This window comes from Nycticebus coucang, chromosome 3 (assembly GCF_027406575.1).
Source record: "Nycticebus coucang isolate mNycCou1 chromosome 3, mNycCou1.pri, whole genome shotgun sequence".
Taxonomy (NCBI): Eukaryota; Metazoa; Chordata; class Mammalia; order Primates; family Lorisidae; genus Nycticebus; species Nycticebus coucang.
The window spans coordinates 13,913,851-15,067,283 of record NC_069782.1 but is presented as its reverse complement, the minus strand read 5'-3'; the positions used below and the strand labels follow the sequence as shown (position 1 = coordinate 15,067,283).

The window sequence follows — 1,153,433 nt, the reverse complement described above, 5'->3', positions numbered from 1 at the left end:
GCCTCTGTACAGTAGGCAGCTTTCCCTAGGACCTTGCTTCTCCTGCCTGCTAATTGACGGTAAGAATGGGCTGGGGAAGGCCTCATAGACACAGCCTGTGTCCCATGGGCTGGTGGGACTCTCAGGAGTCTGGCTTCCTCTGGTGTCCAGAACCAGGGGAAAGAAGGCAGGCATGCCATGTGTGGCCTTGCACGAGTCATTTCTCCTTGACCTCTGCCTGTATCCTCTGTAAAAGGCGAATCATGAGACTAACACCCACCTTGAAGGACTCCAAAGGTGCCAATGTGGATATATTTTGTACACTCAAAGTGACTACTGTCTGATTTGGAGAAAGTCGATTGTGGTAAATGATACAGCCTTCCCCACTCCACCAAGCCATGTGCCCCCGCCTCTGTGTGAGGGACTTCCTGGGGAAAGATGTCTCTGATCTTTGCTACATGCAATACCAGATAGGTCAACAGACATTGCCAGGAAAACAAAGAAAAAGAGGGAGGAAATCTTAGTGCTTCTCAAAGTTTTTCAGTAAAAAAAAAAAAAAAAAAAGGTTTTTTCCTATGTTTTTTCACAGATGGGGTGTGTGAGTCAATGCCCATAAAAGCAGGTAATTTGTTCCTTCCCAAGAGGGCCTCTGTCACTCTAGACAAATGGGGCTGGTAGGTGGTGTGCACTGTCTTAAAAACAGTGAAGGGGGTGATAGTCTTCTTTTTCTCATTCCGTTGAGAAAAGTGTTCTTGGACTTGGCCTCAGGCCTGGTGTGAGATCAGTCTACCAGAAATAAGAGCAGTTCATATGCCAAAGGTCAGTGCTTGTCTCAAAGGTACTGACATGTTTCTTGGGTGGGGCCTTGTGAAATTCTTTATAAATCAACTTTCCAATGAATTTGGCTCCTTGCCTTGTAATGGGAAGAGATGATTCTACCAGGGTGTTCCCAAGGGTCCCTGGCAGAAAGAAGAAAAGAACTGCCAACCTCCGTGAAAATCCCACGTCTGCTCCGTACCTGTGACCTTGGGCAGGATGACTCTGGGAACCTTGGAACAGGGATCAAAGAAGCCTTTGGGGGTACCTCTGAGGATTAGAGGAGAAGTTGAAGGCACTCATCCTGGTGCCCAGGTGCTTGGGAATTGTTAAGATCTTCCTTCTCTTCTTTTTTCATCCATTTAATTTGCCTTGAGTTATCCCAGAGAAGTTAAGACATTTGTTCAAGGTCACAGTGCTGACAAGTGGCAGAGCCAGGCTCAGAACCCACAGAGGTCTAAGCCCATATCCTCTCTTTTGCTTAATTCCCCAGCTCACATTTACATGCAACTTCGTGCTTTTTAATGTACTTCCCAGCTGTTCCAAGTGAAGATGAGGTGAAGAAAAATCTCTTACATAGATGAGATGGGGGAAATTGCATTTATGTGTTTAAATGACTGGCCAGGTGGCTACTGCTGGCCCCAGGAATTTAAGTGAGGCTGGCTAGCTGTCTGGCCCAGTCTTCCCAGACCTAGGCTAAGGCTCTTTCCAGGGAAGAAAGGACAGTACGAGGACACACAGGTGGCAGAGGAAATGCCACATGTAGAGAGCTTAGCCTTAATCCTCATACAGAAAATGAGTTCATGAACCAGATGACCCTGCCTGGTCATCAGGAAAGATAGAGCCATAATTGGACTATTTCTGTTTGCCCTGGTTGTGCTTAGAATCATGGCATTTTAGGATTCAAAGACAAAATGAAAACAATAAGGACTTTTTACAGGATATGTGCGTGTGTAGTATATATATACACATACATATGACCACCTTCCTACACTGACCATCTCCTAAGTTGACCTAATTTTCCCTAGAATGGACATGCACCACATGTACTCTAGGGAAGACTGACCTTTGTAAGTTGACCACCTCTATACGTTTTATCTTGACCACTTGGACTATGACACACAATATTAATTTACCCCCTATAATGTGACCAGTTGAGTCTGCTCTATACCAAGGGGTAGAGAGTATGGATTTTGCCCCTTCATTGTATTATTTTTTCTCCAATATAAGTTCTTTTTCCATGTTTTATTGCACGGTGTTTATTACCACATGTTGGATTAGTTCTAATATCTTATTGCTTATCATGTGTTGTGGAAGATTTTTTTCCAATATGAAAGGCTGGTTAGAATTGTAGGTACATCCTGCAATTACTGAAAAGTTTACAATTAATGGAGACACAATGACCCAAAGGAAAGAACTCAAAAAGTTGACATTGAAGGAAAAGGTTGATCTATATTTTCTGGAAGGCTGGAACCAAAGAAAGATAGTAGAACACTTTGGTGTTAGCAAGTGGAGACCTACAGCGGAGGGAGGAGGACTGCCTTTGATGAAATCAATGAAGCCACATTAAGCTGGTTCAAACCAATAAAAGCAATTAATGCTCAAATTTCAGGCCATAATCCAAGAAGTTGCTAAAAAATTTGAATAGAAATTCTGGATGACAGATTTCCCAAGCACCAAGTGGTGGGCTCAAGAAACTTAAACTGTGATATGAACTCTCCCAGAAAGTCTTATGTGGTGAATCCAGTGACGTTCCAGGTTCTGGAACTGGAAAAGTTCCTCAAAAAGTTCCTGGACTTTGCCAGAGGCTTCAAAGATGATGACATCTTTAACACTAGCAAGTGTGGACTCTTTGAAGATGCCTTGTCATGGAGGATGAGAAATGTAAGAGCAGAAAACTTCCAGGTTTCTGCTTTGTGCTCAATCACCCAGAGAGAAGCTAAAGCCCAAGGTGACTAGTAAATCGGGAAAGCCACCTCCGTCACTTGGAGGAATAAGAAGCAAAGAATGACTCTTTTTTTCATAAAGAATGATTAAACCATGAGGCAACAGCAAATGTATTGATTTTGTATGACATTGTATGTATGATTTTATTGTGTTTTAATTCTTATGCATCATATTTTGCATGATATTTTCTAATAAAAGCTATACAAGAAAGTAAAGTACATGTACGTCTCAGTAGGCCCAGTTCCTTGTGCTGATCACTTTGTTACAGTGTCTTGGGCAGTCACTTGTTAAGATGTTCTACTGTATACAAATACATACACAGCTGATTCCCATTACTCATGGCAGGTAGGGTCTATCAAGTTGCAGTGAACACTGAAAAAATGAATACTGAACAATTGATCCTACAGGAAATACAGGGTTAGGTTCTTCTAAGCCTTTGGTCACAACATTTTCATTCACTGATTAATGCAGGGTGGCCTTAAAGTTCATGTGCAATTTGAAAACTATTTAAATTGCACATGAACTTTATGGCTACCCTACATATAACCATCCTGTATTATGTCTATTTCTGTTTAAAGACATCTTATTTAACATATATTGTTGATTCATTAACATTAAACTCAACACCAATAGTAGTACAATTATTCATGAGCGAAACTTCTATATATGTACTTTTGTCTATGAGGAACATCTCTTGGAAAGACCAGACAGCACTTTAGCATTATACTTGGGGGGGGGGGGCATTTTTAATGGTGAAATCACCAATCAAATGCATAAAAATTTGCAAATGTAGTGCGGAACAGAACGTGAGAAGATACTTGTTTACAGCATGGAAGCTGAAACATAAAGGCAGAATCTGCACTAAATGAGTGAAAAAAAAAATACATAAAAGAGCAGACAATTAAGTTTGTGAACTCATTCTAGAACAAGTGCTATACACCTCATTGCTGAATACCCTGTGGTCACCTTCAAAGTTCTCCCCTTGGGAAGCTGTGCGTCAACACCAGCACCTAACCCACCCTTCAAAGTACTTTTTCTAGAATGAGTCTGTGAACTTAATCGTCAGGCCTTGTACAATGACAGCTCTGATGGTCATTCCAGAAAAAGACTTCCTAAGGTGCTTCGAAGGTTGGACAAGGCACTGGCATCCGTGCACAACTTTCTAAGGGGGGTACTTCAAAGGTGACCATAGTGATATTCAGCAATGAGGTATGGTGCACTTTTTCTAGGATGAGTTCTGGGACTTAATTGTCAGTTCTCATTTATATATAGCACTTAGAACAGTGACTTTACAGGGTAAGCTCAATAGAATATTAGCTTTTATTATTATCAGTACTGCTATTATTATTACTATTCTTATCTCTAAAGTATGGAATGGGGCTGAATAATCTCAAAGGTTTTTTTTTTCCTTCCTGTACTGTTCTTGGGATGCTAGCTTGCTGTGTGGCCTTGGACAAGGCCTTTCTTTCTGGACCTTGGGTTCTTATCTTCAGAGTGAGGTGCTGGGAGTCAAGTCCTGACAGTCAGAATCTGTGAAGGTGACTCCTCCGGTGGGTGGGTGGGTGTGTTATCTCAGCTTCTCCTGGGGTGCTGGATTTCTTTATTTGAAGAATTCACCTAGAATTTAATTCAATTCTTCTCCCCTTTTTGTCTATTTTGAGCAAATCTTTTCTTATTTTAGTTAAGCAGTTAAGAAATCAGAATAACAATTTTCATTTGTAGTGGGTTTTTTTAATCTCCTGTTTACTGAACCAGATACTTCCTAAGCCCGGATTGTTTTATTCTATTGATCATTTCAACACCAGGAAGGAGATTATTGTTTCTACATTAGAGATGAGAAAATTGAGGCACAGAGAAATTTAGCAACTTGTTCAAGAACACACAGCGTAATAAATAGTAAATCCAGATTCAAATCACAAACCTTGAGTCCAAATTCTGCAAGCTTTACCCCCACATCATACTAGCAATTTGCCTTGAACTTGACTTCTAATCTTGTGATGGTTTTTGAATTATATACAAATGGAATCATCAAAATAGGCATTCTTTTTAAACTGAGTTATTTCACTAAATGGTGTTTGTGAGATTCATTCATATTGTTACATGTAGTTGTAGTTCATACGTTTTTATTGTTGAAAATATTCCAATTGAATGAATATATTGCAATTTATTTATCTATTGTTAACAGACACATGGGTTTTGGAAATTATGAACAAAGCTACTATAAACCTGCGTTGGTGCACACATGCAGGTCTTTAGGTTAGACCTCAAAGAACACTAGTGTGACTTCAGCTTTGTAGATAATGCCAAACTATATTCCAAAGTGGTCATTCCATTTATGCTCTGACAAAACATTTATGCTTTCTCTGAGTGTGTTCCAGTTGTTCTGTGTTTTCTCCAGGACTTAGCATGATTAATCTTTTTAATTTGAGCTATTCTGGTGATTACATAGTGGCATCTCATCGTGGTTTCAATTTATAGTTCCCTGATGAGTAAGAAAGTTGAGCCCATTTTCATCTATTTGTTTGGCATTTGTTGATTAGACCTTTTGGCAGTTCAATACTCATCTGACTCACACTGAACTTGTGGCCAAATGAAATAAAGCCTCTGACATATGATGCTATTTAGTCACATCTCCCCTATTGACTGCGGTTGGCTTTTGAGTTTCCAGAGCAGGTCTGAACATTCTTAATAACAATGGTAACTATTATTACCAGAGTGCTCACTCGTTCCAGGCACTAGGCTAGGAGCTAGACATGTATAAAAGTCTCTTGATCCTCGCAACCAGCCTATGAGGTTCATACTATTATCTTCTTCATTCTACACAGGAAACTAAGGTGGGGAAGGCTATGTAACTTACCTAAGGCCTCACAAGTAACAAGTAGTGTAACCAAATTCAAATCAACATTTTAGCTGCTGGAACATGATGCTTCCAAATATGGAAACATTTGACTGCTTTTAAACAATCTTTAAAAATTGCTAAAAACTGAACAATAAGATGAATATATAATTCCTAAAAGGAGAAAATAGTGGAAAAAATGACAGAGGATTAATATTCTTTGAAGAGTTTTTACAAATTAATAAAAGAACAACCATTGCTATAAAAAATGGTCAAATACTTCTGGGATCAGATAAATCTGGGAATTTCTGCTTACTTTTCTATGTACTTGTACTCCCATAACATATATGACCAAATTTATGACCCTGAGAAGTTCTGCACTAAAAACTTACTTTAACATAAAAATTTCCAAACCTATGTGACCTAACTAGACTTTAGCATCCTGAATAACGATAACACACTTTGAAACATATTAAGCTGGGATCCCCACTGCTTCTTCTGGTTTCCAGTCTAATAAAACTGTCAACAAAGGAAATGAAGTGAGTTTTGTTCAGGGTTTCTAAACTCCAGTAGCCCTCTCCCCCATCTGTGGTTTCAGTTATCTGAAATCAATCTTAGTTTGAAAATGTTAAGTGGAAAATCCCTGAAATAAACAATTCGAAGTTTTAAATTGTGTACGCTTCCAAGTAGTGTGATGAAATCTTGCACCATCCCTTTCCATCCCACCTAGTACATGAATCAATCACCCCTTTGTCCAGGGTCTCTACACTGTGAAGCCCACCACCTCAGTTACCAGACCGACATTTGAGGTTATCTCATTGCTTGTGTTTGAGTAACCTTTATTTTACTTTGCAATGGCCCCAAAGCACAAGAGTACTGTGCCTGATTTAGAAATTCTACTTTATCACAGGTATGTATGTGCAGGACAAATCATAGTACAAACAGGGTTTGGTACCATTCGAGTTTTTAGGCATCCACTTTTGGTCTTGCAATGCATCCCCCACAGATAAGGGAGGACTATGGTATTGATCCATTGGTGGTATAATTCTTTGTTGTGGGGAGCTGTCTTTTTTTTTTTGTGTGTGTGTGTGTGGTTTTTGGCCGGGGCTGGGTTTGAACCCACCACCTCCGGCATATGGGACCGGGGCCCTACTCCTTGAGCCACAGGCACCACCGGGAGCTGTCTTATGTGTTATGAGATGTTTAGCAGCATCTTGGGCCTTTACCTGGTAGCTGCCAGTAGCACCTGACCCCCCTCCCCTCAAGTTATAACAACTAGAACCTCCCCCTGCCTCACTTGTCTAACCTGACTGCCTTCTAAAGATCTCAGGCTGTTCCCTCACTCCCACAACTGCTGACAGCTTTACTATATTTTGCTGTCTGTGCTTTGGGACATTAACTGTTCTTTGTTTTAATACAAGGGGGTATTTAGTATTGGCCCATCCTTTGTCTTCTGGAACTCTGTGTTTGTAAGGGTTCCTTAAATCTCCAGACACACCAGCCCCAGGTGGGACCCTATACCACGGGTCTCTTCTCACTAGCTGACCTTGCTCCTTGCCCCAACAGCTCTTAATTACCGGAGCTGCAGGCTCCCTGCTCAACTCCCCAAACCAAGCCTTCATCTCTGAGGGTGCTTTCCCGTTTTCTCGACCCTACGTGGAATTAAGTTCTTTCTTCTGAGCCTCACCCTCTCCGCATAGCCTTCTACCAGCCCCCAACAACACACTATCCTTATTTATTTAGGTGACTATCTCCCCACATCCTTGAGGGCAGGGCCTAGGGCCTATTGCTCCTCTGATTTTCAGCTGAGTGTAGGCACCTGCCAACGTGCGGGACAGAGGAGTGAAGTGTAATTCAGGGAGGTCAGTGACTGCCTCCCCAGGCCTCTGGGTGGATTTCACATCCTGCTGGCCTCACTGGAAGCCTCCTTACAAGTTTTCTTCTAGGAATGTTCTCCCTGCTTATGTCCAATCAGACTATACTCCTTCTCGAGAGGAGAAGGATGAACCACGGGAGGTACCAGTTTTCTTTTTCTCCCTCTCAGCCATAAACATGACATCATTTGCTCAGTCAACATGTCCAGACCATTCCTGCCAGTTTTTCTCATCCAGACAGAAGGAGAGAAAAGTCTTTTTCCCTTGATCTCAGCATTTTTGCAAACCTCAGTTTATTCCGCTGGTGTCAGTTTTTATCCTTGGAGATGTGCCTTTTTTTCCGCACTTTGGGAGGCCCTCTTGGGCCTGAGTTTCTTGGAGACACCCCCTCCCCCAAGCCTTGGGTCGATCTCTATAAGTATTGTCTTCATTTTATGTCCTGTTGGGGATTATTTTAAACGTGAGAGGGAGACTTTGATTTTGGGGAACCCTCTGGCTTTACTTGAGCTGCCCAAGAAGGTGGCCATGAGCAGAGAGAGAACGGGACAGGCTAGAGAGACAGTAATAAGGAGCAAGTGACAAGACTTGAGGAACATTTGGAGCGGTTCCTGCTGCAGAGGTGGGAATCCCAGGAAGAAGAGGAGGAGGAAGAGGGTGGGTCAAGTCTGAGCTTTCCATGGGAGACAGGTGGAGGTTCAGAGGACAGAACTGGATATAAAGGCCTGTTGGCTCTAAGAAGAAATGTGACTTGGGCGTTATTGGCCAGTGGATGGTGGCTGCAGCGAGGGAGTCCAGGAGAGCGCCCAGATGGCATGTGCAGATGGGATAGCCATGGACAGGGATGGCACAGGAAGGTAAGTCCTTGAAGGAGACCATGAGGAGTGGCTGGGAGGGGAGAGTTGGGGACAGAAGGGATGGCTTACAGCTGTGAAGGATAGAGATTTGGTAAGGACACAAAAGTGGCTGCTGAATTAGCAACAGAGGATCATTGTGGACAACGGATCTGCTTCAGCAGAGCGGAGGGGGCTGGAGATGTCTGCAGGGTGGAGGGGCAATGGGGACAGACAGACATAGAGTGGGAGCAGAAGGGGGTTTATTGCAGCATCCATGCAGCCAAGAAATGGGGGGCTCCTGTGTTCCAGACAGAGCTCCCTGTCCTCATGATGGATACTTTCTAGGGAGATGGAGTCTGGAGGGAGGATTCATTTTAAAGACAGTTACTAGAATTATTACCATCTGAGGTTAGTTGGTAACTTCACACATGCCAGAGCTCTGGGTCATGCCCTGACCTGCCTGGCCCTTCCCGTTCTCTGCCAACCGAAGTGGGTAGAGCTTAGGTGGCAGGAGATGACACAGATAAGGGAGGGGAAGAATATAGGAGGAGGTGCAAATTTGTCAGGCCTGGGTGGGGCTATTCCCAGCAAGGTTTCTGCTCAGGCCCCACACTGTTCAGCCCCTGTTGAGCTTTACCTGGGACCCACGGTACCAGGTGTTGTGTTGGGCTAAGGTCCCTCCAATGGGGATGGCATGGGGTGGGCTGCGTCAGCCTCTCCCCGGTCCCTCCCAAACTCCCATTGTCCTGCCTTCTTATCTAGGAGTGGAATCTCCCTTTCCTAGGGGCCTTGAGGTATGGTTTGACTGAGGCTGAATCATCTCCCCATTCCTTTGTGGGGGCTGGTTCCATGGGGTTAGATATATAGATGCTAGAAAGAAAGAGGGTCTTTCTAACTCGGGCATGGTAAGCTTGGAACCAGAGTGTGCAGCTTACAGCCATTTCACTCTCTAGAGAAAGTGCCAGGTAGCGATGAACAAAGCCCAGAGACGTGGAGAGACGGAGCTCCACTGATTTCATCTGAGCCCCTGGACCCGGCTCTGCCCAAATCTACCAAGAATTACTTGAGATGTTATGATCTCTTGAACAATGAGTTAACTTTTCCTCTCTAATTTGACTTGGGTGTGGACACTAACAACGGAAAGAGTCTAACCAATAGAGTGGGTCAGGATGTCATTGGTGACTGTGTAAAATACATCATTTACTTTTGCAGGAGCTAACCTACTGCAGAGGCTTCCTTCCATAGAACCACATGTGTGTGCTACTTTCTAGGTGCCAGCTCTGCCAGTGACAAAGAGGTGAGCAGGACATGAGCTTACACCAGGGCTAGGAGATGACGGCAGTGAGGCCTCACCAAAGACCCCAGTCTGCAAAGTGCTTTACCTACATTTCTCTTAAGCCACAATCACAGAGAATGATTAGCAATTCCAGCTAGGGTTTGACAAGCATGCACGGAGCTGGGAGGATGTTCTCCACACCAGGAGCTCTGAGGAAGGTGGCTAGGAAGGGGAGAGCGGCGTATTGTGGGTTCTTTTAAGCACTCTGTTCTAGGTGTGGTGGGGGCAGGTAGCCTGGGAGATCGGTCGGCAGAGCCCCTGTGAGGGGGGCTGTGTCTCATACCTTTCCCATTCCGGCGTGCGCGTGTCCCAGCTTGATCACCACAGGGAAGTGTGGGGCTGTGACCTGAAAGAGACAAGAGAAGTCACTCAGCATCTCGGAGCACTGCCACCTGGGCTCTGGGCCCTGACTGTTCTGTAGAAAGATCCATTCATCTGCTGTTGTCAGGAATACCCCTATCAATGCTTTGGAAGATGCCATGGCTCCAACACCCAAACAGTCAGCGCTTTTGGCTCCCCCCTAGCCCCCCCAAAACAACAAGCTCCGAGCTCTTAAGACCAGCTAGCTCAGCGGCATCCACCAATGTGCAGTGAGATAGTAGAGTGGTGCAAATCAACTGGTTTCAAAATGCTGGCTTTACCTCTGTATAATCAGACAAGTTAGTGCCTTGATCTGTGCCTCAGTTTCTTCATCTTTCAAATGGGGATGACAAGAGTATGCACCCCGTGGGGTTGCTGCAAAGGTTGAGTTATCACATGAGCAGTACTCAGTGGATGGTACCTTTGTTATTTCCCCCAACAACACTTCCAGATCTGGAAACTCTCATTACCTTTGTTAAGCCTCTGTAGGCCACCATATGCAATTTCTTAATAATAGTAGTCATGCCTGCTACCAGCACAAACGTTTACCACTCCAGGCTCCACGCTGAGCGACTGCCCCGGGTTGTCACTCTGTAAAGGAGGGCAGCAGCCTCACTCGCTTGGTTTGCTGTGGCTTCTCCAGCTCCTGGAACACTGCCTGATGCAGGGAGACTGGACCGCATTGGGTCTGTGCTTCTGTCTGTCCTCTTGGCAAGACTCTTGAGGAGTGTACGCTTCTCTTTCCCTGGGACAAGTGGGGACAGCTGGACTGGAAAGATTGTGTGCTTGTCCACATCCACCGTCACCTCCCTGGGTATACCATTTGACATGTACTTGCTTGGTTTCTTCTAGAAATGTATTTTGAGTCCTTCCAATTTAAGTAGCAATAATATCACTAGCTTCCAGGTGGACTGCCCGCAGCCAGGGGTCCCGTGACCCACTGCCCCCTGTAGTATCCTGACAGTGCCCTGTGTTCTTATATACAAAGGGGACCCTGAAGAACCCAGCCCTGTCCTGCTGGTGACTGGAGCTTAGCCTCTTGTGAGGTGGCTGCTGTGCCACTGCAGAAGGGCTGGATGTGGGTTGTAAAGCTATTCTGTGGCCTTTGTCCCTCACCTCCCTCTCAATGGGGCAAATAGGGAAGGTCTTTCTATTACCATTTCACAGATAATAAAATTGATACTCAAGTCAGTTGCTGTTAAAAGGTACAGCTACAGCTGGGACTTGAACTTGAGTCTATCAGACTCCAAGCTTGATGTGAACAACTCCCTTTAAGGCCTAGCATGAGGGTGGCCTGCAGTAGCCTTTGAATGCATCCCCACCTCCCATTTCAGGCTAAAACATATCATACCTTGGTGCTAGGCTGAATAAATACCTATTTAATAAAAGCAATATTTGATTTTCATCCCCAAAGCAGTATGTACTCACTATAAAAAATTGGAAAATATAATAAAGTGTTAAGTATAAAGAAGACAAAATCATCTTCAGACTTCTAACAGTTTTGGTGTATCATCTGCTGGACTTTTAAAAGATCTATATTTGTTTTTCTCTTGGTTTGTTCTGTTTTTACAAACTTGGGAGTATAGTGCTTATTCAATTTTGTTCCCTGCTTTTTCCACTTAAAATTTTGCGATGAGAATGCTTCTGGTGGTTATTATTTGTTACTTTAATAGTTATCATAAAACATGTCACATCCGGAAAAGGCTTTATAAAGCAATTACTGTGAACATCACCTTCCCTAAGGTGAAATAAAACATGCCCTGAACAGCCGAAACCCTCATACACAGAAGGCAAGACTTCTGTGTAAACACGTTTTAAGAAAGGAAAAAATTGTATTGCGTGTGTGATACTCAAGTCACATTTGACTTCTCAGATTAGAAGAGGGGCTCTATGTGACTTGTATTTGTCTTTTGTCATCTTGAATATTACGATTTTAATATACTATTTTCCTTTCTTAAAATGTGTACACATATTTTTGGTACCTTCTGCATTTCTTCCTGATCACCATTCCTTCTCCTCATCTCAGAGGTCGCCGTCATATAAATTTTGCATTTATTATCCTCTAGCACACTTATTCATAAGTTTACTGTTACGTGGATAATGCCCAGGCAATACATATTACACATTTTTAAATTTATGTGAGTAGCATCAAAGAATGTGTTTATGATCTATGTATACAAGACTTAATAAAAAAATAAAAAAAAAAATTATATGAGAAAGGAAAGAATAAAACACATGGGAATAGTCCAGAAAATATAAAGTGACATACTAGATACTTAATAAAAATATCTTGTGAGAAGCCACAGAAATTAGAACATGCAGTGTGCTGAAATCAAAAGCAGGATGCTGCAAATAGATTATAAATTTTATAATTAAGCTAAACCACAATTTGAACAAAGTTGAAATAGTTAAAAAAAACAAAAACAGAATTTTTTTTTTTTTCAGTTTCTGGCCGGGGCTGGGTTTGAACCCACCACCTCTTGTGTATGGGGCCCGGTGCCCTCTTCCTTTGAGCCACAGGTGCTGCCCAGAATCTATTCTTTTTTTGTTTTGTTTTGTTTTGTTTTATTATTTATTTATTTATTTTTGGGGGTTTATTTTATTTAATTTATTTTTATTGTTAAATCACTATTCTTATCCAACCCTTGTTGTGAACTTCCCATGTGTTGACATTTGTAGCTCTGATTCATCTTTACTTCTGCGTAGTATCCCGTTCCACCTACACATCACTATGTATTTATTTCCTGCTGGTGCACATTGAGGTGGTTACTATTTTTCTGCTACAGACATCCTTGGCCATTACTCCTTTTAAAAATGTTGTGGAGTTCTCTAGGGCACCTGCACAGGGGCAGAATTGTCAGGTTTGGGGAATGCTTCACTATCTTGCTAGGTATTTCCAAAGTGCTCTCCAAAGTGATTGTACCCACTTATGCTCTCAGGGGCAGGGAAAGAGCTCTCAATAGTTGGGGGTCAAAAGACTGACAGTTTACCATCTGGCCTGAAGTGGAATCAATGGGTACATTTTTACCACGGGGCTTTCGTTACCTGGCAGAATCATTGCACCCAGCCATCTTTGCAGAAATAGCAGGGCTCGAAGCTGTATCTTGATTTATAGGACACAGAAAGCCAATCTAGAAAAACCTGAGAATTTTTAAAGATATTGCCAAGAAAAGATTCATAAATTCATGGAAAGCAGTGAATTTTCATGATACTAGGGGACAGTTTCCTTTGCCCTTTTTTACTTTGATTTGCTGGAAATGGTATTCTTGGAAGCCGGTATGGGCTCCCAGTACTCTGGGCTGGGGCTGAGGAGAAAGAAGAGCCAATTTGGGGCCGGATTTTTGAGGGAGGGCCTTCAAAGCTAAACAGCGGAGTTTAGGTTGCTGGATGGACTGTGGGGCAGTAGGATGGTTCTGGGGCAAGAGGGTGACCTGGTGGCCAGGGATGAATTTGTACCAGGGGAGCTTGAAGGGCCAGAGGCCAATTTGAAATTGATTATAATAGACACTAAGAGCCCCCAGTTGGTGTTTGACTGAAAAAGGAGAAGTGAGGGAACTTCCAGGAGCTTTTCTTTTTTTTTTAAGTGACACTTTTTATTGAAATAATAGTATTTCATGACCATAGACGTTTGAGATAAGACCTGTCTACAATCTAATTATCTAATGAAATCAGTGTCTGTCTTGGTCCATAATACTGTATAATCTTCATTTTTATGTCCAATAAAACACCCCAGGATATTCTATGATAACTGAGAGATAAAATTTTGTGTCTATCTTGTCACTTACTGTGACAGCAGAAGTGTTTTCCATTATCCCTGCAGGCTTTCCTTTCCTTGTTTACTTCTCCACTCCTCTTCCCAACCCAGGTAACTAACATCGCCTGCCCACTGTCTCTGGCTATGTTTCTTCCAATCCCTGACCTCCCGTAGTCTTTGCAAAAATATTTGCACAGATATGGTTGAAGTTGACGTTTGCTTTTTCCAAAATTGCTCTTATCGTTTCATATCACAACATACACACTCCTTTTCCCATGTCAATAAATATAGTCCTACCCTAGTGGTTTTTTTTTAATTAAATCATAGCTGTGTACATTAATGGAATCATGGGGTACAATGTGCTGCTTTTATATACAATTTGAAATGTTTTCATCAAATTGGCTAACATAGCCTTCACGGCATTTTCTTAGTTATTGTGTTAAGACATTTATACTCTACACCTAGCAAATTTCACCTGTACCCTTGTAAGATGCACCGTAGGTGTGGTCCCACCCATTACTCTCCCTCCACCCATCCTCCCCCCTCCCCTCCCTTCCCTCTCCCCTTTCCCCTTCTTCTTGGGCTATAACTGGGTTATAGCTTTCATAAGAAAATTATAAATTGGTTTCATAGAAGACTGAGTACATTGGATACTTTTTCTTCCATTCTTGAGATACTTTGCTAAGAATATGTTCCAGCTCCATCCATGTAAACATGAAAGAGGTAAAGTCTTCATCTTCTTTTAAGGCTGCATAATATTCCATGGTGTACATATACCACAATTTATTAATCCATTCGTGGGTCGATGGGCACTTGGGCTTCTTCCATGACTTAGCAATTATGAATTGGGTTACAATAAACATGCTGGTACATATGTCTTTGTTGTAATGTGATTTTTGGTCTTCTGGCTATATACCTGGTAGAGGAATTGTAGGATCAAATGGCAGGTCTATTTTTAGATCTCTCCAGTAAGATTAGCCCACATCACGAAACCCCCAAACCAGAGATGTTGGCGTGGATGTGGAGAAAAGGGAACACTTCTACACTGCTGGTGGAAATGCAAACTAATACGTTCCTTTTGGAAAGAGTTTTGGAGAACACTTGGAGACCCTAATGTTTTTTTAATAGCTGCATGATCTATGCATGTCCGTGTGAGCTGCGATTCTTCATGTTTTTTCCTATTCCTGGACACTGTGCAGTGCGCCCTCTTTCTTCTCTATCTCCTCCTCTCCCTCCCCCCCTTCTAAACATCTCTGTACAATGTCCTTAGGGGCTAGCGTTTTCATTCCAAGAGGCCGAGGCTAGAGCTTTTCAAGGGGAGGACCAGCAGAATTTGGAGACATTCTCTAGAGTTCTAAAGTCAGTTTTTAGATCTCGATGCTGGGTGACTCCACCCATCAAGTGACCTCCAGGCCAACAACAAGGCTATTTATTAGCACCAGTCTAGGAATGGGATCGAGCACTTTCTATATGTTAGCACCCTTTCCCTTCCCCACGTTATATGTAAGAAAACGGGGCAAGCTCTCTGCCCACTGTTAGCGAGATCTTCTCCCTGTCACCCTCCCCCCTTCTAAAGCGTTCAAATCCCTTTCAAAGACCATTCCATTTCCACTGCTCTGCAACATGCCAGCCCCTCCCCAAACACAGACAGGTCACAGAGGACAAAAAACATCTTGTGGGGCTATTTTCTCTCTTCCCTTCCCAACAATAGCTTCATTTAGTTCCTGTGGGGAGAGCGAGGTCTGCAGCAGCCTCTCACAGGCTCCTCATCCCCACTCACATGCCCCCGGGCACTCCAGAGTTCAGCATTGCCCAATGGCGCGAGAGGCCTGACATCCTGTTCGAAGGGGCAGATCAATTTTTGAAAACAGAGATCTCCACCCTGATAAGGGCTTTATTCAAAAGTACTCAAAGAAACCAAAATAAGTGGAGGCCAGCCCAGTGCTCCAGCTGGGTTCCCTTGGGAGGGGTAGAGCCTGAACAGTGTAAGCCCAGGTCAGTGTTGCACCGCCCTCATCCTCATGCTGCAGAATTGCAGGGCCAGGACTCGGCGTTAGGGTGGTCTGGAGCAGCTGCTCACCAAAGGCGATGATTCCCCTTACATTTGGATGTTGTTTTTTTCTTTCAGGCAGAGTCTCACTCTGTTGTCCCAGTCTAGAGGGACATGATATCAGCCTAGCTCACAGCAACCTCAAACTCCTGGGCTCAAACCATCCTCCTGCCTCGGCCTCCCAAGTAGCTGGGACAACAGGCACCCACAGTGACTGGCTGATTTTTTTCTATTTTTAGAGATGGGGTCTTGCTCTTGCTCATGCTGGTCTTGAACTCCTGAGTTCTAAGGTTCCTCTGAGTGCTAGGATTACAAGTGGGAGCCACTGCGCCCAGCCTCCTCCGGCATTCTTGACCCGGGAGATTTAAATACATACAGTGTCTGGTTCTGGATAAGTGATGGAAAAAGCAGGATCCAGAGGAACCTGGCAGAGGAAATCAGAGTGAAGAAGTCTAGGGAGCTTTAGGTAGGCACTGGCCTCCACTCCAGGCCACGTCTTCTGTTTTGTTTTGTGTTTCTCCATCCTCCCCATCCTAGCCTCTGCCTTCCAGTTATGTTCTAACTCACTGGCCTTTCAGCCACAGGGCCTTTGCACATGCTGTTCCCTTCTTCTGAAAGGCTTTTCCTCATGTTCTTTTCCTGGCCAGTCCCTTCTTATACTTCATGCCTCAGTTGAAATGCTCTGTCCCCAGAGAGCCCTTCCTGGCTGTTGGGTTAAAGTAGATGCTTCCTGTATCCTCTGTATCTGACCCATCTTCATAGCACCAGCCACCACCGCAATTATATGTTCATTTCTTCAATGTCTGTTTCTCCACTCCCCACCAGTGCTCTGAGAGCAGGAGCCTTTCCTTCTTTTGGGTTCCACATGAGGTCCCATACCTGGCAGACACTCTGTTTGAGACTGATGAAGCTCCATGACTGGTGGAAGATGTTCTGTGCAAATGGGCCGAGTCAGAAAGAATGGGGACAAGGATTTGCCAAGATTCATTCAAAAGGAAGGTTTTTTGGGGAGGCAGTGGAGATTGGGGAGGATGAAAGGGGAGTAACAAACTTGTGGAGACCCCGGCATCAGAGGTAGGAGTTTGGATATAGGGAGCAGAGAGTTTGGATATTGTGATGTGTACAAAGTGGGTGTTAGGAAGATTCCTCTGGAGGCTGTGGTAATCACAGGTCTCATTTTTTAGGGCACACCAGGCCTGGGGTTAAGCACTTTACATATATCACCTTGTTTATGCCTCTTGACACTTCTCTGAAGTAGCTCTGATTTCTATTCTATTTTATATGCAAGGAAATAAAGGCACAGAGAGGTGAAGTTTCTTGCTGAAGTTCACTAAACAAGAAAGCAGAGGAGCTAGGGTTCCGCCACGGCCGCTGCTGCCCTTGCTACTGCGTGTACAGACTCCACATGATCATGCTAACGGCCATCGGGTGCCCAAAACTGTGTTCACTCACTGGATTTGATTAGAGAGAGAGAGTGGAGGCCAGCAGACCTGTTTAGGACAAGACTGGCTGCTGTTGTAACTGAGTAGGGCAGGGCAAGGGGGCATCAGGGTAGACTTCAGCAGCAGAAAGACCCAAGTTCACTTCTGGTACCCACACTTTCAACTGTAAGCTCTTGGACTAGTCACTGGCCACTCTGTGACTCAGTTTCCACATCTCCCACATAGCAAGATGTCTTGAATTCCACAAGATTGATGGGAGAAACCAATGTTATGATAGGTGTGGGTCACAGAGGAGTTGGTCACTATAGGGTCACGTTAGCAAATGCTCAGGGTCGGGCATGGAGTAGGATGGCAATGCACCCTTGCTCACATCCCCTTCACACCTGTGATCTCAGGGGCACGTCACAGACGTATCTGTCACTCTTTGGAAGCAGGAAGGGGAGGGGGCGGGGGGAAGGAAGCCGGAGATCCAGGCTGTGAGCAGAGTGTGCGATGACGTCTTTGACAGAAATGGGGCAGCCCGGAAATGGGGTTTGTTATAGGCATTTTAAAAAGATTCATTCAGCACAGAGAACAGAAACATCCCAACAGTTGCTTAATAAAGCTTAACCTTGCTATGTGGTATCTGACAGGCTCTCCTTGGAATTTTAAGCACTACCCATAAAGATGCTCTTGTCAGGAGGGAGCAGAATAGACAAGCTGACCTTCGACAGTCCTTTCTAGTCCTTTAATGTTGTGACAAATCCACAAAATACCACCTAGAGAAGTAAAGCATAGACAGACAAAATAATGTCAAGACAAACTTCCAATCAAGCTTCCAGGTCTCTGCGTGGTCCGGCCCCAGCCATCTCCACTGGCCCCATCTTCCCCATGCTCTCCTGTCAGCCTCTCTGCTTCTGTCCAACCATGAGAGCAGCTCTACTCTGGCCACAGGGCCTCTGGCCACAGGGCCTTTGCATATGCTGTTCTCATTGCTTCATTCAGTCAGCTCTTATCCATACTCCAGATAGCACCCACTGTCACTTCCCCAAGGGGCTGGCTTTCTCCTCCTTGCCTGGGCCACAGCCTGCTCACCTTTCCCTTCCTTTTAGCTCTTCTGCCACTTTTGAGTCACCCGTGTGATTGCTCAAGAAATATCTGATGCCCTCACTGGACTTTAAGCTCCATGAGGCGCTGTGGGTCTATGTCCCAGGACACTCAGGCCTCTCCCGGACCACAGACCTGCCTCCTGGATCTGGTGCATTTCCAAACACCTGTATAAACTTCCCATCCAAAATGCAATTCCTGTATCCCACCCTTAATCAATGAATGGTCCTACTGCCCACCCAGGTGATCTTGATAGAAGTCTTGTCTGCCTTCTTCCTTCTCGCACCTGCCCCAGAGCCAGGTCAGGCACACAGCAGGGCCCGGGAAGTGTTGGTGAATGAGGTCTGTGGCCTCACTGCCCAGCCTGAGGCCCTCTGCCCTCAAAATCCCATCTCTGAACTCTCAGCATCGCTGCCTCCTACTTTTAGTGTGTCTTGGAAAAATACTGGTAGCATATTTAGAAAAATGGAACTAAACCTGCCCTACCAAAAAACAAACATTCCTTTCTTTTACATTTCCTGTTTCCCTGAGAAACGGAATAGTCAAAAATAAACAAACTGATAGGATGGCAGTATTTGTCTGCAAATACACTTTTCTTGCTCTCGCCCATATGATGTTTATGGTATAAAACAGGCTCAGACTCCCAGGAGAATCCTCCTGGGTGGTGTTCGCAATGCAGATAACCTCCCCAGCCAACTTGTGACTCCAAATGAACCCAAATGACCATCAGGGCCCCAGGGAGGGGCACAGCCACAGGATCTCAAGCCTTCCGGGCTTTTGCCGTCATCACTTTTATCCGCCCTTGACAGTCTTGTTCCAGCCCCAGCTCTAGGTAGTGAATAACCCCATTTCCAAATCAGATGAGCCTAGAGATGGAAGATTACTGTTCCTTTTGTAAGTCATTTCAGAGAACAGCTAAATAACATTAGACTATTAATACATCAGTTTCCACAATTCTTTGCCTCAGTGTATATTCACGTATATGTTTTAAGATTAAAGATAGCCCAGGTATGATGGCTCATGCCTGTAACACCAGCCTTTTGGGAGGCCGAGGAGGGAGGATTGCTTGAGGCCAGGAGTGGGCAATACAGCGACACCCTGTCTCTACAAAAAGTAAGAAAATTTAGCTGGGAGTGGTGGTGCGTGCATGTAGTCCCAGCTGAGGCAGGAGGATTGCTTGAGTCTGGGAGTTCAAATCTACAGTGACCTGTGATCACACCACGGCACTCCAGCAGGGGTGACAGAGTGAGACCTTGTCCCTAACAAAAAAAAAAAGGGTTTTGTTTAAAGGCACTGTTGTTGGTGTTAAATAGGACAAATGCCATTTGCTTGAGCAAAGGGAGATTGATTCCTGGGGTCCAGGGAAACTGTATTCACGTAGTGCCATGGGATGAGAAGGATGGAGGTCTGAAGCCAGATAGACTTGGGGTTAAATATTGTTAGTGTCACTTCCTATAGGAATTAGTTTCTTAGCCTCTGAGTCTTAGTTGTTTTATCTGTATATGGGAAAAAACACACCAGAAAGGAAGGTTATTGTAAATATTTGAGTTTGCACTGTAAAATACATGTTACATGTATCTGGATCTTAGCCAGAAAGTCTTTAGGGGTGACATAAACCAACAATAACTTAAAATCAATACCAAGAAACCTCTCAAATTACCACCAGATATAGCTCTGACCATTTCTTTCTCTAAAAGTTTTCCTTTTTGTACTATTTATTGTAAATACCTGCTTTGTAATTATTTTAAAAGATCATTAAATTGCTATGATAGATTTTTCTGATATTCCCCATAGAGAGAATGATTCTACGTACTTATTTTTCTGTGCAGAAATATACCCAAACTCTGATGATGGCACCCTGTCTGGTTTTTAACCTACACATCTTATATCACCTTCTATTTAACCTAGTGAAATCTGACCCACCATGGCTGCAGAGATGACGCCTGAATTTTTAAGCTGTTTAAAGCTGCTATTTTGTAGCTTTATTGAGATAAAAACCACATGCCATAAAATTCACCCTTCTTAAAGTGTACAATGCAGTGTGTGTGGTATATTCAGGTCATGCAACCATCACTACCATCTAATTCCAGAAATTTCCCATCACTCAAAAAGAAACCTATCACCAATGCTTCCTCCGGAGCACTCTCCAGCCCCTGACAGCCAATGGTCTACTCTCTGTGTCTACAGACTTGCCAGTTCCGGGCATTTCACACATGTGGAATCAGATACAGGGTGGCCATAAAGTTAATGTGCAATTTAAAATCGGACACTATTTAAAAATGCACATGAACTTTATGGCCACCCTGTACAATGTGGCTTCTTTGACTTTGCTGTGTTTTCAAGATTCATCCAAATATTCTTCTTAGTAAAGTATCTCAGGAATGGAAAAAAAAAATCCAATGTACTCAGTACTACTGTGAAACCAATTTAGAATCACTCACACTTGCATATGAAAAATGAAACACAACTATAGCCTAGGATGTAGCAGGGAAGGGGAAAGAGAGGGGAAGGGAGGGGGGTGGGTTGATAGAGGGAGGGTTAGCAGGGGGACCACACCTATGGAGCATGTTGCAAGCACAAGTTGGATCTATCAGGTGTAGAACACAAATGTCTTAACGATGTAATTGGGTAAATGAGTTGAAGACTATGTTGATTAGTAGGATGTAAGCACTACAATTTGTACAAATAATCAACACATTGAATCCCATCATGGCATAAATGTATTCATGATCTATGTAAAAATGACTTAATAAAAACAAAAGATTCATCCATGTTGCAGCATGTATCAGAACGCCATTCCTTTTTTTTTATAGTCTAAAACCAAAGTTTAATTTTTATGATATATTCATATTATTAGTACTTACTAGTGGCTTGAAAAGTTTATTTGCTCTTTTAATTTTCACAGTTGTTAATTGCTCTCCTCCTAAAACTTCCATCTTATCTTGGGCTTATAGTCAAAACTTCACCATATTTGTTCCGATAGTCATGTAACTATCTCTATTCCAAAAACAAAATGCAAATGGAAAATTTTTGATTTAAATACACAAAAAATATATATATATTTTTTCAGCATCCCTGATTGGATAGGGCCTAATACCCCACCTCTCTGACCTTAAGTGACTGGAATGCCACTGGACAAGAGGCTGAAAGAAGCCAAAACCTAACAGTTTCTTCACTACAGCTCCCCCACCCCCTTTTTTAAATTAAGGGCAGGGGCCATGACTTTACTCATTTTGATATTCCAGGGCCACTGAGCTTGCCATACAGTAACTATTTAACCAATTTCAACTAAAGGAATGAAGCTCTATTCGCCATTCCTTTTTATCACCACATAATATTCTATTGTATGGATGGTGTCCGACTTTTAAATATATTTTGGAATGACCTGGATGTGTGTTTGCAGTGCCTGTAAATCATGAAAGCAAACGAATGTCCTGCCAAGTTTTAAGAGCTTGGGTAATGCCTTGGTAAGGCCTTGGGTCAGAAATAATTACAATACCTGGCTGAGCATCTCCTGAGTTTTCCACACTTCGGAGGAAGGAGGGGTTTTCCTAGTGAGCTAATGTTGACTTGCAGATACTGGCAAATCTCGTCCACCTCACTCCCCACTGTGAATTTGGCCCTTTGTGAGAAGATTCTTAGCACTGCTGGGGTGAACAAGATCTCTGCTTCTTGATCTTCTTACTGACTTTGTCATCCCATGAACAAGTTAATAAAGAGAAGGGCTGAGGAGAACGAATGTTTAAGGGCCTGTGGCACAATAGGAAATATGTATTTGATCTCTGCCCCCAGTTCCTGACAGAGTTCCTAAAACCCTTGTAATTTCCTGAATGATACAGATGCTGGGAGCATCTTTTATTCTATGGAGGCAACTCTTGGTGGGCTTGTGGATAGTTTCAAGATGGGGGCTGGTCACCAGATGGACCAAGCCATGATGAGAAGGTGCTCTGGGGAGAAAAGAGGGGCTGGAGATTGAGTTAACACTGGACCATGCATTTGTAACATTTCCTAAACTACAAGGTTGGAGAGCTTCTGGTTTGGTGAACACATCCATTTGCCAGGAGGGCGGCACACCCCAGCTCCTTGGGGACAGAAACTCCTGTGCTTGGGACCCTTCTGGACCTCGTCCTGTGAACCTCTTCATCTGCCTGTTCTTTGTATCCTTTATAATATCGTTTATAATAAACCAATAAATGGAAATAAAAAGTCTCCCTATGTAAGCCATTATAGCAAATTATCAAACACAAAGAGAGGGTTGTGGGAACCCTGGATTTGTAGCCAAGTCAGATAAAACTGTAGGTACCCTGGGTGCCCAATACTTGCAGCTAGCTAAGGCGGAGGCAGTCTTGTGGGACTGAGCCCTTCACGTGTGGGCTCTGTGCTAACTCAGGTAGTTAGTGTCAGAGTTGAAGTGAACTGCAAGACACCCAGTGGGCAGCCACAGAGAACTGGACATGTGCTTGCTAAGGAAAACTCACACATTTAGTGTCAGAAGTGTTGGGAGTAAAGAAAACAACTTAGAAAGTATCAAGAAATATTGGTAGTGGGGAACCCAGGACCAGGATGAAAGAGGGAAAATTATCTCTGGTCCTCCCTCTGCCTTGTAAGGGCCTTGTCCCCTCCCTTCTGAAAATGACCTTAGTTTTCCAAATGCTCTATGCCATGGCTAACTCAGAAGCCACTCTGAGAGGCAGCTTTGAGGCATGGACTCAATCCTACTAACACAGCTGAAATTAGATTTGCCCTTATGGATTTAGCTGCATGTTTATTTCCACGATTGAGTTGGATGAGGACAAGGAGAGCATTCATGTTGTTATTTCTTGCTTAGCATGGGGCAGGTGCTAGTAAGTATTTAGTTGACCCCATTGAGTGAATGTGGAAATGGATAGGGTGCTGGGAGCCATACAAACGTTAGGCGCTATTATTACCACCGTCATCATTATTAGGTATTGACTGAGCTATTTTAGGGGTGTTCTCTCCCCTGCATTGCACCCTCTGCCATTCTACTCTCCTGGTGACTTTGCTATTCAGATCCCCACACTGTCTCTTTTTCTACTATTGTTTCAGGTTAATTTGAGGAAGGAATTAGGTTACAATGTTTGCATTTGTTAGGTAGCGTCCCTCTTATAATTGTGTCCCGGCTCCCAAGAGGTGTGCCATACACCACGACACTGTGCCCATGTAGTGGGAGCACACACCTCCCACCTCCCCTCTCCTTCACCTCCCCAGATTCATTTGAGTTTTTCTCTTATGTGGGCGTGTATTAGATCATCTATTGGCTTCATAGTAGAATGGAGAACATCAGATTCTTGCTTTTCCATTCTTGTGACACTTTATTAAGAAGAATGTGTTTCAACTCCATCCAGGTTAATACAAAAGATGTAAAGTCTCTATCTTTTTTTAATGGCTGAATACAATTCCATGGTGTACGTACACCACAGTTTGTTAATTCACTCCCATACTTTCTTTAGTCTCTCCTTTGCCCTTCTTTCCATCTACGGGAGAGGCCTCAGAGCGTAGCGAGTGCTTAAAAGTACAGGCTTGAATCTCAGCTCTACCCCTGCCGAGCTGTGTGTCCCTGGGCAAGCTGCTTCACTTCTCTGGGCCTCAAGTTCTGCATTTACAAATAGGGCTAAAAGTCGTATGCTCCTGCCAGGTGGTCTCAGGGTTGAATGAGTTAATCTACACAAAGCCCTTCACTGGGCGCACAGGGAACGTGAGGTTCCTGCTGGCTCTTGGCCTCCCCCTTGGTAATTCAACACTATTCCCGTAGCTGCTGCTCTGGCTCACTCCTTCATTGCTCTCAGCTTCCCCAGGTGACACCTGCCAGGGGGACTCTGATGTGAGAGGCTAGTTGGGGGTTGCTGGGTTACCTGTGTGCCAGGTATCCACAGCAGGTGGGTGTGTATTGGCAATAGGGAAAGACATCCTGAGATGTCGATCTGAGCCTGGAGGGAAAGGCAGACAAGGGCCACTCCAGCTCCTTCCTGGCCTGGGGTCAGGCCACTCTGCCTGGACACAGCAGAGGGATTGGATGACCCCTTGAGGATTACTCCAGCTACCAAGTCCTCTGGTTCTTTTCATTACACGGTGCCAGGGCCTCCCCCGCCAGGCAGAGAGATTAGCCCTGTCCTACCTGTAAGTCAAGCAGGGACTTACAGACCAACCCATGCAACAGAGGTCCCTCGTGGTGCAGAGGGGGAAACTGAGGCCCAGGAGGCAGAGACCGTGGGCAGGTACCATTTCCAGTCAATATCCTTCAATCTCCACTTACTTTTCCTTCCTAGATTTTATTAATGAGATGCAGAAGAAGGCAAAGGGCATTGTCTCCACTTGACACATAGGGAAACTGAGGTATAAGGTTATCAAAGGAAGCTGTGAAACCAAGCCTTAAACTCAGGGGCAGGGCTCCCTTCCAAACCCAGAAGCATCTCTGTTCCATACTCTGCATTCTCCGCTTGGAACTCTGTGCTTGCCCCAGAGCACACTCCAAAGGGCTTTTTATTCTGCAAATTCCAGGCAAATGTTGAAAAGAACACTGCCAATGGGGAAGACTGGGCAGACACTTAACAGATGCCACCGCAGTTTACTGGGAGCTGACTGTGAGAGAGGCCCTGCTAAGTATTTATCTCTTTTGATCGTCGAAACCAGCCCTTTGCGAACTATCAGGACGGGGAAGCAGGGGCTGGGGAGGGGCAGCAGAGGCAGTAACAGCAGGGCCTCTACTCCATCCCGGCACTCCTTATCCCGGAGGAGGTGACGACAGTCCCAGGTGGACACCTGCTCTCACTCTGGCGTGTGGACGGGGAGAGGAATGCACACCTTAATAAAGGAATGATAATTGTTCTGAAGGGACGGGCCTGCAGCAGCTTTAAAAACACCCCAGTTTTGAAAACACCACTCCAGTGTTGAGAGATGATAGAAAACAGGCTTCTTCCCCCCCACTTGACTGCAGGGTGTGGAGATCTGGGGAGAGGAGGGCCAGTCTGGGGCTGAATCTGAGGCACTGGGAGGAAGAGAGCCCAGGTAGCACAGGGATGGCATTTTGGTGACAGGGTGTAGGGAGTGCAGGAGGGCTAGAGCTCTATGACTTCTCCAGGTGAAGGTGTAGGAAGGCTGGCCTGGGTCATGTCTGGCCTGGCAGGTGGAACCTTCCTGGGCACCTGAGGTTTCCAGGGAACTCGGGATGACAGGAGTTCAGTGTGAGCTGGAGCTGGCGGGACAGAAGGGCGCTCCCTTGAACACAGCCGGGGGCAGGAGGGGATGAGACAGGACTGAGTTTCTGTGGCGGGGACGCTGAGGGAAGGAAGCGGGGCTCCCAGGCCCTCTCTCCTGTGCAAGGGGCAGGAGATAAGAGGAGCGGGAGGGGACCACAAGCTGACCCAAAGTCCTCCACTGCAGGATGGGCACGGAAACTTCCATCACCTCTCACAGAGGGGCAGCTAGCAAACAAGCCTGTGTGGGGCCTTGTGCCAAAGGGTGAGATGTGTCTTGGGCAGAAGGGCCCTTTTAAGGAAGGAGAGGGGGATAACCCCTGACCTTAGAGGCCTGTGTGGGGCGCTCACAGCACCTGCACAGATGAATCTCATTTACCCCGCATGACAGCCCTGTCCAGAGCTAAGGATTAGCCTAATTCATACACAAGAACTGTAAGACTGAATTAAATAATTGATCCCAGTGAGGCTGAACCCTGAGTCCATGCTTGGAGACCAGCCTGCCTCTAACACTGGCTCCAGGACACACAAAGAGGACCAGACCTTCCCTCAAAGGGCTTAGAGCAGTGGTTCTCAACCTGTGGGTTGCGACCTGCAGGAACTGTATTAAAGGGCCATGGCATTAGGAAGGTTGAGAAACACTGGCTTAGAGGCTGGTGCAGGCTGCAGATCATAAACAAATGATTCTACTCAGAAATGTAAACATGCAAGAGAATGATGAAGAAAATGCTGTCAGAGCAAAGAAGAGTGAGGGGTTACCCGTGGGGTAGAGGAGGTTGTTGGAAAAGGCAGTAGAGAAACTGGACAAGTGACATTTGCTTTGGGCTTTGCTGTTCAAGTAGGAGTTTGCCAAGGAGAGGAAGGGGGATTCCAGTCAGAAGCATCTGCAGGGAAAGAAGGCACAAAGGTTCCTGGAAGATTCAGAAAACTTTAGGGCCAACGGTAAGGATGGGAGGTCAGTGGGGGCTGCCCTGGAAGGGCAGGGCTGGCCAGGCCTTCACATTTTACAAGAATCTCAAATATTGATTCTTGAACGCTCTCACCAAATGAGGGTAGACACACAGTCTTCGTACTGTGTGTGCACGCGCTAAAAACAGTGGTTGGTTAAATGTACACATTCAAACTGCACCACAAATTTGGCTATCCTGTTTTGGTATTTTTTTTTCCTCAACAGATTTGGAGCCTCAAAAAAAAAAAGGACCCTCCTCATGTCCCAGAAATACCTACTGAAGTATTTTCAGATGGAAGGACTTAGTGTCTTGTCTTGGATTTGCTTGAAAATAATCCAGGGTGGGGTGGCAGTGGGGACCAGAGGGGCACGGAGGGCGTGACCTTTAGCCGGATAACCAGTTCGTGGGGGCTCTGTACCACATTCTCTACTATTTGAGTATCTTTGAATGTTTCCAAAATAAAACTTTTTTTATTATTTTATTTTAAGAGATGGATGCCCTTACTCTGACTGTCCCGGGGAGCCCCAGGAAGTTTGCTACGGTGAGAGAGAAGAATGAATGGAGAGGGCCGGGGCGGGACCCGCAGCTAAAAAGTCGATGGAAGCCAAATTGTAAAAAAGCCTTGTAAACTCTTCTGAGTGGTTTGGACTTAATCCTGCAAAAGTGGGAAGCCCAGGAAAGAATTTTTAGTAGGGGAATGACACCGTTAGATTCCCATTTGGGAATGAACCCTCTGCTGGTGCGGGGGAGACGGAAGGTGGGTGGTGCAGGAGGGGTCAGGGAGAGGACGAGGCCTGTGGAGAGCGTGACCGGTCAGTCTGCCTTCTTCTGCACGCTGTCCCCAGGTTGTGCCATGCGGAGAACCCAGGCTAGGGGAGTGGCTGCAGGACGGGAAAGAGGAGAGATGGGTCTAAGCATTGGGTCTGAGAAATGGGTCTTTCTCTGTCTCTCCAGCATCACACTCGACTGGGGCCACTTCTCATTGTAAGCAAACACTTATCGCAATATATCAGTAAGAATCACTTCCTGACCGTCTCCCTAGCTACACAAGGTGTGGCCAGGCCACGCCCATCTCAGCCCTTCCTCATCCCCAGAGCCTGGCATTTGTGTGCCTGGCAATAGCCCCCTGTTGAGTGAGCAGATGAATGTAGCGGGAGGGGCTCTTTCTAATCAGTAAGTCACTAGATCTTTGTTGAATGAATGAATAAGCCCAGCCTAGGGCCTGATGCAGAGTAGTAAAGCAGCCCCCCAATAAATGTCTGGGAGCTGAATTGAGCTTATGTGAAACTGCCCAATACTGGTGCCCAACTGGGGCCAGGAGGCCTCAGGCCTCCCCCTAGGAAAAAGCTATTTCCTCTCAGCACAAGAGCTTCCTAAAAGGCCGCGGTTGCTAAACTGAAAGGGGCTGGAAGCAAACAAATTGGGCGCAGGGTTGGTCCATGAACGCGTGAGCCCTGGAAACCTACGTCCCCGCTTCTTTCGTGGCTCCTTGGTGAGGTGCTTCCTCCATTTCAGATGGATGGTGCTTCCCCCACTTCTAAAAAAAGCTTCTGGATGCTTTTAAATTAGGCAAATGAGTAAGGGCAATGTTCATTTTGAAAATGTGTGGCGTGCCAAAAGGCCTTTTGGACGGAATGTTCAGAGGCTGCATAATAGAACAGAGAGGCTGCCAAGCTCCTAAATCACTTACCAGACCATCTCGGGTCCTGAGACTTAGAGACCCCTGGGCCAACATCATGAACAGAGTCCCCAGCACATGAAAAGATGGCCCACAGCCCGAGGTCTCAGCAGGAAAGGAAGCCCCTGCCTTGAAGAGCTGGAGGTTCAAAGTGGGCCACATCTCCTTGATATCACCTCTGTGAGTGCTGCCTAGTGATGGAGGAAATTGGGTCCACATCTATAAAATACCGGGGAGTAGATCCAACACCAAGACTTCCTTTCTAAACTTCAGTTTACCCACTGGTTCAATGGGTACAAGTGGAAAGACTGCAGAATAGTAGCCAGGATGCCAAAGGCAGATGCTTCTAGCTGTGATTGCCTCGCTGCTGATCTATTCTCTGTAGAACCTGTGAGGTCTACAGCCTTGATATTCAAAGTCTGGCTGTAAGACCACTAGCATCAGCATCACTGGGGCTCTCGTTAGAAGTGCAGAGTCTCAGGCCCGCCCCGGATGTGCTGCTAGGATTCTGCGTGTTAAAGAGATACAAGGAGAGCACTGGTCTATCTGACACATAATCATGGCAAAGCCACCTTACCTGAGGATCTCAATTTATTCATTTGTAAAATGCAAGGGATCAATTTCAATGGCTTTTAGAGCTGAAATCCTACCAAGTCCAAGGCCTGTAATAAATACCAGACTTCGATCCCGAAATATACATAGGATTTCTATCCCTGTTCTGAAATACCAGGTTTTGAATTGGTCATATACTCAACAGACATGTGTTCAGTGGAGGTTGCTGAGCCAGGCCGTGTTGGAGTGATGTGGAGGTACAAGCATGACCCTCATTCTGGAGTTTCCAAGATAGCCCCAGTTGAATATCTTGTGTCATACTATCAGCCCTTAAATCCTAACTTTTGCTTTGGAAAACATAGGCTCTAACAGTGTTAGACACAGTCCCAAATCATGACTGATTCACATTTTATGGTCCCTATTAGTGGCTTCCCTGTGTCCATGACCTTTACAATAAGACTTTGCGATTCCTTCCAACAAGAGATGCCGTCCATCTCTTTCTCCATTCTCTCTGGAATCTGGACTGGCCTTGTGACTGTCTTTGGTTAAGGCAGTGCAGCAGAAGTGATGCTGACCTGGTTCTGAATGTAGGTAGGTCTTGAAAGATGTTGCATGCTTTAGCTCTCTCTCAGACCCCTGTCACCACTATGTGAAGTAACCTGGGCTTGTCTACTGTAGGACAAGAGAACTTATGGAAGAGAGCCTAGTCATCCCAGATGAAGACATCCAGGGGTGGCCCACAGCCTGCCAACTCCTAAACAAGGTTAGAACCCAGCCAAGATCAGCCCAGCTACCTATACAACCATAGCTGATCACTGATGCATAAATCCAGTTGAGATTAGAAGGGCCCCCTCTTTTGGCTGACTCATAGATTTGTAAGCAATAATGAATTCTTATTATTTTAAACTATTGAGTTTTGGGGCAGTTTGTTACACACCAATAGCTAACTGATACACAAATCTTAAAGCTCTCAAATACAACTGGAAAAAATGGCAAACTTCTGAGATTGCCTCTAGCTCTAAAACTGTATATTTCTTTATGAAAAAAAAAAAAAGGATTGTACTACCACATAAAAGAAAGGGTTGGGTTCTGGTGTTGAAAATGAATGCCCGTAAGAGCTTTGGGTGAAGAGAGCCCAGTACACCCTAAAACTTCTTTTTTCATGTAAATCATGAAAGGACTATTTTTCACTTCCACAAAGAAATCCTGCAGCTCCATTTTCATTGACTCCTCTCAGATCACCCTGTGTTCCTCCCCTTTTGGTAGAGGCATGGTAAATAAGACATAATTTCTTTCCTCCCAGTGCTGAAGCCAAGCCACATGCAGCCTCAGTGTGAGGGAACAATAGGGCCTGGTGGGGACTGGGGCAAAATGAGGAGCCTATGACTTATTTCAGTGGGTCAGTTGTGGTCTTAAAAGAGGGAGGGGCCAAAGTTGTCAGATCCTCTCAATTGTCAAGAGAACCTGAAAGTCTGAATTTTGACATGATCTTACGTACTGTTTGAACTTTGGCACAAATTGTTTAAAAAGTTTTCATACCCAAACAAATCACCTTTAATGACTGAAGTTGGTCAGCAGACAGAGACTCCTGGTGTGAACTGCTAATGCAGAGGGACTTTAGAGGAACAGCACATGGCTCAGAAAGATATTTACACCAAATTCATCTATATTCTCTTGGGCACAGCACAGAGAAGCTGGAGTCAGGGAAGCCTCCCTCTTCTGTGCCACCTGTTTCAAACGAGTGCTGCTGCTTCAGGATTCTGAGGGCCAGGTAAGGTGGGGCCCTGGTTTCTTCTGTCTTTTTCTGCTTCTTTCCTAGGGCCTGTCTCACGTGTGACTTCATGATCTCTTCATCCCAGTTAACTTCAAGAATGAAGACAAAACTCATTCATACTAAAGTGAAAATGACTTTCTACAATTTTAACTCTCATTAAGCATTTTAGGGAGATGATGACTTAGCTAAAAGACTAGAGGAGCACAGTAAGGAAAAACATCCCAACCCAAGGCTAGGCAGGATGGCCTGGGTTTTGTGGTTGCTGCTTGCACCTGGCTGGGTGGGGGTAGTCTGCACAAGAGCACATGGCTGTGGGGGTAAGAAGAGGAATCCTGCCATGCCATGCACCCAGCAGGGGCACTGCTTCTCAGCCTGAAGTGAGTGCCGCCTTTTCCAAATTTCCCTTTTGCTTTTTTTTTTTTTTTTTGCAGTTTTTGGCAGGTACTGGGTTTGAACCCACCACCTCCAGCATATGGGGCCAGCGCCCCAAATTTCCCTTTTAGGGGTGCCTTTTCCCTACCTTGTCCAACATCTCCCTATGTGCTAATCTCTACTCCAGAGAGAAGGAGAAAGAGGTCCTGGGGTGGCCAAGAGGATCCCTAGAATTAGGTATTCACTCTGTGTGCACCACTGCCTGCAGTTTTGATTTTGATTTTCTCATTTATTCCACCTGGTAACTCTACAAGTTAGGTAACATTATGGCCATTTTCCAGATAGGAAAACTGAGGCACAGAGCAATTAAGTAACTTAGTCCCACATTTTCCCAGCTAAGAAGTGGCAGGGGAGGCATCCTGACTCAGATCTGTGCACTCTTCCTGATCCCAGGTGAGACTTGCTGGGTTCCCACAGATGGGGCCAAGGGTAGTGACAGACTGGTATCGCCTTTGGACTCAGATTCAGCTTCTCCTGGCTGACCTTGGCACCTCATTTTCTTTGCTATAGAAAGAGTAGAGTGAGCTCTGTAAGGACAGGCTGGGGGTGGGGATCTGAACCCCACAAAAGGCCCTGTTTGCTTACAGTCTGCACAGCTGGGCTGGATTAGTCCAGCTTCATAAATAGCTTTCGAAAACCAGCAGGCTGGAAAAGTCCACTTTGTCCTGGAGAATGCGCAGAGGCCCCACCCACAGTCATCAGTGTCCCCTGGCCTGTTTCCCCATCCCTGACCTTTCTACTTTGTAACCCATCTCCATCTCCTCCTCTGGGCCTCAATAATAATAATAATAAAACAATCTTAGCATTCTTTTTTCCCCCCAATCCCTGTCCCCACACTACCAAACTCTTGAAAGACCAAACCAGAAAGAGAGGCAGAGAAGAGGGGACTCCTTTTAGGCTGAGCCTTCCGGATTTGCTTTTGCTTCCTGCCTTGTTTCCCTGGGGTTTGTCTTTATCCATCTCATGCCTGGGTCTTGGGGGAACCTAGGAGCTGTACTGGGGGCTGTAAGTGAGGCCCAGGGCTGCTTCATTCCTGAGGAGCAGCTAAAAGGGGACCCCAGTGGTGGCCTCAGAGGAGGGCAGCTGGAATGTGTTTTGTCACAGCCACACTTTGGTTAACATTCCAGAAAGTCAGAGCTGGGAGGGCCTGAAAGAGCAGCAAGCCCAAAGGCCCTGACCCTAGGCTTTCCTGCTGGGCTGCAGGGGGGTGTGGCCCTCCAGAAATTCAACGCCAAAATGTTCCTCTGGATGAGGAGTTGCATGTCTGCAGGGGGAGGCTCCCCGGCTTCTTCTTCTTAAAAGGGGATGAAACACTCTTCCTAAAAGTTAAGGACATTGGATATTTCTAGTGTGTCTTATGTTTTATGCAGAAGGGGAAACTGAGGCCCAGGGAGAGGATGTGACATGCTAAGGGTCATAGATGTGACTGAGCTGAGGTTAGAGTACAGCAGAAGTGTAGTTTGGGGGTGGGTGGTGGTGAGCTGACTTGTTTTTCTGAAATTTTCCCAATGTGGAGCCTTTTCAATGGCACTTACCATGACAGGTTGACCAGACAGCTGTGAAGAGTGAGCTTAAAGATTAGCAAAAAAGCAGGAAGGTGGGATTGTAGAGCATGGTGAGAAGGAAGTAAAAGGCTGTCAAAATATAGATTCTTTTAAATACATGGTGTAGCTTGGTGTAGCTCTCCCCCAGTGGCGGCCCTCCCAGAACCCGCATAGGCCTCCAGGTCCCCGGAATCCCACACGTGCCACTTCCTCCTTACCATTCATTCAGCCAATACGTATTGATTTCTCAACTCATTAGACGCCAGGGATACAGAAGTGAGCAGGCCCCTGTTTTCCTCAAATCGAGAAAACTGGTGACATCTTTATAATGATAAGAGGGGAGAAGGGTCCAGGGCGGGGGGCACCATTCTTTCATAAAGGGGCTTCTCCTTGAGTGTTGAGCTGTCCCCTCCCTCCCCAAGAGAGGGTTCTGACGGGAAGAGATGACCTTAATGTTCATTTGTCTCAGTTTTAACACCATCTCTACAGGATCTCCGAGGCTTTCCTGCCTCCAAGGACATTGCTGCCTCCCAGCCCATAACAAATGATGTTCACGACCATGCCAGCCCTTTCCTTCTATGAGGCAATCCTCTGAGGTCCTTGCCAAGATCAACTGTTTGGCCTTCTGCCTTGAAAGCTGATCCTCTTCCGAGTCTGATTATTGCTTTTCTGAAACGTGGGGACAATGACATCATTGCTCCCTCCCTGGCTTGGGGATTTGGTGGTCAGCATGAAGTCAGGGTTTGGAGTACTGCCTGCTCTCTGCTGATGCCCAAGGAGGCCTGGGGTGGGGGCTCTGGAGTGAAGCAGACTTTTGGGGAGGCCCCCAGAGGCTGGGAGGAGGTCCATGTACTAATCTTTTGCCAGCATCTGGGTCTGCCTTGCAGTCCCCGGGAAGGGCAGCATTCTGAGAAGGGGTGAGCTGACAGTCAGTGCGTGCACACCTGTCTGGTTACGCTGCTTGTTGGAATAGTGAAATCTTCCACTCTCATTGGTAATCATTTACCAGGGTGCCTTCCTGCCACTCCAGCTCCCCTGGCCTCTCCTGTGGGCCACTTCTTCACAATTACTACCATCTGGCACCTCTGGGGACCTGTCTGACTATTCCCTAATTGCTGGCATCTGTGTTATAACTATGGATAAAGAGTTTGGCTCTTGCTCCAGGATCAAGATGAAGCTTTAAGGACTTCATCCTTAAAGTCCTGGCCCTTTGGGGGCCCTTAAGCTGGCCCTTTGGTAGCTGGGCACCTGCTGGAAGGAACCACCCTGTGAGATAGGGACAAGGCCCACTTCCCAGGCTTCCAGGTCTGGGCCTTGCAGATAGGAATTCCCTCTTGCCACCGTGGGACCAAGTCCTTGCACAAACAAGGGTTATACCTCCTGTGCCAGTGGCTGGAAGCACCTCCGAGGTTTTCTAGTCCACTTTAGTCATTGTACAAAGGAAACCTTTCTACAGCTCAGAAAGAGGAAACCACTTGTTCAAATCATATAGCAAGTTGGTGACTAATCCGGCCGTCTTCTGAGTCATGATACCCAAGGTTTGCAAAGAACTTGGCTTCAGACCATGGAGACACTCCAAACATTCTCCTATAGAATACCTGATGTTTTTTCAAGTTTGATGAAATTTAGAGTTGGTCTCAGTGGGGGGTCAGTTACAATCACCTCACTCAGTAATCTGTCATGCACCTAGGCAGGGGTCTCACTCTGCAGCCCACAGGCCAAATGTGGCCCGCAGGGCTATTTCATTAAGACCACCCAGTGTTTCTGAGTTTTGTTTTTAGTTGATTAGGTCGCCACCATTTATGAAGTGGAAGATAAAATATAAAAACTTGCCATGGGGTGTCCCTTTAGCAATGGTTAGATGTGGCCACCTGTGTGGCACGTTTCTGCAGGCAGGGCTAGCTCCTTACAGAGGGGACATATGATCCCGTTGGTCACCATTCACTCCTTCTCCCTCCTGGCTTTGGCCATTCCCTGACCCAGAGGCACTCACATCTGCCATCTCTGACCTAGAGATTTCTCAGGACATGGCACGGCCTTGCTTTTTGTTTCTTGGATAAGTTGTGATCTAGGAAAGAAACGCCATTTTAGAATCTTTTTGCTTTCTTCATTTTAGCATCTTTTTGCTTTCTTCACACAAGGATCAGGCCCTCTTGAGTACGGGAGATGTTCTGGACCTCAGGCTTATCAGTCATTAGATGACCATCTGGCTGTGATGTCTGAGGTTCCTCCCTTCCGCTCCTCCCTTCCACCTCCTCCCCCGACAGTGCCACAATCTCTCCAGCCAGGCCACCCAGTCCCTGACCTGCATGGCTGAGTGCTGCTTCCAGACCCTGAACTGTGCAGACGTTTTCCTGGGTGGATACTGCATGGGGATTCAGACTGCACAGGAAAGACACACTTCCCAATGTTGAAGGATCTAAATCTTCTTGTGGAGAATAGATGAAGATGCAGAAAACTGAAAGTCAATGCCAAATATTCTTCATTATATGAGAGGTTTCCAAAAAGACAGAGCCCAGATTGACTGGTGCATGATGGGAACAATCAGGGGAGGCCTGATGAAGGGAGAGGTGCTTGACATGGGCCAGGCAGGATGACCATGAGGTCCAAACATGGAACTGGTTGGGGTAGGGGGAGGAAAGGGTGCTCCAGGCAGGCAGAGGGAAAGGCTTGAGAGCAGGCTGGGGTGGAAGGAGGCTGTGTGCTGAGGGTGCCTCCTGTGGCTGAGCTTGGCCTGCACGTAGATGCAGGTTGGAGTGACGTGGGACCAGCTTGCAAAGATCAGTGGGAGCCATGTCTGAGAGAGCTCTGACTGTCCTGGGAGGAGCTGGGATAAGATGGAGGATGGCAAGTACAGACCAGGGGAGAAGAGTTCGTCAGGAATTTACACCTTTGAGTGGACAAGGACTGAGGGGAAGATTTGCAGAGGGACAGCAGCAGGCAGGGCAGCGGTGAGCTCGGGGGCAGAGGAGGGAGAGGGGGACACTGCTATCGTGCTCCACCACAGTGGTAGAGAAGGGAGCAGCATGGAGTCATGAACTTGCCACATGAGAATCAGAGCCTTTATGATCCAGAAGGGGCTTTGGTGATGTTCACTTTAGTTTCTCACGTGCTAGAGGAGGGCTTGGGGGCGCCCCTGAGTGGGAAGGTGGGATAGCAACCCTGGCGGAGCAGTCGCACCTTCCCCCATGTCTAGTACATGGTACCCCGTCTCCCCGAAAATAAGACAGTGCCTTATTTTCAGGTGTGCTCCCAAAGACGCACTATGTCTTATTTTCAGGGGACGTCTTATCTTTCCTGTGAGTAGGTCTTATTTTCAGGGAAACAGGGTAGATATTTAGTGACTATGTGTTGAAATAATGAAAATGTTGGTGTTTGCCTGGAATTGACCTAGTTAAATGGAAAGTGAGGTCCCTGGACACCCGGTTTGTTGGTAGGAGTTTTCATGTTTGGGGTGTTGTCACCCCCTACCCTTGCCTTTGGAGAAAGACCTGAAAGACATACGGATGCCTTCACTCAGGATCTCAGTTCCCCTGGAGGCCCCCGCTGGCCAGGCTGGGGGAGCAGGGAGCCTGGGAGGGGCTCCTCCTCCCTGCCCACTGGCTGCCCAGGCTCCTTTTTTTTTTATATATATATTTGTAATTTTTTTATTAATATTAAATCATAGCTGTGTACATCAATGCGATCATGGGCCACCATACACTGGTTTTATAAACAATTTCATCACACTGGTTAACATAGCCTTCCTGGCCTTTTCTTAGTTATTGTGTTAAGACAATTACATTCTACATTTACTAAGTTTCACATGTACCCTCTTGTAAGATGCACCACAGTTATTGTGTTAAGACAATTACATTCTACATTTACTAAGTTTCACATGTACCCTCTTGTAAGATGCACCGCAGGTGTAATCCCACCAATCACCCTCCCTCTGCCCAACCTCCTCCCTCCCTCCCCTCCTTCTCCCCCTTCCCCATATTCTTAGGTTATAACTGGGTTATAGCTTTCATGTGAAAGCCATAAATTAGTTTCATAGTAGGGCTGAGGACATTGGATACTTTTTCTTCCATTCTTGATATACTTTACTAAGAAGAGTATGTTCTAGCTCCATCCATGTAAACATGAAAGAGGTAAAGTCTCCTTATGGAAGAGGGAGGGGCGCGGGGCGGGCTGCTGGCTTCCTGCAGCAGCAGCAGGGCTGGGCATCCGAGCTGGCACCATCAAGTGCACCGCAGCATACTGAACATTTGGGAACACAGGAAGGGCTGCATTTTAAGCTCCCTTTGTTTTCAAGGAGGGTCCAGAGCCCAGGGGGAGGAGAAAACAAAACCAGGAAAACAGATGACTTGCTTTACAAAGATAGTGTGTACATTTGCTGCGGCTTCTGTGAGCCCCCATGCACCACTGCCCCTGTGTTCTCTTACACACCCGGACACACACGCGGGACACACTCACACATCTTTATGGGCACCTTCCTCAGGCACCCAGGGATGCAGACATACATATGTCACATCTAGGCGGGGACACACCCAGAAGCTGAGCCTTCTGTCCACAAAGATACCACTCAGACCTAACAAGGGAGGGACGGCAAATGCAAAGACACATACCTCTAGAAACAAGGGCTCCCCAAGAAGAGACAGCCAGACATGCGGATACACAGAGACGTGCCTGGAAACTCCAAGACCATTATTCTCATGAAAAGACTGGCAGAGTGAACCCCCCACCAACACACACCCACCCCTTCCTCTTGAGGAAACTACCTGTGCACACAGAGGGGTATTTGTTCCAAGGGACTGGGGACACTGAGTCTGCTGCCCACAAGGCCTTGGGCCCTTGGTGCTCTGGAGGGAGTGGGCAGGCAAGATGCAAGTTCCCCAAAGACTTTGTAGTAGAGGGAACAAGTCCCCTGGCTTTTCCCCTTCCTCCTGTGCTGTTCTTGTTTCTAGAAGGTTCCACTTAGTTCCTCATGTACAGACAGGTTGAATTCTACTTTCACAAAGTGAATTGATGACCATTAAGGAGAAGGGCGGGGAGACAGAGAGGAAGAAGCCTCAGGAGGAGGCATCTGGGGCTGGTGGGAGCAGCAGGGTTGAGCTGGGGGCCGGGGGTTCACTACATTCCTGAATTGGTGCTGATAATGTGTCCCCCCAAAGGGGCTGGACCAGACAGGTTGGAAGAAAAGATCCTGGGGGATCCCATACTTTCTGTGATAACAAAATGAGAAAAGAAGATTTCATTCAGGCCTTTAGTAACAAGCTGGGGGATGCCTGTTTCTCCCTCCTATAACCAGGCCAGGTTGCGGGGCATGCTTCTTTTAGTTTATTTTCAATTTCCCTAATTGTAATTGAAAAGCAGAGCCCTTTTCTCTGGAGAAAGAGGTTCCTAACTCCCAGACAGCTGCTGGGCTTATTCCAGGGAAGAACTTGGACCCTGCAGGGCTCCAGCACCTGGGCAAGTGGAATTGCTCTGCCTCTTAGAAAGAGAAGCTGGTGCCATCTGGGAGGCTTGAGGAGCGTGGAGTCTGAGAGGACAGTGAATTCCCTACCCCACCTCACCCCACCCCAGCCTCTGCTGTGACCCTGTCTACTGTGCTCCCCAAATCTTTATAACATAAAACAAAAACCTTCATCAGAATGTTTGCACCTGGGAGTTGAACGTGACCATGGCAGAAGCTTACAGGAGTAGGCAGCTGGTCAGCCCGGCACAGCCAGCTCAGGCTTTTTTGGGCAGGTGGCGTGTGAGAGCAAGGTGGGTGGGTGGGAGTGTGCTTCCTGGGCCAAAATACTTCCCCTTTCCCTTTTTCGCCACCTGCAGGTTTATTTAACTACTTGAAAAACACTTTGTTTTTGGCCAGAGTCCTTCCCTAGGGGCCCTCTTTGCAATCTACCTTTTAGTCCTGTTCCCAGTCTAAAGTCTAAAGCATCTTTTTTGCACATTCTCCTTCAAAGCTCCCCGAATCTCAATGGTGACACTGCCCAAGAGCTGTGGGGAGGTCAAGGGGATGCACCCTGGATAGGACCAGACCTGAAGACCCAGGGTCAGGGCTAGGGTAAGGAGGGCAAGACCCCTGCCTGGAAAGTTAAATCAAAATGAAAGGGAAAAGATAAGAAAATTAGATCAAATTTTAAGAAAATGCTGCTGAATTCATGAATTTAGAGGAAGATTGTGATGTGAAATGTAAAGAAATCAGAATCAATGCAAATAAATCCACAATGAACAGAATAACAACATTGTGAATAAAGACAGGTGCAACCTCCCTCATTCGTCTCTCCTAATCCATGAGCTGGGATGTGCTTTTCTTCTTAAAAAACCTGGTGTATAGATTACATATGGTAAAATGAATATTCCTAAAGAATACAGATTGATAAATGTTGACACACACACTCAGTTGTGTGGCCACCACTCGATCAAGAACTCTTAGAACTCCCTTTGCTTAAAACCCTTTAACAGGATTTCAGTGCTGTCAAGATCAAGATCAAACTGCTTTGTCCTGGTACCGTCACACCCTGCAGGTGTGCTCCCTACTCTTCCATGGGGAGCCAAGTACAGATGTGCTTGACTTGAAAACTCTGGTAGGTTGAGCTTGGCCCTGAGTTTAACAGTAACACGGATTCCAACCCTCATGCTAACCCCAGCCAAGGGGCATCTTACAGTGCCTTCAGAGGCCGGATGATGTTCAAGTTGTCATTTTTTGTGCCTATCTTGAAACCCTTGTATCTTCTGCACAGCTGTGTTTATGGGTTAAGTCTGGAGAACCTTTAAGTTCCTTCAAAGGCAAGGAGAAGAGCATCTCACCTGGAGGCCTCTACATCCGCAGGTTCTTAAGGCAGGAAGGACTTTAGGAAACAGCGGGATGCAGCTCTGGACTTCTGAAAAGGGGCAACCTTTGAGGTGCTGCGACTTGCCTAGGCTTGCGGAAGTAACTGTACTTTTTATTGAACAGCTACGATGTGCCAGGCATCAGAGTCCTTTACATGGAGCATCCCATTTAATCCTTGGTGGGTACTTCTTCATATGTCTGTTTTATAGATGAAGATACTGAGGCCCAGAGAGGGGAAGTGACTTGCCCAAAGTCACACAGCAACACGCGGTGATGTGCTATTTCAACCCAGGGTAGTCAGATTCCAAGTACCTCCACTCTAAAGCCTGCTTTGTCCAAGTCAGAGCCCTTTTTAAGTCACCGAAGCCAGGGAATGAATAGTCTATGATGTGATTAATTTGGTTTTGGCTCTTAGATTTACTTCCTACAAAAACAAGTCAGATAGTGAAGGGCCAGGATCCCGTCACCCTTCTATTTACCAGGCGCCAGAGAGACGCTGCAGACTGGCAGATAGGGGCTGCCCTGGACAGATAAAGGGGTGACAGGAATTCTTGGACTGGTGGCCTGGTTGCACAATGCAGGGGTATCAGGGACTGTGTCACCAAGCTGCTTCCATGTCACCAAGCACAGTGTGGAGCCCTGTTCCAGCACTGGCTGCCAGGGACACGGTGGCAGGAGGGGGTGACACATCTCCCAGGGCATTGCAGGTGGCACCTTGGTGTTAGGAAAAGAAACCTGAGTTGGCAGCCTGGACGTGGGGCTCTGCTCCCCAGTGGACAGTGTGCTGTGATGCTTAGAGCTCTTGCCAGGCCATTTGGGATCCCAGCTCTGACGTTTTCTAGTATATGACTTTGGGCAAATTACTTCTTCCAGAGCCTCAGGGTCTCATCCATAAAGGAAACCATGTTTGCTCACGGTGCAGTGTTTGATAAGCCCTAAATTAATGGAAAGTAGCAGCGTGACCTTGGCCAAGACACCTTCCCTTCAGGGCCTTCGGGGCCTTTGCTTTTTCATCTGTGAACTAATGGGAGATGGGCCAGATGATCTCCAAAGTTCCTTCCTGCACCAGGATTTTATGACAGCGAACCCACAGCTCAGCGCTCAAGGGTCTGGGGCAGGAAGCTGGGGCTGGAGCAGAGGCTCCGGAGGCCTTCAACAGCTGTTTGGCAAACACCCTCCTTAACCTTTCCCTTCCTATTTATTTCTCAGCCTGGCTCAAGTGTTGATTATATTACTGGTGGAGAAATAAACCAAAAATCCAGGGAAATTGCTGCTTCCATGCGTGTGTATGTGTTTTTTTTTGAAAACTCTCATTTGCTATTTATGTCATGCACACAGGATTTGCAAGACCTGGGGACTGATACAGATGTCTCCGGCTCCTACTCTCATGAGTTTACTGGGAAGTTATGGGTAATAAAAAAAAAAAAGGCCACCAGTTGACCAGAACTTGACTGTTGATATAGTGGTCAAAGGTGTTTGTTTTGAACCCACAACCCACGGGTCCTAACACAGCCCATCCACACAGAGGTGTATGACTTCAGGCAAATTACTTTTCCACTCTGTATCTCAATTTCTGCATCTATCAAATGGGAGAAGTGAGAGTACTCTGCCCTGGAGGGTGGTTAATTGATTTGACATCATGTAATACACGTAGTGCCCGGTCCGTAGTAATAACTAAAGTATCAGCTGGTGTTTTTATCAAATGCTTTATATACATTTTCTTTTTTGACATGCCCATTAACTCCATGCACTGGTGTGATTTTGTTACCCTAAGTTTTAGCTGAGGCCCTGAGCAGCAGTGGCTTGTTCCAGGTCACACAGTGAGTGGCAGAGTCCCTGGTTTATGAAACCAAGGGTAGGCCCCTTTCTACTTAGCTCCCCCTGCCCAGGGACCCAGCTCACCTGTGCCATAATAAGGCCACACTGGATGAAGTGCCCCAAAGTGATATAAGAAAAGCGGGGGCCTTGGTGGCTGTGGAAGAAGGCCTCTGGGCCTTGGCCGGGTCCCCAAGGATAGTAGATTTTGATCTCTGTGGCCGAGGGAAGGGCGAGGATAGGGCATTTCAGCAGGACCTGCAGAGGTACAGGTGTACAGTATGACAACCATAGTACTAGAAATTACAAAAAAACCAACAGCACAAGGAGTGCTTTCTGAGCACTGTTCTGCTCCACCCAGAGAGTCCCAGCCTGGAGGAGGAGACAGCAGCTCTAAATTTTACCAGAGGCAAAAAGAAACATCAGGGTTACATGACCTCTGGAGCCAGATTGCTTGCTCTGCACCCTGATGCTCCTGCTTGCTGGCTGTGTGACCCTGGGCAAGTTTTCCAACCTCTCTGGGCCTCAGCTTTCTTAGCTCCGAAATGTATGTAATGGGTTTACAGGGTGCCAGGCTCCCCATCTGTGCAGTAGACACGTCACATATTAGCAAACCCCACCTCTTCCTTGGGATTTCTTTTGCTTCTTTAATGGCTGTGGATTAAGTTTTTTTCTTGGATGAGTGCTGTGGTTTACTGCAGGGCTGGAGGATGCCTTGTGTGGCTCTCGGGTGGTATAAAGTCCCCTTCCTCTCTGATCTTGCCTTCAGTCGCAGGTTCCCTCTGTTCCTCCTTTCTGCAATGCGTGTGTTCTAGAACCACAGAGCCCACTTGCTCCCCACAAACATGCAGGCTCCCTCTTGCCAATTTCCCTTTGTCCCTACCACTCGTCACCTGAAATGCTTTCTCCCTCCTCCCTCTGGGATGTGCAGGACCACACTGTCTTCAAGTTTTCATTGAGACCTCGCCTCCTTCAGGAAGCCCTCCGTGGTTGCCCCAGCCCATGCCCACTGCCTCCTCTGCCCAGACTCCCGGGAACGAGCCTCTACTATAGCATTTATCATGAGCCGCCTGCTAGATTCTGAGTTCCTTGGGGGCAGGGACTATGCCTTTTTTTTTGTGCATCCAGAAACCAATGTGCTGGTAGAAGGCAGCTGTCTAGAAATAGTTGGTGAATGAATGAAACAGTGTTAATCTCGTTTAGAATAAAATCTCCTTGTGGGTAGACTTAGAGCTTCTAGGGCAGTGGTTTTTAAACTATGTTCCTCAGAGAACCAGGGGTTCCACTAAGGGCCACAAGGGGCACTCCTCGGGGGAGGGGCTGAGCAGATAGGACTCCAGCCCCTAACACTTCTTCAGTCTTCATAAATATATCCACACTTGTCAGAGCACTGGGATTCATCTTGGATTTAGAAAACAGAGGGGATTATAAGTAAGTGCTGGGCTTCGAGTCAGGGGGCTCTGGGTTGCCCCACAGCTCACGCTGAGTGTGCCTGGGCACTGGCTTGTGGCCCTGTGTCTTTGCAGCCAGGGGTAGAGAATCACCGGCCTCACTCACTGATTATGAGGACTAAATACAGTTCTACAGCATCATCATATAGGGGAAAAACCTAAATAGATTTTGCACCAATGTCAACAGTGGTGACAACATTGCAGGCATCAGGCAGGGCTGGCCTCCTTCTGCCTGGTGATCTGGACCACAGAGCTCATGTGTTTAGAAGTGGCCCTGAAACTCCTGAGCTCTCTGGGGAGCTAATTGTTAGCATGAGAGTTCTGGATCCTTCCTAGAGAGTCTGCAGATTAGGGAATCTATATTTTAAACAAGTGCCCTTTACCCAGAGATTCTACCTCTAGGTATCTGATACCTATGAGAAATGAAAACATAGTGTCCACACAAAAACTTGTACACTCGTGTGTATGCTCACGGCAGTGCTATTCATATTAGCCAAAAGGTAGCAAAACCCAAACATCGGTCAGCTGGTGAATAAACAAAATGTGGTTACAGCCATCCAGGGGATATCATTCAGCCATGAAAAAGAATGACTTTCTGATACATGCTACACCATGGATGAACTTGAAAACATTATGCTAAATGAAAGAAACCCACATATTGTTTGATTCTACTTCCATGAAATGTCTAGAATAGGCAAATCGGTAGACACAGAGCAGGTTAATTATTGCTTAGGACTTTTAGCCAGGAGGAGGAGGGGAGGAGGACATGGGAAGTGACTGCTTAAGGGGTGTGAGGTTTCTTTTGGAGGTGAGAAAAGTGTTCCAAAATTGGAGGTAGTAATGGTTGCGCATACCTGTGAGTCTACTAAAAACCATTGCATTGTGCACTTTCAACGAGTGAATTGTATGGTAGGTGATTTAAGCCTCAGTAAAGCTATTATTTAAAAAATCCTGACAAGCACCCTCTGAGGAAGTGGGAGAAACCATTTCCAGAGCTGCTGGCTGCCCCTCTCCAGTCTCCAAAGATGGGAACCTCCACTTCCAGAGAATTTCCTCTGACATCCTCAGATTTCTGGGCTTCTGGTTAAGGATCCTCTCTCCATTTTCTGGAGGGGGAACCCAAGCCACACTGGACTGTGAAGGGACAAGAACCCAATCGATGTCCTATCCCCAACTGTTTTGATCGTGAGCGCTATCAAAAAGTAAAAATGTGCGGACACATCTCAATACTGGAGTTATTTGTTTTCTTAATCTACCTAAAAGTTATACACTCATGTTAATATGCTGATCTATTGGACATTACAAAATCCACACACAATTTTCACTTAAAAACCTGAGCTTTAAAAAAGAAACAGGGAAACCCTTCTTTGAAGGGGTGAGAGCTGAGCAGGGCTGGGAAGGAGGTTTATTCTTGAACTTTTTTGCCCTGCAGGGATCTACTTATGTCTGCTGCTGAAGACCCAGACAGTCCTTGAATCACTGAGTGGGGAGGTCTCCAGGAGCAATGAGAGGGGAAGTCGGTGTGGGTAGGCAGAGCAGGCCTATGAGGGACAGATAAATGCAGAATAGAGGGGGGATCAAGGAGAGAGAGAGAGGGAGAGAGAAAATAAAAGAGAGGAGAGACAGAGAGAGCACTAAACTGGAAAGACACCAGAAGGACCCAGGCTCGAATCCCAATATGTCACAGCTCCAATATTTTACTATCAATGTGAACTTGACCTTGAGTTTAGCCTTGTCATTTGTAAAATGAAAATAACAGTACTTCCCTTACAGGATTGTTCAGAACATTACCTGAGAGGATGTGCTTAAAGAAAGAGATAAGATAGTTGGTGGTGAGGAAGCATGATTCAAGGAGGGAGAAAGGAGTCAGCGTCCAGTTTCACGAATATATATTGAGTACCTACTGTGTGCCAGAAACTGTGCTAGGTGGGAGACACAAAACGGAATTCGACTGACTCACTACCCTTTAGGGAGCCCACAGTTTACTGGGGAGGGAAGACACATGAATGGGAGTCTCAGGGCAAGGTCAGGTTCAGGGCTGGAGAGGAGGAGGAGGAGGGAGAAGGAGGGAGTGGAGGGAGGTGCCCTCTGCCAGTCCCTGAAACCACACTGAAAATAAAGGTCCTTCTTCCAGGTGTCAGGAGGCAGCTGTCCTGCCAGATGAGTGTCAGGGGTCTTGAGGTTCCTTTTCCGCAGGCCCTGGTTCCAGATAACCCTCGCCGCAAACCCCTTCCAGCCCAAACAAGCAGGGAGCTTGCTGGCCCAGTGGATGGACAGACACTCACGCACACAGACACACGCACAGGAAACGGAGTGAACAGCGGAGCAGATTATTTTTGTTTGCTTTTACCACCACCACCACCCAAGCAATCAGTGGCATTCCTTTCCCTCCTCAACAAACACATTGTGTACTGGAGCCTGCCAGGAAGTGCAGAAATCCCCGCTGGAATAGCAGAGGCGGCCACTTACCTCCTTCCATTCCTGGGGAGGCTGCCTGGGGGCCCCCAGTATCACAGCCTTGAGGACTCTCTCCTTTTTTTGTGGCTGTTCCAGGAAAGGGGAGGGAGTCGGTGAGAGACCTGGTTCTGGCCTCTTTCTGGAATCACTGCACTTCTGACCCCCATCCCCAGCTCAGTCCTGTCTTGGGGAACGATAGTAGGGCGGGGTGGGGGTGGGGGGGGTTAACATAGGGAGAGAGGAGAGGTGCCCAGGCCTGAGAGAGACCCCAGGGGTGGGGGGAGGCAGGAGCCGAAGGCAGAGAGGGCTCAGAAGTAAAGACAGGTCTTTTGGTGGTGACACTCCTTTCTCCAAAACATTTTTCCTAGAAAAATTAAGAAGTGCATATAAGGGTCCCTGTAGCCACCCTGAAGCCAAACAACATTTCTAAGAGAGTTGAGGGCCTAGGAATGGAAGAAAATGCCTCCTTGTATCTTGAACTTGAACAATTTCCTCTCAAAGTGAAATGGGCTTTTGTGTGTGTTTAAATCTTGTGAGGCCAGATGATATTTCTGAAATATTAATTGGTAATTTTTTCCACCCTGGTGTATCCTTTCTCTCTTGAGACCCTTCCCCGTTTAAGCTACTTGACTGTTGTGTGGCCACTGCTTGAGGAAAGGGCTGTAACTATGCTTGGTTTACTGCCTTTTGTTTCCAAAGCCCAAGCCCTTAGGGAAGCCCAGTGACTACTGGATTAGCAGAATGCAGACTTGGAAGAAATGTGGCGAGAGCAAGAACTCTCACCTCTGGGTGAAAAAAGTGTCCTCCCTAACTCATCTGGGGGAAAGGAGGTAAATCCATAAAAGGAGAGATTTGGGGGGGCGGGTAGGGAGCTGCACCTTGCTTCTGGTGCTGAACCCTGGAGTAAGGAGCAAATTCCAAGGGGGTTTGGGGGCATTCAGGTGAGCAGGGAGGGACCTGCCCACTATTCATGGGTAAGAACTCTTTCACTGGAGAGGCAGCAAGACCCTGGAGAGGAAATGGCTCCAGGAAACATCTAAGTACACCAAGATTCTGTTAGAATTTCCAGTGCCTAGTAAGGTTTTAGACTAGAGGCCAATTTCTGTGCATCCAGCAGGGGGGCTTGAAAGGGACCCCAGGGATGGAACCGATCACCGCCTTAACAGCAACCTGTGTGGATCATCAGCTGAGCTCCCAGGGCAATGGACATCTCCACCCTGGCCACTTGGACCAATGGCATTGACTGTTCCCTCCCCACGCCTTTGGACTAACTCAAGCTCCAAAATTTTGGCACAACTCTGAGAGAAGAGCAGGGAACCCCACATCCAGTTTCATGCATGCTGGTGCTTGAAATAGAAAATAAATTGAGCCTTAGATAAATTTATTTGCATTCTTGCATCTGAGTCCTCCTGGGATGGTAGACTGAGGTTCTTACTCGGTGTTGGCAGTTTCAATAAAGATTTATATTTGAGGCTTGGCACCTGTTGCACATTGGTTACGGCGCCAGCCACATACACCCAGGCTGGCGGGTTTGAACCCGGCCTGGGCCAGCTAAACAACAACGACAACTGCAACAAAAAATAGTCAGGCATTGTGGTGGGTGCCTATAGTCCCAGCTACTTGGGAGGTTGAGGCAAGAGAATCACTTAAGCCCAAGAGTTGGGGTTGCTGTGAGCTGTGACGCCACAGCACTCTACCGAGGGTCTCCACCTCTCCCCCCCAAATAAAAAGATTTACATTTGAATTTTCAAGTTTTCGCAAACATTTCTGATTTTGGGGGGCATAATGGAAGAATAAAGATGGAGCAGATGTGTTTCAGTATATGCTTTAAGAAGGTTACAAATACAGGGCGGTGCCTGTGGCTCAAGGAGTAGGGTGCCAGCCCCATATACTGGAGGTGGTGGGTTCAAACCCGGCCCTGGCCAAAAACTGCAAAAAAAAAGAGGTTGCAAATATAGCATCATGGGAGCAGCGAGATGTGGGGAAGGGCTCCCCAGGCCCTGCAAGCTCTGGATAAATGTTTTCTCAGGGTGAAGAATTGAGACATTCTGATCTGGCCTGAGACAGATATTGCGGGGATACAAAAACAGCAGGTCACAATGTTCCTTTCCCCTTTGCAGTTCTATTTTGGAGGAGATATTTCAGGTGGAGTAGCTGGACTGAGTGGAGACCTGCTCTGCTTGTGGGAGAGGTTGTGGGGAGCAGGGCTGCACGGGTGGTAAGGAGTCCTCAGAGAACAAAGGGCTGGCTCCCCTGATGCCCCCTGCCTTAGGTGTTTGCTGGGAACCAAGTAAAACTTTCTTGGACTTGAATTAGCTCAGGTCTGTAAATCCCTTTAACTGCCAAAGCCTTGGGGGATGGTCTGGTCCCCTTTTTGTGTGTCTGGGTTTTATTTCTTCTAATTATTCTGTTTTTCGTAAGAAAACTGCCTTTTGCCCTTGGAAGATGCCATCCAGAAGGCCCCTCCACAGGTCTATGGGGACCAAGTTCAAGGGGGTCAGTTGGAAGGGGATTGAAGGCTCCCCAAAAGGTGGTCTTTTCTCAGAAGCTATGGGGGGCTCTTCCTCCAAGGCTACAGGCATCTGAGGCAGAGCTGAAGCTCCTGGTTCCCCCGGAGATGATTTTTATGATGCTTGGACACACCATCAATAGCCTGAGAAAGTTATTTTCCTTTCAATTAATTCTCTGGCCTTGGGATTCTGTCAGGAGAACACTTGGGTGGTGCTAGTGCACATTTTAACACTTCTCTGATGCTTGCAAACATCTTTCCCTTGGAGTTTGGAGCTTATAGCAGGTGAAAGTGTCCAGCATGAATTATAATAATAAGGCTATGTATTGTTTTGGGTTTTTTTTGCTTCTTAATGATTACTTTCTTTTGTTTACAGCAGGAGATACGGGTTTACCATTTATGGTTATCATCATACAGAGTTTTTTTTTTTTTAAATACACTTATTTAAGTGAAAATGGAGAATATTTAAAGAATAGTCCAAAATCATCTATAGTACAGATGGTACATAAATACAGTAAAAATTGCAAAGGTTGAAGTTTGGGGAACTTGGAATTGAAGTTTTAGTCTTAATGAAAATCTTGCCCTCAGTAGTTTCATGGAAAGAACATAATATTGGCTGCAAAGCGTCTGCATTTGAAACTTGGCTTTGTAAAAGCCCTTTGGGGAACAGATTAGCTATAGGATCTTGGGAAGTTTGGTCAGCCTCTTCAAGCCTCAGTTGCCTTAGTGGTAAAGTGGGCATGTACTTACCTCTTGGTGTTACTGAAAGAACAAAATGACATTGTACATGCAGAGTGTAGGCTGAGCTCAGGGTCCGGTGCACAGTGTATACTAAGGTGGACAATTATGATTTTTGCTGTCAGCAAAGTGCCCTTTAACTTTGAGGAGCTGTACAGCAGTAACTATTATTTAGACTGAAGAGTGTGAGCTTTATTTATAGGCTTCCTTCACAGGGAGTTTGGATGGGCAAAAGGTGGGACCAAGAGGCCCCTGAAAGTGGAGGAGAGTTAGAAATAAGGAAACAAGTATTTCCGGACTATCTATTTTAGCAGACTGCACCCTTGTTCCTAATTTTCCACCCTTCCCGGGGTCAATACCTCTTGGCAGGTTCCTTCCACTAGGTGAGGAATTCCACTTCCCCCATTCTGATTATGGACTTGGCTATGTCACTTGCTTTGGCCAACGGGATACAAGCAGATATAATTCAAACACTGGCATACAATGTGCTCCTGCATTAGGTGTGGCCCTCTTGTTCTTCCTGATGGCCATGCCGAGGGCATGGCCTGCCCAGATTGCCAGTCTGCTCAGACCCAGGCCTCCATCTGCCAATTCCCACCTGACCCGAGACAGCAAGAATGATTATTTTTTAAGCCACTGAGTTTGGGGAAGGTGTGCGTCATATATCTTAATTGTGACAGTAGATAGTAATTATGTGCCAGGCACAGGCATTTTCATATGATCTGTTTAATTTCATCTTCAAACATCTCCACTTATGAATAAGGAAAGTGAGACTTTGAGAAAGCCCTCTTGGTTCACATCACATGGGAGGGAAACAGCTGAACTTGGAAGCAGCCCTGTCCCGCCTGGTTCCCAGAACACACTCTTCTCACCACACCACAGAGGAATAGGGTGGTGGGAGGTGGGACACAATGGAACCAGCTTTGCAGCTGGGCCAGGGCTGAGCCCATTCTACAGTCATCTCTGAGACCACAGCAGCCAACATCATAAATCTAGGGTTGTGACATCACAGGATGACTCAGGCAGGAGGTGGCAAGACAGGGAAGCCCTGGTGAAGGGCTGGTCCATCGTAAAACCTCAGTCTAAGTAGGGACAGGGAGGTAACATTAGCAGACAGGGCTGGGCCACAGCCTTGGGTGGCTTAGGTCAAATAACAGCTTGCAATTTATTTTGGAAAATATTTTCCCAAGAGTCTCACTGAGCCTTGTGGGAATAAGAAACTTGTGAGGGAAAAGCTGAGAGAGGAGGCTGACAAGGTTGAGAAAGTACTGATGACGAGTATTTTATGAATTTTCATAAAATTCAGGGTGTCAGATGTTCCTGAGGGCAAACTCTTATGCTGTAGAACATTTCCCCAGATCCCCTGGTTCTGCACGTTGTCCTGTCTGAAGGCAGACATCATCCCAAATGCCCCCATTCACTCTCCAGTGGTTACTGGACCTCCCATGGCGTCCCCCCGTTCATTCTCCAGTGGTTACTGGATCTCCCATGGCTTCCCCCCCGTTCACTCTCCAGTGGTTACTGGATCTCCCATGGCTTCCCCCCCGTTCACTCTCCAGTGGTTACTGGATCTCTCATGGCTTCCCCCCGTTCACTCTCCAGTGGTTACTGGATCTCCCATGGCTTCCCCCCGTTCACTCTCCAGTGGTTACTGGATCTCCCATGGCTTCCCCCCCGTTCACTCTCCAGTGGTTACTGGATCTCCCATGGCTTCCCCCCCGTTCACTCTCCCGTGGTTACTGGATCTCCCATGGCTTCCCCCCGTTCACTCTCCAGTGGTTACTGGATCTCTCATGGCTTCCCCCCGTTCACTCTCCAGTGGTTACTGGATCTCCCATGGCTTCCCCCCGTTCACTCTCCAGTGGTTACTGGATCTCCCATGGCTTCCCCCCCGTTCACTCTCCAGTGGTTACTGGATCTCCCATGGCTTCCCCCCCGTTCACTCTCCCGTGGTTACTGGATCTCCCATGGCTTCCCCCCCCCGTTCACTCTCCAGTGGTTACTGGATCTCCCATGGCTTCCCCCCGTTCACTCTCCCGTGGTTACTGGATCTCCCATGGCTTCCCCCCGTTCACTCTCCAGTGGTTACTGGATCTCCCATGGCTTCCCCCCCGTTCACTCTCCAGTGGTTACTGGATCTCCCATGGCTTCCCCCCCGTTCACTCTCCCGTGGTTACTGGATCTCCCATGGCATCCCCCCGTTCACTCTCCAGTGGTTACTGGATCTCCCATGGCATCCCCCCGTTCACTCTCCAGTGGTTACTGGATCTCCCATGGCATCCCCCCGTTCACTCTCCAGTGGTTACTGGATCTCCCATGGCTTCCCCCCCGTTCACTCTCCAGTGGTTACTGGATCTCCCATGGCTTCCCCCCCGTTCACTCTCCAGTGGTTACTGGATCTCCCATGGCATCCCCCCGTTCACTCTCCAGTGGTTACTGGATCTCCCATGGCATCCCCCTATTCACTCTCCAGTGGTTACTGGACCTCCCATGGCAATCTCCCCATTCAATCTCCATGATTACCACGAGCATCGGTGTTCTCTGAGCACGTACTAAGTGCAAGGCACTGTTCCGAGCACTTCACAACCTCTGTTAACTCCCAACCCTCACAGCAATCCTAGGTTCTTATTCCTGTTACACCAATGAAGGAGAAAATGGAGGCACAAACGAGCAAAATGAAAACCCCAAATTCACACAGCTGGTGGGAGACAAACCTGCGACTAGGATTCTAGGGAGCCTTCTCTGATGCATGACATTGTGTGTTCATCACTCAGCCCTGCGATGTTCTGGGTGTTCGTTAAATTTGATAATGCCTGTCAAACACTTAGCTCATTGCCTAGCATTCCAGAGAGGCTGGACGCATTGTTATTATAACACAATATTATTCTACTGATAGGAATTTTACTCCCTTATAACAGCTGCTTCCATTAGTCCTCCTTAGGGAGGGGCAAATTTTCCCTCTGTGGGGAAAATACCTACTGATTGGAACAGAAGGGGAATCTCCTGAGAGCCTGAAGTTAGCTGCAGCCTAGGTCTCATGTGTGGGGGACAGGTCCACACAGCACAGGGAGGAGAAACTGGAGATCTTGGCCAACTAAGGATGGCCTGAGAGTAGGGACGGAAGAGCAGGGAAGGTCAAGAAGATGGAGGATGATTCTGCATTGTGAGATGAGACCCCTTCCTGGGTCCTCCCTCAGGAGGTCAGTGAGTCTACGTCTCATGTTGCCCTTGGAGGGAGAGATTTTTGCTTATGATGGGAGCAGGAGAAGCAGTTGAACTTGATGCCAGGGTTGATGTCTTGGGAGAGTGGTGATCATGGGAGAGCCAGTGATCCAAAGCCTGTGGGTTCAGGAGAAGATGAGCCCACCAGGGATTAGCAAGAAATATGAGAGAGGCTAAGGAATTTTCCTCAGATGGGGAAGTTTCCAGCTGGCAGCCGGGTGGGGTTCTTATCACCAGTGTCATGATTAACATTCCTGCCTCTCTCTATAGAAGCCACACTCCTGGAAGGCAGGGCATGGGCTGGATTTGTCATCTGGCCTTGCAAGGGCTGGCTCAGTGCTTGGAACTCAGTGAGGCCTCAACACATGCTTCTTGAATGAATAAATGAATGCATGAATGAATGAATGAATAAAAAAAGGCTTCGAACTGAGGCTGGCCACTGCCTGCTCAGATGGATGACAGCTCAGCTGTTCATAATGTTGCATCATGAGAAGGTGCTTTGGACATCACATCGCTAACCTGCTCCAAGCTGCCTATGTTACTGAAGCTGTACCTGACTTCACTCTGAGTTGATTCCTCAGACTTGTATTAGGGGATGGTGACATATGGACATTCTGGCTGCCAATTTCTCTTCCTAACGAGGGCTGACATTACAGCAGTAGTTCTCAGCCTGGGTCACTATCAGCAGACATTCTTGATTATCACAACTAGGGGAATGTCTACTGGTGTCTACTGGCTAGAGGCCAGGGATGCTTCTAAACATCCTGTAATGCACTTACAGTCTCCACTGCAGAATGGTAACAGTGCTGAGGTTGAGAGACCCTGCAGTAATCATTATGGTTCAGAGCATACTCAACTGGAAATTTAAGAGAACTGCTTGGAGTCCAGACTCTGTTACTTCCTTTGAGACAGAGATGATAATTGTATCTATCTGGAGGGGCATCAAGAGGATTAAATTGGGTCAAGCCAACACCTGGCTCAGGCCATCGCTTCCCTCTCATCCTTACAGAAATGCAGAGCGGACAGCAAGAGTTCTCCATGGCCCAGGGACAGAACTTGTAAGGGTGCAGATGCTCCAGGTCCCTGTGCTACCATTTCTGAGGCCAAGCTCATTCTTTGTCCCATGAGCCATGACACGCTTCGGCCCTTCCACGCTAAAAACATCCTTCTCACCCCCAAGTCTGGGATGTGAGCACCTTTGCTGCAAGTGACTAATTGTTTTGCTTTAATTATCATAACTGGGGAGTTAAATTTGGGGCATAATGTAATTGTGAACGCAAATGATTATATGCAACGGGGCAAATGAGATTTACATAAAAACCTAATTTTACTAAAAGAAACACTGTCTGGGTGTGGGGACAACCAGCAGACTAATTCTAGGAAGCAGGAGCTCAGTCCCACGGAATCTGTGCTGCAAAAATTTCTTGCCTAGCCGCAGAATGTCAGAGCAGGAAGTGATGTCAGAGGCCATGTGGTCAAACGCCCTCATTTTACGTTTGAGACATGGAGGCTCAAAAGGGAAGAGAAACTCCCTTAGGGTCACACCCTAGCTGTTGGCAGAAAGGAAATAAGAGCCAAGGGCTCCTGACATTCTATCCAGGCTGGTGGCACCTCACAAAGTTGTGTATCACAAGGGGGAGTCCCTGTTGGCTTTGATGTTGAGTAAAAGTGACTGACGTCTCCCTAACGTTTCAGTTCAAGCTTCAACACTGAACAAGAACTTGATGTTCAGAATTGCCTGTTGCAATGGGGCTTTAATTGCACGTCTTTTTTCTTCTCTTGGCTTGGAGGCAATATTGAAGCAATTCCCTCTGTGGGTGCCTCACTCCATATGTAAACACATGTCTACCATATATACACAGGCACACACATTTGTCATTCCTTCCCAGAATGACTTAATGATTTCCATGTAACCAATATGTTGCAGCTGTTGGCTTTTTTCAGGCCAAAGCACTCAGAAAATCAGCAGTTATCAAATTGCCTTCCTACCACTATTTTTCCCAGCCTGGATACATTTCCTTTTCTCTTTCCTTTAAAAACAAAACAAAACAATCCCCCCCCCCCAACAAAAAACAAATAAAACAAAAATCCAACAAGCAAGGTAACGGAAGCTGCCACTATGCCCTTGTGTTTTAGGATTGTCTGTCTATGGCAAAATGTCAGCTAAAATAACCCTATCAAGTTACTTTCTAAAGTTGATGTCTGCCTTACCTTTAAAAATAAAGGCCTATGCTGCCCATCAAAAATAATCAAACAAATAAAAAAAGGTAAGAGAAATTATGAACAATGGTAAGAAAATAAGGTAAGAAGAAAACATGCTAGGATTATACTTTCAAAAAAACCAACAGTTAGGGTCCCTGGGGGCAGGCTCTGCAGGAACCAAACTGGTGCTGTACTTTTGGGGAGGCTTTCAGTGGAGAGGTTAGTCTAGTTGCTCACACAGGACAGCAGGAGGTGGGAGGGAGGTGGGCTCTGGAGAAGACAATGTGTTGTATTGATGAGATCAGGAAGATGGGTCCAAACTCTAACAGTCATTCAATAGCTTTGTGACCTTGAGAAACAGGATTTCAAACTGTGGAGACAGACAGAGGCCCTTCCAGGGTGACTCAGCTGGGGCAAAGGCTCAGATACCAGTAAGCAAAGAGCAGGTTGTCCTGTTTGGGTAGAGCGCAGGGGACACAATTCTGAACCTCAATTTACAAATTGGCAAATGCAGTTGAACCTCTGTAAGTTGACCACCCAAGGCACTGTAACAAATTGGTCAACCTATGGAGATGGTCGACACAGAGAGGTGGTCGACTATGGAGGTTCTACTGTAGAATCTTTCCTCACTGGGTTACTGAGGATTACAGTGGGTTCTCCATAAAGCTGTCTCTTCTCTTCTGCTCTGCTTCCTCTCTAACTCCTTGAATTCCAAGTGTATTCCGTGAGCATCTGTGTGACATTGCATCATTAGTAGTTGCTTGACCTTGACCTCAGCTTCTTCCAGAGACTGCCTACCTGGACCAGGTGCAGAAAAACTTCCTGCTCTGGCTATAAAGTCAGATAACGGGTCCCACGCTGGGGGCCTGTAGTGTCCAGGGTGTCTCCTGCCTGGCCTGTGCCTGAGAGGTAAGATGGGACATAGCAACCAGGTAAGTCAGTCAGGAGCATCCTGGAGCCACCAGGTTGCCTAAAGCCCCTTTAGTCTGTCTCAGATCCTCCCTCCACTCTCTCTGTTGCTTGGTACTGACTAATTTTGTCCGGGCTGTGCTTCCTCTGCCACAGTCATCTTCTCAAAACCTGGCTTCAGCCATACTTGATTTAAAAAAATAAGTGTCAGTGGTGACCTCCTCAAGTGATCCCTAAATTGGGTTACTTGGCCCCGCATTCACAGCCTCCCGAGATCTGGCTCCGGACTCACTGTGTGCTGATCTTCTTTGGGTTCCCTGCGCTCCACCCAAACAGGACAACTTGCTCCCTGCTTACTGGTATCTGAACCTTTGCCCCAGCTGAGTTGTCCTGGAAGGGCCTCTGTCTCTCTCTACACTTTGAAATGCTATTCGTGGTCCATACCCAGCCCAGAGCATGCTTCCAGGATGCCCGCCCAGCTCTATCCCTCTTGTTCAACAACCATTTACTGCCTCTACTCTGTGGGGCCAGACTCCACCCTGGGAGCTTCCCCGTGTCTATTCCTTACTCTCCCTTGATATCTGCCACATTCTAACTCCTTTTGTGATAACTTGAGTGTGTGTCGCATTTCTTCTGCCATGTTCTTAGCTTCTTCTAAAGCAGGAAAGGAAACTACTCTGAGATATCACCTAACTCCAGTAAGAGTAGCCCACATAACAAAATCCCAAAACCAGAGATGTTGGCGTGGATGTGGAGGAAAGGGCACACTTCTACACTGCTGGTGGGAATGCACACTAATACGTTCCTTCTGGAAGGATGTTTGGAGAATACTTAGAGACCTAAAAATAGACCTGCCATTCGATCCTATCATTCCTTTACTAGGTTTATACCCAGAAGACCAAAAGTCACAATATAACAAAGACATCTGTACGAGAATGTTTATTGCAACCCAATTCATAATTGCTAAGTCATGGAAGAAGCCCAAGTGCCCATCGACCCACGAATGGACTAGCAAATTGTGGTACATGTATAGCATGGAATATAATGCAGCCTTAAAGAAAGATGGAGACTATACCTCTTTCATGTTTACATGCATGGAGCTGGAACATATTCTTCTTAGCAAAGTATCTCAGGAATGGAAGAAAAAGTATCCAATGTACTCAGCCCTACTATGAAGCTAAATTATAGCTTTCACATGAAGGCTATAACCCAACTATAGCACAAGACTATGGGGAAAGGGCCAAGGAAGGGGAAGGGAGTGGGGAGGTTTTGGTGGAGGGAGGGTAATGGGTGGGGCCACATCTATGGTGCATCTTAGAATGGGTACAGGCGATTGCACTGATGTACACAGCTATGATTTAACAATAAAAAAAAAATAAAGCAGGAAAGGAGGCCTCATTCATCTTCCCATAACCCATAGGGCGAGCATAGAATCTTGGAAAAAAAAATTAGGCCTTGACATCACATGGACCTGTGTTCAAACCTCTATGGTATGAATGAACATGTCCTTCCAAAATTTATATGAAACTTTTTTAACTTAAACCTTGAGGGGACAGTATTAAGAGGTGCGGCCTTTGGAAGATGATAAATGTACTTATAAAAGAGGCTTCAGAGAGCTGCCTGGCCCTTCCATCCCTTCTGTCATGTGAAGATACAATGTTTGTCCCATTTAGCACCCCCCACTGTGTGAAGACACAGCAAGAGGTACCATCTTTGGAGCAGACAGTCCTCACCAGACACTGAATCTGCCACTGCCTTGACCTTGTACTTCCCAGCCTCTAGAATCGGGAGAAGTACGTTTCTAATTCTTTATAAATCCCCTAGTCTAATGCAGCAGCTGGACTCAGGCAAAACCACCTTGTGACCATTTGGGTAACTAACCTCCCTAAGTCCAGTTGCCTGCCTCCTTGTGAAACTGGGGTGCAGGGCTGTGTCCTGTCAACATGAGAGCACGTGGCTCCAAGTGGCTTTGGTTTCCCTGCGCTCCACCCAAACAGGACAACTTGCTCCCTGCTTACTGGTATCTGAACCTTTGCCCCAGCTGAGTTGGCCTCATTTATGAAGAAAGGCAAGAAGTCCTGGATGCGAAAGAACAGCAGATTTCCCGCCTTCAGTGAGAGGTGTGAACAGCCCCAGCACTGCTGTGTGCTGTTCACAAGGGTGTCTGTCATCCTGCAAAGTCCTAGAGGACTGCATGGCCCCCGCAGGCCTTCTGCCTCCTTCTGGCATGGTGGTTATGAGTCACACTCACTGTGCTCTGACTCTGGCTCTCACCTTCTTGCTGCTTGACTCTGGGCTAAGGAAGCCTCAGTTTGTTCACCTATAAAATCGGGGGAAATCATAGAGTACTGGAAGGATTACGTGACATGAGGTATCTTAAGCCCTTCACCCATGGTAAGTGCTCCATTAAGGTCAGCTGCTGTCACCAGGGCCATTTTTTGAAACATGATATGGATTGTCTTCTCCTTTGCATCTCCTTGGGTGGAACCTTCTGCTATTCACTTGGCTCCTGCTTGTCTTGGGGAGGATGGTAGGAGATGGATAGTTCACCTTTAACATAGAGAGCAGGAGTTACTGAGTTTGTAAAAGGACCATTATCTTAAGCAAAATCAGAATTTCTGAATTATTTTGCCACTAATGACTTATGGGGAGTAAGACAAAGAGTTTCTTTTTATTGGCTAGAACAGGTATCTCTTCTGCTATTCAGGCCAAAGCAGGAGGCTGACTGCCTTGGGGGAGAAGACCTAATGTGGGGAAGTCCATGGCAGAGAGGATGAAGAAGAAAGTCAGGCTTTTCCACTGCAGGAGAAGAGACAGGGACAGAGGGCCAGTGAGAAGCCAGTGGGTCGTCATGGCCTCTGAGCTGAAGTGTCAGCCAAGGGGAACTTGTTGGGGAGAGGAGAAAGCTGGTGATCTGGGTGGGGACCTTCTAATCGTATTCTGGCTTGGACTTCTGGAGAAGAGAACCCTTCACGTGCCCTCACCCTTCTCTGTATCTGCCTCAGCTGGATAGAGTCTGCATCAGCACTCTTGAGCCACCCTCACATCTCGGGTGACCCAGAGGAGAACCAGAGGCTTCCACCAGCCACTGGGGTAGGGGAAGACAAGGAAATCATCTGTGACTCAGGCTGGGTGCGTGTCCAGGAAGGGTGCCAAATGACCCTTGGGCCGGGGGCCGCTCACATTCAGGCTGCCCAGGCAGACCACAGTGGTGCGGGCAGCACCTACTAGAGAAAGGGGGCCTTGGCCAGGGAGGACGGCAGTCCCTGTTCCTGGGGGCCTTGCCTGTGCTCAGGGGTCAGAGTGCCCAGGAGCTGTGCCCCACTGTCAATCAACTGTCAATGCTCAGGACAAGACCAGGCTGGTCCCTTCTTAATGGGTGCCAGCCAGACACAGCCAACTTTCAGAACTGCAGCTCCTACAGAGACTGGCCATGAAGGAAGCCTCCACTGTCTCTCCTCTGGCAACTTTCCATTCCCTAAAGACACAGTAACCTGTTTTTGCCCCAGATAGCATCTGGGGGAGGAGAAGGAGGAGAAGGGTAGATATTTGAAAGACCAAGCATTTATGTAAAGAGACTAAGTTTTCTCAAAGAGACGACTTCCCCCATCAGTGCTGGGCTGATGGACCTGGAGTGGGCCGAGTCTCTAAGGGAAAGGCAACTATTAAACCAGAAGATGCTGAGATGTCACTTACTGACAGGTCCAGGTTTCTTTACTGTCTGTGCTGCCAAGGACAAACAACATTTCCTTGCACATCTGAGTGAAGGCATAATTCTGGCACCATGATACACAGCTATTACCAGGGATGCATAATAATTCCTTGTGAGTAAGTGGATGCAAGCACGAATCCATGAAAAAATGCAGGATTCGTATGAAGACTTTCTTGGTTCTGGCTGAATACTTGTATTCAGAGCCTCAGGAGCAAACAAATAAAACACACTAACCAGAATACAAATTATTCTTATTAGAGGAAAAATATATTATGGAATTAGCTAATGTATGATGCTAAACAGTAGACTAAAGAATGTTTGATGTGAATTAAGCTACATATAATAGGTAAGTACTACATTTGGGGACAATTTCTGACAGCTTCCTCATATGATGTCTAATTTAATTTCTAAATTTCGGAGTCCACTGACAGTCCTCTGTGATCCTAAGCAACAAAGCTCGATGAGGAAGTAAAAAAATGGGCAAGGTCTTCTTGGAATCTAGACTGAGGTCCGCGCCAGGCCACAGGGGGAGTGTCTGGAAAGGAGGAGTGTGTACAAAGATAAGGGTGTCATTGGCTTCCCCTGCAGGAGCTATAAAAGGCTACAAAGGAGTCACTGAACTGGACCTGGAAGAAGGCGCTGTTGTTAATTCTGAAGGCGAAGACAGGGAAGGGAATTCCAGGAAGAAGGAACAGCATGTGCAAAGGGATGGATGAATGGAGAAATGTATTCAGTGAGAGTAACACTTGGTGGCATCAAGGGGACAAACTCAACTAGTAGTGATGGTCACCATGCAGTGAGTGCTCACATGTGTTAACCCATTCAATTCTGAGGACAACCCTGTGAGTAGAGACCTCATACTATACACTGGGACACTGAGGCACAGACAGATAATCTGCTCAAGGGGATGAGGAAGGGGCGGGATCAGGAGTGAAACCTAAGCAGTCTGTCTCATTGGGTGCTCATCTCTCCCCCCTGCTTTAATTCTATCGATGGTGCCCTGAGACATAGGTACAGAGGCAAAGGGGTTAGGTAATGTTCCCAAGATCACATAGCTAGGTCATGGAGGGCTGGGACTGGACTGTAGGTAAAACCCACATCTCACTCTTGACACTGCCCCCGCAGCCTCCTGGGCACTGCCTGTGTTAGACTGAAATTGCCCGTTAGTATCTGATTCCCTCCTTAGGTTCTGAGCTCCGTAGGGTAGGAACTGTGTATAATCATTTGCCATCTCCAGCATCTAGCAGCAAACAGGGCACAGTGTGTGGCCCCCTCCCAAACACACATAGTCCTTGCATTTAAAACATTAAGAGGCAATACAGTCAAGTCCCCCACAGCCCAGACTCGAGAGCCAGTCTCTCTGGGCTGAAATCCCAGCTTGGCCCTTCCATGTAATCTTGGGCAAATGCCTTCACTTCTGTGTGCCTCTGTTTCTTTGCAAGTAAAATGGTGATATCCATAGTAGCATCTTCATCAGGTTATAGTGAGAGTAGCTGGCATGGTGCTCAGGAAGCATCTAGAAGAGACTCTCACATAGAATGTGTCTCCTGTGAGTAGAACACAGGAGAAATTCAGCAGTCTTGGGTAAGTGTGATAATGGCTGGCTTGAGATTACCTTCAGAATGCTTGTGTGCAGACTGCTAGAACAAAATACCATAAACTGGGAAGCTCACAAACAATAGAAGTTTAATCTCATGGTTCTGGAAACTGGGGTGTTGACGGTCAAAATGCTGGAAGATTCAGTGCCTGGTGAGGGTCTGCTTCCTGGTTGACAGGCACCTGCATACACACCGGACAAAAGTCACAAGCAAACTCTATGGGACCCCTTTTATAAGGGCACTAATTCCATTTCTGGGAGCTCCACCCTTATGCCCTCATCACCTCCCAGAGGCCCCACTTCCTACTACCATCACGTTGGAGGTTAGGTTTCAACATATGAACCTGGGGGCAACAAAAACAGATTGCATCTTATTGCTGGATTCTGGATCACATTTATCTCTGTGTTATATGCATCTCCCCTAAAGTGCTGCAAGAGGGAATGTATGGTTTAGGGAAAAGATGCCATTTTTAAATTTTGTCTCTGCTATTTGGATAGTGGTATGATTCCAGGCAAGTTTCCCATCTCAGCAATGTCCTCAGTGAAGTAAAGATTATATAATGGAACCTACCCTAATGGGGGGCCTCAGGGAATAACCAAAGTCTCTGGCATTGTGCTGGCACAGAGCAAACCTTCTTCCTCAAATGCTTGCCACCTCCCTCCGCCCCTTTCTCTAGGGCAGTGTTTGCATCTTATTCATTCTGAATCTCCTGCTTGCCTTGCAGAGAGTAAGTGCTTCACACAATGCATGATGAGTGGGTGAAGGAAGGGTCCTTAAAGCTTTTGAGATGGATTTGAGGACATTAAGCAAGGGGAGAGAGAGGAAAAAGGGAGGGGACCTTTTCATTTCTACTGTAAACAGTCCAAGTGAGGTATAAGGAGAATAAAGACAGAGCCTGGGGGGAGGACAGGGGACATGGGCAGAGCCTGGGAGAAACCAGAGGAAGATGGTGGGTTGAAAAGCAGTTGGGGACTCCCTGGGAAGTCTGTGCTGGCCCTGTGTTCACAGCCAATGGGTGACTTCCCGGAATCCAGCCAGGTGGGCTGCAGAGTGAACTAGTGTGTGTGAGAGGGAGGGATGCCTTGGGCCTTGGATCAGCAAGAGATCCCGTCTTGGCAGGTCAGAAATTGGGCAGTGACATCCCTTCTATGATTGCAAAACTACACATCTCTCATGCTTGTCAAGGGCTTTGTAATTTACACACCCTGGAGGAGGACTACTGGGTGGGTGAAGGAAGACTCGCGAAGGCCCTTGAGATGGATTTGAGGGCATTAAGCAAGGGGAGAGGAAGGAAAAGGGGAGGGGACCTCCTTATTTTTACTGCAAATAGTCCAAGTGAGGTATAAGGAGAATAAAGACAGAACCTCGGAGAGGACAGAGTCGCTTGTGCAATCCACAGGCATCTTATTAGGCAGGTATCACCAGCAGCAGATCCTTCACCCCCATTCAATGAAGGAGGATGTTCAGGATGGACCTCGGTGGGGGTATGTGCAAAGATGAGGGTTCGTTAATTTCCTTTGCTGCTTTTTGGACCTTGAAGAATGAGCTATTGTCTATCTGAGGGAGAAGGTGGAGAAGGGTATCTCAACCACAGGGAACAGCACGTGCAAAGGGATGGGAGCATGAGGAAGCATAGCTCATGTAGCCATAGCAATAGGAATTATTCCTAACATACATTGTGAGCAGACCATGGGCGAGGCACTGGACAGAGGGCTTCACATGGTGAACTCAAACAATTGTCACATCAACCCACTCTGGTAGAAGCTATCATGAGCTCCATTTTATAGAGGAAGCAACAGGGTCACAGAGAATGAAGTGATTTCCTAAGGTCACAGTGATAACAATGGTGGAGTGGGATTGGAACCCACTGGAAGGACGAGCACAGTGCGATCAAGGTGGTAAGAGTGAGGCAGGAAGGAGCGAAGTGTATTGCTAGAACAGTGGAGTGGGCACTGACGGGAAGGTGTTTGGATTCTTCTCTGGAAGCAATGGGGAGCCACTGATGGCCGAAGTGGGAGAGTGTTGGGAAAGTCAGTGGAAAGAGGATGAATTGAGAGAGGGAATAAAGCTACTTGGAGTGTGCTGGGGAGGTAGCCAGATCCATATTTCTACATGTAGGACATTGCTCTTTCTATCTGGATAACCATCATTCATCCTGAAGCTCAAGTTCACACATCATCAGGATACAGGTTCTACTATTTCATAAACTTTGCCCAGGAGACAAGAGGTCCACCTGGCCCTGTGACATGACTGGTGCCTCCCACATTCCATTAGACAGTGGCTAATCCACTGACCGTCCATACACTGAGCACCTATTACCTATCTGATCTGCCAGAAGCTCTGACAGACATGGAAGAGAGTAAGATATGGTGCCTGCTCTAAATGAGCTTTTCATCCTAACCCACCTCCTTAAGGGGAAACTTCATCCAGCTGAATGTGGACAGAAGGCTTATGGAAAGTCCTCGTCACCTATCACTACAATGAAATAGGTAGCTACTCCAGACCACGTTCCTTTGCACTTTGCTGGTAAGTGCCCTGGAGAGACAGAGCTGTCACAGGGACTTGGCACAGCATGCCCAGCAGGTGGCGGCATTCTAGCACATCCCAGACTCTGTTGGCACGGCGCAGAGAAACCACTTCGCCTCCTACAGGGGGTCTCAGCTCTGTGTCCAATCAAGGTATTGACTTTCTGGAAAGTTCCAAGGCTGGTGCCAGGAAAGGGGAGAGGAATCAGGTGTGGGCAAAGGAAAATGGTGCAAAGTGGCACCTCTTCAATCCAACAAACTTTTCTGGGTGACCCCCCTGAGCCTTCTCATCCCCCGGTCTAAATTTGATGCTCTATTTCTGGCCCTCCCATCAGAACACCTGTCATATTGAATTTGCTTCATTGATTTGCCTTCCATTCTCCTTTGTATAGCTAGGATCAGGCCCCGTTCCTTCTGGAATCCTCAATGTCTACATCAGAATCTGGTCCAGAATAAGGAGTGAAGCTTTTTGTTGAGTGAATACAGCTTATTCCAAGCAAGAATTTAAAAGAGACTCTCATTTCAGTATCGCCACCTGGATGAGGGCATCCTGGGCCATATTAATACCCTTGTCCTTAAGGATGGAAATTTCAATATGGAAAACCAGGAGATACGGTGCAAAGTTCCCTAATGTGAGTCATTGTAGGAATGACCGGGATCAACTTTACATCTATCTCTGCCCCACAGATGTCAACCTTGTTCGCATAGGCTAGAATGTCAAGGTAGAGGGAATGGAAAATCCCTACCTGGATGAGTCTTTTGCCCACTGGAGAAAGCTAAAGCCTTTAATCTGTGTTTTTATGTCATTTCCATGAGTTGAGTTGGGGCAAGCAGGGTCAACCTGCTTCTCTGCTGCCTTCTATGCAGACCCCTCCACACTGACACCTGGCACCTCCAGTCTCCCCCCGAGAGCGCCAGCGAAGTGGGAAGCAGTCAGAGCCCACCCCTTACATTCCAGGCCCGGTCAAGCCAGCCCAGGAATAAGCAGAGAGCCCCTCTTGGAGGAACTGATTCAGAAACCACGATGGCCTGGTGGCGCGCTGTGACTCACAGCACATCAATGGGGGAATTGTCTGTGGAGGCTGAGGATACCAAAGCTCTTTTCTTTCCTTCCTTTCTTTCCTTTTTATTTTCTTTCTTTTTTCCCTCTCTTTGGCAGCATTGTGCAACACCAAGACTGTCCGGGGCATGTGTTTCTCATTATTGCTCCGACAGCCTTGCGGGACTGGAGAACAAACAAGACAGAGAGGGAACGGGACACTTGGGGAACTGCTGCAGTCAAGGTGGGCCCTTCTCTTCCACTGTACCTTTCTTATCAACAAGAGCATCTGGAATGGTAGAGAATAGCATTTTGGATATAAGAGAAAACTTAAGAGGTGTCTTTTCCAATACTTTTGTCTACAGATGAGGAAATTGAGGCCTCAAGAGGGGATGTAAGTGATTTGCCAAATGTCCCACAGCCAAGTTGCATCTTGTATCTCTCTGCAGTAGCTCCATTGTCTTAGCCCCCAAACCCAGAATTATAGTTTGACAAAGGATGCAGTGGCTCCATTGTCTTAGTGCACAAATCACAATTGTAGTTTGAGACAGAGTCTTACTCTGTTGCCCAGGCTAGAGTGCCATGGCCTCAGCCTAGCTCACAGCAACCTCAAACTCCTGGACCCAAGTAATCCTCCTGCCTTAGCCTCTGCATAGCTGGGACTGCAGGTGCCTGCCACAATGCCTGGTTCCTTTTTTTTCTTTTTTCTATTTCTAGTAGAGACGAGGTCTCACTTTTGCTCAGGCTGGTCTTGAACTCCTGAACTCAAGCAATCCTCCCGCTTTGGCCTCCCAGAGTGCTGGGATTACAGGCCTGAGACACAGCACCTAGTCCAAGGATGATTTTTTTTGTTTAATAAAATGTGACAGAGGAAAAGTTACACCAAGTTAGACATCTATTAGTTGTCTCTTTCCCCATCTACCAGTCTAGGGAGGTGGTTCTGTATAAAGTCATCTGGGGGGTCATTTGCAAAATCTAAAGGCCTTTGTGCAGTCCCACATGGTTGGCTATCTCTGTAGCACGTGAAATTGGTGCCCTCAGGCTTCCAGGCATTATCCCTGAGTTTCCCCTCCTGTCTCTATTCTCCTTTTCAGCATCCTTTGCTCCTCTCCTGGCTCTCAAGTGTGCGCGTTCCACAGGGCTCTGTCCTGGGCTATCTTCTCTTCTTACTTACATCCAAGTTCATGGTTTCAATGACCACCAATCAGCTGAGGACCCCCAAATCTTGTGTACGGCCTGTTCATCTCTCCTGAGCTACAGACGTGTACACACAGCTGCCTTCGCCACACCCCCTTTGGATACGCCTAACTGAACTCACCATTTTCCTGCAAAGCTCTTTGACTACTTCAATTTTCTTGCCAAATAACTGCAGGACCAGTATAGTCAGTGTTCCGAAGCACCTGCTTTGGAATGTTACAGATCTGGGCTCCAGTCCCAGATATGCCACTCAACTAGCTATGGGGCCTTGGCCAAGTTACTTAACTTTCCAGCTGCCTCATCTGTTAAATGGGACAATAAAAATACCGACCTTTTAAGGCCGTCATTAAGAGGAAATGAGCTAATACAGTAGCATTAGTATAATGCCCAGCACATAGTAAATGCTCATTACCAAGGAGCTGTTATTTTTAGTATGCATCTCAGCACCCTCCCTACTTGGGCTCTCTGGATTCTCACCATTTCGAATATTCACTGAACACATGTGTGTCCTAGGCACTGTGCTTGGTACTGAACTGCATGAGTAGATGAACGAATTTTCTGTTTCAATGTCTCTTCTCTCTCCAGATTGTGTGCTCCTTGGGAGGACACACTAAAGATGCTGAGTGAATGAATTGCATGAGAAGAGTTAGGGACCGACATGGAAAGGACCCACTCATGGCCATGGGTGAGGTATTGCAGAATGACTTATTCTTATAGTAATATTTATTCCATAACCATTTAATGAGCACACACTCTGTATCATGAGCTGTCCTAGGAAATGGTGCTGTGACTGAGCAAAAGACACTTCATGGTCCAGGGGGAAGAAAGACAAAGGAAATCATATTCATGGGCAGTGTGATATTACCATGATTATGCTTGTAGAGGGAGATTGGCAGCAAGGCCAGCTTCCTGGCAGGGCAACCTGTGCAATTGCCCAGGGCCACCACTCTCCGAAGGCTGTGTGCTGGGTTTAAGGCTCTACCATCTTGAAATTCTTGATATTTTCACCTTTGCGCTTGTGTTTTGTGATAATGACTGATGGGGCGATGGAGCAAAGGGACATGTGCAGTATTCATGTTTGTGGCTGTACTTGCTGCCTCATCTGTGAGCAGTCCCCTTGGTGCTCTGTGAGCACAGTCCCAGTAGACGTGTGGTGAGAAGTGCGTTAACCCCAAATCAAGTACAAGGGTCAGAAAACAGAGAGCGCTGACAGCCTGCGAGGCTGTGCTTCCTGTCTGAATCAGAACTTGCTTCAAAAGCAGAAAGAATGGAAAGGGGTTCTAAGAAAAACAAATAGCCAAGAGACCCTCTCGTATTTCTTCTTACTAGCCAACAGTTTATCCTGAAATGGGTGACACAGAAAGAGAAAGACAAGGCAACCCATGGCTCCTATTTCTTCCAGGTCTTCCTTAGTCAACAGTAAGGCTCAAGGAAAGAAGAAAGCCAAGTGTATCACGAAGCAAAGGAAAGCAGCTGAGTTCGTTTTATGCAGCATCCCCACTCTTCCAGGAAGAAGGAAAGACATACGCGCAGGTGAGCTATGAAATGGGAGTCGTGGAATTTTGTTGATTCTGCTTCTGAGTTTGGTGTTCTCACATTTGCATTTAAAATCTGATATTAAGTTTTATGTTTTATGTTTACCTGGATGGAGCTGGAACATATTCTTCTTATCAAAGTATCTCAAGAACGGAAGAAAAAGTATCCAATGTACTCAGTACTATTATGAAACCAATATATAATCACCCACACTTCCATAGGAAAGATAAAACACAACTACAGCCCAGGATGAAGGAAGAAAGAAGAGGGGGAGGGAGTGGTGAGGTTGGATGGAGGGAGGATAATCAGTGGGACCACACCGATGGTGCATTTTGCAAGGGTACGTGTCAAATCTATTAAGCGTAGAGTATAAATGTCTTAACACAATAATTAAGTAAGTGAGGTGAAGGCTCCAGTTTGATGTAAGCATTCCAAGTTGTATATAAAATCAACACATTGTACCCCATAAATGCGTTAATGCATATAGCTATGATTTAATTAAAAAAAATAAAATTTGGCATTGCCCAATATAAAAGTAAATGGTAAAGTTCCTGCTAATAGTATGAATTTTTGGAATATTTATTTATTTATTTATGTTACTTAGAATGACATTAAATAGCCAATTAAAAAAGTACCTTGACAAGTCGAGAGAGAGAGAGAGAGAGAGAGAGAGAGAGAGAGATGGTGGAAGAAAGGAAGATTTTAGTACCTTTAATAGCATTTTACTTTGCATTTTGAAAGATTATGTAGCCAACCCCGACTGAGAGAGATGGATGTGTCTTTGAGGTTTAGACTGGAGTTGAGAAAGGTATCTCAGGGGTCCCTTGGTTAACGTTCCTCTGTGTGCAACCCGCCACATTGTGGAAGAAGAGGCAAGGACCAGAAGGGCGTCTTAAGGTCACTCAAGGAGCACACAGATAAACAGAGACTGGTGCCCGGGCTACCTCCTCCATTCCTTCCTCATTTGGTACCCTTCAGTTTCTCCTGTCAGGAATCCCATTCATATCCCAAATCATAGCTATATGCATTAACGCATTTATGGGGTACAATGTGTTGATTTTATATACAACTTGGAATGCTTACATCAAACTGGATGTAGAAATTGGAAATGGGAGTCTTCCTTTCCAAGGGAAACCTTGCCATCAGTACTTGGCAGATGACATGCAAAGTGGTATGCCTCCCATCTGTGCCAAGGGAGACTTGACCAGCTCTTGGTTAAAAGTAATAAATTATGTTCAGGGGACAAATTGAATGGTCAGGGCTTTAATCCTCATCCTCCCCAATGCAGCGGTATTTAACCATGTGCTCTTCTTCAAACACTCACTTCCCGTGGCCTCCAGGACCCAAAGTCCTAGCCCGCTGGCTGCTCCTCCTTGGTTTCCATTGTATGTTCCTCCCCACCTGACTTTGTAACGGTGACGTGATGCAGGGGTCAGTTCTTGGACCTTTTTATCTTGTCGTCCATGCTGATTTCTTTAGTGATCTAGCTGAATGACTCTTAAAACTATCTATATGCTGATGATGCACACATTTATATTTCTAGTCCAGACATTTCCCTGAATTTATTCTAACCTATCTGACTGCTTACTCGACCTCTCCACTCTGATGTCCAACAGGAATCACTTGTAATATCTAAAACTGAGTCCTTGAATATCTCTTGCACCTCCAAGCTGCTGCCCAGGTCAGTCAATGGCAGCTCAATCCCTCCAGGCACTCAGGTGAAAACCTTAGTGCTGTCCTGATGTCTCCTTGTCTTTTACACCTCACATCCTGCCCGTGGGCAGATCCTAAAGGCTCTGCCTTCTAAACACACTGAGAACTTGGCCATTTTTCATGCCTGTCCCCCACCCCTGCTCTATCTTGGTCTAAGTCACTGCCATTGTACAGCTGGGTTATCCTAGTAATCTCTGAGCTGGCCCTCATCTCTCTTTCTCTCTTTATTTTTTTTTAGAGACAGAGTCTTACTCTGCCACCCTCGGTAGAGTGCTGTGGCATCATAGCTCACAGCACCCTCCAGCTCTTGGGCTTAGGTGATTCTCTTGCCTCAGCCTCCCAAGTAGCTGGGACTACAGGCACTCGCCCCAACTCCCGGCTATTTTTTGTTGCAGTTTTGCCAGGGCCGGGTTTGAACCCACTACCCTCAGTATATGGGGCTAGCACCCTACTCACTGAGCCACAGGCGCCATCCCCTGGTCTCTTTTTTACCCAGAATTATCTCCTTGGACCATATATCAGACTGGGTCACCCCTTTGTTCAAAACCTCCCAGTGGTTTCCTATCTTCTGGGCATCCTGTGGCCTCAAGACCATGTGTGGCCCTCCAGATCCAAACTGCACAGAATAAATCTCTTTATTGAAAGGATTTGTTTTATAAAATTTGGATTCAGTTGCACTCAAGGATTCAGAAGGTCACTTGGGCCCCAGGTCCCACCCCAGTCTCTGAGCCTTACAGCACCCAGCCTGGGGCCGTAAACTTCAGCTCTCACGTTTCCTTCTTGTCCCCTCGGCCCCTCTGCCTTGGTCCTGTGAATGTCTTCACTGGGGACTCTCCTGATGCAAGCCCTCTGTCTTTGCTATCCCCTCCCTGGAAACTCTTTCCCCAGAAATCTACAGGGCTCCCTTCCTCCCTTATGAACTTGCGACCTCCCACCTTCTGCATGCGTGTCCTCCTGCCCCTGAGTTTTATCCCACAGCTCTTATCATCATCTGTCATGCCGTCTAGTTGATATTCTGTTTATTGCCTATTTCCCTCATTGGAATGCAATCGCTTGTTTGTCTGTGTCTGCGTATTTTGCTCCAGTGTCTAAGCCTGCCATGCTGCCATGCTGGGGCTGAGGTCTAGACCACCTATGGCCAAGGATTTGCCAAGGAATAATGAGCCACCTTCCCACTTGACTGTGACCATGAGTCTCTTTGACTTCAGGTTCCAGCCTTTTCCTGGAACATCCTTTGTCTGTTTACCTGGTTGAAAATCATGCCACTTCAAGATCTGGTTTAAAGATCCGGTTGAGGAAGCCTTCCCCAACCCTCATCTTTCTCTCCCTCCCTCCCTTCTTCCCTCCTTCCTCCTTTTTTATTGTTGTTGTTGTATGCAGGTATTTCAAGAGGGCAGCAAGTTCCTCGCAGAACTGATGTAAAGGGAGAGACCGAATCTGGGATCAGGGCTGCCCACACGTGATGGACTATACACAAACATGCTCAGGTAAGTCTATTTGGGGACCAGGGCGGGGAAAAGGGAAGGAGGGGAATTTGGCTTCTAGAATCACACATCACACTTTCCCCCTGTCTGCTCTCCAGGATCTGCCATCTGCCTGAGGAAAGGGGATAGGTCCAGATGCCACTGTCAACCCCCTGTTGGGTCCAGAGCATGCCCATGCTCATGGTGCCCTGTGATTCTAGGAGCCACATGACTTCAGAAACTTGCCCTTGTATTTGTTACCCTCTTAGCACAGCCCTGGAACATAGTAGATGCTTAATTATAGTAGCTTGCATTTATTAAGCTCTTAATATTGTATGCTGTCCCCATTATCTTTTATAATCTCTCAAAAATCCTATGAGGCAGGTATGAAAATCTGTATTTTGCAGATAAGGCAACCGAATCATCGACAGGTTAAGTAATTTCCCCAGGCTTGTAGATCTGGGATGTGAAACTGGGTTCTTAGACTCTAGGGCTAGTCCTTTGAAACACTACGCTTTACTGCCTTCAAATGCTGTGTTGAATGAATCAATGAATGATGAACGGCTTGGATTTGCCCTTATAAAGGTCCTATCAGGAGATATTTCTCAGCTCAATCCCTCCAGGTGCTCACGTCAAAACCTTAGTGCTGTCCTGATGTCTCCTTGTCTTTTACACCTCATGTCCCGCCCATGGGCAGATCCTAAAAGCTCTGCCTTCTCCAAGACAAGCTGGGAGTAGTGTGTGTATATATGGGGGATGCTTTCTGGTTTGTCATTCCTTATGAATCAGCAGGTTGATGGAAGTTGGGGCTAAAAATCTTTGGGGGGAGAGAAAAACTGAACCACATGCTGTGTTCCAGAATTCTCTAACAGATCCACTTGGCCCCAACCTTCAAGTGAGGTTCATTTTACTCTTCTCAGCTCTACATACCACTTCAATAGTTCAGAGTCACACTAGTTGCGTATGCAAAGAAGGCAGCAGGGAAGAAGGGCTATGAGAGAATCACTCTTCCCACCTGTAACAGGTGAGGTAACTACTAAAAAGATGGCAGACTATTAAAAGTAAAAATAATAACGATAATAGTGGGCACTCCAATTTCCTCTTCTTCCATGGTTAGAGAACCCTAATTTGTGGTTGTATACATGGTTGCCTAGAGTCAAGACTATGTTTTCCAGATTTCTTTCATATTAGATGTAGCCATATGACTATATTCTGGTAAGTGAGATTTAAATAGAAGTCAAGTTCTGGGAAGCTTCCTTAAGGAGGAGCTGACACACATATTTTCCCCTTTCTTTTGTACTTTCTTCCTTTCTGCTGGCTGAAATGCAGATGTGATGGCAGGGACTGGAGCAGCCATATTGGATCATGAGGCAAGTATATCAACATCTGTACTAGCAGACAAGGAAACTGAGAACAGAATGAAAGCAGTAGGCTAGAAGGAACTTGACTTCCTGATGCCTTCAGGGAGAAAAGTCATCATACTAGCTCTGGACTTTACTGTAGACACATACGCACACAAAATATCATATCTTATCATATTTAAGGAATATTATTTTGAGTCTCTGTTGCTCATACCAAATAATATACATCATCATGGTTTCTTGGAAAGATCTTAGAATTGGTAATAAGACATTTAAAATTTCTACCTTTGTCTCTCAGTCCTCTTGTTACCAATAAAGAAATTAGAATTTAACAGATCTCCCTCACATGTGTTGATCTTTATAGTAAAATGCATTTCATAAAATGGAGAATAGAGGTTTGAAAAGCAGATGCCATAAAGTTTGAGGGGATATGGTGACATGTTGTATTTTGGCTTTGGTTATAAGGGGAAGAAATTGTACTTCATGAATTTAAGCACAGAGGAGAGTGTACTGACTCACAGAATCCAAAGAATTAGACGTTGAAGCTACAGCAAGTCCAGAGATGAAGCGGGAAGCAGGGACCTTCTACATCTGTCTACCCTACTTCTCTGTATTTTAGATTCAGTCTTTGTTGCTATAGACTGGCTTCTTCCACCAGGCACATTTCACATCTTAAAGCTCTAGCTATTGGAAAGGCTGACTCTGCTTCTCCATCCTGTGGTCAGTACTCTCAGGGAAGAGCTCTGATTGGCCCCTCTTGGTTCAGGTACTCTCCCTGGAAGCATGCTATGCAATAGAGCTGCTCCAGCAGAATGTGGGTGTGTGGGTTTTATACAGTGAGCACTTGTTTCTATAATGAGTGGTGAGATGAATGTCTGGAGTAATGAGGTAAGTGTGGGGACAAGGAGGGCACTGGGGAGGGACACATGTCCTACAAAGCACACCCTTAGGTGACTACTACAGATGCCAAGGAATGGTGAGAGCAATTCTACTGGCAACAGAGCCAAGTGCAGTGGTCAAGAGCCTGGGTTTCAAGCCTCGACCCCTTAAAGTTCCTTGGCACATTTCTTCCTTCCACGTGTCACAGCTTCCACATCTGTCAAGTGATGAGGTTAAATCAGCTCGATTAGCTCAGTTGTGCTCAAAGCTTTTTAGTTTACAGAGAATCTTGGGGCACTGGTTAGGGTACTGGGACTTTCTCTGATCTCCTTTCTTTTCCCTACAAAAGCACTCCCACTCTCACACTCACGCACTCAAACACACATGCATGTGCACTCCTTCTCGCATCCACAGACACACACACTGTACCTTCACACATGCATCCCCACACACATCTTTTCGCACACACACATCTACACACACACTCGCACACCCACCCATAAACACACATGTATACCCTCACACACTTGCACTCACCCATAAACACACACTCATACCCTCACACACACTTGCACACCCACCCATAGACACACACTCATACCCTCACACACACTTGCACACCCACCCGTAGACACACACTCATACCCTCACACACACTTGCACACCCACCCGTAGACACACATTCATACCCTCACACACACTTGCACACCCACCCGTAGACACACACTCATACCCTCACACACACTTGCACACCCACCCGTAGACACACACACTTGCACACCCGCCCATAAACACACTCATATCCTCACACACTTGCACACACACACACAAACACACACTCAAGCCCTCACATACACTTGCACACCTGCCCATAGATACACACTCATACCCTCACACACACTTGCACACTCACCCATAAACACACACTCATGCCCTCACACACATTCTCCCACTGAGACACTCAACACACACACGGTTGGTCTTGCACATGTACATACCCACACACACATGCTGTGGACTCTGAGCCACGTTTGCCTTTCTTTTTGTTTTTTCAATTCAGAATATTACAGGGGGACACAAGCTTTGGTTCCATAGTTTGCTTTATACTTTTCAGGTCAAAGTTCTACCTGTGCCCTTCACCCAGAAGATGAGCATTCACGTTTGTCTTCCAGCACTTGCCGGGGTGGACGATCTCAAGTGTCCCTCAAGTTCTAAATGCCCGTGGGTCTGTGCACATGGGGAACTGTCCAGGGCTTTGAGCCCTAAATTCAGGCAAACAGTAGTCAATGCAGAGAAAAGTAATAATGATGAAGGTCCAGACAGATGTCTAAGATTGTTTGCTGTCACTTGCTCCCCTCACCCATCTGCCATGGCCAGCAGCAGGGTGTGACCTTTCTCTAATGGTGGAAGCAAGGCCAACCTGCAGACCCCTGGAGAAAAGGGCACCACAGTCTCTTGCTATCCTGATATCTACAGGATAGATCCACCTGTATCTATCTTTAAATATACGTAGGTCAGAAATAAAATTAAGATGAATAATATCTTTTGATTTGTAGCTATTTTCTCAATTAGCAGTTACCACACTAGAGAAGCTCTGATGAGTGGGGGTGGAGAGAAATTATCTGATTGTCTTGGAGGAGAGTCTGGAACAGCTTTTCCCACAGCTGAGTTCCGGGTCAGGCGTTTTCTCCCCAGGGCAGGTGTGTGCTTCCAGCCTGTCTGCTGCTCAGGGCAGGGATGGTCTGGCCCGGCCACCCTTCGTGGGTCCCTGGGATCCCTCCACAGAGTACTACACCCCTCTGCCCGATGAGAAGACAGATCCTCCCCAGCACAAAGCCGCGCTGTCTGGAGCTGGCACCTTCCCGCATGGGAATGCTGAGCCGCTGTCAACAGCCCTTCTCCCTCCCTGCGGCCTGTGAGCTAGGGAGGCGGCCAGCCGGGTGGTTCCCACATTGGGACACTGGGTGGGGCCCGGGGAGCCCTTTGGCCTTGGTCAAGAAGCCAGACCTCAGCCCCTCCCTAGGGACTCTATATAATGCAGAAGTGGTGAGAGAAAGAGAGCTTTGTGGAGAGTTCCCTCCCATCCAACACGGGCTCGTTGGCCACTGACATTATGTGGGCAGAGAGAAGTGGCTGTTGTCTCACCAGGGCTGGCACCTGGTTAGGATGGGGCGCAGTCCTCTTCCAAAGGCCCCAGACGGTGTGTGAGTGGGGAAAAAAACAATCTCCCTGGTGGGCTCTGACATGGATTCCCTGATGTGAAAAAACCCAAACCAAACCCCCTCCTTCCTCCTCCAAGAATCTAGTTGGCTTAGCCAGACAAGTGCGATTTCTTGGGATTGGAGCAGTGATTATGTTCTTGCCAAAGGAGAGGGTCATGCTTTGAAAAGAGGGGTGCTGGTGAGCGAGAAAGAGGAGGGAGGTCCCCACTCATAGGGTGTGGTGTCAGAAATGAAGAGGGGGCAGCTTCTTCTGCTGAGAAGGGCCCAGCAGCCTGCATCAGATGTCACCCTCCCAGCATGGTGGAGCAAAACCTACCCCACTGGTGGTTTTGATGCAAAGCATGGGCCTTTTTGTCACTGTACATAAATGAAATGACTCAGTCTGTCTTCCATGTTCCAGGCCCAATAAAAAAGAGATTTCCAGAAGCTAGCTGTATAGCAGGGACAGCAGATGAGTGAATACAGCTCAGTGGTGTGATTGAAGAAAGCTGGGAGCCATGGGGACTCGAGGCTCCAGGGGAAGCTCTCTAGAGGAAGCAACATTTAAGCTGAGAGTTCGGGACCAGTTGGGATTAGTGAGGAGAAGATGGGGATGGGGGCAGGTGTTACAGACAGAAGGAAGTGCACGTGCAAAGATGGTGAGTTCCAGTTCGGTATGGCTACAGTTTACCACGGGTAAGTGGAGGAGAAAGTAGACAATGCTACAGACATGAACTTGGGTCTGATGGTGCAGGACTGTGCTGAGGAGTTTGTGCTTTCTCTTGGGGGCAAAAGGGAGCCTCAAGGAATACTGAACACAATCAGGTGTGAGTTTTAGCACACTTACCATAGCAACTCCAGGGGCTAAGACCACCAACAGGCAGGAGATGACAACGGTATGGTGTGGGCAGTGTCAGTGGGTGCTATGCAGGAGCTAGACGTGGGAAGAGAGGCAGGCTGGATGTGGGGAGTGAGGAAGAGAGAGAAGGAGAGGTTCAAAGGTGATGCCAGCTTATGGCTGAGACTGAGATTTTCCAAGCTGTAAATTGTGGCCTTACAACTCTGGGAAAGCCAGCTCTGTAGCCTGTCTGTCCCTGAGAGATGGTTCTGGAGTCAGGCTCGGGGCGAGGGGGAGGTGACAGGGAAAGGGATGTCATGGGTTGCATATTTATCACCTGCCTGCCCGACTAGAATGTTCATGCCACCGAGGGAGGGACTTGGCTTTTGTTGATCTCTATTGTTGCTGGAGATAAAGCCTCTCAGTTCTACCAGGTCCTGGAATAACGCCTGATGCCCAGGAGATGTGCAGTAAATATCTGTTGAATGGAAAAATGACGGTGGCTACAGATACAGGTATGGGGGATTGACCATTCCAATCAGGGAAGTGGGGTCAGTGGATCCCTTGGGTATGTCACAGAAATGTCATAAAATGGCTCTGGCTTCATCCCTGCCTTTGATCAGAGTGACCAGGTAATGCATATGGCTGCGCTGAGAGGTGAGTGAAGTACATGTCCTAGATGGCTAACAAGGACATGCACACACAGCGACGGCTTCGTAACAATTGTTTTTTGTCGTCACCAGCAGCATTATCACCACTAGCTTGGACAGAGACATTATTATGCACCAGGTACCAGACACATCTTCTCCCCTAATGTCACAGAGCCTCCTATGATGATGGTTAGACTTGTGCAGAAACTGAGACTCACAGAGGTAAGGGAGGGGCCCCCGGTCACCCAGCTCACATGTGCTGAGCCTTTCTGACGCTAACGCCATCTTCCCTCTATTCTGATCTCCTGTTTTATGGAAGAAACAAACAAATAGGTGATCAAAACAGAGACTATGGGCAGAGAGATAATCCTGTGATGTTCCAGGAGGCCTCCAGGTGTGTCAGAGTCCAAATGGGCTGGAGAGCTCTGCTCCAGCCCCCAACCCGGATGGACAGTCACCAGGAGGTATTGTCTGGCTGGTTTGTTAATTTCTTTCTCATGCACCACAATCCTCGTCTTATTGTTTCATGACCTGACAAAACACTAAGAGAATCTCACCTAACACACCACTGTCTCCGGCTTAGTCTCTTTCCGAAAGCATCCTGACTGTGAGATGGGAGAGCCAGGAGCAGGTGCCTGCCACACTCCCTCTCGGAATCACAGTGTGGGGACCTCGGGGTGTTGTCCATCTGCCGAGGACAGGGCCCGTGGGAGGAGGGCTGGTGTCTGGTGTGAAGATGTTAGAAGCAGAGTGTTGCATGCACTCCTGTGCCCTGCCTTGGCCTCAGAGTGATACATTCCTTTTCTCGCACCCGAGAGCACCCTCTACAGAGATAAGTCACTGCCTTGGGGAAAGGAGGTTACTGTGGAACCTGAAATCAAAGGTGCCACATTTCTGAGTGTGCAGCCAAAAGCCTGCTAAGCTCAGGGAAGGCTGACAGGCTCCTTGGCCTGCTTATGTTCTTACGTCCTCACTGCAAACTTGATGAAAACATCTCTGAACCAGAGTGGTGAAGGGGGAGGTGGGATCACAGACAGGCACTCAGCGACAGGCACAGAGTGCCACCTTCCCTGGGAGCCCCGTGACTGGCCAGAAACTGAATCAGTGCCCAGGTGTCCTGCTGGCTGCTGCCACATGAGGATCATTAGAAGGAAATATTTATCCTCGAGACATTCACTGTTCAGCTCTAAGCCAAACTGTCATTGGGTGATCAATTTTCTATGCAGTGGTCCGGGGCACTCTTGAGGCCCCAGAATGGACTCAGAGGATGGAGACCAATACCTGACAAGTGCCCCAGATAACACCAGCCCAAGGTCTCCCCTGAGAGCCCCGGTCCTGTGCTTGCTGTGTCTGTATCAGAAGAAATGCTGGTCGCCCTTCATCAAGCTTCCCACCTACACAGCACGGTGTGTGTGTGAGACTTGGAGAGAGGCTCTAGATGTCCACAATGCTTGCCCACTAAGGCGTGTCCCAGGGGCTGGAAGGCAATCATCTATCTCATCACGGAAGGGCTAGGGTGTTTGGACAGAGCTTGGTAGAGGCAAGAGTCCCCAGACAGCTTGGCACCAGCAAGATTTATTTGGGCATTTGTCAGGGAAATGCCAGCAGATCCCAGGGAGTTGCCCTATCTGCAGAAGCCCGGAGGTGCATGGACAGGCCCCGTGCCAACCCAAAGCCTCAATCTAGCCTTCTGCAGACACACAACAATCATAACAGCTTCCATTTTCAAACAACACGCACCTTCCAGGTGCTGTGTTGCTCATCGTACACGATCTCACTGCATCCTTCAACCATACGCAGATCAACCGTACACAACTGGGGATTATTTTTCCCCTTTACAGGTAGAAAACAAAGCCCAGAGGCTGGCGAATAACAGAACCATGATGCTTTGAACTTTGGTTTGGTTTCCAAGCCCAAACTCTTTGCAATTTAATTAAACAAATACGTATTGAATACACATATCCGTGGCGGGCACTGTGCTAGGCTCAGGGGACTCAGAGATGAACAGTCCTCAGGAGCTCACCAGAAATGTTGACACTCCCCTAAAACTGCCATAGCAGAGAAGCAAGAACATGAGTTTGGGGCTCGCAGAGGAGGGAAGGACACAGTCTTCCTGGGTAATCAATGATGACTTTTTTTCTTTCAAAAGCAGTGATCCTTCAACCAAATTTTGAACATTGGAGTGGGAGCATGCCAGGGGAAGAGGAACCTTCCGGATACACTTGTGTGCAATGTATCTGTAGGGGGATGCCGTTCATGGAACATGCAGGGAGGGTGCCCACGTCATACATGCCCATTGGTAGGGGAACGGCAGAACCAGATGTGGCCACATCATATCAAGTGTGATCACACTGATCACACAATGACAGTTTGGCTTATAGCTGAACAGTGAGTGTCTTGAGGACAAATATTTCCTCCTGATGGTCCTCATGCGGCAGCAGCCAGCAGGACACCTGGGCACTGATTCTCTTTCTCGAGAGAGAAAGAGAGAGAGAGAGAGTGTCACTCTGTTGTCCTGGGTACAGTGCTGTGGCATCACAGCTCACAGTGACCTCAAACTCTGGGATCCAAACCATCCTCTTGCCACATCCTCCCGAGTAGCTGGGACTACAGGTGCCCACCACAACACCTGGCTAGTTTTTTTTTTTTTTTCTATTTTTATTAAAGACAGGGGTCTCACTCTTGCTCAGGCTGGTCTTGAACTCCTGAGCTTATGCAATACACTGGCCTCAGGCTCCCAGAATGCTAGGATTACCAGTGTGAGCCACCATACCTGGCTTTAAGGGTTATTATATTTTTTTTTACTATTTGCATATTTTATTTTATTTTTATTAAATCATAGCTGTGTACATTGATATGATCATGGGGCATCATTCACTAGCTTTACAGACCGTTTACCAAGTTCCAAGGGTTATTTTGAAGGCATTGAAAGGAAGGGATCAGAGTCCTACCGAATGACAGCAGCTGCAGGAAGGTACCTTGTGTGTGTGTGTTATGCACACCTAGAGAGCCACAGGTGTTGATAAGAGTTCAGAGCAAAGCATTTCCTGCAGAAGTCAGAGCATGGTCAAAGGAAAGGAGACGTAAATCATGTCCGAGGTACTACAAAGAGCTCAGCTCTGTCACAGTGTCACCAGGAAGCTGAGACTTCTAAGGGAGACAGAGGTTCCAGGAGCTGAAAAGCAGGTGTGGTCGGGAGAGGGTTTGATTTGGCAATTGGATAGGCATCTTGAGGGACTAGCCCGAGCTGGGGAGACTGAGATTTGGTGTTGTAACAGTCACAGTGCCAGAGAGGGGTCAGAATTGAATTTGTGTCTAGAATGGAAATGGAGCCTGTGAAGCTGGAAGAAGGTTGGTTAGGGGACTCCAGGCACCTGTGGCCCAGTCCAGTCTGGCAGCAGCTCCCTGTGGGCTCTCAGAAGTCCCTTTTCTCTGGATCTTTCCCCCCTATTCCCAGTTCTCTCCAAGAGTAGGCCATCGAATCATACAGGACACCCCAACCACATCCAGGCAAAAATCCTTCAACCATCAGCCCAGGTGAGCCAATGCACTATAATCACATCTTTCCCCCGCACACTGCTCCACTAAAACTGTTCTTGCTAAGATCACCCAGGTCACTGAAAGACCCTCTCTTTATTCTTCTTCATTCAGAGGCACCCGACTCTGGAGCTACACCCTCCTTTGCAAAACCTGTTCCCTCTAAACCTGTGCGACTCTTCTGGGTTTTCTTGTGTTCCTTGAACTTTGCTGGCTCCTCTTCCTTTATCTGAAATCTACCAGGTACTCTATTCTTTGACTACTTCAGATGCCTCACCCGAGGGAATGGTACAGTATCTGTCCTTCCATAATTGACTTATTTCACTTAGCATAATGTCTTCCAGATCCATCCATGTTAGAACAAGTGGCTAACACTCCCTTGTATGTATATACCTTATATTCTTTATCCGTCTGTCCATCAGTAGACATCTGGGACATTTCTCTAGCTTGGCTATTATGAATAATGCTGCAATCAAGATGGCCCTTTGAGATCCTGATTTCAATTCATTTGAATATATACCCAGAAGTGGGATTGCTAGGCCAGAATTAAAAACCGCACTTCCACGTGGTTTTCCATAGTGGTTGTACCATTTTACACTCCTACCAATAGTGTATAGAAATTTCAAATTCTTCATAATTTTGCTTGTTATTTTATTTCATTGGTGATATCCATCCTAACAGGTGTAAGGAGACATCTCATTGTGGTTTTAACTTGCATTTCTCTCCTGATGAGCCATGTTGAGCATCTTTTCCTGCACCTGCTGACTAATCATGTGTCTTCTTTGAGCTATGTCTGTACAAAGTTTTTGCCCATTTTAAAATTAGGTTGTTTTCTTGGCCTTTCTTTTTTGCTATTGAGTTTTAGGAATTCCTTATACACTTCGGAAATTTACCCTTACAGAACTCCACAGTCGTTTTCTTGATACTTACTGTGCTCTGAAGTTACCTTGTTTACTTGTCCATGTCTTTCTTTTCTGTCTCTCCTACTGGAATATAAACTCCACGAGGGCAGAGCCTCATCTGTTCTATTTACTGCTATATCCTCAGCATCTCAATGCTGGGCACATAATAGATGTTCAGAAAACATTTTGTAATCAAAAGAATGAATAAATGATTCTTGATTTCTATTTCTAAAGGGTCCTTATTTCCCCCAGGGAGGTTGTTAGGATTATTGACTTCTTAACTGCAGCTCGCCACGGTTCTGGGGATACATCTCTCATCCAACTCCAAATCCGCAGATATTCAGCTTGCTTTTCTGTGGCTCCAGCTAAAACCCACCCTTCTTCTTCATGTGGTTCTTCATGGCAGAATTATTTGCTCCCTTCTCTCTGTTCCCATAACCCTCTGCCTGAATTCTCACAATTGTTTAATTCGACCTGAGAGTACACTTTGTTTCTTCCTTGTCTTTACCACCAGATTGTAGACTCCTTGAGGACAGAGGCCATGCTGTAATTTTGTCTGTGTCCCACATATTCTAGAGCTCCTAGAACAGTGTGTCTTTCAGTTCCGTAGACATTGTCGAATGGGATGAGATCTGATCAGTGGTGCTTTTATTTTTTTCAATTTTTATTTTTAGAGTATTCAGAGTTTTTTGAAAGACACGAAAAAGCTCTACAGAGTTTAGACAAGGCTCAACAGTAGAGGAGTAGCAAAAATGGACCCCAGTGGTGCTTTTGAACCATTGCTTGTTACAGACTGGCCAACTGGTTTACCTGCTTTGCACAACAAAGCCTCCTTAGACGCAGGCTAACTCTTTGCTCCAGAAGGCAATCCTGGCTACTCACCTTCCTAATGAGTTTCATCCTTTGGATTCAACTTTTCCTATTTGCTCAAAGTTTTAAATCTCAGTGCCAAGCTACAAGTTCAGCTCCATTCATTGTCCTCTCTACGTTGGCCTATTTCAAAGTCAACATCTAAAGTCAAGAATCAAAGGATTTCTAAACTCAGTTTTTCCTCTCCCTTGAGGTTCCTTCCATATACCTAGGCTATTGATAACATCAAATATCCAAGTTCCGGAAACATAGGCTGAACAGAATATCTCCTTCTATTCTCTAGAAGAAAGGTGTGGAGCTCAGAAAAATGTGATGCCTCCTCTTCTCCCCAGGTCTTCACTTGTTAAATTCTACTCATCTCATAGGGCTCAGCACAATGTAATCTTTTTTTGTGTTTCACTTATCACTTGTTATAACGATCCCAATAATCGGTAAATGACTGAGTATTGACTAAGTGCTGGGAGCATTTGTTCTACTTTTGCCCACATGACCTTTGACTTTCTCAATCTCCACAACACATATGGATTACACCACTTACCATATGAGAAAAACCAAGATTCTGAGAGATTGGGGTGCCAAGATAGTATGTGACCATGGCAAGCCTGGACCCCAGCATGCCCAACTGGGAAGATCATTCTATCTCTCTCATATTCAGCCGCTGCAGTTGCTGACTTGACTCACCATTCTCAAGGGCACATCACTTAACTCAGAAAATGTCTATCGGGCACCTGTTATGCACCAGGGCATGTTAGCAAACTAAAGGCCCCACCTTCACAGACATTATATTGTAGTAGGGGGAGATATATTAATGATGATAAATAGAATAAACAAGTTTGAAGTACCAGAAAATCATATGAGGTATAGAAAAAATAGCAATGTCAGAGGGATAGAGAGTCCTGAGGGCAAGGGATGGTGGACAAAATTTCAAATGTAGTGGTAAGGAAGTTGTATTGAGATGGCCAGGTTTGAGCAAAAAAGGCCCAGCAAAGGTAAGAAAGTTACATAGAATTAAGGAAAGTATGGGGACCACAGTCTGTGGAAAGAGCATCTCAGGCAGACAGTGGCTCTGGGGTGAGTTATTGCCTGGAAGGTTTAAGGACCAGCAAAAAGGCTGATGCTGCCTGGTGAGGTTGGGGAGGAAAAGATACGGGAGATGAAACCCAGAGGTAACAGGGATGTGTAAGGGGCAGAGAAGTGGTTCTTAGCCAGGGCCCACTTTGACCCCAGGGGCTGTTTGGCTATAACTGGACACAGTTTTGGTTGTCACAACTCGGCGGAGTAGGGTGCTACTGGCATCTTGTGGGCAAAGGCCAGGGATACTGCAAAATGTCTGCAATGCACAGGACACTCCTTGCCCCTAAAAGAATTGTCAGCTCCAAATATTGATTGTGTAGAGATTTTGGCTTTTGCGTAAGATGGGGCACTTTTTGAGCATTTTGAACAGAGGAGTGAAGCGATTGGACTGACATTGTGCAAGGGGCGTCTGGCTGCTGTGTTGAGAATATATAGGGAAGCAGGGAAAAAGGGGGGAGCGCGGTGCCTGCAGGAAGCCAGGCATTAGGTGGGCGGTAACTCAACTTCCAGGTTGGGAGGTCTGGAGAGACAGCTGGGGTGGGGAATGGGAATAACGTTACTGAGCACCTAGAGGGTGTGGGGCTTTCATAAACATTAGCTCTTCAGACTGTAACTGATCTTTATTAGCCCAGCACTGAGACTGCAGTTAAGTCACTTAAGTAGGCTGGCATTGCTAGATGCAAATAAGGCTTGAATTGAAAGGAGAGAGTGTTTCTCTTTCATCCCTTTTGAACATCAGTGTTTATTCTGGATGATGCTATTTCTGCACCAAGAGGGCTGCAGGGAGGGACATGCCCTTTCCAAGGCACGTGAAGAAGCCTCTGAGAGAAGCCCAGGTGGAGGTCTCCTGTGGTTCTTGTGTGTTATCATTTAGCAAATATGCCCTTGGGAGGTGCCTTGGCAAGGCTAGCTGTGACACATTCCATTAAGAATAAACATTTGCACTGGGCACCTGAAGCCAGGCAGTTAGTTGTTGCTATTTCTCCTGGAAGTGCCAAGCCCTTGAAAATATCTATATTAGGGTCTTTCCTCCAAAGGCTGGAAAGTCATCCATGCAAGAGCAGACAAGTAGATAAGGGGGGTTGCAAGGTATGGGAAGGTCAGCCAGTAAAATGCCAGGATGGTGATTCACAGCACCATTGAAGAAGTAAGCTCGTCTCTGTCACGCCCCTGCAGTCATTCCCGGCCACGTGCATCCTGTGGTCCTGCTCTGCCTCTGCTGGAGAGAGGCCTGCTCTGGGCCATTCTCATGAGACTCCTTTTCTCCTTCCTGATTGCCTTCCACATTCCTGGGGAAGGTGATCAGGCTGACCAAGCCCCTTCTTCTTGGCACTCTCTCCCCTCTAGGCTTCCATGGGCAAAACCTTGCGTCCCTTTAGCCTTTCTTTGTGCCATTTCCTCTGCCTTTCGTGCTTGTATTAGTTTCTCAGGGTTGCCGTGGCAATGCCCTGCAGATCAGACAGCTTAAAACAGCAGAAATGTATTGTTTCACAGTTCTGGAGGCTGGAATTCTGAAATCAAGGTGTTGGCAGGGCTACTACACTCTAAAACCTGTAGGGCCACCCTCTTTCTAGCTTTGGAGAGGGTTGCTGGCTATCTGTGGCATTCCTTGGTTTGCAGCTGCGTCACTCCAGTCTCTGCCTCCATCATCAGGTCATGTTCTCTCTGTGTCCCTGTTTTCACATAGTTCTTATAAGAACACCAATCACATCGAATTAGAGGCCTAACCTACTCCAATATGACCTCATCCTAACTAATCGCATTGACCCCATTGATCAGTGACCCTATTTCCAAGGGGTCTGAAGTACTGAGCATTTGGACCTCCACATCTTTTTTGGAGGGAGAAGACACAATTCAACCCCGAGCAATCCCCTTCTCCACTTTCCCCTCACAGTCTGGAAGACCATGAACAAGCAAGATAGAATTGCAGTCTGGGTGATTCTTGGGTTCTTCTGTTATTGGGGACCTCACTGAATAGATGAATGTGGATCACTATAAATGGTTTTTCTGCTTTAGTGATCTTTTGGTCAACTATTGTTCATTTCCAAGGGGCACAACCCCTTCCCCACCCATATGATCCTAACGAAGATAGAATGTGATGCAGCCAGAGGGCTCACGCCCTTGGGCACCATGACTCATCCAGTGGTGGGCACATCACCCAGGAAGGGATAACTAGACTTCTTCTATGAGATATTGAAGTATGCCATCGGGAGGGTGAGTTTCCCTTTCTTTTGAACACCAATGGGCCTAGTAGAAGCCTTATTGTCTGCCACATAAAGTGAGTTAATCTAAAGAATGAAGTGGCTTGGCACCTGTAGCTTAAGCGGCTAGGGCACCAGCCACATACTCCGGAGCTGGCAGGTTCTAATCCAGCCCAGGCTCGCCAAGGGCTTCATTATGACAAGGGGTTCATTATGCAATAATGAGAGCTCTAAAAAAGAAGTTAGCAAATGTGGGTTCAAGTTCCAGCTCTTTCAATTACTAGCTATGTGACAGTGTAAAGTTATTTAGTTTCTCTGAGCCTCAGTTTCTCTGTGTAACAGGCACACTCATTCCTGCCCTGACAACTACAACCAAAAAATAGCCAGGCATTGTGGTGGGTGCCTGTAGTCCAGCCACTTGGGAGGCTGAGACAAGAGAATCGCTTAAGCCCAAGAGTTGTAGGTTGTTGTGAGCTGTGATGCCACGGCACTCTACTCAGGGCAACAGCTTGACACTGTCTCAAAAAAAAAGAAAAAAGAAAAAAAAGAAAGAAAGAAGGAAGGAAGCAAGGACAAGCAGAGCAGAGAGAGGCAAGAATGACAACATCCTGATGGTGTCATTTTAGGCCCTAGATCCAGCTGTGCCTGAAGCCTTTACCCCTGGACCTCTGAGATACAGGAACAAATGTGTTTCCTTCTTCTCTTAAGTATGTGGAGCTGAGTTTTCTGTTACTTTCAATTGAAAGAGTTTATTTAGGAGGCGCCTGTGGCTCAGTGAGTAGGGCGCCGGCCCCATATGCTGAGGGTGGCGGGTTCGGACCCAGCCCCGGCCAAACTGCAACAGAAAAATAGCCGGGCGTTGTGGCGGGCACCTGTAGTCCCAGCTGCTCAGGAGGCTGAGGCAAGAGAATCGTGTAAGCCCAAGAGTTAGAGGTTGCTGTGAGCCGTGTGACCCCACGGCACTCTACCCGAGGGCAGTACAGTGAGACTCTGTCTCTACAAAAAAAAAAAAAAAAAGAAAGAGTTTATTTATTCAGCTGTCTTCCATCACCACCAAGCTCTTGTCTGAAAGAGCAACTGTATCCTTGAACATGGCCCTTAAGGATAACTCTTCACAGCGCAAGGCACTTTACCAAGCACTTTTCTATATTTAAAGGCACTGAATGATGATTCCCCTTGCTGAACTCTGAGCCCTCAAGTAGACTAAGCATTTGGCCAAATGCCTTGGACATTTTTTGCATTCATCGCTACTTAACTGTCATTGCTGCACATTTCACGACAAGGGGTTCATTATGCAATAATGAGAGCTCTAAAATAGAAGTCAGCAAATGTGGGTTCAAGTTCCAGCTCTTTCAATTACTAGCTATGTGACAGTGTAAAAGTTATTTGGTTTCTCTGAGCCTCAGTTTCTCTGAGTAACAGGCACACTTATTCCTGTCCTACCTACTTCTCTAGATTATTAGGAGGAAGGAACGAGATGAAGTAGGATCAGCAAACTATGGCTAATGGGCCAAATAGGACCCACTGATTTTTTTATTTTATAAATAAAGTTTTACTGGAACACAGCCATCCCCTGATGTTTAGATACTGTCTGCTTTTACACTACAACAGAGGAACTGAGTGGTTGTAACAGAGACTTTATGGCCAGCAAGCAGCAAACTATGTCAAGGGCATTTTCTTGTTCTAATTACTATCTGGCCTTTATAGAAAGAACTTTGTCAACCTCTGTTCTCAAGTATTGTACAAACATGAGGCATGATTTCTGCTGACAGCAGGTTTTTTTTTTTTTTTTACGTGATTCCTATGACCCCACCAGAAGCTCCTTGAAGGAGTTCTTCTAAAGTCATAACATCTAGTGTTGGCAAGATGAATGATGAAAACAGAACAAATTTGATACTATTCAAGTGCCTTAAAATTATAGTAATGAACTTTAAAATGATGTTTTAGTCAACAATGAACTGCTTATCTGATGATGGTCCCATATGTGTATGAACGAGCTGCCCCATACAAGTGAACTATTTTTATCTTTTCTACTATATATGTATCTTAGATGTACCCTTTCGATGTTTAGATAAGTTTAGATACACAAATCCTTACCATGGTGTTAGAGTTGCCTGCAGTGTTCGGCACAGCACACACTGTAAAGGTTTATAGCCCAGGACCGATGGGCTACACCATCCAGGTGACCCATAGGCTGTGCCACCTGGGTTTGTATAAGTGTACGCTGCTATGCCAATGAGATCTCCTAACAATGCATTTCTCAGAACATGTCCTTGTGGTTAAGCAACCAGGGTGGCCAAACATTCCCTTGACCTCATCATCCCCCCTCTAAGTTGTCTTAATAAATGGTCACAGTTGGGCGGTACCTGTGGCTCAAAGGAGTAGGGCGCTGGCCCCATATACCAGAAGTGGTGGGTTCAAACCCAGCCCCAGCCAAAAACTGTAAAAAAAAAAAAGAAGAAAGAAAGAAAGAAAGAAGGAATCATAGTTGAGGTGCTTCTTCAGATTAAAGAAATGATAATGGAATAATTACATAAATTATTCAGGAAATGACACAGTCATGTCAAATCATGTTTGCAAAGAATCTTTAGAGGATGGGAAAGTGCCCCTGTTATAATATTAGTGAAAACAGCATCATTAAAAACCACGTTTAGAGGGCGGCGCCTGTGGCTCAGTGAGTAGGGCGCCGGCCCCATATGCTGAGGGTGGCGGGTTCAAACCCAGCCCCGGCCAAACTGCAACAAAAAAAAAAACAAAAAAAAACAAAAAAAACCACGTTTAGTGGAAACAGCCTAAATGCCCACCAACCCAGGAATGGATTAACAAGCTGTGGTATATGTATACCATGGAATACTATTCAGCCATTAAAAAAAATGGAGACTTTACGTCCTTCGTATTAACCTGGATGGATGTGGAAGACATTATTCTTAGTAAAGCATGACAAGAATGGAGAAGCATGAATCCTATGTACTCAATTTTGATATGAGGACAATTAATGACAATTATGGTTATGGGGGGGAAACAGAAAGAGGGAAGGAGGGAGGTGGGTGGGGCCTTGGTGTGTGTCACACTTTATGGGGGCAAGACATGATTGCAAGAGGGACTTTACCTAACAATTGCAATCAGTGTAACCTGGCTTATTGTACCCTCAATGAATCCCCAACAATAAAAAAAAAAACAAAAAACCACGTTTAATATGAACCTCATTTTATCAAGTAAAACTGGCAGAAAGCATACCCCAATTTAATGGTGATTTTTTTTTCCCCTGGGTAATGGAATCACTAATTTTTCTTTTATAATGTTAATTTCGCTTTTTTTCTTTAAGAATTTTTTAATTAGAAAAGGAATAATTTAGTTAGTATTGGTTGGATAAGGTTGAGAGAAAGGCGATGATTTGAGTTACCCTCTTATTACCTAGATAAAGGGTGTGACTCTCAGTGAGCTAGGTAGGGCAGGTGTGTGGGTGGAAGGTGGTGAGGGGCCCTGGGGTGAGAGGGGGAGTCTGTGCTTTGCAGGGTGCAGCTGCTACTCAACTCAAGACGGTTGGCATGTAGGGATCTGATGTAAATCGAGTGTCTTCTAGATCTTCTCCAGAAAAGCCAGAAATTTGGATTGTTATGGTAATTTGCTAATGACTAAACTCTATGTGGGTCAAATAAAACATATGGCCTGAACTGAGCCCCCAGCTCTGTCATTTGAAACACCTCCTCTAGAGAGCCATGAAAGTTAGCGCTAACAGGATAGTGGCACCTTGTCTGGTCCAATTGTTGCATTTGATTTTGATGTTCTGAAATGCCTTATTCAGGGCCACACAACTAAATATCTAGAGTCAGAACTAGAAAGAGGGTTCGTGATGCTCTGACCATGGCCGCCCTTACTGACGGGGCCTTCCTCCCTGTCCTCCCCCAACACTCCCATCCAGCTTTCCCCACCTCCCGGAATCAGCTCCCACACCCACCTCCAAGCGCCCAAGCCAGAAGCCTGGCTGTTATCCTGGGCACCCACCACACATGAAGACCCAAGAAGTCTGCTTTTAAAATATATCTCACCTCTTTCCCGTTTCTCTCTCTTTTCTTTGCTGCTCACTAAATCTAACGAGTCCCTGTTAGCTCCCACCATACCCACTGCAGTAACTTCCTAACTACCCACTGATCCTCCCACTCCTGCTTAAAACCTTTATTGGTTTCCCAAATATAGATCAGACCCTTCCCAGTCTCTGCTTCCCCCTTTGACCTCACCTTGCCCCTCTCTCCTCCTCACTTGCAATTCCTTTAAGCTCCTTTTTCCTCCTCTCTGAAGGACATTGCCTGAGCCTTTCCACCTGTCTGATTTCTCTCTCCACGTTTCTTCCTAGTGTTAATCCCAACGAATCCTTGAGGTCTCGGAACAGTGCCGGCATAAGTGCTACATGAGTGTCAACTCTTGGGATTTTTACTGTTATCGTCGCTGCACAAAAGCCACCTTCTTGAGGAATCATTCCCAGGTCAGGTTGCCCTGTGACTCTTCCTCATAGCAGTCGGCACAGTCATGGGTCAGTAATGAGCTGCTTTTATCTATGTCCTATCCATTGCCTCCCTGAGACTCCAGGGCAGCCCCAGGTCAGAGTCTGAGTTGGTTTCATTCAACTCTTTCCATCCCCATGACCATCCCCAACAAATCCTTGGGGAAGGATGCTGAGCAAATACACTCAGCTGCACAACTGCACACCTGTATCCACTACCTGGTCCAGTGGACAGGGCACTACCATGTCAGCCCTGTCACAGGTGAGAGGGATCAGTAGTGACTCCTGTGGCACAAGAGAATGTACCCCCCAACCCCCAGTCCTTGTGCAGTGCCCCGTTCTGTGCTTCTGGCTCTACTGGCTGGGTGGATATTTACTTCAGCTGCTTCCGGGTTCAAAATGGTAAACACGCTTATTTTTCAGAGGCAGGAAGTCTTGTCCCAGGGGAATGTCACTTGGTTAATATCTGAGGAAAGAGAAATATTTTTCCCTTTGTTGGCTGGCTTTGGGCAGCCTGAAACCTCTTGATCCTCACTGTCTGCTGCTTGGGACATAATGACCTGCTTTCAATCCCTTTCAATTATGAGATTTCTGATAGGAATTTGGAAAACAACTCCTAAATCCCAAGGCTTGGAGGGTAGCCCATGTTTCATTTCCATGTCTCATACCCAGTATTTTTAGAGAGGTTTTTTTCACCTGCCCCTCAGGCAGAGCCCCACTCCCACCCCCCGTTCCTCCTAAATTCCCCACCTGGGGGCTGTCTAGCCAGGCTTCTTTCCTGGTTTCCTTGCTGGACAGGTGCCTTCTCTTGCCTCCCATGCTGGGCTGTGTTTACCAGTCCTCAGTGGGTAAAATCACTGGGCTGGTGTCCAGGGAAAGGCCACCACGGCCAGGGCCAGCGAGTGAACAGAGCCAGGTTCGAGGGCGTGTTCTCGTGTTAGTGCCAGGGCCCTTGGCAACTGACCTAAGCTCCCAAGCCTCAGTTTCCTTACCTGTAAAATGGGAATAAATGATATCTATCTTTTGGGGTTTGTGGTGGACACAAACCAGCACATACTAGGCAACAAAAAAACATCATTTTCTTTCCTCCTCTACATTTTGGTGGGAGTAGGGGTAGCAGTGTGGTGGGTGGGTTGAAGAGCACAGGTGGGTTAGGGAAGGGAGGGTCTCTCCTGAGACGGGGCAGCTGTAAAGTCCAGTCTAGGGTAGTGGCTAAGGTGGTGTGAACCCTTGCTGGGCATCAGTGTGAATGGAAAGTGAGGGGTGAGGAGTGATGGCCTCTAGATATTAGAGACAGATAAACCTGATTCAGAGCCCACCTGCTAGCTGGGTGACTCTGGGTGAGTCAACTGCTCTGAGCCTTAGCTGCTGCATCTGTTAAACAGGAGCAATGACTCCCATCTCACAGGGTATCATGAGGATTGAAATGAATAGATAAGAAGCCATTTACTCTGTCCCTGGCCCTCTGCTCCGGGACCTGCCCCTGCTCTAAAGGAGTGGGGGCTACTCTGGTCCTGTGCTTTCTCCTGGTGTATTTCCTTGGAGGAGGCCCTGGCCTCCTTAGCTGCTTTCTTTGCTTCATAAATAACAAAGATTATAGCAGCCACTTTTTTTTTTTTTAAGACAGATTCTCACTCCATTACCGTGGGTACAGTGCCCTGGCATTATAGCTCACAGCAACCTCAAACCTTGGACTCAAGTGGTCCTCTTGCCTCAGCCTCCCAAGTAGCTGTGACTACAGGTGCCCACCACAGCACCTGAATAGTTTTTCTATTTTTAGTGGAGAGGGGGTCTCACTCTTGCTCTTGCTTAGGCTGGTCTCAAACTACTGAGCTCAGGCAATCCACCTGCCTTGGACTCCCAGAATGCTAGGACTATAGAGCCACCATGCCCAGCCACAGCAGCCACTCTTTATGAAGCACCAAATGTTCTTGGTCTTTTTTTACTGGTGAAGAAACTAAAGCTCAGAGACCGTCACTTGTCCAAGGTCATCAAGTGGGTGAATGAGAGGGCTGGACTGTATGGTCTTCATTGTGGACTGAATGTTTGTAATCATATGTTGACATTCCAAGTCCTAATGTGATGGCACTAGGAGGTGGGGGGGTCTTCAGGGTGTGATTAGATCAGGAGGGTGGGACCCTCAGGAATGGGATTAGTGCCCTTGTAAAAGAGGCCCCAGAGAGTTCTCTTGCCCCTTCCATCATGTGAGGATGCAGCAGGAAGGTGCTGTCTATAAACCAGTCAGGGGGCCTTTACCAGGACTGAGTCTGCTGACACCTTGATCTTGGACTGCCTGGCCTCCAGAGCTGTGAGACATAAATGTCATTCAAGCCTCCAAGCCTAGGATGTTTTTGTTATAGCTGCCCACACACTAAGGCAGTCGCAAAGCCCATGCCCTTTCCCCATGCCAACCTCTTCTTCCCTTCTCCCTTCTCCCTTCTCACTGCTCCAGCTTCCTGAGGCTCAGCTGGACCTTAGCTGCAGTCAGTCATTCACGTGGGAGCTGCAGTTTCACCCCCTTCTCTAGCACTCATGAGCTCCTTCCAGCACCCTATGTCCTCGGTTTGCTGTCTGTACTATATCTGGAGTATCAGACAGCCAATGATGAGAGTACTCATGTATTTGGCCCCTGAAAAAGGAGAGAAAGACCCACAGACAACACCCCAGAGGCGGAAGGCTTGACACGCGAGAGAGACGAGATGGGATTGAATTTGAGCCTCACAGGTAGGGACAGATGTGGGCTTAGGCTACAGGAAGAAGCCAATGTGGCAAAAAAGAGTGAGGTTGGGGTGATGCATTTGAGGAACAGGCCCCTCATTTAAAACTTGGCTTCTCAGCCCAGGGTGGCCTCCTTTCAGCTCCCTCCTATGCAGTATCACCTTGCTTAGGGCTTCAGTCCCTTCACCCACACTCTGACCTCTGTGGCACATCAACACAGCTTGATTTAAAATCTGGAAGAAAGCAATTGGGAGGATAACGCTATGCTTGCCATACTGGCCAGGTAGACACCACTCATGAGGCTGAGCTAGAGACAGCTGGTCACCCTCCTGAGCTACAGGATAGCTGTTAGGACAAACCTCGCTTTGGACAAACCTTGTGAATCTGGGAAGGAGCAGCCAGGGACACTAGCAGTCTTTTCTGAGAGACTTAGAAAAGATTCTTGTGTGTCTGGCAAGGTTTAGGGCAGGTCCTGCTTCACAGAAGAGATACAGAGTTTGGATTCTGGGGAAGCAGGAATCGTCTACCTCCACCCTCGTGTAATCTCAGGGCATCTCAGTGAAACTGGTGAGGGTGGAGCACGTGAGACCAAGGAAAACGAGGGGGGAAAGTAGTTACGGAGGAGCAATGCTTGGCTGGTCTGTTCCTGGAGCCCTGCGGACCAGCCTTAGGTCTGAGAGGAGAAAGGGAGAGCCCGGCACAAGTGGGCAGAGAGAAAGGGGCAAACAGGAAGCAAAGCAGCCACCTGCCAGGATGCCACCACAAGGGCGAGTCTAGAAGACTCCGTTAGCCACGCACCGCGTTCTCTGAAAACTGCCCCTCACCCGCTCCCCAGACTGGGCTCCTGGGGTGCAGGTCCCATCCCCCGGCCTGCAGAGCCCGGGCTATAGCCAATCAGAGAAGACCCTGGACTCGGGCTGGCCAATCAGATCATCTCTCTCGTGAATTTTGGAAGAAAAGCAGGAGAATGGGATATTTGGTAACTCCGCAGCAGGGAAGTAGCGTTACTCTAGAGCTGGTGTGGCCATTTTCTGTCATTGATATAGGAAAGGAAAACAACAACAACAACAAAATGATAAAAAAAAAAACAAAAAAAAAACGATGGTGTGCACCTTGACTAAACACAGGAGTTAGTAGGTCCTTCAGTTCAGAAAGTGCTGCCAACCCCTGTTGCCTGCCCTGACGGCGGAGGTGCTGGCAGCCTGGGGGTGGGGAGACCCGAGATCCCACCTCTGCACCCCCACCAGCCTGCTGCCCAGTCTTTGGTCCTCTCCTCACTAACGTCCTTTCTTCTTTTTATGTCATTTCAGACGGCAGCGCAGCTTGCCAATTAGCGTGAGTTCAGGCCCTGCCACAGGCAGACCCAAGCCTCTGGTGCACCCACCCGGCAGCACACCACGGGCTCCACCCACCCCGAGGAGTCATGGCTTGTGAGAGGTGCGCGTACCTTCCTGCCTCCGCTCGGCCTGCTGGATCTATGCCTCAGAAACTGGCAGGTGTTCTTTAAAGTTCAGCTCACATATCACCCACTTTTCTGAAGGCTTGTCTGACTTCCTCAGGCATAATTAGTTCTCCGTCCTGTCACCTCCCAAAGCCCTTTGTATGTTCTGCCACGGTGGCCTTTTTCATATTGTGTTATATACCCTTGATATTTAAATTGCATTTCAAAATACAGATGTAATGCATGCTTACTGTCTAAACTCCCTCTCGACTTCTGATCTTTCCAGCACCATTCTTCAAAGCTAATCATGGTTAGCAATGTCTTTGGAGGGCTTACAGAAAATTCTACGCATAAATAAGCATATAAAAAGATGTATGTATGTACAATAGTCCCCCCCTTATTTGAGAGGGATATGCTTCAAGACCCCCCATGGGTGACTGACACTGCAGATAGTATTGAACCCGATACCATTTTCTATCCTATCCATACATACCTATGATAATGTTTAATTCATAAATCAGATGCAGCAAGAGATTAATAATAATAGAACTAATAATAACTAATAATAAAATAGAACAATTGCAACACTGTTTGAGCATCACTACTCTTGCACTTTGGTGCCATTCTGTAGTAAAATAAGGGTGTTCTGAATATAAGCATTGTGATTACAGCCACAGTTGATCTGATAACTGAGATAGCCACTAAGTGATTAAGTGCAGGTGGCATATATAGCATGGAAATTCTGGGCGAAGGGATGGTTCATGTCCCCTGTGGGATGGAGCAGAATGGAACGAGATTTCATCATGCTACTCAGAACAGCATGCAATTTAAAACTTATGAACTGTTTATTTCTGGAATTTTCCATGCAATATTCTTTGACCCAACTGGGATAATACATGAAGTTATTTTCCTGCAACGTGTAATTTTCACTTATTGGACATCTTTATTTTTGTAGAAAAGTACATTCTGTTTACATTTATGCTCTGTTGGGTATGTTTGATCTAAATCTCTCATCTTAAATTATTCTCTTTTAAAAAAAATAAATTTCGTTTTCTACTTTTTTTGGCTATATTTTTGCTGTTTTTTTCTTTTCTTTTTTCCCCTTTTGCTTTGTTTGTGAAGCTTCGTTTATCCTTCCTCTCTCCTTCTGATGGTTTAGAAGGTTTATAGTCTGGCTTCCTCTTCACATTGATTATTACCCTTATACTTTAAATAGTATACTCAAACATCTATTTCTTGATTTATCAATTTTACTCTATATCCACGGACTTTCCACTGAGAAAGATGTAGAAATTAGGGCACATGTACCTCTCCCCACATCCCTTTCCCCACCACTGCTGTTGGTTAAGCTATTTCTTTTTCTACTGTTGTGGTTTAGAACATTTACATTCTGTTCCATAACCATAATCCCCACAGCTGTTTAGCCTTAGTTCTGTATTTAAATATAATGTTTACCAGCAACTCTTGCAGTTCTTAACTTTTCCATTTCTAAACTGATGAGTTTGGCATATCTTTTGGGGAGCTAGATTTTATTGTCAAGGCTGCCTGCCTCTCCTCCCTCACCAGGTCTATATGCTAGGCACTATTTTCTATGGCTATGTTGGTGAATGTCTATCTGCTACTTTTTGTTTGTTTGTTTTGCTTTGTTTTAGAGACAGCATCTCACTGTGTCACCTATGCTGTTGTGCAGTGGTGCAATGTAGCTCACTGTAGCCTCAAACTCCTAGGTTCAACAAATTCATCCTTCTTAGCCTTCATAGTAGCTGGGACTACAGGTATATGCCATCATGTCCAGCCAGTTCCCTTCCCTTCCTTTCCCTCCCTTTCCTCTACTTTTATACATGAAAGACAACCTGACTTACAATGAAATTTGAGGGTGTATGTATTATCTTCAGAATTTTGTACCTGTTACTATCATGTCCTTTGGCACTAAAGGATAAAGAGAAGTTGGAGGTCAGCCTGATCTTTCCTTTAGAAAGTTTCCTGATTTTACACTCTGAATATTCTACATCAGGATTCTATGATATATTAAGGCTGTTCAGAAATTAAAAAAAAATAGATTTGGGAGTACAAATGGTTTTTGTTACATGAATAAGTTGCATAGTGAAGAAGTCTAGGCTTTTAATTATACGTGTTGTAGATCTAACGCCTTTTTTTATTCTGTGGATTCAGGTATTTCTTTAGTTCAGAAAAGTTTTCTTCCATTATCTTTGAATATGTTTCTTTCCCAATGTTCTATTCTTTTCTTCAGCATGCATATTCGAATCTCTTTTGAATTTTGTAAGTTTTGCATCTCATTGTTTTATTTCATTGTTATTATTTCACTTTTTCTTTCATTAAAAAAATCTCCATATTACTGACTCTAAAATGAATAAATTCCACATCTTGCTGTTGCTAATTTTTTCCTCTACAATGGCTTTCATTATTGTTTTCAATTTTTTTTCATACCATGTTGGAAACCATAAGCTCATTGATAGTTTTACACACACACTGCATGTTTTACTTTTTTTTTTCAGAGCTATAATGGGGTGGGATGGGAGATTGAGCTGGTTCCCCTTGAATTTTTCCATAAAGTTTTATCAGTTTTTCTTTTCCTTGGAGCACACCTCTCCTGGGTTTTCAAACATTCTCTTGGGTATGAGGTCAGCGTGGGCCACAAGAAAGGCATATAGTTCAAAGGTCCTCTGATGGGTCAGTTAATGTTTATGTGTCTATTTTAATGTAATCTGCAAGCCTTGCTGCTGCTTCCACTTTCTTCCACCTCACTGCTAAGACATTCAAGTAACAAGGAACAAGGCTGGAAATAATAATAGTAACTATTCCTCATAGTGCTTCCTACCCATGGCCCTGTCTCCCTTGCTCTTCTATCTTACAGAGCACAGTCACTCTCTGATGGCCCACTCATATCCCTACTCCTTTTCTCATCAATAAATAATTATTCATTCAGCCTTTAGCAACCCTTTTTCTTACTTTGAAGGAAATCTGGCAGTTTATATGACTTCTCTTTTTATCTTCCTTTGATGAAGTCTGAGCTTCACTAAATGTGGCAGATATGGATTTTAGCCTGTTTTATTCAGAGTAACATTAGCTTCTGTAACAACAAGCCCCAACTCCAGATTTCAATAGTTTAAGATGATATAAATCCATTTCTCACTTGTGTCGGAGTCCAGAGCAGATGCTCTTGGTCATGGGCAGATTGCCATATGGTGAGTCACAGGCCTGGGTGCCTTCTATTTTGTAGGGGGTCTTGGAGTCCCCTCAATCCTACCAGAGGAAAGGGGAAAGAGAGAGAGTAGAGAAGGTGCAACTGCTTCTTAACCACCTTGGCCTAGAAGTGACCCTGATCCTATCTGTTCACACTCCAGCTCTGACAGCTAGTCACACGGCTCAACTACATGCAAAGGAGAGGCTGAGAAACGTGGGTCCTGCCTGCTCTTTTCTCTTATGGAAAGACAGGAATGAACTCTGTTGAGCAGGTAATTATTTGAGCCCACAGCCATTTTCTAGTTTTGTTAAAGATGACATTTTCTTTACTATTTTCATTCTTTTCATTGTTTTCAGTGGGTTTCAGGCAAGGGAATATAGTAAACATCTTTTTAACTTCTCTATAGGTATATCTCTCCTGCTTGTCTGTGATCTTCTCTTAATGAGGATCTGCCTTCATTGTTTTATATTTTCCAGCACCAAGCCTGACATACAGTAGATGTTCAGTTGCTGTTTCTTGGACAAGAGAATGAGTGCATTCCTGCCCTGAGTGGGGGGAAATTGCCCTTTCCACCTTCCTTGGTCTCAACTTATTCTTCCTGCCCCCTTTCTCTTCTCTCTTTAGAAGAAAATTAAGAGGAGGGACTGTGGGGTCTGCTCCATTCCTTTTTCTCAACTTCCCCTTCCCATCAGGGTTTGGCTTCAGGCTATATCTCCTGACTCCCAGCTCTGATTTACCCTCCACCCCATGAATGAAATTTGGTTCCAGCCTGGGCTGTGGCTCAGCAGGCTTCCTGCTGCCAAACCACTTAACAATATGCCTCTTTGCAGCTTGGCTGTCAGATTTGATTCTGGGGAAAGAAAAATCTCTCTCTGTCCGGGGAAACATAACTCATTGGTGAGGATGCCAGGTGCTCTATTGCTTCAGCTGGTGTTAAAAGTCTTGGGCATTGAGTGGAGCTGGGGTGTGGCTCAAACACGTGTGAAGGAGCTTGATCAAAGAGAACCCTTCTCCTACTTTAAATGCCTCTACCTAAGTGGGCCACTGACTGTAGCAAGTTACTTTTCTAAAGTGACAGTCCCCAGGAAGGAGCATTAATAACAAAAGAGTAGAAAGAAGTAACTAAAAGCATGATCACTGCAATCCAACAGACTTGCATTTAAATCCTGCCCTGCCATTTACTAGCTGCATGACTTTGGACATGTTATTTAAGCAATTTGGGGTTCAATTTTGTCATCTATGACATTGAGATAATAATACCTATCCTGTTGGGCCTTCATAAGGATGAAATGAGTTTAATCTAAGGTATGAGAGAGGCATTCAATATTTGCTGAATGAATAAATGATGAATATGCATAAATTTTTTTTTTTTTTTTTTGGTTTTTGGCTGGGGCTGGGTTTGAACCTGCCACCTCCAGCATATGGGACTGGCGCCCTACTCCTTGAGCCACAAATTAGCCATCAATCTAAGACAGATACATCAGTAATGACGGATGAGGTTGGTTAGGTTTAATGAGGTATCAAATTCCCTAAGTCTCACTTTTTAAAACAGAAAAGGTTTATCTCTCCATCATGCTGTGGTTCACTGAGGTTCAGCTGGGGACTCTGCACCACATTATCTTCAGGCTGATAGAACAGCCACCTCCTGGAATGCTGTCCATCACTCACTGCCCACTCATAGGCGGTGCATATTTTTCCACTCTCTGATTCTGAGTCTGGTCATCTGACTTACTCCTGGCCAGTGGGTTGTAAACACAGACTTGAAGGAAGTAGAGGCTTGAACAAGCATTTACATGTTTCTTCTCGAGCTCTTGTAACTCTGCCATCGGCATGAGAGCATGCCTGAGCTAGCCTGCTGGAGGAAAAGAGATGCTTGGAGCACAGCTGAGAAACCTGGTCACCCAGTCAAGGGCATCCTAAATCAGCTGACATCTAGCTGACTCCAACCATGTGAGCAAGACCAGTAAAGACCAAAGGGACCAACTCTAGCTGACCCCAGATTCAAGAGTGATAAACACTTATCGTTTGTTTTATGTAGAGGTCTGGGCTTGTTTGCGATTCCTCATTACTGTGGGAATAGATGACTGATATACCCTGTTTTGGCCTCCAGCTCTCTAGTTCACTGGACCCTGTACTTCTTCATATTCCTCAGGAAAGAAAGCACATGGTAGATTTTACTGAAGACTTAAAGGGGAGGACTTAAAGAATCTCACATCACACAACTTCATGAACCTCTCTATTTATTGTGATCTTTCTTTCCTGTTTCTTTGGCTGAGCAGTTAACCAGGGCTTCTTCACTCTCACCTTGTACAGGACTCACTTCTTATGCATACTCTGTGCCCCACCTGTTCATCCCCTCCCTAAACTCTCTCACCCTTTTTCCAATAGAACAATCCAGTTCCAGTATTTCGAACCAAATACTCAGCAGTCCATTCCTTCCTGGGACTTAATCTCCTTAGAAGACAGTGGTTTATAAATAGTAACAATACTTGTTTGTTTTTCTTCATAATTAGAAAGCCCTTAAGGGCAATGATGGTGCATTGTTAGTTTGGCTTACTCTTAGTATGTAGAAAAACTCCAGATCATTTTAAGCAATTAGTAAATGTGTTTGGAAATATTCCTTGTTATTGAATTTTAGAGTACCCATACCCTTAATATCACTCTCTGGCGTGTAACTGAGAGCTAACTATTGAAAGTAAATATTAATTATTCTCTCTGTCCTTGAGGAATATATGGGACATTAGACTTCTGCAAGTACCCAGTCAAATGAGGTGGGGTTAAGTGGATGTGTTCCAGAATGGCAGGGTGACACATTGACTTCATTTTATCTGTGTGAGGTTGTGAGACACCAACAAATCATCCAGGCCCAAGGTCAGAAAGCCAGTAAGTGGTTGACTGGAGACAAACATCTGGACTTCTTACTCCCCACTGAACCAGACATTTAGCTTTGGCGCTGGACACTCTGAAACTTGGCCTGGCTTCACACACAACTTGGCCCAGGGTCTCCAATGGCTCCATTGAGCTTGGCGGGGTGCATGGACAGAGCTGGCCCAGAGAGGCTGCAGGAAAACACCCGAACTCAGCTATGTCCCACCATGAAGAGCTTGCTTTGGGGGTTTACCTGATGGAGGGTGGGGTGTGGACAGCCCCTGGCATGTGGATTGATGTTGGTTCTGACAACTGAGAGCTCCACATGGGCTGCTAGACAACACTGAGCCAAGGCCTGCTGGGCTCAGCTCAGGAGAATTGCTCTTGCCAATGGGCAGGGAGGGTTAGCATTCCACCCCTGCTCTTTTAATCCCCTCTGTGCAGGAATGTTCCACTGCAGAGACAGCAGAGCTTGCAGAGACAGGAGATGTTGCCAAAAGGGAGAGAGTGGTAGAGAAACAGCTTTGCTGAGGTTTAGGGTGGTGTGTGTGTAGGGGGCTGGGTTAGGCTGTACCATGTGTGACCTTGGGCAAGTCACATCCCTTCTTGGGACCCTATTTGTTGACCTGCAAAAGATAAGGGTAGAATAAAAAGTATATGTATGATTCATTTCAAGTTAAGGTTATAAACTTCTAAAAGCTGTTTTAGTTGTGAAGTATAAGATGATATTTTTGTTTTTAATCTACAAGGCCTCTTGAAAGATTTCTATACAAACACATCTATAGGAAATAGAGTATCTGTCTTAATGGGACAGTCCACCCCTCAATTCAAAAATACTTTTCTTTCTTTCTTTTTTTTTTTCGAGACAGTATCTTGCTCTGTCCCATAGTCAGGAGTGCAGTGACCTCATCATAGCTCACTGCAACTTCAAACTCCAGGGCTCAAGTCATCCTCCTGCCTCAGCCTCACAAGTAGTTGAGACTAGAGGCATGTGCCACTATGCTGGCTAATTCTCTATTTTTTATAGAGATGAGGTCTTACTCTTGCTCAGTGTGGTCTAGAACTCCTGGCCTCAAGCAATCCTCCTGCCTCCCAGAGTGTTAGGATTATAGGCCTGAGCACTCCTGCCTCCCTTCAATTCAATTCTAGCATTTAAAGCACCTTGAGACAAGGCCCATGACTCATACTGCTCAGCATATAGAATTCCTCTGAATGTAATAAATGGAAGAGCACTTTGATTGGTTGGATTGGTTGTCTAATCCAATATTTTCAGTTATGGATGAGATAATGGGACCAGGAAAGGGAAGTTGTTTCCTCAATATTATAGAATGGATCTCAGGCCCAGAAATCAGGTTCTTTGATCTCAGAACAAAGCTCTGCCTGAAAATTGATTTTTTTCTGTCTGTACTTTCATATAAAGTCTCTGAATTCTAAGGCTTTCAGATGCTTCATCTTTTAATACAGGCTTGACTCTTCCCTCCTTTGGGCAACTTTCAGGGTTAACTCAAGGATTGACCATGGAGACTGGGTCAAGTCAGTGAAATTCCACAGAATTAAATATCCTTTGGGAGTCCTGGAGATTTTGCCCAAGTAGCCCAAGCCTTGGATAGCAGCCCCCTGGAAGGGATATGGTGTCCTACATAGCTGGTCCCAACTCCAGCTCCAGAATAGGAATTTCAGAGTTGAAATGACACAGCCCTATTGTCAAAGAGAGAGTCATGGCCTCTACTGATGACTAACATGCTAATTTGAAAATTCTGCCTGAAACCAGAAAAAATAAACAAGAACAATGAAACTTAAGGCAACTTAAGACAACCAGGAGGCCATGGGAAGCTTGGAAACATGAAAGAAGGAGTCTTTAACAGCCATTGTCCCTTTTACAAACACTAAATGCCTATCATGTGCCAGTTATGGTGCCAGGTACTTTGGAAGACACAAAGAAGAAAATCCGTCAAACCTGTCCTCTGAGACCTCACAATTTAAGGGGATTAGACAAACATTCATATGGCTAATGCTCCTAGGCCATAAAAGCAAAGCATCTTATCTATCCCCTGTAGCTATAAACACTGTATAATATTAATCAGCTGCAGCCCAGATCTCTCTATCAGAGCTCCAGACTAGCAGCCTACACAATAACAACTGCTTGGATGTGTCTCAGTCAACGTAACATCTTCAGAACATAACTCATGGTCTTTCACCACAAATTTCCATTGTTCCATTAGAGTGAATGACACCATCATTTACTCAGTTGCTCATTCCAGAAATACAAATCATCCTTTATAACTACCTCTCTCTCATCAACTGCTCATGTTTGATCAATCCCTAAGTTATGTAAATTTCAAACATATTTTAAATATGCCTCAATTTGTTCCATCTTAACTGCTGGTTCCCTAAGTGCAAGTCAACATAATTGCTTGTGTTTACAGTCTCAGGATTGGTCTTCTAGAATTCACTGTTGTTTCCAATATATTTTCCACAGAGTAATAAAACTGATATTTTTTTCAAGAACATATTCAATTCAGCCACACTCTTGCTTAAAAAGTCTCAGTGATGACTTGTGATTCTATACATGAGCGATTAACTGTTACAGAAATTTCCTTCCCTCAGTTAATAAATATAAAACTGAGGAAAACATGAAAGAATGGGTTTTATACACTAGATAATAGGCAGCACAAAACTGTGATCCCTGAGATAAAGGAAATAAACAAAGTGTGCCCTATTATTGCCTTAGCATATTGCTTGGAGCCAATTTCCAGATTGTAACTCAGGGAAGAAGAAGGAAAGAGAAGTTGGAAGTCTCACTGAGTTATGGAGACAGAGATTGAAGTTTGGGGATACTGGGACAGCTAGAATTTGTGGGCAGAATACTGCAGAGGAGGGACCTTCAGAGAAAGGAGAAATAGGGAGAGAGAGAGAACTCCCAAGAACTTCAGAGAGGTCCTCTTGCCCCTCAGGTCTTTGACTGAACACTGATCTGAGCATACATGAAAGGAAAATACATAACTCCATGACTTTTTGGGGAGGCAGAGTATCTTGGAAAGCAATAGGACATACAATTTCCAGGGCTCACACAAGGATGGGAGCTTTGCAGCCAGAGCAGAGAAACCTTGTAATTCAGAGGCATTGAATAAAGTCTTCAGAAGATTAACTCTTAGTAATAATGCTACATTGATCTCCAAATAAAATCTACTTTGGATATGTCATAACAAAGCTTAACAGAAACCCTCTAAAGGATTAAACTGATCCCAAATTACATAACAGCCCACTAAAACAAAATCTAATGTCCTGAAATACATGTAACAAAATCCAGCACTTAATGACATAAAATTCACAGTATGCAGCCTCCAATAAAAAATTACCAGGCATGCAAACAAGAAAAAAAGTATAACTTATAACCAGGAGAAAAATCAATCAATAGAATTTGATTTAGAAATTATACAGATGGTATGATTAGTAGATAAGACCGTTGAAAAGCTATTGTAAGTCTTATAAATATGTCCAGAGATACAAAGGAAAATGAAGAAGGAAGCTGAAGATGTAAAAGGATACACATGGGACTTCTAGAGATGAAAAATATGATATCTGAAGTAAAAATACATTAAATGAGATGAAAAGATTACATTAATATATACATAGAAAGCTTTAAGTTGTAGCAATAGAATGTGTCCAATGTAAAGAAAAAAAGAAAAGAAAAAACAAGGTACCTCAGTGAACTATGGGACAAATATCAAGCAGTCTAACATATGTATAATTGGAGTCCAAGAAGAAAAGAGGGAAGTACAGGAAAATTAACAAGATATTTTCACAAATTTGATGGAAGTTTTAAATCCAAAAAACTCAATGAACCTCAAATTAAAAAAAAAAATCACACTGAGGAATTTATCATTGAATTACAGAAAACCAATGAAAAAGAAAAATGTGAAAGCAGTAGGGTGGTGCAGAGGAACAAAGACAAGAATGACAGCAGAGTTAACATCAGACACTATGCAGGCCAGAAGATAATGGGACAGTATATTTAAAGCGCTGAAGCAGACAATGGTCAAATTAGAATTCTGTACCCAACAAAAATATCTTTTAAAAAGTTAAGAAAAAATAAAGACTTTCACACATCCACAAAAGCTGAGATAATTTATTGCCAGCAGATCTGCACTAAAAGAAATGTGAATGGAGATCTTTAGGCAAAAGTAGGAGACCCAGAGGTAGAAGATGGGAAACTGGGGAAAGGAGGGGACAACTGGGAAGCAGATTGAGGACTTGAGAAGGGAGACTTAGAAAAAATTAGTTTGCAGCACATCGACTTTCATCAAGTTGATTTAGGGCCCTTTGGTGCTGAGGTTTCCTTTGGTCCCCTATCATTCTTTCTCACAAGCACCCAACTGTTCTCTTTTGCCTCTTTTCCATTTGAGCTAAGCATCTTGTCCAAGTCTTGCTTCTTCTTCACCTCTCTGTTCTCCCATTCTTCTTCTCAATCCTACAGGCCCTTCACCTTTCTCCCTACCCCCTTGCCTTCCCTCCAGGGTTGGGCATTCCTTTCTGCCTCCTTCCACAAGAGACTGTCTTCCTCCTGCTGCCTCCTGTCATCCCCACCCACATTTAACACCCACACCCATTAAAATGATCTCCTTCTGTGACTTTTACTCTTTGCTGCTCTTTCCTTAAATATCTTTTGAAGTTGTCACATGAGCATATATAACTTCAATCTCATTAATGATCATAATAATGGTGATGATGATATTGACAAAAACCCATCATGGGTAATGAATGGAAGAAGGAATGCATACAGGTTCTCAGTTCCAGATTATCTCAAATGGTGCAAGTTTAGAGGATCTGTGAGAGGATGTGGACGTGTTTCTTAGCCACTCCAGGAGCTGTGGGCAAGCAACTGATCAGGGACTCATGACAGGAAAACCCCAGGCCACATAAAGGAAAATTTAGTCATCGCTTTCACCCCTAGACCTCAGCTTGGAACCACTAGTGATTATGAGAAGCATGGGCTTCAGCCATCCTTTTCCCCAACACCCTTTGCTCAAGAATCTCCACCCCCTCCCTGGTCAGCCATGCTATCAAGCTTCCCTTTGCTCAGCACAGCTGTGATAATACGCCAGGGATAACAGGCACACAGGGTCAGGCTCAAATCGGTCCACTGTTCAGCTTTGGTTCTGCTTCTTATTTGTCTTTATCCCTCCAAGTAATTAAACTTTATCTTCCTGAGACTTGGTATCCTTTACTGTTTAACTGGGAATAATAGTATCTGACTCTTGAGGCTTCAGTGAGGCCCAAATGAGATAACAATTAGGAATCCCTGGCATGAAATAGGAACATTTCTCCCTTCTCTCTGTGCCAACTACCTCCAAGTGGCAATGGTTTGGCCATTGTCTCCTGATGTTCATGAAGACAATGACTTCAACCCTGGGTGCCACATCAGGCCATGGGGAAGGCCACCATGTCTCATTTCCATAAACGCTTCTGGGTGGATCACTTCACACAGGCATAACTGTGCCTACCTCATGGAATAGTGTGAGAATCCAGAGAGAATGTTTGCAAAAACACTTTGTAACTTGCCAATGTTTTGCAGCACAGATGAGAAATTAGAATTTAGAGCCATTAGATGATTTGCTCCATGACATCCAGCTTAGTGTTCACATATGAAAACTGGATTATCAGATACAAATCAGAGCCAATTATATATAATTGTTAATACCATCTCATAATAAAGAAGGCCTATCTGTTTTACTAATGGAGTGTGTGATCTGCGGCAGGCAGCAGAGTGGCCAGGTGGGCAGTCGTTGGAGGGGTCCATGTGGATGTCAGAGAGTATTTATTACTGGTGTAGTTTATAAATGGTGCTGTGGGAGGATAACAACAAGCATCTCAGACCTTAGGTAACTTTATATGATTTTTAAATCATCTGCAGACAGTGCAGCCCCATCTTGCCTGCACCTTCACACTGTGCTGTAGTGGGCATTTCAGAAGGGCATTTCCTCTAACGGGGTGGTCTACACATGAGGGAGGATCACTTCTCCAGTGCCCGTTTATAAAAAAGGAAACTGAGGTCCAGTTGAAGACATTTCCCAGGAAAGATGTGGTTCTAATACTATCCTCCTCAGATAGTGTCTAGGAGGGCCTCAAGGAGCTGGGCTCTTTGGGGACCCAGCCTGGTGGCCTGGGGAAGGACAGCTGCCCCAGCCACCCCACAGAAGCAGCTCATCTGAGGCTGGTCTTTATCACACTTGTCTCCCCCACCCCCACCTTCCCCTTCACATCACCTTCCAGGAGAAAGGTGCCAAGGGGCACAAAGGTGCCACACAGCCAGGAGGCATACCTAAATCATTTTTCAAAGGGATTAAGATGACTGTGTTAGTGATGAACTTTGTCACCACCCATATGGCCTTCAAGCCAGACATTTTCTGGACTGGGCAGCTTGGCCATAGGCTGCACAACCCAGATCAGGCTGTGTGAAGGACTGTGCATGGGCCTTTTTGGCATGGAAGAGAAAAAAGCCCAGGCCCTGCTGAGCAATTACAGAAGTAGGGCCAGCTCCTATCTTGTGGCAGCAGCAGAGGTCAAGAGTGCAGAGGGGCCCGAGGTCCCAGGGCAGTGTGGCTCTGGTCACACTGCGGTCAGGGCCAATGAATCTTCTGGAGACCTCCCAGCTGTGTTTTTGTTCTGTGCCCTGGGGAAAGTGACCTCTTGTAGGCCCTTCCAGGCTGAGAGAGATGGAAGTTTTCTGGTTAATTCAGACTCTAAATCTCTCCCTCTGCCTTCATTCCAGTTAGTCAGGATTATTGTGAGAATTCTGAACTTGAACCACAGCAAACCATGAACCAAGAACAGGAACCAGCCTCTCAGCTGGCTGAATCCAGCATCAGATGCCAATATTCATTTGCTATAAATGCAATTCAAATGGAATCAAAGTTGTTTTGTTTTTAAATGCAACCAAACCCAAGTGGATCAGCTGGAACCTGAATCAAGCCTAGAATTAATGAACCAGAGCAAAAATTGGAAAATAAAAATATTTTCTGAGTGAAAACACTATTTCATCAGGTTTGTTGGACCAGGATTTTTTTTTTTAAGATGGAAAAAATACCAAATGTGAAAAGTAATAATCACTCAGTACAAAACATTCAGCAAAACCCAAACAGTTTAAAGATGAATATTCCCTCCAATCTCATCAATGGGATATTTCCATAATTTTCTTCAATGCATCCTTTTTTTTTTTTAGCCTTTTATTTTTTACATGACTGTGGTCATTCTGTACGGGCTATTTTATCACTTGCTTTTTCATTAAGACTATTTCATGGAAAAGTTCCATTAAGACTATTTCATGGAAACATTCCATACCAACATCTAGTAAGCTATATTATTACTACTAATCACTGGAGGGGTATTCCATTGGTTGTATACTGGTTTATTTCACTAATCCTCTACTAGTGGTTATTTACTTTACTTCCATTAGTTTATTTTGACAAATAATACTTCAATGAGTGGCTTTGCATGTGACTCTTTGCACCCTGGTCTGATTATTTTGGATAAATTATCAAAGAGTTTCTAAGTCAAAGAATGTACTTTTTTTTGGTTTTACTTTTCATACATATTTCCAGATATCCCCACCATAAAAGTCATCAATTTTCATTCCCACCATCAGTGGATGAAAACCCTGATTTCTCTATACTCTGGCTAACTGTGACATGCCAAAGATGCCCTTCATGCCGTTTGTCCTTTCAGATCCCTAAAGGGAACAGTCCCACCCACAGCAATAAGGTGACTAACTGTTCCAGGTTGCCCAAGACTAAGGGGGTCCTTGGACGTGAGAGTTTTGGTTTTAAAACAAGGAAACTCCTTGGAAAACTGGGACGAGCTGGTTACCCCACATGGCTGGCAATAGCTAGGTGGACAGGACTTCTATGAGCCCCACATTCTCTAGTGCTGAATTTTGCTGCAGTTGATTGGACCAAGAGAGGACACCTGGCCCAACGATGGCTGATGATTTGGAATAAGGAGATGATGGGAACCAATCAGATTGGAATTTGTTTTGGGAACAAGTAAAGAATTTATGGGTTGGTAGTGGGATGCAGGTCTGAAAGCTCATTCACTAAAGAGTGGCCAAAAAGTTTTAGTTAGTCAAATACTAGTTGACAGGGGAGAAGAGATGAGTGAGTAAGAGGATGTGGTTGTGAGGCAGAGAGAGGAGCAGACACAAGAAGTGCTTGTGTTGTGTTAATGGAGATGCAAGATTTGTCAATGTTCCTGCTTGTCCCAAGGACTTTCTTGTTCTCCTTCTCTGGATTCCTGTGCAACTGTCTTCTAATAACTGCTTATGCCCCTTGCTTCTCCTCGACTTGCTACCCCTTGAAAGAATCTCAGTTCCCTTGCAAGCCAACAGGCCTATTCAAGACACCTGGGCATCACCATCATTCATCCTTGCCAATCAACCTGATTGGCCAAAATGCATTTCTCATCTAATTTTGTTGGAACTTGCATATCTTGAATTATGCCATTTGAAATATCCTTGGAAATGCTTAATTACAGGAGTCAGTTTGTAGGCCAGGGAAAGAACAAGGTATAGGGCAAGACTTGCTGGATGCTTTGATGGGGTATCCGGTACCCTGTTTCCTTGACCTTAGCTTGGCAATCTGCTTCAACTTTCCTGCACCGACTCTGGCTAGTGGCCTGATGGTGGTCACATGGGCTCCAACCCAACTTCTTGGTCCTACTGGCTTTGTAATCCCCAGGCTAACAACTTCCCCAAGATTAAACCTATTAAAGATTAAGCTGCTGTTGATCCCCTCAGTCAAGGCTGCCTTTGCCCTTGGTCTGAAGAGTGCCGGGAACACGCTTTAGTTTACCCTTGGCTGGAGGCATCTTGTCATTCAAGCTTCAGCTCAAATATCAGCTCCTTTGGAAAGCCTACGCCAATGTCTCAATTATTCCTCCTCTTCCTTATCCACCTTTGCTGATAAGTATAAGCCTCTTGGGACTTGTATAGCTAGGATGTCTTACTCACTGTATTTACAGTGTGTTGGACAATGCTTTGCTGGGGAGCAGGTACTGAATGAGAGACTGAGTTAATTAATTAATGCCAGAGAAAGAAAATTCACTGCAGCATACGTGGTTTGGCCCCATTTTATGGTCAGCCTGAGAGAGGATAGCTTATAAGACCATGTGATTTGGAGTCCTGATGTGCTGTGGAGACCCTCCCATGGCTTCTAACCACACACCAGGGTCTGCAGGGCTTGACCTCTGCTGGGCAACCTGGCACCGTCTCCTTCCCTTCGCCCCTTTCTCACTTGGCTTCAGCCCCCCTGGCCATCCTTGAATTCCTCGAGTCAAGAAGCTCTACCCTGTCTCTGGGCCTCTACACACACTGCTCCCACTGACCACTGTGTGCTTCTCATTGTTTTTTCTGTAGCTCAGAGAAACTTCCTGTGACTCTCATGTCAGAGTTTCTTCCCCTGGGCTGGGTCTCCATCACTCCACCTGTTCACTCTCTTCACATCATGTGGTCATTGCTATGGTTCCTTACTGATTTGCTCATTTGCTGTTGTATTATATGACTCTTCCCATTCCCCTCCGCATGCATTTTAAGGTTTGGGAGCACAAACACAACCATCTTGTTTTTTTTTGTTCTTGGACCTATCACTATAACCCCAAACCCCAGGACAGATGCTTGATGATTTATTAAATGAATAAATGAATGAATGGTTAATCTAAAATCAAACACAGCCCCTGCAATAGACCACCCCCAACATCTAACTAATTTATAGTCAATAATCCTGTACATCAAATGAACTCATTCGGTCACCAGATCATTTCTGCATTCAAATCATCTTTAAGGGTACACCACAAAGCTATACGCTCAAGAATAAACACTGAGGGCTTCATAGGTAATATTGTGTGGGTTTTAAGCTTCACCTGCACTTTAAAGTTTCTGCTCCCAGTGCCTCGATTGCACAGAACATGTTCACAGGGCTTTGGGTTGCTTCTCATACAAGCCTTCAGTGGGCCCTGGCTTATCTTTGAAGGTCATGTGGGTCCTATCTTTGGGTTATCTTGACTCTCCTTTCCCAGGTGGGCTAGACCTCCATTTAGACTTGACAACATGTCCCAGCAGAGACATGTTCCAGGAACTACCAAAATCTGCATCAACATCAAAGGAAATCATACTACAGAAAATCAAATGCTGCTGGACAAATCCTTTTAGGGTGACCTTCCTAGCAGCCCAATTATTTGAGATTGGGAAGGAGGATTCTTCCAAGGTGAGCAGAAGGAGCACAGAACTATGTGGTTGATTTCTGTATGCAGCTCAGGACAATGGTATTATTGCAGGGAAGAGCATCTTTTCCTGAATGCCCTTAGCCAATAAGGTTAGTTTTCCGGGGGTGGGAGGGGGAGTAGCTAAGCCTCAGTTACCCAAAACGGGTTTTGATTTCAGCTAAAATTATATCTATTTAGGCAGAGAGGACTGAAGGCCCTTCATGGTACGTGGAAATGTCATTATACAGGAAGCAAGAGACCCAGAAATTAGTCTTGTTTTGCAGCTGATGTTTTGTGACTCTGGCCTGGTCACTTCTCCTCTGTGAACCTCAGTCTCTCCATCTATAAAATGAGAATTTTCGGGCTTGTTTCTAAGGACCCTTCCACAACAAGTTCAATGCTTCTCCATCCTGGCTGTAGGTTAGAATTGCTTTGTAGAGTGGGTAGAGCTCAGCCACTGGCACTTGTAAACATTTCCCAGGAGATTCAAAAGTCTGTCATGTTCTAGAATGTCAGCCCATACCAGATGACAAGTAGGAAGAAGATTGAGGACCGTGGCTCAGCTGAGACTCTTAGTAACTTTTCTGCTGTTTTCTTGAAGTGTATCTGACAACTCCAGATGATTAGATTCTAAGTATAGCTCATGACCTGCCTGTAAGCTGTTTAACAAACTCTTCTAAAACGATTACCTAAATCTTGTTGCAAACATCTCCCCACTAGACATTATAATCTCTGATTAAGATGGGTTTTGTGCTCCTACTTCCTAGCTGTGTGAAGTTGGGAAAATTCTTTGATCTTTGGTTTCATTGCTTATAAAATGTGGGCGTATTTGTGCTTCTTCCAGTGTTTTGTGAGAATTACATGAAGTAATATTAGCACATAGAGCCCTCAACATTATGCCTGGTGCCTGGTAGACACTCAATGACTGTGAGTTCCTCCTACTCATCTCCCACGGCACTTAGTTAAGGTATCTTTGCATGGAAAGTTATATTGTATGGAATGCTACTTCCTCCAAGATGCTTTCCTAGATGATAAAGGAATTTGATGGTCAAATCCATTAGGAAATTCTGCACGCCGTAGACTCTTCTTGAAGTGGTAGTCAGTAATACGCTGGTAAACCAGTTCTCTGAAAAAAAAACCAAAGCCCTAGATTCATAGCATTTGCTGATTTTTGTGGTATAAACATTATTTTCACCATGGCCATGTTCAAGTTACCAAAGTTGCATTACTGAACAGTAAGGGCTGAGTCCAGCCCTCCACTAAAATAATTGTTAGCATTGCACAGTCTCTGATGTGTCCTATAATAAATAAAGGTGTTTAGCTTTGCTGAGTTCAGTATTTCCCAAAAGTATTAGACTATGGACTCCCTTGTCTCCTACTAATCAACCTCTTGAACATCCTCTGGAATTGTTTCCTGGATATGCTTATTCTTTGGGAGTTGATGTTGTGACATATGTACAGGGTGGCCATGAAGTGTGCCGTTTACATGATTGCAAGAGGGACTTTACCTAACAAATGCAATCAGTGTAACCTGGCTTATTGTACCCTCAATGAATCCCCAACAATAAAAAAAAATAGCACACTATTTTAAATTGCACCCCAACTTTATGGCCACCCTGTATATTTGTTTATTTCTAAAAATTCATCAACATGCCATCATTTTAAAAGGTAAAAGCGTGGTCTGCACAATTATGGGCAGTGTGCAAGGAGAGGAGTGCAGAGAAGATGAGCCAGGACCCCCACTTTTAAGAAGGAGACATGATTCACACACACACAAAGTGCTTGGGGAACAATTGCTGAGCTGGGTCTAATGATTGTGCTGAGGCTTTGATTCTTAGTGCAGACAATGGGTCCACCAAGAGCTGGAGAATCCAGGAAAGCTGTTTTCAGGAGGTGGCCGCTAGTCGGGGCTAGGAGCATGGGAGGACTCGGGAGGTTTTGAAGAGGATGAGAGTAGAGAAATGGGTAGAGCCTGGACAAGCCGGACAGTGCATTGAAGCTGTGCTTGGTGACCCTGCCCACATTGCCCAGTTTCCTACAGGGTCTTATCGGAGCAGCTGGAGCATCCATTTCCAAAGACCCCTTCTTGTCTGCCTTCTCAGGCACATGTCCATGAGTGCCCATCTCTCTGAAACTGGGCACTATCTTGTGTAGGTGCCTATACCACTCTGCGACTCAGAGGGCTCCTGGGCAGCCAGGTTCATGGCAGAACCTCCTGGGGACTTTAGAGTTTCATTCTCTTGGGTAGGAGAAGCTGCAGCAGCCCAACATGGAACCAAAATTTCATGTGGGCGGAGAAGGCCACTTTTCCTCTCCCTAGAGTCCCCCAAAGAGCTGAAGGTAGCCCTGTCAGGTAACAGTTGTAGTTACTTTTCTTTTTAATTATGGTAACACATGTATAACTTACAATTTCCCATTTTAACCATTTTTAAGTGTAAGGTTCTGTGGCATCACCTACATTCACATTGTTGTGCAACCATCATCACCATCCTTCTCCCCAAACTGAAACTCTGTGCCCGGGAAGCAGTAACTCCCCATCACCCCCTCCCACTATTACTTTTTGCCCACTCCTTGGGCTTTGTTCTAAAAATTTACATATATAGGGCGGTGCCTGTGGTTCAGTGAGTAGGGTGCCGGCCCCATATACCAAGGGTGGCAGGTTCAAACCCAGTCCCAGCCAAACTGCAACAAAAAAAAGCCGGGTGTTGTGGTGGGCACCTGTAGTCCCAGGTACTTGGGAGGCAGAGGCAGGAGAATTGCCTAAGCCCAAGAGCTGGAGGTTGCTGTGAGCTGTGATGCCATGGCACTCTACCAAGGGCAACAAAATGAGACTCTGTCTCTAAAAAAAAAAAAAATTACATACATACACTCATTTACTAATCCTGATATAGCCCTGCCAGGTAACTATCTCCACTTTATACACAGAGCTACTGAGGCTAAGCAGTTCGCTTGAGGCCACGTATCAGACCACAGTGGGAACCCCTGAGTCCACAAGTCTGTGCTCCTGTTACTTCAGTGCCAAGGCTGAACTCACTCCAGACTCAACAATAAGAACGGTCCCCCATGCAGCCCCTGGCCATTGGGGTCCCAGGATACGATATTCTCACCCATATCAAAAGGACAAGGCCTCAGCAGGGAGACTTGGGCAGTCACACCACCCCAAGCAGTGAGAGCTGGGGGGTCTAGCTGGGCAGGGTGCTGTCTCTCTGGGAGCTGTCCATCAGAGCTACCCAGGAAAAAGAGGGACCGGGCTTACCTCGGCCCCTGAGCTGAGGTGGCTCTTTATTCTGGGGGTGGCAGTGGTGGCTTACAAGTGATGTAAGACTTGGGCAAGCTGAAGGCTGGGGCCAGGAAGTGACTGGCAGGACATAGTCTTGGCAGAGGAGCCCTTGAAAGCAGCCATCTAGGAGCCTCTTCCTGCTCCCAAGAATAGTCATACTGAACAGTGGGGATGGAGGTGAAGGATTCTTGGCTATGGAAACAGACTGTTGGAGTCTGACTGACAATTCCTGTCAAACACTCTCCACTGGGACCAGACTCCAAATGGAGCTTTGGTTTCAGTTTCTGCACGGAGGAGGCCTGTATGGCCTCATCCCTTGGTGGCCTCACCTTAAACCTTCCTGTTGGTACCTGCAGGCTTGCATGCATCCATCTGGGTTCAAAACATCTAATAACAAGGCTCTGTAGCTATTTCAGATCCAATCACGTCAAGCCCAGACAGTGATCTGAGGCGACTAGCTTGTGTTGTTTCCTGTCAAATTCCTTGGCCTTCTTGGAATTAGACTCATAAGGTTCGTTTACACAGCCAGGATGTCTTTCCCAGATGCAGTAGGGTGGGGTGGAGAGTGATTGGTGCTATGCTACTCCCAGTCTGGTGAGTGGGCAGTTACTACGCAGGAGCTCAGGCTGGGGAGCTCATGCCCTGGTCTCCCACATCCTCCTCCCACATTCCCTTCTGGAGCCCTTCTTGCTGTTCTGACCTCCCCATCAGAATCGCTGCAGATTCTGCCTCACCAATAAGTGCATAATGGCCTCTGCTATATCCACTGTGCCCTCCAAAAGAACACTGCTCTGACTTCAATGCTCTACCAAGGAAAAAACTCTGGACTGTTTCTTTGAGCAAGGGGTGGTCACTATTGAAACCTGAGGTGGCATGTAGTCCAAAGGCAGCCAAGCATACTATGAGATAAGACTAAAGGCCTGGAAAAAAAAAAAAAAGAAAAGAAAGGAAAAATGGCCAATATAAACAGATGTCACAGGTGATTCATGTATTGGTATTATCAGCCATTCATGTATTTGTATTATCAGTCCTGGATACATGGCCTGAGTGATACTGATTTATATGTTCAAGAAAATAAAAGAAAAAGATGGAAAATTTATGAAGAAGTGAAACTGAGAAAGAATCAACTGGAAATTTCTAGAACTGAAAGATGAAATAACTCGTTTTAAGTACCCAAGAGATAGGTTTAGCATCAGTTTAGACACAGCCAAAGGCAGGATCTATGAACAGGAAAACAGGTAGGTGAATTACACAGGTGATTGGCCACACCCCTAGAAATCTCTCCTGACTTCACATTACTTCCTCGATGGTGCCCAGGGTTCCTGGTGTACTCTCCTTTCCCGTCTCTGCTACATCTATCTTATCTTTCACCTGGATAGGAATGATACTCTGTACACCCAAACATTTTTGCTTTTATGTCTTATCCCAATTCCAGGAAGTCGTCACTTCCATTTCTTTCTGGTGAAATCTTCTTTATCTTTCAAGGACCAGTTCAGACATTACTTTCTCCGTGAAGCCTTCCTCAGGCTTCTCTTGGTTCTTTGAGATATCAGGCAGAGGGTGAGGGAATTCCTCTAAAACAGTTCTTAGCATTGTGGATTAAAATTACTCAGTGTCTCTATTTCTCCTTCTAGAATGGGACTTCCCTGAAGGTAAAGCAAATATGTTATATATCTTTTTATTCACAGTTCCTGACATAATATCTGGCCATCGTGGGTGTTCATTATAATGAATAATGCAAGAACCAAATTCCTTCAGAGCCCACAGGTAAGAATCTTACTGACCTTTGATAAGCTAATCAAACTCTGACTTGATGTTTAATATTTTATTTATCTATCTGTTCATTTTCTTCCCTACAGCCTCACTAGAATATAATCTCCAGGAAGACAAGGAATTTTTTTTTGGCGGTTCTTTTTACTGTTGTAAACCAAATGCCCTGCATATAGTAAGCATTCAAGAAATTTTTGCTGAATGAAGGAAATACTCTTTCTAATACCCAGGAGGGAAGGGGGCCTGGGAGAAGGTGGCCATCCATCTTGGGCACTTTGAGTCTGCTGAAAATTGGGAGCAGGTAGACACCCAGAGGAAAGGAAAGAAGGCTACCAATGTGCTTTGAAGAACCACTTAGTGTCTTAGCACATTTTCCAGAGTCCAGCCTTCTTGGTCTCAGTCCTGACATTAGCTATTTAAGGGTAACAATAGTACCCGCCCCAGGTACTTGTCATGAGGACAGACTAAGATCACAGCACAGAACATGAACACTGCACTCACTCTGCCCTTGTTTGGCTTTGGGTTTGGTCACAGCCTGTTCCTTTCAAGGCTTTTGAGCAAACCAGCTTCCATTCTTATCCTCAAGCACATACTAAGAGTTAGTAGTTTATGCGCCTTTTCTCACTTGATCCTCACTACATGCCATGAAGTTGCTATTGTTGGTGCTGAGTACAAATAATGAAACAGGTGCCTGGAGATACCAAGTGACTTGCTCAATCATTCCCCATGAAGTGAGAAGAAGAATCAGAGTGTGAACTTAGGTCCTCTTTGGTATCCAAGGCTCATTGCCCCAGCCTGCTATGCCCAAGATCACACACCTGGCTGAACCAAGGCTAGAACCCAGGTCTTTGGAACCTTCATCTAGTGTGCGTTTCACTGTGTCATGGACAGTGATGTTGGGATCATCTGTGATCACCCCTCATGCTCACTGGCCATCTGAGGAAACTCAGAGTCAGAGTCCACAAAACAGGTCTCGTGGCCTCAAACCCAGTGGCCTTCCCACTGTACTACCCCACCACTGGCATTTTGGCAGCCCCCGAGGACAAGGAAGCTGTTGCTCTTATTATTCTGGGTTGCCCGACTTAGCTTCCAGGCCCAAAAGGAATTCAGCATGATTGAAAGACCCACAGCTCAGGGCCCCCTTCTTCAAGGCCTCTCTCAGTCACCTATGGGGCTTTGCGCTTGCCCCATGCGTGACTTTCCCCTGCTACTGAGGGAGCTCTGTGGCCCTGGAGAGTGAAGAGGAAGGGCCCCTCAGTGCAGACGTTCACATCCAGATTCTTGGGGGTTTTCCTTTGCCTCCTGAGCTCTCAGAGCTGTGGCTGGAGCCAGAGAATCTGTTTCTCATTAGCTGTACTTTTGCTGTGAAATGAAGTGCTCTTTGAACCTGTGGGAGCAGGAAAGCCATTTACACCCCTGAGAAGACAGGGACACCAGCCTTGCCAGCACATTCCTTCAGCAACTTTTATCTCCTGGGTGGAGCTCCTGGCCAGTGGGCAGGCTGCTGCTGCCGCCACCTGGGGTGCAGACCTGGGGAAAGTTGGTGTGTGGGGTGGGTGGAGAGGAAGGAGAGGACCGTGCCTCTTACTCACTTGGCGTAGGAGAAGCACAGTCATCAGTAAATGATGATGGTGGCCACCACCCTGTCCCACCTGCCCCTGGATGGTGACAGAGAGGTGGACAGAAGAGGGCAGAGTTGGGAGACACTTTGGAGCTGGAGTCAAATAGTGCACGTAGTTTGCACGTGGCTTGGAAGTGGCCTGTAAAGGGGAAGGGAATGGAAGGTTTTAGCCTGAGCAACCTGAGTAGATGGTCATGTCCCTTACTGAGATGGGGAAGGCTGGGAAAGAGTAGGTTTCAAGAAGGAAACCAACAGTTCTGTTTGGGTGGATTAAATTGGAGATGCCTCTTAGATACTCATGTGGTGCCAAGAAGGAAGATGAATGGAAGTCTGGCTTCCCGCGGGGCTCCACCCATGCACAGATGCCTACACTCAAACTCATGGGGATGGGGGGAAGTGGCGGCTAGCACAGGGCCGCCCACTCTGGGAAGCTGGCTCAGGGCTGATGAGAAGGCATTGCTCCCCACTCCCACTCCACCTCACCTACAGGCTGGGGAGGTGGCTTTGGAACTGTCAGGGCTCCCCTGGACCTTCCTCCTGGAGGAAGGAGCAGTGGAAGCGGACCCAGCTGATGGCTCCATAGTCAGGGGTGGGAGGAATAATAAAAGCCCTGCGTTAGTCCTGAGCTCAAATTCCCCACAAAGTCAAGGAGTACCATGGGCCCAGTTAGCTCCATTTCATTGATGAAGAAGAAACTGAGGTTCCAAGAAATTGAGGGGCTTCTCCAAGGTCACTCAGACCATGAATCCTAGATTCAGAGCTGAGTCCTCTGACACCAAGTCTCTCTGTTGAGAGAGCTGGCAGGGTGGGTTCTGGAGCCAGACTGCCAGGGCTCAGCTCCTGACCGGAGCACTCGCAGGTGATGTGACCATGGGCAAATAGGTCAACCTCCCCTGCTGTGTTTCATATCTGCAAAATGGGGACAGGGACAGTGCCACCTCAGAAGGTTGTTCGGAGTACAAAGCAGATGGACATTTGTAAAGTGCTTAGGATAGCATGGGGAGCACTATGCAGGGCCTGGCCACTGCTATTATTTCACTTTTATATACACGGGATGAACAGAGGCCTGGGAAGTGCCCAGAACCCAGAGGGGAGGATCCAGCCCCCTCATGTGACAGGTGGAGAAACTGAGGCCCAGAAGCACGGCAGCCTCGGAGGCAAGTTGAACTGGTGGAGGAACGCTTCCCACTCTGTGAAAGTCACCCCTAGCTAGACTATTTTTCCTCCAGGAGACGGATATCCAAGCTGTCTATACCCTTAATTCATGTGGAATTTCTGCTCTGGGCTCGGCTCCTGGGAGGAGCCCCTCCACCCCGTTAGGAAAATAGAGTGGATGCACTCGGCAAAACCTCAGGCTAATGCTTTTAAGGAACTGGCAGGTTGAAACAGGAAACTGTTCTAAGTAGAAACCACAGAAACAGCTCATGCTTGTGGCTGCCGGCTGCCGGCTGCTGCCTGGACACTTGCCGGAGGCCCAGGGGATGGGGGAGCCTTAGCTGCGCCACGTGAAGGGGCCTCAGGAACCTGGCCCTAGTGCTGCTGCCCATATGTGGCCATGTGACAGCAAACGCCACGTCTTGTAGGCATATTTGAGGGTCAAAGCAAGGTGGGGTGACAACCAACAGGCTAGCAGCCATACAAACACAGAAGGCGAGGGTCAGAGCAAACCTGCTTCCTTCTGTGCAAGCCCTCACGTTGTATCTGTAGCCCAGAGAGGGGAAGCAACTTGGCCGCATCAACCAGCAAGGACAGGCAAAGTAGGAGAAAACTCCCCTGTATTTATTTTCTAGCTCCTGATCCAAGGCTCTTTGATCGCCCTCCCTGTTTGTCAGCCCATCCAGGCCACCCATCTCTTTCCTCCTTCCAGGGTAGGGAATTGTATAAGGGCATAAACTCCAGGTCAGAAGCCCAGAGTTCAGGGCAGGCTCTGCCTCCCCAGCTGGGGGGTCTCAGGTAAGTCACCCAAACTTTCTCTTTCCCTCCCTTTTTCCTTTTAATAAAATGGGAGTTAGTAATACTACTTACGTAGGAGAACTTCTGGAAGGACTACGTGGTCACCTACATGAACATGTTAGTACAGTGTCTGACAAATAGTAAGTGCTCAATAGAGTTTTTATTTTGTTACTATAGTAAATTTCTAGTAGGTGACAGCCATATTGCTCCTAAGAGATCAGTCAAGTGGGAAAAAAAGAAGTAAATTTTGACGCAGTCAGAAGTCCCCGGATGCTGAGAGGACTGGCAGAGCCAAACAGTTGTCAAACACCTGTATGCGTAGAAACTAGAACCCAGGCCAGGATGTTCTCTCCACCACAGCAGGCTTTTTTGCTACTTTGAGATAATGCCGGTAGCACATGGCTTGGTTTCCTAGGGGTGGGACCACTTTGCCCAGGATCATCTCTACTCGAGAACTAGGGTGTCATCTCAGGCCATCAAACAGAACCTGACTATTTCTTCTGACTCTCAGCACAAAATTTAGCTCCCAATGTTTATATCTAAAAACCTACTTCCTATAATGTGGCAGACAGACCCTCCCCACAATCCTAAGATGTCCACATCCTAATTCCCAGAACCTGTAATACGTAGCCTTACATGCCAAAAGGGACTGTGCTGATGTGATAAAGTTAAAGGTCTTGAGATGGGGAGACGATCTTGCATTGTACTGGTGGAACCAATGCAGACACAAAGAAGGCAGGAGGGGTGTGGTGGCGCTCACATGTAATCCTAACACTTTAGGAAGTTAAGGCAGGAGAATTTCCTGGAGGCCAGGAATTTGAGACCGGCTTGGGCAACATAGCAAGACCCCACCTCAAAAAAATATTATTAAATAATAAAAGACTTTAGCCAGTGTTGTGGTGGTACCCTGTTTCCCCGAAAATAAGACATCCTCTGAAAATAAGACCTACTTACAGGAAAGATAAGACGTCCCCTGAAAATAAGACCTAGCGCACCTTTGGGAGCACACCTTAAAATAAGACACTGTCTTATTTTTTGGGAATCAGGGTATGTACCTGTAGTCCCAATTACTTGGGAGGCTGAGGCAGGAGGATTGCTGGAGTTCAGGAGTTCAAGGTTGCAGTGAGCTGTGATCATCCCAGTGCATTGCAGCCTGGGAAACATAGACACTGTTCTAAAACATAAATAAATAAATCATTTGAAAAGAAAAGGAGGCAGGAGGGACAGAGTCAGAGAAGGGATGTGACAACTGAACAGAGGTCAGAGTGACATGAAGAAAGGGGCCATGAGCTGAGGAATGCAGGTGGCCTCCAGAAGTCAGAACCGATGAGGAAATAGATCCTGCCCTAGGGCCCTGAGAGGGAACCAGCCCTGCTGGCCCATTCTAGACTGCTGACCTCCAAAAAGGGAAAATAAGAACTGTGTATTGTTTGAGCCCCTGAATGTATGGTGGTCTGTTACGGCAGCCTCAGGAGCCAAATGCACTTAGTCAGCATCTAGTCTGACTCTGCGTTAGTCTGGCCTTGGCCACCCTAGTCCTGTCCTTTGCTATGAGTCTTATTTTTAGCAGAATCCCCCAAATATGGAAAAATTGTCCTGAGCATGATTGAAAGGCCCTGCTTGCTCTGGGTCCCTCCTGGAACGTCCCGCTTTCCCCTCCCTCTCCTGGGGCAGGGCTTGGAGGAAACTGGAACAAGTAAGTCGTGCCCTGTGAGCTTCTAAGAAATATCTGAATAAAGTCTAGATAATAACAACTAAGAACTCAGGGTAGATTCTTTTGCAGTACTCAGAGGGAACCTGAATCCTGCGTCCATGCTGATCTTAGAGTGTCATGTCTGAGGGTTTGGTGTTCTGGTCTGGCAGTGGTGGTCCAGCTCTCGCCTCCTTCCCCTGCCCCGTGCACCTATACCAGGCTTCCTTTTCTTGTATAGCCACTTATGTTTTGTGAGAGGAGGGTGCAGGGTAGGGCCTGGGTTGGAGAACAGCAGAGTGGAAGGGACAGAATGGCACATGGACTTGCCTGGTCTCAGTTTGCATTACATCCTCAAAGGGGAGGAGGGCGTTAGAGGAGAGACCTGATGGAGCTATTTAAGGGTGACAGTGAGACTCTTGTTTCAGCTGGCTCCCCAGCTGCCACTCTTACCATCCCACAAGACATTCTCAACAAAGCACCCAGAAGGCCTCCTGAAACTGTGAATCACATGCAGCCCTTCTCCTTAGCTTAAAACCCTCCAATGGTTGCACTGAACTCCGAAGGGAATTGAATTGCCTGTCTCTCCCAAGGCATCTACCACCGTGCTTCTCTGAGCTCCTGTGGTCCAGCTATGCCCCTTCTCTCTCCATCCACGTCCTTCCTGTCTCAGGTGTGGTCTCCTGCCCCTCCCCTCCACTGGGAAGCCCTCCCCTCCAGATCTTTGCATCGTGGTTACTTCATATAATTTGGGTCAAGCATCAGGAACTCAGCGAGGTGCCTTCCACCAAACCTCTCACTTTGGGCTCCCTCCAACTAGGCACCAAAGGAGACCGGGATAGGTGGCTCATGTGTGAGGCCATCCCGGGAAGCACAAGCTCCTGAAGTCATGGAAACGTGACAGAGATGGGCATGTTAACAGAGTGTGTTTCTGAGATGCTTACCACCGAGGGAAACCGAGACTCTGTCATCCTGAGGACCTTCCTTGGAACTGTCCCCCCAGGAATAGAGGGATTAGAGGATTTATCCACTGGCTTTTGCCCTCCTTTGGTTGAAGGCTGCCCTCGGGGATGGTCTTTCCCTGTGTGTGGCTGGAACACATCATGGGGCCCCAGAGAAAGTCATCAGAAGGAGAAGAGGAGAGAAGCAGATGGGACAATGTCTGTCCCTGGAAGGTGCCAGGGAAGTCAAAGGTGGGCCTGAGAGACATGGGGTGGGGCGACTCCATCCTTTCTGGTGCTTTCCACCTGGACAGTCTTCTTTATTCTCTTTAGATTTCTTAACTCTATCTGAAGTTTTCTTCCTCATTTATTCAGCTGCTCAGTTTTTAATTGTCTGTTCCCCACACCCCATCAACTACAACCTCAGCTACACATGAGCAGGGATCCATGTCTTGTTCACCATCCTCTGCCTGGGCCTGGCATGAAGTGGATCCTCAGCAAATATTAGTCAAGTGGATGAATGAATGAGTGGTGAATAAATGTGCTGCTTCATGACCTGGGGGCAAAAGCATGGCCCCAGTCTGGTGCAGAGTTGACTCCAAGCAACCAGGTTGGTGATGGACACAGATAAGGGGAAGGCAGAGCCAGTGGGAGCAGAGGAGGGGCTGACACCCAAATGTAATTACAGCTGACCGCCAGCACTGTGGGAAGATGCAAGGTGCCTGCGGTAGAACCCCCCAAATAATTGGGAACTACACTGTTAGGGACTGAAGTGTAAAGTTTGGGAACTTTCAAGCCAGCAGTCACTGTATTAGTAAGCGTGCTGTTGTTTGTACAAATACTTCTTATCTTAATAAATTAGAGTGGGTTCAAGGTTACCCCCATAATGACATCATCCTCACTGACTCACAATCCAATCTACTTTCTTATGAGAGAGAGAGAGAGGGAGAAGGTTGAAGTTCTAGCATGCACCCGCTGAGCGGTCAGGAGAGGTGTGACCCCTTTAACTGTGCTGCAGAAGGGCAGAGATTGGATGCAGCTGGAATCCCTTCCCTTCTGTTCACTTGCTCGGTGACCTTGGGCAAGGCGTGCTATCTCTTTGAGCCTCAGTTTCTTCTAACTTCATCTACAAAATGAGAGTGATGAGAGTGATCTACAGGATCGTGTAAGGGCTCTACAGGGCGTGTGTCCTAAGCATAGGCAGCTGTTCATGGATGGGACTGCTTCCATAATGCCCCCACCAGTGCTCCTGTTGTGGGTGGCTCAGGCTCCAGACTACACCCCTGGCTAAGTCATAATTGCCCTTGTAATCAAGCACATCAGCACTGTAGAAGTCACTCAGCCTAATGCCCTTAGACAATGGCATGGTCTAAGACAAAGAATAATTGTGGTAGTAATGGTGGCTACCATTTACCCAGTGTATACCTTGAATATTTTCCATCTCATTGGCCCAGTGGAACCTACTGGAAGGTGGCTGCATCAAGCCTTCTGAGTCTGGTAGCATTAAACATTCGCCTCAACTGATTGCCATCCTTCAACACTTTGCTTGCCAAGTGTATGAGTATGTTGCGGCTTCCGTGTATTTCTGCCTCTAGAGAGAGAATGGGCTGGACTTGGGGATTCCAGGATTTTCCCATCTCAATGGATTTTCTCATCATGAATCTACTGATTGGAGTTCTGATCTCCATCCGATTTGCTGCGTATCTTGATGGGAGAGCATGATCTGGCAACATCTTCAAGAGTAATTTGGCCTAAGTGTTACTTAAGGGCTTCTCACCCCCAACCCCACAGAAATGGTATATTTGCTCAGGGTTTGCTGTTTAATTCAGGTTCTGGAGTGTCCTGACCCACAGCATCCAAGATGTAATGAGTGAGCATTGTCTTAGGATGCTAAATTTGTGGTGATTTGTTAAAAGCATAGAGAGCTCATACAGACCACGAGGCCCCCTCATCTTGCCCTACCTACCCTGCCAAGCACCTCGCTTGCCACTGTTCTCTGTTGCTGCCTTTCAGTTCCCTGAATGCCCTCTCTGGTTACACGTAAGGCACCCCTGCCTGGAGCACACCTGCCCACCTTACCTGGAAAACGCCCTTCACTTCTATGTGTCACTACAAACACCCTTTCCAGGACAACCTCTCTGACCCCCTGGATGTGGTGACACGGTGTTTTCTCTCCATTGCACTCATCCCAGTGGTGATTTCCTTTTACCTGGATGTCCTCCATCCTAGTCTGCAAGCTCTATGATGGCCAGACATGTCCGCCTTGTCCACTGTGGCCTCCCCAGTGCCCAGCACAGTCCTTGGCCCACAGTAAATGATCAAAACAGAATTCTTTCAGGACAGGGATGGCTGCAGTGCTGTGCAGCGGGAAGAGTCTTGGACTAAAAGGAACACAGACTTCCTTCCCGGCCTCTGCTACCCTTCGCTGTGTGACTTCAGTTCTCGAGCCATTAGGCTTTCGATCACCATCTCTGGACTGGAATTCAGAGAATACCATGTGCCAGCAGCCAGGCTGGACACTGGGGATGCCACAGTGAACAAGCAGACATGTCCTGCCAGCTCAGAGCTTGTAGGTTAGGAGGGAGGACATCCAGGTGACAAGAAATTACTGCTGGGATGAGTGCTAGGGGCATCTTTGCACCCAACTTTCCTGGGTGACCTTGAAAAAGTCACTTCTTTGTGGCACATCCAGTCCCACATTCTAAATCTGAGATGAAGCTACTGGCCACCATTTCTGGGGAAGCCGATGGAGGACAAGCTAGGTCATCCCAGGAAGTTCTCAGAAAGATACTGTTTCATAAAAGCCTTTGGGCAGTCTTTTAGATTCAGGACAGAACCTAGACTCTTGGCTTGGCCAGCGGTGATTCAAGGCCAGTGGTGAGGTAACTGCCATGCTGGGGGGTTTGGTCACAGGGGGTGCCATGGGGCTCTGCACCCCAGCCTGCAGCCGGGCATCTGTCTTGAGGTCTAAAGTAGGTGCAGGATCAAGACCAGGGATGGAGAATTGTGGGCTAAATCCTCCACGGTTAACGATGCAGCCCTTTATAAGACTTCCAGATGTTTCTAAATATATATTACTGAAAACATAAACAACCAAAGGCAGGACCCAGATGTGGTGGAGGCCATCTGTAGTGATATTTAGGACTAGAGGCTCTGAAGGCAGACCACCTAGGTTGGAAAACCAGCTTCACTGCTCGACTTGCTGTTAATCAATAACCTCTCTGCTTTCTCATGTTTAAAACAGGGTCAGTTATGATGCCCATGTTTAATGTTTTCAGGGAGTTACAGAGAAAATTCATGCAAATGACACAGTGACAGGCACAGAGAAAACGCTGAATGTATATTCATTATCATTGTGATCATTCTTATGTGGTTTTGTTTTATTAAGTCCCTATAGAGCTGCAAGCATTTTCACTTGCTTAATACTAATGATGAACCTCTGTTGAGGAAGGACTTCTAAGGAGAATTCATTCTGTCCCTAGACAGTAAGGGAGGGACCACTTGAGTCCAGATCATGGGCCTACTCCAGGCTCCAACCCAGCACCTGAGAGAGTGCCAGCTGAACAGTAGATTTAACTGGCTCTGAACAAGAACTGTGGAGGAAGGGGTTATTGTTGGGACCTGACCATAGTCACCATCATTGTGAAGTCAGACTCCAACTTGACTAAATCCAAATCCAACTTTTCCCACTACCTTCCCACTACTCTCCAAGCCCACCCAACTCGGCAAGAGGGTGCAGGCAGCTGAGTGAAGTGGTAAGGTCATGGGCTCTGGAGACAGAAGGACAGTTTCTAATCCCAGCTCCTCTTCTTCCCAGCTCTGTGACCATGGATGAGTCATTTAATCTCTTTATACCTCCTAATCTCATCTGTAAAAAGGGGATTAGCAGTGCTACATATGCCACAGGACAGGGCTTACCGCCCAGTGGACAGGAGAGGTGGTTTCACACCTCCCCTAGGGTATACTCACTACAGGTCACCACATCCCCAGAGGTGGGAACCATCTCGGTTTACTTCGTACCTAGAGATGGGAACTATAATCTATAAATCTAGAATGGCAGGCAGAGTGCTGGGGCATTACATTTGTTTCATTTAATCCTGACATTGACTTTACAACCTAAGTCTCATGCTACACATTGGGGAAAATTAATACAAAACAAAAACCTCAGGTTCAGAGAGGTTAAGGCAATGGTCCAGGTCTTCACAGTGGTAAGTGTTTCAAACTCAGGGCAGTTGAACATTCAAAGGCACATCCTTCTCCCCACAATGCCCTGCCATTGCTCTCCTGACAGCCTACACTCAGGGCACTCAGGGCATTCATTGGCTGATCCTTTTATACAGGGGCTGAGGGTAGGGAGTGAGGGCAATGGGAAGGTCCCTAGATGTCCAGCTCCTGGGAAGTCTCAATTTGAGGCCACTGAAGGAAGCTTGATTGATGGTGGCCATGGCCGCGGCAGCAGCAGCAGCAACAGAACTTTGTCTTCTCTGACCAGGATATGTCCAGGGGTGGGGCGGAAAGAGGGCAGCCATATTACACAATTATGATGACGCACAGACCTTTCTTGGGCCTGAAATGCTTCCCAAGTCCCGAGGGGAATAGCATGAATACCTCATTGTACCCACGGAGGAGTAACTAACAAAGACTTCTTATCTTCCAACTTCCTATGCCAGGGTCAAAATTATCTTTGACATTCTGGGCTGCTGTGAGTTCTCTTTCGGCTGTCTGGGCCCAGGAGAGTGGCTCCTTGTGGCTGGGTCGTGGTTGCTACCCAGTGTCTGTCAGGCCCCCACCCGCTGGGGCTCCACCTTTGCCGTATCTGAGGCCTCCTTAAGGCGAGCAGCTTATGTTGCTCCTGTGTCCCTGCATTTGGCACAGGACTTGGTAAGGAGAGCCCAAACTCACAGAATGCTCAGCCAAAGCTCAAGAGTCTGGCCAAGTACAAATGGTCAAAAACTCATGTGATGATCTTGAAATGCTCAAAGCAGATGTCACAGATGTGATGCTGATCAGGAGGAGCTGGAGGCTGGGTCTTGAGGCCATGGGCAGTGACCTTCCTGAGGAAACTCTGGATGAGGAGGCCATTATAGGATCACAGGGCCATGCTGAATCCAAGTCTGATTGGGGGGACAGAGATTTACGCTGTGGAAACCAAGGACTGACAACTAGCCGAAAGGGCCAGAAGCCAGGATTGAACCAAGCACTGAGCCAAGACTCTAAAGGAAGTGTGAATGTGATCTGAGTGAGGAAAGATCCAGAAATAAATAAAGACTGTCTGGGGCCATTGCTGCTACAGTCTGTGGGTGTTTCTATATAGAGAGGCTGTGCCTGCTGCATTGAAGGCCCTGGGGATGGGTGAGCAGGTTCAATCCCTTATTCAGTGTCTGAGTGTCCACAGCTCAAAAGCATTTTTGCTTGTGGGAATGATCTTCAAACTTCCTGAGCCCTGATTGGGCCAGTTAATGGTATGGGTAGATATACAGGCAGTCCCTGAGTTACAAACATCCAACTGATGTATGACTCACACTGAGAAATAGAGGCCATTATAGGTAAGAGGTAAATGTACCTGTTCCAATTTACATACAATTTCAACTTAAGAACAAACCTGCTGAACCCATCTCATTCGTAAACTGGGGACTGCCCCTATGTATGTAAAATACATCTGGGGAAATATCCCTAGCCTATGGGTCAAGAACCCCCTTCCCGGCATCAGGATAACCTCCTACCTCATTTCCAGGGGCAGGGGAAGGTGAGGAAGAGGATGAGCACATCCTCGGCTGCCCCAGCCTTCCTGGACATGACCAGAGGGATGGGGACTCAAGCTCGGCCCAGTCTCAAGCTCAGCCAAGTCTCTTCCCTGGGAACTTGGAATTGGACGAGAGAAAGAGAAAGAAGTGGGCAGACAGACAGACAGTAACTCCGCGGGGCTGGCCCTGTGATGCTGCCACGCTCCCTGCCGCAGCAGCCCGGGGAGCAGAGGAGCCCCGGTCTGCAGGGAGGGAGAAGGCAAAGCGGATGAACAGAGGAGGCTGGGTCAGTGTGAAGAGAGGTCCTGGCAGTGTTTCCTGATTCTGGGCTATTCCTGGAGTTATTGCTGCCCCTGGATTCCACAAAACAGTCCATTATGTCTGGTGGTAAACCCCCATGAAGCCCGGTGACAGTGGTCTCTGCTGACAGTGGTCTCCGCTGACAGTGGTCTCTGCTACTTGTTATCCAGGGGTCCTTCCTAACGTCCACTCCCCCATGGCCTTTGCTTCTCAGGGTACACAGTCTTCAGCTTCCATCCCACTCTCCTTCCCATGTGCCCATGTGTTCAGGAGGGATCAGGGAAAATCTGGCACCACGTTTCTAAACTACCTTGGAGCTAGGGATCTAGGTATGATTTAGGTTTCTCCAATCAGAGGCAATTATGTGTGAAGGTCACACTGTATCTGCTTCCACTGTGACCGCTGGGTTTTACAAGGTGTCCCCTGTTATTTGCTCTGCGTGTGCCGGGGAATAGGACATGAGGCACCTGTGGTTTGCAGGCTTTGGCATCAGACTGAGTTCAAGTTCCGGCTCTGCCATTTCTAGCTGCGAGACCTTGAGCAAATGACTTAACTTCTTTGTGCCGTAACTTCCTCGTCAGCAAAATGGGGATACTGGTGGCCCCTATGTGACAGGGTTGCTGAGGTAATGAGTGTAAACTGCATCAGGAAGTACCTGGCGCACAGGAAATTCTCGGTGAATGCTGGCTAGTGTTATCACTGTCATTACTATCACCATGCAACCATAATGCTGCAGGGGGATTGAAAGAAGGAGTCATTCCTCTCCCCTTTACAGCTTCCCTCCACGTCCAGCCCTGGAATTTGACAGCTCTAGAAGTTCTGACTTCTTAGAAGGGGTCTGTCTTATTCCTGACATTCTAGGTTATGGTCTCAGAAACAAGGCCAGCATCAGCTGACTGCCTAAGGCCTCCCACACTGACCTGTGAATCATGGCAGTAGCCCAGCAGCCAGAGGGGTCGCCGGTTCCCCCAGCCCAGAGTGGGGCCGGTGACATTTCCACCCTTTTATGAGCTAATATCTGGATCTCCCACTCACGTCTGGGACTTCCTATGGCTCCAACCACACCCTTAAGTTGGTTGACAAAGCAAAGAGCTTGAGCTGGCAGGCCTGAGATCCAGGGGGAGGGATGAGGACCGCGCAGATGAGGCAGAGGATGGGAGAGGCCCCGAGGCAGGGGTGCAAGGCTCCTGGCTAGGAAGCTCTGCTAGTTGGGCAAAGCAGGAACCACACCCGGCAGGGTTTCCTAGAATCGGAGTGGGAACTCATCTAGTCTAACCCACTCGTTCTTTTGTTTTTGCTTTTTGTTTGTTTGTTCATTTTTAAATCTGCTTTACTGAGGTATAATTTACATGCCATAAAAGCATCAATTTTAAGTGTTCAGATTCCATGAGTGTTGACCGACAGAAACGCCCCTGGGACCATTACCATGATCAAGATATCGAACATTTCTATCACCCCCCAGATTTTCCCACACCCCTTTCAGTCACCCCAGGCCCCAGGAAACCACTTATCTGCTTTCTGCCACTGCAGATCAGCTTTGTTTTTTCTAGAGTTTCTCATAAACAGGATTGCATGCATCTGGCTTCTTTTGGGCCACATAAAGTTTTTGAAATTCATCTATAATATTTTGTTGCTTGTATGAATAGCTTGTTCTCTTTTGTTGGTATCCTATAGTGTGAGTACTCACCCCCTCATTCTAATAATATTACCCAACGTTATGGGATTCATGTCAGACAAACGCAGTGTGGATGATTCGTACAAATCTTCTCCCTAAATGCCCACAACAATCTTAGAAGGTAGTATTACTATTCCCTTTTCATGGGTGGGAAAGATGAGGCTCAGGAAAGATAATGTACTTGTCCCAGAACAAGTTTGTCCACTGTGGACAAAAACTGGAACCTCCATTTTTGAACCACAGCAGTCCGACTCCGGAATCTAAACCCTGAAGAATCGGGGTCTACTGTTGCCCATTTTACAGATGGAGAGACACATGCACGGGTGCAATTTGACCAGCATTATACTACATCATAGAAAAATAATTTGAGAACCCAAGGATCCAGAGTCCCAGCATGTCACGTGGCCCCCTTTGAAGAAGGGCTGAAGGACTCACTGGCGCCTTTTTACTTGCAGAAAGCTGTGTATTCCGCAAATGCTCTCTCGTTTCTTCACCAAACATTTGTGGAGTACCAGCTCGACTCTTGGATCCCAGTAAGCAAGCAGATACGGCTCTCTGAAAGTAAAGCAAAGGGTCCAAAACCCCAGCCAGAGAAGAGCAAAGAGGTGAAATTGTGAACAACAGGTCAGGACTTCTGTGTATGCTCAGTGCAAAACGTTCAATGATGATATAGACCCCAAACTCCAGCAGAGCTGAGCTCCAGACCCTGTTTTTATAGAACAGTCCTGATAGGACAGCCTGGTTTAATCTACTGTTGTATTTATCACCCTGACCTCAACACAACACCACGAGGTTAGGCACCCTTATTGTCCCTATTTTACTAAAAAAAGCAAACTGAGGGTTGGCGAAGCTATGTCACGGAGACCATCTTATAAATCCTTTCTATGTACAGCCTTGTTCCCAAATCCTTTTTCAAAAGAGGTGAAGGGGACAATCTATGCCTGTCCAAATCTCCAAGCTACTAAATCTCTCAGAGCTCTTCTCTCCTCCCGTCCTCCCTAGAGGTCAGGCTCGGCCCTGTGCCTGTGACGAGGCCTGACCTGCAGACAGTGAGTGAAAGGGTCGAGGTGTCCCCTCTGCACAGAGGTATCAGGAGGGATGTGTCTCTTCCATCTTTCTCTTTTTTCCTGCTGTGAAAGCCATGGAGGCCGTGTGCTCCAGAGGGCGACTCAGTAGCTGGAGGAGGACTGCCTGGCCCCAGATGTCACAGGGGCAGGAGGGGAACCTTTATCGTGGTAAGCCACTGAGATTTCAAGAGCTCATCTATTACAGCAACAAAGCATTAGTTATCCTGACTGTAACTCAGTAATAATCACCACGTATTGACGTTCCAGGCACTGTACTAAGCGCACTACATCTGTCAAGCCCTTGAATTTCAGTAGCTGACCTCCAGACTTACGAGCTACGTGGTCTCATGTGGGCAGGGGATTTGTTAATAACAAGGGAGGGAACGATTCTCCCAGAGAGGCCAGATTTCCAGGCCTGAGGGACTGCATTACCAAGATAATACACACAGGGGCAGGATCATGAAAAATGCCTGCTCCCAGGAGGGTGGACATGATGTCGCTACATCGAACCCAGACTGACTTCATCAAGGAGTGAGAAACACAGGGCTTGCAGGAAACAGAAAGTGAAAGGCTTTTGAACAAACCAGACAGGAATGCAAAGCACCTGGTAGGTGAGATCCGGCTTTCCCTTCCCCGCTGGCACATACAAAGGGCCAAAACGGAGCTGTTGCTGGGGGACTCCGAATGTGGAGAAAGTTCTTCCCCATCTGTGGTTACCTGTAAAAATAAATCCTATCAAGTTATTCCCTGCCGGTTTCCTATTGTCCCAGGATTAAGCATGACATGCAGGGCCCCGATATAAGCTCCGGATCCCAGGCAGGGTTAGGCTTTGAAGGTGGGCACGGGTGTGCCACGTGTTAGTAAATGAGTGGGAGTTTGTCAGCTGGAGCGGGGAAGACAGAACATTTCAGGACAAAAGAATAGCAGACAAAGACATGGAGTTATCAGTAGAGTTGTCCTGTTTAAAAATTATCAAGAAACACCAAGTATGTGACAGAGGTGAGGCTGGAGACATAGGTGGTGACCCCATGGTGAGGGGACCATCCAGGTGAGTGGGCCTCATCCTGGGTTCATTAGGAGCCCACTCACTTGCAGATAGAAGCCGAATATTCCAACCTGACTTTTCTAAGGTGGTAAAGGTGATTATTTTCTGCTTATCTTTTTCCTTATCTCTTAATTACTTCTGGGTTTGGGCATGAAAGAGGCCTTTATTATGTCTCTCCAAAGGCCCCACAGTCAATACTACTTTCAACTCCATTTTATACAGGAAGAAACTGAGGCTCAGAGCACTTCAGTTTCTTGAACTTGGTCATTTTCAGAATTGACATCCACCTGTTCCACACGGGTATGGCTGCACCAGCTGTTAAACCATTCAGATATTGTGGTGCTAGTTTCTCATTAGCTGTGGCCCCGTTCTTCCACCTCTACTCTTACCCTGTGGTCTGAAAACCCAAGAGATAATCTCCTCCAAAGCCATAGTTGACCGGTCAATTCCTGGACCAGGTCAGTTGGTGAATATTTGGGGCATTTCCCCTGGTTATGCAGCTGATGGATGCCAGAAGTAGTTTGCACGTCCACCTGGTCCTGCCAGAGCTTTTTTTATGCTAAGAGCTGCTTTATGCTCTGAGCAGGCAGGGAGCAATCCCACTACCTGCTGCCCATGCCAGACCACCCCAGCTCAACCCCTAGGGTTCAGCTTTGGAAGACATATATGTTAAATACCTGGAATTGGCCAGAGCACAGTGGCAGAGAAAAAGAGGGACCTGAAACCCCATCATAGAAGGAAAGGCTGACAGAATTCGGAATGCCAGCCTGGAGAGGACAAGATCCAGGAGACCCAAGGACTGTCTCCAAACATTTGAAGGGCTGTTGTGTGGAGAGGGTTAGATCCAGGGGTGGAACTTTCCCCTGCAGAGGAAGGACCAGCCAACTTGGTCCTTGTGTTCATTCACTCCTGGACACCTGTCCTGTGCAGGTGCCTCACTGGGCCCAGGACATACAATGTTGAGAACAAACAAGGAACTACCACTAGGAGAGGAGTTGGACACATAAACAGATGAGTCCAGTGCACAGTGAGACGTGCTGGAGAAGCTTGGAGAACACAGCCCTGAAACGCTTTGAGGGAACTGGGCCTGGAGGAGAAGAGTTTTGATTAAAGTCAAAGTATCTCAAGAATGGAAGACAAAGTAGTCAATGTACTCAGTCTTACTATGAAACCAATTTATAGCTTTCTTATGAACGCTATAACCCAATTATAGCCCAAAAGAAGAAAGGGGAGAAGGAGGGGAGGGGGGAGGATGGGTGGAGGGAGGATAATTGGTGGGACCACACCTACGGTGCATCTTACAAGGGTACATGTGAAATTTACTAGGTGTAGAGTACAAATGTCTTAACACAAATAACTAAGAAAATGCCATGAAGGCTATGTTAACTAGTTTAATGAAAACATTTCAAATTGTATATAAAACCAGCACATTGTACCCCATGATTGCATGAATGTACACAGCTATGATTTAATAAAAATAAAAATAAAAATAAAGAAAAGGAAAAAAGAAGTCTTTGGGAATAGGTAGGAGATTACCCAGTAGTGACCGGAAGAGAGGTAGAACAGCATATGCAAAACAGCAGAGTTGTAAAATGACACGCCACACTTAGCCTGTGAGATGCAGAGTACGGTTGGAACATCAGGCTTGTGGGGCAGAAATACAGCTGGGAATGGCAGGAGGGGTCTGGGGTGTGAGGGGCCTGTAGGAGTTCAGACACAACCCCGGGGTGATGAGGAAAGACCAGAGCTTAACTAACAAGAAATGATCTGATTGGAGTTGCTTTTGCAGTGACTCAGATTTGAGCTCAGTTTGGGGAGAACTGTCCTTGACTTATAGCCATTTGGAGGTCAGGTGGGGTGCTCAACATGTGGCAAGCTCTCTATCACTGGAGGCTTTTGAAAAAGAGGTATGTCAGTCAACAGATCCCAGTATCCAAAAGAGGGATCAGACCATTCCAACCTTGGACTTCTCTGAGAGCTAAAAATCACAGTTCTCTGGGGGCCATACGCAAGGGGGACAGAAGGAGATTTGAGGCACAGTGGTGTGGGTACTGTAGACAAATGTCACCATTTAAGGTTTGCCTAATTTTATTTCCAGGTGGCCAAGAACAAGGGAGATACTGAATCTTTATCCTGGGTGTCAAGAACAGATTCTAAATGTCTTATCCCTAATCACTGGGGAGTGTGGGGTGACACAGAGGTGACAATTATAGGTTGGTACTTATCGACACAGGAACTGTTGTCAGTGTTTTACATTGGATAACTCATTCAGTTCCCACCCAACTGGTATCATTATCCCTATTTTACAGATGAGGAAACTGAGACACAGTTAGCAACTTTCTCAAGGAGCCAGAGCTGGGATTCAAACCCAAGAATTCTGACTCTAAAGCCCAGTTCTTAACCATTAGACCATACTAGCATGTTCTAAGCTTGCAGGATAAGTTCTAAGCATTTGTAGAAACCTTTATTTGTCCACAGACAAATTAGTGGGAGATTGATTTTTCACAGCGTCTTCCCCAGGGTCTGTTATTGATCGGATTATAGCCAAATGTCCTGAGCCAAAGGGTTCCAGATTGCCACCCCTAACTAAGATAAAGCTAATGGGAAATTAGTTGTTTTTTTTCTTTTTTGTAGAGACAGTCTCACTTTATGGACCTCGGTAGAGTGCCGTGGCCTCACACAGCTCACAGCAACCTCCAAGTCCTGGGCTTAAGTGATTCTCCTGCCTCAGCCTCCCGAGTAGCTGGGACTACAGGCGCCCGCCACAACGCCCAGCTATTTTTTGGTTGCAGTTCGGCGGGGGCCGGGTTTGAACCCGCCACCCTCGGTATATGGGGCGGCGCCTTACTGACTGAGCCACAGGCGCCGCTGGGAAATTAGTTTTTAACCCAAGTATTTACCTTGCTCATTTAACACTTTCCATTTTACCAAACAGGAGGTTAAAGCATCTGGCCCTTGGTCATGTAGCCTGGAATGACTCCTAGACTTCAGCCTGGCCTCTCAGAGGGTATTGTAGAAACCACTGGAAAAGCAGACCTAATATCAGTTGTGCAAGGATGGAAGACCTGTCTCAAATAGGAGCTTCGATGCATGCTAGCTTGGCTGTGAAGGCAAGGAGAGGTCAGGGGAGGGTGGCCAGTGCTGTGAGGACCGTCACCAAGAAAACTGCTGTCTGAGTGCCTGTCCTCTGCCAAGCACGGACACATTCCCGCTCACACTAGAGATGAGGGAACAGGGTCGAGATAAAAAGTGATGTACCCAAGGCTGCCCAGTGAGGGAGCAAGCGAGTTGGGATCAGGTCCTTCCGTCCCATCATGTGCCCTTCCCACCTCACCACTTAAGCTCATTTTCTCGTCTGTAAAGTAAGAAGTCCACATCATTAACTCTCCCCACAGCTCTGAAGTCCACATCATTAACTCTCCCCACAGCTCTGAAGTCCACATCACTAACTCTCCCCATAGCTCTAAAACCATCATGCCATTGACAGCAACTTAACATCAAAAATAGCTGATAATGAATAGCTACCAGCATCTTGGAACTGTCCTCAGCGTTTTATAAGTATTAGCTCATCGCATCCTCACCAGGACCCGGTGAAGTATGACACCCTCCATTTTTAGGGCAGGAATCTGAGAAACTAAGTAACTTACCCAGAGTAACACAGCTGATTTTCTGTTAAGTAAGAATGAATAATAATAAATTCATTACATCCTTTTGGGTTAATCAACGATCTCTCCGATCATTTGATCAATATGAGATAATCAGCACTCTTAACACTAACTATTCCAGTAACCCTGAGTGAGCACAAATGTAGGATTCATATGAGGCTTTGGGAAATACAGGAAATCGGCAGTGGATTTTTAGGGGCTGATAGGGAAGGGGTGGCCTGTGTTGGAAGTCACGGAAGCCTAATGCCTAATCTTCCAGCTCTGATCTGAACCATCCGTGTCCCTCTAGCAGAACGGGACTGAAGGAATGAGCCTTGGCTGGCCTTTGCAGACACTTCTGAGCCATTCTGGGGCCCTGAGCCAGCTAGTAGTTGGCATCTTTTCTAACCAGGAGCAATGAACACCAGGGAGGCGAGGTAGGAGACAGAGGGATAGAGTGTTAGGGGAGAAGGGAGGCAAAGGAGGGGCTGAAGTCTGGGCCAGCCATTTCTGCTGGTACTGACCTACTTCCATGAACTTCACCAAAGTGGTCACATATTTGAAAATGTAGGCAACAGAGATCAGGTGGACAGAGTCTGTGGTCTGTATGCCTGGGGCTCAGGTGATAGTTGTCTTTAGCTCTTCCTCTCCCTGGGCTCTAATTATCAGCACAGATGAGCTCGAAGGGCCACCTGGACTGTCAACCTCTTCCCTCCGCTCTTCTTTCTCTTTTGAAGCCTGGGCAGCCCAAGCCACCACCAGGAGTCAGTACTTGGTCTTCCCAGAGTCCAAGCCTCCTCTTTGGGCCCTTTTTCTTCTCAGTGGCACCTGCTCCCTGCCAGAGGCAGCAGGTGTCATAGAAAACCCAGCTCTGGACTCCAACAGATGTAGGTTTCAGGGCTGACTCAGCACCACTACCTGTGTGATCTTGAGCAAGTGAGCCTGCTGGAGATGATAGCACGTATGACACCAGCTTGGCGAAGGGGTTATTAACGAGACAATCCACTTTGCGCCCTCCCGGACCCCTCCTTGCCCGTACGGCCTCTTCCCTGTGCAAACCTGGGCTGGAGAGGGGCTTGCAAGGCCCAGGAAGGCCCAGGTGTCAGACACTCTCTCCTCTGTGTCTTGGTAGAGAGTAGGCGACTCTATGAATATGTTTATCAGAAGCATAAGCAAATCTCTTTCCCTCCTGGGGGCCTCATTTTTGCCTTCTAAATGTGGGAATGGGTGGCAGATGATTCCAGAAGTTGTTCTGAGTCTGAGCGGCTGGGCAGCCCCGGAGCCTAGTCCAAGTTAAATTGTGATGGGCGAGTCACCACAGGGAGTTCCATTTTCTTCCACTTCTACTTACTGAACGCCTGCGTTACACCCAGGAGGGCCCCAGGCACTGAGGAGCTAAGATGCTGTGTAATCACAGCTGAAAGTCAGACCCGTGATTCCTGAGGGCCTTGTGTGCTAAGTGATTCATTATGTTTAATCTTCAGAACCCAATCCTGCTCTCACTGTGCCCAGGGTGTAGGTTAATAAGTAGAGACAGTCAGATCCATACCTGGGTCTACCTAACCCGAAATTCTATGCTTTCACCCAATACGCTACGGTGACTGCCTCTGTTTTAGTGGAAGATGCTGCCAGCAAGTATAGCGGCTCACCACGTCAGTGAGGACACCAGATGTCCTACAGAAACTCTGAGCACAAATAACAGCAATGGGGAGGGCGGCATGGTAATGATGTGGGCTGTGGCCCACATAGCAGGACAGCCTGGTGGGGGACTGACCAGGGGCAGGGAAGACCCACAGAGAGCTGTGAGGAGCAAGGAGTGGGAGAGCCGGGGGCATGGTGCTTGTCCAGGAAGACTTTCTGGAAGGTGGAGGAGGAGACTGTGAACAAGGCACCTGGGAGAAGCAATCTCATTTAACAAAAGGATAGCACTGCCCTGGGAGAATTATTGCCCTCGGCAGGGGGTCATGAATTATGGGCCAGGAAAGGAAATCAGTGGTCCATGGGCTCACCACTGTAAGCTGGGTGGAGCCGGGATGTGAACTCGGGTAGGATGGAGCAGTGACATGGTGGACTTCCATTCCTCTCCCTCTAATCCCCGAGCTCCCAGCACCCAGCACCCAGCACCCAGCACCCAGCTCTGCATGGCAGGAGGAGGGAGAGCCTGGACTTCCGCTTCTCCCCGACGGGGACTCCTGTTTCCCCACACATAACCACTGCTCCCCTAGCTTAGGCGGGTTGTGAAGTCACTGCCCATCTCTCCTGCCAGCTGTCCCCAGCCTCAGCCCACACATCTGGAGGGTGGGACTCCACCCTCCATTAAACAGATGTTCAAGGGTGAAGGGGCTGGGGGAAGGACCGTCGCTGACCAGGGCCTCCTGTTTGTCTCTTCGGCAATCCCCTTTCCTTTCTTGTCTAGGGATTGTGTGGCTTTGGGTTGGGATCTCATCAGATCTCCTTGCCGGTATCCCCCTTTCACTGCCCCAGGGAGGTCTGAAGGGGCCACCACTGCACAGCCCTGGGCTAGTCAGAGCAAAGGTATCTGGTGCCTCCAAGTACCTATGAAGGCCTCCTGGAGGGGAAGGGGAGAGAGGCAGAGACTATCACACAGTCAAACTCAAACACACAGAACAGAGAAAAACAGACGGGGGGGGGGGGAGACACAGACAGAAAGGGGGATGGAGAAGTAAGAGTTAGACTGTGGGAGAAACAGACAGGAAAGGAGGCAGAGAGTGGAGAGAGGGCACACTGGCCGGACCGAAGGCAGAGGAGAAGACACCGTCCAGCCAGTGTGCAGCAGACCAGCAATTCCTGCTGATTAGAAAGCAATTTTATAAAAGAGCAAGAAAGAAGGGGAAAGGGGCGGCAGGTGGGGAGAGATATTGACACACACCTCAGCAATAAAATTGACGGCCCAGTGTGACGTCAGATCATGATGTTGACTCAGGGCCCCTAACTTCTGAAACCAACTTCTCTGTTTCACAATCACATCTTAAGCATTTTTGTCCAGATAGTTTCTTTATCTGCAGAACAGGTGAAATGGCAGAGGTGCGGGGGCGCAGTGGGGGACTGAGTCGGATGCGGGAGGCTGTGTGAACTGTGAAGCCCTGTGCGGGGATCAGGCTCACTGCTGCAGCCTCTGGGGCAGGAGAACAGGGAGCTGAGAAACCCCGTGCCTCCATCCCCAGCTCCATAGATTTCTGTTTAAGACCAGTTTGTGTCTTTTCATGGGGAGCTGGTCTGACTGGACGTTGGATGCCCAAGAAGAAGCGTTGATCTTCACATCAAAGCTGCCTAATATTTACAGCAGAGCTAGGCGGGTAACCATGAGAAAGCCACTTTGGCTTTCTAGACTTCTTTGAAATGACAGATGGGCTAAAATAATATTTTAAAGCTTCCCCTAGCTTGTGGGCAAACCTGTGGCCACACAGATGAAGGGGCATTAGTGTGGCAAAAGCTTTCACATCTGGACGTGGCTGGGAGTGGCTCAGGCTCCTCGCAGATGCCGCCTCCCCCAGGAAGCCTTCTTGGGTTTTTCGAGTCCAGGGGCAGTGACTTCCTCCAGTCATTCTGTATGGTGTCGTGGTTGTCTGTGATGTGACTGTCTCCCTCCTACACTGTGGGCTCCTGAGGGCAGAGATGACCTTGCTCATGCTCGGGTCCTCAGGGTTCAGGGCCTGGCACAAAGTAAATGCTCACTGGATGCCTGTGAACTGGATGGGACTGAAGTGCCAGCCCACATTCTTTCCCACTAGGCCAGACGTCTTCAAGGAGGAAGGGCTGGGGCCAGGCTTAGCCGCCGGAGGCTTTGGAAGCAACTTTTGGACGATTTGTGCTGCTCTCTGAATGCTTTCTGGGAGCCAGCTGAGATTCCAGGGCAGCAGAGAGCCAGAAGGGGTGGGAGATAGACTCACTGTCTGGGAAGGGTCTGGGTAGGGCGGGGAACAAGAAAGGGAAACCATCTTAACACAATAGCTAAAGTTGCTCTAGAATTTTATGCTTTCCATAATATTTCCACATGTACTGTTTCCGTCAAGCCTGGTGAGGGCTGAGCAGAGTAGCTTCAGACATCACTTCTTTTCTTTTTCAGATACGTAGGACAAGACTGAGAGAGATGAAGGAACTTGCCAGAAGTCACACAGATAGGTTTGAAGTTGGATCCTTGGATTCCAGTTGGATCCTGTTCTTCCAAGACCACAAAACCTGTGGGAAATGGTGCCCATGAGGTCTAAATTATTTTTCCCCATTCATTGTTACCTTAATGGATTGTTGAGTTCTTCTTAACCCTTTTGATCAAAAAATTATTGGGGCTGCTTTGATTCGACACTGGTAAGGGCTTTGTTCCAAGCACGTCATCAACATTATCTCATTTCATCTGACTTATGGCTCTATATGACAGGTTCTATTATTAACCCCATTTTATAGAAGAGGAAAGTGAGGCTCAGAAGGAACGAGGAACCGACCAAAGATCACAAAGGCAGTGGGTAGCCTAGATTGATTCTATGAACTCAGACTCTGGAGTCTGGGCTCTCAGCTCCCCACCTTCCCACCAAGCTTTACTTCTCTACATCAAGGCAGGCGTCATTCAGTGAGCACCCTCCAGCGCCCAGAGCCGAGCTCATGCACCCTTATCAGTGGAGAGGCATGTCACTGGCTCCGTTTCCCCAGACTCAGAGACTGCCCTGTCCTGGGCCTGCCCTGGCCACGCATTCCTGCCATTCCTCCCTCGGCTTGGCCGGAGTACAGGTGTGCTGGCTCCTGTTTGCAAACCTGGAACAGCACAAAGCTATTGGGCCCAACGGAGAAGCAAACAGGTGCCTTGCTATCAGCAACCTGTGCCCATCACCAGGACCCAGGCTGGATACTGCTCGTGTCCTGGCATATGGAGCAGTAGAAAGAGCTTGATGTCAGGATCAAACAAAGCCAGGTTCCAATCCAGCTCTGAAACTTAAGACACTAGATGACCTTGGGAAAAGTGAATCATCTCACCAAACCTTGGTTTCCCCCCTTGTGACAAGAGGATAATGTGAGTCTCATGATATGGGGATTAAATGAGGTGTCTTAACGTGGTGGCCAGCACTTAGCAGAGGCTCACAATTCTTCCTTCAAGAGAGGGTGGCACAGGAGAAAGAGAAAGCATGAGATTTGGGGTCAGATGGATCTGCTGGCTATGAATTGCCCAATTCATATTCAAATGCTGGTTCTGCTGGCTATGAATCGTATACCTATGCAGACAGCAATCTCTCGGAGCTTCAGTAAAACAAGCCTGACAACATGGACCTTCAAGAAAATTGTTGTGGGGCGGCGCCTGTGGCTCAGTCAGTAGGGCTCCGGCCCCATGTGCCGAGGGTGGTGGGTTCAAACCCGGCCCCGGCTGAACTGCAATCAAAAAATAGCCGGGCGTTGTGGCGGGCGCCTGTAGTCCCAGCTGCTCGGGAGGCTGAGGCAAGAGAATCGCTTAAGCCCAGGAGTTGGAGGTTGCTGTGAGCTGTGTGAGGCCACGGCACTCTACCGAGGGCTATTAAGTGAGACTCTGTCTCTACAAAAAAAAAAAAAAAAAAAGAAAATTGTTGTGAAAATAAGAACAGATGGGAGTGTGATCAGAGTTCAGTGAAGAGCATCTTAGATCCACAGTAATAAAGTTGATTTCCCCTCCTCCTTTCTTTGGCGTAGAGAGTGGGAAGATTCATTCATTTCTTCATTCATCACCATGATGAAGGATGTTGTCTATATTATGGGTGCAGGGATTATCCCCACAGGTGCCAAGATGAGTCCCTGGGGCTCATTGTCTTTCGGGAAAGGAGATGGCTGCCTGTCATGTAAGAGAACCATGATATGCAGCACAGCTTGGAAGGGGCTTGGACAGAGCTGTTTGCAAAGTGCCCTTGCCAGTCCAGGGTCAGAGCAGTTGTGGGCAGGTGGACGCAGGCCTTCTCCTCCACCAGTGTGGAGGTAGCCTCTAGAAGGCCTGGGGTCAACTCAGGCAGAACATTAGCAGCCCCCTGGTGTCTGCCCCAGGTTTCCCAAGAAACATCATGGCTCTGCCCCCTTTGGCCTTCCTGAGCCATCCCATCATGTGGTTCTGGCTTAGTGAATGATGAAAGTGCCATTTTGGTTACACTCTTGGGCTACCTTTTCCTGGCATATGGTTTACTGAAATTGCTGGGACATTCTGCTCCTCTCCAAATAGCTGTCCCTGCTCAGAAGTAGGGGGTCTGTTTGGCTGCTATGACAAATTACCAGAGACTGCATGGCTTATAAACAGCAGGGATTGAGTTCTCACAGTTGGGAGGCTGGGAGAACCCAGATCAAGGGGCTCGTAGGGGCCTGGTCTGTAGAGCCTGCCTTCTCACTGTGTCCCTTCTCCTGCTTCATCTTTCTCTGCAGCTCCTGCCCCAGCTGCAGTGATAGATCTGTCGCATGTCCATAACTGACTATCCTGTGTGTCTCTTGTCTGTCCCCTGCCTTATCCACTACTGTGGATCCACTACAGCACCTACAACAGGGCCTGTTTTATCCCACATGTTTATGGAAGGAATTCCTAAAAGATACACGCATTGGCCCTGTCTCTGCCCTCCTCCAACCCTGGCCTTGAAGTGTCCTTGTAGGCATCAACTCCCTCTCCACTCAGGGAAGGCTTCAGACATTCGTTCAAACAGACCTCTATTTGGCCAGCTGACCAAATGCTCCCCCACCCCCCCAGAGAAACTTGTCCTCCTAAGTTTTTCTTGGGACTGCTCCCCTCACTCCTCCCTACAACCACCATTCAGGCCCTCCCAAACTCTTGCCGTAGACTGTATGTTTCTGCTCACCCCCACCCCTGGACATTTATATGTTGAAACTTAACCCTTGAGGTGATGGTATGAGAAGGTGGGGACTTTGGGAGCTGATCAGGTCATGAAAGTCGGGCCCCCCTGGATGGGAGGAATACATTTGGGGAAGAGACCTCAGAGAGACCCCATGTTGCTTCTGCCTGGCTGCAGTTCTTTAGGTTTCTTGTTTGCCTACATTCTGCTTTCTTGAGTATCCCTCTCCCTGCCCCATTAAATCACAGAAACTACCATTGCTGCTGTGACTACTGCTAGACATGACTGCCTTTGTACCGGGCCCACCATATGACAGGCCTCAACTGTCCCTTTCCAGGCCCCATTGCAGTGAACCCTTCCCGCCACCCTTAAAGCGTGGCCTCTACTTCCCAGGCGAGCAGCCCATGTTCTCGCCATGCTGTTTACCCTCCTTCTTGGGGTTCTGGCTTGTCTACTGAGCTCTTCTGTATCCAGGAGAGGTTCTGGAGTAGGGGCCAGGCTGAATTGCAGAGGGCTGGATGCCCTGATTCGCTGTGGGGAGCACCCGTGGGGAGCACCATGAGGAGTGGGCTTCTCCAGCAGAGGGGGTATGGGAGGCAGAGAAGTGAAGAAGGGTGAGTGGGAGCCCCAGGAGGCAGCAAGGGAGAACTCAGCTGCCCTCACAGCCACTTAACCAATATAGCAAGGGCCAGGGTTGGCCTAAACTGCATGGACTTCCTCCTGGTGGTGAGCCCAGTCAGAGAGTGTCCAGCAGAGGCTGAGAGGCACCTCAGAGCCCCCGAGTAAGATGTCATGTGGCCGGGGTCAGCAGCAGCACCACCCCTCTCCACATAAGCCAGGGCCCTCCTGTCCTCCCAGCAAACTAGGCACTTGAGCCTAGTGGAGCCAAAGCATCCGGGTACACAGAAGGCCAAAGGTCACACAGCTGCAGGCCTGTGCTGCCAACCCCGTGATTCCAGGGCAGGCTGGTGGGAGCTCCATCCTAGTGCAGCAAGGTTCAGCACTGGCCACCTCCAGACATTCTCCATTCCTGACTCAGGCTGTCTCCAGAGGGGCTGCAGCTGCCTCCAGAAGACCCTGACAGCCTCATGACAGTGAGACATGGAGCTTCCTAGGGAAGGGTCACGGGAATGTGGTTGTCTTCACCACAAACGGGCTTGGGTCCAAAAGGCTTCCCTGTAAGAAAGGCTCACATCCGGTGACCACAGGGTTTCCTCCTTGGGCCTCCCAGCTCACAGAAAAAAATCCCAATTTCTGGCATCCAAGCCTCCCGCCTTCTTTTCATTCTCATCTATAGCGTCTTCTATGAGCCCCATGCTTCAAATGCATCTTTATTCTTGAGCATCTGTTTGTGCAGTCGCTTGGTGCACATGGTACCCTCATCGAGTCGCTTGTTTAGCAGACGCAGGCCAAAAGATCACCCCAGGCCAGGTGCTGTCCAGGCCTTGGCCTTATAGGAGTGAACAGGAAGACAGGGGCCTGCTCTTCTGGAGCTCGGTTTCTGGTGCAGAATTATCATTCCCACTTTATAGATGAGAAACCGAGGGTCAATGGGCTGTTGACAGTAGAGCAGGTGTGTCCAACTCCAAAGCGCTTCTTCATCCCTTCCTTTCTTGCAGCCACTGGAGCCCCTGGCCTTGGGTGGTGCCCTACACATCTGGGGTCTTGTCCGACTCTTCCCTTGGCATTCGGTGCCCTCTTTTCTCTTCTCCAACTAGCTGATTCCCTTTCTATTTTTTAATTTCTCCTCCGCAACACTTTACTGAGGCCTAATTGACAAGTAAGTTGTACATAGTTAAGCTGCACAGTGCGATGTTTTGCTGGACGTACACGCGGTGAGATGATTACCACCATCACGCTGATTAGCAGACCCATCACCTCGCACGCTTATTTTGCTGCGGTCAGAACATTTTACATCTTCTCCCCTAGCAAAGTTCAAGTGCACAGTGTGGTATCACTCACTGCTATCACCTCGCCGTGTCCCATCTCCAGAAATGATTCCTCCAGTCTAGCTCTCCCTTTCTTTCCTGAAGACTCATCTGGTGTTCATGCCTTCTGGGCTGGCTTTCCTGCTCCGCCCTCCTCCCTGGGCTGGGAGAGGTACCCACCACGTCCCCCATACACTCAGGTTCACAGCCACGGATGCAGTCACTCACGCCACCTTTGACCATGTCTCTGCCAGAACGTGGGTCCCTGTGGCAGGCCTGTGTCTCCTCAGGTCTGAATCACTGATGCCTAGCAGGCGTGCTCCTCCAGGGGCCCAGGATAGGTCAGCTCGGCCTCCCTCTTGTCCCAAGACTGAGGGTAAGCTGGGCAGAATGGGCAAAGCGCTCCCTTCAAGGGAAGTTCTGATTCTTATGGAAGTAAAATGGCCTCTGGAGGACCTGTCCTGGGTCCCTTGCTCCTCAAAAGAAACCAGGCGCCTGGAGCTGGCTTCAGGGAAGAGGGAGAGTGCCTACCTGATGGCTTCACTGCCCAGGGTGCCACCGGGGTGTGGGTCCTGTGTCTCCAGCCCTTCCCTATGCTGTGGTCATATTCCTAGTCCTGGACGACTTATCTACACTCGTTCTGATCTGCACCATGAATTCCAGCAAGTTCTCAAATGTTCTCTCGACATACCAGTCAGCACCTTGATGCCTTGGCACCGTCAGCACTCACTGAGAGGGAAAGTGACAGTCTCCATTTACTGTTGGCCAAGCCCCTGTCCAGAGGCTCCAGGCAGAGAGATTACTTTCCTCTGCTTTTCCTAGTGGGTGGGGCCAGAGAAGCCTCCAGAAATTGTCCCTGTCTTAGTCACTTTCTCCCCAGGGGCCCTGCAGCTGGCCCAGACAGGGAGGGGGAAACTGCCCTGTGTAGGAAAGGACTCCCAACCTCTGTTCCCTGTGTGAGGACCATGCAATGCTCAGCATGACTCCAGCTCCTTCCCACCACAGCCCCTCTCTGGGATTGAAGGAGGAAGGAGGGGAAAACAGAGGAGAGGGGTGGAGTTGGGAACTGGTCTGGGGAAGGCAGGGGAGGTGGGAGAGGTTGCTGGGAAGGAAACTGCTGACTAACATTTACTGCAAACTATTGAATTCTAGTAATTTTTGCAAAGGTCATCTTGTTAAACCTCATATCCCCAACAAGGTAGGACTATTAGGATTCCTATTTTACCTAGGCTAAAACTAAGGCTCAGAGAAATAGAATTACCTGTCCAAGATGGTGTCCCAGGTTCAAACCAGAGGAGGCTCTGATTGCTTCTCTGCTCACCTCCAGACCCACCACACTGATTGCTCCAGGAGCCTAAGGAATCTTGGGAGCCCTTGCAGACCAATTCTAGAACCATAGAATGACTGTTAGACCACCTAGTTCTGGTCCAAGGGGCTCCCTTTACAGTGGAGAAGTAAACACCAAGGACATTTTGCCTGGTTTCAGCATCAGGAATGGCAGAACTGAGATTCGAACTTAGGCCTTTGGACTCTAAGCTCAGTGCTCTTTCCACTCATTTACGTACTTTAAAGACAAGTAGTAGCGTTCTTGTCCAGGAACTGATGTCCCAAGTCCTCTAAGTATAGCTTTTACACTTCTGTCCTCAGCAGAATGACGAGGAAGAGCATATGGCCAATGCCCCTTTCTACAATAAATACCTCGTGATACCCCTTGTTATGTTGAAATGAAGTTCATATTGAAGCCATGCACAAGGGCTCACACCTATAATCCCAGCACTCTGGGAGGAGCAGGCAGGAGGATTACTTGAGGCCAGGAGAGGTCAAGACCATTTCTACCAAAAATAGAAAAATTAGCTGGATGTGGTGATGACTGCCTGTAGTCCCAGCTACTTGGGAGGCTGAGGCAGGAGGATTGCTTCAGCCCAGGGGTTTGAGATGGCAGTGATATGATGATGTCATGGAACTCCAGCCCTGACAACAGAGAAAGACTCTATCAAAAGCAAGAAAGAAAGAGAGAGAGAGAGAGCGAACGAGACAGAGAAAGAGGAAGGAAAGAAGGAAAGGAAAAAAAATCATATTGATCATATTGAACCTAAGTATACAATTAAAAAAATAGTAGAGTGCTCTAACTATAATATAAAGGAGAAATAAAATACAAATAATTTATCATAAAAACAAATAGTTGGACAATTGTATCTATGCACAGAATTGCCATGAATTTTACAGCTACAAATATGGACTGATGGAGGCATTTTAGTAACAACTCAAATGCCAGAAGTGGAATTGCCATTGGTGACATGACCTTTTGAAATGGTTGGCAACTCTCAGTAAGGTTTTGAATTGAACGAGGCGCAATCTTCCCTTAATTGACATGGTGTTTGCATTTGGGGGTGGGGAGAGGTCAATATTGAAATGCTTCCTGCCTAAATGCTTTGTGTTTGGATTTAACATGGAGTTAGGTTCTAGACTTCCATAATTATAAATGCATTTCCACCTATATGGAGTCTATTGGGACCAGGTTCTCACAGTCCTGTGGGTAGCAGGACCGCTGTTGGCAGGTGCAGACTTTCTTGTGTGCACGCCCTGTCCCTTCTGCTACGTGTCAACAGAGTGCCCATTGCTTGTGATGACAACCAACAGACCTGGGGAGTTTCTAAACTACACCCCCAGGGAGGGCACTGCCCCCAGGGAGGGCCACTGATCTCTTTCTTTAAAGCTTCTTTGTAAGATTATAACCTCTGGGTGCCTTTCTAAGTGATTGAGTCTTGTGTTGAGTTTTGGTGTCCAGAGGGAAGAGGTGGCAAGAAACAGGAGGTGAAGGAGCTCTAGAATGAGAGCAGGAGCCCAGGTGACCTTGCTTCCTCCTGGGTCGCCAGGCCTAGCTGGCACAGACGAGGTGTTCAACCAGTATTTGTGAAATGAAATTATTGGCCATGTGGGCTTGGGGAAACTATTTAACCTCCCCACACGCTCAATTCCCTCGTGGTGAATGGGGTGGTCGTGCTACGGGGCTCTTGAGAGGAGTAAAGGAAACCAAATATGAAAACGTCCAGAACCTGCAGGAGCCGGACAACCGGGATAAAATTGTGATCCTGCCACGATTTGGCTGGGATGCAATTCTGTGCCATGTAGTAGTTCACAGGACAGTGTTTCTAAATTAGCCTCTGACTACTTGATGGTTTGGAAAGGAGGTTCCTTCTGAGCCTGACATCCAGCAACTCCAGACAGAGCTGACGGTGAAGAGCGATATCCCACCCACCCCTCCCTTCCCTGCCTCGTACCAGCCAGCACTCCAGCCGGCCTGAGGCCCTTCCCTGCCCGCCATTCAGGGGAGGAGAAGAGATGTGACCAGTCACGTGGCACCTCCTGAAGGAGAAGCTGAGAACTTCTCCCCAACTGATGACAGTGGGATGAGATCAGGAGAAATAGCCCCCATGCGAGGAAACAGGGCTCAGAGATGGTGACTTGCACCGAGTGTCAGAGTGGCCATGAGGTGGAACCTTCCAGAACAGTCTGGAAGTGGATGCTGGGAGTGGATTGGAACTGAGGCAACAGGTGAATTTTGAGCAGAACCAAAGAAAACCTGAGTGAACTGCTTTAGGAAGGCCATAACGGACAGCACAGGCCACCATTAGGTAGCCCGTCCAGGGCCGAGGAAAACTGGTGTAATAGGTATCGTGACAGTCCCCCTGCCAGTCTCCCGTTCCCCAGCATGCTCACAGGGTGTCCCAGCCAGCTCTCCCACCCAGCCTCTGCAGGTTGGGAGGGGGGAAGTTGGGGTCCACTGATTCATCTGCAGGTCAGAGGCTGCAGAGGGGCAGCATGTCCTCAGCACTCAGTCTTAACTCACCAAAAAGATACCATGTGACCGAAGGGCAGTCTCTGCTGCCCTCCTGGCCTCATTTTCCATGTTGGCAGGATGAGGGGATTAGACTGGACTAGTTGGTTACCAAGCACTGTCTGTTCTTTTGCTTTTATGAAGGGGAAGAGCTCAGGGAGGAAATGGGCATGAGAGAGAGGCTAGGGGTAGCCAGTGGCAGCCATGCGCATGAATCAGAAGAAAGGGTGGGAGACCCCCAGAGGAATCTGGGCAAGTTCATGGGATGTCAGGCCCAAGGGCTGGTCACTGCTGGCCCTTTTCCTGCCCTGGCAGAGCAGTGAGGAAGACAGCAGCAAGGTTAGGCTTCCCAGGGGCCCAGGCGTGCAGCCACCTTGCTCCTGAGGGCTGGCAGCCTCAGTTCTGAGCACACTTTAGAGGGGTGGGGGGCCCTTTGAACCCCTATAATGAAGGACAATCCTGGAGAGAACAGGTCCTGCAGATTCCTTTGCTGATGACAGCACCTTTGATTTTTAGAGGGGGCAACAGCATTTGAGTGAGATTTCCTTCCTTTATTTATTTACTTTTCACCCAGTGATTCAGCAAAACAACCTCAAAACCAGTCTCCAATGGGAGGCAGGAAGAACCAAACCCTCAAACTTCAGTGTCCCTGTGAGGTTTTGCCTTGTGGAACTTTTCTTAAAATAACTGTATCAGGAAATTGTTTGGGGCGGGGGGTGGGGAGGGGAAGACCTGAAAACAGAGTCCTGTGGGGCTTCTGCGGACCCAGAATGCTCGGGGAGGGGGGGACTCAAGGCTCCCCCTGAGTGCTGCTTCTCAGCGAGGGCTCAGGTGGTACCAGCATCAGTTTTCCCACGTCATAGGCTCCGAAGGCTGCCACCCCCCTGGAGGGAGAGTGAGTCAAGGGTTTGAGCTCTAAGTACAAGACAAGTGACCTGAGGCCCCCTGGTTTGAGCAGTGGCCTAGGGATTTGGGGCTTCTTGCTCCCAACCCCTCATGCGATGGCTTCAGCTCCTTTAATTCAGCAAACAACATACAAACAAAAAATGGTCTTTTTGGGGGGGTTATAATGCATCTAAGTTGGAAACAGACCAAAAAGATAAAAGGTTGTGGTGGCAATGATGCCAGACTGGAAATTAATTCAGAAGACCTGGGCTCTATTTCCACTCTGGCGTATTAAGCCTTGGGAGCTTGGGGAGGTCACATCCCTAAGGGCATAGAGATCTCTAGGGTCAGGGAAATCCCATGTCTGTAATGAGGAAGTCAGTGTGTTCTGAGAACACGGGGAGCTGATGGGCAGAGCAAGGCAGGGCAGTCACTAGGGTTGCACAAACTTGGAGGCTGCCCTGGCCCTCCACTGATTGTCTGGACGGTCCTGAGTCAACTCTATCTCTCTAAGCCTCAGTTTCCCCATCTATAAGGTGAGGACAAAGTATAATAACCCCACATCAAAGGGTTATTGAGAGAATGCGTAGGAAAAGTGCTTGGTGAGTTGAAAAACATGAGTCAAATGTGAGACGCTATCATTATTTTAAACACTTAAAAGCAAGGAATAATAATTCCATAGTCCTCTGGGGGAGCAAGGCTAAACAATAATAGCTACAATGTTTATTGAGTGCTTACTACTTGCCAGACACTGGTTTAAGTGCTTTAAATTTCAACCTATGAACTCATCTCATCTTATTTCTAAAGAAGAATGACATTTTACAGTAAGTTAGGAAAGTGCTCTAATCTTAAGGGTGCTGCTTAGCAAAGCTTTACGCACGTCCATCGCACATGAACTCACTGAGTCTTCATGATGGCTCCTCACAATGCTTATTCCCTTCGATAGATGTGGAAACCGAGGCAGAGCTACTCTATCTGTGTGGAGTTAATCAGGCACAACTGTCCAGCAATCCAGGCCATCAAGAGTACCTGGGAGTCCAAGAGGCCCTCGGGAAGCCTCTGGAAGATTCTGCCTTAGCAGGAAACTTTTATTTACTTCCCCAGGTGAACATATCCCTCTCAAAGTGAGGGCAAGAATGAAAAGGGAAATGAAATCAGGATATGAAAAAGTAGGGAAGAATTCTGAGGGCAATAGTTGCTGCTGATGGCTGGAGGAGGGAGGTGGTGTTAGTGACGGATGCCTCCGAAATCTGGGTAGAAGAACCAGCTCGTAATCAGTTTCTGGTGAACTGACAGAGAGAAAGATTAAGCAAAGAAGCCAGTTTTCCCGGTATCCTGTAACCACTCACCACTCCCTAGCGAGGCCCAGGGCAGGTGGCCTGCCTACGTCCCATGGATGTCACTCTCCCCAACTTCGTTCTTTGGGAAGAGGCAGAGGCTATGCGGAGACAGCAAGTATGGGAACTGGGTGCCCACCAGCCCCACTGCTGCAGCTGCTGGAGGAACCAGTCCCCACTCTCAGATCACAAGACAAGGGTCAGAAACGCAGCAGAAGGCAGCTTGGTGGCCTCAGAGAACCTGGCTGGATGACAGGCTCTAGTTTGGCCCTGGCTGTGGATTTATATAATTTCCCTCTAAGACTCCAAACTTGGGAAAGTCACATGTCTCCAAGCCTTAGTTCCCCTACTATGGAATTAGAAGTGGGAAGAGGAGGTCTGCTCTTCCATTTTAAAATACAGTGTAAATTCGTCCTCATGGTTGGAGACCCCAAGGTGGGAATCTGCCTGCAGATCCTCCAGCAGGGCCAGGTTGATGTCTGTGACTACAGCAATGCAGGCCTCCACCCTCTGTCCTCATTCTGACTTCTGCCCATCCTCCCTCCCTCCCTCTCTCTCTCTTCAAAGCTCTAAGAAGGTTGTGAAATCATGACTGATGTAATAGACATCAAGTCTTTATTTGGGAGCCAGGAAGTCATTCCCCCTACCCACCCACCACAGGCCTTCCAAGTCCCCACCTGCACCCCTACCCCACCACTTTATTCAGTTCCTGCTTCCAGGGGGTCTTGGAGCAGATGGGAGACCTGGCCATTTGCTGGCTTGGATTAGAATTAGTCGTCATGTGTTTGAAAGTGAAAGTGTGTGTGTGTGTGAGAGAGGGAGAGAGAGACTGAGGGCGCGTGGGCTGTGTGAGCCAGAGGCCGAAATATACACAGGGAGCCAAGGGGAGAGGCAAGGCTGAGGGTCACCCAGAGCAAGCCAGTCCCAAGAAGCTAAAATTAGCTCTGGGAACTGGAATGTTGGGGTCCCCAAGGAGCAGCAGCTGTGAAAAGAAAGCGCCAGGCGAAGACAGAAAACACGCCCCACCCCACGCCCACCACAAACCTTCCGCCCACTTCGTCTGCCCCAGGGGCTCCGTGGCGGCTTCTAACCCACCCTCCCCAGATGGCTCTGGCCACGTGCATGAGAATGGCCAGTGGGAATTTCCTCCCGCACACTGTCATTTTCCTCTCTGGTAACCACAGAACAATGTGGCCTAGGATTCCTGATAGGATGAGGTTTAATTGGAAACAGAAAAGTGGAGGACAAGTTTGGGTCTGGGGTGGTGACGATAATGAGAAAATGACAGGCCTGTCCAGGCGAGAGGGTGACAGTGGAGGAGCGTCACATGTTGTTGGGGGAGAGCTGGACACGTGAGAGACAGCTTGGGCACGGGAGGGCGATGCCTGGGAGCGCGGGTAGGGGAGGAGAAAGGCGGGAGCCTGGGCACCTCTCACAGAGACAAGGATTGGGGGTGCAAGAATAAGATCACACCCCCCTGAGCATGTGGTCCTGTGTTTCTGGGTGGCTGGAGCTCGTGCTCGTCTGTGGACTCAGGATATGGCAGAATGTCAAGAGGGCCCAGGTACCAACTCAGGCAGGGAAACCCCCAGGAAGGGATCCCTGGCAAACCGGGCTTGAGATTCTGTAAACCTTTAAGGGGGGACCTCCGAGCACAAAGCTTTCTCTTCCAGCTCCTTGACCAGATGGACAGCTTGGTTTCTGAGATGTTGTGCTAAATAGTGAGCCAGGCTGAACCTTTGTGTTTGGAGACTACAGGGAGGTATTCTGAGCCACATGGTTCTGCCAGCCATGGGGAGAAGGGCTGCGATGCGGGTGGGGTAGGGAACCTTTGGAAAAGGCGCTGAGGGAAAGCGTCAGGTGGTAACAAGTATCTGCTGAGCACCTTGTGTGGGGAAGCTCCAGGAGCAAAAAACACGGGAAGTTTTCTTTACCAAGAAATCTCCAACCCTTGGCACCATGTCTGGCACATAGGATAGGAGGCCTCCAGGCCATGTGTTGGGTCAGTGCGATGCTCACGGCAGCTCTGCAAGCTCACTATTACCAGCGTCCTCTTCTACAGGTGAGGAACTCAGTCCTCAGAGATGTGGAACCATGTTCTCAAGGTCCCACAGCAAACAAGAGCCAAGATCTGAATCTCTGTGGCTCAGAAGGCCATCTTATCACTTCACACAGCTGGTACCACCCTTCTGTAGAGCTGACTTTTACCTGATTTTGTCCTGGGTTCCTGTCCCTCCCTCTAAGGGGCGTTCCCACTTTGTCATGCCCTAGAGACCCAAACATCTACATGCTTTCCCAGGTGCCCAGTCTGAGGTTTCCAGACATGCTTTAATCACTCATCTTTTCTCTTACTTGTCCTTCGTATCCTACTGTGAGACGCTGCCTCTCGTTATGAGTGTGTGCCAGTGGATCAGAATAAACATCCCAGCTGAATGGCGTGCTGATTCTGTGCTGAGGTCTGTACTCCTCACCCACAGAGTTAAGTACACAGGTACTAAAAAATGCACTTCATACATACAGTTCTGACAGACAGCTACGAGATATTTGATACCATTTGTTGTTGCTGTTTTTTTTTTTTTTTTGCATCTTTCTCCCCTCTTTTTCCTTCTCTCCTCTGACCATTCCTGAATCTCACCCTCTTTCAAATCCAAACCAGTCAGAGGCCTGTGCCTTCAAGAATAAAAGAATCCAATTCCCAAAACATTGGCATCAACTTAATCCCCACTGTGCGTCACGCTAAGTGTCAGGGATGTTACGCATGTGACTGCTTGCTGCACCTTGAACCCTGACTACTCACAGCTCCTTTTTCTCCACCTATGAAAATGCTTGGGTTTTGTTTTTGTAAATAAAGTAATTTTTTTGATCCCTGAGTGACCTCTTCTTACTGTTTCTTCACATTTCTTGAAGGAGTATTCTCTAGTTGATGATCTCACATTCCCTGCAAGCTAGTTTCTGCCCCCACTGGGATTGCTCCCTCGAAGGACTGCTGGTGGTTTACACACACACACACACACACACACACACACACACACACACACACACACACACGCACACACTTTGTATGCTTTGTCTTCCCTCATCCTGAGATCTTTGTTTTGACTGAATTTTCATTTGACTGAAGTACCTCCGTAAGTAACATTTTCAGAAGGGTAAATGGATGGTATTCTTTGAGTCCTGGTACATGTGAGCCCCTCTGATATAAATGGGATTGTGAATGGGTGAGGAAATTCCGGATCACATACATTATTCTTATTAGTCGACGAACATCGTTCCACTGTCTTTGAACTTCCAGTGTTGCAGATGTGTAATCTGGGGCCAATCTCATTCTTTTTTTATTTTTTCTAAGCAGACTACTATCTTTTTCTCTGAAAACTTTTAGGAGAGTCTCTTTATTCTAGAGCTCAGAAATGGCCGCCAGATTTTGTCTTTGTATTTATTTTATCATTCATTTTTCTAGGACTTGGCAAATGCTTTGACCAAACAGTTCAGCTTTTCCTTTAGGTCAGGGATGTTTTCTTTTATGTATTTAAAAGTATCACTTCCCTCCCACTTACTACTTTCTCTCCTTGCAAAGCTCCTATGACAGGTACATAGCTTTCTTGGGCCTGTTCCTTCCTGCCCCTTATCTTTGGGCTCACAATTTCCTTTCTTTGCATTTCTAGTACGTGCTCTGAGATAACCCAGCTGTGGCTTCCTTCAGGGAAAATTCGGTGGTCTTTCTCCTTCTCCTTGGCCTCCTAAATGATTTTATACTCCTTTTCTTCAAACTTTCTCATTTCTAGGCTTCAGGATAAACAGGCTTTAGCTACATTTTCAGCTCCTTTCTCTGACTTCTTTGATGGCTCCTCTCCTTCTTTTATTCCCCCAAATTAGGATGTTTCGCAGGTTTATACCCAACCCTGTTCTTTTTATACTTCTCCCCTTACAGACCTCACCTCCCTTCTCAGGTTCAATCCCTATCTCTTTGCTGATGATGCTATTCCAGCCCTTCTCTTGAGCTCCAAGCTATAGATGTATAATCAACTTCCTTCTGGCTATCCAATGTGAGTATTCCATAGGCACTTCAAACACATGTTAAAAACTGATCTTGCCTTTCTACCACAAACGTCACTCTATTCCATCTTATTTTCGCCCTTCAGCTGCAAAGATGATCAAACTATACTGCATCTGAGCATGGCTGGAGCAAACTGTAACCGTTCACTGCAGGACTCATGACTGCTCTGCCATCCTACTTTCCTACCCCATTCACTCTCCCGCTCTTCCACACAACTATTTAACCCTGTATCTTTTCTTTCTTTCTTTATTTATTTTTATTAAATCATAGCTGTGTACATTAGTATGATCATGGGGCACCATACACTTGGTTCATAGACCGTTTGACACATTTTCATCACACTAGTTAACATAGTTTTCATAGCATTTTCTTAGTTATTTTGCTAAGACCTTTACATTGCACATTTACTAGGATTCACATATACCCTTGTAAGATGCACCGCAGGTGTAATCCCCAAATCCCCCTCCCTCCCCTCCCTTTCCCCCTTCTCCCTATTCTTAGGTTGTAACTGGGTTATAGCTTTCATGTGAAGGTCCTACATTAGTTTCATAATAAGGGTGAGTACATTGCGCACTTTTAGGTACTTTTTCTTCTTCATCTTCTTCTTACCCTTCCTATACATCCTCCTTTTCTAGATTGTCAGTGATGTTGACTTTGCTTCATATTTCATTGAAAACACTACAACACTCAGCAAGAACGTCTGTAACTCCCATCACCAAATCTACCCACCTTCCAGCATCTATCCCCACACGCTCTGCCTTCCCTCTTGTTCCTCTGGATGGACTCTGTGCTCCTACCCATGAAAAACCTTCACATGTGCTCTTGATATCATCATCTTTCATCAGTTCAAGGACATTGCTCCCCTTTCTCCAGCGTCCACTTTTCATTTTCTACTGAATCATTCCCATCGTCATTTGAACATGCTAATGCAATATCTCCCTTTCAAATAAAAACCTTTTCTTGACCCTATATTGCCTATCAATTACCATCTATTTTTTTCCTAGTCAATGGCACAAAGTCTGTACTTCTGGTGTCTGTTTCCTCTCTCCATCTCTCTCGAACTCGTTCTCATCCATATTTCTTAATATAATGGCCAAATCTCAGCTTTTGTTTGTACTAAACAGCTGCTTTTGACGTAGTTGATCAGGCCACCTCCTCAAAACACTTTCCTCTGTTGACTTCTGGGACACCATGCTTGCTCTTTTTTAATTATCACCTCAGTGACCTTTGCTGGTGGCTCCTCACATTCTCAACCTCTAAGAACAGGAGTACTCCAGGCCCTGCTCTTCACTGTCCATACCCCTCCTCTGTTGATCTCCTTTGGTCTCATGACTTTAAATATCATCTACAGGCTGATGACTCCAAATCTAGATGGATTCAACTGCCTCTTCTATGTCTCCCCTGCACGCCCAGGAGGCATTGCTAGTGTAATGTCAGCGGCCAAACCCTGATTTGCAGCCCCTCCTGCGGCTTGACCTACAGTTTTCCCACCTCGGTTAATGGCAGTTCCTTTTATTTGCTCAGCCCCAAAGCCTTGGAGTCACCCTTCAATTTTCTTTTTCTCTTGTACTTCACATCCAATCCATTGGCAAATTCTGTTGGTCACAACTTCAAAATGAAATCAGAATTGACCACATTTGAACATGCCTATCACTAACCCCTGCTCCAAGGCATCATCCTTTGTCTTCTAAATCTTGGCAATTGCCTCCATTTGCTCTCTCTCTTTCTACCCTTGCTCCCCTACCAGCTTTTCCTCATAGCAGAGTGATGATGCTTTCAAATATGAGTACATTGCTACTCTTCTGCTCGATGCCCTGCAATGACCTCCCATCTCATTCAAAATAAAAGCCAAACTCCTTACCATGGGCTATAGGGACCTATGTGATCTCCCCTCCCACCCCACAACATTGCTGCTCTCATCTCTTGCCCCTCCTTCTCACCTCCTTGCTCCATTTGCCACTCCTGGAACACCTCAAGGTTGCTACTAACCCAGTGCCTTGCACTTAATATTCCCAGGTACCCACATGGCTCTCTCTCTCTCTGCCTTCATTCATGTCCCCACTTTGCTAGAAAGATCTTTACTCATGAACCTATAGTCATTACCTTGTTCCTGGCTCACCACACTCCACAAGTAAGATGTGTGGCCCAGAATCAAGGTCCTTAACTATTCTTTGTCTCCATTTTCTCCTCTGTAAGGTAGCTATAATAAGAACACCTGCCTTATAAAGATGTCACGAGAATTAAATGGGTTAATATATGTATATAAGTAACACATGAAATAGTGCCTGGCACATAATAAGTGTTCAATTAGATGTTAGTTATTATTATTATTTTTAATGTAACCAGCCTGGCCCCTGAAGTTGTCCACCATGCAGATATTAAAATTGTTAAAATTGAGTACCAGGCAGAAAAACTTCACCTACAGAGTTAGTAATGGAGAAGGCACCAGAGCAACTCCTAATGCCCCCACCAGGCTCTTTATGCCCCCTGATACCACCTATGCTGGGCTGGTGGAAACAACACTATTAGTGGGGGATAGGCTCCAGAACCAGGACTGTACTTACCAGGTCTCAGGTGATCTGGCCTTTCTGAGCCTTAGTTTCCTTTATTTAAAACGGGCATAACACCCACCTGCCTCCTTCACTGGAGAGACATGACAACTGAGGCCTAAGAACCTTGATGGCCATATTCAGTGTACATTGTTGGCCATTTCGAATATGCCACAAAAAGATGAACAGTGCCCTTTGTCCACTTTCAAGCTTGGGGACTATATAAGAAGATAACACAGCTGACATGGAGATCACCTGTGAATCTTGAGTCTGTGTGACTTTTCATTCATTCCCATAGCAAATGGTCATTCATCACCACATTTGTTCCAACATTTTCCCAGCCAAAGAAGACCCTTAGATCTCTATTTCCATGATCAAACTTAGAAAGAAGAGGGGAAGGGCATTTTTTAGCTGGCTGTTGCTCAGGGCAAGTTTGTGCTAGGCTTGTGGAGTAGAGCTGTTTAACTTGGGATGGGTGGTGGTTTGCATGAGATTGGAAGAGGAAAACAGAATGGATGGGGCAAAACCCTCCTAGGACTTTTGAAAAAGACATCAAGCCTGAAAAACAAGGTGAAGAAAGGATCCTACCCTGGAAAACAGACCACTTCTGCTAGAAACCCTTCTCATTCTTTTTGTCCCTGAGGACAGTGCTGGGCCACAGGGGAGAAAAAAACAAAACCAGAAGGTTAAGAAATGCTGCAGATGTTGGTGTTTTTTTGTTCTTTTTTGTTGTTGTTCTTTTTCTTTTTTTCAGGAGGAGGGAGGCAGGGATGAAGTGACAAAGTGTTCTAGGAAGTGCTTAACAGAATGGAGAATTCTGGTGTGAGCCAGAGGCAGAGGTAGAGTGAGCCCCAGGGCTTCCAGAAGGGCACAGTCAGAGGGTGGGTGCTGTCCAGCCTGGGGGGTAGCTTTCCTGACCTACTAGAACAGGGGTCAGGAAATCGTTTCTACAAAGGGCCATAAGATAGGCTGAAAAATGGCCTCTCAAATAGAGCCACATCCTAATCTTTGAAACCTGTAAATGTTACCTTATTAGGAAAAGGGGCCTTCTTTGCAGATATGATTAAATTAAGGGCTTTGCGATGAGTAGATTATTTTGAATCATCTGGTGATTCCAAATGCAATCCATATACCCTTATAAAAGGGAGCCACAGGAAGATTTCAGACAGAAGGACAAGGCAAGGTGGCCATGTGGCTGGAGATTGGAGTGACATGGCACAGTCCAGGAATGCTCCCAGCCACTGGAAACTGAACGAGAGGAGAATGGCATTCTCCCCCAGGCACTGAAAAGGGTGTGGCCTTGCCAGAACCTTGACTTCAGCCCCGTGGAGCTGATTTTGGACTTCTGGCCTCTGTACCTATGAAGGAACAAATTAAAGTTGTTGAAATCACTAATTCTATGGTAGTTTGTTACAGCAGCCGCAGGAAAGTAATATAAGCCAGATAGTAAATATGTGGGGCCATGCCACCTCTGTTGCAACTGCTCAACTCAGCAAGTTGAGTTGAGCAAAAGCAACCACAGAGCATCAGTGAATAGTCCTGGTGTGTTCCAGGAAAGTTGGGGAGCACACACCCTGTCTACAGAGCACAGAATTTATTAGTTATCTCCAGCAAATTGTCCCTGGATGGAGATAAACACCTAAGACAACCAACTCCTCCAGTTTCTCAAAAGAAGCTGGAAGTCCAGATTTTTATAAGTAATTTCTGGATTTGATTGTTGGTAGCTACATTAAATTCTGGCTAATACTACACAGACAGAAAAAAAAAATAAACACCTCACCTCTTTGGCCACATTCAGCCCTTGAGGCTCTCATTTGCAACCTCTGGTCTCACATGTGCTGGATCTAGGCTGGGCATTGAGGACACAGCATCTTGTGGTCAGGTGAGGGAGACAGTTTTGCTGATGCTGAGAAGTATTAAGCAGTAGAATTAGGCAGAGGGGAGTGTGGGGAAGGAGTGGTTGCTCCCATGTCAAGAGGAAGAAGAAGAGGGTTGCAGAAGAGGGTTGCTGCTCAGAGTGAGTCTTGCAAAATGAGTGGGGATTCAGAAGTGGACAAGCTTGGAATGGCACTGCTGGTAGGAAGACCAGTGGGACAAAGGCAGGGAGACCTGAGGAAGTAGGATGTGTCCAAGGAATAGGAAGTTCTAGTGCTCTGGGCCCACAAAGGAGAAAGAAGAGGGTGAGATGGGAGAGGAGGGGCGTTTATTGGTGGGATGGCTCTGGAATGGATCTTGGATTTATCATGAGGATATATAAAAAAAGCCATGAGGCTTTTTTTAATGGCTTGAATTATGTCCTTCCAAAAAGACATGTTCAAGTCCTTGTCATAAGTGCCTCTGAATGTGACCTTATCTGGAAATAGGGTCTTTGAAGAAATCAAGTTAAAATGAGGTCATAGTGGACTAGGGTGAACCTTAATCCAATGACTGGCAAACTCATGAGAAGAGGAAATTTGGCCCCAGATGCACCCAGAGCATGCCATGTGATGACCTAGGTAGAGACTAGAATCAAGGAGCACTAAGGAATGCCAGCAGCCACCAGAAGCTGGAAGAGGTGAGGAAGAATCTTCTTCCTTCAGAGCCTTCAGAGAGACATGGACCTGCCAGAACCATAAGAGAATACATTTCCGTCACTATAAACAACCATGTTTGTGGCATTTTGTTACGGCAGCTGTAGGAAACTAATACAGGGTCTGAAGTTGGGGTTGGTGTGATCTGATCTGCATTTAGAAAGCTCCCCCTGGCTGCCTTGGTGAGCAGGCTGGAGACGGGGTGGTCTTGGAGGCCAGAAGGCCAGGCGGGTGCCCAGTGGAACAGCACAGACAAGAATTTTCGAGGCCTCCACTAGGGCCCTCCCTCTCCTCTGCTCTAAGCTTTGCTCTTTTAAATGGGTAGAATGTTTAGAAACCAGACAGAGGTTTGAGTCCAGTTGCTCATTCAACTTGTCAACAAATGCTCTGGGGGCTCCATGGAGTCAGAGGTAACTAAGATAAGCATTCATCCTGAAGGGGCTTACCAGCTTCCTTCTCTGTCTCTGCTCAGATTTCTGTGGCAAAATATCACAAATGTGTAGGTAGATAAAAACAACAGAGAGTATTTCCTCACGTTTCCAGAAGCCAGAAACCCCAAATAAGTATTCCTTAGGCTGAAATAAATGTGGCCAGGGTTGAGCTCCCTCCCTTCTTGGCCTCTTTGGGCTTCTGATGGCTTCCAGGGTTCCTTGGCTTGTGACCACATCCCTCCAACCTCTGGGTCCATCTTCATGGCTTTGTCTTCCATGGGTGTGCCAAATCTCCCTCTGCATATCTTTTACAAGGAAGAGGGCACACAATGGCATTTAGGGCTACCTGGATAAGCCAGCATCCTCTCAAGATCCTTTACCTCATCACATCTGTAAAGATTTCTCCCATCCTGCTTTCTTTTTCTTGGCCACAGAGGGGAACATTCACAGTTTCAAGGACTAGCATATGAAAATCTTCTGTCTTTCAGCCTACTATAGAAACTGAATGTGTAGCAGGTACTCAGTGTGTAACAATGAAGCAGTAGTTCTTATTGTTAATCACTCTGTTCTACAAGGCAGGGACCGAGTCTCTGAGAGGTTGGTGGGGGGGGGGGTCACTCTAAGGGCCCACAGCCAGGAGAAGGCGAAATGATTCCAAGGACTCTTCACTGTGCTGCCATGATACCTTGAGGTAGGTAGGTTTTTGGATGTTGCCAAATCAGTACCACCACTTTCCCCCTTCCTTGGGGCCACCCTCTGGTTTGCACAGGCTACAGGATCCATGAAGCTGAGGACATGTGTCCTTCCTGCTCCTAACTTGAAGGAGGAAAGGCACTTTTGCATCTGCCTCCAGCAGCCTCTCCTCCCATCCTCCTCCCTGTAGCTCTTGGCAGAGGAATGTGGTGACAGGGAGAACCAGGTCACTACTCTCTTGACACCTCACAGGTGTTTGTGGCTCAGATCGTGATATGGATTGAATTGTGTCCCCACAAAATCTGTATGTTAAAGTCCTAAACCTCAGTGTGTCTATATTTAGAGATAGTGGCTGTAAGGGGTATTTAGGTTGCATGAGGTCATAGGGGTGGGGCCCTGATCTGATAGGATTAGTGTCCTTATAAGGAGAGACAGTAGGCTCAGCACAGTAGCTCATGTCTGTACTCCCAGTAATTCAGAAGGTCAAAGCATGAGGATGAGTCTTGAGCCCAGGAGTCCAAGACTGCAATGAGCTATGACCTCCCAGTAATTTGGGAGGTCAAAGCATGAGTCTTGAGCCCAGGAGTCCAAGACTGCAATGAGCTATGACCTCCCAGTAATTTGGGAGGTCAAAGCATGAGTCTTGAGCCCAGGAGTTCAAGACTGCAGTGAGCTATGATTGCACCACTGCACTCCGGCTTAGGTGATAGAGTGAGACCTTATCTCCCTAAAAAAATAAAATAAAATGAAAAGAGACACCAAAGAGCTCTCTCCCCACATCATCCCACTCCATCCCCATTCCTACACACTGAGGGAAGGCCACATGAGGACACAGTGAAAGGTGGCTGTCTACAAGCCAGGAAGCGAGCCCTCACTAGCCAGAACCTTGATCTTGGACTTCCAGCCTCTAGAACTGAGAGAAAATAAAATCTACTGTTATGGCAGCCTGAGGAAAGGAAGCACCTATTATCTCAATAAATCCTGAAAACAACCTATGAGGTAAGCAAATATTATCACTTACCATATGCCAGACAGTGTTCATTCAATATTCTCAACATCCCTGTGAGCCAGATGCTATTAACATCCCATTTTAGAGATTAGGGAACTGCAGCCCAGAGAGGTGGTATGTGTTGCCTAAGGTCACACAGCTGGCACCTGGTAGAGCTGGGCTTTGAATGCAGGGGTCTGGCTTCAGGCCCCTGCCCTGGACCACCATGAGGCAAACTATCTGCACCAAGAAGGACACTCTTTCCACTGAGCCACACAGCCTTGAGCAATTGGTTACCACCCTCCCTCTGTACTACTGGTGGGGCCCCCTCTGAGATCCCATGAGGATCAGATGGGGCAGAGAACATGAAAAGCATTCAGTACACTGTAAAGTGGGGTCCCAGCAGGAGGTATGAGAATTCAGAGTGGAAGCAGACTTGTTTGTCTGGCTGGGCATACACAGCAAGGCCACCTTGACCATCACTCTGGGACAAGTGGAGCCAGAGAATGAAGCCACCCGGAGCATACACAGGGAATCTCCTAAACCTAGAAGTGCCATGAGTGGCCTCACAGATGTCACCACCCAGAACCACAAGGCTGACCTCACAGCATGATCACTGGACATCACAGAGTCCAGTCTTCAAAGCCTGAATCCAGCCCCCTCCAGCTCAGGGGCCCCTGCTCCCAGATGCCTTCCTTGTAGGTTTCAAATTCAGAGCCAACTGCCCCCAGATTCCTAGAGTCTCTTTAGCTGTAATGATTCCTTCATCCCACAGGGAAGGGGACACATGGAGACATGTAGTGACCTGTCCACAACCACACAGCTGGTGTATTCCATGCAAATCATCCTTTGTGCCCCAGCCGTGGTACTCTTAGCTCCCCATTCATCTTAGCAGTTGAACATCATTCTGTCTGGTGGGGAGAATCTTGAAGGGGAAGGCTGGCGTTTGGACACACTAGATTTGGTTTCGGGGCCTGGAGTCAGCCTAACCCTTTTTTCCCAATGATTACCCCACAGAAACCTGTTTAGGAAGAAAAGTCCTCACTTGGTACAATATTGTCCCCAGTGTGTTGGGAGGGACCAGCCTCGGGGGGTTTCCTGTAGCCCAATATGCTGAGACTGATTCACCCTTCTGTCATCCACTGATCACTTTTGCATCCACACTCCCACATTCACTGTACTCACCGAGCCCCTATGTGCAAGTATCAGGCTAGATCAAGATCAAGATGTGAGGAATGAAAGGCAGTCTCTACTCCAAAGGAACTCACAGATAGACGGGAAGAGAGACAAGAAAATAAATAATTGCAGCATTTCCAAAACTCACATATTAGCTTTTCATTTTTATGACTTTTGTCCTTAGAGTAGTGTGTTATTTATACTGATTTAGTATTTTTTTTGAATTGACTCATTTTTTCCCCTTACTTAAATGCTTCCTTTGGGTTTATACTAAGTGGTGGTATGGGTATTCATGAATTCATGGGTTTAATTGGCTATTTTGTTTTGTCCTACTATAATGTTGTACTAAAAAGTTAACTATTAATTAAAACGTTCATCCAGATGCCGTGTAAACCCAGAGGTATGTGAGGCACGGAAGTCACAGAGGTCCATATGAGAGAGTTCTGGCAGCTGTCATGCCGAGGAGAAAATGCCTTTATCCTATCACATGCTGGCTGGTCAAAGGCATGTTAGGGTTAACAGTTTGATAAGCAGCGTCTCAAGGCAGGATGTTTTATGGCAGGAAACAGATAAGTCTATGCCTTTCACCCAAGGATATCAGAAGCATTAACTTCCCCATGTTCACGCCATCTGAAGGGGAAACAAGGCCAGTCTCATTTCCAATTTTCTAGACCAGAGGCTATAGGCAGAGGTGATCTGTAATGTCACATTTTTTTCATCTCTTGTTTCCATCAAGACCTAATGACAGATGACATCCCTGTGGGTTTGCACCGAGCAGAGTGTAATCCCCAGAGCTTGCATATAACCATAGCCCCACTCAAGAAAGCATAAAGGTAACCTTGAAGATACTTTATTTCTTAAAAATAAAATAATACACAAACTCTAAGACTTTAGATATTCATAACAAAACTTACTTGTAAGACCCCCCTCCAAATAAATGGAGTATACTGGTGTATTGGGGCACTACTGTTTTTTTTTTTTTTTTTAATTAATTTATTCCGGGGCACTGCCTGTGGCTTAAAGGAGTAGGGCGCTGGCCCATATACCGGAGGTGGCAGGTTCAAACCCAGCCCTGGCCAAAAACTGCAAAAAAAAAAAAAAAAAAAATATATATATATATATATTTATTCCATAAGGATTTATTAAACAGCTATTGGGTGCCAGGCTTGGGTTAGGCACTGAGGTTGCATGCTGGACCAAGACAGACACAGTCCCCACCTTTATATAGCCAGAGAGAGAGGCTGATGTTAATCAAATACTCATCTAGATAAATGTGAAATGTGGTGTGCATCTACAGAGGATTGTCACACGGTGCTGACATACCACAGCAGATTCTGGTCTAGACCCTGAGGACAGGGACAGCTGCCCTGGGAGAATGGCATCGGTGGAAAACTGTGGTTTTCAAGCCCGGGACAACCATTATAGCAGCATCACTGACCACACCCCATCAAGTTTATTCCATAAGCCAGGCTCTAACTCATTTAATCTTCACTGTGACTCTCTGAAGTCGACATTATGATTCCCATTTCACAGGAGAGGAAAGCCCAGCTCAGAGAAGTGTGATGTCTTACCCAAGGGCACACAGCTGGCCAGGGCAGAGCTGGGAATCAAACCCAGGTCTGTGTGACTCTCAAGCTGTGCTTCTCCCCCAAGACACACTGTGTCATCCCTCCCCACCAAGAGGAGAGGCATTAACAGGACATTAACAGGAGAGGCATTAACAGGACAAATACATGCTTTACAGCTTACAACCCCGGTATCAGCAATAGCAACTCCAGTCCTCAGTACCACTGACGATACAGGCTGCAAGTGCTCACACCTGTCCCCTGCAACAGGCAAGGGGCACCGAAGCCAACGTGGCAGGGAGCAGGACAAGGAGCTCCCTCTTACGGCGAGGCTTTGCCAAGTCCCACGTGGGAAGGGCCTGTCTTGCCTGAGCCTCTTGATCTCTGCCTTTTGCCTTGATCTCTGTTTTTTCTTTGCCTACCTGACTGGTTACAAGCTGCTAACTCACTGATGCGGGCACCACACCTGGCTTGTGTTTTGCTGAACTGTCCTGGAATGTCACGGCTGCATCTGGCCTGGGGAACCAGGAGGTACATGAGACGGGTGTCTCAGGGAGGCACGTGTCCCCAGATTAAACTGACAGGTGGTCAGATGACCACTGCATGAGACAGGACAGCAACTGAGTGGATAAGAGAGCCCAAGGGGCTCTGCGCAGCCTGGTCAGCCACTGTCGCTTCCATCTCACAGCTCCGCAGGCCTAGGTATTTTCTACTAGGTGTTATTAGAGAATCGTGGTGGCGATCCCCGGAAATTTCTGTTCCCGTCTCCACCCTTGGAAACGTCAACACAAAAAGCTTTGTAATCCAGTACCATACCCTGCAAATGGGAGGGATTACACCTTGACCTCAAATATTCACTGTTTTCATTATTGGCTAAGAGCCCAGGCACTAAAATTATGCTGCCTGGTCGGATTCCTGGCCACCCAACTTACTAGCTGTGTGACCTTGGACAAACTGCTGAACTTCCTGTGCCTTAGTTTCTTTATCCTTGACATGGAGGTGATGGTACTAGCCATATCACAGTGTTGTTATTATGAGGATTAAATGATGAAGTGTAGGTGAAGCACTTAGCTGTGGCTGCATAACAAGTCTCCCTCCTTCTCTCCCTCCCTCCCTCCCTCCCTTCCTCTCTGTCTCCCTCCTTCCCTCTCTTGCTCCCTCCCTCCTTTCTCCCTTCCTCCCACCATCCACTAAAAAAATTTTATTTATTTATTTTGTTTGAGACAGAGTCTCTGTTCTCCAGGCTGGAGTGTAGTCAGCTTAGCTCAGTGCAACCTCAAACTCCTGCATTCCAGTGATCCTCCTGCTTCATCCTCCCAAGTAGCTGGGACAACAGGTGCCCGCCACAACACCAGGCTAATTTTTCTATTTTTAGGAGAATGGGGTCTCGTTCTTGCTCAGGCTGGTATTGAATTCCTGAGCTCAGGGGATCCTCCTGATTGGTCTCCCAGAGTTCTGGGATTACAGACATGAGCCACCACATCTGACCATAAAAACAATATTTTTTAAATTGTATAAATCGCTGGAACTACTAAGACCTGCAAGGCTCAGTAGCTCATAATCTTATCCCAGGCCCCACAGCCAGAAAATGGGTAAGCTGGGAAGACCGAATGTTTAGAAATTCACTAGTCCCTGACTACGCACCCCCAGCACCCTCCCTCCCACCCCATGGGACCTAACACAATGCCTCACACAAGTATATGCTCAATAAATTCCTTGAGAATCAGTGGTGGTTGAGGACACGGATCTTAGAGCGACACTACACAGGTTTGAATCAGGATTCTGCCACTTATGGGCTGTGTGGCTTTGGGCAATTTTCTTCACCTCTCTGGGGCTTGGTTTCCCCACTCACAAATTGGAATTATGATAATGTGCTTGGGCTATGGCTTAAAGGAATTACTTATGAAATACTTACAGCCATGCCTGGCACATAGTAAGTGCTACATAAGCTTTAGCTGTATTTGTTTCTGATGCTGATTGGCTGAGCTAGGGCCAAGTACCACGGCTGTTTAAGGGTCTCCCACTCATTTTCTGATGCTTTTTTCCTTTCCCAGGAGCTGCCTTGGGATTGTTGGGCAAAGAAAACTGAAGTGCTGAGTGAATCAACAGCAGAATAAGCTTGTCCTCCTCCATTCTCTCCTCAAGGTCTGACATAAAAGCTTTCTTTTTTAAGCAAAAAAAAAAAAAAAAGCAAGCAATGGCAAAAGACTCCTTGCTTCCATGAGTCTTCCCCTTCCTGTCTCCTCAGCACGTTGGGTTTTTTCCACCTTTAAGACTTTTTTTCTGAAGGAAAATTCCACAGTAAAAACGGACACAAACAGGTTTCAGGCCTTATCACTCTAACAGAAGGACCTGGCTTCCTTCCGTCTACGGGTCCAGGCCCTGAGAAGGATCAGGAGTCAGTTCATCACCTCCTAGGATCTCATTGGATCCACCCCAAGACCAGTGGGATCAGAAACTGTCATTCCCGTTATGGGGGTAACGACTCGGGGGGCTAGGTGCCTGGTCTTTGTTCACCTTCGGGGACTAAGCTTCCTATACAGATGGTGCCGAAAAATATGTACATATTTCAAGAAAGGAAAAAAGAACTGGATGAAAATTATAATACTCACATATATGGATAACAAAAGATGGGTACAAGTTATGTTTGAGCACCGCTTGTAATTGCAGGAAGTCAAACGTGACTTGAGTATTACAAGTTTAATACAGTTTTTTTTCCTTTTTAAAAAAAGTGTAGACATTTTTTGGGCACCCCTCTGTATATACAGATTTGTACCCCTGCTGTGACTCAGAGGATCTCCCTAGAACATATCTTGACAGATTGCCCATAAGGGTGGCAAGCAGATTTTTTTCTGGCTCTCTATTCACAAGGGACAGTCACCTGCCCGAGACTGTTTTTGTGGCTCTGTGTTCCTCAGTGGTGTATCTTTCAATTCTTTGTGTGATCACCCAAGAACCCACTGTTTCTTCAATACTTTCAACGGTGCAGTATGGGGCCTTGAGACAGATGAGTACAAGAAATCATAGACCTATGGCCTTAGCTGGAGTGATAACAAGGACTAGTGTGGACTGGCAATCTGGTGAACACCTGCTTATTTTAACCTTGGTTCAGAGTCCAGAGTGCCAACCATTACACCATGGGGTCACAGCCTCATCTACTCTAACCTGGGTTCAGAGTCCAGAGTGCCGAACATTATCCCCTGGAATCACAGCTTTGTCTACTCTAACTTGGGTTCAGAGTACAGAGTGCTGACCATTACACCGTGGAATCACAGCCTTGTCTACTCTAACCTGGGTTCAGGCCAGAGTGCCAACCATTACGCCGTGGAGTCAAGGCCTTGCCTGTTCTAACCTGGAGAGCTGCTTCTAGGTACCTATTACTGAATCCCTAGTGATGTAGGTCCAGAGCTCCTGATTTTTCAGGAGAAGCTGAACATCTGAATTATTAGGAATCTGAATTTTTCATGAGTTACATTTAGGAAATGCTTCACAAATCAAACCGAAGAGTGTCTCTGGGCCAAATCTTGGCTTGAGGTTGCTAGTTTAAAAATTGTTTTTGTACTTTGATGTAAAGAGAGAGTTTAAAATATGTCCTGGGCAAGATTCATTACCATGTCAGAATCCCCTCTACACTGTCCCTGAGATATAGCCTTTCAACTCCAGTCAACCTCCTCCTGCTCCCCCTCCATAATAATGAGCTTGAACTTCACCAAAACTCACAGCATTACTTTCTCCTGGAACCCAAGACCTTTTACCCTTTTGTCCCAGGACCAAGTGTTTTTTGGGGGACTGAATCAATCAATCTCTCTTCAACATGAATGCTAGAGCCTGAGTGTCTGGGATCAACTTCCAACAATGCTATTCAACAGCTGTAAGGCATGTCACTTGTACTATCTGTGCCTCAGTTTTCTTACCTGTAAAATGGGGATGGTAATAGTATCTACTTCATAGAGGGTGAGGGCTATGTTAGTGAGTATATAAAAGGTCCTCAGTGAAGGCAATCTGTTTGTTACTGTCTTTTCTTCTTTCCCAGGTTATTCTTCAAGTGCTTTCCACTGTCCCCATCCTCCATCTTTTCCAGAGCTTTCTACATTCTGTCTGTGCTGTTCGGAAGCTGGGCCAGTGTGACCCTGTGGTCCCTGGCTGCTGGTCCTCCTGCCCTGGCATGATTCCCTTCTCTTGAGCGTTGGCAGGACTGTGACCTGCTTTCAACTAATAGAACATGGCACAGGTGACAGGGAGTATGTGATTATGTGAACGTGATCGTGTGAGATGAGACTGCAGTGTCCGTCTTGAGAGGAGCTGCTCTTTCCTGCTATCTTCCAAGAAGCAAATTTGCCACATAGTGGGCTGCCTGTGGAGATAATCGCATGGCCAGGGTGAACTCCAGCCCACAGCCGGCCAGAAACCAAGGAACTGCATGTTGCCCATAATCACATGAGTAAGGAATGAGATCCTTCCTCAGCCGAGTTCCAGAATAAGACTGCGGCCCTGGCCAATACCTTTATTTCAGGCATGTAAAGGACCCAGCTAAGCCAAGCCCAGACTCCTGAACCACAGAATTCATGAGATAATAAATGTGTGCTATTAGGAGCTGACATGTGTGGAGTAATATTATTACAGGCAATAGATATGAGCCACAATGATAACTCTCCCTCACCTGCCCTCCTTTGGAAACTAATATACGTCAATGGCCTGTTTAAAATAGGAACCCTGGAATAAAACAACTATATCACAGCAGGCACAAAATTATGTCACTGATTTTCTAATTGGCAGAAGAGAACAAATGCATACAAATTTTCCTTTTTATACCAGGGCAGGGGTTGGGTCCAACTGTGTATAGAGCACTGGACTGGATCCTGGGAGTTGGAGAGGCCGTGTCTTGCCTTTTTCCAGGCAGGCATGTTTCCTGGCTCCTGGGGTGATCCCCGGATGCAGGTGATGCCTGTGGATGATGCCTGCACCTCATCTGCAGTCCTCATAATTCTCTCCACATTCTGTTACTTTTCTCCATCAAAGAAGAGGCAGAGGAAGAGAAAGCTCCGCCGGCAGGTGAACTCACACGGTCCAATTATAGCTGGAGGAGATGAGAAGGGCCGCACAGTGTCACTCTGTGTTTCGATGGTTGGACTGAGACTCCATGGCTTGTGAGCAGCAGGGCCAAGGTTAGAATCATGTCTTCTGATGCCTGTTCCAGCGCTCGCTCTTCTAATTAGATCCTGCCCATTTCTTCCTTGTGAGTACTAGGAAGTGGACATCATGGTTCTGGATGGGATCTTGGTGCTGTGTGTGTCCTCAGAGAGCCCCTCTTACTTTCCTTTTGTTCTTGGGCAAATGGACTCTGTCCTCTGAACCCTGGTCTCCTTTATAAAATGGGCCAACAGTGCCCACCCTCAGGGAGTCCTGGCAGGCCGATGGCTAATATATATATAAAGTGTGTGGCTCCCAGCAAGTGGGAGACAGGCGCTTGGCTTCCTCCCGTTAGTGTGTCCCTCCAGGATGGTTTAAACTCCATGCACATCTCACTGTGCACGCAAGGATTAGGAAAACATTTCTTGTGCCTGGCATTTTCCCAGAGGGTGATTTCCCAGATTAAAAGGACCTCATCAGACTTTGCCCTCCACTGTCTAGAAGCAGTCTCTGATCATTGTACGAGAAGCTCCCCTGCATGCCTCACCTCCCACAAGTTGCTCTGGGTTTTTTTTTATTACATCATACCTCTGTACATTACTGCATTTATGAGGTACAGTGTGCTGATTTTATATACGATTTGAAATGTTTACATCAAACTGGTTAACATAGCCTTCACTTCACTTATTTAATTGCTATGTTTAGACATCGATTACCCTCCCTCCAACTGTCCACCTCCCTCCCCTCCCCTCGCCCTCCTCTTCTCTCCTTCTTTCTGGGCTATAATTGTGTTTTATCTTTCGTATGAAAGCGTGGCAATCCTATTAAAGAACCCCTGTCATACTTTGAAGATCTGGAAAAAAATAGTACTTTGTTTTATATGGAATCAGAAAAAAACCTTGAATAGCCAAGACATTACTTAGAAATAAAAACAAATCAGGAGGAACCACACTACCAGACTTCAGACCATACTATAAATCTACAGTGATCAAAACAGCATGGCACTGGGACCAAAATAGAGAGGTGGATATATGGAACAGCATATAGAACCAAGAGATGAACCCAGACAGTTATGATCATTTGATCTTAGATAAAATCATAAACATATCAAACTTACCAAAAACATAAATTGGGGGAAAGATTCCCTATTTAACAATTGGTGCTGGGTGAACTGGCTGGTGAACTGAAACTGGACCCACACCTTTCACCAGTAACAAAAATTGACTCTCACTGGTTAAAACATTTAAACTTAACACGTGAAACTATAAAGTTGCTCTGCTTTGTCATCGTCATTGCACTCATGACCCACCAAAATGGCTTAGCTATCTATTTTGATGTCTACTGTCTGTCTCCACCTGGCAAACACAAGTCCCCTCCATCCTCAGAGCAGGGAACATGTGGCTGTCCTGATCACTGCTGCCTCTCAGCACCCAGAACGGGGTCAGACCCGGTGTAGGTGCTCAATAAAGATAAACAAGTGTTGACGAAATGGCAGAATCTGTCTTGCTTTTACCTATAAGATGAAGAGGAAGAAGGAGAAACCCAAGGAATTTAAACTACTTCAAAGCAGGGGAAAAAAAAAAAATATATATATATATAGCATTCTAGCAAAATGCACTCCTATTTACTTACTGTGTACTTCCAAGCCCTTAACGTGGGGTATCTCATTTAATTCTCCCATCAGCGTTTCTTAGAGGCAGGCACTCCTGGTGCCCCTAATTTGGAGCTGAGGAAGCTGAGGCCCAGGGAAGTGAAATCTTCTGCCTCAGGGAACACACAAAGAAGCAGGGCTTGGAATGCAGGCCTGTCTTCCCCCAGGGCTGAACTGTCCCACACCACAAAAGTTGATGGTACCCTTATTTTTAGGAAATGCACATTAAAATACTTCAGAGTAAAGGGGAATCACGTCTGCAATTTCCTCTTAAGCGGGGAAAGAAAGAGAGAGGGAGGAAGAGTGAAGGAGGGAAATCGTGGTAACATGTTATTACCATTTTGGAAATCTCAGCAAAAGGTATCTGGTAATTCTTGGAACTATTCTTGTAACTTTTCTGTAGGTCTGGGTTATGTCCAGATAAACATATGTTTAAAAGCTTGGGGTGGGAAGAAGAGGCAACTCATGCCACAGGAGGAAGGACAGAGATCCTGCTCGGCTAGGAGAAAGGGGGAGTCCTGGTCTGCACTCGGGGGTCTGGAAGGCAGGCTGAGTAGTCAGGCTCTATTGGGGAGGCAATGTGATACCTGGGGACTGGTGATGACTCGCTGCATCTAGCCAAGTCCGCCCATCCTTGGGCCTCCCGAAGGTGCACCTCCTAAACCCAGCCTGCTTATTGCTATGTTACCCACAGGGGGCACAACCCTCGGTCAAGTAGAGCATCTCTCACCCCCACTGTGTGGCTTCCACTCCAGTGGCTCATGCAGCACCCCACTCTCTCCACCCCAGGACAGGAGAGGGCCTTGGGGTGCTATGGTTCCTGTACTTCGCTGGAACCATCCACTGGGGAAGTGGAAGCAAACACCCTCTATGCATTCAAAAAAGTGCCCAGGGAGGGTGAATGATGCATCCAAGTTCACATAGGAGGCAGAATTGGGCTAGAACACCAGTGTCATGGGTTCCCAAGTGCTATTTCTTTCTACCACCATCCCTCTGCTATTTAAGGGCTCATAGTTAGCCTCGAGTCTGCCTTCCCTTGAAATACAGAATCCTTCTTTCTACTGATTTCTAGAGTAGATGTCTGTGGGGGAAGATTATACATATGAATCCTGAAACATGGGCTTTGGAGTCAGATGACCTGCGGTGACATCACTTCCTATAAGGGTGATCTTGAATAAGTGACGTAAACTCCCCCCAGCTCCAGTTTTCTCATCTTGAGAACGAGGATGATGATGTGTGCCTTGTTGGATGGTGGAGAAGATTCATTATTTCAAAAAACATTTCTTGGCCACTGATCTCGGTACTGAGGATATAAAGAGGAGGACGGGCGTCTTGCACCGCCTTTCTAATTGGAAAAGACAGTTCATAAACTTAGAAACAAACAAAGAAGACTCTTCCCCACCTCCCCCCCCCCACAGATAGCATTAAGACCTGAAAAGAAAATAAATGTGAAAAATGGGACAGTGGGAGGCGCCAGTGACTGGGGACGGTTGAGCTGCTCAGCTAGGCAGACTTCTCTGAGAAGGTTCTATCTGTGCTGGAAGCTGAGGAATGACAAGGACCCAGCCCTGGCAAGAGCGTGGGAGGCAGAGGGAGGGTTCAGAGCAGTCCTTGACAGGGGACTGAGCTTGGTTGGTAAAAGGATGAAAAGAAGGCCAGTGTGGTGGGGACATAAGGGAGGGCGTGGGGACAGGGTTGGGCGTAGCAAGACAACATGCCTTGGTGGGCCAGACACTAAGAATTCATTGTAAGTGCATTAGGGACCCACCACAGAGTTTTGAGCAGGAGAGTAATATGTTCTGATTTTTTCCCTGAAATCTGATAACACCATCGGCCCTCCATAGTCGCCGATTTTGTATCCACAGATTCAACCAAGCACAGACTGCAAAGATTTAGAAAAAACAAATAATTTTAAAAAAACAGCGAGTGCTGAGCGTGGTGGTGGCTCAGGCCTGTAATCCTAGCATTCAGGGAGGCCAAGGCAGGTGACTCTCTTGAGCTCAGAAGTTCAAGACCAGCCTGAGCAAGACTGAGACTCCATCTCTACTAAAAATAGAAAAACTAACCAGGTATGGTGGTGCATGCCTGTAGTCCCAGCTACTCGGGAAGCTGAGGCTTGCTTACACTCAAGAGTTTGAGGTTGCTATGAGCTATGATGCCACAGCACTCTACCCAGGGCGACAGAGTGAGACTGTCTCAAAAAAGAAAACCAAAAACAACACACACACACAGACCACAATGAAAAATAATACAAATAAGAAAATACAGTATAACAACTGTTTACCTAGCATTTACATTGTACTGGGTATTCTAAGTAATCTAGAGAGGATTTAAAGAATATGAGAGGATATGTGTAGGTTATATGCAAATACGACACCATTTTATTTCTGGGGCTTGAGCCTCTGTGAATTTCAGTATCCACAGGGGTCCGGGAACCAATGCCCCCACAGATACTGTGGACCCTGATGGATGACTACACTCACATACGCAGTGTTACTAATACAGGACCCGGTAAACATTTAATAAAGTATAACTTTATCATTGTTTATCATTCCCAGGTAGTGGTGCTAATCAGTAAAGACTTCCAGGAGGTGGGTGGCCCATGCATACCTTCATCCTAGAGGCAGCCCTCAGAAGCACCCTCGGAAGCACCTGGCCAGAAAGGGGGAGGGGAGTTGGAACAGCTCCTACCCTTCAACTTCCTCCCTTCCCCTCACTGCCCCCTCCCTCAAGCCAGATGACAGCCACTTCTGCCAGGCCAAGGGGCAGCCAGGGAAGAATCATAAGGCCCCCCTCCAGTTGGCTCCAACTCCAGGCCTCTGAACTGCCTTCACTTTGCCTTAAAAATGCAAAGCATTCCAGCCATTTTAATTACTGGGCGTTGTATAAGCCAGCAACCAGTTCATACAAAGGAACAACAGACAAAAAATGATTTTTCAACATGCCTTCAGCCTCTCCCCTCCTTTCCCTGAAATCAGCCCCCAGTCACAGGCTCCCCGGCCTTGCAAAACACTCCAGGTATGTGCAATCTTTTTTCTAGTTTGTTGAAGTGACATCAAGGTCTTTTTTTTTTCTCTCTCTCTCTAAATACTTGAGGCAAAAGCAGTTCCAGCTACCTTCAAGTGGTTTGGAAAGTTCCTGGTCATATTCTTACTTGAGACATTAAGACCATCAGAGGCCTCCATATTATATACACTGAAAACTTGGTTACAAAACAGTTTGGTGTGCAGTGGGCCTCTCTGGGCACCAAGGCAGGGCGTTTTAAGTTCCTAAAATTCTACCATAACTTCACTATAAGGGACTCCTCAAGAGGGAAGTTCAAATGCAATATCCCAAGACTGTTCAGTGTGGAGAATTATCAGTTTGTTATGTGACTAGGAAAGCCTGTTTCCTAATTCTGAATTTTCAGTAGTCTCTATGCATTTTCTTAACTAAATTTCATTAACAGGAGGAAAACTCAGTGAGCCCTGATGATGAGCTCACTTTCTAAAGAGGGAAAGTGACACCTAAACTGACAATCCCAGTACAGTGTGATACATTTCAAGTCAGATCATCTCTGCTGGGAGGCCCCCAGCTGAGCTGGGAGGGAAGGCTACTTGTACAGGATTGTCTTAATAATGAATATTGACAGTAGCCATTCATTGATTTTTGACACTGTGCCAGGCATGCTGCTAAATCCTTTCCATTTATTATCTCACGTATTCCTTACAACTCTGTAAGGTGGGTACTAATGCTGGCCTTGTAATCACAGATAGGGAATCGAGGCCCAGGAAGGTTAGGTTACTTGCCCAAGGTCACATGGTTAAGAAATGGCAGTGGTGTGCTGGTAAACATTTAACAACCAGCTCTCCAGGACAAAAAGCCCTGATTCATTGCATTTACGTTTCTGTGTGTAGATACTCCCATCAGGGTCACCTTTAAGTTGAATGTAGGGTTGGGAAGAATGTGCAGCAGCTGACTGTCATATGTAATAACATTTCCATCACACAGATGGGAAGAACATCAAGAGCACAGGTAAAAGTATAGTATAAAAATAATTAACAAGTGATGAGTTTTGAGCATTGGTGACCCTTGTTCTTATATTAATTGTAACTTCACATAATTAGATTTTTAATAATGGCTGTATTTAACTACCAACTTGCAGAATTCCTAAAAATGTAATAATCGGCTCTTGGAAGCCAGAGTGACTTGGTTCCAGCTAAGCACGGGGGCTGCAGGACCTTGCTCTTCACCCAGACAAGTAGCCAGGTGAGCCAGGAGAAAAGGTAGTCAGGGTCAAGAGCAAAGATCTGAGACATGAATACTGCAGAAAAGAAACATAGCGACATTCAGTGTTTAACTAATACAGAGAGACAGTGAGGGGTGCAGGGATTGGATGCTACTCTGTGAATTCTGGCTCCATCATTACTAACTGGGTGACCTCAGCCAGGTTACTAAACTTAACTGTGCCTCAGTATTCTTTTCTATAAAATGTGCACGATAATAATAGCCCCCACATCAGAGAGTTGTGCGAATTAAATACTTTTATACTTGTACAGTCCACGGAATAGGACTGGGAACATGATAATGTTCGGTAAATCTTAGGGCTTTATTATTTGATCTTTGCATCTACTTCTGTGACTTTGATGTTTGTTCTCATTTTATAGAGAATAAATGTATACTCCGTGAGCCACAGAAGGAGGAGACAGGACTTGAACAAATGCTCTGATTCTAACGTCTGTGCCTTATCCCAAGGGACCCCCCCTGAGCAATGTTCTCCAGAGGGCCTGCTGACAAACTCAAGGCCCTACAAAGTATCTCTTCTGATAGGGGCCATGTCCGATTCAAATTTTCCTGCACCTTGCTTAGTGGGTACCGGCAACAGGGAAGGAAGACCCATCTGGTGGCAGAAATGGGTCATCTCCCTGTTGCATGTCTTGACATTTTCTGTGTGTTCACTCTCTGCATGAAGAAGAAGGGTGGCCAAGAGTGTGGGCTCTGGCTTTGAACCCCAGCACTGCAGTATCCCAGCCACGTAATCTTGAGCAAGGGACATAAATTTCTCTGCACCTTAGTTCCCATAGTCTACAAAAGGGGATAATGACGATAAGCTCATCTGCCTCACCGTTTCTTCAATAAGAGTTAGTGTGAGTTACTATATACAAACCACTTAGAAGAAGGCCTGGTACCCAGGGAGTGCCCTGTAAGAGTCAGCGATTATTATTAAGGTTTTGTTTTTCTCTTTCTCCTCTCTCTGCCCCTTCTTTGGGTATTACTTACATAGCCAAAGGGGACATAGGAACAGGCTTGTCCTTTATAACACAGATCACTAGACTACAGGGTCCTTGAGGACAGGGGCAGTCTCGTTCATGTTTATACCCCCAGGACCACACCCTGGAATCCACAGGCTCTCAGTGAGAATGGCACCATGTGCCAGGGCCCTTATGCCATGTGTCTTATTCACCATATGGTGTTTGAAGAATCTCTCCTCTCTTTTACCACATGCCATCTGAGGCTTAGAGAGGTTATGGAGCTTGTTCAAGGTCACAGTGAAAAAACGAAGCAAGTTGAAGAAGGCAGACTGATATTGCAGGTCAAGCTGCCTTCTAAAGAATTCCACTGGGAAGTCTTGAAAGATCATTCAATCCAACCCCTGTTTTTGTATTTGTAGAAAGAAGGTTCACTGATTTACTCAAGGTCACGTAACTATTGTGGGTGGAAGGACTAGGACAAAAACCTGGTATGCTGCCTTGATGTCCTGTTTGAAGTTTCGGGAGGAAATGAAGCCATGCTCAGTAGCTGATCAGTCTGCCATCAGCTTGCCTCTGTGTTCTGGGCCCCATCTTTGTAATACAAATGTAATTTTCCTGTAGCATCTATTCAAACTCTGAATAAGGAAGGGCATACCCACATCCCTAGAAATTGCCTGACAAGTCATTTCTCAAAGTAAGAGATGCATCTCACCAGCCTTCTGACAAAACTCCCTCGTTGGCCTGCAGGGGTAGGCACTACATTTCTCTTTCTGGTTGGTTGCAGCAGGTAATGGCTGCTATCTCTGAGCACTCAGTGAGAACCCAAAAGACAAAGAAGAAATTGGCGGCATCCCAGATGCTGCTGTGAACGTGTGAGCACATTGACTGTGCAGTCTCTGGAGAGAGTGAAGGTTTGGGAAGAGACCTTCGGATCTGAATTACAGCTTTGCTACTTCCTTGCTTGTAACAAATTGGACATGCAATTTAACTTCTTTGAGCCTTAGTGTTCTTGACCATAAAATGGGCATAACATACTATTTCCGATTTAAGGTTGTGAGGATTCAAGGGAATACTGCATGGAAAGTGCCCTGTGCTTACCAGGTTTGACTTCCCTTCTCTTTGTTTTGCCTTTGAAATCCTTTTCAACTTACCATCCCAAAGGTGATGAAAGCTACGTAGCAGAGAAATAATTAACTTATTAAATATCCCTTGTGGGCTCAGCACTGAATTAGAGAAGGGGCCTGACTCCTTGTTTGCTTCGGCCAGTAATCCCTTGTCCACCACTCTGGGCCTGTTCTGTTGGACTTGGTGACTCAGCTGTCTCCTAGCTCTGACCTTCTGTCTTACAATGATATGGGTTTCTGAACACCTCCCTGCCTAATGGTTGGATACCCAGCTCTGTGACCTCATGGTGCACTTGACTGTCCCATTTAGTTCTTACCACTAATTAGTGTTTTGTCTTTCTCTCCCACTAGATTGGAAGCTCCTTGGGAGCAAGTCCATGCCTTATTCACTGTTTTTTTTTTAATTAATTTATACTTTTGAGACAGAGTCTTACTCTGTCATCCCAGGTATAGTGTCATTGTATCATAGCTCACAGCAACCTCAAACTCTTGAGCTCAAGCTATCCTTTTGCCTTAGCTGCCCAAGTAGCTGAGGCCACAGGTGCCCTCCACAATGCCTGGCTGTTTTTTTTTATTTTTAGTACAGATGGGGTCTCACTCTTGCTCAGGCTGATCTCCAACTCCCAAGCTTAAACAATCTACCCACCTCAGACTCTCAGACTGCTGGGATTACAGGCGTGAGCCACCTCGCCCAGCTGCCTTGCTCACTCCTCTCTCCAGGTCTGGTGTAGGGTAGTAAATACTCCACTAGTGTTTGGTGAATGTCTGAAAGAAGGAGGGGAAGGAGGGAAGCCTGTTCCTTTTCTCCAAGGACTTGATTATCACATCATGGCACACAAGCTGCAAATCACATAGTGGGGCAGTCATGAGTAAGGGTGTGCCCATCTCTTGGGATAAGACCACCCGCCTTATTGAAGCCATAAATTCATACCCTGTGCATGCACTTAGCTATCTGCTGTAGAAAATCAAGACATGGTAAAGGTAGAATGGAAAATCTGGGAATGCCAGAACCCAAACTAGTTGATCTGGAGGTAATCTTTGGATGGTGACTGTAACCTATAATGTAAAAACCAAAGAATTGCCATGTTCTCTGGTGCAGAAAAAGTCTAGGGGCTGGTGGGTGGAGCGGGGACTGGCTGGTCTGGTGCTAAGAACCATGAAGACCCAAGAGCCCAAAGTTGGCTTTGTGTGTCCAGCATTGTCACTGTGCAGCAAGAGGGGCTTTTGCCAGTGGGTCTGAGCATCACCACTCTATTGGCAAAGCCTTTGGTTCCAGCAAAAGGAAAATGCCAAAGTGTCTCACCTGGGAGACCCTTCTTTGATAACCTCAATCCCTGTGTCCTGATTCTGCAGACATTAAAACAGTCTTCTGATGAGAAACTAGCTTCCCATGAAGGTCTCCATGACCATCGGAAGAACACGGGGCTTGCCTTGACATGAGTTCTCCAGCCTATTGGACAATGAAATAACACATGGGAAACAAGAAAAATGGAATCATAGCTGGTTTGCTGATCTCTTATGAATCAAGGGTGTCCCTGAGACTCAGAAACTCTAAGAGTCTCATCTAGTTGAGTTTGTGTACCCAAGGAGCTGGATTCCAGAACAATTGTTTTAGTGAATTTGTGGAGATGATACTGTGACCCTCTTTTTATTCCTAACACTCATTGGTTGGTTTGTTCTTTTAGTATTTGTTAAGTGCCTACTATGTGCAGGTGCTATGCTAGGCGATTAGAGAAGTGCCTGGATTTGCTTGCAGAATTAGGCAGTGGGAGAGGTGTCTGGTTGGAAGCCTGGGGGATCCAGTGAGGATGGGAGAGGGGGCGAAGGAGGAGGGACATTGGGGGCAGTTAATTCTTCTGGGGGCAGAGAGAGGATCAGGCTGAACCCTGAAAGGTGAATATATGATTCTCAGCAGAGGAGGGTGGGGGAATATATTGGTAGAGGGCGGATTCCAGGCTAAGAGCTCAGAGGCAGAAACTGAGAGCTGGAATATAAGGGTGGAAGGTGGGGATGAGGTTTAGAGAGAGAAGTGAGAACAGGGCCTGCTGTCATGCAGCTGCAGGGTAGCAGTCACATTGCATTATATGTGAATGGCATCTTTTCCAGCTGTGGAGTGTGAGGCCCTGGGAAGAGCTGCATCCCAGGGGGCTTTGTGTATGTCTATGGAGTTTCAGACTTTGTTCAGATAGCCAAGAGAATGACACACGTGTAATCATTTCAAGCGGACTATAGCAGGAGTCCAGATTTATATTTTTAAACATCAGAGCAGCAGAGCAAAAGTTGAATCTGATAGAGAAAGATTCTGGGCAGGCTAATTATGTGACTATTAAAATTGTGGGCAAAGACTCTATGGAGGCCTGATCTGAGGCAGCAATGGTAAGAATGGGGAGAAAGGGATGGCGAGAAGAGATATGGGCAAAGAGAATCTAAAGGGCCTGGTCAACAGGGTGCCACCATTGGGAACAGAGAACCCTGGAGGGGACAAAGAGAGGAGACAACAGTAAGTTGTGGACAGGAGTCTGAGGAGGCCATGGGACATCCAGGTGAACTGTCTGGGAGGAAGATGGATATAGAGCATGGGCGGGCAGAGGGAGGCTGCTCTCAACGTCTGGTGTAGCCGCAAGGCAGGATGGTTGGCAGAGACCCCAGGAGAGCGTGGAGGCTAAAAGGGAAGAGAAGGGTGCCAAGGACAGAGAATTGGGAAACGCCTACATTTTAACGTCAGGAAGAGCCTAGAGTCTGCCAAGAAGACTGCGAAGGTACAGGTGGGGAAGTGGAAAGCAAAACCCCAGACAGAGCAGACTCTCAGCTGCCAAGTTCAGAGGAGGATGAGACCAACAGCACTGACTGCTCTTTGGATGGTCCTCACAGCACAGGACAAGCTGGTTTCAGTTCCAGCAGGTTCCACTGAAGACACCTCAAATGCTTGCAGAAATAAGATCTCCAGCCCAGCCTGACAGGAGGCTGATCACATGTCCACCTCATCCCCTCCCAAGCCATGAGAGCACCCGGCCACGACACTCGTGTGTATTATCTGCGTGAAGCGGAGTGTGCAACCTTCAAACAAACCACAAAGGAGCTACTCATTTTTAAAGGAAAAACACATGAGCTCCATGGGCATAAGGAAGACATTAAAACAGGGTGGAGGATGTTTTCCCTCCCCTTCATATTACCCTTCACAGAAATATCGACTACCTGAGAATACGGTCATTGAAACACACACACACACACACACACGCACACGAACGGGCATTTAACTCTGGAATATTTAACTCTGCTTTCTATGTCTCGCCACCCCAGAAAACACAGGACCCAAAATGTCTTTGCTGCACACACATGTATTTGCTGACTTAAAATTCCTGGGAGTCACTTCCTGTGGGAAGAAATAGGAAAACTCCAGGATTCATGTAAATGTAGACAGATACTCTGACTGAGGGGTCTTGGCTATCCAGGCAGGGCTGCGGAGGTGGGAGAGGGGCAATTTTACTACCACGAAATTGGCTCCAGATGGAAGGCAGGAAAGGTGTTTACTCTCTGCTGGTCCAGAGGCACAGAGAGCCTGGAGTCCCATCTAAGGTTCATAACTGCCCGGGGCTGGGCAGCATCCCCACTGAGGGTCTGGCCAGCTCTGGTGGTGATGGGTGGACCAGGCTGTCTGCTACTCGGAAAAGGCTATTTTGAATATAATGACTTTCACATGGACTGTGGGGTTTGTGGGGGAAGGCTTTGCGGCTGGGGTCTGGAGGTGTGGTGGGAGGGAAGCCCACAGGTGCTCTTGGCAACTGAGATGACACATGTCCTGTCAGCACGTTCTCCAGGTTGAGTCTCCAGAGGCCAGCTCTGCCCTGGACGAGTGGGCCCGTGGCATCCTCTGGGTGCTCTCAGATCTCCCGGAGACCCCCGCCCCCAACCCGTGATTCACAGCTGTGTAGCTTCCCCAGAGCACGTCTCCCCCGTGGGTTGACGTGCGGCCAGCTCAGGGGTGGAGGAGCAGGCAGCCGCGGACCAGACGGGATGTTGACTGAGCCATCTGTGGCCTTGGCAGATGGGAGGGGTTAGCTTCACCCACTCAAAGGCACTCACCCCACCGACTAGCGCGGAATCGCGCCTGTGCCGCCTTCACAGGGAGACGGGCCGAGGCTGCAGCCCGAGTGAATGTTCTCTGGCTTATAGCGCCCCCTAGCACCGGCCTGCGGGATAGAGCTCGGTGAGCGACCACCTGCCTGCCTTGAAACCCTAACAGCGTCCCCGGGGCTGGTCATTGGACCCATTTAACTAATGTTTACTACACTCGTTTTTACACACTTGATCCCTGTCCTCAAAGGGAAACAGGTGAAAAAAATCACATTAGAATCAGCCTAGTGTCATAAACGAAGGAAATACCAGTGTCGTGGGGATACTTGGGAGGTGGGAATCAGAGAAGGCTTCCTGGAGGAGGTGACATCTAAGCTGAGAGCGAAGGATGTGGAAGAGTTCAATGAATTTTAGAGATCCCCCCCAAATGGAAATAAAACAGACATGCTTCTTTACCTTTTAAGTAACTACAGAGGCTCTCCCAGACACAAGATCATTCCTCAGACTCCCCTACGCCTTTGCCATCAGCATCACGATATTCTCTAAAATTCTTTGTTTTCAGCTCTGAGTCTTGGGAGATAGAGAAGTATAGGCATTGATTGAACGCCTTGTGGGTGGTCTTCAGGGCACATTCCGTATGGGCAAACTTGTTTGAATGGCAAGAGCTATCTTCTCTTCAGAAACATTCACTTGTCCTTGAGAAATGTCTCATGGAATCTTAGACTTGTGAAGCACCAAGGGATGAGGGATCGTAAAGACCAGGCAGTTCTTTCATAAATGAGAAAATTGAGGCCTGGACAGGTGAAGTGACTTGCCCAAGGCAGGCACACAAATATAGCAAGGTTGGGAACAAACTTCAGGCTTAAAAAAAAAAAGTTTTATCCTAGCCATTTTTTTGTCCCCCAGAAAGTTTTCACGCATCTCTTTGTAGTGATATGTTAGGAATGTTTTCAAAAGGTATTAGATAGTAATTTAGAAAGGGAAAAAACAAACACACAAGAGATAAACCTCTCATGAGTACAAAGCTATGTTTGTTCTGATTGGATCAGATAGTGATTATTATCATAGTAGAGAATGATTTAATCGGTGTAAGTAGATGTCTTCTATGGGTTGACCACTGTACAAAGAGACTCGAACAGATCCATCTACAGATTTGAAAAGCAGATCCAGGATTTGTGAATGGCTGGGATTTCTGAAGCCAGAGGGCAAGCACTGGGCCACACCCTGCCACTGAGGGGCCTAGGATCAACAGATAGGCAAGTTCTTTCACCTGTCTGGACCTTATTTTCCCGTCTATAAAGTGAAGATGAGTAGCCTCTGAAGTCATTTTTTGACTTCCAAATTCTATGAACACTTCCTACAGATTCTAGCCTCTTATAACATTTTACAAAACAGGTGGGCATGAAGTCATCTTTCCTAGTAACATTCCAAGAAAGGGGATACTGAGGCAGCCTGGTAGTTTGGGGACAGGTCAGACACATGCTGAAACTTCTTCAGTACTTCACATTTATAAATCTCTCATTGTTCTTAGCTGTCAGGAGAAAGAGGGTGCTCTTTCTCGAATCTTTAGGGTGAAGACAGAGCTGATTTTAGATGTGTGGGCAGAGGGGAGCTGCTTTAGCCTAGGCACAAAGGGAGAAGTTCCCAACTCAGTCTCTTGAAGTTCACAGAATTCTAGTGATGGGAAGGGAAGATGTGTGGATCAGCTTAGAATAGGAGGCAAGTGGAAATGAACTACAATGCAGTTTTGTTACCTTTCAACTGGAAAAACAATGAGAATGTGCTTGCATTTGCATAATTAAGTAGTTGCTGGAATCTAATGTTTCAGATGCTTTATTGGAGGAACTTGCTGCTTAAAGTGGAGCAGAAGTTGTCTACCTGAAACTCACATTCTGAGCAAGGCTTTTCCTTGGAGAACATGTTGGCACTTTGGACAAAACTGTAACAAGAAAAGAAAAATAGAGACGAGAGGCCCTCTATCATATAAGATGCTTATCCAAAGTGGATTTGGTCTGGAAAGGCTTATAAAACCTTCCACATGACTAGCACTGTGAGGATAAGTGAATCTCTTAAATCCCATCAAGTATGCCCTCATTTAGCTTGGCCTTTTGGAGTGGCCTCTGGGGTGCTTTCGCTCAGAACTCAATGGGCTATTGGTCATACCTATGCTCAAGTCTCCTGGAACCCTGTTTTCTTCTTAGAGGGCCAAAACTCAGTATAGCCAGATATCCTAGGCCTCCTAGGTATTCCTAGCACAGTTAAGGAAGTAATACAACCACATCCTGTGAATCAATGAACATAGTGTTGGAAAAACTTTGAGATAGGGAGACAGCTCTCTGGGTTAGACTGTAGTTAGAGTGAGGTTGGGGGATGATCTTCAAAGTTGAGTTGGGGATAAGACAGGAAGATGTGGAAACTGCTTTCCCTTCCCTGGCTAATATGTGTAAGGGGGAAAAGGAGTTTAAAAACTGTTCTTGAAAATACCGTCTCCTACAAAGTTTTCAGCTTCTGCCATCCTGATGTCACTTCTCAGAGGTGTAAACAAAGTTTACAAAGTTTCTGAGAACGAGGCCAAACTTGTATTTCTGCCAGTTCTGTAGCATTTCTAAAGCCTGAACATACAATTCTCTTTCTAAAAGCATGAGGTGGGAGAGAAAGGGAGAGAGATAAAAGTACAGAAAGACAGAAGGTCCCAGCTGCAGAAGGGCTTTGCACGGTTAGATCTAACTGCTGCTACAGTTCAGGGAATTACATGTTTGTCTTAAGACAAGAAGGGTCAGTGGAAATGGGTGACTTGCATTCCTGGCTGGTCACCAATCATCCCATCTTTCTGTGCTGTTTCCTCTTCTGGAAAGTACAAATGATACTTGTGCTGGCTTTTCCTATCTAGAAGCATTATTGTGAGATATAATGAGGTGAGGTTTGGAACCCTGCCTTAAAAAATATAAAGCGGAACCAAGATGGTAATAATAAGGATAGTGATTGCATTAATTACAATTACTGGCAATCATCTGTCATAGCCAGTCACCTAGTATCCTAGAGAGTTCTCCAGGATCTGGTTTTACTCCAGTTTTGGATCTGTTCACCCCAACATCCCTTACTGAAAGATGGAGGCCTGTCTGCCTCAAGTAGGTCACCACTTCCTCCTGGTCTTTCTACTCTCTGCTCTTCAAGTAAGCACAGAACCTCTGCGGGAGCTGTTCTCCCTGCCTGCCGCCCTTTTCTGCAGATTGTCCCACTGCGGGTGCTGGCTCACTTCTTAGCTGGGATGGCTCCTCAGGTGCACTTTCCTTGCTGTTTCACAGAAAGCAGGGCCTTCTTCCCTGCTTTCGTCAAGTCTAATCCATGGCTCTGTTTGGTTTTCTTCTTAGCATTCACACCATAGAAAAGTACCCCGTGTGTTCATGAATTTCCATGGGGCCAAGGGTTTTGTCTTGCTTACCCAAGCACCTGAACAGCGTTTGCTGAGTGAATACACAACCCTGCTTGCTTCAGAGGAGCCAAGAAGCACAACCGTCTAATATAGTAAGCTCCAAATGGCAGATGGCTGCTCAAAGAGAGAAGAGGAGAGGTGAGGAGAGGAGAGGAGGGGAGGGGAGGGGAGGGGTAACATCTGTCCGGGTCCTTTCCCCTTGTCCCGCTCTCTCCAGAGAAGGGAGAGGGATAGTATTTGGCAGTTCGCCCTAGACGGTCCACCAGGCTCAGTCAAGTTCTCCAGGGCAGGGTACTGAGGTTGGGGTTGCGCTGGAGTGGGTGAGTAGTAAGCAGTTGGTGGGGGTTTGGGACAGAGGCGGTCAGAGGCCCGGGGTGGGCGTGGGGTGAGGGTGCAGGCCAGAAGGGGCAGGGGAAGCCGCTGGGGGCCAGGCGTCAAGCGCGGTCCGGGGCGCGCCCTAGCCCACCCACTCGCGTGCCCACAGCCGTATTATTCCCTATAAGGATCTGAACGGTCCTGGACGGCCCCGCCCCGTCGGCCCGCGCCCCCGGCCCCACCCCCTTTTCGGAGGGCCGATGAGGTAATGCGGCTCTGCGATTGGTCGGAGGGGGCGGGGTCCGGAGCGCCCGAAGGGGGGCCGGGAGGCCCCCCCGCACTATATCTCTTGTCGGCCCAAGCAGCGGCGCAGAGCAGACAGCGGGCAGGCGGTGGGTGCTCGGACGACTTCTCCTCTTCGTCCTCCTGTCCTCGTCCTTCTCCGGCTCCTCCGGCTCCAGCTCCCGCTGCTCCCCCGGAGAGACCGCCGGCTCCCGGAGTCCTGCGCCAGCGCCCCGGCAGCCTCGCCGCGCCCCATCCCATCCTGCTGGGCACTCGGAGGGCAGCGCGCCGAGGCCAAAGTTGCCCCGCACGGTAGGGCGGGCGAGCTCGGGCTGCAGCGGCCCCGCCGGCGGCGCGCACCGCAACTTTGGAGAGGCGAGCAGCGGCTCCGGCAGCGGCGGCGGCAGCAGCAATGACTCCCTGGCTCGGGCTCGTTGTGCTCCTGGGCATCTGGAGCCTGGGGGACTGGGGCGCCGAGGCGTGCACATGCTCGCCCAGCCACCCCCAGGACGCCTTCTGCAACTCCGACATCGGTAAGCGCTCCTGGTGCCCCGCCCGAGCCCCGCGCTGAAGCCGGGACTGCAGCGCTGGTGGGGGTGTTAGGAGGAGCCCTGCTCCTTTTCTGTGCCACCAGAGGGGCAAAGGTACTGGGGCGGAGTGGGGAGACTCAGAGTCCTCGGGCAGGGGCTCTGGCATGTTCAAGGCGGGATGATGCCCCGCAGAGGAAACCCACTGTGGCCAAGTGAACCCCTGGCAGCCTGTGCTCTCCTGCTAGGGTGTGAGGTTCCTCCTGGTCCTTCTGACATCTGGAAAACTTCCCCATTCACTGCCGAAGGAGGAAGGGCTGGGGGTGGGGGTGTGTGTGTGTGGATGTGTGACATTGTTCCTGAAACTTGGAATGCTAATGAAAGTGCTGGGATATAGACTAGTTAAAAAAAAAAAAAAAGTTATGAGCCATGTGCAAGGAAAGTTGCAGGAGAAACTTAAGAGTGTTCAAAGTTTGCATCATCTCCTGCACCTTTGAAGTTCACTTTTTTCACTGAGACCCTCCCTGGATCCGACTTCCCAGGGCAAGTTCTAAGGGAGCTCCTTAGAGCACCAAGTTTGGGCGCATTGAAGGGGGAAAAAGGAGAAGAAAGCTGTGGGCTTGCCCCTGGTCCTGGAGGAACTCTATTGCCAGTGTTGATAGGAAGCAGGAGGTGGCGTGTGTGAGGGATCACTTATCACAGAGCTGTGAAAATTTGCAGTAAGTCTATATTTTTTCCTTGAATGTGCATGGAAAGGGGAAGAAATGGGCAGGAAAATCTGTCGCCAAAAGGACCAAGATGCCAAGGGTCACGTCATGGTCACAATTCCAAACTGGACTTAGTGTCTTGATCAGAGAAACCCAGTAAGAAATAGAACCAGTTTGTATGGAGGGCCGGGAGAGTGTCCCAGGGTGTCCTGGGAGACTTTTTTGGGAGTTTTCGGACACTTGTGTTTGGATGGCCAGAGGTAGAGTGGCAGCCGAAAACATCCCTCCCCTCCTTTCCCACTCGTAAGTTGTGCAAGTCCCGCGGCCCCTCTTTCTCTCTGTGCGAGTGTGTGTGTGCGTGAGCACGCGTGTGTGGCCAGGCATACTTGTATGCAGGGTGGCAGGGTAGGACTGCCTCTCTGCCTGTGTCACCGCCCTCTGCCTATGTAGATTCAGAGGTAAAGAATAGAGTGTGTGTGTTTTAAGTGCAGTCATAAAGGGGAAGGAAATTTTCCACTGGGTCTTGGGTAAGGGACTCCACAAGTGTGTTGTGGTGAGGAGGAGGGAGCGGGGGAGGCGGCTGAGGTTGGGAGGGGCAGTGCTGGTGGGCCAGGCTGAGCCTAGCAGAAGTCAGAGAGGTGGCTGTGGTGACCAGAAGGTCAGTCCATTGGCAGCTAAGGGTGTTTGTGTGACCTAGGGTCACCCTTGTTAAGAGGTTTCCTGGGGCCTGGCATGGCGGGCTGTCCCTTCTCCCCAGGGAATCTGGCTGGCCCTGAGTTTGGGGATTGCTTTGAAGAATCCCTTGGGGCTGCCTGAAGCCTGGGAAGGTTTTTCTCCCTCCGCCCCTGCAAGCCTCCACCCAGATTCCACTTGGCCTACCACTTCTCTCCCCAGTTGGTGACATTCCCACCTGATTAGTGTGGGGAGCTGTTGTTTCTGCAGCCGAGTTCTGATGCTGCCCAGGGCAAAGCACACAGGTAGATGGGAGGCTGGCAGGTGCAGTTGGGGTGTGCAGACTCACAGCCCAAGCCTCTTCTGCTTGAAAATGGGTTGGCTGCATTCACTTGGGTTTGTGGTATACGAGGGGAAGGGCCCTCATCCCTCCCTTTTGCCCTTTGCTTTGAGATCTGTTCTCTGGAACTTCACCAGGAAAAAGTGGGAGCAGCAGATCCTGCTTTCACTAGGAACCCTCCTTGACTCTGTTCCCAGCCTGGGTTTCAGACTGTGGGTCTGTGCTGATGTAGAAGGTTTCTTATAATGTCTTTGCGTTGATTCAAGAAATAGCTGCCCCCCACCCTCAACCCAATAAACTACCTAAAGAAAAGCCGAGTTACCAGGAAGTACCCAAAGACCAGAACATTGTGGTAGCAAAAATAAAAAAGAAATGAATAATCTTTGATGCTCTGGCACGGATCCAAAATTGCTTTGCCTCGCTTTGGTGCACTGCACTAGTAGCAGTGATGAGCTAATGCTTTTAAAATGGGAGGTGTGGGTGTGGGCCGCTGGCGTGCTGACCTCCCGCCGCCTTTCAGAGCGCCCTTCGGCTGTCTAGTAGGTGGCTCAGAGCCTTTGTGGTTTCCAGGCTGGGTTGAAGTTCTGCCCATTCTCTCACTGAAGAAAACGTGTAGGATCTCCCCAGTCTGCTTGAGCACTACAACCTCACTGGTCAACACTGTAAAGCCCACAAAAGATGCTGAGCCAGCCTGCCTACTTCCTCTTCCAGAACCTTCCTGGTAGTTATCTCTCTGTGGCTAGATGCCATGTTGCCCGGCTAAGGGCCTACAGTACCTGGCTTGGCCCTCTCCCAGGGCTCCCCATGGCCTGGGCTTCCCTCTCCTCTCTCCTCATCTACAGGTGTCCTTTTTTGCTTTTCTTCCCCAGGGCCTCGCACAGCTTTCTGGGTGAGGAGGAGTTAAAAGGTGTTTCTATGGCAACTCTGGGCCCTGCACCCTATGGAAGTGTTTAGGAGAAGAATAAACTACATGCCAGCTTGGCTTATGAGACATACTGTGGGGGAAAGGAAGGGACTTGGCAGCAGGCAGGCTGTCTGCGGCCCCCTCCCCACCAGTCACTGCCCCTGAAACTCCTGACAAAACCTTGACTCTGCAGGAGGAAGGGGGGGGCAGTGCTGGGATGAAGAAAGCGGCCTTGGCCGGGCACATCCTGCTCCAGCAGCTCCGTCCTGCTCAGGAAGGGCTGGGCACTGCCAAGCGCTTTCTGAAAATTGGTGTGTGTGTGTGTGTGTGTGTGTGTGTGTGTTTTCTGCAAAGGTGGCAGGGGAAGGGGGCAGGCAGCAGAGAGAGAGAATTTTGCTTCAGAATGCCGAGCCCTCTTCTCTCCAGCCCTTTGCATGAAGGAGCCGGGCTGCAGGATGGAGTGTTCGGGGCCTGCCCCCAGCCTGTTGGGAATTCGAGACTGAGGCTCAGCTTGGGGGCTGGCTGCCAGCCCTGGAGGGTGGCCCCTGCATATCTCTAAATTGTTTTGACAGGGGCCATTGCCAGCAGATTCTTTTAGTATCAGATCTGAGGTTGTCCTTTTAGCAAAGAATCCATTTGCAAAGAAACAAGATCTATTCCCTCTCTCTTGTATACATGCAATTGCATTTCAACACTGGGTTTTGAAGTTTAAGGACAATAAAAAGAATCAGACTTTGGAGAGGAGCCAGCCACTTAATGGGGCAAGTCCAGGGGATGTAGGTTGTAGGCATCTTGGGAACCAGGGAAAGAAAAGAGATGCTATTGGGCTGGAGGTGGGAGGACAGCTCTCAGAGGCCATCTCTTTTAACCTCCTCCCATCCGCACCCAGCAGCCTTAAAAGTAGGTATTGCATCCATTTTCCAGGAAAAACACTGAGGCTGAGAGAGGTTTGTGCCTGGCCACCTGGCTACACCGTGGTAAGGCTAAGACGTATCCTTAGCTGTGCCAGTCTTCAAAAACTTTCCAACATTCACTGGGCTATGATATTCTAAGGCTGGTAATGTGCAGCTGGAGCAGACAGTTAACATTTGAAGAATGCTTCACGTCTAAATTTGGGAAGTTTTCCTTGAAGATACAAACATGGCCTAAATGGCCAGAAGTTTTGAGAACTTATTCCTAATATTCCTTGGCTGTTAAAACTGCAAAAGACCCTCAAAACTATCAAGCTGCAGTGAGAAAATGACTGTGTGGTCCCACCGAGGCCCAGGGAGAAGCAAAGCTGATAGAGACATCTCAGGGCCTCGGGACTCTGCCCCTTCTAGGTGGGGGTGAGCTGGAGCCCCCCTGGGGGAGGTGCCCAGTCTGTGAGGATGTGTGCAGAGGAAGGAAAGCCAGAAAGGGAGTCAGGAGACCAGGTCCCTGCTGGAGAAGGTGCCCCTCTGACAGTTCTGTGTCCCTTTCACAGTCCCCGGATAGATAAGGCTGGAAAAGTGGCTGTGGAAGTGGCTCCGGGTGGAGGGATTTTTGTTTGTTTTGCAGGAGCAGCAGGAACCATTCAGCCCCACTGCTGAACGGCACATTCCAACAGGTTCATTAATTAAAAACAAAAACAACAACACAATTTTCCATTGCACTTGGCTTTTACCATTGCAGCTAGTATAAACAAGGAGGCCCCTTCTTCTAGCCTTTGTCATAGTCGACTTCTGGGTGGCCTTGAAAGGCAGTGTGGGGTGGTGGAGAGGCCGTGGGGAGGGCACATCTGGGCTCAACTCCTTCCTTGAGGGCTGAATAATGTGCTCAGCCACATATTGGATGTCTCTAAGCCTTAGTTTCCCTATTTAGAAAAGGGGACTAAATGTGCACCTAGGCCCTTTTTACACTTTTAAACTTAGAAGTATTATATGCATACATTGTATGTATCTCTGTGGGTATCTAATTCATCCATCCACTACTCAGCTGTCTGTCCATCCATCCATCCATCCATCCATCCATATCTGTGTCTCTCCATTTAAAATCAGAGGAAAGGTTTTTTGATCACTGCTTTGAATTCTAGTCCCTTCTCTAAATCCTTTCCTCTCTGCATTTATAGACACAGGCACCCCTAGCAAAGTAATAGTAGACTTTTCTGTTAGAAACACGAATAGTAGAACACACTTAGTATTCTGCTTTTTAAAATTTAACAATGTGTTTTAGGTACCTTTCTCATTTGATACACACACACACACATACACATACACACACACACGGGTCTACTTTATTCCTTTTATGTATAGTGTTCCATAGGATTATAATTTTAAAAGGTAATAATTATAGAGAGGTTACTATAAGCACAGGAACCTTCTGAGTCATTAACATGCATTAACTCATTTAATTATCTGCACAGCTCTCTGAGGCAGGTGTGTTTTTGTCATTTCTACTTTATAGCCAAGAAAACGGAGGCTTAGAAAAATTAGGTAATGTGGTCAAGGTTATATAGCTGGCGAGTAACAGAACCTGTATTTAAATCCCTATGGTCTGGCTTTACAATATATTCAACTATATACAGGTGTCTGTAAAGATCATGTGCAAATTGAAATGGCACACTATTTTAAATTGCACACAAACTTTATGGACACTTGTGTGTGTGTATAATATATTGTACTATATAATATTACATGTGCTATATTATATCATAATCATATTATATATTGCTATCTACTATTACATTACTATAATAATAATATATCCCTATAGGGATATGATCATTTATTTAGCCAGTCTCCTACTGATGTATATCTGAGCGTCTGCCAGCTTTTCATCCTTACGATGAGTGCTGTAACAAATAGTTGTTGTATGGTGGCAGATATACAACTGGAATTATTGGACACAGGTATGTGCATTATCTATGTTAATAGTTCCTACCACCATTTATTGAGTAATTGTGTAAGTCACTTTATAAAAAATATTTCTAATGCTTGCAATGACTGTGCAAAATAAATGCTATTGCCCCCATTTTACAGAGACATAGTTGAGGGGGAAAGGTCTAAGTGAGTTCTATCTAGTCACCTCAAACTTGTGCCTCAAAGGGGCACAACTTGCAAATGGCAGAACCAGGGTTTTCTGCCAAAGTCCGGTTACTTTTCCTTTCTCTGCCCTCCACCAAGATTCCCCTGGGATTTTTTTTGCACGCATGTGTGCACACAAACACGCACAAACTCCTCTGCAGCTTCCTGTCTCTTCCCTTGCACTCCAGAGTGGCTGTGTCAAACACACTTTTTTCAGATGGGTAACACGAGAGGACAGAGGAACCGTCACAGCCCTGTGCTTGAGATCCTTCCATGCTTCTCTCAAATGGGAGAACAGTTTGTAACTTGTATTGACTTTCTGAGCTTTTCTTTTCTTTTTGCTTCCCTCTTTGTCTCTTTGAAAGGGACCACTGAGACCAAGTTCATGGGAACATTTTCACAGGGGGAGAGGGGCTAAAGGGCCGGGAAAGCTGGGACCCTTGGTTTGTTGCAGTTTTGGAGTCTTTCAGTTGAAGACAGCTTTGTCTTTTTGCTTTCATAGTAAGCAATGGACATTTTGTTTGACTTGGGGGACTCACACGAACTCAGGTTCAAAAGCATATGTGGCCATGGTACACACACAAGGGTTTTCCTTTCTCACCCAAAGCTCTGTCCCCGGCCCATGTTCATGGTGGCAGGGAGGGGACTTATCCTTTAGTCCCCCTGGTATTTGGTTGGTGCTTGGATGGGAGTGGTGGGCTGGCCAGGAGGAGGGGTATTGACTGCCCAGAGGAGACAGGGTGGACCCAAACAAGAAGGACACTGAGTGGCCAGGTGAGGTGGCTCCTGCCTCTAATCCCAGCATTCTGGGAGGCTGAGGCAGGCAGATTCCTTGAGCTCAGGAGTTTGAGACCAGTCTGAGCAAGAGCAAGACCCTGTATCTACTAAAAATAGAAAAATTAGCTGGGCATCATGGTGGGTGCCTGTAGTCCCAGCTACTTGGGAAGCTGAGGCAGCAGGATCCCTTGAGCCCAGCAGTTTGGAGTTGCTGTGAGCTAGGCTGACGCCGCAGCACTCTAGCCTGGGCAACAGAGTGAGACTCTGTCTAGGATAAAGTATTATAAAATGACTTTTACAAAGGCCAGCGTGGACCCCTCCGACCTCCTCTTCCTCATCTCCTGGCAGGCCCTTCCTGCTCTAGCTGCTGGTCCGCGCTCTCTCGGGGGCTCCTGTCCTGCTCTAGCTGCTGGTCTGCCCTCTCTCGGGGGCTCCTGTCCTGCTCTAGCTGCTGGTCCATGCTCTCTCGGGGGCTCCTGGCCCACGACGCCCCCTCAGTTTTGAACACCCCTCATTAACTTCTCATTCGGTCCCATTTCCCTGCCCACTCCCTGGCATTGGTGCAGAAGAATAGTCACATACCTTGCCCAGATTTTCAACATGCTTAAAAGAGCACCAGCTCTGGTAATAGCCAAGTTCTTCAAAGCCACATGGGAAATCCCCAGAGGAGGACGTTTCTGGGCTGTGGGGTGAGAGCTCAGAGCTGTGTGCCACCCAGAGGGGTGCATGCAGCCCCTCTGAAAGGCAAGGCACGTGCCACACTGTCTGCCTTACGTGGTAAGTCTAGTCCCATCTTTGGCTGAACATCATTCTCCAGCACCCTCCCAGAGAACAGAAGTGGAGATTTCTAACTGATACCCCACCAGGAGTTCACCAGAAATAACAATACTGCGCTTACCGGTTATCATGGTGCACTCACTGTGTGCCAGGCACCGTACCAAACTCTTTAACCTGTATGTCAGCCATGCTGTGAGGTGGGGTCACCCGCCCCACTGCCTGGTGAGCTGTTTGAGGCTACAGAGGTCAAATTGCTTGCCAAGATCATGCCGCTCGGAACATTTACTCACTTAGCCTGTGTCCCAACCCTGTGGTATCCATCAATGTCTGGTGTAGACCAAAGGCTGGGACTTTTATCTCTTCAGTCTATCACTTACAGCTTCCCTAGGTGGGTCTCAGACACCTCACTGGGGGGGCTTTCCACTACCCTAATGCGTGATTTCCTTCCTAGCCAACCCCTCTAGCCCCTGCCTTCCCACTGTCACTGAAGAGACTACTGTAGGGTCTGTTCTCAGATCCTCACCAAACCGAGCCTCACAACCTCTTTCTGAAGCCCAACCTGGTGCTCTTACCACAGGATCAGTGGTTCTTAGTCTTTTCAACACCAAAGAATATTTTTAACTTCATCTTCCTCCCAATAAATCCCAGAAAAATGATCCATCATAATTTCACATGTTGAGTGTTGATTATTTTTCCATTAAAAACAAACCAAAATATAACTAGAACGGCTGCTACTAACTGATCATTATTCTGATGTCATCAGCTAATACACGAGTGAGTAAACTGCAGCCCACAGCAAGGAAGCCTGGTGTTCCTGTAAGTCTGGGGCGCTTTCTCAGGGGCCACTGGATGACTGCATTGTTTGATTCAGGGTGGCTTACTGAAATGCTGCAAATAGCCCATGGCACCTTACTCTGTCCCTGTCCTTCACCCCTTTTGAGAATGGCCCTCCAGTCTCATGCCAGTTGAGCATCTCTCCTCCCTGTGGGCAGGCCCACATCTCCACCATCGCTGCTTCTCCAAGCGCTGCTGACGGGCCCAGCACAGGCTGCAGGCTGCAGAGAGCTGATGTATCTTGAGGCACGTGCCCTTTCAGAGGTGGTGATTCTGTTTGTCTTCCCGTGTTCGTTTCTGGCAGACAGGAGCACAAAATGTATTGATTCTAGCTAAAGGGACTTGCTCACTAAATACTGTTGGACAGGGGGCCACCAGGTGTTTTTCCCACCTGCAGTGAAACTAAGAGGACTTTTTGCTCAGTTGCTAAAATGTAAGTATCTGGAGCAGCAGAAGCAGGGAGGTGGGGAGCTGGAGAACCTTTCCTGACCCGTTTAGAAGCCATCTGTGTGTCCCAGAAGGGACTATCCAGCTGCCCAGCACCCAAGTCTGATTTATGTCTATGTAAACCTGATCACCTGATGGTGGCTTTCACGACTTGGAGACTAGAAACTTTAAGTATTCCCAGGCCTGTGGCCACCTGGCTTTTTGTGGAGATGTGGGGGATGTGGGGCCGGGAAGGGAAGGAAAGCTGTACGATCTTGCCTCACGGAGCCCAAGGTAAAGTTCAGCCGGTGGAAAAACAGAGCCCTGGGGTGATGGGAAAGTGGGGGTGGAGAGGGGGAAATCCTGAGCAGATCCAGCCTCCGAGAGCCATTCCAGAACCAGAGACTTTAAATATCATGTGGCAATTATCCCCTCCCCCTCTGCCCAACTTTGATCCCTCCCGGAGTGAGGGCCCCAGGCGTAAGATAGCCCAGCTGCCTGCAGGGAAGGGGTGTTCCGTTCAGAGATCTCAGGGCTCCTGCAATCCCCAGATTAGGATGTGGGGTCCGACTTCATGAGCACTGGTTTTGTGACTTGAGATGCTTGGCTGGAGTGCTTGCGTTTCATCTGTCTGGAAGGGCTCCCTTTGCCCTAGACTTTGTTGTCATGAATCCACTCATAGCCTTTTTGATTTGGAAATACGGTAGTTCTTGTGAGCTCTGTTGCCCACAGCTTGGGCAAATTCTTTGGGCTCAGTTTCCTCATCTATAAAATGGGGGGAGGGATGATACTAAGGACCACATGGGGTTGAGTGATTAAGTGAAATAATTCTCAGAAATGTTCAACACAGGATCTGCAACACAGTAAAAGCTCAGTAAGTGTTGGCTTTGAGTAGCAGGGGTGTCGGATTTTATGGCAGAGCCAATATTATCACTTTATTTTTTGGTGAGAAACTGGGGCTCTAAGAAGTGATAGGACATTCTTCCAGGGTCACATAGAGAGAGCTGAGTTTCAAAATCATGGTTGTTTGACTGCCCCCTCGCCCCCTGCCCCAATCCAATGCTTGCCACTTTGTCACACGGAGAAAGAAACAACAAAGTCCTTTAACTCTATTTTCACAACATTTTAAAGTCTCAAGTACACTGGATCTCATTTGATGACCCTGATATTCCAATGAGAACAGGATAGTGGGGGTGGTCATTGCTCCCATTTAATGGATGTCAGTGTTGAGAATAGTTGTGGCCCAGTAGCTTAGCCATTCAGCTGATATGCGTAGTTGGGATTGGAACCCTCGTCTTCTGAGGCCAAGCCCAACACTTGCCAAGGGGCTGGCCCACCTTTCCCTGTTTAGACTGCTCCTACATGTTTGCCTCTAATTGGCAGAGGTAGAAGATGCTGGGATAGCCAAGTGAGGTCCCTGGAATAGGTCGGTGACACCAAACTCAGCTAACAAGTCAGTACCCCCTGCCCCTCCTGTCTCCTACCAGGGTTAGGGGGGTGCAGTGTGTAGGGGAGAAACACTGGCCAGAGTCAGGAGACCCAGAGTCCAGTCCTGGTTCATCACCTGACTTTGTGATGTCACCCTCTCTGGATTTTGTGCCTCTTCTCTGGAAAACAGCAGGGTTGGCTCTACGCCATCCAATGTTTTCACATATATTTCACTGCATGCCTACTATGTGTCAAGGGTTTCTGGAGGGCTGTATTGTCTTGCTGAATAATTGAGCACCTAAACCCATCAACAACATCCTTTAGGAGGTAACTTCATTAGAAATACGGTCTATTAAGATCAGAGCCAGGATCTCTGTGGTCATAAATGTGGACGAAGGCCGTGAGTGAACAAAACCTCTAATGAGCTGAGATGCTTTATCAGATGACATAGTTGACCACCAAACTTCCTGTTAGAGCTGAGCTGATATGCCAGATGGATAGAAGCCACCTTGCAGACTCAGTCTAAGAATCAAGGTCACTTCAGGGTCTGTCATCGATTGCTGGAGGGCTTGGTAAAAACTGAACCCCATTAGCACCGCAGTAGAAGCTGACGGACAGGAGATGGCATGGAGACTCAATACACATCAGAACAAGGCCGGCCTCTCTGTTCATGGTTCTACCTGAGCAACCCTGGAAATTTGGTTAATGGCTCAGTTCAAACATTTTTGGTAGCTGAGAAGATTCCTCTTATGGGGATAGGCTTGGATAAAGACATGTGTGATCTGATGGACCCCTTGTTTACATGAACAGCCATGGGGGGAAGAACTGAGAGATTTGAGGGAATCCCAACATCCACATTGTTCTCTGGAGCACAGTTCTCAGTCATTGGGTACAGTGGGAATAGCTTACATCTGAGGTGGGCAGGTAGATGTGGGTTCCAGTTCCTTCTACAACTAATTCTCTTTCTCTCATCGGCCATCTAGGTCACATTGCGCACCCAGCACCTACCAAGATCAGTCGCAGGGTATTTGAATATTAGACATAGTAGAATATTATTTCTATAAAATATATAGCATATGTATATATGTATATGTGGTCTCTTGTTACTAAAAATTACATCTTTATTATAAGAGAAACATCAAAACTGTGGGAGAATGTGATGATAGTTAGCATCTCATCCTTGGCTTTGAAATCAGCAAGGCAATAGAGAGTGGTGGCGACTATGGTAAATGGGAGAGTCCATGTTCCTTCTGAAGGTGGCAGCTGCTATCTAGTTCAGTCTATCAGAATGTGGGTCCAATATCGCAAAATTTCCAGTCTCTTAGGATATGCTAGAAACCCAAAATTTTACTGTGAAGTATTCTAAAGAGAGACACACACAGATGTATAGACCAAACAAAACATGTCCCTGGCCAGATTCAGCCCAGTGGGTTGCCAATTTTGTGACCTTGAGTCCAGATCATCTCTTGAATTTTCTTTAAGTCCTTGGATCTCTGAGTGAATAAGACCAACAGCATTTTCAAGCTAAATGTGTCCCAAGAGACATCTCTCATGTAGTTGTTACTGTACTTTCCACACTCCTTCCAGAGCGCTTTGGATGGAGTACAGATTCTGGAGTTAGAAGGCCTAATTCAAACATGGGCTTCATTCATTGCTAGGCATGTGGTCCTGGGCAAGCAAATCCTCCTCATTTTTCCTGGCTGTAAAATGGAATATGCAATGGTACTTTTCACCTCAGAGAGCTGTGGGAGAATTCACTAAGATAATGGATATAAAAGGCTTGGCCTGTTGCCTGGCATGCAGTAAGGGTTTGATCAGCGTCAGCCATCAGGCTATTACTCCTTATTGCCTGCCCTGGATGGAAACCAAGTCTTACTCACCAGCTCACTGCCTGATGTTAGGAGACATGCATGAAAGTGTCATGAATGAATGAGTATGGTTTGAGAAAGAGCCTTCCAGCCTTTCCAGGCAATAGTGTACTTAGGTAGGGGTGTGTGTGTGTGTGTGTGTGTGTGTGTTTGTGTTTATAAGAGAGAGAGAGGGAAAAACATCAGTTTTGACATATTGGGCACTGATCAACTTAATGAGAAAAAGCCTTTCCACACTGCTAAGCTAGTGTATTAAACAGTGGTAATTACCTTGGAAAATAAAATAAAAGCCACTGCCCACCCTTTTCTAATAGAAGAGGTAAGAGATGCCTGGAAAACCAGAGTGGAGATTGAGAACCTCAGGTGCTGATAATCCTGCTAACATCCTGGGGTGCTTTGATGGCTTGACCAGTTTTGTTTACTCAGGGCTCCTTTGAGCCAGAGGCAATTCCTGGAGGCTTCTAAAATTTAATGCCCCACCTGGATAGCTAACATCTGTGTTTGATTTTATTTCAAAAGTTAACCCCAAATAGTTAGAATTCCTTCTGGTATCCCTCAGAGAAGAGTTTCTTACAGGGGAGCTCACAAGCAGAGGGGACAGAAAGAAAAAAAGGAACTAGATTAGCACACGCAGGGGAAATAATACCCCGAGCCCTGGGTGTGAGCCATGTATGCAGTTTTTAAATGATCTCATTACATTACAAAAAGGGGGGAAGTGAAATTGATTTTAATACTGTACATAACCAAACATGTCTAAAGTATGATCATTGCAACGTGTCATCAATTTAAAAATTATTAGTGAGGTGTTAGATTTTTAAAATGAAGTTTTTGACATCTGATGAGTATTTTATACTCACAGCATACCTCAGTTTACCCTAGGCTGTGGCCACCATATTGATAGGACCCTGCAAATTGAGATAAGACAGTAGAACCTCTGCAAGTTGGCCACCCAAGGGACTGTAACAAACTGGTCAACATAAGGAACAAGGTCTACTGGACTGATATGTATATGTGATGCATGTCTGGTCTATGGAGATTAGGTCAACTTCAGGAGGTGGTCAATGTGGGGAGGGGGTCAACTATGGAGGTTCTACTGTGTCTGAGACGGCAAGGCATCTCTTTGTACCTTCTACTTGTCTGATGAGCTCTGCATAGGGATATGGGCAGCTGGAGGTGCATTTGGGCCAACCAAAGCTGGACTCTACTGACTTAGCTGTGATATAAGTCACTAATGGGCCACATGGGTTCCTGGGCGGGGAACCCATTTGCTGTGACCCTGGAGAAGCCATTCAACCCAGTTCTCTCACTTGACAATTGGGGAAACTGAGGTCCAGAGAAGCAGAGCTGTTTGGCTTAAGAGGTAGAGATGAAACTAGAAGATAGTAATTTGATTATAATTAACATTTATTGAATTGTTTTTATATGTAGAAACTTTTTAATGTACTATTGGCCTGAACTCTCATCACCACCCATTGAGGTTTGCCAATAAAAAAATTGAGATGGAATTAAATTAAAACAGCTCCTCTCTACTGACAGCTGTTCTAAGAACTTCACACACACACATGCATATAAATTCTGTTATGCAGGTGAGGGATTTTTATTTCCTTATTTAATGCATGTACAAACTAAGACTTAGTGATGTTAAGACAATTCATTCAAACAAATATAAATTAAGTAACTTCTGTTTATGCTACACTTTGAATATACAAAAAGGTATAAGACAGAGTTTCTGCTCTTGTGAGATTTACAGTCTCCAGGGGGGTATTTGCTTGGCCTGGCCAACCTGAGGATACCTTAGTGGGGCTACAGTGTGGTTCAAGGATGAGTAGTCCACCACAGAGATCCTTCTCGTGATCTTTTACGGAATTATCGGGAGAGCGTTAATTTGATCAGCGTTAATTTGATCAGCGTTTCCCAAGGTGCCAGCCTCCCAGATCTCTTCGCCTTTGGAGCTTAGAACAAGAACCCTGGAGCTACAAGAGGCCAACTTTGCCAACATGTGGGAAAATTCTTCTAAAGATGATGGAGAAGTTGAGCTGAGAGACATAGAGCTACAGATCCTGTATGTTTTGAGTACCTGAGTATGAATCTGTGCTCAAAACCATTATGCATGTCTAGCAGCAATTAGGGGAACCTTCGAGCCCTCCTCTTCTTTAAACACTTAAGCCATCTAAAGTGGACTTTTTGACTCGTGCAAGTAAAATAAGGCTTCTGAACAATAAATTTGATTTAGAATGTTAGGGATTATTACTGTTGTTATGATCATCCTCATCACCCCACTTTATTGATGAAAATACTGAGGATGAGGAAGACAAACCAACTTCCCTACTATGTAGCTAGTACATGGGGAAACCCGGATTTGAGCTGGGGCTCCTGCCGTCCGAGTCTGAGCTCTTCACCATAAACTCCACTTACAGTCACCCTGCTGCATGGGAGGGAGAGTTGGTATTTGAGTTGCTGTGTTTGTTCCGGGGTCCCCAGCCTTCACTGCCCCACTTTCTGCCTGGGTCACACTGTTCTTGATTCCCAGCACTTCTGCCTCACTTGCTGCCAGAAAGGGACAGATTTGGGAGGCCCTGGACTCCAGGACTTATTGAAGAGTCCAGGAAAAGTGGGCACATCTCGTTTGGCTTGGCTGATTCCCAGGCTACCTCAGTCCATGAAGGCCAAATTCCTGGCCAACTAAAGCAGGGTGGGAAGAACATTTGTCCATTCTGCCTTCCCAGTTGGGCGAGGCCAGTGTACCAGGCTGGAAACTGGTTATGTGTCTAACTGCAGGAGCGGGAAGGGCTGAGAGGATTAGCACTCTTTAAATAGACATCAGAAAACTAAGAATAGCCTTGCTGCCTGGAAATTGATGGGTATTCCTGACCATGGGCAGCCATGCTTAGTAGGTGCTCAATAAATAAGAATGGAATGCAGAAATAAACAATAGTGAAAATGGGTTATTAGGGGAGCGGTTGGCTAGTAAAACCCTGCATTCTGCATAAAAAGAACTGAGGTTAATTTGAGTCTCCCTGCAGGCCGAAGGCCTCTCTTACCTTTATTTGTCTACTTCTGTTGTCTCGTGGCCGTTTTCTTACTTTCGGCCCGGAGAACAGCAGGCAGAGAGGCAAGTTCAGTTTGTTTTTCCCTTATTTTTGGCTTGTTGGCTATCCTGCCAGGTTAAAAAGATGGAGATCACTTTCTTTTTGCCTTCTCACCAAGACTTTAATGTCCCTCAAGTGCTGTGCCGATTCTAGTTCCTTGCAGCCTCCAGATGGGAGCCTCCGCATTTGCCATCAGATCAGGACCATCCTCTGATATCAAGCTCCTGGGCCTCACTGAAGGCTGCCTCATTGTCTCGTTCAGAAGAGCTGAAGTTGCCTTCCTGGCAGACATGAAGCAGCGCTCTTGGAAGTCACCGGGCATGCTGTGACTAGTGGGCAGGCCTACATAGCGTTTCCCAAGGTGCCAGCCTCCCAACCTCAATCTTAGGAAATACTCTTTGGGAAAGTGGTCTACTATATTCCCGTCTTGGAGTTGTACTTGACCGTTAGCATGGTGACCTGTTTAGCTCTGTTCAATCCAGCATTTCCTGAACATATCCAACCAAGGAACAAAATTCTCCCAAGAAGCACCTATAAAGAAACCTAGTTGGTGAGACACTGTCCTAACCAGGATTCTGACAACCTCTTTGTCCACTTTTCTGCCTTGTGGTTGCTGAGTGGGGAAGGAGAAAGTAAGAAATATGGTCTGCATTAACCAGGAAAATTCCTCTTCTGGGGTTGACAAACACAAATGGTAGTGGTGTGAGTGGGTACTTGGCAGGGACCGGAAGAAAAAGGGAGAAGGGAGGATTGACCTTCAAGGTCAAACATTTGCCGGCGTGAAAGATCCTTCCTGTGCTCGTGACTTGTTTTATAATCTTACTTGGCTCGGTTCTGGGCACACATCAGATTTTTAAATCCTGGCATCTTATTTATACTATTAGGGTCCTGATGGAAGGAAAATGTGATGTGAAGGCAAGATATTTCTGATGGAAGGTCCAGGGGAGAAGCACTGTGGGGGTAGGTGACGAGCAGCAGGGGACAGACCCTGGTCCCTAGTTGTCTGAGCCGGGGCTGTCCTCTCTCTGAGCTGTACTTGTTGCCATCCTAATCATTTTACCAACGGGAGTTTATCAAACGGGAATCTTATTAAAGCTATCCGGACAAATGCCAAGAGTTCAGAGAGTCTCCTATAGCTCATCTCCAGGCATTGGATGACTTGTCTTAGACCATCGCTGAGCTGGGGATTGTGTTAAAACTAGACAACTCTAACCAAAGCCAAGACGAGTTCACCTAACTTAATCCCAAATAGTATGAAAGCTAATGGCACTGGCAGTTCAGTGGTTCCTTGGAATGTTTTGGTGAAGAAAAGAAATTGTTTGATGGATATTTTGGATATTTTGCCCCAGGCCACCCAGGATTTGACAGGGATTCCATCTTCCTGGGCTCTTTGTCTCTGGGTGAGGTAAGGATGGACAGCCTACTGGGTAACTTGAGCACACTTATATTTGTCCTGGGTGGGTCTTCCTAGCCAGGGTGCCGAGGCCAGTATGGTGGTGTAGAAAAAGGGGCCAATGCTCCCAAAGGGTGGGACCCCAGGCTGGCTCTTCTCCCTTTTGCCTATGAATCTCAGTGAGTTGCCTTCCCTCTGAGGCCTGTCTGTGCACTTAGGAAGTCATGGATTCCTAGGCACTCACCATTCAGGCTTGCAAGGTATTTACCAGAGAAGGAGAAGGGTGGGGCTGGCAGAGGTGGAAGGCTGCCCCCACCCCAAACCCTCCCACAGCTGGGGCTGGGTGTCTCCCCTCCTCCCCATCAGCTCCTGCACCGTTAACTTTAGTCAGAAAAGCGGACATCCCCATGGCCAGACTGAGGGAAAGACTCAGGATGAAACTGATTCCACCTGGGCCTGGGAAGGGGGGCAGGTAAGAGGGCACCAGGTGGGGCTCTCAGGCCACCTTGGGGCAGAATCCCGTCATAGGGCTGTGATGCGCACACGGGCCAGGCACTCAGCCCCTGCAGCGCCTCCTCACCCTCTCCTGCATAATTTCCTATTTCCTGCCTCCTCCTCTGACACGGTTATAAATAACCTCCAAGGCTGGCCCCGGGTGTAAGTATAGGTGAGCCAGAGGCAAGTGGAGGGCTTGGAGGTGGGGCTGGATCTTGCCACTTGGTTGGGGGCGGAGGTCACGGGGTGTCTTGTTGCCCAGGGGAATTTTGTTTTCTTATGTTTTCCACTAAGGAGTGAGGTAGCAAAAGAGGAAGTCATCCGTGTTGGCAGGAGGAGGCTTGGGTCACACCTGCAGGTGACTGCCTCTCTCTCTGCCGCAGATCCCGGGACCAAAGGGCTGGAAAGATGCTTAGAGAGAAGGCATCTCAGGACACACAGAGACAGGTGACCACGTGCGCCAGGTCCTAAGCCCCAGCCTGGCCCGGGTGGGAGGCCAAGCAGCTGTTTATATCTCATTTTCTACTTTTTACCTCCACTGCCAGCCACGGTGTTTCTGGAGACCCCCAGGTGAAGGCTCTGACAGCCCTCATCTCCCCATCTGGTTGCCTCCCACCCTGCTGGTCAGTGGTTTCCAAGGACTGTGTCCAATGACTCCTTAAAGATGCCATTAACACTAATGCTATGGACCAATCCACCCAGTCCCTAAACCAAGATATAATGAGCCACGTCCTATGGTCCAGGCACTGGGTAAGGTGCTGAGGTCACAAACCACAAGTGCCCATCGATCCACGAATGGATTAATAAATTGTGGTATATGTACACCATGGAATATTATGCAGCCTTAAAGAAAGATGGAGACTTTACCTCTTTCATGTTTACATGGATGGAGCTGGAACATATTCTTCTTAGTAAAGTATCCCAAGAATGGAAGAAAAAGTATCCAATGTACTCAGCCCTACTATGAAACTAATTATGGCTTTCACATGAAAGCTATAACCCAGTTATAACCTAAGAATATGGGGAAGGGGGAGAGGGAAGGGAGGGAGGGGGAGGGGGCAGAGGGAGGGGGATTGGTGGGATTACACCTGCGGTGCATATACAAGGGTATATGTGAAACTTAGTAAATGTGGAATGTAAATGTCTTAGCACAATAACTAAGAAAATGCCAGGAAGGCTATGTTAACCAGTGTGATGAAAATGTGTCAAACGGTCTATAAAACCAGTGTATGGTGCCCCATGATCGCATTAATGTACACAGCTATGATTTAATAAAAAAAAAGAAAGATAAGCTAGACATGCCCCACCCTCAAGGCTGTGGCTCTGTCCTCCCTCCTCCATGGATCCAGCTTAGACAACTGAGGACCTTCAGGGAACACTCTCAAGGGCCCCTGTTTCCTGCTCTATTTTTGGTTTTCAAAAGTTTAGACAACCAGAAAGGGGGATTCTGAAGCAGCCGATGTATTAACTTCCTTGCTTCCTTGCCTGACTTCCTCTTCCATGCCTGGGCTGAGGGAAGTTCTCTCATATCTATCCCACTACTTGGCTTCCTAGCGAACCCACCAGCTTGTTCCTTTATTTTTTTCTTCTTGGAGCCCAGGAGAATCAGGGATTTTTTGGTGCGGTGAATGGTGCAGGCTGCCAGCACCTAGGGGAGGGGATGGAGGGGGGCTGGATCTTGCCACTTGGTTGGGGGAGGGTGGTCACAGGCTGTCCTGTTGCTCAGGGGAATTTTATTTTCTCATTTTTCACTAGGGAGTGAAGTAGTGAAAGGAGATAATCTGTATCGGCAGGAGAAGGCTTGGGTCACACCTGCATGTGGCTGCCCGATTCACACAAAGGTCTAGTATAGGTATCACGTCTTTTACCTGCTCAGGCTATGTCTGAGGCTGGCTTTTGTGCTCAAGGCCATCTTTGTACCATCTGGATCTGGCAAACTTGAGCCTGGAATAAGGGACCAACAAATACTCCATTGGTTGGCTTTTTTTTTTAAACCCATTTGCTTACTTAGGATGTGGGCAGTCTTTGGAATTCGGCTGAGATTTTTTTCTGACCCCTGGTTGAAACATATTGCTTCTGTGGTATAATTGTTTAGGGATGGGCAAAGGCCCAGAGAACGCAAGTCTTGGCATCACTAGGACCTGATTGTCTCCAGGTGTCAGGGACATCCGGGACCAGGGGCAGGTTTGGAGTTTGAGATATGCTCTGGGGTGAAGGATCATAGACGTTCACTCATGCCTGGTTGAAAGCCAAGTCTTTAGATGTGGGTTCTTGGCAAGAGGAAAAGAGATTAACTGCTTACGTTTTAGATTAGAAGTACTATATGAACGATAAAGAGGATGAGCAGATTTTGCCAGATATTGCTAATTAATCCCCGCACTGCTTATCCCACAGATATTACAAGTTAGGGAGAGTCACGCTAATTAGCTCCAAAGTCTCTGAGCCGAGCAGGACCAATATGAGAAATCCAGTGGTCTTCATGTTCTTTCCATGCCCATCCCAGCACTAGGGAGATCCATCCTTCTAAGCCTTTCTATAGGGCAGGTTCGGAAAGACCTTGAAGGATACAGAGGTGAATTTGGAATCCAACAGATTCGAGATTGAATCCCAATCCTGCCTTTTCTCAAGGGAGTAGGTTGAGTAAAATGTTGTAAATTCTGAGCCTCAGTTTCCCAAATGCAAAATGGGAAAGATCTCGTTTCCAGTGCTGGGCTGATGGGAAGGTGGGTGAGAGACATCAGCAGCTCCCAGTAACTGTCAGACTGAACCTGCATTTGAAAAGCATATTCTTTACTCTCCAGTGAGGATGTGTTGTCTCACCTATTGACCACTGGGGTGGTCCTACTGTAGTAAGAAAAAAAAAATGGTCATGGCCCTCCATGGAGGTAGAGTTTATAGCAATGGATTTATAATTGACAGACCAAAGGAAGGTGAATGGCTGGTGAGTGGAGATGGATGGAGTGGAGACTCGTCTGCTCTGGTATTAAGGCTGGCTCTGAGACCACAGAATTAAGATCTCAACTGAAGGGCAAGACAGACCAGATGGGAAGACAGAGGTGAAGAGAAGTGAAGCCCTTTCCCAGGGTCATACAGCTGCTTGGGGTTGAGGGGGAGGTGGGGGCCAGCGCAGTGATTTTCACCCAGTGTGCCATGGCACCCTTGTGTGCCGTGATAGGATCTTAGGTGTGCCATGAATATTTTTAAAGATCATCAATTAAATTATTTTTGAAAGAAGTTCAAATCACAGTAAATATATTCTTTTTTTAAACTCTTTTCTTTTGATCAGCCTAATTTACGTGTGCTGTGGAAGTTTAACTCTAGGTTCAAGTGTGCTGTGAGACAAAAAGGGTTGGAGACACTGGTCTAGTGGCTGGATTCCTGTGTCAGGTATTTGTCACTGCTCCACATAGCCACTCTTTTCACCATAGGCCCCATTTGGTGGCAGGACACTTCTGGGGAGATAGAGCTTGTGGGACACCCGGCACTCCCTGCCTTTGTCACCTGCTTCTTATTACTCCGTGAGAAGCTAGAGCCCCTTCTGTCTGTCTCTAACTCCCAGCAACTGTCTCGTTTCATGGGCTGACACCTTTGGGGATTTCCAGATGATGTCCCTGGAGTTGGCAGAGCTGTGCGGGGAATCCTAGTGCTTGAGTTTCCTACCCTCACAGGGTTTGGTCTCTCACCTTGACAGGCTGCTGAGAGGAAGGGGGGGCGGGTGTGACTTCATGGCAGTGCAGCTCCCAGCATCAAAAGCCTCAAAAGTGTGCAGACATGTTACCAATCTTACTTCCAGACGTGTAGTTACCAATCTTACTTCCAGACGTGTAGTCCAAAGACGTAACTAGGCAATGGGGTCCAGGGCTGCACTGTTTACAATGACCAAAACAATTAACTGTCTGTTGCAAATAAATTGCTTAAATTATGCTTGCTTAAATTCAGGGGGCTGCTTGAGATGGTTACATATCAATGTGGGAAGAGTCCCGTGAAGCACTTTTGAGGAACAGAAGATGGTATTGAGAGAGAGAGAGACACACACACAGGAATGTGCACATAGATCAGAAAAGTCTGGATGTCTCTGTACCAAAATATCAACGCTCATTACTGTCGGGGTGGTGGATTCTGGGTGATTTTAATTTTGACCAATATTTTCTAGAAAATAAAATTTCCCAACGGTGACGCATTGATAAATTAGATAAAAGAACAATGGTGGGAAAGCAGGGATCAGCGATCCCCTGCACGGGGTCTGGAGCACCACGTGGGAAGCTGGGACAGCCCGTTCCCTTTGGCTCCCGGGGGGACTCTTCGTCCTGTGGCCAGTGCTCTGGGAGCCCTGATTGTTTGTGCAGACCTAAAGCTGCAGTTCCTTGTCTCTGGGGGACCTGCAGTGGGGGGGGCCTGTCCCGGGAATGCGGTGGGGGTGAGGGATGCTCCTGTCGGGAGCTGTGGGCAGGGTGGCTGTCCTCTGCTTCTTTAAGTAGACGAGCCAGTTTACACCTGGAGGATGGCCAAAGAGAGTCCCCTCTGAGAAACCAGGATGCAGTGGCCTTCCCTGTCCCGGCCCAGAAATAGCCAGGGTCCTGGGGGTTGGAGCGGAGTGCTGTGCATCGGGCCAGCAGCCTCCAGCAGGGAAAACAACAGGAGAGAAGAGGAAGCGTCAGGGAGGCAAACAGGAGGTGTGCTGACTGGCCGAGGCAGGAAGAAGCTGGGCGGGTTCCCACGGGGCCAAGAAGAGGCTGCACAGGGGCCGGGAGGGGGGTCTGCAGGGAGGGAAAAGACCTGGGCTGTGGCCACAATGGAGTCCCAGCCCTCCACTCTCCCTCAGAGCCCTGTCTCCACACCTGTTCACATAAAACGGGCCATCCCTACAGCGCCTCACCACCAAGGTGACTGTAGGTGACGGTTTATGACACCTGTGGATGTAAGGGTGATGGAGTGACATCTGACACAAAGTCAGCACATAGAGAAAGTCAGAAAGGCCTCACGGGGCTCTAAAATACAGCCCCATCTCTGCATGGTTCCACCCGCGCCTCTGCTTCCTCTAGCACTGTGAGCTCCTCCTTTCTTTGCTGAATCCCCCCAGACTGAGCAGCTGAGGTGCTCTGCGGGCGTCAGGGAGACAGGGTATAGTGTAACACAATCTTGGGCTCTATCTTTAAAGCCCACTGGCACTGCCTAGGACAGCAGCAGACCCTGTCTGGAGCTCACTCAGCAATTGGGGGGGAGGAATGCCCTTTTAAAATCGAGTGTATAGTTCTCGGCACCTGTAGTTCAGTGGTTACGGCGCCAGCCACATACATGGGGGCTGGCGTGTTCGAACCCAACCTGGGGCCTGCTTAACAACAAGGACAACTACAACAACAACAAAAATAGCCGAGCATTGTGGCAGGAGCCTGCAGTCCCAGCTACTTGGGAGGCGAGGCAAGAGAATCAATTAAGCCCAAGAGTTTGAGGTTGCTGTGAGCTGGAATGCAATGGCACTCTACCCAGGGCAATATACTAAGACTCAGTCTCAAAATAAATAAATAAATAAAATAAAGTGTGTATATAAACACACATATACAGTAGAACCTCCATAGTTGACCACCTCTGTACATTGATCACCTCCTAAACTTGGCCTAATTTTCACAGACCTGACATGCGCCACAGTCCAGTGAGCCTAGTTCCTTATATTGACCACCTTCGTATGTTGACCAGTTTGCTACAGTCCTTTGGGTGGTCAACTTACAGAGGTTCTACTGTGTATATACATATATGTTTGCATAATAAAAATACATTTTTATGCCAAGCAGAATCACTGAATTCAGATTGGGTAGAGGCATGAATGTACTTGTATGCTGCAAATTGTCTGTACAAACATAGAGGAAGTTACTTTTATTGGTCGAATGGGATATTGGTGTGGCTGCCTTCATGGGAAACAGTCGGGTCCATTTCCTCTGCTTTGGATAACCATTCTTTTGCTTCAGGACCAGTGTTTGAGGCAGATGCCTTTGATACTTAGCAAAGAGAAGCCATGGCAGTTTGCATTCACTCCTTGACCAAGAGGGATGCTTCCTACTTGCGCTGCATACTAACACTGCCCATGACAAGCCAAGGGCTTTTATAAGAAAAAGAGCACAGAGAAGGCAGAAAGGGACCTTGTTTGGAGAGGTAGCCTCAACCAGTGACTTCATGACATAAACAACTAGGCTCCTCCTGTCCTGGGATGTTTACTCAGATCTTGGAACTTGGGCATCGCAGGCCGGGTCCAGCGAGGCTGAAAAGGGATGAGACTCAGGCAGACAGGATTTCTTTCAGGCTTGGTCACCAGCTGGTCTCTGTGGGATAGGAACGGGGCAGTGGATGGGAGGACATGGGGGAAGTGGGGTTGAGCTTGTGGGACCTGGAAAACTGTGCCTTAAAACTTCCTTAGGTACTCTGAGTGCCAAATTTAGACGTCTACAAGAGGGGCCAGTAATGGCTGGTCAAAGGTCTGCAGACTTGAACTTAGTTACTTCTTAAATGACAGGTTTAAAAAGAGGACTTCACTTCTAATTCCAGGGGGAAAAAAGCAGGTAATTATGCTAAGATGTGTGCATGGAAGTGTGGGTGTATAAATGCTTGTGTGTATATATGTATACACAATAAACATTTATCCGTACACGTGTAGGTATACATATGTAGATATACCTACACGTGTCGATGTTTATAAAAGCATCCCACCAATTGTTCTCCCTCTCAGCAAGTGAAAACAATACAGCTGTCTGAAGAGATGAGGCATGAACTGGGCTGAAAAAACCAAATCACCAAAAAGTATCTTCTGTATGATTCTCTTACAGGAGGAAAACACATTCATGGGTTTATATCGGTTTCTATGATATGATTGCAGGAAAAAGTCTTGAAGGTAACATTTAAATATGAAGCATAGTTATAACTGGGAGTGGGAGTTTAGGTTATTTAAACAATTAGAGTTTTCTTTTTATTTACTTCTTTTTCTCAGCCTTTTTTTTTTTTCAGTGAAGTTGTATTTCTTAAAGGTACTAAAGAAAAGAATAATCAAGGAAATAAAATCAAAATACATGGAGAAAACCTTGGAAAACTTGCAGGGATTTTGGGCACTGCAGTACAGAAAGAGAGATCTGCATCTCATTTTGTTGAATTTGGAGAAATGTCAGATGATGTTGTACAAATGACAGGCGACTGAAGTCCTAAAAAGTTAATGCTTTTCTCTGTCTTTTTAAACTGGATATTCACTATGTTCCATCCTGTTGACGGTCCTCTGAACTTCCTGGCATTTTAGATAACATTACATTTTAACTGGGGTAGAATGCACTGCGTGTCTTCGGATTCTGTGAACAGTTACTGAGGCCTTGGGGGACCCACTGTGAGTCCAAATTCTCAGACGTGTCCGTGCTGAGTGAGTGACTAGGGCAGGTCTGCATGGGTTTTTCCATCTGGGGTTCCACTCTATGACAGCCTTAAGGGAACCTTCCACTTGGGGGGAATCTAGACGCAGAGATAGGATTTGAACTCAGGCCTCCAGCCTCCAAGCCCCAGCAGAAGAGGGCTGGGACCCAAGCTACTCTTGATCTCTGCTGCTCTGAGCACTGATGTGTGTCCTCTTGGGGAGCTGGGGTTTTGCTGATCATTATCCTCACAAGGGACCATTCTGAAATTAAAAGTCCCCAAGGGAACAAGTCACTAGCTCTTCTGCTGTTTCCTTCCCCGTCCTGAAAGTGAGGCCAGGAGAGATGAGCTTTTGCCAGGAACTCAGCGAGGGACTGTGTGGCATGTCAGCTTCTCCACATTGCTGGGTGTTAGCTTACCCCTGTCCGGCACCAGCAGCAAAAACAGAGCCAGGCGTGGCCTACAGCAAAGCTCCCAGTTTAAATATGTGAATTCATCTGGGCCTGGACAGCTGCATAGCCCAGGCAGGGCAGAATCTGCCACCCTACCCTGTTTCCTTGAAATCTATACAGGAACACAGTTCCAAATAGCCTGGAAGTGCCAGCCCCTGCAAGCTCCTACTTGTAAAAATGGATTTTAAAACATGTGACAATAGCTGCCTCCTCCCATGTCTTTAGGCTTTTCTAGGTGTCAGCCTGAATCTCCTGTGAGCTTTGCAGAGACCCTGGCAAGTGGGCACAGAAGTAGAGTTAAGACCATTATTCATTCCTTTGCTTTCTCTCCAGCATCCCCTACAATCCATTCTCCAAAAAACAACCAGAGTGAACTTTTTAAAATGTCAGTCACGTCTTGGCAATGCCCTGCACGAAGCCCTCTGGTGGCTTCTCAACTCCTTAATGAGCTCTAGAAAGTTCTGTGGAACCTACGTTCTGTGTCCCCTGGCCTGGTCCTGGCTACCCATTGCCAGCTGTTTCTTGGATGCTTCAGGCTCCAAGTTGGTTCTTGTTTCATGGCCTTTGAACTTGCTATCCTCCCCTCCACCTTGCTGGAACTTGTTCCCCAGGTATTTACTGGCTGGCTGCTTCTCATCACAGATGTCCCCATTCAAATGTCCCCTTCCCAGGGACCTTCCCTGCCTCCTACCCACCCGTTCTCTGCCCCACTTCCCTCCTGACACCTAACATCACCTTGGCCATTGTTGGATCTATTCCCTCTACTATTACTTAAGCACCAGGAGAGCAGAGACCTGGTTCGTCTTGTTCGGTGCCCAGAGGACATTTAAAACTCTTAATATTTGTTAAGTGCATGAAAGAATGCCCTTTTGGTAGGGGAGGAAATTGGGGCTCTTGCCCCAGTTACCCAGCTAGTGAGTGGCGGTGCTGAATTCAAACTTAGCTCCTGTGCTCCAGCCTTTGAGTGGGTTACACTCTAGAAGGAAAGTCTGCACAGGGCCACTTAGGAGCAGACGGCCTCTCAGGACAACATTCTTTAAAGCTGATGTGAAGCAGCAAACCTTTCAGAGATATGGGCTTCTGGGAGATTCTGCCATCTGTCGGCTGCTGCATTAGAGCGAGCGTCAGGAGGACGTCAGCCATCCCGCCCCTGGCCCAGAGGTGTGCGCCCAGGAAGGATTTAAAGAAAACTTTTCCATTCCCTCCAGATGTGTTTTCTAGACTTCAGGCAGGGCATGTTGAATTGTAGACCTTAAGGATTTCTGTTCGGTCTCTGCTTCCCAGTTGGGGAAGGAGGCCCAGGGTTGAGAAGTGGCTTATCCAAAGCTGCACTATGAATTAGTAATCCAAGCAGTTAGAAGCAAAGCTTCCTGACCCAGCCAGGAGTTCTGGTCTACCCACTGTGGCCTTGCCAGGTGGGTCTTGGGAAACAGACGGAGTGGGCCACCCTCGAGGCATGTGCTGCCCTGGCTCTGCTCACCAGCACCCTGATTCTATGCTGGGGCTGGCGGAAGGGAGGGGTGTAGGGCTGAAGAGTCCACTGGCCACAGTTGGGGGGAGAGGTCACATAAGGAAATTCGCACCTTTCATAGATCACTAAGGGTCACCACATGAGGAGGGGACAAAGTCAAAGATGTCTGGGGAGAATTGGTCCTTACTTCCCAGTGTTCCAGGGGTACCCCTGAGGGTTACAGGAGACCCCTGGCTTACTCCCCATGGCAACTGGCACCATTTCTACCCTCAGAGCGCACCGCTGAGGAAGCCCGACAGGGCTGAATAAGAGATTGCCGTGTCAGCCAGGCACTGTGGAGCAGTCCTGCCCTCCCCTGCTGACTTCAGTCCCCAGCCACAGAGGCGTGGCTGCCTCGAACATTAAACCAGCACCCTCTTTGATCTGAGTGTGCCTTTCATGATCATGCCTTGGGGTTCAAAGAAACACCCCACACTGTTCCTGTTGGTGCCGAAAGAATGCCCATAATTGTTATTAAACAGAGGATGGAGCGTGGATACATGCCCCTGTGCCCAGCTGGCTCCCAGCTGGCACTTCATTCAGCAGGGACAGGGGCGGGGGCCTCGGGCCTTCGGGGCTTTGTTGCACCCACGCGTCGCCTCGCCTCTTGGCCTGAGAACCCATTGGAGCCAGGTGCCCTGTGTGGCCCCCACTCCCACCATGGCAGGACCGCTGCCTGCCTCCTACTTAGTGAAAAATGGCCCTGGTCTCCATCACACCCTCATTAGACCGAGTCTGGCCTTTGCTTTACTGCGGCCTCCCCACAGAATGCTGACCACTGGCTGTCCCCTCCTCTGGCCAGGACAATGCCGGGCCCTGACCGCTGACCCTTGCCCGAGCAGGCCGACCAACTGAATGGCTCTCAGTTCTCGCTTTTTGCACAGCAGGGCTGGTGTCCCACACCGTGGCTTCTCCAGGAGGAAGGTCTGGGGGGCCCAACCACACACACAGGCAAAATACTTCTGGGCCCACCCTTGGGTGGAATGGGACCAAGATGTGACCCTGAAGGACTTAACGTTGGAAATACCTGTCTCTGGCAATGCCCCCACCGCCTCTGGCTCACGCTCTCTGCACGGCTCTGGGTGGGTGTTTGGTGCATTGAAACCAGTCACTGTTCCTCCCTCCGACCTGACCTGAAATTGAAATGGCCTGGACAAGGGCATGTGCAGCAGCCGACATTTCAGGCCAGGGAATTGGCAGCCTGGCCGTGAGCTCCCAAAGCCCATAAGGGTCCAGCTACTTAGTACTTCATGTTTTCTTTTCTCTCTTGTTGGAATCACTTATTTTCTTTTTTTCCCCTGCTGCCCCTAGCATCTTCGCTGCCTTGGGGAAGGGGGCTTCTTGTGAAATAATAATCCCCAAGCTGTTTGCTGAGTGGTTACTGTGCACCAGGCACTGTGCTAAGTCCCTTATTTGTGGTGTCTCATGTGATCTTCACAACATCCTAAAGAAACACGCACGATCGCACCTCCAGTTTCCAGGTGAAGAGAGGCTGATGCTTCGCCTGAGACTCTGCAGCTAGTAGAAGCTGGAGCTGGGATCTACCCGCCGGTCCTAGGATGCCCAGGTCCTCACATACTTGGCATTGGACGGTGTGCCCCTCTTCACAGAAAGCATAGCTTCTGCCAAACCCGGGAACAGAAAACTCCTGGGAAGCTGCCCTTGACCCTCAGCCCAGATCATGCCCAGGCAGTTGGGAATAGATATGCAAGTCAAAGGAATTCTCTTTGGAAAACACCAGAGAGATGGCAGCTCTCTCACATACACCCAGCTGTGTGTTTGCCCTCTGGGGGCCTCGAATCCCACTGCCATTTCCTGTACCCAGCCTGGAGCACCAGCCTGTCACACGCACCGCCAGCGTGTCCACCTCGCACTCCTCTGCGGCCTCTGGCTTCTCCGGGTGGATTCTGCAAGGTGTTTCCTGCAGATCCTGCTGACAGTCTTTGCTGGCACATAGCAAAATCCGCTTAGAACATCACGATCTGCTGCCTCAGCCTGCACAGGGTTTTGTTTTTTGTTTGGCTTAAAAAAAAATTTTTTTTTTCTCAGCTAAGGGGCATAGGAGTGGGAGGAAAAGGAGGGAAATGAAGGTAAAAATATTAACAGAGTGAAAAATATTGAATCTTCTCTCTGTTTCAAAAATAGAAGCCTCTGTGGCTGGATGTAAGCTGGTGGCAAGGCTCAGGTTGGAGAGAGGTTGACGTTGAGGTCACGGCAGCATCTTGGCCTTTGTGCCTCCAAGAATGCCCTTCAGAAGGGTGTAGCAGCACCAGGCTGGGCAGAAGAGAGCTCCCTCCTGATTTAGGGACAGCTTTTTCTGAGGTGCTGGAGGAACATTTAAAATAAGCCATCCAAGGTGCTTTCTCTAGAGGTAGAGGTTGGGGGTGGATGGTGTCCCTGAGAAATGGAAAGACCCGGAGGAGGGAAGAGTTGTTGAAAGTTACCTAGACCACTGGAGTGGGCACATATCCTGTGAAGAGTCTACTTGTCTATTAGAATGGTGGTTCCCCAAGCCCTGGGCATCAGATGGGCAACTGATCCATGGCCTGTTAGGCCTGTTAGGAACAGGGCCGCATAGCAGGAGGGGAGTGGCAGTGGGGGAGGGAACATGAGAAGCTTCAGCTGTAGCTGCCACTGCCCCCCATCGCTCGCATCCCCACCTGAGCCCTGCCTCCTGTCCCATCCTCGCCTGCCTTCCCAATCCCTGCACGCCTTGCCTTTCATCCATGGCAAAACTGTCTTCCTCGAAATGGTCCCTGGTGCCAAAAAAGTTGGAGATCACTGCCCTACCTTAGCTTCTTTGAAACCAGATTTTCAAGGCAAAGGAGCTGGGTTTTATTTTCAGAGCTATACATAAGCCTACTTGGTGTGTGTGGGGGGAGTACAGCCTAGTCCCCATTGAGATCATCCTGGAAGCATTTTTATTTTCTAGCATTATCATATCATATCATTATCATATCATTGGTAGAAGCCCTCCCCTTCTCAGCATACTGTAGAATTCTTCTTTAGGTAGATTTGGGATCGTGTAGACCAGGAGAGCTCACCTGGCATTGATGTTAGGATCCAACTGATCCTCCCTGGCATTAGTGCTCAGTGCTCTAACCAGTGGAATTATCCCAGGCTTGCCTTCATTTTTATTAATAAACTCTTGGCTGGACCGTCATTTGGAAAATAGGACGTTACTGCCCCATCCCCCAAGATGATGCCTAATATAGAAACAGATTGGTGAGGGCCACGAAAATTGAAGCGAGGAGCTAAAGAGTGAGCCCTGCTCACAGCAGGGACAGCCGGCTATGCCAGCACTGCCATGCAATAGCAACGTCCCAATAGTTACCAAATGGCCCTTCTCGTTTTGAATGGCGCAATCAATGGACCAGGCAGGTTGATTAGGAGCCCACTCTGTACTTGCTTCTGTCCCTAGTTTTGGCAACTGCAAAACATCCAGGGAGTTTTCAGGCTCTTACCGGCTGGGAAAGACCCTTAAGACAAAGCTGGAAGAGGCCCCTGACGCATGCTAATTACTTGCTCACATTTGATCAACTTTTCAGGAATGTGCTTCTAGACCCAGCAAACCAGGAGAACATTGCAACTCGGACCATTACTGATGAAAAGGAAGCAGAACCCAGGGGAAAGGCATGCACTAGAAATATAAAGGGGTGGCACCCTTGGCTCCTACGGTGAATAGGAATATTAGAATGCAACTCATCCAACACCTTCATTTTGTAGAATGAAAAACCAGGGCTCCAAGAAGGAAGTGATTTGTCCAACTCACATAGCAAAGGAACAGAAGATCCAGAAAGAGAATCTAGCTCCCAGTTCCTGGCCCAGGGCTCTTTTTGCTACTCAAAACTTTCTGTGTAGGGCGGCACCTGTGGCTCAAAGGAGTAGGGCACTGGCCCCGTATACTGGAGGTGGTGGGTTCAAACCGGGCCCTGTCCAAAAACTGTTAAAAAAAAAAAATTCTGTGTAATAATACCTCTTTCTTTTTCTTTTAATTCCTGTCTTTCTATACCCAAATGAGCACCAGTATTAACTAGAGCAGGCAGTTATTTATTAAGTCACATCCAAGTTGGTAGACAGAATTTGTGTTGGAAACACTAGAGGTTTTTTTTAATTTTATTGTGATAACACTTAATATGAGATCTACCCTCTTCACAGATTTTTAACATTGGAAGTTTTTAATGGATGACCGTGAAGTCTTAAGCTGCTTTACCACCAATCAGAAAATCTCAAGCGGGGAAGCTGAGATCTCAACTTTGTGTACTCATCCGTGACCCCTGGGAAATCTGCATTCATCCCCTGCCAAAGCTCTTAGAGACTGGGATGGTGGGGGGACGTGGAACCATGTCGTAGGTTGGGAGGGACCATCTACATCTGTGAAAATATTTATTCCAGAGATGATTTAGAACATGATGATGTGCTTCAAATATCTTGTTTTGTGTAAGCCCAAGATGTCAATTCACTGGGAGAAGGCCACAAGCTGGGAGGGAGTAGAAAGGAGAATTTCCCTACAGTTAAATGTTGGCCTGACGTGGAACAGTCTGACTTAGGTTAGAAATGGTTGCACCTGGGCTGGATTAACGCTGGGGTGGGAAGTGGGAGTTCAGTGGAGGTTACACTGAAGGTCCCACCCCTCCCCCCCAGGAGGTCTGTGGTCTATGAAGTGTGCCCAGGTTCCGTGTGAGATCAGGAAACCCACTGCGCTATAGTTAAACATGTGCTTCTGGAAGACAGGTGTGACCCAGTCAGGCTGCCGGGGGCTGTGCTGGGTCCATCACTTCCTTGTTAGATTATCTTTGGAGAGTCACTCTCTCTAAGCCTCAGTTTCTGCAAGTTGGGGCTAAGGACAGCACTTACTTTACAGGGTCTTACCAAGACTCGGAGGGGATAATCTGTGCAAAGTGTTTAGCACTGGCTGTGCATGGCAAGTGTGCAATAGATGAGGCCCCTGTTATTGACAACAGTATTATAATTAGCATTGTGACTGACAGTAACAGGTTTCTTTTTTATTTTTCTCGTGGCAGAGACTCACTCTGTCACCATGAGTAGCGTGCCATGGCATCCTAGCTCACAGCAACCTCAAACTCTTGGGCTTGAGCAACCCTCTTGCCTCAGCCTCCCGAGTAGCTGAGACTACAGGAGCCCACCATGATGCCTGGCTGGTGGCAACAGGATTCCTGACCATCCCCCTGCACTTTGTGTCAGCGTTAGGACGCATGGTTCGTTTCCTGAGAGCATGGCGTATCATGGAAAACACATCCCAGCTTGCCCTGTTTATTCTAGCTGGGAGCATCTAGCAGCGGGGTGGGGGTGGGGTGGGGTGTGTGCTCCAGGGACTAACTGAGCCCCCTTCTCACAGGAGCCTCCCATGGGCAGGCAGAAACACATGCGGTCACTGGTCACTTATGCAAAACACTGCTGGCCTGCAGATGTGCAGTGGAGGTGGCAGGGAGGTAGCTCGTGCTGTGTACACTTTGTGGATGTCCTGTGGTGCGGCAGTGCCCAGCAGCAGGGCTGTGGCCAGGTGTGTGCAGTGTGCCATGACAGCCCTCCTTCAAAGAGTGCAGCCAGACTCTGGGGAGAGGTGCACTCTGGGTGGTCCATAAGAACAGAAAACATGGCTCCAGTCTGGTATAGGTGCCATCCCAGAAGCTGGAGAGGGAGCTGCATGAAATCCAGGAACCACTAGATCCACAAACAAATGCACTTTGTGGGAGAGTCCTGAGAAGTCCTCCCTTCAGGCTTCTGTCACCCAGGGAATTGGACATTTGCTTGCGTCCTTCTCTCCAGCCTGGGTCTTCACACATGTGACTTCCGCCATGCTGGGCTCAGAAGCAAGGGCTCAGGCTGGCTGCTGTGCCCTTGATCAGGCTATTTCCACTGTCTGGACCATCTTTCTCTTTTCTTTCTGTGATCAAACCCAGCATATAGCAAAATGGAATTGGTCTTGGAAATTTGCAACTAGATATAGTGAGCAAAAGAACTTCACAGCATTGGAAGGTAGAGTGATACACTCCTCTCAGGAAGTACTTGATAGGTGCCAAGATGGAAAAGATACCTTATTTCCCCCTCCCGGCAACTATTTATTGAGCATCTAGTATGTCCTAGGCACTGTGTGAGATGTTGGATGTAAGGTGAGCACAAGATGTAACCCTGTAACCCTGACATAACTTAGTGAGTGCGGATGGAGCGTAGGGAGGGAAAGAGGATGAGTCGTTATTCAAATTAACCCACAAACCTATACAAGTGCATGAAAATGTATGTGTGTGTGTATAAAAATGGGTCCTGTTTTTGGGTGATGTGGGATGGTGGTTAGGGAAGGCTTCACCTGAGGAAGTGTCCTTTGAGTTGAATATCAAGGACCAATGGCAGTTGGTAGGTAAAGGGGAGCAGAAGAGGGTCCCTTGCAAGAGAATGGCATGTGCAAAGGCCCTGAGGCCTTGCAGCTGAGCAGGGTCAGACCAGGGCTGCAGATCAGATGCCCAGACAAGTAGACTTGTTTGCCCCCCTGCCAGTCTTTTTAGTCCGAAGGCCTGTACCCCTTGTCCCCAAATCATGGGGTTTCAGGTAAATTACCCAGCTTCTGTCTTCCTGCTCTTTGCCCTCAACCTGGCCTTGAGAGACCCTGATCCCAGCCAGCACGTAAATAGATTTACAAATCCAGACTTCACCACATGTTGTAAGAGTTGTCAGGAGTTAACTGTAACCTTCTCATCATCTATGCCTTATCTAAATCCTCTGATAATTCGGCCTAGGGCATTTCCCCTTTCTCTGTCTTTCCAATGCATTTGACTTGTCAGCTGAGTTTTTCAGATTTGCTAAATGTTGAGTAGCAGAAAGACGATAAGCTTCGCTACCAGGCATATTTGGATTTAATTCCTAGCTGGGTGACCTCTGACAAGTTTCTTAACTACCCTGAGTCTGGTTTTATTTTTATACCCAGTGAAAATAATGCTACATATTTTGCAAGTTAATCAGAAGGATTAGATATACTGTTTGTAGAGTGTGTCTGTCTGCCTTGTACGCTGTTATCTGCCGCCTGACACACTGCCTGGCAGAGCAGGCACTCAGAAGTATTTGCTGAACAATAAGAGGTCCAGGGACTATGGGTTGCATAAAGAAGGTGTTTAGGGGGCAGGTGGTCTTTTTTTTTTTTCATCAAGGACACCATCTCTGGATCACGCTGCTAGGCCTTGGCAAGGTTGTTCAGAAATAACTGGGGTTGGCTTTATAATTCTGCCACTTCCCACTTTGACCAAAGAGGGCAGCAGTTAGCATTCTTTACCTATTTCTTTTATATAAAATAGAGGTTTTCTTAAAAGGATATGGTCTCTAATCGTTCCTCCACACCTTCGGAGTTAGCTATACTTCATACCTGTGTTCGGCTTTGAAGACCTATAGTTTGGGCTTGTTTTTCTTATACCTGTGTCTTCCTGGAGTGTCTGCTAGCTGGGTACTGTGGCTGTGAGCTGGCAGGAGTGAGGGGTTCTGAGTAAACGTGGGCAGGAAACACTTGCTTTTAATGGGATCCTCTGAGCTACGTCCACTGGGTGTTTACAACCTTCCTGGATGAAGCTCATGAAAGTTAAAGGTGAGAGAAGCCTAGACTATCTTAAAAGCCACCCAAAGGGTAAGTTCTAGGCGTCCCCGGGTATCCTTGGCATCTGTGCTGTATATAAACTCCAGAGACAGAGCAGACATTGCTGCTTGTTCAAACCACAGCAAAGTCTCCTGCCCTGTCTTAGTGCATTTTGGAAGCAAATTTGCTGTCGGTCTGCAAAGGCCGCCTCTGCAGGTCTGGTGTGCAAAGGCGGCTTAACAATGGCCCTGCCCCTAGACCTATCCCAGGGTCCCTTGGCCCGCCCAGCACACAAAATCCCAATTAGGAGAAAAATAAAATGCTATAGACAGCTCCTGAGATGGTGCCAGCTGTTCTTATTTCACAAATGACCCGACCTGAAAGCTGGAAGCTCTGAGAACTATTCGAGGGCACAGCATTTTTCTGGGCAGTGCTTCAAAGGGGCTGTAGCTGAAGACCACGCTGCTATTCTGGTGGCCACTGGTGCGGGATAAAATTTCCCATGGGCCCCTGGGGAGGGGCTGGAGCACACACAGCGGGTGGGGAGGGTAGTCTGAGCCCCCCTGGCCAAGTCCATCTGACCCTTCGAGTGAGCTTTGGAGAGGTGAGTGTGCGGCCTGGACTCTGTGTCTCACCAGAACATGGCACAGGCGACCAGCCACAACACCAAGGCATAGCAGCTCCAAGAGGGGGAAGGGTTTGAGAGGAGGGAGGGTACAGAAGGAGACGGAGGTCCATCTGAGCTTAACTATGAAGATTAGAAATGGGATGAGAGGCTCGATGCCTGGAACTCAAACGGCTAAGGTGCCAGCCACATACAACCAGAGCTGGTGGGTTCGAATCCAGCCCAGGCCTGCCAAACAGCAATGACAACTACAACCAAGAAATGACTGGGTGTTGTGGCGGGTGCCTGTGGTCCCAGCTACTTGGGAGGCTGAGGCAAGAGAATTCCTTGGGCCCAGGAGTTGGAGTTGTGAGCTGTGATGCCATGGCATTCTACTACCCAGGGCGACAGCTTGAGGCTCTGTCTCAAAAAGAAAAGAAAAAAGAAATGGTCTGAGAATTAGCATGAGACCATTTGTGGATCTGAGACCAAGTGGGGCAGGCAAGACCTACGCTTGTTACTAAGGGTTTCTTGAGGGCTCGGGGACCTCCTATCAGCTGACTGTCCCTACATCCACTGGGGAACGAGCCATCCTAAGGGCTGAGAGCAGGAACAAGGTGGTAAGTCATCGTCACTGGCCTTGAGAAGAAGCCCACCTGAGAAATGGCACTGCCCCATGTCCAAGCAAGACCCAGCACACACTGCTGGGCGTCCTCACCCTCTTCCTCTGCCAGTTGCTGCAGCCCTGTGCTCTGTCACTCCTGCCTCCAGGCCTCTGCCCTGTGCTCCTTCCTCTACCAGAAGTCCTGTCCTTTCTCTTGGCCGAGCAGAGAGACTTGTCCTCCCCCCAGCACCACCAGCCTGGTGAGGTGTGCCTTCTGCACACTTCTGGCTCCCCCTGGACCATGACCACCGGCCTTCCTGTCTCACATGGTTGAATAAGGTTCTTAAAGGTAGGAAGAACTGTGTCTACCTGCTTACTGCTGAATCCCCAAGACATGGCCCAGGATCTGGGACACACAGCTCCTCAAATACTTCTGAATAAATAGTGAATGAGTGAATGAATTAATTTTAAGTACCTTTCATAGAAGAACAACAAAAACAACAGCAGCAGCAAAATAAAACCGAAACAAATCAAACAAGCAAACAACAAATACTCTGGCAGAGAGGGGTACAGGACGGGGAGATGAGGTCTGAAGAAACGGTGTGCCCTGCTTGTCATATTTCTCAAGGGCCACTGCAGGGGGCCAGAGGCTTGCAGTGGGCAGCAAGGGCAGGAATTGAGAGCCCGGGGGGGACTCTCTGGGGCTAATTTTGTTGTTGCCACCAACTCCCTTTCAGATGTTGAGGGTTGGGTTGGTTGAGTCTGGATGATCTCAGAACAGGGACATCAACTTAACTGGGGTCTCCCATAGTAGGATCCCATGATCTCTTTGGGCATGTATCTTCCATAGTGGGGAACAGAGTCCCTCTCTGGCCTTTCAGCTCCCACATTTACTTGCCTCCTCTTTTTCTGGGTAACCTTTAGGAACCAGGACTCCTGACCCACCACTACAAGAGGCTAAACAGGAAACTGTCCTTGTCTTCCTTTCTCATATTACCTTTGATTCCCTCCCACAGCCTCATTCATTCACTCATTCAGCAAACAATTTTGGGAACCCCACATTCTGGGCACTCTGCCAGGTGCCGGAGTCCCAGATGTAGTCCCTGCCATCTGGTAATTAGTAATGCTAGTGAGCACCCAAGGAACTGATCATTCAAGAAGGACATGTGCTGGAAGAAAGACAGGGAAACTGAGCAGAGAAGAGAGGCAGGTTAGCTTGGCCTGGTGGGCGGAAGGCTTCCTGGAGGAGGGGACATTTCAGCTGGGTGGGTCTTGCAGGAAGACCTATGTGTGATCAGGTGCATGGGGAGGAAGTGATTCTCACTGAGGTGGGAGGCATCTCACAACAAGTCAGTATAGTGTGGGGTTACTGGCTGGGAGTTGGGAGCTTTGGAGTGGCAGGACTTAAGGTGGAGTCCCAACCCTGGAGGGCCACATATGTACTGTTGAGCCATCCTGTAGTTGTTGGGAACCCAGGGGAGGCTCAGGCGGGGCTGAGAGTGGGGTCTGTGGATCCTGTTTGTTCCTGAGAGAATGTGGGAGATTTGTGGGAGAAGGACCACATTTCCCACTGTCTGTCTTGTGGAGTAAAAGCCTCAATGAGGACAGTCACCTTACCAAACCCTTAGAAACCCAGACCACAGAAACACATCATCCTTCTAAGATATGAAGTCCTTGCTCCCAGGCAAGTCAGCCGGAATCCAGGAACCAAGCTGCCCATGGACTTTTGCCCTGACCTGAGCCAATTGGTGCTTCTCTTTCTCCCAAATTGTTGGTGGCCCCTGTAAGAAATTAAGAGTGGCTGACTTTAAAAGCAGTTAGATTAGAAATTAAACTCATTAACCCCAAGTCTAGGCATGTGCCTAGCTGGTGATGCTTCCATTTTATCTTTTAATAGTTTAAAATTGGGGTCACCACTTAAAACATGAAAGCGGGGGTAGAATGCAGATTGTTTTGTGTTCTTTTCGGGTAATCTCAAGAGTTCCAGGCAACTTGACCTCTCTGGGCCTGCGTTCCCGTCCCTCCCCTCTCTGGCCCCTTCATTTCATACACAACAGACGTCAGCGGGGGCCCTGAGTATTTCCTGAACTGCTGAAGCAGAAAGCCAGAGCAACGCACTTACAAGGTGGGGAGAGCCAGGCCCGCACACACCCCACCCCCCCTTCCCGCAAGGCGGGGGACAGAGCATCCCCAGGACAGGATTGCCCGAGGGACCTCAGAACACAAGGCAGGCACTGAAAAACAGGAGTCTCTGGGCAGGGAGGTTTTAATATCCTCCTGTTTTAATAGCTTTCCCTGAGATGGAAACTTGGGTTGAAATGATTTGCAGCTTTCCAGATTGTTGGAGTGTGTGTGTATTTGGATTTATTTTTAGCTGCAGGCGTTCATTTCTTGCCAAAAAACCTGCTTAAATAAAACCAAGATTAATATTTTTACTTAACGGAAAGAGTTAGTCAGGACAGGCTTTGAACTGGAGACTCCTTATCTTGATTGGGAATGCATTTTCAAACGGTTTGGCCTTGGCTTTGACATCAACAAAAAGGGCCTTTGAAACTGACAAGAGAGAAGGGTCCTCAGGGGACCAGGGAAGGATGTAGGAAGAGCCTATTTGTGAAACTTCTCAGAGGAGAGCTCCTCCTAAGCCAGGCTGCCTGCTCCCCCACCCAACCCTGCAGGATCTCTAGGGTCATTCTCCTGGCTGGAAGGGCAGGATGTGGGCTCTGGCCTTGCCCGGTTCCAGCTGCTAGCCTTACCAGCTCCCGGCCACATCTGGTCCAGACTTCTGCTTGCTCTAGATTTAGAGTCGGCAAACTGAGGCTCTTCCACGGGATAGGCTGAGACCCAGCTCTGATGTCACCTCCAGGGGGTTCTCCAACGTCCCTCCCCCCAGACGGACGTCACCTCCTCTTCAAGCCTTGCTGGCTCTTTATTCCTGCCCACAGTGCTGTACCATACTTCAGTGCCACTGTTGGTCTCTCTGACCTCTGGCCTCCAAGTTCCCAGGGCCTCATTTATCTCCATGTTTGTAAGCCCAGCACAGGACTCAAGTAATGATTGTTGAACAGATGTTTATCTGGCCCTATGAACTCAGAATTGCTATTATCCTCTTTTGATTGCATAAGGCTCAGAAAGACTCGGTCAGATGCCAGACCTTACACAGGAGAGTTACTTATCTGCTTTTTAATTACCTTCTGTGCATGTGGCACTCGATACAGGAAATCACGTTTAGCTTCAGGTATTCAGCAAACACATATTAGGAGCCTCTGGTCACTCTGCCTACCTTATCTGCCTTGGTAAGATACAGAACCTGCCCTCTGGAGGCTTACGTTCCAGTAAGTGGATACATAAGGGGTCAGGTGCTGGCCAGGGCCAGATGGAGGCCCAGGAGGCTGGTAAGGGGTTGAGGGCTGTAGGGTGGGGAGAGATGTGCGGGATCGGGGAAGGCCCCCTTCCCAGGCAATGTCTGAAACAAGTGAAGGAATGTCAAGTGGAGGAAGAGAGTCCCAGCTGTGTCGGGAGGGCGTGTTTGGAGCACGGGGATGCTGGCATGGAGCAAGCTGCCATTTCCCGAGGTGGAGAAGGCCACATGGAAAGCCTGTTATCATGGTTGAATTTGAGATGCCTTATTATACTTGAGAAGTAAATGTAGACGAAATATGGACACTTAGATATATGAGTTAAAGATCATGGGGGCTTGAGGTTGGAGGTTGCAGAAGTGTGGGAGGTGTCAGTTGCACAGATGGTGTGGATACCCACAAGCTGGATGGAAACGGGGAGGCCTGAGAACCCAGTGACATGGAGAAGGCTGTGGGTGACCTTGCCAGAGCTGCTGGAGTGGAGTAGGGGGAGGGCTGAGGTCACTGCAGGGAGCCTTCAAGGCTGGCAATTGACCCCCCACAACTTAGACACAGGCAAGCAACTTGTCCAAGGTCACACAGGGGTGGGTTTTCTGGATCTGAACTTGGAATTTTGGGGTCTTTTTAGAGGGCTTTGGTGGTGGGGGAGTAGAGGGGACTTGGGGTTGTGGCCAGCAACATTCTGGGCACCAGGGGGACCCAGATGGGGTCAGGGCAGGCCCTCAGGGTTCTGCTCTCCAACTGTAAATCCTAAGGCCCTTTCCTCCAGCATACACAGCCTCATTGGGTCCCCAAAGAGGTAGCAGCTGTTTGAGGAGGACCTTGAAAGGCATCACTACAGCAAGGTGATAGACATCCTCGGGGATGAGGAAATACTGAATCATAAGAATCTTTCTGGGTCCCCCTCGCTGTTTTCCTCTGATTAGTAAATTCCAGAATCTATGAAGGATCACCCCCAGCAATATAACAGTATATCATCTGCTTAGCTTAAGGGCTAGAGTACCCCTTTACAGAGATGTTATCTCTTTTAATCAGCCTCCTTAACCTCAGACCCCCCAGTGTTGGGAGAAACCTTAGGGATCTTGTGGTTTTGTGGTTTCTAAGTTAAAGTTATTTCTTTTTTTTTTTTCCATGAAAGCCTTGCGGGGGGGGCAGTGTGCTAAACAGATGATAGACTGTTGTGCTGCTGCCCACGATCACTGTGGATTCTTCCTGCTGATCAGAGGACGTGCGTGAGCGATCAGGAAGGGCGATGGTGGAGTGGTTAAGGGGATGCGGGGCTTGCTGAGGGCTTATCAGAGGTTCCCCTCAGATCCATCCTCCTCTGTAGCCCTCAAAGGGCTGATGGTGGGGAGGGAAGGCACAGGAAAATTATCAACTGTTCACCAATAAGTACGAAGCCCATACAAAGGGCTGTCCTCCCTCTGACATCCTGTGGGGATGAAGTGACTGTCAGACAAGCTGGATTGCAGGGACCACTCCCCCCACCCCCTTTTGTATGCTTCCAGGGGGCGGGCATGATTCTAACACTTCCAGATCCCTTTGTTTCTCAAAGACCAGGCTTTTCTGTCTACTGAGCTCCTGTCTGCTTGGGCTCCCATCAGAAGAGCAGCCCCTTCTCTGCGGTTGACACTAAGAGGGACCTCTGCCACCGTCCTTCTAAACATCATTCCTTAAATCAGGAAAATCCTTCCACAGGGCCTTTAGAGAGACAAGAATGGGCAGGTGTTTATGTGTGTGTGTGTGTGGTGGCAATGGTAGTACCTTACCTGCTAGGTCGCTGAATCAACTCCTGTGTCATGGAGAGATTGCACTGCCATGGCCCATCTGCTAAGATGGGCAGAACCTGGAGTGTTACGTTAGTACCCATTAATTAATTGAGGGATCCTTGATCCCCAAGCATTGTCCATCAGCTGGGGGTAGAAAGATCTGGATTGGTTGACAGGGGTTGGACGGGGAATGGAAGGAGAGGGAGCGAGACAGGGCCAGCTCTGGGGTGTCTTGATGCCCCGCTCTGAGTGTGCTGATGTATAGCAGATGTGTAGTTTCTGGAGACACCCTGGTAAGCTGTACTGGAAACTGAGTCCCATCTGCCACTGGAACTGTTCTTCATTCAAAATTTGCACTGCTGTGCTCCACACTGCTAGAGATGGAGGCACGGAGAGGCAGCACAGATATATTTTACTTGCTTTGTTTGTGTAAGCTTTTGCTGGTCTTCTCCCTAGGGCAATATTTGAAGGAAGAAAAGCTGTATCTGTAGAGATACACCTTCATACCTGGACGCTCAGGTATATCACGTATTTGAGAGAGCCACACGTGTATTCATAGATCTGTTTGCCAATAATTTACGCTCACACATCCTATTTAGTTTCTTCTTGGATACTTTTAAGTTAAAATACCATTTATTTCTTAATTAATCTCTTCCTTGTTCCCACTTTTGGCCTCTATGCTCCAGGAGCCACGTTCCCTTCCCAAGAGCAAAGGAGACTATAGAGGGATGAGAGAGGCTCAGAGGCTGACATGAGCCCATCCCTCCTTCTCCAGCTAGTGCTTCTATCTTTTGGAGATGAGTCCTCTGGCCATGAACTTCTAAACCTTGTCTCCCCACTAGGCTGCAATCAGTGGAAGCAGTAAATGGGACTTCTGATGCTTATTGTTACCCCCCCCCCCCCGCACCCAACCCAATGTTCCAGACACCAAGCTAGTTCACGCCTATGTTGGTTTAGCTGCCAGAGGACACTGGGTAGACAGTGTGGAGGCCACGCTCCCACATGGACAGGAATAAAGAAAACCTGTGTCCACTCGGCCCATCTGTAAAGCTGGCTTCTAGCCGCTGCAACAAGGTGGAAGGAACAGCCAGACATGCCGCCAGCTCCTAGTTTGGAAACTGTCTTCTGTTGTTGTTGGACAACCATGACCTCCCCCACTTCCCTCGTTCCCTGTGGCCCCTGGGCCAGTGAATGCCTCAGGAGAGCCCTTATTGCCAAACGGGAAAGTACAAAATAGCACACTTTTAAATTATAGGGGAGAGAGGGAAGCAAATAAAGACATTAATTCAAAAACCAAATAAGAAGATTTGGTGTTGGCCAGTGATTTTACTTTGGAAGGACTTTGTGAATTTATTTGGGAGGGCAGGATGTTGTTTAATTTTAGCTCAAATTACTGAAGTTTTTGTTTTTGTAAAGGAAAACACTGCCGTGGTCTCTACCCTGGGCCATCTCTGCTTCAGTCTTTCTGGACTATGACCATGATCTTGTGTGGCTGCTCCTGAGGCCACTCTTGGGTTATAGGTGGGCGATGAGATGGGACAGTTCCTGTGATGGAGTAGGCATCCCCGCCTACTCGTACAACACCTCCTTCACTTGTTCTGACCACTTCATTCGTGCTCCCCCACCTCTCCCTGAAAGTTTGCAAGGCCAGATGTTTTGATGAGCGTGCATTTCTTCTCATCCTAGACAGAACTCCCAGGCCTTAGCATATGATGCATGTTAGAAGCCTGAAGTCTCTCAGGATGGACAGATAACAACAGAAGTCATGCGGGTGGTGGCAGTACTGATAGTGTGGCTTGGGATGGGCTTGGCAGGCTTGGGATGGGCTCACACACTATTCTCTGTGCTTGTAGTTAACCCTCACAGCAACTTTATAAGGTACTGTTATCATTCCTATTTTATAAATTAGAAAACGAAGGCACAGAGAGGTTCAGTAACTTCCCAAAGATCACACAGCTTTAGACTGGGATTTGAACTCAGACAGGCTCCAGAGCCAGACCTTTCAATTCTATGCCATGGTGCTGCTCCACTAGTAATCAGTACATCACTTATAAGCCTTGTGAGAAGCATGGGGCTGAGAAAGCTAGAGGGATTTAGGAGGAAAGTGCCCTGGTGAGACGACACAGTAATGGTAGAATTCCAATGAAGCTTCCTGACTACAAAAGCTTACTCTTTTCATTAAACTATCCTCAGCTGAAAAGGTTCCAAACTCAGGCCATTTCAGGGTAAGGAAGGAGTTGGCTGGCTGTAGTTGCAGAAGCTTCCAGAAGTACCCAGCTTTATGGGACACGTCTGCTTATGACATCTCATGTCTAAATCAAGAGCCATTTTTGAGCCAGCATGTTGCTATTTAAAGGAATCCCTTTTGCCTACCCCTACCCTGCCCCCAAGGCCGAGACTCACTCCCTAGTTTACCTTCTGTGTTAATGAAGCAGAGAAGATGGGGCCAAATCAATTCAGGAAGAATCAACAGCAAAGTCCTGGCAGACATGCCTCTGCCCAACAGTGAAGCTGTTACAACCTGCCTGTGGGAGTTCATATAGAGGAAGTCGTCCCAGGGGCCTCTGGCAGGATGGCTGGCAGCCGAGGATGCTGCTGCAGAGTGAGACAGAGGTGGATGCAGAGTCTTGAGGGAGACTGGCCTGGGAGCTTGCCAACCTCTCGTTTTTTACAGAGACTTGGAAATAAACCACTCGCCTCCTCCTAATGTGAGCTGCCTCAGCTAAAGAGCTAACGTTGCCAAAGGACTCCGTGTTTTGCCATCCCTGGCAAGAAAGGTCTGAAGGGCCCATTGATTCATTGAGTCCTGACTACATGTCTGATTGGAAGGGTAGGATCCAAGCCCATTTGGGGAGAAACAGGACAGAATCCAGTAGGTATGGGGAAATAGGGAATTGGTTCTCAGTAAAGAAAGAAAAAAATTAGAGTCAAGGAACTGGGAAACACAGTGGGGCCTCCATGATAGGGAGGGATGATGGAGGTGTGTGTGTGTGTGTGTGTGTGTGTGTGTGTGTGTAGGACATTCTGTTTAAACAAGCATTTATTGAACATCTGCTCCTTTCGGGCCTAAATGAAACTTGAAATAGGAAAGAGCAACAGGATCTCAGAGCTGGAAGAGTTCCATTTGCCTGGTCTGCACGAGCAAGACGCGTTCCGTTCCTGCCATGCTAGCAGGGGGACCTCCGGCCCCCCTCGGTGGAGACACCTTCCTACAGCAGGCCCCCTCCCTTCTGTAGTCAAGTTCTTATTATTAAATGTTTTTTTTCCTTTGTTTGAGCCCATGAATGTTAGGCTCTGCAATTTTCACTTTTTGTTTCCAAGACGTATCCATTTGCTCCTCTGTGTGCCAGTTGTACAAATGCTCCAAGGCAGCTTTTGGGTGCTGCTTCTCCACATAAACTGGAAGGAGAAGACGCAGCCTCAGTCTCTGATAATCTCAAACTCAATTCCTCTTGGCAGGATCCTGCTGCACGTGTAAATGCCTCTCTTCTGGCCGCAGTGCACCAGGTCTGATTATTTTCATACCGGTATTTACCGAGCAACTCCTTTCTGCCAGACCTTGTAGAGGGAGATTGCCTAAGATCTTTTGTTTAATCCTCATTCCAACTCCACGATGTGAGGAGACATATACCCTCTTTACAGATGAGAAAATTGAGACTCAGAAAGAAGCAGCAGCTTCACTTCTAGGTCAGTTTCCTTGTCTAAATAACGTGGGTGCTGATACTGCCTTTGTTAGACAGTTGAGAAGAGCAAATAAGTGAAATATACCATTGCACATAGCAAGTGTGCAAGAAGTGGGAGCTGTTTTTATTGTGACATTCCTTCTGTGGTCAACCCATGGCAGTTTTGGTGGCGCTGGTGATGATGATGATATTAATAACATTTATCAAAAGTAAACCATATCCAAGACAGTGTCAAGAGTTTTTCATCCATTATCTTTTCTAATCCCTTCAGGTCAGGAGATTAGTACCATTATGATTCTTGTATTATAGAAGAGGAGGTGGGGGCCAGAAACAAAGTTAGCTACTTGCCCATAGGTACAACAGCCGTAAACAGAGCTGCACTTGGAACTGTTCTGCTGGCTCCTGAGGCTGCCCATCCAGTCTCTCCATCTTCCACCACATCCCTATTGAACTGGACCCCTGGTGCTCCCTGGCTTTCTAAGTGCTGGCCACCGAGCACCTAGTTAGAATGCCAAACGAGGTCATTGAGGGCAACCAGGGCACGTGGCAGCCCTGTGCATGTGTCAGGACGGGGCGACTTAACCCACGCAAAGGAAGAGTCCTACATGAAGTCAGTAGGAAAGAGTTCTAGAAAGATAAGAGGTCTGGCCCATGGCATTGCCAGGTGGGCAATGGAGGGAGGACAGGAGGCTCTAACAGGAAAAGTAGACTTTGGATTATAGTAAAGCACAGAGACAAGAAAAATCTCCAGGCTGGAGGGTGAGTGTAGCCTAAGAATTTCCAGGGGTGGCCATTGTGAACCTTGGGGTAATTAACTTGAATGACAGCTACTTCCCTTTATCCTCTAACCTCCCTCTGACCTCAGTGTCCAGAATTCCCACTCTTAGGAACACAATCATTTATTCGAGCTGCCTCCAAGGGAGGAGAGTGATTCCAAGCATGGGGAGGGCTGGCATGCCCACCCAGAGGTACTGTTCCTGGTTCAGGCCTTTGTAACCTCCCCTCGTCTCTGTCTTGTTCTCTCTGCAGTGATCCGGGCCAAGGTGGTGGGGAAGAAGCTGGTGAAGGAGGGGCCCTTTGGCACACTGGTCTACACCATCAAGCAGATGAAGGTGAGTGACATCATCAGCCTGGCTCCAGGAGGGTTTCTGGGTTTCTGCCAGAAGAGTCCTGGCCAAGGGAGGCGAAGTAGGTTGGAAATGGGGTGTGTGTTTGCTCAACGTCTAAGCCCCAGCCAGCCCCAGCCCTTCTGCCTGCTGGAGAGGGAGATGCTGTGGCAGCAGAAATGGGTGGGGCTGCCCTGTCCCAGAGCCAGTGCAGGTGGCGTCACTCAGAGGCGCTTGTTAGGAAGCTGAGCTCTGGAAACAGATGGCACATGGCCTTGTTACCTGGTAACCTTGAGACCTGGGTCTAGTCACTGCCCTTGTCTGGGCTGTAGTCTTCCCACTTGTAAAGTGAGGGATTGGACTGGCTAGACCATCCCTACGGGCTCTTCCAGGGTCTGACTTTCTGGGATTCAATGATGCCTACAGGTCTGGTGCAATCACTGGGGTTACAACTAACGTTTGCACCCCTCAGATCTTTACACCGAACCTGTGCTGATCACAGGAACGTCACCCCGTGGTGGGAATGCACCTTCTTCCCCTGTCTTCCCAGCTCTGATTGTCTTTCTGCAACCTAGCTCATTAGAGATGCTTCCTGGGCATATGCATGTGATTAAACAGATTGCCGAGCATGTGGAGCTTATATAGCACATGAAGGAAATTTGCCTTAAGAAAAAGAACATCAGATCTGCAATCTAGACAACCTGCATCCTTATCTCAGCCCCACCCTAAGTGGCTCCTTTACCTTGGATTTGCCCTCTGTTAGCAGTGTGGGGTTGGGCTTGGTAGCACCTAAAAGCCCTTCTAGCCCAGGTGTTCTGAGTGCCCTGGGACACTGGCAGTGTTTCTTGTCCATAGGAGCTGGTGGTGGGTGCTGGAAGGCTGTACTTCCCAGCAGAGAGGACTGGGCTTCACCTTGAATAACTCAGCAACTGGTCCAGCACCTTTGTAAGGACCTCCCTGTGTGTGGAGCTCTGTGTCAGGAGCCAGTGTGGCCATGAGGGAACGAGGGTTTCTACCTTTAGGAACCTACCATCAAGTGTTCAGAGTGAGATGTGCTCAGACTTTTGACTCACTGCTCGTATTTGTGTCCCCAGCTACTGTGGTAGAACCTAGCATGGAATATGGACTCGGTGACTACTTATCCATCTAATGAGGGGATAAGGGTGAGACCCCGTGGCTTGAAAACTCCCCAGAGGAGACAAGCCTTAATGTCCAGGTGGAACTGAGTGACAAGCCCCTGGGTGGTACCCAGCCATGCTTGAGGCTTCATTATTCCTGCGTCCTAAGGCTGGAGCTAGATGTACTAATTTTGTGGAACCTGTTGCTTTGGATTCAATGTTGGAAACATCCACAGCCTTCTGGTTATGTAATGTCCAGAGTCAGCCCTGGCCAGCTGCCCTTGGCTGCCTCAGCTTAGTCATGAGACCAGCTTATGTCTTCAGACAGCCCTGGGGAGAGGCGAACGGGCAGAGGGGACAGCAACAACCCAGAAAACGCACTTTGCACCCTCTGGCCGTCAGCGAGGAAATGCCGAAACACGTCAGACCGAAGTAGAGGGTCGGAAAATTCATCCACCAGCCTGCTGGAACAGTCCTCACTAGGAGACGCTTCGTGGCCAGCAGAGAGCTACGAGGGACACAGTTGGGAAGCAGCAGTTTCTGAGCTTGCTTAGCTTCCCTCCTACTGGCAGGGCCTGGGGACCAGGGGGACCAGAAGCGCTTCCTGCGGGCAGCATGTCCTGTTCCCGCCTGGCCGGTGTCAGACCAGCCATAGCGGTGGGGCTGGTTGTTTAGAAGCCAAACAACATTTGCTTGTCCATTGCCTTCAGAGCAAGCGCTTTCATCGCCGCTGGCTGGAAGCCTCAGGCTTCCCACTCGGCAGCCTTCCCCTAGGTTCATGGTGCTGGGCATTCCATAGAAAATCCTTTGTTTTACTTCTGACAGCAGTTCAGAGGGGAAATGACTTGCCTAGAGGCATGCATTTATTTATTTTTTCTCCAGACAGAGTCTTGCTCCAAGAGTCCTGCATTTAATGAAGGGCAGATCTGGGCCTATCCCCAAGCTGAGGTGTCAGGATTCTTTTCCAGTCCTGTGTTCTTTACATGACTCCTCCAATCTCTCCGCCACCTTACTTTAATCATCAACCACTATCAAATGCCTTGTATTAACTCCGCCCCTCCTGCCAGCCCAGGGTTGTGACCCATAGAACCATCAGAGAGGCCACTGGATCCTGCTTATCTCCAGGTGCTGGCCTGCAAGTCAGAGAAAGTGCAGCTCGGGTGGTGGGGGGGAGCGGAAGTCCACCCCCTATGCTCCTTCCCACCCCTCCCTTTCTGTGCTTTAGCACTGTGCTTTGGGCTGATGATGCAAAAATAATATTATAATTACAAATGCCACCCAAATGACATCTCCCGAGCACTTGCTATGCACCAGGCATTCTGCTAAGCCTTTGCATGGATCAGCCTTTACACTAACCCTATGGAATAGACCCACCTTTCCTCTGTTTGACAGGTAAGGCAGCCAAGATCTGGAAGGTTACATAGCCATCAAGTGCATATGGCTAGAAAGTGGCACACTTGAGCAAAATTGACGGGCCTTTGCCCACAACGAGATAACAGAGCAGTGCAGTGGGAGGCCGGTTTGCTGTCATTCCTATCCCACTTTGGGGCTACCCTCACGCCATCTGTATCTAGATCCCCCCGAGGATACAAGGGGGGTTGCTGGGTTGTCATCTCACAGCGGCATAGCTCTTGACTTGGAACCTTCTGCAAAGGGTGCATCAGAAAGACCTTTGTAGGGGGAAGGGGGCGAGGCCAGGGAGGCAAACCTGCATGAGATTTGGCACTGGCCCCTGGGAGGCTTTGTTCTGGTGGATTGGAGAGTCTACCGAGGAGAGTCAGATGGGGTGAGGACGGGCTCCCTTAGAGCAGAACTAAAGGGACCAGAGAACCTGAGAGTCCGGGCCGCCCTGCCTGACTTCTGCTCTCTGAATAATGAAACGCAGGCAGACCTTCTCCCTTCTGCTAGCTCCAGAGCCTCGGCTCCTTCTCTTGAGCACACCCTGAGTGTGCAGAGACCCGTGTGTGTGTTTGTGTGTGTGAGTAAGGAGGGCAGGGTGTTAGAATGTTGAGGGAATTTACTGCAAACCCAGACTTGGAGATTAGCTGGGGCTGAGGCCCTGGGCTGTGGTGTGAAAGTGGAAGTTTCCAGAACTGTCCTCTTTAATCTGTGGGGACCTTATCTACTATCAGGACCATGAGAAAGCAGTCTGCTATGCCAGGAGCTGTTGTTTGTGCAGTGGGGACACTCTCTCTGCAGGGGGCAGCCTGTGGAGGACATTATGTCCCAGCTGGTCCTGGGAGGGTCCCACGGGGCGACCCTTTGGTTGTGTGCTTTGCATGTCTTGATGACAGGCGGGACAGATGTGCCAGGCAGTTGGAGTGCTTGGCCCCCAGGGACTTCCCTCCTGCAGTGGTTTGTCTAATCACGTGAGCAACAGCAGGGTCTCACCTGTGAAGCTCCCGCCAGAATCCTTCTTGACCCTCCAGCCCAAGGGAACCATTCTCCTCCTCTCACTGCCTGTGACTCTTCATGGTTCAAGGCTCACCTAGCCCTCTGCAGACACTGACTTATGTTCGCATGCCCGCCTCCCCAGCTGGACAGCCCACACTGAAGAGAAGGCCCAGGCACTCGGGTTCTCAGTCAGGTCCCTAGTGTCTGCACCTCAGTGGACTGGTCTGTAAACAAGTTGTGGCTTTCAATGAGTCCTTGGTATAAGCCAGCACCCAGAACAATGCTAATCTTCAGTAGGCCTGCAAGGGATAGTTGACATAATGGTGGCACTTCGTGTGCTCCATGGAAAGCAAAGACCGGACATTGCATTAAAAACTCCCCTAGACTCAGAAATTTCTTTCTTACATTTTTTTGTCCCTTCACCCCAAGGGAATCTAACTTCCTGGAACCTTGTGTAGATAACTACCAAGAAGGGGGCCCGGAGGCTTAGGGAATCTACCTAGAAAAGAGCAACTTGTGTTTGAGGTTCTGAACCAGCTTCAACTGCTTTCGCTAGGAGATGGGCATAGGCAAAGACAGGAAGAAACCCTTTCCTCCTGTCCTTATGAATTGTAGTACAACTAAATGCCAACCGGACAGGAGGCATTTAGATGAGACACCAAGGAAGTAATGTCTGGCTTTGTATTAATTACCATAAGTAGTAATGGTTTTAAGCTGAACTTTACTGAATGCTGTGTGCCAAGTGCTATTCTAAGTCAAGTAGTTATCAAAAACCCCATCTGAAGTACCTTGCTGCATTTCACAGATGAAAAAACTGAGCCCTAGGAGGTTAGGTAATTTTCTAAGTGGCTAATAAATGGCAAAGATGGGATTCAAACTCTGGCTGTTGGTCTCCAGAACCTGAATTTACCACTAATCTTCCATGAGGATTAGTTTACCTCTAGATTACCTCTAATGTCTTTTCCACCTCTGAGATTCTATGATTCTCTGATTTCGGGACATTATAAACTTATTATAACCCTCCGAAATGCGTTGAACCTATTTTAGATCTTTAAGATCGCAGATGTCATGAAACTTTTAGGATCAATATTTAGGTCAAAGTAGGATTATCATAAAGAAAAGACAATGAATGAGTGAAATCTACCTTTATCATATTGCTATTTTCAGAACTGACCTCCCAAAGCAGCTCTGTGTTTATCAGACCCAGTCATTTGTAATATGTAAAAATTTCAACTCTGTAGTTCAAGTGCTAGAAGCAACAATTAAAGGCAATTCCTGCAGACATCAAAGTAGAAAGCAGGGCTGCCAAGCTAACGTCCATGAGTCCTTATGGAGCAGCTCAGGGGACTGCTGGACTATCCGTGGGCACTTGATTTTCACCCAGAAAGCAGAGAGGGAAAAGACTGATGTAGAAGGAATTGAGGTTCCAATAGGTTGAGACCAAAACACTCAGAGTGAGTGCTTAGTTGAGGCATTTGCCAAGACCTCAAGGAACACTCATGTAAGAATAAGAAGTCACTTGGCACAGAAGTCAGCCACACTCTGTGGCATGCATACAGCAGCACTCTTAGACATGGCTCCTGTTAGAACCAGAAGGGCACCCTTCATCATCATGGAGGGAGTCATCTCAGGACCTGACACACCCTCCACACCTGTGGACGGCACTTCTCAAAGCTCTTGGTTGCGTTTCCCTGCCCATCTGGCAAGCCTCGGGCGAGAGTGGGGCTCAGAAGGGGAGACTATCTGAGTTGCTCAGAACAGTGTGCCCTTTAAACAAGGCAGAGGCCCTCAAACTCTGAAGGTACCATAGACGACTGCTTCATGATATAAAGGCCCTCATGGACCACCTACACCAGCCAACCAGTTGCTACTTAAAAGAAGATGAGAAAATCCCAGCTCACAGACCGGACAGGAGGCATTTAGATGAGACACCAGGGAAGTGATGTTTGGCTTTGTATTAATTACCATAAGTAGGCAGGACATGGTGGCTCACGCCTGTAATCTTAGCACTCTGGGAGGCCGAGGTGGGTGGATTGCTCGAGCTCAGGAATTCCAAACCGCCTGAGCAAGAGTGAGATGCGGTCTCTACTAAAAATTGAAAAACTAGCCAGGTGTGGTGGTACATGCTTGTAGTCCCAGCTACTTGAGAGGCTGAGGCAAGAAAATTACTCAAGCCCAAGAGTTTGAGGTTGCTGTGAGCTATGATGACACTATGGCACTTTACCCAGGGCTACAGAGTGAGACACTGTCTCAAAAAACAAAACCAAAAAACATAAATAAATATTGTGTGCTGGGAACTAAAGTAGAGATATTGTTCTATCATGAACCCCTGGGACAGGCCCAGAGAGCACCAGTGGTCCAGGGCCTGTGTGCTCTGAGAGCTGGGGGATAATGGGATTGGGCAACACCTCAACAACCCATCCCGCCCTCACCAGATCCACAGTTAACAGCGTTGGCTTGGCAGATCTGGGCCTGCATGATGCTTGTGGACTTGACCTGGACATTGTTTGGGGTGGTTTCTTGTGCATTATAAGATGTTTAGCAGTATCCCTATCCTCTACTCACTGTTGTGACAACCCCAAATGTCTCCAGCTATCGCAGAATTTTTCAGATGTTTCCTAGGAGCACAAAATTACCTCCAGTTGAGAACCACCATAGTGGATTATGTTGTAGATAAACTGATCAATATCAGCAATTGCATATGGTCCCACCTAATAATTTCAAATACTCAGTTAAAAATCTTTGAATTTTGTAGACACATTTATACACTTCCTCTGGGTTAAAGGAACCTAGTGCCTTCCCCAGATGCTTGGAAGAATAAAAGCATGTAGAGTGCCTAGCCTGAGTTTGGCCTCCAGAAGCCGAATGGGATTTCTGTGAATGGGGTTCTGATACCTGCTTCCCAGAGTTCTCATAAGGAGGGAACCCCCTGGTCACAGCATCTTCTTCGGATTTTTGAAGAGATGTGAGCTGGAGAATGGCCGGGGGAAGTTGGAATGGGCTAGGGCGCAGCTGACCAGGCAGGAATATCTCTCTGGGAAGGCATCAACCTGATTAGACAAGAGCACAGGTGGCCTCATCAGGGGTGAAGTGGGCCCTGGGATGGGTAGGTCAGTGACCTGAGACCAAATGGCAGTAGGCTTTCTAGACATGGGCCTCCTCTCACAGGTTTTTAATCTTATTTTATGGATATACAATACATGAGCACATTTGGGGGGTACATGTGATATTTTGATATATTTCTATAATGTGTAATAATGAAATCAGGGTAATTGAGATATTCATAACCTTAAACATTTATCTTTTCTTTGTGCTGGGAACATTCTAATTATTCTTTACAAGTTATCTTGAGATGTACAATAGATTTAGTAGTTTCTATAGTCACTCTGCTGGTTTATTGAACAGTAGGTCTTATTTCTTCCATCTACCCATTTTTTTAATCCATTAATCAGCCTCTCTTCTGCCCCCACCACCCTTCCCAGCCTCTGGTAACCCACATACTTCTCTCTACCTGCATGAGACCCACTCTCTTAGCTGCCACACATGAGCAAGAACATGCTGCCTTGTGTTTCTGTACCTGGCTCATTGCATGTAACATGGTGACCTCCAGTTCCATCCATGTGGCTGCAGATGACAAGATTTCATTATGTTGATGGCTGAATGATATTCCACAGTGTATATATACACATTTTGTTTGTCCATTCATCCACTGATAGACATTTAGGTTGATTCCATGCAGACATCTCTTCAATATACTAATTTCCTTTCTTTCGGATGTACACCCAGTAGTGGGATGGCTGGGTCATGTGGGCGTCCACATTGGAGAGGAAGAAGTCACAATGTTTCTTTTATTGACAGATGTACCGAGGCTTCACCAAGATGCCCCATGTGCAGTACATCCACACAGAAGCTTCCGAGAGTCTCTGTGGCCTTAAGCTGGAGGTCAACAAGTACCAGTACCTGCTGACAGGTAATGGCCAACTCTAGCATCTTGGGCCAGGGTTTGGTTAAAGTCCACTGTTTCTTCACTTTAGAAGAACAGATAAGACTAGTTGACTTCGCAGGGTCCTGAAGACATTTGCCAAGTGTCCATTTAAATTGTACAGAGTCTTTAAAGTTGAATCCATCTTGCTAGTCTAGGGCTAGGAGTTTGAGGCTCTATGCTTAGGCTAGGTTTTAGTCTTAGCCCCTAATTTTATTGTTTCTCAGCTTTACTATAAATGAAAAGGGATTGTTTATTCCTATCTCATGATCAACTTATTATTAGGTCAATCTTTGAAAGTTATCCACCTTTAGGCATTCAGTATAGTAAAGGGAAAAGCAAAAACAAAAACCATTCTAAGGGGAGCAACAAGCTGGTCTTGAGTGCTGCTCCAGTACTTCATAGGTTTGGGGCCTTTGCTAGGTAGCTTGACCTGGCTTCATTAACCTCATCTGGAAAATGGGGCTGCAGCCGTTCGATTTTAAAGGGTGTTGGGTCTGCAGTCCGTGGTGGGAGGGCAGTAGATGTATTCTTTCCCTTCTGGCTGGGCCTTAGACAAAATAACTCTCTCATTGCCATGGCCTTTCCTCCTCCAGGCCGCGTCTATGATGGAAAGATGTACACAGGACTGTGCAACTTTGTGGAGCGGTGGGACCAGCTCACCCTCTCCCAGCGCAAGGGCCTGAACTATCGGTATCACCTGGGCTGTAACTGCAAGGTAAGGCCTGTGGCTAGGGGAGGGCCATGTGGGTTGGGCCTGGCAGAGGAGCACAACTGGGCAGAGGGGCAGTGAAGAAGGCAGGGAAGACTGCTTTTCTGCTGTAATCTGCTGCCTCCCAGTACCCACTTGGCAGCCACTAGCCACGAGGGTCTTCAGTATCCCTGGTCCTTCCCAGCAGTTCAACTCTGTAGCAGACAAAAGGGCCTCACACTGGCAGGTTGTGCTAAATGGTCCCAAGTGGGCTCTCCCTGGCAGGCAACTCATCTATGGCCCCCACCCCAGGTGGGCAAGCTGGGGCAGACACCAGATACCAGTTAGGCCAGAAGGTCTCTCTTCAACCAGGCCCACCCCCTTCACCCAAGCACAGGGCCAAGGCTGCTGTGGGTGGGAGTTGGGCCATTTTCTGACTTAATCTTCATTACAACCCTAGGTAGGTTTTATTACTTTCACCCCCCATTTTTACAAATGAGGAAATAGAGGCTCAGAGAACATAAGTACCTAGCCCTTGGTCACACAGCTTGCTGAGTCTGGTTTCCAACCTAGGGCAGCTGGACTCCATAGCTTATGCTTTAATCTTTCTGATTCTTCAATTCCCGAAAGCTGAGGTCTCCCATCCTTGCTAGTTAACCACTGAGTGGAAAAAGCCCTCTCAAATATCTAATTCTGCATGTACTGGCTGTGTCATCTGAAGCAACTTAGTTAACCCCTTTGAGCCTCTATTTCTTTATCTGTAGAAGAGAGATGAAACTGTATGAGACTATGTGGGAACCATACAGAAGATGCCCAGCGAATGTAGCTGGTGCCATGTATATTATTATGACTGGGCCCCCTGCAGTGGCCCCTGGGTCTGAATCCAGATTGGGGCAGCATCAGGCGCACCACGGCAGAGCCCACTAACATTGGCTGTTATCTAATTGCAGATCAAATCCTGCTACTACCTGCCTTGCTTTGTGACCTCCAAGAACGAGTGTCTCTGGACCGACATGCTGTCCAACTTCGGCTACCCCGGCTACCAGTCCAAACACTACGCCTGCATCCGGCAGAAAGGTGGTTACTGCAGCTGGTACCGAGGATGGGCTCCCCCGGACAAAAGCATCATCAATGCCACCGATCCCTGAGCGCCAGACCCTGCCCACCTCACTTCCCTCCCTTCCCGCTGAGCTTCCCTCGGACACTAACTCTTCCCAGATGATGACAATGAAATTAGTGCCTGTTTTCTTGCAAATTTAGCACTTCGAACACTTAAAAGAAAAGTCTGTGCTGTCATATGGGGTTTATTTGGAACTATCCTCCTGGCCCCACCCTGCCCATTCTTTTTGGTTTTGACATCACCCATTTCCACCTGGGAATTTCTGGTGCCATGCCCAGAAAGAACGAGGCGTGCATATTCCTTCTTCTTCGTGATAAGATAACCTCTATTTTTTTAGGAAAACAAAAATGGAAAAACTACCCCCTTGGGCATTGTAGTACCTACCCCTATTTCTTCTTCCCCACCCCACCATCTCCCAGGCCCTCTTCCTTTTGCCCTTCTCCTCCATCCCAATACATGAAGGACACAGACAAGGAAGCTGCTGAGAGGCCGTCTGTTTGAGGATCGGTCAAGGGCACCAAGCAGGCAGACTCGAGGTGTGGGAAAGCTCTCGCACACCGAGGAGCAGCTGCTGCATGTCCTGAGCAGGCTGTGTCTGTGTCTGCATGTCAGAGTGAGAGAGAGAAGGAAGAACCTGTAAGAGAGGGCCGGAGATGACACAGCACACACAGTTCCCCCAGCCCACGGATGCTTGGGTTGACCAGATATTTCCAGGTTTGGAGCAAGCAGCCCAGGCCTTGCTACCAGAGCTTTCTAAGTTGGTGAAGACTTAAACATCTGCCTGAGATCAGGAGGCAATTTGCCTGCCTTGTACAAAAGCTCAGGTGAAAGACTGAGTGTCTTTCCTCTCCCTGCCTCCCACAAGATTTCCTCTTGGAAAACTTCTTTGGTAGAGATTTGGCCGGGAGCTTGCCTTTCTGTAAATTGGAGAAATACACACACCATACACTATCCACAGATATAGCCAAGTAGATTTGGGTAGAGAATACTATTTCCAAAGTAGTGTTTAGCTCACCTAGGGGGTGATGTGTTTGTATACACATCTGCATATACCCACACGGGGACATAAGCTAATTTTTTTTTAATAGGACACAGAATTCTGTTCAATGCTGTTAAATACGCCAATAGTTTAATCTCTTCTATTTTGTTGTCGTTGCTTGTTTGAAGAAAATAATGACATTCCAAGTTGACTTTTTTTTTTCATTTTAATTAAAATTTGAAATGCTGAACATCCTCAGCTCCCTGTCTTCCCCACACCTGGGGGTCATCTGACCTCTGTCCCTGTCTCTCTTCTCCTGCCTCGTGATTGGGGCCTTCATTTAACTGCCTTATTGGCTTGGCTGAGATAGCAGATGAGAGTCAGTTGGGGTGGGGGCTGGCTGCAGAGGACAAAGCTGCAGGGCACCCTGCCTTGGCTCGATGGCCACCACTCCTGAGTTTAGAGACAGCTTGTTCCTCTTTCCCCAGCTCACTGGTGGGCGAATGTCACCTCCTGAAGTCCTCACCTTGTGGAACTGAAATGGTCATTGGGGAAGCCTGACTCCGCAATCCATTGTAGGGTTTTTGTTGTGTTTTTTGAAATAAAACTATGATATAAATTCTCCTATTAAATAAAATTATTTTAAGTTTTAGTGTCGAAAGTGAGATGCCAAGAGTAGGTGACAGTGTCTCTTCACTGAGTTGGGGATGGTAGGATGGTGACATTGAACATGACTGCTCTCTGTCTCTTTTTTCAGACTATGGGTATTTATCCTCTATTAACATTTGTATCTTCAGTTCATTCCACTTTAGGAAACAGAGCTGCTGACTAAAACAGGAGAAGAGAAAAAAGAGAAGCAGCCAACACATTGTAGTGTCTCTCTCACACACACAAATGCCCAGGCAGGGTGTTTGGCAGAACCCCAGAGCAGGAAGATAGTGCAGGTGTTCCTTAGGATCAACTGCATGACCTTGTGCCTTTCCCCTGTGTGGTCACACCATTTGGCAGAGGGGGAAATGGGAGCAGAAGGTGCTGAGGTCAGCAGGTCAGTTGTTTTAAAGGGATGAACCCAGACTTGGTGTTTGGAGGATTATCTTTATTTCAACCTCAAAGTCTTGAAAGGTGGGGCCCCCGCCCAACCCACACAGGTGCCCTCCTGCAGGTCCACAAGTGGACATCGGCGTCTCCTCTGTGAGGCTTCTGGCTGTTCTCCATCCTTGGAGTGTGGTCACCCCCATTCACACAAAGAGAGACTTGGGTGAAGCCTGAACACAAGGTACCAGAAGTCTCCCTGAGGAGTCGAGAAGTCAGAACCACAGCCCCAACTGTTAGACCTTGGCAAGGAGGTCCTGGGCAAAGAAGGGTCTTTTGCAAAGCAATGTGGTCAGAGGGTGGTTTTTGAGCTTTCTATAAGCTATAGCTTTGTTTATTTCACCTGTTCACTTACTGTATAATTTAAAGTCATTTATGTAGCTGAGACACTTCCATATTTCAATTATATTGTGAATGTTTTATTTTGCTAAATCTTGTGTCATGTGTAGGCTGTAATATGTATACATTGTGTTTAAGAGAGAGAGAGAAAAAAAAAAAAACCCACATGCCACCATTTTCCTGAATCAAATTCTACAGTGGAAAGGAGAGTAAAATACTTCTGTGGGGCAGGCTGCTAGACTGGTGAATCAGGGGAACTAGAAAGAACTAGTAGTTGAGACTCTTCCAGCCTCTTCCCTGTTTGAATCCCTGTGGTTCTCGGGGTAGAAAAGAGAAGGGAAAAAAATAGAAAGTCGATTCACATCCTTGCTCTGTATCTACTGGCCCTGGGTAGTCTGCTACTCACTCTCATTCCCTTTCCTCCAAGACCCTTTGACCACCCAAGTAGGAAGCCATGATTTCTCCAACAAATCCCCATGGAGCTGTGATTCCAAGTTCTCTTTGCCTTTTGGGGGAATCTCTTCTGACCTATACCCAGGCTCATCTTGCCTCTCAAGCCTGTATTTAGATCAGGGCAGGGCAGGTAAGACTATGAGACTGATATTTTTTTACCCTCCTTTAGTCTCAGACTTGCCTCATGGTGGTTCAGCTATAGCCATGAGCACCATTTTTCACACCATGGTTCTTGAACAATTAAAGAAACAAATGAATTTTTGCAATAACTCTGTCTAAGAGACACTGGGGTCCCAGGAGACACTACCCTTCTCTGCTCTAGCTCTTATTACCTTGTGGATGACAGTGTGGATCATCCCAAGGTGGCACCCAAGTAAAAATATCACTAGAGTATTTTTATCAGAGAGAAACGTTATAAATATATAATGGCAAAAGCAAAACAAAATGGGGGGGGAAATGTAAGGCAGGTGGATATCCTTTCAACAACTTCTGAATTGGCTCTTTGAAAGTGGGAGGAAAGTAAGAATTTAAGAGGATAATTCATGCTTTGGGGATGGGGGCTTCTTAGATTCTTCTATGTCCCCATCTTTCCCCATAGCCAGTCTGCTGTTCTGAAACCCAGAAGTGATGGAGAGAAACCAACCAGAGAAAACCCTGTCTAGAAGGAATGTATTTGTTGCTAAATTTTGTAGCACTGTTTACAGTTTTCCTCCATGTTATTTATGAATTTTATATTCCGTGAATGTATATTGTCTTGTAATGTTGCATAATGTTCACTTTTTATAGTGTGTCCTTTATTCTAAACAGTAAAGTGGTTTTATTTCTATCACACATCTGCTGGCTCTTGCCTTATTGTATCTTGACAGCCACAGGGGTTATAGAGACACCAGAGTACCTTGGACATCTGTCCTGCTGCCCCAATTCCAGGCCTGTGCACACTCCCTCTGACACCCACTTCTACAGCCTGGCCCAGCCTGCCCCAATCCTTTTTATACCCTTGGCAGGAGGCATTTCAGGCATGGTTACCTAGATTTTCTCTGGGTTGTGAATTCAACTCTGACCTTGATCCCCAACTCCATTGCCAGGGTTCTCCATAGTTCTACAAGATCTGGATCTCTATCTAACCACTCATGGCTGGGGGTACAAGTAGTCCCAGACGGGGGTCTTGACTCATCCTTCTTTGTTTTTTTCCTAAGAATCTCAACCTGGTGTAGTTGGAGAAGGGAGGCCTTGATGCCAATTGCTCGCTTGAAATTCCAATTATGGCTTAGCCTGGTTGAGGATGCCAGGAACTCATGAAGTTACATGACAGCTGGTGGCCCCTCCCAGCACATAGAAGGCCCATAGACCCCTCACCCTACTTGCCTCCCACTGTGGAAAATGTTTCAGGTTACAGGTTTTGCCCCTATTTGAAAGCTACTGTACTTTGAGCACCTGTCATATGCTGGGCACAGCACTTTGTATTCATGATCATGTGAAATCGCAACAATTTGATGAGGTTGTTCCACTGTCCTCTGCAGTATAAAACTAAGGAATCCGAGGTTTACAGACAGTAAGCCATTGCTCAAGAAGTAGTATGCACACAGAACTGGGATCCAAACTCAGGCTGGTTTGATGATTAACCCCCAATTTTCTCCACTGTATTCACATATTTTGTTGGAATATGATTTGTTACACTTGTTCCCTTTCTATTCCAATTGGCACATCCTGGATTCTGTGACACTCACTGGATCAGATATAGGGGAAAGATAATCAATGGAAAACCTCTGCTTTAACCCAGCTGCTCCCAGGGTTGTTCAGCTCAGCAGCCAGACCTCCAATCCTACAAACAGACCACAGCCCCCAGCTTGGACTATCAGAAACCCTACTAATTAGTATGTTCCCTGTGACTCATATTCTCTGCAAGCTCAAGTGCAAGGCCATGGCCCTGCCTTCCTTTGACCAGTTTAACAAGACCACTTGCCATACAAACATGACTGTGTCCAGCTGCCCACAGCTCCTGCACCTACCTTCCAGATGTAGATGGAGAATTCTCCATCCCACTCAAAAAGATGTTAGTGTCTCCCTCCAAGGTATCCCCCAAATCAGGGGCTTTACCACAAGCTAAGCCCCACCTGCTGCCCAGAGACAACCTAAGGGGTGTTCAAAAGTTGGAAAGTGAAAAGGACACTGCCCCTCAACAATCACTGCAAACAAAACATTGCTGCTTTTTATTAAAATTCAGGTTGAAATCATGTCCCAAAAAGGTCTCAAATGAAATAACATCCTGCCTTGAAAACATTTTTACCTTTATAATCAACCTCTGGCTCCAGCCTGCCAGTTCAATTTGTCCCCTAATATGTTGACGATTCCTGAGGGCCCAAAAAATGCTGTCCACCTTTGTCCTTTGTCCTACTGTCCAAATTTCACCTGGAGAGATGGCTCATCCCCCAAGAAAATCAGGCATTCTCACAAGACACTGGAGCTCTTCATTAGAGTCCAGGTGATCACGGAGTGACCCTTGAGCCCTGAGGACTCAGACATCTGTGTTTATTCCACATCATGAAAAGAAACATAGTTTTAAAAAGGAGTACTCACCATTGGCTTATGGTTGGGAAAAAATGTTTGCTCCATAAGCGGGAACTTCTCAGGACCCAGGGAATGGAAGATCTTAATGAGTTGAGAGAACTAGAACAGAAGAGAAGAGGTTGATCAGCCATTGTTACCCAGCCTGGTGACACTTTCCACTTGATACTGACCTTCAAGCAACTGACTGCTTGGAGCTCAGCTCCAATAGCTGTTCCCAGCCTACAAGATAAATGCCTGAGTCCTGGTCTGGGCATTCATCCCCTTCATTATCTAGCTGCACAACCCCTCCATGCCTGCCCAAGACCTGCAAAGTGGGCGGGATACTGGCTTCGCTCAACTGCATTCAATGTGCATATACAACATCCTCAGCATTTCACATAAGGTCTTCGTCCATGAGCTAACCTGCTGATGTTCAGTGTCATCCATGGCCTCTGTCTGAAATGTCTTCTTTCTAGAGAGGCAACACTGCACAGTAATTCATGGTATAGACTTTGGATCCAGCCTCTCTGGTTTCAAATTCTCTCTCTACCACTTACTAGCTGTGTAACCCAGAAAGTCACTTTAGGTTTCTGGGTTTTGTTTTCTTCACCTACAGATCAGATACAACAAGAGTCCCTACCACATAGACTTGTTGGCAGGAGATGGCCTATCTCCATAGGAATGCTCAAAGGCTAGATGTTGTTATTATCAATGCATATTTTTCTTGCTGTCACAACCCTTCTCATTTCCAATAGCTCCAGCCATGGCCCTTCCCACTGTGCTGGTGCTGCTTTGCAATTCCTTGTTATTTCCTAGATTAGCTATTATCTCCAGAGGTAGAGGATGGGTTCCGTCACTGCACTTCATCAGGGCAATAGGCTGACCCTGAGCAAAGATAAGCCATAGGCACATGGTTGAGATAGAAGGAAGGAAGCATGGGGAACTTTGGGACCATAGCAGGGGATCAGGGACACTCCCCGGACTAGATAGCACAAGAGAAGGAAGAAGGACTTCTCACCACACTGTAGGGGTGCAGTGAGATTTATGTGTGCTGTAGACTCTCAGTAACCGCCATGGATGTGGCCTCAAGTGGAGGGGACAGTGAGAGAGGAGGCTGGAAGGTCATCCATCACAGACCACTGCAAGCTGTAAGGGTATAGCCAAGGATCCTAGAATTCACCCACATGGCAAAAGAGAGCCACTGATGGGTATAAGCAGGAACGAGCAAGTCAGTTCCTGAGCAAAAAGGTGGAATCAGCTGCAACTTGTTTGCTAAATGCAGATGCCCAGTGGTTAGAAAGGAGGGGTTAAGTCTCATGCCAGTCTAACATGAGGGTCACTAAGAACTTTCTGCATCTGCCCAGGATTGGTCAAATCTGGGGTGTAGCCATATCTTGGGGTGTAGCCTGCATGTACAGTGCAATAGGAAGCCAACTTGGAGGGCCTGGTATACCTGAGAATTGTGGAAAGTGATGGGGTTCCTCATTTTACAGATAAGGAAACAGGAGTCCAGGATGGGAGCTTAGATCCACAATTAAGTACAGGGGTTTTAGAGAGGCCCAGTTCCACCACTTACTACTAGCTAGATAAGCTCCAGTTTCCTCATCTGTACAATGGAGATACTAGTGATACCTTATCTCTAGGGTACTTCTGAGGATTAAACACGATATGCATGTTAAGGGCTCAGGACGGCACATGGATAGCGCTAATGAACTGTGGTTGCTAACATCACAATAAATGTGGGGGAAAAGGTGAGGGGCTGATACTACTTAGGGCCCTTTCTAACAGTAGCACTTGAATCGTGGATGTGTTAGGCCAAAAAGTTCAGTTAGGGCAAAAGGAGAAGGGGACCAGGGCCATGATAATAGTGTAAAGACTGTCCATCTTTATTAAATCAATGCATGCAGTCATTCAGCAAATACTGAGCATCAATTCTGCACAGGCCTTGTTCCAGGTGTTGGGGCAGTGATGACTGCCACCATTCACTGAATGTCTGCTTTGTGCCAGCCACCATTATAAACTCATAACCCAATCAGGAAGTCCCCGGATTGTCATCATTTTCCAAATAGGGAAGGTTCAGAGAGGTTAAGGAGATTGTTCAAGGCTACACAGCTTATAAATGGAGGAGGCTAGACCTGGGAGTCTGCTTCCAGGGCCCACACTTTCAAGCACTGCCCTGAATTACCAGAAGATTACACAGACAGCAGAAACACCAGACAGAGCAAACAGCTATGAGCTTCACAGGCCACGTACCCCCCACCTTCACATGATCGTTTCTCCTTCCCTCCTTTATTTTGCCCCTTGGCACTTATGATAGGAAATATTACGCATTTGGCATATTGCTTATGCATTACACTGGAATGTAATCCACCAGGCAGGGATTTTGATCATGATTTGCTCACTGCTGTGTTCCTAGGACTTAACAACAGTAGCTAGAACAGAATAATTGCTCAATCAATATTTGTTTTATGAGCAAATTACTTCTAGTCAGTCAGAGATAATGCACAAATGAATGGATAAGCTTTCTAGTAGAGACAAGTATTTTGGGGAAAAAATAAATCCGAGTACTGGGGAAGGCATGTGAGAGTATCTGAAGAAGTGGAGGGGTGATATTTTAGGAAAATAAAAGGCCTCTCTTACAGTAACATTTGGCTGGAAAGGCAATCAAATGAATGACCGAAATGAATGAATAAATGAAGAGAAATAAAATGTGGGAGGTTGAAGATAGATGGTTTCCTGTTCTAGCTTTACCATTCACTGGCTACATGACCGTGGTCAACAAAGCTGAGCTTTCTTCTCTGCAAAATGGAGAAATGACACTCACTCATAGTGACTACCTAAGCTCAGGAGCACAGCTTTCTGGTACACAGTAAGGGCTCCATAAATGGTGCCGACTGTTAACAACAATGATGATAAAATGATAGAATGTTAATCGAAACAATGCAATGCATTCTTATGATTATATTATTCTAAGCCCAGGAGCACAGCTTTCTGGTACATAGTAAGTGCTCAATAAATGGTGCCAACTGTTAACAACAATGATGATAAAATGATAGACTGTTAATTGAAACAATGCAATGAATTCTTACGATTATATTATTTTAAGCCCAGGAGCACAGCTGTCTGGTATACAGTAAGTAAGTACCTCATCTGTACATACTAAGCACCAACTGTCTGGTACATAGTAAGTACCAATAAATGGTGCCGATTGTTAACAACAATGATGATAAAATAATAGAATGTTAATCAAAACAATGCAATTCATTCTTATGATTATACTATTCTAACGCTACTGTGTTTAACATGTAATTATATAATCTTTTCTATATAAAATATTCCAACAAGAGTCGGCTTATTCAGTCCCTTATACAGGATTCTTTTCATTACAGAGGGCTCTGTGCTGGGAAATGGGCTCACTGCCTCCGGGCCCCCTCCAGGTCTGCCTGGCCCATCACTTACCACCCAGGGCTTGCTGCAGAAGTTGTAGACGGAGTAGAGAGAGTTGACGGCGGGGAGCCCTCCGTACTGCAGGCCGATGACCAGGCTGCGGTAGTCCTCGCCCAGGGCCATGCTGTAGGCATGCTGGCGGACCAGGATGAAGTCTGGTTTGAAGGATCTGCTGAGAGAGGTGTCAGGAAAGCGTCATTACCACCCTGCTAGCTCTGACTTCAGAATGGGGAGGAGGAAGGCTGGGGGCAGACACATGGTTACCCCTCCACAAACTCAAAGGGCTGAAAATACAGTATACTTACTCCTGTTTTTTTCAGGGTGGAGGGGAGGCTCTTTTTTTTTTTTTTTGTCACCGTGGCATCCTAATAGCTCACAACCACCTCAGTCTCTTGGGCTCAAGCAATCCTCTTGCCTCAGCCTCCTGAGTAGCTGAGACTATAGACACCCACCACAATGCCTGGATAGTTTTTCTATTTTTAGTAGAGACAGGGTCCCTCTCATCCTCAGTCTGGTCTCAAACTCCTGAGCTCAAGAAATCCTCTGCCTCGGCCTCTCAGAGTGCTAGCATTACAGGCAAGAGCCACGGTGCCTAACCAGGATGCTCTTTTCTAAATTTTCTCCATTGAAGTAGATTGAACATCTACTTCATTTGCAGTGAGGACACTGCAGCTCAGAGAAGTTAAGAACTTCCCCAACTCACAAGAGCCAGAACAGGAGAGCTGCACTTGAACTCAGGTCATCCACGTCCCAGTGCTTTTTACTCCTGCATGCAGCCCCAGGTGTAGTCACACAGTATTTCCTGCATACCGCCAAGGAGCTACCTCTTTTTTTGATTCCTCACTTCTAAGACACATGAAAAAAGTCACCCTGTCTGTAGGGATGAGGCTGACACTCAAAGAGGTCTCCCATCAATCCACTTGGCTCATCGAGGATCAGACGCTTGCTTCAAATGAATTGTGCCTCTCAAATAATTCTAATGTAAATTGAAATTACTCTCCAAGGGAAAGGACTTGCCCCTGGTGAAGACAGAAGAAAAGAATAGCTGGTGTCTGACCTAGGGGGTGCAGTGGGGAAGAAATGGATGATGAGTGTGAACACCCCCTCCACCTGCCAGAGGAAATGGCAAGGTCTCCACAACTGAGTTGTAACACATCTCAAGGGGCCACCTGGACAGTGGCATCTTCTCCACATGTGTGGCTCACATGGTGCTTGTGGAAGTGTAAATATTTCTCCTACTATGAATATACCTTCCAAAATATAATTTTTAATCTCTATATATTAGTCCTCTGAATGGTATATATTATTAAGTAGGCTATCCCTAATGTTCCACACATAAACACCTTTGCACATAACTAGTGTCATCCTTTTAAACTATTTCCATAAAGATAGATTCTAAGAAGTGGGATTAATGAATTAAAAGGTATAAACTTTTCTTAAGGTACTCAAAAAAAAAGTGCCCCCCTTTTAAAAGGTACATTTCAGCAATTGATTATGGAAGTGTCCATCTCACAACAGCCTTGCCAGCACTGTGGTTTTTGAAAATACATTGTTCAAGTTGATAAGGGAATGCCCGCAAAAGATACCCTGTACTGGGCGGCACCTGTGGCTCAAGAAGTAGCGCGCCGGTCCCATATGCCGGAGGTGGCAGGTTCAAACCTAGCCCCGGCCAAAAACCACAAAAAAAAAAAAAGATACCCTGTACTAGTGGTGTGAAAATTGGACACTTTTTATTAGCCATCTGCATTTTATTTTCTGGAAGAGTTTGTTCACATATTTTTCCATTAAAAAAAAATGAGACCTACTATTTCCTCATTGATGTGAGCTCTGTATGTTAAGCATACTGCCTTTACCCATCAAGTGTGGCAATGACTTTATGGGATTCCCACTCGCCTTTTCTTGTAATGGCTGTGCATCTTAAAAACAACACACACACAAGTTTTACATGCCATTTTCCTCCCACCCCAATTCAACCGATCAATTATTCCCTTTTGCTTTCTCTCTCTACTTTGAAGTCCGGTGGGCCCTCTGCAGTCCTGGGTCTGCCAGTGAGACATCCACTTCTTCCTGGCAGTGTGGCTTGTATGACAGATAACAGTGGCAGCAAACTTGGTGTCTGGTTAGGGACAATGCCATCTTTCTCTGCAAGGAAATAATGAAAGGTCTCTTGCTGGCCGAGCTCCTAGTCTTTTTACTATCGTGTTGAATTCATAAGAGAGACACAGCTCTGGGAAGAAAAATGAATGTGGCTGCCTAGAAAAAGAGGCTGCTCTTCCAAGACAACCTTCCAGGAGGAGAATCCCATGGCACGTCTTGGGATGCTCCAACTCGGGTTCCAGACATTATAGTGCTTTCTCTCCAGGTTTTTCAAACTCCTTTCCAAATCAGAACCTTTCCGGTTCTTTGAAATAAAAGTAGCAGTCACATCCTCATTACCTTTAAGGATTTGGAAATCTACCAAAGGATTCCACATTCCATCCTTCAGAACTACACATCACTCTCCCGCTTCCAACCCTGGAAACACTTCTCTTTCTGACGAGAGACCCTCAGTCCTTACCCTGGTTATGAGGCCTCCAGTGGGCTGGCCTCTGCCTCGCTCTCCACCCTCCTTCGCTCTCTCCCTCCCTCCCCTCCACGACTCACACTGATCACTGTCCCTCCTCTAACTCCTTTGGCTGGTTGCTCTTCTCTCATATTGTCCCCAAAGCCACAGTCCTGTCTAGTTTTTTGAAATTTGCTTTAACTCTCTTATGACCCCATTTTTTTTCTCCCCATGGTTTTCGTGATAATTTTATTTCTCCTGTTTATTTGTTTAGTCGCTTACAGTCTGCCTCTCTTCTAAAGATGCCAGCTCAGGGAGAACAGAGGACCTGCCTGTCTTGGACAAATAGGCCTTCCCAGTGTTTTGAAATGAACGATTGCATTCATGAATGGGTGTATAAATAAAGGAGTAAATGAATGAACACGCAGCAGAACGGCTGCTGGGAGGGGAGGCACTGCTCTCCTTGTGGTGCCAGAGAATTAGAACTGATGGACAAAGTAAGCAGAAGGAAGTGCGTGGCCCCTAATGGTCGCCTTACGGGGTAACAAGTTTGGTATTTCGGGAGGTATGTTAATGCCAGCAAGAAGTTTTTAACCCGAGAGAATTCAGGTTGGCTCCCATGACCTTTTGAGAGTCTCAGATCCAGTATTTGTAAAATAAGCAAATCCCATGTGTCATAAACATATATCAGGGCAAACCGGGACTACATTATAGTTTGAATTCTGCACTCATTGCTACCTAGAATGCACAGAGTCCTTCTCAGAGTCTGGAGTATGAGGGATTTGCATGGAATACAGAGAAATCACTCACTCGGCCCCGGCGACCTGTGGCATGCAGTTCTCCCTTCCATATCTAGCGCCCTGGGGTACCTCTCCAGCCAGGCAATCGCGAACTCCGCAACATTCCAGGCATGGCCTCCAGCAGTTACCAAGCCCTGAAAGGGAGCCGAGCACTCTGCCAGAGGCCCAAGATCTCAAGACAACAGGAACAGGATCCTGTCTTTTGTGAAACTCACAACCCATGTTGGATGCAAGATGCCCTAAGGATTCGCTAAATGAACAAATGAATCAGCAAGTGAGTAAAATAATTAGGGCATGTAAAGGTGCAAAGGTGGCCCAAAGGCTGTATTAAACTCTGCCTGGGGGTGGGTGTGAGCTGGAAGGCTTGAGTCTCAGAAGAAAAGCAGGGGTTGTCACATGGGCGGGCTGTGGAGAGTATTCCAGGTAGAGAACAGCACTGGTAACTGAATAGAAGGGTCCTTGCAGTAATGACCTCTGCTGGGTTCTGTTTGATCTGCTCATATCCTCCCTTCTTCGGAAACAGAGCCCCTGATAAAATCCTCTCCGATCAGAGAAACACATTTCCCTGGGCAGTAACTGGTCTTGGGACAGTGCCTCTGATATAAAATGGGCCCATCAGAACCCTTCTGAGGGATGTTGTATGTGAGGTCCAGGACAGAAGAGCGGCCAGCTAAGCCTATGTCACGTCAGTTGGGGCAGGGAGGGAGGAATCTGAGCTGTAGCAGAAGAACTAGCTGGGAACAGGGACGTTAGGTAAGCCCCTGAACGCTGCTGAGCCTGACAGCAAAACCACCTTTAGCTTCGGAATTACGAGACCTATTAAGTTCCCTTTTGTGCCTCAACTAGTTTGAATTGGGCCATCAGTCTTGCCCTGGTTGATACTTGGAGGAAGTAGCAAAGTTTGCAATTGGTTCCATGGCTGAACAAGGGATGGGGCTGGGTCAGAAGTCCCCACAACTCTAAGCACTTTCCCGCCTCCATGGAGGAGCCCCACTGGGCCCAAACCCTGGGTCTCCTGTGCCTGGGCGAGGTCTCCTTCAATCCCACACAAATTGGCACATCCTGGCAGCAAGCTATAGTTGGGTTTTCTTGTTATTTTGGTTTTAAACTGTTAATATGAACTGTATTATTTAGACTCCTCATCCAAGGTCTTTCTCAGAAGTGGCTGTTGTCACTAGAAAGGAAATCAAGGACAAGGTATAATTACAGGGGAAAGATGGGCAGGTGATGCCTCGCTGGGGGATTACTGAATGCTTCAGGTGGCGTCAGCAGGCAGGGGGCCAGAGGCTGAGTGACTTTCAGCCGCTGGAGAAGTGTAATAATCCCTCAAATATGCAGAGAGGCCTGTGGTGGCAAGTTCAGATCTTGGCTCCACTTTACTTGGGACCTAAATTAATGAGCAGAGGCCTCATTATTCCTAGTCGCTTGACCGCTATTTTGTCAATGTCCCCTGGTCTCCAAGAGCCAAGTTGGCAAGGGGTGATGATTATGCTGATTGTGTTCAGATGCTGAGACCCCTCACAGCCAGATCTGATCCCAGCCATGCCTGGGAAGGCTCCCGACTGCCTGACATCCACGTCTATCAGCAGAGGGACTTCAGGTTTCCCCTCAACTGTCCCCTTGTAATATTCCCCACAACATTTCTCCTCTCCATCTCTGACAATGCAACCTTGGTATCCAATCTGGAGAAAGGGGACAAAGGAGCTGAGCATCAGAAGGACAGGGGAGACCAGAGCATCTAAATGGTCTCCATCCTCCTGAAAGCTTCTGATGCCTCTGTACTGCTGCAAGGATGAACCAGAGGAGATGTGTGAGCCTTGCAGATGAAGGGATTGGAACAGCCATATGGAAGGGCTTTGGGAATTAGCAGTGCTTCCCTCCAGTTGGAGGACTGCAAGAAATTAGTCCAGGCTGAAAAGAAATTAGGTGGCAGCCAACCAAAAATCTGGTGAGGAGCAGACAACAGGATGCTGCAGAGGGCCCGTGGGGCCCACACAGCAGCTGCCAGCTGCACACCGGTGGGGAAGGGGCCCCCACGGGGCTTATAGACAGCCAGGTTCTCTGATGGGTCCCAGGGCCCTCTCTGCAAAGTGCTAGGAGGTTAACTAAACACAGACACGAGTTGCTGGAGCAAGGAGGCTTCCTCATCCCCTGCTTCAGCCTCACCCAGCGTCTTTATCCTGGTGTCTTCCTCCCCTTTCATGTCAGAGAAGAAGCCCTTGACTCCGTCCTTGCTCTATTACTTTCCTCCATCACTATGGGAACTTCACATGCGATGGGTAGAACTATGTCTCCAGGAAGCTCTAGTAAGGTCCTGAGCCCCGGTACCTAAGAGTATGACCTCATTTAGAAAACAGGGTCTTTGCAGATGTAATCAAGATGAGGTCAGATTGGAGTTGAGCAGGCCCTAATCCACTGACTGGTGTATTTAGGAGAGGAGGGAAATTTGGACCCAGAGACACAGAGAGGAAGAGGAGAATGCCATATGACAAGGGAGGCAGAGATTGGAGGATGTACCTGAAATCCAAGGAATGCCAAGGATTGCCGGCAGCCACCACAAACCAGAAAGAGGCAAGGAGGCTCCCCCTTTCAGTCTGCAGAGGAAGCATGGCATAGGAGTCTTGATGCAGACTTCCAGCATCCAGGATTACAAGAGGATGAATTTCTACTGTGTAAGCCACCCAACATGTAGCACTTTGTTACAGCAGCCTCAGGAGGCTCATACTCTGGGTATCCCCAGTATTTCCTCTTCCCAGCAGCTTTCAGGACTTTCTGGCTCCCTTTGCTCTGGTGCGTACTCATCCATAGCCCCATTTCCCCCTTGTCAAAACGACACCCTTGTCTTATTCTGTTTGGGCTGCTAGACCAAAATACCACGGACTGGGTGGTTGTTCAATAACAGAGATTTATTTCTCACAGTTCTGGAGGCTGGGAAGTCCAAGGTCAAGGTGAGGCATACTCAGTGTCAGATGAGGTCTTTCTTTCTGGTTTCTCTTTGCTAAAATGCTCTGAGGTCACTTTAATAAGGTCCCTAATCTCATTAAAGAGGACTCCACTCTCACTGTCTTGTCACCTCTCAATGGATCCACCTCCCAATACCATCACATTGGAGATTAGGTTTCAACATGAATTGGGGAGAAGGGGACATAGGAGGTGGTAGCAAACCACAGCAATAACAACAACAATAAAAAAACTTCAAGGCCTAAAATAAACTACTAGTTAAATAATGTTCATACATACATAAAAACGAGCAAATTAACAAATTGATAAAGGCATGGAGATTTGCTCGGATGGATATTCACCAAAAATACTAATCTGGTTATAAGAAGCATGAAATGGGAAATGGGAATTTGGTACTGTCCTCATTTAAAAGGAAACAAAGAGTACAGTGTGTTTTTACAATCAGGAAAAAACAATGAGGTTATCTTCATTCTGGAAAAAAATGGAAAATGTAACAATGAAGTCACATCATGGAAAATGCTTATGGTACACTTTCACGTGACATAAAACAATAGAAAAAAGAGCTTGTTTTATGACTAATGCACTGTGAAAATGATATGGACCTGGAAGGAGAGATGGAAAAATGCTCATTTGTTAAGGTGGTGAGATGGTAGGTGATCTCTCTTCTTCTGAAAATTTCCATTTTTGTTATATTGTGCTTTGGGCATTAACCACAAATTTCAGTTGGCAAGCATGCATAGCAGATAGATAGATAGATAGATAGATAGATAGATAGATAGATAGATAGATAGATAGATAGATAGATAGATAGATAGACAGACAGACAAATAAGAAAGACGTCCTCTCCACTTGTTCTAACAGCCATACTGAGCCATCATTTCCCTCTTCCGTTCATTGCTAGGTTTGTTGCACAAGGCAGACTGTGCCCATCAGCCCCACTTCCCACACCCCCATCTCTTAACACTCTGCACCTGGCTGTTAGCCCCTTTCCAGTCCAATGAAATTGCAGTGAGGTCACTTCTAAATGCCAAACCCCCGGATCAAATGGCTTCTTCTGTGTCCTCACCTCCCCTGATTTCTAATTATATCTAATTACTATGAGGCTCTGGCCTAAGCCCTCTGAATATCTTCATTCATTTAAGCCTGATAAGGAAAACATATAAAGAAACCGAGACACGGAGCCATTAAAGAATTTGGCAAGGTCGCACTGCTCTTGGTGGTGGAACTGTGAGTCACATCACATGGCCTGAGGGCTCCAGAGCAGAATTCCCAACCTCAGCACTGTGGACATGTTGGGGCTTGATAATTCCTTTGGGTGAGGGGCTGTCCTGTGTATTTTAGGATGTCAGGTCATCCTCTGCCCACTGGATGCATTGGCACTCCCATGACCAGATACGACAACCAGACATGTGTCCAGACATTGTCAAGTGTCCTGGGATGGTAAAAGCAGCCCACAGGAGGTTCCTCCAGGCCTCTGCAGCAGCAATATTGTCCTCAACATCCACAAACCAGTTCCTTTCCTCGAAGACACCCTCTCCGCTTGTTTCCTAGCCACCTCTTCTTGGCTTCTTCACTGCTGTCTTCTCCATCTCCAAGGAAGGTTTAGTATTTGGATCTCTGCTCTGCAGAATCCTCTCCATTCAGAGACTCCCCTCACCTTGTCCTCACAAACTGCAAGGAAAATGACTCAAGCTGGGTAGGCTGGCTCACACCTGTAAACCTAGCATTTTGGGAATGAAGGCAGGAGGATCACTTGAGGCCAGGAATTTGAGACCAGCCTGAGCAAGAGCAAGACTCCATCTCTACAAAAAACAAAAAAATCATCCAAGTATGGTACCATGCACCTGTAGACCCAGCTACTTCAGAGGCTGAGGAAGGAGGCTCATGTGAGCCTAGGAGTTTGAGGTTGTAGTGAGGTAGGCTGATGCCACGGCACTCTAACCCAGATGACAGAGCAAGACTGTCTAAAAATAAAGAAAAAAGAAAAGAAAAGAAAATGACTCACGTTTGTAGAGCATTTCCTTCGTGCCAGGAATCACTTTCAGGATTTTAATTATGTTTATCTTTAATCCTCACAGGGACCCTACTACGTATCCATAGCCTCAGTAAACTATGGCACAGAGAAATCAAGCACCGGGAGAACAGGGGCCACTTGACACTTCAGTGTGGGTCTCTCATCTTCCAAGTCTATGCGTGTAAATGTGCGACCAGCACCTCTGCCAGCCTGAGTCTCCCTTCATCACCTCCAACTCACTGTGGCTGAATCCCAAGTCCTCAGCTTCCCCTAAACTGGATCTCCTGACTTCTGAGAAAGGTCTACCATGCTCCCAGGAACTAAGATCTGTCACACCCCAAAGTCATCTGTAGTTCTTTTTACCCTAAGAGCCACCAAAGCTGCTGAATCTTCCCTTAAGAAGTGTCTGGGATTGGTCCCTGCACTCCCCATTCCCTCATCTCACTCTTGCTTTTCCTCCCCTTATTTCATGCCTGAGACATCTCAACAGACCATTAGCTTCCAACTCCCCCCCCCAGGCCTGGCATTTTGTTCCTCTCAGTAGCACAGGTCTAGCTCAGGGTCCATTCTTCTGTTCCAGGGATTCCAAGTGCCTGGACCTTAAGTCCTCAGCTTCCCTTAAAGTGGATCTCCTGAAGGCCCAGGCAGGAACTTTCCTGCCTGTGTGAGGTGGGCATCTTCACTGGTCTCTCCTCACACACTGTTTCCATAAGCATGTAGGAACACCCTTCATTTCCACAACGCTCTCTCTGACCCTTTTTGGAAGCATGTATGCCCTTCTGCGCACCTCTCACTTTCCCACTTTGGACACTGAGTATGAGAAACATTTTGCTTTTCTATAGGAAGATACAACTTCTGCATAAACATTAGCTGACACAGGCTCTAGGGAGATCAAATGGGGAGAAGCTGGGACTGATGAATGAGAAAACACGGGTCTGGTCTAAGGCTGAGCCACTGTGGCTACATAGGAATAAAGTCCCTATAGGCACCAGACTACTCAAAATAAGTGCAAATCTGGAAGTAATCCTCAACTACTTAAAAGTGGAAAACTCATTCAAACAAAAAGTTTTTTAAATCACTATACAGATTGATTTTTAAAAAGTTAACCATCACACACACACACACACACTTTGAACAGTAAAGCTCCCTGCAATCACTAAGTATCTTAGTCCCTTAGAGCAGATACAATAAAAAACCATAAGCCCAGTGGCTATAAACAACACAGCTCTGGGGGCTGGGGGGTCCAAAACCAGAGTACCAGCAGATTTGATGTCTGGTGACAGTCAGCTTTCTGGTTCATAGAGGGTGCCTTATTGTGGCATCCTCACATGGTAAAAGGGGGTGAGGGGGCTCTCTCAGGCCTCTTTTATAAGGGCACAGATTCCCTTCATGAGAACTCAGACCTCATGACTCATCACCTCTCAAAGACTCCACTTAATGCCATCGCTTTAAGGGTTAGGATTTCAACATACAAATTTTGAGGTGGGGGGACACACATATTCAGACCATAAAACTAAGGGATTGAAAAATTCTTATGTGACTCCTTCCCTGAGTAAACAGCAGTTCTTAAGCATACAGTAGGTGCTGAAGAGATCCAAATGGATCTGCAATAGAAATGGTTTCACGTCTCAAAGTCTTGTAGCCTTTAAAGTCAACCTCCCATTCATAAATAAAAGGGATGCCAAAATAACATGAAGAGTAGTGGGAAAATTCAAGACATTGTCTGGTCCCAGCAAAGCCCTTGAAGTGCTGTATGTCTGAGAGAGTGCCGCTGTTCCTCTCTGGGCCTCAGTCTCCTCACCAGTAGAAGAACTGGGCTAAATGACTTCTGAGGGCCCTTTATGGGATAACTATCTCCAATTCCTGACTTGTAGCCAAGGCTTTTGGCTCCTACCTCCCATGGTATCTGCACATCTGAGTTTCCTTTCTACAGTGTGTCATGTAGTAACATCTATAATAATTGTGTTCACCCGCTGTCGGGCACGTACTGAGTGCCAGGTGCTTGCGGGGGGAGTTCCAAGCATGCCAGAGAATTGTCAGCCCAAACCCCTATGGAATTTGTGCTCATCTTGAGCTGGGTTCCCTGGAAGTAGAGGCCAAAACAGGGATATGGACACGTGTGATTCAGGGAGGAACGCTTTTGAGGGAGACTGAACTGGGTGAGGGGAGAAGCACAGGAGGGAAGCCATTCTGGGTATACATCCTTGGCCTGCCCTATGGGGGTATGGGGTGGGGATGCCTCTGGAGCAGACACAGCACCCTGGAGTTGTCCTACCTGGAGAGAAGAGGGCTGGGCTTCTGTATCCCCGAAAGCAGTCAGTTACTGACTCCTCTCAGTTCAGGTGTCTGAGGGATGCAGTTACCATCAACCCAAGGCAGTTAGAGAAGGCCACAGGTGCAGCGCTACCCTGGCACTCACAGCTGCTGGGGGCCCTGGCTAGCAAAGAGGATATGAGCAGAGAACTGCCAGCGTGCACGCAACACTGTCATCAGCCCCTCTGCAGATGAGAAAGACCGGGGCCTGGAGTAGCTGATACATTCCCAGGAACAACTAATAACAGAGGTCTCTACTATTAAATATAATCACACTTCTCTCATAAAGGTCACAGTCCTCTCCCCTGAAGGGCAAGACCCCTATCTGAAGTGTCTCTGTTTCCCCAGCACCTGGGGACACGGAAATGTCTTTGGAATGACTGAGTTTGGAGCTGCTCCTTGCCAGGACCATGGGGGCACAACTCTCTGAGGCAGAGAGGTCAGGCCTCACCCCCATGGGGGCCCTGGGGCAGCCAGGGCTGTCAGCAGCCTGCACGGCGCTGGGGCGGGCCTCCTGCCAGGCTGCTGCTTGGGGAAGGGGAACATTATTCATCGGGGAGATAAGGCAGCTGATGAGAGATGGACCTCCAGGCAGCTGTTCCTCAGCAGTGGCTGGAACGGATGCTGGGTAAGAGAGGGGAGGGCAGGAAGGAGGGAAGCCCATTTTGAGATAAAAAATGATGGCATTGCCGAGGGGTGACGGGAAAGCACATTTCACACCAAGGCCGGGCGCTAATATATACTTATACCCGAGGCCTTCCCCACAAATATCTATGCCTGACAAGCCACATCTGTGCTCTGTCAGTTTAACTACTGAGCTAGTTGGGGGCTCCCTGATCAGTTCAGTCAGCAGGAAGTGTCCACCTGGTGGGGTGCACAGTTCTCAAAAAGGCGCCCCTCCCCAAGCTGCTTCCTCAGTGCTGGCCAGAGATGCCAAATGCTTCTGCCTGGGCTGGAGCCCTAAATCACTCACTCCTGTCCCCACAGCCCTCGGTGGCACTGATCTCAGGGGTCAGCCCTTCCTGCCACTCCCCTACGCCTCCCCACTTCCCACAAAACCAGCCATCCTTGGTGGAGTTTTCCAGGGGGGCAAAAGTGGATAGTTTTATTTTTATCTTTTGTTTGTTTGGTGTTTTTCTTTATATAACAGCTTCATTGGGATATAATTCACATACAATTTACGCATTCGATGTACAGTTCAGAGTATCTTGGTGCATTCATGGAGTTGAGCGACCATCACCACAATCAAATCTTGAACAATTTTTATCCAAAGCCATTTAAAAAGGACACTAAAGGTTTCCTGGGAGAGAGAAGAGGGCAGGATGTGACATCTGTCTGCAAAGGGACATAGGCTCCCCATGTGCTCACGGGTGAGCACTCCGTGGTCATCTCCCACCCCCCACTCCCCTGCTGCCTCTCCAGATTGCCCCTGGGTCACCTTCCTTTCCTACCACACTGGAGAGGCTTCTTAGGAGCTGGGGCCTTTCCATCTGATCCCCCAACCCCTGGCTAACTTTGACTCTAGGGAAAGATATAGAAGAGGGGATCATTAAAATCACCCATAATCTTACATTTATTTTTATAAAAATAACCTAAGAAAAATGACGAAATGATTTGACAAGCTCAGTCATGAACATAAGAGTGTTAGGCACTTGCCTTTTTAAGAGCTTTACGTTAATCCTGACATCTGTCCTTTGAGGTAGGGGTGTGTGTGTGAGAAATCAGACAGAGTCACAGAGGGTGGGGGGGGAGGTGTCACAGCCTCTCCAATGTCCCATGAAGATCCAAGGATCCTGGCTCTAGGGTGGCAGCGCTTAACCCCCTTGTTATATCAGTGCTCGTTACACAGAGTGTCCATAAAGTTTGCGTGCAAACTTGTTTAAGTTTACTTCATATTACTTGTTTAAGTAATATTATTTAAGAAAATAATATTATTCTCTGTGCTTGAAATTGTGCAGATTTGTTTTTATTTTTAAAGGATCTGAAGTAAACAAGGCAAAATGTTAATGGTTCTCAAACCAGTATGTTCAACTATCCCTACTGAACATTAGTCTAAGCTTTAAAGTACACATATGAATATTTAAAAAGATTTAAGCCCCCAAAGCCTCAGTGCTGTTGGCCCTTACCACATCACATCCAAGCTGCTGAGTTCCTTCCCACTCCCCGCTCTGGGCTGTGAGCTCCGCCAGGGAGGGGTGAGGTTGGATTCATACCTGTCCTTCCCTGGCCAATTGCAAGGAATCTCAAAGCTTAATGAATTTGTTAAAGTAAAGGGAGCTACTCAGGGGGGCCGCACCAGGAAAGACGGAGATGCTACAGACAGAGGCTGCAAAGGCCACAGGGAACAAATGTGGGCCCTGCCTTCCCTGCCGGAGACATATGGCAGCAATTTTTAGGACCATCACCCAGTCAGGGTTTCTAGCTTAAATGCTTCCAGCTGCACCCTCTGTTGTGGATAGGAACCTCTTAGGACAGGATCTTGGCTGCTTCCAGCTCAGCTCTCATGCCCATCACAGCAGCAAGAGAGCAGAGCTTTTGAGAGAGCCCTCTGGGCTTCACCCATCGCGTCTGGGGCTCTGCCTCTTTGCTGGCTTGGCAGTTGCCAGATCAGCCCTCTTCCTCTTGGCTTAGTGACTCTTAGCCTTGGCCGCACACTGGAGCCACCTGGGGAGCTCTCAGAACTATTCACACCTATTCCTTTCTCTTCCTCCTGGCCTCCAGATAGCCTGACATAGGAGTCCTCGGCCTGAGGTGGCCACCGGGCCTTGGACATTTTTAGAAGCTCTCCAGGTAATTTTCAGGTGCAGCTGAGAACTCCTGGTCCATGCTCTTTACAAAAAAAGATAGCTGCTGACAGGGGAGCTGTGATGATGTCATTCAATGCATATTTACCGAGCATCTCTTCTGTGAAATGCATTGAGGAAGGAAAAGGTTTGTGAGCCTAGACTTGGAAGGAGCTAACTGGAGAAATCACTGAGCCAGTTTTGGTGCACACACATCCATCAGCCAGCCTGGGAATGGACCTAGAGCCTTGGTACCTCCTTAGCCCACATCAGACATAACTGTGGATCACAGGATAATCTCCTGCTGAGTTCGTAGTGGTGGCCAACGAGTAAATGCTGGACAAGAAAACAAGGTGGTTACTATTAATATACAGTAGAACCTCTGTAAGTTGACCAACCAAAGGATTGTAGCAAACTGGTCAAATATGGAGATGGTCAACCAAAGGAACTAGGCCTTCTGTCCTGATATGTACCTGGGGTACATGTCCAGTCTATGAGAATTCAGTCAACTTGAAGAGATGGTCAATGTAGGGAGATGGTCAACTATGGAGGTTCTACTATATATACGGTCCTTCTGTGTGTTTCCTCACGTTTCGGCTGGGTGTGGGTTTGTACTTTCCCAGCAAGGTGAGACCACATATTCTCATGCCAGCCCATCAGCATGAAGCAGTCATGTAAAACCAGGTGTGGCTAAACCTAGAAAACACTTCTACGTATATAAGCACACTCCTAACACATTTCTAATGCTGCCAGTGCACAGACCATCCTTTGAGAACCACGGGTTAAGGCCAAATACTGGCAAAGCACATGCGAGCTTGTTTAATTCTTCCAATAATCCACAGGTCTATTGGTGGTGTGCTTAGAGCATTGTCTTTCACCTTTTATATCTCACAGCACACTTGAACTTGCACCTAAACTTCCAGGGCACACTTAAATTATGTTAATCGATAAAAAGAGGTAAAGAAAATACTTACTGTGCTTTGAACTTCTTTAGAAAATAATCAATGATCTTTAAACATTTTTGAGATCACACCTAAGATCCTCTCACTGCACACCTGTTGCAAATCACTGGCTTAGAGCATGAATTTTGGGCTTGGGCACTGATTCTACCACTAAACAGCTATGTGATCCCAGAACTATTAATGAACATTTCTGTGCCTCAGTTTACCCATCTTCAAAAAGTAGAATGATAACAATAATAGGTCCTGGTGTGGCTACAAGAGTTGAATAAAGCAATCCAGATAGAGTTGAGGCAATGAATTTCAGATGTTTTTCTGTCATCATGAATTTAAAACTCCCCTGTAGACTATTCTGTTGTTTTTCCTACAAAGCAGCAAATCGTGGAAATCATTTCGTATCAGTACAAATGGAGACGCCTCTTTATTGTTAATTATATCTCATCATGTGGCTCTACCCTAATTTACTGAACCCAACCCCTACAGATGGACAGTTAGGTTGTTCTAATCTTTCCCTATTAGCAAACACTTCTGAGAATAAAACTGATCTTAACATTCACACAATGTGTAACTTCAGTCGCCTGCCACTGATTTTGATAGGATGTAGGTCAGACAAATGTTTCTAAGAATTTTATGCCCCGTGGAGTCTGGGACAAAGAAAAAGGCTTCTGGCAGTATCTGCTTATGTCTTTTATACATAAGATGATTTGGGCTACAAATAACAGTGATGACCAAATCAAGAAAGAAAATATATTATCACTGAGATAAGGCAATCACAGGGATGAGTAACTTGGGGGCTCAAGGTCAGATTCTTTTTTTTTTTTTTTTTTATTGTTGGGGATTCATTGAGAGTACAATAAGTCAGTTACACTGATTGCAATTGTTAGGTAAAGTCCCTCTTGCAATCATGTCTTGCCCCCATAAAGTGTGACACACACTAAGGCCCCACCCTCCTCCCTCCATCCCTCTTTCTGCTTCCCCCCCCCATAAACTTAATTGTCATTAATTGTCCTCATATCAAGATTGAGTACATAGGATTCATGCTTCTCCATTCTTGTGATGCTTTACTAAGAATAATGTCTTCCACTTCCATCCAGGTTAATACGAAGGATGTAAAGTCTCCATTTTTTTTAATAGCTGAATAGTATTCCATGGTATACATATACCACAGCTTGTTAATCCATTCCTGGGTTGGTGGGCATTTAGGCTGTTTCCACATTTTGGCAATGGTAAATTGAGCTGCCATAAACAGTCTAGTACAAGTGTCCTTATGATAAAAGGATTTTTTTCCTTCTGGGTAGATGCCCAGTAATGGGATTGCAGGATCGAATGGGAGGTCTAGGTTGAGTGCTTTGAGGTTTCTCCATACTTCCTTCCAGAAAGGTTGTACTAGTTTGCAGTCCCACCAGCAGTGTAAAAGTGTTCCCTTCTCTCCATATCCACGCCAGCATCTGCAGTTTTGAGATTTTGTGATGTGGGCCATTCTCACTGGGGTTAGATGATATCTCAGGGTTGTTTTGATTTGCATTTCTCTAATATATAGAGATGATGAACATTTTTTCATATGTTTGTTAGCCATTCGTCTGTCATCTTTAGAGAAAGTTCTATTCATGTCTCTTGCCCATTGATATAAGGGATTGTTGGCTTTTTTCATGTGGATTAATTTGAGTTCTCTATAGATCCTGGTTATCAAGCTTTTGTCTGATTGAAAATATGCAAATATCCTTTCCCATTGTGTAGGTTGTCTCTTTGCTTTGGTTATTGTGTCCTTAGCTGTACAGAAGCTTTTCAGTTTAATGAAGTCCCATTTGTTTATTTTTGATGTTGTTGCAATTGCCATGGCAGTCTTCTTCATGAAGTCTTCCCCCAGGCCAATATCTTCCAGTGTTTTTCCTATGTTTTCTTTGAGGATTTTTATTGTTTCATGCCTTAAATTTAAGTCCTTTATCCATCTTGAATCAATTTTTGTGAGTGGGGAAAGGTGTGGGTCCAGTTTCAGTCTTTTACATGTAGACATCCAGTTCTCCCAACACCATTTATTGAATAGGGAGTCTTTCCCCCAAGGTAAGTTCTTGTTTGGTTTATCAAAGATTAGGTGGTTGTAAGATGTTAGTTTCATTTCTTGGTGTTCAATTCGATTCCAAGTGTCTATGTCTCTGTTTTTGTGCCAGTATCAAGGTCAGATTCAATATCAGAAGTGCTTTGTGTCCTTCTACTCCTATTCTCAAGTGTGGGCTTTGTCTTCACTTGTCTGAGTCATCAGTGAGCCACCCTGGCTCCCTGGGTCACACCCTCATTCATGCCTACAAGAAAGAACTCTTTGCATTGCTTTTAAGAAGCTTGGTGGATCTTCCAGAATCCCCCAGAAGGTCCCTCTCAGGCTTCACTGGTCAGTACTGTATCATGTACCCTCTTCGAAACACGTCCATCTTGGTGGGAACTGAATGACCACAGCCAGCTGAAACTAACCAAGATTCATCCCCTGGCACCAGAGAGGGGCTGGTGTTCCCTAGAAGCATATGGCCATCAAACAGCCAAATAAACTCAGAATTTGGCAAGTGAGAAAGAGGCAGGTAAGGAACCATGGAGTGCACACCTTCTGAAACCTCTATTTTCATGGACAACCATACATTCTGTTAAAGAATCAGCTCGTAAGATTATGTATTTTAAGAGAGCAATGTTGCTAAGCATATTTATAATAACATACGTGGAAATTTTTTAAAATGCAATGGTAGCTCTTAAAATCTGCTAGAAGACTTGAATGAGGTCTGGCAGACCCCTGACTGGGAATCAGAACACATAAGCTGGACACTTGCAGTGGCTTCTGCAAGGCCCTTTGAGTATTTCTTTAGCTCTCCAGGGCTCCACGCTCTCCTTTGTGAAAATGGTGGCTTGGAGGAGAATTAGATGCCTTATGTGAAGGAAAAAAGACAGGCTTTGCGGTGAGACCGGGCTTAGAATCCCAGCTCCGCCAGCTATGTGACTACTTGCGGAAGCCAGATGCCAGGTTGCAGGAAGACCTGTGAAAAGGGTCTTTTCAAAACAAAAAGCAGTGGCAGCCTCCAGGAGCTGAGAGTGCCACCCAGGAACATCCTCCAGCTGACCACCAGTAAGAAGCCAGGGCTCCCAGTCTTACAGACACAAGAAAAAGGATTCTGTCCGCAACTTGAGTGAGCCTGGAAGGCGTTCCATTGACCACTGAGCCTCCAGATAAGAACTGAGGCCAGAGGATCTCTTGATGGCAGCCTTGCAGAGGGCTCAGTGAAACCGTGCCCAGACTCTTGATCTATGCCAACTGTTGGGTAATAAATACACATTGTTTTCACTCCATGAATTGGTGATAATTTGTTACTCGATACAGACAATGAATATGTGTACCCAAGTATATCTCCGAGTAGTCTGTCCCCTTTCCTCACTGGGGGACATTCCATCACATGCCTGGGCCACGTTTTGCTTACTGGTTCACCAGCTGATGGACATTTGGGCTGTGTCCAGATTGGAGCTATTATGAATGAAGTTGCTATGAAGATTCTTATAAAAGTCATTCGGCGGGCATGTTTCATTTCTCTTGGGGAAAAGTCTAGTAGAAGGATGGTTAGAATGTATGGTACCTATATATCTAAGTTTATGGGAAACTGCCAAAGTATTTTCCAAAGAGGCTTTACCACATCACATTCTTACCGGCAACGCAGGGTAATTACCCCATGTCCTCACCAATGGTGGGCACTGCCAGTCTTTCTACTCTGATGTCTCATTCTAGTTTTTATTTTCATTTTCCTGATGACTAATGATGTTTAATATCACCTCACGTGCTTACTGATCATATTTAGTATATCACTTGTCTATCTTACTCTCAAGATATTGCCATCCATGGGGTCGTTTTAAGAAAGCACTGCATAGAATTGAGTTACTATTTTTACGATCACTTGGGGATAAAGTCATACGGTTTTATAAAGGGCCCGCAAAGCCTGCTGTCAAGAATCAGTTCTAAATCACTGTCCTGCAGGAGAGAAGGACAAAAAGAGAGAACGCTTAACTGACTCAGGTAGCAGAGCAGAAATGCAAGCAGCCCCCGGGATTTGACTGTTAGACTTCACGGGCAGAAGATACAGGCTGTGCATCTCAAATCCCAAAATCCAAAGTCAGGAATGCTCCAAACTATGAAATTTTTTGAGTGCTTGCATGATGCTCACTGGAAAATTTTGAATTTGGGATTTTTGGATTAGGGATGATTAATTGCTGAGTATAATGAAAATATTTCCAATTTTGAAATCAGAAATACTTCTGGTCCCCAGCATTCTGGATAAGGGATACTGGACCTGGATAAGAGATGCTCAATTTATATGCAGTTTAGGGGATGATGAGGACTTCTGCCTCAAAGACATTGAGAGTGAAGGGAAAGCCAGCTCCCCAAGGGGCTTGGCCGCTGGGCCTCAAACTGGAATGAGTGCTAGAGCCCCCAGCTCTGCCAGACCTGGCATCCCAACCAGTATTAAACACCTCTATTTAAAGCAGTAGAGATTTTGCTGCAATCTGAAGTCCATTAGTGCCCGTGTCGGCCCTGCAGTCACTGGGGTGGCTGCTGCAGGATGGAGTTAAGCATGTGTGAGGGGTCTTGGTAGGGATCTTGGAAGAACTCTATCAGAGAAGCTAAAATTAGCACATCTCACTCCTCACCACTCTTCTTGCCCCAGCTATAATGGTTCACCTCTGCCCCAAACTCTATTCCTCGGTTCTAAACACCCTCGATTCCAGGGGCCTTTGGAAGACTTGGTTTCCTAAGGCCACTGGAGAGAGTTAAGGGCCGTCACTGTGCCCAATGAGCTTCTCAGGGTCCAGATTTCTGCCCAAAAGGGAAATAAAAGTTTCATAAGGATTTTTCTGTTAATAAATGAGACATGAGCCTATTTAAAGGAAAAAAAAAAATCAAACAGCAGGTAAAGTATAAAGAAGAGGGTAAAAAAGATAGTAGTAGTCCCAAGATTCAGAGATAATGTGCTCCAACCCAAATTGTCACTGTGTAAATGCGTATGTACTATACATATCAATGTGCACATTTCTAAATAAAATAGAATTATGAATACTTGTTTTAGGGGGTTTATTGAGCAATAAAAATAATGCAAAAAAAGTAACATTCACATTGTCAAATAACAGTATGTCTGTTATAGAATGCTTTGACTCTGAGGCTCAGTATGGAGTCATCACTTAACTTCTTTTTTTTCCAAAGTCTCAATAAATGGACAAATAATATTTATAAATAAACATAAAAGATAATTTAAAAAATCAGATGATGCCAAATCTTATAGACAATAGAAAAAGAAGAACTACTTCAAATCATTCTGCTTCATCTGGACATACCTGATATTAAAATTGAAAAAAATATATTATTATAAGGCAAAATTACAAACATATTTCACTTATTAATGAGGATACAATATCCTAGACAACACATTAACAAGTTGAATGAAAAATTAATGTTTTAGTAATGTACTTTGGTCAAAATTAAATCCAATTTATTTAAAAGACTTCAAAATATTAAATCAAAGTATTTAAAATACTTGCCATTTTGTCATTTTTTTTTTTTTTTTGCTATTTTCAGAGATTTTTGTTTGCCAAAATAGAAACATCTAGACTTAATTTTATTGTTTATCTCATATGTCATAGTTGGCAGGCAACTATTATGATGACTTCTGGACAGAGTGCCTCCATCTTTGTGAACTTTTCCTAACTTCTTCCTTAACAAAAGTCTCTAGTAGGAAACTTACTGAGATAAAGGCTGTGAACATACATGTTTATACTGTGCTCCAGAAAAATCTGTATTAATTTTCACTTTTGTTAATGATGGAAGGCCAGTTGTATCTACTTTCAGCAACATTAATTTGATCTTTTTAATCTTTTTGATTCTGAAAAAACATTTCTCCTGGTTTCCTTCATTTTTTCCTTAATAGTTATTGAGATTTAGCATCTTTTTTTTAGTCTATTTTTTTTTTTACAAGCTGCTTCTTCATTTAGGTGAATTGCTTGTTTCTATCTACTGCTTATTTTTAGAATGGGACATCCACCTTTATAGATTTATAAGAAGTATTTATATACTGGAGTAGTGATCGTCGCCATAGTTTGCAAGTATTTTCTCAAAGTTTGTCATTTCTCTGGATAGGCTTTTTCCCCTTGAAGGACTTACGTAGGGCTGAGGGTACGGGGAAGTCTGCCATGGCAGCTGGGAAGCAGTCCAGCTTTTCCAATTCTCACTGTCCCACTGGTGTGAGATGCACAGAAGGTCCTCTTCTGTCTCCTGGGATGGATGCTCAGTCTGGAATGCTGAGGACTTCATTTCCCAGACCCCCTTCGGCTAGGAGTCTGCCTTTTAGCAGATTCAGCCAATTGGAAGCATTTGCTGGATTGTGGCGGTCAGCGCCAAGGTGGCCATCATCTCCCACCACCTTTGGCTGCTCCCTGCTGGCAGCCAAGTTTCTAGAGACATGACCGCATGTGTCTGTGGTTTCTCCAGGGCCCTGCTCCAGCTTCGCAGGTGCCAAGAGGCAGTTGAGATGGTAGCAGCTTCCAGATTCTGCTTTCTGAACCCCAGCGCCAGCGGAGTGCTCTTAAGCTGACACATGGGCCACCTGGTGGATCTGTTCTGCAGAGCTCAGAAGTTTCCTAGAGGCCACTTCTCCAGGCATTCTGGTGGCATTCTAGATGCCTAAAGCTATGTCTCAAGCTCCTTTCTGCTGCTTGCACTGAGCCCTGAAGGAGGTTTCCAGTAGATTTCATAGGTACTGCCAAGTTGGCAAGCCAAACAATGCAGATCCGCAGCAGCACAGAGGAGGGAACCCACGGCAGTTGAGGCTGACACAGTTTTTCCTAGAGGAGTTAATGCTTCAGTAAAGGCTTAAAAATGGGCAAAGCTGAGCAGCAGGTGGAAGGTACCAGGAATTAAGGAACTCCAATGAGAGAATCCTTGTGCAACTGTCCCTGCGTAGGGAAGGAGCATCTTTACTCCCGTGTCAGGTGAGGCCTGAGTGAACCCACACTTTGCATACGCTATTCCCTGGGATGCCCTCTTTTATTTCGTCTGTTTGGCACAGACCTATGTATCCTTCAAACTTGGCTTCCCTGAGCTCAGCAGGTGAGTGAGCTGGCCCTCTGCTGGTCCCTCTGCTGGGCTTCGCTGTATCTCACACACTCCTGTCTCGTGGCCCTTAGCCCCTTGAGGTGCCCTTTGTGTCATACCTTGGCTGTCTATCAGACTGTGGCTCATCACGGCACAGATGGTACCTTGCTTCTTGCAAACTTCTTACAGCCTGTGGCTGTGACCCTCAGATAGCAGGCCCTGAGTAAGTGGATGTTCAACTGGATGAGTCTTCCCCTAAGTGGACTAGAGCCTGGACCCCTTTTGTTGGCCTACTTGTGTGCACCTTATCCTCTGAAAATCTTGCCCTGTAGTAAACACCTTTGTCTTCTACATTCTAGGCTGAGGGCAAGGGCCTCGTGAATTGCTAGTGAGAAACAGAAATCAGAAGAATTGTGGAGAGAGGGCTTCGATCAGCAAATCAAAGGGTCTAAAATGCTATTTTCTTATATTATAGGAAACAGTCCAGGGTCCAGATTCCAACTTGCCTACTATCGATTCCGTGACATTACATGGGTTGTAAGGCTGTTGGCCGATCAACCCAACAACCCAGCCTCCTTCTCTTGTGCCTCTTTCTGTTGCAGACAGTGGGAGTCAGACACCTGTTTACACAAACAGCCCTTGTATTAGAGCCAGCATGTCACCTGCTCTGGCCCATGAGACAAAGGCAGAAATCTACTGGGGCCTTTGGGGAAAATGGTGGCCCCCTTAAACGAAAGAGGGGTGCTCCCCTTTCCTGACCCGAGCACTGGCACGATGCCTCCAGCTGTGGCAGTCAAGGGGGGCTGGGATGATGGTTTCTGATTTGTGTCAATTTGAGTGGGCCACAGGGCACCAAGACATCCGGTCGGACGTTATTCTAAGTATATCTACAAGGGTGTTTCTGGATGACATTAATTTCTGAATTGACAGAGCCAAGTAGATGGCCCTTCCCAATGCGGATGGGCTTCATCTGCTCTATGGAGGCCTGAGAAGAACAAGAGGCTGAGGAAGGGAGACTTCGCTCGCTCTCTGCCTGTCTCCAAGCTGGGAAAGCAGTCTCTTCCTGCCTCTGAACTCAGCATCATAATTGAACTTACTGCCCTGGCTCTTCTGGGTCTCCAGTTTGCCAACTACAGACCTTGGACGTCTCAATAACCCAGTGATCCAATTCCTTATAGTAAATTTATAGCTATATATATGTTTCCATCTGTCTGTCTGTCTACCTACCTACTATTGGTTTGTTCTGTTTCTCTGGAGAACCTACATTAACAAGGTGCAGTGTGGAGCATGGTAACAAAAAGCCAATATGCTAAAGTTGGGAAGAGAAGAAAGACAAAAAGGAGCCTGAATCTTTGATGGCAAATCTCTCACCCAATATGGAAAGTCCTAGATTCTTGCTATGTGAGAAAAAATAAATGTTTATATTCCCCGTGCTTCTACACATCAGGTTTTCTGTTACTTGCAGCTGAAAGCATCCCTGAGCCACACACTTATCTCACATGTCTGAGCCTCATTTCCTCACGTACACAATGCAGGAATGGGGTGAAGGGAATACCCTTAAATGAAACCCCTAAGTGTGTCCGAGGGCCTCCTAGTTGTGGGGCTCGGAGTAAGGAGCTCAAAGGGAGGCAGCACAGTTATGCTTACGAGTATGAACTCTAGGGCCAGGTGGCCTGTCTTGTAAGCCAGTGTCTACCACTCTGACATGTTACTTAACCCCTCTGTATTTTACAGGGGTCATAATAGTACTGTTTAATAGGGCTGTTGGGAGGATTAAATTAGCTAATCCATGGAAGGCACTTAGAATAGTGCATTGCACCAAGGAAAATGTTCAATAAATACTAATTATAGCTAAGACTTAGATGTGGGTCAGGCCTTCTGGGAGTTAGAGTCTAGATTTGAAGTCAAGAAACACACACACAAATAGGATTTAAAGATATACATTTATGATTGAAAAAAGGAATCGTTTTACTTCTTTATCCACTCATTATAAAAGATGAGATCTAAAAATTGAACTGGCTTCAACGAAGATTTAGATAAATAGATGACAAAACCACAATAATATGTTAGTCAAAGAAACTAGGCATTGAACATAGGCTCAGAATTTGAAATTAATTATATTAATGGAAAATAGCAAAAGCATTTTAAAAATTATTTTTAAAGCACTTTCATGAATTCTCACATCTAAAGGGGCAACTATTATGGGAAATTCTTTCCAAATCTGATCTCATTGTGGTCCTCACTTTACAGACAGAGGCCATGGGTTTGCTGTGAGGCTTCCATGACATGATGGAAGTGGACACAGTCTTTAATTTTTCCTAGTTTTAAAAATCACAAGAGATTATCACCAAGGGGTAACTCAGAAACCATATATGCTGCAGTGATATTTGATAACCTGCACCCCTGTCCTTACTCCAGCCTCCAGGAAAAGGGCTCTGTTTAACCTACTTCTTTGTGGCCTCACACTGTGGGAACTGCCAACCGTTGAACTCTTTCCAGCTCCCTGTACGTCTCTAAATTTTCTGTCCCCGGGGCTGGGTAGCTTGTAAAGGACCTGTTTCTGATCCCACCCTAGCCAAGCTACCTGCCCTTCTGCTGAGCACCTGAGGTCCCTCTGGAATGCAGGTGCCTGAACTTGGCACTCATGAGTGCAGGTAAGTGTGGTGGCGAACTGCTTTCTTCTCCTCTGAGGCCTCAGATTCCTGAAACATGAATCTCTCTTTGATTTTCTAAGCTCTGAGCCTCATCCTTAGAGAGCCCTATAGACATAAGGAGGAGCCAGGCTGATGCCCCAGATGCATCCTTGCCTGAGAACTGCATCCTTGCTTTCTCAAGTCACTCTCAGTCATGACAATCACAAAATTACACACAGAGGCGGTTCCCACGATGCCCAACAGACGGGCACTGTGATCCTGCTTCCACACCAGCCTCTTCTCCTGCAAACTGGGCAGCCAGTGGAATCAGTCAGATACGGATTTAAAGAATTAAGAATGCAGGTCTGGAGCTCCATGGCCTGGGTTCAAATCCTGATGTAGCTACTTCCTAGCCCTGTCATCTCAGACAAATTACTTTCCTGCCCTGCGACTCAGGTGCCTTTGGAAAATAAACATAATAACAGCATTTGCTTCGTAGAGTTGTTAAAAGAACTTAAGTGAGTTAATGAAAAATGCCTGGCATGCAGATAGCATACAGTGAAGTTTAGCTTTTGTTTTTGGGTTTTTTTTTTTTTGCAGTTTTTCACCGGGGCTGGGTTTGAACCCGCCACCTCAGGCATATGGGGCCGGCGTCCTACTCCTTTGAGCCACAGGCGCCACCCTAGTTTAGCTATTTTATGCGTTCTAAGATTCTGAACAAGTCTTTAACCAACCTGAACCTCATTCATAAAGGCAGATAACATGTCCAGAGTTCACAGTCTTTCCTCCCTTTGCTAATCTCATCACTTTTATAATTACTCATCTGATGTCTGTCCACCTATCTGTACGTGCCTGCAGAGCTTTACTGAGGTTCCTGGGACTTAGTAAGGGGGTTGGCACACAGTAGGTGCTCAATAAATAGTCATCAAATAAAGAAATGGCACTGTTGTCTGTTGTCAGGAATGAATGAAACAAAGATAGGCAAGCCCGTCTGAAAAAATGGTGAATTCCATGTGTGCTCATGAGTGCCTGTGCCCACAAGTGTGCGCCTTGGAGAACGAGGGATTTGGGTGTCAAGAAACCTGGGCTGGCGTCCCAACTTGTTCCTTATTACTTGTGTGACCACAGCCAAGTAGCAGACCTCTCTTAGTTTCAGCATCCTCGGTTGTAGAATGAAGGCAGTGTTTGACCTGGTTAGGAAGGTTAACCAAAGGGAGTTAGGGTTAGCATCTAGCACTGTGCCTGGCTCATAGCAGGTGGTTCACAAACAGTGGCTTTCTTTTCTACTCTTCTGCTTTCTCAGGACCGCGCCAGTGCACAATGAAAATGAGAGCAATTAATGTTTATCGAGCACTTGCAGTGTGCCAGGCACTATGCTAAGAGCTTTGTTTATATTGTCTGCAGTGCAGTGGTTTTGAAAAGACACTTAGGGGAAGAAATCATTTTGTAACCAGGAGCAAGTCTGAGAAACTGAGGCAGCATTTGCAAAGTGTCATGTGCATGACACTTTCATAAGACTGAGAAAATGTTAACTCTCCCTACCAAAAAAGGAGCAGGTAATGCAGGCTGCAGAAAGCTTGTCCATGATGGAGATTATGGGCCCCACTGGCGCTCAACGTGGCCTTACCCAAGACAGCTCCAAGTTTATCCACATAAGATTTTATTAAAAAAGAAAAGAATGCTGTTGCTTAAAGTAAAATTAAATACGTACGTTTAAAAGGCTTGGAAATGCCTCTTACAATGGAAAGAACATAGGCCTGAAGCTAAAATCCTGGCTTTCTGTTTTGACCTTAAGACAAACTAGAGCAAGAGACCCCGAACAAGTAAATTTCCCTCTTTTGAGCCTCGGTCATCTCACAGCTGAATGAGGACAACTTCTGAGGCCTTTTTTAGCTAAAATATTCTGAGAGACTGTGACCTTCTGGCTCTTTCTCTCATGGAATTTTTCAGTTGAAACTCAAGAGAGAGCTAAGATTAAATAGGGCTAGAGCAGGGCTGGGGGCCCGCGGCCCTCTAGATCCTTAAGTGTGGCCTTTCGACTGACTCTAAATTGTACAGAACAAATCCTTAAGGATTTAGTAAAGATGTATTGAATATCTTCTGTGTGCCAGTAGCCATTTTAATGGGAATGGCTTTTTCCAACCAGCTTTTTTGCACAAGATTCTATAATTATACTATTTATGTTTTAAGGGACATGTCGGCCTCCCTCTCTGACTGTAAGCTCTGTGAGGGCAAGAGTTGTCCATACTGCTCATTTCATCCCTTGTCCCCAAGTGGGATGCCTGGCAGACAGTGTGCACTCAGCACTCCCCCCGACCTGGGACGTCAGGACCTGGGCATGCAAACTGCAGTCCTTATCTCCCCATCCCAGCCAACTAACTGGCATGTATTCAGTATTCTTTCTGGGAAGATTTCATGCCCAATACTTTCCTACTTAAATTCTGATCTAATGGCACATTTTATTATTTGATGACTATCTAAGATATACGAGGGCAGGGAGAAATGTCCATCGGGTTTATTGATGGAGTGATGGGCTCCAACACATGTATTTAGCACATAGGTCGCACTTAACGAAACGTTTGTGGACTAAATGAATGTTAGAGAATGGAGAGGAAAATGCAATGATGCCGAATACTGCAAGCTGCTGTCTTTGATGCTGATTAGTCTGGTTAGGTACCAGGAGCATGGAGGTAGTGCGTGCTTAGGACGCAGTCATGGACATGAACTGACCTAAGACAGTAGCCAGTACTTTAATGTTGATTAAAACACCGCTGCGTGTGACAAAGTGCCACATTCCTGGTATAGATAATTGTTGGAAAACAAGCTTTCAGTGAGATCTGAGTTGAAATCTCAATTGTGCTACCTCCTAGCTGGGTCATTGGATGATACTTAATGTACCCAAACATCAGTTTCCTTTCTGAGATACGAACAGTAAATGCAAATCACGCACCTACTACAGGGTCTGGCTTTTACTTGATGCTCAGACATGTTAGCTCTTCTTAATTCTTGCCGAGGTCCAGTGACTCAGTCTTGGTGGCCCTCGCTCCTCACATGGCTCTCAGGCACCCTTCCTCACTGATCAGCCATGCATCCTGCTTCACCTGTTCAGATTTTTTACTTTGCAAATACTTTTATTATACTTAAAACACGGCCTATCCTAGTCTAAGTGCTTTACAGGTTTTACTTCCTTAATCCCCAGAACAATTCTCCCAAGTCAGTTACCATTGTACAGATGAGGAAACTGAGACTAGCAAGGGATCAGTGACTTGCCCAACGGCGCATATCTGGGAAGTGGTCCTGCCAGGATTCAAACCCTGTTTGAAGGCTAGATACGGATGCTGCATTTGGAAATCTAAGGGCCACACTGCCTTTCTGCTTATAGGGTCAACCATTCCTTGTCTGAGCTGGGCCCAGCCCTGCTGTCTAGACCTGTCACAGCCAGGCTCCTGCCTCCGTATCTTTTCTCTTGAAAGGATAGCAGGGCTGGGCCAGTGCAGCCCCTCCTGCGCGGGGCCCAGAGACCTCTATGAGACCTGGGAGCTGCCCAGCATTGTCAGGGAGGATGAGGCAGGTACCAGGAGCCCTCCAACTCTGCTCCAAACTCCTCACCAAGGGACAGAAATGGAGGCACATTCCCTGCCACCCTCTAGGTGGTGTTTGTTCCCAGCACACATTTATTTTGCGTGTGCATAGGGCTTAGTTCTGGGGATAATTTTTTTTTTTTTAAATTAAAGCATAGCGGTGTACAATAATGCAATCATGAGGTACAATGCGTTGGTTCCATATACAGTCTGAAATATTTTCACCGAACTGGGACAAATTCTTCAGCAAGACACACACTGCCCTTGAGTGCAGTATGGTAGGAGAAAAGCAAGAACACAGGTCATTCAAAACACTGTGATGAATACGGTCCAGGCAGCCCTCACACCCAGGGCTAGGCTGAGTGAAGGGAGAACGTAGCCGGGGGCCTCTACGCACAAGAGAATCTAAGCACAGGGAATCTGGAGATGGGTGTGAGTTGGCCATGACAAGAGTGGAGTGGTACCATGGACTGCTAGGCAAGCCTGGCCAGCACCTGCAAGGCCTATAGATAAAGAAGTTTGAAACCTTGTGAAAATAAATTGTTTTTTTCAATTAGTCTATGTTTTAGATGAGAAAATAGAGGCTCAGGAAGTACTTTGCTTAAGGTCACCTTGGTAATAAATAGTAGAGCTATTCATTCCAAAGCATCTATACCAGGGTGGGCAGATTTATGGTTCTTTTGTTTTGTTTTTTTTATTTGAGACAGAGTTTCCCTCTGTTGCTCAGGCTAGAGTACAATGGCGTCATCATAGCTCACAGCAACCTCAAAGTCCTGGGTTCAAGGCTCAAGAGATTCTCCTGACTGAACCTCCCAAGTAGCTGAGACTGCAGGTGCACACCACCATGCCTTGATAATTTTTCTATTTGGGGGAGGGGGTAGAGATGGGGTCTTGCTCTTGCTCAGGCTATTGTTGAACTCCTGGCCATAAGCAAGCCTCCTGCCTGGGCCTCCCAAAGTGCTAGGATTACAGGCATGAGCCACTGCACCCAGCCAGGCCTAGGTTCTGAATGATGATCTGGTGTTCCTACTGACCATGGCAACATTACCGAAACATTCCATATCTGTTGGCATTGGCTGTAGGTCATTTTCACTTTTGTTAGCAAATAGGGCAGATTCGAATATACTTCAAGTCAAATCTTGCAAAGTAGTGGTCTGGATTAAACACAGGCCTTAGAGGCAACCTCCCCCCCACCGCAAAGTTGGTGGTTTTAGACTTTCTTTATAGAAGAGGGAACTGAGAGGGAACTGAGGGTCACAGCAGTCAGTAATGTCCCTAGTTTACACAGCTAAGACACGGCAGCACCAGGATGTAAACTATGGTGGTCTGGATTCAGTATCCAGAGTCCTAAGCAACACGCTCTCCACTGTTTTTCAAGTATGATCACTGACGCTCAGTCCTTCTGTGTGGGGACGATAGTGAATTACAGAGTCCATGACCTGACCAAGGGGACAGTCCTGTGACTGACCCTGGGTAAAGCCAGTAGCCTGTGAATATTATGTGCCCAAATTTTCTCCTCTATAAAATTGGTATAATAATTAGATCTATCTCATAGGATTGAAGACTAAATTAATGTGCTAATTATATTATAGTAAACATTATATATACATGTAAGCCAATTGAGGGGGTGACCTTTGCCTTTAACATTCACAACACCCCCTTAGATATAGTTTATGGAGCTGGGTGCACCACTGAAGATCCAGTTCTGACAGCGTCTCAGGGGCCTTTCCCTCCTTCTTCTGAACAACACCGGGGCTTGTGGGCAGGGGGAGGGAGTTTGGGAACAGAACTGAGGTCTCCAGGCCACAAGCTACGAGCTTCACTGCTGTAGCCCCTCAGTGAGCTCATGGTTACCATCAGCCTCTAGGCTGAAAAGAATGTGAGGTGCAGTGGGCAAGCTTCCAGAGACCCAAGAAGGGAGGCCTCATCCTTTCAGGATGTCTCAGGCTTCAGATAAAACCCTTCCTGTGTTCCAGCTCATAGCTGGCAGGGGCAATTGGCAATGACTGATGACAATGGGTGACTTGTCAAAAAGATGTGTGTGTGAACCAAACGCCGGCTAGCTGGGGCAGAGCATGCATTCAGGAGGCTGGTGGGAAGACCATCAGCTACACAATGGTTTGTTTTGTAGCTACTGTGCATTCCGCCTGGGCCAGGCATTGGGGAGGTGGTGAAGTTAATGACAGTAGCAGTTCACCTGTATTTCCTGCTCCCAGCACTGTTACTGCCACTATGTCTCTTAATGGAGCACAAGCCCATGACATAAACAGGCCCCATTTTCTCTATTTATAGATGGGTAGTGCATGAGATTTGTTTAAAGTCACAAAGTGTGGATGAGACTAGATAACTTGTTGGCCAAACTTGTTTCCTCTTTGGCCGGGATACCCAGCTGGACTACATTTCCCAGCAGGCCCTGTGGCTTGGTGCAGCCATGTGACTGAGTTCTGACCAATGGGATGAAGGGAATGTTGATGGTCCTGTGTGTGGCAGTCCTTCACTCCATCTTCCTCCCTTGGCAGCGGATGTAGAGTCAACAGAGGACGCTGAGGACCGGGGGATGATGGCACCACAATATGAGAGAAGCCTGGCTGGACTCCTGAGTAGCTACCTCTGCAGAAGGCCACCTGCTGAATGCCACCTCAGCTTCTGAGCGAGTGAGACCTAGGCTTCTTTTGAGTTAGACGACCAAGTCTATTTGTCTTCTCACAATGGTTAGCCTGCCCCAGGATTTACAGGAAAAGCAGAACTTGGGTTTTAGGGGCATTCCGTTTGTACCAGGCGTCCATAAAGTTCATGTGCAATTTAAAATAGTTTAACATAGTAAATTGCACACAAAATTTATGTCCACCCTGTACATGGGATAGTTTCTTCTACCATCTTTCAAACAAGCAGAAAAGCCCTTGATTCAGGTAGGGTCTTTGGGTTTTAAACAGCACTTCAGCGAGTAATAAGAACATTTCTTCCTTCCATTCTGCTAACCATTGCACTGTGGGAAACTTTCAGACACAGCTTTGGTTCCATTAGCTCAGCCCCGCTCAACTAGTTTAGAGAGAAAATAAAGCCCCAGTGTTCTAAAACATCCCTTGAACGTAATGAATTAACTTTTCTCTTGACCATCATGTACCATCCCTGGGAGAACTGTGAAAATAGTCATCGTTCTGGGATTCTGTGTTCTGTGGTTCAGAAGAGGACCCTTAACTGCAAGCCCCTTCCTCTCTCTGAGCTTCATTTTTTTCTCATCTATAAAACCACAGGATAGAAGTAGGCGAACTTAGAGTCTCCTGCCAGCTCTAATTTGCTATCATCTCACAAAAGGAAGCAACATTTTGTGTGAGTCCCACACTCTCCCACTTTATTTCATGTAGTCATTAAATGAAAAAGGATGCAAATAGGGTTTTTTCTTTTAGAAAATCATAGAGGAATTAGAATTCTTCAGTTGGTATTTAGTAAACTTTACGGGAACAGCAGTGTGATACAGAGTGTGACTTTAGCTTGTGACCTCGTTGGGTCTACCATGTAGTTGGGAGGTCAAGACACACACACAGGAAACAAGAAACGTCCCTGAGGGTAAAGGTTAGAATCTGGATGACCAGGAGGGCGAGGTGGGCATTGAGGAGGAAATCTACCCTTTCCACTGCCCCTCACCCCACCTCAAAGCCCTGCTCTGCAGACAAGCTCATGTGTCAAGTGTTTGCTTTGTGACCCGTGGGGGCTTTGCCTTCACACGCTGTTTGTTCCTCATAGGTGCTGTGCCAGAAGGGCACAATTGTGTCTGGTTAAAGAAGAGGAACCTAAGAGGCACATGGACATTAAGTCACTTATTCAAGGCTCCCACAGAGCTGATGAGCACCAGAGCCACTGGGCTTGTAGCAGGTCTGTGTGGCTGCCAAGCTTATATCCCCTCCACTCAGCCTCTGTGCTCCCATATGGATGGCTTTGGCCCAAGGTTGCAGGTCTTGAAGAAGAGATGCTGGTTGTCTCTCTAAGGGCTTCCTGCCCTTAGATAGTCATGAATCAGAGGGTGTCCTGGGGAAGCCTCAGCTCGCAGGCCATACTGTGGCAGAGGAGACTCACATTCACTGAAGGGCACACCACCTTACGTGTCACCAGCAGAGGTGAAGAGGGTCGAGGGTCTGCACTGCTGGAGGCCCGTGGGAAAGGCCTGGGAGCAGCTGGAACTAACCGACCCCACCTGGAAGCTGAGCCCCCTCCAAGGACTCAGGGGGAAGAAAAGAGACAGGAAGGAGCTGGGCTGGTTGTTTTCAGGAAGCTGCGAGGCCTGGAAGAGATTCGCCTTTCCCTGGAAATCAAGGATCTGGCATTTCTCAGCATGTGCTCCTGAGAGTCCCCGCATCACACTCACTCAGAATGGGGACAAAGGGGATTCTCAGGCCGCAAACATAACAAACCTAGATCTCTGGGACTGGGGAACAGGAACCTGCATTTCAAACACACTCAACAAATAGCTCTGGTGCTCACCAAGTTTAAAAACTGAAAATCCCACTTCTCTAAAACAACTCTACCCAGTTATGCCTTAGTTGCCCTACTTAGATGCCATTTTGCCCCTCAGTGACCCTTAACCTCAGGTGAGGAAATAAGAAAGATGTTAACATCTACCCATCTTCTGCCCTCTCCTCCCCTCCCTTTCCCCTTTCCCCGTATTCTTGGGCTATAAATTGGGTTATAACTTTCATATGTAACTGGTGGGATTACACCTGCGGTGCATCTTACAAGGGTACATGTGAAACTTACTAAATGTAGAATATAAATGTCTGAACACAATAACTAAGAAAAATGCCAGGAAGGCTGTGTTAACCAGTGTGATGAAAATATTTCAAATTGTATATAAAACCAGCACATGGTACCCCATGATTGCATTAATGTACACAGCTATGATTTAATAAAAAAGAAAGATGTTAACATCTAATGAGTACTTGTCATGTGTCCCAGATTCTTTGCATTTTAGAGAGATAAGTCATTTCAAGGTCTTCACAGCATCCTTTTAGGTAGACTCTTCCATTAGCCTTGTATTACCTGTAAGGGCTCTGAGGATTAGAGAGCCTAACAAACCTTTAAAATGTCACACAGTTAAGTGCTGGGCTAGGATATAGACCCGGGCGGTCTAACTCCTGAGCTGGGCCCCTCAACCCTGGTGCCACACAAACGTTGTAGGAAGTTCCATTTCTGAAGATCCATTCAGTGTTAGGCCCTGACATTGAATGAGTATCTCCTGTGTCCCGGGAACTGCTCTAAGTTCTGGTCAGGCTGGAAGATGACAGAAGCACCCACCCTGGGCTCAAAGTTTAAAGGATGAGTGTGGAACCAAAAAATTCAGTAATCAGGATAAATAATGTTTTAGTGTAACATTTGAAAAACATCAAATTCTATAAATAAATTTTATGAGAGGGGGATAAAGTAAAAACAAAATATTCAAAAACCCATGCCCTAATGGCACATGAGCCCATCCGATTCTTATCATACATGGCCCCCAAAGGAGCGATTGATTCATTACTGTCTCACATACACTGTCTCTCCATGGGTGCATATCATAGAAGCTGACAACTATGGAGCACCAGACACTGGTTTTGAAGTGACTTATGAGTATTATTTTATCTCTTTCAACTTTCCTATGAGAAAAGGATCCTTACCTTTTCAAGGGTGGAACCAAAGCAGAGAGGAGTTTTATAACTTGTTCAATGCCGACCAGTCAGTAAGGAGCAGAGTGGGGATTTTTAACCCTGGCAGCTGTGCTCCAAGAGGCCATTCTTTTGACTAGAGGTTGGCAAATTATAGCTCACAGCCCATATCCACTTGTTTTTATAAATAAAGTTTTATTAGAACACAACTACTCTTGTTCATGAACTGTACATGGTATGTCATGCCGCAAGGACAGAGTTGAGCAGTAGTGACAGGGACCATCTAGGCTGCAAAGCTGAAAGCAATGGCTATTTGGCCTTCATAGAAGAAGTTTGCTGATCCCTACCCTTAAGCCCTTGGATGCATCCAGTGTCCAACGGTGGTGCTCAGAGAGTGATGTTACGCCCACAGTCAGGGGAGCAGAGATGTGATATGAGCCCAGGTGTCTCTCTGAAGAACATGACTCTTCAGCTCTACCTTGCTACATAAACTTCCCCTGTGGGTCCAATGCCTCCTTGTTTCCCGAGGCTTAGCATGCTGCCTGGTCCGGGGAAGGGGCTCCATAAGTGTTCACTGAATGAATGAATGAGCCTCAGTTTATCACATTGTGTGAGGCCCAGCAAGCCTAGAGAAACAAGCAGATGGGTCCCCACCTCCAGCCTCTCTCTTGGGGTCTCACTGCTATGGTAATATGCTCTAACAGCCTAAATTCATTAGTAGGTTTAAAGTGTTTTAGTATGTCCTAATGATTTCTGTGCCTAATACTCTGATCATCTGAAGTCCCATATGGATGGCTTTGGCCCAAGGTTGCAGGTCTTGAAGAAGAGATGCTGGTTGTCTCTCTAAGGGCTTCCTGTCTCAGTGGTTTCCATCTAAATGCACAGTGCTAGCCAGAGTAAACTAGTTTGCCTTTGACCCTAGAGGTCAAAGTCCTAGTCTTAGGACCAAGCTTAAAAGAGTGAGAACTCAGAAGCTGGAGAAATCTGGTTAAATTCAGGCTCCTTCACATCTATTAGCTGTGTGATGTTGAGCAAGTGACTTCACCTCTCTGAACTTCAGCTTCCTGATCCATGCAGTATGGTTTACTTCAGGGAGAGGATCTGTGCAAAGCTGCCCAGCATATAGAGGGCCTGGGAGAATGGCTGCGATTCTTCACTAAGAAGATGGAGGCAGTTTTGGAGAGCTGTCTGCTGAAAAATCCCAAATCCATTATGCATGTTTTATCTTTGTGCTCCCAGGGGTTTGAATAAACAATGTCTTCATCCAGTTTTTCAAAGACACTCTAATTCTATCTCAGGATATACTCTCCCCCACCTCGCCCCCAGCTGAAATTTGGCTGGCTCTGCGCCCAGCTGCTGGCCTGAATTTCCAAACACTGTTCGTTTAGCATTTCCCAAATGTATCCCATTAACACCAGGAACCCTCAGCCTTTTCTCTGCTCTCAGGTCTGACTGTCACAGTGAGAGATAGAGACACCCGTGAGCCCAGCCTCTTCGACTCGCCATTGTGGAGCAGGGTGCTGTCAGGGTCAGTCTGCCTGGGACCAGGACACCTGTCAGCATTTGTCTGTCAGGCACAGATACAATGTGTGCGTGGAGACTGGGAGAAGGCCAGTGGAATGAGGTGCTCTAGGTAATGCAAGCAAAATGTATATTCTGGGTTGGGGAAAAAGCAAGACTTTGATAGAGGCTTAGCCCAAAGCCACTGCCCCGGGAATCAGGAAATGGCCTTGCCCTGGCACAGTCTCCAACTCATTCACTGTGAGTCTTTGAATAAGCTACTTGCCCTCTCTGTGGCACATTTATTAAAAAATGAGTGGGTTAGGCTGGGCCACATGTTTTTAACCTCTTACTTGGCAGCAGAGCTCTTTTTCAGACAAATTTTTTACTTGGAATTTTAAGAGACACATATAAACAGATGAAAGTGACACTGACTTTCTGGGTAAAGAAGTTGGAGGGAGGAGTGGAATCCTCCCTACTCAGCACCTCCTACCAAAGATCTGAAAAAAACCAGGAGGAACCTCTGTGGAACAAGGTTTGAGAACCACATGACATGATGGACAGTCTATAGAACCCCTTCCTGCTTGGGCAGCCCTGGATCCCAGTAGCTATAGCTGCTGCTGCTGACAATGCTCATGGCTATTATTCATTGAGTACTTTCTCTGTGCGAGGGGCTAGACTTCACGTTAATGTCCTTTGCATCAAGAGTTAGTAGAGAGGCCTCATTCAAATCCCATCTTCACCAATTTAGCAGCTGTGTGACCCCGGACAAGTTAGTTAACCTCTCTGTGCCTCAAGTTCTTCATCTGGAAAATAGATTGTTCTGAGGGTTAAAGGAATGAATCCCTATAAAAGTGCAGGCATATAGACAGCAACTGATGTTAACCCTTTTGTATCATGACTGCCTGACTTATATCCAATAGCTATAAGCTTCACAGATGAAGCAAGGCTGCGGGAGGTGAAGTGAGAATCCCCAGTCACACAGCTAATAAGTGATAGAGGGAGACCCTAAAACTAGGTCTGCTCAACTGCACAGCTTACGGTCTTAATAGCCAGCCTAAACTGCTTTGCTCTTGACCTGAGAGGTCAGGGTCATGGTCACAGTAATTTGCTTGAGCAGTTCCAAGTCTAGATGGGAGGGTAGCTAACAATAACTACAGTGATTTTTGCAGAGTCTGGGGTCTGGGCATCCTAGATCTCAAGCTGGGAGGAGGTGCTTGGTTGCCAGACCCCGGGGCTATTTGATGTTCTTCCCTCCAAGTCACATCCTCCAGCCTTTTCTACTGACCTAAAGGACATTTTTTTTGCAAATGGGGAAAAGGGCTGAGGCATCCCTGCAGATGAGCAGGCAACAGGCTGATTTTCAGTGCCCGCTTGCAGGGCACCACATGCTTTTGAACAGAGCACAAGCTGCACAAACTTACACAACCACCCTTATTCTTTTCTGCCTCAGAGTTTAGTGGTGGGGAGAGTAGAGGGAGAATGGATCTGACAGGATGAGAGATAAAGAATGGTTGCAGCCTTGTCCTGATGCATGTGGGGCCCTGGCTGAGGGGAAGGAGCATGGAGGCTGGCTGTGCAGGCGGGAAGCAAATGCGAGCCACACGGTCCCTCTAACTCTTTATGTGTCTCTCAGTACCGAGGCTGGTAATAAAAGATGGCTGTACGGCTCTCTCCAGGAAGCTGAACTGGAGCCAAACCATCATGTGGTGAACAAATGCTCCAATTGCCCAACTGCAGAGCTGCTGTTGCACCATATTAAAAAGGTGACAACCTCTCCTCTGACCCCTGACCCGTGGAAATGGGCAGTCACCAGCCCACCCACTCAGAAAGCCTCAATGCCCTGTCCCCCTAGAGGCCCAAACACCTGCTCCAGCATTCAGAAAAAGAGGTGGCATGGTGTGGTTGTCAGAACACAGGCTGTACGTTCAGACAGAACTGGATTCCAATATCCACTCTACCCTCAGAAGCTGTGCAACTTCAGACAAGACACTGAACCTCTCTGAGACTGGATTTCACATCTGTAAATGCAAGGAGAATGTAAGAGTCAGAAAGAATAAATGTAAAGGGTGCCGCACAGTTGCCTGAGATGTAGTAAGTGCTTAACATGTTCTTTCACTCATTCAACAGAGACTGAAGGCTGAAAATCAGTGTGAGAGGGCGTGAATGGTCTCTCTGCAGAAGTGACATTTGAGCTGAGATCTGAAGGATGAATAGGAGGGGTTTTTAAAGTGAAATGGGGAGGAAAGAACTTTCCAGGCAGAGGGAACTGAATATGTGGGGACCTGGGGTGAGAAAAAAGAGTGAGGACTGAGAAGCAGGGAAAGGTTCAGTGGTGGCTGGAACTGAGAGAGGAAGCAGGAAGGAGCTGGCGAGGTGGCAGGGCCAGACCGCACGAGCCAACAGCCACCGTGTACAGACCTTGTCTTTATCCTAGGGGTGCGAGGAAGAATTGAAGGGTTTTAACGAATGGAATGACGTAATCAAAGTGGAGTTTAAAAAGTTCACTCTAAAAAAGCTACACACTAGGTGATTCCAATAATATGACATTCTTGAAGAGGCAAACTGTGAAGTTTATAAGAAGAGCTGTGGTTGCCCTGTGGGGGGCGAGGGGAGGCATGAATCAGCAGAACACGGCAGACTTGGGGCAGTGACGCTATGCTGCATGACACTGTAATGGTGGATACATGTCTCTACACATTTGCCAAAACCATAGAACACACAGCACCAAGAGCGAGCCCTAATGTAAACTGTGCACTCTGGACGCATCAGTGCAGGTGCACGGACGGTAACAGACGTGTCCCTCTGGTGTGGGAGGGTGGGGAGGTTGTGCATGGGGTGGTGTATGGAAGGTGTATGGAAACTCTCTCTTTCTGCTCAATTTTGCCACGAACCTAAATTTACCATAAAATATAAAGTTTATTAATTAAAAAAAGAAGAAGAAACAGGAAAACTCTCTCTGGCTGCTGTATGGAGAATAGATTAGAGGCAGGCAAGGAAGAGTGAGGAAGACCAGTTCGGTTTTTTAATTTTTTCATAGGCTTCTTGGGGCAAGTCACAGAAGCTCTGAGAGCTTCATTTTCTTCATCTGCGATATGGGGACAGGAATATAAAGTAACACAGTGTGTAAGGAAATGCCCAACCGAAAGCCTGGCACAGGGCGGGCGTTCAGTTCCCACTGGCAGAATGGGAAGGAATGAGAATGTGAAGAAGCGTCAAAGGTGTCAGGATACAAGAGCTCTTTGTTGGGAACAGCAGGCATCCTGTGGTGCTGTGTTGTGGCCGGTCTCCCTGTCTACTGACAGAGGCACATAAAATTAATGAAAGTCTCGCTGTTTATTGGAAGAGACCAAAGTATTTATCTGAGCCTATGTCTCAGACCTAAAGCTGTGTTTCATATTTTGAAGAAGATGAACAATTAGAGTCACTACAATGAGCTGGGGGCAGTGGCTCATGCCTGTAATTCTGGCACTTTGGGAGGGCTGAGACGGACGGCTTGCCAAGTTCAGAAGTTTGAGACCAGCCTGAGCAAGAGTGAGATCCCATCTCTACTGAAGTAGAAAAATTAGCCAGATATTGTGGTGGGCACCTGTAGTCCCAGCTACGTAGGAAGCTGAGGTAGGAGGATCACTTGAGACCAGGAGTTTGAGGTTGCTGTGAGTTAGGCTGCCACAACACTATACCCAGCTCGACAGAGTGAGACTCTGTCTCAAAAATAAAAGTAGCTAAGATATTTTGAGTGCTAACTATATGGCAGGTATTGTTGTAAGTGCTTTATGTGAATTAGTTCGATTGTTCTTTCGACCATACCTTTGGTTAGGTTCTATTTTGTATTTGGGGACGCTGGGGCATGGAAAGGTGCATCAGCTAGCCCAATGTTAAGTGACAGAGCTGGCTTAAAGGAGGACCAGAAGACATAAACTTGAGTCAGCTGAGGAAACAGGATGAGCATGCACAGAACAGTTTTGAATTAGCCCAAAGCAGGTGAGTCACAGCCAAGGACCGGATTATGTGGGAAGTAATATGGGATGGCAGTTAAGAGCATGGATTTGGAATAAGCCAGCCTGGGTTTAAATCCTGACTTCTTCACTTTGGGGGTGGCCTCAGGTAAGTTAGTTAGCAATTCTATAACTCAATTTCCCCATTTGTAATATGGGCATAGTAACAGACCTTATAGTGTGGAGTTGTTCTAAGGATTAAATGAGAAAAATGCATGTAGCTCACAAGCTTATCAAATTGTATGACAAATGGTAAGAACCTGATGCCTGTTTCACAACTAAAGAAGTTTGTTCTTCTTTAGGACTTCTTTTCAACTATAGGACTTTCTAAGACAGTAAATTTGGAGTTTCAAGCAAGGGGTGGGTTTAAACAAAGCACCCGACCAATAGTTCTCATGGACCATGTCAGGTGCTGCAGCTGGTAGCTGCAAAGATGAAAGAAGCTTGACCTCTGTCTCCAGGGACATGCCATTCTTCTGGATGAGGTAGGCTCAAATGCAAAAGAAATTGTAAATGCAGGGTATAAGAGTCAGTTATTCATCCAATCATAATGGTGCTAACTGCTATTCTAGGAACTAGGGATAGAGTGATTTATTTGCATCCTGTCCTCAAGTTGTTTATATTTTGGTGCTGGAGGTAGGCAAGGAACACATAAACTTAGCATCCAATGGTGGTGAGTACTGTTAAAAAAAAATAGAGCAGAGTGAAGATGTAGACATCCACCTGGGAGGTTATTTTTAATAGGATGGTCAAAGAAGAAAGTGGTGACATTTGAACAAGGCATAAATGTTGTGTTAATATCTAGGAGAAAAGTTTCCCAGATTGAGAGAATAGCAAATGCAAAGGCCTTGGGGGCAATGGGGCCAGGGTTTGGAGACTATGATGGGCCTGCTTAAAGAACAGCACAGGGTAGGAGCAGTGGTGTGACTCAGGGAGAGGAGATTGGACATGTAGCCGAGGCCTAAACCACACGGGGCCTTGCCAACTGTAGTCAGGACTGTGAAACTGACTCTAAGAGGGATGGAAAGCTTTTGGAAGATTTTAAACATGCACTTGGCACCTGATTTAGTTTCAGAAGAATCAATCTGTCTGCGGTGTGGAGAATCGATTGAAGAAGGATGTGGTCGATTAATGTGTCTTGAAATTCTTCGCCACTCTTTCTATTGAAAGGTGGGTTCTCCTTAAACCTAGGGTTTCCTTATGCCTGTCTTTGACCAGAATGTGATAGAGGTGATGCTGTGTAACTTCTGGTGTAGGTCTTTAGGGTACCTGCAGCTTCTGTCCCTCTTAAAAACCAGCTGCCCCATAAGAAGTCCAACTATACTGAGACCCCACAGCTATAAGGAAGCTCGATCACCATGTAGAGGAAGAGACTGTGCAGAGGACCAATGAGGCATCAGTCTGAGTGCAAAGCCAACCTGGACCTTCCAGCCCAGCCAAGCTACAAGCCAAGAATGAAACCAAATGAATTAGCCCAGGCAACACTGTGTGGAGTGGAAGAACCACCCTGCTAAGCCCTGCCCCAAGTCCTGACCCACAGATCAAAAGTGATATAGGCTTGTGAGTTTCTATCACAGCAACTGATAACTGAGATGAGGGTCAATGGACAAACCAGGGTTGGGGCTGAGGGAGGACAACAGGAATCCAGGTGAAAGAGAAATATAATTTGGCTTAGGGTAGAAGTAATGATGGGGAATCAGGAAAATGTTGATAAAAGAAAGTTACATAAACCATCATGATCAGTAGGAGAAACTCAGTGGGTCTCGACACCCTATCCCTGTCCAGTGATGTTGGTTCCACCTAAGGAAGGGCTGATTGTTCAAAGGCTGACTGGGTTGTCAGATACTTCACTGCCATCAAGCTAAACACTACAGAAGGTAAAGGGATATATTCCAGAATGCCAGAAAATAGGCGTAATGGTGCAGAGATGTTGTTAGCAAAATGAAGAACTGTCCCAGAAATAAACTGTTCATCTTAATATACAATCAAATGCCCATACACTACTTTATAATTCAACAAATAATTCAACAAGCATACTCATATATATGTTACCTCTTTTGATTCTATCAGCTGGCCTATGACATTGAAATTGCCACAGAAACAGACTGGTCCAAAGGCTGACAGTCAGGTAAGTGGTAGAGCTAGACTTTGAACCTGTAACTGCTCTAGGCAAGTTCAATTTTTTTTTTTCATGGTATACTACTGTTGCTAAAATTTCCACATTTATTTTAAAACCACATAAAACAAAATAAAATATACAGTGTATTGCTCTGTGTTTTAGTCACCCACAGACCAACTATGTGTTGATTTTTAAAGTGGGGTCCTTAGACCCCTGGTATTGCAACCACTTAAGTAGAGCTTAGAAAAAATGCAGACTCCTGGGTTTCACCCAGGAACCAGACATTCTGGCCTAAGCATCTACATTTTAATAAGCAAGGCAGGGGCTCTCTAAATTATCTACATCCCAGAAAAGTCTGAAGGTTCCTGAACTGGTGGATCAACAGCCCTCCGGAAGCAGACACATTTAAGTGAAGGTGGAAAATCTGCAAACGGGTTGGCAAACCACAGTGCATCCCGCCATCCTTGCTCTGAGGCCTTCTCTTACACTGTGCTGCCTGGGTGGGGAGGAGGCCTTTAACAGAATCCCTCCCTAATCCTCCCCATGGGGCTCATCTTGGGCAGTAAAGAAGGGTCATGGGGTGTGCAGGTGAGGCAGGGGTACTGTGAACATTTACATAGTGTCCACTATGCTTTAGGCACTAGCACCTGGAAGACTTTACTTCATTTAGTCCTCGAAAAGAGGCATTATTTCCATTTTTTAGTTAAAGGACATGGGAGTCACGGAGGTGAGTTTACTGTGCAAAGCTTGCAAGCAGCACAGGTGGAGTCACCCTTAGGGCCGCCAGACACCAATGCTGGCATTCATTCCAGTATCAAGCTATGTGTGCTACCAAGGTGGAAGGCTGGTGTGACCTCAAATCGTATCAGAATTTAAGCCCCACTCTCTACTTGTCAGCTGTGCCATTCAGAAATGTCTCTCTTCACTTTCTTTAAAGGGGGATAAAATTACCTGCCAGGGGTACTGGGCACCCAAGAGCCTTTTAGTAAAAGGCAATGGCTTCTGAATGAGAAGAGGCCAAAGGCTGAAGGGACCACAGGGGCAACTCTCTCACTGTGGATGGTGTCAGGGTAGGAGTGGGTCCCAGGAGTAGGGTGACAGTAGATGGGACCCAGAACTGTAGCCATCCCAGGGTGTGGCTCCAGCACATGGGAAAATGTGTAGGGTCCCCAGAGGTGCAGCCAAGGGCCGCACAGTCTTTCCTGTCCCGGGTTTCTGAGCTTCTGGGAATCTGGAGCCACAGTGTTTTCTTCTGTGGGACCTGCTGCTCCCTCTCCTCAGGGAGTTGGCAGTTCCGCGGGCCAGCCTGTTGGCTGGAGGTGCACAGGCAGCAGGGGCTGGCATGGGCTTTGCAGGCACACACTGCCCCTTTCTTGCCCTGCTCTCTCCCCGTTCCCACGCCCCACCTCTGCACGTCCCCGGGGATCCTGCTTTCTCCAGCAGTGCTAACGCAGAAGAGGCCCTGGGCGCAGAGATCAGATCGGAGCCTTCCCTCTCCCTGGCCACTGCTGGGCCCCCGGCTGGCTCCAGGTGCCTGTCCTTGCAGACCCTGTCCGCTTCCTGGGGACAGAAGGCTGCGGGCAGCGTGCCATCAGGAAGTCCTTGCCCAGGGCAAAGCTACAGCCCGAGTCCTCTCAGTCATGAGCTTTTCCCTTTGCCTTTTCCCTTTGGTTGTGGGATTCTTATTCATGCGAAGAGTCGGCCAGTCATGAATGCCTTCAGCAAAGATCTAGGCATTGTGCCAGGTGCTGGGGCTACGGTTGGGAAAAACAGTCCTTAACGTGATCCTCAAGGAAGCTTCAGTCCAGGGGGAGACATGGAGAGGTAAATAATAATTACCCTCCCCAATCAGTTACAGCACAGGAAGAGCAGTGAGAACAAGATCACGTCTCGGTGGGTGAGGGCTGATGCGTCCCTTGACTCCCTGGACAGATAGTTACTGAGAACCTGATACGGGATATGGGAATACAGTGGGAACAAAACAATCTTTTTGCCTAAATGGATCTTCTGTTCTCGAAAAAGTACAATAAAATAAGTTACACGATCGTATATCTTATGTGTATATAATGTTATTTAATATTATCTGTATAACAGAGTCTATCAATCATTTCAGGCAGTGATAAAGATTTGAAGGAAAAACATGCATAGTTAGACCTCCAGAGTGGGGAGTGCAGTTTATCAGGGTCTCCCCGAGGAAGGGACATGTAATCAGAAATTTGGAAGGAAGGAAGTGGACGAGAGTGGTCACATGTATGTCAGTGTTTCAAGAAGAAGGGCCAGCAAGTGCAAAGAGGGTGAACTATCCCTTACACAGATCACATCTCCAAGAGAAGCTCTCCTCATCCCCACTTTCCAGGTGAAGCCAAGAGCTAGAAACCAGGAGCAACTTATCCAAGGCCTGGCAGATGGAGAAGGCAGAGCTGGCCACCAGCCCAGAGGTCTGCTCTGCTCCCACAGGCAGGCTCTGGGCCATGAAACCATGCCGCCTGCCTGGGCAAGTCCTAGCTGCTTTGTGAGTTTGGAGAAGAGACACCAAGTCCAACTTCAGGAAAAAACGCAGAGAAGAGGCCGAGGAGGTGCGATCTTGATGAATGAAAGGGAGGGAAGTGCCAAGAAGTCCCTGCCTTTCTTCTCTCCCGCTCTGGCCCTCAGGCTGCCCCCAAAATGTCCACCCAAAGTCAAGGATGGAGGGAAGCTGTCCTTGACTCCCCCACGCCCACTCTATCACACTCTCCACCCAACTCTCCACCCACGTCAGCTCCTCAGGGAGGCCTTCCCCGCTCACTCTGCTTTCGCTTCAACCATTCTTCCCAACCTGCCATTGGAACCCACATCTGTCTGCCTATTTATGGACTTTTCTGAAACTTAAATACCAGCTCCATGGGGTTATTGTCTATTTTGTTCACCACCGTGTCCTCTGTGTCCAGCATGTAGTGGGCACAAGGAAGGAAAGTAAGAAGCAGCTCGCGAGGCCTGGAAACACTTAGGAGAGTTGATGGGACTCTTTCCCCAAACACACAGGTACCCAGAGGTGAGAGCAGGAGCTGTGCTCTGTGAAATATTTGCTGGAGTCCGCCTGGCAACTCTGAATCTGCCCAATGAATACTTGTTAAATGAATGAATATCTGGAATTTGTAATTCAAAGCTCAGGAAGCCCAGAAGACTCAGGGCAATTATGTGTGAAATAAAGAGTAAAGACATGTTATTATAAAAATTATGGTTTTTGATGGGATATTTGAGAGTTTCCCAGGGCAGAGAGGCAGAAATTGAGGGCTGACGGGGGCTTGGGAGGGATCGGACAAGTCATTCTCCTCGGCATTCTAGCCATAGTTTGCCTGTCTATACAATGGGGCTACGAGGAAGACTCTAAGGGGCTCTTCTAACTCTAGGACTCTAAGATTTTATAAGTTATTCTCTCCTCCAGGACAAGCCCAGGCATCTCCCTCCTTCCCCAGACATCCTCCCTGGGTGGGTACTCCTGGCGGGGGTAGGGTTTGCGGGTCTTTGATGCCTTTCCTTGAGGTCTTGTGTTACTTATGGTTCTGGCGTCCTCTCTCCAGTCCCCTCTGAGGTCTGACCTTCTAATGAGCGGCGCACATTATCAGCTGCCGTGGTCTGAACGGGTGCCTGTGATTTAGTGTTGCCCAACGCTGAGAACTGAGAGGACTTGCGTAATTAGATGGGGGTGGGGGTGGCTCATTAACGTCTGCTTCCTTGGGTGGTTTTCACTCTTGGTTTCTCCCGTCCTGTATTTTGAATCCCATCTGTCTGTGTGTATACGGCTGTCTGGATTTTTGTTTTGTTTTGTTTTTCATTCTGTTGTGGAGCCAGGCTGGAATTTGGCCCAGGATGGCCACGGCACCCATAAAACATGAATTTTAACATGCCCAATGAATCCCCCATGCTTAGCTTTTGAAGTATAATCTGCAACTTGCCTGGGAACCTGGATGAACCTGGGTTGCTCTCAAGCACCTTGAGTTGGCCGACAGTCTAGCCTGGTTTGGGTGTTGGGCACAAACCGGAGTAAGGAGGGCCATTCATACTACAGCTGCCAGCGCTGATGGTTTACCCAACTTGTGTGTATCGCTTTGCTGTTGGCAAAACACTCCTCAAAGTTGACCTCATGGGCAGGTGCTTGGTGTGTTACGTTCACCGATTCCCTAGGAGTTACTTTTTTTTTGAAGCCACCTGATCCCACTCTGTTTTTCTCCCACTCTTCTCTGCCCCGGTCTGGCCCAGGAAGCTGCTGCAACCCAGCTTGACTTTGGCCAAAGTTTGGGCCCAGAAGAGACTGGAGGGCAAGGAAGAAGGTGGGCAGCTATTTCTTCCCAGAGCCCACCCTGCTTTAGGGACAGGCCTCTGGGGCTCAGCAGAGCAGCTCTCCTGCCCAAGTCCAGTTGAACCCGACAATCAACTCTAGTCATCATATGTCCCCCTTTTGTCCCTTTACCTCTAGGGGTGATAATGCTTTACTGCCGTTGCTAGATTCTGGTTGCCTTGTGCTCCCCTATAAGTGGCTCCTTCTTTATCTAAACCATTTGAGGGTGAATTCTGTCTTTTGCCTGGGTCCTTTCTGACACATTTCCCTATGTCTGAAAGGATACCTAGAACATAGTAGGGCCTTAATAGCCATTTGTGGAATGGTGGAATGAATGAACAAATTTTCTTATAGTAACAGCTTGTTATCCTTACAAAAACCATAATAATAATACCTTTGACAGCTGTAGAAACTGAGGCTCAAAGAGGCAGATCTCACATCTGAGCTACTTGAGCTAAGGGAAAACAACACAGTCATTCTGCACCCTGGTGAGGTTTAGCCTCACGCAGCACCTGGGAGAAATCGCTCCCTCCTGCTATGTTCAGAGACTCAGCAGGAACAGATGCATGGACTGGACAGAGGGAAATGCAAGGAGCCAGAGACACTTGGACATACACCTGTCATAGAATCCGAGACCTGAGTTCAAATCCTAGTGCTGCCACTTGGGTAAAAGTGCAATTTGAGGTAAGTGGCTTAATTGTCCTAGCTCTTGACTCCGTTGTTGTGACTCAGATTCTTCCTCTGTGAAATGGGGCTATGATAATTATTAAATGGTGAATTTTGGCCTGGCGCGGTGGCTCACACCGGTAATCCTAGCACTCTGGGAGGCCAAGGCAGGCGGATCACTTGAACAAGAGCAGGAACCTGTCTCTACTAAAAATAGAAAAACTAGCTGGGTGTGGTAGCAGGCACTTGTAGTCCCAGCTACTAGGGAAGCTGAGGCAAGAGGATAGATCAAGCCCAAGAGTTGAGGTTGCTGTGAGCTATGATGCCACAGCACTCTACCCAGGGTGACAGAGTGAGGTTCTATCTCAATAAATAAATAAATAAATAAATAGCAATTGTCGTGATTGTCCTGGTCTGGGCAGTGTTCGTAGCCTTTCTCATATACCAACTTGTCTGACTAACCCCATGAGGGGGTATTTTTTTTCTTTTTATTGTTATTTTTTTATTTTTTTTATTGTTAAATCGTAGCTGTGTACATTAGTGCAATCAAGGGGTACAACGTGCTGGTTTCATATACAATCTGAAATATTCTCATCAAACTGTTCAACGTAGCCTTCATGGCATTTTCTTAGTTATTGTATGTAGACATTAGTATTCTGCCTTTAGTAAGTTTCACCTGTACCCATTCTAAGATGCACCGTAGGTGTGGCCCCACCCATTGCCCTCCCTCCACGCTAACCTCCCCCCTCCCTTCCCCTTCCTTGGCCCTTTCCTCATAGTCTTGAGCTATAGTTGGGTTATAGCCTTCATGTGAAAGCTATAATTTAGCTTCATAGTAGGGCTGAGTACATTGGATACTTTTTCTTCCTGAGATACTTTGCTAAGAAGAATATGTTCCAGCTCCATCCATGTAAACATGAAAGAGGTAAAGTCTCCATCTTTCTTTAAGGCTGCATAATATTCCATGGTATACATGTACCACAATTTGCTAGTCCATTCGTGGGTCGATGGGCACTTGGGCTTCTTTCATGATTTAGCAATTATGAATTGGGCTGCAATAAACATTCTGGTACAGATGTCTTTGTTATATTGTGATTTTTGGTCTTCTGGGTATAAACCTAGTAAAGGAATTATAGGATCGAATGGCAGGTCTATTTTTAGGTCTCTAAGTATTCTCCAAACATCCTTCCAGAAGGAACGTATTAGTGTGCATTCCTACCAGCAGCGTAGAAGTGTGCCCTTTTCTCCACATCCACGCCAACATCTCTGGTTTTGGGATTTTGTTATGTGGGCTACTCTTTTTTTTTTTTTTTTGTAGAGACAGAATCTCACTTTACCGCCGTCAGTAGAGTGCCATGATGTCACAGGACTCACAGCAACCTCTAGCTCTTGGGCTTCAGCAATTCTCCTGCCTCAGCCTCCCGAGCAGCTGGTACTACAGGTGCCCACCACAATGCCCGGCTATTTTTTGGTTGCAGTTTTCAGCCGGGGCTGGGTTTGAACCTGCCACCCTCGGTATATGGGGCCAGCACCCTACTCACTGAGCCACAGGCGCCACCCTATGTGGGCTACTCTTACTGGGGTTAGCAGCAGCAGCAGCAAAAGTAATAATACCCTGGAGAGGTTACTGCCATGGTCACACCACTGCTGTCTCCCTGGCAGATCAGATGCTCACACAGTCGGTCTGCCCCACAAGCTGTGCTCTTCACAATCACACCATGCTGCCTCTCCACACTGTGAGACATGGGGCTATAAGGATTAGATGGCACCATGTATGCAAAGGGGTGAACACAGGCTTTGCACCCAAGGAGACCTCAATGGCGGTGACCAACTTTTCCTATTCCCCACCTCTAAGTGACATGCATAGATCCTCTCCATATTTTTCTTCAGAATGGTTGTTCAATCATACTCTTTTTTTCTTTTTTTCAGTCATATTCTTGAGTACCACTTACGGTGGGGTCTTTGTGCCCCTAAGCAGTTCTACCCTTTCTATGGAGGCAGTGCAACGTGGCAGTGCCAGACTGCCTGGGTTTGGATCTGGGCTTTAGCACTCACCGGCTGGAGACCTGGATTCCATGACCCAACACGTTGGTGTTTCAGCCTCCTTATCTATGAGACAGGGATGATAACAGCACACACCTCATAGGGTTGTTGAAAGGATGAAATGAGTGCCTATGTGCTTGGGACAGTGCCTAGCACATAGGAAATGCTATAAATGTGTTGGTTAAATAAATAAAAATTCATGAATAATTTTGTATGTGGACTTCAAGATGGCTTAAAGAAAAAGGGATTTTTTTTTTTTGGTTCCACCTTAGGGATAAATCTGGATCCGGAAATTTGAATAACATCATCAGGTTGTCTCTCTCGGCTGTGCTTCCCTTTACTTTGGCTTCGCTCTTGGCAGATCATTCTCTCAAGGACAGAGAGGGCCACCAGTGCCTCCAGACGGACATCCCGCCAGCTTGGCAGCCCCAGCATAACGTATGTACCTTTTGCAGCATATTTCATGATGAGTCCATCAACTGACGAGGGCCCATCATGTGCCAACAACTGCACACACCAGCTGGGTAGGGGGTTACCCCTATGGAAATTGAGGTGCTGTTCCCCAAAGCAGAAGGAATGGATGCCGGAGAAAACCAGCAGTGGTCTGCCCTATGCCCTCCTGGTCACATATATGTATACATAAAAAAAAGTATGTATGTATATATGTGTGTGTATATATACAGAGGGTACCAAAACAATGCATACAGATTTTTAGAAAAGCTAAAACTGTATTAGATATGTAATACTCAAGTTACATTTGAGTTCTGCAATTGTAAGAGGTGCCCAACGTGACTTGTATTCATCGTTTTTTTACTGGTATGTATTATTGCAATTTTAATAGAGTTTATTCCTTTCTTAAAATATGTATATATTTTTTGGCACCCTTTGTGTATGTATACACACAATCTACATCTGTATCTAAAGCTGCAGTTATAACCATACCTATATAAAGAGAGAGAGATTTCTATGGGGATTTGGCTCCCTTAATTATGGAGGCTGAGAAATACCACAGTATGCTACCTATGAGGAAAGCTGGTGGTGTGATTCAGTCCAAATTTGAAGGCTTAGAGATTGTGTTGGTGGGGGGCAACAGAGCAATTTCCCAAAGGCTTGAGAACTGGATAGGGGTGGGGGAGAAGGTTTAGAGTGAAGTCTTGGAGTTTGAGGGTCTTAGAACCAGGAGCTCTGATGTCAAAGGGCAGGAGAAGATGGATGTCCCAGCAAGCAAGTAAGAGAAACAGAAAGAGAGGGATTGATTCATCCCTTGCTCTGCCTTTTTTTTGTTTGTTTGTTTGTTTTTTTGGGCCTTTGGGGTGATGCCTGCCCACATTGGTGAGGGCAGGTCTTTTTTGTCACTGTACTCATTGATGGAAATGCTACTCTTCTGGAAATGGCCTCCCAGACGGACTCAGAGATGTTTTTCCAGAGATCTGAGTGTTCCTTAATCCAATCAAGTCACCACACAAAATCAACCATCACATCACTTTCCCTGAAGACCTCAGGAGATCCAGGCTGTGCTGTAGTGCTCACTCAGAGGTGCTTATGGCATTTTCAGTGCCACAATGCAATGTCTTTGAAAGAACTTCTGTAAGTCATTACAGAGCCCAACATTCCTACTTTTAAGATCACAGCTGGGGTTTGGTACAGCCCTAGATGCCTAAAGAAGATTCTTCTGCTTCTCTTCCTGTGGGACACCCCATGAGTCAGGCTGGGAGCTTCCTGATTTGTGTGCATTTTCTTATGAGTTTGGTTCTCTGTCACAATTTTGCTAAAGTGAGCCACCAGGCTCAGAGTGTAAGCAGCATCCTGGGCATGGGACCTGCAGAACCCAAGGCTTTGGCAATATTGGCAGTGTCTTATTAGTCCTGCCTGGTTAATTAAAACATGGTCTTCCATCAGCAGCACTGGCAGCATCTGGAAGCTGTTCTTAGTCCGCTCAAACTACAGGACTGGGGATAGTATTGGTGTGACTTAGAATTTCCCTCAAAATCTCCATTAATTACCATTAATTTCTCCTTATAGTTCTGTCAGTTTTGAAGTATATTTTGAGGCATTTTTGTATAGTGCTTATAAATCTAAATTTATTTCTTCTCAGTACATGAATTATTTTTCATAATAAATTACTTCCTTTTGGGGGGAGGGGAATTACTTCCTTTTACCTAGTAATGCCTTTCACCTGAAAGCCTATCTTTTTTCCTGATGCTAATGCAGCTGCATCAATTTGCTTTTTTGAGGGGGACGGTTGTCCAGGAGTGGCCAATATATTTTTTCCCATTCTTTGATTTTTAAATTTTCTGTATTCTTATGTTTTAGAAGACTATCTTGAATGGAATATAGTTGGTTAAAAAATTTACCTTGACAACTTTGCTCTTAAATTACAGCATTTAGTCCATTTACATTTAGTGTAATGACTGATATACATTGGTGACAGAAACATTTAACAACTCTTAGGGTAGGTACCTTGTAGAAGTTGCAGTTCTCATAAATGACCATGACAGGGAGACTCCAGGGGATACACGGGCATTTAAAGCCTTGAAGAGACAGGAGAAACCAGGCATTTGGTCTGTAGAGTTCCACTACTGCTTCTGAGGTTTGCCTCTACAATGTCAGGGCATATTCTAGCTAGAGGAGGAACAAGGATATGGGCTAAGGGGCAGGGGTATGGTGGACTGGGGGACACAAGAGCAGTCCCATGGCCATGCCTATTTATGGGGCCAGGGTGGCTAAAGTGAGCCCACAGCAGTTGTGTAGGAAAATTCCAATATTTTAATAGTTAGTAGTGTAAAAATGATTCAGGGTGATATTAACCCTGATGACATATTTGGGTTTAAAGCAACCATCTGATTTTGTGTTATTTATAACACCTGTTCTGTGTGGGTATGTCTTCCCCTGTCTTGCTTGCTTTTATTATTTCTTTCCCCTCATTCCCCTAATAGTTTTGAAGTACTACATTGTTTACCCTGATTAGTTCAGTCTGATTAAATTAGTTTGATCAAGTTACCTTGGTTAGTTTAGTGTGTTTAATTCAGTCTGATTAATTTAGACTGGTCAGTTTAGCCTGGTTAGTTTTACCTGGTTAGCTTAGTCTGGTTAGTTTAACCTGAATAGTCCAGTGGGATTAATTTAGTGTGATTAAGTCAGACAGATTAGCTTAGTTTGATATGTTTAGTATGGCCAGTGTGATTAAATCAGTTTGATTGGTTTGTCTTGACTAGAAATTAAAATGTCTAACATCCCCTAGCACAAAGTATCAAAGTTTATGATCAATGAATGGAAAAAATGAATAAAAAGAAAAAAATATAAGTTTAAAAAAAAGAAATTAAAATGTTATTGATTGTTTTAGTCTGATTAGTTTAGACTGGTCCATTTAGTCAGGTCGGTTTAGTATGGAAACTTTCGTCTGACTAGTTTAGTCTTGTCAGTTTAGCCTGAGTAGTTTAATCTGACCAGTGTGATTAATCACTTTTTGTAGTTTCATATGATTGAATTAGTCTGATTAGTTTTGTTTGGGTGGTGCACCCTATCTAGAGTGATTGGATTAGCTTGGTTTAGTTTGATTAGGTTAGTGTGTTGGGTTGGGCTGATTAGTTTAGGCTGGGTAGTTTAGCCTTGGTTGGTTTAGTTTGGTTAGCTTAGTCCGACTAGTTTTATTTGATAAGTTTAACCTGGTTAGTTTAGTCTGACTACTTTAGCCTAAACGGTTTAGTCTGACTAGTTTAGTATGATTAAGTCACCTTTTTGGAGATTGAATTAGTCCAATTAGTTTAGCATGATTGAAGTGGTCTGATCAGCCCAGCCTCGTTGATTTAACACGATCTGACAAATTATCATTGATTAGTTTTGCATGACTCAATCAGCCTGATTAGTTTAGTTAGGTGGTTTGATGTGATTGTATTAGTCTAATTGGTCTGATTAAGTTAGTCTGGTTACTTTAGTCTGGTTAGTGACCTGGTATCTCTGAGGTTGTTCCTTCTATTGCCTATTGTTCCTGTTCCTCCTAATTCATAACCTGTTACCTTTGATGATGCACTAGCTATCACACAAAAAATCACTCACAGAAGTCTTTTTTGAAGACGCCTACAGTGAAGGTGCCTTCTTCTACGTAGGGTTTGCTTTCCTTTCTGGCATGTGTGGGAACACCGTACACTAAAAGGCTCAGTTCCCTAAAAGGCTTAGGTTATTCAAGTTGCAATTACTCATGAGGGCTCATCTACTTTTAATTCATTTACTTGAAGGTAGAGTCCTTTGGGGGCTCAGATTATGGGGAGGGTCTGCCATTACACTGCATGGCTGGTGTCAATTTCTGTGTCCCTTGTCCTCCCTGGTCTGTAAAAACTTCATCATTAACAGAGACTGTTCAAATTTGACCCTGCAAATACTCTCAGGATACAAGTAGCTTTTGTATCCATTTATCTCTCTGGGTTTCCATTCCCCATCATTCTCTTCCTGGTAATTCTTTACTGTTATGCCAACCCTTTGAAGGCTTTCAATGATTAGAATTATTTAAAATCAGTTCTGAAGTAGTTTTCAGTGGAAAGTTTGGTCCAAATGATGAGCCCACCATCGCTGGAAATAGGAAGCCATGTAATATTTTCCTTGGCTGGGCACTCAATAAATGATGCTGAATTAGTTGAATTATCATAACTTCTCTAACATGCTTCATTGTTTGCCTCTCTTCATTTGTAGAGGCTGTTTCCTACACTTAAATCACTTTTCTTATCCCATGTCCCCAATCCAAGAATGCTAACATTTTACCATTCGACAAGGGCTCAGAACAACTGCCACATTTTCTCAATGTTTTTCCCATTTCACCTACTTCCCCAAATCTAAGTCCTATCTCTTTCTTCTTGAAACCCTCTCAAGTGCTATTATGTACCAGTATTCAACGAGTTAGAAATGTAGTTATGTATATCTTTATCTCTCTCTGGCTTTTGAAGACTCCTCACTTGCTCCCCAGTCCAGCAAATATACATTATAAACTGGTTGTTAAATATGTTGTACCTAGTACTTTTAGGTTTGATGTGGTTGGAGGGGCTTCTATGGACATTTATTCTGCATATTCTTGGGAGCAGGATCATGTTCCCTCGAGTCAAGCCCTACATTTTACAGTGCTCTGGAGTTATGAGGGTGCTCTCACGTGCACGAGCTCCTGTAAACTTTAGTAGCCTCTGAATTCAGTGTTGCTGCCATTGTGCTGCAGAGGAGAAACCGAGACTAAATAATATGCCGGAATAGATACAGCCATGAAGCTAGATATGGAACCCAAATCTTTCCTCTTCCAGCCTGAGGCTCATCCAAGGTCAGCACAGTTGCTGTCTCATATTATTTTTGCCACTAGTCATTCCTACAGCAATGACAGTGGAACTTTGGGAGCCAGAGATTGGAAGTGTACACAGATACAGGCATGACACAGGTGTTGAGCCATAAGTGATGGACAGAGGGGTGGGCCACATGAGGTTTCCCGCGTACACCTCTCTGAAGGCTCTCCACACCTCAGGCCTGCTTACCTTACAACCTTGGTCCCGTTCCTTATGACCTGCATGTCCACCATACAGCCCCCGGTCACATAGGCAGCAAGGTTCAACTCTGAGAATTCAGCCTGCGGGCAACAAACAGAGAAGGGTTTGTTCATTACTAATGAGCTAACAATTGCTAACATTTGCGGGGTGCTGATAGGCCCCAGATACACACTTAGTACTCCCCTCAAACTCAGGAAGTTGGTGATATTATCTCTATCTCCCTTTTTGAAAGACCAGGAGGCTGAGGTGCTGAGAGGCCTAGTGGAGACATGTCCAAGACAACTAACAACAGATGAAAGTGGATAGAAACCCACCTGTCTCCTGCTAATTTGTGCCTCCTTGAGGTGGAAGAAGCAATTCCAGCTCCCTCACTATAAGATGCCAAATGCTGTTCAACACAACATTTTCTCTAGATTTTTAAAGCTTCTTGCTTGCAATAGTGAGGCATTATGGCTATACTATTACTTACCTCAACTTAGGGTGTCTGCCATATACACATTATTTTTTTGTACTGGACACCCCCCTTGCTTCACTCTTACAGTTAGGGTAGAAGAATCTAGAATCATGTTTGTGTTATTGACATATGGCCCTTTAGGTCACTGTTGACGGGGCAGGTTCCACCCTGGGTGGAGGAACAAGATGCCCATCCCTGTGAATTTGATACTGCTCAGCTATTTATGCAGTTTCTTTCTATCTTCAATGTACTGGAAAGGCACAGAAAACAAGCATGGGGCTGGGAGGGGAGAGAGAGAGACCAAGAGAGGGGGGTGAGGGGCAGGTGTCAAGCAAGGGAAAGTCCTAATGTTTAGGTCCCCCTGATAGTTTTGACTTTGGGATTTGTGAGGTCATCTTTTTGTCTGCTTATTTGTTTAAACAAGCTTTAGTGAATTTCTGTTGTTTGCAACCAGAGTCCCATAGAAAGCATCTCTCTTACCAGGGTGTATGCTCCCTGGTTACCACCATTTGTACCAGTTTCCCAGGGCTGCTGGAACTAAGTACCACCACCGGGTGGTGTAAATAGCAGGAATTTATCCTCTGCAGTTCTAGAGGCTGGAAGTCCCAAAGCAAGGTGCTGGCAGGGTTGGCTCCTTCCCAGGGCTGGGAGGGAAGCACCTGTTGTAGTGCCTCCTCACTCTGCTCCCTTCTATCCACATCTCCATAAAAAAAGTTTCCCTTCTTACAAGGACACTGGCCACACAGGCCATCCTTACTTTCATGACCTCACTTTAACTTAACTATCTCTTTAAAGGTCCTATCTCTACATGTTGAGGTACCGTATGAATTTAGGGGGTTGGTTCCTTCCGAGGGTGGGGAGGAACCATCATATTCAGTCCACAGCACCAAACTTTGCCTTAAAGACAGTAGATGCCAAAAGTGATTTCTTTGGATTTAAGGAATAGCTATAACCATTCACATATGTGAAGCATGTGTGCCAGGTATCGGCCTAAGCACTGTACACGTATGAACCATTTAATCCACACACTTATCCACATGAGGAAACTGAAGCAGAGAGCAGATAACCCACACAGCCACACTAGGGAGCAGAACCAGTATTTAAACCTGGGCAGTCTGGCTCCAGAGCCTGTGTTTCTAGCTGGTGCACTCCTGAAGCATTAAGCGGATTATAACTGGAAATTTTAGGGACCTAAAAATAACTCATTTAAAGATAAAAATGAGTTTAGATTAGAAGGGAAATGTCATTTCATGGTGATTTAAATGTATACCCATTGAAATAACTTAACAGGAATTATGACCACAGAAGATCTAGTCATCTCCCCAGATGGCATTAAAGCATTAAATACCAGAGTACTGACGTTTCTTCTTCTAATTAACAACCTCATTATATTATGACAAGGTGGAAAGAAAAGATCACTGCTAATGAGTCCAGGTTAGTAAATTGTGGTAATGACCTAGTTATTAAGCCTAATGCTTTAAAAATTTAGTCCTATCATGTTCAAGATACTTTACTGGCAAGGTCTCAAAGAATATTTAAGAAAAAAAGTTGTTGCTTGTAGGTGCAGAGAGAAAGAAGTTGGAAGAAAGTTGCAAAACAGGATAGCTGGTCACCAAATAAATGCAGAAAGGGAGTAAAATGGAATCTTGGAAGGTAGAATCTATAGGTCAAAAGTGGTAAAGGCCCAAGGGGTGTCTTGCTGTCCAAATGGGAAGAGAGATACCTGGAGAGAAAACACACTCAGACCTGGTTATAGAAGTATCAGTTTTCAGACATTAGCCAATATGGACTATGATTCCCAAGAGAAAGCATACCAAACTATCCCTGTGATTACCCTAGCTTACTGCCTGAAGGCAGTTTTTGGGCTGCAAAGCAGAGGGGAAGTTAGAAGTTAATCTTATTCAGACTTGGGTGTCTGGAGCTCTTTCTCAGTCAGGGTTTGTGAATAATCACAGGAGTTAAATGCCTGGGTTGCAGGGTAGCAAGCCTCAAGTTAGGGTATCAAAAAAAGAGGAGGAATTCTTCTGTATTTAACTTTCTAAAATCTTCAACAACTATGGGAATGAACACAGAGGCATCCAAACCACTTCTTCAAGATCACCCTCCAGACAGAAGGTTAAAGAGCAGACATTTTGGAGGCATCTCAGAATTCCCAGGGGAACCGTTGTGGATCAAATTGTATCCCCCCAAAGACAAGAGACATGTCCAAATCCTAACCTCTGATACTTGTAAATGGGACCTTTTGGGGAAATGGGGTATTTTCAGATGTAATTAAGTTAAGGATATTGAGATGAGATTATGCTGGACTAGCACGGGCTCTAAATGGAATGAGAAGTAGAAGAGAGGAGATGGGGAAACAGCAAGGTGGGGAGGAAGCCCCCAGAGGGGGCAGCCGAGATTGGAGGGATGCAGCCATAAGCCGAGAAAGGCCCTGACGCCACAGAGCCAGGAGGCACTAGAAGCTGAAGGAGCCCACGGAGGGGGCACAGCCCTGCTAATACCTTGATGTAGGATACCAGGCCCCCAGAACCATCAGAGAATAAACTTCTGTTGTCTTATTTTTGGTGTTGCTGCAATCACCAGGGGGATCTTCTTCATAAGCGCACTCTCTTCCAGAGTTTGTATTGTTTTGTGTCTTAAATGGGGGAAGAGGAGAGGGTAGAATGGAGGGAATTGGTGGGAAGAGGGACAGTGAATGGCAGCATCTCACCTGAGTGCAGGGTGTTCAGCACGCCCCCGGGTGAAGGGCTCAACCACAACCTGAACTTCACCTTAGAAGTGAAAACAGGGTAACCTAAAAATTTATACTTTCATATTAATTTCTTTTTTTTTTGTATTTTTTTTTTTGTAGAGACAGAGTCTCACTTTATGGCCCTCGGTAGAGTGCTGTGGCCTCACACAGCTCACAGCAACCTCCAACCCCTGGGCTTAAGCGATTCTCTTGCCTCAGCCTCCCGAGTAGCTGGGACTACAGGCGCCCGCCACAACGCCCGGCTATTTTTTGGTTGCAGTTTGGCTGGGGCCGGGTTTGAACCCGCCACCCTCAGTATATGGGGCCAGCACCTTACTGACTGAGCCACAGGCGCCGCCCTTAATTTCAAATTAAAAAAAATTAAGTCACTAGGTTTAATTTGTTATGGCAGCCAAGGAAACTACAATAATACAAATCATTTGGGAGTTGAACGTGTAATGATTCCAGTATTGTGTGCAACGTCATCAGGGCTCAAAGAAAGTCAGTGCGGGCAGCTGGGGCTCCTTGATCCACTTCACTGAACACATCACTCGCTCTTACAAACATGCACACACATCCTCTCTCCCTATCCCCCTTCTCTCTTGTGCAAAGTTATAAATTAGCTATTCACCTATATTGTAAAACACTACTATCAGAATGACTTACATTTTCTGCATGAATTAACCTTTTGACCACAAAATTACTTTGGTTCCAACTGTTTTTGCTGTGATATCTTTTTAAGTACCACACACTAGACATGGTGGTCTGAATAAATGAGTATTCAGAGACCACATTCAAAGGTAAGCTGTTCAATACATTGGATGATGAGTTTGGTCAAGTTACTAAATGCTTCGAATTCCAGTTCTAACATCTCTAACGTGGAGACAATGATATCAGTAATATCCGCCTTTAAAAATCTTTATGAAGATTCAAGCTAAGGTATATGGAATACCTCGCATGGGCTTGAAATGTAAAAGGAGAACCATTCTTATTTTCAGATATTTCATTGTCTCAGCAAGAACAAACTGGAAACAGCAAAAATGGTATAACCAAGAAAATAACCTCTTTTAAGTATGTATGACCTACATATATTTAAAAATATATTGAGGTATAAAATACAGAGTAAGGACTTCTGCTCATAACCACAGGAAGTACTAGAAACTGTATTTACTCTCTCATCCTAAACAACAAGAAAACCAGACAAATTACATTAAGTATCAATTTTCAGCCATTTGCCAATAGTCATTTCAAGACTACGAGTCCTGTGAAGAAGAAGCAAACAGACTATCCCTATGATTATTGCCCCAGCTTACTGCCTGGAGGTCGCAGAGCAAAGTGGAAATGCAAACAGCTCATCAGTTTCTCTGAGTTGAGGATCCACACATGGACATTCAGGGGGCCATGCTGGCGAAAATTTGCAGGACAGAGTATAGGAAAAGATGGAGCTGTACAGAAAAATACAAAAACCAAAAAAAACCTCCCAGGAGATCTGTGAATCTTTGGATGAACACTAATCTGAACATTCATGAAAGTAAATTACTTAAGGCTGGGGAAAGAATCATAGAAAACAGTAGGCTAAGTAATCTCCAGAACCCACACAAGGCTAGAAATAGTTCATGTTCTTACCAGCTAGAGTGTAAAGGCCTTATGATATGAGCAGGGCACCCAAAGTTTAGGGGTGGGACTAAATTACCCCTGGACTGAAGCAAGCTCTGCATCTGGGATGACAAACTTGTCCTGATTGGCTTTGGGTTTTCCCAGCTTTAAAACTAAAAGTCCATGTTTCAGAAATTCTTTCATCCTCCTTTTAAACCGCAAGCATTATGTCTTGAACCTCCTTAGTTGTAGAAAACTGGATTAATTGCTCTATCCACAATTGTCCTAGGAAAAGCTTAAAAGCAAGCTTTGACTGCATCAATCTTATTATAAGTAACTTTTCTTTTGTAGAGACAGAGTCTCACTTTATTGCCTTTGGTAGAGTGCCGTGGTGTCACACAGCTCACAGCAACCTCCAACTCCCAGGCTTAGGCAATTCTCTTGCCTCAGCCCCCCAAGTAGCTGGGACTACAGGTGCCCACCACAATGCCTGGCTATTTTTTTGTTGCATTTTGGCCAGGTCTAGGTTTGAACCTACCACCCTCAGTGTATGGGGCCGGTGCCCTACTCACTGAGCCACAGGTGCCACCCTATTATAAGTAACTTAACTGCATCCTGAAACAAAGTATATCACTATTGAGAGGAATATAACAAAATTCAGCACCCAACACAAATAATTCACAATGTAAAAGTTATAACATTCAATCATAAATTACCAGGCATAAAATGAAGTGGGAAAAGATGGCCCATAATAGGAAAAAATCATCAATAGAAAAACAGACCCCAAAATGATAAAGCTGATGGGAAGAACAGAAATGGAGGTTAAAACAACTATTACATATATGTTCCATATTCCCAAGAACATAAAGGGGAACAAGGAGGAGAGGAGTGGAAAAGATAAAATCATGGAAAAGTAAAACTTCTAGAAATAAAAAGTACAACTTCTAAAATAGATAATGCACGGATGGGATTAACAACAGATTAGACATTGCAGAAGAAAATGCTAGTAAACTCTAAGAGAAAACAATAAAAAACAAATCCAAAGCGAAGCACAGAGACAAAAATACTGACAAAACAAACCCAGAACCTCAGCAAGTTATGGGATAATATCAGTCTAGTAAATAAGTAATTAAAATCCCAGTAAAAGAAGGCAAACATAAAAACAGGTAAAGAAAAATGGCCAAAGTGTTTTCAAATTTGGTGAAAACTATAAACCCACAGCCCCAAGAAGTTCAATGAATCCTAAACAGAAGAAATAAAGAAAATAACATCAAGGCATGTGATAATCAACTTAACTAAAAACCAGCAATGAAAAGAAAATCTTCAAAGTAACCAGAGGAAAAAAATACACGAAACAAAGAATGACAACCAACTTCTTGTCTGAAAACAGCGAACTAGAAGAAAATGGAAATTTTTTAAATAACTGAGAAAAAGAAAACCAAAAATACAACTGTCAACCAAGAACATTAAGCTCAATAAATTTTCTTTTTATTTTTTTTTTAAATACAAAGGCACAATAAAGACTTTTTCAGACAAACAAAAGTTGAGAATATGTCCTAAAGGAAGCTCTTTGGGCAGAATAACAATAATACCAGATGGGAATTGGCATCAACACAAATGAAGAGTTCTGGGTATAGTCAATATGTGGGTAAATATAAAATATATTTATTTTTTAGTTTTGAAATCTCTGCAAGAGGTAATTTCTTTAAAACAAAACAGCACTGTATTTTTGAAGTTTATAACCTAAGTAGAATTAAAATGTATGACAATAAGGATACAAAAGATTGGAATAAAAAATGGAAATATACTATTGAAAAGTTCTTATACTATATATGAAGTGAAATAATATTACTTGAAGGTAGATATTGATAAATTTAAGGCATATATTGTAAACCCTAGAACAATGCCTTTAAAAAGAGATCTAGTTGAAGTAAACATGACAAAGTGCACAAAGTTTACAGCTTGGTGAATTTTAACTTATTTAGACTTGTGTAGTCAGCACTCAGATCAAGAGACAGAAGATTTCCAGAACTGCTGAATTCTCTATTACCCTCTTTCTGGCTGACATCACGATGCTGCCACTTGAATGTCTTCTATCTCTTTTAGATTAGTTTTGCTAGTTTCTGAATTCAGTGCAGACGGAATCTTGCCTTCTTTCACTCACCACTACACCTATGAGGTTCATCCACGCTTCTGTGCTGATGTGGTTAGTTGGGTTGGGTTGGGTTTTTATTTCTGTGCAATGTTTCGTTGTTGGAATACACAATAACATATTTATCCACTTTGTCAATGATGCACACTTGGGCTATTTCTAATCATTGGATGTTGCCGTGCACACTCTTGTATAACTCTTTTTAGTGGACATCTGTGTTCATTTTCCTTGGTATCTACCTAGGAGCGGAATTGCTGGGACATAGAGCAGGCATACATTCAGCTTTAGAAGATACCAACAAAGAATTTTCCAAAGGGCTTTTGCCAATTCATGTGTTCATTAGCAATATACAATGTATTAGCTGCTCCACACCCTCTTCGCCACTTGGTATTGCCAATGATTTTAATTTTAGCCATTCTGGGGGCTGGGGTGCAGTATTAGCACCTTGTGCTTTCAGTTTGCATTTCTGTAATGTTTACTGATACTGAGCACCTTTTCATGTGCTAATTAACAATGTAGAAAATCTCTCTGATGAAGTGCCAGTTCAAGAATTTTGCTCTTTACATGTTTGTTTGCATTTATCTTAATTTGTAAGAAGTATGTTAAAACATATTTTAAACATAAGTTCTTTGTTGCTACATTCATTTGCATACGTCTTGTTAATTTGTGATTTGTTTTAAAACAAAGAATGTACACACACATATATGTATATGTGAAGGACAACTTAATGATTTTTTATAGTGTTTTTATTATCTTTAGCTTAAGATGTGTTTGCCTATGTCAAGGTCATTTAGGCACTCTCACTGTTTCCTGCTAGAAGCTTTATTTCACATTCAGGTCTATAAGCCATCTAGAATGAACTTTTTATATATGATGTGAGGTAGGGCTCAAAGTTCATTTTTTTCACATGGTTATTCAACAGTACTTTGGCACAGTTTATTAAAATGACTGTTCTTTCCCTATAGAATTGCATTCCTACCTTTGCCAAGCATCATGTCACTTCCCAGGTAGCAGTTTATTTCTAAATTCTTTGGTCTATTCTATTGATCTGTTTGTCTATTCCTGAGTCTGTTTCAAGTTATCTCTATTACTGTTGCTTTACCCTGAGTCTTGACATCAGATAGTGCAATATTCTAACAGGGAAGCAATCCAAACAGACTCCGGTGATAACAGGACCAAAACAAGCCAGAATGATGGATCACTCTCTGTCCCTCATCCTGGTAATTCTTCCTTTTTACCCAATCCAAAATACAAACACCAGGCAACCAGACGAGCTCAAAGGCTCCGCCTGGAATAAACTGACTGGATGCTTCCCTAGCTATATGACTGACTGAACAGAATGAATTCTATTATTCCCCATTTTGCATCCAGCTCACCATTGCAGCCAGCCTTTCCAGCTTTGACGGCAACGGAAAGAATTCTCAACAGCTTGTAAGACTGTTCTGCTGGCCGGGAGGTGAAAAAATGAAGGAGAAAGCAATTCTACTCTCTTGGGTCATCGTCTTTACCGAGACCTGGCGTCCATGGCATTCCACTATTGCCGTGCTCATATACCCCTAAAAATGTATCTTTGCTTTATCAATGAGTGTTCACATTTTAGCACAGTTACAAACAGTCTCTACTACTATATCTTTTCTACTTTGCTGACAGCTGAAGCCCACTGTGTCACCTACATTATTTTTTTCCTGTTTATTATCAGTGGGGCATTTTCAAGAGTTTCTTTCCCTTATTTTTAACAGAAAAACATGCCATTATATACTGCATTGGAAAATGAAAATAGCTGCGTGTACTTTGGATTGTTAAGGTTCTGTCGTAAGCGGGAAAGTAGCCACGTTACACGCTATATATTTGTAGGATATAACCTCTAGACACCATTCAAAGGGAGGGATTTTAATGATTTGGTCTGTGGATGGGCTAGTACAGGTACAGACAGGGTGCTTAGCATTTTGCTACTCTTGTTTAAATTAGGTGTGGGAAGTTTTCAACACTGATCTCAATGATAGCTGATGGTACTGGACTATCTAAGTTTCAACTTTTAAAACATTTACATGGAGGAATGAAGAAATAATAGAAAAGGGATTGGCTTTGAAGTCTGAGGACTGGAGATCTAAATCTTAAACTTGACACTGACCCAGTGTATGGCCTCAGGCAAACCCCTTACTTTCATTCCACTTTAATTCTCTTCATCTTTAAAATGAAAGCACTCTATGTAATTAATTAGTCAATTATCTCCCTGGGCCCTTTCATTTTTATGTGTCCTTCTTTCTCAACCAGTGTCCCCCAATTATCATCAACGAAAGAAAATTACTCTCATAGCACACCTTATGAGAAAGGAATGCCACTCAAGAATACTTTTATAAGAAACCTGTCTTATACCCAGCTCCTGGTGCATAGTAAGTGTTCAAAAAATACTTGTTGGATAAAGTATTATCCAATATAGTATTATTTCTATATTTTTTACAGATAAATGGACACCTATACATGGGAGGTAACTTGTCTTCTGAAACTCTGCTTTGTCAGAGCCATAACAACAAGCAGGGTGTTCCCAGGTAGAGTAGGGGAAAGGCTCAAACTAAGTTTCTAGGAATGAAAGCACTGGGAGAAGACAGAGCTGCAGGGTGGATGGGTGGTGAGTGGATGGGTGGTGAGATGTCATTTGTGGCCGGGACATGGAGCATATGGAAGGACACAATAACAAAGACAAAGGTGGGTAGAAGACCAGTCATGAAAATTTGTTTGAAAAAAACAAACAACAATAAAAAAAACCATGAATATCATTCTATTGATGCCTGCCATAATAAATTGCTACCAATTTAGCACTTTCAAACAGCACACATTTCTCACTGCTATGTAGGTCAGAAGTCCAGGTTAATTCACTTGGTTTCTCTGTTCTGTTTCACAAGGCCAAAAATCAAGGGTGTTGGCCAGTTGGGCTCTTCTCAGGCGGCTCTGGGAAGAATCTGTTCCAAGTTCATTCAGGTTGTTGACAGAATACAGTTCTTTGCGATTGTAACAACTGGAGTCCCTGCTTCCCCTGTAGATGTCAGCTGGAAGTCTCGCCCAGCTGCTGAAGGCTGGTTTCCTGCTCACGCGGCACTCCCTTCTTCAAACTGGTCCTTCTCAGTCTGAATTTTTCTGACACTTCTCCATCTCCAGCAGAGAAGATTTTTTTTCTCTGTTTTTCAGGTCTTGTGTGGTTAGATGGGGCCCTCCTGGATACTCCGGGATCCCAGCTTTCCCACCCCCACCCCCCATCTTAAGTTGCATGATTGTAATCGCATCTGCAAAGTTCCTTTTCAGTAACATTTTCACAGGTTCCAGGGATTAGGGCACAGCCATTTTAAGGGGGCTACTGGGAAACACAAACATCCATTGAGGAGGGGAGTGATTCAATATTAACGACAAACATTAATGCAGCACATTTTACATTCCAGGCTCTGTTTTAGGTGCTAGATATAGTTGCAATCACATCCACTAAGAAAATCTCTTCTATAACCCCCAAGATCAGAAGGAGCAATGTAGGGTGAGTATCCCTTATCTGAAAGGCTCAAGACCAGAAGTGTTTTGGATTTCTGATTTTTTCAGATTGCGGAATGCCATCATGAATGCTTAAGCATCATGTATGCTTAACGGCTGAGTATACAACATCCAAAAATCAAAAATCTGCAATGCTCCAATGAACGTTTCCTTTTAGCATCATGTCACTTAAAAAGTTTGAGATTTCAGATCATTTCAGATTTTGGATTTTTGGATTTGGGAGCTCAATGTGTATAAGCACCTGTTTACAATTAAACCCACATCCAGTTCCAAGAATGCACAAGTGCACATATGCGCCTGTGTGCACGTAACACATACACACACACACACACACACACACGTGCACGCACAAGAATAGAGTTGGAATGCATTCAATTTCCTGTAGGGTCTTTGGCTGCATTCTCCCCGGCTCTGGCACTTAGCAAGTATGTCATGCCAAGCAGATAATATTACTGCAAGCACATGGTATTCATGCCTAGTTACTAATAATTGCATTTGTGATGATAATAATGTTGATGACAGCATGGAAAATGGTGATTGCAATCATCCTTACGATAATAAGTTGAAGAATGCTATCAGTCCAAAAGATCAATAGGAAAGAAACTGAAATTGGGACTTGGCATGGGATGGCTGCATGGCATATACATAAGAAACCAAGAATGTGTGGGAAGGTGAAGGTAGCAGTTATCACCCTTGACCGTGAAGCCGGACCGAAGGAGGATTTTGACACAAAGAGATATTGTCCGAGTCTCTGAGAAAGGCACGATGTTGGCAGACAGCTGGGTCTGGAATCCAAGGGTGACTGATAAGATACTGGAAATTCTTGTCTGTTAGCGAAGACTTATCTGCTAGATTGTACCCTTAAGCCCTCAGCGTGCGCCTTAGGACTTACATATTTTGTAAGAGGAGAAACAGAAAGAAAGAGACAAGAGACTGAGGTCAGCACTCTCTGGGACCTTCCCCAGGGCTGGAACAGCTTCTGGCCCTCTGCCCTACTTGATAGCCTTTCTTACTCCGCCTCATAAAGAGGAGCTGTTACTCAGCTGCTCAGGACATCACAACACGCATTTGCTAGTGAGCAGGTTCATTGCTGGGTGAGATTCTGGCTTCCATGTTCTGTCTTTCGGTAGCTGAGTGTCTGCTGACCTGGGTGGTCACCATGTTAACCTCCCCTCTCTGCTTTGTAGCTCTTCAAAGATCTTCACTTTGGCATCCATCTTTCTCTTTGCAACTCTCTCTTCCAATCCATGAGTTGGCAAGAGTATACTCTGATTCCCAGAGTCCTGTTCTACTTCCGTAACTATGCATGTGGCATCAAGTGATCTTGAGTAATAGCAGCCACATAGCTAGTTAGTAACATCCACCAGCAAGGGGAGGTAGGAGGCTGCACAGCTTAGGTCTAAAGCCCAAAGTGAGGGATCTAACCCTACTTTTGCAAAGACCCCTGCACTGGGGCGGTGCACCTGCTCTAGGGAACATGTAACATTTCAACTGTCATTTGCCGTTCCTCCTGTGTTCTCAGCTACCCTAGGGAGCTGGAAGGAGAGGAGTAGAGGAAGGATTTAGAGCACTCCTCTGTCCTCTAGAAAGTTATCATCAAAATTCCACCCTAAACCCTAACAGATTGATTGGTATATTTACTCTTGGGAATGAAATTGTGTTATTAAATTCCTTTTTTAAAAAATCCAGCATTCTACATGTACGTGTATTATAATCTTCACTTCTTAAATTCTCTGGAAGCCAAAAAGACTCATTCAAAGATTGAACAATAAAAAGAAAACCCAAGCCCTCCATGGCATATAAAGTCCTCCATGGATCAGTCTCTAATGATTTCCGAGATGTCCCACCATTCCTCATCCCCCTAATTGCGATTCACTCAGCCACCACCACACTGGCCTCCTTTCCACAGTCAAACATACTGAGCAAGCACCAGCCTCCTGCTGCTGCCACCAAAGCTCTCGCGTAAGCCCGCATCACCACCACCTCCTCCGGCCACTCACAGCCCGGCTCAGTGGCGCCCTCCCTGGAGAGCACCCTGCAGGCTCCAGACCCCATTCTCCTGCTTCACTGTCCTCCCCCTTAGCTCTCATCCCACCGGACATAAATATTTCCTTCCCTCTCCACCAAATATTCCACTACCCATCTCTCTCAGTAGAGTAGCAGATCTGGAGGGCAGAGATTCTGGCTGCTTTGTCCACTGCTCCATCCTAGTACAGCTCCTGGTGAACCCCAGCAGGTGCTGGTAACCCCCTGGCATCCACCAATGTCTACTTGGCAAATATCACAGATAAGATTCAGGGAAGCTGGGCAACTCTGTCCCAAGTTCCACCTTGGTAATTCTGAAAACTGGGACTCAAACCCCAGCCAACACCCCTCCCACAGCACCAAACGGCTATGGTTATTTGAGGTGACTTGCTTTTGAATCCACAAAGCTGGGTCAGCTCCAGCTTTTTTTGTGGTCCACAGGTGCCCTTGGTCCCATGTCTGCTGCACATCAGTTTGCAGTGTCTGTCAGCAAAGCCCATGGGCCCTGCCCCTCCTCCACGCTGCCTCTTCCAACTGCCCCGCTGCTGGCAGACACTTGGCAGGTGGCCCACGGCCTGCAATCGGCAAGAAATGCTTCCTGTCCGCTTCCCGGCACAGGCCGTATTTTTAGCTCCCGGGGATTGGGGGGGATCAGTGACTTCCTTGGTTGGCATCTTGGGACTGAGCTCTTTGCACTCACCTTGCAGACAAATAACAACAACAACAACAAAAGCTTTGAAAGTCTGTATGTTCACTTAGTGGCCTGTTCCAGACGAGGCAATCTTGTTCAGGAGCGAGCAGTGCCTGGCATCTCCGTGAAGGCCCAGGACCACTGGGCCAGGCCACCTCCCTGCCAAGCTGAGCGCCCAGTTATGCAGGCAGATGGTCAGGCATATCCTACCCACCAGAAAGTCAAAATGTTCCTGTATGCGTGTGAATACTGAACGAGAATATACGTGTGTGTGTGTAGACACATGAATGATATATGTGTAGGCACGAGTGTGTCTGTGTGTGGACAGGCAGGGTGGGGAGAGATAAATATGTAACAATGTGTCAAAATAAATATGAGAACACAAGAAATATAATGATAAAACCTACATTCCTAATGGACTATTCAAAATTCGGTGGAGTACACCACATTATGTGAAAAAAATTCAATAGCAGTGGTTCGCAGTTTATAAAGTGCTTGGTACAACATGGAGGTTTTCAGAATCTGACCACACGAGTTTGAATGTGAGCGCATCCCCCTTGCTTGCTGCTTGTAGGCAAGCCCTTTTATGCCCTAACCTCTTATCTGTCAAATGAGGCCGACACTGGGGCCTACATAGGGCAGATGTGAATTAATCCAGTTGAAAGCTCTTAGCAAGGCACCTGGGTGAAAATAAGTGGGTAACGAATGTTAGCCAGCATGGTTATATTACTCAATTTGAACAGCACCATGATTTCTTGATACAGGAGTAGGTATTTGCTTCCCCATCCGGGGATGAGGAAACTAAAGAGCAGAAGAGCAGAAATGGCTCAGATAAGGTCACAGCTACTCAGCCAGAGCTGGAACTTGAACTCAGGTCTGTCTGACTCGGTCTGCATCCATCCATTCACTCATTCCTGGCAGAGAGACCAATAAATGCAGAGGCCCAGAGGCTGGAGGGTACTGCAGGAATCAGGGAGCAGCGAGGAGGCCAGTGTGGCTGCTACAGGACTAGCAGGGGGGCAAAGGGAGGAGCTGGGCTCAGAGAGGAGATGATGATGGATGATGGCAAGGATCCTGGATTTTATTCTGCATGCCATGGTAAAATGTTAGCACCATCACCATCCTCACCCCCAACATCATTATCTTCAGCATCCTCAGTGAAGATGACCATGAAGACAATTCTTCATCATCTTCATCACACTTGGCAATGTAAGTAGCCAGGGAATCAAGTTTAAGAAAAACTCTGGTAGATGTGTCATTCTGATTTTTAAGAAATCCCTTCCCTCCCCTCTCCTCCCCTCCCCTTCCCTTCCCTTCCCCCTCCTTCCTTCCTTCCTTCATTTTTATTTATTTTTGAGACAGAGTCTCACTTTGTCATCCTCTGTAGAGTGCCGCAACATCAGCTCACAGTAACTTCAACCTCTTGGCCTCAAGCAGTCTCCTGCCTCAGCCTCCCAAGTAGCTGGGACTACAGGCGCCTGCCACAACACCTGGTTAGTTTTAGAGACACGGTCTCACTCTTGCTCAGGCTGATCTCAAACTCCCACATTCAAGCAATCTACTTATAGGTGTGAGCCACTGCACCCAGCCTGTAAGGAATTTCTTAATGACAAGTTGTGTTCCCAAAAGCCTAGATGTGTATTTCTCAGGGATTAAGGTGGGTTCATGTGGCCAGCAGCCTGAGGACCCAAGCATGCCCCAATTCTGTCCTGACAGTCACCCCTTCTTGCTCAGGGCTTCCAAGAGAGCTGTACCCACAACAAACAACCACAGCCAGGAATCAAAGTAAAACATCCATCACCCCATCCTTGATGCCAGGGGAAACTTCAAGGCTGGGGAGAACTTCTGATAATGTCCAGAGGAGAGGAAGGATATTCATTAAAGGAGAAGAGGAGGAGGAAGAGAAGTCTTTAAGGGGAACGGGGTGGTGGGACAACCACAGCCTCAACCCCCTATCTCCAGAGCTTTTCTGAGGTTGAGAGACCTAGAAACAAATTCTGCAATGGGGAGGGCAAACATCCAAAGACTTGAAGACCACGGCTTAGCTACAAAGAAAAGAACAGTGATTAACACTCCCTTGACATCTACTTCTCTTGATTGCCAAGCTGGGCTCCACACATTGAGACACCATTCTGCCGAAATGTCCAGAAGAGTGTGTGAAAGGCACTCCCCGCTCCCCGGATGTCTTCCCCGTGGGTCCTGGTGCTCAGAGACTGGGATGGGAAGCAAAGCCTGTCATCAGGCAGTAACACTCAGCGGCACCACAGTGGGGGAGAAATTGAAAGAGAAAAGTGGGGCTGGAGTTTGGGCGGGCGGAGAGGCCATTTGGGGTGAAGAGGCGTCAGCATGGCCGGTGCTGGGCCATGAGGTCCCTAGCCCTCCAGGCCACAGAGAGGGCACCTAGTGAAGGGGCAGAAGCAGGGCCGGTGCAGGTACGTTTCTCTAGCTGTATCTTTTCCAACTGGAAAACCGAAAGCTTTAATGTGATGACAAGAACATCTCATCTGTCAAATTCAACCGCTCTCCTATCTTTTAAAAAAAACATTTTTTTTTTCATTTGAAAGGTCCAAAACCATTCTCGGGGTTGTGGGAAGGAACGAAATGCATTCGGTCATTCTCTTCTGTCCTCACTGCTGCCCATAGGGTGGTCTCGCCCTCTCCTTCCAGAAACCCAGTCCTGTTCATGTCTCATTTCCATGGCTGCAGTCCCCACCCCCAGGCTGCGGACACTTACAGGTCTGTGGCCTCTTAGGAGCAGAGTCTCATGGCAGGAGTGAGTGGCAGGGGAGTGAGAGAAGCTTCTTCTGTGTTTACAGCTGCTCCCCATGGCCAGCAACAGCCCCTGTGCTCTGCCTTCTAGCACATCGGGGGCGGCATTAGCATCTTATAGGAGCGTGAACTCCACTGTAAAGTGCGCATGCGAGGGATCTAGGTTGCCTGTTCCTTATGAGAAATCGAATGTCCCCCAACGTCAGTGGAAAAATTGTCTTCCAAGAAACCCGTCCCTGGTGCCAAAAAGCTGTTCCCTGGGATCCAGCCTAGACATCCATGGGACAGTCATCCCTGCACCCCAGAGGAGGACCTGCCTCTTCCTATCACTGTAACCTCCTCACACATGGCCAAGTTCAAGCCCCAAAATACAGAGATGCCACCATTCCCATGGCAGCTCGGCTAAGCGCAGGCACTTTGGAAAGGCTGGCAGGTTTAACACTCAGGACGCTAAGTGCAGCAAAGGAGAATAGGGTGGATGAAGTGATGGCGCGTGATGGAGGAGTTGTGTCTGGATGTGCCATTTCAGAGACAGAGGCATGGCGCTTCCAAGGAGGTGGTATTTGAGCAAAGAATGTGACTACAGTGTGGGCACGAGTCATGGAGACAGAAGGTTCCAGGCAAAAAAGAACGGCCCAGAGCAGAGGCCCTGAGGTGGGTGCACTCACTTGATTATTTTTAAAGGTTTTTTTTTTTTTTTTCATTATGGTAAAGTAACACAACATAAAATTTACCATCTTAATCATTTTAAGGGTACTGTTTAGCGGCATTCACGACACTGTGCAACCATCCCCACTATTCATTTCCATGTTCAGATCATCCTCAGTAATAACTCTGTACCCATGAAACTCCCCCACCCACACCCCCAGCCCTTGGAAACTTTTGCTGTGTGTCTATGAGTTTGCCTCCTCTAGGTACCGCATACAAATGGAATCACGTCACATTTGCCCTCTTGCACCTGGCATGTTCCATCTGATGTTGTCAAGGTTCGTCTGTGTTGTAGCATGCATCAGGATTCCTTTCTTCTTAAAGACTGAATCATATTCCATGGGTAACCACATTGTGTTCATCTGTTGATGGACATTTGGGTTGTTTCCACCTTTTGGCTATGGTGAATAATGCTGGTGTGAAGATGTGTGCAAATAGCTGTTCCAGTCCCTACTTTCAATTGTCTGGGGCATATGCCCACAGCAGAGTTGTTGTATCATAGAGTAATTCTGTTGTTAATTTTTTGAGGCTCTGATACACTGTTTTCCACAGTGGCTGTAACATCTTATATTCCCATACACGGGGCACAAACATCCCAATTTCCTCACATTCTCAACAACATTTGTTATTTTCTGGTGCTTTATTTTAAGGAAGAGGAAGGTGGCCAGGGTAGCTTGGTTAGACAGAGCCAGGGAGACAGGGACAGGAACACGGTCAGAAAGGCTGACCAGGAAGGGCCCCTGGGCCATGGATGGATTATAGCCATGACCCAGAGTGAGAGAGGTATCCGTGAGGGTCACAATCTGATTTACAACAAGGAAGTTCAACCCAACACTTTCAATTCCAGAAGCATCAGGGCTCCAAGGCTAGCACAGTCCTCTTTTCTCCCAAGCTGCCAAAGGGTTAAGTAAATGCAACCGTGGGATAAATGCACTGAAAGGAGATACTTCCTTCCCCCTGCAGACACACCTGATGCAGGAAGCAGGCTCGTGCTCTCTGGGAATGAGAGGCCAGCCGGACTTGTGTTTCCACGAGAAAATGAACGTGGCCTGGATGCGGGATGGCTTAGCACTTCTCATGCAAGTTTCTGAGAGCTACTGAAGCGCCTAAGGCCCCATCTGTTTTCAATCTTGTCAAAGGGGCCTCATGTGCTGGTGCCTATTTAAAATAATGCACACATGGAGTTTCTAAAATGAGGAGGGAAAAAGGCCCAGGCTTCCCCGCCAGCACAGCTTATGTGTTTACTTTGGAGCAAGCTTTGGGAGTTCTGAGACAAGACACAGCTAATTTCTCTTCCCGAGGTTGATTTGCAAGTCCCCACAGGCTCTCACACTGAGCATTTAAAGCAACTTGGTATGAACTGGTCACCCCCACCCCCCAAAGTCCACCATGAAGTTTCTCCAAATTAAGGCTGGGCTCAGGAAGTACAGGGGGGCCCAAGGGCCACTTTCCTCCTTGCAAATGGGTTGTTTCCTGAGTCCTTTTCCCTCAAAAGAGACTCATGTTTCTAAAGGGCGAGTTCCTCTCCTTCCCAGATGCTCACTTTCTTTCCAAGGGGTCGCAGTAGTTCCAAGACAGCATGACCTGGGTAGAGGTTAGAGGCAACTCGAACCTAATCCCCAAACGGGGACTGCAAGGGACAGTGTCAGGGAAAAGGACCCACCTGTGGTCAGTGCATTCTGCATGGAGAAGCGAAGGCAAAGGGGTCCCTTTGTGCACAGTTCAGGAGATGGCAAGGCCTCTGCACTACAGAGCCAGCACATGGCTGAGTCGCCCTGACACTCTCAGGGCCAAGGTCCACACATAGCTGTCATGGTCTTTTTTGACAATGAGGACTTGGAGAAAACACCTTATAAATGTAGAATCACTCCCAGAACCTCCTCAACGGCAGCCCTACTCATCTGAGGGACTTCATAAATAACTCCCTAAACTCAGGGCAAGGGAAGTGCGAACAGGATGCAAGAGACCCAGGACCAGCGTGTCCAGGTGGCCTAATAGCAGTGGCTCAGGTCACTTTCTGTCTTCACCCTCACTTTAACGCCAAGGGCCCAGCCGACCCTGTTTTCCCTTAGTGGTAGCAAGGCCCCAGTGGTGGTGGTGGCAGTGGTCATCCCAGCAGGTACAAGCACAGGGGCCACAGTGGCCACAGTCTTTGGAGAAGCAGAAACAGAAGTAATGATACCAGTAAAATCACTACCAGCAGTGGTAGCCGTATGAACACCATTAGTTTCAGTGGCAATACAGCAATTGTCTTTCTATATCACGTGGTATATTTACATTATGATTAACACATATAAAAGCTTTTTCTTAGCAGTTACTATATGCCAGGCAGTGTTCTAAGGGCTTTGCATATATTAACTCCTGTAATGCCAGCAGTAACCTGCCAGGTAGGTCCTATCATACCACTTTAGATGGAGCCGCTTAGTCACAAGGAAGAGTAAGTGTATTTCACACGATCACAGAGCAGGGACCTGCCCTGCCAAATACTCAAACACCAGAGTCTGACTCCAGGGTCCCAGCTCTTGACTGTCCACTAACCTCCTCCCAACAGGTGTCAGAACCAGAGGCAAAGGAGTGGCAGGACAGCCGGACAGCAGGACAGGAGGCAGGGACAGGGCTCCAGCGAGAGAATGTTCTAAGCAGGCAGCCTAAGGAGGGGCCTTGGACGCTTTTTTTTTTTTTTTTTTTTTGAGGTTCAGAGGGTTCAGGACCTTCTAGGTACATATCAAACAGACCAGTAATTTTAGTTTTAATTTGCTTAAATATTGGGTTCTCAGCAGCATGAGAGTTCGCTTTCAAAAGATTGTTAAAAAAAGTTGTGGTCTGAATTCTGATAAGTTGACACCTAGGCATTAATTACTGAGCTGGCGAGAGGGCCCTTCCCAGCTGAGCCTCTTCCTGGAGGTACTAAAGGTGCCTGGAGAGCACCTTCAGATGCAAACCCACTATCCAGCCCCGACTCCCAGACCACGGGGCTCTCACTGCTGCCCTCAGGTCCCCAGGCCCTGGCACCAGATAACTAAGGATGGCCCCTGCTCTCCAGAGCCAGCAGAAATGACCCACACTCACCAACCCTAACCCTGTTCACCTGCCTTCCTTGATCCTCCCCATGAAACCAAAATAAAGACTCCTGCCACATCCCCCCTCACTCCCTCTGCCTCCTGACAGGCTCTGGGCCTCCCCCCTGCCCCCGTCTCACCCACGTGGCATGGCGTGCCTCCTGCCTCTAGGGGATGGTGGGTACAAAACCTTCCTCCTTCTTGGCAGCCGCTACGTGTCTGTGTGTTGACTAACACACATCCCGGGTACCCTTAAAACAACAGGCTCTGACTGGCACCTCTCATGGGCTCTGGGCCTCCCTGGGCTACTGAGGAGGGAGGGACACATTTACTAGGGCAGATCATGTTGCAAAGAGTGCTGGGCATGGGGTCAGACAGACCAGGTTCCAGTTTTAATTCTAGAACCACCTAAGCTGTGGGATCTTGGAGAACATCATGGACTCTTTCACCATAGTGACTTGACCTATAACAATGAGGAAGAAGGTCCCTGCCCTGTGGCTGTCCTGAGGCTGCTAACAGAGACTGCAAGAGCGAAGAGGACGTTTCTTCAGAGTGAAGTCCCCACCACCGTAATCTGGATTACCTTCTCCCGTCTTTAGAGTTCCACAGGGTCCCCTGCATAAAAGACAGCATCTTTGCACTGTTCAGTCTAGAACAGGGTTTCTCGACCTTGGCACTGGTGACACTTTGACCTGGATAATTCCTTGTGGCGGGGAAGCTGTCTGGCACATTGTAGGAGGGTTAGCAGAGTCCCTGTCCTCTACCCACAGTTGTCAGTAGCATCTCCCACTGTGACAACCAAGACTGTCCGCAGACATTGCCAGATGTCCCCTGGGAGGCAAAATCATCCCTGGTTGTTAGCTATTAAGATAGAAGAAAAAACGTTAGGCTGAGCTATCTCATTCATGATAGCACCTCTCTCTCTCAATCTCTCTCTTTCTCTCTAGTTCTCTCTCTCTTTTTCTCTCTATCCCCCTTCCAAGGATGCTCAACAATTTCTGACCCTTTTCAGCCCCAGGTACCTTTGTGGGACTCCAGCGCTTTAAGAAATACAGTTGGAAACACAGTTGTAGACACTCTAGGTTAGAGATTACCAGAGTAGAAGTCAGAGTCTTATAGTCAGCAGGTTTTAATCTCATTCCCATCATATATTTACCAGCTGAGCTCATCTGCCCATGATCCAACCACCTTATCCATAATTCACCATCCTTTTGAAGTAGGCCTGTGTCAAACCCACCGCATGTGAGAACTTAAAGTTCCTTTCAGGTCATGACAAGGATTTCGTCCTGCTGCCAGCGTGGGGTGCCGTGCAAAGAAAGACAATGAGCCTTGCCTCGCTGGGCTGGAAAGCGGCCTCCACTGAGCAGCAGTGTCTGCTGTAGCTGAGGAGGCCTGGGGGGCAGGGGCGTGAAGCTCTGTGCCTGCTGCTTCCTCCTTTCCCAAATGAGTCAGCTTCGATCCAGGGTCCCTCAGATTTAACTAAAGCTGACCATATTCTTGTGCCACGCTGAACACAGTAGTGTGGCTACGCGCATTACCAGCTCCACTTTCTCAGAACATCTAGTCTCTTGCCTACAGTCCCACAGCAATGAGAGGCAGAGACAGGCTTCAGGCCCTTGTCCATCTGCTCCTGGGCACAGCTCTGTCCATCACCCCAAACTGTCTCAAAAGAGGTCTTCTTTCTACTGAGGCAGGAGATGAAGAATTAAACAGTCATAATAAGAAGCAGTGAGGACGAGCCTTTTACTCTCAGACTCTGAGTGTAATTTCCCATGAACTCTATGCAGTGGGCAGGTAAAGTGAGAAATGAAAAGTGAGCAGAAGCTGCACCGAAGGGTGATGGGGAGCACAGAGGAGCACCCCAGGAATGAGGGGCGTTGGTGGTGGGAGTCAGGGGAATGGGGTGTTTTATAGAGCTTGGCCACTTGGGAACAGCCAAGCAGACAGGAGTTCAAATCCTAGCTCTGCCAATAGAAGCTGTATGGCTGGACTATATATGATCGTGACAGATAACTCACAAGGTCACATATATAGTTTCTCTATATATGATCGTGACAGATAACTCACAAGGTCACTGCGAAGATAAAATTGGGTTATATACAATAAAATTATGGCGGAGCATCTGGTATCTCTCTCCCTCCCCATCCCTCTACACGCACGCGCGCGCACACACACACGCACACACACACACACCCCTCAGGGCTTAATGTACAACAGTCACTATTATTATCTCCATTATTAGTATTATGAAATACTGAATTTCAAAGACATGTTTATAAATTAGAAAACCTAGTTCTGAACCGATTAGAGACCACAAAACAGGGGGCTGGGAAGAAAGTCAGGTTCTAGAGAGATGAGTGATAAGTGTACAGAGGGATGAATGGACGGGTAGGTGGACGAATGTCATTACATACAAATAGTATGTTTGGACACGAGGATGCAGAACTTGAGGGCAAGCCACCCTAAACAAGAAACTGTCTAAAGTAATAATTTGGTTCTTCCAACGTCTCTCGTGGGGGCCACTGAAGCAGAGAGAGGGACAGAGGGGTGGTGAGAAAGGGAGGCTGGTGCCAGGTTAGGCAGGGCCTCGGTGCTGCCTGAACACTCTGGCCTTTGTCCCATAGACAGTGAGGAGCCTGGACCACGGAGAGCCAAGGCAGCCGGAGAGAGACCAAAGCGACTGCAAGAATAAGCAAATTAAGACGAGCCATCCAGATCTGGTCCTGTCCAATGAATGCAAAGTTTGGGGTTTCTGGCCCTTGGCTGGCCCGGCCAGGGGAGGTTTAGCCCCCTCTGCTTCCCCCTGCTTTTCCTGGCAGCCCCCAGGTGGGAGGGGCTGCCTGTCTCCTCCCTGTCTGGACAGAAGGCAGGCCCTGAGGTGGGCTGGGTGGGAAGGGCACGGATTCAGTTCCATTTTAAACAGACTGCGAACCCACCCATATGCTCATGAGAGGGACCTCTGCATTGCTTCTGACAGAGGAAAGGAAGGTTCCAGCAACACAGATAAAGGGAGGTCAGGAAACATATAGGGGCTATCCGTGTCTCGGAGAAAATCAGTTTGCAGACCTGCTGAAGGCCCTAAGAAGCAACTCATTTTTCAGGCCCATCTGGGCAACAGGTGAGTCAGGACAAAACATAGGTAGACACAGGGTACGGTCCCAATTCTGCCACTAACTAAGCAATTACCTATTTTACCTTTCCAAGCCTCAATTTCCTAACCTGGATGATAAGGAAACTTAACACTTTAGGAGTTGCTGAAGGACAAAACATACGATCTTTAAAAAGTATTAGAGCAATGGAGAGCACATAACCAGCTTACGATCATTAATTTTCCCTTTTTCCTTGTTCAGAGCTCCCAAAATGCAGCCCTTAATGCTCTAAGGCAGGTGTCCTCAAACTTTTTAAACAGGGGACCAGTTCACTGTCCCTCAGACCATTGGAGGGCCAGACTATAGTTTTAAAAAAAAAAACTATGAACAAATTCCTGTGCACACTGCACATATCTTATTTTGAAGTAAAAAAACAAAACGGGAACAAATACAATCACACCACCACATGTGGCCCACGGGCCGCAGTTTGAGGACACCTGCTCTAAGGCTTCCTGCTGGGTGCTGCTCTCCTGTCATGGCCAAGTTCTTCCCTTAGAACTCCCAAAGCCAGGCTTGGCATGAGGGAGCCAAGGGCGCAGTCATTTGGCTCCACTGGAACCAGCCTTGGGCAAGGGGCTCGGGGAGCAGAGCAATAGAGACAAGACAGCGAGGTGAGGGGTGCAGAGGCCTGTGGGGTGTGCTCTAGAGCTTCTGGTCCACATCTCATCTCTGCCACCTACCAGCTGGGTGGCCTCTGGCAGGACACTGCACCACTCTGAATGTCGGTTCCATCAATATTCACTTTGTGGGGGTCACAGTGAAAATTAAGTGAATTCATACTGATAAACTTCCTCACAGCGGTTCACACATCATATCAAGGCTAACATCAAGCGTCGCTTTGCCTGGACTGTGACGTGTCAATGTTTTGCCCACATCTTTTCCTGTACACTAGAGCTTTATCTGTATCATTTACTGTGTAAGAGGGTATTTGTGGGTCTAAGTTCTTCTAGTAAATCTACTAGTAAAAATCTAGTAAATCTAGTAACTCTTTCTGTACCTTCCTCCTTGGGAGGAAGTTTTCCTTCCTCCCAAGAAGTTTGAGAACTAGTTGTTTTTTTTTTTAATTTATTTAATTCTTTTATTATTAAATCATAGCTGTGTACATTAATGCGATCATGGGGTACCATACACTGGTTTTATAGACCATTTGACACATTTTCATCACACTGGTTAACATAGCCTTCCTGGCATTTTCTTAGTTACTGTGTTAAGACATTTATATTCTACATTTACTAAGTTTCACATGTACCCTTGTAAGATGCACTGTAGTTGTGGCCCTACCAATCACCCTCCCTCCGCCCATCCTCCCCACTCCCTCCCCATATTTTAGGTTATAACTGGGGTATAGCTTTCATGTGAAAGCCATAAATTAGTTTCATAGTAGGGCTGAGTACATTGGATACTTTTTCTTCCATTCTTGAGAACTAGTTGTTGAACACAGGCTGTGTATCTGGGTATCCGAGCACCTGTGATGCACATGAATAAGTGTCCCTGCCAGCCTGTCACTGTAGGCCACCAAAACCCTAAGTACCCTACATTTACAGGTCTGAACAGATTTTAATTACAGTGTGTGTGTGTGTGCATATCTCTGTGAGAGAGAGAGAGAATATGATATCTGTCCCTCCATTAGACTGTAAGTGCCATCAGGTAGAGATTACACTTGCCTTTAATCACCACTGAAGCCCTAGCACAAGGTTGGCACTCTATGAATATTTGTAGGATGAGTAAAGATACTGTTCCTGTTCCTAATGAGCCCTGAGTCTACAGGGAGTGGTAGGCAAGTGAACTAGTAATCTCGGAGTAATCTGGTGAAGTGTACCCAGAAGGTACTGTGAGGACACAGGGGTAGACCCCTTTCTCTGCCTGGACAGAGGGGTGGTCAGAAGGAAGCAGCTCAGAAATAATACTTGAGTCAAATGTTGGAGAATTTATGGCAAAATACACCCCAGGAGGAGAGACTTGCAGGAGCAAAGGCATGAGGGTGTGAGCACAGGACGGGCGGGCTTTGGGAAGACTGAAGGCTCAGGCAGACCAGGGGAACAGGTCAGGGGGGAAAGGTAGGCGGGGCGGCTCATGGAGGGCCTTGCGTGCAGAGTTCTGGTTCCACAGAACAAGTCTAATGCATGAGCCAGCCCTTTAATTCCATTGAAATGCCTTTTAATTAAAGACATTTTTCATCTTTTGTACAAAAGTGTGAGTGGTTATATATTGATTTCATAATAGTATTGAGTAAGCAATTATAGCCCAGAAAGAAGGAGAGAGGAGCAGGCGAGGGGAGGGGAGGGCGGCGAGGGGTGAGGGACGGTAATCGGTGGGACCTCACCTACTGTGTATATTGCAAGCATACATGTCAAATATGTTACCAGTACAATATAAATGTCTGAACACAATTGAATAAGTGAGGTAAATGATGTTGACCAGTTTGATGTGAACATTCTGGATTATATATAGAGTCAGCACATTATACCCCATAAATGCAGTAATATACACAGTTATGATCTCGTAAAAAATAAAAAATAAAATAAATAAAAATACTGAAGAACATTGGAACAGAAAAAAAAATAAAAGCATTTTTCCCCCTGATATGAGTTCAGTGGTCCCTTTAACTTATTCCTGTTTTCTGAGATGTTTCCTGATGAGTTCTGTCCGAAGTTAATGAGACTAAAGTCACCAAGTCTCCCTTGGACTCTGTCTCTGCAGGATACACCTTCCCAGGTAAGACAGCATGAAGGTTAAAGACGTATACACTACACGCAGACTCTGGAGTTGAACCGACTCTGAATTCCAGCTCGGCTGCTTGTCAGCGGTGCGGCCTCGAATGACCCTCCGGTTCCTCATCTGGGGAACAGAGCACACACCGTCCCTTCTCATCCTGGGGCAGTGATGAGGATTAAGTGAGCTAATCCATATGAAGTGCTTAGCGTGCGCCTGGCACTCAGCAAGCCTGTGCTCAGACATTGGCTGTTATCACTAATCCCTTCAGGGCTCAGGCTGTGCAGCTGTCATCCGTATGACACACCATTAGTGGAAACCTTCTCATGTCACCCTATAAAATTCCCTGAGACGAGGGGTCCTGGACCGGTCCCGTGCGGGCCACGTTCCGTTCTAATAGTGCCTTACTCCTGCTAACACCCAATGGGCCTTAAAGATGGACGCTGGAGGGCACGTAGACTGGTTCTCACATATCATCTCCCCTCCCTTTCCCAAGGGTGTCGAAAATGTGCCTGGACTGGGTATGATCCAAGGGAAACCATTTCAGTGCCTATGTCCTGTTTACATGTCCATCCCACTCCACTCCTCAGGCGACTCTGCTTAGGGTGGGCTGGGAGATTCCTTAGACAATCTAATAGATTAGTTTCCAGTTTAGCATAACAGCCAGACAGATTTTTGCGGTGAAGTCATCCAAGTCAATTATAAGGCATTTTTCCCTGCTGGGAGTTCAGAAGTCCCTTTGGTTTGTTCCAGTTTTCTGCGATGTTTCATAATAAGTTCCACCCTGGGTTAATTAATAACCCTGGATTCCCACTGAAATGCAAAGGCTCAAACCCAGTGTGGAAGCACATCTGGGCGGGGGCGCTGGCAGGGCTGGGGTGAGCCCAGCAGGGGCTCCTCTGTCAGGGAGCGGGCCAGACCCCAAGGGGTGGAGACAGCGGCAGAGCTGGCAGAAAATGTGAAGAGTGGCCAAGGAAAACCGGAGGCCGAGCTGCAGGAGTGGCGGTAACATAGGACAGGAGTGGGTAGGAAGAGAGGCCACGGGCAAGGCAGAGGAATCACAAGGCCAGAGATTAGGCAGATTGGGAGCGAGCTGAAATGTGCAGTGGGAAATGGGTCAGGCAGGGGGCTGGAGGAAGGTGGCGAATGAGAGGAGCTGGCGGTGGCCGGCTTTCAAGTTGTGCCAGCTCAAACACATCACGCGGGTCTCATTCTGTCCTCTCGGTCTGCAGGAAAATAGGTCAGCTTCTGGCTTCCAGTCTCCACACAAATCACAGGTATGAAATTGAAGCTAAAACAGCCAGGGGACACAGTGGCAAGGAAGCACCTACAATCACTCAGCAGCTATGAAGTCCTGTCCAGGCCTCATATTCAAGGATAAGGTGTCTCTCACACCCCAGCCAGGGCTGAGTTTCACCATGTCCAGTTTCACACCGCCATTCCTACCCAGAAGCCCTGGTCACAGCTCCATGGCTTCAAAAGTCCAGCACATACATCCCCGTTGTCTCTAGGACACAAAGATGCTCGCACACCTTGCACTGACAGCCTGCCCTGAATGGATTGCTCCCTACCTTCTGTTCCAGGGTCATCTCCTACCTCCCTTCCCTACATCCTGCACCGTGGTCATTTGCCCTGTGTATGACAAGCTAAGGTTTAAAACAGACACTTCAGCTAGAAAGCTTGATGTCACATCTGCCCATCGACACTCGCCTAACTATCTTTCCCAAACCCCAGTTAAGCATCAGTGTCTCTGTGAAGCCTTTCCTGAGAATGCCCCAAGGCCAGAAAGATCTCTACAACAGCCTGAGTCACAAGGTACTGTGGTCACCACCTTCCATGTCTATCTTTCTACCAGACAAAGAACTTTTTGAAAGTAAGGGAATCTGTCACTTGGACCACATACAAAGTGAGTCCTTCTTTCCCTTCTTTCCTTTTTCCCTTCCTTGACATAGTCTCACTCTACTGCCCTGGGTAGAATGCCCTGGCATCACAGCTCATAGCAACCTCAAACTTTTGAGCTCAAGAGATCCTCTTGTCTCAGTCTCCTGAGTAGCTGTGACTACAGGCACCTGCCACAAGGCCCAGCTAGTTTTAGAGATGAGGTCTTGCTCTTGCTCAGGCTGGCCTTGAACTCCTGAGCTCAGGTGATCCATCTGCCTTGGCCTCCCAGAGTGCCTGGATTACAGGCATGAGCCGCCACACCCGGCCAAGTCATTGTTTCTTGAATGAAGATGCAGGTTGAGATAAGACAAGTTCTGTTTTTCATTACACATCCCTCAGGAGGTTAAAGGCCTTACTCTGTTTTCCTTCAGAATGTCCACTTAATTTCCACTGGAGCCTCTTTGGTACTAACAGGGGGCAGGGAAGAAGTGGACAAAGTGGACTGGCAGTACGGAAGGGTGAGGTACCAACATGGTGGCCAAGGTCAGGGAGCTGTGAGCTGGGGGGACTCTTCTGTTGAGTTTCACCCCTCCATCCTCTCCTTACTGGTGACAGTGCTGAGTGGTACAGCCAAACCAGGAGGCTAGGGTCCTCTGCAGCAGAGGAGACAGGAGGGCCTCAAGGATCTTCAAATGGGCAACGCAGTTCTTGCTGTGTTTAGAATCAGAAGGGCTCATTCACCTTGGTCTCAGCATTCCCCAGCTCTCGCTGGTTAGAGCTCTTGATTGGCTATCAGCTCTGGTCCTCACTGCATCCTACATCCCTCCCAAGAGGAAGGCCTCTGGCAGAGAGATGTGGACAATGTGGGATTTGCAGTGAAAGAATTAGATTAATTTCTTTGCTTTAAAACCATCAGAAGGGGCTAATGGATTCTTAAAAAGAAATAAACAAAAGATAGCATGGCAGGTAGAGAAATACAGTACGAAAAGCAATGACCTGGGATATGGGGAGCCTGGGTTCCCCTCATCTTGCACTCCAACAATAATTGAAGCATGTGCTGGGTGTGTGGTCACCTCCCCTTTCTGAACCTCTCAGCTTCAAAATGGGGTTGGATTAGAGGATCTCCTAAGGCCCTTTCTGGCTCTCCCCACCCGCCTTTGACTTTGTAACTTCATCCATTCAAGCACATAGACTCTCAGCAAATATTAACCGAAGACCTATTCAGGGCTGAGATCTGTGCTGTCAACTGTCAAGGAGAAGTTAGAAATTTACAGCGGGTGCCAAACATCAGTGGGGAATACGAGTGGATATATGTGCAAATAATCAAAACATACACGTAGAAGTGAACTTTTTTTTTTTATTGTTGGAGATTCATTGAGTGTACAATAAGCCAGGTTACACTGATTGCAATTGTAATAATCTCACTAACTGCACTGCAAATATCTTAGAGTATGAATTCTATTCTTTCTGTTTCTGAATGATCCAAGGGACTAAAACCTAGGTACTGCTCAGACACCATGTATTCAGAGACTTGAAGGTGAAGGTCAAAATAGCTACTAACACTCAGTACACTTTTCCTATACACCTTTAGCTCTTCCTATACATCAGGCTCTGTTTTGAGTGCTTCATACCTGGTGATTTATTTTAATCTCACAACAACTCTACAGGTACTTATTATGATCACTTTATATATGATGAAACTGGAGTGCAGAGAAGTTAAATCACCTTCTAAAGGTCACTCAGGAAGTGGCAGAGCTGAGATTCAAACCCAGGTGAGCTATTATATTATTCCTGTGGTCTAAAGATACATAACTAGGCTTAAAGACAATAATCAACAATGACCCCGGGGAGGGGGGGTGGGGGGGAACAAAGAACAAACAGAATTGTTAACAGAGGAACAATGCAGGAATAAGCCAGAAACATCAGATGATGACTTAAGGGCCATTGGGGTTAGTCAGGAAAAGGGGAGTGTTTGGCTGGGGAAAACATCTCATATGAGTTTGTAACTCACCCAGTAGATCAAAAGAGTAGGGTGACATTAAAAGAGACCATAGGATACATACTCAGGCTAAGAGAGAAAAGGCAAAACTGCTTTATAAAGACATATGGAAGATTGTTTCCACATTTTGCTGATTGTAAATTGAGCTGCAATAAACAGTCTGGTGCAAATGTCTTTATGAGAGAATGATTTTTTTTCTCTTCTGGGCAGATGCCTAGTAATGGGATTGTAGGATCAAATGGGAGGTCTGATTTGAGTTCTTTGAGGATTGCAAAAAGTTTATATTAAATGTTCACCAACTCAAGCTGTGTTATATGTATGCCATGGAATACTATGCAGCCATTAAAAAGATGGAGACTTTACATCTTTTATATTAACCTGGATTGAGTTGGAATACATCTTCTCAGAAAAGCATCACAAAAATGGAGAAGCAAGAATCCAGTGTACTCAGTTCTGATGTGAAGGCAGCAGATGAGCTAATACAAGGTGGAGAGCAGAGGGAGGAAGGGGTGGGAAGAGGGGAGTAAGGAGGGGATCATGGTGTATGGCGCACCTCTAGAGGGCAGGACACAATTATAAGAGAGACTTTATCTAACAAATGCAATCCGTGTAACCTCATTCTTTGTACCCTCAATGAACCCCAAACGATAAAAAAGAAAAAATAAATAAAAATAAAGGCATATTCAAGACCAACTTAGAATCTGATAGATCAACTTTGTTCAGAACAGGGATTCCAGAGTCAGTCAGGCCTGGGTTCAACTTTCAGCTTCACCACACTTTTACTAGCTATGTGACCTTGCCTGGCAATTAATTGAAGCTCTCTGAGCCTCAGTTTCTTCAGCAACAGGCATGCCATCTGGGTTAAATGAGTTACTGCACAGAAAGCACTTACTATAACATCTACCATGTAGTAAATGCTCAATAAGCGTTTGCTATCATCATCACCACCATTATTGTTTCTCCATTTTCTCTAGTCTTCTTCAGTTGGTGAGCCTGAAGGTAGACCCAGAGAAGTTGATGAACCCACGTAAATCAATGCCATGGCTAAGAAGAAAAACACTCACTCCTCTAATGAGATCTGTTTCAGCTAATGCGCCCTAGTCTTCCACCTGCTTTTTTCCCCTATTCTCCCAGCTGGTTCTTAGATTTGAAAAGAAAAAGGCCTCCATGGAGATCTGCACGCTTTTAAAAATAATACAAAACAGAACGTCTGAGGTCAGGGTAAGCCAAGCCAAACAAATAAATCTTGCAGGATTGTGTTAACAAAACAAGGCTTAGTGGATCAGAGCGGACAGAGTTCTGCCGGACTCAGCCCTGCTGAGAAACACCAAGCTCTGGTGAATTTCAAACACGAGGAGGTCAAATGGGAAGATCAAATTATGGAACACTTCAGAGTTCAGAGTCCAAGCCTGGGCCGTAACCAGGAGAGCATTCTGGGCAGGACAGACTCCAGAACCCATGGTCATGGAGAGGTCTAAAGTCCAGACTACAAGAGTCTTCAGTGGATCATCTCTGGGACCTTTAACCTGGGTAACTTGGTCACATTTATCAAAATTGCAAATGTGCTCTCTGAGGTTATGTTCTCTGGGAAGCAGATTGTGGGATAGATATTAGCCTGGGGGAGGTTCATCAGGGAATGCTCTGGGAATGGCCATCACTGGAGCGGGGAGGAGGATAGAAGGAAAGCAGGCCTGTGCACAGGGGGAGGTTGGGCGGCCCCAGGGTCTCAGCAGACATCTCTGGCAACTCCACAAGGAGCTCCAAAGAGTTCTCCCAAATTGGGGAAAACTTATGTCCTGTGCTGGCCGGTCAATGGATGTAACTGCCCCCAGGGAAGAGATGTGACCTTGGTCGGGGCAGCTCTCTTTCTGTGAGACACTTCCAATGGTGGGATGATGGCTCAGGGCTATTTCCGGGTGTCAAGTCCAGCAGCTGGGGAAAAGTCCTTCATTCCTCAAGGTGTGTTACAGCATCCATGGCATGCAATGCTTTTAGAATGAGCTTTCCTAGTTCTAAGAATGAGTCCTACATGGGCACTAACAAATGTTAAAAATGACATAGGTTTAGCATTGTCTGTAATGGTAAAATTACAGATGACAAATTGTGGTATATCCCTGCAACAGGCATGGACAAGAGTGGGGTGGCTCTCATGGACTCTCATGGAATAAACTCCAAGATATGTGAAAGGAAACCTTGGGAGCGGAGGAGTATGGGTATGTGGAAAGGCATGTGTGGCTGCTGCGTGGCCAGTGGGATGAACTGTGCCAGGCTCTGTCTGTTGCCATCATCCTTCTGTATTCTTTCCTGCACTGTGGGAGCCGAAAGCCTAAAATCTACACTTCCCACATTCATTTGCCACTTGATTCTGGTTCCTTTCTACCAATGCAAGGCATTCACACAGGAATTGAACTTGGGGAGAGGGCAGCAACCATCCTGCTTATGTAGCAGCTACAAAAGCTTCATCTGAAGCAACAGCAGTGAGGGCAAGTGTTGGCAACCCCAGCAGCTGCAGTGGGTGTGCAGGCTCACGGTTCTTCAATGACAACAAGTGGCAGCTCCATCTGCAGCAGTGACAGTGACAATGGTGCATGGGGAGCTGCTATGGGTAATATGATTTTCCTTCTGGCCACCTGCTACCAATCCTCCTCACTAAATCCACTCTGAAATACTGAGAATGGTCTGTGATTTTCCGACTGTCATTTATGGAAAGCAGATATGTATATTTGCTCCTTGCATTTAAAACCATTCTGGAAACTTTCCCAAGGAGCTAGTAGTGATAATGGTTAACTACATGGAAGAGAACTAGATTGGTGGGGGCAGGGTTGGAAGTACATTTCTCACCCGAAACTATTTTAGACCTTTGTAATTTTTTTTTGAAACATAGTCTCACTATGTCACCCTCAATAGAGTGCGTTGGCATCACAGCTCACTGCAACCTCAAACTCTTGGGCATAAGCGATTCTCTTGCCTCAGCCTCCCAAGAAGCTGGGACTACAGGCATCCGCCACAATGCCCGGCTATTTTTTGTTGCAGTTGTCATTGTTGTTTAGCTGGCCCAGGCTGGGTTTCAACCCACCAGCCTTGGTGTATGTGACTGGCACCATAACCACTGTGCTACAGGTGCCGAGTCATACCTTTTTCATTTTTAACTATTTGGATATATGACTTTTATCACCCTCCTCCTAAATAAGGAAAAATTAGTAAAGGTTATCTCTTGTTAAGTACATGAATTTTCTGTGAAATATTCCTCAACTGAGTCATTCAGTTTCTTCCGGAGCTTTTAAGTGGGACTTTATATTGTGTCCTCATTCAAGTTGACCATACTGAATTCTCTCTCTCACCCAGCTGGCACAAGGCACCGGCCCATGTAATTTGGAAAGTCATTGAAGAATCAGTGGGGGAACAAAGCCAAGGGCACAGCCTTTCAGCAAGACCTTAGGTAGATTTCTCTCAAGGTGTATTTCTATCAAGAAACCTTTTCCTGATAAGGATTATGTATATCCTGTTACCAATCCACAAAACGGAATTATCATCAACCCCCATTCCTCTGTCTTGTCGACAACAGTTTTTTGAAATTCACATGGTACTTATGGTCAATGTCCACCCGGAGAAGGTCTATTCTAAGAAAGGTTGTTCCAGAAAGAATTGTGGACTGAAGGCTGAAGAGGATATGAGAAAATATAAATATGAAAGTGTTTATGATATTTTAAAGGGAAAAGTCCATCTTTGTTTTGAGAAGACATTTGTGTTGAAGAAACATTAAAAAGGCAGAAGACAAACAGGTCTCCAACCAGCCATCTTCCCTGGGACTCCACACATCTTGCTCCATCCATTCTAACTCCAAGGTCACACAAGGACAGGGACTCAAAGGGAACTGCTGGCATCCACGTGTAAATCTGTGGCTTTGCTACCTTCCCTCATTGGACTGGGAATTGCTGAAGGGCAGGATTCACGCCTCTCCTTGCTTTTCTGTCCATCTGCTGAGCAAGGCATTGTCCTTTCTGCCTTGGTGCCTCCATTAACACCAAGGAAAGACTGACCATGTGGATTCCAGTACTTTTTTTTTTTTTCTTTTTAATTAGAGCCCAAGGCTCTATCCCACCAGGTCCTGGAACACAATCTCTCAGAACTGTGAGTCTACTTAATATTAATCCATTCATCAACCTCCTTTGCTTGGTCCCACAGAGGGATGACTTGTGCCTGTAGAGAAGACCCTTTGCCTTAAATATAAACAGAAGAGAGCTTGGCATGCCAACCACCCGGGGCTGATCCTCCCAGACCCTGCTAGGACATGGCTAAGAGGTCCCCGCAGAGCCAGGAGTGGATTCTGGGTAACAGAATGCAAAGTGATGCAGTTCCCCCTTCTTCCCCCGCCGTACCCTCCCCAGGGTTTTGTGACTCCTGGCCCTGTGAGAGCTGAGGCAGCAGTTTTGGGCTTGAGGGGGGGAAGAATAGGGAGAAGAGGCGGAGGCTTCCTCTAGGCCAACCACAACTAACTTAATCGCTCTGTCCAGCAAAACCCAGACAGTACAATTATCTGGTTAATTTGACACTTAGTTGGGAGACAGGCTCCCAAAATGTGAGGCCAGCTCAGAACTAAACAGTAGCTTCCATCCTAAACCTTTTCCTAAGTGCTAAAGGATGCGTGTGAGGTTCCTAACACACCCATTGATACAGATGGGCAAAGACAGGTCCTTCTAATTCCAAGATGGGTTTGGAAAGGTATGTCTTCCAGGGAAAGATGCCCAGATGACCTGCTAATTGGTTTCCTGGTTAATTCACCTCCTGGCTTCTGTGGAGAAGCATGGCTGGAAATCAGAATGACTCTATATTAGCCAAGGTTTTCCAGTGTGATCGTAGCTCTCCCAGCCTGGTGGAGTGTCCCTGGGGCCCCTGGTGAGCTATTCTTAGTGTAATTCCCTCTGATGCTCCTGCTCATAGATTTTTTGTACCTGTGAGTTGGGCCAAAGGCTCTGCTGAGATTAAAGGGGAAAAGGAAAACATGCCTCTGGAGCTTCCACAAATAGGATGGGCAGGGCGAGCTCAGCTGGCATATGAGCATTCAGCAGATGGTTCGTGAAAAACCCGGGTTTTTGAGAGGAGATTAAGGAGCAGTGATTTAGCACCCTTGGAAACCGACAAGCAGCCTGGAATCTGTGGAATCCATCAGTTATTCATTCTGCAAATATTTCTTTCAATTCTAGTTTGTGCCAGGTCTGGTGCTACTTAACAGAGGGAGACCCAAACAGCTATGGTCCCAACCCTCATGCAAGTAACCCCACCCTCAATGTATGGCTAAAGGCTTAGATAAGGGCAAGGAAGGAAAAGTTGAGTAGCTATGACAAGGAATAAATAGGTGACCTGACTTAGATCGGGGAAAGGATCAGAAAAGGAGTCTTCGGGAGAAAGGATTTTAAATACAACCCTCTTTTCTTTTCTGCTGCAAATTGGAAGAAGAAGAGTTGTCTTGGGCCACACGTTAAATACACAAACACTAATGGAAAGCTGACGAACAAAAGAAAAGTTGCGCACATCATTTCTGTGATATCCCACACCACAGATCAGCGAAACAGACTTCACATAATCGGCATATGGCTTGTGGGATTGCAGGTTAGACAGCCATGGAAAAGGCCCTCATTTGCTTTTTTAGAAAGATCACTCTAACTTTGCTGTAAGGAATAAATTGGAGATGGGTTTAAAACAATGGAGCTGTGAGGCTGTTGATTAAGAAGATCAGGTACGAGTTGGTAGTGGTCTAGCCAAGGACCTAGGTAACCAGGATGGAGAGAGAGAAGTGGGCAGCGGGGCGGGAAGTAAGGGCTGTGGAGTTGGGGGGGTCTGGTCAGTGAGTGGGTGTAACTGTGGACAGACAGCATTCGGGAGCCTGGGCAGGCTTCTGGCTAAGGTGGACGGTAGATGGCGGCCCTCCTCATCAACAGAGAAAGTTAGGGGCAGGGGAGGATGATGTGTCTTGTTTCGGAGTCAACCAAAGTTGACCCCTCCCGGCCATTCCACACCCTGTACCTCCAGTCTTTCCTTACCTTGGCTCACTCCGCCTCCATTCACCCACTCTATGTACCTCCATCCCCACTTGCTGGCATCTCATTCATCCTTTGATCCATTTCCAATGCCACTTCTTTCTCAAAGCCACTTCTGAACCCCTCAATTGCCTGTGGCCTCTGCTGCCTGTAGCGCTAAGCTTGGACCCCTCTTCCCTGACCTCCCACTGTGTGGGAGCCCTTAACGACTTATCTCACCTCCTTCCTAGACCACAAGCTTTGTGGAACAGGCCTCTGCTTTTATATCCTGCTCTTTGCCCTGGAAGGAAAATGAGCAGACATTGGATTGACTTGAAAGCCACAGGATCAAACTGAAATTCACACCGTAGGTGTTTTCACATTAGACCAACTCAGTCTGATGCTCCAAAGGCCTTTCTGTTCCTCTGACACGCCAAGCTCAAAAACTGCTGGGAGAAAAACAGTCACACCCCTTCCTCATTTTTTTTTCTTTTAAATTATGCCTCGAATTCATTTTGCAGTAGGGACCTTGTCTACCTTATTTAGCATTTGCTTTTGACGACAAAGATGAAGATGATGATAAAGACAATGATGATGATGGAGATGATGATAAATGAGTAACATTTACTGAGTGCCAGGTATTGTTCCAAGCACTATTCATGGATTAACTCATCTGATTCTCACAGCAACCCTGTGCACACAGGCCGATGCTGTGATTGCCCAACTGTACAGAGAAACTGAGCTGGAGAGAGCTTAAGTATTGCTCAACCAATGCCACTAATTTAGTAAGGGGTAGTGTTGGGACACAGAGTCTGGCTCCAGAGCCCAAGTTCGAAGGTGCTCTTCCAAGGTCAAGCACAGTCCTTGGCAGAGAGAAGGTCCTAACTGAATGACTGGGGAAGAAGCTTCCACCTAGAGCCAGGAGATCACACCTCCTAGCCCTCATTCTGCCACTGGCTCCAGGGGCAGCCTTGAGCAAGTCCGTGTTTCTTTCCACATAAAATGAGGGACCTGGCTATTAATATGAGCAGTAATAACAAGAGTTGGTATCGCCAACTCTGATCTCACTAGAGATTTTAAGTAATTTAATCCCAACAATTACGGTGCAAGGAAAATGAGGCTCAGGGAGCCTGCCTAACACCTAGAAAATGAGAGAGCAGGGATTCAAACCCATTATGAGACCAAACTATGCTCTCTAGCCCTGGTGGCTGCAAGGAGGTGACTCAGGGGCCGCAGGGAACAGAATGGAGCAGACACACTGTTGGGCTCCTCCCTTCATTTCCATCAGAGAAACTCTCCTTGCCTCTGTTTTGCAGAATGAAGTCCAATTAGATATTTCCTTTGAAGGAAGCTTCTCTGCTAAAACCAAAAATGTTGAAAGCCACCAAACCAAATAATTCTGGAATTTAAGGAGACTCCCAGGTATATAAAGCAGGATTTACTTTTCTGCTAATCTTAGCTCATTATGGCCACATAAAACAGGAACCAAGGAAGCTCAGGAGAATGGTCCCAGCTATAGAAAAGGTGAAGGTGATGGTGGTAAAGACACAGCTCCCACCTACCTGTTCCACTCGAATCTCGATCTCCCCGTTCACCTTCTTTCCCTGGAAATACTTTGACCTGTAAAGGAGAGGAAAACATCTGTTGAGGAAGCAGGCAGATGGCATCAATCTTTTCTCTTTTTCCAAAGGCCCCATCTCTCTGAGTGTACACTGACGCTCATTCCGGACCTTCTTACTCTTTCCTCCAGCCCCTTGACCCCTCAACTTTCTCTCTTTTGTTTTTTCACAGGCAGCATGTGGCAGAGAGGAAAGAATGTGGATAGGAAGGTTGGAGACCCAAGTTCCGGTTCTATCAACTCACTTGACCTCCCCATGTCTCAGTTTTATACTCTGTAAAAAAATGATGTTCATCACCGTGCTACATGTTTCTAAGGGTTAGTTTGAGAAATGAATGAAATAAGGAATCCTCCATAAATAAATAATGCAGTCCTCTTCCATCCCCTTGTCTGTTCCGCACCCATCCATCCAACCAACCATCTTTCCATCCTTCCAAGACTTTCTTCTGTATCTCTGCCTCTGTCTTCCCTGTTATCAGTAAATATAGGTAATATCCCCATCTACCCATCACTCAAGGTGGAAATGTGGACTATGTCATCCTAGTTATCTCTCTCTCTACTCCCAATGAGTCTATACTTTAATTATTTCTCAACTCTAACTACTTGCCCATTTTTCTGCATAAGCACCTAATCCTATCTCATACTTCATGTCTTCCCTGACTATGGATTCTCTTTTCATACGACTCATTACAACTATAATGAATGACAATTAACAACTACATTTAATGGGCTGTGTACCATTAATCCATAACCCAATTCCTTGAGGGTAGGAACATTCTGTCTTACTCATCCTTCTCTTCCCAACATTCACCAGAGTGTTTTACACACAAACTCAATTCACGTGTGTTGAAAGAACAAACAAGTGAAGAGACAGATGAAGAAAACACTTGTAGAATTCTTAGTGCCAGAATCCACACTAGGGGGTTTAACCTACAGCCTTTCTCATTCATGTTCACAACCACCACCAGCACGTAGCTGTATCACTATTTCCATTGTATAGATGAAGACACTGAAATCCAGGAACACTAAGTACCCAAGGCGTCCACATTTGTGTTTTTGTTCAAGTCTTAAAAACAGCAGCTACATCTGGGGTGCTTATGGGCTTAGATATATTCTCATACAGAAAGCCAAAGGAAAAATTTCCATTTGCCCTTTTTGACTGTTAATATGAAACTAGTAGTTGTTAGTCACTTACTGTAAACTGGGCACTGTGTCACCATTTCTGTAACTCTTCTCTGGGACAGAAAGCTTTTTGCTTCCCAATGCCCATTCTCAACTTTTTTTTTTTTTTCCAATAAGAGAATTTATAGACAGACACATAAAAACGTTCATCTTAACTCTCCCAGGTAGGGAGGTAGGTGTAGCCACACAATTTGAGTTCTAATCAATAATTTGGGAGCACTACAGTCAAGAGCCTCCTTCGTAATTTCTTATTAGTTTCTTCCCTGGAAGATGGATGTTGCCACCTCTTTTTTCCAACCTTCCATTTTGTGAAAGAATCCTTTCTATAAATTCTCCGACTGCTTTAGTCTGCCTCCTTGCAAAGTCTACTTACAAAGTGGAGCTCATCCGTTCTCAGGGCTGCCTGAATCACTGGCTGACAGCTCTGATATTAATGCCACTTTTTCTTACAAGGCTGTTGGGCTTAGATGTCAACTAGGTAGGACTGTGGTGAGACAGGAAATATTAGTGTGACTTGAAAGCAGGGTTTTGGGGTTTTCTTCCCAGCAATGGTCTTCAATAAAATGCCTGTGGGGGCAAGCCTCATGCAAAGAGAGCCATTTCACACAGTTGGTGAATTTTATCACAAATCCTTTAAATGTACCTTCAGCAAATTCTAGAACAGTCCTCCGCTAGTATTTGTGGGGCTTGAGGCAAAACAAGTAGGAGACTAACGTGTCATATGTCTAATATTAAAATTGATAAACAAAGCTAGCAAACATTTAAATTAAACATGTCTGTCTTCCTTCCTCGACAAATACAACTTTGTAATGACCTTTAAGGCTCAGAATTTAGGCTTAACATTCTTGGCATAATACTCAGAACACTCCAGCAAAGGGATCGCCAGCCCTTGGTTCTCAGCCCTTGCCACGTGTGATCCTCCCTAATCTTCCACCCACCCTCCTCTCTGTTCTGCCTCGCTGAGGATCCTGAGATTTGCTGATAGCCAGACCATGTGGACAGACGTCATCCACTCCTCCCCCTTCCCAGAACAGTTGTCCATTGGTCACCTCTTGGACAATGGACCAAGGCATTAGCCTGTATTGGCCCTGGAATCGGGCTGATGTCCCTTTAGGTAGGGAATTCTAGAGTTTGGTGATCCAGAGCAGGGTCCAAGAGTACAATTTGCAAGCTCCTGGTAGGTATATCTCTTTGGCTCTGGTAACTCCTCTGCTTGTCAAGAGGGGTGGTGCTAGCTGCTAATAAGGGCCAGAGTAGGATATAAGTAAAAGATCTTTCTTGCTTGAGTTTAAAAGAAGTCCTGAGTGGGCCTGGAACCTTAGGATGAAATCCTAGGATTATAATCACTGGCATACCGGAAGAAAACATGGATTTGGAATCACACAGGTTTAGGTAAAATCTTAGCTGTACTAATCATGGATCATGTGTTCTAAGACAAAGTACTTGATCCTCTGGGTCTCAGTTTTCCTATTTGTCAAGTGATAATAGCATCTACTAGGGAAGGCTGTGGTGAGAACTCTACTTCATCTTCTATGCAACAGGGCAGTAGAGTCCAGTGGACTCAGGAATTAAATGAAGCAAGACACTTAAAACAGTTCCTGGCACAGAGCAAGCTCTGACGTACATGTATGTTTCCCAGGCATGGGAACCTGCAAACAAAAAGGTAATCCTGCCTCTTGGACACTATAAGACAGAAGTATGATTCCCCTTACTTGGCTCTTTCCCCAAAGTGTGATGAGTGATGGATGGTAATGGCAATAATAAAGAGGTGGCATTGCTAGGTAAGGCTGCCAGCCCCTTGGCATCCCTCCCCACCTGTTCCAGATGCAGCAGTCTCTGCTCAAAGTCTCATGACTTCTAAGCAGTCTCATACTTTAAGATTTTCTGGATTCAGTAACACCTTAACCCTTCATGATCTGAACCCTGCCGACTGGCGGTCCCCATCTACTTCACGGACATACCCAACGCCCTGTCCTTTTCTGCCTCTGTGCCTATGCACCCCACATCCTCACTGCTCTGGTGGCCTTCTGCTCTTCTTTATCTGGCCACCTCTTTCTCATGTGCTGTGATCCACACAGGTGGACACCTACTCTGTGAAGTCCTCCTGAGCAGCACCTCTCTCCAGCTGGGGTAGGGGTCCCTCCTCTGCTCCTGCAGCAGGCTGTCCCTGCTATTATCATAACACTTATGCCTCCACTCTGTCATTACATATCTCTGCTCTGTCCCCTCTCCCCAAATACCTAGTCTGTAAGCTTCTGGAAACCAGAAACGGAGTCTCAGTGCTCACTGTATCTCCAGCATCCAGCACGATGAGCTAGCACACACGACACATGGTTAGCAAATGTTCATTAACTGGGTAAAGGGATAGTATCTTCCAGGGATAGACTGCAGGGTTGCCTTTCCCAGAGACGCTTTACTGCCATCTACTGGCATGCCGTTGTAATAAATTCACACATCTACACAGATCACTACATGGAGTCATATCGTACAGTGTCCAATCTGCACAACAGGCAGCCCTCAACTCAATTTTCACTGGGAACCCCGGGCACTTTGAGCTACCCCAATACCACCCACACAGTTGTGGCCTCAACGGGACCTCACCTTCCCAGGAGAGACGCTTGTTTGCCCATCTCTGGAATGTTTACTGCAGGGCCTGGCAGATGGAGTCGAGCTGAAGCTGAGGGTCAGGCGGTCCATCCCCCTGCCTGGCTGGGAATCAGAAGTCTGTCTCCTGATGGGCCACACAGACTGCTGCCTCCTTGCTGGGGGTGGGGTTCATTCAGGCTTGAGCTGCCTCTGAACAGCTCTGTCTGGCAGAGGGAAGGGCAGGGATGGTCTGGAATTCTAGATGCCTTTGGGGGCTGGGGTTGCTGCCTCCATAATTGACTGGCTGTTTGACCTCAGGCAAAATGGATGGACCTGTTATGCTCAAGGGCTTTGTCTCCCATGAGCTGCCTCCTCCTAATGCCCTAATATGTTCATTCTCATAAGGAGCTCCCTGAATACCTCAGCCAATCAATCAAGCCCTTGGCCTTGGGAAGAAGGTGGGGGAAGCTCTGGACTCCATGACGACTCCATCTCTGTGGGTGGTCTCATATTTTACTGCCACATCTGAGGCACCAGGAAGGAGAATATTATAAAACCGGTACTGCCCGGGGTGGGAAGTCCCTAGTCTGGGGAGGTGGGGGGGGGGGGGTGAGAGGGTAACAGGCACCGAGTACTTTCCTGTCTGCTGCAGAGGCAGAAGCAAAAAGAGAATTAGCACAAACAGGATCTGCCTGTGTCCAAACAGGCCCCCCCCCACTAGTGACTCCTCATCTCCGTCCAGGGATCTACAGAGGTAAGGAATTGAGACACCCCAGGGCCCTGATCACAGGATGTGCCATGTCCCCACCCTGTTTGCCTCTGACAGTAATTTGGGATTTTTGTGGGCAGGATCTGGTCTCACTTCCCGTCACTCCTGCAATCCTTCATTCGGTTACTGTTTACAGAGCTTCCCATGGACCAGGCACCCTCTGAGACAAAGGGGTAGAAAGAGCAGATACAGGTGGCAGATGTCGTGCCTGGGCTCGTGGAGCTTACACACTCAGGAAGAAGACGAAAAATAAACAAGACAGAAAGAATGAGTTCTGTGAGTAAAATGCATAGGGTCAGCTGGGGGTGCAGGGACAATTGGACTTAGGGTGGCCAGGAAGGCATCTTTAAAAGACACTTGGCATACACGGATTGGAGACCTCCTGCGTGTGCACGCCTGCAGGATCCCAGGAAACAAGCACGAAGACAACAGTTTTTGGTCTCAGGGTCTTACTACTTAATAGCAGGGACAAGAATGGACAATGGCCTTGCAAAGCATTAGCCTAAAGATTCCGCTCAGCCCATGGAAGACGCAGCCACGCCAGCCTGAGGGTTCACCCATCCCACCAGCCTGCGTTTGCTACCTGTTTGCTGCCAGGGCCTCAGGCTACACAGATGGTGAGGCAGGATCTGGATGTCTGTGTCTGCGGGGAGGACACAGGCCAGGGCAAAGGAGGTGGGCAGGCACTGGGAGCAGCCCTGTTTGCAGCCTCTTAGTTTGCAGGAAAAAGAAACAGCTAGCATGGGGTGGAAGACCCAGGTTTGTGTGGGTAGCTCTGACACCTGCTGCGTGAGGTGTCACAGGGTTGTCAAATGAGGACACAGAACTGAAGATTTCTGGGAACCTGCCAAGAAAGTGCACTGCTCAGGGTGGATTGCAGGGGTGGAATTTCACCTCCCCAGGTAATGGCAGGGGGAGGCCCTGCTAGCCTTAGAGACGGACCCAGGTCCTGCCCAGCTGTTTACTTCTAGTGCTGCCCCAAATATTAACCTTCCTATTCCTGCTTTCTTCATCTGTAAAAATAAGGACATTGCTGCGTCTGCCATAACGACACCATGAACGATACCCCTGCCACGTGGCAGCTGTTTAATTAATGTTCTTCTCTTTCCATCCTGTTCTTCAACAAGGTAGGTACAGGGCTGAGGGAAGGTGGGTATGTCCCTGGGGAAGTGACAAGCCCTTTTCTTTCTCCCAGAGGAGGTAGGTGGCTGCATCTGTCTTGCTCTCAGTGAAACCCTGCTTAGTGTCAAGCATGACGGAGGCCCATCCCATCTGCTCCTTGGGTGCTCCCCTTGCTCCCCAGCACAGGCTTTTAGTAAATAAAGTCATCAACCACTCATTCCCTGTTACTGCAGAGGATAGGATAGAATGTCATCTGCTAGTCCTATTTCTTTCCTCTCTAAAGACACGACACCATATCATCTTCATTTCTACAGATGTCTGGAAGTCTACAACCTTCATACCACAGAAAGGGTTCATTCTAAGACGCCTAAGTCATGCCCTCAGCACACATTTACTGAGGATCTACTAAGGCCCAAACTGAGGAAATGCTCACAGGAAAGATAATACATTGAGATACAGAAATAATTCAGACCAAGGTGCAAGTGGCTAATTGCTGATCATTTCAGAAACAAATTTTTGGTGGCAGAAGGAGGATGACAAGGGACCATGAGGATACTGTATGCCCTGTTTATAAAAGGGACATGGGCCTGCCGAGGTGAAAAGGGCAGGGCACAAAAGAAGAGGCTAAGAGTATTTATTATCCATTTGTCTATCCACCAATCCATCCATCCACCCATATGTTCATCCATCGTATCCATCTCATCCATCCATCTCATCAATCTCATTCATCTTAGCCATCCATCTCATCCATCTACCCATCCATCCATCTACCCATCCATCCATCTCATCCACCCACCCAATCTCATCCATCCATCTTACCTATCCCATCCATCTTATCCACCCATCTTATTCATCAATACATCCATCCATTCACCTCATCCGTCCATCCATCTATCCATCTTATCCATCCATCTCATCCACCTACCCAATCTCATCCATCCATCCATCTTACCTATCCATCTCATCCATCCCTCCCATCCCATTCATCTCATCCACCCATCTTATTCATCAACACATCCATCCATCTCATCCTTCCATCCATAAATCCATCCATTTATCTCATCTATCTATGGTTCATCTCATCCATTCATCTTATCCATCCATCCATCTCATCTACCCATGCATCCATCTCATCCATCCATCCATCTCATCCTTCAATCCATCCATCCATCTCATCTACCTATGCATCCATCTCATCCATCCATCAATCTATCCATCTCATCCTTCCTTTCGTCAACCCATCCATTCATCTCATCTACCTATGCATCCATCTCATCCATTCATCCTTTTTATCCATCCATTCATCTCATCCACCTACCCAATCTTATCCATCCATCTCATCAATCCATCCATCCATCTCATCCATTCATTCATCCAACAAATACCATGTGTTCAGCACTGTGCTAGGCCTTTGGAATTGCACCAAAAATCCCTGAAGTGAAACTAGACCACATATTTACCCTGACTCCTGTCTTCTTTATCAGAAGTTGCCAATTGGTAGATCTCATAGAGTCCACAGTCTTTTGCTGAGGTTAAATTGTATTGTATACTTTTACTTTTAAATAGAAAATTCATATAAAATTCAGATTTCTGGCTTCCTTTGAAAATCAGTAGGTCAGCAACATCATGCCCTTATTCCCACATGGTGGCAACTGGCTGAGTGGCCTGCAGCTGCTGCCCCAGAAAGGGCATCAGTTCTCATGCCCAGCACAGTTCCCTCTGCACCCTGTCACCTCTCTGCAGCTCAAACCATGTGGCAGCTACCATTTGTTATAGAGCTTGCGCTGCTGTTTTCCTTATAGCACAGAGATATTTCTCGATGCCTGTATTTTTTCCTACCACCTGCCCCTTCACTCACTCGCCGGGTTGTCTCCTATGAGCAGCTGCATAGACAACCGCTAACTTAGCTAAGCCCATTCTGAAGATGGCAGTTAGCTCAGTACAAATCTTCAGGAAACCCATACCCCTATCCCTGCTGTAAACCCAGACAGGAAGGTCAGGAAAGTGGACACCAGCCCCTCTCCTGCCTCTCTCCTTCAAGGATCCATGTGCCAGGCCCTGGAGAGAAGAGATGTTCTATAACATGTCTGGCATCTGCCCAGAGCCCTGCCTCCCCTGGGCAAGGCTGCAACTGAGGCAGGGTGGAGTGTGCAATTCCAACTATTGCTCAAGAAGATCCATGCATCTGAGGGACTCCTTCAAAAGAAGGTCACTTGGAGGGCCTGGGCCAGAAAGCCACCCTGGAAGGGGAGGCGAGGCTCACAGTGAGAAACCATTGAACTTCTCCGAGAAAAAGCAAACCCAGGGCATGAAGAGTGCTCAGAAGAAACACCTAGGAGAAGACGAAAGGCTGTGGGTCCAAGCCTCCTTTGTGGTCTGAGTCCCACTGTTTCTCCCCACTGGGCAGCCCCGCTGTGTTTGAACACCTGCAAGTGACGGGGAGCTCACTCCCTCACCAAGCAGTGCACTCAGGTAACAAGTTTTCTGTCTCCCTCTTTATTTTCCCCTGTGGTTCCAGTTGTACCAATTGCGAGCCATGTGAAACAAGTCTTCCAGCTTGGTCGTTTCTAAACTTGGCTCTGCATCATTTTGAAAAATAGTCTCCTCAGCTCCACTCTGGATATTCCAGTGCAGTCGTTCAAGGGAAACATCTCAGTTTGGCCTGTCCCGTCCCCATTGTGCCTCCCTCTGGTAACAGCACCTCTATTTGCATTTGCATGGATGGAACCAGGCCCTTCTCTTTTGTGCAGTCTTGGTGGGACTGTCCAAAAGTGTCCATAGCACAAGGAGTGGAATAAGCCGTGCTTGTTCTTCCCCAGAAATTTGATTTGTGAACAGAAAGGACTAAGGATGAAAGCCAACAGGAGCGGATTTAACAAGAGACTGTTCCTGCCTCCTAGATCCTCAGGCTACAGGGACCTGGGATCCTGAACTTGCCAACACTCAGGTCTTCCTATGTTTTTCTTTGCTCCTGGAAGCTTCCCCACATATATTTCCAATAAATCCCTATTTTGCCTGAGTTAGCGAGAAGCGGAATGTCATTCTGATGGAAACGGTCTTGGGGTGGGGGTGGGGGTGGGGGCTGACCTTAGTCCAGCCTCACTGTTTCACGTGAGGAAACGGAGGCCAGAGAGGAGCACGCCCCATCTCCAGATCCCACTGCCTTAGCAGAGCTCTTTAGAGAGGCAGCCAGGAAGAGACATGTAGGAAGAAACAGCATCCATCAGATTTCTCCCGACACTCCCTTCTGCTCAAAGACATTTCCCCTAGATTTTCCAGCCTCGGCTCTGAGGGCAAAGCTCTCCTCCAAGACTCTACCAGGGCAGGGGTAACAACTCTTCACTGTCCCCCTCCTCCCTGTAAGAGCCGGGTAGGAAGTAGCAGGGACACCACGCTGTCGGATTGGCCGGCATGAAGACCTCACGGAGAGAGGTCAGCACTTGAAAAATTCCTCAAGTCAAAGGGCTCGGGGCTTGGGTGCCACACAAGGCCCGCACTGTGTGCCCACATTGTCTTCCTGATAAAAGGGGCCGGGCCTGGGAAAACGGAGCTGTCTCCAGGAGACCAGGCAGGCCACTGGGGAATGCCCAGGGCCCCTCCCTTCCCCGAGACACCAGGCCCAGGACGCCAGGGGACAGGGAGGGGCAGGGGTGCAGGGTGGGTGCCCAGAGGGAGAAGGATGAGTCCACAGATCCAGGGCCACTGCAGGTGCTGTGTGTGTCTGAGTCACAGAATGAAGCAAGCAGGAAAGTGACAAAACCCCTTGTGTTAGGTCCTTCCCATCTCCACCCCCACCCTTCTAGCCATCCCAGAACTCCCTGCCTTTCCACAAACAGGCAGGGCCTGCCCTTGTTCAAGGAGAGTCTTGGGGTAGGGGAGGCAGTGGAGAGGGGCATAAGGGTTTTGCTCCCCACCGCCAAGTGTCTCCAACAGAGAGTTGTGTGTCTCCGCTTTAAGCCTCTCAACCAACTCTGGTGGGAGGGAAGTGACTTGGAGTCTGCTCTCCCTCCTCCCAGCACAGGCGCTGCCAGCCTGCCAGGATCCAGACACCCTCCTCCAGGGCTTCTGGAAGACGGCCCTCGAGCACATCCAGCTGAACCACGAAGCAGGCCAAGTGGCTTCCTTCCCCCTGGCTCCCAGAACTATTATATTCACAAGCAATTAGTAATTGCAATTAATTGTTAATAACAGTTACCATTTCAGGGCCGATTACGACAGCTCAGCCATGTACCAGCTCCACCCAGGCTATTACCTTTAATCTTCACAATTACCCTTCAGGAAAGATATTCTGCGATCCTGCCTTGCTGCTGAGGAATGTGAGGTTCAGAGGTTGGATTTGCCCAAGGTCACATAACTGAGAGAGAGAATGGGGCCTGGAGTCTGCAGTACCCACGCCGTCTGGCTCTAGATGGGCCACTCGGCTTTGCTCCCTCCCTGCTGGTGATAGACAGTCTTTGTCATGCAGGGAAAGCTGCTCTCTGAGAATGGGGTCATTGGGGGGCCTGGTTTGGCTCGCTAGCCAGAAAGTGAAGAGGCACAAAGGCCAGTCTCTCACTGGCCCCATGTGAGCAGGGCCAGGAGAGTCTCCTGTTCCTATCCTCCATAAGCAGGGAGGCCAGATAAAATACAGGACAACCAGTCAAATGGGAGTTTCCAAATGAACAATCAATAATTTTGTAGTATAAGTATATCCCCAAATGGTACATAAGATAGACTTATACTCGTTTGCGGTTTTATATACATATTAGCTGGGTGCCCTGTATTTTGATTTGCTAAATCTGACAACCCTACTCAGAAGCCATCGCTGGTAAAGCCAATTCTGAGTTCATGCCCAGGCCCATCCCTCCACCAGGTGGCACAGACAGAAGCAGAATGTCCCAATCACCATGGGGCCAACCAGACCCAGTGCTAGTCCTCAGAGGGACACACCGAGATGCCTGCAGTCTTCATGCCTGCGGTCAAAGCAGCTGAGGACTGGGGGCCATCGAACTATCCCCTGGGCAGGAAAGAGGAGGAGAGGTCTGGAATAACATGGCAGATTCTGGTACTCTGCCCAAATTCCAGGGCAACTGAGTGTTTATTCTTAGACTCTTGCCCAGGGCATTTCCCTGAACTTTCCCTTAATAAAAATAACAAGAAGAGCATCTATTCATACATTAATTAAATCACCCATCTAGCCAGGTGCCAGGCCCTGTTCTAGGCTACCAGCATCAGGGGTTGCACAAACAAGACATCAGCTCTGCCCTTGGCCAGAACATATGGGTAGGACAGGCCTGAGGAGCAGGCAAGCCAAGCACCCACCCTGTTAGACACCGTGGAGGACGGGACAGGACAGGAACTAGGTATTAACATCCCTGTGAGGCTGGTGGTGACAATATGATCCCCTTTCACAGACATGGATACTGAATCTCAGAAAGGGACAGCAGCTTGGCAAGACCACAGGGATGGTGAGTGGCCACCTGCCCGCCCTGGCTTCTCAGCATATTAGCTTCTTTCCCTTTTTAACTCTCTTGGGAAACAAGTCTCACATGTGTTGGGAAATCACATTCGTATCAAAACATAGGAAAGACCTTGCCTGAGATCCCTTGATGCTTTAAAAAGAGGAAAATATTCTGCGCACAGCCAAGGGCAGTCTCCGTAAAAGTCCAATTTGCAAACCTGAGCTTTCTGAGGGCTCCAGCAGGGCGGGGCCGCCTGGCTCGAGGCAGGGTGCCTTCCTCAGAGGGTGAAGTCACCAGGATGCTGTGCTTGGCCACATGCTGTAAGGTGGCGAGCTGACACCCGTTGCCTTACCCACTCTCAGATGCTGGGTGTGAGGTTCCCGAGCCCTGGTCCGAGGCCAATGCACTCCACGCAGCACAGAACTGGCTGGGCATCAGGTGGAAGTGGGGAGGATAGTAAGGGAACCAGGGGGCCTGGCTGATCCTTTGGACAGCCTGAGCCAGATCCAGATACCACCGTCACGTGTTCTGATTTTGGACGCAGAGCCTCAGTTCTCCTTATTTACAAAATGAGAACAGCACTAATGCGTGCTGGCTGGTGACTAGAGGACTGAGTTAGGGAGTCTACGAAAGCCACTCAGCACGTCTGGTCATGCAAAGTGCACAGTGCCTGCTATGAGATGATGAAGACGTGACCCCCATTCTCAGAATCCCACATTTTGTTCATTCAATTGTTCACTCATTGGTTCAACCAATACTTTCCAGCCTCTACCTGGTGCCAAGTACTGACGCTCCGGCAGCGGTCAGCAGGAGGAGGCTCCACCAGAAATACCTTTTAAGAAGTGAAGCCAGGGGCCAGGTGCAGGGGCTCACGCCTGTAATCCCACCACTCTGTGAGGCTGAGGCAGGTGGATTGCCTGAGCTCAGGAGTTTGAAATCAGGCCGAGGCAGGTGGATTGCCTGAGCTCAGGAGTTTGAAATCAGCCTGAGCAAGAGCAAAATCCCATCTCTACTAAAAATAGAAAATAACAGCCAGGTGTTATGGCAGGCACCTGTAGTCCCAGCTACTTGGGAGGCTGAGGCAGGAGAGTCACTTGAGCCCAAGAGTCTGAGGTTACTATGAGCTATGATGCCACAGCACTCTACCAAGGGGGACAGAGTAAGAAAGTAAAATAATAAAACAAAACAAAACAAAACAAAACAAAATGAAATAAAATGAAGTGAAGCCAGTTCAAGACCCAGCCCAGCCGCCCCCATTTTGCATCCTCCAGCAGGTGTGCGGTTTCTCTGCGCTGTCTCCTCACCTGGAAAATGGTCCCCTGAGACGCTATTTGAAGCCCCATGAGTGGTGGTGAACTGGCAAGTTCTTAGTAGCTGGTTCTCTAGATGGGGAAACTTACAACATTTGCCCGTTTCTGTGGAACAAATGCTTCCAGCGTGGCCAAAGTGATTTGCTATGGGATTGAGTATGAGGTGAGAGGGGAAGAGGATTTCAGAAGCTTCTCTGAAGAAGACAGGTGCACGGTCTACAGACACATGAAAAAATGCTCATCATCTTTAGTCATCAGAGAAATGCAAACCAAAACCACTTTGAGATACCATCTAACTCCAGTAAGAGTAGCCCACATCACAAAATCCCAAAACTACAGATGTTGGCGTGAATGTGGAGAAAAGGAAACACTTCTGCACTGCTGGTGGGAATGCAAGCTAGTACGCTCCTTTTGGAAGGAAGTTTGGAGAACACTCAGAGATCTAAATGTAGACCTGCTGTTTGATCCTACAATTCCTCTACTAGGTGTATATCCAAAAGACCAAAAATCATCTGGCAACAAAGATATTTGCACCAGATTATTCATTGCAGCTCAATTCATAATTGCCCAGTCTTGGAAGAAACTCAAGTGCCCATCGACCCATGAATGGATTAATAAATTATGGTATATGTATACCATGGAATACTATGCAGCAGTAAAAAAAGATGGAGACTTTACCCCTTTTATGTTTACATGGATGGAGCTGGAAAATATTCTTCTTAGTAAAGTATCTCAGGAATAGAAAAAAAAATCCAATGTACTCAGTACTAGTATGAAACCAATTTATAATCACTCACACTCTCATATGAAAGATGAATCACAACTATAGCCCAGGATGAAAGAGAAATGAAGGAGGAAGGGATGGAAGGGGGAAGGTTTGATAGAGGGAGGGTTAATGGTGGGACCACACCTATGGAGCATATTGCAAGGGTACAAGTCAAATCTATCAAGTATAGAACACAGATATCTTAACACTGTGATTAAGTAAATGAGATGAAAGCTATGTTAATTAGTTAGATGTAAGCACTCCAATGTGTACAAATAATCAACACATTGAATCCCACAAAGGCATAAATGTATTCATGATCTATGTATATATGACTTAATAAAAGAAAAAAAAAAAGAATGCTGCCAAGGTCTCCTGGGTTTCAGTTCACACTCCCCGCCTTGTCATTACCAGTAACACGCCACCTCCCAAACCCTCATTCCGTCAACAGACATGCACCCTGTTCTAGGCACCGCCTAGGACTGGGCCAACAGCTGGCAGTGCAGGGGACACAGACGATTATCACCCAGCGTAATAACTCCCAGAGAGTCCAGAAATGCACAAGGAGCGTGTTCATGAGTATCACTATCCTCGTTCAGCCAGGAGGTGTACTCTGATATCCTCTGGGCAAAAAGGCTGGTAGCTGAGGAGAGTTTTAAACCAAGGATACCCTTTTTCTTTCCCAACAATAGAAGAGAAAAGAAACCATAGGGAAGGATGGGGAATAAAAGGGAAAGTCACAACAGATCATTGTTGGAAAGGAATAGCAGATCTTCTGGCAGCCTGGCTACCCTGGAGTGAGAGGCAGGAGGGCCAGGGCTCCAGGGCCTGCAGGAGCTGGGACAAAGGCCTGGCTACTCTGCCCACCCCTCCCCCCACGCCCTTCCTCCCCAGGATCCAGAGACCTTACAGGGGAAACCGAGAGCAGGGAGGTATGGCAACCACATCAGATCATGATAAATGCTTTGATTTTGAAAATCAAGCCTGGGGTTTTGGTATACTCATAGGCAAGGTCATCCCTTTAAAAAAAAAATTGTTTCATGCGTCAGCCTTACGGTAACTAGCATCCTGGTAAATAAAGAGCCAAGATTTCGTACGTAGGTAAATAAAAACAGAAACTCCTTAACTGTGCATTCTAAACTGCTGACTCTATTAGGCCTATTAAGTTACCCTGATGGTACGGGGGGGCGTGTCATATGCTAACTGGACATTCACTGGCCAGGTGTGGAGCACCGGGAATACAGGAGATAGCTACAATACTGCACGGTGTGTGCCCCCTACGGCACCATGGAGGATGTTTTAGGTTATACAGGGAGGCTGTTCTTAGCACTGTGGGCAGAGTGAGGCATGTCAAGGAATACTTCACAGGAGAGGGGACAGCCAAGCAGGCTTTTAAGGATGAACAGAAATTGGCCAGGTGAGCAAGACACAGAAGGATATTCCAGATAGCAGGGAACAGAATGTGCTAAGGCAAAAGGGTGTTTTGAGAACTGTAAGCCGTTTGCTATTCCTGCAGAATAAACAGCAAGGTAGGAAGCTAGAGGCAGGGCAGACATGCTGAGACCTTGGCTTTGAGAGCACTGATGGGACACCACGGGATTCTAAAAGGACATGCGTGGGGTGGGGGCAGGCAGGAGCAAAGTGACGTGGGTCATATTTGTGTTTCAGAAGGAGGATGCTTTGGTGGTGACATGGAAGGAGGTGAGGTCAGGACAGGAGGCCCGAGAACAGTGAAGCTGCTGGAAAATTCTAGGCAAGAGAACCAGTGGAGAGGCATGATGGCCAAAGAAAACTGAGCTGTAAATCCATTAATTTTTGTTGCTCCTTTCCTTGGTGGTTATCAGAACCAACAGACCTCCCCCATCCCAAAGAACAGCATCAACTTTAATTTGGACCTACCACAAAGCCAGGCCTTCTGTGGGCTGGTCTGATGCTCCCAATACCCTCTCCCTGGACAGGCTCACCACCCAACAGGCGGTGGGAGAGATTGGCCACAGGTGCTCCCAGAAGCTTTGGGACACTCTGTTTCTTCACAGAGGTGAAAGGTCCTTCCCCCTAGGTTACTGGCAGTTGTCAGACTGTCCTTAGGAGACCCAGGCTGCTCCAGAGATTGCAAGTTGGACCCACCAGGAGGGAGAGAGAGGTATCCTGCAATCTCCTTGCCTGCTGCAAGGAAACCTGAGTTTGCAGGAAGGACCTGGACCAGGAATAGGAAGACAGAGGAGGGTAGAAAAGGGAGCAGCATCGTGCCTGTTGGGGTGGGTTGGGGTGTGGGTGAGAGTCTATCCCCAGTCCAGGCCATGCGTCCTCTCCTCCCTCAAGGACTGTGAGTCCTGGCCTCTCCCCTTCACCACTTCCTCTCTGGAGATAGTTGGCACAGTGCAGGAGGGGCTGGGGCTGGGGCTGACCCCAAGGCAGAGACGCTCAGGGACCCGTGGGGCTGGCCTGCCACCTGCTGGCCGCTCTAGGTGGCGGGACCCAGGCACCATTCAGGAATTCTTCAGGGTAGGATTGAGATTCTACATCACTTTAGGGAAATTCGGGGACATACTGTGATTCAGACAGGAAGTTCGTGAAGCCTCTGGGTTAGAGTTCAGTGTTGAGAAACCCATGTCACAAACATTCAACAAATGCAGGGTGAGTTAATGAATCTCAGTTTCTTACTCTCCCCCCTTTTTTTTAACCCACAGAGAAGCAAGAAGACCCTGTAAACCTGATTGCTGTCCTCACAGCCTAATCAAAATGTGATGAGCATAAGGCGTGTGATTGAAATAGATTGGGAGAAACCTCTCTGGCCAAAGTCATGTCCTCCACCAACGCACACAGCCTGAAACTCCCACAGTGGTCCTCCCTTCCCAAGACTGAATCCCAAAGTAATGTTGCTTCACTGAGGACCCTCACTGCACGTCAGCCTCATGCGCCGCATCCCTCCACTTCTGCACACCATGTACGTGCTGGGGGACAGAGATTAACAAAACTCAACCTTATCACCCAGGGAGGAATGACCAATAGACCAAGGGGAACTAACAGCCCAATGGGATAAACCCTAATTCAGACTGCCCAATATTTGGCATGAAGATATTCAACAGTCCAGATGATTAACGTTGCCCAGGGTGGCCCACGATAATCTGCAGTAGTAATATTTTAACACACACTTCCACTGCACTTTCTATTTACCAGGCACATCCTGGGTACTTGCAAACTAGCTCAGATGCCAACCCCACTTGACCTACTAACTCTACGAGGTGGGTACTGTTATCATTCTCATTCAGGTGCAATAACTTGTAACAGTCACATGCCCTTTTCAGGGTGGACGTGGGATTAGAAGCCAGATAGCCCTCACCATCCTTCCATTTATTAAGTTCAGCCTCCAAACAAGAAGCAACTTTCCTGAAAAAGAGCTGCGCCAGGGATAACGTCTCCAACGGGGAAGACTCAGAATCAAGGTCAAATGTGGGATGGAACAGAGGTGGAAGACTTCAAGGGCCACGTAGCTGTTTTGGTGACCGGGCAGACACGGGCAATGCAGGAGGAAGGGGGCCCGCAAGCTACACCTCAGCAGATAGTAACCCCTATGCTCAGAAACTAAATGTGTAGCTTTATGGAAACTCATAAGCAGAGATAAACAAGACTTCCTGACAAGCGCCTTCAAGCAAACAGTAACACTGAAGATGATTGAGAATGGATCAGAACAGAGGTGATTCACACGACCACCTTCACTAAGAAGAGGCAATTAGTCAACAGGACAGTGAAGACTGATGTCTGGCTCTGCTGAGCATGCTTTACTGGTGACTGTACACTGAGCCTGCATGACCAACCAACTATGAATAACTCCCACGCCAAAGAGCGGCCATAATGATTCCCGGCCGAGGAAACTTCTCCAGGGAAGGGTGTGGCTGCTCATGTGAATGTGAGAACAACAGAGGATCTGAATGCTTAGTGACTGGATGTATCCATGCCTTCACCGAACGCACAGCCCTGGCTGCCCACGGTGCGGCCGCCGTGTGGTCACTGTCCACCGTCAGCTGCTCCAGTTCCCATCCATGTATTCCCTGCCTGGATGCACTGTAGCCCTGTTCCCACATGTGCTCCAATTCCCTGAACCACAAATTCTATGTCCCCAACTGCACGGACAATATTTATCATCTCTCAGTTCCAAAAAGCTGGGGGAGAGATCTATACTCCACCTGCGCCCCACATACATACAAAGGGAACTGTCTACTTCCACGCCTGTTCACTTTAAGCTGTGCCTGGCACTGAATCAGGCTTCGTATCCACCTGGTGAATGATGGCTGCAGTGATCTTGACGCAGCGTCAGGCCTCTGCCCCGAGAGCTTACCATTTAGGGGGCACCGCCTGAGAAGGGGCTGGAGATTAGATCACCTTTGGTGTTCACAGGACACGCTGTGGAGCCAGACTGCCAGTATGTGGAAGAGCTGGGAGGCACACTCAGGCACTGTGGTCTCAAGGATTTGGGATAATGTCTTAGTTTCTTTTACCATCATAACAACCTTATTTTATGGAGGGAGGGTGGCTGAGGCTGACAATGGCTAACCCGGCAGGTATTTTGGATTTAAGACCTCTCTTATTTTTGGAAAAGTGATATGGTATATATACCATGTAACATCCCTAGTGGTCGCTGAGCCACATTCCATAGGAAATGCATCATGATGGTTTTAATAAATCCTATGAACAAGCACCCTGAGTGGTGTGATTCAGACTATCAGATCCTAACATTGCTGTTAAAGGAGCTCAGGAAATTTCTTCCCCACAATATGACTCCCTGGTGTAAAGAGTATTGTGAATTAAAGATCAACAGGCCCTTGGACAGGGGGGCTCTCCTATCTGGATAACCAGATGGACCCATCAGAAGAACATTTCTGGCCCCTTCCCTCCTCTCCCCTCCCCCCTTCCTTTCCTTTCCTTTCATCTCAATATATTGTAGAAAAAAGATCAAGAATGCAACCAGACCTGGCCAAATCATTTTAAATGTAACAGCCATTTCTCAGGTTAATTTACAAGTCAGCATTTCCCCCACTCATTCATCCTCCCGAGCAAACATTTATTGCTCCTAGACAGAATTGTCTATATCCTCATCCCCATCTCCCCCTCCCCTCTAAAAGAAGGGTGTACAAAACTTCTGGACCCCATTGGGATATTGGGTAATCACTGTTTCCCCTCACTCACACCCTGCCAAAAGATTATAAAACATTTTCTAATTTCCAGACTGTTCTGGACTTTTGATTTTGCAATTGAGGAACCGAGGACCTATAAACGTGAAGCCCTTAGAATAGAATGTGGCCGCACACAGGTGCGAGAAGCCTGGCAGTGACAGTCGTTCTGTCCCTGTTGGTGTCCTCTCTGGCCAGTCTTTGACACCACCTGGGCCTCTTGTCACTCTCTCCCCCCCACCCAAAGACATGAAATAAGCCCCATGTCCTCTCTTGCTCCCGGAGCTGGCCATGTGGGCAGATTCCTGCTTACCAGTCTGTGTGTGCGTCGTCAATCACCAACAGGATCCTGGGTTTTTGAACAACAGGTGTGGAGGGACCCAGAGGCTCCATGAGCCCCGAGGGGGCCTGCGGGGTCTGCTTCATGGCACTGGAGAGGGAGCTAAACAGGCTGGACCCCGGGGAGGAGAAGGAGGCGGCCAGGGGCTGCGGGTGCCTCCTCTCCATGGCTGGGGAGGCGGGGGAGCTGGTGGAGCTGTCTGGGCGCTGCAAGTCCGGCATGTAGCCATTGGGCAGGTTGGTCACGAAGCTGCTGTCAGAGAGACGCCGCCGGAGGAAATTCATGGCTGCTGATGGGATGGCTTGTTCCTACTCACACGTATGTTGGTGAGGCCCAGGACACAGGCTGCTGGGTAGAGGAAGTGGCAGGACTTTGGGCTGGAAGAGCCGGAGGAATTCTGAAAGAAGTCAACCAGCACATGAATGGACATGGCCTCCTCCCCTTAAAACAAATTAACCCCTAGGCCTTTTCCCCTCCCTGCCCTGCCACTGGTGGCAAGGGACATTGGGACAACCTTTTGGAATGGAATTTGGCAACATGTATTAAGAGCATACCCTTTAAACCTAAAATTCCCATTTTCTAGAATTCTATCCCAAAGAAAGAATCTAAGTTACAGAAAAAGCCTTCTGTACAAATATGTTTATCACAGCATGATTTACGCTAGCAAACTAGTGGGCAGTATCTTTTTTTTTTTTTTTTTGGTATAGACAGTGTCTCACTTTATGGCCCTCAGTAGAGTGCCGTGGCCTCACACAGCTCACAGCAACCTCCAACTCCTGGGCTTAAGCGATTCTCTTGCCTCAGCCTCCTGAGTAGCTGGGACTACAGGCGCCCGCCACAACGCCCAGCTATCGTGGGCAGTATCTTAACATTTAACCACAGGATAACGGATAAATAAACTACAGCGCAGTTACTCAGTGAACCTTTGTGGCTATTAAAAAAGCATACTGAGAAAGAGTTTTTAGTAACAGAAAAAAGTTCATGTTGTTATAGTAAATAAAAAAGATCGTGTTACAAAATGATTGGTACAGAATGACTACAGCTAGGTAGAAATCGAAACAACAAAACTTTTGGCTATAAAATAAAGTGGTAACAAGGACTATATTTTGGTAAACGCAAGTACATGTCATTTTTTTTCTTTTTCTTTCCCCTTATTTATATTTTTGAAATTTTCTAGAATGCATATTACTATGAACTGAAATGTATCCCCCTACCAAATCCATAGGTTGAAGACCTAAGCTCCAAAGCGATGGTATTTGGCGATGAGGACTTTGGGAGGTATTTAGGGTTAGGTGAGGTCTTGAGGGTGGAGCCCTCAGGATGGAAGTAGATTTCTTATAAGAAGACACACCAGAGAGATCTCTCCCCTCGCCCTCTGCCTGGTGAGGACTCAGCAGGAAAGTGGCCATCTACAAGTCAGGAAGAGGGCTCTCGTCAGGACCCGACCATGCCAGCACCTTAATCTTGGAAGGCCAGCCTTCAGAACTGAGAAAATAAATTTCTGCTGTTCAAGCCATGTGGCCTACCGTATTTTCTTACAGCAGCCAGAGCAGATGAACACACATATTTATTACTTTTCTAAACAAAATAAAATAAGTTAAAAATAAAACCCATCCTGTTCATTTGAGATCGAAGTATCTCACTGAAAACAGTGGCTATTTAAACCATGGGTTTAGACTCCATATATTTTGTTAAGATTATTTTATATTTTTATTGGAGTAGAATTTACTTAAAAGTAAAATGCAGGGTTCTTAAGTATATAATTTGAGTTTTGATAAATGTATATGCTGGTATAAGGTTTATTATACTTCTATCACCTTGTAAGGTTCTTTTTTGCACTTTCCGGTCACCCCCTCATAGGCAAACTTTCTGATGTGCGTCACCATGATTAATTTTTGATGTGTGTCACCATTTATTAATTTTTGATGTGTATCATCATTTATTAATTCCGCCTGTTCTTGAACTTCGTATAAATAGAATCATGTCTATTGCTCTCTTGTTAATGATTTCTTTCCCTCAATATAATTGTGATATATGACATATCACTTATGTCATGTGGATTGATAGTCATTCTATTTTTTTTAATCACTGAGCAACTTTCCACTGGAATGTTGGTGGATAAGCCAGAAAACACGACTCCATTCTCTTGGTGGTGGATATTTCAAACGTTTCTAGTTTGGGGGGTATTAGGAATAGAATAGCTATCCAGATTTTTTTTTAAGTATTTTTATGGAGGCAGGAAGATAGATGATAAATGGGTGGATAGAAAGATTGATTTATAAATAGATGTTTTTTGGGGGGGAAAATACCTAGGGGTTAATTTGTTGGTTCACAGGGTAAGCGTGTGTTTAACTTAGTAAGAAACTGTCAAATAGTTCCCCATCCTGGTTGCTCCATTTTGCACACTCCACTGGGGAGTTCTGGTTGTTCCACATCCTCACCAACATTTGATTATTGTCAATCATTTTTCATCGTAACCATTCCACTGGGTACGAAATAGTATCTCATTGTGTTTTAAATTTATTTTCTCTGATCCTTAGGGAGGTGAGGCAAGTTTCATGGGTTTATTGATCATTAATACATCTTCTTTTATGAAGTGTTTGTTCAAGTCTTTGGCCTATTTCCAATAAGTGGTTGTTTGTCTTTTACTTTTGGTTGGTAGGAGTTCTTCACACAGTCTAGATACAAGTTCTTTGTCAGATATGTATATAGGTGGACATTTTTCAGTCTGTGAGTCTGTCTTCACTTCTTTCATGGGCAAAAGTTTGGCAGAATGACTTTTAAAAACATAAATTTGAGATAAAAAGGTAAGTTTTATTTGAAATAAAAGCATTCCAATAAGAAAAAATATATATACCATAGGATGAGACCACACTTTCTTTATATTTGGGATATTAGGAATATTTTACATATTCTTGTGCTATATATGCCCATGTCTAATTGTTTATACATGTAGGGTGTCCATAAAGTTCACATCCAATTTGAAGTAGTTTAACATAGTAAATTGCATGCAAACTTAACCATAGGTGTTTTGATAATCAGAAACTTTTAATTTTTATAAAGTCCAATTGATCAAACTTTTCATTTATGGTTAGTGTTCCTGTGTCTGCTCTTAAAAATCTTTGCCAGCCCCAATGTCACAATCATATTTTCTTACAGTTTCTCAGAGAAGCTTTACAGGTCTGGCTTTTTCTGTTTAGTTCTATAATCCACCCAAATTAGATTTTTACATAGTGTGAAGTAGGATATGAAGTCCACTTCCCCCATTAATTTATCCAGTTCCTCCCCCCTCCCCCACCATTTATGAAGATGGTCACAAACTGCAGATGAAAGGAATTCTGTGATTTCTTTCCAGAAGGGCAGGGATAGTCCTCTCTAGCAGGATGGGACTCAGGGTGCCTCCATGCTGTTCCATTACTGGCCACTAGAGGACAGGAGTGACCACACCAGACAGGAAAAATCAAATAGCATCTTACAGAACCACTCCATTGGGGGCTTACTGGAGACCGTGGCAAGAAAAGAAACTTCACTGGGAGAGGTCTACAAACAGGGTGAAAGATTTCTCCCATTTGGGAGTGAGGCCGAAATTAGAAGGAAAGTGAAAATCACAGGGACACGGGTTTTGCATCAAAGTACACAGAGTGAGTGAGAGTTGCCCCTGGCAGCACCAGCTACTTTGGGAAAGGATGAACCAAGACCAGCCTGGACAGGAGAGTAGAACCCCGGGCTCTGACGTCTCAGAGACACCACAGATTCATCTCGTGGCTCACCTCCAGAAGAGTTTTGCAGCTGGGCCCTCCACTTCTGGGACCCCACTCCTATCCACACTAAAGCCATGAACTTTTTATTTTTATTTTTGGACAAGTCTCACATTGTCACTCTGGGTAAACATACACTTACCCTGTGAACCTGGGGTTGAGTGCTGTGGTGTCATCATAGCTCACGGCAACCTTAAACTATTGAGCTCAAGCAATCCTCTTGCCTCAGCCTCCAGAGTAGCTGGGATTACAGGCATCCACCACAACACCTGGCTAGTTTTTCTATTTTTGGTAGAGCTGGTGTCTCGTTCTTGCTCAGGCTGATCTCAAACTCCTGACTCCAGGCAATCCACCCAGCTTGGCCTCCCAGAGTGCTAGGATTACAGGCCTGAAGCCATTTACTTGAGTCTTAGACTTCACTCCTCCATAACCTCATGGGTTTCAGCCACTTAGTCACCAGGTCCTGTCAATTCTGTCTCCTAAAATATCTTCAGCTTCATCACCTCCCTTTCATCACCGTGCCCTGCCCTCCACCCCTCCTCCAGCAGTCTTGATCCACATGGTACCAAATGTCTGCCCCTTTGCCTGCCCACAATAGCCTCAACTCTTCAATCAACTTTCCATGAAGCAGTGAGAGAGAGCTCTCTGAACGGCAACTCTGGGCAGGTGGAAGGCCCCATGTGGCTTCCTCCATGCCCCCAGGATAAAGGACACACCCCACACCCTAGCCTGGTCATTGTCACCTTCTTCAGTGTCTTCCTTACTGCTTTGGCCAGGCATGGTGGAACTCTCCCAATGAGTCATGTGCTTCCGAACAAGCTTTTCCTTCTGCCCAGAACACTACCCATTATTCCCTTCTTCCTTCACTGCTTGGAGAATATCCAGGTAGGGAATGAAATGTACTAGCTGAGAGCACAGGCTGCAAAGGCGGACAGACTGTGGTTCCCGTCCCAGCCGGTGAGGCGGTGAGATCTGGGGCCCCACATTCATCCTCTGTGCCCCAGTTTTCTCATCTGCACAACAGGGATGAAAAGTGATGGCTCCTTTACAAACTGATGTGAGCCCTGAATGAGAGGACAGATGTGACACGGGGCGACATCCGGCATGGCATTCACTGTAATACTAACTACTATTACTATTTATTACAATTGCTTATTCTTATCTATTCACATGAGGCTATTAGGAGAATCAAAGGGAAGAATACACAAAAGTGCTTTTGAAACACTGAACAGTTATACAAATAATAATAACAACACAATGTCGTTAGTAGCAGAATGGAATTTTTACAGGATCACCAGGGTGCAGAATTATCAGTCCCGGCTCCTACCGCCAAGCTGTCATCAATGTCAGGTGAACACACAGAGGCCCCTCCATTTGGGCCCCACAGAACTCAATCAAACACCGTCAGATTTAATTCCCTTTTCTAAAGATGTATTCCATGAAGTATGTTAGGATGGTTTCAGCAGAGCGGCTCACCATGGAAACATGCCTGTCCCCAATCCTAGGAAAACCAAGAAGGTTGTGAGGTTTGTCCCTGGAGCCCTCACTTCTGGCCCCTCTCAATACCTTACCCTCAGAACCTTCTCACTGGAGGCTCAAACTCAGAGAAGCCCCAGGGCAGAGTAATTGGGGAATTTAAACAGAAGCTAGGCTGGCAGCCCAGAGTGCCTACTACAACCTCGTCATGATCACACCTGTTAAAACAACTCTTCCAGATGTATAGGCTTAAGGTAAAAAGCTTCAAAGCAACCCTCTCAATCCTCTTCAAGAGTGACTGCAGTGTCTCCAATGGTAGAAGTCTGAGCATCATGACAGGCAAAAGGGGAGAGATTGTTTGGTGACATTTGGTCATATAAAAGATCTAACCCCCCACACCACTATACTGTATCTACTTTGAACTTGAGTTCTCCATAAAAGGGACTTTTCAAGTACAAGTCCCCCCAAACCCAGGCTGAGGACCACCATGGCCTTAGCACATTAGTGTTGGAAACAGCTAGACAGAGGTGATACTCCTGAAGATTAAGCTCACAGACCCTTGGACCAGATGGCCTGGGTTCCACCTACAAGGCCTCAGGCAAGCGATTTAATCTTTCTGATGCCTCAACTTCCTCATCTGTAACATGAATATAACATAACCTGCCAAGTAGACTTCCTGCAACATAAAGTATCTAGAGCGGCGCCTGGCACATGTGAACAATCATGTCAGTTGTTATCAGTCCGACTTCTTTTTAGACAGTGTGTTTCCCATTGCCAGAAAATTTGACTTGCTTCAGTTTGGGAGGCAATGTGGCAGAGAGGACAATATTTTCCATGAATGAGCTTTAGAAGGGATCTGACCTTGAGACCAGCTCTGCCTCTTACAGACCAGTGACATCCAAGTGTCAGGTTCTTCATCTGCAAAGTGGGGATATTAACACTCCACTCCACCTACCTCCCAGGTCTCGGAGCAGACCAAAATAAAATGCACTGGCGTGCTTTTCAACATGTCTATGTTTTAGATTAACATAGGATAATGTGGACTTTTGGTGGGTATAGTTCTAAGAATTTTTTTATTTATTTTATTTTTTATTTTTTTTGGCCGGGGCTGGCTTTGAACCCGACATCTCCGGTATATGGAGCTGGCGCCCTACTCCTTTGAGCACAGACGCCACCCCGTTCTAAGAATTTTTAACACACTCATGTAACCACCACCACCAAGACACACAACAGTTCCATCACTCTACCCCCCACCATGAAAATTGCACTGGAATCTTTTAAGTGCTCTGCAAAGGTCAACGGCATAGTTAGTGTTGTACAGACTGACACCTGGGTCTCCTATGATGATGGTATAATAGATAAGGAGTATTCAAGGTCTGGCACTTGTCTTAGAAAATAAAGGAAGAAAATGAATTCTAGCGCTTAAACTTCTGGTGCCTCAGTTGCCTTTGCATAGCAGTTCCCTGGCCTGGAGCTCTTTCCACAGGCATCTGCATGGCTCACCCACCGCCACCTCTCTCAGGTCTTGCTCAAATGTCACCTTCTCAGTGATATCTCCCTCCAGCTGCCACCAGTTGGTACTTTGGGTACCTCTGGCCCTGTTCCATCTATTCTTTTTTCGATAGCATCCAACACCTTCTAAAACCGAGTACTAGAACTTATCGTTTTTTGTGTGTATTGTTCATTTTCTGCATAGAACATAAGCTCCGCCAAGATCATCATCTAAATCTTTGTATCCCGAGCACCCAGAACAGTGCCTCGCACATAGTAGGGGCTCGATAACTATCTCTCGAGTGAACCCTCTTCAAATAACAGGAATGACATTAAATTATCCTCAGTTATGATGTGGGAAGACTTGACACAGGATTACACAAAAGACAGCTGCTGTCACAGTGCCTGACACAGAAAGCTAAAAGGAACCAAAATGGGAATAATGCAAAAGAATAGCTGATTTTGTATTTTGGTCTCCCTCCATCAAAACTCACAAATTCCCTCACTCCCTCTTCTACTCAATGAATGCTACAAGAATTTTTTTTCCTCCATCAGGAACCGGCGTTTGGGTAATTAACAGTTGCTAAAATCCCTTCTGCACGAGCAGAAAGTTTAAAAATTCATGGAGGCAACATACTATCCATGTACGGATGAGCGCGGACAGTGAGGTCTAGAAATGCCAGACAGAGTCCAAAGAAAATAAAAAATAAAAAGGTTCACATAAATGAACATTTATTTATATTTACTGAAGTAAAGCATTTCACCTCCTGTGATTATGAGGCTTCTGTAACTGAGTTATTCACAAAATAATCATTTACAAATAGTTTATAGAGCCCTGCAGGAAGCACCAGCCAGGACTAGAGCCCAGGCTCTGAGTTATCTAATCATGATGCCAGCTTGCAGTTTCCTCTGTAGCTCCACCTGAAGGTCATGTCCAAAATCTAAGTGGAGGCCTTGAGAAGCTGAGGTCTGGAACTCAATAGTCATGTTGGGCTCCTTGGTGCCTTGCTCCTAACAGGCAAATCACAATAAATTACAGTGATTTGGGGCAATGTTCACTCATGGTAAAACAAATCATATGTTTAACCTGGTATATCTCACACTATTATTTCTGGACATTTTCATCCTAAACTGGGGTTAGAGAGATGCCTGCCTTGGTGGTCATCTACCTGGGTGGATCCTCTCCTGAGGATCGTATGATACGTCTCACATGACCCCAGAGCATGGAAGGCCCTATCTCAGAGTTGGCCCTTCACACGGCAGAGGACTCCGTGTGGCACAGCCTTCTTCTTGGTGGCACAGTAAAGTCTTGCTCATTCTGAGAAGCCAGCACCTCATCACCCTTCAGGATGGACTTCCTGACCACTCCCCCCACCCTCCAGGCTGGGTATGGGGGCGAGGGGTCCAGTGTTCTTTGAGACCACTCTTGAGTTTCTTTCCATTATAGGACTATCCCTTTGTTGATTTACAAATCTCAAACTCTAATATTCACCCATACCTCCTGGGGAAACTTCTAAGGAATACAAATTCCCAGGCTTCGCCCTTGGAGGCCCTGATTCCACGGGCTGGAAGAGTTGCCTGAAATCTGCATGTGAACTAGCTCTCCCATGATCCCTCACTGCGGTTGGCATACACACCACATTGTGGGATGCATTTCTCCAGCCCAGCGTCTCCAAAGTGGGAAGCTTATTCCCTAGGGATTTCCAGGATGACACCTTGGAGTTCAGGGAAGAAATGGTTAGAACTTTCAATTTTTGATCTCAACCCTACATTTCTTTTACTGCATGTGCATTTTATGGGCTTAGTATATATCAATAAAGCATTTTGAACTTTAAAAAAGAAAACACCAGAGAGTATCATCTCTAAATATGTTGGGTTTACTCATGAATAGAAATAAAGATCATAAGCCTGAATGCATGCAACGTCAAGCTACCAGTGTGTTTGGTGAGGAAAGGATAAAGGGGAGCTTTTATTCAAAAAAAGAGATTTACATAAGCTGCTTGGAAAAAGAGTTCATTGGTTCCAGAGTTTCAAAGCCATAGTCATTGTCAGTTCTTTGGTGGACATGCCATTACTGGGCAAGTGTTCTTCTGAGATCATGTCATCTGGATTACTGCAGTCCTGAACAGGGTCTGGTGATAAGCCTTATCAAAAGCAGGAGATGCGTGAAGAACATGAAAGGGTTTTCAGAAAAGGCTTGGAAACAGTTCTGATCTCAGCCAGGTAAGCATGCACCTTCTCTCCTTCCTGGCGCTATTTTGTTTGACAAAAAGCACAGGTATCCTGGTATCTGCCGCTGTCATAGCATTTGTGTTTATAAATAAATAAATATACCTGTGTTGGGGTTAGTAACTTACAGTTTGAAATATTTAGCCACCGTTCTTCACCTTTCCCAGGATCTACACAGGTGGCCAGGTGACTCTGCAGTTCTCCCACCACAAGGTGAGCACTGACTTTGGGCCCAGTCATGTGACTAGTTTCGACCAATCAGGGAAGACCTCCCAGGGCACCAGATTTAAGCCAAGAGCCAAAGAGACATCAGGTGTTTCTACGACTGTGGTGAGAAGAACATGCCCCAGCTGGTTCAAGGATCCATGGAGGACAGACATGTGGAGACCTGATGCAGGCTGCGCCTAGAGGTACCTAATGAGGCCAGCCAAGATCAGCCAAGTCCCAGCCGACCAGAGGAGACTCAAGCAAAACCATTGGGAGTTTGTGTTCTTATCATGTCATACAGTGGGGGCTCCGAAGAGGGAGTACTGGTTTAGATCTTAGACTCACGGAGGGTGGGAACTGCATTTCAGCTCTGCACTGGTAGGACCTGGTAGGCTCTCAGTGAATAATAGAAGAAATTATTAAATGGAGGCATTCTCTGTTTTCTGAGAAATTCTAATTTATACTCTCTGTTTGAAAGGATTAATGAGCAGCTCGTTTTTCCTGGGGCTCCCCCAGATCACGGGTTTTGCCTGTTAGACTCAGAGCTTTGGTGTCCAAGAGTACCCTAGGCCTTGGTATGATCCTCAGGTCAAAATACTTCTCCCTATTATTCCCCAAATAAAATCTCTGAGTGACCCAAGGGTTGACCTCAACCTGGCTCCTTCCCTAGCCTTTGACCAGCTGGGCTCTATTACACCAGCTCCTGGTAATCCCACGAGACCTCAGAGTCATTTCCTTTAAACCGGTAAAATGAAATCCTCAGAGGGGTTGTTATTATACAAGATCAAACAGCAGGGCAGTGGCAGATGAAGAGTTCATATCCACCCACGGTAGAGCCTTAAACTCGGAAGTAGAATCTTCAGTGCATCTAGTTCAATAATCTCACTTTATGAATGAAGAGACAAGAGAATTGAATTTTATTCAACACTGCTTCATGTAATCCTCATAACAACCTCATGAGCTGTAAACTATTCCCATTTAACAGATGGGGTAACTGAGGCCCAGGGAGATGCAGTGCCTCCCCCGTGGTTGTGTGTCTAATTAAGTGGTGGAGCTGGGATTCAAAGCCAGACTGTCCAGGTCCAGGGTTCAGCTTTAAACTACACGGTGTTGCCTTCTCAAGACACAGTGAAGATCAGAAGGGACAAGGTCGGAGTGGAAGGGAGACCAGCACTTGGTGCCCGGGAGCGCACCCTTCCCTCCGCAGCATGCTGGCTCCAGTTCTGTAGTCAGCAGAGACGACAAGAGGAAAAAAATCCACATAAGAGGAGGCAGCAAAGAGTGAATGGCCTTGGGATTTCCCTGGGCTCATCACAGCTCCTTCCTTCTCACGCTCAGCCCAAAAGCCATCTGCAGAATGCTAATGTGCATGGGCTTCAGGGAAGGCCAGGCTGCTGGGCTTTCGGTTGACGCAGGGAAAGGCTGAGAACCAGCTGCCGGCACAGCCAGCAAAGCTTCGGAATCACTGCTGCCCAGCAGAGGGCAGACCGTGGCCCAGATTGACAGCAAGTAAATTCCGGTCCCCAGGCCGGATGGTCCATGATGCTTGCTGGGTTGGGAGGCAGCAGTTAGGTGCAGAACAGCCATTGGAAGCACAGTAAGAACCATGGTGATGATGACGCTGGTGGTGAGGGGGTGTGGTTGGCCATCATTCACCGAGCCTCTTGTAAGAACCAGGTGCTTCCCAACAGTCCATAGACAACCCCAGTCCTCAGAACAACCTCGGCCAGGAAACACTATCAGCCCCACTTTACAGACGAGGACACTGGGGTCCAAAGATGGTAAATAATTTACTTTCAGTCACTCAACTTACATTCAGTAACTACAGGTCTGTCAAGAACTGCTCTGACACCCAACCTCATGCCATCCCTCCTCCAGCCCGTGTGCTGGGCATGCTGGTGTTACCCTCACTTTACAGACGGGAACACTGAAACCCAAAGTTACACCACTAGCGAACAACAGAGCTGCAATTCAGACCCAGGCAACCTGGCTCTGGGGGCCATGGTTCTAACCTGCGCGAGCAGCCCTACACCACCAGCTCCCTAACGTCTCCTCTCATTAGGGCGAAGGCCGCTCTCCACCCCACCACTCAGTGGTCCCCCTGGACCTGGGTAGAATTTAAGCATCTTTCATAGCCTGGGGCAGCTCCCCCTCCCTCACCCTTCCCCACATCCAAACCGGCCTCTTTCTTAGCTCAGACAAGCCAGCCATTTCTCCGGCTCCCCCATGGCCATGTTCAGGTCTTTGCCCGGAAGGTTCTCCCCAGGCTCTAGTCTTTGTCATTCAAGTCACACCTCCCATGTCACCTCCTCAGAGTCTTCCCTGTCCACTTCTCACATTATTCTGCAGCATTTTCTTTTGAGCAGGAAGGGATTGATTTCCCACCAGACTCCCCCAGGGGACGGCCAGGACCTGGCCCACTCAGCACTCTGTTCCCCGGGCCAGCGCTCAGAACCACACAGTGGGTGCCCCCGTAAGCGTCTAGGAGGACACTGGGTGTCTGTGAAACTGGGTGCATGCCCTGGGGGAAACAGTTACCGGGACCCTGGGCCTGTGGTGTAACACAGACCCAAACATGGTGATGCTCCTGACCCTAGGGTGGTGGTCATAGGATGGGCAGGCTGGGCAGACAAGGGGACTGATTAACATAAGGTCACCGGGCTGAGCAGAGGCCAGACCTGGGACTCCGGAGTCTCCAGCCAGTGTTTTTCTTTCTGCCTCCCAAGGTATTGCAATGAAAAGATAAGACTCTCAGGATATCTTCAGGGACTTGCTGGTCACTCGTTTCATTCCCTCTCCAGATAGGGAGACTTTTTCTCCTGAATAACCAAATAATAGTAACCACCAATAATAGTAACCATGGGACTGACTACTCAAGCCCTGAGCTAGTTACAAGCACAATTAATTCTCACAGAAGCCTGTGCAGCAAATCCTATTTCAACTCCATTTTACAGATGAGGAAACTGAGGCTCAGGGGACTTCAGCCACTTGTAAGAACATCATGTGCCAGAAAGAAGTGTTGGGACATGAAAAACAATACTCCAGAACGAAGGCCTCAGAAGCGAAAGTGTTTCTCTGACCTGCTGTCCTCCTGTCTCCTGTCCGCATTCTCTCCCAAGGCTGGATTCTAGAAACGAGAATCCTTCTTCCCCAAGGCAGATTGGTAAAAGCAACATCCTTTCCGCCCCCACTGCCCCAAAGCCAGCCGTAAAACCTAAAAACTGACCATAAGAAATGATCTGACCTTCCATGTTCAAGTCTTAAGACCTCCTTGGAGAGGGCCGAGGAGGAAGAAACCTGCTCAGAGAAGCCAAGAAGAATCTGGACAGACCAGCCTTGAGGGGTTTCCCCACTCACCCTGCCAGCATTAGATCACCCTCTTTCGTCCAATCATATTTCTACAAGGCTGTCCATACTTCGTTGATTTGAAACATAAAAACAGACAATTTCCTGTATCTTTAGGTCTTCACTCTGAAGCTTCTTGTAGGCTCACACTAAATAACTTTATGTGTGTGTTCTCTTATTCATCTGCCTTGATTTTTCAGCAAACTTTTACCGGGCCAAGGATTTGGGTCCCTTCCGAGGCAAACCTTGCTGGATCAGTCCAGTCTTGGGATGCAGCCCTCCAGCTGCGTGGTGTCCAGGTCTGCTGCCCAGCCCTTCTCTCCTGGTGTCAAGCATCAACAGGGTAACCTTGATAACCTGGTACCCTCTGTGGCAGCCTCTGCAGTGCCCTTCACCTTGGAGAGCCTGAGTCCGGGCAGTGGCTCAGAAAATGCCAGGAACAGCCTGCTGCCGCTGTGCTGAGCCACAGCTGTGAGGACATGGCCCCTCCGCATGGTAAGGCGTGGGTGGCTTACAGCTGATGCCAAGGAGCAGTGTGGGACACTGTCACTAACAAACTCTGTGGCCACCCCTGGCTCGCTATGTGACCCTAATAATGCTGCTGCTGGTGAAAGTAATGATAACAACAATAATAGCGGCTACCATTTACAGAATGCTTCCTAAGTGCTGCGCACTGTTTTAAACTTTGTTCATCTATTAAACCAATTAGTTGTCACAGCTGTAGAGACCAGACTCTGCTATCCCCAAATACACCACTTTGGCATAAGGATTTTTTTTGAGCTGAAGGCAGTTGAGAAGAAGTAGATATAAGAAAAGCTCTCAGCCTTCCCTCTGTTTACCTAAAACCAGGATATAAATTTGTCCTGCGAAAATGTCCCCCAACCCCACAGCAGGAAAGACAGACGTTAATCATTGGAGACCCTTTAAACCCTCACCATCCCGAGGCACCAGAAAAATCTATGTAACAAACTTAATTAACTCCCACTAGTGTCTCCAGATATTTGCTTTCCCACAATTTGCTGCCCTAGGAATTTAAAATCCCTTTCCTTTGTGCACAAAGCCTCTGAAAAGTTATTGTTCTTTCATTAAGATGCTACAAAGCACAAGTTCTAAACATTTGAGTTCCTGAACTCCAAGTGCTTCCAAGTGTTAGTGTGGCTGCCGGTGTTGTTAAACTTCTGTCTGTATTTTTCTTGTTAACTTGCCTTTTCTTAGTCTGCTTTATAGGGCTAAAGATGGATAGAGGGAAAAGAAAGCTTTTCCTCCCCTGCCCAGTGATCCTTTGTTATTGTTCTGCTTAACACATGGAGGTAACGGGGGCCTAGAGATGGAGAGTCCCGTGCCCGGCGACACAGCCCCCGGGATGTGGCTCACTCGGACTCCAAGGTCGGGCTTCTCCTCCCACACTACCTCACATGAAGGTGAAGGGCTGGGTTCTCAGGAGCCCAGACGCTTACCTTTTGCTCTCACTGTCAGGAGCAAGAACAAAGCAGAGAAAAGTGGTTTATTTCTCTGTATTCCTTTATCCTGATTTCTAATAATACTTGCCAGACTCTATTAATCATAATTTATTGAATTATTGCTAGACACCGGGCGTAGGCCTAAGCAATTCACCTGCACTCTCTCCTGTACTCCTAGCAATCTCATGAAGAAGGTGGTTATTCTGATTTTATCCTGAAACATCAAAGGCTCAGAAAGGTTCCGTGACTTGCCCAAGGTAACACAGCAAGGAAGCCACTGGTTAGACTAGCCCTTAACACCCCAAGTTTTGCCTGTTGCCTGTTTCTGTCCCCGCCCCTCATTCCCACATCTCCCTCTAGAAGGCAGAGAAGGTGTCACCTGTGTCCCTGGCTGTATCAGGGCCCTGAGAAAATGCTGGATGGATCGATACTAACTTAGCAAATAAATGAACAGATGAAAGGCAGGAAGGAAAAGGGGAAGAAAAGAACAAGGGACAAAAAGAAAAGAAGAAAATTAGGATGGAAGGAGGGAAAGAAGAAAAAGTACAATGAATGAATCAAAAAATGAAAGAATAAAGAAAAGGAAAAAAAAAAAAGGATGAAAACAAAGAGCCCAGAAAATGAAAGAAGAACAAAAGGATCCAAAGAAGACCCAGGCCATCCCGGGCCCTGCTGGCATTCTCCCCACCCCCAGACGCCCTGCCAAGAGCAGCTTCCTGAGCCCCTGGGAGGCAGCTGGGCGCTAGCCAAGCAGCAGTCATGCCCCCTGGGGCCAGACACCAGGATACCTAAGGCTGAGGGCATGGGCAGGCAGAGGGAAGCAGAGCTCTCATGTCCTGGCATCAGCTTTCCACAGAAAGGTCAGCAACCACTGTCACTGGCCAGGCGAGGACAGGCTTCACAGCCGGCATGGGGATTGCTGCTACGGCATCTGCCTCTCCAGCCCTACAGAAAACAGCCATTCCTGCCCCGTACTGAGCCACCTGCTAAAGAGAGGCCCACCACCTCCCGGCCCACCGTGCTCTCTTTCACCCACCTCCCGGCCCACCGGGCTCTCTAGCACCCACCTCCCGGCCCACCGTGCTCTCTAGCACCCACCTCCCGGCCCACCGTGCTCTCCAGCACCCACCTCCCGGCCCACAGTGCTCTCTTTCACCCACCTCCCGGCCCACTGTGCTCTCTAGCACCCACCTCCCGGCCCACAGTGCTCTCCAGCACCCACCTCCCGGCCCACCGTGCTCTCCAGCACCCACCTCCCGGCCCACCGTGCTCTCTAGCACCCACCTCCCGGCCCACCGTGCTCTCCAGCACCCACCTCCCGGCCCACCGTGCTCTCTAGCACCCACCTCCCGGCCCACAGTGCTCTCCAGCACCCACCTGCCGGCCCACAGTGCTCTCCAGCACCCACCTCCCGGCCCACCGTGCTCTCCAGCACCCACCTGCCGGCCCACCGTGCTCTCTAGCACCCACCTGTCGGCCCACCGTGCTCTCTAGCACCCACCTCCCGGCCCACCGTGCTCTCTTTCACCCACCTCCCGGCCCACCGTGCTCTCTAGCACCCACCTCCCGGCCCACCGTGCTCTCTAGAACCCACCTCCCGGCCCACAGTGCTCTCTAGCACCCACCTCCCGGCCCACAGTGCTCTCTTTCACCCACCTCCCGGCCCACCGTGCTCTCTAGAACCCACCTCCCGGCCCACAGTGCTCTCTAGCACCCACCTCCCGGCCCACAGTGCTCTCTTTCACCCACCTCCCGGCCCACCGTGCTCTCTAGCACCCACCTCCCGGATCACCGTGCTCTCTAGCTCCCACCTCCCGGCCCGCCGTGCTCTCTAGCACCCACCTCCCGGCCCGCCGTGCTCTCTAGCACCCACCTCCCGGCCCGTGCTCTCTTGCACCCACCTCCCGGCCCACAGTGCTCTCTAGCACCCACCTCCCGGCCCACCGTGCTCTCTAGCACCCACCTCCCGGCCCACCGTGCTCTCTAGCACCCACCTGCCGGCCCACCGTGCTCTCTAGAACCCACCTCCCGGCCCACCGTGCTCTCTAGCACCCACCTCCCGGCCCACAGTGCTCTCTTTCACCCACCTCCCGGCCCACCGTGCTCTCTAGCACCCACCTCCCGGCCCACCGTGCTCTCTAGCACCCACCTCCCGGCCCACCGTGCTCTCTAGCACCCACCTGCCGGCCCACCGTGCTCTCTAGCACCCACCTCCCGGCCCACCGTGCTCTCTGGCACCCACCTCCCGGCCCACCGTGCTCTCTGGCACCCACCTGCCGGCCCACCGTGCTCTCTGGCACCCACCTCCCGGCCCACCGTGCTCTCTGGCACCCACCTCCCGGCCCACCGTGCTCTCTGGCACCCACCTCCCGGCCCACCGTGCTCTCTGGCACCCACCTGCCGGCCCACCGTGCTCTCTGGCACCCACCTCCCGGCCCACCGTGCTCTCTGGCACCCACCTCCCGGCCCACCGTGCTCTTTTGCACCTGCACTGTGAGCTCTGCTCACATCTTTCCCCCAGGGTCTGTGTCTGCTCAAGGACAGAACTCTTCTCAGAATACAAGGACACCAAACTCTTAAGACCTCTGAGGCCTCCTGGGGCCCCAGAATGCATCATGACAGTGGGCCCAGGACAGCCCTGTCCCCAGGGTGCTGCTGTACCCTTCTATTTTTTTTTTTCTCTGAGACAGAGTCTCACTCTGTCCTCTGGATAGAGTGCTCTGGCATCCTAGCTCACAGTAAACTCCAACTCTTGGGTTCAAGCTACCCTCTTGCCTCAACCTTCTGAGTAGCTGAGATTACAGGCACCCACTACCATGCCCAGCTAGTTTTTCTATTTTCAGTAGAGACAGGGGTCTCGTTCTTGCTCAGGCTAGTCTCAAACTCTTGACCTCAAGCAGTCCACCCACCTCAGCCTCCTGAGTGCTACGATTACAGGTGTGAGCCACTGCGCCTGGCCTGCTTTAATACCCTTCTGTATTAAAGAGGCTGCCAAGAATGGAGGGAGGAACCTGGGATCCCAGAGTCCCTGCCACTCGACCCAGGGCAGCCAGTCCTCGCATCTTCAGAAGATGGGAGGTGAGACTGAAGCCAGGTGAGAACTTAGCAGCTCTCCATCCTTAAAGAAAGCCATGATTCACTCATGTAATGCTCCTTGAAGCCCTGGCGAAAGGGCCCCTGACCTGCAGGTGGAAGCCCTGGGGCCATCCTGGGGGGAACTCCTCCTGTCTCTCTGCCCCAAGTCCCTAGGCCTCTGTTCAGTGGAATCTGTAGCAGCAGAACAGGGAGCTCTGGGCAGGAAATCCAGCTTCAAAGCCTCCAGGGTTCACCTTCCAGGGCCCCTTTTCCATAAAGCCTTTGAGTTACCTCCACAATGTGGAACCATCCCCCACATTCTGAATATGAACCATTTAAGTAGCTGTGTGTGCCAGGCCCTGAGCTAAGCAGCGGGGTGGTCTCCCAGCTTCATGGCTGTCTTGGGCGACGGGCATTCTTACCCCCATCTTACAGGTAAAGATACTGATGCTCCAGGAGGCGAGAGACCTGTCTGAGGTCATCTAGGCTTTATGGCATAGAGCTGGGATCCAAATTTGAGTCTGCCTATCCCCAATGCCTATGCTCAAAGCGACCACACTACAACCCCTTCACAGGCAAGCGCTCCGGCCTCTGTCTTTACGCACTAATGACAGCACTGCTCCCCCTCCATTAGCTCTTTAGTCAAATGTCACCTTTAAGAACTGCAGGCATCCCCCCACCACCCCTCCTCTCCTTCCCTGAGTTGATCTTCTTTGTAATATCCATTATCATTTCATGTCTAATATGTTTTATTCTTGTATATTCTTTCTGTGCCCCCTCCCCCAACTTGAACATGACCCCCTTGAATACGGGGATTTGTGCTTATTTGTTTCACTATTCTCTCTCCACCAGAAATGGCTGGCTCACAACAGGCTTTCCAAAGATATGAGTGAAGTGCAAACCTTGTAACCTAATAATCTGTATCCTCGTATTAACCTAAAAGTTTTTTAAAAATCTGTACCCTTATATTAACCTAAAAGTTTTTTTTACAGATATTTGTGACTTAAAATACTAAGTGAATCCTCCTCTTGTGTTGTTCCTGGTTTCTTACAAGTCCCTAGGTGACAAACTTTTTGAGGATAAGGATCATATCAAATTCACCTCCGGGCAGCTCATGACAGAGAAAGCGATTTGTTCTGGGCGTGTGGAAGAATGAAAGGGACGCTCTGACAGTCCTCTCATCTCTTTCTCAACCCCCACCTCAAACATACATCATCTCTTTCATGGACCACTGCCTAGCCCATCTGACGGGTCTCCATGCATCCAATTAGTTCTTCTTCAAATCATTTCGACAGCACAGACTGTCAGGGACATTTATTATAAAGCACAAATCCGGCCATGTCATCCCCTGTGGAAACCAGCCAGTCGCTCCTTGATGTGTGTCTGAGCTCCCCCACGCCGCACTGGAGACTCTCTGACCTGTGCCAGCGTCGTCTCCCGCCGGGGCGTGTGCCCCGCTCATTAGTTCCCTGACACGTATCCCCTTCTCTGCCACACGTGCCATGCCTTTGTACATGCTGTTCCTGATTCCTGGAATGCCATCCTTTTTTTCTTCTTTTCTAAGTCCTTCCTCACCCCACTGGATCAGTGAACACCAGGCGTCTTTCAAAACTCAGCTGAAGCCTCCCCGATATCTCCTCCTTCCCTCCGCCAAAGGAAAATGTAAAACCGTCTCCCAGATCATGCTGTGCTGCTTTTACCCTGTCAGGAGGTCTTGGGAGCAGCAAACTCAACCACCCAACTGCTATGGACTGAATTTTCATATCCCCCTGAATTCATATGATATTTGGAGATGGGACCTTTGGGAGGAGATTTGGTTATGAAGGTAGCGTCTTCACGATGAGGCTAGTGCCCACAGAAAGCTTGCTCTCTCTCCCTGCACTCAGCCATGTGAGGGCAAAGCAAGAAGACGGCCATCCGTAAACCTGGAAAAACAGTCCTGACCAGGACCTGACCACGCTGGTACCCTGACTTTCCCAGACTTTCCAGCCTCCAGAACCCTGACAAACAGATGTCTGTTGCTTAAGCCACTCAGTGTAGGACAATTTGTTACAGCAGCTCCACCAACCGAGATGCCAACACAGTTGAAAACTTGGAAATAAGGTGGGTGGGGCGGGAAAGGTCTCCAGGTCCACCCTCCCCAACACTTCTCTCTAAACCTTACAAAAGGAGCAAAGCTCTTAGTCGGTGGTGTCCGCCTTAGGAAACAACACACGTGCATTTGATCATTGGCCTTCCCTGACTCCGGCAAATGGACAGAGATCAGAGCAAATTTTGTTGAAGACCACCGGCTGCTTGAAGCAAGAGAAAGTGGAGATGTGAGGAGGAGTGGGGAGAGCAGATTTTGAAGAACTCTAAAAAGAGTAATCTAGGACCATTTAGCATATGGGTAAACAGTCCCACGTGGAACAGCCACCCTTCAGGGCCTCATGATCTCGTAACACTCCATGTAGCTCTTTCAAATCTCACAAAAATTATACTATTTTGTTATTAACTAGGCAAGAAAAAATTAAAAATAGAAAGTTTCCACCCAAAAGCTAAACTCAAAAAAGGAAACTCTTTAGAACACAAAAGTTTATAATTGAAATGATCCTTACGAAGACTAACTCCTAGAATAACACGTAACAGAGGGACTGGCCTGTAGTAAGTACTGCGTGTGACTATAGCATGTGAGTATGACATGTTACTATAGCATATGAGTGCTACATGTGACTATAGCATGTGAGTATGACATGTTACTATAGCATATGAGTGCTACATGTGACTATAGCATGTGAGTGCTACATGTGACTATAGCACGTGAGTGCTACATGTGAGTGCTACATGTGACTATAGCATGTGAGTGCTCATGTGACTATAGCATGTGAGTGCTACATGTTACTATAACGTGTGAGTACTACATGTGACTATAGGGTATGAGTGCTACATGGATATAGGGATAATAATTCTAGCTCACCCACAGGCTGTGATGAGAATTGAAACTATACTAACTATAACATGTGAGTGCTCATGTTACTATAGCGTGTGAGTGATACATGTTACTATAGCGGGTGAGTACCTACATGTTACTATAGTGTGTGAGTGATACATGTTACTATAGCATGTGAGTGCTAAATGTGACTATAGGCTATGAGTGCTCATGTTACTATAGCGTGTGAGTGATACATGTTACTATAGCGTGTGAGTGATACATGTGACTATAGCGTGTGAGTGCTACATGTTACTATAGCATGTGAGTACCTACATGTTACTCTAGCGTGTGAGTGCTACATGTTACTATAGCATGTGAATGCTACATGTGACTATAGGCTATGAGTGCTCATGTTACTATAGCGTGTGAGTGATACATGTTACTATAGCGTGTGAGTGATACATGTGACTATAGCGTGTGAGTGCTACATGTTACTATAGCATGTGAGTACCTACATGTTACTCTAGCGTGTGAGTGCTACATGTTACTATAGCGTGTGAGTGATACATGTGACTATAGCATGTGAATGCTACATGTGACTATAGCGTGTGAGTACCTACATGTTACTATAGCGTGTGAGTGATACATGTGACTTAGTGTGTGAGTGCTACATGTTACTATAGCATGTGAGTACCTACATGTTACTATAGCGTGTGAGTGCTACATGTTACTATAGCGTGTGAGTGCTACATGTGACTATAGTGTGAGTGCTACATGTGACTATAGCGTGTGAGTACCTACATGTTACTATAGCATGTGAGTGATACATGTTACTATAGCATGTGAGTGCTACATGTGACTATAGCGTGTGAGTGCTACATGTTACTATAGCATGTGAGTACCTACATGTTACTATAGCATGTGAGCACTACATGTTACTGTAGCATGTGAGTACCTACATGTTACTATAGTGTGTTAGTACCTACATGTTACTATAGTGTGTGAGTACCTACATGTTACTATAGCATGTTAGTACCTACATGTTACTATAGCATGTGAGTACCACATGTTACTATAGTGTGTGAGTGCTAAATGTTACTATAGTGTGTGAGTACCACATTCTAGTATAGTGTGTGAGCACCACGTGCTAGTATAGTGTGTGAGTACCACATTCTTGTATAGTGTGTGAGTACTTCATGTTACTACAGTGTGTTATTGCTGATGCTGCTACTACTTCCCCTTCTCATACTCTGGAGATGTCCCAACAAGGTTAGTGCAGCATATTGGTGCAAAACATGGGCTCATGAGGTCATAACTACCTGGGTTAATACCTCCAGCTCTTCTATTTCTAGCTCTGTGACCATGACCAGTCATGAATCTCTCTGTGCCTCAGTTTACTCATCATAATACAGGGATAATAATTCTAGCTCACCCACAGGCTGTGATGAGAATTGAAAGAGCTAATCCATGCAAAGTGTTTTGAATTAGGCTTGGCACGCAGTGAGTGTGTCAGGAGAAGAGGTGGCTCTGGCATCTTGGGAAGGTGGGCAGGATGATGTGCAAAAAAGGAGCTGCAGGGTTTGTGAGCTTCAGGAAAGGCCAGGAAAGGTACCAGGTACAGCATCCTCCCGCCAAGCCCTGCTCACACCACCCCAGCCAACGCAGTCACATGGTGGCTTTCCTCAAATGTGCTTCATCACGGGAGACTTGGACAGCACAAGGGGGACTCTGCACACGCCTTGTTCTTAGACCGCCTGGTAGATCTCAGCATGGTGGGCCCCTTGTTGGTAACTGGGGGATTGACTACTCGCTGCAATTCCTTCAGGCTTATTGACCACAGAAAGACAAAGTGATTCAAATACCATCCCCAAACAGACACCTGCCCTCAGGTCAGTTCCCATCAGCACCACCTCACATATTCCAGCCTCCTGCCATTCTCTGTCCTTATTCTAAGATTTTGCTTTGTTTTTACTTCTACCTGGATGCTATTTCCTCAGCTTTCTCCAAGGGAAGATTCCTGCTAAACGCAGAAATCGCATCTCAAACATAATCTCTTCTGTGAAGACTTCTCAGCTTCTCCGAAGTTATCTCATAGTGTGGTTGGCTGTCACCTACCTCGAAAGCTTTGCAGTGCTTGCTAACTATAGATCACCTACTTTTGAGACCAGGGCCTGGCCACCTGCACTTGTACATATTAAAGTTAGCTGCAAGCTAGCCTTGCCAACCTTACACTTAGTAATTTTCCCCTCACCTGTGCTCCCCTGATACCTTCCATGTGAGCTCTGTGGGCACACTTGGCTAAAAATCACCTCTCTCCAGGCCATAAGCTACTTGAGGGTAGAGGAATATATCTGAGTTATATTTAAATTCTCACCTCCAGCTGTTTTCTTTCTCCTTTCCCTTCCATTCCGCATCTTGTCCATCACCAAGTTCAGGAGGCTCGACTTTGGAAAGGCTTTTTGATTTTGACCACCTCCTACCTTTTTCACCCCCATGACCTTAGTCCCAGCTACCATCCTCCCTTCCTCACAGGCTGCTGCAATGAGCCCCTCGCTGATGCTGCACCTCCCACCTTTACCCCAATAGCTTCCTTAACGCGTGGCGCTCAGAACGATTCTTTAAAAACAGGTGAAATGTTTGCAAATCACATATTCAAGAAAGCCCTGGAATCCAGAAGATATAAAAATACCAAAAACTTGACGATAAGAACAATAAGAGAAAAATAGGGCAATTGAAAAAAATGAGTAACAAAACCTGAACAGACGGCAAATAGAACGTAAGGATGGCAAACACATAGATGAAAAGACATTCAACATCACTAGCAAATTAGGGTGATGCAAATGAAAATCCCTACGCTTTCAGAATGGCTAAAATGGAAACGGAGCTGCTAGAACTTTCATCCATTGCTGATGGAGTCCAAAGACAGTAGAGCCACTCTGAAAATTAGCGCAACCATTTTTTATAAAGTTGGGTGGAGCCGCAGCATATGTTAGAGCAATCCAACTCCTGGGTATTTACTCTAGAGAAGCAAAAATGTACGTTCACAGAAAAACCTGAACACAAATGTGTAGAGCAGCTTTAATCATAATCCCTGAGAGCTGGACACAACCCAAGTGTCCATAATCCCCCAAAGCTGGAACCAACCCAGGGAATGAATGGATGACGACCTGAGGGTGCATCTCTGCAAGGAAGCCAAGCCAGCTTTGTTAGATGAACAGACGGTTGCTACACACACGTGAATGGACCTTGATATTATGGGGAGGGAAAAAGCCAGCCTCAGCAGGTGACCTGCTGTGTGATTCCATTCATAGGATATCCTCGGAAGACAAAGCTAGAGTGAGGGAGCCCAGAGTTGTAGCTGCCAAATGTTAGCGGTGGGGAGCTGGTGACGACGATGGGGCAGCAGAGAGTGTGTTTTGGAGGATGGAACTGCTTGCTCTACGTCCTCATTGTGGTGATGGTGGCGGCGGCATGAATCTATACATGTGGCAAAAGTCTGGAACTGTACAGCAAAACAAAGGCAAGTTTTCCATATGACAATTTAAAAAAAATAATATCCATTAATATGAAGACAAGTCAACCCATATTAATCACCTTGCTCAAAACCTCCGACTTAGAATAGAATATGAACTTCTGTCCCTGGCCCATAAGTTCCCACCAGAGCTGGCTTTGGGTACCTCTCTAATGAGGTCTTTCTGACTCCGCTTCCGTGCTCCTTTACCAGCTCGGAGGATCACTTGCTCTTCTCTCTATCTGGAACTCTTTTCCACGGAGATTTCTAAAACTCACTCCCAAACTTCACAGCTCTGCTAAATCACAAACTGACTTTTCTATACTAGCGTTTTACACTGTTGCATTTTTCTTTACTGCATTCATTCATGACTAAAGGACATCATATAATGTCTTTGTTTTGTGATTATTTTCTCCTTTCCACACCAGAATGTAAGATCCACAAGCTAAGGTCTCTGGACTGTTCACCAGCACACCCAGCACCTAGATTCCGCCTACCACAGGATTAGAAATCTACCAGTACGTGTTAAATGAATGAATGAGGAAGCCCAAGAGATGGACCATCAGCAATGAAATTCACAATGCTTTGAAGCTGAGAGCCATACTTGGGCTCAAAACTTTCTTAGTATCAACCCTCAAATCCCCTGCCCACTCGGGCCCACTCCTAAATACAGAACTCAGCTATTGGTGCTTTAAAAATGTATTCAGTTCAACACCTCCCTTATAAGTGCAGCTTTCAGGTGCATGGTTAGGAAACTGGAATGAGGATGAACTATTTTAGGAAGGCCAAGGTCTCTAAGCCCAGCATTCTTAGAATAGGGCCATGTGAAGTGTACGGAGGGCTTGCAGAAAGCCATCTAGAAGCGTTACTAATGTAAGCAAAGAAATGTGAGGTGAGGTTGAAGACAGTGAAAAAACAACACCTCTCTGCAACACCTTTCCAAGGAGAGTGAATAAATTAGCATGTACAGAATACCTACTCTATAGATTCTAGGCACGCTAAAGATTCTCATTTAATCCCCTCCTCCACCCTTCAAGGCCAATCCTCTCTATATCATTTTCACACGTAAACAAACAACCCAGAGAGGTTCAGTAACACGATGTGACACAATGGTAAGTAACATCTGGCACTTTGAACTCAGCTCCGTGTCACTTCTAATCTCATTTCTTTTTCTGCTTTGAATTTCAGAAGCCATATTCAGGGACACAGGAGTGAACTCTGTCCAGAGGAGCAGAACACGCCAACCTCAAACAGGAAAAGCCAACTGCAGGCAGATGGCCAGATTCTTCTCTAAAACATTTCAGAGACCAGCATGGACAAGTCTGCTGAAGAGAGACATCGTTTACCTTCCAGCAAACATTCACTGGGCACCTGCTCTGTAACAACACCTGGGATGGATGTTTCTGCAAACATCATCTCATTTAATTTTCATCATGATTGACAAGATTGTTGGTATGTGTAAAAGTATAATACAGAAGCTAGTCCCCCAAACCAAGTGACATAACCCTTGCAAGCAAGCAAGATCACCTGGGAACTCCCTCTCCTTCACCCACGCCAGCTGGAGATGTGACAGTTATCTAAAAGACGAAACAGTCTGCAGACGCAGACGACTGCATACAGACCTTCTCTTGCTACGTCTTTTAGTGTAGGCCAGCACTTTGCATACTGGCTAGGGTAGGAATTATTGTTCAGGGTTGCATACACACCAAAAAAAAAAAAAATGCATAATGCAAGTTTTTGGTGATTAAAAGACTTGGTGGAGGTGTTTTTGGCAATACATGATTTTCACCCCATATAACCATGGCTTTGGAACCTCAAGAAAGAGTAAGATGTAGTCCTCACATTCCTCTCATTCACTCCTGCTTGATGGATCATCAAGGGATCTCTGATCCAGAAAGAAAATGAGAGACTACCAAGCTCCACTCCTCGGCAGGGGCGGTAGAAGGTGGAGGCTTCCCGCTGGCCAGCTCCACCATCACCAAGCTCTTTCTCTGCTGGTCTCTCTTCCTCTCAACTTCTACCCATGGTGGTGGGTAGCTCTGCCCTCCAGCCCTGCAGAACAATTATACTCACCCTTTCCTATGATAATCATTTGAATATTTAAAGTCTGTTATTAGGACGATACTTTCTTAATGTTGTAGTGATCATGGAAAGGGCCAAGTATCTATGTGGTGCTTTTTAATAACTACTTGATGGTTTTTTTATTTCTAGGTGTGCATCTCTGCTCATCCAAGACATTGACACCCACCTCCCCTTTAGGCAGCTCCACCAATTTTGTTCAGCATTTTGGGAGCTACGCCCTAGAAACGTGCAGCTTGGTTGGGAAGACAAAGAGCAGAAACCACACGTGTGTAGCAAGTACTCTTACAGAGGCAGAGATGGGGGTCCAGCCACAGGCAGAGGGAAAGGGTCAGTGTCTGGCCAGCCCACCCACTGGGAAGATGGCTGACCTGTGAGCTAAACCCCTACCCCCCATGACACGCAGTCTGCACCTGGGACTGCCGCAAGAAAGTGACCAGGTCTCCTGCCCTCCTTGCTCACACAACCCTGCATGTCTCAGACACCTGACCTAAAGCCAAGCAGAGGAGGTGCTCCGTGAGTCTACTCTAATCTTGTGGCACTGAAAAGGCGCCTGAAGGTAAGAGTAACTAAATTTAGCTCACCTCAAAGATCTCAAATAAAGGTTAAAAAAAAACAAAACATCATTCATAATAATACAGCGAATAAAAAACAAAAATCTCATTCAAATAATACCTAAGACAGGAAGTCTTGGTCTCCCATTTTCTGCTATCAGTCAACTCCCCAGGGCACAGGAAACAAATCATCCAACTTTTCTAGATCTCCATTTTCTCAGCTATAAATTGAGGGGCCTGGTCCAGGGGACTGTAGGCAGTAAGTGGATAATCTGTAATAATCAGGGGCTGAACTAGCCTGTCTCAAAATCAGTGCATAATTCCCAGTAAAAGAGGAGTATCCGAGGACACAGAGGCAGACAGAACTCTAGCCCCAGATCATCCGCAGCATATTCACCTGCACAGTTCAAGTTTCAGCCTTAATATTTGCCATGTACATGATCTTGTGCAAGTCATTTGACCTTCGTTAGCCTCGATTTTCATATCTGTCCAATGTGGTTATTTCCACTCTGGGTGCAGTTGGGAGGGTGAAATGGGTTAAATTAGCCTATGTTTCCAGCTCCCAGAAGACACACACTGTGTGTCCCTGGATTCAAATATTCTTAACCCACTGAACTCCATCAACAGACTCAGATTCCAAAGGTTTATCTCAACCCAAAGCACAGACAGCCAGAGCTAGAAGCGCTCTAAAAATCATTGAGTCCACTTCCCTCCTACCTCTGTGATTTACAATCGAGGGGACTGAGGCTCAGAAAGGTTTGGTGACTGGCTCAGGGACCCACATCAGCAAAACCTTCAGCAGCAGAGCCCAGCCTAGAACACAGGGTGCAGACACCAAGGATTCCTCAAGACACACGGGAACCCTGCCCAGGCTCCCCTCTCTGAAACTGTGCACACCACCCCCCACACTGACAGCCAAATTCTGAAAAATAAAAAGAGGAACATTTATTTATGTATATTTTGGAGGGTTGCATGAGAGGGGAAGCATCATAGTATGTCTATGAAAGATAGGGGATTTCTTGAATTATCTATGGCATGAAGGTCGGAGTTTCTTGCTAGCAACCTTCCCCAGGCACCCTACACTCCCCCTCCTATCCACACATCTGCTCTTCAACTTCTATCTTGAGACATACATGCTCGGATGGGGACCCTTTTTGTACAAGGTGAGAAGTTTTAGCCTGGGGAAAATAATCCATGCCTCATTAAACACATACACACACAAAAATCCCTGTCACAATCATACTATTCATAATACAAAAAGAATTCCTCTCCCCACCTTTAAGACATCTAGGAAAAGTGTCCAAATTCATTAAGGCACACTGATAGCTCAAGGGTCAGAAACTCCAAATGCCATTGTTAAAATCCCTGAGACCAATTAGGAGTTTCTGGAGAAACCTTGGCCCAGAGTCTGCCAAGGACCACTCAGTTGAGCTGCAGCAGTGAAGAGAGAGCTCAGACAATATAAGGAGGGGTCTAGGTGATAGCCGGCTACAGAGATGCAGCGCTCACCTGACTGGCTCCCCTCTGGCCCAGATTCCCAAAAGACAGCATGTAGCTGACATCTAACAGAAAGCCACATCACAAATGCTTTATAGCTCCTGGTAAGACTGTGCCCCAGCCGGTGTCGGCGGAACTTGGATTAAGAATCCAAACCTCACATCGTGCATTTCACCAAACAGATCCAGAGAGGAAGACCTTCCTGCCCAAGCTCACAGGGCAGCCAGCTGGCAACCACTGGGCTGAGCTTACTCCTGACTTCTAGTCTGGGGCTGTTTCCTCCCCCCGCCCCAAGGTTCTTCCCCATCCGGCCAACTCCCTCTTTCAAAATCTTGGGCTCACCTCCTGATTCTGAGGATTCTGCCAGGTTGAACAATGCTCAGAAGCAGGTGGCAGTTTAGCAAGTCATTCAGAGGGACCTGGGGCTATGCCCGTTCCCGATGGCAAGGAGAGACTGCAGTGAGAGACCGCAGCATGGAACTTTAAAGGGCTCTCTCGTCTCTAAAGAATCCTCCTCCTCCTCCTCTTCCTCCTCCTCCGTAGTACTACAGAGACATGTGCTCTGCTTGGGAGGAGGTAAGCAGGGGAGTGTGGCTGTTTATTGGAAGAAGGGCAACAATCTGCTGGGCTCTGCTATATACTCACACTAGCATAAGGAGAACTGAAAAAAAAAATTGAGAGAGAGCTCTATCTGCTGCCACAAAATTATTAACTCTTGGGCTCCAGCTCTGCTCTCCTACAGCTGAAGCAAGAGAAACAATACACTTAACCAATGGAGTGCCAGCCAGAGACATTACATCATCGGTCAGCACCGTCATTGGCTAATAATTCCTAGAAGGCAAAATTCTGCTTCTAGGTGCTTAACCCTTTCATGTTCATGGGAGCAAAGAGTATTTTGGTCTAATCCAATGGCCCCAGAACTTGCTTTTATCAGAATTATCTGGGCTGCTTTCTAAACGTACAGATGGCCGTGCCCCACCTCAAACCATCTAAATCAGAATCTTTGGGGGAAGCACGGATGCCCGCATTTTAAAGTGTACAGAGTGTGGGGACCACAGGTTTACTTAAAAACTCTTCCTCTCCAAACAAGATAGCATTTTAGGGAGCATTTATAATGTGCCCAACATGGTGCTACATCATCTCACTGATTTCCTACACTGAGCAGTGGACATTTTGGGCCCCAATTCATGAGTATAAAAAGTAAAGTTCAGGGAGCATAAGTCAACTTGCTCAAGGGACAGACAGATAGAGCCTTGGTTTGCAAACCAGGGTGTTTGAACCCTACCTTGCTGCCCCTGTGAAGCTGCCACTTGAAGTCCAACCAAGCCATTTGTTTACTCACTGCCCCCAGGGCTACAGAAATTATAGATTCTTTGGATGAACTAGAAAATGCCAGCAACCTGCGAGGAACTGGGAAATGAAGACAATGAAGGATAATTTTCTTTCTCAGGCTCATTCCCTCTGCTTCTGCTGCAAATCTTGGCTTACCCACGGCTTTCTCTAGGAAGCCTCCCTCCATTTCTGTACCTTGGATAGATGCCCCTACTCTGTGGTCTGAAAGTCCTCCGTATCTGTGGGCTCTGGTTGCTTATTTACTGGGAAACCTCCATGAGAGCCACACCTACCTTCTCCACCAACATGTGCCCAGGCAGCAAATGCCTCCCGTGAATACTCAATCAGGACTACAGCAGGGATGGAAGGAAGGTGTTTGCAGAAGTTGTAAGTGGCATCATGCTGAGATGGGGAAGGCAAGAGATTAGAAGTCTGCAGGCCCATATGAAAAAACTGGCTGATCTTAGGCAAGTTCATTCCAGGGGAAGTCCTGGTTTTCTCATCTGAATATGAGGACAATAGCACCCTCCTATGAGCAGTTATGACAATCAAACTAAAGAGTGATGTGGGCTGGGATTTTCTCCTCTGTACCCCCTCCCCCTACAAAACGTCCATTTTATGGACTGGCCACCCTGGTGCTGACAGCTCCATGTTTATTCCTCCAGCCCAGACCCTCCTCCTGGACTCCAGACAAACAGCCAATGCCTGTCTCTCCGGGGTTGTCTCCAGGCATCTCCAAGACAGCATTTAAATTTTGTCACCTAAGCACAACTTGCCCCTTGCCTAGTCTCCTGCACTATTTGAGTGGTGCCTCCATCACCCCATCTTATATTTTAAAATGTAAGGGAAATTTACATAACACAAAGGTAGCCATTTTAAGGCATAGTGCAGTGGCATTGAGTATACTGAGAACGTTACACAAATCACAGCCTCTATCCAGTTTCAAAACATTTTCATTCCCGGAAGGAAACCACTTAGCCATTAAGCAGGGGGGCCCCACTGCCTCTCAGCCCAGGGAAAACACCAATCTGCTTTCTGTCTCTGTACATTTACCTGTTCTGGATATTTTATATGAAGAGAATCATGGAGTATAGGACCTGTTGTGTGTGGCTTTTCACATTCTTTCACATCGTGTTCTTAAGGGCCATCCACAATGCAGCGTGCATTAATACCTCATTCCTGTTTACGGCTGATTAATATCCCATTCTACGTACATACATCTTGTTTATCCATTCACTCAGTGGTAGACATTTGATATCTAACCAATCTTTTTTTTTTTTTTTTTTTTTGTAGAGACAGAGTCTCACTTTATGGCCCTCGGTAGAGTGCCGTGGCCTCACACAGCTCACAGCAACCTCCAACTCCTGGGCTTAAGCGATTCTCTTGCCTCAGCCTCCCAAGTAGCTGGGACTACAGGCGCCCGCCACAACGCCCGGCTATTTTTTGGTTTGCAGTTTGGCCGGGGCTGGGTTTGAACCCGCCACCCTCGGTATATGGGGCCGGCGCCTTACCGACTGAGCCACAGGCGCCGCCCGATATCTAACCAATCTTAAACCGCAAGCCTGGCTATTGTCCTTGATCCCACCTTTCCTGTATTCCCCACATTTAATACATCAGCAAGTCTGGCCCCTTTTGCATGCTAAATATAGCCGAAATTTTACTTTTCTCCAACACTAGTGCTATTGTCTAGCCCAGACAGCAGTATCTCTTTCACCCAACTTTTTTTTTTTCTCTTTCACCCAACTTTCAACTGGTGACAAGATCCTATTCTTTCTTCTCTGTAGTCCATTTTCACCTGGTAGCTGGTAGGATCTCTTAAATGATAAACCAGCTCATCCGTTCATTTGAGCAATATTTACTGAGCACCTTTCTTCAGGGAGGTTGCCTCCTAGAGGCATGATAAAGATCAGACAAACAAATATGTACTATTGGATCAGGTCATTACGAGGCCTAAAATCCTTCAATGATTCATTGCACTTTGAATGAAGTCCAAGCTCACATGGCCTCCAAGGCCCCATGGATTTCAAATTCATCTCAAGCTACTCTGCAACTTGCCCATTCTGCTCCCGTCACAGTGGGCTCCATTCCCCCACCTCATAGTCCCTGACCAAGCTGTTCTCTCTTCCTCTTGATATTGACATTGCTGAATCTTTTTCATCCCTCAGATCTCAAGGTTAATATTATCCCCCTAAGGCACCTTTCCTGGCTCTCCTGTTAAGCATGTCCACCCTTCATTCATTTCACTCGTTCAAGAAATATGTGCCGGTCTTGGCGCCCGTAGCACAGTAGTTACAGCACCAGCCACATAAACCGAGGGTGGTGGGTTCAAACCCAGCCTGGGCCAGCTAAACAACAATGACAACTGCAACAAAAAATAGCTGGGTGTTGTGGCAGGTGCCTGTAGTCCCAGCTCCTTGGGAGGCTGAGGCAAGAGAATTGCTTAAGCCCAAGAGGTTGAGGTTGCTGTGAGCTGTGATGCCACAGCACTCTACCAAGGGCAACATAGTGAGACTCTGTCTCAAAAAAAAGAAAAAAGAAAAAGGAAAGAAAAAGAAAGAAATATGGGTCAAACACTGCCCTGGGATCTTGGGATAGAGCAATGTATGATTCCCAGGAGTCAGAAGTCTAGCAGAGAGGATGAACAAGAGGGAAGCAAATAAAACAAATGAACAAGTACTGTGAAGGGCCAGTACACAAAATGGCCCAGAAAGCCCTTCCAAGGAAGTTATAATGAAATAGAAGGATAAGAAGTCAACTGGGCAAAGGGCCTATCATTCTCTGTTACATCCTAGCTCTGCAGTGCTATGCACCATCCTTCAGTGTTTACTTTTGACCAATCCAAATATCTAAGGATTGTCTTTGTTTATCCTAAAAGACTGAGCTATGTCCCCACAACCTAGGACAGCGCCGACTCTTCAGGAGGCGCTCAATATGCATTGACTGAATTCTTAAGTGGATGAATGAATAAATGATTAATCAATCCATCCATCAATGAAATCCCTTTAGAAAGTGTAACAAATCATAGAGCTGCAAGTGACTATTATTACGGTTTTATGGCAAAAAGATATCAACTCGGTTGGGTTTAGAAAAAGACTGGGTTGGCTGTAAAATGAGAGAACAAGTACCTAAGTTAGAGTGTTATTAGACAACTCGGAGGGAATGTATATACATAATACTCAGTAATGGGAAGCGATAGTCAGGGTGGCTATTATTATCAAAGGCTTCTCATAAAAGCTGACTCAACTGAAACTCCGCAATTTATGTCCAGGTGCAGTCAAGAAATTTAAAGGCGAGAGAAAGGAATGCTTTATTGGGTGTCTTTCTAGGCACCAGGCACAGTACAAAGCACCATCTCATTGGCTTCCAAATCCATCCTACGAGACTGAGTAGTGGATGCTTGTGGGACAACTCTGAACTCCCCCCAAGACCAAGACGCTCGTGACTTCCCCATGCCCACATTCGAGTCCCTATTTGGGAACTGTCCACTGAAGGGATGCCCAAAGTTACATCCCCTCACTGGGGCCAGCCTGCACCCACTGGCTGGTCAACACAGGCTTCAGAGGACAATCCCCTGGTCTCAGGGGATTGATGGAGGCCTCTCGAACTGCACCTCAGATCAGTATCTACCTCAGTTCAATCCTACTTCCCTCACTGCACACCCCCTTAGGAAGCGAGACCACTCCCCAAGAACCTCCTATACACAGATCTCAGAATCTCCAGGGTCTTTTTCCAAGGAACTTCATCTGTGACAGGTGAGTAGGACAATTTCCTTTTAAATCAGAAAGCAGAGGTTCAGAAAGATGGATGATGCCCTCAACTACCCTGAAACAATAAAAAAAAGAAAGATTGATAATGTCCTCAAGGCCCATAGCTAAAGTGACTTTCTGGTTTAATTTTCCCGCTGGCCCTTGTTCCTTCTACTACAGCAATCAACACAGCTATTCCTCCAATAGCTGAGGATGAGCCTCTGTGAGACAGAAAAGGGAGCCCAGGGAGAGGGAAGCGCACACAGAGGGCCAGAAGATGAGAAAAGGGGAGCAAAGCCACCTTTCACAATCCTCCAGGGGCCATCCCTGATGAAGATCATGGTCATAGGCTGCAGAAAAAAATATATAAATGACACGTAGGTTGCAGAAGCAAGCATCGCATGGGCAATATCTCCCAGCCTGAATCCATGCCCAGGAGCCAGGGAGCAGGGCTCCCTAAAGGAGCCAGAGAGTTTGTGCACTCAAGTCCCAAAACGTAACTATAATTCATCAGCTTTCTGATGCCCAGGCTTGTTACACTGTCCACACAGCTGCCAGAGTGACCAGATCACAAATCAGAATTCTTCCACTGCCCTCCTTCATCTCAGGACAAAATTGTAAATATTCTAAGGTTGCATTTTAAGGCCTGTGCATGTCTTAGCTCCCTGCTGCATCACCTCAACAGGGCATTTCCTGCCCACCACGGGACTCGGTCCTACTCCAACATCTGATGTAAAATTACATGATGGTCTAGGTCAGGACACCGAACTTTTCAGTTCACCCGGCATTCCTGCTATTCCCAACAACATCCTCCTACCCCACCCCCACCGTCCCAACACACACAGTGTTCAGCCTGGCCAACTGTCCTGTTCCTCCAAGTTCCCACTCAATGGTCACCTCCTCCACGAAGCCTTCCTGGCTTCCTCACCGATCTGTTCGCCCACCACCTGGTGTCCACGGCTTTACCCTGCACTGTAATTGTTCCTCCTACGGTCTCTCTTAGTCTCGTGGAGTAGGAGCCAAGTAAGTGCTGAATAAATACACGAGGCGCTGTATTCATTCCTAGTCTCTGCTCCTAGCTTGGCCAGGGAACCGTGCTGAGATTTCTTCCTGTACCCCAAGATGAATAGAAATAAAAAATGCCATGACAAACCTGACCCCTAACCCCAAGGCAACAGATCATGAGGGTATCTGAAGACCTAAGGCAGGCGCTGGACGCCGGCACACAGCAGAGGTCCAGCGCCTGCGGCTCCCGGCACCCCGCAAGCTCTTCCCCGGGCCCGGCGCTGGGTGGAGACAGTCGTAACAGCCACCATCTCCCGCGCCCCTGGCTCCCGGGCTCCGCAGGAAGCCTCGCACTCTGACCTGTCTGTCCGAGGGTCCAGCCCGGGGCAGGGCAGCAGCAGCTGGGGAATGGAGCGTGGCGCGCGGCTCCTCGCCTCCCTACCAGGCCCTCAGTGCCCTCGCACCCCGCAGGAACAGAGCCGGAGCTCCGGGGCACGCGGCTCACCGCAAGGACGCAGCAGCAGACCCCTCTCAGGGTGGCGGCTCCCCGGAGACAGAAATCCCACAAAGTCTACTTCGCTGCGGTGTGCGGATTACCTTGCGAACCGCTGGGAACACAGCGCCAGGTAGCGCCGGGCAGCCGCTCCTGCCGGTAGATCCGCTTCGGGTCCCGGGATCTCAGCTTCTGCCCTTAGCCGCGCGCGAGCGCCTCCGCCCGGCGGCCCAGCCTCCCCGCGCCGCGGCGCCCCATTGGCTCAGGCAGGAAGGCCCCGCCCCTGTAGGCCCCGCCCCCAGGACCCCGCGCTCCGCCCCTCTCCTCCGCCTCGCCGGGCTCACCTCTCCAGGCAGAGAATGTAGCTTCTCTACTCTAAGCTCTTGCCTGGCTCAGGAGACCGGGTGAGGTAACAATTCTCTGTCCCAGGAGGGTCTAGAAGCCCCTCAGGGAGTGCGAAGAGTGCAGCATCCTTGGAATCTAGCACTGAGAAAGTCACCTGACCTCCCTGGACCTCAGGAGGCTCCTGGAAGAGACCAGGCAGGCACTTGTGAGCAATTGTCCCAGGCTGTGTGCCGGGATGTAGCAGAGGAGACAAAGACCGTCCTCCTTGTGGAGTTTGCATGGGGTGGGGGTGGAGGTAGGAGGAGGGGTCTGACAATTAAGTTCGCAAACTTGCCCACTGTGGCTCACCCTTGCAGCACTGTACACACAGCTCGGTAAGGTTTCGTAACCTTGAAGTATCAATGTCTCACGGCTGTGTTCATGTTGACGTGTGGCGGCGTCTTTCTGAGCTGTGTTCCTTACTGTTCTTGCGTGTTTTGTGTCCTGTACCACAGCAGTTCTGATGGCCATTCCAAAAAAAAGTTCCAAAATTCCCCTGAAGGTTAGACTAGGTGTTGGCTTCAGCGCTTCAAAGGTGACGGTGGTGATATTCAGCAATGAGTTAAACAGCACTTTTTCTAGGATGTTAGCAAACTTAACTGTTAGACCTGATATACATCAAACAAATCAAACAAGATAATGTAGGACTTATAAACGTTGTTGGGGGGTGGGGACTGGAGGATAGCAGTAGGTGATTAAAAACAAGACAGGAGGCTAGGACTTCCATACACAGGATGCTCTCCAGACCACTTGTGATGTTTGAACTAAGGCTCCGAGGATAAAAGTGATGCCAGGGTTGGAACACAAGGGTTGCTGACAGAGGGCTCAGCAAATGCACCGTGGTACCACTGCAGCTGGAGGCTGAGTAAGCCAGGGGACAGTGAGCTCCTGCCAGGGAGGCAGACCAGAGCCAAGTGACCCAGAAACTGGTGAGCCGCCACAAGAAGTTAGGGCTTCAACATATGAATTTGGGGTAGGGGGAACAATTCAGTCAGTAGCCCGGGGCTATTGCAAGAGCCCAGGCAAGAGGTAATGGTGACTTAGGCCAGGGTGGTGACAGTAAGAGAGGTAAGTACAGACCAGCTGAGGTGTGTGTTGAGAGTAGCATGGAACAGCTTGATGGTGGACTGCCTTGGATTGGATTCCGGGGATGGTACGGTTTGATTGTGTCCCCCAAAGTTCGTATGTTGGAAACTTAATCTCCAATGCAAAGGCCTGGAGAGATGGAAACTTTAAGAGGAAGGAAGGCCAAGAGGGCTCTGCCCTCTACCTGCTTGGATTAATGCTGTTATCTCAGGAGTGTATTTCTAATAAAAGTATGACTTTGGACCACCTTCACCCCCTCTCTCACGCTCTCTTGTCCCTCCACCCTCCAACATTGGATGATGCAGCCCCTCAGCCCAAAGTCAGTGGACTTTCCAGCCCCCAGAACCATGAGCCAAACCAATTTCTGTTTATTTAGGGATGAAGGAAGAATGTCTCCTAGGTGTTTAGCTTGAGCCACCAGGGGATGATGGTGCTATTACTCAAATGAGGAAGGCTCCTATCCAGCAGCTTCCACTTACTGTGTGACCTCTGGTAAATAACCTCAGTATCTAAGATGGAGTGACTCTGACCTCAGTAACTAAGAGGGCATAAGACCACTGAAGGGATCATAAACACAAATACTGATGGGGCCAAGCGATAGCATCCCAAGCGAAGTTCACAGGACGTAACAGAAAGGAGGTGCAGTAGCTCAGCCCTGTAATCCCAGACCTTTGGGAGGTCAAGGCCAGAGGATGGCTGGAGCCAAAGACTTCCACATTAGCCTGGGTAAAATAGTGAGACTGTGTCTCTACAAAAAACAAAAAAAAATTAGTCAGGCATGGTGGCACACACCTGTAGTCTTAGCTATGTGGGGGAGGAGAAATGAGGATTGCTTGAGCCCAGAAGTTTGAGATTGCAGTGAGCTATGATTGCATCAGTGTAGCCCAGCCTGGGTGACAGAGTGAGACCTTATCTATAAAATAAAACAGAAAGAAGGGGTAGGGCTTGTGGCAAACTGAGCTGAGCACACTTGCCTAAGGAATCTGTCCTTGCTTAGCGCCGACTGATTTTTGCCTTCTAGGCATATGAACCTAGAGTTGCCAGTTGTTTTGACTTTTATTAAAGGGCCAGAAATTCAGATTATGCTAAGTCTCCAGGTTTTTTAACATTGGCAATTAATTAAGCATTCCTTTAAAATACTGTATGGGCCAACACAAAGACAACCCAGGTATGATCTGGATTTCCCACATGTGCATTACACAACGCCTCAGGCCCTTTCAGAAACTTCCCTAGAGTATCTACCCAGACTGGATGAGCACAGTAGTGGGGAATAAAAGGATAAGGAAATCTCAACTCAGAAACCCAGCACAGTCTTTTTTTATTAAATTCATAGCTGTGTACATTAATGCAATCATGGGGCACAATGTGCTGACTCTACATACAATCTGAAATACTTTCATCAAACTGGTCGACATAGCCTTTGTGGCATTTTCTTAGTTATAGTGTGAAGATGTTCCTTTTGGAAAGATGTTTGGAGAAAACTTAGAGATCTAAAAATAGACCTACAATTCCTCTCCTAGGTATATATCCAGAAGACCAAAAATCACATTATAACAGAGATATTTGTACCAGAATGTTTATTGTAGCCCAATTCATAATTGCTAAGTCATGGAAGAAGCCCAAGTGGCCAGTCACCCACAAATGGATTAATAAATTGTGGTGTATATACACCATGGAATATTATGCAGCCTTAAAGAAAGATGGAGACTTTACCTCTTACATGTTTACATGGATGGAGCTGGAACATATTCTTCCTAGCACAGTCTTTGATGGCACTTGACCAGGCTCTGTCCCCACCTACCTGACACAGTTTTTCTAAACCTCAGTTTCCCCCAAGTCTCCTCTCAACTCTAACTTTTGGGGATAATCTCATTAGAATAGGTTTAAACAAAACTACTGGTTTTCAAATATACATAAAAGAGTTTCTGGGAAAAATGGAAGTTGCGTTCTGGCTCTGTAAATCTAAAAAGCATCACTACAGTATGGAGCAAAGAAGAAAAAACGAAAGCAAGAGTGAGAAGTGGCATAAAGGTTGGATGGGAAACCAGGCAAATGATGGAGTGGGAAATTATTTTTTATTGCACTAGGAATAAGAAGAAAATGGCAATCAGATGCAGGAAAGCTTAGTGGATTTCTATGGAAAGTTCAATGTATTTAGCCAGTTTCTCAATATATATCACCAAGGGTTTTGCAGTAATGAAATTCCCCCAACATGCTTTGGAAGGTAGGTGCCTTGTTCATTCTTATGAGCCAAACCAAACAAGGATGAAAATAGATAACCCCTCTCCATAGTCAAAGAGGGACTTTCTCCTCCACCTTCAGTATTGTTGAAAGCTGGAGTAACAGCTTGTGATTTTGCAAATTACTAGGTTTTCTTTTAGAAGGATGAGCATGAGCTAGGAGCCAGAAGGTCTGACATGAAGTTGTTGAATAATTTCTCAGAACTTTCTTCATCAGTAAAATGAGAGCTGAGAACAGGTGGCTTCCTAGAGGATTTCTGTATTTCTACTTGTCCCTGCACATTTCTTTTAGGGTGTGTGTGGCAATCTGATAATTCCCAGGGCCAGATCCTTCCACAATTTGCCACTCTCCAGACACCCCCAAAAGTCCTTATTGACATCCCAGGATGTTACCTCTCCAGAAAGTAGCAAAGAGGAGGAGACAGATGGAATGTGAGACTGCTTACAGTGCTGGGGTGGCAGTGGCAGCAGCCTAGACTACTTGTCATGAATCTTGCTGCTCAGCCTCCAGAATTCTCTCCATTTCTGCCAGCTTCTCAAGCATAGTTCTTCCTGCCGTCTTTGACCCCCCCCACCCAATTTTATTTTGTGAATCTCCCAACTCTACTAAACTTTGTGTGTTAGCCACCCAAATTGTTTCGTTTACTTTTAACCAAAAATCCTGATGGATCCAGGAGGGAAATAGACATATTGTTTCATAGGACCCTTTGCCCTGGGTCCCTTTTCCCATTCAGGGCAGGAATTTGCATACATATGGACGCACGCAGTGATAGGTATTCCTGTTCTCTCACTACTCAGTAAGAAATCCAACCCCATAGAGTGGTGGTGGAAGGGTTTAAAAAGGATTATTTTTAAAGGAGAAGAGCCTTTCAAGAAGAAGAACCTTATTTTGAGGAGAAGAACCCAGATCTGCCATTCTTAACAGATCTAAAAAAAAAAAAAAAGTGAGCAAGTCTTATAATAACAAAACCATCCTAGAAATAAATCTTCTCGTATGCAACATTTGTAGTTTGCAAAGTATTTTCCTGTAAATTCCCTCATTTCATATGCATTCTTGTGAAGTAGGCAGAATAGATAGTATTCACAGTTTACAGATTATTATACTCATAGCTATCATTTATTGACTATATTTAATGGACCAGGACTGCTAAATGCTGTATGTAGCCATATGCCAGTTTTGTTAAAGAGATATTGTTATCCTCATTTTATAGGTGAAGAAACTGAGGCTTGCCCAAGGTCACGTAGACAGTATACAGTTGAGGTGAGAACTCAAACTCAGTTCTGTCTGACAACAACGGTCACATATGCTTTTAGGATACACAGTTTCATGTCATGTAACATAGTTAGTGAATAACAGAGCTATACCTGGGACCCAGTTCCTAACGCGGGACAATTTGTGCTTCATTTGGCTAAGGCTTATTCCACAAGGGCAGAGTCTTTTTGGTTCTTCCACTGTAAGATTTTTAAGGTAGGAAAGCCTTTCTGATATTTCTTTCTACCCACTTCTCAGGCTGCCTAAAATCCATAGAATTAAAGATGAATATCTAAGTTGAAAAATGAATGGGATGGGGTGTAGAAATGCAAACCTGCCTCTGAGGGATAAAATGCTAAGTTTGATCAGCTGAAGGATTGCAAGTGCTTTAGGACACAGATGTCCAAAGACGGCGTTGGTGAAAAGGGAGAAAGGAGGAAACCTGTTCAATTTCACCTGCTTTCCGATTTGGATTTTTTAAAACATCCTTTGGGAAGATGGAAAGATCAAGGATAGAATAAAAGAAAATTTGAAAATATTAATTTACTTTTCTACATGAGGCAGTTCAGTTTATCTCTGAGTTCTGGTAAAATGACAAGAGTGTTTAGAATTTCCTAACATCTAAGGACCTATCCTAGGGCACCTGAGGAAAGACTCAGACATGACATGGCCCAGTTGAGAGCTGAGGTGGATTCTGAGCTAAGATTTGGGGAGATTTTGTGCCTGCTCGTTTGCAGCACAGAACATTTTTGCTGACACGGCAAAGGATTGTCATGGCAACCAGAAAATAAGTTTCCAAGTCCTTGGCGTCCCCCTTGATGGGAGGCAGATGTCAGTGGGTGTTCTTTTGCAATTAAGGGTGCTTGAAGGTTTTAGCTGATCATGTCACTTTCAAGGTGATATTCTAATACATGTGGCTCCATGGCTCACCAGGGAGCAGCTGCAGCAAGGCAGAAAGGACTCGAAATCCAGTGGGACCGGCTGTGAAAACAACGACAGACTGCACGTTAGAATCACCTCCAGGGCTTAAAATGCATGGATCCCCTGACCCCTGAGGCCCCAGCCAAATCAGTTGACAGCAGGTGTGGCCAGGGTGTCAGCAGGCATATATTTTGTCAGCCTCTCAAATGACACTATTGTTCTTTCAAGGTTGAGCTTTCCTGAGCTGGATGGAGTTAGAGTCTCAAGTCCAAGCTTTCTATCTATCTGGTCTAGGGCCAGCCTTACCTCTCTAAGCTTTGGCTTCTTCACATGTAAGGAAGGTAACAAAACTAGCTTTTTCAGAATTGCTGTGAAGCTTAAATATGAAAGTGCCTAGCAGATGCCATGTCCTTAATATTGGTTGCATTTGAGTGATAGCCAGCTTAGATTTGGAAATCCAAGGATGCTCACTTTCTTCTGGGACTATAATCCTTCTTGCTCACTACTTCCACTTTGAGTTTCCCTGGACTTTCAACAAAGAGACCCAGCAAAGAGGCTACTGTCTTCATGTGCCTTTTTCCTTCCATCCTAGATCACACATATTCATGACCCTGTATAGCACCACAATGAGGGAAATCTCAGGTACGCAGACAGGGGTTGTGCTTTGGATTGGGACTCCGCCTCTTCCAAATCCTTCCCATTTATACATTGACTCAGCCCTTCTGTGCTTGATCTGTTTTCCAAAACTGTCTGTTCCTCAGTGTGTAGCATTATTTAATGAAGAAAATATTTTATCTCATTTCCTCTTTGGTGCGGAAGGAGTGATTCAGCAGGAGTAACCCTCAAGAGACCAAAATATATCAAGAGAAAGGATTTGAGGCCATATCAAAACTTAAAATGCTGCGTCCTGTGATCCAGCAATTTTCCCTAATGACATGATCACTCATGTGCTGAGGAGGTGTGCACAATATGAAGATATCCATCACAACATTGCCTGAAACCATCGACTACTCATCAGTAGGAGAAGGGCTAAGTATGCAACGGCATATCCATGTATATGGAATTCATTAAAGCACCAGAAAGAATGTGTTAGATGCATTATACTAACAATGGCCAAATCATATTGCTAAAGAGTAAGGCAAATTACAGAAAAACATGCATGGTGTGTGTATGTACACACACACACACACACACACACCCCTACAGGAAAAACACAAAAAGTGCTGCTAATGGTGCCCTTTTTTTTTTTTGTAGAGACAGAGTCTCACTTTATGGCCCTCTGTAGAGTGCCGTGGCCTCACACAGCTCACAGAAGCCTCCAACTCCTGGGCTTAGGCGATTCTCTTGCCTCAGCCTCCCGAGCAGCTGGGACTACAGGCGCCCGCCACAACGCCCAGCTATTTTTTGGTTGCAGTTTGGCCCGGGCAGGGTTTGAACCTGCCACCCTCAGTATATGGGGCCGGTGCCTTACTGACTGAGCCACAGGCGCAGCCCACTAATGGTGCCCTTTAAAGGCAGCAAAGAGGGACCTCGTTGTATGTGTGTTTGTGTGAGAAGTTTTCAAAGGGGTGTTTAACCTGTTCCATTAACTTTTTACTAGACTTAATCATATTGTTATTGATAGACAGTAATTAAAACTTAAGTAAAACCCCAAACTCTTGCATTTTCCTATTTTATTTGAATAATGCGGTAAGATATTTTAAAATGAGACTGTTTAGAATGGAAACTGGGGAAAGATACTATATTTAGTGCTGTGCAGAAGTAAGAGCACCAGTCTGGGCATCAGGGCGTTTGATTTGCACCTTGGGCAAATCACTTCCCTCCTCTGGATCTCTGTGCTTCTTCTGTAGAATGAGTTTGGGCTTGGTCAATATTTTTTGAACTGTACCAGGATTTCCCAGAGATTGTTTAAGGGCTATTGCAAAGCATGTGTGTGGTGGGGAAGGGGATAGTGAGTCTTGGAGAGATAGAGAGAGATGGAGAAATTGTAGAGACAGATAGGGAGGGACAGAAGAGTGAAAGGAAGAGAGAGAGGGGGAGGAAGGGAGAGGGAAAGAGGATTTTTTAAAACCACTTTGTTGAGGCAAGATTGACATATGAAAGAGAGAGGATTTCTAACATTCCATTTAGCTCAGCTATTCTAAGCAGAGGCAAGTAACAGCAGAAGCTAGATGATCGGATTTAAATCGTAGAGTGTGTGTCTGTGTGTGTCTGTGTGTGTCTGTGTGTGTGTGTGTGTGTGTGTGTTGAGGGAGGCAGTGGAGAAGCATTTGGCTGAGATTTCTCTAACTTGTCATCAGCAAGAATAGATTTAGCCCAAACTCCAGCCATCAGGCCACATGCTGGCCCATCCATGCTGGATTCAAGAAACAGACTGATGCGTCCAGTTCTCCATGTCAGGAAGAACAAACATGAGAGGAGGACCAGCCGACTGACCCTTCTTCAGACTCTGTAAGCCTGGACACTGAGTCCCAGCAGCTCTGCTAGTCACCTTCCCCACAGGCTGAGCTCCCTCTCCTGGATTCCAAGCTCCTGGGAGAAGAGTAGAGCTTAACTCCCAGAAGAAGACAACTGCTTTCTCCAAAATCTTCTTCATCTAACTATCAGAAGAATGGGCACAGGGTTCAGTGAAGGCACTCCTTGGTCTGTAAGACGCTATATAAAATGTATAATTTCCAGCCTGGCACTGTGGCTTATGCCTGTAATCCCAACACTCTAAGAGGACAAGAAGGAGGATCCCTTGCACTCAGGAGTTGGAGACCAGCCTAAGCAGAGCAAGACCCATCTCTACTAAAAGTAGAAAAATTAGCTGGGCATTGTGGCAGGCGCTGGAGTCCCAGCTACCTGGGAGCTGAGATAGGAGGATTGCTTGAACCCAGGTGTTTGAGGTTACTGTAAGCTAGGATGATGCCACAGCACTCTAGCCTTGCCAACAGAGTAAGACTCTGTCCCCACTAACCACACACACACAAAAAAAAAAATCAGAAAGGTATAATTTCCATAATTTCATCATCATCATACAATGGTTTATAAGTAGGTACTGAAAGAACACATTCGTGTAGCTTTTCCTTTCAAAGGAGGAATAAAGTAATGGCAAAAATTTGTCTTGCCATTGCTAGAGACTTGGATTCAAATCTCACCCCTGGCACTTCAGTAATTTGCACGACTCTAATAATAATAATGATGATGTACTTATGCACTAGCCTCTGTGCTAAGTGTTACACTTTGTAAACAAAAAACAAACTCCTAAACCTTCTCAACAAACAGAATGAACCCTTGATGGCCAAGGGGACCCTGGAAAAGCCTTAAAAACTGACTTCCCGGGCATGACAGGATGGGTGTTCAGACACACCTCATTATACCCCCTCCTTTTTGGAATTCAGGCACAAAAACTAGCCAGCATTTGTGTTAAAACTAGAGATCAGAAGACTGACGGAACAGACTCAAGATTCCAAACTACAGAGTCCAAGGCTATGCCAGGTAAGGGTTAAGTCACATCGGAAGACCGTCAGTTTTGCTTAACAGGCCACTTTGACACAGTGTACTGTGGCTTGCTGTCATGACCTGACTCCGACATAGCATAACATGATGATTAGCAGACTTTCATACTTTAACTTAAACACTCCTTTCAGCTAACCCCAAGGTTTTAGACAAAGCTTTATTCCTTTAACCAATTCCAAATTAAAGAATCTCTGAACCCCCCTATGACTTGTAAGTCTCCACTTCAAGATACTCCACTTTGGGCAGGCAAATCAATGTATAACCTCCATGTATTAATTTATGACTTTGCCTATAGCTTCTGCTTTCCTAAAATGTATAAAACAAAGTCACGTCCTGATTGCCTTTGGACCACTTACTCAAGGCTTCTTGGGTTGGTGTTTTTCCCAGGCCACTCATATCGGCTCAGAATAAACTTCCTTAAAATATTTTACAGAGTTTTTTTTTTTTTTTTTGTTAATGACCTACATTATCTTATTTAATACTTTCACTGAGGCTCAGAGAAGCTAAGAAAAACACTTAAAATCACACACTTTAAATATGGGGAAAGGGAGGGAGGGGAGAGAGGAGGATGGGTGGAGGGAGGGTAATTGGTGGGACCACACCTGCAGTGCATCTTACAAGGTTACATGTGAAACTTACTAAATGTAGAATATAAATGTCTGAACACAATAACTAAGAAAATGCCAGGAAGGCTATGTTAACCAGTATGATCAAAATTTGTCAAATGGTCTATAAAACCAGTGTATGGTGGGGCGGCGCCTGTGGATCAGTGAGTAGGGCGCCGGCCCCATATACCGAGGGTGGCGGGTTCAAACCCAGCCCCGGCCAAACTGCAACAAAAAAATAGCCGGACGTTGTGGCGGGCGCCTGTAGTCCCAGCTACTCGGGAGGCTGAGGCAGGAGAATCACCTAAGCCCAGGAGTTGGAGGTTGTTGTGAGCTGTGTGACGTCACGGCACTCTACCCAGGGCAATAAAGTGAAACTCTGTCTCTACAAAAAAAAAAAAAAAACCAGTGTATGGTGAAAAAAAAATTAAAAAAAAAAAAGTCACACACTTTATAACAGAATTAACTTTGTAAGTGGCAGGGCCAGGAGTCGAACCCAGATCCACATTATTCTAAAGCACTGCTCTTAACCATTCTAAAGGGTTTCCTTTCTGCTGAACCTCAATTCTGCCTGTTTTGTGGGATGATCATGGGGATTGACTGGGCCAATTCATATGACCTCTTTTTACAATCCAGAATCTTGGATATATGATTAAAGGCAGGTGGAACAGAGGAAACTAAGGCTTTTTCACATGGAGGGAGAGCTCTCATTATCAGTACCAAAACATGCCTATGCTTTTTGTGGTTTTTGTGATTGGGTCACCTCGTTATGGGCAGGTGGGATGGTGCATAAAAATACTTGCTACCTTCAGATAGAAATCCTTCTTGTTTCCCCTAAATATCCCCCATTAGACTTCTTTGTCAGCAGGAGGGGAAAAGCACATTTGGGACAGGTGGAGTTAGGAATGCTACAATGCTCTGCTTTGTCTGTGGCCACTGCCTGCATGACTATCTGCTCATTTATTTGTTGGTCCTCTGGGAATTGGCAGTCTCCGTCATCACGTTGCCAGGCAACTAAAATAACACTTGCATCAGAAGGTGAACAAATAAATCAAGATAGTTGAGGTAGAAGCTTTACCTGGTTGACCTCCAAGATGGAAGAGGGCCCTCTGGGTCAAGTTGGGACTGTGCTGCTGGAGTCAGCATGAGAGCTGGAAGGCACTAGAAACCTGTCACTTTGTACGGATAAGTGGAGGCCTGGTTGGATGGGTGTGAACTATCCAAGGTCACAAAACAACTCCACAGCAGAGCCTGGAGGACAGGTTGGCTCTCTTGATCCCAACTTAATGTCACATCCCTTATACCTCACTGCCATCATGCCAAGGCATGTGCGTGGCATCATCTGTATATCAGGCTCTCTGCTTGGTGGTGTAGGAGATGCAGGAAGTATTTAGACACTAACCCTCCTTCAGTCATCTACCAATTCTCAGTGCCACTTCCATAATAAAAGCAATGCATAGTGACATACTGGTTAAGGATGCAGGCCCTCCTAGTCAGAGTGGGCACAGATTTCAGCTCAGCCAGTTGCTGCTTGTCGGAGAGTGCTGACTACTTAAATTTTCTGAGCGTCATGTTTTCTCAAATGAAAGATGTTAAGGATGAGAATAAAAGAAATAGCTTACAATGTTGTTAATCCTAGCACAAAGGATGGCTCGGCAGATGCTGGCCATCCTTGGTAATAGAACATGGGCCTCTTGGGCTTGGACTCTGTAACCAGACTGCCTTGGTCCAAGTCTCGGCTCTGCCTCAAACTTGCCCTGTGATCATTGTCAAGTTACTTTCAATGTCCACGCTTTAGTTTGCTTGTCTGTAAGATGAGTGGCACTAGGTTCATTATGGTTCAATAATAGGTTCATGATGGAGCTAAAATGATTTAATATGCGTAAAGTACTTACAACAGCTCTGGCACACAGTAAGCACTCTCTGCATTTTAGCGAATGTGACTCTTCAACAAATATTTATTGAGTACTTTGTATGGACCAGGCATCTACCATTACATTCTTAATAAGGAACCGACTCAATTCCTGCAGTAGGTTACTAGCACCTTAAAGGCACAGCATGGGTTTGCTCTCATTTGTAATTCCTGTGCCAGGCACTGGGTTGGAGGAAGAGGACAGGTTAGGAAGTATTTAATGAATCCAGGCGCTGCACTATGGCTAGGACAATGGTATTCAACTAGAGATGATTTTGGTTCCCTTGGGAATATCAGGCAGTATCTAGAGCGTGCTTGGTTCCCATAGCTCAGGGGGTTGGGGAGGGAAGATGATGGTGCTACTGGCATCTGGTGGGTAGACACGAGGGATGCTGCTGACACCCTATAGTGCCAAGGGCAGCTCCTAAAACAGAATTATCCAGCCCTCATGTCAACAGCGCCTAGCTGAGATAGCCTGGTATACAGGAGATCAGAGATAAACAAAGCCCCGCAATGACTCCTTCCCTCCAAAGCTCTTGGTCTAGTGGAGCCATGAGAGCACACTCTGTGCTGTGCAGGGGTCAGGACTGTGAGTACAGGGGGATGAGCCACCTGAACACCTAAGGGTTCTGGCAGGGGTGATGACTGAGCTGCATCTTCAAGGACAGGTGTGAGTGTTCTAGGAAGATTCTCTGTGTGCTGGAGCAGTTGCAGGGCTCAGGGAAATGCACAGGGAGGGGTAACAGCATGAGCCATAGCCTGGAAGACGAGGTTTGCTTTCGTTAAAGTGCAAGAACAGAACGAGAGCGGGAAACAGGAGATCACGGGTTGTGAGAGGCGTAAGGGGGAGTGTGGGTGTGATGGGGTCAGCCAAGCTTTCCCGAAGCCTCAGTTCTAAATGCTATTTCCTTAAGATGTTCCCTCCTTGACAAAAAGTCCACACTCAAGAATGAGAAAGCGCTGAGCACCACCCCCTCCCTTTTGGAGATTTGCAGAGCACATTGGTATCATATAGTCTCTGACCAATTCCGCATTGAAAAAACTTGATTTATTTCATTTCATTTATCCCAGAGCCTTCCAAAGTTATTTGACCATGAATACTGCTTTCCCAGACATCTATCTACATGAATTCTCTGATGCCACTGTGGGAAGAGCCATAGACTATGGAGAAGTAGTTATTGTCTGTAAGAAACCCAGTGGCCAGAGTTGTGTTTTATGGTAATCTCTCTGGCTCCTGTGTGGAGGTGGATTCAGTGGATGAGAAATATTTATACATGGTGTTAAGGCATTTGTCATGTTGCTGTGATTTATCGAGTCCTTGGCCGTCTCCCCCACTAGTCCCTGAACTCTTTGTTGCAGGGAGCATTGTTATTAATCATCGTGTCCCAGTGCCTAGCTCAGCCTGGCAGATCATAGGCACTCATTATGTTTGGGGAGTGTTTTATTTTTTTGAGTGGGCGAATGGATGTTGTTTTCAGATGTTGTTCTAGACATTGAAGCTGAACAAGACAGATGCAGTCTGTTCTCACACTAGCCTACATGTAGTGGGTACTTTATACGTATGTATGGCCCGATGGAAGGAGCAGCACAGATAAGATGAAGGTGGCAAGGATCAGAAATGGCGCAAGACCCACGAATCTGTATTTTAAACTAGTTCCTTGATTACTTCAGATGCCCAGGGGCATACAATTGGGGACTGCATATGTTACCAATCAGAGATGATGTCCCTTTAATTGGCCAACCGTGGTCAAGGCCCCAACGTTCTTACACTGGCTGTTCTTGACTCTTGCTACTTGGGGCCTTCAAGCCCCTGGATTCACTGTTTTGGAGCTGCCACCTGCCTTTTCTTTTTTTTTTTTTTGTAGAGACAGAGTCTCACTGTCCCGCCCTTGGGTAGAGTGCCGTGGCGTCACACGGCTCACAGCAACCTCTAACTCTTGGGCTTAGGCGATTCTCTTGCCTCAGCCTCCCGAGCAGCTGGGACTACAGGCGCCCGCCACAACGCCCGGCTATTTTTTTGTTGCAGTTTGGCCGGGGCTGGGTTTGAACCCGCCACCCTCGGCATATGGGGCTGGCGCCCTACTCACTGAGCCACAGGCGCCGCCCAACCACCTGCCTTTTCTGACCTTGTTTTGAACCTCTGAATGGAGCTAAGAGAGCACCACGGGTCCTTTATAGCCCAGACTCTGTAGGGAACCCTCTCTTCACTTGACACTGAGTGGGAGGCTTGCTTCGAGGTTCTGCCTCCCTGGACTTTTGGGAGTGTTTTACTCTCCCATGGGACATTTACACTCCCTCTACCACCACATTCCTGGGTCCACAAGAGTGCCTCTAGATCTGCTTGAAGACACCCATGAGGCAAAACTCATTTCTGTTTTAATGCAGGCTGTACACACAGTAAAGCTGTTTTGCTTCTGATGTGCAAATTAAAAAGAACAAAAGGAGGAGGAGGAGGAGGAAGGTGGGAGGAAGACTGCATGGTATTTTAAGAGAGACTGGGAGACTTTGCTTCTTCCTGTCCTGGACAGAATTTTCTGTAGAAATAAATACTAGCAAGCAAACAAAAAAAAGGGGTCCCTGATGGACTGGTTCATGGCAAGTGAAATCATTTTCTTAGTTGGCCAGCCCGAGAATCAATACGTAGTTGTGACAATTGAGCTGGTGGTTTTCAGATTCAAGGAGGTAGATAAACTTTGCCAGAATCGTCTGAGAAGTTATTTTAAAAAGTCACACTCAGGCCTCACTTGAGATCTTTGGAATTAGGATGTCCAAAGGTAAGGCAAAGAAATCAGTATTTCTAAAAATATTCCCTGAAGATACTAATGTACAGTCTGGAGTGGTGGGTTCTGGGCTAGGTGGGTGGGTGGGTGGGTGATGGATCATTTTTTAGAGTTACAGAGGCTCATTCTCTCATTTAGCCAGTTCTGACTCTCTCTACCAAATCTAAGTCCAAACTCAGCATTGCCCAGTCTAGGCTGCTGCAGGTCATAGTCCCAAGACCTTTCTGATCAGTTCTCTGGCTCAGCTCGTGACATGGAAGGTTGTTCACAGCCTCTGGCTGTCAAACGCTGGCCTGTAAAAGCCCAGGACTGGCTTCCCTTTCAGCTGCATCCCCTGTGAATAATGCTCAGTATAGACATTTCCAGGCAAGGAGGAAAACCAATTTTTCCTGCAGCTGTCTCCAAGGATATGCATTTCCTATCATTACAGTTCATAATTTTCCTGACGATGGGAATGTTATGTCAGCTCTCAACCAATTTAAAGAGGTCATCTGTTGACTGATGTTTTTTCCCTGTAGGAATAAGGGTAGTGGTGAGATGTCTCCTATTTCTGTTCAGAAAAAGATAGGATTTTGTTTTTATTCCCTTTAAACTTCATGCCCAAAGTTTAAATAAACATGGGCATTTTACCAATAACTGTTGAGGAGAATAAAGGGGCTTGCATGGCTCTGTCCAGGCCTTTACTGAATGAGGCTGTAGTCCTATAAGTCAGTGTGTACATATATCACCCTGACTATTAGACCCTGGACAAATCTTTGAGTAGTCAAAATCATGTTTTTAAAAGTCTGATCTAGCAACCAGACATAGTTCTGGCCTGGACCAGCACCTTCTCTATATATTTAATGTTTATTGAGCTCGTATCACGGGCTGGATACCATTCTACGTGCTTTTTACCCACCTATTAACATTTTTAATCATCATGACATATTCATGATATGTTAGCTAGTTATTCATATTATCTCCATTTTACTGATGAGGAATTCCTAGCTCAGAGAGTTCATGTAACCTGGCCAAAGTCGTTCAGATAATGAACGGTGGAACCAGGGCTTAAACCCAGACCGCTGCTGCCGCCTGCCCCATTGATAACAATACAATATTCACTTTTCTGTCTTCTATTCAAGTAGCTAATTGCATTCTTTACCGAGAGAGGGATAACCATTATTTTGGTGAAAAAGCCATATTTCTGTAGGTTTAAGAAGTAAAGCTCTAGTAGGGAGGGACATTTGGTGGCTAATAGGATGGAGATGGAATTTAAGCTGGATCTTCTTATTCCAAACACCATAATCTTCTAACATTCAGAGAGCTGAGGAACTTCTTTGGTGGTGATAAGAAAAATCCTTGTGTCTATCAGTAGGGGTATTTCTTTAATTCTTTTTATCAGAAAAAAATATTACGGTTCTCCTAGGCAAGTGAGTTATCTGTGCCTCATTTTCTTTCCTTTTGTTTCCCATTATTGTGCCAGCAAATGTCATGATTTCTCACAATGCCCCAGTGAAGAATCATAAGTAAAACAGTCCTCGTTATACAGACTAGAGAACTGAGGCTTAGAGGATATTAGTAACTTTCATGATTACAAGGCCCGTAGGTGGTAGAACCTGAATAATTATTTAAAGGATATTGGAGGGGAAAGATTTATGATGACCTTATTTATATCCATAGAGACTTCATGAAAAAAGCCAACAATCCCATGTATCAATGGGCAAGAGACATGAATAGAACTTTCTCTAAAGACGACAGACGAATGGCTAACAAACACATGAAAAAATGTTCATCATCTCTATATATTAGAGAAATGCAAATCGAAACATCCCTGAGATCATCTAACCCCAGTGAGAATGGCCCACATCACAAAATCTCAAAACTGCAGATGCTGGCGTGGATGTGGAGAGAAGGGAACACTTTTACACTGCTGGTGGGACTGCAAACTAGTACAACCTTTCTGGAAGGAAGTATGGAGAAACCTCAAAGCACTCAAGCTAGACCTCCCATTTGATCCTGCAATCCCATTACTGGGCATCTACCCAGAAGGAAAGAAATCCTTTTATCATAAGGACACTTGTACTAGACTGTTTATTGCAGCTCAATTTACAATCGCCAAAATGTGGAAACAGCCTAAATGCCCACCAACCCAGGAATGGATTAACAAGCTGTGGTATATGTATACCATGGAATACTATTCAGCCATTAAAAAAAAATGGAGACTTTACATCCTTCATATTAACCTGGATGGACGTGGAAGACATTATTCTTAGTAAAGCATCACAAGAATGGAGAAGCATGAATCCTATGTATTCAATTTTGATATGAGGACAATTAATGACAATTAAGGTTATGGGGGGGGAACAGAGAGAGGGAAGGAGGAAGGTGGGTGGGGCCTTGGTGTGTGTCACACTTTATGGGGGCAAGACATGATTGCAAGAGGGACTTTACCTAACAATTGCAATCAGTGTAACCTGGCTTATTGTACCCTCAATGAATCCCCAACAATAAAAAAAAAGAAAAGAAAACCCTAATCCACATCACTATTATGACATATAAACATGTCATGCACCAAGAAACGCTTACATTTTGTTTTCAATGGGACATATTTTTATTTACTACAAAAAGGAATAACAAATGTGTATAAGAAGACAATTCAAAATAAAAAATCAATAAAGATGCTATTTTACAATAAAAAAAAGAAAGAAAAGCTTTGCACTGAGTATTATCATAAATATGGTCTTGAAAGATTAAATCTATAATTCCATTTTCCTTCCCAGTATCACATTCTTTCACCTTCAATGATGCCTTTCATAGCTGTTTTAATTGAATAGGATTCGAGAGACATAAGAAATGGAAAGTTTTCCTTTCATGAGCTCTGGGACTATTCACTTAAAATGTATCTTCCAGACAAGATGATGTCATACAGATTAGACAGATCCTTAGAGAATGATAACACGTTTCCTGCGAGTGAGTCACCTTCCTTTGGGATGTCAGAATTAAGCAGTATCAAATCCAATAAACACTGATAGGCCGGAAAGAATTCTAATGTAGTCAATGAGGTCACGGAAATTCGGTGTCTGAGGCAGGGGCAGTAATAATGTGGATCTGTTTCTCCTCTAACCTTGAAACTTGCTTTTCATTCACGCTTTCAAATATATTAGGAAATGGGTCATAATAAATAATAATGTTAGAAAATAAATCTTCCTAACTGATTAAGGGATTTCTTTGGCACTTGCATCAGGGTACCTGACTTCTTCCTTAATTCCTGTTTAAAGAATTGCGCAGTGCACCACACCCCTACCACTGAATGCACACACAGCTCTTTTGCTGGGTGGTGAAAGTACTCTTGGGATGGGATTTATTATAAACAGATTAGTTCCAGGGACTTTGTTCTTGGCTTCAGGAGCATGGCCTCGGGGGTGCAATTTTCCCTCTCTGTTTCAGGGCCTTGTGTTTGGTAATTTCTAGAATTCTTTCTAAGATATATTTAAATACCTAATTGGATGTATGGATGTCCATTCTGAAACCTCAGAGCTTTTCCGAAAGGAAAATTTCAGATAATTTAGAGTTTCAATGGGATTTTCTGCTGTCCATGGTGCTGAAACATACATGCCCTCAGAATTCCAGACGTTGATACTTCCAGCTGGAAGACGGGAAAAGTAAAAGAGAGAAAACCAAATATTTATGCTTCATGAAGACCTATAAAATAGTGTCTATCCATGTGCCTATGAGCAAAATGAGCACAGACAAGATCAAAACAAACAGTATACTTTAAAACAGAATTCTTTCCAGCTTATCAATATAATCAAGAAATTATATATTTTGTGAGGGAGAGACACTGTTTTTCTTCTTTAGCTTAATATGTCAACAGCTGGAATGTTACACAGCCCAGAGCAGATTCTCAATCAATATTCTTCTAAGTGAAGGGTGAATAAATTTTGTCACAGTATTCAAAAAGGTGAATATATACTTAATGCTCAAGAATGAATTTTCTAGAATCAAACTGCCAGGGTTCTTATCTTGGTTTTGCTACTCAGTAGCTCTGTGGCCCCAGACAAGTCATTTTACTTTTACCTAAAAGGACTATCTCAAAGGATTACTATGAGGATTAAAAGAGTTAACAAACCAAAAATGCTCAAAATTCAACCTGCAACATTGTAAATGTTATGTGTATTATTGTTAGATTTATGAATAATATACACAAATTAATAATAAGGACTGAAATTTATTGAGTACTTACTATGTACCAGATATATTCATTTAATAATTCCTTACAACAGCACATGATTTAGGTACTATTATTATTTTCATTATAAAATAAGGAATCTCCTAGGCAGAGTGCACAAGGAACTTCCCCAGAGTCACCTAGCTATTTTAGAACTCAGATTTAAACCGAGGCTGTCTAGAAATGTTGGCCCATATTTAGACTTCATAAAGCCTAAATAAGACTAATAAGTCTAAATAAGTCAGCACTTTTCTGCTTCTCCTGATCTGTATCCCCCAATGTTGGTAATGTAGGGCCATTTTCTGTGAGTACTAAAGTGGTGGCTCGAACAGAGTTTTTATGTCAAAAATCTTCCTTCAATATTGATCTATAATAGCCTCACATAAACCAAAATGAATATCTAACCACTTTAGTCTTTTTTCTTTGAAGGGTATTTATTTGTCTGACCCTTTTCCAATTAGTACAATTAACATTTAGACCCTAAACATATGCTATGCATATTTTACCTGTTAATCTTAACACAGAGATTAGAACATTTTTATGGCTTTTTTTGTTTGTTTGTTTACTGTCTTTAGCACTAATCTGGTTATTCCAATAATTTTGATAGTGCATTTTATTTTTTTTAATTTTTTTATTTTTTTATTGTTAAATCATAGCTGTGTACATTAGTGCAATCGCCTGTACCCATTCTAAGATGCACCATAAATGTGACCCTACCCATTACCCTCCCTCCACCAAAACCTCCCCCCTCCCTTCCCCTTCCTTGGCCCTTTCCCCATAGTCTTGTGCTATAGTTGGGTTATAGTCTTCATGTGAAAGCTATAATTTTAGCTTCATAGTAGGGTTGAGTACATTGGATACTTTTTCTTCCATTCCTGAGATACTTTACTAAGAAGAATATGTTCCAGCTCCATCCATGTAAACATGAAAGAGGTAAAGTCTCCATCTTTCTTTAAGGCTGCATAGTATTCCATGGTATACATGTACCACAATTTGCTAGTCCATTCGTGGGTCGATGGACACTTGGGCTTCTTCCATGACTTAGCAATTATGAATTGGGCTGCAATAAACATTCTGGTACAGATGTCTTTGTTATGTTGTGACTTTTGGTCTTCTGAGTATAAACCTAGTAAAGGAATTATAGGATCGAATGGCAGGTCTATTTTTAGGTCTCTAAGTATTCTCCAAACATCCTTCCAGAAGGAACGTATTAGTGTGCATTCCCACCAGCAGTGTAGAAGTGTGCCCTTTCCTCCACATCCACGCCAACATTTCTGGTTTTGGGATTTTGTTATGTGGGCTACTCTTACTGGGGTTAGGTGATGTCTCAGAGTAGTTTTGATTTGCATTTCTCTGATGATTAAGGATGATGAGCTTTTTTTCATGTGTTTGTAGATTTTGTGTCGGTCTTCTTTAGAGAAGTTTCTCTTCAAGTCCCTTGCCCACCCTGAGATGGGGTCATGTGTTTTTTTCTTGTTAATATGTTTGAGTTCTCTGCGGATTCTCGTTATTAGACCTTTATCGGAGGTATAACCTGCAAATATTTTCTCCCATTCTGAGGGCTGTCTGCTTGCTTTACTCACTATGTTCTTGGCTGTGCAGAAGATTTTTAGTTTGATCAGGTCCCAGTAGTGTATTTTTGATACTGCTTCAATTACCTGGGGAGTCCTCCTCATAAAATATTCACCCAGGCCGATTCCTTCAAGAGTTTTCCCTGCACTTTCTTCAAGTATTTTTGTAGTTTCATGTCTTAAGTTTAAATCTTTTATCCAGTGAGAGTCTATCTTAGTTAATGGTGAAAGGTGTGGGTCCAGTTTCAATCTTCTACAGGTTGCCAACCAGTTTACCCAGCACCATTTGTTAAATAGGGAATCTTTTCCCCACTGAATGCTTTTAATTGGCTTGTGAAAGATCAAATAACGGTAAGTAGCTGGATTCATCTCTTGGTTCTCTATTCTGTTCCAGACATCTACTTCTCTGCTTTTGTGCCAGTACCATGCTGTTTTGATCACTAAGGATTTATAGTGCAGTCTCAGGTCTGGTAGCGTGATTCCTCCTGCTTTGTTTTTATTGTTCAGTAATGTTCTGGCTATTCGAGGTTTTTTCTGATTCCATATAAAACGAAGTATTATTTTTTCAAGATCTTTAAAGTATGACAGTGGAGCTTTAATAGGAATTGCATTAAAATTATATATTGCTTTGGGCAGTATGGACATTTTAACAATGTTGATTCTGCCCAGCCATGAGCATGGTATGTTTTTCCATCTGTTAACATCTTCAGCTATTTCTTTTCTTAGAGTTTCATAGTTCTCTTTGTAGAGATCTTTCACGTCCTTTGTTAGGTATACTCCCAAATATTTCATCTTCTTTGGCACTACTGTGAAAGGAATAGAGTCCTTGACTGTTTGTTCGGCTTGGTTATTGTTGGTTTAAATAAAGGCTACAGATTTATGGATGTTGATTTTGTAGCCCTAGACACTGCTATATTCTTTGATCACTTCTAAAAGTTTTGTAGTAGAATCCCTAGTGTTTTCCAGATATACAATCATATTATCTGCGAAGAGTGAAAGTTTGATCTCTTCTGACCTTATGTGGATACCCTTGATCGCCTTTTCTTCCCTAATTGCAACAGCTAAAACTTCCATTACAATGTTAAGGAGCAATGGAGACAATGGGCAACCTTGCCTGGTTCCTGATCTTAGTGGAAATGATTTCAATTTAACTCCATTCAATATGATATTGGCTGTGGGTTTGCTGTAGATGGCCTCTATTAGTTTAAGAAATGTCCCTTCTATACCAATTTTCTTAAGTGCTCTGATCATGAAGGGATGCTGGATATTATCAAAAGCTTTTTCTGCATCAATGAAAGAATCATATGGTCTTTATTTTTTAGTTTATGTGTTGAATTACATTTGTAGATTTACGTATATTGAACCAGCCTTGAGACCCTGGGATAAATCCGACTTGGTCATGGTGTATAATTTTTTTGATGTGTTGTTGGATTCTGTTTGTTAGGATCTTATGAGTATTTTAGCATCTATATTCATTAGTGATATTGGTCTATAATTTTCTTTTCTTGTTGGGTCTTTCCCTGGTTTGGGGATCAAGGCGATGTTTGCTTCGTAGAATGTGCTGGGTAATATTCCTTCTTTTTCTGTATTTTGGAAGAGGTTTAGTAGTATAGGTACTAGTTCTTCTTTAAATGTTTGGTAGAATTCTGACGCAAAGCCATCTGGTCCTGGGCTTTTCTTTTTAGGGAGATTTTGTATAGTTGATGCTATTTCAGAACTTGATATAGGTCTGTTCAACATTTCCACTTCGTTCTGGCTAAGTCTTGGTAGGTGGCGTGCTCCCAGGTATTGGTCGATTTCTTTCAGATTTTCATATTTGTGAGAGTGGAGTTTCTTGTAGTATTCGTTAAGGACTTTTTGAATTTCTGAGGGGTTTGTTGTTATTTCATCATTACCATTTCTGATTGATGAAATTAGAGATTTTACTCTTTTTTTCCTGGTTAGGTTGGCCAAAGGTTTATCTATTTTATTGATCTTTTCAAAAAAACAGCTTTTGGATTTATTGATCTGTTGTATAATTCTTTTGTTTTCAATTTCATTTAATTCTGCTCTGATTTTGGTTATTTCTTTTCTTCTGCTGTGTTCGGGGTTGAAGTGTTCGTCTTTCTCCAGTTGCTTGAGATGTTCCATTAAGTTATTGACTTTCTCTCTTTCCGTTTTCTTGAGGAAGGCTTGCAGTGCTATAAATTTCCCTCTTAGGACTGCCTTTGCAGTATCCCAGAGATTCTGGTAATTCGTGTCTTGATTGTTGTTTTGTTCCAAAAATATGGTGATTTCCTTCCTAATCTTGTCTATAACCCATGTATCCTTCAGCATAAGGTTGTTTAGCTTCCATGTTTTTATATGGGTATGCAGGTTCCTGTTGTTATTTAGTTCACCTTTTATTCCATGATGGTCTGAGAAGAAGCAAGGAATAATTTCTATTTTTTTTAATTTGCTGAGGTTAGATTTGTGGCCTAGGATGTGGTCGATTTTGGAGTATGTTCCGTGGGCTGATGAGAAGAATGTGTATTCAGTTTTGTTGGGATGAAATGTTCTGTAGATGTCTGTTAAGTCCAGATGTTGAATGATTGAGTTTAAATCTAAAATTTCTTTGCTTAGCTTCTTTTTGGAGGATCTATCCAGGACTGCCAAAGGGGTGTTAAAATCTCCAACTACTCTGGAAGTGGAGGAAATCGAGTTGCTCATGTCTGTTAGAGTTTCTCTTATAAATTGAGGTGCGTTGTGGTTGGGTGCATAAATATTAATAATTGAGATCTCATCATATTGAGTATTACCTTTAACAAATATGAAGTGCCCATCCTTATCCTTAATTATTTTGGTTGGTCTAAAGCCTATTGTGTCTGCGAACAGGATTGCAATGCCTGCTTTTTTCTGCTTTCCATTTGCCTGGAATATAGATGACCATCCCTTCACCTTGAGTCTATATCTGTCTTTTAATGTAAGATGCGATTCTTGGATGCAGCAGATATCTGGCTTGAGTTTTTGTATTCAGTCCACCAACCTATGCCTCTTTAGAGGACAATTTAAACCATTCACATTAATTGAGAGTATTAATAAGCCTTTTGAGAGACCGGTGGACATTTTTAATCCTTTTGCGACTGTGGAAGTTGGAATTTGATCAGAAATTTTTTGGGTGGGTTTACTTTTGTGGTGGAGAATTACGCTGGTCTTTATGGAGGGTAGGTCTAGGAATGTCCTGGAGAGCTGGTTTAGTTGTGGCAAATTTCTTCAACATGTGAATGTCATTGAAGTATTTAATTTCTCCGTCATAAATGAAGCTCAGTTTAGCTGGGTACAGGATCCTGGGTTGAAAGTTATTTTGTTTTAGGAGATTAAAAGTTGATGACCATCCTCTTCTAGCTTGAAAGGTTTCAGCAGAGAGATCTGCAGTTATTCTGATATTCTTCCCCTTGTAGGTAATGGTTTTCTTTCGTCTGGCTGCTTTCAGAATTTTCTCCTTCATATTAACTTTTGTGAAATTGATTATGATGTGTCTGGGGGATGTCTTATTTGGGTTGAGTCATGCTGGAGTTCTGAAACTGCTATCTGAATTTCAGAATCTCTTGGCATGTCTGGAAAGTTCTCCTTCATAATCTCATGGAGAAGAGACTCTGTGCCTTGTGAAGCCACTTCGTCACTTTTGGGGATCCCTATAAGACGAATATTGGTTTTCATCAAATTATCCGAGAGCTCTCTGAGAGAGTGGTCTGTTTTTGCTCTCCATTTCTCTTCTTCTTTGAGGGTTTGGGAGCGTTCGAAAGCTTTGTCTTCAATGTGAGAAATCCTTTCTTCTGCTTGCTCCATTCTGTTACTGAGGGATTCTACTGTGTTTCTCAGATCTTTGAGGGATGCAACTTCTTGTCTCAATGTGTCAAAATCTTTGGTCATTTGGTCTTTGTATTTGTTGAATTCTTGAGATAACTTTTGGAATTCTAATTCGATCTTATTTGCTATCCAGATCCTGAATTCAATTTCTGACATCTCAGCTATTTGTTTGTGCATGGGGTCTTGTGGTGTTTCTGCCCCATTGATCCTTGGGGGAGTTGATCTACTCTGATTATTCATATTTCCAGAGTTTTTCTGTTGATTTTGCCTCATGATTGTTTTTCACCTTTGCCTCTGGCTGTCCTCAGAGTTGGGGAGGTGTCTCTCCAAGATTAGACCCCAGCGGGATCATTCTATTGTTGCTGGATCTTTGTAGGGAGTGACCCTGTGTAGTTCCTCTGGGGCTGCTCTAGCTAGGGAGTTCTGGTCGTGGAAGCAGCTCTGGTTTGTGACACACCTGGATCCAGCAACAGGGTGGGGGTGGTGCGCACGGTTCTGGGAGTGCCAGGCGCCCAGTGACTTTGGCACAGAGAGCCCAAGGCTCCAGCAGTCTCTGGCCAGGAGAAGAGCTCTGCGCAGAGGCAGGGAGGGCTCCAAAGGGCACGCAGCTACCAGAGTCCCTGTCCAGATGAACGGGCTAGTGTGGAAGCTGGGAAGACACCGGAGGGAGGACGCAGGGTTGCATGGCTCCCGCAGTTCCTGGTCAGGGAATGCGGAGGCCCGGTGGGTGTGGGTCACCGGTCGGGGGTCGCTGCACAGCTCTTATGGAGGTCTGGGTGGCGCCAAGCCCAGGAGTTTGAGGTTGCTATGAGCTGTGACATCACAGCACTCCACCCAGGGCAACAGCTCAAGGCTCCAGTGTGCCTAAACGGTCTCACTCTGCCCCTAAGGATTAAGGTTTTAAGGCAGTTCAGTCCCCGCCTTTAGGCTGCTCTGTCAGTAGGTTACTTTGACCTGCCCAATCCTTCCTCTGAGACCCTGAGGGCGGAGCTTGCCGGGGGCAGTTCTTTCACAATGGCTTTCTGCGCCCAGCTCAGTGGCTCAGTCTGGGGCCCCAGACAATGCCCGAAGTTCTCCACACTCCTACTCAACCTCTCCCCATGGCAGTTCAACTGAGTGCCAAGTCCAAGAACACCAAAACAGTTCACAGGTAAGGCCTTTCTGGTTTGCAGTCTCACTGCTGCTTGTACTTACGGTTGCCAGCGTGATTAGGTTGATCAAACACACGCAACCGCTTGCCAGTTTTCCACTGTTTTTGTCCTCCTCTTGGGGTCCAGAAGTCCCTTGCTGGCTCCCTGTATCCTCAAAGGGATGATTATAGGCAGATCCCACAGGCCAGAGATGCCTGGAGTCTTGTCTCCCCAGACTCGCTGTTCCCAGTTGCAGGGAAGCTGTTACTCGGCCGCCATCTTTAATCTCTCCTCCTGATAGTGCATTTTAAATTCATGGGGTCAATAGTCTAAATATGAATACTGAACATTCTTTGTCTGAAATTCCACTTATACACAGAGTATAATAATCCACAGTTCATATCCAACTAGGATGAATGTGTTTACCCACCATTATTTCGTATCCATTTCTTTCCAAAACCAGGCTTCCTTTTAGAGAAATCTGTATTATATATACTATTTGCAATTTGCAGTAGTAAGCCTGGCATAAAAAAGAAATAATGAAACCTACATTATTGTGGTTCCAGAAAATAACTGGTAACGGTGCAATCAATTTTTTTCAGGGTTATTTCTTTTCTTCCAGCTTTGACAGCTCTACTTCCATCCATATGAATGGGGGAAAATGCTAAGCACCTGCCGATTGCTGTTGGGCATGGACTAAATTACCTAGAGTACTACAGCTTTACAGATAAATTGGTTTATACCTCTCATGCTGCCAACTCATCATCATTTAGCCATATTCTCATGAGCCTTTTTTCTCACTAGTCAGGGAGAGGCATAGCTATATCTCTAGTGAGAAATGTCCCTGGAGGCTCAAGTAGTAGGAACCAACATTTATTGAGCACTTACTACTGGCCAGGATCTAGGCTAGATCCTTTGCTACATTGTTAATTTTAATTCATGCATTAAAATTATAATTGACCCATTATAGTATGTGCTGCTATCGTCCTCATTATATAGATGGGGAAAGAAAGCACAGAAAAATAAATTAACATATCCACGGTCATGCTATGAAAATTTCATGTTATGAAAATTTCTGTCTGGGATTTGGAGCCAGGCAGTCTGCCTCCAGAGCCAGCGCTATCTGTCTACTACCTTCTACACACTTATATCTTTCAAATCCTTACAAATCAGTTCAATCACATTGAATTAGAGGGCAGCGCCTGTGGCTCAAGGAGTAGGGCGCTGGTGGGTTCAAACCCAGCCCCAGCCAAAAACCACAAAAAAAAAAAAAAAATCACCAGGCACATCGAATTAGACTTTTTTGTGCCTGAGACTGTGCAAGATGCGGAGGATACTGAGATTAATAAGATCTAGTCTCTGCCCCTAGGGTACTCATGATTTAAGTGTGGGGTTTGTTGTAATAAAGGTAGAGAGAGCCACAGAAAAGTAGGAGACTGCCTCAAAAGAGAGAGTTAGAGAGTTCAGGTCAAGCTGCATGGAAGAGGCTGCTCTTGATCTACGTTTTAAAATGTCAGAGGAAACATCATGTGCAAAGGCATGGATGTGTGAAACCACAGAACACTTAAAACATGCAAGAGACAGTATAGTATGGTAACTACGGTATAGCATGATAGTATGGTAATTACGGTAGAGCATGATAGTATGGTAATTACAGTAGAGCATGAAGGCTGGGGCCAGGTGGCCTGGGTTTGAATCCTGGCTTCTCCTGGTGATTGGTGTCGAGCTCCTTGGCGTATTTGCACCTCAGTTTCTCATCAATGCAGTGAGGATGGTAAATCAGTTACTCCCTGATAGTGCAGTATGAACACTAAACGGTTAAACCACATACAGCCCTGAAATGCCCTGAGATGCACCAGTACCTGGCACATTAGAAGTGCACCACCAGGGCGGCGCCTGTGACTCAAGGAGGACGGAGCTGGCCCGGTATACCAGAGGTGGCAGGTTCAAACCCAGCCCTGGCCAAAAACTGCAAAAAAAAAAAGAAGTGCACCACCAGGTTCTCCATCTGGTTGTTGTTCTTATTACCCATAATCTTCATTATTGCTGATGTCTGTTAACTCTTCATTGATAGGTCAGTAATAATACAGACTAGGCTGGACCACACACAATTGTCTTTCAAGTCTTTCTAAGATTTCCAGAGGTATCAACAATTACTCAACTTCAGTTTTCTCACACAGTAGGTTGGCATGAAATGGCTTTTCCATTCTGCTGAGAAAAGCCCATCCATTAGCGAAGCTGGGAACTTTCCTCTCAAGGCACAATTTTACTCTGAGGAGGAGAGGACAAGAGGACAGAGCTGTTTTATTGAGGGTGAAGTGAAACCCGTGAAAATGGGTCACTGCCCTTCTCTCCAGCAATGGCATCACTGACCTGGCGAGAGACAAGGGCTGCCATTGTGACCCTGCTCTGGTGTGTGCTCTGGAACTTGTCTTGAGGAGCAATCATTCCATCCCTGTGCTGGGTTTCTTAAAGCTAGAGGTGTCAGGCACGTGAGGATTGAGCCTTCTGCAGATCTTCCCCGATCATGTTCCTCTGTAGATTTTGTAATAACGAAATTCAGGGAAAATTGCATCATGATTACAGACCCCAGGAAACATGAGTCTTAGCTTTGACATTAATTGAGTAATAATCACTGCAGGCACTTGTATAGTGCCTACTATGCACCAGACACTTCTAACCATGTTGCTTTCATCAACTCAATTCCCATAAGAGCTGAGTTGATACATACATATTTATACACACACACATATATGTGTATTAGTTGAGCTTAGCTAGGTTATGCTGTGACAACAACCATCACCATGTCTCAATGGTCTGTTTCTTACTCATTTTCTGCACTCATTGTAGGTCTATGGGAATTCTCTTCTACTCTATTCTTACTTCAGGATTCAGGGTAAGAGAACAGCTTCCACTTGGAAAGCTTCAAATCTCATGTCAGAGAAAAGGAAAGGGTAAATCACTCTTTGGCTCTTAAAAGCTTCCACGTGAAAATGATGCAATCATTTCGGCTCACATTTCCTAACCTTACCTGACTTCAAACGGGCATGGAAGACATGTTATATTATGGAAGGAGGAGAACCAGAATATTATTGGTGAGCAGGCCTACTGACTCTCACAGTATACAATTATTATCAGCACTTTATGGATGAAGAAACTGAAGAATAGTGAGATGCTACATGTTTGTAAGTGGCAAAACTGAGATTTGAACTCAGGGAGTCCCCTCCAGGGACTACTTGTAACCACTGTGCATAAAGCTTTCCCAGGCATTGAACCTGTCCAAGTTTTAGTTTCTCCATATGTAAAATGGGAAAAGAAACTTTTCTTCTATATCTCACAGGGATGCCCTTAGAAGTCATCCATCCATCTGTCCATCCGTCCATCCGTCCTTGCAGTAACTGGCACACATACTATGTTACAATTATTGTTCTAATTGTTGTGAATAAATAGCAAATAAGACTAAGCTCCTGTGCTCATGGAGGATACATTCCTCCATGCCTCATGAAGTACTGGGCAAAGAATAAAATAAATAAGTGAATGAATCAATGCACAAAGTAAGGATAAATGTTCAGAAGACAATAAGATCTAGTAATATTGCTATACACAGAATCATCTCCCTTCGGAATTCATATGTGAAAACCCTAACCTCCAATGTGATATATTAGAGGTGTGGCCTTTGGTAGGTAATAAAAGTTAGATGAGATCATGAGGGTGGGGCCCTCATGATGGGATTAGTGGTTTTATAAGAAAAGAAGAGGGTAGAGTACTGTGGCTCATACCTTGTAATCCCAGTTCTTTTGGAGGCTGAAGCAGGAGGATTGCCTAAGGCCAGAGATTGACACTACTTTGAGCAATATAGAAAAACCTCATCTCTACAAAAAAAAAAAAAATTAGCCAGCTATGTTGGCTTATGCCTGTAGTTCTAGCTACCTAGGAGGTTACAGTGAGCTATGATTATGCCACCCTAGCCTGGGCAAGAGAGCAACATCCTATCTTTTAAAAAAAAAAATAGAGGAAGAGAGAGAAATGTTGTTTCTCTTTGCCATGTGAGGACACAGTGAGAAGGTGACTGTTGCTGTTTACAAGCTAGGAAAAGAACCCTCACCAGGAACTGAATCAGCTGCATCTTGACCTTGGACTACCCAGCCTCCAGGATCATGAGAAATAAATGTCTGTTGTTTATCTATGTAGCAGTCTATGCCTGCCCAAACAGGCTAGTCCCAAAGGGACAGAAAATGACTGGTGAAGGTTCTTTAGATTGAGAGACCAAAGAAGGACTGTATCCAGAAGTGGTATTTGAGATCTAGGAAACAGAGAGAATGGCAAGTAAAAGGCTGATATAGGAATGAGCGTGGCATGTGTGAGGGCAAGACTGGACAGAGTGCAGCAATGAGGAAGGAAATTCCAGATAGCGAAGGTGTAGGGACAGCCAGGGGCCAGATCATGAAAGAAAGATGGTACATACCAGCATTTTTCAACATTTTTGTGGAGTTAAAACTCTCTTTGAGAAACTGTTGAAATCTGTGGACAGGTTCACCATCACAGACCATATTCATACATCATTTTGCAAATAATATCAGGAGTTTTGCAGCCCCCAGCCCTCATATCCATCCAGACCCTAGATTTGGAACTTCTGACAAATACAAAGATACCTTGAATAGTACACAGGGAAAGGGGAGGGAGAAAGAAATTTTCATTGTTTGTGAGGTTTCTCCATGCTAGAAACCTTGCCAGTTATACATTATATGTTTAACATATTTCACAATCCCATTTTATAAATGATGAAACCAAGATTCACGGAGGCTAAGGAAAAGTTTTAGGCTAAACAAGTAATAAATGACCAAGAATTTGAATGAGGTTGGTTTCACTCCAAAGCTGATGTTATTGTTATTAGGTGGAGGGTCTAGTTTCACTTTGCAAGGGGCATTTATCCTTACTTTCAACCAGCCGAGGCAGTATCTATTTCCTTCTCACTGGCTGTAGTTGAATAACAGAGCAGCTCAGATTCTAAGTTTCCACTTCTCTCCTGCCACTGATTATAACATCAGCCTTTATTACTCCCAGCAGAGTGGTGAAATACAATCCCTATAACACTACCAATTAAGGTACTTCCTTTTCATATGTTCTTCCTCTTTGTGGATGCCAGAAGATCAGCTCCAAGACGCTTCCAGTGGTTTAGAATTCTTCTCAAAGGAGTCATTTGCTTATCATTGTCTTTCTTAATTAGTGATCTAATATATTACAGCCAATCCTTGACCAAGAGGAAGATGGAGACCTGGAAAGGAGGCATGACCATTCCTTTCAAGGTAATCAGCTTTGAAGCTGCTTGGCAACTGATATTGATTTCCTCATGCTTGGAAAACCTCCTGAGAAAGGATTCTGAACTCACAAGTCTGAGCAATCTACACCTTTATTTATGCACTCACTGTGCAAAGCCAGGTAATGGCCTGTAAGGAGATGAGCAAAGTACTACTTTCCCTGAAAACTCACATGCATGAGACTAATTGGGGGGATTTTTCTAGACACAAATAAAAGAAATAGTTTGCAACAGACAAGTTCATAAATCATTCGTTCTCCATTTTCCTTTCCTTATACCCTTATGCAAAAGCTAATACTTAAGGACAACCACCCATTCTAAATATAGTATTTCTAATGTCAAAATGCTGTTAATTTATTGCCCTTTTTATAAATGAGGAAATTAAGGCTTAGAGATGTCAGATACTTCGTACAGTTTTATGCAGCAAGTAAATACCTGAGCTGGGGATGAAAACCCATGTGGGTCTGAAGTCTCTGTTCTTCTTTTATCCTAGGTTGCCTCATTTTTCTACATGCGCATTCAGCTTCCTTGACTTTCCACTTGCTGTAATTTTTGAGTCTGTTACCTTAGCATCGTTCAGAGAAAATGACTCCCCGCTGGTAGATTTTGGCTTCCTTAGGTGTCATATCCAGGTGATGATAGAGCACTATCAAGTTAGGTTGCAATGCTACTCATTGCCAGTAGGCGTCGCCATCTTATCTAATGTGATTATTCAAAAGTATTTACTGAGCACTTGCTATATGAATGAGACCGGGTCTCTGTTTCTTGAAACTTACATTTCAGTAGTTTGAAAGACAAACCAATTTATCACATTCCATCAGATAGCAATCTGTGGAATAAATAAATGCTGAAATTTAAGGCTTTGAGCTCTGTCAAATTAACCTGGTATTTGAGTTTGAAGTGTGTTCTATGAGGAAGGCCTCTAATGACATGAAGCCAGCTGTCATACAATGTGAGAGATCATCTCTCAAGAAACCTCCATGCCACTAACTCTGCTCAACCAACCAGTGCAAATGGGAGCACTGCTCCCACTTACCCAGTCAAACAGACTGGGAAAGGAAAACCTCCTGGGACTGAAACTTTTGGGGTTTACCGCCTGACTGTCCTTCTTAAAACCTTTCACCATCAGTACAGAGCAAACTCCAGTTCTCTCACCATCTACTGTACCACTCATGATCTAATTTTCCTCTACAGCCTAAGGTCTGGCCACATTCTCCTTATATGTAGTACTTTACACCCTAATAAACTAGTACTGCTCTTCAGTCCCCACGTATTGTATGTAATTTTATAATTTTATTTTATTTTATTTTTTTAGGGGTTCCACTTTTTTAAAAAGTAATTTGTACATAGATCATGAATACATTTATGCCATGATGGGATTCAATGTGTTGATTATTTGTACAAATTGGAGTGCTTACATCCTACTAATCAACATAACCTTCACCTCATTTACCCAATTACAGCGTTAAGACATTTGTGTTCTATGCCTGATAGATCCAATTTGTACTTGCAATATGCTCCATAGGTGTGGTCCCCCTAATAACCCTCCCTCTATTGATCCACCCCACTTCCTTCCTCTCTTCCTTTCCTTCCCTCCTTCATCCTAGGCTATGTACCCAGTACTACTGTGAAACCAATTTATAATCACTCACACTTGCATATGAAACATAATTTTATAATTTTAATTTTCTTGGTAGCCATATTAAAAAGTAAAAATAAGTAGATGAAATTAAATTTCATAATGTATTTCATTTAACCCAATATATACAAATGCCACCATTTTCATGTCATCTGTAAGAAAATTGTCAATAAGATAATTATTTTACATTCTTTTTCTCATGTAAACTTCTTCAAATCTGGAGGATATTTTGCACTTAAATCTTTAATACAGAAGCTACATTTTCATCAGAAATATTTCATCTATATTTTAGTTGATATATATTTTCAATTTTATAAAATATGTTTTCAGAAAAAGTAGAATCACATACCCAAGCTGTTCCAAACATACTTAAAAATTTCCTAAAAACTGAATTAAATACAAAAACATAATTTTCATTTAATATTTAAATCTACGTTGACAAAACTAGCTTATCAATTTTAGAACAATTAACTTGATTTTGAAGCTAAAACATTCATTCCATTTCATAATTTTATCTGTCCACAATAAACCCACTAACTCTGTGTCAACTCAGTATTAATCCTGGTTCAAAAGGGCATTGCCTAAGTTGATTTACTAATATCCATAAACTACTCTTCAATTTTTTTTTTTTTTTTTTTTGCTGTATTTGCAGTCAACACACATAATGTTATTGATTACAATTTCTGGATACTGGTTTGCATTAGAAAAAAATTATCACTAATTTGTATAATTAAATTCTTAATTTCAGCAAGTTATCACACTGATCTCACTGGATCACAAATAACTTTTGCCTTCCTTGAAACTTTAAATTTAGCTTGTTCGTATGTAGTGTAATATTGGCTAGGAAATGTGAATCACACTGTTATTTTTTGTCTTTGATTTAGTGAATTTTGGTTCAAGGAAATCTTGGAGTTAATAATACAGTAAATCTTTGTAAAATTGTTCCATGACTCAACTGATGAACACTGGCAAAAAGAACCCCACAGTAATACTAATTTATTTTCCATTTTGTTCTATTAATAGATTGATAAACTGGCAAGAATTCACATTTGCACATATATAGTAAGGAATTTTAACAACTGTTCACATGACATCTTTCATAGAATATGCTTCAGAAAAGTAAACACAAATATTTTCATGGTACTTAGTGAAATGAAGCAATAAAGATAATATCAGTCTGCTATTTAAAATTCCAATTAGAAACCTAAAAAAGTGGGCGGTGCCTATGGCTCAGTCGGTAAGGTGCCGCCCCCATATACCGAGGGTGGCAGGTTCAAACCCGGCTCCAGCTGAACTGCAACCAAAAAATAGCTGGGCGTCATGGCGGGCACCTGTAGTCCCAGCTACTCAGGAGTCTGAGGCAAGAGAATCGCTTCAGCCCAGGAGTTGGAGGTTGCTGTGAGCTGTGTGAGGCCACGGCACTCTACCGAGGGCCATAAAGTGAGACTCTGTCTCTACAAAAAAAAAAAAAAAAAAGCCTAAAAAAGCACTATCTACCCCTAACAGACACATATTTTCACATCTAAGTAAAATTCTTCTTAAACAGATATAAAAGATTTTTAAAATATCTATGCCATAAATTTCGTATTTGGGGATTGATAATTTTTTTGTAAATTTGTAAGCATTTTGAGATAACATGCATCCAAAGTATTACTTGGGCAGTGCCTCTTTTATTTTCCAACACATTCAATGTTGAAATAAAGTACTTTCAGTTTTACAAATTTGAATTAACTGATCTTTGATACTGTTAGAAAGGTCTTATATTCTATGGACAGTTGAGTTATTTGCTGTCATAACTGAAGGTTTTCCATTTTTTGTAAAATAACATTTGTTAGTCTTTCCCTTGACATTTTCTAACAGAATTTCCATAAGTAAAATAATTAATTTTGTTCTCTATCAAAAAATGGTCCTGCATGTTTGTGTATATGTGCAGGAATCTAAGTTGTTTACACTAAGTTGGCCAAAATTTCAAGTTCAAATTATATTAAAAATTATTTAAATTTTTTGACTGATACTTAATTCTAATAGGAGGTGACTAATTTAGTCAGTTATTATTTTGACTTTTGAGAAGGAAGTTACCAAATTCACCATTTGCTGTAAATGTAAATATTATCTATTATCTTTTTTTTTTTAACAAAACAGAAAGCTTCTTTTTGTGTGTGTGTGTTGCAGTAAATTGCAATTATCCTTCATTGTGAAATTTTTTTTTTTTTTTATTGTTGGGGATTCATTGAGGGTACAATAAGCCAGTTACACTGATTGCAATTGTTAGGTAAAGTCCCTCTTGCAATCATGTCTTGCCCCCATAAAATGTGACACACACTAAGGCCCCACCCTCCTCCCTCCATCCCTCTTTCTGCTTCCCCCCCCATAACCTTAATTGTCATTAATTGTCCTCATATCAAGATTGAGTACATAGGATTCATGCTTCTCCATTTTTGTGATGCTTTACTAAGAATAATGTCTTCCACTTCCATCCAGGTTAATACGAAGGATGTAAAGTCTCCATTTTTTTTTAATGGCTGAATAGTATTCCATGGTATACATATACCACAGCTTGTTAATCCATTCCTGGGTTGGTGGGCATTTAGGCTGTTTCCACATTTTGGCAATGGTAAATTGAGCTGCAATAAACAGTCTAGTACAAGTGTCCTTATGATAAAAGGATTTTTTTCCTTCTGGGTAGATGCCCAGTAATGGGATTGCAGGATCGAATGGGAGATCTAGGTTGAGTGCTTTGAGGTTTCTCCATACTTCCTTCCAGAAAGGTTGTACTAGTTTGCAGTCCCACCAGCAGTGTAAAAGTGTTCCCTTCTCTCCACATCCACGCCAGCATCTGCAGTTTTGAGATTTTGTGATGTGGGCCATTCTCACTGGGGTTAGATGATATCTCAGGGTTGTTTTGATTTGCATTTCTCTAATATATAGAGATGATGAACATTTTTTCAAGTGTTTGTTAGCCATTCGTCTGTCGTCTTTAGAGAAAGTTCTATTCATGTCTCTTGCCCATTGATATAAGGGATTGTTGGCTTTTTTCATGTGGAATAATTTGAGTTCTCTATAGATCCTGGTTATCAAGCTTTTGTCTGATTGAAAATATGCAAATATCCTTTCCCATTGTGTAGGTTGTCTCTTTGCTTTGGTTATTGTCTCCTTAGCTGTACAGAAGCTTTTCAGTTTAATGAAGTCCCATTTGTTTATTTTTGTTGTTGTTGCCATTGCCAAGGCAGTCTTCTTCATGAAGTCTTCCCCCAGGCCAATATCTTCCAGTGTTTTTCCTATGCTTTCTTTGAGGATTTTTATTGTTTCATGCCTTAAATTTAAGTCCTTTATCCATCTTGAATCAATTTTTGAGTGGGGAAAGGTGTGGGTCCAGTTTCAGTCTTTTACATGTAGACATCCAGTTCTCCCAACACCATTTATTGAATAGGGAGTCTTTCCCCCAAGGTAAGTTCTTGTTTGGTTTATCAAAGATTAGGTGGTTGTAAGATGTTAGTTTCATTTCTTGGTGTTCAATTCGATTCCAAGTGTCTATGTGTCTGTTTTTGTGCCAGTACCATGCTGTCTTGAGCACTATGGCTTTGTAGTACAGACTAAAATCTGGTATGCTGATGCCCCCAGCTTTATTTTTGTTACTAAGAACTGCCTTAGCTATACGGGGTTTTTTCCGGTTCCATACAAAACGCAGAATCATTTTTTCTAAATCTTGAAAGTACGATGTAGGTACTTTGATAGGAATGGCATTGAATAGGTAGATTGCTTTGGGAAGTATAGACATTTTAACAATGTTGATTCTTCCCATCCATGAGCATGGTATGTTCTTCCATTTGTTAATATCCTCTGCTATTTCCTTTCTGAGGATTTCATAGTTTTCTTTATAGAGGTCCTTCACCTCCTTCGTTAGGTATATTCCTAAGTATTTCATTTTCTTTGAAACTATTGTGAAGGGAGTTGTGTCCTTAATTAGCTTCTCATCTTGACTGTTATTGGTGTATACAAAGGCTACTGACTTGTGGACATTGATTTTATATCCTGAAACATTACTGTATTTTCTGATGACTTCTAGGAGTCTTGTGGTTGACTCTTTGGGGTTCTCTAAGTATAAGATCATGTCGTCAGCAAAGAGGGAGAGTTTGACCTCCTCTGCTCCCATTTGGATTCCCTTTATTTCCTTGTCTTGCCTAATTGTATTGGCTAGAACTTCCAGCACTATGTTGAATAGTAAAGGTGACAGAGGACAACCTTGTCTGGTTCCAGTTCTAAGAGGAAAAGCTTTCAGTTTTACTCCATTCAGTAAAATATTGGCTGTGAGTTTGTCATAGATAGCTTCAATCAGTTTTAGAAATGTGCCACCTATGCCTATACTCTTCAGTGTTCTAATTAGAAAAGGATGCTGGATTTTATCAAATGCTTTTTCTGCATCTATTGAGAGGATCATGTGATCTTTATTTTTGCCTCTGTTAATATGGTGGATAACGTTTATGGACTTGCGTATGTTAAACCAGCCTTGCATCCCTGGGATGAAGCCTACTTGATCATGATGAATGACTTTTTTGATGATAAGCTGTAATCTATTGGCTAGGATTTTGTTGAGAATTTTTCCATCTATATTCATGAGTGAGATTGGTCTGAAATTCTCCTTTTTGCTTGGGTCTTTTCCTGGTTTTGGTATCAGGGTGATGTTTGCTTCATAGAATGTGTTGGGGAAGATTCCTTCTTCCTCAATTTTTTGGAATAATTTCTGCAGTACAGGAATAAGCTCTTCCTTTAAGGTTTGATAGAATTCTGGAGTGTAGCCATCTGGACCAGGGCATTTTTTAGTTGGAAGCTTTTTTATTGTTTCTTTGATCTCAGTGCTTGAAATTGGTCTGTTCAGGAGGTCTATTTCTTCCTGGCTAAGTCTAGGGAGAGGGTGTGATTCCAAATATTGATCCATTTCCTTCACATTGTCAAATTTCTGGGCATAGAGTTTCTGATAGTATTCAGAGATGATCTCTTGTATCTCTGTGGGATCAGTTGTTATTTCCCCTTTATCGTTTCTGATTGAGGTTATTAGAGATTTTACTTTTCTATTTCTAGTTAGTCTGGCCAATGGTTTATCTATTTTATTTATTTTTTCAAAAAACCAACTCCTTGTTTCATTAATTTTCTGAATGATTCTTTTGTTTTCAATTTCATTGATCTCTGATTTGATTTTGGATATTTCTTTTCTTCTACTGGGTTTAGGCTTAGATTGTTCTTCTTTTTCCAATTCCATAAGATCTCTTGTGAGATTGTTGATGTGCTCTCTTTCTGTTTTTTGAATGTAGGCATCTAAAGCGATGAATTTTCCTCTCAAAACTGCTTTTGCAGTATCCCACAGGTTTTGGTAGCTTGTGTCTTCATTGTTGTTATGCTCAAGGAAGTTAATGATTTCCTGTTTTATTTCTTCCTTCACCCATCTGTTATTCAACAGAAGATTGTTTAATTTCCATGCCTTTGGGTGGGGTTGAGCATTTTTGTTAGAGTTGAGTTCCATCTTTAGTGCCTTATGGTCTGAAAAGATACAAGGTAAAATTTCAATTCTTTTGATTCTGTTGATATTTGTTTTGTGTCCCAGGATATGATCAATTTTGGAGAATGTTCCATGGGGTGATGAGAAGAATGTATATTCTTTATCTTTGGGGTGGAGTGTTCTATATACGTCTATCAAGCATAGTTGGTCTAGGGTCTCATTTAAATCTCTTACATCTTTGTTTAATTTCTGTTTAGAGGATCTGTCCAGCTCTGTAAGAGGTGTGTTAAAGTCCCCTGTTATGATGGTATTATCAGATATCATATTGCTCAGACTGAGTAAGGTCTGCTTCAAGAATCTGGGAGCATTTAAATTGGGTGCATAAATATTTAGAATGGAAATGTCTTCTTGTTGTATTTTTCCCTTGACCAATATAAAGTGACCATCTTTGTCTTTTTTGACTTTAGTTGCTTTAAATCCACATGTATCTGAAAATAAGATTGCAACTCCTCTTTTCTTCTGAATTCCATTTGCCTGAAAAATTGTCTTCCAACCCTTGACTCGGAGCTTTAATTTGTCTTTTGAAGCCAGGTGTGTTTCTTGCAGACAGCAAATGGATGGCTTGTGTTTTTTAATCCAGTCAGCCAATCTATGTCTCTTCAGTGGGGAATTCAAGCCATTAACATTTATTGAGATAATGGATAAGTGTGGTAGTATTCTATTCGTCTTATTTGGTGAGAGTCCATTGCTTAGTTTTATCTTTTGCATCAGTGTGGAGGTTAGGTTCTGTCCTTTGATTTCTGAGTTCTTACTTTGCTGCTGATCCATTGTGGTGGTCAGTGTGCAGAACAGGTTGAAGTATTTCCTGTAGAGCTGGTCTTGTTGTGGCGAATTTCCTCAATGTTTGTATATCCGTAAATGATTTGATTTCTCCGTCAATTTTGAAGCTTAGCTTAGCAGGGTACAGAATTCTGGGCTGAAAATTGTTCTGTTTAAGTAGATTAAAGGTAGATGACCATTGTCTTCTTGCTTGGAAAGTTTCATTAGAGAAGTCTGTGGTAACTCTGATGGATTTGCCCCTGTAGGTCAACTGGCGCTTACTCCTGGCAGCTTGCAGAATCTTTTCTTTTGTCTTGACTTTGGACAGGTTCATCACAATGTGTCTTGGAGAAGCTCGGTTAGAGTTGAGGCGACCCGGGGTCCGATATCCCTCTGAAAGCAGTGTGTCAGAATCTTTGGTGATGTTTGGGAAATTTTCTTTTATAATATTCTCTAGTATGGCTTCCATTCCTCTGGGGCATTCTTCTTCCCCTTCTGGAATTCCTATAACTCGTATGTTGGAACGCTTCATAAAGTCCCATAATTCTGACAGTGAACATTCTGCTTTCTCTCTCTTCTTTTCTGCCTCTTTTACTGTCTGAGTTATCTCAAGAACTTTGTCTTCTACCTCTGAAATTCTTTCTTCTGCATGGTCTAACCTGTTGCTGATACTTTCCATTGCATCTTTAAGTTCCCTAATTGACTGTTTCAGTTCCTTCAGGTCTGCTATATCCTTTTTATATTCTTCATATCGTTCATCTCTTATTTGATTCTGTTTTTGGATTTCCTTTTGGTTATTTTCCACTTTATTAGCAATTTCCTTCATTGTTTCCATCATTTCTTTCATTGTTTTCAACATGTGTATTCTAAATTCCCTTTCTGTCATTCCTAACATTTCTATACTGGTGGAATCATCTGCAGTAGCTACCTCATGGTCCCTTGGTGGGGTTGTTCTAGACTGGTTCTTCATGTTGCCTGGAGTTTTCTGCTGATTCTTCCTCATGAGTGATTTCTTTTATCTGTTTGCTTGCCCTAATTTTCCTTTCACTTCCTCTTGCTCTTTAAGTTCTTGTGCCTGTGGACTAAAGGTTACAGGACCAGAAGGGTGAGAAGGTTGAAGAGCAAAAAAAAAGGGGATGAAAGAAAGGAGGACCGAGTGATAAGAAAAAAAGAAAGATAGAGAAAGGAGAGGGGGTGGGTATAAGGAATATTGACAAAAAGAAGAGAGGCACAGAAAGAGGGAGACAGGGCAATATAGGTGTACAGTAGGGTACTTTGACACAACCTTAAAAAACCCCACCTTCTGGGGGTGCCCAGTTGCGTGGTTCCCTTGAGGTCAGCAGCTCTTTGCTAACCTGATCAGACACAGTACCCCACCTCCACCAAGTAGAGAGGAAAGACAAAAATGCTATAAATCAAACCAAAAGAAGCAAACAGAAAACTTTACAGGGATAAAATTGGGTGAAAAACCAAATTATATCGGTAGAAACACTAGCAAAAATGAAGTTGAAGTTATTAAAAAAAAGCAGCAATGGGAAATTATAATTAAACTAGGAAAATTGAGAAAGAAAAAGGGATCTGTGTGGAAAAGATTGAAATTAAAAAAACAAAAGAATATCAGCAACGTCAAAATAAACAAACAAAAAAAACAACCAAGCAAAAAAAGAAAGAAAAAAATACACAACCAAAAACAAAGCAGTTTGTATATGTTATTGAATATTGTCTGGGCAACACGTGGTCTTCTGGGGTATGAGATGTTAGTCACAGTTCAGATACGACTGGAGGCTGCTGATTACTCAAACCCCAGCAGGTAGACACCCTGAATCTCTCTTCAGCCTACTTAAAAGGCACTTCGAACTTGTAAACTTGTTGAGCAGAAGCTTTCCCAGCTTTCTTGCTGGAATTGCTGCTGAAGTGGCTATCCACTTACTCAGTGTGCCAAAACCGGTCTCACTCTGCCCCTGAGGGTTAGGGCTGCAAGGCGGCTCAGACCCCACCCTTAGGCTACTTGGTTGCTGGGTTACCAGCTCCCACCCGTTTCTAGCTCTGCGATCCTGAGGGCGGAGCTTGCCGGGGCAGATCGCTGACAATGGATCCGTGTGACCCACCGCCAAACACTATTAGCTCCGTCTGGCTCAGCGGCTCAGACTGGGGCCCTAGACAACGGCCAAAGTTCTCGCACTCCCGCTCAGGCCTTCCCCAAGGCAGTTCAACTCAGTGCCAAGTCCAAGGACATCAAAACAGTTCACAGGCAAGGCCTTTCTGGTTTGCAGTCTCGCTGCTACTGAACTTACAGTCGTGGGCGGGTTTAGACGGATTGAACACACGCAACCACTTGCCGGTTTTCCACGGATTTAGTCCTCCTCTTGGGGTCCAGAAGTCTCTCGCTGACTCCCTGTATCCTCATAGGAGTGATGATAGGCAGTTCTCACCAGCCAGAGACGCCTGGAGTCCTATCTCCCCAGACTCACGGTGCCCAGATGCAAGGAAGCTGTTACTCGGCTGCCATCTTGCTCCGCCTCCCTTCATTGTGAAATTTACAAAATACTTTGTTCCACTCTCCTATTTTCTCTTCTATTCTGATTTTAGTAGTAATTTCTGCATCTCCATACAATGCTCTATCAATAGTCTGCCCTCATTTTAAGTGAAAAATTTTGTCCACACTTATTTTTTACATTAAAACTAACTTAGTTGTGTCATAATTAAAATAATAGCAAGTACTTCGATTTACAATAATTGCCAGTTAAGATATAGATGGTTACCACAGTAATTGGAGTCATCAGCATAAAATATTCAAAGGTACACGTTCCAATATCGCAGTGCTGTGTAGAAAAAAAAGCGACTTAAACTGAATCAACCCATTGACGCTGATTAGCTCTGGGGTGTGTTTATGCATAATTGGAAAAATAACAGGTGCATCTAAGTTGTACATCACTATAGGCAGGGCTATCTTATGTGTCACAAAGACTAAAGTGAAATAGAGTTTGAGACAAAAAAAGTTTTGTTTAATTAAAAAGAATGTACTTTTTTCCATTTTAGAATTTAAGTTAATAAAATTTATATAAGTTAAAAATTCATTGCCGCAGTGACACACTCGTCATAGATGAACTTCTCAATAGCCATATGGAGCCAGTGGCTACCGTATTCAGCAGTGGAAACCTAACACTCTGTCTGCAATCAACAAATATCCTTTGAATAAACAGACTAGATAGGTCTGTCTCTTTCCCTAACTTTGCATTTGAACCTTGGAAACTAAGACCCAAACATAGTTGCATGATACTCAGCTCCTCTCTAATCTAACTCTAATGACAGAGAGATAATGTCCATTTTTAATGGACTTGCGGGGATACCGGTGGTTAGAGTGGTACAGACAGCCTTCTGGAGTGGAAGGCAGGACAGTGTGATGGAGAAGAGAATGGTAGAACCATCAGAAGTGGGGTCTTCATAGCTCGTTGGCTGTGTGCATTAGATTTCGCCTCTTCAAAAGAGACTGCTTATAATACTCCACATATTTGCTGTGAGGATCAAATACAAATATTTCTATTCATAAGTTTTAAAACAGAGTCCAAATGTTAGTGTTTTGATCTTGTCTGTGCCAGTAGGAAATCTGCCTTGGGCTGAACGCGGTGGCATTCAGGAAGTGTCCGTGTTACAGAAGGCAGGACGGCTTTGCTATGTTGTTAGGGAAGCCAACGGTACCGGCAGAGCATGGGTGGGCACGGTCAATGCCAGAGAGACACAGTTATATACAAAATTCAGAGACCAGTACTTAACCAGTTATTTGTTTTCCTTTCCTTCAGGCATAGGGACTTAATAATTAAGTGTGCAAACCAGGAGCCAGACTTGGTTGGGACTCAGGATTTAGTAATTGTGTATCTTCTGCAGTCCTAAGCTCACCCTTTAGCTTTAAATAGACTCACCAGTGTGGCTGATACCAGAGTGCTCATGACTAATTCAGGGCCTTCCATAAAGTGAGTTTAGGAGCGTGGGAGTCCAGCTGGGACCTCTGCTCCCCAAGGATCCCTGTTTCCTGCTCCCACTTGACAGCTGCGGGGATTTGACTCTCTGTATCTACAATTAATCTGCAGGCTCTTTTTGAAACAAGTCCCCACTTCTCTCACCCTGTTCTGCTTTGAGTTTTACCTCCTCAATTTGTAAAAAGGAGATAATGCCCAGTTTCTCCAGGCGATTGAAATAGTGATAATGGAAGTAATCAATGAAGCTAATTCTTCATTATTTAGCACTCCGAGTTTATTTTGGTACATGTTCTTCCTACCCCTGGATTTTCATCCCTTTGCAAGGTGACCTGGCAGTTCCTCCCATCAAAAGGTGGGGGGTTATTTCTTTACCTCTTAACTATAACTTTGGCCATGTAATTTGCACTGACCAGTGAGCCAGTAGAAAGTATGACATAAGCACAGGTTGAAAAAGCACTCGGATATTGGGACCTGCTCCTGTGTTTCTTGGTGGTCTTTAAAAAAGATTCCTTAGGAATTCTGCAGGATGCCAGACCCCACTTTCCTTCTGGATGGTCCCCAGGGTTCAGACTGCCCTAGGGGTCCAGTAATCTCAGATGTCCTGAGCCCCGTCATTAGTACCATATCCACTTATTAATGGGTTTCCTTCTTCAGATTATGTGCATTACTGAACAGATAAAAAAACTGGCCACAGCTTCTGGGAACACTCAGGCTAAGACTGCAGGTGCTTTGCATGGAGAGTCTGAGAGGCGGCCCTGAAACGGTGCTGAACATGCACATTAATTAAATACATCCAAAGACGTGTCATGAGTGTCAATGAATTCCCACTTAGAAAGTTTTTGACTGGAGATTCTATCCCATTTTATTGATAAAGAATACGAGGCCTAGAGAGGTAATATGACCAGCTCAAGGTCACGTGGCTGGTATATACCAGTTAGTTTTTGCTACATAACAACCATCCCAACAATTAGTTTATTAGCTAATAATAAATGATTGTTTATTAGCTCTTGTTTCTGTGAGTCACCCATTTAGCTCGCCATCTCATGGGCAGTTCTTCTGCTGACCTCACTTGGCTCTTCAGGCAGCTGGGGACTGGTGGTGTCGGGAGGGTCTCACGCTCATGTCTGGCAGTGGTGGTGGCTATCAGCTGGGATGGTGGAGACCATGGGGCTATATGTCCCCAGTAGACTAACTTAGGCTGATTCACACAGTCGTTGCCACAGAGCTTCCAGAAGCTATGGTAACAAGTACGAGTGTTCAAGTGTTTTTCAGTCTGTGCTTGCCTCATATTTACTACTGTGTCATTGGTAAATGTAAAGCACAAGGTCAAAGTCATAATCAAAGAATAAAGAAACAGCTTTCACCTTTTGATGACAGGAGCCACATGGTCACCTTAAAATAAGGCAAGAAGACAGTAAGTCATCCCTCTTACCACAGTGGACAAGTTCCAAGACCCCCAGGGGACGCCTGAAATTGCAGATAGCACCAACGCCGGTACACACTATATCTTTTTTCTATATATACAAACATAAGATGAAGTTTAATTTATAAAGTAGGCACAGAGATTGACACTAATAACTAATAATAAGGTAGACCAATTATAACACTATACTATATAAAAGTTATGTAATGTGGTCTCTGTCTCTCCTTCTCCCTCAAAAAATCTTACAGTACCTATTTTTATACGGTGAGTAACTAAAACCATGAAAAGTGAAACCGTGGGTAAGGAGGGATTCCTGTAGAGGAAGATTGGCGTCTATTTTACAATTTCCTGCAGCTAGTAAATGGTAAATATGGGACAGCCATTAAAGATAGTTCAGTTCCCTCTTGCTCTAGCAGAGATCTAAGAATGAGCTCAAATAATGTTTCTTTTATTATTATTAAGTCATTTGAACATAGATTATGAATACATTTACGCCATTATGGGATTCAATGTGTTGATTATTTGTACAAATTGGAGTGCTTACATCCTACTAATCAACATAGCCTTCACCTCCTTTACCCAATTACAGCATTAAGACATTTGTGTTCTACACCTGATAGATCCAACTGTACTTGCAATATGCTCCATAGGTGTGGTTCCCCTACTAACCCTCCCTCTATTGACCCACATCCCTCCCTTCCTCTCTCCCTCCCCTTCCCTCCTTCATCCTAGGCTATAGTTGTGTTTCATTTTTCATATGCAAGTGCGAGTGATTATAAATTGGTTTCACAGTAGTACTGAGTACATTGATATTTTTTTCCATTCCTGGGATACTTTACTAAGAAGAATATTAATGTTGAGTTGATCAACGTCTCTTTTTTTTCTTTTGCTCGATGAGTTATGTGTACAGTTATGACTTTGCCTTATGTACATGGCACTTTACAGGTTTACAAGCAGTTTTATGTTCTAATCCACTGGCAGGACTAAAAGTGAGGACTGGTTGTGAAAAGGGAAGTGAGAGATGCAAGCCAAGAGAAGGTGTCAAGGGCTCATCTATCTCAATTTAAGTCAATCAGCTGTTATTGAACATCTCCCATGTGTTCAATAACTGTGTTAAGTTCATGAAAACAAAGGTGAATATTCAAGGAACTCTCCAAATCTGATGAACTATTTAAACATTGAAGAAAAATGTTGTAATACAGTAGGGAAAGTTCTGTAAAAGATATTTCATATAAAAGGTTTGGGAAACAAAAAAAGAATAATTCTGTCTTACAGGGTGTGGTCAGGGATGGCTACAGAGAAAAGCTGCTAGTGACAGGTGCAGTTTTACTTGAGCAAAAACCAAAAGATGCTGACCTATATGGAATATTCTGGAAAGAGCAAGACCTCAAGAGAACGTAGGGTGGGAGTGAAGAGCAATGGCCAGATGGAGACCGGAAAGGTTGTAAGTGGCTTTGAACATCATGCCAAAGGATTCAAAATTCACCCTGATAGTTATGGGGTGACATGGCAGACTTGCAGAGTGGCCGGCAGTGGTCAGAGAGACATAATTTGTATCTGTATTGTAGAAGGATGGCAGGCTGTGTTCAGGAAGGAAAAAAACAGGAACAGGGAGACCAATCAGGAGGCTCTTGCCAAATGAGAAGCAATGGGAGACTGAGTTTAGGAGCTGTAAGTAGGATTGGAGGGGAGAGGATGAATTTTATTCATATTTTTCAAAGAGAACTTAATGCATCATTAGGGATGGGAGATGAGAAGGAAGGATGGAGACTCTACGATTCTTGGGTGGGCAAGTAGGTCAGGAAATGCTGGGACAACGAAAGCCAGTGAAAAAGCAGGTCATGGGCATGAGGAACAGAGCTAAGGAAAGGATGGACAGATTCACTCTGTGGTTTGTTCCACAGAGGGATGGAGGAGGCTATCCTGAGAAATGCCTGGATAAGTAGGCATTTATCTGAGTCTGAAGGGTGTCAAACTGAAAGTTGTCCACACACAGATGGAAATTGTATTAGAATTTGAGGGCAATCGATAGAAAGTCCAACTTGAACTAGCTCGAAACAAAACAAAATAACAAAAAATATGAAGTTTTAAATTCTATTAACAATATTACTGGGGAGTCCTAGAACAGTCTTCAGGCATAGCTGGATCCAGGGGCCCCAATGATGTCATCAAGTCTTTGTCTTGCTCTGCTTCCCTTTGTACATTGGCTTCCTTCCAGGCAGTTTTCTTTCTTTCTTTTTCCATATGATGAAAGTATGTCTTCCATCAATTACTCATTTGTGATTTTTGTCACAAAACATCGTGAATGGTTGCAGTGGCCATGTTCAGATCAGAGCTCTTTTACTGCAGCCACTTGGATCTAGTTCTACTCTAGGCAAAACTGGAGCACCCACAAAGAACTCTCCTGAAGTTTCTGGTGCTGGGATTTCTGGATGTGCCACAATAAAGAAAGCAGAAGTGTGTGTTTAAATACCATCCCTGGTGTCTTGGGTTCTTTATATCCCTCACCTGGCCCCTTCCCAGGTGGGTGAGATAGCCCACAGCCCTGGAGGAAGGGTGAGCAAGGATATACTTGGGAACTTACACATTCAATGAATCAGCAAAAAGAGAAATAAGTGTAAAATAAAATGAAGGAGGTCAGTGAGTTCGGAGAGCACCAAAGCTACTCCATTTATCCTTCTTCCAGAAGGAAAATTCAGAACTATCAGACATCCTGTCTGTATCTTGCCTTTCTGTCCCCAAGAGTACTCTTCACCAGACAGTTAATTTCTTTAGAACATTAAGCACTTCACCAATTGCAGTAAACAGCCCTAAGACGCACACCCAACACCCATTATGCAGATTAAACTATTAATATGGAAAAGGGGAGCAGCAGAAGAGAGGATCAAATTTAATTTGATATTATTTGAAAAGCATTCAGTCAGTACAGAGTGCCGTATCTTAGCCCATGAAGATGCTATTTCCCAAGATAATTAGCTCCTTTGCTCTACATCTTAGCATTAGCAGCTCCTGTAAGGAGACTTCATTATCCCAGCTATTTCTAATAGGATTTTTCCTAATTCAAGAATTAAGAGCTTAGATCAAATAAGAAGCAGGTAGTTGTACTTTTTCTGATTGTCAGTTTTCTTCATCTAAAATAATGACTAGGCCAAGCACAGTGGCTCATGCCTGGAAGCCTAACCATTTGGGAGGCCAAGGTGGAAGGATCCCTTGAGGGTAGGAGTTCTAGACCAGCCTGAGACCTAATCATGGCTTCTCTGAGTACTTTTATCATTGAGGTTACATTGCTCAATGTAATTTGACAAAAATACCTGGAGGGCTGAATAAACGAGAAGCAGATCACATGGATGTCCTAGCCTGCTAGTGACTATTATGCGGTTTTAAAAGAAATGGAACTAATAGATGTTACACAATTTCCAAGAGTGGTGGTGCACAACTGTAGTTCCAACTACTCGGGAGGCTGAGAAGGGAGGATCCTTTGAGCACAGGAGTTTGACGTTGCAGTGATCTACGAGGATGCTACTGTACTCTAGCCTGGGCAACAGAGTGAGACTACATCTTTAAATAAATAAATAAATAAATAAAATAAAGAAAGAAAGAATGGGTATAAAATTACATCTCTCTCTATGGAGGGCGATAAAGTGAGACAAAAAATTACATCTCCTTCAGGGTTGCTAAGAAAATTAAACGACATGATATTGGGCAAGCGCTTTGAATGATTCTGGCATGTAAAAAAAACTTAAGTTATATTGTAGCCGGTACAACATACCTGGCTATGTGAACTCTTTGGAATGTTCACTTTTTCATCCCTTTGCCTTCATAAAGCTTTTGTTGAAGTGAGATATACACAATTAAACAAGTGAACTATAAAGCACGCAGAGGGGCTCCAATATGCCACCCCCAAATGTGCCACTTCGGCATCAGAATTATTTTTGACCCCAAGGCATTTGTGATTCAAAAGATATACAAGAGAAGTTTCCCTTCTATGACTAAAAGCAGAAATCTCTGAGAAAGAAGACTCATACACATCCCTCCTCCCAGGGAGGTTTTATGGTCACGAGTGAGCACTGGGTTGGACCTGCACAGACAAGCCTTCCTCTGTTAATTCCCCCATGCATTTAACTGCCCACTCACACCAGCTTGGAAGCCTGAAGCCTTTTCCTTCGATCACTTCTCTACAAATGTGTTGTTCTTTGTTAAGATGCTGTAGAACCTCAAGTTCTAACCACTCTGTTGAGTTACTCATCACCAGTTTTCTCCCATGCATTAATAAACTATTTCTCTCCAGCTAATCTGTCTCTTATCAGTCTAATTTACAAGACTCCAGCCAGAGATCCTAGGAGGGTAGAGAAAAAAAGTGTTTTTTTTTTTTCATCCCTTCCCCACACATGTCAAATGGTACAGAGCAAAAGCAAGCAGGAAAAACAGCTAAGGAGTGCGGAGGAGGATGCTAATTTAAAATAAGAAGGTGGGCAAGGCATGTTTTCAGTGAACATCTCTTTCCTGTTACTTATTGCGGGGGGCATCCTGGAGATAATATTAAGTTTCCTAATAAGGCTAGATTGTTGGCTTGGAGAGGTTGCAGTTGGCAATGAATACAGTTGAGTAACCAGAAGATGATAACTACCTATGTGAGCCTAGGAAAGTAAGCAGACTGCTGAAGAAGCGTGTAGGTGTTCCAGGCAGGAATGCCTTCTGTCCTGTGGTCCCACACCTCCTTTGATGCTCTGGCATCTAGCCCAAGTCAGGAGGAGACGCAAAGCCCTCCACTGTATTCCCATAACACAGCCATTTCAACCCTGGACTCTTTTAACAAAACTTTACAAAAGATTATTGGATCACAAGTAAATAAACACAGGCAAAAAATAAATCTATAATTTGTGCTGTTCAAAATGGTAGCAACTAGCCTCATGAGGCTATTTAAATCTAAATTTGTCAAAATAACATAAAAATTTAGAAATCACTTTTTGTCATACTGGCCTCATGTACTTAATGGCCATACGTGGCTAAGACCTACATGTGACAAGGGGTGACTGTATTGGACGATGCAGAGATAGGACATTTCATCACTGTGGAAAGTTTTATTGAACCATGTTGGCCCTGGTAACATGGCTTAGAAGGTTGCTATTCAAACTTTAATGTGCACACGAATTCCCCATTGATCTGACTGAGAGATTTTGATTCATTAACGTCCGGGAGTGGTGCCTGAGATTCTGCATTTCTAATAAGCTCTCTGGTGACCCAGTGCTACTGTCTCACCTCCATCCTTTAGTAGGAAGGGCACAGAGGTCACAGTGTGTTCTGTGGTGATTACAGAGGGGACTGTTCTCTGTGCTTACAGAAAATGAACAGCGCCCAGGGAGCTTTTATGTTAACTTCCTCCACACCCATGTGGGGACTTATTTATCCCTTCAAAGTAGAAGACCTACAGTATGTCACCCCCACTGTTCCTTACTGGAAGGTCATAGCTTATGGACAAGTACCTGGACTAAGGACCTGAAAGGCCAGTATTACATTCCCGGGTTTAGAATTTACTAGCTGCAGGAACTTGAACTTAACCTCTTTGTGCCTCAGTTTTCATCATCAAAACAGGGAAATGAATAATATCTTAGAATGTTATTTGAAATTCTACAAGTGCTCCATGAATGTCAGCTATTATGTTTATTAATATTAATCAAATAAGTTTGGCTGCAAGGCTCATTTTCTCACGTATCTATTCCGTGGTAGGAACCAAGGGACATGTGATTAAGACACAGTCCCTGACCTTCAAGAGCTCCCAGGTAGCATTCTAGTTGTCTGGCCTTCGCATACGTCTTTGGGAGTGAGATACTGTTTCTTTTGTGTAATAAGTAAAAAAGATGCCTCGTGATGGTAGATGGCACATTTCCGTGAAAAATCAATGTTTCTCTATTAACTTGCTTGCTGTTTAGTATTTCTGCTGACGTTGCAGGGCAATCCTGCTAGGACTTGACTGGTAAGATAAGGTACCTACATGTGCAGTTGGAAAATACACCACCAGCCTCAGTCTGCACAGTGCCACATTCAAGGAGAGATAGTCCATCAGCCAACATTAATCAAAGTAAATTTATGTTTTTACTGTCTTCATTCAAAGCGTGTCCCAGAGCATGCAATTTATTACTCAAAGCAGTGCTTCTTAAACTCTTTTGTCCATATTCCTTTCAATTTCTTTTTTCGTTCTTTTTCATACTAAGTCTTTGCCCAAAATCAGGGCTGTGATTCATTTCCCACTCATGTGGTGGCCTCAGGCCTTGCTTCTCTTATTTGCCCTTCCCCTCCCTTATAAGCTTTTCCTGATACTCCCTTTTCCTCCAGCCCTGCTGCTCACAGGCCTTGTTCCTTTTCTTAAAGCCCATTTTCCTGGCCTTTTCCAAATCTTGTCAGCTCCTGTGAGGAAAGGTCTGTCTCCAGCTCTGACCACATATGGGTGGAAATCTGCCCATTTCCCAGATAACAAGGAAGAATCAAAAACTGACCCTGAAAACAGAAATCCTTCTTCTGCAGAAAGAAGATTGGAGAGTGTGGCAGGTGGAATTCTGAGATGACCCCTCGGATCCCCATCCCCTAGTGTACAAATATTTTGTAAGTCCTCCACAAATATTAGCTATTATATCTACTAATATTAATCAAATAGGTTTGGTTGCAAGACACATTTTCTCATATTTCTATTCTGTGCTGAGAACTAGGGGACTACATGATCCCTGGGACTGTGAACACAATGGATGTGACTTCTGAGGGTAGGGTATGTTAGATGACATGTTCCTTTTAAAAAAGAGAGATCATTTAAAGTCAGCTTTACCAAATCAAATGAGCCCTTTAAAAGCAGAAGTTTTTCTCTTGTTAGTCCCTGGGAAACAAGTCAGAGAGATGTGCCTGTAAGAAGAAGCTACAACCATGTTGTAAACTCCCTGAGGGGACCCCGTGGCAAGGAATGTGGGTGTCCTCAGGAGGCCAGACAAGTCCTGAGGACCTTCAACACAGTTTGGATGGGGCTTCCTCTCCAGAGTAACCAAAAAGAAATGCAGCACCTTGATTTCAGCCTCGTGAAACCCTGACAGAAGAACCCAGCCCTGCCAGGGATGGACATCTGGGCTCCAGAACTGTGAACTAATAAACAGGTATTGTTTTGAGCCTCTTGAGTTTGCAGTAATTATCATCTAGCAACAGACAATCAACACAGAGGGCAAGTAAAGGATGAGAGCTCATACATGAATAATTGGTTTCTGTCATGGATGAACATATTCTGAGTGACACAGAGCAGAGGCTAAGGGCAAAATGGCAGCCCTGATGGTAAATGCTGCCGAAGTCAGTGGAGGGGACCTACAGCCTAGGGCAGCAGGAAACACTGCACTGAGGAGAGAGGGCACGTGCCAGTGACCACGGGAGGATCTGGTAGCTGGAGAGAACAGGGAAAGCCTTTGGGTAAGGGGAGAGACTTAAGGACAAGAGTGTGAGCAGAAATATGCAAGATGTGCTACAGGAAGAGTGAGGAGGCTGCTGCCAGCTCTGCCTGTCGTCCCCTCCAACTTTGCTGCAGCCATTCTGGACATCCCGACAACTTGCGGAACATGTCATGTACTTTCACTTCCCCAGGAATTTGCATACACCCCTTCTGTGTCTGTAACTCCCTTTCCACCCTCCTGACTTGTCCTTCAAGACCCAGCCCAAGGCTCATCCCCTACACACACAGCTCTACTTCCTAAACTCAGAAAGGTTAATCCCCAGCCCAAGATTTCATGACTTGTAAATAGAAGCTGGGACTTCAAAGGACTTGCTCTTTCTCCTCTTCCACATTGAGTAGAGAAACTCTTTGCTAGGTCAAAATCAACGTCAAAGTCATCCTTTGGCCCTACTTCTCATTTCCAAGTGGCAGGTTTCCTTAAAGTGGAGCACACCCGCAAGGCTAGCAGCCCAGTTCTGCAGGAGCCAGACTTCTGTGGATTTCTAAGGCAGCTGGAACTGCCAGGAGCTTTCTGAGGCTCCCTGAGAGAATTGGAGGGCCCCAGGCTCTTCCCACGGGGATCCTTGATCATGTTCTCATTTCCTCCTCCAGAAATGTGGGGCTAAAATAAGCCCCGAAGCTGAGGAAGGGCTGAGTCAGAGCCCTCGGAGTGGAGCAATCACTGCGCAGCTGCTCCTGGTAAGAAACATCCCTGTAGAGCCTGAGTTGTTTATGCCAAGAGCTGTAAATGACAAATGAGCTCTCCTAAGACAGGCTGGGAGAAGGCTCTCCTTCCTGGAGATGGCACGGTGCTCAGTAGCTTGCAAACATTCTGTGCCAGGTTGAAAGAAGTAGCACCCATCCCTCTGAGCAAGGGAAGGCTGGTGACGAGGGAGAAGGAACCTGGGCTGGAAGCCAGGTGACGTGAGGCTGAGTCTCCACGTCATTGCTTACCAGGTGTGTCAAATAAGTGAAGGTGTGCTTTAACTCAGCTGCAAAATGAAAACGTAAACCCAGGTGATTTTCAAGTTTCTCTCTGGCCTTGGCTTTTGTTTGGTTATGGGCTCCCACGCTCACTCTGAGGCCCTGGGTGATGAGAAATGTTAAAGGTAGAGAAAGGAATTTGGATGTGGCCTATGGCAGCTGTTGCTCAACTGAGTCAGGTTCAGGCCACACCCACTCCTAGGCACCTCTTAGGTGCCAGCTGCCCGGGAAATGGCTGGGGATACAGAGGTGAAAAAGAAGGTCACTTCAGGAACTCATTGTCCAGCAGGTGAGGGTGTGAATAAAAAATATGGGCTATCGAAGCCATCACAATGGCTCATGCCTGTAATCCCAGCACTCTGGGAGGCCGAGGCTGAGGATCCCTTGAATGCAAGAGTTCAAGACCAGCCTGAGAGTGAGATCCCCATCTCTACTAAAAAGAGAAAAATGAGCCAAGTGGGGCAGCGCACACCTGTAGTCCCAGCTACTTAGGAGGCTGGGGCAGGAGGATTGCTTAAGCCCAAGAGTTTGAGGTTGCTATGAACTAGGCTGAGGCTATGGCGCTCTAGCCCAGGCAACAGAGCAAAACTCTGTCTCAACCCCCCCCCCCAAAAAAAAAAACACGGACAACAGACCAGGCACTGTGGCTCCTGCCTACAATTCCAGCTACTCAGGAGGCTGAGGCAGGAGAATTGCTTGAGCTCAGGAGTTTGAAACCAAACTTGGCAATATAGCAAGACTCCATCTTTAAAAGATGTTTAAGGGTGTGCATGCCTGTAGTTCCAGCTACTCCAGAAAGATTGCTTGATCCTGGGAGCTTGAGGCTGCAGTGAGCTGTGATCAACAGAGCAAGGTCCCATCTCTAAAATTAAAAAAAAAAAAATGGGAGGACAGAAGGATGACCAACACACCAACTCTTTTGTTAAGCTCTGAGTAAAGGATCTGGGAACACAGCTCAGAAAGAACAACAATTCACGAGAGTCCCGGTGGGAATGGGCTTCAGCTGGGAATTCAGATCTGTTACTAGATTTTCCCCCACCTCAGTCAAAACTTTTATTAAATGCAGAATATAAATGTCTGAACAGAATAAGTAAGAAAATGCCATGAAGGCTATGTTAACCAGTTCGATGAAAATATTTCAAATTGTATATAAAACCAGTACATTGTACCCCATGATTGCATTAATGTACACAGCTATGATTTAATAAAAAAGAAAGAAAGAAAAAGGTAAGTTGGAGGTGGGGGGATCACAGTGTGTGACATACCTCTTGGGGGTGGGACACAATTATAAGAGGGACTTTACCTAACAAATGGAATACATGTAGACTGGTTCTTTGTATCCTCAATAAATCCCCAGCATTAAAAAAAGAAGAAGAATAAAAAGATTAAGTACAAAACGAGGTCAAAATTCATTTTCTTCAGATGATCTAACATTGAAATATTTATGTAGTTTTCCCAGACAGCAAGAATAATTCAGAACTGGTTATTATCCCAGAGTCTCCCCATATTTGACAGAAGGATCATTCATGCACCATGATGGAGACTACCAACCAAAAAAACCTTTCTGTACAAAAGGGAAGAGATTGAATAATCTCTCAAGAGTTCAGGTTCTATCTCAAGTACACTGTTCCTCTCGCGCTCAGCACTTCCAAAATGCCTTTCAAACGTTTAAAAATGTTTATTTGTGATATTTGCACTTGAAGCCATATTTAAAGTAAACCTGAAGATTTAATTGCATACGTAATTTCAAATTTCATTTGAAAACCTTCATTTCATTTTATAATTTTCCCATCGAGTTTATTTTTGTTGCTTTCAACTTTTTGGTTGGAAGCTTCAAAAATAAAATAAAATCAGCAAAATTTGAAAGGCCCTACATATAGAAGACAAATAAAACGTATACAAATAGAAGACATAAAATGTATTACGCACAGTACACACACACACAGATATAAAGCAAATACTATATAACCACCAACCAGGTATATAGTCCTGCAGATCCTTCCCTTTTTCAGTAAGTTCATCTAATCTGTGTTTGTCATTTGAACCATAACTATAATACACACATACAGCACATGAAGCATCTAGGGTGGTATCTGGTATACAGCCAGTGCTCAATAGTTGCTCATCCTAGTTGCAAGTCACTGATTCAGTCAACAAACATTCACTGCATTTGTATCCTGTACCAGCTATGTATTGAGCACCGGATAAAGAAAGAGGGACATGACACAGTGCCCCCTCCAGAGCAATGAGGGAGATAAACTCATGTATCCAAAATGGACTATAGTTCAGGGTAGTGGAGATCTCTGCACAGGGACTCCAGGGCCCAGAGGAAGGAATGATTTGTCTGAAGAGGGAGAGGGAGTTTTGCAGCCAGTATGGTGCACCGTGTTGCTCCACCACAAGGAATAACATGGACAGAAGCACGGGGACCTGGTGAGCAGGCTTGTCCTGGCACACGGAGGGGAGGGTGGCATGTGGGGGTATGGGGTGTGGGCCAGGGAAGAATTTGGATTTTTTTCTTTCAGGGAAGAATCATATAAACGCATCAAATCTAGGGGGGAAGATTTTTCTCATAGCGAGGGTGGAAATATCGAGCTTATATAGTAATATCCTTCATTACTATATGTGACAATAATAATAATTGCTGATTTTTTAGAGCCTGAAGTGGAATTCCTGATCTTCCTCCCTCAAAGCATTGTCCATGCACCATGCCGTTAAATCATCTCAAACACCCCTTTAGTATCTGCTGTTTTTACTGAGAGCCAGTAGAATTTAAGGCTTATGAATGGCATTCTCTGTGGCTAGATTACGTGTGTTGAAGTCTTGGCCCCACACTTACTAAATGTGTACTTTTAGGCAAGTAACTTTTCTGTGCTTCCATTCTCTTATCTTTTAAATGGGCTGCTAGAAGTGCCACTTTCCTCTATGTTCAAAATAACACCTGTCCAGTACATGGTGCTTAATGAGTGCTGTTGCTTAGTGACCCATTTCATGAAGGAGGAAGCTGAGGCTTCATGGGGAGAGGAAGTCATGTTTCAAATGTTCCACAGCCAGTAAGTAGCACATTCTGGATTCAAACCCAAGAAGTCTCACAGCAGAGCTCAATCTCTGCACCATGAACCAAGCTAGGCTTTGTTGCTCAAGGGCGAGTTTTTCTCTGCTATCAACTTTCAACATGCTTAAAATTTCAAGGACTTTCTTAAATCATCCTTCCGCGAACTCTGGCCAGAAGGGAATGAAAAAATAGATATTAATCTCTTTAGTCACTGTCGCTTGACAGAAACTGATTTATTAATTAGTGAGTTTATGCAGAATTTATTCACTTACTGAGCCCCCTACGAAATCTCAAGCATAGTATTTCATCATTTCACATAAATGATCTCAGGTACACTCCTCCCCTAAATGTGTGTGACGATTCCCGTTTCTTAAGTGGGGACGCCGATGCTCAGAGGAGCTGAGGGATGTGCCCACAATGACATATTTGCTATTGACTTTCCAGTGTCTGCTCTACATTGTCTGAGGGGCTGAGCTAATCACGGAAATGGCATCCAAATTCAGTGGGAGAACCCAGGCCTACACCAATTAGCGCAAAGCATTCCGCTGGCTACGGAGATTAGTTCAGAAATGAGCATATGTGGGAACTAAGAAGGCACACGGGACAATTTTCTGGGGCTTCTGAAAACATTATCTTCACTTTTTAGAGAAAGCATCAGCAGGGGACAATCCCATGCTTCGACATTGTTGTGTGTGGGCTTGAGATCTGGGGATGCTGTAGCCCCCGTGTCACGGTTCCCCTGAACATGACACTGGTGAAGAAAAGGGCACAACCATGAGAGTCACAGGGACCACTGGATGAAGCCAGTCCCAAGGCCTCCGGCTATCTGGGCCTTAAGCAATGTCCTTATTGCTCCAAGCAGTCTGAGTAAAGTTTTCTGCACAGCCAGCAAGGCAAGAAGCTTGGGTCCAAGTTCAAGTTCAAACCGGGGAGACTCCCCTATTCCTGCCTTTCTACCATGCTAGGTGGCTGCAAACGTGGTCCTTCTACTCAAGTCGATTACCATCTGGTGGGAGGCTTTGGCATTCTGCTACAGCGGCAGATTTGGTCATCAGTCACAATGCCAAGCTGATGGTGGTTTGAGTCACTGTTTTGCTGTTGGCCTATTTCTTTCATAATAAATATGTATTGCTTAGATAATAAAAACAACAAAGGGGAAAATTCCATGTGAGGCAGAGGTAAACAGAAAAGCTCTGCTTTTAGAAGGCTTATGTAAAGATCAGGCTGGATGATGAGTGTTTGGCAACCTTTAAAGGACGCCAAGCTAGGAATGGCCAAAGACAGAGCAAGGTACTGGACCAGTCATCCTGCCACGAGGCACCAGGCAATTTTGAGACCTGATAGTCAAATAGGAAGAGCCAGTTGTGTTTATTCTCAAACCTCCCTCATCTCCCCGAGCCAGTGGGTGAGGGCTGAGTTAAGAAGGCATGGGGGTGTGGGGGAGAAGGGTGAGAATCATTTGATGTCTGTTTCTGGATCCTTGGGTCCTCAGGGTCACTTCCCCTTTACTGGATTTCTCTTCTGCTCTCCTGAGCCTCAGAAGTGTCCCTTCTGAGCCCCTGTCCCCCTAGAACTGACCCCAGCTATCCCTTTGTTGCTAAGGACATACCATCTTGCTGGGCTTTGCCAAGGGCATTAATAAAATAGCTGCTGTGATTATAGCCACACAAAGGTAGGCAAGGAAAGGACCCTGATTCAGGAAGCAGAAGACCCTTTTCAGTTGTAGTGGAATTCCTGACCCCCACCCCCAAAGGCAGAGGCTAAGATGCTTCCCCACAAACCCCTGCTCTTTGGATTAACTTCAGGCTTGTCCACAGTCCCTTCCTCCAGCCCTGTTTACCTGCTTTTGTTTTTAACTTCAAAAAACGTCATGGCAACAAAGCTCAGAGGATTGATCAGTGTCTGGATAACAGACAAGCCTTTGCATCCCAGCGCTCTGCTGCTCACTAGAACTCTGACTTTGAGCAGGTTGCTTGAGGTCAGCTTCCTCTTCTGCAGGGGTTGGGATGAACTAAACGATGCAACAGAAACTTAAAAACACCTGGAATTACCTGGGAATTCCTGTGCTTTGGGGGAAAACACGAGGCAGAGAAGCAGGAAAGATACCCTTTTCTCCCAGGCAGAGAAGCAGGAAAGATACCCTTTTCTCCCAGGAATATTTTAGCTGAGGTAACACTCAGAGCATGGCTTAGAGACTGGATGAAGTCCAACAGAGCTGGTATATAGAATATGCGAAGTCCAGCAAGGCTGGAGAGTGCAGAGTGATCCACGGAGTTCAAAGGCATATAAGGACTGACCTCACTGCCAGAAGAGAAATCCTCAGGACCTACTGATGGGTTTTAGCAAGGGAATAAGCCTTTATGCTTTCAAAACTTCACCTGCCTATATAGCGAACAGTCTGCAGGGGGTCAAGGCTGGAGACCAGCAGCCCAGGTAGGGGCCCGGGGAGCTAGTGCAGGGGAGGGAGTGTCAGGCCGCATGAGAAATGGAGGTGGGTACAGAGAAAAGTGGGCGGCCATGCCCCTCGCTGATGCTATGGCTGTGGGGAAGTCACTTAACCTCGGTTAAGCACTTAACCTTTACTAAGTCTCAGGTTTTTCTCAATTACATATGGAGGATAGAAATAGGGTTTGCCCGTTTGCAGTCAGGAACAGTCCATACATAAAGTGGACTTGAAGGAATAGCATACAGTTAAGAACAGTAATAATGAAAAGTTATGCAGACATTGTTCCTTTGAAATTACAAATAACTGGATTTTAGAGACATATTCTCCACAACAAACAGCAAGTGCTACTACACAGTACAATAACTGTTCATTTCCTACAGAAACATTATCAGCCACCTCCATCTTAATATCCTATAGAAAGAATAATTTTTTCTGAGTTACCAGGACCAATTGTTCAAGGATTTAGGTTCTTGTGAAATGATCAGTATGCTTTGGTAGACATGGGTCCCTTTGGGGGAAATGTAAGGGACACAGGTGCAGTATATCACCGAACTGCTCTGTGCCAAGTCCTTGACTCCCCATTGTAATGTTGACAAAACACTTTTCTTCCCAAGAACTCAAAGCTTTTCACGAGTCTTGAGTCTGATAAGGACACTGGGGACAGCAGTACACAAATGAGCACAAAATAATCGAACGTCATCATATTGAAAAAGCAGGCTGTTTTAGGAGCATATCAGAAACACAGCAGTCAGAGAGTTTTAAAAACGAAAAGCTAGTGGTTGCCAAAGCCTGGGAGCTGTCATTTGCCTCTGGGGGAGGGAATTTGAATGGGTATAACCTTTCTGGAGGGCAGTCTGATAACACATATCATAAATCTGCGAATCACACTCCTTGGCAGAGAGATTCTACTTCTAGGAAAATATCCTAATGAACTATGGAGAGTCTATGCAAAAAATGAGCTGCGAGAATTCTCTTTATAGTGTTATTTACAACAGTGGAATATTTAATGTCCAAGAATAGAAGATTAACTATTTAAATTATGACATACCGCTCATATGGAGTGCCACATCATTAAAAGTCATTTTAGAGGGATATTTAATAATATGGAAAGGCATCCATAGTATTTTAAATAAAAAGCAGATTGCAAAATTGGAAAAAAAAAATAAAAAAAATAAAAAAAAAAAAAGAAATAGGGTTTGCATCCTGGAGTTGACAGACGATTAGCCAAGGCGATGCACGTAGGGAACGCAGGACAGCGTCTGCCACGCGCTACGTCCAGCAAAGTGGAGGCGACTGCGACCCTTGTTAGTGGGGGAAGGGGTGGCCTCGGCCGTATCACAGGATGCCTTCGGGAAACGCTGCTCGAATGAATGAAACAAACAACTGGACAGTGAGTAGAAGAAAATGTCCTCTTCAAGAATAAAATCCTGGGTAAAGAGTATGCAAATAGTCCTGGTGAGGGAGGATGCGGAGAGAAGGAAGGACGGTCGTCACCCAAGGAGGTCAGTTTGTTCTACTGGTGGCTCTGTGACAGGTAGGATCATGAAGGGAATGTGTCAACACAGTGGACAGGTGGGGTGGGCAGGCAGGAACCCTTCTGAGGAGGGTCAGGAGACAAAAGCTTGTAAGCTGTCCAGGGCTGTGGAAAGGCTATTTTTGATTTGTTACATGAAGGCAACAGAAGAGCTACAACCTCTGACCCTAGTTCTCTTTGCCTATTTTCCCTGCAAAGAAAATTAATCATCATGCTGTGGGGGTAGGAGTTGAAACTGGTCAGAGGAAACAGAAATCCAAGAGAGGAAGACACGGTAAGAGACTATCTTGCTCTAGTAACACATTCAAGCTCATTGCTCAGACAAACGGCGTCTGAGGCTTCATTTCGAACCAGGAACGTTTTTATTGTGTTTGCATGCTTGGTAGGAATGTACGCTAATTATGAAACTCTCAGACTATCCATAAGGACTATTTTGAGCACTGACTGTGTGGCAGGAACTAGGCATAGTGCCTTGGATGTCATTCTGTCATTTAATTCTCACCCAAACTTAATTGTGTTGGTAGTACCATTAACCCATTCTACAGCCGGTAAAGCTGAGGCCAAGACAAGATAAAGGCAAACAGTTAGTCTATGACTTGCTAGTTTGGATGAGTTACTCATCTAAAAATTGAGGCTCATTTTTTCCCAATGGTTTATGAAGGGTAATAACCCAACTGGCCTGGCTGATTCCATTTTCAAATCCTCTCTCTCGGGAGACTGAGGCACAGTCAGACACTGGAGCTACATTCTGGTTCAAACCCTTGTTTTATCACTTACTAACGATGTCGCTGGGAAAGTCACATAGCTGGGTGCCTCAGTTCCTCTTCTGTAGAATGAGGATCTTAACAGTACGTATGGCCGTTGTGCAGATTAAATTAGCTAATACCAGTCAAAGGCGTAGAATAGTACTTAGTATATTGTTGCTATTTTAGCTGATACTAATATTATCAATAGCAGTACTATTTCTATCCTGTTTTGCTCAGATAACATAACTGATCCCGGCAAGGTTCATTAGAGGAAAAAGAATGACAGATGCCTTCTGAGGCTTAAATGCGCTAACATCTGTGAAACAGTCAAAACAGTGCTTGGAAAACAGTCAGGGTTTCTGTCCATAAGAATAGCTGCTTGTGTTCAACTGTCATTATCTATAAACTTGAGAGCACAAGGTCTTAACTGAGATTTCTCATTCTACCGTCCACTACATCATTCACACTACTACTAAAAAAAAGTCATCATCCAGAATAGGGATTGTTAATAGCTTCTTCCATGTGCTTCTATACTTTTAAAATGGCTGCATGAACATGTTTCTCTGCAATATTCACTTTAAACGGTGAATTAAACGTGGTGGGTATGAATTCTGGCTTTGGTATATAGAAGCTGCGTGACCTTGGGGGAGGTAACTTAAATTGCCTCAATCTTAGTTTCGTTGCCTGAAAAACGGGGATACCATCTATCTCATAGTGAAGACAAATGCAATGTTGGAAGGTCCTTAGAACAGAGACTTGTCACCTAGGTTTAAAGAAGACAGCAGTTGAAATGGATATTCCATACAATATCCAGAATAATCCTCATAAATTAGATTAGGCTGTTTTCCTCCTTAAACTCTGTGAAATTTCCCCACTGTGTTTGGAATTAGATTCATATGCCTCACCTCGGTTTTTGGTAGACTGGAAAAAGGTTATTGGCATTTCCTACCTGAGTTCAGAACTGAGGGAGATAGGGGTAAGGATGTCTGCTAAATCTGCTCAAAGCATGTCATTTAAATCCATGGGAAAGTATGGAGAAGTCGGTGTGATGGGCTGGATTGTGCCTGCCCAACCATGTGACTGTATTTGGAGAGAGGCAGGGTCTTTAAGGAGCCCATGCTTGTCATTGCAGCCCCAGCATACAGAGATATGAGAACCGGGTGGATCAGTTTCCCTACTAAGAATCTATAAGGCCATAAAAGTGGGGCGCTAATTCAATATGACTGGTGTCCTTCTATAAAAGAGAAAATTCACCAAGGATGCAAATACAGAGAAAAACCCAGCAAGGACACAGGGAGGTGGCCATTGGTAAGCCATGAGGAGTGTCTACAGGAGAACCAACCTACTGGCATCTTGGTCTTGAACGTCCAGCCCCCAGAACCATGAAAATAATCTGTGGTATTTTGTTATGGAAACCCTAGAAAACTAATAAAGTAGGTGTGTGAAGATGGTACCCGAGAAATCTTACTGTCCAGATCACAGGCAAAGGTAGGCCGCCCAGGCTCCCTCTGACAGCCTGCCACGCACGTTCGGCAGCCCAGAGGGACGGGACACGTTTGCCTCCTCTAGGCACCCCGAACGCTGAAGGGAGAGGAGAGGGATGGCTCGGGCATGGTGTCATTCCTCCTCCTAAGGAGTAGGGGCTGAGAGATGAAGAGAGCCCAGAAATACAGCCAAGGCGATTGGTTCCAAGACCCATCTCCCTCAGACCCCTGCGGATGCCAAAGTTTCTGGATGTTCAAGCCCCTTACACAAAATGGCGTGTTTGCATGTAACCTACACACTCTTGCCATATGCTTTAAATCATCTCTAGATTGCTCATGATGCCAAATACAAGGTAAATGCTATGCAAATAATTGTTATACTGTATTATTTTAAAATGTGTATTCTTTTTTTCCCCTGACTATTTTGCATCTGTGGTGGTTGAATCTGCGGATATGGGGGGCTGACCTCCATCCCTCCAGCCGAGTCCCTTCACACAGAGGCAGAAGGGGTCGTGGGCCTGCCAAGAATCTGCAAGGCCTTGTGTGGCTCTTTCTCCATCTTCCTCTCGCCCTCACCCTCCTGCCTGTTCCCCCTTCTCTGAGCACAGGAATCTCCTTTCTGGTCCTGAGTTCTCTCCAGCCCATCGCCCATTTCGGGGTCTGTGCACCTGACCTTCCATCTGCCCGCCTCATTCTCATCCTCCGGTCCACATGCCACCTCCTCCGTGAGTTTTTTTTCCCTCTACCCACCTACCTCACCCAAAGGTACTCTAATCACAGGCTGGGCTGGCTAATTCCTTTCCTTATTCACTTACTCAGATCCGCAATTATGTTTTTCATTTTAACAGTACACTTATTCTTCATCTCTTCTAAAGAATGCAAATCTCTTGGAAATACCTGGCATAGAGTAGGTGTTTAATAAACACTGTGGAGTGCATGTTGAGAAAGAGCAGAACAGTCCTTTCTGTGCAGGTGCTGGCCTGGCAACGTCAACCCAGTGGTAAAATGTTTCAAAGAAAGCTGTAGCAGGTAAAGTTACTCTGTAACCACAATAAAACAGTATAATAACAATACCACGAACATAACCAACATCATGACTAATACTAATGACTGCTTCTTATTTTCAATTATAGCTCTAGCCTTGGTCCAGTCTCCCTCTCTACAGATGAGATTTAACATATACAGAATAAAATAATCCATGATTTTGAGCTAAGTCCCAAACTTAAACCCTCCCCCAAAGTATCCAACCAAAGGGACACCCTGGAATGAGTCTTTTCTAATAGCCTGTTACTGAGACGCCTGACAGTTGTGCCTCGGTCCTCACTGCAGTGGGCAGTAAATCCAGCTTGTTCAATGTTCATCTACAGGTGCATTCCCGGCCGTCTTTGTCTGGAGGAACTTAGCAATGTATATAGGAAGTCCAAGGCCACATCTGACTTCAGACTCATTTGCATCTAGGGACTTAAACAACATCAGAACCCTGTCTTTCTCCCCATAGTCTAGAACCGCTTTCTTCTTGTGTTGTTTTCCTCCCTGGTAGAAGCTTTTGTCATTATCGCAGGTCAGATGGCCTCTGGTACCCCAACCTCACATCCCTAAAAGTCCATTTTGCAAAAGGAGGGGAGGCCTGCTGTTTCCCAGTGCCCTAAAACCAAACCTGAAGACGCTCTTTTGCTTTTCTCTGATTGGTTTCCACGATCATCCCTGGACTACTCACTGTCCAGGAGGATGAGACCCATGCTCTGGCATGACATAAAAAGTGCTATGATTTTTAGCCCTGTGAGGTTCCAGTTATGCCACCAGTGTTCAAGACCCAGGAAGGTGGAGACTCTCGGGAAACCGCTGGCAGTGACAGATAGCTTCAGTACAGTGCGGGGTGAGACATATGAAAATGCTTAGAGGATGCTCAAAGTTCACTTATCTTCCTGCTGTTCCCAAAGGTCGGCAATATCTCTCTATCAGTCTATCCACCTCCTTGCCTTCCTTCCTACCTAATTCTGGTCTTCTGAGCTTGTGTGAATTCCTTGCATTGGCAGGCTCCAGTTGTTAGAGACTGCGATACGTACTTCACATCACAGGTCTCGGGCTCCTATGATACAGCAGAGATCATAAAAGGGAGGGTGGCACTCAGTGGCCAACACATACTCTGGTGCAAATGCTCAGCTAAGATGCTGGATAAACAACCCTGGGTCACAGATTTGTAAATATTTCTTTCAGGTTATCACTATACATTTTTAACACGGAAAAAGCAAAGGAAACTTAATTTGTTTGAACAGCTTAGGGAGGTCTTGGAGACACTGAGGGGAGATGGGAAGGTCAGGATATAGGAAAACATTTTCATTCTCAAATAGAGAAAGAAATTGGAAGGTCGGTAAGCTTGATGGACATTCTTGGAGAGTTTCTAGATCAGAAAACCAAGTATACACGGAGCTGGGGACAGAAAAATGCTCGCAAAGAGGCATCAGAGGTTTACAAAGGACAAATCTCCCAAAGCACCTTATTTATATGATGACTAAAGGGATTAGTAAAGACATAGGGCATGTGGATTTTAATGTGACATTTACCAAAATATCTTTATGTCTTTGTAACCAATGGCAAAATACTGATGGCATTACTGCTAAGTGGAATTATAACTGAATGGCTGTGTCCTGAGAACACTGACTAATAAACCCATGTGAACCCACAGGAAAGTGGTGTTTATCAAAGAGTTCTGGCTTTGGTCTTGTTCAGTATTTTGATCGCTGTTTCATGTGACAGCATTGATGGTTTCCTAATCAAATCTGAGGAAGCAACAAGCTGGACAGGAAGAACAAATGGATTGTTCAACACAATCAGGATTCACCGATCAGAATCAGGATTTCAAGCCATCAATAGCCTGGCATGAAAATCAGAAAGAACACGTTGGATTGTGCTAGAAATGAATCTCGAACACCTCTAGACCCCCGAATAGTATAGAAAGGGGAGGTGAGAGGATGGCATAATAGCAGACTCTTTGAACAAAGGTCACTGTTGGATCCTAGTGAACTGTCAAAATAATGAAATGACGCTTTGGGGTTGCATGTGTAGAATTGCTCTGAATAGAGTAATTCCAGGCCCAAAGTATCAGGTCAACAGATACTATGTAAAATAATGTATGAATTAATGTTTTTCTAGAACAATACTCATTCATGCATCCATTCAACAAATACTATAGTTCTTGAAAACCGCTGGATATAAATAAGTGAATGAAATAGACAAAATCTCTGACCTGAGGGAGTTGGAACATTTACTGAGCCCTCCAACATGTGTATCAGGCACCGTATGGAGGCTGCAAAGATCAGTACACTTCCTGCCTTCAAATTCTTGTTAAGGAACAAATATGAACAAATAATCACAGTCTAGAAATGTTACATGCCATGAATAGGCACAGAAGTGGTTTCCAGAGTGGCCAGGCATGGTGGTTCATGCCTGTAATCCCAGCACTCTGGGAGGCTGAGGCTGGTGGACTGCGTGAGCTTAGGAGTTCGAGACCAGCCTAAGCCAGAGTGAGACCCCCATATCTTTCAAAAATAGAAAAGCTGAGCCAAAAGGATGGCTTGAGCTAAAGAGTTGGAGGTTGCTGTGAGTTATGATGATGCCTCAGCACTCTACCCAGGGCAACAGCATGGGAATCTGTCTCAAAAAAAAAAAAAAAAAAAGTAATAGCACATACCATGTGGCTGCAAAAATATGTTTTTAGGATATAAATGTCAGTGTCAGGGCAGCAGACTTGGGGTTACACAAGGACAATCTTTCTGACAGAGCAGTTTATCAGTAAAAGGATATAGTTACAAAGTAGGAAATTCCCTGTGATTGAAAGATTCAGGCAGAAGCTGGAGCGGTCCTTTGCAACATGCAATGAAGAATCGCCGTTGACTCGTGTTTTGGATTGAATGGCCGCGAAGGTTATATTTGGCCCTGTAATCCGTTATCTTTTGAACTTCCATATTTTGCATTTTAAAATTGTTATCACGCATTGCTATTTTGCTTCGCATATGGAAATCAACACTTAGTTCTTTCATGGCCTTCTGCAGAGCCTGAGAAAGGGGATGGATCGTGTGTAGGAGAAATTGTGGATTTAAAGTTTGTCCCAACACACACACAAAAGCTGTGTTTCTCTGGGGCAAGCTATTCACCTTCTCTGTAACTCACCTTCCACATCTATAAAATGAATGTAATAAAACTTTCCTTACCCCGTTGCATTGCTGTGGGGTAAGATAAAAAAGTGTGAGGAAAGCGCCTTGAACAGAGTAACACAGGAGGTGGGTGTAACTTTAATAGGAGTTATCACGTTTGCTTCCCCCTTGTTTATTGCTGCCCCTTTTGGCACCTGGCACTGTGGAACACACAGATCGGTTCTGTCCCCAAAGACACTGGGTGAAGGCCAAATGCTGGTTGCTACGCTGTGGCCCACGTCAGAGAACCCATGGTCACTGCCTATTTTCCCAAAGGCCGGGGAGTTTGCTCTGTATTCGGTTTTCCTCAGCTCTGTCTGCCCTGTCTTGGCACCATCCCTTCCCAGGCTCATCCCTTTTCTTTGCTTTAGGTCCTGAAGCTGCTTGTGTCTGGATCAGCGGGTGCTGAGCGCCCTCTAGGGACAACAGAGGGGTTTGTCCCACTTGAGAGAACAGATTTTTCTCTGAATAACCTCTTGCTCCTCTACCCAAATCTTAAATTTCCACGTCATTCCTGTGTCTAATATACTTAAAGAACAACTTTCCTGTTACAAAAAAGAGGAGAAGATGGGTAAGAAACAAGGGTCTAGATAGTCTTTACCACAATAAATGTAAACACACATTTAAGGATTTGAGAAGCTAAAGTGGTTTGGGAGAATTCCCAAGGCAAACTTGAGGACGAGCTTTAATTTTTTTCTTAAGTTTAAATTTTGAATGTAAGCTGGATAGGAAGGCACAGAAACTGCTTTTACCATTTGTCACTTTCCAATTTATTGAGCTGGGTTACTTATTTGTTTGTTTGTTTTTAAAGAGAAAAGAAGACAGAAGTCATGCTCAGGGCCCGCAATATTGGGAAATCTTATGCCCTCCCTAAATTTATTTGGGCCTCCAAATTCCACTATCAGTGTAATAAAAAGCCAAAAATAAGTCAGTGACCTGCAGAGTCTGTGTGGCACTTTATCTCACTGGGGCTGAGCTGGTACCAAGTTCCAAATCAAAGTCCTCTGAACTTCTCCTTTTCCTTTCCAGGGTGTGGAAGAGGACTCCCTGAGCCGCACCACCTGTAACTGGCGGACGGGTGAGACAGGCACTGGCTCAGTCACCACTGTTGGCGTCTCACGAGGTCATGTATACCACAGGCCCACTGACTCCTCAATAGCACAGCCACAGAAATTGCCCAAGGACTGCAGCCTTTGTAGCCCGACTGCCCAGACCCTGAGCTGTTTTTTATCAGCCCATGGGATGCTGGCTAGTAATTGGGTTTGGGGGTGAAGGGTTTCTCTCTGGCCTGGCTGTTCTGAATGCTCCCTCTGTGGGCCTTGGCAGAATTCTACCCCGTTCTGTGTTCCCCTGTGCTATCAAAATCTACATTGTTTTCACATCACCCTTAGACTTGACTTTCCCTATGTTCTTCCATTAAGTTAGTTCCCTCAGGGAAAGCGACAGAGTCCTCCCTGCCCTCTCTCCACCTTGCAAGTTCGTCTCCGAACCATTTCAGAGTTGGGGATGTAGAAGGGGTCTGCTTTTCTTGGAGTGACACTCCCGTTTCATGAATAGGTTGCTTGGCTGGAGGTTGGCTTCTGCTGTTCTCAGCTCACCTCTCCAGAACTGGAACCTCTCTCTGCCCTATGAGTCAATTGGGGTGAGGATGACTTGGTCTCCATTATTCTTAGCCTGTTGTGTCAAAGGTAGAGATTTCCATCGGTAGGGGCTTGGTGGAAGAACTGTCTTCCATGGAAGTTAACCTCTGGAATGTGGATCTGGTAGGGGTACAGGAAGGTGCTGTGGGCCTTGACTGGGAGCTGGAGGAAAAGGGACCAGTGCAACTGGCCACATCCACTGAGCAGAGCTTCCATCACACTGAGCAGGGTGTGGAGTGGGAGAGAAGGGGATGAATTATGGCTCAAGCCTCCTGTTCTTTCCACCACAACTTAGTAGAATTTCTTGAAAATTTTTTTCTTCCCTTACTTCTTGCATTTAGGAAAATTTCTAGAGATTTTAAATTATTTTTTAAAAAATAATTTTTACAGTTGTTTGGTGAAGGGGTCAGCAAAATTCCTCATGCCACCATCCTGGAAGGCATCTCTCCCGCTTATCCCCCCAACAAACATTAACAAATGGAAGATGATATGGAGGAAATTATTTAAACCATGAAAAGAGTAGAGCCATCCTCAGGATCATACACACATACTCACATGACAGTTTGACATTCAGAGAGTAATTCATCCTCCAAATATGACAAAAAGAATGGCTCGCCAAAAGTTGGCTTTGAAGACTGCTCGGGAAGGGGTTAGCAAACTTTAAAGTTCCCTGTAGAATTCGTGCAAGTTACATATCATTAAGAGAGGTGTTAATGCTTAAAGAAAAATCTGGAAAATACGAAGACAGAATATATAATCTTTTCCACTTTATCTGCTATATTCAAAATGATTTGTTTTCTTTTATAGTTACAGATATATATGTACCAACTACATATAATATGTACTTAATTATAGGTAATACAATCTATATAATAAAATCTAATATAATTCTATATAGAAAATTATGTGTGTGTAGATAGATAGATTTTATTCCAAAGGGTCAATTTGGCGAGTAAAAGGGACAGTAATTATAACTGCTCCTGGTACAGTGTGAAATTTTATTGGCACAGGTACATAACCTGGACTGTTCTAAGCCATCCAGGACAAGCCCTTTGTCTACATACAATGTAAGATGCATTGGGGAGGTGGCACCTGTGGCTCAAAGGACTAGGGCGCTGGCCCCATATAGTGAAGGTGGTGGGTTCAAACCCAGCCCCGGCCAAAAACTGCAAAAAAAAAAGATGCATTGTGGGAGCACCAGGACACATGTGTGGTGTATATAACAAGTTCAGTTTTTTGGAACATACATGTAACAGCTTCTTTGAGTTTTGCCTGCTAAGTCTAATACCTGGGTCTCATTAGAGACTGTTTTCTATTGACTGCTTTCTATTGCCCAATGTAAAAGTCATCCTTTTGACCCTGGGCATGGACTTTCCCTTTATTGCTCAAAATAAAATCAGTCCCCTCTGCTGCCAGTCCCCTCTACCTGCCCCGCCCCAGTAGAGTTTCTGCACTGCAGAACAAACCGAGAATAACTCCGTTGTGGGAAACCGCAATCTTCACCCTTACTGAGATGCAGTGAATGTTTGGATTAAATGCTCAACTTTTTATCTGCTTTGGTCGTTTTCCGAAGTTTTAAATGTTTGTTTTTGACCATTTTGCCCAGTTTTATGGTTGCTTTTTTATTCAACCATTTTCAAAGTCTCACCCTCAATGAATTTCATTTTGATTAGCTGAGGTTCACCTTGGCAAGCTCAGAGAACCTGGCTGGCACATACAAGGATGTCAGCAGAGGGATTGTTACAGTGAAACAGCAAGTCAGCAGAACATAGCGGCTGTAAAGTAGGAGGAAAACCTTTACTGTCCTATCGTTAATCCCGATTCACTCAATTAAGTCACTTCCTCTCCCTGGGCCTCATTTTCTCAGCCTACAGAATTCTACATTTAGATTACAGGTATCTGATGCAATGGAATTGGTATGAGCCATGAAGGTTAGTGCATCTCTCCTGTTTCTCTTGTCATGGAGTAGAACTCTCGGGGGGGGGGGGTGTAGATGAAATGATGAGGAGAGAAGAAACAGCCAAAACAAAGTTCATAGGCTCAAGGGGCCAGGAAGTGGCTACCGGAAGTGGGTGGAATGTTACTTTGCCAACGTTCTGTGCTTGAATATTTAACTACGCAGATTAAAAAGTAACCCTGACTTCAGCCTCAAGAGACCAGAACATCAAATATTGAGGGAAATCAATTCATTGCAACCATCTATTGCAATGTTTCAAAAATCAACCAGATAAGTCAGGAATAGGAGAGGTGAGAAGGTGGTCACTGAAGGAGCTTCAATGTCTAGGGAAGGAGGAGCTCTCTCAATGGTCATTGCGGGTAAGTTTTCTTACTAATGTCTGTCATCATAAAGTGAATCCAATGCCTTAATATAGAGCACTCTCCAAAGCACTTCACTCTCCCTGCAAGTGATTTCTTTCTCTTTTTTGTTAGAACAACCCTAGAAAGCAATTACTCATAATGTAGACAAAAGGAAAGACACCTGTTGGATATTACCAATAGGAGGAATTAGAAGGAGCAGGGGCCAACCTAGGGGCCCAAACCCTTGCCTTCCGTATAGAATTAAGGCCAAGTAATTCAGATTAAATCGGGGTCATTACAACATAAAGTATGTATAACAAAACCTATTATTTTGATTTCAATTATATATTGAAATTCAAAACTAAGATGCTCATAATCAAAATGAACCAGTACTATACTGCACTTCTCTACATGTTCAGTTTTTCTTCTGGGGGTTTGTCTCTGCTTGTGCTTTACTTTGTCCTGATTTAATCCCCAGATGTTTCGCAGATGATCCCTGTGCTGACTGTTTATTCCCATTGATTCTGTTTTCTGTTTATTCACTCTTTCTCTCTGTGTGTTCTTCTCCATATCCCTGCCCATCATCTTTCAACTTTCCTTTCTTAACTTCCCTTCAGCTTTGAAAGATATCAGTTGAATCAGAAATCGAGGCCAGATTTTATGCCCAAGAAAGTGATGGATGGCTTACTTGAATTTGAGGGCATGTTCTACCAAATAGGGTTATGGGCTAATACAAACACTCTACTTTCAAGAGTCTAACTGATCATGTTGAAGAGGATTGTGTTTCTTGAGACCAATTTCTATACTCGTTGCATAAATTTGTAATCTGTAAATGGTGGATTATTGAAGGCAAAGAGAAGATTGAGTGCTATCCCCAAGGCTCTGATATCCTGCAAACGGTTCGATATAACAAGTACATTTAGAAGCAAATACAGAGGAGATATGTACATATATTCGTCTTACTGGCTTGACATCTCAGAGTGAAATGAGGGCCACTGTGCTAAACATAACCCTAAAGAGGGTGGAAAAGATTATCCGGCTGATTCAGTGGTTGGTATTTATCGCTTCTTTGACCATCAAGATCAAAGAAATACAACACACAGGATACACATGTTCTATATGTGTTCATCACACAGAGTAAGACATGGGCAAAGCAGGTATTAATCGTCATAGGAACCAGCTTCCTCAAACCAATTATTTAAAGATAACTTTTAAACAGACGGCAGGAGTCCACATGAAACAGCCTCTAGAGTTGGCATGAGTTGGAGAAATCAGCATTGTTTTAAAGGAGGCTGGATTAGTTGATTTTTTTTTTTTTGAGACAGAGTCTCACTATGTCACCCTCGGTAGAGTGCTGTGACAGCTCACAGCAACCTCAAACTCTTGGGCTTAAGCAATTCTCTTGCTTCAGCCTCCCAAGTAGCTGGGACTAGAAGGCACCCACCACAATGCCTAGCTATTTTTTATTGCAGTTGTCATTGCCGTTTAGCTGGCCCAGGCCGGGTTCGAACCCGCCACCCTCAGTGTATGTGGCTGGTGCCTTAATCACCGTGCTACAGGTGCCAAGCCAGGATTAGTTGATTTTCTTGAATATTTTTGTGCCCAGTATGAAAGCATCTAACCTCAAAGTGCCTTATAACCTTCTTTGTACAAGTCACAGCATTAATACTTATAGCTTATATATGTGGTGTTTTATGAACCTAAAGACCAAAATAACATTGATTTCTTAGAGTTGTAAAAATATGCTGCTACTTGGCAAAGTTGGAAACCAATCCATCTCTAATCTAATAGAATGTTGTCCATTTTCTTCCCCTTCAGCTTTCTGGATTTTGGCCGTCTTTGTCCCCCCACTTGTGGCTGATGTCAAGTCTTCGGGAGATCCTGAGCCATGTGGACCTCAAGGACCCCCAGGACCTCCAGGACCCATGGGTCCTCCAGGGATACCTGGTATACCAGGTGAAAAATAAAACCCATTTCCTCTATTAGCCTTTCATAATTTCTCTTTGCTTGAAATGTTTGTAGACTTAGTGAAATCTTCCAGGTGATCTGATGAGAATGTGGATCACTGAGATAAGCCATTTCTTGGTAGCAAATGACCATGGTCTCTTTTTCTCAACCACCAAAATCCTACTGTTCATCTACTATTACAGCTTCGGAATCCCAATAAAATCTGTATATTAAGAGGTTTTTGGACACATTTGATGTGTAGTGCAAACTGGGGCTTGAGCCTGCAGCTCTGCATCAGGTAAAGCATGCGCACATGTCACACAGTGCCAGGCCCCGAGGGGGCGGGTAAGTGCAGGTGCACGTGGTGACGATACTTCAGGCTTCTGGGGTCAGCAGACATGTTGGCCTCTACTTCTCTTGTCATCCTGGTGAGAGATGTGCTGGGCTATGCTCAGATCCCATCAGCTCTGAACTTCTGTTGCACCTCTAAGGCAATGATTTTCAAATCTGATGGCAGAATTACCCATGGACTGGTTAAATATGTTGGTTCCTAATTTCCATTCCCAGAGATTCCGATTCTAAAGGGCCACAGCATAGTCTGGCTCTGAGAAACTGGGTGGCAGGGTGGAGATGGGACTCCACAAATGGTTATAATCAATATGGTGGCAAGTTCGACCACTGCTTAAAACTCCCATTGCCTTCTGCCTGGATTTGACTAGGTAACTTTTCAATAGTGATGGCTCAGCTTTACAGAGAGACAAGATAAGGAGGAGCATGCCTGACATCAATTCATATGTTGATTCATTTGATGATTCATTCACTGAATATACATCGAGTGCTAATTTTAAAATTGATACCGAGAATGACACTTGGAAACAAAATTGAATAAGACCTTGGTTCCCCGTGTAGACCTGAGATATTACAATTCTTTGTGGTGATTCTTTGTGGCTACAGTGACAGTAAACACCAGATGTGATATTCCATGGCAAAGAAATAAAACTTTTCCAAGTTTGGAGTAGAAAAAGAGAGGCTTCTCGGAGGCAGTGATGCTTAAATTGGGCCCTGACAGGTGAAGAGAGTGTAAATTAGAAGGGGAAGAAGGGTGGGAAGGAGGGAGCAATCCACGCGCTATGAAATACAGAAAAACTTGAAATTAAATGATTCTATTTTCTGTTCATTTTGTAATCTAGGACTTCTAGGTTTACCAGGACTGCCAGGAGCACGTGGATTGCCTGGAAATGTTCAGAAGTGCCCACCCCTACCACAATCTGCCTTTTCCGTGAAGAGGGCTGGACCTTTCCCAGGCCCCTTCCAGCCCCTTGTCTTCCAGGAGGCTTTGTACAACCATCAGGGCCACTTTGACCTGGCCACAGGCGTGTTCACCTGCACCGTCCCTGGTATATACTACTTTGGTTTCGATATTGCACTGTTTCAGAATGCCGTAAAAGTGGCTCTCATGAGGAATGGCGTCCAGGTCAGGGACAAAAGAGGAGAGGCCCAGGATAGCCAAGAGCACGTTTTGGGAAGTTCCATCTTGCAGCTGGAGAAAGGGGATAGGGTCTGGCTGGAGTCCAAGCTGGACGCAGCAGAGTCTGAAAAAGGGAATACACCAACCACGTTCTATGGGTATTTGCTCAATGGAAATTCAGAAGGCTAGAACCAATAGCACACGCCTTTTCCTGAAGTACCCCTGAATAGAAGAAAAGAAGTGTCCATTCCTCTTAGTTTTTGCTCTGGTTCCCTAATACATATATATACACACATACTGTGGAATATTATTCAGCTATTAAAAAAGATGGGAACTTTACACCTTTTACATTTACCTGGATGCAGTTGAAATACATTCTTCTTAGTAAAGTATCTCAAGAATGGAAAAATAAACATCCAATGTACTCCATACTAATATGAAATCAATATATAAACAATTACACATTCACAAGAACGATAAAATACTATTGTAGTCCAGTTTGGTGGTAGAGGGAAGTGGTGGGGGGGGGACGTTTGGCAGGAGGGAGGGCCTGAGTTGGGATCTCACCTACTGTGCACATTGTGAGGGTATATAACACGCCCCCTGGGTGACGGGCTCTTCTACAAATGGATCTTTCCCCTGCAAGTTAGGACAATGTAACCTAAATATTGTACTCTCATACTAATTTGAATAAAGTAAAAAAAAAAAAAAACTAAGCCACATATTCCATGCTGAAGCAAGAGGTCAGAAGTGGCCCAAGTCCTTGCAGACTTCCAGGAGTATCTTGCCATCCTTATTCTACTGATGACTAGATTTTGGTTCAAAACTTGGCTTTTTTTAAAAAAAATTATTGAAGTATAAATTAAATCCATTAAATGCTCAAATCTAAAGTGAACAGCTTGATTCATTTTTATCCATGTACAAAGACATGGTCCCAGATTAATAATAGAACGTTTCTGTCACTCCAGAAGTTTCCCTGTGCCCTTTCAAGCTATCTCCACATCTGTGGCATTTCATCTGTTATGTAGATTTTCAGCAATCTCAATTATTTTTGCCTCCTCTTGAACTTTACATGAATGATACAATAAAATATCAAATCTTGGCCTTTTCCCCACTCTTCATAATGTTTGTGAAATTCACCTACACTATCATCATGGTAGTGTAGTATTTCTTTTTTTGTTTTTGAGACAGAGCCTCAAGCTGTCGCCCTGGATAAAGTGCCGTAGCATCACAGCTCACAGCAACCTCCAACTCCTGGGCTCAAGCGATTCTCCTGCCTCTGCCTCCCAAGCAGGGACTATAGTTGCCCACCCCAACGCCCGGCTATTTTTTGGTTGCAGCCGTCATTGTTGTTTTGTGGGCCTGGGCTGGATTCGAACCCGCCAGCTCAGGTGTATGTGGCTGGCGCCTTAGCCGCTTGAGCCACAGGCGCAGAGCCTAGTATTTCTTTCTGTAGAGACGTGTAGCATTTCATTGTGCGGTCACGCCATCTTTGTTTATCCACTCATCTGTTGATGGCTGAGTGGCCTTCAGGAGTGGGTTACTCTGAATAAAGCTGCTGCACACATTACTATGTCTTTTATAACGTAAATATGCTCATTTTTTTCTAGTATATGCTTCAGAGTGAAATTTCAGGGCCTCTGAATATAGACAAATGTTTACATTTAAAATCAGTAGAATGGGCACAGATATTTTCTCATATTATTTGGATTAATACAAGGTTAACTGCCAACCTAGATTTGTATGTTCAGTAAAGATAATCTTGAAAAATCAGCCCCAAAAGGAAACTCAGATTTACATGAAGGTGTTAAGAATATTAGAAATAGTAAATTTATGGGACAATAGTCCTTTTTTTTTCCCAGACAGTCTCACTCTGTCACCCAGGCTAGAGGGCCGTGGCATCAGCCTAGCTCAAAGGAACCTCAAACTCCTGAGTTCAAGCGATCGTCCTGCTTCACTCTCCTACGTCACTGGGATGACAGGCGCCCACCACAATGCCTGGATAATTTTTCATTTTTCTTTTTTTCTAAGTAGAGACAGGGTCTTGCTCTTACTCAGGCTAATCTTAAACTCCTAAAGTCAAGGGATCCTCCTACCTCATCCTCCCAGAGTGCTAATCTTACAGGTATGAGCCACTGCACCTGGCCAGAACAATATCACTTTGTTTTAAAAGATAGGTATTACAAACAAGAAAAATAACAACGTATTGTGATATAAAGGTGGGGAACCTGAGGCCTTCTGATTTTAAGATTATTCTTTTTTGGCACCAAAAGCGACAAGGAAAACATCATCTTCCTCTGCGGCACCCTTTTTAATGAAAGAATGTGTTATGTAAAACTTGGATTCTCAAAAGGCAGCACTTGAAGACCAGGAAGGCCACACGTGTTTCCCTAAGGCCACAGGTTCCCCACCCCCTACATCAGGAGCCAATAGTGCAAAAGAAGATAATCAAGAGGAGAAAAGGAGAAATAACAAATAGAGCTTATGTTTGAACAACAACTGGCACAACTTTGCTCTAGTTAAAAACCAACTAAGGTCACTGGCCTCAGACAAGAGCAAAAAACTAAATGTTAAAAGAACTTGATTTAGTATCACATCTCTCTATAGCTTTGAAAGACAAGCAGGTGAGAGAAGAACAGAACAACTGAAGGCATATTCTTACAAAACTGCCATCCATGTGCCAGGATGCGTAGGGAAGGAGAAAGAGGTCTCGCCGTGGGAATTATAGGTAAGTGTGGTCAATACTGATGGCAAAGAAATGGACTCTGCATTGGATACAGAGAACTGCCCAAAGGGCTTTCTCCTGAGGTCACTTGAGATTCATTTTATTATCACTACAATCTTGAGATACGTTTTCCTATAACACTGCACAAAATGATAGACTTCATTTCAGCCTCTTCAATCATATGTGGCTGATAGAAGGAAGTAAAAATAGAAGTTCAAGTTGGGCTGAACCTTATGTTGCCAATATGTAATCTATTACATTGTATGCAAATTAGTACAGAAGAATTAGGACAGAGGCAGATGATGCAAAAATTTCATGCATTTGACTATAGAACGTGTATCTTGTGTTCGTATACTGATATATAAACCAATGTTAATAAACCTCTTAACACTGGCAAAATCTCCTGTCCCTTCTTTGTCCTCATCTTTGTGTGGGACCCTCTTTTTCTCTCTCTCTGCCCTTCTGGGTTTCCTCATCATTTTTCCTCTGTCACTTCCTCTCTCTCATTCCTTCTGTCTTTGCCCCACATGCTTTAATTCTCTCTGAAAATTCTCTAACTTCTTCACTATTTATCTGCTTACAGGGAATTAAAATCTAACTTCGGTGGTGCTCACTGTACGTACTAATTTCCGTGTCAAGTTTTCTGTCTTCGCCCAACAAAAGCAAACGATTGGTACATTTTTCATTCATCACTCTCTCTTTCTCCCTCTCACCTTTTTCCTCAGAGTATTCAAGGTCCCTAATGCACAATCATAAAATAAATTAGAAAATTACTACTAGGTAAACATTAGGAATGAAAAAAAAAAATAAAACGAGAAAGTAGCAGAAGAACCCATGAATAGACTGATAGGTTAAAATGTAGTTTGGTGCTGCTTGGTACCAAGATCAATTTAAAATTTTACCTAAAAATTTGGATCTGAGATTCTTAGTGGTGAAAAACACTCAAGTCACAAAGGGGAAGTGAAGCAACTTATGTAATTAACATTCTGCATCAAAGAAAGATACAGCAAATACTTGAGAAACTTGAACTTACATCCAAGGGAAATCTATGTCAAAAGTTTTTACATAGAGGATGTTAAGTGGCGTAATCCACTTCCTCAACAAATACTTATAACAAATTCAGTGTGAGGCTTTATGTTATAGTTGCAGTGGCCCTAAAGAAGGCTATAACCCAATTATAGCACAAGACTATGAGGAAAGGGCCAAGGGAGGGGAAGGGAGGGGGGAGGTTATGGTGAAAGGAGGGTAATGGATGAGGCCACACCTATGGTGCATCTTAGAATGGGTACAGGCGAAACTTACTAAATGCAGAATACAAATGTCTACATACAATAACTAAGAAAATGCCATGAAGGCTACGTTGAAAGTTTCATGAGAATATTTCAGATTGTACATGAAACCAGCACATTGTACCCCTTGATTGCACTAATGTACACAGCTATGATTTAACAATAAAAATAAATAAATTAAAAAAAAATAAGAATATGCTGAGCTTAATGTGATACATGCTGAACAAAATTGAACGGTGTCTGCCGTGGTTTTAGTGGAAACGTATCTCAAATGACATATTGTATGTGGACTTTGTGTGTTCCTACTGGGGATAGTCAACAGGAGGGAGAGATAATGAGTCTGTACCATATCTCCACTCAGTCGCAGACCGTCCCATATTATTGGAGGAAAGAAAAAAAAAAAAACAGTTAAGAATCCAGAAAGCAAGTTTCATACTTGGTCCCTCAAGTACTAGGCTGACCTTGGGAGAGTCCACCCGCTGTCCCTTGTCAGCTTTCTGTCTCCCTTTCTCTATAACAAGAATACGATACCAAGTTTTTCTCTATTCCACAGAGTGGTCATCAAGGTCAGATTAGAGACATGAAGGGAAAATGTCCTGAAACCAGACGCTTTTTAGATCCACCTTAAAATGACATTGACAGACATGTGAGAGATCAGGAACACGTTAGTGGGAACCCTTTCCCATTCAGAAACCATGGAAAACAAACCTAGGAATGCATGCCTAGTCGCTAAGGGGGCTGGTAGGGGCAGTAACATATACTTAGAGACACCTGCATGTCTGGACATAGGGCCAGACCCTTTTCATACATCACTTCTTTAAGGCTCCCAGCCTCCTAGCATGGAATGCAGCCTTTACTGCACCCCTCTAGCCAGGATGCTGAGTGCAGGGAAGGAGGCCTGGGACTGATCTTCTATGAAGGAAGCAGCAGAACTAGGATTTGAACTTCCCACTCTCTGCCTAACTCTGGAAAACGTGTTTTAAAAAAAGAGTGATTCCTCCTCTTGCCCTTTATATAAAGCATCAGAAAAATCATAAATCAGAATCAACTTTGTGGCCCAGAAAGTAATGAATGGTCAGCTCACCTGTGGAAGAGCATATGGCCACCTGCAGTGGTAACTGGGAGCCAGGGAAGACTGCAAATGGGCCTGTGAGGTTGTTCGGGGATGACGGAAATATTCTATAATTGCATTGCAGGGTTGGTTGCGCAACTCTGCGAGTTGACTGAGAATCACTAAATTTACTAAAAAATATTTAAAATGACAACATTTTTATGATGTACAAAGTATAGCTTCATGCTTTTTCATCAAAAAGATATTGTTGCCAATTAAAAGATGAGCATTTGGGCATGTATGCTTACCAAAGTTCTTTCATTAATGTTAGGATGGATCACAGTCCTCTGGGACAACTTCCTATAGCGCCTGGATGTGCTGATAACCCATAAATAGAGGTACCTGCCTCCCAGATCCTCTTCTCACATCTGGGTTGTCATTACGTTGCTCAATAAATGTGAAATTCTTGGAAATGCATCCTCTGCATATATTCTCAACTATTGAGAGTCTCCTGATGTTTAGCACTGCGTTCGATGTTTACATAAATTATCATGAATTGCTCCCACAACCTTCTTGGACAGCTGTCATTATGCCCTGTAACAGGTTGGAAATGGACTCTTAGAGAAACTAAGTAAGATGCTCCAGTTCCAATGCATCCTGCCTATTTACCAAGTTGTCACTTGAGTGCAGACTATATTTTCCATAACCCTGTGTAGCATTTAAAAATGAAGTATAATATGCTTTCACTACTGTAGGGGGAGAAAAAAATAACCAACCCTCCCCCTCATGCCAAAGCCATCATTTTCAACATTTGCAATGACCATATTTGTGTTTCAATATTTCAGACTGAAGTGAAGGTCTTTGGCTCAAAAACAATTGAAAGCCAGTCCATTGTTGAACATGAATTTGTTATCCTAGGTACATTCACTTAACAGGTTCTCTTTCCAGCCACTTAGAAATACAACAATAAAACTTTATATATTATAGACTATGGCATGGGTTTCATAACCACCCTGTCCCCTCCACTGGCTCATCAATCCTTTTAAGGGAACAGACATGTACAGTGTGTGGCTTTATCACACTCCAGTATAAGAAATGCAATGTGGGAAGCTGATGGAGAGGTGAGGCAGGGGAGAGTGTGCATAGCACCCTTCGAAGAAGTCTGAGGGTTTCTTAAACTGGGTGTCTCTGTTTTTTTAAGAATGAAAAGAAATTCCTCTGAAGATAGGAGGGAAACATTTAGCAAGTGGTGAGTAATAGGTGAGACGCCCAATTGGGTTGTTTTTGAGGCAATTCCATGCTTAGACTATAGGTGCCTAGGCATTATAAGGATAACACCACTTACGATACTTAAAGAGTCAGGAGGCCTGGGTGCCCTCAAGAAGACGCTTAGGTCAGCAGAAGTTCAGGTTTCAGCAAGTAACATCAAACACAAGGGGACTACAGATAGCCTTGGCCCACATTGTGCCCTTTGAGAAAGGAAGGTGATGGAGGGCACAAATATGACTGGATGTGCCCTTATTTCTTGGGATTGCAAGAATTGGCTTCCTTCTGACAGTGTTGAGAACATAGTCCTTCAAAAAGAGCGTCACTCTCTTGCAGTTTATGTCCATTTTTATCCATTGATCTCCTGTCGTAGATGTCTGGATTTTATCTCTGACCGTTGTAACAGCTGTGGCTGATGCCAGCTCTGCAGAAGTGTCAAGGCCCTGTGATTCTCATGGACCCCCAGGAGCGCAAGGGCCCCCAGGTCTTCCAGGGGCCAATGGTCCCAGAGGTGAGAGAAAGTTTGCTTTCAAATTTCATTCATCATTTTTCCTTCTTCGAAATATCCATAAACTCAGTAAAACATATCCAGATGTTGCTGACAGTCAGTAGCGACTTAGATGAGAATTCTTGGGTGGAACACTACATAAGAACCTAGGACCTTAAAATACATGGTGAGATTTTACCCCAGAAGAACGTCAGGGATGGGTCCTGAAGAAGCCGCCATTGACGAATATATAACTAATCTGTGTGATAGCGGAGACAGCATTTCAATTGGTATACTCATCAAAGTGGCAGGGTTGGGTTGCAGTGTTGGCATTTGTTAGATATAGTCCCTATTGTAGTCATGTCCCGCCCCAAAGAGGGATACCCTCAAATTAGTCTGAAACAAAAAATAAAAATAAATTAGCAGAGTTGCTCTGTACTCATCCATTTTTTTTTAAGTACAAGATATTATATTACTTTTTTTTTAATTTGAAACTATTAAGAAGGTACACATGTTTTCCTTATAAGGATTCACTGTACGATGCTGAAGTGACGGCTTTAAATGTGCTCATCGGCTTCAGCGCCTGCGGCTCAAGCGGCTAAGGCACCAGCCACATACACCTGAGCTGGCAGGTTTGAATCCAGCCCGGGGCTACCAAACAACAATGACGGCTGCAACCAAAAAATAGCTGGGCGTTGTGGCGGGTGCCTGTAGTCCCAGCTACTTGGGAGGCTGAGGCAGGAGCATAGCTTGAGCCCAGGAGTTGGAGGTTGCTGTGAGCTGTGAAGCCACAGCACTCTACCCAGGGGGACAGCTTGAGGGTCTGTCTCAAAAAAATAAATAAATAAAAATAAATGTGCCCATCACGAGGATAGTGCTTCTTGTGCCCAATAGGTAAGTCTGTATCCCTAACTCCCTCCCATTCTTGATTTCCAAAGTCATTTATACCTCTTTGTGGTCAATTGCACCTACTGTTTAGCTCTTACTTAAGAGTGAACATATGTGGTGTTTGTTCTTCCATTCCTGAGATACTTCACTGAGGATAATGGCCTCCAGTTCCAGCCAGGTTGCTACAAAGGACATTATTTCATTCTCTTTCATGGCTAGGTAGTGCTGGGGATATATATCACATTTTCACATTTTCTTTATCCGCACATGAATTGGGCACTTAGGTTGATTCTGTATCTTTGCACCTGTGAATTGTGCCTTGATAAACATCAGAGTGCAGCTGTCCTTTTCCTTAGGGTAGATACCCAGTAGCGGGACTGTTGGGTCAAATGCTAAGTCTACATCTGTTTCTCTGAGGAATTTCCATACTGTTTCCCATAGTTTTTACTAATTTTCAGTTCCACCAGCAGTACATAAGTGTCCCTTGTTCTCTGCATCCATGCCAGCATCTATTGTTTTTTTGACCTTTTAATAATGCCCATTCTGACAGGGGTAAGGTAGATCTTTTTGTGGTTTTAATACACATTTCCCTGATGATTAGTGATGTTGAATATATGTTTCTTGGCCACTTGTCTATCTTCTTTTGAAAATATTCTTTTCATGCCTTTTGCCCACTTTTTAATGGGGTGGTTTGTCTAGTTGATTAGTTTATTTCTCTGTGATTTGAGTTCTTCATAGATTCTGGATATCAGCCCTTAGTTGGATGTATAGTTTGAATGCTTTCTCCCATCCTGTAAGTTGTCTGTTTATTCTGTTGGTTATTTCTTTTGCTATACAGAAGCTTTATAGTTTAAGTCCCATTCATTTATTTTTATTGTTGCTATATTTGCCTTTAGGGTCTTAAATTCTTTACCTAAGCCTATGTCTAGAATAATTTTCCTATGTCTTCTTCTAGAATGTTTAAAGTTTCATGCCTTGCATTTACGTCCTTAATCCATCTTGAAATAATTTTTGTATATGGCAAGAGACAGGGATCCTTTTAATTGTACATGTAGCTATCCAATTTTCTCAACACTATTTACTGAATGAGGCATTCTTTCTCCACTGTATGTTTTTGTCTGCTTTGGTTGAAGATCAGTTGGTCATAACCATATTGTTATGGTTATGAACCCATATCTGCTTTGGTTGAAGATCAGTTGGTCATAACCATATTGTTATGGTTATGAACCCATATCTGGGTTCTCTATTCAGTTCCATGGCTCTCTATTTCTACTTTTATACCAGTCCCAGCTTGTTTTCATAATTATAGCCTTGTAGTACAATTTGAAGTCAGGTAATGTGATTCTTCCAGATTTGTTCTTTTTACTTAGATTGCTTTGGCTATTCTGGCTCTTTTTTGGTTCCAAACAAAGTCAAATGATTTTTTTCTAGATTTGTGAAATACGACATTAGTATTTTCATGGGAATTTAATTTGTAAATCACTTTGGGCAATATGGACATTTTAATGATGTTGATTCTACCAATCCTGAGCATGATGTTTTTCCATTTGTTTGTGTCATCTGTAATTTATTTCGTCAGTGTTCTGCAATTCTGCTTGTAGAAATAGTTCATTTTCTTTTTAAATACATCACTATAAATTTTATTTTCCTTGTAGCTATTGTAAACAGTATTGAGTTCTTGGTTTGACTCTCAATTTGACTGTTGTTAGTAAATAGAAATGCTACTAATTTGTGTACATTGATTTTATAACCTGAGACTTTGCTGAACTTATCAATTCTAAAAGCCTTTTGTTGGAGTCTTTAGGGTGTTCTCCATACAAAATTATATTGTTGGCTAGCAGGGATGATTTGACCACCTCTTCCCTGACTTGGATGCCCTTTATTTCTTTCTCTTGCCTGATTGCTTTGAGTAGGACTTCTAGTATTATGTTGAATAGAAGTGGTGACAATAGGTACCCTTATTTTCTTCTAGTTCCTAGGAGGAATGTTTTCAACTTTTTCCCATTCAGTATGATGTTGGCCATGGGTTTGTCATATATGGCTTTTATAATGTTAAGGTATGTTCCTCCTATGCCTAGTTTGTTGAGAGTTTTTATCATGAAAGTTGTGCTGAATTTTATTTAATGATTTTTCTCCATCTATGGAGATGATTATATGGTCTTTATTATTGCTTCTGTTTATGTGGTGAATCACATTTATCGATTTGTGTGCTCATCCATTATTAACACTGGAATGCTTGTATCTTTCCTACAAATCCAGGGGATGATATTTAGCAAAATCAACTGAGCATACACTATTAAGAGATCTCCCATGGCTCTGAAAAATTGCTCTGGAACTACTCAATTTGATTCTTCATTTGTGACTTGAAAATCTGGATGTGCACCAAAGTCATCTACAGACCTTTTTTTTTTAATAGGCAGGTTCCTGAAGTCAACCCCCCAAATTTCTGATTTAGAAGGTCACAGCATTATTAGTCAGGACACTGAATTATTCACACACTCCACAGCTGATTCTAACACAGTCCAGTGACCAAAAACTGCTCTAACAATCCTTCTATCTTGGATATAATGCAATTCTTAGACTTGGATCAACATTTCTTAAGAATAGTCCTTCTTTGACGTTTGTGATAATAAAATCCCATGTGAAAACAGGAAGTTAACTTGCAAAAGCAATTTAAGCAACTGCACGGTCATTGCTCTAGAACATGGATACATCATGAGTACCACTCTAGGCTGGACATTGTATGGTGGCACTTTAGGGATGAAATTAAGAAAAGCATCTGCTCATTTTCTGTTAATGGAAACAAAATGGATACTTAGGGGAGAGATTACTAGTCTGTACGATACATGCTATGGTCAGACTAAACACTGGATTCTGCTATTATGATGGCATAGGGGACAGAAAGACTTCCTCAGAAAAATGATGCTTAAGATGGTCCATGAAGTGTAAATGAGTGTTAGTAAGAAAGATTAGAGTGCAAAGAAATTCACGAATTGTGAAATGCATGAACTTCAAATTTCCTCTCTCCTCTTTCTGTTTACCTTGGTGTTTAGGACCTCCAGGCTATCCAGGACTAACAGGGCCACGTGGGACTCCAGGAGATATTGAAAATTGTCCTTCCCCACTCAAATCAGCCTTTGCAGTGAAGCTGAGGGACGCCTTTCCAGCCCCTTCCCAGCCCATTGTCTTCAAGGAAGTTCTGCATAACCATCAGAGCCACTTCAATCTTACCGTGGGGGTGTTTACCTGCGCCCACCCTGGTGTATACCACTTCGGCTTTGATATTGAGCTATTCCAGCAGGCTGTAAAGTTAGGGCTAATGAAGAATGGCATTCAGGTCCTCGAGAAGGAAGCTGGGGCTGAAGACACGTACAGGCACGTTTCTGGAACTGTCATCTTGCAGCTGACGGCAGGAGACAGGGTTTGGCTGGAATCCAAGCTAGGCACAGAAGAGAATGAGAAAGGATTGATTCAAAGTGTGTTCTTTGGGTATTTGCTGTATGGAAACTATACTGGCTGAGGAGTAACAGCACACCTAAATAGCTCAAGTGGACCTAAATTTCAGAGCATAACTCGCCCTGCATTATATTTTTCTCCAATCTCACTGAATAAAAAAACTTAAGAATATCCTCATGTTTCAATCTGAATGTAACTCTAAAAGCAGTAAAGATTAATAATCCATTAACTGGTCAACAATTTCTTATTAAAAGCCCATCAAATTTCCCATATCTGTCGTATCCTAGGAACTTCTGGGGGAAGATATGTCAGGAAATCAGGTCTGATTGGAAGCTTTCTGCTGCTTGAAGCTGAAAAAACCAGGAAAGTTCTCATTCGTTGTCCTCATTAGATCTGAACACTTTTCTCCCAAGTTAAAATGTCTTGATTATGGCCCCCAATATCACTTCAATTCCGCAACTTATAATACTGCTAAGAAAGCAAATATTCCTGAGAGATAGAAAATTACCTTAAAGGCGCACTAAGTTGTGAATACACACTATTGAATGTGTATTTTGACCATTGTTTGAGCAAAGGACACCTAGGAGGGGAACAATTTCTATTGCTTAGTATTCCTCAGACACTGCTAGTTGCCTCCCCAGGAGTCCTTTGCCCAGTCCATGTTTCAATGTATTTCAAGCAAAATTCAAACTTGGAGTTGTCAGTTGACCCAGGTAAGGCACACAATCTTCAGGCTCTCTGTAGACCAGGGTGGGTTGGGGGACGGAGGGGCATGTGACATTTTTTGCAGAAGGCAATGTAATCAGGCGGAGCTTCCCAGTTGATCTTTAAAAGGCAAATTCTCAAGTGACCGGTATTTTTTGAGTTTTTTCCTTTGCTCTTCTTTCTCCATTTTCTGCACCACCTCACCCTTGGGGTGGAAGAAGCCTGGGGTGGAAGCAGCCGTTTTTCAAACATGAGGACTAAGGATGGGGCACTAAGCAGCCTGAGAGAGAAGGATAGAAGCAGAGCCAGCTCTTAATAACCTCCTTGCACAGCTACTCCAGCCCTGGACTACTTGGACTATTTACCCCTATATCTGAGAATAATCGTTGCTGATTTTATTAAGCCACTGTAATCTGATTTCTGTTGCATGCAGCCCAGGCACCCGATATACCTGTTTTTCTTTTCTTCTCTAGACTTCCTCTTCTACCGTCTGTTCTCATTTCTTTTTCCTCTGCTCTCTTTGCATCTATTAAACATCTACAACAAGCTAAGAAACAATTTCTAAACTTGACAGTCCTCATCTAGTTCATACTCAGACATAAGAGCTTGTCATGTCTCAGCAATATATTACAAGAGGAGCTCAGAAATTAGTTATAGACCCAGGGGCTGCCGCAGGGTTGGTTTTTCACTCCAAACTGAGCCTGGCTGCTTCCTCTTCCAACACTTCATGCATTTCCATTATTTTCTTTCCCCATAGGCAGCAATATTGTCCACTGCTTTTGCAACCCATCTCCTCCTTGCCGCCTCCCCAATCTATCACCAAAAAACAGTTCACATTTCTACATTCCCACGAGCAATACCATCATTCTCATCTGTTATCTGTGCTAACTCAAGGGCCAAATTTCCACTCTATGCCTCTTCTGATTAGATTACACCATACCCCAGCAGCCAGTGCTCACTGAACAAAAGAAAATTTGATCATATTAATGCCCAATTAAAATCATTTTATGGTGCCAAATTTTTCTTTTTTTTTTTTTTATTGTTGGGGATTCATTGAGGGTACAATAAGCCAGGTTACACTGATTGCAATTGTTAGGTAAAGTCCCTCTTACAATCATGTCTTGCCCCCATAAAGTGTGACACACACCAAGACCCAACCCCCCTCCCTCTGTCCCTCTTTCTGCTTCCCCCCCCATAACCTTAATTGTCATTAATTGTCCTCATATCAAAATTGAGTACATAGGATTCATGCTTCTCCATTCTTGTGATGCTTTACTAAGAATAATGTCTTCCACTTCCATCCAGGTTAATACGAAGGATGTAAAGTCTCCATTTTTTTTAATGGCTGAATAGTATTCCATGGTATACATATACCACAGCTTGTTAATCCATTCCTGGATTGGTGGGCATTTAGGCTGTTTCCACATTTTTATGGTGCCAAATTTTTCTTACCAAAAAATTAACTCATTAACATTATTTACTGTACACTTCTCCATCTTTGAACACCACTGCCCTCCTTATTGCTGGGTTCCAGATACACTGAATTTTTGGTCTTTCAAATAGCCTATGGCTTCCATTGCCATAAAGCCTTAGTGTTCATTCATTTTTCTGCTTTTGCCTGGAACACTTCTACCCACATACCTCACAGGTTTTGTGTCCAGTCAGAATCAGAAGTGCATTCTTAAGGAAGAAATAACTGGCCAAGAGCCCCTTTTATTCATTCTTAAATCGTGATCTCCCTACCTCCTTAAAGAAATGTCTGTATATGATTTAATAAGAAAAAAAAAGAAATGTCCATAGCTTTATTTTTACATTTTTATAATTCTTAATGTCTGCCTCTTATGATACATTTTTTTATGATAGCAAGAACTGTATCTTTTATTTTATTTTTTATTGTAACTCTGAAACCTCCCAGTGGTCTACCACATTCTAGGTACTCAATAGTTTTTGAAACAATGAAAGCCAAGAATACTTAGCACAGTCACGAGCTCATTGAATATTCAGGCTGCTAAAATTATGCTTATCATTTTGTTGTTGTTACTAGAAGTTGACTTAGTTTCGATTCAAACTTGTGCTATTCACTTAGCAATTGAGCAACCATTCCTTCGTCCATTTAATAAGTGTATTTATGGTACGAGATGGGGAACACTGAGGGGAAATCAATTTGTACATATTGAATGTGCTGCTCCAGTCATTCTATTCTCAACAGAGAGATTCACAATATCCAGACATATTTAGAGAGAGATGTATTGTTTTGCCAACATTTTTGAGTTGTTTTGAAAAATGTGAAGGAAACAAAGAGGTTTTTCTTTTCTCAAAATTTTTAGGTGTTTCTGATTATAAAAAATATCTGCTAATGATAAAAAACATTAGCATGGCCCATTATAGCTTCCAAGATCCTTTCTGTATATATTTCTCCACTCAATATTTCAACCATATTTAGAAGACACTTTTATCCCTATATAGGGGTGAAATGACATTTAAAAAAAAAACAAACTGACTCTACCTACTTTGGGCTTCTAAGAGTGAGTGAGTGTGTGTGTGTGTTGGTCAAGAGATGAAGAGAGGAATAACATTCTCTGTCCATGGGAAATAAACATAACTCTACTGTTAATTTCCACCTACTAACAATGATGGGAGAGAAAGAAAGGAATAGATAGAAGCATCAGACCTCTGTAGCTCAGAATGAGTGATCTTTTGTTCAAACATCAGCATGGTTTTAGAGTGTGGAAATGTTGGCCAGGCCATAGATATCTGATAAAAGTTCCCTTTAAATCCAATTAAAGATGTACGTATTAGTTATCTCACAGGAATTATGCTCATGCATGATTTTAGTGCCATACGCAGCCAAGTTTGCCTCACTTGTTCCCTAGAGTTACTGCCCGAAGCCTCATTGTCAAAAACAGATGAGGTTCATTCCTAATCACAGTCCTAGGTCCTGCTTTTAGACGTGTTTCCAGAAAATAGTCTGATACCGTCCACTTCTTCACACTGACTTTTATGGCATTTGTAGTTTATCTATAGTACAATTAGTCAAACCTATGTTTATAGAGCTATTTATAATTCTCAATTTTAATATCAAGAAAACATCCTGATGAAATAATCAAAGGCAGGCCGGGCACAGTGGCTCATGTCTGTAATCTTAGCACTCTGGGAGGCCAAAGTGGGTGGATTGCTTGAGCTCACGGGTTTGAGATCAGCTTCAGCTAGAGTGAGAGTTATTTATTTTCAAATAAATTCACGAATAGGATTTCTTTTCATTTATTTTTTAAATTGTTTTCTTTTTTTTTTTTGAGACAGAGTCTCACTTTCTCACCCTCTGTAGAGTGCTGTAGCATCATAGCTCACAGCAACCTCAAACTCGTGAGCTTAAGCAATCCTCTTACTCATCCTCCCAAGTAGCTGGAACTACAGGTGCCTGCCACAATGCCCAGCTATTTTTAAAGACAGGGTCTCTCTCTTGGTCAGGCCGGTCTCAAACTCCTGAGCTCAAGCTATCCACCAGCCTCAGCCTCCCTGAGTGCTAGGATTACAGGCGTGAGCCACCATGCCCAACTATTTTTTTGAATTGTTCAAATAAAATTTCAGATTATCCTGTGTAACATAAGAAATCCAACAAAATTTCAATAATCTTCATAATCTTGTTAGGTTTATTCATAGATACATTTGCTATTTTTTAATGCTACTTAAATGATAATAGTTTTGAATCATGTTCTAGTTAATGCATTCTGCTAAATAAAAGCACAATTAGATTTCTTAAGTTGAATTTATATACAAAATAATGAATTCTCATTAAGAATATATAAATAAATTATTTTTGGCTTGAATTCACACACAGATGTAATAAGAAACTTTTGATTATTACTTCTAAATTTTATATATCTTACATTTTTGCCTTCCTTATTCCATGGGTGAGGATCTCTAGTATAGAGTTAAATAGACTTGATAGGAAACTATTAGTTTTGGTTGTAATATGAAAGCTTTCATTACTGGGGAATGTGTTCTGTAGGTAATTTTGAGGCAGTAGTTCTATCAGATTAAAAATAAAGAATAGAAGGAAATTTTCTTAAAGAGTTTTTTTTAATCATGAATATGTTTTAATGTTTTGATATTTTACCAAATTTTTTTTTTTTGTAGAGACAGAGTTTCACTTTATCGCCCTTGGTAGAGTGCCATGGCGTCACACAGCTCACAGCAACCTCCAACTCCTGGGCTTAGGCGATTCTCCTGCCTCAGCCTCCTGAGTAGCTGGGACTACAGGCGCCCACCACAACACCCGGCTATTTTTTTGTTGTTGTTGCAGTTTGGCTGAGGCTGGGTTTGAACCCGCCACCCTCGGTATATGGGGCTGGCACCCTGCTCACTGAGCCACAGGTGCCGCCCACCAAATGTTTTTAATTGTCCTTCTAAATGACTATATAATTTTCCCATTTAATTTGTAATTTTGATACCCCAGTCAATTTTTTATTGCTTGTAACAGAATACTTGAAACCGGGTAATTTAAAAAGAACAGCCTTTATTCTATGGTTATGGAGGCTGAGAAGTTCAAGACTGAGGGGCCACATGTGCTGAGAGCCTTCTTGATGATGGGGACTCTGCACTTAGGGATCACAAGGCCAGGGGTTGTGTGGCTCATGTGCTCTCTTCCTCTTCTGGAAAAGCCACAAGTTCCCTTCTCATGATAATTCATTAATTTATTAATCTATGAGTACATTAACCCATCCATTCCAATCTCCTCTTAAAGGCCCCACTTCTCATGTTAGGGATTAATCTCCATGTGAGTTTTAGAGGGGATGCTCAAACCTTAACATATGTCAAAGCCAATAATGGAGGTTCATGATCAGCACACTTAAGAAAATTGGTATAGAAGGGACATTTCTTAAACTAATAGAGGCCATCTACAGCAAACCCACAGCCAATATCGTATTGAATGGAGTTAAATTGAAATCATTTCCACTTAGATCAGGAACCAGGCTATGGTTGCCCATTGTCTCCATTGCTCTTTAACATTGTAATGGAAGTTTTAGCCATTGCAATTAGGGAAGAAAAGGTGATCAAGGGTATCCACATAGGGTCAGAAGAGATCAAACTTTCACTCTTCGCACATGACATGATCTTATATCTGGAAAACAGTAGGGATTCTACTACAAAACTTTTAGAAGTGATCAAGGAATACAGCAATGTCTCAGGCTACAAAATCAATACCCATAAACTGTAGCCTTTATATATACCAACAATAACCAAGCCAAAAAAAGTCAAGGACTCTATTCCTTTCACAGTAGTGCCAAAGAAGATGAAATATTTGGGAGTATACCTAACAAAGGACGTGAAAGATCTCTACAAAGAGAACTATGAAACTTTAAGAAAAGAAATAGCTGAAGATGTTAACAAATGGAAAAACATACCATGCTCATGGCTGGGAAGAATCAACATTGTTAAAATATCTATACTACCCAAAGCAATATATAATTTTAATGCAATTCCTATTAAAGCGCCATTGTCATATTTTAAAGATCTTGAAAAAATAATACTTCGTTTTATATGGAATCAGAAAAAACCTCGAATAGCCAAAACATTACTCAGCAATAAACACACAGCAGGAGGAATCGCGCTACCAGACCTGAGACTGTACTATAAATCAATAGTGATCAAAACAGCATGGTATTGGCACAAAAACAGAGAAGTAGATGTGTGGAACACAATAGAGAACCAAGAGATGAATCCAGCTACTTACCATTATTTGATCTTTGACAAGCCAATGAAAAACATTCAGTGGGGAAAAGATTCCCTATTTAACAAATGGTGCTGGGTGAACTGGCTGGAAACGTGTAGAAGACTGAAACTGGACCTACACCTTTCACCATTAACTAAGATAAACTCTCACTGGATAAAAGATTTAAACTTAAGACAGGAAACTATAAAAATACTTGAAGAAAGTGCAGGGAAGACTCTTGAAGGAATCAGCCCGGGTGAATATTTTATGAGGAGGACTCCCCAGGCAATTGAAGCAGTATCAAAAATACACTACTGGGACCTGATCAAACTAAAAATCTTCTGCACAGCCAAGAACATAGTAAGTAAAGCAAGCAGACAACCCTCAGAATGGGAGGAAATATTTGTAGGTTATACCTCCAATAAAGGTCTAATAACCAGAATCCACAGAGAACTCAAACGTATTAGCAAGAAAAGAAAATGTGACCCCCATCTCAGGGTGGGCAAGAGACTTGAAGAGAAACTTCTCTAAAGAAGACAGATGCACGATCTACAAACATATGAAAAAAAGCTCATCATCCTTAATCATCAGAGAAATGCAAATCAAAACTACTTTGAGATATCACCTAACCCCAGTAAGAGTAGCCTACATAACAAAATCCCAAAACCAGAGATGTTGGCATGGATGTGGAGAAAAGGGCACACTTCTACACTGCTGGTGGGAATGCACACTAATACGTTCCTTCTGGAAGGATGTTTGGAGAATACTTAGAGACCTTAGAATAGACCTGCCATTCGATCCTATAATTCCTTTACTAGGTTTACACCCAGAAGACCAAAAATCACAATATAACAAAGACATCTGTACCAGAATGTTTATTGCAGCCCAATTCATAATTGCTAAGTCATGGAAGAAGCCCAAGTGCCCATCAACCCACGAATGGACTAGTAATTTGTGGTACATGTATACCATGGAATATTATGCAGCCTTAAAGACAGATAGAGACTTTACCTCTTTCATGTTTACGTGGATGGAGCTGGAACATATTCTTCTTAGCAAAGTATCTCAGGAATGGAAGAAAAAGTATCCAATGTACTCAGCCCTACTATGAAGCTAAATTATAGCTTTCACATGAAGGCTATAACCCAACTATAGAATAAGACTATGAGGAAAGGGCCAAGGAAGGGGAAGGGATGGGGGAGGTTAGGGTGGAGGGAGGGTGATGGGTGGGGCCACACCTACGGTGCATCTTAGAATGGGTACAGGTGAAACTTACTAAAGGCAGAATACAAATGTCTACATACAATAACTAAGAAAATGCCATGTAGGCTACGTTGAACAGTTTGATGAGAATATTTCAGATTATATATGAAACCAGCACATTGTACCCCTTGATTGCACTACTGTACACAGCTATGATTTAACAAAAAATATATTAAAAAAAAGAAATAATTTCTTAATTTCTTAGGTAGAATTTTAAGGCACAATTCCACTGTGACCAAACCTACCTGTTCCTACCTTTATATTTAGGATCTACCAAAATTCTACATAAAATCCCACCATGCTGAGGAAAGTAAATCAAGCCAAGATACGGTGCATAATATTTATTTGTTTGTTGTAGGCAGCAGAATCACAAGGGGCTTATCTTCCTTATACAGAGACCAAAACTATGCCAGGAAACCTGAGAAATAGATTGTAACGCTGGCCTGGCCAGGCTCCTCGGTTTTCACTTCTGCTTCTAGCCATACCTTGTCGCCTGTGCTCAGCGGCAGGGTAGCGGTGCCAGAGAGATTTCTGACCTCCTGGGTGGAGACCTGACGCTTTTCAAAGACTGAAGTTTGGTTCCTCATCAGCCAAACTGTCATCTTGCAGTGCTGAAGTTCGACATCGAGATGAAAATGGTAAATCCCGGGTACCCTGCAGGTGAACACCCCAGTGTCCTCGTTCAGGTCTTTCTGGTGATTATACAGCACCTCTGTGAAGGTGACAGGCTCGGCAGGTGATGGCAGCTTGCCACTGAGCTTTGCGGTGAAGGCTGATTTCTTGTTGCAGGGACATTGTGTCGTCTCTCCTGGACGTCCTGGTCTTCCTGGGAAACCTGGTAGCCATTGAAAGGGTGGAGAAGCAGCTCTGAGAAGCATATAGCAGCCAGGAAGGTTTATCTGTGCAACCGCCTACTTTTTTATGACACCCTAGTTAACAGATTGATCTTTGGTGTGTGCTTTAAATGGTTACAAGCCACATCTCTGAAACTGACCAGCTGTGTCATATTGCTAATGTCAACTAACCTTTTTAGGGCTGGATTTCTTCATTATAAAATAGGGGGATAAAGGTAGTTATTTCTTACATGACTCCTGTGATGTTTTAATGAGACAATTCATTTATAGTACTGAGCAGTGCCTAGCGAACATTAAGGCTTAATATACGTCAGCTGTTATTCATTCCTTTGGCCTCCATGTCTTTTTTTTTTTTTTCTGGAAATTTATTTTATTTTATTTATTTATTTATTTTTATTGTTGGGGATTCATTGAGGGTACAATAAGCCAGGTTACACTGATTGCAATTGTTAGGTAAAGTCCCTCTTGCAATCATGTCTTGCCCCCATAAAGTGTGACACACACCAAGGCTTGGCCTCCATGTCTTGAGAAGATTCTTTACTTCCTGGGCTCTTTCAGGGAAAAGGTAACAGTAAAGGCAGAACAACGTGGATGCCTGGTACTGATTTAGGTGGAACCAATTCTTGTTAATGGGAGTCTTACTGAGAATGAGACATAAAATGGCCTGGATATCTAATTCTTGGGGCCAGAAAACCTTTGGATAGCCAAATCTAACCCTCTTGGGGATGGCCATTACTAATGACAAGAGCCTACATAGAAATATGAGATTTTCCTGAGTCCCCTTTTGGTCCAACCAAGACAGGATTTATGAAAAATCTTGATGCCAAAAAAAAAAAAAAAAGAATCTTGATGCCAGACCCTGGTGCTCATCAGCTGGAATCTTCTTCATAATAACTAGTTCTAGGGCCTGAACTGCCCCAGGGCAAGGCAGTTCTTCAGATAGTACATGAAGTCCAGTTCATTGGATGATACAAAATTTAACAATCACACTCATTGTCTTGCTGTGTACTGGACAGTCAGTAGATTTGTGGTTCTGACTCTATCACCTGCTCCCACCATCCCTTACACACATGGATTTCAGACCCCCAGTACTACAACTAGGGAAGTCTCCCCAACTCCTGTAATTGGGGCAACCAGTCACCCTACCTTGGGACCCAATCCTACAGCTGATTATTTTCTTTAGATTCTTTTCATTCTGAATGCCTCGTGCTGCTGGGCCCATGGAAATTAACAGCTTTCCCACTAAAATTATAAAAGGAGAGGAGAAAATACAAGGCAGAAGAAATACATTTCTCACCAGTAAAACCCGGAGGCCCTGGAAGACCAGGATGTCCCACATGTCCAGGAGGGCCTGGGGGTCCTGGAGGTCCAGTACATCCTCCTTCCTCCAGCACAGTAGCTGCCACTAGAATGATGTTGACTAATAACCAGACACCTGATTAAGGAAAAAAGGGAGAGGTTGTGTTGTTGTTGTTGTTTATTTTTTGATTCCTTTTGTTTTTACATGAAGATTAAATAGGTAGAATTACAGCCTGGTCTAGGAAAGGGATAGGCTCCAGATTAGACACAGGAATGGAGATACCTACCATCCCTGTCCTTACTAGGAAATTAAGTTTGTTAAAGTTTCTAAACTTCAGGCAGCAGTTGGTTAATTCCCTCACATTATCACTTATTATCCAGCAATGATTCGATTAAATGTTTCTGCACCCTGGCCTGTCAACCTTCATTTTCATTCATCTTTGTACCAATACATGTACTCAATAATATTTCTTGAATTACTTAAGGATCTATTTTTATTAGGGCCTAGTACATATGGGTGCTTATTATGCAAAAATATTGCATAATGCAATTATATTATTTTTGCATTATGCAAAAATATCTCATTCCATGTTCCTTATTTCCATACAAGGTAAAGTTCATGTCTCTTTAGCGTTACAGCTTACAACAACCTCAAACTCTTGGGCTTAAACGATTCTCTTGCCTCAGCCTCCCAAGTAGCTGGGACTACAGGCGCCCACACAACGCCCGGCTATATTTTGGTTGCAGTTTTCATTGCTGTTTAGCAGGCCTGGGCCAGGTTCGAACCCGCCACCTTTGGTGTATGTGGCTGGTGCCCTGCCAGCTGAGCTATGGGCACCTCCCAAGGTTCATGTTTCATTTTACAGGTGAGTAATCTGAGATCCAAAGAAGTGGTCCTGCTTATTTGCAGGCAGGTTTCTTGTTACAGCTTGAGATGGATTCTATTCCCAGGTTTCCCAAGTTAGGAATCAGAGTTCACCATCTTAAATGTTACAAATAAGTTAATTGATCATTATCCAGTGTTCCTGCTCACCCATTCCCCAAGGGCAACCCACAAGAGCCTTGGCCTGGATGGCATTCTCCCCTCAGAAATAGTCGTTTCATTGACTTGGCACCCATAGCTCAGTGAGTCGGGCGCCAGCCATGTACACCAAAGTTGAACCTGGCCTGGACCTGCTAAACAACAATGACAACTGCAACAAAAAAGCCAGGCATTGTGTTGGGCGCCTGTAGTTCAGTTACTCGGGAGGCTGAGGCACAACAATCAATTAAGCCCAAGAGTTTGAGGTTGCTATGAGCTGTTGATGCCACAGCACTCTACCGAGAGCGACAGAAGTGAGACTCTGTCTTAAAGAAGGGGGGGGCATAGTCGCCTCAGGAGACAACGTCAGAAAGAAAAAAATTGGCACTAGGATCTGCACATCCCAATTCACAAACTGATGCCTCCACCCATCCTCTTGCAAATATTTGAACCAGGAATCCACCCCTCCCACAAGCTGGGTCAGTCTCCTACCAGCCATTCTCAAGACAAAAGTCTTTCTCCTTTTTGTGGCTGAGCTTCTCCCAGATTTCTTTCTGAAATGCCTCTCTGTGGAATCTAAGGTTTGGACCTCTGTCCCTATTTACCCAATCAAGGCCTTAAATAAATAGTACAAAATTGCCTCTGCAAAGATTGATTTGCTGTCAACAACAAGTTTAATACTTAACCACTGGTAGGTTCAGTGCACCCACAGAATGCTCAAAACATGTTTATGAAATAAATGAATAAATAATCTACATGGGCAAGCATGAAAGAAATATTGGGGGCAGGGACCAATCTCTGTAGTTCATGGCCGCAATAGGATCTACTGGCCACTTCCCCAACACAACCCTCCCCCCTTTCCCAGTATTTCCAACCAAAATAATACTCATTCTTTACAATCTATCTCCTTCTATCTCCTGCTAATTCCTTCAATCTCCAGTCCATAATTATCAACCTGCGTCCCTTTGCTTCTGGGCAATGCTCACATGACATTCATCGGAGGTAGACAGGTTGACGTCTCAACAGGACACCCCACTTCAATCCTGGGGAATCCAGGGGAACGCCCTCAGATGAACAATCCCTGGGAGTTCATCTGAACCGCTGAAAATGAGAAGAACCTGGAGACAGCCAGACTTGCGGGACTAGGCCTATGCATTAGAGAGTCAACAGATGGGAGGGATTAAAGACTTTGAATATGTAGTTAGATTAGGAAACCTGGTTTACTTCACCTACGTGAATAGAACTAGCGTCTGCCTCCCCCTTCATTTAAATACACCACGGGCTGTTGGCCAGCCCCCTGCCGCTCACCCAGTCTCTCTATCCAGTCTTCCTGGGAACATGGGATTTCTTCAACGCTATCTTTTGCATATGCACCCTTGTTAGAAATCAATAAAAGCCTCTGAACAGGCCAGACAGAGGCTGCATTTTCTCGGTCTTACTGCTTGGTCTGAGTAAGTCTTCTCCAGGCACTTACAGACTTTGTTTTAAACTCACGGTAACTCACGTATATTCAGCGTTGTTTTCCCAGCTGCCATTCAAACCAGGTCAGGGTTTGCATGCAAAAACCCCTGAAACTCATCCCTTACTACATTTTATGAAAAACAATTATTTAAATAAAATTGAGGGGCTACTGTGTGCGAGGCATAGTTCCAAACGCCAGACACATGGAGTTCAACAAAATGGAAAAGGTCTCTGTTCTTGTGACATTGATATTTCAGCAGATGGAGAAAGATACTAAATAGCATATAAACTAATTAAAATAGATCAGTAATTAGGGCGCTGGCCACATACACTGGGGCTGGTGCATTCAAACCCAGATCAGGTCTGTTAAACAACAATGACAACTACAACCTAAGAATAGCTGGGTGTTTAGCGGGCGCCTGTAGTCCCAGCTACTTGGGAGGCTGAAGCAAGAGAATCACTTAAGCCAAAGAGTTAGTGGTTGCTATGTGACATCATAGCACTCTACCCAGGACAACATAGTGAGACTCTGTCTCAAAGAAAAACAAACAACTTTTACACTGCTGGTGGGACTGCAAACTAATACAACGTTTTTTGGAAGGAAGTATGGAGAACCATCAAAGAACTCAAGCTAGACCTCCCATTTGATCCTGCAATCCCATTACTGGGCATCTACCAAGAAGGAAAAAAATCCTTTTATTATAAGGACACTTGTACTAGACTTTATCGTAGCTCAATTTACAATCGCCAAAATGTGGAAACAGCCTAAATGCCCCCCAACCCAGGAATAGATTAACAAGCTGTGGTATACGTATACTATGGAATACTATTCAGCCATCAAAAAGGTGGAGACTTTACATCTTTTGTATTAACCTGGATGGAAGTAGAACACATTATCCTTAGTAAAGCATCAGAAGAATGGAGAAGGATGAATCCTATGTACACAATTTTGATATGAGGACAATTAATGACCTACTACACAGTAAGGGGTAGGGGAAGGGAAGAGAGAGAGAAGGAGGGAGGAGGTGGGGGAAAGGAAGAGCAGAGAGAGGGAAGAAGGGAGGGTACAGGGTCTCAGTATGTGACACACCTCTTGGGGGTAGACACAAGTGTAACCTGGTTTCTTGTACCCGCAATGAATCCCCAAGAATAAAAAAAAAGAGAGAGAGAGAGAGTTTCAGTGCTTTAAGGATGCTACAACTGGGTGATGTAATAGTCCCTGTATCTCCCAGCATTCTGATTTGTAGCCAGCAGAATTAAGTTTCACAAAAGGGATGCCGGGCACAGTAGCTCATGCCTATAATGAGGAGGGTGGATCACCTGAGCTCAGAAGTTCAAGACCAGCCTGAGCAAGAGCAAAACCCCATTTCTAAACAATAGCTGGCCGTTGTGGTGGGTGTCTGTAGTCTTAGTTACTCAGGAGGCTGAGGCAAGAGGATCACTTGAGTCCAAGAGTTTGAGGTTGTTGTGAGCTATGATGCTATGGCACTCTACTCAGAACAACTGAGTGAGGCTCTGCCTCAAAAACATAAAAAGTTTCATAAAAGGTGAATTGATTAAACGTTTTTCATCCGAAAACTTACCAGAAAGACTAAAGAAACAGCCTCTGTCAAGTCTCTGGAAATGTCTCCCAGAGTCACACTGAAAAACCGCCTCATAAGTGATCTACTACTGTTGATTTCAGAACCACATTGTCAATACAATTTCATTAAAACCTATTTCCATTGCATCTGACCCCAGAACTAGGGTGCACTAGAAAAATATCGGAAGAGTCACCTCTAGCATAAGATACACGCAGAGGGTCAATGAAAGGTTTAGTACCAGCTCTGAGAGAGGAAGGAACCTTCATTGAAATCTGATTAAATTATATGACTTTTAATTTCCACTTTCTTCTGCAAATTTTTTCTCCCTTTCTTCCTTAAATACCTACAAACTCAGATTTTTTTTTTCCAATGGAGTTTATGCTTTCAATGACCTTCTATATTAGGACTGAAACTTTAGATCACAAGTTTCTGGGAGACAGATCACTTACTAAAATGACCAATCACCCAAGGACACATATGCAGGCCAGCAAGCCTGGGGCCAAAAAGAAACCACCTGGAAAATGTGGGACAGTCAAATGGGTCTCTGCTCCCTCCTAATAGCTCCCTTTGTACAAAGTTGGATTCTGTGCCTGGTCAAAACTCATAGTTTAATGAACAATCATGTACTTGGTGGGTGTGAAGACAAAATGATCTCATTTTCTCCTGTGCGACTTCACACGCGTGCTGCTGGCTCCTCTGTCTTTCCTGCCCCTTTGTGGCATATTGGGTGGATCTCACAGGTGGTGTGAAAATGACCAGCCCAATTGGTCTAACTTGAAATTCGTTCTTACTCAAAGCATTTCCCCTCTCCACCAGCTCAGACCTGCCTTGCACGCTGGGAAGAAGACACACTTGACTCTCCTTCCTGCGTCTTCCCCTTCCTCCTAAGGCTTTGGACATCTCCAAGTTCAGGAACTGAAAGTGGGGATTAAGGAACTTTTTTTTTTCTTTTTTTTTTATTATTAAATCATAACTGTATACATTGATATGATCATGGGGCATCATACACTCGCTTCATAAACCATTTGACACATTTTTATCACAGTGGTTAACATAGCCTTTCCGGCGTTATCTCAGTTACTGTGCCAAAACATTTACATTCTACATTTACCAAGTTTCGCAAATACCCCTGTAAGATGCACCACAGGTGTGATCCCACCGATCCCCCTCCCTCTACCCACCCCCCCCTTTTCCACTTCCCTCTATTGTTAAGTTGTAGCTGGGTTATAGCTTTCATGTGAGAGTCCCAAATTAGTTTCATAGTAGGGCTGAGTACATTGGGTACTTTTCTTCCATTCTTGGGATACTTTACTAAGAAGAATATGTTCCAGCTCCATCCATGTAAACATGAAAGAGGTAAAGTCTCCATCTTTCTTTAAGGCTGCATAGTATTCCATGGTGTACATATACCACAATTTATTAATCCATTCGTGGATCGATGGGCACTTGGGCTTTTTCCATGACTTAGCTATTACCCCCCGGGCAATTGAAGCAGCTTCAAAAATACACTACTGGGACTTGATCAAACTAAAAAGCTTCTGCACAGCTAAGAACACAGTAAGCAGAGCAAGCAGACAGCCCTCAGAATGAGAGAAGATATTTGCAGGGTATATCTCTGACAAAGGTTTAATAACCAGAATCCACAGAGAACTCAAACGCATCAGCAAGAAAAAAACAAGGGATCCCATCGCAGGCTGGGCAAGGGATTTGAAGAGAAACTTCTCTGAAGAAGACAGGCGCAAGGCCTTCAGACATATGAAAAAATGCTCATCATCTTTAATCATCAGAGAAATGCAAATCAAAACTACTTTGAGATATCATCTAACTCCAATGAGACTAGCCTATATCACAAAATCTCAAGACCAGAGATGTTGGCGTGGATGCGGAGAAAAGGGAACACTTCTGCACTGCTGGTGGGAATGCAAATTAATACATTCCTTTTGGAAAGATATATGGAGAACACTCAGAGATCTAAAAATAGATCTGCCATTCAATCCTGTAATTCCTCTGCTGGGCATATACCCAGAAGACCAAAAATCACAACATAACAAAGATATTTGTACCAGAATGTTTATTGCAGCCCAATTCGTAATTGCTAAGTCAAGGAACTTTTATTTAGCAGCTACAGTTGCTGTCCCTCCCCTGGCTGTGTGGGGCTGTCAGATGAGCATAGTTCAGTGCTCCCAGAGGTCCCTGGGACCCTTCCTCTGCACACTTCCCTAATATGGGAGAAGCCTTTTAACTTGACCTCCTCCCTTCTGCCCCTGGCAATACTCTCCAGAGTCTCTTATTACTATGGCATTCTTCCCCTGCTGGCCAGGTTCTTTGCAGGAGGGTGGAAGGGACACTTGAAGAAAAACTGGCTTTCAGTTTCCATGTGGTACTTTGAAAACTCATGATGCTTGCCTGCCCTCCACTCCAGGAGTAGGCAAGCTGTCCCCACCAGCTCCTCTCTTCACTTGCTTTCTTTTTCCTTTATTCACACAGAAAAAGAGGGAAAACTGGACAATCCGCTGTTCCAGCAGGTATCCAGCAGGGGAAAAGGGATGCCAGGCTCCCATCTCATAGGCATGCACAGTCTCTGCAAGGGGTCCTTGAAGAGCACCCCCTAATTAGAGTTGGGTGGGGAATGATCATCTTTAAGAGAGGAGGAGAGAGGAAAAATACAGCTTTTCTCCCCTAAAGGCAGTGACTCCATGGTTTAACAAGTTCCCTTTAGTTGAAGCCAATCATTTTCAGATTTCTAGTCTTTTCTTTATACAGACTGGCGAGGGGCGGTTGAGCCAATCATTTTCGATTTCTAGTCTTTTCTTTACACAGACTGGCAAGGGGATGGATGGGATGTTAGTCCTGGGATGTGGTGGCCTCATGACTATAAGCCTAGAGAGGAACATGGTGCTTTTGCTTTACAATGTCTCATGCTCGGTGCCCAGTGTGCTCACTTGTAGGGCATCAGCTTCCACACTCAGCACCGAGCCCGTTTACCATCCTATCATACCTGTTTAGATGCAGGCGCTCTAGAAAAAGCATGAGTATCTCAGCACTGGAAGGTCAAGGAAATGACATCCACATAATTTTATAGACCAGGTAAAAGGGGCTGAAATATCTCCCGCTATTGTCTCTTCCAAGAAAATAAAGATGTGTCTTTCCCCTTTACCTTGTGTGGATATTTTAGATTTTAAGCAATCTGAGCTCTTAAAGCAGTTGGACTTCTTAATAGTTAACAAGATAAATAAATGGCCACAACGTCCTGAAGCTGGAACACTGTTATTCTTTGCAGTCACGACATTCCTAGCTTTCCCGGGGTAATGGCCATTGGGGGGTCTATAAGCATCCTTCCGAAAAATAATAGCAAGAGAATTTATGGTATAAAGGACCGCAATGTACCTGAAAATCTCTTTTCTTTACAGCTTCCATTTTCCTACTTTCTTTCTATAGTTCTTTTCCATCAGCTTAACCCTTCAGAACCAACTGACACTATGGAAGCAGCAGATGGAATATACAGTAATCTGCCCCCATCACTAAATTTCTTCAGAGAGCTAGTGTATCATGAGACTCACATGGATGTCACATCAAAGGGATCGTTGGTAGATAAACTGAATTAAACATAGGAAAATGGGATGTGGTGGGGTTAACTCTTCCCCAAATCCACCGACTTTGCTTCATCCTATTTTGCTCATAACAGCAAACTCTTAGAGTGCATTTCAACTGTAATTCAACTGATAAACATTTGCTTTATCCAAAATACCTGTATCTAAATTCACAGTCATAGCCTTATAGCAGTGGTTCTCAATCTTAATCTTGGCTCTACATTAAAACCACCTGGGGAGTCCTTCCCTTCCCTTCCCTTCCCTTCCCTTTCTCTCTCTCTCCATCTCTCCCTCTTTCTTTCCTTCTTTCCTTCCTTTCCGTCCCTCCCTCCCTTCCTTCCCGTCCCTCCCTCCCTCCCTTCCTTCCTTTCTCTTTTTTCATTTTTCTTTTCGTGTGTGTGTGTGTGTCAGAGTCTCATTCTGTTGCCCAGGCTAGAATGCTATGGCATCACCGTAGCTCACAGCAACCTCTAACTCTTGGGCTCAGAAAGCCTCTTGTCTCACCCTCCCAAGTAGCTGGGACTCCAGATGTGCACCACCACACTCAGCGATTTTTTCTGTTTTTAGTAGACAGGAGGTCTCAAACTCCTGAGCTCAATCGACCCGCCTCAGCTTCCTAGAGTGCTAGGATTACAAGGCGTGAGCCACCACCATTTTCAAAACTTCCAATGCCCAGGCCACACACCCAAACAATTCACATAAAAGTTCTTGAAGGTGAGACCTTCAAGGCACCAGGCTTTTTAAAGCTTTCTGGAAGTTTCTGGAATGCAGCCTACATTGAGAAATACTGTTGCAAAGTGATCCAGAAGGTTTTAGCTATCATCCAACTACTCAGCCTGAGTCTTCAAACAGAGGATCTTGATAGCTCTCCTTCCTCCTCCCCCCTAAAGTCCCGCAGGCCTTTAGGGACCCCCGTCCTTGTCCTCTTCTCCCCTACAAAGCAGAGCCTGGTGAAGAGAGAAGAGGGAAGCACGAGGGTGACATCTAGTGGTTAAAAAATATATAAATTGTTTGCTGCTGCTTTTTTTTTTTTTTTTTTTGTAGAGACAGAGTCTCGCTTTACTGCCTTCGGTAGAGTGCCATGACGTCACAGGACTCACAGCAACCTCTAGCTCTTGGTTTTTTTTTTTTTTTTAAAGATCCTGTTCACTGAAAAATGACAAGAGAAAGTCACCCAAGAACTTGCTTGTTCTCTGTGCCTCTTTGGATTGATTGGGCCACGGTTCCCTATTCTGACAACACTCCAGGAAGACCGTGGGGCCGAACTACACTTTTTAAGGCTTCAAAGAGAGCTTTTCGTCTTCACTGAACTTGATCTTGGCCTCCGCGGAGGTGTTTTGCCAGCCCTGCCGACAGACCTGCTGTGGTGGCTGTTCCAGCCCTCATGTCCCTGGCAGACATGGCCTGACAGCCAAGGAGCCAGGGAGCCCAGCCTGGCCTCCCACACCACGCTGCCTCCCCGTGGTCCCCACTGAGGCTCAGCAGCGCGCACACGCCTCTGGCTACAGGCGGACCGGCGGGCGCAGGCGCGCACCTGCCACCAGGCCCTGGCGTACTCCGCATCTCACACCGCGGGACCTCTGCTGCTCCAGCAAAGTGCGAGAGAGGCGTTGCCCAGGAGGATCGCGATCCTGTGCTCCAGCAGCCATAACAATTCACAGGCAGGCCGAGTTTCATTGGGCTTCACCTTACTGGCTTTGCAGAGACTGTACTGTTCCCAAAGTGAAGGTTGGTGGCGACCCTGCAGGGAGCAACCCTGTTGGTGCCATTTTTATCAATAGTATGACCTCACTTCGTGTGTCGGTGTCACATGTTGGTAATTCTCAAATATTTCAGACTTTTTCGTTGTTATGGGGATCTGTAACTTGTGATATTTAGTGTTACCATTGTAATTGGGGGGCACGACAAACTGTGCCCATATAAAATAGTAAACTTAACCCATGAACGTCTTTTGCGTTCCCGCTGCTCCACTGACAGGCATTACCCATCTCTCCCCACTCCTCGAGCCTCCCTATTCCCTGAGAAACAACAGTATTGGAATTAGGCAACCCTACCATGGCCTCTAAGTGCTCAAGTGAAAGGAGTGTCTCTATTTTTTTTTCCTTGTTTTGTATTTCAGAATATTACAGGGATACATATGTTTTGGTTACATCGTTTGTTTTTGTATATTTTAAGTCAAAGCTGTAGGTGTAGCCTTTAACCAGAGAGTGTGTAATATACCTGTGCGATGGACCCAATGGGTGAGAATTACCCATCCTCTCCTCCCCCAGTTGAATTTCACTGAGTTTTGCTTCCCTAGAGCACATAGGTGATGATCAACTACTATTGATTAATTATTGATTCCTAATTTAGTATTGAGTGTAAGTTTCTCTATTCTTGCAATACTTAGGAGAATGGTCTCCAATTCTATCCAGGTTGTTACAAAAAATACTAGGTCATGATTTTTTTATGGCTGAGTAGTATTCTAGGGTATACATATACCCCATTTTATTAATCCATTTGCATGTTGATGGGCAGCTGGGTTGTTTCCGTATCCTTGTGATTGATGTGTGTATGTCAAACCATCCTTGTACCTCTGGATTATGATAAATAATCTTTTAAATGAGTCGTTGAGGCCAAGTGGGGTGGCTCGCACCTGTAATCCTAGCACTTTGGGAGGCTGAGGTAGGTAGATTGCTTGAGCTCAGGAATTCAAGACTAGCCTGAGGAAGAATGAAATCCCATCTCTACTAAAAATAGAAAAGTAGCCAGACTTCATGGCAGGCACCTATAGTCCTGGCTACTTCGGAGGCTGAGGTTAAGACGATTGTCTAACCCCAAGAGTTAGAGGTTGCTGTGACCTACGATGATGCCACAGCACTTTACCCAGTGTGACAGAATGAGACTCTATCTCAAAAAAAATAAGATAAATAAATAAATAAGTTTTGTTGACTTCACTTTGCTAGTACTTTTGTTAGTGAAATTTTGCATTTATGTTCAACCAATATTTTGGCCTATGGTTTTCTTGTTGTGTTTTCGTCTGTTTTTGGTATCAGGATGATACAGGTTTCTTAGATACGTTTGGGAGTACTCCTTCCTCTTCACTTTTTTTGGAATTTAGTTTAAATAGCATTAATAGTAATTCTTCTTTGGATGCTTGGTGGAATTCATGGGAAGCCACTGGGTCTCAGGCTTTTCTTTAATGGCAGACTTTACTACTGCTTCAATCCCTTGCTGTGTTATTGGTTTATTCAGGCTTTGAACTTCTTTCTAGTTCAATCGTGGTAATTTGTATGTGTCCAGGAATTTATCCATTTCTTCTAGGTCTCTAATGATTTTTCGGGTTTCTGCAATGTCAGCTGAAATCTCTCTGATTTTATGAATTTGGGTCTTGTCTGTTTTCCTCTTAGTTTTTCTGGCTACCAGTGTGTCAATTTTGTTTATCTTTTTGAAAAACCAATTTTCATTTTGTTGCTCTTTTGTGTGGCTTTTTGGCTTCAATTTCATTTATTTCTGATCTTATCTTCATCTACTACTTGTGAGTTTGGTTTGCTCTTATTCTTCTAGCTCTTTGAGCTGCATCATTAAGTTGTTTATTTGAAGCTTTTCTACTTTTTGATGTAGGCACATATTGCTATAAGTTTTTCTCCTATTACTGATTTTTCCATATCCCATAGATTTTAATATCTTGCGTTTCTTTTATATTTGTTCTGAGAAAGTTTTAAATTTTCTTCTTAACCTTTTGATGGATCCACTGGTCACTCCGAAGCATATTGTTTAATTTCCATGTGTTTGCATATTTTCCAATGTTCTTCTTGTCATTGGTTTCTAGTTTTATTCCATTGTGATCAGCAAAAAATACATGGTATGATTTCAATATTTTTGTTTTTGCATTTTTTAAGACTCGTCTGTGGCCTCACATATGGCCTGTCCTTGAGGATGATCATGAGCTGAGGAGAAGAGGTGTATTCTGCAGCTGTTGGATAAAAGGTTCTAATAATACCTATCAGATCCATTTGGTCTATAGTGCAAATTAAGTCCAATGTTCTTTGTTAATTTTCTGTCTGGAAGATCTGTCCAGTGCTGAAAGTGGAGTGTTCATATCTCCAATGTTTATCTTGAACCATAACATTCTTAACAGCTCTCCTTTGAATCATAACTTCTTGATTAACTTCTTGAATACTTCATTTGTCTGGCATTCCAGTCACCATCACTTACCTCTACTCTAACCACATCCAACGTTGGCAGCACATGTTTTATTCTTTCTATCTGCCATGCCTCCGTGCACACTATTTCTTCTGCCTGGAATGCCCTTACCTTATACCTTTGCATGTACACATCCTGTCCATCCTGTAAGACCCAGTTCTCAGGTCAAATTTTTGAAGACTTCCCTGATTCCAGTGTTTGCAAGGAGTCTCACTGCTCTTCCACATACCCATAAGACTCTAGCTTCTCCTTGCTTTGGGTATTGACATCTAACTACTGTGCTGTCTGTGTCTGCCTGTTCTTGGGGACAGAATTCATCGTAGCTAAAATGCATTGTGTGCCTAGAGTACGGCAGACCCTGTCTATGGAGTATTACATTTACTTATGTGATCCTTCCAACAAAGTAGGCACTATTAACTTCACTTTATGGATAAGGACAGTGAGATTTGGAAAAGTTAAGATACCCAGCCAAGTTCATACAATGCGGCCGAGATAGCTACTGTCTGCAAAATTTCATCTTCCTGTGGCCGTAACATAGAGTCATTGCTTGGAAGCAGGCACTCCATGTGACTGTTCCCAGCCCCTTGCATCCAAGTGGGACATGAGACTAATCTCATCAGTAGAATCCAAGAGGAAGTGATGTGTGTCACTTCCAGGCAAAATATTCAGAGCCACCTCCTCTGCCTTTTTACCTGTCAGCTTGATGCAAAGGGCTCTCAGGAGGCCCCGGACAAAGAAGACTCTTGAGTCTCTCTGACTACACTCACCAACCGGGGAACCCACCTAGAACCACAACATAAGTGAGCAACAAATGTACTACACCACTGAAATTTTGGAGTCTATACAGCAACTGATACTATCTGAACGAATTCAAACCACTATAAGAGATGGAACTAGGATTTGGACCCATGACAGCTTACTTGAGAGGCTCTAGATGTCATTAAAAGAAGAATGTGAAGTATGAGCCTCTGTCAGTGAGATCTGAAGCCTGCACTGGTCATCACTAAACTGGCGTCTCTCATAACACTTGCCAGGTGACACTTTTACATGCCCGTAAAAAGATCTAAGCACAGGACCTCACCCCAGGGTGTCTGAATTAAAATCTTCAGTATCTGTAACAAAAGTCTGTATTGTTAACACTCACTGCAGGGGAACGGGTGTATGCTAAATGTTGAGAAACTTTTCTCTACACTAGACTGTCTCCTTCCTAAAAGAAGTTTACAGACTAGGGGATTCAGCAGCTTAGTATCCATCAAGGAATGAGTGTAAGCCAATAGGGCATTTATCTGGAAAGGGACTCCAAATCTTCCAAACCTTCTGGAATCTAAATTTAGTGCTGTTTCCTTGAACCCCATTGGAGAGCACTGTTCAGGATTCCGTATGGATTAGGAAGGTATTAACCCATTGTCAGAAACGGACCTCTACTGTTCTTAATTCTGGAGGCTCACTTTCACGCTGCCAGGACTCAGACGGCACGCCTGGTGGACTTATTGTCCAGCCTACCCACAGAGTAGGTAATTAGTCTGAAGCTTAGCCCAGCAGTGAAGGTCAAACTCCCCTACTGTCACAAGGGACAGTTTGTTCCCAACATCACTTTCATCAAGGACCTGGAATCCTCCCCTCACATAGCTTTAGTCCTGAAAAGAGAAAAAAAATAAAAAACTTTAAAAGTACTTTCTAATAAAAGTCCACTATAACCTGAATTTTTGTTGTAGCTTTCCACGAGGGCTGATAACTGCTGGGATCACACAAGTGGTGGTGAATGTCATTCAATCCTGAATTCCGCTGCAGAGGCCTCTAGGGAGAACTACTAACCTGGCTTAATGGAAGAGAACAAAGAGAGGCCATCTTTGGATTTGTGAGGTCATGCACAGCTCAGGCAGCACGAAATATAGTGAGTTTGCTGCCAGCTCAAGCCATTTTCTCAAAATGACCATCTCTCGCAGGAGAGATATTATGCTAATATTGTTAGAAGCTCAGAGGTTAGGTTATAAAATGATGTACATTTGCTGTTTTGCCAACTTGGGCTTTTGTTTTATTTTGGTGGTTGTTCAAACTGTGGGGAAAAATCCACAAACATCAAATCAGAAGATTCAATAAAGCCAAGGGAGGGAAATAGAGAGTCAGCACAGGAGAAAAAGACCAGAGGAAGCGCAGACACGGATGAAAGAGCTGGGGAGAGAGGGGACAGAGAATGTAGGTCCTGCCTCCTTAGCTTTTTCATTTGCGGAAAGCTTGGGCATGGGCTTTTCACTTTCCTGACCCATAAAGATTGTCAGTGACCTTGTTACTTCTTCCCTCTGAGCCTGAAACAGGCATTGAGGGATAATCTCAGAGTTTTAAATTGCCTGAGCACAGCACCGAGGCCATCCACAGGCTACGGGGAGTCTGGTGCTGCTCAGTGGAGGGTGCAGACGCAGGGAAAGAATCAATCTCTGGATCTTGTACCTTTCATCGGCCCATGCTGGCTTCCCTCCTCCCTCCCCTGCCAACTCCTGGAAAAGCTTTCTGTGGAATCCTTCATCCTCTCTCTTAGACAAACAGCTGCATGCAGTCCCTTGATGTTCAGGGGATAGAGATCTGGTCTTGCTTGGTTAAAGCAAGGATTCTGGGCTTTGATCTCCCCCATTCTCTTCTCTCTCACCTCCAAAGGAAGACGGCCTGAGAAACTATTTAAGAAAAGGTCAGGGAGAACTCCCTTGGGACCCCTCGGTTCCACTCCCACCCCTTCCCCACTCCAACACACACTCACATCGTCCTAGCATTAAAGAACTTACTAGAATTATAAAGTGCATCCACCTTCTACTTAATACCTTGTCCTCATTGCAAAGGGAGAGCTATGAATTCCTTCACACCAAGGAATTCAGTGAAAGGCTATCTCCACTCTACAGTTTGGTTCTGGGTGTTGTGCTCTTCACCTCACCCACAAGCACAATTACAAACCTCGGGGGGAAATGGTGTGTGGTCTCCCTGGGTCTCTCTCCTTTGCCAGTCTTGATATTTTTCTGCCAGGGGCCATCTACCAGGGGAAGATCGGGACATAGAATTGAAGTCAAAATGTTGCTGCTTCTTTGTATTACAAGGATGCAAATAGTTGAAAGATGGACATTCATGTTCACTGCTTTAGAAGAAACATATCAAGCAAAGGTTGATTCATCAAAGCAAGTTTGCATTTACTTCAATAGTGTAGGGGAAAAGATAAGAAAAATGTAACCCAAATAATCAGATAGGTATCTCCTGACCCTGAACGACGAACTCATCATCAGCTTACACCTCTCTCTAATCCATGGCCTGTAAAAGTTTGAAACTCTTTTTTTGTATTTCTGCAAATTCTTGGAATCTTCCCTTTCCATACCATTCTCTGCACTCTGGACACTGACTGAGTATGAACTGCCTTTTCCCTGGGCACTGGGCTGACCCAGATATGAAACCCAACTCTTCCTGAGGCCTCCACCAAATAGCTTCTATCTGTCAAATAAAAACCAACCCCACCAATCATTCATGAACAATGATGGCTTCACTAAAGATGTCAAGAGGGAAGGGAGATTTACATGACAGTAATAAGGGCACCAGAGTCCTCAATCTCCGTGGGCTCCCTATCAACCGAACATGTTCATTCTGGTCTTGCAATTTTCTCTCTTTGCTACATTTTTCCTCCTCTCTCCCTTTATTTTCCTCCTCACCCCTTTCTTAAAATATAACTGCTCTTGATTTTCACTAAAGTCTTGGTTCCAGCCAGCATGTGAGATGAGCAGCCAGGAAAGAGATCATTTCCAACATTATACTTAAAGTTAAGGAAAAACAAAAAGGACAGAGCAGTCGGTGATCTCTACTGATTATGTAGGAGGACTGAGCTGGGCCCTTCTGCGACTTCAGGGTGCTGGATCTGGGGGCTGCCAAGAGGAGGCTGGCTGGGGTGAGGTGTGAGAGGTCCAGGGAGGAAGGTCACCAACATGAGCCTGGAGTCTGCACTGCTGAGAAAGAAGAGCCTTAGGGGAGAGGCATTTAACCTCCTCTTTTTTTGTTTTCATATTGCAACATGTTGAATGGTGGCCCCCCAAAACATATGTCCACATCCTAACACCCCCAATGTGTGAACGTGACCATCTTTAGGAAAAACGTATTTACAAAGTAGGTAAGGATCTCAGGATGGCATGATTCTAGATTACCTAGGTGGGCCCTGAGTCTAATAACAAGTGTCCATGTAAGAGGCAGAAGATGAGGCACACGCTTGGTGTGCATGCACACACACACACACACACACACACACACACACACACACACACATGAGGAGGTCACATGAAGACAGAGGCAGAGATCATGGAGTGATGTGACCACAAGCTCAGGAACGCCTAAAGCAGTGATTTTCAACAGGTGTGCTGTGAGAGAATCTTAAGTGTGCCTTGAAAATTTTAAAAGATCATCAATTAGGGCGGCGCCTGTGGCTCAAGGAGTAGGGCGCCGGTCCCATATGCCGGAGGTGGCAGGTTCAAACCCAGCCCCGGCCAAAAATCACAAAAAAAAAAAAAAAAGATCATCAATTAAATTATTTTCAAAAGAAGTTCAAAGCATATTCCTTTTTTTTTAACTCTTCTTTTCTGATCAACATAATTTAAGTGTGCCATGGAAGTTTAACTGTAGGGTCAAGTGTGCCATGAGATAAAAAAGGCTGAAAAACACTGACCGAGAGCCATAGGAACCTGGAAGAGGTAAGGAGAAGAGCCTTTGAGGGGAGCGTGGTCTTGTCCACAATTTGATTTGAGACTTTGAGACCCCAGAACTATGATAGAGTAAATTTCTGTTGGTTTTAGCCACCTGGTTTGTGGTAATTTGGCATAGTAGCCCTGGGAACTTAATTCACAACTAGAGGGACTTGAACTTGGGTGCCATTCTGGCCTTCATCCTCCGAGAAGGCAACGTGACTCAAACCCTCCCTGTCTCTACTTAGCTGCACACCTTGGTTCACTTGCTCTTTGCTATCTTGTAAGAGGCCTGTCCTGTGGAGGAGGCTTGTGAGTGGGAAGAACTTGGAGCCATGTTTGGATGAATAAATAGGACCTATTCAGGGTTAATTAGCAAGACCACTTTCCAGGAAGCAGATCCAATTTACTCTGTTTCATCAGTAATAATGATGATAATTTGATCTCAGTCTGCCTGACTCTTCCGCCAACTCTTGGGTGGAGAAAGATTGTTATTTATTCACTTCCTAAAACCTCAAAATCAATCAAAGGGGCAAGGCAGAGCCTTGAGAAGAAAATGGACCAAGAATTCAGTAGTGGGTAAAATCCAAACAAAAAGGACTGAGATGCCCAGTGTGGTGCCACATGGGCATTTCAGGAGTTGGCCTGTGCATTTACCAAAGGTGCCCCTTCACCAAGATACTTTACTTCCATCCTTTGGAAAATGCTGATAATACGCTGACTGGGATAAAAGCAGAGAGTTTACTATCATCTGCCTGAAGTCACCCCAAGTCAGGTGCACGCACAGTGCCTGAGATGAGAAAGACACCCTCCAGCATTGACTGGTACCCAACCTGTCCTGCAGTAAGTCAGTAATGATGTCTTACACCATAACAGGGAAAGGGGGGATGCCCATACACCAAGTTTCTCCTTCCATCATACGGTTCAGCCCATCAAAGGCCACCTCCTGAATCAGCCTTGCCCTGTCTATGATTTAGTTTGGACTCAAGGAACCATGCTTGTTATGTCTATCTAAAAAATGTCCAAGTTCTGCAGGGACTAGCCTCTAGCTTCATCTCAGTTTGGGTCCAGTACCAGACACTTCTTAGAGCTAGGAAGAAGCTCTCAGAAGCTGCTACGGCTCTGAAGCTTGTTTTTGCTAAATCCCAGTCCCCTGATCCCAAAACAACTAGTGTGCTCCCTAGCACACCACGACCTGCCATCTCTGCGACAGCCTAGAAAAGTGCTCATAAAGTTGTTGAATGAACAAATGAATAAATGCCCTATATGTGTAAACCGTGCAGCCTCTCTCCTCCCTGAATCTAATGTGCATGAAATGAATTCATGCATTCATTACTTCCTGACTTTTCCCATGAACATATTCTCCAGTACTATTCTTCAAATTGTTATTCTTTTGTTAACTTCTTATTGTTATTCTTCAAATTGACTCCCCTTTCTTCTCGAATGGTTTGCACTTAAAATCTCATTTAAATGTAAGATTTACATTCTAAATGAAAACCAGTTATCTTTCTACTAGGGCCAAGTGTCCAGTGGATGCACCACGGAAAGCCACGTCACATAGTATCTGCTGTGCACACATCACTTCAGAAAATGTCAGCCTAGGTCCTGGGGCCACCACAAGCTGGACCAAGAGTCAGCGAGCTCCTTGGTGGAAGTGCCTTCGTTCACAAAGGATCAAAACCTAAGGGAAGGTTCTAAAGAATGTCTAGTGATTACAACATATAACAGTAAGGAAGAAAACCATCAGGGAGCATCTGCAACGTGCCAGGCACTATGCTCACTGCTTTAAGGATGACACTGGCTACCATTGTTTATAAAATTGCCAGAGAAGTCTTCATTTTTTTTTTTTTTTGTGCTTTTTGGCTGGGGCTGGGTTTGAACCCGCCACCTCCGGCATATGGAACTGGCGCCCTATCCCTTTGAACCACAGGCGCCACCTGAAGTTTTCATTTTAAAATAATCAAACACGCCAGGCACAGCGGTTCACATCTGTAATCCCAGCACTGTGCGAGGCTGAGGAGGAAGGATTGCTTGAGCTCTGGAGTTCAAAACCAGGCTGAGCAAAAGCAAGACCCCCATCTCTACTAAAAATAAAAAAAAACTAGCCAGATAGTGTAGCAGGTGCCTGTAGTCCCAGCTACTCGGGAGGCTGAGGCAGGACAATCACTTGAGCCCAAGAGTTTGAGGTTGCTGTGAGCTGTGATGCCACAGCACTCTACCCAGGGTGACAGAGTGAGACTCTGCCTCAAAATACATACATACATCAATAAATAATATAATAAGCATGCATACTGCAGGAATTTGGAAGGCTCAGCTGCTTTCCAAGCCTTATGAGAATTATCAAAGACTTCTTTATGTTCCAAATGCACATTTATTGTCTGTCATCTCTCCCATTGAGCTGCTTTTCTGAGTCTAAGCCCATTCACAATGGTTGCCTCACAATCATGTCCCCACATGGCCACCGGCATCTCAAGGATGCTTTGCACATTGCCACCCCCAGCTCTCTGAGTGGACACAGGATCCTCCCTGAAGTCTCAGTACACGGTGAACCCAAGGTCTGCATGCTCCATGTGTCTTACCAAAGCATAAGAATAAAATGAGGACACTGCATGTGACTGGACGTCAGGTGTTGCTGCTTCTAAGACGCATCTTCCCTGTCCCCCTTCCAGGAGGCTCCTCCTGTTCCTGCGACCTACAGCCACTGACCTCACACCGTGACGTGGGGGCTCATGCATCCACCCAGACAAGGACCCTCTTTTTAAAGTCCTACCGATATAATTCCAGCCCCTGCTCATTCTGTGGGCCTTGTAAGAGGATACAACAAAATCAAAATTGAAGACAGCCTATAGTGATGAAACAGAGGGTTGAATGGAGGTCAAAGGCATATGCATTTGAAACTCACAGTTCATCTTTACCTCTGAGTGGTAACATTGTTTTTCTATTTGAAATCCTCATGTAACACATACTCAGTGCCAGCCACCATCTAAATATAGCTCATTTAATCCTTATAATGATCACATGAGATAGTATCTATGTCCATCCCCAGTTGAAAATGGGACACTAAGGCACAGCAAGCTTTGCCCAAAGTCACATAGCCGGCGAGTAGCAGGGTAAGATTTGACCTGGGTCATCTATCTCTGTGGTCAACGCTCATAACCACTAGACCACACTGTCCTTTAGAGGTTCCCTTCTGCACCAGTCCCGAGGACAAGGCCAGGCTTAAGGTGGGGCCTTAGAGAAGAAATCCTGCCAGACGTGTTCCTCTTCCCACCATTCAGGGTTCAGAAATAGTACCTCTTGCAATCATGTTATCTAAGTCCGTCTTCAGAACAACTTGGCCAATTTCCCTCTCCACCATTCTCCCTTCAAATGAGGAAACTGAGCCATCGGAAGCAATGAGGGTTACATTTGACCCCAAACTTGTCTGACTTTTAAAAGTCCACTACTTTCCACTAGTCAGAGCACTGGGTCTACAGGGTGCTATCCAAGATAACCTTAAAATTTGCTTTATTTTAAATCCTTTATCTGCTGTTCTAAGAACCAGAGATTTTAGAAGAAGTAAAGACAGATTTAAAAGGAAAACTTCCCATAATGATCAGCCGAACAATATGAACATATAGTATGCTTGGGGCCTTGGGCAAAAGAAAATAACAAATTGCCATAGTTCTCATTGAAAATGTAAACCTTCGGGCTGGTACATTCCTGTGCAGTGTCCTTAATGTAACTTTGTCTTTGAGGTTCTCTGGCCCATCCATCATTCATTTGCTCAGTCAGCAAGGATCTCTTTTAAATGTATTCTTCTCCAACACCCATGATAACAATGATAATGATAAAATCCTCAACATACTTCTATTCACTCACTCAACAGATATCTGTCTATTTAACTGTTCTCTTAAATAAGCACCAGGATGACTGGCTCTACTGCTGTGTGACCTTTGGCAAGTTATGTAACCTCTGTGTCTCAGTTCTTTGTTGTGAAAATAATATATATTTATATATGTAAAGTATTTAGAGCAGTGCCTGACACATAGGTAAGAGCTCAATAAATGTTATAGTTGTTATTATTTGTAATAGCTCTCTCTCTCCATATATATATATGAGCTCAATAAATGTTATAGTTATTATTGTTATTTATAATAGCTTGCTCTCCATATATATAAATATATGAGCTCAGTAAATGTTATAGTTGTTATTATTCGCCACGTATGTATAACAATGGACACCAGTGTCACAGATAAAAGATAATTGTTTCAACTTAGCACTGAGTCCATGGGCAACTGCCACTCAGATATTACCTTATGAAAGCAAACAATGTAACCTAATCATGTGTAACCTTTTATACTAACCTGCAATAAGAAAAAATGAAATCACTAAATATACATGAAATTGACCTTAGGAAAGTAAAAATGAAAAAAAGAGATAATTGTTGCATAGTTATAATTCAAATTAAATCATTATGACTGAAACAGAAGTGCACCCTTACCATGACTGCTACATTGTTAGGCAAACATATGGGCGTAAAGCTTTACCCAGCACAATTATTCTGTTTCTTGACTAGTGTCTCAAAATCAGAGTGATGCTGTAGAAGCTACTCTGAAGTTAACCTTGCAAATTCTTTCAACATTTACTCTATCTGAAAATTAAACATCCATGATACTAAGTGAAGGCAATCTCTGACAATATCAGGCTGAGCTCATGATGTAGGACTTCCTTAGCATCCTAAATACTGGCTAAATTAAAGCTGGGGGGGGGATGTAATATATAGTCTTTTAAATATATATCTTTCTCTGCAATACCAGCTTTGTCCTTGGATTTTTATACTGAGCTCAAAAGGAAAAAAAATACCTACGTGCTAGAAACAAAATGGGAAATTAAGGCAAGAGCATCGAGTAAGAGACAGTGGTTCACCGATCTATCTAGGTCTTTATGAACCAGTGACTGGGAGTTTTACACCCACACAATGGGTGTGGCAATGAGAAAACAAAGAGGAGAGAGAGGGAAAGGAAATGGGTTGTAACAGAGCTCCCTTGCAAAAGGCTGGGAGCCTCCCAGTGCTGTTCCATCTGTGAAAATAAAATAAAATTTTATTCTTCAGCTCAAGGAAGCCTCTATTTAACTATGGGTAAGAAAATAAAGACAACCTTAGAAAGAGAAATGCCAAGCCTGAAGCATGCATGGTAAGTGATATGAGTTCACATCATTGTTATAATTCAGAAAATCTCAAATTGGAAATGAAGACAGAATCTATTTTAGAATTCATGTGGCCACAAGAATCTTAGAAAATACACATTTGAAACCACTACGTAAGGATATTTCAAAGACATATGGCCCTTCCACAGAAGAGACAGCATTACCCAAACATGAGTTTCCATTTAAAACTATATACTAGATAACAAATTGTCATGAAGGAAATTCAGCAAATAATAAAGAGGAGAATTAGCATCTCACAAACTAGGGGAAAAAAATCAAAGAGTTTGAAATACAGTAGAATCTCTGTAAGTTGACCACCCAAGAGACTTTAACAAACTGGTCAAAATGCAGGGGTGGTCAACATAAGGAAGTGGGCCTACTGTACCAATATGCACATGTGATTTACTAAGAAAATTAGGTCAGTTTAACGAGGTGGTCAACTATGGAGGTCCTACTGTATATAAAATAATAATATATAAAATAATTAAGGAGACACAACAAAGTCATAACAGGAGTTTAAAAATAATATGCATATTTTTGAAAATGTAAATAATACTTTGAGATTAAATAAATAGTCATTAAAATGTAAAACACAATGGAGGATTTAAATAGATTAGATATAGCTAAAAAGAGAATCAGTAAACTGGAAGATAAACATAAGGAAGTAAAGTAGAATGTGTAACAGGCAAACAGAGCCATGTATATTTGAAAATTCAGACATCAGAAAAAGGCGCAAGGATACAATTGATAGAATTTCAGAAAATGGGACTAAAAAGATCCAGCAGGAGAGAATAGAAAGGATGGAGGAGAGACAGTATTTGAAGAGATAACAGCTGAGAATTTTTCTTTTCTTTTTTTTTTTGTAGAGACAGAGTCTCACTTTACTGCTTTCAGTAGAGTGCCATGATGTCACAGGATTCATAGCAACCTCTAGCTCTTGGGCTTCCGCAATTCTCCTGCCTCAGCCTCCCGAGTAGCTGGGACTACAGGCACCCGCCACAACGCCCGGCTATTTTTTGGTTGCAGTTCAGCCGGGGCTGGGTTTGAACCCGCTACCCTTGGTATATGGGGCCGGTGCCCTACTCATTGAGCCACAGGCGCCACCCAGCTGAGAATTTTTCTGAGTGGAAAAAAATATGGCTTGAAGAGGTACACTGAGTCCTGAGAAGAATAAATAAAAACAAACTTGTATCTTAACACATCGCAGCAAAACTTCTTAACACCATACACAAAATATAAAACCTTAAAACCAACAAGAGAAAAAAGATTACCATAAAAAAATTGTGATTAGATTGATAACAGAGTTTATAAACAATAGAGTCCAGAGAATTATGGAGTGATAGTTTCAAAGTTCTTCAGTAAAATAACTGGAGTCAGGCTGGCCGTAGTGACTCACACCTATAATCCTAGCACGCTGGGAGGGAAAGGGGGGTGGATTGCCTGAACTCAGTTCAGTTAGAGACCAGCCTGAGCAAGAGTGAGATCTTATTTCTACTAAAAATAGAAAAAAATAACCAGGTACTGTGGTGGACACATGTAGTCCCAGCTACTCCAGAGGCTGAAGTAAGAGGATTGCTTGAGCCCAAGAGTTTGAGGTTGCTGCAAGCAGCACTCTACCCAGGGCACAGAGTGAGACTCTGTCTCAAAACAAACAAACAAACAAACAAACAAACAAACAAACAAACAAACCCAGGAATCTGGTGCCAGCTCTCTCATATTCAAGAGCAGTAGTGAAACACTGCATTTTTGAGCTTTTTGGAGTGATTAGGTCCAAGTTTGCCTTCATGAAGTAACCAATTAAAAGTACCCTGAACAGGATGGCACCTGTGGCTCAAAGGGGTAGGGCACCAGCCCCATATGCCGGAGGTGGTGGGTTCAAACCCAGCCCTGGCCAAAAACTGCAAAAAAAAAAAAAAAAAAAAAAAAAAAAGTACCTTGAACAGTAGAGTGAAATTCAGTACTTATGGACCTAGAATTTTCATAAAGAAAATAATGTGTCTTTTCCTTCCTAGAAAAAGAAAGGAAGCCCATGAAAGATAAGTTTGGACTGATTCTAGGTTCTTAACCTCCTCCAACCTTTGAGAGCAAATCCCTTCTCAGAGGTAAGTTGAGCTCATATTATGAACAGGTGATTGGACAACTGTTAGGGTTCTGGACAGATGACACACAGTTGTCTGCACTGGTCAGGAGAATTTTGAAATTGTCACAGATCTCAAGGAGCTTACAAGACACTGAAGGAAATAGGTAAGTTCATGATCACCATAAAGGGTGGATGTGCTGTAAAAGAGAGACCAGCCAGACCAGCCATAGACACTTCTATGCCCATCCCTAGAGAAGGCACCTCATTCCTCATTGTCTATAAGTTAGGGTTAGATTGATATTCTAGGCCTTTCACCATCATTCCCTGTCATACCTTCTCCAATATAATTTTTCTCTAGTCCCCAAATTAACTCTCTCCTCAAAACAACTGGAGTATTCACTACCCTTCGAAAACAAGCAACATCTTAAGAACTGCATATCAAATAAACATTTGTTGTGGGTGGTTGGCTAGTTGGCAGCTTTAATAAACAAAAGCTCTTTATCTCCTTGTATTTTGGCATCTCAAAAGTGCTAAACCACTCTTGACAAGTTACAGATTGTATATAAAAACACAAATCCTCCTTATCACAGGCCCTATGCCCTCACTTCCAGGTTCTGACAACTCTCATTAGAGCGATATAGTGTAACACAGAACAGGAGTCTAGACACAAACTCTGGAGCTGGAGCAAGTTTCCTGAGTTCCAATTCTGATGCTACAACTAGCTCTATTACCTTGAGTGATATTATCACATTTCTTTGTGCCTCAATACCTAATTGCAGAAATAAAATTACGACATCATTCATAGGGCACTTGTAAGATGGGGGCAAGACATGATTGCGAGAGGGACTTTACCTAACAATTACAATCAGTGTAACCTGGCTTATTGTACCCTCAATGAATCCCCAACAATAAAAAGCATGAAAAAAAAAAAAAAAGGAATTGAACAAAGCAATATGCGTAAAATTGAAATGTGTTTGACATGTAGCACATGCTCAACATAAGTTATCATGGATTGCTATTATTTTTATTAAATAGCAATAGTTAATAAAATATTAAATTTAATATATATATATTTTTTGTAGAGACAGAGTCTCACTGTACCACCCTCGGGTAGAGTGCCGTGGTGTCACACGGCTCACAGCAACCTGTAACTCTTGGGCTTAGGCGATTCTCTTGCTTCAGCCTCCCGAGCAGCTGGGACTACAGGCACCCGCCACAACGCCCAGCTATTTTTTTGTTGCAGTTTGGCCAGGGCTGGGTTTGAACCCGCCACCCTTGGCATATGGGGCCGGCGCCCTACTCACTGAGCCACAGGCGCCGCCCTAAATTTAATATTTTAATTTAATAAATTTAAACCACACAGAACAAGGAAGAAACATCTGCCATTCAACTTACATGTAATTGTGGGTAAGAGAAGGGTATCTAAGTGAAGATTTGGAGAAAACCATAAAATGTTCCAATTTTCTATAATTCTACGCTGTCTCACAAAATGTTAGAGACTAAACTCCATCTCTTGATCCTCCAGCTATCATTAATTCTGTCACTGGTATCATCCAAGTCTCCTGCTCCTCTGAAGCACTTTCATCACTTTGTTGTTTGCTGTTATTATAAACGATTACTGTTAATATCTATACTACAACCATTGCTACAACCACACCACAGATTCTGCTGCTGTGCTAACCTCACTAATAGGAACCAGGTGTGATGCAACGGCCTTGTACCTTGTCCCAGACACTTGAAAATGATTATTTCTTATTATTACAACAGCCCTGCAAGTTGTATTTATGTTCCCATTTTACAGATAGGAACATATCTGGTCACAGGAGAAAAGTCAGATTCCAGCCTGGTTCCCAAGACTGTGCCTTCTTATTTTGCCAGACTTCCTCTCTGCAGATTCGTGTTTAAACACAATAGAACAGATTTCCACCAGAGTTTTACAGCTGTTTCTCTCAGCCTACAAAACAGATTGCTCCCAGTTGCTGAGCCTGAAGATCAGTGCCAATTTGTCAAAATGCCTGTGGCGCTTTAATGATTTAGAAGAGGACAAGCCCATGGCTTTTTCTACACCCAGCAGATGCCTGTGTTCCAGAACTGTAACAGTGTCAGAGTGGAGAACACCTACTGACTGGCAATGGTTTCCACAAATGACACCTCCAGGGATGTCGTCTGGGGACTAAAGATGAGCTCTGTGTTGCTCATCTTCTGGGAGAAAAGGAAAAAAAATAATGAACAACACAAAGCCTCCATGAGGATGGAAGGTGGCAAAGGATGGACTGGAGATTGGCTTAAGGTAAGTCCCTTCCTCTTTCTGGTATTTGGAAAGCCTTGACCTCCAGCTTTCTCACTTTGGTGCCAGCATTCCAGCTCTTGGCCTGATTATTTTGATGAAATGCATCCCTAAAGGATGGTCTCCCTGGAGTCTGGTTGACAGAGATGCAAAGCAGTAAAGTGGGGGAAGAAAGCTGCGCAGAACTGAGGGAAACCTCAGATAAATGGGGCCTATTCACAAGGCAGGGTGAAAAACGGGGCTGTGACGGCAGCCATTTTGCAAGACGCCTGACTTATGCACTCATAAGTCTTTTAGAACTTGGCGATTGTGCTTCAAAATGATGGAGAAAAATGAGAAAGTGAACTACACACCAAATATAACTCCCTTTCTGGGAGCAGGGAGCAGCAGCCTGCACTCACGCCTCCTGTGGTGTTCTGTGCACCATTCATCATCTGGGCTGGGGGATTCATGCCCCCAAACCTCTGCAGAGCTTCAAAGGTAGAATATGCTTTGAATTCTGAGTTATTATAGCTCATTCAAATTCTCATTTTTCTAAGGGCTGCTAAATCCTATTGAGAGCTTGTTTTCTAAAGCAGGTCCAGATGTTCAGGCATACAAGGGAGCAAGGAGAAATTCCAAGTAGGAGCTAAGGAAGTAGAGGATGATGGTGTGGGAAGGGGAATTTGAGGTAAGGACGCTGTCTAAGCCAGGTTGTTAGCAGCCTATCCGTCATGGTGGCAGTGATGATGATGATGATGATGACGACAATGATAGAATAATGGCAGCTACCACTTGCTGCACATTTACTCCCTGCTGTGCTAAGAATCTCCATATGTGACAGGTGTCGTGTGTGTTCCTCCTCTGGTCCTCCCTCGAGCCTCCTCCATCCTCTGTCTTTGGCCTCAGACCATAGAGAATGCATGTTCAGGTCTCCTGAGCTAGAGGTAAGATTGGGAAGATGAGAGAAGAGATTCCAGACTAGGGTAAGGGGAGAGGGGACCCCAAGCTGTAATGTTGGTAAGGGTCCCTAAGAAAAGGTCCTGATTAGTTTGACATACTAAGCAATGACTGTATTAGCTTCTTAGGGCTGCTGTAACAAAATACCACAAACAAGGTGGCTGAAATAACAGAACTGTATTTATCATCTCACAGTTCTGGAAGTTACAAGTCCAAATTCAAGGTGTTGGCAAGTTGTCTTCTTGTGAGGCTTCTCCCCTTGGCTGTAAAAGTCTGTTTCTTGCTGCATCTTTCATCTTTCAGATTGGTGAGTACCTGTTTCATGCTGATTGTTACATATTTTGAACATGATTTCTACCTTGTAATTCTGGATTACATTGCCTCCAGTGGACCCAAATGTGGTATCAATGCCTTGCCCTTGGAAACACACTGCATCACTCGGGACAGGTTGCAGGAACAGCCCAAATGTCCAGCAAATGAATCTACAAAATCTTGTTCGTGGTCCATGTCCAGCATGTGCCAGCTGGGGAGTCTCTGCTCATGGTAGTCACTCAGGGTCCCAGCTAATGAAGCCTCCACAGTAATGGCTGCTTACACAGTGAGAATATTTGCAGAATGAGAATGAGGGAAGTATCAAATCCCCACACTCCACAAAGCCTTTGCAGATGGAATTACTTAAATTCAGATGTGGTCATAATGGATTGGAATGGGTCTTAAACCCAATGATTGGTGTTCTTTGAGACAGGCTGTGTTATGGTCCACTATTTTACTTCTAAGAAACACAGGCCACAGTGTCCTCTCTAACCCACTTGTGCAAGTTTCAACTTGATCCACTTACCAATGTTGTTGGAGTGGCTTCATTTGTTTCCTGATTTCACCTTTCTTAATTCTTATGTGTCTCAAAATTTTCATGATGACCCATGTATCAGAGAAGATACACAGAGATTCTGTGTATAAAAGAATTAGGGAATAAAGCCATGTGATGATAGAGGCAGAGATCAGAGTGATGCAACTGTAAGTCAAGGAATTTCAAGAATGGGCAGCTACCACCAGTCGCTGGAGAGAGGTATGGACCAGATCCTCCCTCAGGTCCCCCAGGAAGACCCAACCCTCGAACACCTTGACTTCTGGCCTCCAGAACTGTGAAAGAATAATCTTTGTTTGTTTGAAGTCTCCTAGTTTGTGGTAATTTATGATGGTGGCTCTTGGAAAACAAACACATGGTAGAGAAATAAATACACTTCTTGATGAGAGTGTGTTGAGGTCACATCGCAGAACAATGACAGGGGATAATGTTGGGGCCACCTTTGAAAAGACAACCTGCTACAACTCTTTCTATCCGAAGATGATAACTGCCTCAGTCACTGACCCATCAGCTTCTTTTTCTTTAGGAATTTGTAGGTTCTATTTCTACTTATGACCCACACTCATGCGTAGGAGAAAGGGTATACTCCTTGCTAAAACCTCCCAATATCTTCTTTGGAAAGTGTTGGAGTGTGAACAAACCAACAACATTTTCCCCTGGGTTATTACTACAGCTTACACACCTCAACCTGCAAGTTTCACTGTTCTTTCTGCCAGACTGAATTTCAAACACTTTCTCAGCAGGCTGTAAACACTGAGCTCAAGCTTTGACAATTTCTGAGCTCCCACTGTGGCTGAGATCAAAGAATCATAATTACTCACTGAGGTGTTGGTGACGCTGCCGCTCCTCCCTGCCAAAGCACCAGGCCCAGTTCAGCCCAAAGCTACAGGGAGACCAAGGGAATTGGGCAGATGTGACAGCTACCCACGGTCTGAAAACATGGAGTCGGTTCTAAGCATTGCAAAGAGAGACTCAGGCAAGTCTCCTGGGCCTTCTGAACATGCCCCAGGAAGATGTTCGCTAACCGTTTACCAGGAATCTGAGATGTAAGGCTTGAAACTTACAGACAATTGCGTCACTGGCATCTCATTGTCAAGTAAGATACTGGATGTGGACAAACTTTGAAAATGTTACAAATATAAGACAGCAGAGATCTTCATGGATGGTTAAAGATGGATCATAATGGTCTCCTAGCCCAACTCTTAACCAAATCCTTTCACTATATCCCTATAGAGATTATGCAGCTTGGCCTAACTCCCTCGACTGATGGGGGGAACTCTCTACTGCATGAGCATGTTAAGACTTCAGAGGTCACTGGGGAGGAAACTTGCTATCTGTCCAGGTAATTTAGTGGCAAGAAGAGGTGGGGATCAAGTCATCCAGATATCAAAAGCCCAGGCCTTTTGATATCTCACCCATGAGAAATTACAAAAAGAATAATTTAATTGTGAGAATTAAACATACTGGACTACCTGCGTAGTAAGAAACTCAAGTTGAAAATCCAAAAATAAAATTAGGCCAACATAATTAAAACCACAGAGTTCAAGGAGAAATAAATGTAAAACCACCCTAAGGGACATTTTCATAATACAGAGGTCATAGTCCTCTCCTTCCAATCCAAAAACAAAAAAAGAAAGAAAAAGGAAAGAACAGTGAATAAATCCTGCTGAAGATGACTTTAAAGAATAACAAAATACATGAGGAAATTCTTGAGATCATGGGATAGAAGAAGAATTATACCCCCTGAATGAAGCTAGAACCAATACAACAAATCTAAAAGATCTACACAAATATTTATAATGAATGAAGTAATAAGAAACAGAAATTCTAATAAATGGGAAACTAAAAAAAGCTGCTTAGAGTTGTTTTTTTTTTTTTAAGCAGCAACAAATATAACTTCTAGAAAATGAAAGCATTAGCCATTGAAATGAAAAACTCAGTGGTTAGGTTAAAATCAAATTAGATACAGCTAAAGAGAGAATGAGTAAACTAGGAAAATTAGCCAGAATGCAACAAAAAGAGATAAAGGGAAAATACAAAAATAGAAGTTAGAGGATGAAATGAGTGTCCAAAATATATTTTGAACCTGTAAATGGCTAGCCAAATAACCTTAAAATATTCATAATATGTGAAGAAAAAATTGACTTAATCCAAAGAAAAAGTAACAAATCTATTAATGTAATCACAGAGCTATTTGAACCTCTCTTTCTCAGATACTGAGCAGATCAAATATTAGTAGGATTTATAACATTTAAGCAATCTCATGAGCAAACTTGAGCTAATAGACAAACAGAGATATTCACCAACAAAGAAAATGCATTTGCCTTCTGGTTCATATGTGGTTATTTCAAAAATTGGCCACAGAATAACCCTTAAATAAAATCTCTGCAAATACCAACAAATAAAGTATTTTTTCAATGCCATGAAATTAGAAATCAATAACAAAAATACAGTTTACTAAAGTATGCTTGCTTGGTAACTGAAAATATAAGTCTTTATAATTCATGGTTCGAAGACAAAATTACAATGGAAATTAGAAGATATTTCTGAATTATGACAATGAAACCAGTACATGCAGAAGCCTTTATGATGTTTCTGCGGTGGTACTTTTTGTGAAATTTATGGGCTTAAATTCATGTGTTAAGAAACAAGGAAAGCCAAAAATAATTTAGGAGGTGGTTACACTCAAGAAGATCAAAGAATAAATAATAATGAGGATAAGAGTTAAAATCAATCATATTTAGAATGTAAATAAATAAATGACACTCTCATTTGAATGATAAAACACAAATAGAGTCTAACAAGGGGGAGGGGAAAGGAAGATTGGACAGAAAAGGGGAGGGTGATTGGTAGGAGAAGGCAGAGCATGGGGGGGATCCCCACCTTAAGTGCACAGTGTGAAGGTATATTTCAAAATAACGAAGAGTAAACTAGAAATGTCTTACCACACAAAATTAGTAAGTGAGATGATGGTTATGTTAATCAGTTTGATTTAAGCATTCCATATTGTATTTAAAAATTATTATATCATACCCCACAAATGTATACAGTTATGATTTAATTAAAAATTAAAAAAGGAAAAACTGAAAAAACAATACTAATTATGGCAAATGTTAAAAATGTAAAAAGAGTGTATGTGGCACAGATTTTTGTTTTATTTTCTTTCTTTTTTTTTTAATTAAATCATAGCTGTGTACATTAATGCGATCATGGGGCACCGTACACTGATTTTATATACCATTTGACATATTTTCATCACACTGGTTAACATAGTCTTCCCGGCATTTTTTTAGTTATTGTGTTAAGACATTTATATTCTACATTTACTAAGTTTCACATGTACCCTTGGGGGTACAGATTTTTGAAGGAATCTGTTCACAAGGCATCTGTTCTTGACCTGTCAGAATTTTCTTCAATGCCCCAAAAGCTTCAATGCCCCAATTTCCTTATGAGCTTTAATGTGTCAAGTACTATTTTTTCATCTACCTATCAATAATCTGTTATATTTATTTAATTAAAATCCTAATTTAAATAATGTAAAAAAAAAGAGTGGACAGACTTACATATTTTTTTAAGCTGTAAGAGAATGCTGTACTGAACATTCTTGTTATTCTATTCTTAATGTCAGAATTTGGGGTATACACCTAGTGCAGTTGCTGGGTCAAAGAGAATATACATGTCCTACTTAAATGCAAATTGCCTAATGGCTTTCCAAAGTAATTAGAAAGTGAAGTAGAGTAATTTACACTCGCAAGAGCAGTAAGTGACAGTGCACACGCATTCTTGCCAACATTTAGTATTACTAGTTTTTGGTGGAGGTGAAGGAGGTTTGAAACCAGATGAGTGTGAAATGGTATATCATAGTGGTTTTAACCTGCCTTTCTCCTGGTTATTAAATTGGTACTATTTCTATATATTCCCTTCTACAAATTACCTTTTCATATCTTTTGCACTTTGTACTACGTAGTTTGCATTTTTTTAGATTTGTTGAAGTTCATTATAAACTTCAGACCAGTGGTTCTCAACCTTCCTAATGCCGCAACCATTTAATACAGTCCAAAGGGATCGTGACCCACAGGTTGAGAACTGCTGCTCTAGACCCTACCCTTATATTAGTTAAATGGATGGCAAACTTCTCCCAATATGGGAGAATGTATATTTATAAGTCTTTTTGTGAACACTGGTTTTTTACTCTAGGGAAGAGTTGCCTAGGACTGGAAATCCTCATTCATAGTGCAGAAATGAATTCAACTGTATAAGAATTTGCCTAACCATTATTCATGGTGGTTGTATCATTTTACACCAAACATGTATTAGAATTCCAGTTGCTCCATATCCTCATCAGCATTTGGTTTTGTCTGTTCTTTTTCCTTTAGTCATGCTGGTGGGTGTAAAATAGTGTCTCCTGTGGTTTAGTTTAAATTCCCCTGAAGACTAACAATATTTGCATAGTTTCTATTAATATATCTTTCAAAAGTGATACTTACCTACTGGATATTTGCCTCTTTGATTTATTTATTTGGAAAAATTCTTTATATGCTTATATTGTAGACATGAACCCTTTGTTGTTTTTTCCGAAACAATATTCAGTTGTTTTTACACCACGTTACAAAGGCTTGCCTTCTGCCTTCATTAGACTTGGTGCCTTGGCCAAAAATCAATTAGTCATAGGTCTGTGGGTGAATCTCTTGACTGCTGCATTCCATTCATCTATTTGCCTCTCTCTATGCCAATAGAGAGGCAAGTCTACCTTGACAATGGTATGTCTAGAAATCAAGTTGTGTAGTGCGTCCACCAACTTGTTCCTTGGTTTTCAATATTGTGTTGGCTCTTAAAATTCCTTATATTTCCATATAAATTTAGGATAAACTTGTCAGTGGATTTTGACTGGTATTGCATTGAACTCGCAGATCAGTTTTGGGGGAAAGGCTATCAACTTTGAGAACTCTTTCTCATCCATCCCTCATTCACTGGAGGTCCAGGTGCCACCTAGCCCCTGCTCAGCCTGTGTGTGAGCTCCCTATACTCTCTATTTTGTCATCCAGTTAACCTCAGAATTGCGTCAATACCATCTCTTGCTTTGATGTCTCTCACTTCTCCCCTAATCACCAAGTTACAACTTACCTTCAAGTTCTTGGCTTGCCTCCTTCTTCCGAGATGAGTGCTGCTCAGACTATCTTCTCAGTGTTATGACCTCTCTGGCTGGGCATCAAGGCACTCTCATTTCCAGTTTCCACGGGATGCCTGAGAAGGTATGCCTTGCACTCCCAAGAATAACTTACACGATCAAGCTCTTTCATACTTGTCTAGCTTTACCACTTAAACTCACCGTCTTGTGCTCCTGCTCAGCTACAGTGAGCCACTGATAGCTTTTAGAACAAATACGCTGTCTCTCACAGCTGTACCTTCACACACCCTGTCACTGCTGCTTGAAACGGTTCCTCCCTCAGACACACCTGCTCTCCACTCCAGCAGCTTAGAAGCCTTCCCTGATCCTGCAAGGCTGGGTGAGCTGTCCCTTCTCTGTGCTCTTGTAACAACAGCTTGTAATTCCTCATCACAGCACCTGTCCCACTGTGTCCCTGGAAGGCAGGGAGTGAATCTTTCTCACTGCTGAATTTCCTGCATTTAGCCCAGTGCCTGGCACATACAAAGCCTTTTATCAATATTTGTTAAGTGAATGGATAAATGAAAGAAAACATGTTACAGATGCACAATGGAATACTGCTCAGCATGAAAGGGGGAGGAAATTCTGTCATTAAGTGTGGGTGAACCTGGGGAACATCACGCCAAGTGAAGTGAGCCTGGCACAGAAAGACAAAAGCCACACATTCTCACCCACACGTGGAATCTGAACTCACAGGAGCAGACAGGGAGTAGAATGATGTTCACAGGGGTTAGGGGAGGTGGGAACATGGGGAAAGGGAGATGTTGAACAAAAGGTACATAAGTTCATTTAGATATGAGGAATAGCTTTAGTGACATTACGTACTTCAAAATTGATAAAAGAACAGATATTTTTGAGATAGAATCTCACTTTATCACCCCGGTAGAGTGCCATGGCATCATAGCTAACAGCAACCTCAGACTCTTGGGCTCAAGTGATCTTCTCACCTCAGCTTCCCGAGTAGCTGGGACTACAGGCTCCCACCACAATGCCTGGCTATTTTTAGAGATGAGGTCTCGCTCTAGCTCGGGTTGGTCTGGAACTCCTGAGCTCAAGCCATCCACCCACCTCGGCTTCCCAGAGTGCTAGGACTACTAGTGTGAACCACTACATCTGGCCAAAGAGCAGATTTTTAAATGTTTACACTACAAAAAAAATGTATGTGAGGTGATGGATTTGTTAATTAGCCTGATTTAATCATTCCATGCTGTAAACATATATCAAAACATCACATGGCGTCCTATTAATATGTATATTTATGATTTGTCAATTAAAAATAAACATTTGAAAAATTAAAAAAAAAAAACAGAATGAACAGGAAGTGGACTGTCAATGTATCCACAGTCTCCTCCTGGGGGGTGGGAACCCTGAGTCATTACAGACCTCAGGGCAGTGGTGTACCCAAGGTGGAGACAGGTGACCCATTCTGCTCCGGGCACTTGTTAAAAATATCCCTTATCCAAATTCAATTTATATGCACCCATCCATCTTCCAGTGCTGATAGTGCACTTCCCCGGGTAATTTCTTAAACTGGAACAGAAATGGGTTGGCTGGCCTGTATGTTTCCAGTCTCTTGGTAGATCAACTGTATGCTGTAAATGAGTATTTTGGCACTCTGGTCTTTAACACGTTTTAATATAATTTCAGTTGATGTGGTTGCAGTCTCAGAACTCCTGCTTGGAAGTGAAAGAATAAGATCCCTCCATTTTCTTTCACACATATGTTGCTGAAGGAGGGCAATTCTTCCTCAGGTTTTTTCCACGGGACCTTGGCAACACTCAGTAAACATAAGCTGAATTTAGCAATCAGCAAGGCTGAGAACTAAACTCTGAGGACACATCACTCTGCTAGGGCTGCAGTGGCCGAGTACCACAACCAGGTGGCTTGTCAGCAGACGTGTCTTGTCTCAGGGTTCTGGAGGCTGGACATCCTCAATGTCGGGGGAGTTGGAAGAATCAGTTTCATGCAGCTCTGCTAGCTTCTGGTGACTTGCTGGCAACCTTTGACCTTTTGGTGAACACAAGAAATACCTCCCTCTCTGCCCTCATCTTCACATGGCATTCTCCTGTGTACTTGTCCCTGTGTCCAAATTCTTCCTTTTCATAAAAGACACCAGGCCGATCATATTGGTTAAGGTGCTCTCCCTTCTTCAGGATGGCTTCATCTAAACTTACCTCATTACACCTGCAGAGACCCTATTTCCAAATAGTCACATAAGGGGGTGCCAAGGGTGAGGACTTCAGGATATGAATTTGGAGGTGGGAAGGACATAATTCAGCTCATAATAAGACAGAATTACTACTAACCATTAAAAATTTCAAAAGAGTCTTTGTATCAAAAGATAGTTTTAAGATAAACCTTATTTGGGCATAATTTACATATATTTTAAGTATATAGCTCAGTGTGTTTTAAAATGCATCTACTTAACACCCACCACTATCAAGGTACAAAACATTTTTAACATGTAGAAATTTCCTTTGTTTCTCTTTTTAATCAATATTCCCCCTCCCCCCAACCATGGCTCTGGCAATCACATATTTGATTCCTGCCCCCAGTGATTAGCTTTGCCTATTCCAGAATTTCAAATATTCCTTAGAATCACATACTTTGTAGCCTTTAGTGTCAGACTTTTCTTCTGTAAGCCTAGCACCATCAAGATCCATGCACACTGTGTGTCAGGGGTTTATTCCTCTTACTGCTGAGTGATGTTTCACTGCGTGAGATACCAAAATGTCTTTATCTGTTCATTTGTTTATAGTCAGTGGGGTTGTTTCCAGTTATAGGCTTTCCCAAACCTCCTCTGAGCAGTCATGTGCTAATATTTTTTTGTGGATATATGATGTTCTCATTTCTCCTGGGTAAATATTTAGAAATAGAAGGTTGAGTCATCCAAAACCAGTGTCAAGGTCATTTTTCTTGACTCCATGAGTAGTGAAATCAGCCAAGCACTTCACTGGAGTTAGAAACACCTACGGGTCCCCTTTGCCAATTCTTTAGGAGAGTCCTGAAACCCACTCTAAGCGAAAGCGTGGGTATCCTCCTTCCAATAGTAAATAATTACAGTTGTTTGAATTTGCATGTTGGTTTACAGTTTCAAAGTCCTTGCACACTCACTGAGAAAGGCAATTTGGGTATTAATCTAGACACCTACCTTGTGCAGACCATGAGATTTTTAACATCTTCAGCCATGCTGAATCTCAGTTTTATTCATTCATTCATTTAAATAATTTTATTAAGCACAATTTAACCAGGCATTGTCTAAAGTCCTAGGGAAATAATATGGCAGAAAAGAGACATAGTCGCTACCTTCACAAAGCGTGTAACACAATGGGGATGACAATAACCAAACAAGCATTAATAAGAAAGGGGGATAAGCAGCCCGAGGTAGAAATTACAGAAATAAGCAGGGGTACAGAACAGAATCATGCAACTTTTGGGGGGAACTGGGATGGAACACTATGTAGATGTCCCCAGAGGAGTCATATCTTAAGTCAGCCCTCAAGAATATATAGGAGATAGCAGGTGAAGAGAATAGAACCAAGATTACGGAGCTATCAAGAAGATTCATTTGGATAACACATTTATCCTTGTGTATTCAACTCATTTAGATTCTACTATTTACTGAGCAGCTTACAACATACCAGGCTCTGTGCTGGCTTCCCATATTTTATCTCATTTCTTAAGAACCTCTCGAAGACAACCCAATGGGCCATCATCGTTTAAAAAGTAACAACAAGAACTATCCCACTTTGGACTAAATAATGCAAAGTGCAATGGGGAAAAAAAACACATACACATAGAGGGGCCAGATGTAGTGGCTCATGTCTGTAATCCTAGCAATCTGGCAGGCTGAGGTGGGAGGATCACTTAAGGTCAAGAGTTTGAGATCAATCTGAGCAACATAGCAAGACCCTGTCTCTACAAAAAAATAAGAAAAATAAGCCAAGTATGGTGGGACATACCTGTAGTCCCAGTTACTTGGGAGGATCTCTTGAGCCTAGGAGATTGAAGTAAGCTAGTCTGATGCCACTGCACTCTAGTCAAGCAACAGAGATCTGTCTCTTAAAAAAAATGCAAATTTTTTGTTAATATCATATTGTGAAGTGATAAATCATGATTATTACCAATACTTTATTATACAGGGTAAACATAAAGCTCATGTGCAATTTAAAATAGTGTTCATGAACTTTATGGCCACCCTGTGTATTTGTGGATGGATGAGAGTATTAATGTAAAAAGAAATCTGCAATTTCTTTTTTTTTTGGCTGGGGCTGGGTTTGAACCTGCCACCTCTGGCATATGTGGCTGGCACCTTACTCCTTTGAGCCACAGGCACCACCCTGCAATTTCATTAATACTCTAGATGTTGACCTGAAATCGCAGTTTTATAAATATCCCCCCACTTCATTCTCACAAGAACTCTGTTCATTGAGGTGTCTTAATCTGCACTTGTACAACTGAGTTTTAGAACCTAAATATATAGCTTTCCCTTTGAACCTGCACATGTTTACTTAGTTGTGTTAGACACATTATTCCATTATCTTATTTGTCAGGATAATCTTGAGTCTGATTTTTGTCATTCAACATTAGCTATTATGCAGTAGATGGGATCAGTCTCCCTTGTGTGAGGACAGCTGAGATGCTGGGGATGGCTAATAGCCCCACTTGAGTGCCTTTGCTTCTGCTAATTCTGGGTTCAGGAATCTGCCATCAACACTTACCTCTTTCCAGACCCTAAGACAATCTAAGATGAAGCAAGATTCAACAAATAACCTTCCCCCAGGCCTTATCAATGGCAAGGCTGATAATTAAATCTTGCTCTCAGATGCTGGGATTTGGTGGCCTAGTCACGACTTTGGGGCCTTTATACCCTTGATGGCGAATCTCCTGGAGATGATGTACTAACCTCCGCGGACATTGTACATCCCATTGCACGTCCTGACCACCTATTCTCCCCACATCGCCCCTATCTGTGTGCTAAGAGTGGGTTCAGTGGCCCCATATACTGAACCCACCACCCTACCTTCAGTATATGGGGCCACCCCAAATAGTTAATGGCTTACAGGTAGCTTGGCAATATCAGAGATAAAAGCAAGGAAATAGTTTTGTTCATGTATTTAAAATTAATCAGAATTATTTATTATTTTCATAGAAATCTCATTGTTTCTTAAAATTATTACCTTCTTTAAAGTTTTGGGCATCCCACCAAGCCATCAAATGATATTTTGCCTCAATTACATAATGAGTGTGATTGTGTTCATTTATTGAATTTTCACTTTTTAATATTACTATATTGGGTTACATTATGATCCAAAATGGTTTTCTTTAATGTATCATTTCCTCAGAGTAGTTCTTTGAAACATAAAGGTAATGAAAATAGTAATGATATTATAAAATATATTGAAAAGTAAAGTTGTAAAGTTCCACATACAATGTAGAGTGATGAGAAATTCAAAATGATATTATAAATGTAAATTACGGAAAGGTCTCCATACAATATAGAATGAAAAGTAAATAGCCAAGAAATGAAAAGTATAATAAAAATATAAAATTAAGTATGTGAAAATGTATTTTATTGAACTTGGAATCCATTGACCTCTGTTACCCAGGGAAACGTCAATCTCAAAACCTTGCAAATATTGGCATAGCCATAGAAAGATACCATTTTCAAATAAAATAGTGACCTCTTTGGAAATCCAGTGAAGTTTTTTTCCTATGAGTCCTTGCATCCTTATTTATTTATTTATTTATTTTTTTAGAGACAAAGTCTCACTTTGTCATCCTTGGTAGAGTGCCGTGCTGTCACAGCTCACAGCAACCTCCAGATCCTGGGCTTAGGTGATTCTCCTGCCCCAGCCTCCTGAGTAGCTGGGACTACAGGCACCCGCCACAATGCCCAGCTATTTTTTTGTTGCAGTTTGGCCGGGGCCGGGTTTGAACCCACCACCTTCAGTATATGGGGCCAGCACCCTACTCACTGAGCCACAGGTGCTGCCCAACAATGCAGCCCCATCCTTATTTTTTAGTATGATACAAGAATTTTATAATCAAGTATACAGGAATCCAAAACTATAGAGGCCTCATTGAAAACATGTATAAATCACATTATTGCTGAAAACTCTGCCAACTAGTGAAAAAACTAATAAAACTTTTGCCAAATTTCTTACTCAAGCAACACATTCGGATATTCTATACTATCGATGGTACCACTGTGAAGCGAAATTAAGCATAAATTTCTTGCATATATTGATATTTTGCTTTACGTTTGGATTTTGTAAACAATTACATTTTTTACAAAATTGATTCCTGAATATGTGTCATGAGTATATGGCAGAGAGGTAAGTGTTCAATTTTTATTACTGAAAGCCTGTGCCATAAGAAAAGAAATTATTTTTAATTAAAAAGGTTTTTGTGAGCCATGAGGAGAATAGCACAAAATGTACTGGGACTCATACCAACAATGTACATAGATTTCTCTAATATTTTGTTTACAGAGAACCATCAATAGCCAACAATATGTCTTACAGTCTTGATACAAAGATTAAAGACACTGGAAATTTTCACCATGATTTGAATTACAGGCAGCATATGTATATCTTTTCAGTATGATGTGTTAAGAACTGATGGGTGAATATAAAACTCTTCTTTTTTCATACTGACACACAGAGGTTCATAAAAAACCCAGAATGTCCTCCCTCTTTAAAGTAAGGAATAAAAAGAAAACGTTTCTTTGTGACTTCATTACTTCAATTACTTAAAACAGATTGATCTATTTCAAAAGTGTAGGCAGTGTCTAGAATAAACTGAACTTATTTCAGAGCTAAAGGATGATAATTTATAATATTCAGGACAAGATATTAGAATTTTTTAAGGATTCCAGACGGTGAAGAAATTCTTCAGTCATTACGATTGATCATTTTCTTCTGTTGTCAAGAAAGAAACTCATATTATTGAAGATGTTTGAAAAATCACATCCATATTTTCCAAAGACACTTTCAACCAAAGAATTGATTGGTATTCTTGAAAGATTAGGTGAAAGTTAAAACTTGGTAATATAACATGTTTATGTCTCATGAAATACGTAAAAGCAATGTTCAGTGATAAATTTATTCTTTCTGAGTCAATGTTTTATTCTGAATATTCATAATTATCTAAGTATTCTTATAATTATGAATTGGAATCTTTCAACTTAGAAGTAGTAAGAAAATACACTAACCGATTGTGCAATCTGGACGTATGTGCCAAACACTTCATTATCAAGCAGAACATAGGTTACCTAACGGGTGCCTTGCATGCCACAGATGCCTATGGATTGGTCTGGAAAATCTGGGAACCTGAAAAAGACTGTGCTAGAAAACCCCAACGAGGGTCCTCTCCCGTACCAGCTCCCAACCTGGACCCAGGAATTACTCTGAATCACAGGCTGTTAGGACTAAGTTATTAAATAATTTGACCCAGAACTCAATTTGATTTCCTTTTCAAGTCTTTATTTTGAGCAGTTTTAAGTTCATAGCAAAATAGAGAGGAAGATTGTTTTCCATATACCTCCTGCCCCTTGCTAGGTGCACAGCCTTTCCCATTATCAGCATCCCCCAGCAGAGGGGGACATTTGTTGTAAGTGATGAGTCTAAGCTGATGTGTCATAATTATCCAGAGTTTATGGTTTACAAAAGCCTTCACTCTAAGTGTTTTACATTCTATGGGTTTGGAAAAATGTGTAATGACATGGATCCATCATTACAGGATTACACAATATTTCCACTACTCTAAAAATCCTCTGTGCCCCACCTAGTCAACTCTCTTTTTACTCCCTCCACAGTTTTGCCTTTTCCAGAATGTCGTGTTGGGATCATATAGCATGCAGCCTTTTCAGATTGGCCTCTTTCACTTGGTAAAATGAATTTAAATTTCATTCTTGGCTTGATAGGCATTTTTCAGTGCCGAATAATATTCTATTCTCTACACATACCACAATTTATTTATCCGTCCACCTACTGCCAAGTTTTGGCAATTTTGAACAGAACTGTTATAAACATCCATGTGCAGGGTTTTATGTGGACATAAGTTTTCAGCTCCTTTGGGTAAATGCCAAGGAGCACTATTGCTGGGTTATAGGATAAGAGTGTGTTTAGTTTTGTAAGAGACTGTAACACTGTCAAAGTGGCTGCACCATGTTGCATTCCCACAGCAGTAAGTGAGCGTTCCTGTTGCTCCACATCCTCACCATTATTTGGTGTTGTCAGTGTTCTAGATCTCGGCCATTCTGATAGCTGTGTGGTGGTATCTCATTACTGTTTTAATTTTCATTTTCCTGATGATGTATCATGCAGAACATGTTTCCATCTGTATATCTTTGGTGAAATGACCAGTAAGGTCTTTGGGCCCATTTATTAAACAGATTTGCTTTCTTATTATTGAGTTATTCTGATATGTTGGAAAATAGTTCTTTATCTGACATATCTTTTGCAAATACTGTCTCCCAGTCTGTGCCTCGCCTTCTTTTTCTCTTGATGTTATCTTTCACAGAGCAGAAGTTTTTAATTTTAATGAAGTCCAGCTTATTCATTATTTCTTCCACAGATCATGCCTTTTGTGTTATATTTAAAGTCATTGCTATACCCAAGGTCATCTAGGTTTTCTCTTGTGTTACTTTCTGGGAGCTTTATATTTTGTGTTTTATGGTTAGGTCTATCATACATTTTGAGTTAATTTTGTGAAGGGTATAAGGTCTGTATCTAGACTTATTTTACTTTGCACGTGGATATTCGGTTGTTCTAGGATGATTTTTTTAAAAAGACTATCTTTATTCCACTGCATTGTTTTCGGTCCTTTGTCAAAGATCAGTTGAAGTATTTTTGTGGGTTTATTTCTGGGCTTGCTATTCTGTCCCATTGATATGTTTGTCTATTCTTTCACCAGTACCAACTATCTCAATTACCTTCACTTTATAGTAAGTCTTGAGGCTGAGTAGTGCCAATCCTTTGCCGGTGAAAGGTAAAGTAGGGTGGCATTCCCCCTGAAATCTTGAGCAAGTTATGGCTGTGAATCTCAGCATCCCCGCTGCAATGCATACCTATAGTGGCAAAAGGAGGTTGGAGTGTCCAGCAGAGTAGATTAAGAAAATAGTTTGGGAAATGTCTAGTTAAAAGATCAATAGCTTAGAGACAAGAATAAAAATGAAACTAGAAATTAATTGATAGCTGCCCTGGCAGATACCCTGCAGCTGCAGGCACCTTAACCTGAAGGTTGTAACTTTCCCTCATTAAATTTTCCCCAAAGTATTCTTTGATCTGTAGCTTAGTACCCCTCTGTTCTTCAGCCTGATAACTTTCTTGCCTACACAAAGAACTGCCTGTTTAATTGAAACATGAAGCCGTTACTTTTCACTTTTTGCCTCGTGTATACATGCCCCCAATTTTCTAATAAATAGCGTTGGATATTGGGCTTGAGACAGCACCTGTTAGCCTTGGAAGGGGCTGATACAGTGTTATCTCTCACAGGGTCAGGACACTGTGTGTAGGTGAGTTAGAACACTCTGTGTGTGCATGTGTGTATGTGGGTGTGTGTAAATCTCACAACACTTACCAATAGTCACAGGTCACTTGCTAGATTTGAATTTGGATTGGATCAAATCTACAGATGAAGTTGAGAAGAACTGATACCTTGACAATACCAGAGCTATGTATGCACAAAACCCTCCATTTATTTATTTATTTATTTTATTTATTTTTACCCTCCATTTAGTTCTTCTTTGCTTTCATTCATCAGAATTTTATCATTTTCATCATATGGACCTTCTATTTTGCTAGATTTACACCTAAGTATTTCACTTTTGAAGACACTAATGTGAATGGTACTGTGTTTTTAATTTCAAGTTCCACTCTATGGAACTTGACAATGAGACCCAAAGTCCACTCATTCAAGTGCTCATTGCTGGCATGTAGGAATGCAATCGATGTTTGTGTAATAGGCTTATATCTTGTAACTTTGCTATAATCACTTAGTAGTTACAGGAGTTTTGTGTCAATTCTTTCCGATTTTCCTCACACACAGATGATTGTGTCATTTGTGAACAAAGATTATTCTTTCCAATCTGTATGCCTTTCATTTCCTTTCTTGTTGCATTCACTAGTACTTTCAGTATGATGTTGAAAAGGAGTTGTTAGAGGGGATACCCTTCCCATCCCTTACTGCTGGTCTTAGTGGGAGGCCTCTGAGTTTCTTGTCACTAGCTATGATATCAGCTGTGGGTTTTCATAGCTATTCTTTTTTTTTTTTTATTATAAATCCACCAAACTTTATTTGTCAGAATGCCAGCAATTCTGGAGAACAGTGACAATAGTCTCTCCAAGACTGTTCTATTCTTCCATTTCCAAAATCATAGCTTTACACATAAAAGTTGAAAGCAAGGACTATACTAATGCTTATCTCAAACGACAGTAATTGCCATAACCCATGACCCATAATAATAATTGACATAACCCATGATTCATATAATAATATTACAATTCAAAAGCTAATGTCTTATATCAATTGCCCTAAACTATTCAAGATATATACGTTTAGGTTAAAACCCAATTTACAAAACAACGAGGAAGGAAGATAAGAAATGAAGGTCATGTAGGACCTCTTTATCATGTTGATAAATCCCCTCTCTGTCCTTAGTTCACTGAATTTTTACCATGAATGGGTTTTGAATTTTCTGATATGATCGTGTAATTTCTCTTCCTTAGCCTGTTGAAATGATAGACTACATTGCCTTTGAATGTTGAACAACCTTGCATACCTGGAATAAATCCTATGTATGTAATTCTTTTCATGTATTGTCGGATTCAATTTGCCAATGTTTTATTGAGTATTTTTGTATCAATGTCCATGAGAGATATTGATCTCTAGTTTTCTTTTCTTGTAATGTCTTTGTCTGGTTTGGGTATTAGGGAAATGATGGCCTCATAGAATCTTAGGAAGTGTTCCTTCTGCCACTGTCTTCTGAAAGAGATTGCAAGGAACGGGTACAACTTCTTCCTTAAATGTTTGTCAGTCAATCTGATTTCTTACTATTGCTTGCTAGCTCTTGAAACCCTGCTTGACCTACTTTATTGGCTACTCTGAATCCAAATGCGTTCAGCTTTGACAATGAGACTGACAATCGTGTTCCTTTGAGTGTGTACCACACATGTGGTCATTCTGGAGCTCATTGTCAAGAAAGATGAGCTTCTTCCTGACACCTGATGCCCCCTTCTCTCTGGAGGTTGTTCAACTAGTGAAATATTCCTTTTCCTAACTATCCTCATTTCTGATCCAGGACTTCTGAAGAAGAAACTGGGTATAGGTACCACACTGCCTTCCTCCCTGTTTCATATCAAACATGGAACAGGGACTGTTCTCACATGAACAATCTGGCCATGGTCCAACACTGCCTGTGACAAGGAATATATATATATATATATATATATATATATATATATATATATGCCTAATTCAAGGTGTCAGTACTAAAAACTCACCTTCCCTGAAGATGCATTACACTTAACCACTGTCAACTTCTCTCAGTAATAAAGGTGGCATTTTTCCCCCATTCCTATTATTTTCATATCACATACTTATTTAATAAATCAAGTTAGATGGTGTTATTTAGCTTTGTTCAAGCCTCGTTGCCAGACAAGTCTCCTACATGGCGTCCTAGCTTGGGAACAGGAATGTCTATGTTCTTTCATCTTACCCTTTCTCCCTGCCATCTGGGAAACAATGTCCCTGGAGCTCAAAGAAGCTCAAACCATGGTAAAATTGACAATCAGTCAACAGCTTGTTCCTGGATGATTTAACCAGTGGGAAAAACATAACAGGCTACCAGGCAGTCCATACGTCTCCATCCAGGCCGTAATTCTAACTGACTGGCGAGAGCATCAGAAAATGAAGTGAGGCCAAATTTGCTCTAACTTTTGTTAGTGAACACCACTGGATTGATGTCAAAGCTAAATTTTACACATTTTTTAATCCCTCTCTCTAAGATGAATTGCATTCTCGATAAATGTCTTGATGAATGAATAATCAAATGAACCTTTCCTCTAACTCCTAATAATTATCTTTCTAAGTTATAAATGGTTATAAACCATCTTTTTAATGACAATTTCTTCAGTTCTTTTTTTTCTTGCTCGAATTTCAAACTCATTAATATGTTTATAGAATCCTTCCTTTCCCCTGCTTGGTAAAACAGATCAGTAAACACTGAGTCTTCCATCTTCACCCTTCCCCTCATCATTTCTTTTTTTAAAATTTGAGACAGTCTCACTCTGTTGCCAAGGCTAGAGTGCCCTGGCACCATCATAGCTCATAGTAATCTCAAACTCATGGGTTCAAGCAATCCTCCTGCCTCAGCCTCCTGGGATTACCACCATGCCCAGCTATTTTTAGTAGAGATGGGGGTCTTAATCTTGCTCAGGCTAGTCTCAAACTCCTTTAGGAGGGATCCTCCCTCCTAAGCCTCTCAAAGTGTTAGTATTATAGGCATGAGCCACCGCACCTGGCCCTCATCGTTTCTTAATGAGTAGTAATGTTGACTCCATCAATATACATGCATTTTATTAGTACAGTCTGTTCCCTGGGGAGGGAGGTGAGGGCATGAGTTGCTGGAATTCCAAGTCTGTCTTAGAGAAGCCTTTTTTCCTTGCCATGCAGAGGACATAGACATCCCCAAGAGATAGTGCCTCCCCCAACGGACACAGAAAGACTTTTAAACATCCCTTAATAGCACAGACACAGGGAAGGCTTTAGAAATCACCTCAACCAACTCTCTCATATTAGGGACAAGGAAAATGAGGCTCAAAGAGGGGAATGCCTTGCTCAAGAATTAGCAATTTTTGCAGAGATGGGTTTGGGAAGAAAATCCAAGTTCATTCATTCACTTATTCATTTAACAAATATGGATTCAGGAGCCACCCTAGTGCATAAAATCAGGTTTAGTCCTTACCCATCTGTAGAGCTTCTGGCTTTAGAGAGGCAGTCATCAAACAGATCACTGACAAATGGGAAATTCTGCTGTGACAGGTGCTAAAAACAAGGAGAAGAATGGGGTTGGGAGAGCATACATGTGGGAGGTTTAAACTGGACAGGGAGATCAGGGAATGCTTTTCTGAGGAAGCAATGCCAGAGCTGAGAACTAAGGATGCTTGAGAGGCTTCTGGGTGAAGGAACAGGGACATTTTAGGCAGCAGCGTGTGAGATGCAGGCAGAAGGAGAGGGAGAGGCCATAATAAGAAAATTTATCTTTATCTTAAGAAATGCTGGAAGGTTTATCTGATTCCTAGCCCCATTCCTTACCTTTAACCACACTGACAGTATTAAGGACAAGTGATAGAAAAGGAAGATTCAAGTCCTCTATATTCATGATGTACCCAAAGGGGAGGCAAAGAAAAACTTGGAAAGAGAATTCCTTCAGTTCCCTGCCACACTTTACTTTTTGGGTAACCCGGGCAGTCCAATGACTCCTGTTTCTCTGCAAGCCTGATCAGCGAGTGCAGGACACGTGTGTGTGACATGGACACCCACACACCTTACACACATTCACTTCTTCATCTTAGCAAATAATGTTTTGACACTCTTGATGTAGGAACTACAGAGCTTATTCTGATTAATCTCATTTAACTCCAATTAGTCTATCCACTTGGGTCATTTGATCTATAATTATCTGCTGTCAGGTGCTGGAAATCATGCCCACTCTGGCTTCTCCAAACACTGTTAATTCAATTGAGAGGTCTCTTCTGGCATTATGAGGTTTCATGCTCTGGTTCCAGACCATGGAGAAGACCCAGGAGGGCCATTGGTAGCCACTTTGGAAGGTTCATGATGCAACCCGTTTGCTGTACTGAATATTGTTGTTCTGTATTAAGCACGTGTTCCTGATGTGTTGACATCTGGCACCTTGCTGAACCCTGGAGAGTCTGCCCTTGACCCATCCCAGGGGTAGCCCAGTTGCCTTCCACAGGAAAATCAATGAATGCAAAGTTCATGGCCCTCCCACCTCCTTCACCACACAGTTACACTCGGCACCATTATTCTCTGCTGTCATTATCCCACATAATGACACATAGCCAGAGATCACCCTTACAGCCAAGAGCCTGATGAAATTTCAAACTCACCAAAGCTAAGCTTGCTTACTTCACCTTGCCTGCTCTTTTTCCACACAAACTCCCCCAAAGGCTCCTGCTCACTCTGCCCTCCACTCCCTCTGCCTCCTGACAGATCCCGCCCCTCCCTATGTGTTGCTGTAAGGCATCATTTGGCCCTGCTCTTGGGAACTGTGAGGACCTATCTTTTCTGTGGCCATCATCTCCTATCTGTTGGCCTCACCAGCCCTGAATTATAAAACCTACCTTTAAAAACATCTTCCCAGGGCTGCTTCTTTCATTCCCTCCTGAGAAATCCCTCTTGAATTCTCTCTGGCCTTCCTGGCATGTGCCAGCAGGAAGACCTGTGCTCGACCCTCACTCACCCATCTGTAGGAATGAGGACCACGGCATCTATTTTGCAGGCTTAGTTGGGGATTAAATGAGACAACGAAAGCCACGTGTCCAGCACTGACCTGGCGGGCGGGGGTCGCTCAGCACACGTCAGTTCCCTCCCACAGGCAGTGAACTGAGAGCTGCCTTTGCTGCCCGCCTCTGCCGGCCAGCTTTATTGTTCAGTCATCCAGGAATCTTGAAGAAAATCCATGGATGATTTATTGTAAGCTTTGCAACCTTTGCTTCCTTTATTTGTTAACCTCCATCCAACCGGAGCCTTTTCTTTTCCCCTCCATAAGCCCCTTGAGCGTGCACTTTTGATGAACCATTTCACCCAATGCTCACTCTGGCTGCACTCCTTTGCACACGGCTGGTGAGAGGGCTCTGAGCAGTGGGGAACTGGAGCTGGGCCTGACCATGAGATGAGCTCCGCATATGCTCCTCCTGAGTGTCCTGGGCACACTGGTTAACCCCTCTGAGCGGTAACCTCCTCCTTCGTAATATGAGGATGGAAACAATATCAGCATGGAAGTGTGCACAGTCTCTGGACTATTTAATGAAGAAGACAGAATGATGTATATAAAAAGTGCACAGTGCCGGCCGGGCGTGGTGGCTCAGGCCTGTAATCCGGGCATGCCTGTAATCCTAGAGGCCAAGGCAGGCAGACTGCTTGGTGCATCTTAGAATGGGTACAGGCAAAACTTACTAAAGGCAGAATACAAATGTCTACCTACAATACTAAGAAAATGCCATGAAGGCTACGTTGAACAGTTTGATGAGAATATTTCAGATTGTATATGAAACCAGCACACTATAACCCTTGATTGCACTAATGTACACAGCTACGATTTAACAATAAAAAAGAAAAAGAAAACAAAAAGTCAACTATCTAAAAAAAAAAAAAAAAAGTTCCAGATCAGCCTGAGCAAGAGTGAGACCCATCTCTACTAAAAATAGAAAAAAAAAAACAAAAACAAAAAAAAAACTAGCCGACAGGACATGGTGGTGCATACCTATAGTCCCAGCTACTCAGGAGGCTGAGGCAGGAGGATTGCTCAAGCCCAAGAGCTTGAGGTTGCTGGGAGCTCATGCCTGTAATCCTAACGCTTTGAGAGGCTTAGGAGGGAGGATCCCTCCTAAAGGAGTTTGAGGTCTGGAGTTTGAGACCTCCCATGCCCTGGGAGCTACCAAGGGCAGCAAAATGAGACTCTGTCTCAAATACATATAAACAAATAATTAAAAATTAAAAAGTGCAGAATGATGCAATACCAAAATGGACTGTAATTAAAAATATCAACAGGCAGGGATTGGGCCTCTGTCTTTCTTCTCCTGTGTGTTTTGCGTGTCTCTCTCCACTTCCTGGAATCCCTGCCATCCACCCAGCCCCTCATAGCCCAATCCTTCTTTCTTCCTCCCACTCAGAGCCCAGTCCTAAAGACCTTTCCTTCTTCCTCCCCTCAAGGGGCTGCAGAGGTGACATCTATGATGGGATCAGAAAAAACCACAGGGAAGATAAGAAGCGAAGAATCAACTCTGCGTGCACATGTGTGCACGTGTGTATGTGTGTGTGCACACGCGCACGCGCATGTATGTGAACACCTTTATGTCCCAGGAACTAACTCATGCAAACCTCTTAGCCCTGGGAGGTAGGGATTCTCATCACCTTACAGAGGAAGAAGTGGAGGAGCAGACGGATACAGTCACGAGCCAGGAAGTGGCCCATCCTGGGTTCAAAACAGGGACTTCTGCGAGTCTGGGCTCTTCACTGCTATGAGATAGTGATGCCCGGGCAATAAATATTTATTGAGCATCTACTGTATGCTGAGTACAATGCTGGGTGCTGAGGATATAATTTCCTTCAGAGGGACAAGAGCTTTCAATGTACCATCCTTGGGTGACATTTTTAAAATGATCACACCTAGCAAATGACAGGAAGGTGAACACCTGCCTCGGACCAGGACTGCTCCTGGCGCACATCTCCCTTCTCACGGCGGCTTACCATGGCCTCCTTGTGCATCTTCTGCACTACACTGAAGTTCTCAGGTGCCCTTTCAATATCTGTAGGAGTGAAGGTGGAGCAGATAGAGGGTGTTTGTGGGGTGTTCGTCCCATTTAATTAAAGGGAACATCTCCATCCCAGAAATGTCAGTGTTTGTTTCAAAATGAGATGCTAATGCCCACTGCATGTGGCTAGGACACCTGGTATTAACTAAAGGAAGAACCAAACTCAGCATTACCCAAAGTAAGAGCAGTAGACTCTCTGGGACTCTAGAATTTAGACTGATACGCACTCAGCGTGTGTGCATTGAGCACACTTTGTGTTAGATGGTGTGCAGAGGGCAGGGACATGGTGGTCTAAGCAAGTTGTGGCCCTTTCCCTGGTGGAGTGCTCAGTTTCGCCTGGAGAGAGGATGGTGGTGGAGGATACTTGGTGAGGCAACTAGAGTTTTCCTCCCACAGGGTTGTAATTGATATTCTTCCTGTTTTCCTTAGTTTTTTATGTCATATATTGATGCAAGTTTTGCAATGTTTAAACTTCCAGAGAACAATAAGAAATGAGGCTTTGGGAAGCACCCTTGAGGGGCTGCCTCCGACTCGCTTCTTCATGCTCACTCCTCAGTGGTTCTCAACCTTCCTAATGCCGCAGCCCTTTAATACAGTTCGCGACCCACGGGTTGAGAACCGCTGCCTTAGAGGATCTTACACTATATAGCTCTTACTTGGGCCATTCTTCTGTGTCCCAAATTCAAATTGTAATTCAGAAGTGGCTCTCAGAAGGAGAATATGTGACAGTTATGTTTCTTTTATTAAAAAGTATGAAAGAAGAAATGAATGAAAACCAAGACATAATATAAACAAAACTAAAAAAGAAAAAAAAAAAAAACAAGACCTAAACCAACACTAAACTCTGTCCTTGATTCTAGAAGTTCAGTGGGGTGCATTATACTGATTTTCTGTCAGTGAGGTGAGGTGTGGAAGACCCAAGTCTTGAATCAGAAGAGAGAGACCACTGGCCAGGCGTGGTGGCTCACACCTGTAATCCTGTCACTCTGGGAGGCTGAGGTGGGAGGATCCCTTGAGCTCAGGAGCTCAAGACCAGCCCGAGCAAGAGTGAGACCCTGTCTCTATTGAAAATAGAAAAACTAGCCGGGTGTGTGGTGGGTGCCTGTAGTCCCGGCTACTGGGGAGGCTGAGGCAAGAAGATTGCTTGAGCCCAAGAGTTTGAGGTTGCTGTAGGCTATGATGCCATGATACTCTAAGTCTAGGGTAACAAAGTGAGACTCTATCTTCAAAAAAAAGAAGACAATGACTGCTCAGTCTGCTTACGAGTTTAGGAGTGAATGGTCTTTCAGCCTCAGTTTCCCATCTCTGAAATGATTTACTCCTCCCTGGAGTAGAGAATCAAACTCTGCAGTACCAAGCTGCAGCTCTGGCTGCGGTGTCTACTCCCAGCTCCTCAGGTGAATGCCCCAGAGAGATCTCACTTCAGGAATGTTCATAGTAACTAAACCCTCAGCTCCCCATACCCTGCCCCACCCCATGGAGCACTAATACTGAACAGGATAGGGGAAAGAAAATGGCTGGAGGAAGCCTTCTCTGGTTAGCAATGCTGTGTATGGATGGGCTGCTTAAAGTCTACAAAGTCTAGTACAAACACTCATGCTCACTCCTTCAGCCTTCACAAGAGCCCCAAAAGACAGGGACACTAACTTGTTTCACCATCACCTGGCTGTTAGGGGGTGGTGGAAATTCTCCCTTCTTTAATTTCAGTTCAACTTTTCCTGGGGTGGGGATCAAGTGATGAGAGTCACATTCTTTTCTGTTGAGGCCTCATGGTCAGTCATGGCCTTCAGCGCCCCTGATATCAACAATCCCTCTTCCTGACAGTCATGGCCTTCAGCGCCCCTGATATCAACAATCCCTCTTCCTGAGCACACCTGCTGCTCCTGGCACCCCTCCCCACAGCTCGTCCCTTCTGCTGATGGCTTTTAGTGTGGCAGTCAGGGTCACCCGCTTAGGGAGCCTGATTGTGCCCAGGCTGGGTCTGGCGGCCCCATCCACGCTTCCAAAGCACACTAGGTCTGCCAGTCTGTCCAGTGACCACTTATTCTATTCTTTCCCAGGGGCAGCAGACTCACTGTATAGAAATCCTTCCAATGACCACAAAATCCTATCCAAATTCCCCCAGGTGGCAGACAGAATGGTAAGGGGAACCCCAATATTCCCACCTCTGGTGTATCCCCCTGTATAATCCCTTCCCCTTGAAGATGGGCAGGTTCTGGGAATGGGGTGTGAATATCACACTTGTGATCATGCTGGGTTATAAAAGACTCAGTCTCAGCAGGCTGAAGGGAGTGTTTCTCCTACTGACTTTATGGAGATGAGCTGCCATGTGGCAGAGAGGACTGCCTGGCAAGCGTCCTCTGGGGCCGGGAATGTCCCTGAGCCACAGACTGCTGGAACTAAGCTCTCAGTCGTACAAGTGCAGGGAATGGAATTCTTCTGACAAGCAGTGGATGTGAAGGGCCTCGGGGCTCAGAGGAGGCCCACAGAATGGCTGACACCCTGATGACAGGCCTATGAGACCCTGAGCAGCAGCACCAGGTGGCTGGTTCCTGGACTCCCAATCCACAGAAACTGTGAGGTAATAAATGTGTGTGGTTTTAAGCCACCTCATTCATGGTAATTTGTTATAGATTAATGGAAAACTAATACTCTCCCTGGAGAGATTAAATGCACACACACATCACTGCATCTCCCAGCAGGGAAGCAGCAGAGCAGAGTGGTTAAGAATGTAAACTCTGGGGCCAGGATGCCTGGGTTCAAATCCCAGTTTTGCTATTTACTAACAGTATGACCTTGGGGAAATTACTTAAATTCTCCATGCCTCAGTTTGCCCCTCTGTAAAATGGGACAAGGGATACTACTGCCTTTGTCATATGGGATGGCTCATGACCCTCCTGCAGCAGGAAGGAAGGGCTGAGGTTTTAAGGGAGGGAGCCCTGGTGGCCCAGCGTAGTCTGCTTGGGATGGGCTCGGGAACATGTAAGACACCAGCAGAAAGTGGTGTCTAGCTCACTGCCACTCACCAAGGCTGCCGAGGACAGACTTGGAGTCACAAGAGTTTGATTTATGGCTCTACCAATTACTTGACCTTACTGAGTGTTAATTTCCTCACTGAGTAAAACAGTAACACTTCCCTTCATGGGATTTCTGTAAACTACAGAAGCAACAGATTGCGCACACTACCACCTAGTAAGCGCTCCAGAAACGGTCATTGTGATTGGTTACAGGCAGCTCTGAACAGTATTAGAATGTTCCAAGCAGGTCAGAGGACAGATTAAATAAGGGTCCTTCATCAATTTTTTTCTAATTAGACAAATGTTGTATCCCAGTAACTCAGAGTTAATGAAACCCCCAAGCTCAGAATTGCCTTTAGTTTACTACAAGATGTGCTAGACAGCACAGTATATCACTTATGTAGGTTTTCTTGGGTTTTGGGAATCTGAGAATGACTAGCCTGGTGTGGCACAGCTCCCACAGATCTGTGTTTCAAGAACAGAGGCATTTCTGAAAGACTTCTGAGTGGAGCTTTTTGTTCTGAGGCCAAACAGCCATGCTGATGTGCAGAAAGGGGCCTCTTTGTTCTCTGACTTTATAAGTATTGGTGTTAGTGGGGTGAGGCAATTTTCTCTTATGTAGGTAGGAGATGTTTCTGATCTTCTAAAGGTTTGAATGCTAATGGTTGAAATGGTTTCTCCCATCCCTATAGCAGAGAATCAAACTTGGCTGGGTGCAATGGCTCCTATGGTAATCTCAGTACTTTGGGAGGCCGAGGCAGGAGGATTGCTTGAGCCCAGGGGTTTGAGACCAGCCTGAGCAACACAAGAAGACCTCACCTCTACAAACAATAAGAAAAATTAGCCCCAGGCATAGCGGCACATGCCTGTAGTCCCAGCTACTTGGGAGGCTGAGGTAGGAGAATCCCTTGAGCCCAGGAGTTTGAGGTCCAGTGAGCTGTGATCATGTCACTGAACTCCAGCCCAGGGAACAGAGTGAGACCCTATCAGTAAAAATAAATAAATAGATGAAAATGTTGATCTTAATATCTGTAGGGAAAGAAACAAGTTCTACCCAAATATTAGATAATCTATGGGAAGGGTGAAGATTCTAAGTTGAAATATTAATGAACCAGCTAACGTGGGCCCATATATAATGAAGTTGGGGGAAGTCGAGAATTCTTACATTGCTGTTCTATCGTTTTTTTCCTTGTAGATGTGAGAAACTAAAACAGTACATGAAAGTTCACGTTTATATCCATATCTATCCTACCACACAAAGCATTTCATTTAACGACTATATCTTAATAGTTGCTATAAAACTTTTAAGCAGGTAGGAACTAATCACTTCATTGGTGGCAGGCGCCTGAGTCAGTGACATGTCATCTGGTAGGACACATTGCCTTTGGGTCCTGCCTATTGGATCTTGATGGTAAATCTTCTGGATCTTTTTTAATACCAGCTGCCATAAAATTTTGTCATATAATGTGCTAAACGGGGTGGCCATAGTTTGTGTGCAATTTAAAATACTGTACAACTTTAAGTTACACACAAACTTTATGATCATCTTGTATAATAGTAATGAACTCAAAAATTCATATATGCATAAATATATATATATATGCACGGCCCTGTGTGTATATGACTATTTCTCATTCAACACACTAAGGTGACAAAGTAACTGGCCTGTACTCTTTAAAAATATTGTTATGAAATACAAAGAAGGACCAAAGAATTGTTCCTGTTTAGAGATTACAGATAGCTAATGCAATATGTGAACTTGGACTGGATCCTGGTGTCAGGGTGGTGTGGGTTGGGTTGGAGGTGAGGGTGACTGCTATACAGACACTATTAGGACAAATCGCCAAGTTGGAATGGATATTTGATGGTAGCCTTGTATGAAGGTTTAAATTTTGAATTGATCCTTGTGCTGCGGTTATATAAGAGAACAACGTGCTTTAAACAAATACACGCTAAAGTATTGAGATTTAGAGGAGTATTCATCTATGATTCCCTCTCCAGCATTTCAGAAAGGAATTATTATAGACTGAGAGCTGAGCAACAACACGTGCGGCAACACGTTAACAACTGGTCAATCTAAATGAAAGGTACTCCTAAGTTCTTTGTATTGTTACCCTTGCAATTTTTACATTAGGCTAAAAACTTGTAGATGAGGTCTAAGAACACATGAAAACTAAAGTGTGTGTGAATGTGATAAGGCGAACCCAGCCTTAGCATCATGTCCTTTTCTGCTGTCCAGCGATTGCCCATTACATGACAGCAGATTGTGGCTGGGTCGCTGCTGTGTGCATTGTGCTCACCCCAGGGGGGATGCTCAATAAATTATTTGTGGAATTCAGAAAAACAGGGTGAAGCATGCAAGGAAATTACTGACACCGATACAGTTCTCACTTTCTTCCTGCTAGCTCCACTGTAGCACAACTTACCCACAAATCTGCTGAAGTTTGCCCTGAGTGAGCCCTGCCAGCCACTCTGGGACATTGTTCTGCCCTCATGGACCAGAAGGTCTTGGCCCCACATGTTGGGAAACACCTTCCCAGAACTGACCAACATTGCTTCATTCCAGAAGACGTCATCTCTCAATGCTATCTGAATGTGTTGGAACAAACCAACAAGCAAACCCATTAAATATTCACCGTCAAAAACTCTGTATTTGCATGTGATGCCCCCATGAGCTCCTTTTAGATATTGTCAGTCATTTCTTGAAATTAAAGAACATGTACTAAGAAAAGTTTTTTTTTTAAATAAAAAAAAAACAAAAATGTCGGCATCCCTGACATCAGATCCTACAGGTCTGAAACGTCTTAGGATGCACGTGGCAGAGAACTGACATTTTGTTAACATTAATGGCATTAAGCTGGAAAATAAGCCCTTAGATTTAAAAAAAGATGAGGAAAACAAAGCATGTGAGCTTCTTAAAGATATGAGTGCATAAGCCTAGTAGCCAAGCTGATTTCAGCATCTGCTGGAAAGGCATTATTAGCATGTATTAGTGGAACCACAGGAATTTTGAAGCCAGCCAGATGGTGGCTCAGATGCCAGCACCTCCATTAACAACCTGTGTGATCTTGGGCAAGTCATCTAATTTCTCTGGGAGCTAGCTCTATCAGTTAAATAATACCTTTCTCAGAACATGACTGTGAGGTTCGTTTAGTCAGTGCCAACTACCATAGATGTCTTGGCTCAATAAATGGTAGTTCTTACTACCTTGACCAAGAGTGTGCAGGAGCTGGATCTGAGAGGGAATTTTAAGCAGGTTTCTTTCACTAACACCGAGCTCCCTAAAGGCCGGGTGACACAAATGAAAGCTTAACTCAAAGACAGTAGAGTCTTCAAAAGGAGTAGAATTAAAGTAGGGTCTGTTCTTTCAGGCTGGGGTACAAAGAGCTATTAGTTAATTCAGCAAATATGTCCTCTGTAAACCAGTTCAGAGCAGTTGGAGAGATCGCTTTGAAGCAGCGTCCTGAATCGGGTCCAATGGGGATTTTGAGCTTTAGTGACTCTACCTGTTCCATGTCATCTAAGAAACACGCCAGGAGCAGCATTCAGGGAATCAGCTATTACCCCCTAGAGTTGAACCCAGCTGTCTGAATATGATTACAGATTGCCCGGGTCCGTTTCAAATGAATTCTCAGGAAGTCCACGGGCACAGCAAGATTTGGAGTATTTAGGAGAGATTGCTGTCTAGATTGTTACTGTGTGGATGTTGAAGGAAGAATAGAAAACCGATACTCTTCCTATATGGGTTCACGTATTCTCCACCAACATGCAGTATCTCTTATTGGTTATGTGGCTTTGGAGTCAAAAAAAGCAGGATGGGAATTTGGAGAAATTACTTGATTTTGCAGGACCTACTTATAAACGGTAATCTTCACTTTGCAGTTTTGCTCCAAGGGTTCACTGAGCAAGTGTGGGTAAAGGGCTCTTGCACTTAGTGGTAACTCAATAAATCTTAGTTCCCCTGTACACTGAATGTGAAGGGAGGCAAGTGAGAGAACCCTGCCCTTCCCCCAACTGAAAGCCAGGAGGGTACTGGCTTCTTTAAGCACAAAAACATTAGTGGAACCCCTTTAAAAGCTTGTTTTACCCTGGGGAATTGATACAAAGGAATCAACATCCTTTGCAATTATCTTCCACCCATTGGCTGCAGCTCCTAACACATAAGAGGGGCTGGCAATGAATTGCTGTTTCCCTCCTAAGTTCTGGGAATTCATGCTGTTTGGCTCTGCAGATCTCAACCTTCATTGGGTTGGTAGCTTCTGTGTTGAACTTGGGCTTCAGCCAACGTCTGAGCTCCAGCCTTAAGTGAGATGGGCTTAGAGTGGCAGGCACCTGGCTCTGGGGAAACAGGATTTTCTCCTGTTGGTGTGGAGTGTAAATCTCTGGCTTTAATAACCTCGGTGTACATGGAGCTACGTGGTCTCCAAGTTTATGCCTATTGTCTCAAAGAAACTAGCATCTTCTTTCCTTCTCAGAAGTGACCCAGTTTAGAGGACAAATTATAGGGTCACTCGCTATGCCCATAAAAAGGCAAGTCACAGCAAAGTGGTGGGCATGATTCAGGGGCTAAGAAGAAGTTTTAAAATAAAAGGCTTTAGGGAATTAAAATGTGATTTTGAACATCGAGGAACCAGTGCTACCTGAAGATTTTCTCTTGGTTCAAGTAGCTGCTAATGATTAATTCAAAATCTGTATCAAGATGAGCACATCTGCTCCCAGGGGTCCTCTCTAGGGAAGGAAGAGAAATGTGTGTGTGTAGGTGCGTACACATGGGAAAGAAAAAGGCAGTGGTGTGCAGGTGGTAAATATTCAACAACCAGCTCGTGGGAATAGGAAGGGTGAATAACTGAACATGGGAATTGGAAAGAGATAGGAATAATAAATGCTTGTGAGCTGCCCCAGCACACTACGGAAGAAGTGGACTTTAATGTGTACTTTGGACGATTTTTTGGTAATGTTTTACTTGTAATAATGCTGGGTGCATGCTATTATATATGTGTATGAACTCTGTCTATACAGCTATACCTACATACATATATAAACTTCCATCTATGTTGATGCAAGGATTAGTTCTAATGGTGATTTTTCCTGATTTTTGTGTAAATCTCAGTGAAACACCCATTTGAGTACATAACCTATCAAGTGAGCTTACAAACCAGTTTGCTGTGAGGTTCCCTGTGACCAGCAAAGGACGGAATGTTCACCTTGCTGTTGATTACCATGATTTGCACTGCGAGCTCACATCTGGGATAATAAAACATCTGGCTTCAGGGTTGAGACAGAAAGCTCAATGGAAAATTTGAAAATGGCTTGAGGGTGAGAGGATAAAGTAAAAGATAACTTTGGCAAGGAGAGGAGGAAAAATGTGAAAGTTCAAATGATGAGAAAAATAAAATGGGAGAAGAGAAAGGTGGAAGTTGCTGTTTATCAATTTCGATTTTGCTCAGAATCAAAGTGAGTCTCGGTAGCTTCTTGCAAGAGCGGGAGGGGAATGGGGAAGAAACAGTCTGTACTCTCGTTTATTGAATGCAGCTTTCGTTGGTCACATTGCAACTCAATACAAACAGCCCAGCAGAGGGTTGGGCATGAACTCTGGTTCTCATCAATGTAAACACAACATTAATATCGAAGATTAAAGAAAATGGGTAAAAAGTCCAGTGTCTCCTCGATCTGTGTAAAGGTGAAGGTGCTTGCCTACCGTTGGATAGGTCCCAAAGGGAGACTGAGGTTGTCACTTCTTCCCTTCCACAGTGAAGCAGGCAAGAACGCAGAGTCCTGTCAAGCTCTTCCTGTAGGTCTTCCAATGGACATGTGAATTTTCAGAGTTGGGCTCACATGAATTATTAAAGTTCTCCTAAAGGCCTGAGAGGTTTGTACCTTTTGTGTGCACTGAAACAGTTCCTTCGAAGCCCTTTCCCGTGGATCAGTTGCTGCCGGTAGAACACATGACTGGGCGGGGTAGAGCAGCCGGCCCTCATAACCCCACAGTTCCCACTGCAGACCCTGGATTCTGGAAAGCAGGGAATTCAGTCGTGGGAGCCCCGGTGACAATCCGGAAGGAAGCTGCCCATGTTTAAGGACTGGCTGAACACTCTCGCCCTCCTTGCTGGGCCACTGCTGAGAGAGGGACGGCGGTTGAGGCAGCTGATTTTTCTTAGAGCCTCAAGGGATCTGATTTTCTATTTTGGATAGCCAGCCCAAAAACAAATAAACAAAATCTCCCAAAGGGAAAACAAATCAAAATGAAATAAGAGGGACTTTGGGGATAAGGAACTAATCAACCCCACCTCCAGGACCCCCCCAGAGACAGTGTCCCCATCGGGCTTTCCAAATAGTGGGTTCAGATCATTGATTCGCCCTGCTCCTTTGGGTGCCCAGCTATATTGCAGGGGGAAAGAGAAAGTATACTCTAAAAGAACAGACGGTTTTGCTTTTATTTCCTGGGGTGAATAACCTCCAGCACCCTGACATTCCTTCTTCCCCAGCCATGACGAGCATTAATTTTTAAAAACCGACAGGAACACCCCGAAGCCCTGCCTTGGCTTTGTGGTAATGAGGACAACTCCTGCACTTCCTCTCGCCCTGCCGCGTCCCCTTTCTTGACTATCTTTCCACCCTTTGGAAATGCTGGGTGGGGCAGAGAGAGGCTGGCTGGGTCCTTGTCCAAGATCTCTGCAGTGAGGGCAGCTTTGGTGGGCCAAAGAGACAACTCAAAACAAACCGAAAAGCGTTGCTTGACTTTGAACTTGAAGGTGAGGCCCCCAACAGCGAGCGGCTCTTCCTGGCAGTGTGTCTCTCTCTAGTGGCGGCTTCTTGGTGCTAGCTGTTCTTCTCGGCCGTGAGATATTTCAGGGCAGCAAAGCCGTAGCGGCGGGACATGTCCTGCTGAAACTCTTCCTTCAGGGTTTTGAGACAGATGCGGTATTGCTTGTTGGAACGGAACTTAGTGATGTCGAAGCTGGGGGCATGAGGCATGTGGATCATGTAGGCATTGGGCAGCACGGTGAATTCGTATTCCTGGAAGAAGATAAGGACAGCGTGAGGAGGGGCAACAACCTCCGTGACACAGGGCCAAGGCCAAGGGAATGACCGAGTGACCGTGTGAATGAATGACCTGAAGAGTGGCGCCCACACACAGGCCAGCACACGGGCAGTCAGCAGCTACGGGCAGGACAGTCAGGGCTGTTTCCATGACCTTGGAGAAGACACTCAGCCTCTCTGAGCCTTTATTTTCTCATGTATAAAGTGGAAGTTATAATATCTGCCTTGAAGAATGACCAGGAGGATGAAACCAATAACACGTGGACAGTGCTGAGGAGAGCTCACAGCCCCTAAAAGGTTCTTGATAAACATGTGCTCATATCCTTGTGGACACTCCAGGATGATGCAAGCCAGGGGACATTCTCACACTCAGTTACTGGTATCTGTTGCCAGGCGTGGTGGCTCACGCCTGTAATCCCAGCACTCTGGGATGCCAAGGCAGGTGGATTGCTTGAGCTCAGGAGTTTGAGACCAGCCTGAGCAAGAGGGACACTCCATCTCTACCAAAAATAGAAAAACTAGCTGGGTATTGTTTTTCTATGTGGGTGCCTATAGTCTCAGTTAATTCGGAGGCTGAGGTAGGATGATCACTTGAACCCAAGAGTTTGAGGTTGCTTGGAAGCTATGACACCACGGCACTCTACCCAGGGTGACAGAGTGGAAGCCTGTCTCAAAATCAATCAATCAATCAAACCCTGACATCAGTTTATGTTTTTTTTTCATAGGACTTGACAAGATCTGACAGCCTTAACGGATTAGAAAAAAAAAAAAGAACAAAAGACAAGATAAAAATAAAAACAAATGGTCCCTTGGACTTAGTTCATCAAGAATAAAACTCTCCCCGATACACACTATCCCAAGTTACACCATCATACAGTATCCTCAACGTGGCAGACTCCCTTTAAATCCTGAGGCCAGAAATAAAAGGCCTCTGAAGAGCCAAAATAGGCAACACGAATTTAGGTCACATGGCTCAGAGAAGACGCCTTTAGAACATTTGCACTCAGGTCTCTTTACTGATTTTAGACATCATGTCTCGTAAGCTTGGGACAGCCAGTTTCCCAGATCGGGGCAGATGGGAATAAATTCAGAAAGGGAAAATCAGAATGGGCAAAGGTAACAGGTGGAAATACACAGACAGGAGCAAGAAATGACAGTTGCTGGTGAGGAATGAGTGAGAAAAAGTATGAAAAGGAAACGCAAGACCTCTCAGAGCTGAGCTGTCGGGGACCTTTCAGGTAGAGACAAAGAGCCAATCCAAGCCACTGCCCCCGTGGGGCGTGGCTACACTACCCACGCCAGGTGGGCGTGGCCGCACTACCCAGCGCACGGTGGGTGTGGCCGCACTACCCAGCGCACGGTGGGCGGGGCCGCACTACCCAGCGCACGGTGGGCGGGGCCGCACTGCCCAGCGCACGGTGGGCGTGGCCGCACTGTCCAGCGCACGGTGGGCGGGGCCGCACTACCCTGCACACACGCTTGCTATTTTCTCAAGTCACTGGGACGGGTAAAATTATGTTTGGGATGTGCTATCGGCAGAGAAAGAAAAACAGGCAGCACATTTTCAACAGTTCCGTGAAAACTGTCTAAAACAAAGCCCAGGTCTCAGTGCTGGAAAAATTAACTTTCTTTGAAGCAGTACACCTCACGAGAATGCTGGACACATGAATATATTTGTTTTCTTTCAAGCAGAAGCCAAGGCCGCCTAAGCATTGCTGTGTGTGAGCTGCGCTGCACCCACTCCACGTATTATGAAAATGTGGATAAGAACAGCTGTGCCTCTATCATTAAATATGAACTGTGTTCCTCAATCTCCATCTGCTTTCTCAACCATCACCCGAGACTACTCTCAGGCTGACTAGAACTGCTGGCAAGTTCTCCTGGCAATTCTTGTGAACGGCTAGCACTGAGTATCCACCTTCAATTTAGCTTGAATTGGAGTTGGTCTCCTGGAAAAAGATTGACACTGAGCTCCAGGAGGAGATTCCTTGGAGAAGGGTATACAAAGATAAAGGGTGGGGTTGGGGGACCCAGGGATCTTTCTCTTAACCAGAGCAGCTTTGCATTAGTCTAACGCTAATTGGAATTGACAAACCATGGCTGGTCTGACCTGCTGCATGTTTTTGTAAATAAAGTTTTATTAAAACACAGACATACCCATTCATGTAAAGACTGTCTATGTCTGAACTACAGTGGCCGAATTGAGAAGCTGAAAAGACCTGTAGGCCTCCGTGAAGCCCCAAATACTATCTGGTCCTTTATAGAAAAAGTTCGCTGATTTCTGCCTTCACCTATTAGAATTCTGTAGAACATTCCTTTTGAAGGAGGTGCTCAAGAAGGATTAGCTGAATGAATGAATGAAGCACTTCCTGACTACATAAAGACTAAAAATTACCACCTAAATCATCTCACACTTGAGATGGAATAATTGCTGCATCTTAGCAGCGTGCTCTGTGTCATACAATGGAACTCTCAGGATGTGTTGTCGGTTGTACAACTCAAAGGCCAAGCGCGAGACGGTCATCATTTGCTTTTCCTGGTCACCTGCTTGGGGGAGGTGAAATGGTTTGTAACAGGAAACTCACATTTGCCTGGGTCCTGCCCAGAAATTCAGCTGGATAGAGGTTTGGGATCAACAGCCCTAGAGATGGGTAAGCCACATTCTCACTCTAGGTCCCTGAGGACATCTTGTTTCTCCACTGTCTCATAAGCTCCAAGATCTGGGAGCTTCTCCTGCCCCCATCCAGCAACCAGGGAAGGTTCAGTTCTTCTCACCTGTGCATCCAGTTCCATGATGTGAGCCACCTTGTTCCAGCCGAAGCCTACAAACCTCCGGTCGTACTCAGGGCAGTCACGTCTCACAACAACGTATGGCTCGAAATCAGCCTCCCACTCAACTTGGTAAGGCGTGGTGGCAGTCCGCCACTTGGCGAAGTTTGTGGGTGCATGACCTTTCGTCCAGACGTGGTACCTGGGACACAAGGAGAAAAGCCCCTGGGTGAAGGCAAGGAAGCTGAGCTTCCAAAACACTGATCTGGAACAAGAGGTGCGTGCTGACATAGTCCTCTTGTGGGCTGAACTGTGTCCTCCCTCCCCTCAAAAGCAATGTTCAAGTCCTAATCCCCAGTCCCTGTGAATGAGACCTATTTGGAAGCAGGGTCTTTGTGAATGTAATCAAGTTAAGATGACATTACAGTGGGTTAGGGTGAATGTTAATCTAATGAGTAGACATAAAGACACAGTAAAAACAGGATGGACAGATATAGGCAGGGACTGGAAAGATGGATGCAAGGATAAGCCAAAAAAAGCAAGGGCTTGCTGGCAGCCAACAGAAGGCGGGGAACAAAGGTGAGGATTTTTTTGTTTGTTTCTTTTACCCTAGGGCAGTGGTTCTGAACCTTACTAATGCTGTGACCCTTTAATAAAGTTCCTAGGGGTCACAACCCACAGGTTGAGAACCGCTGCCCTAGAGCCTTTGAAGACAGCATGGATCTGCCAACACCTTGATTTTGGGCTTCTGGCCTCCAGAACTGTGAGTGACCATGATTCTGTTAACCCAGTTTATAGTGTTTTGTTGTGGCAGCTCTAGGAAACTAATCCAGTTGGTTACCTGCACCCTTCACTAACAAGGAGAGTCTCACTGTGAAAGGGCAAGTGAACTCCTGGCATGTTCCTTGTCATGTAAGCTCCCTGTCGTGTATAAGGTTGGCCTGCAGATACCGCTGTGGTAGGCAGAAGTCTAAGATGGTTCTTCATAACCCTCACCCCTGGTAATGTAATCAATGGGCATACCTGTGAGTATGACACCACTCCTGGATTTTGTTACCTTATATGGCAAAAGGGATTTCTGTAGACATAATTATGGTTACTAATCGGTTGATCTTGGATTAATTAAAAAGGGGATTATTGGGGGGGGACTTGATCATGTAACCCTGCAGATTCAAACCTAGGAAGCCTGGGCTCAAGGGCCAGGATCCTTAACCGCTTTCTGGATCACTCTCTGTCCCCCACACTCTCTGGCCTACAGAATAAGTATTGGGTGATTATATACTAAACTGAGTAAATGGACGGATGATGCATGAGTAACTCAACACCGTAAGAGGCACCTACAACAGAGGCTCACGAGTGCGACAGGGACGTGCCTCTGGAAACCACAGAGGTGGTGGCAGGAAGCTGGTGTCTAGGGAAGGAGTAGGCAGGACAAGTTAATATCCAGAGCTAGAAAGAAAAGCTTCCTGAAATGAAGGCAAGACTGTAAGGGTGGGACCCAACAGCCCTGCAACAGGGAGGAAGGAAATGGACGCTTGGGTTCCATCTCATCCTTAGGGCAGGCTCTCGAAAGCAAGGGAGGCTCCCAGGGACAGCGAGTGTTTAGTGAGGCCCAGGGAGCAGCTCTGGCAGGCAATGCACCTGTTTTCTTATTTTGTTCTTTCACCACAGATACTGGGCTTCCCCTGGACCTCAGGGGACTGGCCAGTGTGGTCAACGCATGGACTTTCATCAAATTGTGTTGCTGGGTGAGAAGGTCAGGCTGGGGGAAGTCAGGATGCTGAATCTCAGCTCCATCCATGAAAAACCTTCTACCAAAACCAAAGTCGCTTAAGTGGAAGAAAAATGAAAGTTGAGCAGTGCGACTTTAACGGAGTGTGAAAAAGAGGGATAGTGTGAGAGATGTCAATCTCGGCTCTAATTCAGAAATTAGGCCAAGAAGAAGTTGCTTTTCCATTGGCGAACTTACTGAGCAGGCGGTTGTGACACCTGATGCCTGAGACAGAACTGGCACAGCACAACTGATGGCCGTGAATCCCCATCAGATTCCAAGGATGGCGCCATGGAGCCACTGGGTCAGAGTTCGAATCCCAGCCCTGCCACTTAGGAGCTGAGAACCTTGCAGAACAAAGTTCCCTAACTAGGCTTTAATTTCCTCTTGTGTCGACTGGGGGAAATAATTCCTACCTGGTTGCAATGCCAAGGAGCTTAAATGAGAAAATGTGAAGTGCTTGGCATAGGGCTGGATGCTGAAGGAATTCAGTGAATGTTAGTTCCCTAATACGCAGTTTAACAAAGTGAGTAAAAACCGTGGTTTTGGAGGCAGCCGCCTGGATGTGATTCTGTCATTCATGTGCACAAGTTAACTGCTGTGTCTGTTTCCTTCTCTTAGTAAAATATAGATGATAATAATACCTGCTTCACAGATTCATGACGATGAAGTGAACTAATTCACATAAAGTACTCGGGGCAGTCACTGGTATACAGTAATTCCTCCAAAACTGAGAATATTCTCCTTATTTCTCTTCGTTTCCCTCCCAGACCTGATGTTAATTCTTGGTGGTCTTGCTCTCTCAGCTACATTGACAGCCATTTCATGTGCTGTGGAGGCATCTTTAGAATTTCTTGGTTGATTATAATATAGAAAAGAAGGAAAATGAACAGGGAAGGGCTGGGTGAGCTCTGTTGATCTGGCTGGGGAGGCAGCTTCCATCAGCTCAGCCTGGACACTGACAGCCTGCCCAGTGGCTGGGCAGCACAAGGTCCAGTGAAGTGGCAATGAACCTGCCATTAAAAAAATAAGGCAGAGGCTGCAAATGACCTGAAGATCCTCTGGTCAGTCCAATTGATGCTAAACTTCAGGGGTTGGTCTCTGAGCCCAGGACCAATGAATAGCACCCAGAAAAAAGTGATGAGATGATGGGACAGGTTTCCTGGGCATACCAAGCATGATGCTGTGGAAGAGAAGAGATTTGGGGCACTTTATTTTATTCTGAAACTTGAGTGTACAGCAGAATTGATACAACCAGAGTTTCTAATGCAGGAAGTCTGGGCAGGTTGAGAGTCCGCATTTCTAACAAGCTACCAAGGGATGCTGAAGTGTGGAACCACCATCCCAGAGGACTGGTAAGGGTATAGATGCTTTCTCAGTCCAGGTGTGATAGGGAGTAGGTTTTAGCTGCGTGGAGGTCTAAGAGCTCATTATTTAAAAAGCAAATGACAAAAGAAATTTCTTGGAGGGAAGGTATGTAATTTTGCACTTGGCATGGTGGCTTGCAAGCTGCTGGCCAGAGCAGCAATCACAGACACAGCAGGCCAGGCCCCAGCTCTCATGCCCATGGACGTGACCTTGAAGTCAGTTCTTCGTTCACCTGGGGTTGGAGATGGAAGGAAGGATGCCTTGGTTATGTGCCAGGTGTTCAGGCATCAGATAATGGCATCTGTGGGAGACTCAGACTAAGGTTTGGTCTCAAAGTCTCAATTTCTAGGAGCAAGATTTTACCCTGCATCTTCAAACAGCTGTAAGAAAATTCAGCACTCTATCAGCAGACTGGTTGTATTTTGGTTAAGAATATAGGCTCTGTGGGCTGAAGGCAGGCTCTGCCTTTTCCTGGTTGTGCGTTATTGGGCAAGTTATTTAACCTCTCGGAGCCTCAGTTTCATTATCTGTGAAATGGGGATATAACAGTATATCATGTAGGTGAGGATTAAATGGGTAATCACAGACCCTGGCATATGTTAAGTACTCAGTAAGTGGCAGTGGTCATTTCTGTCTGAAAGGAAGAAGAAGCAAGTGGAGGACGGTGGGGATATTAACTCTTCCTGGTCACTTTCCAGAATCCTGGAAAGAGGAGGAGGCAGGAATTTGAGACCTGGCCCCATTGGGACTTCTCCTCTCCTCTGTCTCCTCATCTGTATAAAATGTGAAAAGATAACCTCTGAATTATTGACTGAATCTCCTCCTACCTCATAGAGTGATTTTCACAAGAAAAAGTTTGAGAAAACTTTCTAGAAACTTTACAGTGGTATGAAAACCTGAAGTTACTATGACTGCGATCTTTGTGGTAACATTCCAATTGCCTAGAAATGAATGCACTTTAGCTCAAAGGAAGGGTGGCTTTAAAATCAGCAGGCAGAAGCGGGGGTTCTCTCCTGAGACTGCTCAATTAAGGGACCGAGCAGGGCTCCTACATGCTCCCCACCCTGAGCTCCAGATCGCTCCTCTCAACACCACAGCCTTTCTCTAGGAGATGAAACCCACGAATAGAGGGCGTGCAGTCATGCAGACTCCAGGACGCTTGGAACGGTGATAGGGTAGCTCCTCTGCGATGTTCCTGCAGGACTTAGGGGCCCAGGATATGAGGAAAATGAGGCTTCTGTTTGCAACAGTCACTCAGTGGATGGGGAAAGTCAGCTGCCACATCTGCCGAGCACAACTTTGGAGTCACCTTCATGACCTAGAGATGCTGCAGAAGTGACTGTGGCACATCCCAGGCCTTGGGCTCAGAGGACAGGCCACTCACACCAACAAGAAAAAGAGCAACCGCCACCACGGCCCTGATGGAGTGAAACCCCCTCACCAAATGGATCAATGGACAGTGCACACAAGAGAGAATTCAGAGCCAGAACGGGGAGCAGGAGGCTAAACTGAGTTTAGAATAAAGTACAGACAGAAACAAGCTGAACTGTCTTGCCCAAACATACCTACCCTTCCACCTGGATGGACAGTATCTGTCATCCACGCACAAAAAAATTAGATGGCATGGGGAAGAAGAGAGAGAAGATTCTGAGACTGTTTAGGGTGCGGGGGGCTATTTGGGCCTTACAACAGACCAGGGTAGCAGCAAACTCTTAGGCCCAGCAACCTGGGATTCCGGGTTTCCTGGGGAAGAGAAGGTCTCCAGGTACCCTCAGAGACAGCCAAGAGGGTCACTCACCTGAACGTGAAGAGGGTGCCCATGTCCAGCATCGACAGCAGCTCCGCTTTTGACTTGGGGAAAGACAGCCGATAGCGCAGGGTCTCGAACGCAGGAACGATCAACGCTTTCTTGGTGTTGGCGAGGTCCAGCTGGATGACAGACTTCCTGAAAAGAGGGGGACAGGCAGAGAGAGGGGGACCCATGACACCAGGCCTGGGGCAGACAGAGAGACAGGGTCCCTGAGACACCAGGCCCAGGGTCACCCTGGGAAGGCAGGGTTGGCCCTGAGAGATAGAGCAGCTCGCCAAGTACCAGGCAGGGAGGTCAGAAAGGACCTGAGGTCGGTCTGCTGTACCTGAGACAGACAGCTGAGTCTCACTGGCAGTGAACAGAGGCCAGGCCAGGCTGGAGGGGCCGGGAGCTCCCCCATGATTGCAGTGTGTGCTGCTGTCAGAGTCATGCACAGGGGAAGGTCTCAGACACTTACGGGTCCATCCCCTGGGCTGGCCAAGCACACCTGCTGCACCACTGGCCACATGAGAACAGGTGGACAGAAAGCCATGAGAATCACCAAGCTGGGCCCTTCCAGGTGCCACCTCTGTGACTCTGCAACACTTTGGATCCTCCAGAGTCTTTAAAGTAGCCAGAGGCCCCTGCGCCTCCAGGGTAGATGAGACAGAGCTCCGCTCTCCTCCGGGGTGAAAAGTTCCCCATTGTCTCACCGACGGCCACCTGTGCGCCAGGCCTTCCGCTCTCCTCCTCTGAGACCCAGCTCCTGCCTGTCTTGTTTCGCCTGCCATTTCTCAGCTCTGTGGCTGTCACTTGAAGGGAGGATCATACAGCTTTTAATGAACACAGACTGGATTTGAACCCTGGCAATGTCACCTTAGGAGCCCTGCTGACTTGGGTACATAATGGGCAGCTTCTCACCATGTCAAGTTCTCCCTCCCTAAAATGAGCTGTCAACACTGAACCATGTAACTAATGCCGTGGCACACCTGGGCTGTGCAGACCCACAGTGACACCTGGTCACCACCATCCCACAGCGCTGTCAGTCCTCCATGGCCTAATCTTCTATGATCTCTTTTGGCGAAGGTTTTGGTGCTCCTTTCTGGCTTCCTGCTTGGACCACAGACCTTTGGGTCTCAATGTCAACGTGGGCTGTCTGCTTCTGCCCCTAACATAGACAGCAGCCTGTTTGGGGAAAGGGTAGTGTGGAAAGGCATGCTGAAAACTACAGGAAGTGGCGTCCCCCGTGGAGATGACACAACTGCCTGTGGCTGCATTATTAAAGTCACTTCACTCAAGAAAACTCTGAGCCTGTGCACGAGCAGGGACCAGGGCTAGTCTGCAAAGACCTGCCCTATACTATGAGCCTGTGCACGGGCAGAGACCAGGGCTAGTCTGCAAAGACCTGCCCTACATTCTGAGCCTGTGCACGGGCAGGGACCAGGGCTAGTCTGCAAAGACCTGCCCTACACTCTGAGCCTATGCACGGGCAGGGACCAGGGCTAGTCTGCAAAGACCTGCCCTACACTCTGAGCCTGTGCATGAGCAGGGACCAGGGCTAGTCTGCAAAGACCGCACCCTACACTCTGAGCCTGTGCATGGGCAGAGACCAGGGCTAGTCTGCAAAGACCTGCCCTACACTCTGAGCCTGTGCAAGCGCAGAGACCAGGGCTAGTCTGCAAAGACCTGCCCTATTCTAAAGAGGGGACTCTGTGAGCGCAGGCCGGTGTGGGCTAGAGCAGAACACCTCTCCGAGCGGGATTGTCGGCAGTGCTCTGCAACCCTTCGTTAGCTAGAGGTAGAGCTGAGGTTAATAAACCTTCCCCCAAGAAAAGTATGCATCCTTATCTACTGATTCAGAGTGTTGGAGATGGGACATACGGGTATAAATAATATCCCTGGGACAAGATGGCAAAGGCCCTGGATGCCCTGGGGCTGGAGGGAGGTGTCTAGTATTGGTGTGTGTTGCTTCTCATTGAACAATCACTGACCAACTCTAACATGCCAGGTGCTTGCAGATACAAGGTAAACAGCTTAAGTCTCTGCCCACATGGTACCTACATTCTTGCTGTAAATGTTTAAGGATGCGAAAAGCCTCTCTCTACATTGGGGCCCAAGATTGCAATTGCAGCTGATTATTTCAGGACAGAAATGCTACAGAAACAGTAGTAGAAGGCTGGGAGGGCTGATCTAACAAGGGAATGGGTGAGGTATACATAGGCATACACATACATACGGGATATAGAGATCTATAAATGTGGATGTCTCTAAATAAGCCTCCAGTTACTATTATATTCACAGTTACTACTATAGCTCACCACTTCTTGGAGAATAATTCCTGCTGAAAACTAATTCCCCTTCTATGGCCCCTAGTCACAGAAGCAGCTCCCGCTGCTTTGCCCATGTACCTGAGCCCTGGGCCAGGGCAGGTTGTTCAGGAATAGACACTTGACCCAAGCTGAGTATGTCAGGTGCAGAGAAGTCATGTTGGACAGTGCTCTAGTGGCTTCTAAATAACCGCTGTGGAGGCACCCAGAGCTGCCCCAGTGTGTTACAGTCTCATGCACTGGTTTTCCTAGTCCAAAGGTGGTTCCATAATATCTGCCATCCAACTGTTATCTGCTTTCCTTTGGTTTATTTTTGCTTTAATGAAACTGCCCAGCATTGGTTTCTGTTGCTTGCAACTAAACAACCCTATCTGACATACTGCAAGGCCCAGAGTACACAGTGAGCAGCTTGCCTCGCAACGCTGTCTCAGCAAGCCTGGGACTCCCCCTGCACAGACAGCACCAGCTTCTGGAGTGTTTCCTGCCAAGCTAATAGCGTGCACTGGCAGAGCATTCATGGAGGAAGAATTTGTTAAAGAATGCCTTTCTGTTGCCAAAGAGATGTGTCCAGAGAAGGCCGATTTATTTAGTACAGTTAGTCTTTCAGGACCCTCAATTACATGAAGGATTGAAGAAATGGAAGACAATTTGCACCAGCATTTGCAAAACTCCACAAAAAAACTTTCCTATTTTTCCTTGCCACTTGATGAAAGTAATGATGTTTGTGATTCTGCACAACTTCTAATTTTTATTCATGGGACAAATGACTATTTTGAAGTCACAGAAGAGCTTGCTGCACTGCAAAGCATCAAAGGAACAACTACAGGAGAGGATATCTATGAAAAGATGCCAAACTGTGAATGGTTTGGAGCTGGACTGGGCAAAACTAGCCAGCATGACAACTGATGGTGCTCCTAGCATGGTGGGGTCTAAGAAAGGAGTAATTGCTCGCATTAACCAAGAGATGGACAAACATAACCATTCTCATCCAATAGCCATACACTGCCTCATCCACCAACAAGTGCTGTGTAGTAAATCACTGAAGTGTGACTCTGTTATGAAAATTGTGGTATCTTGTGTTAACTTCATTAGAGGTAATGCACTAAACCACAGACAATTTCAGGAATTCCTGTCTGAGTTAAATGTTGCCTGTGAAGATGTTCCGTACTACACAGAAGTCCATTGGCTGAGTCGAGGGAGAGTTTTGAAACAATTCTGTGACTTACTTCCACAGATTACAGCTTTTCTGCTTTCAAAAAACAAAGAAGTACCAGAGCTCATGATGCAGAATGGAAATGGCACCTTGCCTTTCTGATAGATGTAACAGAGCTACTCGACAGTTTCAATGTGCAACTTCAAGGAAAGGGGAAGCTCATCTGTGATATGCAATCTCATGTGAAAGCATTTGAAGTAAAATTAGGCCTCCTCATCAAACAAGTGAAGGAGGAGAATTTCTGCCATCTCCCCACAACTCAAAATCTGTTAGCGGAAAATCCATTGGTTGCATTCCTAAATAAAACATGTGTGGATTCACTGGAAAAGTTGCAAAAGGAGTTCTAATTTAGATTTAAAGAGCTTCATCTCCATGAACTGGACCTACAGCTTTTTTGTACCCATTTTCTATTGACATTGAAAATGTGGATACGATTTACCAAATGGAACTGGCTGAACTGCAGAATTGTGACTCTCTGAAAGACACATTCAAGTCAAGCAGCCTTCCTAATTTCTATGCATCTCTCCCCTCTGAGACATATCCTAATCTCAGGAACTATGCACTCAAAATGGCAACCATCATTGGCAGCACTTATGTCTGTGAACAGACGTTTTCCAGAATGAAACATCTGAAATCTCCAACCAGATCTAGACTAACTGATGCACACTTGCAACACTTGTTACGACTAGCAGTGACAAATATGGAACCGGACATTGACCATCTCCTTAGCCAAAAGCAGGCCCATAGTTCCCATTGAAATACTGGTAAGTTTGTTGATTTAACGTTACTTGTTCTTCACTTTAAATATTGTAAAATTTGTTCTCATTTTGTTTTTTTACTTCAAAGTAAGATATGGGCAGTGTGCATAGGAATTTGTTCATAGTTTTTTTTTTTTTAACTATAGTCCAGCCCTCCAATGGTCTGAGGGACAGTGAACTGGCCCCCGGCTTAAAAAGTTTGAGGACCCCTGTACTAGAGTATAATATACTAGAGTATTAATACTCTTTCTAAGTATCAATATCTATATACCAATCTATACAGCTATAGATAAACTGATATCTGTGTTCATATATATTCATGTAGGTACACTCTATGCATCTCCTATTAGTTCCATTTCTCTGAAGAACCCTGACCAATATATTGTCCTTACCTCTGGTTCAACATCCCTGCAGAAACATTTACAAACCTATTGCAATACTTTAGAACTCTTAAAAGAAACCACAGGTATCTACGTAAGAAACTTGGGACCCTGCTGAAACATCAGAGAGACCTACAAATATAAGTGAGTTGGAGCCAGGCAAGACCAGCTTCAAAACCTGCCCTCTCCTCTTTTCTGGTGACCTTGGATGCACTGTGCAATCTCTCCTGGTCACGGGTTCTCCATCTGTAAACGGAGAAAGTAAGTACTTATCTCTTAAGGCCCAGAGTCTTAGAGCCTAACACAGTGTCTGACTTACAATAACTGATTAACACACACGCCTCCTTCCCCTTTCGTGGCTGGGCATACTGGTCCCCCCACAGCATGAGAATGGGCGAGTGTGCAGGAGGGTTTGCAAGAGACAACACACGGCGTCTCTCATGCTTACAACATGAACAGATTTTTCTAAGTCTATGGATACAGAGCTTATTAGATCTCGGTCTTCAGCTAGCTCCGAGTCCCTCAGGTCTCTGAGTCCCTCCTTGTGTCAAAAACAATTCTGGTATTCCTGGCAGAGTGCATTCACCTCTTGCAGCTGGCACAGCTGACCAGCAGGCAACTGTGAGCTGGATAGAGTTTACCTTCCGAGTCCCCCGCTCCTCATCTGTGCATTCGCCTCCCTGTACCCCTCCTCTCCACCTGCTGAAGCATGCAAATAATTCACATCCCTTTGGCTCCCACCTGCTAACAGTGGTGAGCCAGCCAGGCCTCCCACGCCTACAACCGTGAGTGGACAGCCAGCCTCCCACGCCCACAGCATAGTGGAGCCTGCAAAGCCACAGAAACAGCCTGGAGGGGGCAGAGTGCCGGCCAGACGTGCTTCCCTGGTGCTTGGAATCTCCAAACCCAGAGACCGATCTTTCTTTCTTTCTCCTTCATACACGCACCCCTCTCCTTCTATTTCATCCCAATCCTTTCCCCTGAAGACAGGTCTAACCAGGGAAACAGCCCAGGATCCAGGTATGAAGAGATTATGGGAAGCATCTCAGAAGAAGTGAGGAACCCCCACCTCCTTGGGGTAGAGGGGTGAAGGCTGAGCAGGCAGGATGCTTGGGTTTGCGTCCTGCATCTGACCTCACCTCTGTGTTCTGCAGTTTGTCCGTGGGGACGGCAAAGACTGTGTTCATCTCAGAGGATGCTGGGGAGGGTTAAATGGGGTTGCACATGTGAGTGCTCAGACAGCGCCTGGCAGATCCGAGCTCTCAATAAGCTTCCGTGCCCCTGTAATTGCTACCCCCCATGTCGGCTTCACTGGAGTTTCCATGGCAGACATCAGTCCTGGCCTTTCCCCTGGTCTAGGTCCAGGCAAGGGCTAACATTACAGCTCTGTCCTTTCATTTGTTTACTCATCCCAGGATGTTCTAGGTGCTGCTTAGGCATCCAGTGTATACATCAGGGCACAGCACAGGCACCTGCCCCCCTGGAACTTACATTGCAGTGGGGGCTGATGGCAGCAAGCCCAATGACTAGACGACACGGTGTGTTAGCAAGTGAGAAATTGCTAAGCTAGGTTAGGAAGGACTAAGGGTGGTCAGCAGGCCTCACAGAGAAGGGGTAAGTGAACAAAGCTCGGAGGAGGTGAGGGAGCAGGTTGTGAGATTTTCTGGGGTAAGAGCATTCTAGGCAAAGGAAGCAGTCAGTGGAGAGGCCCTCAAGCCCAGTGGGTGTCCCAGGAACAAACAGGATGCCTGTGTGACAAGAAAGAACATAAAATGGGGAGAGGACCTGGAGGTGGGGCCAGAGACGCAGGGAGGGGTGTGTAGATCCTGCAGGGCCTTGGAGGGCACCAAAGGTTGGGGTAGGTGGAATAACCCTGCCTCTGACGATGGCCATATCCCAATCTCAGACACCTGTGATGGTGTCGCCTTACACGGCAGGGCCACTCTGCAGATGTGGTAAGCTACAGATGCTGGGATGGGAAGACAGTACGGGATTATCTGGGTGGGCCCAATGTGGCCACAGCTCCTGAGAAGAGGGAAGCAGGAGAGTCAGAGTCAGAGAAAGAAAAGGGATGGTGGCAGCAGGGGTCAGAGTGATGCGGTCACTAGCCAAAGTGGATGGGGAGTCCCCAGGACATAAGGAGAGAGGTCCTAGGTCAGAGTGACGTGGTCGCTAGCCAAAGGGGATGGAGGGTCCCCAGGACATAAGAAGAGAAGTCCTAGGTCAGAATGACGTGGCCACAAGCCAAAGGGGGGTGGGGGTCCCCAGGACATAAGGAGAGAGGTCCTAGGTCAGAGTGACGCGGCCACAAGCCAAAGGGGCTGGTGAACAATTTGTTTGCAATGTCTGTGAGAGAACCACAGGAGACATATGGACATATGCATTCAAGAGAGCAGGCTGGGCTGGACAGAGTCTGGGGATCAGCAGCCGACAGATGGCACCCAGAGCTGGAGGCTGAAAGTTGTCACCGAAGCAGTGTGGGCAGAATGAGAAGAGAAGGGCCCAGCAGGGCACCTGCAGGTGCCAATGAGGAGACCGTGATATGTTTCTTACAGCCAAGACAGAGTGTGTGCAGAGGAGGAGTCATCAGCATTCAGGTGCTGCTGGGAAGTCAAGTGCAACAAGAAAGGGCAGCCACCATAAACCAAGTCAACACAGAGCAGGGCAGGATCACCGGTCAGGAACAGAACCCATATCCCTTCCCATCCCGAGTGCATGCTGGTAGGTAGGAGGTGGGTGGGCTGGCTACCGGGGCAGAGCAGGGATATTTGGAGAGGCCAGGATAACTGATCACGGAGCAGGGACCTCAGATAAGGCAAAAAAATACAGACTTGCAACGAGTATCTTTCTAGTAAAAAAACATTTAGTTTCATTTTAAGCAATTGGAGGCTGGGAAAATTAACATATCTGGTTCAGATTGGAGGAAGCAAGTAAAACCCCACGGGCAAAACTTAATCCCTTCACAGTAAAAGCTGGGAGAAGAGTCCCTTGTTTTCCGATTGGACCCCTCTTGGAGTCCCACATTGGTCACAACTTGCCTGAAGACAGGGTTCGAGTTACTTGTCTATTTCCAAAGAAGGATGAGTTCCCTAACATTTGTCCACACCTCTGTATTCTTCTCCATTCCACACTCCCTGAAGCAAGCTCCTCCTCTGTCACTGGCCCAGGCTTAGGTATTGCACCATGGGGTCCCCCCAAATTCATGTGTTGAAAATTCAATCTCCAAAGCAATAGTGTTGGGAGATGGGGGTCTTCTGGAGGGTGTTTAGGTCATGAGTAGATTAATCTCATTGCATAAAAAGCTTTTAGATTGCTGGCACCCAGATTGGCACCTGAAGCCCCAGCCAAGCCCAGGTAACAGGTGGATGTGAACATAGTGGCCATGGAACATGGGTGCCCCCTAGTACTGCAGAAACAAACCAAGTCAACACAAGGACAGGGCTGGATCCCCGGTCAGGAACAGAAGCCACATCCCTTCCCATTCTGAGTGCACAGATCAATACCCTGAATACATTAATGCCATTATATAAAAAGATTTGTGGGGAGCATCTGGCCCCTTTTTAGCGTTTCTGCCGCTTTGATGTGAGGACCCAGTGTTCCTCCCCTGTGGAGGATATGGCCTTCAGGGCACCATTGTGGCAGCAGAGAGCAGTCCTCACAGACACTGAACTGGCCACCGTCTTGATCTCAGGTCTCCCAGGCTCCAGAACAGTGGAGAAAATAAATACCTATCTTTTATAAATTACTTAATCTCCAGGATCCTGTGATAGCAGCACAAAATGGCCTAGGATAAATTACAAGCCAAATTTGATGTCATCTGCAGGAAAATAGAATTAGAAAAATAATCTGAGATTAAGTAAGAGGATAAACAATGTTGAGCTGAAAGGAAAGGTTTTGGAAATGTTTCCCCCTCCAGTCTGTCCTGGGGTGAGGGCGGGGCTGGGGCAAACGCAACAGCTGCTGGGCCGGGACAGGGATGGAATGATGGTGTGGCCAGCAGGGACAGTGCGGGCAGTGTGACTGATGGGCAGGGGACACTGGGCTTCAGTGTCCTGAAGATAATAGGGAGGAGGAGGAGGCAGCTGCTCTTCACCTCCAGCCACATGGCTGCCATGTGATTTCAGCCCTTCTGGTACTTCAAGAGGTGCCAACTCAAATTATTTTCAACGCATCTGAGGGCTGGTCATCTCCCATGGGGTGTCAGTTTGAAGGAATGCTGAATGGTGAAGAAAAGGAGGAGGATCTTTTAAATCAGATGATGTAGATTTTATCTTAACTCCGCTCCTTCCCTAATTGTGTCATCACAGGCAATTTTCTTAATTCTCTGGGTTTTTCTTTCTTATCTTGATGATAATAGATACTTTATGGACTTGGTGATTAAGAGAACTAAGATAAAATATCCACAAGTTAAAGAATATTAATCAAGTCAGCCACATAGATATTGGGCGGGGAGCTGAATGAACGATACAAACTCTGTCCATATGGAGTTCAAAGTGTAGGAAGGGAGGGAGGAAATGTGTGGGGCTCTTGGGGTGCCTGGTCATGGAGGGCTTCCCATTGCTGAGAAGGGCCTATGTTCCGATCAGGAAGTAGGAGCAAGCCAGTTAGGGGAGGGTGTTCTAAGTATTTGCAAAGCTCTGGCACCAAGCAAGCATATAGGCTTTGGGGGAATTGCATTTCTTTCTTTTTCTTTTCTTTCTTTTTTTTTTGAGACAGAGTCTCACTCTGTCACCCTGGGAGGAGTGCCAAGGCATCATGGCTAACAGCAATCTCAAACTTCTGGGCTCAAGCGATTGTCCTGCGCCTCCCGAGTGGCTGGCACTATAGGCACCTGCCACAAAGCCCAGGCTAGTTTTTCTATTTTTAGTACCAACTGCATCTCACATTTGCTCAGGCTGGTCTCGAACTCCTGAGCTCAAGCAATCCACCTGCCTCAGAGTCGCAGATTCTGCTGGGATTACAGGCATGAGCCACCATGCCTGGCTGGACCTGCATTTCTTAGGTAGTCTTTAGGTGGTGGATAAGTGATATTAACCAGTGTTCACATGTATTTGGTACCGAGCAATGTGATAAGCACTTCATATGCATTACTTCGTTAATGATTGCAAACTATGACACAGGTAACTAGCATTCTCAGCTTAGTACTGAAGATATTAGAGATCTGAGAGGCTAATAAGTAACTACGTCATGAGATAATGATAACTGTATTAAGTTCAGACAGCTTAGAATTAATCAGGAGAGATAAAAAAATCACAGGCTAATTGCCACACAGATTTTCATAGGCATCCCTGGGAACTAGCATGAGAACCACTTGGATTCCTTACAGCTCAGGTTTGATTAAACAATGGGCTTTCTGACATGTGAGGCTGGGAAACACGGCTCTGAGCCTGTACAAGCTGGGCTGTCTCCGAGCATTCTGACAGCAGCTCCACTCCCTTCAGCTCTGTGGTTCCCAACAGTTTGTCACTTGTCAGCTGTGGCCTGGGCAATTCGTGGCAGTGCCACAGGCAGTCAGCGCAGCCAATTCTGTTACAGGAGTGGAAGCTCACATGGACAAAGCTGGAACATCCCAATTCCTGCCCCGGGAGTGGGAGCCACAGGAGGACTGAATGGCAACCAGCACCAAAGGGGCTGATGTTTAGAGCAGTCATCCTGATCAGAGCAAGAGGGGGTAGAAAGAGGGTTGGGGCAGTGTTCTGAAGCTAACATTTGTAGTAAAAGGGGACGAGGGAGGGAAAGAAACTGGAGTGGGCATGTGTTCCAGAAACCCCAGAATGGCATTCCTCTTCCTCTCGAGGCTCTGTGCACAAGTAGAAGCTCTGCCCCGCCCCCCGCCTCTGTGGGCCCTGAAGAAGGGCTCCGGGACTGGTCCCTTCTGGACCACTGAGGTCCCTGGAGAGGACTGCCAAGTGTGCACGGACCAGCCCTGCTGGGCTTGTGCTTTGCGGCAAGCCGGACCCATGGCTATGTTCTCAGTCCTGCACAGTGCTGGGCACATGGTGGCTCTCAGCAACACCCAGGGAGCAGAGAAATCAGTCTGTTCAATCTGTAACTGCTCCTGAGGGACCGAGGATGCTACTGTGAAAGGGGCCCTTTGAAGACAACGAAGAACAAAGACCTGCCTTGAACTCATAGCTCTGCCACTTAAATACATGCGACCTCTGGGCATATTTATCTCCTGTGCTTTTGTCTCACTTGTATAAAGGGAATAACAGCACTTCTCTTGCACTAGGTTGTCTTAAAAAAGCTAATACTTGCCTTGCACCCAGCACAGCACCTGCTACATGGAGGGCACTTGCCACCACGTGTTTCTTCCTTCCTGGGTCCTTTTCAGATGGCTGTGCATGCAGACTCTCATACATGCTCCTGGGAGGACACCAGCCAGTGAGGGCTAGCGCGTTTGGAGAGAAGGCAGGGGACAGTCTGAGATGTGCCATTGTTGTCTGAGTTCAGCTTATTCCTGGCAGAGTGTTTGGGAATGAACCAGGAAGCAAGTGACACGCGGTGAGCAGCAGGGCCAAGGCTGCCACAGGTGCAACCAGCCAGCGGAAGGTGAGGAAGGGCACGCACCTGTGTGCACAGGTGTGCGACGTACAGAAACTGTGAGAGGCCCCTCCCATCTCAGCTGTCCCCGATGCTAAACTGACTAGCTTGGCTTCCAAAAAGCACAATGGGAAATTATTCTAACAAGAACTGAGGATTAAGCAACCTGCCTCACGGTAAGAACCTGTGGGCAGAGAGGAAGGAAGGAGTGGGGTCTGCTGGCCGCTTATCGGTTCTGCTTGCTCTGAGGGCAGAGCTCTGCACGGCTTCTCCCTCAGCGTGGAGGCCAGGTAGCCAGGTCTGCTCAGAGCCTATTCCAGTTGCCTAGGAAATGAGTTCCTGGCAGGGCGGCTTGCAGGAGGTGTCGGGGTACAACAGCAAGGACTTGCAAATGAGGGGGACAGGCTGGAGAATGTCACCAGAGATGACATTCAGATGGGGGCACTCATCCGGGGCCCTTTCCGTCCCCTCCCAAGAGGGGGCAGCTGCTTAATTGACGGCATTAACATACCTAGAGGTAGAACCTGACAGCCTAGAGGGGCAGGTGAGAAATGGAGGCTAAGGATGACCTTTGGTGGCAAAATAATCATAGTAATAACCATCTATTATTTATTACTTATTTTGGTGGTTTTAAAAATAATAAAATATGATAGGATAGCTACTGTGTAGTGAGGTCTTGAGCATGTGCCAACTGTGTGCGAGGGACTCCACACCGTCAGCTCCTGTTAGTCTCAGCATCCCCATTTAATCGGCCCACTGCCCAATGTTTACTGTTAGCAATGACAGCTAAGCCTTGTAGAGCTTTTACCACATTGTGGCACCACGTTAAATGCTGCCTAGGCAGGGTAGGCCTGGCGGTCAGGAGGGCAGCTCCGGGTGGTCTGCTTGGACTCCCATCCCACCTGGATGGACACTCACTGCTTGCACTCTTGAGGAAGTGATATTTTTCTACCACAGTTTCCTCTTCTGTCCGTTGGGCATGGTATGAGTGCTGTGAGATCTTGTAAGACTTCAGTGTATCATTTCATGCAAAGATTAAGATGGTTCTCTGGTGCACAGAACATACTCGGCAAATACCAACTGTGATGCTGATCACAGCCATCATGATGAAGATGGAAATGGGGGCCTATCGGGCAATTGGATCAGTACACAGGTTAAGCAAAGAACATCTAGGAATAAACCCCAGATAAGCCAGTTGTCCATTCAGCAATGCTGTGCCTCTGGGCATGTTATTTAGCCTAATCATCTCATCTGTAAAACGAACTGCGGTGAGGTTAAATGATAAAATACATGTGAAAGGGCTCGTAACAGTGGTTAGTACCTTGGAAGTGCTTAATAAATGTTAAATGGCATAGATATAGCAGAATTAAAATGACAAATGGACCCAAGGAAATGCCATCTGCTAAAGTCCCTCAGCAGACAGCCTTGCCTGGTGCCACTGAAAGAACCAGACCAGTGCCATCTTAAGAGTTAAGTTTCGCTTTCCCTGCCATTTCACTCAGTAAGTTTTACTTTCCAGACAAGCCCAGGCAACTCCCCCAAATCACAAGACAACCGCCCACCAATCAGGGACCCCCCACTTAACCAATCCAGAAGCGCCCCCTTTGTTTCAAGCTGTGCACGCCCACCTGCTGCGTGGGACCATAAGAACCCCCTGCTCCAGAGCTCGGGGCTCCTGGCTTGGATCTGTTGTAGTGGAGTCCCTGGTAGCCCAAATTTGAGCTTGCAATAAAAGGCCCTTTTGCTTTTGCATTGGACTCGGCCCCCTGGTGGTCTTTGCGGGGGATTTCGAGATCTGGGCACAACATTTGGTGCATTGACCGGGAAATCCCCCTTGAGGACCCCGACCCAAAGGGCTGCTATGTGGTAAGTGTCTGTCTGTCTTGTCTGCTGTGGTTGTTTTTGGAAATCTGGAATCTGTAAAGGTGGTCAGCGTAAAGTCAAAGCGGACGCGCTGGAGGCTGCCGGCCGAGGGTGCCGAGGAAATGTCCCGGCCTCTTCTGGAAGGGACCCTGCCCCTCCCCTGAGTGAGATGTGGAACCCTCAGGGTGTGGTGTGGACGCAGTCCCTCTTGTAGTTTTTCTGGGTGGACGAAGCGAGTCACTCCCGCAGCACGGGCAGAGACTGTCGTCCTATTGTTTCTGCAGACCGTCGATTTTGTATGTCCTCAGTGTGTTGTGTGTCTTGTGTTACGTTGGTATCTTAGTGTGGCTGAACTCAGAGCTCAAAATTTGCAACTTGTGGTGAAAAAAAAAAAAAAAAGAGCTAAACTGATTACTTTTTGCAGGATGGAGTGGCCAACCTTCAATGTTGGCTGGCCTCCAGAGGGAACTTTTCATCTCCCCCTCCCTGGCTGAAAGCACTTCCCGAGCAGTTCGGTTCTCGCAGTGGGCGAGACTCTCCCTTAACAAGAAACCGCACAAACCTTCTGCACCGCTTTACCCCGTTTTGCAGGATAGTGCAGACCAAGATCTACTTTGCCCTCCTCCGTATCACCCCTCGCTGAACCCCCCACAGGGCGAACATCCACCTCCCAGTGAAGCGGTGGAGGGAAAGCCTGTCCCTGCAAGCTGGCCATCGGTGTCCAGGCAGCGAGCTCATGGAAAGGTGGCAGCCGACTTGACTGTTGTTCTACCCTTGCAGGCCATGGACCCCTGGGGTTGAGGAAGCGAGACCCGTTGCCATGCTCTCCCCGCTGCAGGGGTTGCGCTGGTGCTCTCCTGGGGGGCCAGGCAGCCCCTCCCATGGCATGACTGCTCCCCCACCCCCTCCGCGTAAGCCCTCTGCCCTGCGACAGGGTGGGACGCAGTGAGGGCAGGGGCGGAGTGGGGCGGACTGTCCCCAGCGTGCTCTGGGTGGGTCACGCCTTCAGCCTGGGGGACTGGTTTTTTTCTCTCCAGGGGCCACGCAAGACAAAAAAAAAATCCAAGTGAGCACACAGGGTCGGTGGTGACGTCGGCTACCTACCCAACCCGTCTTGAAACACGGATCAAGGAGTCTAACACGTGCGCGAGTCAGGGACTTGCATGAAAGTGGTGGTGGGGGACTGCCCCTCCGGCCAGGGACTGGCTGCCACTGGGCACATTTCCACCGTGGCGGTGTGCCACGACCTGCTCCAGGATGGCTGAGAAGGCCTGGCGGGGAAAGTGGCTCGGGGGTTCCTGCCTTTTGCCGGGCTGGCCCGCCTCCCGAGTGTTACAGCCCCCCTGCGGCAGCACTTGCCTAATCCCCGCCCGGGTGAGGCTCAGAACCTTTATTATTGGCCCTTTGAAACTAGTGATTTATATAAATAGAAAAATATTTTTACAAACTGAATAAATATTCTAGCACATGAATGAAGGCAGCCCTGCACCTTAGACAAAGTTATTAAGTCTTTGCAGTTTTTATCTGGGAGAAAATTAGGGTGTGTGCTCCCTACTTAAGGTGGAGTCATCCAAAAAAAATTTAGAACTGCTTAATGCCTCAGAAAGTGTGGCTTGCAATGTGTTTGTGCCTGGAGATGGGAGTCTGATGTCTAAGCTCACCTGAGCCTGAAAAATGGGGGTTCCCTGTCCAGCCCTGAGTGGGAAAATCCTGTATCAATGTTACATCTCATAAATGTCTCTCATTTGTAAAATGTAATAATTTGGTTGTTTAAATTGTTGGGGAAACTGAATCTTTGTCAAAGGATAAGATTCTTGCCTTTTAAACCTTCTAATTATCAGTTTGGCTGAGTGAATGGGTGACTTCATGGTAAACTGGGATCCTGTTTTATGGAAAGTTAAGTTTTTGAGAGTAAGAGCAATTAGACAGAAAGGAAAATGGCATTGTGTAAAGAAAGAATCTCATGTGATAAATTTTGTTCTGAAACAGAATGGTTGTGTAAGAAAGTGGAAAGCAGGGCAAAAGTTAAAGAAAGTTTAGAATGTTTGTAGATGGTCTGTGCAGGTTAAATGAAGCTCATAACAGAGAATTTGTGAAACAATTTACATGTGATCCAGTTGACTATGTATTTCCTTTAAAATCTTTTGGCTTGTAATTTTCTTTAAACAAATGTTTTAGGCCTTTGATTTTGGACAAATATTCCAAAATAAAAACTCTAAATCTGGGCTTGGTGCCCGAAGGGCAGTGGTTGCAACCCTGGCCACATGCACTGAGACTGGCTGGTTCAAACTTGGCCCAGGCCAACAACAAAAAACATCCATAACTTTAAATTTGGTCTTCTTGAAATATTAAGACCACTGAAAGTCATGGGAAAACAAATTAAACTTATTTGATTTATTAAAAATATATAGGAAACATCGTCAAATATGAAATGGTGATTAATTTTATGCGGGTTATGGTTATATATATGTTCCAATATTATAAAGCATTGGTCTGTCCTAACATATAAGACATTAGTCTGTCCTAACATATATTGTCGGTAATAATTTTAATTCATCAAAAAAAAAAAGTATTTTTTATGTAATTGGCTGAGTCCAAAGTTTATCCTAAAAAGAAAAAGAAATATTAAGAGAGGCTGATGAATTCTCTCGAATTCAAATTACTGATGTCTTTGGAAATTGAATACCTTCGGACTAAAAGCAGATTTTTAGAACTTTCATTGGAAAGATAACATGTCTATGAGCATTGCTAACTTCAAACAGAACAGAAATCAGTTACGTGGAACTGGGCTAGTTTGTAATGGCTTTTTGTTTGAAATATTGTTGATTCTTTCTGTGTTCTGTTTTCCAGAAGTCAAGAAATAATTTTCTGTTTTTTGAGCTATTTGTAGCTTTTCGAGCCATGTGTGTACTTATGAGCAGAGTTTGAAACATGTATATTTTTTTCTCTCTCCTTGATTTCTCTGGAATGTGAAAGCCATTTGTAAGTATTCTTAATTTCTGACAACACAGTTATTTGCATAAGTTCAGTAAGAATCTGTTTTGTTCTATAGGACATGATGAAGGCACTGGTTATTTTACCAAGGCTTTGGCTGGAACAGCATTTCCAGAGGTGTCCAGACTGCATTAAGGAATTCAGGTTGACTTTATAAGGCCAATAAAAAAGCCCTTTGGAAAAATGGCCAGATACCCATCAGTAACATTTCCTTATCTGTGGTAACTGAAGGTCGCTTGCTGACGGGTCCGGGAATCGAAATGTGCTTGGGGACCTCAAGAGAAGAGGGATTTACCCAATGCATACAGGTATCTAATGGCACAGATGAACCCTGGGCTCTGAAAGGCTTTCAAAGAGTCTAGCCTGAGAGTCCTTATAAAAGGTTCCAGCAAAGCCAATTTTAATGGAAAGAAGAGCCTAGATGGCTAATAATTAATTATTCTTACTGCACTTTATGCAAATAATCAGACCCCGTATATTGAAGGTATAGTTTATTTTAGCAAATAAATTAGTTCTACTATAATTTGCCTTTAACAAAGAGAGAAATTGGAGAGAGAAAAATAGTTTAAAAGGAGGAAAAGAGGCTGTGGTCCACCTGTATTTAGATCCCAGCCTTGTCCGTACTCATAAAATGAGATGCAACTGTTTTACTAAATTAATCTATTGAATGGGACTAAGAGACTGGCCAAAGAGTATAGAATTATATATAGTAGTTATATTTACTCTGAAGCCTTAAGACTCAACAAAGGTCACCTGTTGGCTACACTGGAAAACTTGTGCAGTATTAAATGTTATCTAAAGTTTCCCAGTAAATGGTATAACTGTAAACACTGCATTCTACTCTGCTGAATCTGCTGCCAGCAGAAGCCAAGTGGCCCACTTGTCTGAACTTAAAAGAGGCCTTTTTCAGTGTAAGGCTGGCTCTGGGAAGCCAGAAGCTGTTTGCTTTCCAGTGGGAGAGACCAGACATGGAAATAGTACACATAGACCAGGTTGCCACAGGGGTTCAAAACACCCACGATTTTTGAAGAAGCGCTGGCTCGTGACCTCCAGAAATTCCTGGCTGAAGAATTAAAATATGTGCTGTTTCAATATGTCGATGACCTCCTTTCAGGACACCCTACCCAGGAGGGCTGCGCCCGAGGCATGGACTGTCTTTTATGACATCTAGAGGTATGTGGCTAGAAAGTGTCTAAGCAGAAGGCCCAGGTCTGCCAGCAGCAAGTACGTTATCTAGGATTTACTATTTAGCAAGGGGGAAAGAATCTAGGCATGGAATGGAGGCAGGTCATTAATCGCCTCCCCACCTCCAAGAGCTGAAAGCAGGTTCGGGAATTCTTAGGCCCAGTTGACTTCTGTCGTCTTTAGATCCCCAACTTTGCCGTCTTAGCTAAGCCCTTGTCTGAGGCAACTAAAAGGGAGGAGGGAGAGCCCTTGGAGTGGGAAGGAGAACAGGAACATGCCTTCTCCCAGCTAAAGATGAGGCTGATGGCTGCACCTGCCATTGAGACTGCCAAGCCCTTTCTTTACTCTGTATGCCTCAGAGAGAGATAAAATGGCTGTGAGCGTGTTAACCCAGCTGGTTGAGTCCTGGTCAAGGCCTGTAACTTACCTCTCTAAGCAGTTGAATGGAGTGGTAAAAACACAAAACGGGCTCTAGCCGCTACTGCTCTCCTTGTGCAAGAAGCTGATAAGCTGACTCTGGGCAGGATCTCAGAGTGAAAGTACCATACTCTGTGGTCAATTTAATGGACACTAAGAGACATTTTTGGCTCTCTAATGCAACACTCTGAACCCAGCCATGCTCTTTCCAGTCAGTGGAAGCGAGACTGAGCATGACTATACGGAAGTTATAAATAATGTGTACTCTAGCAGACCTGACTTGTGTGACCAGCACTGGACAGATGCAGAATGGGACTTGTATGTAGATGAAAGCAGTTACATGACGGTGCAAGGTGAGCGGTGGGCTGGGTATGCAGTGGTTACCTTAACAGAGACTGTAGAGGCTAAGCCCCTACCCCAAGGAACAATGGCTCAGAAGGCTGGGTTAATTGCCTTGACTGGAGCCTTTTGACTGGAGCCTTAGAACTAAGTCAAGGGAAAAATTTGAATGCTTTTCTGACTCTCCAAGTACACAGGACATTGTACAAGGAGAAATTCTGGAAAAGGACATTAAGTATCAGCAGGAGATACTTCAGTTACTGGAGGCAGTATAGAAACTCTGGAAGATAGCAGTGATGCACTGTTGTGGACATCAAGGAAATGCTTCCACCATCACTAAAGGGAACACTAGGGTTGGTACTAAGGCAGAAAGAGCTGCATCCCGACTGTACCAGGTGTTGTGGGTGGCTGCCCTCATCCCATGCATTCCGGAGCTCACCCGTGTCTATTCCTGGAAGGAGAAGAAGGAATGGTTAGCAGCGGAGGGGAACCAGGAAGCAGAGGGAGGATGAATAAAGATGCTAGATGGATGAGTAGGAGTCCCCAGATTCTAAGAGCCACTGTGGTGACAAGAGTATTTGATGAAGTTGCTGGGCCAGTACTTCTACATCTCCCACCTGGCAGCCCTGGCCAAAACTGTCAGTCTACAGTGTGTCACCTGCAGCCAGTTCAACGTGTGCCAAATACCAATGGTACCCCCAGGAATCCAGTCGTATAGAGCAACGCCCTTCGAGAACTTCCAGATCAAGGGACCAAGTTTAGGTCTGGAATCAGAGCCTGGTCCCCTGCAAACCAAAGTAGAAAGGACTTTACACCATCATCCTGACCACATGCACAGCAGTGAAGATAAAAAAAAATCCTCACCTGGAGTCCTCACAGATGGCCGAATAAAGCTTCACTGCCCCTTGAGAAGTAAAGGTAACTTTTAAGACATTGAACAGGCCCTGCACCAGCCACATAGTGGGAGCTGGCTGGTCAACACACGGCTGAAGCCTGAGGAAACTCCTCGAGGAACTTGCCTTAATTAAACTTTACACTTTGGGAAAGAAAAAAAAAAGGGTTGTGCGTTGCTCGAAGTATCACTCAGGAATAATGAAAGAATCAATGGCCCTTATGCGGGAGAGTGTGCGCAAGTGTAAATCAGAAAGAGAAAATAATCAGAGCTGGTATAAGTCTCTCTTGGCTAACGACTCTGATATCAGCCCTGGCTGGTCCCCTGGTGTTATTACTCCTACTCCTGACTGTGGGCCCTTGCATTATCAATAGGCTCATCACTTTTGTACAGGACCGTGTAGGAGCCGTACAACTGCTGGTCTTAAGAGGCCAGTATCGGCCCCTTTCAGACAGAAAGCTAGAGATGACACACACGGTACCAGACCCATAATGGGGCCCTTGGATTTACAAGAAGAGGGGGGAATGAAAGAACCAGACCAGCGCCATCTTAAGAGTTAAGTTTCACTTTCCCTGCCATTTCACTAAGTTTTAATTTTCAGACAAGTCCAGGCAACTCCCCGAAATCACGAGACAACCGCCCACCAATCAGGGACCCCCCACCTAACCAATCCAGAAGTACCCCCTTTGTTTCAAGCTGTGCACGCCCACCCACTGTGGGACCATAAGTACTCCGTGCTCTACAGCTCAAGGCTCCTGGCTTGGATCCGTTGCAGCAGAGTCCCCGGGAGCCCAAATTCGAGCTTGCAATAAAAGGCCCTTTTGCTTTTGCATCGGACTCGGCTCCCTGGTGGTCTTTGTAGGGGATTTCGAGATCTGGGCACAACACCACCTCAACCTGGCCTTGCTCAAATTTCTGCACTTTCTCAACAAGTATTTATAGAACAGCATTATGTGCCAGGGGAAATATGATGGGGAAGGGGGCAGACATCACCCCGGAAAGAATAGAATGAAACAGAGATCTGGCATTCCTATAGATTGCAAAATGTGTGACATGTTTGTCCCCTAGAAAGCAAAAGCAGGAAGGACAATAGAGACACTTTTAGCTTTAGGCATCAATCTAAGATAAGAATTCTGCAGAGTTGGTGAAAGAGGCAGAAATCTGCCCCAGTCCCATGGAGGTGCAAAGTCTCAGCATGAAGCTGACCGGGCAGCCCATCTCTGATGCCTCTGCCATCCTGGAACTTCAGCCACCATAGCTTTAGCCACAGGCATTGCCAGGTGCTTTCCACAATTACACTTCATCTTCCCACAGGACCTTATGAGGGAGGAAACAGTATGATCCCTCTTCACAGAAAAAGCAAGTTAGAGAGGTAATTTTCCCACGGCCAAGAAACACCCAATAAGTACTCAACGTTGAAATGCAGGTCTGAACGACCCCAGGGACACCTGCAGTGTGGCACGCAGCCTGGAACACAGTAGATGCTCACATTTTTTTTTTTTTAAAGGCATGAATGTGAATATAGAGTTTCCCATTTTCAGTAGGAGATAAACTTGAGATGGTCACATGCAGTTCCCCAAGCCGGATAGAAGGTGGCAGAGTTTGTAGGGGCAGGGTTTGAGTGGGGTATAAATGTATAAAACTCTGCAAGAGCCTATTAGTTAGTATTTATTAATTGAGGGAATGGAGGATGGGGAGACCATGTATGCACCCCAAATCACACCCTTGATCAGTGCTGCAGACTCCTGATTCAAATGCAGCTCTGATGACTCTGGCCATGCCCTGCTGACTTTCACTTGACAATTCTGCAGTCTCGAGTGAAAGCTGAACATCTACAAGTTCACTCTGCAGAAGGAATCGGTAAAGGGGTGGGAAAGAGTTTTTAGTGGCACTCTTTAGTGCAGCTGTGCCCATGCATAAAACTGATTCCATTATTTTCCAATTGATCTGTTTGTTTTTGCTGTAATATTAGCTGGTTGCTAAGCAACTGCTCAGGGGGCTGTGATGCTGAACTTTTTTTTGGTAAGCAAGTGGAACCTCCCAAAAGGGTGATATGAGTGTTTGGGGGGTGCAATCAGAGCTGCCAGTTAGCCTGCTCTGGTACGTTGGGGTTTGAGAGTGATGTGGCCTCTTCCTAGACTGAGCAGCTGCTGCAGAGGGAGGGACACCTTCTACCTGCCACCGACATGCAACCTCACTGGGTCACTTGTAATGATGCAAAGGAGCTCACAGGGTTTCTGGCATGTGGTGAGGGCTCCATAATGTGGAACATTTCTAGTATTAACATTTTTTTACAGGGGGAAATAGAGTTTCCTGGCTCTGTTGCCCAGGCTAGAGTGTCATGGAGTCATAGCTTACAGCAATCTCAACCTCCTGAGTTCAAACAACCCTTCTGCCTCAAACTCCCTAGTAGCTGGGACTATAGGTACTTAATGTCTGGCTGATTTTTCTAGTTTTAGTAGAGATGGGGGGTCTCACTCTTGCTCAAGTTGATCTTAAACTCCTAAGCTCAAGCAATCCTCAAGCCTCGGCCTCTAGATTGCTAGGATTATAGGTATGAACCACCGCACCGACTGTAATATTTAACATTTTAATAGAGGCTGTATACAGTGTTTTGTTGGAGATCAGTGCTGAGGTCACTCCCCGGGAAAGGCTGCTGGCCAGCTACCATGGCAAATAGCACCCTTAATCCTACCTCAATCCAGCAATGCAACACTGCTCACAGGGGCCATCTGACACATTCCGTGTCAGCCAAGGGCAACTCGATGTGATTACCTTCATAAGAAAGGGACAGGGCATGCTTATTTGGGGCTTTGAGAGAATCACATTTCTGACTGTTTCTCAAAATTCTGGTACCTAGGGATGACCTAGTCCTAGGTTACACACTGGAGGCTGGGGTAGGGCTGAGAGGGGCAAGGCAGCCTACAGTTACATCTGCTCTGCCTCAACAGAATTCAAAACAATTTTTGAAAATTAGTTGCCAATATTAAAAAAAATCTTATGTAAAAATCCAGATTCTCAGTTCTTGAAAAATGCAAATACTAGGTACCTCAGCCCTGTCCCCAGATCAACAGTTCCACAATTGAGGGGAGAGATGCCAGCTGCGGTCTCCCTATTGAATTGTACTCAGCTTTCCAGGGCAAAGTCTGTGAAGGAAGTAATGAAGTTTTAAAAGCAGTTTGCAATGTTTCACAGCTCCTGAAGAGAACGACGTACATCCCTCTGATAAGGTGGCAGGTGCCAGCTACAACCTCCAGTGACTGTGCTCTAAGCCGATGTTAAGCAAAGGGCAGAGCCTGTCACCTCACTTTGCGGAAGGTCTTAATTAGCAGTTTGTGATGTCTTTGATCAATAAAATGTTGGGCGACAACATAAAAAGTCTGTTCTTGTGCCTTGTTTTTTAAAACATGATGCTCATGAGGTAAAATCATAAAACAGTCCTTAGACAGTAAAGGGTAGAGACCACTGACTCCCACGAGGGAGCTGGGTCACTTTCAACTGGTTGAGTGAAGGACCCTTGGGTGCCTCCAAGGAAGAGCCCCAGAGGGGTGGATCTTGAGCAGGGGTCCATCCTGAAGTTTTCTGTTCTTGGTGTAGGGTGGCCCTCACTCCCTCATCTCTTTACTCCTCTGGGAGCTTGTCATCCTTAGGAAAACAAGTTTCTGAATCTACAGGAATCAGCAGCTGCAAGCCCCATCTGGCCACATGGGGGCACCATCACCACACACACTGGGATTCCAGGACCCCAGTAGGAGCCGGAGCATCAGGCTGCAGGTGGAGGCCACCTCTGGAGCCTGGCAGGGCTGGGAATCCCAGCACGGCCCCCACTTTCCCCATCCACATATCCATGACTTTCCCTCCGACCTATCCCCCCCATATCCATGACTCAGGTTCATGCTATCTGGAGGTCACTCACCCTACTATTCCTAACAGAGAGAGGCTGGAAGGGGTTCCTCCCGCCATGGGGCAGGGATTAATGCTGTGAAAGTCCAAGACGCCCCTGGAAGGAAACTCAACTCAAAAGTGCAATGGAGAGCTCAGGCTGCTCATACTATGCTTTGGTTCCGCACAACAGGCTTAAGGCTCTGGGAAGCTCTTTTAAAAAGAGAAAGAGAGGAAGAAAGGGAGACAAAGAGCAAGACAGAGAAATATACCAACAGACAGAAAGAACTAGGCAGATGACAGGATGGGGGTGGAAGGCAAGAGAGCGTGAGAGAAAGAAATCAGATCTCGCCCTGTTGGGGACATTCACAAATCCCAGCACAGCCCGACAAGCATGAAGCAGGGTGGCCCACAGACTCGGGGCTGACAGACGGCAGGGCACACCCTGGTGAGAGCTGTCTGGACTTGAGCCTGTCATTTTGGGTCTCTGAGCCTCACTCTTCCTTGCTGTGGGACGAGGCTGCCATGCTGGCCTTCTGGGGCTGCTGTGCAGATCACCAGGATAACATGTGCAAACCACCTCACGGTACCTGGACCAGGCAAGCACTCTTGGAGTACAGATAATTCATGCCAGTAATGATAGCAAATAGAGGACTTAAAAAAAAAGTTATCAGACCACTTATGTCTTGTGACTTTAGTTTCCTCATGTGAAAAATGGGACTTCTGGGCTACAGGACTTCTCAAGTTCCTTTAGTTCAGCTTTTTGTTCTGTGATAAATGTACATGTTACACCACCACTGGAGCCTTTCATTAGGGGAGTACTGCCTGCAGCCACCGGACACCTGCCTCCCTATGTGGGGAAGAGTTGGAAAGGACACTGGAGATTCACAGAAGCAGCTGTGGGGTGGCGAGTAAGCCCAGGGCTGTGGGGATGGACTGGCTATGTTTTGATCCAGCTTCCCCCTTAGTAGGTATGCAACCTTGGGCCATTGGCTTCTGGCCCTGTTCCCGCTATCTTCCCACGAAGATATAGCCGGGATGGTAGGGAGGGAACGGGATAGTGCCTGGCCCACTGGGAGCATCTCAGGAGGTGTCAGGCACCATTAGTACTTAGATTCATTTTAAAGAATAGGCAGTGATCTTTCTAGAATGGTTTCATGAACTTTGATCAAAAAATGAGGAGAGGGAGAGTCTGTTTTCATAGATGCTACAGAAAGAACATCAGCCTGGGAGACAAAAAAGAGCTGCTCTCCAGACCAGGGTCTGCCACCAACATTTCCTCATGTGGATTCGGGGCCCAGCTCTGTGGCTGGGTGGACATGGGCAGGCCCCTTCCACGTTCTGGATCCCAGCTGGCCCCCCCAGAAAGGTCAAGTGCGCGTGCGGTCCTACCTGAGATACTCGTACAGCCCGTACATGGGCAGGAAGTCGATGTCGGACAGGAACATGTAGGGTGTGCTGATGTGAGCCATGGCCACGTTGCGCAGCAGGTTCACGGGGTAGAACTGGCCCTCCTTGTACACTATGTGGTAGCCCACGTTGTGGCGGCTCATGAGCACCTCGGAGCCCTGCGCGTAGCGGAGGAACTGCTGGGCCTCGGCGTCCGACAGGTAGAGGGCCAGGCTGATGGGTCCCTCCCAGTGCTTGCAGATGGCTTCCAGCATCTGGAGCCTGGAAGAGATGGTGAGGGAGGGTGAGCCGTGGGGATGGCCATCCATGTCTCATCCGCCGGCCTCCTGCAGCCTCTGCCTCCAAGGCCTCTGGGTCAGTGAACCAGCTCCCAATCTAAACCCCTCCTTTAATCAGTACCTTTACTGATAAGACTGGCATAAAAACACTTGTGGGTTCTAGTCTTTCTCTGCTTCCAAATGAACACAGGACATCAAGTCACATCCCCCTTGTAAGCGTCAGCATCTTCATTTCAATGTGTGTGTGTGTGTGTGAGTGTGTGTGTGTGGTGGGGGGTCGGGAGGGATGATTATATTAAGTGTTCTGAAGATCCCCTTTCAGCACCAAACTCCTATGATTTTCCTCTCTTGGCCAAGTTATAAAACAGCTCTGCTGATCTCCTAATGCAGTGACCAGCCATAGAGGTCTCAGACAAACCAGGCCACTGAGTTACAAGGAGAAAAAACGAGAGTCATGACAATGGCAATTACAGGAGTCTTCTCTGCATGCCAAGCGCACTAGCTGTCACGCTTCCCATTTTCCTAAGGAGTCGATGGGGGAACCAGGTGTGCAGTCAGCTTTGATTCTTGGACTTAGAGACCAGGTGTGTGTATGTACACAGGTACCTTGTAGGGTCTTGGAAATTGTGAGAAAAAAATAACATTAGTTGCCTTAAAAAGCCAATAGAAGAAAATCATAAGAATGTTGGGAGCAAACATATGCCTGGGGTGATGCTGTCTTCATTTTCCAGAGCCCTCACTGCTCCAGGGCTCCAGCCAACTTTGCAAAGCTACCTCTCAACAGAGCCCAGTGAAAAAACAAAAGGGGTTTCCAGCAGAGAGGGTTCTGCAAAAATGTTTGAAGAGAAATCTATAAAGATTTTTTTTTTTTCCAAAGGCATTAGAAGTGCCTGGTACATAAAATCTATAGCTAAGAAACAGCAGAAGCCTATTTCAATTTTCCTCCGTACCCAGCAAGAGGTATAAAGTCAGCAGCCTCTTGGTCGGAAGGCCCATTTTATTTGGACAATTACCAGGAAATCGATTCTACGCATTTCCATGATTCTAAACAAAAGAAAATGGACACACCTATCTTGTTTCAATGGCTTTCTCTCAAGGACTCGCAGGGTTTCCTTCCTCTCGAGGATTCTGAGAATCGGTATTGCCCAGATTCGCCTCCTCGTTCAATGTGGAGGATTAAGACATTCATCAGGCAAAAATATCCTCTGCTTCTCACGGTTTATCATGCTTGCTAGTCAACTGACCTGCACCAACTTTTAAAGAGGTGCTACCCTCTGCAGGACACCTAATCTCACTGAACTCTACCTGCAGTCTGCTGTAGAGCCCTGCTCTCTCCTGGGCTCTGAGGATCTGGGATTTGGAATCATTCCCCTGACACCTCACTTGCATCTTCTGCAAAACGGGAGTAAACTGCACTTCAAGGGAGAGCCATGTATACAAATCCTTTGAGAAATGGAAAGTAAAGGGCAAGGATAATTTGTGCTGTGTAGAGATGAAAGCTGCTGGAGGAAGTGTGAGGTGAGAGGTATGTTTGGCATGAAGAATGGACCACTTCCTGGGACTTGTTTTTGACACTGAGTTTTACCAGCAGTGATCAAGTCCTCCATGGCACAGCCCTCCTTCCACGCTCTGCTGAGAGTTTAGAGTGAGAATACTCAAGGTGTTCAGAAGGTAGGTGTTGTTAATGGAAAAATTAAGTTGAGCTATATGGGACAGGCTACCAGATGCTCCATGGAACCTCCACGAGTGAGCAAGAGTTATGGATGACACAGCCCACCTCTGCTTCTACGCCACCAGCCCCAGTCTCTAGAACCAACCTTTTCTCCCTTAGAACCAACCTTTCTGCCAGGACCTGAACAACAGTGCTAAGCCAAGGTTTATGATAATGAGGATAATATATAAAATGTGATAACACACAATAAATCTGTATACCTTTTCCTGCCGCTTGTGATGTGCTGGCCACATGTTTAATATGCACAGTAACTATATAAAATCGAGCTTCTCCTCACCATTTTATAGGCAAGGATGCTCAAGGAGGTGAAATGATTTCCTTCCATCATATAGTTACAAAGTGGAGAAAGTAGATTCTCGGCCAGGTCTGTTCCACTCCAGTGCCTAGCATCCAGATCATTCAATGTGGAGTAGCATCAGGCTGAGGACGACATCCCCAAATGCCTTCTCCTCGTGGTTCCTGGAATAAGAGAGTGCTCCCCCCACCCCGGTGTCCAGGTCTGTCTGCCCCCCCCCTCCTGCCTCCCTCTTGGATCTGCCTCAAGGACCCTCAGTGCCCTTGACCCTTCTGGTTCTCTAAGGGCTGTCCCCAGGCGGCTTTGGATGCAAAGGACGATAAAGACCTGACACAGCAAGGACTGGGCTGTTGGAAAATGTTTCAAGAAGTGAAGATGAATTCCAAAACCACAGAATTGTCAGTTTGGACTCTTAGAGATTGGTTTTGGACTTATTATGTCATTGAAAAAATTATTTTTTGAGAGACAGGTTCTTGCTCAGTTGGAATGTAGTGGTGTGATCATAACTCACTGCAGCCTCCAACTCTTGGGCTCAAGCGATCCTCCTGCCTCAGCCTCCTAAGTAGCTGGGGCTACAGGTGTACACCCCCACATCTGTATGACTGATTATATCATTTTTACCAGGAAAGTGCTAAGCTTCAGAGAGGGTGGGCCTTGCTCCATGGCCCAGGATGAGTCACTAGAAGAGTCCACACTAGAACTTGGAAGTCCTGACTCCCTTTCCCAGGCTTGTTTCCACTTCCCCATGGAGCCCACTATTGCTTCATGCTGGGGAAAGGGGAACAAAAGCTCAGCAATGGCCTGAGAGATACATTTGGCAGATCTACAAATGGGCAGGTGTTATTCCGGGGAGTCCCATTAAGACAGGAAGCCTTGTGCAGTTTCTGTAGTTATAAGGGAGCAGGCAGGGAGATAGTCCAGGCAGAAACCTAAAAGACCCAGGCTGGAAGGAGCACTAGAGCATCTGTGGGCCTGGGCAACCAGGCAGGGGACTGCTCAGCTTCTGCTGGGATGGGGAACTCACACCCTACAAGGCAGCCTTTCTGCTCTGCTGCACTGCCTCAAGGCAGGCTGCAAGGTACATTATCACAGCCTGCAGCTGTGGGTTTGGAGGACAGACAGACCTGGATTTGACTCATGAGCTTGTCAGTCTACCTGGGAAACTGGTGACAGATCCTTGAGCTTCAGTTTCCACATAAATATATGGTGGATAACAATATCTTTGGTATAAATGCATTAATGTATACAGTTAAGATTTAATAAAAAAATAAAAAATACTTAGGAAAAAAAGTAAATCACTTTCATCTGGTCACTGCAAAAAAATATATATATCTTTGGTAGACTACAAAGTAGCTATAAATCATCCCTCTTCCTCTCTCATACCCTTGGGCAATACTTTCCATGCTGATCTGGGCTGGCCACATCCACTTGCTTGTGTCCAAAGGACATCAGCAAACATGACACTAGCAGAGGTGCTGAAAGGGCTTGTGTGTGGGGGGCTTGCTCCCTGTTGCTTGTGTAACCTTGGGATCACAACCATGTGAACAAGCCTAAGCCACCTTGCTAGATAATGAACTAATGACCCGAGAGTCCCCACTGTCCTCACTGATGGCCAGACAACCCCCAGGAAAGCCACTGAGCTGGCAGCAGACCCAGGAATGAGCCCAGCCCAAATTGCTCATCTGCACAGTCCTGAGCTCATTATGGTGGTTTTACTAAGCTGCTAGGACTCAAGATAGTTTGTGAAGCAGCAAGAGATAACTAATGTGATATCCAACTGGATGAGAGTATTAAAGGACATAATTACAGAAAGTGTCTGGCACAAAGCTAGATATGCAGCAAGCACTCGATGGATGACAGCTGTAATTTCCTCCTTAGGCTCCACTTCTGCCTTTCAAACACAAATTCATCCTCCAAATATTTACTGAGTATCTCTGATGCGCCAGGTATGCTAGACAGACAAGGGTCCTGTGCTATGGGACTTGTATTCTGGGGAAGAGAGAAGATGGAAGATGATCAAATTAAGAGGTCAATTCAGATGGACGGAAGGCCTGGAGAGGCCCTGGAAGAGGAACATGGAAGGAACAGCAACGGTGAAATTCATGCTGAAATCCTAACCCGCAAGGTGGTATAAGGGGAGATGGAGTCTTTGGGAGGTGATTAGAGCATGAGGGTGGAGCCCTCATGAAGGAGATTAGTGCCCTTATTAGAAGAGGCTCAGGGAGTGAGCCAGTGAGCCCTCCCTGAATATGCTGGTCCCTCGATTTTAGATTTTCCAGCATCCAGAACTGTGAGAAGTAAACTTCTGTTATTTATAAGCCACTTAGCTTATGGTATTTTGTTTCAGCCAGTAATGAGAAGGATCCAGCTTTGTGAATGTTTATGGGAAAAGGTTTCTCAGGAAATAGCCCTTGGGCTAAAAATGAGCTTAGCACTTTCAAATGACAAGAAACAGGACCAGTATTCATGGAGCACAGGAGAGTGAGGCACAGGACAGAGATGAAGTCATCAGGGAGGGGCAAGCACCGTGGGGGGCGGTGAGGATGCTCTTCCAAATGCAATGAGAAGTCATTGAGGGTTTAACGATGCGGCTTGACATGTATGTTAAAAAACATATGGTTGGTATATAGAGAAAGAATTATCCCTTGCTCTGTAGAAAAGTTGGTGCTTTCAAACGTAAGGTGCTTAGGGTCACCTTGGGGCTTACTGAAACCCATATTCCTGGGCCCCACCCTGGAGATTCTGGCTCAGGAGTTCTGGGTGGGGACAGAGAATCTGCACTTCTGACAAGCTCCCAGGTGATCTGTGCAGCTGGTCCTGGAATCAACATGGAGAGTGAGGCCCTGCTAGCCCACTCTGTTCCTCTCCCCACTTGCAGAGAACAGACGCCATCAGCTTCCTGTCACTCACTGTAACCGCAGTTAGCACCTCAACATTTTTGTCCGAGGGACACTGCAGAGCCAGGCTCTCTCTGGCCAGGTATCAGAAGTTGGAGTTGCCCTGTCTCCTGGTCTGCTCCCTCTGGCTCTTCCACTGTTGCTGGGATGGGAGGGAAGGATTCCCAGCCACCGAAGGAGAAGCAGATCTCCGGCTCTATAGTGGTGACCGGCAACATTCATTCTTCCTGAATAGAATTCCAGAGGGAGCCAGGCATGGAAGGCTGAAGGCCAGCCCCCCTGATTTGTTGTGGCATTCACGTAGGGCCTATTTCAGATGTGTGGATTTACAAACACACCCAAAATGTTTCTTAAATTAAAAATCAATCCAACAGGCACCAGTGTGCTGCATTACAATTATATGTGCAGACCCCGTGGAGGTGGCTGGAGCATTGCTACGGACCTCATCAGCTGTGGTGCCCTGCCAAGGCTCTCTCAGTAGGGGCTGAAATTCCTTGGACTCTCTGAGGTTTTGACCAGACGGCTACGATGTGTTCATGGGTATCATGCATCTGCTATGCTTGTGCTGAACGTGCTTTGAAGCAAAGGCCTCTAGGATTAGTGCTCACAGCAGATGTAAGTGGGGGACTCCATTTAAAGGGCTGCGAGGAAGGGTCCTGCTGGGTCATCTGTGGCCCAGGCCAGGAGGACACTTCCTTCTGGCAACAGAACGAGGGGCTCAATTTTGTTGCTAAACAGGTGTGTGCAGAAGGATGGGTTTGAATTGTTAATAACTGAAAACATGTTCCTCTTCTTGGTTTTAATTCCAGACAGCAAATTCCACAGCCAGTAAAGAGGTAAGAATCCTTAGGGAAAAGGAAATTAATGTTTGTTCACACTTACTCCTTACTGGGTACTTTATAGCTTCTTATTTTATAGAAAGACAATAGTCTGAGACCTGGACAGACAGCATTATTGTCGCCTCCTAGGAAAGGCAAGCAAGGTTCACGCAGGCTGAGCTACCCTTGCTTGAACTCACACAGGCGGGAAGTGGCACGCTGGACTTTGAACCCAGGTCTTCCTGTTTTCTTCTTCTCTTCCATCACCTCACTGCTCCTAGATACCAACCAGGTGCAGATGTCTTTGTAAGGATTTTCAAGTCTGGACAAAATTTACGTGACACCAAATATGTGCCAAGGCTTTTACTGAGAATCTTTTATTTAATGCTAACAGGACCCTGTGTGGCAAGTATTTTTAGCCCTATGTCATCAAAGGAGAAAACAGGAACCCAAAGATGTCCAGTGACTTGCCCAGGATCATTGGCCAGGGATTGAAGGAGCTGGTGGAATTTGAGCCTGGGGCTCTCTGTCCTTAGGTCTACCACGTTTTTACCTAGCACCACAAATAGGAAGATTTTGGTCAACAGGGCTGGTATCATTTGGGAAGCCTGTGAAAGGACATCAGGGCTAAGTACTGGGCTGCAACCTCTCATCAGATCTTTATAACCTCAGGGATAATTAGGATAATGATATAATTACCACCCCTGGTTATAGATAAGAAACTGAAGCTTAGAATAGGTCAAGTGACTTGCCTGCAAGTCAAAATCAAAAAGTAGCTGGATTGCAAAGAACTCCAGTGGCCAGGTTTCATTCACTGTTAAGCCACTTTTTATTCTGATTAGAAAGATTCAGCTTTTATTCTCATTGGCAGCCACTGGCTCCCAACCTTGATCCTGAAAACATGACTAGGAAGCATGAATGAGTCAGAGGAGAACCAGTGGTGCTCAGTACAGACAGGCAGCTGGGTTCTACGTGGACAATATTTATGTAGAACCCAGGTGCCTGTCAGATGACAGCCCTTGAGCTCCAGGTACCAGATGGGGGAGGCCTGAGGGACTGCAGACCCACCCAGACTGCCTTCCAGCCTTAACATGGAGAATTTGATTTTATCTTCATTTGAAACACGAATGTGTTATATAAGCCCTCTTCCAAGTGATTTAATCTGTCCCCAGCCAAGGTTGACAATCAGCGCATTAGACTGTAGGTGACATCAGGGCGGGGTTTGTGTCAGTCCAGCCCAGAAGTGCTAGATGAGAGGCTGCAGCATCAGCAAATGTACCAGGGGAAGAGACGGCAGGTCCTTTCCAGAGGCAAACTGGGGTTCCCACCTGCACACTCCTCCTTTTCCTCCCCTCTGAAGACTCAGTCCTTCCCTCCATCCTCAAACAACAGCAGTGAGATGACAGCCCTTGGTTTTTGGTGCTAGGGTGGGGGGTGGGTGATGAGATACAAGCCCAGCCTTGTGTTAGACCTCAGTATTCTGAGCGTGGGAGCCAGCCTTCCCTGTCCATCCTCTGTCCTCCCTGCAGACAGCAGCAGTCAGGGGGAAGTGGAAGGTGGGGGTGGGTGGGGCCATCTGCCGTACCTGTCCATGGAGAGCTGGGCCACCAGGGTGACATCTGTGTTGTCTGCCGCCGGCTCGTACTCATAGTGCAGGAAGTACAGGTGGGTGCGGTGCACCGTGAAGCGCTCTCGCCGGAATTCATAGCAGAGATCGTCCTCGTCCAGCTCGGAGAGCTGCTTCTGGAGCTGCGAGGCAGGACAGGGGACGTGGGAATAAGAAGCAGAGGCCCAAGGGGCCCACAAGCCTACCGGCTGGCTCCTACCCTCCCTAGTTGATGACCCCTGGGGACGCTGCGGATGGGTCATACCAGTGATCTTCAACGGGTATCCTGCGGCACACTGTGGTGTGCCATGAGAGGATCTTAGGTGTGCCGTAAAAGTTTTTTTTTTTTTTTTTTTTTTTTGTAGAGACAGAGTCTCACTGTACCGCCCTCAGGTAGAGTGCCATGGCGTTACATGGCTCACAGCAACCTCTAACTCTTGGGCTTACGCGATTCTCTTGCCTCAGCCTCCCGAGCAGCTGGGACTACAGGGCCGTAAAAGTTTTTAAACATCATTAATTAACTTATTTCCAAAAGACGTTCAAAGCACATTAAGTCTATTTATTTTTTTACTCATTTTTTTCATAATTTAAGTGTGCTAAAGAAGTTTAACTATGGGTTCAAGTGTGCTGTGAGACAAAAAAGGTTGAAGTGTACTGGGTTAGACACAGGATAACCACATTTATTTCCTCCTGCAACTGAATCTAATTTCAAAAAGGTGGTGATGAAAAGCTGATGGCTTTGCCATCTGAGAAATGAGCCCCCCTTAGCTAAGAACAATGGTGGTGCTCAGTGACAAATGTCTAGCCGACCATAAACCCTAGAAGCAAACAAGAAACGTTTTCCTAGATGACTTGGCACAACAATTTCAAATAACATGGGGAAGTGTCTAAAGAAGAGAAGAGCCGACATGGAAAAGGACCTTGGTATGACCTGATGCGTTTCTCTCCCTGGAGCTACCAATTTCAACTTTGTGCCAGCTACAGGAAAGAAAACAAAACAAACACATTTCTTGTCTTTTTCTTTGAGACAGAGTCTCACTCTGTCACATGGGTAGAGTGTGCTGCGGCATTGTAGCTCACAGCAACCTCAAACTCTTAGGGTTAAAAGATCCTCTTGTCTGACCTCCTGAGTAGCTGGGACTACAGGCGCCCACCACGATGCCCTGCTATTTTTAGAGATGAGATCTCACTCTTGCTCAGGCTGGTTTGGAACTCCTGGGCTCAAGCAATCCACTCACCTCGGCCTCTCATGGTGCTAGGATTACAGGTGTGAGCGACCATGCCTGGCCTTACAAACACGTCATTTCAAAAACACTTCTCCCTTCTTTCCACCTAAATTAGAGTCTCTGCCCACATGTCTTTTTTTCTTCTCTGTTTTTTCTAACTCTGTCTTACTTTGTTAATCTGCTTGTGGGAGCCCTTTAACTAGCTCTACACCTCTTCTTCTTCCCCCAACTAGTGAACAGGAGGCTAACTTGCTAGCAGGGAGCTAAGGAGTTAAGAGTTTCAGACATTCCTCCACATGCGCAGCTGCCCAACCCACACTGCCTCTTGCAAATCCCACAACAGCCCTACCAGGCGGATCATGACAACTGAAATTAAAAAGTAAAACAATTTGGCAAAAAGCTGATGTAGAGTGATAGAAACTGGACCAGGGGGATATGGGTGGGAGGTGGTGAGTGGCCTGGGGGTGATGGGAATGCTCTCCATCGCGACTGGGGTGACGGTTACATGGGGGTGCACACTTGAGCAAATCTGACCACCTGTAAACTTGGAATGGGAGGACTTATTGTAGGCAGTTTGTATTTCAAAAAAAGCAACTTTAAAAAAATAATTTGCCACAGGTTGCACAGCTAGTTCCAGTATTTTTCCTGTTGTATTCCCCGTGTCTGTCATTCCTTACAATATAGTTGAATATAAATTAAAGTTTACCATGATTGGAGTTACCAATGTAGCGGAACATCAAAGAACATTTTTCCAAGAAGAAGGTATATATTTTAAAATCTCCAAACCAACAGAGTAGGAATCAACAAGAAAGTGTATTAGCTTGCTATTGTACAGCCTTGTTATCTGTTAAGACCACTGTCTTGATAGACGTCACAATGCCATTATTTCTTGAGATGTGTGCTATGGAGGACAACTGCATTAATTGCTCTGATCCACACCCAATACCCCTACTTGCAGTGGTGTTTACTTAAAAGGCAGAGTTTATTTTTCTATCCCTTGAACGAGGGCGGGACTTGTGATGTGCGTTTGCTAATAGAAGGCAGAGGAAGCAGTGTTGCCCCAGTCCTGAGGCCTCCAGAGAGTGTGCATCTTGGACCTCTACCACTTCCATAAGAAAATGTCCAGACTGGGCGGCTGGAGGAGAGACCCCTGGGGCAGAACAGAGTCTCCCTCCATCACCCAGGTCATTGGAGCAAGCCCAGCCAAGGTCAGTAGAACTGCCTCAATAACCACTTCTTCTTGCAGGCCACCCAGGTCCCATGGGCTTGGAGCAATAGATACCAAAAGAGTTGCTGCTGGTATTTTGTGGGGGGTACTCTGTCACTAGAGGCACCTGCCCCATACATTGAAGAACAGCATCCCAACCTTTGCCCACTAAATGCTCATAGCATTCTCAGACAGCCCCAGGCCTTTCCAAATGCACCCCTATATTTCCAAATGCTGCCTGGGGAGTCAGTTGAGATGTAGTGATTTACAAGACATTCTTGGCTATCTTTAGGATTTTCTGCAGCTTTCCAAGTCAAACTGTTGTCCTATTTGAAGATTCCCACTTTGCCAACCACTTAATGAATGGAAGACCAGGAAGCTGGAATTCTCATTCCATCCAGGACCCTCTGAGTCCATGGACCCCTTCCAACCTGCAGGATTAAACTCAAGTTTCCTGTAATAGTCATGGACTTCTGACTGCCACCCCCATGTACTCTGGACTCTTTAGCAATAGCCTTCTCTCTGCACCCCAAACCCATCTTTCTCTTACACCGTTACATTCATTGCTCTCTGTAATGCCCTCCCTCCCTTTGCCTGTCTCTTCTGCACCTTAAAACCCTTCTATTTACCTTTTAAGATTCAGCCTAAGTCAACCTTCCATTTGATCCTGCAATTCCATTACGAGGTATCCACCCAGAAGAACAAAAATCATTTGACCACAAAGACATTTGTACCCGAATATTTACTGCGGCTCAATTCACAATTGCCAAGTCATGGCAACAACCCAAGTGCCCATCAAACCATGAATGGATGAACAAACTGTAGCATACGTATACCACGGAGTCCTATTCAGGCATAAGAAAAAATGGAGACTTTACACTTTTTATGTTTCTCTAGATGGAGTTGAAACACATTCTTCTTAATAAAGTATCTCAAGAATGGAAAAAAACTATCCAATGTACTCACTACTAATATGAAATTAATGTATATACAATTACATGCCCACAGGAATGATGAAATATACTTCTAGTCTAGCAAGAGGGAGGGGAAAAGAGGGAAAGCGGAGGGAGGAGGCGGGAGGGTGTTTGGTGGGATCTCACCTAATGTGCACAATGTGAGGGTGTTCAGCACGCCCCCTGGGTGAAGGGCTCACCTACAACTTGAACCTTATCTTATAATTGAAAACAATGTAAACTAAAAATCTGTACCCTCATATTAATTTGAAATAAAAACAACACTGGAAAAAAAAACAAAAACAAAAAAAGATTCAGCCTCAATGGTGCCTTCTCTGGTAGAATGGTCCATGTCTTCTCTGTGGTCTGAGAGCACTTGATTCACGACTCTCTTGAAACACTTGTCGACTTGAGCTGAAATTAAGGGCAACTTCCCTGGAGAGGCTGTGACCCTTGGCCGCTGTCCCCAGCACAGTGCCTGGTGTCTGGCAGTGCTCAGTGTTTCTGGACTGCGTATGTGGAAAGTAGCTGCTTGTAATCACTGTGAAGTTAAAGCCTGTCCTTCAAATTTTCCTTTTGTGTCTTTTTTCCTTTCTTTTTTTTTAATGAGACAGAGTCTCACTATGTTGCCCTCAGTAGGATGCCATGGCATCACAGGTCACAGCAACCTCAAACTCTTGGGCTTAAGCGAGTCTCTTGCCTCGGCCTCCCAAGTAGCTGAAACTTCAGGCGTTCACCACAATGTCTGGCTATTTTTTTGCTGTAGTTATCATTGTTGTTTAGCAGGCCCAGACCAGGTTTGAACCTGCTAGCCCCGGTGTATGTAGCCAGTGCCCTAACCACTGAGCTAAGGGCACTGAGCCTCTTTTTTTTTTTTTTTTAAACCAGAGACAAAATCTCACTCTGTTGCCCAGGCTGTCGTACAGTGGCCCAATCACAGCTCACTGCAGCCTCGAACTACTGGGCTCGTGTCCTCTAATTATACGCACGGAAGATGATCAATAAGCCCATTTTAAGGTCATTATTTGCTCTAATATTTGCAGTTCAAGGGTCTGTGATGGCTGAGCAAAGAAGCACATGCCGGGCTCTAGGCAGGGTGCTTGGTCCACATGATTTCCCTTTCTCCTGAAAGCTCCCCTCCACCCGCCCCATATCCCCACAGCCATCCCAGGAGGCATTTGTAGCCTCATCTGACCATTGAGAAGGCAGTTTCAAAATCTAGAGATCCTGCAGGAGGTCAACCAGGGTCAGTGCCCCTTCACCAGCACACTGTCTCTCCAGGAAAGATGTTGGCTTGGCTTCACGTGGAGACTCAGATGCAGCACAGCGGCCAGAGGGACTGGATCTACCCCACTCCTGCCTGGCAGATCTCAGGGGAGTGGATGAGTTATTTAACCTTCCCGAGCTTCAGTGTCCTTAACTGTAAAACCGGGATGGCAACATTAAACTCCCCTGGGGGACTGTAGGATACTTCCAAGAGAGGCTGCCTGTGACAAGAACAGTGTTTGGAGTAAAAAGACCACTTATTATCATTGCTAAGTTAGGAGAGGGAGACACCTGGGGCCCTGAAGACACCCGGGAGGACATGTTCTGTCCTCAAACCTCACCTAAAGGAGGCTCGGGGCCTGGTGGGCAGGGAGGCAGGGGCTGGACCAACCAGGGAAGCCCTTCCGATCCATGGGTATCAGAGCAGCCCCGCAATCTTCCTCTTGAGGAACTCACATGTGCCTGGAAACTGTAATGCTGCCTCCCAGAAGGAAACAACACCAGCTGCTGTCCTCCCACCTCCCCACCCACACTGCAAAAGACCACACGCAATCATTCCCCACCGGAGAGGAAACATCTGCACAATTCTTTGAAAGAGAAGGGTCGGATTTTTTTGTTTGTTTGTTTCTTTATCATGTGTTGACAGGAATACAGGACTTCCAGTTGAACGAAGAGGAGAGCGGGAATGTGTGTGGCTGTGTGTGTGCAATTGTGTACACGTGTGTGAATGTGTGTGGCTGTGTGCGTGTACAGCTGTGTACACGTGTGTGAACGTGTGGCTGTGTGCATGTACAGCTGTGTACACATGTGTGAACGTGTGTGGCTGTGCATAGCTATGTGCATACGTGGCTGTGTGCGGGCACAGCTGTGTACACGTGCATGTGAACATGTGTGGACATGTGTGATTGTGTGTGTAGCTATGTGCATGTGCAGCTGTGTACACATGTGGGTGTGTGCATGTGAACATGGGTCAGCACGTGTATGTGGAGAAATGGGTCTTTTTTGAGATGAGCCTTCAAACAAGTAGTTGATCCTCGCCATGAAGATAACAAGTACATGTGTGTATGGTGGTTTCTCTTCAGCTTTATGTGCACACGCAGGGGCCTCCTGCCCTTGAGTGGAGGGGAAGACCTTCCAAGGTAAACGGCTCCGGGAGCCATTTTCTACAGAGCACTGGTACATACAGTAGGTGCCGTAGCCATGAATCTCCGAGCTCTCTCAACCGAGACTATGCAGGGGTCCTCAAACTACGGCCCACCGGCTACATGCGGCGGTGTGATTGTATTTGTTCCCATTTTGTTTTTTAACTTCAAAATAAGATATGTGCAGTGTGCATAGGCATTTGTTCTTAGTTTTTTTTTAAACTATAATCTGGCCCTCCAGCGGCCTGACAGTGAACTGGCCCCTGTTTAAAAAGTTTGAGGACCCCTGAATTCTAGAGCATCTTGTGTGCTCAACAAGTCTCTGTCCTCAGCTACTGCCTGTTAGCAGAGGGAGCCGTGTCTGCTGAACGTGGGCTGCCCCAATAGGGAGGGTTGCCCAGCAGTCCCGAGGAATAAGCAGCCGCCAGCTCTGAACTTCAGGGCACCTACAGTGGGATTAAGTGGCATCCACATCCTAAGCTGTCCTGTGTGGTCTAGAGAATACTGTTTATCACCCACTGGGTGTTATAGAGAACACATCAGGTACACTCCCGACACAACTGACAGTCCCCGGGGCTCTGAACCAACCAGAGGCCATGCTTGAACTTTCACGTTACAGTTCTCATCAACATGGTGGTTTGCACCTGAATTTAGCTTTGCATAGTATGACCTGGGCACCGACTAGGGAGCAGTGCGGAGCCAGGTGTTTTCAGGTGCATTGCTTCATGACCTTCACCCTTCAGCACACAGTTTCATTCTATAAAGTTAAAAACTGAGGCTCAGGTTTTCGGTAATACGCTTCAGCCAGACAGTAGCGTCTGGGATGAGGAGGAATTAGTATCTCAACTAGGTACGCTTCACGGCACAGTTTCCGCTTCCTAGGTGATCGATGTGAGGATCTAATGTGATGGCAGAAGGCAGAGTGTTCCACGAACACTGCAGGCCAGAACCATGTATATGAGGGGTTGGTCCCAACGCAGCAAAAAGACAAAAAAAAAAAGCACCAGGAAACAGATCGGAGGGAACACATTACAACGTTAACAGATTTTCTCTGAGTGGTGGATTCACAGATGAATTTTATTGGCTTCTCTGTACTTTTCTGTAGTTAACTAATTCCCTGCAATTTTCTCAAATGAGCTAATGTATGTGGAAGTGCTTTGTAAACTGTAAAGCGTTGCACAAAAGCTGTGTGATTGTGATTACATTATGTACCTTTGCAAATTCTAACGTAGGCTTGCTTATTGCTGACTGTTTGTGATATTATCTCCAGGGGAGATTTCAGCAGCTTAAAATCTGCCCCCTTTTCACCCCAGGTCTGGGTGATTTCTCTGGGGAGACACTGAGCTGAGGGGAGCACTTTCAGGAGCAGGGTCCGAGCACTACTGCACCCTGCTCTCTGGCCAACACTGCCACGGGAGCAGAGGGCTCCTAAGTCACAGAAACAAAAGACATATTTCTCCTGAGATTAAAATGCATTTGCTAAATTGCTTCTTTGGGCAGCCAGCTGAGGCCCAGGGAGACTTGGACTCAGAGGTAAATGGCCCTTTAAACACTTTGCATTTATTTTTTTCCCATCCTTAAGGACAGTGGCCTAGATTGACCTCTGCGTTATTGGAAGCAATGACCGGTCACACCTGAGGATTCAGAGGGGTGGACGTGTATCCCAGGCTGTGGTGTAAAGGACTCCTGTTCACAGTGGGTAAAACTACAGTGTGAGATTGGGGGGATAACTGGAAACTGAGACCTCCTCTCTCTGATGCTCATTTTCAACATGACCTTGAGCAAGTCATGCCTCTGAATCTGAAGAATAAGTCAGGGCTTCACGAAATAACTCAAGGATCACACATTGATTGAGCTAGGTGACAGTGTGAGGGCTTGGCAGGCACTTTCTAATACACTGACTCTGGTTAGGGACCTCCTGCAGATGAAGACAGTGCTGAGGGTTCCTGAGATGAGAACCCAGGTGCATTTCTTTCCTGAGTTCTTGTCTATCACCAAGTCTCCGCAGTGCCTAGTAACCAGCCGCTGGGGCTCCATTCGACTTCTGAGGCAGGTTGATTCTGCGACTGTAGAGACTCAATGCATTATTACCCTAATGGCAGAAACAACCAATTCACATTCCGCCCCCTACCCCCACCCCAGGAATGCTCACCAATACCCACATTCTCCTCTCTTCCCAGGCACAGAACTTGACTGCGTGTCTGACCTCCTTGCAGTTAAGGGTCACTCTGTGGGCAGGGGGATCTGGACAGGCTCAGGCTAGCACAGGCACTACTTGGAAGTCTCACTTCTTATTCAGGCACCAGCCTCGTTCTCTTCCTTTTCTGGGCTGATGGCCAGAGCAAGAGAAGCCAGTGGAAGCCAGGACTCGAAAGGCAGGGCCAGGGTTCCTGACCCTGGAGAAAAGCCACCTGCCAATCAACACCTGAAGCCAGAAAAGCAGCCTACAAGATGGAGTGTGAGATGCTAAGCTGAAGCAGGACAGCTGAGCTAGTCTGCCCAGTTCACATTCTCCCCCAGACGCCCTCCCCTCGGGATTAGTTACGGTTTCTCCATGAGGCTCTGAGTAGGTCGTCACACGTAGATAGCAGGTGTCATGATACTGGTAGAGTCAAGGTTACCTTGATGATATGATGTTTTCTTTGATGATTCTCTTGGGTATTTTGTTAAAGTGAAAATTACTTTTCTGTTGTTTCAACATTTTGCCTTGTTAGAATGAAGATTACTTTGATGTTATTTCCTGTCAGATAAAGTTAACATTTTCAGGCTTTGTTTCCTTGTATTTCATTACAAAAGTTATTAGAATTGTAACTAAGAACAGAATTGGGAGGCTACTCTCACTGTTCTCCAGAATTGCTGGTCTTCCCATAAGAACGCTTGTTTGGGGCTGGGTATGGTGGCTCGCGCCTGTAATCCTAGCACTCTGGGAGGCTGAAATGGGTAGATTGCGTGCGCTTAAGAGTTTGACACCAGCCTGAGCAAGAGGGAGCCACCGTCTCTGCTACCAATAGAAAAAACTAGCCAGGCATTGTGATAGGCATTTGTAGTCCCAGCTACTCAGAAGGCTGAGGCAGGAGGATCACTTGAACCCAAGAGTTTGAGGTTGCTGTGAGCAATGACACCAAGGCACTCTACCCAGGGTGACAGAGTGAGGCTCTGCCCCTCAAACCCCTCAAAACCAAACAAAACTCCTTAAAAAATACGGAATTATAATAAAGCTTGTTTGGATCTAATCCTCTTCTCTCCATATTGGTTGGACAGTGACAGGTAGCTGGACCCTCTTTGTCTAGTAAGTAACTCAGCCACCTGGGCTTTCTGTGAGTTAATGAACTCCCAGCATGTTTGGCTGTCTGTGCTCCCTTAAATAACAAGCCAGTAACTGCTTAAGATACGGTACAATGGAACACGTAAGGAAGCTCAGAGGACACCGTCTCTTTCTTCTGGTGACACCTCTCCTTCTGATGTCTTGGGGTAATGCGTGGAAACCCCGGTGGGCAAATTAACACTTAGACATGCTGCTTCATACTTTTCAACTTAACTTTCTCTTAGAATCCACTCTTTCTTTTCTTCCTCCCCATGCCTGTGTGAAACAGACAGGGCTGCCCTCATGGCCTTCTGCTGACTGATGAGGAAATTAAGGCGCTGGGGATTTGCTCAGAGAAGCTGGGGCAATAACGCCCATCTCCTGAAACCCGTTTTCTTCCCTGTGGTTTCCATGAAGCAGTTAAGTTTTATTAAACCACACAGGTAGAGGAAGCACCCTGGCTCCCTGGTTACCTGCTGTGTGTATTAATCAACAAGGGCCAGGAACCAAAGCATTTTCTGCTAAGGAAACCAAACTGTGGGAGGGGCGGCACTCAGGTCTGTTCAGTGAAGGCTCAGAGAGCATCTACCGGCCCTCACCCGGACTTGGAGGAGATGAAAAAGGCCTGGTCTCCTCCCTCCTGGGTACCGATATCGATTCACTCATGGCAGACACTTGATGGGCTCTTATTTTACACCAAGTCCTGTGCTAAGAAGGGGGAATGAGCCTCAGTTTCTGCACTTAAATTGTTGCTGTGGTCTCTAGAAGGAGAGGCCAAAAAGCCAGCCAGTAATCACAGTGTCACCTGTCACTGTAATACAAACCAACCTCAATTTGGAGGGGGGTGGGGGGACACATGCCATGGTGTTCTAAGCTCCTGCCATGTCTTACCTTATTTGGTCTTCTTGAGCCTATCAGGGAGGAATAGTTCCTATTCCCATTTAACAAACACGAAAACTGAGGAACGGGGAGTTTAAGTCAATGGCCTGAAATCCCACAGCTGGTGGCCCCACGATTTCACGTGAGTTTCCCTTCTCACCAGCTGCACATGGAAAATTTGGCACAAGAGAGAAGGTGGAGGTGGCTCTAAAGCCACAGGAGGGTAGATAGATCACGTGGCAAGTGTGGAGAGAGGGTGGCCAAAGCCTACAGGGACAGAGCAGGGCTCCCAGCAAAGAGGAGCCAGACCAGATCAAAGCAGCCAGGACACAAGGGCAAACCCCAGGCCCAGACTTCTCCCACTAAGCCTCCGGCCCCATGGCTTCCCCTCCTTTCCTCCCCTAGGAGGCTGGCCTTGGCCCTGGGTGCCATCCATCCCGGGTTGTGCCACCTGAACAAGATGAAAGTGTTGGTGCCACACAGCTTGCCAACGTGAGAGCAGCAATGCATTCTGAGTTTTCTCTGGGGTTTTTCAGAGATACAGCTGTTTCCACGGAGCCATCTGTTCCTCAGCACTGCCGTGCAGGGTGAGGGCATAAAGTGTTTAGAGGATCTGTTTATATGTGTCTTATTTCCAACTTCTAACTGAGCCACGGTGATGCTGCTGCCTTTCCCTCGTCGTGCGCTTGCCATCGGGGGCCCATCACCTTTGTAGTATGAGGGGTGTGTGCAGGGTCACCCTCTTCACTTCAGGGGCGAGGCAACGATCTTAGAGTGGCTGGAAGGCAGGGTCTCCAAGACAAGTTTTTCAGACAAGACTCATAACAATAACTGCCAAAGTTATACAGCACTCTGAATACCTTCGCCCCTTGTTCTCTCCTAAAATAGTCCACTTACTGACCATTTTACAGATGAGAAGACTGAGGCTCATAGAAGGATAAAATTATGCCCAAAATAATAGATCTAGGGCCAAATGATCTGATTCCAAGTACAGGAATCTTTCTAGCAACACACCACAGATGCTTCAAGTAAAGGACTTATTATGTAGTTTATTTGTTCAACAAAATTTATTGAGCATGTACCAGGTGCTAGACAGTCTTTAATAGGCATCAAGATATATTGATGAATAAAATATACAAATCCCTGCAGTCACAGAACTTACATTCTAGGGGGAGGAGGCGTAATCAACAAAATATAGGAATGAATAAATGGGTGACAAGTGCTATGGAATAAAAATTTTAAAAGGTGCCCTGGGAGACAGGGGAGGCCAGGGTAGGGTTGGTAGGGGAGTGATTGAAACAGGTGTAGAAAGACCACTGAGCTATGAATCAAGGTTAGACGCCAGTCCCAGTTCTGCCATCAAAGTGTGCTGTGACTTTAACTCTCTGAGTCTCTACCGCCTCCTCTCTAAAATGGAGATGATAATAATTACCTTGAAGGGTTAGTAAAACAATACAAACATTATGTTAAGGCAAACAACTAGGAGAATCACTGGGTAACTTATAATTGTTATGGCCTTACTTCTGCAAATGTGGCCACATCCACTTGGGAAGCACGCCCTGGTCTGGTTGCCTCAATAGTTTGCTACGCCGGGTTTGCGTTCCTGACCTCTGCCCTTGGAAGAAGCGAGTAACTCATCTCTTCGGAACTTGGGTTTCCGTATCTGTGAAATATGACTCATAATGCCTCCCTTCCTTTGTGGTGGTGATTAAAGTTGTATTTCCCTTTTTCTTTCCCTGTAGAAAATCTCCGATTTCCAAAGGCTAAAAGAAAGCTGTGCTCATGTGGGAGAGACCCAAGTGACCAAGACCCGGCACAGGGATGCCCAGCTGCCTCTGGCTCCCTGCCGATCGCTAGGAAATTGATACCAATTGTCTGGAGTGCTGTCCTGGGGAGGATGCTGGGGTTGGGCCTAGGTGAACAGAGGGTGCTCATTGATTAGTGACATCTGCTGTGGGCACGGGGTAAGGGAGCTCTAAGTCTGCAGACACTGACTGTTGACATACAAGTCCGTATCAATTTAAAAAGGCATTGGTGTGCAGTCTTTTCCATCCGTCTTTCTTGGAGAAGTTTTATAATTTATCTTTAACACATCAACAGATTGTTCTTTTACCACTGGTCTTCCTGAATTAAATACTTTTGGGGATTTTTGTGTTTCATTTTGCTTTTTGGCTGCCTTGAGAAGGAGGAACAAGGCGGTGAACCCAGAAAGGTTATTCTGAAGCTGATAAACCGAAAGTGACAGCTGTCAGCAAAGAAACCATGAGATAAGTAGCGAATCATCTGAGGCTATTTCCTGCTGGGATAAACAGCATCTTCCCTCCTCAGGCCAACTCTTGTCCCCTCCAGCCTACTAGTACAATCTTAGTCATCAAAAATTATAACCTGAGTTTAACAGTAAACTCAGTTGAGCATTTGGCTCCTAAAGGCAGGGCATGGAAATCAGCAAGTTTCCCACCCAAATTGGTTAAAACTTATCTGTTTTAATGGTTTTGCCCTTGAAGAACTGAGCTTAGTTTATCTGGAAATCCCTTTAGGTACAGCAAACAAGGCCTTCTTGAAGATAAAGCATCACTCTGCAAACTCTCTTGGGAGAGCGGCGTCTTCCTGAACAGCAAACTGTATGGGAAAATTCTATACCATCTGCCCAGCTGTCAGGGATGGGTGGCGGTCTGTGCCTGTTTTAGTGGCTATTCCAGAGGACAGGACTCAGATGAATGGGGTTTCTCACAGAGGGGAGGATTTCAGCCCAGCACACGGTAGCACAGTTCAGCATCTGGAGCCTTCCAAGGGTGGAGTAAGCTGCCTGGGAGGTAGTGAGCAACTTGCCCTTGGGAGAATTTCAGCAGAAGCCAGATGCAAGCCTATTAGGGATACTGAAGGATTTTTGAGCAGATAAGGGTGCGGAGACTATCTGTGATTACCCAGCTGTGTTTTGTGGAGTCCCACAGTTTCTTGGATATTCTAGACGGGCTGGGTTACTGAGGGAAAAGGGAAAGAAATGCTAACGCATAGAATTCTAACTCCATCTCGCCTTCAATCAACTAATAATAACCAGTGCATATGGAAGGTATATTATGCATTATATAAATAACTTACTGGTTCCAGGGAGAGAAGTGGGGAGGGAGGGGTGGCTGCAACCAATCACTCTCCACCACTGGGGTGGGGGTGGGGGGGCTAGTCTCTTGCAAACCCAGCTGTCTTGTCCTAAAGTAAGTCCCCAAACAGGCTCAGATACGGGGTCCTGCTCCTCCCATCTTAGCTCCTTGCTGAAGAGTTGAATTTCAGCCTAGATGCGTTTACTTTTTTTGGTAAGGCAAACCAAATGGCCCGGCAGAAATTCTTTGTATCCTGAATTTCTTAATTGGTGAGAATACCCGGCTTCTTTGACCCAGAGAAAGTGTGACAGCCCCTCACGTCCTTTACAGACAGATTTCTAAGTGACTCTGCAGGCTCCTCTCTCTGCCAGGCCTTCCTTGCAGAACTGCTAATAAAACTCAAAACTTACTCGTGGAACAAGGCACTGTCATCAGAAAGTCACTGGGTTCCTGGGGCCAATTCCTTCTGTTTTGGTGACTGAAACACAAAATGTCCTCAAGACACTATGACAATGGCGTCACTTTCCCCATTTACCAGACAGTAAGCCTGAGGCTCAGGGCATTTACGTGACTTCTCTGAGGTCATGTGTCTATCAAAATGTGCCATCTGGATTGCCAGAGAGACCACACCATCATCATCATCGTCGTCGTCATCAGCAGTAGTATCCTTTCTCCAGTACAAAACAGAAAACAAGGCAAAAATTACTTTGTGCCGCCCTCTCTAGTTCTCACATTGCCTTTGTTCAAATCCGAGCAAACCCCTGAGGGTCCTGTGCGCATGCTCATCTCTGGTTTCTACTACTCTGCAGCCTCTTCTTTGCTCTGAGCCTACCCTCCAGACCCCCCATTCCTATCTGGTCACCCTTCAAATCTCACTCCTCCAGGAAGTCTTCCCTGATTCATCCTCTCTTCACAGTATTGTGAAATGCTCCACCTCTGTGCTCTCAAAGCGCTGCCACCATGCTGGGACTCAGTCACGTTGCGTGACAATGACCTGCTGTCTGCATATCCCCACTGGACAAGCACAGGGAGGGCCAGGTGCCATCTGCAGTGCTGCCTGCCGGGCCACCAGCCCTGTGGCTGGTGATGACTGGAATGAATAGCTCCAGGATGGATGAATGAGTCTTGAGGTTTAGATACTATCACTGGAGCCCTGCTCCCTTCAGGGATCTGAAGTCCAAAGAAGAGGTTCCTGGTTTTGTTTCTTCCAGATTCACCACCATCCGTGCAATTATTCCAGCTCTAAGGACCTCTCTGAACAGAGCTGGGAGCATCCGGTTTTGGGCTGGATCCAAGATCGTACCCTTTCCCTCTGGCTGTGTTTGCAAGCTGCTGTGCAGACCAGGTGGCGGGACTCCCTGTGGCGTAGCAGTTCAGGAGTGCATTGAGTGTCTCTCGGCCCCATCCCCTGGCCTGCTGGCAGACTCAGCCAGAGGAGGGGCCAGGCTGAAGCAAGGCTCGGGAACCTGCTGCTTGATTTATGAGCTCTAGTTGCACCCTCTCCCCTGTTGTCAGCACCCACAAAACAATCACCTGCTCCCTCCATTCCTGCAGGGCTGTCGTAGGTCAGAGAGCCCTCTTCGTCCTTTGTCTTCTTGCCTGGGACGTGGTAATAGCCTCTACGTGGTCGCCCTGGCTCTAGTCCTGTCCCTGTCATTCTATTCTCTATGCTGAGTGATCTTTCTGAAATGTCAATCTGCCCATGACCAAAACCTCTAGTGGCTCCTGCTGCTGACAGGAGAAGGGGCAAGTCCCCAAGCCAAGGCCCTTCCTGGCTGTACCTTCCCACCCCCAACATGCTTATGCGCTCCTATCAACCACCAGCATCCAGGCTCCTCGTGTCTTCATTTGAGTTTCCCTTCTCCTGCTGCCTCATTCTTTTCTCTTAAGTTTGCTCAGTACGTTCATTAAACAAATGCTTATTAAGTGCTTGGGATGCTCCTATTCTATTGTAGGGGAGGGAAGCCCAGAGAAAAGTACAGCATCTCTCGTCTAAGCGTCTTCTATTTTAGTACTATATTTAGGAAGCAACTAGAGAAACACATGAGCCAGGACACTGCAGATAGCAGCATATGTTCTTTTTTTTTCCCCATGAAACAGAGTCTTACTCTGTTGCCCTGGGTAGAGTGCCGTTGGGTCATAGCTCATAGCAACCTCAAAATCTTCGGGTCAAGCAATCCTCTTGCCTCAGCCTCTCAAGTCCGTCGGAGTACAGGTGCTGGCCACACCACCTGGCTATTTTTTTTAGAGACGGAGTCTTGATCTTGCTCAAGTCGGTCTCAAACTCCTGAGCTCAAGCAATCCAACTGCCCGGCCTCTCAGAGTGCTGGGATGACAGGTGTGAGCCGCCATGCTCGGCTGCAGTGTATGTTCTGATGAGAAGAAAATAGGGCAGGCCACAGAAAATGACTCAGAGTGTCATTACTCTAGAGGGAAGATGGGAGAAAGGGACATTTCTGATGATGCCACGTCTGAGACATTTAGCCCCCGAGGGAGAGGGTGTTCCCGGCAGTGGGGACGGCAAGCACAGGGGCCTCGTGTTACACCTGGAACATGGAAGACACACCCAGAAGGTGGGTAGCCCACCCACTGTGGAGTGGTCTGTGTCTACAGAAGGTCGCTGTCTCATTTATAGCCTTCTCAGGGATCAGACAGACCTACCTGCCCCCCAGCATTTCTAAAGAGTTGTGAAACCGCAGACAACTTAACATACAGTGACTTAGTCAGCCACTCATCTCCAACCCAGGGCCGGGCACAGTGCCTGGCAGATGGCCCGCGTCCCCAGGGTTCTGAGAAAGACCAGCAATGCTTCCTCACCCCTACGAGCCCCCAGGGAAAGGAGAAGCCGCTGAGTTCTGCTCAGTGTCCTGGGACACTAGGCTCGCCAAGGAACTCGCACAGAGGGATGATTAACTGATGGCTCCATTCCACAAGGCTTTGTATGTGAGCCTTCTCCATGCAGAGGGGAAAAAAGAGGCAAGAGAATGGTTTTCATTTAATGTTTGGGAAAAAAGTGCCCAATGGGCACTCAAATATTGACGGTGATGTCAAATATCGGTGTGAGCAAAGAGAACTCAAGGTAAAGGGGGAAGAGCACGGTAGACGTGGGAACCTCCAAGTGCTTCCCAGAGTCTGACAGCGTTCAAGTGCTTGATGCTTTTGCAGGGCAGGGTGGATGCTGAGAAGATGTCACAGGTACCTGGAGAAGGGCTGGAGCTAGTGTGACTCTGCTGTCACTCAAGACAGCAGAGGTGCACGGTGGCCAGAGCTGTCCTGGTAGAAGGCCAGGTGAGTGCATGTCTCTAGCCTGCTACAGGTGCCCGCCCTGCCATGGGGAGTCTACAGCCAAAATAACTATAAAACAATAATAGTAATAAATCAAGATTCTAACTCTGTACCTCAGCTTATAACCCCGTACCAATCTGGTGCCTGCCTCCTCTCTGCACAAGCCCCCTGCACACTGGGCAGCCTTCTCTTCCCCACCATGAATCCATCCTGCCTCAAGGCCTCTGCCCCAGCTTCCTCCTCCACCTGGAAGGCACAGCCCTGGCTCCTCCATGGCTCGCTCATGCCCTTCGTTCCTGTTTCAGATGAAGCTTCACCTCGTCATAGAAACCCTCCCTTACCCGCTACCAGTGGAGATCCATTAATACCTTGCTATGCAGTTGATAGTTTTTTTTTCTGAGTTTTTTTACTTATTATTTGTGTTTCCTCCACCAGAATATAAGTTCCTTGACAGCAGGGACCATTGTCCTTTTTCACCTATGAACACTCAGTGTTCAGAATAAGAATTGGGCCCTCAGTGAGTGTTGTTGACAGAATGAATGAAACAATTACTTCTGTGTCTAGTACTAAGGATCAAGGAAAAAGCAAAGAGCAAGTATTTATTGAGCATCTAATGCAGGGGTTCTCAACCTTCCTAAGGCCGCGACCCTTTACTACATTCCTGTGGGTTGCGACCCACAGGTTGAGAACTGCTGATCTAATGTGTGGCTGGTATAGTGAGGTGCTGCACATGGAATTTCTCTCCTACTTTCAAAGCAGCCCTATGGAAGTTTTTTTGATTAGCGGACAAGCACAGACAGCCAGCTTGAGTTGTTTGTCTGGGGTCACACAGGTAGTAACTAGAAGGAATTAAAATCAAACCTACCTGGGTGTGGTGGATCAGTACTGTAGTCCTGCCACTTTGGGAGGCTAAGGCAGGATGATCACTTGAGGCTGGGAGTTTGAGACCAGCCTGCCTGGACAACATAGTGAGGCCTCATTTCTAAAAAAAACAACAGTCAGGCACAGCAGTACATGCCTGTGGTCTCAGCTACTGGGGAGGCTGAGGCAGGAGGATCACTTACTTGAGCTCAGGGTTTCAGCCTGCAGTTAATTATGATTGTGCCACTGCACTCTAGCCTGGGCCACAGACCCTGTCTCTAAAAGAATATAAATGCATGAATGAATAAAGAAATGAGTAAAAAAATGAAAAAGCCAAACCCAGTTTAGCCTGACTCCAAATGCCCTGCCTTTTCTGTTAAAGTGCTTCTTTCCCACATCCTTAGAACTCAGAATCAGCTTCAGCTTGGCTTCTTGTTTGCTGTGTTATCATATGCAAACTGCTGACCTCTCTGTGCTTCCATTTTGTCAACTCTAAAAGAGGGTTTCTATGACTATCAAATGAGATACAACATGTGAAAAAATTATAATGGCAAAGAAACAGGAGAACATAGTAGATGGTAGTTATGGCTGTGACTACTTACCTAACATTGTCTTTACCCATCTGGCCCCTCAAAGGAGCCAGTTCCTTGTGAAATCTCTTTCTGTGCTATGCTATGCACTGACCACCCCCAAACCTGGGACTCCCATGTGGGTGCCGTGTCCATAACGACTCTGGCGTTTCCTGGCTGTGACAGACACTTAGTCCGCTGATTCACTGGTACTTTTTGCTCAGCCTGTTTTCTCTGCTTAGAGACTCCCTTCTGATTTCACCTTACCTGGGCCATGTGTGACCCATCTGCAGCCTCAGTGGTCAGCATGGAGGAGACCTGTCCATGTGCCTGCCTCACTCACCGGGTAGCGGACCTGGATGTTCCACTCACCCACGTCCTGCCCCAAGACTGACATGGATCTGGCATGCTGGACATCCTCAAGCCGCCCCTTCCCTGCCAAACCCTGTAAGCCACTCACGTTTTCACTGTTGACATTGGCTTCACTGGGGCAGCCAAACAGTTCCCGCCTCAGGAGGTTCCCATCATATTCGAGGAAGGTCAAGTACAGGTTGCGGAAAAACTCCACGTGCTTATTCTTTACCCGAAGCTTCTTGGGAGAGTTCCAGTGAATGACCTGGTGGGGGACAAGGGGGCAGTCAGCTGCGAGGCACCTCACCCATGTAAGAAGTCTGGCGTGGGGCAAAGTGCCACCCATGGGTCTGCTGGTTTGCTCAGTCACTGACCTTTAAGGTGGTGTGGTTACTAGTAAGTTCTCTGAGGTCAGGTTCCCCGGAGATCAAATCCCAACTCTGCTCTAGGGAGTCATTTCAACTTGGGCAACTTACTGAGTCACTATGGAACCTCATTTCCTCATCTGGGAAAAGGGAATAGAAATAGCTCCCACCTGTGCCAGCTATTAGGTTATCTTCTCTCAGCCCCAAACTGACTTTATGAAGCTGAGGCCAGGACTCTGCAAAAACCCTGTTTCTACGTGACCAGTTGCTGCTTGTTAGGCCAAAGCAGGGGTGGGGCCGGCGGAGAGGGGGACTTGGAGAGCCAGGAGGCGCACAAAGACACTTGCTCCTGTCTGCTGCTTCAGCCGGCAGCCGTACTGCTCTCCATTAGCGGCAGCTAAACACACTTCGCAGTTTTCCCCAAGCTGCTTCATCGTCCTCCCCTCTCTGTCCAGGGCCACTGTCCCTAGAACTGGCTAGTGGTGACCCCACACTTCGGGTCTGGGCCCCAGCCCCACGTTTTAACAATCCCCACCTCTTCCCTCTGTTCCTCCAGCTCTGGGGGCAGTAAATGTTTCTGGTAATTTTCTCCTCCTCTTTTCTCCCTTCCTCCCTTTCCTTCCCTTCCTTATTCCCTCCCTCCTCCCTTTCCTCTCTCTCTCTCTCCCCGCCATCCCTCCCGGCCTGCCTTCTTTTCTTTCTGGGATCAAGTGAACACTTTATGCCTAGTTACCATGTTTAGAGACTTTCAAATAATTGGTATAGCTTCTGTCTCCAGCCAGGCCCCCAAGTGAGGCACTGTCCCACAGAGCTGCTGTGAAAAATAACCAAGTTAATACACGGAAAGCACGTAAGGGGTGCCCAGCAGAGGGTGGGTGCTCCACAAATGCCGGCTCTCCTTGGTGCCTACAGTATGTCAGCCCAAATGAATGACTGAGGCAAAAACCTCAATCCTGGAGGTTTCATCAGCCAAGATGTGAGGATGCATCTGGGGAAAAAACACCACTGAACCTTATATGAGCTGTGGCTGTTTTTTGACAAAGGGGAGGTTGGAACACTCGGCATTTTAAAAGCATGCAGAGAGAAGGAAAGGGGCAGGGTGTGTGTGTGCGTGTGTGTGCGCGCGCGCCAGAGAGAGAGAGGTGGCGGGAGAGAGAAGGGAGGCTGATGAGGCAGGGGCTGCATTCTTGTGAGGCCCAAGAAATCCACGTTTTACATGAAGTAAGGGAGAGAAGGAAGTATGAATTATGTAGCTGTCTCCGGATAAGTGGGAGAACGCCTGATTCTGTTACCTGTAAGAGAAACTTACAATTCATTGTTGGTGTGGAAGTAGATACGCTTTCGTTTTAGGTGCTAGGTATGGGTACGCTATACGTGTCTCAGCTTATGAGAGGTTAGCAAGACATTTTCTCAATGAATGATCTGTGAAGCCAGCTCTTCACAGGTGCGTGAGGCTGTGACTTTCTTTTTACAAGTTTACAGGATTGGGAGATGGCCAGAGGCATGTGACCCTGGTGACAGCACAAGTGATTTGCTAGGAAGCAGCAGCCCTGAACAGGGACTGAGGATGTGATAAAGAAGGATCACAAGGAGACACAGTTCTACAGCGCTCAGAGGCATCAAAGACACTCCCGCTGGGGCTTAAAGGACGAGCAGGAGTCTGGGGAGATGGAGGCTGGGGCAGAGGGATCTTCGGGGGGGTGGGTGCGCTGTAGGTGAAGAATGGGGCTGACATGGTAGCCGGGTGCAGTCCTGGACCACAAGGCCCGTGTTTGGCACTCAGGCTGTAGGCACTAGAGACGCTTAATGACTAACTCTAAGTTCCAGAAAGATCACTCTGATTATAATGGAGAAGACGTGTGAGGCAGGGTGGGACGGACAATACTGAAGCCAGAAGGTCAGTTGTAACCTCCTGTGGAGAGAGGCCTTAGGGACAGTTTCTCATTTGGTTGGAGAAAGAAGATAGGCAAAGAAAAAAAAAATCTGGAAAAAGTAAGCAAGTATTTATACAATATTTAATATGTATTAAAATCTATTCTAAGAAAGCATCTTAATTTCTTATTAATATTTAGTGGTACTCATTAGAATTAATCATTATTCATGATTACAATATAATAACTATTAGCGAAAATAATTTGTGTTAACTTATTTAATGTTTATAACAAGACTATGGGGCAGCACCATTATTGATCTCATTTTACAGATAGGAAAGTGGAGGAATTAATCTAATGTCTGCTGTTTGTAGGTCACTCGTTTGGGATTGTTTTGTTACAGCAGCCTGAACAGACTGAGACACGCTGAGGAAGCAAACTGATGCCTGCAGCCTCGTCACTTCCCACGGCATGACTGTTGGGTTCTGTCTGTGAGAGCCTGTAGTAGGGCCTGGTGTCCGCCACGTACAGAGGGGCCTAGAAGAGCCGGCTCCCTCTGCCCTCTCTTTTGGGGATGTGCATTGGCAACTCCCCTTGAAGTATTCTCTCTCATGGCCTGGGGAATGGTAGAAACTGGTCCTGATGGCATCCCCTGACCTCCCATAACCAGCAATGGGACATTAGCCAGAACAAGAACTGTGGGCCTCAGAGCAGCCAAGGTCTGAATCCCAGCTATGTTTTTTACTAGCTGTGCCCTCGGGCAATTTCGTTTTTCTTTTTGGAACCTGTTTCCCCAAGTGCAAGGTGGGGACCAGTAAGCCTGACAAGGTAGTAAAGAGGGTTAAATAAATGGTTAGTGCAGGGCCTGCATGTCAGGGTGGCTCCATGTGTGTTGGTTCTCTTCCTCTTCAAAGATGGGGCAACTTGGTGTATGTCACACTTTATGGGGGCAAGACATGATTGCAAGAAGGACTTTACCTAACAATTGCAATCAGTGTAACCTGGCTTATTGTACCCTCAATGAATCCCCAACAATAAAAAAAAAAAAATGGGGCAACTTGGCCCAGCTTGGTAGCTCACGCCTATAATCCTCACACTCTAGGAGGTCAAGGTGGGAAGATCCCTTGCGCTCAGGAGTTTGAGACCAGCCTGAGCAAGAGTGAGACCCCATCTCTTCCCAAAATAGAAAAACTAGCCAGGCATTGTAGCAGGCAGCTGTAATCCCAGCTACTTGGGAGGTTGAGGCAGGAGGGTCACCTGAGCCCAGGAGTCTGAGCTTGTTGTGAGCTATGATGCCACAGCACTCTAGCCTGGGCAACAGAGTGAGACTCTGTTTCAAAAAACAAAAATAAATAAAAGATGGGACAACTCGATTGTACAATTGTGTTTTTCCCTCCTTTCTCTGCCCTGCCACCATGATGTCCGCTGTAGCAATTAGCAAGGAAGCAGGCACATGCTCTCGGGAGGGTGCAGACAGGGCCAGCACCACTCCTTGACTACTTGATGAAGCCTGCATTTCAGGGAAAGATGAGTGTGCAGTTTTCTTCCTGTGCCTTTTAAAGGGTACAAGAAGGAAGACTCTCCCCTTAAAACACATCCAATCTGGGCACAAGATAATCCTGGGCCATGCATTAAAATAATTGCATGTGGGCTGGTGTCACACCCCGTGGGGATCTTGTCTTCTCTGTGAATAATTTTGGCAGCTGCCAAGTGCTGAGCCAGCCAGAAGGCTGACAGATGAGCATCTAACTGAGGAAACATGGGCTCCTTCCACAGGGAGGAACCTAAACAAAGTGAATGTAAGGGCTGGACCGTGGGTTCCCTGACAAACAAAGCTTAGTAAGTTGTGCACGAATCTGCCCGGTACTTTGGAGATATTGTCTCATGAAATTCTTCAAAATAGCCCTTAGAATCTCATTGTCCACTTGATGGAGATGGGATGTGACTTGCCCATACCTCCCAGCTGGTGAGTTGCAGAGCTGAGACTGGAAGCTAGCTCTAAATCCTAAAGGGGTGTCCAATCTGCAGTCTGAGGGCCACATACATATTATGTGAGGACATTTTTTGCTTATCTGTAGTGTCTGACACCCAAATTATGTGTAGATCCTTAAAAAAATTTTTTTTGCTTACCAGCTTTCGCTAGCATTTGTGTATTTAATGTGTAACCCAAGGCAACTCTTCCTCTTCCAGTGTGGTGCCCAGAAGCCAAGGGGTTGGACACCCCTGCATGAAACCCAAAGTTCTTAACTCCTAGGGTGTCTAGTCACAGTGGACTGAGCGTTTTACAGGTGAAGAGAGTGAGGCTCACAAAGAAGACAGGTGATTTATTGAAGATGACGTGATGAATTTCAGCCAGGCTGAGACTAGATCCCAGGTCTCCTAGTGTCCCCTACTCTCCCCAATTCACCTCTTATGCCCTTGAACCTCACCCTGTTCTGCCTCTGTCTCATGATCTGGGTTTGCATGCTGACTACAGGCAAAATGCTGGCGTTACGTAAAAAAGGTCAGGAAAGAGGATGGTAGAGTCATGGGCAAGCAAAGGGGGTTCTGGAAGGCCCTTTGCAATCGAGCTGCCCTCTGATAGGTAAGACTACTCAAAGCCTCTTAGGGTAGATTCAGACTCATCTTTTGCAATTGAGTTTTTAGTCACTACGGCATGGAATACTCCTTTATCTTGGGTCAGGATCTAGAGAAATAAATAATAGCTACCATTTACTTAATGTCTATGTATGCTATACATTAGGTCAGGGTTTTCAGTGTGTGCATGTATACATATACATGGGTATTAAATAAATGACAGCTATTTGTAGTTCTCTAGATTATGTAGATTGAATCCGCAATTGTGTGGGTGTGTGTATGTCATATTCAATCAGAACAACCTGGTAAAGTTGCTTCTATTATTATCGCGATTTTATAGATGAAGAGCCTGATGCTGAAACTGGCCCAAGCGAGCTTATAACTGGTTAAGCTTACTACAAAATCAGGTTTATCTTGCTTGAAAATCTAAAATCTTCTTCTCTCTACTAAATCATTTCTTCACTCAACAAATACTAAAATGAGTGCTGGTAATGTGCCAGGCACTGATCTAGGGATGATAACCCTGTTTCTGGGACTTACAGCTTAGAGGGAGAGTCAGGCATTACATAGCCGTCCATGCTAAATTACAACTATAGCGTGTGCATTTAAAGACAGGTTGTTAGTGATTTTTCCTGGATGAGGCCACTTTAAGTGTAAAGAAACCAAGGCCCGGAGTGAAAAAGTGGCTTTCCCAGAATCTCAGAGCAGAGGGAAAAGTCAAGGCAGCGTCCATCTCCTGGGCCACCACTCACTCAACCACATTTCTGACCCTAAGAATATGACTCAGGATTCCTATTGTGAGTATTTTGTGATTAGCGCTTGTCTGACTACTGAGAAATGTCATTTCCTGGTCCCTTGAGGGACAGAATCACCCATCATTGCTGGCTTGGGGGCTGCACGCTGGTGGTGTAGAAGACATTTACTGACAAGCTTTCACATCTGAGACCGAGTGACACTGGAGAATGTGCCCAAAATAGATTTTTGTGAGGAGCTGGATTTGTAAGGATTGTGATGGAAACCCATCACAACTTAGCCCACCTTCTAAGCCTTATTATTACAATATCATAACGATTAGTACTAGCAGCTAATACATAACAGATGCTTCCTGTATGCCAAACACTGCTGGTAATAGCTCACTTACTCTGTCCACTACCGAGATAAGTATTAGTCTTAGCGCGACACCGTTCAGGTGAGGGAAGTTTAGCAAACTTCCCCAAGTTACACTGTTAGAAACCAGGAGTTAGGATTCGAACCCAACAAAAGAAATTAGGAATCTGAGTTCCAGATTTCTCCCATATCTGTGATCACTAAATTCCTCCATTTACGGAAATGGACATTAAATTTTCAAATGATCAGAAATGAAACCCACTTCCATTTCCACTTTCTAGCCATGCCTAGGCTACTTAGGCTGCAGAGTGATTTAAGACTTCCCAGATACAGGGGCTGAGCTTCCAGCCATCAAAAAGCAGAGAGGGAGGCACTGAGGTTGTGTGCCAGGTGGGCTGTGGAAGCTGCCAAGCATTAAGGTCCCTATGGTGTGATCTGATTGGATCAGAAATGTCTACAAAGCTGAGTGTATGTGCCGACTTGGCGTCAGCCTGTAGTGAGCCAGGGAACATTGACAGAAATTGATTACTGTCCAGGAATCTTAAACATCATCTGGGAAAGGCAGCAGAAGTCGATGTGATTAAACGAGAAACAAGAAACTCTTATCTCCCATCAAGGGCACAGGAAAAAAAAAGCAGTTCAAAGGCAGATGTCAGAACAAGGACAAGGCAATGGAAAGAGTTCAGCCAAAACTTGAAGTACTCAGACCCCAGAGGGTTCATAAAAGTAATGGTGCAAAAGAGCTGAGAAATCAGAGCCTGTGTGCAAATACCAGGTGAATAAGAACATGGGTCGTATCTCTTCCAAATTACTGGGCTAAGTGGCACTGTGTCTCAAGATTCCCACTGACTTTCTATGATCCACAAAATAACATCTATTCTCTTTAGTGTGGTAGTTAAGCCTTTGCAAACTGGTTCCCACTTATGATTCCAACTCTCTCTCTAGGTTAAGAGACACTCCTGGTATTTCTTGCACCTGTCTCTCATGACTCTCCTTTGCATATGCTTTGCCCTCCCTGGAATGTCCTACTTCTGTACCATGTCATGTCTTCCCTTCTTTTCATGCCAATGCCTGCCCAGCCTTCATGGTTGAGCTCAATGCACCTCTTTTGCTAAGGTTTCCCTGAACACTTATGGGAAAAGGCTGCCTCCTAGCATGTCTCTCTCTACCCCATTCTTTATTCCTAACACAAAACTATTCCTAGTTTGTTTGTAGTTGCAGATGTCCCCAACCTCTGTGAATAGATCATGATTCATTTAAGATCTAAGCCAATCATGAAGATCCTAGTCTCTGATTTTCCAGACTCCCTTGCAGCTATGTGGCCATGTGACCCAGGACTGCCCAAAAAGTTCCATAGGGAAGCATTTGATTTCATAATAAAAAGATTCAGATATGATTGTTGTTATCCTCCTCCTACCTTTTTGTTATGAACAGAGATGTGATGACTGGAATTGTGACAGCCATCCTGTGACCATGAGACAGGTTAACACATTGCTCTCCTATGCACTAGTGTCTATTATAGTTGCCTACTCTGGAATTCTTAAGTGAGAAATTCAAACCTCCTAGTTTATTTTAAGCTACTGTACCTTGGGTTTTATGATTCTCATTGTAAGCACTTCTGATATAACATCTAGACAGTTACTAGGTCCTTCCTCTATGTTCCATAGACTCTTTAGGGAGCTCACTGCATGCTTCTGTAATTATTTATTTTCATGTCTGCCCCTGGTAGCACTGGAATGTGAATTTCTAGGCTGGTAGGGAACATGACTTATTATTCTTCCTGTGTGCCACAGTGCTTGCCAGGTAGTTAGTATTCCATAGCTACCCTTGGCTCAAAAATGGAAATCATGATGATGACATTCCTAATAATCCTCACACTCATTCTGTCGACAGTAAATCAATTATAAAAGCCCTATTAATGTAGGTTTTAGAATGAAGAAGCATATTCTACTTTTCTTTGTCTAAGGGCCAAATAACTTGTCATTTTTTTCTTGAAGGAGTGTAAGTTCCGTTTTCTCCTTGTTTCGTATTTCAAAGAGAAGGACAACATTTTTTTTTCACAAGTCCTTTTCCTTGTCATCTTCAGGATTATGATGCATGATAGAAGAACACACAGACCTACATGCCAGACCCACCTGCAGCCCTGATCACCTGTGTGGCCTGCACTCAGCTACTGATATCAGAACAGCCCCTGTAGAAGGGGCATGCCCACGACCAGCTGGCAGAGCAGTAGTCAAGATCAGGACTGAGGAAATGATGGACATGAAGATATATTGCGTGTGTTTGTTCAGTTGCAAAAGAAATCTTGTCTAGACTTCGTGAAACAGTCCCCTTACTAAATAGGGAGAATGGCTGGAAACCCAACTTCTATGGGGGGGGAGGAGGAGGAATAAGAAACAAGACTTCAAATAAGGGACTGCAGAATGGCACAGAACCAGAGGGACAAAGATGGGGAGGGTACAGACAAGACAGAGAAGACAGAGGGTACAGCCCAAGCCAATGGCAGGGCTCCTCCTGCCTGGATCTCAGGTCCAGACCTGTAGAGGGGGATGTTTGGGGTTGGAGTTTAACATATAGGGCAGAGATCCCGGCACTGGTAGGTAGGGAAGAAGGGTTTAATCCAAGGAGGCCAGGGTTCAGACTTTAATATTACCTTTTCCCAACTTTGTCACTCAAACAACTTAATATATTTTAACCTCTATTTTCTGATTTGTTAAAAAGAAATAATGATACCTGCTGCAAAGGATCATGGGACAAAAGATAGGATGGCATTGTGATAGTTATGTATCAACATGCCCAGACCACCGGGTGCCCAGATATTTGGCTAACCATTATTTTTGAATGTGTCTGTGTGGGCATTTCCACATAAGATTAGCATTTGAATCAGTGGAATTAGTAAAGTGGTTTGCCCTTCTTGATACGTGTAAGTGGGCACCATCTTTTCCACTGAGAGCTGGAATAAAACAAAAACCAGAGGATGGAGGAATTTGGTTCTTGGGACTTCAGACTCAGATTGAATTACATCGCTGGCTTTCCTGGAGTTGGAGACTGCAAGTAGGTCATGGGCCTTCTCTGTCTCCATATTGTGAACCAATTCTTCATAGTACATCACTGAAGATAGCTACAGATATATATGCATATCTCCTCTTGGTCTGCCATGGGGCCTGGGGCAGATCCGTGTTCCACATAGGTGAATTGAGTTTCTGGAATATGCACACTGAACCCAGGCGATGCTCTCTCTGCCCTATCAGCCTCCTGTGTTTTGTCCAACTTTGGGTGCCAAGTGAGTTTTGGTCAACGTTTGTTCCCGGCCAGTGCAATATATTACAGCCTTTTCATTCTCCTCATCAGCTGCTGAAGCTTCTGTCCCATCCCTCTTCTTTCCCATTCCTGACAATTATCAGGTACTGCTATTAAAGGAAAATGGTGTCCTTGATACTGAGACTTCTCTTGCAGCCACGAAGGCTCCAGCATGGTAGTGTGGGGCCCTGAAACTCTGGACTCTTTGAATTATACAGATTGCTGTTGCTTTCCGGTTTTTATAAGTCTCGGCCAAAAAAATAAAATCTTTCAGACAAAAATGCATCATTACCCAGGAAAAGGGGAAGAAAACAGACTAAACTTACTGATTATTTAGTCCCCTCATCTGAAAAATGTAGGCACTTAGGCCAGCACTTGGATCCGATGCCTTGTCTGACGGCCTATCATTTCTTGTTCTGTCATCTGGCACACTTCTCATTTTTCCCTGCCCGAGGATGTAGATGTTGGAGAGGGGATAAAATGACAACAGGAAAATGGATACTTTTTATAATACTCAGGGCTGGAGGAATCACAGACCCATAGGAAGATCCAGATGCATTCTCTAATGTTCATCATGGCCAATGTTTTGCTATAAACAAAACATTGACATTGGGTTCTTTTTTGCTATAAAATAGGGGCAAAAATCAATTTGAACTGGGTTCTGTTGTATGTGAAAAATTCCTCACACTGTGCCGATGGCAGGATATGGGAAGGGAGGCAAGTGGTGTAGGGTGACGATGGTGGCCCCCTTTCCATGGCTTCCCTGCTGATGACTCAGGCAGGACCTGGGAGGGATAATGAGCCCTGAGTTCTTTCTGTGTCTATGGAATTAATTACTGAGAGTATCCTCACATTTTACAGAATCCCCAGTGTCCTCTTGGGGAGTGTGTGTGCTGATGTGGGACCAGGGAAGGCAAAGAGGAGCAGAGTCCACCTACAGAGATAGGTGCGGCATTTTTTTTTTTTTTTTTTTTTTGTAGAGACAGAGTCTCACTGTACCGCCCTTGGTAGAGTGCCGTGGCGTTACACGGCTCACAGCAACCTCTAACTCTTGGGCTTACGTGATTCTCTTGCCTCAGCCTCCCGAGTAGCTGGGACTACAGGCGCCGGCCACAACACCCGGCTATTTTTTTGTTGCAGTTGGCTGGGGCTGGGTTTGAACCTGCCACCCTCGGCATATGGGGCCGGCGCCCTACTCACTGAGCCACAGGCGCCACCCGGCATTTTTTTTTTTTTAAACGAAGTCTCGCTCTGTTGCTGGGGTCATCGAGTGCCATAGCATCATTGTAGCTCACAGCAACCTCAAACTCTTGGGCTCAGGTGATCGTCCTGCTGTAGCCTCCTGAGTAGCTGCACTTGCCACAGTGCTTGGCTAGTTTTTCTATTTTTAGTAGAGACAGAATCTCACTCTTGCTCAAACTGGTCTCAAAGTCCTGAGCTCAAGCAATCACCCACCTTGACCTCCTGGGGGCTAGGATTACAGGCATGAGCCACTGCACCTGGTCAAGGAGCAGGACTTTAAACTGAGGGATTTTACTGAGGTTGCTTGAGGAATGGCTGGGTCTGGATTTCAGTGGGATGTTGCCAGTGAGGCTGCTGACATCTTAAGACTGACTTCTTGGAAACCTGGGGAGAGATAGCTGCACTTTCTGGTTCCTGGCAGGCACTTCCTGCTGTGGCCCACTGTTGGTTTGCTGTCTCCCCGCACTGCGGTTCTTTGCAGAACTGGATACAGCCTTTTGCCTGCAGTTCTCATGGGGCCAGTGGTTATGCCAAACCTGCTAAAAGCATGGGTGTGTGACTCAGGCTGGCCAGGGAGTCATTCCCGACTGCTCCTAAGAACAGGGAGTGTTCTAGGATGGACATGTGTCTCATGAAGGCTCAACAGAGTCCTGCTGTACAGTCACTGAGAGAAAGAGGGTCTTTCCCTTACCTGGGATCACGAGTACCTGTCCATCACTCTATGCTATCCTGCTTTAATTTCTTCATAGCCTATTTTACTGCCTGAAAAGACTGATTTGATCATTTGTTTTCTTGTGTGTTATCTGTTTTCTGCACTAGAACATACAGTCGAAGGCAAGAAAGGCCCACTCTGTTGTGTTTGCTATGGTATAACCAGTGTCTGTCTCACAACAAGTGTGCCATTAGTATCTGTAGAATGGCCAAACTCTACATACTAGCTGGGGACTTCAAGAACTCACTCTGTCAGAACAGAGAAAAGGAAGAGCGTGGGGAGGAGAGAAAGAAAATGTGTGTGTGTGTGTGAGAGAGAGAGAGACCCACTAAGTCATTTGAGCATCCATAATGCGCTGTCAATGCAGAGGGCACGATATGACACCTTCACATATTGAGATATCCTGAGGGTTAAAGTGTTTACCAACTCTGTTATTATTGTAGTGTATTGAATTATATTATTTAATAACAATAATAATATTTCATAAAATAATCCTTGCCATGGCTTTTACAAAGGTATACATTATAACCCAAAGCATAAATACATGTGAGTCCATATGGATATAAATAAATGATTCAAAAACATAAGAACACATAGAAGAAAAGCAACAGATCTTCCTTACAGAGGAATTCTAACCATACATGTAGATACTATCACATCCTCCCTTCCTGAGGAGGCGGATCTTAATCCATGCACTTCCAGTGTGGGGTGGAGGTAGAGACTCACTGCCAAAACCAAAACAGGAAAGGGGAGGTTAGTAATGATATAGCAGAGAAACCCAGAAAAGGCTGCCTTTATCATACGAGGATGGTTAACATCCCCAGTGCTAGGGTGCACAGAAATTGAGGACCTCCTGGAAAGAGGGCATGAGGAGGACACTGCCTCTGTGACGTGCTTTCCGAACACCTATCATCTCAGTCTGATCATGAGACAATATACTGGGCAAACCAAATTTAAGACACATTTTATAAATTACCTGATCAGTACCTGCCAAAACTATCGAGGCCAGTCCTGGATAAACAAGGACAGACTGAGAAATTGTCACAGACCAGAGGAGAGTAAGGAGACGTTAGTGGGAAAATGGGCAAAATACAATGACATCTTCAAGCTCAGTTAAATAGCATTACACCAGCATCGGTTTGTTAGTTTTGACCAATGTACGTCATCAACATCAGGGAATACTAAAACTGGGTGACAGATAGATGGAAACTATATTACTTTTGCTACTTTTAAGTCTAACATTCTTCCAAATAAAATCTTATATTAAAAAAGAAAGTTGTACAAAGGAACAACTGATTGAGAATACCAATGGGATAAGTTCATGTGAACGGCAAGGAAACAGCTTAGCTGACACTTCTGTTCCCAGGATAAGCTCTTCCTTATCTCCATGACAAAGTACAGAAATGACTACTTCGTTAGATCTTACAAGGAGCTGGCAAAAATAATTTAAATTCTCAAGATTAGTTGAAAATATGAATTTACAGCCACCATCTTTAAGGAAAAATTTCAAACTGAGTGTATATTATGCCTCAAGATATTACTTAATGATAGCACAAAGTTGCATGATTAGCAGGACATTTAAAAAACAAAGCATGCAGAATGCGCAGTCTCCATGATTTTCTGATGATGTTTAAAGTCTTGGGATTGTCAGTTTACAACTTTACATTTCAATAAGCTCCATGAAAAGAGTTTGGGAGTCTCTTTGGAGATTTCTTTCATCAAAACAAATGAGAAAGTCTAGTAAGGGAAATACTTGTTTTTCTGGCCTTGGCAAAAATGCTTAAAAAAATACACAAAATTTAATATGATAAAAAAAAATGAAGTCAATTCCTTTGCAGCAAATATTGCAGGAAGTGTCATATCAAATAATGTTGAAGACCCAAAGAAATCAGTATTAGACCACATTCCATGAGAGATGTTATGGAGGTGAATTGAAGTCCAGAGGGTTCTGATACATGTTTGCTCACGCTATTTACTAGACTCTGTTTCAGTAAGGAAAGACAAAGAATGACTTTTCTGTGAGCACTCATGGAATGATGTCCTGGAGAAGTTATATTTTGAATAGTTAAGTTCCTACTTCTATGATGATAAAATTTTATGAAAAGAGAGTATATGGAATCATTAAAGGTACAGTTAATGGAAATAACAAAAGGATTGGGGAGGTAAGGTTATAGGACGAGCACCCCATACCGAGCTTATTTCCTGAATCATTGGTAGGCAAGTTTGCAATGAAATACCTGAAGCCAGCATGCGCCTGCTGGCTTCTCAGGCACCTGCCCCACGAGGTATTCGACAATCAAAGGGGGTCTGTGTGTCAATGTAGAACACGTGTGGGAAATGCTGGGCAGGAACAAAATTAACCAGCTTTCCTCACTACGGGACTTCCTAACACGGTATTTGATGTGTAGTAGGTGGAACTCCCTAGCTTCCTCCCCAGTTCCCCTGTTTTAAATAAATCCTGCGAACAGCTCTTAGAACTATTTGGATATCTGTTCTGGAAAATGCTGCTGTAGAGAGAATTTTCCAGAGGCATCACTGTGCCTTTAGAAATCCTATTGATGTTTCTAGGAAAAATTGCATCTGAAGTTCATCAGCTAGGTGTAAAAAATACAAAGGCGTTAAGTTCTGAAAATTACCAAGTGAAAAAAAGGATGGATGAGTGAAGACAGAAGACTCAAGCTTAAACCACTCAAGGTCTCCTTTGCTTATATGCCATTCTCCGGCATGACACTTGGGCACCTGGTGTGAAGTTCAGGTTCTTAGCCCAGCTGTGCCTACAACCGTGCTCAGCCTTGGACAAGCCGCTTCCTCTCTTTGGGTCTCTATTTCTCCATCTGTGAAATGAGAGTGCTGGAACAGATGAGGGAGAAGAGTCCTTGGTCTGTCCACCAGCCTAAAGAGAACTATTCTAAGAAAGAGTAGAAGGAATACTGGCTTTTTCTTTAAAGCAAGAGTAACAGCTTTACCATAGTGTCTCTAAGCCCTGCACTAACTGTTTCGCATTGTCCCTTTTAACCTTTACATCTCTTCTGCAAAGTCATGATAACTTTTTTTCTCAGATGAGGAAACCAGGTTAGGATAAGGTCAGAGAATGCATGCTGACAGCCTGAGTGGGGCTCGGCCGTGCCTACTGGGTGAACAAGCAACTCCAAGGCACCAGCCACAGAGCAATGGTGCCAAGAGACAGGCTACTGGAAGGGGGGCCACCTGCTTCACATTTAATCCCCAGGACTCCTTGAGTTTACCAGCTGCAGTGTGCACAGAGATCATAAAACAGAGTCCTTGGACATAGGCCATGCGATGAAATTAAGCAGGCATTGGCCTGAAGAATACAGAGGTCTGGCTAGAAAGGGGTGTTTCTAGATTTCAGATCTTCTTCCCCCAGACCAACATTTTTTTTTTTCCTTCCTCTATCCGTCCTAATCCTCCCAAATCAGCCTGACCATTCATCATACTTATTACCTTCTCTCTGTTTTCCCCACCTCATTTTTCACTGTAGTCTGGGCAATGAGGCACGTTCTAAGTGCCCGCGCAGGGCAACCCCGCACTGTCCCCCGCAGATGTGGAAACTGACACATCTCTAAGTGTTATAAGATGTTTGAAGGCTTGAGTGATGGCTACTCTTTGTATGCAAACGCTACAAACTACCTCTGGGAAAATAACAGCCTTTTCCCATAGGGATGGGCGTGTTTTCTCTTGGTTTTTCTCTTCTGCTTTAGGATTTTTCTTTCAGGTGTACTCAATGCCCAATGTATTGAATGGAGGGAGGGGAGTCAAAAATTCAGCCTCTGGGCCTGTTGCTTAAAATTCAGATGTTTCCTCAAGGACGCACTGCTATAATAAGGGGTTCTGGTCTAGAGTGAGCCCTTGAAAAGCCATTTAATCCAAAGAGGCTTACACAGAAGAGTCCCACAGAATTATTATGTCACGTGTCACGTTTTCCTTGGAAAATGTATTCAGGTAGAAACTCGGCCCTGTGTTTGGACTTGGAGTCAGACAGGCAGGAGTTGAAATCTCAGTTCTGTGATATTTAGCTGTAACTCTGGGGAGGAAAAGTGACTTGATATGATCCTTAATTTTTCTCTTTGGTTTCGAAAACAGGCTAAATAAGACTCACTTTGAGAGACTTGTAAAGATGAAGTGAGGCCATGCCTGGAAACCCATTCCCACCCCATTTTCCTGGACTATGCCTTTTCATGTTTTGAGGCCAGCTCCTCTGGGATGGAGCTGGACTCCTGCTGATCTGGAAGGAGCTCGCTGTAGTCTGCGCAAATGTTTCTGGAGCCATGGCCCAGGGCCTGCTGCCTGCCCACCCACGTCCATGTCACTATTCCTAACTTGCTCCCTCGGGGCTCCAGGGGCATACGGGTTGGGTTGTGGGGAGCAGTGGTGCAGAAATGACCGTGCATGTTTTGGGGCTGAGGGCTGAAGTGTAGGAGGGCAAAGGATGAGGAAGGAATGGAATTCAGGTGCTGGGAGTCTGGGTATCAATATTCAGCTCAGGTGTCCTATCCAAAGCCCTCGAGATGCAGATTCTCCACCACATGACCCAGCTGGATAGGCGCCCTCCTCGTGTTCATTCCGGCCCTCACTTCCTTCCATCCAGCACTTAGCCGAGTGCACTGAATTTCCCATTACTCACCCGTCAGCTCTCACTAGCTGGTGACTCTCCTGAGGGTAGAATCATGGCATATTCAGCTCTGGCTCTAGTGACTCCCAGAAATCCAAGGATAGACCCTCAGCTTGCCCTTTCCTGGCCATTACCGGATTCTGGCTGGGGCCAGAAGACTCCAGGACTATACCACGATTTCACAGAATCTCTCCCAGTCTCCCTCCTCTTAAGCAGCACACAGCCCTCTGCTGGTCTCCCAAAAGCCTGTGCTGCTGATACAGGGATAAAAAGACGCTCCTCTGAGTCCCTCTGTTTCTCTTTGAATGTAAGACTCAGCCAGGGAAGGCTGAGCCATCATCAAGCTTAAGGACCAAAGAGATAAAAATGAAGGTCTTTGGAACACAAAGACTCTGGTGAAGTCAAGTGCATTTCTATGGAGTACTCCAGGGGCCTGGCTGAGAATGGGGCTAAGAATAATGACCTGCATTTTATCAATAATGTAACCAAACCTGGGCGAGGTTAAGTGATTTACTCAGGTCCCTCAGCTGGTGAGAAGCTGAACCGTCATCAGAATTTATAGGATTGCTTGGCTCCAAAAGCTTCTACAATTCTGCTGCCTCTTCGGTGAAAACATTTCTCCCCTTAGAAGTTCTCTTAACCAACCTGACACCCCGGGCAAGCTGCATGCCTAAGGCTAGTTAGCCTCTCGCTAGCTGGATGTCAGAGGACGTCTGCTCTGCATACTGAGCTCCACGCTCACCAGGAGCGAGCTGTGTTTGTTACCAAAGGTGTCTATGTCTTGTGTCTTAAATGCAGTTGAAAATCTAATTAAATATTATTTGCGTTTATGCTGATTAGAATTAGTATCATCTGAGTTAATAGTAAGGGTTTGTTTCCAAGACAAGGTAAATGCTTTCAACAACTGGAGGAGAAGTCTCTTAAAAAAAAAAAAAATTGTCTTCACTTTACATAGGGGTGAGAAAATGGGTTAGGGGAAAGTGGAAATAACCCAGGACTGGCTTCCCATTGTTTTGGAAGAGTCCTCAAGCGTTTGTTCCACTTTAAAGGAAATGACACTTAAATCATACAAGATGCCTAATGAGGGTGGTTTATGCAAGATCATACAGCCCTCAGTCAATAGATTGAAAAGCCTTGCCTGTAGATGACAAGTAAGTCAAATTTAAAGTATTTTTGTGATTCTTACTTTAGCTGACATTTTTGATCCATGGGCCCCAGAAAGGTCCGGCATGGGTCCCATAGGCTGCTCAGGTCGGCCCCCCTTTTGAGTGGCAGAGTGTGGGACCAGAAGGGGCAGATACCCCTTTCTGCAGTAGCATCTGCACTCGGTCCAAGACTCCCAGAGGATGCAGAAACCACGGATCATCCTGAACACTTCATATACCACATTTTTCCTATTCATATGTATTTACAATAAAGTTTAATTTTGTTATTTTTTTGAGACAGCCCGTGTCAGTCACCCTGGGTAGAGTGCCATGACGTTATTGTAGCTTACAGCAACTTCAAACTCTTGGGCTCAAGTGATCCTCTGGCCTCAGACTCCAGAGTACCTGGGACTATAGGCGTCCACCACAATGCCCGGTAAGTTTTCCTATTTTTAGAAGAGAAGGGGGTCTCGCTCTTTCTTGCTCAGGCTGGTCTGGAACTCCTGAGCTCAGGTGATCCTCCTGCCTTGCCCTCCAAGAGTGCTAGGATTACAGGTGTGAGTCACCACCCCCAGCCAAGTTTAATTTATAAATTAGGCACAGTAAGAGCTTCACAGCAGTAACTCATAATAAAATTGAACAATGATAATACTATGCCAGCCTTACGACTCTGGCACTATGGGCTATTATAAAGTAAGGGTGACTTGAACACAAGCACTTGGTGACCTGGTGAAGGTGGCAGTTACTAAGTGATTAATGGGCGGGTGGCCTATACAGCCTGGAAACCTGACAAAGGGATGATTCACGTGAGTGGGATGGAGCAGGTGCACTTGTGAATTGTTCATTTCTGGAATCTTCTATTGAATATTTTCAGACAGCGGTTGACCGTGAGTAACCTAAACCTTCAAAAGCAAAACCACAGATAAGGGAAGACCTACTGTACTTTCCAGACAGGACTATTTAAAAAAAACACATAGCAGATAGAAGGTCTCATAAATGTGGAACAGGGATGAACAAAATAATACAAAAGACGGGAACAAGAAGAGAAGATGGCACAAGACGCACCGTGACCTGCAATCTGAGGCCCGTGTTGTCCAGAGGGACTTACAGTTTTTTTTGAGGCAGAGCCTTAAGCTGTCGCCCTGGGTAGAGTGCCATGACATCACAGCTTACAGCAACCTCCAACTCCTGGGCTCAAGCGATTCTCCTGCCTCCGCGTCCCAAGTAGCTGGGACTACAGGCGCCCACCACAATCCCCAGCTATTTTTTGGTTGCAGCCGTCATTGTTGTTTGGCTGGATTCGAACCTGCCAGCTTAGGTGTACGTGGCTGGCGCCTTAACCGCTTGAGCCATAGGCACCGAGCCGGGACTTACAGTTTTGGACCATCCCTGAGAACTCCATGACAATGTCCTGGCACTGGGATGACCCAGAGGGTGGGGCTGGTACCTGCCAACCTCCCTCTCCCATTCCTCCCCATCTCCCCACCTCCAGGGAAGCTCTTCTTTTATATATTGGCTATATCTTAGGGTTTCGTGTAAGAGTTGTTAGACATGGGTGGGTAAAATGACTTCAGGGTCCCTTTTTAGGTTTATCTAAAAAGATATGAGTTAAATTTGGACTGGCGGCTCTTCTATCTCCATGGTTTTGCCATTTTACAGAAATTGCTCGACACATGCATAGAATAGGCTGCCAAAGGGAGATGACAGATTATTTTGTTCGATAGGATTAAAGTGGCAACATTTAAGCCATCAGTAAGCGACAGCAAAGTGGTATAGCCACCTGCTGAACGCACATGTAAGCCTTCATGAACAGTGGCTTTGTCGTTGCCCACGGCACCACTAGTGACAGGACCTATGACACTAAGCACTAGTGACAGGACCCATCAATAAACACAATCATCGGAACGTATAGGCAGATGTGACGCCCTTTCTCTTGGAGACCTGGCTTTGTTGGCATTTATAAAGCATCTAATTTTAAAGTTCACAAATGAAAACTCTAATGTGTTTTTTAAAGACTGGTTCTACGTTGCCCAAGTGGGACTTAAACTCCTGGGCTCAAGTGAACCCCCTGCCTGAGTCTTCTGAGTAGATGGGATTAGAAGTATACGCCACCGTTCCTGGCTTCCCGAATTTATGATACCTTTTCCTTTACTTTTTGTGGCTATCAATTGAGAGGCTCTCAGATACCATGTCAAATATCCTGGCTCAGGAACACCATGTTTATTTAACGGAAACTATACTAATCTTCCTAAGAACAATCAATTTCACAAGACACCTCCCAAGTTTTTTTTTTTTCCCCCTTCCCAGGATTTTAAAAAATTGTGGTAAAGTACACTCTGCATAAAATTTATCATTTTCACCATTTAAAGTGTATGGTTCAGTGGCATTAAGTATATTTACACTGTTGTGCAAACATCACCACTCCCAACGTTTCCATCTTCCCAAATGGAAACTCTGCAATCCATTACACACCAATTCCCCATTCTTTCCCCGCAGCCTGTGACAGTCACCATTCTACTTTTTGTCTCTATGAATGTGACTACTTTAGGTCCCTCAGATAAGTGGAATCATGCAGTATTTGTCTCCTGTGTTTGGCTTAGTTCACTTAGCAAATGTCCAAGTTCATCTAAGTTATACCCATGTCAGAATTTCGTTCCTTTCCAAGGCCTGCCAAAGTTCTTAGTTTCACTGACTTTTATTTTTATTTATTTATTTTTCTTGTGACAGAGTCTTACTCTGTTGCCTTGGGTAGAGTGCCCGTGGCTCATAGCTCACAGCAAACTCAAACTCTTGAGCTCAATTGATCCTCTTGCTTCAGCCTCCCAAGTAGCTGGGACTACAGGTGCCCTCCACAATGCTTGGCTAATTTTTCTGCTTTTAGGAGAGATGGGGTCTTGTTCTTGCTCAGGCTGGTCTTAAACTCCTGAGCTCAGGAGATCCACCTGCCCTGGGCTCCCAGAGTGCTAGGATTACAGGCGTGAGTCCCTGCACCTGGCCTCGCTGATTTTTACAGAAGTTTGATGTTTTTATTTTTTTATATGAAAAGACTTGAGAGTTTAGAAGTCTCCTGTGCTCTGCCTGGTCACGAAGTACCATTTATTATGAGGACACAGGCCTTTCTTAGCATGGCTTCAATCTGCTGTCACTTGCTCACCAACAGCTGTACCTGGAATGCTTCCTTTAGAAAGTTACCTGCTTCTTCTTATATTTATTTATTAATTTATTTAGAGACAGAGTCTCACTATGTCAGCCTCTGTAGTGTGCCGTGGCGTAACAGCTCAGAGCAACCTCCAACTCTTGGGTTTAAGCGATTCTCTTGCCTCAACCTCCCAAGTAGCTGGGACGACAGGCGCCTACCACAGCGCCCGGCTATTTTTTTGTTGCAGTTGTCATTGCTGTTTAGCTGGCCCAGGCCAGGCTCGAACCCACCAGCCTGGTAGTATGTGGCCGGCGCCCTACCCACTGAGCTACGGGCACCACCACCTTCTTCTTCATTTTTGACCAATTATATCCACGCTGTAGATTGTAACACATGTACAATATTACAATATAATATCTTTCCAACTTGGTTGTACACACATATACTCCTACCAGCCTGCAAGGAGAGCTCCCACTGATCAAATGGGATCAGGCAGTATTAATATCATCTTCTGATCCAGAGGGTATAAAATTATTTGTGCTTTTAATCTTCTTCACCTCCCTGCTTAACAATGAGGCTGTACTTCTTTTCAAGTGTTTCCTGGCCATTTTCTTGGCAATGAAGTAAAATGACTACATCTTTTATCCGTTTTTCTTATTAATGAGTAAGAGTTGTTTATACATTGTGCTCACTACTCTTTTGTCAGTGAATATCTTTTCCTTTTCTCTTTTTGATACACCCTTTGATGAAGTTATTAATTTCAATGTGGTTGAATTAATGATCCTCTTATGTATGTTTTTGGTGTCTCATTGAATAAATTCTTCTCTGTTCTGAGAACTAAATGCTAGTTTCCTTTCTTTTAAAAAAAATTTTTTTTTTTTTTTTGAGACTGAGTCTCAAGCGATTGCCCTGGGTAGAGTGCCGTCACATCATAGTTCACAGCAACCTCCAACTCTTGGGCTCAAGCGATCCTCTTGCCTCAGTTTTTCTACTTTTAGTAAAGACAGGGTCTTGATTTTGCTCAGGTTGTTCTTGAACTCGTGAACTCAAGCAATCCACCTGTGTGAGCTCAAGCAGTCCCCCCACCTTGGCTTCCCAGAGTGCTAGGATTACAGGTGTGAGCCACTTCTCCTGGCCTAGTTTCCTTTTTTTAAAATTTTAAAATAAAAGTTTGAGTTGTTATTTCACTTTTAAGTCTCTATTTGGAATTAATTTTGTGCACAGTGTGAGATGGGGATACATTTTCCTTTTTTTCCCCGCACGATTCGCACAAAATTTAATCCTTTTTCCGATGATCAACAATGCTACCCCTTCATATATCAAATTTCCATCAATTGGTGAGTGTCCTGGGCTCTCTCCTCTTTTCTGTTAATTAATTGGCACAGCCCTGGGCACATGCTCAGCAAAGTTCGCTAGAGGTCTTCAGTAATTACTTTTTATGAAAGTTGTTCTCCTTGAAGGAGTGTTTAATTTTATCAAATAATTTTTCCTGGATTTATTTAGATGAGTAGATGGTGTTTTTCCTTTTGTCTCTTAACATGCTGAATGACACAGATTTAACACATGTACCACTTGTGTTAAAATTTAATTCAACGTTAAAGCACCCCATCTTTCCTAGGATAGATTGAGGTAGGCAGAATATGTCATCTTATTAGTTAGGTAAATATTTTGCTTACGATTTTTTTTTTTTTTTAGCTTTCACTCTGTTGCCCTGGGTAGAGTGTCGTGGCCTCAACCTAGCTCACAGCAACCTCAAACTCCTGGGCTCAAGCCATTCTCTTTCCTCAGCCTCCCAAGTAGCTGGGACTACAGAAATACACCACCATACCTAGCTAAATTTTCTATTTTAGTAGAGATGGGGTCTCCCTCTTGCTCAGGGTGGTTTTAAACTCCTGAATCCAAGGGATTCTTCCACCTCAGCCTCCCAGAGTGCTAGGATTGCAGGTATCAGCCACCATGGTTGGCCTGTTTTGCTTAAGATTATTTATCTTTATTCATAAGTGAGACTGGTATGATATTTTCCTTGATTTTGGTATCAAAGATATCCTGGGTTCATTGAATGAGTTGAAATGCGTGTTTATCTTTTCTTATTCTTTGGAAAAGATTACTTAAAATTGGAAATATACTTTGATTAAAAAAAAACTGATAGAACTTATTTCTACTCACCATCTAGGGGTGCTATTTTCTTTGTAATAAAACGTAACTGTAGAAGACAGTCCAGACTTTATATTTTTCTTACATCAATTTGTTTAACTATACATTTCTAGGAATTGGTCTTTTTCACTTAAGTTCTCAAGTTTATTAACATAATGTTGTTCATAGTATTCTATTGCTCTCTAAACTCCGTTTTACCTATTGGGTTATGGGCTTCATAAACTGAGGGATTGTTGGCTTTAATCTTTGCTGAAGAATTGCTTGTTCAAAAACATTCAGAAAATGAATAAATGAATCTGGAATGATGTCTATTCCCTATTCATTTTTTGGGAGTTCTCTCTTTTTCTTTCTTGATGAGTTCTGCCACAGCTATTTTATTGGACCCTTCCAAAAACACCAACTTTTGACTTCATTGATCAATTTTTGCTCTTATTTTCTTTCTGTCCTGCCTTTAATTATCTTTGAATGTACTCTAATGTTCTTTCCATGTTATCTTAAGTTATAAACATGGCTTATTAATTTTCAGACTTTTTTATTTTTGATAAAAAAGAAACATTATTAACACTAAAACACAATACTTTTGTATTTAAGGTTGGTCAGACATGACGGCTCACACCTGTAATCCCAGCACTCTGGGAGGCCAAAGAGGGTGGATCACATGAGCTCAGGAGTTCAAGACCAGCCTGAGCAAGAGCAAAACCTCATCTCTAAAAATAGCCGGGCATTGTGGTGGGCACCTGTAGTGGTGGGACACACTGGAGGCAAGAGTATCACTTGAGTCCAAGAGTTTGAGGGAGCTGTGATGCCAGGACTATGGAGGGCGACAAAATGACACAAAAAATAAATGTAAAAAAAAATTTTTAAGGCTATACATTCCCGCACATGTTTGCTCATCCCACAGATTTTGGCAGGTATTATTTTTGTTCTCATTTAGCCCCTAAATATGTTTAAGATTCAATTATGATTTCTGTTCAGAACCATAATTAATTTAGAAGTGCGTACTCAATTTTAATCAAGTAAAATTTTACCTCATTGTTGCTGCTTTTTTATTTAATTGTACTTTGTTCAGAGAACTACAGTATAATATGTTTCTTTTGAAATGTGCTAAGATTTGCTTTATAGTGTAATACATGGCTACTTTTTAACAACTGTTCCAGGTGAGCTGGAGAAGGATGTATATTCTCTAATTGTTAGGTACAAGGTTCTTTATGTGCACAACAAATCAAATGTGTTACCTGTGCAGTTCAAATATTTTCTACTTTTATCAATTTTCTGTCTGTTTGATCTTTCAATATTTGGAAATTAAAATATCCCACTATGATAGCTGACTTGTCCATTTTCGCTGGAGTTCTAATGAGCTATGTGTGTGTATAAATATGTAGATATCTATTTACTTTTAATATATACATGTGTTATAACACGACTTGTATGTAAGGTGAAAATCCTCATACCATATCTTCTCAGTCAACTTTTTAAGTTGTGACAATCTCTAGTACTACTAATGTTTTGCATGATATCAATACAGTTATCCAAGCTTTCTTTTCGATATTTACCTGATACTCTCCTTCCAAAATTTTATTATCACCCTTTTCAGGTTGTTGTGAGTTAGGTATGTCTGTTAGACTAGGACATATGTTGGGTATTTCATCTGCACACCTAGGTTAAAATTTGTGAGTGGTCTTGTTTTTGTTTCACATGTTGGTTTGGTTATGAGTATCTCTAAATGATTAGGCTCTTTTCTTGGCTTGTGTCTGAAAATATTCTGAGAGCAAGTATAAGCCTTCTAAATTGTGGGCACAGGATGGCTAGTGAAAAACCACTAGGGCATTCACTACCCTCTAGGACACCAGTCCAAACTCCTGACAGTCCCGGATGTGATTTATGGGATTATCTTTGCGCTTGAGAAATTAATAATAAATGGATGGAATTCTCAAATATTAAGGTGTGCCAGCTTTTCTGGGACTCCAGCCGGGTACATGTCTTTTACTCATGCCCAGTTTGGATCCACAGCCATCAGAGGAGTCATCTGAACTCCCAAGCTTGTTTTTACTTAGTACCCAATTGAGACACTGAAACCATAGTTAACATTAGAGTTAACACAGGGGTCACTTAGTGCCTTCTAAGTTCTAGATCTTTTTCTTTCTTCCTTTTTTATCTTCTTTGAATCTGCTGATGATTTTTGCTGGTATTCAGATAAAAACCACTGCTTATGGCATTTCAGCCAAGATAAAAAGAAAAAAAAAGTCTAAAAGGGCTTCCAAATTATTGGCTTTTACAACAGCTCCATGGTTACCAACAAGATAGACACCGTTTGCAAATGTACATTTAGGTTTTCTGGACTAACAAGTGCTTAGGGTAATTGAACAGTTAATCGAAGGATTGATATTTGGAAACAAAAAGCAACCAGATAAATGTTTATATAAGCTAGACTTTCAAATCAACCAGGTCAAAATCTTGAGCTCAGAGCAATAATATACAGTACATGTACCTCTGTCTGGCATGAAAGTTGCAGGGGACAAAACACGACAACAAACCTTCCTCCCAAACCCATTGTAAAAATGACTCCTTGCCTGTACTGACTAGTTGAACAAACCAGAGTGGCAAATAAAAGACAGATGTGTTGTTAATTCAATGTTACGTGGAGATTTTGTTTTTCTTATACAATTCAGCCAGTCCCAGGTAAAATAAAAACATATGACTATTTCATGCTAATTTCAGTTTACAATGAAAAAAGAAGGTAAGAGTTTTTTTTTTTTTTTAAACAAAACTACTTTACCCTAAACTTTGGGCCACAACCCTCATTATATTACTTCTTAAGGCAGATGAAATTTAGCCATGTGAACAGGTTCTAATTTTACCAGAAATGTACTTTGGATTCAACTTTCTTATAAAAATCCTATTTACATTTACCTGATACCTTGTTTTTAATAATTTACCTAGATTACTTATGAAAGCTGAGAAATTAGACAAGCTAGTCATCATTTCAAGTTATTTCCCTGTTATCAACTTTTTATAGCCTGTGAATATGGGGTGTTTAAGTAAGAACTTTCAGGGTTTGTATTGTTATCTTGCAACTAAAATCCTAATACCAAAGCTGTAAGGAGAGTGGCAAAAAGCTACCTACGGGGTACAATGAACACTATTTGGGTGATAAGCACACCTGGAGCCGGGACTCAAGCATCACAAAAGTGACCCATGTAACCAGAAACATTTGTACCCCCTTAATACTTTAAAAAACAATAAGCCGTTAAGACCCTTCTCTGTGCACCCTGTTTAGCTGCGCTCACACATATGTATACATATTCCATCATGCTGTAACTACATAGCAGAATCTAGCATAGTTGGCCAAAAATCCCTTCAGGAATTCTACAAATTGGCTTAGCTACATGAGTGCTCCTATAAACTATACAGTAATTAACCCAAATGCCTTTTAGATCAGGTGACTTAGGTAATTCTTTAATGAATAAGCTGGTTAGAAATCACTGGTAAAATGAAAATATAAATGTCTTCAAACTTGTCAGGATACATTTTTGCCTGAGTTGATTTGTTAGACATTTTTATATTTATCTCTGCTAGGTCTTGAAGCAAAAAACTCAAAAACAGAATGATCTTTGTGTAACTATCTGATAAGGAGGACTAATTCAATATTATGATATTAATATAATAAAAGCAGCTAGATTTTCTGAGGAATTGGCAGAACACCTGCCCATTTAACTTTAAGGTTCTTACTTAGATGAATACCCAATATTCACTATAAATGTGCTATAAAAGCGGGTGACATGCAAATAATTTGAAACAATGACTAGCTTTGTCTAATATCTCAGTTTTCATAAGTAATCTAGGTAAATTGTTTAAAATAAATATATCAGGTAAATGTAAATAGGATAAGCATTTATAAATGAAATTTTCATGTAATTGATAATTATAAAGTTACATTATGTCAAATTAATTAACAAATGTGCCTTAATTGTATGGGTCACTTCCAAATATAATAAAATACAAAAACTGAAACAAACTGGTGAACAAAAATATGCTTCTTTTTGGCTTCTTAAATTTCATAAAAAAGGCTAAATATAGTTGGTTCTATTAATATACAGATACAATTATGTTTTGGGTAAGTATGTTTTTAAAAATTACAAAAATGGTTCTTATCTATAAAATACCAATATATGACGGTTCAATTTCTTCCTATATTTTCACAAGAAATGAAGATTATTTATATAATTAGAATTATATATGTTATATATATACATATATATATACACACAAAGTATACCAAAAGAGTAAGATTTACTTTGATGAGAACCATTATAAGGCATAAAATACATTTTTGTTGTGAAAAAAGAATAATTTAGTCTAATTTGGAAGTTATATAAAGGTTATTTCAAAAACTAAATTAAGGAAGGAAATAGAAATAAGATAGAAAGGCATTTAGTAAGTAGAAGAGAAAGATAAGAAGATGTTTTGGTAAGAAAAGTTAAAAATACAAAATAGTAATTTTATATAAAAAAGATTTCTTTTTTTTTTTTTTGTAGAGACAAAGTCTCACTTTATGGCCCTCGGTAGAGTGCTGTGGCGTCACACAGCTCACAGCAACCTCCAACTCCTGGGCTTAAGCGAGTCTCTTGCCTCAGCCTCCCGAGTAGCTGGGACTACAGGCGCCCGCCACAACGCCCAGCTATTTTTTTTTTTTTTTTTTGGTTGCAGTTCAGCCGGGGCTGGGTTTGAACCCGCCACCCTCGGTATGTGGGGCCGGCGCCTTACCGACTGAGCCACAGGCGCCGCCCTAAAAAAGGTTTCTTATATGATAAATCGTCATATAAGATAAATTGTCATATGGCTTCCCATAGAATGCTTATTTAAGAAGAGGGAATCTAGGACAAAGCAGAAAAGTTGAGGCATGTCTTGCAAGGTCTGATTAAGTCATAATGAAGTTTGTTAAGAATGAATTTATGAAAGAAATTTGTGTGATTAAGTTGGCTATAATTAGAATTAATTTATAAGTATTTCTAAAAAATGAGTTTTGATAGTAAAAATACATTAATATAAAACTAAAATTTGGTCCCTTATGTTACAACAACAGGGTTTTCTCAAAGTATTGATCTGCTCTTAGTAAGTCTGCAATAGGTTTTGGTTTTTAATTCCAAAATCTGTTCTTTAACAGGCACCTTCTAAAGTACAGTTTCTATTTCTGCCACATTTGTTCCTGAGAGCTATTTAATTTTCCCAATTTCAGGTTAGAAATGCTGTCTTCTTCATTTATGATAATAATTTCTTTTCTTTCTTTTTGCAGTTTTTGGCCAAGGCTGGGTTTGAACCCGCCACCCGGGTTTATGGGGCTGGCACCCTACTCCTTGAGCCACAGGTGCCACCCCCAGGATAATTTCTTTCTTTCTTTTCTTTTCTTTTTTTTTTGAGAAAGAGTCTTAACTCTGTTGCTCCAGCTAGAGTCCAGTGGTGGCATCAGAGCTCACTGCAACCTCAAACTCCTGGGCTCCTGTGATCCTCCTGCCTCAGCTTCCTGAGTAGCTGGAACTACAGGTGTGCACCACAGTGCCCACATGATTTTTTTATTTTTAGTAGAGAGGGTGTCCTCTCTTGCTCATGCTGGTCTCAAACTCTAGATCTCAAGCAATCCTTCAGCCTTGGCCTCCCAGAGTGTGAGGATTCCAGGCATGAAGCACCATGCCTGGTCACAAGTTCACTTCTTGAGTTAGGGTTTTCATGTTCAACTTGCCCTGCTTCGTATTTCAGAAGTTCAACTTTTGCTTTATCTCACTGTAGGTGATTTGGAAGTCATACCTCATTGCCTTCTAGCTTCTTCTGCTTTCCTTGAGAAGGTCTGGGATCACAGCCCTCTTTCTTAACTTTTTTCTCCATTTCTAATTCTGCTGCTATAATAGGACAGTAAATGTTGATCCTGAAGGTCCAAAAAAGCAATGTCTTTTTTTTTTTAATATTAAATCATAGCTGTGTACATTAATGCGATCATGGGGCACCATACACTGGTTTTATAAACAGTTTGACACATTTTCATCACACTGGTTAACATAGCCTTCCTGGCATTTTCTTAGTTATTGTGTTAAGACAATTATATTCTACATTTACTAAGTTTCGCATGTAACCTTGTAAGATGCACGGCAGGTGTAATCCCACCAATCACCCTCCCTCCGCCCCTCCTCCCCCCTCCTACACCTCCCTCTTCCCCTTCCCCATATTCTTAGGTTATAACTGGGTTATAGCTTTCATATGAAAGCCAAAAATTAGTTTCATAGTAGGGCTGAGTACATTGGATACATTTTCTTCCATTCTTGAGATACTTTACTAAGAAGAACATGTTCCAGCTCCATCCATGTAAACATGAATGAGGTAAAGTCTCCCATGGAATATTATGCAGCCTTAAAGAAAGATGGAGACTCTTGGCTCTTCTTGATGCGTCTGAATTGTTTCATGTAATAGGAAACTTTCCCATGCAGGTGCTACAAGCTGTATATTCCCTGGTCAATGGAGCAGCTTTCTTATTTGCATTTCTTTATAATATGGTATACACTCAAAACCTCGGATAAACTCTCCCCATGTCTGATTAAATTAATGTACCCTTTCATCAGGTTCTACTTCTGGCAATGTATATGGGCTTCCCATAAGGAGGCCCAATCACACGGTAGGAGGTTTTTCCTTACTGTTTTGGTAGCTGGCCTAAAAAGCAAAATTTAACAAGAGAGCTTTTTGTGTTGCTTTATTAGGTTTTTGAGTACTTAGGAAAACTTAGCTTTAAGGAGCTACCATTTGTACCACTGTGTAACTTCCTGTGTTGCTTTTAAATGTTTTGACTATCATACTGATTAAATGAATATTATTTCACAGTGACCTGAAATCTTGTTTTGATGAAGTATTTTGGTTATTTTACACCTATGGTAGGCTTCTCTAATATCAAAATTCTAAATTAAATTATTTTTTTCACTTTATTCTTTTTTTTAAAATATCCAGACAAGCTTCTCTCACTCTCTTTTTTTTGTGGATTAAAAGTTCAATGTACAAATACCCATTGTATACCATTAACAATTAAAGAATTAAAGTTAACAACACAAAATATGAAATACTCAGAAATAATTATTTTTCTACATGGAAAACTGTTAATTATTATTGAAAATACAAATTAAATCTTTTTAACCTAAAATTAACTTTGGAATTTTCCAGTTGGGCCTTCGGAGAGCATCAAAGAATGTAACTTTCATCATGATCATAAATGATTAGTCATATTTGGAAAATTGTATGGGAAAAACTCTCAAATGATAAGTCATACTTTTTCTTTCTTTCTTTTTTTTCTTTTTTTTGAGACAAAGTCTTACTTTGTCACCCTCACTAGAATGCCATGGAGTCATAGCTTGCAGCAGCCTAAAACTCTTGGGCTCAAGTGATCCTTATGCCTCAGCTTCCCAAGTAGCTGGGACTACAGGTGCCCTCACCCACAATGCCTGGCTACTTTTTCTTAGAGACAGGGTCTTGGTCTTGCTCAGGCTGGTCTCGAACTCCTGAGCTCAAGCAATCCCACCTGCCTAGGCCTCCCAGAGTGGTAGGATTACAGTCGTGAACCACCATGCCCGGCCCATACTTGGTCTTTTTCTAATTGCATTTATGAATATGTTACTGACATAATTACTTCAAAATTACATATAACTCTTAAAAACCTAATATTACCTGTTATAATTCTGGGTATTATGTTGTATGCTACAGACACACACACACACACACACAAACCTAAATTTCCTTGTTAATTGCTGATTATAATGGACTGTTATCAGATTTTTTTTTTTTTTTTTGTAGAGACAAAGAGACAGAGTCTCACTTTATGGCCCTTGGTAGAGTGCCGTGGCCTCACACACTCACAGCAACCTCCAACTCCTGGGCTTAAGCGATTCTCCTGCCTCAGCCTCCCAAGTAACTGGGACTACAGGCGCCTGCCACAACGCCCGGCTATTTTTTGGTTGCAGTTTTGGCCGGGGCCGGGTTTGAACCCGCCACCCTCGGTATATGGGGCCCGTGCCTTACCGACTGAGCCACAGGTGCCGCCCCTGTTATCAGATTTTTAACCATGGCTATTCTAAGTTTTTTATCATATACCAATTTTTTTTGAATTCTTCTCTTTTGCATTTATAATTCAACTCATGAAAGACTCTAACAAGTACTCACAAATACAGTTTTCTAATAACTTTAAAAACAATGGACTAGAAAAAAATTTCAGAGCGCTAATGAAAAATTGATGAATTTACGAAACTATGAATAAAAATAAAGCTGAATAAAATTAATTACATGAGATTAAATAACTGATAAAGCTAATGATTTTATGATCTTTATTTGAAAAATTGTTGGTTTGATTCCAGATTTAAGGAATTTTTCTCTTGTGAGTTATGTATAAGCTATTACAGTTTGGTCAAGTATACCTTTATGAACAAAGGCAGAGATATTTGCTTTTTCTTTCTGCTTGATCCTTTCAAAATTTGGAATCTATTCATGAGCATTCTTATGTTTTAGGGCAATATGGTTATTTGAATAATTTCAAAAAAAAATTTGCTCTCTCTTTATGGCAAGATACAATTGAAAACATTGGCTATATAACTGGGGCTTTTACCGAAATGTCATATTTGAGAATATGCATAAAAAGCCTGACTTTAAGGGTTCTCAGCCCTACAGTGAATAAATAAAATCTGTCACTTCCTGGCAGGCCTAGGAGCCTTAAGACAGTAAAATCTAAAGGCTGTCTTGGTTTGTCCTTTGAGCTTCAAGAGATTTTTAAACCTAAAATTAATATGTGGTCAAATCACCATACTTGCAGGCAAAATGTGATAAAACTAAAATCTAAACTTATTTTACAAATTTGTCTTAATCTATCTTTGGTAAAAATCAGGATGATTTCAGGGGTGTCCGACCTCTTTCCTTTTCCGCTGCTCATTGGAAGAATAAGAGTTGTCTTGGGCGACACATTAAATAAGGAAAGCTGATTAGCAAAAAAAGGTCCAAGCATACTTCTGTGATATCTGAGATCACAGATTGTAAAAATGTCCCCACAAAATCAGCATATGTTCAGTGGGCATATATTGGGCATGCTTGCTGTAGAGAAAAAATAAATAAATATATATATTTCCAAAGAAAATCTATAATATACCTATTATTAGATTATAGCTCTATACATTGTTTTCGAGTTCTTGTTATCTACCTGTAGGCTAGACTAGAACCTGAATTGTTCTAGATTTATACAATCCAATTTTCTTCCATGGAATGACTAGAATCAAGAGCTGCTGTGTTCCCCAAAACTAGACTAATTTAAAGAAACAAATATCATGCCTGTACATGGGTCACAAAAAGAGTTCACCAAAGTACCCAATATCATTACAAGAGATATTCAATCTGCAAACCATGATAAGCTGACATGCTCATGCTATAGACAGCTTTTCTCAAGACATCTGAACACAGCTCTGTATAATTTTTTTTTATTTCAAATGAATATGAGGGTACACATTTTTACATTACATTGTTCTCACTTCTAAGGTAAAGTTCAAGTTGTAGTTGAGACTTTCAACCAAGGGGTGTGCTGAACACCCTCACATTGTGCACATGAGAGATCTCACCAATTGCCCCCATCCTCTTTCCTCCCCCTTGCTAGACTATATTTGTGTCTTATCTTTCATATGAGTGTGTGTTTATATATTGGTTCAATAATAGTATTGAGTACATTGGATATATATTTTTTTCCATTCTTGAGACACTTTATTAAGAAGAATTGTTTCAACTCCATCCAGGTAAAGTTGTAAGATGTAAAGTTTCCATCTTTTCTCATGGTTAAATGGTATACATATGCTAACGTTTGTGAATCCATTTATGGAGTGATGGGCATGTAGATTGCTTCCATGACTTGGCAATTATGAATTGAACTGCAGTAAACAATCTGGTGCAAATGTCTTTCTTGTAAAATCATTTTTGTTCTTCTGGGTAGATATCCAGTAATGGAATTGCAGGATCAAATGGAAGGTCAACTTTTAGTTCTTTGAGAACTCTCCATACTTCTTTCCATAAAGGTTGTATCAGTTTGCAATCCCACCAGCAGGGTAGACAGGTTCCCTTCTCTCCATATCCATATCCACACCAGCATCTTTAGATTTAGAACTTTGTGATGTTGACTAATCTTACTAGAGTTAGATGACATCTCAGAGCGGGTTTGATTTGGATCTCAAGGCTCTATATCATAACAAGACTTTCGCCCCTCTTTAATGCCAACCTTTTCAACTTGGCAAAATAATGACCTTTTGATTTACTCAGTTGGTTGCCTTTAAGCCTAGGTTCATGGTTCAAAAACTACTATGCAAATTGGGATTGTTTATTAATTTCACTATATTTTTCCTTTTGAAATTTTATATCTCTTATGTTAAATTATTACAGAAATACAAACCCCAAGAGAATAATGCTAGCCTAGCTCTTTGAGATGGTAACAAATACCTATGAACAGACAAAATTAAGCATAATAATGGACTCCAGGTCTACTTAGCCTGAGACCCACTCCCTTCAAACATCCATTGTTGCTTCAATGTGGCTACAAGCCTTTTGACATTCATTTCCTCCAACATGGGACCAGACCCAAAATCTAGGACATGTCTATTCTGGTTATGAAGAAACATCAAAACCTAACTACATAAGTGTGATCCCGCCTATGGTGCATATTGCAAGGGTACATGTGAGATCTATTAAGCATAGAGTATAAATGTCTTAAAACAACAATTAAGTAAATGAGGTGAGGAATATATCAACCAGTACAATGTAAGCATTACAAATTGTATAGGAAATCAGCACATTGTAATCCCCTAAATGCATTAATGTATACATGATCTACCTCTTTTTGATTTAATTAAAAAAAAAAATAAAACCTAACTAAAAAATTATACAGGAGAGATGCTTTTTAAGAAAGATCTTGATTAAGAGGGGGATATGAAACTTATTAGGATAGAAATGAACTTAGTGTGTTTAAAACATCTTGACAAAAAGAGCTACAGAAGGCCATGACAAGAGGCAATTATGTCAAACTTATGTCAATTTATGACAAAAACAATTATGTAATTCTCTTTTCTTTTACTTTAAAAATCTTATCTTCCTTTACCCTCCTGACTATGTGCATACTTTACTACGGTAGTGTATGCTCATCACAGGACTACGCGCGTACTTTACTACGGTAGTGTATGCTCATCACAGGACTACGTGCATACTTTACTAGGGTAGTGTATGCTCATCACAGGACTGCGCGCGAACTTTACTACGGTAGTGTATTCTCATCACAGGACTATGTGCATACTTTACTACGGTAGTGTATTCTCATCACAGGACTATGTGCGTACTTTACTACGGTAGTGTATGCTCATCACAGGACTACGTGCGTACTTTACAATGGTAATGTGTGCTCATCACAGGACTGCGCGCATACTTTACTACGGAAGTGTATTCTCATCAGTGTCCTTTTTCAAACAAACCCCATTTTCTTTTACACTTCCTCTCTCTGTAGTTTCTTTGCATAAATATGTTTGTGGTAAAATATCTTCATTTTTGCTCCTCTGAATGTTCCTCCCTCATGAATGAAAACTTGTTTTGCTATATTTACAACTTGTTATTGTCTCTCAGCACATTGAAATAGGCTTCAATTCCAATTTTCTCTTTATCATCTTGTGATACTCTGATTAAATATATCTTGGCTTCTTAACTTCTCTGCTTTCCTAATGCTTTTTTATTCTGTACTGGATTTTGAGTAATTTCTTCTGACAGCTCTTCCAGTTTATTAATTTTCTCTTCAGCTAGGTTTAATTTACTGTTTATCACATGCATTTAATTTCTAAGTTCAGTAAATATATTTCTCACTTCTAAAAATACTATTTAATCCAAAACAACTATTTTGTCTGTAAGAATCCTTCACCCTACTTCCAATGTCTCTTCGATCTCTACACATAATAAAGATACATACGTTTGACATATCTGATGAGTCCAATACCTGCAATCTTGGAGATTTAATTGTATAGTCTGCAGTTGATTCTCCAGGTAGCTTATTTTCTTGTGTGTCTAGTGATTTCTGATTGAGAACTCACTTTTGCTGAAACTTGCCCTAAATGAATCTGCAGGTTTATTTTTGAGACTATTCTTTAGATGAGATTTGTGTTTGCTTCTGTCGTGTGGTGGGCCAATTTGCGTTTTTTTTTTTCTATCTTGTCACTGTGCATGTAACTTTAGCTCCCTGCATAATATGTACTTAGGCTTAAAATTAGATATTGTCAGGGGAAATATTTGTCCCTCATTCCACCTGAAGCCAACGATGAAATGTCTATTGTCTTTTATACTATGAGTTTTATTAACTGTTGATACACTGGAGATATTACTTTTCATGGATTCGGATGTTTTTTTCCCCCTGTTAGGGCTCAAATACTATACATAGCATTTCAACAGAATGATTATATATATATAATTTAAATGAGGGAGTGCTATCATGAGTTACATAGGGACAATATGCTTAAATCAAAATCAGGTAAAAATATGTATTTATACACACACACACATTTTTACCTGATTTTGATTTAAGCATATTGTCCCTATGTAACTCATGATAGCACCCCCTCATTTAAATAATAAATTACAGAGTTGCTGAGAAAAGTATTCTTTTTCTACATTGTCAAACAGAACACTTCTGATAGCTGAGATTGTGTTTTCTTTTTTCCCCCACACTGATCAATCCTCCAATGCCAATTGAGTGTCCTACAATTTAGTTCAATTCTAACACTATCTACCTGAACATAGATAGCATCAGATCACACAGGTGGAGGGTTCAGCTCCACAAGGCTGTCCCATCTCAGGTGCCCACTGCAAGTCTGGGCTTCCTGTACTTCTGCCTGATCCTGGCTATAAATCAAGGTTCTCACAAACTTTCTGTATGTTGAATAATTTGCGAGAATGGCTCACAGAAGTCCGGAAAATGCTTTACTTATGTTTACTTGTTTACTATAAAGACTGCAACTCAAAAACAGCCAGATAGAAGACAGACACACACCAGGGTATGGGGTGGGGGAGGTAGTGATGCTTCATGACCTCTCTGGATAAGCTGCCCTCCACCCTAAAGCATCAAGGTTGTTCACCAACAGAGAAGTTCATCAAATCTTGCTGTTCAAGAGTGTATAGAGCTTGATCTCCAGGAAACATTCTCTTCCCAGAGGTCAGTGGGTAGGACTAAAATTTCCAACCATCTATAATCACTTGATCTTTCTGGTGACCAGCCCATCTTGAGGCCATCTAGAGGCCCTACCCTAAGTCACCTCCTTAGCATAAACCCAAGTGTGACCCCAAAGGGGCTCATATAAATAACAAAAGACACTTTTATCACTCAGGAAATTTCCAGGATTTTAAGAGCTCTGTGTCAAGAACTAGAGACAAAAACTAAATATATTTCTTATCAGACCAATTTAAACCAGTCTTATAGCTGCCAGGGATTAGCACATCACCCCTCAAAGGCAAATGGACATCCAGCTTCTCTTTGTTTAACCTTCGGGCTTCGTGCTCATTGTTTCTGGCCTTTGCTTTCTTTACTTTATGGCAGCAGTTCTCAGCCTGTGGGTTGTGACTCACAGGAACTGTATTAATGGGTCGTGGCATTAGGAAGGTTGAGAACCACTGCTTTATGAACTGATCAATTATGCTTTCAAACCACTACAAATTGTTTTTATCCCCTCCCCTCCAAACTTCTTAGTCCATGATATTTTTGGAAACATTGCTGTCTATATCACCTATTTTCCTCATATCTAACAAGTATATGATATATGGAAGGAAATGTATCAATTCTGTAGAAAGAATGAACGAGGCGCTTCTGTTTGAAATAGTGCTAATATTTTGCAATGAATTTCAAGTGTAGTTAAAAAAAAAGTTCTTTCTTCTTAATTCTATGACTTCACTCTTGGCAAGGTAAGCCATGAAAATATTGTATAAGAAGGAAAGTGCTTTATAGACAAAGCTGTTGCTTATGACATAATTCATATTTGTAAAAATTTGGGAACAATTAAGGTCAAAGAAGTGCCTAAGTAATGGGTGATTATGTAACTACTGGATACAATGCCCATTAACACCATATGGCCGACCCAGAAAATGTTTATGAAACAAATTAAATGCAGGAAGCAACTTCAATGTGCATTACAATTATAAATAAGACATAAATGTACACACATGAACGTGAACCAGGAGCCAACTGAAAAAATTAACTTATTAGGAAAGCAACCTTTGGGATGCTTTTTCTTATTTACAACTTGCAATTATTGGTATTGAAATGTCCCAGGGGCAATGGAAATGAACTTATTTACAACTTGCAATTATTGGTATTGAAATGTCCCAGGGGCAATGGAAATGAAATTTAAATGAAAGAAAGTATGGATGCACCTATCTATCCTCTCTTGGAAACAACCTGAGAGGCAAATACATTCACTTGGTGTCGGACAGGCCTGTGTTCAGAATCTTTGTTCTGTTGTTCAAGAGCTGTGGTCAGTTCTTCACTCCTCCCACTGTGGCTGGAGAATTCTGGCACACTCCGTAACTTTACGCTCAGCCACACGATAATGTGGGCCAATGGGACATTAGCAACCAAGACTTTGATTCCTCCTGTGCGTTGGAGTTTTCTCTGCCACCTCTACCTCTCCATGAGAACACCCCAGACTGGCCTACTGACGAGACACAGAAACACTAGAGGACAGCCGAGTTGTCACTGCCACCATCCATCCCATCTGAAGCTGACCTTAGACACTTGGTCAAGATACTAAAAATCAAAACCATGCATTCAACCTGCAGACTCATGAACTGAACAAACAGTTGTTGACTTAAGCAACTATTAGAATAGTTTGTTATGCAGCATTATCTATGGCAGTAGATAGCTCTACACCTTGTCCTCTTCATCTTTGTACAGCCAGGTCCTACCACAGTGCTTGCCGCCTAGACAACTCTGTCGCTGTCCCTTCTCTGCAGGGAGAATGAGACATTTATGCTTGCGTGACCCCTCCCCCCCAGCATACCTAACATAGCACCTATTTTTTTTTTTTTACACCTCTTTCTTTATACGTCTCTGCTAAGCCTTGAATGAGTTGGAAGTGGAAAGTTAGTTACTCACATCTACTTCTATCGCACCCAGCACAGAGTAGACCTCTATAAATGTTTTTCTTTGAATTAAATAAATAGATTGGGAGAGCTGACATGAACCATAACAGCCAGCAGCAGATGTCAAGAAGATAAGCTATATAGGGTGGTTCTCATGCCAGGAGACTTTAGGCTTTCCAGAAAGCTCACATAAGGGTGGGGAAAAAACCAAAACAAAACAAGGAAGAAGAGCATATTCTTTCTGCTCACCTGTGCTCTTCTCTCTCTCACGGCATTGCACGCAATGCTCCCAGCCATCTGTGCCCCTGGGAGCTCCCCCCAACTCAGCTTCCCTCTGCCAGCTGTGGACCCTTCACTCCACCCCTGGGGCTGTGCCCCACATGCCAGCACAGTTTGTTGGTACCCTACCTTCAGATCAGACACGTCCCTGTAGCACTGCTCGGAGCGGGTATGGTCTGAGAGCTGCACATTCCAGAAGCAGGGCAGCTGGTACACAAGGAAGGGGTTTTGTTTGATGACAGCGTTGAAAATATCCTGGAGGACAAAGGTCAAAGACACAGTCAAGACAGTCAGGTGGGTTCAGCTCCCAAGGCACTGTATCCCCATGAAAGGGCTTCTCCTGGGCCGCTTGCTTTGAACACAGGCTGGTTCATAACAACGGGCATTTCTCTTGCTCATTATCTCTTTCCACAATGTCTGGACACAGAAGGGGAGAATGCCCCAGGCTGGCCAGCAGTGCAAGGATCTGGTGGGTCTCCTAAAGCACTATCCAGCCAGTTGACGTGGGGCAGACGGGAAGCAACTTTCCTGCCCCAGCCAGCATATAATAAATGAGGTCTCTATCCTTCCCCTCTTCCCAGCCTATGCAGGAGCCCTGTATCATCCATCCTGAGCTCCTGAGGAGGAAACTGCGTGATGACAAGTAGCCCTGCTAACTCAGGGGCCGAGACAAATTACAGATCGTCCGTTTCAACGGTGCTTCCCTGGGCTTTCTGCAGACCCAGTGATGGATGCCCCTCGGGTTCCTGTAGGCCATGGTGCCCACAGCACACATCCTTATTTCAAAATCCCACTCTGACTTGTCTAGGGGGAGTTTTACCTCTTTGGGCTCCTCTCCAAGCTCTCAACCTGGGCTGTACTCATTAACTAGCTGCTGACAGGTGGTGCCAGAGGTGAATTACAGGCCTTCTTGCAGGAGACGGCTGAACAACTATCCCCGATGGACATGGACATACAATGGCTAGCTTTTGGGGACATGCTCAAGTCATTGTGATCTGTCTTAAATTATGAGGATGGCAGACAATTTCCCCCTCCAGTTTAAAACAGCTCTCCCTGGATATTGCTTTTTTTTTTTTTTTTTAATTCATTCATTAAATATGGTTGGAAAAGGAAATCAGTTTCTGGGTTTCTTGGGAAATATAGAATGATGAATGCTTTTAAAAAATAGCCAAGTAACCTTATAGAGTTTCTTGTTTCCTCTGTATTAGAAAACTTTGCAGGAATTCAACAAACCGGGCCATTGAACATTGAATAAAAACATGCATGGTGAGCTGGGATGAAAAGGAGAAAACGAATTGCAGAAATCCCAGAGAAATCATCTTCGTGTCTCCAGATAACAACCAATACCACAGGAATACCAAAATCTAAATGGTGATCCTTGTACATCCAAGGTCAAAGATTCGAGTCCTTTACTTTTCTAGTTAAAGTGAGAAATGTGGCTTTTTAAAATAAATACTTGTTGGCTGGACGCAGGGACTCATGCCTGTAATTGTAGCACTCTGAGAGGCCAAGGTGGGTGGATTGTTTGAGCTCAGGAGTTCAAGATCAGCCCGAGCAAGAGCCAGACCCTGTCTCCAAAAACAGCTGAGCATTGTGGTGCACCTGTAGTCCCAACTACACAGGAGGCTGAGGCAAGAGGATCATTTAAGTTCAAGAGTTTTAAGTTGTTGACGCCAGCACAGCACTCTACCCAGGGTGACAGAGTAAGACTCTGTCTCAAAATAGATAAATAGATAATGAAATAAAAATAAGTAAAACAAATACTTGCAGTAGTTTGGTGAAGTTCAAGAACCTTTTCAGATTGTCCGGATAACAAGGTAATTTCTAGAGTCAGGTGTTTTGTCCTTTCTATTTAAATGCATTTCCCTTGAGTATAGGGCGACCAGTACAGGATCTAAACAAAAAGCTTGGATTAAAAGTGAGACTGTGTTTGCCAGACAGGCAAATGGAACCTCATCTGGGAAATACAGTGTGGCACCCTAGGGTCTCAGAGAGCAGGTGCTGTGCAAACCCCATGAAAAGGTGCCTCCTCTGACTGAAGCTGCCTGCCCTCTCCTTACGATTCTGCTCAATAAACCATGAGCTCTGCAAGGCAGAGGACCGCGTCCCTGTCATCCTCTTTCTGATCATGGCCCCTGGTATACACAGTGTTCAGTGAAAGTCTGCTGGGTGGACAAATGAATGACCAAAGGGAATGAACTAATGAGTTCTTGTCTTAGAATGTCAAGTATAGGGCAGTTCTATCCACTTGGACAGAGTCACAGAATAGCTAGAAAAATAATTCAGACTCATCTCTTTTTTGTTTCTTTGACGAAACAGCCCCAGAGTGCTCAGGTGGCCGCTCACCTGGTCAGCTAGGGACGTAGACAGCATGCCCATGAGCTCTCTCTCTGCCGTCAGCCTCCACATCTGCTCCCACTTCATCTTCCGCAGCTTATCCAAGAGCAGCAGGATCACCCCTGGGCAACAGCAAAGGATAGAATAACAAAAACAGCATTAAGACAGAAAGCCAGGCACACCTGTCCTCAATGTGGCCACAGCCTCGCAGGGATGAGGTCTCGTGCAGAGAAGAGTCCTAAGCGTTGCTGGGTATAACACTTCCCTCTCAAAGTTCTCCACCCTGGAGCCTTTTAGGGAGTGGGCACACTTTGGAGATGAAAATACCCGGGGTCAGGCCTAGGGCTGCCAGCTGCTTGGTCCCTGGACATCTTCATCATATGGAGAACAGGAACACAGGCAGCAAAGGGTTGTTATGAGGATTAAGTGAGATGAGCAAAAATAACCCGGTACAGAGATGGGACAGAGGTAAAGTCTGCACAACAGTGTGAGTGGACTTGCTGCCACCGAATTGTACTCATAAATATGGCAAAAATGGTAAATGTATGTTACGTATATTTTATCACAATAATGAAATAAAGATCCTAGCTCTGCACCTGGTACACAGTATATTTCTTACAAGCATTACGTTCTCGCCTGTGCTTTCACCCAAAGATATGACAACCTCGCTAGGGTTGGCTGTAGATGAAATACGTATAACATACGCCGTTGATTAGTACAGATAAAAATTAGCTCCTCTGTGACTTTACTCAGGGTACTATTTTGCAAATTTGCTTGACAAGTACCAACCAGCCATGTGGGTCTGTCTCAATGTTCCCTGATGTCACCAGAGTCTTCCTTGGCCCACTCACAATCAGCACTTATTGCAACTGAAGGGAAAACAATGCTGACATTGTCTCTGTAGTATGAGCTTCAAAAACTCATAGGAAACGGACAATAAGAGGTTGGTTCTACTCCTTGCTGCTTTCTTTCTTCTTCTCTTTTTTTTTTTTGGTTCGTGTTTGTGGAGAGGGACCTGGGGATAAATGGGGGATTGTTTAGGGAAGGAAATTCTCATTGCATACTAGGTCAGAAAATGAAGTTCGCGAATTCAACATGGAAAAAGTGCTAAAACCTCCTTGCTGAACATCACTACCGTCACCTGTGAAGTACTCCCCTTGGGAAGCTGTGCTCTGACACCAGTGCCTAGTCTACCCCTTAAAACAATTTTTGGAACTCTTTTTATGGAATGGCCATCAAATCTGTCATTGTACGAGGTCAGATGATTAAGTTCGAGAACTCATCCTAGAAAAAGCGCTACCTCCCTCATTACCAAATATCACTATGGTCACCAGATGGCCAAGGGGATTACCTAGACGGTGACCACAGTGATATTCAGCAATGAGGGAGGTAGCACTTTTTCTAGGATGAGTTTGCAAACTTAACTGTTAGGCCCTGTACATTCTTTTGTATCTTTAAAAGTGATAAAACAACTACATGTATTACCCAGGCAAAAAATAAATAAATCAATAAAAATCTAAAGAGAAAACCACGCTTTGACTTAGCTGAATGGTTTAGAAACAGCTGTCTACCACCAGGTCAGTTAGAATGCACAAAAAACTCACAGAGCACAAAACACGAAAAGCCCAGAGAATTTCTCTGCAGGCCACTGTAGTCAATTTGGTAATTTGGTGGGTGGAACTGTAGCATCCCTGGGCCCCTAAATCAATCGTCTTCAGGATGTTTAGCTCAGTACAATGGTCAATGGAGAAAACTCCAGGCAGCTGAAAAATGAGCTTAGTTGATACCCAATACATGCATTTCTAAAACAGGAGGAAAGAAACAGATTTTCCCAAATCACACATAAATGTCAACTCTGAGACTTTTTACTTATTCCAGTGGTACATATTTAGAGAAAAAGGAGATTCACCATTTAGTGAAGGGTGTTTGCTCAGGTGGAGTTGAAATGAAAAACATAGTTTATAAATGGTGATGGGAAGAATGGGATAATACACAGAGATCTGAACTTGTAAGTCAGGAGGGCAAATTACATCTCTTGCACATCTCTCTTGCTAGGTTTTTGGCACATATCCTTTCCTTTCATGCTCCCAAGGGTCTCTACAAGACATATTTTGTCATCTTCATTTTGTAGGTGGAAAAACTGAGGAGCTAAGCTAGACAGTTTTCTAGCTCACAGTTCAAAGGTATGTATACCTGATTAAAACTCAGATCTGCCTTGACTTCCAAAGCCAGTGCTTCTTCCAGTAAACCACATGTGTAAAATGAGGAAAACTGTCCTACACAATTCAGTAAACTCATGCCCTCTTGTGGTAGGCTGGTGAAGTTTAACTACGTACCAGCTCTCTCAAGGGAAAAACTAAAACAACCTGATTTGCAGCATTTGCCAATTACAACGGTGTAAATACTCCCATCATTGCTAATGTCAAGCTAGCAAGGTGATGACATCAAATAGTAAGTTGGGGAGAGAAAGGTGCCCCCCAAGACAGTGCATGCTTGCTCTAGCACAATACTGAAGTCATTCTAAAACTGTTTTAGTAACAGTAAAATTCACCTCAAACATATTATTTGATTGCTTCTTTTGGAGAGAAAGAAAAGAAACATTTACAAAAAGTTACAAACCCAGAGTAATAGTGGTCTCAGTCACTGGTGATTGATTAAAGAAAACAGAGTCCAGTCAAACACGTGAAAGAATTTCATGAAGTCTTAGGACAAAAACTAATTTTAATTAGATTGGGTAGATGCTCTAATACAGAATAAAAAATGGAAGGGGTGGGGTTGGAAGCTGTAAATAAATGATCAAAGATATGAATGTACATTTTGAAGCCTCTAGGGAAGTCCATGATAGCTATATCAGTCTCTGGAGATGGAGCTGAGAACTGTTGCTTTTTAGTGGCGTGAAGACTTGGCAAGTCCCAAGTGGCAGATGTGATTCAGGATTCCTTGTCAGGCTCCTTCAAAAGTGGGAATGTCTAAAATGATACACTGAATGTAGAAAAGCAAGACCATTGTCCCAGCTGGCCAACCTTTCCTTTTTGTGTGATTTACATTTATTTTTTTAAAATTATGACTATTTTAAACCAACAGAAAAGTACGAAACTAATATAAGAAATGCCCACCACAGATAGAATAGATGTTAACAGATCGACACATTTGCTGTTAAAAAATATTACAGATAAATCTAAAGTTCCTCCATCTCAATCTCTTCTCTTCCTCAGAGGCAGTAGCTGGCATACTTTGGTGATTGTGTTTCATATCTATGCATAGTTTTATATTTTTATTCTTTATGTTTAATAATACACAATGTATTGGCTCGGCGCTCACTCATAACACAGTGGTTAAGGCGCCAGCCACATACATGAAGGCTGGCAGGTTCGAATCCGGCCCAGGTCAGCTAAACAACAATGACAACTGCAACAAAAAATAGCCAGGCTTTGTGGTGAGTGCCTGTAGTGCCAGCTACTTGGAAGGCTGAGGCAAGAGAATCACTTAAGCCCAAGCGTTAGAGGTTGCTGTGAGCTGTGATGCCACAGCACTCTATCAAGGGTGACATAGTGAGACTCTATTGCAAAAAAAAAAAAAAAATACAAAACATATGGTATTTTTAGTACACTCTGTATTACGTATTTCCTATTCCAATTTGCCTTTTTACCTATTGTTATGTCATTAAAATTCAACCATGTTAGTATTTCAATATCAAATTTATTCATCATATTCACTTTATTCATTTATTTTATTTTTATTTATTTTTGCATTCCCCTACTGAAAGACATTTGGTTGTTTGCTATGTTTTTGCTATTATAAACAATGCTGTAATAAACAGCCTAATATCTATCCACGTTTCACTGGGCGTGCACATAAGTACTCAGAATGGTACAGTTTCGACCTCTGGCCAGGGACAGCTGTGTTGCCGGTGCTGTTTGTCTTGAAACATCTTCCTTCCTTTCAGCTGACCCAGTACTAAGTTTCACAGATTCTACACATGGAATGGCTTTGACCTCTTCTTTTATTCATTCATCCAACAGTTATTTATCAAGCACCAACTATGTATGATTTAATGGAAGGAGATTTGTACTTGTTCCCCCCCTCCCGTTTTCCCCAGTCTCATGGGCTTTGTTCAAAATATTAATTCAACATATATTTACTGGTGGTGTAAGATTCAATCTTTGCCAGGCCCCTTTATGGAGCACATCTATAAGACACACACCATTACAATTCAATGTGCGGACAGCAGGCTCTGAGAATGTGCACTGCCTTTGAAGGGAGCTCTGGAGGGAGGCCCAGGCTGCCCAGGGCTAGGATTTGGCCAGGCACACAAGCAGCGAGGAATGTCCGAGGAAGGAGCATGGTCAGAGGCATGAAGGTCGGAGACAGCTTGCCTAGCCCAGGTGGTGCAAGAACCAGCCTATGTGATGGCTAGCCAGCCTCAACAGACATGCCAGGACGTGCTTTTGAACAGGGGAGCAGCAACGGTCAGGAAGACTCTAGAATCTGTGCAAAACAGCGGCTTTCCAACCACGTTCATGTCATATTCTATATGGATAACCCACAGGGCTATCAGGATGAGCTACTTGTGGCTGGATGTCCTGATCCAGGGGCTCCAGCTGCCCCAGGCCCCATCTAAGTGCCCCTGTGGGCTGAGTGGATACTATTTTGAAACATGTCACCTATGTGGGACACCCTGGTTGGGAAGCCCTACTGAGGACAAGTGGGAGCCAGCGCAGGAAAGATGTTAAGACAGTGACCGTGACCTAATCTCTTTTAGAAGGGCCAACCTCAAATGTCACATTACCATGCCATTTCATAAGATCAAAGGACACCTCCTGAATCTCAGCATAGGCTACAGAACACGCCACAACCCCTTGGTTGTGGACAGAGCCATCTGAGTCTTGTATTTATTCCAGTTAAACCAGTGCAATGGCATTCTGTACCTCACCCTCTGCCTCTGTCAACAAAATGTGCCAACACTCAGGCTGGTATTCTGTTTAGCATTCCAAAGAGTTTACTAAATACACTACTCTCTGTTTCCTGATTCAAACAAGAAGCAGAATTCAAAACAAACAGAAAAATTCATGAGCAAACAAGTCACAAAGCTTGTGCGTTTCACTTGCTGCTTCCTGGGTCTCCTCTTATCTCACAACAGTTTTAGAAAGTAGGCAGGGAATGGGCTTGATCACTGTACAGTGACACAGGAAATGAGGCGCTGAGAAGAGGGTGTCTCTCCCAAAGTCACAGCGCAGGCAAGGGCTTACTCCTGCCGGTCTGGGGAACGTCTTTATCCTAGGATATCAGAACCATGGAAGACCCTGTGCTTCTGGGGCCAGCAGCACCTATGAATGCCTTTTCTTTGTATCCCAACACTTTGAAAGACTGCTAATGTAATGCCGAAGGTGTGTTTGGCCAACATATGTTCACATGAGTGCATGAGAAACAGGGATCCAAGGACCCACAGCTGGGCCATATGTCAGCTGCCCCTGACATGCCAACCAGACCAGTGGGGACCCTACCTGCCTTTAATCACATGTCCTGCATTGAAAAGTTATTTCTTCTATAATTCATTTCAGATTTTTTTTTGAGAACCTGTTATGAGTCTATCCATTGGGTTAACTGGGGATTTAGCAGTATGTAAAAGACACTTGCTCTCTGGCAGTTAGGCCCGATAGGAGGGGGAGATGGGTAACTAAGAAAATGCAAAGGGCTGTGATAATTAGGAGAGGAGAGAGGACATGGGAGCTGGGGGACTGGGAAGCCGACTGTGTGGTCTGGGGGGGGAAGAATTAGGGAAAAGGTTCCCGAAATAAATGATATCTAAACGGAAACTTAAGGATAAAGAGGGTTATCTGGGTGAGAAACAGGAAAAGTGAAGGTTCAGCCCAACAGGCTTCTCCCCAGAGAGAAGGAATGGGCTGCCGAGTATCTCTGGCAGGTAGCAAATATTTTCCACCTCATTTGAACAGCAGACCTTAAAAGGCAATGACTCAATTCCTTTTTTTATTCTTTTTTTTAACGTTTAAGAGTTTATTTCATGGTAACTGACACACACATACTGGAGTTAGTAAGATGGTCATTTCCCTTTCTTATCTCAATCCCCCTAAAACAAAAATTTAAAGAGGCTGCACGAAATTGCCAAGCATTGGTGAAAAGATTTGTCTTTGCTTCTAAGTCTGTAATTAACCACGGGTTATTCATACAACAAATTTCCTCACATTCTCAGAATGATGCAGCAGAATGAATTCTGAGAACACAGGTACTTTCTTTGCAGCTACTCCAGAAGGGAAAACTGTATGCAAGAGAAATAAAACAAAACAAACAAAAAAACTCCAAAAACCCAAACAAAACTATAGTGGACTTGGAAGACACAGTCAAGGGTGTAAGTCCCAATAGTATTCTGTATTACTACTACGACTCTTGAAAAAAGTCGCTGGACTCTGAGCCTCAGTTCCTTATTTGTAACATATTGACAATCTCAAATTAACTCCAAGATGACTCTGATGGATAATAAATGATATCTTTAAAGCATCTAGTATAAAAAAAATAAAGTATCTAATATAGTAGGAAGAGTACCCTTAATACTGAAGTGAGAAATATTAGTTGATAATTAATGCTCATACCCAGTAAATCCTTTACTATCCTGAATTCACTGATCATTCAAATAACCTTCAAAATTCTCTTATGTGTTGAATATATTGGCTACTTGAAATATTTTCCAATTAGCAATAACTGTGCCTTGGATAAACCTCATTGGCTACGATACTGCCACTGCGCAAAGCACAAGACTATGAGGAAAGGGCCAAGGAAGGGGAAGGGAGGGGGGAGGTTAGGGTGGAGGGAGGGTAATGGGTGGGGCTACACCTACGGTGCATCTTAGAATGGGTACAGGCAAAACTTACTAAAGGCAGAATACAAATGTCTACATACAATAACTAAGAAAATACCATGAAGGCTACGTTGAACAGTTTGATGAGAATATTTCAGATTGTATATGAAACCAGCACATTGTACCCCTTGATTGCACTAATGTACACAGCTATGATTTAATAATAAAAAAAGAAATATTTTCCATATTTTGAAATATTTTCAGGCCCACAGCCTTCTAAGTCTTCTGACAATCATCACCTTATGGAGTCACAACCAGCATGCTCAGGAGATCCCTTGGGGTTATTCCAAGTGGCAGCTACAGAGATACAGCCACAGGAAGAAAAAAATAATAATAAAGGAAAAAAATCTACCATATGGAAAAATTATGTGCATAAATTGTGTTCATAAGCAGCTAGGAAGTCTGTTTAGGATGTTAAATATAATCACATTAATCCAAGTTGAGTGAGAGAATCTGGCTGCTTCTTCCAAGGTTAGGAGCCTGTACCCAGGCCATAAAAGAGTTGAAAAACAACATTTCCAAGGGAAACAGAACTCTATTGACCTCAATTCTATGGTGCTCGGGAGATATCCCAATTAATGATGGTAAAGAGCTTTCAGAAAATGAAGTGGTACATAAAAGCTTAATAAATAACAGTTACAAAAACTATACATTTCCTCATTAAGGTGCTCAATTATCACTCACTGAACCTGCAAAATTCCCACTAGAATGAATACAAATTATGTGCACACATGCAAAGTGGAAACAGGCTTTTAAACTGAACACTGGTTAAAATAATGAAAATGGCTCCATCTGAAATTAGACTCTTTCAAGCTGAAACAACACAGATTTGGCTTTGGAATGCATGCCCCAAGTCAGTTCTTGAGCCTGCTTTTCTGCTGTCAGGAGGAAGGTGGTGCCAAAAAAGCTGGACTTTGGCCTCTGTCTGGCACTCACCGCTGCCTGATCCGCCCATTTCCAACCTTGCTGTTGGGGTCTGGGATCCCAGACAGCAGCCCCTTGCCCCAGAGAGCTGTGCAGAAGCAGTGTTCCTTAAACTTGACAGGGACTGTCAGTGTTGCTGGCTGGGCTGCCAGTGACCGAGGGGCCCTATCTACAGCTGTTGTGCTTGGAGCATAAAGACCAGCACTAAATTAGTAAATGAACAAAATAAATTAAAAATCAAAGGATTCTCTCCTGAACATCTGGTCCAGGGTAAGGCGTTTCATCTGTGGATCAGAGGGCAAGGTTTCTTTTCCCCAAATTGAATATGGAGCAACAGCTTGGTAGCCAAGATGGCAAGGAAAGAGAAGTGGATGTCTGTAAAGAGAAGAGGGAGAATAATGTTTTATTTTGTTTTTGTTTTGTTTGGAGCCAGATGTTGCTTTTTGCCAGTGCAACTACAAAAGAAATAGAATAAAAAGGATGACAATGATGCCACCTACCATTTATCAAGTCACCGCTGGAGACTTAGAGATAAAGAGCATAACTTAGATGACCTCCAATGCTTAAGGCAAACCTGCAAGGGAGATGGAATTATCCCTATTTTTCAGATGGAGAAACTGAGGCTCACATGGAGCTAGTCAGTGGCAGACTCAATTTCACTCTCTGACTTTTAACCATGTTATCTTTCAACCATGCCATCCGGTGTGTGTGTGTGTGTGTGTGTGTGTAAACACGCCCATAACTAAATATGGCCAAAACAAAACAGCAGGAAGCAGTAAGTAAATGTGTGAAGGGCTTTGACCAGTGGGTCCTAACCAGATTGCCTCTGTGAAACCTAGGAGGATACTGAGCATTATAAAGGCCAGGCAGAATAGGGCGTCCCTGAGCATGAACATGAACCTGCTGACCTAGGGAAGGGCCTGATCTGGGATAAGTGCTTGTAGGTAGCAGGGGACTGTGAGTGGGATGAAGACAATATTCGAATCAGGGGCCTATTCCAACGCTAACTTATGTCAATCTGCCCTCCTGCAGGTCATCTGAACCTACTCAGCTAACTTCACAGCCAGTACAGGACTCTCTCTTAAAACGTTTTCAGCAAGGGGGATGCCTTATACTTGCACTATGAAAACTTGCTGATTGAGTGGAGTTTCTCCCACTCTTCTCTTCTCTCCCATCCTCCGTGGCTTGCTTTTATTCTTTAGCCAAGCTAAAGAATACAGCTGGACCTGCTCAATCACTTCAGCCCACATGCTTCCTTAACTCAGCTGGGGAAACTGAAGTCCAAAGAGGCTACGTGACTCCTTCAGACCAGGGGCAGAGCGGGCTGCAGATTAAATCTTTTCTTCCAAACTCAGTACTTCCCAGAGTATATTGTGGCATTTTTTCGGGATGTTTGGGACCATTCTAGTAGGTGTTATGGGAAGCAAGGCTAAGTAAGAGGTGCATCTTTCAAGGGTACATGTGAAACTTACTGGAGGTAGAATGTAAATATCTCAACACAATAACTAAGAAAATGCCAGGAAGGCTATGTTAACCAGTGTGATGAAAATATGTCAAATGACATATAAAACCAGTGTATGGTGCCCCATGATTGCATTAATGTACACAGCTATGGTTTAATAATAAATAAATAAAAAAAAAAAAAAAAAGAAGATGGGTTAAATAAAGTCAAACACTGTTTGAGATATCAATGCTTGTGGTCAGTCCTCACGGGGGTCACAGCACCCCACCTTGCAGACCTTTCGTCCCCTGTCCACTGGAAACTGGGAGGACATTGCTGCTGCCTTCACGCTGAGTCCTCCCCACTGCTTCCTGCAGCTCCTCGGCTCCCCCACTCCACCTGGACTGCCAAGGCCACTATACGAAAATGAAGATTTGCTCCTTAGTTCTTCAGTGGTTCTCGTGGTTTTGCTATTTGAACCAGAGAAATCCTAAACGGGCACTGAGTGGGTGGAGGCCCTGGGGAAGAGGCCCTGGGCAGCAGGAGAACTCTTCTCTGGGAATGTTTATGAACATGACCCTCCCAATCATGACTTTTCCTCCCTTCTGCTTTGAAGAACTGGAGTTGTCTTTTCATGCATGACCCAACAGAGGCGAGTTTATTAAAAACCACTTAATTTAAAATCTCCTGCTGATTTTACCTGGGACTCACTTTTGATCATGTAAATTAAAAGGTTCTGCAGTCTAGTTTTTGCTTCAAAAATTTTTTTTCTTCTTAAAAGTTCTTTGAGAGTGAGAGAGAGAGAATGGAAACCCTTCTACCCCCTGAATTTTTTTTTTTTTTTTTTGCTGTTTTTTTGGCAAGTGTGGATGGGATGGAGTCCAAAGGGCTGCTCAACCCTTAGAAGTGACTGGTGGTCATTCACGCCTTCATTCATTCAATAAACACTTTTTGAGCCACTTCTGTGCTCCAGGCTCAAGGTATCTGGAGAGATAAAGAACACAGTGGTCCCTGCTCAAGAGAATTTGAAGGTATTATGTGTGCTAATAGAGAGAGGGGTATGTTTTAAGCAGAAAGCATGTGCTCCCACAGGAGGGTGTGGTAGAATCTCATGCCCTGAGGAGTAGTCCTTTAAGGAACAATACCTCATACTTCCTTTTCATCTCCCTGGACAGAATTCATTTGGCCAAGGCTATGACAGGACTAAAAAACATGAAGGGTTTGATGTCTGCCAAAAACTTTTTAACCAAGATTTGCAGACACTTTGACTTATTTATCTTTTCCTCTTATAAGCACACTTTTTATTAGAGCATAATACACATTCATAAATGTACGCAGATCTGACGTGTACAGCTGGATCCATTTTCACACAATGAACTCACCCTCGTAACGAGCACCCAGACCAAGGAACACTGTCATCAACAGACCTCTTTTTGGTCAAACAGAATCCTCTTTATAATCAAACATGTACCCACTTTCCTGCTATGATCCCTATGTCTTATACTGTAGTATAGTTTTATCCATTTCTGAACTTTTAATATGAATTGAATCGCTAGACAGTAGATACCCTTTTTGTGATTGGTCTTTTGGCTCATTATTAGTTTGTGAAATCCACTATAGTTGTGCATGTAATTGTAAACGGTTCCTCTTAATGTACAGCACGAATGCCTTTCATTCTACTTTTCCATTATGTTGCTGATGGACATCTGGGCTGTTTCCAACTTTGAAAGGTATTATAAACATTCTCCACCACAGCTTTTGATGTCCTCTGTATGCATTTCTGGTGGCTCCATACCCAGGAGTGGAATTTCCAGGTCACTGGGTGTGCCTATGCTCAGATTAAGTAGATACTGTAAAGTGGTTCTTCAGAGTCCGAATTGCTGTACCCTCCCACTAAAAACTGACATTGTTTGACTTTTTGCATTTTGAACCTTCTAGCAAAGGTCTAAACTTTGTATAGGGGTAGAACAATACGAGTTTCAATTTGCATTTTTTAATGACTAATGAAACTCACAGCCTTTTTATACATTAATTACCCATGAGGTGTCCTATTTTGAGAAGTGTCTGTTTTATGCTCATTTTTTTAATGGGGGCTGTCTGTCTTTTTCTTCCTGGTTTGTAGGAGTTGTTCATTTATTTTTCAGATCACTTTTAAAGCAAAGGAATGTGGTTCCCAAAGTCGACTGGAGACAAGTCACTTTCTGGTTTTGTGTGTTCCATCATGTAACGTCAGAGACTCCTTCTCATTGCACTGCCCACTCTCTCGGGTGGGTGACGCTTGCTGCCCACTTTGCCAGTCTTTTCCAAAATCATTAAGCAAACAAATGCAACAAAAAACCCTCAAAGATTATCAAATCCATGCCTCTCCTCCACCCACAGTGCCCTGAGGAAACTGAGGCTCCCAAAGGCTAAGAAGCTGGCTCAGAGTAACACAGCTAATACAAAGTAAAGAAAGGACAGGCCCTCAGGCCCTGGGAAGTCCATCTTTCCAACACCTCTCTGCTTCTCTCCGATCCATCTGTCCAAACTCATCTCAGCTTTCCTCAGTGCTTTTAGACTCATTTGACAAACCAGAGAGCTAACCCCGCCGACCTGAGATTCCACAGGTAGCTCCTTTTAACCAGAGAGTACTCTGCAAATAAAAAGATGTGGAAAAGGGCCAGGCGCAGGGGTCCTTAGCCCTAGCATTTTGGGAGGCTAAGGTGGGTGGATTGCTTGAGCTCAGGGCTTTGAGACCAGCCTTAGCAAGAGCCAAGACCCTGTTTCTACTAAAAATAGAAAAAAAAAAAAAAACAAAACTAGCTGCCTGCAGTCCCAGCTACTTGGGAGGCTGAGGTGAGAAGTTCACGTGAGCCCAAGAGTTTGATGTTGCTATGAGCTATGATGATGCCCTGACACTCTACCCAGGGCGACAGATACACTGTCTCAAAAAAAAAAAAAAAAAGAAGATGTGGAGAAATGTTGCTACGGGGTTGAATTGCATCTCAACAAAAGGTACATGCAAGTCCTCAATATCTGTGAATGCGACTTTATTTAGAAATAGGGTCCCTGCCAAGGTAAGGTCATATGGGATTGGGGGGACCCCAACCCAATGGCTTGGCATCCTTATAAGCAAACGGGACAGAGGCAGCAGAGACAGGCACTGGGGTTATGCGGCTGCTACCCAGGGAATGCCTGGGGCTACAGAGTGGATGTGGTAAGGAAGGATCTGCCCTGTGTGTCCCTGAGAGAACAAGGTCTGGCCAGCACCTTACCCTGGACTTCCAGCCTCCAGAGCTGGGGAAGAATTCCTCTTTTACACCACATGGTTTGTGGTATGTTCTTATGGCAGTCCCAGGAAAGTAATCTTATTGTCATTTGCCAGATTTGGACAGACTTTCAGCTAATCATTAAATCACAGAAAGCAAGTCATTCTGTCCATTTAGAGAGCAGCTGATAAGGAAAAACCCAAGATATAAATCACGCTCACCGGCCTATGTTCCCTCTCTCCTCCCAGCCAGCATATCCCACAGAAGGTCAAGTCTCTTCCAGGATCTACTCTGAGCCAAGATGGTCATTCAGAGCCAGTCCATTAGAGAGCAGGAGGTAACAGACATTGAACAAAAGAACATTTGAGCTGTGCACAGGCCACCACAGTTCAGGTGGTTATTAAAGACACTCCAGCTTGCCTATTTAAGGATGAAGAAAGTATTTTCTATAGCTGTAGAGGGAACAATATGGAGCAGTACCAAGACATTGGTCTTTGAATTGCCACTCAATAAAACAAGAGCACCATGAAAAGCTTAGAAAAAGCCAGGGGTGGGGCGGCGCCTGTGGCTCAGTGAGTAGGGCGCCAGCCCCATATGCCGAGGGTGGCGGGTTCAAACCCGGCCCCGGCCAAACTGCAACCAAAAAATAGCCGGGCGTTGTGGCGGGCGCCTGTAGTCCCAGCTGCTCGGGAGGCTGAGGCAAGAGAATCGCGTAAGCCCAAGAGTTAGAGGTTGCTGTGAGCCGTGTGACGCCACGGCACTCTACCCGAGGGCGGTACAGTGAGACTCTGTCTCTACAAAAAAAAAAAAAAAGAAAAGAAAAAGCCAGGGGTGGATACAAAAGCCCAGGACAGCACTGCAGAGCCACCTGCGGGGGGCGAAGGAGGGTCTGACACCCTGAGGATTATATACCAGCTACCAAATTCGGACTACAACTCTTTGAGCAGAAGTCAGAAGAGCTGACCAGTTCATTAGTGTGGGGATTTTAATTTGTTCTTTACAAATAATGAGCCTGAGCCTGCCTCTCCCTACCAGTCTGGCTAGATGCTTCATTGCACAAGATCATGTCTCATTTGCCTCCCAAGAAGGGCGAGACGGCGTGGACGGCAGAGCAATTCTGACCATCAGAACATGGGCAGCACCTGCAGGGACGCAGGGCTAATGAGCTGCTGGCAGGCGAGACGCTTTCCACACCTTCCCACATGAAGCGAGCCCAAGCGGAAGGGCATGCGACGCACCCTCATTATTCACTTGTCTGTGTGCTAAAGGACAAAGCAGACGCTGAGAGCGCCTTCAGGGAGGCATGCAGAGGCCGCAGCTATGACCTGCTCTTTTCACCCTGTTTAAGAGGTGGGAAGAGCACCTCGCCTGTGCCAGGTATACACCAAGCGTAATGTTGCCTACTCTCTGCTTGTCACTCTCCAGGTCCATTCTGTGCCCAGGGAAACTTGTTCCTGCATAGTGAATCACTTTGAGGTCCCTGGTGGCTGGTTCCTGGTTGGAAGCTTCGGCAGCAGACTGGAAGGTGGGAGGAAAGAGAGGGCACCCCTCCTCTATGCACTCCTGAGTGCAGGCAACATTTCCAACAAGGGCCGTGTCTTCTTCTCTTGGCTTCTGTGGGGCAGCCATCTCAATGGTGTGGGCTCTCCATGGGTTCTGGCACCATTAGCTCTTTGTATCTTGTTATAGGTTGTGTTAACTCCTCCCCCACATTCATTTGATGGAGCATCTCAGAATGTGACTATTTTTGGAGATAGGGTCTTTAAAGAGCCAAGTAAGTCAACAAGAGGTCATATGTGCGCTGGTCTGTTGAATCTGACCAATGCACATTCAGAATTACTTGGCCACTGAAGCTGTCTCGCCTTCCTTGGGAGGCCGATGAGAAATCGTCTTCTGTAGTGCAGCATCTAGCCAGACTGGCAGGGAGAGACAGGCCCATTATGTGTAAAGAGATAAAATGCCCAAACAGCCAGCCGACCGCGGTCAGAGAGCTGTGGTCATTTTTCAGTAGCTGGTATGTGGCCCATAGGGTTGAACCCTCCCGCAGAGGGAGGGGTGCACTGCTGTCCTAGGCTAACCCAGCATGACGGGTCGAGTCCTAAGAGGGGTGATTAGGACAAGGACACCCATAGAGGGGGCCCAGGTGAAGATAGAGAAAGGACGGCCATCTACGTGGAAGCCAAGGTGTGGGGCTGGAGAAGAAACCCACCCTGCAGACAGGTTGGTGTCAGACTTCTAGAACTGTCAGAAAATAAATCGCTGTGGTTTACGGTCTACAGTACCTTGCAAACTTGCAAACTGCCACACATCTCATCTCTCATCCCAGAACTGGTCACAGCCCTCGGCTAGTCCCTGGGTGCCTCAGTGTCCTCTGTTGATACCTGCGGTGCTGCCCACTCACCTCTGCAAGCTGTCCCTTCAGGAAACTATGTGGACTCACTGGGTTAGCTGTATTCCTCGATGTCTTTCTGACTATTACATGTATGTTACTTCAGTGAATCTTCTGAACAGTCCCATGAAATTGGGAAGCTTATGCTTCTTTTACAAATAAGGAGACAGGCTCAGAGAGGTCACACAGCTGGTGAGTGACAGAGCTGGGATTGCACCCAAGGTCTTTCTGACTCCGGTGACACTCTGTGCTGACTTTGGCTGATCCACAGCCTGCTAAAGGAAAGAGCCACATCCCAGAGCCGGAGGCCCATGGAGTGGAGGCCCCTGGGGCATCACCAGGTCAACCTGTCCATTTTGTAGATGAGAAAAACAAGACCGGTAGAAGGGAGGTCAGCGGGTTGAGGTCAGCAAGCTCACACAGCCACAGAATTAGGACTGAAATGCAAGTCTCTTGACTCCAGCTTTGGTGATTCTTGAGGCTTCCCTGACTGGTTTAAGAACAACAGCAAGAACACGATCACTTCCCAAGTCCTGTACTTGAACTACCTGGGGCAGCTGAGCACCAACTTCAAGAGTCAGGGTCCTGCATCCATCCACGTGTCAGGTCAACCTTCACCAGCTAGGTGGCTTTGCACAAGTCACTTAACCAGTGGCCTGAGCTTTAGAGCACTCTTCCATAAAATGTACATCAATAATAATTCATAAAAGACTGTTGAGAGGATTAAATAAGATGATAAAGTAAGACGCTGTGTGCAGTAACAAACACACTGGTCATTCTGAATTAAGGAGCTATTGTTATTATCTGGGCTGGACTTTTAAACCAAAACTAGCCTCTTCCTATTGACCTGTAGGCACTGAATCACCACTTGCATTCACTCAAAAGCTGAATAATGATGATGATGAAGATGAAGACGATGGTAGTGGTGGTGACAACGACAATGATAACACTGACAGCTAATAGTGATGGCAGCAGCCTACCAGCTCCCAGGCACTATGTCAGGCATACCTATTAACTCTTATTCCTTATAACATCCTGTAAGTGAGAACCCAGATTCAAACCCAGTTTCACCTGCACCAAAACCCATGTAATTTCCAAAATAGATGTCTATGAAAAGAAGCAGAACACGATCAGTGCAAGAATGTGGCTGCAAAAAACACTGTATAATGCAGTCTACATCTGTGACTTTCAGAGCTACTGTGGGTGCTTTGTGCCACCAAACTATGCGGTCCTGGAAGACAGTGGTGTGTTCCATCAAACTCTGAACCCACAGCTTTCAACACCATAGGTTGCACACAGTAGGTCTACTCCATGCAAGTATAATGATCTGCATTGGTGTTGAACTGGACTTCCCAAGAGCTGAGACCATATCTTATTTCTTCTGGATCTCAACAAGTGCAGTTCTACAGCAGAAGAGGGGCTATAAAATGTCCCTTCTATTCATGTAAATACCTGTTACCTGGACAAAGAAGCTGACTCACGGCAGCAGCAGGAAGTAGTGTCTCCTTACATTCTAGAACCACCACGGTTCTACAGAAGGCCTTGTATCTGGCCAAGGGCTGGCACCGTACTGTTGAAAACCCCTGGAGTCCTGAGACCCAGGTTGATTCTCAATCTGCTACTTGTTGTCTGTGTAACCTGGGACACACTAGCTCATTTCTAGTGTAAACTTCTCTTTCCTAGTCTGTAAAATTGTTACGATGATAATATGCATTTCATTCAACCGAAACAAAGTAAGTGGGTTAGACATACAGGGTGGTCCAGGAGGATGACTGTAAAGCAGAGAGGGGAGATGGGAGGTCTCAGGTGGGGGACGTGCTGGAGTTTTAAATGGGTGGTCAGCAAAGGCTTCTCTGAGAAGATGATGTCTAAGAGCAGCCCCACAGGTGGTGAGGTGGCATGCAAGGCTGGTGAGGGGGAAGAACCCCAGGCAAAAGTAGCCACACGTGCCAGGGCCCTGCTCACAGCCGACAGGGATGGAAGGAGCCCCTGCCTTCTAGTCTGTCGTGGATGTTAAAAAAGATAATCATTTGCAATAGCACAGTTACAACCAGTGTTCCCTAAAAGTTAGCTAGGACTCTGAGCGTTATCCTCCTGGACACACAAAGGTTCCTACCTGCTGGAAAGTGACTCTTCCAGCCCTCCGGCCCTTTGGGCTCTGATTCTGCACCAAGAAGGAACCTATCTGCTCCCTGCCAGCCAGGTGTGAGCAAACCCCAGGCTGGCCTGCTCTCGGGACACGATTTCCTAGAAACTGGATTAGTGGGGCACGCATTTAATGCTGGAGAGAAAGAAGGGAGAACTAAATCTGGCTTTGCTGTGTTGTTGATCTTTTTTAAAAAAATGTGCAAAATTACCCCAGTTTGAACTTTCAGGCAAGAGTAATAAATGTGCTTTCCAGTAACCTTTCCAGTATTGAATATGTCCAGAATCAGGGGAAGCAGAGTCAAACTGCACAGGCCTTTCAAGGATCTATTTAATGCAGGGGAAACTTGCTCCGGAGAAAGGAATTTTGCTTCTGTTATGTAAGGGGCAGGAGAAGTTGGTAAAAGCTTTACCTTCGCAATTAATTAGCCGGGGGGATTCTTAGTCATCAGGATCACCAGGCAGCCCGCAGAGGGATGCACTTGGCTGTGCGGGTGGGGATAGAAGAATAAAGACTTTGCTGTCTTCCTCATGTTGGCTTTTAAGCATCATCCTAAGCTATTCGTCCCATCTTTTGGAATGGAACTCCTTTGAAATGAATTATGGAAGGTTTTAAATCCCAGGTTTCTGAGTGCAATCTAATACAACTAAATATGATTCTCTACTTTTCTGGTACGTGTGTTCAATCTTTCTTTCTCCTTCCCCCGTCTTCTCTCTGCTCTCTTTACTTCTCCTACCTCCTGCCTCCCCTTCTGAAGCTCCCTGGACCCTGAAAGTTCAAACCAGAGGCAGAGCCAGCCATTTGCCTCCTAGCTTGGCAGTCACCCATTTATAGGTGTCCCCACCAGACGCTGAGTCCTCTAGGGCATGGCTGGTGTCACCTCTGTAACCAGTGCCCCCGACAGGCACTTCAGACGAACTCAGAGAATGTTTATGAATCAGTTGAGAATAACTGAATGAGTTCAAGAGAAAGACAGAGGTCCCGCCCAGTGGTCTTTAACTGAGACTCAACCTATTAACATCTGCAAAATGACTTGTAAAAAGTGCTGTGATTTAAAAAAGAAAAATCCTAGCGACTATTGGGAAAGTAGTTTGTTCTGCATGAACAGGAATAGGTTGGGGCCCTGGCTAGCCCCTGTCTTCAGCCAGGACCAATGAGGCCAGGTAGTCAGAAACCAAACCCTACAATCATCAGTTACCAATATTCCATTAAATGACCCTCTGTCTCCAGCTCACAGCAAAAGACGTCAGAAGCTTTGCTCCCAGCAAGTTTCCTGTGGCCTAACTCCTCTGTCCGTTTGCTGCCTTTGGGCCATCACAGAGGGTGCTGGAAAGAGCTCAGGCTTAGAGGCAGAGCGATCTCAGTCTGAATCTGGTTTTGGATGCTTCCTGGTGTGTGACACTGGGACAGGGACTCAACCTGTGTCTCTGTTCTGACTCTGTGAAATGGAGACACAACACAGTCCTTTTCCCCAAAGGCGGGTTTCTCTTAGAGAACATTCTACCCTGGGCAAAACGACTTCTGTCCATCATGCTCTCAAATATGAAATTTTAAACTTTAATCCTACAAAGACTTTAGTGCAACTGTCATTGATAATTCCCCAAAAAGGAGGAGATAAGGCAGTCAGGTAAAGTGGTAGGTGGTACTGGCACAGTCCTCTTTCCCAGGGCTCCACATTCCAGAGTCCTGGGGACCTTCCTGCCCAGAGTGTTAGAGGAAGCCCTAGGGGGTGAGGGAGAGGGGTAGATGTTTCTCTGAGAAATACTGAGCAAATAATAAAGTTTTCCAAGTCTCATAGGGACACAGAATTAGGAATATGGAACTCAGAGTCTGCCGATCGTATGAACTTTTGGTGAGAGGGCCTGAAATGAGGGGTGGATGGGGAGATGCCTCTTCTCTGTGTTATGTACATCAAGTAAAAAGCAAAACACACTAATCAACAGCTTACTGAAATGCAAGGAGGTGGTCCTGAAAAGCTGCTATCCAATAAGGAATGACAGACAGAAATTCAATGCACAATATTCATTATCATGTTCAAAAGCCCAGTGCTGCCTTTACCAGCGTGTTTGTTACAGAACAAAACCCAAACTACACATCGTCATATCACAGCCAGGAGGCCCTTGCCCATCTCCCCAGTCTCAACTCAAGTTACCCTCCCTCTCCCCCAAGTCAGTCCCACAACAGGCCAAGCAGCTGCCCCCGACAGGGCTGTTGTGTTTCCTAGTCAGGTGCACGGCTGCTTTCATGGCACTCTTCAAGTCTTGGCTAAAATGTCACCTCCTCAGAGAGGTCTGTCTCTACAATCACCAGTTACATAATCTTGGTGAATCACTTAGGGAGTAGTAAACATTATAGTAAGCAAATCCTTCCCTCCTTGCCCTCTTCCTCCATATGGGGAGAGTGATGGTTTCAGCAGACCACATATATAAGGACTACAGAGGTAGGAGCCTTCTGCATTCAAGACAGAAAGCTCTGTGTTCCAATCTTGCTTTGCTATCCACTGTCAGAGATTTTGAATAAGTTGTATAACCCTCCTTATAAAGGATGTACTGAGCATTAGGTGAGATAGAGCATGAGAAACACTCAGCACAGGGGCTGATGCAGAGCAAATGCCCAGTGAAAGTTAGTTCATAAAGCTAAACAACACTAGGCCCTGGATGCAAGGGGCAAGGAATTCGCCCCTTGCCCTCTGTGAAGACGGATGGTCTCCGTTTACTAATCTGTAGTTCTGTTGACTCATTAGATGAAATGAAGGCCATTAAAAATCAGTGTGAGCAATCTTTGGAAAGATTAATACTTGAGATTAGATGAACTACCATTACCTGTACACATATATTTCCTCTACCTTACCCAATCATTATAAAATACATCTAAAGAACTTTGAAACCGGCTGAAGAAGTGCTTGGTATAAGCAGGATTCATTCTAGGGGAATCTGATGATAAGTTCTCATCAGGGTTCCATAAAGCCCGGGGAAGAGTGGCTCCTAATCCTCTCCCTAGCCCTCAGGACCACGTCTCTGCCCTCAGTGGACAACCTGGACCTGCCGGGATACAGCAGCTTCCGTGGCTTAGCTTGGCCCCTTCCATCTATAGGTGGTCCCTCCCACTTATGTTTTTATCAAAATCCACACATCTGGCTCGGCGCCTGTGGCTCAAGTGGCTAAGGCGCCAGCCACATACACCTGAGCTGGTGGGTTTGAATCCAGCCCGGCCCACCAAACAACAATGACGGCTGCAACCAAAGAATAGCTGGGCGTTGTGGAGGGCGCCTGTAGTCCGAGCTACTTGGGAGGCAGAGGCAGGAGAATCACTTGAGCCGAGGAGTTGGAGGTTGCTGTGAGCTGTGATGCCACAGCACTCTACCTAGGGCGACAGCTTGACGCTCTGTCTCAAAAAAATGAAACAAAACAAAACAAAAGAACCATCCCGCGAAGCTGCTCCTTAGACGTTGACTCCTGCCATGAGGCCAGATGGGCATTTGGGAATTTTACTCTTCTTCTCTCCAGTCCAGACTGCCAGGATTTCCTGCCTACTATCCCACCGCCAGGACAGATTTCAGAGAAGCCTGGGCTGGAGGCATCAGTGCTCCAACTTGAGTGCGTGCGCACACATGCTCCATTTTCCTGCCTGTCCTCCTTTGGGGTCGCAGAGGCATCTGGTACAATTTAAATCCCCTTCAGTCTTAACCGCAGCCCTCTGTAATGGGTTTTCCCATTACCTGTGTTTTCAGGTAAGGGCACAGGCACGGAGAAGCTGGGGTGCCCGAGGCTATGGTGGTGTGTGACTGAGGAGGATTTGGGGCCTCATTCTGACCGCCTGATCCCACAGATTGAATGTTCGACAGCCATACAGATTATGAAGAGGACTGGATGTGATTTGCACAAATAGTTATTGCGCCTCTACCATAACCTGGGGAGTAAAGCGTGGAGCAAGAGTGAGAAGACTCTTCCTTTTTATCCATATTTATGTTTCATTTCCTTTATCTTTGTACTTACCTTGCCAGCTGAGAGCTGAATTAGGCCTCATGCAATTCTGTCCTTCTTTCAGGGTTCAGACAGGAAATTATATTGGTATATAATTAAGGTGGTGAAGGTAATCAATATTTACTGGGCATCGATACACGTTCTCAATCATTGCAGTTTACGTTCTACGTACAAAAGCTTATTCTACCCTCCTAACAGTCAATTAGGAACGTGTCATTATTCTCACTCACCAGATGTGGGAATCTAACTGGCACAGGCAAGACCCTCGCCCAAGTCTGCTGCACTTCCCAGATCATTTCATTTCTGCTGTGCTGTAAACCAGGGTCAGCAAACTTTTTTATTGAAGGGCCAGAAAGTATATATTTTTGGCTTTGGGAGCCAAACAGTTCCTGTTGCAACTAGTCACCTTCGGCCAATTCTGTCTGAAAGCAGCTGTCAATCTAAGTAACGGAGAGAGGCTTTCTAAAAGATTTTGGAAATAACGCATTGCGACGGGAACACACATGTCATAGTCAACCAAGGGTGTACTCGGCGAGGCAAAGGAAGACACAAGTTTTTAAAGGAAAAAATGAAGAAGATAACATAATTGTTTTGAAATAATTATCATTGGCTACAAAGATCAATAACACAGGTGATAGCCAGTCTCTGTTCAGTCAGTTTCTGGACAGAATGTCCTTGCAAAAGTATTTTCCTTGCAAAAGGTTGCATTGGCCTTTGTGCAAGGTTATGGTTTTATAGAGTCTTTTCTTTTTTCTTTTTTATCGAGACACAGTCTCACTCAGTTGTCCTGGGTTGAGTGCTGCGGTATCATCTCAGTCTCTTGGGCTCAAGCGATTCTCTAGCTTAAGCCTCTTGAGTAGCTCAGACTACAGGTGCCCACCACAATGGTTGGCTAGTTTTTCTATTCTTAGTAGAGATGGGGTCTCACTCTTGCTCAGGCTTGTCTTGAACACCTGAGCTTGAGCAATTCACCTGCCACCCGCCTCGGCCTCCCAGAGTGGTAGGATTACAGGTGTGAGCCACTGCACCGGTCTGTACAGCCTTTTCTATTATCAGGCATGCAAGTATGAGAACCCTCTTCCCATGACCTTTCCCATCTCAGGGTTTTCTTAACAGTTGTGACTCCATCTTGATTCTGACAACTTTCACGCTACCAAACAAAATAAAAACGGTATGGTTGAAAACAAAGAGCAAGAATGGGGTGGCTGTGAGCTTGTACAACTTTATTAACAGACGCTGGAATTTTAATTTCACCCAATTTACCACAAAATATATTTGTCTTTTGTTTTTTTCTTATTTGAAAATGTAAAAACCTACCCTGGGGACATACAAACATGGACAGTGGGCAATATCTGCTGTAAACAGTTGAACAAGCATTAGGAAGATACTGGATTCAGGCTTTGAAAAAGATTAAGAAATAAATGTTTCCTCAGTGTATTTGCCTGGCCACTCCAACTTCACCCTGAGTTTGTTGAGAACAAGGGCCATGTTTTCTATTTCTTTTGTTGCATCCCTTGAGCCTGGCTGAAGGTGAAGATCTTACCCCAAGTCTGCTGGATGGCCTAGACCTGGGCATGAGTTTGTGCTTGGCAACTGTGAACTTGCTAAGCACAGCCTGCCTCAGTAGAATAGCAGTGTTGGGTGAGTTGGGCTATTGCTCCTGGATAACTGTCTGAGATTCCCGCTCACTAGCAGCAGTCCCATGGGGCGCTGCCAACAAATTCAGCACCCTCTGTGTCACTGTGGTCCAAATACATCTGACTTGCCACAGTGAAATGTCAGGCATAGTCTATAAGGAGATGTGGCCATTGAGGGCTGGGGGACAAAGATAGGCTGTGATGGCACGGGGGGATGACATGGAACAGCTCACACTGAGACTGAAGGGGCAGGGGGCTGGTCTCACTCCCTCCGTGACATCACTGGCACTTTAAGCTGGGTTCTGCCAGCCCGGAGGGAGCGTATGGGACAGGTCTAGATCCAGGCCATGGCAGGGTTACAAATGAGTCAGTGGTAGTACATCCGCGGGCTGTCCCCTCCTCCCCGCAGTCCCAGGGCACTCAGGCATCGCAGTCATTTGTAACTCTCTATAGGTCTTTTTGACAGCTAGCAGTCTGTGGCCTGGCTGCTATTTTTCCACTCAGTCATCCAGGAAGCCTCACGTGGGGTCTGATACTATACATAATTAATACTCAAAAAAATGTTTGCTGAATGAACGGACACACATTCAAGGAGCTATGGAGTGCCAGAGTGTAGTGATGGTTAGGAAAGCAGGGTTAGGCAATAAAGGAGGGGGAACGAAGGTCCAGAGCGGCTAAGGTAGAAATGAGGTCTCTATAATGCAGTCTTTGGAAAAATACAGGGGGGGCAAGCCTGTCCAGAAGACAGGAGCCACCTGCTTGGTTTTAGAAGCTAATGATGGAGATGTCTCACCCGAGAGGTTCTGATTTAATAGGTTTGAGGTAATAGGTAACAGGTTTTAATTTTTTTTAAATCTCCCAGGTGATTTAACCTGCAGCCATGATCCAAGTATTGCTCTAAATTTAGGATAGCACCGTGTTAATTCTGGTGTCCAAATCCCTCTATTACGCTATACATGGGGGAGGGGGCTGGGCAAATCCCTGAACATAACTAACCACTCACTCAAGCCTTGAAGACCAGAGAAGACCCTGGAACGTGGGCTTACGCAGGGGCACTGCTGTTTACTGGCTCTGCTAACTTGTGAAATCAATTAACCTCCCTGAGCCTGTATCAGCTCTTCTATAAGATGGGGGTTATGGGAGCTAATGCACATGAAAGGATGAGTCAAATCTACAAGATTAGTCCTGTGAACTTGAGAGCCCCTGAAGATACCAGACGCTGCTTATTCCCATCCTAAACACATCTTCAAGGAAAACGTGCGCTGAATGAGAGCCAGGTTGTTTTCTTTACGGCACAAAGATTTAGGATCCTATTCCGCCTTCTTTCTCTTCTACTGCAAACTGAACCACACAGGTGTCTGGGTGGTTGGGTCACAGCTCCCGTGAGCAACAGTGATGCTAAAGACCTAGGTGAGTGACAGAGAAAGCCCCTGACCTTGTATGGGTCAGGAGAGTGGGACAGGCACACTTTCAGGAATGGCTACCCCTGTGTTACCATGAGTCTGGGTCAATTCACTTAGCCCGGTGCTGAGATGCCAGAGGCAGGTAGTTACCCAGAGCAAGGAAATGTCTCTGCTCCACTTGGCCACTGGTCAATGATTCATGGCTTCAAAGCCTTGACCTTTTAGTTAGAGACCACATGACTCAACTGGAAAAGTTAGGTTCCTATAAAGTTGATACTCTGCAAAATACCGATTCTTCTGCAATCTATAGACTGTGTGCCCCGCACAGAAAACAAACAAGCGAAACAAACACGCACACAAACGCACATGTCCATTGAAGTTTAAAATAGTTTCTTTTACAACATTATCTCTAGCTGTTTTTAACTATTTGACACATTTGGCATCTTCTGATGTATCAAAATTTAAAATAGCTATAAGGTTTACTATGGCAGTGCTCCATCTTAGAAGCCGTCTAACACTTGCATAAGCAAACAGACATGAATAACGAGGATATTTATGTATGATAGTGTTTGTAATTGAAGGGAAAACCCAGAGCAACTAAAACACCGATTAATACTAAAGGAAATAAACAACAATACATCCTGCAAACGGCATTTTATTACAGCAGGCTAAATTGACCAAGACAGCATTGTTTTTTTCAACTCACAGGAGGGGACCGTGGGGCTCGGAGAGGAGACCTCAGTACCTTCAGGTCAGGATGCGTGAGCAGAAGGAGACAAGTCAGGAAGAACCCCAGCAACCCCGGGTTGCTGCCCGACAGACGCAGATGTTCAACCCCAGGGGAGGCCCAGCTCAGTTGGAAGAGTTTCATTTCGGTTTTCTTTTTGCTTTGTTTTCCTTCTACGCAGGCAGTGACTTTGTGAAGTATTCAGTAAAGATAGGAAAATCACAAGATTTTGTTGCTACAACTACTCAGGAAAGTAAGATCATTTATAAGAAAAAAGTAGCTCAAGAGAAAAGGTCTTTGAGAAGAGAAGTTAGGTAGCAGACGTCTTGCAATTGAGACCAGATTCCAGAAGCCTTACATTGTGTACATATCCTCTTCCATGAGACCAGTACCTAGGAAGGGAGGAAGCCATGCTAGACTTTTTAGAACATTCTAGACTCTTCTAGAAAGTGAATGTTTCTCAGGAGAGCAGGCAGTGGGAAAGCTTGCTGTCTTTTCAGGATGCAGCTGAGAAAACTCTCCAGCTGTTCAGTTTAATTAAAGACCCTCCCCCCATCAAGCCTGGATGTGGGGGGAGGGAGCTCTCACATGGCTGTCTTGCTAGGTACGTCAGAGAACCTAGCCAGGCTGAAGGGAAAGTGGTGGCTTAAGTGGCCTGAATTGTGGATGGAAGATGTCACACAGCACTGAACATGCTGCAGTCACAGCCCTGAGAGATGCAAACTTGGCTCAGGGACAAGACATAAATGCACACAATAAAAAAGGAAGAGGATGCTGGGTGAGGTCAGTTTATCCCTAGGGTCAGGAGGGAAACATTGGTGTTTCAAAACCACCCGGCCTGCTGGATTGGGCTGAACACTTGTCTAGCGTTCGGCCTTTAGACCCACCCAGCCTCTGCTCACCCCATAGGCTCCTCCTCCCACTGTGTACAAGCCTCCCATCCCATACCCTGCACAGCGGTAGGTACCAGGAGTCTTAGCTACCATCTATTGAGCGCTTACTGTTTGCCTGGTATTTTGCATTCACATCATTTTTCCAGCAATCCCATGAGGATCATTTTCAAGCGGTGTACCATGAGACAATCTTAGATGTGCCATGAAAATTTTAAAAACCATTAATTAAATTACTTTTAAAAGAAATTCAAAGCACTGTACGTATACATTATATATATTTTTTGAGACAGAGTCTCATTTTGGTGCCTGTTGGTCAAGGGCTATGGCATCACAGCTCACAGCAATCTCAAACTTCTGGGGCTCAAGCAATCCTCTTGCCTCAGCCCCCCAAGTAGCCGGGACTACAGACACCTACCACAACACCTGGTGGGTTTTTCTATCTGTAGTGACAGGGTGGCAGGGTCTGGGGGGGGGCTTGATTTGCTCAGGCTGGTCTCTAACTTCAGGTAATCCATCTGCCTTGGCCTCCCAGAGTGCTACAATTATGGCATAAGCCAACGTGCCTGGCAAATATATTCTTTTTTCCACTCTTTTTTTTTTATCCACATAATTGAAGTGTGCCGAAGAAGTTTAACTATAGGTTCAAGTGTGTCGTGAGATAAAAAGAGGTTGAAACCAGATTCCAGAAGCCTTAAATTGCACCCACTTGCACACACATTCTCTTACTGGCCTATAGCCATAGTCCCATTTCACAGGTGAAGAAAGTCAGGCCAAAAAAACTAACAAAAAAGGTGAAGGGATTTTCCCAAGGCCAATCAAATGGTCATGGATGGATGGAGCCCAAGCTTGGGCTCTTCCCTAGTCCTTGCACACTGAGCATACATGTATAGTACAAGTTGTATCTCTGATTAAACTAAAAGGCCAAACTGTGTTGTTCTCTGACCATGCCAAGTATTTCCCAAGCTCACAGCCCAGGCTGGAGAGTGCTGCCCTGTCAGCCTGCCAAGTCTACACCCCATCCCCACCTTCAGTGCTACCTGCCCTGAAGCTGTCCTCCACCCCCGCACCGGGGCTTCCAGTCTGCTCTGGGCACAGACCCCTCCATCACAGCGCAGGCAGGCCACTCTGCATTTAATTGTCCTTAACCTTCTGATCTTCAGCTCTACGTGGAGCACCTGCTATTTAGTTTTTGGAGGGCATAATGATGGTACAACAGAAACCACATCTTGTTTTTAATTTCTACTTCTAGTCAGAGCTTAAGGCCAGTCACCCCACACCTGCTAAATGTCTGCCTACTAGATGGGCACAGGAAAGACCTGGTAAGGCGAACGTTTCCCACCAGAAGCTTTCCAAGTCCTCGCCCATTCCCAGTCACCAGCACGTCTCCTCCCCTCTGGGGAAGAAGGCTGGAGTGAGGTAGGCTAGAATTCATTTATTCACTCAAAAAAATATTTACTGAGAGCTTTCTATGTTTCACACAGGGACACAGGAGTAAACCAAACAAGATCTTGCCCTCGGGAAGCTCACACTCTTGCGGAGGAAGACAGGGATGTTGGTTTCCATTGCTGCCGTAACAGATTACCCTCGCAGCTTACAACCCAGACATTCATTACCACTGTTAGGTAGGTTAGAAATCTTGGGGGCTCAGAGGCCCTCTGCTTAGTCTCACAAGGCCAAAATCAAGGTGTCAGCCATCCTGGGACCTGACCTAGAGATAGCCAAGCTCATTCAGGCTGTGAGCAGAATTCAGTTCCATGTGGGTGTAGGACTGAGGTCCCCATGTCCTTTCTGGATCAGTACACAGCCCCTCTTGGCTCCTGAAGGCCACTTGCTTGCCCTGTTGCTCATTCCACTGTCAAACCAATGGCAGGTAGAATCCTTCCCACACTTCAAGTTTCTGTCACATCCCTGAGACCACACCTTTTCTGCATCCAGGTGGGGGAAATTTGCTGGGTTTTTTATTTTTTTAATTTCAGGTTAGCCATAAAAAAAAGATGAAGCATAATCATATCATTGTATACAGTTATGATTTAATAAAAAAAATTAAAAAAAAAAAAAGATGAAGATGGGCGGCGCCTGTGGCTCAGTGAGTAGGGTGCTGGCTCCATATACCGAGGGTGGTGGGTTCGAGCCCAACCCCGGCCAAACTGCAACCAAAAAATAGCCGGGCGTTGTGGCGGGCGACTGTAGTCCCAGCTACTCGGGAGGCTGAGGCAAGAGGATCACCTAAACCCAGGAGGTGGAGGTTGCTGTGGGCTGTGACGCCACAGCACTCTACCGAGGGCGATAAAATGAGACTCTGTCTCAAAAAAAAAAAAAAAAAGATGAAGATTTTGTATCTTTTGTATTTACCTGGAAGGATTTGGAAATTCTCTGCTTTTAAGGGCTCCTTTGATTAGACTGGCTCACTGGATAAACCAGGATACTATCCCTATTTTAAGGTCTGTAATTATAGCTGCAAAGTCTTTTCTGCTGTGTAACGTAACATAGTCACAGGTTCCAGGGCTTACGACGTGGACATCTTGAGGTGGGGGCATTCTGCCTACCACAATGGGCAGTAGTCAAATCCAACAACATATTTTTTTACATGCGTAGAAAGTGCAGGGAGGAAATATAAATGGGAGTGAGGGCTGGAGAGCGCAGCTTTGCATCTGATGAGTAGAGAAGCCCACTGCGAGATGATCATGGAGCAGAAGATTCAGGGAGGACTGAGAGGAGCCAGGGAGCAGCCCAGGCACAGAGCTTAGGCTCCGGGGTGGGAATGTGCTTGGGCTGCAGGCGGGAGGCCGGGCTGGCTGGGCAGGGGGGTGAGCAGGGAAGACCCCGGACCTGAGCGGCCCTGGCCGACTCCCTGCCTGCCGGCCTGCATTTGGCCACCATTCTCTCGGGACTCCTGGTGATCTTCAGGAAGCCTGGGGCGAAGACAGGACAAGAGGACGTGTGTTAACATCAGTGTGCTAATATGAGTGGGAGAGCCCAAAGGCCATGAAGGGGATAGAGTGAGAGGGCTCAGAATCTGACATGGAAGAATTCACTCAGGCATTACCCAGCAGGGGAGGGAGGAGCAGGGTCTGCGCGTCCAGGAATGGCCCAGGGACGACTAATCACCTGAAGCCTGGGGAGGCTCACGTGGCATCTCCGAGAAGAGGTGGGGAGCATGACCCCAAGGAAACAAGACCACGCAGGGACCCGTGCTGTGGGCTCTTTACACTGGGGTTGGCTCTCGCTGCCTGGCTGCCATCATTCCCTTCCTTCAGATCTTCAGCTCAAACGTCAACTTCTCCAAGAGACAGAAGAATCCGTTCCCTCACTGCAGCATTGAATGGCAGGGTTTCTCTGTTTACGTTTCTGGCTGGACGAGTCTTTTTCACGGGGCCACTGTGTATTGTCTTTGCGTGGTGGGGTGCTCATCAGTGTCCCTGACCTCTACCCGCTAACTGCCAGTAGAATAATCCCCCTCGCCGCAACAAGCCAAAGTGTCTCCTGACACTGTCAGTGTCACTGAGGTAGTAAAATTCCCCGCGGACTCCCCTGGGAATTGCTGTTCTTTGTTATCGTCTCCAAAACATTTACCTTCCAAAATCACTTATTTCCGTCAATGACAAATATTTACTCCATGCCTGCCACAGGCTGGGCATAATTCAAGATATAAGAGATAAAGCAGTGAGATTCATTAAAAAAAATAAAAATAAAAATCACTCCTCTTAAGGAACTTTATTGTCATGGAAAGAGATGGAAAAAAAAAATGAACAAAACCATAGCAGCCCAGATGGCAATTAATGCTCTTAAGGCTGGAGTTTGGAGGGGGAGAAGCTCATAGTTTTAAATACGTGTGTTCAAGTTCAAGGAATGGCAAGGAAGGCAGAGCAGCGGGAGAGGAGTGAGTACAGGGAACACGAGGAGGGGGAGACATGCCAGGAGCCTGGAGGGAAGATCGTTTGTCACTCACGTGACAAGAAGCCTCCCTGTGAATATACGGCTCTTATTTGCCCTGTTGGCTGTGGCATCGCCCGGGGCCCCGAGAGGAACCTGGCACAACACATGTGCCACCTGCGTGCTGGCTGTCTGTGTAACATGCGAATGGACAAGTGGGTGGCCAGCCCTGGGGTGACAGTGCTCCGCCCCAAATATCTTACGTGGACAAAAGACACAGTTGCTGGCGAGTCCCAATTCTCCTCCCCTATTTGTGAACCTCAAGTATTAAAGGAAAGAGAAAGTGCTAACATCTGACATTTATTAACCCCGACTCTGTCCCAAGCCATTTTAATAATATTATCTTGCTGGGCGCTGTGGCTCACACCTGTAATCTTAGCACTCTGGAGGCTGAGACAGGTGGATTGCTTGAGCTCAGGAGTAATAGAAAAGCTAGCCAGGTATTGTGGTGGGCGCCTAGTAGTAGTCCTAGCTACTCGAGAGGCTTAGGGGCGAAAGGATGGCTTGAGTCCAGGAGTTAAAGGTTGCTGTGAGCTATGATGCTACAGCACTCTATTCCGGGCAACACAGTAAGACTCTTCAAAAAAAAAAAAAAAAAATAACATTATCTAATTTTTTCTAATGCTACCACGTGAGGTGTGAATCATTATCCTGATATGATAAAGTTAGAAAAAGTTTGTTGTTGCTCGGACTCATGAAGCCAGAAACAAGAGGAGCCAGGACTTGGCCCAAGGATTGTTCAGCTCAGAACATAAGTAGTCCTGTATTTTAATAGGAAAAATGAAATATGAGCTAAAGGGACGTGGGGTGTCCAGTATGGTAAGAGGCCAGACATCTTGCAGGCCCTTAATCTGCCTTTTAAAAAACAGGGGCAGCTTAAAGGAGTAGGGTGCCAGCCCCATATGCTGGACGTGGTGGGTTCAAACCCAGCCCCGGCCAAAAATTGCAAACGAACAAACAAACAACAACAACAAAAACAATAGGCAACTACTACTTGCCTTACTAAGCATTTATTATATGCCAAACGTTGTCTTTTTATATTAAACATACCGGGTTTTCTCACTTCCTTTTCACAATAATCCTTTATGTGGCAGGTACCTCCATTTCCCCGAAAATAAGACAGTGTCTTATTTTAAGGTGTGCTCCCAAAGATGCACTAGGTCTTATTTTCAGGGGACGTCTTATCTTTCCTGTAAGTAGGTCTTATTTTCGGAGGATGTCTTATTTTCGGGGAAACAAGGTATAATCAATCCCCCATCTCATATATATGAATAACTAAGGCTCAGAGAATAAGTGACAGGAAATAATTACTAAGGGGCCTGTGAGTGGCAGGAATACAGATGAGAAGATCAGGATGTATATTGTCTGCTTCCTCTCAGTTAGATGTCTCGGAGGCCAGCAGGTGGAAGACAGAATTTATTCTGTGTGAACCCAAAAGGCAGTCCTGATGCCAGCGAAGATTCTGGTACAGAATATGAAGTGGACAAGGTCACTGAAGCTGGGTACAGGGGAGAAGTAGCTAATGGCAGTATTGGTCAGCAGACCTGCAGTGGGCTCGCTACTCTCTTTGAGCAGACCTCAGGAAAGATCTTGAACACATCATGGCTTTGCATTTGAGTCAGCCTATTGAACATCTGACTCTCCAAGAGGGCAGTGTGCCTCCCAGGACTTCCCAGCACAATGAAGAATGTCCAGGAGGCGGGGTGTGATGCTCACACCTGTAATCCCAGCACTCTGGGAGGCTAAGGCAGGAGGATCACTTGAAGTAAAGAGTTGAGACCAGCCAGAGAAAAAGCGAGACCCCGTAACTACTAAAAATAGAAAAATTAGCCCAGCATTGTGGCAGGTGGTTGTAGTCCCAGCTACTTAGGAGGTTGAGACAGGAGGTTTGCTTGAATCCAGGAGTTTGAGGTTTCTGTGAACTAAGCTGATGCCATAGCACTCTAGCCTGAGCGACAGAGTAAGATTCTGTCTCAAAAAGAAAAAAATAATGTACTCCCCTAACACATGGACATTCAGGTTTATAATTATACATAATTGTTCTAACTATCTGACCCTGAAACTACTTAAGGGATTCTTTTTTTTAGAAGTACATTTTGGGGGACTTGACGTTCAAATCAAGGGAAGATGATATTTCCTGTCATCTGACACTTTGTGAAGAGTTGATCGGTACTTTGAAAAAACTTCTCATACATGGCAAACCCTACTCAGGAAATTCAGATTGCTCCAGGATGTTGGAATTTCTAGATTGAGTTGCACCCTGGCAATAAAAATATTAATGGGAGGCCTAAGTACCAGTTTTCAAACGGTACTGTTCTGCACGTGTAGCCATCACAATGAAGATGCTTCTGCCCTGAACACAGCCACAGAGGCCTCTGGCCAGCATGTCAGGTTGCCTCCCATAGCCAAGCCTGAGCAATTACATGTTGATGTAAATATTTTATTATGCCAGTAAATGAATTTCCTTTCATTCCTTGTTTATATTATTACCCAGGACACTATATTGATTAAAAAAAAATACAGTTGTAGGTACCATAATATAGATAATCCCGGAATTTTATTCTGGGGTTGTAAAAGAGTCATTCAAAACATTTGTTACAAAAACAGGGCAAGACCACTGGCTGAATGAACAGAGGGAATCTTCACTATTTTTTGTGACTGACCCTAAGTTGAAAATGAAAATGATGTCAAATGATGCAAAGATTGGTCTAAAGCAGAGATTAATGTAAAATCTGTACCGGATTTTACATTAATACGTCTATAAAGCTACCACGGAAGTACAGACCAGGGAATGGCTGAACCATCTTCCATGGAGCTGTTCACTTGAACTCAGGTCAATTTGAGATTGAGGTGCCCCCTGGCAATAAAAGTATTAATGGGACAGCTAAGTACCAGTTTTCAAACTTAAGTAACTGTCAGAAACATGTACGGAGCATGTTCAAAGTAACAGTCACTCAGCCTCATCTCTAAAAATTCAGATTCATTTGCTCTGGGGTAGGGCCTGGAAACTGGCATTTTTAACAGGCATTTTAAGTGATTCAGAGCAGTGAGCTGAAATGTTCAGGTAAAGGGGTGAATCTCTGTTTGATAATGACCAGGGCATATCATTGAGGTCATAGTGTCACCTTGAAGAGAAAAATTGGCGCTATCTGAAGGTGGCTGACCAATCAGGAAGTTGGAATTTCCAGAAGCCATCTCCCATAGAAGCCTACCTAGGGACAAAAGGTTTTGAGGGGTGCGGCCTGGTGACTGGCTGAGGCTAAGTGATGACACTCAGCATGTGGAGAAGCTGCACGGATACCATGTCCCCAAAGGGCTGAATGTTGGCAGCTTCCCCAAGACACACACTGAAATCCCAACTCCTTATGAGATAGTGGTAGGACACGGTGCCTTTGGGAGGTAAGGGTGGAGACCTCATTTTTGGAATCAGTGTCCTGTAAGAAGAGACAGAACATAGCTCGCTCCTTCCTCTGTGAGGATACTATGATGAGACGCCCATCTGCAAACAAGGAAGCAGGTGCTCACTGGACACCAGAACGGCGAGGCACCTTGATCTTGAACTTCCCAGCCTCTAGAATAGTGAGAAATAAATGTCATTCCTTGTTAGGCCACCCAGTTTACCGGATATCTGACACAGCAACTGTAACTAATACTGTCTGTGGTAGAAAGATGAATGAGCGCTTACACCCCAGAATGGAGCGGACATTTCTATTGAGCATGGTGTCACGGGAACTGTTCCTAGAACAGCGAGCGTCTTTCTATGGGATTATTCTACAAGCGCCATCTAAACACTTCCATGATAAGAGTCGAAGAGGCAGAGCTCAAAAACAGATAATCCCTGTCCCAGAGTTAGTCTATGGGCAGTTTTTTTTTTTTTTAATTTGTTATGATAGCTCTAAGATCAAGTAAAAGTGGGGAAAGCATCTGTCTTTAATACCTTTCTTTACTTATGCACTTTATAGGATCCCTAATATGTCAACCTGACTCTCCAGCGGGGCATACAGCATGCAGACTTCTCAGCCTCACCTGTTCACAGTTTCTGAACACATACTAACATCACATCTCTTGCGATGTTTTCCAGAACAAGTCTAGCAAATGCTAGTTCCTGGTGACTGTTGCAGGGTGGATGTTCAACTCTAAATCTCAATTAAGCTGGAAGCTCAAGTCATACTAAATTCACTGTGGTCATACAAACTCTTTTCTACTAGACTATAATCTTTTTGAAGGAAAGCTCTTAGTATCACCCACGTAAAACAATAAAATCTTTTTCTACACCAACCTTACCAGAATAATAACTATTCGGTAGCAGGTATTGAATAAATGTATGAACTATGTTTAAATCTAGTTTCTCTGCATGCAGTTATTACAGACAGAAAGCATTCAATCACAATATCCTTTCAGAGCACAAAGAGATCTCAGATTCTGACATCAGAGACAATTCAAGGTGTAGAGAAACAGACTTGCTCCGGGTTGCAGGACGCTGGATGTCAGAGGTAAGTCACACACGTCTGTTAATCCCAGGAAAGCTCTTTGTTTATAGGTTCTTTGGCAAGTTGTTAAATATTTTCTCCTTTTGAATCCCTGCAGCAGAATTCACACTAGTGTCTGACGTCACCACCCATCACCTCCTGCTTCTTCGTGGCCCAGAGTGCTCCAGACTCAGAGGTGAGCCAGTCCTGGAGTGTTCCAATTTTGTTATTCTGCAGAGGATTCCTAGAGAAATTCTTCCTCCCTCCCTAGAGAGCCGGGTCTCCATCTGCCTTTCTCTGGCTTGATTTGGGGACTGAATACACTTTATTTTTAAATTGTTTCTAAAAGCACATCCTCTGGCTGTGTCATGCCTTTCATCTTGGGGAGGATGCGCCCTGTCCTTGAGTAACATTTTGGATCTTACACAAACAAACCCATCTGCAAACTCGTGCCCCTCTCTCCACCGCCTGCCCGCCTTCACCTCTTTCTCTGATCCCCTGCCTTGTTTAGCCCTCCTTTCCCTTCTCTTCTTTGCTGGCGTTTGTTTTTAAGACATGCACCCATCAGCTTAGGAACTGAAGTGAGCTGAATCTTAATGAACCTGTCAAAATCCCATGGGTTTTTTTTTTCTTTTCCAAGTCCTGCAAGACAGCGGAATACTGGGTGAATGACAGCTTTTTGCACCCAAGCAGATGATGAATGGACAGAGTGATCGGAATTAAACCATCTCTGTGCCAGGATGTGGGAGAGGCCCTTAATTCCACCTGAACAGTGACGGGCAAGAGCTGTGTGCTGGGATCTGCCTGGGCACTGGCCCTGCTATGGCTGTTGTTCTCGAAGGTGGAATTAAGTTGTAAACAGCTTCAGTACAAAGGGCGGTGGGATGAATGGGATGCGGTGGGCAGATTTGCCCTAACCCTTGTGAAAGCAGACAGGAGAGAAGAACAAAAAAGAGGAAGAGGGAAGCTGGCTGGCTCTTATATCTACTTTATAAAACAATACTAGGAATTAACAAAGACCATGCCTGCTAAGGAGCCCGTATGAACTTGATACATGACAGGTGTAGAAAATGAAGTTGCATCTGAGGCATGTAGCTGAATCAGAATTACCCAAAACGGTCATTTGGGCTGTGGTCAGGAGGAGAAATAAAAACTACAATCAAGTTCCCAAAGTGCTTTGGTGTGCCAGACACACGCGGAGCCACACCACCGTAGCAAAGCCTCACCATGGGCTCAGAGGTTTTGAATCCTCATTCTGTACATTTATACAAATGAATTCCTCACTTGTAGATGAGGAACCAACCATATTGAGATTGAATTCGTTCTCCAAAAGGCACAGAGTTTAAAAGTGACAAAGTCAGGTCTTGAAGGCTGATCTCCTAACTTGAACATCTCGTGCTTTTTCTGGGGATTTTCCTTTTTTTTTTTTTTCTGCAGTTTTTTGGCTGGGGCGGGGCTTCAACCCACCACCCAGGTATATGGGCCAGGGCCCTACTACTTAAGCCACAGGCGCTGCCCTTTTTCTGGGGATTTTCAAAGTGAAACTCAGGAAGCTAAGAGATGGACTGACATAGCCATTTCTTCCCTAAAATAATATGGAAAGCTAACTTTTTCCAGATGGTGAACAGATAAGAGGAAAACTGCTAGGTACCTGCCTTATATTTAGGGGAAAGTAAAAATCTCGCCGGTTCTTTTTGACCTGAGGACTTGGGAGACCTCAGCAAATCCCAGTCAATCAAATACACATAATCACCACTTTTAAAGCAAGTGGATCCCATCCCCTGATAGAAAAAGTGGCAGAAAAATGCAAGCGAACAAAGACTAGGGATTTGCTAAATACTTATTTACCTGACATCACTCTAGGCCAGTTAAACAGGTCATCCCATTGATTGTTAATCCCCACACACTTGGTTCTGTTATTATCCTAACTTAACACATTGTTGACTAGATGAGTTACTGGATAATGTGGATAATTTCTGTGTAAAAGTGCTGATCAACAATGTATTAACATAGCAGCTGTTCCCTGACTCTTTTTGCCCACTCTCAATCCCCAGTTGTCCCCAACTCAGCCTGTTTGATTCTTTCTCCCCTTCTCATCTCTCAGCTGCTTTTCATACAGAATCACTTAGCGCCTCTAACATCTTAATACAGGGTTGACCAGCAATTTTATGCAGAAACTGTCCACGTTACCAGGTAATTCGTGACTGGTCAGCAGTGTGTTAAAACGGCGGAGAACTCAGGTTCAAGGAGGTGAAGCAAACTGGCCATGCCCATAGTTTATACAGAGACCAAATGGCCAAACCGTGGCTCTACCCAGACCTTCCTGGGTCCCCAGAAGTCACACAGAAGGCTCACATTGGGGGGGCTTTGCTGGAAGCCCCAGGTGTGCTGGGATTTAGGGTGGCAGGTTATCTCAGCAGTGTCCTGGTTCACCAGGAGGATCTACATGTCCACAGGACGCATTCATTGATATACCATTCTTGATATATATATATATATTTTTTCTTTTTGAGACAGAGTCTCACTCAGTCACCCTGGGGTTGAGTACTGTGGCATCATAGCTCACAGCAATTTCAAACTCTAGGACCCAAATGATTCTCTTGCCTCATCCTCCCAAGTAGCTGGGACTACAGCTGCCTGCCACAACACCCGGCTATTTTTTTTTTAGAGATGGGGTCTCACTCTTGCTCAGGCTCGTCTCAAACTACTGAGCTCAAGCAATCTGCCCATCTGGGCCTCACAGACTGCTGGGATTATAGGCATGAGCCACCATATCCGGCCACCATCCTTGGTCCTAAGATAATAAATCCCTGTCATGAAAGCCAAAACACCTTGCTATGTCCTAAATCGTTTTATAACGATCACTCGGTGTCACCAGCTTATTTAAATAGACACATCATTTCTAACAGGGCTCTTCCCCATCTGCTCTGCCCTCTTGGAACCAGCAGGCTGGGAAGTAACTCACTGCCATGGCAGATCAAGTAGGAGCTGCTGGTGGATTTAGATACTTGTGTGTCCTCCAGCTCTACCTTCTGTAGCAAACAGGGAGGGGGGAGGAAGCTTGCCATCTTTGCCATAATAAATTCCCCAGAGTGCTACATTCTTCTTTTCCCTGCACACCCGAATTGATGACCAGTGGTTTTTGTTTTATGCAGGTAACTGTGACCTTGGTGCTGTATCCCCGAGGCACTGCAGTACATCTCTGTGTGACATTTTCTATTACAAGTCACAGAAGGCAGAGACTCAGCATATGACTAGCGTTTCCCTGAGACTTCCCTTCTCCCTTCCAGACACCATGAAGGTCTTCAACTCTGTGAAAGGCTGCAAGGACCATGTCTGGAAATCCCGGCACGAGAGACGTAAACAGGGTGACGATTCAGTTACTCCTCTCGCTGGCTCCCTGGCTGCCACCTCTGGCTGCTCAGGACACGAACGCTGGACTTTCTTTCCTGGTTTTCCTTCAGCTTTGCCCTGCTCCCCACTCTTACCCCATCTCTTAATTCTCACCTCTGGTTTATCCCTCGGCCTCTAAGGGACCCATGCTTGAATCTGACCTCTCTGGAGTCTGACCATCCACCGTCAGATTTGACTTTTTGGTTCTTCCCACCGCAGACCAGCCTTAGCCTCCAGGAAAGATTTCAGCCATCACGGTCAGGTGGTGCTGTCCCCAGACACCTGCCACAACCCAGCACCTTTGCTCATCTTCAATGTCAGGTCCAAGCCCTTCTCCGCCTGATCTATCCTACAGCTCTGCAGGTTCCAAGTCCAAGTCCTGACAAAGGTCATGAGCCAGCATCCTTTGAGAACAGGGCTCCAAAGCAGCAGTAGTGAGGACAGGAGTGGGGGTGTGTGTGGGAAGAACAAGGGCCTGCAGGCATTTCAGGGACAGACACGGGCAGTACGTGAGCCTCAGGAAAGGGAGCTTCCAGTTTTATCACTTACACACTCTGTGGGGTCACAGACTGGGCCCCATATCTGGCATAAGGCCTCATGCCCAGTAAGAATTCAAGGCAGTTGGTGAATAAGAGTTGTTGAATGGATGAAAGACACCAATAACAGATGCAAAAGAGGAGAAGCGAGTTGGGGCCAGTAACAAGGGAGAGGAGTGGGTTTGATTTCAGACACTGGGGCTGGAGAGCGATGCTCCTCACCAGTGCTGATCACCAAACACGTCTGCCTCTTCTCCTGCCAGACACGGTAGCTGCGCTTGCCCACACCCCTGCAAGGGAGGAATGGCCCTGGGACATGTTTAGCTCAGAGGTCCTCAAACTTTTTAAACAGGGGGCCAGTTCACTGTCCCTCAGACTGTTGGAGGGCCAGACTATAGTTTAAAAAAAAAACTATGAACAAATTCCTATGCACACTGCACATATCTTATTTTGAAGTAAAAAAACAAAACGGGAACAAATACAATCACACCAGTTTGAGGACCCCTGTTTAGCTAATGAAATATGAGCAGAAATTGTGTCACTTCTGAAAGAAGAGGCAATACGATTTCTGCTACTTTCCCACTGAAATATGGAAGTTTGCCTGGAGATGCATCCTGAATGCCTACCGTGAACACAGATCCTTGTAGACCTAAAGTAGAAACGTCCTGGGATCAAGAAAAATAAATCTCTGTTGTGGCAAAAATCTGAAATATTGGGGTGTTGTTTGGTATTGCAGAATGATCTATAGTCTAGATGATGTATCCAAAGAACCTCATCGTTACCCTAGAAAGATGTTCAGTCTGGTAAGACTGCCAAGGTCCAACAGCCACCCTGCCCATAGCCACAGGTCCCTTAGGAAGTAACTGCCAACTGTCTACTCACTGCCCACTGCTGAATTCAAGCTGCCAGCTGGTCTTCTGCTGGCTTTTGTTCCCTCTTCTCCCCCAAGGAAGGGGCACTGAGCCCCACGTCACACTCTGTAACCCTGAGCAATGCCACCCCTTACCTGTGTTGTAGCCCCTTCCAAGGGCCGGCCACGGGCGGTGGTTTTTCCACAGGTTTCCAAGGTACCAGTCACTCTGATTCTCTACCAAGCCCAGAACCTGCTGACCTGTAAAGTACAGAGAATACAACATCTTAAAAGAAGTCAAGACATCCATGCTTAGGGACTGTTGATCACACGATACAAATAATGGCAAATCATCACAACAGCAGCTTTCATTGACTGGGGGGTTTTAATAGGTGCCAGGCCCTGATCTAAGAGCGTAACCTACACAAACATGTTTAGTTCTCACAATTAGGTGGACATTTTTATTATCTCCACTTTATACGGAGGAAATGGAGGTTTTAGGACGTTAATTCATTTGTGTAAGGTTACCCAGTTAACTTGTGCTAAAGCCAGAATCCAAAACCATTCATCCATCCATCCAATCATTCATTCATCCATCCATCCATCCAATTATTCATCCATCCATCACTTATTCATTCATTCATTCATTCACATATTCACTTCCTAACTCGAGGAACACATATTTATTGACAGACATATTACTCTTCCAGTATTCCAATTCTGCTAATTCCTGCTGTATATTATTAATAATTTACAGGCTTTCTGGGCATGGGCTGAGATTGTTTTCTCACATCAAAGAGGAAGAATTACCCCTGTTTTATGAGGTCAGAGCCCACAGGGAAGAGCCCCTCTTTGCCAATTTCTTCTAGAGTTTTTGCTGTCACACTCACTGCTTCCTCTAAAACAGATCTATCTGTGTCAACAAGCATACTGCCAGCACAGGAGTGTTATTTAGAGGAACCACTGTTCCTCTGCCCACAGCACTGGGCTTTGATGTTGGCCTCAGTCTCCGGCACATCTTCGCATCTTAGGTGAGTCAGTCTTGCAGTCAATTTCTTAAGGTGCTGATGTCTCTGGCCCTGGTGATTCAGAGCATCAGATCCACCTGGTCTCCTTTAAACCACTTGCTGCTGCCACGTGTAGAAGGTCTTTGCCTGGAATCACCAACACCATGTTTACAGCCTAGGAAACTGAGGCTTACAAAGGACCAGTGATTTGCACAGGTAGTGATGGAGTGAGGACCTAAGTCTACCTTTGTCTTTCACACACATTCTTTCCACTGTCTCAGCGCATCACTTCTTACCTTTACAACAAACGTTGGAGTCAAGAATTATAAATCAGCATTTGTATAGAAAGGGAAACCGAGGCTTCGAGAGTTTAAATAACTTGCAGAGGTCACACAACTAATAATTACTCTTGTCCTTAGCTAACCTCATGTCCACTGGAGTTAACTCCTTGTAATGCTGGCCAATCTGAGAAATAATGACCTTTCGGACCACATAAAAGCCCAGCAGCATGTTAAGAAAACACAATGGCTCTCCTGGAACACCACGCTGGGTGATATAGAACCTCCTTGGTATGATGACAGCTCCCTGAAATGATGGCCTGTGGGTTTGGTGTAATTTATTTGATCAATTTATCGAGCTCCTATCTAAATCATCACCCCAGCACAAATACATAAATTAGAGGCATGGGAAAAATACTACACCCACTTTGTCACTGTGTGCGATCACATCTAAAACTTGTAGAATTCCTCAGAAAAACATATCACCAATTCAGGGAGCATAAGGGCCGATCAATTGCATGTGCAACAAGCTTGGGACATTTGTGCAGAACTATTACATCCGAAAGGCATGATGCCCTTATCTGAGAAAGCTGTGGGCCAGGTCCTGCTGCCATGGCTTAGCGAGAGACCTCATTTAACAACCTCACCCCGAGAATGGGGTGCAACAGGGAGGCACAGTCTTGGGTGAGATGGAACAGAATCCTTAAGGACCCCATGTTGGTATCGCGATGTTTTTAGGCATGATAAAGTGTGTCAGGCACTCAGAACTGATGAAAGGGGAATGATCTTTTGTTGAATTGAGGTGACCATCTGAATTTCAAGGAAGGTCATCTTCAGATATCTGGAAGTCCAAATTCTATATCATGGCATCTCATGCCATTGAGGGAAACCTCTATCTACCCCTTGAGACAAATCCTCTATTAGCCACGCTTCACTCCTGCCCAAGAAAAACGCATAGTTTTCTTGCCTGTGTCCTCACCTGTGTCTGTCTCACCCAGCTCTCCCTCAGCAGGAACTGCCCTTGTCCCCAGCAATATCCACCCGTGATCCTCCCAAGGCCCATCTCTACCGTAAAGCCTTTTATGAATAACCCCAAGTTACTTCATCTTCACTCCCAACTTAGAGGGAAGACACCCCTACTTAGCACATCCTACGGGTGTTTTTGCTATCAGCTGATTAACACCCTTTAAAGGATAAAATGGGTAATATTTAGACATACTCACATCTCCTTTGTAAATATCTATTTCCTGCCTTCGTCTAAGGGCAAGAAGTGTGTAGTATCTAACATACAGTAGGTGGTTTAATAAATATCTACTAAATAAATGACATCTGTTGGGTAAATCTCTCCTGATTGGGAAGCCCAGTAATGGCAGTGTGTGCTAGTGTCCCCACATTTCTGGAGCAGTGAATCATTCCCCTCTCTCTTCAGTCCCCACCATCCGTGTACCTTCCACTCAGCATCTGTCATCCTGCATGGAAAATGGCAGAGAGGGTAGCGGACCCTTCAAGCGTCTTTTACTTTAGGTGCTCCGTGTACGGTTTGAACTCAAGGTCTTAATGTGAATTGACCTGGTTAACGTTAAGTCATGTTACCCCAAAGAATAACATCCAAATTCCTCTTCTCTCAATCTATACCCTGCCTGCATTTCTTCTGATGGTAGCACATATTTCTTTCACATATGCCAATCCTCTTTTAAAATGTTAAAAAAAAAAAACCCAGCAACATCATATTTGTGATTTTGATACCCATTGGTTGAAAAAAAAAAAAAACAACCCAAATTAATAAATAGCTACTAACACTTCAGTTTGCTTTGTTTAAATGGATTCATTAGCTGCTCTATCAATTATCGAAACAATAGCATAGCAATTTTGCTTAGCCACTCAACAGTGTTGGGTTTTGCCATGTGAGCTTGTGAATTCCCTGAGCCAACCGTTCCAATGCGGCACCACCTGCAAAGATCTGTATCTGTGGGCAGGGAACCACGTACGGCAATATAGCAAGGTATGAAGAGTACAGTTAGAGTCACGTGGACTGGATCCCATTTCTAGCCCTGCTACTTTCTGGCTCGGCAGTCTTGAGAAAATTGCTTAACTTCTCTCTGTCTTGATATCTAACTCTCATGGCTGTTGTCAACTTCACATATTTAAATGACCTCATTTCTAGGAAGTGTTTAGAACAGAAGCTGAAACCGTAAGCACCGGGTACGTGCTGGCTCTGTTTCAGCATCATTGTCCAACCTAATCTGTAAGTTTCTGCAAGAGAATGAGTTCATCCACATGGTTTTCTTTGAAGGGCACAACAACCAGACCATTCCAGAATGTTTCTTCTTGGAGTCTGAGGACTGTCTGCTTCAGAAACCCATGTGGTTCTTGCTAAATGTATAGACTCCTGAGCCCCCACCTGGAAGTCAGCTATTAGTGGGAAGCAGCTTTCCCTTATTTCTGTGGTTTCTAGAAGGAGGCTTCTACCACCAACCCTGTCTCTTTCCCATGAGTATGGAAGGAGTTACCTGACAGGGAGTTTGAGAGAAATCCAGGTTTATGGCGTTTTTCCTCTTCCTCCATTCCTTCTTCCAGGAGCCAGTGTGCCAACAGACAGCCCACTGTTAATCTTCTCTTTCATGCTACAAGTTTCAGATGATGGGCCCCCGCCTGGCCTTAAATTGCCTAGCACTTCCTATGACAGGGAGGAGGACAATTCCAGCTGTGGGTTTTGGTGTTAGAAATAGCCACTGCAGATGCACTAAGGTGGAGTCCTCCAAGTCACTTTCATCAGTAAGGTGACATTTTGTTTTTACTCTAAATTGGTTCAGTACCTGGGGTATATGTGTGTCTAATAGGATAACAGCATATATTTATTCCCTCATAACCCCAACACTTCCGAATAAGAATTCTGGCCATGGGGGTCTAGTAATTTGCATTTAATAAAAACAACTCCCTAGGTAATTTGCATCACATTACATTGCCAGAACTGTTCATTATAGTCTGGAAGGTCTGTTCTTGCTTTAACCAGGTTTCAGGTACACCTGCAGGACCCCTGGCACACAATAAACTCGTGCGGTGTCTAAACTTAGCTCATAAACCAGCAGAATTCAGCACCGGTCTCCAGTTCGGTACTTCTGGAATACAGTAATGAATGCCAGAGCCAGACGGCCTGGGTTCAAATCCTGGTCCCTCTGCTCACCAGCTGTGTGACCCTGGACAAGTTGCTTCATCTCTATTCTTGCATCTTCATTCATTTGTAAAACGGAGTTAATAAACAGTCCACACGTCAATGAATACATTTATTTCCCCTAGGTACAAGGTTATTTATGAAAATGAAGTTTTGTTCTATGTTTATTTACACATTACTGCTAAAAGTGCCTAGAAAACAGTGAAGTGTTCAGCAGGTGTGTACTCTTATCAGTATGCCCAGAACTCTCTGGGCCTTTATTCCGTCCCACCTGCCTGCACCTCCAGCCTCAACTGTCTCCTCTCTTCCTTAGCTGACATGGCTCCCACTTTGCCAAGACTTTGGTTCAGCTTAATAATGATAGGGGGTTTGCTTTGTGTCAGGCACCATACAAAAGACTTAGGAAGCAAAGACAGATAAAACACAGTTCTTGCCCTAGAGACAGTTAAAAGAGGAGACAGAGAAACAATTATGAAGCAGCATGGTATTTGCAATGACAGAACACCCCTAAATCAAGGGAATAAGTGGGTGACGCCTGCCTGGTATTGTAAATCTCCCCTCCTGCATCGCAAGGCAGCGCCTCCTCTCCCACGCAGATCTCCAAACTCCCAAGCTCCCCAGACCTTGTTTGATAAGGGTGCTGTCAAGGAACACCCTTCTAGGAGAGTGGTCCCTCTCCTCCTGAGTGACAGGCCATCCTCACCAGCTTCACCAATCCCAGCTCATCAGCCAGGTGACGTCTAAATCCCGGTCTCCAGAGGCCCAAGTCTAAAGCCTTAACCTTGATAATGAAAATACACCTTCAGCCTGCCGTCCATTAAGAAGCAGAACTCCCTGGGGATTCCCCTTGGGGAGATGACATGGTTGCCATGGTGTGCTGGCCCACTCGGCACTCTGCACCGCCTGTCTCATCTTCTTAGGAGTTATTATAATAAAACACTGCGACTCACGGAAAAGGCTTTGTCATTGTTTTCCGTGCTGGGCCTGTGGTTATGATTAAGTACGCTGTTCTCCGTCTTCCTTACTCTAGGCACAAGTTAACTTATGAAAATGAAGCTGTCTTCGCTGCTTATTCATACATCACCACTAACAGCCAGACAAGAGCAAACAAGCTTGCTATTCTGCTGGGGCCCTGGTGTCAGTGTCACCAGCCAGCAGACGGATGGCTCTATGCTGGGAACTCCTCTCGCGCCCTCCTTCCGCTGCTTTTGGCTCTTCCTTGCTGCTCAGGGGAACCAAGAAGCAGAGAATGATGGTGCTTCCACATGGCACATCAGACATGGACAGGTAGGACTGAGCATTGGCCACCAGGTAGGAGGAAGGTACCATGATAAATTAGAAAGACGAAGGGTTGTAAAACCATGTCAACTAGGGGGTTCGAACTCTACTTCAGTATGGTGTGACCAAAGTATAACTTCCTAAGGCTCAGTGCCTTTATCCTAAAAGGTTAAGAATAAAATCTACCTCTTACCTGCAAAAAGAGACATGCAGAGTGAATGTGGTAATACATACAAAGTGCCTGGGGCTCAGGGCAGATGCTCAGCTAGAGGCATTTCTCCCCCTCCCTTGTGAGATGCCATTGTTCATACAGTCCAGGTTTTCCCATCCAGGTGTTGACAGTAGCTGCAGATCTGGCCCCACTGCCCCTTCCATCCCAACCCTGCTGTCCCTGGCTCCCTTCCTAGTCCACCCTGTTGAAGCCTTCAACATCTGTGACACTAACTCTTGGTTGCTTTCCTCCCTCTGAACATCCTTCCCATACTTCCCCTCACATGGCAGTGCTCCCAGACTCCCGTGTGTGGCCCCTTCTCTCCACAGACGATAGGATCTACTCCAGTGGCGCCCATCCCACTCGCTGCACCAACCTCCATCCTCAGCTCAGACTTCTTTCCAGAGCACCCTACTCTTCCATCTACCTGTCAGCCCAGCCCACTCACCTCATCTGCCTGCTCCACAATGACCTTCAGCTCAGGTTGACCAGAACCAAATCCTCTGCCCATTTTGTTCGTGGGTAGCATCAATATCTAACTTGTCCCAGAAGGTAGAATCAACCTTGGACTCAACCCTGACCCCTCCCTCTCCTTCCTCATACCCTCGCCATAACCAAGTCCTGTAGATTTGACCTACAGCATATTTCTCAAATCCATCCGGGCCCTTGTTCTACCGTGACCTTATCATCACCTGGACTCTTTGGTTACTTTAGCGGATTTGGGCCTTATCACCTTTCATGGGGTAGCCCCTTGCTTTTCCAGTCTGCTCACCCAGCCATAGAAATATTTTGAAAGTACAGATTTGTTCCAGCTCCATCCATGTAAACGTGAAAGAGGTAAAGTCTCCATCTTTCTTTAAGGCTGCATAATATTCCATGGTGTACATATACCATAATTTATTGATCCATTCGTGGATCGATGGAACATATTCTTCTTAGTAAAGTGTCTCAAGAATGGAAGAAAAAGTACCCAATGTACTCACCCTTATTATGAAACTAATGTAGGACCTTCACATGAAAGCTATATCCCAGTTATAACCTAAGAATAGGGAGAAAGGGGAAAGGGAGGGGAGGGAGGGGGGAGCGAGGGGTAAGGAAGGGGATTAATGGGATTACACCTGCGGTGCATCTTACAAGGGTATATGTGAATCCTAGTAAATGTGGAATGTAAAGGTCTTAGCAAAATAACTAAGAAAATGCTACAAAAGCTATGTTAACTAATGTGATGAAAATGTGTCAAACGATCTATGAACCAAGTGTATGGTGCCCCATGATCATACTAATGTACACAGCTATGGTTTAATAAAAATAAAAAAATAAAAAAAAAGAAAGTACAGATTTGTTGATTTTGCTTCTTTTATTAAAAACCTTAAATGCTCCTGGGTCCTGTAGTGTGGACGGCTAGATGAATGAACAGAGAAATAAATGACCGAATGAATGAAAAATAAATTTTACCCACACCCTCCCAGTCTGTCTCATCTGAAACATCTGAAACTGGTAAAGTATAACCAATGGGGTGAAAATGGATGAGTACTAGTTAACCTCTCCAGGCAAACAGCAGGTAAACATGGCTCAGCTTTGATCTGTAGGATGCTTTAGGTAACGTCTCTTCTTTTCTAGCTCCAGGAAGGCTCCTGGATGCACAGAAGGCCACCAATCCCCGCTACATATCGCATCACCTGGGTGAATACGCAAATGTTAAAACCAGAGGCTGTCCTGAGTATCAAAAGAGAACCGTGCCCTTTCAACCTCATACTTATTCTAATAAGCTATTTTGAAGTAGAAAAGCCTTTGGTAGTTCCATTCAGTGTGTGTCTGAGTACAGGGTACCCATGAATAGGTAAACATACAGTATCACATTACCATTTACTAAACATCCTGAAAGAACCACTGCATGCCTCCAGGTGCACCTGGCTAGTCATCAGCATGGAATAATAAAACATCTTCTGAGAAGATGTGCACAAAAGGGTATTTACACAACCCTGAATAGGCTGGAAAGGATGCTTCTGAACGTGCACGCTTCACAGTTCTTACTTTGCAGCTCAGCTCCTGCTCAACGCACCCTAGAATCAGAGAGGCATGCAGGTGAGCTGTGAAGATGCAGTGATCTATTAGCACAGATGAAGCCCAGGAAGGGGAGCGAGGGGTTTATGAACACAGTAAATAGAAGAGGGAGGCCTCCAGCTCTGACTTAGAGCTCGGGTTTCTTCTATGCATCTCAAACTCTTCTATAAACCTGAATATATATCATTCTCTGTCTGGTTTAAATTCCATCTCTTCTACCCTTGATAGGTAATCTGAGTAAACTATTTCATGAGGCTTCACTGGGGCTCCTAACCAGGTTTATGGATCCCAAGCTCCATGTCCTACAAAAGACATCTATGTACTCAGATTAATTGTCATTCCGTTTGATTCTGTGGGTTTTAGTTACTTGATGAAGCACCCCTGTCCTAATTTATTCATTGTTGAGCCCTGTGTCACTTGGTGAGAAATACTCTACCCGATCTCTATGGCTGAGGGCAAATGCCTTCTAGGAGGAATTATTAATAGAATCTGTGCCACTCTGGAAAGAAGAATTAGGCTGAATGCATAAAGATCAGAGGCAGATAGATTCTGCTTATTATAAGCAAGAGCACAAGTAGCCATTATAATTTACCAAAACAGAAACGAGCTCCCTTTCTAGGGAGAAGTTTCCCATCTTGGGAATGGCTGTGGAAGAGGCTGCATGAGTCATCCGGCACCCGCAGGTATTTCTGGAATCCCCATCCTGCACCAGGCTCTGTGCCGGCTGCCAGAGACACAGCAGTGAAGAAAACAGGCCCATACTCTGCCCTTTTGGATTTTATCTTTACAAAGAGCTTCTCCCATGATTTGGCTCCAATCTGCCAGATTCCACCTCCATCTCCCTGAAGCAGATTCTCCTGGGTGGGGCCTAGGAAATGATGCAAGGCAGGGCTGGGGACCTCTGTGTGTGTGGTCCCATCACCACGGCTGCTGAGGCTGGAGCTGAGTGGTGGGGGGAGGGGTGCTTTCTGCCCTGAGCAGATACCAGATTGGGTGACCTCAAAGCTGCCTTCCAACCTGATCATACGATCTCTTTATTCAAAGCCAACGATGAGTTTTCTCAACATCCTTGTCATGTTGGACAACGCCCATGTTCTTCTAGCTGTGCTGTGAGGTTTTCAGGTGTCATCACAGATACCTTACAACCACCCCGTGAAGTGGGCCCTATGCTTCTTTTTATCTTTCAGAAGGGAAACTGAAGTGTGTAGAGGGAAAGTCACCGGTGAAGGTCTAGTGGCTACAAGCCACAGCAAGGGGGGGCTTCTTGCATTCCAGCCTCACAGCTGCAAAATCCCATGTATGTTCATCCCACACTCACAGTTAGGAATAATCCTCAAAGCATTTCTCTCCCAGGGAAAGGACTACGGTTGGCCCCACCAGGGGAAAGGATCAAAGGTCACAGACAGGATAGGTAGAAAGACCGGTCAAGGCATGTTTGAGCAGCCCACTGGCTCCTGTCCACACCGCTGCCTGGGACTGCAGGCAGGAAAGAGTCTGGCATACTCTGCAGAGTTCTCCGGTGCTCATGGGGGCAGTCTGAGTTTAATCACCCTCAGCATTAATCCTAGTGCACTGAGCTGAGGACTCATCCTACCCAGGGCACCCAGGGAGAATAGAAAAAGAAAGCCTAGGACTCAGAAAAGAATATACAATCCAATAAAAGTCCAGATAATGATCCCATCTGCCAAGAACAAGTCCCCTCCCCACCCCAAATCCCCAAGACATCCCCAAATGGGCCCACATTAACTTAATTTACAGTTGAAAACTCCTGCTCAATCTCAAATAATGATTTTTCTTTTCTTCCTTCGGTGATCTTTGGTCCTTGGAAATGGGAAAAACTAAAAAAGGAACGCAGAGCTGCTGGGCTCTCTTCCAAGACTGCTTTTATCACACCGGCTCCCAGGACGCGTGGCTGCTGTCACCTCGAAGATAGGCCTCTGTGAGGGAAGCGGACCTGGCTGTGGTCCAGCTACAACCTCTATGTGTGGACATTTTGGATCTGTCTCTTTTTAAAAACACAATTTGTTGGCATCTTTTGAATACTTTGCTCACAGATGCTCCTTTGACTTGTTATGAACACTGCCTAGGAGCAATTGTTTGATTTCCCCTCCTGGGGTTAGAGAAAAAGCACTGTCTGTACAACTGTAAGCCCAATATTTAAGTTCTGGCTTTTCCAGTTATTAACTGTGTGATCTGGGCCAAACTACTGGATTCTCGAGTCTTAGTTTTTGTTTTTATTTTTTGGCATGGATAATAGTAAAATTCACCTTAGCTCTATCATAAGATCGCTTTGATAGTAAAAGAAAAAGTTAGATTGTATAATATAGTTCAACTTTGATTAGGTGATATCACTATTACCAAAAATTTCTGGGTTTTACATAGTTATTGCTTAATTTTTTTGCTCTCATAGCATTTATGGGATTAAAACATTATTACTCATGGATGCTTTATTTAACGGGAGGCTGGATGTCACATGGAGTTCATGCTCTGAAACAGCCTGGGAGGTGAAAGTCGCCAATAGTGGCCCTTCCATGGTGAAGAAGCATCAAAAACTTGAGCAGAAAATCTCTTTGTATTTTTAAGGCTGATCCTCAGGCAGATTATAAAGATTTAGTATTTCTTGCTGAATGAGGAAGGAAGTGGGGGGAAATTCAAAACAGAGACTAAAGGGATAAAGATACACTGGCCTGGGACTACCCAGTATAGGGTTAATCAAATGTATATATTTCAAAGATCTCTGTCATCACTGTGAGATAGTCATTCATCTATTCAACAAATAGTCACTGCAGGTGTCCCAGAGTCTGGCAGCATGAGGGGCTGAGATGGGCCCTTCCCCCAGTGGAGCTAACAGTTTTACAGGTGTATTACCCTGTACTACACGGGCTGACATAACAAACTACCACAGACTAGGGCAGCAGTTCTCGACCCACAGGAACTGTATTAAAGGGCCGCCGCATTAAGAAGGTTGAGAACCACTGGACTAGGGGGTCTAAACAACAGAAATTTATTTGCTCATAGTACTGGAGGCTGGAAATCCAAGATCAAGATGTGGCAGGATTGGCAGGGCCCAAGGCCATTCTCCCTGGTCTGTAGATAGCTGTCTCCTCCCTGTGTCTTTATCTGATCTGCAGACTAATCCCCTCTTCTTATGAGGACACCAGCAGATAAGGGCCCACCCTCATGACTCCATCTCACCTTCATCACTTCTTCTTCTTTTTTTTTTTTTTTGAGACAGAGTCTCACTTTGTTGCCCTCAGTAGAGTGCTGTAGCATCATAGCTCACAGCAACCTCAGATTCCTGGGCTCAAGTGTTTTCTCTTGCCTCAGCCTCCCAAGTAGCTGGGACTACAGGTGCAAGCTACAATGCCTGGCTATTTTTAGAGACAGGATCTCGCTCTTGCTCAGGCTGGTCTCCAACCTCAGGCAATCCACCACCTTGGCCTCCCAGAGTGCTGGAATTACAGGTGTGAGCCACTGAGCCGGCCCTTAATCACCTCTTTAAAGACCCTATCTCCAAATACAGTCATATTCTGAGATACTGAGATTAGGGTTTCAACCTAGAAAGTTGGGGGGATGTAATTCAGCTGATAACATACGGTGGGGTACTAAACTATACCAACCAATGTGGACTGTGACCCGAAAAGGCCTCAGAGGTCCAGGTGCTGAAAGATGGGACATTAGACAAGGCAGTACCAAGGAAATAAGGATCTATTTATTTTTATTTTTACTTTGAGACAGAGTCTTACTCTGTTGTTACAGGTAAGTGCCATGGTATCATAGCTCACAGCAACCTCAACCTTCCAGGCTCAGTCATCCTGACTTTTTCTGTGAGTCGCTCTAACAAATTATCAAAGCTGATGAGGATGCTATGGGAGCCCAGGCCACAGACGTGTGGGTCAGCTGGCCGGATGTGTGTGACGGGCCTTGGAAGTGGGCACGAGGGTGGTCTTGTGGGACTGCATCCTTACCCTGTGCAGTCTGACTCTGATTCCACTGGGGGGCACAATGGAACTGGATGAACTGGTTGTCGTAGGATACCTAGTGATGTCTGGGCAGAATCTGAGCACTGGTTGGTGTTTGGATAAAAAAAACAACACTCCCAGTAGACTCCAGGCCAATGTGGCTGAGACACACAGACCAAGGAGAGGGTGGTAAGAGAGATGAGGGCAGGAGTGAGGGCTGGGGCTAGCCAGAGGGGGTTTCTCCACACAGAACAAGCAGGGGACACACCCAAAGGGCACAGGCAGGCAGGACCACCTGCTGCAGAACTCCAGGGCAACGTGGGAACAGAGGGGGACGTGAATGGTGCCCCTCGGGCTGGTGCGATGGAGTGGTCAGAATTCTGTCTGGACCACAACATTCTTACCTCTGGGTGGAGAAGGATCAGCAGACTTGGAGAGAGTAGAAATGAAAGGCTTATTTTTCGTTGTTTCTTAACATTGGATTCACAAGCCTGTAGAGGAGGGGAGAGCGAAGGGCTGGACACACAGTGCCTGGTCAACATACTCTTGTGCTGGGGACCCACCTGTGCCTAGACTGCCTGCCTCCCTTATCATTAGGCCGGGGCCCTCAGGGAAAGGGCACGGCTCTCTGTGGACACTCTCACAGCTTCAGCGTCACCCAGGGCAGGGCTGCAAACTGGGGAGAGCCTCCAAGCAACCTCTTCCTGCTCGCCCAGTGGTGGTCACGAATTAGCAACAACCTGGCCTGTGTCAATGCTGATCAGTCTCTGGGAAAGAGGTGATAAAGGCAACTTCAAAAAATTACTGCAGTGTATGTCCTGGGACGCAGAAGAGGGGCTGCTGCTGGGCTGTGGGTGAGTCCCCAGGAGCATGTGGGACTGAACCGCTGGAGCCAAGGTAGGTGCCAGCGCCTCCAATCAGCCAATCAGCAGAGGGAGGAGGAGGAAGGGCAGGTGGGGTGGGGCGGATGGGAGGAGCAACCCGCTTGGCAGGTGCACTCACGCCCGCCCAGCAGTTGGTGTGAGAAGAGCCCCAGAGTGACAGTGCGGTGATGACAGCCTTAAAGGAGATCAAAGGGCCGACACACACCACGCCTGGGATGAACCTCAGAAACCTCAGGCCAGTGAAAGAAGCCGGACACAAAAGGTCACAGAGTACGCGATTCTTTTCAGATGACATACAGGCAGTCTCTGAGTTACAAACATCCGCCTCACCTACAACGTGTACTTACAAGGGAGGCTATTACAGTAAGTCCCCCAAGTTACAAGCATCTGACTGATTTATGGCTCGCACTTACAAACAGAGGCTATTAAAGGTCATAGGTAAATGTGCCTGTTCCAACTTACATACAAATTCAACTTTAGAACAAACTTACAGAACCCATCTTGTTTGTAACCTGGGAACTGCCTGGTATACAGTACAGGTAAATCTGGGGAGACAGAAAGCAGAGCGGTGGTAAACCGGGGGGACTGGAGAAAGGGAGCGGTGGGGTGGTTATGTGATGGGGTGGGGGTGTTTCCTTGGGGCAATGAAAAAGTCTTGGAACTAGAGCGAGCAAGTGGCTGTACAACCTCAGGAGGACAGGAAATGCTGCTTAACTGCACAGTTTAAAATCGGTCAAAATTATGTGAATTTAGCCTTAGTAAAAAATGATGATGGTAAAGCTAAAGTGAAAGTAATACTTGGAGGTAATGGATATGCTAATTAGCTTGATTTAGTTATTCCACAATGTACATAAATACCAAAACATCGGGTTGTACACTGTAAATATTTATAACTTATCAGTTGATTAAAAAATAAGCTAAAAAAGAAAATCATACTTGGAATGATAATATTCTCATGTAGTTCATCTCATTTCATCTGCACCACAAGTGCTAGGGTTCCCAGGACCCCGTTTTCAGAGCTCTCCTAGTCGCTACCCACCTCTGTGTCCCAGGTGGTCCCCTCTGGAACACTGTTTTTACTATGACCTGCATGTGGATAACTTCAAATGTCTATCTCCCGGCTGACCTCTACGTTGAGTTTCAAAGTTACAAATTCAGCCACCCTCCTGATCCTTCTACTCTAGACATCTACAATGATCTCAGACTTCCCAGATCCCACATCAAATTCTTATTTTTTCTCCTCTACACCTGCTTTTCTCCCAGCCATCCTCCTATTGGTAAATGACTATTTGTTCTGTCCTTTAAACTGGAAATTGTGGAGTCACTCTCCTTTCCTCCTCAACTTTAGTAAGTAGAATGAAATTCAAGGAAATTTACCTATTTTAAATGTAGTTTAACAAATTTTGGTAATCAACTGGAATCATGTTACCATCACCACCATCAGCAGACAAGACTGTTCAAGGGCCTGGGGTTTTCTTGAGGTTTCTTTCAGTCAATCCACTTCCCAGAACTCTGGCTCCAGGAAACCATTGATTTTCTTTGTATCTCTAAAGTTTGGTCTTTCCCAGAATTTAACATACATAACTTACAATCATAGTGCAGTGAAGTAAGAAAAAAAAATGAACGAAAGACTTATATAATCGTACAGCATACAGCTTTTCCTGTTTGGCTTCTTATACTCAGCATAATGTTTTGAAAGCCATCCAAGTTGTTATGGGTATTAATATAATATCCATTCTTCTCACTAAGTGGTATTATGAGGTATAGATATACCATTATTTGAGTGGAATAAAGACTTTGGTTTTCCCTAAATTAAGATAGAGTTCCAAGCTGGAGATGTGGGCCTCATCGGACCATGAATGGTATTTAAAAATTTAGAGTTCATTTTTTAAAAAGGCTAATGGAAAGGAAGACCAAGGCAAGCAAGATGGGTCCCCCAGGGCTGAGCAGAGGAGGAAGAGAAGGCAAAAAGGAATCTGCGTAACCTCCCTGTACACCAGCAGAAGGGTGCTCTGTGGCGGGGGTAAAGGGCAGCCAATCTACAGGCGCCAATTTCAGACTATCCACATACAGGTCTTTCTAGATCTGAAATTTACAATCATGCACTCTGACTCCAGAATCTGTATTACTACCTGTAGCTACAACCTTGTTTTGTCCACAAGATGCTCCATTGATGGTGAGATATATCACTGGGCTCTGTAACAAGGTCTCTAGTTTACTCTCTCCCACGTGGGTTGAACTGCACGGTGTTCCACGTGTGCCGGTGGATAGGAATCCTTAAGGAAAGGAATCAATTCTCAGTCTTTTCCCATGAAACAATGTGCTGGCCAAGCCAGTCCACTTCTGAAGGACAGCTGAGCCCCAAACCACATTCCTCGTTGCCAGTGACCTGGGCCCACTGCTCAAGCAGAGGACTGTGCCCCTCGTGTTTAGAACTGCTCTACGGTGTCAGGCAAACTCTTGCACTGAAGACGAGGCTTTCGTATTTTTTAAGAGACCTGGTGCAGCATCACAGTACAGGAATCAAAGCCACAAAGGCCTGTAGGACATTTCAGATCCACTTTCTCATTTGAATGATGAGAAAAATGGGACATTAATAGCACCATGTTAATTAATAGCACCCCAGGCCCTTGAACAGTCTTGTCTGCTGATGGTGGTGATGGTAACATGATTCCAGTTGATTACCAAAATTTGTTAATGTAAAGTTATGATGTGTTTAAAAGTATCACCCTTAGAAAAACCTTGGTACTCATCCACTCCAACCTTTTCATCATATACTGAATTGCTGTAAGGGAAATGATATTCTTAAGATCACACAGCAGAATGGAGGCCAGAATCTTTGTTTCTTAACAATGATGCACTTATCAGCCACTGAGCGTCAGCCTGGGGATGAAGGCTGCTGAAATCAGTAGTAAGATGGATCCTGGCTTTCTTCAGGCCATGCCACAAGGCTTTTCCCAGCTAACACCTCCAAGCACTGAAGAGCAACACACCACAGACATAAACCACTGGCAGAGACTTAGGAAAGTCCAGAAGCACTTCTCTGAGTCTGCTCGTGGCTGACCTTCTGGGAGAGAATTCACCCTTAGCAAGCTAAGGATGACACCCAGATCACGGTCAGCTAAGGGTCTTCTCCTGGCTGGTGCTAAATCACCAACAGGAACAATGCATAGTCTTCTTAGTAAAGTATCTCAAGAATGGAAGAAAAAGTGTCCAATGTACCCAGCCCTACTATGAAACTAATTTATGTCTTTCATATGAAAGCTATAACCCAGTTATAACCTAAGAATGGGGGAATGGGAGAGGGAGGGTGATTGGTGGGATTACACCTGCGGTGCATCTTACAAGGGTACATGTGAAACTAAGTAAATGTAGAATACAAATGTCTTAACACAATAACTAAGAAAATGCCAGGAAGGCTATGTTAACCAGTGTGATGAAAATGTGTCAAACGGTCTATAAAACCAGCGTATGAAAAAAAAAAAAAAAAAAACCAGCGTATGGTGCCCCATGATTGCATTAATGTACACAGGTATGATTCAATAAAAAAAAAAAGAAACAATGCATAAGACCTTGCCTGTTAATAGTTTTGATATCTCTTCTGATAGAGGCTAAATAGAGGTATCCAAGTTCAGGGTAGAAAATGAGGTTGTCTGGTAAAGTTACAGAGAGGGGGGTGGGCAGCAGGATGAGAGAGCAAGAGAGGGGAGGCATTTGCCTGTGAGTCAGTGACCACTACGTGTAAGCAAAGAACACTCGGCTACAAGAAGCTCTTAACAAAGATCCAGAGACAGCGTCCCAATCTAATCCCCTCATTCACTCACTCAGCTATTTGTTTATTCATCCACTTATTTATATTTATTGGTATGCTCATTCATTCACCCATTTATTTACTCATTCATTCCCCCAACAGTTATTTATCGAGAGTCAATTATATATCAGGCATTGTTCTAGACCACAAATATTAAAAAATGAAACAAAAGTAATAGAATAACAAACATCAAAGTGAAATGTCAGAGATATCAACTGCCAATCGTAGCACTTAAGGAAACTGGACATTCCATATTTAGGTTAATAACCTAATAGAGACAGGGAAACATGCAAAGTGGTGATAAGACGTGCCATGGAAGGGAAAGAAGATAATGGAGCGGAGAGGAGCAGGTGCAGGGCAGATGGTCTATGGAGAAGCAAGGGGCTTGGGAAGGCACAGCTGAGATGATGTTTGGGGGAAAAGGGCTTTTCCCGTGCTCAGAGCAATTGTCAGTACCAGAAGAAAGTGGGGCAGACCCAGGGAGAGGTGGTGGGGGTCAGGTCTCCGTGTGGTGGTCCTGGCACAGCCACCCCAGGGAAGCTGACTGCATACAGAGGCTGTTGTCTAGAAAAGGCATCATCTAGAAAAGGTCACCAGTTTTGTACAGAGTAGCAGGGAAAGTTGGCTAGGGGTGACATTTGTTACTTATTTAGGACTCAAGGCTGCTTGAAAAAGAATAGGTCAAAAACCATGGGCCTGTGTGGTGGATATGTCAGGAGAGCTTTTCAGAGCCGTCAAAGGGGAGACGGAATGCCCACCTGGGTACCAGAAGAGGGCTGCACAGAAGCAGCACACTCCTCAGCCCTGGAGTCTTTTACATGACACCCTCATGAAGATGGCTGCAGCCGCCTCATCTTTTTCTCTTAGTTAAAATTATTCCCATTTCAATTAATGGGTACTATAAGGCAAAAGATGCTTTTATTTTCTTTTAAAAATTTGCTTCAAGAAATTAAACTTGCACAATCTACTACCTATGACTTGTCAAAGGCCCACCGGACAGGAGTCGCTTGCAGTTGAGGGTTGTTTGAAAGGCAGCAAGGACCCCCCGAATGCTGTGTGCGTGAAGCCCCGTGCCTGGCCTCCAGCTTCCACAGAAGCAAGGATGCTGAACAGGAGTGCTGTCTAAACTCTACTGCGTTTATTCATGGTAACACTGCTGAGGACCCGGTCCCCTGCAGCATTTGACTGCTATTCCTTTGGGAAGTCCCAGGTGGGAAATTCCTTTTAAATCTGAACAACAGGATTAACATGACCTTATTGAAATGAAAAAAATATTTTCTTTTGGAGAAAGAATTCTCTCTCTCTCTCTCTTTTTTTTTTTTTTTAACTTTGGCTGCCAGGGAGCTCAGAGCTCAACTTTAAGCATCACTCATGTAAGGACATAAGAATCCCGACTCATAAATCTTGTGTCTTTTCTAACAAGTTTCCTAAAACCCTTTGTAGGATGAAATAGGCTTTAAATGCGAATTAAAAAAACAGAATGCAGGGTGGTGCCTGTGGCTCAGTGAGTAGGGCACTGGCCCCATATACCAAGGGTGGTGAATTCGAACCTGTCCCTGGCCAAACTGCAACAAAAACTAGGCCCCACCTGATGGCTTTTCTCGGTTTCTTGCCACATGGAAGAGCATCCCAGCCTGGATTTGGCATATGGGGTTTCTGAGCTAAGTATGTGTCACCCTCCTTACACTAAAGGGTGCTGTGTCTGTCACAAAACATCTAAATGTTATACTCCAACAACTATATGTTTTCCTTGCTCTTTTCCAGGAGCCTATGTGCAATGAATCCATTGACCACAGATTTGTTTACCGTAGTAATCCCAGACGCAGCAGGTACATATTGCTGTGGACAATGCGCAGATAAGGATTCTCTCCCAGTAAATATTATTCGTTTGCTTGACAGAAGGCCTGTCAGTATCAGTCTGTTCCTCAGATGTCACCAGGTTATCCATCTACTTTTCCTGGGCCCATGAAGTGCGGAAATGGATTGCAATAGATCGGGGAGCTGCTACCAATGTGTGCTGTCTTACCAGGAGTGTTTCTGTATTAACTGGTAACGCAGGGCATGCAGAAAGCTTCCTGGAATGGTAGCCTAGTGTGCTTACAGATTCCTGATTCCACCAATCAGCCTGTGTGTTGACCAAGAGTGAGTTGTGTTTGTTTCCAAACCCGTTTATGCTCGTTCTCACTGTTGTTATACTTTAGCACTCTAATATTATTTAAATATATTCATTAGGAGTGGGGAAAGAGCTGTTTCTCTGAAAACTAAAATGATTTCTTTCGAAGAACTCAACAATGGTGAGCTGCTAAAAAATTACTATTGGATGAGACGAATGGGAAAGGCAGTCCTAACAAATCCAATCGGATTCTGTGTTCTTGAGCTTGAAGAGTGCCTCTGAACACTTTAAAGAACTCAACTTGTAGACTGCATTAGGGATTTGGGAGACATGAGTTAGTGGGTCCTAACTCAGAGAAAAGTCCTTGGATCTAAAGTGCCTCAACTGAGAGATACTCCCCTGTCACACAGCCGTGGTCTGTTGGTACATTTTCTCCCTCTCTGATGGCTTTGTGACAGCTCGAGCAACTACTAGGCCAGCAACAAGCAGTAAGAAGCCAGGCCCGGTTGTTCTGAGAAAACGAAAATGTGTTATTTTATGAAATAATGTATTTCCACCAAATAATCCCAAAGGTCCCCTTAGCATTCTAACCATGAAGGATTTTACAGCTGCCAATTATTTCATAGCTGCTGAAGACCCAGGCACAACCAACGATCTCCTTTGCATCAAGAGTCTTCCATATGATCTAAGAATTCTGACCTACAGTATGTGTTGAATCAAATCAAACACTCCTCCATTTGTGGTACAGTGGATTTTTCTTCCAGACAGGCTCATTTTGGACATACTACTGTTTTAATAGTTTCTGAAACAGAAAATGTTTGGTTTGCCTGTGGCTTCTAAATCTACACCTTATCCAAGGGTGGAACAATCCCAAACATCTTACAAAGTCCTTATGCTCACGGCCTTTCTGCTTGATCTTTTCCATTTCAATTAAGCTTCCATGGACATGTCATTGAATGAAAGACATCATGGAAATGGCAGAACCTGTTAGAAACACAACCTTTTAGCTCCTGAGAGATTCAAATTCCATTGCACTTAGGCAATCGGTGAGTGACAGTGACCCAGTCACTTAAGTGTAAGGTTCCTTGTGATGAGTCATTTTAAAGAGCTTGTTCGTGGGAGCAGCTGCAGAGCTGAGCTAATGGAACTCAACATGCTGTCCCCTGACCTTTTGGAGATGTGGAAAAATGTGCCAGGTGCAAATGAAGAAGCTAGAGGGGGCCACAGAGAACGATCTGGCCTGGGGACAGGAGAGCTGATGGAGTCAAACAAGCTTCTACAACTCATAAAACTTGGGTAGACACAAGTTCCTTTATTTGTACACTTGGAAAGCCACAAGTTTGTAGCTACTCCCAACGCTCTGCACTTGGGCAAATGAGTGTGCCAACTTTTTCCTCCACTAACAGATGGTAGCACTTGTATAGATAGCGTCACGAAAGATTTAAGGACAAGCACATCTAAGAATGTACCTAATCGCAACCGTTCTGAATGTACTTTTTATTCTTTAATTCAATAAACATTTAGTGAACCATCTGTAATGGATGGTTCTTGTTAAATAAAAAAATGAGGAAGATGTATTCAAGATACAACCTCACATTTGTTACAAGAGACATTTATATGCATAAGGCACAAAAAACAATATAAAGTACACACATACAAAAATTGGAATGGAAGCTTAGTAAAATCGCATGAAAATGTTGTGAAAGAATAATTGTCTGCAACTGAAGGAGGGAGAAGAAAGCCTCAGAAGGGAGGTGGCATTTGTGTTGGGTCTAAAAGGATAAGAGTTTAGGGGACAGAGCAGGATGTCAAAGGAGGGCCTTCCAGGCTGAGGGAAGACCTCAAACCCAGCAGTCATGGTAGGGATGTGCACGGTGAAGGGCAGACTGTGTGTTCATGGAAAACAGCACAGTCCTGGTTTCAAGTCCCAGCTTAGCTACTGGCCAACTGCGTGACCTTGCTATATCCTTTAACCCAGTGGTTCCCAATCTTCCTAATGCCACAGCCCTTTAATACAGTTCCTGAACCACTGCTTTAACCTCTCAGCTTTGTTTTGCCTCTTTGTCCAGTGGGGCTAGTAAAACCTACTTGCAGTTTTTTGTAAGGACAGGGGATCATGTCTGTCAAGTATCTAGCCTGGTGCCTGACACTTTAAATTTGTTAAACCAATGAGCTGTGAATTTTTATGATTATTATTAGAAACAAAATCTAGAGACAGCTAGAAAGGAAGAGTGGGCTCAATCTGTGGACACAGGTATCTGGTCTTGACCTGAATGCAGGGCATCACTTCGCTAATAAACAGAGGGAGAGTATGAAAACAGTCCTTTATCCCTTAGGGTGCTGAAAAACCACAACGGCAAGGGTAAATATGATACATTTAAAATACATTGCTTCAATGAACTCTTCCAATAACCTCAGAAGGTAAGTATTTTCACTCCTAAAAAAAAAAAAAAAAAAAGGAAACTGAGGATCAGAGAGAGTGAAGTCCTTTTCCTGTAGTCATGCTGCAAATGAGTTATAAGCCCAGAATTTAGCGGGGCCTTCTTTGCAGCAAATGTGCACGCCTTGTGTACTCTGTCTGCTAAGCGTGGATCTGGGGAAGTAGAAAGTCTTTTCTAGGCTAGCGAAGATTAAAGTCAACCGAAGTCCTTTGCCATCACAGAGTTTGGTAGAGCTCAAGGTCATGCAAGACTAGTAGGATACAGCCTTCTGAGCGTTGTCTCCTCTACAGAATCCTCCTTGGTAGGTTTCTCTGATTTTATGATGTACTGCCAGCATGGACAGCCCACTTCACACCTTCAATAGCAAAGGAGAACAGTTCAATGGTTTGCACTGTAAGCTGAGCCATGGTGGCTCTGACCATGCAGTGGGCAGAGGTGTGGATGGGCACTAGCAAGTGCTGGAGAACCTCACACCACAAAGCAGGCCAAGTCCCATGGTCTTGCTACAGGCAGAGAAGAGGCTGCCTTCAGACATTCCCCAGGGGCCCTGAAACATACGCTACGATACTGAGGTGCTTAAATACCATAAAGCTAACTTTAGCAGTCAGAGGATGAGAGGGAATGTTTAAAAAGGGAAAAATGCAATTTTCTTCTCCCTTACTTCATAGGCCAAATTTAGCTCTCTGGGTGAGCTGCCACTGCTACTGGACCCTGTCTTCATTTTAATAACTATCTTTTAACAGTGGCAGGCATCAGGATCCTCTCAGGAGGTTTTTCTAAAACCACACATGTACCAAGTCCCCGTCACAGGCAATTCTAATTTGCTAATTTCCTAACTCTGGGTTGGGCCAGCAAATTTGATTTTTTTTTGAGATAGAGTCTCACTTTGCTGCCCTCAGTAGAGGGCCATGGCATCATAGCTCACTGAAACCTCCAGTTCTTGGGCTCAAGCGATTCTCTTGCTTCACTGTCCTGAGTAGCTAGGACTATAGGAGACTAAAACACCTGGCTATTTTTAGAGATGGGGTCTCACTCTTTCTCAGGCTGGTCTCGAACTCCTAAGCTCAAGCAGTCCACCTGCTTCACCCTCCCAGAGTGCTAGGATTACAGATGTGACCCACTGCACCTGGCTCTTGGGTATCTGACATTATGGAGGACAATAAAGCCTGAAAAAACCCTCAAAAACCTGGCACTAAAACACCTAAAAATGCCAGATCTAAAACAATGTATATATACACACAAGTACGTCTGTGTGTAACAGGAACAGATGAGAAGGTAAGAATATAAAGCAAATCCTCCTAGTCAATAAAGTTGGCAAGATAATACAGATCCCAAGAGGTAGGTGAGCTGAAGGCCATACCTGAACGGGAGAGCCTGCCTATTGTCAGCTACATGAGTAACCTGCCTTAAAGTCAATTATCCAGCCCAGGCTGATGTGTGGCCAAAACTGCATGAGAGATCGCAAATGAGAATTGCCTAGCGGAGCTTCTCCTGAATGCCTGTCTAACAGAAACCATGAGACATAATAAATGAGTTATTTTAAGCCAGTAAGTTTTACTGTAATTTGTTATACATGAGTAGATAACTACATAGAGAATTAAAAGTGTGACAAAAGAACAAGAAAACTGTCAAAAATGACCAGGAATTTCAAAAGGAACCAAACGAAAGTTGCAGAAATGAAAAATGGCTGGCAGTTGACTTATCAACAGAAATAATGAAAGCTTGGGGAGAGTGGAATAATACCTCCAGTGTACTGAAAATAACTGCCAACCAAGAATTGTAGATCCATTAAAATTATTCACACCAATGATGCATAATGCAAGGGTACGTGTCGTATCTATTAGTATAGAGTATAAATGTCTGAACACAATAATTAAGTAAACGAGATGAGGTCTATATCAACCAGTGTGATGTAAGTGTTCCTAATTCTATATGAAATCAGCACATTATACCCCATAAATGCATTAATGTACACATGATCTATGTGTTTCTGATTTAATAATACAAAAGAAGTATTCCTCAGGATGGCAAAATGAAGACATTTTTCAAAGAATCAAAAACATATTTTACTAGAAGCAGGAACTTACTAAAGAACATTTTAAAAGATATATACTTTAGGAAAAAGGAAATAATATTCAAAGAAAAGTCTGAAATGTGAGGAAGAACAGTGAGAAAAAAAAGGAATGTATAGATAAAAATTTTAAAACATACCAACTGAATATCAATGCTACCTAGTGAATGACATTAGAATAAAGATAAGATAGCACAAGTTACATGTTGGTTGAAATAACCAACATCTCACTCAGAAGGATGTGATTATAGAGTTCTAAAGTTTTCACACTGTGTTGGAAAAGAATGAGGATAATAATTTCAGACTTCACATTAAATATGCATGTTTAAGATTTGTAATTCCTAGTATATTACTTTAAATTAGTAGAGTTAAAATTAGAATGAGAAATAAAAATCTATAATTAGTACATATGATATAGGAAAGGAGAAATGAAAAAACTAAAACATGAAAGTATCAGGTGCAAGAAATCACACCAGCCATATTGGTACATTCCGGGGGAAAGACAAATTTACATATGGACATTTTAAAAATCCAGCTATATGTTATTTAAAATAAAAACTTTGAAAATAAAGAGATGGAAGAAGACATATATGGAAAATACAAATCAAAAGATAGCTGGGGCATTTATATTAATGACAGACAAAAAAGACTTCAACCCATTACCAGAGGTAATCGTTGCATTACAGGAAACTGAAGCCTATTGATAAATTATTAAAATTAATGAGAGTTTAGTAGATTTCTGAAGACTAATATATTAATATAAAAATTGATTATCTTTTCATATACCATACATAGGTAAAAATACACTAAAACATCATTTGTAATGGCAACAAAACATACTAGACGTCCAGGAATACATCTAACAAAAGATGAGCAAGACTTCTGCTAGGAATATAGTAAGATGCTATTGGAAGACACTCAAAAAATAACAAAGGATGTTTATAGACAGTGAGGCTCATTAGCATAAAGATAACAATTCTCCAGTTGATTTATAGAGTTAATAAAATTCTAATCAAAATCCCAATGCATGAGAGTATTTGTACATACGTATGGAACTCAATACATTTATTGTGAAATACATACAGTTAAGAACAGCCAAGATTGCTATAATTCATTAAGTTGGTACTATAATTTTTTATAGTTCAATGTTTAAGTTTAAAAAAAAGGAGAACGGGTGAGGGGATTAGCATTCCTAGCCATCAAGACTTACTATAATTATAAAAGTACAACAATCTTAAGATAATTTGGTGCTGATGTAGAAATACACAAACAACCAATGGAACTTAGTTAAGCACACACAGGAACTTTATCTGTGACAAACCTGTGAGGGAAAAGGTCACTCGAAAAATTACCTGAGGACAAATAGTTACCATACAAAAATAAATAGATTTTATCCATATTTTATGTGTGAATCAATTTTTTTTTCAATTTCTAAGCTGGTTTGATTTAAACAAAATAGTAGTTGATGCTCTGAACATAGGTCATAAAGCAAAAGAGATAAACATATCAAATCACCTTTCAACAAAAAGAATGCCTGCAGCACCAATCTTCCTGGTGATTTCTAAAATTACAGAATTGATATTTTGTCTTTTTTTAAAAAATGTATTTATTATTAAATCATAGTTGTGTAATGTGAATCAATTTAATATGAATGAAAGAGTTAAATGTAAAGGCAAAGCTTTTAAAAATTTAGAATAAAATATGGACCCTCGGTAATGGGTCATTTTCTTAAACCGAATACAAAAACATGGAAACCATAAAGAAAATGACTGATAAATTCAATGACACTACAGTTCGGAACCTCTTCCTGTCTTGACTGGGAACCCAGTGAGAGCAGGGACTGTTGCACCTGTTGTCTGCTTCCCCAGCCATGGTGCCTGCAGAGGGCCTGGGAGATGAGCCATGAAAGGATGAACAGCATCCTAGTATTGCTCTAGATAGAGAGCTGAAGTCAGTCCTGCTTCCCCCCTCACCCTCACTCCCGGGATCCTAGGGATACTAACTCCATCTTGGATTTCACCACTTCTTTCTGCAAAGGCTGCTGTGCTCACTTGCTCTGCCCGTCCTAACTGGCTGCCCTGATTGCATGCCATCTCTGGCAATCCATGCTCCACAACGCACCCTGATCTCATCAGTCCCTGGCTTTGAAACTCGCTTTAAACATAAAAAAAAAAAAGGCATTATGATGGCCCCCAGGTCCCTACCCAAACAAGTCCCCTCCCCCGCTTTTTTTAAGACAGAGTCTCACTATGTAGCCCTCAAGTAGAGTGGTATGGTGTCACAGCTCATAGCAACCTCCAACTCTTGGGCTTAAGCTATTCTCTTGCTTCAGCCTCCCAAGTAGCTGGACTACAGGTGCCCGCCACAATGCCCGGCTATTTTTTGTTGCAGTCATCATTAGGTTTTAGCTGGCCGGGGCCAGGATCGAACCCGCAGACCTCGGTGTATAGTCGCCATAACCACTATGCCAGGGGCGCCGAGCCAACAAGCCCCTTCTTGTCTCCTACCTCTCCATCCTCACCTCCTAACACCACCTGTCACTCCCTATAGTCCAGCCACAGTGGACTTTTCAACCACTTGCTCTTTTCTGCGTTAAGCTACCCCTGAACGGGCTGCACCAACCCCATCTGATACAATCCCTCCAACCCCCAAATGGGCTGCACCAACCCCATCTGATCCAATCCCTCCAACCCCCGAACGGGCTGCACTGACCCCATCTGATCCAATCCATTCAACCCCCAAATGGGCTGTACCAACCCCATCTGATCCAATCCCTCCAACCCCCGAACGGGCTGCACTGATCCCATCTGATCCAATCCATTCAACCCGCGAATGGGCTGTACCAACCCCATCTGATCCAATCCCTCCAACCCTTCGTAGGGTCAGCTCCTCTGTGTGCTTCCAGCTTAAATTTCTCCATCCTTTATGTCTCTCTGCCCAAAGGAGGCGCCCTTCCCCGTCTCAGCCTCTACTTCTGAATTCCCTTCATCAGGCCCATGCCATCCTTTCCTTGCTTGTCCTCTTCTCTCTCTCGTGCTCGAGCAGTGGCTCTTGAGGAAAGCCTGTAACTTCTTTTTTTTTTTTCCAGTTTCTGGCCGGGGCTGGGTTTGAACCCGCCACCTCTGGCATATGGGGCCAGTGCCCTACTCCTTTGAGCCACAGGCACCGCCCAAGCCTGTAACTTCTTGATGACTCTATTTTTAGGGCCCAGCAGGACTACAGTAAGTGCTCAATAAAAAAAGAAATAGGAAGGCTGGATTAAGTTAAGCTACTTCTTAGACGTGCTGTGAACCTTACCTGCCACCCCACAGGTCTCTCCTTATGTTCTGATCCGCTTATGCAAACCGGATGCCCACTCTTCCAAGGCAGGAATGCTTCCTCATAGGAAGGGCAGCACACACCCCACACTGCCTCCTTCTCCCCATCATGCACACCCCTACCCTCAGAGCTAGGAGCTCTCTCATGTGGACCCCATTTTTCATCACGTATAAAGAAATGACGTTTCAACTGTCTCTTATGTTCTTCAAGAGGCAGGTGTTAACTCCAAGGAAAAGACAGGGGACGCCTGCCCTCCTTCAGCCATCCCTCTTCGTTTACTCACCAAGTGGCTATCTCTGAATCTGTACAAGCCGTGACCCTCATATCAATGTGTTCAGTGTTGACACATTCCTCAAAAGGAAAGAACAATGTGGAGAAAATAGTATAGGCTAACAGGGGACACAGTGATTATTAGCGGAAGTCCTCCAACTTATGAGCTGATTTCTTAATTAACTAGACGCTTTTCCTTACACTGATGTATATTCCAATTTATTTTTACTTTTAAGAAACAAGGTCTTGCTCTTTTACCCAGGTTGGAGTGTAGTGGTATAATCATGTCTGACTGCAGCCTCAGACTCTTTGGCTCAAGCGACCGTCTGCCTCAGGCTCACGAGTAGCTGGGACTGCAAGTGTGCCCCACCATGCCAGGCTCATTTTGAGGGGTAGGTACAGATTCTGACTATGTTGCCCAGCCTGGTCTCAAACTCTTGATTTCATGCAATCCTCCAGGCTCACTCTCCCAAAGTGCTGGGATTACAAGCATGAGTAACTGCCTCTGGCTCCAAGTTTTAATTATAGCTCATTCATAATGAGGCAGAATCCAAAAAGAAGGATGTTTCAAGTTTTATTCAAAGAATTCATGTTTAAAGCAAATAGGTGAAGGATTAACAGAAGGTTCAGGTTTCATTAGGTAGATGTGTTGATGTTATCGGAAAGTAAAGTACAGAAGGCCAAGCTTTTCCATCCTTCGGACCACAGCATTGCCCGTAATGAATTCTGTATAGCACTACTTTCAACCCTGTGATATTTCATTCATTGATTTTATTGTCAAATGAAAAGGCTCTGGTTCCAAGTGGCATTTAGTGAGACAGATGGGGAGTGACCCAGACTTCATTACTCGGTGGCTGTGCTCTAATTTTAATGCTACATGGACAGAAAACAACAGAGGTGAGGGTACTCTAGTTCCAACATCTGGAATTGCACTGGTTAAGGTCCAAGTTGCCAAAGATTCACTCCTTAGCTCCATCTGTCCATGGAAATCAGCACAGCTCAGCCTACCCTGGATGCCAGTGCAATATTTTTCTCTGGTCATCCTGAGGCTTTGAGGAGTGATCTGAACACGTGGCCAATCTTGCAGGCTGTGGCAGGGGATAAGAGATCAGAAAGGAGTGCAGATCCTGAAGGTAACATCTGGAAGTATCCCACTAAATGAATTACACAGACGATTTTGTAAAATGTGGCTATGCTGATGAATATACTGACACTTGGTAGTCCAGTCTTTGGTCTGATCCTGTTACCCATTAATCAGAGTGTTCATTGTTGAGGACTATCCAAATCAACACGTCAGGGCTACTCACTTGCCTCAGTCTTCACCTGAGTTTTGGTCTCATGTTATCAACTCTCTCATGGATGTTAAACCAGGACGTCACTCAAGGTCAATATGTCAAAAATCCATCGATCTGGGTGGGGTTGCTCACACCTGTAATCCCAGCAGTTTGGGAGGTCAAAGCAGGAGGAACAAGAGTTTGAGATAACCCTGGCTAACACAGTGAGACTCTATCCCACCAAAACAATTCAAAAAAAATTAGCTGGCCATGGTGGTGCTAATGTGAAAGGATTGCTTGAGCCCAGGAGTTTAAAGCCTGGGCAACAAAGCAAGACCCTATCTCTAAAAATTACAGTCATTATTTTTAGGCACACAATCTGGAACCTTGACTTTTTATTAATTATCAAATTCTGATCAATACTTTTTTTGGAGAAAAGAAAGACAAAAAGCCATAACATTTACCGAGTATTTCCTGGGAACGCATTCTTTGCATATATTACCTATTTTATTTTTCCCAATAGCTCTCTGAGGTACATATGTTAATCCTGTTTGCACAGATGGGGAAGCTGAAGTTAAGAGCTTAAGCTACTTGTCTGAGGGTGCACAGCTAGAAAATAGCAGAGCTGGGACTGATATTCAGGTCTGTCTGATTTCAAAGCCCAGCCCTTTCTATCACCCAAAGTTGACTGCTGTAGAATCTCACAGAATCTTCATTCTCTATTTTCTAGTTGAGTCCTCATGGGCCCAGATCTCCATCAATACCTGCCCACCTTAGAAGTCTTCTCCCACTTAGGCCACCACCAGATCAGCCTTCCCATAACACTGCATTCACTATACCTTGTCAGCTGCCAGTTTCATTAACCAGAAATCACGGAATTATCAGTGGGCTCAAAAAAAGCAGACGGACCCTCTCTTGCTGATGGCATCAATTCTCAACTCTCAAGTGAGTATTTACTAGGCATCTACTCAGTTTCAGGCATCTATCCTGGGACGTGAAGATGAATGGGCAGTCTTTCCTGCAAAGATCTTAGAATCTATTCCTTTTGCTCCACGTTCTCCTCTTCGTCAAAACAAACATGAACGCAGCTACCGGCCCCACAGCCCTGCTCTCATGACTGAAGCCTCCCAGCCCACCTGTGGGCACATGCTCTTGCTCACCTCCCACAGGGGACCCCTGACTCCCCTCCAGAGGGTGCCCCACATTTCTATGGTTAGCTTGAGTTCCATCCATGGTGAGAAGGACTGCTCCCATCCCAAATGGCAATCCCGATCCTGGTGTAGCCCACATAATCTAATGCATCATTTGGAGTCAGTCCCATAGACCTCCTTGGAGTCATGGAAACACCATGGATGGATCTGAGTCAGTTATTTCGTGGTGTGGAATCTTGACCAAGTCATCTAGTCTCCCTGAGCCTCAGGTTACACTTCCGTAAAACAGGGATACCAGGCTGGTAACTGTGAGGACTGTACATGACAATGAAAAGCGACTTACAAATATGATGGGACTTGATGACGTCTAGAAGTCCTTCTTCCAACAATGAGATATCGATTCTGGGAAGTCCTAAATCAACCCCATAAACAGTAATCGTTATTCTTTTAACTGTGACCTTTATGTACGTACATACAAGGTATCTGCTCAACTTCTTGGTGCGTTCTGTAATTTTTTGCGGTTTCTTCTCTCTCCAACCACTGACTGTGTGTGTTTTATGTTCATCTCTTGTTTCTCACTCCTGTACCTGTGCTCTACCCAAAAGAACGTCGATATGAGCCAGCTATACTGGGTACCCAGCTGGGGCCACACAGGGCTGCCCAGGAAACTCTTCCCTGCAGGGAGGTAAGAGGTTCAGCTCCTTCCCTCTCCCCTGTTGCCAGACCAGAGTATAAAAAGAGGTTGAAAGCACTGAGCTAATCTCGTGATCAATACAAGATAAGTAGCAGAGCCTCGGGTGAGACCAAGGGAGGCGATGGGAAGACCATCCAATCAATTCAGCGACCGTGGGAGTTGAGCAGGCAATCCTGATTTAGTGCCATGGATCATTTTAGAGCTAATCCTTTTGGTTGGTTTTATATTTACCAAGCATACTTAAAGCTCTTCGGAGACAAAGATGGTCGTTACCTGCAGACTTTCTCAAGAACTTTGCAGGATGTACAGAGAAAATTTCAACTATTTGTAGCTGATGAAGGAGGAAGGGAGGGTGAGGGAGAGAAAAACCAAAAGAAAATAAAAGAACGACACGGAAGGATCTGGTGATTCCTTACCCTTCCTTAAATATTTATTTCTTCTCAAATATCAACTATAGTGGTTTCCAATGAAGGCAGGACAGAATTCCTAAGAGGGTGGTTTGGAAATCTGTGCAGATGTCCTTGTTGCTGTAAGTAGATTAGAAGACAGCATTGGTTAAATCTAGAAGGTGAGGCCAAGGGATGAGCGATGGTCTGGAACAAGAATCGTCCCTTGCCTCTCCTGACTTTCAAATGTCTCACCCGATAGTCACTCAAGTGACAAAGCTGTCAATAAGCATCTATGTATAAAATCAAAACCATATTTTACACTTAAATGTCAAGTGTTTTTTGCATACTTTAATGTACGTTGAATTTTCTAGCAAAGCAATTGCCACGTATATTGAAGGAAGACTGTTCTTTGTTTGAATCTTGCCAAGAGTTGCTCATCATTTTGTGGAATAATAATACCATTAGCAGTACTGCTTGAGTATCAGAGTCACCAAGATCATACCTGTGTCTTTCCGCACCTGCCACACGCACGGGGTGTATGCCTGTTGATGCTAGAACACGATTATTTCATCGCATCTTCTAGATGTGTCACTTCTGAGCATTAGGGTGAGGAAAGGTATTGGCTTGCCCGAGACACAGGGGATTCCTGGATGTAGGAATTCTAATGGAAAAATGGAGAAAGTTCTAGGCAAGCCAGGAGGAGTCGGCCACTCTGCTGAGCACGAGGACACTGAAAGGCGCTGAGCTCTCACAATCATCACACCTCCTCTTGATCCCTCTCCTCATGTGCGCGGTGCCAGGCACAGGGAAAATGATCTTTTTTTTTTTTTTTTTTTTGTTAAATAAAGGAAAGAAGAGGGAGGGGAAAAAAAAGAAGGTGCCACTTTCCTAGAGTAATAAAATTAATTCTTTTTTATATGCAGGTTCCTTTCCAGAAACATGGGCTGACATCAGTACACACCTTCCGCCACTCTATGATCTGAGATATCTCATATTCTTACGGTTTTCTGCAAAGTACTTAGTTCTCCAAGCCATCTTTGGAGGGGAAAGCAGGTTAGCCTGGCTCTTGAAAGACTATCATAATATGGCAGGATCACAGATTTCAAGGGAACTTCAAGGTTATTAAATCTGAATAATTCTTTCACCCAAAGGGCCTCAAACGTGTATTCCTGGCTGCTGAGTTTAATGTGTCTTGTGAAAGGCAATATCACCAGGGGTGGTGCCTGTGGCTCAAAGGACTAGGGCACTGGCCCCATATGCTGGAGGTGGTGGGTTTAAACCTAGCCCTGGCCAAAAAAAAAAAAAGGCAATATCACCAGACAGGTGTCACGTTTGGTCCCAATGCTAGAAACACAGCACCAACCCCCTGAAGCCTGGCATCGTGACATCACCTGCACACCTGTGAATCTGAGACCCTGCTCTATCAGGACACAAATCCCCTCTGTATTTTTGAGAAGTGATCCTGAGCCTCACCTTGAACATCTGCTTTGAGATAATTTGGAGTAACTGGAAAATAGCTCTCTTTTCAATTCCTTTCAGTCAGCAGAGGGGAGCAACCACAGTGTACAGGAAAATAAGGATGCAGAAAAAGAGTGGGGTGCTGTGGGTTAGCTGATATCCCCAGAGAAAACTCGGCTGTCAGCAAGAAGGCAGAGCTCCTGCATCCAAAATGCAGCTGCTCATCTGCAATCTGAAGGCAATTCTGTTCGAGGGAGAAGAGGGTGAAAAAGAAGATAGCATGAAGTGAGAGGACAAGGAGGTCTGTTTCTGAATGTAACATCAGGACTCCCTGAGACCTACTGCCCTCTTTTGTCAAAACACGTCTGTGTCCTCACCACCATTAGGAGCCATGGTGGTGGGGTGTGCACCCGGGGAGGAACAGAAGAGCTGAATTTGGGGACAAGGAATGGTATAGCCTATTCCTGGAACAGAGCTTTGGGGTTTCATACAGTGAGTTTAGAAGCTTTTTTAGCAATCCTGTCTAATCCAATATAGAAGGTAGATTCTGCTATTGGACTACCAATGTTTGAATCCCTGTTGCTTCCCTTCCGACTTATGTAACTTGACCGATCAAGGGCAAGTTGCCCATCTCTCCGTCGGCCTCCTCATTTTCTGAGTAAGGGTGATAACAACAGGATTTATATGATAGAGACTGTAATGAAGACACATTGAGGGAGATAAAGTCAATGTTTAGTCCAGTTCCTAGCCTGTACTGGATACCGAGTATTAGTCATTATTTTTTCATAGCTTTATTGATGTATGATTATCATCTGTACAATTACCCATTCTCTCTCTCTCTCTTTTTTTTTTTTTTGAGACAGAGTCTCGCTCTGTTGCTCAGGCTAGAGTGCAGTGGCATCATCACAGCTCATAGAAACCTCAAACTCCTGAGCGTAAGCCAGCCTCCTGCTTCAGCCTCCTGAGTAGCTGGGACTACAGGCACCCACCACAATGCCTGGCTAACTATTTCTTTTATGGTAGAGATGGGTCTTGCTCTTTCTCAGGCTGGTCTTGAATGCTAGATCTCAAGCAATCCCTTCATCTCAGCCTCCCAGAGTGCTGGGATTACAGGCAGTAAGCCACAGGGCCCTGCCTAGCCATTCTTTTTAACAGGTCTGCTGCTCAAATGCATCCAGAGCTCATAGTTTGAATTAGTGTGATTATTTTGTCATTTAAATAAAGTGACATATTTTTTCCCTGGTCCCTATCCCCGCTGCCAGGTAACAACGGGTATTAATTATTGGAGACCTTAAAAAGGTTGTACATTTCCTGGCAAGGTCACAAGTGAGGGGGCAGAATCAGAGAGACCCGAATGGAAGTGTCAGATTGTGATAACTAACATTAGCAGAGGGTGTATGCAGGATTCTCTCATCCACGTGACACAGCACTTCAGTGACACCATGACTTGGATGTGTGTTATGGTGAGCTGCCCTGTGACCGCGTGGCTCACCTCTACTTGCTGGACATTGAAGGGCCTTACGAGCTTGTCATAGTCGTCTTTTCTCGGGTCATGAAGAAATTAAACTTTCCTGGGAAAAGTTTTCAAAGATATGAAAGAGGAGAGCTAAGAGCCTTGCTGAACCTTACAGCTTTTAAAGTGCGGCTGGCAGCAAGGGAATTCTATAAAGAATGTTCTCAGTAAAAGCCCCACCTGGGGTTTCAGAGCCCCTGACACTTGGGTACACAGATTCTTCCTTCTCAGATGAATCAGGAGGAGATCAGCAGACTATAATTATGATGCTTTAGCAAAAGGAAGGCAAGGCCAATGGGTCCCTTCCAAGAAAGGGCTTGCATGCCAGTTGTAAGGAAAGAGGAATTTTGCAATCTCTAAAGGGCTCTTTGTTAAAAGTTTCTACTTGATAATTATGCCCTCTAAAGATTCTTTGTCAAAGTCCTTTGTTTAGACATCACGCTTGCTTGTTCTTTTGGGTTCAACAAAAGATCAGAAAAATTTGTTCACCAGTATTCCAAAAAAAGGTAAATGAAAGTTGCTTGTCTTTGTGGGACCTTAATTTCATGTCCCATAATGATAATAATAATAATAGCATTTAGACTACCCCCAGAAACTTGCTTGTGGGTGCAACTCCTCCCAGCCACACATACATTACCCCCAAAATGTTAGTTAGCTCCTCCTGAGTCTCAGGGCTCAGCTGACAAGCAATGGGCAAGAAACAGAACTAGCTATGACCTAGGAATGACTGAGCCTAATTAATTACCAATTAATTAGGTAAATGGAGCATTAAGGCCTTTGACCAACATCTGTCTTTTGATGCCCCACAACATCCATTTCATCGTAGTAAAAATAGTCAAAGAGCTTAGATAAAGGATCCCTGACCATCACAGAGCTAAAATAATCACCGTCTGCCTTAGCCAAAACCTCTTCATTTCTCAAATGTTCAGCATGTCTCCAGTCACAGGCCCGGCTCCTTCCTTTTCCCAGAAACCTCTTCTAACTCCATGGCTCTCTCTTCCACCTTCTTTGGGGGCAAGGTTGGGCCCCATCTCACGTACCCACACAGATACTAAGCACTCATTATGATGACAAGTTCACAGACACCGGGGACAGGGAGGAAGATACAATCTCTGCTCACAGTCTACAGCAGTGATTTTCACCTGTCTTACCGCAGCACACGCTAGTGTGCCAAGAGAGTATCTCAGGTGTGCCAAGAAAAATTTTAAAGAACATAATTAAATTATTTTCAAAAGAGGTTCGACCATAGTAAGTATATTCTTTTTTATAATCCTCTCTTTTTTTTTGATCAACATAATTTAAGTGTGCCACTGAAGTTTAACTAAAGGTTCAAGTGTGCCGTGAGATTAAAAAAAAGGTTGGGAAATGCTGGGCTATGGGAGCAAGAACAGAGGCCACAGAGGCCATTCTCAGACTAGAAGTTTGTCAGAGGCTTGTTAAATAAATAACGATTCCTACACCTTCTCCCACGGGACACGGTGCCCTGAGCCACTGTGTGCCTGCCACAGCCCCCCTGTCACTTCATGACACCTAGAGGAAACACATGGAATGTGCAGAGCAGCTTGCCTTGTCCTTAAACCAGTTACACTTGGTATTTCCCTCGTGTATTGAATCATGGAGGTGCTATCGGCTAGCACACCTGTTAACATCACGCATTCTGCAAAACAGTCTGGGAAACAGCGCTGCTTTACAAAGCAGGATAAAACGATTCCACGGGAGAACTTCAAACAAAATGCCAAAGGGTGAGTGCTCTTCCATGCTGCTTCCCTTAATTGCAGAAGGATGAAGAGGTCAAATAGCTCTGTTTGGGAACTCAGTCTTGCAGTTGGCTACCTGTGACCTTGGCCAAGTCAATTAACCTCCCTGAACCACAATTTCTTCATCTATGCAAACATAATGAATGGGGCCAGGATTTCTGTGAAAATTAAATGAGATAGCCTGTGGAAGCATCTGGACCGGAGCCTGGGAAGGGAAGAATCCAATAGGTGCTCAATAAGAGTTTCTTACTTTGCCTTCTTCCTTCACGGCTGTCCGGCAGCAGGGTCAGCCCAACTCACTGATTTGGCACCTTCAGTTGCTGCAGAACATTGCTAACTATCTTCTCCAGGGGACGGTCTTTTTAGGATATAGATGTTACATACAATGACACTTACACCTTCCATTTAACTTCCAGAATGGAGAAGGTGGCTCCGCATGTGGTTGACATCAGCTATTTTACAATATAGTGGTGATTTCCTCAAGGAACCTTACCATTCACCAGCGTGTTCCTGGTAGCAAGGTGCCATCCTTTTTGATTTCTTTATGCCTGAATTCCGAGGCCAACTTTCCTGCCAGTAAGGAGGCGAGCTGCAGAAGCAGGAATTGGACAATGATAGGTTCCTCTGTGATCTGCAGAGGTCAGGGTAGAGGGCTCCCATGTGCCCCTGGGGTGCTGGCCTGGAGCTGTACCGGCCATTGCATTTACAAGATAGCCCCAACCATGTCTTACGTCCTCCCTTGACTCTGCCACTTCAGAATAGGAAGAAGGTCTTGTTCATTGCTCCTGCATATCGTCCAATGCCCAGCACAGCAGCTGGTCACTGCTAGGCACTAAATAAATAAGTAGATGGATGAATGAATGGATGACTGGATGGGCAAACACAAGAAGAAGGGAAGGGAATGGGGAAAGGAAGGAAGAAACCGGTGTCAACTGTTTGGAACATAAACGGTATAGAAATAGTGCTTTTGTCCTTAGTCACTTCTGTAACCAATAGGACTAGACCATTGGCATATAAGAGAAACCAAAGAAATGACTGAATAGGCTAAGCCAAGCTACTTTAGAGAACTGGGGTGGTCAGTGATTACTACTCACTGGCAAATCAACAGGCATGGAGATCACTTCCTGATCTGTTTGTTCCCCCAGATTATTAGGGTATTAAATTCAGAATGAAAGTGAAGGATGAGGGCTAATAACACGAATGGCTCTGGGCCAAGCACTGCACAAAGATCAGGGGCTACACCAAGACACTGTCCCTGCCCTCCAGGAGCCACAAAACCCGGGAGGGCACCTGCACAGAGGGTGAATGAAGGCAGGGGACAAGGAGGTGGCTCTGTCAATGGCTTCACGCGGACCTCGGAGCAGGGTCCGCCAGAAACGCAGAGAGTGACAGCATCGATTAATCCCTTGGTGATCCCAATGTCAGAAATGTAAGCCTTTTATGATGCAGTAAAACAATTTTTATGGGTTTTCCCATCCGACTCGTGTCTTAATGTATTTTTTAATCAAAAAGGATAAGAACGAGAAGTCAAGCGGGTATAAATCTTGCGCTCATTTCTCCGGGTCTCTGCCCAGGGTGAGCCCTGTGGCTACCCCGCAGCCGACTCCGCAGTGGTTCCTGGCCTCCCAGGAAGCATTTTCAGGAAGGAGACAGTCACTTAAGCAGCAGACACATTCTCCAAAGGCTGTATGCAAATGGGATCTCTGTAAACCAAATCTTACGTTTCCAATAACTTCAGATACACTTCTTTTTTTTTTTAGACAGACCCTTGCTCTCTTGCCCCGGCTACAGTGCCATGGCATCATCGTAGCTTACTGTGACCTCAAACTCCTGGCTAGGCGTAAGTACCCCTACTGCCTCAGTGTCCCGAGTAGCTGGGACTACAGGCATGCACTGCCACACCTGGCTGACTTTTCTTTTTCTTTTTTTTTGAGACAGTCTCAAGCTGTCACCTTGGGTAGAGTGCCATGGCATCACAGCTCATGGAAAGGTCCAATTCTTGGGCTTAAGCGATTCTCTTGCCTCAGCCTCCCAAGTAGCTGGGACTACAGGCGCCCGCCACAACACCCAGCTATTTTTTGGTTCCAGTTGTCATTGTTGTTTGGCAGGCCTGGGCTGGATTCGAACCCGCCAGCTCCGGGGTATGTGGCTAGCACTCTAAGCCATTTGAGCTACAGGTGCTGAGCCAATTTTTCTATTTTTTACAGATAGAAAAATTTACAAAGTGAGGCTGGCCTCGAAATTCTAACCTCAAGTGATCCTCCTGCCTCAGCCTTACAGAGTGCTAGGATGACAGGGGTGAGCTAGTGCATCTAGCAAATTTCTAATGAAAAAACAAAAAAGCATTTCTTTCATAATACGTACAACCCCCCAAAAAAAAGCACAGAGAAGAAAATAAAAATCACATCCTATCTTATCACCTAGTTTTAGAATGCAATCTTAAGACTTTTATTCTATGTTTAGATAGATACGCACATATTTTGACAAAAATAGGATAATGGTAGAATTATCATATAACCTACTTACTTTTAGAGCTAATCTATAAATGGGCCCTCAGCATCTTCACATGTCAATGTTCCACATATGAGTTCCCTATTATTCTACTATATGGATACACCAAAATTTAACAAGTCCCTGGTTTTGGAAGTAGAGCCTGTTTTCAAATTTCCACATTATAAATAGTGGTCAAACTCTTTGCTTTCATCTCTGATTCTTAGAAATGAAACTCCTATGTCAAATACACACATACTTTTAAACTTTAGATACATTTTTTCAAATTGTCTTTCAAATACACCTTCCAGATTTATATCCCTTCCAGCAAGGAGAAGTGTGAAGGGTTCACATTTTTCTTACCTTCACTCTCATGGGTACTGTGTAAAGACACTGCCAAGTGTTTCCTTCCTGCTTCAATTTTTATTTTTTTCTTTACTTGAATGTTTTTTCATGCCTGACTTACTTGGATTTATTTTTTTTGATGAAGAAAAACATCCATGTCCTTTGTCCAGTCTTCTCTTTATTTTCTAAATTGATTTATAGGAACATTTTACATATTGAAACACTAATCCATATATATATTTTTTCATCTAGGATGTGTTTTCCCCCAAATAATTCTTAATGGTGTTCTGTTTCCTCTTCTCATCCCCCTTCCCCTGTTTTTCATTTGTCTCCTTATTTGTCAAACACTATCTGGTAAAGCCATACTTAGGCGAAGAGGGAAATAACGCCGTTCACTGTACCCTTCAGATATATCACTGATTTATCTGTTGGAGATGGGCAGAGACGCCATACAAGATGGATATTCCCTGGGCAAACCCTGCCCCTTAGAGTAGCCACCAACCCAGCCAGGTGTCAGCAGCTCATGTGCAACTGGTCCTAGAGACATTGGTACAAGTTTCCTTACCAAACGTTAGGCAGTGGCCGCCTCATTTAGGACAACAAAATTTTGAGTTCTGTGAAGTCACAGATGGGGTCTGAGCTTCCAGTCTCTCTCCCCTTCTGCTAGCCGGGGAGGTCAACTTTGGTTCTCAGCTTTCTTATCAGCTAGCAGATATTATCTCATCATCATGATCAACCTGTCAACCCTGCTCCACAGACTAGATCTTACATCCAACTGGAAGCACTTCCAAACTCTTATATGTTATTAAAATGAATGTCAAATTTTATTACCAATTTCAATCAGGAATCAGGTTGAATTACCTTAGAAGTCTTAGAAGGTGACTAACCTAGAAAAACTTCTCAGAGACTCCATCCCTCTTGCAATGCCCCACTGATGGCTATACCACTGACCAATAGGAGGTGTTATCTTGCTTTCATCATTTTTCCCTCTTCCCTTCTTTTGTTTTTGTATTTTACACATATTTATTGACTATTATTAACCCATGGTGATCTATGCTGGACCCTGTGCCAGCTCCTGGGGCTTTAGGGTTGAGTCAAATGCAGTCATGACCCTCAAGGGATTCCCTGTTTCTGGACCTGGAAGACCTTTCTGGCATGTTACAGGAGAGTCTCAGTGGTGGGGAGATGTTAATCGGTGGGTCAGTTCCCTTCAAGGAAACTCCTTCCTTTGGAAGAGAAACTGGAGCAAAAAGACCCTTGTCTCCCCCACTCAGGGTTACGGAAGTAAAACAAAAAGCTGGTCATATTGTTCCTGGCAAGGACTGTGCTGTGAGTCTGAGCCCTGGGGCAGCTTTGGGAAGGTGTGTGTATGTGTGTGTGTGTGGCGGGGGGGTGGGGGGGGAGGGATCCATGGGGTGCTGGGAAACTAGGGTATCAGAGACTGCATTCAAGGTGGAGGTCTTGAAGAAAATGGGCCATAGCAGCTCCAGACACCTCATTTTTCTTCTTTAGGCTGTTGTTACGCCTCCTGTGCTATATTTACTAATAGTTACTAATATTGTTTTCTCCCATCTCCTTTCTAATTGCAAAATTTCATTTTGAAGCCTTGGCTCATCTGCATGCCAGTTGGTTCACACTTGAGCCAGAGCATTAAGGGGTAAGTAGTATTATCCTGAGGGTCAGCAGAAAGGCCCACAGGGGAAGGTCCAATTCGGAGGGCCTGAGGCTCTCTCTTCCTAGAGAAGAGGACGTTTGTCCTTCCAAAGCCACCCTGGAGAGCTAAGATTTCATTTTATTAGAAAGAAAATGCTTTCTTATATGTCATGCATGTCTAGCCTGTTCCCACGTCCAGAGGACCAAGACAGTAGCAGTAAATAGATGGGGACAAACAGGATGGAGGAGAGAGGAAGGGCAGCGATGAGGCTGCTCAGGAACGGTCAGACAGAGGCTGTGGGCACGTAAGGAAAGACAGACAGGTGAGAACAGCCAGGGAAGTAGCCAAGGGGAGCGAAAGAGGGGGCAGGACTGGAATAATGGATGCTGATAATAATCACTGATGCTCTTAATTATTACCGCGAGGCACTGAAGATCTGGCTCGTTAAAGAATGATTAAATTATTTTCACTCTGTTAAACTGAGGGAGGCAGGACAGTGGGCCACTGGCTTTTACAATTTTCATCAGAAACAGGGATGGCACGCTAAAGGGTTGGAGATTTGGATGGTAACGTGCGTAGAGTGGAATCCTATTCCTCAGGATCCCTGATTCCCCATGCACTTCAGTCTGCTCCTGGACATGGCCTGAAGGTGGGGTGGTCATTGTGGTCCTTTGGAAGCTTAGAGTCATGACTGTGGTGGCTGGAAGTTTAGATTTTCTGGCTATCCTTAAGCAGACAGGGTGCAAGCAGCGATCAGGGCCTCATTCCTACAAATGCATTTTTATCCACCTGGGCTTTAAATGTCATGCTTTAAAAGGGGCATGTCACCAAATGCAAAGACATTGGGACAACAGACATTTGGGAGGACATTTTGATGTCTCTGTTTAAAAAAATGAGTTAGCTACAGTTCTAATGTTTCTCTCACTTTATCACATAATCTGTCCTGATGAAAAAAAATCAATAAATATTTATGGGATTAGGTGCTATGCATGATTCAGAGAAAAATGAACCACGGTCCTTAACCTTGAGGAGTTTCAACTTAATGATTATATAAGAATCTTTCTTTTTCAAAACCAGCGTCATCATGACTTAAATGCAGGTACAGGATGCATTCAGTAAATCTTACTGTGAATCATACTTAGAAAGAGAATAATGTTTCTGGAAAACAAATGTTAAAGGATGACAAATTTACTCTTTTCCCATCTTCTCAGTGTCTGCATCTTAAAGGGAAAAACAATGTTAAAAGGGCCTGAGGACCCTCGCATCTTAGAGGAGGGAAGGGTTTGCTGGGAGGCGTGGGGAGGTTGTGACTCCAACCAGAGATTAAAGGCTCGGAGTGGAGGATATAACTGGTGCTCTCTACTTGATGACAACGGAGTGGCTGGGCCCTACTCGCCTGCTGACTCTAAATTAAAAGTCAATTGATGGCTGCTTTTACTTTCCTCCAAACTCTTTTCCTTTAGTCTGTCAATAGATGCAGCATCAGGACTAGAGCCATGTCTCCCAATCTGGTTACTCTTATTCAATCTGTCTCTTCCTCTACACATACATTTTGGCTTGTTCTCATCTTCCCTACAGTGAAATTCCCTCCCCCAGAGTAATTGATGAGTTTTTTTTTTTCTTTTTAATTACAAAAAGTAATTCATATTCCTTGTAGAAACTGCAGGAAACAAAACTGTACTAACTATAAAGAATTGTAAGTAGAGACTGGCAGGGTTAACATTTCAGTGACTTTCTGACAATCAGATGCTCAGTTGTTTATTTTTTTAAAATCTTGTCCTGGGTCTTTGAATTTGGGTTCTAAGTCAGACCACCACTCCAATGCCACTATCAGCTCAAATGCCACCCTGTCACCGTGAGGGTGCTTTGACCCACACCTCCCAGTGAGCACAGCAACACCTCTTCCCCGCCACCCTTCGTCCCTGCTTTATCCTCCAAGGCTAGTACCACTTGACATACTATAATATACAGATGGTGCCAACTAAATGCATATACCTACGAAGAAGGGGGAAAAACTGTATTAAAATTGTTATACTGAACATATACTGAAAACAAAAGATGAACACAAGTCACATGTGACTTCGGCAATTATAAGAGGTGCTCAAAGTGGTCACTGTCAGCGTCCAGACCCTTCTGATGACAGGGAACTACTGCTTGCGCAATGTTGGCCAAGGGTCTGTGTGCACTGCCCCATGTATCTTGTAGCAGCATCTGTCTCAGACGTCCCACGAATGTGTGCAACTGTCAGGTGTGTTGGAGGTTCTGCTGCGTACCACACGCTTCCCTTGTCGCTATGCTTCTACAACATTCCCCCATCTCCAGTACCACTTCGAAGTGGTCTTGAGCACCTCCAACAACTGTGTTTCCTCCATTTTCTAGTGTTATCTGCCTGAACATGGGGGTGCTGGCATTCATTTGATTAACACCATCTCTTGGGTGACTGTCATACTGTCTGTTGCTACCCAAATTCAACCTCAAAAAGTAGTACACAGATAACATTTCTTAAAATGGGTCTACATGTTGGGGGGTGCTCCTGTTAGACACACATTTATGGGTTTCCACAGAGGAGACCATAAGAGCGATGAGGACAGAAATTTTTGTCTGTTTTGTTTGCTGTTCTAACCCCAGTGCCTGGGCATAAAGGGATATCAAGGAAGGAACTGATTGACTGATCAAGATGAGCAACAGTAAAGAAATCTTAGAAACAAGGACCCCTGCTCAGGACACTGGCCTTGTGATGGAATTCTTGGCACTTCTGCTAGCAAAGGGAAGATAACAGAGGGATAGCCAACAAATCTGGAGACCTGGCTCCCTGTGTGAGCTCTGTCACAGCTCTGGTGAACCTCAGGCCTGCACACTGAGCCTCAGTTTCCTTGTTGACAGAAATAAGAGGGCGTGGTGTAGGCGATGGCCGAAGGCTCTTCCATCCCTTTGTTCTACAATGTCACACAGACTGTAAGGAGTAAATAGCGTGAAGCTTGTGGGGCTCCAGAGAGCCAAGGAAACCAGGATCTGACCACCCAGGCCCTCCTTCCACTGGCTCGGTACTTGACAGTTTACAAAGTGCTTTTGCCGAGATTATCTCATTCATTTTATCTATTGGTTAATCAGCCTGAGAATCTCAAACAGAGCATCAAAATCAAGCATGGAACACACCTAAAATGCCACGGCAGAGTCAGCAGGACTACACAGAAGAGACAGACTCAGGACATCTATCAGGGAGATTAAACGCAACTTCAGAGAGGGGGGAGAAAAGTGACAAAAAACAGGGCATTTAATTTGCACATAATTCATTCAAATCTTATTTAAATACTCTTGGCCACCTGTCACACTCCCCCTCCACTGGTGGGGAATCACATAATCGGCGCTGACTCAGCATCCTCATTGATTCCCTCTGGCAGAGAGGGACCCCGGGGGGCTTTCTCCAGCCCCCACCCTCTTAAACTTGGCTGGAACTTGGTTGCAGAATCTTCAGAAAGCTGATGCCAAAACTTCAGTAAGGCGTTTAGGAGAATACAGCTAGATTCCTATCAAATCTGTTTATGTTTATGGACTTATATAACTGTGCTCTTCTTGTAATTCTGTGACTTTTACCAAAAGGCTAGATCCAAACTCCAGACACACATACTCCTTTTTGTCTGGAGGAGTGACTGCAGCCTAAGATTATTCTCCAGCCCCTCCTAATTGCTGCAAGCTTGCAGGAGCAAGCACTCTTTGTTTTTGAAGGAGGAGTGCTTTGGGGCAACAGTAAACTTATGCATATCAAATTATTCATTCATTCACCTGTTCCCCCACCTGACTAATAATTACTGAACCTGTACTGTTAACAAGAGACACTGGTCCAGGCAATGGGGATATAGTATCTCATTCAAATTGGAGCGAAAGAAGCAATTCATTAGGCTCAGAATCAGAAAGCTGCCCCCTGTCCCCATCGCAGGTCTGCGGAATCCCCTGGTCCCCACACCAGGTTGGGGATGGGGATCTCCAGTTCCTCTTGTTCTGATTCGCATCAGTCTCAGGGGCTTCTCCACAGTGGCCTGAGGTCTTTCTCTCTGGTACTGCCCCCCCGGCTGTTTTTCTGGTTCATGAGTTTTTGAGTCAGGACCTTTAGAAAGCACTTTTTGTTTTAAAGGGCTTTATCTGCCAAGCTGGATAATCAAAGAAAGTGCCCATTCGTCTGGCAGGGTCAGGATGCTCCCTGCAAGGAAGTCGGAACCTGCTGCAGAGGGTATGGGGTTTATACCCATTTTTTTTGTTGTCGTTGTTTGTTTTGGATAGAGTCTTGCTCTGTCACACAGGCTAGAATGCATGCAGTGTGGCCTCAGTCTACCTCACAGCAACTTTAAAATCCTGAGTTCAAGCGATTCTCCTGCCTCAGCCTCCCAAGTAGCTGAGGCTACAGGTGCCTGCCACAATGCCCTGCTAATTTTTCTGTTTTTAGTACAGACAGGATAGCTCTTGCTCAGGTTGGTCTTAAACTCCTGACCCCAAGTGTTCCTTCCACCTTGGCCTCCCAGAGAGCCAGGATTATAGGTGTGAGCCCTGTGCCTGGCCTGTGCTGTTATTTTTAAGAGAAGACTTCTTTAGCAGAGTAAGGGGATAAAACGCACTGAAATGTTGAAAATAAGCTTGCTTTCTGGTCTAGTCCACTGGGGGAACACACAGACACTGGGGGATAGAATCTCAGTTCTGCGACTCACTGGCTGCAAGACCACCTTGGGCATGTGATGTAAAACCCTGATGTTCCGTTTCCCTGTCTGCAAAATGGAGATAATCATGTCTCCCCTTAGGCCTGCCATGAGGATTAAATGAATGCTACTATTTACTGAGCTGCTTCTATGGGCCAGGCAGTGTGTGAAACACTTTTAACAAACAAAATCTTATTTAATCCAGGCCTGCCACTCATGTTAGCCTCCGAGTAAAAGCATCAGTGAAGGATTTAGCCATTTCTGTTTCCCAGGAAGAGGCTTTTTCTAGAGTAACTCAGATAGTTCTGGGCTCAAACACTTCACTGGTACACAAAGAACTTGGTGAAATTTCAGACAGAGTTGACCATATGTCTACAGTTGTGCTTGTCTGATAGGGTAGACACTAGCCATGTGTGACTATTTAAATTTAAATATTTAATCAAACTTAGATTAAATTAAAAATCGAATTGTTTCGTTGCATTTGGCACATCTCCAGGGCTCAGCGACCACATGGTGGTCATTACCATATCCAAAGGTATAGGTATAAAATATTTCCATTGGTGCAGAAAGTTCTACTAGACAGAGGGTGGGGATGGAAAATTAAGATATGGGAAGAGAAAGAAGACATACGTCAACAGGAGGGCACAAGAGTCAGTTCTATGGAGGTTCACGAAATTTCAGCACATTTTTAATAATTCTTCTGTGGCTCACAGAATGAAGCTGTTTTCCTTTTGGGGCTGTCCTGACAAAGTACTTTCTGGGATACTTGGATGGTTTTACCGGACAGATTTAGCAGCTAAGGTTACTAACAGTCCAGCACCATTCAAAGGCATTGCATTTTCAGATTTTACTAATTAGCAAAGATCAAATCAAGACATAAAAAAATAAAGTCATCTGGAATCCATTCCTACAGCCCAAATGGCTCCCCTACCATTTGCCCTGACAATGTTAATGCTGATAACCCAGCACTTAAGGAAGATTTTAAGTTTTCCCAAAATAAACTGTGAGCTAATCATCATGATCTGGGGAAATGCTTTGTAATGTTCCCTGATGCAAGGAGTCATCCATCTAGATATAACCTGCCTCTCTAAACCTCTGAGCCACACCACATGCTCCTTATGAAGTGCAAATGTAGCCATAACACCCAACTTCAAAGATTTCACAAAGCACTCTGTTCCCCAGAGTATGTGTCAAAGTTCTCAGCTTGGGCTAGGATGCCCTTTGCCCTTCACCACTGCCTCCTCTCCACTGCCCTAACTGCCCCTCTTTATTCAGTTCCCACGTAGTAACTTCATTTGTTCATTCATTCATTCATTCAAGAAACATTTATCAAGGGCACGGCTGTGTTACATGTGATGCTACATATGGAGGCTACAGCAGCAAAGAAAACAGAAAGGAAGCCCAGGGGTGGTGCCTGTGGCTCAAAGGAGTAGGGCGGTGGCCCCATATGCCGGAGTTGACGGGTTCAAGCCCAGCCCCAGCCAAAAACTTCAAAAACAAAAAAAAAAAAAGAAAGAAAGAAAGCCAGCCTGGGTCCTCACCCTCATGGAGCATACACTGTAGCGGAAGAAGACAGATTAGAGATAAACATTGAAGATGCACAGAATGCCAGTGGTGACAGGTACGGCAGAGACCAAAATATGGGCAGTGGCAGGAGGAGGAGAAAGAAAGATGACTTTCCTCATGGTTAGACAGTATCTTCCTGAAGTCTCTGACACTGTCATTCATTCACACCAAAAAAATGATTGATTGATTGATTTGGAGACAGAGTCTCACTCTGCTGCCCCAGACTGGACTGCCATGGTGCCATCATCCTCACAGCAACCTCAGATGGCTAGGCTCAAGCGATCCTCCTGTCTCAGCCTTCCAAGCAGCTGGGACTACAGGCACCCACAAAGATGCAAAGCTAGTTTTTCGATTTTTAGTAGAGACGAGAGCTTGCTCTTTCTCAGGATGGTCTAGAACTCCTGAGCTCCAACTATCCTCCCAGCTCAGCTTCCCAACAGCGCTAGGATAACAGTAGTGAACCACCGTGCCCAGCCCATGCACAAAACTGTACTGAATGCTTACTATGTGCAGGGCAGTATTCTTAGTAGTGGGATGAGAACAATGAATAAAATAGAACTTAAGCACAAGGGGAGAAGGAACACATGGGTGGGCTGGGCTGTTGCTGGGTGGTGCTCCCGCTTACAAAGAAGGGTGTCCCTGGGCATGCAGAGACTTTATGTGCACATCTTACTGTTTACGGGGACATGCGTCCCCCACCTCATACACTGGGCCACCGCCTCCCACTTTTCCAAGCCCTAAGTAAGCTACTCATGGCTTTCTGGGGCTTTGGTGAATCTTCTGAGGCATAGTTACTTATTACCTCAACTGAATCCCCCCCCGACATCATCAACAGCTTTATGAATCTAGTATTATGCAATATTGCATCATATTTATGTATTGGGTGTATGTTATTTCAACTAGGTTCACATTCCTGAAGGGCTGGGCTTGTGTCTTAACCATCTTCGTTAATTCATTCTAGAAGCTTCTAGAATGCCAACCTTGGCCCTTGCTCAGCCTCCCCACCAGGGAGGCTCTTATTTGAATGAGATCTGCTTTTCTTTTCACCTCATTCATCTCCCACAAAGGACTCACGTGCCACCTCAATGAAGAAGTACCCAGAAGTGTTGAGAACAGTTCTGAGAACATGAAAACTGCTCAGTAAATATGTGTTACTGCCGTAACTATTACAACTCATCTAAATCAATTTTTTTGTATGTCAGTTATTTTCTAACTTTATTACTTCGCGCATTACCTTGTTGAAACGCTTCTGGTTTTAGCCTCCCACTCACGTGAGATCAACCCGACGGTGGAGGCTGCAGTGCTTGGGAACCCCGCAGACAGCTTCTCTGCTCTCCATGGACGGCTGGCATTTGAAGGCACTGCACTGAATTAGAAGTGGCTACGCATTCTCTGCATCATCTCCAACCCTCTCCCTAGTCAAATACAGTGGGGATGCTCTTTGTCGTCAAAGCCACAGGATGAACATTCTGGTGGCTCTTTGCCTCTCACCCCGAGCTGCTGAGCAGCCCTACTTGGCGAGTTTTCTCTGCTGTGCATCTCTTCCGATCACTGTCACCAACTCCCCACCACTGTCCTCCTTTCCTTACCCTCCCTACGGCCTACAGATTCTCTGGGGGAAAGTGCAAAGAACCTCAGCAGCCTGACACCCAGACGTCCCACTTCAATGGCTGTGAGACCACTCTGGCCAGATATGTCTGAGGGCCTCGGAATCGTCTCTTGTAAAACACGAATCTGCTGTGAAGGCAGTTGAGAGGACATACGTCCCCTACGATGACAGGGCTGGCACACGGTACACACAGTTGTCCTAAGTATCCCTATTGTACCATGTCTACTTCCAGATTCAGAGATATTCTGGAAGCTTGAGGGCACTTCTTTGCTATTTTCTGAATAGCTCACCACCCACTACATGTGATTATATAAAAACGCAGCTCAAGAATTATTACCGAGGGACGAGCAGGAAGCTGTGTTTTCATGGAGAGCTGCACGTGAACAGGAGGGAGTTGGGGCGTCATACCCGGGCCCAGGGAGGGCCAGACGGAACCTCAGATAAAGGAAGTTAAAGTAACAAAGGCATGCTTTCTACAGAGCTATCCCAGCCAGCCAAGACCCAATAATTTAAAAGATAATGCTGGATGCTCATTTCAAGGTGAGAGAAAACTCTGAAGATGAAAGAATCTTCTCGAAACTTCCTTTTAATTAAAGTGCTGGTCAGCCGCATTTCTCCTGAGCCTCTGCTTTTTGGATATGAAGGGGAAACTGCAATGGGCTTTGCCTAGACAGTAAGCCACTGAACTTGAAATTGGAACTCAGTAGTGTAGCCTCATTTTTTGGTGTGCCCAATATCAGATAGGTGCTAAAAGCTTTCGAAGGGTATGAATTTATCAGTCTTGTTGGCTTGTATAGCACACTTGAAACAAAACACAATTGTTAAACCGGAACAGTGAAGAAGAGGAATTCAAGATGTGGCTACATGACCATGAAATGCAGACAGGTCAAGGGCAAAAGAATACCAACCACTCCGGTGCCAGCAGTAATGCATGTTTCTGTGGAGATGGTGGTCGGTCCACTGATGGGGCTATATGGCTTCGTCAGGGTAGGAAGAGTTTCAGAGACTATTTCAAAACTAGGAAGGTGCAGAAGTGTCACCGGCAGTGTTATGCAGTGTGGGTACCAGAAAAGTAGTAAATGAGTGACGGCAAAAAGGAAAAAAAGCAGGTGGATAAGTAGGTAACAGCAAGACTAATGGGTACTGGTTCACCACTGGCAGGTGACAAATGAGACAATTTGTCTCTAAGGGAGACATGAGGCAAAGGCATCAAAATACTCCAAGCCCCAAGAAGAAGCCCCCATATCTGAGTGGCACAAACGGCCAGTGGCTGGGCTGCAGGTGCCAACTCCAGGGAACACAGCAGGTGTACCTGGACCCCCTAATGTTGAGTGAAGCCAAAGAAGGCTGGAAATTCCAGAGGGTACAAACCACCTGCTGGGCACCAGGCTCTTCCTTTCTATCTGTTATCTCCTTTGATTGCCCCCCAAACCCTCTGCAGTGAAAAGTGACATCTTGATTTTCAGCAGAGGAAATAGCCTCTAAGCAACAAACTCCAGCTGCACGCTAAACAGGAAGCAGAGGGGACTCGGCCCTGGTCCATCTGAAGGCACAGGCTGTACACGCCCAGAGCTCTGGAAATTCTCTCACTAACACAGATTCTAGCAGCCCTTGAGGATGAACACACAGCCTCAATTAGCCTGCCAGTAAGTGAAATGATTTCTTTGAAGTCTCAATTTTTATTTTAATCCTTTGGACACACTTTGAATTTCACCTCGTAATATACTTGTGTGTGAAGTGAAAAAAATGTTCTAAATTATAGAAAGGTGCACTATCCTTGTCCAGGGGGCTTTGAACAGTGCCTGATGTGACAAGGTGCATCCAAGGAGGAGAAGGGCAGGAAATGGGAGAGAATCCTGTTTTGACAGGTGACATATTCTACTGTGCTGTCACCTCTCCAACAATCTATTTCCAGGGCAAAACAGAAATTTCCAGAGTACCCCATTAAAGTCAAAATTGTGTTTAATGGCGGGGCAAGGAAACTATTAGCACTTTGGCATATAACTAAAGTGTACTCTCTCAAATTGACAACCTATCTGTACTACCTCCTTGCTAAAAATCATCTCTGTCCAAATGGATATCCCCATGACCACGGTGTTTCTGACTGCTTAGCCTAATGGTGGTGACGGCTGAACCTGAGTGCTGGTCCAGGGACAGGCGACCGTGCTTTACACGGATTGTCCAAATTTACCCCCTTCCCTCAACAACCATATAAAGTAAGTGGTACTACGTGTACCACCCATCGCATTGATGAGGAAACTGTAGACAGTGAGATTGTGCCACTTGTCTAAAGAGGCCGAGCGAGGATGTCGTGGAGCCAGAATTCAGATCCATGCTATTGGACTCAAGAGACTTTATATGTTTTTCCCTTTTGCTCTTATTAAATCATAGCTGTGTACATTAATGCAGTCATGGGGTACAATGTGCTGGTTTTACATACAATTTGAAATGTCTTCATCAAACTGGTCAACATAGCCCTCACGGCATTTTTTTTTTAGTTATTGTGTTAAGACATTTATATTCTACACCTAGTAAATTTCACACGTACCCTTGTGCACCGTAGGTGTGGTCCTACCAATTACTCTCCCTCCACCACAAGGACCCCAGGTAGCCTGACTGCTTGGTTACACATCTACATAGTACAAGGCCAATAAATATCAGCATGTCCACTTTCATGATATAATGAAGAACCGCACCCAACCAGTGTATAGACTAAGATTTTCTATCTTCTGATTGGGTAACAGTTAGGAGCCATTTCTATTTGCAAAGTACACAGCACATTGTTCAAACCCCTGCTAAAGGTTTTCATCTGTTTTCTTTTTTCTCTTTATATTTTTATTTTTTATTTCAGATTAATACCAAGGTACAAATGTTTAGATTATATTTTTAATTCTAAGGTAAAGTTCAAGTTGTTGAACTTTCACCCACGGGGCGTGTTGAACAGCCTCACGTTGTGCACATTAAGCGAGGTCCTGCCAATCGCCCTCCCTCTAGCCTAGATGCCACACACTAGTTCAAGGGGTAAAACTAAGCTCTGGACCTCTGCAGAGGTTTCCATCTGAGTGATGGTACTGGAGCATGGCGATGTCCATTTTCTGGCTAACGTAAGTACAAGCATAAGTGTCCGTGAGAGATGTGCTTCTCAAGCTCTTCAGCCCATAGCCAGGTTTGGGAATGAGTTAGCTTACAGATACCAGTGGTGCGTCACAGCTGCATAAAACCTTTGTTGAGCTGTCTTATGATGAGCTTTGAAGCCAAAAAGCCCTCAATGTGGATCTGGAATTTTTCCACTCACAGCGTATGTTGGATCCTGAGTGCTGAATCTAACTCAAGCACCTCGATTTCCCCACCCTGTAAAAAGGAAAGAGCAATACATGCCGGTTGGCGCAGTTGGTAAGACTAGCTTGGTAAAATGCTACTTGATGGTCTGAGTAAGAGAATAAAGTGACTGAGCTGGTGCTAAAACAGAACACAGGTTACTGTTGTGAAGGTGCTCAGACAGTGGGGTGACAACAGCCCCATTAAAATATTAGGTACGGTTCTGCTGTCTTTTATTTCAATTGGTTAGATCAACAGCATTGATTCTATGTAAGTTGGTGTCTTTTAAATGGTTTCAAACTGCTTTCCCACCAATGTTTCCATATTCCAACACTCCTGGAAGGTAGGCAGCCCAATTACCATGGCACTCATTTCGCAGATGAGAAACAGGAGGTTCCGTGAGATTAGAGGGCACGTATAATGCCACCCAGCTGGCTGGCATCTCTGTCACAGATGAGAAGGGAAACCTGACTCTCCTTTTCCTCTCATCCCATGCCACTTCCAAACCACCCACAGGTTCCGCAGAATCACAGCAGAGAAAACCTGCTTCTCCGGGATGGCACAGCAAGACCATGAGGAGGCATGAAGGGACATCTCTGGGTCTCAGTCTCTCACTATAAACTAGAACAAAAATACCACCACATGCCTCGCGGTGACTGGCCCGGTGTAAGGGCTATGTCAGGACCAGCTCTCATAATTATTCTGCGCAGTGTCTGAGAAGCGTCTCATATGCATGTATCAGCAGGGATGATTCACAGAACATCATTTCCAGAAGCTTAGGGCTGTATTCTTATCTATTTTTCAGTGTGACAAAACATAAAAAGTGTCCAGTACCTATTCAATAAATGAAGTGAGGCTTCTTCTAGAATACTGCATGATGTCAATGCAATATATCATTAATTACACCCAACTTTTTATTAATGCTTTGCTAAACAGCTTAAGTTAACGTAAGTAACTCATGCTAGTGATAACCGCAATATATTACTGGCATGCTAGCATTTTAGAAAACTTTTATATACTAGATCTCAGTTTATCTACATTATACAAAGCAAGAGTTGCAGGGTTCTCGGTTTACAGATGGGAAAGCTGGAGGCTGGCAATGGAACTGGGGTTTGTCCTTGGCCCTGCGGTGGGAAGGGGTGGTCAGGTTTAACGCTTGTGAAAACTGCAGCCTTTCAAGCAGGATAGCTCTCTTAAAATAATCTCTAAATCTCAGAATGACTTGGTAGGAAAAACAAGCTGTGGTTAGGATATTTTCTTCCTCTGAATAGTCATTGGGGAGGCTGGATATGTATATTAACAATGTTGCTGCTGTTAAAATTACTTTGCAACAGCCAAGTGCCTTGGAACTGGCCTCAGATCCTAAAACATGTTCTCCAAAACACCTAAGAGTTGGCATCTCTCTCCCTTTGAGAGTTGATTTAATTTTCAGAAAAAGCCAAGAACTCCATGTGCTTCCAAGTCTTGTAAATAAGAGGATGGTACTGGAGGGTCATAGGGGTTGTTCTTTCTGAAAAGTAAAACTGACTGTAAAACAGAGATTTGTGCGGTGTTAAGGGCCATTCTGTATGATGGACAGACATCCAGAGTGGCCTGTGGACACTACGTTTTGCCCGCTGTCTTCTGCACAGGGAGGCTCGTGCTTGGTCACAGGGTGGACCCTGGGGTCAGAGTGGAACCCAAGTCCAGGGCATTCTGCCTAGAATGTGGTGAGGGTTCTCAAGGAAGTTCCTCTGTGGCTACTGCCTGCAGCTTCTTCCCACATGCTCCTCTCCTTTCAGCCTACGGCAGCCGTTCAATGTAGGGGGGTTGATCTCACGCCTGCTCCAAGTGTGGACCCTGTCTCATTAAGGCAACTGGCACCGTCACTTATTTAGCTATAATGACTGGTTAAGGAGTAGGCATGTGAACTGAGATGCCACGGAGTATGCACAGGGCTCTCCTTCTTCCAGAGGTGACAGAGGAAGCCTGTAGCTCCAGGGGGCATAGAAATGATCTGTTAGCACAGAGAGCCAGCCTGCAGGTGAAGGTGAGAGGATCTTGGTGAAGGGAGCCTCCCAGTCCCTGCCGCCCCTGACACCTGCCCCGTGTTTTCCGTTACATGAAGCAAATCCATCCTTTTATTATTTAAGCCAGCTTGGTAAGGATTTTCTTTCTTTACAGGCATGGGGAGTCCGAAACTCCTCTGTCTGTTCCCATAGCAGCTTGTGCAATCAGGTATTGCAACAGATATTAGATCCGTAAGGAGGTATCACTAATATGTAATTGTATATCATAAAGATACATTAAAATATGCACACAATGTACACGTGGAAGACAATATATAAGAAAGCTTTTATGTCTCTCTTTCTGTACATAAGCTTCTCACAGTAGAAAGTGAGTCTGACTCCACTTTGAATCTCCAGTGCTTAGCACACTGCTTTGCCAACAGTTAAGTGCTAAGTTGGAGATGCTTCTCTCAAACGATCATTAAATCTAAGCTTTGGAATATCTTTAGGCAGCAAAGGAATTAGCAAGGCACTTACTTTATCTCAATCTTCCCAAACCCCTAATCCTACCTGTCCAATTACAGGTACAAACTCTCTTTGAGGACCATGACATTGACAATTAAAGCAAGGGGAAAGCATCATTGAAGTGCAGACTCTCTCATGGGAGACCAGGAAGGTATAAAATTTCTAGTATGTGTGTTGAAGAAAAATAGGTCTGGCAGCTTCTGGTTTATCAGGTGGTCGGGCACACGGTCCCGCCTCCTTCTGATTGTAACTGCAGAGTCTCTCCTTGCTGATCATTTGACTTTAGGTAAGCTACTTAACCTCATTTAGTCTTTGTGCCCTCATTCATAAAATGGAGATGATCAAAGCACCTTTTGGGCGTGATTGTTGGGAGATTAAATACGGCAGTACCCAAGAAGCCATCAGCCTGACGACTGGCACTGTCAGCAGACAGAATGCATAGTCAGTATCATTACTTTAGCACTGGCGAAACCAGAAGCCGAGCCATGTGAATGGCTTGATGGAAATTTACAGCTCAGCCACAGGAAGGGGTGCCGTCCCCAACATAGAAGCACCCTCTCCCAGCACAGGTGTGAGCTCAGGGGACAGGGACAGACCACATTATCGGACCTGTGAAAAGGCTTTGAAAGAAGGGAGGCCGGGGATTCCTGGACAGCCCCGGACCCTCCATTGATCAGCCTAGAACGCAAGGGAGAACCAAGAATGGGGGGTAGTTGTGGGCGGAGGGTGGGGGGAAGCTGTGACACTTCAAAGAAGCTCCCAGCTGTATTTGAGACGTACAGGATTGAAAATGATACATTAAAGAACCATCCTCAGAAGGCGAGTGGATTAGAGCCACTCTCCGAGTCAGGGACGGAGCTAATGAGGCTTTTCTTGTCACCATCTGTAAAAGTTTATTACTTACACTTCAAAGGCAGTGAGCAGCAGAGGCGCTGGGGAGAGGAGCCGTTCCTTTCCTCACAGAAACAGGAGTGGGAAAGAGAAGACACGGCCTTGGGGAGAGGAGGGAGGCCGACCCTGTGTCTGCTGCGGAGGAGCCAAGCCCTAGGGAGCACTGATCTGGGTGCTTGCTCACACCTGCGATGATCAGCAGCTGGCCTGGTCACAGGGTGGGAGGAGGATGATGTGAGGGAGGATTAATTAACTTTCATATAGAGTAGGAGATGGGCTGGTTTCCCTGAAATTGCCTGCTGGCAGAGCTGAATTCTGATCTCATGAGTCCTAGGATTCTTTCCTGGAACTGGTGGGAAGTGCTCCAAGTCCCCCATAATCTCAACCTGTTTAACACCTGGCTGTCCATCCACATGCGCTGGGACTAAACATGGCGCCTGCTGGTCCAGGTGGGGCAGCAGGCGGCTTGTCTAAGATGCCTCCAGCCCAAAGCAAATGGTTTTTAATATTCTAATAGGAGACACAGACATTAATTACAGAATCATGCAAACATGATTCAGCATAAAAAAGACAGCCATGGTAAGTGCTGAGAAGAAAAAGACACAGTGCTGGTGGAGGTATAAAACAGGAGGCATCTCCCTGCATAGGTGAGACTCTCCTGGGGCAGTGATGACAAGGCTCAGGTTGGAAGAACATGTAAGGATCAACCAAAGAAAGGGGAAGGCCCAGTGGGCCTAGGAAACAGAGAGAAAAGCTCCAGAATAAGGGGGGGAGGGAGCATGTGCAAAGGCCCTGAGGTACAGAGCGAATGATTCACTCTGTAAGTGCAGGACATGCCTGTGTCTAAAGAAAGAAAGCCAGAGAGGGTGTGCGTGGAGAGGTAAAGTGGAACAGGCATGCAGGCATGGCAGCTGTCTTTCTCTGTCCTCTGAATATGGGCATTGTGTGGGCACTGTCTACCTCTTCAGTTCCTCCCATGTGCTTTTATAGCACACAGTAGGGATTCAAGTCTAAGTGCTGAGTGAATAAAAGAGCACCTGCCATGCTATATAAGACCGTATGCCAGCTGTTTTTTTTTTTTTTTTTTTTTTTGTCTTTGCAGTTTTTGGCCAGGGCTGGGTTTGAACCCACCACCTCCGGTATATGGGGCCGGGGCCCTACTCCTTTGAGCCACAGGCGCTGCCCTTTGTGCCAGCCTTTTATGCATAATATCTCACTGAATCCTATGTCAGTTCATTCTATGGCTAGGAGAAAGAACGGTCAACAAGCCCAAGGTCACAGAGGTGGAAATTCCCTGAGCTGAGATTCTAATCAGGTATGCTTCAGAAGTCCTACAGCATGGCTGCTTTTTGCAACGAAGTAAAAAACCACCAGAAGAATTGGTGAACTAGAACCATGAAGGAAGCGGGGATTAATTCGGAACACGCAAGACATGATTCCATTACTCAAAACATAAGTTAAGAACAGTGACTGAGAAATAGGCGCCTGCTTTGGAAAATGGTTTAGCTTTTCCTCAACCTGGTGAATGTGGAGCACCTGCCCAGCAATTCTACTCTACGTACGTAACAGATCAGGAGATGAGAACACATGTCCACGCAAAAGCTTGTATGTAAGTATTCACAGCAGCATTATTCACAATCGTTAATAAAAAAAAGTAAAACACCTAAGAGCCCATGGAGCTGATGGACAGAGGAACAAAATGTGTACAGACTTACAATGGAATATGATTCAGACACAAAAAGGGACGCCATCCTAATATAACCAACAGGATGAACCTGGAAAACATCAGTCAAAGAAGCCGACAGAAAAGTCTACATGTTGTATAATTCCATTAATACGAAGTGTTTACAAAAAGCAATTCCATAGCACAGAGCGTGTATCAGTAGTTGCCTTGGGGTAAAGGGAAAATGGGGAGTGACTATAATGGATATGGGGTTTTTATTAGGAGTGCTGGCTTGTGGTCATGGTCATGCCACTCTTAATATACTAAAACCTAATGCACTAGACACTATAAATGGGTGAATTTTAGGGCATATGAAATACACATTTTTTTTTCATTGTTTTTATTGTTTGGGATTCATTGAGGGTACAAAGAATTAGCCTATACTGATTGCATTTGTTAGGTAAAGTCCCTGTTATAATTGTGTCCCACCTCCAAAAGGTGTGCCGAACACCATGACCCCTGATCCCCTTCCCGCCTCACCCTCCCCACTTGCTCATTCCTTTCCCCACCTCTTGTATTTGCTCATCTACTGCCTTCAATATTAGAATAGAGCAACTTGGATTCTTGCTTCTCCAGTCTTGTGATGCTTTACTAAGAAGAATGTGTTTCACTTCCATCCAGGTGAATTAAACCAAGATGTAAAGTCTCCATCATTCCATGGGGTATATATATATACCACAGCTTGTTAATCCATTCCCAAGTTGGTGGGTATCTGAGCCATTTCCACATTTTGGCAATTGTAAATCAAGCTGTGATAAACAGTCTAGGGCAATTATCCTTATGATAAAAGGATTCTTTTTCTTCTGGGTTGATGCCTAGTAATGAAGGCAATTGCAGGATCAAATGGGAGGTCTAATTTCAGTTCTTTGCAGATTCTCCATACTTCCTTACAAAAAAGATTGTGTTAGTTTGCAGTCCCACCAGCAGTGTAACAATGTTCCCTTCTCTCCACATCCTTCTACAGAGAACGCAAATTAATCAACAAAAAAGGACCCAACAATCCCATATATCACTGAGAAAGAGAGATAAATAGAACCTTCTGCAAAGAAGACAGACGAATGGCTAAAACTAACAAACATGAAAAATGCTCATTGTCCCTAATCATCAGAGAAATGCAAATCAAAACCACCCTGAGATACCACCTAACCCCAGTGAGAATGAAGTACACAATTTTTTTTTTTTTTTTTTTTAAAGAACATTGACTAAAAGTTCAGACATGAGAGTCCAACAGACTGGGCTTCAAATCCCAGCTCTACTAATTGCTAAGCCATGTGAAACAGATCCGGTCATTTCTATCTCTGAGCTTTAGTCCCCTCCTCGTGCAAGATGCCTACCACCAACTCACAGGGTTGCTGTGACTACAACATGGAATATTTCATGTGAAACATCAGCATCGCATTCACCATAAGTTGCCCACACTGTTAAAAAGTAAATAGTGCAGTTAACAAAATTTAATACCTTAATTAGAGACAGCGATTTTGGAAAAAACAAACAAACCATCACATTTGTAGCCGTTACTAAATCATTTACCACCTATCCTCTCTTGGATGCAAAAATAGAGCAAAGGTGGATGGGACCTAGCTGTCCCAGGTGGGATGGTAAGCCATCGCCAAAGGTGTCAGGTACGCAGAGGCAACTCCCTTTCTAACCCCTGGACACTGAAAGTTAAAAATGCCCCATAGACCAAGGATTCCTAAAACCCTGCATGGGCCAGTCTTGTCAGGAATGAACAGGCATTGGCTTCTGCAGCCTGTTTCCTCTCCTGCCCTCTCCCTGTGTCCTGCTGTGCGTCCACGGAACCCTCCCATGAATGGAATAGAGCAGCCTGCCCGCCAGCTTGTGCAGGGGCTGGGCTGAGCTGAGGCTTGGCCTGTCCGGTGTTCACAGGCACGCCCGGCTTCTCTCTGGAGCTCCTCGAATGCCTTTATCACAGCAGAAATGAGAGGATCCAAACCAGCTTGACTAATCCCCCGCTCACGGGTCATCCCCACCCTAGAGGGGCGGCAGGGACTGGGCTGGTTTTCCTGGAAGAAGAAAAGGCTCACAGGGTCCATTTGAGACATCTGAAGGGTGATGCTGGAAGAAGGATTTATTCTGCGTGGTGAGGGGTAGAATGGAAAAATGGGAGAAGTTACGACTGGAGATTTGGGGCTGGACATGAACAACTTTCAAAGGACAGAGCTCTTTGGAGACACACTGGGTTGTCATGAGAGATAGCAAGTTCCCCATCTCTGGGGCGTCTGTGCTCAGGCTGTCTGATGGCGGGGCCAGGTGAGCAGCCATGCCAGGCTTTCAGGACTCCTTGTCACGCTGAGATAGTGTCTTTTCAGGAGTCATCTCTTGGTTCTTGTCATTTGGAATCAACTTGCCTTCTTTTTTTCATTTACCAATGGCTCTGATAACAGCTTTGCTCCCAGTGTGCCCTGTGGTCTGGTCTACAAAGCATGAGATAGCTTCTATTGGATGAAGTTATTATGCCAATGCCGGACACCCCAGAGCCAGGGAGCATAGTAGGTGCCAAACGTACAAATTCAAGCAGCAGGATTCCCATGTTTTGCAACTGACAATTAGGAGATGTACGAACAGCCACCTGTTCTTGGCATTTGCTTAGCACCCTTTTGAGATTAGATCTTCCCTGAAGGGAGGAATGGGGCCTCATTTCAAACCCTCTGTCAAAGAGCCTTGAACATATTATGTGCTAAGTACTTTTTTTTAATTATTATTGACTCAAGAGAATGATATATTCTTCTTATTTGGGCTGGGGAGGCAGCTGCTGCTTTTGGAACAATTTTCTATTTATATCCAGCCATAAATGGCAACTCTGGATAGACACAGAAAAAGCCATACATCTCCTGGAGCCAGAGATCAAGCACCCCAGGGCAGGGCTCTGGCATTAGGGATACACAATTATTGATGTTTCCTGTAGAGAAAGCTTCCTCTTACTCTAAGTTGCACCAACCTGTGCAGGTCCACTTGGGGAGATGCTTTGAAAGTGGCACCGAGAATCTGTAGTCACAAGTGCATCTCCGTTAGCTAAAACTCAAGCAGGACTCTGCCTGGTGAGCTGCCTGCCTCCTCTTAAAACCTATGAGAATTACTTGGGCAACAAAGCACAGACTGTGCGCCAGGGCTTTAGGCCAGATATTCAGGACACACAGAGTGAGACGGAGTGTGCTCTCAAGGCACTCGCAGGCTAAAAGGATGGGAGTGGGAAGTTACAGAAATAAGGGAATCAATGGTCACAGGAGTGTCACATGCCAGGATCCAAGTACACACACCACCCCCCAGCCATGGTGATAGTCAAGGAAGGCCTTAAGGGAGAGCTGGAATTTAGCAGGAGGATGAAATGGGCACCCCAGGAGTAGGGGTCAGTTTTTGCAAAGGCATTAAGACCTGAGAGCAGAAAGTTGCAAATGAAACGAAGTTGTCTGTGCCGGCATTTAGTGCTGGACGTTAATCCTAGAGACGGGCTTTGAAGGCATGGCTAAGGAAGCTTGAGTATGTGCCCAGGGAGATGAAATTCTGACATGTGCCATAACAGGAATTGAATTGGAAGACATCATGCCATGAACAAGACAGACGCACACAAACAAATCCCAATAGTATATGATTCCAGCTAGGTGAGGTACCCAGGTCAGCCAAATTCACAGAGACAGAAGGTGGATGGTGGTTGCCAGGGCCTGGGGGAGGGGAGAATGGAGAGTCGTTATTTAATAATACACATGGAGTTTCAGTCTGGGAAGATGACGATGGATGGATGGTGGTGATGGTTGCACCTCAGTGTGAATGTACTTAATGTCGTTAAACCATACACTTAAATGTGGTTAAAATGATGAAATGTTGGGCGGCACCTGTGGCTCAGTCGGTAAGGCTCCGGCCCCATATACCGAGGGTGGAGGGTTCAAACCCGGCTCCGGCCAAACTGCAAGCAAAAAATAGCCGGGCGTTGTGGCGGGCGCCTGTAGTCCCAGCTACTCGGGAGGCTGAGGCAAGAGAATCGCTTAAGCCCAGGAGTTGGAGGCTGCTGTGAGCTGTGTGAGGCCACGGCACTCTACCGAGGGCCATAAAGTGAGACTGTCTCTACAAAAAACAAAAAAAGATGAAATGTTGTTCTGTGTATCTTTCCATAATAATTTTTATTTTTTTAGAGAAAGGCAGGAAGCATGGTGTTCTGGCAGACACATTCTTCTCTAACCTACAAAAGCTTAGGAACCTCGGCCGTCTGCACTGGTGAGCGGAGTTGTACACCCACGGGGGCTGCTGCAGACTCATTCTTCACAAATAATCTAGCAGTTTTGAATAATTTTGAATCTCCTGAAAGCGAGAGACCTTTAAATCACACAATTTCTACCTCCTCCTTGAGTGTCTGACAAACTTCTCTAACTTCATACCTTTGGGTTTTGGGGTTGAGGGAAGAAAACAGACAGCACTGAAACAGCCATGCTTTGCTTTGATAGCTGGCTTCCTCTCCTAATTAACATGACCCCACACTACTAAACATCTGCCAGCCTCAACAACTTTCGCAGGGATGAGCTTTGATCACAGTGCAGTACACAGTGTCTACTCTGAAGAGGATTTCACACAGCCAGAATCAGATGGCACTGCGCCTAACTCTGCTCAAGTCGACCCAACACTCTGAAGCTTACTGGTGAGGGTCACCCCAGGCAAGGACTGCTGCAGGGCCCTGGGAATGAGTAACCATCGAATCGCTGCCAAATTGAAAGAGCACCATGGCCCCCAAACAGCCCTTCCCTCCCTCCAATGCACATCGCATTCCCCAGGCATCCCATGAGAGGAACATGTCAGTAACGTCCTTAATATTTTCTTGGGAAAGGTTTCTAAAACTGACAATTGGTAACTCAACACTGATGTTTACATGTTTGATTTTCTACCTGAAAGTTCTTTTTCCCTCTGTTTCTCTTCTTTCTCATTAGATGCAGAGAGAACTGTCATTTGGTGATCTCGTCCAACAAGATGTCATGCCTATAAATCACTCCACGCTTCCTGGAGAAAGTTACAATGTACATCCTGACATCGAATCATGCAGGTACATCCAAAAGGCTGACTCACAACTTTCACATATACCCCAACTGAACCAGCTCCTCCTGGTGAGCCTTAAAAAACACACCACACATATTATTACTGCATGTGGCATTTGTCACCGGAGAGGCATCCATCCAGCTTTGATAGTGTTTGCATGTAAAAGGAAGATACGGTAGGAAAACGCTGAAAAAAATCCAGAGTGCATTCAGATGATGGGGATGTCTTTGAACCACAACTATTTTCCTCTCTAGAGTCATTAGTGCTAATTACTAACAACTACCCTGGTGACAAGTGCTGGCAGTTACTTAGCTGCTAATTGACTTCAATTTACCGCTCTGATTGTGTGGTCACAGGTATATATATTTGCTTGGGGAATGAGGAAAAGGAACAGGTATATCAGGCCCTAAGCTCTCCTTGCAAAAGATTGCCTGCCTGAAATACTAAGCCTAATCCCAGTGGGTCTCTAACTTTCCTGGGCATCATAACTACCTGGAGGGCTTGGTGAGGCACAGCCTACAGGCCCCAGCCTTAGAGTTATGGATTTGGGAGGTCTGGTGGGGAGGGCCCCAAAACTCTGACTATCTAACAAGTTCCCAAGTTACTGCTAGTTACAGGTGCACTTGCTGAGAACCACTGGACTCCTCAATACCCTCCTAACCTCAGCCAAGGCAGGTTCTGCCTCTCCCCAACCCAGCCGTCTCATTTGCAAAACAGAGGCCTTGTAGCAAAAACCTGGGAGGTCCCAAGCACATATCACATCACAAGGGTGAAATGGTGCCATACATATCAGAGGGACATCTACTGAAAGAAGGGGGCTTCAGAAATATGTTTTTGGGTTGTGTTTCCCCAAAACCAAACCTGGTATCTTACAATCTCTCTATTGCTTTTCATTCAGGCAGAAGTGAATTGCAAAGAGAGGGAAGGAAAAGATGTTCATCTGGGCTTCCCCCAGGTATGATGTTTGGCAATCGGGGAAAAGTCCTGTGCCCCACAGCTAGGCCTCATTGCTGATCTTACCTTGATCTAGATTTAAGACTTGAAGACCTAGAACGGCTGAATGCAGTAATATTATCAACTCAATCTTCAGCATAACTGATTAGACAAATAAAAAAAAACAGGGAAGGAGCACGTTATTCTCATTAATAGCATAACCAAGCAATGCGCTGGGAGCTAAGGATATAAACGCAATAATAGTAACTACCATTTATTAAGCTCCAACCATGCACTAAGCAGTAGATAGATGTGAGTCCTAATCCCTGCAGCCACCTTCTAAGGGGGTGGTGGTGACGACACGGTGCTTATGAGGTCTCATGGCTCCTCTAAGCATTCTACATATTTACCCATTTAATGACCACGGTAACCCCACAAGTTACAGATAGGGGGCCTGCGCCAGAGAGGTGAAATAACTTGGCTGACATCATCCTGCTGATATAAGGTGAAGTAAAATTTAAACCCAGGTCACCTGGCTCAGGGAGGGGGCCTAATGATTATGCTACTGTGCTAAGTGCCCTTACCTAGGTTTCACAGGTAAGAAAACCGAAGCCACGGAGGTTAGAAACTGATTCTGAAGTCTGTGCCACACACTGCCGGCTCTCTGAGTGGCACGAGGTTCCTGTTCCTGAGCACAGCCCAAGGTGGCAGGTGCCAGGGCGGCCCTATAACACCAAGTAATCCATCACGCACCCTGAAGCTTTCTTCCTGTTCTGTTGATGGGCCATTAAGTGACTGATGGGACCAATCTGGGGCAGCCAGATTTTGCTCCCATTGGGACAGATGTCTCCACCTGTGGCAGCAACACGCGGGCATGGTTTTTATTGCTGACACTTCTTTACATTACCAATGTGACACACGCGAGTTGTACCTGAGCCCCGTGCTGCCTTCTGCCTTGACGTGGCATCATCAGGGAGCTTAATGCCACATGTGGCAATTTTTATCGAGTATCCTTTAAACTGCTAAGGAGATTTGAAGCCTCTGACACAGACAACACGGGTGGTATTTCCCTGACATGGAGAGAGATCTTCTACATGTTGTCCGTGTTGCTATTGCAGAGAGCGAGGCAGGATTTGGCCTCGTCATGAACTCCAGAGCACTTCTGGGTCTGTTATCATAGTTTTCAAATGTTCTAAGGATTGAGGTGACCTAAAGCAGTACTGCCAGTGGGATTAATCCCACAAAGACAGGATAACTCCAGTCTAGAGAATGAACCCCCTTAAAAGCTGTGGCATCTGCAGGGCCATATGGCAGGGATGGAGGTCTTCGCCCTAGAACGGGACCCAGTGGAATGAATGCATTTACGAGGAGGAATGTGCCCCAGCCATTCAAGTTCCCGCTCTGTCTTACCTCTGACTACCTTGACTGTGCCTTGAATCTCTTGTGAGGCAGTTTCTGCTCACTCTATCCTGGTAAGATAGAATTTACTTCAGGATGTTTTTATTTGACTCCCTAATTAAAAACAATGCTTTTCCATTCTTTTTTTTTTTTTTATTGTTGGGGATTCATTGAGGGTACAATAAGCCAGTTACACTGATTGCAATTGTTAGGTAAAGTCCCTCTTGCAATCATGTCTTATCCTGGTAAGATAAATCTGAGCAATGTCAAAGTTGCTTGTTCTCCATAAGAAGGAATATCATTTTTCTACTTAGTGGCCAGCCTTTCCTCCTCTGACTCCATGAGCAGAGATGGCTTTTGTCAGGCTGTCCATCTGTAATGGTCGCCCACACAGGTGAATGGGACCCTGGATTATCATCATAGCTGATCTCTTTATTTTCCAGGAAGGAAAACTGAGGCCTAGGAAAGGAAACTAAGTATTTGTGGGTTTGTCATACAATTCACTTTTTTAGCTGCTATTTTAAAAGTTATTTTTTTTTTTTTATCAAAAAAGCCTCATAAAAGGAAAATCAAACTCTTGCATAGAACTTTGAAATGAGATAGAACATCGTATTTACCTCTGCTGGGGCTCTCTCTGACATCTTCGGTTGTGCTATAAAGTGGTATGTGCCTCTTAAGAGGAAAATTGACAGTGTAGATTAAGAACCTTAAGGAAACTCAAATCCTTAGGCCCAGGAGTCATACTATGCCAATTTATATGTAAAAATAGTATTTGAAATAGGGAATGCTGTATGCTAAAGAAAATCAAAAAGTCTTAATTAAATCTTCACATAATCAGAAATATTCTAATTGGCCAAAAATAGGAGAGTGTCTTTTTAAAAGGTGATTTATTGCTAGATGGAACATTACCCAGCCTGGGAAAATGATAGTTATAAAGATCAATAATATTGACCAGGTGTGGTGGCTCACACCCGTAATCCTAGCACTCTGGGAGGCCAAAGCGGATAGATTGCCTGAGGTCAGGAGTTAGAGACCAGCTTGAGCAAGAGGGAGACCCCATCTCTTCTAAAAATAGAAAAAACAGCTGGGTGTTGCAGGACACACCTGTAGTTCCAGCTACTTGGGAAGCTGAGGCAAGCCGCAGAGGTCCTCAAACTTTTTAAACAGGGGGCCAGTTCACTGTCCCTCAGACCGTTGGAGGGCCAGGCTATAGTTAAAAAAAAAAAAAAAAAAAAACTAGGCACAAATTCCTATGCACACTGCACATATCTTATTTTGAAGTAAAAAAACAAAACAGGAACAAATACAATCACACCGCCTCATGTGGCCCGTGGGCCGTAGTTTGAGGACCCCTGGAAGAGGATTACTCAAGTTTGAGGTTGCCATGAGCTACAAGGATGGCAGGATTCAGAACTGCATAAAGAGGAGAAACAATCGCTTTTACAAATGTACAGATAAATAGATCGCAGTTAACTAAGCAAATCGTGTGATCTTCAGGTGGAAGGAGATGTATTTGTTTCTTCTAATTCTCTCTCATCTCCAGCATGTCCTGTGATGCTCACACTTTAGTCTATAATAAGGAAACACATTCACTGCCTTTTTAATGTTATTTTGAGCCAGATGTGTTACACCGCCCAACCAAGGGTTTTACAAAAGGAGACGCCTTATGCTGGAAGGTTCCAGAAGATGTAAACCTTGCATCCAGATGGCTTTGCGGGTGAGACTCAGGTAGAGGCAGGGCTGTCAGGACGAGCTCTGCTGTGACCATTAATCAAATGCTCAAATGAAACTAAGACATTGTAAAAGAAAGGCGCTGCAGGAGAAGCCTTTTTTTTTTTTTTCTTTCTGCAGCAAAGGAATCTTGTGCTGGCGAGGAGACAAGATTTGTAACAAATGCATCCCAGTTAGCAAGATTAATGAAAGGAGAAACCACTTTGCATGGTGGTCAATCTTCAATAATTTAAGGGTAATCGAGACTAATTTCAAGGTAATAGGAAAAGCTACCCATGTCTAAATTTTGGCTGAGATTCCTCTGTGCACTAAATGGGCTAAACCTGGTGAAATCAGTATATTATTGAGCAGAAAGCAACTCAAACGCCTTCTGGTTCCTGTTCCAGACTGTTACATGGCCAGGGTCCTGAATCTTACAAATGGTACCCAGAATTACAGAGAGCAGCAACAAGAAAAGGCCTGCCTGAGGCAGTCAGGCTGCTAAGTGGATCCAGGTCTGGAGAGAGGGAGCCGCCACTCTGCCAAATAAAGAGACACAACCCAAATGCCTGCAAGGGAGGACAGTAAGCAAGCTCTCCCCGGACAGCACAGGACTGGACCCTTCAGTTGGAAGGGACACGAATCCACTTTTCTGATCCTGAAGTATTCCCACATATGTGAAAAGCAGCACGTCTCAGGGGTTGGAATGCTGACTCCGAGACCGCATTGACAGATGCAGAAAGTTCTCCAGAGACTCAAAGCTGGTGTCCTTATTTCAATTTATATATAGATCCATAAAGCCATGTGATACATAATGTCATTCCAGTCACTGATGGATCACACAGATGACAGTGGCCCTGTAAGATCATAACACCTTATCTTTGGGTTCCTTTTCCATGTTTAGGTATGTTCAGATACACAAGTATTTAGCATGTGTTGCAAACGCCTATGGTATTCAGTACAGGTTGGTTGCTGGGAGCAAAGGACCACAGCACGCAGCCTAGGTGTGCAGTAGGCATGGCCATCCAGGTCTGTGCAAGCGCCCTCTGTCATGTGCACACAACAACAAACAAATGCCTCATGATATTTTTCTCGAGGCACATGTCTTTCGTTAGGCAACCCATGACTGTCCATGTGTGTGTGTGTGTGTGTGTGTGTGAGATTGTGTATACAAACACACATGCATGATGCGTGTGCTTACGTAGCCTGCACATGTGCAGATGTAGACTCATGCACAAATACACACACCGTACCTACATATGTGCGTGTATACAGTTGGCCCTCCATAGCCACAGGTTTAGGCATTAGCATTTGCAGATTCACAAATATCCAAAAAGAAAGAAATCAATAAAAAATAGCAAAACAACTTGGTCACAGTGACTCACGCCCGTAATCCTAGCACTCTAGGAGGCCAAGGCAGGTGGGTTACATGAGCTCAGGAGTTTGAGACCAGCCTAAGCAAGGGCGAGACCCCCATCTCTACTAAAAACAGAAAAATTAGCCAGGCCTGATGGCAGGTGCCTGTTGTCCCAGCTACTCAGGAGGCTGAGGCAAGAGGATCTCTTGAGGCCAAGATTTTTGAGGTTGCTGTGAGCTGTGGTGCTAGGGCACTCTACCCAGGGAGACAGAGGGAGACTCTGTCCAAAAAAAAAATAATAAATAAGTAAATAATAAAATGATCTAAAAAAAATCAATGCCATCTAACCACAATTTACATAGGATTCACACTATATGAAGTACTGTAAGTTCAAGATGATTTGAAGTGTACAGGATGAGGTGTGTAGATTACCTGTAATCACTATGCCTGTTCATGTAACGGATTTGAGCATCTGTAGAATTTGGTCTCCACAGGCTCCTGGAATCGGTCCCCACACCGAGGGGTGACTGTGTGTACATAATCTCTGTAGCCTTATTTCGGCCAGCCAGCCTCTACGTGGAGGAGAGACTATCACCCAGTAATAAACTATGTGTATTTAACTTGAGTCAGAAATGCAGACCGACAGAGCTGAAACGAGCACTTCGCTTTACAGAAGGCCATAGCCAAGGCCCGAGGAGGGTGACCTGCCAAGTTTACACAGAACGTCAGTAACACGGACACACGGCCCTGCAGGAGCAGCATGAGCCAGGCGGGGGGCTAAGACCTCTTTGGGGGCAGGTGGTGTCCCTGTCCTTATTCCACACGTGAACACAAACCCCCAAACAAACGGATCCTGACTAGTTATTTGCTCAAGTTCTCAGCAAACGGTCTGGGCAAGATTGGACCCCACGTGGTGTGACTTTAGACCACAAGCTCTTGACCCCAAAGCCACCCTGGTTAGTGCAGAGGCCCGGATTTTAATCCAGATCCCTGCACTTTTGGTCCAAATACTCCTCTTTTTTTACACCATTACAAGTAGTTTACAGCCCTTACTGACTCAGGAAGACCCGGACAGACAGCAGATCCACCCAGGACAGGTTGCTCATTATGGACATCTGTAGGAAGGTAAGCTCCGGGGCCAGAAGGTTGCTTTGTTGTTTATTGCTGCGGAATTCTAAAGCCTAAAAAAGTATCCTGACATATGACAGGCCCTTGATACCTATTTGTTGAGTAAATGAATAATTTTGACAGAGAACAGCAAATAGTCAGGATTATAGATTCCAGAATGTTGGAGCTAGACAGGAACTCTGGGTTCATCCAGAATACTTCAATAGTAAAAGTATCAGAAAAGCTGCCCAGGGCAGAACCCCCCTCATTTTATAAACTGCAGAGAGCAGAGAGGGGAGTGTCAGTCCCTTGACTTCATCTGCACGACAGGTTCCTCCGTCAGGCCCTGGATCTTACAAATGGCATCCAACGTAACAGACCCCAGCAGTGAGACAATGCCCCTGGCAGGTGAAGAGTCCAGAGGAACCCCCCAGCCCTTCCTGTGGCCTGCCCCACTTCGGCTTGCTCCCATTTGTGAAGGCCGCAGATCAAAACCATGTGCTGGTACTGCGGCAGCCTCAGAGACCAGGCATGAGGGATGCCACAAAGTCCTATCTTTCTGAAAGCTCACAATAAATGATAAACAAATAAACACACAGTGGGACTCCAGTCTTTGCTGCAGAGGCTGCAGGGAAAGCATGACAGACATTACTAGAGATGACACTGACGGGGCCACAGGAGCAGAGAACTACAGGAAATGAGGGAGGGAGCTCCAGAGCCACCTGGGGACCGAGACTTCCAGAGGGGAAACTGTAAACGTGAAGCTGTCGAAGTAGACACGTGGCTGGTTATGACAATGGCAGACAAGGATGCCCAATGAGCTGGAAGCAGCCTGAGGAGGGAGAAAGAAGCCCATGTCCCGATGTCCTGCCAGGGCCACCTGCCGGATCTCAGGACCTACATGGCCTCGTGCTGATAAAGACCCCGTGGTTGGTTTAATAACTTGCCCTTGCCATTTTGAAATTCATGACAATATTGTAAAAAAGGAGCCCCACCTTTAATTTTGCACTGGAGCCCAAAGTTATAGAGTTGGTCCTTGTTAGAGCACTGAGGACTGGCCAAGACCGGTGGGGGAGTGTCCCCCACTTTCTCCTCTTTAAGCACCTCTGTTCCCTGTTTAATAGAAAGTGATGACAAGAACCCCACAGAAATACCCACAGGGACACCATCATTTTTTTTCTAAACATTTATTGGAGGCTGAAAAGAAAAATAAACACTCCTGCACTAGAGCCTGGGTCTCCAAAATGCCAAAAACTCTGTATTATCTACATTAAAAGACAGAACAGGAGTGTGAATAATTCAGAAGTACTGATGAAAGTTGCCAGCTCTGCAAGGCAGCATGTGGCATTTTTCCTGCAGATTCCCTTAACTGTGAGTAAGTATTAAAGTGAACTCTGGGTGATTCAGGAGAGCTAGTGTGGGCTGAAAACTTGAGAAACAGATACAAGATTATATCCCTCACCACCAACCCCCACCCCACCATTATGACCCATCCACTAGTGGAGTTTGCCTCTAAGAAAAGGATACACTTTGTGGAGAAATTCTAAACAAACCAAAAACAAATAACCAAATAAAACCTGTACCCCCGGGCAGCGCCTGTGGCTCACTGGGTAGGGTGCTGGCCCCATATACCGAGGGTGGCAGGTTCAAACCCAGCCCAAGCCAAACTGCAACAAAAAAATAGCCGGGCATTGTGGCGGGCACCTGTAGTCCCAGCTGCTCGGGAGGCTGAGGCAAGAGAATCGCCTAAACCCAGGAGTTGGAGGTTGCTGTGAGCTGTGATGCCAGGGCACTCTACCAAGGGTGATAGGGTGAGACTCTGTCTCTAAATAAATAAATAAACAAACAAACAAACCTGTACTCTCAACCCCAAGACACCACTCACGTATAATGCACAAAAACTTCTGCATACAACTTCTGAGAAGTCTGATAATATTTGAAATCTACCTGTGGACCCCAAGTAAGAACCTCGTACTTGGGAAGGGGGGCACATGGCAAAAAAGGGGTCTAGCCCTGCCCCATGTATAAATAGGACAGATAGAGCACAGCCTAAGAAGAAAGGATAGTTTGGGGTCAATCCTAGTGGCTTCCTCTGCAAACATTAGGTCACAAAGTCGAACCCGAGTGAGCAGGACTAGAGATGACAGGTAGAACTGAACTAGGCCAAGAATTCACTTTCTTTGCTATCTTTAGATTACTCCATTGCCTACAGACTTCCATGCAACCTCTCTCTCCTCAAGGCAGTGGGAACCAGGATGGGACTTCAGGAAACGAGGTCAAGAAGGCAACAACCTGACAACTCTGGGGCCTAACTAAGCCACTGGAATAATGGCTGACATGTACGGAGTCCTTCACACTAAGCCCAGCTCCAAAGGCACAGCACATAACTCATTTGAGTCTCACACTAACCCCACGGTCAAGTATAGTCACTACTGTACCCCTTTTACAGACGAGAAAACCGAGGCCTACGCAAGTTAAATCACCTGCCTGTAGACTCAGGATCTGAACTCAGGATGACCAGCTCAGAGTCTGGACCCTTCTCCACTTGGGCTACCCAACGGGACCCTCCGCCAGGCCAAGGAGACTTCACCTGGATAGGAGTCTAAATGTGAGAATGGTAAGTAAGTCCCCCGAGGAACTTAGAGTGGGGGATGGGGCAAAGCGAGGGGTGCGGTGGCAGGTGTTGGTTGAAGTTTCAATTCTGATCATATTCTGATGCCACATCTAGCAAGAAATAGTCACACATGCATGCATCCAGACACGATGCAGAATTCCATTTGGTCAGCTGGTTACAATTTGTTTTAGGCAAAGGAAAATAAAAGGAAAGGCTTCGCAGGCAGCTTGACACTATGTCATGAGACAGTCTGGCTTTCTGCAGATAAAAAAAAAAAAAATTGCCATAGATGTGCTCCAGATGATGGATGAAAATCCAAGTCAAGACTGAAGCATCTGGACAACACGGTACAGTGATCTCTGGCCAAATTTCGCCAGTCCCTGAGCTGTCCACGTCTGGGGTCACAAAGACCCCAGAGACGAGCCTCAAAGGAGACCCAGAGGGACAGCTGAAGCTTTCCCCTTTGTCTCTGGGACAGAAACAAAGGGGAAAACCTCCACTCTGCCCGGGGTCCAGCTTGTACTTAGGCCAGCCTCGACTCTTTATTCCCTTTCACCAGAAGGGGGCACTGTTACCTCTAAAACTCACCTAAGCCCACAGGGCTTGGGCCAGGGTACCCAGAGGATAAAATATAGAACCAGACCCTGTCTTGGCTGCCCACAGATATCCAGGTCCCCTCTCAGGCTACAGACTCCCCGTCCCCCACCCACTTCCCAAATTTAAAGACAAAAACAAAACTATAAAAGATTCTCTCCCAGCTTTCTTTAAAATCATTGTTATTTTTACACCCTCCACATAGAACAGTTTAGTAAGTATGTCATTAAACCAAAAAAAGAAACTTAATATTTTAGAAATGAAGAACAAGGGTACAAAACCAAACCAAACCAAACAATCCATCCTTTTAGGGTCCTGGTCTAGATGGCTCCATCACCGGCCCACATTCTGTTTGTAATGCTGAGTAGAAAAAAGAACATTTGTAAGGCATCATGTTCTTCAGAACAGGGGGATCTGTCTCTTCTTGATACTTAGCTCAATAGCATTTTCTTTTCCTTGGGATTAAAAAGTTTGCTTTCTCTGGCTGCTGCTTGCAAACAGGCTAAAAGACTGTTTGCCCATCTGTTTCAGTGGGTCTTAAATGGTCCTGTGCCTAAGATGCACCGAGTGGTTGATAAGATGTGGTTTCCTAGATCTCACCTCGAGCAGGAGTGGGGCAGCAGCTCTCTGCAGAACACAGCAATGTGGGTTGTGCTGTAACCAGCTCCCAGTCAGTCACCTGCAGTCACCTCCTGGCCCACCTCTCCCACCCACATCTGAATTCTAATCCCAGGCTGCCTTGCCTGACTCCCCAAAGTTTTCTGTGTCTTTCTATCCTGGTTTCAGTAATGCTTGTGTGAGATGTGGGTACGGAAATTCACAGCATTCTTATGCAAAACACTAGCTACTGTTTTGGGACTTAAGTGTGGGCTTCATCTTCCCTCCTTCTAAAAGAAAGAGTGTGAAGTTGTTATGTGTGATCCTGTTTCCTGGTCAATTTATGGAAGGCACTCCAATCTTTCTGTTTTATTCTCCTCATTTGAGGTGCTCATCGGTGCCTGAAATCAATGTAAATTGTAATATGAATATTATTGTCTTGTTTACATTTGTCTTCTTTCTTGGGAGGAAGGGGTGGTGACCTCCTGGAGGCCAGGATACAACTTCCAGTCTCCAGCACTTAGCAGAGTGGAACCTGGATGGGGACATCTTGGCACTGCCTGCCTCACTACAGAGTGACATACTCCACTGGCTGTGAATTATGTGATCTCAGGAACAATTATGGGATGGTGAAAAGAGGCCATGATGGGGGCCCACATGGTTCTCAGAAACCTGGTCTCTGAAGAAACATGCTGTCTCAGTTAGCATTGCTGCGTAACAAATCGTCCTAAAATGTAGTGGCTTAAGGCACAGATGAACAACATGCCCTAGCAGTCTGGACCAGTACCTGGAGCCCACTTATGCAATTGCAGTCAGCAGGTGGATGGCTGTAGATGGCTACTATGGATGACCTCAACAGCTACCACGGGACAGCTCAGATGGGGGGCCTTTCTCCGTGTGGCCTCTCAGACTCTAGCAGGTTAGCCCAGGCTCCATCGCAGTATGGCAGACGGCCCCAGAGCAGCAGGGGTCCCAGTGCTCAAGTACCTTTCAGGTCTCTGCTGTGCCGTGCTTGCTGCTATCCTACTGGCCAACGAAAGTGACCTAACCATCCCAGATTCAGAAAGTGGAGACAAGACTCCTCTTAATAGGAAAAGCTGCAGCCCTGGTCCAGGACGTGGTATAGAGGGGTAAGAACCTGTGGCCACACACTTTTGTTTCTACTCACAAAGGGAGCTGGAAAGTGTAGCCTTTAGAGCTTACCCACTTTCCAGCTGTGATTGCTATAACTGAGGAAGGGAAAACGAATCTTGGGGAACACTCAGCCATCTCTGTTACAGGCACGGCTGCCCAGACCACCAAGGGACTATCCACAGGGGCTGTCTCCATTTGTGCTCCGACCAGCAGAACACGAGAGGGCCTCCTTCCCTCAGCATCATCAACAGAAACGTGTTACCAAACTCACACATGTTCAGTAATCTGAGGGTTAAAAATCAATCTTATTATATATAGTTTTGATTTGCATTCCTCTTTTTAAAAATAATTTCTTTTGAGAGGGAGAAGTTTTGTCTCTTTTTATGTCTCAGGAACAATCATTTCATTTGTATTTCCTCCTCCATGAAGTGTGTTTATATTCTTTGCTACGGCTGCTGATCTTTGAAATATTAATTTCTAGGAGTTCTTTGCATACAATTCTGAGATGAGTCCACTGTCTTTGACATGGGTCACAAACATTTTCCTCTTGGGTAGTCGTAATGAAGACCACCGCATTAGATGCAATGGGGTCGCCCTGTTTTAAATGTCACCATTTATCAGAAGCCCAGCAGAAGTTACACCAACTAAATGCTATGCCATTATTTGCATGGTGTACCATATCATTGCCTTTTCTTGTGTCTATTTGCATTACTATTGCCTTTCCTATCCTTCCAGGTCTGAAAACATTTCTTTTTTATTTTGAAATAATAAATGCATAGGAAATTACAAAAAAATAGTAGAGAGGTGCTATGTACCCTTCACCTAGTTTCCCCCACTGGTAACATATTAGGAATATACCCAAACTAGGAAACTGACATTGGTATAATGTATATATGTGTGTGTATATATATATATATATATTTATGCTATTTTATCATATGGGTAGATTCATGTTCCTAGTACGGCAATCAAGATACAGAATTGATCACCACATAGATCTCATTAATTCTACTTCTAAAATTATACCAACTCCCCTGCCTATATCCCTAATTCCTGGAAACCACCAATACTATCCCCTTTCTAATTTATTTATTATTTCTTCATCCTTCTTCCATCTTACGGAATCATATCTAACAATGTAAATATAGGATCAGATGCAAAATTTATTTACTCAAGCAGGAGAAACTTCAAACTGAATCGTGGGACCCCGTAACATCTCACCCATCATGACTTCCCTGTGCCCTCCCATTCTCTCCCAAGTTATATCAGGTGCTAGACAAGTACCGTTCATCCCAGGGGGATGGCAGTTGGCCCCTCTCTCCTGCCATTCCCATGTGGGTGTAAGTGGAACAAACCTCCTCTGAGAGGTCTGAAATTATTACTTTCCACTTCCTACTTGACTAGAGTCACTTGTCTACCAAAATGTGCTAGATAAAGCTCAAAAAAACTTAAGTCAAATAGACACTGTGAGCAGAATACAACCCATGGGGAGAAGATGCTGCAAAGAAGGTCCTTTCTTTCCATCTATCTCCAGCTGGAAGAGGTGCTTGATAAAGAAACCAGGCAAGGGGGGACCCCAAAGAATTATCTGAAATGCAACAGGATGGCAACCACTGAGATCATCTAGAACTTGGTAATTCAGCATACAGATCTTGCAGTTAAGGAAGGTTTAAATGTTTAATCTTTTGTATACTCCATTGGGCCATGTGTTGATATCATAAAGATGTAACTCAGATTTCAGTACAGTCAAGTGACAATCAGTGCAGGGAGGATCCAGGAGGACAGTTCAGCCTGCTCCTTTCTTCTGGTCGGCCACAGAGAACAGGGTCCCCTGGCCTTTTGACAAGAATGTGCTCTGCTTGCTCCTTCCAGATCAAGGCCCAAAGAAAACATGTCTTCACTGGAACTGTTTCCTGTGCAAATTCCACTTCCACCCCAGGGCCATGGTATCAGCGTGACTTGCAGCATAAGAAGTGTGATGTCATCATGATCAAGTAGGCTTCATCCCAGGGATGCAAGGCTGGTTGAACATACGCAAGTCCATAAACATTATCCACCATATTAACAGAGGCAAAGATCACATGATCCTCTCAATAGATGCAGAAAAAGTATTTGATAAAATCCAGCATCCTTTTCCAATTAGAACACTTAAGAGTATAGGCATAGGTGGCACATTTCTAAAACTGATTGAAGTTATCTATGACAAACCCACAGCCAATAGTTTACTGAATGGAGTAAAACTGAAAGCTTTTCCTCTTAGAACTGGAACCAGACAAGGTTGTCCTCTGTCACCTTTACTATTCAACATGGTGCTGGAAGTTCTAGCCAATACAATTAGGCAAGACAAGGAAATAAAGGGAATCCAAATGGGAGCAGAGGAGGTCAAACTCTCCCTCTTTGCTGACGACATGATCTTATACTTAGAGAACCCCAAAGACTCAACCACAAGACTCCTAGAAGTCATCAAAAAATACAGTAATGTTTCAGGATATAAAATCAATGTCCACAAGTCAGTAGCCTTTGTGTACACCAATAACAGTCAAGATGAGAAGCTAATTAAGGACACAACTCCCTTCACCATAGTTTCAAAGAAAATGAAATACCTAGGAATATACCTAACGAAGGAGGTGAAGGACCTCTATAAAGAAAACTATGAAATCCTCAGAAAGGAAATAGCAGAGGATATTAACAAATGGAAGAACATACCATGCTCATGGACGGGAAGAATCAACATTGTTAAAATGTCTATACTTCCCAAAGCAATCTACCTATTCAATGCCATTCCTATCAAAATACCAACATCGTACTTTCAAGATTTGGAAAAAATGAGTCTGCGTTTTGTATGGAACCGGAAAAAACCCCGTATAGCTAAGGCAGTTCTTAGTAATAAAAATAAAGCTGGGGGCATCAGCATACCAGATTTTAGTCTGTACTACAAAGCCATAGTGCTCAAGACAGCATAGTACTGGCACAAAAACAGAGACATAGACACTTGGAATCGAATTGAAAACCAAGAAATGAAACTAACATCTTACAACCACCTAATCTTCGATAAACCAAACAAGAACATACCTTGGGGGAAAGACTCCCTATTCAATAAATGGTGTTGGGAGAACTGGATGTCTACATGTAAAAGACTGAAACTGGACCCACACCTTTCCCCACTCACAAAAATTGATTCAAGATGGATAAAGGACTTAAATTTAAGGCATGAAACAATAAAAATCCTCAAAGAAAACATAGGAAAAACACTGGAAGATATTGGCCTGGGGAAAGACTTCATGAAGAAGACTGCCATGGCAATTGCAACAACAACAAAAATAAACAAATGGGACTTCATTAAACTGAAAAGCTTCTGTACAGCTAAGGAGACAATAACCAAAGCAAAGAGACAACCTACACAATGGGAAAGGATATTTGCATATTTTCAATCAGACAAAAGCTTGATAACTAGGATCTATAGAGAACTCAAATTAATCCACATGAAAAAAGCCAACAATCCCATATATCACTGGGCAAGAGACATGAATTGAACTTTCTCTAAAGATGACAGACAAATGGCTAACAAACACATGAAAAAATGTTCATCATCTCTATATATTAGAGAAATGCAAATCAAAACAACCCTGAGATATCATCTAACCCCAGTGAGAATGGCCCACATCACAAAATCTCAAAACTGCAGATGCTGGCGTGGATGTGGAGAGAAGGGAACACTTTTACACCGCTGGTGGGACTGCAAACTAGTACAACCTTTCTGGAAGGAAGTATGGAGAAACCTCAAAGCACTCAAGCTAGACCCCCCATTTGATCCTGCAATCCCATTACTGGGCATCTACCCAGAAGGAAAGAAATCCTTTTATCATAAGGACACTTGTACTAGACTGTTTATTGCAGCTCAATTTACAATCGCCAAAATGTGGAAACAGCCTAAATGCCCACCAACCCAGGAATGGATTAACAAGCTGTGGTATATGTATACCATTGAATACTATTCAGCCATTAAAAAAAAACGGAGACTTTACATCCTTCGTATTAACCTGGATGGAAGTGGAAGACATTATTCTTAGTAAAGCATCACAAGAATGGAGAAGCATGAATCCTATGTACTCAATTTTGATATGAGGACAATTAATGACAATTAAGGTTATGGGGGGGGGAGCAGAAAGAGGGATGGAGGGGGGGTGGGGCCTTGGTGTGTGTCACACTTTATGGGGGCAAGACATGATTGCAAGAGGGACTTTACCTAACAATTGCAATCAGTGTAACCTGGCTTATTGTACCCTCAATGAATCCCCAACAATAAACAAAATAATAAAATAATAAAAAAAAAATTTTCCATTGAAAAAGAAGTGTGATGTCCAGAAAGGTATTAAAAATCTTGGCTGTGACTTCCACACAAGGTAGAAAGGAGGACTGATGCAAGTGGAACGCTGCAGCAAACAGCCTCTCAGATAATTCTGTTGCATGTCACTGAAGATAAAAACAAATGCAAGTGATATTTGATCTATAATTAGGATGCAGGCCCCAGACATGAAAACTTACCTATTAAATATCATCCTGCTGTCAGCTCATAGTTAAACAACTTCATCTGTTCCTAGGTGACGCCCTAAGCCCTGGATCGTGTTTTTCCCCAACACACTGGACCTGCTCATAATTTCTGAATCAGTCCTCAGAGTGGCTACAGGGACGGGAAGATGCAACAGCTGTTTGCTCCACATTTATCACCTGTGTTCACCTGTCCGGTTAGCTGGCCTTCAGCAAAGACAGACATAGGGTATTAGTATTCTTAGTACGTGAACAGCTAAGTTTAAGATACAGGCTTGCAAATGGTTGCAGCCATTTGGAAGACAGTTTGGCGACTCCTCAAAATGGAACACATGGCTCGGCGCCTATAGCTCAACAGCTTAGGCACCAGCCACATATACTGAGGGTGGCAGGTTCAAGCTCAGGCTGGACCTGCCAAACAGCAATGACAACTACAACCAAAAAATAGCTGGGCGTTGTGATGAGCACCTGTAGTCCCAGCTACTCGGGAGGCTGAGGCAACAGAATCGCTTAAACCCAAGAGTTTGAGGTTGCTGTGAGCTGTGATGTCACAGCACTCTATGGAAAGTGATGTAGTGAGGCTCTGTCTCAAAAAAAAAAAAAAAAAAAGAAAAGAAAAAATGGAACAGATGGCATTACCTTATCACCTGGCAATTCCAGTTCTAGGAACATAGCCAAGAGAGCCGGACATGTGTGTCCATCCACAAACTACATACAGTAATATTCAAAAACAGCCCAAACGTCTATGAGCTGATGAAAGTATTAACCAATGTGGTATATCTTATAAAGTAGAATATGGTTTGGCCGTAAAAAGAATATAGTACAGATACATGCTCCAACGTGAATGAACCTGAAAACATTATGGTAGGTGAAAAGAGCAAGTTGCAAAAGATCACATACCGTATGATCCTTTTCAAATGAAATACCCAGAATAGGCAGGTCTCAGAGATAGAAGGTGTATCAGTAGATGCCACCTAGGGGGTGAGAGGAAGGGGGTGACAGGGAATGGCTATTAATTCTGGGGGTGATTAAAACGTTCTAAAATTTGATAGTGTGGCTGGTTTCACAACTCGGCAAATATCTGAATAAACTAAAAGCCACTGAATTGTACACTGTAAAAGGGTGAGTTTTATGGGGTGTGAATTATAATTCAATAAAGCCGTTATAAAAATAAATAAAAATAAAAAGACATGGCTTGCCTGGTGAAATATTTGAAGAAAGGCCCAGCCAGATGAGGGCCTGCTGAAAAATTATATCTGGTCGGGGGAGAAAAATCAAAGCAAAAAGAGCTAATCTCTGTACCACTTTGGAGGCTGAGATAGAATAATTTCACTCTACGCTGTATGTTATGAGAGGAGTCTCTGCCTCCACTTTTAGCATCTTCTCCATTCACCACACGATCTACTAATATTTTCTGATACTTTAGAAAATCAGATGCGGTGAGGTTAAGTCAGATAGTTCCTAGGAGGCAGAGCTGGCATCAGAATCTGGTCACTCCATAATAATTTATTCCAGAAAGACTTAACTGTGTGTCTGCTATGTACACAACATTTGAAATCCTTTGTCTTCAAGAGCTTCTAGTCTGATGAGGGAGACATACACGTGAACAAATGCGTGCAATGCAGGGCCCTTAGCGGGGCCTGTTTCAGTGACCAGGGAGAGGTGGACATTGCTTGGCCTTCGATGCTCAGTACTGGACTTGGGGCCTCTGGAGGCTCTTGTCAGGGGAGTGAATCTACAATGGGCGTCTGTTCAGATTTCTGCTAAATTCCCAGCTAACAGTTTGCCTTGAGATTAAAATTTTGTAGTGCCCAAGGTTCAGAGAGCCCAGTAGCAGCATGGACGGGTCCTAGGAAGAGTTCAGAGAGGGACACTGAACACACGTCCGTAAATCCAAAGGCCAGTCTCATCATTCAGGGCCACTTTGATTTATTCTGTTTTCCTTTCCTCTTAGGAAACTAGAACTTTCCACTTCCTGGACTTCCTTCTGTTCGCTTGATATACTAATTAATCAAATACTCAATTAATCCACCATTCAATTAAAAAAATACGCCCGGCGAGGGGGTGGGAATGCAAAGCACACTCAGAGATGTGCTTCCCTGCAGTTCACAGTTGACTGCAGCATTTGTCAGAGACAGCATCCGCATTACCAAGGGAGTTGCTTAAAAATATGAATTCTAAGGATAAAGTCCTCATAGGTCTAGGGAGCTAAATCTGGAAATCTGCTTTCCCCCAAGTGCCCCGGAAATTCTGGGGCGAGTGGCCCTTACAGCACACCTGAGAATCCCTGCAAAGTGGATTCTCAGAAAGGTAATGACCCGATCAGGTGGCTGGGGCACTAAAGGGCCAGCTAGGACATACGCTGGGAGCAGAGGGCCAGGGCAGTCAGATTCACCCTCCCAGGGGAGATAAACTGCGGGCAATTCTTCTGTTGGTAGGGGGCACTGGAACAGATCAGTCAAGAGGCTCCCTCAAAGGAGAGCGCCAACTCTGACCACTCTGGCCATCTTTGTCCATCAAGATGAGTTGACATTGCCCCTGTATGAGATGTGACACTACCCCATCCAGAGCCCAAGGTTGCCTGCCTGCTTAGTGTCATCCCTTAAGGGAAGGATCAGTCATCTCAGATGCTGAACCCATAAAAAGAAGGTGACAATACAGAAAGTATCCGTTGGCTTGGTGGTGAGGGGTGGGGAGCCCACTGCCTTGGGGCCACATGTGACCTTCTGGATCCTTGAGTGCAGCCTTTTGATTGAACCCAAATTTTACAAAGCAAATCCTTATAATAAAGGGATTTGCTCTGTGAAGTCTAGATCAGTCGAGGGGCTGCACTTGGAGATGTGGAGGGCCACATGTAGGCTTGAGGCTACAGGTTCCTCACTCCTGGAGGGGGAGTAACAGGTGTTTCAAATGACAAACCACACATGCTCCTAGACACAGGCCTTAGCCACTTGTAGGAAGAGGTGGATCTCCTACAAAGAAGACCAGAACAACTTTGGTGTCAAGGTAGTTAGGGACATGAACAAATAGCTTAATCTTTCTAGGTCCCCCGAATTTTATGCTCTATAAAATCAGAATATTAATATCATCTCTCAGGCTGATTGAAAGAAAAAAATATGAATCAAGTGTTCTAGCAAAAGTACTCCCATTCTTCTTTAAACTGTGAGTTCTATGGGGGGAGAGGAGTCAAATTTTATAAAATTTCCAATATTAATGTCACAGTAGTGAAAATCTACTAAGTGCTTACTATGTGCTGGGCATTATTCAGAGCATTTTGCAGGTACAAAGTCATTTAGTGTTTAGAACAATCCCAAGAGGCAATTAATGTTATCAGCCCCACCTTTCAGCGTGGAGAAACTTACCAGCTCATGGAATGACCACGCACTCAGCAGGAGTAAGTTGTCCCCGTTCTGCTTCGCTTACTCCATTCCCTATACACAGAGTAGCAATTTTTTTCTCTAATTATTCTTTCTGATTTCCTTTCTCAGTCTTTTTCCAACCAGGCCATGTCTTTCTTACCCCAAAAGAACTCTCCAAAGAATTAGGAAGAGACCGTAAAGATTATCTTGTTCATTTTTCTATAGAGGAAATGATGAGCCTTCTCTATTCCTGGCTCATCACCACTGAGTGCCATGATGGCCTCTGGTCCTGCCAGCCCAGCCCTTCCTACTGCCCCTGTGTCCCTCAGCTTGAGCCAGCACCGTGAGTAGTCACCGGTCCACCTCTGAGGAGCATGGCAATGAACAGCTAAGACCGCCTTCCTGCTTTACCACGGGTGCCCCATCACCTACTAGGAATCCAGGACAGAGCATTTACTCATTGGGCAGCTGGTGCCAAAAGTGACAGTGGGCAATGAAGGACACACAAGACAAAAAGGAGCCCGATGGGGACAGCTGCAGGCAGGGCAGAGAGGATTCCACGCCAAAAGGGAAGACGTTGATGCTCGCAGCCAGCCAAACAGCCGAGAGAACGCAGGTAACTCACTTCCTCCATGTGGGCCATCATTTTCCCAGGGCAGAGGGTTGAGATCTTTTCTAAGCTTTGGTGGAACAGAATGCATTTCTGGCTGACTAGAAGGCTGCGTGGTCTAACATGCAGGATGGCCAAACTGAAAGTGCATAGGCTTGAAAGGCCAATGTCAATCTGATCACTGACTCTATTCTTCCGGGGAGATACCCACTGTTATTTACCCAAACACCCTTCTCCTTCTCCCCAGCTAACAGGGCCACATGCTTATGTTTAGACAGCAGGTAGATACTCCTGACTTCAAGAAAGGTAGGAAATGATTTGTAATTCCCTTCCCTACTAACTAGGGCCCAAGGTTGAGTTTGTGACTAATTTCTAAACCATAACATACAAAGGAAAGTGTGCTGTGGAGGTTCCCATCCTGAATAAAAAGGCACGGCTTCTGAAGGAGATAGAATCTTGGCTTTGTTTCTTGCTTCCAGCTTGGGAATTTGAAGTAAAGACAATATACCTGGGGCTATGGCAGCCATCTTGTGACCATGAGGTAAAAAGTATGAAGGCTAAAAGCTGATGTGCTAAGAATGGAAAAGGATGGAAAGAATCTCGGGCCTTGATGATAATGTTGAGCTGCACAGACACCAGACTCTCTACCTCTTTACCATGTAAAGCACAGTTACTTGTAGCCAAAAGCTCTCCTAACTGAAATGATATAAAAAAACATCTGGTATAGAACTTAAAAACCTAAGAAGCTGGTTAAATAGTAGCAAATACCATTGCCTGATGAGAAGGACTCTTGCTGAGGCATTTTTTTAAGCCATCAGAGAAGCCTCCTAATAGAACTATTTTTATATTTTCCTGCTAAATTAAAATGAAAACAAAATAAGTAGGCAGAGGACTTCTTTCCCTTTCAGGCACTCATTTTCTCTGGACTTAATAAGATCTAGATCACGTAGGCATTTAAAAGCAAGGGTATATTTGCTGTCTTGGGCCCCTCCATGCCCTGTGTACTTCACAAGAGTACAGGCCCCACCAGGGTACCTGCAGACTCCGAATCTCCAGGGATGAAGACCAGGATCTAAAGGCTCCCCATGGTATAGACTTTGACACACATTCAAATTTGAGACGTCCCGGCCTACATGATGGGCTGTGGATTCTGACACAATTATTTTGTTACCTGGTCACTTTTTTCTGCTGTTAGATGGACAGTATCTTATCAACTGGCCATTAACTACCAAAGCGTGTATACCAGGGGCTCAGGCATTGCAGAGATTGAATATTCATTCAATGGGGACAGGGTCCCAGTCTCAGGTCTCACTCCTCATCTTCACACCAACAGATGTGACCCTCTGGGTGACTCAATTGCCCTCAACGTATATCGTTGTCCTCATGCATAACCCGAGACCTGGCATCACTGACCAGTGGCACTGGACTTGCTGACAGATGGGATCACTTATTCTGTAAGCGGCTTTCTTACATAAAATTCCACCAATGAGTCCTCCAACTACCTGGAGGTGGCCACCACCATGACCTCTACCACTTCCTTTTGAAGAGCTTAATGGAGATTCATTTACTGGTTCAAGGTCACACAGCAAGAAAACCACAGAGGAGAATGCGGATACCTTGCGGCAATGCTGGTTTCGTGATCGCGTGCAGCTTCCCCCAAAGAGCCCAGTGAATTTGGAATCCTACTTCTGGAGAAATGCAGAGAGCAGGCCCGGAGGAGAGAATAAGGACAGAAACCAGAGAGAGGAAGTCAGGAAGACACAGGATAGAGGAGGTTAGAGAAATGCTTGAGGCTTACTCAAGGTTTGCTCAAGATGTCCAGAAATGAAGAGGACTGTCTTACAAGGTGAGCTTCCTTCCAATGAGTGCATGCAACGAAGGCTGCAGGCCTGCCAGGGAAGAATTTTATGGAGGGGCTTGAAGCCTCAGGAGTGCCAACAGGTCTAGAAAGCAGTTTCAGCACAATTTTGCAATGAAGTTAGATGCAACACGTCCCTAATATACCTGGCCACAGTAGGCATTTAATTAATATTTGATAAATGAATGGATCAGCATAGCAGGGATGAGGTCGTTCAGATTCATCCCTTATTTGAACCCCACCTCTTGCTGACTGTGTTAACCTCTTGAAGCTTTTATTCCCTTGTACAAAGAGATCCGTGAGCTTGTTAATCTCCTGATGGCCCAGTTCCCCCCCCCCCCAACATCTATAACACCTTTCCTACTCACCTTTGAAAAACTTTAGAAGGCTAAAAGGTACTAGACTGTAAGCTTCTGGAGGGAAGTGATTCTGTTTTGCACTAATTTCTGCTCCCACAGGCTCTGGGCTAGGTCTGCACACATACCAGGAGAATGCCTAGACGCACAAGTCTGACGAGGGGAGATGAAAGGACAGCTATTTACGGATGCCCTGCTCTGTGCCAGGTGCCAATTGACGTGTCTTTCATACACATTTTCCTGAACGATCCATCCACAAACACTCCAAAGAAGCGATTTTCATCCCACTTTACACATATGAAGACTGAGGCTGCCCCTGAATCAGGGTGAGACAGTTAAGAGGTGGCATAGGTCCTACTCTCGGAGGACAGCCAGTCCCCAAGTTACAGACATCCGACTGACATCTAACTCACACTTACGAATGGAGGCTAATACAGGTAATCGGTAAGGGTACTTGCTCCAACTTGCATACAAATTCAACGTAAGAACAGACCTTTAGAAGTCATCTCATTCATAACCCAGGGACTGCCTACCTTCTTAGCATCATCAGAATCATCATAGTAGCTTAGTCTTTTCAGACGTTCTAGTCTTTTCAGATCCTTCCACACTTTCTCCTTCAACGTTCAGAACGTGCTGATTTTTCAGAATGAAGAAAAGATACCAGTCTTAAGATGCTTTTTCTCCTTATGCACACAATAAACATATGTTCATCCCTCTGTGAGTGCCAAGCAGTGTTAGGCACAAATGGCTCAGAAACTGCTGTTAGCTGGTGCCCCGTGAGTAATTCATGTGAAATGGCCACTGAGGGTATGAACTTCTGTCCCAAAATCGCCCCCCAAGAGCAAGACATGTGTAGGCGGGAGCTCAAGTCATGCTTACTGAATCCAAATATTTAACTTCCAGTCCTTGCAGTGGGAGAAATCAGAAAGGTAAAAGTACATACAAAAATCAACACAGGCATTTATAGTGTAGAGAAGGGAGTAAAACCTGGCCACGTTACCAAGCACCCTGGGGTGAGTGACATACCGAGGGCCAGCCATTAACACGGGTACCAGTCTTTCAGGAGCTAACAGATGTTCATTTTATGAGCGAAGACAAGAGCTGTTTGGCCTTTTTAGGTACCCATAAAAATTGGATAATTTTAAGCTATTCTAATAGCTGCCTGACAATTTTATTAACGTCGTCAGCTGCCGGGTGGCCCTGTCCATGCCTGAAAGAGCGAGTTTCCACTTGGGACTATTCAGATCAGCTGAGTTCTATTTGAAACACCTTCCTTTTTTTTCAATTAGCTAGACAATGGAGAGGCTGTCTCCCGTATGCCCCTCGGAAACTTTGCAGCAGGTGCCCGTCGCTGCTGTACTATCCACTCTCTCAGAGGCGATGAGGCTTACCGGGGTTTTGCAATCAGGCAGTGTCCTTTAAGCCTCCGCTGCTTAATGCAGCGTATGTAAAACGCCCAGCCTCGTCGGTTTTTACCAGTAATAAATGAGATAACATAAAGTGGGGAAAAGTCAGCACAGGAACATAGTTTGTGTTTACTTCTCATGAGCCTGAAGGCCTTTGGGAGAATCTGAATGGAAAATAGCTCTGTGAACTTGTCTTCTGACCTTTGACCCATTTTTTTAAAATGTCAACTTTAGCACTTTCAATTTCCTAAGGCTTTTAGTTTTCTTTTTTTTTTTTTTTTTTTTTTTTGCAGTTTTTGGCCAGGGCTGGGTTTGAACCCACCATCTCCGGCATATGGGGCCAGCACCCTACTCCTTTGAGCCACAGGCACCACCCTAAAGCTCTTATTTTTCAAAGCTTCCTTTAAAAAAACAAACAAGTAGGATTCTTTTCATGTTTATTGCTGAAATGACGATTCTGAGGCCCTTGATTTCCACTTTTTTGAAGTTTTCTGCTCTCCTCTGCCTTAACTCTGTTTCTCGCTCATTCCTTTTTTCCACTTTGTCAAAACTGACCTCTGACTGTTACATCAGAGTTTTTTTTTTCAACGTCTAGGGACTCATCACAACGCGTACGAGTGAGGTGCTAAAAAACGGGGTGGCGGCTTTGCGTTTGTGAGTGGGCTTCTCCAGCCAGAGAAGCTCCACAAAGGGCTGCCAGCCAGGGATGGGGACTGAGATGTCACACATTGTATGTGCCAACTGCCATCGCTAGGGCTGGGGCAGCACAGGGAGGGACTCAGCACTGCCAGAAAGCAGGACCCCATGGTGCAGCGTGGGGTACCCAGGCCTCTGAAGAGGGGTTGCCCCAGCACTGGTTCTGGGCCTGGAGGCAGGATAGGCTATAATAGAACCCACTGCCTGACCAGGGAGGGTGCTTTGCTGGGGGGATTCTGGCAAAAACAGGATGCAGACAAGCAAGAGAAAGCCCCTTCCTCCCTCACCCTCTTCTCCTAGTACCCTCAGAAGAGACCCTGGCAAAACCGAAACGTTGTGTGTCAGAGGGCAGTCCAGAAGGACATGTGTGGAGCTGAGAATAACTTAACGTGACCTTAAATGAGCATAGTGGGGTATCCCGAACACCAGGATCACAGGGCTGGGCTGTTTCATACAGTCCCTAGACTGGAGGACAGAACGCTGGCCTTAAGCCTCCGCTTCTCTGTAGAGGAGGGCTGAGGGTCCCCCTTTCAGGGCACACACTTTCTGTCTATGCTCCTATCTCCCCTCCAGTGCCCTACTTTGACCCTATCTGTGTGTGATGAGCTGTGTCCAGGGCCACACTGCTGCCGTGTGCCCAAGAGAAAGCCCCTGGCAATACGTGGGGACTGAAGAGGATACCCGCCCGGTTGCCAGACTGGAGGCAGGGCTGTGGTGTCCGACTGTTTCTCACATAGCCTCTCAGAGGGCAGGGGATGCTGGAGCCTCTCATGGCTGAGTCTTGTCTGGGGCCTGCCCAGCCCAGCAGCCCACCTCCTGCCTTGCTGCCCAGAGGGGTCGCTGCCCTGGGACGTGGGCTCTCGCTTCTCCATCTGAGCTCTTGCTCCCAAACTTGCTGACATCCCTTGTCGGCTGTATGCCCTTGTCCGAGCGTCCTTGTCCTTGTGACCTTAGACTTTCTTCTATTCCTTTCTCATTATTTCAGTGGACTTTGAGAGGGCGTGGGGATAAGCTCCTGTGTTCAAGTTGCCACATTTCATAATTCACATTAAACAAAAAAGTCTGTGTGGGTCACTGAAAACACATGTGCGAGGAAAATTTGTCCTCTGGGAGATCCGCTTGCAACATCTGCAAGGCTTTACAATACGGCCCTCTGAGCAAGGGAAAGCCAAAATAATTTGGGTCGTTTTGTTGGGAAAGAGAGGGCTGAAGAACAAATTAATGGGAGAGAAGAGACTATTTGAGGACAGTTTGCAGCTGTTCTCTTGCTCTGAGAACAGAATTAAAGGGCAGGAGCAGAAAAGTGCACCGGGAGGGATTTGAACTAGATGTGAAAAATCACCCCTCACTGGGATTTCCGGGATGGCCACATGGGTCTCGCTACCTGAAATCTCTCCCTCTACAAATGGCCTTCTGTGCTACTTATGAGTTCCGATCTCCAAACACAATAAAGCGTGCACTTAATCATTTATCAATTAATTATAGAAGACTTAACATATGGTGCACCAGGCCATGTGGTGGGGAGAGAGTGATAAACCACACAGACAGGGTCCTTCCACGTAGCACTCTGATCCACAGTTATCTCTCTTGTCTCATCTTCATCTCCTTCTATAAATAAATTTGGCCTCGTGATGTGCCATGTAGTGAGCTAAGCTCCATGTTCAGGTACACACACACAGAGGTGTGCGCACCATCCTCACCAGAGGGATGTTTACCCAATGACGTTGCTACTTCAGATACAATTACTCCCATCTACCCCCATTTTTTTTTTTTTTTTTTACATAGGAGGACACTGAAGCTTAAAGAGGTGAAATAAATTCCAAAGGCCATTTAAAACAGTATTAGTTTCCTACTGTTGCTGTAACAGATTATCACAAACAAAGCAGCTTAAAACCAAGTTAAGTTTATTCCCTTACTGTTCTGGAGGAAGGAAGTCTGAAGTCAGTCTCACTGGGCTATGGTCAAGGTGTCAGAGGGCTGCTTCCTCCTGGAGGCTCTGGTAGAGATCTCAATTTTTGCCCTTTCCAGCATCTTGTGACCACCTGCATTCCTTGGCTTGTGGTCCCTTCCTCTGTCTCCAAAGCACATCACTTCAGTCCCTGCCTCCATCAGCATGTCGCTGCTTCTCTCTGCAGCCACCCCCCCATCTGCTTCTGAGGACACTCATTATGTTTAGTGCTCATGGGCACAGTAGAGGACATTCTGTCCAGCACAAGATCTTTAACTTAATCACACGTGTGTATATGGGGTGATTTTTGCAGGTTCTGGGGCATAGACCAGCATGAGGATGTCTTTGGGAGCCATTACTATGCCCATCATGGGTGGAAAGAGGGGCACCTGGGATTCAGACCTAGGTACTTAACTCCCCCTGCCCCCACGTCGCTTTCCTGTGAGATCTTTGAGTTTTAGCCCCAGCTGCAGATCACTGATCCTCAGGTATATCCTTGCAGGATCATTCCTCCAAGCCTTTTCCAAGGTGCTCCTTTTGCCTGGAATTCCTTGCTACTCAGATCCTCCCAAACTCCTATCTAGCCTTCAAAGCCCAGCTCAAGTGCTGCCCCAGAGCAGAACTGACTTTCCCTCTTGTATGCTGCAATGTACTTTGGCAGACTCTCTGCATAAGTGACAGCCACGTTTCTTTGCAGCTGCTCATGTTTTATCCTTCCCCTTCTTCATTTATGCAGCAGTACCCAAAAAGTAAGAATCCCTTTCCTTTCTGGTACATTCTTCAGTGTCTTCCACGTCTAACATTACCTGGCACATAGTAGGCATTCAATACTATTCCTGAATTGAATCGAAAGCTACTTTAAAAAATGAATAGCATTGTACAGACAGATTGCGCGATCTGTCCTAAAGCGCACAAAAAAAGGAAATTGAGCCAATTTTTTCTTTTGTTCCCCCACCAATTTATGGAGCTCAGTGTTAAGAGTTATACTAGACTCTAGCAATGCAGGCATAAAACACAGTGCCAGCCTGGGAAGTCGGGGAAATGAGACGTAAGGCTCCCCTACTGTGTGCCAGCTACTGTGCTTGGTGCTGCCCCCACGCTAGCTCGGTGATGGGGAGGTCTGCCGGAGGGGAAGGAAGCAGCCAAAAAGAGCTGCCCCTGGCCCTTCCAGCACTTCTAGATGAGTTTATGATCTCCTCTCTGATTGCTGGTAACTCTGCTGAATTTGAGAATGCCGAATATGGAGTGAAAAGGCATCTCAGGACATCTTCCAGCCCAGTGTCTCTGAAATTAGGGTTTGCAACACATGTGGGGGGTTGTAAAAATAATTCTGTAGTTCTGGACAAGCATTTGAAAAGTTAAAGTACATTAAAAAAATTAGAAAAGAAATATAAAAAATCATTAAAGATGGTACACCCAAGTACTTTCTGAAAGTACTTGCACCTACACATATGTGTTTATACACATAGGAGTGTTGTATAAATGTGTATATACTCGGCTGGGCACGGTGGCTCACGCCTGCAATCCTAACTCTCTTGGAGGTCAAGGCAGGTAGATTGCTTGACCTTAGGAGTTCCAGACCAGTCTGAGCAAGAGTGAGACCCCATCTCTACTAAAAATAGAAAAACTAGCCAGGCGTCAGGGCGAATGCTTCTAGTCCCAGCTACTTGGGAGGCTGAGGCAAGAGGATCGCTTATGGTCCAGGAGTTTGAGGTTGTTGTGAGCTAGGACACCATTGCGCTGCACCCAGGGTGACAGAGTGAGGCTCCATCTCAAAAGAAAAAAAAAAAAAAATATATATATATATATATATATATATACACACACACACACATACACACACTCCTACATAGACATATACACATACTTTTCTGGATTGTGATATAAAATGTATTTCTTACTGTGGGATACCGTCCAAAAAGTGGGAAAGTATTGATGGGCAAAGCCAGGCCTGGCAATGGAATGCTGCTAGTTCTTTTTTTTTATTAAATCATAACTGTATACATTGATATGATCATGGGGCATCATACACTCGCTTCCTGGTAGATAAGCTCCCCATGCCCATGGGCATCTCTGCTTCACGCTCATTCCACTGCCAACCCTGAGGGTGGGGATGTTCTTTTACTAAAGGAGACAGTGGGGTTCCACAGGGGCCCAAAGGGAAAGCCACCTGCTCAACCATAACTAGTCTAATGCCCTAGGCCGGGCTGATGACTTACACAGAAAGTTCCTTTTTAAAAAATTTCAGATTACTACGAGGGTATAAACAATTAGGTTACAATGTTTGGCTTAGGTAGGTCAAGTCTCTGTTGTAGCTGTGTCCTACACCCAGGAGGTGTGGTATGTCCCCTTACATCCTGGTATATACACTACACTGGCCATTAGGCGGGAGCACGCCCATCCCCCTTCTCCCTCCTTTTTTACCTCCCTCTTCCCCGCTCCCTGCAACTTGAATTTAATTGAGCTTTTCTCTTATGTGGGCATGTATTAGTTTTTCTACTGGCTTCCTGTTAGTATTGAGGACATTGGATACTTGCTTTTCCATTCTTGTGATACTTTACTCAAAAGAATGTGTTTCAACTCCAACTTCTTTAATACAAAAGATGTAAAGTCTCTGTTTTCTTATGACTGAATAGTATTCCATGGTATATATATATACACCACAGTTTATTATTCCATTCCTGGGTTGATGGGCATTTAGGTTGTTTTCACATCCTAAACTGAGCTGCAATACACAAACTAGTACAAAGGACCTTATGATACAATGACTTTTTTCTTCTGGGTAGATGCCTAGTAATCGGATTGCGGGATAAAAGGAAGGCCTATTTTGAGTTCTTTGAGTGGAAATTCCCTTTAAGTAGCCTACGATGGGATTTCCTTTGGATTGTCATAATCAAGATCTGGTTGTCCAGCAATCACCTAATTAATGTCGAAACTAGACATTTGAGATGTCTAGTTCTAAGGAAAAAATATGGGTTTTGACGGTCTGTTAACCTGGGATAAAATTCCCAGATCTACTGACCACAGGAGGTCAGGTACTTGGCAGGGTGCAGCCCCTTCACCTGGTGCTAGCAGGCCAATTCCATTAACACGGTGACGGCCTGCACAAAATAGGAGCTTAGTAAACATTTACACCTCCTGCCTTCTAGTCCCCTTCTCTTCCCATAAATACATGCAGCAAAATTATTATGAAAAATAACTACACGCCAACCACACTAATGAGTCAAGGAGAGCGACTGCTGAGAAAATGGCATCTCTCCTCCGACAAAAGCAACAGAGCCATGTGAGCTTCCACTCTGCGGCGGGGGCGCCCCGTGGCTGGGCTGTGCCAAGTTCCCCCCGTGCTGTTTGTCAGCTAAGAGTTTGGAGTTGACTGAGTGCCAGCCTGGCCCGGCTGTGTGTGCGTGATCCCATGACCAGCCCGGCCATGACCTTTTCTGGTATTTATGATGTTGGTTTGGATTTTGATCACTATTTGAGCACTTGACACAAAATAAACAGGTTGGCTCTTTTCCCCGGGAGGCACAAGTGCCAGGATTTTAATCCTGTCTCCAAACACTTCTCTCGAATACGACCCTGCCTCACCGTCCCCAAGGCAAAACAAGCAAGGCACAAGGTCTCTTTTGTTGCAGTAGCCAGTGGGTTCCAGGTCAGCAACCTCAGGGCAGTGAGTCTCCACCCTGGCTGCCCTTCAGTACAATGTAGGAAGCTTTTAAAGGAGTGGATGCCCACTGCACCAAGCAGAGGTTCTGACTTGGCCGACAGGAGGCAGACTTGGGCATTATTATTTCTTGAGTGCTCTCCAAATGACTTGAAGATAACTACACTTGGGAGAAGGGAGGGTACCCAGTTTTCCTACACAGAAAATATGGAAAGGAGAGGTTAACTGGATCGCCCAAGATCACACAGACAGGGCTGGAATTTTTTGCACCCATGACATTGCACCGTTAAGCTCAGAGCATCTAGAGATACCTGTATATAGCAGTCCTAGGCCCACAGCTTTACAATGTTCAAAAGAGAGATCACTTTGTCATGCCCTAGAAAGTTCTAAACAGGCAGAAACAGCCCAAGAATCCCAAACAGAATGCCTGAATAGACAAATACTAATGCCATCATATTATGGGACACTAGGAAGCATAAAAATATGACACGGTGCATAACAAGGGGAAATGGTTATGATACATGGTTAAAAAGGAAAAAAAATCAGTATGCAAACAGTATTATAATGTGATCCCAATTTTAGGAAAAATCCAATCTTACGGAAACATTTCAGACAGGAAAATGTCTGAAATGTTAACAATAGTTAACGCCAGGTAGCACAGATGCCAGGAGAGGTTCATTTTCTCCCTGTGCTGATGTGGACAAGCGCTGTTTTATTCATGATACACACATATAAAATGGATTAGTCTGGTGAACCTTAATGATGCCCAAGACAGACCAGTCTATTCTAGAAAAGGTCTAGTAAAGTCTTGATTTTGCCTCTGAAGACAAAAGTTCCTTTGCTGTTACAGTAATGCCCCAGAGGGCATCTTTACTCTAACCAACCCCTGTCCTGCATGGGGTTCTCTTCTTACTGTTCTATGAAGAAAACACATTTTCTTCCCAGAAATTAAAGAAAAAAAAATTACAGATTATTTCACGAGATCTCAGGGTATCTCTAAAAATCTAAGTCAAAGAAACAAACATTCGGGGTTAAGCACATACTATGTGCTACCCTAAGAAACGTGAAGAGGGATTCTAAAGCCCACCTCCATTGTAACTGCTGCCAAGATGGTCTCCAGAGACACAGGCTGGACTCTACCACGGATTTGGAAGGTCTTTGTTATGCTCTGGGTTTCTCGCTGGGTCCCTGTTCGTCCCATGGAGATTTGAACTCTTGTAAGAACCTGTTTGGGGCCGACTTCATCATTCTCCTTCATTCTGTGTCTCCATTCTTGCCTCGCACAGGGTTTCATGTCTGGAAATGACCTCAATGATTCAGGTGCCCCAGTGACCTTAGTTCACCTGTGATTTGCTACTTTAAAGGAACAGAAAGAAGAAAACAGAGGAATCCAATGAGCCCAGAGGCCAAAGACCAAACTTGGTTTATTCAATGACTAAGTTTTTGACGTCCATTGGGCTTGGATTGGGATAGACCCTGAAGAGAGAGCTAGCAGGAATCAACGGCTGATACATGCAGGGGGTGAGGGCAAGAGTGGTTTATGTGGTTCTGGCTTTGACTCTCACTCTCATTTCATTGTGTATGATCCATAGAATCAAAAGAGACCCTGAGACCACGTAGTCGAATCTGTTTATGTTACAGATCATTCATTCTTTCATCAGTCACCCCAGCACATACTTATCAAACAGAGCCTTAGGTCAGAAAGGCAGTGGGACTTGCCTAATAAGGTCAGTGGTGATAAAACACAAACCTGCATCCAAGGTAAGTTCTCCTGCAATCACACTGCCCAAGTGAAAGACCCTTCTGGACTTTTCTTCACCTTTGCAACAAAAACCACTAAACTACTAATTCACCATCTCCGAAATCCCTCCCAGTTCTCATTTCCTCCACGCATGCCCATCCACAAAGCTACTACAAAATGTTCTCTATGTCCTATTGCTTCCGTACAAGGCTGGGAGAGAATTTATGTTTCGATACGCTTCTTTCCACTTTGACAAACACTGATTTATTTGTTCATTGATCCTCCTACAAGGCACATACCTAATCTGGTTAAATGATGACCTAGTTAATTAGGCCAAACAAGGGTGAAAAAAAGGCAGCCCAGCACTAACTACCAAGAGCCACGGCCAATTTCTCAGGGAAGAGTTATTTGTAAAAGAAAAAATATCATGGGCACACCCTACTTCACAAAAATTTTAATTTAGGTTGTATTAGAGGATAAACAAGATACATAACCTACTTTTCCATCGAACCAAAGTAATCCTCTAGAACGCTACAGGAAATTAATTCATGCACCAAAAATTTATAAATGTCTCTGATAGGCTGGGTACTGTGTTAGGCAAAGGGAGTAGAGCCTCTGGGAATGAGGAGACCCTAGCTATTTAAGAAGAGAAAGAGTGGCTCAGCGCCTGTGGGTCAAGCAGCTAAGACACCAGCCACATACACCCGAGCTGGCAGGTTCAAATCCAGCCTGGCTGGCCAAACAACAATGACAGCTGCAACCAAAAAACTAGTCAGGCATTGTGGTGGGGCCTGTAGTCCCAGCTACTTGGGAGGCGGAGGCAGGAGAATCGCTTGAGCAGCAGTTGGAGGTTGCTGTGAGCTGTGATGCAACAGCACTCTACCCAGGGTGACAGCTTGAGGCTCTGTCTCCCCCCCCCAAAAAAAAAAAGAAGAAGAGAAACAGTGATGATGATGGTGATGAGTACAAAAGGAAACATTTTGTTTATTTAGAATGGGTTCCATTAGCCAGCAGGCTGCTTAAGGTTGCAAGTGACAGAAACACAGACTGACTTCAGCAATTTTTTAAAAAAAGAAGCATGGCTGGAATGTGAGACACTAACACAATATTGTCTGGAATCTGTCTTCTGCCTTTTAAGCTCTCAGGTCTGAGTGCACTCTCAGACAAAGTGGCTGTGCAGCAAACACGGCAGCTGGATGGTACCTTTCCCAGTATCCAAAGTTAATGACTCCCTCTGTGGCGGCACCACTGTGCCTGGTATGTGCCCTCCCATCTCTGCTTACAGTCCCTTAGTATTATTTGTTTGCCCTTTGAACTCTGTGGAAGGAGGTGGACCATCTCTACAAACTCAGAACCAACGTAGAGACAGGTGAGGACAGTGCTTAAAAACCTGTGGAATGAACGGAGTGAAATGGCCCTGATCTTGGCTCTGCCACTCACTAGTCAGGTGACTCAAATATGTTATTCAACCTTTTTTCCTTTTTTATTCAGGTTTTGTTTTGTCAAATATCAATAAAAATTATTTTTAAAAAGAGAAAAAATTCCGTGCCAGCCAACCAATCCACCCCCGCTCCCCTACCCCTACCACTCGTGTAAGGCAGGTGCTCCAAGGACTCTGCGCATTTGTTGCTGTGTTAAGACAGGGCCTCGCTCTACCGCCTGGGCTAGAGGGCAATGGCTCCATCACAGGATCACAGCTGAGAGCAACCTCAAACTCCTGGGCTCATGTGATCCTCTTGCTTCACCCTCCTGAGTAGCTGGGACAATAAGTGCACACCACCATGCCTGGCTGATTTTCCTTTCTTTCCTTCCTGTCCTTTTCCTTCCTTTCTTTCTTTTTTGTAGAGTTAGTGTCTTGCTATGTTACCTAGGTTGGTCTCCAACTTCTGGCCTCAAGTGATCCTCCCGCCTCGGCCTAGCAAAGTGCTGGGATTGTAGGTGTGAGCAACCATGTCTGGCCTTTTCTATCCTAGTTATAGTATTACATTGTTTCAAAAATAAAATCTGAAAAGAGGACTATAGGCTGGATTTGCGGGATCTTCTCTTTTACAAGAATTTTTGCTACCACAGGATCTGACATCTAAGTAGTGAAGAAGAGAAGTCTGAATTTATCATGCCTGCTTTGTCCTCAAGACCCATCAAAAGGCAAATCAAAAAACAAAAACCCAAGCTTCTTTTTCTGACGAAGGCAGTTGTCAAAGAAAAAAATATATATCCCTTCGCTTCTAGGGAATCGGGTGATTTCACCAGGACCTACTCTGGCTGAGAATGTTCCTTACAAGGGCCCCTCCATCCATCTCAGTGAGGACTCTGTACACACAACCCCACCAGCTGCTTTCTTCCAGATGGGCAAGCCCAGCGCACAGTGCACAGAGGAGACCAGCGTATTTGTCTTCCTTGACAGGCCAGTCTGTCCTTGTCATATAGATGTTGCTGATAATCTATGTATATGCACTTAGGAGGGAATAACAGTTGTGTCCTTGTGACAGTCACAGAATGGCACGGAGCGAGTCCTTCTTTGTGAGCACGCAGTTGAGGAGAAAGTTGGTCCCTCTTCTAATTTCAAGGGAAGATCACAAATTCCAGTGGGTTCTCACGGAGTCCGGGCCCTTTTGTGGATAGGAATGTTTTTACATCCGGTTACTTCAATCATACTTTCCCTTAGTATTATGTATCCTTCCACATATATGGGAATGAATGCATCTATTTATCTTCTGAAAGAAGAAATTCACTACTGGGTGTTCAACTATCTGTGGCCTTAGAAGAGAAAATTCACAGTTCAAGCATCTTTTGAGGCTAGTGTTCGTTACAAACAAGAAAGGAAAAAAAGTCTGAAGCACACGATGGGAGCTTTAACAGAGTTAATTCAAAAAGTCACTCGAAGGACACAGGATTGGAGAGACTCCGAGTTATAAACTGATGAACAAGCTGTAGGTGGTTTAGATTTTATTTCTTTTCTTGGTTATTATCAACCACTTAAAACTAGCACAACCAGCACCATGTCTTCTGGACTGACCCTGCCTGTGTCCACCAGTAACAGTGGATCGCAAAGGAAGTGCTTCTCAACAGGGAAATGCCCATTGGGCAATGCCTAGAGATATTTTTGGCTGTCACAGCTAAAGAGGCGAAGGATAGTGAGAGGTCAGGGACACAGCAAAACATTCTACAGTGTTCAGAAAAATTAAAGAAATTTTAAATGGCAATTTGATAATTGTCAAAATGTTGGTACTGCCAGGGTGGAGAAACCCTATATTAAAACGCTGATTCTCAAGTCACCAGTGGGGTGCAGGCCACTGTTGGGACATGGGAGCTGGCAGTGACCTGGGCAATATGAAAAGACCTTGTAGGTCCTTCTCACATTGAGGCCACCCCCTCCCCTGCAGTTCAGAATTACTAATCACAGAACACAGGTGTAAGTGATCAGTAGGTGGCCACTTCCACTTGTCTATGAATCCAATGTGACATGTCACTAAAATAAAGAGCTAACCATCAAGTAGGGTCCCTTGGGCCAAGATACTTGCAGAGGTAACAAAGAAAAAAACATAGCTTCTTTTCTGCACATACAATTTTTTTTTTTTTTTAACAATAAAGTTACTTTTTTATTGTCAAATCATAGCTGTGTACATTAGTGCAATCAAGGGGTACAATGTGCTGGTTTCATATACAATCTGAAATATTCTCATCAAACTGTTCGACATAGCCTTCATGGCATTTTCTTAGTTATTATATGTAGACATTTGTATTCTGCATTTAGTAGGTTTCGCCTATATCCATTCTAAGATGCACCATAGGTGTGGCCCCACCCATTACCCTCCCTCCACCCTAACCTCCACCCTCCCTTGGCCCTTTCCCTATATTCCTGTGCTATAGTTGGGTTATAGCCTTCATATGAAAGCTATAAATTAGCTTCATAGTAGGGCTGAGTACATTGGATACCTTTTCTTCCATTCTTGAGATACTTTGCTAAGAAGAATATGGTCCAGCTCCATCCATGTAAACATGAAAGAGGTAAAGTCTCCATCTTTCTTTAAGGTTGCATAATATTCCATGGTATACATGTCCCACAATTTGCTAGTCTGTTCGTGGGTCGATGGGCACTTGGGCTTCTTCCATGACTTAGCAATTATGAATTGGGCTAAAATAAACATTCTGGTACAGATGTCTTTGTTATATTGTGATTTTTCATCTTCTGGGTATATACCTAGTAAAGGAATTATAGGATCGAATGGCAGGTCTATTTTTAGATCTTTAAGTATTCTCCAAACATCCTTCCAGAAGGAACGTATCAGTGTGCATTCCCACCAGCAGTGTACAAGTGTGCCCTTTTCTCTGCATCCATGCCAATATCTCTGATTTTGGGATTTTATTATGTGGGCTACTCTTACTGGGGTTAGGTAAGATCTCAAAGTAGTTTTGGTTTGCATTTCTCTGATGATTAAGGATGATGAGCTTCTTTTCATGTGTTTGTAGATCGTGTGTTTGTCTTTTTTAGTGAAGTTTTTCTTCAAGTCCTTTGCCCACCCTGAGATGGGATCACTTGTTCTTTTCTTGCTAATACGTTTGAGTTCTCTGTGGATTCTGGTTATTAAACCTTTATCGGAGGTATAACCTGCAAATATTTTCTCCCAAAGCAAGCTGTCTGCTTGCTTTACTTACTATGTCCTTGGCTGTGCAGAAGCTTTTTAGTTTGATCAGGTCTCAGTAATGTATTTTTGATACTGCTTCAATTGCCTGGGGAGTCCTCCTCATAAAATATTCACCCAGGCCAATCCCTTCAAGAGTTTTCCCTGCACTTTCTTCAAGTATTTTTATAGTTTCATGTCTTAAGTTTAAATCTTTTATCCAGTGAGAGTCTATCTTAGTTAATGGTGAAATGTGTAGGTCAAGTTTCAGTGTTTTACAGATCACCAGCCAGTTCACCCAGCACAATTTGTTAAATAGGGAATCTTTTCCCCACTGAATGTTTTTAATTGGCTTGTCAAAGATCAAATAATGGTAAGTAGCTGGATTCATCTCTTGGTTCTCTATTCTGTTCCACACATCTACTTCTCTGTTTTTGTGCCAATACCATGCTGTTTTGATCACTATCGAATTATAGTACAGTCTCAGGTCTGGTAGCCGTGATTCCTCCTGCTTTGTTTTTATTTCTGACTAATGTTTTGGCTATTCAAGGTTTTGTCTGATTCCATATAAAATGAAGTATTATTTTTTCAAGATCTTTAATATATGACAATTCCTTTACAAGGAATTGCATTAAAATTATATATTGCTTTGGGTAGTATAGACATTTTAACAATGTTGATTCTCCCCAGCCATGAGCATGGTATGTTTTTCCATTTGTTAACATCTTCAGCTATTTCTTTTCTTAAAGTTTCATAGTTCTCTTTGTAGAGATCTTTCACGTCCTTTGTTAGGTATACTCCCAAATATTTCATCTTCTTTGGCACTACTGTGAAAGGAATAGAGTCCTTGACTGTTTTTTTTCGGCTTGGTTATTGTTGGTATATATAAAGGCTACAGATTTATGGGTATTGATTCTGTAGCCTGAGACATTGCTGTATTCCTTGATCACTTCTAAAAGTTTTGTAGTAGAATCCCTGGTGTTTTCCAGATATACAATCATGTCATCTGCGAAGAGTGAAAGTTTGATCTCTTCTGACCCTATGTGGATACCCTTGATGGCCTTTTCTTCCCTAATTGCAATGGCTAAAACTTCCATTACAATGTCAAAGAGCAATGGAGACAATGGGCAACCTTGCCTGGTTCCTGATCTAAGCGGAAATGATTTCAATTTAACTCCATTCAATACGATATTAGCTGTGGGTTTGCTGTAGATGGCCTCTATTAGTTTAAGAAATGTCCCTTCTATACCAATTTGCTTAAGTGTTCTGATCATGAAGGGATGCTGGATATTATCAAAAGCTTTTTCTGCATCAATTGAGAGAATCATATAGTCTTTATTTTTTAGTTTGTTTATGTGCTGAATTACATTTACAGATTTATGTATATTGAACCAGCCTTGAGACCCTGGGATAAATCCCACTTGGTCATGGTGTATAATTTTTTTGATGTGTTGTTGGATTCTGTTTGTTAGGATCTTATTGAGTATTTTAGCATCAATATTCATTAGTGATATTGGTCTATAATTTTCTTTTGTTGATGGGTCTTTCCCTGGTTTAGGGATCAAGGTGATGTTTGCTTCATAGAATGTGTTGGGTAGTATTCATTCTTTTTCTGTATTTTGGAAGAGGTTTAGTAATATAGGTATTAGTTCTTCTTTAAAGGTTTGGTAGAATTCTGACATAAAGCCATCTGGTCCTGGGCTTTTTTTTTTAGGGAGATTTTGTATAGTTGATGCTATTTCACAACTTAATATAGGCCTGTTCAACATTTCCACTTCGTTCTGGCCAAATTTTATTAGGTGGCATACTTCCAAGTATTGGTTGATTTCTTTCAGATTTTCATATTTCTGAGAGTAAAGTTTCTTGTAATATTCATTAAGGAGTTTTTGAATTTCTGAGGGAGTCTGTTGTTATTTCATCGTTACCATTCTGATTGATGAAATTAGAGATTTTACTCTTTTTTTCCTGGTTAGGTTGGCCAAAGGTTTATCTATTTTATTGATCTTTTCAAAAAAACCAACTTTTGGATTTATTGATCTGTTGCATAATTCTTTTGTTTTCAATTTCATTTACTTCTGCTCTGATTTTGGTTATTTCTTTTCTTCTACTGGGTTTGGGGTTGGAAGGTTCATCCTTCTCCAGTTGCTAGAGATGTCCCATTAAGTTATTAACTTCCTCTCCGTTTTCTTGAGGAAGGCTTGCAGTGCTACAAATTTCCCTCTTAGCACTATCTTTGCAGTATCCCAGAGGTTGTGATAATTTGTGTCTTGATTTTTGTTTTGTTCCAAAAATTTGGTGATTTCCTTCTTAATCTCATCTACAACCCATCTATCCTTCAGCATAAGGTTGTTTAGCTTCCATGTTTTTGTATGGGTATGCAGGTTCCTGTTGTTATTTAGTTCAACTTTTATTCCATGATGGTCTGAGAAGATGCAAGGAATAATTTCTGTTTTTTAAAATTTGCTGAGGTAAGATTTGTGGCCTAGGATGTGGTCAATTTTGGAGTATGTTCCGTGGGCTGATGAGAAGAATGTGTATTCAGTTTTGTTGCAATGAAATGTTCAGTAGATGTCTGTTAACTCCAGATGTTGAATGGTTAAGTTTAAATCTAAAATTTCTTTGCTTAGCTTCTTTTTTGGAGGTCTATCCAGCATTGCTATAGGGGTGTTAAAATCTCCAACTACTATGGAACTGGAGGAAATCAAGTTGCTCATGTCTGTTAGAGTTTCTCTCATAAATTGAGGTGCGTTCTGGTTGGGTGCATAAATATTAATAATTGAAATCTCATCATACTGAGTATTATCTTTAACAAATAATAAGTGTCCATCTTTATCCTTCCTTATTTTGGTTGGTTTAAAGCCTATTGCATCTTTGAATAGGATTGCAACGCCTGCTTTTTTCTGCTTTCCGTTTGCCTGGAGTATAGATGACCATCCCTTCACCTTGAGTCTGTTTTTGTCTTTTAATGTACGATGAGATTCTTGTATGCAGCAGATATCTGGCTTGAGTTTTTGAATACAGTCAGCCAACCTGTGCCTCTTTAGAGGACAATTTAAACTATTCACATTAATTGAGAATATTGATAAGCCTTTCGAGAGTCCGGTGGACATTTTTAATCCTTTTGCAACTGTGGAAGTTAGAATTTGATCAAAATATTCTGGGTGGGTTTACTTTTGTGGTGGAGGATTATGCTGGTCTTTATGGAGGACAGGTCTGAGAATATCCTGGAGAGCTGGTTTAGTTGTGGCAAATTTCTTCAACACGTGAATGTCATTAAAGTATTTAATTTTTCCACCATAAATGAAACTCAGTTTAGCTGGGTACAGGATCCTGGGTTGAAATTTATTTTGTTTTAGGAGATTAAAAGTCGATGACCATCCTCTTCTACCTTGAAAGGTTTCAGCAGAGAGATCTGCAGTTATTCTGATATTCTTCCCCTTGTAGGTGATGGTTTTCTTTCGTCTGGCTGCTTTCAGAATTTTCTCCTTCATATTAACTTTGGTGAAATTGATTATGTTGTGTCTGGGGGATGTCTTATTCAGGTTGAGTCGTGCTGGAGTTCTGAAACTGTCTGCTATCTGATTTTCAGAATCTCTTGGCATGTCTGGAAAGTTCTCTTTCATAATCTCATGGAGAAGAGACTCTGTCTGCACATACAATTCTTAAGGCAGACTTGGTCTCCCTAAATTCTTTCGACATGCATGTATTTCTGGCCTCTGTGTACTTGTATCTTGTCTATTGCTTTTATTTTATCTCACCCTGCTCCCTCATCCTCTTTTCCTCCTGGGTGACCCAAGAAAGCCCTACCCCTGTATATACCCGCAATATCTATATCCATAATCAAAACCCCTTTCACACGAGGCAGCCAATATCAGCTAAATGTTAGCAAAGGAATCTGGCTAAAAAATTTACTTAATAGCACATAACCCTAAAATGTTCCCAGAAGTATCAGATCTTTTCAAAGGATAAGTTAGTCACATGAATTTCTAATGGCCCAAGCATTATGAAAGAGCGTAATTGTGCATCTGGTACCAAGTAGGTGCTCAATAAATATTTACTGACTGTCTGAATGAGCAAGAGGAGACTTCTTAGCCGAGCAGCTTCCTACAGTCTGGGATTTAATGTTGTTCTGCTTTTCAATATTTCTTCCTGAAATTCTCAGAGAAATCTGAAATGTTTCTGTTCCAAGATGCAATGTCCCTCAACATCCCCTCTCTCCCTGCCCACAATCTGTATGTGTATAAAAACTTGCTTCCTAGAAACAAGTCATCAGTCTCTACAATGGGAGGGCCGACCAGTAGAGGGTACCCATTTCAATGTGGGAGATACAAGTGAGATCCTTCCAGAAACAGCAATGGCACAGATGTTCAAGGACCCTATGGTCAAACGGTGAAAGTTAATTAAGGAGTGCCTGCTAAGTGCGTCCCCAAATCCTTTTCTTTCACTAATTCAGGTGTTTCTTCTTCAGTCTAGAGCCTCCTCACTTTTTCTCCCCTCCACCCTTCAAAGATAGAAGGAAAAGCTAGAGAGATATTACTTATAAAAATAATAACACCTTATTTTCCGGATTCTAAGAGGCCACTGATTGCAGGATATATCAAAACATTTTCCAGGAGAAAAGGACCATCTGTCAAGTTGCTTTTGTAAGTCACATCTCAATTTCCAAAATGGCAAAATGCGAAAAACCCTACATTGCAGGACTAAGATAACATTATAAATATCTGCAAAGTATAGGTGAATCACATATTTTGCTCTCAAAATAATATTTCCATTGAGAAGGAGATGCTGAATTGTGAAGTGCATGGAAGAGCTGAGGCTCCAGTGCAGGCGCTGGTGCGGTGTCACTCCACGGCCTGGGCTCTCTCCACCGAGACCCACAGGTAGCTCTGTTCCCTGAGGACCAAACCCCCTGGTCCTATGCTTTCCACCCTCTCCCCATCTTGACCGAGATTACTTTGAGACCCTGTCTTTACTCACAAACCTCCTCCAAAGTTAAGGATCAGACCCATCCAGAATCTTTCGGGTGTGTAGACAGTTGCCTTGTTGCAATGACCATAAGATGACTCTAATGTTAGTGACAGCAGATGCCGACACTGTCAGGGGCTCACTCTGTGTCAGGCATCCCACGAAGACTGTTATGTGCTCACATCACCCTCACACCGATACCCCAAGAACATCATTCCCATTGTGTCCACAGGAGAGGTTTAGAGACCTGAGTGACACCCCAGGGTTATAGGGACAGCACCACGGAAAGGCCCTGGACTCCCTTGTCTCCCTTTCCCAGGAATGAACACTGTAACTGAGAGAGGAAGAGGGGAGAGAAAGTGGGAAGAGAAACCCCTTTTTTTCACTCCCAGGAGTGTCTTTCCTGCCTTTCACTATGAACCCAAGGCCCCCCAGTTCACTTTTCTGCTGGCCTGGCCACCTGTATGTTTAATAATGACAAACAATGAGCAGAGGTCCCTCCAGAGTCAGGGCGTCCTGGTTATGGGCCCCCCCAGGAAGCAGCAGAGAGCCAGGAACCCAGGTTGGAGGGGGCTTTGCCCAGCAGGGGCAACTTGAGGCAGGAGCCGACCTCCTGCACTGGGTATGGGCGGCGAAGGAGGAGCTCAGGGCGCAGCTAGGGCATATCTGGGCATTGCTCCCTCCTCATGAACTCTTCTCATTACTCATTCCTCTTCCTCCTCCTCCCCACTTCCCTCCTCCCCCTCCCACTCCTTTTCACTTAATCACAGCCTGCCAATCACACCTGGCCCAGCCTTCTTGCTTGCTGACTGCATTCGCCACCATTCAATTAGCCCGCTGTCAGATATAGCAAATCCAGCCACATTCCCTGCAGGGCCAGGCAGGCGGCCACAGAACTGGCACCCTTGGATTCCACAGGGGGGCCCACCTGAAGACCAGAAAAAGAAACTGTAATAATCCGGTGAGAACATCTATTACCATACCAAAAAGCTCTATTTTAGTTCTGTAAAGAAACACCTGAAGGTACCTTTCCTAAAGATCCAGGCAGCCCAGGTCTGCAAGTCTAAAACCAAGGTCACCAGGCAGTGCCACGCACTCCAGTCCCCACAGCACCTCCAGTCCGTGTCCTCTGCTCTGCCCTCCAGGCCTGTACCCTGCTACGGGCCGCGAGGAGTCTCGCTTAGACAGAAGTGGGGCCAGCACTCTGGGAGGTGCTGGTTTCCGGTCTCACCACACTGCAGCAGCCAAAGGGTCCTTTTCAGATCTTCAGAACTGCCTTTCAATGACCTTTGGATGAAACCCCAATCCAAAACTTCATGCTCCTCTTGCCTTATTTTCTATCAGTCCCTCTACCTAGAATCATCTGCTTTATTTGCTCATTTATTTAGCAAGTATTTATCAAACTCCTATTATGTGCCAGGCAGTGTTCTAAGCACTGAGATATTAGGAAGAAAGTGGAAGATCCTTGCCCTCTCGGTGGGTGCTTACACACAGCCGGCCCTCTGCAGCCACAGGCTCAGCATCTGAGGATTTCACCAACCTGAACCAAAAACATTTGACAGAAAAACTGCATCTGTACTAAACACATAGAGATTCTTTTTCTTGTCACGTCCTGAGCTACATAGCCTAACGACTGTTTACTTAGCATTGACACTGCATTGGGGGTTGTAAGTAGTCTACAGATGATTAAAGGAAGATGTACTTAGGTTATATACAAATGTACCACTTTGTACTAGGGACTCAGGGACTTGAGTCTCTGTGAATTTTGGCATCCATAGGAGACCCTGGAAACAATCCCCGCAGATGCTGAGGGACAACTGTGCTAGGACACACAAGAACCAGATAGAGCTGTCTGTACTGTGTCACCTGGGTGGGACAGAGAAACCCTCTCGGTAGGTCATTGCATACAGGATTAGAAGGTGATGAAGGCTATTGGGGGGCAGGGTGAGAGGAACAGGATGGTGTCTCAGGGTGTGGGATTAAATGTGACATAAGGGACAGTATTGCTGAGATGCTGAGATCTGAGCTTGACTTGAGAGAGTTATGGCCGTAAGCTGAGAAGAGTGAAGTGTCCCTGTGGGCAGAGGGGACATCAAAGCAGAAGACCAAAGATAGGAGCCCGCCAGCTCTGTCTGAGGGGCAGATCCATAGTGTTATTTTCCCCTTTTTGTCTGTGCTGGTCGCTCTGTGGACCTCAGGCCTTTGTGTTTGCCACCCCTTCAAGGGGAGACGGAGACCAGCACACCCACCTCTCTTCCCTTCAGAAGCCCTCCTGACTCTCCCCAAATCCCCAGACCAGCTGTGCTTCCCCCCAGATAAGATCCTACCTCACCCTGAATTTTCCCTTTCAATGGACTTTCCAAGAATCACATGTCCAGATCAATTTGGAATCTCATGATAGAGAATATGGGCTCTGAGATCAGTCTGGTTTCAAGCCAGGTTCTGCCATTAACTTGTCTATTGTGATTTCAGGCAAGATACTTTCTTAGAGACTTTTATGAAGGCAAGTTGAGATGTCCTAGGGCCCGATCATAAAAAGCACTTAATAGATAATAGCAAGAGGGCAGGACTGGGTGTGTCTTATATGTTATTATATTCCCCTCCCAAAGCCTCGGGTGGGCCAAGGGGCTCCAAAGGTAAGGAATTAATGAAAGAATGAGAAGAATGAGCGATTGAAGAGATGTGAAAGGCAGACAGGAAGTGAGGAAGGCAGAGAGGAGGGGAGGAGTGGGGGAGGGGAGGAAGGAGGGGGAGGGAGGGAAGAAGGAAGGAAGTGAGAGCAAGAAGGAGGAAGAGAAGAAGAGAGAGACAGGAAGGTAAGCAGGCGGCTGGCGTCTCTTCCCTACCTCTGAGGAATCTGATGCTGGAGAACAGAAAACCCATCCGAAGATGCAAAATGAAAAGAAGGCTCTGTGCAATGAAGAGCCATTATCTGACTTAATCACCAGAATAAAGCCTATGGAGCAGTGATTAATGTATTATTTCTTGACTTTTATAAAACAACGAGGCTTGAAAAAGTCAAATGATGTTTCTAACGTAGTAAGAAAGGGCTGATTCCTTTCCAAGTTAATGTGAAAATAATTACAACCTCTCTTCCAGTTTTGCCAGGAATAAAATACCTGCTGTTGCCCCATGGCACAGAAGTCTTGGCTGGTCCAATGGAAGACACGTGAGCATGCAACAAGAAAATCAAAGGGCCAGTTCCTGACCCTGAGCCAAAGGCAGCATGGCTAAGATGTGTGGAGAAAGCAGCAGGGGATAAGGAAGAAATAAAGCAAGAGGCCACTGAGATTCTCCAGGGGACAATCAACTGGGAGCTGGAAGAAGTTAAAAACTTAAACCCAGCAACGCAAACGGGTGGTCAGAGGGCAACCTTGTCCACACGGAGAGAGTATACGAGAACTTTTCAAAGCACAGTACACGTGAAAAAGAAATGCCCCGCACTTTTAGCAAAATTATATGATTGCTGACCAAAAAAAGTCCAAGCCTTGATCGTTCCCCGTTTTAATTCCAGCACCTCCTGCACTAACAGCATCACCACCTTATACAGACGCGCTGTCTGCTGGTGTCATGTTAAAGCACTTTCTTTGAGAACTTATATCTTCTAAAAATTTGTGTTTTTCTTCCTTGTGGTGAAATGGTCTCTCAAGTTTAGGAATTATCAGAGCATGAGATGAGTGGAAATCTGTCTACACTGAGCCCAGGGAGAGGTCACACCAGGCTGGTCAAGAAAGGACTGTGTCACACAAGCATTCTGCTTCAGACAGGTCAAAGAAAAACTTAGGTACAGAGGGCAGGTGCAACATGCTTTATTTAGCTCAGGGAGACTGGTGAGCTAAGTTATGTGGGAGGCCCACCTGAGCTCCTGGTGGCTGGAGGCATAAGTTACACATCGCCATCTGTGATCTACAATCCACACAGGGAAAAGGTCCTGTGTACCTTTGTACCCAAGGGAAAAAAAGTGGCAGCATGTCCAGCAGCAGTTACATGAGCGTGGCTTCACTGTGCCCTGTTGTGACCATCTAGGAGCACAAGATGCCTTCCCATGGGTTAGAAAGTCCAAACACTTTCCCCTGCCCCACAGACAGTTTTAATCAGGAAAACCTGATGGAAGAGGGGTTATGCCGTCCTTCTGGAAGGTCTTTGATGCTTTTCAGACCCCAATGGGGGAGGGGGACACAGAGCTTCAATTGGAGGCAGGTGAAGGGAGGGAGGGGGAGAGAGTAAAGGAAAAAGGGCAAATGAGAGAGAGATGGACTCAGACACAGGAGGGAGGAGGAAGGAGGGGGGAGAAACAGGAGCCAGGAACAGTGTGAATCTCTTCCCCAAACCTCACACCACTGCTGTGAGCAGGTGTCAGGATTTTCATCCCACAAGAAAGTGGAAAGAGGGGAGCAGAGAGAGGTTAAAGGGCCTTGCAAGATCACCCTGCTGACAAGTAGACCAGCCAGGGGTTGAGACTTGGCCTCTTCATTTGCTAAGCTCTTTCTGCACCACCAAGTCCCCCTGGGAGACAGGCAGGGGCCAGGTTAAAAAAAAAGAAAGAAAGGAAGGAAGAAAAAGACTTGAAGAAACTTCAAAGAAAGAAAAAAAAAGAGCTGAAGAAACCTCAAAGAGTTTTTTTTTTTTTTTTTTTTGTAGAGACAGAGTCTCACTTTATGGCCCTCGGTAGAGTCCGTGGCCTCACACAGCTCACAGCAACTTCCAACTCCTGGGCTTAAGCGATTCTCTTGCCTCAGCCTCCCGAGTAGCTGGGACCACAGGCGCCCGCCACAACGCCCGGCTATTTTTTTTGGTTGCAGTTCAGCCGGGGCAGGGTTTGAACCCGCCACCCTCGGTATATGGGGCCGGCGCCTTACCTACTGAGCCACAGGCGCCACCCGCCTCAAAGTTTTTAAAAACTCTTTTGAGGCAACTTATTGTAAGCATAAAAGTTCCGCAATTGTCTTTTCAGAAGTCAAACTCCCAAAGTTCTTCATGTTCAGCTTTTCCAAATTATGTTGTTGGCACCTTCACAGCTGCCCACAGCCCCACTGGCTTTGTGGACAGAACTGTGAGGGCAGACACACATTCAGGACACTCGTCATGACCCCGTATGTTCTTGTAGGGGTCCTTGGAAAAAGTGGAATATGAACGAATCATGCCCATTACCTTGTTCAATTCTCACAACAAAAGTATTAGCCTTGCTCCACATTCATAGAGGCCCAGAGAAGTCAGGTCACCTGCTGTCTTAGTCCCATATGAGCTACTATAACAAAATGCTGGGTAATTTATTAAACAAAAGAAATTTACAGCTTACAGTTCTGGAGACCGGGAAGTCCCAGGTCAAGGCACCAGCAGATGTGGTATTTGGGGAAGGCTGTCTGCTTCATGGTGGCACTTTCCAGTTGTGACCTCACATGAAAGAAGGAGTGAACAAGCTCCCTCGGGTCACTTTTACAGGGACACTAATCCCATTCATAGAACCCTCATGACCTAATCGCCTCCTGAAGGGTCCACCTCTTTATACCATTGCTAGGTTATGATGTGTTCGGTTTCAACATGTGAATTTGAGTGGGGAGGGGACGCAGGCCTTCAGAGCATAACACACCTGTCCATGGTCACAGAATCATCAGACTGAGCCCCAGTTCTGACTTATCCTTTGGACCATGATGAGCCTATGGGTAAAGTTCCTGGAGACCACAGTTACTTTAAAGATGATATTCTGGGAAGTCACATACTTTCCAGAATTCTTGAGATTGACGTTTTACTTCTGGAATCCTGGAGAAACTATACTTTTCCACGCCTGATCGTGTCTCCAAGCCTCTGTTTTCTGAATGCCTGTATCACCCCGGGCCCTCCTCTACACATTGGTTGACATGGTCACCTGGAGGTCTTTTGTGTGGGTGACTCTGGTCTCTCCAGAGAGACTTAACTCGGCTCACAGGTATATGCTTTGCCTTCCTCCTCTTCTAGGGAATGTAGGGTGTAGGGTAAAGAGGACTGGACTTGGAAGATGGACTATCTGAGTTCAAATCCCAGTTCCACAACTTAAGAGCTGTGACTTTAAGAGACCCTGTGTGACCTTTGCCTCCCTAAGCATCGGTTCCCATGTCTTTAAAACAGGAACATGAACAGTATTTACTTCACGGGTGGGTTGTGAAGATTAAATGAGATTGTCCACAAAGTGCTTAACAGAATGGGTGGCACAGAAATGCTCAAAATCATTAGCTGTAATTAGCCACAGAGAGTCTATGGGCCCCTGAACGATGCCCATGGGCCTGGGATGCCTGTGACACTGTGAGGATGAGCTGGGCAGTGCCACATGTGCTTGGTCAGTTCACCAAACCTGCTGTAGGGACAGGACATAACACTGTGTAATACGCTCCCCTCACGGGGGGCATTCACCTTACTGGTCACAACGTTATCTTTGAGGAATCTCCATATGGATTTCCATGGAGAACATTCCTCACCTCTTTTTCATCTATTGTTTTGAGATTTTAATAACAATTTACAATCGCAAAGATGTGGACTCATCCTCAGTGCCCATAATTCTTGAGAAAATAAAGAGAATGTACCAGGGAGTACTACTCAGCCATTAAAAAGAATGAAACAATGTCTTTTGCAGCAACTTGGATGGAACTGGAGACCATTATCCTAAGTGAAGTAACTCAGGAATGGAAAAACCAACACCACACATTCTCACTAGTAAGATGGGCACACACAGGCACAGAAAGATGCAAAACATATTGGCAACCAAGAAAGGGGGAGGGTGGAAGGAAGGTGATGAATAAAACTTACCTGTCGGGTACAATGAACACTATTCTGCTGACAGGAACATTAAAAGCCCTGACTTACGTATCATGCAAGGTATCCATGGGACAAAAATATTGGTATTTCCTTAATACTTTGCAATAAAAACAATTACCTTCAATATTCAGCATGGCTTTCTTTCCAAAACTTCAAATTATGGCTGTGCATTTATTATTTACACCTTCACAACAGCCTCCTCAAATTGCTATGATCACATATTATTTCCAAATCTTTGAGCAGTTAAAACTAAGGGAAGTGGGACCCTGGGTAGGTCACAGCCAGCAGTCACACCTGCTTTCAGAGCTGACGCTGCCTTTGGAGTCCGTGGGCCATCCCCTCCTCCCCAGACAGTAGACAGAGCACAGATCCCAAAGCCAGAAGATGTGGGGCTCAGCTTTGCCACGAAACAGCTCTCTGAGCATAAAAAGTAGTTTAACCTCTTTCGGGCCCTGTTTATTGAATTTTCAAATGTGCAAAGCTTCTAACTCAATGCCCACAACAGAAGAAGCACTTAAGAATTGCTAGTCACTTTTCCCCCGCTTTACCAATACCAGTTTATCTGCCTGCCTCCTTGCCGTGTCACCTGCTTCAGGACAAACCCTTTGTCTTCTCCACAACCTGTTCTTCTAGACTTCTGTGTCTCACCTATCAGTGCCTTGGGGTCATTTTTGTCCCCCACTCTCTCTCATTCCCCATATCCAATCAATGGAACATTCTGAGGACTTGACCTTCAACCTGCACCCCTAATGTGATGACCCTTATGACCTCTCCTGCTGCACCCGTGTCTCAGCCAACATCCTATCTCACCTGGATGACCGGGATGGTGTCCTGAATGGTTTCCCTGCCTTTCCTGTTCTCAAAAGGGCAGCCCGGATGAGCCATTAGCAATATAAACCAGACCATGTCACATCTCTGCTCAAAGCCTGACAGTGGCTCCTCAATTACTTAAAGGAAAGGCAAAATTACCTTTGTGTCCTACAAACAAGAGCCCTAGGATCTGACCTTGGCAGCAGCCCCCAGACCCCCAGGCTTGCTCTGCTCTGCCCTCCATCCCCTCCTTTCCCCCAGACAGGCCCCACACACTTCAGAAAGTCGACACCTGTGTCAGGGCCTCTCCACTCTTCCCCTAGATACACCGCTAACACACCACACATTTTCCTTATTTGTTTATTGTCCCTCTCCCTCCACTCAAATACAAACGCACCGAAGCAGAGGTGGGGTTTGTCTTTGCAGTGAATTCTTATAATTTCCTGTTGCTTTGACATCCATCTGGAATACATGTTTAACTTTGTCAAACCAGGCCAGGGATTGGTCACCCTTGAGACAGTTTCCAGTTCTACACTGCACCCAAATGGCTCCAGTTGGTAGCCAGAGATAAGACCTCAGAGGCATCTCTCCTGTCTGGTAGACTGGGCTCCCTGCTTCCCTGCCCCTGCCTTTAAATGGACCATTCAGGCATCAACCCTTGAACGTGGTGACCCACATCCTACTCCCTTACGTACACTGCTGGTTGGTGCACACAAGTCTCTCTCCCTCCCTCCCTCTCTCTCTGATGCTTTGTTTCTGCCTCATGTGACCTTGGGATAGAGACTGCCTTTGTGATCACTGTGCCCTCCTATACCAGATCTGTAAGTAATAACCTTTTGAACTTGTTCTCCACTGTGGTAGTAAACTGAATTTTCACCTTGCATCTGAAGAATTGGGGCTACCCCAACCCAGGTTTTGCCCAGGATGCAGGGGGCAGCTCAAGGGCCAGCTCCAGTGCCTGAGTGACAGCCAGGCAGGAATAAACTGGACACGGGAAGGACAAGAGGCATGAGGGTATCTCCCAGTGTAAACAAGCTTCTTGTGTGAGGGACCCCCGGTCGAGGTTTGGACAACTAGACATCAGGACATTCACCAAATAAAAGAAATACCCCACAATTTGAACACAAGAGCCACTACGGTTCCAGATAACTTGCTTTTATAAAACAGAAAAGTTAACAAGGTCAAAGAGGATCAATGTCACTCACAATGTTTCCAGTGAGAGATGTCAGCTGCAACTGCCTTTATGAAAGGGGAACACTTTCTCTTCTTTTGGACCAGTACGTTCTCTATTTATGAATCTGCCCTAAGAGGCTTTCTTCCTATTCTAGGACCTGGCTTCTAACAGTTAGTTTAGAAAAAAACAAATCACCGAAAAAAAAAAAAAACAAAAAAGACTGTTGTATGGAGAAGAGATAAGCTTACTTATTTTCTTTTCCCCTCTGTATTTTCCCAGAAAAATTAGGGCAGGCATGGGAAAACCTCCGTTGTTTTATACTCCTTTGACAGCAATAGATAAAAATGTAGCGCAGGCTGCCGTGTTTGTGAGTTCCTTGAAAGCAGGTGCTGTGCTCTCAACAGCGTCAGGTAACAACATCTAATATATTTCTCTCCACAGTGGGGGCCTAAAGATGCTAGAAATAAGCCAACAAAAGAATGAACAAATAGAATGTAGCCCATTAACTCAGCTCCTTGCATTCAAATCTTCTCTGTCCCCATCCTGACCTTGGCCCATGTACTCTGCTCAGCCCCAGCAACTGCCTTGAGTCTCGGAGTCCTCCAAGTCCTTGAGCCAGCTGGGGAGCTGCAAGTGTGCTGGTGTCTTCCCTTCCATGTGTCACATCAGGGTATTTAGAACCATAATTATTCATGTTGTTATTGGCTACAGAGCCCCACTAGCACGATGGCTTGTCCTAGCTGGGAGAAAATAAATATGATTTCCCAGCTACCGCTCCGTAATTTCTGAGCATCTGACTTTGGTGGTTACACTTATCCAAGGGAGACTTACAGCTCTAGATGTACACTGCAGGTTGAGTTTCTCAGGAAAATGACTCTGAGACGGAAGGCAGCATGTAGAAGGTTTATCAGGGACAGCTCTTGGGAACACTACCTACGACAGGAAAGAGCAGAAACCAAGAAAGCAGGGCTGGAAAGAGGGGATATCGGCCTGGGCGGCAGTCTCCAAGGAGCACTACAGCTGACCTGCAAGTCCAGCCCACAAGCAAAGTGACTCTTTTTAACTGAGGTCATCCCCGGGGAGGGCTGATACCTAAGGCCCTCCCTCTGTGGGCAGCTCTCTCAGCAGCGAGAGGAATTAGTCCTTTCTCCCCAGGGGGGGATGTGGGAATCCCTTACTCTCAACCACCATTCTTTCCCAGTGAGACAGAGGGCCTTTACCACTTCCTCTGGGATCCTTTGCTAACTATCTTCTCTAACCCCTACAGGAGAAATGACAATTCCCCTGTCCCCTCATCACTCATGTCCTTATTTCCAGAGCCAGGCCTGCTGCCTGACACCCCGTAGGGATGAAATCAATGCCTGTTGAATAAACGCATCACTGAACGCCGAACATCAGCATAAACATATGAATAAAACACCAGGTAATTACAGGAAAACTGCCCCCAGTGAGTTCCATGTGATCATAAAGAGAAAAACAAGCAGACATAAGTGGGGGCATTGGAAGAGCAGCTGATGAAAGCTAAGGTACATGCGCTGTGGTCTCCACTCTGCAGCCCCTTTTGTGACAACAAAGGATAGAGCTAAGCATTCTATGAACAAGGGCTTAGGGCAGTGAGACACACTCAGTGTCAACACTTTTGCTAAATGGTGTCTTCTTCCTCTCATTATTGGCATGGGTAGGGAAAGTAAATTTTAATCCTGATGAGGGGGGAAAAAAGAGTACCAGGGATCAGAATGTCATCACCCTGATTTGCTTAGAATTTTCTTTAATTAGCCCAGAACTAAGAAACCCTGCAAAGGAAGGAGGCAATGACCAGGCAAGGAATTTACCCTCTGTCCATGAAGGGAAACAGAAACCCACAGGAATATCTCTTGATTTATTGAAAATGCTATGACTTGGAGAGGCAGAGCAAGATGGCGCCCGAGTAACAGCTTCCTTCCATCTGGGCACCGTGACTCTAGGGAGATAGGACTCCAGGCATCTTTGGCTGGTGGGATCTGCCTATCATCACCCCTGTGAGGATACAGGGAGTCAGCGAGAGACTTCTGGACCCCAAGAGGAGGACTAAAACAGTGGAAAAACAGCAAGTGGTCGCGTGTGTTCAATCCGTCTAAACCCGCCCGCAACTGTAAGTTCAGTAGCAGCGAGACTGCAAACCAGAAAGACCTTACCTGTGAACTGTTTTGGTGTCTTTGGAATTGGCACTCAGTTGAACTGCCTTGGGGAGAGCCCGAGCGGGAGTGCGGAGAACTTTGGCCGTTGTCTAGGGCCCCAGTCTGAGCTGCTGAGCCAGACGGAGCTAATAGTGTTTGGCTGTGGGCCACAGGGAGCCATTGTGAGCGATCTGCCCCGGCAAGCTCTGCCCTCAGGGTCGCAGAGCTCGAATCTGGTGGGAGCTGGTAATCAAGCGACCAAGTAGCCTAAGGGTGGGGTCTGAGCCGCCTTGCAGCCCTAACCCTCAGGGGCAGAGTGAGACCGGTTTTGGCACACTGGGTAAGTGGATAGCCACTTCAGCAGTGATTCCACCGACAAGCACTTTCCTGGGAAAGCTTCTGCTCAGCAAGTTTACAAGTTCAAAGTGCCTTTTAAGTGGGCTGAAGAGAGATTTAGGGTGTCTACCTGTGGGGGTTTGAGAAATCAGCAGCCTCCAGTCATATCAGAACTGTGATTAACATCTCATACCCCAGAAGACAACATGTTGCCCAGACAATATTCAATATCATATACATACTGCATTGTTTTTGGTTCTTTTTTTTTTTTGGTTTGGTTGTTTTTTTTGGTTTATTTTGATGTTGTTGATGTTGTTTTGTTTTTTAATTTCAACCTTTTCCATACAGATCCTTTTTCTTTCTCAATTTTTCTAGTTTAATTATAATTTCCCAATGCTGCCATTTTCAATAACTAGAACTTCATTTTTGCCAGTGTTTCTAGTGCTATTATTTGGTTTTTCACCCAATTTTATCCCGTAAAGTTTTCTGTTTGCTTGTTTTGGTTTGATTTATAGCATTTTTGTCTTTCCTCTCTACTTGGCGGAAGTGGGGTACTGTGTCTGATCAGGTTAGAAAAGAGCTGCTGACCTCAAGGGAACCATCCAATTGGGCACCCTCAGAAGGTGGGGTTTTTTTAAGGTTGTGTCAAAGTACCCTACTGTACAACTATATTGCTCTGTCTCCCTCCTTCTGTGCCTCTCTTCTTTTTGTCAATATTCCCTTTACCCACCCCCCTTTCCTTTCTCTATTTTTCTTTTTTTTGTTCTTATCACTCGGTCCTCCTTTCTTTCATCCCTTTTTTGCTCTTCAACCTTCTCACCCTTCTGGTCCTGTAACCCTTAGTCCAAAGGCATGAGAACTTAAAGAGCAAGAGGAAGTGAAAGGAAAATTAGGGCAAGGAAACAGATCAAAGAAATCACTCATGAGGAAGAATCAGCAGAAAACTCCAGGCAACATGAAGAACCAGTCCAGAACAACCCCGCCAAGGGACCATGAGGTAGCTACTGCAGAGGATTCCACCTATACAGAAATGTTAGGAATGACAGAAAGGGAATTTAGAATACACATGTTGAAAACACTGAAAGAAATGATGGAAACAATGAAGGAAACTGCTAATAAAGTGGAAAATAACCAAAAGGAAATCCAAAAACAGAATCAAATAAGAGATGAACGATATGAAGAATATCGAAAGGATATAGCAGAGCTGAAGGAACTGAAACAGTCAATTAGGGAACTTAACGATGCAATGGGAAGTATCAGCAACAGGTTAGACCATGCAGAAGAAAGAATTTCAGAGGTAGAAGACAAAGTTCTTGAGATAACTCAGATAGTAAAACAGGGAGAAAAGAAGAGAGAGAAAGCAGAACGTTCACTGTCAGAATTATGGGACTTTATGAAGCGTTCCAACATACGAGTTATAGGAATTCCAGAAGGGGAAGAAGAATGCCTCAGAGGAATGGAAGCCATACTACAGAATATTATAAAAGAAAATTTCCTGGGCGGCTCCTGTGGCTCAGCGGGTAGGGCGCCGGTCCCATATGCCGGAGGTAGCGGGTTCAAACCCAGCCCCAGCCAAAAAAAAAAAGAAAATTTCCTGAAAAATCACCAAAGATTATGACACACTGCTTTCAGAGGGATATCAGACCCCAGATCGCCTCAACTCTAACCGAGCTTCTCCAAGACACATTGTGATGAACCTGTCCAAAGTCAAGACAAAAGAAAAGATTCTGCAAGCTGCCAGGAGTAAGCACCAGTTGACCTACAGGGGCAAATCCATCAGAGTGACCTCAGACTTCTCTAATGAAACTTTCCAAGCAAGAAGACAATGGTCATCTACCTTTAATCTACTTAAACAGAACAATTTCCAGCCCAGAATTCTGTACCCTGCTAAGCTAAGCTTAAAAATTGATGGAAAAATCAAATCATTTACGAATATACAAACATTGAGGAAATTCGCCACAACAAGACCAGCTCTACAGGAAATACTTCAACCTGTTCTGCACACTGACCACCACAATGGATCAGCAGCAAAGTAAGAACTCAGAAATCAAAGGACAGAACCTAACCTCCACACTGATGCAAAAGATAAAACTAAGCAATGGACTCTCACCAAATAAGACGAATAGAATACTACCACACTTATCAATTATCTCCATAAATGTTAATGGCTTGAATTCCCCACTGAAGAGACATAGATTGGCTGACTGGATTAAAAAACGCAAGCCATCCATTTGCTGTCTGCAAGAAACACACCTGGCTTCGAAAGACAAATTAAAGCTCCGAGTCAAGGGTTGGAAGACAATTTTTCAGGCAAATGGAATTCAGAAGAAAAGAGGAGTTGCAATCTTCTTTTCAGATACATGTGGATTTAAAGCAACTAAAGTCAAAAAAGACAAAGATGGTCACTTTATATTGGTCAAGGGAAAAATACAACATGAAGACATTTCAATTCTAAATATTTATGCACCCAATTTAAATGCTCCCAGATTCTTGAAACAGACCTTACTCAGTCTGAGCAATATGATATCTGATAATACCATCATAAGAGGGGACTTTAACACTCCTCCTACAGAGCTGGACAGATCCTCTAAACAGAAATTAAACAAAGACATAAGAGATTTAAATGAGACCCTAGAACAACTGTGCTTGATAGAGGCATATAGAACACTCCACCCCACAGATAAAGAATATACATTCTTCTCATCACCCCATGGAACATTCTCCAAAATTGATCATATCCTGGGACACAAAACAAATATCAACAGAATCAAAAGAATTCAAATTTTACCTTGTATCTTCTCAGACCATAAGGCACTAAAGGTGGAATTCAACTAACAAAAATGCTCGACCCCACCCAAAGGCATGGAAATTAAACAATCTTCTGTTGAATAACAGATGGGTGCAGGAAGAAATAAAACAGGAAATCATTAACTTCCTTGAGCATAACAACAATGAAGACACAAGCTACCAAAACCTGTGGGATCCTGCAAAAGCAGTTTTGAGAGGAAAATTTATCGCTTTAGATGCCTACATTCGAAAAACAGAAAGAGAGCACATCAACAACCTCACAAGAGATCTTATGGAATTGGAAAAAGAAGAACAATCTAAGCCGAAACTCAGTAGAAGAAAAGAAATATCCAAAATCAAATCAGAGATCAATGAAATTGAAAACAAAAGAATCATTCAGAAAATTAATGAAACAAGGAGTTGGTTTTTTGAAAAAATAAATAAAATAGATAAACCATTGGCCAGACTAACGAGGAATAGAAAAGTAAAATCTCTAGTAACCTCAATCAGAAATGATAAAGGTGAAGTAACAAATGATCCCACAGAGATTCAAGACATCATCTCTGAATACTACCAGAAACTCTATGCTCAGAAATTTGACAATGTGAAGGAAATGGATCAATATTTGGAATCACACCCTCTCCCTAGACTCAGCCAGGAAGAAATAGAGCTCCTGAACAGACCAATTTCAAGCACTGAGATCAAAGAAACAATAAAAAAATCTTCCAACCAAAAAATGCCCTGGTCCAGGTGGCTTCACTCCAGAATTCTATCAAACTTTCAAGGAAGAGCTTATTCCTGTACTGCAGAAATTATTCCAAAAAATTAAGGAAGAAGGAATCTTCTGCAACACATTCTATGAAGCAAACATCACCCTGATACCAAAACCAGGAAAAGACCCAAACAAAAAGGAGAATTTCAGACCAATCTCACTCATGAATATAGACGGAAAAATTCTCAACAAAATCCTAGCCAATAGATTACAGCTCAAAAAAGTCATTCATCATGATCAAGTAGGCTTCATCCCAGGGATGCAAGGCTGGTTGAACATACGCAAGTCCATAAACATTATCCACCATATTAACAGAGGCAAAGATCACATGATCCTCTCAATAGATGCAGAAAAAGTATTTGATAAAATCCAGCATCCTTTTCTAATTAGAACACTTAAGAGTATAGGCATAGGTGGCACATTTCTAAAACTGATTAAAGCTATCTATGACAAACCCACAGCCAATATTTTACTGAATGGAGTAAAACTGAAAGCTTTTCCTCTTAGAACTGGAGCCAGACAAGGTTGTCCTCTGTCATCTTTACTATTCAACAGTGCTGGAAGTTCTAGCCAATACAATTAGGCAAGACAAGGAAATAAAGGGAATCCAAATGGGAGCAGAGGAGGTCAAACTCTCCCTCTTTGCTGACGACATGATCTTATACTTAGAGAACCCCAAAGACTCAACCACAAGACTCCTAGAAGTCATCAAAAAATACAGTAATGTTTCAGGATATAAAATCAATGTCCACAAGTCAGTAGCCTTTGTATACACCAATAACAGTCAAGATGAGAAGCTAATTAAGGACACAACTCCCTTCACCATAGTTTCAAAGGAAATGAAATACCTAGGAATATACCTAAGGAAGGAGGTGAAGGACCTCTATAAAGAAAACTATGAAATCCTCAGAAAGGAAATAGCAGAGGATATTAACAAATGGAAGAACATACCATGCTCATGGACAGGAAGAATCAACATTGTTAAAATGTCTATACTTCCCAAAGCAATCTACCTATTCAATGCCATTCCTATCAAAATACCAACATCGTACTTTCGAGATTTGGAAAAAATGATTCTGCGTTTTGTATGGAACCAGAAAAAACCCCGTATAGCTAAGGCAGTTCTCTGTAACAAAAATAAAGCTGGGGGCATCAGCATACCAGATTTTAGTCTGTACTACAAAGCCATAGTGGTCAAGACAGCAGGGTACTGGCACAAAAACAGAGACATAGACACTTGGAATCGAATTGAAAACCAAGAAATGAAACTAACATCTTACAACCACCTAATCTTCGATAAACCAAACAAGAACATACCTTGGGGGAAAGACTCCCTATTCAATAAATGGTGTTGGGAGAACTGGATGTCTACATGTAAAAGACTGAAACTGGACCCATGCCTTTCCCCACTCACAAAAATTGATTCAAGATGGATAAAGGACTTAAATTTAAGGCATCAAACAATAAAAATCCTCAAAGAAAACATAGGAAAAACACTGGAAGATACTGGCCTGGAGAAAGACTTCATGAAGAAGACAGCCATGGCAATTGGAACAACAACAAAAATAAACAAATGGGACTTCATTAAACTGAAAAGCTTCTGTACAGCTAAGGAGACAATAACCAAAGCAAAGAGACAACCTACACGGGTGGCGCCTGTGGCTCAGTGAGTAGGGCGCCGGCCCCATATGCCGAGGGTGGCGGGTTCAAACCCAGCCCCAGCCAAACTGCAACAAAAAAATAGCCGGGCGCTGTGGCGGGCGCCTATAGTCCCAGCTGCTCGGGAGGCTGAGGCAAGAGAATCGCATAAGCCCGAAAGTTAGAGGTTGCTGTGAGCCGTGTGATGCCACGGCACTCTACCTGGGGCGGTACAGTGAGACTCTGTCTCTACAAAAAAAAAAAAAAAAAAAAAGAGACAACCTACACAATGGGAAAGGATATTTGCATTTTTTCAATCAGACAAAAGCTTGATAACTAGGATCTATAGAGAACTCAAATTAATCCACATGAAAAAAGCCAACAATCCCATATATCACTGGGCAAGAGACATGAATAGAACTTTCTCTAAAGATGACAGACGAATGGCTAACAAACACATGAAAAAATGTTCATCATCTCTATATATTAGAGAAATGCAAATCAAAACAACCCTGAGATATCATCTAACCCCAGTGAGAATGGCCCACATCACAAAACCTCAAAACTGCAGATGCTGGCGTGGATGTGGAGAGAAAGGAACACTTTTACACTGCTGGTGGGACTGCAAACTAGTACAACCTTTTTGCAAGGAAGTATGGAGAAACCTCAAGGCACTGAAGCTAGACCTCCCATTTGATCCTGCAATCCCATTACTGGGCATCTACCCAGAAGGAAAAAAATCCTTTTATCATAAGGGCACTTGTACTAGACTGTTTATTGCAGCTCAATTTACAATCGCCAAAATGTGGAAACAGCTAAATGCCCACCAACCCAGGCATGGATTAACAAGCTGTGGTATATGTATACCATGGAATACTATTCAGCCATTAAAAAAAATGGAGACTTTACATCCTTCATATTAACCTGGATGGAAGTGGAAGACATTATTCTTAGTAAAGCATCATAAGAATGGAGAAGCATGAATGCTATGTACTCAATTTTGATATGAGGACAGTTAATGACAATTATGGTTGGGGGGGGAAACAGAAAGAGGGAAGGAGGGAGGGGGTGGGGCCTTGGTGTGTGTCACACTTTATGGGGGCAAGACATGATTGCAAGAGGGACTTTACCTAACAATTGCAATCAGTGTAACCTGGCTTATTGTACCCTCAATGAATCCGCAACAATAAACAAAATAATAAAATAATAAAATAAAAAAATAAAAAAAAATTTTCCATTAAAGAAAAAAGAAGTGTGATGTCCAGAAAGGTATTAAAAATCTTGGCTGTGACTTCCACACAAGGTAGAAAGGAGGACTGATGCAAGTGGAACGCTGCAGCAAACAGCCTCTCAGATAATTCTGTTGCATGTCACTGAAGATAAAAACAAATGCAAGTTATATTTGATCTATAATTAGGATGCAGGCCCCAGACATGAAAACTTACCTATTAAATATCATCCTGCCGTCGGCTCATAATTAAACAAGTTCATCTGTTCCTAGGTGACGCCCTAAGCCTAACAATTGCAATCAGTGTAACCTGGCTTATTGTACCCTCAATGAATCCCCAACAACAACAACAAAAAATGCTATGATTTAAAATCAGTAAGTGGTATTTCACTTTCATAGGAGAAGGAGCTATGAGAAGATGCAGAAAAGAGTGCATAGGAGCCAGAGTGCCACTGAAAAAAAGAAAAAGAAATAAAAAAAGAATAATCTTACTGTCAAATTTCTTTCTCAGTATGTTCATCCAACATAGAAAAGAATTTTTAAAACTGATATAATTTTAGGAAACACAGTTAGGAGAGGTGTATTAAAATAATGGTCCAAGATTTGCACCAACCTGTCACTTCTCTCCTGTCTCGATGCCAGAGTTAAACACACCTATTAGACTCAGAACTTCCCACCAGGTACTCTCAGACAGCTTGAGGCAGTGACACGAGTTACACTGATAGCCATGAAGAAACCAACCAGACGAGGAAGAATGTCTCATAAAGCCAAACGTATACACCTCCTTGAAATGATAAACCACAACATTAACGAAAGCAAAAGCCATGAGAACATTTTCAAGTGTGCTATAATCAATACCCATCTCCACAATCTCGCAGGCTTTCCTGGCAATCAGAGTATCACTTGATAAAAAGAGAAAACCAATAAACGCGTGTCTCGACACAGGTCTGTGAACGTTCAATTATCTGCATACAGAATGTGCATTTCGCATTTATCTGTTCTGAAACATCCTGAATCGGGTTCTTCCTATGAAAATAGACCTGACCTCTTCATTTACTAAAGAAATGCAACAAATTCCAGTTTAACATGCTTCAAATTGCAGCAGAGTTGGGGTTCCACCGTACATATTAGTAAATCCTTAACCATTTTCATTAGCATGACCTCAATCTAGTGTTACCTCAGTTTTTCTTTTTTTTGAGATAGAGTCTTACTCTGTCACCCTGGGTAGAGAGTGCCATGGCATCAAAGCTCACAGAAATCTCAATCTCTTGGGCTCAAGAGATCCTCTTGCCTCAGCCTCCTAAGTAGCTGGGACTACAGGCACCCGCCATGACATCCATCCAGTTTTTCTATTTTTCAGTAGAGATGGGGTCTCGCTCTTGCTCAGGCTGGTCTTGAACTCCTGAACTCAAGCAATCCACCTGCCTCAGCTTCCCAGAGTGCTCGGATTACAGACATTAGCCACTGTGCCTGGCTACCTCACTATAATCACTATTCTTGGCATGCAATACCTACAAAGATATCATAAAGAGTGGGTTACAATTACCTTTGAACTTGTGGAACACAGCCCATAGCTCGGCAATGTCAGTGGCAAAGGTGATATCTGTGTCAAGGACGATAACCCTCTCGAGGTCGGCAGGAAGAGTCTTGGTCAGGACAAGCTTCATCAGCCCATAAATCCCCGAGTAATGTTTGTTGGGGATCCAGGAAACTTCAGACTGGAGAGGAAGATTGGGGAAGGAAAAAAAAAATCATGTTAATTCTCTACATAAATGTTATAAATAGCACCTTGGAATAAAAAGCATCCAATAAAAATCTGAATAAATGAATAAATTTTTTAGGAGGATTTGTTTATGTAATTTATATTTCTGTACATGAAGTTCTAATGGAAGAAAATGTATCTGAATCAAGGGAGTGAAAAAGTAATAGTTATAAAACAATTATTACAAGCAAACCCTATGCTGAGATTTTTAATAACATTTTGTTATTATAGAAATGATATAGGTCTTCTGAAGAAAACAAGGATATGAGAAAAGAAGGCATGAAGGGACAAAAATTGAATCAGACTGTATATTTTTTGCAACTAGTACCAACTGGTTCCTAGGTTAAGTATATTTCTTTAAATCATATTCCATTTCTGTGTCATTAAAGATAAGTACTTAGTGGTACTGTTAAAGCTTATGCTTAGTTTTTTAAAGCTGTAATTGAATCGATTAGTATTGTTACCTTCTCTTTATTCCCAATAAACCCACAAGGAGGACCTGGTCATAACCTAGGCAACATTCTTCACCTTGACAGTAACAGAGGGCGTGCGTGCACACACACACAGAGAAGGAAAGAAAGGAATAACCCATTGGGTGCTGACACTAGAATCTTCACACGACATAATAAAGCAATCAATTTTCCATAGGTGGCCAGAGTCGTTAGCAAGGTGCTTACCTTGGTAACATTTGGTATACAAAGGCAAGGCCAAAAATAAAACATAACACCAGCTTCTTAAAAGCTTTCGGATGTGCAGGATCATTTATGAAGATCACCCCTGGGAGAGGTCCCATCCTCGCTGCCGTGGGATCTAAAGCATACTTCTTATTTTTAAGAGGTTAACATTGACAACAGAACCCTTTAATGGAAAATATAGTCACTGATTGGGATTACAAAAATACTCATCTCCTTTGTCCTTATAAGTCCATTTTTTAAAAAAAGTCAACAGGTCAGGTAAAATTGGATTGGGGGCTCCTGGAGTTGTGATTAACCAGCCCTTCGCCAAAGAGCTGGGGCTGGTGACTGCAGCTTTTCCCCTACAGCTTTGCAAAGGACCCGTGCAGGACTACAGCCTGAAGCCCCAGGCTTCAGCCTGCTTGGTGTGGTGGGGCTAGCTGGCTCTGTCTTGTCAGCTGGTCTCTGTCCAGTCCTAGTGTATCAGTGACTCTGGGTTGAGTCTCAGCTGTGCAGAAATACAAGCAACTAAGATACCCCACTCCCATGGGCAACAACTGGCAAAGGAAAATCAAACCTTCCCACTACAACACAACCAGGGTATACCTTGGAGGGTCCACGGGTGATTGGCCCAGGTCAAGAGTTCCAAACCAATTGTCCCAGTCAGCACCAACTCTCAAGTGGGAGAGTTCCAAAGGTCTCCAGCAACTAGATAGCAGGGGTCTACTGGCAGCTGAAATTCAGCTTGCTTCTGTGCTCTATGGAGTCAGAAAGGCCTGCCCAGTAGAAGAGTTGGACCAGGGGGACTGGTGCCTCTTTCCCCACCTTGCACCTCATTCACACCCAGTCATTAGTAACCCCATGGGGCTGAAGTCCAAGTGCCCATCGACCCATGAATGGATTAATAAATTGTGGTATATGTATACCATGGAATATCATGCAGCCTTAAAAAAGATGGAGACTTTACCTCTTTTATGTTTACATGGATGGAGCTGGAACATATTCTTCTTAGTAAAGTATCTCAAGAATGGGAAGAAAAAGTATCCAATGTACTCAGTACTTTTACAAAACCAATTTATAATTACTCAATTATAATTACACTTTCCTATGAAACATAGATCACAACTGTAGTACAGGATGAAGGAGAGAAGTGGAGGGGGATGGGAGGGGAGGGGGGAGGTTTGAGAAAGGGAGGGTAAATGGGGGGACCACACCTCTGCAACATATTGCAAGGGCACAAGTCAAATCTATCAAGTATAGAACATAAATGTCTTAACACAGTAATTAAGTAAATGAGGTGAAAGCTATATTAATTAGTTGGATGTAAGCAGTCCAAAATGTAACAAAAATCAACACACTATACCCCACAAATGCATAAATGTGTTCATGATCTATGTGTATACGACTTAAGAAAAGAAAAAGAAAAGTCAAATTTAAAAACAAGAAACTGGAGGGGGGGCGGAGCAAGATGGCAGCCGAGTAACAGCTTCCTTGCATCTGGGCACCGTGAGTCTGGGGAGATAGGACTCCAGGCATCTCTGGCTGGTGGGAACTGCCTATCATCACTCCTATGAGGATACAGGGAGTCAGCGAGAGACTTCTGGACCCCAAGAGGAGGACTAAAACAGTGGAAAACCGGCAAGTGGTCGCGTGTGTTCAACCCGTCTAAACCCGCCCACAACTGTAAGTTCAGTAGCAGCGAGACTGCAAACCAGAAAGGCCTTACCTGTGAACTCTTTTGATGTCCTTGGACTTGGCACTGAGTTGAACTGCCTTGGGGAAGGCCTGAGTGGGAGTGCGGAGAACTTTGGCCGTTGTCTAGGGCCCCAGTCTGAGCCGCTGAGCCAGACGGAGCTAATAGTGTTTGGCGGTGGGTCACACGGATCCATTGTCAGTGATCTGCCCCGGCAAGCTCCGCCCTCAGGGTAGCAGAGCTAGAAACGGGTGGGAGCTGGTAACCCAGCAACCAAGTAGCCTAAGGGTGGGGTCTGAGCCGCCTTGCAGCCCTAACCCTCAGGGGCAGAGTGAGACCGGTTTTGGCACACTGAGTAAGTGGATAGCCACTTCAGCAGTGATTCCAGCGAGAAAGCTGGGAAAGCTTCTGCTCAGCAAGTTTACAAGTTCAAAGTGCCTTTTAAGTGGGCTGAAGAGAGATTTAGGGTGTCTACCTGCTGGGGTTTGAGAAATCAGCAGCCTCCAGTCGTATCAGAACTGTGACTAACATCTCATACCCCAAAAGACCACGTGTTGCCCAGACAATATTCAACAACATATACAAACTGCTTTGTTTTTGGTTGTGTATTTTTTTTTTCTTTTTTTTTTGTTTGGTTGGGTTTTTTTGTTTGTTTATTTTGACATTGTTGATGTTCTTTTGTTTCTTAATTTCAATCTTTTCCATACAGATCCCTTTTTCTTTCTCAATTTTTCTAGTTTAATTATAATTTCCCATTGCTGCCTTTTTTAATAACTACAACTTCATTTTTGCTAGTGTTTCTACCGCTATCACTTGGTTTTTCACCCAATTTTATCGCCATAAAGTTTTCTGTTTGCTTGTTTTAGTTTGATTTATAGCATTTTTGTCTTTCCTCTCTACTTGGTGGAGGTGGGGTACTGTGTCTGACCAGGTTAGCAAAGAGCTGCTGACCTCAAGGGAACCACCCAACTGGGCACCCAACCCCCAGAAGGTGGGGTTTTTTAAGGTTGTGTCAAAGTACCCTACTGTACACCTATATTGCCCTGTCTCCCTCTTTCTGTGCCTCTCTTCTTTTTGTCAATATTCCTTATCCCTACCCCCTCTCCTTTCTCTATCTTTCTTTTTTTTCTTATCACTCGGTCCTCCTTTCTTTCATCCCTTTTTTGCTCTTCAACCTTCTCACCTTTCTGGTCCTGTAACCCTTAGTCCACAGGCACAAGAACTTAAAGAGCAAGAGGAAGTGAAAGGAAAATTAGGGCAAGGAAACAGATAAAAGAAATCACTCATGAGGAAGAATCAGCAGAAAACTCCAGGCAACATGAAGAACCAGTCCAGAACAACCCCGCCAAGGGACCATGAGGTAGCTACTGCAGAGGATTCCACCTATACAGAAATGTTAGGAATGACAGAAAGGGAATTTAGAATACACATGTTGAAAACAATGAAAGAAATGATGGAAACAATGAAGGAAACTGCTAATAAAGTGGAAAATAACCAAAAGGAAATCCAAAAACAGAATCAAATCAGAGATGAATGATATGAAGAATATAAAAAGGATATAGCAGAGCTGAAGGAAATGAAACAGTCAATCAGGGAACTTAAAGATGCAATGGAAAGTATCAGCAACAGGTTAGACCATGCAGAAGAAAGAATTTCAGAGGTAGAAGACAAAGTTTTTGAGATAACTCAGATAGTAAAAGAGGCAGAAAAGAAGAGAGAGAAAGCAGAACGTTCACTGTCAGAATTATGGGACTTTATGAAACGTTCCAACATACGAGTTATAGGAATTCCAGAAGGGGAAGAAGAATGCCCCAGAGGAATGGAAGCCATACTAGAGAATATTATAAAAGAAAATTTCCCAAACATCACCAAAGATTCTGACACACTGCTTTCAGAGGGCTATCGCACCCCAGGTCGCCTCAACTCTAACCGAGCTTCTCCAAGACACATTGTGATGAACCTGTCCAAAGTCAAGACAAAAGAAAAGATTCTGCAAGCTGCCAGGAGTAAGCGCCAGTTGACCTACAGGGGCAAATCCATCAGAGTGACCTCAGACTTCTCTAATGAAACTTTCCAAGCAAGAAGACAATGGTCATCTACCTTTAATCTACTTAAACAGAACAATTTTCAGCCCAGAATTCTGTACCCTGCTAAGCTAAGCTTCAAAATTGATGGAGAAATCAAATCATTTACGGATATACAAACATTAAGGAAATTCACCACAACAAGACCAGCTCTACAGGGAATACTTCAACCTGTTCTGCACACTGACCACCACAATGGATCAGCAGCAAAGTAAGAACTCAGAAATCAAAGGACAGAACCTAACCTCCACACTGATGCAAAAGATAAAACTAAGCAATGGACTCTCACCAAATAAGACGAATAGAATACTACCACACTTATCAATTATCTCCATAAATGTTAATGGCTTGAATTCCCCACTGAAGAGACATAGATTGGCTGACTGGATTAAAAAACACAAGCCATCCATTTGCTGTCTGCAAGAAACACACCTGGCTTCAAAAGACAAATTAAAGCTCCGAGTCAAGGGTTGGAAGACAATTTTTCAGGCAAATGGAATTCAGAAGAAAAGAGGAGTTGCAATCTTATTTTCAGATACATGTGGATTTAAAGCAACTAAAGTCAAAAAAGACAAAGATGGTCACTTTATATTAGTCAAGGGAAAACTACAACAAGAAGACATTTCAATTCTAAATATCTATGCACCAAATTTAAATGCTCCCAGATTCTTGAAACAGACCTTACTCAGTCTGAGCAATATGATATCTGATAATACCATCATAACAGGGGACTTTAACACACCTCTTACAGAGCTGGACAGATCCTCTAAACAGAAATTAAACAAAGATATAAGAGATTTAAATGAGACCCTAGAACAATTATGCTTGATAGACGCATATAGAACTCTCCACCCCAAAGATAAAGAATATACATTCTTCTCATCACCCCATGGAACATTCTCCAAAATTGATCATATCCTGGGACACAAAACAAATATCAACAGAATCAAAAGAATTGAAATTTTACCTTGTATCTTTTCAGACCATAAGGCACTAAAGGTGGAACTCAACTCTAACAAAAATGCTCGACCCCATCCAAAGGCATGGAAATTAAACAATCTTCTGTTGAATAACAGATGGGTGCAGGAAGAAATCAAACAGGAAATCACTAACTTCCTTAAGCATAACAACAATGAAGACACAAGCTACCAAAACCTGTGGGATACTGCAAAAGCAGTTTTGAGAGGAAAATTCATCGCTTTAGATGCCTACATTCGAAAAACAGACAGAGAGCACATCAACAATCTCACAAGAGACCTTATGGAATTGGAAAAAGAAGAACAATCTAAGCCTAAACTCAGTAGAAGAAAAGAAATCTCCAAAATCAAATCAGAGATCAATGAAATTGAAAACAAAAGAATCATTCAGAAAATTAATGAAACAAGGAGTTGGTTTTTTGAAAAAATAAATAAAATAGATAAACCATTGGCCAGACTAACTAGAAATAGAAAAGTAAAATCTCTAGTAACCTCAATCAGAAATGATAAAGGGGAAATAACAACTGATCCCACAGAGATACAAGAGATCATCTCTGAATACTACCAGAAACTGTATGCCCAGAAATTTGACAATGTGAAGGAAATGGATCAATATTTGGAATCACACCCTCTCCCTAGACTTGGCCAGGAAGAAATAGACCTCCTGAACAGACCAATTTCAAGCACTGAGATCAAAGAAACAATAAAAAAGCTTCCAACTAAAAAATGCCCTGGTCCAGATGGCTTCACTCCAGAATTCTATCAAACCTTCAAGGAAGAGCTTATTCCTGTACTGCAGAAATTATTCCAAAAAATTGAGGAAGAAGGAATCTTCCCCAACACATTCTATGAAGCAAACATCACCCTGATACCAAAACCAGGAAAAGACCCAACCAAAAAGGAGAATTTCAGACCAATCTCACTCATGAATATAGATGGAAAAATTCTCAACAAAATCCTAGCCAATAGATTACAGCTTATCATCAAAAAAGTCATTCATCATGATCAAGCAGGCTTCATCCCAGGGATGCAAGGCTGGTTCAACATACGCAAGTCCATAAACGTTATCCACCATATTAACAGAGGCAAAAATAAAGATCACATGATCCTCTCAATAGATGCAGAAAAAGCATTTGATAAAATCCAGCATCCTTTTCTAATTAGAACACTGAAGAGTATAGGCATAGGTGGCACATTTCTAAAACTGATTGAAGCTATCTATGACAAACCCACAGCCAATATTTTACTGAATGGAGTAAAACTGAAAGCTTTTCCTCTTAGAACTGGAACCAGACAAGGTTGTCCTCTGTCACCTTTACTATTCAACATAGTGCTGGAAGTTCTAGCCAATACAATTAGGCAAGACAAGGAAATAAAGGGAATCCAAATGGGAGCAGAGGAGGTCAAACTCTCCCTCTTTGCTGACGACATGATCTTATACTTAGAGAACCCCAAAGACTCAACCACAAGACTACTAGAAGTCATCAAAAAATACAGTAATGTTTCAGGATATAAAATCAATGTCCACAAGTCAGTAGCCTTTGTATACACCAATAACAGTCAAGATGAGAAGCTAATTAAGGACACAACTCCCTTCACCATAGTTTCAAAGAAAATGAAATACCTAGGAATATACCTAACGAAGGAGGTGAAGGACCTCTATAAAGAAAACTATGAACTCCTCAGAAAGGAAATAGCAGAGGATATTAACAAATGGAAGAACATACCATGCTCATGGATGGGAAGAATCAACATTGTTAAAATGTCTATACTTCCCAAAGCAATCTACCTATTCAATGCCATTCCTATCAAAGTACCTACATCGTACTTTCAAGATTTGGAAAAAATGATTCTGCGTTTTGTATGGAACCGGAAAAAACCCCGTATAGCTAAGGCAGTTCTTAGTAACAAAAATAAAGCTGGGGGCATCAGCATACCAGATTTGAGTCTGTACTACAAAGCCATAGTGCTCAAGACAGCATGGTACTGGCACAAAAACAGAGACATAGACACTTGGAATCGAATTGAACACCAAGAAATGAAACTAACATCTTACAACCACCTAATCTTCGATAAACCAAACAAGAACTTACCTTGGGGGAAAGACTCCCTATTCAATAAATGGTGTTGGGAGAATTGGATGTCTGCGTGTAAAAGACTGAAACTGGACCCACACCTTTCCCCACTCACAAAAATTGATTCAAGATGGATAAAGGACTTAAATTTAAGGCACGAAACAATAAAAATCCTCAAAGAAAGCATAGGAAAAACACTGGAAGATATTGGCCTGGGGGAAGACTTCATGAAGAAGACTGCCATGGCAATTGCAACAACATCAAAAATAAACAAATGGGACTTCATTAAACTGAAAAGCTTCTGTACAGCTAAGGTGACGATAACCAAAGCAAAGAGACAACCCACACAATGGGAAAGGATATTTGCATATTTTCAATCAGACAAAAGCTTGATAACCAGGATCTATAGAGAACTCAAATTAATCCACATGAAAAAAGCCAACAATCCCCTATATCAATTGGCAAGAGACATGAATAGAACTTTCTCTAAAGACGACAGACGAATGGCTAACAAACACATGAAAAAATGTTCATCATCTCTATATGTTAGAGAAATGCAAATCAAAACATCCCTGAGATATCATCTAACCCCAGAGAGAATGGCCCACATCACAAAATCTCAAAACTGCAGATGCTGGCGTGGATGTGGAGAGAAGGGAACACTTTTACACTGCTGGTGGGACTGCAAACTAGTACAACCTTTCTGGAAGGAAGTATGGAGAAACCTCAAAGCACTCAACCTAGACCTCCCATTCGATCCTGCAATCCCATTACTGGGCATCTACCCAGAAGGAAAAAAATCCTTTTATCATAAGGACACTTGTACTAGACTGTTTATTGCAGCTCAATTTACAATCGCCAAAATGTGGAAACAGCCTAAATGCCCACCAACCCAGGAATGGATTAACAAGCTGTGGTATATGTATACCATGGAATACTATTCAGCCATTAAAAAAAATGGAGACTTTACATCCTTCGTATTAACCTGGATGGAAGTGGAAGACATTATTCTTAGTAAAGCATCACAAGAATGGAGAAGCATGAATCCTATGTACTCAATCTTGATATGAGGACAATTAATGACAATTAAGGTTATGGGGGGGGAAGCAGAAAGAGAGAGGGAGGGAGTGGGGTGGGGCCTTAGTGTGTGTCACACTTTATGGGGGCAAGACATGATTGCAAGAGGGACTTTACCTAACAATTGCAATCAGTGTAACTGGCTTATTGTACCCTCAATGAATCCCCAACAATAAAAAAAAAAAAGAAAAAAAAAAAAAACAAGAAACTGAAGCCTGATTCCCAAAGATGTTGGTTACCATGTTGTAAAAGTAAAGAAACAGTAACCAATCAAATGCCCCCAACATCCAACAATTAATTAAATCATGATGCATTTGGGAGCATATACGGTGCAAATGGCTTAAAACAATGCAGATGAAGATGCAAGCAAAGAAATCTGCACATGGTAAGAGGAAAAATGTAAGGTTAAAACTGCTTTTGTCTAAAAACAAATACGTATAGTCAAACAGCACATGTACACCGCCACCCAAATTTATGCAGGTAAAGAAGAAATAGAAGCAAGGTATCAAATTACTGATAGTCATCATTAAGGTCTGATCAGAGTATCTTTATCTCTGTGTGAACACAAATAGTTAATGTGCATACACACACACACGTGAATTTAACGAACATACTCTTTCCAACTTTTTTTTCTTTTTTTTTTTTTAAATATGGAACGCTTCACGAATTTGCGTGTCATCCTTGCGCAGGGGCCATGCTAATCTTCTCTGTATCGTTCCAATTTTAGTATATGTGCTGCCGAAGCGAGCACTCTTTCCAACTTTTTAAAATGAGCAATGACTACTGCACCAGGTTCATTTCAGACACACCGCAATCTGGTTCATCAGTGACAGTGGGGAAACAGAGCATCAGCTGCCGAGGTCAGACCGCAGTGAGGAAGGACTCCCCAGGCTCACTCGTGTGACCAGCTCCGTGTCTCCAATCCACTCCACCTTAAGCATTCATCATCAAGGTTTATTTGACAACACTGTTTTTGCGACTCCAATTTTCCAGTGGTCCTTTGCTTACATGAACATAGTTTTAACCCCAAAAGAAAACACATTGATGGACGGAACTATTCACCACATCTGTATTCCCCGTCACCTTGTCCCCAGGCAGCATGGAAGAGGGCAAGGGGACAGGTGTCCAAATCTAGGCTCTAGTGTTTGATCTCTCCGAGCCTCAGTTTCTTAACAAAATGAAGATGGCTTCCCCATCACAGGCTGATGCAGAAATTAAAGGTGGGTGGGACTCCAGAACCTGATACACAAGAACACTCAGTAAACGTAAGTTCTTGTCCCCTTTCCTGAGCCCCCCATGTTGTTCCTGGTATTTAGATACCAATGTCTCTTTCAGAGCTGCATCCTGGACGCGAGGGCCTCTGGGATGTAGCAGGGCACAGAACTTTAGGTTCTGGAGTCAGACAAACCTGGACTCCGATTCTGGTAGTGTCAGTTCATTGTCATGTCACCTAATGTTTGCTAAGCCTTTCTGAGTTTCTACCATTTACAAAAGGCAATCACTTACTTCTATGAGCCTGGATGTGATACTTCTATCGGCACATTCAAACTTAGGGAGTCTAAGAAAATTTTAACCTGGAGTATTTAAGTAAATGTATACAGCATTAGGGGCAGGGACATGGACCATGCGGTTACTCAGGCAGGGGCAGCAACCTTCAGTAGTGTGGCGTGGGCTACCTGTGGCAACCCACGGGACGGGAACAGGGAAAAATATCTCAGCTTCATTCTGCTCCTGTCCACTGATCTCCTGGTAGGGTGTCCCTCGGGCCAACCCAAACAGAAGCCAGAGGACAGTGAGAGTGGGGACACAGTCTTAATACACCAGCCTCATGTGGTACAAAGGGGGTACAAGATCTGGAGGGTTAAACCTCATACCATCAGCAGAGTCAAGCTGTTGATACAGGACATAAACAAGTGATGATCAGAGTATAATGCCTTGTACGTACTAGGGACAAAAGATGTATCTGGAACAGACAGATGGAAGGATGAACAGGCCCACGGCAGCCAGGTACAGGAAGGACAGTGATTTGTCTGCAATCCCCCACCAAGCAAGATAGAAAGCTATAGTCAGAATCTGCCGGGGGAAGGCTCATGCTCTTTCCCCAGACGCATTATCCTTCTTTTGGAGTTAGCTTCCTGACTAGCTGTCACCTTAAGATCTGAGGACTCCGTGAGTAATTCCCTCCAGTGTGCTTTACAAAACTCTTCCTCATGAAAGCACTGGCCTTTGGAACTCAGCTCAGTTTCTTTTCTCCCCTGACAATTTGCCTTGAACTGAAGCTTGGCAATCACCAGCCTATGCTGCAGAGCTGTGCTATTTAATCAGACCTTTGATTAACTTATTCATCTATTTTGGTTACCATCAAAGCAGGAGAGCTTGGTGTAGACTGAACACCAGAGTGTTGGGTTAAGCCATCTAATTAGATCGCCCTGACTCTCAGCTTTATTTTTAACACACATGTGAGGCTCTCGGATGCAACGCAGAACAGGAAGACTACAGGAATAAATTAATCTCAACGTGAGCCCAGGCCTGAATATTGCTCCAGGTCCCCAACTTAATACATAATGAAGCAAATCCACATGTTCAACTAGAAGTAAAGGAGGCACTCGGGTGAGCTTGTATTCAGAAAGAAAGCCCCAGCAAAGGGTAGAAAACAGGAATCTGGGAGAAGGTACTTGTGAAAGAAGTAAGGTATGTTTATTACAAAAGGCTCTCCCCGAGCCCGGGCAGTGTCTTTGGCACACTTTCCTCTCCGTCCACACTCTGCTGTTCCTACCGGTCTCACTTTAGCAGTCGCTGCCTCCCTGTCGCCACCTCCCCATCGCCCCAGGCTGGGTTTGGGCTCCCCAAGCAAGCTGTTTCCCTTCCTTAGCACACCAGGGTGTCACACTGTGTTTAATTTTCCATGTCTCTCGCCTGCACTTGACTGCAACTCCTTGAGGCAGGGACGATGTCTTTTTCCACTGTGGCAACGGTATAGTAATTACTCAAAAACAGTCTGATGAATATGCATGACCAGGCGGTCAGCCATGCCTCCGTTCACACCCTACCTTTGCTGTTTTTCTCACCTAAGAGAAGTGTCCACATCCACGCATGTCAGGGGTCAGTAGGTGCACCAGAGAGGTGCGGCTTAGAATGGGTTCCACTTCTAATGAGCTGTGTGACCTCAGGCAAATCACTTAGCCTCCAAGGGTCCTAGTTTTCTCATCTGCAGAATGGGGGCTTACAGAATGTAGTTCACACACTGGTAGGAGGATCCATCTGACTGCACGCTGGGCCCTCAAGGGGCCTCTGCTAAGCCCACTTCTGTCCCACCAGTGGACGTCTGTTAGCACCATCACAGCTTAGATGATGTGTTTTTGAGACTGATGAAAGCAGAGAGTAGGCCAGGCATGGTGGCTCACACCTGTAATCCTAGCACTCTGGGATCTCCTGAGCTCAGGAGTTCGAGACCAGTCCTGTCTCTATAAATTGAAAAACTGAAGCAAGAGGATTGCTTGAGTGGAAGAGTTGAAGGTTGCTGTAAGCTATGACACCATAGCACTCTACTGTACCAAGGGCAAAAGAGTGAGACTATCTCAAAAGAAAAAAGAAGCAGAGAGTTATGGTACCTTTGACAGTAAAGAGGAAATCAGGAACACAGATGGTTGTATCAGGGACATAAGCTATTTATCACCTTCTCCCATACAACAGATTATCAAAATCTCTAACTGAATTTTAATCTGGAAAATGCAGAGCCCCTCTGGTAGGTCTCTAAATCTGACAGCACGTTCTGAGTTTGGGGAACAGGAAGGTGGGTGGGAGTGGCCACGCACGCAACCCAGGGACAGAAGGTGAAAAGAGCCTCCTCAGAAAGGATGACCACGCCTGGAAGGCGGCACCCAGACTTACCCAAGAGTGTCCCACAGAGGTGACAACACTTGGACAAGCAGCAGTATCCCCAGGCTCTCATCATTATCCACATGCCAGAGGGTTTGCATAATTAAAACAGCAACAAAACTGAAAGCTGGGCTTATTTTAATGGACAGACTATTATCCTTATGATGGCTGTTAATAATTCTAAGCAGCATGGTCTAAGCTTTAATTAGCAAAAATGCAATCATGCCCGAGACTACCACCTAATGCTCTTAGATAAAGGAGCACACGATGGTTTTCAGGGTTTTATGTAAGGTGGAGTCGGAGAAACGTTCTCAAAGTGACATTTACCTCCCTGAAGTTTCAAGTTACTCAGTGGACACTAAGGGGAATTTCTACGAGGTGATTCTGGGTTCCATCTGATGCTGGGTGGTCCACAGAAAAATTACTCAGAAGACCTGACCAGAATAGTGGCATGAACACAGAGGTGGAGAGCTAGACAGCAGATGGACTCTAAAGGTGGCCGCCTCCATGTCTCAATGGTGGAGGTCAAGTTTATGGCCTTTGACAGACAGAAGGGAAGATCTGTAAGAGGCTGGTTTTATCAGGAACTGACACCTACTTCTTGAAAATGTTGATTTTTCAGGAGGCATTAGATACTCTAGTAACAATAACACTAAAAAAACATACCCAGGAGGGCGCCTGTAGTCCCAGCTACTTGGGAGGCTGAGGCAAGAGAATCGCTTAAGCCCAGGAGTTGGAGGTTGCTGTGAGCTGTGTGATGCCATGGCACTCTACCGAGGGCCATAAAGTGAGACTCTGTCTCTACAAAAAAAAAAAAAAGCACACACCCAGCATTTCCTTGGTGGCAGGTATGGTGGTGAGAGCTCTGTATTCAAACCCCTCCTAACAGGCTTAAAAGCTGGGCATTATTATCTTAGTACCTGAAGTCTGGGGGTCATTTCCCTTACCCCAACTTTTAGTCCTCCACCCTCCATACTCTGCCTGTCTTCCCCTCTCTTCTCCCTCAGGCCTACAGGGAGTTCTCTGGGCCTTAATTTTCTCATATGTAAAATAGGAGGAATGGCACCCTATCCCAGCTTCCTTCCTAGGGAGTTCCTATATTTGTAGTCTGTAAGCTTTTCCTCTATCATACTGAAAATATTTATTGCCCAAAATAGATTTCTTACCCATAGCAACATTTTGCTGTGGATTATAAATCACCTTGACACATTTTTAAAAATTAAAAAAAGAAGTCATCCCAGCTACACAATGTTTGAAAAGACATTTGCCTTTCATGTTGTTTCTGAGTGGTTGTCTTGGCAACCAACCTGTATATTCAGAACATAATTGTGGAGGAAAGGAAGGAGGGGGGCTCAGGTGGGGCAGAGACTCTGGGGGATACCTCAGAGAAGAATCTCAAAATGAACATGAGTTTGGGACAGATTAAAAATTCAGACTCCAAAATGTCTTAACACAGTAACTAAGAAAATGCCAGGAAGGCTATGTTAACCAGTGTGATGAAAATATGTCAAATGGTCTATAAAACCAGTGTATGGTGCCCCATGATATTAATGTACACAGCTATGATTTAATAAAATTAAAAAAAAATTCAGACTCCACCACCACCACCCTGGCAAGGTCACTTCTCTAATCCTCAATCTTCTCACCTAGAAAACAGATAAAATAATATGCATTGCCTAAGGTTTGAAAAAGCATTAAATGAGGTAGGAGAACCAAGGTGCCCAGCACAGTGCATATCACATGATAAGGGTTCAATGTGAACTTTTAAAACAATAACACACACTCTGGAGTCTGCCTGGCTTTCCCTGGTTCACTAGCTGGGTCACTCTGGGAAAGCAGTTAAATCCTTATACACCTCTGTTTTTTTCGTTTGTAAAATGTGGATACTTACAGCACATAGCCTATGGGAGTGTGGTGTTATACATAAACATCAGCTATTATTGCTGATTGTTAATATCGTTTCACATTTATTAAAGCGTTGTGCCTGGCACTGTGGCTCATGCCTCTAATCCTAGAACTGTGGGAGGCCAAAACAGCTGGATTGCTCAAACAACCCTGAGTGAGAGTGAGATCCCCACTGCCAGAGGCTGAGGCAGCAGGATGCCCACAGCCCAAGTCTGAGGTTGCAGTGAGCTATGATGCCACTGCAATGTGCTCAGGGCAGAGGGTGAGACTTTGTCTCAACAACAAAAACAACAAAAAACCCTGAAAATTATAAAAAGGAAAAGGAAAAAAGAAAAAAAGAAACAACCAGAGGTCATGGTGCACACTTGTAGTCCCAGCTACTTGGGAGCCTGAGCAAGAGGATCACTTGAGCCCAAGAGTTTGAGGTTGCTGTGAGCTATGATGATACCACAGCACTCTAGCCCAGGTAACAAGTGAAATTGTCTCACAAAAAAAAAAGAGCATCTGCATTTGTGAATATTTACCCTTGCCAGCAAAGAGAAACTCCAGTTTAGTTCTGTTGAGATGATTTAAATAAACATTTATGGAACAGTTAACATGGGCCAGGTCTGAGGAGGGGGAGGGGCGAGCCCCATCATGAATAAAACATGGCTGGTGCTCTCTGGAGTCACGGTCCAGTGGGTGTTCATTATCCATTATTGCATAACAAGTTCCCTCAAAACACTGCAGCTGAAAACAGCAACTGTCATTTGTCATCCCCCCTGGTTCTTGGGCATCAGGAATCTGGGAGCACATTTGCTGAATGGTTCTTGCTCAGGGTTTCTCATGAGGCTGCCATCAAGAAGTCACCTGAGTCAGTCACCTGACTATTTACTTTGGGGTGCAAGATCTACTTCTAGGATGGCTCCCTGAAACATCCCCAGCAGCTGACACTGGCTGTTAAAAGGACACCTCAGTTCTTTGCCACATGGACCGCCCCAGAGGGATGCTTGTGTGTCTTTACAACACAGCAGCTGGCTACTCCAAAGTGAGTGGTCTGAGAAAAAGCAAGGTGGAAGCTGGGATGTCTGTGATGACTTGGTCTCAGAAGTCACTATGGTGTCGTTTCTGCAATGTCTTATTGGTCACATAGGTCAGCTCATGCACAGTGGGGAGGGGCAAGCCAAGGGTGTGATTGACACTGGGAGATGGGGACTACTGGGTGCCGCCTTGGAAATTAGCCATCACATCTGTAATTATAGAACAGTATGAACTGGACTGTGATAAACGCCAAGGACAGGCTCCTTGATATCTATGGGGGCACAGTTCCAGGCCACTCCCCCCTTGAATACCAAAATCCACAGATGCTCAAGTTTCTGATATAAAATGGCTTAGTATTTGCACATAACCTCTGCACACCCTCTTGTATTCCTTAAATCATTTCTAGATTACTTATAATACCTAATACAATGTAAAAGCCATGTAAATAGTTGTTCTAGTGTATGGTTTAGGGAATAATGACAAGAAAAATGCCTGTACATGTTCAGTATATACGCAAGTATCTTTTTTTTTTTTTTTTTTTCAAATACATTCAGTCCTCAGCTGGTTGAGTCCATGGATGTGGACCCTACTGACCAGCAGCAGGGAAGGAGGGGGAGGGGTGCAGGGAGCCTGCAGCCTTCTGATTTCAAATTGTTCTTTTTTAAACACCAAAGGAGGCAAGAAAAGCTTCATTTTTCTCTGCCGCATTCTTTTTAATAAAAGGATTTTATCTGCAAAATGTGGAGTCAGTCAAAAAGCTGCAATCAAGGATCCAGAAGGCCACAGGTGGTCCCAAGGCCACTGATTCCCCATCCCTGCAAGGGGAGTGCAAAGAAAGGAAAGAGAATAAGCAGATAGAAATGTTGGGAAGAAGAGATGAGCCTAAAATTTGGTCTTGAAAACTTGAGTTGAAAGGCTAGAATACTGGAAGAAAAGTACGACAGGAGAAATATTAGCATCCATGAAGGTACAGAGATACGAACAACTGTGTGCGCGACACGACTACAGTGTAACGTGTGTGCGTGACACTACAGTGTAATGTGTGTGCGTGACACGACTACAGTGTAATGTGTGTGCGTGACACGACTACAGTGTAACATGCTTGTTGGTAAAGCCTGGAGTTGGAAATGACCGAGAAGAATACAGAAAGCCTAGAAAGGGCCATGGCCGCAGAACATTGCACGCCGTGTTCAAGAGCACTAGGCAATTATTTTAGTGATAGTGGGGGAAATCAAAAAAATCTTTTATTAGTAAAGAGATGTGATCTCATCTGTATTTTTGGAATATATTCTAGACTTCTGGAGAAAAGATTAACAGAAGGTAGCTGAGAGGCATCAGAACCTCAGAGAAGTCTAAGGAAAATGCAGATACCCAGGGTAATTATCAAGAGGTATTATGATTCTTAAGGCCTTGGTCAGGGTCCAGAAATATGTATTTTTAAGCAGCACCCTAGGGCATTCCAAATAGGTACCCTCAGATTATGGTCTAAGAAAGGCAAGTTAAGAGACATAGAACACAGTCTTTCTCAAGGCCTTCCTGGGTGAATCATTTATCCTAGATCAATAACCAACTTATTGTTCAGCAACAAGTCACAAGGTAGCTCCACCATAATTACACGTCCCACCTGAAATTGATACTTTTTTGGATGTAGAGGGAGAGAAGACCTTTCTCAAAGATTAATAAAAGAAAGTGTTGATGTAAGATTAGCAGTTCTTTAGGTAACTCTATACCTCATAGGTCGTTTATGATTGTGAGATCTAAAAGGTTTCCTGGCTGTACTTCCTTTTGAAGTTAGAAATCCTGTTTCAATAAAAGCAGCTGTAGGTCAGTGAAATTCTGAGTAACCAGCATCAACAGGAGAGCAGAATTACACACGTCACGTCTTCCTACAGTAACAGGAAACCTTGTGAGAGTTTCGACGCTGGTCTTTGCAGGTGACAGCAATCTCCCCTGAGCATCAGCGAACATTTATTCAGAGCATACAACCCTATAAGATTCACTGGCTTCCATTTAAAATGCTCATTATTCAGAATTCTACTGAGAAACTCATCTTCCACAAACATAAGCAATTCTAGAATGATAATACAGGCACAGAGAGTTAAGGTGAAGGTGATCATGGACCCCCAGACACATCCCTCCCCCCACTGGTGATACAAACCCCTTCCTCTCTCATCACCCAGCAGGTAGAGGCATCCTCTATTTAGCATTGCAAAGCTGCAGGGGACTGGTCACTGGAGCATTTCCGGATTGCCTGAACACCCCTCAGTACTTTTATGTTATAAAACGGAGCATTTCAAAGCATGAGGATTTCTGATTTGTGAACTGGACTGTTACAGTGGTTTAATTTCCTGAAATATAGCTGCCTTCTTAACTAATAGATTTTTCAATGCACTGAGGGGAAAATTGCATTAGCTCCTGCGTAGCTGGACTTAATATTTTTAGAAGCTGCAATTCTGCTTAGTACAGTGCACAGTATGTATTTACGTATGCATACTTAGCACGGAGTCTGACACGGAACGCACTCCATGAACAGCTTTGAAAAAGTAAAACAATACATTCACACAAACAGCGCTTACCGAGAACCACTCCTCCTGACGGGGAACCCGTTTCATCATTCACTCATTCACCTATCCAACACATTATGCAGAGGCTGCTCGGTCTGAGGCTCTGTGCCAAGTGACTGCTCGGAGGGAATAATAGTACAGTTTCCGCAGATACAAGGAATGATTTCAAAAGGCATTATCAAAGCATTCAGCATGGTGGTTTACCCTGACAGGCAGTGGGAAGGGGAGAGACTGGAGGATGGGACGCCAAAGACATACAGTTGGTGTTCTAGTTCTAAGATAGCACAGTGTTTTAACAGTGTTTGCCATGACCTATCCATGCACATATGTCTACGTGTAAAGACATCTCCAGCAACTGGGGCACAAGAGTATAGCCTAGAGAGAAGATGGGCAGGTTAAGCTAGATCCCCCAACTCTAACTCAAAGTTGCATGTACGTACATGGATGTGTGTGTGTGTGTGTGTGGGGGGGGGGTCCTTCCTTAGTACCCACGAGGGACCAGTCGCAGGACCCCTGAGGACACTGAAACCCACACAAGCTCAAGTCCTTCATATAAATGGCATAGTATTTGCATAAACCTACATACATCCTCCTGTGTACTTATTATCTCTAGATTACTTGTAATACTCCTTTGCAGCGGTTCTCAACCTGTGGGTCGCGACCCACAGGAACTATATGAAAGGGCCCCAGCATTAGGAAGGCTGAGAACCGCTGCTCTAATGTAATGTAAATGCTCTGTAACTAGTTCTGATACTGTATTGTGTAGGAAACAATGACAAGAAAATAAATCTGTCCATGTTCAGTACAGACACTACCATCTGTATTTTTTTCCAAATGTTTTTGATCCTCAGTTGGTTGAATCTGTGAATTCAGAGCCCCCAGCTACAGAGGGCTGGCTGTGTGTGTAGGTATGTTTATATACTTTCCTGCTGAAAAGTGCTCAAAATGGAGATAATTGTTCTGCTGTTAAATGTAAGGGGGGAATAAAAGACTTTTGTTTCCTTATTACCATAAACGTACCCTATGAATGCATGCATTTTTTTTTTTTGGACATAGGGTCTCATTGTCACCTAAGCTGAAGTCCAGTGACTGAACCATAGCTCAGTATGAAAGACCTGAACTCTTGGGCTCAAGCAATCTGCCCACTTCAGCCTCCTGAGTGGCTGGGATTACAGGTATAAGCCACCACTCTTGGCCTTTTTTTTTTTTTTTTTGGTAGAGATCGGATCTTATATTGTCCAGGCTGGTCTCAAATTCTTGGCCCCAAGCAGTCTTCCCACTTAGGCCTCCCCAAGTGCTGGGATTACACGAGTGAGTCACCATGCTTGGCCATATGCATTTTTAAAAGGGTCAAAAATTGGTTCTTATGGAAGAAAAAAAGATATTTCAATAGTTTGATCTTTTACTTTGGGGGGGGATCTAAAAGGCCTGTGGGGGGGGCAATTATTTTTTAAAAAGAGGTGAAGAAATTCTGCTCTAACAGATCATACAACACAAAAGCAGCCACAAAATACAGGCATGTACAAAAGCACCCAAGCACGTCAACCACCTGACTCCAGGTAGTAGCAGCTGCTGAATCTGGCAGTTCCTGCCTGCATGAGTTGAATCAAAGGCAGCTGAATCAGAAAACACACTTCTCTGTTGTCAAGTCCATCTAGAGATTTGGGGAGCAATTTCCCTCTGTCTCAGCCTACCCCTGCTTTCCACTCACACCACCTCCTTCACAGGGAGCCGCCTAAAGGGCAGCTGGGCAGGCTGCATTAAAGAGGCTCCACTCTCTTCTGCATTAATGAGGCACTTTGCTCTCCATTTTCAGAGGGCTCTGTAGCACTTTGTAGGTGAAGTCCTTGCCTGTGACAATCTCTGTCCCCATGGCAGAGATCCACTTTGCAGGTGAATTTCACTCCAAAAGCATGGGACACGTGGGGGTAACTCTTAAGCAGGTAAAGAGGTTTCAGGAGGCTGAACCAGAGGAGCCCTACAATTCATTTCTGGTTGCTTTAAAAATTGTTTCTTTTCTTTCTTTCATAACACACGGAAGGCAAAACTCTCTTGGTAAAGTAGAAAGACTCATAGGCCAATCTTATTAGTGGCAGTCTGAATTTCTTCTGGCTGACAACCAAAATGAGTCTGGTCACCCTGAACAGATGGTGGCTTCACTGAGCCCTTGTAATACATCTCACAAACATTAACCAAAGGTCTTGCAGCAATTTCAAATATTTCAACCTTACCCCTGAAGCCTTGCTTCAGAAGACTTAGACTGTGGCTATATTGACATTCATCCCCCCATCCCCATCACAGGCCCTTACTATTCAATATGATGGTTGTCAAGGAAACCAGATTTTGCAGATAGCTGTCTAACCTACCTAGATCTCAAATTTATCATACATGAGAATGCAGAAGGGGAAGAACGTCATCCTTAGAAATACAGAGGATGGTACAGGGTACAAGATAATTCCATTACGCCTTTACTTCCACTTGGGGAGCTGGCTACAGATCAAAGGAATTCCTAATACTGTAAATCCCCTTTCCAGAAAAAAAAAAAAAATCACCTAATATTAAAAGTGACTCATTGATCTAAACATTCATTGTGTGTGTGAAATTCCGGTCTTGATAGTAAAGAACAAACAGCAAATGCAAAGTGTCCCTGCTTCTTAGGCAGAATACAAATGTCTACATACAATAAGAAAATGCCATGAAGGCTACGTCGAACAGTTTGATGAGAATATTTCAGATTGTATATGAAACCAGCACATTGTACCCCTCAATTGCACTAATGTACACAGCTATGATTTAACAATAAATAAAAAATACATGAAACAAAATGGAGATTATTATATTTACAGTAACAATATCACATTTGTGAATGCTCACTATGTAAGATACTATACTAACGCAATTGATAAAATTTATCTTTTAATTCAAATAAGGACCCCATAAAGTAAACATCAAAGAAATCACACAATTATGAGAAATTATAGGAGCTGAGATTTGTCTTTTTCCAAACATCTTAATATGATACTCAGACAATCATGGGGCAGGGAAAGCTATATATAAATTCTTTACCAGAACACTTGGGATGGAGCAAAACTGTGCCGGGAAATGGAAAGTAACATGAGACAAGATAAAGGTGACTCCTAGAATGAGCTGGTACTTTTGGCAGAAATGAACACTCCGACGCTGTTAAATAATCAATTCACCTAAGGAAGAGTCACGTACCTTCCCAGTACAAACGTTTCTCCAATCTTTACAGGACTGTAAGTGGCTAGTAATATTCTATTCAGAGAACTGTTAACACCAAAAATGAAAGGCAGAAAGGGAGCTTGAAAAAATACATCCAGATCCAAAAAGACTTAACCACGGATTCTTAACTTCCCTTCTTTACCACCTAAACAGTGTGCTAGGGAAAAACCTCAGCCTCTGATGCTCAGCCTTCTAACACTAATGGTTAGCATTTGAACATCATGGAGGGTCCAGAACAGAAGCCAAGTGGGGTCTGGGTGTCCTTCTCCAAGACACTGATGAAGGCGGGCTGGAAACACGCAGTCCAGGGCAGGCTGCAGGATGGAGTCATGAAGGCCCACTAAGAAAAACTAGACTAGGACATCTAGTGGTGGGGCCTGGCATTGCCGCTTGTTTTGGTTTGATAAAAATGACAAGTGAAGCTGATGTGTTAACCAAGGGCACCTAGCACCGTTTCACCGGGGGTTGTTTTATGTTACTAATACCTACCAAGTGACTCTTAGGTACAGTCAAGCCTGAGGTACACAACAATTGGGGAGAAATAAACCAACTGAAAAATTCTAATGGGGGGGAATCAAGATCCAACTTTATGTTTAATTTTGTAACTTGCATTCTTTTCTGTTGTTTGCACAGACATCGCCCAGTTTCTGCTCAATAAAAGTTTGAAATTCCCTGGGAATATTTAAGCATCCTTGATCTGGAAGTGACATGGGATAATGACAGGAGCACTGTGCTCAGAGTTTGAAAACACAAGTTGGGATGTAGTCATCCCAAATCTCTTCTCCAAATCTCAGGCTTTGCGTCTGCAGGGCAGACACAAAGCTGCCTATTAGTTCTGCGAGACTGAACACAGGGTGACGTACAGGGAAGTACCCGGCAGACAGCCTGACAGAACTGAGCTGCTCGTTCATTCTGAATCTAGAAAGAAGGGATATTTCATTACGTGACAAGTGGAATAAAAGCCTGATCACAGCCAGTGAGCTTGAGATGCCAGTTCTTTACCACAACCGTCAACACTTGTGACTCCCTCTCCTTCTTCATAATGGCTGGTTTTGGAGGGTAAGGCTTATGTATTGTGTGTGCGTGTGTGTGTAATGTAAAAGCAACAAGCACACTCTGGGACACAATGTACGTTAAGTAATAACACCACATTAATAACAATAGGGGATGAGAACAGGGAGTTTCGGCAAAGCTATTATCCCTGTGAATAAGATGTTGATCATTGCTGGCTATTTCCTCTTCAAACATATTATTTAGCCAGTAGTGAGCAGATTTAAAACCCTCTGGGGTTCTTGAATTCAGCCTGGCTGAGGGGCTAAACCCAATGAAAACATCCTAGTTAGATGGGTCTTTAGCCAAGGGAGTTGAACATACAAAAGGATGTTTAATAGGTCAGTTTGCGAAGGTGTTCATTTTTTCAAAAATGATAACAGGGATGAGGATGATAATAGTAATATGAAGGTATGTGCAGCATTTTCTAGCTTATCATGCAAATATTCACCTAGCATTTCATTTGATGCTTGAAAAAAAAAAATCCTGTGAATTAAGGAAGTAAGGGATTCGTATCTCCATTTTACAAGTAGGAAACAAAGACTTAAAAACATAATTTTGTTAAATTGCACAGTTTCTAAGTGGTAGAGTTAAAACTTACCCCTCTGCCCTTCAGAAAAATCACTGTTACAAGGCTGAGCGCTTTCTGATACCACCACCTGGTGTTGTTCTTTATCACAAGAAACAGATGGAATTAATGGGTTGTAAAGCATCCTGTATTGTTGTTAGGCAAGAAAACTCACATTTAGATACCTATGGGTACATTCTTCCAAATTCAAGTTGGCAAAACAGTACAATGGATGAAAACCTGAAATGTTTCCAAGTTTCTTAATCAAAGATATTGTTTATTGGGCTTTTCATGGTTTGATTAGAGAGCAAAGAGCACCTGGCCCTCAGAGTTCCGAAGGAGGAGAGAGAGTTGTGAACAGCCGTCACCACTGGGTCCAGGCTACGATGTCCATCCAGGGCAGACAACGTGTTATGACTGGTTTGGCTGGGAATGAAAAGATAAATCCATTCGACTTGTCTCCAACTTCGGCAGCTTCAATTTTCTATCCCATTGCCTTCAAAAACATCACAGCGCCTGCCTAGACAGCAAGGCCACCGCTAAGTTTGTCAGTTTCTAATTCAGGGGCAATTTTGGCCCCAAGGGACATGTGGCAGGACACGTGAGCACTTCCCGCTCTGGACATCTCCGGCCACATGTGTTACACTACCTAGCTACCTCCCAGCTCGAAGTGGCCATCGAGATAGCTATGTAGGAGAAACGAAAAGACTTTTCAAGCTACCTTTACTCATATTATTTCCTTTTCCCAAACTTACCACCAAAGGCCATCAAATTGATATTCGATCATACATAGGAGACTAGGAAACTGACCACGCTGGAGGAGGCAGGGACAAAATCACCTTGGCTGCCAAAGGATGTAAATAAAGCAAGTCCCACAGAACTCTCCCCGTGATGCTCCTTTCCATGTCCCAGGAAGACGCCTCAAACGTGGCGCCCTGATGCACACCAAGCCAGCAGCTGTTTCTCAATATTCTCTAACTAGATGGTCACCGGCTCGCCTCTTCCATGCATCCTTGGTTCACACTCAAGGCTCCGTCAGGCTGAGTGCTATCCTGTCCTAGGCGCCTACGCCCTTGAATGTGTGAGGCTGCCCCACACAGGGTTTCTATTCCTGTTACCCACCTGTTTGAAATCATCACCTTCTCTCTCCTCCTCTCCCTCGGTTCCTTTCAAAGTCTAGAGAAAAATTGATTTTAAAAAACTTTGCTTTTGTAAAATGCAATCATAGGAGGAAAAAAATACTAGAATATCTGTACCCAGAGGTAAGATATTAAACATTGCTATATGATCTTCCTTTTAAAATAATTATATAACTATATAGATGTGTTTACATTTTCTTTGGGGGGAAGCAGTTTTGACTTTTCCTTTAACTTAATATTACTTCAAAATATTTCCCGTTTCATTTATTCAAGCAACTTGCAACTTTGTTATTAAATCAATAAAAATTGTATTTAAAAATGATTTTGAAGTGCTTCAAATTTCTCATTGTGAAGATGTATGGTAACCTCACTGCCCTTTCACTACTGCTGGGATTTAGGTTGTAGCTAAGGTTTACTACAGCAAACAAACAATACCTTGATGAAATCCTTTGATTCCATCTCTGTTTCCTCAGGGCAAAGGATTTTTGCATCACAGAGCCTGTGTATTTTTTGAAGAATCTTGATAGATATTGCCAACATATTAAAAAGAAAGGCTATTCTGATATTCACTGAAAATAGACACTTCTATGAGAGTTGGTCTGAGGGGAACCTTGCTAACGATAGGTAACAAAAGTTGGAAATTCTTGCCATTCAGATACAAAACAAATTTCATAATTCTTTGAATATTTAATAATATTACTATATATTTTACCATTTTCATTTCTTTTGTGAATTCTTTCATATTCATTTTTCTGTTTATTTTTCCTATTTATTTTTAAGAGCTCTTTATATATTATATACTGTATCTGTTTTGAATATAATTTTTCCAATTTCTCACTTGCCATTTGTTTTGGATTGTTTATTCAGAATTTACTCTTTGATTTTTTTCCATTTTAATTAATCAAATCTACTAAAGTTTTCCTTTAATTTTTTCCCCCCATTTCTCTTGACTATATAGAAAAATTTCCTCATGCTCAGACCCATGTTTCACATTTTTCTTCCAGTTTTGTTTAATATTCCTGTTCTTAAACACAGGCTTTTAATTAACAAAACATTTATTTTTTATATCTGGTGGTATCTTATCTGATCTTTTCCCAAATGCTCTGTCTTCACGATAATGCCTTTTTCCCTGTGATCCATTCATTCTCGATAGGTTGAAATGCTTCTTTGAGCAGCAATTGGCAAATATTCAGAACATAAATTATAACTCTTTCTTTTTAATGTTCACAGTAGACAATGGTAACTGCTCCTGGGACTCGCCCCTGCTGAGTCTAGAAAACCTCAGAATCTTCGCCAGGACTTCTGCATTCAGACCTTTGGTTAGAGGCCTGGACAACAGTGAGACTCTGCCTCTACATAAGGTAAAAAAAAAAAAAATTAGCCAGGTGTGGTAGCACAAGCCTGTAGTTACAGCTAATCAGAAGGATGAGGCAGGAGGATTACTCAAACCCCGGGATGTGATGCTGCCGTGAGTTGTGGTGATGCCACTGCACTGTACCCCGGACACAGAGTGAGACCTTGTCTCAAAACAACAGAAACACACACCAGGTCAGAGTCAGTTATGAGCAAGTGCATGCTAAAAACAGGCCCTGGAGGGAGGGGCAGAGGTTATGAGCAGGTGCGTGCTAATAGGCACCCAGAAGGAGGAGCAGAGGGTCTCTCCACATGAACTTCACACCACGGAGACCAGTCAGACATATCAAAGGTATTTAATGAATAAGTACTCTGTCATGAATGGCTGAAGGAGCTAAGGAAATTTTACCCCAAAATATGAGTCCCTAGTATAAAAAATATTTTGAATTGAAGGCCAGTCAAGGTCAAGAAACACTGGACTGGCCTGATCAAAGGGAACAATTGACTCACCTCTTCCCATCCAGTTCTCTCAAAATATTTCAGAACTGGGAGTCAGGAACATGGGTGGGCAGAGCACAAATCTTTTGGGTCATGAACACCTGTCTCCCAGGTTATCTACAAGTCAGTCTATTTCTGCCCCCAGCCATTCACCCTCCCAAGTGACTGTTTATGCCTTGTCTTCCTCAATCCTGTCCTCTCCCTGAAAGGCCGGTATCAAGATATCTGAAATCCATTAGAAAATTGCGTTATCACTCTGTGATTCTTTTCCCTGTGCACATAGTATATACATCCTTTCTCTTATTCATTTGCCTTAATTGTGAGCTGATCTTTCAGCGAACTTTCAGGGAAAGTTCCTCCTTCCCCTAGGTGGCATAAAGATCAGTCAAAACACAGGTGGCAGGACAAACTAGCCAGAGGGCCCCAATATTAACAACAGTGGGCTAAGGACAGTTTTCTCAAGAATGTGACCTGAGTTCCGGGGGACAGAGAGGGAGGGAAGACTTCTACTCAGGGAACATGGTGAACCAGGTAGCCCCAAGAATCCTCACAGTATAAACTCTTTAGACAAAAATAACACAGATTATGTGCTTGTATAAAACTTGAGTCGGCGTGAAAACAAAACTAGAAAAATTAAAAGCATGTCCAAGTCAGAAAATTAGAATGTAAGTAATTCTTGCAATCAAGTACTGCCCAGAAGGAAGCAGCTGTTGAACTCCTGCTACACTCTTGGGAGCAGGAGGCCCATGGCCTTTGAAGAGGTCCATGTGGAGAGAACTCTAGCGTGGTTAGAACCCCCAGTCTGTTCTCTTTGTATAAGAGAGATTTAGAAATAAACCACACCACACAGAACGGAAGAACAGGAAAGGTGCTGATTTTTACCCTGGTGGCCCCTGGAGTGGGAGTTGGAGGTGGGGAGATCTTCCCTGAGAATTACCACCTTGCAGTTGTACCACACAACAATGGTGTGTGGTCTGAATTCAAGCTACCTGTGAAAATGTTCTTGAAAGCAGAGCAGAAGTTTATAGGAGCTAAGGGTGATGTGGTGGGGATTATCCCCTAGAAAGGGTGTGAGGGAATTTTGGAGGGTGATTAAATTGTTCTGTAAATCGACTGCCTGGGCCAGTGCAAACCGTAGACATTTTTTAAATTGAAATGTACATTAAAAAAGGGTAAGTTGTCATCATGTGAATTTTTTCTCAAAGCTAGAAAAGAATGTGTAAAATTACTGTTATAAAAGTAAAACCAAACATCAGTTATTTTAATAAATGTAAATTCTTTAAAGTCTATTACTGAATAAAAACTTTAATTCTTAATTAAGTAGCAGTTTTAACTATAGTTATTGTCTTAAAAAAACACACCACAAAGAAATTATAACATTTAAAAATAAAACTTGTAGTTAAGATGTCTCACAGATCTGAAGACAAACGTGCTGTGGTTATGTTAACTTCAGAGTAACTCAAATATAATAAGATATGCTTAATTAGATAAAATTAATAATTTTAAATTGAGGTGCTTCATACCTGTAAGAGGAGGTAATAGCCAAGTTATTTTCCAGATGAAAAGCTCTCAAATATAAAAATTGATGGAGATATGAGATACGTTGGGAAGAGTTTCAGCTCTAAAAAGGCAAATCGTATTGGTACTGACAAAAAACAATTTTAAAAACATAGTATCAATAAATATCAAACCACATTTCTATCAAATTGAGTAAAAATGGATTTTCAAGTGTTCTTGAAAAAAAAAATCATATAAATGATGGTATACTAGGGCATGAGAAAGCCTCTTAAATTCCAAACCATAAAACTTTATATAGGTCCCACTTTTGACTGCAGCACTGTAAACCTTCGAAACAAACTTTTAAATATGAGGCTTGAAAGACTTCAGAATTAGAGGAGGGGAAAGAATTTTCCTAAATGCTTATTTAACCCAGAAGGAAATAAAAACTAAAGCGATAGCCTATTTTGGAAACAGCAGAAGAGGAACATTTCACATTGAAGTTTATGGAATGTGCCCAAAGCTCTTGCTGGAGCTGTTTTAATAGCCTTCAATTCTTTCATTATTCAAAAACCGTGATGGTGATAAATGAATCTTCGTTCAGTAATTGAAATGGGAACACCGGTATGTCCCTAAGGAAAGCAGAAGGGAATTTCAAGTTAATAGCAGACGTCTGTGAAGTAAGAAAACAAAGAAAAACAAAACTAAAAATATAAATGTTTAATTAGTTATAAGTAACTAAAATAGCATTTTAAATTAATTTTCATGTATCAGATGGCAAACTGCTGGTTTGGCAGAAACGTTAAAGAGCAAGACAAGGAATAAAATGAATAAGATGTACCCAACAGTGCACATGGGAAAGTGGTTGTGAGATGACAGTAACTCGCGGGGCTTGGGGGGGTCCCCGGTTGACCTGGTTCGATGACTCAGCTAAGCTAGAAGGTTCAACCGAGGCTCGGCTGGAGTCAAAAGCAAAAATGAGTGGAAAGTGAGAGCCCAACCGGAGCGGCACCGGCAATGTAAATAGAGAGCAAAAGTAACCTGCACGAGTTTCAAGGGGACAAAGAGAAATTTTCTTTAGAGCACTTCCCAAGAGAGTTGGAAATGGGTGCCCATCATGATGGAGAGAAGGTGAGAGAGACGCAAAGGTCGGCTCGGGTAGCAATACGTTCTCTCAGTTTGAAATTGGCCTCTATGCGGCCCCAGGCACTATGGCCTTTTCTATTGGTTATTGATCATTGTCTCTTTCTGCTGGTCACTGGTGACCTAGGTCACTCACTCACATTCTTAGGGCCCTCCAGGCCGCCTGGTTCAGCAGGCCACGTTTTCCTCCCACCCCCCGTTGAAGTCCCTTTCTTAGTGACCCTTCTTAATAATAAAGCAAAGTTTACCTGGCATGTATCGAAAACCAGATACCCATTTAATGCGGATTATCTCTTTGAATTCTCACAAGTGCTGTGAGATCTTTTTGCAGAGGAAGAATCTGAAAGTAGAGACTTCTTGGTGGAGGGAAGCAGGAACTGGGCCCTTGGGCCTGGCTCTGGGCCTGGGCTTTGAACCCTCCCCAGAACAGGCCAACACAGAACATTTCACGCTGCTCTAACACACTGCTGGCCTGTCACGTGTTACGCAGTAACATGGACAATTTCAGCGTAAAATTGCAGGTCAACACTGTGTGAAGATGTTAGAGGCGCTAAGTGATTCTATATGATAAGTAGCTGAGAGATAAACAGGGGTGAAAGATTAAAATAGCCTGAATTAGGGACAGCTGGGAATTGAGACGGGGGGACATGAATCCGGGAACAGCTGCTATGTTAACACACAGCTGATGGGCAATTTTGCGCAGAAACTATTCAGGTTACCTGATAGGTAACTGGTGACGGGTCAGCAAGGTGTTAAGACCACGCTGACGTGCCATGTTGTTTTTGCCTCAAAGGAGATTTGCATTTACTGCTACCCATTGCTGGAGGTGCTGTCACTCCTAATCACTTTGAATTAAATTCTGCACTTGAGATCTGTTCGATTTCACAGGTAGCTTGAATTCAGACCACACACCGTTGTTGTGTGGTACAACTGCAAGGTGCTAACTCTCAGGAAAGATCTCCCCACCTCCAACGCCCACTCCAGGGGCCACCAAGGTAAAAATCAGCACCTTTCCTGTTCTTCCGTTCTGTGTGGTGCGGTTTATTTCTAAATCTCCCTTATACAAAGAGAACAGGACTGGGGGTTCTAACCACGCTAGAGTTCTCTCCACATGGACCTCCTCAAAGGCCATGGGCCTCACATAAATGGAACCACTCAACCTGGCATCTTTTGTGCTCGGTATTTTTCACTTGTTTTCTTATTGTGCCTGGCATAACACCTTTTCATTGTCATCATCCTCCGTGTCATCAGTTCATTTCTTTGTCATCACTGAGATATACCACAGTTGTTTCCATTGTATAAACATGTCACAGTTTTTTAACAAATCTCTAATCCATGGACATCTAATGTCTATGAATAAAACTGCTATGAATATCCAATACCATGTTTTGAGTGCACGTATGTTTTTATTTCTCTTGAATACCCAGAGATGGAACCCACTAGGGCAAAATGTGAGCTCATGTTTAACTTTTAATAAACTGCTAAACTGTCTTCCAAAGCATCTGGGTCACTTTCTGCTTCCACCAGTAATGCAGGAGAGCTGCAGCTGTCCCACATCCTCACCAACGCTTCTGTATGCTTGGTGGGTTTTGTTTATTTTTATTTTATTTTATTTATTATTAAATCATAGCTGTGTACATTAATGTGATCATGGGGCACCATACACTGGTTTTATAAACAGTTTGACACATTTTCATAACACTGGTAACATAGCCTTCCTGGCATTTTCTTATTTGTTGTGTTAAGACATTTATATTCTACATTTACTAAGTTTCACATGTACCCGTGTAAGATGCACCACAGGTGTAATCCCACCAATCACCCTCCCTCCGCCCATCCTCCCCCTCCCTCCTCTTTCTCTCCCCCCTCCCCATATTCTTAGGTTATAACTGGGTTATAGCTTTCATGTGAAAGCCATAAATTAGTTTCATAGTAGGGCTGAGTACATTGGATACTTTTTCTTCCATTCTTGAGATACTTTACTAAGAAGAATATGTTCCAGCTCCATCCATGTAAACATGAAAGAGGTAAAGTCTCCATCTTTCTTTAAGGCTGCATAATATTCCATGGTGTACATGTACCACAATTTATTGATCCATTCGTGGATCGATGGGCACTTGGGCCTTTTCCATGACTTAACAATTATGAATTGGACTGCAATAAACATTCTGGTACAAATATCTTATCCTTGGTGTTTTTAAAGGCAGCCACTGTAGTGAATAGGAAGAGGTATCTCTCAATGTCATAATTTGCATTTCCCTGATGACTAATGATACTGAACATTTTCTAGGGTTTTTTTTTTTTTTGCCAATTCTATGTTTTCATGAGTAATGTGTTTCTAAAAATACTTTGCCCATTTTTAAAACGGGTTGTCCTCTTGTTATTATTGTAAGAGTTCCTTTATATAACCCAGATATATTTTTCTTATTAAAGAGGTGCTCTATAAATATTTTCTCCTAGTATGTGGCTTGTCCTTTTATTTCCTTATTAATGCCTTAGAGCAATAATTTTCAGTTTAGATAAAAATCCAATTATCAATTATTTTTCAGGGTTTTTTTTGTGCTATTAAAAAAAATCATTACCTCACTTTAGGTAATATGTGACTTGGACACATTATTATAGTGAAAAGGCTAATAAAAGATTTTTATTCTTCTAAGATAATATGTTCATCTCCATCCTTTGCCCTGGCAGGTTGGAAGCCAAGCTTCATAGGTCACTATGATTTTTTTTTTTGTTTGTTTTGTTTTCTTCTATAAGTTCTACAGTTTTAGCGCTTACATTTAAGTGTAAAATTCAAGTTAATTTTTATATGTGGTATAAGGGTTAATTTTCTCCCATATGGATATCTAATATTCCAGCAATATTATTTTTTCTTTCTCATTTTCTTTGCTTCCTACCTATTTTATATAGCCTCTGTTTCATGTGCAATAATCACCTCTCTAATAACTTAGGTTTTATTTCAATAGATTTAGGGGGTACAAGTGGTTTTTTGCTACTGGATAAGCTGTATAGTGGTACAGTCAGGGCTTTTAGTGTTCCTGTCATCAGAGTAGCACACTCTGTACCCCACTGTTGATCCCTCTCTCTGTCCTCCCTTCTAAATCTCCAATGGCCAGTGCACCAAGCCATGTGAAAGGCATCCCGATCGTTTAGCTCGCACTTACAAGTAAGCACGTGCAGTATTCATGTTTCTGTTCCTGAGATACTTCACTTAGGACAATGGCCTCCAGTTCTACCCAAGTGCTTGGAAAGATATTATTTCTGGGCAGCGCCTGTGGCTCAAAGGAGTAGGGTGTTGGCCCCATGTACTGGGGGTGGCAGGTGCAGACCTGGCCCTGGCCAAAAACTTCAAAAAAAAAAAAAAAAAAAAAAAAGCAAAGCACATCTTTTTTCTTTTCTTTTTTGTTGTAGTTTGGCAGGGGCCAGATTCGAATCCGCCACCCTTGGTATATGGGGCTGGCGCCCTACCCATTGAGCCACAAGTGCTGCCCTACTTCTTTCTTTTTTATGGCTCAGTATGATCCCATGATGATGTACACATACACTGCATTTTGTTTATTCTCTTACCGGTTGATAGTCACTTAAGTTGATTCCCTATCCTTGCAACTGTGAACTGTGCTGTGATAAACATACAAGTGCAGATGTCCTATTGACATAATGACCTATTTTCCTTGGGGCAGACACCCAGTAGTGGGATGGCAGGATCCAAGGGTAGGTCTACTTTGTAGTTCTTTGAGGCATCTCTGTACTGTTTTCCATAGAGGTTGTACTAATCTGCATTCCCTGTGGATAAGCATCTCCTTTTCACTGCATCAAAATCTACTGTTTTGAGACTTTTTCATCCTAATCATTCTGATTTACAACTTTATTAGCAGTCACATTTGAACTTGGCTGAAACATCTTTTTTCCCAGGATAATCAAAGTGAAGGGTCAAAAGATACCACCAAATTAAAAAATTTGGCAACTTTTAAACCCAATCAACGCTTCCCAGGGTGTTTTAAAATGACTATAATCAGCTTGTTATTTGTGTATGTTTCTAAGACAAACTTCTGGCACTTGCATTCAGCTTTGTAGCTGACTTAAAACAATTATTTACAGATCATGTAATTTCTTTCAGTATACATAGCCTGCTGCTTTATTATGAGACCTTTTCAGTCCTGAACATCCACTTTGATTACTGTTTTGGGGGGCTGGCAACTGACCTATGATGTTTCTTTAAGAAACATACACTGGTGTTGTGTATTTTCTGAGCCCCCACATAACATACCCTTTTCTTCCGTTACCTTCGCTCAAGAGAGAACTTGGCTGGTATTCTTGGGTCTCTGTCTATTCTGCTCAAAACTCTTCAAACATTTTATTTAAACACATTACTAAAGTGAAAAGGCTGAGAAGAGATTTTTATTGTTCTAAAATAATATATTTCTCTTTATGTTTTGCCCTTGTGTAAGTGTCAAAGGCCATTCAAGTGCAGGTTGGAAGCCAAGCCTCACACCCTGTCCACAGCTACCACCAACCACATGTAGCTACAGAGAGACTGACTACCCAGCATGTCCACACTGAAATGTTTAAAGCATACACCAGATTTAGAAGATTTAGGATGCAAACAAAAAAAGAATGTAAAATATCTCATTGATTATTTTTAAAATACTGATCACACTTTGAAATAACATTTTGGGTGAAATGAATTAAATAAAAGTTGTTACACTTTGTTTTTTAAAATGTGGCTACAGAAAATGCAACATTGCATGATGACTTGCCGTTATTTTTCTACCAGGTCATACGGCTCAAGGGTCAGACTACTTAAATTCATATTTCCTTCCACGATATACTAGCTGAGTGACGTGAACAAGTCTCTTACAAGCTTTAGTTTCCTTGCCTGGAAATGGCTTCTGGTAAGGATAAAATAAGATTATGCATGTTAAGCATATTATGCTGGCACATAATCAATTCTGATCAATGAGAATTATTATTCTTAAAGGAAAGATTTTTTATTTTTTAGAGACAGAGGCTCACCTTGTTGCCCTTAGTGGAGTGCTGTGGTGTCACAGCTCACAGCAACCTCCAGCTCTTGGGCTTAGGTGATTCTCTTGCCTCAGCCTCCTGAGTAGCTGGTACTACAGGTACCTGCCACAATACCCAGCTATTTGTTTTTGTTGCAGTTTGGCTGGGGCTGGGTTTGAACCCGCCACCCTTGGTATATGGGGCCGGCACCCTACCCACTGAGCCATAGGTGCCGCCCAAGATTTTGTTTTAGTATTTGTATTCAAATCCTTTTTTTAGGTGTGCACTAAATGAGGGCAACTTATCAATGATTTTACCAGGATCCCTTTTGATCTGTGTATGTGCAATTTTTTTCTGCTCTTGACAATTTTTCTTGGATTCAGCATCCTCTAGATAAAGTGACCAATCCCTGGCCTCTGAAATACCTGGAGCCCCTAATTATCATTAACTGTTCACCCCATCCAACCTCAGACACTCTATCCTTGGCTATCTACTGTGCCCAGGGGGGAGAAATGCATCTCATCTAAAACGCCAACACTCTAACATTTCACTCCCCAAATCTAGGCTTTGCCCCTTTCGAAATATTTGAACAAAGTTACTGTTCTCACTGCAAAATTTCCTAGCCTTACAATTGCCAGGTCACTTTGCCCATCACTCCTCACTATCCACCTAACACCTCTGGTCCATCTTTCTTCTTATGTGTTTTTTGTTTGTTTGATCCAGCTTAAATTCCCAAGTGCATCATTATTGAATCAATACAGTTGCTTTTAACTCAAGGTCGTGGCAGGCAAGACTTGAGGCATACAAGAATAGCACTGCACCGAAGACCAGAAGAGCAAGATTTTAGCATCAGTTCCGCCTCTCAGTAATAGCCTTCTGCTCATTCTTTTGGCAAATTCCTCACTAATAAAATAAAACATGTTCCCTCTCTGTAGTTTGAAGTTCTTGGAAGGACACAATGAAACTGGGTAAACCAAAGCATTCCTTCTTTATCATGAATGATCTATGAACGGAAGACCCCTGGCAAATGAGAATGAGAGGGAAATAATGCTCTCCCTGGGAAAAAAAGGTCAGGGGACACTTAGTTGCTATAAATGAGTTTAAGTCTCTGAGCTCAGACCAATTACAGCTCCATGTGGGGCACATCACGTATGTGGCTGTGGGACAGGTGCTGTACCGTGAAGAACCACAGGGAATGAGAAAGAGATGGGACAAGGACCAAATGGAACTCATTCTTGCAAGTCAGCAGCCTGGAAGCCATTGGTTACACAACTAGGTCAGAATTATAAGTGTCAACTAAGCCCCAAGCAGTGTCTTTAGAGGTGTTGTTGAAGTGGGGCAATAACTAGCGATAAGAAGAGAAGGCTCAGTAAACATGCCAGGTCTTCGCACAACTGGTTGACTTACCCTGTGTAGCCCCAATGCATAGAGGTCATGGGTTTACTAGGGGGCTACACTGGTTTTGTCCTAAGAGCTGGGCACAGAGGTAGGAGTTACAGGCCTTGCCCTCCACAGTCTAGTAGAGAAGGCAGGTGAGTTAACAGACAAACGACACACACGCTTGCACTGGTCTTTATTAATGCTCAGAACCAATGGGGAGAATCAAAAAGATGAAGATTTCAGTAATGCGTAAGGAGAATCTTACTAATAGAGTTTCTAAATAGGGAACAAGGTCCTCTGGGAGGTAATGATCTCTTATCTCTGGAAGTATTCAAAAGCTGAAGATTAATGACCATTTGTATAAACTATTATAGAAGAAAATGGAAGGTTATGCCAGATGACTGCCAAGTTCCTTCCTAATTAAGATTCTATGATTCTCAAAAGGGGACAAGGCCCATTCATTAGAAGACTGTATTGGATAAAGAAAAAAAATTGCCTGTGTGTAAAGTGAATTGAACAACTGATATAAAAAGGTTCTTTTCTAATGCAGATTAGAATTTCTGCTCATTGTCTACAAATTTTCCATGTCCAACATTTAATAGTCTTCCAGATGCCTTCAAATGTGTCACTTCACATATCCATGTCCATTCTGTGACCCCACCCTCATGGTGTGAGAGACAACAGCCCTTTACAAAGGCCAGAGGTGTCACTGGCCTTCCTGAACCAGCCCTCAGGCTCACAAACCACATGGATAATCCAAGAACCAATAAAACACTAAAGAAAGTTAGAGAATGGTGATTTCTGCAGACTTGCAGCTAGTATTTAACCTCTGCCATACTTCCTGTATAACATAGGGCCAAAAAGGAAGTTAACAAATATGAAACAAGAGCATAAATTCATCAACTATTTTAGAAGAACAAACCAAAATGTGCCTCCTCTGATAAGAGGGCAACCGGCTTTATTACAGAAGTGATGGTACTGACACAGGAGGCTCAGAAAAGAGATTCACAAGGTTAATTACAGCCATGTTCAAATATATGAAAGGCGGCCACGTTAAAGAGGAAATAGAATTTGCGGAGTACTGACGAGGTGTCAAGTGCCATGTTTTCTATTACAAGGACCTTACTTAACTGCATTTGATCTTTACCAATAGAACTAGAGCTACCAATTCTGATAGGCTACTTGTACCTGTACGTATTAATATATTTTTAGAGAGTTGGACAGGGAATTCAGAAGGCCATAGATACCTTACTTCACTTCTCATCTCTCTGCAGAGCATCCTGGAGTAGATGGTGCCCCCTGTGAGACATGTCCTGGTCTCCTGTCCTTCCTCTGTAGGCCCTGAGTCACTGGCACTGCTCTAGCCTCCTGGGGTATTCGGTCACAGCACCTAAAGCTCAACCACTGCCATGTGTGGGACCTTTGAACTATATCCCAGGCTCAGACAATCAGGAAACTCAGGTGTATGGTAGGAAGTAACACATGAGCGATCTTGGACAACTTCCTTGCCCCTCCTGGCCCAATTTGTTCCCCCAAACAAATTTGTTCTTATTCAAATTATAAGTGTCAGGCTTCCTTTCAGACCTGGAACCCCATGATTTTATGTGCTTTCCAGTCTCTCCCCGCCGCCAATATCCACCACTCAAAAAGCACCCCTTCCCGAGACACAGGTGCGTCGGCAGCCATCTGCCCATATCCACAGGCTGTAGTATGAGTTGGCTCCCAGAGGACTGCAGGGGCTGAGGGACCACAGTCACCTGGTGACAGCCTCTGCCACGCTGTCTAGAAAGCAACACACTGGCAATTAAGTGTGAGCAGGAGGCCAATTTTTAGAGTCCACCATCAACGTTTTCTGTAACCACAGCCCTGAATCCTACTTCACAATCTTTCTGAGGTTGGTAACGAGCGGGCATCAGTTCCAAGAGAAAAGGGGATAAATTAGGGCTCCCCGCCAGACAGGTGAATCATGACACAGCCACTGCCCCGGCCATAGCCCTTTGGGAGCTCATGATCACATGTGCCCCAGTGGTGGCATGGGGCTGACTTTCTGGGCCAACCAGGGCAAGATCCATGGCTGGTAGGCGTGCGGCGCCTTGTGTGAATACTGGCAAGAATGCTGATTTAGAGTCATCTGTCTAGAGGGAAGGCTGCATAGTTTAGGACGTGATCCTTGGATAGGAACACAAGGCCATCCCACACCTCAGCTGCAGCCTAACAGCGGGTTCACTTTGATCCCCTGTGGGAAGCTCCTTGCCCAGCGCGCCTTTAAAGGGAGAGTTCATGCTTATTGCATTTGTTTTTTAGGAACAGCCAGAAGAGAACCTTTTCCTGCACACAATTACAGCATCTCAGCTTAAACAAGCCACACAGAAAGAAACATAACACAGGAGAAGAAGCATGATTGCAGAGTCAGACACGGCTCTGCCATGTATCAGCAATGTGATCTGCAGCTACTTAAACTCTCTAAGCCTCAGTTTCCTTACGTATAATGAGGATAAATAATAATCGGACCTGTGAATCATCCAACCTCACAGCTCATATCCTCTCATCTGCAAAGGGGAAAGTCAAACATTAACCTCAGCATTTATTAGCAACCTAATCTTCGGCAAACACTCTTCATTTCTGTGCTGGAAATTCTGCAGGATCTATATGTGAGACAGAGGTAGCCATACTCCTGGCTCCATCCCACAGGGCTGCTGTGAGGGGTAAACACCAGCACGCCCCATCTACAGAGCTCTGCACAGAGACTTTCCCTTCTCCTCATGTGTTGACAGCGGCTATGTCTTTTGAGTGGTGTTCAGAGCATGAAGAGGCCCTCAGTCCTAGCAGCCTGTTGATACGGGGGCTGGAAGGCTGGAAATTAAATGAGCCATGTAAACATCAGGAAGACCAATGAGTATTGCACAGGCCACAGAGACAGGCAGCCTGAGCGATTGCTGTTTGCAAATCCACACTAATTGGTCGTCACGGAGGGAAGCGTACCCGTCCGTCGCCAATTTCCTACAGTTTGGTTTTTAATCATGCACCGATCCCTTACAAACTTCCCGTTCCCTATTACTCCATTCTCCAGCACCAACTGATATAATAAGGGGGCAACAGTAGCATTTCTGAGAAATGTCATTTCCAACATTTGTACAAAGTGATTCCTCAGAGCTGTAACGGGAGGCTGTCATGTGCATCTGCTTAGAGTTCCATGTGACACACTTCTGAGCGCAACTGTGGAGCACAGCACGAGTCCACTTTCCTCCAGTCCTTCCTCCTTTCCTAACATCACCTACTGGATGTGTCCCCTTCCTGGTGCACATGTCATGGAAAGACACCTGCCCCAAGGTCTGCTCTTGGGATGCAGCTTGGTACAGACAGGGCTGCTTTATTTATGCCACCGCAGGGTCATTGGCAGTCAAACACACAGCTGCCCACCCCAGCCACACAACTCAATGGACCTTAGGAACGTGGTGACCCTCACAGCAATAAAGAAACTCTTTGCTATTGGCTTATTATTCTGAGCTCTGAATTTATTGTATATCAGTCATTTAGGGAGCCTGTTCATAAGCCAAGCATCACACCAGGCCTTAGACATACAAAGGTCATGAAAAACAGACATGATCTTGGTTTAAGACCTTATGGTATAGGGCAGAGACAGGCATTTATCAGCTCATCACACGGAGGCCTGAAAGATTACACTCTGATGAGATCACTGCAGAAGGGTGTGTGATCCCACGCGAATACGTAACAAAAAGAACCCCTGTGAGATGATGAAGGCGAGGGAAGGCTTCCCTGAGAAAATGTGACAGCAAAAAACTTGGAATTACTTAGCCGTGGGGGAGAGGAAGGAGACTGGGGGACAGAATTCAACAGAGAGAAGAAATAACCTGTGCGGAGGCCCCCTGGGAAGGAAGGAGCAGAGCAAATTAAGATGGGAGCAGGGACGCAAGTGGTGCAAGCCTGAGGCAGAAGACGCAGGGAGGACAGTGCAGGGAAAGGCAGGGCCATCAAATCCTGGGGCTTCCATCTGCAGCGCGGTAGGAAACCAGGGAAGGCTTTATACAGAGGAAAGGGTGGCAAGACTGGGCTTGCGCCTTGTAAAGCTGCCGTTTGCTAATGACCGAGAATAGATTTGGGAGAGGAGAGGACAGCAGAACAGAAGGGAAGAGACTATTCTGGAAAAAAGAAAATGCCATTGTGTTGGGAAGGATCACAAAAGCTTGGATTAGGTACAGGGGAGGAGAAGCCAAGCGAGGACGCAGTGTCCAGGGTGAGGAGAAGGACTCATGAGTGACTAAGTAGATGGTGCTGCCACAGCCAGTGGGGGCAGTGGGCAGATCATGGCTTTGGGTTTGTTGAGATGGATTATGCACAAATTATTACTACTATTATCGCCATGGAAAAATCCTGTTTTATAAAATGCTTTCATACTTGATATCCTACTGGAGTCCAAAAATAGCCTCATGGGATTCAAGAACGTGAGCAAGAGCAGTGATTGGCAGGAAAATCAATGCAGGTGTTAGGGCCTTCTGTGCAGAGGACAGTCGTAGAGATCTCCTTAGACAATAAGCCTCTGAAGACAATATCCTCTCGAGCACATCAGCTAGCATTTTGTTAATTATTATTTTTTAAGTCATGGAGCTTCCATTTCAAATGGATAAAAATCCAACGTGTAGAACAAGGGACCTCTGGTCTACCTAGATTAAGGAGAATTGGAGCCAGGGCTTCCTCTCTTTCTCCCCTTTCATCCAAGACCTGGGAATAGATTCCAGCCACAGGTGCCCTATGCCTTCAACTGATCAGCTATTAATGGACTTCACAACGGGCTCATCACCAAGAAGAATTTAAGTCATGCTGGCCCTGGCTGCAAATCCGAAGAAAGCATTATTGAGAATTTGCCACGTTGCAGAGGCTGGATCATCAATCTCATTGCACCCCTCCCCGAGTGGCTGTCCCTCCCATTTGACAGATGAGGCTCAGACCCAGTCAGCCAGTTCTTTCAGTGGAAAACCAGGATTTGAATTTAGTTTTTTTTTTTAATCACTTTGTTTTCTTAAGCAGCAGAGAGTGCAGGCTTGTCAGGGACATGGCACGGGGTCGCCAAATGAAGGGGGCCGGTGAATACAGAGGCAGAAGCTTCGCCAGCTGCCGCTCCCCTCCCTACTGCTTCCTCCCCATGGTGTTGGTGCGGAGACCCTGGGAGACAGAGTGTCTTGCTTTCACCTTAATTAGCGCAGCAATTTGCTAAATTTTGTTTTTCCCTTTTTAAGAGTGTTAATCAATTTTAGCTCAGAATAGATTGGAATGGCACGCAAATTACCACGACAATCCCCAAATGCTAAATTTTGAACATCTTGATCAACCTCGGAGCCTGAAATACGTGAATATCAGAAACGCTGGCCAGCATCGCAGCGATCTGTTTAAAATGTTACAGCTCTAACATGAAAAGATAATGGCCTTATGAGGTTTGGATTAAGCACTCTGCTCAGAATCAGCCTTATGCCTAGGTGTTTAGTCCTTCCCAAGGAGATGGGAGACAAGAGCATCGATGTATTTCTGCAAAGTTACATATTCCTCTAATAGCAATTTGTTAAACCCACAAGCATGATAATGTACTTGCTATGCATAGAAATACAGAAAAGAATAATAAACATTTCCTCTCTCCCTACTCCAGCATGAAGGGCCCAGGTGACAGACAGACAAATACAGACTTTCTTCCTCTTCCCTGGAGATGTCAGGGAAGACCCTAAGAGGAGGAGGAACACAAGTGTGACAAGACAAGTGGGAAGGGCATGTTGGACGAGGGAACAGCATGAGCTCAGACGACAGGGCAAAGAGGACTCCAGGTGTTCTCTGCTACCTAAAGTAAAATTTGCAGGAATAATAAGTGAGGAGACCACAAGCAGATTCAAGCGCCAGGACTTCTTAACCAGAGTGTGACTCTCAATCAAGAAAGTGATAGTACTGAAAAATTTTAACCAAGAGAGAAGATGAAATGGGTTTCATTTAGTTGAAAACGCTCCAACCCAACATAATCCTTCATATTTATTCGGCATAAATCATTTGACTTTTTAAATTTTTCTTTTCTAGGAATAAAGATTGGATACACTTTACTTATTTTTTATTTCTGTTGAATAGGAGATTTTGGACCGGTTTTACTTTTATTTATTTATTTCAGTTTAATATGAGGGCATGGATGATTAGGTTACAATGTTGGCGTTTGTTACTTAAACTCCAAGTTGTGGTTGTGCCCTCACGCAGGTGGTGTGCCATCTACCCTTGCATTGTGCCTGTTAGGTGACAGCATGCCAAAACCCCCCTCCCTCAGAAATCATTTAAATAAATAAATCACATACATTGTCTCACCTGAGTCTCTTAATTACCCCACCAGGTTGGTATTAATTATAACCACCTTTCTATCAATGAGAAAGCAGGTCCAGCATAGGTAGGCTGATTTACTTTGTGTCTTATGAGCAGTAAATACCAAACGCCACAAACCCAGGTCCATCATGCTCTGAGTTCAGCATTTACCTCACTGGGGAACAGAATTTTCCATTGTTTTGCTCATTGTTTTTGAACCTTTTTATCTCATGGCACACTTGAACGTACAGTTCAACTTCTGAGGCACACTTAAATTATGTTGATCGAAAAAAAAAAAGAGTAAAAGAAAAGGATATACTTACTGTGCTTTGAACTTCTTTCAAAAATAATTTAATTAATGACCTTTACAAATTTTCACAGTGCACTTAAGATCCTCCCATGGCACACCAGTGAGCCGTGGCACCCCAGTTGAAAACCACTGGTCTAGATAACTGCTATATTATAGACCACTTCTAGAGGACATATGAGGCCAACAGGCTCCACCACCTGCAGAAAGCTCCGGTGGACAGAACTGCATAGAACATGTGGACGCTATGCTAATGGAGTTGTTAGGTGATTGCCTTTGAGGATAGAATCAGACTCGGGTGGCAAACAAGCTCAGTTGTACCCTGGACATTTTCAGCTAGGAGCTGAGATTTCTGCCATTGCTACCGTCTGCCAAACCCCAAGTGAGAACAGCTTCCAGCTAGAGGAGCTGAGAGAGGTGTCTCCGCCCTCCGCCTGTACCTTGAGCTCGTCGGCATTGTAGAAGTCCACACGCACAGCGGGCACCATCCAGGTCTGGAAGAGCGTGGCCAGGATTTGCTCCGCGATGGAGTCGGCAATGAGGTGGAAGTGCAGAGGGTTCCGCCTGTGGGGAGCAAGTGGAGGGAGAGTCAGAGGCGGAGGGAGGGCTTGGCAATTCCAGCTGCAAACACACCTCTCCCTTACTGTAGGGCTAGTCTCTAGCAGGAAATGGGGAAGCAAACCAGCGCTGTCACCAAATCAGTGCTTACTGGCAAGGATGTCGAGCTGGAACACAGAGAGGACATCTCATCCAACGTCAGCATTTAGGTGAAGTGCCAGCCATGCACCAGAGAGGGGACAATCGCTGGTGACACCAGTTCAAGCCAACCACCCTACCTGTTACTAGGCTATCTGTGTTTCTGAAAGCCTTAAGTAGAGCACCTGTAACACTCTGGCCAACCTTTACATCCACCACCTGCACGTGTCATTATTAACGCAGAAACACGTGGGCAGAGGGCAGAGCCTTTTAGATTGGCTAGAGCTGGTGAGATGCTTCCTCCATAGCACATGATAAGTTCTGTTTTCTGCTTGTTTCTCTACAAAAGAAAACCACACTTTAAAGATGGAGTTTTCTGAAATGCCCATCATCGACTAGCGGCCTACCCTAACTTTTTAATATTTCTACACCTTTTATTCACTCAACCACAGTCAATCGGACCTAACTGAGGCCAGTTCCAGAATACACAGGGGCATTATGCAAGGGCAAAGCTTCTGGAATCAAATGGAAATGAATGTGGACATTGATTTGTGGGAACCCTAGGCACATCCCTTATGCCCCACAGCAGAGTTTCTTCATTCTGTAAAATGTATGCAGCAACCCTCTCCTCAGGCTGCCGTGTCGATTAAATGAGATAATAAGAGTCACGCATAACATACCAAAAATAAACACAGCATGACGGTAAACAGCAGATTTGCCTCTCCAAGAACTGCTGGGCACAAAGCAACAGGCCAGTTGAGAACTGCCATTGTCAATACCGTTGTGCTACTAAAAATATCATGAACCGCACCACATGGACGGGCACCTACTAGAATAAGGCAAGGTTAGAAATGCAAGAGCGTGACCCGGCCCACCTGACCTCAAGGAGCTCAGGCCGTCCGCGGAGACGGATGAGCTGCAGTTAAATGTTAAGAAGAGACAGAGTAGGGCAGCTACAGGAGAACACAGAGTTGTGCGGAAGGGGAGAAAAAGCAGGGCTAACTCTCGAGTGGTGTGGAGGGACGTGTAACGGAAGAGGATAAGCACCACGTGGAAGGAGGAGAAGGAAGGGAGGACGGGGATGCGATCTGGGATCCTGGAGCAGCAGGAGACGAAGGCCGGGCCCAGGGAGTGCGGGGAGAGGGGCAGGGACTGGGGAGCAGGTGCTTATCCAGGAGTCCAGGGCTGCAGCAGAGGGGGGAGGTGAGCGTGGACAGCGGGCAGCACAGGGAACGTCTGATTAAACAGCGTGGACTTCAGCGAGGTGGAGGGGGGACACAGGACCTGCCTCTCTGCCCTCAACCTCCAGAGCAGTGGTTCCCAAGCCCTGTCCTGACATCCAGAGAGATTTCAGGAAAGCAGATCTCAGATATAGGAAAAAATGGAGAGGAAGAAGCAGGTGACACCAAGGTTCCTGGTTTGGTGGCAACGTCTTCAGGACAGGGAATGTAACAAGAAAGGCACACTGGAGGAAGATGATGAGTTTGGGATGGGGCATATCAAGTTGAAGGTTAGTGCTGCATAAATGAACCTGGAAAACTGTGTCCTCAATAAATATCCCCACCACAGAAAAAAGAAAGCCAACCCTCTTCCTTCCACGCCCCCATAATTCCCACCATCAGAATAGCTGATGATGTACTTTGCATCAACAAGTCAGTGTTAGGGCTCTGTTCTAGAAGGTTTGGGTTAGAACCCTTGGCTGCAGCTCTTTCCTGAGCAATGCTAAGCAAGTTACTACATCTCTCTAGGCCTCAATTTCCTCAGCTTCAAAACAGGAATAATAATGGGATTCAGGAATAATAATGGGGGATTGTGAGGTTAATACGCAAAAGTACCTGGCACATGAACGTGGCCAAGTTTCCATAAATGCTAGCTACTACTATTAACTTACGAGACTGCTATTTTCTGCATCGATTTTTCCAATAAAGTAAGTCTAATTAGTAGCTCTATCCATAGACAAAAAAATTGGTTGAATGAATAAATGTCCAACAAATAGCTCTTAAATATAAACTACAGGTAAGTTTCAACAGAGGCCCAAGTGATGAATGAGCTAAGGGTGCTTTCTTTAGGCAGCCTGTAATCTGGCAGAGACAAAAGAAAAAGAAAATCACACCAGCATTAGAACATGTGCCACTACACTGGGCTGCCACTCGCCACCACAGAGCTTGGGACTGGCCCACTCCCCAGGGAGCTGCCTGCAAAGACTGACTTAGACGGGAATGTACAGGACATTCTTGGAGTTGGCTGGTGCACAACCGTACAGGGTGACTTTAGACGGAGAAGCACAGAAACTACAGGGGTGTGAGGGCAAAAGAGGCTGCTTCTTAGGAATGGGAAATCTAGCAAGTTTCCATGATTCATACTCTAAGAGAAAGAGCCAGACAGGGTTTGGAGGCTCAGCAGGCAGCAGATCCAAGATATAACTGCAGAAAGTTATAACCTGGTCACAGAGCAGTAGTTAGATCAGCGTCGGGTAAGAGGAGCAGGCTCTTAGAGGAAGACACTGCCAACAGTCAGCTGGGGCTCCCCTCTGCCATGTTCTTCCTCTGGTCTATTTCAAGTGCGTCTCCAGCAGGAAAAGTAAATGCAACAAAGAACTTACCCCACCTGTGGGGAGATAATGGGTGTCCGCATTGTCCAGGGGGTCAGTACGCCACATGAGCTTCCCCTGAACATACAGGGCCCAGCCCACATGACCACGGACACCCGGCATTTGATGCTATCTCAGCAATCAAAGGTGGGGAAACCAGCAGCAGCTCATCTTCCTCCTAGCAGGTGACATGCTCAGAGGGGTTCCCCTGGTGTCCCATTTGGATACCACGATGAGAATCTGAGACCATCTAGAGAATGCAGTGACCTTCCCCTTCCAGATCCCCATGCCACAGCACAAGCACCCAGAAACACAGCCCACTGTGGAAGGCCGAATGTTTACCCTGGGATTTAACTTGAGAACCCCACTGCCCACGTGATGGTGCTACTATCAGATCCCACAGGTTGGCCTCTGACTAGGAGATAAGTCCAACTCATGGGGACCCAAGAGATAGCCCCACTGTGGCCACAGTTGAAAGAACATTCTATAACTCAAGACTAACAGCACCAGGGGCGATTACCTCATCCCTCACCGTGTGTGACTTCTGAGTCCCATTTCCCATTTGGTTCCTCCCTCAGGAAGGTGAGGAATAGTTTTAAGGATAGAACCCAGCAAATTCCAAAATCAGCCAAAGACTATGAGTCTACATCCTGTTCTCCTTTGTTCAAAGTTAGATTAGTAAGAGCCAGACAGATGTTAAGGGCGTACGTACACCCAAGTGAATTTCACCAACTGAAGATAATAAAAACTCATTCCGAAGAATAATTTTCTCAATATAGGATTCAAGGCTAGTTTTCTCTTTTTATAACATCTAAAAGAGTCTTTAATGCCAGTCATCAGCTATAAATACATGTTGCGAACATTCCTTGAGGCCCAAGAGAAAAAAGGCTTCTGCCTGGCCAGGCCAGGTTGGGTCCACATCTTAATACAAAGTGGGTCTCACACAGCTCGCCTGTGTTAGTACAAGGTTTTGCTGCAGAGTTCCAGCACTGGGGAACCTGCATTGTTAATGCAAAATGTGGCCTTCTAGTTGTTCAACACATTTTTGAGGGATCACCAGTTAACTTGTGTTTTCCTATCCAAACGCTCTTGACCGATCACAGATGAACTCATGTTTGCCCTTGCATTAGCCACGGCAATTTTTAAAACACAGGGTACTGGAGGATATCGTAAAAGCTTTCTTGACCAAGTTGTGGAGTAATAGCCGGTGACATGGAATAGCCTCTCCATAAAATTGCCAGTCCACAATGTGTTAAGTGTGGCCTTTTGACTGAATCCAAATTTTACACAACAAATCCTTTTATTAAAAGGGGTTCAGAAGAGAAAGACGAAGCTTTCATCACCTCCTTTGGTGCTTAAAAAAGAACAATCTTGAAATCAGTTTGCCGCAGGTTCCCCATCCCCACTCCTACACCAAAGAAAGAAGGAAGCCAGGTTTCCACTTCACTTAATGACCAACGCTCCTGCTGCCTCTGGGTCCCTTCACTGCTCCCTGTTCCAGGCTGGGATGCAATAAATACAGCACTACAAAGACGCAAAGACGACCAGACCATCGCTTCCTTCCCACCTTTCCTTTCTCACTTCATCAAGAATGTGCCACAGTCCCTACAAGGCAAGCTGGGGTCTGTCTTTATTAAAATATCCAAGGATATCTGAGTGGAAATCATCTTGAATTATTGCGTTTACAATGCAACAGCAATTTTAGGGAAAAAAAGAACCTGTGATGGTAACTTGGATGCTCAGTGAATCTGTTGCACTTAGAGATTTAATAGAACTCGTTTCAGAAAAATCATCGCGGCTGGAATGAGGGTTTTTCTGTGTGAACTCCGTTTGAGAGAGGCCAAGCGGCTTTGATAATATGAGACGATTCAAGGACAAGTCTGTATCACGTCAGAAAAGCTCTCCAAGGGACGAGAACAGAGCAACTTCCAGAAAAATCAAAGGCCTGGTGGTACAGTAAGAGCAGCATGGCTTCCAGGTGTGGGCAGAGCCAAGGCTGGATATTTACTCACTTGTGACCTTGACAAGCTACGGAGCCTCCCTGAGCCTTAGTTTCCTCACCCATCTGTGGAGATAATGACACTGCTGTACCAAGACACAGTGATCCATGGGAGGCTTAGCCTGTGAACCATAAAAATTAGTTCTCCTTGGTTTCACATTTATGGGCAAGCCCAAATAGCACAGATCTCACACCTGTTCAAAGATTTTACTTACCCATGCCGTTTTCTTAAGTCTTACTAGAAAGGCTGATCCCCAGGCCTTCAAAACCTTTATTTAAAACCTATACTCAGCACTCAAAAAAAAAATAGGAGAGGAAAGAGGATGGGTGTGGAGAAGACAGTAAGGATAACATCGCCTACAAGTCACCCAAAATGAGGATTAAAACTAAAAAATAAGAATAATGATACTAAAAAAGGTCACTTCATGATGGTGAAGAGCTAGACCCTGAAGCCAGAAGGACTGGGTTCAAACCCAGCTCTGCCCATCCTCTCTGTGTGACCATGAGCCACGACTTCACGTCTGGGTCCCCAGTCTCACAGTCTATACAATGGTGACAGCAACACCACCCACCTCACAGAGGCAGGAGGAGTCAATGCACTAACATGGGGGTCCCCAACCTTTTTCACACCAGGGACCAGTTTCATGGAAGACAATTTTTCCATGGACCAGGATGGGGGTGGTGGGAATTAAATTCTCATAAACAGTGTGCAACCTTGATCCCTTACATGCACAGCTTACGGTGGGTTCCCTGCTCCTCTGAGAATCTAATGCCACCACTATGTGACAGGAGGCAGAGCTCGGGTGGTGATGCCAGTGATGGTGAGTGGCTGTAAATACAGATGAAGCTTCCATTGCTCACCTCCTGCTGTGCTGTCTGGCTCCTGAGAGGCCAGTCCATGGTCTGGGGATTGGTACTGCAGGACTAATCAATGCATCAAAGAGAAATCAATGCCATACTCAGAACAGAGTCTGGTGCAGAGTGAGAGCCACGTGAGTATTTATTAAATACATTAATTACAGGTAAGTTTTACATACAGTCTATCTTTCCACATTCAAAACAAGGCTTTATGACAGACTCACCAAAGCTCCAAGACATACAGTGACTTGCCCAGGGTCACCCAGCTCAACAAGGCAAGAGCAGAATTGTAACCCCGATCTGCTTCTTCATTTTATTCCAAGCCTATGATCCTCCTTTCACTACCTAAACACAGCTTCTGTTTTTTTTTTTGCAATTTTTGGCTGGGGCTGGGTTTGAACCTGCCACCTCCGGCATACGGGGCCGGCGTCCTACTCCGTTGAGCTACAGGCACCGCCCCTAAACACAGCTTCTATGATGACTTTAAGCCTGAATAAGCAACAAGACAATCAGAGGCAGACACTGGTCACACATACTCTCTTTTATCATCCATGTTCTACAAGAGCACAATTGAAGTCTAGTAAAAAAGAAAAAAAACTGCTTGATATGCAAAGGAAGGGAAATAACTCAGCTTCCTCCCGCCATCAGGGCTGCAGAGTCTGAATAAGTAGATCATCCCAGCAAACAAATATCAAATTTTTACAAGCTGATCCACCTTTCTGCCCAGGAGGTAAACACTTAGTTACTAAATAATTATTTCTTTTCTCTGCTTCCTAAGAGCTTGGTTTCCTCGGAGAACGACAATATTGCCCAGTTTATTTGCAAATGAGATTGGAGTTACAGACATTCCCCTAACTTTTCTCTGAATATCCCACCATCTAGGTAACAGGTACTGTGCTATGTTTTACTAGCTAATAAATAAGCCTTTATCACATATACTTTGTACAGATGTTTCTCATCCACCTTTTTTATTCCTCATAGAGGGGGCATGAGGACACGAACAAAAAAATATTCACTGAGAAATAAAACAACATCACCTCCACTTCTACACCCAAACACAACACGAAAAAGTTCTGATTTTTATACATTCCTTGCTAGCCTTTCATCCACTGAACTTTGGCTTTGCAAGTATACACGTGACATACATAGGTTTACATCCTGACATACATATTGTGCATTTTATTTTAATATTTTCATTTATTTTCTACCATAAGTATCGCTTCATGTTATGACATAATTTTATTTTATTTTTATTTTTTTGAGACAGAGTCTCACCTTGTCACCCTGGGTAGAGTGCCGTAGTGTCACAGCTCACAACAACCTCAAACTCTTGGGCTCAATTGATTCTCTTGCCTCAGCCTCCCCAGTAGCTAGCATTACAGGCACCCACCACAACACCCAGGTATTTTTTAGAGACAGGATCTTGCTCTTGTTCAGGCTGGTCTCAAACTCATGAGCTCAAGCAACCCGCCTTCTTCAGCCTCCCGGAGTGCTAGAATTATAGGCATGAGCCACTGTGCCTGGCCAGACATACATTTAAAAACCAAATAAACACGACTTACTATAAAAGGATGTTTGGTCATTTATTATTTTTAAGCATTATCCAATTTTATGATTATAAGCAATATTTCATAAAAGGTATTTTTTGATAGCTGAGTCATCTGTTTAAAACAGAATCCCTCAAGACATCATAGAAGGTCATGGTCTTTGGCACATCCTATGAAATTTCTTTCTAACTGTTTACACCAATTTTCAGTGTTGACATCAGTGTAGAAGAATGTCTATAGCACTCTTTTTTTACTATCTTTTAAAATATAGTGTGCTCACTGTCACCGGGCATGCAGCAGATGTGAAATTGATTTGATGTCACAAAGTAAGCCTTAAATAAAAATTAGTTAAAAATCTTGTCGGAAAATACATCTAATTACTGTAATTAACAGTGAAATCTAAAAGAAGCATCCTGCTCCACTATTATTATATTATTACTAACATTAGAAGGTACTTCATTTGTCAAAGTATTTTATAATCGTGTATTAGTTAATCCCCATAATGTGCTTGTGTGGCGATGATGCTATTTATAACTGGACTTTCTGAGCAGAAAGTCTTTCAAAAGTCCCCACATTGTACCCCTTGATTGCATTAATGTACACAGCTATGATTTAACAATAAAAATAAATAAATTAAAAAAGTCCTTTTGTCTTGATATCTCAACTCATTATCACCGGCATATCAATTCACAGAATAATTCCCATTTGTATAATTTATTTGAGACAGAGGAGGACTTTAGTGGTCTTTGGTCCAAGATGATCAAGCAGTCATTGACATGGGAAGCAGAATTCTTATTACACGTATTAAGACTTTGCTTTCTTTATGAATCCCTATGGCTTCATAAAAGTATGGCGTTCCATCAGCGTTGGTAATAATATTATTGTAATTTTTAAATTTAACATCTTTGTGCTTTCAGCACAGTTATTGTAGGAGTAGAAGTTTATACTCAATAGGAGTCATACAATTTCAACAGCTATTAGCTGATTTTTAGCTCAAGCAACAGGAATAAAATTTCTACATAACAACATCAGAAGTTTTTATGACCTTACAATTCACTGTCATTGAGAAATAGCATAATTGCATATTTATAATCATGCAATTAGCCCTTTCTGAAAAGTGGGCTTTTGTTTGTATCAGGGAGAGACCCAAGTTCTTTAACGGAGACAAGAAGTAAATACATAAAAGGCAGAGAAACAATCATCTAATTCAACACTTAGCCTGCAAGATGCCTGGTTTCCAACAGCAGACGAAGGCTGCGGAACCAGACGGAGCCCTCGGAACTGCACGGAAGCTGTGGCTGTGAGGAAAAGGCTTCTCACCTCCACCTCAGGTCAGAAGACATTGGGTTGAGCCAATGTTTTGGATAAGTCGGATAATGCTTAAAAATAATAAAGGACCAAAGAATGGTCATTCTTTACTGGGCATTTCCCACTTCCTCCTCAAGTGTGCAACTGACATCACAATTCTAAGTGAACAGAGCCACCAGGAAGAAGGGACAGCCCCCCCACTAACTGATGCTGTCATAACATAGGTGTTGCTCACTTCTCCAGTGTCCCCGGCCCCACTCCAGGAGGGCAGTATGTTCCATGCTTGGCTCACCTGCCGGCTCACTACATAGGCACATGGGGTGGGCCCAAGCAAAAGAACCACACACGTGAGTTCAGTTGAAATGGGCAAGCTAATAAACAAATGTTTCACACCGAATAATTTCTGGGGTGAACTGATTCATAGCAAAAGCTATCTGATACAGAAACTCATGTCTAAAAAGTTATTATGACCTGGTAAAGATCACTCAGCTATAGAACAGCATAAATGAAACTCAACTATATCTGGAATGGATATATTAGTTAACAGATTGAATAAATATTTTCAGGGTCTTTACTGAGGGACTCCCCCAGATTGACTTGTTAAACATGCAAACATTTATTGAGTATATGTCAGGTACTTTGCTAAGGTATTAGGGATATAGAAAACTACTAGATGAGTTCTGTCCCAGAAGGGGCCACATCCTACGACGGAAGACGCATATCATGAATAGATAAATATAATTCAACGGGCTAATGATCGCACGATGCACACAGGGTATTGTGGGCTGCAGACCAGAAGCCCCAACCCAGACTGAGGGTTGCAGGGGGCTTCCTGTTAGAGATGCCGCCTGTGCAAAGTCTTACAGGGTCAGAAGGAACTTGCCAGTCTGGGGGTGGAGGAAAGGTACAAGGAAGACAGGAAAGGGCATGATGAGAGATGATGAGTGCAGGACACTTTGTGGGGTGCCACAAGCAGGTCAGAGCTACCAGAGCATGAAGTCTGAGCAAAGAGAGGCGAGGGGAGGGCGGGAGGAGGGGGATTGGTGGGCTTACACCTGTGGTGCATCTTACAAGGGTACATGTGAAACTTAGTAAATGTAGAATGTAAATGTCTTAACACAATAACTAAAAAAATGCCAGGAAGGCTATGTTAACCAGTGTGATGAAAATGTGTCAAACGGTCTATAAAACCAGTGTATGGTGCCTCATGATTGCATTAATGTACACAGGTATGATTTAATAAATAAATAAATAAAAAAAAAAAAAAAGAAAAGAAAGCTCTGCAGACAGTGACCTCGGCCCCTGGGATCTGTGGGCCACGGTAGGGCCTTGGTGAGGAAAAGCCACAGAAAAGGTTTAAGAAATCAGATCTGCCTCTTTGAAATTTTGAAATGTCATTCTGGAATTAGAAGGGATGGAGCTGAAGGGTAGAAACCAGGGAGGCAGGAGGGACACGTGTGGGTGACAGGACAGGTTGAGCTGAACTACGGCAGCCACGGGGGGGGGGGGGGGACAGACAGAAAGTGCTGGAAGTGAAAACTGCCTACGAGGGAGACCGTGGGGGGTGACTCTAGAGGCGGAGGGAGAAGGTGGAGGACATGAGGAATCCCAGTCCCCTGCAGCGCTGGTAGGTCTTGGCGTCCACTTTTCTTCCCATCTCTGTTCATGCCACTGACAAGTGGATTCCAGTGCAGAATGTGACCCTCTGCTCAGGTGAATGCTGAGAGCTTTTAGTAACTATCCCTACTATTGAGAGCCTCCTGGATCCTGACTTGGGCACCTGGTGCATTTACATCCTGTTGGCTACACCTGTGGGTAAGCTTCATCCAAACCTTGGCAAGAATGTTAGAACACAGCCATGGGCACTGGCTGGAACTGTGGTCTGGGGAAAGCACTGCAGGGTTTCCAACCTTTGAGCTTCTCCATCCAACCTTGGAAGAAGAGTAGTTGTCTTGGACCACCCATTAAATACACAAACACATGCATAATTTGCATGATCTCTGACACACAGATAAGCAAAGAAGTCCTGACAAAGTCTGTATGTGGCCTGTGGGCTGCAGACTGGACACACCTGAAGGAAGCCAGGAGAGCTTAACGTGAAGAGATGATCACGAAAGGCTTTAGCACTTCAGGAGGAAGCAGGACCAGCCATCAGTATGGTTCCAGGGGGATCCACAGGGACCACTGGACAGCACCAGTGGGTTCGGAAGTTTCTGTTGAATGCAAGGTGGGACTTCTGAACAGTCAGAAATGCCCAGAGGTGGAAGGCCATGCTGGATAGAGTAAGCAATCTGTATTAGTTTGCTAGGGCTGCTATCACACGACACGTTCAATGGGTGGTTTAAACAACAGAATTAATTCATCTTCCCACAATTTTCGAAGTCAGAAGTCTCGGATCTTATGCAGCCTCTGCCCCTGGCTTGCAGAGGGCCCTTTCTCTCAGTGCATGTTCACATGGTCTTCCCTGGCTACGTGTGTACTAATCTTTTTTCTCTAAAGGACATCAGTCATATTGGATTTTAATTTAATTACATCTGTTAAGGCCCTATCTCCAAACACAATCCTATTCCAGGTATTATTAGGGGTTAAGGCTGCAATGTAAGACTTTTGAACGAATACAACTCAACACATAATACAACCTGCCAACGAGGATGGGTAAAAAGAGAGAGAGGTCTGCTGAATGCCAAGCAGGGTACTCTGATATAGATACAAAAGCATCGAATTTGTGACGTCCTTGAAGGTCACTGTAGTTCTGAGGACTACAGTTCTAAACCTGGCAAGACGGCCCCTAGCCACTGCTACTAAATACTGCTAACACAATCATCTCTCCAAGGTTTCAGACAAAAATCACATTCTCATGGCAGCTTGAATGACTGATGAGAAATTCTGCTTTTATTTTAACACTTCCCCAAGGAAATATGCAGGGAGTGACAGACATCAGCTCACAGAGCAAAGAGTAGCTCTTACCTGTGAAACAGGACGGACTTGACCAGGGTGACGACATCCCGGCTGGCGTTATATCCGGCACAGACGATAGCCACATGGATTGTCTGGGAAGAAAGGCAAAGGCGGTGAATGGTCAGAGGTGGAAGAAGGCCTTGCTGGTGTTTCAGATCACACAAAAAAGAAAAATCGCCCCGATTTCTTGTTGGGATCATTAGAAAACACAGGGCACAGTCTGCAGCTGTGGAAAATAACTCAAGACAGTTTTATTAAGGCCTTTTTAATCGGTTTATGGAGCTATCATCATTTGGAAACCATTAAGGCTCTTTTCAATTACATTTGAGGGGTGAGAGAGACAGTGACTGGCTCATACAGGCAAATTGTGAGTCCCCTGCCTGCCCCCAAGCTGGGGGACACTGACAACTGGTAAAACAGAGAAGAAATAGGCCCTGAAAGGAAGCGCTGACAGTCAGGGATCTCAGGCTGGGAAGCGACGGCTCAGAGTTTGTGAGATGTTCCCTGGAGACGTCTTGGGTTAGGGCCAACCTGCTAGCAGGGCTGAAGGGGCTGATGAACACCCACGTGCCCTGCCTGGGCTGTTGCTCAAAGAACTGAAGACGGCAGAGTCCAAGAGCACCCTGTGAGTCACCTCCTCCGAGCAGTCAGCAGCATGGCCTCAGACATGAATCTCTAAACCCAGGTGACCTTAGGAGAGCTGCAAGGTCAGGTGAATCACTGCCACTTAAGCACCGTGACAAGTGTCTTGCAGGATGGTGACAGAGTGGAACACGCTGCCTGGCATCTCGTATTCCAATCAAAGCAGAAAAAAAATACCCTGCAGTCCTGAGCTCCTCACCCAGGGCACCTTGCTGTGCTGGGACTGGATTACAGGTGACAAAGATGCTCGTCTCTTCACACTCTCAAAGCTACCGGGCAGGGCAGGGCTGGCATCTTCGGGCCAGCTACCTCCTGCTGCCAGTACACTTCCTATCTTCTTCTCACACCATACAATTGTCATTCTCTGAGTATGGCCTGACTTGACAAAGAGTGGAGAGTGCGGCTCCAAAGCATCCCAGACATCCCAGATGGGAAATCATCCAGCCTCTCAGAGAAGGGAGGGTTTACCCCTCTCCAGCTGGTCCCTTCCACTGAAGCACGGATGGACCTCCCTGCATGGAAACCTGCCTCCTAGAACGCATTCCAAGCTGTGTTCTGTGCTGAGGATGGCACCCAATATTTCAATTATAGGCAGGGCCCTTGGAGAGGTGCTGTTCCTTTTCCAGAACTACTCACAGCCCTCAGTCCACGGCATGGCTCCCAAACTCGCTAATATCCTGACCGCCTATTTCAAAATGAAGTCCTGATATCCTGGTCACTCCTATGTAGGCTGTTTGTGACAATGACCTCTGGATCCAGGGCCCTTCACCTCCTCATCTTCAGGCATCACCAAGGAAAGTTTACCCATCAGGGACAAATCATCCAACAGTCTCAAATCCACACCCATGATCTGTTTAATTCCAACTACCTTCACCCCACCTTGCCCACCTACTCCCGGTTGCAGAAGCTGGACCTCAGCTTCATCCAGAACCACTTTTTTTCTCAGAAGTCCTAGAATGATGGGCTTTCCACACTTGCAGGGTTCTCAGAGCCCCACATCCATTCCACCTGCAACTCTACCAGCATCAAACCCCTCCCCCATCAAACCCCACCTTGCACCCCCCCCCCCGCTCTCTGAACCATCACCCCCTTGACCCTCAGGGCCCTCGCACTCCCTGACTCCCCTCCAAATGCAGACCCCCAGTCCAGGTGGGTATTGCAGCCGCCCTTCTGGTTCTATACCAAGAAAGAAGAGGAGGGGTGCCGCAGAGGACCAAGAAGCACCAACAGCACGGTGCGCCAGCCCTCACGAGGACCAGCAGACTCAGTACACACGGTTCTATGAGACGGGTACAGTGTTATCATTTCAGTGTCAGAGATCAGGAAACTCGGGCATAGGGAGCTGGAATTCGAATTTGACAACAGAGATTCTTAACCCTGGTGGGTGAAGAAATACTCAAGATTTAACATATTCTCAGACCAATGAACTGACAAATCTCTGGTGCTCAGGATTTTCAAATGAAGCAGCTGCCAAGAAGGGGCATTTCACCTTCCTCCCCCACGACCCTCAGAATCTGGATCTGGAGACGTTCTTGATGATGGGGAGTGCTGGCGTCTAGTGGGTAGATGCCAGGGACAGCGCTAGCCATGTTACCGTGCACAGGACAGCCTCACAGCAAAGAACTACCCTGCGCCCAAGGCCAAAACCAAGGCTGTTAGGAAACCCTGTGTTAGGAGAAGAAAAGGGGTCAGGGAGGAAAGAGCAGGGAGAGCTCAGATCCCCGTGGCTTTCCGCATATCTTAATTTCTCCACCTATAAAATGAAGACGCCACTGCTTACCTCTGGATAATATCTGCAAAAGACTCAGGATGAAAGATTGTTCTGCAGATTCAACTGTCACCATTTAAACCAGGAAGGAAATGAATAGGGAAATGCCTGCAGATGGGAAACACAACCGGGAAGGGGACGAGGTCGGGGCAAAATGTACCGAATCGGGCTCTTATGAATCGCAAATATTTAAACACACAGCCTCCATGATATCAAACTTTATCTTGGCTGCAGGGTTCAGGGATTTTTTAAAATAGGCCCATCAAATGTAAGCACAAGTGCGCACATTCTCAAACATTTTACATAATTTTCCAATCGCTTTAGTTTCATTGGATACACCTGCCACCATGAATAAATTCATCATCTGGAGCCGTGGCAGCATAGGCCCTGCTACCCAGGAAGGCAGAAAATCAGAGTGTCATCGAATATGCTCTGGGAAGAGTTTTAAGTGGTCCAAACTTTTGTGGGTATAGACGTGAACCGTGGGAGTGAGGCAGGGGTTGGAGTGTGGAAAAAGCGGAGGAAAAGAAAGAAATGTTCCTGGAAACTGCTGGGTCCCAAAAACGGTCCTGTCATGAAGACATTGGTTTTTGGAGCTATGAAGTCTAGGTTTCCAAGTTTCTTGGTGTGTAGATTAAAGAGGGTCACAACCGCTCCAAGGACACTGTCCCCCCATCAAAGGACAGGGTATGAATTTCACATTCTGGGACCACCAGCCCCTTCACTCAGGTTTCTTCTCCATACGGAGAAGAGTCACACATCACTTAACAATGGGGGTCAGTTCTGAGAGTTGCATCCGTAGGAGATTTCTTGGTTGTGTGAGCATCATGGAGGACTCTTACACCCCTAGATGAGGGAGCCTACCACACACCCAGGCCACATGCTGTGGTCTCTCGCTGCTAGACACAGCCCTGTACAGCGTGTTACCACACTGAATACCACAGGCAGTGGTAACTCTGGGCTAAGTATCTGTGTGTCTGAGCATACATAAACACAGAAAAGCTACATGCAGTGTAAGAGATAAGAAACAGGGCACCTGTATAGGGCACATGGGGTCTGCAGGACTGGAAGTCTCTCTGGGTGAGTCGGTGAGTATAGACCTCAGAAACACCGTCCGCCCAGGCTACAATATGTTTCTAAAAAATGTTTTCTTTCTTCAATAATAAATTAACCTTAGTTTGCTGTAAATTTTTTACCCCATAAACCTTTTCACTTTTAAATGTACTTTTTAGATACAGGGTCTCGCTCTATTGCCCAGGATGGAGTACAGTGGCTATTCACAGGTGTGACCCATATTACCCCACAGCCGTGAACTCTTGGGCTCAAGTGACCTTCCCGCTTCAGCTGCCTAAGTATTTGGGATTATAGGCTCAGACTATGCCTAGCTCTTAACTTTTTGACTCATTTGTAATGACACTTAGATTAAAACACATTACACAGCTGTATAAAAATGTTTTCTTTCTTTGTATTTTTATTCCATAATGGTTTTTTTTTCTATTTAATTCTTTTTCTTTCTTTTTAATGATTTTGTTAAAAACTAAGACACAAACACACACATTAGCCTGGGTCTACCCAGGGTCAGGACCATCAGTCTCCCTGTCTTGCGGCTCCACACCCTTCCCACTGGGAGGTTGTCAGCAGCAGGACCTGCCTGGTGCTGGCACATTCCAGGACAATCATGCCTTCTTCTGGAACACACCTCCTGAAGGGCATATTTGAGGGTGATTAACGTTACCTTTCCTTTTTTAAATGTGTAGAAAGAGTACACTCAAAAGAATAGAAAGTATAAGAAAAGATAAAACAATAACATAGACATTTGTTACCACATTCGAGTACTCTGCACAGAACGTAGCTGTGCTGAGCTGTGTTTTTATTCCATTGGCCGCACAGGTGTTTACACCAGCACCACCATACACGCGAGAGGAACAGGTTGACTGTGGCTACCATGTCACCAGACAATAGGAATTTCTCGGACACCATTATAATCTTTCGGGACCACGTGGTACATACCTTCCATCACTGACCGAAATACTGTCCTACAGCACCTGACTGTAGAAATATAATATGTTTCTTTCCCTGCAGTAACGTGTGGATGGAGGATGGGAGGATGTTCTCATTTGTCCCTCAAACTCACCTTCTACCCTCTCTAACTTGTTCTGTGCCCTGAGAATCTGACCTTTACAGACCAAATTAGCTGCTCCCCTTCTGCCGCTGGCTTCTGGTTGAGTTTGGTGAAGGCAGGCACCTGCAGGGGGTCTGAGCTCAGACTTCTCTGGCTCCCGTCAGGGGCCTGATCCCACAGTTCCAACTTGTGTTGGGCTGCTGAACACCTCCGGCCTTGCTATACCTTTAGGCCTTAGATTGCAGTGACCCTTTTGGGGGGGCAGGGGCATCACTTCGCTGGGTGGGCTCCCATAACCCTGAGCATGCTTGGGTCTTCCACTTAACCCTTCCGGCCCTTGTGTACAGATTCTGTGGTCTGCCAGGACCTGACCGATGCTGGTCACCCTTCCTCGGCACCCCACCTGCCCTGGTGGCTAGAAGGAAAACATGGAAGACCTTTGGGCACTCAGACATTTGCTGATCCCTAAAGGGAAGGGTGCCAAGGTGACAAGCTTGAGAGTTTATACATTTTATTTATAAGTTTTCAGAAGGTTTAAAAAGCTCTTAAGAGTTGTAGACCACAAAACCTCTTTCTGAAGGAAGCTTTAAGGCTTCCACTCACTTCCTCTAGTCCTGGGCACAGTGGCCAGTTCCCCATGAATCTCTGCGCCTGAAGGTACAGGTAACATAGTGCCTGAGCAGTGGACTGGGTTCATTCCTGACACCCTGTGGTCAGAGGTGACCTTTATTTTAGAACCTCTAGGAAGAACTCATGACATCAATGTTTTTAGAGTTGCTGGTGTCCTAGGCAGTGGGCTGGGCTCAGAAGCATATAGGTAAATTACACAGTCCCCGTCTCAAGGGTCAAGTGCAGAACAGCCACCAAGCAGGTGAACCCAGAGGGACTGAGAAGGCTCCCATGACAGCGAGCTCAGCATCCTCAGAGTCGCCCACATCACCCCAACTGAGAGGAAGCAGGGAGAGCGTGTGATAGGAGGAGACATTTCAGGGACTAGACCAGCGCAGCCTGTCTCCCGGGACATTCAAGGACAGCCGGGACTTGTGACTCAGTGCTTGTCAGGCTCCGTGAAAACTGAAAAAGAAAGCTCTCCGTGCTCTGTCCTCCAGGAAAAAATCCTTAGAGGGCCTTCTCTTGTATAGTGATGTGGGGGAAAATAATTGTCCCAAAAGAAATTCAGACCTAGCTAAGGGTTGACGGGCAAGCTGTGCCCCTGGCAGAAGCCATCAGTGTCCTGGCAGGAGTGTTTCGTGGACCCACCTGGCCGGTGATCCCTGCAAGGCACTCCCCACAGGGGCAGGAGTCACTGAAAGCATCTCCTATCAGGAACACTGAGGAACGGAGGGGACATATTTAAGTGAACATTGGATATGCTATGAAAAAACAGGCTCAGCCTGGATTCTGGACTGCAGCAGTCCCGGGGTGGGGAGCAGGCAAGGACCCCAGAGGACAGAAGCTGCACGGTGGCTAGGGAGAAGCAGACATCTGGGGACAGAGAGACAGCCTGAGGGTCAGAGGCAGGAGCAGATAGCGTGGAAGCCCTCAGCAAGAGTGGAGGGACCCGGTTTGAGCAACAACTGTAGAGCTAAACAGCTACGTGACCTTGGAGGAGTCAATCCCCTAAGATCCTTGGGCTTCACTGGCCTCATCTGTGAAATGTAGATAAAAATAGCCACCCCACTGGGCTGAGTGAGGATTAAACCAGCCAGTGCGAGAAGACGCTTGCTAATGTTTCCTGAGTGAATAAACAGCAGAAAGAGACGTTACTGAACATCCTCCCAGCTCAAGTCTCATCAGTAAGATGGAGGCTCAATCCTCGAGGGGGTGTGAGGACAACGAAAAAGCAGCTCTGAAACACCCTCCTGCATCAGAGGGAGGGAGCTGGTTAAAACAGTGTGGGGCTCCCAGCTTCTGCTGCAGGAGGCATGGAAGGGCCTGGGAAGAGCCTGTACCCGGGGCCACCACAGGCCCGGGAGCTCTGAGACCCGCAGCTCCAGCTACGGTACTTTGATGCGTGTCTGTAGTACAAACTCAGCAGATGCTGCCTGTGATTATTTTGAGAGCGCATGAGAGTGTTCAAAGAATCTATTTCCAATTCCTCTCAAGTAAAGAACACACTTCCCTTCGCTTGGTGAAGATAAGAAAAGGCCGAGCTCTTCTCCCAGCTACCCTCACATGCCCTGAGGCCTGGGAATTCTCTAGTCTTGCAGGGAGAGAAGAAAGGGAAAGAGATGGTCAAATCTATCAAGTATAGAACATAAATGTCTTAACACAATCAAGTAAATGAGGTAAAAGCTGTATTAATTAGTTTGATTTAAACACTCCAAATTGTATAAAAAAATCAACACATTGTACCCCACAAATGCATAAATGTATTCATGATCCATGTGTATGTGACTTAATAAAAGGAAAAGAAAAATAAAACTCATTAAAACAAAACAAACAAAACAAAACAAAACAAAAGACAATGGGTGTGGGCTTCTCCCAGACAAAGAGGAAAGCCCTGGAAATCAGGAGAGCTGGACAGTGGCTCCAGTTCTGCCTGCTGAGTAATTTGGGGGCAAGTTACTTAACCTCCCTGATCCTCAGCAACCACCTCTACAAAACAAGGGGTGTGGAAATTCTATACACTGAGTTTTGCTAACATCCAAGATTTTCCAAAATTCACGATGAGGACAGTGAGACACTGAGCAGAGAGGTGACTTGCTCAAGGTCTGGGGCTGAGCCAGTCAGTGGCAAGTCAGGGGCTGAATTCAGAGCCCTGCTGATGCCACAGTAACCTGCCTCATAAAACACATAGCAAGTATTAAGATTTAAAAAAATCCACACACACATAAAATCATCTAAAATCATCTTACAAACCTCCAGGTTTACACCTTTCTCTCTTGGGAAACCACTGACCTATGACTGTCCACTCTGAATACTGGACCATGGATCCAAAGACAAAATTATTTCAACCCTGCAGAAAACAGAAGCCAGTGCTCTTCCTGACTCTGGGAGCCAAGCCTTCAGCGGATCGAGGAGGGCAGGGAGAGGCCCAGGGGTGGGGCCTTGTGTGAGAACAGGAAGACCAAACATCCAGGGGTGTCTTGAGCGCCCTTGCCACCATCCAGGCCCAATGCACGGATGACGAATGACAGAACCACCCAGCAGTTTCCGTAATGCATGTTCCTGACCTGTTTTAGGATTGATTTTCTTATGTTATGAAGAACATAGCCAACTGAGGAATCAGAAACCCAAATTTGACACAGAAAATATAGTAAGGGGTGTGACACTAGTTTGGGGGCAGGTCAACAGAATAACCTTCTATTATTCTCTGTGGACACAGACAGACCCCTCCCTGGTGCAGGTCCACTGTCCAGTGACAGACAGCCTAAGACTGACCCAGCACGGTCGGCTGTGTCATGCTCCTACCTAGGGGGACTCCGCATGAGCAGCCTGATCTAAAAAGTCCACAGACTCATTCCACAAATGTCAATTGTGCATCAAACTTAATGGCTGACTAAGCTTTTTGCTTTGGGAACATCCCTTCACTTTAGAACACCCTGCCCCTTCACCTCACCTATATCCAACTCTTCCCCACGTGTCAAGACATAAATCCACCTCTCAGGACCTCAGTTTCCTCATCTATGAAGAGAGGATAATAAACGTCCCAACTTGTTGTTGGAAAGAGTAACTGAGATGACTCATGCAAAGAAAGGGCTTAGCGCCTGGTGCTTTGGCAAGTACTGCACATGTCCGCAGTCACCATTACCAATAATAATAACTAGTATTGTTAATAATAACCACCTTTATTACAAAGAGTTTGCGGCTAGCCGAAGACTCTACATTTGAAGTCTGAGCCCTGGATCTCCTCAGGAATCAGGCATCAGGTTCCCTCTTCCTTTCCTCCTCCTTCCACCTTCACGTGAGCTTGGGAACAGTATTTCCTCATCGCTGAAAGCAAAGATTTCAAAGCTGCTCAATTCCCTCTGCTCTGTCAGATGCCGACCCTGCCTTTCACCTCTCCCCACACCAGAGGGTAAAAGACACAGGAAGGAGGAGAGGAGACCCTAGATCCATCGTCTGAGCTACAATAGCAAGTCTGTAACCAGGGACAAGAACCTGTATTTTTCTCGGCTTTAGTTTCACCGGGTTTAAAATGAAGAGGGTCGCATCTTTCTTTGTTGTTGTTCTCAATGGCACAATTTCTAAAATAAATTTTACAAGAGAGCCCGATTTACAAAGCAGATTCAAGAGAGGGCTACCTTGGGGTAAGCCACAGGAGACTGCCAGGGATATGGCCCCTTGCTTTGGCCATGGAACAGGAGCCAGACTCTAGACTGTCTCCAAGATCCCTACCAGCTGGTTTTCATGCCCTGTGTAGTCTTTCCTACATAGTATCAAGGTCAGACTGTATGACCAATAGAATTCAGCAGAAGTACCAGTATACGACATACAGGGTTAGGTTATAAGATGCATCGTGGCATTTGTTTTCTTTCCTATTTAAACTGCTTACTCTGGGGAAAGCTAACTGCTAGATGGTGAAGATACTCAAGGATTCCGATGGAGAACGTTCACATGGTCCTACGGAATGGAGGCCTCCAGCCGTGCCCTTGGACTACCTTTGATGCAGAGCCTTCAGCCCCACTCAAGCCTTCAGATGACGGCAGCCTGGCACACATCTTAGCAGCAGCCTCCCTAAAGGTTCAAAGCCGCAATCCCCAAGCAAGCTACTCTGAGAATCAACTTCTGATTTACAGAAATTATGTGACATAACAAATGCTTGATGGTTTCAGCTATTACATTTTGGGGGTATCTTGTTACCAAGCAGTGAATACCTAATACACTCAAGGAGGCTACCTAAGACAACTCAGATTTCAACAACCTACGGCTCTGAAAATCACAAGACAATCCTACTAAGTTCCTTCCAGCTATTCACTCTCTAATTCCAAGGCCTATCAAGAAAGATATTCTAGTGAATTTACATCATTGAAGAAGCTCCAAAGAAGACATATAGAGTTAAAGAAATGTGAGTCCACGTGTTTTAATGATATCTTCCAATAGCAGTATGCAACAGGGGAAGACTGCTGGCAAACCCCTTTGTGCTGAGTTACTACGCAAAGTCCCTGCAAACGCAATAAAAAAGAAAAGCAAAACAAAACAAAAAGACAAAAAGGAATAAAGAAAAGAAGTCGGTCAAAATACTGTGGGAGTAATATTTGGGGAATAGTGAGGGGCCCAAAAGATGCGGGTGAGGGGTACCAAGATTTAGAAGTATATTGTCTTCAGCAAAATGCCAACCCCCCACCCCCCACTGACATAACAAATGCAACCACACTCTGGAAGGAAGTTTTAAACAACCCAACTTCTTTTAAAAGAACAGACAGATCCTTGTTTAGATCCGCAGAGGAATAATCACCGCCATGGACCTGCTATAGCCCCTGAAGAGAAAGATGACCCCCATGTCATGACTGGTCATCGTCAAGCCCACAGAAGTGAGGCACTTCCAGGCACACAGTAAGGACTGCAGCCCAGCAGCTGAGAAGAATGTGGGTCCCAGAAGCAAACGGCCTAGGTTTAAAACTGAGCTCCACCTTCTCCTAGTTGAGTGACCTTGAAAATAATTATGTAATCTTTCCTAGCAGTTTTCTAATCTGCCACATGAAAAAAATACCGTGTGTGGATTATGTAAGTATATTATATTTATGCTTTATGTAAAGCTTTAGCATATGTTTGATACATTTCAAGGGCTGGTTAAATCTTAACTTTTATTACCAATACACTACCATTGAGAAATGAAGTTCATTTTTAAAAATTTTTTTTATTCAATCATAACTGTATACATTTATGGGGTAAAATGTGATGATTCAGTACTGTATACATTTATGGGGTAAAATGTGGTGATTCAAATGCAAGGAACGGAAGGAAAGATGGAAACTTTTTTAGGGATGGTCAGACATCAGAAGGCACCATTCATCCACTTTTCATAATAACAATATCCATCATGGCAATTTTAAAGTACAACCACAACTTGCTTGACCCTCCTCCCACTGAGAGATGGCTGTATACTGCTGCTGAGCTGCCATGTTGTGGGGAAGCCCAGAGTCATCTATGCAGAGAGACCACATGGAGAGACCCACAGCTATCACCCATCACTCTAGCTTCAGCCACAAGCGAATGCTGACGATATGAGGGACCTCAAACCAGAACCACTAAGCTAAGCCTCTCCTGAATCTCTGACTCACAGAAACCACAAAAGCTAATAAAATAACAGGTACTGTTTTAAACCATTAAGGGTTAGGTGATGTTCAGCAGCAGCAGAGAAGTGAAATGTCCATAATAAGGCCATGTGACACTCACACGGAGTTAGTGCTCCATGTCCCCACTGTCTTGTCTCCTCCTCACAACTGCACTGGGAAGAACCTGCTATTATTCTCATTTTATAATCATGAAATAGACTCCAAAAGGACAATTTAATTATCTAAGGTCACATATCTGATGAGTAGCAAAGGAAAGACCCCTGTTCAGGAATTCTGGCTCCAGTTCCAATGATTTTCTTTTTTCTGCAGTACTATTGTAGACTCTCAGAATAAACTTGAACCAGAAAGGGAAGAAAAATACACATATCCGAACACACATGTGTATGAGTAACAATCAAGTAGGATCATTCTTTTCCAACTAACAAGACACACAGAATCCCAGCCTTCACTGAAGCAGCACTGCCCACACAAAGGAAATAGGCAAGAATAAAACTGGCAATTATCCGAAAGCCACACAATTAGCAAATGGTTAAGGCCTAGAGAGGGACAGTTGCTTCTATCTCCAGATATTTCAGTTGACAGCCTGGGCATCATTATAAAGGAGTTTTCAGAAATCCTTGTCATACCCCTGAGAAGTTTCAGTGTAACCACAGGTGACGGCAGCATCCTTGGTTTTATGGCCTTGCACTCTGACAGGATGTCAAGATGAGCTTCAGCACTTGTAACCAGAAAGTTCCCTGATAAAGGGAGCTTCTATTTTCACTCCACTGGTTTGACAGTTCTTGTGTGCGTCTATGGAATTTCACTAAAATCTTTTAAGACACCAGGGATGGAGAGAGAATTCTCCTGCCCATGAGTATGAAGCCAGCACCTCATGGTAAAGACGCAGCCATGGTACATCACTTTGAAATAAGACAGCAGCGTTCTAAGACTCTCAAATGCATCTACAGACGCTCTGGACAGAACCAGGGGTTCATGACAGAAGAATTCTACCAAAAAGACCTTTTTAAGGGTCTAAGAAGTGATGTGATCAAGAAATACAGAGAAAGAAAAGACAAACAAATAGATAAAACCTAAGCGTCCAATGGAAGTCACAAAACTCAAAAAAAGTTACAGTAAGAGTCAACAAGTTCAAGGCCTGAATTTGTATATTGCTCTTTTACATTTCAAAGGACACAGGGACAAAGAGAACTGCATCGTTCATATGTATTGTGCCTTAAAGCAGTGGTTTCCAAATAGTCTGTCCTTAACCCCATGTTCTTGGGTTCTACTCCCAGAGACTGTCTATCAGCAGGTCTGGGGTGGGTCCCGTGAATACACATGGTTGGTATGTAATCCCAATGCACATCCAAGTTCAGGAACTGCCCATGGAACAGACAATGTGACCACAGTAGCAGAACTCCAAAATGTTACTGGAGAATATGGCCTCCTTGAATGAAATGTGTGTTTTTCAGACGCCCTTCCATCTAGCTGGCGGCTAAGCGAGGCCTACAACTGAGCTGAGCCAGTGAGATCTGAGGAGCCGAGGTGTGAAACTTCTAAGACAAGTTCTTTAAGGAAGGTCGTATGTCCTGCTTTAATGCTCTTCTTTCCTGCTGGCTGGAATGTGGACAACACAGCTGAAGTTCTGACAGTCATTATGGACCATGAGATGACCTGGGAAATGTCAGTCAGACAGGCTGCAAAGGGAGATGAGGGAATCTCACATCCCAGATGCCTGGCTACTGCGATGGCCTCCAGACACCTTACAGAGAAATAAGATGCAAATCTTGCCTAAATCATTGTTGCTTTTTTTTGTTCACAACTCCCAGTGAAACCAAAGGCTTATACAACGAACTACTTTGGAGTGTCCCTCAAGTTCTGATAGGCATTGTCACCATCGAAATAGTCTGAGGCAGGACTGGGTTAGAATCCGTGATTTGCAAATGAGGAAACTGAGATACAGAAAAGTGACATCACTTGCTGAAAGCCACAGAGCTATTCAGCTAGGAATAGAGCCAGGATTTAGACTCACGACTCCCAGCTTCAAAAGCCAATGGTCTTCTGCCTACACTGTTTTGCAGGGGATCTGGGGCAGGAGCCCGCTTCTGAAATAGAATTTGTACCTCCTAGAAAACTGAGCAGGGGCGGGAAGCTGCTAGCTTGCAAGACTTCAGGCGTGGAGAGAAATCTCCCAGAAAACACAACTCCTATTCTCCCCCTGTCATACTTGTGCCTTTTTTTTTCTTTTCCTTTTCTATTTTAGTTCTTTAGGTAGACCTGAGTCACAATACTGTAAATACACATTATACTTGTTGGAAAAAAAAAAAATTTCCTCACCCTGGGCCATCTCACTCTAAGCTACCAACATGGCTGTGACCTACTACAAGAAAACCTGCAAGAAATCAAACAGGACTTGGCTAAGACAAGAACAGAATCTCCCCAAATTAGGGCCCTCCGCAGAGCAGCCTAGATCAAGGGACGTTGTTAACCACACTAAGTCTCTATTTCCAGAGATGTAAAAATAGAGATATTAAGTAATACAACCAAGTGATGGTTGTTAAAGACTAAAGGGAAGTGAGCAGGGCATCTGTCATCAAGGCTGTATAAATATTCAGCATTTATTATACCCGCACATTTCTATTTCTTTATGCTTTTGGTATCTCTTCTCCAACCTTCCACTACAAAAAAATGAGAATAAGAAAGAGACTTTTGTCTTTTTTCTTCACTGCTCTTTCTCAACATACTGAACAGCATGAACTATATAACATGGGTATGATAAATGTCTGTAGAATGAATAAACAAATGATGGCGCACCAGCACCACATGTCCCTGGCCAGGTTGTCCAGGCTTAGCTGAGTGACCAACTCACTGTGCCCTGAATTCTTTCCTGCTATGACAACACGTGTCTCACATTTTTACTACTCCCATGAGGTCTTCCTCCTTGGATGCCCCCTATCTGCCTTTCTACACTTCTCTACCAATCCATTCCTCAGCTCAGAAACCATGAGAAAGCCTACTGTCCTCAGGGGTTCCTTGAGATCGCCTGAAGTCTCCTCCCTCACCACTGAACTTGTACATCATCACGGAAGGAGCCCACTGTTCCTTAGCGACATTCTGGATCTCATCACCAATATCACTAATGATCCCACTCACAGGAACAGCATATACCAGTCTGCAGTGTTCTCTCTTCTCAGGGAGTTTGAAGTCTAACATCCTTTATTCCAGGAAATGGTAAAAAGAAACAGCAGGTAATATCGATATTTAACTAAAAATAATAAAAAATTACCCATAATTTTGAAAATGGACCAGGCACCAGGCACTACTCAAGGCTTTATACCACCATCCCATTTAATTCACAAATATTCCACGAGGCAGGTATTATTTTCCAAAGTTTACTGATGAGACAGCTGAAGTTCAGAGAGCTTGGTTAATTTGCTCAAGTGCTCACAGCAGAAACCACTGAGGCTGGGATAGGAACTCAGTCACGTGTGTGTCTCCAAAGGCCTTGCTCTTAACAGACATATTCTAATTTCTCTCCATGGCAAAAAATGGAAGAAGTGGAAAATGAGCGTGAATGTTTTTGTGTATTTTTGGTGCACACATAAGCTTGGATGCAAGCCCATGAGGGTGGCAGGGGCAACAGAGAATTGAAAAGTGTTCCAAATTTCCAAAGAGTTGCTACAAAAGACAGCCATACGCTAAAAGGGAGGAAATGATATTTAAAGCCAAGAAAGTTCCAATTACTGTTCAGTTAAGCGATGAGTCTCTGCTCCTGGACTACAGAGGCTGTTGGTAGGGTGAAGTGACAATGAGGCTCAAGGGAACTTCCCAACAGGGCCACAACTCCAAGTGCACCATTCACACTACAGTCTAAGTAACATCTACCCCCACCCCAACACACACATACATTCCCCAGGGATGACAACTAGGTGTAGTAACCCTGAGCATGTCAAAATGAACCAGGAAGAAACAAGGAGTAGGTTCCATCACTTAGCTCCTCTTAGTATCTCTGTGGATTGGGTCTTCTTATCCCCCATTTTTCAGGTGGGAAAACTGAGGCTTGGAGAAGCCAAATGACTTTCCAGGCCATTCAGCAAAGGCAGGGAGGAACACTGGCCAGAGTCAAGAATGCCAGCTCAGTCCAGGTGCCTGGCTCTGCGGAACTAGGAGGTGTTTGCCAGGTCTTGGGGGGGAAACAGGACTTTCGGGGCAGCCGCCTCCCCGGGCTGCTGGTGCCCTTTACCTCGCACTTCTCCACGACCGGCTGCTGCCCACACTCGGAGCTGTTGCCCGCCACGATGCCAGCCCGGAGGTTCTCGCTGTCTCCAGTACCCTCCTCCATGGAGTAGGTCTTGGAATGGTTGCCTGGGCGGTGCGCTGGGGCCCGGCCCTGGGCCAGGCTGAGCTGCCTGCGGAGGGCGCGATTCTCCTCCTCCACCTCGCGCATGCGCACCTCCAGGCTCTCGCGCTCCCGCTGGCTGGAGGCCGTGTACCTGGGGCTGTGCGCCTGGGACTCCAGTGGAGACAGAGACACCGGCTTCCCATCTGAGGGTGCAAAGACCAGGGAAGAGTTAACAGAGGTGACCCGTGCTCCCAGACCCCCATGTACCCCAGACCTCCATCACCACAGAGAGAGGCTCCTCGCACCCTCCCGTTTTTAAGGGAAAGCAGATGTTACACATAAATGCATCCAGACTGAACCTGAAACAAAGTTGGGAACAGAATGACTTACCATGGTGATGAAAACTAATGTGCTTTTTAGAGAAGACAGTCATGATAAAATTGTTCCTAATTAAATGCACTGTCTTCCTGTCCTTGCTTGAGTTATTTCTTAGATGTGCTTAACAACAAAGGATTATGACTAGGAAGAGGAAGAGGGACAGAGAAAAAGAAAGGAGTGGGGAAGACGTATACAGAAGTGGAAGCCAGCAAAAGAGAAAAAGAAGGACTAAAAAGAAAAGCAGTAACTAGGTTTGTTGAGCGCTTCCTATGTGAACTCCTATGCATCCTTCAAAACCCTGTTTTAAAAGCATCACCTCCCAAGGGAAACCTTCCTCCACTTGCTGGCAAAATATCCTTCAGCATGTTCCTATAGAATCTGTCATACTGTATTTAGTAATTGGTTTACTAAATGTTTCCTCTGAAGACTGGGAGATTTCAATGAGGGCAAAGGTTGAGTTACTTGTCTTTGTAGTAACAAATCATAATATCTGATAAATGTTGGAAGGTGTGTTAATGCTAAAAATAAAAAAAGGGGAGGGCCACAAGGAAGAAGAAAGTAGAAGCATGACCAATCTCAGGGTTTTCCCCGAAAAACTATTATCATTAAACTGAGTGCCAGCAACATTCCATGTTAACAATCATACAACCCTGTGATAAAAACAGAGGTATGAAGTGGGTGTGTAGGTCTTTCAGAGTCCCACAACCAGAATGGTGTAGCAGAATTCACACACACACCCATTCTCTTAGGTCTGAGCCTCTGCCATCTCCACTTAATACTTTCCTAATCAGCTGTCCGAAGAGCCAATTATTTGAAAAAAAGTTATTAAGGTAAAAACATCAACTCCCAAGGATAATTAGCATAGGTACTCAATGCATGCTTACTGTTGAAAAGTCCCAGTGACACAAAGCAAACCCAAAGCTATCAATTCTTTTTGTCCCTACTCTGCAGAAATCCTGGGATCCAGCTAAACTTGCAGCTGCCTCAGGGGTTACCAAGCCAAAAAAAAAAAGTCACTTCTCTACAAAATCATCCTTTCTCAGCCATCTGTCAAAAAATCATTCCTCTTTTTTCCAGACTTCCATTTTTCTCCTTCCTGCCTAAACCCCACTGAGCTTCCAAACTGTCCCAAAGAATCTCTGTGACTCATAAAACTTGAGGATCAAACTGTGATGAATTATACCCTGCATGTCTCACCTGCGCTGTCCGTGCAGCGCATGCTGTGTCAGCCTATCTAGGGGCTTTTTGATGCATCTTTGGGCCTTAACAAATATGACTCCTTTTTTCCCCTCCTCTTCTCACCTCGGGGTTAAGTGCCTAAAGCTCCTGATCCTCTCCTATCAATGCAACGAATATGACTCACTGAATTCCACTGCCTAGGACCACAAATCAAACACTGAGGCAGATTCAGTATTGGAGGTAAAATCAAAGGTTGATTAGGGTTGCATTGTTACCAAGTTGGCCAATTCCAAACTCCATCCCCAGCTTTCAAAACCTGTCTTCCTGTTTGGTAAAACCAAATTAGTTCCCCTGAGAATGAAAAAGAATAGGCAGCTAATAGCAATTGTGTTTTCTCAATTAACATCGCCCCTCCGAGCAGGAGTGGGTAATGATGAACGTCAGTTTCCATCAGAAGGATGGAAGGCAGACGGTTGCACTTTCTGCAGCATCTGTTATGGATCTGCACCATGCCAGGTAGTTCATACTGATAATGTCTTTGGTGTCATCACAGCACAAGGGGGTGGCAATAGTTATCCCTATTACACATGCAGAAACTAGGACTACAGTTGAAACTGTGTTCCAGTTGTATTGCAGACTGACTGTAATACAACTATGCTGGCCTCATTGCTAATCCTCTCTACCTTGCCCTGCAGATCTTGGGAACTGTCAGTCTCCATAATCACGTAAATCGATTCCTTACAATAAACATAGGTGCATATGCATACACTATTGGTTCTGTTTCTCTAGATAACCCTAATCCTGGGACAGCAGTGGTGTATGTATCACGCTTTGAGTGGCCCAGCCCCTTACCCAACCTCTATCCCCGGGAGCTGGCACACTTCCTACACTTAAGAAGCATTTGAAGAGGAACTCAAAAAAGGATTGACATCTGGAACGTAAAAGAAAAAAGAAAAGGCATTTAAAAAAATGTGTGCCACATCTTAAACCACCATTATAAAATGAAATTCCAGGGGAGGATGGAGAAATAACCAAGAAAAGCAAACTGATCAAACAGAGTGGTGCGGGTAAGGGATTCTGAACAAGACAGAGATGAGTTGAATTTTAATACGTAACCTTCAGCAAAGCACTTAACTTTGTTGTGACTTGTTGTCTCCATATGTAAAATGGGGACGTAGGCATGTGTGTATGTGTATGCACGTATGTGTGTGTGTGTGTGTACAGATCCCCTAGCATCAGGCCTAAGCAGAGAAAATACTCCAAGTTTCCTTTTCTTCTCTCTTCTCACCCCTCTAGAACTGCAGGTAGGACGTGTGAAGACAACAGTGGATCCTTTGTTGATAAGCCCCCCTTACTTCGCTTCTCTGTTCTCTTTCCTTCCAGGATTACTTACATATCTACATATATATATCTATATACACAGTCTATTTATATACAGCTGCATCTTTCTGTCACGTAACGTGTACAAGTGTTGATCTGCAGTTCAGCCCACTTTGAGTTTAAAAATGTCAAACAAGACATTATTCAAAACCTTAGCTGACAACATCTTCCTCCACCCTCTAAAACTTCTCAACAAACAAGAATTTATCATCGAATTTAAATCTCTGAATCCACTCAAGATGAATGTTCTGAATGAAGAATCAAAACATCTAAGATTCAGAACAAAAAAGGTAAATTGAAAATCAACCTCCATGCAGTGCGGTGACAGAGATGAGGGGCTCGCCATCCGAAATGTCCTGGGTGATGATCTTGATCAATCTGCGGGGTGTGTGCGCATCTCTGGATCTCTCCAGAGTGCTGGCGACGGGCACTGGGTATTGAATGAACAGAACTGTGGGGCTCATGAACCCCGGCAGGGCCACGGCCTCCCATGAAGGGGCTCAGGACATCCAGGGTGACAGACCCAGCTCTCTCTAGTCTAGGATACCAAAACCTTGCCCTCATCCTCAGATTTCAGGAAAGCTGTCCTGCATCATTCCATCCACCCGCTACATCTCTAACCTTTATATGGCAAAACCACCCTACGTACAATCTGTCACCGAGGCCTGCCAATTCTTCCTTCCTGATGTTTGAAGCACTTGCTCATCTCATTTTATTTCTAACGCCTCATCCCAAGCCAAGGCTTTTCATTTTATCCTAAAACAGGGGTCATCAAACTTTTTCTGTAAACACCCAGCAAGTCAATCACGGTCCACTTTGCAGACTATGTCGTCTACATTTGGAGCATAAAAGCAGCCACAGAACTATACAACAAATTGATGTGGCTGTGTTCCAGTAAAACTTTATTTACAAACACAAGTGGTGGGCTGGATTCAGCATAGTTTGTGGTCATTGTTTATGGACTCTCTTCTTAAAATATTACACTAGTCTCCTCCTTTAGCCTCTCCCCACCCCCACCTCTCTGTGTTCTTGCCTTACAGGTGTTGTGGATACGTCCTTCCATCCTATTTCCGCTACTGTGTAGTTTGACGAGGTACAGAAGCAACACCATCTACTTCAAGGTCATCTATCACATTCAACAAACCCTGGATCAGCAACTCCCAAGTACATGTCCTTGGAAGCTGTGATGTGTCACCTCATCCTAATTTATGCAACACTGTAATGAAGTGGGTGTTCTCACTACATCTATTTGACTGATGAAAAAGAGAAGTAGACACAAGATTTCACTTATTCAATGTCATCCCAGCAACAAACGGAGGAGGAGAGTCTCGATCTCAGTCTCATAAGCACCAGATTACTGGTTCATTTTGCACCAAACCAGACTGTCTCCTATTCAATCCCCTCCAAAGGAGCCCAATGTAATTTGTGGTGGTGGTTGTTCCTACTTGGCCCCCTAGTCCCTTAAGCCTGGCTACCATTGCAATCGCTAGGGAAACGTAAATGCTCATGTGCACAGGCCCTACCCCACATGAATCAGCTCAGCATCTCCGGAAGTGGGAGTCTAGGGATCAGAATTTTTAAAAACAGCTACTTCCAAGGGATTCTCATGTGTAGTCAAGGTTGAAAAATTCTAGCTTAGGCATTTCTCCAGATTCTTTGGCTTAGATGCAAAGAAGGTCTCAGCACTGTCACACTTTTTGATATTAGCAGTATTGCTCTGAGGCTGGGCCCCCGTTCCCATGCCCCAGATTCTCAGAGTGAATCTTATCATGCCACCCAAACCACAGACCTTCCTAATTTCCTGGCATTCTACCTCCTCCAAGTGTTTAACTCCTCTCAGTTCTCCTCCTTTCTGGATGAGAGTCTTTTTCACAAGCAGGGCCCAATGCTGCAGCTGCCTTACTGTCCAGCTTCCTTGGCTCTTGACCGATAACAAGTCACTTCCTTCCAGTGAATTTTCCAATTTCTCTTCTTCCACAGGAGGCTATATTCATTAAGGATGTGACAACTTTTTTTAGACAATGCCCGCCTTTTCATTAACATAAAAATTCATGCCTCCTTCAATGCCATTTGAAATTTCAAAATAAATTTTGCAAAGTCATTTTAGAAAAACTTAGAAAACTCAGGCCGATCTTAGAAGTCTCACATTATTATTTTCTCTGGAGTTTTGATCACTGGATGTCCACAGGAGAGCTGAGTCTGCCAAAGTGTCACCAGCATTTCCATTCTAGGCAGTTTATAAGCCCAGGTTGAGCCATTTTCTTAAGTTCCAAACGTGTGGAGTCAGATTTGCTGTGAGAAGCAAAGTGGCAGTTATGACATGCAAAGGCCACTCACTTGTTACGAGGTAAACAGAGAATGTTTTACCCCCAAATTTCCTGAAGTGATTTTTCTGGAAGTTATCCTTGGCAACCAAAGCAAACTTGAGTTCCAGCAAAGGCCTTGGAGACAGATCTCTGACAAAGACAGAACAGCAGTAAGAAAAAGAGTTCCTCGCAAGCTTTTAAAAAGAATTTGCAACCACGATGGGAAAGAAGCCCAGAATCATTTTGCCAGAATAGGCTGAATGAGATCTGACTTTTGTCTTCCATAAAAATCATTTTTCAGGAACCTTGTCTTAAAGAGCTTCATTAAGTCAAGAATATAAAGACATTCTTAGCACCAATTTGCTATACCCATCTCTAGGTGTATGCTAAAAATGCTTCAAATGTGTCTTAATGAGCAATGATGCCAGTTTCAGTTTTGGTCCCTTGAAACTTCAGGTTCAATGATGTCAAAGCTTCAAATATTTCTTGCCAAATATCCTAAGTTCTGAAAGTTTGAGGCAGTTGGTCTTTGAACTACTGTTCTCATAGCAGGACGGCTGTGTCTTTCTGCCTCTATACCTGGCCAATTATATTTCTCCTTGATGTCCAAGGAGTCTAGGTAGGGACAGAAGGGCTTTACTAGTAGCATTCAAATAGTCACCGAACATGACAAAGAAAAAGGTACTTAGTGGTGTGTTTCCTATAAAACGGAATAGATAGGATAGCACACTCAAGGTCTTCTCTTAGGTCACCAGTTTAGAAAATTACCATTAGAGGGACAGAAGAACATCCTGGAAATGAGTAGGTACCCCAAATCCTAAGGATCAACCCATGACTGAAAGCTCTATAAGGTGCACATTCCAGCCATCTTTGATCAGCCTCTGTCTGCACTGAGCCCATTAACTTTAATCACTTTTTTTGCAGTTTTTTCAGCTGGGGCCAGGTTTGAACCTGCCACCTCCAGTATGTGGAGCTGGCGCCCTACTCCTTGAGCCACAGGTGCCACCAACTTCAATCACTTTTTACTTCTGAAAAACTCCACCTACTCTAGTGGTGGTCTTCATTGTTTGAGTTTGAGAATGCAGCTTTCTTCCTTCCTCTGCTTCTTGAGTGCTAGTTCAAACATATATCAGAGTTGGACACAATCTCCTTTGTTGGGTAGATTCATCAAAACTAAAAGTTAAATATGGCGGCACCTGTGACTCAAAGGAGTAGGGTACTGGGGCCCCATTTGCCAGAGGTGGCGGGTTCAAGCCCATCCCCGGCCAAAATCTGCCAAAAGAAAAAACAAAACCTAAAAGTTAAACAAGAATGATGATTTTGTCCTTTGCAAAGCATAAACTGGGTGCCATCAATGTGGCTCTTGACTACAGATTCAGATACAGAAATATTGTAGAATTTCTTAATTTTCTCTTTAACAGCAGGCAAAATAAAAGATTTTGTGTTTTTCCACTGATCTAATTTTTTAAATCAGTGCAATAAATGTGTTATTTTATATGAAATATTCATAGCCCTTATAAAATCCCATTAATGTGTTCCAAAAGTGATGATCACATGTGTGGAAGAGCATCGTATTTTATGGTAAAAAATTTTTTTTTTCTCTTTTCTTTTTTTTATGGTAAAAATTTTTAATGAGGTTTGATTGTTTTGGTACCTAAAATCTTGTTCCCATCAAGAGACCCATAAGGGATGATTTGTTAGCAAAGGTTTTACATTTTATTTTATATTCATCATTCTAAGTATGTTGAAAACTACTATTTGCTCACTACATGAATCTATGCTTGCCATAAACTTCAAATTGCCATTCTTGGTGGCCACACTCATTTACTAAAATGAATAGCTGTGATTTTTCTTTTCTTTCTTCTTTTTTTTTTTTAATGTGGAGCATTGACAACAATGTCTGGTTTGGATTACAGAAAGATGAGAGATTTCAATGGTAAACAGCAGCTGTTTGAGTACTCTAGAAAGTCAACAAATCCCTGGCCCCATCCATTCCTGTTTTTTGGTATTTCTCAGTGCCTCTACTGCTGTGGACATCTTATTTAAGGGGTGTAGTATACAAGTGATATTTCAGATCTATAGGAAAAGTAAAGGACCCTTATTAAAAAAAAAAAAGATTTAAAAGAATGATTACCAATAGGGCTTCTAAACCTTTGGGACACTTCTTCTTCAGGGGTACCTGTAATTTGTATGCTTGTACACTTTGTCAAGTCCCATAATTCTCTTCTTTTCTAGTTCATTTAGCTCAAGAGTTTTGTCTTCAAGCTCTGAGATTTTTTCTTCTCCATGATTTATTCTGTTATTGAAACTTTCTACGACTGTATTTTGAAGCTCCCTGAATACCTCCTTCAATTCTTTAAGCTCCAATATATACTTTCTAAGCTTATCCTGTCTTTCATTCATTTCTTGGGTCAATTTTTGGTCAATTTCTTGGTGGTTTTCCACTTTTCCTTCAACTCCCTTCATCATTTTTGCCATCCATACTCTAAATTCCCTTTCCATCATTTCCATAATTTGTTTCTAGATGGAAAGGAGTATGTTTTTAATTGGACTGCAGCAGAATTGAATTATGGAAGTTCCTCTCTTCTGGAGAAAGGGGACTGCCAGATAACTCACTTAGGTTTTGATGGCCTTCTCTAGGTGTGGAGGTCACAGTCTCATGAATGATGCCTTTGGACTATAACAGGAACATTACATGCAAAACACAACTAAGTCTAGAGGATGTTCTTCAGGCTTTACATTGGTGATGATGGTCAGTTTTCTTATCTGATCCCTCCACCTGAAATTACACACGCCAAATCTGAGCAGAAGTTCTCCTTTCTCATACTGCATGTAAGTGAGGATTAACATGGGGGCAGGGAGGGGGCTTCCTTGCCCCATCTGTCTGTGGATGTCTCGGGAGCTCCGGCACCAGTGAGGGCTGACTTGATGTGCACTGTATTCTCAGGGCCCTCTGACATACCTCACCACCTACGCAATGAACTTGGCTTTGAGACAAAGCCGCCTCCTGTCATACAGACACCCTACTCTTTGCCTTACCTTCTAAGGATGCCATGTTTCATGCAAACCATGCTTCCCATGAGCGTCCAACTCTGGCCCACAGTGCTCATTATATAATAGTTAGATGAGATGAGAGACTGAAAGAAAGAGGCGGGAAAGGAGATTGGTAGAGAAAGCTACTCATCAAAGGCAAATAGGGCTATTTATTTGCATTTGTTAAAGTTAGCAATGGTGAAAGAGCCCACCAAAGGCTTGAGGAGCTGCCATATAGAATGTTCTAACACATTTCAAGTAGAAATGGAAGCAATTGTTCTTGTGAATGTGGCTGATTCCTTCAACAGCACCCCTTTGCCACGTCACCTAAATCGGTGTCATGATTCTCAGTTCAATTGTAAATTAAAAACAAGCGATCACAAGCAAAAGCTTGCCTGGACATCCTTTTGCCTCTAAAGGACTGTCCTGTTTTTCCAACCCTCTTTTCCTTTTTTCACAGTGGTCTGCAACCCTTCTTTATCAGTTTAACTTAAAATTATACTCTAATTCCCACAAGTATCTACACTGGAAATGAAAATCTGAAAAGGAGCAAAAAACTTGTACAGCCCTTCTTTTCACCTGACAAATCTAAACCATCCCTTGAGAGAAAATAAAAAATAAAGAATGAAGTTTTACTAAAATGGATTGGGAGGATATTGTAATAGTAGATTTTACCAGGACTTCCTCATGACAGACATAATGCACTTTGCCAGGATGGGCACTTGGCAAAGATAACATATAGATATTTGGGTAAAATACTGCGCTGATACCTATTAAGCTTAAAATGTGCCAACTCTACTTTTGATGGATTGGTATTTTCTTCCAAGTCCTACTACTGGGATATTTTTTGGAAGATGCTTCCGAAACTCTTAGTAAAGTAAGAAAAATACAACTAAGGACCCCCAGCTCCACTCCATTGGGAAGCAAAGTCAGGAGTTCCTCTGCATGTTGAGAAGAAGTGTGGGCTCAGGAGGCTGAGAAGTGCTACCAGATACAGTAAACCCAGGAGAAGCCTTTGATGGTGGAGCCTCCTGTGTAGCATCCCAACTCCTGTCCCCAAATAGAAGAGCCTTTTGCAGGGCAGAGGCCCCCTGAAGAATTAGATTTTCAAGAAGAGATCTTTGTTGAAGCCTTTCTGGACTTTCTGGAATTGCTGTTGAAATTCCCTGCACTTTGCAATTGCACCTTCCGCCTGTGAAGACTACTTAGTGACCCAGGGATCTTCACCAAGAAGGATTTCTGGAGCCCCTACATATAAAAGCCCAACGTTAAGTTCCTGGATACAAGACTGGCAGTTGGTATTTGTGCTATTTCCTTTGCACTTGATGAACTACCACAGACCCTTTAATGCCTGGCTCAAAAATCCATTCTAGGAACCTTCTCCAACCTGCTTAGGGTTAGCAGGCTCCTCCATTCCTTTCGCCATCACTGGACTTCCTATTACTTTCCACCACATAGACTAAGGTAGTGGCTCTGACTCCGTGTGTGATGGTTGTCTACCCAACCTGCATTCCCTCAACACATATTGATGGAACACCTATTTGGGGCAGACACTGTGCTGGAAAGGCAGGGACCATGCTGAGTCATCTTTGTTTACCCAAGTGTCTGGCCCAGTGGGTGTAAGCAATAGGCATTCTTATGTGGCCATGACACTGTGGAAGCTTAGGGGTCACTTGATACCCCCATAGCCAATAAGAGCCCTGGATGCCCGCCTCCAAAACCTCTGTTCCCCTTTCCATCACTATTGTTCCCACAGTGATGCCCCAAATCTAGGGCTTGTTCTTGAATGTCTTCCCTCATGGCCCACATGCATGTCATTAGCAATGTATTTGAATGCTGGCTCTACCTTCCAAGTACATTATGGATATAAACTCTTCCTACTGCCCTTGCCATCTCTAACCAGGATCACCCATCAGCCACCTAGCTGGTCACCCTGCCTCACTCTGTTGACTTACCACTCAATCAGGTGACCTCTAAAAATGGTCATCAGAGGACATTACTATCGTGCTCAAGCCCTCCTGGCTTCCCACCCCCACCCCATGGTGACTTGCAAGGCTCTTCATGGAGGCTGTAGTTGCCTTTCTGACTTCAACATGCTCCTCCACTCCCTTGGGACTGGCCACACCAGCCTTCCAGACATTTCTCAGGCACACTAAGCGCTCTCCCACCTTGGAACCCTGCACTTGCCGTTGGCTGTCCCCTTTGGATCTGTGTAAATACCACTCTCCCGAGAATCAGTAAACCAGCCTCTAAAATACATCCCTGCCCACTCTGCACCCCAGTCTTTCTCTCTCTCTGACCCCCTGGTTTATTCTTGTCCATTGCACACATCTCACCGCTTGCTTCTTATTTGCTAGTCTCTGCCTCTAAAATAAAAGTTTAATAGTAGTAGAGTCTTTAGTGGATCTGTTTTGTCAACTATGCTATCTCTAGGGTTTAGAAGCATGCATAGTAGGCTCTCAGTAGATATATCCTGAATAAGAATAGGTTATATCCTGAACAAGAACACAAGTGAATACTTGTGAATACAATGACTGGAACAGGTCAGTGGCAATGACGGGAAATGGGTTGCAAACAAAGATGATGACTGGAGCCATTACTGACCAAAATTAGCTCATTTAATCATCCCAATTCTCTGAGGCAGGTTTTATCATCCCATTTTCAAGAGGCAGTATCAGAAGCTCATTGAACCTGAGTAACTTGCCAAGACTTACTACAAAAAGAAAAAAAAAATTTTTTAAAAGAAGACAGAGTGCATTTTTTGTTTATACACAAGATAGTTGCACCATGTAAGTTGCATCATAGTAGGCAGAATAGTTACCTTGTTAGTACCTTTATTTGGAAACAAGTCTTGTTTAAGAACATGTGTATGGGTTAACAAGGATGGACTTGTGATGGTCAATTTGATGTGACAACTAAACTAAGCCACAGGTGTCCAAATATTTGGTCAAACATACTTAACCTCTTTTAAAACGGTCAAACATACTTAACCTCTTTTAAAACCTCTTTTAAAACCTCTTTTATAACCTCTTATACACCTCTGTATAAGTGATTTAAATATTCGTTCTTATACAATTACACAGTGGCCTACAGTGTAGAACTAAAGAAGTAGTAAAACTTGGAAGTGACAATGAACAAAAAATGCACAAGATACATTTTAATACCATAAGGAAAATCCCAAGTGGGGCATCTGCTGAAAATATGAATAGCTTTAAGCTGTGGGATCCTCCTAGTCCATCTCCTAAAGAAAACTGAATTTCTAAAAATCAAACAAACAAAGAAAAAGATCTAAATGACTCTCAAAACACTTTGTTCCCCTTCAGCCTCTAAATTGCTCTTCCTGGGAAGTAAAGATTGTGTTCCCATGTAACTCGCTGGGAGGCCTCTCACTACACTTAGGAATAAGAGGGAGCCTAGACTCTAAGAATCAGGAAAGTAAAGAACTGCCTGCAGAAAAATGAATACTAAAAGAATTCCAACAAAACCTCTTTTAACAGCTGAACTCAACAAAACAGTAGTGTGTGTGTGTGTGTGTGTGTATACACACTATCCTGTACTCAGAGGGTGAGTGTGGATGGTGAAGAAAGAAAAGGGAAAGCAGAAAGAAAGAAAGCTCCTGACATCTCAATCTGGACACTCTGGACACTCAGCGTCTCCCTGTGTCCTTCTAAAAGCAGAAGAGCTACTGCCGGAAGTGCGTGCAGCCATCATTGCCAAAGCTGTACGCAATCCTGCTCCTACAGACAGACAGTCTATGCTGCTTTCTGCAGCCCACACAACAGAAAGGAGGCAGGGGCAGGGAACAGGTGCACACAGGATGACACAGGTCAGGAAGACTCAGCTACCAGGCCTGGGCCAGACAGAAGGAGTGAAGAACAGGGGGAACCAGAGACCTTCCTCTGCAGTCTCCCAGAGGATTCAGGGGCTGCTCTGAGGCTCTAGGGCGGCCAGGATGTGGTTAACTCACAGTTTTCTCTCCTGATGAGTAGCTTCAGCTGCTCATCAATAGAATCTCCAGCTGATAATTATTAAGTGAAACTTGGGGCTTGCATTTGCATATGTAAAGCAAACTCCCCTCCAAAGCCACAATGGGAGGGAGAATGCACTTCCTGATTGTACACACACCACCACCGGGAGGGGGGTTTGGGTGGGGTGGGGCTCCCACCTGCTTTGCAAGTGCTTCTCCAGGCTAATCAAGCCAGATATTCAGCAGAAATAAACCCCACATCCCAAAATATGCCATTTGTGCAAATGCAGAGCTCACACAAGATTCCTCTCTCCCCAGCTCTGAGAAGGAAGCATTCCACGGCAATAGTGTCTGTAAGGGCTGTGATTACAGGGCCCAGTGCATGCCCGCACACACTCACAGCCTCGCCAACACACACACCTGGGTTGTGTCACTGGAGGAGGGAACAGTTATGAGTTTCTCCAAAAAGAAGGCGTCTATCCACCTCTTCTATTCCTGACGCTTTTCAGTCTTTGCACCTGATGATCAGGAAGCTTCAGCCCCACGGAACAAGCCAGAAGGAAAAGCGAACAGCATCCCTCATGGGCTTATCTCTGGAATGACACTTATCTTGGCTTGTGAGGAGGAAAATTACAGAGCAGCACATCTTTCTTCCCTCCCACAGGAAAGGAGACCCTAACAGAGAAGAGCCATCACACTCAGAAGTGGAAAGGACATGACTTGAAAAACCAGGTACTTCAAAATACCAGACTGTAATAAGAAAGCCACTGAGGCCAAGAAAAGGTGCCTAAAATTATACCCATGACATTCTAAAGACAGAAGCAGACAGCAGCATAAAAAAACAGTAACAGGGATCATTAATTCTGAGTCTTTTTGTTTTAGGTTAAGTTCATGACCCTCCCTCATCTGTAAACTGGGGGTGGCGATTCAGCAGGACCCTCTACCCAGCACCATCAGGGTGTGTACGAATGATGGACATCTTACATTAGTGGATAACATGTAATTATGCATGCGTTTGGCGTGGGGCAAAGGCCTTTTCTACCGGGACATGACCCCTGTCTGAAATTCTACATCGCCTTTCTTGCCATAAACCATAAGGAAAGTGCCAAACACTTCAAGCTTGGGTTTCTTAAACGTGCAGGGTAAACATCTGTGAACTCATCAGAGCAGAGAATTTCTTTCATGCTTTTTTATCTTTTCCTGTTTTTAGTTTGTCTTACCTATATTTCATTGGACAGCAATTTTTAAGGCGCTTTGCGTTTAGACTGTTGTTCCAAAGTATAGCCCTTAGTTTTCTACAATTTTCTACAGAAAGGCTCCTTCCTGTACTCATATTTCATTGCTTTATGTAACAGCTAAGTAAATTACATTATTTAATTATGTGGAAAAGATGAATCACAATAGGCTGGATAACAGCAAACACACCATTTAATTGATGGGATTGGTGATGCCAGTGTGCACCAGAGAGTAACCCGACAGCTGGAGGTGCCCCGTCTGGTGGGCAGTGAGCAGCACTCGGACAGAAGGGATGGAGAGATCTCTGGTTATGGGATGTGCTCTTCACTGGAAGTGAGTGAAGAATCTTCCATGAGCATTTGTCTCAAGGTATTGTTGAAGATCAAATGTGATGATACACACAAGGCATTAGCTTCCCAAGCTAAGCATAAGATGTGGGCTTGGCAAAAGTTCTTACTATTTATCTTATTATGGATTCTATTGGTCAAGTCACTTCACCTGTAAACCATAAGCCTTTCTCTTACATGACCTCCCATGTCCTTCTGATAAAAATATACACATTTCATGGGTGGATGGGCACTTGGGTTGATTCCATATCTTGTCAAGTGCCCATCAACCCATGAATGGATGAATCAACTGTGGTATGTGTATACCAGGGAATACTATGCAGCCACAAAAAAGATGGAGACTTTAGATCTTTTGTATTAATCTGGATGGAGGTGAAACAGAGTCTCCTTAGTAAAGTATCCCATGAATGGAATAGCAAGCATCTAATGTACTCAATACTAATATGAAACCAGTAGAAGAGCAACTACTCTCCCACACAAGAGAAAAACACAGTTTCCTTCACGTGGGGGCGAGAGGGAAGAGACCAGGACAGAGGGGGATTGGTGTGCTCTCAATGGGCACAATGTGAGAGTACAGGGCACACCTCCTGGTTGAAGGGCTCAACCACAACCTGGCCTTTACCTAACAAATACAAACAATGAAGCCTAATTGTTTGTACCCTCATATTAATCTGAAATTTTAAAAAGTTAAGAAAAAAATAATGCACCTTTCCATGGGTAGAACACTCTAAGGCCCGTTTGAGAGTGTCAGGGGCTGTGCTGGCACATCCATCTCTCATGTCCATTGATGCGGGCAGAGAAGGACTGGGATTGGACCCCCTCTTCACAAGAAATGGGAGACCCCAGGCCCACCAGCCCTCGCCGAACGTTTGGTGTAGAACCAGAGGACAGTCGAGTCCCCCCTCTGGTGTTATTTCACATACCATGCAGTTCCTTCTTGCACACACACATCTTGAGGCTTCTTTTCACTTTTCTAGCTTTGGAAGTAGTATTTAATGGCATAAAAAGATGGACAGAAACGGGTCTTCCCACACAATAAAGAAAGGTCATGAGAGCGCATCTGAAGCATCAAAGGGACATTTCAAGCAGACCTCTGTCTTTTCACGGGAAAGGCTCAGCCAACTTTGAGTCCCAAAGCCTCAGGCTAAGTTACTGATGTCTTCAAGGCCCAGGAAGTTGTGGCACAGGGAGAAAAGGCTCCACTCGCAGCAAATGAGCCATTACAGGTGAGGACACAGAAGGGTCACCAGCTGCACTGACCTTGGGACGGTAATTTAACACCTCTCAGACTTAAGTGGCGAGCAACAAACTTTGCTATCTATCTTACGTGGTTGCTTTGAAAAGCATTTTTTAAGAAGTCTAAGGGAATTGTAAGGGCACGGACATGATGTTCTCCTTATGTGAAGATACACATGACTTTGGTAAGATTACCGTGACTATCTGTCATGATTAGTCAATGTTCACATACCATGACCTTTAATTTAGTGATACAAACAGCCATCTGTGGTGGCTTACAGCACCATCATCTCCACAGAGCTCAGAAAAATCATTGGAATCTTTTCAGCCTGGTGGAAGAAATGGACATCCCTCTTCCTTGACACCCATTGTACCAGGAGGCTGCTGATGCAATATGAGTTCCAAGAACAGACAGGACCACTGCGCAGGCATCTGGCTGACCACCATCTCCTGAGGCCTGGCGAGACCTTCCCCACCTGCCCTGGTGTAAGATTCCTGTTCTGTTGCCTCAGATAGGAGCCGCATCAGAGTCCCCAAGCCTCCATCACCTCTAGATTAAATGACTGCAGCACAGCTGTATTTTCTGAAATGCTACATTATGCTGGGAGTTTAAGCCATCAGGCAACCTAACGTATTTCCCTCTAAAGAAAAGAACAAACACATTTGAAGCAAGTTACACCTACAACGTCTGAACCAGAGAGATGTGCACCTGGGTCAATGTCTCACAACATGAATAAATGCAAAAGGATCAAATTGACCTCCACAGTTAGCAGTGTTATAATTCAGGAGGCTGTGAGCCCCTAATGAGGGAGGTTTGCAGAATGAACGTCACCACAGAGAGCAAGGGGCCACAGAAAGCAAGAGACACAGGGATGTTCCTACGGTCGGGCTTTTACAAAGCTATCCTCCTGCAAATGAAAGGAGCCCTGTATCGTCAACCTGTTTGTCTGGTCACAGTACTTGGAATTTCTTCAGTCAACAAGCTCATTCTGAACGACAACCAATAATAATTTTTCATGTTTTCATTCATTTATTCAAACCGTACGATTATGAAACACCCACGATATCGCTATACAGTCCCTTTTCCCATCAGTCACTGTAAAGTCCAGTAGGGGGAAAGATCAATAAAGATAGAACATCTGGAGAGAGTGTACTGAGGAAGCACCACCTAGCTCAGTCTTGAAAGTTAAGGGAAAACTTCTAGGACTCGTCACGTCCATGCTGAGATCAGAACTGGAGCGTCCAGAAGCTGGGCTGAGCAACGCTCAGCAGAGGAAACGGCATGAAGAGTCAAGGAACCAGGCCTCCCGACCTGTGTGCCAAGGCGCCCCAGGGTGCCACAGGGAACCCACAGTGAGCACCATGGGATATTTTAAAATCTCCAGAGAGGCACAGCAGGCCTCAGTATCTGCTGGACGTTGCCTCAAACACTAGCCCGAGGTTGTTTACAGTTTCAACATTAGATTGCACTCATTCCCTTAGTGGCTACATTTTTGCACAGCTGAATTTTCAGCACTTACTATAATAAGAAGCACTAACTGTGTGAAAATCAGTGTGCCACAGCTGTCCCATCCGATTCCAAGGTGGGAGAGATTTTGCAGTACCTAACAGGCGTGCATATCCCCTAAGTAAATAACTGTGGTTAACAGTGAAGTAACAATATTTTCCTCTCCTATGTATATGTTTTTGTTTTTGTTTTTTTTTCCCAAACAGCTCTTAAGTTGTCAGGACACAAATACTTAGTAAATGAAACAAGTATTTTATTTGGCCTATGGGTTTTGTGAAAAATTAACTAATATGTATACCAGAAGCCCCAAGAAATAAGAAAACAAGGGACCCCAGGGGAGGAGGGCAGAGGGTGCCGGAGAAGCGCTTGCCGAGAACACAAGGAGCCTTGATGAGACTGAAGACCTTGTGATAACGTAGGGACCAGGGAAGGAAAGGCTGGCAGGACAGGTGGGGGCCGATTACAGAGGGCTCAGTAAGCACATCCAAGAACTTGAACTTCATCCAAGGCCATGAGAGAGTTTGTTTTTGTGTTAACCTCCCTGTGGGAGAACGGGCAACCCCATCTGAGTTTTACTGGACATTCCCCAGCTCTCGGAGGGCTGCATTTCACGGCCCATTATGTGGATACCGCACCGTGGAGTCCGCACGGAGATGAAAGCCAGCATGAGGTCTCTGCAGAAAGGCCTGCAATTGCACCTGGTCTGCTGAGATGAAGTGGAGGTGCCGTATAAAGTACCAAAGCCTTACAAAGAGAGGATAACCGTACCCGCCTTATGTGTTCCTGTCTCATCCTCTAAAATGAGTCAACTCACGGCGAATTTAAGTCCCACTCTGACCCCTCACGTGTGAGCTGCTAGAGCCCCAACTGTTCAACTTCACAAAGTGTTCAGTGCATTTGGCCATGCAGACACAATACATGTGGACCCTTCTCGGAAGCATGATTGAAGATTTTTAGGAATGCAGACTATTCTTGTCGGTGTGTGATACACATGACGATAAACACGGAAGAAATCTGTGTCTTAAAACAGTTTACGTGAAGGTGTTTTCCCTTTAAAACAAGAGAAATTTCTTACTAGGTGGAGAAGAGCTTTGATTGCTCTAAAGTGACAGGGGCCGTATCACCCAGTTTACCTGGCAGTTCCAAAAGCCAGACAACAGTGAAGTGTTAGGTAATCGGAAATCATCATGCACACCTGGGGTTTTAAAGAGCACTAAGATGAAAAAAAGAGAACTAAAAGAGAGAGGTTATAAAGCCAGTCTCGGACTGAGTTCCTGGAAAGGGACAGGTACCCCAATCGTACCCAAATAGTCAAGGGACGGGGCTTTGCCAGTCCCAAGATCTCCCTCAGAAAAAAAGTACAGCTCTAAAAACTGCAGTAAGAAAAGTGAGCCGAGATATTAACCCTCCACACACACCTCATCCGTCATGTACCCAGGAGGAGTGAACTCTGCCAGGGCAGCACGCCCAGGCTCCCGTGCCCACCCCCTTCCTGGGGAAGCAGAGGACTATATGTGACTGGCAGGTCTGCGTAAAGGACCTCGGCACCTTCAGCTGGCCCTGCCACCCTGCTCGTGAAGGGTCTGTCTGCCTGTGACAGCGTATGCCACATGTTCCCAGGAGAAGAGCTGATGCTGTTAAATCTGACTCATTTGGATGAGAAAACAAGTCTACCCAGCTGAGACCCATTCTCCAAGTGGCTTGAACAAAAAGTGCTGCTTTGATCTCTTTCTGCCTGGTCCTGTGATGAATCAGCTAGTGGAGGGGTCACCTTGATACATCCCAAGTTCTCCAATTGCACACATATCTGTGCAGCACCTGTGATGTGCAAGACAGCACGCCAGGGTCTGGTACACTCAGTGAAGAAGGCAGAGGTGGCATCCACCTGTGTGTTATTTATCATTCCTCAGAGGAACTGCTGATAGGTGTTGACGGCCCAAATAATTATTTAGTTACAAGTGTGATAAGTACAGGGTGCTCTTGGTAAATGGCCCCCCCAGCCTGAGACCTAGGCCCGCCCTTGACACTGCACTATCCCCGGCTCCCGGCTGCACCATGGCTAATCCATCCTCAAGTCCCAGCTCTTCTGCCTCCCCTATCACCTCTCAGGTGCACCCCCACCCTCCAGCACCTACATGTTTCAAAGTCTCAGTGGGTCTCTCTCTAACTGCAGCAACAGAATTGATCCCTTGTGCCCGTTTAAAATTACATTTAATTAAGGTAAAATACACAGAACATGCATTTTACCATCATGAGCATTTTAAGGGTCGTGGCAGGAAGCACATGCTCTTGTGTATCCCTCACCACCATCCATCTCCAGGACTCTGCCATCTCATGTAAAAGGGAACTCTGCGACTATGAACTCCCCACCCGGGCCAACCACAATTATACTGCTGTCTCTTTGAATTTGCCCACTCTGGGACCCTCACATAAGCAGGCTCATATGGTATCAACACCTTTGTGGCCTATTTCACACAGCATCCTGCCCTTGACTTAAACCCTTTTGTCGTCCCATCCATGTTCTGCACTGAGAGCTGTTCAAAACACCAGTCTGACCACCTTGTCCCTTTCCTCTACGAGAAACCCATTAGAGGCTTTGATTTCTCAAAGGACAAAGACAGAGCTCCTCCATGTGGTTCAAGACTCTGCACACTCAGCCCCCACTGACGTCCCGGCAGAGCTTTCCTGCCCTCACTCTCCCAGGCCTGGCACACTGCCCACTCCGTCTCTCCCACGGCCAGGCCGTCAGCCATGCTGTTCCCACGGCATGGATCCCCCTTCCAGAGCCTGTCTATTTCACTCCTACTCATCCTTCAGCTAGGCCCAGGGTCCCCATCCTCAGGGAACTCTCCCCCCGTGGCCCCCACACATCCAACTCATTGATCGTGGACCGATTCTCACGGCAGCGTGCATTTCTCCTCCCGGGAACCCAATCACAGCGAAATCAAACTCCATCCGTATGCCTGCAATGCCTCTCTTTAGCTGACTGCAAGTTACAAACAAGCAGAGGGAACACATGTTTTTTTATTTCCAGTCTATCTGCACCACCCAGCATACTTGCTAGCGTAGAGTAGGCCCATGTTTTTCAACCTTTTTTATCTCATGGCACAATGGAACCTATAGTTAACTTCTGTGGCACACTTCAATTAGGCTGATCAAAAAAAAAAAAAGTATAAAGAAGACTATACTTAAGATGCTTTGAACTTCTTTCAAAAATAATTTAATAATGATCATTAAAACTTCTCAGATCCTCTGCTTGAAAATCACTCTATTAGGAGCTCGGAAAATAGATTTGTTTATTTGCTTAAAAAAAAAACAACCAATGAATGCCAGAGTAGAACCTGACTTGGTCTGGTGCGGGAAAGACATGCCCAAGACAGGGAGATTTGATGCAAGAACAGAAGAACAACAACAAGAAGAAATGAACTGGGGATAAGTGGGAGAGGTGGATGTCCAAGTCAGGGGGCGGAATAGAAAACCCGTAAAGTAGGAAAGAGATCGCTGTGCTGGGGAAACTGGAAAACAAGCCATCACGAAATAAGACAAAACAAAAACCAGTGTGGGTAAAACAGAGTAAACAAGAGGAAGGAGGGATGGGCTGCCTGCCCTGCAGGTTAAGGCAACTCCGGGCTCTCTGAAGACTTCCTCTGCAAGGAAGTTCCTTTATAGCCGGTACCACAATTTCAGAGACCTGCCAGAGGGACTGCCACTGAATAATTCTCCAAGACCTCCTCACACAAGGATTATGCACAGCACGATGACCCTAATTGCTTTGTACGCATCATCTGAGTTAATCCCCTCACCGGCTCTCCGCAGTAGTTACTCTCTCCAATTTAAAGGACGGTAAATTAAAGCTAAAACAAATTAAATAACTGGTCCAAGCTCATTCAGCTGGCAAGTGAAAGGGCCTGAGGTTTGGACAAAAATCTGTCTCCAAAATCCGTATTTTCACCAAACTGTGGCTCTTACAAAGCCTAGAATTTTTGTTTTCTTAAATGCGTATTTAAATTCTTGTTCCAAAGACAGTTCTATGTTTTTATGCATTAAAGATCCCCGCAGTATAAGTTGTAGAGTGATATTTTGGTAACAAAGGATATTTTTGCACAAAACATCAAAAAGTGGCTTATGCAGACTCACTGCTCACTGTACTGGAGCCAGAGACTTAGGTCACAGCTCTGAGCTTACTCCAAAGAGGCCAGATTCTGCAGATGAAACTGGAAAAGGGGGAACCAGGCAGCCACAGGTGAGAGAATCATCTGAGCTGGCACTGACCACATCAAATCCCTTGCAGGTAAGTGAGCATGTCCAGCAGGTTAAACCCACACATCATGACTTCTGGCAGTGATTTTCAACCGGTGTGCCGTGGTATGCTGGGGTGCGCTGAGAGGATCTTAGGCGTGCCAAGAAAGTTTTTAATGATCCTTAATTAAATTACTTTCTAAAGAAGTTCAAAGCACAGTGAGTATATTCCTTTTATTACTCTTTTTTTTATGATCAACCTAATTTAAGTGTGCCGCAGAACTTTAACTCTAGATTCAACTGTGCCATGATAGAAAAAAGGTTGTAAAACCACGCCTTAGAGATTCAATAGCAAGAAAATAGTGGCTAGATAAAAGTGTCTTATAATGACAGTGAAAGGAACTGAGAATGATATAAAACGTATCAGTCAAGTGAAAAGCCAAAGCATACATGGAAGACCAAGAAATTGATATGATAAAATAAAGTAGTTTGAAGGCAATGAAAATAAACAATTTGTATAAGACAAGGGCATTTTATTAGTTCCCATCAAGACTATAAGATCTCTGAATTTTCCCTTTAAGATCCAAATACTAAAAATTTTAGACTTTGTGGGCCACAGAATCTCTGCTGCAACCATTCAACAGTGCTGCTGTGGCTTGGAAGTAGCCACAGACTATATGGTACAGAGACACCGGGACATGACTTTGTTTCAATAAAACTTTATTTATGGACACATGTGGGGAGCAAGATTTGATCTGCAGACCATAATTTGGCAACTTGTTCTTGAAGGTCAAGAGCAGGTCTTCCCATATCCTTCAAAACAATAACAGAACTTGGATATCACACAGCAGGGAAATCAAAATATTTCCTACAATTTTATTTAATTTTCATAACACCTTATTCTGAGAAGCAAATAACATTTATCTGCACTTTACAGAAGAAGAAACTGAGGCTCAGAGACCTTCAACAATTTATATAGGATCAGAGTCAGAGTGGCAGAGTCCGAATCAGAGCCCAGGTGTTAAACTGCCAGCGTTCACGTTTTTTCTCCGCCATGTGGCTGACTGCTTAAGGACAGAGCAGCAGTCGCTGGGTGAAGACGGCCAGGGAAGACAATGGCATGATCCTTAAGACATAACAGCTCCAAATATGGTTCAGTCTGTGATCTTTTGGGAGCAAGAAAGACAAACTCAGTCAAGCTGACCTGAGGAAAAAGGACAGTTTATGATAAACACAGGGAAACTTTCAGAGCAAAGTGCTCTGATTCTTGCAGGGCCTGGAAACTCACGGAAAGTCAAGGCAGTCAGTCATCTCTTCATGGTGACCTCACTCTCCCTCTCCGTCTCCCTCCCACTTCCCATTCCTTTTCTCTTCTGTTCTCCCAGAAGTGTGAGGGTCTCGTCAGTGCTTTCCACAGGGGTCTACAGCATTCTCTCCTTTCTCCTGGCTATCGTCCTCTCTTGCCCACAGGTGTGGGAATAATGACACCTGCCACCGTGGTGTCACTGCCCTGACTCGGCTTCTCCTGCTCTGGACCCACACTTCATATTCTGTGTCTCTTTGTGTAAATTCTCAAGATGGAGAACCCAACTGGTCACAAGCTGGCTTAGGAGTTAGGCAGGCAGGGATCACATGTGCATTCTTCATGCAATCAGCCACGCCCCAGGATGAACAGTCTTGTGGCATCAAACGCATTTAGGAAAGCAGGAGCTATAGGCACAAGCCAGTTCTTGAGAAGCAGGGAAACACCTCACCATATCTAACACTGGAAATAAGGGATAGGACCATGAGACTCTATAACCTCAGAGAAGGAGTGGGCAGATCAGAGGAGCAGGAAGCCAAATGGAATAAATAATGCATTTGTAAAATATTACTTAAAATAAGTGGGATGTGTTTACTCAATTCAAGAAGACTCTAGAGGACTCAGAGAGAGACCAAATGAGAGTGATAAAAATAATCATATAGATGAGAAATCCAATATGTAAAGCTATAAAAATATGATTGTGGGGAAGGCTGCTCCTATTTTATGTGAAGGGATACTATTTCAACAGCTGTGGAGAGCTGCTTTTTATCCCTCCAAAGGGCAGAGTGAGAAGGAAGCCTGAAGCAGGGGCCTCCTGTCTGCCTTATGGAAGTGGAACATCAATTCTAATGGGGACCATGAAATACCTGAATCAACACGGACAGCCTAGAACAGACCCTCACAAGCCGTGGAGGGGAGGGAGGGATGAGCAACATTGCAAAGATTTCCTCCCTCTCTGTAAGATTTCACTATGGAGATGTTAGAATGGGAAACTTCACTACTGCCTTTGATTTCTCTGTCCAAATGGCCTTAACAGACAGGAGGATAAATCTCAGTTCAAGTTCCAATTTCGGCATCAGAACTAGAACCAGCTAATTCCCTCTTTTCTGCTTCTCCAGGCTGACCCAGATCACTCCGCATTTCTTAATGATGTGTTGAGATCAGAGGAAAGTGTGGTTATTATGGCAAATCACCCACAAATCAGAGCACAGTGAACCACGGAACAGAAGCCTTCGTGACTGCAACGAGGAGGAGGCACATCTGAGGCAGTGTCACCTCGTGGTGGTCACGACACTGTGATGGGAACACAGGTGAGCCTAGAACAGACCCTCACCATCCAGTCACTCCTCTTGATGCCCTTCTAACTCAGAAATAGTGTCAATGGACTAGGATGGTAACTATTAACCCTGAGTGCACAGCAGAATTATCCTTGAGCTTTGGATGAAAAATATTATGTGAAGCCCCAATACGCAAAATCCTGATTTAGCAGGTCAGGTTTGGGACCCAAAATTGGCCATCTGCAAAACTCTCCAGATGGTTCTGGCCTGTAGCCTGCACTGAGGACTACTGGTTTAGGGCATGGAACAGTTAGACAAGAATACAGGGGCAAGCGCCTAGGCAAGAAAGAATAGAGCCACTGTGTTTCCAGGGGCCAAGGGGCCAGGCTGGGAGCTGCCTGCCCAGCAATGGAGTGGGCACTCTCAAATGGAGCAACTGACTTCCACATCCCAAGAGGGGCCCAAGAGGGAGCTGAATGCAGGGCCCACTGGGGAGGAGGAAGGTCTCAGAGAACTTGGAGTTTCCCTGAAAGCATGAATCAGAAAGCAGAATGCCAGAGACTTTGATTGGTGGACCTCTTCAAACCCCTCCCTAAAAATGGACTTACAGGCTCATGTTCATATCAGATATGACAGAGATTGAGAGAATTCTGCCATGCATTTAACTTGTGTGTCTCTAAGGCACTTTCCTATCTCTTAGTCATCAGAATTCACCTGCCCCCCAATTGTCCCTAGGATATTTTAAAAATTAACCTCTTCTCCAAACTATCTTCTAGAACTGAATCTGCAAACATGTCCTATTTATCTGATATACAACTGTGCATCTATCCATCTCTGTCTAGAACATTCTTTCCTCCAGTTTCTCCAAGGCTTACTCTCTCACTAAGGTACATTCTTTGTCCAATCAGCCATGGCTATGCCCCAAAGTCACATGCTTTGAGTCAAGTTCCTTGACCATCCTACTTCAAACAGCCACCCACACACCACTGACCATCAGCTGTCCCATACCACTACTTGACAATCGATATCTCTGCTTAGTGTCTATCTCCCCCACTAACATAGACGCTTCCCAAGATCAAGGAGTATTTTGCTCACTGCTTTACCTCCAGCATCTAGAACAGTGTTTTTCAAACTTTTTTATTTCATGGCACACTTGAACCTATAGTTAAAACTTTCGCAGCACTTTTAAATTATGTTGACCAGAACAAAGAGTAAAAAAAGAATAGACTTATTGTGCTTTGAACTTCTTTCAAAAATAATCTAATTAGTTTATCTTCAAAATTTTCATGGCACATCGGTTTTAAATCACTGGTCTAGAACAGCCAGTGCCTGATGCCAAGTACTCAAACATTCACTCACTGAGCACAGAACACAGGAGCCAATCTTCTATGTCCCAGCCACTCTGCTAGTTACAGGGTATTAGGGGGCGAGTTGCATCCCCCCACAGAATTTAGGGGCTGAAGTCCTAACCTCCAGTACCTCCGAACATGCTCTTCTTTGAAAAGAGGGTTGTTGCCGATGGAAGTGGTTAAGATGAGGTCACAGCGGAGTGCAGAGGGCCCCCAATCCAGCGTGACTGATGTCCTTACAGCAAAGGGAAATTTGGACACTGAGATATAAGGAACGGAGACTGGAATTAGGCTGCCAGCAGCTAAGAAGCCAGGAAAAGAAGCCTAGAAGAGAATCTACCCTCATGTCTTCAGAGGGATTGGCAACTCTGCCAACCTATACCTTGGTTTTGGTCTTCCAGCTGTCCAGAAACATGAGAAAATTTCTTTTGCTTAAGCCACTCGGTCTATGGGACTTTGTTATGGCAGCTTTACCACACAGGAACGTCAAGTGGAGGAAATGACAGTCTGGTCTAAAGCTGCTCCAGGTCACTCAAAGACAACATTCTGCAGGCTATGCTCCTAATTTTCTAGCACAGAGTTCCCCAGGGTCTGTGAACACGGATAAAGGGCACATTACCTACTGGGAGGAAGTGGGCGGGTGAGTGAGGTGGCCGATTGCAGGGAAACACACTCAGACAAATGCAGAAGTGGGGAGGGGCGTTCACAGCAAAATCCTTCAGTGGCGTCATGCCTGGACCTTTCCAACTACAGAGGGGAGGGCAGGGGTGGAGGTAGGTGCAGAAGAGACATTTGATGCACAAATTTGTATTAACAAGGCTTTCCTTTTACAATAACTACTGGCGGAGGGCACAGCCAGTGACTCAAGAGTTACACCACCTTCCTGGCTTCCAAAGAGCAGATCATTGTTGGGTTTTGGAGAGAGTGAAGCCCGCCCAGGAGCGTGGAAGATGCAGCATCTTCCATGTAGCAAAGAGAATCCTGACTTTCAGATGCCTTGTTGAGACATTACCCAGAAGGCAAGTCATTATTTCAACTCAGATGTCTGCTCAGAATACCCCCTTGTCATCTGCTTTCAAAAAATAACTGAAAAGATTATGTTGTTGGAAATGTCATCTGCCTGTTATGCAGAAGCAAAATCAAAGTGCTCTTTGTGCTAAATGTGACTATCATCACACTTGAAATCCAGAGTATAAATGTTACTAATACGCTCTGCAATCACCCACCCAGTTATCAGCTGGAGGAGGCTGCAAAGACGGATTTGGATTGCTTCATTTTGCCCCTTATTTTTTTCTTGTTAATTTAAAAATATCACAGTGTTTTAATTGCACGCAATTTAATGTACTATACCTGACAGTTCTAACACACTTCATTATTTATGTTGCTGGGAAAACAAAAATCAAATTGCATAATTTGTACTTGTACAACTTTAAGGTAGATTTATATCTAAAACTGCCAAATAACTGTGGCAGTATTGCCATGAATATTAAATGTTAACAGGCTGGCACCCCCAAAACAACTGCAGGGAATAATGTGAATGGGTCCTTGGTTATTTGTGTCTGTTTCTCTGAAAAACTCTGACTAATGAACGTTTATTTTTAGAGATGAGGTGAGGACAAGGTGGTTAGACAACACACCCAAAGTCACACAGTAGCTACATGGTAGAGACCGTGTATTTGAATCCTGCCAGTCTGGGCCCATGCCTTCTTTTCCCAGGAGGTTGGCTATACATGGATAACAAAGTACCTTTCCTGGAGCCCATGGTGAGAAGCCCAGCTTGGGTTCAGAAATACAGAATGGAACTGGGGGTTCCAATAGACTCAGGTCCATGGCAGGCCCCTTGGTATCACAGTGGTGGCAGCAGCAGCAGCAGCACAGGACCATCCTCGCCTGGAGACTGTCGTTTGGCATGACAGCTAGAGAGGCGGGAAAGTGCTGAGAGCAAACCTTTCTGAGATACAGTTTTATAGTGAGAAGCTCTTTAATAAGACACGAAAGAAGGTTTAGGACCAAATGTACTTGCTCTTAAGTCAGCAACATCAGAAATCATGGCGGGCTGTACATCTGGGGAATGAGGAAGGCGTCTGGGGAAGGCATGTTGTAGCTCAACACCCTCTCTAGAACACTGTCTCTCTGGCATCCGCTCCCTGCTCTGCCCAAGCTTCCTACCACTGACGCCTTGACAACAAATTTATAGACAACATTGAAGAAACACGATACAATTACCAAGGCCAAGGGGAGTGCGAGGACCCAGAGACAGGCCTCAGGCTGCTGCGTGTTTCGTGCCTTTCAGAGCCCTGGCTCCCCTGGGCCATGTGTGATGCGCCCTCAGGAAGGAAGACTGATGGAAGGGAAAACCCTCTAGATAGCGCCCTCAGAATGACCTTTTCTTTGAGGACCACTCTGGGGTTACACTGGGGTCCTGACTATCATGGTCCATTTCCCTATTACCAGGGAAACGGACCACTTAGCAACAGCAGGTGGCTACCAGTAGCCCCATGAGGAACTGAGGAATTTCAGGACCTGGCTCATGAGGGGTCACTGTGCACACGTAATAATAAGTTCCCTCATTAGGATACTCAAGGATGAAGAAAAATGTTGCCAAGCCGGCCTAAGTGTAGCTAAGAAGCCAACAACGCATTCTGGAACTCAGCTCTCTCCCGGGTCCCCTACACACACACTCTCACAGAGCCAGGGTGCCACCCGATGCCACCTGCCCTCCCACGTGATGTTCCTCCCTTGTTCTTCCAACCAAGGCTCTGAACGTTTTCCTTCACTTCTTCAAGGTGCAGAACGGGATCTACTGAGGCTCCACGCTCACCACCTTCACTCCGAGGACTTTCAGGCCTGTGGGGCGGAACCGCCAGGTACAGACCGGTTGTCCCTACTGCAGGCTCCTGACCCCAGAGCTCCCCCAGGATGAGATGGGATGGAAACGCTGCGCCTCAGAGCCCGCCTCAACTGGACACACGGGAGGAGGGTGAGCATCTGGGGCAGCTGGCAGAGGTTCTGGATAAAAGGGGGTAGAAAGAGGGCATGTGACACAGACATGATAGGACCCTGGGTGCCATGCTGAACAAGCAAGACCAGTCAGTATGAATGTGCAAAGGAAATCCAATGCTTCTGCCTGAGCAGCTCCCCCTGAGGCTCCTGGAAATTCCTGAAAGAAATGCGTGCGAGGGACCTGTGCTATCAGACTGCTTTCCACCTTGCATCCCTAATGCCCAAATTACGGAATCCAGGCAAACCCATGGAGTGTCTAGGGACAGTTTTCTGTTCAGCATAATTGAGGCCAAGTCATGAAGCCTTTCCTAAAGCAGATGAAGGAAAAATGAAATCCAAATCAATTGCACTTTTGCTAAAATGCAGATTCCTGGGCTAAGCCCCTGTCTAATTAAAGCAGAATCCCAGGCATGAGGATCAGGAATGTGCATTTCTAACAAACTCCCTGGGTGGATTTTATTACCATTAAGTCTGAGAACACTGCTGTCTACCGTTCTGGAATCCAACAGAACCCTGTGCCAATTCCGGCATTTAGGACTGGGGCGCGATGACCCTCATCTAAACAATGCCCCCACTGGGTCTGGTAAACTCACGTGCCTACAAAGCTTTAGGGAACAAAGTAATAACCTTGACACCAGAAAGCAAACACAGCAGGATGCCGGCTGCATCTTGGGGAGTCTCGACTTTCTCAGCTCTGAGAGGGAGACAGTGGCTGCACCACCTCACCTGGTTGTGGGAGGAGTAAACAAGACAGACATCAAGGGCAATTAGCAGAGGATCTGCACAGGGTAAGTGCTCAAAAGACGATGCATCCATTTACGGTAGCACTTATTGACTCGTCTATCTATACAGAGTGCATATACATTTATTGAATGCAGCAAACGCAGCAAAGCAAATCAGCTTTGTGCCCGTGGGCACATGAATCTTTAACTCATCAGCAGATACAGCGGTGGGGCTCAGGAATGTGCTCCTGGCCCCTGTGGGCTCTATGAGGCCTGGCTGAAGTGGAGGAGGCAGAAAAGAGGAGGAAAGACTCTAATACACTCAGGTATTGCCGGAGAGACAGCCCATAAGGCTCAGAGAGGCCAGCACTCCCACCAATGTACAGGCGTACTAGGAGAGTCTCCCGCCCACCCAAGTCTCACAACCTTTCACTGTGTTTTAACAGCAGTCGTAATATAGCATTTGTTGATTCGTCATGATTATTAGAGCTTTAAAGAAACTTTATTCTCATACATGACTGTGGGTGGCCTTGTATGAGTATCAAGACTTAAAAAGGAATAATGTACAGGGGAGTGGGCAAAGGGAGTGGATTAAAATTAACTTTTAAAGGGGAGCATACCCGGCCTGGGGGGAAATGTCAACTGCCTATCTGTTTATACTGTTAATCTAGTCCAACCGGTCCAAATGGCTATTTTCTAATCTGTTTTTTGACTTGTTTCAAACCTGTTAAGCATTATGTTCTTGGTTGCCATCTTCAGCTCAGCTCCTGCTGTTTGTGCTGCTTAAAAATGCTTCACCGCTTTCTCTTTTTTAATTCTCCTAACCTGTCCGCACAGGTGTACACTCACCAGACCCTGAGACACTCGATGTTTCCTCCCTGTGAACTGGGGCTCAGGATAGCCCTGGCGGATCCAATCCATTACCAAGTCACACAGGCACTGGATCTTGACACATCCCAAATCCAAACACTTCCCGGCATATCCATGTGACACACGATGGCCTGAACTAGCCTCTGTAGGAGACTCCAGAGGCCTCTGTTTCTGCTCCCTGACCGCATTTTTCCTTCTAGCCAATACTCTCTCTCCAAAGCAGAGGGCTGCCAGATTTGGCAAATTAAAATATAGGATGCCCACTTACATCCAAGCCAAACAATCATCTGTGGTTTATCTGAAATTCAAATTTAACTGGCCATCTTCTATTTTATCTGGCTTTCTACTGCTCTTGGAACAAAACCCAACCTCCTTGCGAGCATCTGTGAGGCCCCAGCTCCCTGGCAGTGGCCTCCGGGTCCTCACTACCTCCTCTCTGTGCCCTGAGCATGCCCATCAGGCTCTGTCTCAGGATCACCCCACTTGCTTTCCCTCTATGGGGTGCTCCTCTCCCAGGTCTCTGCTTTCCTCTGACCCTCACTTTACTGGGTCTCTGCTCCCTGACTTGCTAAAACCTCACACTCCACCTGGCCCCCTCATCCCCATCTCTCCACTTAGCTTACTAGTTTTTTTAATAAAATTCATCATCATTGGATAGAATTTATTTGTTTGTTTGTTGTTGTTTTTTCCTTCTTTTTTTCTTTTTCTTTTTTTTCTTTTTGGTGGGTAGAATTTAGTTCAAATCCATTTCTTTTACTGGAAAGTACATTATAATGGCAAAGACTGTATCTGTCTTAATCACGCATGCATCCCCAGAGCTGAGAACGATAGCTAGCACATAGTAGGTGCAGAATAAACATTTGTGGAGCATTCATGGAGGCAGAATATTAACCAAGGCCTCACAATCCTCTCTGCTCGAGGGAGCCGTGCCAGAAGCAGTGCCAGCCTGATACACCCCAGCAGGTGCTGTTGACTTCTCAGCTGCATCCCTGCTGGTGAGAAGGGCAGGGGGAGGGGAGGGTGCTCCCTCCCACGTGGACAACAGAGGAGATGAGAAGTAGGAAGAGACTCTGTCTCTGGGCAGGTAGGCTGATGCCGACAGAGATGTCCACTTACAAGCAAAAATGCACCAGCACTAATTTTTGTCCTATTCTCCTTCTGGCACGGTCCCTGGTTCATCTGCTCTCTTGATGGTAGACGGCACAGCATCACAACATCATTATATCATACCTACAGAGAAGGTCCATGTGTTTATTCTCCCCAGGCTCACCCCAACCACATGAGAAAAGTCTTCCTGTGCTCATTTTCCTGGGAAAGGCAAGGCTCAGAAAGGTCAAGAGACCTACCTAATGCAACACAGTGACTGGTAATATCAAGATTTAAGTGCCCCAGGACAGAGCTAATACGGTGGACCGACTCTGAAGCCAGCCTGCTTGGGAAGAAATGCTAGACCGGACAGACACCCTCTCTACCCCAGGACCCCTATAAAGCATAGGTAAGAAGAGAACCAGCCCCTTGGAGCTGTGCAGAGGATTTAAGGGACACTCCATGGAAGTGCCCATGATGATTTCAAACTCTAATTTTCAGAGTTCAAATCTCTTGCTTTCTGCGTTGTTTTGAATCCAGACCTCCAAAAGCGATCCCCCTTCCGCCTCGTTCCCTGGATATATCACCCTTTCTCTCTGGATCTTATGTTCCCTGTCTGCAAGAAGAGGGAGGTGGCCTTGTTGGTCATGAAGGCCACCTGACCAGTGAGGCTGCCTGGTTTGCCTCCTGCCACCTCTGATTTTGGGAGCATACCGATCAGTCCCCATGACCCCTAGCCTCCTGCCAACTTCTCCACCATCCCCAAGCATCCTCCAGCGACTTTCCCCAGTACTGGCCCTAGCTTTGCAAAGTTTTTATGCCTTTCTGAGCACATATCCAAACGTAAAAACACTACATTAAGCACCAAGCCCGGGTTTAGAGCTCCAAGCCAGTAAATTAAAAATTATAGTTCCCACAGTAACCATTTCTCTTCCTACCGAGCCTGTATTTAGAACTGTGTTACTGTATGGGCTGACAAATTTACTGCCTTCGCGTGTGTGTGTATAAGAGAGAGAGAAAGTCAGGCTGGCTAAGTTATGAGTAGTGCAAATTCTGTCTGGGAACTCTGCAGGCTTTGGGGAGGTGACGTTCTTGGTGGTGGAGCTGTGTCACTCCTCTGGCGGGAGTAACTCCAGGGCACACCCTGGCACACTCTGGGAACAGCTCTCGATCCCCGGATACCCGGGCAGGCTGCAGCGGGAGGTCCAGGCCAGGTCAGTCTCTGGTCCTCATGCCACGCTGTTTCAGGGGGTGACTTCAATCCCTGCCTTTGTTTTGGGACTCAGTTTGGTAAGTCTCAAGCTGGCTAAAACAGAGAGAGATGAGGCAGATGGGGGTACAGAAGGAAAAAAGCAAACAGGCATGGAGCAGAGTGAGGGGAGGACAGATTTGGGGAGCCCAAAAAGAAAAAGACAAAAAGGAAATGGGTGCTGAGAAGGATGTACTGGGAAGACCAGAACAGAGAAAAGCAAAACAGAAAGGAGAGATGAGCAAAATCCCCCAGGAAGGAATAAGTGTAAAGAGAAGGGAAAACGGGGAGAATTAAAATGGAGAGAAAGTGACATGAGCGACCAATCCTGTGGATACTACGATGCACCTTTCACGATGCATATTAGAGCACCTTCCCTCCTAGTCAGGAATATTAGGGAGGAAGAGCATTAGGCCCTCATCTTCCCATGTGCCAGGTGCTTTTCAGGGGAATCTTGGTCCTGTGAGAAGGGTGACAGTGGGTACTCAGCAGCCAGGAAGCACTGGGTTCAAACACTGGCTTCACCACAGAATGGACAGATGACCTTCAGCAAGCCAGAGATTCTCCCAGGGCCTCACTTTCCCCTTTGTGAATTTAAGCTAACAGCCCCCACCTGCTGGGCTGCCCTGAGGACTGAGGGAGTGTGCAGGCAAAGAACCAGTAAATGCTACGTAAACAGAGGGGCCAAAGGTTTCAGGGACCTCTGTTGTTAAACAGCCACTCCCGCCAGCTGCAGAGTAGGTGTCCACATCCCCAGAGGACGCCTGAGGAAGCTGGCACCGAATTCACAGCCCCAGTAAGTAACAGGAGGCAAAATTCAGAGACATCAACGCCCTCCAAGGGGAGACCCAGGGGAGTAGATAGAAAGGAGGGGGCAGGAGGGAAGAAAAGAAGGGAGAAGGGCCGTCCCAGCTCAGGTGAGAGCAGAGAAGAGAATAAAGAAGAGAAAAAAGAGGAGACAAGGGACCCTGAGGACCTTTGACACAGGCTGCCACGCGGAGGCTGCTTGGGGTGTCGCGCGCGGTGTGGCATCCTCGGTGGTGCACACTGCCACCTGCCCAGGTCCCTTCCCGCTGCTCCATCCTCCCATGCAGCCCATCACCCCGCCCAACATTTGCAGGCATCACAGAGCCAGCGAGCGGCACGCAGCAGGTGCTCACGTGGACCCTGTGGGAGACTCGTCAACACGCAGGCCAGGTCTCTTCCAGTGCTGGAACCTTCATGGGAGTGGTGGGCAGCTCGCCCTAAACCCTGGCCCCAGGAGGGCCCGGGTCTGTTGTGCTTCTCTGGCCTTGGAACAAATCATCTCCTGGCTTGAGAGAGGACAAATTTACCATGGACGAACCTGAGGGAAAGTAAACACAGCACCCCACAGAGGTGCCACTCCAGTGCTTACCAAGGCCCAGCCTCCGCTGCTCAGCAGATGTGGTGCCAAACTCCCCTACAAAACACTACTCCAATTGACATTTTGAGGGAGGGACACAGGAGGGAGGAGGAGAAGAGGTTTACTGGTCAGGAAGAATGGTTTCACCCATTTCTAAAAGGTGAAAGGGAGGAGAGAATTAAAAATGGGTTTGTTGTCGCCCCAACACTATAAGCCATGCACGTGACCATGATCGCAGAGAGAATAAATGTGGCAGAGGACTGGACGCACTGGCAGCAGTGGGCTCATTTCTCATCAGCAAATGTTGACTGCTTAGTAAGGAGCCTGGTGACCCCAAGACCGGAACACGGCTCCTCTCAGGGAGCAGAGCAAGATGCACCCCCTCCCCCCCCGCTCACACCCACACGGCTCCACACGCACTCGGACACGGAGATGTGCCAAGCCCCACTAATCTCCCCTGAGTTTCCCAGCACTTCCTGGCCCATCACAGCTGATTTCTAGTAAGCATCTGCAAAGACCACCACTCCTCCAAACAAATAGCCCGCCCATCCTTTCTGGGTCAGTTGCTCGGACGCCTCTCACATGAAGACAATGGAAGATGCTTAAGGAACTAGGAAGAGCCCTGACCTGAGAGAGTGACCCCTGACCTTCACTACACAGGTCTGTGGACTCCAGGTAAACAGTTCTCTCCCCACTCTACATCCACATTTCTTTTCTTCAAAGGGAGGATGGTAACCGTGTCTTGTACTGTGAGAGATAAGCATCTCCCTTGTAATTTCAATAATTTGTTTTGGGAAAATAAAATTTTTTGTGGCAAAAAGCTACTACAAAACCAATTTTTACTATTTTAAGTGGAAAAGATTATAATTAAAATGATCAATTATGATTATAATTAAAAATTGCAATGCAGCCCAGCTCCCTTGGGATGTAATCCTCGCACTCTGGGAGGTGAGGTGGGAGAATCACTTGAGCTCAGGAGTTTAAGACCAGTGTGAGCAAGAGCAAAACCCCATCTGCCTGTCTCTACTAAAATTAGAACAATTAGCTGGGCATTGGTGACTTGACGCCTGTAGCCCCAGCTACTAGAGAGTCCAAGGCAAGATCACTTGAGCCCAGGAGTTTGAAGCTGCTGTGAGCTATGACTCCATGGCACTCTAGCCTGGGACAACAGAGACTCAGTTTCTTTTCAAAAGAAAAAAAATGGTAATGCATTATATGTTAAACTAATCGCCCATCGCCTCCCCCAACCATTTTCCAAAAATAAAAAGAAGATAGCATAAAACAGAGGTAGGTAAATGACAGCTCTTGTTATGATGTGAAATGCTTAAAATACTGCTTCCTGTCCCAAAACTACTCATGAGGCTGTGGGCCAACAGCCAGTGGCCACTCTCATTACCGGCCACACCTCACCCTCACCGCCCTTTGCTTGATACTTACGGTTTTTCCAAATGTCTATATCTAATTCTGGAGTTCTGCCAATTGCATTAGGCCTGAATTATCACACCCATCATTTTGTTAAAAGTATCAATTTTTATGGTGTAAATATAAATTTTACCTATATAAAAATCACCCTGAAAATGTGGTTTGAGTTATATACACTTTATCAAGTGTGGGTATTAATAAAAAGAGAGGCAGTAATATTATTCACAATAGCCAAAAGGAGAAAAAACCCAAATGTCCATCTACAGATCAATGGATAAACCCACTGTGACATTTACATATAGTGGAATATTACACAGCCTTCAAAAGGAAAACATCTGGCATCTACCACAACAAAGATGAGCCTTTAGGGATTGTGCTAAGTAAAACAAGGCAGCACAAAAGGGCAAATATTACATGACTCCACATGCATGAGAGACCTAGAGCGGTTAATACAGGGAACAAAGCAGATCAGAGGTCACCGGGGTTGGTGACAGGCAAGGGAGGGGTGTTATCATTTAACCGTGCAGAGCTTCAGCTTGATTTCTGAAGAATCAGCAGTGATTACACAACACTGAAAGTGCTGTCACCAAAGTGTGTACTTCAAAGTGGTTACAATGAGGCCGGGCAAGGTGGCTCACACCTAAACTTCTAGCACCGTGGGAGGCCGAGGCTGGTGGATTGCTTGAGCTCAGGAGTTGGAGACCAGCCTAAACCAGTGTGAGACCTCATCTCTACAAAATAGCCAGGAGTTGTGGCGGGCGCCTGTCATCCCAGCTACTTGAGAGGCTGAGACAAGAGGATCATTTGAGCCCAGAAGTTTGAGGTTGCACTGAGCTATGATGCCACAGCTCTCTACCCAGGGTGACAAAGTGAGACTGTGTCTCAAAAAAGAAAGAAGGAAAGAAAGAAAATTGGTTTATAATGGCCAATTGTATTTGATGTGTATTTTACCACAATTAAAAGAAACAAGCGTCATTCTCCTGGGAAAATCTCAAGGAAGCAGCATGTCACAGGTGTGCGTGTTTCACAGTGGACACTGTGTGTATTACAATGAACGTCTGAGGTTCTGCTACCACCCAGTGTGGACGGTACGGTGGTCATCAGGCACCCGTGCTGGGCAGGGGTGGGACCTGCCGTCATCCTTTCAGGTAGACCCCACTCCTGAAGGGGCTCCTTCTGTTACCACCTCTCGTCTTGATCTAGTGAATTCTGAAACAGGCTTTTCCTGGTGACAGCAGCAGCTTGTCACATGTCAGGTTGCATGTTAGAAAAGAGTTCTCATTGGCCAAGTAAGTGTTACAAAAAAATGTGGACAGCTAACATAGAGCCGAGCCCCACCTTTTTATACCACAGAATGCTAATCTAGAGAGCCTGACATCAGCATTCTAAGGGATGTGTCTGAGGGGTGACGCGTGAGCTGCCCTCAGTCCAGCCGCTGCTTAGGAGGAATTCTGGTTGCCTGATGCCAGCGATCAGGGTGACAGCACCGGTCCCGGTCATATTGTCACACTTGCCTCTAGTAAACCTTTCTGCAAGACAGTGGTCAGAGCATCTGAAAGGACAGAGGGCAGAGACTTCATGGGTATTTTTAAGGTTGCTTGAATCACTTCGGGCATACCAATGACTGTTTGCCAATAAACGTTTCTTTGTGTGGCAGAATCCGGTGCAAGATTTTTCTTCATCCTAATATGCTAGTGAGGTTGTAGTTTGAGGCTTTTCTGCCTCAAACCTTTTGGCTACTGCTATCATCTACAAATTTAGTGGGAGGAAGGGAGGGAAGGAAGGAGGAAGAAGGGAGAAGGGAGGGGAAGGGGAAGGGAACGGAGAGATACATTAGGTAGTCCCCTGGTCCTTTCCAATTATAACACTTTACATTTAACCTTCTTTAGAAATGGCTAGTAATAGCCTTTGCATGGCCATAAGTGACTCTGGGGGAGAGGAAAGGATGAGGCCATCAGACCAATCAGGGACCACTGGGCCTATCTTCACAAAGTACAAAACATATATGAATTAAATACTTATTAGCACCTTATGTGAAGATGTAGTGTATCCAGATGACTTCGCCAATCCCAGCTATTCTGATCCCTTACATTGTGAATTCTGCTCTATCCAGCTCAGCAAAATTCTTCTTGGCCCATAAAGCAATGGCCTGCCAGCTAGAACGACTTTCTTTTTTTTTTTGGTTGCAACATATACTTTATTTATTTATTTATTGTTGGGGATTCATTGAGGGTACAATAAGCCAGGTTACCACTGATTGCATTTGTTAGGCAAAGTCCCTCTTGCAATCGTGTCTTGCCCCCAAAAGGTGTGGCACACACCAAGGCCCCACCCCCCCCTCCTTCCCTCTCTCTGCTCTTCCTTTCTCCACCCGACTTTCTTAACAACAAATTGCCCCCTGGTGCAGAGAAGCAAAGACCACATAGCTTATGAATTCTATTTTTCTTTTTTTGTATTTTCCCCTAACATTTTATTAAGAAAACTTCCCAACACCTAATGAAATGGAAGAACTTTACAATAGGCGTGTACATACTCACGCCTATTCTGCACCATTAACATCTTACCATACATGCTATGTCCCTCCCATCTACCCTTCCTTCCACCCACCAACCTGTCTTCTTCATCTTCTTCTTTTTTATTATTATTAAATCATAGCTGTGTACATTAATGCAATCATGGGGCACCAGACACTGGTTTTATAGACCGTTTGATACATATTCATCACACTGGTTAACATACCCTTCCTGGCATTTTCTTATTTATTGCGTCAAAACATTTATATTCTACATTTACTTAGTTTCACATGTACCCATGTAAGATGCACCACAGGTGTAATCCCACCAATCACCCTCCCTCTGCCCATCCTCCCCCTCCCTCCCCTCCCTCTCCCCCCTCCCCATATTCTTAGATTATAACTGGGTTATAGCTTTCATGTCAAAGCCATAAATTAGTTTCATAGTAGGGCTGAGTACATTGGATATTTTTTCTTCCATTCTTGAGATATTTTACTAAGAAGAATATGTTCCAGCTCCATCCATGTAAACATGAAAGAGGTAAAGTCTCCATCTTTCTTTAAGGCTGCATAATATTCCATGGTGTACATATACCACAATTTATTAATCCATTCGTGGATCAATGGACACTTGGGCTTCTTCCATGACTTAGCAATTATGAATTGGGCTGCAATAAACATTTTAGTACAAATATCTTTGTTATAATGTGAGTTTTGGTCTTCTGGGTATATACCTCGTAGAGGAATTATAGGATTGAATGGCAGATCTATTTTTAGATCTCTAAATGTTCTCCAAACATCTTTCCAAAAGGAATGTATTAATTTGCATTCCCACCAGCATATGGAATCAGAAAAAACCTCGAATAGCCAAGACATTACTCAGAAATAAAAACAAAGCAGGAGGAATCATACTACCAGACCTCAGACTATACTATAAATTGATAGTGATCAAAACAGCATGGTACTGGCACAAAAACAAAGAAGTAGATGTCTGGAAAAGAATAGAGAACCAAGAGATGAATCCAGCTACTTACCGTTATTTGATCTTTGACAAGCCAATTAAAAACATTCAGTGGGGAAAAGATTTCCTATTTAACAAATGGTGCTGGGTGAACTGGCTGGCAACCTGTAGAAGACTGAAACTGGACCCATACCTTTCACCATTAACTAAGATGGACTCTCACTGGATTAAAAATTTAAACTGAAGACATGAAACTATAAAAATACTAGAAGAGAGTGCAGGGAAAACCCTTGAAGAAATCGGTCTGGGCTAGTATTTTATGAGGAGGACCCCTGGGGCAATTGAAGCAGCTTCAAAAATACACTACTGGGACCTGATCAAACTAAAAAGCTTCTGCACAGCCAAGAACACAGTAAGTAAAGCAAGCAAACAGCCCTCAGAATGGGAGAAAATATTTGCAGGTTATGTCTCCGACAAAGGTTTAATAACCAGAATCCCCAGAGAACTCAAACGCATTAGCAAGAAAAGAACAAGGGATCCCATTGCAGGCTGGGCAAGGGACTTGAAGAGAAACTTCTCTGAAGAAGACAGGCGCGCGGCCTACAGACATATGAAAAAATGCTCATCATCTTTAATCATCAGAGAAATGCAAATCAAAACTACTTTGAGATATCATCTAACTCCAGTAAGATTAGCTCATATCACAAAATCCCAAGACCAGAGACGTTGGCGTGGATGTGGAGAAAAGGGAACCCTTCTTCTTAATGCATTTCAAAATAGTAAGTTGGTTGTCACCACATCACTCCCTAGGCATTTCAGTATGTATAGTATCAACTAGGGATCAAATGTTTATATTTTTTTCTTTTAAGGTGAAAATTAAAAACCATGAAATGAACAAACCATTGAATGAGTTTGACAAATGCATGCACCTGCATAATTCAGTACCTTTCAAGATACAGAACTTTCTGTGGTGACAATGATGTTCCTTCCAGCCTGTTCCCAGTCAGTTCCTGCTCTCCCCCACAGGCAACCACTTTTCTCATTTAGTTTCATTATATTAATAGATTGGTTCTTCCATCCCAGAATTCCATCTCCAAGCATTAGGAATACATGCTCCTTTGGGTAAGCTTGCTTTCACGGTAGGAAGCCTTTGTAATTAATTCATCCCTGTTGTTGCCCATTTCCATTTATTGCTCAGTAAGTGACATACCATCGTACTAATATAATATAATACAAGTTACTTATCTTTTCTCTCAGTTAGGAACACCTGGGATGCTTTCAGTTTTGGCAATAACTACAGCTGCAACTAACTGAAGGGTCAAAGGGTAGATGCCCATTTAGTTATGTACTGAAAGCACCAGACCAGTCCTCAATGGGGACGAACCATTCGATGCCCCCACCAGTGACTTCTGAGAGTCATGGCTGCTCCACATCCTTGCCAACATCTGATGTCAGTTTTCTCTGTTTAATTTCAGCCAGGCTGGTGGTTCGATAGTGGCATCTCATTATGGTTTATCCTGCCTTCTTGCGGCTTACTAAAACATTCTTTAAAATTCCATTTACATTAACATCTGGTGGTTTTTAATGCACCTCTTTTTACAGCTTTTGCATGGTTACACTAGGTATTACATCGTGTGCATAATCTATCAAAGTCTCCAGGGCCCAACATTTCACCAGTTCGAATGAAGTGCTTTTCTGCACTCAGCTCCCATTGAATCCCTTCTCCCTCTCCCATCTACACAGGATTGCCTTCAATATCTCCCCTACACACACTGGGAGGCACATTAGACATTTTCTAAGTTCCTTTGCACCTTGGACTCCTGCTGTGAACCTCAGTATCCACCAAGCAACACACATGGACAAGATTAGAGAGGCAGAGGTGAACTTGGGGAGGTGGAGGCTGTTCTGCTGTTTCCTACCAAGCATGAAGAGGGACATTGTTTCTTTCAGAGGCAGCTGCAGTTAGAGGCCTAAGTTTGATCCCAAACCTCTCAACTATGAAAGAATCTGATGTCTGCCCTGCTCACACGGGTCTCGGCAGACATGGCGGAGTTCTTAAGTGAGGCAGCGTCTGGTGGCTTCTTGCCCACAACTTCCTTGGTGGCCTGGTTCTGTGAGCTTCTGGTGTGTGCCTTTAGCCACTTCTAGAATTCTGCAAGGCACTTAGGAATGGCAATAACTCCTTCTCTGTTTAAGCTCTGGCATCTCTGCTCTGTCACTGAACTCTAATGGATATAGTCCCAGGGCTAATTACTGGCAGAGCTGGGATCAAAACACAGGTCTCCCTTCTTTCTTCCACAATGCGCTGCCGGAGTCTGTCTGTCTCGACAACGTTCTTCAAAGGAGAAAAAGTTGAAAGTCGCATATTCTATTCTGAGCACATGCCCTGGGAATGAAATGTTTGCATTCCTGTGTCACCTCCTTCTCACCCTATGTGTGTGGTTATCTTTACCTGGGTGAGTTAAACCTCTGCTCAGGAATCAGACACTGCGGGTATTTTTCAGGCAGCACAGTGGAGACAGCAGTGAGCATAATTCTCTGCTGTGCCTTGCTACAGGAGCTGCATTAATCAAGACATTTGTTTCTTAAAAGAATAAACTCACTCCAGGAAACAGAAGAAGGTGTAATCTGCAATAACTTCTCACATTTAACTACATGAGCATACACCGTTAACTTGGAACTCAAAGATCTGGAAATTTCTGCTCAGCTATATCCTATTCATCAAACCTTTATTTTTGAGCATTCATTCAGCTGGCCCACTGGCTTTTTTGATCTTCCTTGGATAAGGCAAACATACTCCTCCTACCACAGGACCTTTGCACTTGCAATCTCCTCTGGATGGAATCTTGATATTTATGAGTTGAGTACCCTAACTTCACTGTAGTGTCTACTCAAAATGCTTTCCCCAATAACCCTCACACCCAATTTACTTCCTTCCCCATAACACCTCCATGACTTGGTCTTACCCATTTCTTCACCGATGATGCTCCCCTGAGGGAATTCTGTCCACTCCAGTATCCCTAGTGTCTAGAATGGTGAGTGCACATAGTAGAAACTCCATAAATACATGGAGAGTAAATGATGGGAACTCAAGGTCCTTCTCTATAAAACCGACCTTCCAAGGCTGACCTGAAAGAACTATTGTGCACATGATCTGAGATTGGAGATATGGAAACCCATGACAGGGAAAACGTGCTCCGCCCATAGGGGACATTTTTAAAAGCTTATCGATTCTAAGACCAACTGTTTTTCACATTCTGACGTCTCTGAAATGGAGAAACATCTGATGATAACTGGAGACTAGACAGTGGTGATCAACATAGCTGTCACTACGAGAGCGTTGGTAGGACTCACAGAATGGGGCTCTGGAGACTTAGATGAAAATCACAGAGATGATGAAGGGAGCCCCTTTTTTAATGGTCACTGCTATGAACCCAATGGCTGTGCAGGGGCAGGATGAAACGGGGATGTCTTTAGCAATATCCCTTGAAGAGAAGCCAGTTCCACAGAGCCACAAATGGCTTAGGTGTCTTTTTTGCAGGATTGTTTTTTGTTTTGAGACAGAGTCTCACTGCGTAGAGTGTCGCCCTGGGTAGAATGCCAGGGCATCACAGCTCACAGCAACCTCAAACTCTTGAGCTCAGGCGATCTTCTTGTCTCATTCCCCCAAGTAGCTGGGATTACAAGCACCCACCACGACACCCAGCTAATTTTTCTAATTTTAATAGAGATGGAATGTCACTCTTGCTCAGACTGATCTCTGAACTCCTGAGCTCGAGCGATCCACCCACCTCGTCCTCGCAAGTGCTGGGATTGCAGGCATGAACCGCACCCAGCCTCTTTGCAGGATTCTTATAAGAAATGCTGCATGTTCACGAATGTGCAGAGTATGGCAAAATGTAGAGAAACGCAGAAGCAGATGAAACCCTGCGTAGAAATGGGATTCTGAAGCGTGAGACTCTAAGCAAAGAAGGTTTAAGAATACCTGAACCAATATATTTGCCTATATTTTCCTTTCTTTATATGTAGGCATAGCAATAAAATGTGACAAAACTTCATCTAATTAAGTCTAAAAGGGTTCTTTTCATTAAGCCTAAAAGATTCAAAGGGAAAGGAAAGCATTGTGTCATAGTTTAATTGAAAGCTGTATTAAAAAAAAAATTCTTGGCTTTACATAAAATAATGTGCATCTTACAATCAATAGCACCTAAGGTTAGGTGAAATAGAAAATTTGTTTGAAAAAGAAAATTGCGGACAAGACTCCGAAGCACCCTTGATCCCAAATACTTCTCTGTTGGTTCATCCAGGAACTTAATTCCCCTCTAATTAATCCCCATGTCTCTATTCAGGACTGATTTACACTGCGGGTTCCTGAGGCGGAGGTGACAAGTCTATGTATGTTTTAAGGACAGTGGTTCACAAAGGGTTGTCCCAGGACTAGAAGTATTGGCATCACCCAGGAACTTATTAGAAATGTACATTCTGAGGCCCCAAAGAAACTGGGTGGGGGAGTGCTGTAGTAAGACCTCCAGGTGATCCTAATTCACTCTGGAGTTGATAATCGCCACTCTAGGGAGAAGACCTGGTACCATGCACTGCCAGCGCCACCACTCCAGTTTCACCACTCACTGAAGTTGCATTAAAATGTCCTGAGGATTAATCATGCACTGCCACGTACGGTGCTGGGGGCCCAAGGCTGCCTCACAACCCAGAGAGGTACACAGGTACATGACAAGATAAAGGGCAACACAGCATGACCTGAGGGCTGACAGACATGGCAGGGCCACGCTCTGCTCAGGGGATGGAGGACAGATTCTGATTCTAGAGCCCCAGGGGACTTCCTGGAGGAGGCGGCAGTAGATCTTGTAGGATGAGAAGGATCTGGACAGGTTTTCTTTTTTTTTTTTTTTTTTTTTTGAGACAAGTCTGACTCTGTCACCCTCAGGAGAGTACAGTGGTGTCTTAGTTCACAGCAACCTCTAACTCTTGGGCTCAAGTGATTCTCTTGCCTCGGCCTCTCAAGTAGCTAGGACTACAGGTGCCGCCACAACGCCAGCTATTTTTTAGAGATGGGGTCTCGCTCTGGCTCAGGCTGGTCTCGAACCTGTTAGCTTAGGCAATCCACCCATCTCAGCCTCCCACGTGCTAGAACTATAGGCGTGGGCCACTGCACCAGGCCATGAACAGGTTTTCCATGACAGAAAACAGAGACACTCATACTACTGACGGAGCAAACGCAAAGGACATGAGATTCAGAGACCCATGAGCACAAGGGACTATCCCTCTGGAATCCTCTGGGAACTGGATTAATTCACACCCCACCCTGCCCTTTTAAATTCTCCCCGTGAATCTCCCTTGCAGCAAGGGCTGCTCCCCATCCACTTTCCCCTCTCTGCTCAGGAACAGATCCCTGCTTACCTTCAGAAGAGCGTAACAGTCAGAGGAAAAACTGTGCCTTCTCCCAGCATCTCTGGCAGCTGGGCACGATTGTGGGACATGAGGAAGGCAGTTTCCCCCCGGGGAAAAGTGCCTGTACTTAGCCTTCTCCCCGCTCCTTCTTGGCTGCCGACCTACAGCAAGGACGCTGATGCCCTAACACACAGTGGACACTGAAGTCCCTCAGCCTAGAGCTCAGGATGGCAAAACAGAAAGACAGAACCCTGGGAAACTAATGACATCCTTAAACCACCATTCTGCCCAACACTGCTGACCTGCTGACTTCCTAGATGTGAGCAAGAAATAGACACCATCCCTTTGGTTTAAGCCAGCGCCATCAGGAACTTATTGTCATGTGCTGTTGAGTTTAACTGCAATGGATACACTATTCTATTTCCAACGGCCTCTTTTTCATCTGCAGAACTCCAGGCTCCTCCTCCACTTTGCTGAACAGTTTTGCCCACAATTCCCTATTTAACTTTCCATGCACTGCCATTCTTCCCGAGAATGCTATGATGGACTCACCCAACCATTTATCCTGACAGCACAGCAAGGTAAAGGCAGCACGTCCAAGCACTTGCACCCACATGCCCTGTGGCACCTTCATTCCCCCCACACCCTCATTCTCAGAGAGGGATCTGGATGCTAAGAGCATCAGCATCACCTAAGAGCTTCTCAGAAAGGCAAAATGTCAGGCCCATCCCAGTCTAGGAATCAGAGCCTGCATTTTAACAAGACCTCAGAACATTTGTGTGCCTGTGACAGTTTGAGAAACATTGCTGATGTCATCAACCTCACCTCCAACCTGTGGGTTTGCAGATCCACTCTCTAGCTGCCCCTTCCTGTCTTTCCAGGTCTCTCAGTCCTCATGGACCTTTCTTTCCTACAACCTTCAAAAGAACCTACATGACCCTGAATTGCTACTCACTCTTCCCTGAGCAAAATAATTACTTTCACACTCCCCTGCCCACCCTTCAGTGCCAACTCGGACACCACCCCAGACCAGGAGCATCTCAGGGGAGGGACTGTGTCTCTCTGTCAATAAGGTAATCCAGCAGGGCTCCGGAGCCCAGGCCTCTTGCCAGTGTGTGACCTTGAACATGGTAAGTGAACTCTCTCTATGCCTTAGATTATCTATAAAAGTCAGAGAACAATGGTGCCTACATTTCATAGGGTTGTTCTAAAAAGTCAAGGAGATAAAACTAAAGCAGTTGGAACAATACTTCTCAGGACACCATCACCCCCTCTTAAAAGCCAGACATCAACCCCAGACACTAAGAGCTTGCACAGGAGCAGACGCACAGCCCCGGACTCTAAGAGCAGATGCACAGTGGCCACTGACTGTGCACTCACCGCCTCTGACCTGCAGCTTCTGGACTGACCTCTGTGCCTTAATTTTTTCCTCTGCTCGTGAGCCCACCACGCCCAATCTCTACCGCCCAGCAAAAAGCTAAAATCCATCCCCCAACTGGGACATTATTGAGATGAAAGAACATTTTCTGCAGCCATCCCTGTCCTCAGAGCTTTGCCAAGAAATAGAAAAGAAAAGCAATATAAATGTTAATAGGAAATTGTCTATTCACTTTTACTTAGGCTGATCTACTACAGTCCAACAAAGAGGGAATTAGACAGCTGAAAGGACAGGAAAACATGGGACTTTGACAAGCTAAAGCCCAATATTCTGCAATTTCCAGGAGGAAATGCAGCTCTGCACCAGCAAGAATCCATGGAATTCAGGACAGAGGGCCCAAGGATGCCTCCGTGCTGGGGGACCTGGCTCCTGCGGTGGTCTCCGATTTCCTGGGTGTCCATCCCACGTGCCTACTGCACGCGGCCATATCTGAGTAGTGGGGGTAGGAAGGGGATTGCAATGCAGCCCCTGTTCCCAAGGGCTTCAGGGACAAGTAGACAAATCTGCAATTACAATACAGCATGGGACAAATGTCACTAAAGGTGTAGGCTCAAAGTGTTAAATAAGCAAGGAAGAGGGGCAGATTACCAGAACAACAGAGCGGGAGAGAGTCAAGGCCCAGGGCTGTCAGAGGAAGAGACCCTGAGACTGGCTTCTGAAAAGTGAATAGGAGTTGGTCTGGTAATCAAGGCAGGAAAAGGTGTCCAAACCAGTAAGAACACGGGGTGCACAGACTGCACAGCTACCTCCTGGAGGTCTAAATAAGGTCCAAGTTTGGATACTTGTCCCCTCCAAATCTCATGTTAAAATTGGTCCTCAAGGTGGGGCCTAGAGGGAGGTATTTGGGTCCTGGGGGCAGATCCCTCATGACTGGCTGGTGCCCCCTCCCAATAATGTGTGATTTCTCACTTTATTAGTTCATGGGAGAGCTGGTCATTTAAAGGAACCTGGCCTTACTTCCTCCCTCTCTTGTTCTCCTGTCCCTGTGTGACTCCCCTGCCCCCTTTACCTCTCACCTTGACTGAAAGCTCCCTGAAGCCCTCACCAGAAGCAGCTGCTGCCACCGTGCTTCCTGTACAGTCTGCAGGACTGTGAGCCAAATCAACCTCACTTCTTTATAAATTACCCAGCCTCAGGTGTTCCATCATAGCAGCACAAAACAGACTAACACCTACTCCCAATATGGCCACATGATAATTCCTAGAATTCGTGAGTGATGCATTACATGGCAAAGTGGGCCCGCAGATATGATGGAAGATCTTGAGATGGGGAAATTATGCTGGACTGTAAGGCTGAGCCTGACATAACCACAGAGGTGGTTTGAGAGGCAAGAGAGAGGCAGGAAGACCCACAGTAAATGTAGGTGTGATGGTGGAAGCAGAGATGGGAGTGATTCACTTAGAAGATGGAGGAAGGGGCCATAAGCCAAGGAATGCAGGCAGCTACCAGAACCCCCCCCCCAAAAAAAAAAGAAAGAAAGAAAGACAAAGACACAGATTCTCTCCCAGAGCTTCCAGAAGGAGCTGGCCCTGCTGACACCCTGACTTTTGTCCAGGGAGGCTGATTTTGTACTCATGGCCTTTATAAAAAAGAATAAATCTATATTATTTTAAGCCACTAAGTTTATAGTGATTTGTTACAGCAGCAAGGGGAAACTCATACATACTTGTTGTCTGAGGTGTTCTTCTGGAATGTTAAAGAAGACTGTCAGAATTCTGAAACCGACAGAAGAAGCCACAGGTTCAAGTCCCCGCTCTGCCCATACCTCAATGTGTGCGGGGGCAGGTGCAGGCCAAACTGGGAACAGATATGTGCACCAGGCTGAATTTAAATCTTATCCTCAGTGAGCAGCTGCCACTAGATCCCATCAGCAGAGGGATGCTAGAGCCCTGAGTCATCAAATTTCTAGATCTTAAATCTGAGAAATGGCCACATGTCAGATTCTCTATTTTATAAACTCATTTCTTTTATCATAGACTATAAAGACTTTATAAAATATAGGAATAACCGAATGGAATATGTAATGGTGTGTCATCCCTCCAAATTCCATTCTAATGTCCCTGAGGACACAAACATGGTATGTGGCCTTATTATCCAGCACACAGTGGGGTTGCATTGGAAATTGGGAGTTTTCCCATTCTGGCCCGATGATTGCCATGTGCCCAAGAAGATCTCACTTATGTGTCCCCACCCTGCCTCAACTCCAGGAAGAAGAAAGGTAAGCAACACTCACTCAGTGCCTGAAGTTTGGTGACATCCCCTCCCAGAGACACTGATGGTCCTTTGGCATGGCACTCTCAGCTGTCGTGGGCGGGGTAGGGAGAAGCCTGGAGTGACTGAGCCTGAGTCCCTGAGTGCTGCTATGGAAAGCACAGTGTTCATCAGAGTAGCCCAGGCAGAGAGCGTAACACATCTGAGCAGGTCCCCACAGACCTCCACGCAGTCCCTGTCTACACACAGAAACACCTTTAAAGGTAAAACGCCAGCGGGCCCCCTTGCCTGCCTCACCCATTTTGTGTCTCATACTGCTGCCCATCCCCCCACCCCTCTTCAGGGCCTCTGCCAGCTCTGTGCCCTCAGCCAAATGTCCCTTGCTGCTAAAGGAATCACTTAGATGGCATCTGGACAAGCTGAGACTTCTCTGGCACTGCCACCAGATCCCTGAGGCCACAGCCAGACACACAGAGGTTCCAAGCCTCTGCCTGACTGTCCCCAAAGCAGGGGACCCACAGACAGGAGCACCCAAAAGATGGAAAATCTGAGTTCAAATCCTTGATTTGGCACTTTGCAGCTCTGAAACCCTGGCCAAGCTGCCAGGCCTCTGCTAGAATAATAGGTTGTGGCCCTGTCATCTCTGCTCGTCATCACAGAACGCCCCACACATCACAAAGCTATGTGTGCTTTCCACGCACCTGCCATGTTGCACAGCCACAGAGGGCTCTGCAGAGACAAAGCCAAAACACCCTGAGGATGTCACATAGGGTGGGGAGCCCTCAGTCTTGAGCTGTTGTCAGCAGCGCTATCAGGAACCACTCCGATGGACCTATTCCAGCCCCCCTCCATCCTTTCTCTTAGAATCTACACTCGAAGACAGTGCTTTCCTAAAAATAAAATCACTGAGTTAAAGAGAGCATTGCAGTGTTAAAGGATGTACACAAGTTACAGTTCTTGCAATGAACTAGTGGCTTATTCTCCAGAAAGAGCGATGCTGTTGCCACCAGCAACTCAGATCCAATAGCCATTGATCACGCACCTGCTTCTTCCAACACCAAACTAGCTAAGCTCTTCTGCTATCTCTTTTTCCTATACTGCACAAGGCTTACTTGGCCCATTTGATTGATGAGGAATGTAAAGTCATGGAAAGTAAAGCAACTTGCCCGAGGCAATGCAGTTATTTTGAGATGGGGCTGGGAGAAGAACCTAAGTCCTGAAATCTTCCAGGTCTACAGAATATTTGATGAATTATTCCGATCTTCCAGTTACCCCATGCTCCCACGACAGCTTTCATTTATCACAGATAACCACAGGCCAGGTTCTAGACTGGGAACTACATTATCTCCACCACCACATCCATCTAAGTCAGCAAAGCAGAGGTCACGATAGTGCCGCCCGTGATCACAAGAGCACCACCCATAACTGAACACTTAATACGCACGTACAAGGCACTTTGCATTTACACATTATCTTAACTCTAAAAAAATCTAGGAGCTAGCATTAACATGGCCTATTTATGGAGGAAAGAACTGCAGCCCAGAAAAGGGACATCTCCAGAAGTCTCAGACTATAAATGAAAAACACCTCCATCAATAAATGGACTTGGACACAGGGCTGCCCCTCACTGTAAACAGCACCAGGTGGGCAGCAAGAAAGGTTTCTCAAGACAACAGTGAGGAAAAATCAGCATTCCGGTTAAGTTTTTCGCCTGTGCTGTGCTGGTAGTGTGTAGTTTGAGTAGCACTGTGTTTATTTTAACCCCATCAGACTGGCTGCATACAAATGCACTTCCTCTCTTCTGGGGGCTGCTTCCCATTGTAGCAAACGTGGATCACTGCAGAGCTCCACCCACACCTCTGCTCAGGCCTCCAGAGTACCACGTCCAAGAGGGGCCTTCTCACCAGAGCCTCAGAGAGTGGAGAGGGCTCTGCCCAGGGCATCATCTGCTGTGCAGAGGAGGGAGCAGGAAGGAGGGGGCTCCTGCAGAGGATGGGTGTAGGAGGAAGAGCTTCAGGCTAGGAAAGCAGCCACAGATTCAAGTCCCCGCTCTGCCCATACCTCAATGTGTGACCTGGGTCAAGTCAGTCTTGTTCACACAAAGACTAGTGGTCAAGGCAGACAGAACAGCTTTCAAGAAAAGGAAAGGAGTCAGCAAATCCAAATGGACGCTACCTGGGCCCCAGCTCATCTGCGCAACTCACATACAATCTTCAAAGTTCTTTTCCTCAAAAGATACAGCCCTAGATCCCCGAGAAGTAGCCCTTCCTGATCTATAGCAGCTCACATCCTAAAACCACCTCAGAGTGAGAGCAGCCTGAAAAAGAAATCATTACCCCATCAGCAAGTAAGAATTCCATCATCTCCAGTGGATTCAGAATTGGCACATGAGACCAATTTCAGCTGAATAATGTTATGCTAATAAAAAGACAAGGCGGCAGAAGGGGCGGGGAGCAATCTGGCTTCCCTCCCTCACTGCCCTGACGCCCGGTGGACCTGCCAAGAGCTAACGGGACAGCTGCCCAGCCCACACCTGCCCCCTGGCACAAGCAACCTGATCATTTAACTGTGTCCATCGTTAAAATACAGGGAATGCCCAGGTGAGCAGAAAAAGCGTCCAAGCTCCATATAACAAAATGTATAAAATCAACTTTTGCTTATCAGGAATGCTTCTTTCCTCGTAACTTAGTCTCCAACTGTTAACAGCTGGACATGGTTACAGGGCTGCTACAACCAAGTAACTGGGGTTTATGGCGATGCTTGCAACACACAACCAGGATTTTCCGAGCACACAGGACCCCAGGCACAAACGCATCACGCCCTTTTCTTTCTCTGATTGGTCTGGCTTCCCTGCTCCTGGTTCCTGAGAATCAAAGGAACTTTTAAAAATATCAAGCTGTTTCAGAGAAGAAAAGCATCAATTTGTAAATTCCCTACTTGGCCCTGTCTACCTGCAAAGATACAGATAAGTCTGGGGGAGGTAAAAGGAGAGGATTTTGTTTCTGTTTTTAGTTTCCAGATGGAGCTGCCTCCCACTGGCGACCTGCACGCCCTGCACGCCCAAGTGGCTGATGTCACTGTTATGATTTTAGTAGGAATGTGAGGGCCCTGGGGGCGAGTACCCCCTTAAAAATCAACAACAGTGAGCACATCTGAGAAAGCCAGAGATAGAAACTAGAGAACTGAAATATACTTGGCTCTGTCTGCAAGCGAGACCCATCATGGGGACGCGTCTGCATACAACCCAGCGGAGCTGAGCTAGGGTCCTAGAGAGGGGGACACTCAGCCAGGCTGATGACTTCTGGGGTGCTGCAAAGGACTTGGCCCCAAGTTTCCCCCAGTAGGACCCTCAGGAAAAACTTCCTTGGCCTCTGTGTAGAATGATGAGCTCCGAACTAAACCCATGTCTTGGAGAAGAGAGGCTTTCTCCCCAGCCTGGCACTGCTGCATTTCCACAGACTGGCCAGACGCTGCTGACAATCACTTGAACTGCTATTGAGGGGGTGGGGGGAAGGAAAGAAAATCTAATGGATAGATGGTGTACCAGGTACTGACCATCTGTGGGAAGAATCACAGAAGATGGTTGTGGTGGCAAATGTGCACACAGACACCCGAAGAGACTATGGCCTGAACCTGCCGAGCTTGGCCACACCAGGATCCTTCCCACGTACCACACGCCACAGCACGAGGCCTGCTGGCTTGGGTCATCTCTCCTCTTTAAGAGACTGCCATTGTATTAGGTTGACAGGGCAGCCATAACTGAACACCACACACAGGGGGACTTAACCAGCAGCATTTCCTCCCAGTTCTGGAGGCTCAAAGTCTGAGAAGGAGGCCTCTCTCCCTGGCTTGTGGACGGCCGTCTCCTTCACGTGGCCTCCTCGCCATGCACGTCTGTGTTCAAACCCCCTCTTCTTTTTCAGACACCGGTCAGGCTGGATTAGAGCTCACCCTCATTTACCTTAATTACATTGTTAAAGACCCCATCTTTAAATTAGTCTTATTCCTGGGCACAGAGGGTTAGAGCTTCTACATAGGAATTTGGAAACAGGGAACACACTCCCAGCCCTGAATGTTACAGTGTTTATAACACTGAGGGAAAAGAGACACACGGACCATAAAGGATTTCTTGGAAGCCACACGACTCATATGTGGAAGAGCGAGGATTCAAATGCAAATCCCCAGGACCTTGAACACAAAACCCCCCACTCCAGGAAGCTGCCAGGAACCTGTGGGGCAGCTGGTGTCAGGCCCAGTCTATAGATATGGGAGCCAAGGCCCGGAAAGGTTAAGTGACTTATGATCACAAATTAATAAGAGTGACACTGGGACCCACGTCCAAGTCCGCCACGTGCCACCTCCACTGGTCATCCGTGCTGAGCACACCAAGACTGCACTTGGGTCTAAACTGGGCTCTGGAAACCCAGTGGCCACCTGCCATCATCACTCTTCCTCCTCTTGCAGGGTGGTGCGGATCCCAGGCTCTGCAGAGCCTCCAGTGCTCCATTTTAACTCTCAAATTAACTTCTTAATATTCACCAATTGTAAGAAAGGTGTTTAAAAACCTTCCTTAAAGGCCATTCAGCTGTGGGATCACAACAACCCACAGTGGGCCCCCATACAATCCATGCTGGTTCTCCAAATTATATTTCATGCTTCCTCAGGGCTTCTTAGGGGTGCTCAGTATAAAACCTTGCACACAGTAGTTTTACAATGAATGTGTGCCGAACATGTGAATGCATGGATGGATGGAAAGAGAGGTCACAGTCACCTCTAGGTCAAGGATAGAGGAAGTTCAAGGTCACTTCCCAGCTTTTCTTTTTTTTTGAGACAGAGCCTCAAGCTGTCACCCTGGGTAGAGTGCTGTGGCATCACAGCTCACAGCAACTTCCAACTCGTGGGTTTAAGGGATTCTCTTGCCTCCCAAGTAGCTGGGACTACAGGCACCGGCCACAATGCCCGGCTATTTTTTGATTATAGTTGTCATTGTTGTTTGGTAGGCCCAGGCTGGATTTGAACCCGCCATCTCTGGTCCTACCGTGTCACCTCCTAGAGCAGAATCATGGAATTAAAGCTGGAAAGTGGGCTCAGCGCCTTAGCCGCACCAAGCCCACTTCCAGCTTTAATTCCATCATTCTGCTCTAGGAGGTGACACGGTAGGACTGTCGCTCGATGGCTGAGCACCCATCAGACCCACACCAGCCCCTGTCTTCTCTACAGCGTATCTTCCTCCACCCAGGCAGCATGTCAGGGCGGTGTAGCCGACTGAGACAACGCGGTGACAAGGCGCTGCCCTGGAGAGTAACAGGCTTGTCCCAGGCACAGAAGGATGGAACACTCCGGGAACCAATTAAACTTTCTCCTTATAATTAATGCCAACACTACTTTGATGCAGTTTCCTCTCTCATCAGACTTTTACTAGGCAGAAAAAAGAAGGAAAACTGCAGCATCATTATCTGACGCCTGTCGTCTACACTCTTGCTTGGAAGACACCACTGTCATTCAACAAAAGACTGTGTGAGTAGCTCTCCACGCCAAGAATCACCCTGGGCGGTTTCTAAAGACAAAGACAATGGCTCATGACAGCAAGCCACTTACCAGCAATTCAAGGAGATTAAAAAATTAGTCAAGAATGCACAGTCATGTAACACAACTTGTATTAACAATTAATTAATGAGTGTTAAGCCTTCGAGGAAGACCCAGTACCAGTCTGGGGATAGAAGATTTTAAAGACTACAGGATTCTGAGAAAAGAAGTGATTGCCAATGAGGGAGTGAAAGAATCAGATGAAAAACTAAGACAGGGAGCTTTGTTCTCGACCCTAAAAAAATGGCTACACGTGGCCCCTGTGGATGACCATGGACGTGGACGTGAACTGACCAGAGAGCTGAACAAGTGAGGAATAACAGCGGCGTGAATTAAAAGCCCAGGAGGAGCCGTACCATGCAGAAAGGGGAAGAGACAGTGATAAGGAAAAGGCAAAACTCTTCAAAACCAGGGCACATTTCAATGAGAGGTTCTTATCTCAACCAAGGGGCACTAGAGTGCGTGATAAATGCAGGATGATGTTTTTCACAAAAGACCAGTTAACTGTTAGAAATTTCCAAAACAATGAATCACAGATCTGGAAAAGACCTTTGACAGAAAACTGTTCCAAACCCTCACTGAGGAGGTCATCTGCTCACTCTTTATGGGACCCCAACTGTGTCCAACATACCACGGTAGACACCAAATGTGCATGGGCCAGGCACTGTGGTAGAGGTGGCTGGGTGAGAAACCCTCACTCCAGCTTAACCCCACAGGGCAGGAGCAGTTTCCAGGATGGCCAAGGTGAAGCGAGGCAGGGGACAGAAGAGCCCCCCTAAGCCAGGGGTTATGCAAGAGCAAGGTGTGGCCACAGGGCTCCCATATTTCATAACCTACTGGAGCAGGGGGTTCCCCTGGGGCAACAGCAGGAGAGGAGACAGGACTGAGCGAGAGACTTCGAGAGTAGACTGGACTGACCTCTTTTAAGGGTTCTCACCTCTGTGATAAGATGCCGCTATACCACTCTTCAATCTGGAATTCTTCATGCTTTTTAAAAAATATGTCCTAACATATTTAATGAATAAAGGTCTGCAGGATACTCTGGAAACCAGGAATGGGGCTGATCACCTTACCGGAGAGAAGTGGGATGAGCTCCTCACAGCTGACTAATTCACATGGTGCCATTCGGGGTGGGGGAAATGTACGCTGCCTACAGCCAAATGATGGAAGCAGAAACACTCCTGAGACCGACCAAAAGGAAAAAACACAGAGTAGGGGAAAGAAAGAAAAAAATAGATGGGTTTTAAATAGAAACTTCTCTCCAGGTTTTGGAAAATAAGAGTGAATGCTTGCTACATATTCAGTGGTGTGCCACTTTATAGATGAGGAAATTGACATCCAGTGAACTGGGATAACTTTCCCAAATCAGCAAACAGGTAGAAGCTAATGCCAAGATTGGATGCCAGGCAGTGTGGAGTCTAGGAAGTGTTCACCTGTCCTACTCAGACTGGAGGGACAACGTGGAGGATGCTACCTTGGGAGGGAAAAGGAGGGGCCTAGAGGCAAGGCCCACCTGGATGTGAATGGCTTTGAACCCATAAGGATACCAGCCTCTGCTAGAGAAGTGGCCCTGCCCTGGGCATCCTGAGATAGGCAGGTTCAGATGCACATGAGGGAGTGTTCACTGATGGCAGAAGCTCACTGGCTACCAGGCATGTCAGAGTGATAGCCCAGCCCCTGGGCAGCTGAGAGTCACACAGTCCACTCCATCGTCTATGGAAACTCATCACCAGGAAGCTACACCTTGGCTCCAAGTGTGGTCAAGAGACAGAAAGGAGCAGGTGGAGGAAACCACCGTTGGTTAGAGTCACAGCAACGAGAGAGGGGAGGAGGAGGAGGAGGAACGGACAACCAGTAACCTTGACCCCCAGCGTTCTTCACTAGGCTCATCCAGAGTAGAACTTAATTTATGTTTCTTAGCTCAACTCTCCCGCCTTCAATAACCTGCCCTGCGTCACCTTTGTACTCACAGAAGGTGTATCATAAATATTTGTCAAGGGTGACCGTGGCAGATCCTCACTTAAAGGGATGAAATTGTCTATCCCATGGTTAATTTGTTCTCTGTTTGTCCTCAAAATCCCTTTATGGAGCCTGTTCATCTTGAGAGCACAGTTATATCACTTGAGGGCTAAGATTTGCTAAAAAGCTCACAGCTTTGTTTCATATCTATTGTCTTATAATTAATCAGTCTTATTTTAAAAAGAGGAGTGTATAGATACGTCTACAGGCCAGGGAAAATGGATACAGCTTAGAGGACAATCAGACATAACAGTTCCAGGTGTGGCTGTTCAGGTGCTAACGAAAGAAATAGAGTTGGTTTTTTAAAAAGGCCCTAGCTCTCAGCCTCCACCGAATGGAATAAATTAAAAATGAGAGGGTTATTTCCACTCCCTTCTGAAACCACCCTGTTCAATAATGTATCCCGCAAGAGCCTTTCCCTAAGAACCCCCCTTCCCCTGCCACCCCCCTGGTAAATAAAGGCAGGGCACCATCTATGACTATTGGGGAGCACGCCAGTTACAGTTTTGGGTGCACTCATTCTGTGATGTTTCATTTTAAGACACATGAGCCAACACACTCAGTTAGATACAGCTGTCACTCTTAGTTCTCTAATTGGTAGTTCTAGTTTAGACCTTTTTTTTCAGGTTATAGTTTCTTAATCCATAAATGGTTGATTCATGTATCTGTTTGCTCGTTCTTCTTGGTATTCAACATTTTTAAATGGTAAAGCTGTCAGTAATGGTAAAGCAAACCATCTTGAAAACCAGTCCGTGCTGGTCAGGTGCAGCAGCTCATTGCTATTATCCCCACACCTTGGGAGGTCCAGAGAGGAGGATCACTGGAGCCCAGGAGTTCAAGACCAGGCTGGGCAATATAGCAAGACTCTGTATAAAAAATTTAAAAATTAGCCCAACTTGTTCTGACACAGGCGCACTTCTTCCCATGGCCAGTCTGGCCTTGAGTACTTGTGAAAGAAAACCAATTACATGTGGGTCTCTGACCATGTCAGCCCTCACGCTGGACTCCACTGCAGCCTGAATTCCAATCTAAGCCGCCTCAGTCATGGGAAGCCAGTGGGCAGCTACCTTGCGTGCCCCACACACAGGCCATAGGCCATGCCGTGACCAGGAAACCCTCTCCCACCCGTTGGAGGCACCAGAGGGACTTGTCAGCAAGGAGATTAAGAAATGAGCAAAGAGAGGAAAGAGCATGGATAGGATGTGGGAGGACGTGAACTACAGGCTCAATTGATAGATATTCCACTTCCACTGTGTCCTTTCCACTGTGTCCAATCTGTGTCCTTTGCATGAGAAGTGAGGGTTAGAAAGAATCAGAACTAGGGTCTTTCCTTCAAACTCCTCATTTTATGCAACCAGAAACTGAGGTCTGGGGAAAAGTAAGCAGTTGTCTGAGGTCCCTCAGCTCATTACTGACCAGGTCAGAACCATAAAGGAATCCACAGTACCTGCCTGTACGACCCGAGGCTTTTCCCACTTCTTAACATCCGCGACTCGTGTATCCCTCTTGCCGCTGACAGGTCTTCTCTCTATGTCCACTGAGCCCCTCCCATAGCTCTTGGAGGTTCAGCAGACCCATGCCCTCCTGCTGAGTTGAGGTGTCTTCCTCAGGGCAGGCTGGACGCTGAAATCTAGGATAACACCTGGGAGGTTTCTCCAGCCTGGTCTCCCCGGCTGGCTCCACACCCAGCCCCACACTGCAGACACAACCATTCTTTTAACTCCAACATGAAACGCTCTTCCACAGCTCCCTCATCATCTACAGCAGGGGCTCCCAAACGTTAGTGGCTGTCAGAGTCACCGAGAGGGCTGGTCAGAACATACGATCTCCAGGCCCCACACCCCCAAAGCGTCTGTCTCAGTGGGTCTGGAATAAAGTCCAAGCATTTGTATTTCAAACAAGTCCCAGTTCATACATTGGCTCTCTCTCTCCGTAACAACAACATGCCCCATCCAACAACATACGGCAAGACCTACAAGTGAGACGAGCCTCCATTCGGCAACTGCGGGGGCATCTGGTCTGTCCGGCTGAGGCTGCCACTCTTCAGGACACAGCTCACATCTCTCATGGGACCACAGACAGGTGCCTAAGCAGAGGACCTGCACGAATGTCCTGCAGATCCCCAGATGACAACGGTGTCCCTTTCGCTGTTATGAAACCAACACTGCAAAATTTCTCTAAGGAGTTACAAACAATCTGCAAGCTTATTTAATTCTGAGTTAACGTCCCATTACTAACAACTAATTCCAATTTTCATGTTTCCTACTAGCTTAACTCTCTGTACAATCTATTCACAGATTTCCACCTCACCTTGTATGCTTAAATATGATCACTTTGGAAACCAGAGGCAAACCTCCAAACCTATGTCCACATAGTGTCCTACATCCTAGGGCTGATGGATTTAGAAAATAAAAACACAGGATGCCCAGTTAGATGTGAATTTCAGAGGAACTAATACGAAGATTTTGTATAAGTACATGCCATGCAATATTTAGGATACACTCATATTGAAAAATTGTTAATGATCTGAAATTCAATTTTAACAGAGAGGGCAGTGTTTTATCTGGCAGCCCTACTAGATCTATTCATTTAAAAAAAATTAAGTGCAAAGAAAAATTGAAAAATAAACAAATAAAAAAATTAATTGCACCTCTGCTATGTGTCACTACAAAATATATAGGCAGGGTGTGTTGGTAAGCATTTAACAACTGGCTCTTGGGGAGGGGATGCTTTTGCTGCTGGCTGACGCCCGGAGATCCTGCAGTCTCTTTGCAGGTATGAGGACGAGCCTGCAGCGATGTCTACCTAGAACACTGACATTCCTGAGCCACAAAAACCAAGCTCTCATTATAGTAAGACAAACTTTCATTTATTTAAAACACAGTTATTAATAGTAATACTACTAATAATTGGTTTTCCTGTTACTGGGACCCAAATGATTCCCAACTGATACCCCAAAACACTCCTTTTAGCTGTGTATCTTATATTCTTCTTGCAAGCAAACCAACTGCTGTTTCCATCTGGGCGCCATGTGTGGGTCTCTTCTTCCCTCCCATCCTTTCCACCATTTATTAGCTCACTCAACCACTCACTTGCCCACCACCCATTCACCTGTCCATCCAGCCCTCCTTCCCCAGCCATTCCTCTCCGTGCACCATTTATTAACTTACTGATTCTACTGTAACCCCCAAGGAAGGGAGGCTCTAGCCAAGTGCTACTGGGAGGTACCAGTCACGCCTCTGACGGACTCTCTGAGTAAGTCACAGAGGTTTCTCCATCAGGGGCCTCTCCTGGAGGAGTATTTCCCAAATCTGTTCCCAGTTGACACCACACAGGAAGAGCTTCCTTCTTCCTAGGACTACAGGGCTCCTGAGCCAGTTCTCTTGCTCACAGTCTCACCATTTTCTTAGATCAGATTATAACCCTTCAGTTCTCCAAAGAAGCCACAGAGAAGCCCCTGACCAATTAAAAAATCTACCCCAGAAGATTAAGCACCTACAGGGGGCCAGAATGCTCAGAGCCACAAGCTGCCTGAGGCTTTTGACCCATAAGAGGCTTCCCTTGCAAACAATCCCACGTGTGAACAAATGTGCTCAAGAAACCAACCGGCACTTATTTCTCTGGCATAATAAAGAAAAAAGAAACTTAAGGCATGAATAATGAAGATCATCAAAACCTTCACAGAACCACAGAACCCACTATGTCCTGGAATTTCATTTCAAACACATTCCACTAAAGTCACTTTGTCTGCAGGAGCCAGGGTGCCCACCCCTGCTCCAGCCCTCTGTGTCCGGCCTGCTGGCTCCACACACCGTACACGTCCACCCTAACACGTCCCAGGGCAGGTCCCCCTCCCTCCCTTCCTTCCTTCCATCTTCCTTCTGCTTCTTTTCCCTTCCAATAATCTCTGGCTCCTGCATTACTCCAGGAGATAAGGCAACGAAAGAGAGGCTCAATCACAATTCAGGCAGTCCCCGAGTTACAGACATCTGATTGACATACAACTCACACTCACAGATGGAGGCTATTGCAGCGAGTCCCCGAGATACAAACATCTGACTTGTACACAACTCACACTTAACTAACAGAGGCATCGGACTTACACACAACTCACACGTAACTATTACAGGTAATAGGTAAATGTACCTGTTTCAACCTATCCACAAATTCATTTTAAGGACAAACCTGTCTTGTTAGGTAAATGTACCTGTTCCAACCTACATACAAATTTATTTTAAGGACAAACCTACCGCACCTATCTCATTTGTAACCCCGGGACTGCCTCTTTTTCATGTGGTTGGAGAAAATTCTAGGCATTTTCTATGATTTCCCTTTAACCACACCAAATTCGTTGTTATGTCACTCAAGGGCCCTATGAGCACGGGGACTGTGTCAGTAGAGCAAATGCCAGGGGTGACATCACCAACAGCCAGACCACCTCAGAGGCCCGTCCCGCCGGCCTAAGGACTCCTGCCTTGTGTGGCCCCCAGACAACACAGCATGGAGCCAAACCAGATGCTGTGACAACCTAAGACACTGACCAGTTCACAAGAGAAACTGGACTGGACAAACTGGAAAGCACAGAATGAGGCTAAGAAAATAAACAGGAGGCTTTCTAAGAGGAAATCTGTTCACACTATGAGTAATTAATTAATGTATTGACTGGACTCCCAGAGGTAGTCTCAGAAGCTGAAGCCGTGATTATTTTTAATAGACTCAGGTTCTTCTTGGGTGGAAAGAACATGAGCTTTTCGTCTGGCCACACGGCCAATGGGCTCAGCTCTGTGCGTCCTGGCTCACAGCCATGTACAGAGCGTGAACTGGCCTCCACCTCAACTCCAATCCACCACCTCGTGTAGATTCAGCTTGGCCTGGGATCGCACCATTGAGAGAGAACCACTTTATTTCTGAGTTTCCATTATCCCCCTTTTCAAAGTTGACCAGACCACAACGTCGTGAAAAATACTCAGGATTAGAATTTGCATCAATATCAAACACCTTCCTTGAACTAAACACAAAGGTTCTTTGTCTTTAAAACTCAAAAGCCTTCATTGAACAAACATCGGTTGAATGTTTAATTCAGTATTGAGTGCTGAATTAAAGAAATAAAGCAAAACACAGCTCATGCCCACCCACAAAGTGCAGAAATCAGAAGGGAGAGGCCCAAATAAACACATTTGCAATGGAGTCTGGTAAGTGTTGTTTACAACCAATGTTAACAGAGGGGCAGGTGAGGACACAGAGCTTTTGCCTGAAGGAAGCAGGTGGGTGCTGATCAAGAAAGTACTACTGGAAGAAACGACATCTGAGCTAAGTCCCCCAAACCAGGAATCAACCAGGGGACGGGAGAAGTGAGGGGGGGTGCAGGCAGCCTGGGCCCAGTGGAACACTGGAGCCGGGTCCTATTGGTGAGAACGTACAGCACAGGAATCAGGAAATACAGTCACGCATCACATAACAATGTCTCAGTCAAGGATGAAGTCGTCCCATAAGGTGACAGCATAGTTGAAAAATTCTCGTCACTTGTTTGTGGCGATGCTGGTGTAAGCAAACCTGCTGTGCCACCAGTCACGTGAAAGTCGTGCATATAATGACGTACAGTGCCCAATACTTGATAATGATGATAAGGAACTACGTTAGTGATTTACATATTGACTATGCTACGCTTTCTATTATTAAATGAGTATAGTGCTTCTACTTATTAAAAAAAATTAACTATAAAACAGCTTCAGGCAGGTCATTTGGGAAGACAAAGTTGCCAGAAGAGGGTCTCGGGCCGCCAACACCTAAGCTGCTCCTCTTAAGCGTAGTGGACAGTGTAGGTCGAATGCAGGACAGAAAGACCACAAGAGGTCCACAAGCACAGAGAACCTCTCTTCTCACAGAACCTCTGCACGTCACCCCTTCTGCACAGAAACAGTTGACTGTCTGGTCTGAGGGGCGTCTTGCTCCTTGGCACTAAGTGGCCTTATGTGCAACCCCCACGTGGTTCTGTATTCCTTATTTTTGTCTTTTGGCCTGCTATGTTATAGACAGCAATCAGAACCACGATCGAGATCCCAGGTAAGAAGTTAACTTTGCCAATTCTAAGTCACTATGAAGGTATTAAGGATAACAAGGTGGTGATCATGAAAATGACAATAACAAGTGTCGTGGCAATGACAACATTCAATGTCCTTCAACTGAATAAAAATGTGTTGGGCATCCCTCAAGTGCATGGAGCCAGGCTGGTCACTACAGGGGGATACGTCATTCCTGCCCTTGGGATCGAACAGACAGGACAAACATTCAACAGAGTTACAGTAGAAGACACCATAGAGTTAAGTCACTCAATGGAGGGAAATAGAAGAGAGGAAAATAACTGTGAGGAGAGAGAATAGAGAACAGGGGGAACAATTAAGAGGGACTCTACAGAAAAGATGGGCGTGCCCAGGAAGAAGGAGTGGGCACGGCATGACCCACAGCACAGAGACAGAGGAGGGGCACACGTCCACATGCAGATGCAACTCCGTCGTGGCTGCAGCACGAGTGTGCTGGGGTCGTGCGGGGGAGTTCAGGCTGGTAGTGGACAGTGAGCTCTTTTGGTAAAAGTTTCAAAGAGAAATCAGGGCACGATCCTGGAAAGCAGGAAAGGTGCTGCTAACAGTATCTGGCCTCGCGCTTTTGCTCCCTAGGCAATCAGGAGCCACAGGCGACTTTTGAGCATGGAGTGGCAAAGCCTTTCAGGACAATTCCTCTGACACCCACAGGAAGGACAGAGGGACAGGAGGAGGCAGATGGAAAAGTTAAGAGAGGGGGTGAGAGAAGAGCCAGCAAAGGCTTATCAAACACGACAGCCCTTAGGGCAATTACAGCAAAGAAAAATTTCAAGTTAAAAGAGCATTAAGTGCAAACTGACAAAGGATTAGAAGAATAATAAAAATTAAAAAACTTTAAGAAGATTTCCTAATGGGAAAATGCATTAAATTCCAGGTTGGCTGTGGAGCAAGCCCAGAGTTGGGTTCATGGTCAAAGTGCACAATCTTGAGGGTCCAGGAAGCAAGGGCAGCCTGCAGTCATCTCAGGAAGCGGGTAGATTCTGGAGTTGGTTCACGTGCGCAGACGCTTTGGGAAATCCCACTGTGTACCGCCAGGCACTGCCAGGAGTGAGGAGGAAACGAGAATGAAACAGCACCATGGGGTCCAAGAACCTTACACACAGGGACGCACGCAGCTCTGATACCAGGCAGATTTGGCTGGGGTTGTATGGGGTTTACTCAAGGAATTATGGTAATGCAATTCGTAGAACAACTCAGACAATGTTGAAAGATTGTATTTGTGCTGAAATTTAAAGAAAAAAAATTCCTTTAAAAATTAAAAAAAAAATTTCTTTAAAAATTTAAAGAAATGGGCAGCACCTGTGGCTCAGTGGGCAGGGTGCTGGCCCCATATGCCGAGGGTGGCGGGTTCGAACCTGGCCCTGGCCAAACTGCAAAAAAAAATTTAAAGAAAAAAAAAAATTCTAGAACCCTGCCATTCACAGCCACTCCGTGCCCACTTTAACCCCCCCACTACCACCATATGATGGTCTCTTTTTGGGACCTCGCGTATTTACACAGCGGCCAACAAACATCACCTTCGGTCTTAGTAGGGCCTAGCCTCAGCCTCCAATCCAATGGGCCTCCATCACTGAGCCCAACCTTGGGTTACAGCCAATACAGGGAAGAGCGTGAAGGGGTCTGGAAACATCCTAAGGACAAACTTGGGGCTAGTACACACCAAACCAAACCAGTTCCCCACTGCGAGAACGGAACCTTCAGCTAGAGGAGGCTGCTCAGCTGCAAAGAGGAAGCATCGAAGAAAGCTTAGTGGAGAAGCATGTGGACAGGGACGTGCCGACAGGGACACGTGTGGGGGCTGGGATGATGGGCAGTGTGGCGAGTGAGAGTGACGGAGGCCAGCAGGGCATGAGAGTGTAAGGAAACACGGGCTGGGGAGTGAGAGGTGGTGTGGGTGACGGAGCAGGACGCTGAGTGGAAGATAATTGGTCAGAGGAGCAATGGCGACAAAATGTGTCCCTTCTCTCCTCCTAACAAAGCAGCAAAGCAGAGGCCACAGGGAGGGTCCCAGTCCTGGGCCTCTGAATAGAAAGGCGATGGGTCCCCCTTGACTAGGCCGATGGTGCCATGGGGTCAAAAGTGTGTATGAGTCCCTGGTGTGAAGCCACATTCCTTTAAGGGTCACCTTCACGCTCTCTTCTTTGCCCCCAGGTGGACTCACAGCCCAAGACAGAATTATCTTTAGATAGAGTCGTAAAGAGCTGATACAGTGTAGACCCAATTCCACTGGACCATGCCCCCCGGCCTTGGTATTCATGGCCCACCCCTCCCAAAATAAAAATGTTCTGCACACACTTGGCAAATATACATTAATCCAGTCATACTAACCTCCTTTTTTGTTCATCCATTTTTTTTATCTACATGTTTATTCTTCAATGGTTATTAAGCACCTAGGACATGCCAGGCTCTCTTCCAGACAATGCACAAGGCCAACCATTCACCTGCTGTCAGGGAGCTGACTTTCTACCGGGATAGCACAGATGATCAATAGCCTCGACAACAGCCAAACACAGTGCCAGGGTGATCAGAGCTGTGAGTAGAGCAAAGGTAGGTGTGGTGGGGGAAGGGCCCAGTGGGTGGGGGAAGGGGGCACAAGGTGGGGGAAGGGACAGGTGGGGTGGAGGGCAGGTGGGTGGGGGAAGGGCCAGGTGGAGAGGACAGGTGGGGTGGGGGAGGGGGCAGATGGGGTAGAGGGCAGGTAGGTGGGGGGAGGGCGGGTGGGGGAGGAGCAAATAAGGTGGAGTGGGGGGGACAAAACAACCTCTCTCAACAAAGAAGTTCTCACCCCAACACGTCTAGCACCAAGGTAGAGATACCTGTTCATTAATCCTCAAAGTTAATCTCATTTTCCAAATGAGGACAGTGGGCTCTGAGAAGTTAACTTGTCCAAGAGATCACAGGGAGTAACATTCTAAAGGATAAAGTGACAACAAGAGAAGCCAACAGGTCCACAGGTAGACAGGTAGGGCCACAGGTAGACAGCAGAGCACAGCAGATGGGCAGAAAGACTGAGACAAAACTGGGAGATACCGAGAAATACGGACAAGGACAGGAACTGACCCAGAGTGGCACTGAGCCAAGGTCGGCCAAGCACTGACTGGTGGCCCTGGGTCTGTCCCCAGCCACGCTAAACCTCAGTGCACACAACTGTAAAACTCAGGAGGTTTCAGAGATCACTGACTTCAGCTTTAACATTTTTTAGGACTAGGGTTTCACTGCAGCTCAAACATTAGCTCTCTAAAAATGCTCATGAACACATGGCAATCGTCACTACACAAATCCTAAACGCGACGAAGGTAGCAGGTGCCAAATGTGTTTACATTCTCCTCCCTCTGCCTTTCCTTCCTTCGAAAATACCTGTTGACAGTCACCTGTGTCCAGCACTGTGCTAGAGCTGGGATATTCTAATATAAGAAGCATGAGGTCCCTTTTAACTTGGCATCATCTGTAAAGTGTTCATCTCCTGGCCAGGCTCAAGGTGGGCGGTTCCCCCCATGCACAGGTGGAGATGCCACAATGGGATGTCCTCAACTGAGCAGCAGGCAGGATGACGAGATTTGGGGCATGGGGGACATGCCTCCTCACTGGTGTCAATATTTACCTCTCTGCTCAGGAGGTAAATTCTGTTGTTCACCACAATAGAAATCAATACCATTGATAGGAATCAATGGCAGAGGAACAAGAAATTAAAGCAATATGGGCAAGAGAAAGACACAGATTTTGAGATGAGATGTGAGCAGATTCAGAAAAGCAAGGTGAGGAGAATTAGTTCATGATGGCTCACACGCACGGGTAAGTGCCGGCAGCAGAAACAAAGCTCCCTGGAAGTCCAGGCACTATGGGGCAGCCTTGAGGAGGGGAAGATGGTCACGGATGGATTCTGAACCAGACCCTGAACAGAATGGTATTTTCAGCTTCGTATGACAATACTGTTATAAGGTTGTTAACAAGAGTCAAAAAATGTCAGACTGTGCTAAGGGATTACATCAAATAACAGAGCTTGGGCTGGTTTGATTAAGCCACTTAATTAAGTCATTTAATTCCGGCTGGGCACTGAACCGTTCGCCATCTGATGCAACTCTCATAGTCAAGGAGGTAGTAGATACCGTCCTATAGAATAGTACATGAGAAAACCAGGGCCCATAAAAGGGGTCACATTTTGCTGGATTGAGTAAAGTACGAGAAAGGACCAGCATTCAAATCCGAGTGTAGGGACAGGTACATTCACACCTGTTGGGTACAGCACACACCATCTGGGTGAAGGGCACAGGCACATGTATAAACTTTGACTCAATGTGTACAAAAACAAAGGACGTAAACACAACATGTGTACCCCCAACATTCTGAAATAAAAAATAATAAATTTTAAATAAAGAAAAACAAAACAAAATCTGAGTGTACCTAATGCCCAGTTCATCCCAGCACACGGTAGTAACATGACCGCGGAGAGACCCACAACTGCTGGAAGCTTCAGACCCACCAGGAGTGCCGCTGATGTGGCAACGGTGTCAGCCGCAATACACACCTGATGGAGGACGAACACAAACAGAGGGTGGCGGTCTATCTTCTTTGTCTGGAAAGCATTACTATCATGTCCACTTCATAGATGAAAAAAGTTAAGATCCAGCAGGGCACACAGCACACACAGGCTCACAATGCCCCTGGCCGATAAGGCTGGGACCTCAAACTAGCTCCACTCTCTCAAAGACTGACATAGAAACAAAGAAAGAAGGTGAGGAAAGGACGGGAAAGGGAATTCCTGAGGCTTGGAAAAGTCAGGGGAAGTGTCCAGGGGAGGTGGGACTTAGGAGTCAGCACTGGAGACTCTGGCAGGATGACAGGACTGGGCAGGGAAGGGGCATTCAGGGAGCCAGGGGGATGAGCCTAGCATTCACAACCCCCACTTCAGATTTCAAGTGTCCGTGTAAACTGGTTGAAAACCCACATCTGATCCAGCAAAGTTTAGCTTAAAGCCCTTCCAACGGCTTCCCCCATCAACGGCACGACCCACTTCCCATGAGCTGGCCTTCATCTACTGTAACAACCCCAACGTCACTGGAAGTTTCCCGAACTCACCACCTACATGTTTTCACATACATGCAGGCTGTTTCTCCAGCCTTGAGACTTTTTAATCCCACAAATTCAAACATTTCCAGGAGATTGATTCCGGGGACACAATTATGGGAAGTTGCCCCTGACACACCAGGACAGATCCACTCCTGGTAGGCTAGGCCTGAACTTGGCTGGTAGGACATCATCCTAGATGGGCCTGTGCCTGGCCCCTCACTCGCTACTCCAGGGAAGGACCCATCAGTCTACACACGCAGGTCCTCACAGGTGGTAAATACCTGATAAATGCCAAGTCTACAAAGAAAAGGTCAAGGGCAGAAGAACAGATAAATACAGCATCAAGTGAGTGAGTCCTTGACCTATAGTTGGCCTTGGTTTTCTCAACTTCGCCAAAGGAATAAACCCTGGCTTCCTTTACTTGTCTGGTAATGTGCATTCAAAAAAAAAAAAAATAAAATAAATCCAGAAGCTCAAGGGTAAAAAAGTAATTTTTGAAACGAGCCTTTCTTTCAGAAAAGAAACCAATTGATGGAGTGCCATCATAAAACAATGTGTACTGATGATAAACTGATCATAGTATGGCGATAAGAATTCTCACTTCATTTATAATACAAACCTTAATTTCTAGCCTCCCTCAAAATGAGCAGGCTTACAATTAAAATATATGGATATGGAACAGCAAAGTGCGGATTAAGCAGAAGAAGATATACAATGAGATAAGGAAGGAAGGAAATGATTACACCAAGTCACAGCAAAGCAGAGGCTTGCAATCAGCCATCCAATTTAAAGGCAGTCGCGGCAGGAAGGGGAAAGAAAGGCATTGAATAAGATCTCTCCCCTGTCATGGGAGGGGCGCTGCATGATGTCATGGGAAATGGGATAAACACTGGCTTTGCTCAGGCTATGAACTATGGCAAATGCATTCCCAAAGATGAATCCAGTACGCTCCGTAAGCTCCATAACATAGGAGAGGACTGTGCTAATAACATGATGGATTCAGGTGTAACCCCCCAGACTTTCCACGTCTAATGATCTGTCTCCTTCAGAGTGATCACGAGATGGCTCTTCGTGTACTCCAGCTAAAAACGGCAGCCGTGTCTCAGAGAGCTGGGTGCTCATCTGGATTGCCCCTCCATGCTCATTCCTGAGCAGCAGACGATGCCCAGGACGACAGTGAAGAACAACAAAAGGGACACAGGACAGACACAGCCCTGGCCTCCTCCCTACCCTGGGCTGCTATATTTGCAAACAGCACTTCGCAACTTCCTGCAGAACGCGTCACAGGAGGCAAACGACAGTTAGTGCACACCAGAGTAGATGCTTCGATGCTTGACTCTTCAATGGTATTTAGGCAGGACCTACAAGATACAGGTGTGTGTTGGAGAAGACATAGACCAAAACCAAGCACAGCTGACCCTTGAACAGCAGCGTGTGGGCTGTGCAGCTCCACATACCTGCAGATTTTCCTCTACCTCTGTCATCCCCAAGTCAGCAAGACCAACCCCTCCTCCTCTTCCTCCCCTTCCTCATCCTGCTCAACCCCGATGAGGATGAACACTTCTGTGATGATCCACTTCCTTTTCATGAAGAGCAAATGTACTTTGTTTTCTGTTTTTCTCAATAACATTTCTTCTCTAGCTTGCTTCACTGTATGAAGACAGTAAACAATGCATAACGTACGAAATAGGTGTTGATCGACTAGGCTATCGTAAGGCTTCTGGACAACAGCAGGCTATGAGTAGCTAGCAGTTTGGAGAGTCAACGTTATACTAGAGTTTTTGATGTGCAAGGGGTTAGCACTCCTCAACCTTGAGTTGTTGAAGCATCCCCTATAAAAAACTAAATTATACAACGAGGGAGGCGGGTGGGGCCTTGGTGTGTGCCACACCTTCTGGGGGCAAGACATGATTGCAAGAGGGACTTTACCTAACAAATGCAACCAGTGTAACCTGGCTTATTGTACCCTCAATGAATCCCCAACAATTAAAAAAAAAAAAAAGTGGCAAGTGCTAAGGAGATAAAGTAGGGATGATAAGAAGTGAAGAGTGGGTTTGCCTTTTTTCTTTTTTGTTTTTTTTTTGAGACAGAGTCTTACTCTGTTGCTCTTGGTAGAGTGCAGTAGCATCATAGCTCGCAGCAACCTCAAATTCTTGGGCTCAAGTGATCCTCTTGCCTGAGCCTCTCAAGCAGCTGGGACTATAGGTGCCCACTACAAAGCCTGGCTAGATTTTCTATTTTTAGTAGAGACAGGGTCTCGCTCTTGCTCAGGCTGGTCTCAATCTCCTGGGCTCAGGCAATCCACCTACCTTGGCCTCTCAGAGCGCTGCGATTACAGGTATGAGCCACCATGCCGGCCTCTAAGGTTTGTCTTTCTGAGCAAAACTTGGCTATCTCAGGGGAAAGAAAACTTTGGGAAAGGGAATAGCTAGTTGTATTCATCAGAGTTCTAACAGGAAAAAGATGGCATACTCAAATGGAGCAATTCAAGCAGAGTGTAATAAGACAGTAGAATAGTGTTTTCCAGGGGTTGTAGAGAAAGAGAAACGGGGAGATGTTGTTCAAAGGGTACAAAGTTGCAATTTATGCAAGAGAAGTAGGTCCCAGAGATCTACCATTGGGCATAGGACACGCAGTTGGCGCAGTGCCTGTGGTTACCAAGATAGTATTGTACCTTAAAAGTTTGCTAGGAGGGCAGATTTTAGGTTGAGTGTCCTTATCACAAAATAATAATGACAATAAAGATGACAGGATGAAAGTGTTAGAGGCCAAGGGTCACAGATTGCAGTGGTGGCCTCACAGGTGTACCCCCGTCTACAAACTCATCAAGTTGTACAAGTTAACTGTATGCAGCTTTTCACATGTCACACATTCATGAATAAAGTGGTTTAAAAAACAAACAAGCCAGCTTTAGACATAGTTGTTGAATCAGTAATTAATCCCCTTAAAAGTCCTTGCCTAAGTCCACATTTGTCTGCAGAAAAATAATGATTAAGCATTCAAATGCTTTGCTTTTGTTCAGCTGTATTATGTCTTCTTAAATTACCTTATCTACAAACTCCACAATTCATTAAAGGAAAAAAAAAAAGCGTACAAGTCAGGGAAACAGCTAAAGCGACTAGGTTGGCAACAGCAGGTGTACCTCCCCGGAGCCTAAAGTGGCCCCAGGAGGAGATGCTTAGGGACAAGACACAGAAGAGCACAGAGAGGGCCACCCGCATGGGCTGCGGTCCCCGGCCTCGGTCCTTCTGCCATGGAGAAGAAGCAGAGGCCTCTGTCCCTCTCCCCTCTGGCAAGTCTCCTGGCAGGGTCCTCCCAACAGGGAGCTGGGAGCCAGGGAGCCTGTGGAGCTTCTACTCATGGGTCAGGCTGAGGGCACACAGCAGGGTGGAGAAGGGCGAGCAGATCGGGAAGAGCAGCAAACTGAGGCCAGTGCCCAGTGCAAAGGCCCCGAGGCAGCAGTGCGCTGAAGGAGAAGCTAGGAGGACTCTGATGACATTGCAGAAACAGTCAACAGGGCTTGAGGGTTAATGTGAGAGAGTGTGAGGCTTTCCCACCAGACAGAGGCTCCAGGGCACCTGCCAGATCCACTGCCACATGCCCTGCACTCAGCTTAGCACCTGCCACAGGAAAAGGCCCAAGAGTCCATGTTCCATCAACGGCTGGATTGGTGAGTGAAGCGAGATGAGGTAAGCAAATCGTTTTGCAAATGGGAAAAATGAATGCATTGGGCTGCACTTTAAGAAGCCCTCTGGGATTCTGAATCCAAAGGCTTGCAATCGCCTTGGAAGCACTCACCATCAGAGGCTGCTCCCTCACCTTCCTGTGGCCACTATATACCTCAGCCCCCTTCCCAGGTGTCTGCCTGCAGAGCCTGGCACTGACCTCAGGGCCTCTGCAGCTGTCTTCCTGCATGTGGAACACCACCTACCCCTTCACCTGAGGGCAGGCAAGACACCTCCTGTGATCTTGTTACCTCCTACACTAAGCCCTTCCTGCAACCAGTGTGGAGCTGCAGTGTCCTATCTGTACCCCCATGACCCCCTGCACTAACTTCCATCATACCACTTATTGTTCTGCACCCAAATGTGGCTTCAGTCATCTTTTGGACCACTCCTGAGACTATTATTCCCCTTGAGGGCAGGAGCTGATGCTTTTACCTCTGCAGGCCTCATACTCATCAGAGTCCGTGACACAAAGCTGCCGCTCAGATTTTAATTGAATTCCTGAATGAATGAATCAATAAAAGCCACACAGCATTAAGTGGCAGATTCTAGTAATTAAGTTCTAGGTACAGGGCTTTTTAATATAAAGTAACTTCTATTTCTACTATCCCCCACGTTCCTGGAGATGACACTACTGCAGAATTAAAGCAACGTGATGATCAGCTCACAACCTGCAACACACTCAACCACTCAAAATGACAACATTAATTTAATGAACTTAAACACTGGTGAACTTTCTAACACATCCAGAGTTATTTACACTGGGAAAGGCAAGCCTCAGATTGCTTGCCAAAGAGTCTCAAATAGAGATGACACATATATCTTTCTTTGGATGTTAATTTGCATTTTAAATTTTGAGCTTTGATACAAGTTTTAGAATGGAGAAATCAAGAGATAGACAGATTTTTTTTGACCCATTCATCCATCCTTTCTAAATGACAGATAAATCATGAGGCCTTAGAAATGCAAAGAGATAGACCCTACCGTCATGATACAGTGTGTTTAGAGGGACAAACAGAAGTGAACACCATGTGATATGTTAAGTATAATAATGAAATGACACAGAAGAAGTGAATGGCTTGATGACGAGAAGTAGAAAGACCTGGTGTTCGTGGAGGTGGTGTGTATTAGTCTGCTAAAGCTGCCATAACAAAGATCCACAGACTGCGTTGCTTACACCATAGAAATGTCCTGTCTCACAGTTCTACAGGATAAGCATCCAAGTTCCAGCCATCAGCAGGGTGGGTTACATCTGAAGGCTGTATGGAAGGATCTGTCCTATACCCCTCTCCAAACTTTGGGTGGCCTTAGGTGTTCCTTGGCTTATGGATGGTACCCTTCCAGTGTTCTCCCCTCATTTACCCTATGCACGTCATTCTCTGTGCCCAAATACCCCTATTTATAAGGACACAGTCAAATGGGATTGGGCCACCTCAAGACCTCCTTTTAATTTGATCATCTGCAAAACTTTTATTTCCATTTACAGGCACGGGGGGGATTAGATCATTAACATCTTTTGTAGGGGACACCTCAACCCAACAACACAGTGAAAAGACAGATCTTGAAAGAGGAACGTGTGTTTGTGGGGTCAGGAGGGCAGAAGGAACACTGATGAGGTCACGGAACAGAGGAAGGGAGGCCATGGGATGGGGATCCAGTGGGGAAGGAGCACACAGGCGGGAGATGAACCAGGGAAGTAGAGGCCTCCACACGGGACTCCATCCTGTCAGTGACAGGAAACCACTTAGGGTTTTTATGTGAGGAACTAACACAACAGTCTCTTGGAACTCTGCAGGTGCAACAGACCAGGATATCCCAATGCCAAACACATCAATTTGGCATAAGGATTATTTTGAGCTGAAGGCAACTGAGAGGAAACTCCTTGAGACTCAAAGCCTTTTTTCCTTTGTCTTGTTACCTATCTAAAAATCTATTCTTCCTTGTTGAAGATGCTATATAATTATACAAGCTGGATTTCTGTCACCTCTTTTAGAATTACTCATTCCCTGGGTATCTCCCATGTGTACATGAAATAAACCCATTAAAAACAAAATTCTGTTTCTTTTTCTCTTGCTAATCTATCTTTTGTTACAAGAGTCTATCCCATCTACAAACTAAAGGTAGAGGGAAAAATAGATTTTCCTCCAGCAAAAAGGTATCTCAAGTGGGGGGAAAGAAAAGGGGCAAAAGGAAGAACAAAGAAGGGGAGCTGAGCCTCCTGGTCCTGCCTTGCCTTGAAAAGCACAATTTTTATCTTTATTTAAAAAATGACACCTCTATTGTAATTCAACTTATATACCAAAAGTTTAGCCTTTACTGTGTACACTTCAGTGGTCTTTAGTATATTCACAGAGTAGAGTAGGCATCACCACTATCCAATTTCAGAATATATATATATTTTTTTTGTAGAGACAGAGTCTCACTGTACCACCCTCGGGTAGAGTGCCGTGGCGTCACACGGCTCACAGCAACCTCTAACTCTTGGGCTTACGCGATTCTCTTGCCTCAGCCTCCCGAGCAGCTGGGACTACAGGCGCCCGCCACAACGCCCGGCTATTTTGTTGTTGTTGTTGTTGTTGTTGTTGTTGTTGTTGTTGTTGCAGTTTGGCCGGGGCTGGGTTTGAACCCGCCACCCTCGGCATATGGGGCCGGCGCCCTACTCACTGAGCCACAGGCGCTACCCCAATTTCAGAATATTTTAATCACCCTCCAAAGACCCTGCTCCTGAGTGCAGTCCAGCTCCGTATTCCCCTCTCCCCAGTCTTGGAAACCACTGGCCTCCTTTCCTTCTCTGTGGACTGGCCAATTCTGACAGTTTGTATAAATGCAACCGCATCATATGTGGCTTTTTGTATCTGGCTTTTCGCTCTGATCATAATGTCTTCAGATTGTATTCATCTTATACCATGTGTCAATATTTTATTCCTTTTAATGTCTAACATTCAATTGTATGGCTACACCGCAGTATGTTTATCCATCATTAACTGATGGACATTTGGGTAGTTTCCAGTTTGGGATTATTATGAATAATGTACCTATCTGCATTTCTGTACACGTTTTTGTTGGAGTACCTATTTTGGAGTCTCTTGGGCATGGTTACGTGCCTGGGAGGGGCACTGTTGAGCCACATGTCAACTTTATCTTTAACTTTTTGAAGAACTGCCAAACCATTTTTCAAAGTGGCTTCTCCATTTTCCATTCCCAGCAGCAATGTATCAGGGTCCCGGTGTCTCTACATCCTGACACTCTTCATTTTCCATCTTTTTTATAATATCCACCCCAGTGGGTATGAAACAGTATCCTGCTGTGTTTTTGATTTGCATTTCCCCAATGAGTAAGGATGTTGAGCAGTTGTAGACTATTGTCTATTCAAGTCCCTTGCCCAATTTTTTAATTTGGTTATTTGTCTTTTCGTGGTTGAGTTGTAAGCGTTCTTCATCTATTCTAGACATGAGTCCTTTATCAGATATATATGGTTGCAACTATTTTCTCCTATTGTGTCTCTTTTCTCTTTCTTAATAAAATCTTCTGAGCCACAAAAGATTTATCTCTTTTTGTCTTTTGTTATTTGTGCTCTTAGTATCCTATCTGAGAAACCATGTCCTAATCCTAAGTCAGAAAGATTTCCTCCTATGTTTTCTCCTAAGTGTCTTAGAGCTTTAGCCCTGATCTTTACACCTAAGATGTACTTTCACTTGATTTTTCACTATTATCCTTTTTACAGAATAATAAGCCATGGACAATTTGTTTAACTTCCCTAAGCCACCTTATTTCAAAGATTATAGAGAAGAAGAATAACCTGCCCATGGCCACACAAGGAGTTTCAGAGCTAGCTGGACTTAGATGCAAGTTTACTGCCTTAAAAGTCCAGAGATGACTCTGCTCCCCAAGAACAAGGTACAGGCCAGATGTCCCCACAGGCACTCAAGTTCAAGTTCAGATACAAGGAGGTCTGAATGGATCCTGCCATGTAAAGTCTCAGATTCAGATCTGCAGCAGCCTGAAATGACCCTGGGTCATCTACCTCTTATTTTACCCAGAATTGTCTCTAATTCATCTCAGATCCTATACTTCATGCTCCAAAACCTACTTCAAGTGTACAGAGGAACAGATTGTCTCCTTCAAAAGCTTTTCCCCATGCAGGTTTTAATTTTATCTCATTCACTGAACTGAATTCATTGCACACTTAGCAGGCACTCTGTACTTAGCCAGGAGGATACAAAGTTGAATACAATGATAGAGCCTTGACCTCCAGGAGCTCTCAGTTCAACGGGGGAGACACACGCTAAGTCTCAGCATTTTATCATCTTCCCAACATTTAATAGTAAAGCATAACGTCTAACATTAATTACCACATGCCTGTCTCTATTTTTGTGCTTCTATAACCCCATAACATCTTTATGAGGTAGTGGCATCGGTATCCCACTTTACAGGATGTAGTTAACTCAATTCTGTGCAAAGCACTCTGCCCACGAGAGGAACAGGAGCAAAAAGTGGTAAGTCTGAGCCTGGAAAGGCTTCAAGTACAGGGGACGTGGGGAGGACCTTTGACCAATGGAATCTTTCCCAGAGAAAAAGCAAAGAGTGAGCAGAGAAAATGTGAGCAGTGATGTCACTAGATTCTAGGCAGATAGGGCCGTGGAAAGGCAGAGTCTGGCCTCTGCCAGAATTCACATTCACACACCACAGCTGGAAGAGCCAGCAAACTGCATGGGGGAAAACTCTGTCCAGACTTGCCCTGCACGGACAGGCGATATTACTACATACTCTATGCCTCTGAGACAATCTTCCAAAAAGAAAGAAAGAAAAGGAGCCACCAACTACAGGGAAACTGGCATTAATATAATTCATTGTGAGGGTCTAATCTGGGGTGGGGAGGTGAATGGGAGGTGGATGGGGAGGTGGATAAGAGGGGTTATTTTATTCCTTACAATAATACTTGAATTTCAGGTAATCGAATTTCGTTCTTAGAGCTAATGTCATTTTCTGCTAATTTAATGTCCCGGGAATCCCTCAGAGTAAGAAGATTGCTGGTGGAATGCAAATAGAGCCCATTCTGAAGAAATGAACCATTTCCCCAGCCCAGGTGTGCTCAAAGGCTGAACAAGGCCAACCCCACAGAGTAGAGGGAGAGGAATAGGGCCTGGGAGGGACTCTGGGCAGGAAGGCTGCCTGCTGAGCAGAGGGGCAGTGACTATCAGACTAGAGGGAGTAGAACAGGGCCTGGGAGGTGCTCTGGGCAGGAAGGCTGCCTGCTGAGCAGAGGGGCAGTGACTATGTGAGATTCTTCATTGTAAAAGCAAACTAACCAGCCTCTCCTGCATTAGGCATTTGGAAAGCTAGCAGGGCACTCATGGCCTCAGATGACTCAAGTGGGTGGAGAGGAGGGTAGTGAAATGATAGGAGGTCAATATCCATTTGACAAGCTCTGCTCCAGAAGGAACACAGAAACATCCATCTGCCTCCAGTTGTGGCTGAAGTAAGAGACCAGGCTTCTCAGTTACCCTGAACCACCCCCCACTGATGTTTCTGTACCTACATAATTACTGACAGCATCCCCAGCATTCTTAAAAATATTCTAGTTTGGACAACAAATTATACACTTAAGAGAGGATGCCCTGAAAAAGTAAGGTCTAAGAGAACAAAGGACTTCTCAAAGAGACCCCAAGGATACACCCGTGAGGTCCTCCCTGTGGTGACTCAGCTCTTAGAAATGTGTAGAAACTTCACTTCCTGGGACCTGGAAACTAAAGCTTGCTTCTGTTCCTATAAAAGCCCACAGTTCTGTAAAAGCCGGAGCTGCTTCTCCAGCTTGATCGAACTGACCAGTGAGAAGGGTACCCATGGGCCAGAACTTTTTTTTTTTTGTAGAGACAGAGTCTCACTTTATGCCCTCGGTAGAGTGCCGTGGTATCACACAGCTCACAGCAACCTCCAACTCCTGGGCTTAAGCGATTCTCTTGCCTCAGCCTCCCGAGTAGCTGGGACTACAGGCGCCCGCCACAGCGCCCGGCTATTTTTTGGTTGCAGTTTGGCCAGGGCCGGGTTTGAACCCGCCACCCTCGGTATATGGGGCCAGTGCCTTACCGACTGAGCCACAGGCGCCGCCCGGGCCAGAACTTTTTACTGGGGATAGAAAGGAAAAGACTGAAGACCACCCTCAGTGGTCTTCAATTACTGCAGGGAGGTGAAGGGAAGGAGAAAGAGATAGGAACCCACTGAAAGGCACCTGCAGAAGGGATTATTGAGTGTTCCATAGATAGAGGTGCACCTGACAGTTGGGGAGTGTTGCTATTTTGTATTTTTCTCTGCCTTCTCTCCACTGGCTGAAATAAAGTTCTGCCTGTTTTAAAGGCGGTGTTTGGGCGATTGTTCTCTCTATGGGACCTCATCTTCCTGCAACACCCTCACCCTAGATACAGTGGCCAGATAGTGACAGAAAGAGTCAAGAAAGCCAGGACAAGCTTTGCAATCCCAGTAAAGAGGCCTCAGTTCCCTCACCTGTCAAAAGGGAATGATGGTGCATGCCTGGCAAGTTTACTTGTGAGCATTAAATGAGACACTGTGGATAATTCACACACAAAACCAAGCACACTAAAAACCTCAATGGTCAATAAACTATTATCAGAGGTTGTTTCACAAATGCAGGACCACCCGGGATGCTCAGTTTGGGGGTATCCCTTTCTGTCCTAATTGTGGGACTAACCCTCAAGCTCCCGGCTTCCTGCCCTCCAGGCAGCCAACATCCTCAATTCACAGCTGATCACAGAAAGGTGGCAAGGAAAAAAGGCGCATTTCTACAAGGCTGAATGGGACGGCAAGAACCAAAAAAGCCTGTAGCTCCCAGCATGGTACTGCCCTGCTCACATTTGCCCAGGGGCAAAGGAAAAAAATGAAGCTGAGGGTTTATACTTGAGCAACTATTTTTCCCCTTCCTGCCCTCTCCTGGTAGTGGTGGTCTTCAATTACTGCAGGGAGGTGAAGGGAAGGAGAAAGAGATAGGAACCCACTGAAAGGCACCTGCAGAAGGGATTATTGAGTGTTCCATAGATAGAGGTGCACCTGACAGCCCTGAGCAAAAAGCAGCAGCCTGGGGAGGGGAGAAGGGAAGCTCAAAAAAAATTAAGCTGCTCCCGGGGCCTGATGAAGATTACTATCTCTTCCCTGATGAGATGCAGCAGCTTAATCGCTGCTATTAATACAGAATCACTGAGAGCCAAGGGTAGGGGCAGGGAGGGAAGTGGGAGATGGGGAGAGAGGGTCTGTGCAAGCCCATGTAGTGATGGAGTCTGTCAGGTGAGGGCTGACAAGACACAGCTGCTGTGGTCGGTTTAGGTCCTGCCTGACCTTCACCCTGTCTCCCATTCTTACAGTTTTCTAAATTTAGCTCCCACCCCAAAGATGCCTATCTTGAGTAGTTTAGGTGGGTTGATTTAGGAGATTAACTTTTGAATTGGAGTGTTATAGGTAATAGGTCCCTGAGGTACGCTGATTATTATTTAAAATAAGGGTTAATGCGGTCTTTGCTTTGAACTTTTATGTATAAAACTGTGATTGTGGCCCACACCTGTGATCCTAGCACTCTGGGAGGTGGAAGTGGGTGAACTGCTTGAGCTCCGGAGTTCAAGACCAGCCTAAGCCAGAGCAAGACCCCATTTTTAAAAAACAACTGGGCATTGCGGCAGGCACCTGGGGTCCCAGCTACTCAGGAGACTGAGGCAAGAGGATCACTTGAGACCAAGAGTTTGAGGTTGCTGTGATGCCTCGGCACTCTACTGAGGGCAACGAGCTAAGACTGTCAAGAAGAGAAGGGAATGGGAGAGGAGGGGAGGGGAAGGGAGGGGAAAAATGTGATTTTGGAAATGGGAGAACAGAATAATCTTAAGAGGCTACTCTCACTATTGTCTAGAATACCGGCCTTCTGATGAATAAAGTTCGGTGGACCTATCCCCATCTCTGCATATTGGGTGACAGTGACAGGCTGGACCTTCTTCATCAGGTAACATCTGGAGATAGGGGTGTGGAAGCAGAGAGGTCCCTGGAATGTACACAGATGCAGCCAATTCCTGCAGGCTTGGAAGTCAGCCCAGCGCCTGACAGCTGAGGCAGGGCGTGATATAACAGTGTTTTAGGTTTGGGTTTGCTTTGCTGCTTTCCCTACGGAAGATCATCTGATTGATTTGGTTAAACACACTGAGCTCTAAGACCACATCTGGTACCACTCGGTGACCACAGCAGACAGACCTGTGCCATCACCACCTGGAGAGCCCCATCAGTGGCAGAAGTCAGGTATGGCCTGGAACTGGCTTCCGCAATAGAAACCAGTGGAAGCCAGTTATGTGGAAGGAAAGATTGGGATGGCTTTCTTCATCTCCATTGTGAAGTAGACCCTGTAATTTTTTTTATCATACATAACAATGTGGTTGAAATAAAACTGAAATATCAGCACTTTTTTTATAGAGTGAGTCTTTCACTATGTGGTAGAGTGGAAAGTGGGGGGGTTCTGGCATCGGAACACCTGGGTTTGAGTCTGATGCTACCACTTGCCAGCCGCATGGCCTTGGAGGGGCGCCTGACATTTGTGAACCTCTGTCCTCGCCAGTCTAAATGAGGCCATAGTCCTTGCTATAGGGAGTGGTGGTGACAAGCTGGAGCGCTAACAGTATACGACGGGGCCTTGTACACACGATGCTCCCTGCATGGGAGGGATGCAGGAGAAGGGATGGGAAAGAACAAAGCCATCATCCCCAAAACTAATAGTCACCAATATTTATCGAGCACCTGTTATATGCCAGATGCAGTCCTCTGCAATTTACTGAGATTAAATTAGTCCTTACAACCACACTGAGATGCTGCTCCTATTATTATCCCCACCTGTAGGTGAAGAAACCAAGGTCCAGAGGGGTGCATTTATTTGCTCAAGATCACAGAGCTGAGCTGGGCAGGAGAGCTGAGCTTTCCGTCTGTCTTCAGGGGCCACACTGTGGGTCATTATTGCCGTGTGGTCTCAGCATGTAGAGATGAATCCTTGTTAGCACATCTAACAGAGGAGGTTGGTTAGGTATCGGTTGGTGAAATGTCCTCTCACAGCACAGCCGGCTGGTGCAGTTGGCACACTCTCATCCATGAGTGGTTAAAGGCGGAGTCTCTGAAGGTGGTTCTGCTGGGGGTCTCAGCCACAGGGAGTTCTTTGTCCCCATCAGAGGTTCCATCTGGAAGGACCCTGGAGAACTGACTTAGATTCTCTTCATTCACCTGCACATTCCTTCTGCCCCGGGCTTTGGAAAGGTCACTTTTCCAGAAAGGGTGTGACAGGACCATAGGGCTCTCTCTCCCTTCCAGCTATAGTTCCTGGGCATCTCTGTTCCTCTGCAGTCCCACCCACAGGGTCTTCCCTGACCTTGCCTGTGGCTTAATGAGAAATAACAGTCATGGGTGTGTTGGTGCTACAGTCAGAAATCTGCAGCCTCAGCACTCGAGCCCAGTGGGGTTGGCTGCAGTTGCTGGCCAGGCAGGCACTTCTGCACGTGGCTGAGGGTATGCGTGGGTGTGTAGGAGTCTCAACTCACTCCACTAGCAATGTCTGCAGCTCATCCAGGTGACTGATATTTCATGCCTCTGTTATTGGTTTCCCTGTAGATATTTATATTCCTATCAACCTGTAAGTGCCTCGAACGATTTTAAATTGGCTGTGGGATCTCTTAAAAACCTCTACTGTACTCTGCACTTGGTGGGAAAGAATACAGTGGGTGAAGTGGTGTTCCTATTTCAGACCCTTTCAATTTGCATTTTTAACCCAGCCCAGGGAGGCATATTATTGCATCATCTGTCAGGTGAGCTGTTGTGGAGACTGTAATGTAATTAAAAGCTGGCCCCAGAAGCCTCAGTGCATACACTGCTGTGGCATTTATTCCACACGTGTGTGTTTTGTGTTCCAGTGTGCCGGTCATCACACGCGCCACAGACGCATGTGGATCAGATCCATTGTGACGAGGGTTCGCCCTGCTGTTTGCAATCTGCCTTCTACTTAATAAAACGGTTCCAGATCATACATTGGAGCAAGGCCTGCCCTTCTGCGATTCTCCCAAGCCTATTCCACATTTCCCTAAGTTTTAAACCCAGATGTCAGATGGTGTGGGATTTAGAGAGTAGGGAATCCCGATCATATCTAAAATGATTTTTTAAATTGAACTACTTTGGGAAAAATCTGGATACCTTGGAGCAGATAAGGCCTGGGCGGAGGATTTCATGATCAGCCTACTGTGTTTGCTGCCCCTTTCCTGTTGGGTGCAGAGGGCAGCTGAATTCTTTGGTGCCTTGGGGCAGCTGAATCCTTGGGGCAGCTGAGTTCTTTGGTGCCTCCACTGCCTTTTCCCTCATAGGTTACTGAGCATGGAGCCTATGTCTATTAAACACTTTGTGTGTGTCTGATACTGGACCAGTGTCTGAGAAAGACACAGATAAGATGAAGACATAGTCCCTGTCCTTGGGAGAACTGTTCTCTTGTTGTGTTAGGTGATAATGACCTTTCTCTTAGTCTTTTCCTGAAGATAAGGGGTCCTTGGAGGACACCACTAGATAAGGTGAGAGAAGCACTATTTAATCAAGCAGGGGTGTCCATCCTTTTGGCTTCTCTGTACCACACTGGAGAAGAGTTTTGGGGCCACACATTTAATACACAAACACTAACAAAAGCTGATGAGCAAAAAGAAAGGTCCAGGCATAATTTTTGTGGCATCTGACACCACAGATATGCAAAAATGTCCTCACATAATCCACATATGCCCCACAGGGCCGCAGGCTGGCCACCTCTGGATCGGTAGGGGTCATAGGATGATGAGAAGGAGGAGCTTTAGTCTGAGAACAGTGGTTTCTATTGCAGAATCCAGTTACACCCCACTGTGGGGCATCATTGGTTCAAGTGTCCCAACACCCAGGAAGGGGCAGGTTGGGCATGTTCACTGTCAAATCTTGACCTTCTATTAATATATTCCAAACCAGCCATTGAGCACCTGCTCGACACAGCTCTTCCTGCAGGCTTTCCCACCATACACCCATTTGCTCCAGTCAGAACCTTTAGACATCATCAATTCATTTCCCTCCATCTCCACCACAGCCCAGACATCACCACCTCCAAAACCTATGCCCACACAGCCCCATCTGCCTCATCTGCATTGCCAGTGCCACCAGCAAAAGGTCACCTCCCTAAGGACCTCCCTACACGCTCCTGTCACCAGAGACCACTCTGTACACAGAAGCCAGGCTGACTGTCTCTATTCCATCTAAGCTCCACCACAACTTTGATCAGGGCAGAGAAGGAAATCGAATCCTCAACTTGTCACATGGCTATTTGGTGATGAAGTTCATCCTAGGAGCCAACAATCTGAATGACTTGCACAAGATAATTTCCCTGGGTTTTAATCTTCTCCAAGATAACCCTAGCCCAGCTTGGCTCCCAAGGCTGCTGGGGAGGTACAGTGGGAAAGTGAGCTCTTTCTTTGCCCTGCCAGGTGACCCTGGGCGATCCACTTAAACTCCTGGTTGTCCTTCTGTGCTTTTTCCATTTTGCCCTGCCAGTGGTGAGTCCTGTCCAATTACAAGCAAATTAAGTCTTTGCTTTATATTTATTGAGCAACAACTGTTTGCCAAAACAGATTTTTTAATGGTAAATTTTATTTGCAATTACAGATCTTAAGTTTATTGATACAGGGCCTCATCAAAAATGAAAGTAATTAAACCAGTAGCTGCAGTTTGCTGAGAACCTAAAAATACGTGTCAGCAGCCTCTGTAAGTCACCATCCTTAGAACTTCAGATACATCTGGAAGGAAGGTTTTGTTGTTCCCAGGCATAGGAGAGAAATCGTAGACAAAGCCAGAGACAGTCACCCAACTGGCAAGTGGCACAGACAGGTTTCAAACCCTGAGCATTCTGACCGCAAAGCCCAGGTCCCCTCCGGTCCTGCCGTACTCACGCCCTACAGGTGATGGCAATGGGAGCGTTCTGTACATAAGGTGGGACAGCTTCTGGCCTCCCTCTTGCCTGGGCTCTTTTGCTCCTCTGTGTCTTCTGAAACAGAAATATGCTCTTTCATGGGTCCCCAGAGTATTCTTCCTGACTTTGAGACTCAACTCACCTTCCTCGAGAAGCCCTTTTCTGACCTCTAGCCCCACAGGGCCCCACTGTGCCTTGTGGACTGTGTTTTAGCTCACTGGTGACAAACTTACCTTCTGGATTGCTATGTCACTCCCACTCCCCAAAGAGTAGCTCTTTAATAATTCATCTGTTCCTATGGACTGGTACAGTGCTTAGCACCAAGCACCTACCTACAACTATGTTTACGATCCAGGAGACAGGAGGCAGTGCACGTGGCGGGTGGCTGGGCTGTGACCCAGCGCAAGTTTCTCAACATCCTGCACTTTCCTTTTTACCTACAAAAGGGGAGTGACACCAGTCTCCACCTGAGAGGCGAGCTGTGTAAGTAAGTGCGGGTGCTCAGAATGCTGCAAAGGCTCAGTAAGCGTTAACTTTATTATTCTCCTCTAAGGACAGAAGGAAGGAATTGCCTCATAGCCTGAAGGAGCCCAGGGATTTCACCTAGGAATGAAACAAGCGAAGCAGCAGCTAAGAAAATATGCAATTCAAGGGTCTCCTTCTGATTATTACCTGACACTGTAGCATCTAGAAAGCAATACAGAGATTGTTCGGGGCAGAGGGGTGGACTAAAGGGAGAACAGACTCCGTTCTATTCATCGGAGAGTCTCCTGAGCAGAAATATCTATTAGGAACGAGCCTGGAGAGAGCGAAATAGAAAACTGTGTTAATACTCGTTCTCAGAGATCCTTACTTATCTGCCCCTTCACACCACTTACCTCTGAGTGTTTATTTAAAACATGAAATTAAGCCATGGGTGAGGTGCCTGTCTCAGGCACAAGTCCAAGCTCCCCAGCTCAGGCCTCCTGAAAGGGAACAGCAAGGGCACAGCTACCTCTTCCGCTAGGAGCAGGCTGACCCTTACTTGTCTGGGGGGGCTGACTCCAGTCCACAAGGCCAGAGCAACAAACACATCCAAGGCAAGCAAGGAAAACATACGGTCTGAAGAGTAAGAATGGTCGACACCACTGGGCCCACTGAACCTGGGGCAGAAGTTCGGACCTAGGATGTGTCCCCAGCACGTGTGAAAGGTGACTGCCCCAAAGAAGACGAGCAGAAGATGAGCAACTTCTCCCAGGCCCTACGGAGAACTAAGTGAGAGGGAGTGACCTTACAGAGAAAAGAGATCTATAATCGTGCCATTTGTAGACTGAAAGGAACCTTGCAGAGACGATGGGAGACATGACCTTCTGGGATAAACCTCAGCCCCACCGCTTGCTAGCTCTTGAGCCATGAGCAAATTATCAAATGTCTCTGGGCCTCTGTTTTCCCCATCTGTAAAAAGGAAATATTAACGTCTACTTCAGGGGACAGTTCTGAGGAACAAGTAAGTTCATGCAAGTCAAGGCGCTTGCATAATAAAGGCTCCATAAATATCAACGGTATCGTTTTTATTTCTGACACTTCAATACCTAATCAGCTTCTACTCTATTGCAGGTGTTGTGGCGAAGACTACAGAGTCAGGTGACTAAGAAAAGTTGAGTCCTCACCATCTGAAGTGCGTGGAATCAGAATAAACAGCAATAACGATGACTTAACTAGCTCATTATGAGCCAGGCTCTTTTCTGGGCAACGTACACCATTATTTTAGTCTACAAGAAAGTTCTACAGAGGAGGTTACGGTATGGAAACAAAGTGCAAGTCAGCATAGTAAATGGTGAACACAAATAATATGTTGCTAGAGCGAGACCCTTGGTATGAAGACTAAAATTTTACAGTCAAAGGAGCGAGTGAGGCTGCTGTGCAGAGCCAACAGGAGGTGCAGCACTGTCACTGCCAGGCTGATTAATATGAAACCCAAGTCCCAGAGCCCAGGAGGGGAGGGCAGGAGCTGAGATCAGCCTTCCAGAGTCTGCTTGATCCAGATCAAACTTCGCAGCTGGGCAGAAGATACGTGCAGGGATCACCTGAGGCTTATGTTGAAGACTCAGACACCTGGGCGCCTGCCCTGCAGAATCCTATTTAGGAGATCTGGGCAGGGCTCTGCACCTGGGTTTTCTGTAAATGACCCAGGATGGACTGGGGGTCTACACACTAAACAAGTGCCCCTGGCCAGGTGACTCTGTCATCTGGCAAAGCTGGAACCACCGACCTAAGTGACCTCCTTACACGCAGGACGAGGAAATCCTCTCTCAGGCTCCTCTTCACTTTGGTTTTCAGGTAAAACCAAGTCCAGCTTGCAAGGGGTAAGCTTCCCAAGAAAGAGAGGAGGACAGAAAGAAGAAGACAGGGTCCCAAGATCACTTCCAGAGCCTGTATCCCCTCCTGACCTCCCCACCCTATAGGAGCGGGCACCGAGCACTCTCCACTTGCTGCTCCTCCCTTCCCTGAGGTGCCTTTCCTCCCCATCTCCACCTGCTCTGCTTAATGCCACCTGCCGGAGAGGCCCGCCCACACCACCCTATTAAAAGAGCATTTCCCCTTCCCAGTGCCCCGCAGCTGGGCACTGTTATCTCATCTCGCTTCATTTTTCTCTGATGCACTGGCTACCACGCAGCATGGAATGAATGTATTTGCTCGTCATCTTTCCCCACCCACTGAACAGTAAGCTCCATCAGAAGAGGAGACACTTTCCTGTGGCTCAGAGGACAGTGTGCTGAATGCGTGACCTCGGTGATCTGCCTAACAGCTCTGAAGCTCAGGGACCTCACCGGAAATGAAATACCTCCCTTGCCCAATGGGAGGGTTATTTAAACATCTGGAGTAAGGTCATGTTCAATGGTCCCACACTCCTACTCATAATTATTACCAGCTTCCATCACCGGTTGTGTTCTATCCAGGGCAATCAAGGATTCCTAGGAAACGGAGCATGGAGTGCCCTCTGCTGGAGAAAAGAGAGCCAAATACCCATCAGCTAAAGGTACCACCCCAGAAAGGGAAGCAACCTTGGCGCCATCAGGATTCTTCCTGCCAGGGCAGCTTTACACACTCAACTCTCCTGACCCCTTGAGTGACATTTTGCTTCCAAAAGCACAGTCGGCATATTCGGAAGACAAAATGATTCTGGCAACCTACTCTCTACCACAGACATCTTCGCAAAATAGCACCCCCAATTTTGGAGGGGGCAATTTGGGCTAGAAGAGGTTAAGTGACTCAGCAAGAAACACAGCACTGAAAGGAAGGTTTGAGAATTAGAACCAGGTATGCAGAACCGAACCGGGGACAGTCCCCTCAGACAAATCCCGAATGGAAGTGATTAAAACCCGCCCTTTCCTCCCTGTTCTTTAAAGTTCTCACTACAGGCTATTTCATGTGAAATAATTTAATTTTCTCCAAACATGGTGCCTGCGGCCACAATGAAGTGCAGTGTATCTGTGATCTCTGATGCAGCTGAGTCTCCCCGGGCCTTCCTAATGCCTGGAGGAGGCTGCCAAGGCTGCCAGCTTCCGTAGGGCCCAGTTTTCTGGGTCTCAGTTTCTCCGTTGTAAAACAAGGTGGGTGACCTTCCAGGATTGCAGGAAAACATGAGACCAAGAAGAAAACTAAAGATGTGTTCAACAACTGCTGTGGTACCTATCAGGTAGCTTATTTGGCCCTGTAACAGCCGTCTGAGCTACCCTATGTAAAGGAGAAGAAGCTGACCTGCAAGGGTGTTGTCGCTCTGTGATTTAAATGGTGTCACTAAAACTCAAACTCAGGTCTTCCTGTCCTTTAGAGACATGTTCGCCCCCCATCAACTCCTGCCCTTGTGTGGTTTTCAAAGGTTTTATCTGCTGAGGTTGTAACCCTGCCTAAATGATTGCTAATGTCTGTTCCTGCTCTTAATTGTATGAGTCAATGGCACAAACAAAATGCAAATTATATTAAAGGACTAATCGAATTTTTAGCTTCTGCTGGCTTAGAATAATCCTGCTAGGCCCAGAACATGGTCTGTCTTCTGTCTTGACCACATCAGCCTCTCTCAGTTTCTTAATTGTATCTAAAGCTTGAGCGCATTAACTTTGCAATGTCACCTACCAGCTGTTCTTGCAGCTGCAAGTTCACAGGAGACTTGAAACAGTGCAAGGACCTCGGCAGCCTCCTCCAGGCAAAAGTGCACAGGACCTTTTCAGACAAGGCCAGGCTCCCTTACTTACCGGCTTAGTGCCCTTGCTCAAACACCTCAACATCCCTGAGCCTCGGTTTCTTCATCTATACAATGGGACAAGTGTGAAAGTGTTTGGAGGAATCAATGAGATAATGTACAAGATATGACAATTAAATTCAGGAACCCATCCTCGAAAAAGTGCTAACACACCTCATTGATGGATATCACTATAGTCACTTTCAAAATAAAGATATGTACCTCCAAAGCAATTTTGGAAATATTTTTCCGGAATCACCATCAGAGCCACTGTCACACATGGCCTGACAATTGAGAACCTGCCACTGTGCACTTACGTTAGCAGCACTGCACACACAACTCAGAAAAGTTTCATAATCTCGTGTAGGGACAGGGAAAAGCACTTAGGCTTTCTCTCCCATGGCCCTGGGTTTGGGGCAAGGTGAAGTTTTCTAGGCTTTTTTCCCACCATGTGCTCCTGGGCAGCCATAACAGGGCATGCTGAGGTCACGTTTATGTAACTGCTGCTGGGCGTGCTGCTACTTTGGTTCTCCTGGGTATAAAGGTGCACAGGACGTTTCCCCTGTGTAGATTATGGATCACGATTGCGATGTGTAATCTAGCACCCCAGCCACCAGGAGGTAGGGTGAACTTCCCATGTAACTTAGCTCACCAGTTGCCCATGAACTGAATAAAGCAGGTTACACCTGTCCTGCGTGCCTGAGTTTCTCTCTAGTATGGCCAAATCAGAACCCTGGCATTAGGCCTTGGTAAATCAGTGTCTACAGCTGTCTCTGTGTTGACATGCAGGGGTGTGAGCAGCGTTCCTCATTGTTATTGCATGTTTTTGCGTGCCGTACGATATACAATGGCTCTGACAGTCATTCCAGAAAAAGAGTTCCAAAATTACTTTGAAGGGTGGACCAGGCACTGGCCTCAGTGCATAGCTTCCCAAGGGGAGTACTTCAAAGGTGACCGTGGTGATACTTAGCAAGAAGGTATGTAGCACTTATTCTAGGATGGGTTTGTGAACTTAATTGTCAGACTTTCATACACAAAATCCCTAGCACAGGACCAGGCAGAGAGTCAGCCAAAAGATCCAAATTCAAAGTCTAACTAAGCCAGGGAGGGTGAAGCAGTGAGCTAGGCAAGTACTCGAAGCTCTTTCTCCTCAACTCTGCTCTAAGTAAATGCAGAGATTGGCAAGGAAGGTTGGAGAACACGACCCATACGCAGGCCCCAGCCCTGTGCAAACAGATGGTCACAACTCAGCTCCAGCCAGTGGCTGCAGAATTGCTAGATTCTTTCCATTTTTTTTTTTTTAAAAGAAAAGCCAGAGATCATGGTTTTGATGTATAATCTCCCAGTCTTTAACCATTAGCAACAAATTCAAAAATGGTAAAAGCAGTGGGTGGGCCAAACTCAATAAAACTGCAGGCCAGGAAAGATATGCAGCCAATAGAGGTAGCCAATCTCTGTTTTTAACAAGCAATTGATGGAAGTGATTGCCATCGTTCCATTATGCTTATAGCTTAAATAGTACATTTCCTTTCTGGTTTCCCTCTCTTCTACAAATACCATAATAAAAGTTTGCTTTCCTTTCCAGGCAGGAGGCTTTTATGAAGACACATGTTTGCTGACCAACACAGATAAGAATGTTCTCTAATGTGGCTTGGGGTCGATATCAAAACATAATATTGTTTTCATGTTAATTGGAGCTGTGTCACTGCAAGAGTCCTGGTAATAAGAACTTCCTAGATTCAAACTGATGAAAACACTCGAACAGAATGAGAATTTTACAAGCAAATTTCAGATCCCGACGTCAGTGCTGTGATCAAACCCTCACAGGGTGAATATCTGTCCAAATGATTAAGTGTATCAGGAAAGAAAAAAAGAAACGTGGTTAAGTAGAAGTGTTAAACTGCAATCCCAAAAGAAAAGTTTCATGCTTACAAAAGCATTTGAATTTCAAAGTGAAACAGTGACATGAATTCAGACATCCCAGAGGTTAACAAAAAAATTCTCATCTGAAAAGAATGCAAAACCTACAAAATCATTTCAAATTCAGCTGCCTACTTAACAAGATTTGCAGAGTTAAAAAAAAAAAATATATAGCATACACAGAAAAGTGACCCAGAGTTTAAAAAAAATAAAATAACATACACAGAAAAGCGACACATACACAGTTGTAAGTGAAGAATTTGGCAAATCACACAGGTTGGTAATGAGATGATTAACGGTATCCCAAAGTATTCCCTAGGTCCTGCCCCAGACTCTATTCCACACCCCCCACGCCCATTCCAGAGTTAACCACTACCTGGATGGGTAAGTGCCTACATTAATTTTTGCCTGTTTTTGAAATTTCCATAATTGGGAGCCTACAGTATAGATTATGTTGTATCTGTCTTCTTTTGCCCAACACTGTGAGGACCTTAATTTTCATTGCTCTATAATGAAAATTCATTCATTTCACTAGAGAAATGTGGCTCTGCGTATGTGTTTCTTTCACTGTTGATGGATGTTCCCTAGTTTCTTGTTTGGTGCTATTATCATAATGCCATTGTCAACATTCTAATACAGTCTTTTGTTTGCACGGAGATAGGTTTCTTTTTGGTGGGTAGTTAGGATAGAGATGAGGGGTCATGGGATATGCCCGGCTTTTCTTGATAATACCAAAGAGTTTTTCCAAATCAGTTATATAAATGGCTATCTTTTACTTAAAATTAACAGGGCTCCCTGAATGAAATCCTCTTCTTTTTGTTAAATTGGCATCTGAAATAAAAAAAAGAATGAAATTGGCTTAAAACGCCCTAAAAGCACAAGTTCTGGACCTTCCTTTTCAGAAAATCTTTATCCATCATCATTTACTGATTAAACCCTTACCATGGACAAAGCATTATGATCTTAAATCATTCAAATGATTCAGACCAATACATTTGAATACCATGGGCCATGCACTCTGGGAGGCCAAGGCTTGAGCTCAGGAGTTCAAGACCAGCCTGAGCAAGAGCAAGACCCCCCATCTCTACTAAAAAGAGAAAAAAATTAGCTGAGCATTATAGCAGGCACCTGTAGTCCCAGCTACTCAGGAGGCTGAGGCAAGAGCAACTCTTGAGCCCAAGAGTTTGAGGTTGCTGTGAGCTATGATGCCCCGGCACTCTAAGGCACTCTACCATTGCAACAGAGTAAGACTCTGTCTCAAAAGAAAAAAAAAAAAAATAGGGCAGTGCCTGTGGCTCAGTCGGTAAGGCGCCGGCCCCATATACCGAGGATGGCGGGTTCAAACCCGGCCCCGGCTGAACTGCAACCAAAAAATAGCTGGGCGTTGTGGTGGGTGCCGGTAGTCCCAGCTACTCGGGAGGCTGAGGCAAGAGAATCGCTTAAGCCCAGGAGTTGGAGGTTGCTGTGAGCTGTGTGAGGCCACGGCACTCTACCGAGGGCCATAAAGTGAGACTCTGTCTCTACAAAAAAAAAAAAAAATGAATACAATGTCTTTTTCAGGAGCTATAAATGAAATTCTGGATATCTGTATATCAAACTCTAATACAAAACCCCTAGGGTAGGATAAGATGTCCATATAAGAAAGACAGTGGGACAAATACCCCTTTTCTTGGTCCCTCAAGGACAAAAAGAGAATGGCGAGGGTGCAGGTGCATGGGACTGTGGGGGAGGAGCATGGAAGGCTAAATAATGCCCACCCCAAAGATGTTCAGATGCTAATTTCTGTGGCCTTTGAATATGTTACTTACATGGCAAAAGGGGCTTTGCAGGTACAATTAAATTAAGGATTTTGAGATAGGATAGTTGCCTTGGATTTTCTGGGTGGGCTCAATATATTCACAAGAGTCCTTATAGGAGAGAGGCAGGGGAGAGTCACAGCCAGAGAAAAAATGACAGCAGAGGACAAGATCAGAGTCGGAGAGAGAGCTTTGAAGACGCTATATTGCCAGCCTTGGGGACACAGCCAACTGACGCATCAGGTCATTTTCCACACCCTAGCAGGACGGCCGGTATCATTTTAAGATCAAAGGATGGGTACAAGAAAAGCAGAGGTCATCTCAACCATCCCACAACCAAATAATTGGGATTGACGCCCCTGCTCTTTCAGATACCAAGACCATAAAGAGATTCTTTCTGGTCCAGGGTAGGAGCCATGGACACATGCAGCCCCACTGTGTGCCCTGTGGCCTGGGCACTATTCAAAGCTGCCCCGGCTCAGGTTCACGTTTCCACTCTTTGTAAGCTTTTGCTCAAGCTCAACGCCAACAGCTATTAAGCACTGGCCAGGAAAGCTCTTCATTTTTCATCCATTAAGAAAAAAAAAAATCAATACAACTTTATATTCCACTTTCCATTTCATTTTGCATTCAGCATCCTGTGTTCTTATATGCCATAATATCCTTATTAAGTGATACATTTGGGCCACTGGCAGGAAGGCAAAAATGTGTTTTGCTGCCATCAAAGTGCAACACAGACTCGCCTGGGGGGATTCTGAAATGTCCAGCAAATTATTCACGAGCTTCTCATGCAGTCTGAGTTCCCAAACCTCCCGGCACATGCTCTGGGCTGAGGGATGGAGGGAAGCGAATAGAGGCTGGGAAGTCCATCATGTCTGGACAAGCCCTCCTTGGATAAAATACACTCCCTGCATCTGCCCCACAAGTGCCCTGAGATCCCCCATAAAAATAACACACACACACAAAGACATTAACTTACAATTCTTTGGTTCTCACTGCAACTCTTCAAAATGATCCATTGTCGAGACCCCATTTTTTTCTGCTGAAATTTACTGTGACAACAGTCAGGTGCATTCATTTTAGGAGGAGTTTATATTGTTAAGAACAGAATGAACAGTGAACCAAGGCTTCAGGAATGATAAAATGCAGGTGGGGACAGATATTGGTGCAGAAAATAATATCCTATTGCCTGTTCATGGAACTGGTTTTAAATGTTCGAGATTTTGCATCTTCTGAAGACATTTGCTTTTAAATAGCGCCCGCGCCCTCCCTAGCCTGCCTCCCTACGATGGGAAGCCTCTGCATCAAGCTGGTTATGAAATATGTGAATTATCAGAGGGCAGCACGTGTGAACAATTTTCTGAATGGCTGAAAAGCACTCGGGTTTTTTACATGGTGATGAGTCTGTAACAGCTGAACACATCTTCCCGATGGGCAGAAAAGAAGAAATACATCTCACAAAGAAAACCCACCACGCTCACAAGAAAAGGTGATTCTGATAGAAAAAAAAAAAAAAAACAGGCATGATCTAAATTGGAATGGACCTGTAGCTGAGCAGATTTTAAGTCCCAGAATTAACATCACAGCCAGAAGGAAGGAGAGGCTCCAGGAGCCAGATCCTGTCTCAAAAATCCCAGATGCTCGCAGCACCAGGAGCCCTTACCTGCCAGTGGCTCCTGCTTCCCCAGTACCAGGGTCCTTCCCAGTAAACATTTGTTAAGGACAAATTACAGGTAGGCGCTGGGAGCATCACAATGAATAAAACAGTCGCTGGTCTTAAGAAATTACAGGCAAGTGGTTAGAAAGACACGAACAAGCAAAGTATCACTTGATGAGTCCTGGTCACAGAAGTTCACACAGGATATGACATCAGGGAACATGACAACATGGGTATTAAGGTGTTGGCTGGAAGACAGGATTGTAGAAAAAAGAACTTTATACAGGACAGAAAATTAAGAGCAAAAATTAAGGAGCAGAAAAGTGGTATTCTCGGTATTCAAAAAGTTTTGAATGACACAAAATCAAGAAATGTAAAATCTGCGAGGACCAAAACAAATGAAGTCCTCCCAACGACACTGATAAGCCAAGAAAAGCGACACTTGAATGGGTGAATCAGAAAGGGCGGCTGTCCACTGTCTTTTGGAAGTGAAATAGTGGACCATAACAGGCTGTCTCAAAACTTTGGTAGTGACCCATGTAACCTGAGTGAAGACATAAATGATAGATTGGGGGATTACAAAGGACCCCAGAGTCAGGGTAAGGAGCCCAGAGTTGATCCAGGAGGCAACAATGTGTCAGCACTCAGAGCCAGAGGAGGGCCTGTTTATTCACTCCTTCAGTCATTCAACAAATGTTTGGAGATCAATTCTTCCCTGGCACCCTGGGAGGTGCTAGAGATGGTAGGATGAATGGAAGAGAACTGCTCCCCTCCCTCTGGATGCTTCTAATCAGTCATGAAGACAGGAGACAGCAAAAGCAAGCAAAAAGCACCCCGAGTCTTTCGGGAAACTACAAGGAGTTAAAGGTAAGAGCAAGGTGTTTAAGCAGAGGATCAAAGAGGACAGGGGAAGAAGGGAGACAGAACAACAAAAGAGCAACAGAGAATCCCAGGGAGAAATAAGAGCAGGTGGAAGAGCAGAGCCCGTGACAGGACCTGGCATGCTGGGCTAGGATGTCGGCTACTGTGTCGGGAGGTGGCAGGGACGGGTAGGGGAGGAGATTAAGAGATGGCCAGGGGCTGACAAGGAGCAGAGCAGCACTCTGACTGAGCTCCAGCCACTGTCTGGAAGAAGAGGGAGACCCGGTGGAGAGCAGCCTGCTGCATTTCTTCCTGATCCCACGGGAGGAACAGCAGAGCCAGGGCAATGGCACTGGTGAAAGATGGGAAACCACAGACACAGCTGCAGGACACATAGCCAACAGCATGCGGCATCCGAGCCACCAAGGGAACAAGGGACAAGGAAGAGAATGACCACACTCCGGTTCAGAGCTTGAAAGGCAGGCTACTGAGATGCTGGATGGGGGAGAAATGAAGGAAGAAGTTGGGGTTAGGGCCACCTCTGGAATAAAAGCACCACCCAAAACATCCCCTAACTAGTGCCGTTCACCAGTGGTCACTGGGCTCCGGGCTGGAGAACTCTACTGCCGGTCAAGTGCACTGTTGAGACAGGGATCCTTTCTTGCGTGGAAACGCCTGTTTCCCCATAACCTGTGTGTATCAACCCCGGGTCCACATAGGGAACAAGTCACAAGAAACCTTACTCCTCCTTCCCTGGAGAAGATTCTGTTCATTTACGGTTTACTTAGATCAGATGCTCAGAAGCCAAAGCTTGTGGGTGGAATGGCAGTGCCCCAGTAGGTGGGCTGCATGTTCACAACTTCATTCCAGGCTGGAGGACTCAGGCCCAGAAAGAAGAGTGGCTGTGCCACTCAAGTCACCCAGCTGCTCTGGCTGGGCTTATTTGACAGCCTGAGACATGACTTCTGCACCTCCCACCACCTCTCACTGAATACCCTGTGCTGGGCATGCAGCCTCTACCTCCAAAACCATATGTGAAGAGCTTCTGCATCTCGGATGGAGTGCCTTGGCTCTGCTCTCGGGAGATCCTTTGAAACTAAACAGGGGTGAAAAATAAACCCATATAAAGTATGAATAGTATTTCTGTGAACACAGGCAGCGAGATCATCTCTGATTTATGGCTTCACTTTCCAGGAACCAAAAACTCAAAGGTGTCAATAAATGGATAATAACGTTGTTGTGATGTTTAATGATAGACAGAAGAATGTTTCTGCAGGACCCTTGGGAAATGCACTGCTGTCTGTGGGGAGCTTCATGGAGGTGCAGCTTTTGTCTCCTGATAAATGCTTAGCTTCTTCCAGGGGCTCAGCAATCTCTGGGTCTGACGGGGACAGCTAGGTCATCTTGTCCCCATTCTGATACTGACTTCTGTTTATATGTCTCTCGCACCAATTGGTTCACTACCTCCTGGGCTCATCGCAGCTTTGGACGGAGTGATCTTCATGACGAAGAGGGGGACACCTGGACACATCCCTCCACAGATTCAGGGGCTATCAGAGGCGCCCTAACCTCTCCTTCAAGGGCCAGCCCTGGGACAGTTTGCTGCAGCTGTCCACATACACCTGAGCCTGGCTTCTCCATCGTGAACATCCCCAATTCTTCCCACGATTTTTGATGTAACCAAGTTTAAATGGGCACTGTCATTCACCTAGATTGTCCTAAGTGTGCTGACCTGTCCAGACTGTTCTAACAACATAGGACCACAATAAATACAGTAGCCCAACTGCACACTAACAGATACTGTGTAAGAGAAACCCACTGCCTCTGTCATTCTACTAAAATACTGCGCAGATATTCCCTCGTGACCTAGTCCCTACTTAATGCAGTTTGTGACTTGGTCCCCAGAGTAGTTTCTTCTTACGTATCGTGTTGAGAGAGACAGCACCAACACCCAGTCTGCCATGGAGTATTTTCTCCATCTGCCCAGTTTCCCATAACCCACTGATTTTCAACCAGCGTGCTGTGGCACACTGGTGTGCCGAGAGAGGATCGTAGTTGTGCTGCAAAAATTCTGAAAGATCATTCATTAAATTATTTTTGAAAGACTGTCAAAGCACAGTCCCTATATTCTTTTTATTTACTCTTTATTTTGATCAACATAATTTAAGTGTGCCACAGAAGTTTAACTGTAGATAGGTTCAAGTGTGCTGTGGATTAAAAAGGTTGAAAAACACTGCTGTAATCTATCTGCCAGGCTGCTGAAACTGCTCTAAGATAATCAATCACAGTTGCTCCATCAGCCACGGCTCCACCAGGTAGCACGATGCTTCCAAGGGACTCTCAAACTAATGTCAAACCACAAGTGCAGAATTCTCCAAACCCAGATCAACCTCAGGCTCTTCCCTTTGAGAAATCACACCATTTGCCCTTGGGGTCCACCCCCTCCCTCAATCTCATCCCATGTACTTTGGGCAACTCTCCATCGCCCTATGATAGAAACTAGCACAGGGCTCAGGGCTAAGTAAAAAGTACCACCCTCCCTCTCCAGCTTCCCTCAATCATAGGGACAGCGTTCAGGATGAGTTACCACCGGCAATCCAGGCAAAGGCAATACTGGGGGATTTGGGAAGGGAAGAAAGTCTCTAGTGATATTGGTGAGGAGAGGATGGAAGCCTCAAACCACTTCTGCACAGGAAAAGGCACCCTGCGAGAAATAAAGCAGAGAAAAGCAGAACAAGGCATACAGAGAGAGACCTAGCTACAAAACCCTGGATCTAGCCCTGCCTGAAGCCCACCTTATCTTTGAATTTACTAATTATATGAACTATCAAATTCCCCTTTGGCCAAAATCAGTTTGGATCGGCTTTTTGTCAATGAGCACAAATAAAAATTCTGCAACTTCTCTCACCAGAAAGATCATGTGACACATTCTCATATCCCTTGCCAAAGTTTAATAGCTCACTAAAGCCCCAAACCATAGCATGCTCTTAGAGTTTGGAACTCAGCCTCTCGAGTTCAATCCAGGCTCCATTTTGACTGGCTTCGGTCCCTTGGGCAGATTACTAAAGCTTGTCAGCCTCGTCCTCCCCATCCATAAAATAGGCATAGTAACTGCACCTACCACACAGGATCATTGTGAAGAAAGAGTTATACATGTAACGTCCTTATAACAATGTCTGACAGGTAGAAATGCTCAAAATACTAGCTGTTTATATTGTTATCATCACCGTCACCTTCATTACTGTCCCTGTTACATTATTATTATTATTACCAGTTTAGGTACCTGCCAAAAGGCAATGTTTTCACCTAAGAAACCTAGAGGAGAATGTTTCCTTTCATCTCTTCTAAGATCAATAGCAATTCATCTTCCTCTCTCTGGTCCCTTTGGCAAAACCAGACCATCTACTGCCATGCCGTAGTTTACACTCTCCAGCTGCTTAGAGGACAGCTCTGGCCACTCCTGGGAGGCGTCTACAGGGCAGAACGGTGCCCCGGCTATGGCACTAGGCCTTGGCACCAGGCTGGGCATCTGAACCCTTCCTCCCACACAGGTGCACTGCTCCACCTGTTTTATATTCAGCCTAGCTAACTCAAGGCAAATCTCAGAGAGTGAAGTGGAGCTCCTAATTAAAAGGTAGCCTTGAGCTGTCAATAAAATTATGCATAAAAGAAATGTTTAAAAACACAGTAGTGACTTCCTTCAGATTTTCATTCGAAAAATTTTTTTTATTAATTCAAGTGTAGGGTACATAAAAAAGAAAGTAATGTCTTTAACACTGCCATTCCCTCCCTCCCTGAAGCCCAGGAAACCATCCTCCACACACAAAACATCGCCCCTGTATCTGAAATTGCTAGCTGGAAAAAAAGGAAAAAATGGTGAGTCTCATCTTTTCTACTTATTTCTGGAAAGTGGCAGGGATCATCATTTGTTTTTATTTGTTTGGGGAGCACAAATCCTTTGTGCTCAGCCCGTCAGCATGACTGATCACGGCTCATCCCCAGCCCAGCCTAACAGCTCTAACGAACCTCTCCACGGCACCCACCTTCTCGTATCACAACACACATTGCCTCGCGCAGCCGCCACCCTGGAACCTCCCTGGCTGTCCACGGTGCCGTGGTGTCCAGATCCGTTATCTCTGAATTTTCAGAGCCAGTTTTCACATAGATACATTGAGACAGTGACAACAGAGCACTGAATGTGCGTATAAATGAATGAAGAGATGGACCACTGGATGGCACACCCAGCTCCGTGAACAGCCAAGAGATTTCTCCAGGGCCCGACTTCAGCCTCGTTACTGACACAGCGACCAACTTCACAAAACGGGTATTTGCCACCCACGTGCCCCCACCACATCAAGGTGTGCCTTGTTTTGCTCTTATTTTCCCCCTTTTCCACCTCACATTGCTGACTGCCTCGTACGACCTGTGTAACCCAGGTGAGTCGCTTCCCGTGGCTGGGCATCAACATCTTGTGGTTCTACAAAATGAAAAGCTGGAATCGGTGGCTTTGAGGACTTTTTCTAGGGTTTCACAGCAGCCTTTCTTCCCTCCTTCCCTCTCACTCTGGCTTCCGTTCTTACCTTCGAAGCTCCCAGCAAACAAGTAAATCCAGGTGAGAGCTGGGATGCAGAGAAGACTCAAGGAGGCAGCCAGGAATTTCCGCCTCCCTCTGCAGATTCCCAGCATCCTCTCGGAGGTGGCAATCCCTAATGCCAGTGCCGTTTCTCTGTCCGGAGCGTGAAGTCCTCGGCCTCCCTCATAATACTTTCTGCAAAGAGAGGACGAGAAAGGGCTGAGTTCTCAGCAAGGGAAATGGGTGCAAATGGCAGATGAGAAATAACTCATAAATGCCCTGGTCTGATTTCCTGCTAACCTTTTACCCCAAGGGACAATGCTGCAGTCTACCCAAACTGAGCTGGTTTAGTTGGTAACAAAAACTGGAAGAGACCCTCAGACTCTGACTCTCTCTTTCTCACACACATTTTGATATCTAGGTTTGCCTTTTGAGGCCTAAACTAATACACTTATAGGAGGATTTAGCTACTACCTATTATGTACCAAGCACTAACCATATACTGTGTTTGAATTTCCAAGAAGAATAGAAAAGAGAATGGCTTTAAAAAGCAGAGGCCAATGAGAGAGACCAACTTAACACAGCTACAGGATTGTGATGGGCCACTGAGGAAAGCCAGCTGAAGGCACTGACCAATCCGTGTGCAATCAGGGATCAGGACAGCAGTATGGTCCCTGCTTCCTGGGCAAGGGGTGCCAGGAAAGGCACTGGAGCGAACTCAAAAGCACACACAGAGGCTAGGAGATCAGATGGGCACAACCCCATCTGCTTGACACTTCACCTCAATCACAGCTGAAAACCTAAACATACTCAGAGCCTTGGCCTTGACCTTCACGGCCTAGACCTTCAATAGGGAAGAACGGGTGCAGAGAAGCATGGGGACCATTCAAACATGCAGAGAGGGACAGGACGCGACAGAAAGCCTAGAGAAAAACCATCCTGAGGTCACAGCATAAGACTGGCATGATGGGTTCACAGAGGAGGGAGGTCGACGCAGACAGGACAGAGCCTGGAATCTTTCACCTGACAACATGACCTAGAAAACACAGAATCAACCGCAAAGGAGTTACAAAACCAACAAGCTGTGAGGCCTCATCTCTGCCCACCTCCTAACACAGATGTCGCACCGGCTACAGGTAGATGAAGCCACATGGAGCCTCCTAACCGAGCAAAACGACCCTTTGCACACAGCTACAAAAAAGGCTTCATATTCCTAAAGAATGGATGTTCATGAAATAGCTGGTCTGGGTGCCCCCTTGTACATGCCTACCCTGAGTCCTTCCCTCTGTCATGACCCTTATAATCCTTGTGACAGGGGTCTGCTTGGCCTGCCTCAGTGTTTCCAGAAGACAAGTACCCACCCCATCTGATCCACCTTGCCATTTCCGAAGACTTAGCATACTTCCCGTCACCTGCAACGTGCTTGACAATTGTCTGGTAAATGAATAAATGGAATCAGATTCTAACTAAAGGCAGCACTCTCAAGCTTCAGGAGTTTGTTTTCAGCGAGTTGCCGGCAATAAACACCTAATGGGGCCGATCTCAACTGTCAAGGCCGGGCTTTCTTCTGCAACACTCTGACACGCTTTTCTACATGGCCTTCTTTTGAAACAGATGAAAGACCACAGGGCTGGAGGGTTATGAAATAGAAAGTAAAACTGAAAAAGCAAAATCCTCTTGAACAAAGAATGTTGACTTGAGTAAAGTCCCCTCCAGGGAAGTTCCTCCCTCTAAAGCAGGGCAAACAGGTGTTACAGGCAACTGTGCTTGGCGCAGAGAATGAGAACCACGGAGACATGAGTCTCTTGGGAGTGGAAAGCGTAGGTGGAAGAGGGCCGTGCGGTCAGATGAATCTGGGTTCAAATCCAGAGGCTGCACCCAACTAGCCATGAACTTGACAAGGCCCCTGTTTGTGGGGAAGCTTCATTTTATTTATCCATAAATTGAAATGATGAGCTCTGTCTTGGAGGGTTGTTACAAAGATCAAATGAGAGAGCCCCTAAGTGATTGACAGAGATTCATCAAGTATATTTTGGGGGTGATTCCTTCTTCCTGGAAGGCAGAAGAGCAACCTTCATTAGATGTTTATTTCTCTTCATTCCCACATGCCCCCCTTAGGGTTTGGTAGAAAACAGACCCCAACAGATAGGTATTGACTGACATGCCAAATGGGTGATTAAACCTGGAGGCCTCCCTATTCAAATACTCCATAGGTATCCAGGAGGGGTCAGTCCCAGGACCCTTAAAGTTTCCAAAATCCTTAGATCCTTGCCTGACCTAAAATGGCATGGTATTTGCATTTAACCTATGCACATCTTCCCATATGCTTTAAATCCTCTCTAGATGACTTATAATACCTCATATACTTTAAATCCTCCCCAGATGACATATAACACCTAGTACAATGTAAATCCGTGCAAATTCACTAGAACCCCCATCGGGGGCCACCTCCCTACATTGGCCACCTCCTTAAGTTGACCTGATTTTCAGACCAGACAGGCAACACATGTACGTATTTGAGGTGTGCCTAGTTCCTTATATTGACCAGTTTGTTACAGCCCCTTGGGTAATCCACTTATTGTAGTTGTTATACAGTATTATTTGGGGAATTCTGACCAGGGGAAGAAGCCTGTACATGTTCAGCCTGTACATGTACTGCAGACATAAGCATTCATATGGTTTTCTAAACACTGTATTTTTGATACAAGGTTAGGTAAACCTGCAGGTATACAATCCAGAGATTCAGAGAGACAACTGCACCGCCATATTAAAATAGTAAATTTTTTATAGTTCACTTATTTTAATAGCCAAGACAACTAGCAGGAAGTAGCACTTACATGTCTAGCATTTTCTATATTTTTTTTCACATATACCTGCTTATGTGATTCTCAAAATAACCTGTGAGATGGGTTCTATTTTTAGCCCCTATGATACGGGTGAGAAAACTAAGGGCAAGAAAGGTTAACTGGCTAAAGGTTACACACAAATAGTAAAAGACAAAAACATCTGAGGCTCTGTGCTCACTCAGTAATTAATTCTAACAACTCTAGCCAGAAGGCATTTCTCCTTTTGATCCGATCTAAATCCTTCATTTTGAATATTAATTTTTCTTTCACAGGGTCAAATATGTTATAACCATTTGCTCTCATTTCAAAAAAAAAAAAAAAGTACAGCATGGGAAATTCAGAAAGCTACAGACGAATTTCAACTTTAGGGGAAAGTAAGAAGATGGGAATTGAACTCAACCAGCTTTAATATTTAAATAACATCAAAAAACCCAACTCTTTAAAACACTTCTTTTCCTCCTTTCCTCTCTCCGTCTGCAGAAGTTTAATTTCAACTTGCACCATTCATGCAAAGTTTTAAAACAGTCTGCAGTGGTTTGTCCTTTATGATAACTCCAGCATCTGAAATTAAACCCAGCAGGTAAAAAATATTTCCTCATGAATTTGACTTTTAAATGACACCTCTGTGCACTAAAAACACATTTTAAAGAAAAATCTAAATTTATATCAGAAGTTGCTCCAGGAAGTCAACACAGAAATCAACACGAGCAGAATGGAAGCAAGAAACAGGAGGTGGGCTGGAAATTACATCCCAACATGTGCAAATGTTGATGCATTAACTGGGAAAACCAGCCTCTAACCTGCTTTCTCCCCACTGCTGTCTGGAGAAAGAGATAATAACCCACCTGTTGGCCCACCTGTCTAGCAGTCAGCCCTAAATGCTTCTCCCTCAACTCCAACATGCAAATTCTTGGCCAAGCCGGTCAATTCCCCCTCCTTCCATGTCTCCTCCTCCCGTCTTCTCCCGTCTGTCTTAAACCGTGAAATTCACAGTTAAGAAGAACACTGGATGAACCAGAGAAATGATCATAATCTGTTAAGCCACAAAAGTAGGATTCAAAGGCAAACGTATAATGTGATTGTCAAGTAGCCTTCAGTCCAAAGCAATAAATTTTATATGCAAATATACAGATAGACAGGAGAAAAGGCTTAAATATTGAAAGTTATTTTGGGGTATAGAATATGGAGAGTTTCAATATATGAATATATGCTTCATCAGATTTTATACAAAGAGTATGCCTTGAGTTAGAATTTAAAAGTTCCTTCAGGGCTCAAGCACTCTGTCTTCTTGTTATATCACTTGCAATTCAAAGTACCTCGGCTCCGTGTAGCATATACGTGTTGGCTTTCATGTACACGTGAGGTGTGGTGAGTTAACATCTTAGTATCCTAATTGGGAATCTGTCCTTCCAGGTGGCTGGTTACCATCTCAGAGACTCAGTCACAAGCCCCAACCCAAATGCGTACTCGGCTATCTGTGATCGACACCAGAGGCTGTCTGTTAATTAGCATCATGGATGTTAGAAATGATTTTCCATGGGTAATGGAGATGTAAGGATTGTCTGCAAACAGAGCCTGTGAAGACGGAATAAAAATCTAAGGAGTACGTATATAAGGAACGAAATGGCCCAAACCATTCAGAATCACTTATGGCCCCAAACTAAAACCAGGTGCACTCAGCATTTGGAGAATGTGAGCCCCTGATTCCCACTAGAAGACACTGTCACCCCTAACTTGGTGAACCTTTCTTGTAAGGTGTGGTCCTAGTACCTAAGGGAACAGAGAGACCTTGCTGAGGTTGTTATAGAACAGGTGCTGTGGCAGATGGACTGTCAACAGGTAAGTTTATTATGTTCATTTGTATTACTGCCATTATTGTACCCCACTGTATGCCTTTACCCAAGCCACCTTCTGTCCCCTCACCCAGCCTGCTCTGTCCTGGAAATCTTTCCTCCTCTCTTGGACCTTGACAGAACTTTTAAGTCCTTGCTGCTTCCTCTCTGACAAATACAGTCCTGGAGACTCACCTTCCCTTCTGCTCCTAACTCCAACGGGAGTTGGGAGCACATTCCTAATCACTCAATCATCTTCCCTTCATTTCCTGTGCATTACTTCATTTCTTTACATAAGACCAAAACCCGCTAAGGACAAAGGACCCAGGTCTTCTGGTGTTTCAAGCCCCTCCCTGAGACCAGCATCTAGGACAAAGGAGGGTTCACACTTGCCCATCTCTTTTCAAAGGACGGCCCCTGAACCAACCACATGGGATGCTTGAGAAGCCTGTACTAGAGCCCTTAGCACATAACTGATTAACAAACCATGCTGGCCTCCCCGCTCCGCACCCCACCAGCCCAGAGACTGGCCTGTGGAGGAGAACCATTCACATCCTAGATTCCTTTGATGGCAAATTTAACACAACGGCTTTCTGACAGACAGAAGTAGAGTTTATAGAAGAAAAAAGCACCTTTGTCTAATTGAGCAAAAGTACCCAATGGGCTAGAGGAGACCTGATGACCCACCCAACATCCCACCAACCAAAATGGCTCCCACACCTAGATGTTGACTGAATAGCACCCCCTGACACTGAGGCTTTGTTATACCCATTTCACAGAAGGGAAAACTGAGGCCAAGGACACTGATTTAGCTGTAGGAAACTCTGGGACTTAAATTCCAGTATTGTTTCATATAGAAACAGAAAACCCATAGGGGGAGAGGGAAGCAGGAGGGGGAGGGAAGAGGACGTTGGGCAGAAGGAGGGAGGGCAGGAAGCGGGATGTCACCTAACGTGCACATTGTGAGGGTGTGTAACACGCCCCCTGGGTGAGGGGCTCATTTACAAATGGAACTTGACTCTGGACATGAGAACAGTGAAACCTAAAAATTGTACCCTCACATTAATTTGAAAAAAAACTCAAAAAACCCCCCCCAGAAAAACCAGTTCTTGGTCCCAGGATGCACAATGGGTGGCCATCTGATTTACCATCTATCTCCTCAATCAGACCATAAATGCCACACGTGGAACCTTGTCCACTGTGCCCAGCACTCTTCACTCCTTTACCAGCACGGCATCAAGCACACGGAGAGCCATCAATAAATATTTATAGACTGCATCGGTGTCTGGGTCCCAGCCAGGAGTCTCTCTGGATATTCATTATCACATGAACTGCTCCCATCATACAACCCCCGGCTGCCAGCCCACTCTGTCCTCCGACACCCATCCACGGAATCCTCCGGAACTTCTATGAGATCAGCAAACGCCTCTTCATCCTCAACTTCCTCTCATTTCCTCTCACCCTGCTTTTATGTGAAAGTATGGCTGTCCCCTAAATCACGGTTTCCCGGAAGGAAAGATCCAGATCGGACTCCTGCACTCCAAGCATCTCCCTGCCTAAGGGCTGGGACAGGGGTGGGCTCTGTCAGCGTGGCTGCTGAGGTGTCTCCCAGGTCCTGCTGCCACTGCCCTCAAGAAGACGTCCGCTGCTGTGTGGCCCACTGCCCTCCTCCCTGTCCTTGTCTCTGTCATTTGGCAACTCCTGATCACAGCTCTCATCCTTGATGAGTTTAGTTCCCACCTCACCTTCTTCTTCTCTCCACTCGGATTCCAGGATGAAACTGTCCTGCTCAAAATAGTCACCACTTCACAGGGACCAGGCTGCCCTCCCAAACTTCAACTGTCAGTATCCATGCCCCTAGCCCCACTCCCGGCCGTCCAAGGCCGCCATTGCACAGATCGTCACCATCACCATGAACCCAATGCCTGGGTACCTTCCACCCTCCAGCCAGGTCTCGTTCTCCCTGCATCCTCTCTCTTGGCACAGAGGCTGCCGTTCCTTCCTCTCTGGCACCAGCACCTCCCTTGGCCTCCTCTTTTCCACTTGTACTAGCCTAGAAGAACCCCACGCTCCCATCCTTGCTCCCCGCGGCTCTATGTGGGAAGCCAAGTGGGGTGGGAGAAATCACATGTCAGACGGGCAGATATGCTTCCTTTAACCACCTCCGATTTCAATGGGTGGCAGAAATGTTACCGCCTTTCTCTGGCAAACTCACTCTCCCCACTCTGAGATAGTTCCTTCATACATTTGTTTTCTCCTCCAGCCTCCTGGTTTTTGAATGGTAAATTCTGGGAATGTTAAAGAATTGAATGAGCAATCTCCAGGCCAACGACCCTCTCTGCCCCTGCTGCCCCGGCCTGTCCTCTCAGCCCCGATTCTTACACATACTGACCTTTCTGTGCTCACTGGGGAGGCACCCGTATGTCTCAGACCTCAGCTTCTGATCTCCCCGTCCACACCTGCTCCTGTCTGGATCTTTCCCACCTCCATGAAGAACAGTGTCATTTATTCCATTGCTCTAGCCAGATCCTTGGGAGCCATCCTCAGCTTCTCACTCACCCATCTCACCTTGTCTCATCCCACGTCCTCAAATCCAGCCATTTTTACCTCTGATCGTGTCTGGGGGCATCTACCTCTCTCCATGGCTACTGTCACGGTATCAAGCAAAGTCGGCTTCACCTCATGAGGGTGTGTGCACGTGTGTGTGTGCTTGTATGTGAGCATGTGTGATGTGTGTACACTGTGTACACACATGTATTCTGTGTGTGCATGTAAATGGGCGTATGTGTGCGTGTCCGTGTGCATGCATCCATGCACCTACAGCATTAGCCGCTCCATTCAGATCTCACTTGAAATGATTCCAGATTTCTCATCACCTCTTAAAATAAACCCCAAACTCCTGCCCAGGCCTGCAACCTCCAATCTCATCCCTAGCCACCCAACTTTAGTGCAGCTCTCCTCCAGCCACACGGGTCCCTTCCCTCCTAGAATACGCCCATCCACTCCTGAAATGCTTCTTGTCTGGCTTTGAGTCTCGATCTTGAATGCTGTCGACTCAGGGAACTCAGACAATCTCTGTGCCTCAGCAGACCCTCCCCCTCTTTGTCTATCACTGTGCATTCACCAAATTACAAAAATGCACAATTATTTGATTGATTACTTGCCTAATGGCTGCTGTGCCCATTAGATTTTAATCTCCATCTGGGCAAGAACCACGGCTGCTTTGTATCCAATGTATAGGCAGGCACACAGGAAGCATTCAGTGAGTATTTGTTGAACAAATGAATGAATGTGCCATCAAGTAGCTCAAGATCACTCTAGTATTGTTTAATAAGGACTTTCTAAACAAAGGCCTACCTACTAGCAATCTGATTGTACAACATTTGTCATGGGAGGAAGAAAATCCACTCGGAGCCTCCAGCAGGGCTGTGTGGCAGTGGTGTGTCCCTCAGACACACTCCAGTACACTTCAGGTCACTTGTAAAGTTCAATTTTGGTACCTTGTTGGCCTTCCTCCGCTCCATGGTGAAGAGCACACAGGAAGCGTTTGGGGCCTCCTGGGCCTCGAGCCACCAGTGTGTGTGCACAGCAGCCTCTGCACCGGCTCCCCCTGCCCCTGAATCTCTGGCCTGTCACAGTGACACTCCCCATTTCTAGTTTCCTTTGCAAGCCAGCACTTGGCCTTGGAGGCACTATTTAAAAACTGACTATGTGAACCCCAAGAGTAAAAGCCACACATGGTATACTTTGAAATAAACCTTGAAAACCTGAAGCTCACTATGTCATCAGAACCATGAGGGTCCGTTCCCACCAACTCAGTTCGTCTTCATTCTACTCTGAAGTCAAACTCTCTAGCCCCAGGGAAATATGTCCTTTTTTCCTTAGAACCTATAGGATGTCACAAGTCAAGGGCAGCGTCCACGCCCCACTCCCCAGGGGTCCGTCTTCAACAACTCATCTTCATACTTCCTCTGTGGTAGGGACACATCACTTGTCCCCTGAGAGTTTTGCCTGTCTTGTCTCTATTTTATAAAATGCAAACTGGAAGATGCGGTCTGTATTTCACAGGGGCCTCACAGCACTTATAAGGCAGGTACGGGGAGGCAGGAGACGTGGGCTCCAGCATCAGCTCTGCACATACAGACCACGGGAGCCTGGAGACTCATTCACGATCCTAGAGGCCCCCACGGGGCAGTATCAAGCATCAAAGGTTGTTGCAAGGTTGGAAGGGGGATCGAATGAAATCCCAAGTATGGCTACACAAGGACAATGTGAAATGCTGTGGTCGTATTAGTAAGACTAAGAGGAACTGAATGTAGCTGTTCACCCAGTCAGATCCTAAGGACAGTCCGGACACCACAGCCACCTTGCTTTGATACCCACCAATCAGGTTGTAGCTTGGTAAAGGGAGAACTATTAAAAACAAACAAATTCTCACATACACCAGGGAGGGAAAAACAACTCTGAACACATCATTCCATATGTTACTGTTCTTTATAAAGGGGCCATGGGTGGCGCCTGTGGCTCAAAGGGGTAGGGCGCTGGCCCCATATGCCGGAGGTGGCGGGTTCAAGCCCGGCCCTGGCCAGAAACTGCAAAAACAAAAAATAATAATAATAAATAAATAAATAAAGGGGCCATAGCCACGCTTTAGAAAGGGAATGGCCCCATGAAATAAATTACAGCTCAAAATGTAGTACCAGGAAATGATTCTTCTGTAAGGAATCAATGTGCTTCCTTGGATAAGATGAAAACTACTCTTAAAAAATGTACCCTATGTTCTGCAGCCACCTTTAAAAAGGTAAAAAGAAAACAAGAAAAATTAACTTTAATAAAGTGTTTTAAGGCTGGGCTCAATGGCTTACGCCTGTAATTCCAGCACTTTGGAAAGCCAACTTGGGAGAACTGCTTTCAACTAGGAGTTCAACATCAGCCTGAGCAAGAGTGACACCCCCATCTCTACAAAAAATAGACAGATCGGCCCAGTAGTCCCAGCTACTCTGGGAACTAAGGCAGAAGGATCGCTGGAGCCCAACAGTTGGAGGTTGCTATGAGCCGTGATGATGCCACTGCACTCAGCCTGAGCAACAGAACAAGACCCTGTCTTTAAAAATAAATAAATAAAATAACCAATAATAATATATCTCATTTAACCTCCTATGTTTAAAATATTAGCATTTTAATAAGTATCCAATATAAAATGTGATTGACCAGATGCTTTATGTTCTTTTTCCAACGCTCAGTCTTCAAAATCCAGAGAGCCGACAGCACATCTTAGGTGGATGTGGCCCCACTGCACCTGTCCAACAGCCACAGGGCTGGAGGCTACAGGGCTGGACAGCACAGGTTGAAATGTTTTCTAACTGTTCACATCAGATTGTTTGGGGAAATAAATGTGACTACAGGCTTGAGGATGGAGTTGGGACAGAGAGCCTAAAAGCTTCCGCAGTCACACAAGGCTGGCTGACCAGCAGCAGGAGTGGGGAATAGCAGAACCAAAGGGAACTGGGGTTCACTGGGGGTGACAGCGCTGAGGGAAGAGAATGATCACTGGGGAACGGGGATTCGCAGTACCCGATTGTACCTTTCCTCATTTGGTACAATCCATTTTCCAGACAAGGGCACTGAGCCTCCAAGGGGTTAAGTGGCTCATGTCATACAGGTAAGAGGGGTTCTGGGAGGAGCCCTAAGACTTCTGCCTTCACATCCAATGTGCTTTCCTCAATGTAGGAGCAGAGGCCGCCAAAACTTGACCCCTGAGGACCTTGCATTTCCCAGCACAGCCACCATTTCCCAGCATAGCTACAAAGGTAGCTATGTGCCCCTCTGGTGTGATTTTGTCTCCTGCCCCCACCCCAGGGGACATATGGCAATGTGTAAGTGTCGAGACTGGGGAACGCTGAGATGCTACTAGTGTCTGGTGGGTAGAGATCACGGATGCCGATAAACATCTTACAAGGCACAGGCCAGCTCCGTGACAGAGGAGGATTTAGCCTGAAATGGCAATAAGGCTGAGGTTGAGAAACCCTGGCCTAAGGCAACCAGTTCTTCAGAGAAGACCCTCCCCCACTAAATGCTCAAAGGACACTGCAACCTCTGCACATACCTACAGAGAGATGTGCAGATCCACTGTGCTCTCCGTTCCCTTCAGAGCCATCTCCTGGGCCTGGGGAAATAAAGTGTGCTGATCTGCACCCCAGTGAGTTTCCTTAACTTCCACCCTTTGTGTGACACCACACAATCTGGGTCCTGTTCTCCCCGCACAGGAACTCAAGTTGAGTGGAGCTGGAGGCAGGCAGGTGGTGTGAATGTTACTTCACGCTCCCAGGGCTGACACAGGAAGAGAAGGGAACTGGAGGAAAAAATGGAGAAGGCATCAAAAATCTCCAGTTCTGACACCAGCCTCCTTCTACAATGCACAGCCAAACGGATCTTTAATGCAAATTGGTCTCTCCTAAGGACGGACGCTTTTCCCAGGGTCATGCTGCAAACTCAGGAAAGCTGATTTTTATGTTTTTCTTCTGAATGATAAATCAGCCCTTAATCACATCCAGGAGGCTACCTGGAAAGCCCCCCACTGGCGTGTTTTGGTCTTCATTCTTTTGAGATGATTTAAGCAGGCATGCCTCACATTTCCATTCCGCTTAAGCAAACACTCATAAGCGTTTAACAAGGGCCCGCACCACAAAACACACTCCAGCGTTTCGAGCGTTGAAGGGTCCAGGCATGTCTAACTGGCAGAGTCTATTGTTCCCCTGAGCTCCAAGGCCTATGGAGGTTTTATAGATCTATTTCTGTGGCAAATGACACAAGGAAGGTGGCCGTTGCTGTATGTTTATTTTTGCTCCTCGCCATTCACTCTAGGCCACAAGGTGCATGTTGACTGGGGTCCCCTCTATTCTGGGTCCAGGGCTGGGGGCTGGATATGCAGAGATTTATTGAACAGGCCCCCCTTGCTGTCCTGAGGGATGGACAGCAAGACACAAACATTAGGAACACGGACACAAGTCAGCATCAAGGGAGACGTGATTCTCTGGGGAAAAACATCTGAGCTCAGCCAAAGTGGATGGCACAATTTCAAAAGGCTGGGAAGGAAGGAGAAGTCATCCCTGGCACAAGGAACCACTAGGAAATGTGCAAAGCCACTCCTGGGACCAGGGTGCGACAGCCAACCCCGCCTTCCAGAAGAGAAGTCGGAAAGAACCCGCAGATCTGGCACAAGGGAATGAGATTGAGATGGACCTCCCATCCTCAGGGAAGAAGCACTTGAACTCCCCCCCCCAGCCCCGCCCCAGCCCCCAGAGAACAACTGAAGGTTTCTGAGCAGGAAGGGTAGCACTGACGAAACTACCAAGCTAGAAGGCAGGGCAACTGCCAGTGTAGGTGGAGAAAGGCCAAGGCCCAGAGACCCACCTGAACCCTCTTGCCCGCGTCCTCCCAGCAGCCACACACAACCCCATTCTGGGGGCCGTTCCTTGTTAACACATGGCTGACTCAGCCCACATGTGGGGCCGCACTGTGCTGAGGGCCAGGACTCCCAGTGGTGGGGATACTGACTGGTCTCAGCATGTCAGAGCAACTCCTCCTCTGCTGCAGACTAGTTTGGAGCTGACCTGTGACCCAGTTCTGTTCACAAGCTGCCATGAAAACAGAAGTTGTCACAGCATCACCCAAGCCATGGGACACAGAGCATTGGGAAGGAAATTCCGGTTTTAGATGGACACAAACATATTTGCCTTGGGTCATTAAAAAAGTCTTTCTGGCTAGTCATGGTAGCTCATGCTAGTACCCTAGGAGGCTGAGGTAGGTGGATTATCTGGGCTCATCAGTTCAAGATCAGCCTGAGCAAGAGCAAGACCCCATCTCTACTAGAAGTAAAAAAACTAGCCAGATGTTGTGGTAGGCACCTGTAGTCCCAGTTACTCAAGAGGCTGAGGCAAGGAGATCACTTGAGCCCAGGAGTTTTAGGTTGCTGTGAGCTATGACGCCACGGTCTGTAGCCTGGGCAACAGAGTGAGACTCTGTCACACACAAAAAGTCTTTCCAAGGGTACAGCACAGGTGCCAATGGGCATCTTGATTTTAAGAATGTTGAAGTCTACAGTGTGATGGCTTCCAATAGGAATGCCCTTTGAAATCTTGTTCCAATGCCCCTCCTGACTTGGGTCATGTAAATATTCTAGTGGCTAAATAAGAATGGCTTTCTTTTTTGATTAAGGTAAAGTTCATATAACATAAACTTCACCATCTTAACACATATAATTCAGTGGCATTTATAATATCCATGATGTTGTACAACCACCATCTTAATCTAGTTCCAAGTATTTTCATCCCTCTGAAAGAAAACCACAGTCACTGCCCATTTCCCCCATCCCACTCTTTGGCAGCTACCAGTTTGGTTTCTATCTCTGCGGCTTTACCAGTTTTGGATATCACATGTAAGTGGAATCATCCAGCACGCGGCCTTCTGGGGCTGGCTCCGTCCACCTGGGACACCTTTGAGGTTCACCCATGTGGCAGCTCGTATCACCTGGTGTTCCTTTTAATGGAGAATCGTCCACTGAATGGACATACCACACTTTGCTTATCCCTCCATCAGCTGATGCTCTATTGAGGATGTTTCTACCTCTGGGCTGACTGTAAACAGTGCTGCTATAAACATTTCTGCACAAATTGGAGGAATGGCTTTCTTAATGTTACCTAAATCTCTTCGCTCTATGCACACAGGATTTATCTTATTAATGATTTTAAATTTCCAGAACCCCCCAACAAAGGGAACGCAAACAACAGTAGTTATTCAGTTATATATGTCTGGCTTTGTGTGCGCTCTTAGCAACATGGATATCTCATGTAAGCCTCCCAAGACTTAATATTTGTACATATATGTCATTCCACCACACCAATCAGAAAACCATGGTTCAGAGTGGGTGAAATAACACACTACACATCACACACGTAGTACGGGGCAGAACCAGGAGTCAGCATGGTAGAAAAGTGCCTGGTATGTTACCTGACATCCAGAAGCAATACAGTGCATGTTAACTAATCACACTTATTGACAGCTGGGTATTTTAGAAAACAAAGGAACTAGGTCTTTACTTTGTCCCCCTCTGGTTAACTAATTATAATGTCATGGTATAGAATTTAGTGGGTTATTGCTACAACAAAGTACTGCAGACTGGGTGCCTTAAACAGTAGACATTTGTCCCACAGTTCTGTGGGCTAGAAGTTCAAATTCAGGGTGTGAACAGAGCATGCATACTCTGCCAGAGCTAGGGGAGAATCTCTTCCAGTCAGTGGCCCTGTCTGTGTCCAGACTTCCCCTTTTAGAAGGGCGCCAATCAGACTGGCTTGTGGGCCCAGCCTGATCCAGCAGGATCTCGTCTCAGCTAAAGCACCTGCAACAACCCTGTTTCCAAAGGAGGTCTCATTCTGAGCTCCTGGGAGTTAGGACTTCAACATACGAATCTGAGGCGGGCGGAGACATATGACCCCCTAACAGTTACCTTCACCGTCACGCAAAAGAGAGAAAACCAGCAGGAGGCAGAGTCAGGAAAAGGCAAGTCAGTTCCATGGGGCCACCTGTCAAAGAGCAGTGGGACTGACTCCAGGCAGCTGGAGGAGACAGCAGAGCCTGGAAAGGGGTCTCGGGTCTTGACATTCTACATGGTGTGAAAGAAAAGGCGTGACGCCACCTTCAGGCAATCTCAGGCAGCAGCGGGCTCTGACCTGGCTGCAGACTCCCGGTTCTCCGGGCATCCAAATTAAAATAAGCGTCAGTTCCGTACTAATCTCTCACACCTAAAACACAGCATGTGCTTATCTGTTCCAAAATCCATCCCGAGATCTAAATCCCTCCTCTGCGGAGATATAGAACTAGCCAGGGCTTAGAACAATCTCTTGCTTTTTTTTTGCTCCAGGTAAAGAGCTTCCTTCCAGCTAATGTGCCTGCCACCTCCAAAGTTAGAAATTAAGTCTCAGGCACTGAGGCTTCTATGAAAAATCAACTTGTTTAGCTCTATCTCGCACAACATGTTAGACAGGCAGGGCACATAAAGTTACCAGTCTGGTTAATAAATGCTAGTTCATTAGTTGTGGGACTGTCAGGAGAACCCAAGCACTGTGACAGCACACAAAGCTGCCCCCTCCGTAGAAGTCAAGCTCAATGCTTTCCATTTTATCACCCAATTCATAACCTTGCTATCTGGCTTTTAAGAATCAATAGCCTGGCAGTTTTGGTATCCAATAAATTTGTCTTAGTTTGGATGTTTTTCATTTCCCATGCCACGTGAGAGAACAGGATAAGGTAAATTGTTCCTCTCCCAGGATTTGTTTTTTCAAATCTATAATTTCACACTGACGTGTTCCAGAAACCAGCGAAGGCAAAGAGGGAAAGAAAGCAGCAGACAGCAGAAGCCCCAACCAAAGATCAAAGCAGCTTCCAGCTGGGAACATGCGAGGTAACTCAATGAACAAGTTCCACGTGAGTAAATTCAACTAGCCTATGCAGGGTGACCCATCACTCACTGAGCAAAAAAATACCTAAGGCCAGGCACGGTGGCTCATGCCTGTAATCCTAGGACTTTGGGAGGCCAAGGCAGGTAGATTACTTGAGCTCAGGAGTTCGAGACCAGCCTGAGCAAGAGCGAGACTCTGTTTCTAAAAAATATCCGGGCACTGTGGCAGGCACCTCTAGTCTCAGCTACTTGGGAGGCTGAGGCAAGAGGAGATCTCACTTCAGCCCAAGAGTTTGAGGTTGCTGTGAGCTATGACGCCACAGCACTCTACTGGGAGTAACAGGGTAACACTTGGTCTCTAACAAAAAAAAAAAAAGAAAGAAAGAAAGAAAAGAAAAGAAATACCTATCTAGCACTTAACTATATGTCAAATCCTGTGCCAAGTAATTTATATAAATAATCTCATGAGTCCTCATGGACCAAAGGCCTGAAAAAAACACCACCACTTTATATGTATACAAACACACAAATAAATGTACGTATTTATTTTTTCCATCTTTATATAGAACACTGAAACTAAAAATAGAAAGCAATTCCAGCTCGGTGGATAAGAAAAAGTAGCAAAATACTTAAAGAACAGCACATGTTAAAATGTGAATCCATATATACAGGGTAGCCATAAAGCTCATGGTGCACAACTTTAGATGGCATACGAACTTTATGACCACCTCCATATATATGCACAGATCCAAGATCACTGACTTTAAGGCTGAAAGTGACCTTGGGGAGGGGGGTGTTCTCTAACACAATACAAATCATACAGATGGGGAAACTGAGGCTCAGAGAAAGGAATGACATGTCCCGAGTTAGCCACAGAGCATAGGATGGAATTAGGTCTAGACTCCAGGGGTGTCTAACCTTTTTTCTTCTCTGCTGCAAATTGGAAGCATAGTGTTGCCTTGGGTCACACATTAAATACACAGACACTAACAAAAGCAGATGAGCAGGAAGTAAGGTCCACACATTATCTGACCCCACCGACAAGCAAAACCATCCTCAAATAGTCATCATTCAGCCCAGCGGGCCATAGATTGGACACTCTGTTAGAATCTGAGTTCTTCTCTTTTATCTTGCCTTCCTCCTCCTCATCAAATCAACTCATATTTTTAAAGATGTTTAAAAGATTAAAATATAGCAAGATTCAAGATTTGGAAGCATTCAAGATGGGAGGGAGAGAAACCCTTCAGGAATCTCCTGGTCCAAATCCACAGAGACTCACCAAGTGGCCACGGCCAGGGGAAGAGAAGGGAGCAGCTGCCCATGGGAATGGAGCTTCTGGGGGTGAGAAAATGCTCTGGAAACACATAATGGAGACGTGATCACACGATCCTGCGAATTTACTGAAAACCACTGAATTACATACACACTTTTAAAAGTGTGAAATTTATAGTATGAGAGATTCCTCAAAAAAAAAAAAAACAGTAATCAGCAACATGAGAAATGAGGAGTCAGGGCTTCGTAACACAGTTACACAACTACCAAGATAAAGAATCAAGTTTAGGACGGCACCTGTGGCTCAAAAGAGTAGGGCACGGGCCCCATATACGGGAGGTGGTGGGTTCAAACCCAGCCCTGGCCAAAAAAAAAAAGAATCAATTTTAAAAGGGGGTTTGAGGGGTGGGGAATGATGGGGCCTACCAGTGACATTTATTTTTCCTGAGTAATTTCCAGACCTAAGCATGTTAGGCAATAGTGCCTCACTGGTTTAATCTGCATAATAATGCTGGGACATAAATGTTATGCTTCCCAACTTACAGGTGAAAAGACTAAATTTCCAAAAGGTCCGGAGAGTCCCCCAAGATCATATATTCCTAGCAGGGCCAAAAGCTTGCTTCCAGTTCTCCTATCATAGCACTTAGCTAAAAATTCTAATTTGTTCCATCTGGATCTCTCTCATCTGAGTCCCCTTAAAGCAGACTATGTTTTTCGAAGGAAAAAAAGTAACAATTCTTGAAAGAACAGTTTGAGATTTCCTGGAAGCCACACTGGAGCCAGGTCACGGAGAAAGAGGAAAGAAGATTGAGGTATGAGAAATTCACATGCAGAGTTTCCATAAAAGGAAGGACGGGCATCTGCTGCAGGTACTCTGGGCAGAAGGGGTTTTTTTGTTTGTTGGTTGGTTGGTTTTTGTCTGTTAATTTAATAAAATTAAATAGTGGGCTACTATGTACAAGAAATGGTACTTGCTACCCAGCTGGGGATGGAGGGCGTGGTCGCAGAACGAGACAAAGACAGTGTCCCAGCTTCAGCATGATTCTGACCACCTGTGCTGGAGAAGGGGCTTTACACTGACCACTAGGCTCCTCTGAAAGCAGTGGGCGGAATCGGGCTGGACAGGGATTAACGTTGTCTTTCATCAGTGGATTATAAAGACCACATACGTGCTCTAAAGGAGCTTTGAAACTGGCAAAACCAATCAATACTGAATCCCTAAGACAATCCCTCACGTTCTTCTTTCTTTTTCCCTCTTCTGTGCATGACGGATTCATGATAACATCCAATCTGCCCTTCATGCAACACCTCCTTGGTGAAGCCAACCCAGATTCCTTGGAGCTTCCACTAGACTCTGGTTCATCAGAATAAGGCAAGGGGATCTCTTGAAGTTTGAAGCTGCTGTGAGCTAGGATGCCACAGCATTCTGCCCAGAGCACAGAGTGATACTCTGCCTCAAAAAGGGGGGGGGGGGGCACAATGGCTCATGCCTGTAATCTAGCACTCTGGGAGACCAAGGCAGGTGGATGGCTTAGGCTCAAGAGTTTAAGACCAGCCAGAACCAGAGCAAGACTGGTCTCTATAAAACATAGAAAAACTGGCCTCCCATAATGGTACACTCCCGTAGTCCCAGCTACTGGGGAGGCTGATGCAAGAGCATCATTGAGCCCATGAGTCTGAGGTTGCTGTGAGTTAGGACTCCCCCACACTCCAGGGTGACAGAGTGAGACTCTGTCTTAAAAAAAAATAAAAGAAAGAACACTTTTCCTGTTTCGTTTAACAGTTGCAACACTGCTTTATTCCTGACGATCAGGACAAGACCAGGACTAACCAGCAGGAGCATTTTCTATCATATACTGAGCACTCTTTGTGTCAAACTCCATATTTTAAGCGCTTTACATACGTTGCCTTAATGAAGTCTAACCTTGTAAATTAGGCAGCCCCATCCCCATGTTATAGAAAAGGAAATAAAGCAATTTGCCCAAAGCCAGCAAGCGATGGAACAAGAATGGGGGAAATCTGACTCCAAAAGGGTCTCTTTCCCATCATGTCACTTGTTTACAGAGCAGGAAGCCCTGGCGGTAAACTCAAGCACTACCAAATTCTCACTTCAATTTCAGGGAGCAGAAATAGAAGGGGAGGCTATCTAACACCCTAAGTTGCTTTTTAAACTATTTCAGAGTTTAGATACTCCGGTGCAAGATTAAATGATGTTATCAAAAATTTAGACAGCAGATAAGAATCTACCCTCAAAGAAATCTGTCCTTCTGTTTTCAGGCAATGGCTGCAGGTACTAAGAAGCACAAATGAAATTTTATTTCATACACATACATGCACACATATTCACATAAATCCACATCCTACATACTATATGTTCATGTAGTATTTATGTGTACACACACTGTGTACCCAGGAGAGACGTACGTACGCTTTGTGCATATATAGACATACATACACACACGTTATTTGACTCAAGTTCACCATCCACCCTATGAATGAGGAAATGGGTGTGCAGATGTTACACAACTCATCAAGTCACTTGATGAGTAACATGAGTAACTATTTGGTCAAGCCCAGACCAACCTGCTCAAGCCCAGACCACACCATTACTCTTGTTAACACCCTACCCCAGTTCATCCCAGAGTGACTGCTGTGTGTCAGGTACCCCAGGCTGACAATGTGCACAACACAAGTCACCAGGGTGGCAGGAACCCAGTTTCTACAAAACTCTGACAAGTATGGAGGAAAAACAAACAAACAAAAAAACCCCAAAACACATGTGAACTGATCACAGGACCAACGGGTGGAGAAAAAAGCATCGATTTGCTCTAATTTGGAAATACTTTTTTAAGTTGTGTGTCAAACAAAATGAGCTTCTCTGCCAGATGAGATCTCAATTTTCTAAGTTCATTAGCAGCTGAGGAACAGAAAGGGTCACCTGGTGATTTAATAATTTGGCCTTGACTCTTGTCAAAGCCACTTTTAAAAAAAAAAAAAATCCAAGCTGTCAAGCAAGAAAGAAATTCTATTTGATCTAATTTTTATACTACTTCCATGAGAACAAGGAGTAGATATTTAGACATGTTATATTAAGTTGCTACAAGCAGGGCAGAGTGGTTAAAAATACATAAATGAGGAAGAGGGAGAGGGGAGGGGAAGGAAGGGAATGGGAAGGGAGAGGAAGGGAGAGGAGGGGAGGGGAGGGGAGGGGAGGGGAGAGGAGGGGAGGGGAGGGGAGGGGAGGGGAGAGGAGGGGAGGGGAGGGGAGGCAACAGAACTGTTTAAAATGCACAGTATCTGAGCCACATGCAGCACCAAATCGCCTGGAGGCCAAGTCTGACAACTTCTTTATTATTTTTATTTTTTTATTCCTGTAGGTAGCAGAAACATGCTTCTAAATTACAAAAATCAGGATCATTAGGAAATGGTAGAATTCTTCGAAAAGCCCATCATCTCTTGTGCATAAGTAGGGCACACTTTTCAGGTGCTGGGAAGACAGGGAAGGTAGCTTTCCAAGTTCCAGTTCTAATAAGGCCCTTGTTAGGAAATAAATGCTCTAATTTTTTACTATTGAATTAATTTTAAACTGCAAAGGAATACCAAGCTACTTATTTAAGTGACATTAATTAGAAAAAAGAATCCCCAATATATTGTCTCCAAATTGCTACCCCCTCCCCAAGAGCTATCAAGGGGACATTCAATATTGCTACTCAGAGCCAAAGGACGCCTCTCTTCGGAGGAATTACTGACAGTTATAGTCACAGCCCTTGGAATTCCATGCAGACTCGCCAGCACTGGGAGACATCACGGAGAAGGCAGGATTCTGCTATCCAGGAGATGCGCTCCTAACTCTCTCCCCTCTACCCCCGGAGGGGCTCTGAGCATTCGCTTCCTCCCAGATTTTAACTTTCTTTATGACCCTTTCAGTTTTCACGCAGTTCAATTCTCACATCCTCAGAGACAACCTCCTTTTGCACTAAATACCTCCCCACCATCATTATAACTCAATAATAAGATAATCCTCCAAGTACGTTTAAGTTGAGATGGTTCTTCCGGTCTAGAATGTGAGATCTCTAAAACCTCTGATTTACTGGTTAACCCAAACGTGTAGAAAAGTCCTGGAGAGGCAAGCTTCAGGGAATAAGGGGTGATACTTTGACAACTTTATTCCCTGGGGTGATGTTTTCTCCCAAAGCTATAAGTAAAACCTTCCATCTGGGCACTTTCTATGCTCTTCCTCATGACAGGTCTTCAGAGGGGACATCTCCATAGTCTTCTAAAATGGTTTTCAACTTACAGAATTTCAGACTTCCAATTTAACACCAGATATAAAATATACATTTCAAAACCAAATAAAAACAAATTCATGATGAGCCTTTGGAATGCCCTTCCTCCAATTTATTTCCAGGTCAACTCTAAAGTTGTCTTCAGACCTCATTCAATGCAGGCTTTCTTCACGAAGTCCTCCTCAACATGTTGAATGAGAAAATCTAGCATTAAATTCAGCTTTTTAAAAATCTGCAGGTATGGTAGCTCACACCTGCAATCTCACAAAGGAAGGAGTATCACTTGAGCCAGAGAGGTCTAGACCAGCCTGGCAACATAGACTCTCCACAAAAAAAAAAATACCTCGACATGGATGGTATACACCTATAGTCCCATTTACTCAGAAGGCTGACATGAGAGGATTGCTTGAGCCCAGGAGTTCAAGGCTGTAGGTGAGCTATGACTGTGTCACTGCACTCCAGCCTGGGCAACACAGTGAGACTCTGTCTCTTAAAAAACAAAAACAAATGAAAGGTCTACTTTCAGCTCTTTGAGGACTTTCCATACTTCTTTCCAAAAAGGCTGTACTAGTTTGCAAACTGACCAGCAGTGTATATGTGTTTTCTCTCTGCGCCTGTGCTAGCACCTGCAGCTTTGGGAATTTGTGATGTGGGCTAGTCTCGCTGGGCTTAGGTGATATCTCAAGGTTGTTTTGATTTGCATTTTTCTGATAATTAAGGACCATGAGCCTTCTTGGAAACAAGTATGGAGAATCCTTAAAAAGCTAAAAAGTAGACCTTTCACTGGATTCCACAATCCCATTACTAGGTATCTACCCAGAAGAAAAATAATCATTTTATCACAAGGACATTTGCATGCAAATGTTTATAGCAGCTCAATTCACCATTGCCACGATGTGGAAATCTAAGTGCCCATCAACTCATGGATGAATTAATAAATTGTGGTATATATATACACACACACCATGAATTACCATTTAGCCATTAAAAAAAGATAAAGACTTTACATCTTTCATATTTACCTGGATAGAGTTAAAGAACATTTGTAAAGTATCTTAAGAATGGGAAAGCAGCACCCTATGTTTCAATACTAATTTGAAACTAGTAGATGAACAACTATAGCCCCTCAAGAGAGCAGAATACAATTAAATTCAAGGAGTGGGGTAAGCTCCCACCTAATAGATACAATGGAGAGGTCCTCCTGGGTGAAGGACTCCACTACAACTGGGATACTACCTAACAAATCAAACCGTGTAACCCAATCATATGCACTCTTATATTAATCCAAAATTTAAAAAAGAAAGAAACCCACCCGGGTGCAGTAACTCACACCTATATTTCTGGCACTCTGGAAAGGCAAGGTGGGAGGACCCCATGAAGGGAGGAGTTTGAGAGCAGCCTGAGCAAGAGCGAGACCCCTATCTCTACTAACAATAGAAAAATTAGCCAGCATGGCGGCACAAGCCTGTAGTCCCAGCTACTCGGGAGGCTGAGCAAGAAGATTGCCTGAGCCCAAGAGTCTGAGGTTACTGTGAGCTAAACTGAGGCCATGGCACTCTAGCCCAGGTTACAGAGTAAGACTGTCTCAAAAAAAATAAATAAATAAAAAGTCCGGGTGGCTCACACCTATAATCCTAGTACTCTGGAAGGCCACGGCAGGTGGATTGCCTGAGCTCACAAGATCCAGAGCAGGCTGAACAACAGCCAGACCTCATCTCTAAAAATAGCCAGGCATTGTGGTGGGCACCTATAGTCCCAGCTACTTGGGAAGCTGAAGCAAGAGAATCATTTGAACTCAGGAGTTTGAGGTTGCTGTGAGCTATAACACCACAGCACTCAACCCCAGGACAACTGAGTGAGACTCTGTCTCAAGAAAAAAAAAAAGAAAGAAAAGGAATCTTCACTTATATCTCAGTTTAAAAGGACTTAGTGAGAAAGTTACTTCTTCCCTTAACAACTCTTCTAATGGTTTTCAGGGGAGTGTCAGCTACAGGCCCTTGCAGCCCCTCTGACACCGGCCAAAAGGGAACTTCAAGCTCATATTCACATAGTTTTTGGTTGGCAACAGAATCGAGCCAGACCTGAACATGATCTAGTTCCTTTGGTTCCATGTTATTTATGAAAACTGTTATAAATTTCTTATTGCCATACATGTATTGAAATAAATTATAAGGTCTTAAGAAGACAGGGCCAAATGCTCAAAGGAAATATGGGGATGGCAGAGTTTACGAAATCCTGCCCAGTAATGCCCAGAAGGCTGGGGACTGAGTGTCCAGCTGGTTCTCAGCCGTGTCCACCACACCTGGCGCAGCTCCTGGAGCCCAGCAGCCTCTATTTGTGGAGGGAAACTGACCGAAGGTGAGTCGTGCAAGGACACAGCAGGAGTTGAAACAGACTCCAAAACATTTTCAACTCCAGAACTCCACGCAAAACTGCTTCAAAAACTAATATCCCCTTGTTATGAGAATGAAAAGAAAACTAAGATGGTTCTTTTTCTTTAACTACTTATAACTTAGTAGAAATACTTAGAATTGGCACTGCCTTGAGATCTCTACCTATCTTTTTTCTTTCAAATACATGCTGAAAGAGTAAGCAATGTCTCTCTGGAAGATGACTGAAGTTTAAGATAACCTGTCAAAAAGACTGAAGAAAAAAAAAAAAAATCCCACATCCGGAGCATCTATTAATCTGAAGTGCCAACTTCCCAAGTTTAGCAAAATATAAGATGTAATGGATAGGATTTCCAAAAGCTCTTTTGAATTTTGTCTTCAGAGCAACACATATCCAGAATATTTATTTAGACAACTTCAGAAGTTTCCATCCTTTTTTGTTCTTGTTGTTGTGTCTTTTTGCTTTAAAAATGCCCACAAGCACACGTCCTTTCAAGGTGAACTCCAGATAAATTCTACCCAGAATAACTGCAGTAACTTTTTGTTTGAATAAACCACAAACACAGTTTCCTTAAGAGGACATAAAGGATAAGACGCTCTGTTTTATGACTTATTTATAAAGACAAGACTTTTAAATAAAGAACTTATTTTTCTAGAAGTCAATGAGAAAAGGTCATGATAACGAGATAATTTTGAAAGCCGGGATGCTGTCTACTGAAAAGGTGGTAGCCACCTTCCGATCTTCCCCAAGCAATTTAAGTGCGGTCAGGTTGACTTGTCCGGACCATGACAATGAGCAACAAAGCCAAAGAAATAAAAAAAGAAGCAGCATCGTGTGGGGTTCACTATACCCAAGGAGCTCAGTAATGTCCATGGATTTCAGTATGGCACGAAGGGGAACTCAGGTACATTATAAAAAGCTTAAATAATTTTCAGTCTTTTTCTGTTTGAGAAGAGAGAAACATACGAGTGTAGAAAATTTTCCGTGAAATCATTATGCATCTTTGGTTTGATTTTGTTTTTCGAAATGTTGCTGCCCAAGGGGACAAGCCTCCTTTCATCTGAAAACTCATCTGTATGGATGAAACGCTTTACCCCAAACAATGCCTTCTCATTACCTTACTGGGCATTTCATGGATTAGTTTCTGTAGGAAAAATGCCGCTAAGTGGCAGAGAGTATTATACAGAAATCGTCAGGGACTTTGGGGTGGCCGCTAAGCCCAAGGCTTGCTGCTTCTAGAACTAGCAGCACTAGTACCACAACTACTTACTGGCTGGGTTAATCCATTTACTACCAATAACGACCACCAACTTCCCATAAATGCATTAATGTATACGTGATCTATGTGTTTATGACTTAATTAAAAAAAAAAAAGAAAGAAAAAGAACTGTTAGTCTTACTTGTGAATAAGGGAAAAAAGTTATTTTTGCATCTTATTTATTGATTGTCTCCTCCGTGCCAGGACAGGCACTTGGTAATATCATCTCATTTGCCCCTTCCAATGGGTAGCCTTGATTATCATCTGTCCTCTTTTCTGAGGAATGTGATACCCAGAGAGCTTACGTGGAGTGCCCAAGGGCCCCGGCTGACTTAGAAGAGCAGAGTTCAGACTCGGAGGTCTCAAGTCCAAGGCCAGCGCTATTTTCACTCTGTATGGCAGAATATAGGACGGCTGCAGACAGCCTGGGATTAAGATGCGTGAGGAAGGAAAAGGCAATGACCCAGAAAATCTGTTACTAAGGAACCTCCCAGGAGGGCAGAGGTTGGGTGAATGAGAAGGAAAGAGAGGCATCTTTCATTCCCTAAGGGTGACACCAGAATGGAGTCCCATATTAAAAACATAAAAATAAAAACCACCGCACACAAACAAAATACCCAAGTTTTGCTACTCTTCCTCCACAGTACATGTAGGCGTTCCCAAGCCCAACTCCACCACCATCCATACCCTCCTCCCTCCCCCTTCCCTAGCCAACATTTTCAAATTTCCCAGGAAAAAACAGACGTCTGCTATCTTCAGGACATCCCCCAAACCCCACCTATGGGAGAAAAAAGAGAACAGGGGGGGACTGGGGAAGGGGTGGGAGGAGACGCCGAAATTGAGGCTCTCATCCCTGCCAAGTACCATCTCCTTTAGTTCCCATGGGCAGCTTTTTACCCCAAAAGCGAAAGCCCCCAAGCCAGCCTGGTGGAGGGGAGGAGGCAGGGAGTTCCATGATGTGCCAGCAGGGCCAGGAAGATTTATGAGATGTGTACCCCATTCCTACAGCATCTCAGAGAGATAAGTGTTCAATATGGCATTATTATTCACATTAGCAATCCAAAGAAGAGTTGGAAAACATGTTCTGAAACTATAAAATGTCAGTCTCTCTCTCCTCACCCCCAATCGCTACAGGGCTGTCAATTGTAAAAATATCACGGCTGGAGAAGAAAAGAAAACAGCCAACCACCCCACATCTGATAAAGGAGACGAGACTTTTCCAGGCTTCACTGAGGAAGGACAAAATCAGTCTCAGCTCCTGGCTGGCATACGTAATGCCCACCACGACTACGGGGAAGAGGACCCTCCATGCAGGAAGCAGTGGCTTCTGACAGCTTCCTTCTGATCATTTGATGAAGACTTAAATTTAATTTTCTAGATTACAATTTCATTGCAGGAACTAAAAGGTCCCACCTGCCCACATCCCACTCCAAAACATGAAACTCAGCACAGGCGGAAGGAAGTGAGGAACCCCCCCCACTTCTCTCGAAAAAGCAGCTTTCACTCTAGAAGATGGGTAGTTTCTGTCACTTTCTGGGTCCTCCTGCCTCCCCCAAGAACAAGGAAAAAATCCTTCTCCCCACACAGACTTTTTTCCAACCCATCTCCTAATCTGTGGTATGTCTGCCCTATTTGTTCATCACCGCAGACCTCTTTCTTAAATAAAGCAAGCTCCTCCTTTTTTCTCTTGAGAATCTTACTGTCATAACACAAAAGGGGTTGGTGTGAGAATCTCTTGCTTTCATGCAAATGGATCTAAAAATAAAGGCAAACGAATAAAGAAGGAATTGATAACTATACCTTCATTTTTCTGCAAAAGAAGACAGTTTGGTTTCCAAGTTTTCTACAGAGCCTCTCTTTCTCACAAGTGCAGGGACAATAAAGTTTATTAATGGGGAGGGAAAAACTGGGCCTGAACCTTGTAAAGCTGCAGGCAGGAAGATGGTAAGTTTATGTGTGATATGATGCCCACCCACCCTAATCTCAAATATCTAGAAGCTTCTCGGGACCACATTCAGGTCCATGAAGTGTGTGACTGGGTACCATGTGTATGTAATTATGTATGTAATTTGTGGGTAACTTAGAAAATGCCGATGGAAACCGTGAGGCTGTCTTTTCCCAGATGTTGGACCACAAAAGATGGTATCTCAGTTTGATTCTTTTCTGGTGAGAGGGAGGTTGGGACGGAGGAAGCTGGAAGTTCTGACACAGCTCAAGCACCAGTAATCCCAGCTGGGTCCTGATGGCTCAGACAGGACATGGGCTACCTCTGCCCACAGACCTTGCTTTTTTTTTTTTTTTTGTAGAGACCGAGTCTCACTGTACTGCCCTCAGGTAGAGTGCCGTGGCGTCACACGGCTCACAGCAACCTCTTAACTCTTGGGCTTACGCGATTCTCTTGCCTCAGCCTCCCGAACAGCTGGGACTACAGGCGCCCGCCACAACGCCCGGCTATTTTTTGGTTGCAGTTTGGCCGGGGCTGGGTTTGAACCCGCCACCCTCGGCATATGGGGCCGGCGCCCTACTCACTGAGCCACAGGCGCCGCCCCCAGACCTTGCTTTTTAAACCAGAACTGTTCTCTTCCATCAAGGCTGAAAATCTTGCAGGGGCAGGTGGCTGTGAGAGTAAAGAGCTGGGCTCTTGAGACGGACAGGTCAGAATTTAAATGCCATCCGCCCTCCCATGCTGCGGCCTTGGGCATGTGACATGAAAGCTTTGAACTCGGTTTCTTTGTCTGTCCAGCAAACGCAGACTCAATTTCCCCAAGTGCAACAATCTTGAGAGTGAAAGGGGACGCAAATCATATAAAATGAGGCTAGAATACCCGGGAGAAATGAGACTGTCTAAGTAGTGTTTTCCTCAGCCTTTCACGTGGCATGGGGCTCGGCGAAGGGTGATAGCTGTTGCCAATCCTATTTTTAAGAGAACTGGTCTTTTGAGAGCTTTGAATTCAGGCTCCTTCTTTGTAAACTGCATTCTGGTGGAAATTATTTAACCCTAAACCTCAATTTCCTCACCTAAAAGAGGTGAGATATGAGGTTTGGAGTCAGGCTCCTTCTTTGTAAACTGTAAAATCTGGTAGAAATTATTTAATCCTAAACCTCGATTTCTTCTCCTACCAAGTGGGACAGCAAGAGAATCAGCTGCAAGGTTGCTGAATGCTCACCGTGGAAGAATTTAAATACTTAGCACAAAGCCTGGTATACAGGAAGAACATCATTGGCTGGTACATCGCAATTATTGCCACATTATATTTATGTGTTCATAGATGTAACCAATTTAATCCTTGCAGCAGCCAGGACTACACACACATTAATGCATGTGTATAAGGAGTTTTATATAAATGTGTTGTGTGAGTGTGTGTTCATAAACACGGCAGACACACTGGTTAGAGATGTAGACGGTCAAGCCCAGACACGGACCAGGTTCAAATCCTGCCTCTGCCATTTCTGGGCCTCTTCTGACAACTTCTTTGTCTGTAAAATGTGATATGTGTACACACCTTGTAAGGGTTCTCTGAAGTTTAAGTAAGGTCCTCTATGCCTAATGATTAAATCATACTAAGAGTTAGAATAGTCCTCAGGTACGCACTTATACACATGTGTAACCAAATCAGCTAATTTAACATGTTATCAGAAACTTTTCTAAGAGGTTGGTTCCAAAGAGGACTAGAGACTGGACAGCTAGGAGTCTGGAAGACCAGAAAGGAAGGAGGCAGAGAGAGCTCGGAGGGACATCGGTGCCTCGGCTACAGAAGTGACCATTGTGGGAGCCACCTCTAACCCCAAATCTCTAGGAAAAAGGGAGTGAAACATCTACAATAACCCAGAAGTCTCCCACGAAAAGCAAAATAAACCTTTGAAATTGAAGAAGTAGGGAGCTGTAGGAATATTATCTTCCAAGTAAAATTATCATACTAAAGAAGAACATAATTAGGGCGGTGCCTGTGGCTCAAGGAGTAGGGTGCTGGGCCCATATACTGGAGGTGGCAGGTTCAAACTTGGCCCTGGCCAAAAACTAAAAAAAAACTAAAAAAAAAAAGAACATAATTAAAGAAACTAGGCAATGAAAATATCAAAATGCCTCTTGTGGGAGACCCTGGAAAGTGCAAGGAAACAGAAATGAGCGGAAGAGGAGAGGAAAGCAAATGTTTACCTTAAAGATAAGGAGGGGAGACTCGGGCTCTTTCAAAAGCATCTCCAAAGGCGTAATTATAAGAGTGGGACGTGGAGAGGAGTGTCAGACACAGAGGAGGATGGATGGACCTGTGAGCAGCTGGGGTGTAAGTCACCCCAGAAGAAGTGGGGGCAGAGGAAGATGACAAGGAAAGAGGACCCCTCCAACAGGGTCATTCACACTGTACCCCCAGCCTGTGTCCTGCCTTCTCAGCTCCGCTCCACCTTCTGCCCCAGCCCCTATACCTCCACCTTCCCTGCCTTTAGACCAGCGGTTCTCAACCTGTGGGTTGCGACCCACAGGAGCTACATTAAAGGGCCATGGCATTAGGAAGGTTGAGAACCACGGCTTTGGACACTGTTGCTTGCTCACATACCACACAGGCCTTTTCTCCTCTTTCCTCTTCCCAAAAGACCCAGGGGGCATCTCAGCAGTCTGAGTTTGGGGAGGAATCCTACCATCCTAAACTGTCTGATGGTGGTTTCAATTAACACACACAATCGGGGGAACCAAAGCCCCCTTGCCACAGGGACTGATTCAGGATGGCCATGGCCACGGGTGCTCCAAGCACGGTAGAGCCGATGGTGGCTCGAGGAAGAGCAGAGTGTGGGAGACAAATGAGAGCCCTGGTTCGTCTCACCTGAAATCGGCTCTGCCTCGGGGATTCTCAATGCCAGCAAACTTCTCGGATATTCCCTAACCTGCTTAAGCCAGTTTGCAGATTCTGCTCCTCACGATCCAAGGCGTCCTAACTGGCACAGGGACTCTTGGAGTTCTGCGCCTCCTCTCATTGTAAAATGGTTCTGAAGATAAACTGATTGGAATGTTAACCTACCTAAGCATCCTTCCCCACCCTCCCCCACTTTATCTGGCTCCCCTATAAACAGAGATCAGAACCCTAATCGGCATGGGCGTTGTGTGAATTATAAATGCTCAAGTCCCTAAATGCTAAAACATCCGGCAACGTCTGAGATGGCGTGAGCATCGGGGTCGCACACGTGCACACACATACTCATTTCTCTCTAAAAATGAGCAAGTATATTGCATCATAAAAAGTTTAAGTAGGAAGGAATATAGAAAAACCTTATGGGGTTTCTATAGCTTGAAAGGGAGAAACGATGAAAAGAGCAACCCCCGGAGTGCCCAGCAGATGACAATCTCCTTTCTCTCATCCATTCTTTACCAGCTGACGCTGGGCTTTTTTGCGCAGAGAATGTTCCAAACAGGAACTGCTGCTCCAAATGCTGGACAGAGTCACATTTTTCAAAGGTCTACTCTGAAGAAGATGATATAATCACCCAGGCCCCTGCCACCCCAAGCTCCTTCACACACTGGAGGAGTATGCGCAAAAGGAAACCTGCTACAGCGGCGCCTATGGCTCAAAGGAGGAGGGCACCAGCCCCATATGCCGGAGGTGGCGGGTTCAAACCCAGCCCCGGCCAAAAACTGCAAAGACAAAAAAAAAAAGGAAACCTGCGATCTGGCCAGCTCCATTGGGTCCATGAAACCGGCCCTCAATCCTGCATTGGGAGGAATTCTCCAGGATGGCTTTCCAGATGTTCTCCCAACAATGGAGTCACAGGAATTCTGAGTTGGAAGGAACCTTCAAGGTCAGGCATTTCCACTCCCCTCTCAACCCTATTGCATTCAATTAACATTTATTCATTAACATTATAATGTTATTTTAATTTTATTCATTAACATTATGACATTAGAATTAACACTGAATTAGCATTCAGTGAACAACATTGTGGACCTTGGTGGTGGAAGGTAGTGAATTCTGGCCTCTGGTATGCAGGGATGGTTTAGACACCTTTATCCAGTATTATTCTCCAGATTCCCAGAGTTCCTTTTTCTCCAGGAAATTATTGATTGCAACTTGGTCCATGTGAAGATGGAGAGCCAGCAATGTGCCTGGCCCCTTGCAAAATGTCATCAGTGGCTGGACATCATGGCAGAGAGGCACTTGCAATCCTGTGGGTAGGACCAGGCATCTGGAGAAGGCCTGTCACTGCCCACCGTCTGGATATTCAAGAACCATTTGTGGAGCAATGCCAGGGTCAGGGGCTGCAGCTGAGAATCAAGGGCATAATCCACGCAGCGGAGACACATGAGCAGACGGCTTGTTCTAACAAAAAGGAATGCCTGTGTTTTGTTGACAATTAAGTTTGTAAACTCATGCTAGAAAAAATGCTACACACTTCATTGCCGAGTATCACCACAGACACGGTAGTCCCCTTGCGAAGCTACTCACTGACACCAGCACCTAGGCCACCCATCAGAGCAATTTTGGAACTCTTTTTCTGGAATGGCCATCGAGCTGTCATCACACTCCCCAGATGGCCATCAACCCAAAAACTCCCTCACCCACTCCATTATATTTACACCCCACCCCCAGTCCCTGGCAACTACTGATCCGTTATGCTCTATAATGCTATAATTTTGAAAATGTTATACAAATAGAATACAGAATGTGACCTTCTGAGACTGGCTTTTTTCACTTAGCACAATGCTCTCAAGATCCAGCTCAGTTGTTCTATACATCAAGTTCGTTCCTTTTAGTATTCAATTGTAAATATATACAACATGTTGTTTAATGATTCACCTGCTCAGGGACATTTGGGTGGTTTCCAGTGATTGAGCTTTTACAAATAAAGTTCCTATAAATATGTGTGTACAGATATTTGTGTAAACACACGTTTTTATTTTTCTTGGATAAATGCCCATAAGCAGACACCTGGATCCTAAGTTTATATTTAACTTTTTATGAAATTGCTGAAGAAATTTCTAGAATGGCTGCACCATTTCATTTCCACCAAAGAAAGATGCAATTTCTGTGTCCTCACCAGCATTTGTATAGCCAGTATATTTTATTTTAGTCATTTTAATAGGTGTGTAGTGGTAGCTGACTATAGTTTTAATTTGTATTTCCCTGATGTCATCAAACATCTTTCCATGTGCTTATTTGCCATCCATTTATTTTCCCTGGTAGAGCGTCTATTTAAGCCTTTCGCCCATTTTCAATCTGAAAAGTTTGGTTTCCTCCCGTTGAGTCTGGGCAGCTGTTTATATATTCTGGATACAAATCTTCTGTCACATACGTGATTTACATCATTTTCTCCCAGCCAGGGGCTTGTCTTTTTACCCTCTTTTAACAAATTTTCCTACAAAGCCACATTTTAAATGTCAACAAAGTCCAGTAGATCTGTTCTGTTTCGTTTTGGTTTATGGATTGTGATTTTCGAGTCCACTTTTCTTTTTCATGGAAGATTGGTAGAAGTGCAGGGGCAAATTGCTCAACCCCCATGACTAGCTCCCTCATCTAAGATGGGAAGATCATTATAGTACCGACCTCACAGGTGGCCATAAAAATTGTAAGAATTAAACCATACAGAGCACTCAACACCGTGCAAGACCCCTAACGTTTGCTACTGTTCTTATTTTTATTCTCTCATAAAAATAATACCTTCTTTGGCTCAGATTGTCTTATGAAAGTCCTACCAAAAAATGCCTGCAAATAACTAAAATTATTTAAAAAAAATGAGGGACTGCCAAGCTTATGTACCAAGCACTAATGTGGCCGAGGGGGAGATGACTGATGAATCTTTTGAACCCAGAAATTACACCACGTTTCACAAACAAAAGCTATGTCAGAAAGAAAAGGAATTCTGACCCCAGGAAATGCCCAAAATAAAAGTGATAATTTAGCTCCTTCAGCTTGCCCGACTGCTGACTCTGCGATCTCTTATACTCCTCCTGCAAAGGCCGGGAGCGGGGAGGGAGGGACCCGGGGGCGGGGCTAGTCTCATTCTCACAGAGCGGGGCCTTTTCAGGCCGTGCTGAATCTTCCAGACTTCTCCGTTTGGAGGTCTTCTTTTTATTATCACTGGCAGGGGAATGAGGCTAACTGCCACTTGCTTTTGGAAATGGGTATGGCCCCAACTGTGTGCTAAACATGACTCTGTCACCCCTCAAAGCCAAATGAAAAGACAGTTTAAAAATAACCCTCTGGAACTCTCCCAGGCTGCCTTCCCTTCCTTTGCTTCAGTGACCATGAAGGCAGGGACAGAGGACAACCCTGCCCTGATCTCCTTGTTTAGATAATCTCCTTGGATATACATATGGTAGAGTGACTCTCTCACCACCAGGGAAAATTGGGCATCTGCACCTATGTGAACCCAGAGGGACTTGTCACATCACTTCCCACCTGAGGGACTTGTCACATCACTTCCCACCTGGGAACAAATATTTGCTCCCATGTCTATTTCTCTCTCCTCAAACCAAACCCCCAGGAGGGCAGGGACCCTACTGAATTCACGCCAGCACTCCAGTGTTGACAGCCTCATCAGACATATTCTCAGTGTAGTAAGTTGCCTGGCGTGGGTGGGTGGGAGGGCAGCCAGATGGACAAATGGATAGACAGAAAGACAGATGGACGCACGGATGATAACTGAAAGAAGAGGAAAGACACCAAGAGAGAACAAAGAATTCTTTCTCTGCCAACGTCCACCAGTGCCTCAAAGCTACTTCCCTGACTCCCTCAAGACAGCAGTCCATCCCCTTTCCTTAATAAAAGCTGCCATTGCATCTCAGAAGCAGGAGAGTACTTCATTTCCCCCAAAGCTCTAGGGCAGTGTTTTTCAACCTTTTTTATCTCATGGCATACTTGAATCTATAAACTTCCATGGTATACTTAAATTATGTTGATCAAAAAAATTGCAACAAAGAATATACTTACTGTGCTTTGAACTTCTTTTAAAAATAATTTAATTAGGGGCGGCACCTGTGGCTCAAAGGAGTAGGGCGCTGGCCCCATATGGCGGAGGTGGCAGGTTCAAACCCAGCCCTGACCAAAAACTGCAAAAAAAAAAATAAATAATAATAATAATAATTTAATTAATGATCTTTAAAACTTTTCATGGCACACCTAAGATCCTGCCATGACTCCCCAGTAGAAAATCACTGCTCTAGGGGTTCTGCTCTTACATAATTTATATTTTCTTTCTCAAATTGAGATTTTTTTTTTTTTTGGTCCAGTCCTCAATCATCTCTGTAGCTTCCATAGTATCCTAAATCTGGAAATGTCTTGGGAACAAGTGCACAGGATAAACGTTTGGAAGCATTTGGTTGTACGAGTCCATTTCTAAGGCAAACTAGCCCGGAGATCTGGACGTTTAGGGGGTGTGTTGTGCACGGCTGTAATCAGTAAATGCTAATGAAATTCATAGGTCTGACCAATATTTTTAACAACATAAACAACCAAAAAACAAGGGAGGTGAGGGTGGACAATTTGATGGGAGGTGTCAGACCGTGGAACAGATATGCCTGTGATTTACGCGCTTCTTCAGGAATCCTCTCCCATGAGAGTCACACAGGACACACTTAATTCCCCTGGCAATGAGCACTGACAACAGGTATGAAAACACGTCGACCAGGGACGCTCACCGCAAGTTCAGTGTCCAGGGTTCAGGTTCAGGGTTCAGGGTTTCTACCAGGAATAGTCAGGTAGACATTCCAAACTGTGGGGTCCCAGAAGGAAATGAGGTGTTGAGCATGAACTACCCTGTATCCATAGATAGGCTGGGCACTGTAGTCCTCATATCAGGTGTAGAAATGGTGGGAACCCTCCTGAAACCCAAGCTCCCACACACAGGCCAAGGTCAACATCACAAGCAGGCCTTTCTCAGGACAGCAGTCGGGCCATTAACTCTCTTCTGCAGGGGGGATACCTCCAAGTGGACTTAGGCCAAAGTATCTTCTTGAGAAGTCATTTGCTGATTCCAATGATGCACCTTTGTCCACAGTAGTTTGGGATTTTCCTTTGGGAATTGTCTCCAGAGCTCTCTGCCTATCAGAAAGGAGGTGAATCTCCAAGCCCTGGAGGTGGAATTGACATCGAATATCCACAGTACCTACGGGCGTCTTTGGTTCAAACCACAAGTCCACAACAAAACAACAAAATGCATCTTTCTATCTTTGTCTTCAGGCACCAAGGGCAAAGATCATTCACCCGTTCATTCCACAAACATGTAGTTGGCACCTTCTGAATACCCCAAAATTTGCACATGAAAGAGCGGGCTGTGGGAGAGCCACAAACCAGCTCCCCTCTGCTCAGTACAGCAAACACTTAGCAGACACACGCCTGGCCCCACTGCCCACAGAACACTTCGCAGAGGGCCAGCTGCATACCTGGATGTTTTTGGTACCTTGAGCACCCTACTTTTATTTTCCCCTGGGAGTAAGACTGAATCTCTTTGGTTAAAAAAAGAGAGAGAAGGGCGGCGCCTGGGGCTCAAAGGAGTAGGGCGCCGGTCCCATATGCCAGAGGTAGCAGGTTCAAACCCAGCCCCGGCCAAAAACCAAAAAAAAAAAGAGAGAGAGAAAAAGAAAAAGTCCATTTTTAAAGATGACTAAACTATCCCCTACAGTCCCCAGGACAGCCCAGTTTCATTCCTCCTCAGCCTGCCGCATGTATCAAGTTCAGCCTCTCTTTTCCACCTCCGTGCAGAGCCTAACTGGTCTCAGCCAGGTCCATGGCTGTTCATGCCATGGGAATATTGGCAACTTCCACTCTCTATCTCCCACCCCAACTGGTCCAGAACTCCTGGCTCACTTCCAACTGGCTGACCCAATATATTCACTTGGTTATATCTAATACAAAACGCCACTAATTCAATAAAACTGCAGCTGAACTCCTCCTGTCCTCGCCCAAGCCGGTTATTCTTGCAATCTTCCCCATTAATATAAATGAACACCCCGCTTCCTTCCTCCTTTTAGCGCCTCAAATGAGAAAATTAGATTCACCTGTGTGTCATCATGTCTAGGTTCCGACCACTCCCCAACACTCTGGCTATGACAACTCTAGTCCAAGCCACCAGCCTTTCTTGCCTGAACTACGGTCCTACTGGCCCCCTGACTCTACCCTTGCTCCAAAGTCCTTTTCAAATCAGTGGTCAAAAGAGGCTTTTAGAAAGGAAGCCAGGGCACCTCTCTCCTCTGCTCAGACCCCTCTAAGGCTGTCTACTTTGTCCTGAGTAAAGACCCTACCCACAATTTCCCCTCTCCGACTTCAGCTCTGCCCTGAATAAGGTGTCTGGATGGATGGGACTGAAACCCTGTGGTTGTCCCTCTGTTGCAGCTCTGTACACACGGGGCTGTGCTCATGGTGGCAAAGGGGTCTGGCATCTCCCCTCTCACCCTAGATCATACCAGATGCAGCGTCATCCAGCCCCTCTCCTTGCTGTGCCCTCTGCTGGAACCCTCTCACCCCCACCTCCTCCGACTTCTCTCAAATATCTCTATACATCCTTGTCTAAAGTGACAGCCACCGTTACAGCTGGCATGTCTTATTTCTCTTCCCTTTTTTTCTTCCACATTTAACATTTTCGCTATCACTACAAACTTTGTGTAAGGCCTGTCTCCCCTCATGGAAATTTTTATTTTTTAATTTTTTTTTATTTTATTATTATTTGAAACACTGTCTCACTTTGTCACCCTTTGTAGAGTCCCATGGCATCATCATAACTCACGGCAAACTCAAACTCTCGGGCTCAAGCAATCTTCTTGCCTCAGCCTCCTGAGTAGCTGGGACTACAGACGCCCGCCACAAGGTCTGGCTATTCCGCTCTTGCTCAGGCTGGTCTCGAATTCCTGAGCTCCAGTAATCTACCCACCTCAGCCTTCCAGAGTGGTGGGATTACAGGTGTGCCCTCTTCCTGGCTCATTGCAATTTTAAGATTGTTTTTTGAAATGTATGAAGGTGAAATTCACATAAAATGAACTATTTTGCTCACTCCAGTGCCACTGAGTGAATTCACAATGTTCTGCAACTAGTTCCTCTAATTCTAAAACTTTCCCCTTACTCCAAAACAAAAGCCCGCACCCCTGAGACAGTTCCTGCTCGTGCCGTCCCCACCCCACCAGCCCTGATCTGTGCTCATCTCTACAAATGTACTTATTCTGGATCTATCTTATAAATTGACATCAAATAATATGTGGCCTTTGGAGTCTAACTTCCTTCTCTGCCCCTTGCTAGAATTTAAGCTCGGGACAACGGTCCCTGTTTCATTGATATTGCAGTTTGTGACCCTCGGAACAGCTCCTGACCAGAAGATAAAAATAAGAAGAAGAAGAATTGGTTAAATCAATGACTGAACAGGACATAGGACATTCTGAAGGAAGGAAAAGGAAAGAGAAGCCGCAGGGGACTGGGGCTGTGTTCCTGTGAGTAATGAGAGGATCAGACGCTGAACCTTAACCAGGGCGGCTGCGGCAAACGGTGGTAGAGACACTCGGTGGCACGGTGCTACCTGCCAGGGTGGGACCCAGGGCAGCCTAGAGTCTCACAATGACAGGGCAGGCTGTCCAGATGCAGAGCGTACAGGATCTTCTGCACACACTCCTCTTTGTGTAATCACATGCAGGAAGGACAAATGGCTGCTTGAATACCTTTCAGGAACATGGCTGTATCATTATTTTGAAATTACCTGTAATGTGACATCTCCCCGACTATCAGCTCCTTGAAAACGGGACAAGAGCTTATTCATCTTCGAATCTTGGCACCCAGAGCAGTTTGACCAGGCCTCCAAAGGTTCTCAGCGATGACAGCTGTGGGGCTCAGAGGGACAATGACACTTGGAACTGACTTCAAATCCCCTTCCTTGTCATTTCAAACCGCACAGCTGACAGCAGTTCACTGCAGCAGGTAAGGCTCTGGCAAGTCATTAAGAGCAAAGCTGGAGAAGAGACAGCCGCCTGCATCCAAATCCCACCTCTGTTGTCTTCAAGCTGTGTGACACTGGGCAAATTTCTTAACTTCTCTGTGCTGTTTTTATAATCTGCAAAATCAGGAGGGCAGTCACGGTATCTGCTTCATAGAACTGCCTGGATAAAATATATTAACCCACATGAAATAAATAATATAGGAACCAACACACCCTAGGTGTCCAATAAGCATCTGCTTTCATGGCCAGGTCTTTACTTTTTAAAACAGTTATAGTATCACAGGCAAACTGGGAAGACGGTACAGAGATTGCCCACATACCCCCGCTCCCACACAGGCATACTTTCGCCCTTTGTCGACGTCCCCCAACAGTGTGGTACACTTGTTACAACTGGTCAACTGCACTGACACATCATTATCCTCCAAGTCCGCAGTCTACATTGCTGTTCACTCTTGATGTACATTTCATTTGTTTTGACAAACGCATGATGACATGTACCCACATGTATCACACAGAGTAGTTTCCACATCCTAAAAATAGTCTGTATTCCACACACTCATCCCTTCCTCTCCCACCCACCGGCCACCACTGATCTTTTTGCTGTCTCCATGGTTCTGTCTCTTCCCTAACATCACCATTGGAATGCAGTATGTAGCCTTTGCAGACCAGCTCCTTTCACTTAGTAATAATACACTTCATTTCACCCATGTCTATCCATGGCTTGATAGCACATTTTCTTCTTCGTACCAAATAGTATTCCATTATCTAGATGGACCACAGAGTTTATCATTCACCTATAAAAGGGCACCTTGGTTCCTTCCAAGTTTTGGCAATTATGAATAAAGCTGCTCTAAACACCCCCCGCACGGTATCTGTGTGGCATACATTTTCAACTCCTTTGGGTGAATACCAAGTTGTGTGATTCAGACCACATGATAAGCACATGTTCACTTTTGTGAGAGTCCACCAACCTGTCTTTCTGAGTGGCTGCACCATTTTCCCTTCCCACCAGCCACGAGTGAGCATTCCTGTTGCTCCACGTCCTTGCCAGCATTTGATGCCGTCAGTGTTTGGGACTTTGACCAATCTAATAGGTGTACGGTGGCATCTCACTGTTCTGATTTGCACGTCCCCAACGACACAGGACATGGACCATCTCTTCATGGGCTTATTTGCCATCCCTCATTCCTCTCTGGTGAAGTATCTATTAAGGGACTTGGCCTCTATCTGCCACTTGGGTTGTTTAGGGATTTTTCTTGTCACGTTCATGCCTTTACTAAGTCCCTCTACCTCCTCATTTGAAAAATGAAGAGTGAAGAGTGCTGGGTGGGGTCTGCAAGGAGACAAAGGCAACCCCCTTCCCGCGCCCCACTGCAAAGGCACTCAGCAGGAGCAAGAGGGGAATCCGGAAAACCAGCCTTCTCCAGTAACGGTTAATCCAATCAGCCAATCTTATCAAGTGTTTACAAATAACAACGAGGCACGGTACACGAGGCAGGGATCACAAATATGAATAAAGCTCCGTCTCCCCCTGCCCTGAGCATGTTTACAACCCCACGTGCTAAACAATCAATTCCATACACTAGAGTGACACTCCTTGGAAGATGCAGCAGAAGGATCCAACACTCCACTTATTTCTCAAAGGATCATCTTCTGTATTTTCTGTTGAAAATTATTTGTGAACTTCCAAGGAACTAGACGGAGATAGGGCCAGTGGCGCGATGAGGCTACTTCCCGCTCAGCCTCAGAACCTGGGTGCAGGCTCTGGGCTCTACTGAGAATACCTCCTTTCCAATCCCAGACCCATCTTCATCTCAGCACATTTTTCCCTAACCCTGCCTACCCTCCCAATGGATTTAAAATATCAGGTCCCTAGCTTCCTGTTCCTTCCTATGTGACACTGCCATTTATACTTATATACTTTTGCGATCTTAGGACAGGCCTCCATTCCCCCAGTAAGCAGTGAGTACAGAGAATGCATCTGTTTCGATTAGCACAGGTTCCCAAATCCTTACTTAGCATAGGACCTGACACATAGAAGGCTGTCAATAAACATATTGACTGGATGTATAAACAGATGGATGGACAGACAGACAAATACAGAAGCCTGAAATCCTAGTGAGGCCTGGGCCTCATTCTCTGCATCTCAAAACCAGCACTGCTGGTGGAAATATAGTACTTAGGTTGCCAGGCATGCAATTTAAATTTTTCTAATAGCCACAGTTTAAAAGGTAAAAACAGACAGATGAAGCTAATTTTGGTAATATATCTTATTTCACATTAGCACCAAAATAGTGCTATTTCAACCTGTCATCAATATAAAACTAATGAATGAAATAGTTTACATTGGTGTTCATACTAAACATTCAAAATCAGATGCATTATTTTACACTTATAGTACTTCTCAATCTGGATGCTAAATTGTCAATGATTAAAGTGAAATAGAGTCCTTCTAGGAAAACCGAGAACTTGTGTTCAAAGAAAAAATGGAGACCGGCAGTGGTGGCTCATGCCTAAATCCTAGCATCTGGGAAGCCAAGGCTGGTGAATTGCCTGAGCTCAGGAGTTCAAGACCAGCCTGAGTGAGAGCAAGACCCTGTCTCTAAAAATAGCCAGGTGCTGTGGAGGCACCTGTAGTCCCAGGTACTTGGGAGGCTGAGGCAAGGGGATCACTTGAGCCCAAGAGTTTGAGGTTGTGTGAGTACTCTATCAAGGGCGACCTAGTGAGACTCTGGAAAGAGAGGAGAGGGGAGGGGAGAGAAGAGGGGAGGGGGAGAAAGAAGGAAGGAGGAGGGAGGGAGGGAGGGAGGCAGAGAGGGAGGGAGGAAGGAAAGAAGGAAGGATTGACTTACATTGCTTCAGCTTTTAAATGTAAATCAATGAAGATTATATAAATGTGACGTTCAGCTCCTCAGTGGTGTCAGCCACATGTTGAGCACTCAGCAGGCACAGGTGGGTGTGTCCCCACACAGGAGAGCACAAGCTACATGAGGCTGCATACAGTAGGCACCCATCTCTTGCACTGAACAAGGCACAGAATGGAGGAGAAGGCAGACAGCTGACATCTAACATGACAACATTACAATGCTTTCCAATCCATTATCTCATGGGATCCTTAACAACCCTATAGCATAGCTATTGCTGTTTGGGGGTCGTGGCTAAAGAAACCAGGTAGAGAAATTTTAAGTAAATTAACCACGATTATAGGAGTGACAGTCAGGACCTAAACTACAGACAGGAAAATCAGAGGCCACACCACGACACAGTGTCAACAGTTCTCTCTGTACTTCAGACAAGGGCAATAAAATCTCTCTACTGACTCCACAGAGCCAAACTGTACAAGGCCTATTAATGTACAACTCTACACCAGTGTACAACTCGACCACGGGGCCTGGTCTTGCAGCTCTGAGCCCATCAAGATAGAAGTTCTCTGGGCAGGCACAACCAGGTAACTTATTCTGGCCAATGAAATATGAGTGCAAGTGTTCCCTTCTCTCCATAGCCACATCAACAAAACAACATTCTGCCTAGTAAAGTATCACAAGAATGGAAAAGCAGGTACCCAATGTGTACTCGGTACAAATATGATACAAACAGATAAACGACTACCCAGCCATAGGAGAGAGACAATTAAATGCAAATTGGGGGAAGGGGGCGGAAGGAGGGAGAAAGGAGCAGAGGGAGGGGTGAGCGTGCTCTCACCTAAGGTGCACAACGTAAGGGTGTACAGCATCCTCCCTGCACTACTACAACTTGGACCTTACCTAATCTTTTGTACCCTTCTATTAATCTGAAATTAAAACAAAAGGAAATAAGAGCTCAAGCAACTAAGTGGAATCTTTAAAAACCAACATGTGCCTTTTTCGCTCTTTTTTATTTTTGTTTCAAGACAGAGTCTTACTCTGTTGCCCTGGGTAGAGTGCCGTGGTGTCATAGCTCACAGCAAGCTCAAACTCTTGGGCTTGAGTGACCCTCCTGCCTCAGCCTCCCAAGTAGCTGGGACTACAGGCGCTTTTCACAACATCCGGCTAGCTTTTCTACTTTTAGTAGAGATGGGGTCTCATTGTTGCTCAGGCTGGTCTTGAACTCCTGAGCTCAGGCGTTCCATCTGCCTTGGCCTCCCAAAGTGCTAGTATTACAGGCATGAGCCACCATGCCCAGCCCATCAGCAATGGTTAACATAGAGGTTGCCCCAGTATCCCAGATCCCAGAGTGAGGACAATGGGGGGGCAGAGCCACAGGTGACCTGTTTTGGACACACAGGATGTGGGGAATGGGATTGGTATTGCTGTATGTGAGAATAGTTACTGCAGCATAACCCAGCTCCTGCCCAGTACACACGTGGTTGACATGTCAGTGGGAGGGAGGTGGGTAAATCTGGTGTTCAGGGACAAGTAGGTAACTCTGAGCTCTTCTTCATGTGACTGCAAGAATCCTGTAGGCCGCCCCTTCCTGAAGTTAGTCAAAGGGCTATCACACCACCAGCCGCGGTGGGGCCTCATTTCATTCCTACTGGTATTACTATATTTCTTACAAATAGCTCATTAAGGCTATTATCAGTCATTAGCACGGAAGCCTGAGCATCAGTACAATCACACACATTAATAAAACACAATTTAACAGAGCGAGTACAGACATGATGGAACCAGGCTCCCTCGTGGGGCCCTCGTCCTGCAGCTGAAGAGAGTTTCCACTACACGAAAGCCATTTGCTCAGGAGAAGTCTGCCAGCCTCAGCGCCTTGATCATTTGTGCGCAACTCAATTCAACCAACGACACCCACGTCTTGAAGGATAAACAGGAGTCTGACAGGTTAAAAAAAAAAAAAAAAGGCTAATAAGCTTTCCAAGGAAATAATTTCCAAATCTTGGAAACATGGAAGGACATCTTGGATTCACGGAGTGGTGAAATCATGATTTGGCAGACAGAGGCGGGGCCCACGACTAGGAAAGAAGGCTGAAGCCCAGTTGGGAACACTGGGGCTTATTACCGTGGGCTTCATGACGTCATGTTAAATTGCTGGAACTCTTTCTGGAGGCAACTAGAGAGGAATCAAAGAAGCTGAGGCAGGGACTGCCATGGGCCGCCCGCAGCTTTAGAAAAATCATTCTGGCACCATAAGCATGATGGATTAGGAGACCCAGAACAGAAGAAACCAGAGCCCCAGTCGGTGGAATACTTCAGGCCAGGAAGGAGGGAGCCCAGCCCGGAACCCCAATAGATGGAAAAAGAAAGAAACATCAGGAGCTTTCAGGAGGAAATGGATTAACCCTAACAGGGGCTTAGTGTTCAGCTGGGTGACCTAAGTAAGAGACAGACAGGAAGAGGAAATCAGAGTAAGTAAGAGATGGACAAGGAATCTAAGTAAGAGAGAGACAGGAAGAGGATAAACCGTCTTTAGACAATTTCTAAGGATGTCGGGGACATGATGATAACATTAAAAGAGACTACCAGAAACTACTTTGATAGATTTAATCCAAGAGTGCAAATGCAGAAAGCCATTAACAACATGTACATGTAGATACTAAACACTCATTCTCCCCTCATCAAAGGGCACCTGGTATCTGCAGTTTCAGAAGCACAGGCCCCAGAGGGCTGATCATGAGGTTAAGACTGAGGCCATGCTAAGCTCTAACCATGCTCTAAAACAGGCATCCTCAAACTTTTTAAACAGGAGGCCAATTCACTCTCCCTCAGACCGCTGGAGGGCCTGACTATAGTTAAAAAAAAAAAAAAAAAAAAAACTATGAACAAATTCCTATGCACATTGCACATATCTTATTTTGAAGTAAAAAACAAAACGGGAACAAATACAATTCACACTGCTTCATGTCGCCCGCGGGCTGCAGTTTGAGGACACCTGCTTAAAACATGCTGAGAATTACGCCTGCTCTTCTCTGCCTGCTTATGGTTCCAACATAGCATCTCACCTGCCCATAATTTGTAACAGTCACCTAGTTTCCTTTTGGACAAAGCTCTCTTTGGCATATAAAAATGTCTTCCATGCTTCACTTCCCCCAGACACATGCCCACATCATGGCCCTCTCTTTGCACGTCACAGAGCCTTTTCTCTTTATTTAAGTCTCCAAGGAAAATGGAGATTCAAACCAGGGCCTCCTGGTGAGCACTCTCCCTACAGGGTGTGCTGTCATGGGCGAGACCTTCCTCACTCACACATTCACTGTAGATATGCCGGGTTAGAGGAACAGATGGCACGGGCCTCCCTAGGCCATCCCGTCCATCCATCAGACCCTCTGAGATGATCCCCTTGGGATTCTGCCCCATTACTGAGTCTCCCTTGGTGCACAGTCTTTCATTCCACAAGCACAGTCAAGCCTCAGCAGCTGTCCAGGCCAACAGCACAACATAGATCAAGAAGTTTCTTCACAGTTTATTCACTCATCCATTAAGCACGTACTGTGCCCTGACAGCGCACGGGACCTGTGCTAGACAAGGAAACACAGGGACAAACAGACAACCATCTGTCCTTCAAAGAGTCCACAGCCCCCTCCCTCAAAGAGACAAAGAATTAAAACGATAAGTAACAGAGATATCTTCAATGCAACTGGCCCTGCTTGCTTTCTGATTTTCTCTCCTTGGGGGAACCAAATTGTACATAAATGCAAACCATGTGCTTAGCACTGCTTTAGGTGGTGTATTAAGTACACCCACTCCACTGAGAAGGGCCAGGCTAAGAACCAACGAGCTTCCCCAAGCTTGCCCCAGTCCTAAGAGGCTTGTAAAAATATACCAAGATTGCACCGACTTTTCTGTTCATCTCTGAGTCAAATTACCCCAGGACCAGAAACAAAACAAGGTGCCATCAATGTCCCCACACACACCTTGGGAGAAGATAGATGCCTCTCACATCAGGACCTCCCTGGCCCAGCAGCCCACCAGATATATGAAGCAGGATTGAGAATGGTGACCATTCATCTCCAAAAATAGTGAAGTGCAGACATTCCTGCTGGGACAAGGCCATTGGCAAACAATCCCCGGCGCCTGTCCGCCCTCAGCTCTCAGCTCAGTGACACAGCACTACATCACAATGCTCCACCTTTTCTGCTCATTAAAGAGCTCAAGGTGACACATGTCTTCACTGTGGATATAGGGAGCTCAGCTACCCTTAAACTCCATCCTTTTCCCACATCTGGACCCCCAGTTGCCTCCTTCCAATACTCTGTGCATCCTGCAATGCTCTCAACTTCCACCTCAAAGCCCTTCCAGGATAATCTCTACATGAAAACCACCATCACAGTTGTGATGAACACCAAAAAAATAAACGGGGAGGGATGCGATGATCTGCTGAGTGTTTAAATCATGTCAGCTATAGTCCACATTCTTGCACCAAACCTAAAAGATTAAGTATTATTTTCCCAGTTTAGAGGAAAAAAGGAAGAGTATCACAGATGTTAACTAACTTATCCTGATGGGAAGATACGTTGAGGCCAAGATTGTAAATCAGGTCTCTCCAATCTCCAAAATTAATATCCTTCTGCAATTATAAGAGGTGTGTGTGAAGGTGTGTGAGTGAACAGGCCCAGATCTTACATGCATGGAGTGGCCGCGTCAGCGCAGGGCTGAACACGCGCTCTGGTTCTACCGTTTCCCCGAAAGGTGTGCTCCCAAAGATGCGCTAGGTCTTATTTTCAGGGGACGTCTTATCTTTCCTGTAAGCAGGTCTTATTTCGGAGGATGTCTTATTTTCGGGGAAATGGGGTAGCTACAGTTTCTGTATTTCTTGGTTTTATGATAGTTACCATTCTGGATTCAGAGCAGGGCCTATCTCCCTTTTCACCCTCAGTGTGTTCACAGGACACTGCTTTTCTGAGTTGGCTTCCCTGAGTCCGTGTTTATGATCAGACTGGTGGCGGCTGGTTCTCACAGCGTTCCAGGCCTTGTCCTCACACCTTACAAAAATTTGATCATTTTTTTTCCAGCAAGGTAGGTGACTACAATCACCCCCATTTTACAGGTGAGAACCTAAGTCTGAGAACAGTTAAGTTACTGGTCTGGGTCACCAGCTAGGAAATGAGAGAGGTCTGAGGTTTAAATCTAGCTGGTTCAATTCACTCCCTTGGTTTGTGCTTGAAACTGAAGAGCAGAGCTGAGATACCTGGCTGTGGAATGTGGTGGGGACAGAGGGGATTCAGACACTGAATTATAGGTGAGTGACCTATAGGTGAGTGACAAATCCAAATAAGTGGGCTTGAAACTGATCTGGTATGGGGATTGTGGAGGTGGCTGGGGTTCAGGCTGTGCAAGAGGAAGCAAATGGATGGAAAAACACAGGCAAACACTTGGCACAGAACCCACGGCGCCCATCCGACCTCAGCTCTCAGCTCAGTGACACAGCACTACGTCACAATGTTCGACCTTTTCTGCTCATTAAAGAGCAGTGGGGATTGAACTTTTGAACCATCTGCCTCCATCCACCATCTTTCTATTTCATGAGACCACCTCCACAGGAAGCAGGCTGAACTGGGCTCCATGCTGGAGTGAGTCTTCTGGAGACACTGTTGAAATGCGCCCTCTTCCCACAAAGCACTCATTTGCGTACACACACTCACAGAGTTCTACATAAAAACTAGGGGCTTCACTGCAGCCCGTCTGTGGGTCCAGAGTTCTGTAGGCTGGAGTGTGATGGGTGCAGCTGGGAAGAAGGGGACTGGAGTGGCAGAGGACTGCTGGCCTCGTCCGGATCTTTCTCACAGGTAAGCAGTGACTTTGCTCGCCCAGGAGTCAGCATAACACTGGAGCTCCTGATGTATCTTAGGTCCTGGACCCAGAGCTCACATGCTTGATTCCATTTCAGGGTCCTTGGGCCTGATGCTGTAGGGTGCTGCAATTTTATTTTACAGATGGTAAAACAAACCTTGGAGTTTAAGGGATTTATCTACACCAAGTGAACTGCAGAACCCAGTTTCTGACTTAGCTCTTCGTTATAATGCCTTTCAAAGTCGCTGGGCTGCAGTCAGGGCCAGCGTGTCTTTTGCATGAATAAATGAGTGCTTGTAGATATTGCCAGGCCCTCAAATGTCATTTCTCACCTGCCTCTGTTCGTCAGCTGAGCCCTACCAGCCTGGGGAATGCTGTTGAATTTCTGCCTTTATCCTGAATGCCATCCAATGCATTAATTAACGTGACTGTGAACGCACCTTACTCTCTTGGAGGGTGATAGAACTAGGAGGGCAGACTCCATGGCAGACAGCGGTGCAGTTAATCCCTGCTGAGACAGTGCAGAGCCATCCAGGGGGTTGAAATCATAAGAGATTTGCACAGACTTGCCCGCCATTACAAACCCCAAAGTGCCGAATTATAAATGAAAGGGCACTTAAAGATGTCACGTATTGCGTGAATGCTTCTCTAGCAGTAAAATATTACACCAGCATAAAGACCTTATGAACATGTAATAATAATTTCCACCGTTAAGTACCAGCTGTAAAGTGAAATTCAGCTTGATTCCGTTTTGCAAGAATTTTCCCTGGCAGAGAGGGCTAGCCATTGTACGAATTCTCATCTGGGTGAAGAAAAACAAAATCTTATTTCCCCGAGCACAGTTATTTTTTGAAATAGCTTTGACCTCAAACTTTAGAGGGAAAATTATCCTGCATAGGAAATGCTAACTGTGCACTGGAAATGGCTAAAAAAGCCCCAGCTCTGTGGCTGAGGCATATTAACATAATAGAAACTTTTATTCTGGGCGTAGGGCTTAGGACTAGCCCCCAGTTGATGTTTTCAGATACTTAAAGCAAAAAGAAATGGGTGAGCAATGCTTTTTCCCCAGCACTGTTCCCTCGAATGTTTACTTTTACAGTTAGGCTTTTTAAAAGACACTTTTCTTTGGGTTAAATATATTTTTAGTAAAAAAACAATAGAATAGAATGAGAAAAAAATAAATCACTCATTTCCACTGCTCTCTAGTTACTAATGAAGGTTAATATTTCCTATTTACTTGATTGTGGTTATTTTTCTCTCCCATTTGTCTGAAAGTTCCACTAGGGAAGATACCCCATCTCTTTCAACACGATAGCATCCGCAGCACCTTAAAAAGATCTCAGCACATAGGCAGATGCGTTGAATAAGTGTCAGATTCTTAGGAAATGGTGCAAGGAATTAGCCTTATCTTCAATCCCAGGTTTGCCTGTAGTGGCCGAGTGGCGCTGACACATTATTCCAGCTTCTCAGAATTCCAGTGTTCTTATGGTGTAATGACAGTAATTGCACATCAAGACTGATCCCACCCGGTATATTAGTCTACTAGACTCGCCATCACGGTGAAACACAACGATGGTGCAAACAATACAAATTGATACTCTTGCAGGTCTAGAGGTGAGAAGGCTGTGTTAGCAAGGACCCTTTCTTCTGAGGCATCTCTCCTTGGCTAACAGGCGGCCTTCCTCGGTCTGTGTCCCTACACGGTCTCCCTGCTGGGCACATCTGCATCCTCATCTCTTTTTCTCATAAGGACACTGGTCATATGGGAGTAGGGCTCACCCACATACCTCATTTTCACTTAATTTCATCTTTAAAGACCCAGTCTTCAAATACGGAGGGTGCCCCCCAAAATGAGTATACAGTCTAAGAAAGGAAAAGACTGTATTGAAATTATAATAATAGACACTGGTAACATCTGTTATCTTGTATAGTGTATCTTGTATCTCTTGTAAGCGCAAACATGACTTGAGTATTACAACCTTAATGCAGGTTTTTCCCTTCTTAAAAAGTGTGTAGGGCGGCGCCTGTGGCTCAGCGGGTAGGGCGCCGGTCCCATATGCCGGAGGTGGCGGGTTCAAACCCAGCCCCGGCCAAAAAAAAAAAAAAAAAAGTGTGTACATTTTTTTGCCCCCCCCTCTGTACATTCACATTCTGAGGACTTTAGGGGATCCCAATTCAGCTCATAACATGGGATTAGGGGACCCTGGAAAAGGGCCACCGACTGGAGTCTTCCAGAGAGATGTTTGATTTCCAGAATCCTGAAGACTGAGCTGGAGTCAGCCAGATGAAGACAGTGAGCTCTGCAGGAAGGGAGAAGTGAGAAACTGCCCAGGTGTGTGAAAGGGGGAGTTATTCTCAACCAGTTTCTGCAAATGCCTGGAAGCCTGGGATTTGGAAAGGTGAAGTGGTGGCCTGGAGTTTATAAGTGGGCAGGTTAGCGGGGGCTCTGTGTGCAAAGCCAAGCAGCCTGGATATTAACCTCTGTGGGGGCTCAAGTCTTTGTGTGTGTGTGTACGTATGTGTACGTGTGTGTGTGCACACGGACGTGTGTTTCCTGAGGACCATCCCCTGTAATATCCACTTTTCCTTAGTGGCGTCCCTGTGCCTGTAAACTTCCTTATGAAGTCTGGAGGGCTTGGCATGAAGCTTCTAAGAGAAGAGAGAAAAACCACTCAAGTTCTTGCTCAGTTCTCTTGTTTAAAACCTTTAAAATTCTTTTCCAGCAACTGGTTCCAGGGGGTCACTGCCAGTACTGAGTGCTTCCCTTGGGTAGACACTAGTTCCTAGAGCTGGAGGAAAAAGGAGGCAGCTTCTGAGCACCTCCATGTCCCATCTTTACCCCAACAGCTCTCCCCGACTTTTCCCGACGTCCCCAGCTCTCCTGACCTTGACTCCTATCTTCAGATGGGTTGCTGGAGGAGCAGGAAGGCAGAAGCAGAGGAAGGGTGCACAAATCCGAGAGAAAAAACAAAAAACGCATCTTTACAAAACTCTCCTTTTACTGAATCTGTTGTTACTCCTTTGCTGTGTGCCCTCGAAGTCTCTGCCAACATACCGCAATGTCACCACCACCACTGTCGTCACCACTAGCACTGTCACCACCATCACCCTGGCAGTGGACTGAACGTTTGAGTCCCTTCAGGGTCCGGAGGTTGAAACCTAACTCCCAGGGTAATAGTATTATGAGGGGGGGGCTTCTGGCTTCCCCCAAGTATGGTATTTGTGCTGTTATAAAGAGCCCCCTGAGAGCCCCTCATCCCTTCTGCCATGTGAGGGTAGACCAGGAAGACAGCCCTCGCCAGACACCCAGGCTGCTGGCACCTTAACCTTAAAACTGCCCAGCCTCCAGAACTGACAAGTTCAGTGTCTGTTGTCCATAAGCCACCCCACCTGTGGAGTTCTGTTAGAGCAGCCTGAATGGCCGAGGCCAGCTGTGGTCCTCTTCTTCATCAGTGCGATCACCTTTCCCTGCCTCTGTACCACTTGTGTGCACAGCACTCTTCTTTATACTAGATATGTACTTAGGTCTCCTAATCACCTGGGAGTCAGGTACTTGCTGCCATCCTCATTCTACCTTTGGGGAAACCAAGGTCTGGAAACATTAAGTAAGTTGTCCAAGGTCACACAGCTGGTAAGTGGCAGAGCTGGAATTCCCAGCCAGGCTGTCTGGCCCTGGAGTCTGCTCTAAACCATTTCCTGCCTCTCACAGAAGAAACGTATCTCTGTGCACTGGAAAGAAGGAAAACCTTGCTGGCAGCCGGTTCCCCTCGCCCCGCCATCTGCAGGGGGCTTGTTACCCCTTCTCCCTAGAGCTCCCCTAAGTCTTATGCTATAACCAAACGTGGTCAGCACTTGCTCATGGAATTAATTAAGCTGGACAACCTCCTTCTGTAAACTTCACAGGTGGAGTGTCCCTTGAAGAAAAGTGGCTGTGGGTGGAGCACACACAATGGCTGTTATAAATGACCCAGAAGCATGGATGGCTCCCGGCCTGAAGGACCTTGTTGACTGACGGGCAACAGTATGTTACATCTGTCATCGCGATAGAGTTCCTCAGCTCCCTCCAGTTGGCATCTTGCCACAGCACTTCGGCTCAGTTTCTCCATCTCATCCTCTCCTTGGATAAGTCGTCTAGAATCACTCAAGAAGCAGGGGCCTTGCCCACCTCCTGTCTTCCCCCTCCCAAGGAAGGGTGGTTTCCTCCCAGGATGTCTGGAAGCTCCTGGGCTCTGAATGGGTTAAGTCGAACCAGGCTGCCTCCTGAGAACCTGTTCCCTGGATCACTGTTGGTTTTAATCTTCATTATCTTGAATGACAATGCTGTCAGCACCCAGGAGGAATCCTTGAACAGCCAGATGGTGGCTGGATTTTCTGCCAGTCATCAGTTTTCCTCCAAATGCAGGGCAGGTGCAGGGCAGAGGAGTTTTTTTTCAGAGCTCCCCACACCTTCCACTGTCAAGCAAAATCCTCCAGGAACCCTTAAGGGAACTATTAAGGCTGGGAGAATTCGAGAAGAGGCAAGGTAGTGAATCATTCACTTAATAAATATTTACTGAGCACCTACTATGTGCCAAGAACTATACGAGGTACTGGGAATACAAGAATGAGCCCTGCAAAGCCCCTGTCCTGGTGGATCTTAAATTCTAGTTAGCAAATGGGTGTGGAATGTGTCAGGCAGCCTGGAGGTGCTGAGAAGGGAAAACGCAATGCAGCAGGTTCCTGGTGCAAGGGGTGCAGGCCTGACTGGGCCATGTGTGAAGGCTGGGATGTGTTGCTTTAGGAAACGAGATGACTGAAAGCCCCTCTGCGAAGGTCACGTTTGATATGGCTCTGAAAGAAGTGAGGATGCGAGCCAGAGAAGTGGGGAACAGCAAAAGCAAAGGTCCTGGGCTTAAGATTAGCAAGGAGGCTGTGGGGGCCAGGTAAAGGGAGGGAGGGCCATACGCCAACATTACGTGCAAATAATTTTTCTTTTTCTTTCTTTCTTTTCTTTTTTTTAAGACAGAGTCTCACTCTATTATCCTGGGTACAGTGCCATGGTGTCATAGCTCACAGCAACTTCTAACTCCTGGGCTTATGATCCTCTTGTCTCAGCCTCCCAAGTACCTGGGACTACAGGCGCCCACCAAAAGGCCCATCTAGTTTTTCTATTTTTAGTAGTGATGGGTTCTCACTCTTGCTCTGCATGGTCTCAAACTCCTGAGCTCAGGCAATCCACCGGCCTTAGCCTCCCAGCATCTAGGATGATAGGTTTGAGTCACGGAATTTCTTTTCTTCTCCAGTTATAGGAGTATCTCATTCTCTCAAGCATGCATTCATCCGGTAAGCCTTCACTACGGACACCACTGGTGTTGGGCACTGTCCGTAAGTGCCCAACACCCAATTCCAGAGCACCTAGCCCAGGGAAGCAGAAGAAATGGCAGAATTTCTCTTCCCGCTTGGACTCTACAGGGTGTTTTCTGGCTGTGATGCTCATTCATCTGTTTTGAAAGGCTAAAGATTCTTTTAGTTTTTTAAAAAATGAGGCAAGAAATTGGGCAGATACAAGGTCAGACAATTAAGTACATGAACTCATCCTAGAAAAAGTGCTACATAACTCCTTGCTGAATATCACTATGGTCACTTTCAAAATACTCCCCTTGGGAAGCGAGGCACTGATGCCAGCACCTAGTCCACCCTTCCAAGCAATTTTGGAACTCTTTCTCTGGAATGACCATCAGAGCTGTCATCGTAGGGAGGTCTGACAATTAAGTTCAAGAAAGTGTTTTGAGGGGCAGACTAGGTGCTGGTGACAGTTACTATTAGCTGGCACCATAAAGGTGCCTGTATGCTTCTAAGAGGAAGGCAGAGGGAGACTGGCCTCATGAAAAGGAGAAGCCATTGTGACCCTAGAGACAGAGAACAGAGATGCACCCACAAGTCAAGGAGAGCTGGCAGCCACCAGCAGCTGGCAGAGTCAGAGAACAGACATCTCCTGAAGCCCCTGGGCGGACTACAGCCCCGTAGGACCTTGACTTTGGACTTACAGCTTCCAAAGTTGTGACAGAATATGTTTCTGTTGTGTAAGCCACCAGATTCATGTTATAGGAGACGACATATTTTACAATTTTTTTTTTTTTAAAGGGCACTGGAAAGAAAAATAAAAGAGAAACAAATGCTTCTGTGTTGAAATGTGTCCTAGACGGGGAGTAGGGGAGTCTGTCTGGCCTTGGCTTCAAGGTTGGAGGTGGCGTGCATGTCCCCAGCACTGTCCCCTCCAGCTCTGCCCTCAGAGTTTCCTACCCGCCACCCCAGCCCTTTACACAAGAGTAGCAGTTTCTGTCTCCCACCGCAAAGCTCACTCATATCCACACCTCCTGTTTTGTTCTCACTAATGGCAGCTGGGAGTTTAGCAGCTTCCAGGTTCTGTTGGAGTCGGGATTGATGGGTGGCAGGAAAAACCACAGTAAGCTTTGTCCCCTGATCTCTGTCATCATCCTATATTTGAGGACTTGATAAATATCCCAATCCTGGAATGACTAAACCAGCCTCTGAACAGCCGGTTGCTAAGTATTTCCTTTGTAGTGGTGAACTTATCAGGGCCCCTGCGAGGGTTTCCACGGTAAAAGCCGGTGTTCTGTGCAGAGTGGGTTTGAAGAGCTGTCTGGGACGCTTAGCCACTAAATTGCTCCTTCACTGATCAACTCCTAGAATCACAAATGATAGCATTTTAAGACTGTTTCCTGGAGATGACCAAATTCATTTTCCTCATCTAGCATGTAAGAAAACGGAGGCGGAAAGTGCTGTCCCTGGGATGAGCTACAGCAGAATACAGTATTAACTTGGTCCTTGCTGCCCACACGCCACCAACCCCCACCCAAACTACCCTGAAATACATTGGTGGATGATAGCTGTCATTATATTAAATCTTATAAGCAACTCACATTTGTTGAAGCTACATCTCAAATGTCTTTACTTCTTTTTAGGTAATAATTAATTTGGATTAGTTAATTCCAAAGTAGTTTCTAGTTTCTGCTTCTTTGTTCCTTTTGGTTTTTTTTCTTTTTAATTTTTTTATTTTTTTGGTGGGGGAGGGACAGAGTCTTACTCTGTCACTCAGGCTATCATCATAGCTCACTGCAACATCAAACTCCTGGGTTCAGGCGATCCTCCTGCCTCAGCCTCCTGAGTAGCTGGGACTACAGGCACCTCCAAAATGTCTGGTTACTTTTTGTATTTGTTTTTTTTCTTTTTTTTGTAGCAATGGGGTCTTGCTCTTGCTCAGGCTGGTCTTGAACTCCTGAGCTCACAAGATCCTCCAGCCTTGGCCTCCCAGAGTGCTAGGAAAACAGGTACGAGTCACCACATCTGGCCTACAGTATGCACCAGGTACTGCTATTCGCACTTTCCATATATTAAGTCATTTCACGCTCATACAAATCCTCTGAGGTATGTACTATCATTACCAGAAAGGGTTTAGACTTTATAATTGGTCAGACTTAATATTCTGGAGCCTCGTTTGATTTGTTGTGTAAATGAGGATAATGTGGCTTCAGCACAGGTCTTCAGGAAATGTTCATAGGTGAAAGGAATAAATAAATGGGTGGGTTAGTAGTGGACTCAAGGAAATACATATAATGAAAAAAAATGTGCTCAGTAAAACCCAGGGGCCTGCCTTGTGTTTAACTTGGGCATATGGCCTCAATATTTGGTTCTACCATTTCTTTATCTGCAAGATGATAACAGTCGCTATCTTAAAGGACTGTTTAAGGATGAGGTGGGAAATAGTATATGGAGGTAACCTGCTGTGTGGACATCAGTGAGCTCGGTAACTGGTGACACTTACTGGGCCCAATGAGTAATGAGCCATCCTCGGGTGGGTGGGGTGCTCTGGGGTGACCAAAAAGCCCTGACCCGAGATGTGCCCTTTAACCAGGACAGCACGGAGGTCTGAAGTGCACATGACTCAGTTTGAACAAGGACATCTTGCCTGCAGAGGGCAACAGAAAAAGCTCAATCCACAAATAGGCCTGGCTGGAAAATTCCTCACTATCTAAGGGGAAGGCACAATGGGCAGAAGCAGCCGCTGGCAGCACGCGATGCCCCTGTCCACAGTCACTGTGCATGGATGAGTCACTGCTCTGGCCCTAGAGGTGGAGGCCAAGGACAAGGAATGTGTCCTGTCATCTGACCCGTCTGATGGGTGGGTGTGGCTGTGCTCTGACGGCTGGGCCTCGAATTTTTCCAGTTGCAAGTTCCACGTAAATGTGGGCAAGGTATTTTCATTATTTTTTCCTTAGTGATTCATAACAATATGGTGAGCTTGGATGACTGTTATATGGCAGGCATTGTGTTAGGGTCCAGGAAAACACATGATTTCCTTTCTTGGGCAGCTTATGACACAGACAAGGAAACAGCAATAGCAACTCCACCAGGGAACCGAGGAAGGAGGATTTATACGCATGTGCGCACACACACCCCCAAGCCTTTGGGCAGCCAAGGTATGTGTTGTGGCTTGAGTTTCAGCTCATGAGTTTCTTTTTATTTTTTTTTTGCCAGGGGCAGGCTTGACCCCACCACCTCTGGTATATGGGGCCAGCGCCCTACTCCTTGAGCCACAGGCACCACCCTCATGAGTTTTTTTCATTGGCAGGACTTCTTGATTTGACTCATGAATTTGGTTTATTTTAAACCTATCATTTATATTTGTCAGCATGGATTAGGTTGTGCTATTCATATGAACAAGCCCAATATCTCTGTGGTTTAAATAACAAAGATTTATTTTTTACTTATGCAACATGTTCGTCTGCAGTTGGCATATGTGAGGGGCTAGGGTTGTCGTCGCCCCAGGCCACTCTTACCCTAGGACTCAGGTGGGTCCACTATCTGGAATGTCACATGTCACTGGCCAGAGGAAGCCCACTCTAGCTCCGGCTTTTGCTTACAGTTCATTGGCCAAGACAAGTCACTTGGTCACTGTTTACTTCTGTAAGTGGAAAAAGATTCTCTGATAGCTGTGTGGGAAGGACAGGAACCAGAGGGTTCCTGACAGCCCAGTAATTTCCACCCCTTCTGACCAAGCTCCACGTTTGAATTCCTAAGCTGTGGGAGATCAGCAAAACAGAGCATTTGAAGGGGGAGCTTCAGAAGCTGGTCCCCACCATGAACAAGAAGTGACAAGGTGACCCCAAGGAGAAGTATGGGAAAGCCGTATGTGCCATCTGTCAGAGCTCAGACTGGGTCAGAACGGAACCACCACGGTGCAGGGCTGACTGCCTGGACACTGTAGCTCCCAGGGGCCCACAGAATACTGTTCCAGCTTCCTGAGATTTAATGCTATGTGGGGCCTTTCCCAGGCACTGTGCCAAGGTTAGGAATACATAATTAACTGGGATCACTAAGAAAAATTTAGAATATATTTATTATTACATAGATTCCAAAATCAGAGGTGTCTTTTCATTTGGTTAAAACTAAACGTTTCAGCAATAAGAGTAAGCCTTTTTTTTTCCTAAAAGCTGAAAATGTCACTTAAATGGAACCTGGGTGATTGGGACATTGGGTATTTAGTGTCCCATTTCATTCCTGTGCAGTTTTTAAGTGATGATTTGGGCCGTCTTTCTAGTTGAACTCCATATTCTTATTTTTTTTTCTTATTCATTTATGATTGTTGAGAATTTCCAGGAATGTACTGGAAACCGACCTCCTTTGATGAAAGGGTACACGTGTGCACACATACCTCTCTGCTAGGAGAAATATGGGCTTCAACAAGCAGAAAGTCATCCACTGGGGTCAGGGAGGGCACAAGGCACCCCTGGAGCTGCCTCCATTCTGCTCTCCTCCTGGGCGTGCTGTCAGACCCCCTCTGTGCAGGTCGGTAGAAAGAAAGCAAAGCCTCCTCATGATCTTTGGCTCACTTTCCTGGAACTCCTCACTACCTAATCAGTCAAACAAATATTTGTCACACAGAGTTTATATCCCAAAAGCACGGAGGGGAAAGAAAGAGACACATGAGGTACAGCCCCCTGCGCTTCAGGAGCTTATAATTTGGGAATGGGGAGGTAAACTGGTATCTGCCTACTCGGCATCAGGTACCTTTCCAAGCTTTTGGGGGGATACCCCATCTCACTTAACCCTCCAGGAGCCCTGAGTGGCTGCCACATTGTTTCTGCTTCACGATGAAGGCCCTGAGACTTGGAGAAGATTATCACCTTCATCAGGACAAAGCCACTGGCACAGAAGTGACCGCATCTGTCCATGAAGCCGGGAGTGTCCCAACGCTGGTCTCTGCTCTTGCCATAGCATCTGCCAACTAGCATGGAGCAGTGAGAGACCCCTAAACCGGTGATGCACAGACAGGCACAGGTTTTTGTTTTTTCCCTTCACTTCTGTATTCCTGGAATCTAAACGAGAGCCTGGCATAGAGACAGTGTGGATTACGGAAGGCCCCTGCCCTCAAGGAGCTTGGAGTCCAGGGCTGTGACAGGGAGAAGTGTATTTATGGTGTTGAGTATCATGGGGCACAGTGCGTGGGGGGAGGGAGAGCAGGCTGCACAGGAGGCAGCTCCAGAGGTCTCAGCAGGGGTGTGATGGGGGGAGACTGGTTAGACAGCATGTGCCTCCTGACAGCTGTGTGAAGAAGGCCTGGAAGACATAGGACTGCTTGGTCTAGGTACCACGGTGAACGAGGAGGGGTTGAGTCGAAGGGAGGGGGCTGGCAATACAATGGATTTGCAATTAATTTTCTTCTTTCCTCTTTTTTCTCCCATGATATTTTTACCCCAATTCTTTATTCCTTCCCCAGACAGGCTCTTGCTGGGTTGCCCAGGCTGTAGTGAGCAGAGGGGTACGATGACATCACTGCAATCCTCAACTCCTAGGCTCAAGCGATCCTCTCACCTTGGCCTCCCAAAGTGCTGAGATGACAGGCACAGTCATTGCGTCCTGCCTGCCCCTTTAAAGTGAGAATAGAGATTACAGCAAAATGCTGGGAGAGAAAATAAAGGGGGGAAGAAAAAAATTAAACACCTGTTATATTGCCAGGCCCTATACAGGGGCTTTGGCACACTTCGGTTATTTAATCATCATAGCCATTCCATTAGAAGACTGGTGCATTAGTTAGCACAAGCCAAATAGACCCAAGGAAGCAAAATGACTCTGGATGTTAATTCACTCACAGAATGAAGGAGTATGTTGGGGAGGATAATTGCGGTGCAGTGGGGTCTGCTCCACATAGTAAGGAGACCCTGTTATCGTCCGCATGCGGTCTCTAAGCTCTAGTCCAGTGATTTTCATGCCATAAGGGGATCTTAGGTGTGCTGCCAAAATTTCTAAAGATCATGAATTAAATTATTTTTGAAAGAAGTTCAAAGCCCAGTAAGTCTATTCTTTTTTTTTTTTTTTACTCTTTTTTTGGATCAACATAATTTAAGTGTGCCCTGGATGTTTAACTACAAGGTCAAGTGTGTCATGAGATTAAAAAGGGGTGAATAGCACTGCTCTGGACTCCGACGTCAGCCAGTGAGGGTAGGGCCCGCCGCACCTCTGCTCACATCCCTCCAGTTAGGACTTGGACACTGGTCACACCTCACTTCGTGGAGCCTAAGGAATACCTTACTCTGCACCCAGGGTTTGGTGAACAGCTTTCCACGCCCAACGAATAGCTTGATTTTTGAAGAAACTGAGTTTCTTAGAAACAAACAAACTTCCCTAAGATCACAGAGATCATATATGGCAAGGCAAGGTACACACATTCAGGGCAAGGTACACACATTCAGGGCATTTTTCCCCCTAGGGAAATGTGAAAGGGTGGTTGGGGTGGGGGATTAAATGAAGTGGGTTCAGTGTGATGAATAAAGGCAATTAATTAAGTCATTAATGAAGGAGGGGTACTGACTTCAACTCTTAGATGCTGTCAAGGGCGGGAGCAAGTGCAAAGGAGATTAGTGGTGACATTTGCTGGTGTCAGGGAGGTGAAGGATTCACTAAACCAGCAACGTGGGTGAACAGCTATAGGCCTGCTAGAGCTGTCCCCAAAGGTTGCATAATTAGGGGAGAAAAACCTGAGATTTGCTGGAAGACAGCAAAGAGATACAGAGTTTGTAGCCTAAAGACCTAAACTTCAAAAAAAGTCATTTCGAACATTCATTATGAGACTACCTCATTTTTAACGCCGCCATAAACTCGGCAGACCAATGGAGGGCTTTGTGTTCACGTACCACTGGGAGGGAATTAAATGAAATGTGACGATGGGACTGACAGAAGTCAGCTATTGTGACCAATAGTTTGAGATGATCAAGACCACAGGAGCCCACGTGAAAGCTGAAGTGTCTGGAATCAGGCCGCTGGGGAAAACACCAGTTCTCCTCCAACGGGTGGTCTTTCACGTGGTTTTTGAGCATGAGCATAAAGCAGCCCACCAGTGAGTATTTACTAACCACACACCACATGCCCAAGTGGGGAGGCGCCAGCTCCCAGGATGCTAACGGGAAACAGGAATGAAGTGTAACCTGCTTAGACAGAGCCTCGCTGGGGAGGGGCGGACAGAGCAGGAGACAGGTGCGCAAACTTCCTGAGGGAAGGGGAGACCTGGAGTCTCATCCTGCTGAGTTCTGGGAGCCGTACACCAGTCACTGGGCTCCCTGGTCCTCAGGTTTCTCATCTGTCTAAAAATCAGTTAAAAAAAAAAAAAGCACAGGCAGAGCCGCCTTTCTTTCTGCACTGAGTACTTGCTGGGCGCCATCTGTTCGGGTCCATGGCACACAGAGGGGCAGGATACACGGCTGCTTCCCTCAAGCAGCAGAAGGAACAAGCTTAATTCCTGCAGGGGGCAGAAGTTGGGCTTTACAGGCTGTGGGCGGGTACTGGTGGGCACTCTCTGTCCTACAGGTTCTCGGGGCCAGTCCACTCCCTCTCAAAACTGCCCAGTCCAGGGCCGCATCCCTGCCCCTCCGTGCCCTCCCCTCTCTGCCCTTTATTCATTCAGAAAATATGTGTTAGGCTCTGCAGAGATGACGCTGAAGGAGGTGATGGGGTCTCTGTCCTTACAGAGTGTGTGTTCTCCTTGGAGCAACAGACTATAAACTCGTGAACTAACGTGATGATTTGGGATCTGAGTCCACGCCCTGCATCTGTGGAAGGCAGTGGGGTGTGGAGAGTGATGTGCTGTGGACACAGCTCGATGTGAAGGTCTGAATCCTGAGGAGCTGCCAGAGGAGGAGCTGCTGTGTGTCTCTGGGGGGACCACTGCCTAATCCGTGGGTGAGACACGACCCATCCCCATCTTAGAGGGGAGAAACTGAAACCCAAAACCTGTCTGTGGTCAAATTAGTGTGGGGCCGGTGTCCGACCTATAAAGTCCCCCTGCTGCCATGCGACCCCGTCCTTCTTCCCTCTCCCTCCCTCTGTCGCAGAAGATAATGATTTTGTTCTACCTTACTGATGACCCCCTCAATAATACTGACCTAGGGGGGACATTGTAAGGCTTAACTAATAAAAATGACAATGAAGCATGTGCCAGTGGACGGTGTGCTATTGAATGCTAATGCAGGTGACAGCCTGTCTGTGATGGGCGCTCCAGCCACTGTGAGTCTTCCTGGCCCTAAATCAACCAGCAGACTCCAGTTTCAGCAGTTCTATCCTCTGGACTTTTGCTTTCTTATCTCGTCCAGCCACGAAAGCTGTGGGATGTGCCCCAGGGGTCTCCTAGTCTAGAGAGACAAACAAGTGACCAAGTGCAGGGCAACTGGTACGGCCTGAGACAGAAACCCAGGTGCGGAGGGCTGTGGGACCACCCTGGGTCAGAAGGAAGGAGAGAAGGGCAGATCAGGGGGGCTTCCATCAGTAGCCTCACCGGGCAGAGTCCACAAATGGTCCAGCATAGGGGTCAAGGGCTTAGACTCCAGAGCCTAATGGCTTCCTCTGGCTGTAGGAAGAAAAGTTGCTTTATATCTCTCTAGGACCATAAAATAGGGGGGGCAATACTGCCCACCTTGTAAGTCTGCTTTAAGCATTAAATCAATTCATATATACAAAGGACTTCAAACAGCAATCCTCAACCTTTTCCGTACCAGGGACTGGTCTCAGGGACGGGGCCTGGGGCTCGTGCACTCTCTGAAGGAGCACAGAACCTAGGTCCCTCCTACGTGGATCTCCTATGCAGTGTCCAGACAGCAGAGTTCACACTCCTACAAGAATCTAACGCTGCCACTGCTCTGACAGGAGGCAGAGCTCAGGTGGTGATGTGAGTGATGGGGAGAGGCTGTAAATACAGATGAAGCTTCACACTTGCCCAGCTTCCACTCACCTCCCGCTATACAGCCCGGTTCCTAACAGGCCACAGACTGGTACTGGTCTGTGGCTGAAGGTGTCGGCACAGACCTGCAAAAGAACTGAACTTGCATGGAGGCTGAGATGGGAGACAAGGCTGTAGGCAGGTGCCGGGTGGTGAAGAAACCTGTGTGCTTAGAAAAGGAGGACCCATATTGGACATCTATGTGAGTGTGTATATGTCTGAATGCATATACACATACGTATTCATACACACACTGATGTGTGTACAACACAGACAGATATATACACATCCCACTCACCCAGTGTCTTAGCTCTAGGCACAGGTTAGGGGGTGGCATGTGGTCAGGTTGAGGAGGAGGATGTGAGTGATAGAGACACTTAGAGGAGGAGGTAAACAGTCCATTGGGCCAGCCTTTCTGGGAATGCATTCTAGAATCTGAAATGATCTAATGACAGTGAATCCTACATCACAGGAAGATGTTAATTTGGGGGGTCCAAGAGGCCTGACTTAGAATTCTGGCCCCAGTGTATCCATCCATCTGTCTATGTGTCTGCTACAGTGTGAAGGCTTATGCGCCGTCCCCCCAGGTCCCATTCCTGCCAGAATTCATATGTTGAAACAGAATCCCCAGTGAGATGGTATTAGGAGGTGGGACCTTTGGGAGGTGCTGAGGTCGTGAAGGTGAAGCCCTCACGAATGGATCAATCAGTGCCCTTATATAAGAGGCTCTAGAGAGCTCCCGTGCTATGCTCACCATGTGAGAAGGCAGTGAGAAGATGGCCTTCCAGAAGGAGAAAGCAGACCCTCCCCAGACACCGAATCTGCCAATGCCTTGATCTTGGACATCCCCACCTCCAGGACTGTGGGACATGAATGCCTATTGTTTGTAAGTCACCTGTGTATAGTCAGCAGCCCAAGTAGACTGATACTATCCACTGTCCTATCCAGAAGCCCAACTGCTTATCCCCATTTCCCCCCCTGCAGGCCACAGGGGGCACTTCCTGAGTCAGACCTTGAGTTCCCATCACCTAAGCCCTCTTTATTTATGAAACAGTGCAGGCATCTGGACACCAGACCATGACTTCGTGTACTCATTTAATGAGAAAATTGAATGCAAAAGAGGGAAAGTGTGAAGATAATTGGACTCAGGAGGGTTGCCTGCTTTTTTGGAGGTGATGAGCAGTTGATAGTCTCATAAGAAGTGCTCATGATGATCTACAAATGGCTCACTAGCCGAATCTCTGACTTCACAGCACCCCTCCCCAAGGTTTCCCTCTCACCGCAGACCCCCTCTGCGTCTCTGCAGGTGTGCAAGGCTGAGCACTCGCAGGCCTCTGTGAACATACAGCCCCCTCCAGCATCATCCATGGAAAGGCAGAGGAGTTCAGTTCCTTGCTCTGTCTCTCTTTCCAAGCATCCTTTTTCAAGGCCAGCCAGTCTCTCCCCTAAATGTCAAGCCCAAGTATGTGAGTCCCCAGGCTGGGTTGACAGACAGAGGTGTCTGCACTTTGCACATTGTTAAATTCCCAAGAATGGGTCATGGATGAAGAGTCCTTTTTGGTTGTGAAGGCCACCATGAAAAGCCAGGCACTCACCCACTCATCTTGAAACAGACTGAGGCAACACAGTCTTTCTCTCCGATGGCATATTCTCTCGGCATGAGCAAAGGAACATAATTGGAAAATGGGCAATGTTCACAGAGCAATTACTGTGCCTGTTAATGAGGTTTGCATGAAGGCTTCCAGTGAATTAATGAAGAACAATGATTTTGGCATTCATGTTGAACAGCTGGGCAGCATGATAAGGGTGCAGATGATGAGGCCCCTGGCTTTAGACAAGGTGATGAGGACCAAGGGACATTCTAATCTAGCCTCTGCCAGCCCTTTCTTCAGCTCTCCTTTGCTCTTACTACTGTCCTGGGATAGAGAGAACATGCGAGGCTGCCAGACTGTGACTCCCTAACCAAAAGTGAACTCAGGGATGGGCTTGTGTCTCCCTTGGGCTACGCCTCAAGGTTTATTGAGTGGCAAGTCATTAAATCTCATTTCCTCAAGTTTCCTCATTAGGGATTATGGTGACTTTGGGGGATAAGGGGAGGTCACAATGTGTCTTGGGGAAAGCAGCGTTATAACTTGTTGAGTCCAAAGATCTGGTTCTAAATTACATCCCTATAATTCAGAGTCCCCTGGATGTGTTAATAGCTGCAGGGAGCTGCAGTTTCTTCATCTGTCCGAAGGGCAGTCATATTTCCATTGGTGAACTATTTTGAGGATCGAGTGAAAGTCTACATGAAATGACATTCTATATATTAGTCACTGGATCAGGCTCATCCAGAGAAACAGAGCCCCTAGGCTGATAGAAATCTGATGCAAATGTAAATATGCATATTGGCTTTATTTTAAGGAGTGGGCTTATGTGATTGTAAGGCTGAAAATCTAAAGTCTAAAATCTGTAGGTCAAACTGGTGTGCTGGAAAGTCAGGCAGGAACGAAGGCCACGCTCTTGAGGCAGAATTTCTTCTCTTTCAGGACATCCAGTTTTTGTTTGTAAAGCCTTCCACTGATTGGAGGAGGCCCACCAGCCAGGTCGAGGGTAACCTCCTTTACTTGTTAACTAAAGGTAGATGTTAACCACATCCACGAAATAACTTTATGGCAGCACCAAAGCTAGTGTTTGATTACATACCCGGGGATGCTAGTCTAGCCATGTTGATACATAAAACTAATTGTCACTGCTGCTGTCATTGTGATCGATATGCCAAGAACCAAGTAACATATTTGGCCTTACTGGAAACTATTGGAAAAGTCTCATTTGTTGGCCAGACATGTACCCAGTGACTTAACTCCAGGGATAGATTTGGGCGGGTGTGAGAGGGGGAGGGTGCAGTCAGGTTGAGGAAGATGACTTGAGTGACAGAGGTGGTTGTCAGTCCATCAGATAAGCCTTTCCTGCAGAGTATTCTAGAATTTGAAATGACCTAAAGAGTCTGCGTCCTTCTTGCAGAAGTCAAACATTACAATTTTCATAGTTTTTTTTCTTTTCTTAAAATGTGTATACATTTGTTGGTACCCTCTGTGTGTGTGTGTGTGTGTGTGTGTGTATAGATAGATGTTAAAGAATAAACGAATAAATGATTATACTTTATCATGCCAACAGAGAACGTTCCTTTTCTACCCCAATTTGTATAGCTCGCAAAAACAGAATATCCAGTGCAAATAAAATTTAGTAGCCTCAAGATTTAAAATACAAATGCCAAGGGGAATCAATCGATTCTTTAATAAAATTCTTAATTTCCCTAGAGCCAGACTTACTAGCCTTATAGTAACACATTTACATGAATAAAAAAAAAATAAGAAACCAGATTAGTGACTGCGTAGTAGATAAGAGGCCCCATCACATACGTGACCTTGCTTAACTCTGAGGACACGCCCCCCTAGAGAGACCAGGGTCCTCTAGACCAACTCGCCCAGACGCCCTTCAGCCTTAGAGCTCAAGCATTTTCTACTGTGCAAAAACTCTGCTAATCCCATTCTCCACGATCCAGATCATTAGAGAAAAAAATGTGTCTGAATTGAAGGTAAGAAACCATGCAAACCAACCAATACAGGAAAATGAGTGTGTAGGAAACACATCCCATACTAAATAGGTTTGGGATATGATCTACTGCGTACATTAATGTAAACTTATTTGACTTAGTTGTATGCAAAACACCAAATACCACCACACCAAATAGGTGCCCCTCCTTCAAAGAAAATAAATATTTCCCACTTTAAAATCTAGAAAAATTAAGGGAAGCCACATCAAAACAGAATATCTAGGTCAAAAAAAGTAAAAATGGTTCTAAAAATAAAGAAGGAAACCTACTGTATTGCAGTTTCGCCTTCCATCCGTAAGAACGTCTTATCTACATACTCATTTAAATCTCTTTAAATTTGGTTTAAAATAAGTTGGTCTTTGTGGAGACCAAATCACTCTGGCAAAAGACCGAGAGTGATACAATATATAATAAATTAAATATAGTTTAATTTCTTCTAGTAGCTTTGATCTGTGAAACTGAAGTTGTTGATTCCTTTCTAACAAGAGTCAAAATTCGGCCTAAAAGGTTCTAGCGCTTTTTCTTTTGCAAATATCTAACATTCTGTCACTTTTAAAATGCTTTTGGATGTATTACCTTCCTTTATCTTTATAGGATCCCAGGTAACAGGCAAAAATATAGGTGGTCACCAACTTACAATGATTTGACTGATGAAGCTATATGCATTCAGTAGAAACCTTACTTCATGGACCCTTAAAACCAATCTGTTTTTCATTTGCAGTACAGTATTCAATACACTACATAAAGATGTTCACTACTTTATTATAAAATAGGCTTTAGGTTAGATGATTTTGCCCAGCTATAGGCTAATGACAGGGTCAGAGCATATTTAAGGGAGGCTAAATTATGATGTTTGGCAGATGAACTGTATTAAACGTAAATTTTCAACTCATAATATTTTCAACTTACGATAGGTTTGTCAGGATGTAGCCCCACTATAAGCCAACAGTCATCTGTGTTATGACTCCCATCTTTTTCCTCTTAGCAATGTGCAAAACAAGTTTTTCCGAGTTTCTAAGGGAGTTTGCAAAAGAATTAACAGAAAATCCAAATCAAACTAGTGTAAGCAAAAAAAATATTTTAGAATGGTTTATAATCTGTAAAGTCCAGGAGTAGATCCTACCTTCAGGCAAGGTTGGATCTGGGTCTGGAAGATGGCCCGGACTCTCTCCCTCTCTCAGCTCTGCACTTACCCATACTGACCTCACTGTTAGATACTAAGCAGTGATGAGCTGCTAGGTTGGATATGGTTAGGATGGGCGCAACTATATCTTCTAAGGTTCAAGGCCAGTGGAAAAGAACACAGGCACCTCACTTAACAGTCCCTACGAAAGTCTCATCACATCGTACTGGCTCTGACTAGGTCACGTGCCCACCCCTAACCCAATCACCATTATCAAGAATAACCAGAGTCACACACCTCACTCTGAAGCCCTGCAGAGTACTGTCTTCACCAAGAAGTCCAAAGTTTAAAAGGTGAGTGTGAGTATGGGTTCCCCAACATCTACCAAACAGAGTGAATAAACATAGGAGATGGCCAACATGCAGAGAATATTTTGTAAATATTTCGTAAAATTTTGTAGTGAATATTTTGCAAACAAAGGTACATTTAGCTACAATTTCCCATTTTCCCTACGTACGGTGATTTTTGGGACCCCCTGTACTAACTTAGAAAAACAAGAGACTCCCAGAATGTCAGCTAAGTAATTTGCCTAAAGACACACAGATGCAAAGAGACAAAAATCAGTCCTCAAGCACAAACCTTCTGGGACCAAGTACTCTTAATATAGTGGCAAATTATCTTCACATATACAAGTGAATCACAAAAAGTCCTCCAAATTGAATCTCTTGGTCACAGGTAACAGTCTAAAATACTTGATGAGTGCCTACTTCAGAGAAAGTCGTGTTCCTTTTACAACATAGATAGTTTGTAAAATTAAACAGGGTTACTGATATCAAAATGAAAATCCCTGTATAGTTCTAAATGGCTCGTGACTTTCCATCTGGAAAGTCAGACTATTGTCCTCCAAAGTAAAAAGGAAAAGCCTTTGACCTATTTTGGTCCCTACAATAATGTGAAGCACCGAATCCTATTTATTAAGTTCCTTCAATGCCTGCTATTGCGCTGGCGATTTGCAACTCTAACATGACACCTATTATTCAGTTAGAGATTAGAATCGCAAGCAGTAGGGTGTTTTTTAATAAAAAATAAAATTAAAAATAGATGCGCCGTTGCCTTTTTAATGAAACCAGTCGCTCTGCTGGCTTAGAGGGGAAATGACATAGTTCTGGGGATTTTTTATATATTGATCTGAGCAGTGCTAATAAAAAGAAAGTTACCAACATTCATATCTTCAGCAAGTTGCTTCTCCTGTAGCTACACATACCTGCTTCCCGATCCCTCCGTGTGGCCCTAGGCAGCTAGCATGCACTCTCCTACCAAATCAAAACAAACCCTCTGAAACCCGACACGCAGGTGTCTTGGAACACCAGGTGCGCCTGCAAGATGTGCGCGGAGCACAGAAATACATTCAGCCCAGTGCTGCCCAACAGAACGCACTGCAAAGATGCGTACGGTCCATAACTATGCTCTCCAGTAAGGTGGCTCAATGAGGCCACTGGGACTGAAGAATTGGATTTTTAATTTTACTTAATGCATCAAAGTAGACACAGGTGGCTCGTGGATACTAAATTGCAAGACAGCTGAGATGGTGCCCTTGAGAATTTCCCCAGCACGCTGCCCACTGCTGGCTCTCTCTTGCTCACACTGTCTGTCCCAGCACCTGTAAACCACCTGCGGTTCTCCTGAGGAGGGCTTCGGTTTTGTGCCTCTGGGCTCTGAATTGCCCCACTCTCGGCCTGCCTGATAGACTGTTTTTTATCATCACAGCCCAGCTCTGGCATCCCCTCTCTTGTGAAGCCTTCCCTGAGTGTCCCTCTGTCCTCCCTACCCCTGAGTGGCTCCGCTCTCCTTCTCCACTGCCTCTGTGTACAGCCCCATCTCTGTGGCTATGTCACTGCCCTGCAGCGGGTCATGAGCCCGTCCACTCCACCGTGGAAGGCAGTAGAGCAGCAGTTCTCACTGTGGGTCGTGACCCCTTTTTAACAATGAAAATACACTTCAGCATTAGGAAGGTTGAGAACCACTGCAGTAGAGGATGGTGCTAGGAATGAACACTGCAGACAGCTGCCTAGCCTTAAGCCGAGTCTCCAGCACTTACTACCTCTATGACCTCAGGCAAGTTACACGATCTCTCTGAGCTACGGTGCCCCATCTATAAAATGAGGTGATTATGGTAACTCTCCTTTATGGCTCTTGCAAGGACTAAATGACCAAAGGACAGGCAAAACATTAGCATGGTGCCTGGCAAGGAGCAAAAACACAGTAAAATTGATGGCTTATGTGTTTGTTTTTCATTGTGTTGTTAGACTGTGTACCTATAAGTACAGACTAGATCTTAGCCATCTATCCCCATAACCCAGAGTTGCAGGATACAATAGGTGCTCATTAGAGATACAAATTATTAATGATGCCCCCCCCCTCCACCGTGGAGAGATGCCAGTCCCAGGCCCAGTTCTAAAAATTCTCTATAATACCAAACCGCAGTGCGCAGCCAGGGCATCTCCAATGGACCTCTCCCTTGGGCACTTTGAAGAAAATTATTTCAGTCTTACTCAAAAAGGTCAAACTAAGAAAATAGCTTCGATGGGAAAACAATGTAACCTAAACATCTGTTCCCTCATATTAATTTGTAATAAAATAAAAATTAAAAAAAGAAACTATACAGATGTCTCGGCAGAGGCTGATAAAGGACAAGTGGTGAGGTCCCAGAAGGACCCAAGCTATCCATGGGGCTTACTCACCTGCCCACCCCTAAACCCACCAGCACCCAAACCCACCAGTACCATCCTCCCCAGAGCTCCCACCACTGCCCCAACCTGGCTGAATCTCTACCACAATGTCACTGATGAAAGTAAGCCTCATCCTGCATGTCTAGGTGCAGCAAAATGAGTTTAAGGGCCACTGGTCTAATGAGACGATAAGTGTCATAGCAACTCACCTCACCTCCCACAGTCTGTTCCCAGAACCCTCCCTCCTGCTTGGAGCTAAGGCATCCCGTCCTTTCCCAGGCAGCTGTCTGGACAAGGGAAGGAAACCCTCTGATTCACAGAAATAGACTTGCAACCACGGATTCTAGTTGTGCTCTGCATTGTCCCTGGCCCTGAAAGATAGGGTATCTCTTGAGACCCTCCAAGGCTTCTTGGTTTTATTGAAGGCAAATAAGAACGAACAGCAAGTGAAACAAGCATTAAACATGATTAAGCGTTCGATATACAGGCTTTCCAGCCTGGGGAGAGTCCCAATGAGACTGTTCATTTCCCACATTCAATGTCTTCTGCCCTCTACCGCACTTCCTGGCTCAGGTGCTCAGCCAGGAGTTTAGTAAAAGAGCAAGCAGGGAGCTTGCAGTGCGCAGCCAGGGCATCTCCAATGGACCTCTCCCTTGGGCACTTTGAAGAAAATTATTTCAGCAGTTAGAGGGCTGAGGTGGTATTGGAAACCAGAATGCAGGTGATCCACCTTCCCTGGGAACCCTGAGCAGCAGTAATGATCTGGGGGTGAGCGTGACTGAGCCACATAAAGACAGCATGTCAGGGGTCTGGGGAACGGCAGTTTGCCTGCTGTGTGAACTTGGGCAGTTTGTCTGCTATGTGAACTTGAGCACATGGTCTTCCCTCCGTGGGCTTCAGTTTACTGGCTGATAAAATAAGAGGGTGGTTCCCAATCATTTTTTTAAAAAACAGCAAATCCCCTTTTTGTCCCAAACAAAATCTTATGGAGAAACTCTAAGATCTAAAACATATAGCTGAAGTGGCCGTGATGGAAGTGACCTTGCAGGATTCTAAAGTCCCCCTTCCCGGGGTCTCTCTCCCTCACCTCCGCCAGGTGCTAGGGAACTAGATCCTCTTTCTCAGATCACAGCAAGTTCAAACATTTCTGGTTGTTACTTACAACAGACATTAACAATGCCTACCCCACGAAGTGGCTAAGAAATAGCCTAGATCATTATGTGAAATTTGTAGTATGAAAAATGTTAAACATGTTCGAAAGAAGAAAGTCCCTATCTATCCATGACCCAGCATCAACAATTATCACATCACAGCCAATCTTATCTCACCTCTTCTTAATCCATTCTATTCCAAGCCATTCCCTAAACCACTGAATATTTTGCAGCAAATCCCCAATATACTATTATCTTAGTCATAAGTATTTCAAAATTCTTACCTTTTAGATAAATATTATGAAAAACTAAATCTCAATTTTATTACCACACTAAGAAAAAATAACCATTAATTCCTGAACACTGTCTGACCTCCACAGGCCTCCAGTGCTATCATTGGCTCCCCCTCCCTTTTTTTTTTTTTTTGCAGTTTTTGGCCGGGGCTGGGTTTGAACCTGCTACCTCCAGCATATGGGCCGGCGCCCTACTCCTTTGAGCCACAGGCACCGCCCTCTGTCTTGTTTTTTAAACAACTGCCTAATCCCCAGCATGATGCCATCTTTCATCGCCTTAGCTCACTCAACCCTCCTCATCAGTTTTCTGCCCCCTCCAAATAGCGTAAGTACAAGCCACAGCCCCTGATCAAAAACCAAACCAGAGATTCCTGCCACCCCCGCTAATGCTAACTGGTAGTTACTAAATTGACAGCCTGTTTCAAAGTTGCCAGAGTCCTAAGGACCCCAAAATGATCAATGTCACCATCCTGCTTCAGGACGAGGAGCTTAGTCTGTGAAAAGTGGTGACTCCGTGTAGTCAATTAATAGCTCAATGAAAGAATCCAGAGACAACAGTAATCAAAACTAAAGCAGACAACGTATTTTGAGTCCTCACTAGATCATTTTTTTTTCTGTCCTTACTAGAATGATGCTGCTGGCACGGTCCTCTGCTGTGAAAGCTCAGAATATAAATAAGTAGGTGTTTATCAGGAAAAGAATTAATTGAAAATCTGTAACCCAGCATATCTCAGCCACACCAATATTCTTCACTGCCAACATAAATCTAACGTGCATGGTGTAGATGGGCGAGAACAAGATGGCAGGCTCATAGGCCCAAGGAAATAGCATTTGGGGTAACTAGGGCAGATGCCAAGAGCTTCTGCCCAGCACCTCTACTCCTCTCCCCACCCCACCCCAACCAGTCCCAAGAGAAGAAGAGATGACCACTATAACTTGTACCCCTGCCAGGAGCCGGCCCCACCTAACTCACGTTCTGCCTTTGCCAATAAAGGGGTCTATTCCTGAAGCTACCTCTGACAAAGCTGCCCCAGGCTCCGTGCACAATGACAGGCACTAGGCCCCAAACTCCTGACAGTCCCACCAAAGGCATGCCCACCCCCAGTTAAAGACTCTGAATAAACTTGTATTCAGTTAATTACTCAAGACAAGTCCTTTCATTTGATAACAGAAGGACTTTAAGACAGAGGGGCCTGGTCCTCAAATAACTCTTCTGAGATGCTGCTTCTGGCCTCTGAATTAGATGACCATATTCACTACGTCCTAGGCTTCTGGAAGGATTAAAAAGACTAAATGCACAATGAAGGCAAATTCCTTTCCCCCTTGCTCTACCCCAGCCCTCTCATTCCCTCTGCTTCCATGTTCCATGTTCTTCGTCTGCACCTGTTCCTGAGGACAGCTCCTAGAGCATCCTCTCAGCAGACACCTGCTGTGCCCCAGGGACCACCGTACATCCTCTCAGCAGACACCTGCCATGCCCCGGGGACCACCGTGCATCCTCTCAACAGACACCTGCCATGTCCCGGGGACCACCGTGCATCCTCTCAACAGACACCTGCTGTGTCCTGGGGACCACACACAGGAAGATGAGCAGGGTGTAGCTTCTGTGTCTTTGTGTCACTTTTAGTCCAGTCCACCCTTGTGCTGCTTCTGATGAGGGACAATGGTATGTCATCAGTCTCATGACTAGGCAATGCCTTGGCCTCCCCAAGTCTGCTGGGGATGGGATGCTGCCTCAAAATAAATTTATCCCCTCAACTCCAGGCCAGCAGACACATAGGCTCACTTCACAGCACATCTCAACCACCTGGGTGGGTTTGGCAAGCAAATGCCGTTTGCATTTGCAACAGCACCTCCTGGTACCTGACCAAATTCACTATAACTTCACTAGCATCCATGTACTGCAGAGGGTCTGAGTTCTAGGCAACGATGGCAGGAGCTCCAGCATCCGGGAACAGACTCAAATGAGGACCACAGCCTTCAAACAAAGGATGGAACCATTACTAATGATTACTAACAGGTAGCACCTACCAATGTGTACTGCTGGAACCAGGCACCAGGCCGAGTCCTAAATACATCAATTCCTTTAGTTCTTATTACAATACTGTGCTGCAGATGCAGCTGTTATCCCAATTTTTCACATGAGAAAGCACAAAGGCACAAAAAGATTAAGGAACAAGTCCAGGGCCACATGGCTGGGAAGGGTCAGAGGTAGGATGGGCGCCCCGGCAGTCAGGCTCTGCACATAGCCTGGGGTCCTCTCGAGCTGAGAGTCACAGAGGACTGTACTTCTGCCAGAGAAGCCACCACTAACCACAAGCACACGTGTTTCAATCCATCATGAGAAAAGTCACTTTAACTCTCTGGACTGAGGATCAGCCCCCAGCCCTAGCTCAGCCTCTACCACCATGGCCTTCAAACAGGGCCATTAACCTCTTCCAACCTCCACTTCCCACCCAAAAGATGACTGTACTAGATAATAGCCCCCGCACCCTGGGATCATCCATAAGGAATCCAGGGAACAGAGTCTTAAGACTGCCACTTGAGGTCAAATGACCAGGCTCAGCCCTAGGCTGGGAGACGGGCTGGTTGGGGACTGTGAGTGGATAATTCAGACTCTGTCTCTGCTTCCTCATTTGCAAAGGGAATAACAACACATTTGCTGCCAGCACTAAATGAAGTAGCGAAACCAAAGGCTGAGTACGGTGTCCAGCATCTATCCAATGCTCACTAAATGGCATTATCAATGTATTATCATTACTACTAGTATTATTCTTATGACCTGAAATTCCAGAGGCAAATCCCTCCCCCTTTAATGCAGGTCAATTGTACGGCCTTATTTGGAAGGATAATCTGGCTAATACATTTTCTAGTTTAAATCCTTAAACAACTAAGTCTGAATCAGAGAGTAGGGGGATGGGGCTGAGGGTATAAAGGTAGCAGCTGGATCCTCAGCCCCTCACCCGCCCCCACATCTCATTATAACTCACTCCTATCTTTCCCACCATACACCTGCTACCAAGACCCTACAAGTAACCTAAAGGGTCTCTAAAAAATACAACACCTGAGCAAGTCCACATCTGAGTGATGATGACAAGATTCCTATGGCAGCCCTCCTTGCTGAAGTTGGGGGCTAAAAGACAAAGAAGGATCATTTAGCACCTGGCTCAGGGGTGCAATGCCTTGAAATGGCATGTTCTTTTTTTCTCTCCACGATTAGAGCAAGGTCTTACACTTTTACAGCCTAAGACCATTTCTAAAGCATTTTTACATAAGTTAATTACTACCTGAGACATGGAGGAGTGATGATTAAGCTTTTTTACAAATTAAAAACCTAACCATTGGAACTGTGAAGAGCACCTATGATATAAAACCAAGGTAAGACTGTGAATCTCTTGACTCCAGAACCAGGGCTCGCCTCAAGACCCCCGTGTCTCTTCTGGTCCCACCTTTTCCTCTCAACGCCCCCACCCATGAGGCTTTCTCCTTCTCGAGACTTCCACACTCACGGTGCAGATGCCCCAACCATTGCATTTTTGCCTTTGATCACATCCTTGTTTGTCTGAACTACCACCAGCTGTGTGTGTGACTTAACCTGGGTACACGTCCATTCAATATCATTCGGAAATAATAAAAACCTAAGCCTTTCTATGGTGCTGCCTATTACAAAGTTTTATTCATCATGCGATAATGCTGCAGGCCCCAAAGAGCACCAGGAACACAGCTGCAGTCACACAAAGTGGGGTTTACTGGCTCACTGCAACAAGGGAGAGTCACGGAAGTCTCAGTAAGAGGAGGGGAGGAGGAGCTCGCCATGCAGTTTGGACGGTGCAGTGATTTAGGGGAAGCTTCAAGAAAGCGTAGTTTTGCTCTCGATTGGGTACTATCATAAAGCAGAAATTCGATGCCCAGGTATCTTAACTTTTATCTATGAGGGAAGAGGAACAGAGCAGGGCTAAAGCTGTCACTGTTGTAAAAAGAACAAGTCATCTGTGTGAGCTGAGAGAGGGGACCATTTGGTCGTTCTGGTGGATTGCAGCATTCCTGTTTTCATCTGTGTTCAGTGTTGACGGTAGAGTGCTCTTTGTTTTTGTCTTGCTCTATCACCAATACAGAGTGACCCTGCCCCACGCCAGTAATCTGTGATACTTTATCACCAATAAGAGAACCCCAGGCCTGGCTATCAGAGCTGCCGGCTCTATCTAAGCTGATGGCAGGTGGAAACTGCTGGTTTTGTTTTCTTCCTCGGTAATTTGGTCACTTATTCATAACACCTGTTTGTGTCAGGCAATTTCAAGGGGGTCTGGGTGCAAGATAAAAAAAAGATCCTATCCCTTAATGAGGTGACATTCCAGTGAAGGTAACATTCTTTATATGTTTATAAAAAACAAACATAATAAGTAAAAGACTGAAGTGAACAGTCTGTTAGAAGGTGATAAGTGCTATGGAAATAAAGAAACAGAGAAGGGGAAGGAGACTGAGGATGTGAGTTGCCGTGATAAGGGAGGGAGGTGGCCGGGTGAGCCCTCTACCACGTGAAATGCAACAGTCTTGAAAGACATGAAGAGCATGGCCAGAACACAGCCATCCAAAGAAAGGCTCCCCCAGCTCGTTTTAGAAATGAGGACACTAGGACATGGAGGTATGGAGGGATTTGTCCAAAACCATACAACGCAGGTGAAACCAGGGAACAGCTGGGTCTCCAGGGTCCTGGCCACAAGCTTCCTTTCCTGCGTACAAGGTCCTTCTGCGTGGGACTGAATCCAGAGACAACTCCAGACTTAACTGGCTAGGAATGAACTCCGAAACCAGACAGAACTTTCCGACCACACACAGGTTTACAATATGTTTGTACACCCACACCAACCTGTTGGTGTCACCTGCTAAGTGATCCCCAGAGATCCAACCATTAGCCTTACTCGACAGAGCAGAAAGTCAGGCTGTGAATTTTTTTTTTTGAGATAGAGTTTCACTCTGCTGCCCAGGTTAAATTGCTGTGGCCTCAGCCTAGCTCACAGCAACCTCAAACTCCTGGGTTCAAGTGATTCTCCTGCCTCAACCTCCTGAGAAACTGGGACTATGGGCACCCACCACCAACCCTCAGCTAATTTCTTCTATTTTCAGTAGAGATGGGGGTCTCACTCTTGCTCAGGCTGATCTCAAACTCCTGGGCTTAAGCAATCCACCCACCTCAACCACCCAAGGCGCTAAGATTATAGGTAGGAGCCACCGTACCTGGCCAAGCTATGAACATTTTAAATCCCTCATTCAACATCCCAAAGATAAAAAAAAAAAAAAGCCCTCAAAAGAGGGCTACATAACTTCATAAGTCTGTTATGCAAAACACCACATAACAATCTAGATGTTTATATGGAATAACAATATATAAGTCCCTATTTCACGAATAGTTATGAAGCTTAAAAAAGTATGCCCACATATTCCCAGGATAGTAAGGACATAGAAAAATAGCGCTTCCTTTCCCACATGTGCTGAGTTGGAAAGAGCTCAGTGCCAAAAGCCTACCCTGAGGACAAGGACTCTTTTGCCCAGCTATAGCCTCAAAACATGCCTCGGGGCAGGCACTATATAAATATTCAGCAAGTGGACTGATGGATGGAAGGATGCAAGCTCTTTCTTCTGCTGTTTGTACTCAATCTCTAAAACACCTCTCAGTTCAGCTGCTCTCAGCAGGTCCCAACTGAGTCCTTCCTGGGCAGGCCCTCCTCGAGCCAGAGGCCCAGACCAGCCTCCAGACCAGCCTCGTGGGGCAGTCCTGTCCCATGCCAACAAGATAAGCTGCCTTGTGGAATTGAGAAGTCTAAGAAGGTACCCTAGAAATGCCCCCAAAATCTATTTGTATCAAAATATAAGATAAAATGAGTATCACTTTCCAGTGGTTAGCATACTGCAAAGCCAGAGTTAATGAGTACAATTATTAATGTGCTTTAAAGAAAACAAGTACAAACAAACAGACAAAACCATCAAAACAAAAAAGGACCCTGGGCACAGAAGACAAGCCATGAAGGATTAGTAAGGAAGCTTTATTAAATACAAAACAAATTCCGAAATAAAAGGGACTATTAATTACTTTAGCAGTTGACAGCAAAAAAAAAAAAATCTTGTCCCGGGAGCTTCGGTTTCAGTTCCTCAGTTCCGAGGCCCCTTTTTGTAGCTGCGGGGCTGACCTTTCCTCATCTGCTCACATAAGCCCTCTCTACCATGAATCTGTCTTTTTTAAAACACAAAGTAAATCCCCCAGTGCTATAATCAAGCTGCCTTCCTCACTTGAAGGGTAACCTTCATAGAAAAGAGGCCACTTGATAAATTCCAGGAAAGTAAAAATAAAACATAATGGAAAAGATCGTCTAATCATCAAGGCTAATTATAAAGGAAGAGTAAATCACTTTTTTCTTCCCAAGTGTCTCTGGTTTATTAAAAAAAAAAAAAAAAAGACCAATCTAACAAAGACATCCAGTGTTAAACTGGTCTGAATTAAGAACAGAGGGAATCTTGGGGGAAGCAGTTGCTACTTATAAACCAAGGAGGTTAGTTAGCTGTGGAAATAGTTATTCATAAATTCATTGGTGACATATTTAAATATAAAAGACGTACCAACTGGGTACAAGAGTCAGGGGAGGGTTCTAAGGGGGACGATGTTGAACAAAGTGAGGCGCTGCTCTCTACCACATCCTGACTGTGGTACTGCAGGAGCCACGATGGGACCACAGGACACTCCGCAGCGAGACTAGGGGGTTCAGGGATTCTTTCTGGAGAAAATGGAGTTTAAGCCTTGCCTTGAAGGAGGGATGGAAGAGTGGAGTAGGGCACTGAGAGGACCTTAAGATCTGCTGGCCACCTGTCTGCCCCTCTACCTGCCCAGCACAAAAAGAACCAGGCAAGGGCAGCACCTGTGGCCAAACCCAGCCCTGGCCAAAAACTGCAAAAAAAAAAAAAAAAGAAAAGGACCAGGCAAGAGGCCAGGGAGGACAAAGGGACAGTCACTCCTCACCATCCTCACCAAGGCTGTGCATCTCAATCCCCTGGACCTTGGTTGCATGTGCCAAGCTCCAGCCAACACAGCAGGAAGCAGAATTGTAGGGCAGGGCTTGGTCCTCCCTATGTTTTGAGGGAAGGCTCCCCAGGAATTCTCAAGAGCCCTCCCACTGCAAGAGCCGTAGATTACCTCCAGTATCTTATTTTTCAAAGTGGGACAAATGAGGCCGAGAGAGGGCACGTCCCACTTTTTCAGCCATTCAGTGACTATTTATCAGCTATGACAGTGAATGAAACAAGCACCTGCTCTCAGTACATTCTCGTCCACTGAGTCTTTGCCGTGACGTCACAGAGGATGACTGTCACCCCCCCACTCCCCACCCTTCATCCCCTTTTTTAAGGCAAGGAAATTGAAGCATAAAAATCTAAGGGAACATGAACCATCAGTGGCGAAGTCGAAGTTGAGCCTTAGCATTCTGAGACACAGCCCCACTTCAGCACTGCTAACTGAGGGCCTCCAGGGCACCCTGCCCTGCGCTGGCATGTGGGTGACGAATATGCTCAAAGAAAATGGCCTCTGACCTTAGAAGAGGGGGATGTGGAGTGGAGGGCAGTGGATAAAAGCTTCGTGCGAGACTGCCACTAAAAACATTCCGGAATGTTCCATGCACAGAGTCCAACCAGAGTGCTGAATGGGGGATTCATCTAGACCGGCTCTGAGGTGATTCCCCACCCAGACAGCCATGGGTCAGAACCATCCCTTACAGAACAAGCTGGGGACAGAGTGGATCCGAGCAATCACTTCTCCCTTGGGGTCTCAGTGAGGTCCAAATTAAGAGGCTGAAATGCAGCCTTGTGGGCCCCCCAGCTAGGAGGAGTGATAAACAGCGAGATCCATGGGTCTCCAGCAAAGACAGCACCACAGAAAGGAAATCGCACCAGAACTTCTACCCCGTTTCCCCAAAAATAAGACATCCTCCGAAAATAAGACCTACTTACGGGAAAGATAAGACGTCCCCTGAAAATAAGACCTGGCGCATCTTTGGGAGCACACCTTAAAATAAGACACTGTCTTATTTTCGGGGAAACAGGGTAATTAGAAACCATTTCCACGTCCCAGTGAAGATGCTACTGTACCTTCTTTGGTGGAAGAAACAGAACAGAGCCCTACAATCAGAGGAGGCAGGCGTTGTTAGGTAATTGCCCCAGTCGAGTGCCCCCCTTTCAGGCATCAGCCCCGGGCTGGGGCTTTCACTTCTAGCCATGTTAGGCCAGGTACTTGGGCACAGTCACCCAGACAAAAAATGGCAACCGGCAAAGGTTTCTGTGAGTATTTATTTAATACAAAGCTTGGAAGATGCTTCACATCTTACCTGGCACACGACAGGTGCTCTACAAATGGCTGGTGCATCTGAATGTGTCTCTTAATGTAGGTTCTGAAAAATAGAAAGGCCCCTTTAAGGTTAGATGTCAGATGACCACGGCTGGCATTATCTTTTTTTATCCCCCTTCCCTCAACTTTTGTTTTGCGAAGAGCAAACAGAAAAGGATCAAATAACATCATGGAGTCAAGGTTCAAGGGGCGGACAGCAAGGTGGCCTCTGGGAGCTCTCTTTTATTCTAAGCTGGAAGCCAAAAGGACTGTATTCTCCTCAAGGGCAGGAGAAAAATCCATTAGTGGGACTTAACTGGTGAGAAAGCCTCCAAATCACAGAATTCAAAAGGTGTGCGCAAGAACTATTCCCAGGGAACAATCAACTGTAAGAAATGATCAGTCAGAAAAGAAGTGATCTAAATGATGTGTTCAGTTGCTGTAACTTTCCTAGGAAAAGAACTAAGGCAATATTTACTGAAACTGTTCTTATTGTACTTATTGAAATTGTTGATAGGTAAATGCTAGCAATTAGTAATCAATGCTCTCCTAAATAGACAAAATGCATAAGTGGAAAATGATGATCAATCGAACTGGACAGAATCTCTGGTCTCTCACACAAGAGAACTCATCTCTGACATCATAAAACCTATGACCACCATCCACTTATCAGGATCTGGACTTGAGAACAAACAGCCAGCACCAAGGGAGCTCACCCTGAAAACTCAAACCTGCATCCTGATAATGACGTATTGCTGTACTTGCTAATTTCAGAACGGCATCGCAAGATTGTTATTTTTAAAATATGAACACAAAGACAAGAGCTCTGGAAGTAGCTCCATAGATGAAGAAAGCACATTTTGGGGGAAATAATGGCACCAACAGGGCATGTGAGACAAAAGGCCTTCATCTCACATGGGGCCTCTGCTGGTATAAACTGGATCCGGGGAGGCTTCTAGGAGAACGGCTGTCTGAGCAGGGACCCAGGAACAGGTGCCTGCTCCAAGGGGCCAAGCAGCCTCAGACTTAGAAAGGGCCATGCTGATGTAAAATGCTTCCCCTAAATAGGTTCCTTCCTATAGGTAGAGGCACCTGAGAAGTAAAAAGAAGTCAGACGTTGAGTATCAAATACAGCGAACTGAGTTTAAACCATCTGTGACCTTGTTCTCAGCTGATTAATAATATCAACAAAATGGAGCGAAAAGGTGGAAGCACCTCCGTGGACAGCTCATCATGGACACGCGCACAGATGAAAGAGCCACAGACATGCATCATACATATACATACAATAGAATATTACTCAGCTTTAAAAAGGCAGGAAATTCTGTCACATGCTACAACCAGGATGAACTTGAGGACATTACAGTAAATGAAACAAGCCAGTGACAAAAAGACTAATACTGTATGATGCTACTCCTAAGAGGTTCCCACTACTGTCAGATCTGTACAGAATGCTGGTTGCCAGGAAAGGAATAGGTATCGTTTCAGGGATACGGACTTTCAGTTCTGCAGGATGCAAAGCGTTCTGGAGATGAGTCCCACAGCTGCATGAAGGTGCCTCACGCTGTTGAACTGTACACATTAACAATGGTTAAGACAGTCAACCATATATATATAGTATGTTATAATCTAAAAATCGTTTTAATTTTTTAAATCAATAAAATGATGCCTAAACCCAAGGCTTGAGACAAGATTTAGATAAGGAGCTGGCATACACAATCTAAACACAGGCCCTGGCACATGGTAAGTGCTCAAATAGATGTCTGTTTCTCCCACTGTCTTCACTTTCAAAGTAAGAAAGCAAGCTGTGGGCAGAGAAGTGAAGTGCCTGGGGGAATAACTAGCAGTTGGGAACTCTGGACTCACCACATCCTGGTTCAAAACCGGTTTCTCTACTCCACAGCAAGGGAAGGGGAGACTAAGGAAGGTCAAAAAACCTATGCAGCAGCTTGTTAGGATATAGACTCCAAACTCAGAGAGGATGTTCTGTGAATCATTGTGTGGCCCACACCTAGGAAAGTGCCTGGTCCACACGGACCTGGCCTCAATGGTCTCCCCAGGGCAAAATGGGAATGAACTCATCATGTCCGAATTACCAAGCCTCTGCCCCGACCCTCCTTGTGCCAGGCCACTGCTCCAGCAACATCTGGAATGACAGATCCACCTGCTAGCAGCAGCCTGCAAAGGAAACCCCGAGGGATACTGCCAGCCTGGGGCCTCTCTGCAGACCTGCTCTATAGTGCCTTGGCCATGACCCCTCCTCTCCTGTCCACACACCCTCGGCAAGGCCCTGCTGAGTGAGGCATGCACTCCTGGACGCTCCCTCTAGGGAACCTTCATCCTGAACTCTCGGGGCAGACAAGATTCCAAAGCCTCCACCTCGGATGCCTCTCTTGTTTCCTCCTTTCCTTCCACCTTCCTTATTCCCATCTGTGCACCAAGGGAAAGGTCAGTAAACCCAGCCCCATCTCAGCACTCTCAACAAAGCTGCCCGCTGACATCTGCAGGAAGATAACAGCTCCCTCGTTTCTCTCTCCATCAACTTGGTGGTCCAGCACAGCTGCCACCTGGGCTGAGGATGTCAACCTTTGCGAACACCTGCCTCAAAAGGGACCAAGCCCTGCGCCTCTGCTCCTGTTCTCCCAAGCCCACTCCTCACCCACCTACACACACACACAGCCACCCACAGCCCACACCAGCGTCGACAACACAAGCAATTAAGAACAGCAAATGGCAGCATGTCGATGGATCCTAAGCTCAGGGTCGTCCCCCACAGAATGGACACACTGACCCGCACGGCCTCTCCACGCTGCAGTGAGGATCCTCAGCTGTCCAACTGGAAGACCTGTCCTACCTCAGCTTTGGTGCCACATCTAGACCAGCCCCCCCAGTGCTTCACTTCAACCCCACCAGCTCTTGCACCAGCAAATAAACACTCAGCCGGGATTATATAACACACTCCTGCTCACTGCTCCTCAGCTAGGGTAAACCATGCAGCCCTACATAGGGGCAGGGGACAGTAACATTCCTGTGTCCCCAGAAAAGAAGTGGATTGGGTGAGAAGCATCAGTTTCTCACACAGACACAGTCCTCTGTCTTCAAGAGCTCACAGGACATGAGCCACTGAAGTTCCCATGAAGAAAACATCATGGAAGAGCTATAGCAAAGGCTCACACAGAGCCCCACCTATGGGAGCGGAGAAAGACTCCCTCATCCTGTCCGGGAGCCCTTGGTGAAGGAGGGCGCGTCATCAGGGAGGGGACACCCAGACAATGTCATGAACAGTGCAGAGGAACTAGCCGGGGGGGTTCAGCAATCACTGTGCAGCAGCCTCAAGACTGCTCCTGGCCTTGAATGAATGACACTGAAGGCTCCTCTTGTCCAGTGTCAGGGCTCCATGAGCTGGTCTAGCTGACACAGTGACTTCCAGCAGTCAGCAGGACCACAAGGAAGCAGCTCAGCACCAGCCGACACCTGGGTCCCAGGAGAAGCAGTGTGGGGTCAGACCTCAGCTGTGTAGTAAGTTCTCGGAAGCTAGAGGATGCTGCCTGTAGGCTTGACAATGTGAAATACAAGTTCTTTTTTCAGGAAAGTCGTTTTCATTAACAAAACAAATCTATTAACAAAGAAGGGGCAGTCAATGGTCAAAATGGTGAGCAGATATAAAAAACACTCAAAACAATATTGATGATTAATGTTATTATTGTATCTATAAATCTACAAAAGGTAAGCGATCCAGAGAGCTTCCCACATGCCAGGTTTTAACAAAATATTAATACCCTATTTTACAGATGATAAAACTGAAGAACAGAAGTCAACTAGTTGACTTAGAATCATGCGAAGGTGTTCCAGAAAGTGGCTTCGTATTAAGCCTCGGCAGGGAATTCACCTGCAGCATAGTGGCAGACAGGAACACAGATACCAACGGAGGAGGGTTCAAGTCTCAGCTCGGCCACTGTTTGATCCTGGGTATGCCTCCTCTGTAAGCCTCACTTTGTTTCTAAAGTGGAGATTAATGTAGCCTCATCTGGCAACTGAGATAATTAAAATAACACGAGAAAGCACTTGCCCCAGAGAAGCTCTCAATAATGCTGGTGTCTGTCTGTCTTTGGTGACAGAGGGGGCCCCAGACCTCTCAGCTTGCCCAGCTTGCCCTGTCACAATTGGGGCTGGGGGTGGGGAGAAGGGTGGAGGACAACACCTGGATATTGCCGTCCCCATTTCCAGGGGTGAACTTTACCAGAAATAAAAGGGAGGCAGTAGTATTTTTAAAGGACAGTAAATCATGGTTCCTGAACTTGAAGACATCAAAAGAAAAGTTTTAAGGTAGCCACACGTTTGGGCCCACTCACATTTGAGTACAGCTTTAACCGAAGGGAATGTTAACATGCAGCACCCCGCATCTATTAATCTGGCAGAACGAAAGCCTCCCGAGGTTCCCAGGGGACGTGACGCGTGTGGAGGCGTGATCCGCGTCAGTGAACTTGTCCTCCAGCCAGGGGCGCAGCTCCCCTTTCTTCCTCCACAGCCTGGCAATGGCTCGTGGCAGAACCCACCCTGAGCAGCTTCCCTGGGAGAGGCAGAGGGAAGGAAGACCCTTCAGATCACCAATGACTGTTAAGGCCCCTTCCAGATTTAAGAGGCTCCAATTTATCCAGATCTGTGTTTTTCAACCTTTTTACTCTCCTGGCACATTTGAACCAAGAGTTAAAGTATGTTGATCCAAAAAAAAAAAAAAAAAGGAATAAACAAAAAAATATATACTTTGCTTTGAATTTTTTTCAAAAATAATTTCATTAATGATCCTTAAAAGTTTTTGTGGCATACTGGTTGAAAACTACTGACCTAGATAATCCTGGAGTCCCCACTAGTGTGGGGTCCCATCCCAGGGAGGACATGGCGGCCCCTATTCTCAGGGGGGTCACAACAAAGACGCAGTGAAGTGCCACGCTGAGTGTTATTCAATACCCCAATGCATGATACCGATCCTAAGTACACAGGTGATAAAGATAAGCAGAGAAGTGGGGACACCCAGCCTGGCTTCGTGGGGAAAGATGCGACCTGGGCAAAGTGCAGTTGGCCGTGCAGTGCTGACCGCTCAAGTCTTCCTCTGCTTGCTTTAAAACTGCATACTCATGCACACAGCTCCAGGCAAGACCCTGAGCTCCTTGAGGGTAGGGATACTGTTCCTGTTCACCACAGTATCCCCAATAACACACAGAGACTAAGGACTAGAATGCTGGCTGGCTGCAGCATTCCAGACAGACATTGCTGGTTTGGGAAGCTTGCATGATTTGTTCCTGAAACAGTGGGTTTAACTGACCAACCAAAGCCCACAGTACAAGGCTTTCTCTAGAGGCCTGTGGCCACATCATCCCTGTTCCTACTCTCAGAAGGGGCAGTGCAGACAGCCTGCAGTCCCCAGGTGCCCCAGTCGCCACCTGCATTCAAACCGTGCTCCTGCCGTGCCCTCCACCTTTAGGCTTCTCTCTCTCTCTCTTAATTGCTCTCTCTTCTCTCCGTGAGTCAATCCAGATCACCTTTAACCCAGTTCTGCTCTTCACCTGGATCCTGGCCCAGCTCTAGGTTGGTTCACAGTTTCAAAACAAGCCACAGGCACAGACGACAGCCCCAGCCCAGCAGGCCTCTGGATGAATTTTCATTGTAAGGTAATGCTGACCTCTACTGTGACACAGAACTCCGGGACCGTGCTGCCACCTGAATGCAGGTCAACAATCCTTCTGCTGACCTCTACTGTGACACAGAACTCAGGGACCCGTGCTGCCACCTAAATGCAGGTCAACAATCCTTCTGCTTGCTCTGCCAAACACAAGCCCAAGTCGGACACAAAGCCATACTCACCCACCCTCAAAGATGGAAGGTGCAGCGGGAGCGGTGCCCTGTTACCCTACCCACAGGCTGTGACCCTCACCCACCCTCAAGGACGGAAGGTGCAGCGGGAGCGGTGCCCTGTTACCCTACCCACAGGCTGTGACCCTCACCCACCCTCAAGGACGGAAGGTGCAGCGGGAGCGGTGCCCTGTTACCCTACCCACAGGCTGTGACCCTCACCCACCCTCAAGGACGGAAGGTGCAGCGGGAGCGGTGCCCTGTTACCCTACCCACAGGCTGTGACCCTCACCCACCCTCAGGACGGAAGGTGCAGCGGGAGCGGTGCCATGTTACCCTACCCACAGGCTGTGACCCTCACCCACCCTCGAGGACGGAAGGTGCAGCGGGAGCGGTGCCCTGTTACCCTACCCACAGGCTGTGACCCTCACCCACCCTCAAGGACGGAAGGTGCAGCGGGAGCGGTGCCCTGTTACCCTACCCACAGGCTGTGACCCTCACCCACCCTCAGGACGGAAGGTGCAGCGGGAGCGGTGCCATGTTACCCTACCCACAGGCTGTGACCCTCACCCACCCTCAGGACGGAAGGTGCAGCGGGAGCGGTGCCCTGTTACCCTACCCACAGGCTGTGACCCTCACCCACCCTCAAGGACGGAAGGTGCAGCGGGAGCGGTGCCCTGTTACCCTACCCACAGGCTGTGACCCTCACCCACCCTCAGGACGGAAGGTGCAGCGGGAGCAGTGCCCTGTTACCCTACCCACAGGCTGTGACCCTCACCCACCCTCAAGGACGGAAGGTGCAGCGGGAGCGGTGCCCTGTTACCCTACCCACAGGCTGCAACTATGGGGCATCTCAACTTGACCTCCTCTTCTTCTTGTCCTCTCCTTGAAATATCTCCACCACCGCACTAAGAAGTGGGTTTCGTTTGTTTGTTTGTTTTCTTGACAGAACATCCTGGTAAGGAAGACTGGCATCTTTTTATTTTTCAAAGTGACACGGACATACTGCCACTCCATGCAAATTAATGTTTTCAACCCAAGCGAGTCACTGGATAGGAACAGGGAGTTCGCAAGCCTGCATTTGGGTTGAGCCCTTTATCACACAGTCTACCGGGTAGCGCCGTGTGCAGGGCTGAAATACTTTAACAACAGTGAGATCTTGTTTTAATGGTGATATCCATCAGCATGGAAAATAAGGAGAAAAACAGGGAGATAGTTTAAAACTGGGGTCAAGCAGAGTTCATCCTGGGGGAGAATCCGGCTACACCAACTTCTGCAAATTCTTGGGAGTGAAGGAGGGACTTAACCTCTGACCCTTGGTAATTCATTTGCGGCTTGCGAGGATTAACTGAAATCATTTACTCCATGTAAAGCATCTGAAAAATGCTCATCATATAGTAATTTACCATCTAGAGACAGCCTAGAAGGAGCCCGTGCTGCCCAGCACGGTAGTCACTAGCCACAGATGGCTAACTACATTAAGTTTAAATTTATTAAAATGACCTGAGATGAAAAATTCGGTTCTTTGGTTACACTAGCCACACTTCACATGCTAGTGGCTCTGACAGTGCAGAGAGAACATTTCCATTAAGGACAGAGTAATACTGCACAGGGCTGGTATAGAGGTAAAAAAGCAGCTTGGAGCCAGAGCATCTTGTGTGACGTTGGGCAAGTTACTTAACCTGCTTCACTTCCTCATCTGTAAAATGGGCAAACAGTATTAACATAACATGATGAGGACTATCTGCTTTGCAAGTACTTAAAATAGTGCTTACCATCACATAAACACCCACTGGATGGTACCCTAAAGTGGGAGACAGACATCTGCATGGTACAGAATGGGTCACTGGGAGGATTTTTTTTTTCCTTATAGCAAGCATCTCCCAGGGGGCCAAACATAGCAGACACCCAGGCCACTCTCTCTTTTGTTCAACAAATGCTCACAGAGCACCTGCTATATACCAAGCATTCTTTCAGGCTCCAAAGACACAGAAATGAGCAAAGGCCTTGCCCTCACAGAGCTTAGTCTCAAGAAGGCTGTCACAGCTTCTGCAAACAGGAACACCGGCACATCCATTGTTAGCCCACACTCTTCGCAATGAAAAAGAAATGCCACGCATAAAGCTACCCACAAAGGAGGAGCCTAATAAAGGGCTCTAACGGATGAATAAACAGAGAGATGAATGAATGAGGGAACTAGGAGGAGGCTAGGGTGAATCCAGAGCTCGTTACCCTCTAGTGCAGGGAGGTGGCTAACTCAGGGAGCTGTTACCAGGAGACGCTAATAAATGATCATAAAGCAGTCTGCAAACAGTGTTATGTATAAAAGCTTAATCATCTTGAACAAGAATCTTCAAACCCAAACAAGTGGGATAGAGATGACCCAGGCACACATGCCCTCCGCCTTCTATTCTGAGCTCTGCTGTGACTCACCCGGTCACCTGGGGCTGCTCACTCAGGGACCAATCAGCCTTCTGCTGGCCGTGGACACACAGAGCCACCCCAGGGGGAGGCATCTGACTGCACAGAAATTGCCTGCCCAGCCCTCAGACGCGCCCGCTTGCCTGAGCAATGTGTATTAGCGCTAGAATTAGTGCTGGTTCTTTTCACAGGAGGAGGCTAGTGGCCGAACGGCCCTACACGTGTTTCTATTTCTAAAATCTCAAAGTTCCTTTTGGTAGGTTTGCAGCTCCCTGACACAGCTAAATGTCACGGGCTGGGGCTCTGTTGAATCACTGCATGTACTTCTTACCAGCAGGCTGGGCCTCAGCGAGCTATTTCAAGTCCTCCAGTCACCGTCTCCCCTTTTCAGTGTAGTAAAAATAGTGATTGCTTCAGAACGTTGTTGGGAGGACTACATGAGATAAAGTGCCCGAGTGCTGGGCAGGACCTGGCTTATATTCTGTATGCCAAGACTGCTACACAGAAAGAGGACACATGGTTCCAGTCCCAGGGATGGTCCCTCTCTAGCAAGACCATTCACTTTACCTGCCCTTGCCCACCTCCTCTTCATTCCAAGGAGAGGGCCAGATCTGATTGGTGCTGCCCACCCCATAAGCCCTTGCAACTACCTTCCCAGTTTTCCCATAACCATGGCTTTTCCTCCTGCAGAAGAGAAAAACATATGGAAATTCAGCACAAGAATTCATACCCGCAACCTCTTCCATCCGCCTTACTGCCAAATGGCGACAGCAGACCACGCATGTGGCAGAGGTCTGTGCACGTGCAGGGGCATGTGGGAACCCCACCCTATAACAGAATGAATGCCGTGACCTGCTCATCTAAAGCAAGACCCAAGAAACAGCAGGTTCAGAATACAACTGTGTTTGGTTTATACATTCATATGAAGACACATAGCCAGGCAGTAACACAAAAGTACTGAACTTTTTTTTTTTTCTATTGGAGACAGAGTCTCACTCAGCTGCCCTGGGTAGAGTGTAGTGGAGTCATTATAGCTCACAGTAAACTCAAACTCATGGGCTCAAGTGATCCTCTTGCCTCAGCCTCCTGAGTAGCTGGGACTACAGGCACCTGTCACAATACCCAGCTAGTTTTTCTATTTCTAGTAGAGACAGGGTCTTGCTTTGCTCAGGCTGGTCTTAAACTTCTGAGCTCAGGCAATCCACCCACCTCAGCCTCCCAGAGTGCTAGGATGACAGGCATGAGCCACCCTGCCCAGCCAAAAAGTGCTTATCTTATTACCACCATACTTCAGAACACACAGGACTCAAGATCTAAGGTTCTTTGGTGTCTGACATTTCTACAGAGTGATTCCTGCTAGAGTTGACCTGGCTGGGAGGACAGGGCTGAAAATGAGGTGAGTAGGGCTCCCCACATGGCCTCAAATGGTCACTGTCCATCTCTCCCCTCCTCCAGCCCACCTGACACCCACCGCACCATGGTCTTCCCTCTGGCCTGTGGCCCTCCCCCAGCAAGTCCTTGATTGAATCATAGGCAATGTCCATCCCCCACACAGCAGAGTCCTCCCGTCAGAAGGGTCTCTGTGCACCTTATTATATTCCATCACTTGATGTCCCTTTCTAGTAGCTGCTCACCCCTGGTTTGGTCAACCAGAAATCACCAACCACATCCATTTCTACCTGCTGTGCGACTTATGTCCACACCATGGTAGGCTGAGCACACAGATATGATGGTGAACTTGGCTAACCTTGAGGGGTTCAAAATAAACAGAAGGACTGCAAGATACCACAGATCAGCCTCAAAACTGAATGTGTTGCCCCAAGTACTTCAACAAAATTATAAAAGATGCCAGGAATCCAGGGCTGGTTCCAAAGGCAGGGATCTGGAAAGAAGGGTCATGAACTGGACTCCAAAAAATGAGCAAAGTTTAACACAGAAACAAAGTTTAGACAGAGAAAGCGAGATGGGGGAAGTGAGGGAGATCACTATGCTGAAAACAGGACTTTCTGGTCAACACTCATTATCCTGGGCCCTCTTCCCCTCAGAGCCAGCCCCTTCAGAGCCATGTTAGAGTTCTATGGTGCCCCCCCCCCATTCTGTTGGTCAGCTACTCCCTGCTGGATCTGACCCCATCAGCCCTGCTCACCTTTCTGACTCCCTGGGCCCTGACCCAAAACAGCACTCTGAGTTGGCATTAAGTGTGGCAAGGCTAAAATTATGACTGTTTCCATAGATATCTAGAATTCTCTGTAGCAAATCTGTTCAGCTCCCAAGTAGGGGACAAAAAATATTTTCCATTCAGACTGCAAAGCAAATCCAGGGGTCTGGAGAGCTCAACCCTGCTCACCTCTGGGCCTTCCTAACCCCATGGGAACAGAAAAAAGGGGCCCCCTCCAGTCAGCGCAGAGGCACAGACTGGGGGACTAGGAATGCCATCTGTCCTCACAGAGCTGTAAGGCAGCAGGCAGTGGGAGGGAGAGCAGCCTTAGGACGCGTCCATGTGTCCAGACCACCAGCGCACACGTGCCCTCACGTCCTCCTGGGAAAAGGGCACTTTCCGGGAAGTGGTTCTCCTGTGTGCCCAGGTCAGAGACAAGGCAATATGGATCAGGAAAAGCCCTGCAAGATGAGCCCATCACACAGTTAACAGACGGAAAACCGTTCAAAGTGTCCAGGGAACCACCCAAGGCCACCCCACAAAGGGAAGTCACCATTGTGAGGACAGGGTGGTGACAGCAGCAACTGACACTGTGCGCGATGCTTCACGTGGGTTGTCTAACATCATCCTAGTCACAAGCTGAACTGTGTCTCCCCAAAAAGAAAGGACACGTTCAAGCTCTAACCCTCCGGCACTCAGAATGTCACCTTATTTGGAAATAGGGTCACTACAGAGGTAATTACTAAGATAAAGTCACAGTGCAGTTGGGTGATGGCCGATGTCCTTCTGTGACCACAGCCACGTGAAGACACAGAGGGAGCACCACGTGAAGACACAGAGGGAGCACCACGTGAAGACACAGGGAGCACCACATGAAGACACAGAGGGAGCACCACGTGAAGACACAGAGGGAGCACCACGTGAAGACACAGAGGGAGCACCACGTGAAGACACAGAGGGAGCACCACGTGAAGACACAGAGGGAGCACCACATGAAGACACAGGGAGCACCACGTGATGACACAGAGGGAGCACCACGTGATGAGAAGGACTAGAGGGAGCTGCCTGCAGGCCATGGAGCACCACTGACTGGCGGCAAATGACCAGAAGCCAGGAAGAGGCTGACACGGACGCCCCAACAGCTTTCAGCGGGAGCACGGCCCTGCCAACACACCTCGTTTCAGACTTCCAGCCTCTAAAATCGGGAGACAGTAAATTTCTGCGGTGTTGAGCCAGCCGGTTTGTGGAATTTTGTCAGGACAGCCCTAAGAAACTGCTACAGCCCTCATCACAATGCTATGAAGGCTTAGGCACCGATACAGTTGGGTTTTACACACCAGGACACTGGACTTTCACTATTCACAGACAATACCAATAACAAACGCCAAGGCAGTACTAAGGGCTTTCTGTGTTCATATAAACGCGTGTAATTTCTACAACCACCCTAACTCTGTAACAACTCCACGAGGCTGTCCCATTTTAAAAGAGGAAACTGAGGCATAAGGAAGTTAAGTATTCTGTGTAAGCTCACACGGCTTGTACGCAGTCGAGTCTGAGTTCATACACTGTGCTCTTCCTTACTCACCACAACTGCCTAACACCCAAAGACAGCCTCTGAATCTGAACATGAACTCAGGTGGTCTGGTTTCCACACCCACATCCTCAGCATCTTTTTCAACTTCGTATTTGACGGGCCAGTGGAGCACTCCGCACACAGTGGTACCCTGAAATAGTTATTTGATGGCACGAGTAAGTTAATTAAATAGGCAGTGACCTCTAGACATCCAATTAGTCCAAATTAAAGGAGATTTATGTTCAATTTAAGACCAGCCCAGGTCTGTATGGGCAACAGAAATCAGGAAAGGAAAAACGGGGATATCTCGAGTACAAAGCAGGCAGAGTGAAATAAACTTTCTCCCTCACGAAGCTTTTATGTGCTAAGTCATTTTAGTAAACATTTCATGAGCACCTATCATGTGCCAGCACTGCCTCAGCTAAGGAGAGTACAGAAAACACAGCCCCAGCAGAGGAGGTACTCAGTCTGGAAAGATATGGAAATGGCCAAATTAAGATATGAGGTCAGACAACTAAGTTTGCGAACTCATCCTAGAACAGGTGCTACACATCACTCAGTGCTGAGTATCACTACAATCACCCTGGAAGCAACTCCCCTGGGAAGCTACGCAATGATACCAGCACCTAGTCCACCCTTCAGAACAATTTTTCTAGGCCGGGTACAATGGCTCACACCTGTAATTCCAGCACTCTGGGAGGCCGAGGTGGGTGGATTGCCTGAGCTCAGAAGTTCAAGACTAGCCTGAGCAAAGTAAGACCCTGTGTCTACTAGAAATAGAAAAACTAGCTGGGCATCGTGGTGGGTGCCTGTAGTCTCAGCTACTTGGGAGGCTGAGGCAAGAGGATCACTTGATCCCAGGAGTTTGCTGTGAGCTATGAGGCCCTGGCACTATACCAAGGGCAAATCGGTCTCAAAAATAAACAAAAAAACCCTACAATTTTAGTAGTAGTTCATGAATTTAATTGTCAGACCTCAGCAAGACAACAGCTCTGATGGCCATTCAGAAGAAGAGCTCCAAAATTGCTTTGAAGGGTGGACTAGGTGCTGGCGCTGGCGTATAGCTTCCCAAGGCGAGAACTTAGAAGGTCGCCATGGTGAAACTCACCATTGAGGTGCGGAGCACTTTTTCTAGGATCAGGTCATGAATTTAATTGTCCAACCTCGTATATCCAGGTAAGTACTAAGATGAAAGCCAGAACTAGATGCTCACAGAGGAGAGCTACCAAAATATGTCCAGAAAAGGAATGGTAGATTTTAAAGCACCTGACATTGAACTTCATCCTTAATTTCAAGGCTGAACACCACCACTAATCCCCAGCTTTATGCATCTCTTTTTTCTCTCCTTCTCGTCTTCTTTCTCTCTCCACCTTTTTTCCTGAAACACTAGACTTTTCTTTTCACTGCATGAACCACACTGGTAACCTACAGAACACTAAGCAACTTTCAACTTTCATGATACACATCAACAATGAAGGGAGTAGAGTTAATCGATCTCCTTCAGAGAAAAAATGTTTGAAGCCTGGCATCTTTTAGAACTCAAGTTAATAACCAGCAATGGCTACTGTGCAGATTCAGCTCCAGGAGTCACATCTCTTTCTAAATCAACAACAAAGACAGCAGCACCTGCCTCCATCGCTCACACTATAAAATGGGCATCTCAGCATCTGTCTCCTTTGCAGAGTCCGTGTCAGAGAGAGTGTACAAGAAGGGCTCAGAACCTGGGGCGGGGGCCATGGCTCACTCCTGCAAACACAGCACTCTGAGAGGTGGAGGCAGGAGGACTGCTGGACGTCAGGAGTTCGAGACCAGCCTAAGCAAGAGCAAGACCCTATCTCCACTAAAAATAGGGAAATTAGCCAGGTGTGGTGGCCTGCACCTGTAGTCCCAGCTACTCAGGAGGCTGAGGCAGGAGGATCATTTGAGCCCAGGAGTTGGAGGTTGCAGTGAGCTATGATGACATCACGGCACTCTAGCCTGGGCAACAGATTGAGAGCCTGTCTGAAAAAATAAAAAGAAAAGCCAATCCACCATTAGTGCTGAGACCCTTCCACAGAAGAGGCAGACGCACAGTAAATGCCACCCGTTACTACAGCTTGCACAGTCTTCACCAGCAAGGAACATAACGCCGTGCCTGCGAAAATACACAGCAGCTGTCTTCCATCATTATCACCAGCACACCGTCATCATCATCACCACCACCACCACCACAAGCTGTGGGCAAGTCATTGATGCCCTTGGACTTGACTTTCCACATTGATGAAGCATGTTCCATAGAACTTACCGACCAGATGCTAAGAAAGCACCCTGAGGCCTGGCATGAGACACCCTGGGAACTGGTCCTACTGAGCACATGAGCAGGAAGAGCCAGGAACAGAGTGAATGTGGGGCACCGTGAAAAAGACTCACTGAGAAAACAAATGAACAAGTCTTTTCATGTTACAACTGGATCCTCTAAACAGAAAACATGCCCACTCACCTCTGCCCAGCTGCCCCAGCAGCAGGGAGGCCCTCGAGGAGGGCATGGACTTGGCAGCCAGGTCCCCAGTTCCAGCCAGGAGGATCTTGAGCTGGGAGGATCTGGCCCCAATAGAGCACTCAACCCCACTCCTGAGCGGCTCGGCTTTGTGTTGGGGTTTATTATTTCTGCACTGCCCACAAAAAGCCCCTGGATCAGGCGTAAGTATGTCTTTTTTTAACCCCCCTGGCATGTGCAGCTCACGACAAAGGCACGCCTCAATTAGCTCCAGCCAGTCCTAGACTAACGAGACTCACCGTGGAGTTTACCCGTCTGTTCTGAATGGTGTCAAAAGGAGCACTGTGCAATCCTGGCTGAAAACTCCTATGGCCAGCGTCCCTCATGGGGCCCCCTGGGGAGACTGGGGTATAGAAGCAGGACCCACAGCCCTCTCAAGGTAACCGGCGGGCAGGTGGCACCCAGCATGTTCTGTCTCCCTCTGCTTCACCAGCCTGGGAGGCCACATGGTATGACCAAGGAGCACTGGAAGAGGGGTCAGGAAACGGCCAAAGACCAGCTCTGAGACCTCTCCTCCCCCTTCTCCTCACCACAGGCCTACCCCCCCACCTCCCTTCTCTCATCACAGGATGCTCAGGACAGGTCCCGAGTTCCACCTCCCTGCCCTCCACTACCTCTCCTCTCACTTCAGACCCTGACATTCTTGTCCCTTCCCCACCCCACTGTATTTTTCTCTCTCCCTTCCTCCTCCTTTTTACTTCTCCCCTGTTTCTCTAGTTTCCTGCCTCTGCTCAGGGGACCAAAATGAAAAAATGGTACATTATTTCTGCAGACACCATGCTGCCATCCCACCTTCCTCAAACCCTACTTTTGTCACAGCCTATGTGGACCCCAAGCACAGGCTGTGGACATACTGAGAGTTAGAGGGATCCCCCTGTGGGCCAGGACAAAAGCCCCCCCTCGCCTTAAGGAAACCCAGCACAGACAGAGTAGAAAGTGAGGTGTTACCTCTGCAGACTTCACTGCCACTGGCCTCAGCCTCGGGCACGTCCTCTTTCAGAAGCACATTAGCACGGTGAGCAGAAACACGCCTCTGCTCTGATGTGACCTCCAAACTTTCTCACAACCGTCTCAGGGCATAACCCAAATAGTAAGGCAATGGAAACGTGGCAGCTGAAACACAGTATCTCGCTCTACCAACTTTAGCTATGTTTAATCTTTTAAATGAAACGTAAGTAATATCTGCCCTTTATTACTGGAAGTGTTGGTGGTTTATTTTGGGGGAGAGGAGGTTGTCTTGTTTAAAATAAATTTAACCCTTAGATAATTAAATCCTGAGCAAGCCACAAATAATTCACTCCAACATTAGCTGGAAAGTGTGGAGTCAGGCATCTCCAGATTCAAATTCCACCCCGGCTACCTATTGTAGTGAGGCTTTGGGCCCAGAACTTAGCCTGCCTGTGCCTCAGTTTCCCTGTCTATAAATCAGGAATAGAATACTCCCGATGGCAGCCAATCACTCTGAGGATTGTAACTGATTCCATCTCATGATATAAATGTTTGTCGAGTCTTTAACCTGTTAGACAGTTAAGCTTTACATAGATTAATTAACACAACAACTCTAGGAGGTAGGAACTGTTGTCATCCTCAACTCCCCCATTTTACAGAGGGTCAGAGAAGTTGAGGTGCTTATTCAAGGTGGCACAGCGAGGATAAAGATGGCCGCAAAAAGTTGTTCCACAACTCACCCGCTGGGATAATTACAATAAATGTTATGGCTTCATTTTCATTGCATTATTGTACACAGCTATGATTTAATAAAAAAAATAATAATAAAACAAGAAAAAAAAAAACCACCGCCTATCTCCAGAGCAGTGATTTTATTTTGCCTTTGAATTAAACTTCAGTCCTAGGCGCTAGAAGCCCAGTGTACTAGTGTTTTTATCCTCTCCCCACCCCCAAACTTTTGGCGAGAAAGCCAGGCCTGCTCTCTGCTTCAGGGGTCAAGCTGCCGTCTCTGGGCCAAAGAAGATGGGGTATCTCCCTTCCAGAACTGTTGGCAAATCTCTCAGTGGCCAGGGCCAAATGCAGAATGACAGCCACCACCTGTCCCTCTTGACCAGGGAACCAAGAGGGCAGAGAGCTGTGCCATGGAGAAGCCCAGCTTCCAGCCTAAGTGTATATGCCACCTGCAGCCCTTCCAGGGGGCTCCAGGCTGCCCAGAGGCAGCCCTTCCCAGCCTGCCATGCCTGCCCTGTGTTTTAAGCACCGCCTGGTGCCCACATCCAAGGCAATGCACAGGCACAGGCATAGCCCCAGCCACACACGACGCAGGCCGCCAGGGAATGGAGCTGACACTTGGCACTTGGCAACACGCAGCAGTCTCACTTTGGTGGGAATGAGCTATTTGACTTTGTTTAATTGAGTTTCCCTCGGTAGTGCCTAAGAGTACTGAGCAGCAGCAAGTGGAGGGGGGGAGCCCAGGGCAAGGAGAAACCCCACACTCAGAGGGTTCCTAGGGCCCCATGCAACCCCCAGTCAGTCCCCTGGGGCTGGCATGGGCTGCACCTGTGCTCTGAGACACTGTGTGGTTGTGGGTCCCTCCTCCACAGTGTCACAGCAGCCACTAACAGATACTGCAGAGTCCACAGACCTTAATCCAAGCATCCCAATATTGGGATTCTACAATGAGATGTCATAGAATTAAGGATGTGAGATGGTCAGGAATGGAAGCCTGGGAGCACTAAGCTCTGGGTCTGAATCACTGATCTATTCTCCATGAGACCTGGCGTACTGCACGGCCTCTGTGAGCCTCAGTTTCTCATCTGTGCCGTGGACACAAGAACTCTGGGGACATAACAGGACTGCAACAAACTGGACCCCCACACCAGTTCCGTTATAACTCCAATAATTAAGATTTGCTCAACAGTATGGGCACGCCAAGGTAACCTGTGGAGTCAAGAATCCAGATAGTTGCAGTGTGTTCCCTCGTGAGAATACATAAATCTGCATACTTTCTGTGCTTTGCTGCTTGTGTGATGAGCTACAATCTTTATGTCAATTAAAAGATTTACTAGAAAAAAAAAAGAAAGAGATTGCATGGGACACATAAACTGGCCTCTGTAACTGTCCTTAGCTCAGAGCAAGAGCTCTGGGTCTGAAACGCCAGCCGGCCATCTTTCCACGTCAGCCCCCTTCACCACGGCTGCATTTACAAAGCCACCATCTAACAGTGCAATTCTATTTGCAGGTTCCCTGGTGACTCAGAGACCCCAGTGACTCCCAAGCACCTCCACCGACCTTCACGAATATTTATTGAGCATCTTCTATGGACCAGGCATGGCTCTACCTGTAAACAAAACTAAGAAAGCCCCTTCTTCTAAAAAGCTTATTTTATGGGCCCGAAAAGAAGGAAAAGAACATCATTTACCAAGGCCCTGCTACGTGTTATAACAGTTCCCAGGGCAGTGCATCTGCTGTATAATTTAATCTTAAAAGTACTGCAAAATTCAAAACTAGCCCAGAGGGTCCCTCAGGCCTTCCTGCTCCAAGCCCTCTGGGTCTATGCCAAATGAAAAGCCCAAAGCCTTCTGCAAGAATTTTTTCTTTCCCTAAGATTTTCTAAGGTAACTAGCACAGCAGGGCTCTGGAGACAGATTATCTGGGTTCGGACTTCCGCTGTGTGACTTTGGGCAAGTGTCTTAACCTCTCTGAGCCCTAATCTTCCTATTTTTATTTTTTTTTTTTTGGCCGGGGCTGGGTTTGAACCTGCCACCTCTGGCATATGGGGCCGGCGCCCTACTCCTTTGAGCCACAGGGGGAAGTGGTTATGTCTTTGGATCCTGGGAGGATTCAATGACACCATCCAGGAAAACACTCAGTACAGCACCTGACAGGTAGTGAAGAGCTCGACACAGTTGGCTCCTGCCGGGCACATGATTTCTATGAATCCCCAGTGAGTCACCTCTTCCTCTATGTCTCTGCATGAAACTCATCCCAGTCTTCATTTTCCACAAAATTCCAGCAACACAAAGCATTCACTGCAGTCTCCACGAGTCACTTCTCTTTCCTTCCCTCCCAGGAGGGGACCCAAGAGAAAGAGAGAAACAGATGAAGAGGAGGAGGGAGGGAAAAGAAGGGGGAGAAGGAAAGGGAAAACTTACTTCCCTGTAGAAACGTTTCATTTGTGACCTTGACTCCCACAAAGATCTGTGCTGTCCGGTAAGGTAGCCACAGCCCTGTGCGGCTTCTGACCATTTGAAATGTGGCTGGTCGAAATTGATCTGTGCTATGCACTGAAATAATATATGCCCAATTTCAAAGACTTAGTGCAAAATAATGTTAACATGTGAGCAATGGAGTGGAACCTCCGCAGCTGATCACATCCCTACATCAACCTCTCCTTCAGTTGACCTGATTTTCATAAAGAGACACCCACCACATGTACACATCAGTACAAGAGCCCTAGCGCCTTCTCTTGACCAGTTTGGTAGAGTCCCTTGAGTGGTCTCCTTCCAGAGGTTTTACTGTATTGGTTTATTTTTTGTTGTTAGACTGCATTAAATATGACATACTATTAAATTAATTTCACCCATCTCTTTTGACTTTTTTTAATGTGGCTACTGGAAAAGATAAAGTGACACCTGTGACTTCTATTGTATTTCTATCCCACAACCCTGTCCTAGCTTATCAAAGTGTTTTCTCACACAAAAGCAGTTCCTTCCCTCAGAGGAATTTTCCTATCAGCTCTTAAGAGAAAATGTAGCATCTTGACACATAAATACATTAACTTCATTTCATGGATGTAGAAACCAAACACGGGAGTGAGGATGTCACTTACATAAGGTCATGTGGCTAAGAAGAGGTGAAGCCAGAGCCTGACCCCAGATCTAAAGAGAAGCTGAGCTAACACTCACCTGTTTCTCGGGACCTAGCCCTAGAACCAGTGGGTTCTGCAGGCCATCACCCCAGCAAAGAACAAGTAACTAATACTGAATTACTGGTCACCACCCCAATGGGAGGTCACGTTTCTTAGGGTAAAGACGGGTACCTGGAGGAGACCTGGTTTAACCAGGGCAGGGGCAAACATTTGCAGAGATCCGATGGGTGATGTGTGATAGTCGGATGCCTTTAAAGCTTGGCCTTACGTGGCATTTCCAGTCCTCGGCCCTTCTTAGATATATTTCATCAAAGAACCAGATGCCTCAGGGCTGGCTCTTACTGCCTGGGGGGTCCCCACGTGCCAAGCACGCTGTGTCTTCCGTGAACTAATGCTGAATCCTCCCAGTGTCGCCATGAGATATGGATTCTTCATCCTCATGTTACAGAAGAGGAAACCAACTCAAGGGAAGGCTCCCTGAGGTTCCCACAGCCACCCAGATGGGGTGCGGCAAGGCTGGAGTTCAAACCCAGTCTATCCCCAGCCTCCCACTGAGCCAACAGCCACCCTGCCTTTGCTCCTCCAGTCCCCTGTGCTAGAATATCTTTTCTTCCCTAACCCCCTTTTCTACAAAGTCAACCATGCCCTCCTCTGGTCACCCATGAACTTTAAATATCTTCACGATAGGATGTGGCTGCGGTGGGGAACCTGCAGGCTTAAGGCTACGTGTGGCCGTCTAGGTCCTTAAAAGTGCAGCCTTTTGACTGAATCCAAATTTTACAGAACAAACCCTTTTGATAAAAAGGGGTGCAGCAGGGAAAGAGGAAGCTTTTCTTGACTCTGGTGCTTAATCAAGAACAATCTTGGTTCCATACAAAACGCAGAATCATTTTCTCCAAATCTTGAAAGTACGATGTTGGTATTAAAGATGACAGATGAATGGCTAACAAACATATGAAAAAATGTTCATCATCTCTTTATATTAGAGAAATGCAAATCAAAACAACCCTGAGATATCATCTAACCCCAGTGAGAATGGCCCACATCACAAAATCTCAAAACTGCAGATGCTGGCGTGGATGTGAAGAGAAGGGAACACTTTTACACTGCTGGTGGGAATGCAAACTAGTACAACCTTTCTGGAAGGAAGTATGGAGAAACCTCAAAGCACTCAAGCTAGACCTCCCATTTGATCCTGCAATCCCATTACTGGGCATCTACCCAGAAGGAAAAAAATCCTTTTATCATAAGGACATTTGTACTAGACTGTTTATTGCAGCTCAATTTACAATCGCCAAAATGTGGAAACAGCCTAAATGCCCACCAACCCAGGAATGAATTAACAAGCTGTGATATATGTACACCATGGAATACTATTCAGCTATTAAAAAAAATGGAGACTTTACGTCCTTCGTATTAACCTGGATGGAAGTGGAAGACATTATTCTTAGTAAAGCATCACAAGAATGGAGAAGCATGAATCCTATGTACTCAATTTTGATATGAGGACAATTAATGACAATTAAGGTTATGGGGGGGGAGGAAAAGCAGAAAGAGGGACGGAAGGAGGGGGGTGGGGCCTTGGTGTGTGTCATACTTTATGGGGGCAAGACATGATTGCAAGAGGGACTTTACCTAACAATTGCAATCAGTGTAACCTGGCTTATTGTACCCTCAATGAATCCCCAACAATAAAAAAAAAAAAAAAAGATCTTGGAAGTCAGAAGGCCACAGGTTCCCCACCCTGCTTGGCCCCTGGCACAGAGGACTTACTCGATAAGTATGTCTTGATTCGATGAATGAAATAACCAACCCGCCCATAGTGACAACCCGTTTCTTTTGTTCTGAATACCTTTTCCCTAACTGGCTTCCCTTTTTGAAAATCCAACCTTCTTCTTCATGGGTGGCTCCTCCATCAATCTGTTTGCATGGAGAGAAGCCAAGCACGTGGCTTTCAACTGTAGCTTGGTAACACCAATTGTCACCTCTCCGTCTTTATTAATTGCTGGGTTAATCAAGCACTCCAAATTGTGTCCACCCACGTTAACATGTTCTTATTTCTGCAAGCATTTCTAGAAGGCCAATAAAACAGGTTTAAACCAAAGCAAAAGAGAGAATCCCCACCGCCATTTGGACCAGGCATGACTTAAATATTTTTCGGAAGATTTGGAACCAAGTCAGATCAGATGGAAGAAAGGTCTTGACCACAAAAAAAACCCTCAACCATCCACAGCTTCCATCAAGCAAAGAGTTTGCAAAGCAAACTATGATGCACTTTCTCATTTGAACGCTTTAACAATTCGGGGAGACTACTATTACTATGCCGGGTTTCAGAGAAGAAAACCGAGGCTACACTGAAAGCTGGACTACACTTTCACAGAATCCCAGGGCTGGAAGAGACAGAGCTGAGATGCAGCCTCTTGCTCAATGCACCAGTAGCATCCACGCCCCTCCATGCAGGGCCCCACACTCTCCCCTCCCCCCGGCCTGTCCCCCCCAACCCCCCGGCCCACTCCTCCGGGTTCTGGTCATTTGAGTGAAACAGAGCCACCTGGTGCAAGCAACATTTTCATTCCCCTGAAAAACCTTCACTAAACCTCCCAGCCATTAATGACCTGTGGTGTTTTCATCTGAGTCATCAACTAGATCTTGCTTTAAATTCTGGAAAAAAATCTCGCATAGACGTTTTCATTCTCTGATTCTCTTCCTTACAACATAGGCATTGATGGAAATAAATTCATCTGCCTTGCACCTGCCTTGGTATGATCTGTGGCCAGTAAACACAGAAGCAGAAGGGCAGAAGAGAAAAAGAGTTATTTTATATGCTAACATATTTTTTATTTGAATATTTTATGTTTAATGTACTTTTTTCCCCTACCTTTCTGATTGCAAAGAATAAATGTTATCCTTCCAAACGGTCCTCTTCTACTTTATAAGTAGCTCTCCCCCCCACACACATTAAAGATGCCACAGAGGTTGCTAAGCCAAAACACAATGACAGACTCTGACAGGCTCCCATATGGAAACTCTAATGTTCCAGATGCCTTCCCATGTACCGGGTTTCCAGAAGCACAGTTACGAGACCCCCTGAGGCCGGAAAAGGAGTTCCATGAGCAAGATTGCTGCACTGCTTACCGTCCAGCTTAACAAGCAGACTGCTCAAAGCCGGAGCTGGGCCGTGGTGCCCCCAGGGATCCCTGTACTAAGTCACCAGGTGAAGTCACGTCAAACTCCCCAAATGAGCAGGTGGCAAGTTCAAAGCAAAGGTGAGCATCTGTGCAGGGAAGCTGCACTGGAAAAGATTTTGAGACATGGAGGTAAAAAAGTCAGAATTAATATCACCAAGCTTCTCAAACATGGGTAATAAACTGACCCTCTTTTAAAATGGTAAAAAGTATAAGTCTTATGAAAATAAATTTCAATTGCAAATTATCCCAGCAAAGAAATCGTGGTGATTTTCTTTTTTTCAGTTTTATACTCTGGCTTCTCTTCAAATCCTATAAATTTTTCGCCTTTATTTTTCAATTTCATCAAAATATAAACCTCTAATTTAAATAATTTTGTTGAATTGGCAGCTCCCTCTCCTAGAACAGAGAGAATATAGACCCGTGGGATCTCATTTTGAAAAAAAGACCCAGCTACAAAATATATTTAACATATGTGAAGCCTTGGAGGTTGGGGCGGAAGTTACAACATATCCTTACAAAGGTTAATGAAACTGGCACCCTAAAGTTAGGGAGTCACCAGCAGTGGCACTTGGGGCTCCTTCCCCAGACATCACCCTGACAGCATAAAAGCCTTCGGGGCAGTGCCATGACCAGGATGGACAAAGTACATTACATGGAACAAAAGTCTCCAGCTCGGCACCTGTAGCTCAAGCCGCTAAGGCGCCAGCCACATACACCAGAGCTGGCAGGTTCAAATCCAGCCTGGGCCTGCCAAACAACGATGACAACTACAACCAAAAAAATAGCCGGACGTTGTGGCAGGCGCCTGTAGTCCCAGCTACTTGGGAGGCTAAGGCAAGAAAATTGCTTAAGCCCAGGAGTTGGAGGTTGCTGTGAGCTGTGATGCCACAGCACTCTACCCAGGGCAACAGCTTGAGGCTCTGTCTATTAAAAAAAAAAAGTCTCCCCCAGCACAGGAACAGACTAAGTACTAACACCCACAGCCCCCTCTCCATTCTCTTTGTCCTTCTGCTAAATGGAAAAAGCCAGTGACCTAGAGCAGAGATCCCTAATCTTTTTGGCACCAGGGACTGGGTTTCATGGAAGACAATCTGAGGGGGAAGGGTGGACGGGTGTCAGAGCTCAGGAGGTGATGGGAGTGATGAGGAGGAAGGAGCCTGTAAACACAGAAGAAGCTTTGCTCCCCTGCCCTGTTCCTCATAAGCCACAGATAGGAGGTTAGAGACCTCAGACCCAAAGCAAGGTAAATGCCTGTTGAAACTAGCTATACGTTTATAGCTATACGTTTATAGCTACTTGGCTATATCCAAACGGTGCCAAGAGGTTCCCACTTCTGCCCTCGGCTGTCCTGAAGGGGTTGGGGAGAGGAAGCAGGAACGAGGAGGCCTTTGAGCAAAGGACATTGCTAAAGTGGAGGAAAAACTGAGAAGATGACACCCAGCAAGGACAAGGACAGCTCTCTCTCTCATCAGAACCACAGGAACAGCAGGGCTGACCTTCAGCATAGAAAGCAACCAAGATGGAAATAAGGCACTTTGCGAATAAATGTTTCGCATTCCACAGAGTAAAGAAAATGTACTTAATGACCACCCTTCAGCATTTCTAGGAAACCTATGAGATTCCATCATGGGACAACAGGTGTCCAGCCACCGCTTACATAACTGCAGGGGAATTTTAATTTCTTCCTGCTGTTCTTCCAGCTTCGCTCCCATTACCTCTTAGAGCCCCAAATGATGGGAATTTCAATAGATAGATTGAAGACTCTTTTAATTTATCACTCCAGAATCCCATTTTCCTGAATTGGTCTATAAACCACCCCCACCTCTCCACAACTGCAAGGGGCCCATGAGACATGGCACACAGCTGGACGAATGATGTTGATAATGGGAAAACTCCCCACTGTGGGTGCCAGACTCAGAACCAATAACAAAGTTGGGTTCAAACATTTCTGAAAGATGTCCTCGGACGTGGATGGTGCCTATGGCTCAAGAAGTAGGGCACCGGCGCCATATACTGAGGGTGGCGGGTTCGAACCCGGCCCAGGCCAAAAACTGCAAAACAAAAAGAAAAGATGTCCTCGGGCGCTGACTCCAGAGAAGTCTGTGCAGCAGGAAGCTGCTGTTATCTTTATGTTTCAGCCTCAGCAGTTTTAAGACCCTTCCAGTGAGATGTTCTGGAAAGGGCCGTGCACACACACTCATATCCCACAACAATGGTAGTGAGGGAAGCTCCACTCAGCAGCCAGGCCAGGGCTTGGCTGCCCCCTTGACACCACCCTGTGAAGTTTAGCATTATCACCTCCATTGTAGAGTAGAGAAAAATCAATGAAATGAATTAACTCAGCCAGGATGGCAGAGAATATAAGCAACAGAGATTCAGACTCAACTATTTCTCAATGCCTTCCAGTACTCCACCTTCACCTCCCTCCTGAAACACAGAAAGCCAAGCCCCTCCTCTGGGGTTTCCCTACTCCATCTTTGCTGCCCAGGGGCCCATCCACAACACAGGAGTAGCCCAGGGGATCCTGATAAAAATGTCTGACTCCTGCTCTCTCCTACTCCCTCTGTCACCATCACCCACTACTTTCCGGGGGAAGAAGGGGGCATAATCCCTTGCCAGGCACAGGGCAACTCAATGAGAAGTGGCCTCAGGGCCTTTGCACTTACCTCAGCCTCAGGTCTCCCCCCGATAATCCCCATGACTCCTTCCTTCACCTCCTTCAGGTGTTTGCTCAAATCACCACTGTGAAGTCCTGAAACTACCTATTGAAAACTGCAAGGCCTCCCCTGCCCCCAATGCACACACACACCCTCTCAACCGTCCCTCTCTCCCGACCACACTTTCTTTTCTCCATGGTACTTTTCACAACAAGAGGAACAATATGCTTTTATTATTTTGCTTATTAGTCTGTTTCCCTCAACCAAAATAAAATCTCCTTGAGGGTTGGGACTTGCACTTCCTGGTTTACTAATAATCCCCCAGTGCTTACAACAGCCTCAGGGATAGTGTGCTCAGTAAATCATCCTGTAAAGATCTGAACCCACCCAAATCCACCAGGAGTTGGTCTCGGCCAACCGTACCACCTCTCAACCCTCAATAAGAATGTCAGCTTGTTCAGGATAGGAACTAAGGCCAAGCAACAGGGCTTGGTCAACACGTACTAGTCACGCATTCCTCCGTCCTCTCTCCAGACTGCTGAGAACATTACCTTAGAACAACTGTACGTTTGCGAGGGACAGCACCCTGGGTCACCGTGTGCTGACCCTTTTTCCTCTGATGGCATTAAAGAGCACACTCTTCCCACATGGCTATTGTTCGGGGTGAGTCAGCCAGGGAGAAGCTGCCCACTTATCAAACCCTACATCTCTTCTGAGGCCCACACACTGTGCCAGGGCAAGCAAAGGGCAGGACACGGGAAGGCACGTGCCACAGCCAAGCGACTGTGAGTTTGGCTGGAATGTCACAACGATGCAGGGTATCTGTGGGAGTCCAAGGAAGGCCAGATTGGGGAGGCCCTGACAGGCCAGATGCCACCGTCCCGCAGAGTTGCCAGATTCTCGAGGTCACCACTTACACAGCGGAGGGCCGGCAACCCTGCCTTTAATCTGCCTGCCCAGGAAAGGAAGCCCTCCCTGCTCCCGCAAATCCCTGTCTTAGTACCACGCACACACTTACTCCAAAAGTCAACCCTCCTCTCCAAAGGACAATGACAGAAACAACCCTAGGTTTCCTGACATCTCCAATCAACCTCCCCTCCTGTTCTCTTGAAGCCTAAGCTTCCTGCAGCTTCATCAACCGCACATGTATTTGTGGGGCTTTCCATGGGAAAAAAAGCTTTAAATAATGGAGCAGGTAAGGCCTTTGGAGAAATATGAGTAATAACTGGAACTTGCACAGATGCTGAATGAGGTGGTTTTTGAACAGTAACTCAGTCCACCTAATGCTCCGATTAAACATTATTATTCCCATTTTACCCGCATGGAAACTGAGGCTCAGATGGTAAATAATCCACTTAATCCACAAAGTGACAGCCCTTGCCTGAGGGGTGTGGTCCCCAGGCTATGTGGATGTAGGAAGCACACTTCCTAGAACCAACAAATCCACCCTTTTTAAAGTTGCTGAAAATATAATTACACTGTTACTGAGCTGCTTTATTTCCAGCAGGTAGCCCCTCTGCAGAGGGGGCAGCTGAAACTCCAACTTCTGACGCTTGAGCCCAGGAGCATAGATGGCCAAACCCCAAGTTCACAGCGGTCCTGCTAAGCCTCAGCCTGTTCGTCTGCAAAATGGGAAAGTTCATCCCATCTCAACATCACAAGGTTGCCTTAAAAACCTTGTGATACTGATAGGGCAACACAAAGCATGTTAATGTGCCTTATAAGCTATGAAAGGCTATTAAAACCAAGTTATAATTATGGCAAAACCTAGTAAGCGATGCCCACTCAGAGGCGCATAAGGGGCTCTGCCACCCTCCAGGAGCTGAAATACTCACGCCACAACTTCCTGCACACCTCCCACTTGAGCTTGAGTCTCTCCAAACATCACAAAGACCTGGAACCCAGGAAGGGCAGCCCAGAATTACAAACTCTCTCCTGTGAGCATTTCAGGTGAGTTAGCAGCCAAGCTCAGGTGCAGGCTGCGTCCCTCTTCCCCGTCCCGTGGAAGCCCGCCTGGGGCAGTCCTGCTCCCTGGTGCTCGGTAAAGACCCGGTCAGGCCCTTCTTCCACTTCCCTCTCCTTCACGAGCTCATCCACAATGTTCCTGCAAGTTCCTGCAACTCGAGTGACTGGCTTGAGGCCACTTACATAGAAAAGAAATTGGCGAGGAACACTAGTTTTTGCTTCATTGTTCCTATCCCCTTGTTCTTTAAACATTAAAATTAATTATTTCAGTAACTACCATGATTGGAGCACCGAGCAGGAGGCATTGAGGCACAGTACAGTGAGGAAAAGGACAGAAAGACGCCCCTGCATTCATGAAACCTCCAGTCCAGCAGGGAAGAAAGAGATGAACCAGCACATCCCACAAACGCCGTGAAAAAGCAAGCTGGAAAACTGCCTCTATGTCTTGACAAACACAGAAGCAAGTTTCGACTGGGCAAGGTGGCCAACAGAGGGCCAAGGAAGGGGCAGGTGAGCGCAGGGGGTATCCAGGCCTGAGGGAGGTGAGGGAAACGGAACACGAAAATCAAAAGAAGTTTGCTATGGTCTGAATGTTTGTGGCCCCCCCTCATCCCCCGAATTCACACGTTGAAATCCTAACCCTCAATGTGACGCTGTTAGAAGATGGGGCCTTTGGGATGTGACTAGGTCTCCAAGGGAGAACTCTCAAAAATGGGATCAAGGCTTTTATAAAAGAGACATTGGGCCGGGCATGGTGGTTCGCACCTGCAATCCCAGCACTTTGGAAGGCCAAGCCAGGAGAATCATTGAGGCCAGACGTTCAAGACCAGCCTGGACAACATAGTAAGATCCCATCTCTAAAAAAAAAAAATAATAAAACAAGTTAGCTGGCAGTGGTGTCACGCACCTATAATCCCAGCTACTCAGAAGAATAAGGCAGGAGGATCACTTGAGCCCAGGAGTTCTACCTGAACAATAGAGTGAGACTCTGTCTCTATTTAAAATACATAAATAAAAAGGACAACAGAGCGCTCCCCTGCTCTTTTTGCCACATGAGGACACACTGAGAAGGCAAAGAAAGAGTGGGCCTTACCAGATGCCAAATCTGTTAGCACCTTAATCTTGCTTCTCAGCCTCCAGAACTGTGAGAAATCAGTCTGTATTATCTAAAAGCCACCCATTTATGGTGTTTCTTTTAACCCTACGGACCCTGACAACCCACACTGATTTAATATCTCCTTTCAACAATACTCAGTGTCAGCAAGGAATAAGTAAGTGAACTGGCTTACGGCTCCCGGGATTAAGCCACCGTTAATTAAACCGGATTTCCGGGTTCTCCAGATGTACAAAAAAGTCTGTCAAACCGGTTTTCTGGGTTCACAGGTCCATAGGGTTAAGCAGCCTGAACAAATGTGGATTAAGTTCACATGCCCAGGACATGGAACTCTCAAAGTCTTTTGAAATCAAAACAAACTTAAAAGTTTATTTTAGAAGTTTAAAACCAATAGTTTCATGGAACGTAATGTGATGGTCAATGCTGTTTCCCTGAACCCAAACAACCCACTCCCAGGCGGCTGTGGTTTGCTCTGCTCAGGCTGCCCCGTTCCTGGGAGGCTGCTGTCCCCATCTGCGCACAGGTCTCCTTCTCTGCGTGGGACCCACAGGGAACCACCTCCGCCCCCTTCTTTCCCTGCCTCTCCTCAGTTGAAGAGGTGCCAGCTGGTTCCAACACAACACCTCACTGGTGCAAGTCCAGGGCCAGTATTTGGATATAAGTGGTCACATACATGACCCAAGAGATACTTACATTAATTTTGGATGACATAAAAATGTTAATTAAAAAAAAATTAAACGGCCAAGCGCAGTGGCTAGAGCCTGTAATCCTAGCACTTTGGGAGGCCAGGGTGGGTGGACAGCGTGAGCTCAGGAGTTCAAGACCAGCCCGAGCAAAAGTGAGACCCCTGTCTCCACTAAAAATAGAAAAACTAGCCAGGTGTCACGGTGGGTGCCTGTAGTCCCAGCTACTTGAGAGGCTGAGGCAAGAGTCTGAGGTTGCTGTGAGCTATGACAACACAGCCCTTATTAACCCAGGGCAACAGCGGGAGGGAGACTCTATCTATCAAACAAAGAAATAAATAAATTTAAAAATAAAAAGTAAATTTAAAAAAACTACATGAGAAAAATTATTAAAAAAACAGTCTCAGAGAACACCAGTAAGTCCACAGGAACACAAAGAAATAAACTCCTTCCTTCCCTCTATTTTGTCAAAATCTTCAATAATTTCAAGAAAACCCCTTCCTCCTGCATTTGCAAATGCCTCTCCATCTCCCTTCCAATTCAACTAATGATGTGTGCATGGTCCTAAGTTAACAGCGCTCAGGGTAGACAGCGCTTGTATCACGCGTGAGGGTGAGGGGGTGGCTGACAGACGGAGGCCCGCTACCTACGATGCACCTTCAAATACGTCCCCACATGATACTCACTAGAGTCTTGTAAAATGTTCCAACTTCAGACATGAAGACTGATGGTGTTTTCAGAAGCTTATTTAAAGTCAGCCTCACACTTAAGTCAAGCACCCCATCTAAATTAAGCTCTAACCCTAAAACTAGAGCTTCGTCTGGGATCTCACCACATCTCCCCAAAAGAAAATCATACACGGTACTTTGAAATAGAAAATGGCACAATAAACAACAGGTGCCATCGACCTCCCTAATTCTCACCGAGCTCCCTTCAGAAGCATCTTCAGGCTCCGGTTAATTACATGAGATCTCTCTTAAGCCCCCTCATTCAACGTAAATGAAAAGGATTTTTGTCCAATCGTACCATCTTCCATTTTAATTGCCAAGTGTGCAAGTGTAGGTGTCTGGCAAAGGTCCAGGAATTTAGCTACTTCCTGGGCTAGGTGGTCTTTTGGGCACCAACAGCATTCCTTAGTGCCACGTACGATATTTTTTTCAATGGGAGAAAAGAAACAGGTATACTTTGGAGCCCATCTAGTCATAAGTCTTAGAATTTGGAGCTGGAATAATGCATACTAGGAAACTTTACAAAATGGTTTCCTTAATAGATCTTTTTCTCTCAGTCACCTCGGAAGTTCTAGCAGAGGATGGGTCCAGATTCCTCTCTAATGGACCTCTGCTCAATCAACTCACATTAAGACCATTTACTGGGAACATGCTTTATCCCTATTTCACAAAGGAAGAAACCGGGGCTTGAAAAGCTGTTAAAGCCCTTCACCAAAATCTCACAGGTACATGCTGGGGGTAGGAAGGCAGTTTTCCCATCTAGGCCTCAGTCAAGTTCAGAGTCATCAGCGAATCATTTCAAAGACCGAGAGCCACTGGGCACAGTGCTGCTGCAGAATGGGCCGTCATAGGCCACTTCAAATTTATTTTTATCTGAGGAATTCCCAGCTCTGCATAAAAAAGTCATCATCATAGGCAACAATTCCTCGGGTTATTTAGGACATAGTAGGTTACATAGGCAGCCTCGGGTTAGAAAGGAGAATAGGTTCTGTGTAGGTTTGTTGCATTGAACTTGTACGTAAGTTGGTACAGTTATATTTATCTATTACTTACAATAGCCTCCATTCATAAGTGTGATCTGTACAACAGCCGATGTTTATAACCTGGAAACTTACTGTAATAGCCTCAGTTCTTGAGTGGAAGTTGTACGTTAGTCAGATGTTTGTAACTGGGGGACTGCCTGTAACTCCTTTTGGTGTGCTGCCTCAGTTTCCCCATAGTGACAAGCCTTAGGTAAGGTGGAAACAAAGGAGTTTGGGGAATGCAGAGACTCGAGTTTCCATAGCTTTATTGGTCAGAGCTGCTCAGAGATTCACCGCCCCCACCTCCCTCACACAACAGGTCCAGACAACAAATAAACAAATATAACTGAGGACCAATTGCACCCCAGATGCTACGCTGAACACCAAGGCAGACACGCGTGGTTCTGGGAACTCACATCTCCTCTGCAGGCAAGCCCCTTGCTTCTCCTCTGTCTAATTCAGACCCTGCATTTGAGGCTCATTTCAGAGTTCTCAAGTTTCAGAAATGTTATCTTTCCAGGCTGTATCAAGAGCTCTTCCCTCTGGGCTCTCCCAAATACCTATAGATAGCTCTATTATCACTGCATCTGCCTCATTGTTTTATAATAATCATTGCAGGAATCCATTTCCTTAGGAGGCTACAACTTCCATATAGACATGGAAGAAGCCATCATTATTCCTTCTGAAAAGATGTATTCACTTTTTTGTTGAACAGACATTTCTTGAACACCTACTATGTGCTAGCACCATGCTATATGCTAGCAATACAAAAACAAATTGAGATGTTCATCTAATGGGGAAGACAGGGCAGAGAGGAAAGTGAGACTGTGATGTTCCTGCATAACTTCAGCAAGGGAACTACCCTCTCGGGCTGGGTTAATTTACCTGGAAAATGTAATTGACATCAGTATCTACAACCTGCAAGATGATGAGGGAACCACAAAATGCTTTGCAAACACATCTTTGCACACAGTAGGTACACAGAACACATGTTGGGTAAAATTCTTGTGATAATTACATAAATGTTGGCTATTATCAAAGGGAGATGTTGCTCTCTGGCAATAACTTTTATTTTATTATTATTTTTTTTTTTTTGAGACAGAGTCTCACTTTGTCACTCTTGGTAGAGTACCATGGCATCATAGCTCACAGCAACCTCAAACTCTTGGGCTCAACCAATTCTCTTCCCTCAGCCTCCCCAGTAGCTGGGACACCACCACCACACCCAGCTATTTTTTAGAGACAGGGGTCTTGCTCTTGCTCAGGCTGGTCTCAAACTCCTGACCTCAAGCAATCCATCTGCCTCAGCCTCCCAGAGTGCCAGAATTATAGGTGTGAGCCACTATGCCCGGCCCCTTTGACAACAATTTAACTTCAACTTTTAAGGGTCTTTTTCTGGTCCAGTAAAAGCAAAGTCATTATAAATTTAATAGAAAATTGGCATCAATGCATTGGCTTTAAGAAGAAGTCCACTTTGAAATAACACACTGTAAACTCAGAGTCCTTGAGTTCTTCTATTCTGAACTTTGACAACATAGTCTAAAATCACCTACTTGAAAGCCACCCCCCCTCTCCATGAGGTCTTCTCCACCTAAGTCCCTTCTTGGGACACTTATGCATTCCCCACTGTATATAACAGCTAAGGATCCTGTCCTGGCCTTTCCAACACCCACACCAAAGTCCAAGGCTTCTTTCAAACAGGATCCCCGTCTGACTTGTGTTAATAACATCCTATAGCAGTCATCTGTTGTATAATAATGCCACCTAAGAAGCCATCCCAAAAAATAGTGTCTTGGGGGCAGTAATCACTTATTTTCACTCATGCACCTGCAGATCACCTGGGACTCAACTACCCAGACTGGACTGGTTTCTCCACCAAAGGCTCCTGGGCTGGCTGGGGGCCCTGCCCCTCCTCTGACCAGCAGGGGGCAGAGAATGTTCTTTGTGGAGAAGGCAAAGACACACCAAGAAGCAGAAGGCCTTCTTCTAAGGTATAGACTCAGAACCAGCACAGCATCACCTCTACTCCATCCTGCAGGGCAAAGCAAGTCCCGTGGTCAAACCCCGAAGTCAGAAGTCAGAGAGGCTGGGTCGGAATTCAGAAAGGGGTGAAAAATCGAGGCCATGAGTCCAAACAGCCTATGACAACACCATCCAGGCACCTCCGACATCTAAAATGATCACTAGCCACTAAAGAAACGAACAAATGAATGAATGAAGGCTGAGTTCATTTCAGAGCCCCCTCGAGTCACATGCCAGTTTCACCAGCAGCCACTGTGAATCCTAAAGTGGTTGAATCGCAGCACTTTCATTAAATATTAGTTTGCTACAAGTCCCCAGACTCCACTGTACTTCAGCTGGAGAGGCAGCATTTCAAAAACTCTATGTTCACGCTGTTATTTTTTCATGGATCTCTGATTGTGAAATAAAGCAACATTCTCACTCACACATGGGAGCCCATGCACACACCCACATCACACCTGCTAAAAAAAATGCGCCTGACTCTGACTCTTTTGCATAGTGTGTGCAGCGAGGGAGGGGATAAAAGGGAGAAGGTGAACAGGTGACTTTGAATCCAACCTACTGTACTTAATTTTCATTTAACTATCTAGCTGAGACTAGGGGTTCAGCGGAAGCACATTAAATTCTGTGAACTTATGAAATGATGCATTATTGAAGCCACAGCAGGGGAAAGGGCTCAGTTTAGAAGACATAAAAGAATAAGGCTGGCAGAAGTGTCATTTTTCATTATAAGGTAACCCCTAAAAAAAAAATACATTTTAATTGAGAAAGAAGACACCAACTCCAAAAGGGTAGGGAAAACAAAATTGACCCACCGTGTTCAACACCCTCCTCCTTCCCCTCCCCCCAGTAGAACCTGCTGTTTCTCCCAGAACTCAGTTAAAGAGTGACTCTTAAATTGTTCCATTTCCCTCTCACGGACACCAGCTATAGGCCACCATTTTATCCACTCACCCCATAAATATTAACTTCGAGCCTTCTATGCCTCAGATGTGTCAAAGTGCCCCTGCCATCCTCAGCTCACGTGCAAGTAAACTGCACAGTGTAGTAACAAAATGGTAATTCTACAGGGGAAAAAAGGATAGGGCTGGGGAAGGAAGCAGGGGCAGAATTAAGCGCTGTGAGCCACAAATTATCACATCATTCACTCCAGCAGATGCAAATATGGGCCCCCCCACAAGGCATCTGCAATTCGATCCCTCTCACCAAGGGGTCCACAGGTAACAGGGGAAAACAACAGACCCCAGGAACTCTAAGCACTGACAAAAGGCATTCTGTGCAGGCACAAACAGCTGGCTTATTAAGGCCTGTTGGACACATGTCCCAAACCCCACAGGCCACCTCTGTCCCTTTACTACGAGTTGAGTAGGGAGTAAGCTGGAGGCATTTACCGGTTCCAGAGGAAATGCATGAGTATGCCTCACTCTTCCCCACACTGGGCTTCTGGAGCCAGCCCTGCAGGCATAGACTGTTTTACCAGTCCAAAGCTATGAGCACTAAGGGTCTGCTCCAGGTGGGGCAGGGAGCTGCCTGGTCGAGGCCCCACCCTCATCCTCAGGTGCTGACTTCTCTCTGCTTTCTATTCAGCCTCTACCCCTCACCTCCCAGAGGCCTCCTTCTCAGAGTTCTAAATCCTAGCTGCATACACTGATCACCTTGGTGCCCACAGTACACCACAAACCAGCTGAATCAGTATGTCTAGGGATGGAACCCAAGCATCAGTCTACGTTGTAGCTTCCTAGAGGGTTCTAGTTCACAGCCACTTTGGCCCCTCACTCTCCTTCCCACCCTGGGGGTAGCAAAGTCCAGCTGCAAACTTCATTTCTAAGTGTCTGATCTCCTCTTCCATACTTCAGCTTGAGGTTTCAGCTGAGAACCCCCACCCCACCCCCCGCCATCCCATTGTGTGTGCTCCATCAGGAATGAATGACCAGAAACCTCCAAGTGGCCTCCACATGCAGCAACCCAATTTTTTCTGTTTGTTTGTTTGAGACAGAGTCTTACTCTGTCACCCTGTGTCGAGTGCTGTAGTGTCATAGCTCACAGCAACCTCAGTCTCTTGGGCTCAAGCAATCCTCTTGCTTCAGCCTCCCAAGTAGGTGGTACTACAGGCACCTACCACAACACCTAAGTTGGTTTTTCTATTTTTAGTAGAGAGAGGGTCTGGTCCCCAACTCCTGAGCTCAGCTGATCCACCCAACTCAGCCTCCCAGAGTGCTAGGATTACAGGTGTGAGCCACCATGCCAGGCCTAGCAAACCGATTTTCCAAACAAAACTGGGATGTAGGACCTGACAGACACACCTCTGTACTCTTCCTACTCCACCTCATCAGGCTGTTGGGAAGACACAATGAGAATCATTAATCAAGCGTTTGACATTCAGCAAGTGCTCAGAAGATGGCAGCAGCTCTTCTTAACGTACTGTATGGGAGCCAGTTCAATAAAAGCTTCTACACCAAAATAGAATTTCTGGGACAGTTTAATGGTTTAGGGGACAACAAATAGGGCAGGATATCTGAAATTAGAGCCACCTTGGAGAATATGATTGCTCACATTTTGGGTTGTGAACATTGTTTTAGAGAGGCAAGAGATGGGGTTAGGCTGCTGCTAGGGGGCTGGGGAGGGGCACAGGGAGGAAGAGGGCACCTGCCCACAGGTGGACAAGGCTGGTCCCCTCAGTCTCTAGGTGGGGCACACAACCAAAAGCCAGGGAGAGTAGGAAGGGAGGCCAAATTGACTCTAACCATGAATGTACTTGAGCATAAACAGAAAACAGAAACGCAGGCCATCTGCATACTCCCAGAGGACAAGAAGAGAAGACAGGAGACCTGCTTTGACCAGAGTGAAAAGTTGGGATGGAATAAATTCAAGCATGTCTCCTGTGAGGCTGTGTGTGTACATCAGTTATCCATCTACTCTGCACAAGAAATTAACATGAGTTTGGTGGCTTGAATCAACACGGGATCTCACTGTAGCTGTAGCTCAGGCACCAACCTGGGCATGGCTTAGCCGGCTGAGTCCTCGGCTTAGGCGTCCTGCAAGGCTGCAGTCAAGGTGTCCCCACTGGAGGCTATGGGGGAGGATCCACCTGCGAGCTCCCTCATTGCTGGCAGAACCATCTCCTGCCCCAAGACCTGCCTTCCTGCTGTCAATGGAGGTCACCCTCAGCTCCTCCAAGCTGCCCACAGCTCCTTGCCATGTGGGCTCCCCCAACATGCCAACTTCAGCCAGCCAATAAGGAGAGCCTCTGGGGTGAGCCTGCTAGCAAGACAGGTCTCAAATAGCAGACTCCAATCATAGAAGTGATATCCCTTCACCTCTGCCAAGGCATAAGCCCCTCACCCACCCAAGTGGAAGGGATTAACAAGGGCATAAACACCAAGTGGGGGGACATGAGGCCGCCTTAGAGCCTGCCTGCCACAGACACTTCATTTTCACTGTGGTAAACATACACAACATCAAATTTGCCATTTCAACTGTTTTTAGGGGTACAGCGCGATGGAATCACGCACATTCATACTGTTTGTTGTGTACCCATCACCATCATCCACCTTCACTTGGGAAACTTCTCATCTTGCCATACAGAAACTCTGTACCACTGAGCACTAACCGCCCTTCTCACCGCCCCCCACGTCTCTGGCAATCCCCATTCTACTTTGTCTCTGTCACTTTGACGACTCTTGGGACTTCATAGAAGTGGAATCATGAATATCTGTCCTTTAGTGACAGACATTTTACTCAGCACAAGTCCTCAAAGTTCATACCTATTGTAGCATTTGATGGAATTTCCTTTGTTTTTAAGGCTGGATAATAAGCCGGTGTATATATAGACCAAATTTTGTTTATCTATTTATCTGCTGATGGACACTTGAGTTGTTTCCACCTTCTGGCTACTGTGAATGATGCTGATATGAATGTGGGTGTGCAAATATTCCATCAAGTCCCTGCTTTCATTTCTTTTTTATTATACTCAGAAGTGGAATTGCTGGATCATACAGCACCGTGAATGCATTTAAGGCCAAAGAGTACCTCTCTCTACCGGGTTAGAGTGGCTTGGGAGCCTGTTAAAACTAGACAGAGGCTCACGGAGAGTAAAGGGCGCCAGGGGCCCCACAGCAATGTCACATCACTAGCACCATCTCTCCCTCAGTGACTCCGTTGACGTTGTTAGAAAGTTCAAACTTAGTGTTTGCAGCAGTCCACCAACAGGTGCCTAGGGACACCCCCAACACCCACCCCTGGCTGGCTCCTAACCTTTGCTACTTACTCTGCATTTTAAAGGCGTCTTTTTCTGTTGCTCTGTCTGAATTTCCTGTAATGACTTACTTGTTCTCTCCTAGTATTCAGAATGAAAGGAAAGGTCTCTCTCAGCAGTGCCAAGGGGCCCAGCATGAGACGTAACACAGCACAACACCTTTCCCAAGCAGATCTGACAGTGCGATACCTGGCCAAGATCCACGTGGAGAAGAAACAGTTACGGCCCTGCCTCCTGCTTCCTAGAGGTCTCTGCCCAAGCAGCTTAGAGACAGTTTTGCATAAAAGCAGCCGGTGCTTTGTAGAGCTCCCTAGAGAGCTTCTACCTTCCTCTCCCAAAAAGCCCAGGATGAAGCTGGAATGGAAACCTCAGGTTGACTCACTCACAACTCCTGAATCTGAAACACCCTTGTTGCAAAGAAAGATGTGCAGTGCAGCTGGCTACTAGGATCAGAGAGACCAGAACAAACTATGGCCTTTCAATCAGGCCGAGTCTTTTTGCAAAACCTCTCATTCCCATCTCTCTGCTTTTGCTTTTGCTTACCAACAAGCTACAAGCAGTAAACTCTCATAAGTGGTCCATGAAGATAAAGTTCCAGGGATCTGTTATTACAGGCAGAATCAGGGGCTTCTTCCTGTTGTCTCTAAGTAGCACAGAATAAAAGCTGAAGGCAGACTGAGCCTGGACGGCTGCCAAGGAAGCCCGGCTATCAGGCAGAAGTCAGGGCAGGGTGGCATGATGGGAGTAAGCAAGGCAGGCAGAGCGACCTTATCTACACCCTTCCCATCTCAGCAGTGAAGGTGAAATCGGAGGGCGAATGCCAATGAGGCCAGCCAATGGACAGACAGCCAAAATGGGGCGCTTTATTAGCGGAGTCTAAGTGACTGCAAACAGGCCATTATCAAATCTCTTCAGTGACAAAGCTCTGGGTTGAAGGGGACAAATAAAAATAAGTACATTAAACACAATAAATCACAGGGGCCTGTCCTCGAGACCCATTACCCCTGGAGGATTCCGGGGCTGTTTTCCTCCCGGCTTTCAGCTAGTGGATCCTGGGAAAGCTCTCCCATCACTGTTTTCATATTGCAGCCATTACTCTCCAGGCCACGAAGAGCCTGCTGTTTCTCTGTAGTTCTGGGTGGCAAGGGCGTAATTTGTTTTATGATTTGCTTGGGAGGGTAGCTGTTTTATATTCATCTTTAAAAGAGGCATTCGATAATCACAGCAATGAGACCCTGTTCAGAAAACAAGACCCAGTTGTGTCATTCCTTCTAGCGCTAACGTGGCCGTAGCTGGAGCTATCCCAAAGGTACCCAGCCATTACCAGGAGGGCTGTGAAGTTTCTTGGGGGGCCCACATGACCAATAACAGCTTCAGTCAGGCTTAAAAGAGCCACTGAATCACGGGGAAGGTAGGTCAGAGGGACCAGAGGATGGAAATCAGGTGATCTGGGTCTTACCATTAAGTTGGTGTGACCCTGGACAGTTCCCTTGATTGTCTGGGTCCAAGTGTCCCCATCCGCAATATAAACCGGCTGGTCCACAGGCCTCTTTGGAGCCCTCAAGATTCTGCTTTCCGACAAGTATGAAGCACTTTAAGCCAGATAATACTACTTTCTATTTCCTCTTATCTCCCCCTGAAATCATTTCAAGACTCTTCTTAACATAAAAGCAACCGATTATGCAACTGTCCAAGACATCTTCCATCAGTTTCTTCTCCTAGCCTCCTGCCTCATCATTCCCCGAGATGTTATCTTCCAGGACAGCCAATTGTAATACTACAAACAACTCTCCCAGTTCTATCCATCAGGAAGTGTATGGAAAGAGTCCTTAGGGGTAAAATGTGCCACGTACGCGCTTCCCCAACAGAAGTGCAGAAGGCAGCAAATTCCCTCCACTCTTCTGCAAAATGGCTGTCGACTCCTGCGTGCAGCGTGGAGACATCAACTATTCTTCCAGGCATCCCCATTTCAATTACCCCGTCTAAATCTCACCATGAAAAGAACACTTCTCATGAAGTAACGCTTCAAAGCGTGGCACCTTCCGAGGCAGCCACATAGCAAAACTGATACCAGAACTTCATTGCCCATCTGAGAGGCACAGACAAACACCAAACCCACACACCAGTGCCCAACTCTCAAATACTCCGTAAAGGACTTAGTATCAGAAAAGGTGAAGAACTTACAAGCTCCCTCATGTTAAAAATGCAGGCTAGTCTTAGGGATCATCAAAGCCAGTTGATCAGCCCTCTTGGGAGTGGAATAAAGAGGATTCCTTCCAACCAAGTGATGTCTCGAGCTTTGCAAAATTTGGTATGATAACACAATTCTAACCAGGTGGAATTAGATATGTGGTAGCTTTTAGCCTAGAATTGCAGACGCCAAAGAAGGTAGCTTTGCTTGGAAGCAGGAGAGCCAAGGACAGCCTAACCCATCACTATAAACCAAGCTGCCCAGAAGGAGCACTCCATGCAAGCAGGGCCTTTGTCTCGTTCTCTTCCTCCCCTCCCGGCACCCAGCGAAGTGCCTGGCACACCACAGAAGGTCAACAGCTGTGTGTTCACTGGATGAGCAAAGGAAAGAATGAATCTGATTATATCGATGATCTTCACCCCTCGAAACTTTGATCCAGGGCCGGGAGTGGTGGCTCACACCTGTAATCCCAGCACTCTTGGAAGCCGAGGCTGATGGACTGATTGAGCTCAGGAGTTGGAGACCAGCCTGTGCAAGAGTGAGACCCCGTCTCTAAAACTAGCTGGGAGTTGTGGTGGGCACCTGTCGCCCAGCTACTCGGGAGGCTGAAGCAAGACGATCGCTTGAGCCCTAGAGTTAGAGGTTGCTGTGAGCTATGACACCATGGCACTCTACCCAGGGTGACAAAGTGAGACTCTGTCTCAAAAAAACAAAAAGGAAAGTCTGATCCAGGGGACAGGAGTAACACAAACACCTATTGAACATAGAAGTGAGATTTCTGTGGTGCTTTGGGCATCTCAAAGAAAACACCTAGACGGGGAAGGGGAAGGGGGACTGATGTGCTCCCACCTAATGGGCACGATGTAAGGTACATGGCACACCTCCTGGGTGCAGGACACAGCTACAACGGGACTTCACCTAACAAATGCCAACATTGTAACCTGATCATTTGTACCTTCATATTATTAATCTGAAAAACAAAATTAAAAAAAAAAAAGGAAACACCTAGATATACATATATTCAGACAGCAATTTATATTATGCTGCATGTAAATCCTTCCCGTGTCAGAGTGAGGGTTTTTCTTTTTTTTTGGTGTATTTGGTTTGTCGTTCTTTTCCCCTAACCCTTGTAAGTTATTAGGAAGAGCAAAAGAGAAAGGCAGTCTGGAAACATTCTTAGCCTCGGCCCTAAGTGAACCTCTTTTGAATATCAAAATGCGGCTCATGAAAACAAACCCATAAAACTAGAAACATTCCCACACTCTCCATGAAAGATTCAGGAGCAGGGACAGACATCTCAGGATTTACATCCAAACTGTAAATGCAGGGCAGCAGTGACCAGCCAGTGAGGGAACCATGACGGAAACTCGGCGGCCTGGACCTCCACAGGGGCACAGCCCTAACCTCAGCTGACATGTTGCTTGCAAGCCTGGAGCCATCGCTCTCCACGTTTCCACCAAACACACAGCTCAGGTCAAACATGCATACTTCTCAAAGGAATTTTCATTGACAAACTGCACAGAACACATCGTGTCAGACTCAAATGCTCATTAGATATTGGGGGGGCCCAGGACCCCACAGGGCATCCATCTGTCACCCTGGGGGTTTCATTTTTCTAGGCTATCTTCTCACAAGTCTGTGTCTGATCCTTAGATTATAGGTGGAAATAGAAAACAGATCATGTCCCCACAAGGGAAGAAAAACAAAGCACAGACAGTATTTATTATTGGTTGAATTTTATTTCCCCAAAAAAGATACATGTTTAAGTCCTAACCCCAGATACGTCAGAATGTACCTTTTTTTGGAAACGGAGTCTTTATAGAGGTGATCAGTTAAAATGAGGTCTTGGGGGGGGGGGGCTCTCATCTAGTACGGCTAGTATTCTTAAAAAAAGGGGAAGTTTGCACAGACACAGACAACGCTCAGGAGAAGACAGCCACATGACCACAGCCACGCGTCTACTGGCCAACCATGACCCAAGGTCACCAGCAATCCCCAGAATCTGGACGAGGCGGGTAAGGATGCTCACCTAGGGCTGTCAGAGAGGGAACTTGTACCTCCAAACACCTTGATTTTAGACTTCTGGCCTCCAGAAAAATGAGACAATATATTTTTACCATTTTGAGCCCCCTTGTTCGTGGCACTTTACTATGACAGCCATATAGAGAAACTCACGTAGAGAAGGTAAACTCCTTACCCAAGGAGAGCTTGCAATTTTAACATGGAAATAACAAGAAACCATACTCGGTCAAACTTCTTGATCCTGGTGTCCTATTCTCTCGGGAACTGTCAACTAACTGCTTTGCATAAAGACAATCTGCCAATCAGGTTACACCATCCACGCTGCCACAGAAAGGGGATTTTTCAGGCCTTCATCCTGAACATATGTGCACTTTAACCAAGGCGTGTAGCAAATAGCTTTCCAAAGCAGTAAGTGCTAAAATCTCTGGATTGCAGGTGAGCAAAATGTGGGGGGAGGGGGGGATTTGGGGATTTCGACATGAAAAGACCACAATCTGACGAGCTGCTCCCTACTCTCCTCATCTTTTTGGCTGTGATGTTCCATTCCAAACACAGGCAGACCAGACAATGAACACACAAGCCACATTAAAACAATAATTAATGCAGCAGCGAGAACAGTGACAACTTCCTGACAAAGCAGAACAATGGACTGACAGCCTTAAAGAAGAGTGAGCGGTTCTGGGTGTGGACAGAAACCATTCCAACAAACAGCAGTCCTTCAGCAACACAGGTCGAACGGACTCATACAATTCCACACTCGCAAGCTTTAGTCCCTAAAACACACACACAAACACAAACCAGGATGGCAGGCTCAGTTCACATACACCAGTGCTGGCACCACGAGCCCCCAGCACAGCCCTTGTCCACTGCTCCAGTGGAAAGAGCTGCAGGAGCTGGTGGTGTCAGTATCAGGGTCCTGCATTGGGGCAGCCCCCCACCCCACCTCCCAAATTCACAAAACTCATTTCACAACCACAGTCCACCCTCAGAGTATGTCAGGGACGCTGTTATCCACAGGGACGATGTTACGACTCCAACAGGGCTTCACTGAGCCCAGGGAGGACAAAGGCCAGGTTCTCACCATCCAATCCCAAGGTCCTTTTGCAAACACACCCTGGGTTCTCATCTCCACACCCTCTTCTTCTCTACTACTCCCATTCAAGGGGAATGTGCACGAGAATAACAAACTCGGCCTCAATTTGCCATCCCTGAAACAGTTTGCATCTGAAGACATGAATTTGTTATTACTAATTTGAGTTCCAAATGAAATCCATTCACGGTATTAAAGTAACACATGGTGTTAAGGGCCGAATTATGCCCCCTCCCCAAATTCAAATATTGAAGCCCTAGCTCCCAATACCTCCGAATGTGACTGTATTTAGAGAAAGGGTCTTTAAGAGGTGATTAAGTGAAAATGAGGTCATTAGGGTACGTTCTAATCCAACCGGCTGGTGTTCTCATAAGAAGAGATTAGAACACAGACATGGGAGGGACACCATGTGAAGACACAGGGAGAAGACGGCCACCTACAACCCAAGGAGAGGGGCCCCAGGGGAGTCAACTGTTTCCAACACTGATGTCAGACTTCCAGCCTCCGGACCTGTGAGAAAATAAATTTCTGTTCTTCAAGCCTCCTTGTCCACGGTTCCTTGTTATGACAGTGTAATGTAGATGGAATCCCACCATCACAATCTTTTTGTTTTAATGAATAAAATCATAACTAATAGTCTTTTTTAAAAAATTACAAAATACACTATCAAGGAGTCTATGCCATTTCCTTAAAAGTCTTGAAATTACCAAAGCAGGGAATAGAAGGCCTCACCAATGCCATTCTGTCAATGGACAGGTGGGTGTCCCCATGGGCAAAGTGCTGGCTGGTGTTGACAGGGGACGCACACCCAAGCGAGGTAACAGGGCTTAGACAGGAGAGCTCTGCTCTGCTTGGTGCAACTTCAAGATCCTCAGGTTAATCTTCCCTCTGAACATTTTGAGGCTTTCGTCTGCCCGGCTTTTCTTCTGAAAACACCCCTTCTCCATTCTCCAGGCTATTCAAGTAGGGCCAATCTGTCTTTCCCCTATCAGCTCCGGGAATGCGATGTCAGCTCTTCCAACCAGTTCATGACCAGAATTTCTACCAGGTGTACTGGAGAAAGGATGCTATCCTTCAGCGGTGATGGTGAGAGGGGTAGTATGTAAGCCTGGGGATCCTGGGCGCAAACCCGGCCATCCCATGGGGATAGGCTGCCTGAGAATGAAGACGGCGGAGTCTATACTGACCAGAGTCCTGGAGACGCTGTGGGAGGACTCAGACCCAGCCCCGTCTGATGCTTCCCCATGTTTCAGTTACCTGAGCCAAGTTGAATTACTGCTGTGGGTGTTGTTGTCTAACATCACTATACAGATTAAGTTTCCCCGGTCTGCGTCTGAAACAGTCCTCGCTGAGGCCTCGAGGCACTCAGGTCAACAGTCCCATGTCTAGCCACATGTGTGAATGGTTCAGCAAAATTTAGAGTATGTTTATGTTTTCCTGGAACCCACATAATCTCAAGCATGGTTAATCCAGAATGCAATGTACAAGTTTCAGGAGATGTTGCTGTCTCTGAAATTCTATGGAAAGAAATACATTCTCAGGTGTCTAAGGGACTATGGCAGAAAACAACTTAAAAATTACTCACTCTAAACTTCAGGATCTGGGGGGGGGGGGAGTATATTCATACGGTGATCATCAAGCTTTTCTTTTTTAATTTCAGATTAACATGAGGGTACAGACAATTAGGTTACACTGCTTGTGTCTGTTAGGTAGAGTCCAAGTTGTGGTTGTACCCTCACCCAGGAGGTGTGCCATCTACCCTTACATTGTGCCTGTTAGATGAGAGCGACATCTGAAGTTTCCATCATAAACTCATTTCTAAGGATATAATTTTCAGCACATGGTAAGCATCAACGTTTTACAACAAAACTTTCACATCAGTTTTAAATGGAATCTAGCAAGCCGATAGCCACTATTCATTTTAAACACTTAAGAGCAAGTTATTTTTTAAGAGCCGAAAATGGTATCATTCCTCAACATGAAAAAGGAGCCCAAAGGCCCTGTTTCTAGCACCAAGTTTAAACAGGTAAAAGACAACAGAGCAGCCCTGTGGCAGTGTCATAATTAGCAGAAAGGTCCCACATACTAATTTCAATTAGTTCTTTTATTCCGTCTGCCTTGAGGTTTTTCTACCTAGGGCAATGAGCCAGGGTAAGACTAGGTTTGGGGAAGGGATGTATCTTTATCAAAAAAGAGATGACAGCTAGGGAAGGGGACAGAAGAACTGGTACAAGGTGGACAATCAATTTGAGAGAAGGGCACCTAGGTGAAGTTGAAGGTCTGGAAACTGATTTCCTTTGGACTGCCCCTACCTGCATACTCCGTGGAAAGTCTTCCTGTATCTCAGGGGCACACGTCTTCTAGTATAGACACACCTGGGTTAGTAGATTAGAGGACAGAGATTAAAAAACTGGATGCCAGCCTCCAGGCTTTATAGCTCAGGCAACTTCCCGCTCACAGGTAAGGAAACGTCTCTAAACCTCAGCTTCCTTACCTGTAAAAGGAAACTTCTCAGCTCAAAGGGTTGTAGTGAAGATCAAAGAAAGGCACATTTCCCAATTCGTAAGCTTGTAAGAAGCACTCAGTAAACGGCAGCTATAATTATTACCACCCAGAATGTTGTTGTTGTTTTTTGTGGAGACAGAGTCTCACTTTACCGCCCTCAGTAGAGTGCCGTGACATCACAGGACTCACAGCAACCTCCAGCTCTTGGGCTTCCGCGATTCTCCTGCCTCAGCCTCCGGAGCAGCTGGGACTACAGGCGCCCGCCACAACGCCCGGCTATTTCTTTGTTGCAGTTTGGCCGGGGCTGGGTTTGAACCCGCCACCCTCGGTATATGGGGCCGGCGCCCTACTCACTGAGCCAGAATTTTTTTTTTTTTTTTTTTGCAGTTTCTGGCCAGTGCTGGGTTTGAAACTGCCACCTCCGGCATATGGGGCCGGTGCCCTACTCCTTTGAGCCACAGGCACTACCCCAGAATGTTGTTTTAAACACTGTTCGTCACAACTTGGGGGGCCTTTTCCATCACAGGCATTGGATCTCACCTCTTTTACTGGTCAGAGCCCAAATTTCCTACAAGAGAAAGGATTAAGGTGGATGAGAAATCTCGAAAAATGGCCTCAGGTGGGAGAGTGTTTGCCTCAGGGCTGCTGCAAATTTTCTGAGACCCCTGAATAGGGCTAAAAAGAGAAAGACTGTGGTCTCCCTATCCCCAGAAGCCATTTGTTTTCTTATATAGTTTTACTTTTTGAGACAGTCTCACTCTGTCTAGGCTAGAGCAGCGTAGCATCAGCCTAGCTCACAGCAACCTCACACCCCTGGGTTTCAGGGATCCCTCTGCATCAGCCTCCAGAGTAGCTGGGCCTACCGGTGCCTCCCACTACGCTGCCTGGCTATTGTTTTCTTATTTTATCAAGCAAGGAGGCAAGGGCACGCATGAGTGGGGGTGGCTGGAGAGGGGAGTGGAAAAGCTCTAAATAATAACAACAATTACGACAGCGAATACTTACTGAATGCTTTCTCGACATGCCACGTCCATTAAGAGATTTAAAGAACTCAGAAATGCTGCGTTTCAACAGGAGTTATAGACAAATCAAAGCAGATGACAAAAGAAAACGGCAAAAGCTAAGACCCAAGAAAGCATCCCTTGCTGTAGATTAAACCAGACCCCCAGTGGAGAAGCCACAGGGCTTCCTATAACCAACACCCTGTGCCAAGGGCAAGTTCCTAAGAGGTGGCCAGTGCCTGGATCACACGCCCCTCTGACAATCCCAGGGCTGCTGTCACTCCCTGTGATTTACTGAGCAAACCTATTCATGCAGCACCCAGGCTTGGATTACAAGAACACTGCGATAAAAACCCAAATGGGCCTCGCAAATACTAGAGGCGATACTGAAAATTCTAACAGAACACACGGTGGTGTAAAGAAACGCCTTGGGGCACAGCTGCTGCGTTCTGCACAAACTGAGGCCGCCCTCCCTGCCATTCCCCAACACAGTCCAACAGCCTCTCAAGTATAACTGCCCTTCTGCATCTGCTTCTTCAGAACCAGACGGGAAGCAGACGCCACGGTCAAAGTGACCATCAGTATCCAGGGACCAACAGCAGAGTCACTACAAGAGGCAGAGAGGAGCAAGAAAGGTACAAAGGTTTTCCAGGACCTCCCATACACCCCCAAGTTCAATACTCAGCCCTTGAGCACTTGTGTGAAGACATTTCTAGGTCTGGAGAGATGGCAAGGATGCTTTCTCCACCACCACCACCATCACTGCCACCACCAGATTCCTTGAGGGCACCAAGAGGTTCCAGGGAGGCCCAACTGCCCTCCTGGTACTTGGCAAGGGAGCAATGCATTCTTCAGATACAGGAATAGCAGGAGGCGCTAATTCACACATCCTGTCACAGCACAGTGTGACACACAAGACTCAGAAAGAAAAGGCTGCATTATGCCTGACCAGCACATTTAATGAAATCCAAAACCACCCCCAGTTACTGTACAGACGCATTCCAGGCATCAAGTAAAACCCTGAAGGTCCCTGCGTCAGAGCGCGCAGTCTTTACTGACTGGCTCCAGCTCCCTGGCAGGATGGCGGGGCTACAGGACAGAAACTACAGCAGAGAAGTCGGAGTCAGTATAAGGCACAGGTGTGGCTCAGCGCTCAGTACCAGGAAAAGCTCACTGGAAGGATGGTCTGAACTGGGTTCTGAAGGAAAAAAATCAAGGTGTCCCAGACAGAGAAGGGAACTGCTCACGGGGCTTAAGGAGATGAGTGTGCACAGATCTTGACAGGTTTGGAGAAAACTAACCACAAAGGAAAAAAGCTATTAACATAAGTTACAGGTGATGCGTGAAATAAGGGTGGGGGGAGAGGAGACTGCAGAGAAAGGCAGGGGCCAGTTCATAACAAGCTTTGTGTATCCTCAGAAGAAATTGGGATGTTTTCCAGTGGCTGACAGCCAGTGCGGGTAAATACACAGGACATTCTAGAAAAACCCTCATTCCTTAAGGATTAAAAATAAAGACTCTCTATCTCTATACAGGATTGAACTATGCTGTTTGAAAAATTGTTATCCAGAATGGTTTACTCCACGATTCTGAACAGTGTGCACTGTAATCTCACAGCAAGCTCCTTCTCAGGTGGAGAAACCCCACTGCTCATAGGAGGCAAGGAAACCGCCTTGGCTTCTCGGGTGAGTCCAAAACCCAGATGTCAGAACTCCCAACATTTTGCACTCAAGCTCTGCACAGCCACTGCAAAAGCCCCTCCTGAGAGAAGAGGAATTTTCTCTGTGACATCCCTTACTGGGTATTATACAAAGCTAGGAAAAAGCTTGTTCTGTGAGCCAGAGCCCATTTAAACAAACTCCCAGTAAGCGAGGCTCTAGAGAGTGTATCTTCACCAAAGTAGAGCCAAAAGAGAAAGTACTATTTTAAGAATTGTTGCTTGTGTCATTTCAATGTGGCTGCTTTACAGTGGGCAATGAAACCCCATCTCAGGCTTCAACACCAAGCCAACAGTTGTGAGCCGATGATTGAGATGGGGGAAAAATTCAGAAACGTCCCCCGGCATCTGTCCCCCTGTCAGCATTCTAGCCCCATGGCCTTTAGAACTTCATCTCTGAACTGGTGCCAGAAGCTGTCCAGACACCCCCACCGCGGCCTCCATCTCTTCCTACTTCAATCTGTCCCCAGCACTACGTAGATTCATTTCCCCACTTTTAGCACACCATTCTCCTGATCAAAAGCTGCCCCGCCTTCCAAAATCCCACAGCCCCAACTTAATTTGCCAACTTCATCTCCAGCTCCTTGCTAACAGAAAGCCTAACACAAAAAGTAAATATCTGTGCTTTTATCAACCTAACCTCCTTTTAATCCTTCCAATCGGATTTTAATGATCTTACGTCCAAACACCTACTTCAAATCCTACCTCTTTCCACTGAGTTTGAGAAGCTAAAGGAAGCTTCCCCTCTGGTTTTCATCAATGTTCCCCCTGCACACTCCACAGCCATTTGCTGCAACACCACACCACCTTTCTACTGCTGCTCTGAACTGTGCATTTACATCTCCTATGACCCCTTCACTTATCACACATTTTTTCCAAGCTCTCTAACTATGTTCCCTGAGAGCAAGGACAGGAGGCTCTAAAATTAATTTAATAAATGTTTATTAACACAGTAACTAAGAAAATGCCAGGAAGGCTATGTTAACCAGTGTGATGAAAATGTGTCAAAAGGTCTATAAAACCAGTGTATGGTCCCCCATGATCACATTAATGTACACGGCTATGATTTAATAGAAAAAAAAAAAGTTGGAAATGAAAAATAAAATAAAATAAATAAATGTTTACTGAAGGGTTCCCAAGTGCCAATACTTTAAGATATACCCACAGATACAAGGAGGGGTATAGCCCCAGGGAGCAGACACCTGAGTGAGGGAATAAGAAAAGCGTCCAGACAGTGGCAAGGCCAAGCAGAAGACACCTTGGTTTGGTCTGGTGTGGTTTTGTGTTTGGAAAGACCTCCTCTCGCTCTGCCCTCCCATCTCCTGTTGACTAAGCCCCAAACCTAATATCCTCATCTTCTCTGACTCCTTCAAGGATAATAATACTCAACACGCCGTCTCCACTGCCGATTGCCTTTAATTCATGCCTTTTTTTTTCATTTGCATTTGCCTCCCTCACCAAGACAAGACCACTGGGTGACCGTGAGTGGCTTGTGCACCTCTGCTGACAAGCCAGGACCTGCGCGTGGCAGGTGTGCCGGGCGGAATGAGCAAAGGAAACTCCCACGAGACAGAGTGTCATGGCACCTACGGTCAGGAAGGAGAGAGCTCAACCAGACAGAGACAGGGGACGGGATGGGGGGTTGTTGCAGGGCACATGGAGCAATCAGACAACACAGTGACAGCGTGAGCAGCTGGGAGTTCAGTCCCGGCCCCGTGTGGCTCGGGTGAGCCTTGGCTTCCACATCTGTGAGTGGGAGAGTGACAACCCTAGAGGGTTGCTGTAGGATGAAAGGACACACACGACCAAGGGCGCACTTGAAGAAAACGCCTTGGGGTGTGCATCTGACTGAAGGAGAGTCTATGGGAGAGAAGTGAAGGGCGCCTGGATGGTACAGGGGGGAGAAAGCGGAGCCGCAGACTGCTCTGGTCGGGGCCCTGCTCTATCTACATAACTCTCTTCACCTCCCTGGCCTGCGATTCCACAGCTGTAAAGTGAAGGTGTTGGTCTAGAGGGGCTCACAGGTCTCTCCAGCACTGGCAGTCTCCCAGCACGTCAGCTCTGCCTGACAGAGTGACAGCCCCACTGTCAGGACCCATGACACCAAGAGGCTCAGGTGGAAGCGGGTCACACAGAGAAAGGGGTAACGACACTGACGTGGCAGCAGAGCACTCTTCCCGCCGCAGACAGAGCGCTGGGTCCCCTCCCTGCATTGTCTCAAGTCCACTTCAACCTCCTCACATGGGCCCCGCGGCCCATCTCCGCCCACATCGCCTCATAATCATCATCACCAGCGCTGCCCAACAATCATAATTCCCATTACCATTTCCATGACAGTGAAAGAAATGTCTTTCAAGGCATTTTCAAGGCCTCGTGGCATGGAAATTCAAACAAGTTGACAGCATGCTTATTCTCCTCATTCCAGATAAGTTCAAATTCCTATCAATTCAGAGGAAAGAAAACACACAACGCATCTCAGTGCTGTACTCTGCTTACCTATTTACACTGTCTGGACGGCAACAACGATCCTTAAAAGAATTCATTCTGCTATTCCGAAATGCCCTTCCCATTTTTAAAATAAAAGCTTCATCGCTATGTAAGTCTACTGTTCTGTACCGCCCCCTTCCCTCCAAAACTCCCACCCCAATATTATAAAGCATGACCATTCATTCATTCCCCAGATAAATCGTATAGTAGTGTGGACACAACTACTTCTAACTATAGACCTCCTGAGCACCAGCACCACCCCAGGAGGTGGGAAAAGCCCCATCTGCTCATCATCATGCCTGCTCCTCCCTGGGCTCCAACCACTAACAGCCAGTCCCAGATGAGAGCGGACCTCGGTCGAGGAGGCTGATACACAAGTAAATGGTGCTGAAATACTAAGGATCTACGCAACTGCTCTGGAAACACAAGGGGAGGAGATGGCCTCAGGTTAGCCACAGCAAAGTTAACCTTATTCAGTAACAAACACGTGCTTAATGTACCCAAGGCAGCTGCAGCAATCCCTAACAACAGAATAACACTCAAGACTCCATGATTCCCTGCTGAATTTAAATTAAAAAAAAAAAAAAAGGAATAAAGAAGTCCCCACATGCCCATGTTCTGCTGTGAATCTTCCTAAATTCTAATGCTACCACAGAAAGCTGAAAAGATCAGTAAGCCCCTTCTTCCCAAATGGCCTTGGTAATTCAGAAAAGGACCATGTTAAGAGCAAAGCTCTCGCAGCAGACAGGGCTCCATCACCACCTGTGCCTGCTGCCTGTCCAAAGCACAGCCCCGTAATGTGACAAGAGAGGCTCCAGTTATGGGTGAGACCGCACTTTAAATTCCAGCCCAGCCTGTGATTACCTACAACTTCAGGTTGCCCAAAATTACCTCTGGAATCTCAAACGCCTTACATTTTATTCCATTCCTAGAACAAATTCTTTTTTGGAAAGCTTCACAAGACATAAAGGAACTAAAAACAACAACAACAACAACAACAACAACAAAAAGCCCTAAATATTTCCATTACAGTGAAGGAAAAGCCCATAGACAAATATGATTTTTTTTTTTTTTTATGTCTCACAAACACTGCCTCTGCTGTATACTCAGAACAAAATGAATTCCATGTCTCTGCAATTACGAGAACTCAGAATCCTGGAAATGCTTTTTTTTTTTTTTAAGAGACAGAGTCTCACTTTGTCACCCTCAGTAGAGTGCCATGGCGTCACAGCTCACAGCAAACCTCCAGCTCTTGGGCTTAGGCGATTCTCTTGCCTCAGCCTCCCGAGTAGCTGGGACTACAGGCGCCCGCCACAACACCCAGCTATTTTTTGTTGCCAGGGCCGGGTTCAAACCCACCACCCTGGGTATAATGGGCTGGCTCCCTACTCACTGAGCCACAGGCACCACCCAGAATCCTGGAAATTCTTACCTCACTTTCTTGTTAAACCACTTCTGTTCTTGACACCTTCTTGGAGATAGAATATGAGGATGGTCAAGGAACTTTTGAAGGTGGTTCGTTAATACTGTTATCTCCTGGAAGAACAGTAGTTAAATAAGCAATCCTCCAGAAGTAAGGAAGTAAGCAAAGTAACTCCAGATGGTGGGTTAGTGGTTAAGATGGTTTCTATAAATACTGCACTTCCTCCAGTATTAGGCTCCTGGAGTGGGTTATTTGTTAAAACATTCTAGTTGATGTTTGAAAAGTCCTTGAATTTACATAATTAGTGAGGCTCCCCAAACTGTCTATCATGATCATATTTATCAAATAATTTCAAATATGATGAAGGAACTAGCTATTAAGGAGACTTGCTATGAATCCCGGTTGCAAAATAAAATCCTTTTGTGCCCTAAACAATTGATTACCTTAAATTATTTGGTTTTAACATCATGTTTTATAGGCCAACCTGTCCTAAAATGGAGCACTTTTCATTCTAGCTTCAATATTGAAATATTAATGTAACAAACCTTATATTTACACTACACTTACATCAAATCTCTTCTTTCCAATAAACATTACCCTATAACCCTAGAAGATCAGTGGTGGTGAGAAGGCTGCGTCTAGCAACTCAAAAATTTGGAGGCATAAAGTTGGTTTACACTTTTCCTGACTTTTGCTTCTACACAATTACTCTCCTGATCTATTTTTCTTCAAAACATCCTTCTCTTTACAAAATTCACCCACCTACAAGGTAACCTCTCTGAACAAATATATGGGTTTCCCTTTCAAAGTTAAAATCCAGGCTTTGCGAAATCCTAAAGGGTCAGCTCAGCTTTTATCTACCGCATTTTGAAACAATTAAAATTTTCAGCATTGTTTTTTATAGCAAAGCGCTTCATTCCCATGTTGTAGCCAAAGAACAGTGTAACATTTCAGAACTAACAGGTTTCCTTCCACAATACATCAGAAGTTAGCAGCAGAGCCCGTCATGACCAATGGTCATGACCAACACAGCAAAGATTTCGTGATTCTTTTCTTCAGCATTTCACACTTAATACAGTGTCCTCTGTTTCAAGGGAGAGTACACCTTTGAACTGGTCAGGCCTCCTCCCATTTCACAGCTAGACAGCCAATCATCTGACCTTCCCAGCAAACCCAGTTAGGCAAGGCTTTGCCCTGTCTGGACATCTAAATTCCCAGTTACAAGATAAATAACCCTGCACTGATGAATAGAAACTGCATCTGAAGCCCAGAGATGGCAAGAAATATTCTAAGGCCACACAGCAAGTGAGCATGGGATGAAGCAAGGCCAGACCCAGCGTCTCCCGTCTCCTACTCAACAAAGATGAATAACAGAGATAAAGACACACAAACTGACCCACATAAAAGCTTCCGACTCTTACCTCCGCTGCCCTTCTGGCTTCTGTTTCTGAAAAAATGCATTTACTTGTAGTCTGTGATTTTTCTACTCTAATACCCTCCAGACAGGTACACTGTTACTTTTCCTTCCTCACTATATAGTTTCCTCATTGCACAAAACACACATCTACGCGCACATGTGGAACCCACACTCCTGGTCTCAGTATTATAGAACTCTTCCTTTTCCAACAGCAAAGGAAGTCTAGGCCAAAACTGAAATGATTTTAGTACAAGAACCTTGTTCAGGTATTAAATGCAACCATAATTCTACCCAGAAGCAAATCTGACAAAATAGAATTTGTCTTCACAAAGAAGGAGTTTGTTTTTTTTTCCCCCATACTATATCATTTGTCAAGTAACATTGCCATTTTTCCCACTGCTGCATAATCACATAATGAAAGCACCAGGCATAATTCATGTACACGGGAGGGCAAACTTAGGGCTGATAATGGACCCTTTCTTTATTTGCATTGCTAATAGTTTTTTAAAGAACAGGCAAAATGTTATATGGAGAAGGATAATAGAGGAACAAAATTCTTTTTCTGTTTGTAATAACAATGTGGGATAATCAGCTGGCATTCTCGGATCTTATCTAGCAACCATTCTGTCACTGTTTGAACACATGAAGCATGAAGCTAGGACACAGTTCTCAGCATGAAATCCTCCTAAATTATTCCCCTGTAACACCAAGCTTCCCTCTCACAAGACATCCTCCCTTCCAGCCGCATTAACTACTAACTACTCTCCAGGGACACTACATACTATAATGTTTCCATGCTGTTCTTTATGTCTTTAAGCCTCAGACCTCCTTCCTTCCTACAATCCTGGCAAGTTCAAAGTCATCCCTTCAACAAACCTACATGATAGTACCTAACTCATAGGAATAGTTGAATAACTCCTCCCCCCTAAAAGACTATTAGGTAAGCCTGGAGCCTCTGTAACCCTCAGCACAGAGCATGGCATCGGCCACAAGGTAGATGGTCCATTATTATGTGCTAAATGAAAAGCAGAAGTCTTCTAAACTACATTTAATGAAGCCTTACTTTTACCTGCCACTACCTGCTATTGTCTAAATATCAATGTGACAGAGAAAAACTGAATATCTCTCAATGTCAAATACTCTAGAGCAGAGAAGCCTCACCAACACTAGCAGATTCTGGAAGGTGAGTGTATCAATGTCAGGGAGCTTAGAGTTCTCAGTCAAGTTCTCCCCTCCGTCTTGTAACCCCAAACCAATGTGCTCGTTTCTTTCTGAGAATCTCTGCTAAGACACCTTCCCCCGCCTCTCCCTCTGCCATCTGGCTTCTCTCAAGTTCACAGGTGTGTATTTGGGCCTTAACACCACAGCATACATCCTCTCCAGGACTAGGTTTTCATGAGTGGGTGTCCAACAGCAAATGTAATGGTGTTTTCCGGTTGTAATCTCTTACCCTTTAGCTGTACTGTACCTAGGAGAATCAATCTATAAAGCTTTAATGGTAGAAATAAAGCTTTATGTTAACCATTTTGTTCCTAGACCACAATAGCTCCTGCTATCCAAATGTGCACTATACATCTGGGTAAGGGGTCACAAATGCAGTCTGCCAGCCCCAGAATTCAGGGACAAGAAATCATGCAGGTTCACAGGTGCCTAACAGAGTTTAATTCTACATGCCAAATCTGGCTTTTTAGAATCCAGTAAGACCTAAGTGTTGGTGACAACTGTCCTTTTTGTGCCAACATTCTAAACTGGGCAGTCTCTTCCTGAACTCTCCCTCTCAGCTCTCCATTCTCCCTACCTCTGGGTTCAGCTTCAGTAAGACTCAGCTGTTGGGGGTCAGCGTAGGCAAAGGGGCAGTATCATTCAGGGAAAAAGAATTCTCTTACAACTGTGCTGGAAGAACCCCAGACACTGATGATTCCATACTGTTAAAAGTACAGACAGCATCTGAGATGAAAGTGCAACAACACTGGCAAAGGTTAACATCGCATAAGGCAGGTACATTTAAGGAGATGATAGCGAGAAATTTTAAGTTTGATGGAGTCTAAAGATGTTTTGAAGTAATGCGATTTTATTGAGACTGAGGGGGAGGTACAGTCCAAAAATCAAAAAGAGATTTGAGAATTTAAAGATAGCATAGTGTAATACCCAAAGGGTAGCGTCTGCAGGAGGTTCTGTCTCCCCAAAAGTCACATCCCTTATATAGTTGGAGACTGTAACTGAGACTTCTCAGTTAATCAGTTGTGAGTTGTCCAAAGGACACTCTGAATGAAAGCAGGCCCATCACATAAGCAGTGGGCATCTACTTGTTCCTACAAGCTTGCGCTGGGTACCAAAAAGTTAAGTTCCTGAGCCCTGAAGTCAAACGGCAATCTTTTGTAACATGGGTCCTTGTGTCTTCTTTGCTGGTGGAACAGCAAACTAGTCCCCCTAGTGTCCTGGCACTGTAGGTGGAGAACGATGGAGGCTCTACAAGATGTGTCCTCTCGCGGTCTGCATCAACTTTCAGGCACAGATCGGAAATACACAGCCAAAGAAAACCTTCACACCCTTCCCAAGAGACAGAAGCACCTTTAGAACGCACGATGACATTGAAAAAAAATCTTCCGTATCATTTCTATGCCCTTCTAGTTATGGTTTAAAAGCCAAAGAAATCTGCATTATTTCACATCAGAAAGTTAATCCCCAAGCCAGCAAACTTCATCAAGCAAGAGGGCCCCCTTGCTGACAGCTACAGCCCACTGTAGAGTCACGCTCTTTTCTTTAAAAACCTCTCTATCCCTACTAGGGGAATTTGTTTCCTTGCCTTACCACTCTTGAAAACCCTCTAGGATCTCAATGTTGATGACTTTTGATTTTCTGTTCATATTCATTTTCTTCCTGGTGTGGAATTAACCGGGAAAGCCTTGATAAACGTGCTCTCCACAAGCCATTTGCACTAAAATATTCTGGAAAAATAATGATTCCCTTAGAGATGTGTGAAACCTTAAAGCCAATTTTTTTTTTTAAATTTTTCCCCCAGTGAGGACCCAGGAGGCCGGTGAGTAATTCATTCATGTCACCCATTTGTAAAAGAAGAGGGGAAAAAAGCACCACTTGTTCCTTTCTTAATTTAGAATCTTTGCTTATCTTAAGACTATCAAAGCTGACTCCCAAGGTGGGAAGAAGAGGGACCAGGAGGAAAATTAACCTGAGGTGACTTGCCTCCCCCAGTGAGTAAGCACTGCAGGTCCCCAGCCATGTCAGAGAGGAAAGGCGCCTGCACTTAGGTGAAGTTGACGCCCCCACCAGCCACCCCCTGGAAGGAAGAAGCCCTGAGCGCACTCTCAGGGCACTTACATAAGACCCTGTGAAACTTTCTGTGACATTCATGGAAAATGTAAGCTGCTATTTTGCTCCCTCGGGAGATCATTTTAATGGACTGAGTGACAAAATTCACTGATTCTGAATTCAGCAGAAACCTGCTCAACCGAGGTACATCAGCACAGGGAAAAAAAAATCCATCCCCATTAAACAGGGTCACCCAGGGAATGGATTCAGTGTGCGGGAACCATTCAGGAACAATCTGTTCCTCCAAAGTGACCCATTTAAAATCAGATTGTTCGGAGGAGGCTCATAGGTTTAATAAATTTCAAACAGGCAAGAACAGGCTTGTAGAAATGAGGTTCCCTAGGAGGAACATTTAAAAGAAGGTACTAAGGCAATGAACAAAATAACTTGAGAGTGCAAAGACTTGGGAATCCTCATTCCAAACTTGAGAACGGGGACATTTACAAGAAAGTCTGGATCGCTACACATTTTGATCACACCTCACAAGTAGCTTTTGTTTAACAGGACCGACTTGCTGGCTAGGCTTCCCCACTACAGATACTACTGCCAACCACCACCTGGTCCAAAAAAGAACCACCTGGCTCGAGGGCTGCGGCTGCTCACCCCGGAACCGGCCTCCACGCTCTGCAACAAGGAGCAAAGAAAAGTTCACAGCAGCACACCAGGAAAGGGAGGTCAGTACCGCCAAAGAAGGAACTCTCCAAACACAGCGGGCTCCTCAAAACACAGGTGCTCCCAGCTAACTAGTGTGTGTGTTGGGGGGCGGGCGGGTGAGGCACCAGCACCTCCTGGTATTAACAGGAAATCCTCCTCGCTCCCTGCCAGCAGCGGGTGCGCCCAGGAGCCGGGCAGGCCTGAGACCTGTCCTGGGGACTTTGGACACAGGGGACTTCCACCTCCAGCCTCTCCAGGGCTCCGGGCTCAGGCAACAGAGGGTGTGCCCGCACTCCCCGCAGGCATCCTAAGTACAGGGCTTGTCAGCCACAGGTTCGAAGAACCTGTTCGGCACTGCTCAGCCGGGCGTCCCCGCGGCGGCTTTCTCGCACCCCAGGGCTCTTACCTTAGCCGTGACCGCCTCCAGGCAGAGGGAGACCGCGGAAGAGATGGGTGGCGCGGCCGCGCCGCCGTCTACGAAGCGCAGGGGGTCCGGGTCCAGGTCCCACCAAGGGCTGCCCTAGTCGGAGCGACGGTGCCAAGGGCAGACTTCGTGACAGTCCCTGGTTCCAAACACCGAGGGGAGCGTCCAGGTCGCCCAAGCTGATCACTGTCCCTTCTTTCTTTTCCTTTGGAGCTGCTGCCTGGAGCTGCTCCCTGCCCGGGGGGCTCTTCCGAGCCGGGGGCGCCCCGCAGAGGCAGGGGCCAGGGTCCCCTCCGGCTGAGTCCGGGGAGCCGCCGCTGGGGCAAGCTCCACCTCCCGCGCTCCCAGCCGCTTCTCCCCTTCAGGGCAGGGCCTGCCCGCAACCGGCCCGGCGAGGCGAGGGCGGCCCGGCGAGCCGCGCCCCCAGCTCCGAGCGCCCGGGGCAGGAGCAGCCCGGCCGGGCCGGGTGCGGAGCGCGGCGGCGCGGGGGGACTGCAGCCGGCCGCGGATACCCCTCCCCCCGGGCCTCCGCCGCCCGCCCGCGGCTCCGCGGGAAGGAGGCGCTGGAGAGGGCCTCGCCCCGGCCTGGGGCGCGGGGCCGGGGGCGCGGGGCCGGGGGAGGCGCCCCGGGAAGGTCACAGGAGCGGAGGCGCCGCAAGCTGAGCGCAGCACGGTGGGTGCGGGGAGCCGAAGCTGGCGGCCCCCGCCGCTGGGAGCGCTCGCCGGCCTTGGCCGCCGCCGCCTCCGAGACGCGCCGGCTTCCCGGGGCGCCCGGCGGTCGGAGCTCGGCTGCCGCTGCAGCCGCGGCAGGCGGGCGCCGCTGGCCGGAGCCGGCGTGCGATCCCCGCCTCCTGCGCCCGGGCAGGCGGGGACCGCTGCGCAGGGGCCGGCTTGGGGGACCGGCGGGCGGGAACTGGGGTTCCGGGCTCCGGGCTGGCCGCCGCCGCCGTCGCCGCCGCGTGCCCAAAGCGCCGGGATCGCTCAGCAGCTGCAGTGACTGTGTGTCTGTGTCATGTCTGTGCAGCTGGGGGGGAACTCTAGCCGGGGCCGGGTTCCGAGCAGGGGCGGGGCCCGCGCCCGCTCTTGCGCCCGCCCTCGACCCCGTGACCGACCAGACAACCAATGGCAGGCACCGCAGCCGCGCAAACCGAGGGTCCGCCCCCGCCTTGGGCTCCGCCTCCCCGCGAGGCTCCGCCCTCCCCCTGCTTCTGCTGGCTGGCGGGCAGGAGGAAGCAACACCCGGAGCTGGGATCCGGGTCGGGTCGGCATGAAAGGCTGCAAGCTGGGCCGCTCCCCGCCCTTCTCCCCCCACCCGGGCCGCTCCAGACCGCCTCGGGCTTGGCGTGCCTCGCGGAAAGAGGGGGAAGGGAAGCGGGACGGATCCGCAGCTGCTGCTGTATAGATGCTTGCAAGTTCACAGGGTCGTACAGCCTGCCCACCCCCTTTTACAAAACAGCGGTAGTGGGAAGTAGGAAGTTTCCCCGTGTCGGGTAGCCTCTTGGCTTGGAGCTGGGCAGAGTATGGGACAGCCTGAGGCTGAGAGAAGCCCCATCGAAGGGCTTTGACAGCATCTTTTTGGACTCTGTATCCAAGAATCCCATCCAAGGATTTTTCCCTATTCTTTTAGGGAAACTGAATTTCTGTGCCCCCTCCAACACGCGCGCGCGCGCGCGCGAGCACAGCACGCCCCCTCCGCGTTCTGATTTTATTCTTGCTCTTTTCCTCTCGACGCGAGAACTCGCGCACAACATCCCATTGAATGGACTTCCAGCCTCCCAGCCCTAAGGACGACGAGGATGGGGTGCCCAGAGCTACAGGAGGAGTGGGTGGGACTGGCTGGAGTAAAGGTGACGCGAGTGTAAGAGTGGACGGAAGGAGGCCTTCCCGGAGAGAAAACCCCGAGGAGGCGAAAGCGAGAGGCCGGGAGAGAGAGGACGCTGATGGATGGACTACTCCGACTTGGAGACCGAAGCTCCGGGCGCACAATCCAGCTCCCGGGTTTTTCCTCAGCTCGGTCCTAGGGCTTCTGGGGTCTCCTTTCCCCCGGGTCCCACCTCTCCGGAGCCAGCCGGGCGGGCCGCCGGGGCTCTGCCTCCCCTCTGTGCGCCTCTCTATCGGCTCTGGGACTCACGGGAGGCAGTGGGAAGCCCACCCTGGCTCTTAGAAGGGGCGGAGGAAGGATGGACAGGGGAAGGGGTGTGCAGGAAAAGGCGGCCCAGCTCGGGCTGCACACTCCCAGGGGTCGGGGGAGGGGGCGCGGCGGGGCCTGCAGAGGTTCGCCCCTGCTCTGCTCGGGACCTGGCACCCGCCTAAGTAGCCCGACACTCTGCCTTCGGCTGGACCAGCAGGGACCCTTCCCCCACTTCCAACCCTCCAGCCTTGGCAGACACCGACCCTCGCCGCCTTCGCCACCAGCGCGCCTCTTCCCCTTCTCCCGAGCGCTGTTTACCTAATCTCCGAGGCAGACCGCGCGGAGCAGGACGCGAAGAGAGGGTGGCGATGGCACAGCAGCGTCCCCGGCCAAGAAGTAAAAGATGTTCGCTTTGGAGCTTCGGGATAAGTTAACTGCGAAGCTGAGGTCCTGCTGTCTGATCGGTGCGGGGATGAGCCTCACCGTGCACGTTGCAGGGATAAGAGATCGCATCTGTTTTTGATGCCATTACTGTGTTGGAAAAGGACATTATGTGATACACTATTATCTAATATCCTAGAGACCATTAAAGTGTCAAAGTTTAATGCCAAGCCTTTTAGCTGGAAGGCTGCTCCGTCCTTCCTCTGACGTGCAACTCTGCTCTAGAACACACTGAAAACAAGGGGATCGTTTTTTATTTTTTGCGGGTCGTAAGTCGGTCCTTCCTACTCTTTTCCTCCTGGGCTCCCCTCAACCCCCCGCCCCGGAACCGGCTAAAATTAAAGCACGAAGCGGAGCTTTCACTTTATTTATTGCTTTGCACCACTTCATTACTAGTGGAAATGCATTTTCCGGCATATTAGCATATTAATGAGGGTAACGTGACTGGGGAAGGGAAAAGAGACTTGAAATTTACAAGCAAAGGAGAAATAATTGAATAACATCAGAAACTAAAAGATAAGCATGTGGAAAAAAGAAGCATCTCCATTATAATTATCCATGTGTGCCACATTCTCTAGATTGGATCTTAGAAAAATGTAACCACAGTGAGGGAGGCAGTAATATTCACGGTGGTCAGTAAGGTAAATTGAAGACATAATTAATTATTAGGGACCTTCACAAAATTCATCAGTCGACAAGCACGTTAAATGTGGGAAAAGTGTTGCTCTATCAATTCAAGGTTGCAGTTTTTAAAAATCAGTGGCATAGCTAATGTTCTAAACAACAGGAATATTGGCAGGCTGAAATATTCCACAAACTGAACCTGTGGGTTAGTAAATAGTCAAGCCTCACCCAAACCCACACATTTAAAGAATTCATTTGGACAATTAAAACCTCCTGAATTTCCCAGCCCACGCATCTATATACACATGCAAATATCTAAGAAACCTAAGGTAGGATGTAGTTGCCTAGGAATTATACCCCTTTGACAAAAACCAAGATATAAATGTTTTAAAAGGATTTCAGCTGCCACCTGAGGTAGCATGAGGAATGCGGAATAAAATATGAAAGGTGATAACATCTGTTATTCCTAATGAATCAGCACAGATTTTTCTAAGAACTAAGAAATGAAAAAAAAACCTCTAAACCAACTGTTACTTATTTATCTCCGCACAGATATTGTATCTGTCACTGAAAAGATTCAGAAAGGTCTCTCTTATTTTTTATTAGGGTCAGGGAGACCTAATTCTAAGAAACCTGGCGTCTTAAAACAGCCACTAGGGGGCCCTAAAGGCATCTCAAAGAGGAAGCAAGAAAACCCTCTCACCTCCGTTTTTTCTTTGTACCTGCTGGAACTGGAATCCCAAGACAAGTTAAGAACATGATGCAAAGTTTGGAGACAAGTCCAGCTTTATGTTTTGAATAGCCTGAGTCCGATTTGACTCATGATTCAAGAATGTAGATTCCCAACTCTTCTGATCTCCAAATAAATAAATAAATACATAAAAACACAAAATACAAGAAAAGAATATTTGTACCCCCTGAAATGGCCTCTTACCATTTTAAAGGCAACTCAATTACTTTTACCATTCCAAACAGGAATGGCAAATCTTTTGAAAATTTGAGGACTGTTTTCTGAATGTTTTGCATCTTCTTCAAGAGCTGGGTAACAAGATGGTTGAATGCTCATAGGAGGTACAGTTAAAATATTTAGCATTCTGTGCTGCGGGGCACCCACCTGCCAACTTAATTGAAGTCAAGCCAGCCTGCAGGGGCACTAGCATTAGAGCAGAGTCCTGAAGGCTCCTACTGGGCCAGATATTAATTCTTTAGTGCTGGGTTCTAGCGAAATGGTGTTGGTGGTGGGAAGAAGGAATGGTTCCCACAGCTGGGATGAACCAGACTGGGTATACTTGGGGGATGGGATCATGGAGGGGGAAGCTTACTACAAGGGCTACTTACCAGCCAGTATGGAAGGACTGCAGTATCTTAACAAGTAATGTTACACTTGTCAAATCAACTAAGTATCAGGTCTGATCCTACAGAAAGCTGCCCAAAATTATTTTGTAGATTTCAATACCCAGCAATCAAATTTTCAGGACTTGTGAACCCTTAGCAGTCACACAATAATTTTTCCCACATTTTACCAGTCAGTAAGGTTAAAGTGTCCTTTATGAGGGTCAGGACTCAAACAGCATTCAGGTAACTCAGGTATAAAGAAGCCTCACTTTCTTTAAACCAATGCTAGAGAAATATCTGCCAAAGATGTTCTACTGAGATGCATTTCAAGTGAAAATTTAAGCACCAGGCGTAAAGCATTCCTGTGTCATTCAAGCCAATAATCAAAAGAAATTTGTAAGCAAAACAAAATGCCTCCATCAGGGCTAAGCAAGGAAGAAGCCACTCTCTAGGTAAACAATGAAAGAACAGTGCAAAAGCCACCAAATTCACACTAATGGAAGTGTGATTTGAACATAATTTAACTAAAAACAAAGCAAGTCCAGAATTGAGACATGAAACGGGGAATGGGGATAAAGTCTGTCTTTGTGAAATGAAAAATATTTTACGTTCTCATCATCATGTTTATTAAGCAGATGAGGTACGAGTTCTCAAAATAGCATTATCAGCTTCCGGAAGACTTGCACAGCAATGCTCAGAGCCAGCTAATTAGAACAAATTTGGCTCTCGATAGAGAATCTGATTGTCTTTAGAGAGAGAGTTTATTCACTTATTGACTATGAAAGTCCATCAGAGTAAAGCCTTGTCAGGTGTATAGTTCCCTGATCACCTTATGATAAAATGCTGAGCTGGGTTGCCAACACCCCTCTGGAGACAGGAAAGAAAAATCAGTGCTAAAGAGGTCAACTTAAAAGACAGAGCTTGTCCCTAGAAGACCTGGCTCTCCTGAAGGAAAGGAATCTCAAGCTGGTGAGCCATTAGCCCCTCGAGACAAAAATGGAAAAAAAAAAAAATTCCAACACTGATAAAAGCACTGCAGTCCTAACGTAGTAGATGATGGTATGTCCTTTTGGGGCTTTTAAGCAAGGAGTCCTGTTTCAATGGTATGTTTTATCAGTTTCTCCTTTTCACCCCAACTCTCTGTTTAAGAGAACTACAATGGAGAACAAGATCTTGTTAAAATGCAAATCTTGATTCCATAGGTCTGGGGTGAGGCCTGGGATTCTGCTTTTCTGCCAAGCTCTTGCTCATGAACCACACCCCACGTAGCAAGGATGTAGCAGATGTCTGTTGGTAGTTGACAACATGTTTTCCTCCCTCTCCTGTTCCAGAGAATATTGTGTTGGTTAGAATTCCTCAAAAGGTAAACTCTGAGATAAGGATTTGGATGTAAAAAGCTTATTTGGGAGCTGATCCCCAGGAAACAGAGGGCTATGATTTGAATATTCCCCAAATTTCATGTGTTGAAACATAATCATTAATGTGAGAGTATTAACAGGTGGAGCCTTTAGGAGATGACTGGTCCTGAGGGCAGAGGCTTCCTGGATGGGAGTAGGGCCCTTAGACAATGGCTTGGTGGGTGGGTGGGGGTTTACTCTCTTCCACTCTTCTGCCTTATGAAAAGGCGGCAAGAAGGCCCTCACTAGATGCCAAATGCCAGTGCCTTGACCTTGGACTTCCCAGCCTCTGGAAATGTAAAAAATAAAATTTTGCATTTTATAAACTTCCCAGGCTCAGATATTTTGTTATACCTGCTCAAATGGACTAAACAGAGTAAAGATGTAAGGAAATGAAATAGGGAAGGGAGGAAGGATAATAAAGGGTGATTAATAAATGGTTCACATGTTCTTGGCTCCAAGCGGATGCTCTGAGAGACTTTACAGAATAGCCCTGCCCAGAAGAACTAAGTGATGGAATTATCATATACGTGCACTGCCCAGTATGGTCACCTCAAACCACATGTGACTGTTACAGACTTGAAATGAGGATAGTGTGGGCTCCAGTGCCCAAGCTTGATAGGGTGGGAGGCTGCTGATTGGGCCGGGAACCTTGAAGACTTATCCCCCAAAAAGAAAGGAATGAGGCTTGTGTTATGGAGGAAATTATTTTTTATGTATTATTAATTAATTTTTATTGAGACCCTGGATAGAGTGCCATGGTGTCATAGCTCATAGCAACCTCAAACTCTTGGCCTTAAGCAATCCTCCTGCCTCAGTCCCTCAGCCGGGACTACAGGCACATGCCACCATGCCTAGCTAATTTTTCTGTTTTTAGTAGAGACAGGGTCTTGCTCTTTCTCAGTCTGGTCTTGAACTCCTGAGCTCAAGGGATCCTCCCACCTTGGCTCTCAGTGTGCTAGGTATTAGCCACTGCCTGGCCTGTTAATTAAATTTAAGTTGAATAGCCACAGGTGACTACTGATTACTGTGGTGGACACTACAGATATAGAAAATAACTCAGAACTGTCCCTCTAAGTCAATAAACCTAGAGGAATGTTTAACTATCAAATCCCTTCCTTTGCTGAGAGTTGCTCCTGGGATTGATCAATTTGTGGTACTTCTGTGCTCCCATAACCAGAGAATAACCTCAACAGAGATTTGCAGTTGCTTAACGCAAGAAGACCGTAGTGTGTATGGAAACTGCTCATCAAAGGTGCAGGTGATCGCCAAGGTAGGCCTAGGAAATATGAGCAAGGCACTCGCAGCATTGGCTGTAAGAATCCTGGTTTTATTTTAATTCCTATCCCCAGTCTCAAGAGCAGATCCTGAATAGCATAAGCTAATCAATGCATTCCATATCCCTGGCCATTATCATTGGTTCAAGTTTGGACAGATAATATCCACTGGTCCAGGCAAGGTGAATCATGTGACTCTTACATGGGATGCTAGACTACTAAAACTGTCCTTTCACTTTCTGGACCATGAGTTTATAGATGCAAAGCTTAGTACTTCTGCAGCCATTTTGCTACCACAAAGGTTAAAGTTGACACTGAAGATGACAGAACATAGGGAAACAGAAAAACCAGTCTGACTCTTAGGAATACTTTGAGCTGCAATTAACAGAAATAACCAGCTAACCTTAAATAGTAATTATCTCACATAATGAAAAATTTCAAGGTAGGCAAGTCAAGATTTTATGCAGCAGCTCAACAGTTACATCAAGGACTCAAAATCTTTCTAGTCTGACATTCTGCCTCCTTAGCATATGGGCTTCTTGCATTTCCTCATGGGCACAAGATGGCTGCAGTAGCACTATACATCATGTTTCCAAACCAGCATCCACAGCAGAAAGAAAAGCCATGTCTTTTATTAGTAGATTTCTCCTTATGATTGACTTAGGCTAGTCATGAGTCACCTTCTGGAGATGGAACATTTGGGAGTTTTACTAGCAAAGAAGAAAAGGAGGAAGTGGCTTTTGGGTACCAACTAACAGCATCCACTCTAGGACCTTGATGATACCATGGAGACGCTTATTGAAACCAACCATGAAACTTGTCTTAACTCTGAGCGCCTCGTTTATGTGAGCTGATAAATCTATCTATTATATAACAAGTTTTACTTGGGTTTTCTCTTACTTACATCAAAAAACATCCTTATCAATACTAATAAAGACTTGCTGTCTAAAAATTGAGTGTCGTCATCTTTAGTGTCTAAAGATTCAGACTCAATAATTCTCATCCTTTCTATTGCTCATTGCAATGATAGCCAGTCCTAAAAGGACACAAGGAGGTTTCTCTCCTACAGAGTGAGATTTGGATTGGAAATCATTTATTGTTCATGCCGGTATGAACAGAGACCTCCACGTCACTTGAGCAGGAAGCTGCAGTTCCCACTTTCCACTGAATGCTTATCATGTGTGTTCTGCTCAACTACAATTTTCCTTTGTCTGAGGGCCTATTTATCATTCCAACTTCATGTTTTATCTGGGGTCAAATCCTGAGACCCAGCCTGCTTGGTTGGCCCTTTAACCATCCTCACCCTTACTGCGTAGTTTTGCCCGTATTTTCATCACGGGAGCAGGAGTCTGCTTCTGGAACCCTTACTTGATTTTTGGTGGATCTATATTCTACCAGGGAAGAAGCTGATGTGAGAATTGATGATGATTCCAAGTTCCTGTAATAGGTCCTTTCTTCACCACAGCCATTGGATCTTTGGCTTTGGTTTTTGAATACTTCGACTTGAGTGCACAGTGGTCACAGAATGAGGGTACTTGGATTGATCACCTCTGTGTGGAGGTGGCAAGTCATTGTGTCCCAGTTAAACGCCCAGACCCAAGCCTCAAATTGGTCTGTCTCTCAAGGGAGATTAGAAAATGTCTGGATGCCAAGGAGAGGTTGTTTCTGACAGTGTTTTACTTAATCCTTCTAGAAAGTCAGGGATTTTTCATTCTAAACAAGATTCAAAAAAGATTGTAACTTTAAAAGATTTTAAAATGTAGCATGAGTGTTTAGAATCATGACTGGCCATGATTGACTAAGCGGCTACTCTTCACATGTTAAAACGATATGCCTTCTAGGAGGTGGGAGCTGGAGGAGAGTGAGCCAAACGGACACGGATGTGGTCCCGTACTTCAGAAACTCCAGATCCAATTCAGGGAACAAAGTACTTGCTTTGATGAGTTAAATGACTTTGCAGGAATTACATAAATACTAAGAGTTGTCATTGAATATTCTTGAAAGATACATTGAGGACGACCAGGGCTATGAATCTGGAGGAGAGAGGTTACCAGGGTCCATTCCATCTTTGGAAGGAAGCTCTTGTTGGATGTGGAATATTTCTCTTGACCAGCTTTGAGAAACAGGAGGGATAGTAAGCAGAAGGTATGATCTAAGGTGAAGTGTACAGGGGTGTCCAACCTGCAGCCTATAGGCTGCATGCAGATTATTTGAAGCCTATTTTGCTCATCTGCGCAGACTTTCTCCTGCTGATCAGCTTTCAATAGTGTTTGTGTTTTTAATGTGTAGCCCAAAACAACTCTTCTTCTTCTGATGTGTGGCAGAGAAGATAAAAGGTTGGATGCCCCTTCAAGGGACTGGCAACTGGAAAAATAAGTTAGATTTAGAATTATTTAATAAACGGTGTCTGAATCGCTACTGTGTGTCCGTTACTATGATGGCCACTGAGAATTTTATTAAAAATGAATGCAGTCCTTGTACTTTTAGTGGTTCTTTCACTTCTTTTTATTTTAGTAGATAAAAACAAAACACTAAAAGATTTCAGATTTGGGTGGCGCCTGTGGCTCTGTGAGTAGGGCGCCAGCCCCATATACTAAAGGTAGCAGGTTCAAACCCGGCCCCAGCCAAACGCAACAAAAAATAGCCGGGCGTTGTGGTGGGTGCCTGTAGTCCCAGCCACTCGGGAGGCTGAGTCAAGAGAATCACCTAAGCCCAAGGTTGTTGTGAGCTGTGATTCCACAGCACTCTACTGAGGGGGACAAAGTAAGACTCTGTCTCTAAAAAAAAATAATAATAATAAATAAATAAATAAATAAAGATTTCAGATTAAATTCTTTTTTTTTATTGTTTGTAATTCATTGAGGGTACAAACAATTAGGTTACACTGATTGCATTTGTTAAGTACAGTGCTTCTTATAATTGTGTCCCACCCCCAAGAGGAATTCCATACACCATGACACCCATCCCCCTTCCCCTTCCCCCTCCCCGCTCCCAGCTCTCTCATTCCCCTCCCCCACCCCATCTAAGCTCATCTGCTGCCTTCATATTAGAATTGAGTACGTTGGATTCTTGCTTTTTCATTCTTGTGATGCTTCACTAAGAAGAATGTGTTCCACCTCCAGGTTCCAGGTTAATACAAAAGACGTAAAGTCTTCATCTGTTTCAATGGTTAAATAGTATTCCGTGGTATACATATACCACAGCTTATTAATCCATTCCTGGGGTGGTGGGCATTTAGTTTCTTTCCACATTTTGGTGACTGTAAATCCAGCTGTGATGAACAGTCTAGTACAAATGTCCTTATGATGAAATGATTTTTTTTTTCTTTTGGGTAGATGCCTAGTAATGGGATTGTAGGATCAAACGGGAGGTCTAATTTGAGTTCATTAAGGATTCTCCATACTTCCTTCCAAAGAGGTTGTATTAGTTTGCAGTCCCACCAACGTGTAAAAGTGTTTCCTTCTCTCCACATCCACACCAGTATCTGTAGCTTTGAGACTGTGATGAGGGCCATTCTCACTGGGGTTAGGTGATATCTCAGGGTGGTTTTGATTGGCATTTCTCTGCTGATTAGGGACTTGGATTAAACCCTTAATACTGGCTGGGCCCAGTGGTTCATGCCTATAATCCTAGCACTCTGGGAGACCAAGGCAGGAGCATCACTGGAACTCAGGAGTTCAAGACCATCTGAGCAAGAGCAAGACCCTGTCTCTACTGAAAATAGAAAAACTATCTGGGTGTTGTGGTTGATGTCTCTAGTCACAGCTATTTGGGAGGCTGAGCCAGGAGGATCACATGAATCCAGGAGTTTGGGGTTCCTGTGAGGTAGGCTGATGCCTCGGCACTCTACTTAGGAGACAGTGAGACTCTGTCTCAAAAAATAAACAAAAAATTTTAACTTTTTATGAACTTCATTCACTATTTTCTTAATCACTAACTCCTGTCCATCCTACCCTCAAAATATCCTGCAAGTCCATTCCCTGTGCTTCATCAAAGCTGTTTCTCGCTTAGCTCAGACCCTATCACTCCCCCCGGAATATCCTAAGTCCACCTGCCTATCTCCAGCCTCCTAACACGGCCTTCCCTGTCTCTAAGTGCTAACCACATTACCTCCACAACATAAATCTGGACGTTCATGCTATTTCTTACTAACTTCTGTTTACTTCTTATTTCTTTTATTCCCTTCTAAAGATATCAGTAATTCTATTTTGACTCCCCAGCGTGGGGATCTGGAACTCTAGCCCCAGACCAGGGGTTGGGAAGTATCCAAAAGATAAAGATGAGATTTCTCTATAAACTCCTGACAGTAGAGCCCAGAGGGAACCTAGGCTGCACCTGATACTCAAGTGAAGTATCAACCCTGAGGTGTTTATTGGGGTTGAGTAAAAAGGAAGAAACCAGGATAGTGTAAAAGATGTGCATGATGATTGACCATGGAGTTGTAACCCATTAGGCACTATTCAAAGCACTTTCATCCATTAGCTCATCTAATCAGACTAAGGTCTACAGGGCGGTTACTATTTCCATCATTATGGCCACTTTATGGATTGGATAACTAGGACATAACAGAGTCAGATAACTTACCAAAGGTAACACAGGAACAGTGGGACTAGAATCCAAACACAAGCAGTTTATTTCTAGATCTGCCCTCTTGATCATGGCCATATCATGCTGTATGGCCTCTATAAAGTGGGAGCACCAGAACAAATTAAGAAGACCATAGTAAAAGGTAGGAGATGAATTTGGCAGGACATCTCTGAGCCACTGGAACAAAGGTGCCAGGGTTTCTTTTTTTTTTTTTTTTTGTAGAGACAGAGTCTCACTGTACTGCCCTCGGGTAGAGTGCCGTGGCGTCACACGGCTCACAGCAACCTCTAACTCTTGGGCTTACGCGATTCTCTTGCCTCAGTCCCAAGCAGCTGGGACTACAGGCACCTGCCACAATGCCCGGCTATTTTTTTTGTTGTTGCAGTTTGGCCGGGGCTGGGTTTGAACCCACCACCCTCGGCATATGGGGCCGGCGCCCTACTCACTGAGCCACAGGCGCCGCCCGGTGCCAGGGTTTCTTAAAGGTTGCTCACAGCCTTGACTAATAGCTAGAAAGGGAGTGGATAAAAATCCAGGGTAACCCCTTAAATTTTGGGTCTCTGTGCGCCATCTAAGAGAGGTGTCATTCATTATCACTTTATCTTAACTCCCAGCCATTGGCGTATGCCTGCTGGGAGGGCTGCCCTGATTTATCCTCCATATACACTGATCCAAATTTCCTTACGTTCCATCCTGGTCTTTACTACTCTTTTTTTTTTTTTTATTAAATCATAACTGTATACATTGATATGATCATGGGGCATCATACATTCGCTTCATAGACCATTTGACCCATTTTCATCACAATGGACTGTAGACTTGAATTTTTTCATTTCTATTTCACTTTTCATTTTCCTTCTAATCCTTATTTATGTTACCTGTCTCCGTTTTAATTTCATTTTCTTTTGTCTTGACATCTTGGCCTTTCTACTACAATTTTATGGATGTCAAGCACATTCTAAAGTATTACCTTATTTCCTGGAGTAAATCATTTTGAGAGAATGCCTCTGTAAGTTCGTAGTACATTCCTTTACCTTCCCTTTCCCTCACGTTGCAATGTTTTTCACCGGCTTAGTAGCATGGTGTTTTCTGCTCATTTATCCTCAAATAAGAACAAATCCTCCATATGCCCCGTATTTACCAATATGCAAGGGTGATGGACTTCCCTTAGCCCAATTCTCAGGTAGTTTTGAAGTGTTTGTCAGACCTACAGCTGAACAGAAACAGACTTACAGCTGGACAGAAGGTTAATATGCACAAATAGCCCCTGGCCAGAAGGCCCCCTTAGTCAACTTGCATCTTATACGGCTTTGCTGAACTGAGAGTGAAACTTCTCTTTCCCATCCACCTGGCCCTCTGATACTCTGGACAGGTGAACCGTGCGCAACCTCAAGTCCCAGTTCTCTTACTGTGCTTCTCTGTTCTCCTTTAGTTGTGGGGACTGCACCTTCCACATTCCGGTGAGCCAAGACCTATGCTTTCATGAACATAGTGGTGGTCAGAGTTATGTTGAAGGGTCTGTCGAAGCAATTTCAGGCTCCTACTGCTCCTATGGACCCAATAAGGTGAGCTTCGTGGGTAAAAGTGAGATTCTCCATCCCCACCAGCAGCCACGTCATAGGTGGGCATAAAAACTCAGCGGATGGGTCCACTTTGCCATGTTATGATACTGTGCAACTTCTCCTTTTTCTGTGATGACAGGGATATTTGAGTGAGAAATTGTGCAAAGTGACGTGTGATCAGCCAAAGCTATTGAACGCTCATGAGTTAGAGAGGGACACTTGTGGCATGATTCTACACCTTTTTTTATGTGCATCAACTTTTGAAGGATGTGTTTGATGCTGTAATTTTAGTGAAAAGTACATATTCTACTTTCCCAGCAGAAGCAGGCTAGGGCTGGATGGGGAAGAGGGAAATTCAGACACTTCTTTCCTTGGAAATAATTTTCTACTTCGACAGAGTGTACCTAGGAAGACATACTTGGAATAGGGTAATTACCAATGTCAGCCAGAGTGGCCTGAGTTGTTGCTTTGGCATCATCCCTCCATTGACGCTGATGTGGCAATGAGTTAACTCTTTCCTGCCCAAGACAGGTAAAGTACATGCTGAGATCTGGTGGAAAGTGACTTCATTAGTCAAATATTAATTCATTCGAACAGGATTAATGGAGGACATACTCTCCAGACTGGTGCTGGTAATGAAGAGAACAGACATATTCCTTCTCTTATGGAGGTTATCATCTGCTTGGAGAGACAAACATTCAGCAAACACATACAAAAACATATATAATTAATTGGGGCAAATGCTACAAAGGAAACGAAGGCAGTACAGTGGAAAGAGCCAAAGTTCAAGTTCATGACGATCTTTCTGCGGAAGGGACGTTTAGGCTGAGATAGAAAGGAGTTACGTAGGCAGTTTGTGAGGTCAAAGAGTATTCCAGGTTGAAGGAATAGCAGGTGCTAAGCAATGAAACGAGAGAAGTTGGCTTGTGTGAGCAACTAAACAGAGGCCAGTGGAGCTGCAGCTTAGTGAGTAGAAGGGAGAGTCTCGAAGAGATGAACAGGTATTTAGGGGAAGCAAAGGATGTGAATAAATGGAGCAGTGTGGTCCCATTGAACTTAGCATGAATTAATGCTGATCCAGGTCAGCATAGTTCTGGGACTTTCTCCAGCGCTATTCTGTTGCTCTTTTTGTCTTCTGGTTTTGCCTCTGCTAAGAAGAGGAGGGAAACCCAACTTAACGTATTGTCATGGTCTGTCCGGTGCCCTCAGCTGCATTTCTCTATTCCTTGCTGAGAGATCTACTTAACCTCTTGGTACAGCCTAATGTCAAACCCTATTCTGGGAATACCCTGTCCCAAAGAGGGAGGCCATCTGAAAACTATCAATCCTTCTCTGACTCACAATTGAGTTGGTTCATGATACTCTCTCAGACCCTGTCTCCTTCCATCTCCAAGTGGAAATGGGACAGCCTTGCAATAATCCCGCGGACTTGCTGGAACCACCTCAATCAGCTGTTTGGCTTCGCTGAGGTTGCCTTTTGGAGAACTCATGGCCCATCCCGGCTTAACTTTAGAATAAAATTCGTGATCTTATGTTATAAACCACTGGCCCTTTGTCCAAAGCACTCTTCCCATGCCTCATGCTGCAAAGCCCCGGTTGTTATACTGATGGCATCTGCATAGGACATCTTTAATTCTGCCAATAGAATGTCTTTCTGAGGATGTTTCTCAGGATTAAACTAACCTCCTCCAGTGGCACTGAAAACTAATTTCCTATTGTTTAGACCTTGGTAGAAGCCAGAGGATTTGGTCACAACCCTCCCTGTGGAGGCAATATTCTAGTTACAAAAAATAATTAAATCAACTTGTTTAGCATTCCTTTTGCCAGATTAGTTTAAATCCCTGAAGCCTTCTTTTTTCCCTTCTTTAGGCCATGTATTAAGACACTATATACTTAAAGGGCTTTCAAGGGCAAGTCTTATTATTTACCAGCGTAAAAGCTTTCCAGAAACAATAACAGCTTCAAGGACAATACCTTGCAACTTGATGGCACTTAACTTTTTCCCTGGTGCTTTTTTTTTTTTTTTTTTTTGCAAATACATCATCTTTTTTTGCCCTCTTAATGGCTCTGTGAATTAAGGAAGGTAGATGTTATTATCTCTCTGGGGAAATAAATAAAACAAAACTCATCCTTGATTCACTCTGATAGAGGTTTAGCATCAAGTTGGATCAGTGTGAGGCCTGGACCACATCTGGGAGAGGTGTAGGGTCTAGTTGGACCCCATCACAACAGCCTTCCTCAGAAGCTTTAGCTAACTTGCTGCTCCACATTTTATCAGTTTGCCCAAGGATAATAATAGCCCACCTTTCTTGAACATTTCATATATGTCAGACGCTGTGCTCCCTAAGTGTTTTATATGCATTTTATCTTTCAGCTGTCATGACAAAGAAGATGGTTCTATTATTATCCTGGATGTTCAGATGAGTAAGATGAAGCTCCGAGAGGTTAAGGGACTTTTCCCAGGAGTCACAGCCAGAGTGGCAGAGGTTGTTCCCTTAGAGACGATGCTGCACTGCCCCAAGAACTGGCTGAATGAGTCTTCTCTCTGTGTTCATTGTAAAACTCTCGGTTAGAGTATTGCCTCTTACCCAACAGTATGTCACCATATAATGCCTCCGTTTAGAAAATTCTCTCCACATATACAATGTGCTTTCAGTTAGAGGAAAAATTTTGTTGTTAATCTTGGGATTGCTCATTTTGTGTTGTTTTTGTCAGTTAATGGAAGGTGTGTCACAGTGGAAAATAACAAGAGAAAGTTCTGGCTTTGAACACTTGCCAGGAATCAGAGTTGATGGGTTTAGCTGTAGCTCTGCCGTGTACTTGCCTGTGAGGCTTCATACAAGTTGCTTTATCTCTTTGAGACTTAATCAATTTAATTTCTAAAATGGAATAATAATTGCCAATTTAAGGATTGGTATGAGTGCTGGAGGGAATGCGTGTGAGAGTATTATTGTAGTACTAATGTGACGTCTTTGTTTAATTGTTTGGCTAGCCAAGATTGGAATACTATTCCTATTTGGGATGAAATCCCCTTCATTTTGGTTTTAGTGGGAGGCAGGGCCCCAGCTTCTCGTGTGGAGACTGAAGTGGGACACACACCTTCTGCCAGGGGCCTTGATCGTGATGGATACAAACTGACTCTGGATGAGTGATGGAAAGGGGCTAATTTACTGAATCATTGAGAGGACGGAAGAAATAGACTCAGAGATTAGGAAGCAAGGAAACTGCAGTGCTGCCCCCGAGGACTCAGTTCTTAGGGCTTGCAGCCTTGTTGAGAACTCAACATTTCACCAGACTTGGATGCCACGGCTGCATCAGATACTCAACCTTGCAACTAGCAACCCCTCCACATGGGCGCTCCACACGGGGCCTTTTTCCTCATGATATTCCCTCCTGATGTGTAAACTTGAGCTCACATGTCTGGGCCAAGATGCAAAGAAACTTGGAGAAGTGATTTTTCAGACTTCTACCTTGGGGAAGGGGGACTTGTGGCGGAAGGTAGATTACCCAGAGACGATGAGGTCTTCAAGAGGACCTGGGCAGTGATACCTAGTACAGGGCAGACTCCTTCCTTTCTGCACCTGCTGCAGCTAGACCATGAACATGTGACTTAAGCTGAACCAATCAAATGTCCCATCAAGGACTTTTGACATCTGAGGGAGCAAAACCTGCATCCAGGGACAGTCAGAGATAGTTACTGGTGGCCACAATGGAATTAAAAAATCTGGGGCAGCAATAGTGACTTTCTGAGGATGACACTACCTGTAGATTCTGAGAGGCAGCACATGATTGTGTTTTACTTTCTTGGCTTCCTTTAATTGTACATTTGTTTTGAACCTGATTTTCTATCTCTTCCATATATCCTGTGAGCTATACAATAACCTTCCAGTAAAATAATTTTTTGTCTGATGTTTGCAACCAAGAAAACTCATTGGTCCAAAAAACAGTGCTCCTGGTGAGTAGGTTGCAAATAACAGCAGACCATTAGAGAACAGGGAATAATCTGTAATTGTTTCCAGCTTAATTGAGGTTGTGAGAGTCTGGCAGACTAAGGTATATGATGGTGTTACAGTTAATTAAATCAGTGCATTTGATCACCTCCAAGGTGTAGTGAGTGTTTGCAGTCACAGAACAGTTAAAGAGTGTTATTGCAATAGTCTGAGATACTTTATTTAAATAAGAAGTCCAACAGAATGAAAAAATGTATTTATTTAATTTTTTTCTAACTGCATGCATGTGGGCTAAAGAGGGAAGTAGCAAAAAAACTCTTCTGATGTGTCAGGGAAACTTCACAAGTATATGTAGCCTTTACAAAAGTGACAATGTCTCTCCATGTATTATATTCAGGCAGCAAATAATTAAAACAACAAAGACAATTGCACCCTTTTTCTTAGAGGTTAAAGGTAACTTTCCTTGGCCACTGAAACCACCTCAAGTCTGATAGTTTTGCAAAACTCTTTTGTTAAGAAAATATATTTGCATGTATAGCATCATTGCACAAAATCATATCTGCTTTTCTACCGCCGAAGGGAAAGAGTGAACATTTATCTCCTTACTTTTCTTGAGATTTCTTTCATCAGAGGTTAGAAGGCATGCAGCTTCACACTAAGTAATGAAGTCGCATTCTTAGCTGCAGGGTGGTGGGGGGAGCACAGGCTGAGGAGCTAAAACTTACAATATGGATCAGAGAAGGGCAGAAAGAAAATGTTAACGATTAACATGTCATTTGGGTATCTACAAGAGCAGAGCGTGGGAAATTCATGGGCTATGAGTGATAACGTAAAGAAATAAAATGACATCCTCCAATCTCTCAAATTTTAACTCAAAACCCAGAAACAAGGGACTTTTAATGACTGTGGTTAAATTATCTATTTATGGCAACTGAAAATCAGAAGTAAAACTTGAATCTGTTGATTGGGAAAGCAATGTCTGTTGAATTCACAGCATCACCAAACATCTTTTGTGTAAAGTAGGTGATTACCAAGAAAATAGTGAGTCCTCAAAAGTTGGAATAGCCCTATCTAAGACCATGTGAAGCACCAGACACTCTCAACCCTTGGCAATTCTCCCACTGAGAATTAGGTGAAGCTTCCTTCCTTCTCCTGTGTAATGAGCCTGTTTTTCTCTTGCTTGAAGGTAACTCCTTTGTCTAAGGGCATTATCTTTGAAGAAGGAGCTAGTTCTATTTATGGTCTTCATACCTAAATATAGACTCATATCCCTGTATGCCCTGGGGTAGAGGTCCAATTAAAAACTCAAGTCTTAGTGAAAAAGGGCCAATCACAGACAGTTTTGGTACAGGTACACACACGGGACCCTGAATTCAGTGTGCTGGCTCAAACAACTATGAGTAGTTTTAACTGATGGCTTGGATGGTTGACTAAAAGGTCCACGCACACATGTACCTAGGCATAAAGATGCCCCCAGCTGATTCTGAAGGCACAAATAAGTTGCATAAACACTTGGCTCAAACTCCAAGTATACTTACTTTTTACTTCAATGCCCCTCTCTCATTCTACACCTAAGACTTCCAGCGGGATTTCCTAATGACAGAGGAGGAAACAGTCTAAGTTTGGAGTACACAGCACTTTGCACTGTCTGCACAAGCCAAGAGGGTGGTGTTGGGGTGGCACCTGCGGGTGGTTTTGGAGGATGGTGAAGGAAGAAACTCCTACCGTGGACAGTATTTTGAACAGAACATTTCATAGCATACTCTCAGTTGCAAAGGGGGCAATAAAATGGGTGTAATGTTAGTGGAGAGACATTGTTTTTAAACACATAGGTATAGAAAGAAGGGTTATGAGGCTACTGACTACCCAAAGGGATAGACCTCAGAGCCATTTACTTATTTACTACCCAGCAACTGACTGTAAAGGCCTCCTTCAAAATAGACACAGCCTCACCTCCAGGAAGCTGAGGAGGGGGCAGACGATCCCTTTCTCTAACAGATAAGACATAGCCATACTTGACCAAGGTTGACCAATTGAAAGCTGTGGAGTCCAAGGGCGGCAGGTGCAATTGTTCAGATGTGTTATATCCTAACCAAACTAACTCTGAAATACATCGTTGCCTATGGTCTCAGCTCTCTAAGCCCCCTTATTTCCTACCATTTTTTAGTATGGAGTTCACCAGCATTTCTTTCCCCAAATGTCCTTTTCTGTTGTCAGAATAGGTTTCTGTTGTCTGTAACCCGAACCCTGCTCACTAGAAGGGCTCTCTGTAGGATGCTTGCCACTTAATGGACACCAATAAGTAGCAGTGACTGTTATTTTTCTTATTAACCTTTATGACTTTATTAATGAATACCCAAAGTCCTCCACATCCCTTTCTTTTTTGTTTTTGTAGAGACAGAGTCTCACTTTATGGCCCTCTGTAGAGTGCTGTGGCCTCACAGCTCACAGCAACCTCCAACTCCTGGGCTTAAGCGATTCTCTTGCCTCAGCCTCCCGAGTAGCTGGGACTACAGGCACCCGCCACAACGCCCGGCTATTTTTTGGTTGCAGTTTGGCTGGGGCTGGGTTTGAACCCGCCACCCTCGGTATATGGGGCTGGCGCCCTACCGACTGAGCCACAGGTGCCGCCCTCCACGTCCCTTTCTATCAAGCATAATTATTTTTAGTGTGTTCCGGATTAAATCTACTCAATCATTTTAGTTGTCTCTGGAGAAGCTTTCACGCTTTTCTCTCTCAGGTCCGTTTGTGATACTAACAAAACTGTGGGGTTTTCAGGGCTCTTTGGAAATAGCCAGTGATATTGTAGCGGCAGATTTTGGCTGGATGTTGTAAACTGATCCACCTTCAGCTCTAACATCCATAAATTCTACTTAAAATTGTAAAAATGATCTTTTAAGTCCTTAAAGCAGTGGTTCTCAACCTTCCTAATGCCGCAGCCTTTGAATACAGTTCCCGTGGGTTGCAACCCACAGGTTGAGAACCATTGCTTTAAAGAGTGACCATGTATCTGTTTAATATCACATTACCTTCTATTTTCTATGAGTGTGTGCTTACCTAATTAATTTACAAAACTTGATGCAGAAGAGTCACTATTGGTCTAAAAGTAGAAAATATGATCGGTACAAATGGGAGGTAAATCATTGCCACTTAAGTTGTGGTGAACAAGAATCTGATTTAAAAACCTCAGTGGTGGGCGGCACCTGTGGCTCAAGGAGTAGGGCGCCGGTCCCATATGCCGGAGGTGGCAGGTTCAAACCCAGCCCCGGCCAAAAAAAAAAAACCTCAGTGGTCATCATGGAAAAATCATTATTGAGCTAAGAGCCTAATACAATGGTAAAGTCCCTCAAAAACCAACAGACATCTTCCACTGCACAGCACAAAGAGTTTTGATAGAAATGCATCCTTTCTAGAGGTTTTAAAGACCACGGCATGATCTTCATTTGTGAGTCTTTATCTCTAAAATTCTCTCTTGTAGCCCTCCCTGCATCTTAGAAATGTTTTAATTATTTCTCTCTTCTCCTTTTCCACTTAAGTCCTTCCTACTCCGTTTCCCAAGGGATCCATTAAGGAGAAAAAACGTAAGGCTCTTGCTGTTGTGGTTGCTTCGTCTGTGTGGGGCTTATTGTCGTGAATGTTTTACTATCCAGCCTCACTGAATTTTGTTCTGTAGTTGGCTCTTCTAGCCAGAGGGCCTCCAGGGGAGGTGAGAGTGTCCATTGTCTGTGCAAAGTTCTTGGCCAGTTCCCATAAATGGGCATCCTGCAGGAAAAAATCCCTAAGCAGTGTGTCCAAACCTGTTCCCTTATCACTCTTAGCCCAGAACACCAGGTCTTTGTTCATTTTTTGTTTTTCAATAAAGCACTCTTAGTCTACTCTGTATACCTTTGCATTGAAAGAGATTCCAAGAAACCTGATTTTTCTCTACTCTTGAGAACAAAGCAAGCCGTCTGCATACCACTCACACGCAGGCCTGACACCAATTCTGCCACCCTTGTGGTGTCCATAGCCAGTGCTCTTCATCCTTGCTGGCAACGTCTCCAGCTCCAGGGGGACATTCTAATCAGTCTAAATCTACCAAACATCTAAATCTAACTCTATATTTCCCTTGCCAGGAATTGGTTTAGAAATGTGACTTAGTTCTGGCCAATAAGACGTGAGAAATACACTGAAACTTTGGGGCATTGGGTTTCACTACTGACAAAAAGGAGCAGTGTAAGAGATACCGCCCCCCGCACCCCACCCCGTGCTTCCCTTGGACGCTGGCAGCTTGTCTGTGACCATAGCTTCACCAAGGATAAAGCTGATGAAACTATCACCATAGTACCACTGAAAATGAGAAGAAATAGGGTCCTTGATGATGTCACTGGACCCTGAGTTAATCAGTGCTAAAGCTTTACTTTAGGATGCTTGCAGTTTGAAATTTTAAAATTTCCTCAACAGCTTAGACTGAGTGAGTCAGTGTGTTCTGTGACTTGCAGCTGAATGCATCCCAACCCTTATATCTCAAGAACATGTATCTCAAGAGCTGGCAATTCCAGTGTGTTTGCATTCTTGAAACATTTAGAAACACTTGCTGGCTCTTGCTGGCTCCAGCTCTTCTCTCACCAGTAACTCTTCTACCCAATCCAGTTAAGCTTCTGATGCTGTTGCTTTATGGAAAATGGCTCTTGCTAAAGTCACAAGTGGCCTTCACCCCTGCATAGCTGGTGCTCATTTTCATCACCTCTTAACAGCAGGGATGCTGTCTGCTCTACTTAATTAAGTATTCTTGGTGCCCAGTCTAGTGTCTGGCACACAGTAAACACTGAGTGAATATTTGTGAAAGAATAAATGAATGTATGTTCTATATCACATGATGTGTTGGGGGCACAATCAGGTCTAGAATTCAAGAATTCTTGCTATTAAAATAGTTTAATACAGCTTTACATAGTAAGACTGAGGTGTATAGTTTTTACATTTTCTAAAGAACACTTTTGTTTCTTTGCTTTTATCAACAGCTAAATCCAGCAGTACATGGAGACTAAGAGTCATTTCCCCTTTGCAAATATTCTCCTTGACAAATTTCACCACCCAGTAAACAGGTGCATGATGGAAACTTTTCAGAAAATTCTTCACACAAGACTTCAGTTTCATTTTGGATTCCATGCCTTCCCTTAACTCCCCCAATAACGCTCTGAAAGAATAATTAAACCCTCCCTTTTAGACAATGGGGCAAGAAGAAAAGATATGGTTTTCAAAGCTCTGTTATCTATCACATAAACTACCAACTAATTATCGCAGTGTACCAAACAGCCAAAAGTGATGTACATCCTTTGTAGAGGTGGTTCCAGCAGCCAAGAGCTGGGCCAAGAAGAGCCAGCTGTGAAGTCCTGCTGCTCAAAATAATGGCAAGCCACAATGTCCACATAACTTCCAAATTCACCACTTTGGCAGCAAATCAGGTTTTTGGTTTTGGTATTTCTGGTGGTGGTTGTTCACAAAACCTTGTGGAATCCTAGATAGAAACGAAGGAATAGGTAGAGCTTCTTTTGAAGAGAATTGCCCGTGTCATTGTCAATCTTTATGAGAAAGACAAATGTTAGTTTATTCTGGAGAATAATTATGCTTGGTGAATAATTCATTCATATTCTCTCTCTCACTCTTTTTCTCTCTCTAATGGAGACACCATGCTACTGCGCAGTGGCTGAACAGAATTGGGAAAGGTGTGCTCAGAGCCTCCAGAGACAGAGAAGCTGAAGAGAGCTCCCGAGGTCAGGGATGCATATTTGTCCTTAGGGATGGACCAATGTCATTAGCTAGAAAAAGGGTGACGTGGTTAATAGCCTGGGGAATTGGGACCAGATTAGAATGTCATGTGCTGAGGGGGCTTGGGAAGGAGTGTCAGACCAGGTGACGCTGGATATTTAAGGTCTAGGTTGATGAATCAGAGAGAGACTTTGCAGGGCTGGCTGCCAATAGCCTTTTGCACCTGGAAATGTTTCTTCTTCACAACTTAAGACATTGACAAACTGCTTTCTGGCCGCCAACGCGGCCTTGCCCGCTAACCTTAGCAGGCTTCACTTCACTACAAAACTGACAGAGGAAGACGATCTAGTGCTTCCAAGATCAGTCATTACCAGTTGGTCATTATCAGTTACGTGTTCTGGTTGCCTTTAAAATTAAACAAATGTTTTTGGCTTGGTCATTACCAGTTATGTATTCTGGTTGCCTTTAAAATTAAACAAATGTTTTTCTCTTACCTTCAGGTGGCATTTTGCTTTTCTGAGTGTTTTTTTTCTCTCTCTAACGGACAAATATACCCTCAAACACATTTCTGCCAATTCTTTGAAGTTCCTGTATTCCATAAAGTAAACACTATGATACTTACATGGTTGCCAAACATGGATATTGCAAAGGTTGAAATTTAGGGTAAAAAAGTAGGACATTTCAAAATCAGACATCTGAATTAATAACCTATTTTTGGTGATGATCTTTTTTTTTGATGACCTCTCTAAGCTAATATCAAACTTGTTATTTTAAAGCAGAGCAGAGGCTTTGGGGAGAGCCGAATATACACATTTAGTATAGAGTAATACAGTGCATGGTCTTGAAGTTCCCAAGGAATAGGGAAAACACAGGAGCCCTTGTGATGAAGTGTGATAGACCAGAAATTTATGAGAAAATTAAAATTCCTGTATGTGGGAACATGGCTAGTGCGTTACTTAGTAAGATCAGGGAAAGTGAAGGGGGATGAGAGGGCTAGGGTAGCATCTCCCAGTGTTACTAATAAGATGAGCCCTAATTTCCAAGTGTTCCAGGCTTCAGTGACCACCCAAGCACCCAGGTTTCCCAATAAATGGTTGGGGCTTGGCTTCACAAATTTTAGAAACAGTGATACCCAGATATCCAGGTAGGCTGTTGCTTCCACAAAGGTCCTTAAGCAGGTTGTCAGCCCTAGGCACCAGATGAGGCTCAAGAATTGATGTTTTGGGCCAGGCCCAATGGCTCACACCTGTAATCCTAGCACTCTGGGAGGCCAAGACAGGTGAATTGCTTGAGCTCAGGAGTTCGAGACCAGCCTGAGCAAGAGTGAGACTTCTATCTCTATTAAAAATAAAAAAACTAGCTGGGTGTTGTGGCAGGCACCTGTAGTCCCAGCTACTTGGGAGGCTAAGGCAAGAAGATTGTGTTCAAGCCTAGGATAATGCCACAGCACTCAAACCAGAGTGACAGCATGAGGCTCTGTCTCAAAAAAGAAAAAAAAAAAAAAAAGACTGGAAGTTTTGGTTCCTCAAGGTCAGGGTTGTGTTTGGTTAATCCTAGAACCCCCAGGAAATGTTTGTCAGTGGCCCATTGATGAATGGCAGACATGATGAGGTGTAGGTTGTGGCCTGTTACAGGCTGGGAAGGAGACAGTGGGCAGATTATTGCGACAGAAACCAGTTACAGAGCCAAAGGGCAGCCTTGTTATGTATCAAGGAACCAGATGCCAGGTCCCCACGTTCCCAGGTTCTTGGTTCCCAGTACCAAAGAATGGTAACTGGTTCCCAGCAGATAAGCAGGTGCAAGCAGGCCAAGTGCCGAAGTTTAAACAAGAGCTGCTGCTGGCTGCCTGGCCAAAGTGTCAGGGGGGCGTGGGACTCAAGGCAGTTACTGAAATAATCGACGAGAATAGAAGAGCAAGTAAAATTTTAGTAAGAAAGAAAAGCTTTATTTTAATGACCTGAACAGCAGGTAGGTCTCATCCTAGTGACCACAGGCCCCGAGAAAAGTGCAATGTTAGATTTTATACATAAGTTTTGAGAAGCGTCAACTGCTTTTTGGAACTTTTCAGTGGTCTTGATGAGGCTGTTCCCATTGCAATTTGTATCTATGTGTCCACATCAAAAAGTCCCAGGGATAGTCAGTTTTCCCAAAACAACCTGTTCCCTAAAACAAACCACTTGCAAGGTCACGCACCTGCAAGGCCTGTACTAGCAATTAGCCCCATTCCCACCACAGCCCAGGGCAACCTGACCCATGCCAGTCCAAATTAGCCTAACGGCATGGGCCAGCCATCCTGCTCATACCTAACCAACTCCCTCATTTAACAGGCTTAGTGTCTCTAGATTGGGTCACTCAGTGGGGACAAAAGCTCAAAAACAAGGCTGAAGCCCAAGTATCCAACTGCTGCAACCCATCGGACTCAGATGTGCAGCCAAAGGGCTTGATATCAAGTCCCAGACTGGAGTCCTCAGCGCTCCTGAGAATGGAGCTACCAGTGGCAACAAGAGGCTGCAGTGACAGGGAAAAGAAAGGGCCTCTTAGACCAGGCACACCTTCCCTGGGAGGAGCAGGAGCATCTGGTTAGTACTGGAATAAAAAAGATATATCCGCCTCTTTTTCTCCAGCATCTATCTTTTTTTTCTTCTTCTTTTTTTTAATCTCCTCCGTTTCTCTCTCTCAACCAAAAATTCCAGTGCCTAAGGCTGTTCTTAGGTATATTTTTATCTGCTCAAAGAACCCACAGACCCACAGGTTTAAGTCTTCCAGAGACTGTACCCTGGGCCGATACTCAGATATACACCAGAACAGCCACACTGACAGTTCAAATCCTGCAGTGCTCTGTGCTGGTTGGTAAACAGCTGCGTGCTGAGAACCCCGAGTGCCCTCTGCAGCTCCCAGCCACCCTGAGCTTATGCTCTGGACAGTTAGAACTTCTCATGATCTACTAACTAAAGAGGTCATTTTTGGCATGGCAGAAGCTAAGCCTATTCTGGGCGGGGAGGGGTAAGAAAGAGGCTGGGTTATGTAGGGTAATATGCAGGTTATTAAAGGTTTTGAATACTAGCCATGCTTGGATATACTCAGCCCTAAAGCAAAATGAACCACAGGATTACCAGGGAGTGGAAAGTGTATGTGAGAGATTTTTAAGTAAGAACTCTTTGGGGGGTATTTTGTTAGTAGAGGCTGTACCCCATCTTTACTCTCCTTACCGAATCCAGGCTAGGCCAACAGGGAGAAAAATCTGTCTAAAGAGCCTCCTGTTCCAAACACCACTTGCCTTTCTCTTCTTAGAGCTGTTTGACATCCAAGAGCTCAAAGAAATTCATGTTTGTGTTTTAGGCCAGAGAGTCTTGGAACAGGGACTGAATTCTGGAATGCTGAGGGTTTCTTGTATAAAGTAGCAAACCAAACATAGGGTGGGAGCTGGGTTCATGTTTGTTTTTATTTTCTTTTCCTCTGTTGTAGGCCCACTTTTCACTGCATACTCCTCCCCCACTCTTGCAGCTAAACACATAAGTCTATCACAGTTACTCAGATTTTCTCTCAAAGCAAATGGACAATGCTAAAATTCACCTCATGGCCCCCCCTGAGAAGTACTGAGTTCTTATTTCTGACTTGCTCAGACTTGCCCTGTTCCTGTCTGATTGTCCGGCTCTATCTTCGACTGGCTGAATGACCTCAGCGCCTTTCTGATGAACCTCCTTTCTCTGTTGCTTACATCCTAAGAATTCTGACTGATAGTAAGCAAACAAATTTGCAGGGAGAAAAGACATAAGGGTACTATCATTAAAAATTACACACACAATTATTTTACTCTGGTGTGGACACAGGGACTTGGAAGCAGTTCAGTAGTTTCTGGTTCATTGGAGTTGAACTTTGGAGACTCTGGGATAAGTATTCCTGCATCCAAACCAGTGTCGGCTAAACATTTCTTACGTCAAGTTACACTTAAAATTAGCTTGACTCCTATACTGTGTGGCATTGTCTGTTTGTCACTTGGCAGAACCTTAGAAAAGAACAAAAAGGGGGTATTATTAAAAGCTGAACCTTGATAGACGGAGCCACAATGAGCCAACCTATGTCTGACATCCTTTCAGGGAAGTCTAGTTATTTAGAAATTCATTTCCTGCAGGAACAATTTACTTTGAGCTTTTTCTCTCACACTCAGAAGAATCTGGAGGTGACAAGCACCTTCTGAGCTAACTCTAGGGGCTCAGATTAGGGGGAAAAAAATTCTTGGAACAGCCGTGGGAGAGATTAGCAAGGGTGAATAACTCAAGTTTACAAAACAGTAAATGTAGAAACCAGAGATTTAGGATGCTGATCATTTATTTTGACAGGTGTAGTTTATCCTTGCTCATTTATAATAATTATACATTGTGGAGACTCATTATCCTGCCCCCCTCCTGTCTCAGTGCTGAGAGCAGTTAAAAGTAAATTTGGCAAGTCTGCAGGGGGAGTGAGAGAATGGGTGTTAATGACCAAATGGGAAATCTATGCTGGAGCCACTTACTGTGAGGGTGGCATACTGATCATCAAAGGGTGCAGCCAGGCTTTGAAATAACATTTCTAAACTCATGGATTTTCTTTTTTCCTTCCATCAGTGCTCCACGGGAATTGAACTCATCGGTAGACTCACTTTCCCATTTTTTGTTACTCTCCCTTCTCTTAAAATCTCAGACTCTTTTGGATTCAGAGTTTATAATAATACTGGGTTTTGAATGAGGTCAATGCAGATGTTAAAAGACCCTGGTTCAATTATTGTGTCGATCCGAGAACTTGAGGAGGCAATACAATTTATTGGTAAATGATACATGCTAGAGCTTGAGAGATGACAAACTCTTGTTACCTATAAGTCAGTTTTGCTATCAGTTTCATGGGGATAATAATAGTACCTCCCTCAAAGGGCTGTTAGGAGGATAAATTAGTTAACATGAGAAGAAGTGCTTGTGACTGTGATTGGCACATAAAAAACACTTTGTAAGTGTTTATGAATATTGTGATTGTTATTTGCGAAAGGGAGGTAATAATAGTGCCGACCTTATGGGCTATGTTTGAGGATTAAATAAGATAATTCATACAGAGCTCTCAATAAAGATTAGCTAGCTTAGCATCTATTCTGATTTTTGCATTATTAAAATTCTGAGCTCAGAATGTCTTAGAACTGAAATGTCACAGTATTCCATGATGTGTTTTGCTCAGGTTAGCTCAGCAAATAGATTCTGACTGTCCACTCTTAGCCAAGTCCTGGGAATGCACAGCAGGCTGTGACCCAGCCTCTCAGAATTGGAAAGAAAACAAAAGCAAATACATGACTGGGGCTAGACGTGACATTGAGAGACCCTCCACTCCATGCAGAATTGAAGATAAAATACCATAAACAATCTTCTTTGGAAGGCTTGCTTAAAAAGGCTGGTCTCTAAGACCCCTTAGGATCCTTCACATAACGGGGTCTCTTTCTTCATTTCTAACTGAATCTCTCCTCCCTTAAAGGAGACCCATGAACTCCTACTTAATGCTCATGGAGAGTACCCTATTGCCTTTTCAACAAATACTCTGATTTTGCTTTCAGGTTTATCAGCTCAGGACTGCCGCTTGCCTATGGAGTGTCACTGCTCAAGTTACTGAAGGGCCTTCCTTGCTCCGGGAGCTGTGGTGCCGGCAAACCTGCACAGGTGGGCGTGAAAGCTCCCTGGCTCTCAACTTTCTAACTTTGCTGACTGACATACCCATAACTCTGCAAACAGAGATATTCTTTGAAATCTCAATACTGAAGAATTTCAAGGAAGCACTTTTTTTTTAAAGACACATTTTATGTTTTGTTTTGTTTTTTTAAAGGGGAGTGATAAGCAGTTGAGTTATATAGAGGAAGATTTTGCAAGGAGGCTGGATGTTGAAACTGTGGCCTGTAACTTCTACCCCCTCTGGCCTTATGTATGCACCTATTACAGGGTGGAATCACTTCACATTTATGTTCAAATGTCAGTGACTCAGAAGCTTTCCTAGCCACATCTCCCCATGCAGGAATGCAGGCCATGTGGGGGAAGATTCTTAAAGGAGGTGCCCCTCTCCTTCTCCAGCTCGCATTTTTTATCTCCACCACTCTGGAATCTGCTTAAGGCAGTGGTTCTCAACCTTCCTAATGCTGTGACCCTTTAATACAGTTCCTCATGTTGTGGTGACCCCCCACCATAAACTTATTTTTGTTGCTACTTCATAACTGTTAATTTTGCTACTATTATGAATCGTCATGTAAATATCCGATATGCAGGATGTATTTAGGCGACCCCTGTGAAAGGGTAGTCGGACCCCCAAAGGGGTCGCGACCCACAGGTTAAGAACTGCTTGCTTAAGGGATCCCTACAGCTGCCACTGCTGTGATGTCATGAGAGTGCCTGGAGGCCAGGGCGGAGTCACACAATCTTTTCCAAATTAGCAGTTCCCAGGCTTGGGGTTCTGTGCAGAGGTGGGGGAGAAATACCCACTGGTGTGACCCTCCACAGTCTTCAAGGGGACCCCCAGCAATCTTGGAGCTCCTGGTAACACCATTTCCATCTGCCTCCCCAATGCAAATTACCCAAGAGGCCGATCCCTGAAGGGAGCCCCTGGTGAAAGCCCCAAACTCGCTTTCCCCTGCAAGACCACCAGTGCTGGTTTCATTCTGCCTTCCCTCCCTGTCACCTCTGTCACCACCACACACTCCTGAGAGCGCATGTGGTGTGAATAAGACGATGCCAGTCGGGCCGGGGCTGAGATGACACACTGGTCTGGCTGGGTCGGGTCTCTGTGACCTTCATGTCTTCCATTCTTACTGTTTTGTACAGTCAGATATTATCTAAAAGTGTATAACTTGAGTAGTTTAAGGCAATTGATTCAGGAGATTGAATTAGAAATGTTGTTTGGGTCATGAATTATGTCAATTATTGTTTACTATGGGTCATGGGTTACGCTAATTATTGTTGTTTAACATAAGGGTTAACATGTTTTTGCTTTGAACTTTTATGTATAAAACTGTAGTTTTGTAAGTGGAAGCACAGAACAGTTTTGGAGAGGCTACTCTCACTGTTTTCTAGAATTGCTGGACTTCTGACAAATGAAGTTTGGTGCACCTGTCCCCGTCTCCGTCTCCACTTATTGTCTGACAGTGACAGGTGACACTGCCAAGCCTCTCTGGTCATCCCTGCTCCCATGGGCACCTCCCCAAGCTGCCCTGCATATCTCCGAGCTTGACAGGATCTCATGCTGCTTCCGTTCTCTGTGCTTCCACATTGGACCTCGTCCTTCCTGACTGCCGGCCGACTTTGCTGCTCCTTCTATCAGCCCATCTACCTCCTCCTCATCAGTTTCCCCCTTTCTACTGAGTCATCCCCATCAGTGTATACACAGGTGGGAAAGATCTATGATACTTACACAGAATTAAACAAACTATTCTTAGGTATTTTTCCATTCCTGGCCCAAGTAATTTCTTTGCTCCTCTTTAAAATGAAACTTGTAGAAATATTCATCAATAACTTGCTGACTGCAGTCCACTCACGCAGCCGCTCCACATTGCTCGTCTTCCATTTATGCTAGTTAGCACCCCCCACCCCCCACCCCCACTGTCTGGGCTGAAATTATGTTTTCAAGGTTACCAATGACTTCTAGTCAAGGTCAACATTTGACCTTCATCTCACTTGGCTTCTCAGGAACATTGGACTTAGCGGGTCATTCCCTTTTTATTCACAACTTTACTTTACTTGGCTTCTGAGACATCCTTTATTTTCCTCTTACTCCCTTGGCTGCTCCTTCCCAACCTCCTTAGCTAGTTTTCCCTCTTCTTCCTGAATTCTCAAGTGTTGGGTTCCCCAGTGTGCCCTTCTGTTTACTCACACTTGCTCTGAGAACTCGCCTGGCCCCATGAGATTACACTCATGACTCCCCCATTTTTTTCTCTACTCTCCCCTCTGCCCTGTATCCAGCCATCTATTTTGGATGGCTGTCTATTCTGGATTCATGTAGAGAAGTGAACGTCTAAAGAACCAAAGATCTGGTTCTTTCTTCCAGTCCTCCTGTCCCTCATGAGTCAACGGCACTGTCTTGCACCCAGTTGCTCAGGCTCCAAGCGCTGGGCGTTCTTCTTCTCCTCACTTCCCCTCAACCCCAGATCAAATCCAACACCAAATCCTATTGACTCAACTTTCAAAATTGACCCACTTTTCACCATGTCATCTGTCCCCATCCTAATCCAGGATGCTATAAACCCTTGTGGCATAATAAAATAATCTCCTGATTGATTTCCCCATCAGCTCTTGCCACCCACATTCAATTCTCATCACAACAGCTGGATAATCTTTTAAAACCACAAATCGGTTCATGGAGCTCTTTTGCTTAAAAACAACTAATGACTTCCTATAGCATTCAGAATAAAATCCCAAACTCCTTCCCATTGTCCTTAAGGGCTTAGGTGATCAGGGCCTGGTTGTCTCTTGGAACTCATCTTCGGTGTCTGGGATAATACTACCATGGTGTTTCTGCATGCCTCACTCCCCCACTTCACTGAGGTCTCTACTCAATGCCCTCTCTGCATTGAGACCATTTCTTGCCCCTCTGAAACAGTCCATCCCCTTACTCTTCACTCTCTTTAACTTGATTTTTTCTTTTAATCACATTTACTGTATGACTTGTTTTATATACGTGTGTATATGGAATACGTGTGTATTATACAAGGGTAAAATTAAGCAATATTTTAACTATGGTTCTTTAGGAGAAAGCTTACAGGGTTTCAGGCTGTGATTTATCTCCAACATGGAGTTGACTCTGAATATCACTTTGTTCACCTGCATTGACGTTTATATTTGTAGTGTGTGCAGTTTGTGTAAAGATTAATGTATTCAGAAAAATTTTGAAGACATTTACGCAAGGTAATATCACTTTGTGTATTTGCTTATTTGATGTCAAACAATGCTATTGTAAATAAAGGAGTCTGTTGCTATTGCATCATTTGATACACTTTAATGCATTCTGGTTTACCTGGCTTTAGAAAAAAAATTCAGTGTAATTCATGGTATTAACAGACTAGCTAAGGAAAGCTACATGGGATGGTTTGAAGGGTGGTGCCCCCAAATTCCTGTTGAGACTTAATCCCTAATGTAGCAGTATTAAGAGGTGTGGTGCTGGGAAGTGATCTAGGCATGAGGGCTCTGCTCTCAAGTGCGGGATTAGCACCCTTACAAAAGTGTTACAAAAGGGAACACGTATTATTTTGTTTTCTTTTGAGATAGAGTCTCACTCTGTCATCCCGGCTAGAGTGCAGTAGCATTAACCTAACTCACAGCAACTTCAACTCCTGCCTGACTCCTGGGTTCAAGGGATCTTCCTGCCTCAGCCTCCTGAGTACTTGGGAATATAGATGCCTGCCACAATACCCAGCTAATTTTTCTATTATTAGTAGAGACAGGGTCTTGCTCACTCTAGCCTTGAACTCTAGAATTCAAGTGATCTTCCTTCCTCAACCTCCCAGAGTGCTAGGATTACAGGGGTGAGCCACTGCACCTGGCCTGAAGGGAACAGTCTTTTGCCAATCTGTCCCTTCTGCCACGTGAGGACATACCGTTCTTTCCCTCTGGAGGGTGCAACAACAAGTATATACCATGCACCAATCTTGCTGGTGTCTTGCTCTTGAACTTAAATCAATTTCTATCACTTATAGGTTATCCAGTCTGTAATCCGTAGCAGTACAAATGTCTAAGGTACCATAGGATCATTCAACATACAGAACACATTTAACAAACGTCTTTGTAGTCATGATAAAACCTCTCTGAAAACTAGGAATAGAAGGGAACTCCCTCAATCTATTAAAGATCATCTATCCTTAAAATCATAACTAGTACCGAAATTTTGAATAGTTTTCCCTGAAGATCAGGACTAAGGTAAAAATGTCCAGTGTCATCCCTCTATTTAATATTGCTTGACTTTTGAAAGAGGCAAGATAAAGAAATAAAAAGGCATAAAGATCAGAAAATGAGAACTAAAATTGTCCCTATTTGCTGATGTCATGATTATTGATGTAGAAAAGCCCAAGGATTCCACAAAACAATTACTAGACCTAATAAATAAATTTAATAAGTTTGTATGGACAGTTCATATAAAAAACCTCAAACTTTTTATATACTAGCAACATACAGTTGAAAATGAAATTTAACAATTCTGTTTACAATAGCTTTAAAAAAAACCAAAAAATACTTAAAAGTGAATGAAAGTCAAGATCTGTACAATAAAAATTCCAAAGCATTGCTGTGAGATAGAACGCAATAAATAGAAATATATACCATATTCAAGGATTGAGGATATAACTCTCAGACTTATATATTTTTATTTATATCTATCTATATATATTTTTTTGAGACAGGGTCTTGTTCTGATGCCCAGGCTAGAGTACAGTGGCACAATCATAGCTCACTGTAATGTCAAAACTCCTGGGCTCATGCAATCCTCCTGCCTCAGCCTCCTAAGTAGCTCCATGCATGGCTAATTTAAAAGCTTTTTTCTTTTTTTTATAGAGGCAGGGTCTCGCTATGTTTTGCCCTGGCTGGTCTCAAATTCCTGGCTTCACGAAACCCTCCCATCTTGGTCTCCCCATGTGCTGGGATCATAGATGTGAGCCATCATACCAAATTGGAATGTTCTATTTCATTTCCTGATGTATCTCCAGTGTTTATACACAGTGGCTGGCACACAATAGCTGCTCACTAAATAGTTTTCGAAGAAATGACTGAAATAGTCCTAAAAACAGCTTTCATTTTGCTCAGTCTCATAAAGCTTTTCATGATAAAAAAAAATTATAATACTAAATATATACCTATACCAAAAGATGAAAACATTTATGCTGAGCACTTCTTGTAACTGCAAAGATCATATGTGACTTGAGTATTATAAATTTAATAAAGTTTTTCCTTTCTTAAAAACTTGTTCTTATGGTCCTCTAAGCCATAGGGACCACAATCAGCTTCTATAACCCCCAGATAGAGAACATTTCCTTCATTATCTTTCCTATCCTACCTCCCCGCTCCCAGCAAGATTTCTTTACCACTAGTCTCTGAACAGAAGTCCCAGAGTAAACGGAATACACAGATCTTTTTGCCAGAGCAAAATTTATTATTACAGCAAGTGCCATCTGGGAAGGGTTGAGAGGAATGGATTCAGGTCTAGGAGCAGAGTTTGATAGGACTGGGTTCAACTAGGGGCCAGGAACATGATCACAAAGGAAAAAGCTAAGTTCTGTGATGGTCCCCCAGGGGAATGGTCAGATTAGACCTGGGAAACAAAGCCAAAGAAAAAGTCAGAGGCTAAGTGGACTCTGGAATGGAGTAGGAAGGGAGAACATAGGAAAATTATTAGGACCAAACATATACCTCTTCTGGGGAGCAGAAACTGGCTCGTATATTAATGGAAAAGATTGCAAATCCTCAGGACTTGAAGTCAGATCTGAGTTTAAAGCCCAGGTGAGTGCATGGGGAAAGGTTTTGCTTTCCCCAAAGCTCAGTTCCTTTCTCTACATAACTGAAATGTCAATGCCTGCCACGCTACTTTACAGGATCATTGCAATGAGCTAATGAGATAAGATACGTAGAAAGTATTGTCATCTATTACCTAGCTTTGTCACTTCTAAAATTCTGAGAAATACCTATGTTTAAATTTTTATGGTTTGTTAGTTTATTTGAAATGAATTCCCCTAACATGAGATTCTTACCTATTCAAATATAAATAGAAAAATTTATTTTTTGCTGGCCAACGTACAATTATAGGGAAAGCAAGTCAAGTCTTGGGTCATCTGACATAGTGTGCGGCGCTCCGCAGGGCCAGCTGTCTTCTCATATAGAAGACAACTCCTTCCATACTTAATCTTCTTTTCCAGCTACCTGATCCCTGTCTGAGGCTCTTTTATCAATTATCCACATTCTTAACAGAACACGAATAGAGCACAAAAGAAATACAAGGTTCCAACAAAGAAGCATGTAATAACTGGAACAAAGACAGAATTAACTCTCAATAATTACATAAATCTCCCATTTAAAAATCTCAGTCTTGTTTACCTTTAGCCATAACAGCAAGTAGTGGACTACATTCAGCTTAGGTTTGGAATGAAATCTCCCTGGTGAACTCAATTATTTAAAACAGAAACGTCCCATTTGCTTCACATGTTAGCAAGCACAAATTAACGAGAAAGCATCGTTACCATTAACCATTCATTGTGCATAAATAGAATTTTTACCAATATTGAGTACTATGTCATTTATTTCATAGAAGGGTTATAAGTAGGTCGAATGGTGACAAAAAATAATGTCACATCACTCTAGAGCATCACAGACCGGCATGTGTATTTTATGACAACGCTTCTGCCTTGAACATTAGCTTCCTGTCATTTTTTAAAATATTATTAGCAAATTTATTGTGCCCTTGTCGACCACAGTAAAAGGTAATTCTCACAATAGGATTTCCCAGGAACCTCTAGATTCTAAGCTATTGTTTCTATGGAGCTGATAGTTAGCAAAGCAAGGCTGAGATGTACAAGTTGAGAAGACAAGAACACGTTTCTGACTTGTCTCGATTCTAAGTGATACTGAAACGTGAACCATATGGCCAGGACCTCAAAGCCAGAAAGTACATGGTCTGGGATTTTAATTCAAGTCTGACTCTAACCATTGTTCTTTTATACAAAAACGGCACTGTCTCTTGTGGGAAGAATCACATAATGCTTATAAAGGATTTGGATAAAAACTAGTGATAACCAGAAATGTTACGAGAAGCCACTTTGTACAATGGTTTGAAATATTCCATCGCCATTTCATATGGGGATTTGTGATGGTCCTCCTGACCCTTCACACCAGTGACAAAAATAACCATTGGCCCAATTGCTTGGAGCTTGAAATAAATCAGAGAAATGCAATCAATCAGTCAAATATTTTTTGAGCGTCTTCTGTTTGCTCAACACTATGCTAGACTCTGTGGGAAATAATATTAACAGCTCACACATCAAAGTTCTTTGGAAAGCAGGAAGTGAATGTGAAATAGTATTAATAGAGAAAAACTACACGAGGTGGTCCGGCTTCAAAGAACTTAACAATCTTTGTGTGAGGAAGGGAGTTTGCAAATAGTAATAGATCCTTATTAGCATAAACAGCTCAAAAATATATATTTAATTGGTGACTAGACCAGAGGCCAATAAACTTTTTCTTTAAATGGCCAGATAGTAAATATTTTAGATTTTGTGGGCTGTCCTATCTCTGTTGTAGCTATTCGACTATGATATTGTCGAGTGAATGCAACCAAAGGCAATATACAAAAGGCTTGGGCATGGCTATGCTCCTGAAACTACTTACAAAAGCAAGTGGCTGTCTGGATTTGATCTGCACGCTATTCTTTGCCATGCATCGGTTTTGCCTCTGAAGAGGAGGCTACAGAAGCAATTACTCTTGAACAATCAGAGAAGTCTTAGACATAATTACCTTTTGTTCAGGGCCAACTCTTCTTCCAGACACTGTCTATCACAGATCATTGAATTTTGAGGTTCCCAATGTAAGTTGCACACAATTTAGTAATAGGCTTGCCTGGACTTAAACCCATGTCTACCTAACCTCAGTTTTCTACTCCTTTACCACAGTAAACTACCACCTTTGGCAGAATCCCCGATGTTCCCCACTCACTATATGTCTTAGGGAACATGGGACTTGTGCAATGTGGACAAACTCTGTTGCACAATCCAGGGCTCAAAACCTGCACAGAATAGTGGCTTCTTGGAAAATTGGTTCTCACACTTTGCTACACATTATAATCTCCTAAAAGCTTTAGAAAATCCTGACACCTAGCCCATACCCCAAACTAATTAAATCAGATGCTCTGGCTGCAGCTCCTACCCATCAGTATTTTTTAAAACGTGCTTAGTGATCCAGGGTCCAGCCAAGTTTGAGAACCACTGCTTTGAAGAATGACGTTGTCATCTATGTATGTCATATATAAATGGTATCTCCCAAAGTTTTGCAAGGTATGGTCATGTGATAAACCTCACCGATTAGTTAAACAAGCACCATTAATTAAACACTTCATGAAATACTTCTAGAACACCTTCTTGGTGCCACCCACTTCTGTAGGTCCTAAAGAAACAGTGAAACAGACCAGCCTAGCTATGGAAGAATCAGAAACGTGCCCTTGATTATATATTGAGCATCTTCTGTGTACAAAGCAGTGTGTAGATGAAGCGTTCATGGGCTTTAGAACAAGATAGAAGCGAAGTGCATTCACATTCTGCTTCTCCCTTATTAGCCGCTGACCATTGTTTAACATAAATTAAAATAGAGACCAGGTCTGAAGAACCCCTGAGTGGAAAAAGCCAGTTTAGGACTCATAAGTGATCTTAACCTTGCTTGATTTGCAAACATAAGCTAAACTTAATTTGAGCTATTTCTTTCAAATGCTTATATTAGAAGAGAAACAGAACTTATGCTCAGAAGCAGCTAACAAATCTATAATTCTTTAACGAGGAACTTTCTGGGGCATAGACAAAAAGGGCAACTTTATAACTGTAGCCAATCAAGTATTTTCTTTGTATTACTTCCACATTCACTCTGTAAGAGCCTATTTGGTTCAATGCATCCCGATGCATGAATTGCTATTTGCATAATTAAACTCTTTACAACTTTATTGTGTCTCAGTATACCTTTTTGGTTTGTTTGTTTGTCAAATGATCCTTATTGAAATATTTTCCTTTGCACTTTTTAATCAGCTGGACATTCCACTGCCCTGCTGTTGACGTCACCCATGATGTCCTGAGGGCGGAGATCATCAACATTGTCCCCCAGATTGGGCAGTCTCTGGGATCTTGGCAATGTTGGTTATATCACAAGTGATATTTCTGTTGTGTTTAATGTTTTCTGTTTCTTTCCGTCTCTTGGTGGTTCTTTCAGGACTTAGAGGATCAGGGCAGCGGCAGAAGGTACCATTCAATCTAGGCCTACAGTTTCAATGTAATCCTCAGTTGCCAGTTGCCTTGACTGTGTCATCACCAATGTTTTCTGGATACAGGCCCAGGAGGCTAAATTTAGGGGCCAGGGTAAAAATGGCACTGACTGTGCACATCGGGACCATGACTTTGATCTTGGGGGGTCAAACTTAGGCAGCATGGCAGAGGTGGCTGGTATCCCACGAACCCAGATTCAGAACAACTGAAGATACGCCTTGGCCTCCTTGAGCCCAAAACACAAAGGCTAGCCTTTAAATACAAGAGAAAAGGAACTTACCTTCTCATCTTCAAAATGAGTAAATCTATCAGGGAAGGTCATGGGTCAAGAAAAAGTTAAGGGAAGGTCATGTGATCGTCATGTGAAAGTCTCATAAAGGTCAAGTGATCTTCACATGAAGGCCATGTGATGGTGACATGAAAGTTATGTAGTCATCATTTGGTGGCCACATGAATATCACACAGTTGTCACATGATCATCACATGAAGCTGACATGATGGTCACCTGGTGGTCACACATCAGGTGAAGTGATGGTCACATGGTCAGGTGAAGTTCACATCCAAGTTCTTGATCACAGGAAGGTCATTAGAAGGTCACTTTAAGGTCACTTGAAAGTCACACGAAGATTACTTGAAGGCCATGTGAAGATCACTTGAAGGTCATGGGACTATAATGTGAAGGTCATCTGAAGGTCACAGAAAGGTTACAGGTGGGTCACTTGAAGGTCAAGTGGTCACTGGGATGTCATGTGAAAGTCACTGGAAGATCACAGGAAAGTCACATGTCAAGTGAAGGTCAAGGAAAGTTCCCTGCTATGGCTGCTCATCTTGTGGCCACAACAGCTGCCTGCCTCTCCCTCCTCTGCTACCCATTCTAGATTCTGCTTACCTTCAGCTAGAGCTTCCAAGGATGTAGACTCCTAAGAGGTCCAAGTCCCTGGTCATAGGAAGGTCATGGAAGGTCACAGGAAGGTCATGGGTCAAGGGACTGTTAAGGGAAGGTCCCTCTGATAGCTGCTGGTCTTGTGGCTGCAGCAGACGCCTGTCTCTCCCTCCTCTGTTACCTGTTCTAGAGTCATTTCACCTTTGGCAAGTGCTTCCATGGATTTAGATGCTCAAGGAGTCTGACCCTTGGTCACCATGCTCTTCTCTTGCCCTTCATGATTGTAATCAACATAAACCAACGTGGCAATCTTAACACAAAAAAGAAATTCAAAAGTACTTGGGACACTTATAAAATCAATAAGAGACTAGAAGAAGACCAGTTTGGAAAACTGGTAAAGGATTAGGAAGACTCCATAGAGCTAGATGGAGGCAGCCTTGGAAAGACCATGCTGTAGTAGCAATCTGTTTAGAAACCACCATAATAGAACACGCAGAAAAGTGAATGTTACTTCACTGTCTGAATTTCCTGAATTCAATGGTCTGAAATACCTGTGATGAGGACCATAGGCCCTGGGTACGAGTAATGTGCTCTGGACTCAGACAGGATGGAGTTATTTATTCTCTCTCATGTGTCTAGAGGTAGTGGAGAGGAAATGGTGGCATTTTTGTCTCATTATTCATTTTTGTCTCATTATTCACCTCTTACATTGTTTGTTGAAGAGGTGACCTAGGCAGTACTTTTCAGTACTTAGACACCTGCGTTATAAAAACAAGCAGATCCTGACATAGATCTTACCATCTCTTGCTGGTTTCTGTCTGTTCTGGGCTGTCCATTGAAGTCACTTGGGGTTGGTTATCTAGGAACTGCCTGTCAGATGGGGCTTTTAGAGTGATCACCAGATTTATGGCAGAAAGAGGAGTCACGTGGTATGAACTTAGTTGCTTCTAAGTAAAAGAATAGATGAGCACTAAAAAGGAACTACTGGAACTCTGAACCTTCTTCCTTAGATGAAACAAATAATTTTCCTCCAGGAAGTCATGGGTATCTAAATTCAACTCCAGAGGAAGGTACTCTAATGATTCCATCTTCTCATCATAATAAAGAGGCACCATATTTAAGGGTGTGTTTGTGTGTCTGTGTGTGTGTGTGTTAGTGATAAAAGCTCACTCAGCTACCTCTTAGTTAATTTTTGCACATCCTGTGGAGTTCCTCCGAGAAATGCCATTAGCTTATTCATACAGCTTATTTTTGTTAGAGAATCCTTAAGATAAAGAGTGAGTATATTCAGTAAAACCATCTCAGTAGCTAAAATACTGTTATCTGTATGATAAACAGAGGTATTAAAAGTCATCATAATGAATTTGCAAAACTCAAACCATTGTGAATGCACACACACATAATTCTCCTTTTTTCTAAGACTTCCCCTAGCAGGTCAAAATCACCTTGAAAATTGCTTCCTATCTTAAATTTTCCTACCATGATATAGGAGTGAATTATTAATAAAACAGCAAACCATTTTCAGTTATTTCCCTGTGTTAGGCACTGGACTGAATACAGAATCTCCTTAAACCCAGTTTGCCCCCACATTACAGACAGCAGGATTAAGCATTAGAAGGGTTAATGGACTTGCCCAAGGCCACACAGCAGTAAATGGCAGGTACACTTTGTTCATTTTTTGAACCCAGGTCTAACTCCAGAGTTCACCCTCATAATTGCTCCAATATTTTCCTCTTCTTTGAGCTAGAACTTATTTTCTTAGCCAGCAAGTGTTTATAAATAGCAAAAGTTTTAATCAAAAATGACGGGAGGGGGCGGGGCCTGTGGCTGAAAGAAGTAGGGCACTGGCCCCATATGCCGGAGGTGGTGGGTTCAAACCCAGCCCAGGCCAGAAATTGCAAAAAAAAAAAAAAAAGATGGGAGGAAAATTAAAAACCCTCAACATTAACACATTTTCTCTGCAATTAAGAAATTCACATTATTTAATTGTATTAGGAGAACACCTTGATTCAGAGTATAGAAAGTGGTTTTCTGCAGCAAGTTTTGAAAACCAACATTTAGCACAGATTTTTCGGGTTCATGTCTCCACGTGGCAGACTTTTTTGTGTTCCCTAAGATGGTATTAGGGTAGGTCCCACCCACGTTGGGGTGGGGATATTTCTTGCTGTGAGGACTGAATGGGATGATGCATGAAGTGCCCAGAAGAATATTAGTTCAAAGTGACCATCAGCACATGGTAACACTCTGCGTGATAATAATCATTGTGTATCATATATAATTCATTTATATAATAATTACGGAGACTGTTAAAATTAAGACTCAGGATACCACTTCTCCCCAATCTCTTAAAAAAAAAATCCACTGACTCTGAAATTCCCACATCAAAGCTTTATTCCTTTCCCTGTAGGCTTCAGTGCTGTCTAAAGTGCAACTAGTCCTGGGAAGTTGTCAGTGACATATATCTCAGAGAAAAGGAAGGATTTCAGAGTCGGCTTTAACTGAAAGGAAGGGAAGGAAGATCACAGAAGCAGTGTTAGAGCTGCAAGAACCTTTGGGAATCAGAGTCTCTTCTGCTTGTCACCTGATGGGTGGAGAGACTGGGCTATAGAGAGTTAGGGAGCTAATGTTTCTTTAACATTTGTCCCATTTCCCACCATGCGAAGATGCCTATGTAGGCACGCTTACCCACTGTATGTGTTGGGGGAATGTTCCAGTAACTAATGCTGTGTAACAAGCCACCCCACGCTGAGTGGTGTAAAATAGCAGTGGCCAATTTGTTAAGCTTACAGGTTAGGTGGGTCAGCAGGACTTCAGGCATGGAACAAAGGGGATGGCTTGTCTGTGCTGCACAAGATCTGGAGCTTCTGCACAAGGTCTGGACACTCGAATGGCAGGTGGAGCCTCAGACAAATGGGAGCTGGAATTATCTGCAGGCTCCTTCACTCCCCCTGCTGGGATAATTCAAAAGCACAGCTGGGTGTGTCAACAGGGCACCATATGTGGCATTTCCATGGGGTGTGGCCTTCCACAGCATGGCAGCTTGTTTTTAAGAGGGAGCTCTCCTGCAGCAGAGATTCCATGAAAAGTAGGTGGGACCCATCTTTTCCGACCTAGTCTTTAAAGTCATAGAGGCACTGCTGCTGCATTCAGCTGGTTCCAAGTAAGTCCTAAGATCAGCTTGGATGTAGGGGAGGAGAATTAGATCTCATCTCTCAGGAAGGAGTGCCAAGATCTCATTGTAGAAGAGCATGTGGGGTGGAGATGTTTATGCTGTGATCTTTGGAAAATACAATCTAGCCCAGGGAGGAAAACAGCAATTTATAGCTTTCCCAGCAAACCTTTAACATGTCTCTTTCCATTCTTCAGGCCCCTGGCTCCCAGAACTGAAAATCTAGCTCCCGGAGAATAAAGCGAGCTCACGGCCTCTCACATCTTCCCATTTAACCTGGCCCTCAAGAGGAGCAGTCCCACTGGGCAGGTTCCTCTCTGGGGGTGGCCTTGATCTAACACGGTTGTTAGAGGGAACCCATAGGAATGAGAGGGAGCCTGACAAGTGAGGGTCACGGAAAGTGTAGGCTTAACACTGTTGGGGACAGGAAGGAAATAAATGTGTATATATGTGCCTGTGTGTGTGTGTGTGTGTGTGTGTGTGTGTGTGTGTGTGCTGGGGCTGGGAGTAGGAGAAACCCCCAAGAAAAGACATGAAAAGGCTTTGGGATCAGGCCAGCAATGCCAGAGAATCCCAAAAAATGCTGTGCCTGAGATTAATTCATCTAGGCCAGCACTCCTTTAAGAAAGGATTAAAACTAGCAGGGATTGAGGATGAGTAGTTATCAGTTACTCTGTTAGGTTTCTTTACAGATTTTTTATTTAATTCTCTCAATAAATTGACAAAGTTGGAAGTGCCAAAAACCTCATTTTGTATCAGAGGACTTTTAATCAAGGTCACACAGCTATAAGTGCCAGAATCTAGACCAATGATTCTCATCCTGTGGTCGTACCCCCTTTAAACAATGAAAATACATTGCAGCATTAGGAAGGTTGAGAACCACTGATCTAAGCTATAAGACATTTTTTGGGACTCTAAAATCTGTGATCTTGTCACTGAAACAACATCTTTAAGAAGTATTAAACAAATGGGAAAAATAGTCCCTGTGTATTAGAAGAATTAATATTGTTAAAATGTTCATACTACCCAAAGTGATCTACAGATTTGGTGCAGTCCCATCAAAATACCAATAACATTCCTCACAGAAATAGGAAAAAATTTCTAAGCTTCACATGGAATTTAAAAAGACCCCAAATAGACAAAGAATTCCTGAGCAAAAAGAATAAAGCTGGAGACATTAAACTACCTGACTTTAAAATAAACTACAAAGCTGTAGTAATCAAAACAGCATGGTGGTAGCAGAAAAACAGACATATAAACCAATGAAAAAGAATAAAAAACACAGAAATAAGTCCATGCCTATAAAGCCAACCAATCTCAACAAAGGTGCCAAGAACACACAATGAAGAAACTTCAGTCTTTTCAATAAACGGCACTGGGAAACTGGATATCCACATACAGAAGAATAAATCTAGACTCTGTTGCCATGAACAAAAATCAACTCAAAATAGATGAAAGAATTAAACGTGAGATGCCAAACTATTAAAGTACTAGAAGAAGACATAAGAGAAACACTTCATTACCTCGGTATTGGCAAGAATCTTTTAGATAAGGCAACAAAAGTACAGTCAACAAAAGCAAAAACAGGCAAATGGCATTAGCTCAAACTAAAAACCTCTGCCCAGCACAGGAAAGAATCAAAAGAATGAAAAGACAACCTACAGAAAGAAAGAAAATATTTGCAACTGTACATCTGACAAGGAGTTACTATTCAGAACATATAAAGAACTCAAACAGTTCAATTCCAAAAAACCCCGAGAAATCTGATTCAAAAACAGTCAAAAGATCTGAATAGATATTTTTCAAAAGAAGACATATAAATGGCCGATGAATATCTGAAGAAATGCTCAGTATCAGTAATCATCAGGGAAGTGCAAATCAAAACCACAATGGATATCATCTCACCCAATTAGAATGGGTATCATCAAGAAGACAAAAATAACAAAAGTGGCGTGATTGTGGAAAAAGGGGAACTCTTACAGTGTTGGTGGAAATGTAAATTGGTATAGCTATTATGCAAAAATGATTGGGAGATTCTTTTAAAAATTGAAACTACAACCACCATATGATCCATTAACCCACTACTGAAAGAAATAAAATCAGCATCTCAAAGAAATATTCAAACCACCATGTTTATGCCACTATTTACAAAGCTGAGATATGGAATCAACCTAAGTGTCCAACAACAGATGAGTAGGTAGAAGAAATGTGGTATATATACACAATGAAATAGTATTCAGTTGTAAAAAGAATGAAATCCTATCATTTGTGGCAACATGGATGAATCTGGAGGACATTGTGTCAGATGAAATAAGCCAGGTGCAGAAAGACCATTGCTGCATGATCTAACTCAATTGTGGAATCTTAAACAAGTTGATCTCATACAAGTAAAGAGTAGAATAGTGGTTCCTGGAGGCTGAGGAGGGTGTGTTGGGAGTAGAGGGAGACTGGTCAACTGGTGCAAAGTTACGCTTAGATGTGAGGAGAGAGTTCTGAAGTTCTCTCGCACAGTAGGAGACTATGGTTAACCTCATTGTATTGCACATTTCAAAATTGTTGGAAAAAAAAAGAATGAATGTCTCAACACAAAGAAACGATAATGAGGTGATGAATACTTTAAATACCCTGATTTTATTTTTACAAATGTACATGTATGTTGAAACACATACTTTACCCCATATGTACAATTATTATGTGTAAATTAAAAACAAAAGCAAACAAAAGAAGAAATAGTTTTTTTAAAAAAGAATCTAATTTCTCTTTACATGTTTCATGTTTACTACATGAAACATATAAAAGAGACCAGAAAGAAACTGTTATGAATGATTAAAGCAGAGATGGGGATTAGAGAGTCAGGTGGCTGATCTCACTTTGGACTTCAAGTGGCAAAACCTAAATGGTCTGGAGAACCCTTGGGCCCCACAGGGCACTGAAAGCCCTGTTTAGCTAGACTCAGTATTCCCAAACAAGGCATTATAATTTGCCCTGTGGTGTCTTTGTCCACATGCTGAATCTACCTGACGGCTTTCCTCTCTCTCCATCTATCCAAATCTTGTTGACCATTCAGTGCTATCTCCTCAGGAGGCTTTTTCCCTTGGATTGGTCTTTTTTCTGTCTCTACACTTCCTCCCTGGGAAATCTATAGTAACTCCCTGAGTCTACTCACCTCATTGATGCTCCAATTTATGACAACTGTTCACTATTTCAGACACCTTTTTCGAGTTTATAACTCATATATCTAAAATTCTACTAGGCATCTCCACATGGATGTTGAGTAGAATTGTAAAATTTGCCATACCCAAAATGCAACTCTTGATTTTCCATTCTCCCACCCTTCCCAAACAAGGACATTTCCCCCCCCCCCAGTCTTTTCTTATAAATAGTACGACTGTCCATCTTGAGCATCTTGAGATGGTTTCCAAGACCCAAGTCCCAAAGAAGTGGCCACATTTGATTCTGATTCTGAGCACGGCCCTAACGGGGTGAGCAGACTACATCTCAGCTTGAGGTGGAGACTGTCAGTGATTAAAGCAGGACTGAACTACTCCTGCCCTCTCATGCAGGCTAGATTCCCACTGGGAAAGGCAGACCCCAGGAAGACTCCGATGCAATGTTCTCTGATACATTTCAGCAGAAGTTAGGTACTGGTGAAAATTCCTGAGATCCTTAGAGTCTGACCTCCTTTGCAGGGGACTTAGTATCATTGTTGGATTGAGCAAGACCTTCCCGACTGGATTTAACCTTCTTGAGGTTGGAGGTCATGACATTCCTACCATTCGCACTCATGCCTTGTATATAATTGTTTCTCATCAAATATAGGGGTTGACTCAATCACATCCATGCCATGAATAATTGAAGAAAGAAGCTGGCACATCAATATGATGTCATATTTGGATAGAAATCCATCTTCATAGAGAAAATGGCATCTAAAAAGACTGAACATTTTGCACAATTGCATCGCAAATTTCTATACTTTGGTGCGTTGTTTGTACATTACCCATATAACAAACCATAGGGAAGGGGAAAAGAGCTAATGTTTGTTAAGCACCCTCTTGGTGCTGTGTCATTTACATATGTTATTTCATTTCACACTCACAACAGTTCACTGAGGATAGAAAAGCTTAGAGAAGTCTAGAAACCTGATTAAGTTCATCTATATAGTTAGTAAAAGGGCAAGGTAGAACAGGCTGATTCCAATTTACAGGTGAGAAAAAAAGGTTCAGAGAGAGTTAGCAATGTCTTCAAGTTCAAGGCTAAAATTTATGTCTATATTGGTCAGGTTCCTAAATCTATGCTTATTCCATTGTATTACACCTCCCACCACTGTCAATTTTTTCTCCAATAATGTTAAATTTGATAGGAAGAACAGTATAAGAAATATTGGATCTCCTGACCCAAGGCAGAAATCTGAGAGCAAAACTCCAGTAAGGAGGTTGATAAGTAAGGCTGGTATCTCTCAGGGATATTGAAAAGGGGGTGTAAGTTGCAAGAATTGGTAAACATCTACTGCAATTTGTCTAACATTTATACCTCCTCTTGTTACTTTCTTGCTGGAAATAGTGTTATTCCAAGGTAGAGAAAGAAATGTTTTTACAGTGGAAATATCAATTTATTTCCATAATAGAAAATTGAGTATGTTATTGATCAATATCTCCCATCTGTCAAGTCTTCCTAATTATAAATTTGAAAGGTGCGCCCAGTAGCATAGTAACTGTGAAACAATTATTGATGGAAAACTGTTGTTACAAGTCTTTATATGGGTTCCTCTAGTGACAAACTGACAGAATGAGAAGCCAAATTAAATGTATTTCATTTACCAAGTAAAATGTTTTTTGTCCAAATCTCTCTCCTAAGGGTTGATTAACAAAATAATGCTGTGAACTGTTCACTCCTCAAGAGATATTGAACCTCACAAAATGCCAGCTCTGAATCATGCTTACCAAATTGATAGCTCACATCCCAGATTAATGCTGTTTTCATTTAAAAATTTGACTGGTTTTATAGCTTTTCATTTTTGCTATCTGGTCAAAGATTCTTACAATCCCCATTTTACTTCACTTTATGAACAAATTTTTTCTCGCTTAAATGTCAACATCTTCAATAATATTATCCAAACAGATTATTACATGAGATTTTTTTTTAGCACTTTGCATGTTTTATTGGCAATAAAAAAATCTCAAGATGGTTCCTTATCATGAGTTCCCCTCTAATTTGGCAAGGATTTAAGCTTTAGTTCATCACAGGCCAGCATTATGTCAAATTGGATGAACTTGGGATGAACACACACCACTGAGACTAATCAGCTCTGATTACACCACAGGCCTCTTCTGAAAATGGGTTCTTCCAACTCTATACACCACAAATATTGGCCCAGAATCAAGGATGAATTCTAAACTCGTGCTTTTATTGCATTTTGGATAACAGAGAAGTCTCATTGAAGATGAGAGAGGAGAAGAGTCACCTCCACACGGTGAAAGGCCCATGTTCAGGGTAAGAGTTGGAAGTCCAGTTACCTCTGAGTTCCTCATGGAACTAAATTCACAGGGTCAAAATGCTGTCTTTCTCGTTCAAACTGGTCAGTACTGTTGTGCCCTTAGAATATGAAACCTGTGTCTTCCTTTAGTTCTGGGACATGTCTTCATTTATTCGTTTTATTATTATATCCTTCCATTCTCTCTTCTAGAATTTGTATTTGAAGATACTTGGGATTTCCTAGTTATTTCTGTATCTTCATCTTCCTTTGTATTTTCTACCTTTTTACACTTTTGCACAGCATTCTTGGAGCATTCCTAGGCTAAGTTTACCAACTTCTCAACTGTTCTCCATCTGTGTACATCTTATTTTTCATACTATTAATTGTTGTGAGTTCTAGAATCATGTTATCCGTGATGGCTAATTGCTCTTACTTCTTAAGTGCCTTTTCTTATTTCATGGATATCTTCGCTTGTCCCTCTGGAAATATTTAATTTTCTTTCTTTCACAATCTTTTCACTTTTTTTCCCTTTTTTGCCTTCTTGTCTTTGTTAAAGCTTGATGTTTCTCTCTTATTCTAGCTTCCTAAAGTGGTTGTAACTCTGGTGCTATTATTATTTTTATTAGAGCACAAAGGAAGTAGAGGTTAACCTCTGGGATCAGAAGCCTGGGATGTTTTCCTGGAGGAGGGGATGCTTGCGCTGAGCCTCAGAGCACTTCAGTCTTTCTCTAAGCCAAGAAGGGGGAGACACATGAGGAAAGGCTTTCCAGTTAGAGGAGTGGGAGAGGCAAAATCTTATAGGTGCGACTGTACCTGGTGTGTCTTGGAGGTGAAGGAAAGGATGAGCATGCCTGGAGTAGGATGCAGCAGGGTAAAAACTATTCCCATCCTGCCTCCTTTCACTCCCCCCAACCTCTTCTCTTTCCTTCCCTCAGCCTACAATGCCCTCTAGCCCAACTCCCCAGCACTGTCTGTCACTGCCTGTCAAAGTTCATCCCATGCCACACGTCTCAGGTCTGGTATTACTTTTCTCAGGAAGACTTTCTAAGTTCCCACAAGGGTAGGAACCACGTCTATTTTGCTCACTGTTGTATTCTAAACATGTAACATGGCTCTTGGCATGGACTAGGTACCTGTTCTTTTTTCTTCAATAAATGAATTACAGCAAACCTTGTTAGTAACTATCCAATATCTGTCCCTTTTTTCTCCTTGCCAATAGAATGCTCCTGTAGTTTAGAGTAGCAATTTTCCCAGCCTCAGGCAACAGATCATGATTAGTCTAGTACAATGCTATCTAGCAGAAGCATAATGAGAGGTACAAATAAAAGGCACATATGTAATTTAAAACTTTCTGGTAGTCACAGCAAAAAAGTAGAATGGAATAAATGAAATCGATTTTGATAGCATAGGTTATTTAACTCAATTTGTCTAAATTATTAGCATTTTAACAAGTAATTAATAAAAAATTATTGGTGAGGAATTTTGCATTCTTTTTTCTGTATTAAGTCTTTGAAATCTGATGTGAATTTTATACTTACAGCATATCTCTATTTGGCCCAGCCACATTTCAAGAGCTTAATAGCCACCTGTGGCTCCTGGCTCCCTTATTGGCCAGCTCAGATCTAGCCAATCACAACAATCCACTTCCTACTTTCCCAGACTTCCTTTCATCAAGGAGTGGACACGTGACCCAATTCTGACCAATGAGATGGAAAGGGAAGTCATCTGGGCCTTCTAAAAAGGTCTTGCTTTCCTGATTAAAGAGACAAATGTGGCTTGTGCCACTCCTTCCCTTTTGTTTTGAAGGCAGATATGCTGCCTGGAGCTGTGACTATTCATTAAGCAATGTCAAGAACAAGGGTGGGAAAACTTTTCTGTAAAGGGCAAATGGTACATATTTTAGCCAATAATCTGGGCTTTGAGGTCATATGATCTTGGTTGCAACTACTCAGCTCTGCTATCAGAGTGCAAAAGCAGCCACAGACGATTTTTGAACAAGTAAGCTTGGTTATGTATCAATAAAACTTCATTTGTAAAAAACAGTTTGTTCTCTGTATTAGCCTATGGGCCATCATTTGTTATCTCTGATCAAGGAAACTGAAGAGACAGCAGTTCTGACATTGTAGAACCACTTCCAAATTTCTTGGTATATGTGAAAAAAGATCCTGATTTGTTTAAGCCACTGTGGGTTGATTTTCCTGTTACTCTTGACTGAAAACATCCTAATGGGCACTTGAAAGATAGAGTCAGTGTGCCAGTTATGATCACATCTCCAAGATACTATTTTGTTGTTGTTGTTGTTTGTTTTTGAGACAGAGTCTCACTCTATTGCCCAGGCTAGAGTGCTATGGTGTCAGCCCAGCTCACAGCAACCTCAGACTCCTGGGTTCAAGCAATCCTCTTGCCTCAGCCTCCTGAGAAGCTGGAACTACAGATGCCCCCCCAACAAGGCCAACTCATTTTTCTATTTTTAGTAGAGATGAAGTCTTCTTGCTCAGGCTGGTCTGGAGCTCCTGAGCACAAGCAACTTCCTGCCTCAGTCTCCCAGTGCGCTAGGATTGCAGGCATGAGCTACACTGCCTAGCCAAGGCACTGTGCCTTTTTAAAATATTAACATGAATACCATTAGTTGAGAACCACATGTTTTATAAACTTTTATTTTCTCACAAGAACCATCAATATTCCCGAATCCTTGAGGAAGAGATTGAAGCTAAAAAACAAGTTGTCTTGTTGAATCCAGACCCTGCATGAACACAAAATCATTCCAAAATATTTGTGAATCACCTACTAGGGGCTGGGAATTGTTTTCGGTGCTTGGCAAGATTAGTGAAGAGAGATGAAGATTTCCATCCTTGAGGAGTTTGCCATCTGGGCAGGGGCACTGGGGAGTAGATAGTCTGCAGAGGGTCAGGAGGTGCTTTGGGGAAAATCTAAAGGAGGAATCTTCCCACTGTACTGCCAGCCTCTCTGCACTTCTCCGCGTTACATTTATCACAGGCTGCCTTATGTAAGGATGATGTAAATGTGTGCCTGCATTTTTCCCTAGCTTGCAGCCTCTTGGCAAGGAGGGCCTTTATTTCATTGATCTTAATACAGCTACAGGAAACAGCAGGCCTTCCATGCTTGGTGGATAAAAATTCATTCGAGTTCACTTTGGCATCAGCTATTAGGTTGGAAGCTACCCAAGAAACATGGATATCAGACAGGGTAAGTCCTGTTCAAAGGTTCAAAAACTATTTTTGTGAGAGTCTCCGTGCCAGACACTGTGCTAGGCTCCCAGCTCCCAGGAGAATCTGGTTGGTCTAAGGAGGTGGATGTCTGGGGAAG

The 1,153,433-nt window shown here is 45.2% G+C and overlaps 5 protein-coding genes, 1 non-coding gene and 1 pseudogene across 13 annotated transcripts in view; 2 read left to right on the top strand and 5 right to left on the bottom strand.

The window, feature by feature from the left end:
- The window catches only part of SYN3 (synapsin III), a 449,664-nt gene extending 58,908 nt beyond the window's left edge, over window positions 1-390,756 (bottom strand). Inside the window, exons 1-7 of one of the 3 annotated variants that reach the window (XM_053582387.1) lie at window positions 390,691-390,756; window positions 356,391-356,814; window positions 337,675-337,732; window positions 300,621-300,712; window positions 247,152-247,311; window positions 243,723-243,812; window positions 9,905-9,967 (exon numbers count right to left, since the gene is read on the bottom strand). In XM_053582387.1, coding sequence (XP_053438362.1) covers window positions 9,905-9,967; window positions 243,723-243,812; window positions 247,152-247,311; window positions 300,621-300,712; window positions 337,675-337,732; window positions 356,391-356,701 — 774 coding nt within the window. In that variant the 5' untranslated portion in view covers window positions 356,702-356,814; window positions 390,691-390,756. Of the gene's footprint in view, window positions 1-9,904; window positions 9,968-243,722; window positions 243,813-247,151; window positions 247,312-300,620; window positions 300,713-337,674; window positions 337,733-356,390; window positions 356,815-390,453 lie in introns of all 3 variants that reach the window. The other 2 variants (XM_053582386.1, XM_053582388.1) reach the window with 2 other exon arrangements.
- On the top strand, window positions 183,142-241,976 carry TIMP3 (TIMP metallopeptidase inhibitor 3). 2 transcript variants are annotated; one of them, XM_053582389.1, is made up of 5 exons: window positions 183,142-183,191; window positions 183,734-184,183; window positions 228,901-228,983; window positions 236,348-236,459; window positions 237,068-237,189. In XM_053582389.1, the coding sequence occupies exons 1-4, from the start codon at window positions 183,157-183,159 to the stop codon at window positions 236,422-236,424; spliced, it is 645 nt and encodes a 214-aa protein (XP_053438364.1). In that variant the 5' UTR covers window positions 183,142-183,156; the 3' UTR covers window positions 236,425-236,459; window positions 237,068-237,189. The 2 variants fall into 2 exon arrangements, with proteins under 2 accessions (XP_053438364.1, XP_053438365.1); XM_053582390.1 differs by lacking the exon at window positions 183,142-183,191 and adding an exon at window positions 238,113-241,976 and having other exon boundaries at window positions 183,732-184,183.
- Window positions 390,757-460,352: 69,596 nt separating the features above from the next.
- On the top strand, window positions 460,353-475,261 carry LOC128581929 (protein HP-25 homolog 2-like). Of its 2 annotated transcripts, XM_053585277.1 has the most exons (5): window positions 460,353-460,529; window positions 462,330-462,467; window positions 463,649-466,654; window positions 470,631-470,768; window positions 474,686-475,261. In XM_053585277.1, the coding sequence occupies exons 1-3, from the start codon at window positions 460,490-460,492 to the stop codon at window positions 464,113-464,115; spliced, it is 645 nt and encodes a 214-aa protein (XP_053441252.1). In that variant the 5' UTR covers window positions 460,353-460,489; the 3' UTR covers window positions 464,116-466,654; window positions 470,631-470,768; window positions 474,686-475,261. The 2 variants fall into 2 exon arrangements, with proteins under 2 accessions (XP_053441252.1, XP_053441251.1); XM_053585276.1 differs by lacking the exons at window positions 460,353-460,529; window positions 462,330-462,467 and having other exon boundaries at window positions 466,468-466,654.
- A 7,834-nt stretch (window positions 475,262-483,095) lies between these two features.
- Window positions 483,096-486,574, bottom strand: LOC128582455 (protein HP-20 homolog). 2 transcript variants are annotated; one of them, XM_053586383.1, is made up of 4 exons: window positions 486,436-486,574; window positions 484,921-485,058; window positions 483,480-483,604; window positions 483,096-483,380 (listed from the first exon to the last, which is right to left on the bottom strand). In XM_053586383.1, the coding sequence occupies exons 1-4, from the start codon at window positions 486,440-486,442 to the stop codon at window positions 483,174-483,176; spliced, it is 477 nt and encodes a 158-aa protein (XP_053442358.1). In that variant the 5' UTR covers window positions 486,443-486,574; the 3' UTR covers window positions 483,096-483,173. The 2 variants fall into 2 exon arrangements, with proteins under 2 accessions (XP_053442358.1, XP_053442357.1); XM_053586382.1 differs by having other exon boundaries at window positions 483,096-483,604.
- Window positions 486,575-543,073: 56,499 nt separating this feature from the next.
- Window positions 543,074-1,103,053, bottom strand: LARGE1 (LARGE xylosyl- and glucuronyltransferase 1). 3 transcript variants are annotated; one of them, XM_053583761.1, is made up of 16 exons: window positions 1,102,520-1,103,053; window positions 1,045,287-1,045,349; window positions 967,810-967,997; window positions 871,184-871,485; window positions 856,194-856,276; window positions 844,669-844,792; window positions 802,541-802,712; window positions 681,294-681,398; window positions 642,301-642,413; window positions 640,084-640,209; window positions 602,390-602,545; window positions 584,119-584,282; window positions 576,496-576,774; window positions 552,320-552,466; window positions 547,389-547,584; window positions 543,074-544,589 (listed from the first exon to the last, which is right to left on the bottom strand). In XM_053583761.1, the coding sequence occupies exons 2-16, from the start codon at window positions 1,045,322-1,045,324 to the stop codon at window positions 544,392-544,394; spliced, it is 2,391 nt and encodes a 796-aa protein (XP_053439736.1). In that variant the 5' UTR covers window positions 1,045,325-1,045,349; window positions 1,102,520-1,103,053; the 3' UTR covers window positions 543,074-544,391. The 3 variants fall into 3 exon arrangements, with proteins under 3 accessions (XP_053439736.1, XP_053439737.1, XP_053439738.1); XM_053583762.1 differs by lacking the exon at window positions 1,102,520-1,103,053 and adding an exon at window positions 1,057,300-1,057,317; XM_053583763.1 differs by lacking the exons at window positions 1,045,287-1,045,349; window positions 1,102,520-1,103,053 and adding an exon at window positions 1,004,807-1,005,088.
- LOC128582645 (uncharacterized) lies at window positions 648,933-649,059 on the bottom strand (annotated as a pseudogene).
- LOC128582677 (U6 spliceosomal RNA) lies at window positions 811,981-812,087 on the bottom strand. Its single transcript, XR_008379124.1, has one exon. It is a non-coding gene; the product is annotated as a U6 spliceosomal RNA (small nuclear RNA).
- Window positions 1,103,054-1,153,433: the final 50,380 nt, after the last annotated feature.

Coding starts and splice junctions, on each gene's coding strand:
- TIMP3 (XM_053582389.1), top strand. CDS start 183,157: ATGGCAGATGGCTGCTCAAAGAGAGAAGAGGAGAG. Junction 183,192..183,733: donor TCAAAGAGAGAAGAGGAGAG/GTGAGGAGAGGA, acceptor CGGCCCAAGCAG/CGGCGCAGAGCAGACAGCGG. Junction 184,184..228,900: donor CTTCTGCAACTCCGACATCG/GTAAGCGCTCCT, acceptor TTCTCTCTGCAG/TGATCCGGGCCAAGGTGGTG.
- LOC128581929 (XM_053585276.1), top strand. CDS start 466,612: ATGCGTAGGGAAGGAGAAAGAGGTCTCGCCGTGGGAATTATAG. Junction 466,655..470,630: donor TCTCGCCGTGGGAATTATAG/GTAAGTGTGGTC, acceptor CTCCTGTCGTAG/ATGTCTGGATTTTATCTCTG. Junction 470,769..474,685: donor AGGGGCCAATGGTCCCAGAG/GTGAGAGAAAGT, acceptor CTTGGTGTTTAG/GACCTCCAGGCTATCCAGGA.
- LOC128582455 (XM_053586382.1), bottom strand. Junction 483,605..484,920: donor AGGGCCTCCGGGTTTTACTG/GTGAGAAATGTA, acceptor AATGGCTACCAG/GTTTCCCAGGAAGACCAGGA.
- LARGE1 (XM_053583761.1), bottom strand. CDS start 1,045,324: ATGCACCAGCCATTTGTAGAGCACCTGTCGTGTGCCAG. Junction 681,399..802,540: donor TGTGTTCCACAAGTTCAAAG/GTAATTGTAACC, acceptor TGTACTTTACAG/GTCAGCAGGTTCTGGGCTTG. Junction 602,546..640,083: donor GGGACGTGTCTGATCTGAAG/GTAGGGTACCAA, acceptor GTCCCCCACCAG/GTCATTCACTGGAACTCTCC.